This window comes from Ranitomeya variabilis, chromosome 1, assembly GCF_051348905.1.
Source record: "Ranitomeya variabilis isolate aRanVar5 chromosome 1, aRanVar5.hap1, whole genome shotgun sequence".
Classification (NCBI taxonomy): domain Eukaryota; kingdom Metazoa; phylum Chordata; class Amphibia; order Anura; family Dendrobatidae; genus Ranitomeya; species Ranitomeya variabilis.
The window spans coordinates 816,163,355-817,316,787 of record NC_135232.1 but is presented as its reverse complement, the minus strand read 5'-3'; the positions used below and the strand labels follow the sequence as shown (position 1 = coordinate 817,316,787).

Sequence of the window (1,153,433 nt, the reverse complement as noted above, 5' to 3'; positions counted from 1 at the left end):
CCATATAACCAGCTGATGTGTTACCGATAACATGTGCTGTGTATGGAGACAGAACAGTTGTGTATAGAAATCCTTGCTATCTGCTGCACATCGCCCCGTGTAACCAGCTGATGTGTTACCGATAACATGTGCTGTGTATGGAGACAGAACAGTTGTGTATAGAAATCCTTGCTATCTGCTGCACATCGCCCCGTGTAACCAGCTGATGTGTTACCAATAACATGTGCTGTGTATGGAGACAGAACAGTTGTGTATAGAAATCCTTGCTATCTGTCGCACATTGCCCCGTGTAACCAGCTGATGTGTTACCGATAACATGTGCTCTGTATGGAGACAGAACAGTTGTGTATAGAAATCCTTGCTATCTGCCGCACATCGCCCCGTGTAACCAGCTGATGTGTTACCGATAACATGTGCTGTGTACGGAGACAGAACAGTTGTGTATAGAAATCCTTGCTATCTGCCGCACATCGCCCCGTGTAACCAGCTGATGTGTTACCGATAACATGTGCTGTGTATGGAGACAGAACGGTTGTGTATAGAAATCCTTGCTATCTGCCGCACATAGCCCCGTGTAACCAGCTGATGTGTTACCGATAACATGTGCTGTGTATGGAGACAGAACAGTTGTGTATAGAAATCCTTGCTATCTGCCGCACATCGCCCCGTGTAACCAGCTGATGTGTTACCGATAACATGTTCTGTGTATGGAGACAGAACAGTTGTGTATAGAAATCCTTGCTATCTGCCGCACTTCGCCCCGTGTAACCAGCTGATGTGTTACCGATAACATGTGCTGTGTATGGAGACAGAACAGTTGTGTATAGAAATCCTTGCTATCTGCCGCACATCGCCCCGTGTAACCAGCTGATGTGTTACTGATAACGTGCTGTGTATGGAGACAGAACAGTTGTGTATAGAAATCCTTGCTATCTGCCGCACTTCGCCCCGTGTAACCAGCTGATGTGTTACCGATAACATGTGCTGTGTATGGAGACAGAACAGTTGTATTAGTGATCGTACTGTGCCCATTATTGCTTTTCTGCCCGTGTAAATCATCCAGAATCTAATGGAACAGAAATGCCGCAGTCATTAGATGTTCAATTATTTATTTACAGGGGAATAGGGAAAAGAAAGATTGTTTTCTTCTTTTGGGATAGGATTGGGAAAATTTGGGGGGAGATTTTTTGGGTGTAATTACAGAAAGAATAGTCTTTGGGAATATTGGTCTTTTTTGTGTTCTGATCACACAGTTTGATTGAATCTCTTTAGACTTTCTGCTTCCTGTCCGGGGTCTTCTTCCAGAGCCGTTTGCTGTTTCCTTTTTATAAACAGCTTTTTGCAGGTGTAAAAGCTGAAAAAAAAGTACACACTTTGTTATATCACCTATTCACATGTAGCTCTAAGATCTCTCTCACAAATACAGAATTATTATTTGTTGAGTATAAAGGATACATACCATATCACTGCAAACAATATGATGATGATGAAGCTGACCGCCAAGAATATTATCAGGGGTTTTTTGTCAGCTGTCATGTCCTTCAGAAAAGTCGGCTCAGGCTTAGTGAGGTCCAGCATATGAGGTAGTGTAGGACGAGGCTTGAATTTTCGGGTCGTCCTTCCAGGTCCTGTGATAACTAAAATAACAAAAATCTTTATTAGTTTATTCCATCTAAAGACTAGGACATTAACCCTTTCCCGACATAGGATGCAATTGTACCTCCTACTTTGGGTCTCCTTGTATGTAACAAGTTCAGGAGCTGAAGGCACTAGACCATAAACGCAGGCATCCATGCCAGAAGTAGGAAGGCGGTCCCTTTCTGGAATAGCATAATGATTCCTTCTTCTGGCATGGATGCTGGCGTTTATGGTCTAGTGCCTTCAGCTCCATATCGGAGATCCTGCCATCTACTGCTATTGGGTGGGATTGTTCCTATTTTCACTATATGGATCTCTGTTGTACTTTTGGAGCATAGTTGGCAGAGTGTTAGTGGTACAGGCATGTCCTCAGGCTTCTTATGTCTCATTAGGTCTATTTTACTGCATTGCCAGCGGTACTGGTATTGGTAGCTTATGATAGACAATCGGTCCCCTGATTGAGCAGATTTACTCTTTGCTGCCTCTTTGGGGGTTTTGATTTTATATTTGTTGTGTCTATATTTTAATAATTACCGTTAAATGTTATGTTTTAAAGTTCCCTATTTTGCTACCTTCTTCAGTGATGTGTCCTTACCTTTCACATGATACATGATTTTACTGACTGGCACATCAGTTACCAGAGTGGTGGCGCACTGGTACATGCCGGCGTCAATCATCTGCACGCCCTTCATCTCTACATAGGGCTCCTCGATGACTTTTGATTCAAGTTCGATCAACTGTGGAAATGGGAGACGGACGGGCATAAGCTGGAAAGATAAATGTCAGAGTCTTAGAAGTCACAATGATTTACCATTAAGATTATTTCTAGATTGTTATTATCAATGTGGCAATTAATGCCAAAATGTTATGGTCCTATGTATAATGATAAAATCATTATAATTTTATCTATGATTTTTAACCATATCATTTAGATAATCTGCCTTATACTTACATTAGTGAACTTGGTTTTATGTGACTCCTCCAGCCTGGCATGCCATTTAAATTTACAGTCCAGGATTAGATCTTCATCCTCTGGAACTTCTATATTTCTCTCTAAATAAAAAAGTAACAAAAAATGTTACATAAGAAATTGTCTAGCTATTCTTTCCCTGTACTTAAAGCATTTAAAAGAAAGGATCAACATACTTTCATGGAACTTTTCAGAATAAACTGAAAGAGTAACATTAAATTTGGATATTATATGACTTGCACCCTGCATTTGTCACAAACTGTCTACTTTACAGGCTCTATATTTAAGGGCATGTGCCCACAATCCGGAGTTGCTGCGGGTTTGACGCTGCGTAGACACAGCGGTCAGCTGTCACAGCATAGTGGGTGGGATTTCTTGAAATCCCATGTCCACTATGCGTCCACAGATGCCAGCGGCTCACCCGTGGAGTCTGACATGCGGCGCATCTGTTCAGACAGCAGCATCTCTATTTATCTTTAGAAATTTCACCAATAGAATGTGCTGAATCTGCATGATTCAGGGAGCACATGCAAATTCACCTGGGTTCAATAGCAGGCAGCGTTTTGAACGCAGCAAACGTGTGCTGCTAATTCTGGATCATGTGCACTCAGGCTTAGTCTGCTATCCACTCTGAGCTGGTGGTAGGAGACTAGATGTGCATGCAGCCTTAGTCTGCTATCCACTCTGTGCTTGTGGGAGGAGACTAGGTGTGCACCTGACCTTAGTCTGCTATCCACTGTGGGCTGGTAGGAGGAGACTAGGTGTGCACCCGGCCTTTGTCTGCTATCCACTCTGAGCGGGTGGGAGGAGACTAGGTGTGCACCTGACCTTAGTCTGCTATCCACTGTGGGCTGGTAGGAGACTAGGTGTGCACCCGGCCTTTGTCTGCTATCCACTCTGAGCTGGTGGGAGGAGACTAGGTGTGCACCCGGCCTTAGTCTGCTATCCACTCTGAGCTGGTGAGAGACAACTAGGTGCGGTTAGCTCTCCTATATACAGCATAGCACACAGAGACAGAGAGATGTATTGCTGCTCTCCACTTTTTATTGAGCACAGTAGGAAGGAGGAAGATCATGTATGAACTTAGCATGCAATACTAAACTGTATGGATGTGAATCAGGCTCTAATGTGAGGTAAAAGACTTGATAGAAAGCTCAGCACAATGGTTCTGTGTCTACCTCTACCTGTCTTCTCTCCCTGCTCCTCACTCTTCCTATAAGTAGGAAAGAAGCAGTTTTCTCTGATAAGGTATATTACAGCATTTCTGAGAATTGCCTATACCATTGATTTATGGAAACTGTGTTGAAAGTATAGCTCCATGTTTGAAGGTATTGTCTCATGACACAGCTCCTTCCAAATTTCATGTTGAGGAATATAGCAAACACCGTCCTACCCATATCCCACCCTAGTTCTGTCCATTTTAGAGGAGCTGGTTGAATCTGGCAGGACATTGCCAAAACTTGCAACATTTTTGCACAACCTCGCATGGTGCATTTTGCGACTTTTTTTCAGTTTTTTACACTAGATTTCTGACTGAAACACTTTGATAATTTGGAGCCTACACCTAAAAGTAACTGGCCACATTAAAGGATCTACTCACCTCCACAGTTTATAGTGTCAGAAAGATGTTTTTCATGGTTTCTGCACGGAGAGCAAAAAAATCCAGTTTTCAAATCTGATAATAAAAAAAGAAATCAATTAAATATGAACTTTGCATTAAACATGTTCTATTAGATTAAAATAAGTATAATAATGTCCTGATGTGTAAACCCCCCACCTCAGTCACCAGCACATGGGCGACATGCTGACCCTTATATTCTGCTTATAGAACCTGTAGAAATGTAATTATTCTGAATCATATCCAGACATTTCAAGATTGTCTGCTATGATCTCTGGCCTATTGGAAGTCTCCTGAGACTGTAATATATAGTGAGTGCTGTGGGTCTTTTGGTTTGCTACACTGTGGGCACAATTATTACAAGGTCATAAGAACCACGCCAGTGCCTACCTAACTTGGTTTTGAATCCTCGGACATACATTTAGCTGAAATGTGTAAACACCTGCCACCATACACCGCAATATACACCGCAGGCTAATCACAAGCCAATAGCTAACGTCATTGTGACCGTCACGGCCAGTGCAAAGTAGTGATGTCATATGCCGACACGCAGGAATCGGTTGCCGGGCCCCGATTTGGCCCATGGAAGAGGACTTTTGCTTTTTAATGTGTGTGATAAGTGTAGAACACATAAAATACTGGAAGAGGCCCAGGATGTGGAACATTATACCACAAAAGAGCCCAGGATTAAGGACATTGTTTTTGGGTGGGGCCCAGGATGAGGTTCAGTGTTATATAGCGGGGCCAGTTGTCATGGCTCAGTTTGGGGATTCTTTTACTATTTGCTCTCCTTAGCTTTCCCTCTCTGCCTTATATGAACTTTTTTCATTTTCTCACCCTGGGTTTTCATATCTGCACACTTTCCTCTCCTCTTGTTGGTAGTATGTTGCGGCCTCCCCTCTGGTTCTTCAGGAGGTATGAGAAACCCCTTGATGGCCTTTTAGGGAGCCAGGTCTGAGGTGATGTTTCTGAGTGGTGCAGCTAAGGTCTTTCTAGTCTATACAAAGACCAGTTTGGTGTGGGTGCAACCTCTCCCTGCAGTAGGTCTTCCCTTTTTTACCAGTGAAAGTGTGTGTTATGTTCATAATAACACCAGTGTGGAGGACATTATTATAGAAAGTGCCCTGGATGGGGAACATTATTACTGAAAGGGGCAAAGAATGGGGAACATTATATCAGAAAGGGGCCTAGGATGAGGGACATTATTCCAAGTAGGGGCCCAGGATGGGGGCATGTACCATGAATGGTCCTATCATAGGGAGGCATTATTAGATACAGGAGCTAGAATGAGGAACAAGCAGTTGGGGTCCCAGGTACAAATTTTGCCCTAAGGCCCATCAAACTCTAGTTACGTCACTAAATCTGAAGCAGATCTGGTGATGTGTAATGACGGAGGATGTGGGCTAATGATATAAATCCCCTCTATTAAGGTGTGCATAATTATTAGGCAGCTTGTTTTTCTCAGGCAAAATGGTACAAAAAAGTTAATTAAAAGTCTTACAGAGGGATGCAGCACTCTTAAAATTGCTAAAATATTGATGAGTGATCATAGAACCATCAAAAGTTTTGTCGCAAATAGTCAATAGTGTTGCTGAAAATGTGTTGAGAGAAAAAAAGACACAGACTAAGGGCTCATATTCACTTGCACGAGACTTGGATGAGTCTCGCACGGCAATACCCGGCTCTGCTGCCCGCATTCAGATTGGAGCGTGCGGCCGCATAGGAATACATGCAGCCGCATGCTCTGCTCCTCTGTGCCAGGTGCAGTGCCGGGTATTGCCGTGCGAGACTCATCCGAGTCCCGCGCAAGTGAGTATGAGCCCTTATTGCCAAAGGTTTGAGAAGAATAAAACACGAAGCAACCAGGAACCAATTATCCTCCATGGCTGTCATATTCCAGAACTGCACCTCACGGGAGGGCAAAGCTCAAGGTGTTCAGTGCTCAGTGACATGGCCAAGGTAAGTGAGGCTAAAACCTGATCACTACTGCACAAGACACAAGTGGAAACGTCAAGACCAGGATAAGAAATATCTGAAGACAGATTTTCCAAAGGTTTTATGGACTGATGATATGGGTGTGACTCTTGAAGGAGCAGATGGATAGGCATGTGTCTTGATTAGCAACCGACACAGACATTTACTTTAAGGCCGGGATCACACATACGCGAGATACAGCCGAGTCTCGCAGGTGAAAACCCAGCTCTGGCGCTGGCACTCCGGAGCGGAGCGTGCAGCCGCACAGCAACACATGGAGCTGCACGCTCCGCTCCAGAGTGCCTGCGCCAGAGGAGGGATTTCACCTACGAGACTCGGCCGTATCTCGCGTATGTGTGATCCCGGCCTAACTCAGATGCCAGAAAATTTGAGGTGAGGAACTGCTATGGGTTGGTATTACTAAAGATGAGACAGTTGGACTTTTTCAGAATGAAGAGGGGCTCAAAATCAACTCCCAAACCTACTTCCAGTTTTTATAAGACACTTTCTTCAAGCAGTAGTACAGGCAAAACTCTGCATCTTTCAAGAAAACCATGATTTTTATTCAGGACAAGGCTTCATCGCATGCATCAAAGTCCTCCACTTCATGGCTGCCAGGAAAGTCCTTAAAGATTGAAGAAATATGACATGGCCCCCTTCCTCACCTGACCTAAACCCTACTGAGAACTTGTGAGCCCTTCCTAAATGGGAGATTTGCTGTAAAGGAAACCAGTACAGCCTCTCTGACCAGTATCTGCGAGGCTGTGGTTGGTGCTGCCGAAAAGGTTGATCATCAACAGATGAAGAAACCGACAGACCCCATAGAAGGACGGCTTCTGGCAGTTATTATAAGGAATAGGGGCTATATTGCTCACTGATATTTCATAGTTGCCTAATAATTCTGCACACATAGATATTCATCTAAGAAAGACAAATCTTCACTTTTCTTATATATTCAGGCTTCAGGTTTAATAACCTTTTGTTTTGACCGACAGCGCTGTAGTTGTTGCATTAGAAAATTAATCAGAAATACAAATTGCCTAATACTTGTGCACACAGGGTATAAAGATGTATATATAGGACATAGGATGATACTTTACCGGTACATTTCTTTTCAAAGCACAAACAGGTGCATCTGTCGAAGTACTCTGTGAAGAGAGGAGACATCATACAATAAATCCCATCATCCCGTCAGAGGAAAGTTGTCATTTCTTCTTCTCACAAGTACATTATTATAATATCTAAGCTCTCGCGAAAGATTGCGCTTACACCAATGACCTGAACTGTAATGGGCGTCATATATTGGAGTATTCTCTCCATCCTGCTACTGGATCCATCAGCTCTCCAGATAATATTTATTACTGACTCTAATTAGTACAGGCATTATATCTGGGGTGTCACACACTATAAATATATGCGAGCCGCAGAGACCCCAGAAAGTGACAACCACAATGTGTGTCCAACATACAAGTATACTATATATATGTGAGTACCAGTCAGTGGTCACAGCTTTCTCTCCGCAGAGCACAGTGAAAATATTTCACAAGTATAATTTACATAAATAACAATGGCTCCGACTCATCAAGGAGGGCGCTTATAGGGGTCGGACGCGCCTCATTCATTAAGAGCTGCATGTCTACTAATGAATCAGGAGCGTCTGACGAGTGGGGTGTGCCTCTGGTCACCTCGCCACAAACCTTACTCTAGTCATGGACTGGAGTAACATGTCTGACGTAATGAACACCACAGTTAGTCATCGATTAGGTGATCTGTGGCATCAAACCCCCGTCCTGCCCCAGCTTCAACATTCTGGAGGATCTGGGAGGAACTGAGATGAAAATGCCAAAAGTCATAACATTTTTATGCAACGTTCAATTGCTTAAAATTTTTGCAACTTTTCAAAAGCAATTTCCGCCAGAATTCTGGTAAGATTTCTTTGATGAATTGGGGCCTATGTATTTTCTCTGGCTCAAAAAAAAAAATCGATTTTTTTAAATTACCTTGATTTTCTGAATTTCCTCCGGCACAGATGATCTTCTCCTTGAGGCAGGTATCACAGCGGGTATAGGTTTGTACCAGTAAACCTGGAGAAATGCACAGACAGTATTAAAACCTAATGATATAGTCAATAATAAGATCAATCAAGAGGCTGAAATCAAGTATAAAATGTACTTACCACAGCTGTTCTCACCTGAGAAATGAGAAAGGACAAATTACTGAAAGTTTAGGTTGTCAGACTCATACAGTAACAGTAATGTCCTGGACTGGACGACATTACAGACGAGTGAGGGGAAGGAAAGAGGAGGAATGATTTCACAGGTGTCTATGAGGAAACCTAGAGTTCGTGTCTACTAGTATCTCTACATGAGGCTGTGAAAAAATTGCAGTATTGTAGAAGAACTTACCTCGTTTATTTGGGCACCTCCCTAAAAAAGAGAATGAAAGAGAATTATTAATTAAAAAATAAAAGAGCCGTGAAATACAGTATAATTGGGATAAATAAAACATATTCCCTTCTTGGACTGCAGTAAAATCAGGATACTAAGTCACTGTGTGTACCCTATTACCTCCAATACATCAGTAATGGGAGATATATGTGCATGGGGTATAGGGAAATGCTTCTATTCCTGGCACAAGATCAAAACCGCATACCCAAATTCGGATCTCAATAATACAAATACAATAAAATAATCCAATAAAAATGCCTTTATTTGATTGGCCTTTATCCAAAACGCGCGTCGGAGTGCGCTGTACTTGAATCGGCGGGCCCTTAAAGGTACATACGCCATTGAACTTTTGCCTTTGGTGTGTGTTCCAGTTTTTATATATATACATATGTCTCTCACCCGGCCTTTATTCACTTAATCAGTCACTTGCACCCTTTATATATTCATTTTTCTGTTACACTTTGCACTATGTTGCACACATTGGATATATAATGATATATTGTTGTTTTTCTACACGCTTCTCTCTTTATTATGCTATATATACGAGAAGCAATTTTTGAGTGTTTTTTTGGACATAAAATAAATATTTAAGCATGCACACCACAGCATGTTTTTTTCTATTTTTGGTGTTTATATATGGTCTTAGATGAGAGATTATATATATATATATATATATATATATATATATATATATATATATATGTACCTTTTATGGCCCGCCATTTGTTCTTATAACTGTTTACAATAACAGATATATTTCTTATCATTATCAGTCTTGCTGTAGTTTTGTAACTTTATTCTTACCAAGTACGGGCACATTGTGTTAGTGCTACCGTTTGCCAATCAAATAAAGGCATTTTTATTGGATTATTTTACTGTATTTCTATTATTGAGCTCCTAATTTGGGTATGTGGTTTTGATCTAGTGTCCCGAATGGTTTGCCATTCTTTTTTTTCTAGCAACCACATTTCCTTTATTTTATTGATATATGTTTCTGGTGGTATTATAATTGAATTGTAATTATCCAGCTGGGAAATTGGTTTGCTACGTCTTTTCTATTCCAGGCACAGCCTGGCTCCACAAGAAGAAATATCTCACTTACTGATGGAAGATTCCGCCACAATATTCCGGACTTTCTCTAAGAGCCGATGGAAATGAAGTCCTACAGTCTGAAGGAGTTGGGCCCCTACAATGTACAAAGAGAAGGAATAATGACAGATATTACAGGCGACTCATTAGTGTTTACCCTCCACCTCAGCCCCCAAAAAACATTATTGTCAATTTTGCATTAGTAGCAGAAACTGAGTTTTTATGTACATGGAAATGTTGAATTTACCTGTAAAGTCCGATTCTTCAATCAGATCAACACATCTTTTATATTCAGACGCGATATCTGATATTGCGATGCTATCTGTAATGAAATAAATACAATCATTATCGGTGTCATATCCATCCATCCATCTTACATTAAGAGATTTAGGAAAATATAGTGAACAGTAATGAGAGAATTACCCAGCATCAGAACGTCGTCCTCCAGATATTGCACCACTGCTCGTTCAGCAGATTTGGCATACCGCTTGATGGTCACAAATTCATCGATGTTTTCATTGACTTGGCTATTTATGTAGATCTGAAACTTTTCCAAAGCCTTTTCCCCTCTGCGGTCACATTCAATGCAGCCGAGAGACGGTCCGATGAAGAAAGATGTCATCAGCAGGAAAAGCCACATTTTGGTCTGGATAAAACCAGACATTTTGAGAAAAAAACAATCCAATCGCTTCTAGAACAACTAGTCGCTAAGGTCGCAGAGAAAACAGAACTGAGTCTCAGAAAGAAAACCACAGCACTGATACAGTTTAGAACCTCACACACTGTCTTAAAGGAATGTGTCTTTATGACATCACTAAGTGACCGTGATGTCATAAGTAATATGCAAATGATGCTCAGTGACACATGAGCTGTTGGGAAGAGTAACTAGAACTGCAATGGGCCGATCAGGTCCCTGGTAATGGACCATTAGTCTTATAGTCTATAATTCACTGTCATTGAAGCTGTGGGAGTTTTAATTCCTGGCCTCAGCTTGTAGATTTTTGCAGATATGCGGAAACATCACACACACACCTTGCAGATATATATATATATATATATATATATACATTCTTGCAGATATACACAAATATACTTACATTGCATGGACACAATCACTTTATATATGCTGCACACATACAGTATACACATACAACATATATACACTTACGCTATATATACAGGCTAAGCACTCATCATCTACATTACATGTCTGCTAGAAACATAGACATAAACCATATATACTGTATGCTACTCACATATTTACACATTCACTGTATATACAGGCCACAAACATATACACTTACATTATAAATATACTAGCATAATGTATATGCTCATGAACTTTATATATTCTACATTAACCTATATACACAAAGTATAATTGTGTACATAAACAGACATATATACATACACTATGTATGCATGAGTCACACATAGGGTTGAGCGACTTTCATTTTCTTAAGATCGAGTCTGGTTTTGTGAAACCCGATTTAGTCCAGAGTCGAGTCGAGTGAAGTCGGCCGATTATCGCTAAAAGTCGGGGATCGACCGAAACACGAAACCCAATGCAAGTCAATGGGGAAGCATAGCCGGCAGTGAGTGGAGGCCAGGAAAACACCTACAGTGCACATTTTACTGCCAAAAACATCCATTCTTGTTTTCTGAACCTTGTCAATCTTAATTAACTTTATAATAATAGTTGGGCACTGGAAATTGGGGGTCATTTGGCAAAAGTTGTGGGGGTAGGGCTGGTTCAAGGTTTTAGTGGGCCCAGGAAACATGGACTACGTCATGGCGGTGGAGCAGGGAGAGGTAAGTATTTCAACGTTGCAAGTGCTGTGATCCTGAGCAAGCAGGGGGGGCCCACTCGTTCGCATTGGCACTGGCACAGGGCCCCTCAAAGTACGGCAATGTGTTTGCATGGCGGGGGCGCCTCCCACCAGCAGCGACACTTTTGCGTACTCTGAGTGGCCCTGTGCCAGTGACGTCGCCAACGAGTATGGCCCCCCCACCTGATGAAGGAACCTGCACTTTCATCTGCACCTTCCTCTTTGTCCCTGTGTAAGGTGGTATAATATGCGGGAAGGGGAACCTTACTTTCAGCAGGGTCAGATTCTGGCTGTGTAGAGTACAAGGGGAATGTAGTGGTCTAGGTCAATGTACCAGCAGACTCATCTAGCAGTGGCTGGGCAATGGGCAGGATGATGAGGAAACAGATATAGGGCCAAAGAATAAAGTAGGCTAAATGCATATCAAAATTGGTAACAGGACTAAACAGGCGGCATTGCTTTGTTCAGTGGAGTAGCAAACCCAAGAGCAGCAGACACTGTTTCAAGGGCCTAACCACACTAGTAGGCCAAATGCAGTTTAATATCTGATAGTATAGGCCGAAAGCCAGAATGTGGAAGCTCAGCTTTGTTCAGTTGAGGACAACACCAGGGAGGGGCAGACGCCGTTAGTAGGCCCTAACCACCATTTTGTTTTTTAAAAAACACTTAATGAGAGCCAGAAGGTTGAAGCTCAGCTTTATTCAGTTGAGGGCAACACCAGGGAGGGGCAGAAGCCGTTAGTAGGCCCTAACCACCATTTTGTTTTTTAAAAAACACTTAATGAGAGCCAGAAGGTTGAAGCTCAGCTTTATTCAGTTGAGGGCAACACCAGGGAGGGGCAGAAGCCGTTAGTAGGCCCTAACCACCATTTTGTTTTTTAAAAAACACTTAATGAGAGCCAGAAGGTTGAAGCTCAGCTTTATTCAGTTGAGGGCAACACCAGGGAGGGGCAGAAGCCGTTAGTAGGCCCTAACCACCATTTTGTTTTTTAAAAAACACTTAATGAGAGCCAGAAGGTTGAAGCTCAGCTTTATTCAGTGGAGGGCAACACCAGGCAGGGGCAGACACCGTTAGTAGGCCGGAACCACCAATGTGTTTAAAAACAGCAGTTAATCAGAGCCGGAAGGTAGAAGCTCAGCTTTATTCAGTTGAGGGCAACACCAGGGAGGGGCAGACACCGTTAGTAGGCCCTAACCACCATTTTGTTTTTTAAAAAACACTTAATGAGAGCCAGAAGGTTGAAGCTCAGCTTTATTCAGTGGAGGGCAACACCAGGCAGGGGCAGACACCGTTAGTAGGCCGGAACCACCAATGTGTTTAAAAACAGCAGTTAATCAGAGCCGGAAGGTAGAAGCTCAGCTTTATTCAGTTGAGGGCAACACCAGGGAGGGGCAGACACCGTTAGTAGGCCCTAACCACCATTTTGTTTTTTAAAAAAGACTTAATGAGAGCCAGAAGGTTGAAGCTCAGCTTTATTCAGTTGAGGGCAACACCAGGGAGGGGCAGAAGCCGTTAGTAGGCCGGAACCACCAATGTGTTTAAAAACAGCAGTTAATCAGAGCCGGAAGGTAGAAGCTCAGCTTTATTCAGTTGAGGGCAACACCAGGGAGGGGCAGACACCGTTAGTAGGCCCTAAACACCATTTTGTTTTTTAAAAAACACTTAATGAGAGCCAGAAGGTTGAAGCTCAGCTTTATTCAGTTGAGGGCAACACCAGGGAGGGGCAGAAGCCGTTAGTAGGCCCTAACCACCATTTTGTTTTTTAAAAAACACTTAATGAGAGCCAGAAGGTTGAAGCTCAGCTTTATTCAGTGGAGGGCAACACCAGGCAGGGGCAGACACCGTTAGTAGGCCGGAACCACCAATGTGTTTAAAAACAGCAGTTAATCAGAGCCGGAAGGTAGAAGCTCAGCTTTATTCAGTTGAGGGCAACACCAGGGAGGGGCAGAAGCCGTTAGTAGGCCCTAACCACCATTTTGTTTTTTAAAAAACACTTAATGAGAGCCAGAAGGTTGAAGCTCAGCTTTATTCAGTTGAGGGCAACACCAGGGAGGGGCAGAAGCCGTTAGTAGGCCCTAAACACCATTTTGTTTTTTAAAAAACACTTAATGAGAGCAAGAAGGTTGAAGCTCAGCTTTATTCAGTTGAGGACAACTTGAATTAGGGACTGCAGACAGACTTAGCAGGCTGTCCCCTGTGTGGACCATGCATCCAATACATTAACCCATTGAGCCACAAAGGACACGTAACCTTCCGTGGCCATGCCTACAGGTCCATGTGTCTGTTGTCAGGTGTACCTTTGTCAGTGTAGGCCTATTGGAAGGAGGGACCGCAGACAGGCTTCGAAGGCCTAACACAATTAAATGGGCTGGCTGTAGGCACTTTAAAATTGGTTCCAGGGGTACACGGGCAGCAGTGTTCTGGACAGTGGAGGCCTAGTGGAAGGAGGGACCGCAGACAGGCTTCGAAGGCCTAACACAATAAAATGGGCTGGCTGTAGGCACTTTAAAATTTGTTCCAGGGGTACACGGGCAGCAGTGTTCTGGACAGTGGAGGCCTAGTGGAAGGAGGGACCGCAGACAGGCTTCGAAGGCCTAACACAATAAAATGGGCTGGCTGTAGGCACTTTAAAATTGGTTCCAGGGGTACACAGGCAGCAGTGGTCTGGTCAGTGGAGGCCTAGTGGAAGGAGGGACCGCAGACAGGCTTCGAAGGCCTAACACAATAAAATGGGCTGGCTGTAGGCACTTTAAAATTGGTTCCAGGGGTACACGGGCAGCAGTGGTCTGGTCAGTGGAGGCCTAGTGGAAGGAGGGACCGCAGACAGGCTTCGAAGGCCTAACACAATAAAATGGGCTGGCTGTAGGCACTTTAAAATTGGTTCCAGGGGTACACGGGCAGCAGTGTTCTGGACAGTGGAGGCCTAGTGGAAGGAGGGACCGCAGACAGGCTTCGAAGGCCTAACACAATAAAATGGGCTGGCTGTAGGCACTTTAAAATTGGTTCCAGGGGTACACGGGCAGCAGTGGTCTGGTCAGTGGAGGCCTAGTGGAAGGAGGGACCGCAGACAGGCTTCGAAGGCCTAACACAATAAAATGGGCTGGCTGTAGGCACTTTAAAATTGGTTCCAGGGGTACACGGGCAGCAGTGGTCTGGACAGTGGAGGCCTAGTGGAAGGAGGGACCGCAGACAGGCTTCGAAGGCCTAACACAATAAAATGGGCTGGCTGTAGGCACTTTAAAATTGATTCCAGGGGTACACGGGCAGCAGTGTTCTGGACAGTGGAGGCCTAGTGGAAGGAGGGACCGCAGACAGGCTTCGAAGGCCTAACACAATAAAATGGGCTGGCTGTAGGCACTTTAAAATTGGTTCCAGGGGTACACGGGCAGCAGTGGTCTGGTCAGTGGAGGCCTAGTGGAAGGAGGGACCGCAGACAGGCTTCGAAGGCCTAACACAATAAAATGGGCTGGCTGTAGGCACTTTAAAATTGGTTCCAGGGGTACACGGGCAGCAGTGGTCTGGACAGTGGAGGCCTAGTGGAAGGAGGGACCGCAGACAGGCTTCGAAGGCCTAACACAATAAAATGGGCTGGCTGTAGGCACTTTAAAATTGATTCCAGGGGTACACGGGCAGCAGTGTTCTGGACAGTGGAGGCCTAGTGGAAGGAGGGACCGCAGACAGGCTTCGAAGGCCTAACACAATAAAATGGGCTGGCTGTAGGCACTTTAAAATTGGTTCCAGGGGTACACGGGCAGCAGTGTTCTGGACAGTGGAGGCCTAGTGGAAGGAGGGACCGCAGACAGGCTTCGAAGGCCTAACACAATAAAATGGGCTGGCTGTAGGCACTTTAAAATTGGTTCCAGGGGTACACGGGCAGCAGTGGTCTGGTCAGTGGAGGCCTAGTGGAAGGAGGGACCGCAGACAGGCTTCGAAGGCCTAACACAATAAAATGGGCTGGCTGTAGGCACTTTAAAATTGGTTCCAGGGGTACACGGGCAGCAGTGGTCTGGTCAGTGGAGGCCTAGTGGAAGGAGGGACCGCAGACAGGCTTCGAAGGCCTAACACAATAAAATGGGCTGGCTGTAGGCACTTTAAAATTGGTTCCAGGGGTACACGGGCAGCAGTGGTCTGGTCAGTGGAGGCCTAGTGGAAGGAAGGACCGCAGACAGGCTTCGAAGGCCTAACACAATAAAATGGGCTGGCTGTAGGCACTTTAAAATTGATTCCAGGGGTACACGGGCAGCAGTGTTCTGGACAGTGGAGGCCTAGTGGAAGGAGGGACCGCAGACAGGCTTCGAAGGCCTAACACAATAAAATGGGCTGGCTGTAGGCACTTTAAAATTGGTTCCAGGGGTACACGGGCAGCAGTGTTCTGGACAGTGGAGGCCTAGTGGAAGGAGGGACCGCAGACAGGCTTCGAAGGCCTAACACAATAAAATGGGCTGGCTGTAGGCACTTTAAAATTGGTTCCAGGGGTACACGGGCAGCAGTGGTCTGGTCAGTGGAGGCCTAGTGGAAGGAGGGACCGCAGACAGGCTTCGAAGGCCTAACACAATAAAATGGGCTGGCTGTAGGCACTTTAAAATTGATTCCAGGGGTACATGGGCAGCAGTGTTCTGGACAGTGGAGGCCTAGTGGAAGGAGGGACCGCAGACAGGCTTCGAAGGCCTAACACAATAAAATGGGCTGGCTGTAGGCACTTTAAAATTGGTTCCAGGGGTACACGGGCAGCAGTGTTCTGGACAGTGGAGGCCTAGTGGAAGGAGGGACCGCAGACAGGCTTCGAAGGCCTAACACAATAAAATGGGCTGGCTGTAGGCACTTTAAAATTGGTTCCAGGGGTACACGGGCAGCAGTGGTCTGGTCAGTGGAGGCCTAGTGGAAGGAGGGACCGCAGACAGGCTTCGAAGGCCTAACACAATAAAATGGGCTGGCTGTAGGCACTTTAAAATTGGTTCCAGGGGTACACGGGCAGCAGTGTTCTGGACAGTGGAGGCCTAGTGGAAGGAGGGACCGCAGACAGGCTTCGAAGGCCTAACACAATAAAATGGGCTGGCTGTAGGCACTTTAAAATTGGTTCCAGGGGTACACGGGCAGCAGTGTTCTGGACAGTGGAGGCCTAGTGGAAGGAGGGACCGCAGACAGGCTTCGAAGGCCTAAAATAACAAACAATAGGCTCATGGCAGTTTTACAGCGGTTACATGGATACACGGGCAGGCAGCTTGGTGGTGAGTGGAGGAGTATTTAAAGTAGGGATGGCAGACAGGCTATCAAAGGCCTAAAATAACAAACAATAGGCTCATGGCAGTTTTACAGCGGTTACATGGATACACGGGCAGGCAGCTTGGTGGTGAGTGGAGGAGTATTTAAAGTAGGGACCGCAGACAGGCTATCAAAGGCCTAAAATAACAAACAATAGGCTCATGGCAGTTTTACAGCGGTTACATGGATACACGGGCAGGCAGCTTGGTGGTGAGTGGAGGAGTATTTAAAGTAGGGATGGCAGACAGGCTATCAAAGGCCTAAAATAACAAACAATAGGCTCATGGCAGTTTTACAGCGGTTACATGGATACACGGGCAGGCAGCTTGGTGGTCAGTGGAGGAGTATTTAAAGTAGGGACCGCAGACAGGCTATCAAAGGCCTAAAATAACAAACAATAGGCTCATGGCAGTTTTACAGCGGTTACATGGATACACGGGCAGGCAGCTTGGTGGTCAGTGGAGGAGTATTTAAAGTAGGGACCGCAGACAGGCTATCAAAGGCCTAAAATAACAAACAATAGGCTCATGGCAGTTTTACAGCGGTTACATGGATACACGGGCAGGCAGCTTGGTGGTCAGTGGAGGAGTATTTAAAGTAGGGACCGCAGACAGGCTATCAAAGGCCTAAAATAACAAACAATAGGCTCATGGCAGTTTTACAGCGGTTACATGGATACACGGGCAGGCAGCTTGGTGGTCAGTGGAGGAGTATTTAAAGTAGGGACCGCAGACAGGCTTCGAAGGCCTAAAATAACAAACAATAGGCTCATGGCAGTTTTACAGCGGTTACATGGATACACAGGCAGGCAGCTTGGTGGTGAGTGGAGGAGTATTTAAAGTAGGGACCGCAGACAGGCTATCAAAGGTCTAAAATAACAAACAATAGGCTCATGGCAGTTTTACAGCGGTTACATGGATACACGGGCAGGCAGCTTGGTGGTCAGTGGAGGAGTATTTAAAGTAGGGACCGCAGACAGGCTTCGAAGGCCTAAAATAACAAACAATAGGCTCATGGCAGTTTTACAGCGGTTACATGGATACACAGGCAGCTTGGTGGTCAGTGGAGGAGTATTTAAAGTAGGGACCGCAGACAGGCTATCAAAGGCCTAAAATAACAAACAATAGGCTCATGGCAGTTTTCCAGCGGTTACATGGATACACAGGCAGCTTGGTGGTGAGTGGAGGAGTATTTAAAGTAGGGACCGCAGACAGGCTTCGAAGGCCTAAAATAACAAACAATAGGCTCATGGCAGTTTTACAGCGGTTACATGGATACACAGGCAGCTTGGTGGTGAGTGGAGGAGTAGTGCAAGGAGTGTCTGTCCCAGTACTCCCAAAATATAAATAGATGTTAGTGTCTCGCAAAACAACCAAAACAAAAAAAAAGGTGGCATACTTAGGTACAGGGGTGGGCTCATCTGCTGAGTTTCTGACATAGTAATTTGGCTGTAACTATTTAATGGTGCCAATATAGGACACAGACACAGACTACTTTAAGTTGCATCATAGATGTGTACAAATTTGTATTGTCAGTGCCAGACATTGAATGATGTCAGCGAATAGACTAAAGATTGGTGGAGCTGTGCGACATAATTTTGCACGTGGTAGAGCACATTTTGAGCTGGGGTAGGGGGGAACTCTCTTGAGGCCGGCGGGACCGCCCCAGGGCCCCTCATGTTACAACGGTGTGTCTGACGTTGGGTGCGCACCACCACCGCCAGAGACCCTACATTGTACTATGAGGGACCCAGTAGCAATGCCGTCAACCAAAAGCGAGCACACCCACCTCTTCAGACAAACAGCAGTCTCACGGGTGCTTGCGCCAAGTCACGATACCACGGCCCCGTGTGGGGAGTTTGGCCATTTAGGGAGGTGTAAACATGTCGTATGCTGTACAATCAGCTGCAGCAAATTAGACATTAGAAAAGTAATTCACAGGCAAGAGCTTTTCATAGGAAAGCTAGGTGTCGGCCGGGCAAGGTGGGGCAAAAGATTTCGAAATCCAGTTGTGGTTCATTTTAATGAATGTTAGATCGTCAACATTTTGGGTAGCCAGACGAGTCCTTTTTTCGGTTAATATTGAACCTGCAGCACTGAATACTCTTTCTGATAGGACACTTGCTGCCGGGCAAGCAAGCTCCTGCAATGCATATTCTGCCAATTCTGGCCAGGTGTCTAATTTGGAGGCCCAGTAATCAAATGGGAATGACGGTTGAGGGAGAACATCGATAAGGGATGAAAAATAGTTAGTAACCATACTGGACAAATGTTGTCTCCTGTCACTTTCAATTGATGCAGCAGTACCTGTCCTGTCTGCGGTCATAGCAAAATCACTCCACAACCTGGTCAGAAAACCCCTCTGTCCAACGCCACTTCTGATGTGTGCACCCCTAACACTCCTAGTCTGCTGCCCCCTGGAGCTCGTGTGAGAACGATCACGTGCGCTGTGTGCTGGGAATGCCTGAAGCAAATGGTCAACAAGAGTTGATTGTTTGGTTGCTAATATTAGTTCCAAGTTCTCATGTGGCATAATATTTTGCAATTTGCCTTTATAGCGTGGATCAAGGAGGCAGGCCAACCAGTAATCGTCATCGTTCATCATTTTCGTAATGCGTGTGTCCCTTTTTAGGATACGTAAGGCATAATCCGCCATATGGGCCAAAGTTCCAGTTGTCAAATCTCCGGTTGTGATTGGTTGAGGGGCAGTTGCAGGCAAATCTACGTCACTTGTGTCCCTCAAAAAACCAGAACCCGGCCGTGACACGCAACCAATTTCCTGAGCCCCCGGGAAAGGTTCGGCATTAAAAATATACTCATCCCCATCATCCTCCTCGTCCTCCACCTCCTCTTCGCCCGCTACCTCGTCCTGTACACTGCCCTGACCAGACAATGGCTGACTGTCATCAAGGCTTTCCTCTTCCTCTGGTGCAGACGCCTGCTCCTTTATGTGCGTCAAACTTTGCATCAGCAGACGCATTAGGGGGATGCTCATGCTTATTACGGCGTTGTCTGCACTAACCAGCCGTGTGCATTCCTCAAAACACTGAAGGACTTGACACATGTCTTGTATCTTAGACCACTGCACACCTGACAACTCCATGTCTGCCATCCTACTGCCTGCCCGTGTATCCTCCCACAAATAAATAACAGCACGCCTCTGTTCGCACAGTCTCTGAAGCATGTGCAGTGTTGAGTTCCACCTTGTTGCAACGTCTATGATTAGGCGATGCTGGGGAAGGTTCAAAGACCGCTGATAGGTCTGCATACGGCTGGCGTGTACAGGCGAACGTCGGATATGTGAGCAAAGTGCACGCACTTTGAGGAGCAGGTCGGAGAACCCAGGATAAGTTTTCAATAAGCACTGCACCACCAGGTTTAAGGTGTGAGCCAGGCAAGGAATGTGTTTCAGTTGGGAAAGGGAGATGGCAGCCATGAAATTCCTTCCGTTATCACTCACTACCTTGCCTGCCTCAAGATCTACTGTGCCCAGCCACGACTGCGTTTCTTGTTGCAAGAACTCGGACAGAACTTCCGCGGTGTGTCTGTTGTCGCCCAAACACTTCATAGCCAATACAGCCTGCTGATGCTTGGCAGTAGCTGGCCCATAATGGGACAACTGGTGTGCAACAGTGTCATCTGCCGATGGAGTGGTTGGCCGACTGCGTTCTGTGGAAGAGCTGTAGCTTCTGCAGGAGGACGAGGTGGAGGAGGAGGAGGGGGTGCGAACGCCTACAGCCAACTGTTTCCTAGACCGTGGGCTAGGCACAACTGTCCCTAAATTGATGTCGCCTGTGGACCCTGCATCCACCACATTCACCCAGTGTGCCGTGATGGACACATAACGTCCCTGGCCATGCCTACTGGTCCATGCATCTGTAGTCAGGTGCACCTTTGTACTCACAGATTGCCTGAGTGCATGGACGATGCGCTGTTTAACATGCTGGTGCAGGGCTGGGATGGCTTTTCTGGAAAAAAAGTGTCGACTGGGTAGCTCGTATCGTGGTTCAGCGTACTCCATCAGGGCTTTGAAAGCTTCGCTTTCAACTAACCGGTAGGGCATCATCTCTAACGAGATTAGTCTAGCTATGTGGGCGTTAAAACCCTGTGTACGCGGATGCGAGGATAAGTACTTCCTTTTTCTAACCAGAGTCTCATGTAGGGTGAGCTGGACTGGAGAGCTGGAGATCGTGGAACTTTCGGGTGTGCCGGTGTACATGGCAGACTGAGAGACGGTTGGAGACGGTATTGTTTCCGCCGGTGCCCTAGATGCAATATTTCCTCCTACAAAACTGGTGATTCCCTGACCCTGACTGCTTTTGGCTGGCAAAGAAACCTGCACAGATACTGCCGGTGGTGCGGAAAATGGTGGCCTTACAGTGACGGAAGGGATGTTGCGTTGCTGACTAGCTTCATTGGCCGAGGGTGCTACAACCTTAAGGGACGTTTGGTAGTTAGTCCAGGCTTGAAAATGCATGGTGGTTAAGTGTCTATGCATGCAACTAGTATTTAGACTTTTCAGATTCTGACCTCTGCTTAAGCTAGTTGAACATTTTTGACAGATGACTTTGCGCTGATCAGTTGGATGTTGTTTAAAAAAATGCCAGACTGCACTCTTCCTAGCATCGGATCCCTTTTCAGGGATTGCAGACTGAGCTTTAACCGGATGGCCACGCTGTCCTCCAACAGGTTTTGGCTTTGACACGCGTTTTGGGCCAGATACGGGCCCGGCAGATGGAACCTGTTGCGATGTTGATGCCTGCTGCGGCCCCTCCTCCACCTCCGCTTCTGAACTACTGCCGCCTGCACCCTGTTCCCCCAATGGCTGCCAATCGGGGTCAATAACTGGGTCATCTATTACCTCCTCTTCGAGCTCGTGTGCAACTTCGTCTGTGTCACTGTGTCGGTCGGTGGTATAGCGTTCGTGGCGGGGCAACATAGTCTCATCAGGGTCTGATTGTGGATCTGTACCCTGAGAGGGCAATGTGGTGGTCTGAGTCAAAGGAGCAGCATAGTACTCTGGCTGTGGCTGTGCATCAGTGCACTCCATGTCAGAATCTACTTGTAATGGGCATGGCCTGTTAAATGTTTCACTTTCTAAGCCAGGGACGGTATGTGTAAAGAGCTCCATGGAGTGACCCGTTGTGTCGCCTGCTGCATCCTTCTCTCTTGTTGTAGTTTTTGCTGAGGAGGACAAGGAAGCGACTTGTCCCTGACCGTGAACATCCACAAGCGACGCGCTGCTTTTACATTTACCAGTTTCTGAAGAGGAGGCAAAAGAGCTAGAGGCTGAGTCTGCAATGTAAGCCAAAACTTGCTGTTGCTGCTCCGCCTTTAAAAGCGGTTTTCCTACTCCCAGAAAAGAGAGCGTTCGAGGCCTTGTGTAGCCTGACGACGAAACTGGCTCCACAGCTCCAGACTTAGGTGGAATATTTTTATCCCCACGACCACCTGATGCTCCACTACCACTACCATCATTACCAGCTGACAATGAACGCCCACGACGACCTCTTGCACCAGACTTCCTCATTGTTTTAAAATCTTAACCAAAGTAACTTTATTTGTTGCTGTCAAACAACTTACACGGTGAGCTATAACTTCAGTATGATTTCAATATCCCTTAACAGGTTGGTGAGACCACAAGGAAAATCAGGCACAATGTTACACACTCTGTTTTCTGTGGCACCAAATCACAGAGATGACACACACGCAGGACTGTCACTCAAGCACTAATGTCAATATTAATCTCCCACCTAATTTATTTATTTTTTTTTTCTCAGGGAGACTTTAGAAACCAAATAATATTAAAAAAACAAAAAAATAAATAGCCTTTCTATGGCCCACTGAATGAGAGAGAGATGTGGCACACCCAGGAGTCAAGACTGGCACACAAGCTGAAAGGGCAATATTACTCTCCCACTGTTTTTTTATGTATTTTTTGTTTTTTAAGGGAGACTTTAGAAACCCAATAATATTTAAAAAAATAAATAAATAGGCTTTCTATGGCCCACTGAATGAGAGGGAGAGAGGTGGGACACCCAGGAGTCAAGACTGGCACACAAGCTGAAAGGGCAATATTACTCTCCCACTGTTTTTTTTTTTTTTTTTTTCAGGGAGACTTTAGAAACCAAATAATACTAAAAAAACCAAAAAAATAAATAGCCTTTCTATGGCCCACTGAATGAGAGAGAGATGTGGCACACCCAGGAGTCAAGACTGGCACACAAGCTGAAAGGGCAATATTACTCTCCCACTGTTTTTTTATGTTTTTTTTTTTTCAGGGAGACTTTAGAAACCAAATAATATTAAAAAAACCAAAAAAATAAATAGCCTTTCTATGGCCCACTGAATGAGAGAGAGAGGTGGCACACCCAGGAGTCAAGACTGGCACACAAGCTGAAAGGGCAATATTACTCTCCCACTGTTTTTTTATGTATTTTTTGTTTTTTAAGGGAGACTTTAGAAACCCAATAATATTTAAAAAAAAAAATAAATAGGCTTTCTATGGCCCACTGAATGAGAGGGAGAGAGGTGGCACACCCAGGAGTCAAGACTGGCACACAAGCTGAAAGGGCAATATTACTCTCCCACTGTTTGGTTTTTTTTTTTTTTTTTCAGGGAGACTTTAGAAACCAAATAATATTAAAAAAAACAAAAAAATAAATAGCCTTTCTATGGCCCACTGAATGAGAGAGAGAGGTGGCACACCCAGGAGTCAAGACTGGCACACAAGCTGAAAGGGCAATATTACTCTCCCACTGTTTTTTTATGTATTTTTTGTTTTTTAAGGGAGACTTTAGAAACCCAATAATATTTAAAAAAATAAATAAATAGGCTTTCTATGGCCCACTGAATGAGAGGGAGAGAGGTGGCACACCCAGGAGTCAAGACTGGCACACAAGCTGAAAGGGCAATATTACTCTCCCACTGTTTTTTTTTTTTTTTTTTTTTTTCAGGGAGACTTTAGAAACCAAATAATATTAAAAAAACCAAAAAAATAAATAGCCTTTCTATGGCCCACTGAATGAGAGAGAGATGTGGCACACCCAGGAGTCAAGACTGGCACACAAGCTGAAAGGGCAATATTACTCTCCCACTGTTTTTTTATGTTTTTTTTGTTTTTTAAGGGAGACTTTAGAAACCCAATAATATTTAAAAAAAAAAATAAATAGGCTTTCTATGGCCCACTGAATGAGAGGGAGAGAGGTGGCACACCCAGGAGTCAAGACTGGCACACAAGCTGAAAGGGCAATATTACTCTCCCACTGTTTTTTTTTTTTTTTTTTTTTTTCAGGGAGACTTTAGAAACCAAATAATATTAAAAAAAACAAAAAAATAAATAGCCTTTCTATGGCCCACTGAATGAGAGAGAGAGGTGGCACACCCAGGAGTCAAGACTGGCACACAAGCTGAAAGGGCAATATTACTCTCCCACTGTTTTTTTATGTATTTTTTGTTTTTTAAGGGAGACTTTAGAAACCCAATAATATTTAAAAAAATAAATAAATAGGCTTTCTATGGCCCACTGAATGAGAGGGAGAGAGGTGGCACACCCAGGAGTCAAGACTGGCACACAAGCTGAAAGGGCAATATTACTCTCCCACTGTTTTTTTTTTTTTTTTTTTTTTTCAGGGAGACTTTAGAAACCAAATAATATTAAAAAAACCAAAAAAATAAATAGCCTTTCTATGGCCCACTGAATGAGAGAGAGATGTGGCACACCCAGGAGTCAAGACTGGCACACAAGCTGAAAGGGCAATATTACTCTCCCACTGTTTTTTTATGTTTTTTTTGTTTTTTAAGGGAGACTTTAGAAACCCAATAATATTTAAAAAAAAAAATAAATAGGCTTTCTATGGCCCACTGAATGAGAGGGAGAGAGGTGGCACACCCAGGAGTCAAGACTGGCACACAAGCTGAAAGGGCAATATTACTCTCCCACTGTTTTTTTTTTTTTTTTTTTTTTCAGGGAGACTTTAGAAACCAAATAATATTAAAAAAACCAAAAAAATAAATAGCCTTTCTATGGCCCACTGAATGAGAGAGAGAGGTGGCACACCCAGGAGTCAAGACTGGCACACAAGCTGAAAGGGCAATATTACTCTCCCACTGTTTTTTTATGTATTTTTTGTTTTTTAAGGGAGACTTTAGAAACCCAATAATATTTAAAAAAAAAAAAAATAGGCTTTCTATGGCCCACTGAATGAGAGGGAGAGAGGTGGCACACCCAGGAGTCAAGACTGGCACACAAGCTGAAAGGGCAATATTACTCTCCCACTGTTTTTTTTTTTTTTTTTTTTTTCAGGGAGACTTTAGAAACCAAATAATATTAAAAAAACCAAAAAAATAAATAGCCTTTCTATGGCCCACTGAATGAGAGAGAGATGTGGCACACCCAGGAGTCAAGACTGGCACACAAGCTGAAAGGGCAATATTACTCTCCCACTGTTTTTTTATGTATTTTTTGTTTTTTAAGGGAGACTTTAGAAACCCAATAATATTTAAAAAAATAAATAAATAGGCTTTCTATGGCCCACTGAATGAGAGGGAGAGAGGTGGCACACCCAGGAGTCAAGACTGGCACACAAGCTGAAAGGGCAATATTACTCTCCCACTGTTTTTTTTTTTTTTTTTTTTTTTTTCAGGGAGACTTTAGAAACCAAATAATATTAAAAAAACCAAAAAAATAAATAGCCTTTCTATGGCCCACTGAATGAGAGAGAGATGTGGCACACCCAGGAGTCAAGACTGGCACACAAGCTGAAAGGGCAATATTACTCTCCCACTGTTTTTTTATGTTTTTTTTGTTTTTTAAGGGAGACTTTAGAAACCCAATAATATTTAAAAAAAAAAATAAATAGGCTTTCTATGGCCCACTGAATGAGAGGGAGAGAGGTGGCACACCCAGGAGTCAAGACTGGCACACAAGCTGAAAGGGCAATATTACTCTCCCACTGTTTTTTTTTTTTTTTTTTTTTTCAGGGAGACTTTAGAAACCAAATAATATTAAAAAAACCAAAAAAATAAATAGCCTTTCTATGGCCCACTGAATGAGAGAGAGAGGTGGCACACCCAGGAGTCAAGACTTGCACACAAGCTGAAAGGGCAATATTACTCTCCCACTGTTTTTTTATTTTTTTTATTTTTTTCAGGGAGACTTTAGAAACCAAATAATAAGAAAAAAAAAAAATAAATAAATAGGCTTTCTATAGCCCACTGAATAAGAGATAGCACACACAGCAGTGGCACACAAGCCCTGACTGAGGCCAATATTTTTCTACCACTGATTGATGTAGTGTTTTTGTGTTGAGGTAGAATTTAGAACACAAATCACGGAAAAAATAAATAGGCTTTCTATGGCCCACTCAGTGAGAGATGGCACACACAGGGATGGCACTCTAGCAGAAATGCCAATCTTAATCTCCCACAAAAAAAAAAAAAAAAAAAAAAAAAAAACAGGGACTGTCCTACAATTACTATCTCCCTGCAGTAATGTAAGCCAGGTATGGCAGGCAGCAATAGAAGTGGACTGATGCACAAATTAAATAAAAAGTGTGGACAAACAAAAAAGATAGCTGTGCAGAAAGGAAGGAACAAGAGGATATGTGCTTTGAAAAAAGCAGTTGGTTTCCACAGTGGCGTACACACAGCAATACAGCTATCAGGGAGCCTTCTAGGGCAGCCCAATGAGCTACAGCGCTGAGGAAAAAAAAAAAAAAAAAGCTTCCACTGTCCCTGCACACCGAAGGTGGTGTTGGACAGTGGAAATCGCTACAGCACAAGCGGTTTGGTGGTTAGTGGACCCTGCCTAACGCTATCCCTGCTTCTGACGAAGCGGCAGCAACCTCTCCCTAAGCTCAGATCAGCAGCAGTAAGATGGCGGTCGGCGGGAACGCCCCTTTATAGCCCCTGTGACGCCGCAGACAGCAAGCCAATCACTGCAATGCCCTTCTCTAAGATGGTGGGGACCAGGACCTATGTCATCACGCTGCCCACACTCTGCGTTCACCTTCATTGGCTGAGAAATGGCGCTTTTCGCGTCATTGAAACGCGACTTTGGCGCGAAAGTCGCGTACCGCATGGCCGACAAGCACAGGGGTCGGATCGGGTTTCATGAGACGCCGACTTAGCCAAAAGTCAGCGACTTTTGAAAATGATCGACCCGTTTCGCTCAACCCTACCGTGTTTCCCCGAAAGTAAGGCCCTGTCTTATATTAATTTTACCCCCAAAAGTCCCACCCTGCCTTACTTTCGGGGGAGGCCTTACATTGGAAAAAAAAATGTCCGGCATCCACCCCATCCTCCCCCCTGCAGCCTCACCATACAGTGGTTCTGCCCCCCACTCTGCCACCACACACACTGACACATACGGTACCGGTACAGCCCCACACGGTACCCACACACATATCGTACCGGTACCGTACACACACACTGACACATACAGCCCCATACGGCACCCATACATTCCTTCTGTTTCGATCTCCTCTGCGGTGCCAGGCTGACGATTCGGATGCCGGGGACGCTGGACCAATCGGAGCGAGCCTGCAGGCGGTGACGTCGCAGCTCGAGCTGAGGGCCAATCAGCTGCGAGCCGGCTGACTGGCCAATCACAGCTCGAGCTGATGGCCAGCAGGGAGCCTGTGATGAACAGGCTGATCGGCCAATCAGCATCGAGCAGGAAGGGCGTTGACCCGGGACGCGCAGCAGGCCGGCGAGATTGCGGGGGCCATTCACCGGAGGCGGACCACGGGCGGCACGAGACTGGAGAAGGCCTGGATGGAGCGAGGGAACAGCGGCAAGTTCCTGTACTTTCCCCAGGGACCCCACCCATATGCGGCCATACTGTCCCCAGTGACCCCACCCATATGCGGCCTTACATTACGCCGCGACCACACCCATATGCGGCCTTACATTACGCCGCGACCACCACCCATAGGCGGCCTTACATTCCTGGCCCCCCCCCCGCTACCCTGCCTTACAATCGGGGGGTGCCCTACATTGGCGGACCCCCCGAAACCCCCACCCTGCCTTACTTTCGGGGGGGTCCTACTTTCGGGGAAACACGGTAGTCACACATACACACTTACCATATATATGCTACATACACATGTGCCATTTATACATGTGAGGATATGGCCGCTTACTAAAGACTATATACACCACCACACTTGCCCCTGATGAAGCCACTCTAGTGGCGACACATGTTGGACTTCACATGCCCCACACCTATTCTGGTCCTGGTCTATAGGTATTGTTTCTATATTTCCAGGTAGCATTCTTCTGCAGCTGCCGCAGAGATTACCAACCTACACTCCAGGCTCTCTCTTTTTTTAATCTCACTCCGTTATTATTATTATTATTATTTTTGATAGTTACTCAATACATGTTGCTTGGGTGTCTCTGTTAATAGATTTTTAGTCTGTGGGTTGTGTTATATTAGGATGGACCCAGGTCCATCTTGGTTATTATATCTTTGTTAACCCTTTTGCATTCATGTATCTTTTTACCATTAGCTGTTCAGCTAAATCGTGCTATTTTTGAGTTACATTCGTGTTAACATTTGCAATTATTTACTCAGTCTTTCAACACCCCATTATACTCTACAGCCTATACACTTATATATTTGCTGATTTCTTTACATGCCCCTATGTTATATATAGGGTGTCAAAATATGATCATGCAACAGGTGTCAGGGCTTTAATGATAGAACTATCAGTCTATTATCGAGGGGGTTTTCAATTATTCTTTGTATGTTTACAATTTTCTTGTGGTGCATCCAAGTGCGGCGGGCATACCTCATTTATGGGTTATATTTCACATGTCTGTTTTTAAATGGTTTTAGTGTTTTGGTGTAGTGTTTAAATCAATAAATACTATTTTATAGGTGGTCCCTGACATACTAGCATGTTTCTTTTCTTCTTTAATTTATTAATGTACACTCTTCACCTCATCTTGACAAAAAAAAACCCAGAAATGTAAAAATTTTTGCATATTTATTAAAAAAGAAAAATCGAAATATCACAGACACTCATATTTAAGTCACATGCTGTCCATTTCTTTGTGATCCTCCTGGTGATGGTTCTACTCCTTCACTGGACTGTGTGTTTAATTAAACTGATAGGACTTGATTTGGAAAGGCACACACCTGTCTATATAAGACCTCACAGCTCACGGTGCATGTCAGACCAAATGAGAATCATTAGGTCAAAGGAACTGGCCTATGATCTCAGAGACAGAATTGTGCAAGGCACAGATCTGGCCAAAGTTACAACAGAATTTCTGCAGTACTCAAGGTTCCAAAGAGCTGAGTGGCATCCGTTATCCTTAAATGGAAGAAGTTTAGGACTCCCAGACTATGAGAAATAAGATTCTCTGGTCTGATAAGATGAATATAGACCTTTTTGGTGATAATTCTAAGCAGTATGTGTGGAGAAAACCAGGCACTGCTCATCACCTGCCCAATACAATCCCAACAGTGAAACATGGTGGTGACAGCATCATACTATGGGGGCGTTTTCCAGCTGCAGGGACAGGACGACTGGTTGCCATTGAAGGAAACATGAATGTGGCCAAGTACAGAGATATCCTGGATGAAAACCTCTTCCAGAGTGCTCTGGACCTCAGACTTGGCCAAAAGTTCACTTTCCAACAAGACAATGACCCTAAGCGCACAGCTAAAATAACAAAGGGGTGGCTTCAGAACCAATCTGTGACCATTCTTGACTGGCCCAGCAAGAGCCGTGACCTAAACCCAATTGAGCATCTCTGGAGACACCTGAAAATGGCTGTCCACCAACGATCACCATCCAACCTGAAGGACCTGGAGAGGATCTGCAAGGAAGAATGGCAGAGGATTCCCAAATCCAGGTGTGAAAACCATGTTGCATCATTCCCATGAAGGCTCATGGCTAGCTAGCTCAAAAGGGTGCTTCTACTCAATACTTATGACCATGTGATATTTCAGTTTTTCTTTTTTAATAAATTTGCAAAAATTTCTACATTTCTGTTTTTTTCAGTCAAGATGGGATGCAGAATGTACATTAATGAGAAAAAAATGAACTTTTTTGAGTTTACCAAATAGCTGCAATGAAACAAAGAGTGAAAAATTTAAAGGACTATGAATACTTTCCCTACCCACTGTACATAACACCTTGTCGTTTGGCATAATTGGCCAAATTATGCGCTAAGTAGCTCTATTTTTCTTATTATCTAGAGCAGTTTTGCTATTCATATTTCATATAATTTATGTATACCTGCTTTATCACTACAGAGTGCAACTTTTTTGTTATACAGAATTCTGTGGTCTGGGGTACATTACTGTGATGCAAGATCTGTACAATGCCAGCACAATAATACCGAACTATGTGCCCTGGGGTGAGGGTGGCACACAGCAGGCTCCGTAGAATGCCAACACAATAATACCAGACTATGTGCCCTGGTGTGAGGGTGGCACACAGCAGGCTCCGTACAATGCCAACACAATAATACCAGACTATGTGTCCTGGTGTGAGGGTGGCACACAGTAGGCTCCATACAATGCGACCACTATAATACAGGACTATGTGTCCTGGTGTGAGGATGGCACACAGCAGGCTCCGTACAATGCCAACACAATAATACCAGACTATGTGTCCTGGTGTGAGGGTGGCACACAGTAGGCTCCATACAATGCGACCACTATAATACAGGACTATGTGCCTTGGTGTGAGGGTGGCAAATAGGCTCAGTAATAAAGGTATAGTCTAGGGTTGAGCGACTTTTATTTTTATAGGATCGGGTCGGGTTTCACGAAACCCAACTTTCTCAAAAGTCGGGTCGAGTGAAATCGGCCGATCCTATAAAAAAGTCGGGGTTGGGGTCGGCCGAAACACGAAACCCAATGCAGTGCAATGGGATACTATGGTTCCCAGGGTCTGAAGGAGAGGAAACTCTCCTTCAGGCCCTGGGATCCATATTAATGTGTAAAATAAAGAATCAAAATAAAAAATATTGATATACTCACCCTCGGACACGCCCTGGTACTAACTGGCAGCCTTCCTTCCTAAGAATGAGCGCGTGAATGACCTGCGGTGACGTCGTGGCTTGTGATTGGTCGCGTGAGCGGTCACTTGGGCGGTCGCGACCAATCACAAGCTGCGACGTCATCTAAGGTCCTTCACGCGCTCATTCTTAGGAAGGAAGGCTGCCGGAAAGAAGCAGGGCGTGTCCGAGGATGAGTATATTCCTATTAGGTAAACTTGTGCGCACCCCTGTTAGTTAAATGCACGAGCATGCAAGCAAGACACCGTCATTTATATAATGCTTAGTACACTTTCATTGCTTTAAAAAGGAAACAAAATGAGTCATGAAATACTAAAACAAAAGGACCATTTCACATATGAATTTAGAATGGTAGGTGTAAAAAATGGCTGTGGATTGGAGTCGGAATAAATTGGACCAATCCGACAATCTATAGTAAATTGTGTACAGTGGTACCAGGCAGGATGTGCTGTAAAGGTTTTCATAAGAATTTGGGAAAGTTATGAAATGTCTTATAAAGGTCTGTTCTGTTTCGTATCTAAGGATCTCGGCTATTCGCCGAGATGAATCTGTGCTGCACTTTATGGACATGCTCAGTAGTGACCAGGGCTGTGGGGTCGTGGCATCAGGGAAATTTAGGAGTTGGAAGTTTGGCTTACCAACTCCACAGTCTTGGAGTAAAAACTGCTATATAACAGAACATCCCAGATGTAGGATAACACCTGTCTACTACTCGACAACCCCTTATTAAGAGAAAGCAGTCATCAGGTTTCTGCTGCGTGAGCTGAGAGCAGCATGATGTATGGCAGAGAGCCCAGTTGCAGCAATGTGTCACTTATACATAGTTATATAGGTTGAAAAAAAGACATAGGTCCATCAAGCTCAACCTTTCTTCACTTACTGGCTGCTTGGTGCATCAAGTCCCTGTATTCTCTGCAGTAGATGTAGCAGTGGGCAAAATGCAGAGCTGTGTATATCCCGGCTCACAACACTGACTGGCAGCTTCCAGTGCACACTGCGCATTGTCACCAAGCTGACAATCAGCGGTGGAGGCGGGGTTACACTATTACATACCCCCAAAAAAAGGCCTCCCAAATTAATCAGGCCACAGATCAAAAGAACGTATCTGCACCAAAATGCTATCATTAAAGACGCCAGCTCAGCACGCAAAAAATAAGCCCTCACCTGACCCCAGATCACGAAAAATGGAGACGCTACGAGTATCGGAAAATGGCGCAATTTTTTTTTTTTGCAAAGTTTGGAATTTTTTTCCACCACTTAGATGAAAAATAACCTAGTCATGTTAGGTGTCTATGAACTCGTACTGACCTGGAGAATCATAACGGCAGGTCAGTTTTAGCATTTAATGAACCTAGCTAAAAAGCCAAACAAAAAACAAGTGTGGGATTGCACTTTTATTGCAATTTCACAGCACTTGGAATTTTTTTCCCGTTTTCTAGTACACGACATGGTAAAACCAATGATGTTGTTCAAAAGTACAACTCGTCCCACAAAAAATAAGCCCTCACATGGCTAAATTGACAGAAAAATAAAAAAGTTATGGCTCTGGGAAGGAGGGGAGCGAAAAACGAACACGGAAAAATGAAAAATCCCACGGTCATGAAGGGGTTAAACTACTAACACTGACCTACAAAGCCATCCATAACCTTTCTCCTCCGTATATTTCCACACTAATCTCTCAATATCTTCCCTCACGTAATCTCCGGTCCTCCCAAGACCTCCTTCTCTCCGCCATGCTTATCTGCTCCTCACCCAATCGCCTCCAAGACTTCTCCCGAATATCCCCCATCCTCTGGAATTCTGTGCCCCAACATGTCCGGTTATCCACCACATTTGGATCCTTCAAAAGAAACCTGAAAACCCACCTCTTCAGAGAAGCTTACAGCCTGTAATGACCACACGGCCACCTCAACACCATTGGAGCTACTGCAACCTCGACCTACTGTCTCCTTCTCCATAATCCTGTAGACTGTAAGCCCACAAGGTCAGGGTCCTCTTCCCTCTGTACCAGTCTGTCATTGTTAGCTTGTTTACTGTAAGTGATATTTGTATTTTGATGTAACCCCTTCTCATGTACAGCACCATGGAATTAATGATGCTATATAAATAAATAATAATAATAATAATAGGAGGTGTCCATAATACTGTATGGAGCAATATATGGGGCTCAGTATTCTGTATGGAGCACTATGTGGTGTCCATAATACTGTATAGAGGACTATAATGTCCAATTTCTGAGCTATAGATATCACTCAGGTAATGTAAGAAGTGAAATCTTTGGCATTGGACTATACTAGGGTTGAGCGAAACGGGTCGGCCATTTTCAGAAGTCGCCGACTTTTAGCAAAGTCGGGTTTCATGAAACCCGACCCGACCCCTGTGTGGGGTCGGCCATGAGGTCGGCAATCTTCTGAATCTGGTATCGGAATTCCGATACCGAGTTCCGATATGTTTGCGATATCGGGAATCGGTATCGGAATCCATATTTAAGTGTAAAATAAAGAATCAAAATAAAAAATATTGATACTCCAAGCTATGCTTTCACTTATTCCCTTATATTTAAAGAATGTAAAAGTACTTTGCAGTAAATTTTAATACGTTTTATTCAGGCCCCGTAATCATTAGATTGGTGAACTTTAGTGAATAATTTTTAACTTATTTGTTCTTCTAAGGATACAGCTTAACTCTGGATTTTCATATATATATTTTTTTCTTCCATAGTATTAATCTATGTAAATGCTTGCTTTTCCCTTTCATAAACATAGCCGTAATTGCAGTAAGTCCTTGGTCTGAATTCCTGTTGTGTATCAATTGCTTTCAATCCGGTTCTTAGACCGCAGACTTGTAGTGCTAAGGTCCTTCTGGGAGTATGAGAATTCTCTAGCTTTATGAGAAAACCGTTCTGTACGTCTCACATACGGTGATTCCAAGAAATCGACTATTTCAATTCCCTTTATTTTTTTGTTCAATACAAAACCGAATTGGTTTCCTTTTGAAAATAATTTGGTGCACAGAAGGATTTCAGAGCTCTTGGACCTCTAGTTTTCTTGTCTATATTGATATAAGAAGATATATATGGGTAATACGTATATACATATAGGGGTATATATGGAACGCTATTATAAAGGATGCTCGTGTAACTATTTGTTTTCTTTCTTGCTTTCCTTTAGGTGGACAAGCAGTATTTTCTGGGTTAAAGATTTGAGGTGGCTCATTCTGCATGCATATAGCAGTGCAAATTTATTTTTCTCCCTCTTTTGTGTTTTTAATTTTTATTGAGGCCCTATAAAAGGGAAATAGCATTTTTTTTTTTTTTTTTGTCCCCTCATTTCCAGAACTTCATTCTTCTTTTAGTATGGCTTTGCTTGTTAAATTGTGTTCTTTATTTCACCAGCATGGAAGACAAACTTGTGTTAAATATCCTTGTATGCCTGCGTCATAATGTAGCTATACCCAGTTTTCCTTCAAATAAACCTTCCTCTAATTTTTTTATATAAAATGTGTGGTGGTCACCTATATCGTGTACATCTTTTTACTGCTGCCTATGGGATCTCCGAATGTCTGTCATTGGGGAAAACAAGAATTTTATGAGAAATTAGACACTTAATGTGTCCTAGAATTCACTGTTGGTACAAATGGACACTTTTTTAAATTTTCTAAAAATAAAAAAAGTAGATTCATACTGTTAGGCCATGTACACAGCGGATTAATTGCCTATTTTAGTGTTGAAATGTACAGTACATTGCATGTGAATTGGGTTTCATAAAACGCTACACACTGCAAAAAAACCTGGATTTTCAAACTGTAGACCTTATGAGATTTGCAATGGATTTCAATCACTCTTGGGTAATGTAACCTGGAACTGTGGGCAGCAACTAACAGAATGGTTTTTGACAGGGAGAAATGCTACATCTGGGTAAGATAAATGAAAAAAAGCATATACAGAATTGGAGGAATAGGGCTAAGCAACAGCACATGCGAAAAAGACTTATTCGAATAGATCACAGACTGCACATGAGTCAACATTGTGATGCAGCAGCAAAAAATGCAAACCATTCTGGAATGCATTAACAGAAGCATAGCGTCTAGATCACGTGAAGTAATTATCCCCCTCTACGTCTTGTTGGTCAGACCTCGTTTAGAATACGGTGTCCAGCTCTGGGCACCACATTAAAAAAATGAACAAGCTGGATCCATTTCAAAGGAGAGCGACCAGAATGGCGAGTGGACTGCAAAGTATGTCCTACGAGGAATGGTTAAAGGATATGGGAATGTTCAGCTTGCAAAAGAGGAGACTTAATAGCTGTGTATAAATTTCTGAAAGGATGTCACACTGTAGAGGGATCAGCTTTTTTGCACAAGGTAAGACTAGAAGCAATGGAAGGAAACTGAATGGGAGAAGATACAGATCAGATATTATAAAAAACTTTTTGACGGTGAAGGTGATCAATGAGTGGAACAGGCTACCACGAGAGGCAGTGAGTTCTCCTTCTATGGAGTCTTAGGATAGAGGCTGCACAGACATCTGTCTGAGATGGCTTAGTGAATCCTGCATTGAGCAGGGGGTTGGACACGATGACCCTGGAGATCCCTTTTAACATTCTATGATAACGCTGCAATGCAAGTTTGTATTGTAAAAACTTGTGTAAAAATTCTGTAGCGAACTCATCTATTGCAACATAGTGAATGAATCTACAGCATCTTCTGCAACACACTTCTTGTAAAACGGATACATTTTGGTCCTAAATTGGTGAACATTTTCAGACTGGTTCCATAGGGTGCTTTTATACCCAGTGTGTGAATTCAGCCGTAGGATTCTGCTCCAAAATTCATGCAAAAAAACATCTCTAAAACTACCAATATCAGTGGGTAACCATATTGTATTTTTATTTAGTTGGTTTATTTTAGTGAGGCATTTTTAACCCTTTTCCGACATCGGGCTTAATAGTACGCCAATGTCGGACTCCCCCCTGTTTGGTGCGTGCTTCGGCGCTGAGCCCACACATTTCCAGGCACATGTCAGGTGATATATACAGTTGACATGTGCCCGCAACAGCCGCTGGTGGAATCATGATCCACCGCGCTGTTAACTAGCTAAATGCCGCTGTCAATTTCTGACAGCGGCATTTTACTTGCGCTTCTGGCAGGCTTGTCGAAAATCCCATTGGGTTACCCCTTCATGTGATTGTGAGTCACCGAGGGGTTGGCATGACCACCAGAGTTCTCCAGCAGACCTCTCTGGTTGTCACTGCCGGATTGCTATGAGTGCCGCCCGGAGGTCGGCACTCATAGCAAGTGAGCAAGTCTGTTACATACTGGCGATCTGATCAGCGCCTGTATGTAGTAGAGCCGATCAGATTATGGCAGCTTCTAGTCTCCCATGGAGAGTATTGAAGCATGCCAAAAGTAAAAAAAATGTAAATAAAAAAATATTAAATTTCAAATCACCTCCCCTTCGCCCCATTCAAAATAAAACAATAAAAAAAATCAAACATACACATATTTGGTATCACTGCGTTCAGAATCTTCCGATCTATCCATATAAAAAAAAATTAACCTGATCGTTATACTGTGTAACAAGAAAAAAAGTCAAAACACCATAATTACGTTTTTTTCGTCGCCACAACATTGCATTAAAATGCAGTAATGGGCGATCGAAAGATCGTATCTGCACCAAAATGGTATCATTAAAAACATCAGCTCGGCACGCAAAAAATAAGCCCTCACACAACCCGAGATTACGAAAAATGGAAACGCTACGGGTCTCGGAAAATGGCACAATTTTTTAAATTTTATTTAACAAACTTGAGAATTTTTTTTTCACCACTTAAGTAAAAAAGAACCTGGACATGTTTGGTGTCTATGAATTCATAATAACCTAAAAAATCATAATCGCCCGTCAATTTTAGCATTTAGTGACACGGTAAAAACAAAACAAAACTGGGATTGCACTGTTTTTGCAATTTCACCGCACTTGGAATTTTTTTCTCGTTTTCCAGTACATGACATGGTAAAACCAATGGTACCATTCAAAAGTAAAACGTACCACAAAAAAAAAGCCCTCACATGGCCATATTGACTGAAAAATAAAAAAGTTATGGCTCTGGGAAGAAGGGGAGCAAAAACGAATCCTCAAAAATGGAAAATGGCCCGGTGCTGTTTTAATAACCGTCCTGAAGCAAATAAAGTGACCTGTCACCTTTGTGCAGATTCTATGAGAAATCCTATTGCAAAGTTTTACACTAAAGTCAAATGGCTGGAAAAAAGTGTCAACTGAAGGTGGTGAAAAACTGGATGGGTTTCTAACAACATGTTTTTGTTTTGTTTTTTCGCCTTAAGATTAAAAAAACTATGCAAACATACCCTAAGGCCATGTTCACACATTGAGTATTTGATCAGTATTTTACCTCAGTGTCTGGAAGCCAAAACCAGGAGTGGGTGATAAACACAGAAGTGGTGACGTGTTTCTATTATACTTTCCCTCTGACTGTTCCACTACTGGACGCCCCCCCCCTTTGAAGAATACGAAGGGGGTCGCATGATAACACAGCCCTCTCCCCACAGCCATATGTTTATAATCTTAGGATTCACTATTGGAGGAGTTATGACAGGTTTGATAATGTGGTTGTTCTTCCTGAAAGGGTTAATTTTATCCAGTAAGCTGCGCTGAAGCGTGAGCAGGTTATTTCTGGTTTTATCTGGTCCTATTCCCGCACTTTCTGTAGTTTCTGATTGGTCAATAGGGAAAGTGCGGGAAGATTTTATCCTATATAATCAGCTGTTCCATCAGCTGTCTCTCAGTCACCTGATGAAGACAGAAGACAGCTGATGGATTCCCTCCTGCAGCAGCTGATCCAGAGGGCGGAGGCGGAGGGCGGCGCCGAATGGCTGCAGAGTTGCCTGGCTATGAGACCGGCTATAAAACCTACCTCTGATATAGAGGTGCCGGCTTCTCTTGCGCCTGGGCTGTCACCCTCCCCTCGGGAGGATGAAGCTCCTTCAACACCGGCGAGGTCAAGCCGGAACTCGGGAAGGAATCGCAGGGCGCGAGTGGTGTATTCCCCATCGCCACCTCCTTCACTGGTGCCGGAGAACACTGTGCCGGCGCGTACCAGCAGGCGGAAGTCGTCGCGGCGGAAGTCCCAGAGTCCGCCGCGAGATTTGAACTGGAGCCAGCCGACGCCTCATCACCAAGCGCCGGAAGCTGCAGCTACCTCCGGCGCGTCTCAGTGGGAGGATCCGGAGGAGCCTTCAGCGCCGGCGGTTTCATCAGAAGCCCCTTCTCACCGCTCTAGCCGTGCAGGCTCTGCGGCGGCTCAGGGGGCATGGTTAATCCCTGAGCATAGTAGCGGTGAGCTTTTGGTGCAGAGCTCCCCAGCTGCTGCGTCTTCAGCCGCAAGAGCATGGTTGTGCCAACCTGCAGCGCACAGCCGAGACCCGACGCATCTTCCTCATCCATCGCATTCGCCTGCAGGAGCAGGCTCGAGTGCCGACATCCACACTTCACAGGACCGGAGGCTTCACAGCAGTGGTGAGAGCCAAAATGTACCATCTTTTATGTACCCTTTTAGTGTAAAAGATTTGGTTAAGGAAGCATTGGAAGAATATCTGGGCAGTGGCATCCTTTCTCCTGCTCCCAGATATTCTTGCACTGATACTAACTCTGGTAGCTGTAATGCAGTTTTAAAGCCAGGGTTGCCGGAGATCCTTGTTAAAGAATCCCTCACCTGTGACATTTCACCATTGGGCTTTCATTTAAGCCCTGCGGTGAAGGAGTTAATCTGGAGCAGAGCATTCGTTGATGTGTTTTCCCTTTTACCCTCTGGTAGAGACCAGCAGAGCAAATTTGAGAGAAGGGACGATTCTGATGATAAAAAGAAACCTGGTCCAGTTAAATCATTTAATAACTGGATCCAGGCCTTCTCCATCTATTCTGCAGTCTTAGGGGAAAAATTTCCGAATCTCTGCTCAGGACTCTTTCAGCACCAGGACTCAATATTGGAAGCATATCGGAACTTTGGAGGTATGGCCTGGTTACTTTACGACGAGGCTTTCAGACAGAAATTGTCAATGTTCCATAATTTATCGTGGGGTACGAAGGATGTCAGGTTATGGGTTAATCTGATGTTACCCCAGAGGTTCCCATCCCATAGACAGACTCCTAATCCCACGATAAAAAAGGGTGTGTGCTTCGCATTTAATGAGTCTACGTGCAAATGGGCTCAGAACTGTAGATTTCGGCACGAATGTTCCTTTTGTGGAGGAAGCCATGCAATGTCCACATGTTTTAAAAAGCAAATGCAAAATAATCAGCAATCCAGCAGTAAAGAATCGTTTTCTAAAAGCAACGACTCCAGTGATACTGGAAGAAATGGCTCCATGGCTAAGATTATACCCAGACCAGGAGAGTAGTTTACTTTTATATAATGGTTTTTTAAAGGGATTTTGTGTACCCACATTTTCGGGTATTGGTTGCAAACCTGTGGTGAACTTACCGTCTGCACTTCAATTTCCGCACATAGTTGAGGAAAAAATCATAGCAGAATTAGAGTTGGGTAGGGTTTCTGGCCCGTTTGATACCCCCCCATTTGAAAACTTTAGGATTTCGCCCTTAGGTGTAGTTCCTAAGAAAGATAGTGGGTCTTTTAGACTCATTCACCATTTATCTTATCCTAAGGGCGAATCCCTAAACGATGAAGTGGGTGGTTATAATTGTTCAGTTCAATATACATCTTTTGACGTTTCGTTGGATTTATTGCGGAATTTTGGTCGCAATGCCCTTATGGCAAAATCGGATATAAAGTCCGCTTTTAGGATCCTACCAGTTAATCCGGACGGTTTCAATTCCCTTGGTTTTTCTTTTAAAATAAATTCTTTTTCGATAAATGCCTCCCCATGGGTTTTTCCCTTTCGTGTTTTTATTTCGAATCTTTCTCTACGTTTCTGCAATGGGTAGTGGAGTTCGATTTTTCAGGAGGCGGGATGCTACACTACCTCGACGATTTTTTGTTCGTCGGCCCTTTTGATTCAGGTAAATGTCAGGCTATGTTGGATAGGTTCTTAGCAGTTTGTCGGTGTTTCGGCGTCCCCATTGCCAAGGACAAAACGGTGTTTCCTTGTACTTCACTTGAGTTTTTAGGTATTGTTATCGATTCCCATAATATGTGTTGCTCTTTACCTCTGGATAAGCTATCTAAATTGCAGGCAGCGATATCCCGCTGTTTGATGTTGGAAAAGGTTACTTTGAAGGAGCTGCAGTCCCTTCTAGGGATGCTAAACTTTGCACTAAGAATTATCCCTATGGGCAGGGTATTCTCTAGAAGGCTTTACGATGCTACGGCGGGTTATTCTTCCCCTAAGTCCCACATACGCTTGGGCAAGGATTTAAAGGATTACCTTAAAGTTTGGTTAAAGTTCTTATCTAGCTTTAATGGCAAGTCTATGTGGCAATCTTCGTTTGTTTTAGCCGAGGACATTAGTTTATATTTTTTAGCTATCGGCGAGCTCGGTTTTGTTATCTCTTTTGAATCCTGTTGGTGCTCAGAGCATTGGCCTCCTGTGTGGCAGGAGAGCAGGGCTTTAAACAACCAGACGGTTTTGGAGTTATTTTCGGTGTTTCTGTGTCTTCATCTGTGGGGCCCCTTGCTGAGGGATAAGCGAATTTTGTTTTCATCAGATAACCAGGGTCTGGTTTTTGCCCTAAATACCCTCTCTTCAAAAAATAAATGGTCTGCTAGGATTATTAGGCACATTGTTTTTCTCTGCTTGAAATTTAATATTTGGATGAAAGCCTCCTTTTCCTTTAAGGAGCGCACGGTTAATAATGCATCTGTTTATCACCGCCAGCTGTTTCTATCCAAGAGGGAGTCATGGAAAGCAGAAGAAAACAGAGTTTCCTTCCCGCAACGGATTTGGAATATAATTCAGGAGTAATTTCTCATTTTATTGCTAAATCACTAGCCGATAGAACATGGGCCGATTATTCGGCGGCATGGAATCTGTGGATAGATTTTTGTTCAGCGAAAAATCATCCTCATGACAATTGTAGCGTGGGGATATCACTTAATTTTTTGGAGCATATAGTTGGTAAAGGTTTATCTTTTTCAGCTTTATCAAAAAATGTGGCGGGGGTTTCATTTTTCCTCAAAATGCTAGGCGTTCGGCCAATGTCGGATATTTTTCAGGTCCGGCAATTTTTAAAGGGTTTTAAGAAAGCCCATTTTAAACCCGATGATCGTCGCCCGATTTCTTTCAAATTGCTGAAAGACCTTTGCTCAAGCCTTCCCTCAGTTTGTTCTACCGATTTTGAAGCTTGTCTTTTTTCCGCAGCGTTTTGTTTAGCCTTCTTTGCTGCGCTAAGGGTAGGCGAAATTGTATCCCAGAAAAAGTCTTCCCCTTCTGGTCTGTTTTTTGAAGATGTGAAGCTCTTTGACTCACATATCCTAATATTTATTAGAAAATCGAAAACAGACCAGATGGGTAGAGGCTCCTCTCTACGCTTGAACGCTATACAGGATAAGGTCATATGCCCTGTTTTTAATGCTAGAAAGTGGTCGTTTTTAAGGCCCAAAGTCAATGGCCCGTTTTTTATTCATTGCAATGGCGAACCGGCAACGATTTTTCAATTTAATTTTATTCTTAAAAAATGTTTGAAATCACTGAATGTTTCTGACCAAAGAATTTCCTCCCACTCCTTCCGCATCGGCGCTGCAACAGAAGCTGCCAGATTGGGTATTCAAGAGAGTAGGATAAAAAGCATGGGCAGATGGGAGTCTAAGAGATTTAAGATTTATATTCGCCCTGATTTGTATTCTTCTTAATATTTGATTCCTTTTTTAGGTATATTATCAGTCTGGATCGTTGGGCATTCTTATGTCTTTTGGTCTGAGAGAAGGGCCGGTTCGAGATCGTATTCAAGGAATCTCTCTTTTAATGCTTCTTTCCTCCAAGTTTTTTGGTTTAGCAGGCGAGGTATGAAATGGAAGGAATTGGTTGGAGAAATGCGAAGATTAAAGAAGATATGGCCTAATCCGGATTTAATAATTTTACATTTAGGCGGTAATGACTTGGGTAAAACCAGCACACTTAACCTTATTGCTTTAATGAGGAGGGATATATCTATGTTAAAAACTGAGTTCTTTCATTCCACTATAGTTTTTTCAGAAATCGTACCAAGATTTTTATGGTTTAACAGCAGCAGCATGGTTTTTCTTGACAAAATTCGTAAACGAATAAACAGGAGCATGGAGAAATTTATGTTTATAACAGAAGGTTTTTCTTTCAGGCATTTGGAGCTGGAGGACGTCATCCCTGGCATGTGTAGAGGGGATTTGGTTCACTTATCAGATGTGGGTCTGGACATTTTGAATTTGGATTTTCAATCAATTATTGAGAAATGGCTATGGCGTTTGGGGGGGCCTCATCTTCCAGCTGAGGCGTGTGGGAAAATCGCCCGTTGAATGCGGGTGGATTTGGTCATGAGTTGGAGTAGTATTAATCAAATTATTTAAATGGTTTTATTCTTGGTTATTGAATTAAAATAATAATTTCAAGTAACTCTAAATAAACGCCACGGCCATTTTCTTCCAACAATTCTCTGTGTCAAGTCTTTTTATTGGGGTTATATGGGGCTTGTGTTACCATGGACACCCCCCCTTTGAAGAATACGAAGGGGGTCGCATGATAACACAGCCCTCTCCCCACAGCCATATGTTTATAATCTTAGGATTCACTATTGGAGGAGTTATGACAGGTTTGATAATGTGGTTGTTCTTCCTGAAAGGGTTAATTTTATCCAGTAAGCTGCGCTGAAGCGTGAGCAGGTTATTTCTGGTTTTATCTGGTCCTATTCCCGCACTTTCTGTAGTTTCTGATTGGTCAATAGGGAAAGTGCGGGAAGATTTTATCCTATATAATCAGCTGTTCCATCAGCTGTCTCTCAGTCACCTGATGAAGACAGAAGACCCCGTCCTCCCTCCCTTAATTTATATTTCTTAATATGCTTATGTTGTGGCATTTGTTGCGGGAAAATCGCCCGTTGAATGCGGGTGGATTTGGTCATGAGTTGGAGTAGTATTAATCAAATTATTTAAATGGTTTTATTCTTGGTTATTGAATTAAAATAATAATTTCAAGTAACTCTAAATAAACGCCACGGCCATTTTCTTCCAACAATTCTCTGTGTCAAGTCTTTTTATTGGGGTTATATGGGGCTTGTGTTACCATGGTTTTGGCTCACAGATACTGAGGTAAAATACTGACCAAATACTGCTAGTGTGACGGCAGCCTAACAGGTTGTGTATGTAGGTGACGGCTCAGCTGGATTGGTACAATGCTAAGAGCAGAGGATCCATATCATTCATCATCTCCATACATAAAGTACGATTGTGTACACTGCCTATGATGTAACATTCTGCACATCAGTCATGACCGCCCCTTTCTTTCTGACATCGGTCTCTGCAGCTATTGGGTGGGCTTAGGGAGCATTGATCATGACGCCGTATTAGAAAATCACTGATGATATTGACAACCAAGCCCAGTAATGTTCAGGCAACACAAGGTCACACTACACCATCTTTGTGAAAAGCAGGCTTATGAGGGAACATAATGCACCAAGTAAAGGCGTGGAATGATGAATGTCCTCGGTGCTGTGGTTTCCCACCTATGGCTCGCCAGCTCTTGTAAAATTGCAAGAGACCCACTTAAAATTGAGAGGCTGGGTTCACACTAGCCATTTTGTTGAGTTGGAGGGGGGGAAGGGTGGACCCTGATTTTAATCATTTATTTTAGAAAAGGATGTGGAGATGATTTGAAGATGGGCACTTTATTTTTTTTAAGCACAAATAGATATTAATTCTTTGTATTGGTACTCAAACTAATAAACACCCTATTTGTTACAGTAACTGCAATTTTTGTTCCACTATAAAAATGGTTACCAAATGTGTTTTGGGGTATCCCGTCTTGCCCCTGACATCAGATTACAGAGAAAAGGAGAATTGGGCATATTGGATTTCAACATGCCCGATCCTTTTGTGGAAGAGAAGCTACTGCCCAAGGTGTCTGTCAGCGGCTTTTCCCACTGAACATGGGTGAAAGAAATCGGGAGTAACGGGCGTGTGCAGCTTAGGTTGGATCGTAGATAAGGTCCCTTTCACACCAGTTTTTTGCTATCAGTCTCAATCCGCCAAAGTTTTAAAAAAATCGGATCCGGCGACTGATGCCGCCGGATCCGTTTTTTTTCTCATAGACTTGTATTAGTGACAGATGGTCTCACATTTCATCCGTCGTTTGCCAGATCCGTCGAAAATTTTGTGCAGCGTGTACATCAAAAAATCAGACAGCAACGGATCCGTCGCCGGCCATCGTTTGCTAGAATGGAAGCCTATGGGCGCCAGATCCATCAAATGATGGTATCCGGCAACAGATTTCATTTTAACTGAGCATGCTCCGATTTATGTTGGATCCGGCGAAAAAACAACCATCGCATCAGTTTTTCACATTCTGCGATGGATCCGTCGAAGCAATGGATTGTGACTGACGGCAAAAAACTGATGTGTTAAAGGGGCCTAAGTGAAAAGCAGGCTTTTGCTTTACAGCATGCTGACACCGCTCTGAAGCCGACAATGCAGCTACTGACCATGCTAGTGATCCGAGCTGTCAGTATGGGAGAGCACTGCCCCCAGAAACTGGGAGGTTCCTGAAGAAACAACATGAGCACAGTTTTAAAGGGTTTTCTACAAGAATAATGGGTCAGTCTTGTGATCTACTGTGCTAGGGGACATTATATCTTACGAATGCTCCATTTCTGGGGCGGCTGATGTTGGTAGTCTGGGAGGCAATATCTCTGGCCCCTTCCCAGGCTATTAATATCACCCCACAGCTGTCTGTTTAGCCTTTGCTGGTTTGAATCTATAGGGGGACTCTACGTCGTTTTTGTTCTGAGATCACCAGGAAAGGCTAAGCAAGGAGCTGTGAGCTGTTGTTAATAGCCTGGGAACCTTTTGGGATATTGTCCTTTTCCCCAGGCTATTAACATCAGCCCCCAGCCATGGGCCTTTCCCCCTTAATTCTTTAACACAGGAGGGACACAGCTTCTGCGGAATACAGCTCCCATCATTGCAGGTGCCGGTAAGTCTCACCCTGATGACACACGTCCTCTGTGTGTCATCAGTGTACACCTGTACGGCACGCGTTTTGTCCGTGCTGCTGATAAAAAAAACTGGCATGTCTGTGGGTTTTTCACACGTCGTGCAGGTGTTCTTGGATGCGAACAGAGGACATTTTCAGCACCAGCAGTACCATCCAAATTTCAGTACAGTCAACCGTATTTTTAAGAAGCTACAGCAATTTTTCAAGGTAAAATGGCAAGTGAATAACCGTGTATAAATGTTATGCTATTGGCTCGCTTTTGTTATCTGCACCTCAATAACAATTCTAGAATTCAACCTTTTATTGCTTTCAACTCTACAAACTCTCACTGTTTCACTTGTTCATTCTCGTCTGGACTATTGTAACTCTCTACTAATCGGCCTCCCTCTTACCAAACTCTCCCCGCTCCAATCTGTCCTGAATGCTGCTGCCAGGATTATATTCCTCACCAACCGTTACGCCGATGCCTCTACCCTGTGCCAGTCATTACACTGGTTACCCATCCACTCCAGAATCCAGTACAAAACTACTACCCTCATCCACAAAGCACTCCATGGCTCAGCACCACCCTACATCTCCTCTCTGGTCTCAGTATACCACCCTACCCATGCCCTCCGTTCTGCTAATGACCTGAGATTAACATCCTCGATAATCAGAACCTCCCACTCCCGTCCCCAAGACTTTTCACGTACTACGCCAATTCTTTGGAATGCACTACCCAGGTTAATACGATTAATCCCCAATCCCCACAGTTTTAAGCGTGCCCTAAAAACGCATTTGTTCAGACTGGCCTACCGCCTCAACGCATTAATCTAACTATCCCTGTGTGGCCCATTCAAAATTTTCACCATAACCAGGACCCTTGTATCATGTTCTCGTATGCCTTAGGCGTTTAATATCCCTCTGTGTCTGTACTTTTACGTATTCTGGCTGATAACCGGTTTATGCAGCTTTACATGAACACCCGATCCTTACACTATGGCTGGTCCGAACAACGAAAGCAATTGTTACCATCCACCTCTGGTGTCTCTCCTTTTTCCTCATAGATTGTAAGCTTGCGAGCAGGGCCCTCACTCCTCTTAGTATCTGTTGCTTATGTGAGTATTGTTATGCTGTAATGTCTTTTATTGTCTGTACAAGTCTCCTCTAAAATGTAAAGTGCTGCAGAATATGTTGGCGCTGCAGAAATAATATTATTCTACTGTTATAAATGTAGGGCATATATTGAGCAAACCCAAAATAACCACCAGGTGGCAGCATTGCTCAGCAAATATGTATTTATGATGTATTTACTCACTGGTGATAGTTACTGAACTTAAAAATTAGTTAATATCAGACAAGGGCTATGTTTATACCTCCATTAGATTTTCACAAAAAGAGAACCGGACCTTTGGAAGTAAGTAGGATCTTCCTGAATGCGTTAATTTCAAATGTTTAAGGCAAACTGAAGACCGCGCACACGAGGTAGATTCTAAGAAGTTAATTGAAGCCTACGCGTTTCAAGAGCTTTCTTGCTCTCTTCTTCAGGGAAAATGTTTAAAATTTGACACTATAATCAAAAACTGCGGAGATATGGAAGATAGTACTATGGTGGCTCAGTGGTTAGCACTATAGTCTTGCAGCACTGCGATCCTGGGTACAAATCCCATCAAGAACAACATCTGCAAGGAGTTTGTATGTTCTCCCTGTGATTGCGTGGGTTTCCTCCTGGTTCTCCGGTTTCCTCCCACATTCCAAAGGCAAACTGATAGGGCTTTAGATTGTGAGCCCCAGTGGGGACACTGATGAAAAAATGAAAAAAACTTTATTCAGGCATAGCAAGCCATATTAAAAACCCATAGTCATAGGAAGGCTTTTCATGTTTTTTATGACTTGCTATGCCTGAATAAAGTTTTTTTCATCAGTGGTGTGCCGCTTATCCTATTTTTCCTATTTGGCTGTGCCCACCGGCCTTGCGAGCACCCACCTGCCTTCTGATTTTGCTCTACCCATTTGGTGCTGCATGTGGATCCCGTTGAAGCTCCCAGACCTCCTCCTGTATCATTAAAAACGTCAGCTCGGTGCACAAAAAATAAGCCCTCACCCAACCCGAGATCACGAAAAATGGAGACGCTACGGGTATCGGAAAATGGTGCAAAATGCTATTTTTTAACAAACTTTGGAATTGTTTTCACCATTTAGATAAAAAAGAACCTCGACATGTTTGGTGTCTATGAACTCGTAATGATCTGGAGAATCACAATGGCCGGACAGTTTTAGCATTTAGTGACCCTAGTAAAAAGCCAAACAAAAAACAAGTGTGGGATTGCACTTTTTTTTTGCAATTTCACCGCACTTGGAAATTTTTTCCCATTTTCTAGTACACGACATGGTAAAACCAATGATGTCATTCAAAAGTAAAACGCATCCCGCAAAAAAACTACCCTAGCATGGCCATATTGACCAAAAAAATAAAAAGTTATGGCTCTGGGAAGAAGGAGAGCAAAAAAGTGTCTAACACACGATATTTACCTTTTTTGGTCACATGTAATTAATTGCAGTAGTAAGTAAACACTTGGTGTTTGTGAGTGTTACGTGAAAAAATGTGGAAAAGTTCACTGGGTGTAAATACTTTTTCAGGGCACTGTAAATATCTATATTGAAGCCCTTTAGTGTTCTCACCAGCAACTTTAAGGCCATTTTAGAGTATGATGTTCCCAAAAATGTGTCCACCCACACATAAACTGAGTGTATACTGGCCCCCTCCAGCACAATGGCCCCCACCAGTTCTTCTCTCAGGATCATGGCCCCCACCAGCCCCCCATGATTGGCCCACACTAGCCCCCATCATAGTTATGATGTAACCTATACGTCAATTTGCAGGAATCCCCTCCCGATCGTGACATACAGTTACGTCACACGTCAGGAAGGAGTTAGGCTACTTCTGAACACAATTAGTCCCTAAAATATACAGTAAGGCTAGTTTCACACTAGCGTTAACTGCATTACGTCGCAAATCCGTTTTTTACCGAAAAAACGGATGCGTCAAAAAAAGTGAAAAACGTATGCAACGCATACAGCATTTCGACGGATCCGTCGCAAATCCGTTAAACGTTTCCGTCGAAAATACTGGATGCGTTGCATACGTTGCATCCGTTTTTACCATCCGTTGCATCCGTTTTTACGACTGATCCGTTTTTAAAATGGGAGGCTCCCACATTTGATTGGCTACTGGAAAATATGGAAAACTATATAGTTACTGTTTTTACAGCCCATCTTTGAGGGTTTTAGTTTTGTGGCAGCGATGGAAGGTGTTCTTGTGAGCATTGCTAGTTTGGTTACCGACATTATCTTTGAGACGAATCGCCTGGATATCATAGTGCGGGAGAAGGAGGCAGCAGCGGAAAAACGGAGGATGCTTCTGCAGCAACGGAGACGGAGGCGACTCTGGATACATCCGATTAATGAACTATGGATGATGATAAAGGGATCCAAACCCTAACCCTACCCCTAACCTCACCCCTAACCGTTTAATGAACATTTTCTGACAGTCATAGTGCCACGTATTTCAGTGCCACGTATTTCAGTGCCACGTATATAAGTGCCACGTATATAAGTGCCACGTATTTCAGTGCCACGTATTTCAGTGCCACGTATTTCAGTGCCACATATTTCAGTGCCACGTATATAAGTGCCACGTATATAAGTGCCACGTATATAAGTGCCACGTATTTCAGTGCCACGTATTTCAGTGCCACGTATTTCAGTGCCACGTATATAAGTGCCACGTATAACCACGTAGTTATAGTATTTATAGTACGTGGCACTTAAACACGTGGCACTTATATACGTGGCACTTATATACGTGACACTTAAATACGTGGCACTGAAATACGTGGCACTGAAATACGTGGCACTGAAATACGTGGCACTTATATACGTGGCACTTATATACGTGGCACTTATATACGTGGCACTTATATACGTGGCTGGCTGGGGTCTTGTGGCTGGCAGTCTTCTCTCTGGGTCTTGCTGGCATATGTGGGGTTGAAGGCCCAGGCCAGGTTTATATAGATTTGGGGGTGTCTGGCCAATTGGCAACAAAATCCAGCTTCTGAGCATGCTCAGTGTAAAAAAACGTATTGCAGCGCTGCATTGCGTCGTACGACGTGTCCCGACGCATCCGTCGCTCATAGGCTTCCATTGTAGCCAACGACGTATGCCGCAGGATGCGTCGCGACACGTTTTTTAGGCGGAGACAAAAAACGTTACAAGCAACGTTTTTTGCCGACGACGTGTGGCCAAATTTCGACGCATCCGTCGTAAAACGGACACGACGTATGCCAATCCGTCGCAATACGTCGCCAATACAAGTCTATGGGGAAAAAACGCATGCAGCAAAAACTTTTGCTGGATGCGTTTTTTCTGAAAAAAGACGTTTTGAGACGTAATGCAGTTAACGCTAGTGTGAAAGTAGCCTAAGTGGCCAGTTCATTAAGACTCGTTAAGTTTTGTACGCCAGTGTTAACGAAGGCACTGCTGGAGTAACATTCCTCTAGCTCACTAAGGGTATGTGTCCACGTTCAGGATTGCATAAGGATTTGGTCAGGATTTTCCATCAGTATCTGTAAGCCAAAACCAGGAGTGTAACAATTAGAGGAAAAGTATAATAGAAACATATGCTCCACTTCTGTATTTATCACCCACTCCTGGTTTTGGGTTACAAATACTGATGGAAAATCCTGACCAAATCCTGATGCAATCCTGAATGTGGCCACATACCCTAAGAGGTGAATGTTTTTTACTGGATTATATGCATCTTACAGCTGCTGTTCACCTCCGTCACAAATGTTACTCTAGTCAACCACTGGAGTACATTTCTTGTATAATTTACGCTACTGAAGCAGCAGAACTTTTGATGAACTTGCTTTACGGGCTTCGCCATAGCACATTGCACAAAAGAATTTTCAAAACAAATCTTGATAAATTGGGCTCTAAATTTAAACTTTCTTCAACAATTGAAAGATTGCTGCTACTTATGGAAGTTATCTGAAAAAAATGGTAATTGGTAACTTAAAATTCTAGATCCCTTTAATCCTAACTACATGCTTGTGTTTCCCACTGATTAGCCTTAGCACTGTAAAGGCCCTTGTACATGATAATAGTAATAAAACAAGTAATTGGATGTTTGTGCATGTATAGAAATCCGTGCTATCTGCCGCACATCGCCCCGTGTAACCAGCTGATCTGTTACCGATAACATGTGCTGTGTATGGAGACAGAAGAGCTGTGTATAGAAATCCTTGCTATCTGCCGCACATCGTCCCGTGTAACCAGCTGATCTATTACCGATAACATGTGCTGTGTATGGAGACAGAACAGCTGTGTATAGAAATCCTTGCTATCTGCCGCACATCGTCCCGTGTAACCAGCTGATCTGTTACCGATAACATGTGCTGTGTATGGAGACAGAAGAGCTGTGTATAGAAATCCTTGCTATCTGCCGCACATCGTCCCGTGTAACCAGCTGATCTATTACCGATAACATGTGCTGTGTATGGAGACAGAACAGTTGTGTATAGAAATCCTTGCTATCTGCCGCACATCGCCCCGTGTAACCAGCTGATCTATTACCGATAACATGTGCTGTGTATGGAGACAGAACAGCTGTGTATAGAAATCCTTGCTATCTGCCGCACATCGTCCCGTGTAACCAGCTGATCTGTTACCGATAACATGTGCTGTGTATGGAGACAGAACAGTTGTATTAGTGATCGTACTGTGCCCATCATTGCTTTTCTGCCCGTGTAAATCATCCAGAATCTAATGGAACAGAAATGCCGCAGTCATTAGATGTTGAATTATTTATTTACAGGGGAATAGGGAAAAGAAAGATTGTTTTCTTCTTTTGGGATAGGATTGGGAAAAACTTGGGGGAGATTTTTTGGGTGTAATTACAGAAAGAATAGTCTTTGGGAATATTGGTCTTTTTTGTGTTCTGATCACACAGTTTGATTGAATCGCTTTAGACTTTCTGCTTCCTGTCCGGGGTCTTCTTCCAGAGCCGTTTGCTGTTTCCTTTTTCTAAACAGCTTTTTGCAGGTGTAAAAGCTGAAAAAAAAGTACACACTTTGTTATATCACCTATTCACATGTAGCTCTAAGATCTCTCTCACAAATACAGAATTATTATTTGTTGAGTATAAAGGATACATACCATATCACTGCAAACAATATGATGATGATGAAGCTGACCGCCAAGAATATTATCAGGGGTTTTTTGTCAGCTGTCATGTCCTTCAGAAAAGTCGGCTCAGGCTTAGTGAGGTCCAGCATATGAGGTAGTGTAGGACGAGGCTTGAATTTTCGGGTCGTCCTTCCAGGTCCTGTGATAACTAAAATAACAAAAATCTTTATTAGTTTATTCCATCTAAAGACTAGGACATTAACCCTTTCCCGACATAGGATGCAATTGTACCTCCTACTTTGGGTCTCCTTGTATGTAACAAGTTCAGGAGCTGAAGGCACTAGACCATAAACGCAGGCATCCATGCCAGAAGTAGGAAGGCGGTCCCTTTCTGGAATAGCATAATGATTCCTTCTTCTGGCATGGATGCTGGCGTTTATGGTCTAGTGCCTTCAGCTCCATATCGGAGATCCTGCCATCTACTGCTATTGGGTGGGATTGTTCCTATTTTCACTATATGGATCTCTGTTGTACTTTTGGAGCATAGTTGGCAGAGTGTTAGTGGTACAGGCATGTCCTCAGGCTTCTTATGTCTCATTAGGTCTATTTTACTGCATTGCCAGCGGTACTGGTATTGGTAGCTTATGATAGACAATCGGTCCCCTGATTGAGCAGATTTACTCTTTGCTGCCTCTTTGGGGGTTTTGATTTTATATTTGTTGTGTCTATATTTTAATAATTACCGTTAAATGTTATGTTTTAAAGTTCCCTATTTTGCTACCTTCTTCAGTGATGCGTCCTTACCTTTCACATGATACATGATTTTACTGACTGGCACATCAGTTACCAGAGTGGTGGCGCACTGGTACATGCCGGCGTCAATCATCTGTACGCCCTTCATCTCTACATAGGGCTCCTCGATGACTTTTGATTCAAGTTCGATCAACTGTGGAAATGGGAGACGGACGGGCATAAGCTGGAAAGATAAATGTCAGAGTCTTAGAAGTCACAATGATTTACCATTAAGATTATTTCTAGATTGTTATTATCAATGTGGCAATTAATGCCAAAATGTTATGGTCCTATGTATAATGATAAAATCATTATAATTTTATCTATGATTTTTAACCATATCATTTAGATAATCTGCCTTATACTTACATTAGTGAACTTGGTTTTATGTGACTCCTCCAGCCTGGCATGCCATTTAAATTTACAGTCCAGGATTAGATCTTCATCCTCTGGAACTTCTATATTTCTCTCTAAATAAAAAAGTAACAAAAAATGTTACATAAGAAATTGTCTAGCTATTCTTTCCCTGTACTTAAAGCATTTAAAAGAAAGGATCAACATACTTTCATGGAACTTTTCAGAATAAACTGAAAGAGTAACATTAAATTTGGATATTATATGACTTGCACCCTGCATTTGTCACAAACTGTCTACTTTACAGGCTCTATATTTAAGGGCATGTGCCCACAATCCGGAGTTGCTGCGGGTTTGACGCTGCGTAGACACAGCGGTCAGCTGTCACAGCATAGTGGGTGGGATTTCTTGAAATCCCATGTCCACTATGCGTCCACAGATGCCAGCGGCTCACCCGTGGAGTCTGACATGCGGCGCATCTGTTCAGACAGCAGCATCTCTATTTATCTTTAGAAATTTCACCAATAGAATGTGCTGAATCTGCATGATTCAGGGAGCACATGCAAATTCACCTGGGTTCAATAGCAGGCAGCGTTTTGAACGCAGCAAACGTGTGCTGCTAATTCTGGATCATGTGCACTCAGGCTTAGTCTGCTATCCACTCTGAGCTGGTGGTAGGAGACTAGATGTGCATGCAGCCTTAGTCTGCTATCCACTCTGTGCTTGTGGGAGGAGACTAGGTGTGCACCTGACCTTAGTCTGCTATCCACTGTGGGCTGGTAGGAGGAGACTAGGTGTGCACCCGGCCTTTGTCTGCTATCCACTCTGAGCGGGTGGGAGGAGACTAGGTGTGCACCTGACCTTAGTCTGCTATCCACTGTGGGCTGGTAGGAGACTAGGTGTGCACCCGGCCTTTGTCTGCTATCCACTCTGAGCTGGTGGGAGGAGACTAGGTGTGCACCCGGCCTTAGTCTGCTATCCACTCTGAGCTGGTGAGAGACAACTAGGTGCGGTTAGCTCTCCTATATACAGCATAGCACACAGAGACAGAGAGATGTATTGCTGCTCTCCACTTTTTATTGAGCACAGTAGGAAGGAGGAAGATCATGTATGAACTTAGCATGCAATACTAAACTGTATGGATGTGAATCAGGCTCTAATGTGAGGTAAAAGACTTGATAGAAAGCTCAGCACAATGGTTCTGTGTCTACCTCTACCTGTCTTCTCTCCCTGCTCCTCACTCTTCCTATAAGTAGGAAAGAAGCAGTTTTCTCTGATAAGGTATATTACAGCATTTCTGAGAATTGCCTATACCATTGATTTATGGAAACTGTGTTGAAAGTATAGCTCCATGTTTGAAGGTATTGTCTCATGACACAGCTCCTTCCAAATTTCATGTTGAGGAATATAGCAAACACCGTCCTACCCATATCCCACCCTAGTTCTGTCCATTTTAGAGGAGCTGGTTGAATCTGGCAGGACATTGCCAAAACTTGCAACATTTTTGCACAACCTCGCATGGTGCATTTTGCGACTTTTTTTCAGTTTTTTACACTAGATTTCTGACTGAAACACTTTGATAATTTGGAGCCTACACCTAAAAGTAACTGGCCACATTAAAGGATCTACTCACCTCCACAGTTTATAGTGTCAGAAAGATGTTTTTCATGGTTTCTGCACGGAGAGCAAAAAAATCCAGTTTTCAAATCTGATAATAAAAAAAGAAATCAATTAAATATGAACTTTGCATTAAACATGTTCTATTAGATTAAAATAAGTATAATAATGTCCTGATGTGTAAACCCCCCACCTCAGTCACCAGCACATGGGCGACATGCTGACCCTTATATTCTGCTTATAGAACCTGTAGAAATGTAATTATTCTGAATCATATCCAGACATTTCAAGATTGTCTGCTATGATCTCTGGCCTATTGGAAGTCTCCTGAGACTGTAATATATAGTGAGTGCTGTGGGTCTTTTGGTTTGCTACACTGTGGGCACAATTATTACAAGGTCATAAGAACCACGCCAGTGCCTACCTAACTTGGTTTTGAATCCTCGGACATACATTTAGCTGAAATGTGTAAACACCTGCCACCATACACCGCAATATACACCGCAGGCTAATCACAAGCCAATAGCTAACGTCATTGTGACCGTCACGGCCAGTGCAAAGTAGTGATGTCATATGCCGACACGCAGGAATCGGTTGCCGGGCCCCGATTTGGCCCATGGAAGAGGACTTTTGCTTTTTAATGTGTGTGATAAGTGTAGAACACATAAAATACTGGAAGAGGCCCAGGATGTGGAACATTATACCACAAAAGAGCCCAGGATTAAGGACATTGTTTTTGGGTGGGGCCCAGGATGAGGTTCAGTGTTATATAGCGGGGCCAGTTGTCATGGCTCAGTTTGGGGATTCTTTTACTATTTGCTCTCCTTAGCTTTCCCTCTCTGCCTTATATGAACTTTTTTCATTTTCTCACCCTGGGTTTTCATATCTGCACACTTTCCTCTCCTCTTGTTGGTAGTATGTTGCGGCCTCCCCTCTGGTTCTTCAGGAGGTATGAGAAACCCCTTGATGGCCTTTTAGGGAGCCAGGTCTGAGGTGATGTTTCTGAGTGGTGCAGCTAAGGTCTTTCTAGTCTATACAAAGACCAGTTTGGTGTGGGTGCAACCTCTCCCTGCAGTAGGTCTTCCCTTTTTTACCAGTGAAAGTGTGTGTTATGTTCATAATAACACCAGTGTGGAGGACATTATTATAGAAAGTGCCCTGGATGGGGAACATTATTACTGAAAGGGGCAAAGAATGGGGAACATTATATCAGAAAGGGGCCTAGGATGAGGGACATTATTCCAAGTAGGGGCCCAGGATGGGGGCATGTACCATGAATGGTCCTATCATAGGGAGGCATTATTAGATACAGGAGCTAGAATGAGGAACAAGCAGTTGGGGTCCCAGGTACAAATTTTGCCCTAAGGCCCATCAAACTCTAGTTACGTCACTAAATCTGAAGCAGATCTGGTGATGTGTAATGACGGAGGATGTGGGCTAATGATATAAATCCCCTCTATTAAGGTGTGCATAATTATTAGGCAGCTTGTTTTTCTCAGGCAAAATGGTACAAAAAAGTTAATTAAAAGTCTTACAGAGGGATGCAGCACTCTTAAAATTGCTAAAATATTGATGAGTGATCATAGAACCATCAAAAGTTTTGTCGCAAATAGTCAATAGTGTTGCTGAAAATGTGTTGAGAGAAAAAAAGACACAGACTAAGGGCTCATATTCACTTGCACGAGACTTGGATGAGTCTCGCACGGCAATACCCGGCTCTGCTGCCCGCATTCAGATTGGAGCGTGCGGCCGCATAGGAATACATGCAGCCGCATGCTCTGCTCCTCTGTGCCAGGTGCAGTGCCGGGTATTGCCGTGCGAGACTCATCCGAGTCCCGCGCAAGTGAGTATGAGCCCTTATTGCCAAAGGTTTGAGAAGAATAAAACACGAAGCAACCAGGAACCAATTATCCTCCATGGCTGTCATATTCCAGAACTGCACCTCACGGGAGGGCAAAGCTCAAGGTGTTCAGTGCTCAGTGACATGGCCAAGGTAAGTGAGGCTAAAACCTGATCACTACTGCACAAGACACAAGTGGAAACGTCAAGACCAGGATAAGAAATATCTGAAGACAGATTTTCCAAAGGTTTTATGGACTGATGATATGGGTGTGACTCTTGAAGGAGCAGATGGATAGGCATGTGTCTTGATTAGCAACCGACACAGACATTTACTTTAAGGCCGGGATCACACATACGCGAGATACAGCCGAGTCTCGCAGGTGAAAACCCAGCTCTGGCGCTGGCACTCCGGAGCGGAGCGTGCAGCCGCACAGCAACACATGGAGCTGCACGCTCCGCTCCAGAGTGCCTGCGCCAGAGGAGGGATTTCACCTACGAGACTCGGCCGTATCTCGCGTATGTGTGATCCCGGCCTAACTCAGATGCCAGAAAATTTGAGGTGAGGAACTGCTATGGGTTGGTATTACTAAAGATGAGACAGTTGGACTTTTTCAGAATGAAGAGGGGCTCAAAATCAACTCCCAAACCTACTTCCAGTTTTTATAAGACACTTTCTTCAAGCAGTAGTACAGGCAAAACTCTGCATCTTTCAAGAAAACCATGATTTTTATTCAGGACAAGGCTTCATCGCATGCATCAAAGTCCTCCACTTCATGGCTGCCAGGAAAGTCCTTAAAGATTGAAGAAATATGACATGGCCCCCTTCCTCACCTGACCTAAACCCTACTGAGAACTTGTGAGCCCTTCCTAAATGGGAGATTTGCTGTAAAGGAAACCAGTACAGCCTCTCTGACCAGTATCTGCGAGGCTGTGGTTGGTGCTGCCGAAAAGGTTGATCATCAACAGATGAAGAAACCGACAGACCCCATAGAAGGACGGCTTCTGGCAGTTATTATAAGGAATAGGGGCTATATTGCTCACTGATATTTCATAGTTGCCTAATAATTCTGCACACATAGATATTCATCTAAGAAAGACAAATCTTCACTTTTCTTATATATTCAGGCTTCAGGTTTAATAACCTTTTGTTTTGACCGACAGCGCTGTAGTTGTTGCATTAGAAAATTAATCAGAAATACAAATTGCCTAATACTTGTGCACACAGGGTATAAAGATGTATATATAGGACATAGGATGATACTTTACCGGTACATTTCTTTTCAAAGCACAAACAGGTGCATCTGTCGAAGTACTCTGTGAAGAGAGGAGACATCATACAATAAATCCCATCATCCCGTCAGAGGAAAGTTGTCATTTCTTCTTCTCACAAGTACATTATTATAATATCTAAGCTCTCGCGAAAGATTGCGCTTACACCAATGACCTGAACTGTAATGGGCGTCATATATTGGAGTATTCTCTCCATCCTGCTACTGGATCCATCAGCTCTCCAGATAATATTTATTACTGACTCTAATTAGTACAGGCATTATATCTGGGGTGTCACACACTATAAATATATGCGAGCCGCAGAGACCCCAGAAAGTGACAACCACAATGTGTGTCCAACATACAAGTATACTATATATATGTGAGTACCAGTCAGTGGTCACAGCTTTCTCTCCGCAGAGCACAGTGAAAATATTTCACAAGTATAATTTACATAAATAACAATGGCTCCGACTCATCAAGGAGGGCGCTTATAGGGGTCGGACGCGCCTCATTCATTAAGAGCTGCATGTCTACTAATGAATCAGGAGCGTCTGACGAGTGGGGTGTGCCTCTGGTCACCTCGCCACAAACCTTACTCTAGTCATGGACTGGAGTAACATGTCTGACGTAATGAACACCACAGTTAGTCATCGATTAGGTGATCTGTGGCATCAAACCCCCGTCCTGCCCCAGCTTCAACATTCTGGAGGATCTGGGAGGAACTGAGATGAAAATGCCAAAAGTCATAACATTTTTATGCAACGTTCAATTGCTTAAAATTTTTGCAACTTTTCAAAAGCAATTTCCGCCAGAATTCTGGTAAGATTTCTTTGATGAATTGGGGCCTATGTATTTTCTCTGGCTCAAAAAAAAAAATCGATTTTTTTAAATTACCTTGATTTTCTGAATTTCCTCCGGCACAGATGATCTTCTCCTTGAGGCAGGTATCACAGCGGGTATAGGTTTGTACCAGTAAACCTGGAGAAATGCACAGACAGTATTAAAACCTAATGATATAGTCAATAATAAGATCAATCAAGAGGCTGAAATCAAGTATAAAATGTACTTACCACAGCTGTTCTCACCTGAGAAATGAGAAAGGACAAATTACTGAAAGTTTAGGTTGTCAGACTCATACAGTAACAGTAATGTCCTGGACTGGACGACATTACAGACGAGTGAGGGGAAGGAAAGAGGAGGAATGATTTCACAGGTGTCTATGAGGAAACCTAGAGTTCGTGTCTACTAGTATCTCTACATGAGGCTGTGAAAGGATTGCAGTATTGTAGAAGAACTTACCTCGTTTATTTGGGCACCTCCCTAAAAAAGAGAATGAAAGAGAATTATTAATTAAAAAATAAAAGAGCCGTGAAATACAGTATAATTGGGATAAATAAAACATATTCCCTTCTTGGACTGCAGTAAAATCAGGATACTAAGTCACTGTGTGTACCCTATTACCTCCAATACATCAGTAATGGGAGATATATGTGCATGGGGTATAGGGAAATGCTTCTATTCCTGGCACAAGATCAAAACCGCATACCCAAATTCGGATCTCAATAATACAAATACAATAAAATAATCCAATAAAAATGCCTTTATTTGATTGGCCTTTATCCAAAACGCGCGTCGGAGTGCGCTGTACTTGAATCGGCGGGCCCTTAAAGGTACATACGCCATTGAACTTTTGCCTTTGGTGTGTGTTCCAGTTTTTATATATATACATATGTCTCTCACCCGGCCTTTATTCACTTAATCAGTCACTTGCACCCTTTATATATTCATTTTTCTGTTACACTTTGCACTATGTTGCACACATTGGATATATAATGATATATTGTTGTTTTTCTACACGCTTCTCTCTTTATTATGCTATATATACGAGAAGCAATTTTTGAGTGTTTTTTTGGACATAAAATAAATATTTAAGCATGCACACCACAGCATGTTTTTTTCTATTTTTGGTGTTTATATATGGTCTTAGATGAGAGATTATATATATATATATATATATATATATATATATATATATATATATGTACCTTTTATGGCCCGCCATTTGTTCTTATAACTGTTTACAATAACAGATATATTTCTTATCATTATCAGTCTTGCTGTAGTTTTGTAACTTTATTCTTACCAAGTACGGGCACATTGTGTTAGTGCTACCGTTTGCCAATCAAATAAAGGCATTTTTATTGGATTATTTTACTGTATTTCTATTATTGAGCTCCTAATTTGGGTATGTGGTTTTGATCTAGTGTCCCGAATGGTTTGCCATTCTTTTTTTTCTAGCAACCACATTTCCTTTATTTTATTGATATATGTTTCTGGTGGTATTATAATTGAATTGTAATTATCCAGCTGGGAAATTGGTTTGCTACGTCTTTTCTATTCCAGGCACAGCCTGGCTCCACAAGAAGAAATATCTCACTTACTGATGGAAGATTCCGCCACAATATTCCGGACTTTCTCTAAGAGCCGATGGAAATGAAGTCCTACAGTCTGAAGGAGTTGGGCCCCTACAATGTACAAAGAGAAGGAATAATGACAGATATTACAGGCGACTCATTAGTGTTTACCCTCCACCTCAGCCCCCCAAAAACATTATTGTCAATTTTGCATTAGTAGCAGAAACTGAGTTTTTATGTACATGGAAATGTTGAATTTACCTGTAAAGTCCGATTCTTCAATCAGATCAACACATCTTTTATATTCAGACGCGATATCTGATATTGCGATGCTATCTGTAATGAAATAAATACAATCATTATCGGTGTCATATCCATCCATCCATCTTACATTAAGAGATTTAGGAAAATATAGTGAACAGTAATGAGAGAATTACCCAGCATCAGAACGTCGTCCTCCAGATATTGCACCACTGCTCGTTCAGCAGATTTGGCATACCGCTTGATGGTCACAAATTCATCGATGTTTTCATTGACTTGGCTATTTATATAGATCTGAAACTTTTCCAAAGCCTTTTCCCCTCTGCGGTCACATTCAATGCAGCCGAGAGACGGTCCGATGAAGAAAGATGTCATCAGCAGGAAAAGCCACATTTTGGTCTGGATAAAACCAGACATTTTGAGAAAAAAACAATCCAATCGCTTCTAGAACAACTAGTCGCTAAGGTCGCAGAGAAAACAGAACTGAGTCTCAGAAAGAAAACCACAGCACTGATACAGTTTAGAACCTCACACACTGTCTTAAAGGAATGTGTCTTTATGACATCACTAAGTGACCGTGATGTCATAAGTAATATGCAAATGATGCTCAGTGACACATGAGCTGTTGGGAAGAGCAACTAGAACTGCAATGGGCCGATCAGGTCCCTGGTAATGGACCATTAGTCTTATAGTCTATAATTCACTGTCATTGAAGCTGTAGGAGTTTTATTTCCCGGCCTCAGCTTGTAGATTTTTGCAGATATGCGGAAACATCACACACACACCTTGCAGATATATATATATATATATATATATGTATATATATATATAAATATATTCTTGCAGATATACACAAATATACTTACTTTACAGCCTGCATGGACACAATCACTTTATATATGCTGCACACATACAGTATACACATACAACATATATACACTTACGCTATATATACAGGCTAAGCACTCATCATCTACATTACATGTCTGCTAGACACATAGATATGAACTATATATACTGTATGCTACTCACATATTTACACATAACCTGTATATACAGGCCACAAACATATACACTTACATTATAAATATACTAGCATGATGTATATGCTCATGAACTTTATATATTCTACATTAACCTATATACATTCAGTATAATTGTGTACATAAACAGACATATATACATGAGTCACATATACACACTTACCATATATATGCTACATACACATGTGCCATTTATACATGTGAGGATATGGCCGCTTACTAAAGACTATATACACCACCACACTTGCCCCTGATGAAGCCACTCTAGTGGCGACACATGTTGGACTTCACATGCCCCACCCCTATTCTGGTCCTGGTCTATAGGTACTGTTTCTATATTTCCAGGTAGCATTCTTCTGCAGCTGCCGCAGAGATTACCAACCTACACTCCAGGCTCTCTCTTTTTTGAATCTCACTCCGTTATTATTATTATTATTATTATTTTTGATTGTTACCCAATACATGTTGCTTGGGTGTCTCTGTTAATAGATGTTTAGTCTGTGGGTTGTGTTATATTAGGATGGACCCAGGTCCATCTTGGTTATTATATCTTTGTTAACCCTTTTGCATTCATGTATCTTTTTACCATTAGCTGTTCAGCTAAATCGTGCTATTTTTGAGTTACATTCTTGTTAACATTTGCAAATATTTACTCAGTCTTTCAGCACCCCATTATACTCTAGAGCCTATACACTTATATATTTGCTGATTTCTTTACATGCCCCTATGTTATATATAGGGTGTCAAAATATGATCATGCAACAGGTGTCAGGGCTTTAATGATAGAACTATCAGTCTACTATCGAGGGGGTTTTCAATTATTCTTTGTATGTTTACAATTTTCTTGTGGTGCATCCAAGTGTGATGGGCATACCTCATTTATGGGTTATATTTCACATGTCTGTTTTTAAATGGTTTTAGTGTTTTGGTGTGGTGTTTAAATCAATAAATACTATTTTATAGGTGGTCCCTGACTTACTAGCATGTTTCTTTTCTTCTTTATTTTATTAATGTACACTCTTCACCTCATCTTGACTGAAAAAAAACCCAGAAATGTAAAATTTTTTGCATATTTATTAAAAAAGAAAAATCTAAATATCACAGACACTCATATTTAAGTCACATGCTGTCCATTTCCTTGTGATCCTCCTGGTGATGGTTCTACTCCTTCATTGGAGGCCAGCTGTGTTTAATTAAACTGATAGGACTTGATTTGGAAATGCACACACCTGTCTATATAAGACCTCACAGCTCACAGTGCATGTCAGACCAAATGAGAATCATTAGGTCAAAGGAACTGGCCTATGATCTCAGAGACAGAATTGTGCAAGGCACAGATCTGGCCAAGGTTACAAAAGAATTTCTGCAGTACTCAAGGTTCCAAAGAGCTGAGTGGCATCCGTTATCCTTAAATGGAAGAAGTTTAGGACTCCCAGACTATGAGAAATAAGATTCTCTGGTTTGATAAGACGAATATAGACCTTTTTGGTGATAATTCTAAGCAGTATGTGTGGAGAAAACCAGGCACTGCTCATCACCTGCCCAATACAATCCCAACAGTGAAACATGGTGGTGGCAGCATCATACTATGGGTGCGTTTTTCAGCTGCAGGGACAGGATGACTGGTTGCCATTGAAGGAAATATGAATGTGGCCAAGTACAGAGATATCCTGGATGAAAACCTCTTCCAAAGTGCTCTGGACCTCAGACTTGGCCAAAAGTTCACTTTCCAACAAGACAATGACCCTAAGCGCACAGCTAAAATAACAAAGGGGTGGCTTCAGAACCACTCTGTGACCATTCTTGACTGTCCCAGCCAGAGCCCTGACCTAAACCCAATTGAGCATCTCTGGAGACACCTGAAAATGGCTGTCCACCAACGATCACCATCCAACCTGAAGGACCTGGAGAGGATCTGCAAGGAAGAATGGCAGAGGATTCCCAAATCCAGGTGTGAAAACCATGTTGCATCATTCCCAAGAAGACTCATGGCTGTACTAGCTCAAAAGGGTGCTTCTACTGAATACTTATGACCATGTGATATTTCAGTTTTTCTTTTTTAATAAATTTGCAAAAATTTCTACATTTCAGTTTTTTTCAGTCAAGATGGGATGCAGAATGTACATTAATGAGAAAAAAATGAACTTATTTGAATTTACCAAATAGCTGCAATGAAACAAAGAGTGAAAAATTTAAAGGACTATGAATACTTTCCCTACCCACTGTATATAACACCTTGTCATTAGCTTGTCGTTTGGCATAATTGGCCAAATTATGCGCTAAGTAACTCCATTTTTCTTATTATCTAGAGCAGTTTTGCTATTCATATTTCATATAATTTATGTATACCTGCTTTATCACTACAGAGTGCAACTTTTTTGTTATACAGAATTCTGTTGTCTGGGGTACATTACTGTGATGCAAGATCTGTACAATGCCAGCACAATAATACCGAACTATGTGCCCTGGGGTGAGGGTGGCACACAGCAGGCTCCGTTCAATGCCAACACAATAATACCGTACTATGTACCCTGGTGTGAGGGTGGCACACAGCAGGCTCCGTACAATGCCAACACAATAATACCAGACTATGTGCCCTGGTGTGAGGGTGGAACACTGCAGGCTCCATACAATGCGACCACTATAATACAGGACTATGTGTCCTGGTGTGAGGATGGCACACAGCAGGCTGCATACAATGCCACCACTATAGTACCGGACTATGTGCCTTGGCGTGAGGGTGGCACATAGGCTCAGTAATAAAGGTATAGTCCAATGCCGAAGATTTCACTTCTTACATTACCTGAGTGATATCTATAGCTCAGAAATAGGACATTATAGTCCTCTATACAGTATTATGGACATCACATAGTGCTCCATACAGAATACTGAGCCCCATATATTGCTCCATACAGTATTATGGACACCTCCTATTATTATTATTATTTATTTATATAGCATCATTAATTCCATGGTGCTGTACATGAGAAGGGGTTACATCAAAATACAAATATCACTTACAGTAAACAAGCTAACAATGACTGACTGGTACAGAGGGAAGAGGACCCTGGCCTTGTGGGCTTACATTCTACAGTATTATGGAGAAGGAGACAGTAGGTCGAGCTTGCAGTAGCTCCGATGGTGTTGAGGTGGCCGTGTGGTCATTACAGGCTGTAATCTTCTTTGAAGAGGTGGGTTTTCAGGTTTCTTTTGAAGGATCCAAATGTGGTGGATAACCGGACGTGTTGGGGCACAGAATTCCAGAGGACGGGGGATATTAGGGAGAAGTCTTGGAGGCGATTGGGTGAGGAGCAGATAAGCATGGCGGAGAGAAGGAGGTCTTGGGAGGACCGGAGATTACGTGAGGGAAGATATTGAGAGATTAGTGTGGAAATATACGGAGGAGAAAGGTTATGGATGGCTTTGTAAGTCAGTGTTAGTAGTTTAAACTGGATACGCTGGGAAATTGCGAGCCAGTGAAGGGATTTGCAAAGAGGGGAAGCAGAAGTGTAGCGAGGAGAGAGATTAATTAGTCGGGCAGCAGAGTTAAGGATGGACTGGAGGGGTGTGAGAGTGTTAGAAGGTAGGCCACAGAGGAGGATGTCGTAGTAGTCGAAGCGGGAGATGATTAGGGCATGCACAAGCATTTTGGTAGCGTGTGGGTTGAGGAAAGGACAGATTCTGGAAATATTTTTGATCTGGAGGTGACAGAAGATGGCGAGAGCTTGGATGTGCGGTTTGAAGGACAGGGCAGTCAAGGGTTACTCTGAGGCAGTGGATTTTGGGGACAGGGGAAAGTGTGATTTAATTTATTTTGATAGATAGATCAGGTAGGGAAGGTGTGCGAGATGGGGGAAAGATAATTAGTCCAGATTTGTCCACATTGAGCTTGAGGAAGCGAGAGGAGAAGAAGGAGGATATGGCTGAAAGACACTCTGGGATTCTGGAGAGCAGAGAGGTGACGTCTGGGTCAGAGAGGTAGCCATAGGACTCCATACAGTATTTGATGGGCCCCATATAATGTTCCATACAAAATAGTGAGCCCCATATATTGTTCCATACAGTATAAAATAGGCCCCATGTACAGTTGAAACAGAAAGTTTACATACACTTTATAAAAAGACACAAATGCATGTATTTCTCAATATCTGACATGAAATCAGAATAAACTTTTGCCATTTCAGGTGAATTAGGATTACCATAATTATTAATATTTGCCAAATGCCGGAATAATGAGAGAGAGAATGTTTTAAGGCATTTTTATTACTGCAAAGTCAAACGTTTATATACATCTCATTAGTATTTGGTACCTTTGCCCTTAACCTAAATGACTTGGGTCAAATGTTTGGGATATCCTTTCCACAAGCTTGGCTGGAATTTGGGCCCATTCATCCTGACAAAACTGGTGTAACTGATCCAGGTTTGTAGGTCGCCTTGCTCGCACCTGCCTTTTTCTGCTTTGCCCATAAATTTTCAATAGGATTGAGATCAGGGCTTTGTGATGGCCACAACAAAACATTGACTTTGTTATCCTTAAGCCAGTTTGTTACCAATTTGTCAGTATGCTTTGGGGCACTGTCCATTTGGAAGACCCATTTCCACCCAAGCTTTAACTCCCTGACTGATGTCTTGAGGTGTTGCTTCAGTATTTGCACATTATCTTTTCTCATGATGCCATCTAATTTGTGAAGTGCACCAGTCCCTCCTGCAGCAAAACAATCCCGCAACAGGATGCTGCCACCCTTGTGTTTCACAGTTGAGATGGTGTTCGTAGGCTTCCAAGCTTCTCCCTTTTCCGCCAAACGTAACGATGTCATTATGCCCAAAAAGATCAATTTTAGTTTCATCAGACCACAGGACATGTCTCCAAAAATTAAGGTATTTGTTCCTGTGTGCATTTGCAAACATTAGTCTTGTTTTTTTATGTTTCTTTTGGAGTAATGGCTTCTTCCTGGCAGAGTGGCCTTTCAGCCCATGTTGATACTTGTTTCACCGTGGATATGGACACAAACTTACCAGCTTCCACCATCATCTTCACAAGATCTTTTGCTTTTGTCCTTGGGTTGATATGCACATGTCTGACCAAAGCGCGTTTATCTCTGGGACACAGAACCAGTCTTCTACCTGAGCGGTATGATGGCTGGACAATCCCATCTTGTTGCATATTTAATAATATTAAATAATACTTGCATATTTAGGTGCACCTCACAAAATTAGAATATCATCAAAAAGTTAATTTATTTCAGTTCTTCAATACAAAAAGTGAAACTCCTATATTACAAAGATCACTCTGTAATGACTCAAGTGTTTATTTCTGCTAATGTTGATGATTATGGCTTACAGCCAATAAAAACCCGAAAGTCATTATCTCAGTAAATTAGAATACTTTATAACACCAGCTTGAAAAATTATTTTAAAGTCCAAAATGTTGGCCTACTGAAATGTATGTTCAGTAAATGCACTCAATACTTGGTCGGGGCTCCTTTTGCATAAATTTCTGCATCAATGCAGCGTGGCATGGAGGCTATTAGCCTGTGGCACTGCTGAGGTGTTATGGAAGCCTAGGTTGCTTTGATAGGAGCCTTCAGCTCGTCTGCATTGTTAGGTCTGGTGTCTCTCATCTTCCTTTTAACAATACCCCATAGATTCTTTATGGGGTTAAGGTCAGGCGAGTTTGCTGGCCAATCAAGCACAGTGATACTATTGTTTTTAAACAAGGTATTGGTACTTTTGGCAGTGTGGACAGGTGCCAAGTCCTGCTGGAGATTTAAATTTCCATCTCCAAAAAACTTATCGGCAGCGGGAAGCATTAAGTGCTCTATAATTTCCTGGTAGACAGCTGCACTGACTTTGGTCTTGATAAAATACAGTGGACCTACACCAGCAGATGACATGGCTCCCCAAACCATCACTGATAATGGTCTTCTTGAGGTCTAGTGTCAAAAATGAGGGGACCTCACACTGTTTTTTCAATTATTTATTTAAATATTTAAAACTACGGCATGGGGACCCCTCTGTTCTTGATAATCAGCCTTGCTGAAGCTGACCGCTCTGGGTTGCAGCCCCCAGCTGTGAGTTTTTGCCTGGCTGGTTATCAAAAATACAGGGGAACCCAAGCAGGTTTTTTGTTTTAATTTTTTATTTACAGCATAGGAGCGGCTGATGAATACTCCCATCCACTGCTCCTGCTCTCACTGTTATTAGCGGTAGCAGGTGTCGGATGATGAGAGCAGTAGTCCCATCAGCTGATACTAGTGACTGGAGGTAAACTTTGTACCTCCAATCGCAGCTGCGCGCTCACGCTGTCTTCACTTCCTAGTGAAGTCCATGTTCAGTGTCCGTGACCGAACAGTATACCCCGAACTTTATGTATGTCAATCGAACAAGTCCCATTCTAGCAAAAACGGTAATACCAATATAATCACATTTTCCACACAATACAGTACAAGGTACCATGAGGTTGTAAGGATCATCAAGAAATATATTCCGATGCTGAATCAGGACAAAAAAATTACAGGAAATGTAAAAAATATGGAGATAAGATTTGTTGTTAGGAAAGCTCCAACATTGCGTTCCATACTATCACCCAACTTGTATAGCAATACCCAACCGCATATATCAGACACCTGGCTCACATTGATAGGGTTTTTAAAGGTGGCAACACCATGTTGCAAACATGTACACAAATCAAAGACATTTTCCTCATCGGTAACAGGCAAAACGTACAAAATAAATAGCTTTTTGAATTGTAACAGCAAAGACATCATCTATCTTATTGACTGTATGGTTGCAATATTCAATACTTGGGCTTTACTATAGGTGTTTTAAAAACATATCCGCAGACATCTTTCAGACGCGGTAAGCGCCACCACTCTAAAAATGTCAGCAGCATCAAGGCATTTTTCTCAAGCACATGGAGGGAACTGTTCATCTTTCAGATTCAAGGCCATAGAACAGGTGCACAATTCTGTTAAAGGAGATGCCCTTAGAAGAAAGACTCCGAATAGAGAAACCATTTGGGATTTTTTTGGATTTTTGTTTTAAATACGAGACATCCATCAGGGTTGAATATACGACATGATCTTATTTTACAATATGCCTAGTCCGGTCATTTGTAATGGAATTATTTCTCTGTACTATTTTCAACATTGAGTCATTTATCTGTTTGGGCAACATGTTTGTCAGTTCATTAATGTTTGTTAAGAAGATTTTATTTTTCACACATCATTGTTTTTGATGAAACTGTCTATAGCTGTCCCCGTGGTTAAAGGGTTAATACTTTCACAGGTGTGTTCATTTTTTTTTAATCAAGTACATTTTTATTACTTTTATAAGGGTATGTGCCCATGTTGCATTTTTTATGTGTCGGAAGGTGAGAATAACCATATTTTTTATTTTTTTTAATTATTTTTAACATTCTATCTTTTACTATTGATGCTGCATAGGCAGCATCAATAGGAAAAAGTTGGTCACACTTGTCAAGCACTATGCTTGTTGCTTGACAAGTGTGACCAACCTGTCAATCACTTTTCCAAGCAATGCTTCAAATCACTTGGAAAAGCGCATCATTCTGCAAGCTAAAAACGCTAGCAAAACGCTTGTGTTTTGCAGGAAAATGCATGCGAATTCTGCATGCGTTTTACCCACGACAGGGAGTTGTGGAAATGCTGTGGATATTTCCACAGCATTTCTGCAACGTGGGCACATAGCCTAACAGTTACACATACACAAAAAACATTCTCAACCCAATGGACCCCATAATTTATCAAAATATTTACTTCTATCCCTTTTGAGGCATACGCCTTTTTCCAATGATATGAGGGATTCAACTTGCTTAATAAACTCTGTCTGTGGGGGGAGTTGCAGAAATCCAGTTTTTAAAAATCAGTTTTCTAGCCATGTTGTAATAATTATAGGGGATAACTCAGGAGACTCTTTGCGTGGAACAAGACAACTACAGGACACAGTTTTATAAGTGGTAAAGTCTATATTATCACACGGTGATTCAAACAGGTGCAGAGAGAAACTCAAGTCCACAACACTTGGTGGAAATATCAAATGCAGCTCAGCAGTCTATAGGAAACTTCAGAGGAAAATGCAATCACGCAGAAAGTCTATGAAGCACAATTATTCTTGAGGATACTTGACACGAATAAGACCTTGCTTAGTCCAAAACACAGATAGATATGCCTATAAGGCAGTTCAAATAATGTCTTAGCTCAACCAGGGAGGTCTGGGTAATAGTCTCAGGTTCTTGCAGAGCAGAAACAGCTTACATGTCCAGCAAATGCAGATGGAAGCAAACACGAGCAGCAGATGAAGGAGGATTACTGGAACTGGTGTATGCAGCAGGAACTCAGAGCAGAGTAGCAGGATAACCCCACAGGTTCACAGGAGCAGGTATATAGCCAGGGAGTCACCAGAGGTCAGGAGCTGGATGCAAGGCAGAATACTCTAGCACAGACTGAAGGCTGGGGTGGAGTTTTATAGCAGGAAGACACAGTGCACATGAGACCAAAGACGCCATCTTGGAAAAGGGCAGTAATGCACAAAAAGGTAATAAAAAATGTTCAGAGTCCTGACACATGTATAGTAATCGAGCTATGGCAAGTTTCCCAGTCTCATCAGTACACAGTTCATCTACATATCCCAGTATGTAGGTAAGAGGATTACTAGTTACTACACACCCATAGGCTGACTGTATATGACCCAAAACTGCTCCCCAATGAGTGCAGACGCCAGCATAACCATAACATGTGCAATATTCCTGCTTCCTGTTGGGATTACCTCGGGCATCCAGAATCATTTCTAAGACCTATTTTAAACATCATTTCAGGTGATCTGTATACTCTGTGAAAGGAAAGGCTGGAGCTAGCTGCCCCCTCCCCCCACGGCATAAGCAAAGGCCTGTGTCAGGACTCTGAACATTTTTTATTATCTTTTTGTGCATTACTGCCCTTTTCCAAGATGGCGTCTTTGGTCTCATGTGCACTGTGTCTTCCTGCTATAAAACTCCACCCCAGCCTTCAGTCTGTGCTAGAGTATTCTGCCTTGCATCCAGCTCCTGACCTCTGGTGACTCCCTGGCTGTATACCTGCTCCTGTGAACCTGTGGGGTTATCCTGCTACTCTGCTCTGAGTTCCCGCTGCATACACCAGTTCCAGTAATCCTCCTTCATCTGCTGCTCGTGTTTACTTCCATCTGCATTTGCTGGACATGTAAGCTGTTGCTGCTGTCATGGTTCCCTAATGGCAAGAGAACATAAATACAGACTAGCTCTTGGAAGATGGAATCTCGAGCTGACCGTGAGCTAAACCTACCGCACAACTAGCAGTGGCCGGGTAGCGTGCCTACGTTTTTATCCCTAGACGCCCAGCGCCAGTCGGAGGACTAACTACCCCTAGCAGAGGAAAATACAGACCTGGCTTACCTCTAGAGAAATTTTCCCCAAAAGGCAGACAGAAACCCCCCACATATATTGTCGGTGAATGCAGAGGAAATTGACAAACGTAGTATAATGATAGGTTCAGCAAAGGGAGGTCCGCTTACTAGATAGAGGAAAACAGAAAAGGGAACTTCACGGTCAACTGAAAACCCTTACAAAAAACCATCCTGAAATTACTTTAAGACTCTAATATCAACTCATGATACCAGAGTGGCAATTTCAGCTCACAAGAGCTTCCAGCCACAGAAATAATCAATCACTGAGAACTGGAACAAAAATGCAAAACAAACTTAGGACAAGAGTCCAACTTAGCTGATAGTTGACTAGGAGCAGGAACATGCAACAGAAAGGCTTCTGGTTACATTGATGGCCGGCATAGGAATGACTGAGGAGCAAGGCTAAATAGAAAACTCCCACATCCTGATGGAAACAGGTGAACAGAGAAGGTGAAGCACACAAGTTCAGTACCACCAGTGACCACCGGGGGAGCCCAAAAACCAAATTCACAACAGTACCCCCCCTCAAGGAGGGGGCACCGAACCCTCACAAGAACCACCAGGGCGATCAGGATGAGCCCTATGAAAGGCACGGACCAAATCGGAGGCATGAACATCAGAGGCTGTCACCCAAGAATTATCCTCCTGACCGTAGCCCTTCCACTTGACCAGATACTGAAGTTTCCGTCTGGAAACACGGGAGTCCAAGATCTTCTCCACAACGTACTCCAACTCACCCTCAACCAACACCGGAGCAGGAGGCTCAACGGAAGGCACAACCGGTACCTCATACCTGCGCAATAATGACCGATGGAAGACATTATGAATAGAAAAAGATGCAGGAAGGTCCAAACGAAAGGACACAGGGTTAAGAATCTCCAATAACTTGTACGGGCCGATGAACCGAGGCTTAAACTTAGGAGAAGAAATCCTCATAGGGACAAAACGAGAAGACAACCACACCAAGTCCCCAACACTAAGTCGAGGACCAACATGACGATGGCGGTTAGCAAAATGCTGAGTCTTCTCCTGGGACAACTTCAAATTGTCCACCACCTGCCCCGAAATCTGATGCAACCTCTCCACCACAGCATCCACTCCAGGACAATCCGAAGACTCCACCTGACCGGAAGAAAAACGAGGATGAAACCCCGAATTACAGAAAAAACGAGAAACCAAGGTGGCAGAACTAGCCCGATTATTGAGGGCAAACTCCGCCAACGGCAAAAAGGCAACCCAATCATCCTGATCCGCAGACACAAAACACCTCAAATAAGTCTCCAAGGTCTGATTAGTTCGCTCGGTCTGGCCATTAGTCTGAGGATGGAAAGCAGACGAAAAAGACAAATCAATGCCCATCCTAGCACAGAACGCCCGCCAAAATCTAGACACGAATTGGGTCCCCCTGTCAGAAACGATATTCTCCGGAATACCATGCAAGCGAACCACATTCTGAAAAAACAGAGGAACCAACTCGGATGAGGAAGGCAATTTAGGCAAGGGAACCAAATGGACCATCTTAGAGAAACGGTCACACACCACCCAGATGACAGACATTTTCTGAGAAACAAGGAGATCAGAAATAAAATCCATCGAGATGTGAGTCCAAGGCCTCTTCGGAATAGGCAAAGATAACAACAATCCACTAGCCCGAGAACAACAAGGCTTGGCCCGAGCACAAACATCACAAGACTGCACAAAACCTCGCACATCTCGTGACAGGGAAGGCCACCAGAAGGACCTAGCCACCAAATCCCTGGTACCAAAGATTCCAGGATGACCTGCCAATGCAGAAGAATGGACCTCCGAGATGACTCTACTGGTCCAATTATCAGGAACAAACAGTCTACCAGGCGGGCAACGATCAGGTCTATCCGCCTGAAACTCCTGCAAGGCCCGTCGCAGGTCTGGGGAAACAGCAGACAATATCACTCCCTCCTTAAGGATACCTGTAGGTTCAGAATTACCAGGGGAATCAGGCTCAAAACTCCTAGAAAGGGCATCCGCCTTCACATTCTTAGAACCCGGTAGGTAAGAAACCACAAAATTAAACCGAGAGAAAAATAACGACCAGCGCGCCTGTCTAGGATTCAGGCGCCTGGCAGACTCAAGATAAATCAAATTCTTGTGGTCGGTCAATACCACCACCTGATGTCTAGCGCCCTCAAGCCAATGACGCCACTCCTCAAAAGCCCACTTCATAGCCAAGAGCTCCCGATTACCAATATCATAATTTCGCTCGGCGGGCGAAAATTTACGAGAAAAGAACGCACAAGGTCTCATCACGGAGCAGTCGGAACTTTTCTGCGACAAAACCGCCCCAGCTCCGATTTCAGAAGCATCGACCTCAACCTGAAAAGGAAGAGCAACATCAGGCTGACGCAACACAGGGGCGGAAGAAAAGCGGCGCTTAAGCTCCCGAAAGGCTTCCACAGCAGCAGGGGACCAATCAGCAACATCAGCACCCTTTTTAGTCAAATCAGTCAACGGTTTAGCAACATCAGAAAAACCAGTTATAAATCGACGATAAAAATTAGCAAAGCCCAAAAATTTCTGAAGGCTCTTAAGAGAAGAGGGTTGCGTCCAATCACAAATAGCCTGAACCTTGACAGGATCCATCTCAATGGAAGAGGGGGAAAAAATGTACCCCAAAAAAGAAATCTTTTGAACCCCAAAAACACACTTAGAACCCTTCACACACAAGGAATTAGACCGCAAAACCTGAAAAACCCTCCTGACCTGTTGGACGTGAGAGTCCCAGTCATCCGAAAAAATCAAAATATCATCAAGATACACAATCATAAAATTATCCAAATATTCACAGAAAATGTCATGCATAAAGGACTGAAAGACTGAAGGGGCATTTGAAAGACCAAAAGGCATTACTAAATACTCAAAGTGGCCCTCGGGCGTATTAAATGCGGTTTTCCACTCATCCCCCTGCTTAATTCGCACTAAATTATACGCCCCACGGAGATCAATCTTAGAGAACCACTTGGCCCCCTTTATTCGAGCAAACAAATCAGTCAGTAGTGGCAAAGGATACTGATATTTAACCGTGATTTTATTCAAAAGCCGATAATCAATACACGGCCTCAAAGAGCCATCTTTTTTAGATACAAAGAAAAAAACGGCTCCTAAGGGAGATGATGAAGGATGAATATGTCCCTTTTCCAAGGACTCCTTAATATATTCACGCATAGCAGCATGTTCAGGCACAGATAGATTAAATAAACGACCCTTAGGGAATTTACTGCCCGGAATCAAATCTATGGTACAATCGCAATCTCTGTGCGGAGGTAGTGAACCAAGCTTAGGCTCCTCAAAAATGTCACGATAATCAGATAAAAATTCCGGAATCTCAGAGGGAATAGATGACGAAATGGAAACCAGAGGTACGTCCCCATGAGCCCCCTGACATCCCCAGCTTAACACAGACATAGCTTTCCAGTCGAGGACTGGGTTATGAGATTGCAGCCATGGCAATCCAAGCACCAAAACATCATGTAGATTATACAACACAAGGAAGCGAATAATCTCCTGGTGGTCCGGATTAATACGCATAGTTACTTGTGTCCAGTATTGTGGTTTATTACTAGCCAATGGCGTGGAGTCAATACCCTTCAGAGGTATAGGAACTTCCAGAGGCTCTAAATCATACCCACAGCGCTTGGCAAAGGACCAATCCATAAGACTCAAAGCGGCGCCAGAGTCGACATAGGCGTCCGCGGTAATTGACGATAAAGAACAAATCAGGGTCACAGATAGAATAAACTTAGACTGTAAAGTGCCAATTGAAACAGACTTATCAACCTTCTTAGTACGTTTAGAGCATGCTGATATAACATGAGTTGAATCACCACAATAGAAGCACAACCCATTTTTTCGCCTAAAATTCTGCCGTTCGTTTCTGGACAGAATTCTATCACATTGCATATTCTCTGGCGCCTTCTCAGTAGACACCGCCAAATGGTGCACAGGTTTGCGCTCCCGCAAACGCCGATCAATCTGAATAGCCATTGTCATGGACTCATTCAGACCTGTAGGCACAGGGAACCCCACCATAACATCTTTAACGGCATCAGAGAGACCCTCTCTGAAATTCGCCGCCAGGGCGCACTCATTCCACTGAGTAAGCACAGACCATTTACGAAATTTTTGGCAGTATATTTCAGCTTCATCTTGCCCTTGAGACAGGGCCATCAAGGCTTTTTCAGCCTGAATCTCTAAATGAGGTTCCTCATAAAGCAACCCCAAAGCCAGAAAAAACGCATCCACATTGAGCAACGCAGGATCCCCTGGTGCCAAAGCAAATGCCCAATCCTGAGGGTCACCCCGGAGCAAGGAAATTACAATCCTGACCTGCTGTGCGGGATCTCCAGCGGAGCGAGATCTCAGAGACAAAAACAATTTACAATTATGTTTGAAATTCTGAAAGCGAGATCTATCCCCGGAGAAAAATTCAGGTAAAGGAATTCTAGGTTCAGATATAGGAGCATGAATAACAAAATCCTGTAAACTTTGAACCTTCGTAGCGAGATTATTCAAACCTGTAGCCAAACTCTGAGGATCCATTTTAATCAGGTGAGATCAGAGCCATTCAAGGATTAGAAGGAGAGAGAGAGACGAAGGCTGCAGTATACACAGGAATGCTAGTGATTCAACTATAGAGCAAACTCTAAAAAAAAAAAAAAAAAATTTCCTGCAGACTTCTTTTTCTCTCCTTTCTTCTGCCAATTATTTTAACCCTTGGCCGGCCATACTGTCATGGTTCCCTAATGGCAAGAGAACATAAATACAGACTAGCTCTTGGAAGATGGAATCTCGAGCTGACCGTGAGCTAAACCTACCGCACAACTAGCAGTGGCCGGGTAGCGTGCCTACGTTTTTATCCCTAGACGCCCAGCGCCAGCCGGAGGACTAACTAACCCTAGCAGAGGAAAATACAGACCTGGCTTACCTCTAGAGAAATTTTCCCCAAAAGGCAGACAGAAACCCCCCACATATATTGTCGGTGAATGCAGAGGAAATTGACAAACATAGTATAATGATAGGTTCAGCAAAGGGAGGTCCGCTTACTAGATAGAGGAAAACAGAAAAGGGAACTTCACGGTCAACTGAAAACCCTTACAAAAAACCATCCTGAAATTACTTTAAGACTCTAATATCAACTCATGATACCAGAGTGGCAATTTCAGCTCACAAGAGCTTCCAGCCACAGAAATAATCAATCACTGAGAACTGGAACAAAAATGCAAAACAAACTTAGGACAAGAGTCCAACTTAGCTGATAGTTGACTAGGAGCAGGAACATGCAACAGAAAGGCTTCTGGTTACATTGATGGCCGGCATAGGAATGACTGAGGAGCAAGGCTAAATAGAAAACTCCCACATCCTGATGGAAACAGGTGAACAGAGAAGGTGAAGCACACATGTTCAGTACCACCAGTGACCACCGGGGGAGCCCAAAAACCAAATTCACAACATGCTGCTCTGCAAGAACCTGAGACTATTACCCAGACCTCCCTGGTTGAGCTAAGATATTATTTGAACTGCCTTATAAGCATATCTATCTGTGTTTTGGTCTAAGCAAGGACTTATTCGTGTCAAGTATCCTCAAGAATAATTGTGCTTCATAGACTTTCTGCATGATTGCTTTTTCCTCTGAAGTTTCCTATAGACTGCTGAGCTGCATTTGATATTTCCACTAAGTGTTGTGGACTTGAGTTTCTCTCTGCACCTGTTTGAATCACCGTGTGATAATATAGACTTTACCACTTATAAAACTGTGTCCTGTAGTTGTCTTGTTCCATGCAAAGAGTCTCCTGAGTTATCCCCTATAATTATTACAGCCTGCATGACAGGGGATTGGAGGGGGTGGGGCATTATTTAATGGGGAGGGGTATGTAAATTAGGGGGGTATTTTAATTCTGCTTTAGGGGCGGTTACCTCAGTTCCCGCTCCGGGTTAGCAAGCGCAGTCTCCTCGTCTTTCTCCGGCGCACGTCATGGGGTCAGTGGCAGAAGTCCTGGAGAGGCTCAGAGCAGCAGCAGAGTCACAGCCACCTGGCTGGCTAGAGCAGCAGCCAGTGTCAGGGATCTTAAGCAATGCCAGTGAGGTGAGGCCGGAAGATTCTCCCCGTGTGCGGCGTTCACGCTGAGTGAGGTCCCCGGAGCGGTTATCCCGAGACGCAGTCGAGCAACGGCATAGGAGCCCCTCCAGGGACCCTCCTGCCCGGGTGCCTGGCCGCAAGGTCCCGGTCTGGGAGGAATCCACGAGCCGGGCTGGGTCCAGCGGCGGTGTGCAGGCCTTTGCCTCAGCTTGAGCGGGGTGCGAAGCCTGCGCACGCCAGAACGTCGACTTCCGGTGAAGTCCCGGCGGGTCGTCGCGGTGAATGCCCAGTTGTGCGGCCTGCTTTTTCTGCTACAGGCAGTGGAGGGATTATCCAGGACATTCCAGTTGTGGGTGGCACCTGGGGTTGCCGATTCTGACCTGGTTCTGCAGGAGCTACTTCAGGTGCAGCTGTCGGGTCACGTGGAAGCCTCAAGCCTTAGATATTGGTGAGTGGATGGGGCTGCGGGCTTGCACCTGCGGGGTCATCTCGGGTGCAGCTGGCTGGCCACTGGAAAACCCACTTCACATTCTTCAGTTGGTCCTGCCATACTGTTTTCTTATGTATTGACTGGAAGGCCTGCCCTGCTACCCAGTCATATGCACTGCAATATGATGGAAAATGACGAGAGGTGGAGGAAGGCCTCATTAAATACTAGGCCGAATTTAAATGAGTGGGTCTCCTAGACTTGTAATGCCTATACACTAAGTGTATGGGCTGACAAACATTTCCCCATGGGGGGTAAATTTTATTAAAATATGCTATGGGGATCATAGACACCCTTGACAATAAATTGACTGTCTGCAGGCCTTTGCCTCAGCTTGAACGGGGTGCGAAGCCTGCGCACGCCAGAACGTCGACTTCCGGTGAAGTCCCGGCGGGTCGTCACGGTGAATGCCCAGTTGTGCGGCCTGCTTTTTCTGCTACAGGCAGTGGAGGGATTATCCAGGACATTCCAGTTGTGGGTGGCACCTGGGGTTGCCGATTCTGACCTGGTTCTGCAGGAGCTACTTCAGGTGCAGCTGTCGGGTCACGTGGAAGCCTCAAGCCTTAGATATTGGTGAGCGGATGGGGCTGCGGGCTTGCACCTGCGGGGTCATCTCGGGTGCAGCTGGCTGGCCACTGGAAAACCCACTTCACATTCTTCAGTTGGTCCTGCCATACTGTTTTCTTATGTATTGACTGCAAGGCCTGCCCTGCTACCCAGTCATATGCACCCCAATAAGCCTTTGCACCCAGGTACTAGATGGCCAAAGGAAAACCCACTTCACATTCTTCAGTTGGTCCTGCCATACTGTTTTCTTATGTTTTCACTGCAAGGCCTGCCCTGCTACCCAGTCATATGCACTCCAATAAGCCTTTGAACCCGGGTACTGGATGGTCACATGAAAACCCACTTCACATTCTTCAGTTGGTCCTGCCATACTGTTTTCTTATGTATTGACTGGAAGGCCTGCCCTGCTACCCAGTCATATGCACTGCAATATGATGGAAAATGACGAGAGGTGGAGGAAGGCCTCATTAAATACTAGGCCGAATTTAAATGAGTGGGTCTCCTAGACTTGTAATGCCTATACACTAAGTGTATGGGCTGACAAACATTTCCCCATGGGGGGTAAATTTTATTAAAATATGCTATGGGGATCATAGACACCCTTGACAATAAATTGACTGTCTGCAGCAGCACGGAACACGTGAACCCTGGTGATCTAGTGGTGGAAAATGATGAGAGGTGGAGGAAGGCCTCATTAAAAACTAGGCCCATTTAATGGAGCGGGTCTCCCAGAATTATAATGCCCATACACTAAGTGTATGGGCTCACAAACATTTCCCCATGGGGGTAAATTTTAAAAAAATATACTATGGGGATCATAGACACCCTTGCCAATAAATTGACTGTAGCAGCACGGAACACATGAACCCTGGTGATCTAGTGGTGGAAAGTAATGAGAGGTGGAGGAAGGCCTCATTAAAAACTAGGCCCAATTTAAAGGAGTGGATCCCCTAGACTTGTAATGACTAGGGTTGAGCGACTTTTATTTTTATAGGATCGGGTCGGGTTTCACGAAACCCGACTTTCTCAAAAGTCGGGTCGAGTGAAATCGGCCGATCCTATAAAAAAGTCGGGGTCGGGGTCGGCCGAAACACGAAACCCAATGCAGTGCAATGGGATACTATGGTTCCCAGGGTCTGAAGGAGAGGAAACTCTCCTTCAGGCCCTGGGATCCATATTAATGTGTAAAATAAAGAATCAAAATAAAAAATATTGATATACTCACCCTCGGACGCGCCCTGGTACAAACCGGCAGGCTTCCTTCCTAAGAATGAGCGCGTGAATGACTTGCGGTGACGTCGCGGCTTGTGATTGGTCGCGAGCGGTCACATGGACAAGCCGCGACGTCATCTAAGGTCCTTCACGCGCTCATTCTTAGGAAGGAAGCCAGCCGGAAAGAAGCAGGGCACGTCCGAGGGTGAGTATATTCCTATTAGGTATATACTCACCCTCGGACGCGCCCTGCTTCTTTCCGGCAGGCTTCCTTCCTAAGAATGAGCGCGTGAAGGACCTTAGATGACGTCGCGGCTTGTCCATGTGACCGCTCACGACCAATCACAAGCCGCGACGTCACCGCAGGTCATTCACGCGCTCATTCTTAGGAAGGAAGCCTGCCGGTTAGTACCAGGGCGCGTCCGAGGGTGAGTATATCAATATTTTTTATTTTGATTCTTTATTTTACACTTAAATATGGATTCCGATACCGATTCCCGATATCGCAAACATATCGGAACTCGGTATCGGAATTCCGATACCAGATTCAGAAGATCGCCGACCTCATGGCCGACCCCACACAGGGGTCGAATCGGGTTTCATGAAACCCGACTTTGCCAAAAGTCGTCGACTTCTGAAAATGGCCGACCCGTTTTGCTCAACCCTAGTAATGACATTTCCCCATGGGGGGTAAATTTAAAAAAAATATGCTTTGGGCATCATAGACACCCTTGCCAAAAAATTGATTGTCTGTAGCAGCACGGAACACGTGAACCCTGGTGATCTAGTGGTGGAAAATGATGAGAGGTGGAGGAAGGCCTCATTAAAAAGTAGGCCCAATTTAAAGGAGCGAGCAGGTCTCCTAGACTTGTAATGCCCATACACTAAGTCTATGGGCTGACAAACATTTCCCCATGTGGGGTACATTTTTTAAAGATAAACAATGGCGACCATAGACACCCTTGCCAGTAAATTGACTGTCTGTAGGAGCATGGAACAAGTGAACCCTGGTGATCTAGTGGTGGAAAATGATGAGAGGTGGAGGAAAGCCTCATTAAAAGCTAGGCCCAATTTAAAGGAGCGGGTCTCCTAAACTTGTAATGCCCATACACTAAGTGTATGGGCTGACAAACATTTCCCCATGGGGGGTAAATTTTTTAAAATTATTTAATGAGGATCATAGACACTCTTGCAAAAAAAATTGACTGTAGCAGCACGGAACACGTGAACTCTGGTGATCTAGTGGTGGAAAATGATAAGAGGTGGAGGAAGGCCTCATTAAAAACTTGGCCCAATTTAAAGGAGCGTAACTCCTATACTTGTAATGCCCATACACTAAGTGTATGGACTGACAAACATTTCCCCATGGGAGAGTACATTTAAAAAAAATATACTATGGGCATCATAGACACCCTTACAAAAAAATGGACTGCCTATAGCAGCACAGAACACGTTGAGCATCGTGATCTAGTGGTGGAGAATGAGGAGACATTGCTGAAGGCCTCAGTAAAAATTAGGCCCAATGAAAAGGAGTGTGTCTCCTAGACTTGTAATGCCCATACACGCAGTGCATGGGCTGACAAACATTTCCCCAAGGGGGATACATTTTTAAAAAATATACTATGGGCATCATAGACACCCTTGCCAAAACTTGGACTGCCTGTAGCGGCACAAAACTCATTAAGCCTGGTGATCTAGTGGTGGAGAATGAGGTGACATAAAGATAAATCATAAGGAAATCAAACAAATAAATAAAGGATGTGAATCCACTGATGAAAGGAAATATCAAAAGGGAGGGGCAAACACAGGTTCAGAGATTTGAAGCCAGAATCTGTCCAACGTGTTACGTTTGTCCCTAGAAACAGCTCAGAGACAGGGCTATAAATAAAAACATATATAATATATAAGTCTTTGAATAATTTTCTATTGTAGAGGTATACACTACCTCTTTAGAGGACAGTCCAGACATAGGGAAAATGGAAAATATAAGAATAAATGGGAATAATAGACGTACATCTCTTTTTTATGACTTTTCCCCCTGTGGAAGTAACATTTGTTTTGTTTTCCAATTAGTAACGGGCATCATAAAAACTCCCTTGCCCAAAAAAATGTGTGACTTTGGCATCACGGAATCCGTTCACCCTGGTGTTCTACTGGTTGTGGATGATGATGAGGAGGATAAGGAGGAGGATAACAACAAACAGACCAAATCTGGAAGCGTATACCCATGTGTGGTTTTGAAGAGGTGCATGAAAATACACCTCCACAAAAAACAGAATGTATTAGAGGTTATGTTTCGCTGTTTTCACTTGGTGGTGTACAGGAGTCTTGCCCAATCCAGCCCTTGTTCATTTTTATAAGAGTCAGTCTGTCAGCATTTTCAGTTGACAGGCGGATGCGCTTATCTGTTATAATTCCACCAGCGGCTCTAAAAACCTGCTCTGACATAACGCTACCAGCAGGGCAGGCCAGGACCTCTAAGGCATAGAGAGCCAGTTCATGCCACGTGTCCAGCTTGGATACCCAATAATTAAAAGGCACAGAGCAATCACGGAGGATGTTTGTACGATCTGCAAGGTGCTCCCTCAGCATCTTCCCAAACATTGCACTTCTTGTGACAGCACCCTTTGCCTCTGTGTCGGCACGATTGGAAGGTCTGAGAAAACTGTCCCAGAACTTTGCCATTGTTCCCCTGCCTGAGCTGGATTGTACTTCTGTCTCTCTCACTTGGACTCCTTGGTTGTACAACAAACTCTGATGTCTGCTGCCAGCGTTCTCACATGGGAATTTTCTAAGTAATTCCGCTACAAGGGCCCTCTGGTACTGCAAGATTTTAAGTACACCTCTCTGCCTCTGGCAGAAGAGATTGAAAGTTCTCCTTGTAGTGTGGGTCTAGAAGTGTCATCAACCAGTAATGAGTGTCACCAAAAATTTTTATAATGCGAGGGTCATGGGAAACGCAGTGCAACATAAAGTCAGCCATGCGTGCCAGACTGCTAACAGGCAAGACTTCCGTGTCCTCACCAACAGGACGACTGACCATGCTGTCCTCTTCCTCCTCATCCTCATCCTCCTCCTCCCTGTCCTCAGGCCATCCCCGTTGAACAGACTGTATGACAGCTGTGCTTGTAGTACCATCTATAGCGTATGAAAGTAGCTCCTGTTCTTCCTCCACCTCCTCCTCCTCATTGCTTACTAATCCACGTTGAGAAGACATGAAGCTGGGCTGTGTGTAATCCCCCTGTATGGTTCCTTGATCCATGTCCTCGTGCTCTGCCTGCAATGCATCCTCTTTAATTATGAGCAGAGAGGTTTTCAGAATGCTGAGAAGCGGGATGGTGATGCTAATTATGGCATCATCGCCATTCACCATCTTGGTGCAGTCCTCAAAGTTTTGGAAGATGGTACATATGTCTGAGATTTCCACTCCTGGGGTTTTATTTGTGGAGTCTGAACTGAATACAGATGGCCTTGTTGATGTTGGTAGTCAACAAGTGCCCTCTTCTGCTCACAAATCCTTTCCAACAAAAGCAGCGTAGACTTCCAACACGTGGGGACATCACACACCAGTCAGTGAGCCAGAAGCTGCAAACGCTGATGAAGCACAGCAAGGGCGGCTAAAGCTGTAGCTGACTTTCTACAATGGGCAGACAGACGGCGTACTCATTCCCTCTTTGATAAAGCCTACGCGAAACGTACGTTAGGGGATAGACCGGGGTCCCAGGAATCAAGTCACCTTTTCATCATGGGTAATCAACTTTGCTATTAAGGGCACTATATTCTTTCCTTTTGAGGGCGCTACACTGTCACTAAGGCAGCTTACAAAATTTATTATGTACTGTGCAGTTTTATTGTATGGCGATTAATATCATGGTAGTACTCGGAATTGAATTCCATAATTAATATATGTGGCTTACATCATATTTAACTGCATGCATGGTCGGTGCCTTGTACTAATACCATGATTATATCTATTATATACATTTGTTGATGCCTTGGACCATGTGCTTTTTACTAGGGTCTTTTTCCTTGTTTGCATTCTAGTCTATATACATTTTATGTCATTTTTTGTACTTTTCTATTATGTGCAATAAAATATTTTTTTCATTTGATTTTGCTACATTGTATGGAACTCCATTTTTTGTTTGTTTCTAAATTGTATTGGGAGTATACACTCACTGTCCTGTTATTTACATGGGTATAACTAGACATTCACTAGGATTTAGAATTTTGTTACGTGGGACCCATGTCATTTTTTTGAGTTTGATTATATGACTTTCTAAAATGGGCAAACAGATGGCGTACTTTCACTAACAGATACAGGCAGCTCCGGGTAGCTTTTCAGAAAACGTTGAACCACGAGGTTAAGCACATGGGCCAGGCAAGGTACGTGTGTGAGCTCACCTTGCCTCATAGCCACCACCAGGTTCTGGCAATTGTCACACACAACCATGCCTGGCTGTAGGTTCCGCAGTGTCATCCAAATATCGGACTGCTCTTTCAGCACTGTCTACAACTCTTCTGCATTGTGCGGTGTGTCACCTATGCAGATTAGCTTCAGCACAGCCTATTGCCGCTTGGTTGAGGCAGTGCTACAGTGCATCCAGCTTCTGACTGATGTGTTGATTTCAGAGATGGAGACTGAAGAGGAGGAGGTGTAGGACCTGTACACTGTGGGGGCAACCCTAATTGACGTTGGGCCCGCAATCCTCAGCGTGGGGAGGATGTGTCCGACTGGTTCCCGGCTTCCACTATGTTAACCCAGTGTGCCGTCAGTGAGATGTATTGTCCCTGGCCACAAGCACTTGTCCACGTGTCTGTGATTAGATGGACTTTCCTAGTAACAACATTGTTGAGGGCATGGGTAATTTTATGGGACACATGCTGGTGTAATGCCGGTACGGCACACCGGGAGAAATAGTGGCAACTAAGACCGAGTACCTTGGGATGGCCGCCGCCATCAGGTTGCCCAAAGCTTCCATCTCAATGAGCCTAAAAAGCAAGATTTAGAGCGCAAGCAAAGGATAAATGTTAGAATTTAGGACTGTGGCCTGTGGGGCGTTGGCTGGGTATTTCCGCTTGCGTTCCAATGACTGGGGTATAGACAACTGAAGGCTGTGCTGTGACAATGACATGGTTAGGCTTGATGATGGTGCTGCTTGACTGTGGGCAACAACAGGTGCAGAGCTAGAGGCATCTTCACATGTACGGTGGACTGGGGATTGGCTTCTACGCAAAACAGTGGAAGAAGCAGTGGTGTCACCTGCTGACAGTGTTCCCAGAGCCTGGGGTTCGGCCCACAAAGTGGGGTGCTTTGCTGCCATGTGCCTGATCATGCTGGTGGTGGTTAGGCTGGTAGTTTTGCTACCTCTGCTGATGCGGGCATGGCAGGTGCTGCAAATGCAAGTAATGGTAAACTGACTGAACAGCGAACTAGTCTGAACTGGTGCATAACCAAAAAACAACTTACATAGCAAATAGATGAATGGCTGCACTCAATTGTACTAAAGCAAGGGAATGTGTGATACATGAAATGTGAATAGCATAATGGCTATTGAAATCTATGAAAAAACACATGAGATGCTTAATGTAAGGAGGTGAAGCACAAGAAGAATCCGGGGGCGGTTACCTTCTCGGCTCCGTGCCTGGAACCATTGAGCTATGCTACAGGATCCCCAGGGAAAGAAGCGGAGCATTGATGAAAAAATATCACAAATGTTTATTTAATCAATATTATTCATTAAAACGTGAAATTTAACATCCTTAACATCATACAGTAATACACAAAGATGAAATGTCTGGAAATGCTGGAACCTATATCCCAAAAATGCCCACAAACAGATGTCCCACACTGGAGAGTGAAAGTGAACCACCCCTCCCCCCTCCCCTTCCTCTGTACTCCCACTGCCTTGTCAAGGGAGAGAGGAAAGGATAATGCGGGGGCAGGTATCCTAAACAAGGGACATGGCATGCGGCACAGCTAAATAACAAATGCCCATATCCCAGAATAAATATCCCATAATAGGTTTAAGAGGGCAGCATAAGGGCAAAACGTCCCATTAATAAACACGCCACAGTGGCCAGGGTTCAGTGGTGAAGACCGATCTACCACAAGCAGCGCCCTACAGTGGGGATCAAACAGCGCTGCTAAATAAAAAAGATCATTATCAGGAGACCGGACTTACCAACAGTGGAGACAAGGTGAGGGAACAGTCGGACGGTGGACCCCGACGCGCGTTTCGTGGCAGAACACTGCCACTTCCTCAGCAGCGTGAGCAGTGGTCAGAGCAGCGTGAGCAGCTGTCAGAGCAGCGTGAGCAGTGGTCAGAGCAGGATGCAGCTGCACTCCGGGAAAGAGAGAGAGCTCCCGGTCAGAGGACAAATACAGGGAGATCGCCCAAAAAGACTGCATCTTGTGAGTACATGAAAGCAGACTCTGCCGTGACTGGAGAGGGGCACCTTGACACCCGTGCGGAGTCAGTGGCCTGTGCAGAGACTGTGACCCCTGGTACCCACGGTACCAGTGCAGAGCCCTTGATTCCTGTTGAGAGACTTAATAATAGACTGACCATCATTTTCCCGGGATAGGCTGTGCTGTAAGAGTTAAAGACTCAGAGCCGGTGTAACTCCCAAAACCCCAGGCAGCGGGTTCCTACAGACTACTCAGCCCATGGACAACAGAGGGACGACAAGTGCCGCTGTATCTCGACACCTACGTTGGAGAAGATGACCCTTCAAGCAAGTCCTCATCAGACTGGTGTTTTTTTCCCAAGAAATTCAATTTTCTACTGTTACACTGTTTGACTCCCATATTTTTGCGTTGTTATATTGTTAGTTATATTCCACTGCTTCCTCCCTGCGAGGAGAACCTGATTCCTGTTAATAAACCCTTCAACTGTTGGTCTGTCTGTTCCGTGGTGAGTGACACACTCAGTACCTGCATACTATTACACTTGGCGTAGTCGGCAGGATGTCACACGGTAGCACGGAAAGGGCAGACCAAGCAGCTGGGGAAGTTCCCAGGTCTAGCATTTCCCTGGGAGCCATTTTGAATAATTTGCCAAGGTTCACTGGGAACAATGTGATGCTGTGGAGTTGGACGAAGCGTATCCGGGGAATGATGTGGATGCATCCCATGACACCAGCTCTGGAGGCGGAAATTGCATTGATGGCCCTGGAGGGGGAGGCGTGGGATTCTCTCATGCATAGGTCCCCCCGGGAGGGAGATTCCCTGGACAAAGTGCTACGCATACTTGAGGAGACGCATGGGGACCCCACTGACGTAGGGGAACTTCGCATGCGACTGTTTCACCAGGTACAACGAGAGGGGGAGACTGTGACCCAATTCATGAACGCCCCACAAGAACTTCACACTGCTATCAGACGAAAGGACGGTGTAGGGGTTGGGTCAGTTGATGTGGTGCTCAGGGATCAGCTGGTGATGGGACTGCGTGACGCAATGATGAAACAGGCACTGCGAGAGCATATGCGAGTAAAGCCAGACATGACTTTCTCTGGGGTTGGCAGTGAGGCGCGCGTGCGAGAACAAGAACAGGGAGTGACGGGGCTGGTGGGAAGGGTGCGGAGCGGGGAGGTAACCACCACCACAGACAATATCCCCCAGTGGGTGGAAGACCTGAGAATGGAGATTAGACAGGTCTGTGAAGAAATGGCGGCCTCCAGAAGAACTCTGGCAGAAGGGTCCAGCCCTCTGGTGCGAGACAGAGAAGCTGACGCCGATGAAAGGGTGAAACTACCAGGAGGAGAAGACCTCTTACATGCTACACCTGTGGAGAACCCGGCCACATTGCCCGATGGTGTCCCCGGCAGAGCCGACCATCCCCGTGCCCTCCTTTAAACTAGGAGGCTCTGAGCTCGAGGGGTACCGCTCGGAGCGTGAAGAACAGAGGAGGAGTAGTAAAAGAGCAGTGCGGTGCCTGATAGACACCGGCTCACAAGTGACCACCATGCCTGAGAGATATTTCCGCCGTCACTAGTGTTGAGCGATACCGTCCGATACTTGAAAGTATCGGTATCGGAAAGTATCGGCCGATACCGGCAAAGTATCGGATCCAATCCGATACCGATACCCGATACCAATACAAGTCAATGGGACTCAGGTATCGGACGGTATTCCTGATGGTTCCCAGGGTCTGAAGGAGAGGAAACTCTCCTTCAGGCCCTGGGAACCATATAAATGTGTAAAAGAAAGAATTAAAATAAAAAATATCGCTATACTCACCTGTCCGACGCAGCCGGGACCTCAGCGAGGGAACCGGCAGCGTTGTTTGTTTAAAATTCGCGCTATTACTTGGTTACGTGAATTCCCGGCTTGTGATTGGTCAGGTCGGCCATGTTGCCGGGACGCGGACCAATCACAGCAAGCCGTGACGAAATTACGTCACGGCTTGCTGTGATTGGTCCGCGTCCCGGCAATATGGCCGCCCTGACCAATCACAAGCCGTGACGTCACGGGAGGCTGGACACGCGCTCATTTTAAAATGGGCGCGTGTCCAGCCTCCCGTGACGTCACGGCTTGTGATTGGTTGCGCCGCGGTCAACCAATCACAAGCCGGGAGGCTGGACGCGCTCATTTTAAAATGGGCGCGTGTCCAGCCTCCCGTGACGTCACGGCTTGTGATTGGTTGCGCCGCGGTCAACCAATCACAAGCCGGGAGGCTGGACGCGCTCATTTTAAAATGGGCGCGTGTCCAGCCTCCCGTGACGTCACGGCTTGTGATTGGTTGCGCCGCGGTCAACCAATCACAAGCCGGGAGGCTGGACGCGCTCATTTTAAAATGGGCGCGTGTCCAGCCTCCCGTGACGTCACGGCTTGTGATTGGTCAGGGCGGCCATATTGCCGGGACGCGGACCAATCACAGCAAGCCGTGACGTAATTTCGTCACGGCTTGCTGTGATTGGTCCGCGTCCCGGCAACGTGGCCGACCTGACCAATCACAAGCCGGGAATTCACGTAACCAAGTAATAGCGCGAATTTTAAACAAACAACGCTGCCGGTTCCCTCGCTGAAGTCCCGGCTGCGTCGGAGAGGTGAGTATAGCGATATTTTTTATTTTAATTCTCTCTTTTACACATTTTAACATTAATGTTGTTGCGATACCCGATACCCGATACCACAAGAGTATCGGAATCCCGGTATCGGAATTCCGATACAGCAAGTATCGGCCGATACCCGATACTTGCAGCATCGGAATGCTCAACACTAGCCGTCACTTCACAGAGGCGCTACGGCCCGAATGGGGTCGTGATCAAACTTATGGTGGCCAATCACTTGCCCATCCCGGTCGCAGAGGTGGTATGGATGAACATAGAGGTCTGTGGAAAAGACCTCGGGAGAAGAGGAGTGGTACTGGTGGATGGAGAGGTAGCTAAAGACCATACCATGATATTAGCCAGAGGTAAGTGTTCACACTAGGCAGTCTGGTCAGGGACACATCCAATTCATGAGATTACCTTGACGTTGGTGGATGGGCTCACATTTTTTGGCCAAATTTTGTGCTAGTGTAAAAGTATGCAGGTACTGAGTGTGTCACCACGGAACAGACAGACCAACAGTTGAGGGGTTTATTAACAGGAATCAGGTGTTAGGGTTTGCGGAACGCACTGAATATATTTATTGATGTGATTGGTGCGTTCGCAACCCAGGATCCACCGTGCAGGAAATATCCTGCCGCTAAGTAAATGGCGGCACTATATGGCGGTATTAACTAGCTCTGTTAGCTTCACAGAGCGGCCGAGAAAGCAAAGCTTTGTGCCCTGTTAACTCTCACAGAGACACAGGCTAACTACCCAGAAGAGAGCAGTCAGTGGTCATGCATGCACACAACACTCCTCGCCGGAGGTGCCAGCATTCTAGGGGCTTATTTCAGCCGGGTCCCTGAATACTCTCATACACAATCTCCTCGCCGGAGGTGCCAGCATTCTAGGGGCTTATTTCAGTCGGGTCCCTGAACACATTCACACATATGACCACAGTGGCGCAAAGCATGTAACTTTAGAAGATACTAGCGCATGGCCGTGCGGCCATGCGAGCCTTAAATAGCTGCAGCACGTACAGGACCTTAAAGGAGAAGACCAATGAGAGATTGCCACTGAGTCTGCGTACCTACAGGACCTTCCTAGAAAGACCAATAGACTTGGCAGCAGAACCTGAACATGTGACCCCTGATCTCCACTGAGAGATCTTACCCTGGGCATGCTCAGTGTGTGCAAAGCAGGACTTAGTCCCAGAAAAGCCTGTTTGCCGTAGATCAGTGCAGGGTACAATAGCAGAGCCTGGAGAGGCAGCAAAAATCCTTTGTACTGAATCAGACTCAGTGAGACGCTGGGACCGATGTCTCCGCTAAGCAGGCTCCACTGCGGCCGAAGGAGAATGGGAGACCGCAGCAGAGACGGATCGAGATTCCCCCTGTGCAGCAGAGGAAACTCGACTCCTAACATTACCCCCCCTCCTAGGGCCCCCCTCCTCGAGCCTCGCTACGCTCAAAAGCTGCAATGAGCCCGAATGTGCTCCACAGGCTCCCAGGTTCTATCCTCTGGACCGTGAACCTTCCAATCCACCAGATAAAATTTCTTGCCACGTACCACCTTGCACCCCACGATAGCATTCACCTCAAACTCATCTGTGGATGAACCCGATGTCCCGGCAGATGACTCAGAAAACCGGGACAAATGAACGGGCTTTAAGAGGGAAACGTGAAAGGTATCGGTGATACCAAGGCGTGGAGGAATAGCCAAACGGTAGACCACAGGGTTCACCTGTTCCAGAACCTTGAACGGGCCAATGTAGCGAGGCAAAAACTTAGTGGACTCAACTCGCAGCCTGATGTTACGGGCGGAGAGCCACACTAAGTCACCAGGAGCAAAGGTCGGAGCGGGGCGCCGGTGTGTATCAGCCGAGACCCTCATTCTCTCCTTGGAGGCCCGAATGGCATCCTGTGTGCGGTCCCAGATGTCATGTGCCTCCACCGCCCAGTCTGCCACCCTAGAATCGGTGGATGACACGGGCATGGGCACAGGGACACGCGGATGCTGGCCGTAATTAAGGAGAAAAGGAGTCTGACCAGTGGAATCGGCTACGGCGTTATTCAAGGCAAATTCCGCCCAAGGTAGCAAAGATGCCCAGTCATCCTGCCTAGCAGAGACAAAATGTCGTAAGTATGTCACCAGTGTCTGATTGGTTCCCTCTACCAACCCATTCGTCTTGGGATGATATGCAGAGGAGAGATTCAGCTCTATGCTGAGTAAACGGCAGAGCTCTCTCCAAAACCGAGACGCAAACTGGGGACCCCGGTCACTGACAACTTTATCAGGCATACCATGTAAGCGGAAAATAAGTTTAATGAACAACGCTGCCAAGGCCCGTGCAGAAGGTAACCGTGGTAGCGGCACCAAATGCACCATTTTCGAGAAATGATCGGTGATGACCCAAATGATGGTACAGCCGCGAGACTTGGGCAAACCCACCACAAAGTCCATCCCGACCATCTCCCAGGGCCTGTCTGCCACCGGCATGGGGTAAAGTAACCCAGCAGGACGTTGCCGGGAAAACCGATTCTGGGCGCAGGAGACACACGCCCGAATATAGTCCCCGACGTCACGGGCCATATGTGGCCACCAGTACGTCCTCGCCAAAAGCTCAGATGTCCTCTTGGTTCCAAAATGTCCACCCACTCTGGACAAGTGAGCCCAAGAGAGAACCTCCAGTCGCAAATTCGCTGGTACGAAAGTATTGCCCAGGGGCACGGACTGTAGCGAAACCGGGGCCACAGTTCTCAGGCTCTCAGAGGGGACAATAAGCCGAGGCTCCTCATCCTCCTCCTCAGATGACACTACGGAGCGGGAGAGAGCGTCGGCATGAATGTTCTTCTCCCCAGAGAGAAAATGGAGAGTAAAATGGAACCGGGAGAAGAACAGGGACCATCTGGCCTGGCGAGAATTCAGCCGCTGGGCCGTCTGTATGTACACCAAGTTTTTGTGGTCGGTGAATACTTGGAAGGGAAAGCGAGCTCCCTCCAAGAGGTGTCTCCACTCAGAAAAAGCTAACTTCATTGCTAGCAACTCCCTGTCCCCGATGGAATAATTCCTCTCCGCTGGTGTGAAGGTCTTGGAGAAGAAGAAATAAGGATGCTTCCGACCTTGAACATCCTTTTGGAAAAGGACTGCTCCAGCACCAACGGATGAGGCATCCACCTCCATTATAAATGGCTTATCTACATCGGGGCGATGTAGAATAGGAGCACTAGCAAAGTGTGACTTAATCGAAAGGAATGCCTTGGAGACATCCTCCGACCACAACTTGGGATTTGCTCCCTTCTTGGTGAGGGCAACCAAGGGAGCTACCAAAGTTGAAAAGTGTGGAATGAACTGGCGATAGTAATTGATGAACCCCATAAAGCGCTGAACTGCTTTAAGAGAATGGGGTTCCTGCCAGTCCATCACAGCCTGTAGTTTGGCAGGATCCATAGCCAAACCCTGGGCAGAGATGATATAACCAAGGAATGGCAAGGACTCCTGCTCAAACACACACTTCTCCAACTTGGCGTAGAGGGAGTTTGCCTGTAAGAGGTCGAAGACTTTGCAAACATCTCTCTGGTGGGAGTCAATATCTGGAGAGTAGATGAGAATATCATCCAGATAGACTATGACCGAGGTGGTGAGCATCTCCCGGAAGATGTCGTTCACAAAGTCTTGGAAAACGGCTGGGGCATTACAGAGCCCGAAGGGCATCACGAGATATTCATAGTGCCCATCCCTGGTGTTAAAAGCCGTCTTCCACTCGTCCCCCTCACGGATGCGAATCAGGTTATAAGCACCCCGCAAATCTAACTTAGTAAATACCCTTGCTCCCCGTAGCCAAAGAGCTCAGATATCAGGGGTAGTGGGTACTTGTTTTTAACGGTGATGGCGTTAAGACCCCTGTAGTCAATGCATGGACGTAATTCTCCACTCTTCTTCTGCACGAAGAAGAACCCAGCCCCTGCAGGTGACACTGACTTCCTAATAAAACCTCTTGCCAGATTTTCTTGGATATACTGAGACATTGCCTCCCTCTCCGGGAGAGATAACGGATAGACTCGACCCCGGGGAGGCTCAGCACCAGGCAAGAGATCGATAGGACAGTCATAGGGGCGGTGAGGCGGAAGGGTCTCCACAGCCCTTTTGGAGAACACATCCTCATAAGGCCAATAGTGCTTGGGGAGAGAGGAAAGATCTGCGGGTACCTCAGTTGTGGCAACCTAAACGCACTCACTCTGACATCTACCCTCACAGGATTTACTCCATCCCAAAATTTTCCCAGAGGACCACTCTATATGAGGAGAATGAAAACGAAGCCAGGGTATCCCCAACAGGACCTCATCAACTCCCTCAGGAAGGACCAAAAGAGAGATAATCTCCTGATGTGATGGAGATACAGAAAGAGTGAAAGGGATGGTTTGGTGTGTAATCTGTGAAGGTAGTGTCGACCCATTTACCACTCGAATGGTTATTGGCTTGGCGAGCATCACCAGGGGTATTGCGTGTCGCTGAGCGAAAGCGGATGACATAAAATTTCCCTCCGCCCCAGAGTCCACGCAAAGCTCTACCATAAGAGTGGATGGGCCTATGGTAATTGTCCCCTTGAAGGACAATTTTGAGGTAAACGTCGCTGTGTCTAATGTACCTCCTCCAACTGCCACCAGACGCTGACGTTTCCTCGACCGCTGTGGACACTTGGAGGCAAGATGTCCGGACTGCCGGCAAACATGACAGACGTTAAGGGCATGAGCGGCCTGGGACTTAGACCCCGCTCGCGACCCCTCTATGGCCTCATGTGACTTGGGCACCTGGACCGGAGATTCCAAAGGTCTGGCGAAGGTGGGAGCCAGCCGAAACCTCTGCTTATACTGGGCTCGCTCCAACCCCCGCTCGTGAAAACGAAGGTCTATGCGAGTTGATATAGATATGAACTCCTCCAGTGTAGCGGGAATCTCCCTAGTGGCCAAAGCGTCCTTCACATGGTCAGCCAGCCCCCTCCAAAAATACTGGGGGTTGAGGGTTTGAGGGTTTTATCTGACCACTCCAACTCAGACGCTAAAGTCCGGAAGAGAATGGCAAATTGGCTGACCATGGCCGAACCCTGAGTCAATGCCAGCAGTTGGAGCGCCGTATCATGGGTGACTTGAGGTCCTACGAAGACCTGCTTCAGAGTGCCCAGAAACCGAGGAACACTCTGCACCACATGATCGTTGCGCTCCCACAGCGGCGTAGCCCACTCCAAAGCTCTGTCCGACAGGAGAGAAATTACAAATCCCACCTTTGCCCGCTCTGTGGGAAAACGTGCAGCCAGGAGCTCGAGATGTATACCGCACTGGCTCACGAATCCCCTACAGGACTTACTGTCAACAGAGAATTTTTCAGGCAACGGAAGGTAGGATAAGGTCGAAACAGAGGTGGCAGTGGGTAAAGCTGCTGCAGCCACGCTAGCAGCCTGAACAGCAATTGCGGTAACATCCACCGCCAAGGTTGCACGCTCGAGAGACGCCAACCGGCCCTCCAGCAGCTGGATGTACCCCTGCAATCGCTGTTCGTCCGCCATTACTTAGCCAGATCCTGGTGCTAGTATACTGTTAGGGTTTGCGGAACGCACCGAATATATTTATTGATGTGATTGGTGCGTTCGCAACTCGGGATCCACCGTGCAGGAAATATCCTGCCGCTAAGTAAATGGCAGCACTATATGGCGGTATTAACTAGCTCTGTTAGCTTCACAGAGCGGCTGAGAAAGCAAAGCTTTGTGCCCTGTTAACTCTCACAGAGACACAGGCTAACTACCCAGAAGAGAGCAGTCAGTGGTCATGCATGCACACAACACTCCTCGCCGGAGGTGCCAGCATTCTAGGGGCTTATTTCAGCCGGGTCCCTGAATACTCTCATACACAATCTCCTCGCCGGAGGTGCCAGCATTCTAGGGGCTTATTTCAGCCGGGTCCCTGAACACATTCACGCATATGACCACAGTGGCGCAAAGCATGTAACTTTAGAAGATACTAGCGCATGGCCGTGCGGCCATGCGAGCCTTAAATAGCTGCAGCACGTACAGGACCTTAAAGAAGAGGACCAATGAGAGATTGCCACTGAGTCTGCGTACCTACAGGATACTAATCCCAGAAATACTCTGTGCTCGACGAGTACACCGAGCATAGTGATACTCGGGCGAGTACTGAGTAGTGGCGAGCACATTCGCTCATCACTATTGAAGATGTTTAACACAACTATGTGACATCGTCGCGAGCGCCGTGGGAAATTTTCCCACGGCATGAGTGCTGACATCAGAAAGGTGAAGTGTGTTCATTAGCTGTGAACTCCCAGGACCTGACAGAGTGCACCGTGAGCAGGAGAACTTTCTCACGCTTGTGGTGCCCTTTGACAGGGAATAGCAGTTCACAGGGAGAACCTGAGCTCACCCTGCTCAGTGTCTCTGCTGGATGACAGGCTGTTTGGATGCATCATGCATCCAAGCAGCCTGCCATCTAGATGTAGCAGAGCTGGACCCCTCGTGAGACAAATGGATTAAAGGCATCTTTGTGGAATGGTGAGGAATACTGTTTGTTTTTTTACCTCTTTTGCAGATGATGAGGGCATTGGAGGAATAGGAGAGGTCATAAGTATGGTTTAATGTTATGGACTGGTGATTTAGGAGCGACATGCGACTAGCTCTGAACAGGTGGTAACTATACTGACCGCAGTTCCTGATCTTAACACAACACTAGAAGTAGCCGTGGGATGTTCCTGTCTCTCCCTAGACACCTCGTCACAGCCTAAGAGCTAACTACCCCTAAAGGTAGAAACAGGAAAGCTATCTTGCCTCAGAGAAAATCCCCAAAGGATAGGACAGCCCCCCACAAATAATGACTGTGAGTGGAGAGGGAAATGACATACGTAGAATGAAACAAGATGTAGCAAAGGAGGCCACTTCTAGCTAGATGGATAATACAGGACAGACACTGTGCGGTCAGTAATAAAAACTAGAAAAAGTCCACCACAGAGAATGCAAAAATCTCCACACCTGACTAAAGGTGTGGAGGGCAAAATCTGCTACCCAGAGCTTCCAGCTTAGCTGAATAGATCCATACTGATAAGCTGGACAAATGAGAAAAACATAGAATGTGCTGAACAACAAAGTCCACAACAAGTGGACTGCAAAAGGACAAGCAAGGACTTATCTTTGCTGAACAGGTCAGAGTGTCAGGGAAATCCAAAAGAGTCGTGACTCCAAGCAGGAACAATTGACAACTGGCATTGATTGAGGGATAAGGCCAGACTAAAATAGCTGAGCCAGAAAGACGATCAGTGGAAGCAGCTGCTGATGCTAAATCCAAGAAGCAGCCATACCACTCAAAACCACCGGAGGGAGCCCAAGAGCAGAACTCACAAAAGTGCCATTTACAGCCACCGGAGGGAGCCCAAGAGCGGAATTCACAACAGTACCCCCCCCTTGAGGAGGGGTCACCGAACCCTCACCAGAGCCCCCAGGCCGATCAGGATGAGCCAAGTGAAAAGCACGAACCAAATCGGCGGCATGGACATCGGAGGCAACAACCCAAGAATTATCCTCCTGGCCATAACCCTTCCACTTGACAAGATACTGAAGCCTCCACCTCGAAAAACGAGAATCCAAAATTTTCTCAACCACATATTCCAACTCCCCCTCAACCAACATCGGGGCAGGAGGATCAACAGAGGGAACAACGGGTACCACATATCTCCGCAACAAAGATCTATGGAAAACATTGTGGATGGCAAAAGAGGCTGGAAGGGCCAAACAAAAAGACACTGGATTGATAATCTCAGAAATCTTATAAGGACCAATAAACCGAGGCTTGAACTTAGGGGAAGAAACCTTCATAGGAACATGACGAGAAGATAACCAGACTAAATCCCCCACCCGAAGCCGAGGACCAACACACCGACGGCGGTTAGCAAAACGTTGAGCCTTTTCCTGAGACAACGTCAAATTGTCTACCACATGAGTCCAAATCTGCTGTAACCTGTCCATCACAGAATCCACACCAGGACAATCAGAAGGCTCAACCTGCCCTGAATAAAAACGAGGATGGAAACCAAAATTACAAAAGAAAGGCGAAACCAAAGTAGCCGAACTGGCCCGATTATTAAGGGCAAACTCGGCGAACGGCAAGAAAGCCACCCAATCATCCTGATCAGCAGACACAAAGCATCTCAAATAGGTTTCCAAGGTTTGATTAGTTCGCTCAGTTTGGCCATTTGTCTGAGGATGGAACACCGAAGAAAAAGACAAATTAATGCCCATCCTAGCACAGAAGGCCCGCCAAAACCTAGAGACAAACTGGGAACCTCTGTCAGACACAATATTCTCCGGAATGCCATGCAAACGAACCACATGCTGAAAAAACAATGGAACCAAATCAGAGGAGGAAGGCAATTTAGGCAAAGGTACCAAATGGACCATTTTAGAGAACCGGTCACAAACCACCCAGATAACAGACATCTTCTGGGACACAGGAAGATCCGAAATAAAATCCATGGAAATATGCGTCCAGGGCCTCTCAGGGACCGGCAAAGGCAAAAGCAACCCACTAGCGCGGGAACAGCAAGGCTTAGCCCGTGCACAAGTACCACAGGACTGCACAAAAGAACGCACATCCCGCGACAAGGAAGGCCACCAAAAGGACCTAGCAACCAAATCTCTGGTACCAAAAATCCCAGGATGACCGGACAACACCGAACAATGGACCTCAGAAATTACCTTATTTGTCCATCTATCAGGAACAAACAGCTTCCCCATAGGACAGCGGTCAGGTTTATCAGCCTGAAATTCCTGAAGCACCCGCCGTAAATCAGGGGAGATGGCAGAAAGAATCACCCCTTCCCTAAGAATGCCAAATGGCTCAAGAACTCCAGGAGAATCAGGCAAAAAACTCCTAGAGAGGGCATCCGCCTTAACATTTTTAGATCCCGGAAGATATGAGACCACAAAATCGAAACGGGAGAAAAACAGGGACCATCGAGCCTGTCTAGGGTTCAGCCGCTTGGCCGACTCGAGGTAAATCAGATTCTTATGATCGGTCAAGACCACTGTGCGGTGCTTGGCTCCCTCAAGCCAATGTCGCCACTCCTCAAATGCCCACTTCATAGCCAACAACTCCCGATTGCCGACATCATAATTGCGTTCCGCAGGCGAAAACTTTCGGGAAAAGAAGGCACACGGTTTCATCAAGGAACCATCAGAATTCCTCTGTGACAAAACGGCCCCTGCCCCAATCTCAGAAGCGTCAACCTCACCCTGAAAAGGAAGAGAAACATCCGGCTGACACAACACAGGGGCAGAAGTAAATTGGCGTTTAAGCTCCTGAAAGGCCTCAACAGCCGCAGAGGACCAATTCGTCACATCAGTGCCTTTCTTCGTCAAATCGGTCAAGGGCTTAACCACACTGGAAAAGTTGGCAATGAAACGGCGATAAAAATTAGCAAAGCCCAAAAATTTCTGAAGGCTCTTCACAGATGTGGGTTGAATCCAGTCATGAATGGCTTGGACCTTAACAGGATCCATTTCTATAGACGAAGGAGAAAAAATAAACCCCAAAAAAGAGACCTTCTGAACTCCAAATAGGCACTTAGACCCCTTCACAAATAAGGCATTATCACGAAGGATCTGGAATACCATCCTGACCTGCTTCACATGAGACTCCCAATCATCGGAAAAAATCTAAATATCATCCAAATACACAATCAAGAATTTATCAAGATAATTGCGGAAAATATCATGCATGAAGGACTGAAATACAGAAGGAGCATTAGAAAGCCCGAAAGGCATCACAAGGTATTCAAAATGGCCTTCGGGCGTATTAAATGCAGTTTTCCATTCGTCACCCTGTTTAATACGAACAAGATTATATGCCCCTCGAAGGTCAATCTTGGTAAACCAACTAGCCCCCTTAATCCGAGCAAACAAATCAGAAAGCAAAGGTAAAGGGTATTGGAATTTGACCGTGATCCTATTAAGAAGGCGATAATCAATACAGGGTCTCAAGGAGCCATCCTTCTTGGCAACAAAAAAGAATCCCGCTCCCAATGGTGATGAAGACGGCCGAATATGCCCCTTCTCCAAAGACTTCTTAACATAGCTCCGCATGGCGTCATGCTCTGGCACAGACAGATTGAAAAGTCGGCCCTTAGGGAACTTACAGCCAGGAATCAAATCAATAGCACAATCACAGTCCCTATGTGGAGGAAGGGAACTGGACTTGGGCTCATCAAATACATCCTGGAAATCTGACAAAAATTCAGGAACATCAGAAGAGGGGGAAGAGGAAATTGACATCAAAGGAACGTCACTATGTACCCCTTGACAACCCCAACTAGTCACAGACATAGATTTCCAATCCAGCACTGGATTGTGTACTTGTAACCATGGAAAACCCAGTACAACAACATCATGTAAATTATGCAACACCAGAAAACGGCAATCTTCCTGATGTGCTGGAGCCATGCACATAGTCAGCTGAGTCCAATACTGAGGTTTATTCTTGGCCAACGGTGTAGCATCAATACCCCTCAAAGGAATAGGGCTCTGCAAAGGCTGCAAAGAGAAACCACAGCGCCTGGCGAATTCTAAGTCCATTAAGTTCAGGGCAGCGCCTGAATCCACAAATGCCATGACAGAAAAAGATGACAATGAGCAAATCAGGGTCACAGACAGGAGAAATTTAGGCTGTACGGTAACAGACCTAGCGACCCTCTTAATACGCTTAGGGCAATCAGAAATAGCATGAGCAGAATCACCACAGTAAAAACACAGCCCATTCTGACGTCTGTATCCCCGCTGTTCTGCTGTAGTCAAAATCCTATCACATTGCATAGGCTCAGGACTCTGTTCAGAGGACGCTGCCATATGGTGCACCACTTTGCGCTCGCGCAGGCGCCGATCAATCTGAATGGCTAGAGACATAGATTCGCTCAAACCAACAGGCGTTGGGAACCCCACCATAACATCTTTAAGGGCTTCAGAAAGACCCTTTCTGAAAATTGCTGCCAGAGTGTCCTCATTCCATTTAGTGAGCACAGACCATTTTCTAAATTTCTGGCAGTATAATTCTGCCGCTTCCTGACCCTGACACAGGGCCAACAAGGTTTTTTCCGCATGATCCACAGAGTTAAGTTCGTCATACAATCCGAGCGATTGAAAAAATGCATCTACATTAAGCAATGCCGGATCCCCTGACTCAAGGGAGAATGCCCAGTCCTGAGGGTCACCACGCAGCAGAGAAATATCTATTTTAATTTGCTGAATGGGATCTCCAGAGGAACGGGGTTTCAGAGCAAAAAACAATTTGCAGTTATTTTTAAAGTTCAAAAACTTAGATCTATCCCCATAAAACAAATTTGGAGTAGGAATTCTAGGCTCTAAAGCCGGAGTCTGAACAAAATAATCTTGGATACTCTGTACTCTTGCAGCAAGCTGACCCACACGAGAAAACAAACCCTGAACATCCATGCCCACGCCCAAATCCTGAACCACCCAGAGATTAAGAGGAAGGAAAAAGACAAAACAGACTAAAGAAAAAAAAAATGGCTCAGAACTCTTTTTCTTTTCCTTCTTTTGAGATGCATTCAACTCATTGGGAGCCCAAGAGCAGAACTCACAAAAGTGCCACTTACAGCCACCGGAGGGAGCCCAAGAGCGGAATTCACAACAGTTTAATTAAGTTTATTAAAGGGGTCTGTGTCATTCTTTCAATTAAAATACTTTTTTCTGGGTGTCTGTGTTTTCTTACAATGTGACTATGGGCTTAGTAATGGGGGCGTCTTATTGATGCCTCTCCATTACTAACCTCAGGGCTTGATGTCACCTGACAATACAAAAGGTGAAATCAACCCCCCAACTATCACCCCACTTGCCACCACTAAAAGGCAAGTGGGAAGAGCTAGGTTAAGTGCCAGAATTGGCACATCTTAGAGATGCGCCTTTTCCTGGGGTGGCTGAGAGCTGATGTTTTTAGCCTGGGGGGATCAGTATCCATGGCCCCTTCCTAGGCTATTAATTTCAGCCCGCGATTAATATCAGCTGTCTGCATAGCCTTTGCTGGTTATTAATTATAGGGGAACCCCACGTCATTTTCTTTGGGGGGTCCCTCATTTTAATAGCCAGTAAAGGCTAATTATACAGCTGTGAGCTGTTATTAATAGCCTGGGAAGCTCCATGGGCATTACCCCCTTCCCGGGCTAAAAACATAGGCCCCATCCATCGACTTTCTTTCTCCTGGTTAAGAAAATTGCGAGTGAGCCTAAGCCTTTTTTTTTTTTTAAATAAGCTTTTATTAATTAAATACATGTACAGTAAGCTGCACACACACTGGACTAATTGTATTTGTCACAGACATCTATATATCTACCTATTCTATTTGTATTTACTGTATGCAATCCATCTCTTCTATCCTGTTGGCTCCTGCTGTGATTTTATAGTATACGGCACATGAATTTCCGGCTTTTCTTGTATCTATGTATGTATGTAATATAAATACATATATATAGGTGTGTGTGTGTGTGTGTGTGTGTGTCACTATTCTATGTGTATATATCTATTCTATCTATTCTAACCTGTCAGTGTGATTTTACTGTATGCGGCACATGGATTGCCGGCTTTTCAAAGGACACCGGTGCTCAAAAATAGGACAGCACACGCATGGTCCAAATGCTGTGCGATTTTTTTCTCGCACCCATAGGCTTGCATTGGCGAATCTCGGCAGAGTCTCGGTGACAATCGCAGCATGCTGCGATTTTACATGAATACTGAATACGTCCGCGAAAATAAACGGTCATGTGAGCTGCCCCATAGATTAACACTGGGCGGAGTGCTATGCAATGTTTTCTTGCATAGCACTCAGCCGTATTCTACAGTAGTGTGACGCCGGCCTTATTCTGGACTGCCCTTAGCACCAGATCAAATCTCTGAAAAGAGTGTTTATCTTATGGAATCTAGAGAGTGGGAGACAAATGGGAGCATTATGTAGAATATATAAAATCTGAGGCATCAACACCATCTGTAAGGATTCTGGGCTTTCCTGGAGTCTGTTTGCCCTGATCCAAGATGGAGTCTTGGATCTCGCCCTGTCATGGAACTTCCTGTCTGTCCTGATTATTTAAGTCTGGGTCTTGTGTTCACCTGTGCCTGAATATTTTCTGCTGCTGGCTCCTGAGCATGTGCCTGTTTGCTGGTTAACTCCCTGCTTCTGCTGCTCACTACTCGGTGGTCTGCCTCACCTCATTCAGCTACCTCTCGCCTCTGGAACTGCTGGGAAGTGCAGCACACCAGTAGAAGGATTTCCTTTGTGTACAAAACTTTTCCCAGTGTTGTGCCTCTTTGCACAACCACACCAGGTGAGCAAGATTCAAGCTTTGTTATCTCTCCAAGAAAGATCTACTCATCTACTACGCTTAGATGGTGCTCTCCCTCTTTCTCCCCTCGTCCTCTCTTTTCTAGGACGTCATTCACATGACGCATCATCTGTGAACTATTGGACTCCTACTAACAAGAACTGTTCACACGTATGAGCAAGTGTTGCTGGACTTCATCATTTAAATACTGTGTGCATTTGCACTATAACCTTATTGGACTTTCTTGTTCAAGTGTCTTGTTTGCTTCCACATCATTTCCTTGCTGGACTAGTTCACATTAGCGGTCGAGCCCCACTACTCAGTTTGCTGTGATTTTCTATATAGAGCAGAGGACCTCGTTACATTTGCAGGAATATCTGTACTATGTTTTGTATGCTATCCTGTTGGCTATTTTCTATATAGAGCTGAGGACCTCGTTACAATTGCAGAAATATCTGTTAGTTCTGTTTACATTTCTGTTTTTGAGTAAATACATCTTTTGCTGCAACTTTGTTCCCAGACTGGCTTTATCCCATGCTATCAGATTCCGTAGTACCCATATGATTATTACACCATCTTAATAAGATTTAACCTGCCCACCATAGAGTTGGAGTTTGCACCATGCTATTATTTTGCACTTTATTTTGTCTAGAAGAGGCAGTATAATCTGTTTTTCATAATCTCTAAGAGGGGACGATATTACCAACCCCAAGTATTTGAACTGGGAATAGTGTTGAGCGATACCGTCCGATACTTGAAAGTATCGGTATCGGAAAGTATCGGCCGATACCGGCAAAGTATCGGATCCAATCCGATCCCGATACCAATACAAGTCAATGGGACTCATGTATCGGACGGTATTCCTGATGGTTCCCAGGGTCTGAAGGAGAGGAAACTCTCCTTCAGGCCCTGGGAACCATATAAATGTGTAAAAGAAAGAATTAAAATAAAAAAAATCGCTATACTCACCTCTCCGACGCAGCCGGGACCTCAGCGAGGGAACCGGGAGCGTTGTTTGTTTAAAATTCGCGCTTTTACATGGTTACGTGAAGTCCCGGCTTGTGATTGGTCAGGGCGGCCATGTTCCCGGGACGCGGACCAATCACAGCAAGCCGTGACGAAATTACGTCACGGCTTGCTGTGATTGGTCCGCGTCCCGGCAAAATGGCGCCGTGACCAATCATAAGCCGGGACGTCACTGGAGGCTGGACACGCGCGCTTTTTAAAATGCATTTTAAAAAGCGCGCGTGTCCAGCCTCCCGTGACGTCACGGCTTGTGATTGGTTAATCGCGGCCATGTTGCCGGGACGCGGACCAATCACAGCAAGCCGTGACGTAATTTCGTCACGGCTTGCTGTGATTGGTCCGCGTCCCGGCAACATGGCGCCGTGACCAATCATAAGCCGGGACGTCACTGGAGGCTGGACACGCGCGCATTTTAAAAAGCGCGCGTGTCCAGCCTCCCGTGACGTCACGGCTTGTGATTGGTTAATCGCGGCCATGTTGCCGGGACGCGGACCAATCACAGCAAGCCGTGACGTAATTTCGTCACGGCTTGCTGTGATTGGTCCGCGTCCCGGCAACATGGCCGCCCTGACCAATCACAAGCCGGGACTTCACGTAACCATGTAAAAGCGCGAATTTTAAACAAACAACGCTCCCAGTTCCCTCGCTGAGGTCCCGGCTGCGTCGGAGAGGTGAGTATAGCGATTTTTTTTTATTTTAATTCTTTCTTTTACACATTTGTACATTAATGTTGTTTCGATACCGATACCCGATATCACAAAAATATCGGATCTCGGTATCGGAAATTCCGATACAGCAAGTATCGGCCGATACCCGATACTTGCAGTATCGGAATGCTCAACACTAACTGGGAAACCACCTCTATTTGGGTATGCTGAATGTCCAAACGGTCTACCGGGCGATCTAATGGGAATAGTATAGAGTTATCCCAGTTAATAGTGAGACCTGACAACTGTCCAAAGTGTTTAAGTATATACATTACACTATTCAGGGATAATAATAATAATCTTTATTTTTATATAGCGCTAACATATTCCGCAGCGCTTTACAGTTTGCACACATTATCATCCACTGTCCCCGATGGGGCTCACAATCTAAATTCCCTATCAGTATGTCTTTGGAGTGTGGGAGGAAACCAGAGAACCCGGAGGAAACCCACGCAAACAACATACAAACTCCTTGCAGATGTTGTCAAAGGTGGTATTAGAACCCAGGACTCCAGCGCTGCAAGGCTGCAGTGCTATCCACTGAGCCACCGTGCTGCCCTGGGATCTACCATAGTCTCCCAGAAATAGCAGAATGTCATCCTCATATAATGCGATCTTCTCTTCTATATTCTCATATTGAAATCCTCTAACTTCAGATGAATTCCTCACTACTGCCGCTAGGGGTTCTTTAGCAATGGCAAACAATAATGGGGACAGAGGACACCCCTCTCTTGTGCCTCTATATAATCTGAATCTTTGAGACAGCTCACCATTTGCTTTGACTTTAGCTGTAGGACGAGTATAGCAACTGCACCCATGATATAAACGGGGGTCTGAACCCCATTTTCAGCAACACCTTCCAGAGAAAGCATCACTCTATGCTATCGAAGGCCTTTGCTGCATCCAACGACATCACCACTCCATGCCCTATGTTATCCGCTGGGCGCTGCATATTCAGAAAGAGGCGGCACAAATTAATTGCTGTGGATTTGTTAGCCATAAAGCCAGTTTAGTCTGGATGTATCACTTTAGGCATAATTCTTGACAGCCTATTAGCTAATATTTTAGCTAATATTTTGATATCTTCCGTCAATAGAGAAATAGGTCTATATGAATCAGGAAGCTGAGGATCTTTGCCTATTTTAGAGATAATAGTAATAATTGCCTCTCTCATGGATGTGGATGGTGGTAATGAACTTGCAGCAAGAGAGTGCTAGTATAGATGTAACAAATTTGAGAGTAATACCTTGTTAAAACATTTATACACCTGTGCAGGAAGGCCATCTACTCCTGGAGCTTTACCACCCGGCATAGAAGATAGAGCATTTTTTTTAGTTCCTCCAGTGACGGGACCATCCAGAGCCCTCCTATCATCTTCAGACAATGTGGGCAACCTGGCCATTTCTAAGTAATTTTGAAATTTCTCCTTCCGGAGGTCTAACCTTTGAAGAGTATAGTGTCTCATAAAATTAAAGCAGAACCTCCAGTATCTCTCCCGTAGACTCTGCCTAATCCCCATTTTCAGAACAAAGCTTATAAATATGGGACAAATCCCTTTGCGCTGCAGTAACAAGAGACAGTAAGTGCCCTACTCGTTCACCTTCTTCAGAAAAGGTGATTCCCTGAAAGATTCTTTTCCGCCCAGCTTTTTGCAATAAAGTTTGTGCAGCCAAGGACTTGGCTGTTTTAAACCTACTTTAAGCATCAGATGTAGGATCATCTATCACATTAACTTCCTCTCTTGCCCAGAGAGTAGGCGAGAATACCCCTAGTGCAGTTAGCAGGACATCAGACATTTACTCAGTTAGAACTCAGGTAAATGTCCTGCCATTAAATCTATCTCTGCATATGTTTTAGTATATGGTACCACACCAACCCAAGTCAAGTAGTAAGGAGGGAAAATAAAAACCATTACAATAACTTCAAGTCTGATAGTTACCCCATCAGGAATATCTACTATATAAATCATAAGCATATGCCTACAGAACTGCTACATCTTCTTCCACCACTCTCTTAACTACTCAGCAGCTTCAGGTGGCATCATGACGTATTCGTCTTTCGTGTTGCTCTAGCCACTTCATGGCCTCTTCCAGACTTGGAAAAAAATGGGTTTCTTTCAGAGCAACCAATCGCAGACGAGCTGGAAACATCATGGAATATGACAGTCCTAAGTTCCTTAGACATATTTTAACCTCTGAGAATGTCATCCTTTGTTTTTGCACCTTAGTGGAATAATCTGGAAAGATCGAGCTCTTATATCCATTAATAGAGAGATCAGTCATATCTCTAACTTTCCTCAGTATAATATCTCGATCCCTAGAGTGCAGAATTTTTGCCAGTATTGGTCTAGGTGGGGATCCTGGTGGCAGGGGTCTGTAAGGGATCCGGTGGTCTCTCTCCACTGCAAGCAGTGCAGACAGGACTTCTGTGCTGAATTTGTTTTTAAGCCAGTTTTCAGAGAATTCAGTGGGATCATTCCCTTCTGTTTTTTTTCGGGAATCCCTATTATTTTCAATTTATTCTCTCTCAGGTGATTTTCAAGGTCACCTGTTTTAGCAATTCTTTCTTTTCTTTCAATGTTCTTTTTATTGAGAGATTAATGTATAACAAACAGAGTTAGAGAAAGTAACCGTAACAAAAATAGAAACTAAAATAGTGTTTCCGGTAAAATGTACAGCTGATATCTAGCATACAGAAACTTAATTACCGTAATCAGTGGATTTACAGTTGGCAAAGAAAGTAGGAAAGCTTTCCATGCTGCAGAAAAGTAAGGCCAGATAGCCCAGGGATTTTACGTAGTTCTTGTAGTGTGAGAAGGGCACCATCTTCGAATGGCTGCTCAATCGGAATATATGCTGCCTGATGAGGAAGGGTTTGTATTAGGTCAGTGATTTTAGTTACTGGTGAGATAGGAGGGACTAGAGCACTACATGATTTCTTCCAGATTTTAATTGTGTCGTCTTCATGTGTCCAGATCTTTAGTAGGGGTTGTTTTTGAGACTTTATGCCTTGTCTTCTGTGATTTAGGTGTAGAGACTGGGTACCAAGGGGACGGGAGGGGAAGGTGTTGTAGTGTGGAGGCCACATGGAAAGTCTCAATGTCTGGGTACTGGTCCAGGGAGATATTTAAGTCCTTGCATAGTTTTCGAATTTCTGTTGAGGATCTAGCTTGTAATCTTTTATCTTCAGTAATAGTCTGGATCCCAAACGGGAAGAGCCATCGGTATTGTAGTTTTTTTCTGGAGAACAGCTTCAGTAAATTGTTTAAGTAATTGTCGTTTCTTCAGTGTGATTGCTGAGAGGTCCTGGAATAGCTTGAGATGGAAGAAAAATGGAGGAGGGCCTCATAAAAAACTGTCCCATTACAAAGGAGCAGGTCTCCTAGACTTGTAATGCCCATACACTAAGTGTATGGGCTGACAAATATTTCCCCATGGGGGGCATATTTAAAAAAAAAAAAAATATTTATTGGCGATCAGACACCCTTGACAAAAAATTGACTGTCTGTAGCAGCACGGAACACGTGAACCCTGGTGATCTAGTGGTGGAAAATGATGAGAGGAGAAGGAAAGCCTCATTAAAAACTAGGCCCAATTTAAAGGAGCGGGTCTCCTGAACTTGTAATGCCCATACACTAAGTGTATAAGCTGACAAACACTTCCCCATGGGGGTTACATTTTCTTTAAATTATTTATGGGGATCATAGATGCCCTTGGCCAAAAACTGAATGGCTGTAGCAGCACAGAACACGTTCACCATGGTGTTCTAGTGGCGGAGAATGATATGTGCAGGAAGTCATTATTAAAAACTAGGCCCAATGTTAAGGAGCATGTCTCCTAGACTTGACAAACATTTCCCCATGGGGGATACATTTGTAAAAAAATATTTAATTGGGATCACAGACACCCTTGCCAAAAAATTAACTGTTTGTAGCAGCATGGAACACGTGAACCCCAGTGATCTAGTGGTGGACAATGATGAAAGGTGGAGGAAGGCTTCATTAAAAACTAGGCCCAATGATAAAGAGCGGGTCTAATAGGCTTGTAACGACCATATACGAAGTACATGGGCTGAGAAACATTTCACCATGGGGGGGGGGGGGGTACCTTTTTTAAAAATCTTTTATGGACATCATAGACAGGCTTGGCAAAAATTGTACTGCCTGTAGCATCACAGAACATGTTAAGTATGGTGATCTAGTGGTGGAGAATGAGGAGACATTGCTGAAGGCCTCATTAAAAATTAGGCCCAAGGTAAAGGAGTGTGTCTCCTAGACTTGTAATGCCCATACACGCAGTGCATGGGCTGACAAACATTTCCCCAATGGGGATACATTTTAAAAAAATATACTATGGGCATCATAGACACCTTTGCCAAAAAATTGACTGTCTGTAGCAGCACGAAACACGTTCAGCGTGGTGATCTAGTGGTGGAGAACGAGGAAACATTGCTGAAGGCCTCATTAAAAACTAGGCCCAATGTAAAGGAGTGTGCCTCCTAGACTTGTAATGCCCATACATACAGTGCATGGGCTGACAAACATTTCCCCAGGGGGGATACATTTTTTAAAAAATATACCATGGGCATCATAGACACCCTTGCCAAAAATTGGACTGCCTGTATCGGCACAGAACACGTTAAGCCTGGTGATCTAGTGGTCCGGAATGAAGAGACATAAAGATAAATCATACTGAAATAAAAAAAAAAACAAACAAAAAAAAACAAAACTAAATAACAAAAGGGAGGGGCGAACACAGGTTCATATATATGATGCCAGATTGTGTCCAACAAGATATGCTTGTCTCTAGCAACAGCTCAGAGTGAGGGATATGACAAAAAATATATAATAGTATTTCGATATTTTCATATTGTACAGGTATACACTGGGTCATGAAAGGACAGTGCAGAGATATTAAAACTGGAATATATAAGAATAAATGGGAAAAATCTACGTACATCTCATTTTGATGACACAGAATACGATCACCCTAGTGTTGTACTGGTTGTGGATGACGAGGATGAGGATAAGGAGGATAACACCAAACAGACGAAATCAGTAAGCCGATACCCATGTGTGGTTGGGGAGAGGTGCAGGACAATACACCTCCACAAAAAAGACAATGTATTACAGGTTATGTTTCGCTGTTTTCACTTGGTGGTGTACAGAAATCTTGCCCAATCCAGCCCTTGTTCATTTTTTTAAGAGTCAGCCTGTCAGCATTTTCAGTTGACAGGCGGATGTGCTTATCTGTTATAATTCCACCAGCAGCTCTAAAAATCCGCTATGACAGAACGATGGCATGCTTTACTCTGTGCTAGCTCTCTTGGTTAGCATGCTCCTACTTCTTGATCTGTTCTCTGTCTGTAACACAATTCATGACTCCCTCCTACTACAGATCCTCTCTTTCCTTGGCCTCAAAGACGTTGCACTCTCCTGGATGTCCTCACACTTCACTAACAGCTCATTTAGTGTCTCCCGTTACCATACTACTTTCTCATCCCACCATCTCTCTGTTACCTCAAGGCAATGTCCTTGCACCTCTACTTTTTTCCATCTATACCTTTGGCCTGAGACTACTCAAAGTCCCATGACCTCCAGAATCACCTTTAAGCTGATGACACTCAAATCTACCTTTTGGCCCAGATGTTCTCTCTGTTATCCAGAATCCCAGAGTTTCTATCAGCCATATCCTCCTTCTTCTCATCATGCTTCCTAACACTTAATGTAGACAAAACTGAATTAATCATCTTTTCTCCATATCATTTAGTTCCCCTACATAATCGATCTATCACTACTAGTGTTGAGCGATACCTTCCGATACTTGAAAGTATTGGTATCGGATTGTATCGGCCGATATCCGAAAAATATCGGATATCGCCGATACCGATACCAATACAAGTCAATGGGACACAAGTATCGGAAGGTATCCTGGATGGTTCCCAGGGTCTGAAGGAGAGGAAACTCTCCTTCAGGCCCTGGGATCCATATTCATGTGTAAAATAAAGAATAAAAAGTATTGATATACTCTGTTGTGAATTCTGCTCTTGGGCTCCCTCCGGTGGTTGTAAGTGGTAGCGCTGCTGTCTCTGAATCGCAGCATTTATCAGGTGTGTTCACTTTCTACAAATCTGACTGGGCTATTTAGTCTTGCTTCACCCTTTAGTCAGTGCCAGTTGTCCATGGTTCCTGGAGGATTCACATGTCTGCCTGGTCTCTCCTGCTTTGCAGTTCTTTTCAACAAAGATAAGTTCTGGCCTTGATTTTTTGCTGTCCACATGCTGTGGCCTTATTGTTCAGTTCTTTTTCATGTTTTTTGTCTTGTCCAGCTTGGTCTGTATAAGGATTTGTTTATCCAAGCTGGTATCTCTGGAGATGCAGATATACCCTCCATATCTTTAGTTAGCTGTGGAGTTTTTGTATTTTCTGTGGTGGATATTTTCTAGTGTTTTTAATACTGACCGCATAGTACTCTGTCCTATCCTTTCTATTTAGCTAGAAGTGCCTCCTTTGCTAAATTCTGATTTCAGTCTGTGTATGTTTTTTCCCTCTCCTCTTACAGTCAATATTTGTGGGGGGCTGTCTGTCCTTTGGGAATTTTCTCTGAGGCAAGATAGTTTTCCCTTTTCTATCTCTAGGAGTAATTAGTCCTCCGGCTGTGTCGAGATGTCCAGGGAGTGCTAGGTACATTCCACGGCTACTTCTAGTTGCGGTGTTAAGTTCAGGGTCTGCGGTCAGTACAGGTACCACCTTCTCCAGAGTACATCTCATGCCGCTCTTAGGCCACCAGATCATAACAATACTCACCCCTCCGGCGGCCCCGGCTCTCACCGGTCCAAGCGTCTGCTTCAGTTCATAAGAATGCAGGGAGTGAAAGACCTGCGATGACGTCGCGGCCTTTTGATTGGTCGCGTGAGCGGTCACGTGACCGCTCACGCGACCAATCACAAACCGCGACGTCATCGAAGGTCCTTCACTCGCTCATTCTTAGGAACGGAGGCTGCCGGTTGCAGCGTTTACAACCAGGGCTCGTCAGAGGGTGAGTATATCCCTATTTTTTATTTTTATTCTTTATTTTACACATGAATATGGATCCCAGGGCCTGAAGGAGAGTTTCCTCTCCTCCAGACCCTGGGAACCATACACTGGGAACTTCCGATTCCGATTTCCGGTATCACAAAAATATCGGATCTCGGTATCGGAATTCCGATACCGCAAGTATCGGCCGATACCCGATACTTGCGGTATCGGAATGCTCAACACTAATCACTACACATTACATCACCATTTCCACTGTACCAAAAGTCTGCTTCTTGAGGAACCCTTGACTGCCCTGTCCTTCAAACAACACATCCAAGTCCTTACCACCTCCTGCCGCCTACAACTCAAAAATATTTCCGATATTCATCTCTTCCTCAACCCTGAATTTACTAAAATACTAGTGCATGCTCTGATCATCTCCTTTCTAGTCTACTGCCATATTCTGCTTTTTGGCCTCCTGACTAACACTCTCACACCTCTCTAGTCTGTCCTTAACTCTGCATCCCGATTAATTTACCTCTCCCTCTGCGACTCCTCTGCCTCTTCCCTCTGCAAATCTCATCATTGGCTCCCAATTTCCCAATGGATACAGTTTTAACTGTTAACACGGACCTACAAGGTTGTTCATAAGTTGTCTCCTCTGTATATCTCAGAAGTAGTCTCCCAATACCTTTCCACGATATCTTTCCTCACCCAATTGCCTCCAAGACTTCTCTTGAGCATCCCCCTTCCTCTGGAATTCCATGCAACAAAATGTCATATTGTCTCCCACATTTGGAATCTTCAAACAGAACTTGAAAACCCATCTCTTCAAAAATGCTTACAGCTTGCAAGGACCCTGCTATCATTTCACCACTGGAGCTGCTGTTAACCCCTAACCTACCATTTCGCTCCCCATTTCCCGATAGACTGTAAGTCCGAGGGGGCAGAGTCTTCTCCCTCTTTGCACCTCTTTGTCACTATTATTTCATTCAATGTAATTTATATTTGTATTTTATATTTAAACCATTTTCACATGTACAGCACCATGGAATCAATGGTGCTTTAAAAATTAAGAAAAAATCAATAAAAAAAAAAACTATAACCATAATAAAGCAAAAACATTATTCCCAAAGGGCAATGTCCTTTGTCAGCAGGATATGATGTCTTGCAAAAGTACAAAAATTATTCAGCAAAAGTTTGAGAAATACAGTATAAAAAGAAGTTGATTTAACTACCCGATTTTATTCGGACTCCCATGACAGCACCACGAGAGAGGGGATCCGCCCCTTTAGGAACAGGAAACCCACAGATACAAAAGGGCGGCACCTCTCCCATGCATCAGTTGGTTTCCTGTTCCTAACGGGACGGGATCCTGCAGATTTCAAAAGGATCCCAGGCCGACCGGCCGACTCAGGTAGCGAGGGGGTCTCCTACCTCGGCCGGTGCGGGGTTCCTGGTAGATGTTGCAATGGTCCTGGCAGGGCTGCATGTGGCGACATTCCAGCAGGGAGCAGCCACCGGTGGTGTCCTGTCTCCGGGCCAGCGCCGGGTGAGTATGTCCCCTGGGTCTCCTCCTTCTGTGGTGGCTGGGGTCTCAGGTATGCGGCGGTGCTCGGGGGCGCCATCCGGGAGTGATGCGGCTCTGTCCGGCGTCCTCGCCGCTCTGTGCGCCGATACTGAAGCGCTGGGAGCCCGGGTGACGCCGGGGGAGGAGTCGGCGGTCACTTCCGGGTTTCCGGGGTCCTGCGCATGCGCAGTGAATCCAAGATGGCGGCGCCCACCGGTAATAGCGTCGCCGGCGTTCTGAGCCCCAGGGCTTGCCGCCTGCACCAGGGGGAGGCCGAAAGAAGTAATCAGGGGAGCGCTAGGCACAGCTGCTGACCGGAGGAGGGGTTATAAAAGGAACTCCGGATCGTGATCCCTTGCTTCTGGCCTCATATGGTGAAGATGGAGGACGAGCACGTGCAGTTGCTGCAAGAGGTGTCCCAGAAGCCCAAAGGGAAGGATCGCGACAGGAGGAGTAGTGAGTCTGGCCACAAAAGCACCTCCAGACAGGGGTCTGGAGCATCAGCCAGTGGAAATCCCCCTCGTATTCCGGTACTTTTTCTTTGGGCAGCGCTGGTAAGTGATCTTCGTGAAAGTTCACCCAGTGACATGATTCCCCTCATATGTTCCATTATAGGGGAAGAAATGTGCCGGGAAGGCGAAACACAGGGAGTGTGGCATCTGCGGGGTTCCCCTACCTGATTCGTGCCCTAAAAAATTATGTGGGCCCTGTATCCAGCAGACGGTGAGGTCTCAGGAAAGGGGTGAGGGGGAGAGCATTATATCTACAGGGATTAGATTGCTTTACTTACCCCCCTCAGGTAGCGGAGGAATCCCTTACTATGACCACCAGCTTGAAGGAAATGATCAGGATGGAGGTCAGACAATCCTTAAAGGATCTTTCTCAAGGAGGGAGCTCTAAGTCCAAAGCTCCGTTACTCTCCGATTCTTCAGTGGAAGAGGATAAGGAGGAAGTTTTTTCCGGTTCAGCTGCGTCATCCTCTTCCTCGGATGAGGACACCGCCCGCTTTTGTCTACCCCTTGAACGAGTGGATAAGCTGGTTAAGGCGGTCAGAGGAACGATGGGCATAACGGAACCGAGACCCCAACTTTCCAAGGAGGAAATTATGTTCAGTGGGTTGGAGCAGAAAAAACGGAGAGTCTTCCCGCTCAATGAGAAAATCCAGGATCTCATCAATAAAGAATGGAAAAAACCTGAAAGAAAGGGTTCCTTACCTCCAGCGCAGAAGCGCAGATATCCATTCGATGATCCTGCAGTCACCAACTGGGAAAAAGCCCCTAAGTTGGACGCGGCAATAGCCAAAGTGGCAAAACGGGCCTCTCTCCCCTTTGAGGACATGGGGACCCTTAAGGACCCCCTTGATAGAAAAGCGGACACCTTTCTAAAAAGTACCTGGGAGATGGCGGCCGGTTCTTTAAGGCCTGCGGTGGCTTCAACCTGTACAGCCAGATCAATGATGGTCTGGTTGGAACAGTTAGAGACTCAGTTAAAAGAAGGTGCATCAAGGGATTCTATTTTGACTGCCTTACCACTGATCCAAGAAGCGGCTGCTTTCTTATCAGATGCATCTATTGACTCCGTCAAAATGGCTGCTAGAGCAGCAGGTCTCTCGAATGCGGCCAGGAGGGCTCTTTGGCTGAAATGTTGGCCAGGCGATATACAATCAAGGTCAAAACTCTGCATCATTCCTTGTAAAGGGGAGTACCTATTCGGGCCCACCTTAGACGAACTCCTAGAGAAGGCGGGAGATGACAAAAAGAAGTTCCCCAATCTGCTGGGGTCCTACCGTCGTCCCTTTAATAAAAGAAGGTTCGGTTGCGGAGGGAAGCGTACCTTTTCACCTTCAAGGGATCGGTCTAGGTGGGATGACAGACGTAGACGAGGTACGGGATATATGTTCCGTCGTTCCTCAAAAGAAAGGAAGAAGGAGGACAAATGACTAGGAGCCCCGGTGGGGGGTAGACTTTTACATTTTGGTTCAGAATGGTCAGAGATCACGAATAGTATCTGGGTGCAAGATACTATTTCTCGGGGTCTTACTCTTGAGTTCTGCCATACCCCACGGGATAAGTTTATGTTGACTCCATTGCGTTCTAATCCCCTAGAGCAATCTGCTCTGGAAGAAGAGGTGTGGTCTCTCTGTTCAAAAAATGTCCTTACACAGGTTCCAGAGGCTGATAGAGGGAAAGGTTTCTATTCTCCCTTGTTTCTTATTCAGAAGCCCGACAACACGTATAGAACCATCATAAATCTCAGACATCTTAACAGTTATTTGGTTAAGCATACCTTTAAAATGGAGTCCATCAGCTCGACAATAAAGATACTGTTCAAAAACTGCTTTATGGTGGTTGTCGATTTAAAGGATGCCTATTACCACGTACCTATTCATGTGGATTTCCAGCAGTTTTTGAGGGTAGCAGTGTTAATGGGAGGAGTTGTTTATCATTTTCAGTACAGGGCTCTTCCTTTCGGTATAACGTCAGCCCCTAGAGTATTCACAAAAATAGTGGCGGAAGTGATGGCTCACTTGCGAGAATCTAATGTCCTTATTGTCTCATACCTTGATGATTTCCTCATAGTAGGTAACTCTGTAGAACACTGTTTGTCCCAACTGGAGCTAACTAGAGTTAAGTTGGAACGCCTGGGCTGGATAATTAATTTTGAAAAATCTCGGTTACAGCCTCAAAAAATTCAGAAGTTTCTGGGCCTATTACTAGATTCAACTACACAACAGTGTTATCTTCCAGAAAATAAATTAACTCAGATTCAGCATCAAGTTCTAAAAGCAGTTAATACACCCTCTATGACCCTGCGGCAAGCTATGTCCCTGTTGGGGTCCCTCACATCGTGCATTCCAGCGGTAAGGTGGGCACACTTTCACACTAGATCCCTCCAAAAAGAGATTTTGGTTAAGGATAGGATCTTGAGGGGTGTATTAGAGGAAAAAATAACGCTTGAACCAGCGACTCTCAAATCCCTAAATTGGTGGCTGGATAGGGATAACTTGTCAGCAGGCGTTCCCTGGATGATAGATGTGTCCCGGGTTGTGACTACGGATGCCAGCTCCTCAGGTTGGGGGGCTCACATGAATGACATTGTAGTGCAAGGCCAATGGGAACCATACTCAACGTCCTCTTCCAATCAGAGAGAATTATTAGCAATCGAGTTGTCGGTTAAAAACCTCCTCATGTATCTACAGGGCCACCACGTCAGGATCCTCTCAGACAACCGGGTGGCAGTCTCCTATATAAATCATCAAGGAGGGACACGCTCCGAGGCTCTGATGCAGATCACAGATCGTCTCCTCCGGGTGGCAGAAGAGAATTTACAATCTTTGACTGCTCTGCACATCACAGGAAAAGACAACATAAAAGCGGACTTTCTCAGCCGCAATGTCCTAAAGCAAGGAGAATGGTCTCTAAATGGAGACATCTTCAGACAGATTGTCCGTTTGTGGGGTCGACCGGTGGTGGACCTATTCGCCACAAGGGAGAACAAAAAAGTAAAAAACTTTTGTTCCTTAAATCCCAGGGAAAATCCACTGGCAGTGGACGCATTCCTCATAAAATGGGATTTTTCTCTGGCCTACGCCTTCCCGCCACTGAACCTGCTACCTCTAGTGGTGAGGAAAGTCAGAGAAGATCGGGCGAGACTCATTCTGATTGCTCCCTTTTGGCCCAGGAGAACCTGGTTTTCATGGCTCAGGATGATGTCAGTGGGCGATCCCTGGGTACTCCCAGACATCCCAAATTTGCTTTCCCAGGGGCCGATACTCCATCCACAAGTAAAGGGACTTCATTTGACGGCTTGGAGTTTGAGCGGTCATTGTTAGAAAATAAAGGCTTCTCTCCTAAATTAGTCGATACCCTTTTAAGAAGTAGAAAGCCGATAACAACAAGAATCTACTCCAGAACCTGGAGAAAGTTCTTAACTTCCTCAAAATTTAATATTAATGATGGTGTACCAATACGTCAAATATTGGAATTTTTGCAAAGAGGGTTAGAGTTAAAACTCTCTACAAGCACATTAAGGGTACAAGTTTCAGCACTTGGAGCCCTGTTCTCATGTAACATTGCGGGTAACTACTGGGTGTCGAGGTTCATTAAGGCGGTCGGCAGAATTAGACCACTGTATAGAAACAAAATGGTACCATGGGATTTAAATCTGGTCCTTTCTTCTTTGACAAAACCCCCTTTTGAGCCGTTGAATGAAGCCTCAGTCAGGATGTTATCTCTCAAAACAGCTTTCCTAGTAGCTATAACATCAGCTCGCAGGATAGGAGACATCCAGGCACTCTCTAGACTTCCCCCGTATATAGAATTTCTCCAGGATAGAGTTATCCTTAGACCGGACCCAGCCTACTTACCAAAAGTAGTATCTCAGTTTCACAGATCGCAGGAGATAGTTTTACCTTCGTTTATCCCTAATCCTTCTAACCCTAAAGAAAGTGAGCTCCATACCTTAGATGTCAGGAGATGCCTTCTTCAATATATCTCGGTCACTAATGATTGGAAGAAGGATAATGCACTATTCCTGTCCTACCAAGGTCCAAGGAAAGGGGCTAGAGCATCTAAATACATATTAGCGAAATGGATTAGGGAGGCTATCTCTCTCGCTTACACGACAGGTGGGGGTCCAGCTCCGCAGAATCTGAGGGCACATTCCACCCGAGCCATGGCGTCATCCTGGGCAGAGAGGTCTGGAGTGTCGGTCGACCAGATATGTAAGGCGGCCACATGGTCATCCCCTTCTACCTTCTTTAAGCACTATAGGTTAGACTTGGGGTTCTCCTCAGATCTCACCTTCGGGTTAAGGGTGCTACAGGCTGTGGTCCCTCCCTAAAAATGGCTTACATCTCTGTAAATCTCTCGTGGTGCTGTCATGGGAGTCCGAATAAAGCATTAAGCTACTTACGGGTAGCGGCATTTTTCGGAGGCCCATGACAGCACCCTTAGTTCCCTCCCTTTTCACGTGGGGTTGCACATCCTGGGTTTATAATCAACCAAATAATTTAAAGAAGGAATGTTATCTTCTCACGTGTATTACTTTATTAAAAGTCATTGTGTTTAATTGTATGCAATTTTGTGTTTGCTTGTCATTAACTGCGGTTAGTCCTCTCAGGCTCTGTAATCCAACTGATGCATGGGAGAGGTGCCGCCCTTTTGTATCTGTGGGTTTCCTGTTCCTAAAGGGGCGGATCCCCTCTCTCGTGGTGCTGTCATGGGCCTCCGAAAAATGCCGCTACCCGTAAGTAGCTTAATGCTTTCCTGATCTCAAATCTATTGAGAATATGTTGAATGTACTGGAAAAACAAGTCAGGTCATACAGGTCCTACCTTGCTACTCACAGGATCTAATGTACACCTCCAAATGCTTTGGAGATCTTATGCCTCGATGGGTCAGAGCTATTTTGGTGGGAAAAGGGTAACCTACACAATATTAATATTATCGGTGATCGATATGTCGTTTTGTTTTTTACTTGGACATTCTGGACACTGGACTGAAGAAACTTTATGAATGCATATGAAACAAATAAATGTCACATTAGAATGAATTTAGTACCATGCACGCTTTCATGTTTTCAGAGGATACAGTATGTGATAAATGCAGCTAAACTGAAGTATTCAGCAAATCCCAATATTTCAGTCCCAATATGCACTGTTGTAGGTAGAATTTGAATGTCCAAATGAATATTTACAGGACTCCAGCTATGGTTGAACTAATAAATGTGTCACATAAATAGTTGCTTGTCTAGGTTTAATGATGTGAAATATGGTAATGAACTGCTGGACTAGAATTAATTAAAAGTAGTGGTGCTCTTTGGTATGGGTTGTGTGCCTAAACGACTGATAACAAAGCTTCTAAGAAAAATTAGGCTGGAAAAATGCTAATGCAATTATAAAGTGGAAAGCTGTTTTGAAAATGTAACTTATTTAGTGTGACACTCTCTAATTATCTCTGGGGTCGTTCCATAGAGATATTGAATTTGTAAAAGATATCATCAAATCGGTCCAAAACACAGTCTAATTAATTCTGCTTTCATAAAGAAATGTATCCAGTGGCTGTCTAAAGTGTAGGATCGATAAATATAAAAGTGGGTTAGCGGCGCTAGTATATAAACATTAATCTGCTGCAAATAAGGCCTTATACCACATAGGGCAAATGGGGAAAACCACAATATAATATAATAATAATTATATGCGCTAAGATTAAATGTGTGAAAGAAATAGGAAGAATAAAGCAGTTAATTAGGCCAAGTTATGCCTCAAAATGCCATGATAGTAAGCGTAAATTATGCATGCATTAGCCGATGGAATCGGGGAGGAGAGTACCTTGTTTGGATGTGAAGAGGTCAACTGAGGAAGGAAACCGACAGATTTCCGAAATGCGCAGGAATTTGGTCCTTATCGTTCACCGTGCTCCATTGCGTCATCATCACATGATCGCGAGTGTCACGTGACCATGGACTCCACACAGGTCCTGCAGGTATCACACATAATTCACGCCGGACCCTACATATGAGCGCCTGTTACCAGGCGGGACAGCGCTCCAACTTTATAAAGTCAGAACTGTTTGCAGCATCTGCTGCCCGCCTGTTACACTTACAAATCTGGAAACCCTTTTTGGCAACGAAAGGCTAGCTACCTGTGACATCATGCAGAATCCTCAGGAGAAGTTGACCACATCCAAACAAGGTACACTCCACCCCGATTCCATCGGCTAATGCATATCTAATTTAAGCTTACAATCATCGCATTTTGAGGTATAACTTGGCTAATTAACTGCTTTATTCCTATTTCTTTCACACATTTAACCTTAGCGCAAATAATTATTATTATATTATATAAAGAGGAGGATCACCTGCATTTACAATGGCTTGCAAAAGTATTCACCACCCCACCATGGCATATTTTGCTACCTCACATTCTGGAAATTCACTTTTTTTTTGTTAAGGGTTTGCATCGGTTCATGCAAAGAACATGCCTGCAACTGTGAATATTTGGAATTCTTTTTTTGTGAAGCAAGCAACAAATAGGACAAAATAACAGGAAACATCAGTGTGCATCAATGTGCATAACTATTCACACCCCTAAAGTCAGTACTTTGCAGATCTTGCTTTTGCATCAATTACAACTGCAAGTCGCTTTGGATAAATTTCTATAAACTTTCCACATCTTGCCACTGGGATTTTTGCCCATTCCTCAAGGCAAAACTGCTCCAACTCCTTCAGTTAGATGGTTTCCTCTGGTGAACAGCAATCTTCAAGTCTGACCACAGATTCTCAATTGGATTAAGGTCTGGGCTTAGGGTACCGTCACACAGTGCCATTTTGATCGCTACGACGGCACGATCCGTGACGTCGCAGCGATCGTATGATTATCGCTCCAGCGTCGTAGACTGCGGTCACACGTTGCAATCACGGCGCTGGAGCGATGCCGAAGTCCCCGGGTAACCAGGGTAAACATCGAGTTACTAAGCACAGGGCCGCGCTTAGTAACCCGATGTTTACCCTGGTTACCTGCGTAAACGTAAAAAAAACAAACAGTACATACTCACATTCCGGTGTCTGTCCTCCGGCATCTCAGCTTCTCTGCACTGTGTTAGCACAGCGGCCGGAAAGCACAGCGGTGACGTCAGACGTCACCGCTGTGCTCGCTTTCTGGCTGGCCGGCGCTCACAGTGCAGAGAAGCTGAGACGCCGGAGGACAGACACCGGAATGTAAGTATGTACTGTTTGTTTTTTTTACATTTACGCTGGTAACCACGGTAAACATCGCGTTACTAAGAGCGGCCCTGCGCTTAGTTACCCGATGTTTACCCTGGTTACAAGCGAACACATCGCTGGATCGCTGTCACACACAACGATCCAGCGATGTCAGCGGGTGATCAAGCGATGAAAGAAAGTTCCAAACGATCTGCTACGACGTACGATTCTCAGCAGGGTCCCTGATCGCTGCTGCGTGTCAGACACTGCGATATCGTAACGATATCGCTATAACGTCACGAATCGTACCGTCGTAGCGATCAAAATGGCACTGTGTGACAGTACCCTTAGACTAGGCCACTCCAAAACATTTACATGTTTCCCCTTAAACCACTTGAGTGATTTTTTAGCAGTATGGTTTGGGTCATTGTCTTGTTGGAAGGTGAACCTCTGTCCAAGTCTCAAATCACTGATGTAAAAGAAAAAAAAAAGAGAAGCCAGCACTGCTTAGGGTTAGAACGCAATACAAATGGTGCATATGCACCTACTGAATTCTAACTGTAGTTCAAATATGAGACATTTAGCAAATAATTGATCAATTCTTTGAGCTACCCCGCCACTTCACGGCAATCTCATAATGGGGCAGTAATACTCTACGTATTAAATTAAAATCGTGCCATACGGCCTCCTAGATGTATAAAGAGTAGGGTTGAGCGAAACGGATCGTTCATTTTCAAAAGTCGCCGACTTTTGGCAAAGTCGGGTTTCGTGAAACTCGACCCGACTCCAGCGTGGGATCGGCCACGTGGTCGGCGATCTTGGCGCCAAAGTCGCGTTTTGTATGACGCCTTCCCCGCCATTTTTTTCAGCCAATTAAGGAGTGTGGGCAGCGTGATGACATAGGTTCCGGCCTGGTTTCTGCGGCGTCATAGAGCCATATTACCGTTTGAGCTGCAGTGATTTCCGCAGTCAAACACAACACATGCTTTGCACGGAGGAGAGAGAGAGAGAGAGAGAGATTAAGTAAATGTAAAAAATAATCCACATTGACTTGCATTGGGTTTCGTGTTCTGGTCCGGAGCCCGACTTTACAGTAGAATCGGCCGATTTAACGCGATCCGACTTTCGAGAAGGTCGGGTTTCACAAAACCCAACTCGACCCTAAAAAAGCAAAAGTCGCTCAACCCTAATAAAGAGTATAAAAAGACAGACACCATTACTAACTATGACTTGCAAACTGTACCTGGAGCATTTTCAGAGTCACCCCCTTGCATGTCATAGTAAAGTAATGGTGTATTTCTTTTTATGCTTTTTTTTATACATCTAGGAGGCCATAATGGCACAATGTTAATAAAATACGCAGCGTAGGACTGCCCCATTATGAGATTGCCGTGAAGTGGCGGGGTAGCTCAAAAAATTGATCATCTATTTGCTAAATGTCTCATATTTGAACTACAGTTAGAATTCAGTAGGTGCATGTGCACCATTTGTATTGCGTTCTGACCATAAGCAGTGCTGGCTTCTCCTTTTTTTTTTCTTTTACATTGGTAAGTGGCTGACCACCACTGTTGCCGCGCACGCTGGGTTACGTTCGCCATTCTTTCTGTGTTCTCTGTGATTGATAGGCTGCTGTTCACACACACAGCAGCCCTGCCCTGCCTCAGGCTCTAGTTAATTTTGCAGCTGTGTCTGAGCCTGTCTCACCCTTTAACCTTGGTGCTGGTTTGGAGGTGTGGAAGCCAGATCTGATATGTCCGTACAGGACCTGATCGGCCTTCACCTACGCTTTTCCTTCCTGGCACCAAGGGAGTGATTCTGAAAATGCTCCAGGTACAGCTTGCATGTCATAGTAAAGTAATGGTGTCTTTCTTTTTATGCTTTTTTTTATACATCTAGGAGGCCGTAATGGCACAATGTTAATAAAATACGTAGCGTAGGACTGCCCCATTAAGAGATTGCCGTGAAGTGGCGGGGTAGCTCAAAGAATTGATCAATTATTTGCTAAATGTCCCATATTTGAACTACAGTTAGAATTCAGTAGGCGCATGTGCATCATTTGTATTGCGTTCGGACCATAAGCAGTGCTGGCTTCTACCCTTTTTTTTCTTTCAAATCACTGATAGACTGAAACAGATTTTGCTCAAGAATATCCCTGTATTTCGCATTATCATGTTCTTTCCATTTGATGATAATGGATTTAATGGTGCTCTGGGGGAATCATCAGAGATTGGGATATTTTTTTTACTGCCAAACCCTGACTTGTACTTCTCAACAACTTTGCCCCTGACTTTTTTGAAGATCTCTTTGGTCTTCATGGTGTGGTTGGTTAGTGGTGCCTCTTGCTTAATGGTGGTGCAGCCTCTGTAGCCTTTCAGAAAAGGTGTGTATATGGGTCTCATAGCGGCTGCGTTGTCTGCCGCTATCAGTGGTATGCTACTGGTATACAGTTATTTCTTGAATTTTTTCCCTGTTGTGCATATAGAGGTTATGGAACCAGTTGCAAGTATGACGTAGGGGTAGGGACAGATCAGATATACAGCAGAAATTCCTTTCTATTGGAAAATCTGCTGCATATTGTAGCACCAGCATACACATCATGTAATAGTTCTTGGAATAAAGTTAATTTTCTCAATTGGATGTGTTAAAAAACATTCCCGTGTTGAGATAATCTTATAATCTGTGATATACTGTGTAATGGCTGTGTCTGACTGTGCAGGGACATGGTCTGATCATTACACAATTCCTGTGCAAGGGAGGAGGCAAAAATGTCAGCTGTAATCCCGTGTGTAATGTCTGTATATTCTCTTTTGCTTCCTCCCCTGCCCCTGACCATAACTGCGTGGTGAGACACATCCATTACACAGAGGAATATTTAAGAGATTTCAGGACAGGAACATTTTTTTTAAAGCATCCAATTGTGCAACTTATTTTTATTCCGAGTTCTATTTATTATAATGTACTTTGTTCATGGGAAACTCAGTTTAAGAATTAAATTTTATGAAATCTCATCAAATAATCGGAAAAAAATTGTAGAGGGAATGAAGGTAAATTTAAGTCTAAGTTCACAGTGGGTGTTTTTGCAGCATTTTTTTTCTGCAGAAAGAACTGCGGCAAAAGTGCAGGTTTTGCTGCGTTTTTCGTGGCATTTTAGGTGCGATTTTGGTGCTTTTTTCAGGCTGCTTTTTCATTCAATTCAATGGGTGAAAATGCTGAAAAAACACTGAAAAAAGTGTCCAACAAATCCAGCAAAGCACAAAATACTGATGACAAAAAAACAAGCAGTGTACATGAAATTTCTGAAATATCGTAGGCTTTGCTGGAACTGTCAAATACAGCTGAAAATTAGCATAAAAAAGCAGCAAAAACACCCAGTGTGAACTTAGCCTAAGCGTTATTCCCATCCTATTAAATTGGTAGACTGTGTGAAAATAAGCAGGTTTGTAATTTACTTGCTTATTCTATCTGACTCATTTTGTGTTTCATTTTTTATAGCTCGCTTCCAAGGAGGTTAGCCACTGCTACATTATATAAAACATGCCCAGTGCTTACAAACTCTTAGAAGCTCTAATAAGATTTGCACTCAGGCGCGACCGCCTCTCTGTTCCCATCATGCTTCTGATGATGCAGGAGCAAAGCCTGCCTCATATAGTTCAGGCCAGTGACATGAAGGTTTCCCTGATCTGGTTATGGGTGTTACCAAAAGATCTTGATAAGTTTACTATTTAGCACTATGCAAATTGTCTCTTCAGAGAGGAAGAGGACTAGAACTCTAGTGCCACTTATTGGAAGTAGCAATCCTAACGGTCAATGTCAACCCTTTAACGAGTCTTGTCTCATGACTTCCGGTAAAAACCAAACCAGAATACTGCCCCTCATCAGTGCAAAGTGTGAGATCTGCTTTGGCTGTGTGAGAGGCGTCTGACCGGGATCCAAGTAGTAACGTTTCTCCTTGCGGAGAGTGACATGTTAGGCATGCCGAGATGAGGAGATGCCGACATTGCTGCTTTAAGTCTCTTCATCTCGGCATGCCTAACATGTCAGTCTTCGCAAGGAGAAACGTTACTACTTGGATCACTATTTAGCACTATAAATGTAAAAGTGGTCTTGAGGAACAAGTAGCTGGGAGTATTGATATATGGCTTGTAGTGCAGATTTTATGAAAACATTTCAGAGGCAGAAAATTATTACATTTTTGCTTGTCGTAGTCAGAAGCTAATTAGTGTAGGCTGCTTTAACACATTGCCTGTGACAGCTTCATGTTTGTTTTACATTAGTGTGGACTAAAAAATGAAATCGTTTCAAATTGTACAAAGATTGCTTCATTGTTATTTAATTAAATGAATAATAAAGAAGCCGTTAAGTGGCTTCTTAGCTACGAGAGGGCTGCTGGAGGAAATTAAATATGACAGACTATAATAATTAGAATATTTTCAATGTGACTGCCTCCACTGTTATACGTCTTCTCTATAATGAAGTGGAAACATGTTAGCGACATGATTGTTTCTGCGACCCAGGGGTGCGAACAGTGAAGATATGCACAATACTTTTCTAAGGATGGATTTGTAAAAATGAGCACTAATATACATTATTTTGAGTTTTGACTTTCAAAAGGCATACATTTATATATAACACTAGATGGCAGCCCGATTCTAAAGAATCGGGAGTCTAGAATCCATATATACTTTATTTATTCAAATGTAAGAATAATACAATTAATAAATAATAGTAAGAAAGAACAAAAAATGGCTGCACTCACCAGCTCTTGACAATTCTTGACAGTACGGCACATTTCTGATTGGTCGCTCGCGGCAGGCGGCAACCAATCAGAAAAGTGCCGCGCACCACGAAGGCATATATCTTTGTCCACCCTGAGCAGGTGTAGGACGCTGGTGACGTCACTTATCTCCGGACATTATCTCCGGACAAAGCCACGGAAGTTGGCACAAATTGCCGGAAGTAGTATTCTAGGCAATTATATATTAGATTTTAATGTTATCAGTGTTTACCTTTGAACGTTTATATTGTATTGTCCTGTCACCAGCCATGTGTACGATTATCGGCCGAAAGCCTCTCTGGAACCAATAATCACCCCATGTAAAGGTATCTTTATAAGTTAAAGATTCAGAATACTATGACTTTTATCATATCCTGAACAGTCAAGTTTTTTTATGAACCGTTAAGGTTTTCTGGTTGAAGTAAAAAAAACTCTGAGTGTTTACAGTTTGAAACCATAAAATGTTGAAAAATTATGTCATTCTTGAGTATATCACTCAATGGTGCTCATAAACGTGTCAAATTTGATCTATAATATACTTTAATATACGTTACTTTAATCTTTAATATACTTAAGAACAGGGCCCCAGACATCACACAGGGGGTCTGAAACACCGCACAGTGGTCCAAAATATCGCTGTGCTCTGCCTGGGGCCCCATATGCTGCCTGGGGCCCCTGTGCTCTGCCTGGGGCCCCATATGCTGCCTGGGGCCCCTGTGCTCTGCCTGGGGCCCCATATGCTGCCTGGGGCCCCTGTGCTCTGCCTGGGGCCCCATATGCTGCCTGGGGCCCCTGTGCTCTGCCTGGGGCCCCATAGGCTGCTTGGGGCCCCTGTGCTCTACCTGGGACCACTGTGCTCTGCCTGGGGCCCCATATGCTGCCTGGGGCCCCTGTGCTCTGCCTGGGGCCCCTGTGCTCCGCCTGGGGCCCCATGTTCTGCCTGGGGCCACTGTGCTCTGCCTGGGGCCCCATAGGCTGCCTGGGGCCCCTGTGCTCTGCCTGGGACCACTGTGCTCTGCCTGGGGCCCCATATGCTGCCTGGGGCCCCTGTGCTCTGCCTGGGGCCACTGTGCTCTGCCTGGGGCCCCATATGCTGCCAGGGGCCTCTGTGCTCTGCCTGGGGCCCCATATGCTGCCTGGGGCCCCTGTGCTCTGCCTGGGGCCTCTGTGTTCTGCCTGGGGCCTCATGTTCTGCCTGGGGCCCCTGTGCTCTGCCTGGGGCCACTGTGCTCTGCCTGGGGCCCCATGTTCTGCCTGGGGCCACTGTGCTCTGCCTGGGGCCCCATAAGCTGCCTGGGGCCCCTGTGCTCTGCCTGGGACCACTGTGCTCTGCCTGGGGCCCCATATGCTGCCTGGGGCCCCTGTGCTCTGCCTGGGGCCACTGTGCTCTCCCTGGGGCCCCATATGCTGCCTGGGGCCACTGTGCTCTGCCTGGGGCCCCATATGCTGCCTGGGGCCACTGTGCTCTGCCTGGGGCCCCATATGCTGCCTGGGGCCCCTGTGCTCTGCCTGGGGCCCCTGTGCTCTGCCTGGGGCCCCTGTGCTCTGCCTGGGGCCCCTGTGCTCTGCCTGGGGCCCCATATGCTGCCTGGGGCCCCTGTGCTCTGCCTGGGGCCCCTGTGCTCTTCCTGGGGCCCCATGTTCTGCCTGGGGCCCCTGTGCTCTGCCTGAGGCCACTGTGCTCTGCCTGGGGCCCCATATGCTGCCTGGGGCCCCTGTGCTCTGCCTGGGGCCCCATATTCTGCCTGGGGCCACTGTGCTCTGCCTGGGGCCCCATAGGCTGCCTGGGGCCCCTGTGCTCTGCCTGGGGCCACTGTGCTCTGCCTGGGGCCCCATATGCTGCCTGGGGCCCCTGTGCTCTGCCTGGGGCCCCATATGCTGCCTGGGGCCCCTGTGCTCTGCCTGGGGCCCCATATTCTGCCTGGGGCCACTGTGCTCTGCCTGGGGCCCCTGTGCTCTGCCTGGGGCCACTGTGCTCTGCCTGGGGCCCCATATGCTGCCTGGGGCCCCTGTGCTCTGCCTGGGGCCCCATATGCTTCCTGGGGCCCCTGTGCTCTGCCTGGGTGTAGGACACTGGTGACGTCACTTATCTCCGGACATTAGCTCCGGACATTATCTCCGGACATTAGCTCCGGACAAAGCCACGGAAGTTGGCACAAATTGCAGGAAGTAGTATTCTAGGCAATTATATATTAGATGGGCATTTCCTGAAGGAAATACATGGTGCTTGAACAGCGCTACCAGCTTTACAGCAGCACTTTTCACACACGGGACTGGGGGGCGCGCTTACTTTTGCACCCGGGGCCGGGGGCGTGCTTACTTTTGCACCCGGGGGCGCACTTACTTTTGCACCCGGGGGCGCACTTACTTTTGCACCCGGGGGCGCACTTACTTTTGCACCCGGGGGCGCACTTACTTTTGCACCTGGGGGCGCACTTACTTTTGCACCCGGGGGCGCACTTACTTTTGGGGCCGCACTTACTTTTGGTGGGCGGGGCTCCTCGGCCTCCGATTTGGTTGGTGGGGCCCCTCGTCCTCCGATTTGGTGGGTGGGGACCCTCGGCCTCCGATTTAGTGGGCGGGGACCGGCCTCCGATTTGGTGGGCGGGGACCCTCGGCCTCCGATTTGGTGGGCGGGGACCCTCGGCCTCCGATTTGGTGGGCGGGGACCCTCGACCTCCGATTTGGTGGGCAGGGCCCCTCGGCCTCCGCTTTGGTGGGCGGGGCCCCTCGGCCTCCGATTTGGTGGGCGGGGTCCCTCTGCCTCCGATTTGGTGGGCGGGGACCCTCGGCCTCCGCTTTGGTTGGCGGGGCCCCACGGCCTCCGATTTGGTGGGCGGGGTCCCTCTGCCTCCGCTTTGGTGGGCGGGGCCGCTCGGCCTTCGATTTGGTGGGCGGGGCTCCTCGGCCTCCGATTTGGTTGGTGGGCGGGGCCCCTTATCCTCCGATTTGGTGGTTGGGGACCCTCATCCTCCAATTTGGTGGGCGGGGCCCCTCGGCCTCCGATGTGGTGGTCGGGGCCCCTCGGCCTCCGCTTTGGTGGGCGGGGACCCCCGGCCTCCGATTTGGTGGGCGGGGCCGCTCGGCCTTCGATTTGTTGGGCAGGGCTCCTCGGCCTCCGATTTGGATGGCGGGGCCCCTCGGCCTCCCATTTGGTTGGCGGGGTCCCTTATCCTCCGATTTGGTAGGCGGGGACTCTCGGCCTCCGATTTGGTGGGCGGGGCCCCTCGGCCTCCGATTTGGTTGGCGGGGCCCCTCGGCCTCCGATTTGGTGGGCGGGGCCCCTCGGCCTCCGATGTGGTGGGTGGGGCCCCTCGGCCTCCGATGTGGTGGGCGGGGCCCCTCAACCTCCGATGTGGTGGGCGGGGCCCCTCGGCCTCCGCTTTGGTGGGCGGGGCCCCTCGGCCTCCGCTTTGGTGGGCGGGGCCGCTCGGCCTTCGATTTGGTGGGTGGGGCTCCTCGGCCTCCGATTTGGTTGGCGGGGCCCCTGGGCCTTCGATTTGGTTGGCGGGGACCCTTGGCCTCCGATTTGGTGGGCGGGGACCCTCGGCCTCCGATTTGGTGGGCGGGGACCCTCGGCCTCCGATTTGGTGGGCGGGGACCCTCGGCCTCCGATTTTTCTGGGCGGGGACCCTCGGCCTCCAATTTGGTGGGCGGGGCCCCTCGGACTCCGATTTGGTGGGCGGGGACCCTCGGCCTCCGATTTGGTGGGCCGGGACCCTCGGCCTCCGATGTGGTGGTCGGGGACCCTCGGCCTTCGGTGGGCGGGGCCGGGCCCCTCGGCCTCCGCTTTGGTGGGCGGGGCCGCTCGGCCTTCGATTTGGTTGGCGGGGCCCCTCGGCCTCCGATTTGGTGTGTGCTCTGCCTGGGGCCACTGTGCTCTGCCTGGGGCCCCATATGCTGCCTGGGGCCCCTGTGCTCTGCCTGGGGCCCCATATGCTGCCTGGGGCCCCTGTGCTCTGCCTGGGGCCCCATGTTCTGCCTGGGGCCCCTGTGCTCTGTCTGGTGCCACTGTGCTCTGCCTGGGTGTAGGACACTGGTGACGTCACTTATCTCCGGACATTAGCTCGGGACATTAGCTCGGGACATTAGCTACGGACATTAGCTACGGACATTAGCTCCGGACAAAGCCACGGAAGTTGGCACAAATTGCAGGAAGTAGTATTCTAGGCAATTATATATTAGATTAATCATGTATGTTTTTGTTATTTAGCTTATTTTAATGATGCTTTCTTATAAAACATAATATAAGCAATTCACTTTGGCATCTTTTCTCGTTTTTTTTCTCGAATCCTTGACTAGAATAAAATTTTCGGTCAGATACAGTAGGGAGCACTCCACTGATAATGAATTTGGTGTATCTTATTCTTGTATGTCACTCAATAAAACTGGCATACTTAACTCCAGTTTTAATCAATCATGACCAAGGTATGTTTGCAATTTTAAGAAAAATCATTTAAAAAAATATAGTATTGTTGAGCCTACTTTGTGCCATTAAAGGCATATACAGTCATAAGGAAAGATCCATGGACTTTCCTCAATACGAAAAAACCTAAAGAACTGAACTGGGATACAAACTGGTGTGCATGCAGCATGTAAGCGCACGTTCACACTGGCCACTGAACAGAAAATAAACAAAGCTAAAAACATAGTGATTAAATACCCTGCAGTACATAAATATACAGCAATAATCCATGGAAATAATATAGGGTACTTAGTTCACAAATTTTGATAAAAAAAAAATGCAACAGCCATCAATTCACTCAGGCTTGGACTGGTCCATAGGAGAACAGGAGATTTCTCTGATGGGATAATTTGGCAACAGTGGGCTATCACTCTCATATGGACAGTTCTTGGCACAATATACTTGAATCACTATGTACAGTCAAAGGCAGCATCTTATCCATTTTACAATCTGTCCTGTTCCTTGTTATATACATTTGTGATTGATGATAATGTCACATTTGTATGTAGCTGAAAAGGGGGCCCTGGAGTTGGTTAATGGTGGGTTCTTGGCACCTCAGTCTGGCACTGCCACCACTTCATGGTGACCCTAATTGGGACCATCCTAACTCTAATATTAAAACCTTACCATTTGCCAAGTGGCCTGCATGTGTTCAGCTAGTAGACATATAGCCATGGGAAACCACATCAATATAATGCCCAGCTAAAATAAAGGCAGGCCACACCTTTATATGCAAAACGACTGAAAAAAAACCTAAAGATATGAACTGGGATGCAAACTGGTGTGCATACAGCATGTATGCGCAACGTTCACACTGGCCACTGAACAGAAAACAATAAAGAAAGAAATATAATAAGTAAATACGCTTATTATGTTTCTGTATTTCGTTTTTTCTATAAGAAATAGTAACTATTGTTAGCACATGTGAGCTCTTTAAGTAACGTCACAGACAAAAGGAAAAGTTATGAGCCAATAGGAACTTTAGGGTCGTGATCGTGAATAGAAATATGAAACTTCCCCACCCAGCAATGATACCTGATATCTATTACACAGAAGTTACAAGACAGAATGGATACCACATACTCAAAATGGAATCTGGTGTCGACATTCCCCCTTTTGTGACCAATTATGGGTATTTCATGTATTTATGTAGAAGCAGGCTAGTCAAGTCCTCGGGACTGTCCTATCTGCTTCACCTCAGTTCCCCAGCTGAAGACCTATAATTGTAACACAGTGCTGGGTCTCTTCTTGTTTCTGATCTGTAACCAGGGGTTCTTTGACAAGTTCTCCCTTACACATGGACTTGATTAGATCCTCTCACCCCGCTTAGACTCTTGAAATATATGAATTCACAGAACAAATCCAACAGTTTCTAGTCTTTCAGATCACTTGGTGCTGTATGATGAACTTGTTATCCCAGTCAACATTCAAAACCTCTTTGGTGTCCTTTTTAGGGCACAAATGACACACCCACCAGGGCCATGGGGTACCGGAACAGGATCGGATAGTTCTTTGGGGAAGTCACAGGGCCGTGACCTGACTCCACGGCCCTGGCTGTGCGGTAAAATGGGGAATATGTAAGAGGTGAAGTGTGTGTGTGTGTGTGTGTGTGTATGTATGTGTGTGTGTGTATATATATATATATATATATATATATATATATATACACACACAGTGGACTATGCATAGATTTATTGTGTCACTGGCAATAATGTAACATCTGTCTTGAAAAGCTGCAGGTTGCACCCAGGTGTTAATATGTATTTTCCTGAGACAAGCAGACTTCTGTCTCCAAATCTCACCAGGAGGTCTAGCTAGGACCAAAGAAGAAAGGGAACATTTGACACCTCCTAGCTCTTGGAAGAGAGATGTTAATTACGGCCTGATAGTATCTCTGTGAGAACTTTTACACAAAGGATCTGAAGAGAAAATAATATATACATTGCGGGGCGCGGCCATGGTCCAATTAAAAAACAAGCAATTATGATATTACCCTGAGGGGCTGGTCTAGAAACCTGACCTCCAGACCAAAGCTATAAATTAGGGCTGTATACAGAGAAACGTGTTCACATGTGAGGGCAGCCTGAGACGCTGATGTGTTCCACCAACTCCATTCACCCCCCCTCAGGGAGCAGAAAGCAAACTACCAGTTAGATGATTTCTGTAAGTTTCTCCTGTTTATTTTTATACTGTTTTGCATAAGTTGTATGTCTTTTTATTATCATATTTTTATACCTTTTCTTACTGTAAGCACTGAACCTTTTGTATTAAAGTATAAAACTTTAACAAGTTGAACCTTGAATGTTCTAAAGGAATCCATAGCCTAAGGTGCGTGAGCCTTATGAGTGGTAGACATTATTAGTACTAATATTTCTGGGACTCATCACCCGTGTATTCGGTGAGTGGTGGCAGCGTGTATGAGGGTGTGTGTGGCCTGGTTCGGTGTGTGATTTATGCTCCCATTACAGCATAGGACAGAGGTTGAATGCTGGACTGAGAGTGGGGAGATAAATTAACCCTTGCAGGCACAACCCAAGTCACGTGCTGAGAGAGGGCACGTGATGAATTAGTTACACCACGGACTAAGGGATCCGTGACAATGTATATGGGATTTAACATGACGCCACCTGTGGTGTTCGGTAATGAATGGTCGATGCTGCTAAAGGAGACCGCTGGGGCTGATGGTGGTGCAGCTGGGATGGTTCTTCTCCCCACAGCGAGACCCCAGGGCTACCAGTCCTTTTTATGTCAGGCTTCATGTACCTTGTGGTGCAGGACTTAGGGCACAAGAGATCACTGAATCACACAAGGGCTGTAGTTTTCTTTTCCTTTACTTGATGGTTGATAGTACAGACCGGGGTACTGGTAACAGATCGTAATGGAGAGCCGGGCAGCCTGGAAGCAATTTTTGGATACACCTGGCCAGGTAGGTATGGAGGCCTCCCTTCTGCACTGTCTTCTTTCTTTCTTGCTGTCTAACAGCTCACCCTCCTGCTGCTAACTGTCTCTCTCTGTTTTTAAAAGCTCACTGTTGCGTGCATGGCAGGCAGCTCAAGCCTATCACAGGTGCCGCTACTTTGTGTTGGCTCCAGGCTCTGTTATGCTGCTGTACCACCGGGTATTAGATCGGGCCAGGAGACCTGCGGTCCCCTGCCCTCCGAATTTAGCTGCCACAACTTCAGTCCCCATGCAACCACGGACTCTGGTATTTGGTTCTTTGTGCTCAGCTCTGGGGCGAGTTTAATCACAGCTCCACTTCCCAGGTTCTCCTCTACTTCTCTCCTACTGACACCTGGTAAGGGGACCCCTCCTTGCTTCCAGGCATGACATTACTCCCTGTAAAGGAGGCAATGCCACTGTGGCAACCAAACTCCTGGGGTGCACTACCCCAATTAGAACAGGCAAAAAGATCCTCATTCTGCCGGTGATGTGACTCTTTACAGGGGTGACATGGGTACTGGGCCAGCTTGCTGTGGGCCAGAACTGAGTTCTGGTTGCCCTGAAACCCCTCTTCTAAACAGGAGTCAGACAGGTGTGGGATGTTGTGCTGTGGAGTTCGTTACTCACTTGAATTTTGAGAGTCCTTGTAACCTCCCCATATATGGGACTGTATCCGGCTGCAGCTACAGATAAGACGAGAACATACTGTAGGTCCGATTCAACAGGTTTGGCTTTATGGAGTAATATGGATACTAGCAGTTGAGGTATACAAATTGAGACAGAGTCCCTTTTTGGTGATGTTCCTTTGATCCTGTGTATTATCAGTCCTTAACTCCATTCTGCCTGAACTGCCCCGCCTCAACATATTCTGTTGGTCCCAGGAGCTTCCCATCTGGCATAACAGTTTCCCTGAAGCCCCCCATCCTTTCCTTTCACTATGACCTGACTGACATCTTCTTCATCATGGTGACAGATACACAACACTCAGCATCTCTTCCGGGCCCTAGGCCCAAGACTGTCCTTGCCTCCACATGAAGCTTTGAATGTGACTTCCTAGGAGACTTGCACTGAAGGAACCCTTCCATCTCTGCTACATCTGTAGTCTTAGAATCCATTGGCTTTGTCATTATCTAGCACTTCTTGACTCTCCTAAACTCCTCACTCTCCTCCACTCTGACTCTCAGTGAGCTTTAGACTGAACTGCAACTAGGAAGTGCTTCCCCTATAAATTAATCTAACTCCTCCCAGCTAGTAGGCTAATCCCATGTATTAACTGTATGTTTTCTTGTGTAGTGCAAACTGTATCCCTATGCTGGTAATGGTCCCCGTAGTGGACAGACCTCCCTCCATTCCCAGGGACAGCCTTAAGGCAGAGCCTCTAGGAGAACCGAAACACAAAACTGGCCATAGGAATAAAATATAAGGCTGGTTTTACACTTGCGTTGGGCAGATCTGTGGAGGGCTGTGTAGTTCCTCCGTTAAGCCCCACTCACTACCGCACCTCTTCCATTCAGCTCCGCCTATGTCGGCAGTGGGTGGGGCTTAATGGAACAAGTACGCAGCCCTCCTCAGCTCTGCCCTACGCAAGTGTGAAACCAGCCTTACATTTTTAATTATCACATATACAGTGGGAGAAATAAGTATTTGATCCCTTGCTGATTTTGTAAGTTTGCCCACTGACAAAGTCATGAACAGTTTATAATTTTAAGGGTAGGTTAATTTTAACATTGAGAGATAGGATATCAAACATAAAATCCAGCAGCAAACAATATGAAGTAACACTCCTGTTACCACAACGTCCTCTTCTTCTACCCTTCCACCCCCCTTCAAGAGCTGAGTGTATCCAAGTGGGTTTGCCCTCAAGCTTCACTGAAGTTGCTGTCGTTAGGAGAACCTGGAATGAATCAAATCTTGGCTCACAGCTCTTTCTCACGTTACCTATCAGGACCACATAATCGCCTGACTTGAGATCATAAGCTCCTGACACTGACTCAGGATCTAGAATTCGAGAATACACCTGTTTGCCACAATGTTTAGTTGATTATGCAAGGCTTGTACATCGCTGGTCAAACTATCATACTGCATGTGAATCAAAGTAGAACGTAATCCTGTTCTAGGTGCTTAACCAAAAGTTATATAATGTGAAGAGAGACCTGTTTTTCTAGATGGAGTGTATCTCAATGAGAAAGGAGCTAAAAGCAAGCATTCAGTCCATTACTTTCTGATCTCCTGTTTTTCCTTATTGATTTATAGCTTTAATATCCTATTCAGCCTTTCCACCTTACCACTACTCTGTGGGTGGTATGAACGTGGAAATCATGCTAATTCCCACTGAATGCATATATGGCTCTCATGACCGCTCCTGTAAAATGTTAAAATGTGAACCTGTATTACTACCAATAACTTCAGGAACCTCATATCTACATGCCACCTCCTTCATGAGTTTTTGAGCAGTAACCATGTAGCTTTCTGCACCAGATGTACTTCAGGTGACCTTTAAAAGAGATTAACATAAACAAGCATGAACTCGTATACCCCTACTCGAGGAAGCTGTATATATTCAAACTGCAAGCTCTGAAATGGTAGAACGGAGGAGGAGTGTGTTTCTGCTGAGTTTTTCCTAGGTAGTCAGGCATAAATCATACAAGACTGGATGTACCTGGCCACCTGGATTCCATTACCCTGACACCACCCATACCTTGTCCACCAAATCACGTACCTAGTTGTTTTTGACAAATGCATTAGTCCATGGGTTACCTGGGCCATCATAGATTAGAGAGATAAAGCCTACCACCTTTGTTCCATAGACCTTTCTTAGAAAGCTGGGTTCCCCGTGTCTCCCACTCCTTTTCCTGTTGTACCATCTGTTTCTATAGGGATTTAAGAATATCAGGAGTGACAGGTGCTACTGAGATCTTGGTCTGTATAGGGGCTAGACTCTCGAATCTAGGCATCTTCAGTGCTTTCTTGGTGACTGCATCTGCACGCATATTTCCTCTGGCTTCATTCGTGTCAGATGTGAGCTTTATTTTCATTATGACAAACTTAATCGGCAACATGAGACCCTTGTTTAGGGCCCTTACGCTCTCTGCGGTTTTATAGATTTCTCATGTTACATTAGGAAAGATCAACTGCCTACATACACATTGGCCATTTTACCCTTTGTCACTCTACATGGCTCAGTGAGTACATTCATCTCAGCCTCCTTGCCAACAAATGAGGAGGGAGTGGTTGGGCTTTTTCTACCACATATTGTGTGACCACAGCATATCCAGTGTAGAATTGACCAGTGTCTTGGTATCTGGATCCATCTACAAAAAACTTAAAATCTGCGTTAGCAATGGGTTCATCTGAGACATGTTCAAACCCTGCCGTTTCTCGTTGCATCAGACCTATGCAATCATGTGGTGTATATATGTCTGCTATTTCCTCCGCTGTTAGAGAATGTAAAAATAGGTCATTTTCCCGATATTTCCCCCATTTTGAATCCTCTGTCAAAAGCAGAGGTGAATTCAAAACTGTGCATCATTTGAGCTCTACATTTGAGGGCATAAGAATGGCACATTGAAGTCGAAGTTGCCAAGCCACTGAAAGGTATTTAGGTTGCACCTGACTGAAGACATCATGAATATCATGTTGAGCATAAAGTGTGACCTTGTAATCAAGAACTATTTCTGATGGCTTGACTGCAGAAATGGCGCTAACGCAAGAGGGTACACACCTGGCAATAGGATACAGCCGTGCTCAGTAGTAAGCCACAAGTCTTTGTTCTTGTCCTTGCTTTTGAGTACGTACTGAAGTAGTATGGCCTATCATCTCAGTGCAGAATGAAGGAAATGGTTAGTATAGTTGGGTAAACCAAGAGCTGGGGCAGAGGTGATGAAGAGTTTTAGAAAGTTTCACTATCTAAAACTCTTCATCATCTCTGCCCCAGCTCTTGGTTTACCCATCTATGCTAACCATTTGTTCAGCTTCTGAGGTCAGATGGAAGCAGTGTCGGACTGAGGTGCCAAGAGCCTACCAGTAACCAGATCCAGGGCCCCACTTTTCAGCTACATGCAAATGTGACATTATCCTCAATCACAAATGTATATAACAATGATCTGGGTAGATTGTTAAATGAATACGATGCTGCCTTTTGTACATAGTGATTCAGGCATATAGTACCAAGTACTGCTCATATAAGAGTGTGGTGACCCACTCTTGCACAGGGGCCCACCAAAGGATTCTCCTGTTTTCCTGTGGACCAGTCTGAACAAGGAAGGAAGGGTTGATGATGATTGTAGCCATGGCCTGCAATATGACACCAGTCACAGGAGAGTTCTGATTTTGTAATGTTTTGAGGCAATGTAAGTTACTGTATTGCAAATTTTCTTTCTTCTATTAGATGTTTAGTACTGTGAGCCTGACAGTGACCTAAAAAAGTTATTTCTGCTGACAGAACTATAGTTTGTTTTCAGAGGCCTTACATCCATGTTGTGGAAGGAAACACGAAAGTGAGATAGATGACACAACATGACATTTGATCAGAATGGCAAGCAATAAATTACCCACATTATATAAACTAAACCAACACAACCTACCAATATTGCAAAATGAACATAGCAACAGTAGATATTCTGGGTAAATTTTGTAGCACCATCCATGTATACCATGATGACTGTGAAAGCAAATAAATATTGGCAGTCTGGGTGCAGAGGCACAGAAAAGAATCCATTTTCCAAGTAAATCACCATGAAATGCTTTGATGATTTTTCAACGAAAAACTTTAATTGTATGTATGACAGACTTGACTGCCCAGTATCTATTAAGAAAACATTTTTTAAATTTGCTGAGATAATTTTGCTGGTTCTACCCTAATGATTAAAATTAACTACTATAATGGCAGCAATGCTATCTACTGATTGCCAATAATTAGTCATTCAAAGCTATATGATGTGAGTGAGGGTTGCTGCATTATGTGACTGTTGTCACTAGTTGTACCAGACAATATGCCTTCCTGCCATGTAAATGGTTGAGGGGTGCTGCATTCCTCTCTCCTCCTACCCTCTTTGCTCTCTAAGAAGGCAAAATTCTTTGTTCTACAAGTTTTAAACTTCTCCCGCTCCTCCCCTTAGAAAATTGTAAAAGCTCCATACTTTTAATAACCAGCTAAGACAAAGGAGACAGCTTTGGGGCTGATATTAATAGTCTGGGAAAGTCCATGGATATTGGCCCCTTCCCAGGCTAATAAGACCAGCCCTCAGCCGCCCAGTGCCAAGTGCCAGACTTGCGGTTGCTCATTAGTCCGACACGCTGCCCTCGTAAGAACCGGCTGCTGTCAAATGAGTTGACATCAGTAAGGTTACCTCAGTTTACAGTGACGCTGCCCTCATGAGAACTGGCCACTATGAACTGAGATAACCTTACTGAGTTAACAGCTGCCGGGTCTCAAGAAGCACAGCCTGGGACTCGACAGTGGATGCTGCTTCAGTCTATGGACCTAAGTTCACTGTACAGCGCTCCATAGATTGAATAAAGAAGACTGGGATCATTTTTTAATTACTTTTTTCATAAATGGGGGAAAGAGGGAAACTGTTGGAGTTTTTTCAAATAATTTTTTTTTATTGTTGCTAGAATTGAAAGAAATGAAATAGTGAACCTGCGCTTAGGAGGCGGTATTGGGATTATCTAAATGTCTGACAGCGATTCTAGAGTTATACATATTGAAAGCACTTATGTGCACAGAATAGATTAGTAGACTTATAGTGCCTTCATACAAGAATGAATTAGGCATGTATTGTTATTGAAAATGTCTGACTTTAGAGCACACAGAAAGCAGAGTTCCAATGCAGGTGGATATATTTTCCTATATGTATATTCAAGAGGTGCTAATTTACACTGTAATCAGTCTGGCATGCCTCAATCCTGACGAAGAAAACTGGTGTTTTTGAAACTTGTCAATTGCTGAACTAATTACTGAGCTATACTCACGCAGCCTTCCAAAAAGAAAGTGTGACGTCAGCAAGCTTCGGCGGCTGTACATGCCCACTTTCTCTGTGTTGGACAACTCTGTCTTCACACACACACACGCCACCGGCCGGGGCGCATCTGCTGTGTGAAATGTCGAAGGTAATGCCCTAAAAGAAGCAGCTGCAACCGCAAGTCTCCATAAGCTAATTTGCCTTTGGACACAGTCCTCCCACTGCACGCCTCCACAAGGTAAATCCGGATCAGGACACTGTGCTTCCACCACACACCTATGATTGGGGTTTAAACGCCTTTGCTTTCAGTGAATCACTATCACCTGCAGTGCGGTCAATTGGAATAGTCAAGGACAATATAATGGACATATATGGCACTCCACATGTATAGCGTCCATGAACTATTGCACTGTGACTGTCCTTGGAAGATATCCTGCTAGTTACTTGATAAACACTCCTGTTCATTACAGGGAAAAAGTGGATAACCATGTGTTGATTCCATGCATGCAGCACTTAGTACAAATAGGTCAATTTCTCTTTCCAGCAAAACATGCTTCTTGTTATTTTTAAGATTTTTTTTTTATCATGTTGAATGAATAAAGATTATTCTAATTCTAAATAGACTCCATTATTTTGTAGGATCTTTGTTTGTATTTTTAAAGGGACTATTAGGCATTAATTGGCCTTTTTTTATATGTTGTAAACTCTTAGAGTAGTAGAATGCATATAGCAACCACATGAAACACTGTGTGATTTCAGCAACATTAGACTTCCAAATTTAAATGAGAGTGATAAGTTTACAGTATACTATTGTAGGTGGAGGCATTGGTATAGCAGCCAGGCAGAAATATGACCCTGGCTGCTGCATTCAGTTTAGATTGGACAGGAGAGAGTTTAGCAAGAGGGAGACTGATTAGTGGAGAGTTGCAGTAGGCCAGAGGAGAATGGATAAGGGCAACAGCAAGGGTTTTTGCAGACTCAAAGTAAGAAAAGGTAATATTCTTGAAATGTTTTTGTTGTGCAGGTGACATGAGCGAGCGAGTAATTGGATATAGGGAGTAAAGGAAAGAGCCAAGTATAACCCCAAGACAGCGTGCTGATCTGGAGTTACAGTTGAGCCACCCACAGAAATGGCAATATCGGGTTTAGGTAAGCTAGTAGAAGGAGGAAACACAAGGAGTACAGTTTTGGAATGAGTCAGTGTTTTAGATGGAAGGAAGACATAATGTTAGAGACGGCAGACAGACAATATTTATAATGCAGACTGCTGACAGGTCACTGATCCCTCAGTGACCTGCCCCCTAGTTGGCATTATGAATACCATCACATACTGAATAAAAAAAAATGCTTCTGCAGGCAGGTTATACTTTTTGCAGATTTACTTTTTTTTTTTATTCAGTATGTTATGGTATTCATTATGAAAACTAGGGGACAGGTCACTGAGGGATCAGTGACCTGTCAGCAGCCTGCATTATGAATATCTAACCAGCGCACCACATACCTCAGCCCCGCCTAAGGGCACGAGAATCTCATTAACACAAAATTGAAAATAAAGATTAAGAAACAGCCACAAGACGAATTTCATCAACCAAGGTATCATTTTATTTAATATAACAGAGCCGACCTGACACTGTGTGTAGGTTACTATGCATAACCCTGCTGACCGGTTCCCTTTAAGTAACTCCGACGCAGTGTATGGTTTGTCTCCAAGACAAATTAGCTTCAGCAGAAAATATTGATGGAGATAGAGGATGAGGAGGAGCAGGAAATGGTGCAGGAACTGCTTTAGGAGGTGGAGAAAACCCGGATCGAAGTAGGGCAAGCAATCCTTAGTGTCAGGAGCGCATGAGCCATGCCAGAGTGTTTTTCGGCCCTTGCCTCCACAATGTTTACCTCATGTGTCATAAAGGAAATTTAGCATTCCTGGTCACAAGCCCTAGTCCAAATGTCGGTCAATAAGTGGACAATCCCAGTAAGTGCATTGGTAAGGGCATGGGTGATGCTCCTGGACAAGGCGGGGACGCCACACCGGGAGAAAAAGTGGCATTTGGGGACCAAGTACAGAGGGATGGCTGCTCTCATGATTCAGCAAGCAGCCTGCAAAATGCCTCTTTTGCTCCAAGGCCTAGGGTAGAGACAGCTGAACGCTGTGCTGGGACAAGGATTTGGAATTGCCTGATAATGGTAAGTCAGAATGTACAATGATTGATGCAGGACAGGAGGCATCTGCGCCAGTGGTTTGGACAGTGTTTTGGACAGGTTATTGGGAAGCACCTAGTACAGGGAAAGAGGCAGTGGTGTCACCCGATGACACCAATCATGGACCCAGGAGTTTGGCCCACCAAGTCGGGTGCTTAGATGACATGTACCTGATCATGCTGGTGGTATTTAGGTTCTTTGTGCTCAGGCCCCTGCTGATATTGGCATGGCACAGGTTGCAAATGGCCATTATGTTTGTCTGAGAACTATCTTTAAAGAAGTCCCAAACTAGGGAACACCTAACTCTTTGACAAAGAAATTCACAAGCATCGGTGCTCTAAGGAACAGTTGCCTGCCTTCTCCCTCTGGTAACCCCATTGCCTCTTCCTGTTTGTTTTGGTGCTACTGATCCCTTCCCCTCAGCACTGCTGGCCTTCCTCTGCATGTCATCTTCCCAGGCTGGGTCAGTGACTTTGTTATCCACCACGTTGCCTTCCACCACTGTACCCTGGTCCTCCTGACTTCATGACTTTATAACAAGACTTAATGGCAACTGCGTCTCATCATCATCTTCCTCCTTAGCTAAAATTTGCCTTTCCCCACCATCATCTTCTTGAGGCTGTGACTGCCCTGTTTTGTGCATCATCACTAAACAACATGTTCTTCTTGGAGCATACAGGTTGAGAGGCCACAATCAAGAAATGTTGTGGTAAACAGCTCCTCGGAGTGTCAAAGTGTGGGATCAATAGTTTCTTTGGACTCAAAATGGTGGTAATAAGGAGAATCATGGTGAGGGTTAAGTGATCCAGACTGGAGGTTGGTGAGACTGGACTGTGTGAAAGACTGGGTAGTGCTTCCAAGCCTGCTGGGAGCATTATCTGTTATCCAATAGATCACCTGTTTACAGTGTTCTGGCTTTGGAAGTAGTGTATCATGTCTCCCTGCAAAATGAGACAGGAATCTGTGTCGTAGATGGGCATGTTTCTTGTGCTCCAGCAACAGGTGTAGTCACACCTACCCCACGTCATCGGCATCTGCGTGCATCATCAGCCCTTCCACTTCTCTGTCCCTTACCGCAAGCCTTATGCATTTTGTAATTGCTAGGTCTCTTGAAACCAAGTATATTTTTTTTATAAAAGAACAATTTTTTTCACCTAGAGCAGTCAAAATGTTTTTGGGGAGTTTAATACCACCGTAATAGAACAGAAAGAACCCAAATGTGTACGGATGATAATCAAATTCAATCCAGAAAAATGTTTCAACACTTTTCTGGAGTGTAATATGCCTCAAAAATGTACCACAAATCACATAACAATATTTGGGTGAAAAATTTAACCCAGCAAAATTTTGAAACTCTTTTTTGAAGTGTTATATATTATAGAAATGTACCACAGACCACATAATACTGCATGTCTAAGAAATGTAAGTTTGCAAATTTTTTAATGCTTTTTTCAGTTTTATAAATCACAGGAAATGTATCCAAGACCATGCAATAGTGTATGGATGAGAACTGTAAGCCAGTCGATTTTTTTATAAGGCTTTTTTTGTAGTGTTAGATAATATCACAGAAATTTACCACAAACCACAGAATAGTGTATGTATGAGTGAGAAATGTAATCCAGCTGCTTTTTGTACTGCTTTTTTGGAGTGTTAGATATCACAGAAATGTACCACAGAACACATGAAACTGTATGGCCGACAAATTTAAGCCTGTAAATTTTTTTAGCACTTTTTGGTAGTTTTATAGATCACAGAAATGTCCCCCTAACCACAGAATAGTGTATGGCTGAGAAATCTAACCCTACAAAAATTTTTACCGCTTTTTCTCAGTTTTGTAGATCACAAAGATGTACCCAGATCATTTAATATTGTAAGGCTGGGAAATGTAGCCTGAAATTTTTTTTAAAACTCTTTGTTTTCAGTCTCACGGCCAGCCAATCACAGTAATGCCACAACCAAGATGGCTGCAACATTACAGTGACATGCAGGCAATCCCAGCATACTTATTGGCTGTGTAACAGGTGCCAAAAATGTGGGGTGGGATTTGAGTTTTACATCGATCACTGCCCAATACTCGCCGAGTAACCAATGCATTGGAGCACCGTGATACTCGAGTGATAACCAAGCATCACCGAGTATGTTCACTCATCTCTAATAAGAAGCTGACTACCATCTGTCTCTTATCTGTTCTCAGGTCTGGGTGTATAAGAAAATTGTAGACCACCATATGAGGGAGCTGCTGCAGCGATAGTGTCCAACTGCTGAATGCAGGTTTTAGTGAGAGCCAGAAGGTTAAGGTAACTTGAAATAAAGAAATCGTGACTATGGAGCTTTTTTAGTTGTAGCACTGGTAGTTCCAGAGGGCATAGTTAAGGGAAACAGGAGAGTCCCAAAGAACGACCATGAAACAAGAACCAAAAAAAAAAAAAACACAAAACGTACAGAAACCATAGTATTAGCAAGAGGGTAAAAATTAGCTTTTATTAAGTGTAAGTTAAAAAGTATAATATATCCCACACAGCAGGCACAAAGAGATATTAATGGCTGAATCAACAGGGAAACCCCCATAGTAAAATGGCACCAGTAACAACAATAAAAAGTACATAAAAAATGTATTGCCCAAAAGAGTATAATGATGGCCAGTAAATGTGTGCAAAATTAAGCATACATAATACATAGACTGATTTTAAATTGGAGTGCCAAAGAATGATTCTCTGAAAAAACAGTCAGAAAAGGTACGAGGAATAGAAGCAGTAAAATACTGTGGTAAGGAGCTCACTCACCAAAGTGCCCAACATGGTTTTGATAGGTGCTTTTTCAGGGGTCGTCAGTAGAGATGAGTGAATGTGTTGAGGGCCTTGCTTATTCGGCAAGCTATAGCACTTACCGAATAAGCTACAGCGGGAACCCGGATACACGGAGCACTCCGGCTGATCTGCTGTTCTGCTCTGCAGCTGCATGTGTTTCATTACAGGAATCATTTGATTGCAGTGATTGCCTCAAAAGGTTGTGCAGCAAAATATTAAGTTAAGGCTAATATCATTTCTGTCCAGGTCTATTTCATGAGTTTTATTTATTTTTTTTAATTCTGTGGAAGCATGGTTGAAAAGCAATGTCTGACTTTCATTTGTTCATTTTCATAGATCTTTTATTTATTATTACTTTTGTCAGATTCAAGTTATTTCTGTGACCATTGTGGGTTTTTCTGTCATTAAGCGAGGGGTACCAACAATTTTACCACGTGTGCACATATACAGTACATATGGTCAAATCAAATAAGTCCTTTGATGGCTTGGAAATATCCTCAATACAATGGATGCATCCGGGAACAGTACTTATAGCTAGGGCCAGAGCAACGGCTATATGGATAAACATTACCTTGCAAAAAGTGTCCCTTGCTAAGAGGTGGGAGATGGAACCCCCAATGCTGCACACAATAAACAAGTAAAAAATCCCATAAAAGAGAGAAGACGTAGGTGGTAACGACAAAACAATAATCTGCCTGGTAGTGGCAAAATAAAAAAATAATAAAAAAGTTATGTGTGTGTGGGGGAGTGTAGTCAAACCAAGATCAGTGCCTATGCTTGCCTAATTTAAACAGTACTAACTGATATCGTAGGCAATAAAGTAAAATAAAAATAGTCATGCAATAATATAATCGTGACATACTCAAAAAGGCCTAGCTACTGAATGGAAGGGGCAGTTATCCAAACATTGCACAGAAAATAGAGATTATATGGAAGACATATATGATGAAGAAGTAATAACCAAGATAGAGTGCTTGGTAATCATATAGCAGGGAGCTAGTGCTACTGTCACATACCCATCAACAAAGTAGGTGTAAAATGCATCTGGGTTAGTCAGAAAGACATATAGTGCCAACAAAGTATCAAATACTGTAGCTATAGAGAATATACATGACATAGAATGATATGTGCAGTGAATACTAATGCAGAAGATGTCTAGAGACAGCTATAAATACCTTGGTGGTCCACAGTTCAAGTGCGGTGCACACCTCAACCCACTCTTCGGAACGAGTCCTTAATCACCCTGGACAATCAGGTGTTATTGGTGTCTGTCGCTGGCAGGTAGTACTCACTTGCTGGATAGGTTAGGTCATCAATGTAAAAGTAGTGTACAATCTCTTTAAAAGGGTGGTCCGAAACTAAAATGTATTTTAATCCTAAATCTCTCTCTAGTTAAGGTCATAATCTAATCTTATTTCTATTAGACTTTAATTAAAAAGGCCCTATTGTTCGTCCACTACACTATCTAACTGATTTATTTTTTGTTTTTTACTACTTCCTGTGTGATTACGCTTTCTTTGAGAATCTTAGTGCATGGTGGGATATTCAAATGAGTTGTCATCAGAAAAACTCTCACAGTGCTACTGGGGATCTCACCGAGTTTACGGCAGTTCAGCCCGCCTGGGAACTCAGCCTCAGTGACAAGAGGTAACCTCGATGACATCCGCTAGTCATTGAGGCTGCGCTAACATCAACTCAGTCACCAGTGGTTCTCAGCCTGGACGGTCGCATCTTGGCACCGTCCAGGTTGAAAACTGATTTTCCCCCAGACATGGATTACGGCGTGGGACAGAACGACGAATAGGTGAGGGATATATTTTTTGTTTGTTTGTTTTATTACAGGAGACATCAACACCACAAGTATGAACCACACTTGCCACCGCTACAGGGCAAGTGGGAAGAGCCGGCAAAGCTCCAGAATTGGTGCGTCTAATAGATGTGCCTTTTCTGGGCAACTGCAGGCTGCTATTTTTAGGCTGAGGAGGGCCAATATCCATGGCCCCTTAGCAGCCTGAGAATACCAGCCCCCAGCTGTCTGCTTTAGCAAAGCTGGTTGTCATAAATGGGGGGACCCCACGCCGTTTTTTAAATTATTTATTTAAATAATAATTTTTATAAAAACAAAAAACAGCGTGGGGACCCTCTATTCTTAGTAACCAGCCTTCCTGAAGCTTATAGCTGAGGGTTGCAGCCCCCAGCTGTGAGTTTTGGCTGGCTAGTTATCAAAAATACAGGGGAACCCATGGTTTTTTTGTTTAATATTTATTTTCACCGCGGGAGTGGCTGATGAATACTCTCATCAGCCGCACCTGCTCTCACTGTTATTGGTGGCAGCAGGTGTCGGTTGATGGGAGCAGTAGTCCCATCTGCTGACACTAGTGGCCGGAGGCAAAATTTATACTTCCGATCACAGCTGAGTACTCATGCTGTCTTTGGACAGCGTGGGAACTGTGGCTCTCTGACCGGCGGGGAGAATTTCACCTCCGATCAGAAGCGGTGTTTGCCGCACTCTTATGCACATGACAGCGTGGCAAACTCTGGATGTTCGGGCCCCCTATTCAAGTGTCCGGATTCAGGTCCGGGTACTGTTCTGGTTCCCAAACTTTTTGTAACTGTTCGGCCGAACCCACTGGAACCAAGCATCAAGGTGTCTGCCCATCTCTAACAATGAGCTTTCTTGCTGGCTCTGATGAGAAGTGACTATCTGGCAAGAGAGCGCATGGTCAGTGCGCATTGTAAGGAGAAATTGAGTGAGCAGAGACCAGCGCCACTCCCACAATTGATGTCACTACAGAACAGTAGAAGGACTTGGGTATTCTGGTTGCAAGTAAGCTGAGCAGCAGTACTCAATGTCAAGCAGCAGCCGCAAAAGCAAACAAGATTTTAGGGTGTATAAATAGAGAACTTAAATCCTTTGATCCCAATGTATTGTTACCCCTTTATAAATCACTTGTAAGGCCACATCTTACATATGAGACACAGTTTTGAGCTCCACAATTTAAAAAGGATATTGTCACATGATTTATTCCTTCCAATGATTTTACAAAGGATCAAGAGACATTTCATTATATGTTGAGAGCAGTCAGACTGTAATACCTGACCACAAGAGGTAATAATAGAAGATACTATATCCACATTTATAAAAAGGCTAGATGCTTCTGTCACAACCAAATGGAATATTGGATTGCAAATAATCTGGTGATAGAGAAAGTATAACTGGTAGAGAAAAGTTGAACTTGATGAAGTCTTTTTTAACCTATGTAACTATCACTAAGGCCGGAGTCACCCCAGTGTATAACATCTGATGTGAGAACATCGGATGCGATATGCTAATGACCCTCGGCTCCTGCTCAGCTGCGAGTGCACTGTACGCTGATCGACTTGCATCATAGAATCACAGCACAGGTGTGGAGGAGACAGGGAAAATAATTTCTCCGTCTCCACCAATGCCTGATTATCAGACTGCACTGGTATGGCCTCTGAGTGCAGTCTGATGTTCTACACACACCCATAGACTTGTATGGGTGCGTGCGACCCGAGTCACATTACATAGCACTTGGCCGTGTTATACACTAGTGTGACCCCGACCTAAGGGTTATATGTCCATATTTACACTGGTTTTCAAATTAAGAACATCAACCTTGTCAGGTCCTAGAGATCTGTTTTCATGTTTGCAGTTTGCATTGTGAAATCTAATTTGTGAAGAATATTATACCTATCGCATCTATTTGCTCATCTCTAATTACCAGCAAGAATGACCTTCATTGTAATATCCACAGGAGTTTCTAATCGCAGCACAGAGTATTTTGGCATTGTTTATGCAAATTAGATTTACCAGTAAAAAAAGATGGACATAATTGAATCGCCTAAGAATGAAGATCTTGAGATAGTCCTTAATTATTGTGCACAGCTGTACAAAGCACCTCTCTGCATAATGAAAACATAATCATGATGAACATTAATTAGCAAACTAATTGCTGTTTCCTTTTTCTACAGGTACGAGAGCTCAGCTTTAAACAACTATTTAAAGGGGTTGTAGAGTAAAGAAAAACATGGATATTTTTTATTAACAGGAAAAAGCCTCCTCACAGGTTGTGTCTAGTATCTCAGCTCAGCTCCACTGGAATGGTTATCACCCACAACCTGTGGACAGGTACACAAATTAAAAGTTATCCCTTATCCACCTTCACAAAATGCACAGTATGAGCCGCATGATGACACATTGTACTAAATGTGATCTATACTATGTGACAATGAAGTTGAGAGCGCCTATTTTAGAGCATGTGACCAGTGATGAGAGGAAATGGTTGGAAGAATCAATAGTAAGCAGCACAATGGATTTTAGTGTCTTTGCAGTAGAAAAAGTAAGGAGACCTAATACTGGACCAATTTGGACGAGACAAATGCTGACAATGGAAGCTTATTGGATTCTATGTTCTGCAACTAGACTCTCTGAGGCTTAAATTACAAAAATGATTTGCTGCACATGTATTAGCTTCATAATAATTTTGATCCTTTGGTTATTCAGTAGTTGATATGTGTACAGTAACAAATAATAATTAAATGCTTACATGGGTTAATATATGGGAAGATGATAATCCATTTGTCCCATGAAGGGTCTAGCTCTACTACATCTAGATGGTAGCGGCATGATGCGACCATACAGCCTGTCATCCAACAGTCTCGGTTAGCTCCTGTTAACTGTCTGAGGGCACTGAGTGTGAGAAAGTTCTCCTGCTCGCAGTGCCATGAGACAGGTCCTGGAAGTTCACAGTCAATGAACTCACTTCACCTTTCTGAGGTCAGCGCAAGTGCCGTGGGAAAAATACCCACTGCGCTCATGAGTCGCCCACCAGGGCAGTGGGATACTCGGTACCGGGTCCTCGCACTTAAAGTAGATGTCACGGTGGCTGTGACCCGGTCCGTGGCCCTGGACGCCCAATTAAAGGTGAACGCTCTTTTAAAGGAATTTAATATTGAAGTTTGTTTGTGACGCCACCTGTGGTTCTCGGTCAGTAGGGACCGACACTGCTTAAAGGGGTCCTCTGGCGTGATGTTGCTGCAGCATAGATGTGACGATTCTCACAGGTGAAGCAGGGTCCCCAGGGCTCCCGGTATGCTGGGCAGATATGGTGTATGCCTGCAAATAAATGGAGGACACAGAGTTTTAATGTCTTTACCTGGTTTACTGGTGGTAGCAGTCCACAGTCCAGGGTACCAGGAACAGGTGGTGATGTGGTCCGGCTGGTCTGGAGGCAAAGGTGATCCCTCTCCCAGGTGAGGTCCGAAAGCCTTCTTACTCACGCTCATATGCGAGGTCCTTGCTGCCTGTGACTTCCGTACAAAGTCCTCTCTCTCCTGTCCTGGGACAGTTACCTGTATGATGGGCAGTGTGAGCCTTTTTATAGGGTCTCTATCACGACCCGGGCTACTAATATACTGCTGCACCTTCAGGTGTGGGTGCGGGCAAATTACATAAAGTCATATGCCCTCCGGTTCTGCCGTGTGACCTGGAGTACAACACAGCCTTGGGCTTCCAGGGCGCCCGGTTCCTGCGCTTCAGCTCTGAGGGTGCCTGGTCACAGTTCCCCTCTGAGCCCCTTTCCTTCCTCTGTGCTTCTTTCCTCAGATGCTTCACTACATTCAACCCAAGTAGATTGACTTGTGCACATAACATCATCTTTAATAAAGCATACACATATGTAGGATGCTAGCAGGTGTGTAGGATGCAGTGACAAACAGGGCAGAGCAAGGGTTAACAGGGAATTAATGTCACACAATAATAAGTCAAGCAGGGGGTAATGACTCACAGCAGACCACCAAATGCACAGTCACAGATGCACCACTGCTAGGCAAGTCCTTAATGGCCGAGATATTATTCACCCACTACCGATAAGGAGGGGGGCTTTACAAAGCCCTTCCCAGACAGCTGTAACAAGGTAGCCGGCATCTGGTGACATGGACAATGTTAGTGTCAGGAAACCAGAGTAAGTACTAGGCTAGCATCATTAAACCAAATAGGAAACCCAAAAACAAAAGCTAAGAAAAAGAACCACAAAATACTGCAAGCAACTACTGAGAATCAACTGAACTTCACCATCAAGAACTCACCCCACCACTATGCCAGGAAACTTAATAAACAGCACTGTACTGGAAAGAATCAGGCTTTAAATAGCCAGCCCAATGCGAAAGATAAAAATTAGGTGATGCATTCCTCCCAGTCATGTCCAGGGAGCCACTCCCAGCTCATGTAAACAGGAAGGTGCACACATTCCCACCATAGGATTACGCCAGACAAGGCATTGTCCTACATTGCCTGGCAACTGGGAGACGCAGCGTCCCATGTCTCCTGGGCCGCAAAGCAAGTGGGAAGCGCTGCGTCCCGTGTTCCCACATCACTCACTATTTCCAGACATGAGAAACCACCGTGTGTATTTTCACCATCCAAGTGCATGACAGCTCCATCCTCAGCACTGACAGACTGCCAAGGAAGTCTAGGATCAAGAGTAGGACAATTGCGTCCAGGGCAGATATTCCTAACACATGGAGTGAATGCTTAGCCTAAGGATGGAGGAGGTTTTTATTTTTCTCTTTTTTATTTTTCCTTACATGCGAGTCATTATACAAAGAATGTTTTGTAAACATTTTTCCTGTAAAATTAATTTTATATTTGGTTTTGGATGTTTTAATTTCACTCCATGAAAGTGGCGTAATACTGTGACAACATTGTTCCCTGCAGTGACCTAGGAGTCAGAGCTGTGCCCAGGCATCTTCCCCATACAGTTCCCAATCCATTTGATAACTTTTTCCATCTATTTCAGCAGTCTTAATGCCCCCGAGACCCCCTGGGAGAGTCCGCCGTAAAAATGCTTGCGTTTCCCATTGACTTCCATTATACTTATTACTTGAGACGAGCACTCAAGCATTACGGAAAGCTCGTTATGAGCATTTTAGTGCTCGCTCATCACTAGTAATAAACTATACCCAAGCTGCTTAGGCATTATTCCTGAGTGAAAATGAAATAAACACCAATTATTCATTAATGTTGGTTAAATGGAAATAAAAAAGTAAATGACACTAAAACCTCTATTGGTACTACCTGCTAGAAATGTGGCATACTTACATTTTTAATACAGAATTCTTTTCATTTTAGCGCACTAGATTAATCTTTCATGAGTGCGGTGAAAGCTGTGACAGTGTACACATGGTCTACAGGGAATGATCTACTTCTGCTTCATTCTGCTGACATGCATGAAGTCAAATTCTTTTTTCACATAATCTAAGGTGTAATATCTCTTCGGGAAAGTTCCTCACTATGTCTTGGTTGAGATTTTGCTAATATGTCAGACTTTTCAAAATACCTTAGAATAAGAATAAACTAAATGCCATCATATACAATAAATTTCATTGCAATAGTTTAACATTTTCCTGTGTTTTTGGCTAGTCAAAGATTTTTTTTATCCATTCTAATGTCACAATCCTATTTATCTAAATAAGCCTTGTACTATCTTATGATTATTTTATTGTTTTCTGAAAACTAATGCAGGAAAATATGGGATAGGTAATAAACCTACATTTTTAGGCTACCAAATTCTGAATAAATATACGGATCACCATTGACCAAAACTTTCTGTTTATAGCGAGAGTGCCCTTTTGGTATAATCTGGGTTGGCTGGTCATGCATATTACATAGTTACATAGTTATTAAGGTTGAAGGAAGACTTTAAGTCCATCTAGTTCAACCCATAGCCTAACCTAACATGCCCTAACATGTTGATCCAGGGGAAGGCAAAAAAACCCCATGTGGTAAGAGTAAGCTCCATCATGGGGAAAAAAATTCCTTCCCGACCCCACATACGGCAATCAGACTAGTTCCCTGGATCAACGCCTTATCAAGGAATCTAGTGTATATACCCTGTAATATTATACTTTTCCAGAAAGGTATCCAGTCCCCTCTTAAATTGAAGCAATGAGTCACTCATTACAACATCATACGGCAGAGAGTTCCATAGTCTCACTGCTCTTACAGTAAAGAATCCGCGTCTGTTATTATGCTTAAACCTTTTTTCCTCCAGACGTAGAGGATGCCCCCTTGTCCCTGTCACCGGTCTATGATTAAAAAGATCAGCAGAAAGGTCTTTGTACTGTCCCCTCATATATTTATACATTAACATAAGATCACCCCTTAGTCTTCGTTTTTCCAAACTAAATAGCCCCAAGTGTAATAACCTATCTTGGTATTGCAGACCCCCCAGTCCTCTAATAACCTTGGTTGCTCTTCTCTGCACCCGCTCCAGTTCAGCTATGTCTTTCTTATACACCGGAGACCAGAACTGTGCACAGTATTCTAAGTGTCGTCGCACTAGTGACTTGTATAGAGGTAAAATTATGTTCTCCTCATGAGCATCTATGCCTCTTTTAATGCATCCCATTATTTTATTTGCCTTTGTAGCAGCTGCCTGACACTGGCCACTGAATATGAGTTTGTCATCCACCCATACACCCAGGTCTTTTTCATTGACGGTTTTGCCCAGAGTATTAGAATTAAGCACATAGTTATACATCTTATTACTTCTACCCAAGTGCATGACCTTACATTTGGAGCGCCCCCACTGCCGCAGGGCCGAGGGGTACCCGGTACCGGGCCTCTGAGTCTCTGCTCTGGGGTTGTCACGGTGGCTAGGCCCGGTCCGTGGCCCTACCTGTCAGGGGGACGTCCGGAGAAAGTGTGGAGAATAATGGTGTAGTTGTGATATGCCGGTCGCAGTAAATAATGAGGACACCAGGTTGCAGTCTCTTTACCTCTTTACTGAAGATCTCTGGGTCCTCAATCCGGAATACGGTTAACCAGGCTGCGCAAGTCCGGCCGGTCCAATGGCACCTCCAGAGTTCTCTTTGCAGGTGGAAATCTGTGCCTTCCTGCTAGCGCTATGTGTTGTGGTCCTTCCCTGCTGTGCTTACGGAAAGTCCCCACAACTGTTGTGTCTGTTTCTTAAGTTCCCTCACAACTCGATTAGATGATGTTCTGCTAATCTTCCGTCCCTCCCTGATGTTACGGTTAGGACGGCACCCGTATGACGGGTAGACTTGGAGCTCTTCCGGGACCCTAGAGTCGCCCCTCTCCACAAGTTGCCCCCTATGTCTTCGTAGGTGATTTAGGTGAGACAGCCCGCCTATGACTGACTGTCCTGCCGTTGGTTTGAAGTATTGCTTGAAGCTAGATTTATGAATACTTCCTCGGCGTTCCGGCCGCCGGTTGTGCGCCTCAGTAGGATGTTGCCTCGGTCTCACAGCACAACTCCTACTGGTATTCTCCTTGTTGCTTTGATCTCGTTTCTCACTCAGCACAATCTATCTCGCTTCTAATCCTTCCTTGGGCACCGCCGCTATGCTGAGCAGGCACGGTCCCGTGACGTTCTCTCAAGTTGCCAGGCCTCTGTCAGGATCCCACCCCCGACAGGGGCCCTACCGAATCTTCCCCCACAACACCCTCTGCCACAAGGTGTTGCCTGGTTCCAACCCAGTCAGCTCTCTTTCTCACTTCCTGCCTGACCCCCAGTTTTACCAGTATGTGAGGAGTGGCCTAATGAATAGAACCCGTAGCTCCCCCTGGAGGCCCGGCTGTGAAATGTATTGGTGTCTGTGATACCTGGTCAGGTGAACTCCTTCAGTGCCATCAGACGTACCATAGCTCCCCTTAGTGGCGGAGCCACAGTACTGCAATGACCAGGACTCTGGGGCGCTGCACTCCCCCCCGGTTAAATCCAGTACTCCTGGACTGGGAAGAAAACAACAATACAGGTTAGCAAAAAGACATACAATTTTGAAAATGCAATAACAATAAATAAGCTTGAACAGAGCTTCCCTTTATGGGAGGTGAGAACACTTGAACGTTACAAACATGGTTAAACATTATAAATTACAGGCTATAAACAACTCCTGTTACCCAACCGGGTATTCTACTCAGTGCAAACTTTTGAATAATAAGTTAACATTGTCCTTAAGGACGTACACTTCCTATCCACTAAAGACTTTACTTATAAAACATTATGAAACTGACTTCTTCTTCAAGGGCGTACAGACTAAACCCACTAAAGAATTATTCTGAACTCTTTCTCTTTCATTCTCCTTCGTTAAATCTGCAGGACCGCCTGTCCTAACTGCTCCAGGCCTGCTGCCTCTCCTTTCTTTACAGGACCGCCCCTTTCAGCCCGGGCCTACTGCATTTTCAACTACTATACACAGTATAGAACATAACATTTACTTTCAGTTTGAAATCACTGAGCCATCCTTACATGGCTCCTAAGAGGACTCACTGACTAACCCCGTATGGGTTCACTTTCTGTCCTCATTTTTCTATCAACGTTATCAAACATTTCTTACAATCAACTAGTTGGATACATATAACTTTTACATGTAAGCATCATCATCACTTTCTTTTTGTCAAGACATTATTGCTATCTATCTGTCTTAAAGCAATACCATTCTTTAAGTGCAACAAGTGAACATCCCCTTTAAGAGGGGACCAAGTCTCTATGAGGTAGTGCAACTTCTCAAGCTGCAAATCCATATGCAGCTAGGACTCCAATACAAGTTCCAAGAATCGTATCTTCGCAAAGAGTCCGTCTTTTATATAAAACCAGTAGGGAGCACCTTTAAGAAGGTGCAAACTATTTACAAGCAGTTTGTATCATGCACTGTTCATGATTGCGGCAGTTCTTGATAACGAAGAAGAAAATAGAAAATAACCAAAAAGCAGTAGGGATCCCGGGTCAACAAAGGGATCCCTTTAAGAGTTAAACCTAAACGGGTTTAGCGGCAAAGTCAGGAAACAAACAGTTTAAAGAACTATGTATATGTTCAGAATACTAAAACATTTATTTGAACCATTCATGAGGCAGCACCGGCGGAGGCAACCCCTTTGGGTATTGCGAACTGCCCGGTACTGCATAAGGGAGTCTGTTATCCCAGCTGGGGGTCTGTGTACCCACAGTCTTCAGTTCTGGGGCAGTAGACACGCGGGTCACCTGAGGAGGCACCTGCGTGGCCCCGACAGTGGTGTAGGTTATAACGCGGCAAGTCGTAGCTTTCACGATCATGCCCGTTGGGGTGACCATGGTGGTCTCAGTGGTGATCGTGGGCCGACCACAAGGGGGCACCTTGGCTACAGGAGAGATCTTCTCCGGCACCTTAGTCGAGGGTTCCACCAGCTTCTTCTTGTGGACATTTAAAGCGAACCATCCCTTCTCCCCAAAGTGCCGGGTGTAGGTAACTTCATCCCCGGGGTGGAGGTCCCGGTCTGGGTGACCCTCCCTCAAGTGAGACTCGACATCCCTCCGATTAACAAACACTTCCACATACAGGCCTGGTTCTTTGATGAAGCCCCAACCTATGCGGAGCCTGAAAGTGACGATGGTGCCCTGCCTGCGCAGGGCCTGGTGAGCGGTGGGGTCCTTGCGGGCCCGATCCTTGACTGCCAAATCTTTCTGGTGGTAGGTCTCTAGCCCGGCCTGGTATTCTTTCTGTTTCTCCTCCCATTGCTGCTCTAGCTGGACCTGGTATTCCTCCCAGCTTAGGGCCTGTACCATCTCTCCCTCCTGGGTCTTCACCCCGGGGAACCCCATAAGGTTAGATCCTGGGTTCACCCAGCGGCACACTGTGCGCTCTGCACGGACTTCACAAAGCAGAGCAGTGGGTCGAAGCGGGGCTTTCAGGCGGTGTTCCATACCCGTGGGCTCCTCCCATGGCAACAGGCGCTGAAGTCTATGGGTCCCAGGGAGAGGGGGTGCCGCAACAGGGCCTACTAGCAAGCCCTCGGCCGGCGGGACAGGGTCGGCGGACTCACCAGCCGATGCAGGCTCTTCCTCCACGGCGGGTTCCTCTGGCAGTGTCAGCGAGGACCTCCGCAGCAGTATAAGATCCGATGCTGGAAGACTGCTGTCCGGCGCCGCCTGGTGCGGAGCCTGGGCCTTCACATTCAGCTGAAGGAGCTGGTCGAGCAAGCTCTCCATCTCGACCTGCAGGAGTTCGGTGCTGTCCACGAAGAACTGGCTGCTGCGCTCATCCGGGTAGTTGGGGGAGACTCAACCCCACTTTCGGGTTCAGAGCTGCTAGCCATGGCGTCCCCCACGTGGGTCGCTTCCTGGTCTTTTTCCCGCTCTCTCCTTCGTGGGCGGTGTCGTTTCCTCGGTCTCCGCCCTCCATTGAGGATCAGGAGGCGGATCTCTGCTGCTGACGGACACGTCCTCACAGTGCAGAAATATTTAGACTGGGCGGCCATTGCCCTTCGCGCTCTCCAGCTCGTCTATGCCCACTCCACGCCCCTCTTCTTCTCCTGCGCTCTCCTCAGCGCTGTAATGGCGGCATATTTTGGCGGCAAGTGGCACAGCACAGTCTTTGCAATTAAGTACAGTCCAAGCACAATAAATTACAGTTCCAAGGCACACATGACCCGATTCTTCAGGCTTAAGTAGATCCTGTTCGTGACGCCAAAATGGAGCGCCCCCACTGCCGCAGGGCCGAGGGGTACCCGGTACCGGGCCTCTGAGTCTCTGCTCTGGGGTTGTCACGGTGGCTAGGCCCGGTCCATGGCCCTGCCTGTCAGGGGGACATCCGGAGAAAGTGTGGAGAATAATGGTGTAGTTGTGATATGCCGGTCGCAGTAAATAATGAGGACACCAGGTTGCAGTCTCTTTACCTCTTTACTGAAGATCTCTGGGTCTTCAATCCGGAATACGGTTAACCAGGCTGCGCAAGTCCGGCCGGTCCAATGGCACCTCCAGAGTTCTCTTTGCAGGTGGAAATCTGTGCCTTCCTGCTAGCGCTATGTGTTGTGGTCCTTCCCTGCTGTGCTTACGGAAAGTCCCCACAACTGTTGTGTCTGTTTCTTAAGTTCCCTCACAACTTGATTAGATGATGTTCTGCTAATCTTCCGTCCCTCCCTGATGTTACGGTTAGGACGGCACCCGTATGACGGGTAGGCTCGGAGCTCTTCCGGGACCCTAGAGTCGCCCCTCTCCACAAGTTGCCCCCTATGTCTTCGTAGGTGATTTAGGTGAGACAGCCCGCCTATGACTGACTGTCCTGCCGTTGGTTTGAAGTATTGCTTGAAGCTAGATTTATGAATACTTCCTCGGCGTTCTGGCCGCCGGTTGTGCGCCTCAGTAGGATGTTGCCTCGGTCTCACAGCACGACTCCTACTGGTATTCTCCTTGTTGCTTTGATCTCGTTTCTCACTCAGCACAATCTATCTCGCTTCTAATCCTTCCTTGGGCACCGCCGCTATGCTGAGCAGGCACGGTCCCGTGACGTTCTCTCAAGTTGCCAGGCCTCTGTCAGGATCCCACCCCCGACAGGGGCCCTACCGAATCTTCCCCCACAACACCCTCTGCCACAAGGTGTTGCCTGGTTCCAACCCAGTCAGCTCTCTTTCTCACTTCCTGCCTGACCCCCAGTTTTACCAGTATGTGAGGAGTGGCCTAATGAATAGAACCCTTAGCTCCCCCTGGAGGCCTGGCTGTGAAATGTATTGGTGTCTGTGATACCTGGTCAGGTGAACTCCTTCAGTGCCATCAGACGTACCATAGCTCCCCTTAGTGGCGGAGCCACAGTACTGCAACGACCAGGACTCTGGGGTGCTGCACATTTATCCCCATTAAAGCTCATTTGCCATTTATCAGCCCAAGCTTCTAGTTTACATAAATCAGCCTGTAATATAAAATTGTCCTCCCCTGTATTGATTACCCTGCAGAGTTTAGTGTCATCTGCAAATATTGAAATTCTACTCTGAATGCCCCCTACAAGGTCATTAATAAATATGTTAAAAAGAAGAGGGCCCAATACTGACCCCTGTGGTACCCCACTACTAACCGTGACCCAGTCCGAGTGTGCTCCATTAATAACCACCCTTTGTTTCCTATCCCTGAGCCAACTCTCAACCCACTTGCACATATTTTCCCCTATCCCCATTATTCTCATTTTATGTATCAACCTTTTGTGTGGCACTGTATCAAAAGCTTTTGAAAAGTCCATATACACTACATCTACTGGGTTCCCTTGGTCCAGACCGGAACTTACCTCTTCATAGAAGCTGATCAAATTAGTCTGACATGATCGGTCCCTAGTAAACCCGTGCTGATACTGGGTCATGAGGTTATTCCTCTTCAGATACTCCAGTATAGCATCCCTTAGAATGCCCTCCAGGATTTTACCCACAGTAGAGGTTAAGCTTACTGGCCTATAATTTCCGAGTTCAGTTTTTGCCCCTTTTTTGAATATTGGCACCACATTTGCTATACGCCAGTCCTGTGGTACAGACCCTGTTATTATGGACTCTTTAAAGATTAAAAAGAATGGTCTATCAATGACTGTACTTAATTCCTGCAGTACTCGGGGGTGTATCCCATCCGGGCCTGGAGATTTGTCAATTTTTTTGATTTTTAGACGCCGCCGTACTTCCTGCTGGGTTAAGCAGGTAACATTAAATTGGGAATTATTATCACTAGTCATATTGGCTGCCATGGGATTTTCTTTTGTAAATACTGATGAAAAAAAGTCATTTAGCATATTGGCTTTTTCCTCATCCTCATCCACCATTTCACCCAGACTATTTTTAAGGGGGCCAACACTATCATTTTTTAGTTTCTTACTATTTATGTAGTTAAAGAATATTTTGGGGTTATTTTTGCTCTCTCTAGCAATGAGTCTCTCTGTCTCAATCTTTGCTGCCTTGATTTGCTTTTTACATAATTTATTTAATTTTTTGTATTTATTTAATGCCTCCTCACTACCTACTTCCTTTAATTCTCTAAATGCTTTCTTTTTGTCCCTTATTGCGCCCCTTACAGCTCTATTTAGCCATATTGGTTTCCTCCTATTTTTAGTATGTTTATTCCCATACGGTATATACTGTGCACATGTCCTATCCAGGATGCTAATAAATGTCTCCCATTTTCTTTGTGTACTTTTATGTCTCAGGATATCGTCCCAGTTAATTGCACCAAGATCCTCTCTCATCCATTGGAAATTTGCCCTCCTGAAGTTTAGTGTCATTGTCACCCCTCTACTACACATCTTATTAAAGGAGACATTGGTGATGGGTTAATTATTGTTTTCATTGGTGATGGGTTAATAAGCCACTAGCTGACTGCTTATCTTTTCTGAGAAAAAAGTATAAAGATTGAGGAATGTCTACATGCCCAACCCTCTTTCCCCGCAACACTCAAGCACTATGCTATTAAGATCCTCCTGTTTTGGGGTTGCAACTCTAAGACCATACACACAAAGGGTTTTGTATGACCCAAAATGTTGTACAATAAATTGTAGGATTTCTACTCACTTTGTGGCGTTTTGAGGTAGGCAGGGGAAACGGTTTCAGTAAAACGTACAGGCTTGTTTATTAAAACTCCATAAACTACTCAGGATAACAGAACAAAACATCCTTTTCCAGAACATGGTGAAAACATAAAGTAAATAGTCCATACAGTAGTAAGGAGTCTCCCCTCTCACTAATGTCCTGTCCTTTAGTCCTTAGCAAAGACAAACAAACTGGAGGTCTGTTCACCTCCACTCATAGACACTGAATGAGACAACTGGTCTCCTTCTTATCTGCCTTACCAAGCCCTGGGATGGGAATATGTGAGCAGCCAGTCCCACCCATCTCTCTGACTGCTCGGAAACTCAGTCCTGAAACGCCCTATTAACTCTCTCAGGACTGCTTTTCTGCGCTTACATCACCGAGGCTACTAACCTTAATGATACATATCTCCCCTGGAGGACCTGTCTGGCAGCCATCTTGCATGCCCCCCTCTGCCCAAAGACGGGAGGCTTGGTACCTTCTGTCATCAAACAGTGGACCCCCATCAGAGCATCAGCATTGCCTTGTAGTTTTCCAAGGCTATGCTCTACATGGAAGCTAAAATCTTGAAGAACTATGAACCACCTGGTCACATGGGCATTGTTCCCCCTCTTCTCCTGCATCCACCTGAGCTAGGCATGGTCTGACACTAGCCTAAAATTCCAGCCTAAGAGGTAATACCTTAGAGTGTCTAATGCTGACTTGATGGCCAAACATTCCTTCTCGAATCCTGCTTTCTGGGCTTACATCACCAATGCTACCAACCTTGATGATACATATTTCCCATCGAAAACCTGTCCGATGGCCATCTTACAAAACATTTAGGCCCCTGGTTGATCAAGCAGCATTCACCAGAATTTAAAGTTTTTAAACCAATCTTGGCCAGCTCCTCTAATTATTTGAAAAGTGGGTGGAACTCAGGTAGGATATAACATAGCAAAGCATGCCTGGAAAAATGAATTAGTCAAAAGTGATTGAAAAATTACAGGAAAGATATATATCTTTGTACCGTGTTAGCCAGTTGATAAAAAATATTTGGAATTGAGAGTCCTCAGTGGTTGTTACCTTTTAATGGCTAACAGAAAAGATGGTAACAAATTGTAAGCTTTCGAGACTACACAGGTCTCTTCATCAGGCATAGACTAAAAGAAATTCTGAAGAATCACATTTTATACGCAACACAGCACAGCACAGAGATGTCATTATGGGAGAGTGATAAACAGATGTGCCCATAAATATTGGAGAGTACAGGAATGAATGTGTCGCATGGATTTATGTCCTTTTACATCAATTAAGGAATTTGCACTTGGACATTATGGGGCATCATAACACAGTACCAGACCCCAATCAAAGGACAACAAAACATTCACTCCTTATCTAGGAACTTTCCCATATTTATGGACACAACTGTTTATCAATCTCCCATAATGACAGCTCTGTGCTGTGTTGTGTATAAATATGTGATTCTTCAGAATTTCTTTTAGTCTATGCCTGATGAAGAGGCCTGAGTAGTCTCGAAAGCTTGCAATTTGTTACCATCTTTTCAGTTAGCCATTGAAAGGTATCAACCACTGAGGACTCTCATTTCCAAATATTTTGAAAAATTACAGAAATTTATACTGACATATTTCTGACAGTATTGCAAGGCCATTGAAAAATGCATCAAAATAATTTAAAGACTCACACGTTTTAATGAGTTTGGCACATCTTACTTCAGTACTCCCTTTATTAAGACCAGCATAAACAAATCTAACATTTATGGCCATCTGAAAAGGTTTGGGCTTTATTTTGGCATGTTTATAATACTATTGACAATCATGTAATAAATCACTGATTGTTGGTGCTCCAGTCACTGGAGCTCTCACTGTTCCTTAAAATGGAATGATTTAAAGTCCAAGATTCTAGCTCATTTTACGATAATTGTGCAGTATAAGCCTGGTTTCACATTTGTGTCTGTGCATGCAGCATGCGATCCGCATGTGTCATGCTAACCTATCTTTAACAAGGTGTATGCATGGACATGCGTTTGTGTGCATTCGCATGTTTTTGCGTACGCATGCGTTTTTTCACGGTGTGCGGCGGGGCGTGGCGAACGCAACATGTTGCATTTTTGGAAGTGTCAAAAATCAGTCAAATATGTGCAGGCATGTGGATGAGTACATTAAAAAAGCGCATTACTGTCTATGGGAACTTGGACATGCAAGCACATGCATACCCATGCGTTCGAAGCGGAATGCGCATGTCCAGGAACTGTTTTGAAACACACCCATTGAGACATGCCCTCCTGGAAATATCAAACGCATTTGTGCCTTATAATTATTGGGTATCCAAGCTAGACACGTGATATGAACTGGCTCTCTACACCTTGGAGGTCCTGGCCTGCCCTGCCACTAGCGTTTTGTTAGAGCGGGTTTTTAGTGCCGCTGGTGGAATTATAACTGAAAAGCGCATCCACCTGTCAACTGAAAATGCTGACAGGCTGACTCTTATAAAAATGAACAAGGGCTTATTGGGCCAGACTTCTCTACACCACCGAATGATAACAGCGAAATATAACCTCAAATCCAGTGTAATTTTTTGGGAGCTATATTCCCATGCACCACTTCACACCCAGACATGGGTATAAGCTTCCTGATTTTGGCTATTTGCTGTTATCCTCCTCCTTCTCCTTCTCCTCATCCTCATCATCCACCACCACTAGATCACCATGGTGACCATGGTCCGTGATGCAACAACCACGTTATTGTGTTAAAGGGTATTTTTGATGCACGTAAAAAAAACGTTTACACAGTATGTTGAGGTGTACCCCCCAGAGGGAAATGTTTGTCAGTCCATACACTTAGTGTATGGGCATTACAAGTATAGGTGACCCGCTCCTTTAAATTGGGAAAACATTTTTAGGAGGCCATCCTCCGCGTCTCTTCTGACACCACCACTAGATCACCAGGGTGAACGTGTTCCATGATGCAACAGCCACGTTATTGTTTTCAAAGCTGTTTATGATGCCAGTAAAAAAAAAGTTTACACAGTATGTTGATGTGTACCCCCCAGGGTTTAAATGATTGTCAGCCCCCACACTTAGTGTATGGGCATTACAAGTATAAGAGACCTGCTCCTTTAAATTGGGAAGACATTTTTAAGAGGCCATCCTCCATGTCTCTTCTGACACCATCACTAGATCACAAGGGTGAACATGTTCCATGATGCAACAGTTACGTTATTATTTTCAAGGGTGTTTATGATGCCCTTAAAAAAAAAAAGAGTTTACACAGTATGTTGATGTGTACCCCCAGAGGGAAATGTTTGTCAGCCCATACACTTAGCGTATGGGCATTACAAGTATGGCAGACCCACTCCTTTATAATGGGAACATTTTTTTATGAGGCCCTCCTCCACATCTCTTTCAAGGGGCATTGGAGTGCCTCCTAATTTTTGGAAGCCCTTGCATTCACTGCATAGGCAAACACTATGGGAGACCCACTTCATAATAATGGGAACATGGTTTTCAGGAGACCCACCTCTATGTCTCTTCCAAGGGTTATTGGGGTGTTTGTAACTTTGGGGCAGGCCTTGCATTCAATGCATAGGCTAACAGTATGGCAATAATAATGGGAACGTTGGTTTCATGTGGCCATCCAATATGTCGGTTCAAAAGGATTTTGGGATGCGTTAAACTTTGGGGCAGGCCTTGCATTCACTTCATGGGCAAACTTTCTGGGAGTAAAAAAAATCATAATAATGTGAACTTTGGTTTCATGTGGCCATCCAGTATGTTGGTTCAAAGGGTTTTTTTGGGGTGCGTTAAACTTTGGGGCAGGCCTTGCATATAATGCATAGGCTAACAGTATGGCAGTGTCAAATAAATAATAATGCAAACTTTGTGTTTCATGTGGCCATTCATGACATCTGTTCCATGGGTTATTGGGGTGCATCCAAATTTGGGGCAGGCCTTGCATTCAATGCATAGGCAATAATAGTATAGGAGACACACTGTTTAATAATGGGAACAACAAAGCATAGCCGGCTGATGGCTCTCTAAGAATAGTGAGGACCAACTGCTGTCCCTTTAAAAATATTAAAGTCCGCCTGATGGCCCTCCTCCTTTAACAGTCTCTCCTTCATAAATGAAACAGGATGTGTCTGATGATGTGTCACACACCACATGGCCAGATAAGGTTGTAAAATGTTAAAATGACATTTCCCAGTGAATGCATTTGTCTTGGTTGAAAGCAATGCTAAAGTTGAAAAACGCATCAAAAACGCTACGTGTGAACATAGCCCAAGTAGTGGAGAAACATTTTTGTTTTGGGTTATTTATTTTGCCTTACATACAAATCATTACGCTGGAAAGGATGTTCCTTAACATATTTCCCAGGAAAATCAATTTTGGTTTCGTTTTTGGTATGTTTTATTGTGCGCCCGGAAAAATGGCGTAAAACCCTGACAACATTGTTCACAGCAGTGAACTGGGAGTCGGAAATGCTTCCAGGGGTCTTCCCCATGATGTTCCCATGTCGTTTGAGCACTGTGCCCATCGATTTCCGATGTTTTTAGACCCTAAAAAGGCCCACGGGGGGTCGCGGCAAAAATGCTCGGGTTTCCCATAGACTTACATTGGGCTCGTTGCTCAGGTCGAGCACTCCAATTTGCTCGACCCGGGCAATGAGCACCCGATAATTTTAGTGCTCACCCATCACTATTTATCACCTATTCAAATTATAAATGATAACTTACAGATTGGTAGTACAATCGCTGGGACCTTCTCTGATCAGCAGTACGGAAAACTTTTTTTTTCCCATTAGAAAGTAGTGGCAGTGCACAGGCACAATTGCCACGCTATTCATCCTCTATAGGGCTACCGGAACAATCCCAATAGGGAATTAATGAAGCTACGGTCAGGCATACAATCTGCCTCTCCATTCATTTTTTATAGGGCTACCATAACAAGCCTAATGGGGAATGAATGTAGCTACGGTCAGGAATACAACCTGCCGCTCTATTCATTCTCTATAGGGCTGCCGTAACAAGCCCACTAGGGAATAAAGGGAGCTTCAGTCAGGCACACAACCTGTATTTCCCAATAGTCGGTCTTTGTGGATTCATAATAACTTCATTGGAGAACCCCTCTAAATATTGTACCTACAATGTGTATGTGGACCACATATCCAATATGCATAGGAAGAAGGCAAAGGAAGTATTGGACTATGAAAAATGCAATATAATAGAATAATTTGATTTATTTTAACCATAGAAATAATTTTTATTTTAATTAAAAAAGACTATGAGATAATTGTATATCATTTAATTTCTCACTGAATTCCCAGTCAGACTCTTAGGCTCCCTTATATCTCATTTGTGTGAATGTGCTACACCAGCCAAGATTTGGATTATTACGTTTATGGAAAAATCTTCAGAGCTCAAGATGGATTACTATGGTTTCAGGTTTTCAGCTACTCCTGAGGAAAAAGTTGTGATCTCAATTATCAATCTTGTTTGCTTTCCAAAATTGAACACATACCCAGGCTTTACTCTTTATGGCATCCTGACCTGAAAGGCACAGTGGATTTTTTTTTAATACAAAACAAATGTTGAAGACTGATTGCTATAACCAAGCATCAACATAGCCTTTCTTTCTACATGCAAATGCTTCTCTATGGAGCTGAGGGTTTAATACAGCTAACAGATTAATCAAAATGTACATGGACATTTTTACTTTGTAAATTGTGCATAGCTGAATATACATACCTTTGCATTGTGGTCTATTATTTTTAAGTATTGATGGGCGAACCCGAACGGTAAAGTTCGGAGTCTGTACCAAACACCTAGTGTGTCGGTGCACGGACCTCGAACATGGACTTTTCTCTGTCTGGGTTAGGCAGCTCGAACATCCGGTGTTTCCCATGCTGTCATTTGCATGACAGAGCGAGAAACTCCGCCTCTGATTGGTGGTAAGTTTGTTACCGTCGGTCAGAGCGCTACAGTTCACAAAATATTATACAGATGACAGCATGTGAGCCAGCAGATGTGACCGGTGGTAAACAGGTTGCTGCGAGTCACAGGTGTCGGCTGATGAGAGTACTAGTCTCATCATTGTGTGCCCGTGTCACCCTGGAAGACTTGGAGTTAGATGGTCACGTTGTGTAATGAATCGTAGTCCTCTTTAGAGATGGTGTGATTCATGTCCTAGTTTAAATGGATTTCTCTTTCCTTCAATGCTGAGAGGTTTAAGGACTCTTTCCATGCTGGCTGAGACCATACAAACTGGTTGTACTCAGCTGCAACTGCTTACTCTTTACTCTCTCTAGATATACAGGTTCCGGGCGTTTAGTGTCTGCTGGTAAAAGATTCATCTTCCTGTGCTAGTGCTAAAGCTGAGTAGTTGAAGTTAGGAGTTGGAGTTGTGATGTTCTGTAGTTTTCTGTTGTATATATGTGTTTATCTCTTGATCCCTTTTCCCATTCAGTGTATTCCTCCCTGTCCATATCCTCCTCCCTATTGTTGGTTAGCGCTTTTGTATGATAGAAGTTTTCTGTTATCCCCGTCTTGTCTTTGTGTCTGGATTCCCTTTCATTTCTGTCTCATGGGAGTGGTGGGGTGGGGGAGGGGACAGATTAAGGTATTTACAGTAGCATGGTAAGGTCATAGACTCATGCCTCTCTACTTTTAATAGTACCCCCCCGGGACAGGGATAGTTAGGGTTCCAGCTCTAGGGAGAGTTTGAGGCCCTTATTCCTTACTGAAGACCATCACAGCGTGACAGCCCAGTCTCACTGAAAGCAGCGAGAGCAGGCATATGATGATGAGAGTATTCATCAGCTGAAGCCTGTGCAATAAATAAATCATTTTTAAAAATGGCATGGGGTTCCCTCTAATTTTGCTAACAAGCGCAGGCAAAACTGACAGCTGCGGACTTCAGTCCTTAGATGTCAGCATTTTCTTGGCTAGTTATCAAAAATAGAGGGGTCCCCATACTGTTTTTTTAAATCATTTAAATAAGTTGGATACCCCAATTTTGGTGCTTTTCCTGGCTCTTCTTATTTGCCCTGTTGTGGCAAGTGGGGTAATATTTGTAGGGTTGATGTCAGTTTTGTAATGTCAGCTGACATCAAGCTCACAGATTAGTAATGGAGTGACGTCTATAAGACCACCCCAATTACTAACCTTTAGTCAAATGTAATGAAAACACAGACAAAGAGAAAAGTCCTTTATTTGAAATAAAAAGACAGACTCTTTCATTTGAAATAAACACTCCCCACCCTCATTGACCAATTTATTACTGTAAAATTTATTACTGTAAAATTAAAAATAATAAAACACCATATTCCTCACCTGTCCGAAAATAATCCATATGTCCCACGACGTGCTCCAACTCTGCTACATCGAGATTGCATAGCTTAGCGGTGGCATGATGTCATCCCTCAGCCATGCATCCAAGAGACACTGAGCTGAGCCTGAGAGCGCAGCTTCAGTGACCTGCGGTGATGGCATTGAGGTTACCGCTGGTCACAGGCAGCTGTTCTCAGGCTCAGCTCAGTGTCTCCTGGATTCACAGCTGAGCAGTCTTATCATGCCACCGCTCAGCCAAGCAATCAAGATGAAGCAGAATTGGGCTCTTCGGAGACAAATGGATTATCGGCCGACAAGAGAGTAATATGGTGTTTGATTATTTTTAATTTTACAGTAATAAATAGGTAAAAGAAGGTGGGGAGTGTTTATTTCAAATAAATTATTTTTTCTCTGTGTTTATTTTAATTTAAGGATTTTTTTCTGTGTGAGACTTTATTTGATTTGCACTATGGTGTTAGTTATGGGGGCTTCTTATAGATGCCTCTTTATTACTAACCCCTCGGCTTGATGTCAGCTGACATTACAAAGCTGACATCAACCCCAAATATTACCCCACTTGCCATTGAACCACAGCAAGTGGGAATAGTGAGGGGTCCCCCATAAATTAGAAAGCCAGCTGAGGGAAATCCGACAGTGGAGGGCTGATGTTAATATTCAGGGAAGGGGCCAATATCCATGAAAGTTCACAGGCTATTAATATCAGCTCACAGCTGTTTGCTTAGCCTTTACTGGTTATTATGTTTTCTCTGTACTTTCAACTACAAAGAGCTGTCAAAAAGCTGAATATCAGTGGTGGGGTGGGGTTACACAGATTACTGTAGTTGGACTACCTGGCATGAGACACCTAGTCCTGCAGTGGACTCCGGCGGATATAACAATGATTGTACTGAAAATGCAGTATTGTGCTGTGCAAGTAACATATCACTAGAATCAGGCTCTCTGCTCCTACATTATGTTGATATTAGATAAAATAGCAAAAGCTGCTCGCATATTTTGTTTAATAAGGAAAAAAATAAATGACATAAAAAAAGTTTTACAAAATGTAGTTCCAAAAGGATTCTGGTTTTCCAACTCAATTTACCACAATGAAGATATTTGAGTCTACCAGAGGAAAAATAACAAGGAAAATAGGCACTATGCCTAATGAAAGCACTTATCCAGCGGGGAAATTCATCATTTTTCTATAAAGATTCCTCCACTGTACTTCAGAACTCCTTGATCTTGGTTTTGAGCAGTGTTTTATTATCCTGGGGTTTTACATATTTTCACAAGGCGAGAATATTTCTTATCGGACACCCTTTAAGATTTTAGATGTAGTGCAATAATGGGGTCTTGGATTCAAATTCATCCTAGGACTAGATACCAAAGGACAGCATTCAAACACATGAAAGTAGGTCAATTGTCTGCCTATATAATGTGCCACTGTGGCTGAGATAGGGAAATTAGATTGTGGCTATGAGTGAAAACCACTATATATTAAGCAACTTTTTTTAATCTGGATGTATAGAAAAAGAGGAATATTTTTTAACTTTACTGGTCTGTGCATCAACTTAACTTAAAGGTGTATTCTAAAATTTGGAAGTCAGCCCCATTTGTGAGATAGCAAATTACTTCCTGATTACTGTTGTCTGACCGCTAGGACCCCCACCTATCCTGAGAACCAGGGCTCTAATAAAGCAGAGGTTGACCACTAGAGACAAACAAGCTTGGCTGGCCTTTGGCACTCCCATAAAAATGAATGGAGCTGATATGCTCACAACCAACCTCAGCTCCTATCATATGCGGCTCTTCACAGCACCTGTTCTTAGGATAGGTGGAGTCCCAGTGGTCGGACCCCAGTGACATGGATTGGGAATACCTTTCAAACTTGAGGATACTTGAGATTGTGTACCTCGTCTGAGAAAGCAAGAGGTGACAAGTTCTGTAAAGCAATGCAATCTACTTTGATATTATATAGGCAGCAAGAATAAATAAAAATCATTGAGTTACTGACCTCAGTACTCACTAGATTCTGACCAAGATTGTGTTTAGTTGTTTTATTTAATTTATTCCCCTCGGGGTTCCCAAGGAATCAAGGGAAGTTCACAGGTCCTCATCTGCTTCAGGCACCAGTGAACTGAGCTCTGTCTTGACCGCAGAAGTACCCAATATGCAAGCGGCACTTGGAGCTGAAGAGGACTGCAAAATGGTGAACATAATATTTGTGGTTGGCCTGAAGTTTAAATTTATTGGTCTGAAGCCTGAATTTATTTAGCGGTCTGGTCTCTTAACTTTAACTAGGGACCTGTAAAGCTACGTTCACATTAGCGTTCTGCGCCGCCGCATGCGTCATGCGCCCCTATATTTAACATGGGGGCGCATGGACATGCGTTGCACTTGCGTTTTGTGACGCATGCGTCACTGTGGTGCATGCGTCAGGGCGCAGAGGACGCAGCAAGTTGCAGTTTTTTCTGCGCCCAAAACCATGCAAAAATGGATGCATGCGTCACAAAACACTGCGGTGCACAACGCAAATGTGAACGTAGCCTAACTTGCTCACAGGCTGAGTCTCTTGTTGAAGACCAATATATCACTGATATGCACACATGACTGTGGAGTCAAAGGCCTTACTGTGTAAATTACTAGTACTTTGGAGGCCCAATGTTTTGTGTTGTGCACTGAGGAACAGGATAGACCAAAGTAGATAAAAACAGAACTTCTTTAACTGGCGAAGTTGATGACGGCACAAAGCTTGAAGTTTCACATCTATCTTAGGATTTTAGGCATCACTCAGAAGCCTGTTTTTCACACGCCTGTTCTATCTGTTCTATCCCATGTACTCTAGGTGGCTGTTCACAATTCCGTGTTTCTGGTGAACCAAGACATGTCCATTTTATGTCTGAGTCATGGATGAAAATTACCCAAACAAGTCTGTGGGTCTGTGAAAAACATGGACAGCTCACAGATCTATTTGCAATAGGTGTGCTGTGTGGTTTTTAAAATTGTAATGGATAGGAGAATATTTACAAATTTTTAGCATATGAAAAAAATCACTGATAAAACACTAATATATCGACCAAACACTGATGACCCAAAGCAGTGATGGACATCGGTCTGGATGAAGCACGTACTCGTACTTGAAGACAGGTTACCACAGTAGGCAGTCAGGATTCACTATTCTTCACACAGTGTTCTTGCCAGCACAAGGGTAGTTTATTCACTAAGTTCCCTGGAAAATTCCTTGTTCCTCCACTCCAAATTTGATTTTCTTAATCCCAGTGGGTCTCAGTGGCATAGTTGCCCTGCAGATCTTTTTCACTTAAAAGGGTATTCCCATCTCCAAGATCCTATCCCGATATGCAGCATGTATAATGATTATAATAACAATAATAATAATAATAATAATACCAAATACTTTCAATTAGAAATATAGTAAAGTTCTTCTGATTCCCTATGTCACTTACCCCATGTGTAAGGCATTGCATTAGCTTAGGTAACCGTGGTTATGACAACTCATATAGTGACAGTTAATTGTTATTGGTCATAACGATGGATACCTAAGCTACTTCAATACCTTGCACATAGGGTAAGTGACATAGCAAATCAGAAGAACTATACTACAGTTGTAATTGGAAGTGTTTGCTAATATTATTATTATTACACATACTACACATTGGAATAGCATCTTGGAGATATGAATACCCTTTTAACCCCTTTCTGACATCAGACGTGCTATCCCGTCCATGTGCCCTTGGCCCGTTTGACCATGGACAGGATAGTATGTCGTAGCCAATCGGCTGCGCACACGGGTGGTGTGCGGCTGATCGGGGTCGGATGACAGCTGATTCTCACAGCTGACACACTGCGCTAAGTGCCAGGAGCGGTCACGGACCGCTCCCGACACTTTAACACCCCGTAACACTGCGATCAAACATGATCACAGCACTTTGGAGATGGCACAGGAGCTGACAGTCCCTCTGCCTTTGGATTGGAGACCCCGCGGCATGCCGAGGGGTCCCGATTGCTTCCATGGAGACCCTATGTTGTCATGATGACATCCGGGTCTTCAGAGCTGAGAGACTTCCTGTCATGCGCAGTGCAAGTCAGGAAGTCTCTCAGGTCAGTGTAAAATACATGCAGCGCTGACAGCTTCTATAGCATGCAGATCTGTATGTTATAGTAGCGATCAGCCTGCACAAAATGATTGTCCCATAGTGGGACAAAGTGTAAAAGTAAGAGTGAAATAAAAAAAAATGTTTTAAATAATTGTAAAATATTTAAAGAGATAATACAAAATAATAATTTAAAAAATCAATATTCATTCTATTAATAAATATTTAAATGAAAAGAAAAATCCAAACAATAAAAGTACACATATTTGGTATCGCCGCGTCCATAATGACCTGACTTATAAAACTGTCCCACTGGTTAGCCCCTTTAGTGAACAACATGAAAAAAAAACAAGGCAAAAAACAATGCTTTATCATACCGCTGAACAAAAAGTGGAATAACACGCGATCAAAAAGACGGATATAAATAAATATGGTACCGCTGAAAACGTCATCTTGTCCCGCAAAAAACGAGCCTCCAAACAGCTCTATCAGCAGGAAAATAAAATGTTATAGCTCTTAGAATAAAGCCATGCAAAAATAAATATTTTTTATACAAAATAGTTTTTTTTGTATAAAAGCGCCAAAACATAAAAAAAAGATATAAATGAGGTATCGCTGTAATCGTACTGACCCGAAGAATAAAACTGCTTTATCCATTTCGCCACACGCAAAACGGTATAAACGGCCTTCCCTCTAAAGAAATTAATGATTTGCTGGTTTTTAGTTCATTCTGCCTAACAAAAATCGGAATAAAAAGCGATCAAAAAATGTCATGTGCCCTAAAATGGTACAAATAAAAATGTCAACTTGTCCCACAAAAAACAAGACCTCATATGACTCTGTGGACCAAAATATGGAAAAATTATAGCTCTCAAAATGTGGTGATGCAAAAACTATTTTTTGAAATAAAAAGCGTCTTTTAGTGTGTGACAGCAGCCAAACAGAGAAGCCCGCTATAACGCCTCTTACAAACGTCCTGATATTTCCAGTACCAAGATGTCAGTGTCCATGTGTGTAATACTTGCGGCACACGTGTGGCATGCGTGTGCCGCATCAGTACCACAAGGACGGGTGCCAGGAAAGAAGCGTTACAGTGAGCGCTGTTCCCAGGCACCAGGTGCTTAACACGGCTCTATCATTCTCCCCTGCTCTGCTGGTGATCGGCACAAGCAGGGGCAGGGCCAGATTTAGGAGGTGGGTGGCCCGGGGCCTATTTTGGAGGGAGGCCCATTTTTAAAGGTGTTGCCGTATGTAATTCAAAAACACAAAATGAAGCGAACACGTTTATTTCCAAAAATCATTTACGCACAGTAATTCAGGTAAAATCATTTATTTTTTACAATCCAGGCACTTTCCTTGATTTTTGTGCTGCAAAATCACGAATGATGTCACTAAAGTCAAATTCACGCAGTAGATCTGACTCGATGCTCATGATAGCCAAATTTACAAGCCTTTCCTGCTTCATGGATGTCCTTAATCGGTTTTCAACTAATTTGAGTTTTGAGAAGGAACACTTACCACTGCAGTTTGTTACCATCAAAATTAGAGATATCCTTAGAGCTATCTCAATATTTGGGAAAGTGTCCTGCACACCATTTTCACCAAGCTTGTACATGAAAAGTTCAGTGCTGATATCTTTTGGCTCCTCCTCTGTGAATAAATTGGCAAATTGCCTTGACTCTGCCACTCTGTGCCAGCCACTGAGATGTAGGACCGTAGCCAGGTCCCTAAACGTTCAATAGTTTCTCTTTTGTTAAATGTTCCTTATCATTAGAAACGGTTCACAGCAAAAAGACGTGTATTTTACATGTTTTGAGATATTTATCCCTATATTGCTGGGAGGCTCCCGCTTAGTGGGTGGCCCAGGGCCCGGGCCCCTTGGGCCCCCCTAAATCCGGGCCTGAGCAGGGGAGAATGACGGCTCTCATCATTCTCCCCTGCTCTGTCGGCAATTGGCACAAGCAGGGGAGAATCATGGTTTCCTGCTGGATTATGCACGCCGTTCTTTCTGTGTTCATTGTGATTGATCTAGGCTGCTGTACACACATACAGAAGCCCTGCCCTGCCCTAGGCTCTGATTGATTGTGCACCTGTGTCTGGGCCTGTCTCACACTTCATCTGTGGTGCTGGTTTGGCAGTGTGGAGGTTGGACCTGAAATGTCTATGTCCGGACCTGGTCAACCTTTATCTGCGCTTGCCCTTTCTGGCGCCATGGGAGTGATTCAGAAATGCTTCAGGTACAATTTTGCAATTTGCTATTAATACATTTAGGAGGCTGTAATGGCACAGCGAATATAAAAAAACGTAGAGTAGGACTGCCCAATTATGAGAATGCCTTGGCATGGCGGGGTGTCTCAAAGAATTGATAATTGTTTGCTAAATGTCTCATTTTGAAATACAGTTATAAATCAATATGTGCATGTGCACTTTATGTATTGTGTTCTGACCATAAGCAGCGCTGGCTTTTCCCCTTTTTTATTTCAATTGCCGGCAGAGCGGGGGAAAATGATGAGAGCCGTGTTCAGCACCCAGCGCAGGGGAACAGCGCTTACTGTAATGCTTCTTCCCAGCGCCGATGCGTGTCACATGGATGACATCCATGTGTGTTATGCATATACACCTGTGCTGGATGTTTTGTGGCCCATGCTCACATTAAAAACGGACATATCAGCATGTTTTTCCCAAAAACACACGGTCCGTGGAAACACACTGACATGTGCACAGACCCATTCACTTGAATAAGCAAATAGCTCTCCGTTCCTCCCGAGTCTCTCCGCATGGCTGCCCAATGGTAAAAAATTATGTGACACACCCATGGTGTCAATATGATCACTGCACCCCTAGATGAATTCATTGAGAGGTGTAATTCATAAAATGGGGTCACTTATGGGGGTTCTGCTGTTTTGCACCTCATGGGCTCTCCCAGTGGGTCATGGCACCTGCACACCATGACAGTAAAATCTGGTGCTCCTTCCCTTCTGAGCTCTGCCATGTGCCCAAACAGTGGTTTACCCCTACATATGGGGTATCAGCGTACTCAGGACAAATTTAACAATAACTCCTGGGGTCCAATTTCTCCTATTACCCTTAGGAAAATAAAAAATTATGGGCGAAAAGTTCATTTTTGTAGAAAAAATATTTTTTATTTTTATGGCTCTACGTTATAGCAAAGTGCTCACCACACAACTATATAAGTTCCTTGGGGGATCTAGTTTCCAAAATAGTGTCACTTGTTGGGGGTTTCTACTGTTTAGGCACATTAGGGGCTCTCCAAACGCGACATGATGCCTGCATACCATTCCATCAAAGTCTGCATTCCAAAATGTCACTACTTCCCTTCCGAGCCCCGACGTGTACCCATACAGTAGTTTTCTCCCACATATGGGGTATCATCCTACTCAGGACAAACTGGACAATAACCTTTGGGGTCCAATTTCTCTTGTTACCCTTGAGAAAATAAAAAAATGGTGACTATAACATAATGTTTGTCGAAAAAATATGATTTTTTTATTTTCACGCCCGGGCGTTATAAACTTCTGTGAAGCCCTTGGGGGTTCAAAGATCTCACCACACATCTAGATAAGTTCCTTGAGGGGTCTAGTTTCTAAAATGGTGTCACTTGTGGGGGGGATTCCACTGTTTAGGCACATCACGGGCTCTCCAAACGCGACTTGGCATCCGATCTCAATTCCAGACAATTTTGAGTTGAAAAAGTCAAATGGCGCTCCTTCCCTTTTCGAGCTCTGCCATGCACTCAAACAGTGGTTCCCCCACATATGGGGTATGAATGTACTCAGGACAAATTGCACAATACCTATTGGGGTCCTTTTACCCTTGGGAACATTAAAATTGGGGGTGAAAAGATGATTTTTGTGGAAAAAATATGTCATGAGAAAACAGTGTCAGAATCACCGGGATCCATTGAAGTGTTCCATAGTTATAACCTCATAAAGGGACAGTGGTCAGAATTATAAAAATTGGCCTGGTCATTAGCATGCAAACCACCCTTGGGGTAAAGGGGTTGAGGCCACCATACACATTATATACAGCTCTGGCAAAAATTAAGAGACCATCACATCAAAACCCTGTCATGGGCAGCCCAATCTCCAGACCTGAACCCCATTGAAAACCTCTGGAATGTAATCAAGAGGATGATGGATAGTCACAAGCCATCAAACAAAGAAGAACTGTTTATTTTTTTGCGCCAGAAGCAGTGTGAAAGACTGGTGGAAAGCATGCCAAGACGCATGAAAGCTGTGATTGGATATCTTGGTTATTCCACAAAATATTGATTTTTTGATTAACTCTTCCTGAGTTAAAACATTATTATTGTTGTTTCTAAATGATTATGAATTTGTTTTCTTTGCATTATTTGAGGTCTGAAAGCACTGTTTTTTTTTTTTAATTTTGACCATTTTTCTTTGTCAGAAAAAAATACAAAATTTATTGCTTGGAAATTCAGAGACATGTTGTCAGAAGTTTATAGAATAAAAGAACAATTTACATTTTACTCAAAAATACACCTATAAAGAGAAAAATCAGACAAACTCACCATTTTGCAGTGGTCTCTAAAGGTACCTTCACACGAAACGACTTTGTAACGATATCGCTAGCGATCCGTGACGTTGCAGCGTCCTGGCTAGCGATATCGTTTAGTTTGACACGCAGCAGCGATCAGGATCCTGCTGTGATGTCGCTGGTCACTGAATAAAGTTCAGAACTTTATTTGGTCGTCCGATCGCCGTGTATCGTTGTGTTTGACAGCAAAAGCAACGATACCAGCGATATTTTACACTGGTAACCAGGGTAAACATCGGGTTACTAAGCGCAGGGCCGCGCTTAGTAACCCGATGTTTACCCTGGTTACCAGTGTAAAATGTAAAAAAAACAAACAGTACATACTTACATTCGCATCCCCCGCCGTCTGCTTCCCACACTGACTGAGCGCCTTAAAGTGAAAGTGAAAGCACAGCACAGCGGTGACGTCACCGCTGTGCCCTGCTACTGCCGGCGCTCAGTCAGTCAGTCAGTGCAGGAAGCGGACGCCGGGGGACGCGAATGTAAGTATGTACTGTTTGTTTTTTTTACATTTTACGCTGGTAACCAGGGTAAACATCGGGTTACTAAGCGCGGCCCTGCGCTTAGCAACCCGATGTTTACCCTGGTTACCCGGGGACCTCGGCATCGTTGGTCGCTGGAGAGCGGTCTGTGTGACAGCTCTCCAGCGACCAAACAGCGACGCTGCAGCGATCGGCATCGTTGTCGCTATCGCTGCAGCGTCGTTTCGTGTGAAGGTACCTTAAATTTTTGCCAGAGCTGTAGTTGTTTGTATGACAGCTATCTCTCTATCTCTCCTGGCTTCTCAATACACAGAACCATTTGGCACAAGTCCAGTGTTATCAATGAGAGAGACTCTGCTAGACTCCTCTGTTCTGTTAGTTGTTTCCCGTCATGGATCACACTCTGTTGGTATTAACAGGCTGTTTATTATATGCGGTGTAATCCTACATTACATGTGTCTTCTCCACAACTGACCAACAAGTTTCAACAAAACTATAGTACACACATAAACATAGCGAGACCCCTAGCGGCCAAATCATCATATAACATATTGCTGCATCTTCTAGTAACGGCTTATCTCTAAAGAGAATAAAAGGAATAGCTGCAGTCCTGAAATTAAAAAAGTAGGATCCTTCTTTCCCATGATAACATTTATCATTGAAGAGTCTGGAGACCCCCAAGTACATTATAATTTCTACTGATCAAGCCAATATTTAGTTTATTTTAAAGGGCACCTGTCACCCCGTTTTTTCAGTATGAGATAAAAATACTGTTAAATAGAGCCTGAGCTGTGCATTACAACAGTGTATTTTGTGGACCCCGATTCCCCACCTATGCTGCCAAAATACGTTACCAAAGTAGCCGTTTTCGCCTGTCAATCAGGCTGGTCTAGTCAAAAGGGCGTGGTGTCTTCCCCCAGATCTTGCTTAGTTTTCCGTTGGTGGCGTAGTGGTTTGCGCATGCCCAAGGTTCCGAATCCACTGCACAGGGGAGTTAAAAGAGCGCGATGTGCACTATTTCATTGGTGATCGGTGGGGGCGGCCATCTTCCTTTGGCCGCGCGTAACGCAGAAGCGGCGCTCTGCTGGCCGCGGCTTCAGGAAAATGGCTGCGGGATGCCGCGCGTGCGCAGATGGAGATCGCGGTGGCCATTTTCCTGAAGCCGAGATGCGAACTCTGCTTCAGGAAAATGGCCGCCGCGATCTCCATCTGCGCACGCGCGGCATCCCGCGGCCATTTTCCTGAAGCCGCGGCCAGCAGAGCGCCGCTTCTGCGCACGCGCGGCCAAAGGAAGATGGCCGCCCCCACCGATCACCAATGAAATAGTGCACATCGCGCTCTTTTAACTCCCCTGTGCAGTGGATTCGGGACCTTGGGCATGCGCAAACCACTACGCCACCAACGGAAAACTAAGCAAGATATGGGGGAAGACACCACGCCCTTTTGACCAGACCAGCCTGATTGACAGGCGAAAACGGCTACTTTGGTAACGTATTTTGGCAGCATAGGTGGGGAATCGGGGTCCACAAAATACACTGTTGTAATGCACAGCTCAAGCCCTATTTAACAGTATTTTTATCTCATACTGAAAAAACGGGGTGACAGGTGCCCTTTAATCTAACTTGTATTTGGGACTTTTACCGCTTCGTAGCTATCTTCTTGTTCTCTGAATTGTTCTTTCCACCTCAGTCTTCAAACAATCTTTGAGGACCTCAATTCTGAGAGTCTCAGTATGACCTCCCATCTATCTTGCTTTGCTTTCTCTATGCCTGAAACCTCAGCCGCCTGTTTGTCAGTAACCACGACTACTCTGATCTGTAACTAAAACCAAGGGGGCTAAATTTGTCCAGGCCTAAATTTGGACGCGGGCTCCGCACCACTATATTGCACAGAAGTGTGGGCCCAAGTAGTATTCATACAGTCTGGGTTGTGTTAACAAGTAAAATAAATAATACAAATACAATATATAAATCCCAGTCCAGAGCCTCTCATCTAGCCAAATCAGTTCTCATGCTTCGCACTGACGAGGGCCAACAGCCCGAAACACCGTATCTGCGAATTGAGATACTGATTTGGCTTTTATCCTAAGTCATATTGCACGACTCGTTAAAGGGTTGATTGTGACTTGTAGGATCGCCACTTCCAACAGGTGGCGCTATAGAGTTAAGTCCTCTTTATCTGAGAAGAGGCAATTTGCATATTTAATTTCCCAGAGGAGCATTGCACGGCGAATAAGCCTCCTTACCTTGACAAGCCAGCTGGTATGTCACTCTCCATAAGGAGAAACGTTACCCCTTAGACCCCAGTCCAGAGCCTCTCACCTAGCCAAATCAGTTCTCATGCTTCGCACTGATGAGGGCCAACAGCCCGAAACACTGTGTCTGCGAATTGAGATACTGATTTGGCTTTTATCCTAAGTCATTATTGCATGACTCGTTAAAGGGTTGATTGTGCCTTGTAGGATCGCTACTTCCAATAGGTGGCGCTATAGAGTTAAGTCCTCTTTATCTGAGAAGAGGCAATTTGCATACAGAAAAATAGGCATTAAGATAATTTCTGCTACTATTACTAAACAAAGTCCACTATGCCAAGATCAATATAACAATAATACCACATACAAGAAACAAATAATGCCTCAACACCATGACCATATATTACTACCATACAGTGTGTGAATCCTTTCACTGAACAAAGCACAGTATACCTATAATACCACATACAAGAGACAAATACCATCACACCATAACCATATATTACCACTAAATAAAGATCAAATAATACCACTATAGTAATCATTAATAAAATATTACCAACACTAATATTACCCCCATACATTGATGGTATAGTTGAAGGTAATAGTATGTACAGTACAGGTAACTACAGATAGAAGTAATGTCCTACTAAGTAGCACTCGTATTAATATTGCCCTCCTATGTGGCCCTCATGCAGTAATATTGCCTCCCTATGTTGCCCACATGTAGTAATAATGTTCACCCATGTGGTTCCTGTCTAGAAGTAATGTCCCTGATAGGCAGCTGCGATCTGCCCCCAGTGTTCCTCACACTGCTATTTAAAGAGCAACCAAATCTCCTTGGCACTTTGGCATCATGCCCCTATCCCCGCGTACGTTTGTGATGCCAACATACTCTTCTGCTTTTGACCACTGATAGACCTACAGTAAGTACAGGGCAGGTAGCCAGTGGCTCTTTTCTTCACAATAGTTTTGAACTGAAGGTGCATCCAAGGTCCTCAGCAGAAAGAGATGTTGATGTTCAACTAGCAGGAAAAGTTTACAAAATCATTATTGAAGCCTTTAGACTCCACCAATCTATAGACATGCAGATTGTGTTCAAATTGAAGTAATTCAAGACCATTCTTATCCTCTACTCCCCACCCAGGAGCTGTCAACCGACAAAGATCATTCCAAAAGCAAGGCTCATGGTAATCACATAGAACAGAGGGTGACCTGCAAGCAACTAAAAGCCTCTCTACATTAGTTAATGTTCAAGAGTGCCCTGGCAAGACTGCAAGTAGAAAGTCACTGCTCTTCAAAAAGAGTAGACAAAAAAAGGAAAGACACTGCATAAATGTGTGCACACCTATATATCAAATAAATCACAACTTTATTATGAAGCAGAAGACATACAAATGGTAAAAATATTTAAAAACATCCCAAAAGGATCACACAAAAAACACACCATTCTACTGAATATATAACAAGTAAACCATACCATAGTAAGGTATCGGCAAAAGCCGGAAAGAGGTATCAAAATACTGGAATATGCAATACAAAGGGCAAAGGGACCAGGAACAATTGTAATAAAAAATAGTAGTATGGGCAGAACACCTGTAGAAAAACAGCAATATTAGTATACAGTACAGTTCTATAGTCCACTAATGTACACAAATACTATACAATATAAATATGAAAAAGATAATAACCACAATTTATAACAAAATATAATGAAATATACAAACATGTGAATAAACAAGTAATGAAATATGCATAAATACATGTGAGAAAATATACGCATATGTATATAAGGTCCATCCAACAAGAAATAGTGCATATATATATATATATTTACAGTCCAAAGTTCATCAGGAATAGTTTCAGCATATGGCCAGGCGTCATCAGCTGTGTTCCATATATAGAATCTTTGATGGAGAAACACACAGGTACCCAACAAAAATAAAAAGGGGGGTTCCAAAATACCCATTACAACAAGCCATAACCAATTATTCTTGGCAGAAAAGTTCTATCCTCAGAACTGAAGGGGTATCAGTACCAAAAAATATATATATATATTATAAATGTCAAAAGAAGAAGAACAACAATAAAATCCATCCAGGGAAAACTAGACTAGACTAGAAGTCACTTTTCACGACCCGTTGTGGGTCTAAATCGGGGTATTCGACTGAGAGGCTCCTTCCCTTGTGGAGACTGCACTTTCTGCCCTTATATGCCGCCTACGAGAGACCTCTTTCGTAATCCCTCAGACAATTCTGATCATAGACTTTGTCAATATATAAACTGTAAGACCAGTTTTGTTATTTATGCCATTATTTGCCCATGTCACAAGGTATACATTGGTCAGACGTCGCAGGAATTGAGAAAACGAGCTCAAAAACATCTTTCTACAATTCATTTAGCTCATGCTGACCTTATGAAGGGTAAGGTGTTAACCCCGATTGCAGCTCATTACCTTAGAGTACATGGAGGCAAATCTACTAACACGCAATTTTTTGGTCTACAGAGGATTCTGTCCAATGAGAGAGGTGGGAATCGGCAAAGATGGTTGCTGCAACATGAGGCTCGCTGGATTTTTCGCCTAAAGTCCATTTCGCCATTTGGTTTAAATGAAGAACTCCTCTATACTGGCTTTTTTGGGATAACTGGATTTGGTGGAACTATCACTCTGGCACTCGAAATGCAGCCTCTGCCTCCCTTCAAGACAGCGTCTAGTTTTCCCTGGATGGATTTTATTGTTGTTCTTCTTCTTTTGACATTTATAATATATATATATTTTTTGGTACTGATACCCCTTCAGTTCTGAGGATAGAACTTTTCTGCCAAGAATAATTGGTTATGGCTTGTTGTAATGGGTATTTTGGAACCCCCCTTTTTATTTTTGTTGGGTACCTGTGTGTTTCTCCATCAAAGATTCTATATATGGAACACAGCTGATGACGCCTGGCCATATGCTGAAACTATTCCTGATGAACTTTGGACTGTAAATATATATATATATATGCACTATTTCTTGTTGGATGGACCTTATATACATATGCGTATATTTTCTCACATGTATTTATGCATATTTCATTACTTGTTTATTCACATGTTTGTATATTTCATTATATTTTGTTATAAATTGTGGTTATTATCTTTTTCATATTTATATTGTATAGTATTTGTGTACATTAGTGGACTATAGAACTGTACTGTATACTAATATTGCTGTTTTTCTACAGGTGTTCTGCCCGTACTACTATTTTTTATTACAATTGTTCCTGGTCCCTTTGCCCTTTGTATTGCATATTCCAGTATTTTGATACCTCTTTCCGGCTTTTGCCGATACCTTACATATACATTCTGTTCCTCTTCCTTTGTGCGGCCGCACAATATACTTTTTGTCTTTTTCATCTTGCGTTTGCGCAGTCACCTTCTCATTCAGGCATATTCGCTGGTTCCTCTGGTCCAGGCGGCTATGTTTTGTTCTATTCCACCGCCAGGTTACATCTGACCATGCGCATTGCATTTGGTCTCTATCTGGTTACTGCGCTTGCGCTCCTTTCTCCCTTCACTTCCGGTTATCCGCCTGGATCGCCACACACCGGTACTGTATTGGATCATCATTACCGCTATATTTAGCGGTTACGTTCATCAGGAGAGTCACTTTCCCTGACGAAGCCGCCCAGTGCGGCGATACGCGTGGGATTCTCCCACACCTTCTTCCTGACCGCCCACAGAGCCATCAGCATTGGGGTTTCTTTTCCATGGCAGCCGCCACACATGGTACCTTTTCGGCTCCTCCTTCGTTGTGAGCCGGTTGTGGTTCTTGTATTGTGTCTTTTGCTGTAAGATTTTTCAGCCACACCTGCTACATATCTGTCCTCACTATTGGGGTTGTTGTATACATTCACAGTGGCTTGCCTTCACATGCCCCGCTGCTGAAACAGCCTATGCACCTTCTGTTCCCCATTTGTTCTCCTAGTGACACGTGGTCCACTTTAGTCACAGGAGTCTATTCATACAGTGACCAGCTTATATCCTTTTTGGGGGGGCTCTTTGGCTTATGGTATGTTAAGCTCTTGGGGATGCCCATCGGCTTTTGATATCTGTGGTGCTATATTTATTCAAGTTACATATATGTAGCCTCTATATATTTATATTATGATATTTACATTTATTCAGGCTATGGTTTACTTGTTATATATTCAGTAGAATGGTGTGTTTTTTGTGTGATCCTTTTGGGATGTTTTTAAATATTTTTACCATTTGTATGTCTTCTGCTTCATAATAAAGTTGTGATTTATTTGATATATAGGTGTGCACACATTTATGCAGTGTCTTTCCTTTTTTTGTCTAGTATTGCTATTTCCATGCATTGTGTAGCACCCTAGTAGATATATCTATACAAATGTTGTGCTCCCGACTAGTGTGTTGAGCATTCCGATACCGCAAGTATCGGGTATCGGCCGATACTTGCGGTATCGGAATTCCGATACCGGTATTCCGATACTTGCCGCGTATCGGATACCGGAATCGGAAGTTCCAAGATTCAAAATGCAGAAATTCAGCCAATGAGAATGATTCCAAGTGTGGGCACATCCTGTTTAGCATGGAGGGCATGAAACTACTGGCAAGGCTGTGATTGGCTGCTGAAATGATGTCATGCTGCAGTTTAAAAGTCGCTGGCGCCATTTTGCGATCACTCTGCTGTGAATTCAGTTAGTGACAGGACGCTGTTTGCTGACTGAGGGACAGTTTAGAGATAGCGATTTGCTTCTTTGTGCTTTCCAAAGGCTAATTTAGCAACCGCTGTGTTCACCTACTATTCACCTTGCTTTTGCCTTGTAGCGCTGTTTTCACAGCGATCTGCAAGGTCTGTGTGTGTGTGTGTGTGTGAGTGCAGCCCACTCTGTAGTCTGAGTGCAGCCACATAGGCCATCCATAGCTGGTTGTATTCAGTTCAGGGAGGGTGGTTCATTGCCTCATACTGTTCTTTTTTTTTTCTTTTTTTTTTCAAGTAGTGTAGTCTGCTGCTAATTTATTCAAAAAAATCCTATTAGTGTCTTTCCACCCGTCTCCAGCTAATTTGTGGAAAAACACTACATAGGATAAAGTAGAGGAGGGTTTTTGGGCCTTGCAGCGCCGTTTACGTCTGTCTGCACGGTCTCCGTGTGACTGCAGCTCTATCTGTTGTCAGTTCAGCCCCAAAAAAATAAATAAATAATAAAGTTCACCAAACACACCAGTTACACCACTTTACATTTGTGTAGGCCACATTAGCTCATATTAAAGTCTAGTCCACACTTTAGAAAATTAGTGTTTCTTATACCTGTTAGGAGGAGTTGCTCAGGAATAAGCACACAAATCCGTTAGTACTTTTCTGCTTATCTTTATCAGTCAACCAAGATGAAGAAGGCAGTGAGTAAGGCACGTGGGCGTGGGCGCGGAGCAGGGAGGGGACGTGGGGATTCTGTGCCTGCTGCGGGCACCGGTGACTCATCAGCACCCACTTTCACCAGGCAACAGTCGTTCATGCGCAGCTTTGTGTCAGAGCGCCGTACACCGCTGCTGCGTCAAGAACAAATTGAAGCTGTTGTCGGATGGATGGCAGCTAATGCATCAACTTCCATTAGTGCCACATACTCTCAGACACAGAGCACTGGAGAGCAGCCATCTGTCTCTTCACCACCTGCCAAATTGCCCAGGCAGACAGAGAGCCCAGGACAGGAGCCGTCTCTACTTCTGTTCTCTGAATCTCTTGGCTTGGAAACAGGGGGCCAGCCAAGCAGCATTGGAGAAATGGAAGAAGAGGCAGGGTGCAGTGATGCCCAACAGCTTTTTCTGTCTTCCTCTGAAGAGGCGGGTGGGCCAGTGGCTCCGGTCACCACATCGCAGGCCGCATCAGCTGATGATGACACTCAGGTGCCACTTACTGGTGCGTGCTCTGCTGCTGAGACTACCCAGGAGGAGCAGTTGGGGGCAGAGGGTAGTGTAGATGATGAGGTCCTCGACCCATCTTGGCGTGAGGGACAGGAAGGTGGTGGGAGCAGCTCTGAGGAAGAGATTCCCCGTACGGCCCAAAGAGGGAGAGGGAGGGGGAAGACTGCGGATCCTGCAGCCTCCGCTTTGGCACCCGTTAGGAGCATGTCTCTTCCAAAAGCCAAAAAGGGCGCTCCCAAGACTTGCAGTGCCTGGTCCTTTTTTGACACAGTTGCAGATGACATTTGCTATGTCAGATGCAAGGTGTGTCATCAAAAAGTCAAAAGAGGGAAAAATGTCAGCAACCTTAATACCTCCAACATGTGGAAACATGTGCGCAACAGGCACCCGGCGGAGTTAGAAAAACACACTGAAGAGGTAGGCCAACCAACAGCGGCAGCTACCACCTCTTCAGCTCGTGTTGCCTCTTCCTCTAGCTCACACGCAGCTGGTTCGGCTTCCTCCCAGGATCGCCGTGGAAGAACCTCTGGCCCTGTTGTCCAGAGACCCGCTGTAATTCCACCCGCAGCACCACTTTCCCAGTCATCCACACACTCCCAGCCCAGTCTACAGCCATCGGTAGTACAGGCATGGGAGAAAAGGCGGCCTTTCTCGTCAAACCACCCACGAGCACAGGCTCTGACTGCAGGCATTGCCAAACTGCTGTCACTGGAAATGCTGTCATTCAGGCTGGTGGAGACTGACAGCTTCCGTGACTTGATGTCATTGGCAGTCCCACAGTACAATGTGCCCAGCCGCTTTTACTTCAGCAGGCAAGCCGTCCCTGCCCTGCACAAGCATGTGGAGGGACACATAAAACACGCGCTTCTGAACGCCGTCAGTAGCAAGGTCCACCTCACCACCGATGCGTGGACCAGTCAACATGGACAGGGGCGATACCTTTCCCTCACTGCCCATTGGGTTAATGTCGTTGAGCAGGGTACAGACCGTGCGAGTGGCGCAGGACGTGTCCTGCCCACTCCAAGGATTGCAGGAATCCATTCTGTACGCATTGACTCCTCCTCTTACACCAGTTCCTCAGAATCATCGCTGCAGGAGCCGTCACAGTCCACCTCCACATGGACCCGTGATGAACGTGTACCTGTTACGACCGACATGAGCACAGCCGTGGCCAAACGTCAACAGGCCGTGTTGAAATTAATTTTTTTGGGGAATCGTAGCCACACAGCGCAGGAGCTCTGGAATGCCATCAAGCAGGAGAGCGATGTGTGGTTTGTGCCAGCGAATCTCCAGCCAGGCATGGTAGTGTGTGATAATGGCCGAAATCTGGTGGCAGCTCTGGGCCTCGGCAACCTCACTCACATCCCATGTCTGGCACATGTGCTCAATTTGGTCGTGCAGAGCTTTTTGAGGGACTATCCGGATCTTGATGCACTGCTGCACAAGGTCCGCCTAGAGTGTGCTCACTTGCGGCGTTCCAGCACGGCAAAAGCGCGCATTGCGGCTCTGCAGCGCCGACACCGCCTGCCGGAACATCGCATCATATGTGACCTACCTACCAGGTGGAATTCCACGTTACATATGTTGGAGCGGTTGTGTGAGCAGCAGCAAGCTGTAATGGAGTACCAGCTGCTTCAGGCGCAAAAAAGTCGCAGTCAGCGCCGTACAGACTTCACAACCACAGAGTGGGCCACTATGAATGACGTCTGCCAGGTTTTGCGTCCCTTTGATTATTCCACGCGGATGGCGAGTGCAGATGATGCACTAGTCAGCATGACTGTCCCCCTTATCTGCCTGCTTGAAAAATCACTGCAAGTGCTAAGGGATGATGTTGTGGAAGAGGTGGAGGATGAGGATTCACCATTTCCATCATCTTCTGGACAGTCAGCGCCACGTGGTTCCTCACAAACGCGTAGGCAGGGGACAGTTTGTGAGGAGGATGAGGAGGAGTCAATGGAGGAGGAAGACGTCCGTCCAGAGGAGGGAGTTACCGAATTGTCCAGTACTCAGTGTGTACAGCGAGGGTGGGGTGATGACGAGCGGGCAGAGATCACGCCTCCAGCAGGGGACAGCGTTTCTTGGGCAGTTGGCAGTCTGCAGCACATGGTGGATTACATGCTGCAGTGCCTGAGAAACGACCGCCGCATCGCCCACATTCTCAACATGTCTGATTATTGGGTGTTCACCCTCCTCGATCCTCGCTACCGGGACAACGTAGAAAGCCTCATCACACCGTTGAACCGGGAGCGAAAAATGCGGGAGTACCAAGACACACTGGTCAATTCCATCATCTTCTCCATTCCAACTGAGAGAAGTTCTGCTAGTGCATTCCAAAGCAGCTTAGTGCGTCCAGGCAGTGGTGGAGGCTCTGCACAAAGAGGGAGCAGAAGCAGTGCCTCTGCCCAAGGCAAGACCAGTATGGCCCAACTGTGGCACAGTTTTCTGTGCCCCCCACAAAAGTCTACACCATCACAGACGGCTCCAGTCAGCAGGAGGCAACGGTTCCGTCAGATGGTGACAGACTACATGTCTTGCCCTCTTGCTGTACTCCCAGACGGCTCTTCCCCTTTCAAGTTTTGGGTCTCAAAGCTGGATACATGGCCAGAGCTAAGCCAGTATGCATTGGAGGTGCTGTCTTGCCCTGCGGCCAGTGTATTATCGGAACGTGTCTTTAGTGCTGCAGGTGGTGTACTAACTGACCGTCGCATGCGACTATCCTCCGATAACGTTGACCGGCTTACTTTCCTGAAAATGAACAAGGCCTGGATCTCGCAGGAATTTGCCACTCCTCCTCCTGATTAAATAATTAGGTCACTGTATACGTTATCCAGGTCTCCTGTTGTGTTCATCTTTCTACCACCTGAACTTAAATTCCTGGGCTCCAACACCGCCAGTTGAGGCTCAGAAGTGCCGTCTGCACAGTCAAAACATACGACCCAGTGTTATTGGGTTTCAGTAACGTCAGCTGATCCCCAGCTGTGTAGCCGGCAATGTGTCATGCGACCGCCACGCTGACACAACAACTGAAATGTAAGGGAATCTGTCCCCCCCCCCCAAGGCGTTTGTTACTGAAAGAGCCACCTTGTGCAGCAGTAATGCTGCACAAGGAAAAGGTAGCTATTTTTGTTTAGCACCTTGCACACGCAGAACTTAACACTTATAAAATGTGTCCACTGATACCGTAACACCGTCCCGGAGGTGGGACTTTCCTTCGTAATGTGACGCAGCACAGCCGTCATTCCTACCCCCCCGGCGCCGCGCACCCGCTCCTCAGCGTTGTTTGATTCCGTCCCGGAGCCTGCGCTGTTATGTTATCCCGTGGCCAGGCACACTTAGCGCTGCCCGTCTTCTGGCATCATTTGGTGTCAGGATGGCTGCGCCTGTGCGGCCGCGCTGGCAGAGAGCCCGCCTCGCAGTGTCTTCTGATTTAATCCCACTGGGGGCCTGGGATCCATGGACATGCGCAGTGCATATCTGAACCTCCACCTCTCACTCATCTCCCTATGGCTTCTTTAGACTGTTCGGTGTCAGCTGGTCCCTAATAGCATGCCACGGCCGTGACACCGCACAGTCTTAAGAAGCCGTAGGGAGGGGAGTGAGAGGCGAGGATATGCACTGCGCATGTCCATGGATCCCAGGCCCCCAGTGGGATTAAATCAGAAGACACTGCGAGGCGGGCTCTCGGCCAGCGCGGCCGCACAGGCGCAGCCATCCTGACACCAATTGATGCCAGAAGACGGGCAGTGCTAAGTGTGCCTGGCCACGGGATAACATAACAGCGCAGGCTCCGGGACGGAATCAAACAACGCTGAGGAGCCAGTGCGCGTCGCCGGGGGGGGTAAGAATGACGGCTGTGCTGCGCCACATTACGAAGGAAAGTCCCACCTCCAGGACGGTTTTACGGTTGCAGGGGACACATTTTATAAGTGTTTAGTTCTGTGTTTGCAAGGAGCATGATGAAAAGAGCCACCTTTTCCTTTTGCATCTTTTGTGCTGCACAAGCTGGCTCTTTCAGCTACAAACGCCTTGGGGGGGGGTTAAAGGTTCCCTTTCGACTTTCTCAGGCTTCGGCCTACATTGTGTTCCTCTGCTTTTCCACCTGTCCCTGGGCTCCAACACCGCCAGTTGCCGTCCAGAAGTGCTGTACGCACAGTCAACAGTCGCTCCTCTGTTATTGGGGTTCAGTAACGTCAGCTGTTCCCCTGCTGTGTGTGTGGCAATCCCTCCTACCTCCTCCAACCTCCTCCTCCTCCTCCACCTGTCCCTGGGCTCCAACACCGCCAGTTGCCGTCCAGAAGTGCTGTACGCACAGTCAACAGTCGCTCCTCTGTTATTGGGGTTCAGTAACGTCAGCTGTTCCCCTGCTGTGTGTGTGGCAATCCCTCCTACCTCCTCCAACCTCCTCCTCCTCCTCCACCTGTCCCTGGGCTCCAACACCGCCAGTTGCCGTCCAGAAGTGCTGTACGCACAGTCAACAGTCGCTCCTCTGTTATTGTGGTTCAGTAACGTCAGCTGTTCCCCTGCTGTGTGTGTGGCAATCCCTCCTACCTCCTCCAACCTCCTCCTCCTCCTCCACCTGTCCCTGGGCTCCAACACCGCCAGTTGCCGTCCAGAAGTGCTGTACGCACAGTCAACAGTCGCTCCTCTGTTATTGGGGTTCAGTAACGTCAGCTGTTCCCCTGCTGTGTGTGTGGCAATCCCTCCTACCTCCTCCAACCTCCTCCAACCTCCTCCTCCTCCACCTGTCCCTGGGCTCCAACACCGCCAGTTGCCATCCAGAAGTGCTGTACGCACAGTCAACAGTCCCTCCTCTGTTATTGGGGTTCAGTAACGTCAGCTGTTCCCCTGCTGTGTGTGTGGCAATCCCTCCTACCTCCTCCAACCTCCTCCTCCTCCTCCACCTGTCCCTGGGCTCCAACACCGCCAGTTGCCGTCCAGAAGTGCTGTACGCACAGTCAACAGTTGCTCCTCTGTTATTGGGGTTCAGTAACGTCAGCTGTTCCCCTGCTGTGTGTGTGGCAATCCCTCCTACCTCCTCCAACCTCCTCCAACCTCCTCCTCCTCCACCTGTCCCTGGGCTCCAACACCGCCAGTTGCCGTCCAGAAGTGCTGTACGCACAGTCAACAGTCGCTCCTCTGTTATTGGGGTTCAGTAACGTCAGCTGTTCCCCTGCTGTGTGTGTGGCAATCCCTCCTACCTCCTCCAACCTCCTCCTCCTCCTCCTCCACCTGTCCCTGGGCTCCAACACCGCCAGTTGCCGTCCAGAAGTGCTGTACGCACAGTCAACAGTTGCTCCTCTGTTATTGGGGTTCAGTAACGTCAGCTGTTCCCCTGCTGTGTGTGTGGCAATCCCTCCTACCTCCTCCAACCTCCTCCAACCTCCTCCTCCTCCACCTGTCCCTGGGCTCCAACACCGCCAGTCGCCGTCCAGAAGTGCTGTACGCACAGTCAACAGTCGCTCCTCTGTTATTGGGGTTCAGTAACGTCAGCTGTTCCCCTGCTGTGTGTGTGGCAATCCCTCCTACCTCCTCCAACCTCCTCCTCCTCCTCCACCTGTCCGTGGGCTCCAACACCGCCAGTTGCCGTCCAGAAGTGCTGTACGCACAGTCAACAGTCGCTCCTCTGTTATTGGGGTTCAGTAACGTCAGCTGTTCCCCTGCTGTGTGTGTGGCAATCCCTCCTACCTCCTCCAACCTCCTCCAACCTCCTCCTCCTCCACCTGTCCCTGGGCTCCAACACCGCCAGTTGCCGTCCAGAAGTGCTGTACGCACAGTCAACAGTCGCTCCTCTGTTATTGGGGTTCAGTAACGTCAGCTGTTCCCCTGCTGTGTGTGTGGCAATCCCTCCTACCTCCTCCAACCTCCTCCTCCTCCTCCACCTGTCCCTGGGCTCCAACACCGCCAGTTGCCGTCCAGAAGTGCTGTACGCACAGTCAACAGTCGCTCCTCTGTTATTGGGGTTCAGTAACGTCAGCTGTTCCCCTGCTGTGTGTGTGGCAATCCCTCCTACCTCCTCCAACCTCCTCCTCCTCCTCCACCTGTCCCTGGGCTCCAACACCGCCAGTTGCCGTCCAGAAGTGCTGTACGCACAGTCAACAGTCGCTCCTCTGTTATTGGGGTTCAGTAACGTCAGCTGTTCCCCTGCTGTGTGTGTGGCAATCCCTCCTACCTCCTCCAACCTCCTCCAACCTCCTCCTCCTCCACCTGTCCCTGGGCTCCAACACCGCCAGTTGCCGTCCAGAAGTGCTGTACGCACAGTCAACAGTCCCTCCTCTGTTATTGGGGTTCAGTAACGTCAGCTGTTCCCCTGCTGTGTGTGTGGCAATCCCTCCTACCTCCTCCAACCTCCTGCTCCTCCTCCACCTGTCCCTGGGCTCCAACACCGCCAGTTGCCGTCCAGAAGTGCTGTACGCACAGTCAACAGTCGCTCCTCTGTTATTGGGGTTCAGTAACGTCAGCTGTTCCCCTGCTGTGTGTGTGGCAATCCCTCCTACCTCCTCCAACCTCCTCCAACCTCCTCCTCCTCCACCTGTCCCTGGGCTCCAACACCGCCAGTTGCCGTCCAGAAGTGCTGTACGCACAGTCAACAGTCGCTCCTCTGTTATTGGGGTTCAGTAACGTCAGCTGTTCCCCTGCTGTGTGTGTGGCAATCCCTCCTACCTCCTCCAACCTCCTCCTCCTCCTCCACCTGTCCCTGGGCTCCAACACCGCCAGTTGCCGTCCAGAAGTGCTGTACGCACAGTCAACAGTCGCTCCTCTGTTATTGGGGTTCAGTAACGTCAGCTGTTCCCCTGCTGTGTGTGTGGCAATCCCTCCTACCTCCTCCAACCTCCTCCAACCTCCTCCTCCTCCACCTGTCCCTGGGCTCCAACACCGCCAGTTGCCGTCCAGAAGTGCTGTACGCACAGTCAACAGTCCCTCCTCTGTTATTGGGGTTCAGTAACGTCAGCTGTTCCCCTGCTGTGTGTGTGGCAATCCCTCCTACCTCCTCCAACCTCCTCCAACCTCCTCCTCCTCCACCTGTCCCTGGGCTCCAACACCGCCAGTTGCCGTCCAGAAGTGCTGTACGCACAGAGCCAAACACCTCGCAAATGTGTTAGTGGGGTTCAGCACCGCCAGCTGTTCCCCTGCTGTGTATACGGCAACGTGTACTGCGACCGCCACGCAGGCACAACAAGTTAAATTTAAGGGAACCTGTCCCCCCCCCCCCAGGCGTTTGTTACTGAAGGAGCCACCTTGTGCAGCAGTAATGATGCAAAGGGAAAAAGTGCCTCTTTTCGTGGTGCTCCTTGCAGATGCTGAACCTAACACTTATGAAATGTGTCCCCTCACAGCGTTCAACCGTCCGGTAGGTGGAACTTTCCTTTGTCATGTGACGCAGCACAGCCGTCATTTTTACCCCCTTGGCGCCGTGCGCCGCCTCCTCAGCGTTGTTTGAATCTGTCCCGGAGCCTGCGCTGTTAGGTTACCCCTTGGCCATGCACACATTTCGCGCTGCCCGTCTTCTGACATCATTTGCTGTCAGGCTGGCTGCGCCTGTGTGGGTGCGCTGTCCGAGATTCAGCCTCGCAGTGTCGTGTAATGTAATCCCACCGCGGGCCTGGGATCCGTGGCCATGCGCAGTGCATATCCTCGCCTCTCACTCCCCTCCCTACGGCTTCTAAAGACTGTTCGGTGTCAGCTGATCCCTAATAGCATGCCACGGCCGTGACACCGCACAGTCTGAAGAAGCCGTAGGGAGGGGAGTGAGAGGTGAGGATATGCACTGCGCATGGCCACGGATCCCAGGCCCGCGGTGGGATTACATTACACGACACTGCGAGGCTGAATCTCGGACAGCGCACCCACACAGGCGCAGCCAGCCTGACAGCAAATGTCAGAAGACGGGCAGCGCGAAATGTGTGCATGGCCAAGGGGTAACCTAACAGCGCAGGCTCCGGGACAGATTCAAACAACGCTGAGGAGGCGGCGCACGGCGCCAAGGGGGTAAAAATGACGGCTGTGCTGCGTCACATGACAAAGGAAAGTTCCACCTACCGGACGGTTGAACGCTGTGAGGGGACACATTTCATAAGTGTTAGGTTCAGCAACTGCAAGGACCATAATTAAAAGAGCTAAGTTTACCTTTTCCAGCATTAGTGGTGTACACGATGGCTCTTCCAGCTACAAACGCCTGGGGGGGGGGGTTAAAGGTTTCCTTTCAACTTGCTCCAGTGCAGGCTTCGGCCTACACTCCGCTCCCCCTGCTCCTCCTGCTGACCCTGGGCTCTAACACCGCCAGTTGGGGCCCAGATGTGCTAGCTGCACAGAGAAAAACACCAGCCAATGTGTCAGTGGGGTTCAGCACCGCCAGCTGTTCCCCTGCTGTGCAGCCGGCAACGTGTCCTGCAACTTCCACGCAGGCACAACAGACCCAAAAGCTGCCGCCAGTGCAGGCTTCGGCCTACACTCTGCTCCATCTCCTCCTCCTGCTGACCCCGGGCTCCAACACCGCCAGTTGGGGCCCGGTACTGCTAGCTGCACAGAGAAAAACACCAGCCAATGTGTCAGTGGGGTTCAGCACCGCCAGCTGTTCCCCTGCTGTGCAGCCGGCATCGTGTCCTGCAAAAGCCACGCAGACACAAGAACTGAAATTGAAGGGAACCTGTCCCCCCTCCCCCAGGCGTTTGTACGTTTTAAAGGCCACCTTGTACAGCGGTAATGCTGCATGTGTGCAAGGTGGCTCATAAACGTATTCTCCTCGCACATGTGGAACTGAAAACACGTCTAAAATGTGTCCTCTGTGTGACCATTTAACCGTCCCGGTGGTGTGACTTTCCTTTGTAATGACACGCTGCAACCCCCTTGGTAGCGCTGCCCGTCTTCTGGCATCATTGTTTGGCTGCCTGCGCCTCTGCGGCCGCCCTGACCCACACAACGCCCCTTGTTGTCTTATTTATTGGGACTGCGAGGGTGTGATTGACGGGCATGATCAGTGCATCAGTTCGCCTGTCCCTCATCTCCTTCCGCCTTCTGCGGACTGTGCGGCTTCATGGCCGTGGCATGCGATAAGGGATCAGATGACGCCGCACAGTCTGAAGCGGGTGTAAGGACCCGAGTGTGAGAGGCGAACATATGTGCTGCGCCAGGCCCTGAATCCCAGCCCCGCAGTGTTTTAACAATGTTAAGACACTGCGGGGCTGGGATTCATGGTCATCGCGAACCGCACCGGCCGACATTAAATGATGCCAGAACATGGGCAGCGCTAACAGCGCTAGGCCAGGGGATCACACGACAGCGCAGACTCCTGTACAGCAAATAACAACGCTCAGGAGGCTGCACCCAGCACCAAGGTGGGATTCTTGACATCTGTGCTGCGTCTCATTACAAAGGGAACTCGCGCCTCCAACACAGTTTGACTGTTTAAAGGGCTAAATGTTATACGTGTTTCATTCAGCGTGTGCAAGGAGCGAAATTAAAAGAGCAACCTTTGACTTGTGCCGCACTACTGCTGCATAAGCTGTGGCTCTTCTACTTTGTAACCCCTGAGGGGGGGTTAAAGGTTACCTTTGAAATTGGTTCAATTAGGCTTCGGCCTACACTCTGCTCCCCCTGCAGAGCCCTGGGCTCCAACACCGCCAGTTGGGGCCCGGTACTGCTAGCTGCACAGAGAAAAACACCAGCCAATGTGTCAGTGGGGTTCAGCACCGCCAGCTGTTCCCCTGCTGTGCAGCCGGCAACGTGTCCTGCAACTGCCAAGCAGGCACAACAGACCCAAAAGCTGCCGCCAGTGCAGGCTTCGGCCTACACTCTGCTCCATCTCCTCCTCCTGCTGACCCCGGGCTCCAACACCGCCAGTTGGGGCCCGGTACTGCTAGCTGCACAGAGAAAAACACCAGCCAATGTGTCAGTGGGGTTCAGCACCGCCAGCTGTTCCCCTGCTGTGCAGCCGGCATCGTGTCCTGCAAAAGCCACGCAGACACTTGCTCTTGTACCTTCTGCTCCTCATCCTGGTTCCAGTACCGTCAGCTGGTTCCGGGCAGAGCCTTTGGCTTAGGTGCCTCCCTCTGGGTATCCGAGTTCCACCAACGTCAGGTGGTCCTTGGTAGTGCTTTCAGGCACGGGTACCTCCTGCTTAGTAACCGGGTTCCAGTAACGTCAGCTGGTCCTCGGTAGTTCCATTGGCTCTTGGACCTTCGGCTACCCATCCGGGTTCCAGCACCATCAGCTGGTTCTCGGCAGTGTCTTTTGCTCTTGTACCTTCTGCTCCCCATCCTGGTTCCAGTACCGTCAGCTGGTTCCGGGCAGAGCCTTTGGCTTAGGTGCCTCCCTCTGGGTATCCGAGTTCCACCAACGTCAGGTGGTCCTTGGTAGTGCTTTCAGGCACGGGTACCTCCTGCTTAGTAACCGGGTTCCAGTAACGTCAGCTGGTCCTCGGTAGTTCCATTGGCTCTTGGACCTTCGGGTAGCCATCCGAGTTCCAGTTCCATCAGCTGGTTCTCGGCATTTTCTCAGCCTTCTTGTACCTTCTGCTACATTTCCAAGTTCAAGAGACTAAACACGATGACCCGGAAGACCACCCCTAAGATGACGACGACACCAGAGACGACAACCACCGTGATGACGACGACCCTGGAGACGATGACCCCGAAGACCACCCCGATGACGACGACCCCGGAGACGACGACCCTGAAGACTACCCCGATGACGACAACCCCGGAGACGACGACCCTGGAGACGACGACGACCTGGAAGACCGAGAAGCAGAAGAACAAGAGGCTGCAGAACAAAGAGCAGAAGAACATTAAGCATAACACTAAATATCAGAGCAAAAAATATTATCTAAATTATAAGCAGAAGAAGACTAAGCAGTGTATGGGGGTGAGTCCGTTCCTCCTCGTGGTGCCCCTGGATAAAGCCTGATGCTGCAGGCCAAACTGAACGCGGATAAATGTAACTCTTTTGTGACAGGCAGAACGGAAGGTGTAATCTTCAAACTTTTATAGATAACAACTACGGGAATGCCTGTCACAAATAAGAATATGATGAAGAAGTAGAATATGATGAAGATAATAGTAAAATAAAAAGAATATGAACAATGTAACCAAAAAAATAATAGGTAGAAGATGAAGAAGAAGATGAATAAGGTGAAGAAGTTGATGTCAAAGAAGCTGATGATGAGGATAATGAAGAAGAAAGTGTGGGAGAAGTAAAAAAGAAGGTGAAGGGCGTGGAAGTAGTGAAACATCAATATCTGACAAAATAAAAAAAAAAATTAACATAGTCAAAATCTTTCTACCGCCGAACGTCATAAAAAAAACCCAAAATCCTGCTATTCTATTACATTGGGCTAAACCTCTGTGCCTTTAATGTCTCCGCCACGTCCCCCAATACATCCTACATTATTCTTAGTTGTTTTCCTTCATGTAGAATTAACCTACAAGTTTATAAAGGGTTTATTTTAATTCCGATATTTTCGTCCCATTGACTTGCATTGGGATCGGGTATCGGTATCGGATTGGATCCGATATTTTGACGGTATCGGCCGATACTTTCCGATACCGATACTTTCCGATATCGGAAAGTATCGCTCAACACTACTCCCGACGTATCTTTTTATATTGCTCTTCAAAAAGAACACGTTGCCCACCTGCTGTTTGATAAAGATCATCTGGACAAAACAAAAGGCTGTTGGAACCTTGTTTTGTGGAAGGATTTGTTTTAAATGATAAGCTATATGAACAGAGAAAGAGAAACAGTGCACTACAACATGACAAATATCATACCATCTATGAAATACGGTGCTGTTAGTATCATGGTTTGGACCTATCTTGCCGCATCTAAGCAACAACAGCTTGCTATCAGTAATGGAACAATTCATTCAGAATTTTCTTAGAAAAATTCTAAAGTAATATGGCAGGACATTTGTCCATGAGCTGAATCTCAAGAGAATGTGGGCAATGCAGCAAGACAACAACCCAAAGCACACAGGTTGTTCTACAAAAGAATAGTTAACAGAATAAACTTAAAAGTCCTGACCTTAAACTAAGGCATTCGGTCCTCCATGTGACGTGTAGTTCTGTCTGCTTTTTTCTCGGACAGAACATTGACATTGACCCATAGAGTTTCTTTGATCCATGCACACTTTAGTTTTGAAAGTGGGTCTGTGTCTTCGATCCCGTAGACTCAGAACAAGTCCTATTTTCATTTGTTTTGCGGATCTGACTCTGCCATTAGAGACCATGGGGATCCGTGGTGAAACTAGTAATATGCACTCTGTACTTAAGAGTTACAGCCTAGTTTCATCAGTTAATAGTCAATGGTAAAAAAAGATCAGTCTACCTGCTTTAGTGAAAAAAGGGATGAATAAAAAACTGATGCAACGAGGATATAACTACGAAGCGGCTAAGATGCAACTAGAATGATACCTAAAAAAAAAATCAATCTATTTCTTTCGGATGGTAATACTCATATGAATGTGTGAATCTAGCCATGTAGAAATGTTGGTGAGAAACCGGAAGTGAGCAGTTCATAGAAGACAAGCCACTAATGTTACAAGGATGAAGCTGTTTTATATGGAGGAATGGGCTAAAATTCCTCCTAGCCAATGTGCCGGAGTCAAGTCAACAATTACTGGAAATGTTTAGATGCCATTGCTACTGCACTAAATGAAGGCAAAGGATAACATACTCACAGACAAGTGATATTGGATCATTTTCCTCAATAACAAAGTCGAACATTTTTGACTTATTTGTTTACTTTTGTTTTCTTTATCTACTTTAGGATTTGTGGGAAAATCTGATGCAGTTTTTGGTCAAATATAATAAAAATATGGACAATTCTGAAGGTATCATAAACTTTCAAGCAGCAGTGTACCATTTGAGCACACCACAGACATCATTTAATTATATTGTGACACATACCAGGCCCGTTTCCTTACATTTTTGTCTAGCCACCTGACGACTTTTTACTTAGATTTTTGACTGAAAATGTTTTTTTTTCTGATATACTTTTATAAATACAGAGCTGCTTCATTTGAGTTATGAAGGCTCAGTGAAACCTAGTACATAACTGGCGGCTGTAAAAAAGGAGTTCATGGTAATCATCCATCAGAGAGTTCATTTATAATAATAATAATACATTTTATTTCTATAGCGGCAACATATTCCGCAGCACTTGCAATTTTAGAGGGGACTTGTACATACTGTACAATGGACATTGCAGCATAATAATAAGCACATAGATCAAAAAAGATTCCAAGAGGAGTGAGAGCCCTGCTCGCAAGCTAATAATCTATGAGGAAAAAGGGGAGACACGAGAGGTGGATGGTAACAATTGCTTTCGTTGTTCGGACCAGCCATAGTGTAACAATCGGGTGTTCATGTAAAGCTGCATGAACCGGTTATCAGCCTAAGTATGTAGCAGTACAGACATAGAGTGCTATTAACTGTATAAAGTGTATGAGAACATGATGCAAGGAACCTGGTTATGGTAAAATTTTTGAATGGGCAACACTGGGACAGTGAGGTTAATGCATTGAGATGGTATGGCATTGTAACAGGATGTTTTCAGTGAAGAGACGCAGAAAAACCTTATCTCACTGTTTTTCTCAGGTGGACCAAAGGATCAGGCCTGACAAACTCCAACATGCCCAATACTTTTTTTCCAACTTCTGATAAGAAGGTAGAGGTGTCATGCTACCACACACATTAGATCATTTTCCTCCCCAAATGAAGGCGTCAGCTGATCTTCAGCTAAAGTGTATGGGAACTTTGTTGTAAGAACAAATTTTTGAAAATTTATTGTGTTTACTTACGTTTGCATCGTCTAATGCAATTATATATCCGAAACCGGTGTCAGAAATATGCGCATCCTGAAAAAAGTTCAAATACTTTAACACCTTCTATCAGTTTTAAACATCTATCCTTAGCAGTTTTGCTATATGACATAGTTGACTTACTGGAACAACCATATAAGACAAAAGCGCAGACTGGTTTGTAAAATAAATGGATAGCACAATTACTTTTGTGTTCTATATAAATAGTAGGCTCATAGAAAAGTGTAGAGCAAAGACACAAAGGTCAGAATTTATCTGCAGCTTTGCCTGCACAGTATTTATCTTTCCTGCTAATTTATGATGAGAAGATAATACTTGACAGTTTGATATACTAGCTTCTCGAAATAACCCACAATATTTCCCTCCGGAGGATTTTATCAGCTTGATAGATATAGGCCATATAGGTTCCCAGCTGCCCTTCCTTGCTGTCTTTTTGTTCCAGCTGCTTAACTATTATCACTGTATAAGAAATCCTATATCTCCCGAAGTACTATCATATCATCTTTGGGATATACTACCTACCCAAATACAATATATAATTATACATACCCTAGTCTTAAAACAACTGTACAGTATTGTGCTCAAAAGTCAGATGTAAGTCAATACTTTTAGTTGATGCTTACCCGCTATTTATTTTCTTCACTTCTTGCTTTTAGCTGTATTCCATCATGCAGAGCTGTGATCTGTGACTACAGCTTATCTACATTGCCTGCCGGTAGCCCGGGGTGGTCTGAGACACGCCTCGTCTCTTGTGATTTGACTCTGCAGTACTGTCTTCTCAGATAGGTGATGGAAAGGTGAGAAGAACCATGCTATACCAGATGCACAGCTAGTAGAAGACCTACATGACAAAACATCTCTCTTTCTTATGTGCTTGCTCCATAATAAAGCAGTAACTGATTGTATTGGAAATGACTTGGACTTTGATGCTTTTTTTAAATTATGCAAGTTAAACCCGACATATATTTGTGCATTTCTTTTCATACACATATATGGTTCCCTAAGGAAAGATTGAGATTTTTGATCTGTAATGAGATATACACTATAATTTCATTTGCGCAAGCAAGAAAATACTTCATATAAGATAATGTCACTCTTCCACATGACTTGGGTTCAAATCCAGACTTTGTCAAAGTCAAATCAAAACTTTAATTGCATCTTAGCTAAGGGATATAGATTAGTTCTTGGTTCCGCGTTTTGCACTTGTCCTGATCCTTAGTCCTGCAACTCTAGAGCTACAACTTTTTTTTTATACATGACTGGACAAGAATAGTATTACATACAGTGGCATGTAAAAGTTTGGGCACCCCTGGTCAAAATTACTGTTGTGAAGAGTTAGGCAAGTTGAATATGAAATTATCTCTAAAAGGTCTAAAGTTAAAGATGACACATTTCCTTTGTATTTTAGGCAACAACATTTTTTTTTAAAATTGCAAAAAGGAAAATTAACCCTACATGATTAGTACATAGTAGCAGCCCCTTTTGAAAATATTACAGCTTGTAAATGCTTTTTGTAACCAGACAAGAGTCTCTCATTCATTTTTCCTTGGAAAATTCTTCCAGTTCTGTGAGATAACTGGGTCGTCTGGCATGCGCTGCTATTTTGAGGACTAGCCATAGATTTTCAATGATATAGTTATTAAAACACAGTATACCCACACTAATCCACAGAATTTGTATATATTAATCTGAAAATATTTAAAAGTAAACCAAATATACCCGTGGTTAGAATATGCTGTGAAATAACACCAGTGAAACCACTGTAGTACAAAGACGAATACCAAACCACCTTGGATAGGAGATCACCAGAAAGAACCAATGAATACGGGAGTAATAAAAAATAAGCCTTTATTTATAAGATTGGCAACAAATACATACAATAAAAACATATATTTTGTCTAAAATACAAAAAAAAAGGGGGGTATATATACCCTATAAGCGAGTTCAGGGAGAAAAAATACTCAATAAAATAGTCCCCAGTATGCTATATCATTTTGTGCTGTGCATATCATAGGATGCAGAGGTACCAATAAAAAGAGATAATAATGTCCAAAAAGAACATAATTTAAAATGTAAGCTGAATAATGTGCAAAAAATGGAAAAATTTTTTTTATAACATTGTGCAAAATAGTGCAAAAGTGCAAACAAAGTGCATAATAGCCAAGAAAGAATTCAAAATTCAATAGAACAAAGTGCCCACAAGTGTATGCCTATATCCAGGCCAAATAATAGGTGACCAATTGCTCATGTAAGATAGCACAGCAGTGTAGACAGCTAAAAAATATATATTAGGTAAATACCTGGGGGAGATCAACCTGAACCTGCGTGCGCCCGACGCGCGTTTCGAATATTTCTTCGTCAGGTGACGAAGAAATATTCGAAACGCGCGTCGGGCGCACGCAGGTTCAGGTTGATCTCCCCCAGGTATTTACCTAATATATATTTTTTAGCTGTCTACACTGCTGTGCTATCTTACATGAGCAATTGGTCACCTATTATTTGGCCTGGATATAGGCATACACTTGTGGGCACTTTGTTCTATTGAATTTTGAATTCTTTCTTGGCTATTATGCACTTTGTTTGCACTTTTGCACTATTTTGCACAATGTTATAAAAAATTTTTTTCCATTTTTTGCACATTATTCAGCTTACATTTTAAATTATGTTCTTTTTGGACATTATTATCTCTTTTTATTGGTACCTCTGCATCCTATGATATGCACAGCACAAAATGATATAGCATACTGGGGACTATTTTATTGAGTATTTTTTCTCCCTGAACTCGCTTATAGGGTATATATACCCCCCTTTTTTTTGTATTTTAGACAAAATATATGTTTTTATTGTATGTATTTGTTGCCAATCTTATAAATAAAGGCTTATTTTTTATTACTCCCGTATTCATTGGTTCTTTCTGGTGATCTCCTATCCAAGGTGGTTTGGTATAGATTTTCAATGATGTTCAGATCAGGGGACTGTGAGGGCCATTGTAAAACCTTCAGCTTGCGCCTTTTGAGGTAATCTAGTGTGGATTTTGATGTGCATTTATGATCATTATCCATGTGTAGAAGCTTTCCTCATTTAAACTTCAGCTTCTTTAAAGATGGTGCTATGTATGCATCAAGAATTTGTTGAAATTTCATTAAATTCATTCATCCCTCTACCCGTGAAATGTTCCCCTTACCATTGGGTGAAACACAACCCCAAAGCATGATTGCTCCACTGCCATGCTTAATGGTTGGCGAGATGTTCTTTCCATGAAATTCTATGCTCTTTATTCTCACTTTGATCAATGTGGCCACATAGTTCTATTTAGACTAATCTGTCCATGGGACTTGTTTCTATAATGCATAAGGCTTGTTTAAATGTTATTTTCCATACTTCAGATGCTGAATTTTATGGAGAGGATGCAGGAAAGGTTTTCTTCTGATGACTCTTCCATGAAAGCCATTTGTGCAGGTGTCTCTGAACAGCAAAGAAAAGGGTAGAAAAAAAACAGACAGTTTATTAAACCTATAAAACATGATTTATTTGAACAAATAAAATAACAAAAAATGTAGCAAATTCAGAGGCTGCTGAGCACAATGCAGGGACTCACACAGATATAAACAGCGGTAACACATACATATTAATACAGAAAAAGAGGTATAGTCCTAATATTCCTAAGTGTCATGGGATAGACTTTCCCCTAATGAACAGGATGGGCAAACAAATGATAGCACCATTACATGCACAGACCACCGGTAACTGCGACGTCTGTTGAGTGTTGAGAATTCTGCTTTTGGGCTCCCTCCGGTGGTTGTAGGTGGTAATGCAGTTGTCCCTGAGTGGCAGTCCTGGTCAGCTGTATCTGCTGATTGCAGTTCTGACTGGGATATTTAGGCATGCAGGATTCATTAGTCCTTGCCAGTTGTCCATGGTTGTTGGGAGGTTTTGGTCCTGGTTTGTTCCTTCTGCCTTCTGCCAAATCAGCAAAGATAAGTGTCTGGTTTTGTTTCTGTGGCACACATGCTGTGTGCTTAATAATTCTGTGCTATTCAGTGTTTTTTGTCCAGCTTAGATTGTGGCAGTATTCTTTCAGTCTTGTTGGATTCTCTGGAGTGGCAGATATACATTCCATGTCTTTAGTTAGATTGTGGAACTTTTTGTATTATCTGCTGTGGATATTTTTGGAAGGGTTTTAATACTGACCGCTTAGTATTCTGTCCTATCTTTCCCTATTTAGCTAGAGTGGCCTCTTTTGCTGAATCCTGTTTTCTGCCTGCGTGTGTCTTTCCTCTCCTACTCACAGTCAATATTCGTGGGGGGCTGCCTATCCTTTGGGGTTCTGCTCTGAGGCAAGGTAGTATTCCTATTTCCATCTATAGGGGTATTTAGTCCTCTGGCTGTGTCAAGGTGTCTAGGGTTTGTTAGGCACACCCCACGGCTACTTCTAGTTGCGGTGTTTGTTCAGGTTTTGCGGTCAGTACAGTTTCCACCTACTCCAGAGAAAGTTCATGCAGCTCCAAAGTCACCGGATCATAACAATACAACTGGCCCACTATGAGTTAAATGCATCTCAGAAGAAGGGAAGAAAGGTGTTGAGTCATTTTTTTTCTGCAGTTTGCATTGCCTTTTCTTCCCTCTTTTTCTCTGGGTGGCTAAGGAGTCTTGTGTTAGCATGGATGTTCAGGAATTAGCTTCTCGTGTAGACCAGCTTGCTGCTAGGGTACAGGGAATTTCTGATTATATTGTTCAGACTCCTGTTTTAGAGCCGAAGATTCCTACTCCTGATTTGTTTTTTGGTGACAGGTCCAAATTTTTGAGTTTTAAAAACAACTGTAAACTGTTTTTTGCTTTGAGACCTCGATCCTCTGGGGATTCTATTCAGCAGGTTAAAATCGTCATTTCCCTGCTGCGTGGTGAGCCACAGGATTGGGCATTTTCCCTGGAATCTGGGAATCCGGCTTTGCTTAATGTAGATTCCTTTTTTCAGGCTTTAGGACTATTATATGATGAACCTAATTCTGTGTATCAAGCGGAAAAGACCTTGTTGGCCCTATCTCAGGGTCAAGAGGCGGCAGAATTGTATTGTCAGAAATTTAGAAAATGGTCTGTGTTGACTAAATGGAATGATGATGCTTTGGCTGCAATTTTCAGAAAGGGTCTTTCTGAATCCATTAAAGATGTTATAGTGGGATTTCCCACGCCCATCGGTCTGAGTGATTCTATGTCTTTGGCCATTCAGATTGATCGGCGCTTGCGGGCGCGCAGAACTGTGCGCGCTGTGGCGTTGTCCTCAGAGCAGAGTCCTGACCCAATGCAGTGTGATAGGATTCTGTCTAGGACAGAACGACAAGGACTCAGACGTTAGAATAGGTTGTGTTATTATTGTGGCGACGCTTCTCATGTCATTTTAGTCTGCCCTAAACGGACAAAGAGGATCGCTAGTTCATTTACCATCAGTACTGTACAACCTAAATTTCTGTTATCGGTGTCCCTGATCTGCTCATTGTCATCATTTTCTGTCTTGGCGTTTGTGGATTCAGGCGCCGCTTTGAACTTAATGGACCTTGAGTTTGCCAGGCGTTGTGGTTTCCCCTTGCAGCCCTTGCAGAACCTTATTCCCTTAAGGGGCATTGATGCTACACCTTTGGCTAAAAATAAGCCCCAGTTTTGGACACAGGTGACCATGCGCATGGCGCCAGCCCATCAGGAAGATTGTCGATTTCTAGTATTGCATAATTTACATGATGCTATCGTGTTGGGTTTTCCGTGGTTGCAGGTACATAATCCTGTGTTGGATTGGAAGTCTATGTCTGTGACTAGTTGGGGTTGTCAGGGGGTCCATAATGATGTTCCTTTAATGTCCATCTCCTCTTCTTCCTCTTCCGAAATTCCAGAGTTTTTGTCTGATTTTTAGGATGTATTCGATGAGCCCAAGTCCAGTTCTCTTCCACCACACAGGGACTGTGATTGTGCTATTGATTTGATTCCAGGCTGTAAGTTTCCTAAGGGCCGACTCTTCAACCTGTCTGTGCCGGAACATACCGCTATGCGGAGTTATGTTAAGGAGTCTTTGGAGAAAGGGCATATTCGGCCATCTTCTTCACCGATGGGAGCAGGATTTTTTTTTGTTGCTAAGAAGGATGGCTCCTTGAGACCCTGTATTGATTATCGCCTCTTGAATAAGATCACGGTCAAGTTTCAATACCCTTTACCTTTGCTTTCCGATTTGTTTGCTAGGATTAAGGGGGCTAGTTGGTTTACGAAGATTGACCTTCGGGGGGCATATAATCTTGTTCGTATTAAGCAGGGTGATGAATGGAAAACTGCGTTCAATACGCCCGAAGGCCATTTTGAATACCTTGTGATGCCGTTCGGGCTTACTAATGCTCCATCTGTTTTTCTATCTTTCATGCATGATATCTTCCGGACTTATATTGATAAATTCTTGATTGTATATTTGGACGATATTTTGATTTTTTCTGATGATTGGGAGTCCCATGTGGAACAGGTCAGGATGGTATTTCAGATCCTTCGTGACAATGCTTTGTTTGTGAAGGGGTCTAAGTGTCTCTTTGGGGTGCAGAAGGTTTCTTTTTTGGGTTTTATTTTTTCTCCTTCATCTATTGAGATGGATCCGGTTAAGGTTCAGGCCATTCATGATTGGATTCAACCCACATCCGTAAAGAGCCTTCAGAAATTTTTGGGTTTTGCTAATTTTTATCGCTGTTTCATTGCTAACTTTTCCAGCGTGGTTAAACCCTTGACCGATTTGACGAAAAAAGGCGCTGATGTGGCGAATTGGTCCTCTGCGGCTGTTTCTGCCTTTCAGGAGCTTAAACGTCGATTTACTTCTGCTCCGGTGTTGCGCCAACCGGATGTTTCCCTTCCGTTTCAGGTTGAGATTGACGCTTCTGAGATTGGCGCAGGGGCCGTTTTGTCCCAGAGGGATCATGTTGGTTCCTTGACGAAACCGTGTGCATTCTTTTCCCGTAAATATTCGCCTGCTGAACGCAATTATGATGTCGACAATCGGGAGTTGTTGGCTATGAAGTGGGCATTTGAGGAGTGGCGACATTGGCTTGAGGGAGCTAAGCACCGTATTGTGGTCTTGACCGATCATAAGAATTTGATTTACCTCAAGTCTGCCAAGCGGCTGAATCCTAGACAGGCTCGATGGTCCTTGTTTTTTTCCCGTTTTGATTTTGTGGTCTCGTATCTTCCGGGTTCCAAGAATATTAAGGCTGATGCCCTTTCTAGGAGTTTTTTGCCTGATTCTCCTGAGGTCCTTGAACCGGTCGGCATTCTGAAAGAAGGGGTGGTTCTTTCTGCTATTTCCCCTGATTTACGACGGGTTCTTCAGGAATTTCAGGCTGACAGACCTGATCGTTGTCCAGTGGGGAAACTGTTTGTTCCTGACAGATGGACTAGTAGAGTGATTTCTGAGGTTCACTGTTCTGTGTTGGCTGGTCATCCTGATATTTTTGGTACCAGAGACTTGGTTGGTAGGTCCTTTTGGTGGCCTTCTTTATCACGTGATGTGCGTTCTTTTGTGCAGTCCTGTGGGACTTGTGTGTGGGCCAAGCCTTGTTGTTCCCGTGCTAGTGGGTTGCTTTTGCCATTGCCGGTCCCTGAGAGGCCCTGGACGCATATTTCTATGGATTTTATTTCTGATCTTCCGGTTTCCCAGAGGATGTCGGTTATCTGGGTTGTTTGTGACCGGTTTTCTAAGATGGTTCATTTGGTGCCTTTGCCTAAATTGCCTTCCTCTTCAGATTTAGTTTCGTTGTTTTTTCAGCATGTGGTTCGTTTGCATGGTATTCCGGAGAATATTGTGTCTGACAGAGGTTCCCAGTTTATTTCTAGGCTTTGGCGGGCCTTTTGTGCTAGGCTGGGCATTGATTTATCTTTTTCCTCTGCATTTCATCCTCAGACAAATGGCCAAACCGAGCGAACTAATCAGACCTTGGAGACTTCTTTGAGATGCTTTGTGTCTGCTGATCAGGATGATTGGGTGGCCTTTTTGCCATTGGCCGAGTTTGCCCTTAATAATCGGGCTAGTACGGCTACTTTGGTTTCGCCTTTTTTTTGTAATTTTGGTTTTCATCCTCGTTTTTCTTCTGGGCAGGTTGAGCCTTCTGACTGTCCTGGTGTGGATTTGGTGGTTGACAGGTTGCAGCAGATTTGGGCTCATGTGGTGGACAATTTGGTGTTGTCTCAGGAGGAGGCTCAACGTTTTGCTAACCGTCATCGGTGTGTTGGTTCCCGGCTTCAGGTTGGGGATCTGGTCTGGTTGTCTTCCCGTCATGTTCCTATGAAGGTTTCTTCTCCTAAGTTTAAGCCTCGGTTTATTGGTCCTTATAGGATTTCTGGGAATATTAATCCGGTGTCTTTTCGATTGGCGCTTCCGGCCTCTTTTGCTATCCATAATGTCTTCCATGGATCTTTATTGCGGAAATATGTGGTACCCGTTGTTCCCTCTGTTGATCCTCCGGCCCCTGTGTTGGTTGATGGGGAGTTGGAGTATGTGGTTGAGAAGATTTTGGATTCTCGTTTTTCGAGGCGGAGGCTTCAGTATCTTGTCAAATGGAAGGGTTATGGCCAGGAGGATAATTCTTGGGTTTTTGCCTCTGATGTCCATGCTGCTGATTTGGTTTATGCTTTTCATCTGGCTCGTCCTGATCGGCCTTGGGGCTCTGGTGAGGGTTCGGTGAACCCTCCTCAAGGGGGGGGTACTGTTGTGAATTCTGCTTTTGGGCTCCCTCCGGTGGTTGTAGGTGGTAATGCAGTTGTCCCTGAGTGGCAGTCCTGGTCAGGTGTATCTGCTGATTGCAGTTCTGACTGGGATATTTAGGCGTGCAGGATTCATTAGTCCTTGCCAGTTGTCCATGGTTGTTGGGAGGTTTCGGTCCTGGTTTGTTCCTTCTGCCTTCTGCCAAATCAGCAAAGATAAGTGTCTGGTTTTTTTTCTGTGGCACACATGCTGTGTGCTTAATAATTCTGTGCTATTCAGTGTTTTTTGTCCTGCTTAGATTGTGTCAGTATTCTTTCAGTCTTGTTGGATTCTCTGGAGTGGCAGATATACATTCCATGTCTTTAGTTAGATTGTGGAACTTTTTGTATTATCTGCTGTGGATATTTTTGGAAGGGTTTTAATACTGACCGCTTAGTATTCTGTCCTATCTTTCCCTATATAGCTAGAGTGGCCTCTTTTGCTGAATCCTGTTTTCTGCCTGCGTGTGTCTTTCCTCTCCTACTCACAGTCAATATTCGTGGGGGGCTGCCTATCCTTTGGGGTTCTGCTCTGAGGCAAGGTAGTATTCCTATTTCCATCTATAGGGGTATTTAGTCCTCCGGCTGTGTCGAGGTGTCTAGGGTTTGTTAGGCACACCCCACGGCTACTTCTAGTTGCGGTGTTAGTTCAGGTTTTGCGGTCAGTACAGTTTCCACCTACTCCAGAGAAAGTTCATGCGGCTCCAAAGTCACCGGATCATAACAGACGTCCCCGCCGACCCAATGCACATTTCGTTTTTTCCTCTTCAGGAAAGAACGCTTTTCTATCTTCTTATAGCATTCTCTGCTTTGTGAGCCTCCACCATTTTTATTTTCAGAGTGCCAGGCTGCTGCTTAGAAGAACCCATGGCTGCCATTTTTGGCACAAGGTTAGAGGAGGTTGGGTTTTCATAAAGCTTTGAAATTTGCATCACCTGGCCTATTCCAATGATGATATTGAACAAGCTATAACCCTAGCAGGTTAATTAAGCTCTGTAACCTTGGTCAAAGTTATCTGAGCACACAAATCTCCAAGGTTGTCAAAACTTTTGCATCTGCCCATTTTGTTTTTTGTAATTTTTAAAATGTAAAAAATTGCAATATATCTTTTTTGCCTAAAATGCTAAGGAAATGTGTCATCTTTAACTTTAGGCATTTTAAAGGACATTTCACTTTCAACTTGCTTAACTTTTCACAATAATGGTAATTTTGACCAACGGTTCCCAACTTTTACATGCCACAGTAGAAAAGGAAGAATTCATGGTTCCCTTCAGTAATGGGAAATTTTCCTGTGCCTAGGACAGCAGAGCATTGTCACACTATCAACTACCACCACCATGCTTGATTGTATGTATTGTGCTTACTATGTAATCTTGTAGTACATTAACTATGAATAAAATTCAAGATGGATGCAGTTCTTTTAATGTTCATTAAAGGGTTGTCCATTTTTGGGAACATGTTTTTTTTCTTAAATGCATGTAATTGGGGCTAAAGAACTGAAAATCTGTCAGTCAGCCCGCCATGATGGACTGACATTGAGTGTGTAACTCTTTTGTCGGTCTTTTTCCTGAGCTCCTTTCAACTAATGTTCAAGAAGACACCACATCAAAGTTGAATGTGCAGGGAAACGAAGAGCCTGTAAAAGTAAAATGGTGCAAAGTTTTAAAAGAAACCCAATTGCAAAAAATTAATTTCATCCCCAAATACATGCATTTAAGAAAAATAACAATAGTAACATTAGTCCCCAAAGGTGGACAGCCCCTTCAATAATAATTTACGACTTCCTTGCTGCACTTATGGAGTGGATTTGTCTGTACTATTTTGTGTCACCCCTGTTTATTTAGAGATAATGACTCTCTATAACGTTTGCCATAATTGGAATTGTTTAAGTATTTTGTATATAAAAATCTATCTCTGTTCCAAAGAAATTTTGCAAAGGGTAGTGGCCCTGTGTTAAAATTTCTAAAGAAGACTGAAATAGTCAATTATACAAATTGTTTAGTTGCTGCTAAAATGGTGCAACTAGTAATCAAAAACATTTTTTATAGTGGATGAAATGGCTATTGTATGCCCATACAAATTAGGTATATGTCGGCTAAATGTGTTGCAGCCAACTTCATGCACCAATACACATGCACAATCAGCATGTTTCAGTGCACACATTTCTCAACAGTGCACACCTTGCATGTCACCATATTTAGCCCGTACCTATAGCTCTAGTGTCTAGGATCATGGCTTAGCTGGCCGTAGCTGACAGCTGATTAAAAAATGTGGGCTCAGTGCCGGAGCCCACATAAAAGAGGGGTAGAAGACCTTGGACGTATCTAAACATCCAAGGTCATAAAGGGTTTAAAGAAAAATTCTTGGCAAAATTTGTATTCCATAATCCTGCTGCGCAAATGCTCTGGTCCATTTGATTTTCTGGTGCTCTACGTTGGGCTTTAGAAGTAGCCCGGCATTCATAGCATATTTTGGTCTACTCAATAAATCTACCAGTGGTTTAATAATTATTTCAAAATTATAAAATCCCCATACATGATCAACTGGGAATCTACTCTGAATCGTTCTGTAGCTCTAGATGATTGGGAACTGGCCATGTCCTTGACTTATTCTGCCACCATGTCCATGGCTCTTCATGAGTCTTATTTTAAACTTATCTCTAGGTGGTATTATTCACCGTCTCGCTTAGCATTTATTAATCCTTCCAATTGCCCTCTCTGCTGGAGGGATTGTGGACATTATGGTAGCCTTTCCCATTTGTTTTGGTTTTGTCCACATATTAGACCTTTTTGTGATGAAATCTCTTCTCTTATTTCTATTATATTAAAACGTTCGGATTTTTCTCTGTCTCCTCAGTTGGCCCTGCTTTCGTTGAATACAGATCAATTGACTCCACCTTTTAGGAAACTTGTTATACATCTGCTTTTAGTTTCTAAGAATGCTATTGCTTTTTTTGGAAATCTTCTAAAATACCCTGTACACAAGAAATTATTGGCAAACTGGCTTTGCATAAATCCTATGAACAAAAATTCGCGTTACTGAATGGCTGCTTTCCTTCCTTTTTGAAAAAATGGTCTCGCTGACTGGAAATATTTCCATAAGAATTTACTGTATTTATTGTTTGGTTATTTTATTTTATTCTATTTTTACTTTTATGCTTCATGATTCATGAATGTTTCATGCCATTGCATTTATGTTAACCTTGCTCTCTCTATGTCTTGTTTTGGTTGAAAATGTTAATAAAATTGTTTGGAAAAACAAGTAGCCCGGCGTGATTCACGTGTTGTATATACAAGGCCCAGGTATATAAAGGCTCCTTAGACACACACCTGTGTCTTGGTATTGCTCTAAGACTTGCAGTAACTCTATTAGTTTGCAGTGCACAGATCCAGTCCACATTCATCAGGATGTCCACTGGCTGTCTGTGGTCCCTGTCCATTAGTTACGTGTCTGTGGTTTACAGTAACCTTGATTCTGTCAGTGGAGGACCTCACATATTTGTCTACGGTTTAAAGGAACCTTGCTACCTGACAGTAGAGGACTTCACCGTCTTGTTGACGGTTTCCAGTATCGCTACCCAATTGCCTATGATTTCCAGTATCATCCTGCCTGTGGCTGTGTTAGACTTTGTCACTCCTAAGGCTTGTCTTCTACTTGTCTCTGGTATTCTAGGACCTTCTGTATGTGTCCGCCTGCAATTTTCAGGACGTTTTCCTGGTTGTATTTGGCTTCCACAATATTAGACTTTCCTGTCACTCAGGATTTTTTTCTGCCACCTGTCTGCATCTCCATGACTCTTCATATCTGTCCGAGGTCCTAATTAACCATGCTACCTTTCTGAGGTCTTCAGTAATCCTGCTGCCTGTCCAAGGTCTTCAGTAAGGCTGGAGTCACACTAGCAAGTAATACGGACGAGTGGTATGCGAGAAGAAATCGCATAGCACTTGGACTGCTGTTAATCTATGGGGCAGCTCCCATTACCGTTATTTTTCTCGGCCGTATTATACATGTGAGTGAAATCGCAGCATGCTGTGATTTGCTGCGTATATCGACCGAGACTCGCCAATGCAAGTCAATGGATGCGAGAAAAAAATTGCACTACACTCGCACCATGCGAGTGCTGTCTGATTTTTACGCACCGGTGTCCTTTGAAAAGCCGGCAATTCATGTGCGGTGTACAGTAAAATCACACTGACAGGTTAGAATAGAAATGATAAAATAGAAATATACACATAGAATACATATATACAGTATATAAGTATTTATAAGGCAAGAAATCCCACATATTCAACCTGACAGGGCACACCTGTGAAGTGAAAACCATTCCCGGTGACTACCTCTTGAAGCTCATCAAGAGAATGCCAAGGGTGTGCAAAGCCGTCATCAAAGCAAAAGGTGGCTACTTTGAAGAACCTAGAATATAAGACATATTTTCAGTTGTTTCACACTTTTTGTTAAGTAATAATATAATTCCACATGTGTTAATTCATAGCTTTGATGCCTTCAGTGTGAATTTACAATTTTCATAGTCATGAAAATACAGAAAAATCTTTAAATGAGAAGGTGTGTCCAAACGTTTGGTCTGTACTGTGTATATATATATATATATATATATATATATATATATATATGTGCAGCGCCCCAGAGTCCTGGTCGTTGCAGTACTGATGCTCCGCCGCTAAGGGGAGTGATGGTACGTCTGATGGCACTTAAGGAGTTCACCTGACCAGGTATCACAGACACCAATACACTTCACAGTCTGGCCTCCAGGGGGAGCAAAGGGCACTATGTATTAGGCCACTCCTCACAATTTGGTAAAACTGGGGGTTGGATAGAAAGTTAGACAGAAGCTGACTGGGTTGGAACCAGGCAACATCCTGTGGCAGAGGGTGTTGCAGGGGAAGATTCAGGGTGGTCCCTGTCAGGGGTGGGATCCTGACAGAGGCCTAGCGAACAAGACAGAACGTTAAGGAACCGCGCCTGCACTACATCACGGCGGTATCTCAAGAAAGGACAAGAAGCGAGATTTATTGTGAAGAGTGAGAAACGAGATCATAGCAAAAAGGAGATAACACCAGTAGGAGTCGTGCCGTAAGATCGAGGCAACATCCTACTGAGGCGCGTAGCCGGTGGCCGGAACGTAGAGGAAGTATTGGGCTCCAAGCATTACTTCAAACCAACGGCAGGACAGTTAATTATAGGTTGGCTGTCTCACCTAAATCACCTAAGCAGACATAGGGGGCAACTGTGGGAGAGGGGCATCACTAGGGTCCCAGAAGAACTCCAGGCCTACCCGTCATACGGGTGCGTCCTAGCCATATCATCTGGGGGACGGAGAAGAACATCAGAACAGACATAAGTTGTGGGAAAGAACATCAGAAACAGACACAACAGTTGTGAGGACTATCCCGTGGTGCTCAGCAGGGAAGTACTACAACACACAGGCGCTAGAAGGTAGGCACAGATTTCCACCTGCAAAGGGAACTCTGGAGGTGCCATTGGACCGGCCGGTCTCAGCCAGCCCTGTTAACCGTACTCTGGATTGAGGATCTTGAAGCCTTCAGTAAAGAGGTAAAGAGACTGCAACCCTGTGTCCTCGTTATTCACCGCGACCTGCACCACGCACCACCACCTACACCTTTCATTGGACGCCCCTTAGCAGGGTCACGGACCGGGTCTAGCCACCGTGACAACCCCAGAACTGAGACAGAGAGGCCCGGTACCGAGTACCCCGTGGCCCTGCGTCTGGGGGCGCTCCATATATATACACACATGTCAGTAACACACAGACACACACACCCGTATTGATATTGCTCAGAAAGATAGAAGAAAAGCCAGTAATTCATCTGCCAGCGTCTGTAAAATCACTGCAGAAGCTGACAGGATAGAAGAGATGGATTACATACAGTAAATACATATAGAATAGGTAGATATATAGATGTCAGTGACAAATACAATTAGTACAGTGTGTGTGCAAATTACTGGACATGTATTTAATTAATAAAAGATAATTTTTTGGAAGAAAATGGCGTGGGCTCCCACGCAATTTTCAAAACAAGCAGAGGGAAAGTCAGCGACTGGGGGCAGATGTTTATAGTCTATGTTTATAGTAATACCCATGGAGCTTCCCAGGCTATTATCAGCTCACAGCTGTATACTTTGCCTTTACTGGCTATTAAAATGGGGGACCCCCCAAAAAATGACATGGGGTGCCCCCATAATTAATAATCAGCAAAGGCTATGCAGACAGCTGTGGGCTGATATTAAAAGTCTAGGAAGGGACCATGCATATTGGACCCCCCTGGCTAAAAACATCAGCACTCAGCCGGCCCAGAAAAGGCACATCTGTAAGAAGCGCCAATTCTGGCACTTAGCCTCACTGTTACCACTTGCCCTGTAGTGGTGGCAAGTGGGGTTATAGTTTGGGAGTTAATGTCACCTTTGTATTGTAAGGTGACTTCAAGCCAGGCTTAGTAGTGGAGAGGTGTCAATAAGACACCTATCCATTACTAATCCTATAGTTGTTACAGGATAAATGAAGACACAGCCAGAATATAGTATCTTAATGAAATAAAACACTACACAGTTTCCCATCTTTATTATACAGCTAATCCATGTGACGGCCTCGATCTCCTATAATAAAAATAAAATAAAAAAACAACAATATACCCATACCTGTCCGTCGCTGTGTCCCACGCAGTAATCCATGTCTGGTGGATATACAGTTTACAACCAGGACAGTGCTAAGATGTGACCTCCCTGGCTGTAAACCACTGGTGAATAAATGAGAGGCTGCCGGCACAGCATCAGTGACTAGCGGTGCCGTCACTGATGCTGCGCACCCTCACAGCCTGACCTGCGCTGAACTCTGGAGCGTGGGAAAATGAACTGGCATCTATTCTATGTGTATATATCTATTCTATCTTTTCTATTATAACCTATTGTATTCTATACTGTACGTGGCAGATCACTTGCTGGCTTTTAATCTATCTTTTATATACAGTATATATATATATATATATATATATATATGTTTTGAAGAATTTTTCGATTTAAAACGATGTGTCAATGACAGAGGACTGCTGTATGTAAAAGCTCATGTTAAAATCGCATCGCATACAGATTGCATACGGATGTCATTTGGATACTAGATGTGAGGAAATCGCATCGTCGCATTGCAAATGGATTACACACGGATCACCATAAGGAGTACACTGGTGCGATTCTAAGCCATCAAAATCAGACCGATTTTTTTATACATTGAGTTTGACTCCAGCCTAACCTTGCTATCTGCCTCGAGGTCTTCAGTAACTCTATCTGCCAGAGATGTTCATTAACTCTGCTATCTGTCTTTGGTTTCCAGGTCTTTATTAAATTTTAAGTTTGTATTCTATGTGTTCCACGTACTCCCTCTGGTTGCTGCACTGACACCCATGTCCCATGTGCCCTGCCCATCTGTACCGTACTTTGCGATGGCACAGCGCACTCCTGGTCCAAGCTCACTGCATCTGAGATTGCCCTTCGCCATTTCACCTGGTTCTGAGGGCATCTGCACAGGCTATAAGCTGCCACATACTGCAGCTACCTGCGTCCTCGTCCTGTCACAGTTTCTGTCTTTAGTCGCCTTGTTTGCTGCTGTACTGGCCTACTGCTGATCAGGCCCGATTCTGTGGATGGCTTGGCTTCTCCCTTAGTGAATGTTGCGTGGTCACTGCTATCTTCCTGGGTACTTAAGCCCATGTGGACTGTGTGGGCACCCTGGCTTCTGACTCAAATGAGGAAGTGCTCCCTCTCTTAGCTGCAGCTGACCTCTCCTACATTAACTAGTTCCTAACTATGTGTAACTCCTATCTAGTAATATGTACACTATTTTAAGGTACACCATCTAGTGGGCAAACTTTAGTACTACACTTTCCCTATTTAACAGGTACACAAAATAGGAAATATATACATTTAGCAGATTGAAAGGCATAACATATACAAGAAAGACAATATATAAACATATGTACATAGCAGCATATAGGGACTAACAGCAATTACTATACATCAAGAATGTGCCTGCTATGTGGAGTGGGCGTGGCTCGATACATACACACACTCAAATTTATATATTAGATTATATTAAAGAAGACCTGTAATTGAGTCAAAAGTCAACACATTTCTTCCTTTCCCCTGCTACATTCCTTATTTTATTTTTTGTTTTGCTTTTTAAATCCCATACACCTTCCCAGACATATGGGCTTTTATAATAATAATAATTATTATTTATATAGCGCCAACATATTCCGCAGCACTTAAAAGTTTAACAGTTTCAAACACAACAGTCATAAGTAACAACGTTAACAACACAATAATTAATGCAAAATAAGAGGACCCAGCTCGTAAGAACTTACAATCTACAATGAGGTGGGGAGATACAAAGTACAGGTGTGTATTTACAATGATGTATTTACAATGATGGTCCAGCCATCTTCAGGGAGTGGGGGGTAGATGGAGATAGCGAATGGGCTACACACACAAACATAAAATGACTTTGATTAGTTAACGTGGTAGGCCTCTCTGAACAAATGTGTTTTGAGCGAGTGCCTAAAACTATGCAAATTGTGGATGGTCCTAATATCTTGGGGTAGAGCATTCCAGAGGATTGGCGCAGCACGGGAGAAGTCTTGGAGTCGGGAGTGGGAGGTACGGATTAGTGCAGAGGTTAGTCCAAAGTCATTTGCAGAGCGCAGCGGTCGGTTAGGCCGATAGACCGAAATGAGGGAGGAGATGTATGGGGTTGCCGCACAGTGGAGAGCTTTGTGGGTGAGAACAAGTACTTTGAATTGTATCCTGTAATGAATGGGCAGCCAGTGTAACGACTGGCGAAGAGCGCACGCGTCCGAGTAACGATTAGCTAGATGGACAACCCTGGCTGCTGCATTAAGGATAGACTGGAGAGTGGAAAGTCGAGTAAGGGGGAGGCCAATTAATAGAGCATTGCAGTAGTCCAGGCGGGAGTGGATCAAGGTGACAGTGAGGGTTTTTCGTTGTTTCCATAGTGAGAAAAGGGCGGATTGTAGAGATGTTCTTTAGGTGTAAGTGGCACGAGCGGGCAAGAGATTGTATCTGGGAGGTGAAGTAGAGATCGGAGTCAAACATAACACCCAGACAGCGCGCCTGTTGCCGGGGTGTTATCATGGTGACACCCACGGAGAGGGAAATGTCAGATTTAGAGAGGTTAGTAGATGGCGGGAGCAGAAGAAGTTCAGTTTTGGAGAGGTTGAGTTTCAGATAGAGAGCGGACATGATGTTGGAGACTGCAGACAGACAGTCAGTGGCGTTCTGTAGTACAGCGGGGGTAAGGTCAGGGGATGATGTGTATAGTGATGTATATAGTACCCCCAACCTACTGTCTCCTTCCCCATAATCCTGCAGAATGTAAGCCCGCAAGGGCAGGGTCCTCGCCCCTCTGTATCAGTCTGTCATTGTTAGTTTGTTTACTGTAAGTGATATCTGTAACTTGTATGTAACCCCTTCTCATGTACAGCACCATGGAATCAATGGTGCTATATAAATAAATAATAATAATAATAATATAGTTGTGTGTCATCAGCATAAAAATGGTACTGAAAGTCAAATCTGCTGATGGTCTGTCCAATTGGGGCTTTGTAGAGGGAGAAGAGAAGGGGGCCAAGGACTGAGCCCTGAGGTACCCTGTTGTGAATTTGCTTTTTGCTCCCTCTAGTGGTTACTAGTTTTTTGACTCTGGTTTTTCTGTCATTCCTTTTATCCGCACCTGGGTCGTTAGTTAGGGGTGTTGCTATATAAGCTCCCTGGACCTTCAGTTCAATGCCTGGCAACGTAGTTATCAGAGCTAGTCTGCTGTGCTCTTGTCTACTGATCCTGGTTCCAGTTATATCAGCTAAGTCTGCCTTTTGCTTTTTGCTATTTGTTTTGGTTTTGTATTTTTGTCCAGCTTGTTCCAAATCTATATCCTGACCTTTGCTGGAAGCTCTAGGGGGCTGGTGTTCTCCCCCCGGACCGTTAGACGGTTCGGGGGTTCTTGAATTTCCAGTGTGGATTTTGATAGGGTTTTTGTTGACCATATAAGTTACCTTTCTTTATTCTGCTATCAGTAAGCGGGCCTCTCTGTGCTAAACCTGGTTCATTTCTGTGTTTGTCATTTCCTCTTACCTCACCGTCATTATTTGTGGGGGGCTTCTATCCAGCTTTGGGGTCCCCTTCTCTGGAGGCAAGAAAGGTCTTTGTTTTCCTCTACTAGGGGTAGCTAGATTCTCCGGCTGGCGCGTGTCATCTAGAATCAACGTAGGAATGATCCCCGGCTACTTCTAGTGTTGGCGTTAGGAGTAGATATATGGTCAACCCAGTTACCACTGCCCTATGAGCTGGATTTTTGTATTCTGCAGACTTCCACGTTCCTCTGAGACCCTCGCCATTGGGGTCATAACAGTTTGCCAGGCCAGTATTAAATGTTTAATGCATTGCAGAAGAGGGATTATAAGAAAGAAGATTCTGAGTTTTTTTTTTTCTCCTTCCCCTTTACCTCAGAGTGGCTATGCTTGCTGCAGACATGAATGTCCAGACCTTGATTACAAGTGTGGACCAGCTGGCTACTCGTGTGCAGGGCATACAAGACTATGTTATCAGAAATCCTAGGTCAGAACCTAAAATACCGATTCCTGAACTGTTTTCCGGAGACAGGTTTAAGTTTAGGAATTTCGTGAATAATTGTAAATTGTTTTTGTCCCTGAGACCCTGTTCATCAGGAGATTCTGCTCAGCAAGTAAAAATTGTTATTTCGTTCTTACGGGGCGACCCTCAGGATTGGGCTTTTTCGCTGGCGCCAGGAGATCCGGCATTGGCTGATCTTGATGCGTTTTTTCTGGCGCTCGGTTTACTTTATGAGGAACCCAATCTTGAGATTCAGGCAGAAAAGGCCTTGCTGTCTATGTCTCAGGGGCAGGACGAGGCTGAAGTGTATTGCCAAAAATTTCGGAAATGGTCCGTGCTGACACATTGGAACGAGTGTGCACTGGCCGCTAATTTTAGAAATGGCCTTTCTGAAGCCATTAAGAATGTTATGGTGGGTTTTCCCATTCCCACAGGTCTGAATGATACTATGGCACTGGCTATTCAAATTGACCGGCGGTTGCGGGAGCGAAAAACCGCAAATTCCCTCATGGTGTTGTCTGAACAGACACCTGATTTAATGCAATGTGATAGAATCCTGACTAGAAATGAGCGGAAAATTCATAGACGCCGGAATGGCTTGTGCTACTACTGTGGTGATTCTACACATGTTATCTCAGCATGCTCTAAACGTATAGCTAAGGTTGTTAGTCCTGTCACCGTTGGTAATTTGCAACCTAAATTTATTCTGTCTGTAACTTTGATTTGCTCACTGTCATCTTATCCTGTCATGGCGTTTGTAGATTCAGGTGCTGCCCTGAGTCTCATGGATCTCTCATTTGCTAAGCGCTGTGGATTTACTCTTGAACCATTAGAAAATCCTATTCCTCTTAGGGGTATTGATGCTACACCATTGGCAGCAAATAAACCGCAGTATTGGACTCAGGTTACCATGTGCATGACTCCTGAACACCGCGAGGTGATACGTTTCCTGGTTTTACATAAAATGCATGATTTGGTCGTTTTAGGGCTGCCATGGTTACAGACCCATAATCCAGTCCTGGACTGGAAGGCTATGTCAGTCTCAAGTTGGGGCTGTCGTGGTATTCATGAGGATTCCCTGCCTGTGTCTATTGCTTCTTCTACGCCTTCGGAAGTTCCGGAGTATTTGTCTGATTATCAGGATGTCTTCAGTGAGTCTGAGTCCAGTGCACTGCCTCCTCATAGGGACTGTGACTGTGCTATAGATTTGATCCCAGGCAGTAAATTTCCTAAGGGAAGACTGTTTAATCTGTCGGTACCTGAACATACCGCTATGCGTTCATATATCAAGGAGTCTCTGGAAAAAGGACATATTCGTCCGTCTTCTTCCCCTCTTGGTGCGGGATTCTTTTTTGTGGCAAAAAAGGACGGATCTTTGAGACCTTGTATTGATTATCGGCTTTTAAATAAGATCACTGTCAAATTTCAGTATCCTTTACCGCTGTTGTCTGACTTGTTTGCCCGGATTAAGGGTGCCAAGTGGTTCACCAAGATAGACCTTCGTGGTGCGTACAACCTTGTGCGCATTAAGCAAGGTGATGAATGGAAAACCGCATTCAATACGCCCGAAGGTCATTTTGAGTACTTGGTGATGCCTTTTGGGCTCTCCAATGCGCCTTCAGTTTTTCAGTCCTTTATGCATGACATTTTCCGGAAGTATCTGGATAAATTTTTGATTGTTTATCTGGATGATATTTTGGTTTTTTCTGATAATTGGGATTCGCATGTGGAGCAGGTCAGGTTGGTCTTTAAAATTTTGCGTGAAAATTCTTTGTTTGTCAAGGGCTCAAAGTGTCTCTTTGGTGTACAGAAGGTTCCCTTTTTGGGGTTCATTTTTTCCCCTTCTGCTGTGGAGATGGACCCAGTCAAGGTCCGAGCTATTCTTGATTGGACTCAGCCCTCGTCAGTTAAGAGTCTTCAGAAGTTCTTGGGCTTCGCTAACTTCTACCGTAGTTTTATCGCTAATTTTTCTAGCATTGTGAAACCTTTGACGGATATGACCAAGAAGGGCTCCGATGTAGCTAACTGGGCTCCTGCTGCCGTGGAGGCTTTCCAGGAGTTGAAACGCCGGTTTACTTCGGCGCCTGTTTTGTGCCAGCCTGACGTCTCACTTCCCTTTCAGGTTGAGGTGGATGCTTCGGAGATTGGGGCAGGGGCCGTTTTGTCGCAGAGAGGCCCTGGTTGCTCTGTTATGAAGCCTTGTGCCTTTTTCTCTAGGAAATTTTCGCCTGCTGAGCGAAATTATGATGTGGGCAATCGGGAGTTGTTGGCCATGAAATGGGCATTTGAGGAGTGGCGTCATTGGCTCGAGGGTGCTAAGCATCGTGTGGTGGTCGTGGTGAGGGTTCGGTGACCCCTCACTAAGGGGGGGGTACTGTTGTGAATTTGCTTTTTGCTCCCTCTAGTGGTTACTAGTTTTTTGACTCTGGTTTTTCTGTCATTCCTTTTATCCGCACCTGGGTCGTTAGTTAGGGGTGTTGCTATATAAGCTCCCTGGACCTTCAGTTCAATGCCTGGCAACGTAGTTATCAGAGCTAGTCTGCTGTGCTCTTGTCTACTGATCCTGGTTCCAGTTATATCAGCTAAGTCTGCCTTTTGCTTTTTGCTATTTGTTTTGGTTTTGTATTTTTGTCCAGCTTGTTCCAAATCTATATCCTGACCTTTGCTGGAAGCTCTAGGGGGCTGGTGTTCTCCCCCCGGACCGTTAGACGGTTCGGGGGTTCTTGAATTTCCAGTGTGGATTTTGATAGGGTTTTTGTTGACCATATAAGTTACCTTTCTTTATTCTGCTATCAGTAAGCGGGCCTCTCTGTGCTAAACCTGGTTCATTTCTGTGTTTGTCATTTCCTCTTACCTCACCGTCATTATTTGTGGGGGGCTTCTATCCAGCTTTGGGGTCCCCTTCTCTGGAGGCAAGAAAGGTCTTTGTTTTCCTCTACTAGGGGTAGCTAGATTCTCCGGCTGGCGCGTGTCATCTAGAATCAACGTAGGAATGATCCCCGGCTACTTCTAGTGTTGGCGTTAGGAGTAGATATATGGTCAACCCAGTTACCACTGCCCTATGAGCTGGATTTTTGTATTCTGCAGACTTCCACGTTCCTCTGAGACCCTCGCCATTGGGGTCATAACAGTACCCCAACAGTGAGAGGAAGAGGAGATGAAGTGGAGCCAGAGAACAGAACACTGAAGGAGCCTTCAGAAAGATAGGAGGAGAACCAGGAGAGAGCAGTGTCCTTAATGCCTAGTGACTGGAGCCTAGAGAGTAGGAGGGTGGTCAACAGTGTCGAAAGCTGCAGAGAGGTCGAGAAGAATGAGCAGAGTGGTCACCGTTACATTTTGCTGTCAGAAGGTCATTGGTCACCTTGATGAGTGCAGTTTCTGTCGAATGTAGGGGTGGAAACCAGACTGTGAAGGGTCTAGGAGGGAGTGAGTGGAGAGGTAACGGGTAAGGTGGGAGTAGACCATGCGCTCAAAGAGTTTAGAGATGAAGGGGAGATTGGAGACCGGTCTGTAGTTATTTGTGCAGGATGGGTCGAGGGTGGGTTTCCTTAGTAATGGAGTAATGATCGAGTGTTTGAAGGAGGAGGGGAAAATGCCAGAGGAGAGGGAGAGATTATAGATTGTAGTTAGGTGAGTTGTGACGACTGGAGAGAGAGACTGGAGGAGGTGTGAAGGAATGAGGTCGGTGGTGCATGTAGTCGGACGAGAAGAAGAGAGAAGCTTGGAGACTTCTTCTGTGATGGGATCGGATGTGGAGAGTGAGCCAAGGGAGATGCAGGGACGGATAGGAGTCACTGCACTTGGTGTCTTGGAGCGGATTTCCTGACGGATATTATCTATTTTCTCTATAAAGTGGGAGGCTAGGTCATCAGCACACATGTCTGTGATAGGGTCTTGTGCTTTTGGCCTGAGGAGGGAGTGAAAGGTGTCAAAAAGTTTCTTGGGGTTGTTGGATAGTGAGGAGATCAGAGTGGTGAAGTAGGTCTGTTTGGCAAGGTGAAGACAGAGTTATAGATCCTTAACATAAATTTGAAGTGTATAAAGTCTTCTGGTGTGCGTATTTTCCTCCATAAGCGTTCAGCACACCTAGAGCATCGCTGGAGAAATCGGGTTTGCGATGTGAGCCAGGGCTGTTTCACTCTGCGTTTGGAGGTTCTGAGGGTGAGGGGAGCTACTTGGTCAAGGGTGCTTCTAAGAGTGTCATTGAAATGATGTACAGCCAGATTAGGACAAGAAAAAGAAGAGATTTGGGACAATGATGAGTGTAGGGAGTCTAATAGTGCGTGAGGATTAATGGCATGTAGATTTATGAATGTGTGGTAGGTAGGAGAGTGCTGGGGTGGGCAAGGAATTGTGAGTGTGAAGGATAGAATGTTGTGGTCAGAGAGGGGAAGCGGTGAGTTATCTAGGCAGGAGATTGAACAGAGCAGGACAAAGACCAGTTCCAGGGTGTTACTGTCTTTGTGTGTTTCAGAGGCTGAGAGCTGTGAGAGGCCTAGAGAAGTGGTTAATGATAGGAGCTGGGATGCAGATGTGGAAGTGGGGCTGTTAATGGGGATGTTGAAGTCTCCCAGGATAAGGGTTGGTAGTTCTGAGGACATGAAGTGTGGCAGCCAGGCAGAGAAATGGTCCAGGAAGTGGGTGGGTGAGCTTGGGGGCTGGTATATGACCGCTACTCTGAGGGAGAGGGGACGATAGAGCCTGATGGTGTGGACCTCAAAAGAAGGGAATGAGAGTGATGGAGCTGGAGGGATAACCTGGGAGGAGTATGCCTACTCCACCACCATGTCTGTTTGTGGGTCTCGGGGAATGTGAGAATTGAAGCCACCATGGGAAATGGCAGCAGTGCAGACAGTGTCAGAATCCTGAATCCAGGTTTCCGTGAGGGCCAACAGATTAAGAGAGTTTTTTAGAAACTAATTGTGTAGGAAAGGCAGCTTGTTACATATAGACCGTGGATTCCAAAGGGCACAATTAAAAGAAGGAGATGAAGGAGTGCAATTAATATTAGTAAGATTATTAAGGTTTCGATGTGAGGTAGAGTAGGGGTTGAGGTTGGTGGATGGTGGACCAGGGTTGGGGGAGATGTCCCCTGAAATCAGTAGGAGTAGGAAGATAACAAGCAAGTAATTTTTGGAATTGTATGAAGTTTTTTTGTGCAGTGTGTTTGGGCAAGATGGGCTGAGGTTTTCAGGAAGGTGAGAAGTGCATGGGAGCTGTACATGGGAGAGGGAAGTATAGAGGGGCTGATGTATATGATTTGTGATGGAGGGGGGATTGGGCGGAGAATATGGACTGCAAGGGAACATAGGAAGATAGGAATAAAGCACATGGATAAAAGGGAGAGCAGAGTGCGGGTTACCTGACTCCTGCCCTGACTAACTGCCATGGAATAGCTGCTGTATCACGACGCTTAGCTTCGTGACGTTTTGCTTCTGGGATGCTTGCGTGTACCCCCACATGCGTGCACCCCTAAGGATGTTTCTAAATTTATAGTCCAGACTGCTGGGTCAGAAGAGATGGATTGTGGGAACTGGTTGGGGATAATTTGGCAGCTGGGGCCAGCACACCAGGTTTTTTTTTTTTAGATGATCAAAGACATTCAGCCTGGTAACATCTATTTTAACACCTTCCACCATATAAGATCTACACTGATCCCAGTCATGGATATGCAACAGTGAGTATTAAGTACAATGCACCAAATTAATTATACCAATGAAGTAGCAGGCACCTTCTATATGTTTCTAGATGGTAAAGCGGCAGATGACAGACAGCAGACAGCAAGCAGAGGTGGGAAGTTGTACCATTAGAGTCTATTGCAGCAGGAGATCAGACAGCAAGCAGAGGTGGGAAGTTGTACTATTAGAGTCTATTGCAGCAGGAGATCAGACAGCAAGCAGAGGTGGGAAGTTGTACCATTAGAGTTAAGGTATTTACCAAAAGGGATGTTAGTCAAACGATTCTCTGTCGATATGTTTTTAAGCTGCTCTATATTATAACCATTTGAGAAATAACCCCCTTGGTAAATATTATAAAAAAGATCACAAAATAAAAGGTATATATATATATATATATATATATATATATATATATATATATATATATATATATATATGTATATATATATATATATATATATATATATATATATATATATATATATATATATATATATATATATGGATTTAAAGCAAACAAACGATTACTCGGGAAAGCAGTGGGAATAAAATAGGAGCGAAAGCTGAACATTTGACCCGGTGAAAGATGGTTTATAGAACCCTTTCCCAATTCTCAAGAACCACCTTAAAACTGGTACAAGGTATTAGCCATCCATTATTGTAACCAGAAAGGTGTGGTATTAGTATGCCATGTGCTGATTTATGTTTTATATTGATGTATGAGCTGCACATACTGCACTGAGCAATTCTTTCTTAATAAAAATCAGTTTTATTTCGGCACTATTGTATAGTAGTGCTTGAAGAAGGTTTTCTTGGAATAATAAAATGGCTACAAAAGAATTATCTGTATCTGACAAAATGAAACTTGAACTGGAAGAAATCTTCCTTGATAAAAGGGATAGTCTGAAAATACTTAGATTTTTTTCATTTTTAATCACCTGTGTAGATTCACATGTACCGGTAGTTCTACAATTGCTTAACTAAATTATTTATTCTGAGCCTAAAGGGAATCCATCCCCAAAAAACGAATTAGCTGACTGTGTAGACTATGAGAATACAAGAAATTCTATACATTTATTAAATACTAGATGGTGGCCCGATTCTAATGCATCGGGTATTCTAGAATATGTATGTATGTATATAGCAGCCACATAGTATATAGCACAGGCCATGTAGTATATAGGAGTACTATGTGGCCTGTGGTATATACCATGTGGCTGTTATACATTACACCGGGTATATATTATATACACACTATGTATACATATATACACCCCTCCCCTAAACAGTACAGATAATGGCCGGTATACACCACCTCCCCCCTGCAGTGTCCGCACATTATTTACACCGCCGTGCACAAGCTGCGCCATCTCTCCATGTAATCTCACCCACACATAGGCCCACCTCCCGGGCCTCCTCTGCCAGAAAATGGCGCCGGTTCGGGGCTGCTCTCCAGGCCCCCGGTATTTCTCTTCGTACTCGGTACCTACTAAGTGTCTGGTGCACATGTAAGCAGCACGGGAGCTCCTCGGTGAGGAGAAGCCGTCATCCTCACTCCGACGGTGCGCCACCGGTGGCCGCTTTCCAACCCGTCCGACAGGGCCTGCCAAGGAGATCCGGAACCACGAAAGTTGCGCAGCGTTGCTGGCCGGATACATAGCTGCAAACGTAAGTGCTCTATTCACGACGATGATCAGCGCAAATGGCATAGCTACGACGGCTACGTGATGGATCAAAGGACTGGGCCGTCGCTGATTGGTCATGGCTGATTTGCGGCGACCAATCAGCGACTTGGATTCCATGACAGACAGAGGCCGTGACCAATGAATATCCGGGACAGACAGACGGAAGTACCCCTTAGACAATTATATAGTAGAAAAGCGCTCCTGTATTTAAATACACTCTTAAAGTGATATAAAAATGAGACTGGAAGTGCTCTGGGAAGGACATAGCACTTCCACTGCATTAGCTCCCAGCTCCATTCTCGGCCTAAAACTGCACATGGCTAGGTAATTGACAGTTAGTTAGTATTGATGCAACAGGTCAATCCCCATGAACTTTAAACATTTTTCCACATTACAACCACAAACTTAAATGTTTTTTTAATCTGTATTTTATGTAATATACCAATAAGAAGCAACAATTATTTGTTAAGTATAAAGGAAATTATACATTTTTTTTAATTATTTTAAAAATATGAAAATAAAGTAAAATATGAAAATTATACACCTCAACATTGAAATTGCAACATCAAGAAGGAAAACTTGTGGAATTATGGAAATCACAGAACTAATAGACATGTAGATGAAATGCAAATACAGTAAAAAAGGAAACAACATTTTCAAAACATCTCGATTTATTCAGTGTTGAGTATAAGCTCCACACACAGAAATACACGCACTTACACGCCTTGGCATGCTATAAGTAAGGTTTCTAATGGTTGTTTGAGGAATGCTCTGCCACACTGCCTGCACTTGGGAAAGTAAATCATCAGAAGCCTCTGCTGGCAGCTCCCTTTACAATTGTGCATGTGTTAGCAGCGAAGAAGTAGTAGGATTCCTCCAACCAACACCCAATGTGCATTTCAGAAATGCTTTGTCAGTGGCATTACTTGTTCTTTATGGGATTTACTTTTCAGGGAATTATTTGTTGGCACTCCAATCTTGAAGAACTTATGAACCATTGACACTTGATGCTGTACTTTTTCAATGGCCACATGATATGTTCTTAAGCATACATATTCTCATACATATTGAGTGATTGATGTCAATTTATTATTTGCTGACTTACCCTTCAACTTATTTTTATGTCTGTCTTATTGGCTACATACATTTTTTTAGTTATATTCAATAAAAACTTATTTTAACTTTTTTTTATAATCATTTCCATCCCTGAACATTTTTTGGTTCTTGATTTCTCACCCAATCTGAGAGCTGTAGAGGTAGAAAACGTGATTTCAGCTATGTGTCTGTAGTTTTGTATCAGAGGATTATCGCTAGAGAACTAGTAAACCTGCTGCCATGTACTCCTAATCTTCACCACTGATAGGCAACTTTCTATTTATGTGCAGAGCACACAGAAAGCTGCAAATCAGGGTTGGGAGCTCAACAGTCAGAGAGCTGGAAGATTTGCAGCAGATAAAACTGTGACTTTATCAAAACTGCAGCAAGCAGCCGAATAAGTGACATATCACTGTAATAAGGGTCTCTATCCCTACACCATACTGCTTTCAGAAGTTATAGAAAAAACTTGATGACAGATTCCATTTTTAGCAGACAATATAGTTTAGAATAGATGCTTTCGAAGTTAGGCCAATGACTATTCCTCTAAAGCTGCATAAACATTTGTATTTGTCAGAAAGTCTATATATTTTACATGTAGGATTAGCTGCAATTTTTGTTGCATTACTGTTGCAAAAAGGAATGAATTATGTGAAAAGATCTGACATATTTGAATATCCACAACACATGTTGAGTTTGAGGGGCACTTCAATCCTTTATTGGATGCCCCCTGACTGGCGTGACCGGTTTAGAAGGGGTTAAAGCTTGAGTCCCAATATTCCCTGCTTTTCCTTATCTCCTCCCTTCCTGTTTGTCATGATCGCAACCCCCCCTTTTTCCTCCTACCTTTGTGCCCCCTTATAAATGATGTCCCAGCCTATTCCTGCCTCTCTCCTCACAGCGGTGGGCCCCGGAGGCTGCGTTGTAGCACCCTCCCTCCCTTACCTCTTATTTGTTCACTGTGTTTTGATTTATTTGTGGTTATTGGTATTTAAGTCACAGCGGCGGTCAATTTGTTATACCATAAGAGTTTTGTATGTACGAAGTCAGACTTGTGCTGGGAGTCCGGCTAGGCATATCAATTTGTACCTGTCCAGCTGGCCAATTGTGCCTTACCGGTTGTTTGATACTTATGTGCTGTGCACGCCCCTTTCGCTGTGACCGACCTTCATCCATTAAAAGAAAAAAAGTGTTTGGCTTGAATATGTGTCTTGTCTTTTATTACATGGCACACTTCAGGTAAAAATATGGTTTTGTGGGTCTCACCAGTCATGTGTGAGAAAAATCTGCAACGTGTAGTTGAGATTGAAGGGGTAAGGTTTCTCCTTGTGGAGAGTGACATACCAGCTCTGGCTTGTCACTCTCCACAAGGAGAAACGTTGCCCCTTAGACCCCAGTCCAGAGCCTCTCACCTAGCCAAATCAGTTCTCATGCTTCGCACTGACGAGGGCCAACAGCCCGAAACACCGTGTCTGCGAATTGAGATACTGATTGGGCTTTTATCCTAAGTCATATTGCACGACTCGTTAAAGGGTTGATTGTGACTTGTAGGATCGCTACTTCCAACAGGTGGCGCTATAGAGTTCAAGTCCTCTTTTTCTCTGAAAAGGCAATTTCCACGCTAGTTGAGATTGGTTAGTTTTCATTTGCTTTGCTGCTACTATTTCATGCTGCAGATTTATTCCTGGAAAATCTGCTCATAAAATAGTGCAAATGTGCAGTCACCCTAAAAGTTCATATAAATACATTATATACACTTATCCAAGAGTGAATGGGTTTTATTGGCGAGAAGTAAGGGCGCTAGACTTTTCTTCTCCGTGGCCTTCGCTCCTCAGACCTATGCAAACCTGAACAGTACATTCAATACAGATTTTTTGGCTAGATTTGTGGGCAGATAAGTGAATTAAATTTGAACAAATACTATAAATCAGTTCTTTCTGGCGATCGTTCACGGATTTGTAGCTGATTTTCCAACTCAATTGAATTTATTTATTTTTAAGTTTCTGTTGAATCACCCTGCAAAATCAATGCCTGGTTTTCATTAGTTGATATTAAGTAAATTTTAATTGAAAGTTACTTTTATCATCTTCAAGTTTATTTCAGTAAGCATTTTGGAGTTTTCTTACTTTAACTTAAGGGTACCAACTAGATAAAAGCGAATGTTTTGAAATTTGAATTTGTTATGTCATTATATTGTCCCCAAAACTTTGATTCATAGTGAATAAATTCATGCAAATTTAATACTGGAAAACTTGTAATTGCTCATAAAATACACATGGGGGAGAGGAGAAACAGCCTTGCTGACCATAAGAACTTACACCTTACAGGTGAGAAATAGAGGACCCCACTGACAATAAGTGCTTATACTCTGCAGAAGAGAGAAAGGACCCAGCTGATGATAAGAGCTTACACTCTACAGGAGAGAGTTCCCTGCTGACCATAAGTGCTGACACTACAGGAGAGAGAGGATCCTGCTGACCATAAGAGCTTACACTCTAAAGGAGAGAGAGGACCCTGCTGACCATAGGAGCTTACACTCTACAGGAGAGAGAGGACCCTGCTGACCATAGGAGCTTACACTCTAAAGGAGAGAGAGGACCCTGCTGACCATAGGAGCTTACACTCTACAGGAGAGAGAAGACCCTGCTGACCATAGGAGCTTACACTCTAAAGGAGAGAGAGGACCCTGCTGACCATAGGAGCTTACACTCTACAGGAGAGAGAGGACCCTGCTGACCATAGGAGCTTACACTCTAAAGGAGAGAGAGGACCCTGCTGACCATAGGAGCTTACACTCTACAGGAGAGAGAGGACCCTGCTGACCATAGGAGCTTACACTCTACAGGAGAGAGAGGACCCTGCTGACCATAAGAGCTTACACTCTACAGGAGAGAGAGGACCCTGCTGACCATAAGAGCTTACACTCTAAAGGAGAGAGAGGACCCTGCTGACCATAGGAGCTTACACTCTAAAGGAGAGAGAGGATCCTGCTGACCATAGGAGCTTACACTCTACAGGAGAGAGAGGATCCTGCTGACCATAAGAGCTTACACTCTACAGGAGAGAGAGGACCCTGCTGACCATAAGAGCTTACACTCTACAGGAGAGAGAGGACCCTGCTGACCATAAGAGCTTACACTCTACAGGAGAGAGAAGAACCTGCTGACCATAAGAGCTTACACTCTATATGAGAGAGAGAGAGGACCCTGCTGACCATAAGAACTTACACTCTACAGGAGAGAGAGGACCCTGCTGACCATAGGAGCTTACACTCTACAGGAGAGAGAGGATCCTGCTGACCATAAGAGCTTACACTCTACAGGAGAGAGAAGACCCTGCTGACCATAAGAGCTTTACACTCTATATGAGAGAGAGAGAGGACCCTGCTGACCATAAGAACTTATACTTTACAGGAGAGAGAGGACCCTGCTGACCATAAGAGCTTACACTCTACAGGAGAGAGAGGACCCTGCTGACCATAAGAGCTTACACTCTACAGGAGAGAGAGGATCCTGCTGACCATAAGAGCTTACACTCTACAGGAGAGAGAAGACCCTGCTGACCATAGGAGCTTACACTCTACAGGAGAGGATCCTGCTGACCATAAGAACTTACACTCTACAGGAGAGAGAGGACCCTGCTGACCATAGGAGCTTACACTCTACAGGAGAGAGAGGACCCTGCTGACCATAAGAACTTACACTCTACAGGAGAGAGAGGACCCTGCTGACCATAAGAGCTTACACTTTACAGGAGAGAGGGCACCATTGACTATAAGAGCTTACAATCTACAGGCGATAGAGAAAGGACCCCGTTGACCATAAAAGCTTATGCCTAAAGCCCCCGTCACACTAAGCGAGGTCGCTAGCGAGATCGCTGCTGAGTCACAAGTTTTGTGACGCAGCAGTGACCTCAGTAGCGATCTCGCTATGTTTGACACGTAGCAGCGACCAGGCCCCTGCTGTGAGATCGCTGGTCGTGTCGGAATGGCCTGGACCTTTTTTTGATCGTTGAGGTCCCGCTGGGTAGCACACAACGCTGTGTTTGACACCTTACCAACGACCTCGTTGACTACAACGTCACACAGGATGTCCCTCATCGAGGTCTGAATTGTCATAATAGCTGCCATGTGACAGAGTCACAACGACCAACGACATTGTTCTACAGGTCGCTACAGGTCGCCGCATCACTGCTGCGTCGTTGGGAAGATCTCACCAGCGACCACATAGCGACGCAGCAACGATCCCTGACAGGTCGTATCGTTGTCGGGATCGCTTTAGCGTCGCTAAGTGTGACGGGGCCTTTAGAGGCAAGAAAGGGAGTAACCCATTGAGCATAGGAGCTTACACACTACAGGAGAGAGTGGACCCTGCTGACCATAAGAACTTACAATTTACAGGCAAGAGAGGAAAAATCCTTTTGACCATTTTACAAGCGAGACTGAGGACCCTACTTTCCAATAACCAGCGTGTACCTTATCCTCCATTCTGTTGGTGTACTGTGCAGAATGCCCTCATTTCATCCATACTTAAGTGTTAAATTAATTACATTAATCATTATTATTCAGTATTTATTCTTAAATTGTTTACTACTATCACCCCTTTAAGCTGATTTTGGATGAAATTTGGGCAGTTCTGTGTTATAAATTTTGATTCTAGCATGCTGCTATATAATATATGATTACCTTCAAGTCAAATGTATGTTACCTCCCATCTCCAGCACCTTTTTCCTGTTGAGAGTTCTATCTGTCATTATGTTTACATTTTTTTATGAATATATCATTAAATATTTAAAAAAAAATGTATTAGTCGTATTTCACATCTATAGGTTTCTTTGTCCGAATGGTCACACAACAATCTTGAATGTATTGTGTATGCTAGTTTTCTATACATAACTGAGAATGCAGAGATTGCTGTCAAACACTAAATAGGACCACCTACTGGACTCATGTGCATACAAACTGCAGGGATTTCAATGAATGAAATATAAGTTATACTGAATCTTTTCCACCAAATGTATACGTCATTCTGCTCATTGTCTCCATCTCTATACTGTGCTGCCCACAGACCAGACTGCATGTACAACATGACAGGTTCCCCTTAGCAGCAGGGAAGGTGCTGAATCTAAAGCAGGTGTCATCTGTGTTATCCACAAACTACGTGCTCTCATCACAATCCCACCAATTAAATCCTATTGCCCCTTTCCTCATAGGTTATGTTCACATAATGCTTTGCATTTCGTCATTTGCTGCAATTTTCAAAACTTTCACCCTGATTTTTTGAAAATGAAAGGTATACATAGTACATGAAGATAACCAAATATATACAGTTGAAACTAGACGTTTACATCTATATATAAGAGGCATCGTGATCACTCGCTAACCCCGCCCCCTGCACAGTAGCTCCGCCCCCCACCCCATTACCACACACAATCCCGCCCCCACCACATTACCACACACAATCCACACCACATCAACACACACAATCCCGCCCCCCACAAATCTCGCCCCCCCACCACATCACCACACATAATCCCGCCCCTTCAACACATCACCACATATAATCCCGCCCCTAACACATCACTACACAATCCCGCCTCCCCAACACATCACCACACATAATCCCACCCCCACACCCCATTACCACACATAATCCCACCCAACTACCACATCACCACACATAATCCCGCCACCCCATCACATTACTACACATAATCCCGCCCCCACCACATTACCACATTACCACACATCCCGCCCCCCCACCACATCACCACACACAATCCCGCCCCCCACCACATCACCACACGAAATCCCACCACCCACATTACCACACATAATCCCGCCCCCCCACCACATTACCACACATAATCCCGCCCCCCCACCACATTACCACACATAATCCCACCCCCCACCACATTACCACACATAATCTCGCCCCCCCACACATTACCACACATAATCCCGCCCCCACCACATTACCACACATAATCCCGCCCCCCACCACATTACCACACATAATCCCGCCCCCCCACCACTTCACCACACGTAATCCTGCCACATTACCACACATAATCCGTCCCCCCCACCACATTACCACACATAATCCCGCCCCCCCACCCCATCACCACACATAATCCCACCCCCACCACATCACCACACATAATCCGGCCCCCCACCACATTACCACACATAATCCCGCCCCCCACCCCATTTCCACACATAGTCCCGCCCCCACCCCATTTCTACACATAATCCCGCCCCCACCCCATTTCCACACATAATCCCGCCCCCCACCACATTACTACACATAATCCCGCCCCCCACCACATTACCACACATAATCCTGCCCCCCACATTACCACACATAATCCCGCCCCCTACCACATTACCACACATAATCCTGCCCCCACCACATTACCACACATAATCCTGCCCCCACCACATTACCACACATAATCCCACCCCCCAACCACATTACCACACATAATCCCGCCCCCCCCACATTACCACACATAACCCCGCCCCCACCACATTGTCATACATAATCCCACCCCCACCACATTACCACACATAATCCCGCCCTCCCACCACATTACCACACATAATCCCGCCCCCATCACATCACCACACATAATCCAGCCACCCCACCACATCACCACACATAATCCCGCCCCCCACTCCATCACCACACATAATCCCGCCCCCCACTGCATTACTACAGATAATCCCACCCCCCACCGCATTACCACACATAATCCCGCCCCCCACCACATTACCACAGATAATCCCGTCCCCCACCACATTACCACACATAATCCCACCCCCAACCACATTACCACACATAATCCCGCCCCCCACATTACCACACATAACCCCGCCCCCACCACATTGTCATACATAATCCCACCCCCCACCACATTACCACAGATAATCCCGCCCCCCCACCACATTACCACACATAATCCCGCCCCCCATCACAGCACCACACATAATCCAGCCACCCTACCACATCACCACACATAATCCCGCCCCCCACCCCATCACCACACATAATCCCGCCCCCCACCCCATCACCACACATAATCCCGCCCCCACCACATTACCACACATAATCCCACCCCCCATCACATTACCACACATAATCCCGCCCCCACCACATTACTACACATAATACCGCCCCCCCACCCCATCACTACACATAGTCCCGCCCCCCACCCCATTTCCACACATAATCCCGCCCCCAACACATCACCACACTATTGTTATTAACTTCATTTTAAGTTAATTTACCACCTGCATGAGCGCTATTGAATGTTGTCATTATTTACTTTAGTTTAATCACCAGCAGCGTTAATTAGATAGCAATGAGCGTGCCGAGCGTTAGCTGGCTGGAAACATCTAGTACACTATATAAACAGACACATATATATGTTTTTCTCAATATCTGACATGAAATCAGAATAAATCTTTCCCACTTTAGGTCAATTAGGATTATCATAATTATTAACCCCTTTCTGACATCTGACGTACTATCCCGTCGAGGTGGGGTGGGCCCGTATGACCGCCGACGGGATAGTACGTCATCACCGATCAGCGGCGCTCACGGGGGGAGCGCGGCCGATCGCGGCCGGGTGTCAGCTGCATATCGCAGCTGACATCCGGCACTATGTGCCAGGAGCGGTCACGGACCGCCCCCGGCACATTAACCCCCGGCACACCGCGATCAAACATGATCGCAGTGTACCGGCGGTATAGGGAAGCATCGCGCAGGGAGGGGGCTCCCTGCGGGCTTCCCTGAGACCCCCGGAGCAACGCGATGTGATCGCGTTGCTCTGAGGGTCTCCTACCTCCCTCCTCGCCGCAGGTCCCGGATCCAAGATGGCCGCGGCATCCGGGTCCTGCAGGGAGGGAGGTGGCTTACCGAGTGTCTGCTCAGGGCAGACGCTTGGTAAGCCTGCAGCCCTGCACAGCAGATCGTCGATCTGGCAGAGTGCTGTGCACACTGCCAGATCAATGATCTGTGATGTCCCCCCCTGGGACAAAGTAAAAAAGTAAAAAAAAAATTTTTCCACATGTGTAAAAAAAAAAAAAAAAAAATTCCTAAATAAATAATAATAAAAAAATATATATTATTCCCATAAATACATTTCTTTATCTAAATAAAAAAAACAAAACAATAAAAGTACACATATTTAGTATCGCCGCGTCCGTAACGACCCAACCTATAAAACTGCCCCACTAGTTAACCCCTTCAGTAAACACCGTAAGAAAAAAAAAAAAAAAACGAGGCAAAAAACAACGCTTTATTACCATACCGCCGAACAAAAAGTGGAATAACACACGATCAAAAAGACTGATATAAATATCCATGGTACCGCTGAAAACGTCATCTTGTCCCGCAAAAAACAAGCCACCATACAGCATCATCAGCAAAAAAATAAAAAAGTTATAGTCCTGAGAATAAAGCGATACCAAAATAATTATTTTTTCTATATTTTAGTTTTTATCGTATAAAAGCGCCAAAACATAAAAAAATGATATAAATGAGATATCGCTGTAATCGTACTGACCCGACGAATAAAACTGCTTCATCAATTTTACCAAACGCGGAACGGTATAAACGCCTCTCCCAAAAGAAATTCATGAATAGCAGGTTTTTGGTCATTCTGCCTCACAAAAATCGGAATAAAAAGCGATCAAAAATGGTCACGTGTCCGAAAATGTTACCAATAAAAACGTCAACTCGTCCCGCAAAAAACAAGACCTCACATGACTCTGTGGAGCAAAATGTGGAAAAATTATAGGTCTCAAAATGTGGAGACGCAAAAACTTTTTTGCTATAAAAAGCGTCGCTGGTTTCACACTTGCGTTTTTGTCTGCAGCGTTTTTTGCACAAAAAAACGCATGCGTTTTGTCCCTATATTTAACATTGAAAACGCATGCATTTTTTTTTGTACGCGTTTGGTCGCGTTTTCAAACGCATGCGGTTTTTTTCTGCATGCGTTCATTTTCAGAAATACAACCTGCAGTATTTTCTTGCGTTTTTAAGCACATGCGTTTGTTTGCGTTAAAAACGCATGCATTTTTATCGAAAAAAAACAGAAAACACACTGAAAAGCCACCCACCACCATCAAGGTGATAAAGGGATCCAAACCCTAACTCTACCCCTAACCTCACCCCTAACCGTTTAATTAATATTTTCTGACAGTCATAGTGCCACGTATTTCAGTGCCACGTATTTCAGTGCCACGTATTTCAGTGCCACGTATTTCAGTGCCACGTATTTCAGTGCCACGTATCACGTATTTCAGTGCCACGTGTTTCAGTGCCACATATTTCAGTGCCACGTATCACGTATTTCAGTGCCACATATTTTAGTACCACGTATTTCAGTGCCACGTATTTAAGTGCCACGTATTTCAGTGCCACGTATTTCAGTGCCACGTATTTCAGTGCCACGTATTTCAGTGCCACGTATTTCAGTGCCACGTATCACATATTTCAGTGCCACGTATTTCAGTGCCACGTATTTCAGTGCCACGTATTTCAGTGCCACGTATCACATATTTCAGTGCCACGTATTTCAGTGCCACGTATTTCAGTGCCACGTATTTCAGTGCCACGTATTTCAGTGCCACGTATTTCAGTGCCACGTATCACGTATTTCAGTGCCACGTGTTTCAGTGCCACGTATTTAAGTGCCACGTATCACGTATTTCAGTGCCACGTATTTCAGTGCCACGTATTTCAGTGCCACGTATCACATATTTCAGTGCCACGTGTTTCAGTGCCACGTATTTCAGTGCCACGTATTTCAGTGCCACGTATTTCAGTGCCACGTATCACATATTTCAGTGCCACGTATTTCAGTGCCACGTATTTCAGTGCCACGTATTTCAGTGCCACGTATCACATATTTCAGTGCCACGTATTTCAGTGCCACGTATTTCAGTGCCACGTATTTCAGTGCCACGTATTTCAGTGCCACGTATTTCAGTGCCACGTATCACGTATTTCAGTGCCACGTGTTTCAGTGCCACGTATTTAAGTGCCACGTATCACGTATTTCAGTGCCACGTATTTCAGTGCCACGTATTTCAGTGCCACGTATCACATATTTCAGTGCCACGTGTTTCAGTGCCACGTATTTAAGTGCCACGTATCACGTATTTCAGTGCCACGTATTTCAGTGCCACGTATTTCAGTGCCACGTATTTCAGTGCCACATATTTCAGTCACGTTTAGGGTTAGGGTTAGGGGTAGGGTTAGGGTTAGGGCTAGGGTTGGAGGTAAAGTTAGGGTTAGGGTTTGGATTACATTTACGTTTGGATTAGGGTTGGGATTAGAATTATGGGTGTGTCAGGGCTAGGGGTGTGGTTAGGGTTACCGTTGGGATTAGGGTTAGGGGTGTGTTTGGGTTAGGGTTTCAGGTAGAATTGGGGAGTTTCCACTGTCCAGGCACATCAGGGGCTCTCCAAGCGCGACATGGCGTCCAATCTCAATTCCAGCCAATTCTGCGTTGAAAAAGTAAAACAGTGCTCCTTCCCTTCCGAGCTCTCCCGTGCGCCCAAAAAGGGGTTTACCCCAACATATGTATTATCAGCGTACTCGGGACAAATTGAACAACAACTTCTGGGGTCCAAGTTCTCTTGTTATCCTTAGGAAAATAAAAATTTGGGGGGCTAAAAATCATTTTTGTGGGAAAAAAAAAGATGTTTTATTTTCACGGCTCTGCATTATAAACTGTAGTGAAACACTTGGGGGTTCAAAGTTCTCACAACACATCTAGATAAGTTCCTTGGGAGGTCTAGTTTCCAATATGGGGTCACTTGTGGGGGGTTTGTACTGTTTGGGTACATCAGGGGCTCTGCAAATGCAACGTGACGGCTGCTGACCAATCCATTTAAGTCTGCATTCCAAATGGCGCTCCTTCCCTTCCGAGCTCTGTCATGCACCCAAACAGTGGTTCCCCCCCACATATGGGGTATCAGCGTACTCAGGACAAATTGGACAACAACTTTTGGGGTCTAATTTATCCTGTTACCCTTGTGAAAATACAAAACTGGGGGCTAAAAAATCATTTTTGTGAAAAAAAAAAGAATTTTTATTTTCACGGCTTTGCGCTATAAACTTTAGTGAAACACTTGGGGGTTCAAAGTTCTCAAAACACATCTAGATAAGTTCCTTGGGAGGTCTAGTTTCCAATATGGGGTCACTTGTGGGGGGTTTGTACTGTTTGGGTACATCAGGGGCTCTGCAAATGCAACGTGACGGCTGCTGACCAATCCATTTAAGTCTGCATTCCAAATGGCGCTCCTTCCCTTCCGAGCTCTGTCATGCGCCCAAACAGTGGTTCCCCCCCACATATGGGGTATCAGCGTACTCAGGACAAATTGGAAAACAAATTTTGGGGTCCAATTTATTCTGTTACCCTTGTAAAAATACAAAGCTGGGTGCTAAAAAATCATTTTTGAGAAAAAAAATAAAAATTATTTTCACGGCTCTGCGTTATAATCTGTAGTGAAACACTTGGGGGTTCAAAGCTCTCAAAACACATCTAGATAAGATCCTTAGGGGGTCTACTTTCCAAAATGGTGTCACTTGTAGGGAGTTTCAATGTTTAGGCACATCAGGGGCTCTCCAAACGCAACATGGCGTCCCATCTCAATTCCAGTCAATTTTGCATTGAAAAGTCAAATGGCGCTCCTTCCCTTCCAAGCTCTGCCATGCGCCCAAACAATGGTTTACACCCACATATGGGGTATCAGCGTACTCAGGACAAATTGGCCAACATTTTTTGGGGTCCAATTTCTTCTCTTACCCTTGGGAAAATAAAAAATTGGGGGCAAAAAGATCATTTTTGTGAAAAAATATGATTTTTTATTTTTACGGCTCTGCATTATAAACTTCTGTGAAGCACTTGGTGGGTCAAAGTGCTCACCACACATCTAGATAAGTTCCTTAGGGGGTCTACTTTCCAAAATGGTGTCACTTGTAGGGAGTTTCAATGTTTAGGCACATCAGGGGCTCTCCAAACGCAACATGGCGTCCCATCTCAATTCCAGTCAATTTTGCATTGAAAAGTCAAATGGCGCTCCTTCCCTTCCAAGCTCTGCCATGCGCCCAAACAATGGTTTACACCCACATATGGGGTATCATCGTACTCAGGACAAATTGGCCAACATTTTTTGGGGTCCAATTTCTTCTCTTACCCTTGGGAAAATAAAAAATTGGGGGCGAAAAGATCATTTTTGTGAAAAAATATGATTTTTTATTTTTACGGCTCTGCATTATAAACTTCTGTGAAGCACTTGGTGGGTCAAAGTGCTCACCACACATCTAGATAAGTTCCTTAGGGGGTCTACTTTCCAAAATGGTGTCACTTGTAGGGAGTTTCAATGTTTAGGCACATCAGGGGCTCTCCAAACGCAACATGGCGTCCCATCTCAATTCCAGTCAATTTTGCATTGAAAAGTCAAATGGCGCTCCTTCCCTTCCAAGCTCTGCCATGCGCCCAAACAATGGTTTACACCCACATATGGGGTATCATCGTACTCAGGACAAATTGCACAACATTTTTTGGGGTCCAATTTCTTCTCTTACCCTTGGGAAAATAAAAAATTGGGGGCGAAAAGATCATTTTTGTGAAAAAATATGATTTTTTATTTTTACGGCTCTGCATTATAAACTTCTGTGAAGCACTTGGTGGGTCAAAGTGCTCACCACACATCAAGATAAGTTCCTTAGGGGGTCTACTTTCCAAAATGGTGTCACTTGTAGGGGGTTTCAGTGTTTAGGCACATCAGGGGCTCTCCAAACGCAACATGGCGTCCCATCTCAATTCCAGTCAATTTTGCATTGAAAAGTCAAATGGCGCTCCTTCCCTTCCAAGCTCTGCCATGCGCCCAAACAATGGTTTACACCCACATATGGGGTATCATCGTACTCAGGACAAATTGCACAACATTTTTTGGGGTCCAATTTCTTCTCTTACCCTTGGGAAAATAAAAAATTGGGGGCAAAAAGATCATTTTTGTGAAAAAATATGATTTTTTATTTTTACGGCTCTGCATTATAAACTTCTGTGAAGCACTTGGTGGGTCAAAGTGCTCACCACACATCAAGATAAGTTCCTTAGGGGGTCTACTTTCCAAAATGGTGTCACTTGTAGGGGGTTTCAGTGTTTAGGCACATCAGGGGCTCTCCAAACGCAACATGGCGTCCCATCTCAATTCCAGTCAATTTTGCATTGAAAAGTCAAATGGCGCTCCTTTCCTTCCGAGCTCTGCCATACGCCCAAACAGTGGTTTACCCCCACATATGGGGTATCAGCGTACTCAGGACAAATTGTACAACAACTGTGGGGGTCCAATTTCTCCTGTTACCCTTGGTAAAATAAAACAAATTGGAGCTGAAATAAATTTTGTGTGAAAAAAAGTTAAATGTTCATTTTTATTTAAACATTCCAAAAATTCCTGTGAAACACCTGAAGGGTTAATAAACTTCTTGAATGTGGTTTTGAGCACCTTGAGGGGTGCAGTTTTTAGAATGGTGTCACACTTGAGTATTTTCTATCATATAGACCCCTCAAAATGACTTCAAATGAGATGTGGTCCCTAAAAAAAAATGGTGTTGTAAAAATGAGAAATTGCTGGTCAACTTTTAACCCTTATAACTCCGTCACAAAAAAAAAATTTGGTTCCAAAATTGTACTGATGTAAAGTAGACATGTGGGAAATGTTACTTATTAAGTATTTTGCGTGACATATGTCTGTGATTTAAGGGCATAAAAATTCAAAGTTGGAAAATTGCAAAATTTTCAAAATTTTCGCCAAATTTCCATTTTTTTCACAAATAAACGCAAGTTATATCGAATAAATTTTACCACTAACATGAAGTACAATATGTCACGAGAAAACATTGTCAGAATCGCCAAGATCCGTCAAAGCGTTCCAGAGTTATAGCCTCATAAAGGGACAGTGGTCAGAATTGTAAAAATTGGCCCGGTCATTAACGTGCAAACCACCCTTGGGGGTGAAGGGGTTAATATTTCCCAAATGCCAGAATAATGAAAAAGAGAGAATGCTTTAAGGCATTTTTATTAATTACTGCAAAGTCAAAAGTTTACATACACTAAGATTACTATGCCTTTAAACATGGACTGTCCATATGATGATGTCATGTGTTTGGAAGATTCTGTTTTTTGGCAACATCTGAGTTAATTAGAGACCCATCTGCAGATGTATTTTAATGCACACCTGAAGCACACTGCTTCTTTGTGTAGCATCATGGGAAAGTCTGAAGAAATCAGACAAGATATCAGGAAGAAAATTGTGGACTTACACAAGTCTGGCTCACCCTTGGGTACAATTTCAAGATACCTGAAGTTACCTCGTTCTTCTCTACAAACAATTATGTGTAAGTACAAACAAGATGGGAATGTCCAGCTATCATACCGCTCAGGAAGGAGATGGGTTCTGTGTCCCAGAGATGAATGTGCTTTGGTCCGACATGTGCCTATCAACCCAAGGACAAAAGCAAAAGACCTCGTGAAGATGATGGCGGAAGCTGGTAAAATTGAGTCAATATCCACAGTGAAACGAGTGCTGTATCAACATGCGCTGAAAGGCAACTCTGCCAGGAAGAAACCATTTCTTCAAATGAAACATAAAAAAGCCAGATTAATATTTGCAAATGCACACATGAACAAAGACCTTAGTTTTTGGAGACATGTCCTGTGGTCTGCTGAAACTAAAATTGAACTATTTGTGCATAATGACAATCGTTACCTTTGGAGAAAAAAGCGATAAGCTTGGAAGCCTAAGAACACCATCCCAACTGTGAAACCCCAGGTGGCAGCTTCATGTTGTGGGGTTGTTTTGCTGCAAGATGGACTGGTACACTTCACAAAATAGATGGTATCATGAGAAAGAAGTGTCATGGAGTTACCGCGACAGAGCAGTGCCAGAAGACCGCAGCGTCTGATGGCTCCTGCTTCGCCACTGAGAAGAAGCACTTCTCGGATGTATTAAATGTGTTTGATTTCTTTCAGCAGGAAAGTGGTTAATCGGCCATGTGGAAATCCCTGCATTCAGCTGTGCTTGGTTAACCACCTTCTGGCCAGGTCCTTGTCTGAGTTAGCACTTGCTACATAGATCTTGAGAGGGAGAAGCTGGTGTTTGGAGAGCTGGAGGAGTTTATTGTGTGACTGTTGTGCGACTGTTGCTTGGTTTGTATGCTTGGAAATCCTTATCTGCCTTATTTTCTTCACCCATCCTTCACATCCTGGTGAATACCTCTGTTATTTGTGAGAGTATAACTTGTGTGAGTGGAATTCCATTTACCCTTGTCTTTGTTCCCGTCTGTTGGGTTGGTGTACTGCCTTACATGGTAGCACCTCTCTACCCCGGGTGGGGGAGGGGGCCAGATGCAGTGCTGCAGCTAGGAGACAGGGCAAGTGCAGAGACCTGGCATCCTCGCCATCTGATGTATCCCGGGGAACAGGGTGAGCTGTGCCCTAGTGCTAGGGCCAGGAAAGGTGCCCCTGGTCCCAGTCTACTCGCCAGTCCTATTGTGACAAGAAGATTATGTGGCAATACTGAAGTGACATCTCAAGACATCAGCCAGGAAGTTAAAGCTTGGGTGGAAATGGGTCTTTCAAATGGACAATGACCCGAAGCCAAAATGGTAACAAAGTGGCATAAGGATAACAAAGTCAATGTTTTGGAGTGGCCATCACAAAGCCCTGATCTCAATCCTATTGAAAATTTATGGTCAAAGCTGAAAAGGCAGGTGCGAGCAAGGCGACCTACAAACCTGGATCAGTTACACCAGTTTTGTCAGGAGGAATGGACCCAAATTCCAACCAACTATTGTGAGAAACTTGTGGAAGGTTTGTTCTGAGAAAAACATACATATGTGTCTTTTTATATAGTGTATGTAACCTTCTGGTTTTAATTGTATATCATTGTAATTTTACTTTCACAGCTGGACTGCTGTATTCCTTGGATGTGATCCACCTTCCAATAACAGTGTTCAGTGCTTTCCTCCAACTGAAAATTGTGGTAAAAATGCAAAATCACACAACGATTGCATGTTGTGAACCTACCCTAGGTGGAACAGGGATGAACAGCAGGGTTGTGTCTTACACTACAATGTGGTAGTGCTGCAGAGTGCTAGGAATGACAACAGAAGAGAAGAATTTTGTCACGTAACAGTGTGAGTATGACAATCGCATGTAAGTGAAGCAGCCATATAATAACTGCTAGATCCTGCAAGCAGAGCTGAATCCTGACAGTGAGTATATTTCAGGCTGTTAGGATTTGCTACAGGGCTTCATTTTATAATTAAAGGGTGTGTCCAGGTTTGAGATGAAAGTCTTCAGTCACTATAGGTGGCTGCAGGCTTCTGAATTCTCACAGTGCATGCACTGCACACTTGGAGGATTCTCCCTTGCACAAGTATGTGATTTGTATACTTCTGGCCACATTCTGACTAGATGTGTCTGGCCTCGTTCAATTCATTTTCACTGAGTGCGGCCACGCATGTCTAGTCAGCACGTGATCACATATATGCAAATCACCGGCACTAGAGAATCCTGACAGCGTGAAGTGAGCCCTGTAAAAATTCAGAATTCTGCAGTCACATAGAATGACTACAGACTCATCACAAACTTGGACAATCCCTTTAATATTCCTAACAAATAAAAATATGAGAATTAGACAGTATCATAAAAAATCATTTACAACCAGGTACCTGATAGATGACGGAGTCTGGAGTCGTTCTCTTTCTTTTCTTCTTCTTGTCCAAACTCCATAAGTTTTCTGATCCACAGCTGTCTTTGCAGACTTCCATCTTCTCCGGTCTTCTGTAGCAACACCCTTATAGATAGCAGTGCCATTATAATGCTCCTGAATAAAAATATCTGCCCTGTGCTAAGCCCCTGAATAAATAATTGCCCCTCACTACATTCCCTGTGCAAATTATGACCCCCACACTATCCCTCTTATGGTACATGCTCTACACACTGCCCCTCCTTTCCATACTGGGCCCATCTCTTCACACTGTTCTCTAACACTGAGTCTCCCTAAGTCTCTAAACTGTGCCCCCTCATCACACTCCCCCCTTCTTGGTATACTGTCACCTCCTGGCTGTGTCCTTACACTGTTCCCCCATGCTACACCCCCCAAACTACTCAGTCAGTTCTGTGCCCCCATACTGTCTACTTGCACTATTCCCCTCCATAGTCTCCTCACACGTTCCTTCCTCCCTCCTCATACATTTACCATCTCACTTTCCATACTGCCTTCACACACATCCCTCCGACTCCCAATACTGTGTCCGCACACATCCCATCACCCTCTCTCACCATACACTGCCCTCATACATTTTCCCCTCGCTCCTCATACTGTCTGCACCCATCCCCCGTACATGTCCCTGTCTCCTCATATTGTGTCTTCAAATTTCTCCTGCTCCCCATATTGTGTCTGCACCTGTCCCTTCCTTGCCCCCCAATCTTGTCCTCAAATCATCCACAGTTACACAAAATCTCACCCAGTCCCATTACACTAAATACCCCCATCACAGTAGATCTCCTTCAGCCCTGTTACAATAAATCTCCCCTACACAGTAAATTCTCCACACACAGTAAATATCCCCCTACACACACACACACACACACACACACACACACACACACACACACACACACACACACACACACACACACACACACACACACAGTAAATACGCCCTCACACACAGTAAATACCCCCCAAACAGTAAATAACCCCCTCACACAGCAAATACCCCCCACACAGTAACTACCCCCACACAGTAAATATCCTCCCACAGTAAATACAACCACAAACACACAGTAAATGCACCCCCCATAAACACCATGCACACCCAGTAAATACCACAGACATGCACTAAATATCCCCACACACTAAATACACACACACAGTAAATGCACCCCCCCCTAGTAAACAGCACCCACATCCAGTAAATATCCCCTCTGCACAGTAAATACACCCCCAGGAATGAAATGCCCCTCCAAGCAGTAAATACACCTCGCTATATCTTCAGTGTCTTCAGCTCCAATGTTGAGACTTACCACCAGTGTGCGCTTCTGCAGTGCCGGTGAGAGAAATCAGCAGCATGATCACACATGACCTGATCACGCTGCTGGCATCACTCTGACCCAGTAGTCAGAGATTCAGTTGTACTCACGCCTGTAAGATGTGAGTAGAATTGATCTCTGAGAGCCAGCACGCTGCAACTTCTCTGTGCCAGCTGTCAGCTGTACAGCTGGTTCAGAGAACTGCCGACTTCCAGTCCAGGGGGCTGCAGAATGCGGACCGGTGCATTAGGCAGCCCGTGACCCACCCCCAGCCGACTGCGCCCAGGTTACATGCCCCAGCTGCCCCCCCTAGATACGCCTATGCAGAGGTGTATCTAGCCTTTCCTGCACCCGGGGCAAAGGATCAGTTTGGCGCGCCCCCCCAACCTCCCCCATTTGAACCTTAACTCTGTTGAAACTGTATGACCAAGCCAAGGTACATTCCTGAATCCCCATTATGTTAAAATAGATACCAATAAAAGTAAAATTAATTGAGACAGCGGTAGGTTGTGTTTTTGAATATTCATATTGAATCAGGAGCCCCATATAATCCTGCAGAAACGTTGATTATGGCCCCATAAGATGCTCCATAAATATATTTGCGCCATATAATGCTGCACAAACGTTGATTATGCCCCATAAGATGCTCCATAAATATGTTTGCCCCATATAGTGCTGCAGAAATGGTGATTATGCCCCATAAGATGCTCCATAAATATATTTGCCCCATATAGTGCTGCAAAAATGTTGATTATGCCCCATAAGATGCTCCATAGATATATTTGCCCCATATAGTGCTGCAGAAACGTTGATTATGCCCCATAAGATGCTCCATATATATGTTTGCCCCAAATAGTGATGCAGAAACGGTGATTATGCCCCATAAGATGCTCCATAAATATGTTTGCGCCATATAGTGCTGCAGAAATGTTGATTATGCCCCATAAGATGCTCCATACAGACACTTGCCCCATTTGCTGTTGCTGTGATAAAAAAATCACATACTCACCTTTCCGTCGCTCAGGCCCCCGGCTCTGTCAATATTCACCCGCTCCTCATTCCAGCCACTGCTCCATCTTCAGCATCAGCACTGACGCTCAGGCAGAGGGCGCGCACTAACCACGTCACCGCGCCCTCTGACCTCAGTGTCACTGCTGAAGACCGAGCGACGCCGGAACGAGGAGCAGGTGAATATTGTGCAGCGCAGCGCTCCCCTCCCCATACTCACCTGACCCTGGCGCTGTGCAGTCCCTGCTTCCCCGGGGTGGCGCTGCAGCTTCTCCCTGTACTGAGCGGTCAACGTTAACGCTCATTACAGTAATGAATATGCGGCTCCACCCCTATGGGAGGTGGAGCCGCATATTCATTACTGTAATGAGCGGTACCATGTGACCGCTCAGAACAGGAAGAAGCTGGGGCGCCGGGGAACCGGAGACCTGCAGGGACCGCGCTGCCAGGAGTAGGTGAGTATCTCAGTGTGGGGGCGGCAGAATGCCGCCGACGAGGAGCTTCCTTGGACCGCCGCATCACCAGGCGGCCCGCTGGCGCCCCCCTGTCGGCTGCGCCCGGGGCACATGCCCCTGCTGCCCCCCTGGATACGCCACTGCGCCTATGAATGTGCCCCTTCTATGTACTGTGTACAGGAACATACTGTGGTCTGATCATATCACAGCTCCTGGCCAGGGGAGATCATTGATTTTTTCTGGGAGGTAAAACATGTTTTAAGCAGGCAGCAAAATATTTTACGTCACAAAAAGAATCAGCTGTGATCCCCTGCTGTAATATCTGTATACTCTTTTGCTTCCTCCCCTGCCCAGGAGATGTGGTACGATCAGACCATGTTCCTGTATGGTCAGACACGGCCATTACACGGCACCCAGCAGGGGCACATTTATAAGATTATCTCAGCACAGGAACATTTTTTTAACCACATCCAACTGTGTAAGTTATTTTTATTTCAAGAGCTATTGATTAAAATAAACTTTTATCATAGGACAACCCTTTAAAAAATGTTAAAGTTGTTGTAGTTGTATGTTCCATGCTTTAAACAAAACAGGTTACTAAAGTTCACAAGATTTCTTGCATGCACAGTGAAGATATGCAGAAATATATCTTTATTAATCATAGTGTAGTTGTTATTATTCGTGGACTAATGTACATTGGGATTCGCCTCTTCATGCAGTGACTTGGCCAGACATAAAGCCGTGTAATAAGCTCCACAAGGCTGCGGCACAAGTCACAAGATCTGCTGCCAAAGTCACAAATCCCTGTAGCCAAAGAGTTTGAGGCAGTGTTTCTTCTGGGTGCCGCAGTGTTGTCCCTCTCTCTACCCCCTCGGCAGGGCCCTTCTCTTTTTTACTATGGTAATAGTGACATTCAGCTGGAAAGGCTAGGAGCAGACATCAAAAGCCTAGACAGTGCTGGTGATTTCTCCTTTCATGTCCCTGTGTGTCTATCCAAGAGCCTGACAATGCTGGACCAGAGACATTCCTTGGAGATGCACCCTCACATCATCACCAGCCAAGGCTGGATGGAAGATTTGGAAATGTGGAAACCCAAATGCTAAAAAAAACATTTTCCTGGATAACTCTCTGGATATTAAGCCTTTTATTAGAATTGTACTGCAATATCTGCTGGTCAGATACACTGATTGTATATGGCAAAGTTTTTTGCAGAGCTTCTGGGCTGCACATTGAGAGACAAGGGTGGGTCTCCTACATTTGAGGTGAGTCCCCAAGGAGCTGAGGGTGCTGCTAAGTGCTCACCATGTGTCCACTGTGAGGCATAGTGGGTGGGATGCTGCATTGCTGGACCTCTCACCTTGCATGTTGTCTGGGGATGCTGCAGACAACTTTCAATTCATTGAAGATGCAGACACCAAGGTGTTTTAGGGCAGCAGCCATGCCGGAATGTGTCACGTTATAGGATTTGGAAATGCCTGCTATTTGTATTCCTACACATGCTATATAGTGCAGTGGTGCTGACAAGCTTCACAAACATGTGTAGGACACTGCAGAGGATAACAACAGGGGAGACCTTTGTGAATTATCTGCCTGTTATTATTTTTCAATTAAGGATCTACAGTAACGTCTTTTCCTCTGGCTGTAAATTTGACGTTGTGCCCATTTTTCTGTTTTGTTTATACCACCCAAATTCTATAAAAAAAAAAAGCACATTAAGTGAATCATGTCAGCTGGTGAAAGCGGTTGTGTTGCAGTATATTATTTCAGCATTGTGCACATGGCTGATAATATGATGGGCGTTATGTTTTCAGCAGTCAGACTTTCTTGGATTTAAAGTGACAGCTTGTTTTTTTTTAAAATGTGCAGTTATATATACAGTTTATGACCTAGCTGGATTTTTTTGCGTTAAGTTGATTCTTTGTCATAAATGTAGCTAAACATTGTAAAAAAATATAATGGTCACTTTAGCTTGTATTTTAGTCACTAATAGACATTGGTAATGTTAGTGGCTATATTTTGAACAAGAAAAAAAATATAATAGCGATCTTAGTCCCCCCATGTCATTATAACTATAGCAATGTCTATTTATTTAGAAAAAAATACACAAATTTCTGTGCCTATATAATTCAGTACTGAAATAGAATTATGCAACTCCCGTATAATACTGCTATACATTCACCATGTAAAAATGCAATACCATACCCAAAGGTCATATCACCGCTGTGCGCCGCTATAAGCATTATATAATTTTGCACAGTATTAAAAAAATGCAGCCATACCGAGCAGAATTAAAAGTTCTATACAATGCTAGGACCATCAAGGCATCTATGAAGGAATGGGTACACAATGTGTTTTTCCGGGAACCCACCTGAAAAAGCGTTAAAATTAATGCAGCCATATCATGCACAATTAAAAGTTCTATACACTGCTCATAGGACGATCAAGGCATCTATAAAGGAATATGTACACAACGTCGTTTTTAGCTTGTAACCCACATGAAAAAGCATTAAAATTAATGCAGCCATATCATGCACAATTAAAAGTTCTATACACTGCTCGCAGGACTATCAAGGCTTCTATAAAGGAATATGTACACAACGTCTTTTTTAGCTTGTAAGCCACATGAAAAAGCGTTAAAAATAAAGAACATATATACAGTAATGTCAAAATGACTTGCTGTGCGTGTGTTCTAGGACTTTTTAAACATTTTTTTTTAACTGCTTTAGGCTTTGAAAGCAGTGATTCAGCTAAAAGAACTGACCGGTTAATTCTTTATGCGGCTTTCGCTTGGAAGTCACCACTATGTTATATGTTAAATTAAAGCAAATGAAAATCTGTCTCCAAAAACTTTTAAACAAGAAACTTCAGGAAAATCAGTTTTCCTTTCTGCTTTAAAAACAATGCTGGTATACCGGAATGTGAAAGATACTGTGTGCACATACTCTTATAAAAAAAACAAGTATAGCAGTGCCAGCCAGTTTTCCTCTACACTGCCAATATCCAGTTTTCCCCTTTATTAGTACCACCCAGGGTTCCAAGTACAATGTTCCCTTCTCTTTACTACTCATGCTGGTCTCCTCTGTCAATCTAAGCAAAAAGTTAAAAGGTAGTGATGTATGGCAGACAACGTGCCAACCTCTATCATTTAATATTAGTGCTGAAAATAATGCAGTGTGATTGGCAGAAGTGGTCATTGACTTATTACTGCTGTTGACTGCTCTGTCCCCCTGGTTAAACCCCCCAGGAAGAAGCGGAACGCGAAACGCGCGTCGGGGACCCACGCTGCTAAACTAGGTCGTATACCCCTTTATCCTTATGTTTATTTAGATTGATCTCCTTTTGTCCATTTTTGGTTGCTGCTAATACTGCCATACTATATATACATGCTCCAACTTACTGAGTGTATGTAGTCTTCATCTATGCCCGCTACATTGGGATTATATTAATTTTTGTATAGATTGATCTGTGTCTGCTGTACTTAAAATCATACTGAGGTATATTTTGCCCTAATTATCATATATGACTCATGACAGATCGTTTATTAGCACTAAGCACTTTATTATGTGGTATTAGTTTATTAGCAATTATTTTTATATATATTATTGGCGTCATTTATAACGTTTCTCATGGTCTCCTTAATAACATGTAGGCTTGGATAAGCCACTTTGAATAGAAGCAATTTTGGGGAAACATAAATACAACAGCCCTTAGTATATATGAGATATATGTGATGTTTAGCCAAGTGGGCGCTAACTAACGGGGATATTTAGGATACATCAGGGGTGCATTACCCAGCTGGGCAGCTATATTGGGCACTAGTATCTTCATTTTTTAACTTTTGTACTTGTATTAAAATTGTTTAATAATAAAGTGTTTAAATTTTAGATTGGCGTTTGCTTCCATTTTTCTCAGATTGGTTTATATATTGCTGTGGGAAGTGCCACTATTTAAAGGGAACCTATCACCCCGTTTTTTAAAGATTAGTTAAAAATAGTGTGAAATAGGGGCAGAGCTGGGCTTTACATTAGTGTCTTTTTGTTGCCTTTATTCCCCCGTTAGGCTGCCGAAATACCTTTGTGAAGTGTCCGTTTTGTCCTGTCACTCAAGTTGGTCAGGTCGGATGGGCGTGGTTAAATAGCGGTTCCTCCCCCCAGCTTCTCGGCGTGTCTTTCGTAAACGCGATCTGTGAATGGCACAGATCGCGCTTTTTCTTAGCAGTTGCGCAGTGAATTTGCCTCCGGCGCCTGCGCATTATGTTTTGCCCAACTGTGGGCATAGCATAATTTACATCACTGCGCATGCGCGGGTCGTAACTTTAGCCTTGGTGCCCCGGAAGTGATCATATGGGCATAGTGTTTATCTGGATGCCGGTAAATTTTTCCCAGCCCGAACTGCGAGCGTAAGTTTGGTGCCAAAATCGCTCGCCTGCCTATCGTTCTATCTATCGTTCTTTCTATCAAACTATCTATCGTTCAATCTATCTATCGATCTTTCTATCTATCGTTCTTTCTATCTATTCTCTATCTATCTATTATCTATCTATCGTTCTTTCTATCAATTATCTATCTTATCTATTATCTATCGTTCTTTTTATGTATCTATCTATTATCTATTTTCCTATATATCCTTCTTTCTATCTATCTATCTATTATCTATCTTTCTTTCTCTCTATCTATTATCTATATATCGTTCTTTCTATCTATCTATTGATCTTTCTATCTATTATATGTCGTTCTTTCTATCTATCTATTATATAACTATCGTTCTTTATATCTATCTATCTATTGATCTTTCAATCTATTTATTTTCTATCTATCGTTCTTTTTATCTATCTATTATCTATCTATCTATTGTTCTTTCTATCTATAGATATTTCTATCTATCGTTCTTTCTATCTATCTATATATCGATCGATCTTTCTATCTATTACCTATCTGTTGTTACTTCTATCTTTCTATCTATCGATCATCTATCTATCTATCTATCTATCTATCTATCTATCGTTTTTTCTATCTATTATCTATCGTTATTTCTATATATCTATAATCTATGTATCTATCGTTCTGTCTATCTATCTATCTATCTATCTATCTATCTATTGTTATTTCTATCTATCGTTCTTTCTATCTATTAGCTATCATTCTTTCCATCTACCTATCTATTAGCTATTGTTCTTTCTATCTATCGATCGATTGATCTTTCTATCTATCTATCGATCTTTCTATCTATATATTATCTATCGTTCTTTCTCTCTATCTATCTATTTATTATCTATCTATCGTTCTTTCTATCTATCTATTTATAGATCTTTCTATCTATCTATTATCTATCGTTATTTTTATCTATATATTATCTTTCTTTCCTTCTTTCTATCTTTCTATCTATTACACAGGTCAACAAAAAATTTTTTTTTTTCTGGTGTCCAAAATATTTTAATGAATTTAGGGTATTTTTGGGGTGCTGATTCTGAATATGTCATCAGTTTTGCCAGATTGGCTCAAGTTTTTGAGATTTTTGGTATCTTATTTATAGCACTTGTTGGTAAATGCGACGCATCATCTCGTTAATTTCTTTGGATTAGTACTTGAACTGAGCAGTTCTCAATATAGTTGTGTGTTAATTAGTGTTCTAAAAGTTTGTTCATAGCTTGATTTTTGCACTAACTTTATGTTGTTGTCTGTTTTCCAGTGAAAAGCATGAACTCATCAAGAAGAAGTTGTCTTAACGATCCAGACTCATCCTGTTACATTTGTGGTGAATACACACTGCCAAAACATAGAAGAAACATAACAGACTTCGTAAAAAAAGTGTATTTTGCCTATTTTGGGGTTATGCTTGGGGACCAAGACAAGTTTTGGGCACCACACATAGTGTGCAAAGCATGTATCGAATTATTACGAAAATGGAGCAAAGGACAAAGAAAAAGCTTCAAATTTGGTGTTCCAATGGTGTGGAGAGAGCCAAAAAATCATCATGATGACTGTTATTTCTGTGCAGTGCAAGTGCAAGGATTCAATAAGCATAAGAAACGAAAATGGGAGTAACATGGAATCTGCAAGAAGGCCTGTCCCTCATTGTGAAGATGTGCCTGTACCTGTGTTTACCATAAATAACAGTCATCATGATGATTTTTTGGCTCTCTCCACACCATTGGAACACCAAATTTGAAGCTTTTTCTTTGTCCTTTGCTCCATTTTCGTAATAATTCGATACATGCTTTGCACACTATGTGTGGTGCCCAAAACTTGTCTTGGTCCCCAAGCATAACCCCAAAATAGGCAAAATACACTTTTTTTACGAAGTCTGTTGTGTTTCTTCTATGTTTTGGCAGTGTGTATTCACCACAAATGTAACAGAATGAGTCTGGATCATTAAGACAACTTCTTCTTGATGAGTTCATGCTTTTCACTGGAAAACAGACAACAACATAAAGTTAGTGCAAAAATCAAGCTATGAACAAACTTTTAGAACACTAATTAACACAAAACTATATTGAGAACTGCTCAGTTCAAGTACTAATCCAAAGAAATTAATGAGATGATGCGTCGCATTTACCAACAAGTGCTATAAATAAGATACCAAAAATCTCAAAAACTTGAGCCAATCTGGCAAAACTGATGACATATTCAGAATCAGCACCCCAAAAATACCCTAAATTCGATGAAATATCTTTGGCACCAAAAATGCTTTTGACCAGTGTTATCTATCTATCTATCTATCTATCTATCTATCTATCTATCTATCTATCTATCATTATTTCAATCTATCGATCTATCTATCTATTGTTATTTCTATCTATCTATTATTTATCTATCTATTACCTATCTATTTATTAGCTATCTATCGATCTTTCTATCTATTATCTATTGTGTTATCTATCTATTTTTTATCTATCGTTCCTTCTATCTATCTATCTATCTATCTATCTATCTCTATCTATTATCTATCTATCGTTCTTTATATCTATTATCTATCTATCATTCTTTTTATCTATCTATCGTTCTTTCTATCTATATATCAATCATCTATCTATCTATCGTTATTTCTATCTATGGTTCTATCTATCTATTTATCTATCTATCTATTATCTATCTATCTATCGTTAGTTATATCTATCTATATTTACCTTTCTATCTATTATCTATTTTTCTATCGTTCTATCTATCTATCTTTCTGTCTATTATCTATTTATCTATTGATCTTTCTATCTATTATCTATTGATCGTTCTATCTATCTCTTATCTATCTATCGTTCTTTCTATCTATATACAGGTCCTTCTCAAAAAATTAGCATATAGTGTTAAATTTCATTATTTACCATAATGTAATGATTACAATTAAACTTTCATATACTATAGATTCATTATCCACCAACTGAAATTTGTCAGGTCTTTTATTGTTTTAATACTGATGATTTTGGCATACAACTCCTGATAACCCAAAAAACCTGTCTCAATAAATTAGCATATCAAGAAAAGGTTCTCTAAACAACCTATTACCCTAATCTTCTGAATCAACTAATTAACTCTAAACACATGCAAAAGATACCTGAGGCTTTTAAAAACTCCCTGCCTGGTTCATTACTCAAAACCCCCATCATGGGTAAGACTAGCGACCTGACAGATGTCAAGAAGGCCTTCATTGACACCCTCAAGCAAGAGGGTAAGACCCAGAAAGAAATTTCTCAACAAATAGGCTGTTCCCAGAGTGCTGTATCAAGGCACCTCAATGGTAAGTCTGTTGGAAGGCAAAAATGTGGCAGAAAACGCTGTACAACGAGAAGAGGTGACCGGACCCTGAGGAGGATTGTGGAGAAGGACCGATTCCAGACCTTGGGGAACCTGAGGAAGCAGTGGACTGAGTCTGGTGTGGAAGGAAATGGGCTACAGGTGCCGCATTCCCCAGGTAAAGCCACTTTTGAACCATAAACAGCAGCAGAAGCGCCTGACCTGGGCTACAGAGAAGCAGCACTGGACTGTTGCTAAGTGGTCCCAAGTACTTTTTTCTGATGAAAGCAAATTTTGCATGTCATTCGGAAATCAAGGTGCCAGAGTCTGGAGGAAGACTGGGGAGAAGGAAATGCCAAAATGCCTGAAGTCCAGTGTCAAGTACCCACAGTCAGTGATGGTGTGGGGTGCCATGTCAGCTGCTGGTGTTGGTCCACTGTGTTTCATCAAGGGCAGGGTCAATGCAGCTAGCTATCAGGAGATTTTGGAGCACTTCATGCTTCCATCGGCTGAAATGCTTTATGGAGATGAAGATTTCATTTTTCAGCACGACCTGGCACCTGCTCACAGTGCCAAAACCACTGGTAAATGGTTTACTGACCATGGTATTACTGTGCTCAATTGGCCTGCCAACTCTCCTGACCTGAACCCCATAGAGAATCTGTGGGATATTGTGAAGAGAAAGTTGAGAGACGCAAGACCCAACACTCTGGATGAGCTTAAGGCCGCTATTGAAGCATCCTGGGCCTCCATAACATCTCAGCAGTGTCACAGGCTGATTGCCTCCATGCCACGCCGCATTGAAGCAGTCATTTCTGCCAAAGGATTCCCGACCAAGTATTGAGTGCATAACTGAACATTATTATTTGATGGTTTTTTTGTTTGTTATTAAAAAACACTTTTATTTGATTGGACGGGTGAAATTTGCTATTTTATTGAGACAGGTTTTTTGGGTTATCAGGAGTTGTATGCCAAAATCATCAGTATTAAAACAATAAAAGACCTGACAAATTTCAGTTGGTGGATAATAAATCTATAATATATGAAAGTTTAATTGTAATCACTACATTATGGTAAATAATGAAATTTAACACTATATGCTAATTTTTTGAGAAGGACCTGTATCTATCTATTATCTATATATCTATCTATTGATCTTTCTATCTATCTATTATCTATCTATCGTTCTATTTATCTATCTATATATCTATCTACTATCTATCAATATATAGATAAAAAGAACTATGATAGATAGATAATAGATAGATATATAGATAGATTCATAGAACGATAGATAGATAATATATAGATAAAAAGAACTATAGATAATCTATCGTTCTGTCTATCTATCTATCTATCTATCTATCTATCTATCTATCTATCTATCTCTTTTCAGCTACCTATCCCATTCTATCGAACCCTTCTAACTTTCTTATTCCTTCTTTCTATCTATTTATCTAACTCATCTATCTAAGAGCAGATTACATACAACATACAACCGGCATCATAAACACTGTGACATACACCCAGCGATATACAACTTGTAACCTATCACATTTGACATGCAACATACGACTTTGAACATACTATGTGCGACATGCAACGTGCGACGACAACATGCGACATACGATAACATGCGACACACAACATGCGACATGCAAGATGCGACTACATGCGAAATGCTGCAACATGCGAGTACATGCGACTACATGCGTATTGCAACAACATGCGACTACATGTCGCATGTAACTACATGCGGCAACATGCAAGTACATGCAACAACATGCGACTACATGTCACATGCGGCAACATGCATTGACATGCAACAACATGCGACATGCAACAACATGCAGGTACATGCGACATGCAACATGAGAATACATGTGACATGCAACAACATGCGGAAACATGCAACGTGCCCCTACATGCAATCACATGCTCCATGCAACAACATGTGACCACATGAGACTACATGTGAAAATCTACATGCGAATAAATGAGACATACGACAGCATGCGACGTGCAAATACATCACACTAACTACATGCGACATGCAACCACATGCTACATGCTAAACCATCCGTCAGCATGCAAAATTCATAACCATGCGCCATGCGATAGCATGCTCGTTGCGACATGCGGCGACATGCAGCATGTAACATACACCATACACAACATACATACAATACATACATACAGACATACAGTACATACAACATAGATTACATACTCACCATCACTTGTCACTGTGATCCCCGAAGCCAGTGTCATCTATAAAAAAAATTAAAATAAAAAAATTAAAAATCCCTGTCCGCAGAAATCCTATGTAAACGAGTGTCCCATGACGATCTCCCGTGGAGAGCAGGAACATCTGCAGATGTGACTGCTCGCCAGGGGCTCCAGGAACACAATGAAGGTAGGCAAGTATCCTTCCACATTGTGTTACTCACAATGTATTCCTCCAACACTGTGACAAAATAGTCCCTGGCTTCACTTCTGCCAATGCTGTTCAGGCAGCTTTGCTACAAATTGAGACTAGGAAAAATGGTTGACCTCTTCAGTGATGCACTGCAGGAGACATTATCTCCTGTCATTGTGTCACTGAGGGTCCTATAGATCAGAGACATCACCCGATGTCACTGTGCTATAGGGCAGATCCTCGAGGGACACGCGTCACTTGTTGGACTACGGCGAACACAGGTAGTTTAAGGTTTGTTATTTTATTTTTTTTTAACAGGTCCAGAACTATGGTAAGTATGGTCAAATGAAGAATATTAAAACCTTTTTTTTGTAAAAATGTGTGTGTGTGTTATTAATCCATTACTATCATTGGATTACTAACGGATAGGTGTCTTATTGACGCCTCTCCGTTAGTAATCCGGCTTAATGTCACCTTACAATAGCAAGGTGACATTAACCCCTTATTACCCCATATCCCACCGCTACACGGGAGTGGGAAGAGAGGGGCTAAGTGCCGAAATTGGCGCATCTGACAGATGTGCCATTTCTGGGGCGGCTGCGTACTGGTTTGCGTTTGTAGCCGGGGGGGGCCAATATCCATGGACCCTCTCTAGGCTATGAATATCAGCCCACAGCTGTCTGCGTAGCCTTTCCTGGCGCTAAAAATAGGGTGACCCCCCAAAAAAAATTGACGTGGGGTCCCCCTATATTTTATATCTTCCCACTCCCGTGTAGCGGTGGGATATGGGGTAATAAGGGGTTAATGTCACCTTGCTATTGTAAGGTGACATTAAGCCGGATTACTAACGGAGAGGCGTCAATAAGACACCTATCCGTTAGTAATCCAATGATAGTAATGGATTAATAACACACACACACATTTTTACAAAAAAAAGGTTTTAATAGTCTTCATTTGACCATACTTACCATAGTTCTGGACCTGTTAAAAAAAAATAAAATAACAAACCTTAAACTACCTGTGTTCGCCGTAGTCCAACAAGTGACGCGTGTCCCTCGAGGATCTGCCCTATAGCACAGTGACATCGGGTGATGTCTCTGATCTATAGGACCCTCAGTGACACAATGACAGGAGATAATGTCTCCTGCAGTGCATCACTGAAGAGGTCAACCATTTTTCCTAGTCTCAATTTGTAGCAAAGCTGCCTGAACAGCATTGGCAGAAGTGAGGCCAGGGACTATTTTGTCACAGTGTTGGAGGAATACATTGTGAGTAACACAATGTGGAAGGATACTTTCCTACTTTCATTGTGTTCCTGGAGCCCCTGGCGAGCAGTCACATCTGCAGATGTTCCTGCTCTCCACGGGAGATCGTCGTGGGACACTCGTTTACATAGGATTTCTGCGGACAGGGATTTTTAATTTTTTTATTTTAATTTTTTTTATAGATGACACTGGCTTCGGGGATCACAGTGACAAGTGATGGTGAGTATGTAATCTATGTTGTATGTACTGTATGTCTGTATGTATGTATTGTATGTATGTTGTGTATGGTGTATGTTACATGCTGCATGTCGCCGCATGTCGCAACGAGCATGCTATCGCATGGCGCATGGTTATGAATTTTGCATGCTGACGGATGGTTTAGCATGTAGCATGTGGTTGCATGTCGCATGTAGTTAGTGTGATGTATTTGCACGTCGCATGCTGTCGTATGTCTCATTTATTCGCATGTAGATTTTCACATGTAGTCTCATGTGGTCACATGTTGTTGCATGGAGCATGTGATTGCATGTAGGGGCACGTTGCATGTTTCCGCATGTTGTTGCATGTCACATGTATTCTCATGTTGCATGTCGCATGTACCTGCATGTTGTTGCATGTCGCATGTTGTTGCATGTCATTGCATGTTGCCACATGTAGTTGCATGCGACATGTAGTCGCATGTTGTTGCAATACGCATGTAGTCGCATGTACTCGCATGTTGCAGCATTTCGCATGTAGTCGGATCTTGCATATCGCATGTTGTGTCATGTGACATGTAGTCGCATGTTGTTGTATGTTGCATGTTGTTGCATGCCGCATGTGGTCGCATGTAGTGACATGTTGCTTGATGCATGTTGTTGCATGTAGTCACATGTTGCCGCATGTTGCATGTCGCATGTTGTTGAATGTTGACGCATATGATATGTAGTTTCATGTTGTTGCATGTCGCATGTACTTGTACGTTGCCACATGTTGTTGCATGTGACATGTAGTCGCATGTTGTGTGTCGCATGTTATCGTATGTCGCATGTTGTCGTCGCATGTTGCATGTCGCACATAGTATATTCAAAGTCGTATGTTGCATGTCAAATGTGATAGGTTACAAGTTGTATATCGCTGGGTGTATGTCACAGTGTTTATGTTGCCGGTTGTATGTAATCTGCTCTTAGATAGATGAGTTAGATAAATAGATAGAAAGAAGGAATAAGAAAGTTAGAAGGGTTCAATAGAATGGGATAGGTAGCTGAAAAGAGATAGATAGATAGATAGATAGATAGATAGATAGATAGACAGAACGATAGATAGATAATATATAGATAAAAAGAACTATAGATAGATAGATAATAGATAGATATATAGATAGATTCATAGAACGATAGATAGATAATAGATAGAAAGATCAATAGATAGATATATAGTTAATAGATAGATATATAGATAGAAAGAACGATAGATAGATAAGAGATAGATAGAACGATAGATAGATAATAGATAGAAAGATCAATAGATAGATAGATAATAGACAGAAAGATAGATAGATAGAACGATATAAAAATAGATAATAGATAGAAAGGTCAATATAGATAGATATAACTAACGATAGATAGATAGATAGATAGATAGATAGATAGATAGATAGATAATAGATAGATAGATAGATAGATAGAACCATAGATAGAAATAACGATAGATAGATGATTGATATATAGATAGAAAGAACGATAGATAGATGATTGATAGATAGATAGATAAAAATAACGATAGATAGATAATAGATATAAAGAACGATAGATAGATAATAGATAGAGATAGATAGATAGATAGAAAGAACGATAGATAAAAAATAGATAGATAACACAATAGATAATAGATAGAAAGATCGATAGATAGTTAGAAAGAACGATAGATAGCTAATAAATAGATAGGTAATAGATAGATAAATAATAGATAGATAGAAATAACGATAGATAGATAGAAAGAACAATAGATAGAAAGATCGATAGATAGAAATAATGATAGATAGATAGATGATAGATAGATAATAGATAGAAAGATAGAAAGAAGGAAAGAAAGATAATATATAGATAAAAATAACAATAGATAATAGATAGATAGAAAGATCTATAAATAGATAGAAAGAACGATAGATAGATAATAAATAGATAGATAGAGAGAAAGAACGATAGATAATATATAGATAGAAAGATCGATAGATAGATAGAAAGATCGATCGATCGATCAATACATAGAAAGAACAATAGCTAATAGATAGGTAGATGGAAAGAACGATAGCTAATAGATAGAAAGAATGATAGATAGAAATAACAATAGATAGATAGATAGACAGAACGATAGATACATAGATTATAGATATATAGAAATAACGATAGATAATAGATAGATAGATAATAGATAGATAAAAAGAACGATAGATAGAAAATAGATAGATAGAAAGATCAATAGATAGATAGATATAAAGAACGATAGTTATATAATAGATAGATAGAAAGAACGACAGATAATAGAAAGATCAATAGATAGATAGAAAGAACGATATATAGATAATAGAGAGAAAGAAATATAGATAATAGATAGATAGAAAGGATATATAGAAAAATAGATAATAGATAGATACATAAAAAGAACGATAGATAATAGATAAGATAGATAATTTATAGAAAGAACGATAGATAGATAATAGATAAGATAGAGAATAGATAGAAAGAACGATAGATAGAAAGATCGATAGATAGATTGAACGATAGATAGTTTGATAGAAAGAACGATAGATAGAACGATAGGCAGGCGAGCGATTTTGGCACCAAACTTACGCTCGCAGTTCGGGCTGAGAAAAATTTACCGGCATCCAGATAAACACTATGCCCATATGATCACTTCCGGGGCACCAAGGCTAAAGTTACGACCCGCGCATGCGCAGTGATGTAAATTATGCTATGCCCACAGTTGGGCAAAGCATAATACGCAGGCGCCAAATTAGAAGTAACTACGCAGGCGCTAAACACAACGCCAACGGCGGTACTAAACTTAGCAGAGAAACGCAAGAGGTGGGGGAGGAACCGCTATTTAACCACGCCCATCCGACCTGACCAACTTGAGTGACAGGACAAAACGGACACTTCACAAAGGTATTTCGGCAGCCTAACGGGGGAATAAAGGCAACAAAAAGGCACTAATGTAAAGCCCAGCTCTGCCCCTATTTCACACTATTTTTAACTAATCTTTAAAAAACGGGGTGATAGGTTCCCTTTAAGCCTTTTTTTTTAGTATAGGTGAACTGTTGGTGGTATGTTGGCTCATTCCTCCATGCAGATCTCCTCTGGAGTAGTGATGTTTTGGGCCTGTCGCTGGGCAACACGGATGTTCATCTCCCTCCAAAGGTTTTCTATAAGGTAGAGATTTAGAGACTGGCTAGACCAATCCAGGACCTTCATATGCTTCTTACAAAGCCACTTCTTCATTGCCCTGGCGTTGTGCTTGGGATCATTATCATGCTGAAAGACCCATCCACGTTTCATCATCAATGCCCTTGCTGATGAAAGGAGGTTTACACTCAAAGTCTCACAATACGTGGCCCCATTCATTCTTTCATGTACACGGATCAGTCGTCCTGGTCCCTTTGAAGAAAAAAGGCCTCAAAGCATGATGTTGCCACCCCAATGCTTCACAGTAGGTATGGTGTTCTTTGGATGCAACTCAGCATTCTGTCTACTCCAAACACTATGAGTTTTGTTTCTACCAAACAGTTCTACTTTGGTTTCATCAGACCGTATGACATTTTCCCAATGCTCCTCTGGATAATCCAAATGCTCTCTAGAGAACTTCAGATGGGCCCAGACATGTACTGGCTTAAGAAGGGGTCTTGTATAACTTCCATTTTATTATTATTGCTCCCACAGTTGATTTCATCACGCCAAGCTGCTTGCCTATTGCAGATTCAGTCTTCCCAGCTTGGTGCAGGGCTGCAATTTTGCTTCTGGTGTCCTTCAACAGCTCTTTGGTCTTCACCATAGTGGAGTTTGGAGTGTGACTGTTTGAGGTTGTGGACAGGAGTCTTTTATACTGATAACAAGTTCAAAGGTACCATTACTACAGGTAATGAGTGGAGGACAGAGTAGCCTCTTAAAGAAGAAGGCCAAATGCTTATTTTCCACCATAATTTGCAAAATAAATCTTGCCAAATCAGACAAGGTGATTTTCTGGATTTGTTTTCTCATTTTGACTCTCATAGTTGTGGTCTACCTATGCTGTCAACTCCAAGCCTCTCTCATCTTTTTAAGTGGGAGAACTTGCCCAATTTGTGGTTGACTAAATACTTGTTTCCCCATCATCATCCATTGTCTTCCACCCTTTTCTCCAGCCCCTTACCACTTGAAGCACCAAAAATGATTTAGTCTCTTCTCTAAGGCCTCTGACCTTAAAACCAAAAGATAGGCCCGCAAAAAACATTCACCTTTGCCACAGACCAACCCGGCTCCTATCAATGGCTCACCAGCAACAATAGTCTACTCTCGTCCTCCATTTCGTCCTCTAACGATGCCCTCCAAACTTCCCACCTGCTCCACGCCTGACCATACTGGTCCCATGACCTATTCAGCAGTGACCTAGAAAACATCCCTTATGGACCACAGGTCAGGTTCCACAATTCCGCTGGACATTCCAGGCCCAATGAATCCACTCAAGGTGCCAACTCCCGAAGCCGATCCCACTGTAAATGAGAAAGAGCATCAGCAATGGGATTAAACACAACCAACCTAACCTCAGACACAATCCATAAATAAAATTTTAAGCCCCCCCAAAAACAAGTGTTGCAATTAGTGATGAGCGAGTATGCTCTTTACTTGACTTTCTCCGAGCATGCTTGGGTTGTCAATGAGTTTTTCGGCGTGCTTGGAGATTTAGTTTGTGTCAACGTAGCTCCATGATTTGCGGCTTCTGAACAGCTTGAATACATGTGGGGATTGCATAACAAACAGGCACTCTGCCGTTGTACTCTTCTAGAAAGAGCGCCAACACCTTCAAGTCTTCCCGCAATTCTTTTTTTAGTCTTATAAAATGTACAGGGGATTTCACCCCTACTATCGCCAAAGATAACCACCGACAAAAAGCATGCCCCATCGGCATGATCCTGCAAGAAAAATTCAGCTAGCCTAACAAAGATTGTAGATCACGTAACGTTACTTTTCGTGAACTCCCCACTCTTCTAATCTCCTTCCACAAAGCAATTATCTTGTCCTCAAGTAATCTACACTCCATCGCCATATCGATCTCTATTCCCTTAAAACTCAATGAAGTTGCGGCCCCACTATCTTCTCATCCGCCAATGGAACCCCAAATCTGTTTGGCACACTCTCCATTGTATGCAATAATATCAAACAATCAGAGGCCTAAGCCAAACCGATAAAGGAATTGTCTAGGTAATGAATACAAGAATTCAAACCCGACACATCAACTCATTCCAAAAAAGTACTAAACTTTTCTAAATAAGCGTACAAAAGCAAACAACCTATGGGAAGACAGCGATCAACAAAAATCCTCCTTCCCAAAAACAGTCCATCAAATGCATGCTATCAGGATGCACCGCACCCAATCCATAGCCGCATCGAACAACGTGTTCAACACTGAGCACCATTGAGGATCGATCCTGTCATTCATCGACTATACTTTAGGAAAAGATAAATGATGAATAAGCCTGAATTTATTGGGCTCTTTCTTCAGATACACTCCAAGTGGTGATACCCTCAAATTACCGAGGGGAGCCACTGCAAACGGGCCCGCCATCCCACTCAAAGCAACTTCTTTCTGTAACTTATCAGAAACCACCTCCGGAAACTGCAACACTGACTTTAAATTTTTCTTGGATAACCGAACTTCCTGTTCAACAAACAAGATTTTATAACCATCCCTAAAACAATCTCTTAACAATACCGCCACTGCTGCATTAGGATACCTATTTAGCTGTCCCTCCATCATGTCCAGCTGAATCGGCGTCTCCTCTTTTTTAAATGGTATCGCCCCTTTCTGTCTGCCCCCTTTGAAACATTTTGCTGCTCCGTGTGTGCCCCAACATACTGAACACTCATGTTTAAAATTACACTTGCTCCCAAATTTGCACTTCCCCTCATTAAATGAAAAACACAGTCCGCTCTGCATTGCCACCAAGTATCCTGACTGTCCCCCTTGAAAATGCTTACTACTTTGACCCACCCTAGACGGAACCATCACCCTCATCCACAAAGCTATATCCTTATGATCCCACCGAATACTAGGCCGAACAGCCTTCCTTTGATGGAACTGCTCATCGTATGTTAACCAGCCCTGACCGCCGTATACCCAATAAGCCTCGCCTATCGCGTCCATATAGCAAAAAAAAGGCCTTTTCCCCAATCACACTAGCCAAAATGGTGAACGCATGCAACCAACTGGAGAAAGTTCTAGATATTAGACAATAACTCCTTTTTTCTTCATTCTCTCTCCTAGAATCCTCTCTCCTTACCCTATCTAGGGTATCATAACCACCAAAAATTCTCAGTGAGCCCCCAGACCCCAAGACCGCCCTAGAATTCCCTAACTGCATGGCTGACGATGACACCCCTCCTTGTAGCCCCCCCAGACCCCTATAACATAGCTAAATCTCTGAGGCTATGTAAGATTAACCCCATACCCCCGCTAACTCCCCCGGAAAATGCATCCTGACTATTAAGCTCAGGGTAAGCTAAGCAAGAGTTGAAAGGAAAGAAATGATCACTCTCACCTAGCTGCCTGGGTGCTGTGAACCCAGCAGCTGAAGATTCGGAATCCTGTTGAAGCTGTCCTGGTCCTATCCTGAGCCGATCCGCTGTCGATTCCGCAGCTCCTGTGTATCCCTGTCCCACAGGGCCCCAGCTCCCCTCAGAAGCTGTGCAAAACTCCTGTGCAAGGACCCTCAGGGCTACTGTTGCGCTGGGTATGGGGTTAGCATCCTGCTACCTATAAGGAGATGTGTTCTGTGATATGACCCCTAAACTGCTGACCGAGGCAGCTGACTTCTGCCCACATCCTCCTGGTGGTACGTGCACTGCCCCCTCACCTGGGCCTGAGCTGCGCTGCCCAACATTATCCTGCGCTGCTTCCGGCAACACGCTGCTGACAGGGCTGGCCGGCTGCCGCCAGCAATGCTCCCATTGCTGAAGGGCCACCAGGTAAGGCCCCTGCCTCCTTGAATCCCGGGATCTCCTCCGCTGAGCAGTCCCTACTGCAGTGCAGGTGCCCGCCGCTCCTGATCCCGGCATCCCCTGTCATGCTTTCTCAGATGAGAGGGAGGCCGACTCCTCACCCTGTTGTAGGCCCTGCCATCGAGTCGGATTCCTCCCAGCTCTGTAACACAATGCCTCCAGCCTGTGGCCTGCATCACTCACTGGAGGGTCCCCGGAGGGGCTCCTGTTTCTGCGCTGGACGCAGGGAGTGAACTAGGGACTTAAGCACGCCGGAGGCCTCGACCTCCGTGGCCTGCGTCCAACTGGGAGAGCCTGGGGAGCTCCGGTCACCATCCCCTGCAGCAGGTCGCTGATCGATACCTGCAGCCATTCCGTGCCCTGGGTGCCCGCTGCGTCCCTCAGCCTTTGCAGCAAGGTCTCCACATCCATCACTAACAGGTACCTTACAGCTTCTTGTTCTAATACGTGGGTGCCTAAAATTGTTGCCCTACTAAGATGGCTGACCTTTTCATACTGGCCCCTTAACCCCACCACTAACCCTTCTTTCCCCATGACCTAATCTACACACCTCCCATCACGTGTTATTAACCCCTTAATCTATCCTATTGCTCTGCCAGCTCACTACATTTCCACGTCACCCAGTCATGTTGGCCTCCCCAAAGGCCGGGGCCCAGTACGGCCTCTCTTGACAACTAAACATGGCAGTGGGGTGCGCAAAGTGAAGCAACACAGCTCTCAGTTGTGTGTACAAGCTGTCTTGTGAAATACTTGTGGGATAAAAGGCATATATTTTCCATCAAGCAAAGGGATGACTATTGGAAAGTCATGCTTTTAGACCCTCACTAAAAAAGCAGGATAAGCTGTGTTCCCTTGCAAAGCTTTCACAGAGAGGATGTCTGCCAACCCCACAGCTGAACAGGAGACCCCTCTTGACTTTTTGCAGAACCAATACTCTCACACCTATACTAGTTATGACAAATAGCCTAGGCAGCAGCAACAACTATAGTATATTTTACAATACATGGTGGACCTGATGTTTTGTCTGCCGTTGCACCAACCTGACACACTTCAGCAAATAAAAATGAACCAGCTGAACAGCCAGGTCCAGTCTAAAGGCCCCGTCTCACATAGCGATTTACCAACGATCACGACCAGCGATACGACCTGGCCGTGATCGTTGGTAAGTCATTGTGTGGTCGCTGGGGAGCTGTCACACAGACAGCTCTCTCCAGCGACCAACGATCAGGGGAACGACTTCGGCATCGTTGAAACTGTCTTCAACGATGCCGAAGTCCCCCTGCAGCACCCGGGTAACCAGGGTAAACATCGGGTTACGCTTAGTAACCCGATGTTTACCCTGGTTACCAAAAAAAACAAACAGTACATACTCACCATCTGATGTCCGTCAGGTCCCTTGCCGTCTGCTTCCTGCTCTGACTGAGCCGCCGTACAGTGAGAGCAGAGTGCAGCGGTGACGTCACTGCTGTGCTGCGCTCTCACTGTACGGCGGCACTCAGAGCAGGAAGCGGACGGCAAGGGACCTGACGGACATCAGATGGTGAGTATGTAGTGTTTGTTTTTTTTTACATTTACGCTGGTAACTAGGGTGTAAACATTGGGTTACTAAGCGCGGCCCTGCGCTTAGTAACCAGATGTTTACCCTGGTTACCAGTGAAGACATCGCTGGATCGGTGTCACACACACCGATTCAGCGATGTCAGTGGGACCTCAACGACCAAAAAAAGGTCCAGGCCATTCCAACACGACCAGCGATCTCGCAGCAGGGGCCTGGTCGCTGGTACGTGTCACACATAGCGAGATCGCTACTGAGGTCGCTGTTGCGTCACAAAACTAGTGACTCAGCAGCGATCTCGCTAGCGATCTCGCTATGTGAGACAGGGCCTTTACCTAGATTGTGTCCTTTTTCCAGCAGATACCCGAATTCAGCAGATTGACCCAGTGGTAAGAACTTACCCAGTAGGCTATGAAAGTGTACTCTCTAAGAAAATATTCTACACTGCTGGTGGCTTTGTCATACCCAAGTGGACCAGTGTATCCTGCTGTGAAAAACCTTACATTTATCAAAATGAATCAAGTAAGGATCAGTGCTAACTTTCATTAACCTACAGGTGATGCCAATGATTAGATCAGCTACACCATTTTTCTTAGTGCCAATCCATTGTCTTCTACACTGCTCTGCTGCCCCAAGTACAGATGACCCATGTCCAACCAGACATCTACTCCCTGTTCAACATACCATCTATACTTTACTGCTGCTGCTTAGGGCTGCCATTTTGGAGTTGCCCTATTTTGCCAGACGTCTCCTTGCCTGCCGCATCATATTTTTTATACTGTGCAACCTCTGCTACTGCCATTGCACAGTCATGCCAATCACGCATCTCCTGGCTGCCCAACATGTTCTAATACAGTTATACTGTACTTCTGCTGCCAGATTTTCCAGAGCCAGACATCTCTCTGACTTTCCTGTCATATTTTTATAGCGTGCATGTTATGCCGCTGCCATTGCCACAGCACAACCATACAAGCCACACACATCTCTTGGCTGCCCATAGTGTTTTGTTGTGCTGTACTGCTGCTTCCATGGCTCCTGTTGCTGGCACATCTTGCCTGTCCTGAACTATACTGTGTGGTTGTTGCCATTTGAGAAGCCATTGTTTCTTCACCTTCAAAACAGCATACTTGTTTCTGCTCCTTAAATAAAGTGATAATTTGTGGATGACTTATTGAAAAACTACCAGTTTATCAAAGAATAAATCTCTTTATACTCCTCAAACACAGATAATTTTTCCATCACGTCTTTTGAAAATGCCACTTCTTCTTTCTTTGTACCAACAGTGTTTAAAAAACAGCAAAGCAGGCATTTGTCATCCAAAAGAAATAATTTTTGAACAATGCACTAGAGGTGTGTTCCGTCAGCTTGTCTTCTGGGAGAACAAATGGATGAGGTGTTTGGAATCAAGGTGCCCAATCCTTATCTCCTAAACATCTAAACATTTTCTTTAGGGAAGAGTCAGAAGGTCCTCATTCACATCAGATGGTTGACAATCTCAAGTGAAATCTACACTGTCAGCAGAATTTAATCTGATGTGTATGTGGGAACTATAACTCCAATTACACTTCAGATATCTGCCAACCGCATGATGGTTATGATGGTTTGGATGATCATTCAGCCAGCAGCTATCTCTCCCCATACACAGGAGTGCTTGCTCTGCCAAGAGCTTCAATGTTCTTTATGAGAGAGCCACTGCCAGACATCTCTAGAGGCAGGTTACTTTTTAGAGATCAAAAGGATCGGCTGTCCAAATTCGGACACGCCATATCATTATCTCCCTTGATGTTTGATCATCTATTACAAATATTTTATCATACAACAGTATAATAGTCAAAAATGTAACTTTAAATGGCAGATTGGTCAGCAAGGTTGTGAAAGCAACTATACAATGATGGAAACTGTGCTGTTGAAGGAGTTGTGTCATCTTATTAAATTGGTAAGATTGCAAAGTAATTGTAAAATTAAACCACTTTGCAATTTACTTATTAAAAATCCTCAATGTTCTTAAGAGTGGAAGGGTTTATAACTCTGTAGTGGACAAATTGCCAAGGCTTCTTCTAGGCAAAGAACAAGTATTTGCATGCTGTTTGCCATATACTGTAGCTTGATCGCTGCATCCGACCAGCCTCAGTGCCACTGCGCTTCTCTCGTTTTACAGAGGCAAAGTGTTCCTTTGTTTGCAGCATGAGAAAGTGCACATTTCGGGCACATTTTGAATCAGCGGTTCTCCTGAAGAAAGTAGCGTGATATCATACCTTTAAGATAATATACACACTTTTGGATGCTCAATGAAGAGTAAATACTTGAAAGCATAAAATTATGGATAATATTATAATGTTTGGTGTTATCTGCAGGCTGATATGTTAATATATTAATATATGGCCTTGTGAGAAGAAATATCTCAGTGGAACAGTTTCACTTTAGAAAGAAACAAAAGAGGCCATCATAGTCATTAACCTCTTATCTTATAGTTAATTCTTGTGTGGTTGAAAAGTTAAGTGCCAATTGCTTCGAGCATTTACCATTTATTTTCCTGTCTATTCTGCTGTGCATTTTGTCAGTTTTGATGAACAAGAATTTTTCACCTTCATGCTAAAGAATAAAAAATGGAAATGTGCACAACAGGACTAAGGAAATACACCGTACGCCAGGGAGTTCGTATTATTAACATAAAAGGTGGTAATCATCTCTACAGTAATATTTAGAAATGTTTGCAATATTTATTTACAATGCTTTCTGGCATAACATGGGATATAGGACCTCATCTCTCCTCAATTAGAAGTCACTAGAATTGTAAATGGCTCATGGAATTTGATGGTCCTTTTTCAGATTGTTGCATTAGAGATGGAGAACAAGAGCTTCAATTTTTTGTCTACCTACACATTTCATACTTTTCTGCAAAAATGTGTTATTTTTGCTGAACTGTTCAAAATATGTGTAAACAGCATAATTCTGAAAAATTGCAGTGAATGTGTGACTGGAGTCTAATAAATCAATCACACCATTTTTGACAGTTTTATATTACAATACAAATGTCTGGAATAATCACTGCACCGAATGGCCTGCATTCTGTTTCTGTGCCTTATGACATTCGGTACAGGGCTCCGATTCTCATGTCCAAAACCTCTGCAAAGGCATAGGGAGATGTGTGGAAAATTTGAGCTATGCCTCCTATGGTGTGAGATCGACCTGAATTGATGATGACGATGCTGTGTTGATTCCATAGCAAAAAAAAGGCAGGTGTTGGATGGTCTCTTTAAATCATTTTTTTTTAAATTTCTAAGTTTACAACCAAATTAATCTACACTCACCGGCCACTTTATTAGGTACACCATGCTAGTAACGGGTTGGACCCCCTTTTGCCTTCAGAACTGCCTCAATTCTTCGTGGCATAGATTCAACAAGGTGCTGGAAGCATTCCTCAGAGATTTTGGTCCATATTGACATGATGGCATCACACAGTTGCCGCAGATTTGTCGGCTGCACATCCCAAAGATGCTCCATACAAGGCAGGATGGATCCATGCTTTCATGTTGTTTACGCCAAATTCTGACCCTACCATCCGAATGTCGCAGCAGAAATCGAGACTCATCAGACCAAGCAACGTTTTTCCAATCTTCTACTGTCCAATTTCGATGAGCTTGTATAAATTGTAGCCTCAGTTTCCTGTTCTTAGCTGAAAGGAGTGGTACCCGGTGTGGTCTTCTGCTGCTGTAGCCCATCTGCCTCAAAGTTCGACGCACTGTGCGTTCAGAGATGCTCAGGCCTACCTTGGTTGTAACGGGTGGCGATTTGAGTCACTGTTGCCTTTCTATCAGCTCGAACCAGTCTGCCCATTCTCCTCTGACCTCTGGCATCAACAAGGCATTTCCGCCCACAGAACTGCCGCTCACTGGATTTTTTTTCTTTTTCGGACCATTCTCTGTAAACCCTAGAGATGGTTGTGCGTGAAAATCCCAGTAGATCAGCAGTTTCTGAAATACTCAGACCAGCCCTTCTGGCACCAACAACCATGCCACGTTCAAAGGCACTCAAATCACCTTTCTTCCCCATACTGATGCTCGGTTTGAACTGCAGGAGATTGTCTTGACCATGTCTACATGCCTAAATGCACTGAGTTGCCGCCATGTGATTGGCTAATTAGAAATTAAGTGTTAACAAGAAGTTGGACAGGTGTACCTAATAAAGTGGCCAGTGAGTGTATATAGACGCAAAAATCCTAACCTCACAAGGGAACAATGGGGAACAGATCTAAAAACTAGTACAAGGACTAACATTAGTGTTTCCCAAGGAGGGTTAGATCTGTTTCATTAATCTCCTAGTGACCAAGCCAATTTTGACCTTAATGACCAGGCCAAATTTTACAATTCTGACTAGTGTCACTTTATGGGGTAATAACTCTAGAATGCTTCATCAGATCCCACCGATTCTGAGAATGTTTTTTCATGACATATTGTACTTCATGGTAGTGGTAATATTTCTTTGATATGACTTGCGTTATTTATCAAAAAAATAGAAATTTGGCAAAAAGTTTGAAAATTTAGCAATTTTCAAATATTTTCTTTTTGTGCCCTTAAATCAGAGTTATATCACACATAATAGTTAATAAATAATATTTCCCACATGTCTAATTTACATTAGCGCAAGTTGACCAGTGATTTCTCATTTTTCCAACAAAATTTACAAAACCATTTTTTAGGAACCACATCACATTTGAATTAACTGTTGGGACCTATATGACAGCAAATACCCAAAAGTGACACCATTCTAAAAACTGCAGCCCTCAAAGTACTCAAAACCACATTCAAGAAGTTTATTAACCATTGGGGTGCTTGACATGAACTAAAGCAATGTGGAAGGTAAAAATGAACATTTAACTTTTTTCACAACAATTTTACTTTAGCTCTAAATTTGTTATTTTCACAAGGGTAACAGGAGAAAATAGACCCTAAAATTTGTTGTGCAATTTCTCCTGATTATGCCGACAGCCCATATGTGGGGTTAAACCACTGTTTGGGCTTATGGCATTTCTCAGAAGGGAAATGTGAGGCTAGTCACTTCTCATGGCCAAGTCATGAGTCAGCATTGTCAAGGAATCCAAGGTCAGAATCCAGGAGGGTACGTCATAAACATAAGGAAGAGGCAAAAGCATAGTTAGGTAACGTTCCGAGGTCAGAATACAAGGAGGATAATGGATCAGAGTAGAAGAGGTTAAACAGACGATCAGAATGAGGTCCAAGTCCAGGCAACAAAAGATCAAGCATACAGAACTCAAGGCACAGAGCGAACAAACCTCACTTAGCTGAATGTACGTCTGGCAGAGGTCTGCGAGAAGCAGCTCAGTTAAGTAGCATGGAAATCACTTGGGATAATGAACACTTGGAGACAGCCAGCACCCCCCAGTCTTGGACTGGATGGTCAAGCTGTCAATGTACACACTGACAGTTCAGCATATCCTTGTACCAGACTGGATGACTGAGCTGTCAATCATAGCACAGACAGCTTCAGCACACCCCTGTACCAGATTGGATGGCTGAGCTGTCAAAAACTGCATCCCACACACACCGAGGGGTGGAACCATGACAGGAAGTAGCACAGTTTTTGAACACAAAAATGTCTGGAATCGAGAGCGGATGCTATGTCACACTTGGAAAGTCCCTGATGTGCCTAAACAGTGGAAACCCCCACAACTGACCCCATTTTGGAAACTAGACCCTGTAAGGAATGTATCTAGGTGTGGTGAGCACCTTTAACCCCCAGGAGCTTCACAGAAGTTTATAAGGTAGAGCTGTGAAAATAAAAAAAAACACATTTTACCCACAAAAAGGACATTTTTGCCCCAATTTTTCTATTTTCACAAGGGTAACAGGAGAAAATTGACTCCAAAATTTGTTGTGCAATTTCTCCTGAGTACGCTGATACCCCACATGTGGGTGAATACTACTATTTGGGCGTCCGTCAGGTCTCGTAAGGAAAGAAGCACTGTTTGATTATTTGAATGCAAAAATGACTGGAATAGAGGGCAGACATCATGTCACGTTTGGAAAGCCTCTGATGAGCATAAACAGTAGAAACAACTCACACATGACCACATTTTGGAAACCAGACCCCTTAAGGAATGTATCTAGATGTGTGGTGAGCCCCTTATCCTCCAGATGCTTCACAGAAGTTTATAACTTACAGGTGTGAAAATTAAAAATCACACTTTAACTGCAAAAATGTACTTTTAACCTCAATTGTTTTAATTTCACAAGGGAAACCGGACAAAATGGACCTCACAATTTGTTTTGCACTTTCTCCTGAGTATGTGGATACCACATATGTGGGGAAATGCTATTATCTGGGTGCAAGGTAGGGCTCGGAAAGGAAGGAGTAGCATTTTAGAGCACAGACTTTGAAGGAATGGTCTGCGGGCGTCATGTCGCGTTTGATGAGCTCCTGAGGTGCCTAAAGAGTGAAAACCCCCACAAGTTACCCCATTTTGGAAACTACACTCTTCAAGGACTTTATCCAAGGGTGTAATCAGCATTTTGAACCCACAGGTACTACACAGATTTTGATAACATTAGGTCATCGTATTGAAATATTTTATTTTTTCATGAAAATGTTGTTTTCGCCCCAAATTTGTAATTTTCTATATGAATAATAGGAGAAAACGGACCCCATAATTTGATGTTCAACTTGTCTGGAATGTGACTATACCCAATATGTGGTCAAAAACTTCTTCTTGGGCACATGGCAGGGCTAGGAAAAGAAAAAGCGCTATTTGCCTGGGATAGATTGTGAATGCCATGTAGCATTTGAGAAGCCCCTGATATGTGAAAACAGCAGAAACCTCCACAAGTGACCCCATTTTGGAAACTAGACCCCTCAAGGAATTCATCTAGCGGTGTAGTGAGTATTTTGAACCCATAAGTGCCTCATAGAATATTATAATATTGAGATATGGAAATATGACATTTTAGTAGTAAAAATGTAATTTTTGCATTTGTAGCAATTTTATCAGGGTGAATAGGTGAAACAAGACCCCACAATTTATTGCACAATTTTTCCCGAATGTGGTGCTGCCCCTTATGTTGTCAGAAATTACTGTTAGGCCACATGTCAGGACTGAGAAGGAAGGATCGCTATTTGGCTTTTGGAGTCCAAGTTTTGCTAGGATAGTTTGTAGGTGACATTTGCAAAGCCAATAAAGTGCCAGAAGAGCAGAAAAACCCCAAAAGTGACCCTGTTTTTGAAACTGCGCCTCTCATTGAATTCATCTATGGCTGCAGTGACTATTTTGTAACATCCATGCCTGGCTTTTTTTTCTGGAGAATTGCAAATCTGCCAGTCTAGTGCCCATACTTTGTGTCCCAATTGTGTCTAGTGCCCATACAGTGTAGAGCCCCCATATGTTGTAGTGCCCCAATACATTGTGCCCAGCTTGTGCTTTTGGCGATATGCAAGTGTAAATTAAGTGCTTTCTGTCCATTACAATACTGGCAAACATGTGGCCGCTTACTGTAATTTGTATCAAAAAGCTTGGCACTCAATAATGCTTGTAGAAAATAAAGTCATTTATTTTACATCTGGACAAACAGATCAGCGGTAGCTCGTTTCTTGCTAAACGTTTTCGGTCCTTTGTGGACCTTCCTCAGAGCAAGTTTATCTGGAGCGTAGGATCTGGACTTGTAATCAGATGTATGAGTATATTTGCAATATATGTGGAGGCTAATTTCAGAGGCAGTAATGGAGACCGTGACTGTGAGCAGAATAAGCTGCTTGGGATGCGATGTGCCCACACTGTATGCGTTCTGTTGCCTGGAGCGCTGGTGGCATGCTGAGACGCTGAGGGAGACACGCTGCTTACTGTAGTTTGGTCACAGTGGGGCTCAGGAGGGGGTATTTGGATTTGGGAGGGCATAATTCACTAGATTTTATTTATTGGGTTGGGAGCCATGTCGCTTTCCAGAGTTTTTGTTCTACCAGTAATGTGGGAACCACCTATAGTTCAGTTCCAGTGACAGACGATGGACCTGAGTGGGGGCTGGTTTTGTGCGGGAAAAATTAGGGTTGTTATTGGTAACATTTTGAGCCATCCATCCTTTTAGGTGTGTGCAGATCTGTGGTCGCCCACACTTGTGAGGTAAAAAGACTCCTAAAATGATGGGATACTGCCAGAAAACATACCAGTTCAAAGTGACTCCATCTGCCTTATAAGTGAGATGTTCCGCTGCACAGGGGGAATCTCGAACCATGTCCAGTGTGGTCTCCCATTCTCCTCCAGCCACAGTGGAACCTACTCAGCATAGACGTCGATTCCAGTGTCTGGCTCAAGCTGATAGAGTGTGGTTGGGTACTGCTGTCTTTCCAGGCTCTGCCTTTTTAGTCAGCACTGATCAGCAGTGAGCAGGCATTTCAGGGACTAAGTCCTGCTTTTCCCTCACTGAGCATGCCCACAGGATGACCTCCCATTGGAAGTCGGGGATCACATGCTCAGGTCCTGTTGCGGCTCCTATTGGACCACCAGGCACGTCCCTGAGCATTACAACTATAGCCATGCACTAGTGTAAACTTGTGTGTGTGGATGAATGCCTGTCAATGGATGAAAGCTCCGAATCATTCCCATCCCTAGTGTTGTTGCCTGCTCGCGAATGGTAGTGCTACCTAGTGCCCGACAGTGCTATCCTGCACATTAGCACAAGATACAGAATCTAATTAGCAGCGACCGCCAGAGAGGCGCCATGCACAGATAGTGCGCTTTCCTAGCCCTAGTTAGGGTGGTTAGTGGCGTCCACCAGAGCGGCGCTGCATGCACTCTGGTGCAGTAAATGTTTTGTTTAGTTAATTCCCTGGCACTACAGTAAAGGTGTCGAGTGCAAAGGATCTAGAGAGACTCTTACCTTGAGTCTTGGGGTGGAGTTCTGTGTCGCCTTGCTTGCGCTCTCTGTGCGGTATCGTGGACCTGTGATGCAACAGGGTTTGCTTCCTTCATACCGGGTGAAGCTAACCCATGTGTTTACTCACATTATACCGCCATATAGTCCGTCATTACCAAGCAGCAGGTGTCTCAGCTGCACGGTGGACCCTGGACTGCGAAAGCACCTTATATCTTCTCTAATTAAAATTTGGTGCGTTCCGCCAGTCCTAACATGCAGTTTTGGGGAATTTACACGGAAACCACGATGTAAGTGCTCAGCAGAGAGCGCAGGATAAATGTGAGCTGAGCCTTATTCCGATTTTTGGGAGGTAGAATGAACAAATAGACATCAATACAAGAATAGTTTTTATTTTTATTTTTGAGTGGTTCACCGTGCAGTAAAAGTGATAAGGCGGATTTATTCTTCGGGTTGGTGCAATTACAGCGACACTGGATTTATATATTTTTTTTTAGGTTTTGCTGCTATCACACAGTAAAAATGCTTTTTAAAAACAAGTAGTTTTTCTTTCTCGCCATTTTCTGAGAGCTATAACTTTTATACTTTTTGACGAGCAGAGCTGTATGAGAACTTATTTTTTGAGAAGCGAGATGCAGATTTTTTGGGTACCATTTTGGGGTACACAATATTTTTTGATTGCTTTTGATTCAGATTTTTCAGACACAGAATTAACAAAACCCAGCAATTCAGTTATTGCTTTTATTTAAATTTTTTGCGCTGTTCACCTTGCGGTAAAAGTGATAAGTCCAATTTGTTTGTCGGGTTGGTATGATTACAGCGATACCAGATTTATATTTTTTGGGGGGGAATTGTTCTTTCTACAGACTAAAAACAGTATTTTACAAAAATGAATTTGTTTTTGCATAGTCATATTCTGAGTACTGTAACGTTTTAATTTTTTTGCCAAATGAGCCATATTAGGGCTCTTTTTTTGCAGGATGGTTTGATGTTTTCATTTATACCATTTTTTTTTTAAATATGACTTTTTGATCACTTTTTGGAAGTCAGTACAATAAAAATGGGACATTTTTGATGTGTTTTTATTGCAGAGTTCGCCAAATTAAATAAATAACGTGCCAGTTTTATAGAGTGTGTCGTTATGGATGTAGCGATACCAATTATGTGTACTTTTTTTGTTTATTTTAGTTTTATCACAAACCCTGCGTTTTGACTGGTGAAACCGTTTTTCGTGATTTGTGTGAGCTTTTTGTGTTTTTTTTACTTTTTTCCATATTTTATTTTACTTTTTTTTCACTTTTTTTACTTAGTCGCACTTTGGGACAGGGACGTATATAATTTTCATTTTGACATTTTGTCTCATACACTGCTGTACTCATGTACAGCAATGTATGAGACTGTCAGTGACTCACTGACACAGCTTGTGAGAGCGAGCTTATTGCTGAATCTCACATGCCCCCGTATACCATGGTAACCATCGGTACCCGAGATTATCTTTGCTGGGGTCCGATGGTTACTAAGTGGGTCTTGTGACCCCCTTGAAATAACTTAAATATTGCTGTCACAGTTGACAGCGATATTTAATGGGTTAATCGGCCCCAATCAGTTGCAAAACTGGGCTGGGACCGATACACAGGGTGTCAGCTGTTATGTATAGCGGCAACCACTGGAATTGTTGTCACTTGGCGTTGCTATTCCATTATACCCGATCGCCATTTTAAAATGGAAATGAGGGGATAAGTACCCTTAATGACCTCTGTTTTAATGGGTATCGGCGGTTGTTAAGGGGTTAAAGGGAATCTGTCAATAAGATCAACACTCCAGAATGGCATTTACGGACATGCAGGCCTTTGAAATTGTAAATCCATCGACAGCTATATATCTTCTATCTGTGGCTACATTTCTGAGAAATCAATGTTTATATATATGTGAGGCATTACGTTTTCTGGGTGTGACAGAGCACTTAAGGAACTTCTGCCTCCTGAAGTTGTTTCTCCACCTAGCAGCAGCCTCTTTAGTTTGATTGATAGCTCACTCACTGTCTGATTTGGGTTTCTTGGCCATGGAGTGAATTACTTGTTTGATGGACTACTTGCTAGAGATGGGATGCATCTTACTAAAATAGGAAAACACATACTTGATAGAAACCTTACTACAGTCATCAGGAGAGATTTAAACTAGACAAATATGGGATGGGAAATATATAGGAAAAAATATGCAGCTAATTAATTGTTTTGAGAGCTCTACTATTAGAAGTGGAAGTAAAATACAAAAACATCAAGCGCTGAATGAAAATAGAGGAGTATGTCGAAAAGCCGAACTTTTAAATTCCTATTTTGCATCCATGTTTTCTAAGTAAGCAGTTCTAATCAACTGATCTTCACGGTGCCATCAAAAGTATAAAATAATCCACATTATCTATAAACAGATAGATGGTGAGGGAACACTTAGCTTATCTAAATGAATTTAAATCTCCTGGTCCATATGAATTACATCCTAGGGTACTGAAATACTTAGGAAATTGAAGAACCACTAGCCAGAATCTTTGAAAAATCCTGCAGAACAAGAGAAGTCCCAGAAGAATGCAGAAGGGCAAATGTTGTCCCTATCTTTAAAAAGGAAAATAAGACGGAGTCAGGAAATTACAGGCCAGTGAGCCTTACCTCTATACCAGGAAAGATCTTTGAACAAATTATTAAACAGCATGTATGTAAGTACTTGGATAAGAATACAGCAGTTAACCAGTATGGGTTTGTAGCAAACAAGTCATGCCAGACTAATCTAATTTCCTTCTATGATGTAATCACTGACTGGATGGATCAGGGAAACATGGTAGATATAGTATATCTTGACTTCAGCAAAGCATTTGATAAAGTACCTCATACTATACTTATTAAAACAATGACCAAGTATGGGATTGACAAGGCTATGGTTAGATTGATTCAGAACTGGCTCAGTGATCATACTCAAATAGTTGCAATAAATGGTTGCATATCAAATTGGAAGAGTATTCAGAACTGGCTCAGTGATCATACTCAAACTAAAGGTAAACTAATCAAATTTTCAGACGATGCGAAGCTAGGAGGGATAGCTAACACTAGAGAAGAGAAAAAAGGGTTTCAGAAGGATCTAGATAAGCTTGAACAATGGACAGCAACTAATAGAATGGTATTTAACAGGGAGAAATACAAGATTCTACATCTGGGCAAGAAAAATTACATCTACAGAATTGGTTGAGTAAAACTAAGCAGCAGCAAGTGTGGAAAACACTTGGGCATACTAATAGATCACCGACTGCACATAAGTCAACAGTGTGATGCAGCAGTTATATTATGTATTAAGAAAAGCATAGAGTCTAGATAACGTGAAGTAATTATTCCCCTCTACTTATCCTTGGTCAGGCATCATCTAGAATACTGTGTCCAGTTCTGGGCACCAGAGATAAAAAGACATTGAAAAAGTGGAGCCAGTTCAGAGAAAAGCTGCCAGGATGGTGGGCAGACTTCAAAGTATGTCCCACAAGGACCGGTTAAAGGGTCTGGGAATGTTTTGCTTGCAAAAAAGAAGGCTAAGAAGAGACTTAATAGCTGTCTGCAAATATTGGAAGGGATGTCACAGTGTAGAGGGATCATCCTTATTCTCATTTGCACAAGGAAACACAAGAAGTAAAGGAAAGACACTGGAAGGGAGGAGATACAGATTAAATATTAGAAAAAACTTTTTAACAGGGAGGATAATCAATGAGTAGAACAGGCTGCCATGAGAGGTGGTGAGTTCTCTTTCAATCAAAGTCTTCAAGCAGAGGCTTGACCAACATCTGTCTCAGATGGTTTAGTGAATCCTGCATTGAGCAAGGGGTTGGACACAATCACCCTTGAGGTCCCTTCCAACTCTAACATTCGATGATTCTATGATTTCCGTGCTTGGTGCCAGAAGTCATATAGACAGTGAGCTAACAATCAAGCTAAAGAGGCTGGTGGTAGGAAAGGAAACACCTCAGGAGGCAGAGGCTTGTTAAGTGCTATGTCACACCCAGAATATCTAAGACCTCATTTGCATATGCATGAAAAGGCTAATTACTCAGAAATCTAGCAACAGACAGAAGATATGACAGTGTTGATGGATTTATGTTTCAAAGACCTGCATGCTTATACTTGTGGTTAGGAGGAGTGGATCTTACTGTCAGATTTCCTTCAACACTGGCTGATCTGAATTTACTAACGAGCTAAGAGTGCCAGTAATATGAATTCTACTAAAGTGCATGTTTTTTACCACATCTAAAAAGCACCCATGTGGTATTCCATTGTTTACCAAGTATTAGAGACAGCTCCTTATAACCTTTCTGACACTACACACTTCCGGGAGTATTTTTCCTGTCTGAACGCTCCAAGCTATGATTGGACTGCTACCTTACATGCCATGAAAAGACTGACTGTATATCATTCTAAAGATTTCACTACTAATACAGTATATATTCTCTCTTCCCCTCCCACTTCTTTAAAGATATTTTTGCCACATAACCTGATAGCATCATAATGTAGAGCCATACAGTATCTTCGGAAAGTATTCACCCCCTTGGATTTTTACCAATTTTGTTACATTACAACCTGTGTTTAAATATTTTTGTAATCCGATTTGTGTCTGAGAAATCAGTACTAAATAGTATAAGTCGTTGAAGTGAAGTGAGAAAAATATAGGCATAATCTACATTTATGGGATCAAATTACTAAAAATTGGCATGTGCATATACTATTCACCCCTTTTGTTATAATGTCCCTTAAAATGTCTGGTGCAAACAATTACCTTCATAAGTCAAATACCTAGTGAAAGGAAGCTCACATGTGTGCAATCTAAAAGTCACATGGTCTGTCAGTATATACACTTTACCTTTTCTGAAAAGCCACAGGTTGCAACACCACTAAGCAAGAAGCACCACTAACTAAACACCACCATGAAGACCAAGGATACTTCCAAACAAATCAGGGACAAAGTTGTTGAGAAGTACAAGTCAGGGTTGGGTTATAAAAAAACCCTCAGTCTCTGATAATCCCCCGAAGCACCATCAAATCGATTATCATCAAATGGAAAGAACATGGTACCACAACAAATCTGCCAAGAGAGGGCCATTCACCAAAACTCTCAGCCCGGGCAATAGGGCATTAAACAGAGAAGCAGCACAGATGCTGAAGGTAACCCTGAAAGAGCTGCAGAGTTCCCAAGCAGAGAATGGAGTATCTGCTCATGCGACCACAATAAACCAGACACTCTATGTAAGTGGGCTTTGTGAAAGGGTGGGCAGAAAAAAGCCTTTACTTACACGCAAAAATTGTAGGACTCATTTTGAGTTTGCCATAAGACATGTGGGAGACTCCCCAAATGTATGGTGATGTGGTCAGATGAGACCAAAATTAAACTTTTTGGCCACCAAAGTAAACACTATTTCAGTCGCCAAACTAACACAGCTCATTACCCTAAGAACACCATCCTCACAGTGAACATGCTGGTGGCAGCATCGTGCTGTGGAGATGTTATTTGGCAGCAGGGACAGGGAAAATTGTCTGAGTCGAGTGGAAGATGGATGGTGCGAAATCCATGAATATTCTTGAGCAAAACTTGTGATAGTCTATCACTGATTTGAGATTGGGACAGAGGTTCACCTTCTAAAAGCATACTGCTAAATATTAGCCATGTCATGGAGGATTCACCCCCTGTCCCAATTAGTGTTGTGCATCTATGCAGCTAAAAGCAACACTCGAGTGGTTTACGGGGAAATGTGTAAATGTTTTGGAGTGGCCTAGTCTAGGCCAAGACCTTCACCCAATTGAGAATCTGTGGTCAGACATGAAGATTCCTGTTCACCAGAGGAAACCATCTAACTTGAAGGAGCTGGAGATGTTTTGCCTTTAGGAATGGGAAAAAAATCCCAGGGGTAAGATGTGGAAAGTTCATAGAGACTTATTAACCCCAACTTGCATTTCATGTCAGACGCTGTTCATACCAGGGCGTTCGACAGACAGCGGTAATTCCGCTTTTGTCCACTATGTGCTCAGTGGCGTCGGCTAGATTTTATCTGGTCCGGGGTTAATTTAGCTGGTGCTCGGATTGGAAGCTGGGCCACACCCACTGCCTTTAAATTGTTCTTCTGAACATTGGGCGTCGCCGATTATAGCTTCTGTCTTGTGCTTGGTTATCTCGGTCTGGAGTGGTGAGCTAGGAGTTGGAGTATCGTTGCTGGTGGTGTATTTCCCTTTGTCTTATTTTCTCCTTTCTATATTTGTATTTATTTTGCCCTGTGCACTTATAGTGTATTCCTGAGTGACTGCGGCGTGTTGCATATTTTTCCGTTATCCTTGTCTGTGCTAACTGTGGGTATTGGTGTGTGGTCTCTTCACTGGGTGGTGGGTGGAGGTTTCAGCCTAGGGTTGAAACAGGAGACAGGGTGAGGGTGGAGGCCCAAACATGCACACCATCAGTGTAAACTCTGGGAGAGGGTCAGTCAGGGTTTCCCTACTCTGAGGGAAATCGCAGGGGCCCGGGTCATTAGCTCTTGCATACCAAGGTCTCCAGTGACATTATAATCGGCCAACATTATTTGAATTCCAAGGATCCCATGAATTCCATAACCCGCCAGTTGGAGGCGCTGTCCCTACAGGTCACTGAGTTGAGGGGGGCAGTGCAGCAACGGGGACTAGCAGTATCTAATGTGCAAGCCGGAGTGACAGGTAGAGTTGCTGAGCCTAAGTTTCCTTTGCCTGAAAAGTTTACTGGGGAACGCAGTAAATTTGTTACTTTTTGTGAAGCTTGCAAACTGTATTTTCAGATGCGTCCGATCTCCTCAGGTAATGAGGCTCAGCGTGTGGGCCTGGTGTTGTCATTATTAAACGGGGACCCCCAAGCATGGGCGTTTTCTTTGCCATCTGATTCTGCTGCATTTAACTCTGTGGAGAGTTTTCTTCTGTTCTTGGACACATTTATGATGATCCTGACAGAATGGCTCTAGCAGAATCTAAGATACGCACTATTCGCCAGGGGGAGCGTGTTGCAGAGGATTACTGTTCTGAATTTCGCCGCTGGGCGGTCGATACTCAGTGGAATGATCCCGTGCTGTGGTGTCAGTTTATTCATGGGGTTTCTGGAAGGTTTAAAAAAGCCCTACTGATGTACGAGACTCCTTCTTCACTAGATTCCGCTATGAGTCTTGTTGTCCGCATTGATTGCCGTTTGCGTCAGGGGCAGCATGAGACGCCGCCTGTGGGAGAAGGTTTAGGTTCACGTGAGGTTGCTGCAGGTGAGCCCACGGAACCTATGCAAATCGCAGGGGTGTTAAACATCGAGCCCCTGTGCTCAGGAAGCAGGGAGCCTGTTTTTACTGCGGTAAAACTGGACATTTTGTTAATATTTGTCCTCTGCTGTCAAAGAAAAACGCAACGGCGGAAAACTTCTAAGCTCAGAGGGTGTGGAGGAGTCCAATCTGAGCTTATGTATATCCTCCATGGTGGTTTCTCAATGCATGCTCCCTGCCAAGGTTATTGTCGCTGGCAGAGAGCTGCCAATCACGGTTTTTGTGGATAGTGGTTCTGCCACAAATCTCATTGATGAGGAGTTTGCGCGCACAGCCGGTTTTAGGGTCGAAAAACTGCCTCATCCTATCCGCGTGGTCACCATCAATGCAGCTCCTCTCTCACAGGGGGAGATTACTGAGTTTGTGGCTGAGGTGAAACTCCACATTGGGGTTCTTCATTTCGAGCAGGTTACATGTAAGGTGCTCAAGAGTCTTCCAGCACAATTTGTTCTGGGTTTTCCATGGTTGTCTATGCACAACCCGGTTATTGACTGGAAAACTCAGGACATAATTCAGTGGAGCGAATTCTGCCAGGAGAATTGCTTGGCCACATGTGTTTCTGCTGTGACTTCAAGCATTCCTGAGTCACTTCTGGATTTTGTGGATGTGTTCTCTGAGAAGGGTTGTTCAGAGTTGCCACCACACCGCCCCTATGACTGTACTATCAGGTTTAAACCAGGGGCCAAATTGCCTAAAGCAAGGATGTTTAACATCTCCGGTCCGGAGAGACAAGCGCTAAAGGATTACATTGCTGAAAGTTTGAGCAAAGGGCGCATCAGTCCTTCATCCTCGCCAGTGGAAGCAGGGTTCTTCTTCGTTAAGAAGAAAGATGGCGGACTACGCCCGTGTCTGGATTTCAGGGAGTTAAACCAGATTACGGTTCGTGATCCATACCCTATGCCATTGATACCGGATTTGTTCAGCCAGGTGGCAGGTGCTAAGTGGTTTACCATGCTTGACCTCAGGGGGGCGTACAACCTCATAAGAGTCCGTCAAGGTGATGAGTGGAAGACGGCTTTTAATACCCCTGAGGGTCATTTTGAAAATTTGGTGATGCCATTTGGGTTGACAAACGCAAATGCAGTGTTTCAACAATTCATAAATGATGTGTTCTCGCATGTTTTGGGGAAATTCGTTATTGTGTACCTAGATGACATTCTCATATATTCTTGCGACCGTGATACTCATTTAGATCATGTCAGGCAGGTGTTACAGCTTCTCAGAGAGAATAAGCTATATGCAAAACTTGAGAAATGTGTTTTTTTCGGTTCAGGAGTTACCTTTCTTGGGTTATATTGTGTCTGCTTCTGGTTTCAAAATGGACGCCGCTAAGGTACAGGCGGTGTTGCATTGGGAACGGCTTGATAACCTAAAAGCTCTTCAGCTGTTCCTTGGGTTTTCTAACTACTATAGGAAGTTTATCAAAGATTTTTCTATCATTGCTAAACCGCTAACTGACATGACTAAAAAGGGTACCAATTTCTCTGTTTGGCCTGAGGCTGCTGTGCGCGCATTTGAATTTCTTAAAAACAGTTTTGTTTCGGCCCCCATTCTTGTGCAGCCAGACGTATCGAAACCTTTTGTTGTGGAAGTCGATGCGTCGGAGGTTGGTGTGGGGGCGGTGCTGTTACAAGGCTCATCCTTGAGCGGTTTGCGACCATGCGCATATTTTTCCAAGAAACTGTCGCCCGCCGAACGTAACTACGATATCGGCAACAGGGAGTTGTTGGCAATCAAATTGGCCTTTGAGGAATGGCGACACTTCTTGGAGGGGTCGGTTCATCAGGTTACTGTTATTACCGACCATAAGAATTAGCTTTATTTGGAGTCTGCCAAGCGTCTGTCTCCCAGGCAGGCTCGCTGGGCATTGTTTTTCACGCGGTTCAACTTTGTTGTCACTTACAGACCTGGGTCTAAAAACACTAAGGCGGATGCTCTGTCCAGGTGTTTTCCGGGGGGAGAACCCCGGGAGGATCCAGTACCCATCCTCCAAAAGGGTGTTGTGGTTTCGGCTCTCACTACCGAGGTTGAGGCTGAGATTGCCGAGGCCCAGAAGGAGGTACCATCTGAGCTTCCCATCAACAAAACGTTTGTACTGCTTCATCTCCGCTTAAAGGTTTTGGCGGAGCATCATGATGCTGTCCTGGCTGGCCACCCAGGGGTTAGGGGTACCTTGGAGTTGGTGTCACGTCGGTTTTGGTGGCCCAAGATCCGACAGGACGTGGTCTCATACATGTCAGCTTGCACCACGTGCGCTAGGGCTAAGACGCCCCGGTCCCGTCCTGTTGGCACACTACTTCCTCTCGAGGTACCTAGTAAGCCATGGACGGAAATCTCCATGGATTTTATCACTGACTTGCCCTCCTCAGCTGGGAACACGGTCATCTTGGTGATTGTTGATCGGTTCTCAAAAATGTCACACTTTGTGTCTTTGCCTTCGTTGCCTAACGCTAAGACTCTGGCTCAGGTATTTGTGCAGGAGGTGGTCAGACTTCATGGGGTTCCGTCTGACATCGTTTCTGATAGGGGGTCTCAGTTTGTGGCAAAATTTTGGAAAGCATTTTGCTCACGGCTGGGGATCAAGTTGTCTCATTCTTCGGCGTTTCATCCTCAGTCAAATGGTCAGACCGAGCGTATGAACCAAAATTTGGAACAGTACTTACGCTGCTTTGTTTCTGATAACCAGGAGGAGTGGTCGACGTTCCTTCCTTTGGCTGAGTTTGCCATCAATAATCACCGCCAGGAGTCGTCTGGGGAGTCTCCGTTTTTTTGTGTTTATGGGCTACATCCTCAATTTTGTACTTTGAGTCAGGGGGGCTCATCCGGCGTCCCGGAGGAAGACCAGTTAGGAGCACAATTATCATCAGTCTGGAGGAGAGTTAAACAGCGCCTGTTGAGTGTGGGTGCTAGGTACAAACGTGTGGCTGACAGTAGGCGTGTGCCAGGTCCGGACCTGAGTGTGGATGACTGGGTGTGGTTATCCACAAAAAACATAAGACTCAAAATACCATCCCTTAAATTGGGTCCAAGTTTTATTGGTCCATTTAGGGTCGCCGCCGTCATTAACCCAGTAGCGTACCAGTTGGAGCTTCCTACGGTGTATAAGATACACAACGTGTTCCACAGATCGTTGCTAAAAAAGGTGGTGGGTCTAGTGGACGCGACACCAATGCCTTCTCCAGTCTTGGTGGATGGTAATTTGGAATTCGAAGTCTCCAACGTGGATGACTCTGGTGTAGTGTGCCGCACTTTACAGTACTTGGTACACTGGCATGGTTATGGGCCTGAGGAAAGGTCCTGGGTACCAGCCTCGGACGTTCATGCGGATCGGCTGGTCAGTATGTTTCACCGCCGTCATCCAGACAAGCCGGGTCCTATAAGCCGTGAGGGCCCTGGGGTCCCTCGTAGAAGGCAGGGTACTGTCATGTCGGACGCTGTTCATACCAGGGCATTCGACAGACAGCGGTAATTCCGCTTTTGTCCACTATGTGCTCAGTGGCGTCGGCTAGATTTTATCTAGCTGGTCCGGGGTTAATTTAGCTGGTGCTCGGATTGGAAGCTGGGCGACGCCCACTGCCTTTAAATTGTTCTTCTGAACATTGGGCGTCGCCGATTATAGCTTCTGTCTTGTGCTTGGTTATCTCGGTCTGGAGTGGTGAGCTAGGAGTTGGAGTATCGTTGCTGGTGGTGTATTTCCCTTTGTCTTATTTTCTCCTTCCTATATTTGTATTTATTTTGCCCTGTGCACTTATAGTGTATTCCTGAGTGACTGCGGCATGTTACATATTTTTCCGTTATCCTTGTCTGTGCTAACTGTGGGTATTGGTGTGTGGTCTCTTCACTGGGTGGTGGGTGGAGGTTTCAGCCTAGGGTTGAAACAGGAGACAGGGTGAAGGTGGAGGCCCAGACATGCACACCATCAGTGTAAGCTCTGGGAGAGAGTCAGTCAGGGTTTCCCTAGTCTGAGGGAAATCGCAGGGGCCCGGGTCATTAGCTCTTGCATACCTAGGTCTCCCGTGACATTGCATCTGTAATGGCAGCAAAAGGAGCCTCTACAAAGTTACTGTAGCGTAGATGATCAGCACAGCCCAAGGTGGAGGTGCATGAAACTAGGTGCCCAGACCTTAAGACGTAATATAGAAATATATTCAGCAAACTCCGAAAGATGTCTGATGCAAAAGAGGGTGTTTTAATACATACAGTATTCACAGTTACAAACGTTTCGGTCAACAAAAGACCTTCATCAGTGTGCTCTAAAGAAAAAATAATAAAATACAGTGCATAGACAATAAAATACAGTGCATAGAAACATAATAAACAAAGTATATACAAGTAGAAAAATTCTGGTCGTACGAGAACAGCATTCTATTGGGATTACTCCTCTGGCATATTATCATGCTGTTCGTACCACCAGAATTTTTCTACTTGTATATACTTTGTTTATTATGTTTCTGTATTTTATTGTTTATGCACTGTATTTTATTATTTTTTCTTTAGAGCACACTGATGAAGGTCTTTTGTTGACCGAAACGTTTGTAACTGTGAATACTGTATGTATTAAAACACCCTCTTTTGCATCAGACATCTTTCGGAGTGTGCTGAATATATTTCTATTCTACAAAGTTACTGACTTTAGGGGATTAATAATTATGCACACTGAAGTATTAAGTTATTTTGTCGTATTTGTTGTTTGCTTCACAATAAAAAGAAAACCAAATGTTCACTGCTGTAGGCATGTTCTGTACATGAACTGACACAAACCCTCCAAAAAAAAAGATGGAAGCTCAAGGTTGTAAGGTAGCAAAACACAAAAAATGCTAATCTGGTGTATACTTTCACAAGCCACTGTAAACCCTTATTCCAGTTATGTGTCACTTACTGGGCTGTTTTATAAAATTCAATTTTTATCACCAGGAGAAGACTAATAAACTTGATGCACAGTGTACATAGAAAGCTGCCAATAAGTGGTGTGGGTGGGGTTATGCAAAACGTAGATTACAGAGAATTAGTCGACCTAGAGCAGATAAAAAAGTGATTTTTATCAAAACTACAGTGAGCCTTCCAGTGAGTGATACATCACCAAAATCAGGGACGCTGTTCCTACAGTATGCTCTTCTCAGATGGGGTAGCAAAAACCTGGTAAAAGAGTCATTATTAGGGTTGAGCGACTTTTACTTTTTTAAGATTGAGTCGGGTTTTGCGAAACCCGACTTTGTCAAAAGTCGGGTCGAGTGAAATCGGCCGATTATCGCGAAAAGTCGGGGATCGACCGAAACCCAATGTAAGTCAATGGGGAATCAAAGTCGGCAGTGAGTGGAGGACAGGAAAACACCAACAGTGCCCATTTTAATGTCAAAAACATCAATTCTTGTCACTGAAGCTTGTGAATCTTAATTTACCTTTTAATAATAGTTAGGCATTGAAAATTGGGGGTCATTTGGCTAAAGTTGTGGGGAGGGGGGTAGGGCTGGCTCAAGTTTTTTGTGGGCCCAGGAAACGCGGACTACGTCACGGCGGTGGAGCCGGGAGAGGTAAGTATTAAAACTTTGCAAGTGCTGTGATCCCGAGCAAGCAGGGGGGGCCCACTTGTTCGCATTGGCACTGGCACAGGGCCCCTCAAAGTACAGCGGTGTGTTTGACGGCGGGGGCGCTTCCCACCAGCAGAGACACTTTTGTGTATTATGAGGGGCCCTGTGCCAGTGACGTCGCCAACGAGTATGCTCCCCCACCTGATGAAGGAACCTGCACTTTCATCTGCACCTTCCTCTTTGTCCCCATGTAAGGTGGTATAGTATGCGGGAAGGGGAACCTGACTTTCAGCAGGGTCAGATTCTGGCTGTGTAGAATGCAAGGGGAATGTAGTGGTCTGGGTCAATGTACCAGCAGGCTCATCTAGCAGTGGCTGGGCAATGGGCAGGATGAGGAGGAAACACAGATATAGTCCCAAAGAATAAAGTAGGCTAAATGCAGTTCAAAATTGGTAACAGGAGTAAACAGGCGGCACTGCTTTGTTCATTGGAGGAGAACACCAAGCAGCAGCAGACACCGTTAGTAGGCCTAACCAAACAAGTAGGCCAAATGCAGGTTAATATCTGATATAGGCCAAAAGCCTGAAAATTGAAGCTCATCTATATTCAGTGGAGGAGACAAGCAAGGAGCGGCAGACACCGTTACTAGGGCCCAACCAAACAAGTAGGCCAAATGCAGTTTAAAATTTCCTATAGGCCGAAAGCCTGAAGATTGAAGCTCAGCTTTGTTCAGTGGAGGAGACAAGCAATGAGCGGCAGACACCGTTAGTAGGGCCCAACCAAACTAGTAGGCCAAATGCCGTTTAATATCTGATATAGGCCAAAAGCCTGAAGATTGAAGCTCAGCTTTGTTCAGTGGAGGAGAACACCAAGCAGCGGCAGACACCGTTAGTAGGGCCCAACCAAACTAGTAGGCCAAATGCAGTTTAAAATTTCCTATAGGCCGAAAGCCTGAAGACTGAAGCTCAGCTTTGTTCAGTGGAGGAGACAAGCAAGGAGCGGCAGACACCGTTAGTAGGGCACAACCAAACTAGTAGGCCAAATGCCGTTTAATATCTGATATAGGCTGAAAGCCTGAAGATTGAAGCTCAGCTTTGTTCAGTGGAGGAGACAAGCAAGGAGCGGCAGACACCGTTACTAGGGCCCAACCAAACTAGTAGGCCAAATGCAGTTTAAAATTTCCTATAGGCCGAAAGCCTGAAGATTAAAGCTCAGCTTTGTTCAGTAGAGGAGACAAGAAGGAGCGGCAGACACAGTTAGTAGGCCCAACCAAACCAGTAGGCCAAATGCAGTTTAAAATTTCCTATAGGCCGAAAGCCTGAAGATTGAAGCTCAGCTTTGTTCAGCGGAGGAGACAAGGAAGGAGCGGCAGACACCGTTAGTAGGGCCCAACCAAACTAGTAGGCCAAATGCAGTTTAAAATTTCCTATAGGCCGAAAGCCTGAAGATTGAAGCTCAGCTTTGTTCAGTGGAGGAGACAAGCAAGGAGTGGCAGACACCGTTACTAGGGCCCAACCAAACTAGTAGGCCAAATGCAGTTTAAAATTTCCTATAGGCCGAAAGCCTGAAGACTGAAGCTCAGCTTTGTTCAGTGGAGACAAGCAAGGAGCGGCAGACACCGTTACTAGGGCCCAACCAAACAAGTAGGCCAAATGCAGTTTAAAATTTCCTATAGGCCGAAAGCCTGAAGATTGAAGCTCAGCTTTGTTCAGTGGAGGAGACAAGCAAGGAGCGGCAAACACCGTTAGTAGGCCCAATCAAACAAGTAGGCCAAATGCTGTTTAAAATTTCCTATAGGCCGAAAGCCTGAAGATTGAAGCTCAGCTTTGTTCAGTGGAGGAGACAAGCAAGGAGCGGCAGACACCGTTAGTAGGGCCCAACCAAACTAGTAGGCCAAATGCCGTTTAATATCTGATATAGGCCAAAAGCCTGAAGATTGAAGCTCAGCTTTGTTCAGTGGAGGAGAAAACCAAGCAGCGGCAGACACCGTTAGTAGGGCCCAACCAAACTAGTAGGCCAAATGCAGTTTAAAATTTCCTATAGGCCGAAAGCCTGAAGACTGAAGCTCAGCTTTGTTCAGTGGAGGAGACAAGCAAGGAGCGGCAGACACCGTTAGTAGGGCACAACCAAACTAGTAGGCCAAATGCCGTTTAATATCTGATATAGGCTGAAAGCCTGAAGATTGAAGCTCAGCTTTGTTCAGTGGAGGAGACAAGCAAGGAGCGGCAGACACCGTTACTAGGGCCCAACCAAACTAGTAGGCCAAATGCAGTTTAAAATTTCCTATAGGCCGAAAGCCTGAAGATTAAAGCTCAGCTTTGTTCAGTGGAGGAGACATTCAAGGAGCGGCAGACACCGTTAGTAGGCCCAACCAAACAAGTAGGCCAAATGCAGTTTAAAATTTCCTATAGGCCAAAAGCCTGACGATTGAAGCTCAGCTTTGTTCAGTGAAGGAGACAAGAAAGGAGCAGCAGACACTGTTACTAGGGTCCAACCAAACTAGTAGGCCAAATGCAGTTTAATATCTGATATAGGCCGAAAGCCTGAAGATTGAAGCTCAGCTTTGTTCAGTGGAGGAGACAAGCAAGGAGCGGCAGACACCGTTACTAGGGCCCAACCAAACTAGTAGGCCAAATGCAGTGTAAAATTTCCCATAGGCCGAAAGCCTAAAGATTGAAGCTCAGCTTTGTTCAGTGGAGGAGACAAGCAAGGAGCGGCAAACACCGTTACTAGGGCCCAACCAAACTAGTAGGCCAAATGCAGTTTAATATACGATATAGGCCAAAAGCCTGAAGATTGAAGCTCAGCTTTGTTCAGTGGAGGAGACAAGCAAGGAGCGGCAGACACCGTTACTAGGGCCCAACCAAACTAGTAGGCCAAATGCAGTTTTATATCTGATATAGGCCGAAAGCCTGAATATTGAAGCTCAGTTTTGTTCAGTGGAGGAGACAATCAAGGAGCGGCAGACACCGTTACTAGGGCCCAACCAAACAAGTAGGCCAAATGCAGTTTAAAATTTCCTATAGGCTGAAAGCCTGAAGATTGAAGCTCAGCTTTGTTCAGTGGAGGAGACAAGCAAGGAGCGGCAGACACCGTTACTAGGGCCCAACCAAACTAGTAGGCCAAATGCAGTTTAAAATTTCCTATAGGCCAAAAGCCTGACGATTGAAGCTCAGCTTTGTTCAGTGGAGGAGACAAGAAAGGAGCAGCAGACACTGTTACTAGGGCCCAACCAAACTAGTAGGCCAAATGCAGTTTAAAATTTCCTATATGCCAAAAGCCTGACGATTGAAGCTCAGCTTTGTTCAGTGGAGGAGACAAGAAAGGAGCAGCAGACACTGTTACTAGGGCCCAACCAAACTAGTAGGCCAAATGCAGTTTAATATCTGATATAGGCCGAAAGCCTGAAGATTGAAGCTCAGCTTTGTTCAGTGGAGGAGACAAGCAAGGAGCGGCAGACACCGTTACTAGGGCCCAACCAATCTAGTAGGCCAAATGCAGTTTAAAATTTCCCATAGGCCGAAAGCCTAAAGATTGAAGTTCAGCTTTGTTCAGTGGAGGAGACAAGCAAGGAGCGGCAGACACCGTTACTAGGGCCCAACCAAACTAGTAGGCCAAATGCAGTTTAAAATTTCCTATAGGCCGAAAGCCTGAAGATTAAAGCTCAGCTTTGTTCAGTGGAGGAGACATTCAAGGAGCGGCAGACACCGTTAGTAGGCCCAACCAAACAAGTAGGCCAAATGCAGTTTAAAATTTCCTATAGGCCAAAAGCCTGACGATTGAAGCTCAGCTTTGTTCAGTGAAGGAGACAAGAAAGGAGCAGCAGACACTGTTACTAGGGTCTAACCAAACTAGTAGGCCAAATGCAGTTTAATATCTGATATAGGCCGAAAGCCTGAAGATTGAAGCTCAGCTTTGTTCAGTGGAGGAGACAAGCAAGGAGCGGCAGACACCGTTACTAGGGCCCAACCAAACTAGTAGGCCAAATGCAGTTTAAAATTTCCCATAGGCCGAAAGCCTAAAGATTGAAGCTCAGCTTTGTTCAGTGGAGGAGACAAGCAAGGAGCGGCAAACACCGTTACTAGGGCCCAACCAATCTAGTAGGCCAAATGCAGTTTAATATACGATATAGGCCAAAAGCCTGAAGATTGAAGCTCAGCTTTGTTCAGTGGAGGAGACAAGCAAGGAGCGGCAGACACCGTTACTAGGGCCCAACCAAACTAGTAGGCCAAATGCAGTTTTATATCTGATATAGGCCGAAAGCCTGAAGATTGAAGCTCAGTTTTGTTCAGTGGAGGAGACAAGCAAGGAGCGGCAGACACCGTTACTAGGGCCCAACCAAACTAGTAGGCCAAATGCAGTTTAAAATTTCCCATAGGCTAAAAGCCTAAAGATTGAAGCTCAGCTTTGTTTCAGTGGAGGAGACAAGCAAGGAGCGGCAGACACCGTTACTAGGGCCCAACCAAACTAGTAGGCCAAATGCAGTTTAATATCTGATATAGGCCGAAAGCCTGAAGATTGAAGCTCAGCTTTGTTCAGTGGAGGAGACAAGCAAGGAGCGGCAGACACCGTTACTAGGGCCCAACCAAACTAGTAGGCCAAATGCAGTTTTATATCTGATATAGGCCGAAAGCCTGAAGATTGAAGCTCAGTTTTGTTCAGTGGAGGAGACAATCAAGGAGCGGCAGACACTGTTACTAGGGCCCAACCAAACAAGTAGGCCAAATGCAGTTTAAAATTTCCTATAGGCTGAAAGCCTGAAGATTGAAGCTCAGCTTTGCTCAGTGGTGGAGACAAGCAAGGAGCGGCAGACACCGTTACTAGGGCCCAACCAAACTAGTAGGCCAAATGCAGTTTAAAATTTCCTATAGGCCAAAAGCCTGACGATTGAAGCTCAGCTTTGTTCAGTGGAGGAGACAAGAAAGGAGCAGCAGACACTGTTACTAGGGCCCAACCAAACTAGTAGGCCAAATGCAGTTTAAAATTTCCTATAGGCCAAAAGCCTGACGATTGAAGCTCAGCTTTGTTCAGTGGAGGAGACAAGAAAGGAGCAGCAGACACTGTTACTAGGGCCCAACCAAACTAGTAGGCCAAATGCAGTTTAATATCTGATATAGGCCGAAAGCCTGAAGATTGAAGCTCAGCTTTGTTCAGTGGAGGAGACAAGCAAGGAGCGGCAGACACCGTTACTAGGGCCCAACCAATCTAGTAGGCCAAATGCAGTTTAAAATTTCCCATAGGCCGAAAGCCTAAAGATTGAAGCTCAGCTTTGTTCAGTGGAGGAGACAAGCAAGGAGCGGCAGACACCGTTACTAGGGCCCAACCAAACTAGTAGGCCAAATGCAGTTTAATATCTGATATAGGCCGAAAGCCTGAAGATTGAAGCTCAGTTTTGTTCAGTGGAGGAGACAAGCAAGGAGCGGCAGACACCGTTACTAGGGCCCAACCAAACTAGTAGGCCAAATGCAGTTTAAAATTTCCTATAGGCCGAAAGCCTAAAGACTGAAGCTCAGCTTTGTTCAGTGGAGGAGACAAGCAAGGAGCGGCAGACACCATTAGTAGGGCCCAACCAAACTAGTAGGCCAAATGGAGTTTAAAATTTCATATAGGCCGAAAGCCTGAAGACTGAAGCTCAGCTATGTTCAGTGGAGGAGACAAGCAAGGAGCGGCAGACACTGTTACTAGGGCCCAACCAAACAAGTAGGCCAAATGCAGTTTAAAATTTCCTATAGGCCGAAATCCTGACGATTGAAGCTCAGCTTTGTTCAGTGGAGGAGACAAGAAAGGAGCAGCAGACACTGTTACTAGGGCCCAACCAAACTAGTAGGCCAAATGCAGTTTAATATCTGATATAGGCCGAAAGCCTGAAGCTTGAAGCTCAGCTTTGTTCAGTGGAGGAGACAAGCAAGGAGCGGCAGACACCGTTACTAAGGCCCAACCAAACTAGTAGGCCAAATGCAGTTTAAAATTTCCCATAGGCCGAAAGCCTGAAGATTGAAGCTCAGCTTTGGTCAGTGGAGGAGACAAGCAAGGAGCGGCAGACACCGTTATTAGGGCCCAACCAAACTAGTAGGCCAAATGCAGTTTAATATCTGATATAGGCCGAAAGCCTGAAGATTGAAGCTCAGCTTTGTTCAGTGGAGGAGACAAGCAAGGAGCGGCAGACACCGTTACTAGGGCCCAACCAAACTAGTAGGCCAAATGCAGTTTAAAATTTCCCATAGGCCGAAAGCCTGAAGATTGAAGCTCAGCTTTGGTCAGTGGAGGAGACAAGCAAGGAGCGGCAGACACCGTTATTAGGGCCCAACCAAACTAGTAGGCCAAATGCAGTTTAATATCTGATATAGGCCGAAAGCCTGAAGATTGAAGCTCAGCTTTGTTCAGTGGAGGAGACAAGCAAGGAGCGGCAGACACCGTTACTAGGGCCCAACCAAACAAGTAGGCCAAATGCAGTTTAAAATTTCCTATAGGCCGAAAGCCTCAAGACTGAAGCTCAGCTTTGTTCAGTGGAGGAGACAAGCAAGGAGCGGCAGACACCGTTAGTAGGGCCCAACCAAACTAGTAGGCCAAATGCAGTTTAAAATTTCCTTTAGGCCGAAAGCCTGAAGACTGAAGCTCAGCTTTGTTCAGTGGAGGAGACAAGCAAGGAGCGGCAGACACCGTTAGTAGGGCCCAACCAAACTAGTAGGCCAAATGCAGTGTAATATCTAACATCGGATAAAAACTGAGGCTCAGCTTTGTTGAGTGGAGGACAGCTGTAATGGGAGGCAGACACAGTTAGTAGGCATAAATAAGAAAGTAGGCAAAATGCAGTTCAGAATTGGTTAGTGGAGTATACAGGCGGCATAGCTTTGTTCAGCGGAGGACAACTGTAATAAGTGGCTCAGACAGACAGAATAGGCCTACAATTAAAAAAGGTGGCTAATTGCAGTTCAAAATTTGTAATAGGAGTACACAGTCGGCATAGCATGGTTCAGCGGAGGAGGACAAGTGTAATTAGTGGCTCTGACACACTGAGTAGGCGTAAAATAAAAAAGAACGATATATGCAGGTCACAATTGGTAAGAGGAGTACACAGGCGGCCTTGCTGGGTTCAGCGGTGGAGGACAACTGTTGTGAGAGTCTGACACAGTTACTAGGACAAAATAAATAAGTAGGCTAAATGCTGTTCTACATTGGTAAGAGGAGTACACAGGCGGCCTAGCTTGTTTCAGGGGGGGCAGTTGTAATGTGTGGCGCCGACAGACAGACAGACAGAGGCCTAACTTAAAAAAAGGTGTCTAAATGCAGTTCAAAACTGCTAGCAGGACTAACCAGGTGGCCTAGCTTGTTTCAGGGGGGGACAGTTGTAATGTGTGGGGCCGACAGACAGACAGAGAGACAGACAGAGGCCTAAAATAAAAAACGGTGGCTTCATGCAGTTCTAAACTGCTAGCAGGACTAACCAAGCGGCCTAGCTTGTTTCGGGGGGGGGGGGACAGTTGTAATGTGTGGCGCCGACAGACAGACAGACAGACGCCTAACCTAAAAAAAGGTGTCTAAATGCAGTTCAAAACTGCTAGCAGGACTAAGCAGGCGGCCTAGCTTGTTTCAGCGTGGGAGGACAACTGTTATGAGAGGCTGACACAGTTACTAGGCACAAATAAGTAAGTAGGCTACATGCAGTTCACAATTGGTAACAGGAGTACAGAGGTGGCATAGCTTTGTTCAGCGGAGGTCAACTGTTAGAAGTGGCTGACACAGTTAGTAGGCCAAAATACTAAAGTGGGCTAAATGTCAGCCAAGGAATTGGTCATAAATAAACTGGTGGCATAGCGAGGTACAGGGGTGGGCTCCTCTGCAGAGTTGCAGACAGTGGTAGTTGGCGCAAAGTATTAAGGGGTCTAAATGGAGGCCAGGGCCCCTGTATATTTTTACTGTCATCGATCATTGCAACAAATTTGTTATTGCAGTGCCATTTAATGATTTAACAGCACAGACTACACAGTGGTGGGGTAGGGAGAGGTAAGTTTTGCAAGTGGTAGAGCACAGTTCGAGCTGGGGGGAACACTCTCTCGTGGGCGGCGGTACTGGCCCAGGGCCCCTCATATTACGACGGTGTGTGTGACGTTGGTTGTGCACCACCACCGTCAGAGACACTTCATTGTACTATAAGGGACCCTGTGCCAGTGCCGTGGCCCAAGAGTGGGCACACCCACCTGTCCAGGCAAACGGCACTCGCACGGGTGCTTGCGCCACGTTGTGACCACGGCCCTGTGGAGGGAGTCAGCCCATTTAGGGAGGTATACAAATGGCCTATGGTGGACATTCGGCACCTGCAAATGGCGGAATTGGAGCAGTCAGTAAGAGGAGGCCAAAAACAAGAAATTTTTCTGGCAAGCTACGTGTCAGCAGGGGAAGGCGGGGCAAAATAATTCGAAATTCATGATTGGTTCATTTTAATGAAGGTTAGATCTTCAACATTTCGGGGAGCGAGACGTGTCCTTTTTTCGGTCAGTATTGAACCTGCAGCACTGAAGACTCTTTCTGAGAGCACATTAGCAGCTGGGCAAGCGAGCTCCTGTAATGCATATTCTGCCAATTCGGGCCAGGTGTCTAGTTTAGATGCCCAGTAATCAAAGGGGAATGACCTGTGAGGGAGAACATCGATAATGGCGGAAAAATAGTTGGTAACCATACTGGACAAATGCTGTCTCCTGTCACTTGGAATCGATGCAGCAGTACCTGCCGTGTCTGCGGTCATTGCGAAATCACTCCACAACCTGGTGAAAAATCCCCTCTGTCCAATGCCACTTCGGCTTTGTGCACCTCTAGCACCTCTGCCATGTTGTCCCCTACAGCTCATGTGAGAACCATCAGCGCCGCTGTGTGCTGGGAATGCCTGAACCAAACAGTATACAAGAGTTGCTTGTTTGGTAGCCAATATTTGCTCAAGGTTCTCATGTGGCATGATATTTTATAATTTTCCTTTATATCATGGATCCAGGAGGCAGGCCAACCAGTAATCGTCATCGGTCATCATTTTGATAATGCGGGGGTCCCGTTTTAGGATACGCAAGGCATACTCTGCCATGTGGGCCAAAGTTCCAGGTGTCAATTCACTGCTTGTGCTGGGTTGAGGAGCACTTTCTTGAAAATCTACCTCACTTGTGGCCCGCAAAAACCCTGTACCTGACCTTGCAATGCCACCAGTTTCTATTGCCCCCTGAGAAGCATCCTCCTCCCATAAATATTCAGCCCCATCCTCCTCCTCCTCTTCATCCGCCTCCTCATCCAGGAGACTTCCCTGACCAGACAATGGCTGACTGTCATCAAGGCTTCCCTCCTCCTCAGTCGCAGACGCCTGCTCCTTGATGTGCGTCAAACTTTGCATCAGCAGACGCATTAGTGGGATGCTCATGCTTATGATGGCATCGTCCGCACTGACCAGCCGTGTGCATTCCTCAAAACACTGAAGGACTTGACAGAGGTCTTGGAGCTTCAACCACTGCACACCAGACAACTCCATGTCTGCCATCCAACTGCCTGCCCATGTATGTGTATGTGTATCCTCCCACAAATACATGACAGCACGCCTCTGCTCGCACAGCCTCTGAAGCATGTGCAGTGTAGAGTTCCACCTTGTTGCAACATCTATTATTAGGCGGTGCTGGGGAAGATTCAGCAGTCGCTGATGGTTAAGCATACGGCTGGAGTGGACAGGCGACCAGCGGATGTGCGAGCAAAGTCTGCGCACCTTCAGGAGCAGGGCTGGTAAATCAGGGTAAATCTTGAGGAAGCACTGCACCACAAGGTTCAAGGTGTGAGCCAGGCAAGGTATGTGTTTCATTTCGGAAAGGGCTATGGCAGCCATAAAATTCCTTCAGTTATCACTGACTACCTTGCCTCAAGATATACACTGCTCAGCCATGACTGAGTTTCTTGCTGCAAGTACTCGGCCAGTACTTCCGCGGTGTGTCTGTTGTCGCCCAAACACTTCATTTGCAGCACAGCCTGCTGATGCTTACCCCTAGCTGTTCCATAATGGGATACCACGGGTGCAACACTGGCAGCTGCGGATGGAGTGTTCGTGCGACAGCCAACTGTTTCCTAGTCCGTGGGCTAGGCAGAACTGTGCCACTATGGCTGTCCCCTGTGGACCCTGCATCCACCACATTAACCCAGTGCGCCGTGATGGTAACGTCCCTGGCCATGCCTACTGGTCCATGCATCAGTTGTGAGGTGCGCCTTTCTACTGACCAATTGCCTCAGTGCATGGACAATGCGTTCTTTGATATGTTGGTGGAGTGCTGGGATGGCTTTTCTTGCAAAGAAGTGTCGACTGGGTAGGTCATAGCGTGGTACTGCGTAGGCCATCAAGGCTTTGAAAGCTTCGCTTTCAACCAACCGGTATGGCATCATCTCTAACGAGATTAGTCGAGCAATATAGCCGTTCAAACCCTGTGTACGCGGATGAGAGGAAGAGTACTTTCTTTTCCTATCGAGAGTCTCTTGTAGGCTGAGCTGGACTGGAGAGCTGCATATGGTGGAACTAGCGGGGGTGGTGGTGGACATGGCAGATTGAGAGAGGCTTGGTGATGGTATTCTTGATGTGGGCCTACCTGCAGTGTTTCCAACCAAGAACCTTGTGATTCCCTGACTGCTTTGGCCTTGCGACAATACCTCCACATTTGTTACTGGTGGTGTCATAACCGGTGGGCTTCCACTGAGGGAAGCAATGTTGCGTTGCTGACTAACTTCAATTTGAGGAGGTGCATCAATGGTATGGGAAGTTTGGTAGTTAGTCCATGCTTCCAAGTGCCTGCTGGTTAGATGTCTACGCATGCACGTTGTATTTAAACTTTGTAGATTCTTCCCTCTGCTAAAGGTCTTGGAGCATTTCTTACATATAACTTTGGACTGATCATTCGGATCTTGGTTAAAAAATTGCCACACTACACACTGTGCTACTGTCACTGGATTGCAATGCTGTCCTACACCTGTTGTGGTTTTTGACACACGTTTTGGGCCTGATGTGGGCCTGCCAGATGAAAGCTGTTGCTATGTTGATGCCTGCTGCGGCTCATCCTCCTCCACTTCAGAGCTACTGCCAGCGGCACCCTGTTCCTCCAATGGCTGCCAATCGGGGTCAACAACTGGGTCATCTATCACCTCCTCTTCAATGTCCTGTGCACCTTCCTCTGTGTCACCGTGTAAGGTGCTATAGCGTTCAGGATGGGGCACCATAGTCTCATCAGGGTCAGATTCTGGCTGAGTACACTGCGAGGGCAATGTTGTGATCTGAGTCAATGGAACAGCATAATAATCTAGCTGTGGCTGTGCGTCTGTGCACTCCATGTCCGATTCATTTTGTAGTGGGCTGTGAACTATTTCCCTTTCTAACCCAGGCACAGTATGTGTAAAGAGCTCCATGGAGTAAACTGTAGTGTCGCCTGCCGCATCCTTCACTTTTGCTTTGGGTGAAGGACACAAGGAAGCGACTTGTTCCTGACCGTGAGCATCCACTGACGACTCGCTGCTTTTAAATTTGGAATATTCGGAAGAGGAGGCGAAAGAGCTAGAGGCTGAGTCAGCAAGGAAAGCCAAAACTTTTTCCTGCGGCTCCGGCTTTCAAAGCGGTTTTCCTACTCCGAGAAAAGGGAGCCTTCGAGGCCTTGTGTAGCCAGACGATGACGCTGGCTCAACAACTCAAGCCTTAGGTGCTATTTTGCTTTTCCCACTACCACCAGATGCTCCACCACCACCACCATCGTTACCAGCTGGCAATGACCGCCCACGGCCATGACCTCTTCCACCAGACTTCCTCATTCTTAGGAAAATGTAACCAAACTAACAACCGTTATATGGTACTGTAAAACAAGGTAGAAGGTGTATGTAAACTTGTTGTGAATTTAAATCTCCCTTTCTATATGTGTGGGGGACTGCTGCAAAATTCAGGCCCACTGTATTACACTACACAGTATAAGTGGCAGAAAGTGACTGGCAGATATACGCCAAACAGGACTGATGCAGATGCACTTAGTGGCAATATAAATCTCCCTTTTTATGTGTGGGAGACAGCAGAAAAATCAGGCCCACTGTATTACACTACACAGTTTGAGTGGCAGAAAGTGGCTGGCAGATATGCCACAAACAGGACTGACGCAGATGCACTCAGTGGCAATATAAATCTCCCATTTTTATGTGTGGGAGAATGCAGGAAAAAATCAGGCCCACTGTATTACACTACACAGTTTCAGTGTCAGAAAGTGGCTGGCAGATATGCCACAAACAGGACTGATGCAGATGCACTCAGTGGCAATATAAATCTCCCTTTTTATGTGTGGGAGACAGCAGAAAAATTAGGCCCACTGTATTACACTACACAGTTTGAGTGGCAGAAAGTGGCTGGCAGATATGCCACAAACAGGACTGACACAGATGCACTCAGTGGCAATATAAATCTCCCTTTTTATGTGTGGGAGAATGCAGAAAAAAATCAGGCCCACTGTATTACACTACACAGTTTGAGTGGCAGAAAGTGGCTGGCAGATATATCAAAAAATACAAGGGTTGTAGTAGAATTTCAATCTCCCTACAATGATCAAAGGACAAGTATGGCAGCAATAAAAAGGACTGCTGCACACAAGAGTGTGGACAAAGAAACAAGAGAACTGTGCAGAAAGAAGCAACAGGATTTTTGCTTTGAAAAAAGCAGTTGGTTTGCACAGCGGTGTACAAACAGCAATGCAGCTATCAGGGAGCCTTATAAGCTACAGAGCGGATGCACAGAAATCTAGCCTCCATTGTCCCTGCAAAGAAAAGGTGGTGTTGGACAGTGGAAATCGCTACAGCACAAGCGGTTTGGGGGTTAATATTTCCTCCCTAACAATATCCCTGCTTCTGATGAAGCTGCAGCAACCTCTCCCTATGCTGAGATCGGCAGAAGTAAGATGGCGGTCGGCGTGCAAGCCCCTTTATAGCCCCTGTGATGCCGCAGAAAGCAAGCCAATCACTATCATGCCCTTCTCTAAGATGGTGGGGACCGAGACCTATGTCATCACGCTGCCCACACTCTGCGTCCACCTTCATTGGCTGAGAAATGGCGCTTAAAGCGTCATACAAAACGCGACTTTGGCACGAAGATCGCCGATCGCATGGCCGATCCCACACTGGGATCGGGTCGGGTTTCACGAAACCCGACTTTGCCGAACGTCGGCAATTTTTGAAAATGTCCGATCCGTTTCGCTCAACCCTAGTCATTATCAAAGGTCTTTATTAAAGCAAGCTTTGCAAGATTGTTGATGAACTTCAGGCTGATGTGTTGATGTTTCCTTTGTAGACCTCAAGAAAACACTGTTTCAATACTAAATCTAAACTGCATATATGCTCTATATAGTTTTATCCAAATATAAATCAGTTCTTTAGAACTACAAGTGATGTACTCACAGGTTCATGGCAACATTAAATGCCAGTGGCACTGCGTTTATCCGCAACATCAGCACTTAAGCCCTTTACTTACCTTTGAACAGGAATCAATAGAAATACCTACAGCACTTCAGGGGTCAATGGATTGTGCCATTAATCTAAAAATGCTCCATCAGTAGAAATGTCAGGCAACAAACTGAATTACAGGTTAAGTAAGACTAGGCTGCTGATTCCATTTGTAACAGTATTATCACTTATTCTTCCAATTCGTTTACAACGGTTGTTGTATAATTCAGCTGTAAGTCATGATACCGTGACTAAGCAAGAGTTCAATGTATTCTTGATTAAGTCAAGAAATCTGTTTATTTACTATGAGCAGAAGGCACATAACTCTCCAGCATTTAAGCTTAACTAGCCAAGTAAGCAAGTGCCTGGGAACATATGTTTGAAGGTTAACTAGATCAATAATGCCATATTCCCCCTTATATTAATGTCAGCAACAGTACAATGCAGAGCAAAAGTGTCAGAAACAAACACAGCTTGTGCTTAGTCAGAAAAACATAAGTATTGATCGTGCATTCATTAGTGTTATTGTACGACAGACCCGGCGTGTATGGCTCCTCACTCCTTTGTGTCTCGTGCCTTTCTCCTTCTGTTTGTCTATGTGCCTTAGGATTCATACTAATATTAGTGCATGAACGTTTTTGTATTTTGATATTGCAGCGCCCCAGAGTCCTGGTCGTTGCAGTACTGATGCTCCGCCGCTAAGGGGGGCTATGGGACGTCTGATGGCACTGAAGGAGTTCACCTGACCAGGTATCACAGACACCAATACACTTCACAGTCTGGCCTCCAGGGGGAGCTAAGGGTGCTATGTATTAGGCCACTCCTCACAATCTGGTAAAACTGGGGGTTAGAGAGGAAGTTAGTGAGAAGCTGACTGGGTTGGAACCAGGCAACATCCTGTGGCAGAGGGTGTTGCAGGGGAAGATTCAGGGGGGTCCCTGTCAGGGGTGGGATCCTGACAGAGGCCTAGCGAACAGAGAGAACGTTACGGGACCGCGCCTGCACTTCATCGCGGCGGTACCCCAAGAAAAGACAAGAAGCGAGGTTTATTGTGCTGAGTGAGAAACGAGATCGATGCAACAAGGAGAAACACCAGTAGGAGTCGTGCTGTAAGACGAGGCAACATCCTACTGAGGCGCGTAGCTGGTGGCCGGAACGCCGAGGAAGTATTGAGCTCCAGGCCTTACTTCAAACCTACGGCAGGACAGTCAGTTATAGGCGGGCTGTTTCACTCAAATCACCTAAGAAGACATAGGGGGCAACAACTGGAGAGGGGCGACACTAGGGTCCCGGAAGAGCTCCGAGCCTACCCGTCATACGGGTGCGTCCTAGCCATATTATCTGGGGGACGAAGCAGAACATCATAATCGAGTTGTGAGAGAACTTCAGAAACAGACACAACAGTTGTGGGGACTATCCCGTAAGCACAGCAGGGGAGGACCACAACACACAAGCGCTAGAAGGTAGGCACAGATTTCCACCTGCAAAGGGAACTCTGGAGGTGCCATCGGACCGGCCGGACTCCCACAGCCCGGTTAACCGTATTCCGGACTGAGGATCCTGAAGCCTTCAGAAAAGAGGTAAAGAGACTTCAACCTGGTGTCCTCGTTATTTACTGCGACCTGCACCGCACCACCACATCATCACCACCCACACCTTTCATTGGGCGCCCCTCAGCAGGGTCACGGACCAGGTCTAGCCACCGTGACAACCCCAGGACCGAGACTCAGAGGCCCGGTACCGGGTACCCCTCGACCCTGCGGCCGTGGGGGCGCTACAATATTATGCTATCTTATAAAATGGAATATCTTACAATCATTGATGAAAAAAATGTCACATACTAGTTCCTCTTCCATGCATAAGCTGGGCACCTACAGTGAGGCAGCCACCGTTGGCTGAAACCACACCGCTCAGTGGTAGGCAATGGCAGCACAATTTTTAAGGTAGTCGCTCTGTTTTTTCCACAAAATATTATGTGGCTTTAACAGTGTGAAACCCAGCCTTCGTGTCTTCCAATGTTTTAACTAAACTAAAATGCATTGAATGAACACTGTTTAGCCCAATTCTGTGCACAGCATGAACTTGGTTCTTCTGTTTGCATTACCTGCATTACCTGCAATAACCCATATCAGAATATGTCATAAAAGTAAGCTTGTCTGTTTTGTGCCTGAATATTGAACCCAACATGGTTAGAGAGAGTTAACCCTGTCATACACATGAGATGACCTTTGATGAGCAATGCTTTGGTGGATCTTTTGACTGACAGCCATCTCGGCCAGCTCTCCAATACACAAAAATGCTAGATTGGCAAAGCATGGTTATGTTCTCTAAGAAAGGGTCATGTCTGGTGGCAGCTTATGTCCAGGAGAACAAATGAATCAGCAGTCCGAAATCAGACATGCAGATCAATATATGCAGGAATACATGCACTCACACACTTTGGCATGTATATATTCCTACATACATACGCTATGTACACTCAGTTACAGGGACACCTACACAACTACAGGAGCTTTCATGATATTCCATTCTAATTATTCCATAGACATTAATATGGCGTTGTTCCCTTTTGCAGCTAAAACAACTTTTTTTGCTTCTAGGAAGACTTTCTGAAAGATTTTGGAGTGTGTTAGTGGGACTTTTTTCTCATTCATTGAGAAGAACATTTGTGAGGTCAGACACTGGTGTTTGACAAGAGGGCTTGGCTCAAAATATCTGTGTGGGTCAGTCCAGTTCTTCCACACCAAGCTCACAAACTATGCCTGTATGGCTCATGATTTGTGCACTGGGACACTGACATGTGGGAACAGAAGCCAGTGAACCTAATCTGTTCCCACAAAACTGTAAGGATACCATTAACTAAAATGTCTTGGTATGCTGAAGCAATAGGATATCCTAGAAGTAATGCGCCTAAGCCCACCTCTGAAAAACCACCAACTAGCATTATCTCTCCTCAACCAAACTTTACAGTTTGCATAATTTAGTCAGGCAAGTAAAGTTCTCCTGGCACTCACCATACCCATTCTCATCTATCATACACATACATAGAGAAGTGCCTCAGAACACGTTTCCATCACTTCAGTTAGACATTTACCATTGTACTTAGGGATGTAAGGCTTACATGTATCGGCATAGTCATGGAAATCCAATCCATAAAGCTCAAGTCACTCAGCTTTTTGCGCTGATTTTAAGAACTGAGATGGTTTGGGACTTTTGTTGGAGTGTTGGTGACTTTTTTTGCATTATATGCTTCAGTACTTCACTACTGACTGAGTAATCCCACTTTGCGTCTCACTTATTACAACAGTGGCAATCTTTTACAGTGCCATACATGAATTTGGTGGGTTCATTCAGTGTGTTGGCATCTTTTTATTGTACCATACTTGAATTTGGTGGGTTCCTTTAGTGATCAATTTTTTTTAACAAATGTTAGTGAAGGCAGGCTATGTATCTAGGTGCAGGATTTTATATGCCTGTGATAATGGAACTGAATGGAAAACCTGAACTGAATGATTAAGAGGTGTATCCCAATATTTTTTTTTAGCAACATTAATAAAATACAAAAGGCTATATGAAGAGTATTGGCTCAGCAGGTGTGTATATAACTCACACCATTGTCCCTATGGTTCTGTCACTCCATGTAAGTAGATCTCATGACGTTCCAAAGTTACAACAGTAGATCTCCAAGTCGCAAAGGTTTTCTACCACTGTCCTGGACAAACTTCAACAACAGCTATAAGGTATTTTAGTCTACGACCCCATATAACAGCGGCTACAGTATATGACCTATATAGATGGACCTGATTCAGACCGTGTATTCTGGACCACCTATATAACAGAAGGTTGGCTCTGAAGTCTGAATAGCCTTCTAAGGCATAGTCTAGAGATACAACATCCCCTATAACAACAGTAAGACTGTCATCTTGGTGAGGTCTCAGATTCCTGGTCAGTGGGGTCAGTGGCCAACTGATCTGAAGAAGTAAAGACAACACTATTGCAGACAAAGTTTAAAAACAGAAAATACATACTTATTTTTAACTAGCAATTCATTAAAGTCGGTTTTCAAAGTGACCTCATATTTTATGTTTCATTTCCTCATGGGAACTGTCTGCTTATATTTTGCCGTAGCTTCTAACTTGGAAACTTATGAATTTTAATGAGCACTTGTGCAGTAATCTAGAGCAAACAAGTTAAGGTCTGTCTTTATTATAGACATCATAAGTCTTATTTTATTTTAACTGACAGGCTGGAATTAAATGTAATCCTATGGAATTAGATGTGAAAATGCTAAATCATTTGAGTGAAGCATCTCCATTAGTCATTTCACAGAAAACACGATAAAAGATCTCAGTGTAGAATTAAGTTTTTTAAAACCTAGTCTTCAAAATGCACTCAGAAAATATAGAAACTAGAACTTATTTGAGTAGCACCTTGGTGGAAATGAACATCTTGCCAATATTCATGATAAATGTCATTCATATAAATATGGCTCATTTACATTTACAATTCTTTAATACATTTAGGCCACATGTCTTGTTATTTTTGTGATTTGTCTATCCAATTTTCTGACTCATAATTCTTTTAAAGAGAAAATGAAACAGTCAAATCACAGACATACAGTGGATTATTACCTATTTTGTTACATTTAGTAATGGGCGAGCTCTGGATGTTCGGATTCAGTCGAACAGCTAAAGTTCAGTTCGGGTACCGTAAAGTACCTGAACCTGATCCCCAACCCCATTCACAGGAAAGGGGGGGTCGAACATCTATTGTTTGCCATGCTGTCATCTGCATGACAGCATGGCAAAAACTGCCTCTGATCGGTGGTAAAATCATTACCACTGGTCAGAAAGCTGCAACTCCCATGCTGTGGGGATGTTTTTTGGCAGCAGGGATGGGAAAATGGTCCGAGTCAGGGGGAAGATGTATGGTGCAAAATACAGGGATATTCTTAAGCAAAACCTGTTTCAGTCTGTCAGTGATTTGATCCTGGGACGGAGGTTCACCTTCGAACAAGACAATGACTCAAAGCATATTGCTAAAGCAGTTGTAGGCATGTTCTTTACATTAACTTGATGCAAACCCTCAAAAAACAGTTACCGTAAATTCCAGGTTGTGAGGTAGCAAAACATGAAAAATGGCAAGTGGTGTGAATACTTTCACAAGTCACTGTCTCACATGGGAGTCCACAGTCCCATACGAGTTCCAAAATAGAGTCCATCACATGATAAGAGCAAAATTATGCAGCCCAAAGTCTACCAGATGTTGCCTGTTGTGTCCTAGTCATAAGATTGCAACGCAACCCCTCTAACAATGACTGAATCTTCATGTCATGCGACAAAATATGTTTTATAGATCTAGAAAAAGTTTAGAGTGGGAAGGAATTTTTTTTTGCACTGGACATAATATTGCTATTGTTTTCCACTGGTCAGGATAGGAGTTAATTGGGGTGTTTCTAAATCTCAATCAATTAAAATCAGAGAATGTTGAAATTGGATGTTTTGGTAGTTGTGAAGAGGGAGACAAGATATTTTCATACCAGAAATAAGATTGATAAAGCAGTGAAGCTCTTCGGCTCCCAGTCTGGCCTGGAAATTCATTGGGAGAAGTTTCTGTTACTTCCACTTGACAAAGGCGTTAATCACTTAGTGGGAAAATTCAGATATTTGAGATTTTTCATCACTGAACATCAGAAAACTGGTCCTAAAGATAAGAGACAAGGATAATACTGGTTTTATTAAAATGGTAATTTTGTCACAAGTTTTATATCTTTTATGTGTCATAGGGTATGAACAAAGCTGAAATATTTCATGAAAACAAAGAAGTAGGGTATGAAACTTCCATTTTTTCCAGGGGATATTCTATTGCTGCACAGTTGAATTAATTGGCGAAAATTGAAGAATCTTGTTTTAAGGTGGAACTAGTGAAAAGGGAAGCAGGGAAGTTGAGCTCCGTTTTTTGAGCCAAGGAGTATTCATTTAGTGCCATAGTTGCTCTGCATTATTGTTGGGTTTTATGAAGAAGGATTTTAGACATTGATAGGGGAATTGAAGTGCGCATCAATATTGGGTAATATTTATTTAACAGAATTTTGCTTTATACCAGTCTTTATATCAGTCTTACTCGAAAAGGAAAGGTGTCAAATAGGTTACTTAGATATTTAAGGAGGGCACATTATGCTCTTGGAACACAAATGAGTTTTTAAATATTATCAATTGTATCATACTATGCCTCAATAATTGCCAATCACAAAGTGTACAGTTTAATATACAGTAGTTCACTGAGTGCACTACTGTACATGCCATATAGGCCCTAATAAGAACAAAGATTAGTGAAGAGGGCAAATGTCCACTTTGCCCACTACCTGGTGCAAATGTTGTCTATATAATTTGAGAATGTGAATGTCTCAGGTAATATTTTGATGGAATTTCTCAAACTATTCAGCTGAGAACAGGTGTTAAAGGGAACCTGTCATCAGGTTTTTATGCCACAATCTAATGCCATCTTCTTCATCAAGACCTCACTGTGTATGCATGACCTGGGGGATGAGGCCACTTGCGCTAGATCTTGGGTGGCAGAGGCAGGTCACACTCAATCACTGACAGGAGACAGGCAGCAGTTGGGGAATAGGAAAGACGGACAATGAAGCTGTAAGTACAGTGCCTGCCTATTTTACCAGTGGTTAATTTGCTAACAATTCAACGATACATTTCTATAAAATGTAAACAAGGATTTCTAAAATAAAGGTATGGATATAAACAGCATTACAATGATTTTACCTGATGACATGTCCCTTTATAGGTAATCAGTTTCTATCAATGGACTTGTATACACAGTAGTGATTAAGCACCAATCTAGTATCCAAATTGACAATATAGTTGTAGAGGGATACTAATTATTAAAAATGAATCTTTGTTATATATTACATTAAAAAGAATAATACAAAAATAAATGTGACCTAGTGCATGTCTATTGCATCATGGCATAGAGCACACTACAGTTACAGTTGTGCTCAAAAGTTTACATACTCAGGCAGAATTTTTTGTTTCTTGGCCTTTTTTCAGAGAATATGAAAACTTTTTCTTCACTCATGGTTAGTGGTTGGGTGAAGCCATTTATTGTCAAACTCCTGTGTTTTCTCTTTTTAAATCATAATCACAATCCAAAACATCCAAATGACCCTGATCAAATGTGTACAAATGTCTCCTGATGCCAAATGGTGGAAGAAAAAAAAAAGGTCAGGCATGTTAGATTTTAACATGCTTGATCCTTTTTCCTTGTTGGAGATAAGTTGCTGCCTGAATATCTGTAAATTTACCTTAATAAATATTTCACTGACTGCAATTTAATCAGCATGAGACTCATTTAGAAATAAGACTTTTTATGGCCTAACACTTTCATATCAGAATCAAATATTTGATACGGCAAACTCATTTAATGTATTGTAAATGTAAATATTAGATAAGCTATTTCTTACAAGCTTTTCTCTAGCATGAAATTTTAATTACATTTTATATGAATATGTTTGCCATTTTAAATTAACTGATCAAAATGAAATAAGTAAAATGCCAAAGACACTAATTTGATCCTAACTGGCAATGGCACAAAAAACTATTTGTGAATAAGAGCCCATAATAATTAAGATTTGTGTGACAGGCAGATAATTGCAGATAAATGCACAGAAAATGGATGAAATCCAGGGCACCTTAGGAAAGCAACACCTAAACTAGTCAGGATAATCACAATAAGCCAGGGGTGCACAACATTTTTTGGACCAATGGCCACCTTATAACACTGGACTAATGGCTGTAAAAAATGTAATAAAACGGGTACTGACATGAATACAACACCAGAACTACAATCAGTGTATAAATACATCACCAGAATCAAGTTTTGAAAAGTTTTGCATTTTAGAGGATAATTTGGAGAGTTTCTGCTCAGTTGCTGCTCCAAAAACTCAGTTTAAACAAACCGTCACTTAAAACATGAATCCAATACCCGAGTCACTTAAGTACATGAATCCAGCACCAAAACCGCAGTCAGCACATAAATCCATCACCAAAAGCAATGTCAGTACATGAATGCAGCAACAGAACTATTGTCAGTACATGAATGTAGTACCATAATCATAGTCAGTACATAAATACATCACCAGAGCCACTGTCAGTATATGGATACAGCACGAGAACCATCATCAATACATGAACGTACACCAAGCTTCGAGCAGTGCTCAATTGCTAGGTCAGGTCAGTCCCTACCATATACATTGTACTGCATGCACGTGTAACTCCCGGTATGTCATTAACATTGGTAAGAAGGTAGTTGCAACCAGAAATAATCAGACTGTGAGCCTTATGGAAACTGCTACTTTGTCCTTCCTTACTAACTATGGCCTCCACATTGTTCTCCTCATGTCGACCCCATACTCCTCTATCACTGTCCTGGAACTCATGTGTACAAATGTTTTTATGACTGAAAAATGCAAATGCAATTGAGTACAAACAGAAGGGTACCAGTTTTCCACATGATGTGCAGGTCTGCAAAAGGTCAACATGCGCAAGAGCAAACATCTAGAGAATGACAATTTCTTTGTAAACTTTGTAAGCTACATGTCAATATTATAATGCCAGGAGTGCAATGCAACAGGACAACGGCTAAAAAGATTTCTGTTTTTTTGGGGATGAGACAAACAAAAACAACAATTTTGGCATTGTTCTTTTATTTATTTATGCATTTAGTTTTACAATGTTCACTGTGCAGGTTAAAAAATATGTACAGTATTTTCATAATTTGGGTTATTACTAGAGATGAGTGAGCACTACAATGCTCTAGTGCTCATTGCTCGAACCAATCAATTCCTAATAATTGAATGCTCATTTCGAGTAACGTGAATAATGGGAGTCAATGGGAAATCTAAGCTTTTTCCAGCAGACCCTACAGAGAGGTCTGAGGGACAGTGAGTATGTTGAAATGGATATTAAAAGTGGTGAATGGAAGTAGAACAGCATGGGGAGACCTCTGTAAGAATCTCTGACTCCCAGATCCCTGCGGAGAACAATGGAGTCACAATTTTACTCCACTTTAAGGAGTGCCAATAAAACTTTGCAAACTGACTAGAAATTGCACTTTACAGGAAAAAAATTTTAAGAAACACGTTTTCCTGTATACTAACTTGTATGTAAGGCAAAATTTAAAAAGTATTTAAAAATATATAATTTAAGTAAATCAAAATAGTTTTTTGAGGAAGCAAGAACTGCAAAAAATGAGGGACTCATATACACCCTTTATTAGACATAAAGAAGGGCCTCATACACATTCTGTTCTGATTGTCATTAATGATTGGTAAACCTCTGGATCTTTGGTTCCGGCGGTTTCAGCCAAGCAGTTAAAAAAAGTTCAGTTTAAGTACCAGAACAGTACCCATGAATGGTTCACATGAATGGGGGACCTGAACATCCAGTGTTTGCATGTGCATGACAGTGCAGCAACACTACCTCTAATTGACGGTAAGATTATTACCACTGTCAGAAAGCCACGGCTCCCATGCTGTCATATGACAACGTGAGCCCGTAGCTGTGACCAGAGAAAAAAGCTTACTTCCGGTTACAGGCATCGGTTAATGTGACTTCTATTCCCATCAGCCAGCGCTATAAATAAATAGTTTAAAAAAATGTCATGGGTTGCCCTGTATTTTTGATAACCAGCCAGGCAAAACTTACAGCTGTTGTGCTCCAACACTCAGCTGTTTGCTTTAGCAAGGCTAGTTATCAAGAATATAGAGATTACCATGCCATTTTTAAATTATTTAATAGATAATTAAAAAAGGCATAGGGACCCCTCCATTTTTGACAACCAGCCAAGCTAAAGCAGAGAGCTGGGGGCTGGTATTCTCAGGCTGATAAAGGGCTATCGAAATTGCCCTCCAGGCTAAAAATAGCAGCCTACAGTCACCCCAGAAAATGTGCTTTGCCCGGCTCTTTCTACTTGCCTTGTGGCAGTGGCAAGTGGAGTTCATGTTTGTGAGGTTGAAGTCACCTATGTATTGTCCAGTGACATTAAGCCCATCGCTTAGTAACTGAGAGGCGTCTATAAGACGGTGCAGTGCCGAGCTCAGTGAATTTCTTGTGGTGAACTGTGTTGAACTCACTGATATCAGCACTGCACTGTGAGACTTTTTCTCACTGTGGTAGTGGTGATCTCACTGAGGTCACTGCAGTTCTTTGGCTCAGCTAGGAACACAGCCTCACTGTTCTGTGGTACACTCCATGATGTCACTGGTAGTCACTGAGCATGCACTGGCAGCAGCTCATTCTCCAGTGGTTTTCAGCCTGGCTGGTTGCATCTTGACATCGTCTAGGTTGAAAACTATTTATCGCAGACATGGATTATGATGTGGGACAGAATGTAGGACTGGTGGGAGATATGATTGTTTTTTTATTTTGTTTTTTTCACAGAAGACTATGGTTTCAATGGAATGGGTGTTAGCTGAGTATTTTTGTTGTTTTCAGTTTTTTTAACAAATCAGACAAAAGCATATAGATAAAGCGCATAAAAGATTCACTTTTAGTTTTACCTTTGGTCCCATGGATTCAGTAATAAGAGCTGCAGTCAGGAAAAGCTGGCATATACTAGAAAAAGATCCTGACTTATCACAACCGGCCAGTAGGGGTCCCCTTTTTGCATGCCACCGAGGGAGAAACCTGAAAGATGTGTTGGTTCATAACCACACTAGCACTTAGGCTACTTTCATACCGACGCATACTGTGCAAAAAAAATACAACGGGGGCAGCGGATGCAGTTTTACAACGCATCCGCTGCCCCATTGTGATGTCCGGGGAGGCGGGGGCGGAGTTCCGGCCGCGCATGCGCGGTCGGAAATGGCAGACACGACGCACAAAAAAAGTTACATGTAACTTTTTTTGTGCCGACGGTCCACCACAACACGACGCATCCATCGCATGACGGATGCAACGTGTGGCAATCCGTCGCAATGCGTCGCTAATGCAAGTCTATGGAGAAAAAACGCATCCTGCAAGCAATTTTGCAGGATGCGTTTTTTCTCCAAAACGATGCATTGCGACGTGCGTCGTACGACGCTAGTGTGAAAGCAGCCTTAAAGGACTCATTGGCTACAAGCAGGGACACCACAAGGCAACTTTAAGTGTGGCCACTGCAATTACTGTAAGTACCATATGATCAACAAAGTAATAAAGATAGGCCCTATTGTTCACAGAATACAAGATTTCATATCATGTAGAACTACTCATACAGTTTATGCATTATTTTGCCCTTGTGGTTTTTATTACATCGGGAAAACTATTAGGCCCCTTTTCGTGAGATTTAGGGAACATTTTAAATCAATCAGTACCGGGAAAGGTGTTCCACGATTAATTACACACATGCGTGCACAACATGAGGGTGATGCGTCTGTGCTGCGGTTTGTTGGTTTGGAAAGGGTTCCTTTACCCGAACAGGGAGGGGACCATAATAGGATTGTTTTCTTTTGAGAAAGGAAGGTACTTGGATTATGCGGGTTAATGCCACGGGTCCCTTAGGGTTAAATGAGAGACTTGATATGTCGGTATTTTTGTGATGTAGTTTTTGTACTTATTTATGTAACTTATATTTCTGTTTATACATACGTTGTCTCTTTCAAGTATTTTTTAATTTTATGTTTTACCATGATGTTTTAATTGGAAAGTAGGATTTGGTGATGACGCTGTTGGAGGGGTGGTAACCTAAAGGCGGATATCGCTAAAAGGACTCCTCCCTCCCACAGTGTGCATCAAGACCCGTGGAAGCGCAGCAGCGCGAAACGGCCGTCGTCTTGTGGAATCACCTTTCTACCTGACTATTCCTGCTTCAGACAATATGTCACAATAAAGACTGGATTTTAAGCGGATGGTGAGTGCTCGCTTTTTCTAAGATTGATAGACCACATATTACCACCACAAATTGACCAATTACTACAATTCTGATCATAAATAAAAAAAACACAATACTAATATTACCTAATAATTAAAGTGCCGTTATACATAGGAGTGCTGTACATAGCATACAGTGAACAGTGTACAGGTAATACAGTTATCACCAGTGACATTATACACAGGAGCTCTGTACACAGTATATAGTGTATATTGTCAGTGTACAGGTAACACACTGACTCACTGGTGACATCACTCTCTAGCTGAAGTGCTTCATATTCACTTTTCTTTTTCATCCAGGTTTACCGACATTACTTCTTCCAGCTAGGACTCATCTCTACATAAAATAACACACAATTAACTAGAACACTGCTTCCAGTGCTCATTCCCCAACTTCTACACTTCGCAGCTGACTACAGATGTGCACCCACCATTAATATATATTTACGGTAGTTATTATTAGTGATGGGCAAGCACTAAACTGCTCGGGTGCTCGTTGCTCGGGTCGAGCAATTTGGAATGCTCAGGTGCTCAACCTGAGCAACGAGCACAATGTAAGTCTATGGGAAACTTGAGCATTTTTATCGCGGCCCCCCCGGCGGTCTTTAAAAGGACTTGAAATTGTGGAAATTGATGAGAACAGTACTCAAATGACATGGAAACAGCCTGGGGAAGAACCCTGGAAGCATTTATGACTCCCAGATTACTGCTGTGAACAATGTTGTCAGAGTCTTACGCCACTTTTACAGTCTCACAATAAAACATGCAAAAACAAAACCAAAATTGATTTTCCTGGGAAATGTGTTAAGGAACATCCTTTCAAGGGTAATGACTTGCGTTGAGCGAAACGGATCGGTCATTTTCATAAATCGCCGACTTTTAGGCAAAGTCGGGTTTTATGAAACCCGAACCGATCCTAGTGTGGGATCGGCCACGCGGTCGGCGATCAGAGCGCCAAAGTTGCGTTTCGTATGATGCTGTTACCGCCGTTTTTCATCCAATGAAGGAGGACGCAGAGTGTGGGCAGCATGATGACATAGGTCTCGGTCCCCACCATCTTAGAGAAGGGCATGACAGTGATTGGCTTGCTTTCTGCGGCGTCACAGGGGCTATAAAGGGGCGTGCACGCCGACCACCATCTTACTTCTGCCGATCTGAGCGTAGGGAGAGGATGCTGCAGCTTCATCAGAAGAAGGGATATAGTTAGGGAGGGAAGATTAACCCCCAAACCGCTTGTGCTGTAGCGATTTCCACTGTCCAATACCACCTTTTTGTCCAGGGACAGTGGAGGTCGTATTTTAGTGCATCAGCTGCATAGCTGTGTGCACGGTGCTGTGCAAACCAACTGCTTTTTTGAAAGCAAAAATCCTGTTGCTCCTTTCTGCACAGTTACCTGTCTTGTTTATTTGTCCACACTTTTTTGTTCTGAAGTCCTTTTTATTGCTGCCATACTTGTCCTGAGATCATTGTAGGGACTAGGGAGCGTGTTATTGCAGTTCCTTTTTTTTTTCTTTATAATAATTCCAGCCACTTTCTGCCACGTTCATAGTGTTGTGTTATACCACAGGGCCAGAGATAGGGTTCAGTGTCTCCCCCCAAAAAATGGAGATTCAAATTCTCACACAGTGTATATTCAGCTGTACTGCTAGTGCGTCGTATATCAGGCAGCCACTTTCTGCCACGTTCATAGTGTTGTATTATACCACAGGGCCAGAGTTAGGGTTCAGTGTCTCCCCCCTAAAAATGGAGATTCAAATTCTCACACAGTGTATATTCAGCTGTACTGCTAGTGCGTCGTATATCAGGCAGCCACTTTCTGCCACGTTCATAGTGTTGTGTTATACCACAGGGCCAGAGTTGGGGTTCTGTGTCTCCCCCCAAAAGCAAGTCATCTTTCAGGCAAGCTATGTGTCAGCAGGGGAAGGTGGGGCAAAAGAATGTGAAATCCATGATTAGTTAATTTAAATGAAGGTTAGCTAATCAACATTTTGGGTAGCCAGACGTGTCCTTTTTTTGGTCAGCAGCACTGAACACTCTTTCTGAAAGCACACTGACAGCAGAGCAATCGAGGTCCTGTAATCCATATTCTGGCAATTCAGGCCAGGTGTCTAGTTTAGATGCCCAGTAATCAAAGGGGAATGACCTGTGAGGGAGAACATCGATAAGGGCGGAAAAGTAGTTTGTAACCATACTGGACAAATGCTGTCTCCTGTCACTTTGAATCGATGCAGCTGTCCCTGTCGTGTCAGCGGTCATTGCGAAATCATTCCACAACCTTGTCATAAAACCCCTCTGTCCAACGCCACTTCGGATTTCTGCACCGCTAGCACCTCTGCCATGTTGCCCCCTGCAGCTCGTGTGAGAACCATCACCGCCGCTGTGTGCTGGGAATGCCTGAACCAAACGGTCTACAAGAGTTGCTTGTTTGGTAGCCAATATTTGACCTAGGTTCTCATGTGGCATGATATTTTGCAGTTTTCCTTTATATCTTGTATCCAGGAGGCAGGCCAACCAGTTGTCGTCATCGGTCATCATTTTAACAATGCGGGGGTCCCTTTTTAGGATACGCAAGGCATACTCAGCCATGTGGGCCAATGTTCCAGGTGTCAATTAACTGTTTCTGCTGGGTTGAGGACCACTTTCTTGCAAATCAACATCACAAGTGTCCCGCAATAAACCTGTACCAGACCTTGCAATGCCACCAGTTTCTATTGCCACCTAAGAATCATCCTCCTCCCATACATATTCATCCCCATCATCCTCCTCCTCATCCTCTTCGTCCGCCAATTCGTCCTGGATAGTTCCCTGAGCAGACAATGGCTGACTGTCATCGAGGCTTTCCTCCTCCTCGGCTGCAGACGCCTGCTCCTTAATGTGCGTCAAACTTTGCATCAGCAGACGCATAAGTGGGATGTTAATGCTTATGATGGCGTCAACCACTGCACACCAGACAACTCCATGTCTGCCATCCAAGTGCCTGCCCGTGTATCCTCCCACAAATTAATTACAGCACGCCTCTGTTCGCACAGCCTTTGAATCATGTGCAGTGTGGAGTTCCACCTTGTTGCAACGTTGATTATTAGGCGGTGCTGGGGAAGATTCAGCGATCGCTGATGGTTCAGCATTTGGCTGGAGTGTATGGGCATCCGGCGGATGTGCGAGCAAAGTCTTCGCACCTTCAGGAGCAGGGCTGGTAACTTTGGATAATTTTTGAGGAAGCCCTGCACCACCAGGTTAAAGGTGTGAGCCAGGCAAGGTATGTGTTTCAGTTCTGAAAGGGCTATGGCAGCCATAAAATTCCTTCCGTTATCACTGAATACCTTGCCTGCCTCAAGATGTACACTGCCCAGCCATGACTGAGTTTGTTGCTGCAAGTACTCCACCAGACTTCCTCATTTTTTGGGGGAGACACTGAACCACAACTCATATTACACCGTCGTAATATGAGGGGCCCTGTACCAGTACCGCCGCCCACGAGAGAGTGTCCCCCCCCAGCTTGAACAGTGCTCTACCACTTGCAATACTACCTCTCCCAGCTCCACCACTGTGTAGTCTGTGCGGTTAAAACCTTAAATGGCACTGCCAATACGAATTATTTGAAATGATAGATGATAGTTAAAATATACAGGGGCCCTGGCCTCCATTTAATACTTTGCGCCTACTACCACTGTCTTTATTATTTTGGCGTAATAACGGTGTCTGCCGCTGCTTCTTTTTTTTCCTTCACTGAACAAAGCTGACCTTCAACTGTTGTCCCGTTTCAAATATTAAACTGCATTTGGCCTACTTGTTGGGTTGGGGCCTACTAACGGTGTCTGCCGCTCCTTGGTGTTCTCCTGGTTTATTTTTCTTGCGCTTCAATCTTCAGGCTTTCGTTTAAATATTTTTTATATTAAACTGCATTTGGCCTACTTGTTGGGTTGGGCCTAGTAACATTGTCTGCTGCCGCCTCTAGTTTTCCTCTACTAAACAAAGCTGAGCTTGAAGCTTCAGGCTTTCGGCCTGTAACAACAATATGAAACTACATTTGGCCTAGTTCTTGGTTTGGGCCTAGTAACGTTGTCTGCTGCTGCCTCTTGTTTTCCTCTACTACACAAAGCTGAGCTTCAATCTTCAGGCTTTCGGCCTATATTTAGAATATGAAACTGCATTTGGCCTACTTGTTTGGTTGGGCCTACTAACGGTGTCTGCCGCTGATTGTTGTTCTCCTCCACTGAACAAACCAATGCCGCCTGTTTACTCCTGTTACTGTTGTGAATTTGGATTCTGGGCTCCCCCGGTGGCCGCTTGTGGAATTGGACTTGTCATCCTCTTTCCTGTTTCACCTGTTTCCATCAGTAGTGGGTGTCGCTATTTAAGCTCATTTCTCTGGTGGTTTCTTGCCGGTCAACAATGTTATCTGATGCCTCTCAGTGCTTGTTCCTGCTTCTGACAACTACTAGATAAGTTGGACTTTTGTCCATGTTTCGTTTTGCCTATTTGTTCCAGTTCACAGCTGAAGTTTTGTTACTGTGTCTGGAAAGCTCTCGTTGATCAGGGATTGCTACTCTGGTGTTATGAGTTAATGCCAGAGTTTAAGGTAATCTCTGGATGGTGTTTTGTTAGTGTTTTTCTGCTGACCATGAAAGTATACTATCTGTCTTCTGCTATCTAGTAAGCGGACCTCAAATTTGCTAAGACTATTTTCCTGCTGCGTTTGTTGTTTCATCTGAACTCACCGTCATTATATGTGGGGGGCTACTGTCTTCTTTGGAATATTTCTCTAGAGGTGAGCCAGGTCTTATATTTCCCTCTGCTAGCTATTTAGGTCTTAGGCCAGAGCTGGGCATCTAGCAATAAATAGGAAATGCTACCTGGCTATTTCTATTTGCGCGGCAGTCTTAGTTCATGGTCAGTATAGTTCCATCTTCCGAGAGCTTGTCCCTCTATAGGCTTGCTATGATCTCTGCCTGCAGAGATCATGACAGTTTGACCGGCCTATAAAGTGTTAAAGACCCAGGTTGAGAAAGGAGAGTTATAAGAAGTCTGCTGGAATTTTTTTTTTTTTTTTTTTTCCTCCAGTTTGCCTTGCTGCAGTCTTTTTTCTCTCTCTCCTCCTAATCTCTGTATGGCTCTGTGTGCACCTGACAATAATGGATCTTCAGAGTGTAACTGCGGGTTTGAATAATCTCATCACGAAAGTACAAAATTTACAAGATTTTGTGGTACATGCTCCAGTATCTGAGCCGAGAATTCCTTTGCCGGAGTTCTTCACAGGGAATAGAGCTAGCTTCCAGAATTTCCGAAATAATTGTAAGCTTTATTTGTCCCTGAAGTCTCGTTCAGCTGGAGACCCTGCTCAGCAGGTTAGGATTGTGATTTCCTTGCTCAGGGGTGACCCTCAAGATTGGGCCTTCTCATTGCCAGCAGGGGATCCTGCGTTGCGCGATGTGGATGCGTTTTTTCTGGCCTTGGGCTTGCTTTATGAGGAACCTCATTTGGAACTTCAGGCAGAAAAAACTTTGATGGCACTATCTCAGGGGCAAGACGAAGCTGAGGTTTACTGCCAAAAATTCCGTAAATGGTCTGTGCTTACTCAGTGGAATGATTGCGCCTTGGCGGCAACTTTCAGAGAAGGTCTCTCTGATGCCGTTAAGGATGTTATGGTGGGGTTCCCTGTGCCTGCAGGTCTGAATGAGTCCATGACAATGGCTATTCAGATTGATAGGCGTCTGCGGGAGCGCAAACCGGTGCACCATCTGGCGGTGTCTATGGAAAAGACGCCAGAAAGTATGCAGTGTGATAGAATTCTGTCCAGGAGCGAGCGACAGAATTTTAGACGGAAGAATGGATTGTGCTTCTATTGTGGGGATTCTACTCATGTTATATCAGCATGCTCTAGGCGTACAAAGAAGCTTGATAAGTCTGTTTCCATTGGCACCATTCAGTCTAAGTTTATTTTGTCTGTAACCCTGATTTGCTCTTTGTCATCCATTGCCACGGACGCCTATGTTGACTCTGGCGCCGCTCTGAGTCTTATGGATTGGTCCTTTGCCAATCGTTGTGGTTTTGATTTAGAGCCTTTGGAGACTCTTATTCCTCTGAAGGGGATTGACTCCACCCCATTGGCTAATAATAAACCACAATACTGGACACAAGTAACCATGCGTATCAATCCGGATCACCAGGAGATTATTCGTTTCCTGGTGCTGTATAATTTACATGACGATTTGGTACTGGGATTGCCATGGTTGCAGTCTCACAATCCAGTCTTGGACTGGAGAGCAATGTCTGTGTTGAGCTGGGGATGTAAGGGTATTCATGGGGACTTACCTTTGGTTTCTATTTCGTCGTCCATTCCCTCTGAAGTCCCTGAGTTCCTCTCTGATTATCAAGACGTCTTTGACGAACCCAAGCTTGGGTCGTTACCTCCGCACCGTGAGTGCGATTGTGCCATAGATTTGATACCGGGTTGCAAATATCCAAAGGGTCGTTTGTTTAATCTGTCTGTGCCGGAACATGCTGCTATGCGGGAATATATAAAGGAGTCTTTGGAAAAGGGACATATTCGTCCATCTTCTTCTCCCTTGGGAGCTGGGTTTTTCTTTGTCTCAAAGAAGGACGGCTCTTTGAGACCATGTATTGATTATCGGCTTCTGAATAAGATCACTGTTAAGTACCAATACCCATTGCCATTGCTTACTGATTTGTTTGCTCGTATAGAGGGTGCTAAGTGGTTCTCTAAAATTGATCTTCGTGGGGCGTATAATTTGGTGCGGATCAGGCAGGGGGACGAGTGGAAGACCGCATTTAATACGCCCGAGGGCCACTTTGAGTATTTGGTCATGCCTTTTGGTCTTTCTAATGCCCCTTCAGTTTTCCAGTCTTTTATGCATGATATTTTCCGCGATTTTCTGGATAAATTTATGATAATATATCTGGATGATATTCTGATTTTTTCTGATGACTGGGACTCTCATGTCCAGCAGGTCAGGAGAGTTTTTCAGGTTCTGCGGTCTAATTCTTTATGTGTGAAGGGGTCTAAGTGCGTTTTTGGGGTCCAGAAAATTTCCTTTTTGGGGTATATTTTTTCTCCCTCTTCCATTGAGATGGATCCCGTCAAGGTGCAAGCTATTTGTGACTGGACTCAGCCCTCCTCTCTTAAGGGTCTTCAGAGATTTTTGGGCTTTGCCAACTTTTACCGCCGATTTATTGCTGGTTTTTCGGATGTCGTTAAACCACTGACTGATTTGACCAGACATGGCGCTGATGTTGCTAATTGGTCCCCTCATGCTGTAGAGGCCTTTCAGGAGCTTAAGCACCGTTTTGCCTCTGCCCCTGTGTTACGTCAGCCTGATGTGAATCTGCCTTTTCAGGTTGAGGTTGACGCTTCGGAGATCGGAGCTGGGGCAGTGTTGTCGCAGAAAGGTTCCGACTGCTCCGTCATTAGGCCTTGTGCCTTCTTTTCTCGCAAATTTTCGCCCGCAGAGCGGAATTATGATGTTGGAAATAGGGAGCTTTTGGCCATGAAGTGGGCGTTTGAGGAGTGGCGCCATTGGCTAGAGGGGGCTAAGCATCAGGTGGTGGTATTGACTGACCACAAAAATTTGATTTATCTTGAGACTGCCAGGCGCCTGAATCCTAGACAGGCGCGCTGGTCTTTATTTTTTTCTCGCTTTAATTTTGTGGTGTCATACCTACCGGGTTCTAAGAATGTTAAGGCAGATGCCCTTTCTAGGAGTTTTGACCCGGACTCTCCTGGTAATGCTGAACCCACAGGTATCCTTAGGGAGGGAGTAATTTTGTCGGCCGTTTCTCCTGATCTGCGGCGGTCCTTGCAAGAGTTTCAGGCGGATAGACCGGATCGTTGTCCGCCTGATAGACTGTTTGTTCCGGATGATTGGACCAGTAGAGTCATCTCTGAGGTACATTCTTCTGCATTGGCAGGTCATCCCGGAATTTTTGGTACCAGGGATTTGGTGGCAAGATCCTTCTGGTGGCCTTCCCTGTCACGAGATGTGCGAGTCTTTGTGCAGTCATGTGACATTTGTGCTCGGGCCAAGTCTTGTAGTTCTCGGGCTAGCGGACTGCTGTTGCCCTTGCCTATTCCTAAGAGGCCTTGGACACACATCTCGATGGATTTTATTTCAGATCTGCCTGTTTCCCAGAAGATGTCTGTCATCTGGGTGGTCTGTGACCGTTTCTCTAAAATGGTCCATTTGGTTCCTCTGCCCAAGTTGCCTTCTTCTTCTGAGTTGGTTCCTCTGTTTTTTCAGAATGTTGTCCGATTGCACGGTATTCCTGAGAATATTGTTTCTGACAGAGGTACCCAATTTGTGTCTAGATTTTGGCGGGCATTCTGTGCTAGGATGGGCATAGATTTGTCTTTTTCATCTGCTTTTCACCCTCAGACTAATGGCCAGACCGAGCGGACTAATCAGACCCTGGAGACATATCTGAGGTGTTTTGTCTCTGCTGACCAGGATGATTGGGTTGCTTTTTTGCCATTGGCAGAGTTCGCCCTCAATAATCGGGCCAGCTCTTCCACCTTGGTGTCCCCGTTTTTCTGTAATTCGGGGTTTCACCCTCGATTTTCCTCCGGTCAGGTGGAATCCTCGGATTGTCCTGGAGTGGATGCGGTGGTGGAGAGATTGCATCACATCTGGGGGCAGGTTATGGACAATTTGAAGTTGTCCCAGGAGAAGACTCAGCGTTTTGCCAACCGTCATCGTCGTGTTGGTTCTCGGCTTTGTGTTGGAGATTTGGTGTGGTTGTCTTCTCGTTTTGTCCCTATGAGGGTCTCTTCTCCTAAGTTTAAACCTCGGTTCATCGGCCCTTATAGAATATTGGAGATTCTTAATCCTGTTTCTTTCCGTTTGGACCTCCCTGCGTCCTTTTCCATTCATAACGTTTTTCATCGGTCGTTATTGCGCAGGTATGAGGTACCTGTTGTACCTTCAGTTGAGCCTCCTGCTCCGGTGTTGGTTGAGGGTGAGTTGGAGTACGTTGTGGAGAAAATTTTGGACTCTCGTGTTTCCAGACGGAGACTCCAGTATCTGGTCAACTGGAAGGGTTACGGCCAGGAGGATAATTCTTGGGTCAATGCATCTGATGTTCATGCTTCTGATCTTGTTCGTGCCTTCCATAGGGCTCATCCTGGTCGCCCTGGTGGATCTGGTGAGGGTTCGGTGCCCCCTCCTTGAGGGGGGGGTACTGTTGTGAATTTGGATTCTGGGCTCCCCCGGTGGCCGCTTGTGGAATTGGACTTGTCATCCTCTTTCCTGTTTCACCTGTTTCCATCAGTAGTGGGTGTCGCTATTTAAGCTCATTTCTCTGGTGGTTTCTTGCCGGTCAACAATGTTATCTGATGCCTCTCAGTGCTTGTTCCTGCTTCTGACAACTACTAGATAAGTTGGACTTTTGTCCATGTTTCGTTTTGCCTATTTGTTCCAGTTCACAGCTGAAGTTTTGTTACTGTGTCTGGAAAGCTCTCGTTGATCAGGGATTGCTACTCTGGTGTTATGAGTTAATGCCAGAGTTTAAGGTAATCTCTGGATGGTGTTTTGTTAGTGTTTTTCTGCTGACCATGAAAGTATACTATCTGTCTTCTGCTATCTAGTAAGCGGACCTCAAATTTGCTAAGACTATTTTCCTGCTGCGTTTGTTGTTTCATCTGAACTCACCGTCATTATATGTGGGGGGCTACTGTCTTCTTTGGAATATTTCTCTAGAGGTGAGCCAGGTCTTATATTTCCCTCTGCTAGCTATTTAGGTCTTAGGCCAGAGCTGGGCATCTAGCAATAAATAGGAAATGCTACCTGGCTATTTCTATTTGCGCGGCAGTCTTAGTTCATGGTCAGTATAGTTCCATCTTCCGAGAGCTTGTCCCTCTATAGGCTTGCTATGATCTCTGCCTGCAGAGATCATGACATGTTACCAATTTTTAACAGCTTTTAGCCTACTTTTTTTTATTTTGGGCCTATATCTGTGTTTCCTCCTCATTCCTGCCCATTGCCCAGCCACTGCTAGATGAGTCTGCTGGTACATTCACACAGACCACTACATTCCCCTTGCACTCTACACAGCCTGAATCTGACCCTGCTGAAACTCAGGTTCCCCTTCCCGCATACTATACCACCTTACATGGGGACAAAGAGGAAGGTGCAGATGAAAGTGCAGGTTCCTTCAACAGGTGGGGGGGCATACTCATTGGCGACGTCACTGGCACAGGGCCCCTCATAGTACGCAAAAGTGTCTCTGCCGGTGGGAGGTGCCCCCGCCGTCAATCACAACGCCGTACTTTGAGGGGCCCTGTGCCAGTGGCAATGCGAACGAGTGTGCCCCCCCTGCTTGCTCAGGATCACAGCACTTGCAAAGTTGAAATACTTACCTCTCCCTGCTCCACCGCCGTGACGTAGTCCGCGTTTCCTGGGCCCACGAAAAACTTGAGCCAGCCCTACTCCCCCCACAACTGTTGCCAAATGACCCCCAAATTTTCAATGGCTAACTATTATTATAAGGTAAATTAAGATTGACAAGCTTAAGTAACAAGAATTGATGTTTTTGGCATTAAAATGGGCTCTGTTGGTGTTTTCCTGTCCTCCTGCAGCCTTCCGGGATCTTGCCAAATGACCAATCCGAGCTGCTTGAGGACCTGGGTATGTGACCTCCGATCACCAATGAGTGGTCGTCTCACAGGCATGCTCAGAAGGCAAAAAGCAGGACTTAGTCCCAGGAGTGTCTGCTCGCCGCTGACTAATGCTGGTTGCTATAGCTGGACCTGGGAAGGCAGCAGCAACCAAATGCACAGAATTAGCCTGAGCAAGACCCCAGAATAGTCTATGGGTAAGAAATGCAATCTAAGTAGTTTTTCAGTGCTTTTTTTGGAGTGCTAGATATCACAGAAATGTACCACAGACCACAGAATACTGTACGGATGAGAAATTTAAGTGTGCAAAAATTTGTAACTCTTTTTTTCGGTTTTATAGATCACAGAAATGTACCCCAGACCACGTAATAATGTATGGGTGGAAAATTTAACCCTGTCAAATTTTTAAATGCAGCTTTGAGTGTTATATACAGTACAGACCAAAAGTTTGGACACACGAGAATGCCAAAAGTGTGCAAAGCAGTCATCAAAGCAAAAGGTGGCTACTTTGAAGAACCTACAATAGACATATTTTCAGTTGTTTCACACTTTTTTGTTAAGTATATAATTCCACATGTGTTAATTCACAGTTTTGATGCCTTCAGTGTGAATGTACAATTTTCATAGTCATGAAAATACAGAAAAATCTTTAAATGAGAAGGTGTGTCCAAACTTTTGGTCTGTACTGTATGTATATAAAAAATTACCCTAGAACTCAGAATAGTGTATGGGTAAGAAATCTAACTCAGGAAATTTTTTTAATCAATTTTTAGAGTATTATATAACACACAAAATTAACACAAAACACGTAATGTTCGATGGATCAAAATGTATGAAATGATCTGTAATATAAAAGTAGAGAGATCCACAGTACCGTAACATCTGTGTGGTGCACACCTGATCGTTGTCAGCACAGCACCGACTTAGTCTGTCTCCAGGGTCTCTGGTGCCAAACCAAATATAGAGCAACAAAAATATTCAATGTCCATGAAACAGAAGAAATGAATGGTTGCACTCAATCTCCCATTTAAAGGAATTTCTTTATTCAAAACGCTTAAAACATCGGATGCAGGAGAGTCGCATGTGGAGCTTGCAGGACGAAGACCGTTTTGCTTATATAAAACAATGTAATCCTTCTATATTGCATTGAATTATGCCTGTCAGCATAGACCCAGTCTCTATAAGAAGCAAGATGAGCAGTATCCCTCTGTCTAACCATTTAGATGCTGCAGTTGCTATTTACTATGGCATATAAGAAGTTAGCCTGCCAAAATCATGGCTGCTAGTAATCTCTGCAGTTGAGGCTGGAGAACAGCTATGGTACTCCTTCTGACACTGATCTCATTTGTGTACAGTTAACACCCATAAGATAAGCCTGATAAAAATCTATAGTGTGACAGTGCGATTTCGAAGCTGATTGATATACATTTCCAGTGCTGGTCGGCAACTGGTTAAAGAAGTAGTAATTTAAAGTGACAGGATCATTGTAACAAAACATATTCCCTATATTCTCATTATTTAATATTATAGTAAGATGCAAAGCTTTGAAAAATCTTGGAATGGTTTGAACAATACATGCTCCAGTATAAACAGATTTTAATTGAATGTCTTTATTTTTAGTCTTATCAGTATGTTGTTCTTTGTATGGTTTACAACAGTTTACAGCATATACTTAAACTGTCCATAAGGATACTAAAATAGAATGCATGGCAAGCGATTTAGCCAATATGCTGCATCCTTGCTATTTAAGTTGTCTAACTGTTCACACTGTTTTGTGTAATAGATGCCTTCGCGAAGCAACATATGTTGATTTTATAATCCTCTGCGTTAAATAATGCCATCCAACCCCCTAGTTAAATTTGCTCTAGATGTTATTAAAAATGCAGCTGGCTTTGCAAATGTAAGGTTGAAAACACATGTTCGGTTTCTGATAGTTAATATTCTAAGATAGGTAATTTACATATTATTTTAGTTTCCAAACAACTATAGTTTCAAGGAGGAAAAAAGAACTCAAGTAAAGGTAACAATCAGGCCTTCGAGTCTAGCATTGCAAAACCTTACACTATAATGGGCATCTATTTGAGCCCTTGCTATCAATTCCCCTTTCTTCTACAGTATATATGCTGATGACCTTGATTAAAAATAGTAGGAACATTTTGACATGTTCTTTTTCATTTAAACTAATTACCCATCCTATAATTTTTTTCAGGATGTTGGCAAGTTTCATAGTGCAGAGAGATAAGCTGAAGCTAATTGAGAAAAGATGCAAAGAAAACAAAACAAAGCATATAAAAAAAACCCAAAACAGCTAACACTCTTCACATGATCAGGAGGGTTGTAGTGCTAGAAGCGATGAAACAATGATCACATTCCAGCAGAAAGAGAAATGTTCCTTCAGCTCACTACATCTGTGCAAAGCCACATTCCTCTCTCATTACTTATAGAATACTAGACTCCATCTGAGTGTCCGCCTCCAGTAGAAATATATGTCCGAAAATGATGCACGGCGGAGCGCACGTTCACTCTGTCAGCACCATATTAGTCTATGCCCTCATTGGTACATACGTCCAAATCCCGTTTTGCGGTGGTTCGGACATAAGCCCTGATGGGGCCACTGAACGGGTGCCCAAACTCAATGTGAAAACACCCTAACTTATCCAAATCCCAGCACAAGGTTCGGTGAAAATGAACTTGATCTTTATTTCCTCATATGCAGTGATTTAAAAAGATTACAAAAAAACACTTTTCAGTTGATTCTTTTGAGGCCTTGCTCTCTTTACTTATATCCCATGGCTATGAATCAGAAAAACTTCAGACCAAAAGCATATTTTTCTTTTCTTCATGCTGACTTTGTAATGTTTTCAATGCACTAGATATGAAGAAATAAAGATCAAGTAATGTTTTATGGAACATTGTGCTGACGTTTTGGATGAATTATAAATGGTCAATGTTTTGCAAGGACTATCAATTTTTACAATATTTTTAGAATGTAGAAACTTATGGGGGTCAGGCTTACTTCATGCTTCAGGCCAATGTGCAAGTCATAGTGGGTCCTCTTATGTGTAAGCCACTTAAAACAGTAAATAAGTGTGCCGTTTTCCTAGGGGTGCAACATTACGGCACACACATATACAGATGCATCTCACAAAATTAGAATATCATTAAAAAGTTAATTTATTTTAATTCTTCAATACAAAAAGTGAAAGTGATATATTATATAGAGTCTGTTTGTTGTTTATTCTTATATGATGTTAAAATATATGTTCGTACAATTAAATAAAAAAAATATATATATAGAGTCAGTAACAAACAGAGTGATCTATTTCAAGTGTTAATTTCTGTTAATGTTGATGATTATGGCTCATAGTTAATGAAAACCCAAAAGTCATTATCTCAGGAAATTAGAATACTTTATAACACCAGCTTGAAAAATTATTTTTAAATCCAAAATGTTGGCCTACTGAAATGTATGTTCAGTAAATGTACTCAATACTTGGTTGGTGATCCTTTTGCATTAATTGCTGCATCAATGTGACGTGGCATGGAGGCGATCAGCCTGTGGTACTGCTGAGGTGTTATGGAAGCCATGGTTGCTTTGATAGCAGCCTTCAGCTCATCTGCATTGTTGGGTCTGGTGTCTCTCAACTCCCTCTTCACAATACCTAATAGATTCTCTATGTGGTTAAGGTCAGGCAAGTTTGCTGGCCAGTCAAGTACAGTGTTGTTTTTAAACCAGGTATTGGTACTTTTGGCAGTGTGGACAGGTGCCAAGTCCTGCTGGAGAATAAAATTTCCTTCTCCAAAAAGCTTGTCGGCAGAGGGAAGCATGAAGTGATAAAAACACAGTTGACCTATACCAGCAGATGACATAACTTCCCAAACCATCACTGATTGTGGAAACTTCACACTAGACCTCAAGCAGCTTGGATTGTGGCCTCTCCACTCTTCTTCCAGACTCTGGGACCTTGATTTCCAAATGCAATTCAAAATTTACTTTCATCTGAAAACAACATCGTGGACCACTGAGCAACAGTCCAGTTCTTTTTCTCCTTTGCCCAGGTAAGACGCTTCTGGTGTTGTCTATTGGTCATCAGTGGCTTGACACAAGGAATGCGACACTTGAAGCACATGTCCTGGATACCACTGAGTGTGGTGCCTCTTGAAGCAATGATTCCAGCAGCAGTCTGGAATCATTCACCTTGTGAATCTCCCCAAAATTTTTGAATGGCCTTTTCTTAACAATCCTTTCAAGTCTGCGGTTATCCCGGTTGCTTGTGCACCTTTTTCTACCACGCCTTTTCCTTCCACTCAACTTTCCTTTAATATTCTTGGATACAGCACTTTTTGAACAGCCAGCTTCTTTATCAATGACCTTTTGTGGCTTACCCTCCTTGTGGAGTGTGTCAATGACTGCCTTCTATATATAAAAGTCAGCAGTCTTCCCCATGATTGTGGAGCCTACTGAAACAGACTAAGGGACCTTTTTAAACGCTTAGGAAGCTTTTTGCAAGTGTTTTTTGTTAATAATTCTAATTTACTGAGATAATGACTTTTGGGTTTCAATTGGCTGTAAGCCATAATCATCAACATTAACAGAAATAAACACTTGAAATAGATCACTCTGTACACACTTAGCGCTTAGCTTTACATAGAGTTCTCAGCAGGAGCCAACTTGCCTAATGTGTTCAATCTTCGCAATAAAAGGCAAAATTAACAATGTTTAGTGCAAATTACGAATTGAGCAATATCATTGAAATATTTTTGCATTAAAATCCATGAAGGGGAATTTGGACAGTCCTAATACACTTTAGCTTATCAGTATATTCTGAAAAAAATTGCAAAATTGTTAACATCTTAAAACTTGGTAGGTTTGGAAATTGTTTACTCCAGCTGATCTATAGTAAAACAATTATGTTTCTGTTTCTTGAAAGTTTCCTCTTCATTTACAGTGAGATTTTTGTTTTGAGCATTAGATTTATGATTCTCCCTGTCAATTTCAACAATTCCAATTTGCCTGATCCTTTAAATAACTTTTTTTATTTTTACCAAATAGGTAAAGAGTCAGTCCCGTATTACCCTGAATCAGAGCACCAAAAGAAAGGTTTGTGAAATTTTACTGTCTGGTAACAAAAATGGATATATATTTATTGTTAGGCTAGATTCACACATCTACTTCAGTGCTACCATCCGAGAGAAATGGAATGATATTTTTCTCACATATCATCATAGTTGAATCCTAGTTGCTTCCTTTTTTTTTTACATCCGTTTTTTTTCACTAAAGCAGGTGGACTGTCTTGACTTCTAACTTTGGATCAGTTAAAAAGGATGAAACGCAGATGGAACTCTGAAGTGCAAAGTATGTCTTCAGTATGTCATCTGTTTTACACGGATACCCATAGACTTTATTTTCTGAGTCCATTAAACAGTTGAGAATAAGACATGCTCTGCGTCTCTTGGACTGGACACATGGATCCACTTTTAAAATGAATATATGTGTATAGATCAGGGAAACTCTGTGGTCCATTTTCTGTCTGGGAATAAAACAGGCAGCACATGTCACACAGATGTGTGAATGTAGCCTAATTTGCATGTCAAGTAGCAAATTCTCCTTTTGCTATTAAAGATGCTTGTGATGCCTAAAATGGTAGATTTTTTAATCTTAAAGAGGTTTCTTTGTTTGTACAAAAACAACCAATGAGCATGCATTGAGATGAACAATGTCTTCTTTGTACACGTGCTCTTTAATCCAGCGCCTGATCCAACTTCCTGTACTAGACACCATTGAGAACATCCTGCACAATCAGGTGGTAGGGGTGTGGATACCAAAAGAATAAACTTGTGATCAATCTATAAGAATAATATTAGGGAACGAAGAATAATACATTTGGGCCCCCTTGTTTGACATGTTAAAGACTTTTTGCTTCTTTGCTCCACCTCGTCCTTTCAAAGAAGAAAAGGAATTTTTTGTCTTTTGGATGGATCTAAATGAGACACCAAAGATCCAAAGGTTAGACTCAAATACTGACTCATTTGAGAGCTATATCTTATAAAAAGTTATCTGTGTGCCTTTCCATTTCTACCAGCGACATGACTTGGTTGGTATACTTTACATCTGCATTTGTGCCAAAATAGTGGTGGATGTCATTCATGAATTTGCCATATCTCTAGTCTTGACATCTTTTAGCCATGACACTTTCTGTAAACTAATCACAACCGTTGAGGTGGGTAAAAATGGTCTAAAACACCATACATTTTCTGTTCATCATGTATGTCTCCCATTTGTCACAATTGGTGGCAGAATTCTAGTACATTTTGCTTACTCAATCTTATGGAAGTTTTCTGTGATGCAATAAAAAATTAATTTACATTGATATTTGGTCATGGACTAATTGCTAATGTAGAATAGAATAAATATAGATTGAATGAATTTGGGACTATGCATGTTCTACAGGTTTCCAATATTACACTTTGTATTCATTTTGCAACTTGTGTAAGATAGCTCTTACTGCATGTGTTGGGGGACACTCGCTTAGCAATGGGATTCAGTCACATAGGCATGTTTTTCTCACATAAAAAGTCCATGTGGTTTCTTATGCAGTCATAAACCGGGGTATGCACAGTTCATTGTATACTTCATAGAACACAATAGGCACCAACAGATGACATTAAGTTGCAGTCTCTAGACATGCTGGACCTTACTCCGTCCAGTTACCATGGGTGACTGCAAAGTTCATTAACTGACCCCCTGTCAGTGCACACAGTTCCTCAATTCTGGGTTACCTTCCTGGAGCTCCTGCTCCACACACTGATTCCTTGTCAGTTCTTCTTCCCAGGGAAGCTGCCGAACTGGGTTCACCGTCCCGAACAATGCCTTGCTCACTAGGCCACCAGACAATCCAGATCCTCAGATGGGCTGTAGCTTCCCTACTGCAGTGCCATTACAGACTCTGCATACATTCGGCCTTTCCGTGCACTCTTCAGGATGTCCGTCCCCACCTGGGAACATCCAACACACAGGCCACTGCGTGTGCTGTTTAGGACGTCTGTCCCCACCTGGGACCGTCCAACACACCAGTCTCTCAGTATGCTATTCAGGGATCCGATCCTACTCCCAGGATCTCCCAACACACAAGTCTTCAGATCCACGGCCTCTCAGTGTGCTATTCAGGGATCCGGTCCACACACAGGACCTCCCAACACACAAGCCATCCAGGATCTACACACTCTCAATTACAGTGCCCATGTGACCACACCATGGTCACATTTTGTACCTGTAACCACACCCATAGGTGGGAGGTGTGTGTGGTTAGTTCGACCCGCTCAGCTCTCAATCTAACCCTGTAAGCCTCCCCTTACAATTATACAAACACTTGTTGGACTACAGGTCCCAGAACAACAACATTACTGGCTTACAGCGCAGACTGTTATGATCCTTAGTGGCTGAGGATCACCGAACTGACTAGCTAAGTTACTGAACATAGAACGAGCTCTAGGGAGGTGGAACTGGACTGACCGCAATTCTGATCCTAACCGAACACACTAAAGGTAGCCGGTGAACGTGCCTGAATTCCTAGACGTCTCGACGCAGCCTGAGAAACTAGCTACCCCTAAAGAGAAGAAAGTTAGACCTCACTTGCCTCAGAGAAATAACCCCAAAGATATAGAAAGCCCCCAACAAATAATAACGGTGAGGTAAGGGGAAAATACAAACGTAGAAATGAAACAGATTCAGCAAATGAGGCCCGCTAATACTAGATAGCAGAAGACAGATAGGAAACTGTGCGGTCAGTAGAAAACCCTATACAAAATATCCACGCTGAGAATTCAAGAACCCCCACATCAACTAACGGTGTGAGGGGAGAAACTCAGCCCCCTAGAGCTACCAGCAAGCGAGGAAATCACATATTAGCAAGCTGGACTAGGACTGATAATAAACCAGGAAACATATTGAACACTGATGATCAAAAAATGAACAAAAAGAAACGTAGCTTCTCTTGGAGAGACTGATAACGAAGGTAGTCAGGAGAGATCAAAATAGCACTGAATACATTGACAGCAGGCAACAACTGAAAGTCCAGGTGAGCTAAATAGGAAACCAACCAGCAGATAACGAGACAGCTGATCCCAGCCACAGACCTGCAGAATGACAAAAAGAGCCACCAGAGGGAGCCCAAAGATAGCACTCACACAGTACCATTAGTGACCACAAGAGGGAGCCCAAAAACAGAGTTCACAACAGTACCCCCCCCCCTTGAGGAGGGGTCACCGAACCCTCATCAAAACCCCCAGGGCGATCAGGATGAGCAACATGGAAGGCATGAACCAAATCGGCCGCATGAACATCAGAGGCGACAACCCAGGAATTATCCTCCTGACCATAGCCCTTCCACTTAACCGAATACTGAAGCCTCCGTCTAGAAATACGAGAATCCAAGATCTTCTCCACCACGTACTCCAATTCGCCCTCAACCAGCACCGGAGCAGGGGGCTCAACAGAAGGAAACACAGGCACCACATACCTCCGCAACAAAGACCTATGGAACACATTATGAATGGCAAACGACCCTGGGAGGTCCAAACGAAATGACACAGGGTTAAGGATTTCCAAAATCTTATAAGGACCGATGAAGCGAGGCTTGAACTTAGGAGAGGAGAACTTCATAGGAACATACCGAGAAGACAGCCATACCAAATCCCCAACATGAAGTCGGGGACCCACACCGCGACGGCGGTTGGCAAAGCGCTGAGCCTTCTCCTGTGACAACTTCAAATTGTCCACCACATGGTTCCAAATCTGCTGCAACCTATCCACCACAGAATCCACCCCAGGACAGTCAGAAGGCTCCACCTGACCCGAGGAAAAACGAGGATGAAAGCCAGAATTACAAAAAAAAGGCGAAACCAAAGTAGCAGAACTAGCCCGATTATTAAGGGCAAACTCGGCCAATGGTAAAAAAGTAACCCAATCATCCTGTTCAGCAGAAACAAAACATCTTAAATAAGTTTCCAAGGTCTGATTAGTTCGCTCGGTTTGGCCATTCGTCTGAGGATGGAAGGCAGATGAAAAAGACAAATCAATGCCCATCTTAGCACAAAAGATCCGCCAAAATCTGGACACAAACTGGGATCCTCTGTCAGACACAATATTTTCAGGGATGCCGTGCAAGCGAACCACATTCTGAAAAAATAGAGGAACCAAATCGGAGGAGGAAGGCAACTTAGGCAAGGGCACCAAATGGACCATTTTAGAAAAACGATCACACACCACCCAGATGACAGACATTCTCTGAGAGACTGGAAGATCCGAAATAAAATCCATGGAAATGTGCGTCCAAGGCCTCTTCGGGACAGGCAAAGGCAAAAGCAAACCGCTGGCACGAGAACAGCAAGGCTTAGCCCGAGCACAAATCCCACAGGACTGCACAAAGGAACGCACATCCCGCGACAAGGAAGGCCACCAGAAGGATCTAGCCACCAAATCTCTGGTACCAAAAATCCCAGGATGACCTGCCAACACCGAAGAATGAACCTCGGAAATAACTCTGCTGGTCCATCTATCTGGGACAAACAGTCTCTCTGGTGGGCAACGGTCAGGTCTATCCGCCTGAAATTCCTGCAGCACTCGTCGCAAATCTGGGGAAATGGCAGACAAAGTCACTCCCTCTCTAAGGATACCAGCCGGCTCTGAAACTCCCAGAGAGTCAGGCACAAAACTCCTAGAAAGAGCATCAGCCTTCACGTTCTTCGAACCAGGCAGGTACGAGACCACGAAATCGAAACGGGAGAAAAACAACGACCAACGAGCCTGTCTAGGATTCAGCCGCTTGGCAGACTCGAGATAAATCAGATTTTTGTGATCAGTCAAGACCACCACACGATGCTTAGCTCCCTCGAGCCAATGTCGCCACTCCTCAAATGCCCACTTCATAGCCAACAACTCCCGATTACCAACATCATAATTCCGCTCGGCAGGCGAAAACTTTCTTGAAAAGAAAGCACAAGGCTTCATCACAGAGCAATCAGAGCTTCTCTGCGACAAAACAGCCCCAGCTCCAATCGCAGAAGCATCAACCTCGACCTGAAAAGGAAGAGAGATATCAGGATGACATAAAACTGGAGCCGAAGAAAACCGGCGCTTCAGCTCCTGAAAGGCTTCCACGGCCGCAGGAGACCAATTAGTCACATCAGAACCCTTCTTGGTCAAATCCGTCAAGGGTTTAACCACGCCAGAAAAATTAGCAATGAAGCGACGGTAAAAATTAGCAAAACCCAAGAACTTCTGAAGACTCTTAACAGATGTAGGCTGTTATGACCCCAATGGCGAGGGTCTCAGAGGAACGTGGAAGTCTGCAGAATACAAAAATCCAGCTCATAGGGCAGTGGTAGCTGGGTTGACCATATATCTACTCCTAACGCCAACACTAGAAGTAGCCGGGGATCATTCCTACGTTGATTCTAGATGACACGCTCCAGCCGGAGAATCTAGCTACCCCTAGTAGAGGAAAACAAAAGACCTTTCTTGCCTCCAGAGAAGGGGACCCCAAAGCTGGATAGAAGCCCCCCACAAATAATAACGGTGAGGTAAGAGGAAATGACAAACACAGAAATGAACCAGGTTTAGCACAGAGAGGCCTGCTTACTGATAGCAGAATAAAGAAAGGTAACTTATATGGTCAACAAAAACCCTATCAAAATCCACACTGGAAATTCAAGAACCCCCGAACCGTCTAACGGTCCGGGGGGAGAACACCAGCCCCCTAGAGCTTCCAGCAAAGGTCAGGATATAGATTTGGAACAAGCTGGACAAAAATACAAAACCAAAACAAAATAGCAAAAAGCAAAAAGCGGACTTAGCTGATATAACTGGAACCAGGATCAGTAGACAAGAGCACAGCAGACTAGCTCTGATAACTACGTTGCCAGGCATTGAACTGAAGGTCCAGGGAGCTTAAATAGCAACACCCTTAACTAACGACCCAGGTGCGGATAAAAGGAATGACAGAAAAACCAGAGTCAAAAAACTAGTAACCACTAGAGGGAGCAAAAAGTAAATTCACAACAGTACCCCCCCCTTAGTGAGGGGTCACCGAACCCTCACCACGACCACCAGGGCGATCAGGATGAGCGGCATGAAAGGCACGAACTAAATCGGCCGCATGAACATCAGAGGCGACCACCCAGGAATTATCCTCCTGACCATAGCCCTTCCACTTGACCAGGTACTGAAGCCTCCGCCTGGAGAGGCGAGAATCCAAGATCTTCTCCACCACGTACTCCAACTCGCCCTCAACCAACACCGGAGCAGGAGGCTCAGCAGAAGGAACTATAGGCACAATGTACCGCCGCAACAAGGACCTATGAAATACATTGTGAATAGCAAACGACACAGGAAGATCCAGACGAAAAGATACAGGATTAAGGATTTCCAATATCTTGTAAGGCCCAATAAAACGAGGTTTAAATTTGGGAGAGGAGACCTTCATAGGAACAAAGCGGGAAGAAAGCCATACCAAATCCCCAACGCGTAGTCGGGGACCCACACCGCGGCGGCGGTTGGCAAAGCGCTGAGCCCTCTCCTGTGACAACTTCAAGTTGTCCACCACATGATTCCAGATCCGCTGCAACCTATCCACCACAGAATCCACCCCAGGACAGTCAGAAGGCTCCACATGACCCGAAGAAAAGCGAGGATGGAAACCAGAGTTGCAGAAAAAAGGCGAAACCAAGGTGGCGGAACTAGCCCGATTATTAAGGGCAAACTCAGCCAACGGCAAGAATGTCACCCAATCGTCCTGATCAGCAGAGACAAAACACCTCAAATAAGCCTCCAAAGTCTGATTGGTTCGCTCCGTCTGTCCATTAGTCTGAGGATGGAAAGCAGACGAAAACGACAAATCAATGCCCATCCTACTACAAAAGGATCGCCAGAATCTGGAAACGAACTGGGATCCTCTGTCTGACACAATATTCTCAGGGATGCCGTGCAAACGAACCACGTTCTGGAAAAACACAGGAACCAGATCGGAAGAGGAAGGCAGCTTAGGCAAAGGAACCAAATGGACCATCTTTGAGAAGCGATCACATATCACCCAGATAACGGACATGCCCTGGGATAGCGGAAGATCAGAAATGAAATCCATGGAGATATGTGTCCAAGGTCTCTTCGGGACAGGCAAGGGCAAGAGCAAACCGCTGGCACGAGAACAGCAAGGCTTAGCTCGAGCACAAGTCCCACAGGACTGCACAAATGACCGCACATCCCTTGACAAGGAAGGCCACCAAAAGGACCTGGCCACCAGATCTCTGGTGCCAAAAATTCCCGGGTGACCTGCCAACACCGAGGAATGAACCTCGGAAATGACTCTGCTGGTCCACTTATCCGGGACAAACAGTCTGTCAGGTGGACAAGACTCAGGCCTATCAGCCTGAAATCTCTGCAACACACGTCGCAGATCCGGAGAAATAGCTGACAAGATAACTCCATCTTTAAGAATACCAACAGGATCAGCGACTCCAGGAGCATCAGGCACAAAGCTCCTAGAAAGAGCATCGGCCTTCACATTCTTTGAACCTGGTAAATACGAGACAACAAAATCAAAGCGGGAGAAAAACAATGACCAGCGGGCCTGTCTCGGATTAAGGCGTTTAGCAGACTCGAGATACATCAGATTTTTGTGATCAGTCAAGACCACCACACGATGCTTAGCACCCTCGAGCCAATGACGCCACTCCTCAAATGCCCATTTCATGGCCAACAACTCCCGATTGCCCACATCATAATTTCGCTCGGCAGGCGAAAACTTCCTAGAGAAAAAGGCACAAGGTTTCATAACAGAGCAACCAGGGCCTCTCTGCGACAAAACGGCCCCTGCTCCAATCTCTGAAGCATCCACCTCAACCTGAAAGGGAAGTGAGACATCGGGCTGGCACAAAACAGGCGCCGAAGTAAACCGGCGTTTCAACTCCTGGAAAGCCTCCACGGCAGCAGGAGCCCAGTTAGCTACATCGGAGCCCTTCTTGGTCATATCCGTCAAAGGTTTCACAATGCTAGAAAAATTAGCGATAAAACGACGGTAGAAGTTAGCGAAACCCAAGAACTTCTGTAGACTCTTAACTGACGAGGGCTGAGTCCAATCAAGAATAGCTCGGACCTTGACTGGGTCCATCTCCACAGCAGAAGGGGAAAAAATGAACCCCAAAAAGGGAACCTTCTGTACACCAAAGAGACACTTTGAGCCCTTGACAAACAAAGAATTTTCACGCAAAATTTTAAAGACCAACCTGACCTGCTCCACATGCGAATCCCAATTATCAGAAAAAACCAAAATATCATCCAGATAAACAATCAAAAATTTATCCAGATACTTCCGGAAAATGTCATGCATAAAGGACTGAAAAACTGAAGGCGCATTGGAGAGCCCAAAAGGCATCACCAAGTACTCAAAATGACCTTCGGGCGTATTGAATGCGGTTTTCCATTCATCACCTTGCTTAATGCGCACAAGGTTGTACGCACCACGAAGATCTATCTTGGTGAACCACTTGGCACCTTTAATCCGGGCAAACAAGTCAGACAACAGCGGTAAAGGATACTGAAATTTGACAGTGATCTTATTTAAAAGCCGATAATCAATACAAGGTCTCAAAGATCCGTCCTTTTTTGCCACAAAAAAGAATCCCGCACCAAGAGGGGAAGAAGACGGACGAATATGTCCTTTCTCTAGAGACTCCTTGATATATGAACGCATAGCGGTATGTTCAGGTACCGACAGATTAAACAGTCTTCCCTTAGGAAATTTACTGCCTGGGATCAAATCTATAGCACAGTCACAGTCCCTATGAGGAGGCAGTGCACTGGACTCAGACTCACTGAAGACATCCTGATAATCAGACAAATACTCCGGAACTTCCGAAGGCGTAGAAGAAGCAATAGACACAGGCAGGGAATCCCCATGAATACCACGACAGCCCCAACTTGAGACTGACATAGCCTTCCAGTCCAGGACTGGATTATGGGTCTGTAACCATGGCAGCCCTAAAACAACCAAATCATGCATTTTATGTAAAACCAGGAAACGTATCACCTCGCGGTGTTCAGGAGTCATGCACATGGTAACCTGTGTCCAATACTGCGGTTTATTTGCTGCCAATGGCGTAGCATCAATACCCCTAAGAGGAATAGGATTTTCTAATGGTTCAAGAGTAAAACCACAGTGCTTAGCAAATGACAGATCCATAAGACTCAGGGCAGCACCTGAATCTACAAACGCCATGACAGGAAAAGACGACAGTGAGCAAATCAAAGTTACAGACAGAATAAATTTAGGTTGCAAATTACCAACGGTGACAGGACTAACAACCTTAGCTATACGTTTAGAGCATGCTGAGATAATATGTGTAGAATCACCACAGTAGTAGCACAAGCCATTCCGGCGTCTATGAATTTTCCGCTCATTTCTAGTCAGGATTCTATCACATTGCATTAAATCAGGTGTCTGTTCAGACAACACCATGAGGGAATTTGCGATTTTTCTATCACATTGCACCGAATTAGGTGTCTGTTCAGACAACACCATGAGGGTATTTGCGGTTTTGCGCTCCCGCAACCGCCGGTCAATTTGAATAGCCAGTGCCATAGTATCATTCAGACCTGTGGGAATGGGAAAACCCACCATAACATTCTTAATGGCTTCAGAAAGGCCATTTCTAAAATTAGCGGCCAGTGCACACTCGTTCCAATGTGTCAGCACGGACCATTTCCGAAATTTTTGGCAGTACACTTCAGCCTCGTCCTGCCCCTGAGACATAGCCAGCAAGGCCTTTTCTGCCTGAATCTCAAGATTGGGTTCCTCATAAAGTAAACCGAGCGCCAGAAAAAACGCATTAATATCAGCCAATGCCGGATCTCCTGGCGCCAGCGAAAAAGCCCAATCCTGAGGGTCGCCCCGTAAGAACGAAATAACAATTTTTACTTGCTGAGCAGAGTCTCCAGATGAACAGGGTCTCAGGGACAAAAACAATTTACAATTATTCACAAAATTCCTAAACTTAAACCTGTCTCCGGAAAACAGTTCAGGAATCGGTATTTTAGGTTCTGACCTAGGATTACTGATAACATAGTCTTGTATGCCCTGCACACGAGTAGCCAGCTGGTCCACACTTGTAATCAAGGTCTGGACATTCATGTCTGCAGCAAGCATAGCCACTCTGAGGTAAAGGGGAAGAAGAAAAAAAAAAAAAACTCAGAATCTTCTTTCTTATAATCCCTCTTCTGCAATGCATTAAACATTTAATACTGGCCTGGCAAACTGTTATGACCCCAATGGCGAGGGTCTCAGAGGAACGTGGAAGTCTGCAGAATACAAAAATCCAGCTCATAGGGCAGTGGTAGCTGGGTTGACCATATATCTACTCCTAACGCCAACACTAGAAGTAGCCGGGGATCATTCCTACGTTGATTCTAGATGACACGCTCCAGCCGGAGAATCTAGCTACCCCTAGTAGAGGAAAACAAAAGACCTTTCTTGCGTCCAGAGAAGGGGACCCCAAAGCTGGATAGAAGCCCCCCACAAATAATAACGGTGAGGTAAGAGGAAATGACAAACACAGAAATGAACCAGGTTTAGCACAGAGAGGCCCGCTTACTGATAGCAGAATAAAGAAAGGTAACTTATATGGTCAACAAAAACCCTATCAAAATCCACACTGGAAATTCAAGAACCCCCGAACCGTCTAACGGTCCGGGGGGAGAACACCAGCCCCCTAGAGCTTCCAGCAAAGGTCAGGATATATATTTGGAACAAGCTGGACAAAAATACAAAACCAAAACAAAATAGCAAAAAGCAAAAAGCGGACTTAGCTGATATAACTGGAACCAGGATCAGTAGACAAGAGCACAGCAGACTAGCTCTGATAACTACGTTGCCAGGCATTGAACTGAAGGTCCAGGGAGCTTAAATAGCAACACCCTTAACTAACGACCCAGGTGCGGATAAAAGGAATGACAGAAAAACCAGAGTCAAAAAACTAGTAACCACTAGAGGGAGCAAAAAGTAAATTCACAACAGTAGGCCGAGTCCAGTCATGAATAGCCTGGACCTTGACTGGGTCCATCTCAATAGTAGAAGGAGAAAAAATAAAACCCAAAAATGAAACCTTCTGTACTCCGAAGAGACATTTTGAGCCCTTCACAAATAAGGCATTAGCACGCAGGACCTGAAATACCATCCTGACCTGCTTCACATGGGACTCCCAATCCTCAGAAAAGACCAAAATGTCATCCAGATACACAATCATAAATTTATCCAGAAATTCTCGGAAGGTGTCATGCATGAAGGACTGAAACACAGAAGGAGCATTAGAGAGTCCAAAAGGCATCACCAAGTACTCAAAATGGCCTTCGGGCGTATTAAATGCTGTTTTCCATTCATCCCCCTGCTTAATACGCACAAGGTTATACGCACCACGAAGATCTATCTTGGTGAACCAACTGGACCCCTTAATCCGAGCAAACAGATCAGACAATAATGGCAAAGGATACTGAAATTTGACCGTGATTTTATTTAGAAGACGATAATCTATACAAGGTCTCAGAGAACCATCCTTCTTGGCCACAAAAAAGAATCCTGCACCAAGAGGGGATGAGGACGGCCGAATATGTCCCTTCTCCAAAGACTCCTTTATATAACTTCTCATAGCGGCATGTTCTGGTACAGACAAATTAAAAAGTCGTCCCTTAGGGAACTTACTACCAGGAATCAAATTTATAGCACAATCACAATCCCTATGAGGAGGTAGGGCACCGGATCTGGGCTCATCAAATACATCCTGGTAGTCTGACAAAAACTCAGGGACCTCAGAAGGAGTGGAAGAAGCAATTGACACCAAAGGAGCATCGCCATGAATCCCCTGGCAACCCCAACTTGACACAGACATAGCTTTCCAATCCAGAACTGGATTATGGGCCTGCAGCCATGGCAGACCCAAAACGACAACATCATGCAAATTATGCAGCACAAGAAAGCGAATCACCTCCTGATGTACAGGAGTCATGCACATGGTCACTTGAGTCCAATACTGAGGCTTATTCTCAGCCAATGGTGTAGCATCAATTCCCCTCAGTGGAATAGGGAATTTTAAAGGCTCCAGGACCAAACCACAGCGCCTGGCAAACGACAAATCCATCAGATTCAGGGCAGCACCTGAATCCACAAAAGCCATAACCGAGTAGGATGACAAAGAACAAATTAAAGTAACAGACAAAATGAATTTAGGCTGTATAGTACCAACGGTGACAGGTTTAGCGATTTTTTTTTTAAGCGCTTAGAGCATGCTGAGATAACATGAGAAGAATCACCACAGTAAAAGCACAACCCATTTTGACGTCTATGACTTTGCCGCTCAATTCTGGTCAGAATTCTGTCACATTGCATAGACTCAGGTCTCTGTTCAGAAAACACCGCCAGATGGTGCGCAGATTTGCGCTCCCTCAAACGCCGATCAATCTGAATGGCCAAAGCCATTGAGTCATTCAGACTAACAGGCGTGGGGAACCCCACCATAACATTCTTAATGGCTTCAGAAAGACCTTCTCTGAAATTTGCAGCCAGGGCACACTCATTCCATTGAGTAAGCACCGACCATTTCCTAAATTTTTGACAATACACCTCTGCTTCATCCTGTCCCTGACAGAGGGCCAGCAAAGCCTTTTCTTCCTGGTTCTCAAGATTAGGTTCCTCATAAAGCAGTCCAAGCGCCAGAAAAAACGCATCCACATTCAGCAATGCAGGATCTCCTGGCGCCAGGGAGAAAGCCCAATCCTGAGGGTCGCCACGTAACAAGGAGATAACAATTTTAACTTGCTGAGCGGAATCACCAGAGGAACGAGGTCTCAAGGAAAGAAATAATTTACAATTATTCTTAAAATTCAGAAACCTAGATCTATCTCCAGAAAACAACTCAGGAATAGGTATTTTTGGCTCTGACATAGGACTGTGAACAACAAAATCCTGAATTCTTTGCACCCTTGCAGCAAGATGATCCACACTAGAAGTCAGACTCTGAATATCCATGTCTGCAGCTGAACTCAAAGCCACCCAGAGATTAAGGGGATGAGAGAAGCTGGACAGACTGCAGCAAAGGGAGAAAAAAAAAAAAATTGCACTCAGGACTTCTCTTATCCCACTTCTGCGATGCATTAAACACTTTTCTGGCCTGCTGTACTGTTATGATCCTTAGTGGCTGAGGATCATCGAACTGACTAGCTAAGTTACTGAACATAGAACGAGCTCTAGGGAGGTGGAACTGGACTGACCGCAATTCTGATCCTAACCGAACACACTAAAGGTAGCCGGTGAACGTGCCTGAATTCCTAGACGTCTCGACGCAGCCTGAGAAACTAGCTACCCCTAGAGAGAAGAAAGTAAGACCTCACTTGCCTCAGAGAAATAACCCCAAAGATATAGAAAGCCCCCAACAAATAATAACGGTGAGGTAAGGGGAAAATACAAACGTAGAAATGAAACAGATTCAGCAAATGAGGCCCGCTAATACTAGATAGCAGAAGACAGATAGGAAACTGTGCGGTCAGTAGAAAACCCTATACAAAATATCCACGCTGAGAATTCAAGAACCCCCACACCAACTAACGGTGTGAGGGGAGAAACTCAGCCCCCTAGAGCTACCAGCAAGCGAGGAAATCACATATTAGCAAGCTGGACTAGGACTGATCATAAACCAGGAAACATATTGAACACTGATGATCAAAAAATGAACAAAAAGAAACTTAGCTTCTCTTGGAGAGACTGATAACGAAGGTAGTCAGGAGAGATCAAAATAGCACTGAATACATTGACAGCAGGCAACAACTGAAAGTCCAGGTGAGCTAAATAGGAAACCAACCAGCAGATAATGAGACAGCTGATCCCAGCCACAGACCTGCAGAATGACAAAAAGAGCCACCAGAGGGAGCCCAAAGATAGCACTCGCACAGTACCACTTGTGACCACAAGAGGGAGCCCAAAAACAGAGTTCACAACAGCAGACTCCCTCTGCGACACATACAATCCTGCCGCTCACTGTTTCACCATCATAATCACAGATACGCCTCCATGCGCATCCTGAGGAGCACCTACATCACCCCCTAGCTGTAACAGGGGTCACTGCATTACATACCCCCACTGTTCAAACTTGTGGGGCTGAATACCTGTCATACACCCGGGGTCTCGAGACAGGTCACACACGTTATCTTGCCCTACTAGACGAGAAAACCATCTTTGTCAGGTTTGAGCATCATACATCATCACACCCTTGTTAGGATTTCCCCGCCCCCAGCAGTCAACATGTAGGCCTTGAGCTTTGGCCCTTAAGTCACAGTCTGTCTGTGTCACCAGACCTTTAGTCACCACACTTTCCGAGTGCACCCCTTCACGTGACCCTTCATTCCATAACCGCCACCCATGGTTGTTGCAATCATGAGTCCACCGTCCAGTTGAACCTAGTGACTGATCTGAGTCTGACTCTTTGTTGCTATGTCCGCTACAGGGGCTACTGTCCATGTCCCTTAGCTTTGTACTGAGAGAACTGCCACTTTCAGATTCTCTGCATCCCAGGAGCCTTCTTGCTGAACGTCTTTGGCTGCCAGCCATTATATTATTCGGAGGGTCCCTTTTGTTTCCTTTTCCTTGGGTTGAAGGCGGCCACCACCTTATGTTCTGCTTCTGTTTATTAACCTGCAGTCGGTCCAGTCTTAGCTGCTCTATTTCTTTCAGGTGCGCCACGTGATACCCCTGGAGCATCCAGATATTCCCAAGACTCTCCATGGACCTGACAACAAGGAATGGAACCATCCCATCTTCACCCACAACCTGGGCCTCGTCATCAGCTGGAATCCTCAGTCTCTTGACACCGGATCTATTCATGATCTCCTGCATCACTTTACCAAATCTTGTGATGACTTTCCCCAGCAGATTTCTGGGTATTTGAATGATGTCCTCCACAAGAATGATGTCCTCCACAAAGCCCAGCAGACTTTGAGCGTTCCTGGCCTGCTCCAAAGGTCAACTGGCTTCCTTATTTCTCAACAGGATCATCTGTTTTGTGCAGAGGCACTGTAGGTGCATATCCTTTAGGATAGTCACCCGCATCACTGTGTCTTCTCTAGTCCACAGTATCACCAACGGTTTCGTCTCTGGTGCCCAGTTCACACTATATGCCTCTACTGCCTTTTAAAAGGCCTCATGCACACCCTCATTGGTACATGCATTCTGCACATCCTCGGTTATCTCTATCACACACTTGAAGAGCGAGGTCTCACTTTCTTCATGGACAGATGGCTCCCGGTTAACCTCGGACACTCCCATCAAGCCATCTGCCACGACCGGGTGACTGTCTTGTTCAGCTCTTAGCTCAAAATCTTCCTGGGTTTTACATTCTTCAATTCTTGCCCTTGCCAAGATGGGCATTGGCAACTTCACTTTGTTACCACTCTGGCACCGCCGCTCTAAGTCTGCGACCACAAACTCTTCCTCTTATAGAGGACCTCTTACTGCTTCTCTGAGCACTTCCAAATCTTCTCTTAAGGCCTTATTCACACTTTGCCATGCTGACAGGTGACCTCTGAGCTCAGAGACTACCTTCTCCAGCTCATCCACCCTGTGCTCAGCTGCTTGTCTCAGGACCCTTTCTCGTTCTACATGATCTTTCACTGTCTCTTTAATTACCGTATTTTCCGGCGTACAAGACGACTTTTTAACCCCTGAAAATCTTCTTAAAAGTCGGGGGTCGTCTTGTACGCCGGGAATCGCCTTGTACGCCGGGTGTATATGGTGGGTGGGGAGGGGGAGTGATCCTGATGACGAGGGGGCGTCTCACAGGAAAGTGAGTAATCCCCATTACCTTATCCTAGCGGTGCAGCGTGGGGGTGTCAGTGCTGGGAGCGGCGGCGGCTGCTGTGTTCTGGTGCGGCGGCTCCTCTTCTGTGTGGGGCCTCTGTGCTGTGAGGTGGCGGCGGCAGCGGCGTATCTTTATCCAGTTGGGGCTCCTCCGGCATCTTAGCCCTGGAGGCCCCGCCGCAACTCCATCGGTGCGATGCGGTGGCCTCCGGGAAAATGGCCGCTGCTCAGATTCAGATCTCGTGTCCCGAGATTTCGGGACGAGATCTGAATCTGAGCAGCGGCCATTTTCCCGGAGGCCACCGCATCGCACCTATTGAGCTGCCTCCGGGAAAATGGCCGCTGCATTGCACCGATGGAGTTGCGGCGGGGCCTCCAGGGCTAAGGAGATGCCGGAGGAGCCCCAACTGGATAAAGATATGCCGCCGCCACCGCCACCTCACAGCACAGAGGCCCCACACAGAAGAGGAGCCGCCGCACCAGAGCACAGCAGCCGCCGCACCAGAGCACAGCAGCCGCCGCCGCTCCCAGCACTGAGACCCCCACGCTGCACCGCTACGATAAGGTAATGGGGGATACTCACTTTCCTGTGAGACGCCCCTCGTCATCAGGATCACTCCCCCCCCCCCCAAAAGGCACATATTCACCGGCCCTATAAGACGACATAGGGTGTATAAGAAGACCCCCGACTTTTAAGAAGATTTTATATTTTAACTGGTAAAGTTGGGGGGTCGTCTTATACGCCCAGTCGTCTTATACGCCGGAAAATACGGTATCTCTATTTCGTGATCCTGTTCTCTTTTGGCTAACACTTGTCGCATCATACATATATCTTTAAATATATTTTCAGATGGGCCAACTTGCTCACCCACACTCTGCCGCTTCAGAGTTTTACCTATTTCTTCATCAACAGGTTTGGCTTTCTCTTGGGTATCTGAGTACCCCAGCTCCTCCGCATCAACCTTCTCAAAGGGCACAATTTGTACAGCCCCTTTGCCTCTTTTTAGTCTCCTGCTATGGGAGCACGACTTGCCACTTGTACCCCAGTCAGCTTTACTGCACTCTTTTCCGCTTTCGCCACCATCTGAATGGGATTCACCACCACCGATCGGTCACCCTGGAACCCGCTGTCCCCATTTCTATTGGTGTCAGACCCCATTCCTGGAACTTCCCTGCCTTACACGGTCACCTCTGCCAAGTCCCAGGGTTGGTCAGACCCACATTTCCGTCTGGTCATACGTTCTGCTATGGCTACCACGTCACCCTGACTTCACCTTGTGAAGCACTGTCGTTCCACTGTGTCAGTGCTTCTGTCAGCACACCATTATACTCAGCCATTGCGGTTGCTATTGGCAATGACACGTCACAGTCACCCCCGGAGTCTTTGTCACACCCCACAGTATGGTGAACCCTCAAGTCACTCTCTAACCGCGTGTCAGTTCTACTCGTTTTATCTACCACACCACTATAAGTCATATTTTGGCACACGTCAGGTGATATCATGTCCGTCAGTTGGGCAGACGCACCCTTCTCACTGGTCAACCCGACATCTGACTGACCAATCAATTTTGGAAGGTATTAATGCTTTTAAGTACGCAACCCCATTAGCCAATAGCCCTCCATTCTCCTGCTGCAGAGGAGCTCCCTTCTCCCACAAGTCTGAGTATAACCTAGAGTCTCGACCTATTATCACTGGACAGGTTAAGTTTGGGACTATAGCAACTAGGGTTGAGCGAAACGGGTCGGCCATTTTCAGAAGTCGCCAACTTTTGGCAAAGTCGGGTTTCATGAAACCCGACCCGACTCCTGTGTGGGGTCGGCCATGAGGTCGGCGATCTTCTGAATCTGTTATCGGAATTCCGGAGTTCCGATATGTTTGCGATATCGGAAATCGGTATCGGAATCCACATTTAAGTGTAAAATAAAGAATTAAAATAAAAAATATTGATATACTCACCTCTCCGACGCAGCCTGGACATCGCCGCTGGTAACCGGCATCTTCCGTTCCTAAGAATGGTGCTTGAAAGACCTTTCGATTACGTCACGGCTTGTGATTGGTCGTGGCGGCCCACGTGACCACTTAGCGACCAATCACAAGCCGTGACGTAATTCTCAGGTCCTTAAATTCCTCATTCTAGGAATTTAGGACATGAGAATTACGTCACGGACCGAAAGGTCCTTCACGCGCTCATTCTTAAGAAGGAAGGCTGCCGGAAAGAAGCCGAGGGTGAGTATATTCCTATTAGGTATATACTCACCTCGGATGCGCCATTCTTAGGAACGGAAGATGCCAATTACTACCAGGGCGCGTCAGAGGGTGAGTATATCAATATTTTTTTATTTTAATTCTTTATTTTACACTTAAATATGGATCCCAGGGCCTGAAGGAGAGTTTCCTCTCCTTCAGACCCTGGGATCCATAGTATCCCATTGCACTGCATTGGGTTCCGTGTTTCGGCTGACCCCGACCACGACTTTTTTATAGGATCGGCCGATTTCACTCGACCCGACTTTTGAGAAAGTCGGGTTTTGTGAAACCCGACCCGATCCTATAAAAATAAAAGTCGCTCAACCCTAATAGCAACATCATGGAATGCAATGTCCCTGACCGTCTCGAGGATCATCCTGGCTACTGGATAGTCCTTAGTGCCCCCATGGATGCAGATGACACCAATCTTCCCATTTGGCACTACCCTTCCCTTGGGTGGAACCCTCATCAGAGTCAGCGAGCTCCCAGAATCGACCAGTCTGAACACATCCTCTTCATTCATCTGCAAGGCATACCCATAAAGCCTCTTGCCGGGTGGGTAGTTCATAGAGCAGATTGGACACACATAATACACTTGCCCCTGGCAACAATCCATCTGTGCCATCCCTTCAGTACGCTCCGCCCCCTTTTGGGGCTCTACACCTTTTTGGACAACTATACCTGTTTGGGTTGCCGCCCCCTTTAGGGACTCCACCCCTTTTTGGGCAACTATTACTGCTTGGGTTACCACCCCTGTTTGGGACTCCACCCCTTTTTGGGACACCACCCCTTCCCTGGGGTACACCCTGTGGACTCCCCATGGTACTCTCAGGCCCCAGTTCACACAGTACACCAATATGTCTCTGGGCTTGCACTGGCCCTTTAAGAGTTTGTTCGGCCAGGACCACCAATGTTTTTATAACACCTCACCAGCTCCTGCTGGTACTGCCACAGCTCCTGCTGCAGTCACAAACTGCCAGCACCTTCGGCTGCCAATCACAAGCCGCTGCTGCTGCCACTGCAGCTCCAGCTGCTGCAGAGCCTCTTGCTGCAACTGCAGTTCCTCTCCACAAGACTCTGCAGGGCTCCGCACCGCAGACTTTGTGGACCCACCGATCCACATTAAAACTTCGTAACCCCACCAAGTTACAGCCAGACGCTTGTAAGCTTCATGAACCTGCCGATCCACTGCAAACTTCGTAACCCCACCAAGTTACAGTAATCACCTCCACACGTGCTTCCTGGACCGCTGCCCATAGTCTAGCACCATATGTAGCATAGCGCTTACTGCATGTATTGGGGGACACTCAGCAACGGGATTCACTCACACAGGCACGTTTTTCTCACATAAACAGTCCATGTGGTTTCTTATGCAGTCATAAACTGGGGTATGCACAGTTCATTGTATACTTCATAGAACACAATAGGCACCAACAGATGACATTAAGTTGCAGTCTCTAAACATGCTGGACCTTACTTCGTCCAGTTACCATGGGTGACTGCACAGTTCATTAACTGACCCCTGTCAGTGCACACAGTTCCCCAACTCTGGGTTACCTTCCTGGAGCTCCTGCTCCACACGCTGACTCCTTGCGGGCCCTTGTTTCCAGGGAAGCTGCCGAACTGGGTTCACCGTCCTGAACAATGCCTTCCTCACTAGGCCACCTGACAGTCCAGATCCTCAGATGGGCTGTAGCTTCCCTAATATAGTGCCATTGCAAACTCTGCATACATTTGGCCTTTCCGTTTGCTCTTCAGGACATCCATCTCCACCTGGGACCGTCCGATACACAGCCCACTGTGTGTGCTGTTCAGGATGTTCATCCCCACCTGGGACCGTCCAACACACTAGTCTCTCAGTGCGCTATTCAAGGATTTGATCCTACTCGCATGATCTCCCAACACAGCCTCTTCAGATCCACAGCCTCTCAGTGCGCTATTCAGGGATCCGGTCCACACACAGGACCTCCCAACACACAAGCTGTCCAGGATCTACACACTCTCCATTACAGAGCCCATGTGACCACACCATGGTCACATTATGTACCTGTAACCACTCCCACAGGTGGGAGGTGTGTGTGGGCAGCTCTCAAACTAACCCTGTAAGCCTCCATTTACAACTATACAAACACTTGTGGGACTACAGGTCCCAGAACAACACAACAACATTACTGGCTTACAGCGCAGACTCCCTCTGCGACACATACCAGCCATTTACAATCCTGACGGTCACTGTTTCACCATCATAATCACAGATGCACCTCCATGCGCACTTACAGCGCCCCCTAGCTATAACAGGGGTCACTGCATCACACTTGATTTGTCATAGCGTTCTCTATTGTGAATCTCCTACTTCTTAGCAATTCATTTCCTAAAGTAACTTTTTAAGGCTTATTGCAGAGAAAAATGCCAAAACTTTCATATATATTTTTAATGGTGAGATATATTATGAATACAAAGGATGAAGAAATCTTGAAATTAGTAGTCCCCGCAGGAATAAGGTTGGATCACTTATGACCACATCTGAGGGTGAAGAGAAATCGGAGGACAGTGTGAAAAACATATTACTTATTCATCAAAGAGCTAGACTCTAGATTTGAAGACCTTCTAGTTTATGTTTCTTCCTATCTAAGGTATTAATATTTAAGACTAACTGTAAAAATTAAATAAGCAAAACTTTTCTTCATAGAATTTCACATTCTGCATACTATGGCTAGGAATAAATATATAATTGAAGTATGGAACATAAGGCATATTCATTGTATATTCAAAAGTTAAGGAATATTCCAATATATATTGAGTGCTCAATCCTTATGTTTTGAAAGATTTATGGTTGTATGTTACGAATGAGATCCAGAAGATGAAAAGTGTGCATTGACTGTAAGTTAAAAAAAAGTTATATAAGAGTATATATATAAAAGTATTATAAGAAGCCTGACACTTTTTGACTGTGACATAACCATAACCATGGCGGATTTTTATTCTTTGGAAATAAACAATAAAGATTTCCATTAAATGAGTACAAGCAGAAAAATTTTAAAAATTGTAAAAAGTTTTAAAGTATAAGAAGAGAAGTCTTATGAACTGGCTTTTTAAGGGTTGCTTTCTACTAACTTCTATGACATTTCAGAGACCCCTGCTAATTTTGAGAATAAGGGGTTCTTGTTTGCTGTTCTCAGTAGAATGATGGCCTTTTATGCATGGTCGCTCTCCATTGAAATCTATTGGCGGTATGGACATAGCCAAATGTCAGCTTATTCATTAGATAACCTCTTCAAATTCTAAGACAGTTGACATTCAAGACTGCTTAAAGGATGTCTGCAACACAGTGCATATGAAAGTCTTTTTGCTTGTGAAAATAAAGCTTTTACTTCCAGCGCCAGCAACATTGTAAGTGACAAATGAATTGTATACCTAAAGTAGATGGATCGCCTCGTCTAGGGCAGTGGGGTACTCGGTACCGGGTCCTTCAGTTCTCAAGTAAGATGTCACGGTGGCTGACCCGGTCCGTGGCCCTAGGGACATCCGTGAATAAAGGGAAAGGTCTTTAAAGGGGAAGTGTTCGTGACGCACCTGTGGTATTCAGTCATGGTGACCGACACTGCTTTAAGAGGTCCGCTGGGGTGATGTTATTGCAGCTAGATGGTATATATTCCCACAGGTGAAGTTTATCCCCAGGTCTTCCCAGTGTGTAGATGATGGATGGTGAAAGGCGCAGTCAAGAACGAGGACACAAGGTTGCAGTCTCTTTACCTTTTTTACTGAAGGCTTCAGCATCCACAGTCCAGAGCACCAGACCACAGGGTAGGCAGAGTCCGGCCGGTTTGGAGGCAAATCCAGAGTCCCCTTATCCAGGTGGAAATCAGTAGCCTTCCTCTAGTGCATTGGTGTTGTAGTACCTTATTGCTGAGCCTCTCATAAGGTCCTCACTAGGGTTGAGCGAAACGGATCGTTCATTTTCATAAGTCGCCGACTTTTGGCAAAGTCGGCGTCTCATGAAACCGAGCCAATCCCTGTGTGGGGTCTGCCATGCGGTACGCGACTTTCGCGCCAAAGTCGCGTTTCAATGACGCTAAAAGCACCATTTCTCAGCCAATGAAGGTGAACGCAGAGTGTGGGCAGCGTGATGACATAGATCTCAGTCCCCACCATCTTAGAGAAGGGCATTGCAGTGATTGGCTTGCTTTCTGCGGCGTCACAGGGGCTATAAAGGGGCGTTCCCGCCGCCCGCCATCTTACTGCTGCTGATCTGAGCGTAGGGAGAGGTTGCTGCAGCTTCTTTGGAAGCAGGGATAGTGATAGGCAGGGTACATAAAGCTACAAACCGCTTGTGCTGTAGCGATTTCCACTGTCCAACACCACCTTTTGATTGCAGGGACAGTGGAAGCTACATTTTTTTTCCTCAGCGCTGTAGCTCATTGGGCTGCACTAGAAGGCTCTCTGACCCTGATAGCTGCGCTGCTGTGCCTGTGTGTACGCCGCTGTGCAAACCAACTGCTTTTTTCAAAGCACAAATACTGTTTTTCCTTCCTTTCTGCACAGCTATCTTGTGTGTTTGTCCACACTTTTGTGTGCAGCAGTCCTTTTTATAGCTGCCTGCCATACTTTTCTGAGATAACTGCAGGGAGATAAATATTGGCAAGTCTGCCTCCGTGCCATTGCTGTGTGTGGTATCTGTCTCTCATTGTGTGGCACCGAAAACACTGTGTAATACTTGGCCTTTTTTTTTTTTTTTGGGTACATTCTCCCTTTTCCAAAAAAAAAATTAGTGGGAGATAAATATTGGCAAGTCTGCCTCCGTGCCATTGCTGTGTGTGGCATCTGTCTCTCATTGTGTGGCACCAGAAACACTGTGTAATACTTGGCCCCTTTTTTTTTTTTGGGTACATTCTCCCTTTTCCAAAAAAAAATTAGTGGGAGATAAATATTGGCAAGTCTGCCTCCGTGCCATTGCTGTGTGTGGTATCTGTCTCTCATTGTGTGCCACCGAAAACACTGTGTAATACTTGGCCCTTTTTTTTTTTTTTGCTAAATTCTCCCTTTTCCAAAAAAAAAATTAGTGGGAGATAAATATTGGCAAGTCTGCCTCCGTGCCATTGCTGTGTGTGGCATCTGTCTGTCATTGTGTGGCACCGAAAACACTGTGTAATACTTGGCCATTTTTTTTTTTTTTGGGGGTACATTCTCCCTTTTCCAAAAAAAAAATTAGTGGGAGATAAATATTGGCAAGTCTGCCTCCGTGCCATTGCTGTGTGTGGCATCTGTCTCTCATTGTGTGGCACCGAAAACACTGTGTAATACTTGGCCATTTTTTTTTTTTTTAGGGTAAATTCTCCCAGAAAAAAAAAAAAAATAGTGGGAGTTTAAGATTGGCATTTCTGCTTGAGTGCTGGTCCTGTGTGTGCCATCTGTCTCAAATTATTGGGGCACAGAAAACCTAGTGTGTAACATTGGGCCTGATTTTCCTTTCAGTGTCAGGCACCTATAAAGGTATATATAAATCTACAGAAGTTTGAGTTCACCTGATAAGTTGTTTTACAGTAACAAATAGCGTTACTTTGGTTACGTTTTCCAAACAATGAGGAAGTCTAGTGGAAGAGGTCGTGGCCGTGGGCGGTCATTGTCAGCTGGTAATGATGGTAGTGGTGGTGGGGCATCAGGTGGTCGTGGTAAAAGCAGTACAGCACCTAAGTCTCGAGTTGTTGAACCAGGTTCATTGTCTGGCTACACAAGGCCTCGAACGCTCTCTTTTCTGGGAGTAGGAAAACCACTTTTGAAGCCGGAGCAGGAGGAACAAGTATTGGCTTTCATTGCTGACTCTGCCTCTAACTCTTTCGCCTCCTCCTCGGAAAGTGCCAAATGTCAGAGCAGTGCATCGTCAGTGGATGCTCCCAGTCAGGAACAAGTCGCTTCCTTGTGTCCTTCACTAAAAACAACAGTGAAGGATGCGTCAGTCGACACAACAGGTTACTCCATGGAGCTCTTTACACATACCGTTCCTGGGTTACACAGTGAAACAGTTAACAGGCCATGCCCATTAGAAGTTGAATCGGACATGGAGTGCACAGATGCACAGCCACAGCCAGATTACTATGCTGTTCCTTTGACTCAGACCAGAACATTGCCCTCGCAGTGTACTGAGGCAGAATCAAAACCAGCGGAGACTATGGTGCTCCGTCACGAACGCAATACCACCGGCTTACACGGTGACACAGACGAAGTTGCACACAACATAGAAGAGGAGGTCATAGATGACCCAGTTGTGGACCCCGATTGGCAGCCATTGGGGGAACAGGGTGCAGGCGGCAGTAGTTATGAAGCGGAGGAGGAGGAGCCGCAACAGGCATCAACATCACAACAGGTTCCATCTACCGGGCCCGTATCTGGCCAAAAACGCGTGGCAAAACCAAAACCAGTTGGAGGACAGCGTGGCCATCCGGTTAAAGAAGCTCAGTCTGCAATGCCTGAAAAGGTATCCGATAGTAGAAAGAGTGCAGTCTGGCATTTTTTTAAACAACATCCAAATGATCAGCGCAAAGTCATCTGTCAAAAATGTTCAACTACCTTAAGCAGAGGTCAGAATCTTAAAAGTCTAAATACAAGTTGCATGCATAGACATTTATCCACCATGCATTTGCAAGCCTGGACTAACTACCAAACGTCCCTAAAGGTTGCAGCACCCTCGGCCAATGAAGCTAGTCAGCAACGCTACATCCCTTCCCTCCCTGTAAGCCGACCATTTCCCACACCACCTGCAGTATCTGTGCAGCTTTCGTCGCCAGGCCATAGCAGTCAGGGAATCACCAGGTTAGTAGTAGGAAACACTGCATGTAGGGCACCGGCAAGAATACCATCTCCAACCCTCTCTCACTCACCCATGTCCACCGGCACCACCGCTAGTTCCACAATCTCCAGCTCTCCAGTCCAGCTCACCCTACATGAGACTCTTGTTAGGAAAAGGAAGTACTCATCCTCGCATCCGCGTACACAGGGTTTGAACGCCCACATTGCTAGACTAATCTCATTAGAGATGATGCCCTACCGGTTAGTTGAAAGCGAAGCTTTCAAAGCGCTGATGGACTACGCTGTACCATGCTACGAGCTACCTAGTCGGCACTTCTTTTCTAGAAAAGCCATCCCAGCCCTCCAACAGCATGTTAAAGACCGCATCGTCCATGCACTCAGGCAGTCTGTGACTACAAAGGTGCACCTGACAACAGATGCATGGACCAGTAGGCATGGCCAGGGACGTTACGTGTCCATCACGGCACACTGGGTGAATGTGGTGGATGCAGGCTCCACAGGGGACAGCAATATTGGGACAGTTCTGCCTAGCCCACGGTCAAGGAAAGAGTTGGCTGTAGGCGTTCGCCCCCCTCCTCCTCTTCCTCCTCCTCCTGCAGAAGCAAGAGCTCGTCCACAAACCGCAGTCGCACATCCACTCCATCCGCAGCTGCCACTGTTGCACACCAGGTGTGCCATTATGGGACAGCTAGTGGCAAGCGTCAGCAGGCTGTATTGGCAATTAAGTGTTTGGGTGACAACAGACACACCGCGGACGCTCTGTCCAAGTTCTTGCAGAAAGAAACTCAGTCATGGCTGGGCACTGTACATCTTGAGGCAGGCAAGGTAGTGAGTGATAACGGAAGGAATTTCATGGCTGCCATAGCCCTTTCCCAACTGAAACACATTCCTTGCCTGGCTCACACCTTAAACATGGTGGTGCAGTGCTTCCTGAAAAGTTATCCGGGGTTACCCGACCTGCTCCTCAAAGTGCGCAGACTTTGCTCGCATTTCCGCCGTTCGCCTGTACACTCCAGCCGTATGCAGAACTATCAGCGTTCTTTGAACCTTCCTCAGCATCGCCTAATCATCGACGTTGCAACAAGGTGGAACTCCACACTGCACATGCTTCAGAGAGTGTGCGAACAGAGGCGTGCTGTTATGTATTTGTGGGAGGATACACGGGCAGGCAGTTGGATGGCAGACATGGAGTTGTCAGGTGTGCAGTGGTCGAAGCTACAAGACCTGTGTCAAGTCCTTCAGTGTTTTGAGGAATGCACACGGCTGGTTAGTGCAGACAACGCAATAATAAGCATGAGCATCCCCCTAATGCGTCTGCTGATCCAAAGTTTGACGCACATAAAGGAGCAGGCATCTGCAGCCGAGGAAGAGGAAAGCCTTGATGACAGTCAGCCATTGTCTGGTCAGGGCCGTGTAGAGGACGCGGTAGAGGGCGAAGAGGAGGAGGAGGACGAGGAGGATGATGGGGATGAGTACTTTTTTAATGAGGAAGCTTCTCCTGGGCCAACAGAAATTAGTGGCGTTGCAAGGCCGGGTTCTGTTTTTGTAAGGGAGACAAGTGACGTAGATTTGTGTTATGATCCCAGTGGCTGGGGATCACAGGAAATACCAGCTAAGTTACCAAGCAAAGAACAAGCTCTAGGGAGGTGGTAACTGGACTGACCGCAAATCTGATCCTATCCAAACACACTAAAGGTAGCCGGTGAACGTGTCTAAAATCCTGGACGTCTCGACGCAGCCTGAGAAACTGACTACCCCTAAAGAGAAAGCAAGACCTCTCTTGCCTCAAGAGAAATAACCCCAAGGATATAGGAAGCACCCAACAAATAATAACGGTGAGGTAAGGAGAAAAGACACACGTAGGAATGAAAACAGATTCAGCAAATGAGGCCCGCTAATACTAGATAGCAGAAAACAGATAGAGAACTGTGCGGTCAGCAAAAAACCCTACCAAAATATCCACGCTGAGAATTCAAGACCCCCACACCAACTAACAGTGTGGGGGGGAGAAACTCAGCCCCATAGAGCTACCAGCAAGCTGAGAAATCACATATTAGCAAGCTGGACAAGAAACATATTGAACACAGATGATCAAAAAAATGAACAAAACGGAAACTTAGCTTCTCTTGAAGAGACTGGTAGCAAGGTAGTCAGAAGAAATCAGAATAGCACTGAATACATTGACAGCCGGCAACAAGTGAAAGTGAAACAGAGCTAAATAGGAAACTCCCAAGTGAATAACGAGGCAGCTGATCAGCCACAGACCCGCAGGATAACAAACAAAGCCACCAGGGGGAGCCCAAAACAAAAGTCACACAATACCACCTGTGACCACAAGAGGGAGCCTGAAAAAGTTCACAACAGTACCCCCCCCTTGAGGAGGGGTCACCGAACCCTCATCAAAACCCCCAGGGCGATCAGTGTGAGCCACATGGAAGGCACGAACCAAATCGGCCGCATGAACATCAGAGGCGACAACCCAGGAATTATCCTCCTGAGCATAGCCCTTCCATTTAACCAAATACTGAAGCCTCCGTCTAGAAATACGAGAATCCAAGATCTTCTCCACCACGCATTCCAATTCTCCCTCAACCAGCACAGGGGCAGGAGGCTCAACCGGAGGACCCACAGGCACCACATACCTCCGCAACAACGACCGATGAAACACATTATGAATAGCAAACGATGCTGGGAGGTCCAAACGAAATGACACAGGGTTAAGGACTTCCAAAATCTTATAAGGACCGATAAACCGAGGCTTGAACTTAGGAGAGGAGACGTTCATAGGAACAAAGCGAGAAGACAACCACACCAAGTCCCCAACGCGAAGTCGGGGACCCACACAGCGACGGCGGTTGGCAAAGCGCTGAGCCTTCTCTTGTGACAGCTTCAAATTGTCCACAACATGATTCCAAATCTGATGCAACCTATCCACCACAACATCCACTGCAGGACAGTCAGAAGGCTCCACCTGACCCGAGGAAAAACGAGGATGAAACCCCGAATTACAAAAAAAAGGAGAAACCAAAGTAGCAGAACTAGCCCGATTATTAAGAGCAAACTCGGCCAATAGCAAAAAAGTCACCCAGTCGTCCTGATCAGCAGAAACAAAACATCTCAAATAGGTTTCCAAGGTCTGATTAGTTCGTTCGGTTTGGCCATTCGTCTGAGGATGGAAGGTCGACGAAAAAGACAAATCAATGCCCATCTTAGCGCAAAAGGTCCGCCAAAATCTAGACACAAACTGGGATCCTCTGTCGGAAACAATATTTTCAGGGATCCTATGCAAGCGAACCACATTTTGAAAAAACAGCGGAACCAACTCGGAGGAGGAAGGCAACTTAGGCAAGGGTGTTGTGAATTAGACTTTTTTGGCTCCCTCTTGTGGTCACTAGTGATATGACTCTGGGATTGTCTTTCCTCAGTTTGGCACTCACCTGGGTCGTTAGTCCAGGGGTGTTGCTATATGAACTTCCTGAATGCTCAGTCTGGTGCCTGGCATCGTTGTAATCAGATCTTTCTGTTAGCTCCAGTCTGCTGGTCCGGGTTCTTGCAAAATTAAGCTAAGTCCTGCTTCCTTGTCTTTTGGTTTTTTGCATTGCTCTTATTTTTTGTCCAGCTTGTACTAAATGTGATTCCTGATTTTGCTGGAAGCTCTAGGGGGCTGGTATTCTCCCCCTGGGCCGTTAGACGGTTCGGGGGTTCTTGAATATCCAGCGTGGATATTTTTGATAGGGTTTTTGCTGACCGTATAAGTCATCTTACTATATTCTGCTATTAGTCAGTGGGTCTCTCTTTGCTAAATACCTAGTTCATTCTTACGTTTGTCTTTTCTTCTTACCTCACCGTTATTATTTGTTGGGGGCTTGTATCCAACTTTTGGGGTCTTTTCTCTGGAGGCAAGAAAGGTCTATCTTTTCCCTTCCAGGGTTAGTTAGTTCTCCGGCTGGCGCGAGACGTCTAGAACCAACATAGGCACGTTCCCCGGCTGCTGCTATTTGTGGTGTTAGGATTAGATATACGGTCAGCCCAGTTACCACTGCCCTATGAGCTGGTTTTTTGTGTTTGCAGACTTGATATTTATTTCTGAGACCCTCTGCCATTGGGGTCATAACAGTATGCCAGGCCAACATTGAATGTTTAATGCATTGCAGAAGTGGGATAATAAGAAAGGAAATTCTGAGTTTTTTTTTTTTTTCCTCTCTTTCTTCCTCCCCTTTACCTCTGAGTGGCTTATGCTTGCTGCAGACATGAATGTCCAGACTTTGATTACAAGTGTGGATCAGCTTGCTGCTCGTGTGCAGGGCATACAAGATTTTGTTACCAGTAGTCCAATGTCTGAACCTAAAATACCTATTCCTGAACTGTTCTCTGGAAACCGATTTAAGTTTAGGAATTTCAGGAATAATTGTAAATTGTTTCTATCTCTGAGACCCCGTTCGTCTGGAGACTCAGCTCAGCAAGTTAAAATTGTTATCTCTTTCTTGCGGGGCGACCCTCAGGATTAGGCTTTCTCGCTAGCTCCAGGAGATCCGGCATTGGCGAATATTGATGCGTTTTTTCTGGCGCTCGGATTGCTTTACGAGGAACCCAATCTTGAAATTCAGGCAGAAAAAGCCTTGCTGGCTATTTCTCAGGGCCAGGATGAAGCTGAAGTGTATTGCCAAAAATTTCGGAAATGGTCCGTGCTTACTCAGTGGAATGAGTGTGCTCTGGCCGCAAATTTCAGAAATGGCCTTTCTGAAGCCATTAAGAATGTGATGGTGGGTTTCTCCATTCCTACAAGTCTGAATGATTCCATGGCGCTGGCTATTCAAATTGATCGGCGTTTGCGGGAGCGCAAAACTGCTAATCCTCTGGTGGTGTTGTCTGAACAGACACCTGATTTAATGCAATGTGATAGAATTCAGACTAGAAATGAACGGAAAAATCATAGACGTCAGAATGGGCTGTGTTTTTACTGTGGTGATTCTACACATGTTATATCAGCATGCTCTAAACGCCTAACAAGGGTTGTTAGTCCTGTCGCCATTGGTAATTTGCAACCTAAATTTATTTTGTCTGTGACTTTAATTTGCTCATTGTCTTCCTACCCTGTTATGGCGTTTGTGGATTCAGGTGCTGCCCTGAGTCTTATGGATCTGTCATTTGCCAGGCGCTGTGGTTTTGTTCTTGAGCCATTGGTAAATCCTATCCCTCTTAGAGGTATTGATGCTACGCCATTGGCGGAAAATAAACCGCAGTTTTGGACACAGGTAACCATGTGTATGACTCCTGAACATCGGGAGGTGATTCGTTTTCTTGTTCTGCATAAAATGCATGATTTGGTCGTTTTGGGTCTACCATGGTTACAGACCCATAATCCAGTCTTAGATTGGAAGGCAATGTCTGTGTCAAGTTGGGGCTGTCAGGGAATTCATGGTGATTCCCCGCCAGTGTCTATTGCTTCCTCTACTCCTTCAGAAGTTCCTGAGTATTTGTCTGATTTTCAGGATGTATTCAGCGAGTCCAGGTCCAGTGCTCTGCCTCCTCATAGGGACTGTGACTGCGCTATAGATTTGATTCCAGGTAGTAAATTTCCTAAGGGAAGACTATTTAATCTGTCTGTACCTGAGCATACCGCAATGCGTTCGTATATCAAGGAATCTCTGGAGAAGGGGCATATCCGTCCATCCTCTTCCCCTCTTGGTGCGGGATTCTTTTTTGTGGCCAAGAAGGATGGATCTTTGAGACCTTGTATTGACTATCGGCTTCTGAATAAAATCACTGTTAAATTTCAGTATCCTTTGCCCCTGTTGTCGGACTTGTTTGCCCGGATTAAAGGTGCCAAGTGGTTCACCAAGATAGATCTTCGTGGTGCGTACAACCTTGTGCGCATTAAGCAGGGAGATGAATGGAAAACTGCATTTAATACGCCCGAAGGTCATTTTGAGTACTTGGTGATGCCTTTTGGCTCTCTAATGCTCCTTCAGTGTTTCAGTCCTTTATGCATGATATTTTCCGGAAGTATCTGGATAAATTTATGATTGTTTATCTGGACGATATTCTGTTTTTTTCTGATGATTGGGACGCGCATGTAGAGCAGGTCAGGATGGTGTTTCAGGTCTTGCGTGAGAATGCTTTGTTTGTTAAGGGCTCAAAGTGTCTCTTTGGAGTACAGAAGGTTCCCTTTTTGGGTTTTATTTTTTCCCCTTCTGCGGTGGAGATGGACCCAGTCAAGGTCCGAGCTATTCATGATTGGACTCAACCCACGTCAGTTAAGAGTCTTCAGAAGTTCTTGGGTTTTGCTAACTTCTACCGTCGTTTTATCGCTAATTTTTCTAGCGTTGTTAAACCTTTGACGGATATGACCAAGAAAGGTTCTGATGTTGCTAACTGGGCTCCTGCTGCCGTGGAAGCTTTCCAAGAGTTGAAGCACCGGTTTACTTCGGCGCCTGTTTTGTGCCAGCCTGATGTCTCACTTCCCTTTCAGGTTGAAGTGGATGCTTCTGAGATTGGGGCAGGGGCCGTTTTGTCGCAGAGAGGCCCTGGTTGCTCTGTAATGAGACCATGTGCTTTTTTCTCTAGGAAGTTTTCGCCTGCTGAGCGGAATTATGATGTTGGCAATCGGGAGTTGTTGGCCATGAAGTGGGCATTTGAGGAGTGGCGTCATTGGCTCGAGGGTGCTAAGCATCGTGTGGTGGTCTTGACTGATCACAAAAATCTAATGTATCTCGAGTCTGCTAAACGCCTGAATCCTAGACAGGCCCGTTGGTCATTGTTTTTCTCCCGTTTTGACTTTGTGGTCTCGTATTTACCAGGTTCAAAGAATGTGAAGGCTGATGCTCTTTCAAGGAGCTTTGTGCCTGACTCTCCTGGAGTCGCAGAACCAGTTGGTATTCTTAAAGAGGGAATAATCTTGTCAGCCATTTCTCCGGATTTGCGACGTGTGTTGCAGAGATGTCAGGCTGGTAGACCTGACTCTTGTCCACCTGACAGACTGTTTGTTCCTGATAAGTGGACCAGCAGAGTCATTTCCGAGGTTCATTCCTCGGTGTTGGCAGGGCATCCGGGAATTTTTGGCACCAGAGATTTGGTGGCCAGATCCTTCTGGTGGCCTTCCTTGTCACGGGATGTGCGGTCATTTGTGCAGTCCTGTGGGACTTGTGCTCGAGCTAAGCCTTGCTGTTCTAGTGCCAGCGGGTTGCTCTTGCCCTTGCCTGTCCCGAAGAGGCCTTGGACACACATTTCCATGGATTTCATTTCAGATCTTCCGGTTTCTCAGGGCATGTCTGTCATCTGGGTGGTATGTGATCGCTTTTCCAAGATGGTCCATTTGGTATCTTTGCCTAAGCTGCCTTCCTCTTCCGATCTGGTTCCTTTGTTCTTTCAGAATGTGGTTCGCTTACACGGCATTCCTGAGAATATCGTGTCTGACAGAGGATCCCAGTTTGTTTCCAGGTTCTGGCGATCCTTTTGTGCTAAGATGGGCATTGATTTGTCGTTTTCGTCTGCCTTTCATCCTCAGACTAATGGACAAACGGAACGAACTAATCAGACTATGGAGGCTTATTTGAGGTGTTTTGTTTCTGCAGATCAGGATGATTGGGTGACCTTCTTGCCGTTGGCTGAGTTTGCCCTTAATAATCGGACTAGTTCCGCTACTTTGGTTTCGCCATTTTTCTGCAACTCTGGTTTCCATCCTCGTTTTTCCTCGGGACATGTGGAGCCTTCTGACTGTCCTGGGGTAGATTCTGTGGTGGATAGGTTGCAGCAGATTTGGAATCATGTGGTGGACAACTTAAAGTTGTCACAGGAGAAGGCTCAGCGTTTTGCCAACCGCCGCCGCGGTGTGGGTCCCCGACTTCGTGTTGGGGATTTGGTATGGCTGTCTTCTCGATTTGTTCCTATGAAGGTCTCCTCTCCTAAATTTAAGCCTCGCTTCATATGTCCTTACAAGATATTAGAAATCCTTAATCCTGTGTCCTTTCGCTTGGATCTTCCGGTGTCGTTTGCCATTCACAATGTGTTCCATAGGTCTTTGTTGCGGCGGTACGTTGTACCTGTGGTTCCTTCTGTTGAGCCTCCTGCTCCGGTGTTGGTTGAGGGCGAGTTGGAGTACGTGGTGGAGAAGATCTTGGATTCTCGTCTCTCCAGGCGGAGGCTTCAGTATCTGGTCAAGTGGAAGGGCTATGGTCAGGAGGATAATTCCTGGGTGGTTGCCTCTGATGTGCATGCGGCCGATTTAGTTCGTGCCTTTCACGCTGCTCATCCTGATCGCCCTGGTGGTCTTGGTGAGGGTTCGGTGACCCCTCCTTAAAGGGGGGGTACTGTTGTGAATTAGACTTTTTTGGCTCCCTCTTGTGGTCACTAGTGATATGACTCTGGGATTGTCTTTCCTCAGTTTGGCACTCACCTGGGTCGTTAGTCCAGGGGTGTTGCTATATGAACTTCCTGAATGCTCAGTCTGGTGCCTGGCATCGTTGTAATCAGATCTTTCTGTTAGCTCCAGTCTGCTGGTCCGGGTTCTTGCAAAATTAAGCTAAGTCCTGCTTCCTTGTCTTTTGGTTTTTTTGCATTGCTCTTATTTTTTGTCCAGCTTGTACTAAATGCGATTCCTGATTTTGCTGGAAGCTCTAGGGGGCTGGTATTCTCCCCCCGGGCCGTTAGACGGTTCGGGGGTTCTTGAATATCCAGCGTGGATATTTTTGATAGGGTTTTTGCTGACCGTATAAGTCATCTTACTATATTCTGCTATTAGTCAGTGGGTCTCTCTTTGCTAAATACCTAGTTCATTCTTACGTTTGTATTTTCTTCTTACCTCACCATTATTATTTGTTGGGGGCTTGTATCCAACTTTTGGGGTCTTTTCTCTGGAGGCAAGAAAGGTCTATCTTTTCCCTTCCAGGGTTAGTTAGTTCTCCGGCTGGCGCGAGACGTCTAGAACCAACGTAGGCACGTTCCCCGGCTGCTGCTATTTGTGGTGTTAGGATTCGATATACGGTCAGCCCAGTTACCACTGCCCTATGAGCTGGTTTTTTGTGTTTGCAGACTTGATATTTATTTCTGAGACCCTCTGCCATTGGGGTCATAACACAAGGGCACCAAATGGACCATCTTAGAAAAACGATCACACACCACCCAGATGACAGACATTCTCTGAGAGACAGGGAGATCCGAAATAAAATCCATGGAAATGTGCGTCCAAGGCCTCTTCGGGACAGGCAAAGGCAACAGCAAACCACTGGCACGAGAACAGCAAGGCTTAGCCCGAGCACAAATTCCACAAGACTGCACAAAGCAACGCACATCCCGCGACAAGGAAGGCCACCAAAAGGACCTGGCCACCAAATCTCTGGTACCAAATATTCCAGGATCGCCCGCCAACACCGAAGAATGAACCTCGGAAATAACTCTGCTGGTCCATCTATCCGGGACAAACAGTCTCTCCGGTGGACAACGGTCAGGTCTATCCGCCTGAAACTCCTGCAGCACTCGTCGCAAATCTGGGGAGATGGCAGACAAAATCACCCCTTCTCTGAGAATACCAGCCGGCTCTGAATCTCCAGGAGAGTCAGGCACAAAACTCCTAGAAAGAGCATCAGCCTTCACATTCTTCGAACCAGGCAGGTACGAGACCACAAAATCAAAACGAGAGAAAAACAATGACCAACGAGCCTGTCTGGGATTCAGCCACTTGGCCGACTCGAGATAAATCAGATTCTTGTGATCAGTCAAGACCACCACACGATGCTTAGCTCCCTCGAGCCAATGTCGCCACTCCTCAAATGCCCACTTCATAGCCAACAACTCCCGATTACCGACATCATAATTCCGCTCGGCAGGCGAAAACTTTCTTGAAAAGAAAGCACATGGCTTCATCACAGAGCCATCGGCGCTTCTCTGCGACAAAACAGCCCCCGCTCCAATCTCGGAAGCATCAACCTCGACCTGGAAAGGAAGAGAGACATCTGGCTGACATAAGACCGGAGCCGAAGAAAACCGGCGCTTCAGCTCCCGAAAGGCCTCCACAGCCGCAGGAGACCAGTTAGTAACATCAGAACCTTTCTTGGTCAAATCCGTCAAAGGCTTAACAACACCAGAAAAATTAGCGATGAAGCGACGGTAAAAATTAGCAAAACCCAAGAACTTCTGAAGACTCTTAACAGATGCAGGCTGTGTCCAGTCATGAATAGCCTGAACCTTGACTGGGTCCATCTCAATAGTAGAAGGAGAAAAAATGAAACCCAAAAAAGAAACCTTCTGGACTCCAAAAAGACATTTTGAGCCCTTCACAAATAAAGCATTGGCACGCAGGACCTGAAACACCATCCTGACCTGCTTAACATGGGACTCCCAATCATCAGAAAAAACCAGAATATCATCCAGATACACAATCATAAATTTATCCAGATATTCGCGGAAGATGTCGTGCATAAAAGACTGAAAGACAGAAGGAGCGTTAGAAAGTCCAAAAGGCATCACCAAGTACTCAAAATGGCCTTCGGGTGTATTAAATGCAGTTTTCCATTCATCACCCTGCTTAATACGCACAAGGTTATACGCACCACGAAGATCTATCTTGGTGAACCAACTAGACCCCTTAATGCGAGCAAACAGATCAGATAACAATGGCAAAGGATACTGAAATTTGACCGTGATTTTATTTAGAAGGCGATAATCAATACAAGGTCTCAGAGAACCATCCTTCTTAGCCACAAAAAAGAACACCGCACCAAGAGGGGAGGAGGAGGGGCGAATAAGTCCTTTCTCCAAGGACTCCTTTATATAACTCCGCATGGCAGCATGCTCCGGCACTGACAAATTGAAAAGTCGTCCCTTAGGAAACTTACTACCAGGAATCAAATTTATAGCACAATCACAATCCCTATAAGGAGGTAGAGAACTGAGTTTGGGCTCATCAAATACATCCTGGTAGTCTGACAAAAACGCAGGGACTTCAGAAGGAGTGGATGAAGCAATTGACACCACAGGAGCGTCGCCATGAATTCCCTGACAACCCCAACTTGACAAAGACATTGCTTTCCAATCCAGGACTGGATTATGAGTCTGCAACCATGGCAGACCCAACACGACAACATCATGCAAATTATGCAGCACAAGAAAGCGAATCACCTCCTGATGAACAGGAGTCATGCACATGGTCACTTGTGTCCAGTACTGAAGTTTATTCGTAGCCAATGGCGTAGCATCAATTCCCCTTAGTGGAATAGGGAATTTTAAAGGCTCCAAAACAAAACCACAGCGCCTGGCAAATGACAAGTCCATCAGACTCAGGGCAGCACCTGAATCTACAAAAGCCATAACCGGGTAAGATGACAAGGAACAAATCAGGGTAACAGACAAAATGAACTTAGGCTGTAAAGTACCAATGGTGACAGATTTATCAACCTTTTTTTTGCGCTTAGAGCATGCTGAGATAACATGAGCTGAGTTACCACAGTAAAAGCACAACCCATTTTGCCGTCTATAATTTTGCCGTTCACTTCTGGTCAGAATTCTATCACATTGCATAGACTCAGGTGTCTGTTCAGAAGACACCGCCAAATAGTGCGCAGGTTTGCGCTCCCGCAAACGCCGATCAATCTGAATGGCCAGAGTCATTGACTTATTCAGACCTGCAGGCGTAGGGAACCCCACCATGACATTCTTAATGGCCTCAGAAAGACCCTTTCTGAAATTTGCAGCCAGGGCATGCTCATTCCACTGAGTAAGCACCGACCATTTCCGAAATTTCTGGCAGTACACCTCTGCTTCATCTTGCCCCTGAGAGAGGGCCAACAACGCTTTTTCAGCCTGGTTCTCAAGATTAGGTTCCTCATAGAGCAATCCAAGGGCCAGAAAAAACGCATCAACACTGAGCAATGCCGGATCCCCTGGTGCCAATGCGAAGGCCCAATCTTGAGGGTCACCACGCAAGAAAGAAATTATAATTTTAACTTGCTGAACGGAATCACCAGAGGAACGAGGTTTCAGAGAAAGAAACAATTTACAATTGTTCTTAAAATTCAGGAACCTAGATCTATCTCCAGAAAACAACTCCGGAATAGGTATTCTAGGCTCTGACATAGGACTGTGAACAACAAAATCCTGAATACTTTGTACCCTTGCAGCAAGATGATCTACACTGGAGGCCAAACTCTGAATATCCATATCAGCAGCTGAGTTCAGAGCCACACCAAGATTAAGAGGAGGAGAGAAGCTAGACACACAGCAGCTAGACACACGGCAAAAAAAAAAAAAAATTCTCAAGGCTTCTTTTCTCCTGCTTCTGCCATGCAATTAACACCTTATTGGCCGGCTGTACTGTTATGATCCCAGTGGCTGGGGATCACAGGAAATACCAGCTAAGTTACTAAGCAAAGAACAAGCTCTAGGGAGGTGGTAACTGGACTGACCGCAAATCTGATCCTACCCAAACACACTAAAGGTAGCCGGTGAACGTGCCTAAAATCCTGGACATCTCGACGCAGCCTGAGAAACTGACTACCCCTAAAGAGAAAGCAAGACCTCACTTGCCTCAAGAGAAATAACCCCAAGGATATAGGAAGCCCCCAACAAATAATAACGGTGAGGTAAGGAGAAAAGACACACGTAGGAATGAAAACAGATTCAGCAAATGAGGCCCGCTAATACTAGATAGCAGAAAACAGATAGAGAACTGTGCGGTCAGCAAAAAACCCTACCAAAATATCCACGCTGAGAATTCAAGACCCCCACACCAACTATCGGTGTGGGGGGGAGAAACTCAGCCCCCTAGAGCTACCAGCAAGCTGAGAAATCACATATTAGCAAGCTGGACAAGAAACATATTGAACACAGATGATCAAAAAATGAACAAAACGGAAACTTAGCTTCTCTTGAAGAGACTGGTAGCAAGGTAGTCAGAAGAAATCAGAATAGCACTGAATACATTGACAGCCGACAACAAGTGGAAGTGAAACAGAGCTAAATAGGAAACTCCCAAGTGAATAACGAGGCAGCTGATCAGCCACAGACCCGCAGGATAACAAACAAAGCCACCAGGGGGAGCCCAAAACAAAAGTCACACAATACCACCTGTGACCACAAGAGGGAGCCTGAAAACAGAGTTCACAACAGATTTGCCTGTAACTGCCCCTCAAACCAGCACAACCACAGATTTTCCAACTGGAACTTTGGCCCACATGGCGGATTATGCCTTACGTATCCTCAAAAAGGACCCACGCATTATTAAAATGATGAGCGATGACGATTACTGGTTGGCCTGCATCCTTGACCCTCGCTATAAAGGCAAATTGCAAAATATTATGCCACATGAGAACCTCGAACAAATATTAGCAACCAAACAAGCTACTCTTGTAGACCGTTTGATTCAGGCATTCCCAGCACACAGCGCCGGTGATGGTTCTCACACGAGCTGCAGGGGGCTACAGGGCAGAGGTGTTAGAGGTGCACAGATCAGAAGTGGCGTTGGACAGAGGGGTTTTCTGACCAGGTTGTGGAGTGATTTCGCAATGACCGCAGACAGGACAGGTACTGCAGCATCTATTCAAAGTGACAGGAGACAACATTTGTCCAGTATGGGTACTAACTATTTTTCAGCCCTTATTGATGTTCTCCCTCAACCGTCATTCCCATTTGATTACTGGGCATCCAAATTAGACACCTGGCCTGAATTGGCAGAATATGCGTTGCAGGAGCTTGCTTGCCCAGCAGCTAGTGTGCTATCAGAAAGAGTATTCAGTGCTGCTGGTTCAATATTAACTGAAAAAAGGACTCGTCTGGCTACCCAAAATGTGGATGATCTCACCTTCATTAAAATGAACCACTCCTGGATTTCAAATTATTTTGCCCCACCTTTCCCGGCTGACACCTAGCTTTCCTATAAAAAGGTCTTGCTTGTGGACTGGTCTTACTGAGTGTTAAAATCTCTTAATTTGCAGCAGCTGTTTGACCAGCATACGACATGTTTACACATCCCCCAATGGGAAAACTCCCCCCACGGGGCCGTTGTCTCACTCTCGACACTTGGCGCAAGCACCCGTTAGTTACAGTGCTGTTTGTCAGAAGAGGTGGGTGTGCTCGCTTTTGGTCGACGGCACTGCCACTGGGTCCCTCATAGTACAATGTAGTGTCTCTGGCGGTGGTGGTGCACACCCAACGTCAGACACACCGTTGTAACATGAGGGGCCCTGGGGCGGTACCGCCGGCCACAAGAGAGTTCCCCCCCCCAGCTCAAGCTGTGCTCTACCACGTGCCAAATTATCTTGCACAGCTCCACCAGTGTTTAGTCTATGCGCTGACATCATTCAATGCCTGGCACTGACAATCAATACCAATTTGTTGACATCTATGATGATAGTTAAAGTAGTCTGGGTCAGTGTCCTATATTGACACCAGTAAATACTAATTCACTGCCAAATTACTTTGTCATAAACTCTGCAGATGAGCCCACCCCTGTACCTAAGCATGCCACCCTTTTTTTTATTTATAGTTGTTTTGCGAGACATTAACATCTATTTATTTTTTGGGAGTACTAACTGTGTCAGACACTTCTTGCAATACTCCTCCACTGACCACAATGCTGCCTGCCTGTGTATCCATGTAACCGATTTAAAACTGCCATGCCTGCCTATTGTTTGTTATTTTAGGCCTTTGATAGCCTGTCTGCGGCCCCTACTTGCAATACTCCTCCACTGACCACAATGCTGCCTGGAGTGCCTGCCTGTGTATCCATGTAACCGATTTAAAACTGCCATGCCTGCCTATTGTTTGTTATTTTAGGCCTTTGATAGCCTGTCTGCGGCCCCTACTTGCAATACTCCTCCACTGACCACAATGCTGCCTGGAGTGCCTGCCTGTGTATCCATGTAACCGATTTTAAACTGCCATGCCTGCCTATTGTTTGTTATTTTAGGCCTTTGATAGCCTGTCTGCGGCCCCTACTTGCAATACTCCTCCACTGACCACAATGCTGCCTGGAGTGCCTGCCTGTGTATCCATGTAACCGATTTAAAACTGCCATGCCTGCCGATTGTTTGTTATTTTAGGCCTTTGATAGCCTGTCTGCGGCCCCTACTTGCAATACTCCTCCACTGACCACAATGCTGCCTGGAGTGCCTGCCTGTGTATCCATGTAACCGATTTAAAACTGCCATGCCTGCCTATTGTTTGTTATTTTAGGCCTTTGATAGCCTGTCTGCAGCCCCTACTTGCAATACTCCTCCACTGACCACAATGCTGCCTGGAGTGCCTGCCTGTGTATCCATGTAACCGATTTAAAACTGCCATGCCTGCCGATTGTTTGTTATTTTAGGCCTTTGATAGCCTGTCTGCGGCCCCTACTTGCAATACTCCTCCACTGACCACAATGCTGCCTTGAGTGCCTGCCTGTGTATCCATGTAACCGATTTAAAACTGCCATGCCTGCCTATTGTTTGTTATTTTAGGCCTTTGATAGCCTGTCTGCGGCCCCTACTTGCAATACTCGTCCACTGACCACAATGCTGCCTTGAGTGCCTGCCTGTGTATCCATGTAACCGATTTAAAACTGCCATGCCTGCCTATTGTTTGTTATTTTAGGCCTTTGACAGCCTGTCTGCGGCCCCTACTTGCAATACTCCTCCACTGACCACAATGCTGCCTGCCTGTGTATCCATGTAACCGATTTAAAACTGCCATGCCTGCCTATTGTTTGTTATTTTAGGCCTTTGATAGCCTGTCTGCAGCCCCTACTTGCAATACTCCTCCACTGACCACAATGCTGCCTGGAGTGCCTGCCTGTGTATCCATGTAACCGATTTAAAACTGCCATGCCTGCCGATTGTTTGTTATTTTAGGCCTTTGATAGCCTGTCTGCGGCCCCTACTTGCAATACTCCTCCACTGACCACAATGCTGCCTTGAGTGCCTGCCTGTGTATCCATGTAACCGATTTAAAACTGCCATGCCTGCCTATTGTTTGTTATTTTAGGCCTTTGATAGCCTGTCTGCGGCCCCTACTTGCAATACTCCTCCACTGACCACAATGCTGCCTGCCTGTGTATCCATGTAACCGATTTAAAACTGCCATGCCTGCCTATTGTTTGTTATTTTAGGCCTTTGATAGCCTGTCTGCGGCCCCTACTTGCAATACTCGTCCACTGACCACACCAATGCTGCCCGTGTACCCCTGGAACCTATTTAAAAGTTCATAGAACCTAGTTATATATTTTATTTACTATTAATAAGGCCATGATGGACTACGCTGTACCACGCTACAAGCTAACCAGTCGACACTTCTTTTGCGAGAAAAGCCATCCCAACCCTCCACCAGCATGTAAAAGACCGCATTGTCCATGCACTCTGGCAATCTGTGAGTACAAAGGTGCACCTGACAACAGACGCATGGACCTGTAGGCATGGCCACGGAAGATTACGTGTCCATTAAGGCGCAATGGGTTAATGTGGTGGATGCATGGTCCACAGGGGACAGCCTACTAAGTCTGTCTGCAGTCCCTAATTCAAATTGTCCTCCACTGTCTAAATCGGAGCTTCCACCTTCTGGCTTTCGGCCTATAGTATCAGATATTAAACTGCATTTGGCCTTCAACTTTGGTTACGGCCTACTAACGGTGTCTGCCCCTCCCTGGTGTTTGTCCTCAACTGAATAAAGCTGAGCTTCAACCTTCTGGCTCTCATTAAGTGCTGTGTTTTTAAAAATTGGTGGTGGTTAGGGCCTACTAACGGTGTCTGCCCCTCCCTGGTGTTTGCCCTCAACTGAATAAAGCTGAGCTTCCACCTTCTGGCTTTCGGCCTATAGTATCAGATATTAAACTGCATTTGGCCTTCAACTTTGGTTACGGCCTACTAACGGTGTCTGCCCCTCCCTGGTGTTTGTCCTCAACTGAATAAAGCTGAGCTTCAACCTTCTGGCTCTCATTAAGTGCTGTGTTTTTAAAAATTGGTGGTGGTTAGGGCCTACTAACGGTGTCTGCCCCTCCCTGGTGTTTGCCCTCAACTGAATAAAGCTGAGCTTCCACCTTCTGGCTTTCGGCCTATAGTATCAGATATTAAACTGCATTTGGCCTTCAACTTTGGTTACGGCCTACTAACGGTGTCTGCCCCTCCCTGGTGTTTGTCCTCAACTGAATAAAGCTGAGCTTCAACCTTCTGGCTCTCATTAAGTGCTGTGTTTTTAAAAATTGGTGGTGGTTAGGGCCTACTAACGGTGTCTGCCCCTCCCTGGTGTTTGTCCTCAACTGAATAAAGCTGAGCTTCAACCTTCTGGCTCTCATTAAGTGCTGTGTTTTTAAAAATTGGTGGTGGTTAGGGCCTACTAACGGTGTCTGCCCCTCCCTGGTGTTTGCCCTCAACTGAATAAAGCTGAGCTTCAGTCTTAGGCTTTTGGCCTAAAGTATCAGATATTAAACTGCATTTGGCCTATTAGTGTGTTTGGGCCCTTAAAACAGTGTCTGCTGCTCCTGGGTTTGCTACTCCACTGAACAAAGCAATGCCGCCTGTTTAGTCCTGTTACCAATTTTGAACTGCATTTAGCCTACTTTATTCTTTGGCCCTATATCTGTTTCCTCCTCATCCTGCCCATTGCCCAGCCACTGCTAGATGAGTCTGCTGGTACATTGACCTAGACCACTACATTCCCCTTGCACTCTACACAGCCAGAATCTGACCCTGCTGAAAGTAAGGTTCCCCTTCCCGCATGTTATACCACCTTACACAGGGACAAAGAGGAAGGTGCAGATGAAAGTGCAGGTTCCTTCATCAGGTGGGGGGGCATACTCGTTGGCGACGTCACTGGCACAGGGCCCCTCAGAGTACGCAAAAGTGTCGCTGCTGGTGGGAGGGGCCCCCGCCGTGCAAACACACCGCTGTACTTTGAGGGGCCCTGTGCCAGTGCCAATGCGAACAAGTGTGCCCCCCTGCTTGCTCAGGATCACAGCACTTGCAACGTTGAAATACTTACCTCTCCCTGCTCCACCGCCGTGACGTAGTCCACGATTCCTGGGCCCACTAAAACCTTGAACCAGCCCTACCCCCCACAACTTTTGCCAAATAACCCCCAAGTTCCATTGAACAACTATTATTATAAAGTTAATTAAGATTGACAAGCTTCAGAAACAAGAATGGATGTTTTTGGCATTAAAATGGGCACTGTAGGTGTTTTCCTGGCCTCCACTCACTGCCGACTATGCTTCCCCATTGACTTGCATTGGGTTTCGTGTTTCGGTCGATCCCCGACTTTTAGCGATAATCGGCCGACTGCACTCGACTCGACTCTGGACAAAGTTGGGTTTCACAAAACCCGACTCGATCTTTAAAAAATGAAAGTCGCTCAACCCTAGTCCTCACAGATGTTGTAGATATTCTAGATGTTATGTCTCTCTCTCTGTCCCCCAGATGGATAGGACAACCCGTACAACTGGTGGCTTGAGGCTTTTTACAGGGACTCTATCATGCCACGGCCTCTCGTGGGTGCCACCTTGCCTCCTGGGTATGGGGCGGATCAGTAACGTAAAATTAGCTGTCCTGCCGGTCTCTGGAGCAAGGCATAAAGGACTGTTGCTCCCTCTGTGTTCCGGCTACCAGGGTGTTGCGCCTCAGAAGGAGGCAGCCTGTGCAGGGCTGATTCCCTTCTGATATTCCTCTCCTGTGCTCTGCTTTCCTGCACACTCTCTGCAATATGTTTGCTTTAGTGTCTTTTTCCAGGAGCTGCAGCACTTCAGGCTCCAGGACTCCACTCCTTCCTTTCCCTCTGTTTTCCTGACAGAAACTGCACTCTGAACTCCCTTTCCCTCCAGATCAGGATGTTTTATAGGGGAGTTCACCTAAAACAGGCTTAGAGCTCCCCCTTCTGGTCTGAAGTGTGAACATGTTGCATGCATTGTGTTTACCTGGTTCACTCCCCCCTAGAGGAGAATGATATTACTGCAACGACCAGGACCCTGGGGCGCTGCATATACCTTTCAGATTTTTTGCACCATACTTTAAAATTAAGGCTATGTGCACACATTGCGTATTTGCTTGCAGAAATTTCTGCAAGGTTTCTGCATCTCTTGGCAGAAAAATGCAGCTGAAAGTATGCACGTATATAAAGAGATATATAAAAAAAGAATAGTGATGTCATTTCCTTGTTCAACCTCTTCAGCCAGACACCCTCATTAATATTAAATAAAGACACACACATACACACCAGCCTATGTAGGGGCATTAACATAATTAACCTAAATATGATGTTACAAAAAGGCAACTGTCAGAAATCCGTGTGAAATGCAATATCTGTTTATTTCTGCGTGGGCTCCCGCATAATTTTAATAACCAGCAGGTTAGGGAAAGCCGATGGCAGAGGGCTGATGTTAATATTCTTGGAAGGAGAAAATTGCCAAAGGTTCCCAGGCTATTAATATGAGCTCATGGCTGTTTGCTTAGCCTTTACTGGCTAGTTTACAGGGGAACTTCAGAAAAAAAATTGACATGGGGTTCCCCTATAAAATCGAACCAGCAAAGGCTAGGCAGACAGTTGTGGGCTGATATTAATAGCCTGAGAAGAGGGCATGGATATTGGCATCCCCCCAAGCTAAAAACATCTGCTCTCAGCCACCCCAGAAATGGTGCATCAATGATGTTCCAGATGTACTTGATGGGAGACAAGACCAGAGATGCTACAAGCCATGGTAACACATTTAGGCCACCCACGCTGCTCAATGTAGCACCAACAACATGTGGCTTTGCATTGTCATGTTTAATAATGTCTCCAAGGATGCCTTGGTACATGGCCGTACCACTGGTTCCATGATTGACGAATTCTAACGGTATGCATTTTTGGTATACTTTCATTTGAATAGTCATACACTATAATAATTTGTATGTTACCCCAATACACACTACATAATGTGCCAGTACTAGCAAATTTAGGTAACCTATCTGGGCACGTTTATACGTCTACACGTGGAAAGGTGGTGGTCTGTAATAAGAGAGCTTCTCATTCTTCTTGGAGTTACGGTAATTGTGCTTAAGCACAAATTGTTCTCCTAACACATGGAGAACAATATACATTGAATACCATATGTACAATAATAGTAACAATAATACAATTTTAGAAAAAAGAAATAACCAGCTAGACACACAAGACAAATATAAAGAAAAGCAAAAGCTGGCAACACTTGCCCTAGTGATAAATTGGGAACATGAGAGGAAATAAAAATTGTACAAATGAATATAAAAGCAAGACATTAAAATAACATAAAACTGCATTTAACAAGCCAGAATCTGAAGGGATGATGCAGTATAGAGATAGGAAAGATTAAAAAAAAACTGTATTATGTTCTACAAGATACCCAAATGAGTTTATAATATATAGAACTAGTATTGTCTCTAGTGATGCCAGCGTCTGTTGGAAAACCACTGTGGATCATAAGTGTGAGCTTTATTACAAAGGTAAATCTTTATGGAGGATTAATGAGCAGAAGAGTAAAACCACAGAGCATTTGCAATTTTCATTACAGTCTCCTATCGGTGCAGTAACTTTTACCTGTCTCCATATTCATCTGTTTGACACTTCTGTAAAGCTTTTCTATGCAGGCAGGTGATAAAGAGTCCCAGCTCAGCTTGTGGTTCTTCATGGAAATTGAAAATCTTTGTCACAGCCCTGCTGCTGGGCCTCTGGGGTTACAACAATTTGATCATGTTATTGTCATGGCTGTAGGCTCCTAAATAAAATGGTAAAAATAAATATCCCAACTACGGAAAAAAACCTAAATTATTACTCCACTGGATTAGATTACTTTATGATCTAAATATTCTAGAAATTTACGCATAGCTATAACAATTCTCAAAATGTTTATTTTAATACAAATGTTTGCTGCTTAAATATTTCATAGTGTCCCATAGGGCGTAAGAGAACCAGAGCTGTATCTAGGTTATCTGGCACCAGAGGCAAGAAATCAGTTTGGCGTTTCCCCCACCCAAGCACTTATCAAATTTTCACACTTAGGCCAGAGTCAAACTACTGTACAATATGGCTGAGTGCTGTGCCATAAAACAACGCATAGCACTCGGCCCAGATTTACTTTATTGGCCATCTCACTTCTAGGATTATTTTCTCATGGCGAATCGGCATGTGAGAACAATTGCAGTATGCTGCGATTGGCACCAAGACTCGGCCGAGTCTCGCTCAGTAGCACATTATAAATCTATGGGTGCGAGTGACACAGCGCACAGCACTCTGATTTCATCCGAGTGCGGTGCGATATGCATCAACGTCTGCAGCGGAGGAGATGGTGAAATTACTTTCTCCTCCTCCTCCTCTGCTGTACTCCGATCCTCTCTGTGTGAGAGGCTCAGAGCACAGACACATGACATTTGGCTCCCGCTCGCAGCAGAGCCGGAGCCGAGGGTCATTAGCATATCGTATCTGATGCTCTCACATGTGATACGCTGGTGTTCCTCCAGCCTAAAGGTACCTTCACACGAAACGACTTTGTAACGATATCGCTAGCGATCCGTGACGTTGCAGCGTCCTCGCTAGCGATATCGTTTAGTTTGACACGCAGCAGCGATCAGGATCCTGCTGTGATGTCGCTGGTCGCTGAATAAAGTCCAGAACTTTATTTGGTCGTCCGATCGCCGTGTATCGTTGTGTTTGAAAGCAAAAGCAACGATACCAGCGATGTTTTACACTGGTAACCAGGGTAAACATCGGGTTACCAAGCGCAGGGCCGCGCTTAGTAACCCGATGTTTACCCTGGTTACCAGCGTAAAAGTAAAAAAAACAAACAGTACATACTCACCTGCGCGTCCCCCAGCGTCTGCTTCCTGACACTGACTGAGCGCCGGCCCTAAAGTGAAAGTGAAAGCACAGCGGTGACGTCACCGCTCTGCTGTTAGGGGCCGGAGCTCAGTCAGTGTCAGGAAGCAGACGCCGGGGGACGCGCAGGTGAGCATGTACTGTTTGTTTTTTTTACTTTTACGCTGGTAACCAGGGTAAACATCGGGTTACTAAGCGCGGCCCTGCGCTTAGCAACCCGATGTTTACCCTGGTTACCCGGGGACCTCGGCATCGTTGGTCGCTGGAGAGCGGTCTGTGTGACAGCTCCCCAGCGATCAAACAGCGACGCTGCAGCGATCGGCATCGTTGTCGCTATCGCTGCAGCGTCGCTTCGTGTGAAGGTACCTTTAGCCACATACCAATGAGCTGCTCTTCCTAATTCTCTCAATGTTGAGTGAAAAACTGAGAGAAGCAGGAAGAGAACCTCGTTGTCACATGACCGTAAGATTGAAAATCACAGTTGAGTGAAGTGGCTATGTGATGACTGCTGGAACCAGCAAGTAAAACACTGTTAGGATAGGCTACAGGGCTTAATTTTATAATTAAAAGGCTCATCCAGGTTTATGAAAGTATGACTGCAGACTTCTGATTTCTCACAGCGCATGCACTGCACATTTTTAGGATTCTCCCATGCACAAGCATGTGATTTGTATAATTCTGGCTGCATTCTGACTAGATGTGTCCGGCCTCGCTCAATTTATTTTCATTGAGTGAGGCCACGCATGTCTAGTCGGCACGTGACCGCATGTATGCAAGTCGCCGTCATGAGAGAATCCTGACAGCGTTCAGTGCACACTGTGAGAATTCAGAAGTCTGCAGTCACATAGAATGACTGCAGACTCATCACAAACTTGGACATCCCCTTGAATGCTCTTAACATAAATAAAAATATGAGAATTAGTCAGTATCACAAAAAAAGGAGCATGACAGATGATGTTGTCTCTGGAGTCATTCTCTTTCTTATCTTCTTCGTTTTGTCCACATGCCTTGATGAGTTTTCTCATCCACAGCTCGCCTCTAAAAACTTCTATCTTCTACGGTTTTCTGCTTTCTGCAGCATATCCCGACATGATGCCTTTAAAGCGAACTTGGCAGAATTTTGCTCAGTAAACTACAGACACCGTCAGGTTGGCGATAGATGCTACTGTGCATGCGCCCCCGCCTGCACCCATTTTTATTAAGTTAATTTTTTTACCTGGCAATATTATAGGCATAATGCTTTATGCAGTATTTAAAATAGGGGGCAGGTCAGTGGAGGATCAGCAACCTGTCATAAGCCAATACAGATGAATATGTAAGCAGAGCACCACATAAAGTCCCACCCACAGGACCATCCCGAAGCACCAGAATCTCATTAACTGAAAACTACAAATACAAAGTAAACTATAACCACAAGAACCATTGCATCAACCCAGGTATCATTTTAATCAGTATAATGACGCCAACCTGACAGTGTCTGTCGTTTATTGAGCAAATTTCTGCTGACAAGTTCGCTTTAAAGATAGCAGTGTCATTATAATGCTCCTGAATAAAAATATCTGCCCTATGCTGAGCCCCTGAATAAATTATTGCCCCTCACTACATTCCCTGCACAAAATATGACTCAAGCTTTCCCTCTTATGGTACATGCTCTCCACATTGCCTTCTCCTTTCTACACCGGACCCCCTCTTCACACTATCCTCTCACACTGTGTCCACTCTATAGGGCCCATTCTCTATACCAGTGTTCCACAACTCTGATCCTCAAGAGCCACCAACAGGTCCAACAGGTCATGTTTTCAGGATTTCCTTAGTACTGCACAGGTGATAATTGCATCACCTGGACAGGCAAGCATTCGATCACCTGTGCAATACTAAGGAAATCCTGAAAACATGACCTGTTGGACCTGTTGGTGGCTCTTGAGGACCAGAGTTGGGAACACTGCTCTATACTGTGTCCTCTCACCACACTTGCTCTCTTTTGCTTACTATCACTCCTGGCTATGCCTTTACACTGACACCCCTATGCTACCCCTCACACTACTCAGTCTTTATTCTGTGCCCACTCACACTTTTCTCACCTAATACTGTCTCCTTGCACTATTCCCCTCAATAGTCTTCTCACAAATTTACCCCTCCCTCCTCATACATTTAACCTCTCACTCTCCATACTGGCTCCTCACACATCCCCTGACTCCCCATACTGTGTCCACATCTATAACATCACCCTGTCTCCCCACACTGTGTCCACATACATTTTCCCTTGCTCCTCATACTGTCTGCACCCACCCCCACTCATACTGTGTTAACACCCATCCACTCATTCACCATACTGTGTCTGCACCCATGACCCCACTCACTATACTGTATCTGCACCCATTCTTTTTGGTATCAACTCCACTTGCGTTGTTAGGAGGAAGAAGAAGAATGAGTACAACCCCAGGAACACCATCCCAACTGTGAAGCATGACAGAGGAAACAGTATACTTTAGGAATGCTTTTCTGCAAAGGGGACAGAGCAACTGCACCGTATTGAAGGGAGGATGGATGGGGTCATGTGTCACTAGATTTTGCCCAACAACATCCTTCACTCAGTAAGGGTTGAGGGGGCCATGTATACCAGGATGGGGATGACAGGGCCATATTTACCAGGATGGGGATGAGGGGGCCATGTATACCTGGATAGGGATTAGGGAGCCATGTATACCAGTATAGGGAGGGAGGGCACCATGTATACCAGGATGGGGGTGGGAACCATGTATATCTGGATGGGGATCAAATATATCAGGATGTGGAGGCCATGCATACCTGGATTGGGGACATGCAGTATACATACCAGGATGGTTGATATTAGTACAGAATTGGGTGACATTACCCATATAATAGTGTCAGCAGCAGATTCCTCCATCCCCCATAACAGTGAATCATGACCACATTTTATACTTCAATTTTTTTTATTTTCCTCCTCTAAAACCTACAACACGAAAAAAAGGATGATAACTGGTCAGACCAAATATAATAAAAACAATATAAACTTTATTGATAATGTTAAAACCAGGTAAGAGGAGGGAGAATAGTGGCAACACAAAAAAAATTGCTGAATAAATAGCAGGAGGAGCGCACCCAGGACTGCCAGTCCCCTTGGGCTTAAGAATTGTATATATATAGAGAATGAAAAAATTAGCAAAATGAAAACACAATATATAAGAACTAAGTAGACATAACAAAAATTAGATGAGCCAAGCTGGGAGGTTTGAGGGGTTTCTATGGAGCCGCACGAATACTTCCGGTTGTTGCGCCCCTGCATTTCCGGTGTACGCGGTTGGCATTTTTGTTTCTATGGAGCCGTATGAGCATTTCCGGTTGTTGCGCCCTTGCATTTCCGGTGCGGGTGCTTTTAAACTCCATGTGCACTCACTTTCTATGCCCCCTGACGAAGGTGTGATCGCCGAAACGCTCGTTGGGGCGGAGGCGCGTCCCCAGGATTTCCAGTCCTCTGTGCGGTGGGTACCCTGCTTCAGCAGCATCTACTGTCTTGGCTATATAGGCAGTTATACTTGCATATGGTAGTACTAAGGTGGACATGGTTTGATTGTCTATGTATACTCTGTGAACGGCTGCTAGTAGCTCAGTTTCCCTCCCAGCTTGGCTCATCTAATTTTTGTTATGTCTACTTAGTTCTTATATATTGTGTTTTCATTTTGCTAATTTTTTCATTCTCTATATATATACAATTCTTAAGCCCAAGGGGACTGGCAGTCCTGGGTGCGCTCCTCCTGCTATTTATTCAGCAATTTTTTTGTGTTGCCACTATTCTCCCTCCTCTTACCTGGTTTTAACATTATCAATAAAGTTTATATTGTTTTTATTATATTTTATCTGACCAGTTACCATCCTTTTTTTCGTGTTGTTTATTTATATCAGATGATAGGCTTATGGTACAGATTACTGCAATACTATGTGTTACCATGGTGATTAGTCATATAAGTTGGTTTTTATCTCCTCTAAAACCTAGGTGCGTCTCATGGTCTGGTGCGTCTCATGGTATGGTGCGTCTCATGGTCCAAAAAATACAGTACTTATTTTCCCCACTGTGTATATATATATATATATATACACTCACCGGCCACTTTATTAGGTACACCATGCTAGTAACGGGTTGGACCCCCTTTTGCCTTCAGAACTGCCTCAATTCTTCGTGGCATAGATTCAACAAGGTGCTGGAAGCATTCCTCAGAGATTTTGGTCCATATTGACATGATGGCATCACACAGTTGCCGCAGATTTGTCGGCTGCACATCCCAAAGATGCTCCATACAAGGCAGGATGGATCCATGCTTTCATGTTGTTTACGCCAAATTCTGACCCTACCATCCGAATGTCGCAGCAGAAATCGAGACTCATCAGACCAAGCAACGTTTTTCCAATCTTCTACTGTCCAATTTCGATGAGCTTGTACAAATTGTAGCCTCAGTTTCCTGTTCTTAGCTGAAAGGAGTGGTACCCGGTGTGGTCTTCTGCTGCTGTAGCCCATCTGCCTCAAAGTTCGACGCACTGTGCGTTCAGAGATGCTCTTAGGCCTACCTTGGTTGTAACGGGTGGCGATTTGAGTCACTGTTGCCTTTCTATCAGCTCGAACCAGTCTGCCCATTCTCCTCTGACCTCTGGCATCAACAAGGCATTTCCGCCCACAGAACTGCCGCTCACTGGATTTTTTTTCTTTTTCGGACCATTCTCTGTAAACCCTAGAGATGGTTGTGCGTGAAAATCCCAGTAGATCAGCAGTTTCTGAAATACTCAGACCAGCCCTTCTGGCACCAACAACCATGCCACGTTCAAAGGCACTCAAATCACCTTTCTTCCCCATACTGATGCTCGGTTTGAACTGCAGGAGATTGTCTTGACCATGTCTACATGCCTAAATGCACTGAGTTGCCACCATGTGATTGGCTGATTAGAAATTAAGTGTTAACAAGAAGTTGGACAGGTGTACCTAATAAAGTGGCCGGTGAGTGTATATATATATATATATATATATATATATATATATATATATATATATAATCCAGCAATACTTTGAGTCATTGAGACTAAGTGATTGAATATCAGAACATTGCTAGTAAGCAAATAGCAAATAAACAGAATTGTAGCAGGTGGAAACTATGCCTTTTTACAATTAATTTTCCCTCTAAAAGAACTTGAATTTGTGCTTGCAGATTAATTAACTAAAGAGTTCCACTGTCTGCTCTTGACAGGAACAGTTGGGGGGAGTAACAAAAAGGAGCAAAGGCACTAGAAACTTATGCAGCAAATACATACTATATACCAAATATTAATATATCTGTGGGAATTAGTATATATTAGGTGAAGCCCTATAGAACTCTATGAGATTAATGTAAAGTATCAAGCTAATAAATACTAAAATGGGGATTTTTTTTCAGCTTCCGAAAAGGAGCACAAATTAGAATATTATCAGTACAGGCTATGCAACCTGCTCAGCAAAATTTCCACAGAGCGGATGTCTGCCAACCACACGGCTAACCAGGAGATGACTCTCCTCTCCCCATACAGCCAATGCTCTGTCACCTGTGCCAGTGGTATGACTGCAAGCACTAATGGCAGCAGCAGCTATAGTTAGTGGCCATTCCTTACTGATGACATTGGGGGCATATCTGCAATACCATCATTACCACATTGACAAAAATGCAGTATTTGCTGGGCTGCAACATATCTTCTGGTAGTTCTCTAAAGCAATAGATATTATTGTATAACAGTTTTGTGTAAGATATAGCACATTTTTACTCTCCAAACATACTCTTCACATTATGAGAACCTTTTGGGAATGTTAAAATGTCTTCATAGGCATGTGGCTGTGAATGGAAAATTCTTGCTCAAATTATAGGACTGGATGGGGTACCAGAGTGCAAATGTTAATATAAGTACGTTGCATGGTTTATAGTTTTTCAATTTTTAGCTCATAAGCCCTTTTCAAAATCAATGAAAACCCCTTCAAGTGCCATTTTACATATTCTCTAATAAGAGTTATTTTGTGTTTGCAGAAACCATATGCTGAAATGAAAAGTGACAACAATCTTTTTGCAGAATGCATTGTTCCATATGACTAGTTCATTAATTATGTCATACAGATTTAGATTAAAGGGCTTGTAACATAATACAAATTTTTCTACTCATCGGTAAATTCTGTGACTGTTTAAAATTAGTGGAATTAAATTATTCATATCTCACTATCATCCATTCCCCACCAAATGACCTTGAGGGTGAAATGTTGTTCAAATCCATTAATTTTTATGATGTTTTTATTGGGATTTGAAATTAGGCATGTTATTAAGTGTTTAGAAAGGCAGGAGCAGTCAACATGGTTTTTCATGCTTTTCAGTGTAGTTAGACCTTTAATTATCTATTATTACTGTGAACTGCTATTAACGTAATTGAGATGTGGATGATGCAGATAAGACTGCGGTGTTAAACCCCGTTGTCATATTTTAATGAAACAGTTGTTAGCTGAGACTGGGAGTCCGGTGTTTTCATATAGTTTTGTGAAACGTTCACATAGTGAGTTTTTATGTTACATATAAAAGAATATGTTATACAGATATGTTTAACAGAATCTTTTCAGAAAATATTCAGACAGCTTCTCTTTTTCTATATTTTTTTTGCATTACAGGCTTATTCTAAAATAGTTAATATTTTTTTGGATTCAGTAACCTATATAAACAGGGTCGGACTGGCCGGACGGGGTAACATGGAAATCCACGGTGGGCCCTTGTCTGTGGGAAGGAGAGGAGGAGAAGAAGACGCAAAGGAGAAAAAAAAGTCTGTGGTTTTTAGGGGTGCAGGCCCTTTAAAAGCGCAGGCAGAGTATGTGCAGGGACGCACACACGCAGCGTTCTTACCTGAACCGCCGTGGCGCACATCCCGATCAACTCTGAACAGTGTGCAGCCGTCGGCACCGGCATATGACGTCAGTGTTTTGTGTCGCATGCGATGTGCGCGCACATTCACCGCCGGCCTCTGCTATGTCGGCAGCCATTTTTCCTATGTGCGCACTGAACCTGCAGAGGAGGAGGACTCCGCACAGCGCTGGGAGCGCAGGAAGATAAGAGGATTTTCTTTTTCCTTGTTCTCTCTCTCTCTATCTCTGTATCTCCAAGGGGCCAGGATGGAGACACATGGGTGGGACCAGGATGGAGACACATGGGGGAATCAGGATGGAGGCACATGGGTGGGGGCTGGGGATGGAGACACATGGGGGGGCCAGGATGGAGACACATGGGAGGGGGACCAGGAGGGAGAGACACATGGGGGACCAGGATGGAGACACATGGGGAGGACCAGGATGAAGACATATGGGGGGGCCAGGATGGAGACACATGGGGGCCAGGATGGGGACACATGGGGGGACCAGGTAGGAGACACATGGGGGTGGACAAGGATGGGAGGGGGACCACGATGGAGACACATGGGGGAGGGGGCCCAGGATGGAGACCACATGGGGGGCCCAGGATGGAGACACATGGGGAGGACCAGGATGGAGACACATGGGGGAGGACCAGGATGGAGACACATGGGGGACAGCACAGCAACTTCCTGTTATGAGCACAGCGGTGTAATCCATAAGGCTCCTCCCTTTCCATTGACGTCATGCCTCACAGGAGCAATTCCATTCTAGACATGATGGAGCTAGGTGTGGCTTGTGCCTGCTGTGCACTGATACTCTGAAGACGGTGACCCTGATTGTAGCTCGCAGTGGCTGGGATGTCGTAGCCGGTGAGTTTTGCAGGGTGGCTTTCAAGGTGATTGTGTCTCCGCCTGTGTGCGCTAACAATGTGGGCAGTGTGGATGGGGCTTTGCGTGTGGAGTGAGTGTGGCAATGTGGAGTAGGCAGTGCTATGTTGAGTCGGCATGGCTTGATACAAACACACATACATACACTGAGCTTTATATATATAGATTGCATTTAGATGGTCATTTAACTCCTCACTCTTCCCTTGTGACCTGTCTCACCTACACAGGCAAGTCATTGCCAAGGTTTGTTTCATCAAATGGGTGGCACCTGCCAGGAGAGTTCCTGATGACATTGCAAGATCAAAGTACTGACTCCCGCATCGTCATTAGGTGCTCACTGCGCTGTCTCCTTCATTGCTATAAACTTGGGCAACGAGGAACAAAGTGGAGTCCATCATTCTCACATCATAACCAGTTTGTCCCCATGATTTTGGGTAAATCTCAGTGCCTGACTGGTATAACTGCTTTTACAGTACCAGGGACAGATCTCTCTCTTATTTGTATGTGTGTAATAGGTGTGTGCAGGCTGACCCCAAGCCTCAGGCACTGGTGGTTGAACGCTCTTCTGTTTTAGGTACTTTCAAACAGCAGAATAACAATTTACAGATGTAATGGGTATAATAAAGCCAATAGCTTTCTCAGTCTTTGAAAAGGTTAACGCAAATGATTTCTCTCAAGGCGTAGTTACTCAGGCTTATTTTCCTACTTGAGGTGTGAGTGACACAACTGAGATGCTTCTCAGTATTACATAGGTTTAACAAATCAATGTTGAACACTAGTCTCAATGAACTACAGGTCAATAACTGATCTGAAACGTGGCTAAAGTACAAGTCTCCTAGAACGCATATTGGGGGCCTTTTAGGCCCCCATGCTTACATTTTTGCTATTATTTGCAAAATTACTTTAGTTAGAATTTTGAAACTCCAGGTATTCCTCAAGTATGTCGTTGTTGATAATATCCAGTTGTTCACATAATTGTTTTCATAGGCATTATGGTGAAAACTACATCTGTACGAATTGGGGGCCTTTAAGGCCCCCGCTATTTTTATCATGTTCTCAGTAGTGTTTGTGTCTCAAGTTACTTTATTTGTACTCAGTAATGCTGGTGGAGGGGCCAGGGTGTGGATAATAACATGTGAAGATGTCATGTGATTTTTGGAGGGAGTGATAAGGCTATGACATCACCTTAGGTCCTTCGGAACACAGTAATGAGCTGTGTATAGAGTACTGAGGACAGTATACACTGTGAGCTAATTGCTGAAGGACCTGTGATAAGATAAGCTGTTGAGAGGAAATCTGATTCATTTTCAGTTTCTGTTTCTAAGAAGCTTGCAAAGGCTAGAGCTTGTGAGCCACAAAAATCCAGAGAGTTGTACATCACATAAAAGTATAAAAGGTAAGAGCTGCTGAGAGTGAGAGGAAGAAGGGGGGACATTACACTTACAGTGTGTCACACACAAGCAAAGAGTGGACAACCCTGATTCTGTTCATTGTTTTTTCTTTTAGTTTGCTAACATCTAGTCAGCAATGGCACACTCTTCCTCCAAGTGTCTGACTGACCAAGAGATTGAAGCGATTATGTTTCAAAGCGATGATGAAAGTGAACTATCTCTGTCTGATGAAGAATATCTGCCACCAGCTAATCAAACATCCTCATCCAGTGATTCTTCTGATGATGAAGAAGTGAATCTAGTGGATCCTCAAGAAGTGATAAGTAGAACATCCAAAACAAATGTTTTTTGGGACAGTAATCCTACATTAGTCGGACGTACTCCAACACACAATATTGTGAGACAGGCTCAAGGAGCTGTGGGAAGTCCCAGTTACTTTACCCCTAAAGATGTATTCTGTACTTATTTTTCTGACAATATTGCAGAAGAGGTCCTATTATGTTCAAACCTAGAAGGAAGACGTATCGCTTCTGCAAAAATAAGTCCTGGAAAAATATCTCAAAAGAGGAACTTTATGCATATATTGGACTTTTACTGCTGGCAGGGAGTCAAAAATCGTATGATGTCCCAATACGAGAATTATTTCTGGACCCACTTTCTGATCCACACTATAAGGCGACAATGTCAGTGGGCAGATATGAGGAAATTAGAAGGATCATTCGCTTTGATGATAAGCGAACTCGTGCAGCGAGGGTTGAAACAGACAAATTAGCCCCTATCAGTTATATCTGGAACATAGTTATCAACAATTGCACAAAACTTTACAATCCTAGTGCTAATGTTACTGTAGATGAGCAACTTGTACCGTTCAGAGGACGCTGCAAGTTCATACAATACATGCCCAGCAAGCCAGCCAAGTACGGAATAAAAATCTTCTGGATGTGTGATTCTGCAAATTATTATGGCATATATGACGTAATCTACTGTGGCAAAGAGGTTGATGCACCAGTACAGAAGGATCTGGGGTCTGAAATAGTCAAAACTCTTGCTGTTCCAATATTCAATTCAGGTAGAAACATTACCATGGACAATTATTTCACCAATATTGAACTAGGCAATTTTCTGCTTGCAAAAGCTATTACACTTATAGTTTGCTAACATCTAGTCAGCAATGGCACACTCTTCCTCCAAGTGTCTGACTGACCAAGAGATTGAAGCGATTATGTTTCAAAGCGATGATGAAAGTGAACTATCTCTGTCTGATGAAGAATATCTGCCACCAGCTAATCAAACATCCTCATCCAGTGATTCTTCTGATGATGAAGAAGTGAATCTAGTGGATCCTCAAGAAGTGATAAGCAGAACATCCAAAACGAATGTTTTTTGGGACAGTAATCCTACATTAGTCGGATTAGTACTCCAACACACAATATTGTGAGACAGGCTCAAGGAGCTCTGGGAAGTCCCAGTTACTTTACCCCTAAAGATGTATTCTGTACTGATTTTTCTGACAATATTGCAGAAGAGGTCCTATTATGTTCAAACCTAGAAGGAAGACGTATCGCTTCTGCAAAAATAAGTCCTGGAAAAATATCTCAAAAGAGGAACTTTATGCATATATTGGACTTTTACTGCTGGCAGGGAGTCAAAAATCGTATGATGTCCCAATACGAGAATTATTTCTGGACCCACTTTCTGATCCACACTATAAGGCGACAATGTCAGTGGGCAGATATGAGGAAATTAGAAGGATCATTCGCTTTGATGATAAGCGAACTCGTGCAGCGAGGGTTGAAACAGACAAATTAGCCCCTATCAGTTATATCTGGAACATAGTTATCAACAATTGCACAAAACTTTACAATCCTAGTACTAATGTTACTGTAGATGAGCAACTTGTACCGTTCAGAGGACGCTGCAAGTTCATACAATACATGCCCAGCAAGCCAGCCAAGTACGGAATAAAAATCTTCTGGATGTGTGATTCTGCAAATTATTATGGCATATATGACGTAATCTACTGTGGCAAAGAGGTTGATGCACCAGTACAGAAGGATCTGGGGTCTGAAATAGTCAAAACTCTTGCTGTTCCAATATTCAATTCAGGTAGAAACATTACCATGGACAATTATTTCACCAATATTGAACTAGGCAATTTTCTGCTTGCAAAAGCTATTACACTTGTTGGTAGGGTTGAGCGACTTTCATTTTTTTAAGATCGAGTAGGGTTTTGGGAAACCCGATTTTGTCCAGAGTCGAGTCGAGTGCAGTCGGCCGATTATCGCTAAAAGTCGGGGATCGACCGAAACACGAAACCCAATGCAAGTCAATGGGGAAGCATAGTCGGCAGTGAGTGGAGGCCAGGAAAACACCTACAGTGCCCATTTTAATGCCAAAAACATCCATTCTTGTTTCTGAAGCTTGCCAATCTTAATTAACTGTATAATAATAGTTGGGCATAGGGAATTGGGGGAAAGTTGTGGGGGGAGTAGGGCTGGCTCAAGTTTTTCGTGGGCCCAGGAAATGCGGACTACGTCACGGCGGTGTTGCAGGGAAAGGTAAGTATTTAAAAGTTGCAAGTGCTGTGATCCTGAGCAAGCAGGGGGGGCCCACTCGTTCGCATTGCCACTGGCACAGGGCCCCTCAAAGTACGGCGGTGTGTTTGCATGGCGGGGGCGCCTCCCACCAGCAGCGACACTTTTGCGTACTCTGAGGGGCCCTGTGCCAGTGACGTCGCCAACGAGTATGCCCCCCCACCTGATGAAGGAACCTGCACTTTCATCTGCACCTTCCTCTTTGTCCCTGTGTAAGGTGGTATAACATGCGGGAAGGGGAACCTTACTTTCAGCAGGGACAGATTCTGGCTGTGTAGAGTACAAGGGGAATGTAGTGGTCTAGGTCAATGTACCAGCAGACTCATTTAGCAGTGGCTGGGCAATGGGCAGGATGAGGAGGAAACAGATATAGGGCCAAAGAATAAAGTAGGCTACATGCAGTTCAAAATTGGTAACAGGACTAAACAGGCGGCATTGCTTTGTTCAGTGGAGTAGCAAACCCAAGAGCAGCAGACACTGTTTCAAGGGCCTAACCACACTAGTAGGCCAAATGCAGTTTAATATCTGATAGTATAGGGCGAAAGCCAGAATGTGGAAGCTCAGCTTTGTTCAGTTGAGGACAACACCAGGGAGGGGCAGACACCTTTAGTAGGCCGGAAAAGCCTATTGCATTTTTTAAAATGGTAATTTGGAGCAGAAGGTTGAAGCTCAGCTTTATTTAGTTGAGGGCAACACCAGGGAGGGGCAGAAGCCGTTAGTAGGCCCTAACCACCATTTTTTTTTTAAAACCACATAATGAGAGCCGGAAGGTTGAAGCTCAGCTTTATTTAGTTGAGGACAACACCAGGGAGGGGCAGAAGCCGTTAGTAGGCCCTAACCACCATTTTTTTTTTAAAACCACTTAATGAGAGCCGGAAGGTTGAAGCTCAGCTTTATTTAGTTGAGGACAACACCAGGGAGGGGCAGAAGCCGTTAGTAGGCCCTAACCACCATTTTTTTTTTTTTTAAAACCACATAATGAGAGCCGGAAGGTTGAAGCTCAGCTTTATTTAGTTGAGGACAACACCAGGGAGGGGCAGAAGCCGTTAGTAGGCCCTAACCACCATTTTTTTTTTTAAAACCACATAATGAGAGCCGGAAGGTTGAAGCTCAGCTTTATTTAGTTGAGGACAACACCAGGGAGGGGCAGAAGCCGTTAGTAGGCCCTAACCACCATTTTTTTTTTTAAAACCACATAATGAGAGCCGGAAGGTTGAAGCTCAGCTTTATTTAGTTGAGGACAACACCAGGGAGGGGCAGAAGCCGTTAGTAGGCCCTAACCACCATTTTTTTTTTAAAACCACTTAATGAGAGCCGGAAGGTTGAAGCTCAGCTTTATTTAGTTGAGGACAACACCAGGGAGGGGCAGAAGCCGTTAGTAGGCCCTAACCACCATTTTTTTTTTAAAACCACTTAATGAGAGCCGGAAGGTTGAAGCTCAGCTTTATTTAGTTGAGGACAACACCAGGGAGGGGCAGAAGCCGTTAGTAGGCCCTAACCACCATTTTTTTTTTTTTTAAAACCACTTAATGAGAGCCGGAAGGTTGAAGCTCAGCTTTATTTAGTTGAGGACAACACCAGGGAGGGGCAGAAGCCGTTAGTAGGCCCTAACCACCATTTTTTTTTTAAAACCACTTAATGAGAGCCGGAAGGTTGAAGCTCAGCTTTATTTAGTTGAGGACAACACCAGGGAGGGGCAGAAGCCGTTAGTAGGCCCTAACCACCATTTTTTTTTTAAAACCACTTAATGAGAGCCGGAAGGTTGAAGCTCAGCTTTATTTAGTTGAGGACAACACCAGGGAGGGGCAGAAGCCGTTAGTAGGCCCTAACCACCATTTTTTTTTTTAAAACCACATAATGAGAGCCGGAAGGTTAAAGCTCAGCTTTATTTAGTTGAGGACAACACCAGGGAGGGGCAGAAGCCGTTAGTAGGCCCTAACCACCATTTTTTTTTTTAAAACCACATAATGAGAGCCGGAAGGTTGAAGCTCAGCTTTATTTAGTTGAGGACAACACCAGGGAGGGGCAGAAGCCGTTAGTAGGCCCTAACCACCATTTTTTTTTTAAAACCACTTAATGAGAGCCGGAAGGTTGAAGCTCAGCTTTATTTAGTTGAGGACAACACCAGGGAGGGGCAGAAGCCGTTAGTAGGCCCTAACCACCATTTTTTTTTTTTTTAAAACCACTTAATGAGAGCCGGAAGGTTGAAGCTCAGCTTTATTTAGTTGAGGACAACACCAGGGAGGGGCAGAAGCCGTTAGTAGGCCCTAACCACCATTTTTTTTTTAAAACCACTTAATGAGAGCCGGAAGGTTGAAGCTCAGCTTTATTTAGTTGAGGACAACACCAGGGAGGGGCAGAAGCCGTTAGTAGGCCCTAACCACCATTTTTTTTTTTTAAACCACATAATGAGAGCCGGAAGGTTGAAGCTCAGCTTTATTTAGTTGAGGACAACACCAGGGAGGGGCAGAAGCCGTTAGTAGGCCCTAACCACCAATTTTTTTTTTTTTAAAACCACTTAATGAGAGCCGGAAGGTTGAAGCTCAGCTTTATTTAGTTGAGGACAACACCAGGGAGGGGCAGAAGCCGTTAGTAGGCCCTAACCACCATTTTTTTTTTTAAACCACTTAATGAGAGCCGGAAGGTTGAAGCTCAGCTTTATTTAGTTGAGGACAACACCAGGGAGGGGCAGAAGCCGTTAGTAGGCCCTAACCACCATTTTTTTTTTTTAAACCACATAATGAGAGCCGGAAGGTTGAAGCTCAGCTTTATTTAGTTGAGGACAACACCAGGGAGGGGCAGAAGCCGTTAGTAGGCCCTAACCAAAGTTGAAGGCCAAATGCAGTTTAATTTCTGATACTATAGGCCGAAAGCCAGAAGGTGGAAGTTCCGATTTAGACAGTGGAGGACAATTTGAATTAGGGACTGCAGACAGACTTAGTAGGCTGTCCCCTGTGGACCATGCATCCACCACATTAACCCATTGCGCCGTAATGGACACGTAATCTTCCGTGGCCATGCCTACAGGTCCATGCGTCTGTTGTCAGGTGCACCTTTGTACTCACAGATTGCCAGAGTGCATGGACAATGCGGTCTTCTACATGCTGGTGGAGGGTTGGGATGGCTTTTCTCGCAAAAGAAGTGTCGACTGGTTAGCTTGTAGCGTGGTACAGCGTAGTCCATCATGGCCTTATTAATAGTAAATAAAATATATAACTAGGCTCTATGAACTTTTAAATAGGTTCCAGGGGTACACGGGCAGCATTGGTGTGGTCAGTGGAGGAGTATTGCAAGTAGGGGCTGCAGACAGGCTATCAAAGGCCTAAAATAACAAACAGTAGGCAGTCATGGCAGTTTTACATCGGTTACATGGATACACAGGCAGGCACTCCAGGCAGCATTGTGCTCAGTGGAGGAGTATTGCAAGTAGGGGCCGCAGACAGGCTATCAAAGGCCTAAAATAACAAACAGTAGGCAGTCATGGCAGTTTTACATCGGTTACATGGATACACAGGCAGGCACTCCAGGCAGCATTGTGGTCAGTGGAGGAGTATTGCAAGTAGGGGCCGCAGACAGGCTATCAAAGGCCTAAAATAACAAACAGTAGGCAGTCATGGCAGTTTTACATCGGTTACATGGATACACAGGCAGCTAGGTGGTGAGTGGAGGAGTATTTAAAGTAAGGACCGCAGACAGGCTATCAAAGGCCTAACATAACAAACAATAGGCTCATGGCAGTTTTACAGCGGTTACATGGATACACGGGCAGGCAGCTTGGTGGTGAGTGGAGGAGTATTTAAAGTATGGACCGCAGACAGGCTTCGAAGGCCTAACACAATAAAATGGGCTGGCTGTAGGCACTTTAAAATTGGTTCCAGGGGTACACGGGCAGCAGTGGTCTGGTCAGTGGAGGACTAGTGGAAGTATGGACCGCAGACAGGCTTCGAAGGCCTAACACAATAAAATGGGCTGGCTGTAGGCACTTTAAAATTGGTTCCAGGGGTACACGGGCAGCAGTGGTCTGGTCAGTGGAGGCCTAGTGGAAGTATGGACCGCAGACAGGCTTCGAAGGCCTAACACAATAAAATGGGCTGACTGTAGGCACTTTAAAATTGGTTCCAGGGGTACACGGGCAGCAGTGGTCTGGTCAGTGGAGGACTAGTGGAAGTATGGACCGCAGACAGGCTTCGAAGGCCTAACACAATAAAATGGGCTGGCTGTAGGCACTTTAAAATTGGTTCCAGGGGTACACGGGCAGCAGTGGTCTGGTCAGTGGAGGACTAGTGGAAGGAGGGAGCGCAGAAAGGCTTCAAAGGCCTAACATAACAAACAATAGGCTCATGGCAGTTTTACAGCGGTTACATGGATAGACGGGCAGGCAGCTTGGTGGTGGTGAGTGGAGGAGTATTTAAAGTAGGGACCGCAGACAGGCTATCAAAGGCCTAACATAAAAAAACAATAGGCTCATGGCAGTTTCACAGCGGTTACATGGATACACGGGCAGGCAGCTTGGTGGTGGTGAGTGGAGGAGTATTTAAAGTAGGGACCGCAGACAGGCTATCAAAGGCCTAACATAACAAACAATAGGCTCATGGCAGTTTTACAGCGGTTACATGGATACACGGGCAGGCAGCTTGGTGCTGAGTGGAGGAGTATTTAAAGTATGGACCGCAGACAGGCTTCGAAGGCCTAACACAATAAAATGGGCTGGCTGTAGGCACTTTAAAATTGGTTCCAGGGGTACACGGGCAGCAGTGGTCTGGTCAGTGGAGGCCTAGTGGAAGGAGGGACCGCAGACAGGCTTCGAAGGCCTAACACAATAAAATGGGCTGGCTGTAGGCACTTTAAAATTGGTTCCAGGGGTACACGGGCAGCAGTGGTCTGGTCAGTGGAGGCCTAGTGGAAGTATGGACCGCAGACAGGCTTCGAAGGCCTAACACAATAAAATGGGCTGGCTGTAGGCACTTTAAAATTGGTTCCAGGGGTACACGGGCAGCAGTGGTCTGGTCAGTGGAGGACTAGTGGAAGTATGGACCGCAGACAGGCTTCGAAGGCCTAACACAATAAAATGGGCTGGCTGTAGGCACTTTAAAATTGGTTCCAGGGGTACACGGGCAGCAGTGGTCTGGTCAGTGGAGGCCTAGTGGAAGGAGGGACCGCAGACAGGCTTCGAAGGCCTAACACAATAAAATGGGCTGGCTGTAGGCACTTTAAAATTGGTTCCAGGGGTACACGGGCAGCAGTGGTCTGGTCAGTGGAGGACTAGTGGAAGGAGGGAGCGCAGAAAGGCTTCAAAGGCCTAACATAACAAACAATAGGCTCATGGCAGTTTTACAGCGGTTACATGGATACACGGGCAGGCAGCTTGGTGGTGGTGAGTGGAGGAGTATTTAAAGTAGGGACCGCAGACAGGCTATCAAAGGCCTAACATAAAAAAACAATAGGCTCATGGCAGTTTCACAGCGGTTACATGGATACACGGGCAGGCAGCTTGGTGGTGGTGAGTGGAGGAGTATTTAAAGTAGGGACCGCAGACAGGCTATCAAAGGCCTAACATAACAAACAATAGGCTCATGGCAGTTTTACAGCGGTTACATGGATACACGGGCAGGCAGCTTGGTGCTGAGTGGAGGAGTATTTAAAGTATGGACCGCAGACAGGCTTCGAAGGCCTAACACAATAAAATGGGCTGGCTGTAGGCACTTTAAAATTGGTTCCAGGGGTACACGGGCAGCAGTGGTCTGGTCAGTGGAGGACTAGTGGAAGGAGGGAGCGCAGAAAGGCTTCAAAGGCCTAAAATAACAAACAATAGGCTCATGGCAGTTTTACAGCGGTTACATGGATACACGGGCAGGCAGCTTGGTGGTCAGTGGAGGAGTAGGGACCGCAGACAGGCTATCAAAGGCCTAAAATAACAAACAATAGGCTCATGGCAGTTTTACAGCGGTTACATGGATACACGGGCAGGCAGCTTGGTGCTGAGTGGAGGAGTAGTGCAAGGAGTGTCTGTCCCAGTACTCCCAAAATATAAATAGATGTTAATGTCTCGCAAAACAACCAAAACAAAAAAAAAGATGGCATACTTAGGTACAGGGGTGGGCTCATCTGCTGTGTTTCTGACATAGTAATTTGGCAGTAACTATTTAATGGTGCCAATATAGGACACAGACACAGACTACTTTAAGTTGCATCATAGATGTCTACAAATTTGTATTGTCAGTGCCAGACATTGAATGATGTCAGCGAATAGACTAAAGATTGGTGGAGCTGTGCGACATAATTTTGCACGTAGTAGAGCCCAGTTTGAGCTGGGGTAGGGGGGAACTCTCTTGAGGCCGGCGGGACCGCCCCAGGGCCACTCATGTTACAACGGTGTGTCTGACGTTGGGTGCGCACCACCACCGCCAGAGACACTACATTGTACTATGAGGGACCCAGTAGCAATGCCGTCAACCAAAAGCGAGCACACCCACCTCTTCAGACAAACAGCAGTCTCACGGGTGCTTGCGCCAAGTCGCGATACCACGGCCCCGTGTGGGGAGTTTGGCCATTTAGGGAGGTGTAAACATGTCGTATGCTGTACAATCTGCAGCAGCAAATTAGACATTAGAAAAGTAATTCACAGGCAAGAGCTTTTCATAGGAAAGCTAGGTGTCGGCCGGGCAAGGTGGGGCAAAAGATTTTGAAATCCAGTTGTGGTTCATTTTAATGAATGTTAGATCGTCAACATTTTGGGTAGCCAGACGAGTCCTTTTTTCGGTTAATATTGACCCTGCAGCACTGAATACTCTTTCTGATAGGACACTTGCTGCCGGGCAAGCAAGCTCCTGCAATGCATATTCTGCCAATTCTGGCCAGGTGTCTAATTTGGAGGCCCAGTAATCAAATGGGAATGACGGTTGAGGGAGAACATCGATAAGGGATGAAAAATAGTTAGTAACCATACTGGACAAATGTTGTCTCCTGTCACTTTCAATTGATGCAGCAGTACCTGTCCTGTCTGCGGTCATAGCAAAATCACTCCACAACCTGGTCAGAAAACCCCTCTGTCCAACGCCACTTCTGATGTGTGCACCCCTAACACTCCTAGTCTGCTGCCCCCTGGAGCTCGTGTGAGAACGATCACGTGCGCTGTGTGCTGGGAATGCCTGAAGCAAACGGTCAACAAGAGTTGATTGTTTGGTTGCTAATATTAGTTCCAAGTTCTCATGTGGCATAATATTTTGCAATTTGCCTTTATAGCGTGGATCAAGGAGGCAGGCCAACCAGTAATCGTCATCGTTCATCATTTTCGTAATGCGTGTGTCCCTTTGTAGGATACGTAAGGCATAATCCGCCATGTGGGCCAAAGTTCCACTTGTCAAATCTCCGGTTGTGATTGGTTGAGGGGCAGTTGCAGGCAAATCTACGTCACTTGTGTCCCTCAAAAAACCAGAACCCGGCCGTGACACGCAACCAATTTCCTGTGCCCCCGTGAAAGTTTCCGCATTAAAAATATACTCATCCCCATCATCCTCCTCGTCCTCCACCTCCTCTTCGCCCGCTACCTCGTCCTGTACACTGCCCTGACCAGACAATGGCTGACTGTCATCAAGGCTTCCCTCTTCCTCTGGTGCAGACGCCTGCTCCTTTATGTGCGTCAAACTTTGCATCAGCAGACGCATTAGGGGGATGCTCATGCTTATTACGGCGTTGTCTGCACTAACCAGCCGTGTGCATTCCTCAAAACACTGAAGGACTTGACACATGTCTTGTATCTTCGACCACTGCACACCTGACAACTCCATGTCTGCCATCCTACTGCCTGCCCGTGTATCCTCCCACAAATAAATAACAGCACGCCTCTGTTCGCACAGTCTCTGAAGCATGTGCAGTGTTGAGTTCCACCTTGTTGCAACGTCTATGATTAGGCGATGCTGGGGAAGGTTCAAAGACCGCTGATAGGTCTGCATACGGCTGGCGTGTACAGGCGAACGTCGGATATGTGAGCAAAGTGCACGCACTTTGAGGAGCAGGTCGGAGAACCCAGGATAAGTTTTCAATAAGCACTGCACCACCAGGTTTAAGGTGTGAGCCAGGCAAGGAATGTGTTTCAGTTGGGAAAGGGAGATGGCAGCCATGAAATTCCTTCCGTTATCACTCACTACCTTGCCTGCCTCAAGATCTACTGTGCCCAGCCACGACTGCGTTTCTTGTTGCAAGAACTCGGACAGAACTTCCGCGGTGTGTCTGTTGTCGCCCAAACACTTCATAGCCAATACAGCCTGCTGACGCTTGGCAGTAGCTGGCCCATAATGGGACAACTGGTGTGCAACAGTGTCATCTGCCGATGGAGTGGTTGGCCGACTGCGTTCTGTGGAAGAGCTGTAGCTTCTGCAGGAGGACGAGGAGGAGGAGGAGGGGGTGCGAACGCCTACAGCCAACTGTTTCCTAGACCGTGGGCTAGGCACAACTGTCCCTAAATTGATGTCGCCTGTGGACCCTGCATCCACCACATTCACCCAGTGTGCCGTGATGGACACATAACGTCCCTGGCCATGCCTACTGGTCCATGCATCTGTAGTCAGGTGCACCTTTGTACTCACAGATTGCCTGAGTGCATGGACGATGCGCTGTTTAACATGCTGGTGCAGGGCTGGGATGGCTTTTCTGGAAAAAAAGTGTCGACTGGGTAGCTCGTATCGTGGTTCAGCGTACTCCATCAGGGCTTTGAAAGCTTCGCTTTCAACTAACCGGTAGGGCATCATCTCTAACGAGATTAGTCTAGCTATGTGGGCGTTAAAACCCTGTGTACGCGGATGCGAGGATAAGTACTTCCTTTTTCTAACCAGAGTCTCATGTAGGGTGAGCTGGACTGGAGAGCTGTAGATCGTGGAACTTTCGGGTGTGCCGGTGGACATGGCAGACTGAGAGACGGTTGGAGACGGTATTGTTTCCGCCGGTGCCCTACATGCAATATTTCCTCCTACAAAACTGGTGATTCCCTGACCCTGACTGCTTTTGGCTGGCAAAGAAACCTGCACAGATACTGCCGGTGGTGCGGAAAATGGTGGCCTTACAGTGACGGAAGGGATGTTGCGTTGCTGACTAGCTTCATTGGCCGAGGGTGCTACAACCTTGAGGGACGTTTGGTAGTTAGTCCAGGCTTGAGAATGCATGGTGGTTAAGTGTCTATGCATGCAACTAGTATTTAGACTTTTCAGATTCTGACCTCTGCTTAAGCTAGTTGAACATTTTTGACAGATGACTTTGCGCTGATCAGTTGGATGTTGTTTAAAAAAATGCCAGACTGCACTCTTCCTAGACTCTGATCCCTTTTCAGGGATTGCAGACTGAGCTTTAACCGGATGGCAACGCTGTGCTCCAACAGGTTTTGGCTTTGACACGCGTTTTGGTCCAGATACGGGCCCGGCAGATGGAACCTGTTGCGATGTTGATGCCTGCTGCGGCCCCTCCTCCACCTCCGCTTCTGAACTACTGCCGCCTGCACCCTGTTCCCCCAATGGCTGCCAATCGGGGTCAATAACTGGGTCATCTATTACCTCCTCTTCGAGCTCGTGTGCAACTTCGTCTGTGTCACTGTGTCGGTCGGTGGTATAGCGTTCGTGGCGGGGCAACATAGTCTCATCAGGGTCTGATTGTGGATCTGTACCCTGAGAGGGCAATGTGGTGGTCTGAGTCAAAGGAGCAGCATAGTACTCTGGCTGTGGCTGTGCATCAGTGCACTCCATGTCAGAATATACTTGTAATGGGCATGGCCTGTTAAATGTTTCACTTTCTAAGCCAGGGACGGTATGTGTAAAGAGCTCCATGGAGTGACCCGTTGTGTCGCCTGCTGCATCCTTCTCTCTTGTTGTAGTTTTTGCTGAGGAGGACAAGGAAGCGACTTGTCCCTGACCGTGAACATCCACAAGCGACGCGCTGCTTTTACATTTACCAGTTTCGGAAGAGGAGGCAAAAGAGCTAGAGGCTGAGTCTGCAATGTAAGCCAAAACTTGCTGTTGCTGCTCCGCCTTTAAAAGCGGTTTTCCTACTCCCAGAAAAGAGAGCGTTCGAGGCCTTGTGTAGCCTGACGACGAAACTGGCTCCACAGCTCCAGACTTAGGTGGAATATTTTTATCCCCACGACCACCTGATGCTCCACTACCACTACCATCATTACCAGCTGACAATGAACGCCCACGACGACCTCTTGCACCAGACTTCCTCATTGTTTTAAAATCTTAACCAAAGTAACTTTATTTGTTGCTATCAAACAACTTACACGGTGAGCTATAACTTCAGTATGATTTCAATATCCCTTAACAGGTTGGTGAGACCACAAGGAAAATCAGGCACAATGTTACACACTCTGTTTTCTGTGGCACAAAATCACAGAGATGACACACACGCAGGACTGTCACTCAAGCACTAATGTCAATATTAATCTCCCACCTAATTTATTTATTTTTTTTTCTCAGGGAGACTTTAGAAACCAAATAATATTAAAAAAAAAAAAAAAAAAGGCTTTCTATGGCCCACAATTAGAGAGAGAGAGGTGGCACAACCAGGAGTCAAGACTGGCGCACAAGCTGAAAGGGCAATATTACTCTCCCACTGTTTTTTATGTTTTTTTTGTTTTTTTCAGGGAGACTTTAGAAACCAAATAATATTAAAAAAACCAAAAAAAAAAAAGGCTTTCTATGGCCCACTGAATGAGAGGGAGAGAGGTGGCACACCCAGGAGTCAAGACTGGCACACAAGCTGAAAGGGCAATATTACTCTCCCACTGTTTTTTTATGTATTTTTTGTTTTTTCAGGGAGACTTTAGAAACCCAATAATATTTAAAAAAAAAAATAAATAGGCTTTCTATGGCCCACTGAATGAGAGGGAGAGAGGTGACACACCCAGGAGTCAAGACTGGCACACAAGCTGAAAGGGCAATATTACTCTCCCACTGTTTTTTTAGGTTTTTTTTTTTTTTCAGGGAGACTTTAGAAACCAAATAATATTAAAAAAAAAAAAAAAAAAAAAAAATAGGCTTGCTATAGCCCACTGAATGAGAGATAGCACACACAGCAGTGGCACACAAGCCCTGACTGAGGCCAATATTTTTCTCCCACTGATTGATGTAGTGTTTTTGTGTTGAGGTAGAATTTAGAACACAAATCACGGAAAAAATAAATAGGCTTTCTATGGCCCACTGAATGAAAGGGAGAGAGGTGGCACACCCAGGAGTCAAGACTGGCACACAAGCTGAAAGGGCAATATTACTCTCCCACTGTTTTTTTATGTATTTTTTGTTTTTTCAGGGAGACTTTAGAAACCCAATAATATTTTAAAAAAAAAAAAAGGCTTTCTATGGCCCACAATTAGAGAGAGAGAGGTGGCACAACCAGGAGTCAAGACTGGCGCACAAGCTGAAAGGGCAATATTACTCTCCCACTGTTTTTTATGTTTTTTTTGTTTTTTTCAGGGAGACTTTAGAAACCAAATAATATTAAAAAAACCAAAAAAAAAAAAGGCTTTCTATGGCCCACTGAATGAGAGGGAGAGAGGTGGCACACCCAGGAGTCAAGACTGGCACACAAGCTGAAAGGGCAATATTACTCTCCCACTGTTTTTTTATGTATTTTTTGTTTTTTTCAGGGAGACTTTAGAAACCCAATAATATTTAAAAAAAAAAATAAATAGGCTTTCTATGGCCCACTGAATGAGAGGGAGAGAGGTGGCACACCCAGGAGTCAAGACTGGCACACAAGCTGAAAGGGCAATATTACTCTCCCACTGTTTTTTTAGGTTTTTTTTGTTTTTTCAGGGAGACTTTAGAAACCCAATAATATTTAAAAAAAAAAATAAATAGGCTTTCTATGGCCCACTGAATGAAAGGGAGAGAGGTGGCACACCCAGGAGTCAAGACTGGCACACAAGCTGAAAGGGCAATATTACTCTCCCACTGTTTTTTTATGTATTTTTTGTTTTTTTCAGGGAGACTTTAGAAACCCAATAATATTTAAAAAAAAAAATAAATAGGCTTTCTATGGCCCACTGAATGAGAGGGAGAGAGGTGGCACACCCAGGAGTCAAGACTGGCACACAAGCTGAAAGGGCAATATTACTCTCCCACTGTTTTTTTAGGTTTTTTTTTTTTTTCAGGGAGACTTTTGAAACCAAATAATATTAAAAAAAAAAAAAAAAAAAAAATATAGGCTTGCTATAGCCCACTGAATGAGAGATAGCGCACACACAGCAGTGGCACACAAGCCCTGACTGAGGCCAATATTTTTCTCCCACTGATTGATGTAGTGTTTCTGTGTTGAGGTAGATTTTAGAACACAAATCACGGAAAAAATAAATAGGCTTTCTATGGCCCACTCAGTGAGAGATGGCACACACAGGGATGGCACTGTAGCAGAAATGCCAATCTTAATCTCCCACAAAAAAAAAACAAAAAAAAAAAAAAAACTGTCCTACAATTACTATCTCCCTGCAGTAATGTAAGCCAGGTATGGCAGGCAGCAATAGGAGTGGACTGATGCACAAATTAAATAAAAAGTGTGGACAAACAAAAAAGATAGCTGTGCAGAAAGGAAGGAACAAGAGGATATGTGCTTTGAAAAAAGCAGTTGGTTTCCACAGTGGCGTACACACAGCAATACAGCTATCACGGAGCCTTCTAGGGCAGCCCAATGAGCTACAGCGCTGAGGGGAAAAAAAAAAAAAAATAGCTTCCACTGTTCCTGCACACCGAAGGTGGTGTTGGACAGTGGAAATCGCTGCAGCACAAGCGGTTTGGTGGTTAGTGGACCCTGCCTAACGCTCTCCCTGCTTCTGATGAAGCGGCAGCAACCTGTCCCTAAGCTCAGATCAGCAGCAGTAAGATGGCGGTCGGCGGGAACGCCCCTTTATAGCCCCTGTGACGCCGCAGACAGCAAGCCAATCACTGCAATGCCCTTCTCTAAGATGGTGGGGACCAGGATCTATGTCATCACGCTGCCCACACTCTGCGTTCACCTTCATTGGCTGAGAAATGGCGCTTTTCGCGTCATTGAAACGCGACTTTGGCGCGAAAGTCGCGTACCGCATGGCCGACAAGCACAGGGGTCGGATCGGGTTTCATGAGACGCCGACTTAGCCAAAAGTCGGCGACTTTTGAAAATGATCGACCCGTTTCGCTCAACCCTACTTGTTGGTACTATAAAGCAAAACAGACGAGAAATTCCAGAAGCACTGAAAAACAATCGTCAGCGAGCACTTTATGAGAGTGTCTTTGGATTCAATAACAAAGCGACTTTGGTATCTTACAAGGCGAAGAAGGAGAAATCTGTAATTTTACTCAGTACCATGCATCACGATTGCAGTGTTGACAGCAATGACAAAAAATTGAAACCAGAAATCATCCTGCATTACAATACAACAAAAGGAGGTGTAGATAAAATGGATGAGATGGTGGGAGAATATTCGTGTAAGAGGCAAACAAAACGATGGCCTGTAGTACTATTTTCAAATATGCTTGATGTAGCAGCCCTAAATTCATTCATTATTTATACAGAAACTCATCCGGAATTTCATGCACAGAGGAAGGACAGGAGATGCATATTCTTGAAGGACCTTTGTCATGAACTTGTAATGCCTCACATGATAGAGCGAAGCGACTTAAAATGCTTGCCAAAGCAAACTAAAGAAGCAATGAAACAGTGTGGCGTACAGTTTCAGATTATTCCAGAGCCAGGAGAAAGAAAACGAAAGCGTTGTTTCATGTGTCCAAGAAACATAGAGAGGAAAACTGAGCGATATTGTTCCACTTGTAAGGAAACTGTTTGCAAAGAACACTCTTCTGAAAAAGTAACATGTCAGAATTGTTTGGAAGACTAATATAATAGAAAAGAAAGTTAGAATAAAAATGTAGCTGCAGCTAGTTTGCTATAGATTTCTATGCGTTTTTGTGTGTTTTCATGTCTTTGTGTGAAATTTGGAAAAAAAAAGATTTTTTGGTGTTTTCTGCGAAAAATTATAATTAAAATTTTGTCCACTATTCATATTTTATTGAGCAATTTTGTTTTTCTACATTATGTGCATGGGGGCCTAAAAGGCCCCCAATACGTTAATATGTATATTTTTAACGTCATGCGTTCTAGGGTTAAGAGTACCCCACTGTGCTTTAGCCAGTTCAATACATAATACTCTCTACAATAGGAAGAAGACAATTTTAACACCTTAAAGGGTTTGTTCCTTGAGAAGTTATCCCCTATCCTAAATATAAGGGACATCTTCATCATCGCTGGAGATCTTACTGGTTCTCAAGAATTTGGATTACTTCTCATCTTTGTACAAACCCGTTAATTTATCATACCATTGGTACACCAGGTGCACTTTGCTGTTTTCAGACATGTGTCACTAGTACCTTATCAAATGAAATCTCCCTGCAGTCTCTGGCTCTCTGGGCTTGTCCAGGGGTTGATGTGACCAATCTGCAGTCTGTATTGTTTTAGGGTACCCAATGAATGAACTGGAAGTCGACCACTGTGCTCTCCCCAGGATACTTCTCCTAATTTTCTTTGATGCATGTTTCTCTACCACCTAGATATACACAAAGCAAACAGAAACTTATGTTACTTCAGACACCACCCACCTCCATAGCATTACAAATCTCACACCTTGGATAAATAATAATAATAAAAATAATAATCATTATTTATATAGCGCCTACATATTCTGCAGCCCTTTACAGTTTTACAGTTCCAAACACAACAGTCATAAGTAACAATGTTAACAATACAATAATTAAGCACAACACCAATGATATACCCTACGGTGGTTAGCCACACATCAAATATATACCTATAAGAGAAGGCACCACACATTGATAATATAAAAACCACTTTATTAGTATCCAAGAAAAAAACACAAATGGTCATAAAAGGCCTAAAATAGGCAGCAGGTAAGAGACAACAAACACAGAAAAAAAGGGTAGACACCTGGCAAGAGATCATAACAAAGTATACATGGATATACTGATATATACATAGCGCTCACATTGCATACAAAAAACTAAAATTGGTTCAGTATAGCACATATTTACCAAACAATGGAGCAATAACCAGGAGTCCACCACACCCGACGCACGTTTCGCAAGAAGTTGCTTCGTCCAGAGGTCTTGCGAAACGCGCGTCGGGTGTGGTGGACTCCTGGTTATTGCTCCATTGTTTGGTAAATATGTGCTGGTGTGTGACATTATATGCCAGATAAGTGTGTGTATAGCCTGTTATAGTTTTTTGGATATAATTTTATGTGGATTTATATGGCATGTTAGCCTTTTACACTGAGACCACATATTGAATTCTTATGTAATACTTTATTAGATCTCCTTGTTAGACTGCTATGCTATACTGAACCAATTTTTGTTTTTTGTATGCAATGTGAGCGCTATGTATATATCAGTATATCCATGTATACTTTGTTATGATCTCTTGCCAAGTGTCTACCCTTTTTTTCTGTGTTTGTTGTCTTTTACCTGCTGCCTATTTTAGGCCTTTTATGACCATTTGTGGTTTTTTCTTGGATACTAATAAAGTGGTTTTTATATTATCAATGTGTGGTGCCTTCTCTTATAGGTATATAATACAATAATGAAAGCAAAATAAGACAACCCTGCTCGTGAGAGCTTACAATCTACATTGTGGTGGGATAGATACAAAGTACAGGTGAGTATTTACAATGATGTATTTACAGTGATGGCCCAGCCATCTTCAGGGGGTGGGGGATAGATGGAAGTAGTGAATGGGCCACACACACAAACATAAACATTTTTTGATTAAGGAATGTGATAGGCCACTCTGAACAAATGAGTTTTGAGGAAGCACCTAAAACTATGCAAATTGTGGATGGTCCTAATATCTTGGGGTAGAGCATTCCAGAGGATTGGCGCAGCATGGGAGAAGTCTTGGAGTCGGGAGTGGGAGGTACGGATCAGTGCAGAGGTTAGTCGAAAGTCGTTTGCAGAGCGCAGTGGTCAATGCAAATTGTGGATGGTCCTAATATCTTGGGGTAGAGCATTCCAGAGGATTGGCGCAGCATGGGAGAAGTCTTGGAGTCGGGAGTGGGAGGTACGGATCAGTGCAGAGGTTAGTCGAAAGTCGTTTGCAGAGCGCAGTGGTCAGTTAGGCTGATAGACCGAAATGAGGGAGCAGATATAAGGGAGAACTTTGTGGGTGAGAACAAGTCCTTTGAATTGTATCCTGTAATGAATGGGCAGCTAGTGTAATGACTGGCGAAGAGCGGACGTGTCCGAGTACTGATTGGCTAGATGGACAACCCTGGCTGCTGCATTAAGGATAGACTGGAGAGGGGAAAGTCGAGTAAGGGGGAGGCCAATTAATTGAGCATTGCAGTAATCCAGGCGGGAGTGGATCAGGGCGACAGTGAGGGTTTTTGTTGTTTCCATAGTGAGAAAAGGGCGGATTCTAGAGATGTTCTTTAGGTGTAAGCGGCAAGATCAGGCAAGAGATTGTATATGGGATATGAAAGAGAGATCGGAGTCAAACATAACAACCAGACAGCGCGCCTGCTGCCGGGGTGTTATGGTGCCACCCATGGAAAGGGAGATGTCAGATTTAGGGAGGATGGTAGATGGCGGGAGCATAAGAAGTTCAGTTTTGGAGAGGCTGAGTTTCAGATAGAGGGCAGACATGATGTTGGAGACTGTGGACAGACAGTCACTGGCGTTCTGTAGTACAGCAGGTGTAAGGTCAGGGGATGACGTGTATAGTTGTGTGTCATCGGCATAAAGATGGTACTGAAAGCCAAATATGCTGATGGTCCAATTGGGGCCGTGTAGAGAGAGAAAAGACGGGGGCCAAGGACTGAGAACTGAGGCCAGCGAACTGAACACTGAAGAAGTGGTCAGAAAGATAGGAAGAGATCCAGGAGAGATCACTGTCCTTAATGCCTAGTGACTGGAGCCTAGAGAGTAGGAGAGGGTGGTCAACAGTGTCGAAAGCTGCAGAAAGGTCGAGAAGAATGAGCAGAGTGGTCACCGTTACATTTTGCTGTCAGAAGGTCATTGGTTACTTTGATGAGTGCAGTTTCTGTTGAATGTAGGGGGCGGAAGCCGGACTGTGAAGGGTCTAGGAGGGAGTGAGTGGAGTGGTAATGGGTAAGGCGGGAGTAGATTAAGCGCTCCAAGAGTTTAGAGATGAAGGTGTGAGCGAGGATTTGTGAGCATGAAGGAGAGAATGTTGTGGTCAGAGAGGGAAAGCAGTGAGTTGTTTAGGTAGGAGATTGAACAGAGGCGGACAAAGACCAGGTCAAGGGTGTTACCGTCCTTGTGTGTCTCAGAACCTGAGAGCTGTGAGAGGCCGAGAGAAGTGGTTAGTGATAGAAGCTGGGATGCTGTTGTGAATTAGACTTTTTTGGCTCCCTCTTGTGGTCACTAGTGATATGACTCTGGGATTGTCTTTCCTCAGTTTGGCACCCACCTGGGTCGTTAGTCCGGGGTGTTGCTATATAAACTTCCTGGATCCTCAGTCCAGTGCCTGGCATCGTTGTAATCAGATCCTTTCTGTTTGCTCCTGTCTGCTGGTCCTGGTTTTTGCAAAATTAAGCTAAGTCCTGCTTCCTTGTTTTTTGGTTATCTGTATTGCTCTTATTTTCTGTCCAGCTTGTACTAAATGTGATTCCTGATTTTGCTGGAAGCTCTAGGGGGCTGGTATTCTCCCCCCGGGCCGTTAGACGGTTCGGGGGTTCTTGAATATCCAGCGTGGAAATTTTGATAGGGTTTTTGCTGACCGTATAAGTCATCTTACTATATTCTGCTATTAGTCAGTGGGCCTCTCTTTGCTAAATATCTAGTTCATTCTTACGTTTGTCTTTTCTCCTTACCTCACCGTTATTATTTGTGGGGGGCTTGTATCCAACTTTTGGGGTCTTTTCTCTGGAGGCAAGAAAGGTCTATCTTTTCCCTTCTAGGGTTAGTTAGTTCTCCGGCTGGCGCGAGACGTCTAGAACCAACGTAGGCACGTTCCCCGGCTGCTGCTATTTGTGGTGCTAGGATTAGATATACGGTTAGCCCAGTTACCACTGCCCTATGAGCTGGTTTTTTATGTTTGCAGACTTGGTATGTACTTTTGAGACCCTCTGCCATTGGGGTCATATCAGTATGCCAGGCCAAAGTTGAATGTTTAATGCATTGCAGAAGTGGGATAATAAGAAAGGAAATTCTGAGTTGTTTTTTTTTGTTTGTTTTTTTTCCTCTTTCTTCCTCCCCTTTACCTCTGAGTGGCTTGAGCTTGCTGCAGACATGAATGTCCAGACCTTGATTACAAGTGTAGATCAGCTTGCTGCTCGTGTGCAGGGCATACACGATTTTGTTACCAGTAGTCCAATGTCTGAACCTAAAATACCTATTCCTGAACCGTTCATCTGGAGACTCAGCTCAGCAAGTTAAAATTGTTATCTCTTTCTTACGGGGCGACCCTCAGGATTGGGCCTTCTCGCTAGCGCCAGGAGATCCGGCGTTGGCAAATATTGATGCGTTTTTTCTGGCGCTCGGATTGCTTTATGAGGAACCCAATCTTGAAATTCAGGCAGAAAAAGCCTTGCTGGCTATTTCTCAGGGCCAGGATGAAGCTGAAGTGTATTGCTAAAAATTTCGGAAATGGTCCGTGCTTACTCAGTGGAATGAGTGTGCTCTGGCCGCAAATTTCAGAAATGGCCTTTCTGAAGCCATTAAGAATGTGATGGTGGGTTTCTCCATTCCTACAAGACTGAATGATTCCATGGCGCTGGCTATTCAAATTGACCGGCGTTTGCGGGAGCGCAGAACTGCTAATCCTCTGGTGGTGTTGTCTGAACAAACACCTGATTTAATGCAATGTGATAGAATTCAGACTAGAAATGAACGGAAAAATCATAGACGTCAGAATGGGTTGTGTTTTTACTGTGGTGATTCTACACATGTTATATCAGCATGCTCTAAACGCCTAACAAGGGTTGTTAGCCCTGTCGCCATTGGTAATTTGCAACCTAAATTTATTTTGTCTGTGACTTTAATTTGCTCATTGTCTTCCTACCCTGTTATGGCGTTTGTGGATTCAGGTGCTGCCCTGAGTCTTATGGATCTGTCATTTGCCAAGCGCTGTGGTTTTGTTCTTGAGCCTTTGGTAAATCCTATCCCTCTTAGAGGTATTGATGCTACGCCATTGGCGGAAAATAAACCGCAGTTTTGGACACAGGTAACCATGTGCATGACTCCTGAACATTGGGAGGTGATTTGTTTTCTTGTTCTGCATAAAATGCATGATTTGGTCGTTTTGGGTCTGCCATGGTTACAGACCCATAATCCAGTCTTGGATTGGAAGGCAATGTCTGTGTCAAGTTGGGGCTGTCAGGGAATTCATGGTGATTCCCCGCCGGTGTCTATTGCTTCCTCTACTCCTTCGGAAGTTCCTGAGTATTTGTCTGATTATCAGGATGTATTCAGCGAGTCCAGGTCCAGTGCTCTGCCTCCTCATAGGGACTGTGACTGCGCCATAGATTTTATTCAAGGTGGTAAATTTCCTAAGGGAAGACTATTTAATCTGTCTGTACCTGAGCATACCGCAATGCGTTCGTATATCAAGGAGTCTCTGGAGAAGGGGCATATCCGTCCATCTTCTTCTCCTCTTGGTGCGGGATTCTTTTTTGTGGCCAAGAAGGACGGATCTTTGAGACCTTGTATTGACTATCGGCTTCTGAATAAAATCACTGTTAAATTTCAGTATCCTTTGCCTCTGTTGTCGGACTTGTTTGCCCGGATTAAAGGTGCCAAGTGGTTCACCAAGATAGATCTTCGTGGTGCGTACAACCTTGTGCGCATTAAGCAAGGAGATGAATGGAAAACTGCATTTAATACGCCCGAAGGTCATTTTGAGTACTTGGTGATGCCTTTTGGGCTCTCTAATGCTCCTTCAGTGTTTCAGTCCTTTATGCATGATATTTTCCGGAAGTATCTGGATAAATTTATGATTGTTTATCTGGATGATATTCTGGTTTTTTCTGATGATTGGGACTCGCATGTAGAGCAGGTCAGGTCGGTGTTTCAGGTTTTGCGTGAGCATGCTTTGTTTGTTAAGGGCTCAAAGTGTCTCTTTGAAGTACAGAAGGTTCCCTTTTTGGGTTTTATTTTTTCCCCTTCTGGGGTGGAGATGGACCCAGTCAAGGTCCGAGCTATTCATGATTGGACTCAGCCCACGTCAGTTAAAAGTCTTCAGAAGTTCTTGGGTTTTGCTAACTTCTACCGTCGTTTTATCGCTAATTTTTCTAGCGTTGTTAAACCTTTGACGGATATGACCAAGAAAGGTTCTGATGTTGCTAACTGGGCTCCTGCAGCCGTGGAAGCTTTCCAAGAGTTGAAGCGCCGGTTTACTTCGGCGCCTGTTTTGTGCCAGCCTGATGTCTCACTGCCCTTTCAGGTTGAAGTGGATGCTTCTGAGATTGGGGCAGGGGCCGTTTTGTCGCAGAGAGGCCCTGGTTGCTCTGTAATGAGACCATGTGCCTTTTTCTCTAGGAAGTTTTCGCCTGCTGAGCGGAATTATGATGTTGGCAATCGGGAGTTGTTGGCCATGAAGTGGGCATTTGAGGAGTGGCGTCATTGGCTCGAGGGTGCTAAGCATCGTGTGGTGGTCTTGACTGATCAGAAAAATCTGATGTATCTCGAGTCTGCTAAACGCCTGAATCCTAGACAGGCCCGCTGGTCATTGTTTTTCTCCCGTTTTGACTTTGTGGTCTCGTATTTACCAGGTTCAAAGAATGTGAAGGCTGATGCTCTTTCAAGGAGCTTTGTGCCTGACTCTCCTGGAGTCGTAGAACCAGTTGGTATTCTTAAAGAGGGAGTTATCTTGTCAGCCATTTCTCCAGATTTGCGACGTGTGTTGCAGAGATTTCAGGCTGGTAGACCTGACTCTTGTCCACCTGACAGACTGTTTGTTCCTGATAAGTGGACCAGCAGAGTCATTTCCGAGGTTCATTCCTCGGTGTTGGCAGGGCATCCGGGAATTTTTGGCACCAGAGATCTGGTGGCTAGGTCCTTTTGGTGGCCTTCCTTGTCACGGGATGTGCGGTCATTTGTGCAGTCCTGTGGGACTTGTGCTCAAGCTAAGCCTTGCTGTTCTCGTGCCAGCGGGTTGCTCTTGCCCTTGCCTGTCCCGAAGAGGCCTTGGACACACATTTCCATGGATTTCATTTCAGATCTTCCGGTGTCTCAGGGCATGTCTGTCATCTGGGTGGTATGTGATCGCTTTTCCAAGATGGTCCATTTGGTATCTTTGCCTAAGCTGCCTTCCTCTTCCGATCTGGGTCCTTTGTTCTTTCAGAATGTGGTTCGTTTACACGGCATTCCTGAGAATATTGTGTCTGACAGAGGATCCCAGTTTGTTTCCAGGTTCTGGCGATCCTTTTGTGCTAAGATGGGCATTGATTTGTCGTTTTCGTCTGCCTTTCATCCTCAGACTAATGGACAAACGGAGCGAACTAATCAGACTCTGGAGGCTTATTTGAGGTGTTTTGTTTCTGCAGATCAGGATGATTGGGTGACCTTCTTGCCGTTGGCTGAGTTTGCCCTTAATAATCGGGCTAGTTCCGCTACTTTGGTTTCGCCTTTTTTTTGCAACTCTGGTTTCCATCCTCGATTTTCCTCGGGACATGTGGAGCCTTCTGACTGTCCTGGGGTAGATTCCGTGGTGGATAGGTTGCAGCAGATCTGGAATCATGTGGTGGACAACTTAAAGTTGTCACAGGAGAAGGCTCAGCGTTTTGCCAACCGCCGCCGCGGTGTTGGTCCCCGACTTCTTGTTGGGGATTTGGTATGGCTGTCTTCTCGATTTGTTCCTATGAAGGTCTCCTCTCCTAAATTTAAGCCTCGCTTCATCGGTCCTTACAAGATATTGGAAATCCTTAATCCTGTGTCCTTTCTCTTGGATCTTCCGGTGTCGTTTGCCATTCACAACGTGTTCCATAGGTCTTTGTTGCGGCGGTACGTTGTGCCTGTGGTTCCTTCTGTTGAGCCTCCTGCTCCGGTGTTGGTTGAGGGCGAGTTGGAGTATGTGGTGGAGAAGATCTTGGATTCTCATCTCTCCAGACGGAGGCTTCAGTATCTGGTCAAGTGGAAGGGCTATGGCCAGGAGGATAATTCCTGGGTGGTTGCCTCTGATGTGCATGCGGCTGATTTAGTTCGTGCCTTTCACGCTGCTCATCCTGATCGCCCTGGTGGTCCTGGTGAGGGTTCGGTGACCCCTCCTTAAAGGGGGGGTACTGTTGTGAATTAGACTTTTTTGGCTCCCTCTTGTGGTCACTAGTGATATGACTCTGGGATTGTCTTTCCTCAGTTTGGCACCCACCTGGGTCGTTAGTCCAGGGGTGTTGCTATATAAACTTCCTGGATCCTCAGTCCAGTGCCTGGCATCGTTGTAATCAGATCCTTTCTGTTTGCTCCTGTCTGCTGGTCCTGGTTTTTGCAAAATTAAGCTAAGTCCTGCTTCCTTGTTTTTTGGTTATCTGTATTGCTCTTATTTTCTGTCCAGCTTGTACTAAATGTGATTCCTGATTTTGCTGGAAGCTCTAGGGGGCTGGTATTCTCCCCCCGGGCCGTTAGACAGTTCGGGGGTTCTTGAATATCCAGCGTGGAAATTTTGATAGGGTTTTTGCTGACCGTATAAGTCATCTTACTATATTCTGCTATTAGTCAGTGGGCCTCTCTTTGCTAAATATCTAGTTCATTCTTACGTTTGTCTTTTCTCCTTACCTCACCGTTATTATTTGTGGGGGGCTTGTATCCAACTTTTGGGGTCTTTTCTCTGGAGGCAAGAAAGGTCTATCTTTTCCCTTCTAGGGTTAGTTAGTTCTCCGGCTGGTGCGAGACGTCTAGAACCAACGTAGGCACGTTCCCCGGCTGCTGCTATTTGTGGTGCTAGGATTAGATATACGGTTAGCCCAGTTACCACTGCCCTATGAGCTGGTTTTTTATGTTTGCAGACTTGGTATGTACTTTTGAGACCCTCTGCCATTGGGGTCATAACAGGATGCAGATGTGGAAGTGGGGCTGTTAATGGGGATGTTGAAGTCTCCCAGGATAAGGGTTGGGAGTTTTGAGGACATGAAGTGCAGCAACCAGGCTGAGAAATGGTCCAGGAAGTGGGTGGGTGAGCCTGGGAGCCAATATATGACTGCTACTCTGAGGGAGAGGGGACGAAAGAGCCTGATGGTGTGTACCTTAAAAGAAGGGAATGAGAGTGATGGAACAGGGGGATGACCTGGAAGATGCATTGTGGGGACAGGAGTATGCCGACTCCACCACCAGGTCTGTTTGTGGGTCCCAGGGAATGGGAGAATTGTAAGCAACCATGAGAAATGGCAGCAGGGGAGACAGTGTCAGAGTCCTGGATCCAGGTTTCAGTGAGGGCCAACAGATTTAGAGAGTTGTTCAGAATGTAGTTGGGAAAGAAAGGAAGCATGTTATATACAGACCGTGGATTCCAAAGGGCACAATTGAAAGAGAGAGATGAGGGAGTGCAAGTAATATTAATAAGAATAGAATGGTTTGATATGAGGTAGGGTAGCGGTTGAGGTTGTGGGATGGTGGACCGGGGTTGGGGGAGATGTCCCCCAAAATCAGTAGGAGTAGGAAGATAAAAAGAAAGAAGTTTTGAAATTGTACGAAGATTTTTTGTGCAGTGCGTTTGGGCAAGATGGGCTGAGGTTTTCCAGGAAGGTGAGAAGTGCATTGGAGCTGTACATGGGAGAGGGAAGTATAGAGGGGCTGATGTGTATGAGTCGTGATGGAGAGGGGATTGGGTTGTGAATTTGGATGGCAAGAGAACATAAGAGGATAGGAATAAAGCACATGGATAAAAGGGAGAGCAGAGTGTGGGCTACCTGACTCCTGCCCTGACTAACTGCCATGGAGTAACTGCCCTTTAGCTTGATGCTGACATTGAATGGAGTAAAAAGACATGCAAGGTAGTTCAGTTTAGAGGTTGAATGACATGATTACCATTTAGGATGCATGGAGTAAAAAGACATGCAAGGTAGTTCAGTTCAGGGGTTGAATGCAGGGTCGGACTGGGACCAAAAAGCAGCCCTGGCACAAATAAAAATTCACCAGCCCACATACGAGTGTCGTAGAATCAAATTGTAAAGCACTGACAGGATGTGCCGACTTTTTTGCTTTGTTAAACCAATCAAATGTGTTATACCACTTTACATATGTAACCTGCAGTGGCCGTAGGGGGAATAGACATGAATTCAACACAGATGGCCTGCAGACTATTATCACACTGCAGAATATGCTAAAAAATACAGCACTGATCACACACACTACAGTTACCTCACACACATGTAACACATACACACTACAGATACCTCAAACACATGTAACACATACACACTACAGATACCGCACACACATGTAACACACACTAGATACCTCACACATATGTAACACACACTAGATACCTCACACACATGTAACGCACTACAGATACCTCACACACGTAACACATACACACTACAGATACCGCACACACGTAACACATACACACTACAGATACCGCACACACATGTAACACACACTAGATACCTCACACACATGTAACACACACTACAGATACCTCACACACATGTAACACATACACACTACAGATACCTCACACACAAGTAACACACACTAGATACCTCACACACAAGTAACACACACACTACAGATACCTCACACACATGTAACACATACACACTACAGATACCTCAAACACATGTAACACATACACACTACAGATACCTCAAACACATGTAACACATACACACTACAGATACCTCAAACACATGTAACACATACACACTACAGATACCGCACACACATGTAACACACACTACAGATACCTCACACACATGTAACACATACACACTACAGATACCGCACACACGTAACACATACACACTACAGATACCGCACACACATGTAACACACACTAGATATCTCACACACATGTAACACACACTACAGATACCTCACACAGATGTAACACATACACACTACAGATACCGCACACACATGTAACACACACTAGATACCTCACACACATGTAACACACACACATGTGACACATACACACTACACACACATACACACACACACACTCTGTGCTGCAGGAGAGGCCACTATACATGTGCAGCTCCTTCTGCTCACAGCAAGAACTTTCCCAGCACCTCCCCCGCTCTCTCCTTCTCTGTCGGGGCTGTGGACCAGAGCAGGAGAAGATGTGACGGTGGGGAATTGAGCTGCTTCTCTATCTGTCCCTCGGAGCACACACAGGTAGATATGGCTGACCTTGCAGCTTGATTGCAGGCTCTCCCTCAGAGGCGCCCAGTGCAGGGGGACAGGAGCACTGGCCAATCAGCTCTTCTATCAATCTGATGCTCATTGGCCAGTGTTCTTCTCCAGCATGGCACGCCCCTTTTTTGAATGGCTGAACCTGGCGCAGCAAAAAAAAAATAATCAGTGCATAGAAAAATGTTTGCACCCCCTCATGCCCTGTCGCCTCACTAGACAGGAAGAAGTGGGCGGTCTGATGTCCTGATCACAGGCTGCAGCGGGAGGCATGGCCGGAGCAGCACAGCACAGCGCGGCCCCCATCCTGTTCTATGTTACCTCACTGCAGCGCTAGTGATCAGGACATCAGACCGCCCACTTCCTCCTAATACGGCGCGATCAGTGTGCAAGGGAAACAAATGCCGCCCGGCGTGCTGGCTGCTGAAGGGAACTCTGGAACGCCCACTGACAACAAGGAGGGGCGATATGTCTAGCGGCCCATTACAAGGACCGGCCCTTCTGGCATTTGCCAGAAATGCCCGATGACCAGTCCGGCCCTGGTTGAATGACATGATTACCTGTGTGATGAGAGAAGATGGATGTTAGTTCCTTGCCATGGAGTAACTGCCCTTTAGCTTGATGCTTAACTAATGCGATGATTTGCTGAATGCGTGCGACCCCACACATCATAAACAGTATCTCTACTGTAGTTTCCTGTTGTACATTGTACATATACAGAAAGTTGATCCTGTCTGTAAGAATAAAACATTTCATCAACAAACCTACGTCTCAGAATATCATAATGTGTAGTTTACCAAACTAAAAAGACCCTGCACACCTTTGGTATTAATTTACAGGTACACAAATATGCTATGGTCAATTTACAGTCCTAAATATATACACTACTAGATGGTGGCCCGATTCTAACGCATCGGGTATTCTAGAATATGTATGTAGTTTATTTATGAAGTTTTCAGAATAATGCAATTTATACAAAGGATTCGTCCAGCTGGCCGCGTCCAATTAGCGAAGCGTGGTTCAAATTCCGCGCCAACTCACGGGCGGACTACGACTGTCGCTGATTGTTCGCGGCTGGGCGTGACCAATCAGTGAAGCCAGGGCTGGCTCCAGGTTTTTGAGGGCCACGGGCGAAAGAGTCTCAGTGGGGCCCCCTCTTTAACACATACCACGATTCATGATGCACAGATACAGCAGAGAAATATGGCACAGCTAAGTAGCGTATAACACAGCCCACATAGTATATAACACAGTCCATGTAGTATATAGCACAGCTACGTAGTATATAACACAGCCCACGTAGTATATAACACAGCCACGTAGTATATAGCACAGCCACGTAGTATATTGCCCAGCCACGTAGTATATAGCACAGCCCATGTAGTAAATAGCACAGACACGTAGTATATTGTCCAGCCACGTAGTATATTGCCCAGCCACGTAGTATAGGAACCCGTTAGGTCCTGGAGTCTTGGAAGGTTAGCCCAACTTTTTGGCCCAGAGTACCTTTTCAAAAGGGAGATCTGCATCAAGTCCCAATGCCCTGCTGATGAAGAAGAGATAGTCTTTGGGCTTAAAACTGTATCCACAAAATGATTCAGAAAGGTGTCAGAGGGAGCGTATAGTTACAAATATAAGTTAAAGAATGAATTTGTGATTAGGCCAGGATCTTAAGTTAGGATCCCATATGAGGTGTGCAAATTAGGAAGAGATCCCAGTTCAGATCACAAAGAAATCTTGCCAGCTAGATTAGTATTATCACATAGCAGATAGGACCTACATTTGGTCCAGTGTAGACTTTTTTCAGCATAAGTTGTTCGTAGAGATGAGAGGATCCTTTCATGGAACTGTGGTCCGGCATCCAGGTCAATGGTACCTGGCAGCTAGCTAGGAGTCCCACAAATCTAATTCCTTTCAGCATCCCCGGCATGGCATTTGATTAGTCAGGGCTGGTGCATTGTCATTTGTGCCTATAAGCAGCTTTCATGGCCTAAACATGCTACATGCCTGCAGCATCTTGGGACTTGTCTCCCATTGATTGAGCACAACTGTCAGGTCATTGGTTGGCAAATGCAAAAGGACCTTCCAGCAGCTGATCTGTTGTGAACTGTGTTTCTGGGCTCCCTCTGGTGGTCACTAACGGTATTGTGTTAGGTATGTCTTGTTGCAGGCCTGAGCTCCAGCTGTGTCGTTAAGCAGCGGGTGTTTCCTATTTGAGTCTCCTCTGGACTCAGTCTCTTGCCTGGCATCGTTGTATCCAGACCTATTTGGTCTCCTCCGGATTCCTTTCAGTCTGCCTCATGCAAGAAAAGCTAAGTCTGTTTTGTACAATTTGGATCGTTTGCATTATTCAGTGTTTTTGTCCAGCTTGCTTTACATTTGATTTTTGACTCGCTGGAAGCTCTAGGGGGCTGATATTCTCCCTCCACACCGTCAGTCGGTGTGGGGGTTCTTCAATGTTCAGCGTGGATGTTTTGTAGGGTTTTCTGCTAACCGCATAGTCCACTATCTATTTTCTGCTATCTAGACTATTGGGCCTCACTTTGCTGAATCTAGTTCATCTCTACGTTTGTGTTTTCCTCTTGCCTCACCGTTATTATTTGTTGGGGGCTTTCTATATTTTTGGGGTTCAATTTCTCTGGAGGCAAGCGAGGTCTTATTTTTTCCCTCTAGGGGTAGTCAGTTCTCCGGCTGGCTCGAGATGTCTAGAACCAACGTAGGCACGTTCACCGGCTACTTTTAGTTGTTTGTGTCAGGATCAGGTATGCGGTTAGCCCAGTTTCCACCTCCCTAGAGCAGTATTTATATTTTTGCTATCTTGCCGGAATATCAGAGATCCTCTGCCATTGGGATCATAACAGAATGCCAGGCCAAAAGAAAATGTTTAATGCATCGCAGAAGCGGGATTAAAAAGAAGTTCTGAGTTTTGTTTTGTTTTTTGCTGCAGTTTGCCTAGCTTCTTCCATCCCCTTTTTCTCTGAGTGGCTGAAACTCTGCTGCAGATATGAATGTCCAGACTTTGACTTCTAGTGTGGATCAGCTTGCTGCTAGGGTGCAAAGCATTCAGGATTTTGTTATCCATAGCCCTATGTCTGAACCAAAAATACCTATTCCTGAGCCGTTTTTTGGAGATAGATCTAAATTCCTGAATTTTAGGAATAATTGTAAATTGTTTCTGTCTCTGAAACCTCGTTCCTCTGGTGATTCCGCTCAGCAAGTTAAGATTGTTATTTCCTTCTTGCGCGGCGACCCTCAGGATTGGGCCTTCTCTCTGGCGCCAGGAGATCCTGCATTGGTGAATGTTGATGCGTTTTTTCTGGCACTTGATTTGCTTTATGAGGAGCCTAATCTTGAAAATCAGGCTGAAAAAATGTTGCTGGTTATCTCTCAGGGTCAGGAAGAAGCTGAGGTATATTGCCAAAAATTTCGGAAATGGTCCGTGCATACTCAATGGAATGAGTGTGCACTGGCTGCAAATTTCAGAAATGGTCTTTCTGAAGCCATTAAAGATGTGATGGTGGGGTTTCCTATCCCTACAGGTCTAAATGATTCAATGGCTCTAGCCATTCAAATTGATCGACGTTTGCGGGAGCGCAAATCTGATAATCCTTTGGCGGTGCTGTCTGAACGGTCACCTGATTCTATGCAATGTGACAGAATTCTGACCAGAGCCGAGCGACAAAATCATAGACGTCAAAATGGGTTGTGTTTCTACTGTGGTGATTCAACACATGTTATCTCAGCATGCTCTAAACGTTTAAAGAAAAAAGTTAATCCTGTCGCCATTGGTACTTTTCAGCCTAAGTTTATTTTGTCTGTGACTTTAATTTGTTCATTGTCTTCTTACTCAGTTATGGCTTTTGTGGATTCTGGTGCTGCTTTAAGTCTGATGGATTTGTCGTTTGCCAAGCGCTGCGGTTTTGTCCTGGAGCCTTTGGAAAATCCTATTCCTCTTAGAGGAATTGATTCTACACCATTGGCAGAGAATAAACCTCAGTTTTGAACGCAAGTGACCATGTGCATGACTCCTGTACATCAGGAGGTGATTCGTTTTTTGGTACTGCATAAAATGCATGATGTTGTCGTTTTGGGTCTGCCATGGTTACAGGCCCATAATCCAGTTTTAGATTGGAAAGCTATGACTGTGTCTAGTTGGGAGTGTCAGGGGATTCATGGCGATTCTCCATTGGTGTCTATTGCTTCTTCTACTCCTTCTGAGATCCCTGAGTTTTTGTCAGACTTTCAGGATGTATTTAATGAGGCCAGGTCCAGTGCCTTTCCTCCTCATAGGGACTGTGATTGTGCTATAGATTTGATTCCTGGTAGTAAGTTTCCTAAGGGACGACTCTTTAATTTATCTGTGCCAGAGCATGCCGCGATGCGGAGTTATATAAAGGAGTCTTTGGAGAAGGGACATATTCGCCCATCCTCGTCCCCTCTTGGTGCAGGATTCTTTTTTGTGGGCAAGAAAGACGGGTCTCTGAGACTTTGTATTGATTATCGTCTTCTGAATAAGATCACTGTTAAATTTCAGTATCCTTTGCCATTGTTGTCTGATTTGTTTGCTCGGATTAAGGGATCCAGTTGGTTCACCAAGATAGATCTTCGTGGTGCGTACAACCTTGTGCGCATAAAGCAGGGAGATGAATGGAAAACGGCATTTAATACGCCTGAGGGTCATTTTGAGTACCTGGTGATGCCTTTCGGATTATCTAATGCTCCTTCTGTGTTTCAGTCCTTCATGCATGACATCTTCCGGAAATATATGGATAAATTTATGATTATTTATCTGGATGATATTTTGGTTTTTTCTGATGATTGGGAGTCCCATGTGAACCAGGTCAGGATGGTGTTTCAGGTTTTGCGGGAGAATGCTCTATTTGTGAAGGGCTCAAAATGTATCTTTGGGGTACAGAAGGTTTCTTTTTTGGGTTTTATTTTTTCCCCTTCCACTGTGGAGATGGACCCAGTTAAGGTCCGTGCCATTCATGACTGGACTCAGCCCACGTCTGTTAAGAGCCTGCAGAAGTTCTTGGGCTTTGCTAATTTTTACCGTCGTTTTATCGCTAATTTCTCCAGCGTGGTTAAACCTTTGACGGATATGACCAAGAAGGGTTCTGATGTTGCGAATTGGTCTCCTGCGGCCGTGGAGGCCTTTCGGGAGCTGAAGCGTCGGTTTACTTCAGCGCCAGTCTTGTGCCAGCCGGATGTCTCTCTTCCCTTCCAGGTTGAAGTTGATGCTTCTGAAATTGGTGCAGGGGCTGTTTTGTCGCAAAAAAGTTCTGATGGCTCCGTGATGAAGCCATGCGCCTTCTTTTCAAGGAAATTTTCGCCTGCTGAGCGGAACTACGATGTTGGTAATCGGGAGTTGTTGGCCATGAAGTGGGCATTTGAGGAGTGGCGACATTGGCTCGAGGGAGCTAGACATCGTGTGGTGGTCTTGACTGATCATAAAAATCTGATTTACTTCGAGTCTGCCAAGCGCCTGAATCCTAGACAGGCCCGTTGGTCGTTGTTTTTCTCCCGTTTTGACTTTGTGGTCTCGTACCTGCCTGGTTCGAAGAACGTGAAGGCTGATGCACTTTCTAGGAGTTTTGTGCCTGATTCTCCGGGAGTCTCTGAGCCGGCTGGTATTCTCAGAGGGGGAGTAATTTTGTCTGCCATTTCCCCAGATTTGTGACGAGGGCTTCAAAAATGTCAGGCTGATAGGCCTGATCGTTGTCCACCAGAGAGATTGTTTGTCCCTGATGGATGGACCAACAGAGTTATTTCTGAGGTTCATTCTTCGGTGTTGGTGGGACATCCTGGGATTTTCGGTACCAGAGATTTGGTGGCCAGGTCCTTTTGGTGGCCTTCCTTGTCACGGGATGTGCGTTCTTTTGTGCAGTCCTGTGGGATTTGTGCTCGGGCTAAGCCTTGCTGTTCTCATGCCAGCGGGTTGCTTTTGCCCTTGCCTATCCCAAAGAGGCCTTGGACGCACATTTCCATGGATTTCATTTCGGATCTTCCGGTGTCTCGGAAGATGTCTGTCATCTGGGTGGTGTGCGATCGTTTTTCTAAAATGGTCCATTTGGTGCCCTTGCCTAAGTTGCCTTCCTCCTCTGATTTGGTTCCTTTGTTCTTCCAGAATGTGGTTCATTTGCATGGCATCCCTGAGAATATTGTATCTGACAGAGGATCCCAGTTTGTGTCCAGTTTCTGGCGATCCTTTTGTGCTAAGATGGGTATTGATTTGTCTTTTTCGTCGGCTTTTCATCCTCAGACTAATGGCCAGACCGAGCGAACTAATCAGACGTTAGAGACTTATTTGAGATGTTTTGTTTCTGCTGATCAGGACGACTGGGTTACCTTTTTGCCACTGGCCGAGTTTGCCCTTAATAATCGGGCTAGTTCTGCCACCTTGGTTTCACCCTTTTTCTGCAACTCTGGTTTTCATCCTCATTTCTCCTCGGGTCAGGTTGAACCTTCTGACTGTCCTGGGGTTGATTCTGTGGTGGATAGGTTGCAGCAGATTTGGAACCATGTGGTGGACAATTTGAAATTGTCACAAGACAAGGCCCAGCGTTTTGCCAACCGCCGCCGCGGTGTGGGTCCCCGACTTCGTGTTGGGGATTTGGTTTGGTTGTCTTCTCGGCATGTTCCTTTGAAAGTCTCCTCTCCTAAGTTCAAGCCTCGCTTTATCGGTCCTTATAAGATTTTGGAAATCCTTAACCCGGTGTCTTTTTGCTTGGACCTTCCAGCGTCTTTTGCTATTCATAATGTGTTCCATAGGTCCTTGTTGCGGCGGTACGTGGTGCCTATGGTTCCTGCTGTTGAGCCTCCTGCCCCGGTTTTGGTTGAGGGCGAGTTGGAGTACATGGTGGAGAAGATTCTGGATTTTCGTATCTCTAGACGGAAACTCCAGTATTTAGTTAAGTGGAAAGGCTATGGTCAGGAGGATAATTCCTGGGTTGTCGCCTCTGATGTTCATGCGGCTGATTTGGTTTATGCCTTTCACGCTGCTCATCCTGATCGCCCTGGGGGTCTTGGTGAGGGTTCGGTGACCCCTCCTCAAGGGGGGGGTACTGTTGTGAACTGTGTTTCTGGGCTCCCTCTGGTGGTCACTAACGGTATTGTGTTAGGTATGTCTTGTTGCAGGCCTGAGCTCCAGCTGTGTCGTTAAGCAGCGGGTGTTTCCTATTTGAGTCTCCTCTGGACTCAGTCTCTTGCCTGGCATCGTTGTATCCAGACCTATTTGGTCTCCTCCGGATTCCTTTCAGTCTGCCTCATGCAAGAAAAGCTAAGCCTGTTTTGTACAATTTGGATCGTTTGCATTATTCAGTGTTTTTGTCCAGCTTGCTTTACATTTGATTTTTGACTCGCTGGAAGCTCTAGGGGGCTGATATTCTCCCTCCACACCGTCAGTCGGTGTGGGGGTTCTTGAATGTTCAGCATGGATATTTTGTAGGGTTTTCTGCTAACCGCATAGTCCACTATCTATTTTCTGCTATCTAGACTATTGGGCCTCACTTTGCTGAATCTAGTTCATCTCTACGTTTGTGTTTTCCTCTTGCCTCACCGTTATTATTTGTTGGGGGCTTTCTATATCTTTGGGGTTCAATTTCTCTGGAGGCAAGCGAGGTCTTATTTTTTCCCTCTAGGGGTAGTCAGTTCTCCGGCTGGCTCGAGACGTCTAGAACCAACGTAGGCACGTTCACCGGCTACTTTTAGTTGTTTGTGTCAGGATCAGGTATGCGGTTAGCCCAGTTTCCACCTCCCTAGAGCAGTATTTATATTTTTGCTATCTTGCCGGAATATCAGAGATCCTCTGCCATTGGGATCATAACACTGATCCTGTTGATTTCACGTCCAAGTGCATTCAGCATGGCAGAACAACCTTAAAAAAACCATTAACAACATGCAAGGAGTATAAGTGTGTGTATTTCTGCAAGTGGCAAGATGGTAAACATATCAGTCATTCCCTGAACGGAAATATCCTGCATGTCTATTGCTCCATTCCCTGACAGCAAGCGGCTTGGATGGTAAACATATCATTCATTCCCTGAACTGAAATATCCTGCATGTCTATTGCTCCATTCCCTGACAGCAAGCGGCTTGGATGGTAAACATATCATTCATTCCCTGAACTGAAATATCCTGCATGTCTATTGCTCCATTCCCTGACAGCAAGGGGCTTGGATGGTAAACATATCATTCATTCCCTGAACTGAAATATCCTGCATGTCTATTGCTCCATTCCCTGACAGCAAGCGACTTGGATGGTAAACATATCATTCATTCCCTGAACTGAAATATCCTGCATGTCTATTGCTCCATTCCCTGACAGCAAGCGGCTTGGATGGTATCTGAGTAATTCTATCTTCGGCATTGAATCCTGCATATATCTATATATGTTAGTCATCTTATTATGCATTTGTTTTTGTTTATAGATATTTAACTCACTTTTGCTTGTCCCTATGTAGAGAGATCACATAACTGTTTCAAAGGGGTTTATGATCCATGTAGACCTGAACATTTGTTTATCTGATCACTACATTTATTGTGTCCTGCTGTCTCAACTGAGTTAGATTGATTGGTAACGAGAGGGAGAGAAACACCCTTTAAAAAAAAAAAAAAAAAAAAAGAGATCTAAGAGCTAGCCTTCTATAAATGTAGACATAGCTTGGGGATGCATTCATGCAGGGGTGCATTCGTGCACTATTATTCGTGTAGTTTTATTCAAAGTACTTTTTTTCTAAGTATTCGGCCGTTATAACATGGCAGTGAGACAGGGCAGGAGACAGGTAAGACAATCTAAACCTATTCCCTATTCACTTGAAACAGAACAAATACACACCATATGTATCTGCATAATCTATATCCTGGCTGCTGCATTCACTCACATTCACCGCCCTTGCATAAACTCTTTAAACTCCATCCATATCGGCCCCTCTGTCCTTGCCTCTCCTATGTATAGCACTCATGCTCTGTTCACATTGCTGAACAGTGCAGATCCATTCAGTCCCACCATCCAACCCAAGAGACACTGTCACAAATCACTTAACCATCTGCTCACTCTTTCTATCCTCCCTCTCCTAGTCGCTGGAGACATCTCTCCAAACCCCGGCCCCCCATGTTATAGCCAGTCAAACCTCCCAACTGCTACACCCAGAAACCCCTCTAACCTTATTAATATTCCATGCATGCCTTCTGTCTCTTTCAATTGTGCTCTTTGGAATTCTCGCTCTGTGTGTAATAAACTCTCCTTCATTCATGACTTCTTCCTTTCTAATTCTCTTAATCTCCTGGCTCTTACTGAAACCTGGATCCAGCAGTCAGACACCACCGCTGCTGCTGCTCTCTCATATGGTGGACTACACTTTTCTCATACCCCAAGATCAGACAACAGAGCAGGTGGAGGCGTTGGTCTGCTCCTTTCACCCAAATGTACCTTCCAAGTTATCCCCCAAGTACCCTCACTTGTATTCCCTTCCTTTGAAATCCATGCTGTCAGACTCTACGTCCCCTTCTCCATGCGAGTGGCGGTGGTGTATCGTCCTCCTGGCCCCTCTCATCAGTTCCTGGATCATTTTGCCACCTGGCTTCCACACTTTCTCTCCTGTGACACCCCCACCCTTATCATGGGTGATTTCAACATCCCCATTGCTTCTCCCCTCTCCCCATCTGCTTCTCACCTTTTATCTCTAACCTCCTCTTTCGGCCTCTCGCAGCATACTAACTCTCCAACGCATGAAGATGGAAACTCCCTTGACTTGGTCTTCTCCCGGCTTTGCTCAGTGGATGATTTCACAAACTCCCTTCTCCCGCTCTCTGACCACAACCTTCTTTCATTCTCTATCAAGAACTGCCATCCCACTCAGGTCACCCCCACTTTCCACACTTATAGAAACATACAGGCCATTAACACCCAGAAACTTATGAAGAACTTGCAGTCCTCATTGGCCCCAATCTCCTCCATCTCATGTCCTGATTCTGCTCTGAAGCATTACAATGAAACCCTGCAAAGTGCCCTGGATGAAGCTGCTCCTCCTATACATAGAGCAACTCGACACAGACGGCGACAACCATGGCACATGCTGCAAACACGTTTCCTGCAGCGGTGCTCCAGGTGCGCCGAACGTCTGTGGAGAAAATCTAATCTACCCGAAGATTTCATCCATTATAAGTTCATGCAAAAAACATACAACTCTGCCCTTCACCTCTCCAAACAAACCTATTTCAACACCCTCATCACCTCACTGTCCAATAACCCTAAACGTCTCTTCGACACTTTCCAGTCCCTACTCAACCCAAGAGAGCAGGCCCCAACCACAGATCTCCGCGCTGACGATCTGGCCAATTACTTCAAAGAAAAAATTGACCACATTCGACAGGAAATCATCTCCCAATCTCTTCATACCAAGCACAGTCCTCCCTCCCCCACTGCATCTAGTTCACTCTCTGACTTTGAACCAGTTACAGAAGAAGAAGTAAGCAGGCTCTTGCATCTTCTCGCCCGACCACTTGCACCAGTGACCCCATTCCGTCACATCTCCTCCAGTCCCTTTCCCCGGCTGTCACCTCTCACATAACAAAAATATTCAACCTTTCCCTCACTTCCGGTATTTTTCCCTCCTCATTTAAGCATGCCATCATACATCCATTACTTAAAAAACCCTCCCTCGACCAAAACTGTGCCACTAGTTATAGACCTGTCTCTAATCTTCCGTTCATCTCTAAACTCCTGGAACGCCTGGTCCACTCCCGTCTTACCCGCTATCTCTCAGATAACGCTCTTCTCGACCCTCTTCAATCTGGCTTCCGCTCTTTACACTCGACTGAAACTGCCCTCACTAAAGTCTCTAATGACCTTCTAACAGCTAAATCTAATGGTCACTACTCCATGCTAATTCTCTTGGATCTTTCCGCAGCATTCGACACTGTGGATCATCAGCTCCTCCTCACTATGCTCCGCTCCATCGGCATCAAGGACACCGTTCTCTCTTGGTTCTCCTCCTATCTCTCTGACTGATCCTTCACTGTATGTTTTGCTGGTTCCTCCTCCTCTCCCCTTCCCCTTACTGTTGGGGTTCCTCAAGGATCAGTCCTAGGCCCCCTCCTCTTCTCATTGTATACTGCCCCTATTGGACAAACAATCAGTAGATTTGGTTTCCAGTACCATCTCTATGCTGACGACACCCAATTATACACCTCTTCTCCTGCTTTCACTCCGACCTTCTTAGAAAACACCAGTGATTGTCTTACCGCTGTCTCTAACATCATGTCCTCCCTCTATCTGAAACTGAACCTGTCAAAAACTGAACTCCTCGTGTTCTCTCCCTCTACTAACCTACCTTTGCCTGACATTGCCATCTCCATGTGCGGTTCCACCATTACTCCCAAGCAACATGCCCGCTGCCTTGATTCTGAGCTTTCATTCACCCCCCTGTTGTGAACTATACCTTTTGGCTCCCTCTTGTGGTCACTAGTGATTTGGCACTTGGATTGTCTTTTACCAGGTTGGTACTCACCTGCTTCGTTAGACCATGGGTGTTGCTATTTAAACTTCCTGGATTCTCAGTCCAGTGCCTGGCATCGTTGTAATCAGTTCACTTCTGTTTGCTCCTGTCTTCAGGTCCTGGTTCTTTGCAAGATAAGCTAAGTCCTGCTTTCGTACTTTTGATCATTTGCATTGTTCTTATTTTTTGTCCAGCTTGTACAAAATGTGATTCCTGATATCGCTGGAAGCTCTAGGGGGCTGATATTCTCCCCCCACACCGTCAGTCGGTTTGGGGGTTCTTGGATATTCAGCGTGGATATTTTGCAGGGTTTTTTGCTGACCATATAAGTCTTCTTACTATATTCTGCTATTAGTCAGTGGGCCTCTCTTTGCTAAATCTAGTTCATTCCTACGTTTGTCTTTTCTTCTTACCTCACCGTTATTATTTGTTGGGGGCTTGTATTACTTTGGGGTCTTTTCTCTGGAGGCAAGAGAGGTCTCATTTTCCCTGATAGGGTTAGTTAGTTCTCCGGCTGGCGCGAGACATCTAGGATCAACGTAGGCACGTTCCCCGGCTGCTGTTAGTGTTTGTGACCAGGATCAGGTATATGGTCAGCCTAGTTACCACTTCCCTATGAGCTAGTATTTATGTTTTGCAGACTTTGCGGTAATCTCTGAGGTCCCCTGCCATTGGGACCATAACAGTATGCCAGGCCAATAAATAGTTAATGCATTGCTGAAGTGGGATTAAAAGAAAAGAAGTTCTTGGGGTTGTCAGGGAATTCATTGCGATTCTCCGCCGGTGTCTATTGCTACTTCTATTCCTTCAGAAGTTCTGAATATTTGTGTGACTATCAGGATGTATTCAGTGAGTCCAGGTCCAGTGCTCTTCCTCCTCATAGGGACTGTGACTGCGCTATAGATTTGATTCCTGGCAGTAAATTTGCTAAGGGACGATTATTTAATTTGTCTGTACCGGAGCATGCCGCGATGCGTTCTTATGTCAAGGAGTCTTTGGAGAAGGGGCATATTCGTCCATTCTCTTCCCCTCTCGGTGCGGGATTCTTTTTTGTGGCCAAGAAAGACGGGTCTTTGAGACCTTGTATAGACTATCGGCTTCTGAATAAAATCACTGTTAAGTTTCAGTATCCTTTGCCACTATTGTCAGACTTGTTTGCTCGGATTAAGGGTGCCAAGTGGTTCACCAAGATAGATCTTCGTGGGGCGTACAACCTTGTGCGCATTAGGCAGGGAGATGAATGGAAAACTGCATTCAATACGCCCGAAGGTCATTTTGAATACTTGGTGATGCCCTTTGGGCTCTCTAATGCCCCTTCAGTGTTTCAGTCCTTTATGCATGATATCTTCTGGAAATATCTGGATAAATTTTTGATTGTGTATCTGGATGATATTCTAGTTTTCTCGGATGATTGGGATTCTCATGTAAAGCAGGTCAGGATGGTGTTTCAGGTTTTGCGTGATAACGCTTTGTTTGTGAAGGGCTCAAAGTGTCTCTTTGGAGTGCAGAAGGTTTCCTTTTTGGGTTTTATTTTCTCCCCTTCTGCTGTGGAGATGGACCCAGTCAAGGTCCGAGCTATTCATGATTGGACTCAGCCCACTTCTGTTAAGAGTCTTCAGAAGTTCTTGGGGTTTGCTAATTTCTACCGTCGCTTTATCGCTAATTTTTCTAGCGTTGTTAAACCTTTGACGGATATGACCAAGAAAGGTTCTGATGTGGCTAATTGGGCTCCTGCAGCCGTGGAGGCCTTCCAGGAGCTGAAGCGCCGGTTTACTTCGGGCCTGTTTTGTGCCAGCCTGATGTCTCACTTCCTTTTCAGGTTGAGGTGGATGCTTCTGAGATTGGTGCTGGGGCTGTTTTGTCGCAGAGAGGCTCTGGTTGCTCTGTGATGAGACCATGTGCTTTTTTCTCTAGGAAGTTTTCGCCTGCTGAGCGGAACTATGATGTTGGTAATCGGGAGTTGTTGGCCATGAAGTGGGCATTTGAGGAGTGGCGTCATTGGCTCGAGGGTGCTAAGCATCGTGTGGTGGTCTTGACTGATCACAAAAATCTGATGTATCTCGAGTCTGCTAAGCGCCTGAATCCTAGACAGGCTCGTTGGTCATTGTTTTTCTCTCGTTTTGACTTTGTGGTCTCGTACCTGCCTGGTTCGAAGAATGTTAAGGCTGATGCTCTTTTTAGGAGCTTTGTGCCTGACTCTCCTGGAGTTTCGGAGCCGGCTGGTATTCTTAAAGAGGGAGTAATCGTGTCGGCCATATCTCCTGATTTGCGACGTGTGTTGCAGAGATTTCAGGCTGGTAGACCTGACTCTTGTCCACCCGACAGACTGTTTGTTCCTGATAAATGGACCAGCAAAGTCATTTCCGAGGTTCATTCCTCGGTGTTGGCAGGGCATCCAGGAATTTTTGGTACCCGAGATTTGGTGGCTAGGTCCTTTTGGTGGCCTTCCTTGTCACGGGATGTGCGGTCATTTGTGCAGTCCTGTGGGACTTGTGCTCGGGCTAAGCCTTGTTGTTCTCGTGCTAGCGGGTTGCTTCTGCCCTTGCCCGTCCCAAAGAAGCCTTGGACACACATTTCCATGGATTTCATTTCTGATCTTCCGGTGTCTCAAGGAATGTCTGTCATTTGGGTGGTGTGTGATCGTTTTTCCAAGATGGTCCATTTGGTACCCTTGCCTAAGTTGCCTTCCTCTTCCGATCTGGTTCCTTTGTTTTTTCAGAATGTGGTTCGGTTACACGGCATTCCGGAGAATATCGTGTCCGACAGAGGATCCCAGTTTGTGTCCAGATTCTGGCGATCTTTTTGTGCTAAAATGGGCATTGATTTGTCGTTTTCATCTGCCTTCCATCCTCAGACTAATGGTCAAACGGAGCGAACTAATCAGACATTGGAGGCTTATTTGAGATGTTTTGTTTCTGCGGACCAGGATGATTGGGTGACCTTCTTGCCATTGGCGGAGTTTGCCCTTAATAATCGGGCTAGTTCCGCTACTTTGGTTTCGCCATTCTTCTGCAACTCTGGTTTTCATCCTCGTATCTCCTCGGGTCATGTTGAGTCTTCTGACTGTCCTGGGGTGGATTCCGTGGTGGATAGGTTGCAGCAGATTTGGAATCATGTGGTGGACAACTTGAAGTTGTCACAGGAGAAGGCTCAGCGTTTTGCCAACCGCCGCCGCGGTGTGGGCCCCCGACTTAGTGTTGGGGATTTGGTTTGGTGGTCTTCTCGGTATGTCCCTCTGAAGGTTTCCTCTCCTAAGTTTAAGCCTCGCTTTATTGGTCCTTATAAAATTTTGGAAGTTCTTAGCCCGGTTTCTTTTCGTTTGGATCTTCCGGTGTCGTTTGCCATTCACAACGTGTTCCATAGGTCTTTGTTGCGGCGGTACGTTGTGCCTGTGGTTCCTGCTGTTGAGCCTCCTGCTCCGGTGTTGGTTGAGGGCGAGTTGGAGTACGTGGTGGAGAAGATCTTGGATTCTCGTCTCTCTAGACGGAGGCTTCAGTATTTGGTCAAATGGAAGGGCTATGGTCAGGAGGATAATTCCTGGGTGGCCGCCTCTGATGTTCATGCGGCCGATTTGGTTCGTGCCTTCCACGCTGCTCATCCTGGTCGCCCTGGTGGTCTTGGTGAGGGTTCGGTGACCCCTCCTTAAAGGGGGGGTACTGTTGTGAACTATACCTTTTGGCTCCCTCTTGTGGTCACTAGTGATTTGGCACTTGGATTGTCTTTTACCAGGTTGGTACTCACCTGCTTCGTTAGACCATGGGTGTTGCTATTTAAACTTCCTGGATTCTCAGTCCAGTGCCTGGCATCGTTGTAATCAGTTCACTTCTGTTTGCTCCTGTCTTCAGGTCCTGGTTCTTTGCAAGATAAGCTAAGTCCTGCTTTCGTACTTTTGATCATTTGCATTGTTCTTATTTTTTGTCCAGCTTGTACAAAATGTGATTCCTGATATCGCTGAAAGCTCTAGGGGGCTGATATTCTCCCCCCACACCGTCAGTCGGTTTGGGGGTTCTTGGATATTCAGCGTGGATATTTTGCAGGGTTTTTTGCTGACCATATAAGTCTTCTTACTATATTCTGCTATTAGTCAGTGGGCCTCTCTTTGCTAAATCTAGTTCATTCCTACGTTTGTCTTTTCTTCTTACCTCACCGTTATTATTTGTTGGGGGCTTGTATTACTTTGGGGTCTTTTCTCTGGAGGCAAGAGAGGTCTTATTTTCCCTGATAGGGTTAGTTAGTTCTCCGGCTGGCGCAAGACGTCTAGGATCAACGTAGGCACGTTCCCCGGCTGCTGTTAGTGTTTGTGACCAGGATCAGGTACAGTTAGGTCCATATATATTTGGACAGAGACAACATTTTTCTAATTTTGGTTATAGACAATACCACAATGAATTTTAAACAAAACAATTCAGATGCAGTTGAAGTTCAGACTTTCAGCTTTCATTTGAGGGTATCCACATTAAAATCGGATGAAGGGTTTAAGAGTTTCAGCTCCTTAACATGTGCCACCCTGTTTTTAAAAGGACCAAAAGTAATTGGACAGATTCAATAATTTTAAATAAAATGTTCATTTTTAGTACTTGGTTGAAAACCCTTGGCTGGCAATGACTGCCTGAAGTCTTGAACTCATGGACATCACCAGACGCTGTGTTTCCTCCTTTTTGATGCTCTGTCAGGCCTTCACTGCAGTGGTTTTCAGTTTCTGTTTGTTTGTGGGCCTTTCTGTCTGAAGTTTAGTCTTTAACAAGTGAAATGCATGCTCAATTGGGTTGAGATCAGGTGACTGACTTGGCCATTCAGGAATATCCCACTCCTTTGCTTTAATAAACTCCTGGGTTGCTTTGGCTTCATGTTTTGGGTCATTGTCTATCTGTAGGATGAAACGACGACCAATCAGTTTGGCTGCATTTGGCTGGATCTGAGCACACAGTGTGGCTCTGAATACCTCAGAATTCATTCGGCTGCTTCTGTCCTGTGTCACATCATCAATAAACACTAGTGACCCAGTGCCACTGGCAGCCATGCATGCCCAAGCCATCACACTGCCTCCGCCGTGTTTTACAGATGATGTGGTATGCTTTGGATCATGAGCTGTACCACGCCTTCGCCATACATTTCTCTTTCCATCATTCTGGTAGAGGTTGATCATGGTTTCATCTGTCCAAAGAATGTTCTTCCAGAACTGTGCTGGCTTTTTTAGATGTTTTATAGCAAAGTCCAGTCTAGCCTTTTTATTCTTGATTCTTATGAGTGGCATGCACCGTGCAGTGAACCCTCTGTAGTTACTTTCATGCAGTCTTCTCTTTATGGTAGATTTGGATATTGATACGCCTACCTCCTGGAGAGTGTTGTTCACTTGGTTGGCTGTTGTGAAGGGGTTTCTCTTCACCATGGAGATTATTCTTCTATCCTCCACCACTGTTGTCTTCCGTGGACGCCCAGGTCTTTTTGCATTGATGAGTTCACCAGTGCTTTCTTTCTTTCTCAGGATGTACCAAACTGTAGATTTTGCCACTCCTAATATTGTAGCAATTTATCGGCTTGTTTTTTTCTGTTTTCGCAGCTTAAGGATGGCTTGTTTCACTTGCATAGAGAGCTCCTTTGACCGCATGTTTACTTCACAGCAAAACCTTCCAAATGCAAGCACCACATCTCAAATCAACTCCAGGCCTTTTATCTGCTTAATTGAGAATGACAAAACGAAGGGATTGCCCACACCTGTTCATGAAATAGCCTTGGAGTCAATTGTCCAATTACTTTTGGTCCCTTTAAAAACAGGGTCACACATGTTAAGGAGCTGAAACTCCTAAACCCTTCATCCAATTTTATTGTGGATACCCTCAAATGAAAGCTGAAAGTCTGAACTTCAACTGCATCTGAATTGTTTTGTTTAAAATTCATTGTGGTAATGTCTATAACCAAAATTAGAAAAATGTTGTCTCTGTCCAAATATATATGGACCTAACTGTATATGGTCAGCCTAGTTACCACTTCCCTATGAGCTAGTATTTATGTTTTGCAGACTTTGCGGTAATCTCTGAGGTCCCCTGCCATTGGGACCATAACACCCCCCACATCCGATCACTGGCCCGTTCTTCTTATCTGCATCTCAAAAATATTTCTAGAATTCGCCCTTTTCTTACTTTCAACTCTGCAAAAACTCTTACTGTCTCACTTATTCATTTTCGTCTGGACTATTGTAACTCTCTACTAATCGGCCTCCCTCTTACCAAACTCTCCCCGCTCCAATCTGTCCTAAATGTGGCTGCCAGGATCATATTCCTCACCAACCGTTACACCGATGCCTCTACCTTGTGCCAGTCATTACACTGGCTGCCCATCCACTCCAGAATCCAGTACAAAACTACTACCCTCATCCACAAAGCACTCCATGGCTCAGCACCACCCTACATCTCCTCTCTGGTCTCAGTCTACCACCCTACCCGTGCCCTCCGCTCCGCTAATGACCTCAGGTTAGCATCCTCAATAATCAGAACCTCCCATTCCCGTCTCCAAGACTTTACACGTGCTGCGCCGATTCTTTGGAATGCACTACCTAGGTTAATGCGATTAATCCCCAATCCCCACAGTTTTAAGCGTGCCCTAAAAACGCATTTGTTCAGACTGGCCTACCGCCTCAACGCATTAACCTAACTATCCCTATGTGGCCTAATAAAAAAAATAAATAAATAAATAAAAATAAAAATAAAAAACATAATCAGGTTCCTCGCATCATGTTCTCATACACTTTATGCAGTTAATAGCACTCTGTGTCTGTACTGCTACATACTTAGGCTGTTAACTGGTTCATGCAGGTTTACATGAACACCCGAGCCTTACACTATGGCTGGTCCAAATAACTAAAGCAATTGTTACCATCCACCTCTCGTGTCTCCCCTTTTCCTCATAGGTTGTAAGCTTGCGAGCAGGGCCCTCATTCCTCCTGGTATCTGTTTTGAACTGTGATTTCTGTTATGCTGTAATGTCTATTGTCTGTACAAGTCCCCTCTATAAGTTGTAAAGCGCTGCGGAATATGTTGGCGCTATATAAATAAAATTATTATTATTATTATTATTAAGTGGCACTTATACTCGATACTGAATAAATCTAAATGTTTTGAAAATGTTCTTTCCATTTTTTTATTTTTTGCATATCATTAACATGTGTATCGATCCTGTGATTTACATAATTGCACGACTTTTTCTTCACGGTGCTGAATGGCTTTTTTTCAATGTCGAGGGAGGTATGTAAATAGAGTTATTATCAATTCATCAGTATTATATACAAATCAATGTCCAGCAATCAGGTATTCTGTTGCTGCTGGATGAGAGCTCGTAGAACAACCTCTTTCCTGATGGCTTCCTCAGGTCTACTATTGATTGGCCAAACTGGCATGATACCACATGTGCGTCACACTGCAACATGTGCGATGATGTTGCACCAGGGTGACTAACCAAATGAAGAGCCTGGGTGCCAGGAGGTGAAAAGTGGTTTCAGGGCTCCAGGCTAACAGAGATTACTGACCTGGCCTTTGGACAGGATCCTGCAAATTAGGTCATACCAACTCTATGGGGGGTGATTATCAAGTAACTTGTTAACATAGAAAAATGTCTATTTTGCTTACAAATATATATCCATGTTCTGTTTGTCTTTCAGACAGCCATATTCAGCACCCTATCAAGTGAGAAGTCATTATGCGAGCCAAAGCTGGTAGGTCCTCTGCACCATCATTGCTATGTTTGCTTGCTATCATGTACCTATGCTCTATCATGCAAAGTCCCTCATTGTAGATTTCGGTGGAAACTTACCCCTACCAAATATGTATTGTGTTTCTTGGCCTATAATATTTCATGTAAGCTTATATAGCTTAATTTGTGATTGTATGTTTTATTAAACTACCAATAACTAATTTCAATGAAAATATACAGATATATGTTCAGAATGACAGATTTCTCACAACTTCTTTAGTTGTCATCTTATGTATCGTCATCACTGCATGAACATTTACCGTACTCAATGATTGTCATCGAACTGGCTAATAGCAATCTCTTCAACTCAGTGATATTTTTATTAGTTTGCTTTTATAAGTTAGTTTCCATTTTGATGTCACAACATAATACTAGGTGGCATGTACTCTTCTGATTTACTGTATATGAGGCCTACCATCTTTGAAATCAAAGAGAACTGCCATCGATCCATTGTGAATATTGTCGCCGAGGTATAGATGGGTTCGCATATTTCTGGATACCATAACTCCTCATTTAAAATACTTGATTGACTCAGAGTAAAGATCTGATAATATAATTCCTGCTCATTGGTGTTTAACATTCAGCTGCATTCTTTAGACAAGGCTATATGTCAAATTATTTCCAAATTGATTTCCAAATGATAGGCATCTTCACATTGGCTTAATTGATACTCTTGGCAAATATTGCTGCACAGAGTGTGGCTCCTGTGAATGCTGATTACATGCATAATGCTAAATACATTTTATTCCCCCGTTTGGTACTTTAACAGATGGGCTAGGCTCCCCAAAAGCAGGTTGAAAGTTAATGAATTGAGATTAATTCCATATCATTAAATCTTTGATCAAATATGATTTTGATGTTGAGCTTAGAATAATAAAAGCAACCAGAATAATCCTCAGGGGAGAGTTATAAAATGCTTTACTGAAATGTTTGTCTATATTGTATGTCTGATTGGGTTGTATAACCTCCATGACACCCAAGAGGAAGCTAAAAAAATAATGTCCTTCAAGTATTTTAGAGAACTTCTGTGGAACACAACAGAAAAAAAGCTTTTTTGCAAATTTTTTACATAGCTGTATGTTTTTACAAGGGCTCAGCTGACGTTTTCTGCTGTACAAGATCACTTGTCCACTGAGCAATACTGACATGAGCATAATTTTCGATATGAGCAGTATTTAATCTGACTTTCTGTTTATCGTGTGGTATCAAAAATGTATTTCTTCAACCTTATGGGTCACTTTGAATGCTGAGATAGCAATTATGTAATTTTAAAAATTATTTTATTGTTTTCCAAAAAATAAGATAATTTTTTGGGTAAAATTACTTTTTTTTAATTTGTGACTTAAAATTGCATTTCTTTTCACTTTTTAAAAATGTTTAATTCTAGTTATTCTATGAACTATTGTTAGGCTCTATACTGCCAGAGGAACCCATGCAGATTAGTCAGATCTTCGAGTCAATTACATGTGCATATATTCCGCAGATATGCTATAAATGTCCTAGATGGATGGGACATTTATAGCATAACACTGTATAGATCGAATTGGCCCAAAATATGGCAGTTTTTCTGAGCCTTTATTTACAATGGAAGGAGTCCTGACTGAGCAATGTAGTGCTAGTAAAAAGTAAGGGAGCTGATTCTCACTTTAACCCAAATGTGTTTAGCTTTGATCAGCGGCCCAGCACATTTTATTTTTAAACATAATCTAAGGAGCAGAACTTTGCAATACGGAACATAATGATTCCAGCTGACTGACTACAACTCCCAAATGCCTCTTTGAGTTGACTCAACTTTGCTATTTTGCTAAATGGATTGTGGCAATGCTGATAATGCAGTCTAAAAGCTCTGTAATAAAAGAAGAACACTGTCATGCACACCATACTAATGAATAGATAGATAGATAGATAGATAGATAGATAGATAGATAGATAGATAGATAGATAGATAGATAGATAGATAGATAGATAGAAAGAAATACAGTCATGGCCGAAAGTGTTGACACCCTTGAAATTGTTCCAAAAAATGAAGTATTTTTCCCACAAAATTATTGCAATTTCATAATGTACATAATTTCACGCTAAACACCAAAAATGGGTTGGACAAAATTGTTGGCACCCTCAACTAAATATTTGGTTGTACACCCTTTGGAATAAATAACTGCAGTCAATCGCTTCCTATATCTATCAAAAGCTTCTTACACCTCTCAACTGGATTTTTGAAGCACTCTTCTTTTGCAAACTGCTCCAGGCCTCTCATATTTGAAGAGTGACTTCTCCCAACAGCAATTTTTATGATCTCTCCACAGGCGTTCAAAGAGATTTAGATCCAGGCTCATTGTTGGCCACTTCAGAACTCTCCAGCACTTTATTTCCATCCATATCTGGGTGCTTCTTGAAATATGTTTGGAGTCATTGATCTCCTGGAAGACCCATGACCTAGGACACAAACCCAGAGTTCTGACTCTGGGCACTACATTGCGACCCAAAATCCTTTGGTAATCTTCAGATTTCTTGATGTCTTTCACACAATCAAGGCACCCAGTGCTAGAGGCAGCAAAACAACATTAAAACATCCATAAACCTCCATCATATTTGGCTGTATGTACTGTGTTTTTTTCTTTGTAGACCTTATTCCACTTTTGGGAAACAGTAGAATGATGTGCTTTACCAAAAAGCTCTATCTTGGTCTCATCTATCCACAAGATGCTTCCCCTGAAGGATTTTGGCTTAGTCACATTCATTTTGGCAAACTGCAGGCTATATTTATTAAGTCTGTTAGCGGTGGGGTCCTCGGGTTTTCTGTCATAGTGTTTCATTTCATTCAGCTTGAATTTCTTTGTAACTTGATTAAAACTACTTATCCACCATTCGGTCTATTCTGCATTGCAACCGTTCATCATTTTTTCTCTGCCGTCTAAATGCAGAGAGATTAGCTACGCTGCCATGGGTTGTAAACTTCTTGATTATATTGTGCACCGTGGACAAGGGAACAAGAAGATCTCTGGAGATGGACTTGTAACCTTGAGATTGTTGATATTGTTTAACAATTTTGGTTCTAAAGTCTTCAGACAGTTCTCTTCTCTCTCTGTTCTCCATGCTTAGTGTGGCACACACAGACACACAATGCAAAGATTGAGTCAACTTCTCTGCTTCTTATTTGGTTTCAGATGCAATTTTCACATTGTCTACACCTGTTACTTGCCACAGCTGAGTTAGAACGAGTGTCAAATGCTTGAAAAAAAATTGTTTACCCACATTTTTGGAAAGGTGCCAACAATTTTGTCCAGCCCATTTTTAGGGTTTAGTGTGAAATACTTCATTTTCTGGAACAATTTCAAGGCTGTCAACAGATTCAGCCATGACTGGATATAGTTATATACATACAACCCCTGGCAAAAATGATGTAATCACCACCTTGGAGGATATTCATTCAGTTGCTTAATTTTGTAGAAAAAAACAGATCACAGACATGGCACAAAACTAAAGTCATTTCAAATGCCAACTTTCTAGCTTTAAGAAACACTAAAAGAAATCAAGAACAAAAAATGTGGTAGTCAGTAATGGTTACTTTTTTAACCAGGCATAGGGGAAAAACTATGAAGTCAATCAATTCTGAGGAAAAAATTATGGATTCACCCTGTACATTTTCTTAACCAAAACTAACACCTGCATCAAATTAGATCTGCTCGTTAGTCTGCATGTTAAAAGGAGTGATCACACCTTGGAGAGCTGTTGCACCAAGTGGACTGACATGAATCATGGCTCCAACACCAGAGATGTCAATTGAAACAAAGGAGAGGATTATCAAACTCTTAAAAAAGGGTAAATCATCACGCAATGTTGCATAAGATGTTGGTTGTTCACAGTCAGCTGTGACTAAAATCTGGTCCAAATACAAACAACATGGGAAGGTTGTTAAAGGCAAACATACTGGTAGACCAAGGAAGACATCAAGCATCAAGACCAGAAACTGAAAGCAATATGTCTCCAAAACAGGAAATGCACAACAAAACAAATGAGGAACGAATGGGTGGAAACTGGAGTCAATGTCTGTGACCAAACTGTAAGAAACCGCCTAAAGGAAATGGGATTTACATACAGAAAAGCTAAACGAAAGCCATCATTAACACCTAAACAGAAAAAAACAAGGTTACAATTGGCTAAGGAAAAGCAATCGTGGACTGTGGATGACTGGATGAAAGTCATATTCAGTGATGAATTGCGAATCTGCATTGGGCAAGGTGATGATGCTGGAACTTTTGTTTGGTGCAGTTCCAATGAGATTTATAAAGATGATTGCCTGAAGAGAACATGCAAATTTCCACAGTCATTGATGATCTGGGCTGCATGTCAGGTAAAGGCACTGAGGAGATGGCTGTCATTACATCTTCAATAAATGCACAAGTTTATATTGATATTTTGGACACTTTTCTTATCTCATCAATTGAAAGGATGTTTGGGGATGATGAAATCATTTTTCAAGATGATAATGCATCCTGCCATAGAGCAATAACTGTGAAAACATTCCTTGTAAAAAGACACATAAGGTCAATGTCATGGCCTGCAAACAGTCCGGATCTCAATCCAACTGAAAATCTTTGGTGGAAGTTGAAGGAAATGGTCCATGACAAGGCTCCAACCTGCAAAGCTGATCTGGAAGCAGCAATCAGAGAAAGTTGGAGCCAGATTGATGAAGAGTACTGTTTGACACTCATTAAGTCCATGCCTCAGAGACTGCAAGCTGATATAAAAGCCAGAGGTGGTGCAACAAAATACTAGTGATGTGTTGGAGTGTTTTTTTGTTTGTTTGTTTTTCATGATTCCATAATTTTTTCCTCAGAATTGAGTGACTCCATAATTTTTCCCCTATGCTTGGTTAAAAAAAGTAACCAAGTAACCATTACTGACTACCACATTTTTTGTTCTTGATTTCTTTTAGTGTTTCTTAAACCAGAAAGTTGTCATTTGAAATGACTTTAGTTTTGTGCCATGTCTGTGATCTGTTTTTTTTTCTACAAAATTAAACAACTGAATGAAAAGCTGGTGATTACATAATTTTTGCTAGGGGTTGTATATAAGCAAAAGTTTTATGCAAGTGAGGAAAAACTCTGCAAAGCAAGAATGCTTAGAGAAATTGAAGTGTTAATATTTTTGTTATAAGATAACAAAATGCAAAGTGAATGGACAAAAGAAAGATCTAAATCAAATGAATATTTCTATTAGTACTTATATAAAAATGACACATACGTTAAAGGTAAAAAGGCGTACTGAAATTTGTAAATGGTAAAAAATAAGGAATGTTTTGAATGGTTGAATGAAATCTTAGCTGTATAGACTTATTCCAATTATTTATTACGCAAAAATATTCCTCATAACTTGCATATTCCTAAATATGCATGCATAGGGAATAACACATTAACATATGTATGCCTAATGAATAAAGAAAAATGCCCCTGAAGACATCTCCTGCTCAAATGTTGGTAAAGAGCAATAGACAGTTCATACAGCTGAATTTGCAACAAATATTTTCAAAATGAGCAAAACTTTCTTGATAATACTAACAATATATTAATTTGATATCTGGAATGTTCATTGCGATATTTAAAATTTGTGTTGCATTGTCAAGAATTATAACATTTTCAGGAATCGGGATAGCTAAGAAATAGTACAAGTCTTTTGTAACACATCATTCACACTTCCGTAAATCATATACAGTATATACTCATGTATAAGCCGAGTTTTTCAGCACTTTTTTTGTGCTGAAAACGCCCCCTCGTCTTATACACGAGTTAATTGTCCCAGAAGCCGTGGGGGAGCGACGGAGCAGCGGGTCACAGAGGCAGGAGCCGGCGGCTGTGGCTAAAGCCAGTGTGCTGCTGCTGTATAAGCGCAAAGTGCCAGCTGCAGCCACAGGCTTCCAGCACATATCCTACTTGCCTAACGGTGCGCCCTCACTGGCACTGCATCTCCTTCATTCCAGTGCCTGCAGCTCTTCCTATGTCGAGCGATCACGTGGCCCTGCTCATTAAGGTAATGAATATGCACACCTCTCCAGTTCCATAGGCGTAGAGTGCATATTCATTACCTTAACCCCTTCATGACCTTGGGATTTTCCGTTTTTCCGTGTTCGTTTTTCGCTCCCCTCCTTCCCAGAGCCATAACATTTTTATTTTTCCATCAATATGGCCATGTGAGGGCTTATTTTTTGCGAAACGAGTTGTACTTTTGAACGACATCATTGGTTTTACCATGTACTAGAAATTGGGAAAAAAAATTCCAAGTGCGGTGAAATTGCAAAAAAGTGCAATCCCACACTAGTTTTTTGTTTGGCTTTTTTACTAGGTTCTCTAAATGCTAAAACTGTCCAGCCATTATGATTCTCCAGGTTATTTCGAGTTCATAGACACCAAACATGTCTAGGTTCTCTTTATCTAAGTTGTGAAAAAAAATTCCAAACTTTGCTAAAAAAAAAGTTGCGCCATTTTCCGATACCCGTAGCGTCTCCATTTTTCATTATCTGGGGTCGGTTCAAGGCTTATTTTTTGCGTCCTAAGCTGACGTTTTTATTGATACCACATTTGTGCAGATATGTTCTTTTGATCGCCCGTTATTGCATTTTAATGTAATGTCGCGACGACCAAAAAAACGTAATTCTGGCATTTCAAATTTTTTTCTCGCCACGCCATTTAGCGATCAGGTTAATCCTTTTTTTTATTGAGAGACCGGGTGATTCTGAACACGGCGATACTAAATATGTGTAGGTTTGATTTTTTTCATTGTTTTAAAAGGGGCGAAAGGGGGGTGATTTAAACTTTTATATTTTTCATATTTTTTTTACTTTTTTTTTAACTTTTGCCATGCTTCAATAGCCTTCATGGGAGGCTAGAAGCTGGCACAACTCGATCGGCTCAGCTACATGGGAGCGATCATCAGATCGCTCCTATGTAGCTGAATTCCTGCAGTGCTATGAGCGCCGACCACAGGGTGGCGCTCACAGCAATCCGGCATCAGCAACCATACAGGTCTCAAGGACCTCTATGGTTACTATGCAGATGCATCGCTGACCCCCAATCATGTGACGGGGGTCGGCGATGCGCTCATATCCGGCCCGATGGTCGGAAGCACCTGTTAAATGCCGCTGTCAGCGTTTGACAGCGGCATTTAACTAGTTAATAGCGGCGGCTGGATCGCGATTTCACCCGCCGCTATTGCGGGCACATGTCAGCTGTTCAAAACAGCTGACATGTTACGGATTTGATGCGGGCTCACCGCCGGAGCCCGCATCAAAGCGGGGGTTCTGACCTCGGACGTACTATTTCATCCGAGGTCAGAAAGGGGTTAAAGAGCAGGGCCACGTGAACCCTTGTCCGGAAGACAGAGCTGCTGGCACAGGAACAAGATGCATCAGGGTGTGCGGGAAGGTGAGTAGGATGTTCTTTTTTTAATATGAAATATGCATACAAGGACAGGGACCAGAGAGCCATGCACACAACTAGAAGGACTGAGGAGCCATGCATACAACGACAGTGATGGGTGAGCCATGCATACAACGACAGGGACCGGGGAGCTATGCATACAGTGACAGGGATGAGGAGCTATGCATACAATGACAGGGACTGAGGAGCCATGCATAAAATGACAGAGACAGGGGAGACATGCACACCTGGATGGGGATGAGGGGACAATGCACCTGGCTTATACTCAAGTCAATAAGCTTACCCAGTATTTCGTGGCAAAATTAGGTGCCTCGGCTTATACTTGGGGTGGCTAATACTCGAGTATATACGGTACATACTCCGACTGCAATTTCCACAGATAGAACACGTGCCATATCCATTAAGTCTATGGTCAGTGGCATAACTTGAAGTTCCTGGGCCACAATGCAAAAGCTTCAATGGGGTGTCCAATTATTGTAAGCCTTTAACCCCTTCATGACCCAGCCTATTTTGGCCTTAATGACCTGGCCGTTTTTTGCAATTCTGACCAGTGTCCCTTTATGAGGTAATAACTCAGGAACGCTTCAATGGATCCTAGCGATTCTGAGATTTTTTTTTCGTGACATATTGGGCTTCATGTTAGTAGTAAATTTAGGTCAATCATTTCTGAGTTTATTTGTGAAAAAAAACGGAAATTTGTCGAAAATTTTGAAAATTTCGCAATTTTCACATTTTGAATTTTTATTCTGTTAAACCAGAGAGTTATGTGACACAAAATAGTTAATAAATAACATTTTCCACATGTCTACTTTACATCAGCACAATTTTGGAAACAAATTTTTTTTTTGCTAGGAAGTTATAAGGGTTAAAATTTGACCAGTGATTTCTCATTTTTACAACAAAATTTACAAAACCATTTTTTTTAGGGACCACCTCACATTTGAAGTCATTTTGAGGGTTCTATATGGCTGAAAATGCCCAAAAGTGACACCATTCTAAAAACTGCACCCCTCAAGGTGCTCAAAACCACATTCAAGAAGTTTATTAACCCTTCAGGTCTTTCACAGCAGCAGAAGCAACATGGAAGTAAAAAATGAACATTTAACTTTTTAGTCACAAAAATGATTTTTAGCAACAATTTTTTATTTTTCCAAGGGTAAAAGGAGAAACTGGACCACGGACGTTGTTGTCCAATTTTCCTGAGTATGCTGATACCTCATATGTGGGGGTAAACCACTGGGCGCATGGCAGGGCTTGGAAGGGAAGGAGCGCCATTTGACTTTTTGAATGAAAATTGGCTCCAATCTTTAGCGGACACCATGTCGCGTTTGGAGAGCCCCCGTGTGCCTAAACATTGGAGCTCCCCCACAAGTGACCCCATTTTGGAAACTAGACCCCCCAAGGAGCTTATCTAGAAGCATAGTGAGCACTTTAAACCCTCAGGTGCTTCACAAATTGATCCATAAAAATGAAAAAGTACTTTTTTTTCACAAAAAAATTATTTTAGCCTCAATTTTTTCATTTTCACATGGGCAACGGGATAAAATGGATCCTAAAATTTGTTGGACAATTTCTCATGAGTACACTGATACCTCACATGTGGGAGTAAACCACTGTTTGGGCACATGGTAAGGCTCGGAAGGGAAGGAGCGCCATTTGACTTTTTGAATGAAAAATTATCTCCATCGCTAGCGGACACCATGTCACGTTTGGAGAGCCCCTGTGTGCCTAAACATTGGAGCTCCCCCACAAGTGACCCCATTTTGGAAACTGGACCCCCCAAGGAACTTATCTAGAAGCATAGTGAGCACTTTAAACCCTCAGGTGCTTCACAAATTGATCCGTAAAAATTAAAAAGTACTTTTTTTCCACACAAAATTTGTTTTAGCCTCAATTTTTTCATTTTCACATGGGCAACAGGATAAAATGGATCCTGAAATTTGTTGGACAATTTCTCCTGAGTACGCCGATACCTCATATGTGGGGGCAAACCACTGTTTGGGTGCACGGCAAGGCTCGGAAGGGAAGGCGCGCCATTTGACTTTTTGAATGGAAAATTAGCTCCAATCGTTAGCGGACACCATGTCGCATTTGGAGAGCCCCTGTGTGCCTAAACATTGCAGCTCCCCTACAAGTGACCCCATTTTGGAAACTAGACCCCCCAAGGAACTTATCTAGATGCATAGTGAGCACTTAAAACCCCCAGGTGCTTCACAGAAGTTTATAACGCAGAGCCGTGAAAATAAAAAATAATTTTTCTTTCCTCAAAAATGATTTTTAGCCCAGAATTTTTTATTTTCCCAAGGGTAATAGGAGAAATTGGACCCCAAATGTTGTTGTCCAGTTTGTCCTGAGTACGATGATACCCCATATGTGGGGGTAAACCACTGTTTGGGCGCACGGCACGGCTCGGAAGGGAAGGCACGCCATTTGGCTTTTTGAATGGAAAATTAGCTCCAATCATTAGCGGACACCATGTCGCGTTTGGAGAGCCCCTGTGTGCCTAAACATTGGAGCTCCCCCACAAGTGACACCATTTTGGAAACAAGACCTCCCAAGGAACTAATCTAGATGTGTGGTGAGCACTCTGAACCCCCAAGTGCTTCACAGAAGTTTATAACGCAGAGCCATGAAAATAAAAAATAATTTTTCTTTTCTCAAAAATGATTTTTTAGCCCACAATTTTTTATTTTCCCAAGGGTAACAGGAGAAATTGGACCTGAAAAGTTGTTGTACAGTTTCTCCTGAGTACGCTGATACCCCATATGTGGGGGTAGACCACTGTTTGGGCACATGCCGGGGCTCGGAAGGGAAGTAGTGACGTTTTGGAATGTAGACTTTGATGGAATGGTCTGGGGGCATCATGTTACGTTTGCAGAGCCCCTGATGTGCCTAAACAGTAGAAACCCCCCACAAGTGACCCCATTTTGGAAACTAGACCCCCCAAGGAACTTATCTAGATGTGTGGTGAGCACGTTCAACCACCAAGTGCTTCACAGAAGTTTACAACGCAGAGCCGTGAAAATAAAAAATCATTTTTCTTTCCTCAAAAAAGATGTTTTAGCAAGCAATTTTTTATTTTCACAAGGGTAACAGGAGAAATTGGACCCCAATATTTGTTGCCCAGTTTGTTGTGAGTACGCTGATACCCCATATGTGGGGGGAACCACTGTTTGGGCGCACGTTGGGGCTCGGAAGGGAAGTAGTGACATAGGTGTACATGGTACTGTAAACCTGATGGAAAACTGCTACGAATTCGCAGCGGCCAATCCGCTGCGGATCCGCGGCCAATCCGCTGCGGATCCGCAGCCAAATCCGCACTGTGTGCACATGCCCTACCCCTAACCCTAACCTACCCCTAACCCTAACCCTAGCCCTAACCCTAGTTCTAACCCTAGTTCTAACCCTAACTCTAGTGGAAAAAGAAAAAAAAATATTTTCTTTATTTTATTATTGTCCCTACCTATGGGGGTGATAAAGGGGGGGGGGTCATTTACTATTTTTTTTATTTTGATCACTGTTATAGGTTATATCATAGTGATCAAAATATACCTGGAACGAATCTGCCGGCCGGCAGGTTCGGCGGGCGCACTGCGCATGCGCCCGCCATTTTGGAAGATGGCGGCGCCCATGGAGAAGACAGACGGACACCGGGAGGCCCGGTAAGTATGAGGGGGGAGATCTGAGCATGGGGGGTGGATCAGAGGACGGGGGTGTGGCATCGGAGAACGGAGGGAGCGGGCAGGAGGACGGGGGAGCAGACAGGACGACGGAGGGGAGCGGAGCACCGGACGGAGGACCGGGGAGGAGATCGGTGGTGGTGGGGGGGTACATAAGTGTTTCCAGCCATGGCCGATGATATTGCAGCATCGGCCATGGCTGGATTGTAATATTTCACCAGTTTTTTAGGTGAAATATTACAAATTGCTCTGATTGGCAGTTTCACTTTCAACAGCCAATCAGAGCGATCGTAGCCACGAGGGGGTGAAGCCACCCCCCTGGGCTGAAGTACCACTCCCCCTGTCCCTGCAGATCGGGTGAAATTGGAGTTAACCCTTTCACCCGATCTGCAGGGACGCGATCATTCCATGACGCCACATAGGCGTCATGGGTCGGATTGGCACCGACTTTCATGACGCCTAAGTGGCGTCATGGGTTAGGAAGGGGTTAATAGTATTAGTTTGATGCTGACAGCAAATCCACGAGATGGGATAGTCAAGGAGTCTGAGGTCAAAAGCCAGGAGGGTACATCATAAACAGAAGGAAGAGACAAAGGAATAGTCAGGTAACATTCCGAGGTCAAAATACCAGGAGGATAGCAGATCAGAGCTGAAAGGTTTAAACAGATGGATGTCAGAACAAGGTCAGGCAAACTGTTCTACAAACAGAACGCAAGGCAAAGACAGACAAACCCCACAGTAGCTGAATGTACGTCTGGCAGAAGTCTGGGAGTAACAGCCCAGTTAAGCAGTCTGGCCATCACCTGGGACAATGAAGACGTGGACAGCCAGCCAGCACCTCCCAGTCTCAGATTAGATGGCTGAGCTGTCAATCAACACACTGACAGCTCAGCAAGCCCCTGCACCAGACTGGACGACCGACCAGTCAATTAAATTAATGACAACTTCAGCACACCCCTGTACCAGATTGGAAGTCTAAGCTGTCAGTAACTGCATCCCAGATACATTGAGTGGTGGAACTGTGACAATTGGTCTCTTTATATAGGCCAAAGTTACTTTATGGCCCCTTAGGTTCCAGGGCCCTGATGCGATTGCAACCCTTGCACATATTGTATTTACATCCCTGTTTATATTGCTATTCAAGTCTCTGTGCTTTTTGTGGCCTATGTGTCTGTGCAAATATCACAGAGACATGTCCATTTTTTCATCCAAGTCAATGATCAAAATTAGGCATACAAGTTTATGGGTCCATGAAAATGACATCAGTTTTCTGTCCATGATTAACAGTGTAATAGATTGGAGAAACTTTGTTGGTTATTTATTTTTCATACACGAAAAATTGAAAATTGACTGATAAACACTGATGGTAAAAAGGTGACACACCAACCAAACATTGATGAAATCAAATAAAAAAACACTGATGAACAACAGTCCTTGTTTTTATGTAAAAGAAAAATCATGACCGTCTGAATAAGACCTAAAGTTGTAAACTAGGTAGTTGCCAATGTAAACAAGCAGGGAATTTTACATAGCAAAATTCTAGCATGTAATTGGAGCGCCCCCAATAGGGCTGTGGGGTACTCGGCACCGGGCCCATCGGTTCTCAGTGGGGATGTCACGGTCCATGGCCCTAGGGACGTCCGTTGTAAATGTGGGAAAGGTCTTTAAAGGGATAATGTTCGTGATGCCACCTGTGGTATTCGGTCAGGGTGACCGACGCTGCTTAGGGGTCCGCTGGGGTGATGTGATGGCAGCTACATGGTATACCTTCCCACAGGTGAAGCATGTCCCCAGGGCTTCCCAGAGTGTAGATGGTGCATGGTGTGAGGCGCAGTGAAGAACGAGGACACAAGGTTGCAGTCTCTTTACCTTTACTGAAGGCTTCAGCATCCACAGTCCAGGGTACAGATCACAGGGCAGGCAGAGTCCGGCCGGTCTGAAGGCAAATCCAGAGTCCCCTTATCCAGGTGGAAATCAGTAGCCTTCCTCTAGCGCCTGGATGTTGTAGTACCTCCCTGCTGAGCTTCTCGGTAAGGTCCTCACAACTGATGTTGGTGTTCTAGATATTATTTCTCTTTCTCTCTCTGTCCCCCTGATGGAATGGATAGGACAAACCCGTATGACTGATGGCCTGAGGCTTTTCACAGGGACTCTATCACGCCCCGGCCCCCACAAGTTGCCACCGTGCCTCCTGGGTATAGGTCGGGCAGGTAATGTGGAATTATCTGTCCTGCCAGTCTCTGAAGTAAAGCATAGAGATTCTTACTTCCTCGGTATTCTGGCTACCAGATCCCTGCGCCTCAGAGGGAAGCAGCTTGCTCCTGGCTGATCTCCCTCTGATATTCCTCTCCTGTGCTCTGCTTTCCTGCACAATCTCTACACTGTGTTCACTTTAGTGTCTTTTTCCAGGAACTGCAGTACTTCAGGCTTCAGGACTCCTTCCTTTCCCTCTGTCTTCCTGACAGGAACTGAACTCTGAACTCCTTTTCCCTCCAGATCAGGATGTTTTATAGGAGTCTTCACCTTAAACAGGCTTAGAGCTCCCCCTTCTGGTCTGGAGTGTGAACATGTTGCATGCATTGTGTTATCTGATAAAGAGATCTCCTTTATTGCCCTCAGACATAACATCACTCCCCCCCTGGTGGAAGAATGACATTACTGCAATGACCAGAACTCTGGGGCGCTGCATAATTTTAGAATGAAGTGCACTTAGTGGAGTCTCACTATGCCTGATCGGTAGATCCCAAGAGAGATCTGGTTGAGCTACAGAATGATAGCACTCAGCACTGCTGAACGCTCTACCAATATGTACTTGGGAGAAGCTAGTTAAAAAGTGCTTCTGAGTTGAAATCTGACCTCCTCCCAGCTCTCTAAGCTTTTTTGTGTAGAAGAAAAAGTTTTTTATGCAATTTTCTTTATTTTTTTGGGCCCTTATGTCATTCTTCTTATATAAAAAAAATTGGATTCCTAGCTTCTCTTTCATCAACCACTGAGGACTCTCAATTCTAAATATTTTTCTATCTACTGGCTAACACGGTACCAAGATATATAGCTTCTCTTTTGTATTTTCCCTTTATGTGGTTGTCTATGCAGCTGTTGCACAGCCCCTTATATTTGTCCTTCACAATAATCTTTGCTCTAATGGCTGACCATTTTATGATGTAATTTATTAGGCAAAAATATTTACATGTGGCAGGTTATATTTATGCAACTAATACAAAAATTTCTGGGAGATTTTAAGGTTTGCTGCACCTGTAACTACACACCATTATGAGTCTGTGCAATTTATCTTGGTGCAGTTATTCTGCTTTGCATATTGTTTAGCTTTTTTCAAAACCTTTAGTAAAACTGCTTTGGAAGAAAAACTGAAAAATAAGAAAATACTCTTGGAGCGCCAATAGCTGCCAAGTTACTTGCGTGCGAATAAGATTTAGCTATACAGCGAACTATGGTAAAAAAGTGGTATTACCACAGTATCTCGGTGATAAATACAGAAGTGTTGACTTGTTTCTAATATATTTTTCCTCTGACTGTTCCACACCTGGTTTTGGCTTACAAATACTGATTTAATATACTGACCAAATACTGAACATGTGAACGTGGCCCTAAAGTATATCTGTCACCGTGTTTCACAATGAAAAAATAAACAACGGTATATATTACTAAATAGATATCTCAAGCCTGATGACAATGATTTAGTTAATTTATGAATAGATGCTGGAATTGGTCTATAATTCTATAAGTTGAGATAATGAATGAAATAGCTCAGAGTCCAAACTTATTCAGTTCCTGCTCACCCTGACTGACAGCTGCAGCTTGTAATGAGCAGTGTGAGATCACAGCAGCAGGAGGGACATTGAAGAGATGGCAATCAGGCTAGGTGGGCAGGGATTGAGTTAAACTTTCATAAAGGATTATACAGTTGTTCTAACACGGCTTTTCAAGGTAAATACACCAGCCTCATCTGGTGTAAGAGATCAATCAAACCTTAACGCTTCTCTCTTTGAAATTAGAGATTATACCACCTGAAAAAAGAAAACTGGTCTGCCATGTTTGTCTCACAGCCAAGTTATAGATGGTAAGAAAATGGAATTCAACACATCCCCTTTGTGATTTTAACACTACAATGTCTAACAAAGATATGAACATTAGTCAGATGTAGAGTTGAAGGATGAAATATATTTTCTTTTCTTCTCCCTCTCCTTGTTTTCTATATCCATAAAAACACAACTTGTAAAGCCTCCTTTTTCTACCTCCCTTCTCTTCTCATTCACTGATTTCTATTATGACTAGAGATGAGCGAACCCGTGGATGTTCGGTTTCACCGGGTTTGATGAACTTAAAGTCAAAAAGTTCGGTCCGTGTCCAAACTTGACCTTGATCTTGACCCCGGACCCGAACCTAATAGAAGTCAATGAGGATCTGAACTTCAGTGCTTTAGAATGGCTGTAAAATGGTCATAGTCAGAGCTAGGGGGCTGCAAAAGGAAGCTAAGTGTGGGTAAGAGCAGGACAATTGGCCTGCAAATAAATGTAAATAGGGAAATGGCTTAAAGGGGTTCTGCCATCATGGCACGCATTGTAAAATAGGAAGTAAATGAACAGCATATACATTTTAACAGTGCTCTTACTGAGACTGTGGATAGCTACTTCCAGTCCAGTTAAAAAATTCACTCACAGAGCATGGGGCAGTGTACCCCTACAGAAGCAGCTTACAAATTTCACCGACAGAGCATGGGGCACAGTATCCTAGATTAGCAGATTACAAATTTCACCCACAGAGCATGGAGAAGAGTACCTCTACATTAGCAGCTTACAATTTTCACACATTCTGACAGTATACTTGCTGCAGAGCAGGCCATATGTCCAGTTTGGAGACCCAGAAGTTAAATGGGGCAGACCGATCTGTTAGTACGTGGTGACGTGTGGGCACGTATTCTACCACCATGTTGTTGTAACTCTAACTTCTGCTAATGTGGACCGTATCGGATCGTGGTGCCGGATGTTGTGGCGTTCTCATAAAGTTTTCCACATTTTGGCCATGCTAACCCTGCCTTCCGAGGTGCTGGTGGTGCCCCAGATGCTTTGGCGAATTTCTCCTCTGCCTTGTTGTTTTACTGAGTCACCACTGTCAGGTGGGAAAGCTATTAGTTGTTTTTCTACCAGCATGTGTTTGTATTCACACATTTTTCAATCCCTCTCCAGTGACAGAGGTAATGATGGCGTGTTGTCCTTGTAGCGGGGATCCATCAGGGTGGCCACTCAGTAGTCTGTACTGTAACAGTATGGGCAACTCAGCAGTCAATCCGCAGGACAGCAACCCACCCTCCGAGCCATATGTGGACAACGGGCCTGTGAATTGGCTCTGCTCTTCCTCCTGCCCCTCTTCATCCTGCTCCTCTTCCTCTGGTGCAACCAGCTTATACATTATGGCCTGAATAGTTTTTTTCAGCAGGCATATAAGTGGTATAGTAACGCTCATCAGCGCTGGCCTTATTGGTGGAATATTCAAAGCAGCGCAACACGTCACACATGTCCCGCATGGAGGCCCAGTCATTGGTAGTGAAGTGGTGTTATTCTGCAGTCTGACTCCTGCAGCTGAAACTCCTGCTGCTGCTCGCACTGTCTCTCCAGCATATGCAAGGTGAAGTTCTGCCTTGTTGGTACATCGCATATCAGCCGTTGACCAGAAAGGAAGAAGTAATGCTGCAGCACAGAATCCCCCAAACAGAGGAAATTAAGAACAGCCTGCTGTAATTTTCCCTGGCTGTGCTCAAGTTGGCGGTGCAGGTCTTCCTGTGACTGAATAAGAAGACAGTGGAGGAAGGAGGGTAGGAGGAGGAGGCAACCTGGCCAGATAAACGTCAACCAATGCTAGATAGTGGTAGGACATGAGCTGGAATGCCTTCCACCTCTGCCCCAGCCGCTACTACCTTTATCCAGTGGGCAGTTAAGGAGATGTAATGTCCCTGACCATGCTTACTGTTCCACGTATCGATTGTTATGTGGACCTTGCCACTAATGGCGTTGCGCATGTCCCGCTTAGAAAAGTAGTGGCAGCTGGGAACAACGTACTGCAGGATAGTAACTGACATCAGTTTCTTAAAACTGTCCATCTCCACCAGCCGGAATGGCAGCATTTCAAAGGCCAGTAATCTGGAAATGCAGTCATTCAGGACCACGGCTTGTGGGTGGCTAGATTGAGATCTCCTCTTTCTCTCGAGGATTTGGATAGAAAGCTGAACACTTCCATGGGACGTTGTTGAGATGATCGATGACACTGGTGATGAGGGTCGGACTGGGGTGTTTGGGGCCCACAGGGAGAATTGACCCTACAGCTATACGCAAATACCCGTTATCCCCATTATAGTGGAAAATCGACTGAAAAACACAGGTGGCTCCTGCACATCTACTGTGCGCCGCCATAAGTGGGATGTACAATTACTGTAGTTTACATTAAAGGAGTCGTTTGGTTAAAACAAGCTATCACCGATCCATGGGCTCTACAGGATAGGTGATCACTTAGGTCTGACCATTAGAAACTGCACTGATAAGGAAGTTTTATCCCTGAGAGGACACCTATCCTCATTTTAAATGGGAGCTGCAGGTGGGATGTCTGACCTCAGCTCCATACATTCTCTTTGGAGCTTACAGAAAAAAAAAAGTTCAGTGCTCGCAACCACAGAGTAAATGAACGGATCAGTGGTCAAGTCAAATATGCCACTCCAAAAAGAAATGAAGGACAGCATCCAATCCGTCTGAAATATCAAAAAGTTCTTTATTGTGCCAGATGCAACATTTCAACCAACCAAGGTCTTTTTCAAGCATGCTTTATTGTGTTGTGGAATATCTTGGCGCTATAGAAATAAAATGATCATATTATAGTATTAGCTATGTTCAGCTCAGAAAATCACTTAAGTAAAAATGTGCAGTATATTTCAACATGACTCTATAGTTGTGTGGAATTTGAAGGGATTTGAACAAAAAACAAATGATACCTACCTTCCGAGCTGGTCCTGGCATTCTGCCCTAATTACTGTTTTCCTATCACTCTGCAGGTATCAAAAGCTGGTAAGGCTGAGGTGGCAAAAAGTGACCTATGATTTGGCTTCAGCCTTTTCATTTCTTCTAAGTAAAAATACATAGTTCAAATTGAATGAGAAGGTTGCACCCAATCAACTGACACTGATTGGCTGCAGCGATCACGTGATGCAACTTGCCAGGCGTTGATGCCAGCAGAACGAAGCAGTAGGTAGTAGGGTTGAGCGACTTTCATTTTTTTAAGATCGAGTAGGGTTTTGGGAAACCCGATTTTGTCCAGAGTCGAGTCGAGTGCAGTCGGCCGATTATCGCTAAAAGTCGGGGATCGACCGAAACACGAAACCCAATGCAAGTCAATGGGGAAGCATAGTCGGCAGTGAGTGGAGGCCAGGAAAACACCTACAGTGCCCATTTTAATGCCAAAAACATCCATTCTTGTTTCTGAAGCTTGCCAATCTTAATTAACTGTATAATAATAGTTGGGCATAGGGAATTGGGGGAAAGTTGTGGGGGGAGTAGGGCTGGCTCAAGTTTTTCGTGGGCCCAGGAAATGCGGACTACGTCACGGCGGTGTTGCAGGGAAAGGTAAGTATTTAAAAGTTGCAAGTGCTGTGATCCTGAGCAAGCAGGGGGGGGCCCACTCGTTCGCATTGCCACTGGCACAGGGCCCCTCAAAGTACGGCGGTGTGTTTGCATGGCGGGGGCGCCTCCCACCAGCAGCGACACTTTTGCGTACTCTGAGGGGCCCTGTGCCAGTGACGTCGCCAACGAGTATGCCCCCCCACCTGATGAAGGAACCTGCACTTTCATCTGCACCTTCCTCTTTGTCCCTGTGTAAGGTGGTATAACATGCGGGAAGGGGAACCTTACTTTCAGCAGGGACAGATTCTGGCTGTGTAGAGTACAAGGGGAATGTAGTGGTCTAGGTCAATGTACCAGCAGACTCATTTAGCAGTGGCTGGGCAATGGGCAGGATGAGGAGGAAACAGATATAGGGCCAAAGAATAAAGTAGGCTACATGCAGTTCAAAATTGGTAACAGGACTAAACAGGCGGCATTGCTTTGTTCAGTGGAGTAGCAAACCCAAGAGCAGCAGACACTGTTTCAAGGGCCTAACCACACTAGTAGGCCAAATGCAGTTTAATATCTGATAGTATAGGGCGAAAGCCAGAATGTGGAAGCTCAGCTTTGTTCAGTTGAGGACAACACCAGGGAGGGGCAGACACCTTTAGTAGGCCGGAAAAGCCTATTGCATTTTTTAAAATGGTAATTTGGAGCAGAAGGTTGAAGCTCAGCTTTATTTAGTTGAGGGCAACACCAGGCAGGGGCACACAGACAGACACCTTTAGTAGGCCGGAAAAGCCTATTGCATTTTTCAAAATGGTAATTTGGAGCAGAAGGTTGAAGCTCAGCTTTATTTAGTTGAGGGCAACACCAGGGAGGGGCAGAAGCCGTTAGTAGGCCCTAACCACCATTTTTTTTTTTTAAAACCACTTAATGAGAGCCGGAAGGTTGAAGCTCAGCTTTATTTAGTTGAGGACAACACCAGGGAGGGGCAGAAGCCGTTAGTAGGCCCTAACCACCATTTTTTTTTTTAAAACCACTTAATGAGAGCCGGAAGGTTGAAGCTCAGCTTTATTTAGTTGAGGACAACACCAGGGAGGGGCAGAAGCCGTTAGTAGGCCCTAACCAACATTTTTTTTTTTAAAACCACTTAATGAGAGCCGGAAGGTTGAAGCTCAGCTTTATTTAGTTGAGGACAACACCAGGGAGGGGCAGAAGCCGTTAGTAGGCCCTAACCACCATTTTTTTTTTTAAAACCACTTAATGAGAGCCGGAAGGTTGAAGCTCAGCTTTATTTAGTTGAGGACAACACCAGGGAGGGGCAGAAGCCGTTAGTAGGCCCTAACCACCATTTTTTTTTTTAAAACCACTTAATGAGAGCCGGAAGGTTGAAGCTCAGCTTTATTTAGTTGAGGACAACACCAGGGAGGGGCAGAAGCCGTTAGTAGGCTCTAACCACCATTTTTTTTTTAAAAACCACTTAATGAGAGCCGGAAGGTTGAAGCTCAGCTTTATTTAGTTGAGGACAACACCAGGGAGGGGCAGAAGCCGTTAGTAGGCCCTAACCACCATTTTTTTTTTTTAAAACCACTTAATGAGAGCCGGAAGGTTGAAGCTCAGCTTTATTTAGTTGAGGACAACACCAGGCAGGGGCACACAGACAGACACCTTTAGTAGGCCGGAAAAGCCTATTGCATTTTTCAAAATGGTAATTTGGAGCAGAAGGTTGAAGCTCAGCTTTATGTAGTTGAGGGCAACACCAGGCAGTGGCACACAGACAGACACCTTTAGTAGGCCGGAAAAGCCTATTGCATTTTTTAAAATGGTAATTTGGAGCAGAAGGTTGAAGCTCAGCTTTATTTAGTTGAGGACAACACCAGGCAGGGGCACACAGACAGACACCTTTAGTAGGCCGGAAAAGCCTATTGCATTTTTTAAAATGGTAATTTGGAGCAGAAGGTTGAAGCTCAGCTTTATTTAGTTGAGGACAACACCAGGCAGGGGCACACAGACAGACACCTTTAGTAGGCCGGAAAAGCCTATTGCATTTTTTAAAATGGTAATTTGGAGCAGAAGGTTGAAGCTCAGCTTTATTTAGTTGAGGACAACACCAGGCAGGGGCACACAGACAGACACCTTTAGTAGGCCGGAAAAGCCTATTGCATTTTTCAAAATGGTAATTTGGAGCAGAAGGTTGAAGCTCAGCTTTATTTAGTTGAGGGCAACACCAGGGAGGGGCAGAAGCCGTTAGTAGGCCCTAACCACCATTTTTTTTTTTAAAACCACTTAATGAGAGCCGGAAGGTTGAAGCTCAGCTTTATTTAGTTGAGGACAACACCAGGGAGGGGCAGAAGCCGTTAGTAGGCCCTAACCACCATTTTTTTTTTTAAAACCACTTAATGAGAGCCGGAAGGTTGAAGCTCAGCTTTATTTAGTTGAGGACAACACCAGGGAGGGGCAGAAGCCGTTAGTAGGCCCTAACCACCATTTTTTTTTTTTAAAACCACTTAATGAGAGCCGGAAGGTTGAAGCTCAGCTTTATTTAGTTGAGGACAACACCAGGCAGGGGCACACAGACAGACACCTTTAGTAGGCCGGAAAAGCCTATTGCATTTTTCAAAATGGTAATTTGGAGCAGAAGGTTGAAGCTCAGCTTTATTTAGTTGAGGGCAACACCAGGCAGTGGCACACAGACAGACACCTTTAGTAGGCCGGAAAAGCCTATTGCATTTTTTAAAATGGTAATTTGGAGCAGAAGGTTGAAGCTCAGCTTTATTTAGTTGAGGACAACACCAGGCAGGGGCACACAGACAGACACCTTTAGTAGGCCGGAAAAGCCTATTGCATTTTTTAAAATGGTAATTTGGAGCAGAAGGTTGAAGCTCAGCTTTATTTAGTTGAGGACAACACCAGGCAGGGGCACACAGACAGACACCTTTAGTAGGCCGGAAAAGCCTATTGCATTTTTTAAAATGGTAATTTGGAGCAGAAGGTTGAAGCTCAGCTTTATTTAGTTGAGGACAACACCAGGCAGGGGCACACAGACAGACACCTTTAGTAGGCCGAAAAAGCCTATTGCATTTTTCAAAATGGTAATTTGAGGCAGAAGGTTGAAGCTCAGCTTTATTTAGTTGAGGGCAACACCAGGGAGGGGCAGAAGCCGTTAGTAGGCCCTAACCACCATTTTTTTTTTTTAAAACCACTTAATGAGAGCCGGAAGGTTGAAGCTCAGCTTTATTTAGTTGAGGACAACACCAGGGAGGGGCAGAAGCCGTTAGTAGGCCCTAACCACCATTTTTTTTTTTAAAACCACTTAATGAGAGCCGGAAGGTTGAAGCTCAGCTTTATTTAGTTGAGGACAACACCAGGGAGGGGCAGAAGCCGTTAGTAGGCCCTAACCACCATTTTTTTTTTTAAAAACCACTTAATGAGAGCCGGAAGGTTGAAGCTCAGCTTTATTTAGTTGAGGACAACACCAGGGAGGGGCAGAAGCCGTTAGTAGGCCCTAACCACCATTTTTTTTTTTTAAAACCACTTAATGAGAGCCGGAAGGTTGAAGCTCAGCTTTATTTAGTTGAGGACAACACCAGGGAGGGGCAGAAGCCGTTAGTAGGCCCTAACCACCATTTTTTTTTTTTAAAACCACTTAATGAGAGCCGGAAGGTTGAAGCTCAGCTTTATTTAGTTGAGGACAACACCAGGCAGGGGCACACAGACAGACACCTTTAGTAGGCCGGAAAAGCCTATTGCATTTTTTAAAATGGTAATTTGGAGCAGAAGGTTGAAGCTCAGCTTTATTTAGTTGAGGACAACACCAGGCAGGGGCACACAGACAGACACCTTTAGTAGGCCGGAAAAGCCTATTGCATTTTTCAAAATGGTAATTTGGAGCAGAAGGTTGAAGCTCAGCTTTATTTAGTTGAGGGCAACACCAGGGAGGGGCAGAAGCCGTTAGTAGGCCCTAACCACCATTTTTTTTTTTTTAAACCACTTAATGAGAGCCGGAAGGTTCAAGCTCAGCTTTATTTAGTTGAGGACAACACCAGGGAGGGGCAGAAGCCGTTAGTATGCCCTAACCACCATTTTTTTTTTTAAAACCACTTAATGAGAGCCGGAAGGTTGAAGCTCAGCTTTATTTAGTTGAGGACAACACCAGGGAGGGGCAGAAGCCGTTAGTAGGCCCTAACCACCATTTTTTTTTTTTAAAACCACTTAATGAGAGCCGGAAGGTTGAAGCTCAGCTTTATTTAGTTGAGGACAACACCAGGCAGGGGCACACAGACAGACACCTTTAGTAGGCCGGAAAAGCCTATTGCATTTTTCAAAATGGTAATTTGGAGCAGAAGGTTGAAGCTCAGCTTTATTTAGTTGAGGGCAACACCAGGCAGTGGCACACAGACAGACACCTTTAGTAGGCCGGAAAAGCCTATTGCATTTTTTAAAATGGTAATTTGGAGCAGAAGGTTGAAGCTCAGCTTTATTTAGTTGAGGACAACACCAGGCAGGGGCACACAGACAGACACCTTTAGTAGGCCGGAAAAGCCTATTGCATTTTTTAAAATGGTAATTTGGAGCAGAAGGTTGAAGCTCAGCTTTATTTAGTTGAGGACAACACCAGGCAGGGGCACACAGACAGACACCTTTAGTAGGCCGGAAAAGCCTATTGCATTTTTTAAAATGGTAATTTGGAGCAGAAGGTTGAAGCTCAGCTTTATTTAGTTGAGGACAACACCAGGCAGGGGCACACAGACAGACACCTTTAGTAGGCCGGAAAAGCCTATTGCATTTTTCAAAATGGTAATTTGGAGCAGAAGGTTGAAGCTCAGCTTTATTTAGTTGAGGGCAACACCAGGGAGGGGCAGAAGCCGTTAGTAGGCCCTAACCACCATTTTTTTTTTTTAAAAACCACTTAATGAGAGCCGGAAGGTTGAAGCTCAGCTTTATTTAGTTGAGGACAACACCAGGGAGGGGCAGAAGCCGTTAGTAGGCCCTAACCACCATTTTTTTTTTTAAAACCACTTAATGAGAGCCGGAAGGTTGAAGCTCAGCTTTATTTAGTTGAGGACAACACCAGGGAGGGGCAGAAGCCGTTAGTAGGCCCTAACCACCATTTTTTTTTTTTAAAACCACTTAATGAGAGCCGGAAGGTTGAAGCTCAGCTTTATTTAGTTGAGGACAACACCAGGCAGGGGCACACAGACAGACACCTTTAGTAGGCCGGAAAAGCCTATTGCATTTTTCAAAATGGTAATTTGGAGCAGAAGGTTGAAGCTCAGCTTTATTTAGTTGAGGGCAACACCAGGCAGTGGCACACAGACAGACACCTTTAGTAGGCCGGAAAAGCCTATTGCATTTTTCAAAATGGTAATTTGGAGCAGAAGGTTGAAGCTCAGCTTTATTTAGTTGAGGGCAACACCAGGGAGGGGCAGAAGCCGTTAGTAGGCCCTAACCACCATTTTTTTTTTTTAAAACCACTTAATGAGAGCCGGAAGGTTGAAGCTCAGCTTTATTTAGTTGAGGACAACACCAGGGAGGGGCAGAAGCCGTTAGTAGGCCCTAACCACCATTTTTTTTTTTTAAAACCACTTAATGAGAGCCGGAAGGTTGAAGCTCAGCTTTATTTAGTTGAGGACAACACCAGGCAGGGGCACACAGACAGACACCTTTAGTAGGCCGGAAAAGCCTATTGCATTTTTCAAAATGGTAATTTGGAGCAGAAGGTTGAAGCTCAGCTTTATTTAGTTGAGGGCAACACCAGGGAGGGGCAGAAGCCGTTAGTAGGCCCTAACCAAAGTTGAAGGCCAAATGCAGTTTAATTTCTGATACTATAGGCCGAAAGCCAGAAGGTGGAAGCTCCGATTTAGACAGTGGAGGACAATTTGAATTAGGGACTGCAGACAGACTTAGTAGGCTGTCCCCTGTGGACCATGCATCCACCACATTAACCCATTGCGCCGTAATGGACACGTAATCTTCCGTGGCCATGCCTACAGGTCCATGCGTCTGTTGTCAGGTGCACCTTTGTACTCACAGATTGCCAGAGTGCATGGACAATGCGGTCTTCTACATGCTGGTGGAGGGTTGGGATGGCTTTTCTCGCAAAAGAAGTGTCGACTGGTTAGCTTGTAGCGTGGTACAGCGTAGTCCATCATGGCCTTATTAATAGTAAATAAAATATATAACTAGGCTCTATGAACTTTTAAATAGGTTCCAGGGGTACACGGGCAGCATTGGTGTGGTCAGTGGAGGAGTATTGCAAGTAGGGGCTGCAGACAGGCTATCAAAGGCCTAAAATAACAAACAGTAGGCAGTCATGGCAGTTTTACATCGGTTACATGGATACACAGGCAGGCACTCCAGGCAGCATTGTGGTCAGTGGAGGAGTATTGCAAGTAGGGGCCGCAGACAGGCTATCAAAGGCCTAAAATAACAAACAATAGGCTCATTGCAGTTTTACAGCGGTTACATGGATACACAGGCAGCTTGGTGGTGAGTGGAGGAGTATTTAAAGTAGGGACCGCAGACAGGCTATCAAAGGCCTAACATAACAAACAATAGGCTCATGGCAGTTTTACAGCGGTTACATGGATACACGGGCAGGCAACTTGGTGGTGGTGAGTGGAGGAGTATTTAAAGTAGGGACCGCAGACAGGCTATCAAAGGCCTAACATAACAAACAATAGGCTCATGGCAGTTTTACAGCGGTTACATGGATACACGGGCAGGCAGCTTGGTGGTCAGTGGAGGAGTATTTAAAGTAGGGACCGCAGACAGGCTATCAAAGGCCTAACATAACAAACAATAGGCTCATGGCAGTTTTACAGCGGTTACATGGATACACGGGCAGGCAACTTGGTGGTGGTGAGTGGAGGAGTATTTAAAGTAGGGACCGCAGACAGGCTATCAAAGGCCTAACATAACAAACAATAGGCTCATGGCAGTTTTACAGCGGTTACATGGATACACGGGCAGGCAACTTGGTGGTGGTGAGTGGAGGAGTATTTAAAGTAGGGACCGCAGACAGGCTATCAAAGGCCTAACATAACAAACAATAGGCTCATGGCAGTTTTACAGCGGTTACATGGATACACGGGCAGGCAGCTTGGTGGTCAGTGGAGGAGTATTTAAAGTAGGGACCGCAGACAGGCTATCAAAGGCCTAACATAACAAACAATAGGCTCATGGCAGTTTTACAGCGGTTACATGGATAGACGGGCAGGCAGCTTGGTGGTGAGTGGAGGAGTATTTAAAGTAGGGACCGCAGACAGGCTTCAAAGGCCTAACATAAGAAAATGGGCTGGCTGTAGGCACTTTATAATTGGTTCCAGGGGTACACGGGCAGCAGTGGTCTGGTCAGTGGAGGAGTATTTAAAGTAGGGACCGCAGACAGGCTATCAAAGGCCTAACATAACAAACAATAGGCTCATGGCAGTTTTACAGCGGTTACATGGATACACGGGCAGGCAACTTGGTGGTGGTGAGTGGAGGAGTATTTAAAGTAGGGACCGCAGACAGGCTATCAAAGGCCTAACATAACAAACAATAGGCTCATGGCAGTTTTACAGCGGTTACATGGATACACGGGCAGGCAACTTGGTGGTGGTGAGTGGAGGAGTATTTAAAGTAGGGACCGCAGACAGGCTATCAAAGGCCTAACATAACAAACAATAGGCTCATGGCAGTTTTACAGCGGTTACATGGATACACGGGCAGGCAGCTTGGTGGTCAGTGGAGGAGTATTTAAAGTAGGGACCGCAGACAGGCTATCAAAGGCCTAACATAACAAACAATAGGCTCATGGCAGTTTTACAGCGGTTACATGGATAGACGGGCAGGCAGCTTGGTGGTGAGTGGAGGAGTATTTAAAGTAGGGACCGCAGACAGGCTTCAAAGGCCTAACATAAGAAAATGGGCTGGCTGTAGGCACTTTATAATTGGTTCCAGGGGTACACGGGCAGCAGTGGTCTGGTCAGTGGAGGAGTATTTAAAGTAGGGACCGCAGACAGGCTATCAAAGGCCTAACATAACAAACAATAGGCTCATGGCAGTTTTACAGCGGTTACATGGATACACGGGCAGGCAACTTGGTGGTGGTGAGTGGAGGAGTATTTAAAGTAGGGACCGCAGACAGGCTATCAAAGGCCTAACATAACAAACAATAGGCTCATGGCAGTTTTACAGCGGTTACATGGATACACGGGCAGGCAGCTTGGTGGTCAGTGGAGGAGTATTTAAAGTAGGGACCGCAGACAGGCTATCAAAGGCCTAACATAACAAACAATAGGCTCATGGCAGTTTTACAGCGGTTACATGGATAGACGGGCAGGCAGCTTGGTGGTGAGTGGAGGAGTATTTAAAGTAGGGACCGCAGACAGGCTTCAAAGGCCTAACATAAGAAAATGGGCTGGCTGTAGGCACTTTATAATTGGTTCCAGGGGTACACGGGCAGCAGTGGTCTGGTCAGTGGAGGAGTATTTAAAGTAGGGACCGCAGACAGGCTATCAAAGGCCTAACATAACAAACAATAGGCTCATGGCAGTTTTACAGCGGTTACATGGATACACGGGCAGGCAACTTGGTGGTGGTGAGTGGAGGAGTATTTAAAGTAGGGACCGCAGACAGGCTATCAAAGGCCTAACATAACAAACAATAGGCTCATGGCAGTTTTACAGCGGTTACATGGATACACGGGCAGGCAGCTTGGTGGTCAGTGGAGGAGTATTTAAAGTAGGGACCGCAGACAGGCTATCAAAGGCCTAACATAACAAACAATAGGCTCATGGCAGTTTTACAGCGGTTACATGGATAGACGGGCAGGCAGCTTGGTGGTGAGTGGAGGAGTATTTAAAGTAGGGACCGCAGACAGGCTTCAAAGGCCTAACATAAGAAAATGGGCTGGCTGTAGGCACTTTATAATTGGTTCCAGGGGTACACGGGCAGCAGTGGTCTGGTCAGTGGAGGAGTATTTAAAGTAGGGACCGCAGACAGGCTATCAAAGGCCTAAAATAACAAACAATAGGCTCATGGCAGCTTTACAGCGGTTACATGGATACACAGGCAGCTTGGTGGTGAGTGGAGGAGTATTTAAAGTAGGGACCGCAGACAGGCTATCAAAGGCCTAACATAACAAACAATAGGCTCATGGCAGTTTTACAGCGGTTACATGGATACACGGGCAGGCAGCTTGGTGGTCAGTGGAGGAGTATTTAAAGTAGGGACCGCAGACAGGCTTCAAAGGCCTAACATAAGAAAATGGGCTGGCTGTAGGCACTTTATAATTGGTTCCAGGGGTACACGGGCAGCAGTGGTCTGGTCAGTGGAGGACTAGTGGAAGGAGGGACCGCAGACAGGCTTCAAAGGCCTAAAATAACAAACAATAGGCTCATGGCAGCTTTACAGCGGTTACATGGATACACAGGCAGCTTGGTGGTGAGTGGAGGAGTATTTAAAGTAGGGACCGCAGACAGGCTATCAAAGGCCTAACATAACAAACAATAGGCTCATGGCAGTTTTACAGCGGTTACATGGATACACGGGCAGGCAGCTTGGTGGTCAGTGGAGGAGCATTTAAAGTAGGGACCGCAGACAGGCTTCAAAGGCCTAACATAAGAAAATGGGCTGGCTGTAGGCACTTTATAATTGGTTCCAGGGGTACACGGGCAGCAGTGGTCTGGTCAGTGGAGGACTAGTGGAAGGAGGAACCGCAGACAGGCTTCAAAGGCCTAAAATAACAAACAATAGGCTCATGGCAGCTTTACAGCGGTTACATGGATACACAGGCAGCTTGGTGGTGAGTGGAGGAGTAGTGCAAGGAGTGTCTGTCCCAGTACTCCCAAAATATAAATAGATGTTAATGTCTCGCAAAACAACCACAACAAAAAAAAAGGTGGCATACTTAGGTACAGGGGTGGGCTCATCTACTGAGTTTCTGACATAGTAATTTGGCAGTAACTATTTAATGGTGCCAATATAGGACACAGACACAGACTACTTTAAGTTGCATCATAGATGTCTACAAATTTGTATTGTCAGTGCCAGACATTGAATGATGTCAGCGAATAGACTAAAGATTGGTGGAGCTGTGCGACATAATTTTGGACGTGGTAGAGCACATTTTGAGCTGGGGTAGGGGGGAACTCTCTTGAGGCCGGCGGGACCGCCCCAGGGCCCCTCATGTTACAACGGTGTGTCTGACGTTGGGTGCGCACCACCACCGCCAGAGACACTACATTGTACTATGAGGGACCCAGTAGCAATGCCGTCAACCAAAAGCGAGCACACCCACCTCTTCAGACAAACAGCAGTCTCACGGGTGCTTGCGCCAAGTCGCGATACCACGGCCCCGTGTGGGGAGTTTTGCCATTTAGGGAGGTGTAAACATGTCGTATGCTGTACAATCAGCTGCAGCAAATTAGACATTAGAAAAGTAATTCACAGGCAAGAGCTTTTCATAGGAAAGCTAGGTGTCAGCCGGGCAAGGTGGGGCAAAAGATTTCGAAATCCAGTTGTGGTTCATTTTAATGAATGTTAGATCGTCAACATTTTGGGTAGCCAGACGAGTCCTTTTTTCGGTTAATATTGAACCTGCAGCACTGAATACTCTTTCTGATAGGACACTTGCTGCCGGGCAAGCAAGCTCCTGCAATGCATATTCTGCCAATTCTGGCCAGGTGTCTAATTTGGAGGCCCAGTAATCAAATGGGAATGACGGTTGAGGGAGAACATCGATAAGGGATGAAAAATAGTTAGTAACCATACTGGACAAATGTTGTCTCCTGTCACTTTCAATTGATGCAGCAGTACCTGTCCTGTCTGCGGTCATAGCAAAATCACTCCACAACCTGGTCAGAAAACCCCTCTGTCCAACGCCACTTCTGATGTGTGCACCCCTAACACTCCTAGTCTGCTGCCCCCTGGAGCTCGTGTGAGAACGATCACGTGCGCTGTGTGCTGGGAATGCCTGAAGCAAACGGTCAACAAGAGTTGATTGTTTGGTTGCTAATATTAGTTCCAAGTTCTCATGTGGCATAATATTTTGCAATTTGCCTTTATAGCGTGGATCAAGGAGGCAGGCCAACCAGTAATCGTCATCGTTCATCATTTTCGTAATGCGTGTGTCCCTTTTTAGGATACGTAAGGCATAATCCGCCATGTGGGCCAAAGTTCCAGTTGTCAAATCTCCGGTTGTGATTGGTTGAGGGGCAGTTGCAGGCAAATCTACGTCACTTGTGTCCCTCAAAAAACCAGAACCCGGCCGTGACACGCAACCAATTTCCTGTGCCCCCGGGAAAGGTTCGGCATTAAAAATATACTCATCCCCATCATCCTCCTCGTCCTCCACCTCCTCTTCGCCCGCTACCTTGTCCTGTACACTGCCCTGACCAGACAATGGCTGACTGTCATCAAGGCTTTCCTCTTCCTCTGGTGCAGACGCCTGCTCCTTTATGTGCGTCAAACTTTGCATCAGCAGACGCATTAGGGGGATGCTCATGCTTATTACGGCGTTGTCTGCACTAACCAGCCGTGTGCATTCCTCAAAACACTGAAGGACTTGACACATGTCTTGTATCTTAGACCACTGCACACCTGACAACTCCATGTCTGCCATCCTACTGCCTGCCCGTGTATCCTCCCACAAATAAATAACAGCACGCCTCTGTTCGCACAGTCACTGAAGCATGTGCAGTGTTGAGTTCCACCTTGTTGCAACGTCTATGATGAGGCGATGCTGGGGAAGGTTCAAAGACCGCTGATAGGTCTGCATACGGCTGGCGTGTACAGGCGAACGTCGGATATGTGAGCAAAGTGCACGCACTTTGAGGAGCAGGTCGGAGAACCCAGGATAAGTTTTCAATAAGCACTGCACCACCAGGTTTAAGGTGTGAGCCAGGCAAGGAATGTGTTTCAGTTGGGAAAGGGAGATGGCAGCCATGAAATTCCTTCCGTTATCACTCACTACCTTGCCTGCCTCAAGATCTACTGTGCCCAGCCACGACTGCGTTTCTTGTTGGAAGAACTCGGACAGAACTTCCGCGGTGTGTCTGTTGTCGCCCAAACACTTCATAGCCAATACAGCCTGCTGACGCTTGGCAGTAGCTGGCCCATAATGGGACAACTGGTGTGCAACAGTGTCATCTGCCGATGGAGTGGTTGGCAGACTGCGTTCTGTGGAAGAGCTGTAGCTTCTGCAGGAGGACGAGGAGGAGGAGGAGGAGGGGGTGCGAACGCCTACAGCCAACTGTTTCCTAGACCGTGGGCTAGGCACAACTGTCCCTAAATTGATGTCGCCTGTGGACCCTGCATCCACCACATTCACCCAGTGTGCCGTGATGGACACATAACGTCCCTGGCCATGCCTACTGGTCCATGCATCTGTAGTCAGGTGCACCTTTGTACTCACAGATTGCCTGAGTGCATGGACGATGCGCTGTTTAACATGCTGGTGCAGGGCTGGGATGGCTTTTCTGGAAAAAAAGTGTCGACTGGGTAGCTCGTATCGTGGTTCAGCGTACTCCATCAGGGCTTTGAAAGCTTCGCTTTCAACTAACCGGTAGGGCATCATCTCTAACGAGATTAGTCTAGCTATGTGGGCGTTAAAACCCTGTGTACGCGGATGCGAGGATAAGTACTTCCTTTTTCTAACCAGAGTCTCATGTAGGGTGAGCTGGACTGGAGAGCTGGAGATCGTGGAACTTTCGGGTGTGCCGGTGTACATGGCAGACTGAGAGACGGTTGGAGACGGTATTGTTTCCGCCGGTGCCCTAGATGCAATATTTCCTCCTACAAAACTGGTGATTCCCTGACCCTGACTGCTTTTGGCTGGCAAAGAAACCTGCACAGATACTGCCGGTGGTGCGGAAAATGGTGGCCTTACAGTGACGGAAGGGATGTTGCGTTGCTGACTAGCTTCATTGGCCGAGGGTGCTACAACCTTGAGGGACGTTTGGTAGTTAGTCCAGGCTTGAAAATGCATGGTGGTTAAGTGTCTATGCATGCAACTAGTATTTAGACTTTTCAGATTCTGACCTCTGCTTAAGCTAGTTGAACATTTTTGACAGATGACTTTGCGCTGATCAGTTGGATGTTGTTTAAAAAAATGCCAGACTGCACTCTTCCTAGACTCGGATCCCTTTTCAGGGATTGCAGACTGAGCTTTAACCGGATGGCAACGCTGTGCTCCAACAGGTTTTGGCTTTGACACGCGTTTTGGGCCAGATACGGGCCCGGCAGATGGAACCTGTTGCGATGTTGATGCCTGCTGCGGCCCCTCCTCCACCTCCGCTTCTGAACTACTGCCGCCTGCACCCTGTTTCCCCAATGGCTGCCAATCGGGGTCAATAACTGGGTCATCTATTACCTCCTCTTCGAGCTCGTGTGCAACTTCGTCTGTGTCACTGTGTCGGTCGGTGGTATAGCGTTCGTGGCGGGGCAACATAGTCTCATCAGGGTCTGATTGTGGATCTGTACCCTGAGAGGGCAATGTGGTGGTCTGAGTCAAAGGAGCAGCATAGTACTCTGGCTGTGGCTGTGCATCAGTGCACTCCATGTCAGAATATACTTGTAATGGGCATGGCCTGTTAAATGTTTCACTTTCTAAGCCAGGGACGGTATGTGTAAAGAGCTCCATGGAGTGACCCGTTGTGTCGCCTGCTGCATCCTTCTCTCTTGTTGTAGTTTTTGCTGAGGAGGACAAGGAAGCGACTTGTCCCTGACCGTGAACATCCACAAGCGACGCGCTGCTTTTACATTTACCAGTTTCGGAAGAGGAGGCAAAAGAGCTAGAGGCTGAGTCTGCAATGTAAGCCAAAACTTGCTGTTGCTGCTCCGCCTTTAAAAGCGGTTTTCCTACTCCCAGAAAAGAGAGCGTTCGAGGCCTTGTGTAGCCTGACGACGAAACTGGCTCCACAGCTCCAGACTTAGGTGGAATATTTTTATCCCCACGACCACCTGATGCTCCACTACCACTACCATCATTACCAGCTGACAATGAACGCCCACGACGACCTCTTGCACCAGACTTCCTCATTGTTTTAAAATCTTAACCAAAGTAACTTTATTTGTTGCTGTCAAACAACTTACACGGTGAGCTATAACTTCAGTATGATTTCAATATCCCTTAACAGGTTGGTGAGACCACAAGGAAAATCAGGCACAATGTTACACACTCTGTTTTCTGTGGCACAAAATCACAGAGATGACACACACGCAGGACTGTCACTCAAGCACTAATGTCAATATTAATCTCCCACCTAATTTATGTTTTTTTTTTTTTCAGGGAGACTTTAGAAACCAAATAATATTAAAAAAAAAAAAAAAAAAAAAAGGCTTTCTATGGCCCACAATTAGAGAGAGAGAGGTGGCACACCCAGGAGTCAAGACTGGCACACAAGCTGAAAGGGCAATATTACTCTCCCACTGTTTTTTTATGTTTTTTTTTTTTTCAGGGAGACTTTAGAAACCAAATAATATTTAAAAAAAAAAATAAATAGGCTTTCTATGGCCCACTGAATGAAAGGGAGAGAGGTGGCACACCCAGGAGTCAAGACTGGCACACAAGCTGAAAGGGCAATATTACTCTCCCACTGTTTTTTGTATGTTTTTTTTTTTTTTTTCAGGGAGACTTTAGAAACCCAATAATATTTAAAAAAAAAAAAAAATAGCCTTTCTATGGCCCACTGAATGAAAGGGAGAGAGGTGGCACACCCAGGAGTCAAGACTGGCACACAAGCTGAAAGGGCAATATTACTCTCCCACTGTTTTTTGTATGTTTTTTTTTTTTTTTTTCAGGGAGACTTTAGAAACCAAATAATATTAAAAAAACCAAAAAAAAAATAGCCTTTCTATGGCCCACTGAATGAGAGAGAGAGGTGGCACACCCAGGAGTCAAGACTGGCACACAAGCTGAAAGGGCAATATTACTCTCCCACTGTTTTTTGTATGTTTTTTTTTTTTTTTTCAGGGAGACTTTAGAAACCAAATAATATTAAAAAAACCAAAAAAAAAATAGCCTTTCTATGGCCCACTGAATGAGAGAGAGAGGTGGCACACCCAGGAGTCAAGACTGGCACACAAGCTGAAAGGGCAATATTACTCTCCCACTGTTTTTTTATGTATTTTTTGTTTTTTAAGGGAGACTTTAGAATCCCAATAATATTTAAAAAAAAAAATAAATAGGCTTTCTATGGCCCACTGAATGAGAGGGAGAGAGGTGGCACACCCAGGAGTCAAGACTGGCACACAAGCTGAAAGGGCAATATTACTCTCCCACTGTTTTTTTAGGTTTTGTTGTTTTTTTCAGGGAGACTTTAGAAACCAAATAATATAAAAAAAAAAAAAAAAATAGGCTTGCTATAGCCCACTGAATGAGAGATAGCACACACAGCAGTGGCACACAAGCCCTGACTGAGGCCAATATTTTTTTCCCACTGATTGATGTCGTGTTTTTGTGTTGAGGTAGAATTTAGAACACAAATCACGGAAAAAATAAATAGGCTTTCTATGGCCCACTGAATGAAAGGGAGAGAGGTGGCACACCCAGGAGTCAAGACTGGCACACAAGCTGAAAGGGCAATATTACTCTCCCACTGTTTTTTGTATGTTTTTTTTTTTTTTTTCAGGGAGACTTTAGAAACCCAATAATATTTAAAAAAATAAATAAATAGGCTTTCTATGGCCCACTGAATGAGAGGGAGAGAGGTGGCACACCCAGGAGTCAAGACTGGCACACAAGCTGAAAGGGCAATATTACTCTCCCACTGTTTTTTTAGGTTTTGTTTTTTTTTTCAGGGAGACTTTAGAAACCAAATAATATAAAAAAAAAAAAAAAAATAGGCTTGCTATAGCCCACTGAATGAGAGATAGCACACACAGCAGTGGCACACAAGCCCTGACTGAGGCCAATATTTTTCTCCCACTGATTGATGTCGTGTTTTTGTGTTGAGGTAGAATTTAGAACACAAATCACGGAAAAAATAAATAGGCTTTCTATGGCCCACTGAATGAAAGGGAGAGAGGTGGCACACCCAGGAGTCAAGACTGGCACACAAGCTGAAAGGGCAATATTACTCTCCCACTGTTTTTTGTATGTTTTTTTTTTTTTTTTCAGGGAGACTTTAGAAACCCAATAATATTTTTTAAAAAAAATAAATAGGCTTTCTATGGCCCACTGAATGAGAGGGAGAGAGGTGGCACACCCAGGAGTCAAGACTGGCACACAAGCTGAAAGGGCAATATTACTCTCCCACTGTTTTTTTAGGTTTTTTTTTTTTTTTCAGGGAGACTTTAGAAACCAAATAATATTAAAAAAAAAAAAATAAAAATAGGCTTGCTATAGCCCACTGAATGAGAGATAGCACACACAGCAGTGGCACACAAGCCCTGACTGAGGCCAATATTTTTCTCCCACTGATTGATGTAGTGTTTTTGTGTTGAGGTAGAATTTAGAACACAAATCACGGAAAAAATAAATAGGCTTTCTATGGCCCACTGAATGAAAGGGAGAGAGGTGGCACACCCAGGAGTCAAGACTGGCACACAAGCTGAAAGGGCAATATTACTCTCCCACTGTTTTTTTAGGTTTTTTTTTTTTTTTCAGGAAGACTTTAGAAACCAAATAATATAAAAAAAAAAAAAAAAAAAATAGGCTTGCTATAGCCCACTGAATGAGAGATAGCACACACAGCAGTGGCACACAAGCCCTGACTGAGGCCAATATTTTTCTCCCACTGATTGATGTCGTGTTTTTGTGTTGAGGTAGAATTTAGAACACAAATCACGGAAAAAATAAATAGGCTTTCTATGGCCCACTGAATGAAAGGGAGAGAGGTGGCACACCCAGGAGTCAAGACTGGCACACAAGCTGAAAGGGCAATATTACTCTCCCACTGTTTTTTTAGGTTTTTTTTTTTTTTTCAGGGAGACTTTAGAAACCAAATAATATTAAAAAAAAAAAAATAAAAATAGGCTTGCTATAGCCCACTGAATGAGAGATAGCACACACAGCAGTGGCACACAAGCCCTGACTGAGGCCAATATTTTTCTCCCACTGATTGATGTAGTGTTTTTGTGTTGAGGTAGAATTTAGAACACAAATCACGGAAAAAATAAATAGGCTTTCTATGGCCCACTGAATGAAAGGGAGAGAGGTGGCACACCCAGGAGTCAAGACTGGCACACAAGCTGAAAGGGCAATATTACTCTCCCACTGTTTTTTTATGTATTTTTTGTTTTTTAAGGGAGACTTTAGAAACCCAATAATATAAAAAAAAAAAAAAAAAAAATAGGCTTGCTATAGCCCACTGAATGAGAGATAGCACACACAGCAGTGGCACACAAGCCCTGACTGAGGCCAATATTTTTCTCCCACTGATTGATGTAGTGTTTTTGTGTTGAGGTAGATTTTAGAACACAAATCACGGAAAAAATAAATAGGCTTTCTATGGCCCACTCAGTGAGAGATGGCACACACAGGGATGGCACTGTAGCAGAAATGCCAATCTTAATCTCCCACAAAAAAAAACAAAACAAAAAAAAAAACTGTCCTACAATTACTATCTCCCTGCAGTAATGTAAGCCAGGTATGGCAGGCAGCAATAGGAGTGGACTGATGCACAAATTAAATAAAAAGTGTGGACAAACAAAAAAGATAGCTGTGCAGAAAGGAAGGAACAAGAGGATATGTGCTTTGAAAAAAGCAGTTGGTTTCCACAGTGGCGTACACACAGCAATACAGCTATCACGGAGCCTTCTAGGGCAGCCCAATGAGCTACAGCGCTGAGGGGAAAAAAAAAAAAAAATAGCTTCCACAGTCCCTGCACACCGAAGGTGGTGTTGGACAGTGGAAATCGCTGCAGCACAAGCGGTTTGGTGGTTAGTGGACCCTGCCTAACGCTCTCCCTGCTTCTGACGAAGCGGCAGCAACCTGTCCCTAAGCTCAGATCAGCAGCAGTAAGATGGCGGTCGGCGGGAACGCCCCTTTATAGCCCCTGTGACGCCGCAGACAGCAAGCCAATCACTGCAATGCCCTTCTCTAAGATGGTGGGGACCAGGATCTATGTCATCACGCTGCCCACACTCTGCGTTCACCTTCATTGGCTGAGAAATGGCGCTTTTCGCGTCATTGAAACGCGACTTTGGCGCGAAAGTCGCGTACCGCATGGCCGACAAGCACAGGGGTCGGATCGGGTTTCATGAGACGCCGACTTAGCCAAAAGTCGGCGACTTTTGAAAATGATCGACCCGTTTCGCTCAACCCTAGTAGGTAGTGAAGAACGGTGCTGCTCCGCGAGGGGAGTATTTTTTTTTTAATTCACTGTGAGCTTATTATTTATAATATTAAGTTGTAAAGTAGAGGACAACCCTTTTAAAGTGTATTTGTCACCAGATTCAACAATATGAATTACATTCCTAATTATAAACAGATCGCTAAGACCAGGTGAGGGCAGAGTACTTACTTTGAAAACCCATACCAGATTGGCTATATAATTCTGGCATAAAATCATGAACATTTTATTAGTCCAGTTAAGGAGTGAGAGAGCTGTGTTTTCAGTTTCAAGCCTGACTGGAAGCTGCAACATGTACTAGGCAGTGTGAGATCTCAGCAGGGAGGAGAGACACTGAGGAGCTGTCAATAAGACTGGGTGAGCATAGATTAAGTTTAAACTTTCAAAACGATCAGCAGACATTCAGAACTGGATTTTAATAGTAAGTACACAGCCTTGTTGGGTCTTTGAGATTTATTTATTAAAGTATGCAGTTTTCTTAGTGAAATCTAGTGAAAGATCGGCATTTATTGTATGATGTCATATAAGGGACAATATGAATCTTAGTTCCAATGCATTTCTCCAGAAAATAAAATACTGTGCATAAAGGGATTACATCATATGTCATCGCCTTCTTTTACTACTATGAGATAACATTTATACTTATTTATTGTAATGCATCTCCTTAATTACATTTTCATTCTTCAAGTTCACCTTATTACTTTACAAACTGAATGCCCACCTTCCACAGTGGTAGCATTATATTTTATTGATATTCTAAATTAAATAATTTACATATGTACATACGGTCATATTAGAGTTGAGAATACCCTTTAAAATGTTCCCTTTTATCGATGTCCTGCAGACTATTTGTGTTCACATCAACTGATTCTTATGTCCTTGGAGATCTAAGGTACAAAGGTGAACACAACGTTATGTCTCAAGGAAGGTGTCCCAAAACCGTTATAGCAATGTCACTGCTTATGAACAAGGGCAACCAACCACCAAATGACCTTGAAATAATTATATTCTCTTTTGCCTGAGGGCACAACATTTTTTTTTATGAACTGGGACTCGGATTTATTATGGGAGTTTTTTTCACATTAGAATGGTGCAGCTTAATTTTGTAATAAAACCTAAATTAACTGGAAGAACATAAACTTGCTATAAATGTGCACCAGTTTACAATATAAACGTCCTCATCCATGTTTTCCAACATTTCACACACAAAATGAATTCAAATAAAAGCTGATTCATATCCTGTAGACAGTAGCTTTAAAGCGTTCCCCTGGAGCCCAGCAACAGACTGAATTCCCAACTCAATTATTTTGATTGACGTAAGTATTCTTAAAGGAAATATCTTAAAAACTGAATCGACTCCCACTACGTTGTCTTTTAGAATGATTGATTTATCATGAGGTAGAATTGTATACAAACTCTGAAATTATATCACACGCAATACTTTGGTCTATCAGTGCATATTATTCAGAATTGTCTACTTTTTTGTGATATTCCATTAAAATTTAAAGGGAAGGTGCCCTAAAAAAAATAAATTTCAGCAATTGAAAAAATGTAAAGAATTAATGTTTAAACTTTCTTAAATAATATTATCATTTGTTTATAATTTAGTAAAATATGAAAAATAATTTTAAAAGGATTGGTATTTCCACTTTTAAACACTAGGGGGAGCAGCTAATGAAATTTGACAAAAACCTAGTGTACAACTAGCTCACATTACTGCACTGCAGTAATTATGGGCGGAGTCTGCTAACGTGTGTGATGTCACTCCTCTCCTCCCCTTCTGGGTGTTTGCTAAGGGATAAGAGAGGATGATATTCAGGAACCCAGTGAGCAGCCATTTTGTTGGTAACTGCAAAGTTATACTGACAAGTAGACAGTCACCGAGGATGGCAGGCAGCAAGGATTCTGTTAGTTGGTGCTACTCGCTGTATCACGCTCACACGCTGACACTCATGCTCACACGCTGACGCTCACGCTCACATGCTGACGCTCACAATCACGCTGACGCGCTCTCGCTCACATGCTGACGCTCACACTCATGCTGATGCTCACACTTACACGTGATAAGACACAATGTAATGGCAGAATACTGACTGCAAATCTGGAGGTGGCTGGAGGATAAGACAATGTAAATGCAGAATAGTGACTGCAGCTCTGGAGGTGACAAAATAAACTTCTTCTCTCAGCAAAGGATCAAGCGATGTCCTTACACCATGCTTTTCACAGCAGCACTGCATGCTCTGATTGGCTGCTGAAAATAAGTAGAAGCCCACCACAAATTTAGCATAAAGTCCAAGTATGATGTTCTGTTAAAACTTTTGGCAAGAAATAAATAATTATAAATTGCAAAACTTCTAAATCAGCAGTGAAAAAAGAGATATTCGAAATAAAGCAATTTAGCAAATTCTACTTTAAAAAGTTGCACATTTTGGTGCAAAGTTGCGCAAAACTACAACTTTTGGTGTTTTCACACCATTTTCTTTCAGCTCTGCAAAAATGGGCACAATGATACACAACAGGGCATGACACTACAGCTTGTCTAATTCATGACAATTGTTCCCTATGCCAGAAATCGTACTCCAGTCGGAGACAGAAGTAAGATCTCTGGTGTGCCACATAGAGGCATATGCTACTGGTCAGATGGTTCTAATTAATGAATTACAAGCGTCTGATTCAACCACATGCCTCTTCATCAATAATATGAATGAGGAAATCACTAGTCTTCTTGATGAATCAAAGCCATAGCCTGAGGCAAACTTAATATTACATTAGCAAGTCATTAATGGATGGACATTGTTTTTGAAAAATAATGATTAATGGGGTTATTCAGTCTAATTAAAACAGATAGAAAGTACAATACGTAGTGATGAAAAAGTTCAGCACCGAAAGGTTGCACGCCAACAAACTTGATCTAAAATCTTCATATAAAAACATAGACAACCAACAATAGGAAAAATGACTGATAACATGCACAGAAGTTGACACAAATGGGTTTGAATGGCTACTAAATGTAACATCCTCACCTGTGACCTGTTTGCTTGTAATCAGTGTGTGCATAAAAGCTGAGTGAGTTTCTGGGATCCAGACAGACTCTTGCATCTTTCATCCAGCCATTGAAGTTTCTGCATCGTGAGTCATGGGGAAAGCAAAAGAATTGTCAATTGATCTACGGGAAAAGTTAATTGAATTGTATAAAACAGGTAATGGATACAAATAGATATCCAAGGAATTGATAATGCCAGTCAGCAGCGTTCATACTGTGATTAACAAATGGAAAAATCAGGAGCTATGTAAAAACAAAACCACAGTCAAGTAGACAAACAAAAATAACATCCACAACTGCCATGAAATTTGATCGGGATGCAAAAAAAATCCACAAACAACATCAGCTGAAATACAGGACTCTCTGAAAACTAGCGGTGTGGCTGTTTCAAGATGCACAATAAGGAGGCACTTGAAGAAAAATGGTCTGCATGGTCGAGTCGCCAGAATAAAACCATTACTACACAAATGCCACAAAGTATCTAGCTTATAATACACAAAACAGCACAGAGACAAGCCTCATAACTTCTGGAACAACATAATTTGGAGTGATGAGACCAAAATTGAACTTTTTGGCCACAACCATAAATGTTACATTTGGAGAGAGGTCAACAAAGCCTACGATGAAAGGAACACCATTCCTACTGTAAATCATGGAGGTGGATCACTGATGTTTTGGGGACGTGTGAGCTACAAAGGCACAGGAATCTTGGTCAAAGTTGAAGGAAAGATGAATACAGCACGTTATCAGCAAATACTGGAGGCAAATTTGCACTCATCAGTCCGGAAGATGCTTGTGGGACGTACTTGGACGTTCCAACATGACAACTATTTAAAACACAAGGCCAAGTCGACCTGTCATTGGCTAGAGCAGAACAAAGTGAAGGTTCTTGAGTGACCATCTCAGTCTCCTGACCTCAATATCATTGAGCCACTCTGGGGAGATGTCAAGCATGCAGTTCATGCTAGACAGCCCAGGAATTTACAGGAACTGGAGGTTTTTTGCCAAAAGACTGGGTAACTTTACCATCTGAGAAAATAAGGAGCCTCATCCACAACTACCACAAAAGACTTCAAGCTGTCATTGGTGTTACTGATGATAAGTGAAGTATTCCTCTTTGTATAATATTTATACCAGTTATTTGACACATGTGTGTATATTCTTTTTGCCACCCCTTTTCTTCCCTTTTTCCTTTTTTGACATACATTACATGGTGATATTTATGTACATCACAGATGTCCTGATTTTCTCAGGTCGCCCCCTGCGCGTTGTGCTTAGGGGATGAACGTGCTCCTGCCCTCTTAAAGGGACAGCGCATGCGGTCCTAAAGTGTCCCCACCCATTGGCTGGGAGACACTTACTATTTAAGGCACTTCCAACTATTGGGAGGTGCCAAAGAAATGTGTTCGCTGGCTTGTTGCATGCTTTCTAGTTCTCAGGTCCCCAGTCCCTGCCTGTTCCTGCCTGTACCAGTCTTCCCATACCTGCTGTATTACTGTATTTGTTATTTTTGACTAAGTGGAAGGATTGATTTCTGATTACTGATAAATTTTAGCTGGTGTCATGACATTCCATGGTTTTTTTGCACCTCTCTTTCTTCATAATGTAAAGCGTCCAAAATCGGTAATCATGACCGAGTTGCTGTCGGTTAATGCTCTGGCCCTTTACTGGAAAACAGTGTCCTAGTCCCAGTGTGCTGTCATGTGTGAGGTACATCACACTCATTTGTAGCTAACAGTCTCCGCTGTCTCCAGGCCTCCATCTTCAGGAGTTCACGCACACAACTCAAGGGACACCAAGTTCATTGCAACAAGCAAATGTTTACTGGTCAGTTCAAGTTCATCAGTTGTATGATGAAGGGTCTTCACCCAAAACGTTAAAGTAATTCTGTACTTACAACATTATAACCAATTGATATGACTTACTGATGATAAATCCTATTTTAAGCATCTCCAAGTGCCTTTAGGTGTGCAGTTCCCTAACTCTGTCTACTATTGATCTTCAGGAGCTCCAGAGGAACTAGCACCCTTCTAAGCTAACAGTATTTTACAGGTTGTGCCACTTACCTGTTAGATTTCCTCTAATGGTTACAACACTGTGCTACAATAAATTATTCCATCTAAGGACTCTTTACAGGGACCGTATTTTCAGTTCCAGTGCTGTTTTTGGAAAAGCGGACAGCACTAGGACCAATGTTATTCAATGGCGCAGTGAAGATGAGCACTTTTTTTCACTGACCAAATCTACGCGTGAAAAAAAAAATTGCAGCATGCACTAGTATTTTCTGTAAATTGGATGAGACTCACCCACCCAAGTTTATGGTTGCGCAAAAAGAATCGGATGCCATACAGAGACACAGTATAGCATCTGTTTTTTATGGAGACATTGCAATTCGGTAACATAGGAAACTGTAAATGGTCCTGTAAATGATTAACAGCTGCTGTAAAAAATGGACTGCACATGGACTGCACATAGAGACAAGTGAGAGAAAAAAAATCGTCCACTTTTCTGCGAAACTCTGAGCCAAACAAGGCATAGCTTTTAGGGTGGCAAAATGTTGCAGATTCTGTGGGATCTTGCATCTAAAGTGGTCCGTAAATGATGTCTTGGGAAATAGAAACTGTGTGAGTGGGCAATAGAAAAAGGGGGGGAAATGGAAAATTGTAAATTCTACAAGGACGGAATGGACATTAAAATAGTCGTAAGCTCTTTATATCCTGAACTAACTTTGTACAGAAATGGTTATACTGAAATGGGGCCTCATACTAAGTTCTGCTGTACGGCCCTGTGACTACTTATTACTCCCCTGTTTATAATTAATTGCTATTTTTCATTCAATTCTTTGGTTTGCTGGCGCATTTTTACAGGGATATTGGGAATATTTTCCAGTAACATTTTTATATTATTGTTGAACAATATTTACGTGCCTCTATGGAGTTTTCATAGCTTAGCATTGAATTCAAACTACATATAAAACCTCTACAGTAGTACATTTACAACATGAAATGGCACTGTTTTACAGCGCTTCATAGAATTCTCCATAACATTAGCATTTACTGTAGAGTAGGGACAAACTGTCTATTTAGTGGAAAAAAATATATAGAAAACAGTGAGACCAAAGAAACACAATATTTAAAGGCATTTCCCAACATAGAGCATTTTATTGCACGCTGCAGTAGTACTCAGATTCACACTGAGTTTTGATCCAATGATGTACTCAATAGAGCCACCGTAGGTAACTTGGCTTCTGAACGGAGTAACCATGCCAATTCTTTATCAAGATATACCGTTTTGGTGGTTTTAGGAAAACTCTTGATGCAAGGTCTCTTACATCAGCAAATATTAAGTTATAGAAAGTATATTCAAGTAACAATAACAACCCTTTATAAAAAAAAAAAATTCAATTAAGATTTTTTTTTAAATATGTTTTTATTAAAGGAATTGTCCAGCACTGGGGACAATTTTTTTTAGTTTAAAAGTATCTAATTGGAGCTCCAAATCATTTTTGCAATTGAATTCAATCAATAATGTTGCACCATTTTGCTTTTACAGGCTTTTTGTTTCCATGCACATTTAACTGTGACGTGGTCTGTGGTCATAAATTATCTGAGAAAAACTCATATAACATTATGTTATGTTATATTATTATGTTATACCCAGCTGACTGATTCTGATTCTCGGTTAAGCATTTTGCAGCCAACAATAGACATTAAAAACCAACTCAAACCCAGAAGGCAAATGGTGCAGCAATTTTAAAGAAAATCTGTCAGCAGGTTTTTGTTGTGTAATATGAAATCATCATGATATATGGGATGAGAGCCTGATTCCAGTGATATATCACTTACTAGGCTGTGTTGCTCTTTCAATAATCAGTGTTTTATGAGATGGAGATTATGACTACAGGACTAGCTGCCTCATGCCTCCTAGTCCACTTCTGTGTGTAACCCTGCCCCCCCAACACTGATTAGCAGCTTTCTGTCAATGTACAGTGTACAATGAAACCTGCTAATCAGTGGTGTTGGTGGGTTATACAGTGATACCAGGTGGTAATAGTTTACCAGACATGAAAAATACTAACTTTTGTACCCTAAACAGTAAAAGCATCATCTTTTATTCCACATAAAATAACAGTGTTCCTTTCTAGTTATATTGCTCCCTGATATATGCCAGTATTCCTTGAGTGCCACTTTCAAGTTATGCCACTATTGTGCTGCAGACTCCAAAAAAAGGTGTATAGTCCCTTAACCTCATTCCTTGATGACGACACCCACCTAGTCCTCTTCTGCGCTACATGTAAGAACAGCCTGGCACAGGCGGTGCAGTGCCGTGCCATGATGTCGTTGTGCCTCTTTTTTTGGGACAATGATTTCTTTTTGGCTGCAAGTCTACAGCAGCCTGCGGCATGCAAGAAAGAGTAAGAGATAGGAAAGGGAGCCCATAGATCTCTGCTCTGTCACAGAATTAAATTGTTTCACCATTAGGGTGATGCTGATATACTTCAACATGGTGCTTGTGGACCCAGGGCAATGTTCAAAAAGTTCATTTGTTTTTTGACTCTACCAGTGCTAATGTTCCTCATCTCAAAATATCTTTCTGTATAAATATTCTTGTGTGATCATGAGCAGTGATGAATGAACCCATAGATGTTCAGGTCCGGCGTGTTCCCCCAAACTTTTTAAAACAGTTCAGTTTGGGTACTAGAATGGTATCCAGACCTGGACCCAAAACAAAGGGGGGCCCAAACATCCAGTGTTTTCCATGCTGCCATTTGTGTGACAGCATGGGAAGCAGCATCTCTGATCTGCGGTAACATTACACTTTACCGCTGGTCACAGCACTGCGGATCCCACGCTGTAAAACATATGACAGCATGTGAGCAAGCCCAGCAGCTTTGACCGGCAGTAAAAAGGTTACTGCCAGTCAGGTGTCGGCTGATGAGAATACTACTACTCTCATCAGTGTATGCCTGCTCTAGGTGATAAGAGTGAGAGCGGGTGACGCTGATGAGAGTAGTACTCTCATCAGCCGGCTCCTGTGCATTATAATAAAGATGCCAGTGTAATATAGTGAAGTCAGCGCATGTGTATTTTACTGTACAGTGTATTCACTGAATAAATAAAAAAATAAATGGCGTAAGGTCCCCCATAATTTTCATAACCAGCTGAGGGAAAGCTGACGGCCGGGGGCTGATGTTAATATTCTGGGAATGGATGAATATCCATAAAGGCCATACAATGTCAGGAAAAAACATACACGATTTCATTAATAAGTGTTAGGCCACATCCCCATGGTCAATAATCGGCAGTGCTTTGGATGCAGCACATGTCTGCTTTGCCCAAAGCGCTACCGGCTTTTGAACGCAGGTGATTCCGCATGTGTTCATTGAACCATTTAGATTCAGTGCATCTAATACATTGGACAGGTGAAATTTATCTTGCGGAAACTTGCGTATCCGCAAGATAAATTGACATGCTTTGGTCTGGAAAGACCGTCTCTGCTGGTGATCCGCTGGCGTCTCTGGACACATAGTGGACATGGGATTTCTTGAACATCTGGATGCTGTGGGTTGGATTCTGTGGATGTACACAGCATCCAACCCGCAGCATTTACTGACCATGGGAAAGTACCCTTAGTATTATAATACAGAGATTGTTCCAGTCAGAACCATAAACACAAATTAGAAATTTCAATATATGGTGTTATAAAATACGATCAGTATTTGTTTTCTACTAATAATAATGACTAAGTGAAGATGACCTTTTCAGCATTCTAAGAGGATATTGACATAGTAATGTAAAGAAGAATTGTTTCTTTCAACCCACCCCATTGTAAGACATGTAATTTAATGAAGTCAACACCATACTTGTCAAGACCATACAATCTTTGGGTTACTGCACTCAGGTAGAAAGTGTCATGATCTGGTCAAGCCAGGGGTTAACTTTCTCATCCTCAGTCTGGCCTCAGGTTTGCTATTTATCTCCGCTGTGTCCTGCAGACCATGACAGTTATAGTTTCTGCCTACGGCTTGTGTAGCTGACTCCGTCTGCCCTGATTTGTCCTGATGCTTGCTTACTGAACCCATGTCTGTTTATCCCCTCTTCCCTTTCCAACTCTGTGATCCCTTTTGTGTATTGACTCACTGGTTTTGACTTGGCTTGGACCTTGACCTGTTGTTTTATCTCTTGTTTTTGGCATATCTGCTCCTGACAGGTACTGACCCACTTGGCTTGTTATTGACTCTGTGTTTGCTTATTCCTTTTGTACTGCGCTACAGTTTTATATTAACCCGACTTGTTTTGACTATTCTGCTGCCAGAATGGTGGCCTGGCCGCTGCGTTGCAGGTCTGGTCCTTCTGTGTGCAGTCCTCCCTCCACTCTATTGCCACCTAGTGGAGCTTGCAATTACCTGCATTGCAGTGGCGTGACAGAAAGCTTTTCAGGGTACATACGCTTCCTTCCAGTTTCCATTGGACTACATGTGTATGGGGATATTCTCCCTTTGAAGCATTGGCATAATTTGATATGAATTCAATACAAATGCATTTCCAAATACACCTTTATGAAATTGGAGGCTTACAACTATGGCTTCATGAAAAGTAAAGCCATAATAGAGCCTTTTGCATAAAAACCTTATATGGGAAAACTACTGGATTCCTTTTATCATGTAAAATCAAATGTACAAATATCATGTCTGGAAAGTAGTAAAAAATACAATAAAGAAGCACAGAAGAAAAAGTAAAATTTGGGCCCTTATTCATTATTTGCATTTTTTAATTGACTTTTCTTTTTTTCTATCTTGTATTTGCTGACGTTTTTAAAGCCAAATTCCTCAAATTATGGAAAGGAAACTATGGTAGAGAAGATATATATATGTTTTTAATGTTTATCAGTTTGTAAACTACAAAATGGATTACCATATATACTTAGTTTTTCAGCACATTTTATTGTAATGAAATGCCTCCCTCAGCTAATACAAGAGTGAGGGTCCCAGAAGATGGAGGGAGAGCGGCAACGACGGAGCAACAGGTCACAGGAGGCAGAAGCCGGCTTCTGCGGTTAAAGCCTGTGCACACTGCTAAAGAGAAATGAATATTCACTTAGTTTCCGGCTTCCTGCAGCAGCAGAGTGATCACGTGTGCCTGCTATTTAAGAGAAATGAATATTCCCATTTCTCCACTCCCATGGGCTTGGAGGGCAGTGAATATTCATTCCCTTAAGTAGTGGGCACACATGATCGCCCGGCCGCTGCAGGAAGACGGCGGCTGCGGCTGACACTGTGCACGCTACTAAATAGCAATGAATACTTACTGCCCTCCATGCACATAGTCCCGGTGTGAGGAGCAATAAGCTGTCCTCTGCTTGTAAGCAGTGCATGACATCACTGCCATGCCCTGGTTACAAGCATAAATCAGCTGCTAACACCGGAACAAGAGGCTGCGAGGGAGTGCAGGGATGGTAAGTAGAATGGGGTTTTTTTATGTTTTTTTGATGGGGCTATACATACAAGGATAGGGATGAGGAGCCATGCAGACCAGGATGGGGATAATGAGCCATTCATATAAGGATAGGGATGAAGAGTTAAGCAGACAAGGATAGGGATGAGGAGCCATGCATTACAGGATGGGGATGAGGAGCCATGCATACAAGGATAGGGATAAAAAAACATGCAGATCAGGATGGGGATGAGGGGGACAATGCATACCTGGATTATACTCAAGTCAATAAGTTTTCCTATTCTTTTGTGGCAAAATTAGTTGCCTCGGCTTATACTTGGGTCGGCTTATGCTCACCTATATATGGTAATAATTAGGTGTAATTAAGTAATCAATCATTGTTGCTCATCACGTGATTTTCCTTGAAAGTTTTTAAACTTCCTAAAAACTGGAGTAAGATTTGTGGTGTAAGGGACGCTGCTGCTCATCATGAATTTGACAAGCAGGGGTTTTCACATCCCTGTCCCACCCCAGCTCCTCCCACTTTTTTGGGCCAAGTGAAACTGGCATGAGAATGCCATAAGTAGAAACATTTTAATGGAGCCTCATGTTGTGCCAAAATGTAGCAACGTTTCAAAGCTTTTTATGCCTGAATTCTGGCACAAAAGCTTTAAAGAATTGGACCCTACATCTTTGGTTTGTCAAACCAATTGATATGCTTTTAAGCTGAAGAAATAAACTCAAAATTTTATTCTGGATGCTGGCTTATCTTCCTTTCCTCATGTTCCATTGCCTAGTAAGTAGCTGTGTAATCAACAAGGTTTCAGTGAACTGAATATCACTGTAATGCAACTGTGGAGCAGTTGCGCTCAGCCACCACCAGGGGGCGCTGTTACGGACAAAAGGGTTGCACTTACTGTGTAGCACTTCAGTGCAGAAGTGCAGGCCACCACCAGGAGGCGGCAGAGTAGTCAGACAGGCCGAAGTCAGCAGCAAACAGGGAGATGAAGTACCAGAGGTCACAGCAAAGCACGAGGTCAGAGACAAGCCAAAAGTCAGAGCCAGATGAGAGCACGGCATCCAAAATGTGAGACAGAAAGAGGAGTCAAGGTACAAGCCAGAGGGTCAAAAGCCAGTCTGGGAACGCAGTACCAGAGACAGAAAAACCGAAGGTAGAGTTCAGAGTTCAAGCCGAGTCATAAACTGTAGGGAAATCACCAGGGATAGGGAACAGGTCAGACACACACGGGAAGTCAGAGGCAGAACGATCACTAAGGAATACGGATCAGCTGCTCTGGCCAAGGACCAGAACTATCACTGATGAAGGCTTCCAGAAATAGCACCAATAAATAGCCACCCAAGAACCAAGGAGAGGCAGGAAAGGTTAACCCTTCCATGACAAGGCCGGCGAAAGAAAAGCAAGATGCAAAGCCTGACCTGGATCATGACAATCACTGATCATTTTAAATTCATCAAAAAGGTGCACAAGGTCCATGAATTTTGCACAGTCAAAAATTGTCTTTTTTTCCTATTTTGATGAATCAGGTAAAAACATCTGGAAACCCTAAACTATGCCCACACGACAAACTAAAAAAAAACACAGGCGCGCAGTATAAAATAGAGCTGAAAAAAGTGCAACTGGAAATATGAATTTGTTGCAAACAAAAAAAGGCATACAACACCAAAAACTCTGCAAAAAACAGGTGCATACTCAATAATAAATCAAGCCCTTAAAGTTCAAAGAAATTACAAAGTATGGATAAAGCAGCCAATAAAACACATAGAACTTTCCAATTCATTCAAGGACAGATTGTGTATCTGAAGCGAGCGCTCAGGGGCATAAGTTTTGTGCATTAAAATGTTTTATACATTCTGTTCCCAATTGCTCTAGTTAACACATCTCCTGAGCCACTAATCTGCATGTAGAATGGATGTAATTCACTTGAGGCAAAGATAAATGAATATGATCATGAGTACAGAAGAAATGATCAGTGCACAGGCATTTCTTAGTTTACTGTTATGCAGTGCAAGTTTCAATGCAGCCATGGTGCTCAGCTCACCCCAAAAAAAACTATGCAATTTGCCAAATATATCATATATAAACACAGAATCCAAGTACATATACAATGTACATGATGCACATTTTATTTGACAGTTCCTAGAGGGTGGCCGTGTTCCATAGCCTGAAACTAGGAACGCAGTCAAAATTTTAAAGTGAATCTGTCAGCATGTTGTTACCATGTAATCCCTAGACAGCATGAGGTAGGAGTTAAAACACAGAATTCAAAGATGTGTCACTTATTAAGCGGTGTGTTATTATTCACTTACATTGAAGGTTTTATCACTAGGACATTATCATTGCTGTGACTAGTTGTCACGTGAGCACTCGTCTGACCATACCCCTTCCTATGATAAGCAGCTCACTGTCAATAGACAATGTACATACAGAGCCTGGTGTTTGCTGGTCTATCTTTCTGAACTTTGATTGTATCACAACTAACTGCTGCACCCACTAAACTAAGTGATACAGTGAACAGAAGCATTTGCATTGCCGATTCTTCCATTGCACCTGGCGATCATACAATCACTTGGTGTCTGGCCAGCATAGCAGAGGAGCTGGGTTCTAGCAGGCCAAAGTCAGCTCTGCCAGTGATGTGTGGCACAGTAAGGGACAGTTCTCTCCTGTAAGGCTAGAATTTAAACTGGTTTCCAACAATTTTTCCTACAGTTTTCATACCTATCCCAAACTCTGACTACATTATACTCATCTTTTAATTATAAACCAATATGTGCAGTCTATTTATTTATATTTTCCAACAATAAAAGTAGAATTGTACTGTGCACACAGAGGTAAATCACTCAGCTTATTGCCACCATTCCTAATGCCTTCTCCTTGAAATACAAAAGTGTAAAATATAGATATTATATCAGAATCAAGTGAAATGCACCAAATTTGGGTTCATAACATAGAAATAGCACTAAAACTATAGATACAGTATCAGAAATAAACTCACAAATAAATACAGCATCCGAACCAAGCTCATAACATAAATGCAGCACTAGAACCAGTATAATATCTGTGCAAAAGTTTTAAGCAGGTTGTGCAAAATCCTGCAAAATAAGATTGCTTTAAAAAATAGAAGTGTTAATAGTCTATTTCCACTAATTAACAAAATGCAAAGTGATTATTGCAGCGCCCCAGAGTCCTGGTCGTTGCAGTACTGTGGCTTCGCCACTAAGGGGAGCCATGGTGCGTTCGATGGCACTGAAGGAGTTCCTCTGATCAGGTATCACAGACACCAATATGTTTCACAGCAGGGCCTCCGGGGGGAGCTAAGGGTGCTATTCATTAGGCCACTCCCCACCATAGTGGGTAAACTGGGGGTCAGGCAGGAAGTTAGGGAGAGAACGCTGACTGGATTGAACGAAGCAACACCTAGTGAGAGAGGGTGTTGTGGAGGAAGAGACAGTAGGGTCTCTGCCAGGGGTGGGATCCTGGCAGAGGCTTGGCATTGGAAAGAACGTAACGGGACCGTGCCTGCTCAGCATAGCGGCGGTGCCCAAGAAAGGACTAGAAGCGAGATAGATTGTGCTGAGTGAGAAACGAGATCAAGCAGACGGAGAATACCAGCAGGGGTTTTGTTGAAAGAGGCAGCACCTTGCTGAGGCGCATTACCGGTGGCCGGAACGCCGAGGGAGTGGAATAATATACAGCTTTAAGCCATACTCCAAACAGCGGCAGGACAGTCAGTCTCAGGCGGGCTGTCTACCACATATCACCTATGAAGTCTTGGGGGGCAATTGCGGGAGAGGGGCGTCTCTAGGGTCCCGGAAGAACTCCAGGCCTACCTGACAAACGGGTGCCGTTCTTACTGTAACATCAGGAAGGGACGGAAGATTAGCAGAAGATCAGTTAATCGAGTTGTGAGGGAACTTAAGAAACAGACACAACAGTTGTGGGGTACTTTCCGTGAGCACAGCAGGGAAGGACTACAACACACAGCGCTAAGAAGGAAGGCACTGATTTCCACCTGTGAGGAGAACTCTGGAGGTGCCATTGGACCGGCCGGACTTGCGCAGCCTGGTGGGCCGGATTCCGGACTGAGGACCGAGAGATCTCCAGTAAAGAGGTAAAGAGACTGCAACCTGGTGTCCTCGTTATTTACCGCGACCTGCACCCCACAATTGCACCGCTACACCACCGTTACCACACCACTTATTGCACCGGACGTCCCCCACTGACGGACAGGGCCACGGACCGGGTCTAGCCACCGTGACAACCCCAGGACTGAGATCCCAGAGGCCCGGCTCCGGGTACCCCTCGGCCCTGCGGCGGTGTGGGGGCGCTCCAACTTGGCGTCACGAACAGGATCTACTTAAGCCTGAAGAATCAGGTCATGTGTGCCTAGAGACTGTGATTTATTGTGCTTGAACTGTACTTTATTGAAAAGACTGTGCCGTGCCAGTTGCCGCCAAAATCCGCCGCCATTGCAGCGCTAAGGAGAGCGCAGGAAGAGAAGAGGGGCGTGAAGTGGGCGTAGGCAAGCTGGAGAGCGCGAACAGCAATGGCCGCCCAGTCTAAGTATTTCTGTGTCCTGAGGACGTGCCCGTCAACAGCCGAAGTCCGCCTCCTGATCCTGGTCGGAGGGTGGAGACCATGGGGACGGGGCCGCCCACGAAAGAGACCGCGAAAAGAGGACATTGGAGGACAAATAAAGATGGCGACACCAGGAGCACCACGCGGAGCTGACCCGGTCCGGCCCGAGGCTGCGCAACCCGAGACAGCCTCCGAGACGCCAACGCTGCGGGGCCTGACCCTCGCAGAGCCACCAATGGGTCGACCTCCTTTGCCGCTGTCTGCAGAACGTGTGGCTGCGGCCGAGGCCCGACAGCTAGCCCGCCGGCTGAGGGCCGATGCCCACGTACTTACACGGCTAGGCCAGCCCACAGAGATCCGTCTGTCCCCAGTGTCCCCTGTCGCCACCCACCCGGCCGTGGCTGGAGGCATGTCACCGACGCCGGACTTGAAGATTTCACCAGATGCTGAACATCTGCGGCGTCTGATGGCCGCATGGAGGAGCCGACCCCAGCCTGCGGAACAGGTTGACTTGACCAGCGCTCCAGAGATCCCGTCCTCACACTGGGGTGTAGTGGTGGCCTTTAACCCCCGGTATGGAAGAGGGGTGATTCAGGAAATTGGAGAGCCGCTGCAGGTCCGCGTGGATCGGGAGGAGGTGGAGCCTTGCAGCGGGAGGCTCGATCGTGACCTGGAGCCGGGAGATGCTGTCACTTACACGAGGTGGAGGAGGGACACTGGCGAGACGGGCTGGTTTGCCCGAGGTGTCCAACGATGCGTTGCCCTCCAGGCTGCTGCCGGAACACCAGAAGGAGCTGATTCAGTGGGGAAAGCAGCAGAGCCCAGCCCCGCGGAACCCCGAGAAGCCCAGCCTTGCCGTGCCCCGGAGGGACGGGTGCACCTGCCGACAAGGAGGACCTCCCGGCGAGGGATTTTATCATTACTGGGACCGGAACGGCGTCCTGGCTCACCGGTGCGATCTGTTGGCCTGGTGAGGCCGGATAAGAGGTCGCCTTCTGCAGAACCCCAGTAAGATTTTATTGCTTTATGAAAATGTAAATAGTTACTGTTTGTTTTTTTGTTCCTGTTGCTGCTAAACCCGTCCAGGGTAAACTTTAAAAAGGTGACCCCTTTGTTGACCCGGGGTCACTATTGTTGTTTTCTTGAAGATTTGCACAAAGTTACACAAACTGCAGTAATCATGGACTGTGCATGATTCAAACTTTCCTGTAAATAGTTTGCACCTTCTTAAAGGTGCTTCCTACTGGTTTTAGTTAAAGACACTTTGCGAAGATGCCATTCCGGAGCTCTGGTATGGACTGGTAGGCTGAGAAGAAGAGCTACCTCAGAAAGACTTGATCTCCTCTTAAAGGGGAGGTGGGAATTGAACCTGAAAGTGATACTGTCTTGGAACAGTAATGTCATGATGATGCTTTGCAAGAGATGTAACCGTTTTACATGAAAAGTTATATGTGTTTAATATGTTTGAAATGTGAAGCTTGAATAATGTTCTTCAAAAGGAAAGATGCAGAAAGCCTGTTGAGGTAGACTAGAGTTCTGCATGGATAGAAACGTAAGAAAGTAATAATGAAGGTGAGGATAGAAGGTAAACCCTGCGTCCCCATAGAAAGTTAGTTCGTTACTAAGGACAGAAAGTAGACCCGTAGGGGTTAGTGAGTGAGTCCTTATAGGAGCCAGGCAGAGTGGGCTCCATGTTCTCAAACTGAAAGGAATGTTATGTCTATACTATGTATAGTAGAGAAAGGCAGTAGGCCCTGGCTGAACGGGGCGGTCCTGTAAAAGAAAGGAGAGGCAGTAGGTCTGGTGCCATAGGGACAGGCGGTCCTGCAGGTTCAAAAGTAGGAGAATGAAGAGTTACCTTGCCCTGTAATGTGATTATAGGAAGGCCTTTGGTAAACTAAGAGTGTATGTTTCTTAAAGGCAAAGTTAATTTATTGTTCCAGCATTTGCACTGAGTAGAATACCCGGTTGGGTAGCAGGAGTTATGTATAGCCTGAAATTTACAATGTTGACTATGTTTGTAACGTTAAAGTGTCCTCACCTCCCATAAAGGGAAGCCTGTTCAAGTATACTTATTGTTTTGCACTCAACAAATTTGTATGTCTTTTTGCTAACCTGTATTGTTGTTTTCTTCCCAGTCCCGGAGTACTGTGTTTAACCAGGGGGGAGTGCAGCGCCCCAGAGTCCTGGTCGTTGCAGTACTGTGGCTTCGCCACTAAGGGGAGCCATGGTGCGTTCGATGGCACTGAAGGAGTTCCTCTGATCAGGTATCACAGACACCAATATGTTTCACAGCAGGGCCTCCGGGGGGAGCTAAGGGTGCTATTCATTAGGCCACTCCCCACCATAGTGGGTAAACTGGGGGTCAGGCAGGAAGTTAGGGAGAGAATGCTGACTGGATTGAACGAAGCAACACCTAGTGAGAGAGGGTGTTGTGGAGGAAGAGACAGTAGGGTCTCTGCCAGGGGTGGGATCCTGGCAGAGGCTTGGCATTGGAAAGAACGTAACGGGACCGTGCCTGCTCAGCATAGCGGCGGTGCCCAAGAAAGGACTAGAAGCGAGATAGATTGTGCTGAGTGAGAAACGAGATCAAGCAGACGGAGAATACCAGCAGGGGTTTTGTTGAAAGAGGCAGCACCTTGCTGAGGCGCATTACCGGTGGCCGGAACGCCGAGGGAGTGGAATAATATACAGCTTTAAGCCATACTCCAAACAGCGGCAGGACAGTCAGTCTCAGGCGGGCTGTCTACCACATATCACCTATGAAGTCTTGGGGGGCAATTGCGGGAGAGGGGCGTCTCTAGGGTCCCGGAAGAACTCCAGGCCTACCTGACAAACGGGTGCCGTTCTTACTGTAACATCAGGAAGGGACGGAAGATTAGCAGAAGATCAGTTAATCGAGTTGTGAGGGAACTTAAGAAACAGACACAACAGTTGTGGGGTACTTTCCGTGAGCACAGCAGGGAAGGACTACAACACACAGCGCTAAGAAGGAAGGCACTGATTTCCACCTGTGAGGAGAACTCTGGAGGTGCCATTGGACCGGCCGGACTTGCGCAGCCTGGTGGGCCGGATTCCGGACTGAGGACCGAGAGATCTCCAGTAAAGAGGTAAAGAGACTGCAACCTGGTGTCCTCGTTATTTACCGCGACCTGCACCCCACAATTGCACCGCTACACCACCGTTACCACACCACTTATTGCACCGGACGTCCCCCACTGACGGACAGGGCCACGGACCGGGTCTAGCCACCGTGACAACCCCAGGACTGAGATCCCAGAGGCCCGGCTCCGGGTACCCCTCGGCCCTGCGGCGGTGTGGGGGCGCTCCAACTAAGAGAAATCTATATCAAATCAATAATTGTGACCATCCTTTGCCTTAAAAACAGGATTAATTCTTCTAGGTCCACACACTCACAGGGAGATTGTTCCAAACATCTTGTAGAACTAACCACAGATCTTCTGTAGCTGTAATCTTCTGCAAATCCTTCTGTCCCTTTATGTAATAGACACAGATGTGACGATTTTGTGATCTGGGCTCTGTGAGGGAGGGGGCATAGCGTCATTTGTAGGACTCCTTTTTTTTCTTTATTCTGAAGATAGTTCTTAATGAAATTGACTGTATGTGTAAGGATTCCGGATATTCCTTGGAGCCTGTTTCGCCCTTGTCCAAGATGGAGTCTGGTACTTCGCCCTGCGCCTGAACTTCCTGTCTGTTCTGCTATTTAAGTCCGGGTCTGGAGATCCTCCTTGCCTGAGTATTTTGCTCCTGTTGGCTCCAGAGCTTCTACCTGTTTGCTGGAGGACTCCCTGCTGCTCGTTACTTGGTGTCCTTCCTCTCTTTGTTCAGCTACCTTCAGCCCTCTGTGTGCTCCTTGATCCTTACCGCGGTTACCTATTGTACGGACTATTAGTGTGGAGCTACTTGCCTCTGGATCTGCTGTGGTCAGTAAAAGTTTCTGACTTATCTCTTCCTGGACTGTGTCTGTTGGGCTTTGGTGCTGGACTTGTGCGGGACTTTTCAGCCCTAAAAGGAACTTTTAGAGACCTTCTCCTGTTATTGCTCCACCTGTGTACTCCTGGACTTCCTCATATTAGTGCCGTGCACATTGTTGATCAAATTATTGCTGGACTTCCACGTTAAGTACTGTGTGCATTCTCACAAACATTATTGCTGGACTTCCACATTTAATTGCTGTGTGCATTCTCACAAATATTATTGCTGGACTTCCAGGTTTAAGTACTGTGTGCATTCTCACAAATATTATTGCTGGACTTCCACGTTTAAATACTGTGTAAACTCCTGCATCATATCTTTGCTGGACTGGTTCGTATTAGCGGTTGTGCCCACTATTCAGTTTGCTGAACTCTACTTAATTGTGCTGTGCACTTCGTTACAATTGCAGGATGATCTCTGTTTGTTTTGGTTTGCACTTCTACTTTGTTAATACACTTGTTTTCTACAGCTTTGGTCTCAGATGGGTTTTATCCCACGCAATCAGATTCCATAATACCCACATTATTGTTACAGTATGTTTGGGGTCGTAGACCTGCTGCAGGATAAATTTAGAGCCAATCAGATTCCTCACTAATAGTGTTGTATGATGGACAAGTATTTGCCTTTATTTCTCAGCATTAAGAACACCACTAAATCTGACCAAATCCTCAACTCCATTGGAATGCAGACCCAAACTCACAAGGAACCTCTACGTTGATTCACTGTTGACTGGAATATATTTTGCATATTGCAGTATATACTTATTTCTGTTTTGGGGGGCTATTAATGACAAATTTTAGGTTTATTTATTACATTTTGTCTAACGCTCCAATTTAATATATATACAGTTATATGAAAAAGTTTGGGCACCCCTATTAATCTTAAGCTTAATGTTTTATAAAAAATTGTTTTTTTTGCAACAGCTATTTCAGTTTCATATATCTAATAACTGTTGGACACAGTAATGTTTCTGCCTTGAAATGAGGTTTATTGTACTAACAGAAAATGTGCAATCTGCATTCAAACAAAATTTGACAGGTGCATAAGTATGGGCACCCTTATCATTTTCTTGTTTTAAATTCTCCTACCTACTTTTTACTGACTTACTAAAGCACTTTTTTGGTTTTGTAACCTCATTAAGCTTTGAACTTCATAGCCAGGTGCATGCAATCATGAGAAAAGCTACTTAAAGTGGCCACTTGCAAGTTGTTCTACTGTTTGAATCTCCTCTGAAGAGTGGCATCATGGCCTCCTCAAAACAACTGTCAAATGATCTGAAAACAAAGATTATTCAACATAGTTGTTCAGGGGAAGGATACAAAAAGCTGTCTAAAAGATTTAACCTGTCAATTTCCACTGTGAGGAACATAGTAAGGAAATGGAAGAACACAGGTACAGTTCTTGTTAAGGCCAGAAGTGGCAGGCCAAGAAAAACATCAGAAAGGCAGAGAAGAAGAATGGTGAGATCAGTCAAGGACAATCCTCAGACCACCTCCAGAGAGCTGCAGCATCAACTTGCTGCAGATGGTGTCACTGTTAGGGTTGAGCGACTTTCATTTTTTTAAGATCGAGTAGGGTTTTGGGAAACCCGATTTTGTCCAGAGTCGAGTCGAGTGCAGTCGGCCGATTATCGCTAAAAGTCGGGGATCGACCGAAACACGAAACCCAATGCAAGTCAATGGGGAAGCATAGTCGGCAGTGAGTGGAGGCCAGGAAAACACCTACAGTGCCCATTTTAATGCCAAAAACATCCATTCTTGTTTCTGAAGCTTGCCAATCTTAATTAACTGTATAATAATAGTTGGGCATAGGGAATTGGGGGAAAGTTGTGGGGGGAGTAGGGCTGGCTCAAGTTTTTCGTGGGCCCAGGAAATGCGGACTACGTCACGGCGGTGTTGCAGGGAAAGGTAAGTATTTAAACGTTGCAAGTGCTGTGATCCTGAGCAAGCAGGGGGGGGCCCACTCGTTCGCATTGGCACTGGCACAGGGCCCCTCAAAGTACGGCGGTGTGTTTGCATGGCGGGGGCGCCTCCCACCAGCAGCGACACTTTTGCGTACTCTGAGGGGCCCTGTGCCAGTGACGTCGCCAACGAGTATGCCCCCCCACCTGATGAAGGAACCTGCACTTTCATCTGCACCTTCCTCTTTGTCCCTGTGTAAGGTGGTATAACATGCGGGAAGGGGAACCTTACTTTCAGCAGGGTCAGATTCTGGCTGTGTAGAGTACAAGGGGAATGTAGTGGTCTAGGTCAATGTACCAGCAGACTCATTTAGCAGTGGCTGGGCAATGGGCAGGATGAGGAGGAAACAGATATAGGGCCAAAGAATAAAGTAGGCTAAATGCAGTTCAAAATTGGTAACAGGACTAAACAGGCGGCATTGCTTTGTTCAGTGGAGTAGCAAACCCAAGAGCAGCAGACACTGTTTCAAGGGCCTAACCACACTAGTAGGCCAAATGCAGTTTAATATCTGATAGTATAGGGCGAAAGCCAGAATGTGGAAGCTCAGCTTTGTTCAGTTGAGGACAACACCAGGGAGGGGCAGACACCTTTAGTAGGCCGGAAAAGCCTATTGCATTTTTTAAAATGGTAATTTGGAGCAGAAGGTTGAAGCTCAGCTTTATTTAGTTGAGGGCAACACCAGGCAGGGGCACACAGACAGACACCTTTAGTAGGCCGGAAAAGCCTATTGCATTTTTTAAAATGGTAATTTGGAGCAGAAGGTTGAAGCTCAGCTTTATTTAGTTGAGGACAACACCAGGCAGGGGCACACAGACAGACACCTTTAGTAGGCCGGAAAAGCCTATTGCATTTTTTAAAATGGTAATTTGGAGCAGAAGGTTGAAGCTCAGCTTTATTTAGTTGAGGGCAACACCAGGGAGGGGCAGAAGCCGTTAGTAGGCCCTAACCACCATTTTGTTTTTTAAAAACCACTTAATGAGAGCCGGAAGGTTGAAGCTCAGCTTTATTCAGTTGAGGACAACACCAGGCAGGGGCACACAGACAGACACCTTTAGTAGGCCGGAAAAGCCTATTGCATTTTTTAAAATGGTAATTTGGAGCAGAAGGTTGAAGCTCAGCTTTATTTAGTTGAGGACAACACCAGGCAGGGGCACACAGACAGACACCTTTAGTAGGCCGGAAAAGCCTATTGCATTTTTTAAAATGGTAATTTGGAGCAGAAGGTTGAAGCTCAGCTTTATTTAGTTGAGGACAACACCAGGCAGGGGCACACAGACAGACACCTTTAGTAGGCCGGAAAAGCCTATTGCATTTTTTAAAATGGTAATTTGGAGCAGAAGGTTGAAGCTCAGCTTTATTTAGTTGAGGGCAACACCAGGGAGGGGCAGAAGCCGTTAGTAGGCCCTAACCAAAGTTGAAGGCCAAATGCAGTTTAATTTCTGATACTATAGGCCGAAAGCCAGAAGGTGGAAGCTCCGATTTAGACAGTGGAGGACAATTTGAATTAGGGACTGCAGACAGACGTAGTAGGCTGTCCCCTGTGGACCATGCATCCAACACATTAACCCATTGCGCCGTAATGGACACGTAATCTTCCGTGGCCATGCCTACAGGTCCATGCGTCTGTTGTCAGGTGCACCTTTGTACTCACAGATTGCCAGAGTGCATGGACAATGCGGTCTTCTACATGCTGGTGGAGGGTTGGGATGGCTTTTCTCGCAAAAGAAGTGTCGACTGGTTAGCTTGTAGCGTGGTACAGCGTAGTCCATCATGGCCTTATTAATAGTAAATAAAATATATAACTAGGCTCTATGAACTTTTAAATAGGTTCCAGGGGTACACGGGCAGCATTGGTGTGGTCAGTGGAGGAGTATTGCAAGTAGGGGCTGCAGACAGGCTATCAAAGGCCTAAAATACCAAACAGTAGGCACTCATGGCAGTTTTACATCGGTTACATGGATACACAGGCAGGCACTCCAGGCAGCATTGTGGTCAGTGGAGGAGTATTGCAAGTAGGGGCCGCAGACAGGCTATCAAAGGCCTAAAATAACAAACAGTAGGCAGTCATGGCAGTTTTACATCGGTTACATGGATACACAGGCAGGCAATCCAGGCAGCATTGTGGTCAGTGGAGGAGTATTGCAAGTAGGGGCCGCAGACAGGCTATCAAAGGCCTAAAATAACAAACAGTAGGCAGTCATGGCAGTTTTACATCGGTTACATGGATACACAGGCAGGCACTCCAGGCAGCATTGTGGTCAGTGGAGGAGTATTGCAAGTAGGGGCCGCAGACAGGCTATCAAAGGCCTAAAATAACAAACAATAGGCTCATTGCAGTTTTACAGCGGTTACATGGATAGACGGGCAGGCAGCTTGGTGGTGAGTGGAGGAGTATTTAAAGTAGGGACCGCAGACAGGCTTCAAAGGCCTAACATAAGAAAATGGGCTGGCTGTAGGCACTTTATAATTGGTTCCAGGGGTACACGGGCAGCAGTGGTCTGGCCAGTGGAGGACTAGTGGAAGGAGGGACCGCAGACAGGCTTCAAAGGCCTAACATAAAAAAATGGGCTGGCTGTAGGCACTTTATAATTGGTTCCAGGGGTACACGGGCAGCAGTGGTCTGGCCAGTGGAGGACTAGTGGAAGGAGGGACCGCAGACAGGCTTCAAAGGCCTAACATAAAAAAATGGGCTGGCTGTAGGCACTTTATAATTGGTTCCAGGGGTACACGGGCAGCAGTGGTCTGGCCAGTGGAGGACTAGTGGAAGGAGGGACCGCAGACAGACTTCAAAGGCCTAACATAAAAAAATGGGCTGGCTGTAGGCACTTTATAATTGGTTCCAGGGGTACACGGGCAGCAGTGGTCTGGTCAGTGGAGGACTAGTGGAAGGAGGGACCGCAGACAGGCTTCAAAGGCCTAACATAAAAAAATGGGCTGGTTGTAGGCACTTTATAATTGGTTCCAGGGGTACACGGGCAGCAGTGGTCTGGCCAGTGGAGGACTAGTGGAAGGAGGGACCGCAGACAGGCTTCAAAGGCCTAACATAAAAAAATGGGCTGGCTGTAGGCACTTTATAATTGGTTCCAGGGGTACACGGGCAGCAGTGGTCTGGCCAGTGGAGGACTAGTGGAAGGAGGGACCGCAGACAGGCTTCAAAGGCCTAACATAAAAAAATGGGCTGGCTGTAGGCACTTTATAATTGGTTCCAGGGGTACACGGGCAGCAGTGGTCTGGCCAGTGGAGGACTAGTGGAAGGAGGGACCGCAGACAGGCTTCAAAGGCCTAACATAAAAAAATGGGCTGGCTGTAGGCACTTTATAATTGGTTCCAGGGGTACACGGGCAGCAGTGGTCTGGCCAGTGGAGGACTAGTGGAAGGAGGGACCGCAGACAGGCTTCAAAGGCCTAACATAAAAAAATGGGCTGGCTGTAGGCACTTTATAATTGGTTCCAGGGGTACACGGGCAGCAGTGGTCTGGCCAGTGGAGGACTAGTGGAAGGAGGGACCGCAGACAGGCTTCAAAGGCCTAACATAAAAAAATGGGCTGGCTGTAGGCACTTTATAATTGGTTCCAGGGGTACACGGGCAGCAGTGGTCTGGCCAGTGGAGGACTAGTGGAAGGAGGGACCGCAGACAGGCTTCAAAGGCCTAACATAAAAAAATGGGCTGGCTGTAGGCACTTTATAATTGGTTCCAGGGGTACACGGGCAGCAGTGGTCTGGTCAGTGGAGGACTAGTGGAAGGAGGGACCGCAGACAGGCTTCAAAGGCCTAACATAAAAAAATGGGCTGGCTGTAGGCACTTTATAATTGGTTCCAGGGGTACACGGGCAGCAGTGGTCTGGTCAGTGGAGGACTAGTGGAAGGAGGGACCGCAGACAGGCTTCAAAGGCCTAACATAAAAAAATGGGCTGGCTGTAGGCACTTTATAATTGGTTCCAGGGGTACACGGGCAGCAGTGGTCTGGCCAGTGGAGGACTAGTGGAAGGAGGGACCGCAGACAGGCTTCAAAGGCCTAACATAAAAAAATGGGCTGGCTGTAGGCACTTTATAATTGGTTCCAGGGGTACACGGGCAGCAGTGGTCTGGCCAGTGGAGGACTAGTGGAAGGAGGGACCGCAGACAGGCTTCAAAGGCCTAACATAAAAAAATGGGCTGGCTGTAGGCACTTTATAATTGGTTCCAGGGGTACACGGGCAGCAGTGGTCTGGCCAGTGGAGGACTAGTGGAAGGAGGGACCGCAGACAGGCTTCAAAGGCCTAACATAAAAAAATGGGCTGGCTGTAGGCACTTTATAATTGGTTCCAGGGGTACACGGGCAGCAGTGGTCTGGCCAGTGGAGGACTAGTGGAAGGAGGGACCGCAGACAGGCTTCAAAGGCCTAACATAAAAAAATGGGCTGGCTGTAGGCACTTTATAATTGGTTCCAGGGGTACACGGGCAGCAGTGGTCTGGTCAGTGGAGGACTAGTGGAAGGAGGGACCGCAGACAGGCTTCAAAGGCCTAACATAAAAAAATGGGCTGGCTGTAGGCACTTTATAATTGGTTCCAGGGGTACACGGGCAGCAGTGGTCTGGTCAGTGGAGGACTAGTGGAAGGAGGGACCGCAGACAGGCTTCAAAGGCCTAAAATAACAAACAATAGGCTCATGGCAGTTTTACAGCGGTTACATGGATACACGGGCAGCTTGGTGGTGAGTGGAGGAGTAGTGCAAGGAGTGTCTGTCCCAGTACTCCCAAAATATAAATAGATGTTAATGTCTCGCAAAACAACCAAAACAAAAAAAAAGGTGGCATACTTAGGTACAGGGGTGGGCTCATCTGCTGAGTTTCTGACATAGTAATTTGGCAGTAACTATTTAATGGTGCCAATATAGGACACAGACACAGACTACTTTAAGTTGCATCATAGATGTCTACAAATGTGTATTGTCAGTGCCAGACATTGAATGATGTCAGCGAATAGACTAAAGATTGGTGGAGCTGTGCGACATAATTTTGCATGTGGTAGAGCACATTTTGAGCTGGGGTAGGGGGGAACTCTCTAGAGGCCGGCGGGACAGCCCCAGGGCCCCTCATGTTACAACGGTGTGTCTGACGTTGGGTGCGCACCACCACCGCCAGAGACACTACATTGTACTATGAGGGACCCAGTAGCAATGCCGTCAACCAAAAGCGAGCACACCCACCTCTTCAGACAAACAGCAGTCTCACGGGTGCTTGCGCCAAGTCGCGATACCACGGCCCCGTGTGGGGAGTTTGGCCATTTAGGGAGGTGTAAACATGTCGTATGCTGTACAATCAGCTGCAGCAAATTAGACATTAGAAAAGTAATTCACAGGCAAGAGCCTTTCATAGGAAAGCTAGGTGTCGGCCGGGCAAGGTGGGGCAAAAGATTTCGAAATCCAGTTGTGGTTCATTTTAATGAATGTTAGATCGTCAACATTTTGGGTAGCCAGACGAGTCCTTTTTTCGGTTAATATTGAACCTGCAGCACTGAATACTCTTTCTGATAGGACACTTGCTGCCGGGCAAGCAAGCTCCTGCAATGCATATTCTGCCAATTCTGGCCAGGTGTCTAATTTGGAGGCCCAGTAATCAAATGGGAATGACGGTTGAGGGAGAACATCGATAAGGGATGAAAAATAGTTAGTAACCATACTGGACAAATGTTGTCTCCTGTCACTTTCAATTGATGCAGCAGTACCTGTCCTGTCTGCGGTCATAGCAAAATCACTCCACAACCTGGTCAGAAAACCCCTCTGTCCAACGCCACTTCTGATGTGTGCACCCCTAACACTCCTAGTCTGCTGCCCCCTGGAGCTCGTGTGAGAACGATCACGTGCGCTGTGTGCTGGGAATGCCTGAAGCAAACGGTCAACAAGAGTTGATTGTTTGGTTGCTAATATTAGTTCCAAGTTCTCATGTGGCATAATATTTTGCAATTTGCCTTTATAGCGTGGATCAAGGAGGCAGGCCAACCAGTAATCGTCATCGTTCATCATTTTCGTAATGCGTGTGTCCCTTTTTAGGATACGTAAGGCATAATCCGCCATGTGGGCCAAAGTTCCAGTTGTCAAATCTCCGGTTGTGATTGGTTGAGGGGCAGCTGCAGGCAAATCTACGTCACTTGTGTCCCTCAAAAAACCAGAACCCGGCCGTGACACGCAACCAATTTCCTGTGCCCCCGGGAAAGGTTCGGCATTAAAAATATACTCATCCCCATCATCCTCCTCGTCCTCCACCTCCTCTTCGCCCGCTACCTCGTCCTGTACACTGCCCTGACCAGACAATGGCTGACTGTCATCAAGGCTTTCCTCTTCCTCTGGTGCAGACGCCTGCTCCTTTATGTGCGTCAAACTTTGCATCAGCAGACGCATTAGGGGGATGCTCATGCTTATTACGGCGTTGTCTGCACTAACCAGCCGTGTGCATTCCTCAAAACACTGAAGGACTTGACACATGTCTTGTATCTTCGACCACTGCACACCTGACAACTCCATGTCTGCCATCCTACTGCCTGCCCGTGTATCCTCCCACAAATAAATAACAGCACGCCTCTGTTCGCACAGTCTCTGAAGCATGTGCAGTGTTGAGTTCCACCTTGTTGCAACGTCTATGATTAGGCGATGCTGGGGAAGGTTCAAAGACCGCTGATAGGTCTGCATACGGCTGGCGTGTACAGGCGAACGTCGGATATGTGAGCAAAGTGCACGCACTTTGAGGAGCAGGTCGGAGAACCCAGGATAAGTTTTCAATAAGCACTGCACCACCAGGTTTAAGGTGTGAGCCAGGCAAGGAATGTGTTTCAGTTGGGAAAGGGAGATGGCAGCCATGAAATTCCTTCCGTTATCACTCACTACTTTGCCTGCCTCAAGATCTACTGTGCCCAGCCACGACTGCGTTTCTTGTTGCAAGAACTCGGACAGAACTTCCGCGGTGTGTCTGTTGTCGCCCAAGCACTTCATAGCCAATACAGCCTGCTGACGCTTGGCAGTAGCTGGCCCATAATGGGACAACTGGTGTGCAACAGTGTCATCTGCCGATGGAGTGGTTGGCAGACTGCGTTCTGTGGAAGAGCTGTAGCTTCTGCAGGAGGACGAGGAGGAGGAGGAGGAGGGGGTGCGAACGCCTACAGCCAACTGTTTCCTAGACCGTGGGCTAGGCACAACTGTCCCTAAATTGATGTCGCCTGTGGACCCTGCATCCACCACATTCACCCAGTGTGCCGTGATGGACACATAACGTCCCTGGCCATGCCTACTGGTCCATGCATCTGTAGTCAGGTGCACCTTTGTACTCACAGATTGCCTGAGTGCATGGACGATGCGCTGTTTAACATGCTGGTGCAGGGCTGGGATGGCTTTTCTGGAAAAAAAGTGTCGACTGGGTAGCTCGTATCGTGGTTCAGCGTACTCCATCAGGGCTTTGAAAGCTTCGCTTTCAACTAACCGGTAGGGCATCATCTCTAACGAGATTAGTCTAGCTATGTGGGCGTTAAAACCCTGTGTACGCGGATGCGAGGATAAGTACTTCCTTTTTCTAACCAGAGTCTCATGTAGGGTGAGCTGGACTGGAGAGCTGGAGATCGTGGAACTTTCGGGTGTGCCGGTGTACATGGCAGACTGAGAGACGGTTGGAGACGGTATTGTTTCCGCCGGTGCCCTAGATGCAATATTTCCTCCTACAAAACTGGTGGTTCCCTGACCCTGACTGCTTTTGGCTGGCAAAGAAACCTGCACAGATACTGCCGGTGGTGCAGAAAATGGTGGCCTTACAGTGACGGAAGGGATGTTGCGTTGCTGACTAGCTTCATTGGCCGAGGGTGCTACAACCTTGAGGGACGTTTGGTAGTTAGTCCAGGCTTGAAAATGCATGGTGGTTAAGTGTCTATGCATGCAACTAGTATTTAGACTTTTCAGATTCTGACCTCTGCTTAAGCTAGTTGAACATTTTTGACAAATGACTTTGCGCTGATCTGTTGGATGTTGTTTAAAAAAATGCCAGACTGCACTCTTCCTAGACTCGGATCCCTTTTCAGGGATTGCAGACTGAGCTTTAACCGGATGGCAACGCTGTGCTCCAACAGGTTTTGGCTTTGACACGCGTTTTGGGCCAGATACGGGCCCGGCAGATGGAACCTGTTGCGATGTTGATGCCTGCTGCGGCCCCTCCTCCACCTCCGCTTCTGAACTACTGCCGCCTGCACCCTGTTCCCCCAATGGCTGCCAATCGGGGTCAATAACTGGGTCATCTATTACCTCCTCTTCGAGCTCATGTGCAACTTCGTCTGTGTCACTGTGTCGGTCGGTGGTATAGCGTTCGTGGCGGGGCAACATAGTCTCATCAGGGTCTGATTGTGGATCTGTACCCTGAGAGGGCAATGTGGTGGTCTGAGTCAAAGGAGCAGCATAGTACTCTGGCTGTGGCTGTGCATCAGTGCACTCCATGTCAGAATATACTTGTAATGGGCATGGCCTGTTAAATGTTTCACTTTCTAAGCCAGGGACGGTATGTGTAAAGAGCTCCATGGAGTGACCCGTTGTGTCGCCTGCTGCATCCTTCTCTCTTGTTGTAGTTTTTGCTGAGGAGGACAAGGAAGCGACTTGTCCCTGACCGTGAACATCCACAAGCGACACGCTGCTTTTACATTTACCAGTTTCGTAAGAGGAGGCAAAAGAGCTAGAGGCTGAGTCTGCAATGTAAGCCAAAACTTGCTGTTGCTGCTCCGCCTTTAAAAGCGGTTTTCCTACTCCCAGAAAAGAGAGCGTTCGAGGCCTTGTGTAGCCTGACGACGAAACTGGCTCCACAGCTCCAGACTTAGGTGGAATATTTTTATCCCCACGACCACCTGATGCTCCACTACCACTACCATCATTACCAGCTGACAATGAACGCCCACGACGACATCTTGAACCAGACTTCCTCATTGTTTTAAAATCTTAAACAAAGTAACTTTATTTGTTGCTGTCAAACAACTTACACGGTGAGCTATAACTTCAGTATGATTTCAATATCCCTTAACAGGTTGGTGAGACCACAAGGAAAATCAGGCACAATGTTACACACTCTGTTTTCTGTGGCACAAAATCACAGAGATGACACACACGCAGGACTGTCACTCAAGCACTAATGTCAATATTAATCTCCCACCTAATTTATTTTTTTTTTTTTCTCAGGGAGACTTTAGAAACCAAATAATATTAAAAAAAAAAAAAAAAAAAAGGCTTTCTATGGCCCACAATTAGAGAGAGAGAGGTGGCACACCCAGGAGTCAAGACTGGCACACAAGCTGAAAGGGCAATATTACTCTCCCACTGTTTTTTTATGTATTTTTTGTTTTTTAAGGGAGACTTTAGAAACCCAATAATATTTTTTAAAAAAAATAAATAGGCTTTCTATGGCCCACTGAATGAGAGGGAGAGAGGTGGCACACCCAGGAGTCAAGACTGGCACACAAGCTGAAAGGGCAATATTACTCTCCCACTGTTTTTTTATGTATTTTTTGTTTTTTAAGGGAGACTTTAGAAACCCAATAATATTTAAAAAAAAAAATAAATAGGCTTTCTATGGCCCACTAAATGAGAGGGAGAGAGGTGGCACACCCAGGAGTCAAGACTGGCACACAAGCTGAAAGGGCAATATTACTCTCCCACTGTTTTTTTATGTATTTTTTGTTTTTTAAGGGAGACTTTAGAAACCCAATAATATTTAAAAAAAAAAATAAATAGGCTTTCTATGGCCCACTGAATGAGAGGGAGAGAGGTGGCACACCCAGGAGTCAAGACTGGCACACAAGCTGAAAGGGCAATATTACTCTCCCACTGTTTTTTTATGTTTTTTTTTTTTTTTTCAGGGAGACTTTAGAAACCAAATAATATTAAAAAAACCCAAAAAAAAAATAGCCTTTCTATGGCCCACTGAATGAGAGAGAGAGGTGGCACACCCAGGAGTCAAGACTGGCACACAAGCTGAAAGGGCAATATTACTCTCCCACTGTTTTTTTATGTATTTTTTGTTTTTTAAGGGAGACTTTAGAAACCCAATAATATTTAAAAAAAAAAATAAATAGGCTTTCTATGGCCCACTGAATGAGAGGGAGAGAGGTGGCACACCCAGGAGTCAAGACTGGCACACAAGCTGAAAGGGCAATATTACTCTCCCACTGTTTTTTTATGTATTTTTTGTTTTTTAAGGGAGACTTTAGAAACCCAATAATATTTTAAAAAAAAAATAAATAGGCTTTCTATGGCCCACTGAATGAGAGGGAGAGAGGTGGCACACCCAGGAGTCAAGACTGGCACACAAGCTGAAAGGGCAATATTACTCTCCCACTGTTTTTTTATGTATTTTTTGTTTTTTAAGGGAGACTTTAGAAACCCAATAATATTTAAAAAAAAAAATAAATAGGCTTTCTATGGCCCACTGAATGAGAGGGAGAGAGGTGGCACACCCAGGAGTCAAGACTGGCACACAAGCTGAAAGGGCAATATTACTCTCCCACTGTTTTTTTATGTATTTTTTGTTTTTTAAGGGAGACTTTAGAAACCCAATAATATTTAAAAAAAAAAATAAATAGGCTTTCTATGGCCCACTGAATGAGAGGGAGAGAGGTGGCACACCCAGGAGTCAAGACTGGCACACAAGCTGAAAGGGCAATATTACTCTCCCACTGTTTTTTCATGTTTTTTTTTTTTTTTCAGGGAGACTTTAGAAACCAAATAATATTAAAAAAACCAAAAAAAAAAATAGCCTTTCTATGGCCCACTGAATGAGAGAGAGAGGTGGCACACCCAGGAGTCAAGACTGGCACACAAGCTGAAAGGGCAATATTACTCTCCCACTGTTTTTTTAGGTTTTTTTTTTTTTTTCAGGGAGACTTTAGAAACCAAATAATATTAAAAAAAAAAATAAAATAAATAGGCTTGCTATAGCCCACTGAATGAGAGATAGCACACACAGCAGTGACACACAAGCCCTGACTGAGGCCAATATTTTTCTCCCACTGATTGATGTAGTGTTATTGTGTTGAGGTAGAATTTAGAACACAAATCACGGAAAAAATAAATAGGCTTTCTATGGCCCACTCAGTGAGAGATGGCACACACAGGGATGGCACTGTAGCAGAAATGCCAATCTTAATCTCCCACAAAAAAAACAAAAAAAAAACAGGGACTGTCCTACAATTACTATCTCCCTGCAGTAATCTAAGCCAGGTATGGCAGGCAGCAATAGGAGTGGACTGATGCACAAATTAAATAAAAAGTGTGGACAAACAAAAAAGATAGCTGTGCAGAAAGGAAGGAACAAGAGGATATGTGCTTTGAAAAAAGCAGTTGGTTTGCACAGTGGCGTACACACAGCAATACAGCTATCACGGAGCCTTCTAGGGCAGCCCAATGAGCTACAGCGCTGAGGGGAAAAAAAAAAAAAAATAGCTTCCACAGTCCCTGCACACCGAAGGTGGTGTTGGACAGTGCAAATCGCTGCAGCACAAGCGGTTTGGTGGTTAGTGGACCCTGCCTAACGCTCTCCCTGCTTCTGACGAAGCGGCAGCAACCTGTCCCTAAGCTCAGATCAGCAGCAGTAAGATGGCGGTCGGCGGGAACGCCCCTTTATAGCCCCTGTGACGCCGCAGACAGCAAGCCAATCACTGCAATGCCCTTCTCTAAGATGGTGGGGACCAGGATCTATGTCATCACGCTGCCCACACTCTGCGTTCACCTTCATTGGCTGAGAAATGGCGCTTTTCGCGTCATTGAAATGCGACTTTGGCGCGAAAGTCGCGTACCGCATGGCCGACAAGCACAGGGGTCGGATCGGTTTTCATGAGACGCCGACTTAGCCAAAAGTCGGCGACTTTTGAAAATGATCGACCCGTTTCGCTCAACCCTAGTCACTGTGCATCAGTCAACTATACAACACACTTTGCACAAGGAGAAGCTGTATGGGAGAGTGATGCGAAAGAAGCCATTTCTGCAAGCACGCCACAAACAGAGTCGGCTGAGGTATGCAAAAGCACATTTGGAGAAGCCACTTTCTTTTTGGAAGAAGGTCCTGTAGACTGATGAAACCAAGATTGAGTTGTTTGGTCATACAAAAAGGCATTATGCATGGCTGCAAAAAAAAACACAGCATTCCAAGAAAAACACTTGCTACATACAGTAAAGTTTTGGTGGAGGTTCCATCATGCTTTGGGGCTGTGTGGCCAATGCCGGCACCGGGAATCTTGTTAAGGTTGAGGGACGCATGGATTCCTCTCAGTATCAGCAGATTCTTGACAATAATGTTCATGAATCAGTGACAAAGTTGAAGTTATGCAGGGGATGGGTCTTTCAGCAAGACAATGATCCAAAACACAGCTCCCAATCTACTCAGGCATTCATGCAGAGGAACAATTACACTGTTCTGGAATGGCCATCCCAGTCCCCAGACCTGAATATCATTGAACATCTGTGGGATCATTTGAAGAGGGCTGTCCATGCTCGGCGACCATCAAACTTAACTGAACTGGAATTGTTTTGTAAAGAGGAATGGTCAAAAATACCTTCATCCAGGTTCCAGGAACTCATTAAAAGCTACAGGAATCGACTAGAGGCTGTTATTTTTGCAAAAGGAGGATCTACTAAATATTAATGTCACTTTTCTGGTGCGGTGCCCATACTTATGCACCTGTCAAATTTTGTTTGAATGCAGATTGCACATTTTCTGTTAGTACAATAAACCTCATTTCAAGGCAGAAACATTACTGTGTCCAACAGTTATTAGATATATGAAACTGAAATAGCTGTTGCAAAAAAAACCCAATTTTTATAAAACATTAAGCTTAAGATTAATAGGGGTGCCCAAACTTTTTCATATAACTGTAATTATTTTTTACATACTATATCAAAGGAAGAAGAAAAAGAGAATTAACTGCTCCACTTCTGGTAAATAAATATTCCAAAAGGGAGTTAAATCATTGCAAAGTTGTACGGACTTCTTCTTCAGGAGAACCACACATTGTGATAAAAGTAAAAATTTGAAGACGTAAGGATAGTCGGGAAACGGACCGAAGTCTAACACAGGAAATATCAGAAAAACTGGAAATATGATAAAGGGGTGTGAATTAGGCAAGTAAAACTATAACTGGCAACCCCCTGCAGTAATCTGGAAGTTTTAGTAGTGTGTTGTGCTGTCCAACTGGCCAAAGCATGGAGCCACTCTAGTCTCAGTGGTTGAACAGAGCCCCCAGTGCCACCCAAAGCTTCTGGCCCTCAGGTCTTCCTGATCACCAGCGCTGCTTGCAGAATGATTACAGCAATGAATGGTGACAGAAGCAGACATTTCAGGAGCTGGTCCCAAACAGAGAGGATGTTATCTTATGCGACTAAATAAACAATGTAAATTTTCTCACAACAATTGTTAATTTTCACCTGTTAAAATTAAAATAATAACCAAACAACTCAAATTGTACAAAAATACATATCTGAAATGTCAACAAAAATATCAGTGACCAATCAAGCTACCCATCTTTACTATAACAGCTATAAGCCTTCCATCCATGGAGTCTGTTAGTTTCTTAATCTGTTGACTATCAACTTTTTGGGAAGCACCAACCACAGCCTCCTTGACACTGTTCAGAGAGGTGTACTGTTTCCCTTCACTGTAAATCTCACACTTAATAAGGGCTCACAAGTTCTAAACAGGGTTTAAGTCCGGTAAAAAGAGGCCATCTCATTATTCTTTCATTTTTAAGGTCTTTACTGGCAGCCAAGCAATGGAGACTTCGATGCTCGGATGGAGCATCCTGCATAAATTATATGGTTTTTGAAAGAAGCAGATTTTTTCCTGTACCACTGCTGGAGGAAAGTGTCTTCTAAGAACTGGCAGCACGTTTGGCATGTGATTTTGTGTCCATCTTAAACCCAAATATGTCCAACTAGCTCATCTTTAATAGCACCCACCTCCACCTTGCTGGCGTCTGAGTTGAAGAGGAGGTCTGCAACCATTACTGATCCAGCCAAGGGCCCATTCCTCTGGTCCGTCAATCACTCTGGTCCATCAAGAATTACTTTCAACTCATCAGTCCTTAAATCTGTTAGGCTGCTGTCACACTAGCAGTATTTGGTCAGTATTTTACCTCAGTATTTGTAAGCCAAAACCAGGAGTGGAACAATTTGAGGAAAAGTAGAACAGAAACATATGCACCACTTCTGCATATATCACCCACTCCTGGTTTTGGCTTACAAATACTGAGGTAAAATACTGACCAAATACTGTTAGTGTGACTGCAGCCTTAGAAATCTGTCTTCAGATATTTCTTGGCCCAGCCTTGACGTTTCAGCTTCTGTGTCTTGTTCAGTAGTGATCGGATTTCAACGTTCCTTCCTTGGCCAGAGCCTTGGCTCTGTCAATCCCTTGACTGGCTTCCCTTTTTCCTTGGCCTTGGCCCTGTAGTGCACTGAACACCTTGTACTTTATGGGCACTGCAGTGTGCCTGCAGATCTGGAATATGACAGCACTGGAGGATATCTTGGTCATTTCACGGTTGATTCTTTTCAAATCTTTGACAATTAATGTGCAACGGTTTTTCTCAACTGTGACTATTTGCAACAAAATGTTGGACAGTTCTGTGATCACGCCTCAATATCTTAGCAAATTCAAGAGCGCTGCATCCCTCTGTAAGACTTGAAATCATTTTTTACTTTCCAGACTTACTAAATCTCTTTTTGGCACATTTTGACTGAAGAAAACAAGATGGCTAGTAATTCTGCACATCTTAGGCCTCTTTCACACTTCCGTCTTTCAGCTCCCGTCACAATCCGTCAATTTTTGAGAATGCTGGATCCTGCATTTTCTCATAGACTTGTATTAGTGACGGATGGCCATCCATTTCATCCGTCGTGCACTGGATCCTGCGTAAAAAAACGGTCTGTTGGGCAGAGAAAACGTTCAGAGGAACGTTTTTTCTGCACGTCAAAAAATCGCTCAGCGATGCATCCTGCGCTGCCCGTCACTGGCTACAATTGAAGCCTATGGGCGTAGGATGCGTCGCTGCCTGTGAAAAGGAGGAATCCATCGACTGGATCCGTCTTTTCAAACTGAGCATGCGTGGAAGAATTTCCCATCAGGGAAATTCTCTCTCGCTCTCTCTCTTTCTCTTTTTACTATTGATGCTGCCTATGCAGCATCAATAGTAACAAGATATAATGTTAAAAATAATAAAAAAAATAAAAAATCACAATATTCTCACCTACTGACGTCCCGCGCAGCATCACCGATGCTCCCGGCAGCTAGCGTTACTTCCTAGTAATACATTGCGAAATCTCACGAGAAGTCGCGGTCTCGCGAGACTGCGACTTCTCGCGAGATTTCGCAATGTATTACTAGATACGCTAGCTGCCGGGAGCATCGCTGCACTGGAACGCTGTTAGGTGAGAATACTGCGATTTTTTAATTAAAAAATTTATTTAAAAGGAGGCCCATGTACAGTACAGCAATAATGTATTGTTTAGAGCTCAAACATTTTGTGATTATTGTCATACAATATTTCCATGTAGGGGTCACCCATAGAAATATTTATATCTGCCATTCCCATTAAAAATTAATAATTGCTTTAGTTTTTTTTTTTTTTTTATTAAATATGTAAAGAGTATCTTTCAGAACTCTCAGTTTGTATTGCCTTTCCTGCTCCATTGTTGATTTTGGCTTTTGCTTCTAGGCTGCAAATGTTCCAGCATTTACTTTTTTAATAAAATAACCTGTACAAAATTATGACAATGCATAATGCATTAATATTTGGTTATAATCACAAGAAGCAATCACATTTTCTCAAAAAAATTGCTTAAAAATGCAGATGTTTCACTGTGATTTCAGAAAATCATGGCAAAAAAACTTACAGTATGATCACATGGTGTGAACACATTCTATGCCGTATCTTGGAGACTAAATTGGGAGATTAGTTTCCAAATGAACCATTAGGTGGCACTATAGAGACATCCCGAGCTTAGGCTGTGTATTTCACTATGCCTAGATTGGTTGTGCTCAGTGTATTCAATGCAGTTTATAGTATTTGTTCACTTTTAATTTACCACTACCTAAAGTTTTACAATCATCAGTTTTTATTTAAATTTATAAATTAGTGCAATTTTATGTACAATACTCTAAGTCTACATTCACATTTGCGGTCTGCGCTGCAGCGTCGGGCGCCGCAGCGTCGCCGCATGCGTCATGCGCCCCTACATTTAACATGGGGGCGCATGGACATGCGTCGCACTTGCGTTTTGCGCCGCATGCGTCACTGCGGCGCACGCGTCCGGGCGCAGAGGACGCAGCAAGTTGCATTTTTGCTGCGTCCAAAATCAATCAAAAAAAGGACGCATGCGTCGCAAAACGCAGCGTTGTGCATGCGTTTTGCTGCGTTTTTGTTTGCGTTGTGCGTTGCGGCGACGACGCTGCGGCACACAACACAAATGTGATTGTAGCCTAAAAAGTGTTCCTCTAGTCATAGTACACCCCTTATTTTCTTTAAACTGTAAACTGCCTATCATTCATGTAACATAGTGGTGCATAGTAAATTGCTGATTTTTGATGTTAAAGCATGACCACCCTATTAATATTTAACCCCTTTACCCCCAAGGGTGGTTTGCACGTTAATGACCGGGCCAATTTTTATTATTCTGACCACTGTCCCTTTATGATGTTATAACTCTGGAACGCTTCAACGGATCCTGGTGATTCTAAGGCCGGCGTCACACTGGCGAGTTTTACGGACGTAAGAGCGCAGAAACTACGTCCGTAAAACTCGCATAACATACGGCACAATTATTCTCAATGGGGCTGCTCCTATTAGCCGTATATTACGGTTCAGTATTATATGGCTTTCTACGGCCGTACAAAATCGCAGCATGCTGCGTTTGTCAGCGTACTGCGCAAAAAAATCGCCAATGAAAGTCTATGGGGGCGAGAAAAATACGGATTCCACACGGACCAGCAGTGTGACTTGCGAGAAATACGCAGCGGTGTTAGTGAAAAGTCGGTAATTCAATTGCCGGCTTTTCATTTCTCCTGCACAAACCCGACAGGATATGAGACATGGTTTACATACAGTAAACCATCTCATATCCCCCTTTTTTTTGCATATTCCACACTACTAATGTTAGTAGTGTGTATGTGCAAAATTTCAGCGCTGTAGCTGCTAAAATAAAGGGTTAAATGGCGGAAAAAATTGGCGTGGGCTCCCGCGCAATTTTCTCCGCCAGAGCGGTAAAGCCAGTGACTGAGGGCAGATATTAATAGCCAGGAGAGGGTCCATGGATATTGGCCCCCCGTGGCTAAAAACATCTGCCCCCAGCCACCCCAGAAAAGGCACATCTGGAAGATGCGCCTATTCTGGCACTTGGCCACTCTCTTCCCACTCCCTGTAGCGGTGGGATATGGGGTAATGAAGGGTTAATGCCACCTTGCTATTGGAAGGTGACATTAAGCCAGATTAATGATGGAGAGGCGTCAATTATGACACCTATCCATTATTAATCCAATTGTAGGAAAGGGTTAAAAAACACACACACACATGATTGAAAAGTATTTTAATGAAATAAACACAGCGGTTGTTGTAATAATTTATTGTTCTCTCAAATCCATTTGCAGTCCCTCGCTTGGCAACATAATAAACGCACAAGATACATACCTTCTGATGTACTGTCAGGTCCAACGATGTAATCCATCTGAAGGGGTTAACTAATATTACAGGCAGGAGCCCTGCTATAATGCAGCTGTGCTCCGTGCTTGTAATTCCCCTGCGAATGAATGAAATGTAGGTCATTGACCTACATTTCCTTCAGTCGCGGTGATGCGCCCTCTGGTGGATGTCCTCATATGACCTGGAGCGTGGGAAAAAGTTCCCAGGCTTCAATTCATGAGAACATCCACCAGAGGGCGCCTCACCGCGAATGAATGAAATGTAGGTCAATGACCTACATTTCATTCATTCGCAGGGGAATTACAAGCACGGAGCACAGCTGCATTTAGCAGGGCTCCTGCCTGTAATATTAGTTAACCCCTTCAGATGGATTACATCGTTGGACCTGACAGTACATCAGAAGGTATGTATCTTGTGCGTTTATTATGTTGCCAAGCGAGGGACTGCAAATGGATTTGAGAGAACAATAAATTATTACAACAACCGCTGTGTTTATTTCATTAAAATACTTTTCAATCATGTGTGTGTGTGTTTTTTAACCCTTTCCTACAATTGGATTAATAATGGATAGGTGTCATAATTGACGCCTCTCCATCATTAATCTGGCTTAATGTCACCTTCCAATAGCAAGGTGGCATTAACCCTTCATTACCCCATATCCCACCGCTACAGGGAGTGGGAAGAGAGTGGCCAAGTGCCAGAATAGGCGCATCTTCCAGATGTGCCTTTTCTGGGGTGGCTGGGGGCAGATGTTTTTAGCCACGGGGGGGCCAATAACCATGGACCCTCTCCTGGCTATTAATATCTGCCCTCGGTCACTGGCTTTACCACTCTGGCGGAGAAAATTGCGCGGGAGCCCACGCCAATTTTTTCCGCCATTTAACCCTTTATTTTAGCAGCTACAGCGCTGAAATTTTGCACATACACACTACTAACATTAGTAGTGTGGAATATGCAAAAAAAAGGGGGATATGAGATGGTTTACTGTATGTAATCATGTCTCATATCCTGTCGGGTTTGTGCAGGAGAAATGAGAAGCCGGCAATTGAATTACCGGCTGTTCACAGATATCGCGCTGATTGAAATCTAAATACAGAATATATATATATATATGTGTCTCAATGACATATATATATATATATACTGTATATATGTTTTCCCGAACATTTGAGCACATAAATCCATTAGATGTCGGTTTTGCAAGCCTGCGCGAAAATCTCGCAGTACGGATGCCATACGGATTACATACGGAGGATGCCATGCGCAAAATACGCTGAAACACCCTGACTACGGATCACTATTTTGGGAACATTTCTCCGTATTACGGCCGTAGTACGGACGTATAATACGTGGCGTATTGTCTTACGCCAAGTGTGACGCCGGCCTAAGACTGTTTTCTCATCACATGTTGTACTTCATGATAGTGGTAAAATTTCTTTGATATGACTTGCGTTTATTTGTGAAAAAAGTGGAAATTTTGCAATTTTCCAAATTTGAATTTTCATGCCCTTAAATCACAGAGATATGTCGCACAAAAAAATTAATAAGTAACATTTCCCACATGTCTACTTTACATCAGCACAATTTTGAAACCACTTTTTTTTTGTTAGGGAGTTATAAGGGTTAAAAGTTGACCAGCGATTTCTCATTTTTACATCACCATTTTTTTTTTTTAGGGACCACATCTCATTTGATGTCACTTTGAGGGTCTATATGATAGAAAATACCCAAGTGTGACACCATTCTAAAAACTGCACCCCTCAAGGTGTGCAAAACCACATTCAAGAACTTTATTAACCCTTCTGGTGCTTCGCAGGAATTTTTGGAATGTTTAAAAAAAAATGAACATTTTACTTCTTTTCACAAAAAAATTACTTTAGATCCAATTTTTTTTTTATTTTCCCAAAGGTAACAGGAGAAATTGGACCCAAAAAGTTATTGTGCAATTTGTCCTGAGTACGCTGATACCCCATATGTGGGGGTAAACCACTGTTTGGGCGCACGGCAGAGCTTGGAAGGGAAGGAGCACCGTTTGACTTTTCAATGCAAAAATGGCTGGAATTGAGATCGGATGTCATGTTGTGTTTGGAGAGCCCCTGATGTGCCTAAACAGTGGAAACCCCCACAAATGACACCATTTTGGAAACTAGACTGCCCAAGGAACTTATCTAGATGTGTGGTGAGAACTTTGAACCCCCAGGTGTTTCACAAAAGTTTATAACGCCTAGGTTTGAAAATAAAAAAATATTTTTTCCACAAACATGAATTTTTAGTCCCCAATTTTTTATTTTCCTAAGGGTAACAGGAGAAATTGGACCTCAAAAGTTGTTGTCCAATTTGTCCTGAGTACGTTAATACCCCATATGTGGGGAAAAAATACTGTTTGGGCACACGTTGGGGCTTTGAAGGGAAGTAGTGACATTTGGAATGCAGACTTTGATGGAATGGTCTGCAGGCGTCATGTTGCGTTTGGAGAGCCTCTGATGTATCTAAACAGTAGAAACCCCCCCCCAAGTGACACCATTTTGGAAACTAGAGCCCCCAAGGAACGTTTCTAGATATGTGGTGAGCACTTTGAACCACCAAGTGCTTCACAGAAGTTTATAATGTAGAACCGTAAAAATAAAAAATCATATTTTTTTCTACAAAAATAATTTTTCACCCCGATTTTATATTTTCCCAAGGATAACAGAAGAAATTCGACCCCAAGAGTTATTGTGCAATTTGTTCTGAGTACGCTGATACCCCATATGTAGGGGTATACCACTGTTTGAGCACATGGCAGTGCTCATAAGGGAAGGAGCGCCAGATTTTACTGTTATGGTTTTCAGGTACCATGACCCACTGGGAGAGCCCACGAGGTGCCAAAACAGCAGAACCCCCCATAATGACCCCATTTTATGAACTACATCTGTCAATGAATTCATCTAGGAGTGCAGTGATCATATTGACACCATGGGTGTGTCACATAATTTTTTACCATTGGGCAGCCATGCGGATAGACTTGGGAGGAACAGAGCGCTATTTGCCTACTCAAGTGAATGGGTCTGTGCACGTCAGTGTGTTTCCACGGACTGTGTGTCTGTGGGCAAAACACACAGACATGTCCATTTTTTAATGTCAGCACGGGCCACAAAACATCCAGCACACGTTCATACGCAGAGCACACATGGATGTCATCCATGTGACACACATCGGTGCCGCGGAAGAAGCGTTACAGTAAGCACTGTTACCCGATCGCCGGCAGAGCAGGGGAGAATGATAGAACTGTGTTCAGCACCCGGTACCAGGGAACAGCGCTTACTGTAACTCTTCTTCCCTCGTGCCCGTCCTTGTGGCACTGATGTGGCACACGCATGCCACACGTGTGCCGCAAGTATTACCCACATGAATACTGACATCTCCGGTACCGAAAATATCAGGACGTGTGAAGGAGGCGCTATAGCGAGTTTTTCTGTTTGGCAGCTGTCACACACTAAAAGACGCTTTTTATTTCAAAAAACAGTTTTTGCATCACCATATTTTGAGAGCTATAATTTTTCCAAATTTTGTCCCACAGAGTCATGAGAGGTCTTGTTTTTTGTGGGAGGAGTTGACGTTTCTATTGGTACCATTTTCAGGCACATGACATTTTTTGATCGATTATAATTCTGATTTTTGGGAGGCATAATGAACAAAAACCAGCAAATCATGATATTTTTTGAGGGGGAGGGGCGTTTATACCGTTCCGCATGTGGTAAAATTGATAAATTTTATTCTTCCGGTTAGTATGATTACAGCATTGCCTCATTTATATTTTTTTATGTTTTTGTGCTTTTATACAATAAAAAACATTTTATATAAAAAATAATTGTTTTGCATTGCTTTATTCTGAGAGCTATAACTTTTTTAGTTTTCCGCTGATGGAGCTTATTTTTTGCAGTACAAGATGACGTTTTCAGTGGTACCATGTTTATTTATATCCGTCTTTTTTATCACGTGTTATTCCACTTTTTGTTCGGAGGTATGATGATAAAGCATTGTTTTTTGCCTTGTTTTTTTATGGTGTTCGCTAAAGGGGTTAACTAGTGGGACAGTTTTATAGGTCGGATCACTACGGACGCGGCTATATCAAATACGAGCTATGTGTACTTTTATTGTTTACATTTTTTTTCATTCAAATGTTTATTTAGTGATATAATAAATATTCATTTTTTTTATTAATTTTTTAATTTATTAAAATATTTTTACAATTATTTAATTTAACTTTGTCCCACTATGGGACAATCATTTTGTGCAGGCTTTGTTTGATCGCAGTGTTTCGGGGGTTAAAGTGCCGGGAGCAGTCTGTGACCGCTCCTGGCACTTAGTGCCGGGTGTCAGCTGTGAGAATCAGCTGACACCCTGCCGCGATCGGACACACACCACCCGTGTGCGTGACCTATCGACGATGACGTACTATCCCGTCCATGGTCAGACGGGCCCAGGGCACATGGACGTGATAATACCTCTAATGTCAGAAAGGGGTTAATATTAATTTTTTATTTTTTGTTTTTCATAAATCAACAATACAAGTGAGGATAATAAACTTTACTAGAGATATTAGAACTGATCTCTCCTTCAAACCACACATCCAAGCCTTTTCCACCTCCTGCTGAATCCAACCCAAAAAATATCTCCCGGATCAGCACATTCCTCAACCAAGATTCTGCAAAAACACTAGTGTATGCCCTCATCATCTCCAGACTCAAATACTTTGTGGCCTACCCTCTAATACTCTTGCACCCTTCAATCTAACCAAAACTCTGCTTCACAACTAATTCAACTATCCCCCCACTATTCCCCATCCTCTCCTCTCTGTTAATCCCTTGACAAGCTTCCCTTTTGCCCAGAGACACCAGTTCAGAACCCTAACCATGGCATACATATCTCCTCTTCCCACAATCGCATACAAGACTTTTGTCATGCACCCCCTATACTGGAACTCTCTACCCCAACAAACCAGACTCTCAACAACCGTGGAAACCTTTGAAAGGAACATGAAGACCTACCTCTTTCGACAAGTTTGCAATATGCAGTAATTCTCATTCCACCAAATAGCTGCACAGGCAGTTCTACCCTCACCTATTGTATCCTCACCTAGCCCTTGTAGACTGTGAGCCCTCACGGGCATAGATCTCTCTCCTCCTGTGCCAATCAGAGACTCGTTTTGCTCAAGATTATTGTATTTGTTTTTTGTTATGTATACCCCTTTTCACATGTAAAGCGCCATGGAGTAAATGGCGCTATAATAATAAATAATAATGTTTAGCTTAAAAAATTATTTCCCTAATTCCTGTCTTGCACTGATTTGCTCTCTGAAAAGTGCTAAAATATGATTTGAGTGAAAGATCAAATTATACTTCCTGTTATAGAAGTTATGGGGAGTGGAAGGAGGAGAAGCTGGAGGAAGAAAGAAGCAGAGCCCACAAAGAGAACTGCTGAGGCTTTTAGTGACTAGAACCTGCCTGGGCTGTGGAAAAAGTGCTAAAAGTGCAGGATATATGTCACATAGGCATAGAAATAGTCTTAGGCCGGGGTCACACTCGTGAGTCTCTCGCATCAATACCCGGCCCTGCCAACGGCACTCGGGACCGGAGTGTGTGGCTGCATAGAAATACATGCACATGACAGTGTGGCAAACACTGTTTCTGATCGGGGTAAGCTCATTATCGCCAGTGAGAAAGCTGCTGTCCCCACGCTATCAGATGACAGCATGATCCCACAGCCGCTATTGAAGGTAAAAAGATTACCTCCAATCACAGGTGTTGGCTGATTGGACTTCTACTCCCATCAGCCTACACCTGCTGCCGATAACAGCGAGAGCAGGCGAGGAGTATTCATCAGCCGGCACCTGCACTATAAATAAATCAATAGAAAAAAATGGTGTGGGTTCCACTATATTTCTGATAACCAGCCAGGCAAAATTGACAGCTGTTGGCTGCAACTCTCAGCTATCAGTTTTTGCTTGACTGGTTATCAAGAATAGAGGGGTACCTACGCTGTTCTTTAGAATTATTTAAATAAATACTTAAATCCTTTACCCCCGAACGAAGGTTTGCACGTTAAAGACCATGCCAATTTGTATAATTCTGACCACTGTCACTTTAACTTTAGCAACTCTGGAACACTTCTATGGATCCTGGTTATTCTGAGATTATTTTTTCGTGACATATTGTACTTCATGGTAGTGGTGACATTTCTTTGACATGACTTGCAAAAAAAATGGAAATTTGCCAAAAATTCTGAAAATTTTGCAATTTTCAAACTTTGAATTTTCATGCCCTTGAATCACACATATGTCACACAAAATAGTAAATAAATAACATTTCCAACATGTCTGCTGTACATCAGCATCATTTTTTAACTAAAAATTTTTTTTGTTAGGAAGCGATTTATTAATTTTTCCAACAAAATTTACAAATCCATTTTTCTGGGGGACTATCTCACATTTGAAGTCACTTTGAGGGGTCTATATTATAGAAAATTACCAAAAGTGACACCAGTCTAAAAACTGCACCCCACGAGGTGCACAAAATCACATTCAAGAAGGTACTTCACAAGAATTTTTGGAATGTGGGGAAAAAAAAATGAACATTTAACTTTTTTTCGTTTAAAATTTACTTCAGATCCAATTTTTTTTATTTTGACAAGGGTAACAGGAAAAAGTGGCCCCCAAAATTTGTTGTGTGATTTCTCCTGAGCATGACGATACCCCATTTGAGGGAGAAAACCACTGTTTGGGTGCACGTTAGACCTTGGAAGGCAAGGAGCACCATTTTACTTTTTGAATGCAAAATTTGCTGTTGTGTTTGAAGAGCCTCTGATGTGCCAGTACAGTACAGTAAAAAACCCCAACAAGTGACACCATTTTGGAGACTAGTCCCCTCAGTTAACTGATCTAGATGTGTGGTGAGTAGTGTTGAGCGATACCGTCCGATACTTGAAAGTATCGGTATCGGAAAGTATCGGCCGATACCGGCAAAGTATCGGATCCAATCCGATACCGATACCCGATACCAATACAAGTCAATGGGACTCAGGTATCGGACGGTATTCCTGATGGTTCCCAGGGTCTGAAGGAGAGGAAACTCTCCTTCAGGCCCTGGGAACCATATTAATGTGTAAAAGAAAGAATTAAAATAAAAAATATTGCTATACTCACCTGTCCGACGCAGCCGGGACCTCAGCGAGGGAACCGGCAGCGTTGTTTGTTTAAAATTCGCGCTTTTACTTGGTTACGTGAGGTCCCGGCTTGTGATTGGTCAGGGCGGCCATGTTGCCGGGACGCGGACCAATCACAGCAAGCCGTGACGAAATTACGTCACGGCTTGCTGTGATTGGTCCGCGTCCCGGCAACATGGCCGCCATTAACCAATCACAAGCCGTGACGTCACGGGAGGCTGGACATGCGCGTATTTTGAAAAGCGCGCGTGTCCAGCCTCCAGTGACGTCCCGGCTTATGATTGGTCACGGCGCCATGTTGCCGGGACGCGGACCAATCACAGCAAGCCGTGACGAAATTACGTCACGGCTTGCTGTGATTGGTCCGCGTCCCGGCAACATGGCCGCCATTAACCAATCACAAGCCGTGACGTCACGGGAGGCTGGACACGCGCGCTTTTCAAAATACGCGCATGTCCAGCCTCCCGTGATGTCCCGGCTTGTGATTGGTTAATGGCGGCCATGTTGCCGGGACGTCACTGGAGGCTGGACACGCGCGCTTTTCAAAATACGCGCATGTCCAGCCTCCCGTGACGTAATTTCGTCACGGCTTGCTGTGATTGGTCCGCGTCCCGGCAACATGGCCGCCCTGACCAATCACAAGCCGGGACTTCACGTAACCAAGTAAAAGCGCGAAATTTAAACAAACAACGCTGCCGGTTCCCTCGCTGAGGTCCCGGCTGCGTCGGACAGGTGAGTATAGCGATATTTTTTATTTTAATTCTCTTTTTTACACATTATTACATTAATGTTGTTGCGATACCCGATACCCGATACCACAAAAGTATCGGATCTCGGTATCGGAAATTCCGATACAGCAAGTATCGGCCGATACCCGATACTTGCAGTATCGGAATGCTCAACACTAGTGGTGAGCACATTGAACCCTCAGGTGCTTCACAGAAGTTTATAACGTTCAGCTGTGAAAATAAAAAAAAAATTACATTTTCCCACAAATATGTTTTTAGCTCCAAATGTTGCATTTTCATAAGGTTAACAGGAGACATTGCACAATACAATTTGTAGTGCAATTTCTCCTGAGTACGCTGATATCCAATATGAGAAAGAAAACTACTGTTTGGGCGAACGTCAGGGCTCGGAAGAGAAGGAGCGTCATTTGACTTTTTGAATATAAAATATTTCTGTAATCATTAGCGGACGTCATATCCCATTTGTAGAGCCCCTGATGTGCCCTAAACAATGGAAACTCCCCATAAGTGATACTATTTTGGAAATTAGACCCCTCAAGGAATGTATTTAGATGTGTGGTGAGCACCTTGAATCCCCAGGTGCTTCACAGAAGTTTATAACCTTGAGCCGTGAAAAAAATAAAATCATATTTTCCCTCAAAAATGATATTATAGCACCAAATTTGCATTTTCATAAGGGTAACAGGAGAAATTGCACCATACAATTTCTAGTGAAATTTCTACTGATTACGCCAATAACCCGTTTGTGGGGGAATACTACCTTTAGTACACAGTGCAAAGCTCACAAGGTAAGAGTTACCATATTTGAGTTCAGATTTTGCTGGAATGGTTTGAGGGTGCCATGTCACATTGGCAGAGCCCCTGAGGTGCCAGAACAACAGAAACCCCCTATATGTGAACTCATTTTACAAACTACACTCTCCACTAAATTCATTTAAGGGTGCCATGTTCATATTGACATCACATTTGCCTCACTAAAATGTTGTTTTAGCTCCAAGTTTTTAATTTTTCTAAGGGCTGATAGAATTTTTTTTTTTTTTACACAAACTGAGGTTCATTTTTTCCTTAGTGCACCGATACCCTACATGTAATCGGGAAATATTTTTCAGGCACAGTGCAATGCTCAGAAGGCAAGGAGCGCCAAATTTTACTGTTGTGGTTTGCAGATGCCATGACCAACTGGGAAGGCCCAGAGGTGCCAGAACAGCAGAACCCCCATAAGTGACCTCATTTTACAAACTACATCTCTCAATGAATTCATCTAGGGGGTGCATCGATCATGTTGACACCACGAGTGTGTTACAGAATTTTATTGGCAGTGAAGAAAAAATAACTCAATTTTTACCACCAAAATTTTGTTTTAGCTCCAGAGTTAACATTCTCACACAAGAAGTGGGTAAAAATGGCACCATAAGTTTTCCCACAATTTCTACTGAAAGTGGAAATACTCCATATGTGGCTGTACAGTACTACTTAGCCATACGGAGAGACTTGGGATGAACAGAGCGCTATTTGCCTTTTGGAGCACAGATTTAGCTAGAACAGTTTGTGGACTCCATATACAGAGTCCCTAATTGTTAGAAAAGCATAATCCCCCTCAAGTGACCCCATTTAGGAAATTATACAACTGGGGGAATTTATCTACAGGTGTAGTGACAATTTTGTCTCCATGGATATTTTCCAGAAACAAGCAGCAATGAAAGTTGCTGAGTTAAAATTGCAAACTGCCATTGTAGTGACCAATACGCTGTAGTGACCAGTACGTTGCAGTCACCAGTATGTTATGCCCAGCTCATGCTTCTGGAGACATGCATCCGTAAGTTAGGCAGGCTCTCATTGCTTCAGAAATGCCAAACTTGTGGATGCTATATGTGGTTTAGGTACACTGTGGGCTCAGAAGGGAGGGGGCATTTGGATTTGGGAGCAGAGAATTTGCAGTATTTCTTTCGGCGGGTGAGGAACCACTTTGCTTTTCCAGAGCCTTTGTACTACAAGTAACGTGGAAGCCCCCTATATTTCCTTTAACAGGTGACAGACATGAGTGGGGACTTGACTTTTTTGTGGATAGAATTGAAGCTTTTATTGGGAACACTTTACATAATGTTTGGGACTTCATTTATCTGGCTCTATACGCTGAGCACTTACTTTGGGGTTTCCATCTAAATCTCTGAGTGATATGATTCAGATGAAACCTCTGAGGAATCCATCCAGGGTTACTCTGGCGTCTGTTCATCGGTGTCCTTCTTTTCAGAAGTGCACAAAACTGTGGCCAAAGGCACTTTTATGCAATCTTACAAAGATGGGCACAGCCGGATCACTGGTCAGATGGCATCCACAGTGACTCTATCTGCCAGAGGTTCCATGTGAATCATGTTTTTCTGAGATATACATTGAAACCCCAGTGCAAGCGCTCAGCACAGAGCCAGGATAAATGTGCACCGAGCCTTACTGGGAGTCAGAATGAAAAAATCAACAGCATGTGAAGAATTTGTTTTATTTATTTCCTACGCCATTCCTAGTGCTGTATAAGTGATTAGGCAACTTTATTCTTCTGGTTAGTGCGAATATAGTGATAACAGTTATATCTGTTTTTATGTTTGGCTTCTGCCACACACTAAAACATGCTTTTTACTGTAAAAACTAGTTTTTTCATCGCCATATTTTGAGAGCTGTAATTGGCCCACAAAGTCATGTGAGGGCTTGTTTTTTGCGGGATGAGTTGACAACAGAATGAACAAAAACCAGTAATTCAGGATTTTTTTATGGGAGGGAGGCTTCCACATGTGGTTAAATTGTTAAGGCAGTTTTATTCTTCGGGTCAGTGGGATTACAGCGATACCTTATTTATATCTTTTTTTTGTGTACTGGTGCTTTAACACAATAAGCATTGCTTTATAAAAAAATCATTGTTCATGCGTCGTTTTATTGTGAAAATTATAACTTTTTTATTTTTCCACTGATGGCATTGTATGGTGGCTTGTTTTTGCGAAACAAGATGATGTTTTCAGTGGTACCATGTTTATTTATATCCGTCTTTTTGATCATGTTTTATTTTACTTTTTGTTCAGTGGTATTTGTTCACTAAAGGGGTTAACTAGTGGGACAGTTTTATATGTTGGGTTGTTCCAGACACAGCAATACCAAATATGTGTACTTTTACTGTTTATTATTTTTTCATACAAATAAGGCTTATGGATACAATATCTTTTGATTTTTTTGTTATTATTTTTTTATTTTTTTTTTAGAATTATTTAAAACATTTTTTTTTTCCTTTTTTTACTTTGTCCCACTATGTGACTATCATTTTTTGTAGGCTGATGGCTTGTATAGCATGGGGATGTAGCATGCAAGCAGTCAGCTCTGCACTGACAGAAAAAGTTGCTGATCATGTACTGCACATGATCAAGCAACTTTCCTAGCTCTGGTGACCAGGATGACATCGGGTCGCCATGGCAACGATTGTCACGCCGCAGGGTCTCCTATCCATGGGCAGAGGGGCCATCATCCCTCTGTTGGCTTTGGAATGCTGCAATCAAGTTCAATCACAGCATTTTGGGGGTTAAGGTGTCGGGAGAGAAGCACGACCGCTAATGGTACTTAGTGCCGGGTGTCAACTGTCAGAATCAACAAACACATGTCGGTGATCGAGCGTCCACAGCCTGTGTGTGCACATGATTGTGATGCAGTAATAACTCATCCTGTGTCAATAGTGCCCAGGGCATGTGGGCATATTATTACTGCAAATGTCCGAAAGGGGTTAAAAAACAGCATAGGATCCTCCACCATTTTTTACAACCAGCCAAGCTAAAGCAGACATCTGGGGGCTGGTATTCTCAGGCTGGTAAGGGGCCATGGATATTTCCCCCAGCCTAAAAATAGCAGCCTACAGCCACCCCAGAAAAGGAGCATATACTAGATGCGCCAATTCTGGCACTTTGCCATCTCTTCCTACTTGCCCTGTGGCATTGGCAAGTTGGGTTCATATTTGTGGGGTTGATGTCCCCTTTGTATTGTCTGGTGACATCAAGCACACTGCTTAGTACGGGAGAGGAATTTCCATTACCAGCTGGGACACTGAACTCAGTGAATTCATTATAGTTGACCGTGGGAACGCAGCCTCAGTGACCTGCAGTAACCTTGATGACGTCACGACTAGTCACTGAGGCTGCACTCACAGCAGCTCATACTCCAGTGGTTTCAGCTTGGATAGTCACATCTTGGCACCGTCCAGGTTGAAGAGTATTTATCCTAGACATGGATTACTGTGTGGGACAGAACTTCAGACAGGTTAGGGATATCATTTTTTTATTTTTTATTTTTTACAAGAGACCAAGGCTTCAATAGAATGAGCATTAGGTGAGTATTTAGATTGTTTATTATTTCTTTACAGGCAACCATGACTTCAATGGAATTTGCGTTAGGTGAATGAATATAACTGTTTGTCTATTTTAAATAAAAAAAGTAAAAGTGTGTGTTTTTTATTTCAAATAAAGGACATTATAATGGCTTTGTTGTGTTTACAATTTTACTATAGGATTAGTAATGGATAGGCATCTTATAGACACCTCTCCATTACTAACTTGTGGGCTTGATGTCACCACACTATACAAAGGTGACATCAACCCCACTAATATGAACCCCACTTGCCACTGCCACAGGGCAAGTAGGAAGAGAGCCAGGCACAGTGCCAGAATTGGCGCATCAAACAGATGCACCTTTTCTGGGGCGGTTGCTATGTTTAAGCTGGATGAGGCCAATATCCATGGCCTCTAACCAGCCTGAAAATAGCAACCCCCAACTGTCTGCATTAGCTTGGCTGTTGTCAAAAATGTGGGGGTATCCATGCCATTTTTATAAATTATTTATTTAAATAATTTAAAAAAATGATGTGGGTACACCTCTATTCTTGATAACCAGTCTTGCTAAAGCTGACAGCCAACAGTTACAGCTGCACTGTCAGCTTTGCTTAGCTGGTTATCTGTCATAGAGGGGAACCCACACCATGTTGGACAAAATCTCGAGATATATGATCCAATCCATCCTTCCTTCAATACGGTGCACTTGTCATGTCCCCTTTGCATAAAAGCACCCCCATCACAGTCGGGATGGTGTTATGATCCTTAGTGGCTGAGGATCACAGAATGAACTAGCTAAGTTACTGAACATAGAACGAGCTCTAGGGAGGTGGTAACTGGACTGACCGCAAAACCTGATCCTAACCAAACACACTGAAGGTAGCCGGTGAACGTGCCTAAATTCCTGGATGTCACGACGCAGCCTGAGAAACTTGCTACCCCTATAGAGAAAGTAAGACCTCACTTGCCTCAGAGAAATGACCCCAAAGATATAGTAAGCCCCCAACAAATATTAACGGTGAGGTAAGGGGAAAATACAAAACGTAGAAATGAAAACAGATTCAGCAAATGAGGCCCACTAATACTAGATAGCAGAAGACAGGCAGGGAACTGTGCGGTCAGTAAAAAACCCTATACAAAATATCCAAGAACCCCCACACCAACTAACGGTGTGAGGGGAGAAACTCAGCCCCCTAGAGCTACCAGCAAGCAAGGAAATCACATATTAGCAAGCTGGACAAGGACAAGTAAATAACCAAAAAACATATTGAACACTGATGAGCAAAAAATAACCAAACAGAAAACTAAGCTTCTCTTGGAGAGACTGTGTTATGACCCCAATGGCGAGGGTCTCAGAGGAACGTGGAAGTCTGCAGAATACAAAAATCCAGCTCATAGGGCAGTGGTAACTGGGTTGACCATATATCTACTCCTAACGCCAACACTAGAAGTAGCCGGGGATCATTCCTACGTTGATTCTAGATGACACGCGCCAGCCGGAGAATCTAGCTACCCCTAGTAGAGGAAAACAAAGACCTTTCTTGCCTCCAGAGAAGGGGACCCCAAAGCTGGATAGAAGCCCCCCACAAATAATGACGGTGAGGTAAGAGGAAATGACAAACACAGAAATGAATCAGGTTTAGCACAGAGAGGCCCGCTTACTGATAGCAGAATAAAGAAAGGTAACTTATATGGTCAACAGAAACCCTATCAAAATCCACACTGGAAATTCAAGAACCCCCGAACCGTCTAACAGTCCGGGGGGAGAACACCAGCCCCCTAGAGCTTCCAGCAAAGGTCAGGATATAGATTTGGAACAAGCTGGACAAAAATACAAAACCAAAACAAATAGCAAAAAGCAAAAGGCAGACTTAGCTGATATAACTGGAACCAGGATCAGTAGACAAGAGCACAGCAGACTAGCTCTGATAACTACGTTGCCAGGCATTGAACTGAAGGTCCAGGGAGCTTATATAGCAACACCCCTAACTAACGACCCAGGTGCGGATAAAAGGAATGACAGAAAAACCAGAGTCAAAAAACTAGTAACCACTAGAGGGAGCAAAAAGCAAATTCACAACAGTACCCCCCCCTTAGTGAGGGGTCACCGAACCCTCACCACGACCACCAGGGCGATCAGGATGAGCGGCATGAAAGGCACGAACTAAATCGGCCGCATGAACATCAGAGGCGACCACCCAGGAATTATCCTCCTGACCATAGCCCTTCCACTTGACCAGGTACTGAAGCCTCCGCCTGGAGAGGCGAGAATCCAAGATCTTCTCCACCACGTACTCCAACTCGCCCTCAACCAACACCGGAGCAGGAGGCTCAGCAGAAGGAACTACAGGCACAATGTACCGCCGCAACAAGGACCTATGAAATACATTGTGAATAGCAAACGACACAGGAAGATCCAGACGAAAAGATACAGGATTAAGGATTTCCAATATCTTGTAAGGCCCAATAAAACGAGGTTTAAATTTGGGAGAGGAGACCTTCATAGGAACAAAGCGAGAAGAAAGCCATACCAAATCCCCAACGCGTAGTCGGGGACCCACACCGCGGCGGCGGTTGGCAAAGCGCTGAGCCTTCTCCTGTGACAACTTCAAGTTGTCCACCACATGATTCCAGATCTGCTGCAACCTATCCACCACAGAATCCACCCCAGGACAGTCAGAAGGCTCCACATGACCCGAAGAAAAGCGAGGATGGAAACCAGAGTTGCAGAAAAAAGGCGAAACCAAGGTGGCGGAACTAGCCCGATTATTAAGGGCAAACTCAGCCAACGGCAAGAATGTCACCCAATCGTCCTGATCAGCAGAGACAAAACACCTCAAATAAGCCTCCAAAGTCTGATTGGTTCGCTCCGTCTGTCCATTAGTCTGAGGATGGAAAGCAGACGAAAACGACAAATCAATGCCCATCCTACTACAAAAGGATCGCCAGAACCTGGAAACGAACTGGGATCCTCTGTCTGACACAATATTCTCAGGGATGCCGTGCAAACGAACCACGTTCTGGAAAAACACAGGAACCAGATCGGAAGAGGAAGGCAGCTTAGGCAAAGGAACCAAATGGACCATCTTGGAGAAGCGATCACATATCACCCAGATAACGGACATGCCCTGAGATAGCGGAAGATCAGAAATGAAATCCATGGAGATATGTGTCCAAGGTCTCTTCGGGACAGGCAAGGGCAAGAGCAAACCGCTGGCACGAGAACAGCAAGGCTTAGCTCGAGCACAAGTCCCACAGGACTGCACAAATGACCGCACATCCCTTGACAAGGAAGGCCACCAAAAGGACCTGGCCACCAGATCTCTGGTGCCAAAAATTCCTGGGTGACCTGCCAACACCGAGGAATGAACCTCGGAAATGACTCTGCTGGTCCACTTATCCGGGACAAACAGTCTGTCAGGTGGACAAGACTCAGGCCTATCAGCCTGAAATCTCTGCAACACACGTCGCAGATCCGGAGAAATAGCTGACAAGATAACTCCATCTTTAAGAATACCAACAGGATCAGCGACCCCAGGAGCATCAGGCACAAAGCTCCTAGAAAGAGCATCGGCCTTCACATTCTTTGAACCTGGTAAATACGAGACAACAAAATCAAAGCGGGAGAAAAACAATGACCAGCGGGCCTGTCTCGGATTAAGGCGTTTAGCAGACTCGAGATACATCAGATTTTTGTGATCAGTCAAGACCACCACACGATGCTTAGCACCCTCGAGCCAATGACGCCACTCCTCAAATGCCCATTTCATGGCCAACAACTCCCGATTGCCCACATCATAATTTCGCTCGGCAGGCGAAAACTTCCTAGAGAAAAAGGCACAAGGTTTCATAACAGAGCAACCAGGGCCTCTCTGCGACAAAACGGCCCCTGCCCCAATCTCCGAAGCATCCACCTCAACCTGAAAGGGAAGTGAGACGTCAGGCTGGCACAAAACAGGCGCCGAAGTAAACCGGCGTTTCAACTCCTGGAAAGCCTCCACGGCAGCAGGAGCCCAGTTAGCTACATCGGAGCCCTTCTTGGTCATATCCGTCAAAGGTTTCACAATGCTAGAAAAATTAGCAATAAAACGACGGTAGAAGTTAGCGAAGCCCAAGAACTTCTGAAGACTCTTAACTGACGAGGGCTGAGTCCAATCAAGAATAGCTCGGACCTTGACTGGGTCCATCTCCACAGCAGAAGGGGAAAAAATGAACCCCAAAAAGGGAACCTTCTGTACACCAAAGAGACACTTTGAGCCCTTGACAAACAAAAAATTTTCACGCAAACTTTTAAAGACCAACCTGACCTGCTCCACATGCGAATCCCAATTATCAGAAAAAACCAAAATATCATCCAGATAAACAATCAAAAATTTATCCAGATACTTCCGGAAAATGTCATGCATAAAGGACTGAAAAACTGAAGGCGCATTGGAGAGCCCAAAAGGCATCACCAAGTACTCAAAATGACCTTCGGGCGTATTGAATGCGGTTTTCCATTCATCACCTTGCTTAATGCGCACAAGGTTGTACGCACCACGAAGGTCTATCTTGGTGAACCACTTGGCACCCTTAATCCGGGCAAACAAGTCAGACAACAGCGGTAAAGGATACTGAAATTTGACAGTGATCTTATTTAAAAGCCGATAATCAATACAAGGTCTCAAAGATCCGTCCTTTTTTGCCACAAAAAAGAATCCCGCACCAAGAGGGGAAGAAGACGGACGAATATGTCCTTTCTCCAGAGACTCCTTGATATATGAACGCATAGCGGTATGTTCAGGTACCGACAGATTAAACAGTCTTCCCTTAGGAAACTTACTGCCTGGGATCAAATCTATAGCACAGTCACAGTCCCTATGAGGAGGCAGTGCACTGGACTCAGACTCACTGAAGACATCCTGATAATCAGACAAATACTCCGGAACTTCCGAAGGCGTAGAAGAAGCAATAGACACAGGCAGGGAATCCCCATGAATACCACGACAGCCCCAACTTGAGACTGACATAGCCTTCCAGTCCAGGACTGGATTATGGGTCTGTAACCATGGCAGCCCTAAAACAACCAAATCATGCATTTTATGTAAAACCAGGAAACGTATCACCTCGCGGTGTTCAGGAGTCATGCACATGGTAACCTGTGTCCAATACTGCGGTTTATTTGCTGCCAATGGTGTAGCATCAATACCCCTAAGAGGAATAGGATTTTCTAATGGTTCAAGAGTAAAACCACAGCGCTTAGCAAATGAGAGATCCATGAGACTCAGGGCAGCACCTGAATCTACAAACGCCATGACAGGATAAGATGACAGTGAGCAAATCAAAGTTACAGACAGAATAAATTTAGGTTGCAAATTACCAACGGTGACAGGACTAACAACCTTAGCTATACGTTTAGAGCATGCTGAGATAACATGTGTAGAATCACCACAGTAGTAGCACAAGCCATTCCGGCGTCTATGAATTTTCCGCTCATTTCTAGTCAGGATTCTATCACATTGCATTAAATCAGGTGTCTGTTCAGACAACACCATGAGGGAATTTGCGGTTTTTCTATCACATTGCACCGAATTAGGTGTCTGTTCAGACAACACCATGAGGGAATTTGCGGTTTTGCGCTCCCGCAACCGCCGGTCAATTTGAATAGCCAGTGCCATAGTATCATTCAGACCTGTGGGAATGGGAAAACCCACCATAACATTCTTAATGGCTTCAGAAAGGCCATTTCTAAAATTAGCGGCCAGTGCACACTCGTTCCAATGTGTCAGCACGGACCATTTCCGAAATTTTTGGCAATACACTTCAGCCTCGTCCTGCCCCTGAGACATAGCCAGCAAGGCCTTTTCTGCCTGAATCTCAAGATTGGGTTCCTCATAAAGTAAACCGAGCGCCAGAAAAAACGCATCAAGATCAGCCAATGCCGGATCTCCTGGCGCCAGCGAAAAAGCCCAATCCTGAGGGTCGCCCCGTAAGAACGAAATAACAATTTTTACTTGCTGAGCAGAATCTCCAGATGAACAGGGTCTCAGGGACAAAAACAATTTACAATTATTCACGAAATTCCTAAACTTAAACCTGTCTCCGGAAAACAGTTCAGGAATCGGTATTTTAGGTTCTGACCTAGGATTTCTGATAACATAGTCTTGTATGCCCTGCACACGAGTAGCCAGCTGGTCCACACTTGTAATCAAGGTCTGGACATTCATGTCTGCAGCAAGCATAGCCACTCTGAGGTAAAGGGGAAGAAGAAAAAAAAAAAAAACTCAGAATCTTCTTTCTTATAATCCCTCTTCTGCAATGCATTAAACATTTAATACTGGCCTGGCAAACTGTTATGACCCCAATGGCGAGGGTCTCAGAGGAACGTGGAAGTCTGCAGAATACAAAAATCCAGCTCATAGGGCAGTGGTAACTGGGTTGACCATATATCTACTCCTAACGCCAACACTAGAAGTAGCCGGGGATCATTCCTACGTTGATTCTAGATGACACGTGCCAGCCGGAGAATCTAGCTACCCCTAGTAGAGGAAAACAAAGACCTTTCTTGCCTCCAGAGAAGGGGACCCCAAAGCTGGATAGAAGCCCCCCACAAATAATGATGGTGAGGTAAGAGGAAATGACAAACACAGAAATGAATCAGGTTTAGCACAGAGAGGCCCGCTTACTGATAGCAGAATAAAGAAAGGTAACTTATATGGTCAACAAAAACCCTATCAAAATCCACACTGGAAATTCAAGAACCCCCGAACCGTCTAACAGTCCGGGGGGAGAACACCAGCCCCCTAGAGCTTCCAGCAAAGGTCAGGATATAGATTTGGAACAAGCTGGACAAAAATACAAAACCAAAACAAATAGCAAAAAGCAAAAGGCAGACTTAGCTGATATAACTGGAACCAGGATCAGTAGACAAGAGCACAGCAGACTAGCTCTGATAACTACGTTGCCAGGCATTGAACTGAAGGTCCAGGGAGCTTATATAGCAACACCCCTAACTAACGACCCAGGTGCGGATAAAAGGAATGACAGAAAAACCAGAGTCAAAAAACTAGTAACCACTAGAGGGAGCAAAAAGCAAATTCACAACAGACTGATAGCGAAGGAATTCAGGAGGATCAAGATAGCACTGAATACATCGACAGCAGGCAAACACTGAAACTCCAGGTGAGCTAAATAAGAAACCAGCTAACAGATAACGAGACAGCTGATCCGCCTCAGACCTGCAGAAAGACACAAAGAGCCACCAGAGGGAGACCAAAGACAGCACTCACACAGTACCACTTGTGACCACAAGAGGGAGCCCAAAAACAGAGTTCACAACAGTACCCCCCCCCTTGAGGAGGGGTCACCGAACCCTCATCAAAACCCCCAGGGCGATCAGGATGAGCCACATGGAAGGCATGAACCAAATCGGCCGCATGAACATCAGAGGCGACAACCCAGGAATTATCTTTCTGACCATAGCCCTTCCATTTAACCAAATACTGAAGCCTCCGTCTAGAAATACGAGAATCCAAGATCTTCTCCACCACGTACTCCAATTTGCCCTCAATCAGCACCGGGGCAGGGGGCTCAACAGAAGGAACCACAGGCACCACATACCTCCGCAACAAAGACCTATGGAACACATTATGAATGGCAAACGACGCTGGGAGGTCCAAACGAAATGACACCGGGTTAAGGATTTCCAAAATCTTATAAGGACCGATGAAGTGAGGCTTGAACTTAGGAGAGGAGACCTTCATAGGAACATACCGAGAAGACAGCCATACCAAATCCCCAACACGAAGTCGGGGACCCACACCGCGACGGCGGTTGGCAAAGCGCTGAGCCTTCTCCTGTGACAACTTCAAATTGTCCACCACATGGTTCCAAATCTGCTGCAACCTATCCACCACAGAATCCACCCCAGGACAGTCAGAAGGCTCAACCTGACCCGAGGAAAAACGAGGATGGAAACCAGAATTGCAGAAAAAAGGCGAAAACAAAGTAGCAGAACTAGCCCGATTATTAAGGGCAAACTCGGCCAATGGCAAAAAAGTCACCCAATCATCCTGATCAGCAGAAACAAAACATCTTAAATAAGTTTCTAAGGTCTGATTAGTTCGCTCGGTTTGGCCATTAGTCTGAGGATGGAAGGCCGACGAAAAAGACAAATCAATGCTCATCTGAGCACAAAAGATCCGCCAAAATCTGGACACAAACTGGGATCCTCTGTCAGACACAATATTTTCAGGGATGCCGTGCAAGCGAACCACATTCTGAAAAAATAGAGGAACCAAATCGGAGGAGGAAGGCAACTTAGGCAAGGGCACCAAATGGACCATTTTGGAAAAACGATCACACACCACCCAGATGACAGACATTCTCTGAGAGACTGGAAGATCCGAAATAAAATCCATGGAAATGTGCGTCCAAGGCCTCTTCGGGACAGGCAAAGGCAAAAGCAAACCGCTGGCACGAGAACAGCAAGGCTTAGCCCGAGCACAAATCCCACAGGACTGCACAAAGGAACGCACATCCCGCGACAAGGAAGGCCACCAGAAGGACCTAGCCACCAAATCTCTGGTACCAAAAATCCCAGGATGGCCTGCCAACACCGAAGAATGAACCTCGGAAATAACTCTGCTGGTCCATCTATCTGGGACAAACAGTCTCTCTGGTGGGCAACGGTCAGGTCTATCCGCCTGAAATTTCTGCAGCACTCATCGCAAATCTGGGGAAATGGCAGACAAAATCACTCCCTCTCTGAGGATACCAGCCGGCTCTGAAACTCCCAGAGAGTCAGGCACAAAACTCCTAGAAAGAGCATCAACCTTCACGTTCTTCGAACCAGGCAGGTACGAGACCACGAAATCGAAACGGGAGAAAAACAACGACCAACGAGCCTGTCTAGGATTCAGCCGCTTGGCAGACTCGAGATAAATCAGATTTTTGTGATCAGTCAAGACCACCACACGATGCTTAGCTCCCTCGAGCCAATGTCGCCACTCCTCAAATGCCCACTTCATAGCCAACAACTCCCGATTACCAACATCATAATTCCGCTCGGCAGGCAAAAACTTTCTTGAAAAGAAAGCACAAGGTTTCATCACAGAGCAATCAGAGCTTCTCTGCGACAAAACAGCCCCTGCTCCAATCTCAGAAGCATCAACCTCGACCTGAAAAGGAAGAGAGACATCAGGCTGACACAAAACTGGAGCCGAAGAAAACCGGCGCTTCAGCTCCCGAAAGGCTTCCACGGCCGCAGGAGACCAATTAGTCACATCAGAACCCTTCTTGGTCAAATCCGTCAAGGGTTTAACCACGCCAGAAAAATTAGCAATGAAGCGACGGTAAAAATTAGCAAAACCCAAGAACTTCTGAAGACTCTTAACAGATGTAGGCTGAGTCCAGTCATGAATAGCCTGGACCTTGACTGGGTCCATCTCAATAGTAGAAGGAGAAAAAATAAAACCCAAAAAGGAAACCTTCTGTACTCCGAAGAGACATTTTGAGCCCTTCACAAATAAGGCATTAGCACGCAGGACCTGAAATACCATCCTGACCTGCTTCACATGGGACTCCCAGTCCTCAGAAAAGACCAAAATGTCATCCAGATACACAATCATAAATTTATCCAGATATTCTCGGAAGATGTCATGCATGAAGGACTGGAACACAGAAGGAGCATTAGAGAGTCCAAAAGGCATCACCAAGTACTTAAAATGGCCTTCGGGCGTATTAAATGCTGTTTTCCATTCATCCCCCTGCTTAATACGCACAAGGTTATACGCACCACGAAGATCTATCTTGGTGAACCAACTGGACCCCTTAATCCGAGCAAACAGATCAGATAATAATGGCAAAGGATACTGAAATTTGACCGTGATTTTATTTAGAAGACGATAATCTATACAAGGTCTCAGAGAACCATCCTTTTTGGCCACAAAAAAGAATCCTGCACCAAGAGGGGAGGAGGACGGGCGAATATGTCCCTTCTCTAAAGACTCCTTTATATAACTCCGCATCGCGGCATGTTCTGGTACAGACAAATTAAAAAGTCGTCCCTTAGGAAACTTACTACCAGGAGTCAAATTTATAGCACAATCACAATCCCTGTGAGGAGGCAGGGCACCGGATCTGGGCTCATCAAATACATCCTGGTAGTCCGACAAAAACTCAGGAACCTCAGAAGGAGTGGAAGAAGCAATTGACACCAAAGGAGCATCGCCATGAATCCCCTGGCAACCCCAACTTGAAACAGACATATCTTTCCAATCCAGAACTGGATTATGGGCCTGCAGCCATGGTAGACCCAAAACGACAACATCATGCAAATTATGCAGCACAAGAAAGCGAATCACCTCCTGATGTACAGGAGTCATGCACATGGTCACTTGAGTCCAATACTGAGGCTTATTCTCAGCCAATGGTGTAGCATCAATTCCCCTCAGTGGAATAGGGAATTCTAAAGGCTCCAGAACAAAACTACAGCGCCTGGCAAACGACAAATCCATCAGGTTCAGAGCAGCACCTGAATCTACAAAAGCCATAACCGAGTAGGATGACAAAGAACAAATTAAAGTAACAGACAAAATGAATTTAGGCTGTATAGTACCAACGGTGACAGATTTAGCGATTTTTTTTACGCGCTTAGAGCATGCTGAGATAACATGAGTTGAATCACCACAGTAAAAGCACAACCCATTTTGACGTCTATGATTTTGCCGCTCAATTCTGGTCAGAATTCGGTCACATTGCATAGACTCAGGTCTCTGTTCAGAAAACACAGCCAGATGGTGCGCAGATTTGCGCTCCCGCAAACGCCGATCAATCTGAATGGCCAAAGCCATTGAGTCATTCAGACTTGCAGGCGTGGGGAACCCCACCATAACATTCTTAATGGCTTCAGAGAGACCTTCTCTGAAATTTGCAGCCAGGGCACACTCATTCCATTGAGTAAGCACCGACCATTTCCGAAATTTTTGACAATACACCTCAGCTTCATCCTGGCCCTGAGAGAGAGCCAGCAAGGCCTTTTCTGCCTGGTTCTCAAGATTAGGTTCCTCATAAAGCAAACCAAGCGCCAGAAAAAACGCATCCACATTCAGCAATGCAGGATCTCCTGGCGCCAGGGAGAAAGCCCAATCTTGAGGGTCGCCACGTAACAGGGAGATAACAATTCTAACTTGCTGAGCGGAATCACCAGAGGAACGAGATCTCAAAGAAAGAAATAATTTACAATTATTCTTAAAATTCAGAAACCGAGATCTATCTCCAGAAAACAACTCAGGAATAGGTACTTTTGGCTCAGACATAGGACTGTGAACAACAAAATCCTGAATGCTTTGCACCCTTGCAGCAAGATGATCCACAATAGAAGTCAGACTCTGAATATCCATGTCTGCAGCTGAACTCAAAGCCACCCAGAGATTAAGGGGATGAGAGAAGCTGGACAGACTGCAGCAAAAGGAGAGGAGAAAAAAAAATTGTACTCAGGGCTTCTCTTATCCCACTTCTGCGATGCATTAAACACTTTATGGCCTGCTGTACTGTTATGATCCTTAGTGGCTGAGGATCACAGAATGAACTAGCTAAGTTACTGAACATAGAACGAGCTCTAGGGAGGTGGTAACTGGACTGACCGCAAAACCTGATCCTAACCAAACACACTGAAGGTAGCCGGTGAACTTGCCTAAATTCCTGGACGTCTCGACGCAGCCTGAGAAACTTGCTACCCCTATAGAGAAAGTAAGACCTCACTTGCCTCAGAGAAATGACCCCAAAGATATAGTAAGCCCCCAACAAATATTAACGGTGAGGTAAGGGGAAAATACAAAACGTAGAAATGAAAACAGATTCAGCAAATGAGGCCCACTAATACTAGATAGCAGAAGACAGGCAGGGAACTGTGCGGTCAGTAAAAAACCCTATACAAAATATCCACGCTGAGAATACAAGAACCCCCACACCAACTATCGGTGTGAGGGGAGAAACTCAGCCCCCTAGAGCTACCAGCAAGCAAGGAAATCACATATTAGCAAGCTGGACAAGGACAAGTAATAACCAAAAAACATATTGAACACTGATGAGCAAAAAATAACCAAAGAGAAAACTTAGCTTCTCTTGGAGAGACTGATAGCGAAGGAATTCAGGAGGATCAAGATAGCACTGAATACATCGACAGCAGGCAAACACTGAAACTCCAGGTGAGCTAAATAAGAAACCAGCTAACAGATAACGAGACAGCTGATCCACCTCAGACCTGCAGAAAGACATAAAGAGCCACCAGAGGGAGCCCAAAGACAGCACTCACACAGTACCACTTGTGACCACAAGAGGGAGCCCAAAAACAGAGTTCACAACAGGACGGTGTTCTTGGGGTTGTACTCATCCTTCTTCTTCCTCCAAACACATCGAGTAGAGTTGATACCAAAAAGTCCTATTTTGGTCTCATCTGACCAGATGACCTTCTCCCATGCCTCTTCTGGATCATCCAGATGGTCATTGGTGAACTTCAAACGGCCTGGACATGTGCTGGCATGAATAGGGTGAACTTGCATGATTCCTGCCCTTTGTCAGAATCATCCTTACCCCACAAGCCAAGATCTTGCATGGAGCCCCAGATGGAGGAAGATAGACAGCTCTTTGATCTTGGCCATGGTGGAGAGGTTGGTGTGTGATTGATTGAGTGTGTGGACAGGTGTCTTTTATACAGGTAACAAGTTCAAACAGGTGCAATTAATACAGGTAATGAATGCAGAGTAGGAGGGCTTCTGAAAGAACAACCAACAACTCTGTGAGAAACAGAATTCTTTCTGGTTTGTAGATGATCAACTACTTACTTTATGCAATAAAATGCAATTTAACTATTTAAAAATCATACAATGTGATTTTTTGGTTTTTATTTTTAGATTGTGTCTCTCACAGTTGAAGTCACCTACGATGCAAATTTCAGACCTCTCCATTTTTTGTAGGTGGGAAAACTTGCAAAATCGGCAGTGTTTCAAATACAAATTTCTCCACTGCATGTAGTTGCAAGAAGGAAAAGTCATTGAATTATGGAAATCCCAGAATCGATATACATGTTAATGATATGCAAATTCTAAAAACATTAAAAAAAAATGTCAAAACATCTATTAGATACACCAATTCTGGCGCTTTTTCCAGCTGTTCCCATTTGCGCTGTATCAGTGGCAAGTGGGGTTCCTATTTATGTGGTTGATGTCACCTTTGTATTGTCTGGTGACATCAAGTCTGCGGCTTAGTAATAGAGAGGAGTGTATAAGACCCTTATCCATTACTAATCCTATAGTTATATTATAAACACACAGCCAGAATAAAGTCCTTTAATTGAAAGAATAACACAGACTCCTTTAATGATTCTATATTAAACCATATTCACATCATCGCATTTGACAGTGTGTTAACCGCGGCTGTCTGACCGTCGGTAATGATTTTACCGCTAATTAGAATCAGTGTTTGCCATGCTGCCATGTAAATGACAGCATGAAAAACACCTGGTGTTTGTGGGGCTGAATCCGAACAGTAACATGGACTGCTAGATGAAGTCCATGTCCATGTCCATGTCCATGCCCGAACAGTAAGTGTTCAGTACTCACGTCGAACTTTATTGTTTGGGTTCGCCCATCTCTACAGGTAATACAGTGATCATCAGTGACATTATGCACTGGAGCTCTGTACATAGTGTCAGTGTACAGGTATTACAGTGTTCATCGGTGACATTATACACAGGACCTCTGTACATAAGGTATAGTGTAAGTGTACAGGTAACACACTGACTCACCTGTGATGTCTCTAGTTGAAGTCCTTCATCTTCGCTTTTCTTCTTCATGCAGCACAGATTGACATCACTTCTAGCCATGACTTATCTCTGAAAAAAATAACATGGTTGTCTTGAGCAAATTCTCCAATTTTTCCCCAACTTCTACACTACACCAGATGAAGAAAAAAAAGCGATAGTGTCGCCCTGCAGAGTAACAGCCCCCCCATACTGAAAACAGTATACTCAAAAATTAAATTCATCACAGCAGTAATAATACCCCTTAATTAGCCCATACATCCTTCTTCCATATGTACTCTGTTCTAGACTCCATGTGTCTCATTTCTGGTCCCATGTGTTTTCCCTTTTCTGGCCCCATGTGTTCTCCCTTTCCTGGCCCCATGTGTTCTCCCTTTCCTAGCCCCATGTTTTCTCCCTTTCCTCACCCCGTGTGTTCTCCCTTTCCTCGCCCTGCGTGTTCTCCGTTTCCTGGCCCTGTGTGTTCTCCCTTTCCTGGCTCTGAGAGTTGTCTCATTCCTGGCTCTGTATGTTGTCCCATTTCTGGCCTTGTTTTGCCCCCATGTTGTATCTATTCAGCCCCCATGTGTCTGCATACTGCATACATTGCAGTACAAAAAAAATTATAAAAAATGTTCTCCTTACCTGGCCTCAGTCCAATGGTGTCCTCTCACTGATTACATCATATGCCAATGATGTGCGTGCCTACATCAGCTGCCGGCCTGTGATTGGCTGGTGGCTGTTAACTATTGCTGTGTGGGAAACCTTCCCACACTATAATAGATTTTAAGTGAACATGTGTCCAAGGGGTCCAACAAGTTGAAGAGAGGTGCCTGTTCTGGACCCTCTCTGCTCACCTGCTCCATACACTAGTAAAGGAAAGCAATGCCCTGTTGGCAGCCCTTATTCTGTATATTCTAATTTGTATAATGTAATCAATTTGTATATTTCAATACTTTTACCCTGAATTACTGTCGTTTGAAGATACTTGAAAGTTTTTTTAATAAATCTTGAGGTTTAAGAGCTTGGTCTACTTTTTATTCATATTGATTACATCAAACATTTTTAAGAACGTTCCCGATGCCTAGTGATGCTTTTAGAGAAAAGAAGCATTGTTAGTTACATTATGCAACCTCTGCCTCTAGCAATCTTTTATTTTCATTTCTTTGGAAGCACTTATGGGATCTAAATAAAAGGGGACATTGAAAGTATTTTTAATGATAACATTGCTGTAAATGGGTAAAATAAGATTAAATGTACGGTTGAATTCATCTTCACAGCATGATGGAATTGTCCTTGTACCCAGGATTGGTGACCTAAAATTCTTAACCACCCAGTCAGTGTATTTTCCAAGGTTTCCCTCTTCAAAAGAGACAGTGTTCCTCTGACCTTCTAGAAGAACAAATACACTAGAGCTAGCAAAGAGAGAACATATCTTGTCAATGACTCAATGCTACTTGTTACTTAATATAAATAGTACACTATGTACTACAGCAATGTACACAAGTACAATTCATTAACAATATCTACACTTTCCTTCTAAATACAGTTCCGACTCTTGGCTAAAAATGTAATAAATTGGAATAATTCTATGTTTAGAAGCTGATTACACCTGATTTCTAATTTCAATAGGTTTTGTATGGATGGTGGAAAAATACAAACTGAATGTAAAGTGAAACGTGAAAATTTAGTGTGTAAAAAGAGAGTTAGAGCAGTTTTACCCCCTCTGTGTCGTAGGCATTTTATGTACTTTCCCTTTTGTTTTAACTTGCTTTCTAATTTTCTATTTTCTTTGTGCATAACTCTATGGGGATGTATTTTTAGAGGCACGAGTTGTAGTTTTGAATGATGACCACTCAATTTATCATATACTACTGTTTATTGCGAAATGTGAAAATAAAATCTAAAACAGGTGAAAGTCACAGGAATTCCATCAGTGTTTTTTTTTCTTTATGACCTTAACTTTGTACTATGGATCAGTATCGTTATGGTAATAGTAAATATGTATAGCTTTTTCACTACTTTAAAAAAGAAACCTAAAATAATTAAATAAATACTTTTTGCCACCATATTCTGAGAGACAGAATTTTTCTATTGAAAGATTTGTATGAGGGTTTGCTTTTTGGCGGTGAAAAAAATGAAAACTTTTTGTGAGGCAAACTAATAAAAAACAGTGATCCTGCCATTTAGAATCCTACATTGCTCACAATACTACCTGCTACGTTACTTACAATGCAATACTTTATCTCGATATTGTAAAACAGTGTCCACATAATGCCTGTAAAGATGACCATACACCTTAGATGGCTCTTGGCTCTTCGGCCAGCTGGCTCAGCCATCTTTCCCATACACAGGAGGACTTACCGTGCCAAGAGCTCCCGTATTCTCAGTGAGAGCGGCTGCTAGACTCATCTGGTGGAGACTTATCTCATGGACAACAAAATAATCGGACATGCCAGATCCTGAAATCCCCTGACAATCATCTGTCCGGGGCCCCCATACATTTTAGACTGTCAACTGAAGTAGGCAATATTGGCGGGTTCAGCAATTATGGGATCAGCAAATTTCTGCTGTGGGGTTATTGTTGGCTAAGATCTTTAATTTACTGCCAATATCCCATCATTCACCTGCACTGTCACCTGCATCTCATGGCTAGTGTTAAGTGCATCAATGGACAGAATAAGTGGAGGGGGATGCAGCTTGCATGAAATTTCCTGAACAAAACCGGAGATTTTCTGCATAAAATCCGCATGCGTTTTTCTCGCGGTTTTCTCGTGATTTTTGAGCGGATTTTTCGCATTTTTTTTCCGGAGTTTCCAAATGCATTAAATAGCGGGAAATCTGCAAAAAATCCACAAAATTAATGAACATGCTGCGTATTTTTCCACAATGCGTTTTTACCACGGAAAAATATACAGCATGTGCACAAAAATTGCGGAATGCATTCAAAATGATGGGATGCTTAATGTATGCATTTTTAATGCATTTTTGCTGCGGAAAACCGCCGAAAACGCGCAAAAAATCCGAAAAGAGGTTTTTGAATGATGCTTTTACAATTGCTACTACAGAAATGACATGTTCAGTCAACCGGAATATCAGTATTTTTATGAAGTTGTAGATGTAGATAGATGACTGCTATCTCATTAGAGCCATATGTTTTATGTTGTAGTTGAATCTGATAATAACATGCACGTTATGCCAGTATTACCTTTATGTAAAAGAAAGTATAATATAGTACAGTAATTGCTTTGATATACAATTGGTAGCTTAATTAAAAGGAAGCAAACAAGAACCATTAATTTGGCCATATACCTGCAAATATCCTGTACACACAGACAGCGTTAGAAAAAACCTTTTCTTTGTTTCGGAAGTAATAAATGCTGGCAATAAATGTGTCTTTCCATGGGGACAGCCCTGCCCTGTCTTTATGACCAGTGGTTTTATTGTGCCAGACTAGCAGACAATTATGTTAAGTTTTGAAATTGAGATTCTAAAACTGTCATTATAGTTTGGTACAAGCATAAAACGGAGATATGAACAGGAAGTGGTCAACTGAACGGTCTCGGGAAAAACTTGTCTGGACAATTATTACACAGTAATTAAATGCTCTCATTAGAAATGTAATAAAGTGCTAATATACATGGTTAGGCTAGGACTGGCCCACGGGAGAACAGGTGAATCCCGTGGTGGCCCCCACCTTTCTATATCAGCAGTAGTTGTCACAATTCAATTGTTTCACTATGTACGGCAGCATCTCATCATTCATTTAACAAACTATTATTATATAGAAGCATAGGTAAATTTGTGAATAAGGATCATGTAATATTTGCATGCATCTGAACAGTGAGCCGCCCCCCCCCCAGTCAATGTTGCTGGTGGGCCATTGAAACTACTGCCCAATGATGTACAAATTTACCTTCTGAAAGGTTCTTAATATGTTGCCAGGTTTTCTTCAATGTTCAATCTAAAAAATAATCATCGCTATGTAGTCTGACCTCTGGAACCCAACTTCATTGTCAGGACCAGTGGTGAACCCAGATGTCGGACCCCCACCGATCATAGTGTGATGGCATATTGTAACAATATCCCATTAATTTATAAGATGGGACAACCCCATTAACACGCTTTGATAATACATATGACTTAATAATTCAGCTTTTTGCTTAACTAATAACTACAAATCATGATGGTGTAGAAAATAACAACTTATAATTATATTTGGCAATTTTTCATTATCCAGTATTTCATTAGAGTCAAAATTGTAATCATAACCAAAATTGTGCAGCAACAATATGTTGGCTTTAGAAGGCTCCCACTTAGGAACCAAAATGTCGCCAAGTTGGGCCATTAAATAAGAATCTTTTTTCACTTGAATGGTGTGTTGCCTCCAATTTTTGGACTTAGATAGATAGACATAAATAGATATATTGATAGATAGATAGATTTGAACAAAAGAAGCTTATTATCCAAGGTAATGGGTAACTATTAGTGATGAGCAAGTACTAAAATGGTACTCATTACTCAGGTCGAGCAAATCCTAATGCTCGGATGCTATAATGGGTGTCAGTGGGAAACGCAAGCATTTTTCTGGTGCCCCCCTCCCAAAAGTCTGGAGGAGGTCTAAAAATTGCTGAAAACAATGGAAACAGCTCTAAAATGGCATGGGAGCAGCATGGGAAACCTGAATCCCAGGTCGGTGCTGAAACAATATTGTCAGAGTATTATGCCACTTTTACGGACTGACAATAAAACATACAAAACCATACTTACAATGGATTTTACTGGAAAAAATATTAAATAAACATTAATTCCAGGATAATGACTTGTACATAAAGTAAAAGAAATAAGAGAAAAAAAAAAGCTACTCAACATCTTCGGCTATGTTCACACACAGTCTTTTTACTGTGTTTTTACATGTTTGTGCAGCGCCCCAGAGTCCTGGTCGTTGCAGTAATGTCATTCTTCCACCAGGGTGGAGTGATATTACGTCTGAAGGTAATAAAGGAGTCCATCCTTCCAGGTATCACCAAACATACACCACACTTCACACTCCAATCCACCAGGGGGAGCCATGCTCCTATCTAGTAGGGCACTCCTCACAGAAGGGTAAAACTGGTGGTTTGGATAGGAAGTTGGAGAGACGCTACCTGGGTTTGACCCAGAGAGGACTTGTCAGGCAGACAGGGGGAGAAGAAAGAACATCTGAGCTGCAGCATTCTTGTAAACTTTTTTTTTCTTAACTTTATGTGCGCACATCGCAGCTAGCCAATCAGGGAGCAAGAAACATCCACAATGTCCTGACACCACGGCTTGTATCACTGGCTGCAGAAATCACATGTCCTTCTCCATATAAAGAGCGGACATCTTGTTTTAGCGCCATTTTGATACTATAAGAGCGCAGAGAGGATGCTCCTGATGCTGGCACTGTTAGCAGCAAGATTTTAGCTACTACTCAGATATTGTAGCTAGCTAGTGTTCAATGTGGCTCTTAAATTTACCTTTCAGCATTTTTTTTTGCCATTTCTGAGGTCCACGGACATAGGGAGCAGGGCACATGTCCTACAAGTGTGTTATGCACTGCTTCTATTGTGCTCTATTCACAAGGAAAGCGTTTTAAATAATATTTTTTCACTAGCTAAGTGTGAAACAGCCTGCTGTATCCCACCTTGTCATTTAGTGCTGTGGTGATATGAAACTGTCTGCAGACCTAAGGCATATTATTAAAAAATTATAATTTTTCAGTTGCAAAAAGCTAGACAGCCCACCGTATCACACTTTGTCATTTTGTTAGGTTGAATTTAAGCTGTCTGGAGATCTCTGCACAAAACCGAAATTTGTTTTCTTTTGCTAAATATCACACAGTAGAAGACCTGACTATAAAATAGTTTGTAGCATCTAGTGTGTTATAGAGGCCTAATCCAGAGGCCACAAAAAATTCTTCCGTTCCTACTGTCATAAAGTAGGGGACCTGACTTTAAAATAGTTAGTAGCATCTAGTGTGTTATAGAGGCCTGATTCAGAGGCCACAAAAAAATGATTCTGGTCCTAGTGTCATACAGTAGGGGACAGCTGACTGGCTTTAGAATAGATTGTAGCATCTAGTATGTTATAGAGGCCTGATCCAGAGGCCACAAAAAATTCTTCTGTTCCTAGTGTCATACAGTAGGGGATCTGACTTTAAAATAGTTTGTAGCATCTAGTGTGTTAAAGAGACCTGATCCAGAGGCCACAAAAAATTCTTCTGTTCATAGTGTCATACAGTGGGGTACCTGAGTTTAAAATAGTCTCTAACATCTAGTGTGTTATAGAGGCCTGATCCAGAAGCCACCAAAAAATTCTTGTGTTCCTAGCGTCATACAGTAGGGGACCAAACTTTAAAATAGTTTGCAGCATCTTGTGTGTTATAGAGGCCTGATCCAGAGGCCAGCAAAAAAAATTGTGTTCCTAATGTCATACAGTATCAGACCAGACTTTAAAATAGTTTGTATCATCTAGGGTATTATAGAGGACTGATCCAGAGGCTACAAAAATAATTTTGTGTTCCTAACATCATACAGTAGGGGACCAGACTTTAAAATAGATTGTAGCATCTAATGTGTCATAAAGGCCTGATCCAGAGGCCACAAAAAATTATTTTGTTCCTAACATCATACAGTAGAGGACCTGACTTTAAAATAGTTTGTAGCATCTTTGTGATATAGACGCCTGATCCAGAGGCCACAAAAAATTATTGGGTTCCTAACGTCATACAGTAGGGAATCTGACTTTAAAAAAGTTTGTAGCATCTAGTGTGTTATAGAGGCCTGATCCAGGGGCCACCAAAAAATTATTGTGTTCCTAACATCATACAGTAGGGGACCAGACTTTAACCCCTCTGTGACCTTTGACGTACTATCCCGTCGAGGTGACCTGGGCCTATCTGACCCTTGACGGGATAGTACGTCATGCCCTTTAATGCGATACCGCGACTTAAGTCGCGGTGATCGCATTAAAATTCCGACGCCATCTTACCTTAGGGAAGATGGTGTCGGCATTCAGGGCATTGTGACCGCCCCCCCGGCCTCCCGATCGCTGTGATTGGCTGTTCAATTCTGAACAGCCAATCACAGCCATTCTCATTGTTTCAGCCAATCGGAGCGGCTGAAACAATGAGGTCACAGGCTAGGATCGAGTACCGATGTACTCGATCCTAGGTCCGGTGCCTGGCAACGCCAGGCACCGGCAAAAGCACCCCGGATTGGCGCGATCACCGATCGCATCGATCGCGCCAATCGCACGGCACAGCGCGGTATTACCGCGCTGTGCCCTGCCGAAACCTGCGTGGATCGGTGCTCTAATAGCACCGATCCTAGGATAGAATGTAGCACAGGCCCAGCAGGGCCTGCAGGAGCTGATTGGCGCGATCGATGTAATCGTCGATCGCGCCAATCACAGGGCACTGCAGCAGTCACGCGGTGACCGCTTTGTGCCCTGCAGGTGACCTGGCTAGCATCGGAGCTAGCAGCTCCGATCCAGGCAGGTCACAGCCAGGTCACTAGCAGTTGCCAGGGTGACGAGGTAAGCCCTGATTGGTGGGATCGATGTTATGGTGGATCCCACCAATCACAGGTCACAGCAGCAGTATGACCGCTCTGTGACCTGTCTCGTCACCTGCCTGACCTGTGTATGACCGCTCTGCAGGGGTCCTCACTCTAGCTGAGGATTCCTACAGAGCGGTCATACTGCTTGATCTCCCTGCTGGATCTCGTGCCTGGATCTCCCTGCTGTGCTGGGTATTGTGGTGCCACAGCAGCCTGTAGCACCGCAATCCCAGCTAAAGAAAGAAGACAACTAAACATAAGTTTTATCCTTGATCCCTGCCCAATCCCCCTTCATCCACCCCAATCCCCACATCCCTCCCAATCCCCACATCCCCCCCAATCCCCACATCCCCCCCAATCCCCCCCATCCCCCTCTTTTTACCCCCCTCCACCCCCATTTGCGCCGCCTCTGCGCTCACATTTTGTAGCCGCCGAGCGTTGATTGGTGACGCAGTTCACTGATCGACGCTCGTGCTCGCTTTTTTTTCTTCAGCCCCTTTGTGCCAATTCCGTACTCAAATCCCGCAGCCGCCAAACTTTGATAAGTGACGCAGTTCACTTATCACAGTTTGTGCCTGCCGTTTTCCTTTTTTTTTTTTTTTTTTACCCCCCTTTGCGCTACCTGACTACAACCGTACGTTTTTTTTCACTGATCCCTGCCCAATCCCCCTTCCCCCTCTTTTTACCCCCCTTTACACCTCCTTCCGTGCGCCCATTTAACAGTCGCCGAGCGTTCATTGGTGAAGTAGTTCACCGATCAACTCTCGCGCTCGCTTTTTTTCCCTCAACCTCTTTGCGCAACATCCGTACACATCCCACAGCCGCCAAACTTTGATAAGTGACGCAGTTCACTTATCACAGTTTGTGCCTGCCGTTTTCCTTTTTTTTTTTTTCACCCCCCTTTGCGCCACCTGACTACAACCATACGTTTTTTTCACTGATCCCTGCCCAATCCCCACATCCACCCCCATCCCCCTTCCCCCTCTTTTTACCCCCCTTTACACCTCCTTCCGTGCGCCCATTTAACAGCCGCCGAGCGTTCATTGGTGAAGTAGTTCACCGATCAACTCTCGCGCTCGCTTTTTTTCCCTCAGCCCCTTTGCGCAACATCCGTACACACATCCCACAGCCACCAAACTTTGATAAGTGACACAGTTCACTTATCACAGTTTGTGCCTGCCGTTTTCCTTTTTTTTTTTTTTACCCCCCCCCCTCCCCCTTGCCTGACCCACGTGCGCACATCAAGCAGCGGCCAAACTTTGATAAGTGAAACAGTTCACTTATCAGAGCTGGGCCTGCTGTTTTAGACTTTTCTTTTCACAGGTTTTTATTCTCCTTTTAGCGTTTTCTTTTCAGATAATAGTTTGCACAAATCACTGTCCCCCCACACATACACATACAGTTATCAATAAAGTGCATCCAAGCACCATATTCACACAAAAATGTCCCGCTCGTCTCGTTCGTCCCAACAGCGCTATTCATTGGAGGAGGCATATGCTTTCCTTGCCTCCGACACTGATAGCGAGGGAGAGGATCCCACTTTTCTTTACTTTTCTGATTCTTCATCCTCATCCTCTTCTTCCTCCTCCTCCTCATCTTCCTCCTCGGGTCCTGCGGAACCGCCACGCAGACGCCCCAGGACAGAAGATGAGGCATCGCCCACCATTCCTGAACCAGCGCTCCCCACTGCGGACCCCATATGGACCTCGCCCCCCGAAAATTACGAGCCACTGATTCCTGATTTTGTGGCAGAATCAGGAATCAAGTTTGACACCGCCGGCCTCACAGAAACAGACTTTTTCAAAGTCTTTTTCTCTGAGGATTTTATTAACCTCATGGTGGAGCAAACTAATTTGTATGCTCGTCAATTTTTGGAGCAAAACCCCGGTTCATCATTTTCCAACTGGTCTCCTGTAGACGCAGTTGAAATGATGCAGTTTTGGGGCCTGGTCCTCCACATGGGGATCGTGAAGAAGCCAGAAATTCGGCAATATTGGAGTGTAGATATTTTATATAACACTCCAGTGTTCCGAATGGTCATGGTCAGGAAGCGTTTTGAGGCCATCCATAAGTTCCTGCATTATTCCGATAATGCACAGTGTCCCGCACGAGATGACCCCAACTTTGACCGTCTGTTCAAAGTTCGGCCGGTCATCGAACACTTCAACAAAAAGTTTTCTGAAGTGTACGTGCCCAAAAGGGACATCTGCGTGGATGAGTCCTTGGTCCATTTTAAGGGGCGGCTCGGATTCCGTCAATACCTGCCCAACAAAAGGGCCAGGTACGGAATCAAACTCTACAAGCTGTGTGAGAGTACCTCAGGGTACATCCACAGGTTTAGAGTTTATGAAGGGAAGGACACCAGGATTGAACCCCCTGAGTGTCCTCCTGTCATGGGAGTGAGTGGGAAGATTGTGTGGGATTTGGTGCACCCACTGCTGGATAAAGGTTATCACCTCTATACCGATAATTTTTATACCAGCATCCCACTCTACAAATCCCTCTCTGTGCGAGGTACTGCAGCCTGCGGTACTGTCCGCAAAAATCAGAGAGGCCTCCCAAAGACGCTACTTGGGCAGATGCTCAGAAAAGGTGAGAGCAAAGCCCAATGTAGCGACCACCTGCTGGTGGTCAAGTACAAGGACAAGAGGGATGTCCTTCTCTTGACCACCATACACGGTGATGGCAGCACCCTCAGCACTGTACGGGGTACCTCTACACAGGTCTTAAAACCGGACTGTGTACTGGGGTACAACAACAGCATGGGGGGCGTTGATCTCTCTGATCAACTCCTCCAACCGTACAGTGCTTTAAGAAAGGCCAAGGTGTGGTACAAAAAGCTGGCCGTGCACATTGTACAAATGGCGATGCTGAACGCTTTCCTGCTGTCACGATGTGCACGCCAGACCGATACATCGTACCTTCATTTCCAGGAGGTAGTGGTTAAGGCCCTGATATTTGGCACTCCGGAAGGAGAGGACCCCAGTACTTCTGGAACTGAAGGTGCTCGTATCGTACCAGGCCAGCATTTTCCGGGGGTGGTCCCGCCAACTGGCAGAAAAGGTAAGCCGCAAAAAAGGTGCCGAGTGTGTTACAAAAGGGGAATACGCAAGGACACCATTTATCAATGCGACACCTGCCCCGAAAAACCTGGCCTGTGTATGAAGGATTGCTTCAAATTGTACCACACCTCCATGCACTATTAATTTACTTCACAGGAAACCGTACATTAGTTCCAAAAAGGGGGCACATCTAGATAAGTTCCTTGGGGGTCTAGGTTCCAAAATGATGTCACTTGTGGGTTTTTTTTACTGTTTAGGCACAACGTGTGCCTAAACAGTTTTTTCCCACATATGGCGTACCAGCGTAATCAGGACAATTTGGACAACAACTTTTGATGTCCAATTTCTCCTGTTAGGCTAGGGTCACATTGCGTTATGTGACCGCGTTTAACGGACTACGTTACACCGCGGCATAACGCGGTGTTAACGTAGTCCGTTAACGCCGCCATAGCCTGTAATGGTGAGCGCGTCGCTAGCGCCCGCCCACATTGGGCGTGCGCTAGCGATGTCGCGTCATTTGAGTGACGGACCTCGGACGCTGCTTGCAGCGTCCGCGGCGCGCCCGAGGTCCGTTCCTCGCTAGTGCAGATCGGGGATCTGCGCTAGCGGGGACACCGAACGCGGACCCTAGGGAAGCATTGCGTTAGCGCAACCCGCTAGCGCTATGCGCTTAACGGATTGCCCTAACGCAATGTGACCCTAGCCTTACCCTTGGGAAAATTAAAAATTGGGGACTAAACGATAATGTTTGTGGGAAAAAATAGGATTTTTTATTTTCATGCCTGGGCATTATAAACTTTAGTGAAGCACTTGGGGGTTCAAAATTCTCACCACACACCTAGATAAGTTCCTTAGGGGGTCCAGTTTCCAAAATGGGGTCACTTGTGGGGGGTTTCTACTGTTTAGGCACATCAGGGGCTCTGCAAACGGAACATGATGCCTGCAGAACATTCCATCAAAGACTGCATTCCAAAACGTCACTACTTCCCTTTCGAGCCCCAACGTATGCCCAAACATTAGTTTTCTTCCACATGTGGGGTACCAGCATACTCAGGACGAACTGGACAACAGCTTTTGGGGTCCAATTTCTCCTGTTACCCTTGGGAAAATAAAAAATTGGGGACTAAACCATCATGTTTGTGGAAAAAATAGGTTGTTTTTTTTTCACGCCCGGGCGTTATAAACTTCTGTGAAGCACTTGGGGGATAAAAGTGCTCATCACACATCTAGATAAGTTCCTTAGGGGGTCTAGTTTCCAAAATGGGGTCACTTGTGGGGGGTTTCCACTGTTTAGGCACATCAGGGGCTCACCAAACGCGACATGGCATCCAATCTTAATTCCAGCTAATTTTGGCTTGGAAAAGTCAAATGGCGCTCCTTCCCTTCTGAGCCCTGCCGTGTGCCCAAACAGTGGTCCCCCCCCATATATGGGGTATCGGCGTAATCAGGACAAATTGGACTACAACTTTTGTGGTCCAATTTCTCCTGTTACCCTTGTGAAAATAAAAAATTGGGGACTAAACGATCATGTTTGTGGAAAAAATAGGATTTTTTTTTTCACGCCCGGGCATTATAAACTTCTGTGAAGCACTTGGGGGAAAAAAGTTCTCATCACACATCTAGATAAGTTCCTTAGGGGGTCTAGTTTCCAAAATGGGGTCACTTGTGGGGGGTTTCCACTGTTTAGGCACATCAGGGGCTCACCAAACGCGACATGGCATCCAATCTTAATTCCAGCTAATTTTAGCTTGGAAAAGTCAAATGGCGCTCCTTCCCTTCTGAGCCCTGCCGTGTGCCCAAACAGTGGTCCCCCCCCCCCATATATGGGGTATTGGCGTAATCAGGACAAATTGGACTACAACTTTTGTGGTCCAATTTCTCCTGTTACCCTTGTGAAAATAAAAAATTGGGGACTAAACGATCATGTTTGTGGAAAAAATAGGATTTTTTTTTTTCACGCCCGGGCATTATAAACTTCTGTGAAGCACTTGGGGGAAAAAAGTTCTCATCACACATCTAGATAAGTTCCTTAGGGGGTCTAGTTTCCAAAATGGGGTCACTTGTGGGGGGTTTCCACTGTTTAGGCACATCAGGGGCTCACCAAACGCGACATGGCATCCAATCTTAATTCCAGCTAATTTTAGCTTGGAAAAGTCAAATGGCGCTCCTTCCCTTCTGAGCCCTGCCGTGTGCCCAAACAGTGGTCCCCCCCCCCCATATATGGGGTATTGGCGTAATCAGGACAAATTGGACTACAACTTTTGTGGTCCAATTTCTCCTGTTACCCTTGTGAAAATAAAAAATTGGGGACTAAACGATAATGTTTGTGGAAAAAATAGGATTTTTTTTTTTCACACCCGGGCATTATAAACTTCTGTGAAGCACTTGGGGGATAAAAGTGCTCATCACACATCTAGATAAGTTCCTTAGGGGGTCTAGTTTCCAAAATGGGGTCACTTGTGGGGGGTTTCCACTGTTTAGGCACATCAAGGGCTCACCAAACGCGACATGGCATCCAATCTCAATTCCAGCTAATTTTAGCTTGGAAAAGTCAAATGGCGCTCCTTCCCTTCTGAGCCCTGCCATGTGCCCAAACAGTGGTCCCCCCCCACATATGGGGTATTGGCGTAATCAGGACAAATTGGACTACAACTTTTGTGGTCCAATTTCTCCTGTTACCCTTGTGAAAATAAAAAATTGGGGACTAAACAATCATGTTTGTGGAAAAAATAGGATTTTTTTTTTCACACCCGGGCGTTATAAACTTCTGTGAAGCACTTGGGGGATAAAAGTGCTCATCGCACATCTAGATAAGTTCCTTAGGGGGTCTAGTTTCCAAAATGGGGTCACTTGTGGGGGGTTTCCACTGTTTAGGCACATCAGGGGCTCACCAAACGCGACATGGCGTCCGATCTCAATTCCAGCCAAATTTAGCTTGAAAAAGTGAAATGGCGCTCCTTTCCTTCCGAGCCCTGCCGTGCGCCCAAATAGTGGTTCCCCCCACATTCGGGGTATCAGTGGAAATCACCCTTGGGGGTAAAGGGGTTAAAATAGTTGGTAGCATCTAGTGTGTTAAAGTAGCCTGATCCAGAGGCCACAAAAAAATTATTCTGTTCCTAGTGTCATAAAGTATGGGACCTGACTTTAAAATAGTTTGTAGCATCTAGTGTGTTATAGAGTCCTAATCCAGAGGCCATACAAAATTCTAACGTCCCTAATGTCATACAGTAGGGGGCCTGCCGTTAAAATAGTTAAAATAGTTTGTATCATCTAGTGTGTTATAGAGGCCTCATTCAGAGGCCACAAAAAATTCTTCTGTTCTTAGTGTCATACAGTAGGGGACATCTGACTTTAAAATAGTTTGTAGCATCTAGTGTGTTAGGCTGGTTTCACATTAGCGTTCGGCTGGGCTGTGGATGGCTGCGTACTTCTTCCCTTCTTCCTCCTCTCCATTACTAACCCATGGGCTTCATGTCACCAGACAATACAAAGGTGACATCAACCCTACAAATATTAACAACACTTGACACCGCTACAGGGAAAGTGCAAAGATCTGGATAAAGTGCCAGAATTGGCTCATCTAATAGATTTTAGCCTTTTCTGGGCAGCTGCGGGCTGCTATTTTTAGGCTGGGGGTCAATATCTATGGCCCCCTACCAGCCTGAGAATACCAGCCCCCAACTGTCTGCTTTAGCAAGGCTGGTTGTCAAAAATACGGCATTGGGACCGCTCTTGATAACTAATCTTTCTGACGCTGTCACCTGAGGGTTGCAACCCCCAGCTGTGAGTTTTGCCTGGCTGGTTAACAAAAATACAGGGGAACCCATGCAGTTTTTTTTCTTCAATTATTTATTTACAGTGCAGGAGTGGCTGATGAATACTCCCTTCCGCCGCTCGTGCTCTCACTGTTATTAGCGGCAGCAAGTGTCGGATGAGGGGAGTAATTGTCCCATCAGCTGACACCAGTGACCAGAGGTAAACTTTATACCTCCAATCACAGCTGAGCGCTCACGATGTTTTTTGACAGCATGGGAACCTCGGCTCTCTGACTGGCGGGAATGATTTCACCACCGATCAGAAGTGGCATTTTCTGCGCTGTCATGCATGACAGTGCAGCAACCACTGGATGTTCGGGCCCTCCATTCAAGGGAATGGGGTCTGGGTTCGGGTCCAGGCACTGTTCTGGTACCCGAAACTGAACTTTTGGTAACTATTCGGCCGGACCCGAATATCCAGGTGTCTGGCCATTTCTACTGGGATCTCTTCCCCTGTGCGCTGCTGTACTTGCTTTGCATGTCACCTTCCCAGGTTGAGTCAGTGACTTCATCGTCCACCACTTCGTCTTCCACTTCCGCACCCTGGTCCTCCACCTGACTTGCTGATGTAACAACACAACTTGTTGGTGTCTCATCATCATCCTCTTCCTCTTGTGACAGTAATTACATTTTCTCACCATCATCTTCTTGTGAGCCTGGCTTCTCAAATATTTGGACATCGCTACATTCGATCTATTCATGTCACGCTTGAAGCAGGCAGGGCGAGAGGCCAAAATCTGTAAATGGAAAACTGAATAGCTCTTTTGAGTGTCCATGTGTGCGATCACATTTCTCTGGTCACTTGGCATGGTGAGAGGATCAGGGTGAGGATTATGTGGTCCAGAATAATGGCTACTGAGACTGGACAGGGTGGTGCTGGCAAAGTGACAGGAGGCATTATCTGCTATCCATCCAACAACCTTTTCACACTGATCTGGCTTCAAGAGTGGTGTTCTACGTACCCCCTTCAAAGTGGGACAGGAAGCTAGATCGACATGATGTGTGTGTTTATTGTGCTCCCATGGCAGGCACAGTTTCACCTTGCACACATGATCAGCCTCTGCACTCACCATCAGCATCATGTCCACTTCCTCGTCCCTTGCCAAGCGCCTTGACAATTGTGAATTACGTATGATATATATCTGTTGAGAAAAAGTTACATACAGTACTACAATGCCAGCAAAATTTGCCCACTACAGATGGACAAATAAGATTGCAGTATTGATATCGGAATATGATTTATTTACATTTACAAACAATATTTTGGGGGGAGTGGTTTTGAGGGCCATCGATAGCATGATTAATGTCGTATACAATGTCACTGCATAAAAAAATTGAAGTGTTACAGCGCCAGCAAAAATGTGACCACTTCTATGTGGCAATTTTTCAAAAAGTGAGTAGGTTTAGCAAAGGGTGGTATAAACTATAACTGTGTGACAATATTACATGAACATCCCAAAACATGCATCAAATTTATTAGACCTGCACCCCTTAATGGGGCTTTCTTTGGAATAGGTCATGGATATCAAATTGAAGGGGTCTGACAACGAGCCCCATCAATAATCAGCTAGCAGCTCCAGCAGAGGCCGTGTGCGAACAGTGTGATGAAGTTTAGCTCCTTAATGACAGCCAATATGACATTTTACTGACCTGAGATATGAGAGAATAGCATCCCCACACAGTTGACATTGCAGCAGCTGTCGGCTGGACACTATAGCTGACAAATTGCTGTATCAGCCACAATCCGTGTTGGCACGTCCATATCTGTTTAAGGGCTGTCCCACACGTCCAGATAATTCCGGTACCGGAATAAATCGGTACCGGAGTTATCCGTGTCCGTGTGCCTGGGAACTCACGGAGGCCATACGTGCGGCACACGTGTGCCGCCCGTATGGCGAGTGGGTACCACACGGAGCGTGTGGTACCCACTCTGCATGGTGCTGAAGCTGCTGAAGCTGCGATTCATATCCTCTCTGCAGTCGCGTTTGCTGCAGAGAAAATATGAAGAATAGTGTTAAAAATAAAGATCTATGTGTCCGCCGCCCTCCCACCCCCTGTGCGCCCCCCCGCTGGTCAGAAAATACTTACCCGGGTCCCCCGTCGGCTGTCGCTCCTTCCTGGTCTGGCCGCGGCTTCTCCTGCATGCGGTCACGTGGGGCCGATCATTTACAGTCATGAATATGTGGCTCCACCTCCCATAGGGGCGGAGCCGACTATTCATGATTGTAAATGATCGTCCCCACGTGACCGCATACAGTAGGAGGCGCGGCCAGACCAGGAAGGAGCGAGGGAGCGGGTAAGTATTTTCTGACCAGCGGGGGGGGGCGCACAGGGGGCGGGGGGGCGGCGGACACATGGATCTTTATTTTTAACACTATTCTTCATATTTTCTCTATAGCAAACGCTGCTACAGGGAAGATATGAATACCGGCTTCAGCACCATGTGGGGGGGACAGCGCTTACTGTAGCGCTGTCTCCTGCACGCACACGGACCCCAGACGGAGAATGTCCGTGTGAGGTCCGTGTTTTACGCGGACCCATTGACTCTATTGGGTCCGTGTAATACGTGCGCTCCCACGAACACTGACATGTCTCCGTGTTTGGCACACGGAGACACGGTCCGCAAAAAATCAATGACATCTGAACAGATGCATTGATTTTTATGGGTCTACGTGTGTCAGTGTCTCCGGTACGTGAGGAAACTGTCACCTCACGTACCGGAGCCACTGACGTGTGAAACCGGCCTAACCCCTCAGATGCTGCTGTCAATAATGACTATATCATATAAATGGTTAAAATAGTGTGGGAGTTCCCTCTTTATCCTCATCGACACCCAGAGATCAAGATTGTGTGGTCTTGATGTTTGCGATGGCAGTTCATGGCCAAATAGTGGCCGTAAGGCCCCGTCACACACAGCGACGCTGCAGCGATACAGACAACGATGCTGATCGCTGCAGCGTCGCTGTTTAGTCGTTGTGTGGTCGCTGGGGAGCTGTCACACAGACCGCTCTCCAGCGACCAACGATGCCGAGGTCCCAGGTAACCAGGGTAAACATCGGGTTACTAAGCGCAGGGCCGCGCTTAGTAACCCGATGTTTACCCTGGTTACCAGCGTAAAAGTAAAAAAAAACAAACACTACATACTCTCATTCCGGTGTCTGTCCCCCGGCGTTCTGCTTCTCTGCACTGTGTAAGCACAGCGGCCGGAAAGCAGAGCGGTGACGTCACCGCTGTGCTGTGTTTTCCGGCTGGCCGGCGCTCACAGTGCAGAGAAGCACAGCGCCGGGGGACAGACACCGGAATGTAAGTATGTACTGTTTGTTTTTTTTTACTTTTACGCTGGTAACCAGGGTAAACATTGGGTTACTAAGCGCGGCCCTGCGCTTAGTAACCCGATGTTTACCCTGGTTACCAGTGAAGACATCGCTGGATCGGTGTCACACACACCGATTCAGCGATGTCAGCGGGACCTCAACGATCAAAAAACGGCCCAGGCCATTCCGACACGACCAGCGATCTCACAGCAGGGGCCTGATCGCTGGTACGTGTCACACATAGCGAGATCGCTACTGAGGTCGCTGTTGCGTCACAAAACTTGTGACTCAGCAGCGATCTCGCTAGCGATCTCGCTATGTGTGACGGGGCCTTTAGAGTCTGCTGGCTACAGTGGCCTGTTCAAAAGTCAGCGACATTATGTGGTAAAAATACATTTTTTCTTTCCTGTCATTCCACTTTGAATTAATTCCTGAAAATCACCTGAAGGGTTAATGAACTACCCGACAGCAGTTTTCCATATGTCAGAGGGTGATGTTTTTAACTTTTGGGGGTTTTCCAATATATAGGACCCCTAAAGTCACTTCAAACCTGGATTGGTCTCTAAAAAACTAAATTTTGTAAATTTCCATGAAAAAATTAAAAAAAATTTAAACCTCCTAAAACGCTAACAAAATAAACATTTTACAAATGGTGCTGATTGAAAGCAGGCATGAGGGAAATGTTATTTATTAATAATATTTTGAAGAAAAAGATAGAACGGCACCAGGTTCAGTGGCAGCTATTAAACCGTAAAAGCATAATCCATATGACCATTTCGCAGGTGGTGATTCACACTTGTATTGTGGTGCTCGACATCATATGTCAACTTGCATATTATACTTAGAAAAGAAAAATTGAAGATGAGGCACTCACCAAGTTGTGCTACTTTAAAAGTCCTTTAATTTCCCCATATCTTGGGCCGAGGACATGACATCAAAGACGGTAGGTACATTTGAGGGTGCAGGGTAACAGAGTGAGTGCCATATCTTCAATTTTCCTTTTCTATGTATAATGTTATTTATTAAAGTTTTTCTGTGGTATGACTATCTGAATTATAGGGACAATCATTCAAAGTTTGAAAATTGCTAACTTTTTACATTTTTGTCAAATTTCTGATATTTTTTATAATTAAAGGTAAAAGATATCAACCTAAATTTACCATTATCATAAAGTATAATATGCCATGAAAAAAAACAATCTCAAACTCACTGGATTTGTTGAAGCATTCCAGAGTTATTACTACATAAAGTGACACTAATCGGATTTTAAAAATTTGGCCCCGTCACTAAGGGGTTAACATCATTGCTGTTTCACACTTTTTAGTGGTTGCCCTTGGATATTTCAGAACAGAACATTCATTTAAATAGGACCTGCTCTGCGTACCTGAGTGCAGCCACTAAATTGTGTAACAGAATGGTGGTGTTACGCTCCTTTCAATGTCTATGGTGACTAATGGAGCTGCAAGCAGTTGACTGGTGGGCATGCCAGGTGTCAGCTCTCCACCTATCTGATATTGATGACATACTAAAGGAGTTTTCCACCAAATTGATGTTGTAGTGGAAGACCACTTTAACACATTTGCCACATATTATTCGATAAGGCTATAGGTTAAAAAGTGATATACAGAACTCTAGTTGTGATCAATTTCTCAGAGGTATGAATTGCCTTATCAATATTCTGCACACATTTCTAAAAGATTATCTACTATATATATATATTGCTCAGCAGGAATGAGTACACACGGTGGCTCAGTTGATAGCACTGCAGCCTTGCAGCGCTGGAGTCCTGGGTTCAAATCCCACTAAGGACAACATCTGCAAGGAGTTTGTATGTTCTCCATGTGTTTGTGTGGATTTCCTCTGGGTACTCCGGTTTCCTCACACATTCCAAACATAAACTGAGAAGGAATTTAGATTGTGATCCCCATTGGGGACAGTGATGATAATTAGAGCAAACTGTAAAGCGCTGTGGAATATATTGGCACTATATAAATAAAAATACCGTATAAGCTGAGATTTTCAGCCCACTTTTTTGGGCTGAAAGTCCCCCTCTCGGCTTATACTCGAATCATACCCAGGGGTCTACAGGGGAGGGGGAGCGGGGGCCTGTCTAATCATACTCACCTGCTCCTGGCACGTTCCCGCAGGTCCCTGCTTCCTGGCGCTGCAGTTTCTTCCTGTAGTGAGCGTTCGCATGGTACCGCTCATTACAGTAATGAATATGCGGCTCCACCTCCCATAGGGGTAACGGTGACCGCTCACTACAGGAAGAAAATGCGGCCCCGAGGAACAGATGTGCAGCGACGGCGTCAGGAGCAGGTAAGTATGACGGGGGGCAGTGAGCAGTCACCTGCTCCTCGTTCCACCGTCGGCGCCGCTGTGTCTTCTGCATCCTCTGTGATGCTCAGGTCAGAGGGCGCAGTGACGCGATTAGTGCGCGCCGCCCTTTGCCTGATCGTCGGTGCAGAGGATGGGAAGACAGCGGCGGTCAGCGGTGGAACGGGGACCAGGTGACTATAGCAAGTGCCGGGGACCTGAGAGGTGAGTATGTGATTTTTTTATTTTTTGAATCGCAGCAACAGCATATGGGGCAAATACCTGTATGGAGCATCTTATGGGGTCATGTGCAGTGTATATATGGGGGCAATTATTTGTATGGGGCATCTTATGGGGCCGTGTGCAGTGTATATATGGGGTAAATACCTGTTTGGAGCATCTTATGGGGCCATGTGCAGTGTAATAATAATAATAATAATAATCTTTATTTATATAGCGCCAACATATTCCGCAGCGCTTTACAGTTTAACAGTTTCAAACACAACAGTCATAGGTAACAATGTTAACAATACAATAATAAAGCAAAATAAGACAAAATAAGACGACCCTGCTCGTGAGAGCTTACAATCTACAATGAGGTGGGGGAGATACAAAGTACAGGTGTGTATTTACAATGATGTATTTACAATGATGGCCCAGCCATCTTCAGGGGGTGGGGGGTAGATGGAGATAGTGAATGGGCTACACAAACACAAACCTAAAATGACTGATTAGGGAACGTGATAGGCCGCTCTGAACAAATGAGTTTTGAGCGAGCGCCTAAAACTATGCAAGTTGTGGATGGTCCTAATATCTTGGGGTAGAGCATTCCAGAGGATTGGCGCAGCACGGGAGAAGTCTTGGAGTCGGGAGTGGGAGGTACGGATTAGTGCAGTGTATATATGGGGGAAAATACCTGTATGGAGCATCTTATGGGGCCATGTGCAGTGTATATATGGGGGCAAATACGTGTATGGATCATCTTATGGGGCCATGTACAATGTATATATGGGGGCAAATATCTGTATGGAGCATCTTATGGGGCCATGTGCAGTGTATATATGGGGGCAAATATCTGTATGGGGCCATATGCAGCATGATATGAGGGAAAATATCTATATGGGGCATCTGTATGGGGCCATGTGCAGCATTATATGGGGCCATGTGCAGCATGATATGGGGGCAAATATCTGTATGGAGCATATCATGGGGCCATAATCCACATTTGTGGAGCATTATATGGGGCAAATGTCTGTATGGAGCATCTTATGGGGTCATAATCAACATTTGTGCAGCATTATATGGGGCATATTTTAATATGGATTATCTTATGGAGCCCATCATAAACTGTATGGAGCATCTTATGGGGCCCATGATGAACTGTATGGAGCATTATATGGGGCTCCTGATTCAATATGGATTCAAAAACACTTAAACTACTGATGTCTCAAATAATTTTACTTTTTTTGGCATCTATTTTTATTTTTGAAATTTACCAGTAGCTGCTGCATTTTCCACCCTAGGCTTATACTCGAGTCATTAACTTTTCCCAGTTTTTTGTGGCAAAATCAGGGGGGTCGGCTTATACTCGGGTCGGCTTATACTCGAGTATATACGGTATTATTGTTATTTATTCAATAACTCACTGAACACAAGAATAATTTCCAAAATTTTGACAAGACTGAGTTTCATAAAACAATTTTTTAATCAATAACATGAAAGTAAGATTAATAATATAACTTGTCTCTTGTCTCGTGAGATGGTTGCAGTTCCATCTTTATTAAGTTTTTGTATCACTTTTGCTACAGTATTCTGACTGATAAGTAAATCCTTGCTGATCTTGTAGCTTTCACATATCTTGTGTAAAGAAATTATTTTCTTTTTCTTGCAACATTTCTCTTCTATGTGGTCCTACTTTAATCAGTATAAGGCCCCTTTCACAGGTCCGTGTCTCCTGTATGTGTGGTGACAGTTTTCACACGTACTGGAGACACGTACACAAATAGACCCATTCAGTATGTCTGTGAGCAAAACACGCTGACATGTCCATTTTCTGCCATCAGCAAGGACGGCAAAGCGTCCAGCACACGTGCACATGGAAAACACACTTTGATGTCCTCCGTGTGACATGGACGACCACCGGGGAAGAAGCGCTACTGTAAGCGCTGTTCCTCGCAGCTGGTGCTGAAGCCGACGAGCAGAGGAGAATGATGAGCATTATTTGATGTTACCCCCATCATCCTACACCTGCTGTCGCTAATAACAGTGAGAGTAGGTGTGGAGGATGGGGGTATTCCACAGCCACCGGCTGCGATCATTCAGAAATAATTGAATGAAAAACCCAACGTGGGTTCCCCCCTATTTTATTAACCAACCAGACATAACTCACAGCTGGGGGCTGCAACACCCAGCTGTCAGTTTCTGCAAGGTTGGTTATCAAGAATAGAGGGATCCCCATGCTATTTTTTAATTATTTAAATAAATAATTTAAAAAAACGGCATGGGGTCCCCCTCATTTTTGGCAACCAGCTTAGCTAAAGCTCACAGCTGGGGGCTGCTATTCTCAGACTGGTCATTGATATAGGCACCCCCCAGCATAAAAACAACAGCCCACAGCTGCCCAGAAAAGGCGCATATATTAGATGCGCCTTTTCTGGTGCTTTTCCTGGTTCTACCCACTTGCCCTGTAGAGATGGCAAGTGGGGTAATATTTGTGGGGTTGATGTCACTTTTCAGGTGACATCAAGCCCATGGCTTAGTATTGGAGAGGCATCTATAAGACACCTATCCATTACTAATCCTATAGTTGTAATTGTAAATAAAGACACGGCCAGAATAAAGTCTTTTATTTGAAAAAAATACACTGACACCTTTATTGTTCTAAAGTAAACCACACTTAATGTAACACCTAATGCGCCTTTTCATGAATGCACCCATCCTCCGCACCTACTGTCACTGTTATTAGTAGTGACAGCAGGTATCGGATGATGGGGGTAACAGTCCCAAAAGCCATCACTTGCTGTCGTTCGGACTTTAATATAATGCCCTTCATTCTCCTCTGCTCGCCGGCAGAGCAGGGTAGAATGATGACAGCCGGCTTACTGTAGCGCTTCTTCCCTGGCGGCTGTCTGTGTGGTACTGATCCAGCACACGGGTGGCTCACAGTTGTCACATGTGTGCCACACATAGTACACACACAGACATCTCCGGTACTGTTTTTTCCATTACCGGAAATATACGTACGTGTGAAACCGGCCTAAAATGGGAAGGGGTTTTCTTTATTTTCTTTATTAAGTAACAGTCTTTTATAGACAGCTGTCTGCTGACATCTGTTTAATGAATAAATAGATTTATCAGTGGTTGATTTATTGTTAATTAAAATTTTTAAGTCTAAACTTTAGCTTTGCTCCTAACACTGTGTACTCATTTTTAGTGTTGAGCGATACCGTCCAAAACTTGAAAGTATCGGTATCGGAAAGTATCGGCCGATACCGGCAAAGTATCGGATCTAATCCGATACCGATACCCGATACCAATACAAGTCAATGGGACACCAAGTATCGGACGGTATCCTGTATGGTTCCCAGGGTCTTAAGGAGAGGAAACTCTCCTTCAGGCCCTGGGATCCATATCAATGTGTAAAAGAAAGAATTAAAATAAAAAATAGGGATATACTCACCGTCTGACGCGCCCTGGACTTTACCGACGTAACCGGGAGCCGTTGTACCTAAGAATGCGTGCTTGAAGGGCCTTAGATGATGTCACGGCGCTCTGATTGGTCCGTAGCGGTCGCGTGACCGCTACGCGACCAATCACAAAGCCGTGACGTCACCTAAGGTCTTTCAAGCGCTTGAAATACCTTAGAAGACGTCCGCAGCTTCTGATTGGTCGCGTAGCGGTCGCATGACCGCTACGCGACCAATCACAAAGCCGTGACGTCACCTAAGGTCTTTCAAGCGCTTGAAAGACCTTAGGTGACGTCACGGCTTTGTGATTGGTCGCGTAGCGGTCACGCGACCGCTACGGACCAATCAGAGCGCCGTGACATCATCTAAGGCCCTTCAAGCGCGCATTCTTAGGTACAACGGCTCCCAGTTACGGCGGTAAAGTCCAGGGGCCGCCGGAGAGGTGAGTATATCCCTATTTTTTATTTTAATTCTTTCTTTTACACATTGATATTAATCCCGATACCAATTCCCGATACCACAAAAGTATCGGATCTCGGTATCGGAATTCCGATACCGCAAGTATCGGCCGATACCCGATACTTGCGGTATCGGAATGCTCAACACTACTCATTTTACAACATGGTCTTAAATTAATTTATTAGGAAAATTTGTTTTTTGGGATGTGAAAAATGACAAATCTTGTTTGCAATCAACTGTCCATTGAGTATTTTGTATTGTGGTATACCATACAAAATATTGATTCTGGATGGAAGCTAAAGGTTTTCTGACAAATCTATTTGGGTGTACTCATTTATGCTGAACACTGTATATAGCCATATCTTTTTCTGCATTATAAGTTGTTTATGAATATTATACAGTATTTATTAATGTTCTATGTAAATTATCGTTATGTTTCCATTTATAACAGAGCTATAACAGCTTGGTTCATTTTCAATTGCTGACAGAACTCGTTTTTATTTTGCTGACCCAAATTCCAGAAGGCCCAAAGAAATTTATTAACTCTCCTATGAACATAATTTTATTTACATAGCAATATAGCGCCAATGTATCCTGACAACAGATAGCACCTCAAACTCTGATCCTAATATCACATGCAAGTTCTTGGAAATGTTTTAGTTTCTCCTTTCATCGGGTCTTACGTGTTGTATACAGTTGCAGATTTACAGTCTATGCTGATCCCTGCAATGTAATGGGTTCCTAATGTCTCAATGTAAAGAAAACTATTACTGTTTAAACAGTTTTCATTGTTTTCATTAGTTTTTTCATAAATCAAGAGTATGCATGAAAATAAGATACTTATCTTAAACAAATCTGCTTATTTATCCATCAGGACTGATCATTCATTCCCCAAATTCTCAATTCAGTTAAAATCTGCCTTCAGTGAACATAGATTTTTACTATTACTGAGATATGATATGTTGGAACATCATACTGTGTGAGGTGCTGTGGGAACATCATAACTATGGGGTTGGCATAATACTGTGTGAGGGCATCATGCTTGCATGGGAGCCATAATAATGTGTTAAGGCTTGAAAGCCCTGATCCCACTGAGGTCACCTCAATTCAGTGGCCCGACTGGGAACGCAGCCTCAGTGCCTGCAGTAACCTCGATGACGTTACCGCTAGTCCGTGAGGCTGCGCTCGCATTCATTCCTCAATGTTTTTCTGCCTGGACGGTCGCATCTTGGCACTGTCCAGGTTCAAACCTGTTTATCCAAAGACATGGATTAAGACGTGGGACAGAATGATGGACAGGTGAGGGATATGGTTGTTTTGTTATTTTTGTTTTATTACAGGAGACCATGGCTTCAGTGCAGTGGTTGATGATGTGAGTGTGGTTTAATTTAGATTCATTAAAAGAGTCTGTGTCATTCTTTCACTTAAAGGACTTAATCTGGCTGTGTGTGTTTACTTACAATATAACTATAGGATTAGTAGTGGATAAGCATCTTATAGATGACTCTCCATTATTAAGTTTGATGACAATACAAAAATGACATCAACCTCACAAATATGAACCCCACTTGTCACCACCACAGGGCAAATGGCAAGAGCCAGGCAAAGCACCAGAATTTAATTGATGTACCATTTCTAGTCAGTTGCAGGCTGCAGAAGTTTATGAAAATTACGAGGAACCTCGCTCCATTTTTTTCATTTTTTTATTGTGCTAACAAGTACACCCAATGTAACCTTAGTTTACAGCCTTCAGGTTTTCCAGCAGCTGGAAATTTTAGTAACCTTATAATGTCCCTCAAAGTTTCACATGAGGTTTCTGGGCCTTTCAGCTGCTGGGAGACCCGGTGGCTTTGAACTCTGGTTACCTGAAGAAAAGTTACCTGAGTTCAAGCCACCAAGTCTCATGTTAGCTCCAGTGCTGGACTGTTGAATGCCGGACTTCCGAGTGCTGGTCTCGCAGCCATTCATCAGTCCATCTCTGGCACTTGCAAAGCAAGAGAAACAGCTGAATCCAGGTGACCTTACTGTTCTTGTTGACAATTAAAAAATTACTTGAAAAAAAAATGAGTGGGGGTCCCCTGTAATTTTCGTAATCAGCAGAGGGCAAGCCAATGACTGGGGCTGATGTTGATATGCTGGGAGACAATATTCATAAAGGTTCCCAGGCTGTTAATATCAGCTCATAGCTAGTGTTGAGCGATACCGTCCGATACTTGAAAGTATCGGTATCGGATAGTATCGGCCGATACCCAAAAAGTATCAGATATCGCCGATACCGATACCCGATACCAATACAAGTCAATGGGACACCAAGTATCGGAAGGTATCCTGATGGTTGCCAGGGTCTGAAGGAGAGGAAACTCTCCTTCAGGCCCTGGGATCCATATTAATGTGTAAAATAAAGAATTAAAATAAAAAATATTGATATACTCACCTCTCCGGAGGCCCCTGCACCTCACCGCTGTTAACCGGCAGCCTTCTTTGCTTAAAATGAGCGCGTTTAGGGCCTTCCATGACGTCACGGCTTCTGATTGGTCGCGTGCCGCTCATGTGACCGCCAGGCGACCAATCACAAGCCGTGACGTCATTCTCAGGTCCTAAATTCCTAGAATTAGGAATTTAGGACCTGAGAATGACGTCACGGCTTGTGATTGGTCGCGTGGCGGTCACATGAGCGGCACGCGACCAATCAGAAGCCGTGACGTCATGGAAGGTGCTGAACGCGCTCATTTTAAGCAAAGCAGGCTGCCGGTTACTACCAGGGCGCGTCAGAGGGTGAGTATATCCCTATTTTTTTTTAAATTCTTTATTTTTTACATGGATATGGATCCCAGGGCCTGAAGGAGAGTTTCCTCTCCTTCAGACCCTGGGAACCATACACTGGGAACTTCCGATTCCGATTCCCGATACCACAAAAGTATCGGATCTCGGTATCGGAATTCCGATACCGCAAGTATCGGCCGATACCCGATACTTGCGGTATCGGAATGCTCAACACTAGCTGTAAATGTAGCCTTGCATGGTTATTTAAAGGGTGATCCAGCTAAAAAATGATGTAGGATCTCCCTATATGTAATAACCAGCAAATGCTAGGCAGACAGCTGCGGGCTGATATTAACCCTAGAACGCATACCTGGGGCCTCGTAGGCCTGCCAGGTTACTTGTTAACTATTTTCTGTAAAAGTACTTTAGTTACTATTTTGAAAATCTAGGTAATCCTCAGGTATATAGTTGTTAGTAATTTCCAGTTATTCATATATTTTTATGTTACAGACATTTCGGTATAACATCCTTTTTTGGGGACTACCCCATATTCACGCACCTGGGGCCTTTTAGGCCTGTACTAGGTTTACATATGATACTCAGTCTTTTTGTCTGTATTGTTGCTGGGGAAGAATTTTTTATGACTCTGTTATTGCTGGGAAGAGTGTGGATTCTGCATGACAACATGGTCATGTGATCTTGGAAGGGAGGCTCCCTCATAAAGTCTGATTTACTGTGGCAAAGAAGCTGATGCTCCAGTCCAGAAAGACCTATGTTCCGACATAGTAAAAACACTTGCTCTACCAATTTTCAATTCAGGAAAAAATATTACAATGGATAATTACTTTACCAATTTTGAAATGGCCAACTTTTTGCTTCAAAAGCAACTTACACTTGTTGGTACTATGAGGCCAAACCACCACGAAATTCCTCCAATCATGAAGCACAATGCACAGCGAACAATCTACGAGAGTGTATTCGGTTTCTGCAATCAAGCAACAATGGTGTCTTATAAAGCCAAGAAAGAAAAATCTGTGATATTACTGAGTACAATGCATCATGATGGAAGTATTGACACCAATGACAGGAAAATACCCCTGAAATCATACTGCATTATAATAAGACAAAAGGAGGTGTCGATAAGATGGACAAAATGATTGGAGAGTATTCGTGCAAAAGGCAGACTAAACGTTGGCCTGTTGCCCTTTTTTCCAATATCCTTGATGTGTCAGCCCTCAATAGCTACATTGTTTATTGTCAAACTAATCCAGAATTCCATGCCAACAGGAAAGACAAGAGACATCTATTTTTGACAGAACTTTGTTATGAACTTTTGATGCCTACTATGATGGAGAGAAGCAGCATGATATGCTTATCAAGGCAAATTACGGAGGCAATGATCCGATGTGGAATACGCTTTCTGGAACATTCAGAGCAAAGAGAAAAAAAAAGAAAGCGCTGCTATATTTCTCCAGCAAAGAAGGAAAGAAAATCGGAGCATTTCTGTTCTACTTGCGGACAAAATGTATGCAAGGAACATTCAGCCAAAAAAATAATATGCGAGAATTGTCGGGGGAATATGTAAAGTTACAAATAAATATTCCTGCACCAAGTTTTCTACAACCAAAAAATGTTTTCATAAAAAAATTGCATATAGAATGCCTATATTTGGCGTGCCCGTTTACTTACTTTTTTGTTGTTTTATGCACATAATTATGTTTTGAAATATACACATCTTAGGCTGTGTTCCCAGTAGCGCTGGGGTTCGCCAGAAGGGGATCCATAATGGATCTGACCTCCTGGTAACTCCAGCTAAGGCTGCCGGAATGGCAGGATTCCGACAGCCTTAGCTGGGGTCAACAGGAGGTCAGATCCATTACGGTTCCCCTCCTGGCAGACCCCAGCACTAGTTGGAATGCATCCTTACCTTGCAATTGTAAACTAAATTTTGAAAAGTATTTTTATTTGAGTTATTCCGTGTTATTTGCACACAGGCCTAAAAGGCCCCAGGTGCGTGAATATGGGGTAGTCCCAAAAAAAGGTTATTATACCGAAATGCCTATAACATAAAAATATATGAACAACTGGAAATTACTAACAACTATATACCTGAGGAATACCTAGAGTTTCAAAATTCTAACTAAAGTAATGTTACAGAAAATAGAAAACAAGTAACCTGGCAGGCCTGCGAGGCCCCAGGTATGCGCCCGCCAGCCTTAGCTGGGGTCACCAGGAGGTCAGATCCATTACGGAATCCTGTCCTGGCAGACCCCCTGCGCTAGTGGGAATGCATCCTTACTTTGCAATAAACTTTGAAAAGTATTTTTATTTGAGTTATTCCATGATAATTGTAAACAGGCCTAACAGGCCCCAGGTGCGTGAATGTGTAGATTTCTATGGGTATGCGTTCTAGGGTTAATAGCCTAGGAAGGGGCCATGGATATTGGCCCTTCCAAACTAAAAACATCTGCTCTCATCTGCCCTTATAGATGGCACTTAGCTTCGCTCTTCATACTTCCCCTGGTGCGGCGGCAAGTGGGGTGATAGTTGGGGGGATGATTTCACCTTTGTATTGCCAGGTAACATCAAGCTCAGAGGTTATTAATGGAGAGGCGTCTGTACGACACCTCTCCATTACTAATCCTATAGTTATATTGTAAATAAACACACACAAAGAATAAAGCCCTTTAACTGAAAAAAGTAAATGACAGATTCCTTTAATGAATGTAAATTAAACCATTTTACGTCATCGCCCAGTCCACAGAAGCCATGGTCTCCTGTAACAGAATTAAAATAATAAACAGTATTCCCTCACCTGTCCACAGAGAAGATTATAATCCATTTGTCCCATGACGGGTCTACCTCTGCTACATCTAGATGACCTGCTGCATTGTTGCATGATGCAACTATACAGTCTGCCATCCAGCAGAGATACTGAGCAGCATGTACTACCGCAGCTCAGTGTCTCGCAGTGAACTCATGATATGACCTGACTGATGTCACCACGAGCGTGAGAAAGCTCTCACGGTTGCAATGCCATCAGAAAGGTCCTGGGAGATCACAGCCAAGTAAGTCTGCTTTCACACATCAGGTTTTTGCCGTCAGGCACAATCCGGCGAATTTTGAAGAACACGGATCCGGCAAAAGTTGCAGCCGGATCTGTTTTATTCTCATAGACTTGTATTAGCACTGGATTGCAACAGATGGCCTCACGTTCCATCCGTTTTTTGCCGGATCAGTTGAAAATTTGGTATCCGACGGCCGGAGAAAAGAACGTTTTTTTGTGTCCATCGAAAAAATGCACAGGGACAGATCTGGGGAAAAACGAATGAAACGTAAAGTCAAATGATGGATCCGTTGCATCAGTTTTTCATAATTTGCAACGGATCCTTTTTTTTTTAAATTTACCGGATTGAGCGTGTCAATGAAAAAAGGATGTGTGAAAGTAGCCTTACTCAGTTCAACTCAGTGATGTCAGCGCGAGCGCCATGGGAAAGGTAACGGTGCTAAAGTAAATTACAATGTTTTTGTTAGCTGTTATAGGTAAGACTGTTTGTTAAAATAAGTCCTATCTATCTTTTCAGTGCATATAATGACTATCAGTTTCCAGAGCCTAGCTGTAGTTTTATTCAATAGGATCATTGACAGGTAGTTCATAAAAAATCCTGCAAACATCTTGAGTTCGGAGAACTTCCAGTAACATTGACCAAAATATTAGTAATAAAATTAACAGTTCTTGTGGTAAACTGCTGACGTTCATTCTTTGTAAGTATAGTGAGATGAATAACAATTGGTCAAATATCTGCTCTTCTGGAGAAAATATAAACAACACATGTAGTAGGATAGAACTAATAGGAAACTGAAAAATTGAATACTTTGTCTGTTTCCCATCAGAACCTCAAAAGATTGAATGAGACGTGACTCTGCATATTCGCAAAAAAAAACTGTTTACTGGAAGTTTCGGTGGTTTCATGCAAAGACCCTCTCTATTAAACAATGACTTAATAATTGATCAGCAACACAACGCTTATGTATGTCTTTAAAGAGTTATTTCCATCTTAGTCCTAAGAACTGTGTGATGGTGTGATATGCTATGTGGGTATCATTTTTGTGTATATTTCTATTTTACTGATTATGATGGTGTTACTGTATCTTGTAGGATGAGTTGTTATTTGCCATCTGATATTCTCCCCACAGTTCTAAATTGTTATCTCTCCACTGGGTCAGTGAATAATGTTGTTTGCTAATATGCTAGTGACATGTTGACCTAGCTTGTTGAAACAATGAGCCCCTGAGACCTTCCCCCTCCTGGCCTGTGAATGAGGGGGAGACTTGAAAATATCAGGGAGGTGAGACACAGAGAGCAGTCTGATGTGGAACCATGATGGAAAGAGAAGGGAATATGGACTGTTATCCTCTGTGCTGGATTGTTGGACTTTTATTCTGTAACTGAACTGTATTCGTGTTCTGGAATATTTAATCCTTTGTGTGATGGATCGTATATATGGTCCTTTCGTGTTTTGTCTAAATAAAGGTCTTGAAATTGTTCACTATTCTCTTGCTCTGTTGATTGTGTGATACCGGAGAAGGAACCCGTGACAACTGGTGGCAAGCAGCGGGATCAACAGAGCGTAACCTAATGGAGAACCACACACAGAGTGAGTACAGAAATTGGACTGTATCTAGTTTACAGGAGAGAGCCAGAGACCTGGGCCTGAACTACCAGGGACTGACTAAAGAGGCCTTAATCAATCTACTGGTGGGTGCTAGCCAGACCACCTACTCCCATATGTCTGAAGGACTAGCACTGGAGACGAGGACCCCCACCCCAAAAAGCCAGTGGGTGGTGTGGTACGAAGAAGAGATGGCGGTTCTGGGCCCAGGCATTTCTCAGGAGTACAAGGAGGAGGCTGCCCGCCGGGCACAGCAGAGACAAGAAGCAATGGAGCTTGAAAGAGGGAGTAACGCAATGTGGAATGTAAACCAAACAATCCGGGAGCCTGTACGGATCACCCGGACAGAGTTTAAGCCAGTTGATGAGGCTTCCGGAGATGTGGAGGGGTTCTTCAAGGACTTTGAGCAGCAGTGTGCTGTGATGGAGGTGCCCCACTCTGGCTGGATGCGTTTGTTAGTGGGACTCCTCAACGGTAGCCTGGCGGAGGCTTACCGAACCATTGACTCAGTGAATAATGTTGTTTGCTAATATGCTAATGACATGTTGACCTAGCTTGTTGAAACAATGAGCCCCTGAGACCTTCCCCCTCCTGGCCTGTGAATGAGGGGGAGACTTGAAAATATCAGGGAGGTCAGACACAGAGAGCAGTCTGATGTGGAACCATGATGGGAAGAGCATATCAGAGAGAAAGAAGGGAATATGGACTGTTATCCTCTGTGCTGGATTGTTGGACTTTTATTTTGTAACTGAACTGTATTCGTGTTCTGGAATATTTAATCCTTTGTGTGATGGATCGTATATATGGTCCTTTCATGTTTTGCCTAAATAAAGGTCTTGGAATTGTTCACTATTCTCTTGCTCTGTTGATTGTGTGATACCGGAGAAGGAACCCGTGACAAACTGTCTTTCATCTGGTGCACTGTTTCTTTGGCCAACTACTTCGTCTTTGGTCCTTAATGTTGATCATCTCTTAGCATTTTCATACTCATTCATTATGCAATACCATTAGGGAGGCATGTGATTGGTTTCACATTTTTTTCTGCAGCAGGACAATAACCCCAAACATAGAGATAATTTCATTAAGGACTATCTTACTGTAAAGAACTAGGAGTCTTGGAAGTGATGATATTCTCCTCACATGGCCCTCATCATAACATTAACTCTGTATGGGATTAAATGAGTGGACTGGAGGATTTATGTAAATCTACAGCTCTGGCAAAAATTAAGAGACCACAGCAAAATGTTCAGTTTGTCTGATTTCTCTCTTTATAGGTATACTAGTTGGCTTGTGCGAAATTTTCACACATTGGTTGTCAGGGGCGCAGGCAATTTCAGGAAAATCAAGCTGGTCAAATGTTAATGTATTTAATGAAATGATGAACACAGAGAAGTATTTATATATGTAGATTGGTAATACAATAAATTGGTTTGATAGGAAGAGGCTAAACAAATGTCTTGAGGTTGTGGTGCCACCTGCAGTTAATTGTTTTTTCTCTAGGTTTCTGAAAATGAATGTTTAAACTGTATTTATTAATCAAATTGCGAATGTGTGGTTTGTTTGTGTCTTTTCTTGCTGAAGGGTGCAAGTTTACCTTTCAAATAGTGTATTATTTGTGTGTGGGGGGGCGAAGTAATCACCAAAAAAGCAGAGCATGTTTACAAATGTGTTTGCATATGTGAGTCACATGCAGTGAAGTGTGCAATCCTCGAATTTGCCTGAAATAGGCTGGGCAAGCACTTCGGCAAGCTGGAAAGACCCCAAAGCAAATGCCACCTGCAGGTAATTTGACCTTTGAAATGGTGTATCATTTGTGTGTGTCAGTGGAGTAAAAACGGAGCAAGTGTGCAACTGAATAGGCAGTGCATGATTACAAATGTGTTTACATATGTGGCTCACCTGCAGTGAAGTGTGAAATCCTACAATGTGCCTGAAATTAGCTGGGCAAGTAGTTTGGCAAGCTGTTTTGCCAAGGCAAATGTTAGGATTTGTTTGTGATGTCTGTAAGCAGCTTTGTGGTAGCGTGCTTTGGGGTAGTGTGGTGCCACCTGCAGGTCATTTTTTCTTACTGCAGATTTATGAAAATTAATGTTTAAACTGTATTTTGTGATCACATCGTGGATGTGTGGTTTGTTTGGCTATTTTCTAGCTGAAGAGGGCAAGTTTACCTTTCAAATGGTGTATCATTTGTGTGTGTGTGGGTGCAGTATGAACACAGATACAAACTAATCACCAAAAGAGTGTTTAGAAACAATATACAAGGATTTTTGAGTTAAATGTAAATTGTTCTTTTATTCTATAAACTTCTGACAACATGTCTCCGAATTTCCAAGCAATACATTTTTTTTTTTTTCTGAAAAAGAGAAATGGTCAAAATTAAAAAAAAACAGTGCATTCAGACCTCAAATAATGCAAAGAAATCACGTTCATAATCATTTAGAAACAACAATACTAATGTTTTCACTCAGGATTAGTGTTGAGCGATCCCGTCCGATACTTGAAAGTATCGGTATCAGATAGTATCCGATACCCTAGAATGAGGAGTTTAGGGCCTGAGAATGACGTCACGGCTTGTGATTGGTCGCGTGGCGGTCACATGAGCGGCACGCGACCAATCAGAAGCCGTGACGTCATGGAAGGCCCTAAACGCGCTCATTTTAAGCAAAGAAGGCTGCCGGTTAACAGCGGTGAGGTGCAGGGGCCTCCGGAGAGGTGAGTATATCAATATTTTTTATTTTAATTCTTTATTTTACACAGTAATATGGATCCGATACCGATTCCCGATACCACAAAAGTATCGGATCTCGGTATCGGAATTCCGATACCGCAAGTATCGGCCGATACCCGATACTTGCGGTATCGGAATGCTCAACACTACTCAGGAAGAGTTCTGAAATCAATATTTTGTGGTATAACCATGATTTTTAATCACAGCTTTCATACTTCTTGGCATGCTTCCCACCAGTCTTTCACACTGCTTCTAGTGCAAAAATTTAAGCAGTTCTTCTTTGTTTGATGGCTTGTGACTATCCATCATCCTCTTGATTACATTCCAGAGGTTTTCAGTGGGGTTCAAGTCTGGAGATTGGCCTGCCCATGACAGGGTTTTGATGTAGTGGTGATGTAGTGGTCTCTTCATTTTTCCCAGAGCTGTATATCTAAAGAGAATCTGTGGTGTGTTCTCTTAAGGCCTCTTTCACACTTCCGTCTTTCAGCATCTGTCACAATCCATCGATTTTTGAGAATGCAGGATCCTGCATTTTCTTCTAGACTTGTATTAGTGACGGATTGTGACGGATGGCCATCCGTTTCATCCGTCTTTCACTGGATCCTGCATAAAAAAACGGTCCGTCGGGCAGGGAAAACGTTCAGAGGAACGTTTTTTCTGCACGTCGGAAAATCCATCAGCGACGCATCCTGCGCTGCCCATCACTGGCTACAATAGTAGCCTATGGGCGCAGGATGCGTCTCTGCCTGTGAAAAGCAGGAATCCAGTGACAGGTCCTGCCTTTTCAAAGAGAGCATGCGTGGAAGAATTTCCCATCAGGGAAATTCTCTCTCGCTCGCTCTTTCTCTTTTTACTATTGATGCTGCCTATGCAGCCTCTGGTATCTGAGTCTAATTAGTATCACCTCCACCCCCGGTGGTAAACGTTTGATGATGAGGGTCTGATTTCTGCTCAGACTACCCTACTTTGTCCGGCCCCGGATCCAACATGAAAATATTTGGGGCATCGGTGCAGATGCTTTCCTCCTCTGTATTCTGTGAATATTTGGAGCAGACTTCTGATGCCCATGGAATAGAATGTGTGAGCAGCTCTGTAAAATGGCCCATCTGTGGTTCCCCACAGTAAGTTGGGAGTTTGGAAACTTGTGACCCAGGGGAAACAAGGGCGATTGGGGTGCCACCTCTGAGAAATGTACTGTGTGTGATGTTAAGGTGGAGGAAGAGGAAGAGAGGCCACATAATGCAGCGCTTGTCATCCACTGGAACACATGCTCTTTCTGAGCCTCATCTACAAAGCAGACCGCTGTGCAGCTGCCAAAGAAAGAGAGTCGAGTAGCCTGTACAGTAACAGATATTGTCAGTGGTCTTTGGATAGGACGAGGCAGTGTTTGTTCAATTGAGCTTTCATTAACTTTAGCACAATAAACCATGTTCACATCGAACACCAAGCCTATTCCCTCTTCCACAACGACGTTGCTTTTTCCCATATATGTTGTATGTACCCTTCCTTTCTTGTAACCTGCTGTTTCTCAACGTTAGTCTTACAACTGTTAGTCTTCTGTCACTAAATGAGCAATCATTATTAATTTTCTTAGATAGTGTGCCTGAACAACACTGTTTTACATATCGATTTTTAAGAGGAAATGTGGCCTTATGATTTCTCAGTTTTATCACAAACAATTTTTGATTAGCAAATTGGGCCTCCTGACTGCACCCCAATATTAGGCCTAATGATTTTTAAGTAGAATTCTGGCCTTCTGATTTCTCACTGAAGCACAGTTTATCATAAACAATATGGATTAGCAAATTAGGACTCCTGGCTGCATCCCATTATTAGGACTAACAATTTTTAAGTGGAAATCTGGCCTTCTGATTTCTCACTGAAACACATTTTTATCCCAAGCAATTTGAATTAGCAAATTGGGCCTCCTGGGTGCACCTCAATATTAGGCCTAATGATTTTTAAGTGGAAATCTGGCCTTCTGATTTCTCACTGAAACACAGTTTTATCATAAACTATTTGGATTAGCAAATTGGACCTCCTGGCTGCACCCCAATATTAGGCCTAATGATTTTTAAGTGGAAATCTGGCATTCTGATTTGTCACTGAAGCACATTTTTATCACAAACCATTTGGATTAGCAAATGGGGCCTTCTTAGATTGCAGCACAATTTTAGCACAATCTACAGTGTGTCTGTAAAGTCATGGTGCACTTTTGACCAGTCACTGGAAAGCAACAAAAAAACGATAGAAATGTGAAATTTGATCCAAATAAAAGAAAAACTCTCCCAGTTTCATACCTATTCATTGCAGTTCGATGTGGGCTCTATTTCTTGCCCTACACACATCCAAACGATAGTGACGTTGTTGCCACACACAGGTAAGGACGTCTGGTGTAACACAGTGAATAATGTTTGTGATTCTCTGTTTTATGGAAGTTCACCTCATCGCTAAACACAGTCTTCTGTAAAAATCTCACATCATTGTCGATCTCATGAAGCAAATCTATAGCAAACGCTAGTCATTTGGGTCTATCTGCCGGTTTGATAGCATGCAACAGCCGCAATTTGTACCCCATAAAACAGAGACGTTTCTTTAACACCTTATGAACTGTGGAACACCTGCCAGGGCCGTGGGGTACTCGGTACTGCGTCCATTACTTAATGGGGATGTCACAGTGGCGGCGACCTGGTCCGTGGCCCTGGGAGCCCATGTTAAAGGGAATGTCCTTAAAGGGGTTTCAAATAAAGTTTGTGTTCGTGACGCCACCTGTGGTTCTCAGTCAGAGGTGACGGACGCTGCTTAAAGGGGTCCACTGGGATGTTGCTATGGCAGCTAAGATGGTATGGCTTCCCACAGGTGAAGCTGGGTCCCCAGGGCTCCCAGTGTATAGAGGAAGATGGTGGGTAGTGTAGCAAGAAACGGAGGACACAGGTTTGCAGCCTCTTTGCCTGGTTTACTGAAGAATTCAGGCAGCCGCAGTCCAGGGTCCCAGATTATAGGTACAGGTAGGGTCCGGCCGGCTTGGAAGCGAGTTCAGAGTCCCCTTTACCAGGTGGAGTTAGAAGCCTTCCTACTAGCACTGTGGTGTAGTCCCTTGCTGCCTGTGGCTTCTGTCAAGGTCCTCACTGTTCACTCTGTCCTCCTTAAAGGTGGGACACTAACCCGTATGACAGGTGGCTCGAGCCTTTTTACAGGGTCTGTATCATGACCCGGGCTCTATATGCCACTGTGTCTCCAGGTGTTAGGGTGGACAGGTGATGTGTAGTCCAGCTGTCCTGCCAGATTCTGCTGTAAATCTTGGAGTCCCTCTCAACCTCGGTCTTCTGGCTACCGGTGTCTACGCTCTGCAGGGAGGTAGCTCAAACGTAGCTACTCACCCCAAGTCTCACTCGGCTGCGCTTCATTTCTCCAACACGCTCCCTACAAATTGTTCGTCTTTCTCTTTTTCTCTTTCTCTAGGAGCTGCAGCACCCTTGTGCCTGCACGGCCCTTTCAGTCCTTCTGACTGCTCTCTTCTCTGTCCTCCTGACAGACTGACTGACTTTCCCTCCAGACCAGAATATATATATATATATAGGAGAGCCACCCACAAGCTGGATCAGAGCTCCCCCTTCTGGCCTGAAGTGTGAACATGTTGCATGTTTGTATGTACCTAATAAAGAAGATCCTTCCTCGCTTCCAAGCATGACATCACTCTCCCCGTGAGTAAAGCAATGCCACTGTGACAACCAGGAACCTGGGATGTCACAACTGTAGTCTTGTTTAGGTGTAATTGTCGAGCACACGCACGCAAAGATTTTTTAGGGCTCCTTAGGCAGCTATCCCGTATAGCCTCTACAGACTCGTCACTGACTACCAGAACGGGCTTCTCCACCAAACTGCCAGTTTCCTTCAACTGCTTATCCCACCAAGTAATGTTATTCCTATGTGGTGGCGCTTCATTATAAATGCGCCAATATTCACGTAGCACTTTGGTCACGAATTCAAATTTAGCAATCCACTGAACACACTGAACTTTCCTCTATACAGTCCACATCTCGACTGGCATGGAAAACCACACAGCTGACATAAGCTTGTGGTTGCATGATGTCACAGACCTGGCTGTTTATTAATCAGAGATCAGTTTATCAGAGGTTAATCTGACTGGGGGCTCAGCAACAGCTTAAATGAGTTTGTGTTGTTTGATTGGTTCTTGTTATCTCTCCTCATGAACAGGTCTCATATGATTGGGCCAAAGAAAGGGCACCAAAATGTAAACTATAAATAGATCCTGTGACTGGTCAAAAGTGCACCATGACTTTATGGGTACACTGTATTTAGATGCTGGAAGATCGATTTCACACAGGATGGGATCCGATTTAGCTAACTGACAAGTTCACTTTCAGCAGCAGCACTAGCAGGATCTGGCCTACCTGCACTGTGAAACCGAGAAAATGGTGCCAGCAAAACAAGATGTCTGATTTTTATATGGACAGGTACATGTGACTTTGGCAACCAATCACAGAAGACCTTGGGTCATGACATTGTGGATGGTTTTGAGCCCTGACTGGCTCCCGGGATGTACACACATTAAGTTATTAAAGAAAAAAAATTCTTAAAAGAAAAATGCACTCTGCCGCTCCTCTGATCTAGTCAAACCTCCTCCCCTTCCCCCCGTCCTACCCACTAATAATACAACACCACTATCCTAGTCAAAGTCTGTGACCGAATTTTGATGACTTTGAGAAAAAATGCCTGGGAAACCACACACAAATCCGAATGTTCTACGTTCGTGCCAAATTTGAGAATGGCGAACATTTTCCGAACAAGTTCGCTCTTCTTTAATGTAGATGAGCGAACCTTTCAAGGTTCAGTTCATATCGGTGAAAATCTTTTGCGTTAGCAAGGTTGGTTATCAAGAATAGAGGGATACGCATGCTGTTTTTTTAATTATTTAATTAAATAATGTTAAAAAAATGGCGTGGCGTTGACAACCAGTTAACCTAAATCTGACATCTGTGGGCTGCTATTCTCAGGCTGGTAAGGGGCTATGGATATTGGCATCCCCAACCTAAAAATAACAGCCTGCGGCCCCCCCCTGGAAATGCACATCTATTAGATGATCCAATTCTGGTGCTTTGCCCGGCTCTTTCCACTTGCCCTGTGGCGGTGGCAAGTGGGATTCATATTTGTGGGGTTAATGCCACCTTTGTATTGTCCCATGACATCAAGCCCACTGCTTAGTAATGGAGAGGTGTCTATAAGACGCCTCTCCATTACTTACCAAAACAGCAATGAAGGACAGCATCCAATCCAGGTGAAATATACAAAACGATTCCTTTATTTGCCAAAATGCAACGTTTCAACCACAAGGGTCTTTTTCAAGCATAAAACACATTGGTAATGGTGGACTTATATAGGAAGTGGATTGTCATCCACCAGTCCCCATACAATGACCACCCATATAACAGATACTTTTTAAAACAATACATAAATACATACAAAAAAGCTTCATATAATACATAGATCAAATATCAAGGTGAAGTCTGAAAATACTTTATGAATACATCAATAATCTATATAATTCCTGTTTAAAGGAACAACGTATAAACATATCCAAGCGTCAATAGCGACAATACTCCAATCACAGTGTATAACACATTTAACATGATACTTCATAGCCAATCAAATATACTCTTCCTTACTCCTACCTCACATGTATCTATCCCACCAATGTGCATCTCCTGTAAGTCCACCAATCAGTATCCACAATCACAATGTCCTATACCAATCGCTAAGGATAACCCATGTCATGTTTAGAAAACAAAAGCGCACACCATATAGATGTGCCGCTACACCTTAGCGCTCAAAATGAGCACATGGAACTAAGCCAATGAGCCAGGTCGACATATTCACCTCAATTACAGGACTCAGTGTCCAATGCTCCACGCTCGTGTGTCAGCGTGCAGGCGATCACTGCTCCACCCACCACGGCGTCACCATCACATGACGCAGCTCAGTGAGGGAGGCAAAGATCGCTCACCGCCACAACATCACGCATGCGCAAAGGGCTCGCAGTCACTCATCAATCATGTGACCCCACTCCATGCTCGTGTGTCGGCGTGCAGGCGTCCACCGCTCCACCTACCGCGGCGCCATCATCACATGACGCAGCTCAGTGAAAGAGGCAAAAGACCGCCCACCGCCACATCATCGCGCATGCGCAATGGGCTCGCAGTCACACATCAATCATGTGACACCACTCATCTACGCCTCTCCAACAGGGAAACGTCCCCCAAGCAATACGATAAAGGGAAAGACACCCATTATCCATCAGGGATATAAACACACACGACAATGTCATCAAACAGACGACAACGTGCGTTAAAAACAAAAGCAAGCATAAAATAAGCTACAACCCCATAATAGGATATTGGATAGACGGCAGACTCACAGAAGATGTCCCTATTAATATGGTGTTAATTTAGATCTTCTCAAAAACCAAAATAATAAACCCACATATAGGCACTAGATCATATCATGACAAAGAGGAAGATAACACAATGATACAAATCCCACATAGTATATCAAATATCCAGTATCAGTCAAAAACTAATTATCCGCAAGGACGCTGGATATAGGATCTTCTTATACCAAGAACACCTACATATACAACCTAAAAAAGAAAGAAAAAAACAAAAATTCCATTTAAAACCAATTAAAATCAAACTCATACTAAAGAAAAGACCACAGAATAATAGCAAGACCTCTTAGGACACACATATCTGCAGATTGTATTCAATATTGAGTCCCCTAGGCTGCAATGAGCCCAGTCTGGAGATCCATTTCAATTCCTTTTGCTTCAACATTTTAATCCTATCCCCACCTCACCGCAGTGGTGGTACCCCGTCAATAACCCTAAACCTCAACTGACTGACGGTATGTTTATTCTCACAAAAGTGTTTGGGGACCGGTAACTCTAGCATCTTAGTTCTTATTGTACTCTTATGTTTCCCAATGCGTAGCTTAACCTCCAACGTCGTCTCACCAATGTAAACCAATCCACATGGACACACTATCATGTAGATAACAAAACTGGATGTACAGGTGTATCTATCTCTTATAGCTATTTTCTTCCCCGTATGGGGGTGATAGAAAAAATCCCCCTTTAACATATTACTACAGCACGCACATCCAAGGCAGGGGAAATTCCCCTGTCTTGGAGGGCCAAGTGTTCTCTGTATGGGGACCTGTCATGAATCCCCAATGGCTAGGGATAGCACAGGATAAGCAAAGTATAATAAATATCGGACGAGCTCTAGGGTGATGGAACCTGGGCTGACCGCTGCCCTACGCCTGACAAACGCAACTAGAAATAGCCAGGGAGCGTGCCTACGTTGGTTCTAGACGCCACGCACCAGCCTAAGAGCTAACTAGTACTGCAGAGAAAACAAAGACCTCACTTGCCTCCAGAGGAATTAACCCCAAAGGTATAGTTGCCCCCCACATGTATTGACGGTGAAATGAGAGGAAGGCACACACATAGAGATGATGTATATAGCTTCAGCAAATAGAGGCCCGCTGAAAACTAGAAAGCAGAATGACACAAAAGGGGACTGAGCGGTCAGCAAAAAACCCTAATCAAAAAAACCATCCTGAGATTACAAGAACCCATGTGCCAACTCATGGCACATGGGGAGAACCTCAGTCCACTAGAGCAACCAGCTAACAAAGAGACATTCTAAGCAAGCTGGACAAAAAACCAAACAACTGAAAATCAGCACTTAGCTTATCCTGAAAGATCTGGGAGCAGGTAGGCAGGAACCAAACAGAGCACATCTGAACACATTGATAGCCGGCAAGGGAAATGACAGAAAGGCCAGGTAAAATAGGAAACACCCAGCCTCTGATGGACAGATGGAAACCAAAGGCCGCAACCCACCAAAGTCACCCAGTACCAGCAGTAACCACCAGAGGGAGCCCACAAACAGAATCCACAACAGTACCCCCCCTTGAGGAGGGGTCACCGAACCCTCACGAGAACCCCCAGGGCGATCAGGGCGAGCCCTATGGAAGGCGCGGACCAAATCAGTCGCATGAACATCGGAGGCGACCACCCAGGAATTGTCCTCCTGACCATAACCCTTCCACTTAACCAAATACTGGAGTTTGCGTCTGGAAACACGAGAATCCAAGATCTTTTCAACAACATACTCCAATTCTCCCTCCACCAGCACCGGAGCAGGAGGTTCGACCGAAGGAACAACAGGCACCTCATACCTCCGCAACAACGACCGATGGAACACATTATGAATAGCGAACGATGCTGGGAGATCCAAACGGAAAGATACAGGGTTAAGAATCTCCGAGATCCTATAAGGACCGATGAACCGAGGCTTGAACTTAGGAGAAGAGACCTTCATAGGGACAAAACGAGAAGACAACCACACCAAGTCCCCAACAAGAAGTCGGGGACCCACGCGGCGACGGCGATTAGCAAACTGCTGAGTCTTCTCCTGAGATAACTTCAAATTGTCCACCACCTGATTCCAAATGTGATGTAGCCTGTCCACCACCACGTCCACTCCAGGACAATCCGAAGACTCCACCTGACCAGAGGAAAAACGAGGATGAAACCCCGAATTACAAAAAAAAAAGAGAGACCAACGTGGCCGAACTAGCCCGATTATTAAGAGCAAATTCGGCCAGTGGCAAAAAAGCAACCCAGTCATCCTGATCAGCAGAAACAAAACACCTCAAATAAGTTTCCAAGGTCTGATTAGTTCGCTCCGTCTGGCCATTCGTCTGAGGATGGAAAGCAGATGAGAAAGACAAATCAATGCCCATCTTGGCACAAAACGTCCGCCAAAATCTAGACACAAACTGGGATCCCCTGTCAGAAACGATGTTCTCCGGAATCCCATGCAAACGAACCACGTTCTGAAAAAACAAAGGAACCAACTCAGAGGAGGAGGGCAACTTAGGCAAGGGCACCAAATGAACCATCTTAGAAAAGCGGTCACACACAACCCAGATAACGGACATTTTCTGTGAAACCGGAAGATCAGAAATAAAATCCATGGAAATGTGCGTCCAAGGCCTCTTCGGGATGGGCAAGGATAACAACAACCCACTAGCCCGTGAACAGCAAGGCTTAGCTCGAGCACACACTTCACAAGACTGCACAAAGGTACGCACATCCCTAGACAAGGAAGGCCACCAAAAAGACCTGGCCACCAAGTCTCTTGTACCAAATATTCCAGGATGACCAGCCAACACAGAAGAATGGACCTCGGAGATGACTCTACTGGTCCAATCATCCGGAACAAACAGTCTTTCTGGTGGACATCGATCCGGTTTATCCACCTGAAACTCCTGCAATGCGCGTCGCAAGTCTGGGGATACGGCGGACAATATTACCCCATCCCTAAGGATACCAGCAGGCCCAGTGTCTCCAGGAGAGTCAGGCACAAAACTCCTGGAAAGAGCATCTGCCTTCACATTCTTTGAACCTGGCAGGTATGAAACCACGAAATTGAAACGAGAAAAAAATAACGACCAACGAGCCTGTCTAGGATTCAAACGCCTGGCAGACTCAAGGTAAATGAGATTCTTGTGATCAGTCAAGACCACCACGCGATGTTTAGCACCCTCAAGCCAATGACGCCACTCCTCAAATGCCCACTTCATGGCCAAAAGCTCCCGATTACCCACATCATAATTGCGCTCGGCGGGCGAGAATTTTCTAGAGAAGAAAGCACATGGCTTCATCACCGAGCCATTAGAACTTCTCTGTGACAAAACCGCCCCCGCTCCAATCTCGGAAGCATCAACCTCCACCTGAAAAGGAAGTGAAACATCTGGTTGACACAACACAGGAGCAGAAGAAAACCGGCGCTTAAGTTCCCGAAAGGCCTCCACGGCCGCAGGAGACCAATCAGCAACATCAGCACCCTTTTTAGTCAAATCAGTCAAAGGTTTAACAATACTGGAAAAATTAGCAATGAACCGACGATAAAAATTAGCAAACCCCAAGAACTTCTGAAGGCTCTTAACAGATGTAGGTTGTGTCCAGTCACAAATAGCCTGAACCTTAACGGGATCCATCTCAATAGTAGAAGGAGAAAAAATGTACCCCAAAAAAGAAATCTTCTGGACTCCGAAGAGACACTTTGAGCCCTTCACAAACAGAGAATTGGCCCGCAAAACCTGAAACACCTTCCTGACCTGTAGAACATGAGACTCCCAGTCATCAGAAAACACCAAAATATCATCCAAATACACAATCATAAACTTATCCAGATATTCACGGAAAATATTTTGCATAAAGGACTGAAAGACTGACGGAGCATTGGAGAGTCCAAAAGGCATTACCAAATACTCAAAATGGCCCTCAGGCGTATTAAATGCGGTTTTCCACTCATCACCCTGTTTTATCTGCACCAGATTATACGCACCACGAAGATCTATTTTAGTGAACCACCTAGCCCCCTTAATGCGAGCAAACAAATCCGTAAATAATGGCAATGGATACTGGTATTTGACTGTAATCTTATTCAGAAGGCGATAATCTATACAAGGCCTCAGGGAACCATCTTTTTTTGCCACGAAAAAAAAACCTGCTCCCAGAGGGGACGAAGATGGACGAATATGTCCCTTTTCCAAGGACTCCTTAATATAATTCCGCATAGCAGTATGCTCTGGCAGTGACAGATTAAATAAACGACCCTTAGGGAACTTACTGCCAGGAATCAATTCTATAGCACAGTCACACTCTCTATGAGGAGGGAGCGAATTGAGCTTAGGCTCCTCAAAAACATCCCTATAATCCGACAAAAACGCATCCACACTGAGCAATGCAGGATCCCCTGGTGCCAATGCAAATGCCCAATTCTGAGGGTCGCCCCGTAGGAACGATATAACAATCTTGACCTGTTGAGCAGGGTCTCCAGAGGAGTGAGATTTCAAAGAGAGAAACAATTTACAATTGTTCCTGAAATTCAGGAAGGTAGATCTATCTCCAGAAAAGAACTCTGGAATAGGAATTCTAGGTTCAGACATGGGAGTGTGAACCACGAAATCCTGTATGTTTTGAACCTTTGCCGCGAGATTACTCAGGCTGGAAGCCAAACTCTGGACATCCATGATACACAGCTAAGATCAGAGCCATTCAAGGGTTAAGAGGAGGTAAGAAGCAGCTAGACAGCAATTAAGGGCTAGGCAGCAAAACTCTGAAGGAAAAAAAAAAAAAATTTCCCTTGAAAACTTCTTTATCTCCTGCTTCAGCCCAAACAATTAACACTTTGTGGGCCGGCTATACTGTCATGAATCCCCAATGGCTAGGGATAGCACAGGATAAGCAAAGTATAATAAATATCGGACGAGCTCTAGGGTGATGGAACCTGGGCTGACCGCTGCCCTACGCCTGACAAACGCAACTAGAGATAGCCAGGGAGCGTGCCTACGTTGGTTCTAGACGCCACGCACCAGCCTAAGAGCTAACTAGTACTGCAGAGAAAACAAAGACCTCACTTGCCTCCAGAGGAATTAACCCCAAAGGTATAGTTGCCCCCCACATGTATTGACGGTGAAATGAGAGGAAGGCACACACATAGAGATGATGTATATAGCTTCAGCAAATAGAGGCCCGCTGAAAACTAGAAAGCAGAATGACACAAAAGGGGACTGAGCGGTCAGCAAAAAACCCTAATCAAAAAAACCATCCTGAGATTACAAGAACCCATGTGCCAACTCATGGCACATGGGGAGAACCTCAGTCCACTAGAGCAACCAGCTAACAAAGAGACATTCTAAGCAAGCTGGACAAAAAACCAAACAACTGAAAATCAGCACTTAGCTTATCCTGAAAGATCTGGGAGCAGGTAGGCAGGAACCAAACAGAGCACATCTGAACACATTGATAGCCGGCAAGGGAAATGACAGAAAGGCCAGGTAAAATAGGAAACACCCAGCCTCTGATGGACAGATGGAAACCAAAGGCCGCAACCCACCAAAGTCACCCAGTACCAGCAGTAACCACCAGAGGGAGCCCGCAAACAGAATCCACAACAGGGACCCTACCAGGACCCACATCAGACTGGACCAATCTATCTTTTAGATTCCGACCTCGCTTGTAAGAGAAGATGGGTGCCTGTGCAAATTCTGCTACATTGGGAAAACCTTTACTAAGCACATGCCAGTGCCTCCTCAGGATCCCACTGATTTGGTTGCTGGCAGTGCTGAACGTGGAGACAAAAGGTATACGTCTGCCTCCTTCCTTGGTTTGTTTGCTCCTAACATCATGTCGTGTTTTCTCCTTTACCTTATTTTTGTAAGCCATCACATCCTTAATAGGGTAACCCCTATCTTTGAACTTCCTACACATGTCATCTAGTCTAGGATCTAACAAAGACTCATCCGACACTATTCTCCGCACCCTAATCATCTGGCTCCAGGGCAAGGACTCTACTATATTTCTCGGATGATGGCTATCAAAGCATAATAAGCTGTTCCTGTCCGTTTTCTTGATAAACAGATCCGTCTTTAATACAGATCCCTCTTTGTATACCATAGTATCCAAAAATTGGACCCGCTCAGTAGAATACGTCAAAGTAAAGTCCAACTCGGGAAAGATTCCATTTAACTCTCCCTGGAACTCAAACAGCTCATTCTCAAATTTTTGGTGAAGAATCAACAAGAAGTGGAACACAATTGTGAAGTTGAATGAAATGTATTGGTTATTTTAAATTTTTGTGGAAATTCAAAAACTGAAAAGTGGGGCATGCAATATTATTCGGCCCCTTTACTTTCAGTGCAGCAACTCCGACAACCTTTCTGACTGCACCGTGATGTGAGAACTTTATCACTGTCCTGTTGACCTCAGTCAGGTCATAGGAGTTCACCGCAAGATACTGAGGAGCGTTAGCACGCACTGCTCAATATCTTTGCTGTATTGTAGGCTGTATAGTCGAATCATGCAACAATGCAGCCTGCTATCTAGATGTAGCTGAACAAAAGGATTATTATCTTCTCGACAGATAGGAAAGGAATATTGTGGTTTATCATTTTAATTTTGTTACAGGAGACATTGGCTTCTGTTGACTGGGCGATGATGTGAGTATACTTTAATTTTGATTCATTAAATTAATTTACAATGTAACTATAGGATTAGTCGCCTCTCCATTATTAAGCTGTGGGCTTGATGTCACCAGACAATACAAAGGTTGCATCAATCCCACAACTATGAACCCCACTTACCACCAACACAGTGCAAGTAGGAAGAATTGGGCAAAATGCCAGAATTGGTGCGTCTGATAGACACGTCTTTTCTGGGGCAGCTGCAAGCTGCTATTCTTAGGCATGGGGCTCCAATATCCATGCCCCCTTAGCAGCCTGAGAATATTAGCCCCAGCTGTCTGCTTTAGCTTGGCTGGTTTTAAAAAATCGTGGGACACCATGCCGTTTTTTTTAAATTATTAATTTAAATAGTTAAAATATATGGCATCAGTACCCCACTATTCTTGCTAATGCTGTCAGGTTTGCAGCCCACAGCTGTCAGTTTTGCCTGTCTGGTTATCAAAAATACATGATAAACCCATGTCATTTTTTTCTATTTATTCATTTATAGCGTGGCCGCTGCCTGCTGTCTCTGATAACAGTTGAATACAACTTTCGCAACGCATGTAGGGACAGTGATGTGAGCTGTCTTTTTCAGCACCCAGCACTGGGGAACAAAAATGACAGTACCACTAATTTCCAGCCGCCAGTACGTGTCACACTGATGACACAGGGATATCATCCATGTATCATTAGTGTGCACGTGTGCGGGACGTTTTGAGGCCCGTGCTGCTGCATAAAACATTGACTTCTGAAAGAGCCCTTAGTGAACTCAGTCATTTACTGTACTTTGGCCGACTTTGGCCAATTTTTAGGAAAAAAGCTTAGGAATCAGAACACAAATCTGAATGTGCAACGTTCGTGCTGAATTTGAAATTGGCTAACTTTATTATTTTTTATTTCTTTCTTTTTGCAATTATTGGTAAAAATCAAGGCCATAATGGGTTCCAAAAGACTAATTTTAAAATATTAAATATAATACAGTATATTTAATCACCCATGTCAGAAGTAAAAATGAGCCTTTATAAAAAAAAAAAAAAAAAAAGTTACTTCATAATCAAATGGTTCAATCCTGAATAGTGGGAACCATGTGGCAATCATGTCCGATGGAAGCGTGTGCAGTAATTGTACTATCTTTTTGACTTTTCCATACATTTTTTCCATCCTGACCTGTTATTTTGCAGCAACCTGTCTTTATGAGCTTTTGTATTGAATGGTAACAAAGGACTTCCTCAGTGGACCTTTAGTTGTATTGTTGATTTTATAAATGGCAGCCTTGGGAGGCCATTTGTCCCCATTGTAAGTTGTGTATTTGCTTCTGATTATACCCAATTAGAATGCTAATTTCCATCTCTACAGGGGTTAGGATTTCTATGTAAATGAATCCTCTCTATCTATCTTCTCTAAGCCTGTGGCTCTTGCTGAGACATACATATGCATTTCTTCTTATACTTTCTCTCTTGCAAACCATATTGGTTGTCTGGTTAGTTGAAAATTACTGGTCCCTGCATAAGTGAGCTATAAGTCAAAATCCAAGCTTGAATAGAAGGCAGTTATCTGAAATCAGTGTTTTCTGTTTACTTCTTTTGATTTATGCTTTCTTCTCAAAGTCTAAAGGTACCTTCACACTAAACGACTTTGCAGCGATAACGATAGCGATCCGTGACGTTGCAGCGTCCTGGATAGCGATATCGTTGTGTTTGACGCACAGCAGCGATCTGGATCCTGCTGTGATATCGCTGGTCGTTGCTGAAAGTTCAGAACTTTATTTGGTCATCAGATCGGCGTGTATCGTCGTGTTTGACACCAAAAGCAACGATGCCAGCGATGTTTTACAAAGGTAACCAGGGTAAACATCGGGTTACTAAGCGCAGGGCCGCGCTTAGTAACCCGATGTTTACCCTGGTTACCAGTGTAAAAGTAAAAAAAAAAAACAGTACATACTCACCCTCTGATGTCTGTCACACGTCCCTCGCCGGCGGCTTCCCGCACTGACTGTGAGTGCCGGCCGTAAAGTGAAAGCAGAGCACAGCGGTGACGTGAAGCAGCGCCGCTTCTCCTGACATAGGACCCACCAGGGACCCCATTCCCTATCCGTGCTGTTCCGGATCTTTCCAGTGTCCTTCTCCTATAAGTGTGAGGTTTGACAAAGGCCTATAAGGGTCGAAACGTTACCTCAGCAACTGTCTATACCACTGTGGTGTTCCTATTAAAGATTCTTCACATTTATGATGCAAGTACTTTTGTGGTGTTTGTCAGTAATTTTTGGAAATGTGAACACTCCTGGTTGGGTGTCCATCTGCTGGATTGGGTGTAGTGAAAGACCTATTGGTCCCTTTTGTACTATTTCTACTGTGGTGAAATTGATGCCACTTTGATGGTGTCTGTCACAAATGTTTGGAAATGTGAACACTCCTGGTTGTGTCTGTCATGCGTGTTGCCTGTAGCAGTAGGCCTCCGAGACCGTCAGGCCTCCACTTCCTTGGACTCAACTACACTTGTTACTATCCTTAAATATTTCTGACATTGGTAGTCTACAAAATTAATATTTGTGCCACCTGAGTCTGGATCAGCATGAAAGCAGGTAGAGGTGTTGCATGTGGTATCAGGGCTCCCAGCAAAGAAGGCGTTCATCGATCCCTCACCCACCTCGTCTAACTGTGACGTTCAATTGAAAACTGCTGTCCCCGATACCTCATGCCTGGCTGATTGCTACAGTGCCATGCTGCAATTTGTACTGTGGGTAAATTGAGGCAACTTTCTTGGTGTCTGTTCCTCATTTGATGTGTTTTGGCAGCATTTGGGGTCATTATAATGTGTTGTGCATGCGTTTCTTTTTGCCTCCCATTGAGATGAATGGTGTTCGGTTATATTCAACGAATATTCCACAAATTATTTGGCGAATATTGCAAATTCAGTGATCGTAATCAGAACCGAACATTGAGATATTCGCTCATCTCTATTTTCTAGTATTTTGGGAAAAAATAATTGGCATCAGTCATCTTGTTGCCATTAGTAGTCCAAAGAAAATAAATTTCTGAACCGATGTGTTTTCTAGTAGTCTGGTAAATAAATAATTGGCATCAGCCATCTCTTTGCCATTTGTAGGCCAAAGAAATCATTTTTCTAAACCGGTGAGTGTTTTTTAGTAGTCTGGAAAATACATAATTGGCATCAGCCATCTTGTTGCCATTTCTATGTCAAAAAAATACGTTTTCTGGACAGGTGTGTTTTCTACTAGTGTTGCAAATAAATAATTGGCATCAGCCTTCTCCTTGCCATTTTTAGGCCAAAGAAATAATTTTGTTAAAGGCGTTTGTGTTTTCTAGTAGTCTGGGAAATAAATAATTGGCATTAGCTGTCTCGTTGCCATTTTATAGAAAGATATAAATATTCTGGACCGCTGTGTGTTTTAAACTACTGCTACAAATAAATAAATCTAATCTTCTGTCTTTACTTTGCGAGTGGTGTGCAGAAAAACCATTTCCAAAAATAAGGAAAGCATCAAATATTGGACATGACCGTGGTGGTGATGGTATAGCTACTATGGTGGTGGTGGTGATATAGCTGATGCAGCAAGAGGACGTGGTCATTCTGTACCTGCTACGTGCCCAAACACAACACCCTTCTCTGGTGCACGCAGGTGACAGGACGTTATGTGTCCTTTCATAGGCCCAAATAAGCGCCGCATGAATGGTGAGGCCACAAGATGTTCAAAAGGTGTTAAATTGGATGGCTGAGCATGGCTCCAGTTCCTTCATATTATTTTCCAACCGGTCCACTGCAGAAAGTGCACATTTGGCTCCTGGGGACCATGGTCATCCAGCTTCCATCTCATTCCCTTGCAAATCAGCTAAGCAGTCTGAACTCCAAGTCATGCAGCAGTCTATTAGTGGGTGACCCCTAGCCAGTATGTCAGCTGCTACTACTCGCTAGAAATCAACACACCAAAGTCAGCTCAAAAGAGCTCCCTGGTGTGGAATATTTTCAGGGAATGTGCTGCCGACAAGCAATATGGTTTTGCATGCTGTACTGTCAGACTCTAAACAGAGGCATGTTCTGAACCTGAGCACCCCCTGTATGAACAGGTATCTGAATACCAGTATGAGATGCAGTGGAATACATATATTAAACACATTACACACATTAAAAAGCATGACAGATCTGAGCCTCCTGCTTTTCCTTCTTCTGCTGCAGTCTCAACCTCTTCCTCCCTGTCTCAATCAACAGGGTTACCTGCTGCGACACAAAGAGAGTATGTGACAGCAACACCACCACCAACAGTGTCACCGAGCATCTCCACACCATCCCGTGGAAGTGTTCAGCTTTCCATCCCCTAAATTCTTGAGACAAAGAGGAGATACCCCTCTAGCCACCCAGGAGCCATGGTCCTGAATGACAGTGTAAAGGTACCATCACACTAAACGATATCGCTAGTGATCCGTGACGTTGCAGCGTCCTGAATAGCGATATCGTTGTGTTTGACACGCAGCAGCGATCAGGATCCTGCTGTGATATCGCTGGTCGTTGATTAAAGTTCAGAACTTTATTTGGTCGTCAGATCGCCGTGTATCATTGTGTTTGACAGCAAAAGCAACGATACCAGCGATGTTTTACAATGGTAACCAGGGTAAATATCGGGTTACTAAGCGCAGGGCCGCGCTTAGTAACCCGATGTTTACCCTGGTGTGATATAGTGACCCCTGTAACAGGTAGGGGGCGCTGCATGGTCTCCCCGGTATGTGCACGGAGTCGTATTGAGACCGTGAGGATCGACCTGCAGTGATGTCAGGATCACGTGACCAGCCCATGTGATCCATTACTGTGGGTGTGGTTACAGGTACATAACGTGACCAGGGTGTGGGTCACATGTTCCCTGTGTGGATCCTGTGTGGATCCTGTGTGGGCCCTGTGTGGGTCTTCTGTGTGGTTCCTGTGTGATTCCAGTGTTTGGACCTGAATGGTCCAAGTGCAAGGTCCTGGAAGCCTGTGCTTGGGCTGTGTGCCCCCGTGTAGGAAGACCTGGGAGGAGGCTTCCTGGAAAGCACATGGCTTGGACCTGGTGGCCTGTGGTGTTGGACTGAGTCCTGAATAGCACCCAGACAGGCCACGGCTTCTGTGTTAAACGGTCCCAGGAGGGATGGACGTTCTGAAGAACACAGTGTGATCATGGTCCAGCACAGTCTGTGTTAGAAGCTCCTGCGAGTGGAGTCTTCTTGGAGCACTTGAGAGACTGTGGACCTGGATGATCGGCGTTGGGGAAGCTACCGGCCTTCGGTGGCTCTGGACTGACTGATGTGTGCCGGCCAGGCAAGTTGGTGAACCCCGTTAGGCAGTTTCCCCAGGAGAGCGGACTGACAAGGAGTCAGCAGATGGAGCTCCCATAAGGTATCATTGTCTGATGGTGCTTGTTATGTTCTATGAACTGTGTAGTAACCCGTGGCAACTGGTCAGGAGAGGACCAGCATGTTTAGTTGCTACAGACTGAGGATATGAAACGTGATGTGATGTCCTGGTACAGTGTGTAAATGGACTGTTCATGATGTGGTTTATGATACCCTAATAAACCAGATAGACTGTTTTGTTTTAAAAACCCGTGCCCGTGTGCTGAATGTCGCGGCAAAGAGAGTGTCCCCCAATACACTCAGTAAGAATAGTCTTACATTATCTTACACTGGTTACCAGTGTAAAATGTAAAAAAACAAACAGTACATACTCACCTTCACGTCCCCCGCCGTCCGCTTCCTGCATTGACTGAGCACCGTCCATAAAGTGAAAGCACAGCACAACGGTGACGTCACCGCTCTGCTGTTAGGGCCGGCACTCAGTCAGTGCAGGAAGCGGACGCCGGGGGACGCGAAGGTGAGTATGTACTGTTTGTTTTTTTACATTTTACACTGGTAACCAGGGTAAACATCGGGTTACTAAGCGCGGCCCTGCGCTTAGCAACCCGATGTTTACCCTGGTTACCAAGGGACCTCGGCATCGTTGGTCGCTGGAGAGCGGTCTGTGTGACAGCTCTCCAGCGACCAAACAGCGACGCTGCAGCGATCGGCATCGTTGTCTGTATCGCTGCAGCATCGCTTAGTGTGAGGGTACCTTTAGGTTCAGCCAGGACCGTAGTCATGGCCGAGGACACCGGGGCTTTTGTGTTCCGACCTCCCCTCACAGAAAAATAACATTCTTCTGTCAGCATACCTGTGTCTTCTCTCGCCACACCATCAGGGACTCCTCTCCAGTGCTGGGGACTTTCTGTAGTCAACTTCACAAGAATTGAGACACAGTCCGGTTCAAATGCAAAATGAAGAACTTTACTCAATACTCTTTGCAGCACATTCTTGTCAGGATCAGCATAAACATCAGGCTCCATACAGTACACATCCTGCATCTTCCCTGTACTCGGTTACATGTCCTTCAGTACATTACAGGGTAATAACGCCTTAGGCGTTACCGCTGTGTTCTCCTTGTCCAGACTCACTATTTCTGGGGTTTGACTCATCCTTTTCGCCCTGGATATGAGAGCATCCACCCATGTAATGATCTGCCACATCTTGAACCATCTGCGCCCTGTACTATCCCGGACAGCTTCATTTCCTCAACTCCAAGCTCCTGTGACTCTGCTGCTGTACACTGTCCTTCTGTCAGTATAGGACTCTGAATGGCTGGGTTCTCCTTTCAAACATTGCGTTACTGCTGCGGTGTCCTGGGCTTAGTGCCCATGTGAACGCTTCGGGCTCCTAGGCCCTTCTCACTACCTAACGGAACGTTCCTAGCTTACCACACAGCAGCCCCTCCTACAGTTAACCTTTTACTACACTATGTTACTAATTATACTACATACAATATAGTGCCCCCATCTAGTAGCCATAATTGAACACTACGCTGATTTGTGTAGCAGTACGAATGAAGAATAGTGGTAATACACATATTCGTGTAGCAGTACCAATCTCAAGCATTATTAAGTGACATATCAAAGAACAACATTATCTATTTCTTATACAACCTCTTTTACACAAGTGGATATGACCATAACATAACGGAACCGGGATGGCAGGAACGTCATGCATAGCCCATCCCCCTATAACAGCATTTCCAAATTACTGGCTTTTGAAATGTTGTCATTCCAGCTGGTGGAAATGAACAGTTTTAATAAAACTGATGGCAGTGGCTGTCCCGCAGTACATTGTTCCCAGCCTCCACTGCTTTTCTATGAGGGCCATCCTTACCCTGCACACACATGCTGTGGACCAAATCATGTCTGCACTGCGCAACACAATCAGTGGCAAGACCCACATAATCACTGATATCTGGACCAGTAATCACTGCCAGAGGTGTTACATATCCCTAAATGCCCACTGGGTAAATAGAAATAGCGCACCAGAAGTGAGGGTACCGTTAGCAATCAATAGAGTAATATTAGTAGAAAGTATCCATTGCGTTACATATGACAAAGACAGGTCCGAAACGCGTGGATGGGTGTCTCCACTAGGTATGTTATAATTATTCCAATAATTTTATGCTGTCTATGCCTCTTTGTATTTACATGCTTAACTTCATTATTGTCTGGACACCCTGATACCTGACTCTACGGCTAGGTACTGACTGTGGGTTTCTTATTAGTAACTGTCTACTATTTCAATAGGTACTTATGCTATGGCCAGAGGCCATTTAATAGACATCTACTATTGCGGCATTAACTCGCACTGTGTGTCCTACACTCTTTCATATTGCACATATGCACTTTCTCCCCCTTTTCATCTGTTATGATATGTATGCATAATAAAGTGTTTACATGTTTAAATCTACTTTGGGCTACATGATTGTGGAGCGCCCCCACGTAAGGGCAATGGGGTACTCGGAGCCGGGTCCTTCGGTTCTCAGCGGGGATGTCACGGTGGCCTGACCCGGTCCGTGGCCCTTTGAGGGGTGTCCAATAAAAGGAAAAGTTTATATGATGTTCGTGACGCCACCTGTGGTATTCGGTCAGGGTGACCGACGCTGCTTAGGGGTCCGCTGGGGTGATATTATGGCAGCTAGATGGTATACCTTCCCACAGGTGAAGTGTATCCCCAGGGCTTCCCAGAGGTGTAGATGGTGAATGATGTGAGGCGCAGTGAATAACGAGGACACAAGGTTGCAGTCTCTTTACCTTTTACTGAAGGCTTCAGTGTCCACAGTCCAGGGCACCGGATCACAGGGTAGGCAGAGTCCGGCCGGTCTGAAGGCAAATCCAGAGTCTCCTTGTCCAGGTGGAATTCAATAGCCTTCCTATGCGCCCAGTAACACAGTAGGTTCCCACTTGCTTAAACTATATACAATCTTCGGATCCTTCAAGGTTTATTGGTGAAACTGCATCCAGGGCCTTCTACGATATCTGGTAACCTTTGGCCTTGGACGACTCGTGTATATGTCCTCGTCTACATCGACCCCATGGGTCCGTTGTTCATGCATTGTCAGGTTGTGGGCTGCAATTGCAGTCTGAGTGGCTTGCGTGCGCATATCAGTTACTGCCACATCCTTGATAGCTGCAGGGGCGGCAAGATCAATCTGACCGACGCTGGGCAACATCATTAGAGGGGTAGCCTTCTTTACCTCCCGGGTATGCCAACCGGCATCTGTCCAGTAGCGGGTGTAAGTGACTATGTCCCCCCTACCTGGCTCGTAATCGGTACAGTCTGTTTCAGTGGTAAGCGGTACTTCTTGTTCGGTCGCGGGGGCCCCTATTGGTGGCTCTATCTCCTGGATGTAGCCCTTCTTGTTCTGGAGGGGAGAGACCACCACTACCCCCCATCGTACCGGGAGCGCAGGTATCGAGTCAGAGCCTGGGTGCTGCACGGCCGCTGGGGTCGGCTTGGTCTCCAGGATGATGGCATTCTCTGTACCTGTACCGGGTATGGTTCCCTCGATGCCGTCCCGCTCCGCAGTTCCGAATACTGGGGTTGGTGACGGCACCGCCGGTATTTCCGTCTGGGTGTCCTCTTGGCGTAGATCGGCCTCGCTTTCCTCGGTGCCGTAAAGCCGTTGTGCCACGACAGTCGACGCAGCTGCTCCACCCATAACTGCATGAAGTCGATTTCCTCTAAAGGCGGCATGCCTGGGCACTCCTCCTCCGATGGCTCGGGACTGCTGTGGGTCGATTCGTCCCCTTTCAGGTATCCGCTGGTCGCCATTTCTGCTTCTGGACCTTTGGTAGCGAGCACGCTGCTCCTCCATTTTCTGGGGGTGGAGCTCCTTCTCCCCCCGGTTCCAGCCGTTGCAAATCAGGGGGCGGACCTCCTTGGCTCCTGGGCAGGTCATCATCCCGTAGCAGTAGTCGGAGGGGGCGGTCATCACTCTTGGCGCTGCTTTGGTAGTCTCCTCCCATGGCACGCCCTTCTTCTCTTCCTGCGCTCCTTGTGGCGCTATTATGGCAGCAATTTTGGCAGGAATCTTTGCGGTAATGGCGATACACAGTCCTTAAACAAATCACAGTTCCAATGCAGTTCTGGCAAAGTTCTTAGGTGCACATGACCCGATTTTCAGGCTTGAGTAGATTCTGTTCGTGACGCCAGGTTTTATGGAGCGCCCCCACGTAAGGGCAATGGGGTACTCGGAGCCGGGTCCTTCGGTTCTCAGCGGGGATGTCACGGTGGCCTAACCCGGTCCGTGGCCCTTTGAGGGGTGTCCAATAAAAGGAAAAGTTTATATGATGTTCGTGATGCCACCTGTGGTATTTGGTCAGGGTGACCGACGCTGCTTAGGGGTCCGCTGGGGTGATGTTATGGCAGCTAGATGGTATACCTTCTCACAGGTGAAGTGTATCCCCAGGGCTTCCCAGAGGTGAAGATGGTGAATGATGTGAGGCGCAGTGAATAACGAGGACACAAGGTTGCAGTCTCTTTACCTTTAACTGAAGGCTTCAGTGTCCACAGTCCAGGGCACCAGATCACAGGGTAGGCAGAGTCCGGCCGGTCTGAAGGCAAATCCAGAGTCTCCTTGTCTAGGTGGAATTCAATAGCCTTTTTATGCACCCAGTAACACAGTAGGTTCCCACTTGCTTAAGCTCTAATGAGGTCCTCACTGTTGTTACTCTTCTCACTGTTCCCCATGGTCGGATAGAACAAAACCCATATGACTGATGACTTGAGGCTTGTTTATAGGCACCCTAGAGACGCCCCGACCCCCACAAGTTGCCACCGTGTCTTCCTAGGTATTAAGGTCAGGCAGCCAACTTGGACTTGACTGTCCTGCCAGTCTCTGAAGCAAGGCATAGAGCACTTTACTCCCTCGGTATTCTGGCTACCGGATCGCGCACCAGAAGGATGCCGCTTCTCTTGGCCACTATCCTCTCTGGTATTCACTTGTTGCTATGCCTTTGTTTCTCACTCACTGCAACACACTTCTTTTCAATGTCTCTTTCTTTGGATGCTGCCGCACGTGGGGCAGGTGCAGCTCCGTGCACCCTCGTCCTCCTCAGACCGCAGTCTGGATCTGGCTGGAACCCACTCCAGCCAGCTTCTGCCAAACTCCGTTGAGCTATAACTGTCTGTTTGAAGCCCAGTCAGCTTCTGTCTAACTTCCTAACCAACCCACCAGTTTTACCTAACTGTGAGGAGTGGCCTAGTAGATAGAACCTTTGCTCCCCCTGGTGGACTGGAGTGTGAAGTGTGTTGTGTGTGGTTGTGATACCTGGACAGAAGATCTCCTTTATTGCCATCAGATGTAATATTGCTCCCCCTGGTGGAAGAAAAACATTACTGCAACGACCAGGACTCGGGGGCGCTGCACTTGTCCTTTCCTTTCCTTTCTTCTGCCACTGGGTAAATGTAGTGGTGTGACAGAGGTGGAAGGCATTCCAGCTCATGTCCAACCACCAGCTAAGCTTGATGGACGTTTATCTGTTCTGGTTGCCTCTTCATTATACTTCCTCCATCACCTCCCCATCCAGTGACAAGAAGACCTGCCGCACCACCTTCGACATAGTCAAGTGGAAACAACAGCAGGCTGTTCTTCAACTCTTCTGTTTGGAGGACAAATCCGACAATGCACAGGAGCTGTGGACGGGGATCAAACCCCAGACAGATCAGTGGTGGGTGCCAGTGAACCTCAAGTCTGGCCTGGTGGTGTGCGATAACGTGCAAATTCTCTTAGCAGTTCTGGGCCTAGCCAGTTTGACGCACATCCCCTGCCTACTGGATGTGCTGAACTTGGTGCAGAGCTACCTGAAAAAACTACCCACACATGTCAGATTTGTTGCTGAAATTGCAGGCAGTGTGTACGTACTTTCAAAGCTTTCACCCTTCTGCTGCTACTCGCTATTCTGCACTGCAGCATCTTTTATGCCTTCCCACTCACCGGTTGATATGTGATGTACCAACAAGGTGGAACTCCACCTTGCATATGTATGAGAAATTATGCAAGCAGTAGCAGGAAAACATGGAGCTTCAGCTGCAGCATGGCTAGCTGAGTCGCAATGCAGAACAATACCACTTCACCAGTTGCCCATATTGTTACCAGTCCAGATTACTGGGTGGCCACTCAGCCGGATCCCCCTACACAGACAACGTACCATCAGAACTTCCTTACTGGTCCGGGAGGGCCAAATGCGGGAATACTAGCAGACGTTGGTAGAGAAACTACTGATGACTTTCCCACCTGACGTCAGGGACTCAGTGGAAGAACAAGTCAGAGGCGGAGGAGGAAGCTGCCAGTGCAGCTGGGGTACGGCTAGCACCTCGGCAGGCAGGGTTAGCAAGGCCGAAATGTAGCAACATTTTATAAGCACGCCAAAACATACCGCACCACCATGCAATAGGGAGTAGCCAGCATTACAACAACATGGTGAATCTGCCCCATTTCACTTTTGGGTCTCAAAATTGGACAGATGGTTTGATCTTGCCCTTAATGCTTTGGTGGCAAGTTTCATTTCGAAACGTGTGTTTGGCATGGCTTGGGGTGTGATCACAGATAAGCACATCCACCTGTCCACATCCAATATGGGGAACCTAGCATTCTTTAAAATGAACCTGGTGTGTATCCCACAGGACTTTTCCATACCTTGGGATGACTAGAAAACTACACCATCTGCACCCACACAGTATTTAGCTCTATTTGTCATTTTTTTCATTTGTCATTCTCCTACCCAAATACAAAATCCCCAAAAATGTATTGGCTACTTCCTCCTCCGCCTCTTCCACTTATACCATCACATCCACCTCTTCCTCCACTTGCACCTACACCTCCTTGTTGTACATTGATAGTTTTAGTTTGGTTAATTATAGATTGTTTTAAGTCTGTTCCATGACACAAAAAAAATACAAAAAATCAGCGGTGGATTACTCATCCTTTGACTCTACCACCTACCTATACTGCCATGTCCACCTCTTACTCCACTTGGACCTACGCCTCCCTGTTATAGATTGCTTGTTTTGTTTGGTAAATTCTAGGTTGCTTTAAGTCAGTTCCATAAAAAAGAAAAAAACTATGAAAAAAAAGTGTTGGATTACTCCTCCCTTTCCGCTATATTTATCTTATTTACTTTACTCAGTTATATGGTGCCATTAATTCCACAGCGCTTTACAGACATTATCAGCACTGTCCCCATTTGGGCTCAAAATCTAATTTCCCTATCAGTATGTCTAAAAAAAACAGAAGATAGGTGCAGGGTAAAGACCAAACACAGTCAAGAGATAAATCCTAGTTGGTCTTTCACTAAGGCTGCAGTCATACTGTTAGCCCGGGATCACACATACGCGTGATACGGCCGAGTCTCGCAGGTGAAATCCCTCCTCTGGCGCTGGCACTTGGGAGTGGAGCGTGCAGCTCCATGTGTTGCTGTGCGGCTGATGCACCGCTCCGGAGTGCCGACACCAGAGGAGGGATTTCACCTGCGAGACTCGGCCGTATCTCGCGCATGTGTTATCTCGGCCTTAGTATTTGGTCAGTATTTTACATTAGTATTTGGAAGCCAAAACCAGGTGAGGAACAATCAGAGGAAAAGTATAATAGAAACACGTCACCACTTCTGGATTTATCACCCACTCCTGGTTTTGGCTTACAAATACTGATGAGAAATACTGACCAAATACTGATAGTGTGACTGCAGCCTAACTGGTTTAAACTACAGCAGTATGGATGGACATCCAAATGAGACAATTACCAGCAGGAAGAAAGTAAGTAAAGCCGCACCCAAAAGGTGATAGGGCATAAAAATGAGTAAATGAAGACACCTGTTACCCTAAAAAGACTGAAGGAAGGATAACAGAAACTAAGCACTAGGAGAAATCATGTATCTGCTGTGGCTCGGTGGACAGAGAAACCAACCACAAAGCTGAAGGGTTCGAACCCAGATGCATAAGGTTTCCTTGAAAAAAAATGAAAAATTGCTGTTAAAGTTTAATACCCTAACTAACTAAAAGGATGTTTGAAAAATGATGTTGCTATCATCAATCTTACCTATTAACTAGTTTGTGTGATATGACTATCTGGTTTAAGAGTGTAAACATTAAAAGTTTCAGATATTTTTATAAAAAAACACATAACATATCAACCTAAATTTACCACTAACATATAGTACAATGTGATATAAAAACAATCACAGAAACAATGGAATATGATGAAGCATTCCTGAGCTATAGCCATATAAAGTGACTCATCTCAGATTTGAAAATGTGACTACGTCATTAAAGGGGTTGTCCAAAATTAATATTGATTTTCATTCTATATGTATCTCTATTTATTTTAATAATACTGTATAATAGCTTTTCTAATATGATTTAATTAAAAAGTTCCTACCCTTCCTGCACTAATCTTACTGATTTTTTTTACCTATTTCCGATTTGATGACTCTTTCTTTGAGAAACCACAGTGCGCACTGGGATACTCACATGAGATGTCATCAGGAGGTAGAGGCTGTGGTCACTGCCGGAGCCTCTGTCCCGGTCCTGAAACTAAGCATCATCAGTGACGTTTATTTCAGGGGCTGGGCTAGACACTCTTGTACTGAGTATGCATCAATTATCAATTCCAATGTATGGTTAGTACGAGCTCCCTTCCTACTGTGCAGTACTCTTCTCAATGCACTGTGCCAGTGCACTCCCTCACCCACTATAATTAGAAGTGATGAGCAGGCAACAGAGCGCTCTGTCAGTATGCATTGTAAGGAGATAGCCCTGCATTAAAGACCAGCCCTAACCAAAAAAAAAGACTGTTTTGGGGAAGGGGCTAGTCTTTGCCCACCAGGTTATCTTCTTTCAATGCACACTGACCATGCATGCTGGGAGACAGCAGATGCTAAGGTCACTGCCACAGCCTCTGTCCCCACTATGAAACAAAGTGTCATCATTGACATCCACTTCAGGGAATGGGTTAGTCCTTGCAGCCGAGCATGCATCGGTTGTAAATTCCAACATATGCTTAGTACAAACTCCTTTCTTATTGTGCAATATTCTTCTTAGTGCACAGTGATAATGCACTCCCTCACTGGCTCTAATTAGAAGTGACAAGCTGGCACAAGTTATGTCCTTACAATGTGCACTGACAGTGATCTCTGTTGCCAGCTCATCACTTTTAATTAGATCAAGTGTGGGAGCGCACTGTCACTGTGCACTGAGATGACTATTGCACAGTAAGAAAGGAGCATGTACTGAGCATTTGTAAGAATTTATAACACATGCTCAGTACAGTAGGAACTAGCCTAGCCCCTGAAATGGATGTCACTGATGATGCTTTTTTACAGGTGAGGAGAGAGGCTGTGGCATTGACCTCCACCTCTGCCCCCTCCCAGCAGGCATCGGGGATTCTCACATGAAGCATCATACGTAAAAAAAATAATAATAAAATAAAATAGATTAAAGAGGGAAAGGTAGAGGCTTTTTAATTAAACCATATTAGAACATTATTATATTACTAGATGGCAGCCCGATTCTAAAGAATCGGGAGTCTAGAATCCATATATACTTTATTTATTCAAATGTAAGAATAATACAATTAATAAATAATAGTAAGAAAGAACAAAAAATGGCTGCACTCACCAGCTCTTGACAATTCTTGACAGTACGGCACATTTCTGATTGGTCGCTCGCGGCAGGCGGCAACCAATCAGAAAAGTGCCGCGCACCACGAAGGCATATATCTTTGTCCACCCTGAGAGGGTGTAGGACGCTGGTGACGTCACTTATCTCCGGACATTATCTCCGGACAAAGCCACGGAAGTTGGCACAAATTGCCGGAAGTAGTATTCTAGGCAATTATATATTAGATTTTAATGTTATCAGTGTTTACCTTTGAACGTTTATATTGTATTGTCCTGTCACCAGCCATGTGTACGATTATCGGCCGAAAGCCTCTCTGGAACCAATAATCACCCCATGTAAAGGTATCTTTATAAGTTAAAGATTCAGAATACTATGACTTTTATCATATCCTGAACAGTCAAGTTTTTTATGAACCGTTAAGGTTTTCTGGTTGAAGTAAAAAAAACTCTGAGTGTTTACAGTTTGAAACCATAAAATGTTGAAAAATTATGTCATTCTTGAGTATATCACTCAATGGTGCTCATAAACGTGTCAAATTTGATCTATAATATACTTTAATATACGTTACTTTAATCTTTAATATACTTAAGAACAGGGCCCCAGACATCACACAGGGGGTCTGAAACACCGCACAGTGGTCCAAAATATCGCTGTGCTCTGCCTGGGGCCCCATATGCTGCCTGGGGCCCCTGTGCTCTGCCTGGGGCCCCTGTGCTCTGCCTGAGGCCCCATGTTCTGCCTGGGGCCACTGTGCTCTGCCTGGGGCCCCATAGGCTGCCTGGGACCACTGTGCTCTGCCTGGGGCCCCATATGCTGCCTGGGGCTCCTGTGCTCTGCCTGGGGCCACTGTGCTCTGCCTGGGGCCCCATATGCTGCCTGGGGCCCCTGTGCTCTGCCTGGGGCCCCATATGCTGCCTGGGGCCCCTGTGCTCTTCCTGGGGCCCCTGTGCTCTGCCTGGGGCCCCATGTTCTGCCTGGGGCCCCTGTGCTCTGCCTGGGGCCACTGTGCTCTGCCTGGGGCCCCATGTTCTGCCTGGGGCCACTGTGCTCTGCCTGGGGCCCCATAGGCTGCCTGGGGCCCCTGTGCTCTGCCTGGGACCACTGTGCTCTGCCTGGGGCCCCATATGCTGCCTGGGGCCCCTGTGCTCTGCCTGGGGCCACTGTGCTCTGCCTGGGGCCCCATATGCTGCCTGGGGCCACTGTGCTCTGCCTGGGGCCCCATATGCTGCCTGGGGCCCCTGTGCTCTGCCTGGGGCCCCATATGCTGCCTGGGGCCCCTGTGCTCTGCCTGGGGCCCCTGTGCTCTGCCTGGGGCCCCATGTTCTGCCTGGGGCCCCTGTGCTCTGCCTGGGGCCACTGTGCTCTGCCTGGGGCCCCATATGCTGCCTGGGGCCCCTGTGCTCTGCCTGGGGCCCCTGTGCTCTGCCTGGGACCCCATATGCTGCCTGTGGCCCCTGTGCTCTGCCTGGGGCCCCTGTGCTCTGCCTGGGGCCCCATGTTCTGCCTGGGGCCCCTGTGCTCTGCCTGGGGCCACTGTGCTCTGCCTGGGGCCCCATATGCTGCCTGGGGCCCCTGTGCTCTGCCTGGGGCCCCATATGCTGCCTTGGGCCCCTGTGCTCTGCCTGGGGCCACTGTGCTCTGCCTGGGGCCCCATAGGCTGCCTGGGGCCCCTGTGCTCTGCCTGGGACCACTGTGCTCTGCCTGGGGCCCCATATGCTGCCTGGGGCCCCTGTGCTCTGCCTGGGGCCACTGTGCTCTGCCTGGGGCCCCATATGCTGCCTGGGGCCCCTGTGCTCTGCCTGGGTGTAGGACACTGGTGACGTCACTTATCTCCGGACATTATCTCCGGACATTAGCTCCGGACATTATCTCCGGACATTAGCTCCGGACATTATCTCCGGACATTAGCTCCAGACAAAGCCACGGAAGTTGGCACAAATTGCAGGAAGTAGTATTCTAGGCAATTATATATTAGATGGGCATTTCCTGAAGGAAATACATGGTGCTTGAACAGCGCTACCAGCTTTACAGCAGCACTTTTCACACACGGGACTGGGGGGCGCGCTTACTTTTGCACCCGGGGCCGGGGGCGCGCTTACTTTTGCACCCGGGGGCGCACTTACTTTTGCACCCGGAGGCGCACTTTTGCACCCGGGGGCGCACTTACTTTTGCACCCGGGGGCGCACTTACTTTTGCACCCGGGGGCGCACTTACTTTTGCACCCGGGGGCGCACTTACTTTTGCACCCGGGGGCGCACTTACTTTTGCACCCGGGGGCGCACTTACTTTTGGGGCCGCACTTACTTTTGGTGGGCGGGGCTCCTCGGCCTCCGATTTGGTTGGTGGGGCCCCTCGTCCTCCGATTTGGTGGGTGGGGACCCTCGGCCTCTGATTTGGTGGGCGGGGACCGGCCTCCGATTTGGTGGGCGGGGACCCTCGGCCTCCGATTTGGTGGGCGGGGACCCTCGACCTCCGATTTGGTGGGCGGGGACCCTCGGCCTCCGCTTTGGTGGGCGGGGCCCCTCGGCCTCCGATTTGGTGGGCGGGGTCCCTCTGCCTCTGATTTGGTGGGCGGGGACCCTCGGCCTCCGCTTTGGTTGGCGGGGCCCCACGGCCTCCGATTTGGTGGGCGGGGCCCCTTATCCTCCGATTTGGTGGGCGGGGACCCTCGGCCTCCGATTTGGTGGGCGGGGACCCTCGGCCTCCGATTTGGTGGGCGGGGACCCTCGGCCTCCAATTTGGTGGGCGGGGACCCTCGGCCTCCGATTTGGTGGGCGGGGACCCTCGGCCTCCAATTTGGTGGGCGGGGACCCTCGGCCTCCGATTTGGTGGGCGGGGACCCTCGGCCTCCGATTTGGTGGGCGGGGACCCTCGGCCTCCGATTTGGTGGGCGGGGACCCTCGGCCTCTGATTTGGTGTGCGGGGACCCTCGGCCTCCGATTTGGTGGGCGGGGCCCCTCGGCCTCCGATTTGGTGGGCGGGGCCCCTCGGCCTCCGATGTGGTGGTCGGGGCCCCTCGGCCTCCGCTTTGGTGGGCGGGGCCGGGCCTCTCGGCCTCCGCTTTGGTGGGCGGGGCCGCTCGGCCTTCGATTTGTTGGGCGGGGCTCCTCGGCCTCCGATTTGGTTGGCGGGGCCCCTCGGCCTCCGATTTGGTGGGCGGGGACCCTCGGCCTCCGATTTGGTGGGCGGGGACCCTCGGTCTCCGATTTGGTGGGCGGGGCCCCTCGGCCTCCGATTTGGTGGGCGGGGCCCCTCGGCCTCCGATGTGGTGGGCGGGGCCCCTCGGCCTCCGCTTTGGTGGGCAGGGCCAGGCCCCTCGGCCTCCGCTTTGGTGGGCGGGGCCGCTCGGCCTTCGCATTGGTGGGCGGGGCTCCTCGGCCTCCGATTTGGTTGGCGAAGCCCCTCGGCCTCCGATTTGGTTGGCGGGGCCCCTGGGCCTTTGATTTGGTGGGCGGGGACTCTCGGCCTCCGATTTGGTGAGCGGGGACCCTCGGCCTCCGATTTGGTGGGCGGGGACCCTCGGCCTCCGATTTGGTGGGCGGGGACCCTCGGCCTCCGATTTGGTGGGCGGGGCCCCTCGGCCTCCGATATGGTGGGCGGGGCCCCTCGGTCTCCGATTTGGAGGGCGGGGACCCCCGGCCTCCGATTTGGTGGGCGGGGACCCTCGGCCTCCGATTTGGTGGGCGGGGACTCTCGGCCTCCGATTTGGTGGGCGGGGCCCCTCGGCCTCCGATTTGGTGGGCGGGGCCCCTCGGTTTCCGATTTTTCTGGGCGGGGACCCTCGGCCTCCAATTTGGTGGGCGGGGACCCTCGGCATCCGATTTGGTGGGCGGGAACCCTCGGCCTCCGATTTGGTGGGCGGGGACCCTCGGCCTCCGATTTGGTGGGCGGGGCCCCTCGGCCTCCGATGTGGTGGTCGGGGCCCCTCGGCCTCCGCTTTGGTGGGCCGGGCCGGGCCCCTCGGCCTCCGCTTTGGTGGGCGGGGTCGCTCGGCCTTCGATTTGGTGGGCGGGGCTCCTCGGCCTCCGATTTGGTTGGCGGGGCCCCTCGGCCTCCGATTTGGTGTGTGCTCTGCCTGGGGCCACTGTGCTCTGCCTGGGGCCCCATATGCTGCCTGGGGCCCCTGTGCTCTGCCTGGGGCCCCATGTTCTGCCTGGGGCCCCTGTGCTCTGCCTGGGGCCACTGTGCTCTGCCTGGGTGTAGGACACTGGTGACGTCACTTATCTCCGGACATTAGCTCCGGACATTAGCTCCGGACAAAGCCACGGAAGTTGGCACAAATTGCAGGAAGTAGTATTCTAGGCAATTATATATTAGATTATTCAAGCCATATGCACAAATGTTAAATGTTTGGAGAGGTTTTAACCTCAGTATTTGTAAGCCAAAACAAGGAGTGGGTAAGCAATTCAGAAGTGGTGCACATGCTTCTATAAAACTTTAAAATACTGAGCAAATACTCAACGTCTGCATGTGGCCCAAAGGTTTAAAGTTGCTCCATCAATAAGGGGATAACACTTTAAGTATTATAATTTGTATATACTATATATTTATGTTATTGTGGGATACCACACTAAATCTTAAGCCTACGTGAATAAAGGCCTAGCTACAGCTATATAATACACTCATAAAAAGCCCTTATAGAAGTGTCAAACTACACTGTTGTCATGGCAGTGCACATGCAATAAAGCTAGTCCTGTAATAATGGCCACTACAATATACACCCACCACCAGTACTTTCAAAAAATTGTAATATCTATGCAAAATTGGGCAGTTCATTCAAAAAATACTCAGAAATACCAACACAATATTTTAATGGAGTCCTTTTATAAACAACAGTGGCTGCACTATTGTTTCCTGCTTCAAACACCAACACTGTTCTGTAACTGAAGCTTGAAGCTTCATAGAAAAGCTTAACTTTTAATAGAATTTCTTAAATTTTCAAAACATACTCACTTTGGAACAATATAATTTCTTGCCAATTCCGCAGCTGTACTGATACATCTTGTACCGAGATGTTGTCTGTATTTATTCTTAAATTGGCTTGGTTTGCCACTAGTGAATTTTCATCTCTTTAATTAACAAGCAGGTGGAGGAAGCAATAGTTAAAAATATCCTGTCTCTTGTAATCTGTAATTTCCTTTGCAGGGTATATAGAACATAGACGTGATTTAAAATAGAATTCCACATAGGGAGATTAAAAAATAGGAATAGTTGCAAAAACAATGCAAAACTGTTTTACGGTTTTGTCATGGCTTGCCGTTAAAGTTTGCTTTCTGTAGTTACTGACAAATTTCATCAACAGAGAAAGCAAGTTTATACACACTAAGGCCTTCTTCACACATGCTTTTTTATGTCAGTATATGCGGTCTGCTTTTTAAGGACTGCAAATACGGACATACATACACCCATTGTGGTGCACATGTACATGTTAGGTTTTTCACATTGACCGTGTGTCCGCGCGGAAAACCTGCAGACATGTAAGTTTTTCTTGTGCAGCACAGACAAAATGCCTTCTGCACACGTGCACACTGATGGCACACGGATGACATATGTGTGTCATCAGCATGACACGTACCGGCACCTGGGAACAAGTGGTGCAGTTTGTGCTGTTCCCTGGCGCCGGCTGGCTGCTGAATGCATCTCTTATTATTGTCTCCTACTCATGCTGAGACAATGATGGGAGTTGTATTCAGCAGCAGCTGGGTAACTGTTGTGCTAAATAAAGAATCAAATTAAAAAAAATGGCATGGGCTCTGTCATGATCTCAATGGCAAGAGAACATAGCATAAGCATATATAGGAACTAGCTCTTGGAAGATGGGAACTGAGCTGACCATGAACTAAACCTAACGCACAACTAGCAGTGGCCGGGTAGCATGCCTAAGTTGATTCTAGATGCCCAGCCCAGCCGGAGGACTAAATAAAGCTAGCAGAGGAAAATATTAGTCCTAGCTCACCTCTAGAGAAATACCCCGAAAGGAGACAGAGGCCCCCCACATGTATTGGCGGTGAGTTGAGATGAAATAACAAACGTAGTATGAAAATAGGTTTAGCAAATTTGAGGTCCACTTACTACATAGCAGAAGACAGAAAGGACACTTTCATGGTCAGCTGAAATCCCTATCAAAAACACCATCCAGAAATTACTTTAAAACTCTGGCATTAACTCATAACACCAGAGTGGCAATTCCCGTTCACAAGAGCTTTCCAGACACAGTAACGAAACTACAGCTGTGAACTGGAACAAAATGCAAAAACAAACATGGACAAGAGTCCAACTTATCTAGTAGTTGTCTAGGAGCAGGAACAAGCACAGAGAGGCTTCTGATAACATTGTTGACCGGCAAGCTACTAACAGAGCAGCAAGGTTATATAGCGACTCCCACATCTTGATGGGAACAGGTGAACAGAGAAGATGAAGACACCAGTTCAATTCCACCAGTAGCCACCGGGGGAGCCCAGAATCCAAATTCACAACAGTACCCCCCCCTCAAGGAGGGGGCACCGAACCCTCACCAGAACCACCAGGGCGATCAGGATGGGCCCTATGAAAGGCACGAACCAGATCGGAGGCATGAACATCAGATGCATTCACCCAAGAATTATCCTCCTGGCCGTATCCCTTCCACTTGACCAGATACTGGAGTCTCCGTCTGGAAACACGAGAGTCCAAGATTTTCTCCACAACGTACTCCAACTCACCCTCAACCAACACCGGAGCAGGAGGCTCAACGGAAGGCACAACCGGTACCTCATACCTGCGCAATAATGACCGATGAAAAACGTTATGAATAGAAAAGGATGCAGGGAGGTCCAAACGGAAGGAAACAGGGTTAAGAATCTCCAATATCTTATACGGGCCGATAAACCGAGGCTTAAACTTAGGAGAAGAGACCCTCATAGGGACAAAACGAGAAGACAACCACACCAAATCCCCAACAGAAAGCCGAGGACCAACACGACGGTGGCGGTTGGCAAAAAGCTGAGTCTTCTCCTGGGACAACCTCAAATTGTCCACCACCTGCCCCCAGATCTGATGCAATCTCTCCACCACAGCATCCACTCCAGGACAATCCGAAGATTCCACCTGACCAGAGGAAAATCGAGGATGAAACCCCGAATTACAGAAAAACGGGGACACCAAAGTGGCAGAGCTGGCCCGATTATTGAGAGCGAACTCCGCCAATGGCAAAAAAGCAACCCAATCATCCTGGTCAGCAGACACAAAACACCTCAGATATGTCTCCAGGGTCTGATTAATCCGCTCGGTCTGGCCATTCGTCTGAGGATGGAAAGCGGACGAAAAAGATAAATCTATGCCCATCCTAGCACAGAATGCCCGCCAAAATCTAGACACGAATTGGGTCCCTCTGTCAGAAACGATATTCTCAGGAATACCATGCAAACGAACAACATTTTGAAAAAACAGAGGAACCAACTCGGAAGAAGAAGGTAACTTGGGCAGAGGAACCAAATGGACCATCTTAGAAAAACGGTCACACACCACCCAGATGACAGACATCTTCTGAGAAACAGGCAGATCTGAAATAAAATCCATCGAGATGTGCGTCCAAGGCCTCTTAGGAATAGGCAAGGGCAACAATAATCCACTAGCCCGAGAACAACAAGGCTTGGCCCGAGCACAAACGTCACAAGACTGCACAAAGCCTCGCACATCTCGTGACAGGGAAGGCCACCAGAAGGACCTTGCCACCAAATCCCTGGTACCAAAAATGCCAGGATGACCTGCCAACGCAGAAGAATGAACCTCAGAGATGACTCTACTGGTCCAATCATCAGGAACAAACAGTTTATCAGGTGGGCAACGATCAGGTCTCTCCGCCTGAAACTCCTGCAAGGCCCGCCGCAGGTCTGGAGAAACGGCTGACAATACCACTCCATCCTTAAGGATACCTGTGGGCTCAGAGTTACCAGGCGAGTCAGGCTCAAAACTCCTAGAAAGGGCATCCGCCTTAACATTCTTAGAACCCGGTAGGTATGACACCACAAAATTAAACCGAGAGAAAAATAATGACCAGCGCGCCTGTCTAGGATTCAGGCGCCTGGCGGTCTCAAGATAAATCAAATTTTTGTGGTCAGTCAATACCACCACCTGATGTCTGGCCCCCTCAAGCCAATGGCGCCACTCCTCAAAAGCCCACTTCATGGCCAAAAGCTCCCGATTCCCAACATCATAATTCCGCTCAGCGGGCGAAAATTTACGGGAAAAGAAGGCACAAGGCCTCATCACGGAGCAGTCAGAACTTTTCTGCGACAACACTGCCCCAGCTCCGATCTCAGAAGCGTCGACCTCAACCTGAAAAGGTAGAGCAACATCAGGCTGACGCAACACAGGGGCAGAGGAAAAATGGCGCTTAAGCTCCCGAAAGGCCTCCACAGCATCAGGGGACCAATCAGCAACATCAGCACCCTTCTTAGTCAAATCGGTCAATGGCTTAGCAATATCCGAAAAACCAGCAATAAATCGACGATAAAAGTTAGCAAAGCCCAAAAATTTCTGAAGACTCTTAAGAGAAGAGGGCTGCGTCCAATCACAAATAGCTTGAACCTTGACAGGATCCATTTCAATGGAAGAGGGGGAAAAAATATATCCCAAAAAGGAAATCCTCTGTACCCCAAAAACACACTTAGAACCCTTCACACACAAAGAATTAGACCGCAAAACCTGAAAAACCCTCCTGACTTGCTGGACATGAGAGTCCCAGTCATCCGAAAAAATCAGAATATCATCCAGATACACAATCATAAATTTATCCAAATAATCGCGAAAAATATCATGCATAAAGGACTGGAAAACTGACGGAGCATTAGAAAGACCAAAAGGCATCACTAAATACTCAAAGTGGCCCTCGGGCGTATTAAATGCGGTTTTCCACTCATCCCCCTGCCTGATTCGCACCAAATTATACGCCCCACGAAGGTCAATCTTAGAGAACCACTTGGCCCCCTTTATGCGAGCAAACAAATCAGTCAGCAACGGCAATGGGTATTGATATTTAACAGTGATTTTATTCAAAAGCCGATAATCAATACATGGTCTCAAAGAGCCGTCTTTTTTTGACACAAAGAAAAAACCGGCTCCTAAGGGAGATGACGATGGACGAATATGTCCCTTTTCCAAGGACTCCTTTATATATTCTCGCATAGCAGCATGTTCAGGCACAGACAGATTAAATAAACGACCCTTTGGGTATTTACTACCCGGGATTAAATCTATGGCACAATCGCACTCTCGGTGCGGAGGTAACGAACCAAGCTTGGATTCTTCAAAGACGTCACGATAGTCAGACAGGAACTCAGGAATTTCAGAGGGGATGGATGATGAAATGGAAACCACAGGTACATCCCCATGAGCCCCCTTACATCCCCAGCTCAACACAGACATAGCTCTCCAGTCGAGGACTGGGTTGTGAGATTGCAGCCAAGGCAATCCTAGCACCAAATCATCATGTAGATTATACAGCACCAGAAAGCGAATAATCTCCTGGTGATCCGGATTAATACGCATAGTTACTTGTGTCCAGTATTGTGGATTATTATTAGCCAATGGGGTGGAGTCAATCCCCTTCAGAGGAATAGAAGTCTCCAAAGGCTCTAAATCATACCCACAGCGTTTGGCAAAGGACCAATCCATAAGACTCAAAGCGGCGCCAGAGTCGACATAGGCGTCCGTGGTAATAGATGACAAAGAGCAAATCAGGGTCACAGATAGAATAAATTTAGACGGTAAGGTGCAAATGGAAACAGATTTACCAAGCTTTTTAGTGCGCTTAGAGCATGCTGATATAACATGAGTAGAATCACCACAATAGAAACACAACCCATTTTTCCGTCTAAAATTCTGCCGCTCGCTTCGGGACAGAATTCTATCACACTGCATACTCTCTGGCGACTTCTCAGTGGACACCGCCAGATGGTGCACTGGTTTGCGCTCCCGCAAACGCCTATCGATCTGAATAGCCATTGTCATGGACTCATTCAGACCCGCAGGCACAGGGAACCCCACCATAACATCCTTAATGGCATCAGAGAGACCCTCTCTGAAAGTCGCCGCCAGGGCGCACTCATTCCACTGAGTAAGCACAGACCATTTACGGAATCTTTGGCAGTAAATTTCCGCTTCATCTTGCCCCTGAGATAGGGACATCAAAGTTTTTTCTGCCTGAAGCTCCAAATGAGGTTCGTCATAAAGCAACCCCAAGGCCAGAAAAAACGCATCCACATTGAGCAACGCAGGATCCCCTGGTGTCAATGAAAAAGCCCAGTCTTGAGGGTCGCCCCGGAGCAAGGAAATCACAATCCTGACCTGCTGTGCAGGGTCTCCGGCAGAGCGAGATTTCAGAGACAAAAATAATTTGCAATTATTTCGAAAATTCTGAAACCCGGATCTATTCCCCGAGAAAAATTCCGGCAAAGGAATTCTCGGCTCAGATACAGGTGCATGACAAACAAAATCTTGCAAATTTTGTACCTTCGTGGCAAGATTATTCAAACCTGCAGTTACACTCTGAAGATCCATTACAAACAGGTGGACACAGAGCCATTCAAGGGTTAAGAGGAGGTAAGAAGCAGCTAGATAGCAATTAAGGGCTAGGCAGCAAAACTCTGAGGGGAAAAAAAAAAAAAAAATTTCCCTTCAACACTTCTTTTTCTCCTGCTTCAGCCCAAACAATTAACACTTTGCTGGCCGGTCAAACTGTCATGATCTCAATGGCAAGAGAACATAGCATAAGCATATATAGGAACTAGCTCTTGGAAGATGGGAACTGAGCTGACCATGAACTAAACCTAACGCACAACTAGCAGTGGCCGGGTAGCATGCCTAAGTTGATTCTAGATGCCCAGCCCAGCCGGAGGACTAAATAAAGCTAGCAGAGGAAAATATTAGTCCTAGCTCACCTCTAGAGAAATACCCCGAAAGGAGACAGAGGCCCCCCACATGTATTGGCGGTGAGTTGAGATGAAATAACAAACGTAGTATGAAAATAGGTTTAGCAAATTTGAGGTCCACTTACTACATAGCAGAAGACAGAAAGGACACTTTCATGGTCAGCTGAAATCCCTATCAAAAACACCATCCAGAAATTACTTTAAAACTCTGGCATTAACTCATAACACCAGAGTGGCAATTCCCGTTCACAAGAGCTTTCCAGACACAGTAACGAAACTACAGCTGTGAACTGGAACAAAATGCAAAAACAAACATGGACAAGAGTCCAACTTATCTAGTAGTTGTCTAGGAGCAGGAACAAGCACAGAGAGGCTTCTGATAACATTGTTGACCGGCAAGCTACTAACAGAGCAGCAAGGTTATATAGCGACTCCCACATCTTGATGGGAACAGGTGAACAGAGAAGATGAAGACACCAGTTCAATTCCACCAGTAGCCACCGGGGGAGCCCAGAATCCAAATTCACAACAGGGCTCCTGCACAATTTTTATAGCCAGTAGAGGGAAAGCCCACATCAGGGAACTGATTTTAATAACCTGGGATAATGGTCAATACCACATAAAGTTCTCAGGCTATTAATAACAGCTCACAGCTGTTTGCTTAGCTTTTCCTGGTGAATTTACAGGGGACCTCAGAAAAAAAAATTACATAGGGTCCCCAGAATAAAGCCCTTTATTTAAAATAATAGAAAACACCCTTTTTACACATTTATTAAAAAATAAAAAACACAGTTATATTCATCTTACACCTATTCCATTGAAGCCCATGTCCCCTGTTAAAAACAGAAAATAATAAACAACAAAAATATTTGCCCTACGCGTAATCCACCAATACCCATGTCCTCTGTAAAAAAAAGACAAAAACCGTAACCTGTCCAAAGTGATGATTAGCAACACTGTCCCATGCAGTAATACATATCTGTGATATGTGGTTTACAACCTGGACGGTGGCATGATTCGACTGTCCAGCCTGCAAACCATGGAAGAAGCAGGAGACAATGATGAGAGCTGCCTTCAGCAGGCGGCACCTGGGATCTGCGCGAACTGTACACAGCTTTTTCCAGGCACTGGTACATATCACACGGACATACGGACGACATACAGATGTCACTCGGATGTGAAATACTGACACAAGGACCATGGACAGCACACGGACACATGTTTGTCACACGGATGTAACATACATACATACGGTTGTATCATGGACATGGACCACGGATCCCACCAGTACTGGTTTCTTCTGTACAGGAATCACCATGACTTGTGTAGGTAGGCTTTAATGCTGCTATAGTGTCCATGACCATGAAGAGCCCATGCATAGGCTGGAACCAAGCCCTTTTCTAAAAAATGGAAAACCTGCCAACAGCTTCTCCCCATACATTTTTATTCTTCTAAAACACAAAAGCCACACAAAAGAATACTATGGCTCAAGGAATGCAAAAGTATACCAATTTTATTAACAAAATTTAAACATCAGTCGGGTGTTCCTTATTGGAGACAGACCAAGCACCGGATGCGCCGTCATACCCTGGTTATGTGTTCCACGCTATGGGTGCCTAGTTACCGTCGTCAACCACGCCTATCGTTGATTGGCTCCCGGGCATTTAAATAGACCGCCTACCTCCCTAGCTAAACACGCCCCCAGAAGAACAGGCGAAACGCGTGTCGGGGTGGGACATTCATCCAGGCTTGGGCACGCCACTGGTAATATATTTATACTTATTTATGCACTTTGATCTCCGCTCCTATAAGGCTCTGGTTAGATCTAGAATTTGTAAGAGTGTCTCTTCAGCTTGCTTTCCACTTAGGTGTCTTAATACCAGTGGCTGCATGTGACGCTGCATTCAAGGTTCACTGTGACTATGTATCATTAATATCTAATTGTTGGGTCAATATTAGTGCGGTGTAGCATTGATTATTTATTATGCCCTAGCCGTGGTGATTCTTAGTTGTGTTGTGAGGTACGCAGGTGTCATTATTTTAATGTTTAAATTTTGTGAATAAAATTGGTATACTTTTGCATTCCTTGAGCCATAGTATTCTTTTGTGTGGCTTTTGTGTTTTATATAGTTCCACGGAATGAGACCAAGCATATATTAGCTATAGGTCAAATTGGATTAATATGTATGCATTTTTATTCTTCTCCCTATACAAAATTTGTGCTGTTTTGAAGGCGAAAGGTGGTCACACCAAATATAGATATGATTTAGATTTCTCTTTTGTTCATTCACTTTGAATTTTGTTTGACAATTGATCAAATAAATTAGTGAGACTTCTACTTTTTAATTATTCTTATTTTGCAGCATCTTTTCCACAATTGCCAACAATTTTTGCACAGTTAAGTATATTATAAACATTTAAAAAGTTAAAAAGTAATCTTTACATATCAGTCCATTGTCTTAGCAGCACACATAGTGGTTTACAATGTATGATGTTTATCTTCCTCAAATAGATATGAACACTAATTGTAGTATGTCACAAAGTAAGCATGGACTTGCAGAAAGGGGTCACTAAGATTAGCAAATTCAAAGAGTAAACTTAATTCCCTTCAATTTGTAAACTTCAATTATTCTTTGAAATAAAAGGTTTGTTCATTTCATGGAGTGCCTTTCAGCTGTACCCTTAGCTTTGAAGAGAGCAGGACAGCTGGCATTTTGTTCCCATGTCAAGGGTCTAGGTGTAACTACTGTAGGAGAAAAGGAACATGTCCCAGCCTTCTTTTAAACATCTGAAACAATGGACACTAGGAAGATTGCCAGGTCTTTGAGGTTCCAGACAGATTTGGGTCACAAATGTCATAAATCAAAGGGTGGCAAGATGTGAATGAGTAACACAATGTCCAACTATTTTAAACAGTAATGAATTAATGATTCTAGAGTGAAAGCTTTACAAGCCATTAGATGTGGAACACTGCAACAAGTCAAGGAATTGTTTTTGTGCATATTCTGTGCATAACATCTAACTATGCAGTAGTGTAGCTACCGGGGGGGGGGGAGAGGGGGCCGTCGCTCAGGGCCCCACGCTCTGAAGGGGCCCACCCAGAGCTATGCTACTGTAACTGTGCATGCCGATACAGTTACATTCTGCGGCAGAACAAAGAGAATCGATCTTCCTGCTCTGCCACCTAGCCGCTATGGGGTCCCTGAGCAGGAGGTGGTCCCCGTGTTCAACTGTATTGGCTGGATGCTGATACCACTGTCCGCATTGATGAGAGAGTAAGCGTCACACTCCTCCCATCATCCCCCTTTTAGCGTCTGACTTCCCTGACACAGACACTGTCAGGGGTCACAATGACATCACTACTCGGCACCCGCTGTCCAGAGATGAGCTCAGAGCAGCGGATGAACCAGGAGGAAAAGCGGTGAGTATTATATTTATTTATTTTTTGCCTATGGGGGCTGCATTATACTATAGAGTCTGCCTATGGGGGTGTATTATACTATAGAGTCTGCCTATGGGGAGTGCATTATACTATATAGAGTCTGCCTATAGAAGGTGCATTTTACAATATAGAATCTGCCTATGGGGAGTGCATTATACAATATAGAGTCTGCCTATGTAGAGTACATTATACTACATAGAGTCTGCCTATGGGGACTGCATTATTCTATACAGAGTCTGCCTATGGGGGTGCATTATACTATAGAGTCTGCCTATGGGGGGTGCATTATGCTATATAGAGTCTGCTTATGGGAGTGCATTACACTATAGAGTCTGTCTATGGGGAGTGCATTACACTATCCAATCTGCCAACCGGGAGCTGCATTATGCTATAGAGATAGCCTATGGGGATTGCATTATACTATATAGAGTCTGTCTATGGGGAGTGCATTATACCATATCGAATCTGCCTATCAGGGCTGCATTATACTATAGAGTCTACCTATGGGGGGCTGCATTATACTATAGTCTGCCTATGGGGGCTGCATTATACCATATAGTGTCTGCCTATGGGGAGTGCATTATACTATAGAGTCTACCTATGGGGAGTGCATTATACTATATAGTGTCTGCCTATGGGGAGTTCATTATACTATATAGAGTCTACCTATGGGGGTGCATTATATTATATAGTGTTTGCCTATTGGGATGCATTATACTATATAGAGTCTACCTATAGGGGGTGCATTATACTATATTAAGTCTACCTATGGGGAGTGCATTATACTATATGGAGGCCTATGAGGAGTGCATTATACTATATTGAGGATGATCTGGTGCATTATATTAAATGGAGGCTATCTAGGGGGGCATCATACAGTGTGGAGATTACAGTCACGGTGCGATCATACAGTGTTGGAGCCATCAAACAGTTAGGGGACTAAGAGGTCAGTATATATACAGTGAGAGGGCATTATAATGTGAATAAGAGAGCATCATACTGTGTATAGGGGAGCTGTACAGGGGGAGACTCAGGACATTATTAAATGTAAAGCGGGCACTCATTGTTATAGGGGAACTCAGGTTTCTGTGACTGTCAAATTGGCACACAGAGGGCATTATTACTTTCTAGGGGACAAAATGTGGGCACTGTTTTTTAGGGCACTTGCACCCAGCATTACTATATTCTAGAGGGCTGCTTTACAATTTAGAGGGCACAGAGAACCACATCTGGTGCAGTAATAGGGACACATATGGCAGCTGTGGCTCAGCATTGGGGTTTCAGCATGATGAGGAGTTTGTGCAGGTTGGGGATAGATACGTGAAAGGATAGTAACACAGGTTGGTGACTGAAAGAAGTGCAGGCCTGCTGGTCTGGAAGCCCTACTGCTACAGGCAACACACATGAAGAAGAGCTAACTTGGAGTCCAAACATTTCCAAAAATTAGAGGCAGACACCACTAAAGTTGCATCAATTTCCCCAGAGTATAAATAGAGTAATGGGGCTCTGACACCCTGTCCACTACAGGCAATCCACCAGATGGAGTGTCACTCTGGGTGAGGGAGAAGATAGGTGCACAACAATGAGAAGAGTGAGGTGGAACCGAAACATTAAGAAAGGGGGGAGTGGATAGCCCTAGGCAGATCTGAAAACACCCTGTCTGCCCTATCATCCCTAAATACATTCCACACCTATCGCCGAGCAGGAACCTAATCCCTGACTGCCCCTAGCATTAGGCCCAGGATAGTGAGGGGGCAAGGTGTGCACTAATCAGCCCCCACTACAACTAAAGACAAAGCAGGAAGACAAATGAGGGAATACACTTAGCTTGAGACGACACAAGAGAGCTCATGCCAGCAATCCTCCAAGAGGCTCCAAGAAGATGCTAGTCGACTTCTAACACTTCCAACAGACAAAGGTAAATAGAACTATCACCGGCACCTTTTGAAGCGACTAAAGGTATTTAAACATCCAGTAAGGGTGTGTTAATAAGCAGCAGACAGTGAAGATCACCGCTGGGTCCTAGAAGGAGAAGGATATCACTCCACAGCAGAGATGCAAGATCCAGAATTTGCCTGCAGAGCCAAGCGCAATTACCTTGTACAGCCGGATCCAGAATGACTGTCTCACCTGACACACGTGACAGTACCCCCTTCTAAGAGTGGCCTCCGGACACTCAGGACCCAGTTTCTCAGCATGAGTGGTATGGAACTAATGAACCAGCCTACGGTCATTCACCACTGATGCAGAGACCAACATCCTCTCTTCTGGACCATATCTCCTCCAGTGCACCAAGTACTGCAGGGAAAGATGCTGAACACAAGAATTAAAAATCCTCGAAATCTGGAACTCCAAATTACCATCAACAATGATTGAGGGCGGCAAAAGAGGAGAGGACTCAAGAGTTTCAACATATTTTGTGAGCAGAGACCTGGGGAACACATGGATTTTTTGAGCCTGAAGTAACTCAAGATGAAAAGCTGCAGGGTTAATGACGGCGGTTATTTCATAGGGGCCAATAAACCTAGGTCCCAACGTCCAGGAAGGGATCTTCAACTTGATATTCCTGGTAGACAACCACACAAAGTCATTCACACTTATGTCCTCACCAGGAACTCCTGAAACCTCTCCGCCACTAAGGCCATGTTCACACTTTGCGGGTTTTACCGCGGACCCGCAGCATTTCTGCAGCTGCGGGTCCGCTGCAGTTTCCATTGCGTTTACATTTACATGTAAACCCAATGGAAACCGCAAACCGCTGTGCACATGCTGCGAGAAAAACCACGCAGAAACGCAGCGGTTTACAACCCGCAGCATGTCACTTTTTTGTGCAGAATCGCAGCGATTCTGCACACATAGGAATGCATTGATCCGTTTACTTCCCGCATGGGGCTGTGCCCACGATGCGGGAAGTAAGCGGATAATGTGCAGATGGTACCCGGGTGGAGGAGAGGAGACTCTCCTCCAGGCCCTGGGAACCATATTTGTGGTAAAAAAAAAGAATTAAAATAGAAAATAATGCTATACTCACCTCTCAGCGCTGCACGCGGCCGTCCGGTCTCAGTTGCTGTGCGAGCAGGACCTGAGATGACGCCGCGGTCACATGACCGTGACGTCACGAAGGTCCTTCTCGCACAGCATCTTTGGAACCGGACCCCCGCGTGCAGCGCCGAGGAGATCGGTACGTCAGAGGGTGAGTATAACCATTTTTTATTATTTTTAACATTACTATTGATGCTGCATATTGCTGCATATGCAGCATCAATAGTATAGGCGTTAACCCGCAGCGGAAACCGCAAGACAAAACGTGATAAATCTGCAGGGATAACCGCAGCGATTTTGCCCTGCAGATTTATCAAATCCGCTGTGGGAGAACCCGCAGGGATCCGAACCTACGTGTGCACATGGCCTAAAAGTACCAAACTGTGGATGGAAACTGTATGCACCAAAGAATGGTGACCTGCCAGTAGATACTTTGCGATGATTATTAATTGAAAACTCGGTGAACGGTAAGTAAGATGCTCAATCCTCCTGGTTTTCAGAGACAAAACAACTGAGGTAAGTCTCTAAATTCTGCTTAATGCGTTCGGTCTGTCCATTCGACTGAGGATTGAAAGCAGAAGAAAAGGAAAGCTACACCCCTTGTCGAGTACAAAAAGCTTTCCAGAATTTAGAAACAAATTGGGTCCCCAATTTGACACCACATCAGAGGCAACCCTGTGAAACTTCATGATCTCATTAACAAACACCTGATCAAGAGTCTTGGCGTTCAGAAGTACCAGTAATGCGATGAAATGCACCATTTTATTGAACCTATCCACAACCACCAGAACCACTGTCGTGCCTGCCTATACCGGTAGGTCAGCATACCTACCAACCGTCCCGGATCCAGCGGGGCAGTCCTGATTTTGAGAGTCTGCCCCACTGTCACGGCTGGGACCTTACTTTTACCGCACTGCAATGTGATCCTCAGCCTAATCCCTCCACCCACAGAACAGCACACAACATTTATGGCTGCTCTGTGCGCACAAGACCTGCAATGAGGTCACAGGAGGGGAGGAGTCAGGGGTCACATGATTGGGCCTCAGTGTATGCAAGACTCTGCTGTGCTGGTTGTCATGGTGCTGGATGAGGGTAAGTTTATGTGTGGGGTCTGGAGAGGTTTACAGTGTGGATGTAGCAGAGCCGTGTGTGTACGAGGTGTACGGAGTGGAGCCATGTGTGTACAAGGTGTATGGAGCGTAGCTGTGTGTGTACGAAGTGTACAGAGCAGAGCCGCATGTTTGAGGTACGGAGCGGAGCCATGTGTATACGAAGTGTATGGAGCAGAGCTATGTGGCCATTATACAGTATGGAGCACTGTGTGGCCATTATACAGTATTGAGCATCATGTGAGGTCATTATACAGTATGGAGCATCATGTGGGCCATTATACAGTATGGAGCATCATGTGTAGCCATTATACAGTATGGAGCACAGTGTGGCCATTATACAGTATGGAGCACTCTGTGGCCATTATACAGTATGGAGCACTATGTGTGGCCATTATACAGTATGGAGCATCATGTGTGGCCATTATGCAGTATGGAGCACTGTGTGGCCATTATACAGTATTGTGCATCATGTGTGGCCATTATACAGTATGGAGCACTATGTGTGGCCATTATACAGTATGGAGCACTATGTGGCCATTATACAGTATGGAGCATCATGTGTGGCCAAATACTTTTGATTGTACGTAACATCACCAAGGACTTTAACACAATGAACCCTGCCTAAATGCCTTTAATACAATATTTCTACTCCAGCAGCTAATCCTACAGTCAATGCAGCTAAGAGCAGTATTATAGAATAGAATTTGAATGGATTTGAATTAGCCCTGAAAATAACTGTTTGTTTTAACTTTCTTCTGCAAGGCCTAAAACGCTATCTTTGCCTTCTGCAGCTCTTCTCCCTAGTCTGTTTCTGGGTACAGTGTGGAGTGCATTGCATAACTGGGTCTTATATAGACCCAATGATATGATGCGGCCAGCCAATCACAGTAATACCGGTATCCAACATTGCTAATGCATTACCGTGATTGCCAGGCAATCCCCGCGTGTATGGTGGCTGAAAATCAGGCGCCAAACATGGGGGGAGGCGAATCATGCATGACAAGCGAGTACGTGGATATTCAATGGTGTATCAAGCATCATGATGCTTGAACGAAAAACAAGCAGTGCCGAGCACTCTCGTCCGTCGCTAGTCTAAGCTAATAATTTATTGCCAGTACATTCCATTTAGAGATCAATGAGTTGGGCAGCCCAGTCTCCAGAGCACCACTGGTATTATTTTAAGTCATAGTAAACTGAAAACATCCTTTTCAGATTACTAATATTTTGTTTTAAGTAAGAATTCTCAAGTGGTGTACTTGAAAAATTTCCTTTAGTAGAAGTGGTCTGGCACAGATTTATCATTAGGCACACCATAGCATTTTCTTTGGCATGTTAATCAAGTCAAGCTATTTTTTCTCCATGGCAATTAAGCAGTAAATGAAGGAATTTGAAAAGTCAACTGATATTAGATTGATGTATGGTTAAGTTTATGATAGTATCCTTTATACACCCAATAAAAAAATAGAGCTGCTCTGTCATGTTTGAACCCCTTTGCACATTTGGACCTTTATGAGTTCTGGATAATTTATGTCCAGCTCTAGTTAAAGCTTTTAGTTAATAAACTTATAGTTTATATAAAAGACTAGATTGTGGCCCGATTCTAATGCATCGGGTATTCTAGAATATGCATGTCCCCGTAGTATATGGACAATGATGATTCCAGAATTCGCGGCAGACTGTGCCCGTCGCTGATTGGTTGAGGCAACCTTTATGACATCATCGTCGCCATGGCAACCATTATGACATCTACGTCGATACTGTGCCCGTCGCTGATTGGTCGAGGCCTGGCGGCCTCGACCAATCAGAGACGTGGGATTTCCATTATGACATCATCGTCGCCATGCTGTGCCCGTTGCAGATTGGTCGAGGCCTAGCGGCCTCGACCAATCAGCGACGCTGGATTTTCAGGACAGACAGACAGACAGACAGCCAGGCAGACAGACAGACAGAAAAACCCTTAGACAATTATATATATAGATGATGATATTCATTACAGCACTACTCCAGGATTTTTTTGTATTGCACAGCTGGAGGGGTGCTTTAAATGTAAGTCACCTTCTGGCATTTTCATATGTTTTTCCCGCCACTCCCATCGATATCCGGCGAAAAGTGACCTGCCTGCAGCTCCAGTGTTTCATGGAGCTGCACGGAAGTCACTTTTCAATAAAAGTCTATGAGAGCCTTGTTCTGGCTCACATAGACTTGCATTGTGCACTTGTGATGTAGCGTCTGACCTCTGTCCAGTCAGAAGCTGCGTTCACAAGATCGCACAGGGGGACCAGAGCGGCCCTGAAAAAACTGTGAAGACGCCGGAATGTAAGTATATGACCGGAGGAAGTAGGCTTCGATTTAAAGCGCTACTCCAGCCCTGAAAAAAAAACCAATGGAGTAGAGCTTTAAAGTATACAGATCTATACCAGTGGTGTCCTTGTAAAAAACTGTAGATATATTACAGTCATATGGATTGGCATATGGCCAAGGAATTCTCCATCCATAGGTCATCTATATGTACAATTGAAACTAGAAGTTTACATACACTGTATAGAAAGACACATATGCATGCTTTTCTCAATATCTGACATGAAATAAAAATAAACCTTTTAGATCAATTAGGATTATCATAACTATTAATATTTGCCAAATGCCAGAATAATGACAGAGACAGAATGTTTTAAGACATTTTTTTTACTTACTGCAAAGTCAAAATTTTACATACATCTCATTAGTATTTGGTACCTTTGCCCTTAAACTGAATGTCTTGGGTCAACGTTTGGGATATCCTTCCACGAGCTTCTCATAATAGTTGGTCGGAATTTGGGCCCATTCCTTCTGACTAAACTGGTGTAACTGATCGAGGTTTCTAGGTCGCCTTGCTTGCACCTGGCTTTTCAGCTTTGCCCATAAATTTTCAATAGGATTGAGATCAGCGCTTTGTGGTGGCCACTCCAAAACATTGACTTTGTTATCCTTAAGCCAAATTGTTACCATTTTGGCAGTATGCTTGAGGACATTGTCCATTTGGAAGACTCATTTCCACTGAAGCTTTAACTTCCTGGCTAATGTCTTGAGATGTTGTTTCAGTATTGCCACATAATCTTTTTTTCTCATGATGTCATGTATTCTGTGAAGTGCACCAGTCCTTCCTGCAGCAAAGCAACCCCACAACATGATGCTGGCACCCCCGTATTTCACAGTTGGGAGGGTGTTCTTGGGTTTCCAAGCGTCTTCCTTATTCATCGAAACTTAACGATGGTCATTATGCCCAAAAAGTAAAATTTTAGTTTCATCAAACCACAGGACATGTCTCAAAAAAATAAGGTCTTTGTTCCTGTGTGCATTTGCAAACTTTTTATGTTTCTTTTGGAGTAATGGCTTCTTCCTGGCAGAGCGGCCTTTTAGCCCATGTTGATACAGTACTCGATCCACTGTGAATATTGACACAGACTTACCATCTTCCGCCATCATCTTCACAAGGTCTTTTGCTTTCGTCTTTGGGTTGATATACACATGTTGGACCAAAGCACGTTCATCTCTGAGACACAGAACCCATCTCCTTCCTGAGTGGTATGATGGCTGGATATTCCCATCTTGTTTGTACTTGCATATAATTGTTTGTACAGATGAACGAGGCACCTTCGGGTATCTTGAAATTGCACCCAAGAATGAGCCAGACTTGTGCAAGTCCACAATTCTCTTCCTGATATCTTGACTGATTTCTTGAGACTGTCCCATGATATTACACAAAGAAGCATTGTGTTTCAGGTGTGCATTAACCCCTTAACGACCGCCGATACGCCTTTTAACGGCGGCCGCTAAGGGTACTTAAACCACAGCGCCGTTAATTAACGGCGCTGTGGAAAAAGTGAATAGCGCCCCCCAGAGTCGGATTTTCTCTGGGGTCTCGGTTGCCGAGGGTAGCCGAGACCCCAGAGAACATGATTCGGGGGTTTTTTACCGACCCCCGAGTTGCGATCGCCGGTAATTAACCGTTTACCGGCGGTCGCAAGAAAAAAAAAAAAACGCGATTTGCCATTTAATTTCTCTGTCCTCCGATGTGATCGCACATCGGAGGACAGAGAAATGTGGTCCCCGATAGCCCCTGATAGCCCCCCAATACTCACCTACCTCCCCCGGTGCTCCTCGTGGCTCCCGATGGGCGCCGCCATCTTTTTCCGGGGAAATAATGGCGGGCGCATGCGCAGTGCGCCCGGGACCCGGATGTTCTTTGGGGTCTCGGCTGCCGGGGGTAGCCGAGACCCCAAAGAACATGATCGGGGTCGGTTTTTACCGCAAAAAAAAAAAAAAAAAGCGATGTCATTCTCTGTCCTCTGATGTGATCGCACATCAGAGGACAGAGAAATAGGGGGATTCGGGGACCCTGTTATACTTACCGGTGTCCCTGGGTCCTCCTGCTTCTTCTGCTGGCCGCCGGCTTCTTGCTCCGGTAAGAAAATGGCGGGCGCATGCGCAGTGCGCCTGCCATGATCTGCCGGCCGGCAGAAGAAAATTCTTCCTCTTTTTTTATTTTGGTCACTGTGAGATCCTATCACAGTGATCAAAATAAAAAAAATAGTAAATAACCCCCCCCTTTATCACCCCCTTAGTAAGAAAAAAATAATAAAATAAAAAAAATGTAGGAATTTCTATTTTCCAAATAGGGTTAGGGTTAGCGGTAGGGTTAGGGTTAGGGGTAGGGTTAGGGTTAGGGTTAGGGGTAGGGTTAGGGGTAGGGTTAGGGGTAGGGTTAGGGTTAGGGGTAGGGTTAGGGTTAGGGCTAGGGTTAGGGGTAGGGTTAGGATATGTGCACACATAGAGTGGTTCTCTGCGGATTTTTCCTCAGCGGATTAGATAAATCCGCAGGACCAAAACGCTGCGTTTTTCCTGCGGATTTATCGCGGATGTACCGCGGTTTTTGTGCGGATTCCACTGCGGTTTTACACCTGCGGTTTTCTATTATGGAGCAGGTGTAAAACCGCTGCGGAATCAGCAGAAAGAATTGACATGCTGCGGAATGTAAACCGCTGCGTTTCCGTGTGGTTTTTTCCGCAGCATGGGCACAGCGTTTTATGTTTCCCATAGGTTTACATTGTACTGTAAACTCATTGGAAACTGCTGCGAACCCACAGCTGCGGAAACGCTGCGGATCCGCAGCAAAATCCGCAACATGTGCACATAGCCTTAGGGTTAGGGTTAGGGCTTGGGTTAGGGTTAGAGCTAGGATTAGGGTTAGAGCTAGGGTTAGGGCTAGGGTTGGGGCTAGGTTTAGGGCTAAAGTTAGGGTTTGGGCTAAAGTTAGGGTTAGGGCTAGGGTTGGGGCTAAAGTTAGGGTTAGAGTTGGGATTAGGATTTGGATTACGGTTGGCATTAGAGTTACATTTGGGATTAGGGTTAGGTTTGGAATTAGGGTTAAGGCTAGGGTTGGGATTAAGGATAGGGGTGTATTGGGATTAGGGTTAGGTTTTGAGGTTAAGGTTGAGATTAGGATTAGGGGGGTGTTGGGTTTAGGGTTTTGATTAGGGTTATGGTTAGCTTTGGGATTAGGGTTAGGGGTGTTTTGGGGGTTAGGGTTGTGATTAGGATTATGGATCGGGTTGGGATTAGGGTTAGGGGTGTGTTGGGGTTAGGGTTGGAGTTAGAATTGGGGGGTTTCCACTGTTTAGGTACATCAGGGGGTCTCTAAACGCCACAGCCAATTTTGTGCTCAAAAAGTAAAATGGTGCTCCCTACCTTCTGAGCTCTGCCGTGCGCCCAAACAGTGGTTTACCCCAACATATGGGGCATCAGCGTACTCGGGATAAATTGGACAACAACTTTTGGGGTCCAATTTCTCCTGATACCCTTGTGAAAATAAAAACTTGGGGGCTAAATATCTTTTTTTGTGGAAAAAAAAAATATTTTTTATTTTCACGACTCTGCATTATAAACTTCTGTGAAGCACTTGGGCATTCAAAGTTCTCACCACACATCTAGATAAGGTCCTTGGGGGGTCTAGTTTCCAAAATGGGGTCACTTCTGGGGGGTCTCTACTGTTTAGGTATATCTGGGGCTCTGCAAATGCAACATAACGCCCGCAGACCATTCTATCAAAGTCTGCATTCCAAAACGGCACTCCTTCCCTTCCGAGCTCAGCCATGCACCTAAACAGTGGTCCCCCCCCACACATGGGGTATCAGTGTACTCAGGACAAATTGGACAACAACTTTTGGGGTCCAATTTCTCTTGTTACCTTTGTGAAAATAAAAATTGGGGGGCTAAAAAAATCTTTTTTGTGAAAAAAATATTTTTTTTTGTTTTCACGACTCTGCATTATAAACTTCTGTGAAGCACTTGGGCATTCAAAGTTCTCACAACACATCTAGATAAGTTCCTTGGGGGGGTCTAGTTTCCAAAATGAGGTCACTTGTGGGGGGTTTCTACTGTTTAGGTACATCGGGGGCTCTGCAAACGCAACATAATGCCTGCAGACCATTCTATCAAAGTCTGCATTCCAAAACGGCGCTCCTTCCCTTCCAAGCTCTGCCTTGCGCCCAAACAGTGGTTTATCCCCCACATATGGGGTATCAGCCTACTCAGCATAAATTGCACAATAAATTTTGGGGTCCAATTTCTCCTGTTACCCTTGTGAAAGTAAAAATTTGGGGGTGAAAAGATCATTTTTGTGGAAAAAATATGATTTTTTTTATTTTCATGGCTCTACATTATAAACTTCTGTGAAGCAGTTGGGGGTTCCTGGTGCTCACCACACATCTAGATAAGCTCTTTGGGGGGTCTAGTTTCCAAAATGGAGTCACTTGTGGGGGGTTTCTACTGTTTAGGTACATCAGGATCTCTGCAAATGCAACATGACACCTGCAGACCATCCCATCAAAGTCTGCATTCCAAGCGGCGCTCCTTCCCTTCCGAGCCCTGATGGGTGCCCAAACAGTGCCCTCCCCCCACATATGGGATATCAGCGTACTCAGGACAAACTGGTCAACAGATTTTGTGGTCCAATGTCTCCTGTTACCCTTGATAAAATAAAAAATTGCAGGCTAAAAAATCATTTTTGAGTGAAAAAAAAGGATTTTTTATTTTCACGGCTCTACGTTATAAACTTCCGTAAAGCACCTTGGGGTTTAAAGTGCTCACCACACATCTAGATAAGTTCCTCAAGGGGTCTAGTTTCCAAAATGGTGTCATTTGTGGGGGGTTTCCACTGTTTAGGCACATCAGGGGCTCTCCAAACGCGACATGGCATCCGATCTCAATTCCAGCTAATTCTACATTGAAAAAGTAAAATGGCGCTCCTTCTCTTCCAAGCTCTGCAGTGAGCCCAAACAGTGGTTTACCCCCACATATGGGGTATCAACGTACTCAGGAGAAATTGCACAACAACTTTTGTGGTCTAATTTCTCCTGTTACCCTTGGGAAAATAAAAATTTTGGGGCAAAAAGATCATTTTTGTAGAAAAAATGTGATTTTTTATTTTCACGGCTCTACGTTATAAACTTCCGTGAAGCACCTGGGGGATCAAAGTGCTCACCACACATCTAGTTAAGTTTCTTATGGGGTCTAGTTTCCAAAATGGTGTCACTTGTGGGGGGTTTCCACTGTTTAGGCACATCAGGGGCTCTCCAAACGCGACATGGCGTCCGATCTCAATTCCAGCCAATTCTACATTGAAAAAGTAAAACGGCACTCCTTCTCTTCCAAGCTCTGCGGTGCGCCCAAACAGTGGTTTACCCCCACATATGGGGTATCGACGTACTCAGGAGAAATTGCACAACAACTTTTGTGGTCTAATTTCTCCTGTTACCCTTGTGAAAATAAGAATTTGTGGGCGAAAATATCATTTTTGTGTAAACAAATGCGATTTTTTATTTTCACGGCTCTACGTTATAAACTTCTGTGAAGCACTTGGGGGCTCAAAGTGCTCACCACACATCTAGTTAAGTTCCTTAAGAGGTCTAGTTTCCAAAATGGTGTCACTTGTGGGGGGTTTCCACTGTTTAGGCACATCAGGGGCTCTCCAAACGTGACATGGCATCCGATCTCAATTCCAGCCAATTCTGCATTGAAAAAGTCAAACGGTGCTCCTTCACTTCCAAGCTCTGCGGTGCGCCCAAACAGTGGTTTACCTCCACATATGGGGTATCAGCGTATTCAGGAGAAATTGCACAACAAAATGTATGGTTAAATTTCTGTTTTTACACTTGTGAAAATAAAAAAATATGGTTCTGAATTAAAGTGTTTGCAAAAAAAGTTAAATGTTCATTTTTTCCTTCCACATTGTTTGAGTTCCTGTGAAGCACGTAAAGGGTTAATAAACTTCTTGAATGTGGTTTTAAGTACCTTGAGGGGTGCAGTTTTTAGAATGGTGTCACACTTGGTTATTTTCTATCATATAGACCCCTCAAAATGACTTCAAATGTGATGTGGTCCCTAAAAAAAAATGGTGTTGTAAAAATGAGAAATTGCTGGTCAAATTTTAACCCTTATAACTCCCTAACAAAAAAAAATTTTGTTTCCAAAATTGTGCTGATGTAAAGTAGACATGTCGGAAATGTTATTTATTAACTATTTTGTGTGACATATCTCTCTCATTTAAGGGCATAAAAATAAAAAATTTGAAAATTGCAAAATTTTAAAAATTTTCACCATATTTCCATTTTTTTCATAAATAATCGCAAGTAATATCGAAGAAATGTTACCGCTAGCATGAAGTACAACATGTCACGAAAAATCAATCTCAGAATCAGCAGGATCCGTTAAAGCGTTCCAGAGTTATAACCTCATAAAGTGACAGTGGTCAGAATTGTAAAAATTGGCTCGGTCATTAAGTACCAAATTGGCTCTGTCACTAAGGGGTTAAAATGCGCCCACAGTTGTGTCGCTAATTAACTCAGATGCTGCCAAAAAACAGAAGCTTCCATACACATGACATCATCATATGGGCAGTCCATGTTTAAAGGCATAATAATCTCAGTGTATGTAAACTTTTGACTTTACAGTAATTAATAAAAATGCCTTAAAACATTCTCTCTCTCTCATTATTCTGGCATTTGGCAAATAATAATAATTATGATAATCCTAATTGACCTAAAACAGGATAGGTTTATTCTGATTTCATGTCAGATATTGAGAAAACATGTATATGTGTCTTTTTATATAGTGTATGTAAACTTCTAAACTTCAACTGTCCTGTATGTAGCTGGGTTTATTGGCAATATCATCTATAAATGTCTTAACCTCTTGTAGTAGTGCTAAGAAAACTAACAAATTGTCTGTGTATTACCATCAAATGCAGATATTTTCTGTTGTGTGTTCCAGTTACTTGTTTCTTAAAACCTGCTAGTTTACTGACTGGCGGTCATTTAATTGCCTGTTTAGATACACTGTTTGTTCAGATCAATTAAGGTACCTTCACACTAAACGATATCGCTAGCGATCCGTGACGTTGCAGCATCCTGGATAGCGATATCTTTTAGTTTGACACGCAGCAGCGATCAGGATCCTGCTGTGATATCGCTGGTCGTTGAACAAAGTTCAGAACTTTATTTGGTCGTCAGACCGGCGTGTATCGTCGTGTTTGACACCAAAAGCAACGATACCAGCGATGTTTTACACTGGTAACCAGGGTAAACATCGGGTTACTAAGCGCAGGGCCGCGCTTAGTAACCCGATGTTTACCCTGGTTACCAGTGTAAAATGTAAAAAAAACAAACACTACATACTCACATTCGCGTCCCCCGGCGTCCGCTTCCCACACTGACTAAGCGCCGTAAAGTGAAAGTGAAAGTACAGCACAGCGGTGACGTCACCGCTCTGCTGTTAGGGCCGGGCTCAGTCAGTGCAGGAAGCGGACGCCGGGGGACGCGAATGTAAGTATGTACTGTTTGTTTTTTTTACATTTTACACTGGTAACCAGGGTAAACATCGGGTTACTAAGCGCGGCCCTGCGCTTAGTAACCCGATGTTTACCCTGGTTACCCAGGGACCTCGGCATCGTTGGTCGCTGGAGAGCGGTCTGTATGACAGCTCTCCAGCGATCAAACAGGGACGCTGCAGCGATCGGCATCGTTGTCGCTGTCGCTGCAGCGTCGCTTAATGTGAAGGTACCTTTAGTAGCAGATTGCTCGGTGTGCATAGGCTATTGTTCTCGACAGCACAAGTCCTCTTTACACAGAACTGGGTGCTGTCGAGAAAGATGATCTTTTAAGCAAGCCAAAAGATTATTTCACCTGACAGACAAGTGTTTTACTCGCTTGTTGGCTGATCGACAGCCTGTTTACACTGATCAATTATCGGGAAATGAGCATTCCTATGAATCGCTCAAAATTGAGAGCCCTCAGTGGTTGATAACTAATGGCTCACTGAAAAGAAAATAGCAAAGAAAAAGCTTTTCAGATTACTCAGAAAACTTCATTAGTCTTAAGTGATGTGAAGCAGAATTATCAATATGGAACGTTGTGGCAGTAAACATTGATGCAGTTCATAAATAAGGAGTATGAAATGTTTATTGTCCACTGATGGAGGCTTGGTCCATAGTTGTGATGACCCCCCCACACACACACACACACACACACACACCCGCTGTACCAGGCCACCTATGGACAATAAAACTTTCACACTCCTTATTTATAAACTGCATCAATATTTACTGCCACAACTGTTTCTTCCCTTTCCATACTGACAGATCTGCTTCACATCACTTGCCTTATTACTGCACTATTCTATGTCCTGATGTCCTGTGTATAAATATCTGACTCCTCAAATTTTGTAAAAAAAAAAATTAGACAGTGTAGGAGCGTCCCTACCAGGGTCACCTTGTCGACAGTGGGATGGCTTTTATCCTATTTTTGATCAAAAACAGTATCACTAAGAACCCTGTGTTATTTAAATGCACTTTTGCTTTTTACCTATTTAGTTACAGCAGGGTTTTTGCTCATTTTGTTTCTTGTAGGTTTTATATCCTCAAATTTTGTGTTATACTACTGATGAAGTTTTCTGGGTAGTCTCTAAAGCTTGCTATGTGTTACCATCTTTTCAGTTAGTCACTCAATAGGTATCAACTATTGAGGACTTTACCATTTGTATTATTTTTCTGTCTAGTGACTAAAATATTTTTTTTCTGTAGGAACTATCGTTCCCCGATAATCGGCCGGTTTAAATCCAGCTTTACATTCTAACAAGGCTTGAAGTGATCCTGGCTTACTAAGCCTAAAGAAATTGAAGCTTTAAATCGATGCAGCATTCATTCCAAAACAATCAAAACAGTCACTCTGTAGAAACAAAGAAGAGTATAAACAGAAATGTTAATTGTATGGCACCTGAAGGCACTTTTTTTGGACTCTGGGAATCCACCCCTTCACTTCAAAGCAAATTCTGTTTTATCTTTTTCCTTTCATATTCACAGTAAATCTAAATGAAAGACTGTGCTTTTGAAATGGAGACAATTTGGAGTGCTGACAATCCAAGAGCTGTAGAATGACCCATACAGTAGAATTGCATAGGGCAGTGTTCTATAGCCCTCATGACAATACAAATTACTTTCTGTTAGTTACTTAGAGCTTGTTTGACAATCATAGATCATGTTCGCACAGGTCCTATGCAGTTATGAAAAGATAAGATGTATAAAACTTCCATTTCTACTTCTCCTATTAGGTTGTAATTACACTTTGAGCTTAGAAATTATATGTGGCAAGTAGCATGGCCTAGTATAATATGGTTGTATTAATTGTCTGCTTCTCCATTATACAGGGCCGCCATCAGGGCTTTACTGCCTTTTCTGGCTTAGGAGCTCGGTGAGCTCACTCGACCCCAGTGGCCCCAAGGGCAGGATTTGGCCAGTTTAGTAACTGAACATGTATCCTTAGATGCATGTTTAGTTAAAATCTATTGCTGTGCAAGAAGCCACTTACAATGAGAGGTCGGCAGGTGATGTCGGTGCTCACGTCGATGGCGTACGATGTCTCTCTTATGCGCCGGTGCATCAGCACCTCAAATGGATGACCAATGGATTCCACTGGACCAAGGTCAGGTAAGGAAGAACATTTTTTTTATTTTTTCTATAGGGCAGTATGGGAGTGCATATGGGGCCCAGGGTCAAGATGGAGACACTTGGGTCAAATATGAAACATTATATGGGGCCTGTGGCATAATGGCAGAAAATATTGGACCTGGAGGCAGGATGGAGACACATGGGGCCACAATGTTACATCATATGGGACCTGGGGGCAGGATGGAGACATGGGGCCAGGCTCGGAGAACATATGGAGACACATGGGGTCAGGATGGCAGGACACATGGGGGCCAGAATAGAAGAATATATGGGTTCAGAATGGGAGAACTTATGGGGGCAGGATCGAAATACATCGGGCCAGGGTGAGAGAACATATGGAGTCTGGGGGCACTTTGAAGACACATGGAGCCAGGATGAGAGAACATATTGGGCTAGGATAGGAGAACATATGGTGCAAGGATGGGAGAACATATGGGGCCAGGATGGAGACATGGGGCCAGGCTGGGAGAACATATGGAGACACATGGGGTCAGGATGGCAGGACACATGGGGGCCAGAATAGAAGAACATATGGGGTTAGAATGGGAGAACATTATGGGGGCAGGATGGAAATACATGGGGCCAGGACAAGAGAACATATGGGGTCTGGGGGCACTTTGAAGACACATGGAGCCAGGATGGGAGAACATATGGAGACACAGGGGGCAAAGTATGGGAGGACATATGGGGGCAAAATGGAGACACATGGGGCCAGGATGGAGGATATATGGGGCCAGGATGAGAGAACATATAGGAGCAGAATGGAGACACATGAGGCCAGGATGGGAGAAAATATGGGGCTAAGATGGGAGAACATATAGAACAAGCATAGGAGAACATATGAGGCCAGGATGGGAGAACATACAAGGGCAGGATGAAGACACATATGGCCAGGATGGGAGAACATATGGGGCTAGGATAGGAGAACATATGGTGCAAGGATGGGAGAATATATGGGACCAGGATTGAGGAACATGGGTGCAGGATGGAATAACATATGGGTACAGGATGGAGACACATGGAGCCAGGATGGGAGAACATCTGGGGCCTTGGGGCAGGAAGTAGACACATGGGGCAAGGATGGGAGAACATATTGGAGCAGGTTGGATACACATGGGGCCAGGATGGGAGAACATATGGGGCTAGGATGGGATAACATATGGGGGCAGGTTAGAGACAGATGGGGCCAGGATGGGAGAACATATGGGGCTAGGATGGGAGAACATATGGGGAAAGGATGATAGAACATATGGGGCCAGGAGGGGAAAACATATGGGGGCAGTATGGAGACACATGGGGCCACGATGGGAGGATATATGGGGTCAGGAAAGGAGAATATATGGGGCCAGAATGGGAGAACATAAGGGACCAGGATGGGAGAATATATGTGGCTTGGGGGCGGGATGGAAACACATGGTGCCGGGATGGCAGAACACATGGAGGCAGGTTGAAGACACATGGGGCCAGGATGGGAGAACATATGGGGCCTTGGGAAGGATGAAGACACAAGGGCTCAAAATGGGAGAACATATGGAAACACATGGGGACAGGATGGGAGAATATATGGGGGTGGGATGGAGACACATAGGGCCAGGAGAGAACATATGGTGCTAGGATGGGAAAACATATGGTGCAAGGATGGGAGAACATATCGGGCCAGGATTGAGGAACATATGGGTGCAGGAAGGAATAACATATGGGTGTAGGATGGAGACACATGGAGCCAGGATGGGAGAACATCTGGGGCCTTGGGGCAGGAAGTAGACACATGGGGCAAGGATGGGAGGATATATGGAGCTAGAATAGGATAACATATGGGGCAAGGTTAGGAGAACATAAGAAGTGAGGAAGGTAGAACATGTGAGGCCTGGGGGCAGGATGGAAACACATGGTGCCAGGATGGGGGAACATATGGGGCCTGGGGGCATGATGTAGACCCATGGGGCCAAGATGGGACAATATATGGAGTCAGGATAGGAGAATATATAGGACCAGAATGGGAGAACATAAGGGACCAGGATGGGAGAACATATGGGGCCTGGGGGCAGGATGGAAACACATGGTGCCGGGATTGCTGAACATATGGTGGCAGGTTGAAGACACATGGGGCCAGGATGGGAGACCATATGGGGCCAGGGGGAAGGATGAAGACACAAGGGCTCAAAATGGGAGAACATATGGAAACACATGGGGACAGGATGGGAGAATATATGGGGGCAGGATGGAGACACATAGGGCCACGATGAGAGAACATATGGGGCTAGGATGGGAAAACATATGGGAGTAGAATGGGAGAACATATTGGGCAAGGATGGGAGAACATATGGGCCAGGAAGGGAGAAGATATGGGAGCAGAATGGAGACACATGGGGCCAGAATGGGAGAACATATGGGGCCTGGGGGCAGGATGAAGACACATGGGGTCAGGATGGGAGGACATATGGGGTCAGAATACAAGAACATATGGGGGCAGATTGGAGACACATGGGGCCAGGATGGATGAACATATGGGGCTAGAATGGGAGAACATCTAGGGAAAGGATAGTAGAACATATGGGGCAAGGATGGGAGAACTTATGGGGACAGGTTGGAGACACAAGGGTCCAAGATGGGAGAAAATAAGGGTAAAGCATGATAGAACATATGGGGCCAGGAGGGGAAAACACATGAGGCAGTATGGAGACACATAATGTGATGTCTAAGGTGTAGGACACTGGCAACGACCCAGGAGGTACTATGTGATCATAGTCAGTGCTTTACGTACAGTGGCTTGTGAAATTATTCACACCTCGGTCATTTTTCATTTTTTGCTACCTCACAAACTGGAATTTCACCTGGTTTTTTTAGGGTTTGCATCTCTTCATCTAAAGAACATGTCTACAACTGTGAACATTTAGTTTTCTTTTTATTGTGAAGCAAACAACAAAAAGGACAAATTACTGAAACCAGTGTGCATAAAAATTTACCCCCCTAAAGTCAGTACTTTGTAGAGATTTTTTTGCCATAATTACAGCTTCAAGTCACTTTGGATACATCTCTGAGCTTTTCACATCTTGCCAGTGGGATTTTTGCCCATTCCTCAAGGCAAAACAGCTCCAGCTCCTTCAAGCAAGATGCTTTTGTCTGGTGAACAGCAATCTTCTAGTCTGACCAAATATTTTCAATTGGTTTAAGGTCTGGGCTTTGATTAGGCCACTTCAAAACATTTACATGTTTCTGCGTTAAATACTCGAGTGTTGCTTTGGCAGTATGATTTTGGGTCATTGTCTTGTTAGACATATGACCACAGCACCTTCCTCCATATATTTGGGGAGTCTCCAACATGTAATTTGGCACACTCAAATTGAGCCTTACAATTTTTGTGTGTAAGTAAAGACAATTTTCTGTCCAGTCTTCCATAATGGCCACTTCTATGGAGTGCATGGCTAATTGTTTGTCATATGGACAGATACTCCAGTCTCTACTTGGGTATGTAAGGAGAAGACCCGGACCAGGCCTACCTACTCCGTGACGGATCTGGAACTGTCGGGGCTGTCACCCAGGTTTCATGGGGGAAAGCTTAAAGCTTCGGACCGACCTCTGTACCTAGGAGTAGGGGGCGTGGCTAAGATAAAAGGGCCACAATGCATGGGAAATCAGTTAGTTGCCGTGGGAATGTGCATCGCGCAGGAGGGCAGTGTCAGGCCTCCTGCGGGGGGGGTGGGGGGGCAACTGCCAGAGTGAGCAAAAACCAGCAGAGGAAAAAAGCTGTTAACAGAGACTGCCGACAATGACGTACCTGGTCCCCGCTGACATCGCTGACCATGAGTGATAGGATGCCCAGTCAGGACATAAGCCTGCGCACGCACCGATGGGAAAATAGGGACACCCGCTGTGAGTGGTTTCCATTTGCACCTGAATCGAGTTGCTCGTTGTCCCTGTACGCTGACAGGGGGAAAGACTGTGCTCTGTCCAGCTCATCATTTCCTGACACACAGATCATTGACCGGAACACAAGGAATCACCGCCGCCTCCAGGAACCAAGACGTCATCTTTTCCAGGACTACACTGGACCACGAGGAATCACCGCCACCGCCAGGATCCAGGACACTATCTTTTCCAGGATTATACTGGACCCCTCATGCGCCACTGCTTAGGCGCCAACTTCCACATCCTGAACTAACCGCATTCTGAAGTAGTCAGACTGATAAGTTTGCTATCCTTGAATTTCCTACCCTATGCTTCACACCCGCTTCCCCTGAGTTACGTCCCCTGTGTTCCTTTATACTGTTTTATGTTTTCTCCCTGCGAGGAGAAACCCCAGGTTAACACTTGCTCTGCCTCCGACCAGTTACTGCATCTTCCAACCTGCTCACACCAACTCTGCAGCTGCTTCATGGTTACCCTTGGTCTGTGTGCTGCATCTCTGATTAATGCCCTCTTTGCCTGGGCTGAGAGCTTTGGTGGGCGGTCCTCTTTTGACAGGTTTGTTGTGGTACCATGTTCTTTCCATTGGATGATAATGGATTTGATGGTGCTCCAGGGGATCATAAGAGATTGGGATTTTTTTTATAACCCAACTCTAACTTGTACTTCTCAACCACTTTGTCCCTGCCTTGTATGTGTGGTGCCCCTGAGGGTCCAGTCACCATAGAGCATTGCACCTCACCCAGAGGTGTGGTATTCTGCTCTCAGGTAAGGAAGGGGCACTGCACAGGACCCTAACACCTGCATCCAACACTAGACACTTCAGTCAGGGCACCTGGGCATACCCTTAGGGAGACCTCATCCCAGGCTGAATAGGAAAGGGTGTTGGAGGAGTGGGTGGGGTAGGTGGAGTATGGGAGGAGCTTAGTAAACAAGAGTCAGTCAGAGATTGTGAGAGACGTGGAGCTGAGCAGACATGAGGGTCTGCAGCTCCTGTCAGACAGAAAGGGAGAGAGAGGGAGCTGAAGGAAAGTAAAACTACAGAAGGAAGAGAAGGAAAGGGTCCTAGGGGCATGGATAGTGAGAGATCCATCCGTGGGGCCCGTATCTGCTGGAGTGGTCAGTGGAGGGACCAGGTCGCAGTCAGGGGACCGGCCCTAGTCTAGTGGAGAAACTAAGGACTCAGCTACATAACCGGGGGGCTGTTGCTTTTGCAAGAAGCACAGCCACATCTGCAAACATTCGCTGAAAAGGCAGCCATATAGGATCCAGGGGGACTTAGAGCTCACCGCCCAACAAGATCCATGGCTGCTGGCTTGGGACACTGTGTGGCAGGCACAGGGTAGGAGAGGCGAAACCAGTGCAGAGAGATGGCCAGGAAAGGACATATGAAAGAGGGCTCTAGAAAGTGCACCCAAATTGCTTGAGAGCTGTCTGAACCACCTACTCGGAGGGCACAGCACCCCAGCTGGGGCAACTAAGATCTATGAGTAAAGCATTGGAAACTGCACCTTGCTGTGTCTTCACACTTATTTACTGTGCCTTCCACCCTGCACTACCATCCATCATCAACATCTTCATCTTTTACAACCTAAGTGCCCTGGGACTAAAGCTCTACCTGTGGAGAGCTGTAACCAACTCTGCTGCATCACCATCAACCCCAGCGGTCTCTTTAAGCAGCGTCGTCTAACACCTTTATTGCCGAATACCACAGGTGGCATTATGAACATTTTCTCTTATAAATTTTATTCCCAATTACTTCCCCTTTTATTGGATGCCCAGGGCCATGGACTGGGTCACTCACTACTGCCGTGACATGTCCCCTTTAAGAACTGGCTGGTACCGTGTACCCCTCGCCCTGGAGGGCGCTCCATATGGAGATCATCTTGGTCTTCATGGTGTTGTTTGGTTAGTGGAACATCTTGCTTAATGTTGTTTTGCAGCCTCCGTGACCTTTCAGAAAAGTCCAGAAAATGTTACACTTAGATTACATACAAGTAGACTTCCTTTTCTATAAGAATGTGATGAAGGCGGGAGTCACATTAGTGTATCGCATGTGATGTGAGAGCTAATGACACTCAGCTCCTGCTGTGCTGCGAGCGGGAGCCAAATGTCCGTGCTCCGTACCCCGATCCTCCCGCATGAGAGGATCGTAGCACAGCTGCAGATTAGATGGAGAAATTAATTTCTCCATCTCCTCCATTACTAGCGCTCGCTAGAATCGCACTGCACTAGGGTGATATACAAGTACAGTGCGATTTTTCCCGCACACCCACAGGCTTATACGGGTGTGTGCGTTCCAATTCACGGATGCAAGTGCAGTATGCTGAATCAGGATGAGAAAATAATTGCAGATGTGAGCTGGCCTGTGGGTTAACATTCGGCCAAGTGCAATCCGATTATTTATCGGATTGCACTCATCCGAGTACATCGCCAGTGGGAGTGAGCACTTATGAAGGTAACTGCTTGCTTCAGGAATTTTTAGGGTCTTCATCCCAAAAGGGGTGGATACATATGCAGATGAACATTTTTAGTTATTTGATCCTATAAATTTAGTTTATGCCTAACTCAGACTATTTAAGTGCTGATGCAGCCACAAAGAAAAGAAAAAGAGGCACCAAAGATGTGAACATGGAGCGCCCCCAGACGCAGGGCCGCGGGGTACTCGGTACCGGGCCTCTCAGTCTCGGTCCTGGGGTTGTCGCGGTGGCTAGACCCGGTCCGTGACCCTGCTAAGGGGCATCCAATGAACGGTGTGATGAGGGTGTGTGGTGCAGGTCGCGATGAATAACGAGGACACAGGGTTTTAGTCTCTTTACCTCTTTACTGAAGGTTTCGGGACCCGCAATCCAGAGTACTGCTAACAGGGCTGGCTGAGACCGGCCGGTCCAAAGGCACATCCAGAATTTCCTTTGCAGGTGGAAATCAATGCCTACCTTCTAGCGCCTGTGTGTTGTAGTACCTCCCTGCTGAGCACCACGGGATAGTCCTCACAACTGTTGTGTCTGTTTCTGATGTTCTTTCTCACAACTCGTATCTGTTCTGATGTTCTTTCTCTGTCCCCCAGATGATATGGCTAGGACGCACCCGTATGACAGGTAGGCCTGGAGTTCTTCTGGGACCCTAGCGTCGCCCCTCTCCCACAATTGCCCCCTATGTCTGCTTAGGTGACTTAGGTGAGACAGCCAACCTATAATCAACTGTCCTGCCACTGTTTGAAGTAATGCTTGGAGCCCAATACTTCCTCGGCGTTCCGGCCACTGGCTACGCGCCTCAGTAGGATGTTGCCACGATCTTAAGGCACGACTCCTACTGGCTTTATCTCCTTTTTGCTGCGATCTCGTTTCTCACTTCTCCACAATAAACCTCGCTTCGTTTCCTTTCTTAGGATGTCACCGCAACGGGTGCAGGCGCGGCTCCGTAACGTTCTGTTCTTTTCGCTAGGCCACTGTCAGGATCCCACCCCTGACAGAGACCCCCCTGAATCTTCCCCTGCAACACCCTCTGCCACAGGATGTAGCCTGGATCCAACCCAGTCAGCTTCTGACTAACTTCCTATCCAGCCCCCAGTTTTACCAGATTGTGAGGAGTGGCCTAATACATAGAACCCTTTGCTCCCCCTGGTGGCCAGAGTGTGAAGTGTAATGTGTGACTGTGATACCTGGTCAGGTGAACTCCTTTAGTGCCATCAGACGTACCATCACTCCCCTTAGTGGCGGAGCGTCAGTACTGCAACGACCAGGACTCTGGGGCGCTGCACTCCCCCCGGTTAAATCCAGTACTCCCGGACTGGGAAGAAAACAACAATACATGTCAGCAAAAGACATACAAAATTTTGAAATGCAATGAACAAGTAAATATAACAGTGCTTCCCTTTATGGGAGGTGAGGACTCTTGAATGTTACAAACAAAAACATGTTTAAATATTTTAAATAACGTACTATAAATAACTTCTATTACCCAGCCGGGTATTCTACTAGGTGCAAATTCTGAACAATAATTTAACTTTTCCTTTAAGGGCGTAAAGGCTGAACCCACTAAAGGCTTACTATAAAACTCTGAAATATAAATTAACTTTTACTTTATTTCTCTTTTCTAAGTGCAACATTTTTCTTTTTACTCTCTGATTTCTCTTATGCAGGACTGCCCGTCTATTTGCCCAGGCCTACTGCCTCTTTTCTTAGTTCAGGATCAATGAGCCATATCTCTATGGCTCTCAGGAGGACTCACTAACTAACCCCTACGGGTTTACTTTATTGAAATTCGGCTTTCAACTCTTTCCTGTCCTCATTCTCTAGTAACATTATTAAACATTCTCTATAACTATCTAGCTAACTACATATTACTTCTATGTAAAACATTATTACCATCTACTTTCTTTAAGGCAACATTATACTTTAAGTGCAACTAGTGAACGTTCCCTTTAAAAGGGAACCAAGTCTCTTTGAGGTAATGCAGACTCTCTCTATCTGCAAGTCCGGTCAAGGCAAGAGCTCCCATGCTGTACTCAGGAACAGTCTCTTCAAAAAGCTCTCTCCTTTGTAAAACCAGTAAAGGGCACCTTTAAGAAGGTGCGAACTATTTACAATACAGTTTGTGAACCATTCACCGTCCATGATTCGGCAGTCTTTGTAAACATTGATGAACAAAAGCAAAAATAAAAATAAGAGCAAAAATAAAAAGCAATAGGGATCCCGGGTAAACAAAGGGATGCCTTTAAGAATAACCCTGGTCGGGTATTAGCAGCAAAAAGCAGGGAAACAAACAGTCAACTATGTACAGTTTCAGAGCATTAGGATCTACTCTGGTGGCCGTAGCTCTGCAGGCAGCAATGGGCGGGGCCATCCGCCCTGGTACCTGCGGCTACCAAGTGTTGTACCAGAAGCCCCCTCGCTCCAGACAGGGGTCTGGGTACCCACAGTCTTGGATCCTGAAATGACCTGGGTACTGGTCATCACTGCGGCCAAGCTTCCGGCTACCACAGTGGTAGCAACAGTGCAGGTGGTGGTCTTGACAACGGTGCAGGTTGGGGTAACCACTGTGGTCTTTGTGGTAATGGTAGACCGGTCACAAGAGGGCGCCTTCACCACAGGGGACGGCTTCACCGGCACCTTAGTCGGGGGCGTCACGGAGTCCCGCCTCTTGTGGACGTTCAGGGCGAACCACCCCTTTTCCCCAAAGCGCCGGGTGTAGGTGACTTCATCCCCCGGGTAGAGATCCCGATCCGTAGTAAATATAGAAAAACTGACTGAACAGCCATCTAGTCTGAACTGGTGCATAACCAAAAAGTCTTACATAGCAAATAGATAATGGCTGCACTCAAGTTTATTGTGCTAAAGCAAGGAAATGTGCAATACATGAAATGTGAACAGCATAATGGCTTGTGAAATTTATGAAAAAACACATGAGATTTTTAGCACAAGATTTGGCCAAAAGTTGTGAGCCCATTCACCAAACGTCAAGGTAATCTCAGATCGAATGGGTAACTAACCTGTCTGCCTAGTGTGAACACTTACCTATGGCTAATAAAATGGTAAAGCCTGCATTTATAGAGGAGGTTAGAACCAACTGTGTTTGGATGTAATTAAAATCACAGCATGGTGAAGGGCGGGGCGTTCAAGTCAGAAAAAGCAATACATAGTAAATATAGAAAAACTGACTGAACAGCCATCTAGTCTGAACTGGTGCATAACCAAAAAGTCTTACATAGCAAATAGATAATGGCTGCACTCAAGTTTATTGTGCTAAAGCAAGGAAATGTGCAATACATGAAATGTGAACAGCATAATGGCTTGTGAAATTTATGAAAAAACACATGAGATTTTTAGCACAAGATTTGGCCAAAAGTTGTGAGCCCATTCACCAAACGTCAAGGTAATCTCAGATCGAATGGGTAACTAACCTGTCTGCCTAGTGTGAACACTTACCTATGGCTAATAAAATGGTAAAGCCTGCAGTTATAGAGGAGGTTAGAACCAACTGTGTTTGGATGTAATTAAAATCACAGCATGGTGAAGGGCGGGGCGTTCAAGTCAGAAAAAGCAATACATAGTAAATATAGAAAAACTGACTGAACAGCCATCTAGTCTGAACTGGTGCATAACCAAAAAGTCTTACATAGCAAATAGATAATGGCTGCACTCAAGTTTATTGTGCTAAAGCAAGGAAATGTGCAATACATGAAATGTGAACAGCATAATGGCTTGTGAAATTTATGAAAAAACACATGAGATTTTTAGCACAAGATTTGGCCAAAAGTTGTGAGCCCATTCACCAAACGTCAAGGTAATCTCAGATCGAATGGGTAACTAACCTGTCTGCCTAGTGTGAACACTTACCTATGGCTAATAAAATGGTAAAGCCTGCAGTTATAGAGGAGGTTAGAACCAACTGTGTTTGGATGTAATTAAAATCACAGCATGGTGAAGGGCGGGGCGTTCGTCAGAAAAAGCAATACATAGTAAATATAGAAAAACTGACTGAACAGCCATCTAGTCTGAACTGGTGCATAACCAAAAAGTCTTACATAGCAAATAGTTGGTGAATGGGCTCACAACTTTTGGCCAAATCTTGTGCTAAAAATCTTATATGTTTTTTCATAAATTTCACAAGCCATTATGCTGTTCACATTTCATGTATTGCACATTTCCTTGCTTTAGCACAATAAACTTGAGTGCAGCCATTATCTATTTGAGATCCCGATCCGGGTGGCCCTCTCTTAGGTGGGACTCTACATCCCTCCGATTCACGAACACTTCGGCGTACAGGCCCGGCTCTTTAATAAAGCCCCAGCCCCCGCAGAATTTAAAGGCGATGATAATGCCCTGCCGACGCGGGGCCTGGTGAGTGGTGCGGTCCTTGCGGGCCCAGTCCTTCACCGCTAGGTCCCGCTGGTGATGGGCCTCCCACCCGGCCTGGTACTCTTTCTCCTTCTTCTCCCACTGTTGGTTTAGCTGGACCTGGTACTCTTCCCAGCTGAGGGTCTCCACCATCTCCCCTTCCTGCGTCTTTACCCCGGGGAACCCCATGAAGTTGGACCCTGGGTTCACCCAGCGGCACATCGTGCACTCTGCATAGACCGCGCCCGGCAAGGTGATTGGCAAGATCGGGGCCTTTAGAAGGTGCTCCATGCCCGTGGCCTGGTCCCAGGGAAGGAGGTGCTGGAGTCGATAGGTCCCAGGGGGAGGTGGCGCTGCAACTGGGCCTATCAGCAGGTCCTCCACTAGCGGGGCAGGGTCGGTGGGCTTACCGGCCGGTGCGGCGTCCTCCCTCGCGGCTGGCTCCGCTGGTGGTGACGTCGGTGGAGACATCGGCAGCAACTCGAGCAGCGGTACAGGAACCGATGTCGGGGAATCCTCCGCTGGCGTCTCCTGGGGTGCGGCCCTGGTCTCCACCCGCAGTTGGAGGAGTTGTTCAATTAAGTCCTCTATCTCGAGCTGCAGGAGACCCGCATCGGCTGTGGAGACTGGGCAGCTATGCTCCTCCGGGTAGCTGGGGGAGTTCTCCACTTCCACCCCACACTCTGGGTCTGAGCGGTCAGCCATCGCGTCCTCCACGTGGGTCACTTCCTGGCCTTTTTCCCACTCTCTCCTTCGTGGGCGGTTTCTTTTTCTTTGTCTCCGCCCTCCATTGAGGATTAGGAGGCGGATCTCGGCTGCTGACGGACACGTCCTCAAGGTACAGAAATATTTAGACTGGGCGGCCATTGTCTTTCGCGCTCTTCAGCTTGTCTACGCCCACTTCCACGCCCTTCTTCTTCTCCTGTGCTCCCCTTGGCGCTGTAATGGCGGGAAGTGGCAATACACAGTCTTTGCAATAAGTCACAGTTCAAGCACAATTCAGACACAGTTCCAAGGCACACATGACCTGATTCTTCAGGCTTAAGTAGATCCTGTTTGTGACGCCAAGTTGGAGCACCCCCAGACACAGGGCCGCAGGGTACTCGGTACCGGGCCTCTCAGTCTCGGTCCAGGGGTTGTCACGGTGGCTAGACCCGGTCCGTGACCCTGCTAAGGGGCGTCCAATGAACGGTGTGATGAGGGTGCGTGGTGCAGGTCGCGATGAATAACCAGGACACAGGGTTGCAGTCTCTTTACCTCTTTACTGAAGGCTTCGGGATCCGCAATCCAGAGTACTGCTAGTGCAGCGCCCCAGAGTCCTGGTCGTTGCAGTACTGTTGCTCCGCCACTAAGGGGGGCTATGGTACGTCTGATGGCACTGAAGGAGTTCACCTGACCAGGTGTCACAGACACCAATACACTTCACAGTCTGGCCTCCAGGGGGAGCTAAGGGTGCTATGTATTAGGCCACTCCTCACAGTCTGGTAAAACTGAGGGTTAGATAGGAAGTTAGACAGAAGCTGACTGGGTTGGAACCAGGCAACATCCTGTGGCAGAGGGTGTTGCAGGGTAAGAATCAGGGAGGTCCTTGTCAGGGGTGGGATCCTGACAGAGGCCTAGCGAACAGAAAGACCGTTGCGGGACCGTGCCTGCACTTCATTGCGGTGGTACCCCAAGAAAGGACAAGAAGCGAGGTTTATTGTGAAGAGTGAGAAACGAGATCAACGCAACAAGGAGAAAACACCAGTAGGAGTCGTGCTGTAAGATCGAGGCAACATCCTACTGAGGCGCGTAGCCAGTGACCGGAAATGCCGAGGAAGTACTGGCTCCAAGCCCTACTTCAAACCTACGGCAGGACAGTCAGTTATAGGCAGGCTGTCTCACCTAAATCACCTAAGCAGACATAGGGGGCAACAGTGGGAGAGGGGCGACTCTAGGGTCCCGGAAGAACTCCCGGCCTACCCGTCATACGGGTGCGTCCTAGCCATATTATCTGGGGGACGGAGAAGAACATCAGAATCAGTTGTGAGGGAACATTAGAAACAGACACAACAGTTGTGAGGACTATCCCGTGGTGCTCAGCAGGGAAGGACTACCACACACAAGCGCTAGAAGGAAGGCACAGATTTCCACCTGCAAAGGGAACTCCGGATGTGCCTTTGGACTGGCCGGTCTCAGCCAGCCCTGTTAACCGTACTCTGGACTGATCCTGAAGCCTTCAGTAAAGAGGTAAAGAGACTGCAACCCTGTGTCCTCGTTATTCATCGCGCTTTGCACCACACGTCATCCCTCTCAACTTCTACTGGACGCCCCTTAGCAGGGTCACGGACCAGGTCTAGCCACCGTGACAATCCCAGAACTGAGACAGAGAGGCCCGGTACCGGGTACCCCACGGCCCTGCGACTGTGGGGGCGCTCCAACTTGGCGTCATGAACAGGATCTACTTAAGCCTGAAGAATCAGGTCATGTGTGCCTTGGAACTGTGATTTATTGTGCTTGGACTGTGACTTATTGCAAAGACTGTGTATTGCCACTTGCCGCCAAAAATTCCCGCCAAAAAAAAAACGCCGCCATTGCTGTGCCGAAAAAGAAGGAGGGCGTGCCATGAGCGGAGACTATCAAAACGGCGCCAAAAGTGGTGACCATCCCCTCCGACTTCTGCTGCGAGATGATGACCTGCCCAGAAACAGAGAGGAATTGCCCCCTGGCTTGCGACGGCAAGAGCCGAGACCAGAGTGGCCTCGGCCTCGAAGAAATGGCGGAGTCAGGTACATGCATGGCTGCCGATCTCGAGACAGCGAAGGCGACCAGCGAGTACCTGAGCGGCGACGTAGTGATCCAGGATTGTCCCCACCAGCTGGAGGCAGGCCCGAACCTACAGCAGCTGAAGGACCCAAACTCCTGGGAGCCGCCAGTGGAGGAGCTGAATCCACCTATCCAGACTACGGAGCCAGCCGATGCGAAGCGATGGGGAGCGGAGCCATGCCAGGAGGCCGCCTTGGAGGAGCCGCAGTCCGGGCTGCAGCCGATTCCAGTGTCCCTGTCAACGGAACAGATCGACATCGGTGGAATCACCTCAGACGCAGGTATGGAAAGCATCCCTGCTCCCCCGACCGATCCTGCTCTCCTGACCGCTCCCGCTCCCGCGACCGCTCCTCACCCCGACCGGTTCCTCTCAGCGGAGCTGGTGGTGCTAACCCCCGACGCGATGGAGAAGCTGGTGCCTCCGCTACCGACCAAGATGGGGAACCCTTAGATGTGAGCTCAGAGGGGGTGATCTTCCAGTGGGACGCTCCCCGGATTGGGCCAGATGGAGCCCAGGAGGAGGGCCTCACCCTTGCTGTACTCACTTGGGAACAGTATAAGCAATGTTTGATCCTACACTGGAGAAACCGAAAAGAGACAGAACAAATTGACCCACCAAAAGTACAACACCCAAAGCCTGCGCACGGCAGGAAAGACGTGGTAAAGCAGGGAACTGTGCTAGCCTTTCACCCAAAGCGGGGTTGGGGCTCCATACAGGAACCGGGACTACCCACTGACATCTTCGTTACCAGTTACAATGTGAAGACTCCCTTCCGCAACCGATATGGTGACCCATGATTGCAAAGGGGGACCAGGTGACCTACACTCGCCACCAGAGTGCACGAGGATGGTGCGCTCGGGACGTTCAACGTTGTGGGCCTGCAGAGATGTCACCTGTTACCCCGAACATGGCCGATCCGGACTTGACAGATCTTGCTACTATAGCCACCGTCCGCCTTGTTGCTGCTACTGAGCTTGCAGCCAGGGTTAGCCTCCGAATCCAGACACTGGGTGGCCTGACTGCACCTGAGAGACGAACCACTGACATTGACACCGCATCAGCCAGGGACCAGGGACTGAAGCCTCCACGGTCAGGAAACCGTCCACTATCGGCTGATGTCTTGCAACTTACTATGAAGCCCTACAGCTCGACACACTGTATATAGTTAACTGTTTGTCTTTCCATGTGTTTTTCTGCTGCTACAACCCGACTAAGGTTAACTCTTAAAGGGATCCCTTAGTTTACCCGGGATCCCTATTTTTGCCTTTTTGTTTTGTTTTCGTTTATCACTGTTGAAAAGAACTGCTGGATCATGGACACTGCATGATTACAAACTTATTGTAAATAGTTTGCACCTTCTTAAAGGTGCCCCCTACTGGTTTGCAAGGAAAAGGAATCTTTGCGAAGAAACTGTTCCTGGAAACAGTACAGGAGTCCCTGCCTTACACGAACTTGCAGCTTGAGAAGTTGCACTACCTCCAAGAGACTTGGTTCTCTCTTAAAGGGAACGTTCACCAATAGCACTTAAAGTATAATGATGCCTTAAAAGAAGTAGTAATAATGCTTATATGTAAAAGTTATATGTAGTTAGCTAGTTGATTGTAGGAAATGTTTAATAATGTGTTAGAGAATGAGGACAGGAAGTGAACCCGTACGGGGTTAGTTGATGAGTCCTCCTAGGAGCCATATAGAGATGGCTCAGTGATCTTGTGCTGAGAGAAGGTTGATAAGTCCTATACTGTGTATAGAAAGAGAAAGGCAGTAGGCCCAGACGAGGAACGGGGCGGTCCTGCAAAAGAGCGAGAGGCAGTAGGCCTGGGGCAGATAGACAGGCGGTCCTGCGAATGTAAAGTTGGAAAAATGAAGAAAAGTTGATTAGCATTGTAGTGTTCTATAGTAAGCCTTTAGTGGATTCAGCTTATACATCCTTAAAGGCAATGTTAAATTATTGTTCAGAAATTGCACTAAGTAGAATACCCGGTTGGGTAAGAGAAGTTATTTAGAGTATGTTATTTAAAATATTTAACCATGTTTGTAATGTTCAAGTGTTCTCACCTCCCATAAAGGGAAGCTCTGTTAAAATTTACTTGTTTTTGCATTTCTAGAAATTGTATGTCTTTTTGCTGACATGTATTGTTGTTTTCTTCCCAGTCCGGGAGTACTGGATTTAACCTGGGGGGAGTGCAGCGCCCCAGAGTCCTGGTCGTTGCAGTACTGTTGCTCTGCCACTAAGGGGGGCTATGGTACGTCTGATGGCACTGAAGGAGTTCACCTGACCAGGTATCACAGACACCAATACACTTCACAGTCTGGCCTCCAGGGGGAGCTAAGGGTGCTATGTATTAGGCCACTCCTCACAATCTGGTAAAACTGGGGGTTAGAGAGGAAGTTAGTGAGAAGCTGACTGGGTTGGAACCAGGCAACATCCTGTGGCAGAGGGTGTTGCAGGGTAAGATTCAGGGGGGTCCCTGTCAGGGGTGGGATCCTGACAGAGGCCTAGCGGACAGAAAGACCGTTACGGGACCGCGCCTGCACTTCATTGCGGCGGTACCCCAAGAAAGGACAAGAAGCGAGGTTTATTGTGAAGAGTGAGAAACGAGATCAACGCAACAAGGAGAAAACACCAGTAGGAGTCGTGCTGTAGGATCGTGGCAACATCCTACTGAGGCGCGTAGCCGGTGACCGGAAACGTTGAGGAAGTACTGGCTCCAAGCCCTAGTTCAAACCTACAGCAGGACAGTCAGTTATAGGCGGGCTGTCTCACCTAAATCACCTAAGCAGACATAGGGGGCAACAGTGGGAGAGGGGAGACTCTAGGGTCCCTGAAGAACTCCCGGCCTTCCCGTCATACGGGTGCGTCCTAGCCATATTATCTGGGGGACGGAGAAGAACATCAGAATCAGTTGTGAGGGAACATTAGAAACAGACACAACAGTTCTGAGGACTATCCCGTGGTGCTCAGCAGGGAAGGACTACAACACACAAGCGCTAGAAGGAAGGCACAGATTTCCACCTGCAAAGGGAACTCTGGATGTGCCTTTGGACCGGCCGGTCTCAGCCAGCCCTGTTAACCGTACTCTGGACTGAGGATCCTGAAGCCTTCAGTAAAGAGGTAAAGAGACTGCAACCCTGTGTCGTTATTCATCGCTCCTTGCACCACACGTCATCCCTCTCAACTTCTACTGGACGCCCCTTAGCAGGGTCACGGACCGGGTCTAGCCACCGTGACAATCCCAGAACTGAGACAGAGAGGCCTGGTACCGGGTACCCCTCGGCCCTGCGACAGTGGGGGCGCTCCACTAACAGGGCTGGCTGAGACCGGCCGGTCCGAAGGCACATCCAGAGTTTCCTTTGCAGGTGGAAATCAGTGCCTACCTTCTAGCGCCTGTGTGTTGTAGTACCTCCCTGCTGAGCACCACGGGATAGTCCTCACAACTGTTGTGTCTGTTTCTGATGTTCTTTCTCACAACTCGTATCTGTTCTGATGTTCTTTCTTCGTCCCCCAGATGATATGGCTAGGACGCACCCGTATGACGGGTAGGCCTGGAGTTCTTCCAGGACCCTAGCGTCGCCCCTCTCCCACAATTGCCCCCTATGTCTGCTTAGGTGATTTAGGTGAGACAGCCAACCTATAATCAACTGTCCTGCCGCTGTTTGAAGTAATGCTTGGAGCCCAATACTTCCTCGGCGTTCCGGCCACCGGCTACGCGCCTCAGTAGGATGTTGCCACGATCTTAAGGCACGACTCCTACTGGCTTTATCTCCTTTTTGCTGCGATCTCGTTTCTCACTTCTCCACAATAAACCTCGCTTTGTTTCCTTTCTTAGGATGCCACCGCAACAGGTGCAGGCGCGGCTCCGTAACGTTCTGTTCTATTCGCTAGGCCACTGTCAGGATCCCACGCCTGACAGAGACCCCCCTGAATCTTCCTCTGCAACACCCTGTGCCACAGGATGTTGCCTGGATCCAGTGGCGTAGGAAAGGGGGTGCGCCGGGGGCGGGTCCGACCCAGAGAGGAGGAGGAGGAAGAAAAAAAAAGAAAGAGAGAGACGCGGGCCCTTTAAATCTTCGGGCGGCGCCGACCGCTGCCACGACCAGGCCCCCCCCCCCCCCCGATGCCAGCGCTGGCAATGGGCCCCCCTTCTACAGTGCTGGCATTGGGCCCCACGTTCTAATACTCACCTCTCCTGGTTCCTGCGGCAGCTGCAGCATCTTCGGCGCCCTCTGACTGCGACGTCTCAGGGCAGAGGGTGCGATGACGTCATCACTGCGCGCTCAGCCTCTCTGTCCTGAGCGTTGCAGAGCCCGAGAGACGCTGAGTGCAGCGGACCTGCGCTGGGAACGGGAGAGGTGAGGATTTTACTTTTTTTTTTTTTCTTTATGTCTGACTCAGACACACTGGGGGTAATATGCTGGACACACTGGGGCAGATAGATTGCTGGACACACTGTCTGGGGGCAATGCTGGACACACTGGGGCAATGCTGGAGACCCTGGGGCAGATTGCTGGACACACTGGGGCAATGCTGGAGACCCTGGGGCAGATTGCTGGACACACTGGGGCAATGCTGGACACTGGGGCAGATTGCTGGACACACTGGGGGCAATGCTGGACACTGGGGAAGATTGCTGGACACACTGGGGGCAATGCTGGACACTGGGGCAGATTGCTGGACACACTGGGGGCAATGCTGGACACTGGGGCAGATTGCTGGACACACTGGGGGCAATGCTGGACACTGGGGCAGATTGCTGGACACACTGGGGGCAATGCTGGACACTGCGGCAGATTGCTGGACACATTGGGGGCAATGCTGGACACTGGGGCAGATTGCTGGACACACTGGGGGCAATGCTGGACACTGGGGCAGATTGCTGGACACACTCTCTGGGGGCAATGCTGGACACTGGGGCAGATTGCTGGACACACTGTCTGGGGGCAATGCTGGACACACTGGGGCAATTCTGGAGACCCTGGGGCAGATTGCTGGACACACTGGGGGCAATGCTGGACACACTGGGGCAATGCTGGACACTGGGGCAGATTGCTGGACACACTGGGGGCAATGCTGGACACTGGGGCAGATTGCTGGACACACTGGGGGCAATGCTGGACACTGGGGCAGATTGCTGGACACACTGGGGGCAATGCTGGACACTGGGGCAGATTGCTGGACACACTGTCTGGGGGCAATGCTGGACACTGCAGCAGATTGCTGGACACACTGTCTGGGGGCAATGCTGGACACACTGGGGCAATGCTGGAGACCCTGGGGCAGATTGCTGGACACACTGGGGGCAATGCTGGACACACTGGGGCAGATTGCTGGACACACTGGGGGCAATGCTGGACACTGGGGCAGATTGCTGGACACACTGGGGGCAATGCTGGACACTGGGGCAGATTGCTGGACACACTGGGGCAATGCTGGACACTGGGGCAGATTGCTGGACACACTGGGGCAATGCTGGACACTGGGGCAGATTGCTGGACACACTGGGGGCAATGCTGGACACTGGGGCAGATTGCTGGACACACTGGGGGCAATGCTGCACACTGGGGCAGACTGCTGGACACACTGGGGGCAATGCTGGACACTGGAGCAGATTGCTGGACACACTGGGGGCAATGCTGGACACTGGGGCAGATTGCTGGACACACTGGGGCAATGCTGGACACTGCGCCTGTGCGACCGCTCTGCTTGTGAATCCCAGCCCCGCACTCTGCATAATGCATAACACACTGCGGGGCTGGGATTACCAAGGTGGGTGGCCGCACTCACCGCACAGGCGCAGTCTGCAAGCCTGGCTGTGACGTCAGACGGCCAGAGCTCTCTGCCTGCACCAAACAGCGATACACAGCGCAGGCGCTGGATTTCATGAGCAAACAGCGCTGAGGGGGCGGTGCCTGGCGTTGAGTGATGGCAATGGGGGGGGGGGGGGGCGCCAAACTCGGGAACAGCCCCGGGCGGCAAAAGCTCTAGCTACGCCAGTGCCTGGATCCAACCCAGTCAGCTTCTGACTAACTTCCTATCCAGCCCCCAGTTTTACCAGATTGTGAGGAGTGGCCTAATACATAGAACCCTGCATAAAAACATTAAAAACATATAAAAAACATACCCAAATAACACCCTTTGTATATAAGGATGTACACAAGCAGGCACAAAGGGGTAAGATAGCCCCAAACAATTAAACTACTCCAGTGAAAGAGAATTATCACATATGTATAAAGCACAACCAGAAGTTCAAAATGCAGGAAAGTCTATAAATATATAATGATCATATTACACATAGTACATCAATTTTTAGTGCATTTAAGAGTGATAAGAAATGCTGATGCAGCCACACACACAAAATAGGTAAAAAGCCAAGGGGGTGAATATTTTGGCAAGCCACGGTAGCTGATATTCTCAATGGTGTTGGTTAATATTGCTGTATAATAATTATGCAGAGCACATAACTAATACAAATATACTGTAGTTAGTGCTATAATCCTTCAGTGATATAAGCAACTACAAGCCGTCTATGAGCTCTGTTCTGTGAACTAGTTTTACTTGAGGTCAGTCGCCTTAACTGGAGAGGATCATCAGCTTCTGTTTAGTGTGAAAAACCAGCCAAGTGTTCAAAATGTGTTAATTTGCCGGCAACAAACAAATGGTGTTGTTTTTTTTAGGAATGTCACAAACATTCCTTTACAAAGCAGTGGTAGGGCTACTGGATTTTGACATTGTGATCAATTTCTTGGTTATATTGCATTGCATCATTGATGAGCGAACACGCTCGGATAAGATGTTATCTGAGCATGCTTGGGTGCTAATAGAGTGACTTTGGTGTGCTCGAATAATATGTTCGAGTCCCCGCAGCTGCATGTCTCATGGTTGTTCGACAGCTGCAACACATGTAGGGGTTACCTATTTGTTAGCTAATCCCTGCAAGTGTTGCCGCTGTCGAACAGCCGTGAGACATGCAGCCACGGAGACTCGGACATATCATTCGAGCATGCCGAAGACACTTGGTTAGCACCCGAGCATGCTTAGATAACACCTTATCCAAGCACGTTCACTCATCACTACATTGCATAGATGGGGTTTTCAGTGTACTTTCGGTATACACCGTATTTATGAACACCGCTCCCTCTAAGCTGTGCACCCTGGAAATAATAGACTTAAGCTATATCAAACTCTGCAGAGAGGTATATCAGTAATTGGTTATTAACCAAATTATTAATCTGTTTTAACTCTTTGCTTTCCAGATCACTGAGCTTAGAGTGCACTCTGTTCATGAATCTCCTGCAATGCTTCAGCTGGAGCTACACAACAACATTGGTCGTGACACAATTGGTGCAGACAAAGATCGCTATATGCCATTGCTACATCCCAGCATAGTGCATGAACGCTAATGGTGACTCACAATGTACCAACAAGAAAGTTACAAAAAATGCATTCGATTTGACATTTTGTGACTTGCTTTTTGAAGTACTTTGTGGGTTGCAATGCAGCTTCATTCATATGAACCATGCTGTGATAGAACAACAGCATACACCCAACTTTGGCAAAGTGACATTTGTCACAGCCTAAACTTTTTTTCTGACACATCCAAATGCTTCTGTTCTCCGAGACTGTGCCTGATGTATCAGTGACAAAAAAGGAAAACAATGCTTGGTCCAATCTGCGCTTGTTTTCAGGCAGCACCCGCTCCAACAACAGGTTGTGCGCCTTGTTGATGAAAACGGCATGAGAGTGAGAATTTAGAGCAATGTTCCTGACCTGACTAGCTGCAATAGAAAAAGGTTACAATCATATACACTGCTCAAAAAAATAAAGGGAACACTAAAATCCCACATCCTAGATATCACTGAATGAAATATTCCAGTTGTAAACCTTTATTCATTACATAGTGGAATGTGTTGAGAACAATAAAACCTAAAAAATGATTAACGTAAATCACAACTAATATCCCACAGAGGTCTGGAGTTGGAATGATGCTCAAAATCAAAGTGGAAAATGAAGTTACAGTCTGATCCAACTTCAGGGGAAATGCCTCAAGACAAGGAAATGATGCTCAGTAGTGTGTGTGGCCTCCACGTGCCTTTATGATCTCCCTACAATGCCTGGGCATGCTCCTGATGAGGCGGTGGATGGTCTCCTGAGGGATCTTCTCCCAGACCTGGACTAAAGCATCCGCCAACTCCTGGACAGTCTGTGGTGCAACGTGACGTTGGTGGATGGTGCGAGACATGATGTCCCAGATGTGTTCAATCGGATTCAGGTCTGGGGATCGGGCGGGCCAGTCCATAGCTTCAATGCCTACATTTTGCAGGAACTGCTGACGCACCCCAGCCACATAAGGTCTGGCTTTGTCCTGCATTAGGAGGAACCCAGGGCCAACTGCACCAGTATATAGTCTCACAAGGGGTCTGAGGATCTCATCTCGGTACCTAATGGCTACCTCTGGTGAGCACATGGAGGTTTGTGCGGCCCTCCAAAGAAATGCCACCCCACACTATTACTGACCCACTGCCAAACCAGTCATGCTGAAGGATGTTGCAGGCAGCAGATTGCTCTCCACGGCATCTCCAGACTCTGTCACGTCTGTCACATGTGCTCATTGTGAACCTGCTTTCATCTGTGAAGAGCACAGAGCACCAGTACGAATTTGTCAATCCTGGTGTTTTGTGGCGAATGCCAAGCATCCTGCACCATGTTGGGCTGTGAGCACAACCCCCATCTGTGGACATCGGGCACTCCGACCATCCTCATGGAGGCGGTTTCTAACCATTTGTGCAGACACATGCACGTTTGTGGCCTGCTGGAGGTCATTTTGCAGGGCTCTGGCAGTGCTTTTCCTGTTCCTCCTTGCACAAAGGCTGAGGTAGCGGTCCTGCTGCTGGGTTGTTGCCCTCCTACGGCCCCCTCCATGTCTCCTGGAGTACTGGCCTGTCTCCTGGTAGCACCTCCAACCTCTGTACACTATGCTGACAGACACAGCAAACCTTCTTGCCACAGCTCGCATTGATGTGCCATCCTGGATGAGCTGCACTCCCTGAGCCACTTTTGTGGGTTGTAGAGTCCGTCTCATGCTACCACGTGTGAAAGCACAACCAACATTCAAAAGTGCCCAAAACATCGGCCAGAAAGCATTGGTACTGAGATGTGGTCTGTGGTCCCCACCTGCAGAACCACTCCTTTATTGAGTGTGTCTTGATAATTGCCAATAATTTCTATCTGTTGTCTATTCCATTTGCACAACAGCATGTGAAATTGATTGTCAAACAGTGTTGCTTCCTAAGTGGACAGTTTGAATTCACAGAAGTTTGATTTACTTGGAGTTATATTCTGCTGTTTAAGTGTTCCCTTTATTTTTTTGAGCAGTATATTTTCTATGGCATTAGCATAAAGTGGTGTTCTCTCTCATCACCCTCTTGTGATTTCTTACTAGTTTCTCTTGTGTATCACTATACACCAGCGAATGTAAACCAAGGGAATAACCAACATTTTCATGTATCTTTAAAGGACAACCAATCTGAGAGCTGCATGATGTGTACACAGACCCTGACTCCAGCAATGTGTCACTTACTTTGCTAGTTGCTGCAGTTTTGATTAAAAACTGTTTTATTTGTTGCATAAGCTACTGATTGGTAGCTTATGCACAGAGTACTCAGACAGCTGCCAATCAGTGGCGAGGGTGTGGTTGGACTACATGTCAACATTTTTTTCTGGTACCCTGGTGATAATCTCCTGCTTATAAAACAATAATTTGACATCAACTACAGCACACAGCCTAGTAAGTGCTGCATCATTGGAACCAGGATCTAAGCCCCTACATTATGCTGATCCTAGGAAAGGTAACAAAAACCTGGTGACAGATTCCTTTTATTCTTTTAATCTGTAGGGGAACCTGCATTTTTAGTTGGGTGCAAGTGGAGTGGACAGACATATGTGGCCATGCTGCATCTATTCTGGATCAATGAATCAACTCTACATGCAATGTGAAATCCGATTAAATGACAGTAGCATAGAAAGCAAGACATCATCTTTCGGGCTATCTAGCCTAACCTTGAATAGGTATAAGTGGTGAGTATAAGGTATTGTTATTTTATAAGGGGGAACATAATGATTGAGAAGGAGCTGTCTGCATAGTGGACAACCCTTTAATAAGTGAAGCAAGTTAGGCTACGTTCACATTTGCGTTGTGCGCCGCAGCGTCGGCGACGCAACGCACAACGCAAATGTGAACGCATGCATAATGGGAAAAAGTAATGTGAGCATTGCACTAACATATACTGTATATACGCTCATAAGAAAATGTGAGTTCGTGGATGACTCTATCTGTTTGTCGATCTATCGTTCATTTATGTATGAGAAAATGATGACCCGAGTGGGAATGACCGGAAGAAATAGGGTTAAGCAAGGAGGGATTTCCCAAGAGCGTTAAGTATGTTAATGCTCCGAACTCAATCCCTCTGTAGAATGCAGACAGACAGGGTAACTTTTACTAAACTAATCCATACAGTAGTCTGACTGCCATTCTCGGTGCCATCTGTAACCTTCAAACGTGTTCTAATCCCTCTAATACAGAAGAATCCTGCAGAACGCTATATACCGTAATTCCCAGCACACAGTCATTGAATCATGTTAGCGCTTACTAATGTGAAATAATAGTGATGACGAGATAACAGGAGCACTGTGGATGTGAAATATTATATCTCAGTTGTTGTCTTTACCACTATATAATGATGTGATTATAAGACGCATCACAAGACTTTGTGTGATTGCAGCTGTTGCACATAGTATTCATTATAGGTCGCTGGGATTAAGTCATGTGGGTAATCTGGAAGATGGATAGTAACTTAATGCTAGCTACACTGATGATGTAGCCAGGTCTAAAAAAATAACCTATCAGCCTCTGTTCACATATTGCTGTTTTCAGTGTGTGTGTTGCATACACAACACAAGATTCCGGCACATATTTCAAATGTATCCATAGGCCACACATCCCAAACATAACGCCAGAAAGTGTTCTTTTGGCATATGCCAGGTTGATACACAGTACAGCACAAAAGTTTTAGGTAGGTGTGAAAAAATGCAACATTTTTTTGTTTGATGAAGGGTTTCAGATACAATAATGAGTGGTTGTAGGCAACAGTGAAGCATGGTGGAGGTTCCTTGCAAGTTTGGGGCTTCAATTCTCCAAATAGAGTTGGGGATTTGGTCAAGATGAATTGTGTCCTCAGTGCTGTGAAATACAGGCAGATACTGTACATATCTTTCATGCAGTACCATCAGGGAGGTGTCTGACTGGATCCAAATTTATTCTGCAGCACGACAACAACCACAATAATACAGCCAATGTCATTAAAGGGAACCTATCACCCCGTTTTTTTCGGTATGAGATAAAAATACTGTTAAATAGGGCCTGAGCTGTGCATTACAATAGTGTAGTTTGTGGACCCCGATTCCCCACCTATGCTGCCGAAATACCTTACCAAAGTAGTCGTTTTCGCCTGTCAATCAGGCTGGTCAGGTCAGATGGGCGTGGTGTCTTCCCCCAGATATTGCGTAGTTTTCCGTTGGTGGCGTAGTGGTGTGCGCATGTCCAAGGTCCCGAATCCTGCACAGGGGTGTGAAAATAGCAGCGATGTCCGTTATTCCATTGGTGGTCGGTGGGCGCGGCCATCTTGCTTTGACCGCGCGTGCGCAGAAGCGGCGCTCTGCTGGCCGCGGCTTCAGGAAAATGGCCGCCGCGATAGCCATCTGCACACGCGCGGATGCCCGCGGCCATTTTCCTGAAGCCGCGGCCAGCAGAGCGCCGCGGCCAGCAGAGCGCCGCTTCTGCGCACGCGCGGCCAAAGCAAGATGGCCGCGCCCACCGACCACCAATGGAATAACGGACATCGCTGCTATTTTCACACCCCTGTGCAGGATTCGGGACCTTGGACATGCGCACACCACTACGCCACCAACGGAAAACTACGCAAGATCTGGGGGAAGACACCACGCCCATCTGACCTGACCAGCCTGATTGACAGGCGAAAACGACTACTTTGGTAACGTATTTCGGCAGCATAGGTGGGGAATCGGGGTCCACAAACTACACTATTGTAATGCACAGCTCAGGCCCTATTTAACAGTATTTTTATCTCATACCGAAAAAAACGGGGTGATAGGTTCCCTTTAAGAACTATCTACAGCAACAAGGAGACCTGGAAGTGATGACCCCCACAGATCTAAACATCATCAAGTATGTGTGGGATTACATGAAGAGACAGAATGATCTGTTCAAGTGTACATCTACAGAAGATCTGTGGTTAGTTCTCCAAGATGCTTGGAAAAACCTCCTTGTCGGGTTTCTTCAGAAACTGTGCCCAAGTGTACCTAGAAAAATTGATTCAGCTTTGAAAACAAAGACTGTTGGCACCAAATATCGATTTTCTTCTCTTTTTTTTCATTCAGTTTGCATTTTGTTAAGAGATGAAAATAAACTACGAACGCTCCTATTTAAAAAACCAAAACAATTTTATTTTGTAGCATTTTTTTCTACATCTGCCCAAAACTTTTGCACATAATCGCATGTCGACATACTTTTCAGATTTCTGTATGGGAAAGCATTGGCTACTTTTCTTTCCTAGACAGATGGATATCATAATAAGCTCACAAAGGCAGGGTCCGCGCCCCTCTGTATCAGTCTGTCATTGTTAGTTTGTTTACTGTAAGTGATATCTGTAACTTGTATGTAACCCCTTCTCATGTACAGCACCATGGAATCAATGGTGCTATATAAATAAATAATAATAAAAAATACTATGCAACATATACCGTATGTCTATATGCTGCATTTTCCATCATAGGTGTACAGCAGAAGGAAAAAAAGAATATCGCCGTAACTTTAAAGAACTGTTTGAATAACTTTGTCCTAGTAATTGTAAGAAGACCACAAATATATACCTATTTGGGAAAAGTACTTTTACTGTTAGGCCGGAGTCACACTCAGCGTATGTAAATACGGTCCGTTTTTTACGGCCGTAATACGCAGAAATGTTCCAAAAATAGTGATCCGTATGTCATCCGTAGTCAGGGTGTGTCAGCGTATTTTGCGCATGGCATCCTCCGTATGTAATCCGTATGGCATCCGTACTGCGATATTTTCTCGCAGGCTTGCAAAACCGACATCTAATGGATTTATGTGCTCAAATGTTCGTTAAAACATATATACAGTATGTATATATATATATATATATATATATATATATATATATATATATATATGTCATTGAGACACATATATATATATATATATATTCTGTATTTATATTTAATTCAGCGCGAGATATGTGAAAAGCCGGTAATTCAATTGCCGGCTTTTCATTTCTCCTTCCCAAACCCGACATGATATGAGACATGGTTTACATACAGTAAACCATCTCATATCCCTTTTTTTTTGCATATTCCACACTACTAATGTTAGTAGTGTGTATGTGCAAAATGTGGGCACTCTAGCTTGTAAAATAAAGGGTTAAATGGCGGAAAAAAGTGGCGTGGGCTCCCGCGCAATTTTCTCCACCAGAGTGGTAAAGCCAGTGACTGAGGGCAGATATTAATAGCCTAGAGAGGGTCCATGGTTATTGGCCCCCCCTGGCTAAAAAAATCTGCCCCCAGCCACCCCAGAAAAGGCACATCTGGAAGATGCGCCTATTCTGGCACTTGGCCACTCTCTTCCCATTCCCATGTAGCGATGGGATATGGGGTAATGAAGGGTTAATGTCACCTTGCTATTGTAAGGTGACATTAAGCCAGATTAATAATGGAGAGGTGTCAATTATGACACCTATCCATTATTAATCCAATAGTACGAAATGGTTAATAAAACACACAAACATTATTTACCAGTATTTTAATGAAATAAAGACACAGGTTGTTGTAATATTTTATTATACTGGTAATCCACCTGATGACCCTCGTCCTGTAACAAAGGAAAAATAAAAACTCAACAATATCTCATACCTTCTGACGCTCAGGTCAAGTCCCACAAAGTAAATCCATCTGAAGGGGTTAAATCATTTTACAGCCAGGAGCTGTGCTAAAGCAGTGCTCGTGGCTGTAAAACCCCCGGGAATGAATGGATTGCAGGGGAATGACCTGTAGTTACCTTGAGTTGCGGTGAGGCGCCCTCTGCTGGATGTCCTCATGAACTGGAGCCTGGTAAAAGTTCCCACGCTCGAGTTCATTTGAGGACATCCAGCAGAGGGCGCCTCACCGCAACTCCGATTTTACACGCACGTCAAATATGCCTGAGAAAAAATATGGTGATGTGAGCTGCCCCATAGATTAACACTGGGCAGAGTGTATGCGATGTTTTCTCACATAGCACTCTTCCGTATTCTACACTAGTGTGACTCCAGCCTTAGAGGTACATTGCTAGTAATATTAAACATCTCAGTTTCTGCAAAATTGTTTAAGAGGAATCGGGAACTCAAGTCAATGACCGAATAACTTTCTCTTCACATTGAGGTTCCACAGCAGCTGAGGTGAGTATTTTAGTGCCAAGCTATTAGCGACCAGGCCGGTTTTATAGAAAATGGTGCCTTTGGCCTATTCCTCCCAGCAACACCTGTAATTTGCAGATTTAAGCTTTAGTGTAGGGCAGGAGAGGCAGGAGAGAGAGTACTGAGTGGTTGTGATATACAGTGGCATGTAAATGTTTGGGCACCCATGATCAAAATTACTGTTATTGTGAACAGTTAAGCAAGTTGAAGATGAAATTATCTTTAAAAGGGCTAACGTTAAAGATGACCCATTTCCTTTGTATTTTAGGCACATTATATTTTTATTTTTTTCATCTTTTACATTTTAAAAATTACAAAAAGGAAAATGGGCTGATGCAAAACTTTGGGCACCCTGCATGTTTAGTACCTAGTAGTACCCCCTTTTGAAAGTATCACAGCTTGTAAACACTTTTTGTAACCAGATATGAGTCTTTCAATTCTTGTTTGAGGGATTTTTATCCTTACTTTGTTGGAAAATTCATCCAGTTCTGTGAGATTCCTGGGTCGTCTTTCATGCGCTGCTATTTTCAGGTCTAACCACAGATTTTCAGTGATGTACAGATCAGGGGACTCTGAGGGCCATTATAAAACCTTCAGCTTGCACCTTTTGAGGTAGTCTAATGGGGATTTTTACATGTGTTTAGGATCATTATCCATTTGTAGAAGCCATCCTCTTTTCAACTTCAGCTTTTTTACAGATGGTGTTATGTTTGCATCAAGAATTTGTTGAAATTTCATTGAATCCATTCTTCTCTTTGCCTGTGAAATGTTCCCCGTGTCATTGGTTGCAACAGAACCCAAAGTATAATTGATCCACCCCAAAACTTAATAGTCGGCGAGATGTTCTTTTCCTGAAATTCTGGGCCCCTTTTCTCTATTCATATCTTTGATGATTGTGGCCAAAGAGTTCTATTTTAACGTCATCGATTCTCAAACTTGTTTTTAAAATGCATCAGGCTTGTTTAGATTTCTTTTGCATATTTTTGATGCTGAATTTTATGGTGAGGACGCAGGAGAGGTTTTTTTTTATGGCTCTTCCAGGAAAGGCTATATATTTATGCAGTTGTCTCTGAACAGTAGGACAATGTACCACAATTCTAGAGTCTGCTAAATCTTTCTGAAGGTCTTTTGCAGTCAAGCGGGGGTTCTGATTTGTCTCTATAGCAATCTTAAAAGTAGCTCTCACTAAAATTTTGCATGGTCTTTCAGACCTCACATTCACTCTTCCTGTTAACTGCCATTTCTTAATTACATCTCAAACTGAGGAAAGGCAACTTGAAAACATTTTTCTATTTTCTTATAGCCTTCTCCTGCTTTGTCGATCTCCAGCATTTTCATTTTCAGAGTGGTAGACAGCTGCTTAGAAGAACCCATGGCTGCTGTTTTCTGGCACAAGGTTAGATGAGGCTGTGTTTTTTTAAAGCTGGGAAATTTGCATCACTTGGCCTTTCCTAGTGATAACAGTGAACAAGCCATAACCCTAACATAATAATTAAGGATTGAAACCTTGGTCAAAGGTATCGGAGCACACAAATTTCCAAGGGTGCACAAACTTTTGCATTGGCCCACTTTCCTTTAGGAATTTTTTTATAATGGAAAACATGAAAATATATGTTTTATTTTTTTTTGCTTAAAATACAAAGGAAATGTGTCATTTTTAACTTTAGACATAATTTCATCTTCAACTTGCTTAACTGTTCATAATAACAGTAATTTTGACCTGGGTGCCCAAACTTTTATATGCCACTGTACATCCTGACCATTCAGTCTAACTAGTCGTGCTGACAGTACTGACAGTAAAGCAAAATGTTTTTAGGCTCTACTCTAAGGTTCCTTTCAGGGTTCAGGTCTTCAAAATCCTGTGATTTCAGTTTGTCAGTTCCCTAACCCAGTAATATGGCCTCACTCAATTCAACATATACGGTAAATCGAATGAGTGCAATCCAATAAAAAATCGAATTGCACTTGAACCAATGTTATTCAATGAGTCAGTGCTAATATGCGATTTTTGTCTCAGGTGCAATCTGGATAAGAAAAAAATGACAGCACACTGCGAGTTGCTGCATATATCGGACGAGACTTGCCAATGCAAGTCAATGAATGTGAGAAAAAAATTGCATGGCACACGGACCATGCGTGTGTTGTCCGATTTATATGTACACATCTCAAAGGAAGTTTGACATTTCATCAGCCAAGTACAGTACATTCAGAGCCGGAACTGTCAAAATAGAAAAGATAGATAGATAGAAATATGTTGATAAGATATATAATTTGTGCCGTGCGTGTGTAATTTTCTGTACTTTTATTTAGGTAATAAAAAAATAAATAAATGAAAAAAATGCCATGGGCCACCCTTATTTTTAATGACCAGCTAAGGGAAAGCAGACAGCTGTGAGCTGGTCTTATTAGTCTGGAAACTGGCCAATATCCATGGAGCTTCCAGGCTATTAGTATCAGGTCACAGCGGTCTGCATAACCTTTACTGGTTAAGAAAAAGACAATAAAGGCTAAGCAGACTGCTGCGGGAAGATTTTAATTTGATATTGACCCCTTCCCAGTCTAGTAAGATCAGCCCACAGCAGCTCCTGAAATGGCGTATCCATTGGATGCACCTGGTGGCCTGGTGCTGTGGCAATCAAGGTAATGGGTTTGTGGGGTTGATGTCAGTTGTGTAATATATGCTGACATCAAGCCTAGGGGTTAGTACTGGAGAGGCGTCTGTCAGACACCCCCATTAGTAACCCCATTGTCAAATGAAAGAAGCACACACAAAAGTCCTTTATTTATAAAAAGCACTCCCCTCCAAAATCCAAAACCAGCCCTGTGCATGTTCGGCCACTGCTGGCACAGGGTGACCAGTATCCTAGGAGAAGAGCTGAAAACAAACGAAAAACATACAATAGTAGTTATCATGGGAGAGGTGCATAATTTTAATAAGAAGTAATCTGAAAAGGCATTTTAGCCTTCTTGAGCATTAGCACTCTGTGCACCTGGGCAAGTGCCGGGGCCATGAGCAAATGGGGGGCCCACTCGCTGTCGGGGACACCGGCGTGCTATAGGGGCCCAGTGCCTGTGCCAGTACCCAGGAGTTCCTGCCCCTCTTCCTCACTGCCCCGACACTTGCAATACTCATCTCTCCCTGTTTCACCGATGCGGCGTCTTCTGTGTCTTCTGACTGTGACGTTCAGGTCAGAGGACACAATGACATCACTAATGGGCTCCCTCTGCCTGAACAGTCACAGTGCAGAGAGCCGGAAGACCCTGATAATGAGGAGTCCGGAGCAGATCAGCGACCAGCGAGGAGAGGTGAGTATTTAATTATTTTTTTTAATGTTTGTAGCAATATATTTTGGGTCCATCATATACTGGAGCATTATATGGGGCCCGTTATACATAGCGCATTATATGGCGCCCAAAACATATGGAGCATTATATGGGGCCCACTATATATGGGGCCAATCATATACTGGGCATCATATGTGGCCCATCATATACCGGAACATTATATGGGGCCCATTATATATGGAGCATTATATGGGTCCATCACATACTGAAGCATCATATGGGGCCCATTATATATGGATCATCTTATGTGGCCCATTATACTGTATATGGAGCAGTATATTGGACCAATTCTTTTTGGAACAATATATGGGGCCCATCATATACTGGAGCATCATATGGGGTCCATTATATATGGAGCATCATATGGGGTCCATTATATATGGAGCATCATATGGAGCTTATTATATATGGAGCATCTTATGAGGCCCATTATATGTGGAGAATCTTGTGTGGCCCATTATATATGGAGCATTATATGGGACCCATTCTGTTTGGAACAATATATGGGGCCCATCGTATACTGGAGCATTAAATGGGGCTCATCATATAATGTTTGGAGCATTATTTGGGGCCCATTATATATGGAGCATTATATGGGGCCCATCATATACTAGAACATTATGTGGGGCCCATTTTATACTGTATGGAGCATTATATAGGACCCATCATATACTAGAGCATTATATGGGGCCCATCTTATACTGAATGGAGCATTATATGGGGCCCATTATGTACTGTATGGAGCATTAAAATGGTGCCTATTATGTATGGAGCAATTTATGGGGGACATCATATACTGGAGCAATATATGGGGCCCATCATAAACTGTATCAAGCATTATAAGGGGATCATTATGCATGGAGCAAATAAATGGGGCTCTTTATACTGTATAGAGTAATATATGTGGCTCATTATACTGGATGGGTCATTATATGATGTCCATAATTATATGGAGCATTATATGAGGTCCACTATTATGTATGGAGAAATATATGGGGCTCATTATTCTGTATGGAGCAATATATGGTGCTCAGTATACTGTATGGAGCATTATATGAGGTACATTATTCTATATGGAGCTCTATATTTGGCTCATTATTCTGTATGGAGCACTATGTTGTGCCCATAATACTGTATGGAGCAATATACGGGGCTCATTATTCTGTATTGAGCACTATATGGTGCCCATAATACTGTAAGGAGCAATATATGGGGCTCATCATTCTGTATGTAGCACTATGCGGTGTCCATAATCCTGTATGGAGGACTATACTGTCCAGCTTCTGAGCTATTGTAAAATTTACAATAGATATCACTCACGTAATGTAAGAAGTAAGTGAAATCTGTTGTGAAATTGGATTCTGGGCTCCCCCTGTGGCCACTTGTGGAATTTAACTTGTGTGCATCATCCCCTCTGTTCACCTGCTCCTATCAGGATGTGGGAGTCGCTATATAACCTTGCTCCTCTGTCAGTTTCATGCCGGTCAACAATGTAATCAGTAGCCTTTCTGTGCATGTTCCTGCTACTAGACAACTCCCAGCTAAGTTGGACTTTTGTCCTTGTGTGTTTTTGCATTTTGTTCCTGTTCACAGCTGCTGTTTCGTTACTGTGTCTGGAAAGCTCTTGTGAGCGGAAATTGCCACTCTGGTGTTATGAGTTAATGCTAGAGTCTTAAAGTAATTTCTGGATGGTGTTTTGATAGGGCACTTTCATGGTCAGCAGAAAACCCTTTCTGTCTTCATGCTATCTAGTAAGCGGACCTCGATTTTGCTAAACCTATTTTCATACTACGTTTGTCATTTCATCTTAAATCACCGCCAATATATGTGGGGGCCTCTGTCTGCCTTTTGGGAAAATTTCTTTAGAGGTGAGCCAGGACTGTCTTTTCCTCTGCTAGGATTAGGTAGTTCTCCGGCTGGCGCTGGGCATCTAGGGATAAAAAAAACGTAGGCATGCTACCCGGCCACTTCTAGTTGTGCGGCAGGTTTAGTTCATGGTCAGTATAGTTTCCATCTTCCAAGAGCTAGTTCTCATATATGCTGGGCTATGTTCTCTCGCCATTGAGAATCATGACAGTTTGACCGGCCCAAAAAAGGGTTAAATTACTGGCTGAGAAAGGAGAGAAAAAAGAAGTCTGCTACAATTTTTTTTTTTTTTTTTTTTTCCTCTAGTTCTGAGTGTGCTCTTAATTGAATCACTTGCTAGTCTGCCTATACTGCAGCCTTCCTCTCTTCCTCTCCTTCTAATCCTTGAATGGCTCTGTGTTCACCTGTTTCAAATGGATCTTCAGAGTGTAGCTACAGGTTTGAATAATCTCGCCACAAAGGTACAAAATTTGCAAGATTTTGTTGTTCATGCACCTATGTCTGAGCCTAGAATTCCTTTGCCTGAATTCTTCTCGGGGAATAGATCTCACTTTCAAAATTTTAAAAATAATTGCAAATTGTTTTTGTCCCTGAAGTCTCGCTCTGCCGGAGACCCTGCACAGCAGGTCAGGATTGTAATTTCCTTGCTCCGGGGCGACCCTCAAGACTGGGCTTTTGCATTGGCACCAGGGGATCCTGCGTTGCTCAATGTGGATGCGTTTTTTCTGGCCTTGGGGTTGCTTTATGAGGAACCTCATTTAGAGCTTCAGGCGGAAAAGGCCTTGATGTCCTTGTCTCAGGGGCAAGATGAAGCTGAAATATACTGCCAAAAATTCCGCAAATGGTCTGTGCTTACTCAGTGGAATGAGTGCGCCCTGGCGGCGATTTTCAGAGAAGGTCTCTCTGATGCCATTAAGGATGTTATGGTGGGGTTCCCTGTGCCTGCGAGTCTGAATGAGTCCATGACGATGGCTATTCAGATCGATAGGCGTCTGCGGGAGCGCAAACCTGTGCACCATTTGGCGGTGTCTACTGAGAAAACGCCAGAAAATATGCAATGTGATAGAATTCTGTCCAGAAGCGAGCGGCAGAATTTTAGACGAAAAAATGGGTTGTGCTTCTATTGTGGTGATTCAACTCATGTTATATCAGCATGCTTTAAGCATACTAAGAAGCCTGACAAGTCTGTTTCAATTAGCACTTTACAGTCTAAGTTTATTCTATCTGTGACCCTGATTTGTTCTTTGTCATCTATTACCGCGGACGCCTATGTCGACTCTGGCGCTGCTTTGAGTCTTATGGATTGGTCCTTTGCCAAACGCTGTGGGTATGATTTGGAGCCATTGGAGGCTCCGATACCTCTGAAAGGGATTGACTCCACCCCATTGGCTAGTAATAAACCACAATACTGGACACAAGTGACTATGCGTGTTAATCCGGATCACCAGGAGGTTATTCGCTTTCTGGTGCTGTATAATCTACATGATGTTTTGGTGCTGGGATTGCCATGGCTGCAATCTCATAACCCAGTCCTCGACTGGAGAGCTATGTCTGTGTTAAGCTGGGGATGTAAAGGAACTCATGGGGACGTACCTTTGGTTTCCATTTCATCATCTATTCCCTCTGAGATTCCTGAATTCTTCTCTGACTTTCGTGACGTTTTTGAAGAACCCAAGGTTGGTTCACTACCTCCGCACCGGGAGTGCGATTGTGCCATAGACTTGATCCCGGGTAGTAAATACCCTAAGGGTCGTTTATTTAATCTGTCTGTGCCTGAACACGCTGCTATGCGAGAATATATAAAGGAGTCCTTGGAAAAGGGACATATTCGTCCTTCGTCATCTCCCTTAGGAGCCGGTTTTTTCTTTGTGTCTAAGAAAGACGGCTCTTTGAGGCCGTGTATTGATTATCGACTTTTGAATAAAATCACTGTTAAATATCAATATCCGTTACCACTGCTTACTGATTTGTTTGCTCGTATAAAGGGGGCCAAGTGGTTCTCTAAGATTGATCTCCGTGGGGCGTATAATTTGGTGCGAATCAAGCAGGGGGATGAGTGGAAAACCGCATTTAATACGCCCGAGGGCCATTTTGAGTATATGGTGATGCCTTTTGGTCTTTCAAATGCCCCTTCAGTCTTCCAGTCCTTTATGCATGACATTTTCCGCGATTATTTGGATAAATTTATGATTGTGTATCTGGATGATATTCTGATTTTTTCGGATGACTGGGACTCTCATGTCCAGCAGGTCAGGAGGGTTTTTCAGGTTTTGCGGTCTAATTCCTTGTGTGTGAAGGGTTCTAAGTGTGTTTTTGGGGTTCAGAAGATTTCCTTCTTGGGATACATTTTTTCCCCCTCTTCCATCGAGATGGATCCTGTCAAGGTTCAGGCTATTGGTGATTGGACGCAACCCTCTTCTCTTAAGAGTCTTCAGAAATTTTTGGGCTTTGCTAACTTTTATCGTCGATTTATTGCTGGTTTTTCTGATGTTGTAAAACCATTGACTGATTTGACTAAGAAGGGTGCTGATGTTGCTGATTGGTCCCCTGATGCTGTGGAGGCCTTTCGGGAGCTCAAGCGCCGCTTTTCTTCCGCCCCAGTGTTGCGTCAGCCTGATGTTGCTCTTCCTTTTCAGGTTGAGGTCGACGCTTCTGAAATCGGAGCTGGGGCGGTGTTGTCGCAGAGAAGTTCCGACTGCTCCGTGATGAGACCTTGTGCTTTTTTTTCCCGTAAATTTTCGCCCGCCGAGCGGAATTATGATATTGGGAATCGGGAGCTTTTGGCCATGAAGTGGGCTTTTGAGGAGTGGCGTCACTGGCTTGAGGGGGCCAGACATCAGGTGGTGGTATTGACTGACCACAAAAATTTAATTTACCTTGAGTCTGCCAGGTGCCTGAATCCTAGACAAGCGCGCTGGTCGTTGTTTTTCTCTCGGTTTAATTTTGTGGTGTCTTACCTACCGGGTTCTAAGAATGTTAAGGCGGATGCCCTTTCTAGGAGTTTTGAGCCTGACTCCCCTGGTAATTCTGAGCCCACAGGTATCCTTAAAGATGGAGTGATATTGTCTGCCGTTTCTCCAGACCTGCGGCGGGCCTTGCAGGAGTTTCAGGCGGATAGACCTGATCGTTGCCCACCTGGTAGACTGTTTGTTCCTGATGATTGGACCAGTAGAGTCATCTCTGAGGTTCATTCTTCTGCGTTGGCAGGTCATCCTGGAATCTTTGGTACCAGGGATTTGGTGGCAAGGTCCTTCTGGTGGCCTTCCCTGTCACGAGATGTGCGAGGCTTTGTGCAGTCTTGTGACGTTTGTGCTCGGGCCAAGCCTTGTTGTTCTCGGGCTAGTGGATTGTTGTTACCCTTGCCTATCCCGAAGAGGCCTTGGACGCACATCTCGATGGATTTTATTTCGGATCTGCCTGTTTCTCAGAAGATGTCTGTCATCTGGGTGGTGTGTGACCGTTTCTCTAAGATGGTCCATCTGGTTCCCTTGCCTAAGTTGCCTTCTTCTTCCGAGTTGGTTCCTCTGTTTTTTCAAAATGTTGTTCGTTTGCATGGTATTCCGGAGAATATCGTTTCTGACAGAGGGACCCAATTCGTGTCTAGATTTTGGCGGGCATTCTGTGCTAGGATGGGCATAGATTTGTCTTTTTCGTCTGCTTTCCATCCTCAGACTAATGGCCAGACCGAGCGGACTAATCAGACCTTGGAGACATATTTGAGGTGTTTTGTGTCTGCGGATCAGGATGATTGGGTTGCTTTTTTGCCTTTGGCGGAGTTCGCCCTCAATAATCGGGCCAGCTCTGCCACCTTGGTGTCCCCGTTTTTCTGTAATTCGGGGTTTCATCCTCGATTTTCCTCCGGTCAAGTGGAATCTTCGGATTGTCCTGGAGTAGATGCTGTGGTGGAGAGGTTGCATCAGATTTGGGGGCAGGTGGTGGACAATTTGAAGTTGTCCCAGGAGAAGACTCAGCTTTTTGCCAACCGCCGTCGTCGTGTTGGTCCTCGGCTTTGTGTTGGGGACTTGGTGTGGTTGTCTTCTCGTTTTGTCCCTATGAGGGTTTCTTCTCCTAAGTTTAAGCCTCGGTTCATCGGCCCGTACAAGATATTGGAGATTCTTAACCCTGTGTCCTTCCGTTTGGACCTCCCTGCATCCTTTTCGATTCATAATGTTTTTCATCGGTCATTGTTGCGCAGGTATGAGGTACCAGCTGTGCCTTCCGTTGAGCCTCCTGCTCCGGTGTTGGTTGAGGGTGAGTTGGAGTACGTTGTGGAAAAGATCTTGGACTCTCGTGTTTCCAGACGGAAACTCCAGTATCTGGTCAAATGGAAGGGATACGGTCAGGAGGATAATTCTTGGGTCACTGCCTCTGATGTTCATGCCTCCGATCTTGTCCGTGCCTTTCATAGGGCTCATCCTGATCGCCCTGGTGGTTCTGGTGAGGGTTCGGTGCCCCCTCCTTGAGGGGGGGTACTGTTGTGAAATTGGATTCTGGGCTCCCCCTGTGGCCACTTGTGGAATTTAACTTGTGTGCATCATCCCCTCTGTTCACCTGCTCCTATCAGGATGTGGGAGTCGCTATATAACCTTGCTCCTCTGTCAGTTTCATGCCGGTCAACAATGTAATCAGTAGCCTTTCTGTGCATGTTCCTGCTACTAGACAACTCCCAGCTAAGTTGGACTTTTGTCCTTGTGTGTTTTTGCATTTTGTTCCTGTTCACAGCTGCTGTTTCGTTACTGTGTCTGGAAAGCTCTTGTGAGCGGAAATTGCCACTCTGGTGTTATGAGTTAATGCTAGAGTCTTAAAGTAATTTCTGGATGGTGTTTTGATAGGGTTTTCTGCTGACCATGAAAGTGCCCTTTCTGTCTTCATGCTATCTAGTAAGCGGACCTCGATTTTGCTAAACCTATTTTCATACTACGTTTGTCATTTCATCTTAAATCACCGCCAATATATGTGGGGGCCTCTGTCTGCCTTTTGGGAAAATTTCTCTAGAGGTGAGCCAGGACTGTCTTTTCCTCTGCTAGGATTAGGTAGTTCTCCGGCTGGCGCTGGGCATCTAGGGATAAAAAAAACGTAGGCATGCTACCCGGCCACTTCTAGTTGTGCGGCAGGTTTAGTTCATGGTCAGTATAGTTTCCATCTTCCAAGAGCTAGTTCTCATATATGCTGGGCTATGTTCTCTCGCCATTGAGAATCATGACAGAAATCTTTGGCATTGTTCTATACCTATATTTCTCTGCCGTATCTGTGCATCAAGAATCGTGGTATGTGTTGAAGGGGCCCACTGAGACTCTTTCACCCGGGGCCCACGAAAACCTAGCCCTGTTGAGACACATGTCGGTTGGATGTCCATATGTAGAAGTCCGTCATAACATTCCAATGCTTGCTACTATAGAGGAAATTCTATAACACACAGCATTGAAGCAAATAACCACCGAGATTAATATATAATAAATTATCCTTTATTAACAGTACATTACATTAATAAAATAGTGCCAACCAAAACAATATATTATATGTAAGTAAATGCAACCAGAGAGAGTTTGTATGAGGTACAGACGTGCACTCACTAAAATGTGTGGCACAGTGGAGACCGCATGGGATTTAAAATTGGAAGATGCAGGGCAAATAGCAACTACTAAAGGTAATAATAAAGTGCTAATGCATATCGCCAATAGTTGCCTGTTATTCAGTGTTCATTGCATAAATACAATAATAGTAACAGCCCATCTAGCTCACAAAACCAAGAGAGCTACTATATCCCATAAGAACAGTGTTCCCAATTGATAGTCTCACCCATGCTGAAATCCACGTGCGCACACCCGCGCCCCTAGAGCCAGCCCTGTTGAGACACATGTCGGTTGGATGTCCATATGTAGAAGTCCGTCATAACATTCCAATGCTTGCTACTATAGAGGAAATTCCACTGCTTGGTCCCTGACAGGACTCTTCTTATTTCCTTTTGGGTGTAGTGGCTGCAAAGGTGATGTATGGTCACCGCTGTGACCACTGATTAACTTCAGTAGTCAAAGGTTGATAACGAGGGTACTAATGAGCTGTGGGAGATCAGTAAGAGTGAGTACGTGCTTTTATTATTTTTAAAGTACACACATCCTCTTTTAAAATAAAAAAGTTTGGGCAATCTCTTTATTAGATAGTTTTCTTCAGTCTTTTTGTATGTTTTACCGGGGCCATGAGCAGGCGGGGGCCCACTCGCTGTCGGGGACACCGACGCGCTATAGGGACCCGGTGCCTGTGCCAGTGCCCAGGAGTGCCTGTCCCTCTTCCTCAGGGCCCCGACACTTGCGATACTTATCTCTACCTGTTTCACCGCTATGGCGTCTTCTGTGTCTTCTGATAGTGACGTTCAGGTTAGAGGGCTTGATAACGTCACCCTCTACCTCAAAAGTCACAGTGCAGAGAGCTGGAAGACCCTGACGCTGAGGAGTCCGGGGAAGATCAGCAACCAGCAAGGAGAGGTGAGTATTTAATTATTTTTTTTAATGTTTGGAGCAATATATTTTGGGTTCATCATATACTGGAGCATTATATGGGGCCCGTTATACATGGCGCATTATATTATGGCCAAAATATATGGAGCATTACATGGGGTCCATTATATAAAGAGCATTATACGGGGTCTATCTTATACTGGAGAATCATATGGGGCCATTCATATACTGGAACATTATATGGGGCCCATTATATATGGAGCATGATATGAGACCCATCAGATGTGGATCATTATATGAGGCCCATCATATACTGGAGCATCATATGGGGTCCATTATATATGGAGTATCTTGTGGCTGATTATATATGGAGCATTATATGGGACTCATTCTGTCTGGAACAATATATGGGGTCCATCATATACTGGAGCATTAAAAGGGGGCCAATCATAATACTGTATGGAGCATTATTTGAGGCCCATTATATATGGAGCAATATATGGGGCCCATCATATACTAGAGCATTAAGTGGGTCCCATCTTATTCTGTATGGAACATTATATGGGGCCCATTATATACTGTATGGAGATTAAATGGGGCTTATTATGTATAGAGCAATATATGGGGACATCATATACTGGAGCAATATATGGGGCCCATCATAAACTGTATGGAGCATTATAAGGGGCTTATTATGTTTGGAGCACTATATGGGGCTCATTATACTGTATAGAGCAATATATGTGGCTCATTATACTGTATGGCGCATTATGAGATCCATTATACTGTATGGAGATTAAATGGGGCTTATTATGTATAGAGCAATATATGGGGACATCATATACTGGAGCAATATATGGGGCCCATCATAAACTGTATTGAGCATTATAAGGGGCTTATTCTGTATGGAGCAATATATGGGGCTCATTATTCAGTATGAAACAATATATGGTGCTCATTATACTGTATGGAGCATTATATGAGGTACATTGTTCTGTATGGAGCAATATACGGGGATCCTTATACTGTATGGAGCATTATATGAGGTACATTATTCTGTATGGAGCAATATATATGGCTCTTTATACTGTATGGAGTATTATATGAGGTCTATTATTCTGTATGGAGCAATACTGTATATGGAGCTCATTATACTGTATGGAGCATTATATGAGGTACATTATTCTGTATGGAGCAATATATGGTCCTCATTATACTGTATGGAGCATTATATAAGGTACATTATTCTGTATGGAGCAATATATGGGGCTCATTTCTCTGTATGGAGCACTATGCGGCACCCATTATACTGTATGGAGCACTATATGGGGCTCATTATTCTGTATAGAGCACTATATGGTGGCCATAATACTGTATGGAGCAATATATGGGGCTCATTATTCTGTACGGAGCACCATGTGGTGCCCATAATACTGTATGGAGCAATATATGGGGCACATTATTCTGTATTGAGTACTATATGGTGCCCATAACATTGTATGGAGCAATATATGGGGCTCATTATTCTGTATAGAGCACTATGCGGTGGCCATAATACTGTATGGAGCAATTTATGGGGCTCATTATTCTGTATAGAGCACTATGCGGTGGCCATAATCGAGTATGGAGCAATATATGGGGCTCATTATTCTGTATTGAGTACTATATGGTGCCCATAATACTGTATGGAGCAATATATGGGGCTAATTGTTCTGTATGGAGCACTGTGTGGTGTCCATAATACTTTATAGAGCACTATACTGTCCAGTTTCTGAGCTATTGTAGAGTTTACAATAGATATCACTCACGTAATGTAAGAAGTAAGTGAAATGTTTGGCATTGTACTATACCTATATTTCTCTGCTGTATCTGTGCATCAAGAATCGTGGTATGTGTTGAAGGGGCCCACTGAGACTCTTTCGCCCGGGGCCTACGAACACCTAGAGCCAACCCTGTTGAGAAGTATGTCGGAAGGATGTCAATATGTAGAAGTTCGTCATAAGATTCCAGTGCTTGCTACTGTAGAGGAATTTCCACTGCTTGGTCCCTGACAGGACTCTTCTTCTTTCCATTTGGGTGTAGTGGCTGCAGAGGTGATGTGCAGCGCCCCAGAGCCCTGGTCGTTGCAGTACTGACGCTCCGCCACTAAGGAGAGTGATGGTACGTCTGATGGCACTAAAGGAGTTCACCTGACCAGGTATCACAGTCACACATTACACTTCACACTCTGGCCACCAGGGGGAGCAAAGAGTTCTATGTATTAGGCCACTCCTCACAATCTGGTAAAACTGGGGGTTGGATAGGAAGTTAGACAGAAGCTGACTGGGTTTGATCCAGGCAACATCCTGTGGCAGAGGGTGTTGCGGGGAAGATTCAGGGGGGTCTCTGTCAGGGGTGGGATTCTGACAGTGGCCTAGCGAGAAGGACAGAACGTTACGGAGCCACGCCTGCACCCGTTGCGGTGGCATCTTAAGAAAGGACACAAAGCGAGGTTTATTGTGGAGAAGTGAGAAACGAGATCACAGCACAAAGGAGGATAGAACCAGTAGGAGTCGTGCCCTAAGATCGTGGCAACATCCTACTCAGGGGCGTAGCCGGTGGCCGGAACGCTGAGGAAGTATTGGGCTCCAAGCAGTACTTCAAACAGCGGCAGGACAGTTAATTATAGGTTGGCTGTCTCACCTAAAACACCTAAGCAGACATAGGAGGCAATTGTGGGAGAGGGGCGTCTCTAGGGTCCCAGAATAACTCCAGGCCTACCCGTCATACGGGTGCGTCCTAGCCATATCATCTGGGGGACGGAGAAGAACATCAGAACAGATATGACAGTTGTGAGGACTATCCCGTGGTGCTCAGCAGGGAGTTACTACAACACACAGGCGCTAGAAGGTAGGCACGGATTTCCACCTGCAAAGGGAACTCTGGATGTGCCTTCGGACCGGCCGGTCTCAGCCAGCCCCGTTAGCAGTGCTCTGGATTGTGGATGCCGAAGCCTTCAGTAAAGAGGTAGAGACTGCAACCCTGTGTCCTCGTTATTCATCGCGACTTGCACCACGCACCACCATCACTCATTTCATTGGACGCCCCTTAGCAGGGTCACGGACCGGGTCTAGCCACCGTGACAACCCCAGGACCGAGACAGAGAGGCCCGGTACCGAGTACCCTGCGGCCCTGCGTCTGGGGGTGCTCCAGATGTGTGGTCACCGCTGCAGCCACTAATTAGCTGCAGTGGTCAAAGGTTGATAACAGCTGTACTAACAAGCTGTGGAAGATCAGTAAGAGTGAGTATGTGCTTTTTATTGAGCACACTCATCCTCTTTTAAAATAAAAAAAGTTTGGGCAATCTCTTTATTAGGCTGGTTTCACACTTGCGTTTTTATCTGCATGCGTTTTTTAAAAAAACGCATGTGTGAAAAAATGCATGTAATCGCGGCAAAACGCCGCGTTTTTTAGACGCATGCGTTTTTTTTTTCCCCCATGAAAAAATCAACTAGAAAATCCACTAATAGTAGAATTAGCTAGGGTTAGGGTTAGGGTTAGGGGTAGCTTTTTATTAGAAGAATGTCCTGGTCAACGTAACCCTAACCCTACCCCTAACCCCTAAACGTAACTGAAATACGTGGCACTGAAATACGTGGCACTGAAATACGTGGTACGTGGCACTGAAATACGTGGCACTGAAATACGTGGCACTGAAATACGTGGCACTGAAATACGTGGTACGTGGCACTGAAATACATGGCACTGAAATACGTGGTACGTGGCACTGAAATACGTGGCACTGAAATACGTGGCACTGAAATACGTGGCACTGAAATACGTGGCACTGAAATACGTGATACGTGGCACTGAAATACGTGGTACGTGGCACTGAAATACGTGGCACTGAAATACGTGGCACTGAAATACGTGGCACTGAAATACGTGGTACGTGGCACTGAAATACGTGGTACGTGGCACTGAAATACGTGGCACTGAAATACGTGGTACGTGGCACTGAAATACGTGGTACGTGGCACTGAAATACGTGGCACTGAAATACGTGGCACTGAAATACGTGGTACGTGGCACTGAAATACGTGGTACGTGGCACTGAAATACGTGGCACTGAAATACGTGGTACGTGGCACTTAAATACGTGGCACTATGACTGTCAGAAAATGTTCATTAAACGGTTAGGGGTGAGGTTAGGGGTAGAGTTAGGGTATGGCTCCACGGTCTGGAGGGGCGGCGGTATCGCCGCAGCGGCGAAGCCGCTCGGCGCTAAGCCCCGCCCCCTTTCTGGGACGCGATGGTGCCGGATGTGTACAGTACACATCCGGGATCATCGCACCCCTCGCCATAGGGCCCTGTGATATGCCTTGCGGGGACGCTGCGTCCCCGCAAGGTGTACGGACATGCTGCGATCTGAAAAGACGCGCAGCATGTCCGGAGTCGCAGGGCCGCCGCGTGCGGGTTTCCACGCATAGTGGAGACGGGATTTCATAAAATCCCCTCCACTATGCTGGAACATCTGGACGCTGCTTGTTTGACGCTGCAGCGTCAAACAAGCAGCGTTTACTTACCGTGGAAACATACCTTTAGGGTTAGGGTTTGGATCCCTTTTATCACCTTGATGGTGGTGGGTGGCTTTTCAGTCTGTTTTCTGGGTTTTTTCTATAAAAACGCATGCGTTTTTAATGCAAACAAACGCATGTGCTTAAAAACGCATGCGTTTACATAGACAGCAATGCATTTTTTTGCCGCGAAAAAACGCATGCGTTTTTTCGCGGCAAAAAAAAACGCGCAAAAAAATACTACAGGTTGCATTTTTGAAAATGAACGCATGCTGAAAAAAAACGCATGCGTTTGTAAACGCGACCAAACGCATGTGCAAAAAAACGCATGCGTTTTCAATGTTAAATATAGGGGAAAAAAACGCATGCGTTTTTTGTGCAAAAAACGCTGCAGACAAAAACGCAAGTGTGAAACCAGCCTTAGATAGTTTCCCTTCAGCCTTTTTGTATGTTTTAGCGGATGGATTGAAAGGTAATGATATAATAGTGCAAAAGTGATGGATAATGGTGAAAGCATAACTGGATTTTTATATTAATTTTGTCACTGTTATGAGGTCTTGATCCGTCATGGCCAGTTACTTCTGCCATCTGCATTGATCTCCTCAGACCGTGACTTCACATTTATAATCATTAGATTAGGCTGCATTTTCCTGCATGGTCTGAAATGCCAGTATTATAGCAAAAGGTGCTTCCTGAATCCTGAGTCTGCAGCTGTGAATCAGGGAGGAGGTGAACTGTTTCGTTTTTCTATTGTGATGATGATTGAGGATTTGGGAGTTTTTCAAGATACTGCTAGAGCAAATAAATCCGAAACAATAAGGAGCAAAGCAAACACACCCTACTCTTGTCACTTCCAACAATACTTCCTCTCCAGAAATATGGGCCATAGTTTTTGAAATAAAGGAAACTCTCAAGTACATCTGCTCTGGGATACATTTTAGAAGCTCCAGCTCTCCCTACTTAATCTTTAGGGACATTTCTTGCTTTAAAGATATTGTCTGTAATTTTAGACTGAGAAAATAATTTTTATTTTATGTGGTATTAACAAACTCCATATCCAAAATATCCATCTTCTTGATGGATGGTAGTGACATATTGAACATAGCCTTAATTAGACCCATGTAATGAAACAGTATGCAAAAAGGAAGGGTTTCACTATGCCTCTGTTTGGAAGGTCCTAACAGTTTTGAAATATGAAAGATCCAATTATACCATCGGGCCCAATTTATTAAGGTGTTTTCTATGGGAAAATATGCACATAAAACTCAGTGTATTGCAGGTCAGTTTACATTAAGTTAAAAAAAAGCACAGTAGTCATGAGATTTCTATGAGGCTACGTTCCCACAATGAGTTTTTGGTGAGGTTTTTTTTGTGCTATGTATTTTCTAAAAAATGCAAGTAACCTATTTGTTTATTTTTCAAAAAAATGTTTTAAAAAATGCGTGGGCTCCCGCATAATTTTCTTAAGCAGCAGAGGGAAAGCCGACGACTGAGGGCTGATGTTAATATTCTGGGAAGGAGCCAATAGCCAAAGGTTCCCAGGCTATTAATATTAGCTCACAGCTGTTTGCTTAACCTTTACTGTCTAGTTTACAGCGGAACCCCAGAAAAAATTGACATGGGGTTCCCCTATAAAATCAAGACAGCAAAGGCTAGGCAGACAGCTGCGGGCTGATATTAATAGCTTGCGAAGGGGCCATGGATATTGGCACCCCCCAGGCTAGAAACATCAGCTGCCAGCCGCCCCAAAAATGGTGCATCTTATAGCTGCGCCAATTCTGGCACTTAGGCTCACTCTTCCCAGTTGCCCTGTAGTGGTGGCAAGTGGGGTTCATATTTGTAGGGTTGATGTCACCTTTTGTATTGTCAGTTGACATCAAGCCCACCGGTTTGTAATGGAGAGACGTTGATAAGACACTTATCCATTAGTAACCCTTTAGTGATATTGTAGACAAACACAGACACCCAGAATAAAGTCCTTTATTTGAAATAATCACACAGACTCCTTTAATGAATCTAAATTTACCAAACTTACTGAACGCTTAATCCCTGATGCCTTCATCTCCTACAATTAAAAAATAATAAACCAACATATAATACTATCCTGTTTGACGTAGTCCACAATAACGAGTGTTACACGGCGATCTAGAACAGTCACATTGGGAGATGTGACAGCTCTACCTGACCTCTGGCGATACACTGACAGGAGGTAATCGCTCAAGTAGTGCATCACTGAGCTGCCATGAGAGTTCATCGGAGTTCATCAGCTCTCACTTACGGCACTACCGCTGTGTTAGAACTTTCTCACACAGCAGTGCCGTACGTGAGAGCACCAGAGCTGATCAGCTGATGAACTCCGGTGAACTCTCATGGCGGCTCAGTGATACACTGCGGGAGCGATTACCTCCTGTCAGTGTATCGCCGGCGGCCGTGTGAGATCGACGTGGGACACTCGGTATTAAATGGACTATGGCAGAAAGGTGAGTATATGTTGGTTTATTATTTTTTATTGTTTGCAGGAGACACAGCCATCAGGGATTTGGTGTTCGGTGAATATGTATTGTGTATGTGAATAGGTAAATTATGTAAATGTTTTGATTGAACACAGGTGCCGGATGATGAGACTATTCTCCCATCGTCGGCTCATGCTGTCAGTGTTATATGTGACAAAAGATGTAGCCGGATGTGAGTAGTAGTCCCATCAGACCACGCCTGGGTACACATGTTGTGTGGGTACACACACACAGACAGACACACACACATATTCTCCGCTCACACACAGAGACACACACACATATTTTCCGCCCACACACAGACACACACACAGACATAAGCACATATTCTCCGCCCACACACAGAAACACACAGGTATTCTCCACTCACACACAGAGACACACATATATTCTCCGCCCACACAATAGACGCACACACATATTCTCCTCACTCTTCCTCCTTCTGACATAATTTCCCTTTGACAACTTGCAGCGTTTTTTGCAGCAAATCTGCAGCAAATATGCAAACCTTTCTACACCTGCGTTTTTGCTGCAGATTTGACTGACTCAATTGAAGTCAATGAGTCAAAAACGCTGCAGAGGCGCAAAAAGAATTGACATGCTGCAGAAAATAAAACGCTGCAAATACGGATGGAAATGGAAATTTACTGATCATGTGCACAGCACTTCAGGATTGTCATTGAATTATCTTGCTTTAGTATTCCATTGTGTTTTTGGAGCATTTACGCGAGTTAAAAACGCTGCGAAAACTCATCAAAAACGCATTGTGTGCACATAGCCTAATAGAATCACGTCAACATGTCTGCATTTCTCACCCACTCCTGGTTTTGGCTTACAGAAACTGAGGTAAAAAACTCACCAAATACGCAACGTGTGCACGTGGCCTAAGCCTACTTGCCCATGATGAGCTTTTGGTGCATTTTTGAGGTTGTAGATTTTCTGCACCATTTCTGCAGGTTACTTGCATTTTTTCGAAAATACACTGAGTAAAAAACACACTGAAAACTTACTGTGAGGCTGTAATCTAATACACTATGTTTTTTGTGCTGCAAAAATATGCAGTCAAAACCACACCAAAAACTCATTGTGGGAACTTAACCCTACAGTTTCAGCAAAGTTTTATGTGCAGATTTTCAATACCAAATTATTATTATTCTTTTTAGCGTACCAGTGATTCCAGGGTGCTGTACATGAGGAGGGGTTACACTAACAATGGCAGACTGGTACAGAAGGAGGGGGCCCTGCCCTTGTGGGCTTGCGGTCTACAGGTAATGGAGAAGGAGACAGTAGGTTGGGGGTTGCAGAAACTGGTGGTGGTGAGCTGACAGCGGGGGTCATTGCAGGCTGCAAGCTTTCTTGAAGAGATGCGTTTTCAAGTTTCTTCTGAAAGTTATGAACATGGAGGATAATTGGATGTGTTGGGGCACAGAATTCCAGAGGATGAGGGATACTAGAGAGAGATTTTGGTGATTGGGTGAGGAACGTTTAAAGGTATAGGAGAGCAGGAGGTCTTTAGAGGACCAGAGGATGTGGATGTGCAGATATGGATGTGGAGAATCCACAGGTAAAAAATAGGCACAGGCGTTTTTGGAGCATTTCACCTACGGAATCGTACTAAAAATGCATTTAGTTTGCATTTAGTCTGCACATGACTATATCAATAGTTTTGTCAAAGTCAAATACCAGCAAGTATTCAAAACAAAGCAGCTTTATTTAAAACAACTAAAAGAAACCAAACCCACAGTGCCAGAAACACAATAAATTTGCATGTAACAAAACTTCGCTCAGAAACGTTATAAAAAAACCCATATGTAACCTAATTTACCTAATAGGAAAAACTCACCAGATACTAATCGTGGGAACGTAGCCTGAGGAGAACAGATGCAATAAATATGCACAAAGTAGAAGTCATACAAGATTCTAACCCGCCTGCATTGTTTCCTGCAAATTAGTGAATATTAAACAGATTATACCCGAGGCTCTTCATAAGCGTGATATGGCAGTGCTCAGCGCCCCTAGATGAATGTTTTAATGACCCTCTTTAGTGATGAGCCTACAAGGCATCATATTTGCTAGTTTTCTAAATGAAATTATGCTTGCTCGTAATCTGAAATATTGAAGAAAATTATACTCATTACCTCAATTTTAAATTGTCTCTTCAGAGAGGAAGAGAACTAGAACTCTCGTGCCACCTATTAGAAGTAGCAATCCTAACAGTCAATGTCGACCCTTTAACGAGCCTTGTCACATGACTTAGGATAATAGCCAAACCAGAATCTCAATTTGCAGACACTGTTTCGGGGTACTGCCCCTCGTCAGTGCAAACTGTAGATCTGGTTTGCCTGAGTGAGAGGCCTCTGACCGGGATCATGTGACAAGGCTCGTTAAAGGGTCGACATTGACTTGTAGGATTGCTACTTCCAATAGGTGGCACTAGAGCTCTAGTCCTCTTCCTCTCTGAAGAGACAATTTGCATATTTCCCAGAGGAGCATTGCGGCTTTAAGTCTCTTCACCTCGACATGCTTAACATATCACTCTCCGCAAGGAGAAACGATACTTCTACCTAATTTTTACAAATATGTTGGCTGAAGGTATTGTAAATACTCAATAAATAATCTGTAGATCACAGCATGACCTTATACATTTTAAAATGCTTGGCAAATGGCTGATCATACCATAAATGATAATGAAGAATGAGGTTTTCCACCATATGTACAGCCCCTTCTTTATTGTAAATTGTGATGGTAAGGTCTATTAGGAGTTTGGGCTCTCCATACCCTTTCATTAGTCAATATGAAAAATTACTTCGTAGTTGACATGTGGGTAAATGTGGGCAAATCTGGGCAGCACAGTGGCTCGTTGTTAGCACTGCAGCCTTGCAGCGCTGGGGTCCTGGATTCAAATCCCACCAAGGACAGCATCTGCAAAGAGTCTGTATGTTCTCTCCGTGTTTGTGTGGGTTTCCTCTGTCTTCTCTGATTTCTTCCCACATTCCAAAGACATACTGATAGGGAATACAGATTGTGAGCTGATAATGTTAAGCGCTGCAGAATAATGGCACTATATAAATGAGTATAATAATAGGAATGAATATTTTCATGAATATTAAAACACAAGTATGGGCTTCCATATTGGTACAAGTTTATCATAGTCCAGTTCTGGCAATATTTGCAATTGACAGGCTGATAATTGTTTATGAAGCTAGAACATATTAAGGTGATAATGTAGCCAATAAATTGCCATATTGATATTATCCCTGTCATCGTATGTAAGGGGCAAGACTCTGCCCCCCTTATTTTGTTCTCCAGATTGGAAAAACTGACAGTTATAAATTATATTGCCAGATGGTGCTGCCTATAATACTGCCATGCTGACATTTCGGAGAGACGTACATTAATATGTCATATTAGAAGTTGGATTGTTTTGATGACTTAACTTCATCCCCATCTTACTGGAATCTTTGTACTGTGCTGAAGTTGCCGAACCTGACAGATGTTTTATCTCTCCTATTCCCTTCCTGCATTAATCAGATACTGAATTAAATAGTTTCAAACTGAGATGATTTATTCAGCATGCTATTAGGATCCCTACAGTCTCCTTCCCAGTGGGGTGCTCTCCTTCACCCACTGCCACCTGTGCTTCCTTCATCTGTATTGCTAATGGTGTCCAGGGTCTCATGTGTTCTTGGCATTTCAGAGCGCCACAGCATGGGGGCATGGGAGGCCCTTGGCCATCAGTGTGGAGTCACCTCTACTTGTTAGCCCCTCACATTGTGCTCCATTATTCCCAGACATTTCTTCCTGCCATGCATTTCTCACTGAGAACATACATGATTTTGTATAATACAATAAAATTAAAAAAATTAGTCCAAATTTTTTTAGTCTAAAAAAAACCTTTGAGTTAACTACATTCGCTTCAGTTAGAATGAAATTCTCATTTAATTATCAGGGCATTTTATTTAGAGCAAAACTTATACAGGGCTAGTCCTAAAGAGAATCTGTCAGCTGATTTTCGCTACCTCAATTGAGAGCAGGGTAATGTAGGAAAAGAGACCCGGATTCCAGCAATGTATCACTTAGTTTACTGGGTGCAGCAGTGGTGGCACAGAGTTTTAGATGTAGCAGAGCTCAGAAATCTAACCCCACCCATACCACAGCTTTCTGTGTACATTGTCTATTGACAGTGAGCTGCTTATCAGAGGAAGAGGCGTGGTCACACCACTGGGCATTTGGGAGCTAGTCTGGGTAATGATAATCTGGTGACAAAGCATTCATTGTATGGAAACAACAGAACACAGCCTAATAAGTGACTGACCCCTGAAATCAGTGTCTCATCCCCTAAATTGTGCTGTCCTCAATTACATAACAAAAACCTGCTGACAGATTCCCATTAAGCCAGCCATACAAAATAGAAAGCTGTCGGCCTAACGAAGCTTTGGCTGATCATTCATCCAACAGCTATGTAAGCCGACTATCCCATGCTCATTTGGCCAAGCGCTCCTGTGTTCTCTATGAGAAAGCCACCGGCCGACAAGAGAACGATGTGATCAGCAGTCCAAAATCAGACAAGCCGGTCGACATCTCCCCCGACGATCAGTTGGCTGGTGCCCCCATACACATTAGGACTGTGATCTGGTTTGAAGTGGGCACCCATCACTGGTGGATTATGATCAGCACAAAGATATGGTAGCTATTGTGTAGCACGGTTATGAGATTACTTTATGTTATTTGGTAATTTTACATTGGTATTATGTATGCACAGCATGGTGACATTTGGTTTACAATCATGGTAAGGCCGGGGTCACACTTGTGAGTGCAATGCGAGAAACTCGAGCATCCATACCCGGCACAGCCGCAGGCACTCGGGACCAGAGCGTTCAGCTGCATGGAAATACATGCAGGCGCATGCTCCCGTCCCGAGTGCTGGCGGCAGTGCCGGGTATTGATGCGAGAGACTCACACGATTTTCTCGCATTGCACTCACAAGTGTGACCCTGACCTTAGGCATTGCTACTTAGGCTCTGAGAGTAGATTATCATTACAATGTTTTGCAATGGTGGAAACGTATAGTATTGCTATTTACACGAGTGTAAAGTAGTGCACTGTGGTTAATCACTGACACTGTTACTTTGACAGTATGCCATATTGGAGAGGACAGTAAAGGGTAACAAACTGGCACATACAAAGTAAAGATTGCTATGTATTTCTCTAGCAGTACTCAAAAAAGCTTTCACATTCACAGTTTATATTTGCAGAAAAAACAAGTGATAGGAAAAACACGTAGAAAGTTATACCACAATGGTTCAACGTCTTCGTAATTGTTCTAATCTGCAGAATAATATTACTAGATTCAATTTACTGCACGATGAAACTGTAAAAACCGGAGCAGCAAAGACAGATTTGCATTCTTTTTTCACACTTGAACCCTACAAAGAACTATTTATCAGTTTTGGACTAAAATACAGTATAAATATTTATGGTGGTTTTCAAAATTACAGCATCCAAAAAGTTATGTTTCTTGGAAGAAAAAGCATGAAAAAATGAATGATAAACTGACTGATTCTGTGTAATCACGCTCTTTTTCCCACCAAAACTATTTTCAACCAGTCGATATATTATCAATATGGACAAATCTTTACATTATTGTACCTGCCAATTATATCAGGAACCAATCATTAGGTGTTGACACCTATGGATCGCCCCGTCTAGGGCAGTGGGGTACTCGGAGCCAGGCCCTTCAGTTCTCGATGGGGGATGTCACGGTGGCTGACCCGGTCCGTGGCCCTAGGGACGTCAGTTGTGAAAGGGGGAAAGGTCTTTAAAGGGATAACGTTCGTGACGCCACCTGTGGTATTCGGTCAGGGTGACGACGCTGCTGTGAGGGGTCTGCTGGGGTGATATTATGGCAGCTAGACGGTATACCTTCCCACAGGTGAAGTATGTCCCCAGGGCTTCCCAGAGGTGTAGATGGTGGATGGTGTGAGGCGCAGTGAAGAACGAGGACACAAGGTTGCAGTCTCTTTACATTTTTACTGAAGGCTTCAGCATCCACAGTCCAGGGTACGGACCACAGGGCAGGCAGAGTCCGGCCGGTCTGAAGGCTGTGGGGGCTTCCTCTTTATCCCAATTGGTGCCCTCAGATCATGATTGTGTGGTCCTGATGTTTGTCATGGCAATTCACAACCAAATAGCGGCCTTAGAGTCTGACGGCTGTTTTAACCTGTTCAGAAGTTAGCAGAATTTAGGTGGTAAAAATACACTTTTTCATTTCTGTCATACCACTTTGCATTAATTCCTGAAAAGCACCTGAAGAGTTAATAAACTACCTGACAGCAGTTTTCAATATGTCAGGGGGTGCGTTTTTTTTAGAATGGTATAACTTTTGGGGGTTTCCCAATATATAGGTCCACTAAAGGCACTTTAAACATGGATAGGTCCCTAAAAAAATAAATTTGGTAAATTTCCTTGAAAAAATGAAAAATTACTGCTACATTTTTAAACCTCCTAAAATGCTAACAAAATAAAATAACATTTTACAAATGGTGCTGATGTAAAGCAAACATGTGGGAATTGTTATTTATTAATGTTTTGCTGTGGTATGACTATCTGGATTAAAGGGATAATCATTCAAAGTTTGAAAATTGCTAATTTTTTAACATTTTTCTCAAATTTCTGATATTTTTTCATAAATAAACACAAAACATATCAACCTAAATATACCATTATCATAAAGTATAATATTTCACGAAAAAAAACAATTTCAAAATCACTGGGATTTGTTGAAGTATTCCAGAGTTATTACCGCATAAATTGTCACTGGTCAGATTTTAAAAATGTGGCTCCGTCACTAAGGGGTTAAACAATACTTGTGGTGTGAACATAAACAATGATGGACAATCATACAGTATGTGGGTTACTCTGGGGGACACTGAATTAGTGGCTCTTATACATTCTACCATGAGGGATCATCATAAAGTCTGAGCGCCACTATACAGCCTGAGAGCTAATGTGGAGGCCATTATACATTTTAGGACCTACTGTGGGGAGCCTTCTTAAAGTGTGGAGGCCACTATACAGCATGGAAGCTAATGTAGAGGCCATTATACACTTTGCGACTAGTGTGAGGGCCGTAATTAGGGTCCATCACCATAGTTGTAATCAGTTAGGGACCCACTCAGATGTTTCAGCCCAGCTACACCTCTGCTCCAAAGACATGCCGATAGGGAATGTAGATTGTGAAACCCAATGGGGACAGTGATGACAATGTATGTAAAGTGCTGTGGAATTAATGGTGCTATAAAAGTGGGTAAAATGACTAAAGCAGTGAACATTTTAGGGTAATGATGATGTTAGAAACTTGAAATTGAACAGTTTCTCACTGTGTCACCTCAGGCCATTCACAGATGTAAGAACAGATGTAATTTCATTATATTATTCACAGGAAATGCAGCAACTCTTCCATCTTACTAAGAGCAATCCATCAGATAAAGTGGCACAGATTCCTGCAGCTGTTTTCTGAATGCAGTAGCCACTAAGCTCCCGTAATTTTCCTCTGCTGTCAGTATTAGTTCTGGAAACATTTCAAATGTTTTGAGAAAGCAAAGCAGCAAAACAAGTCATGAAGGATCTTGAAATGTTCTATTTGGCAACTGTTCTAAGAAAATATGCCTTTTGGCCCATCAGCTGTTTAATTGCTCTGGAAGTTTCTAAAAATATTGCTTGTCCTTGTCATTAGCATCACTGTAAAACAAAATGTTACTTTCCCATTCTGTTGGGCCATTCTGGTGGTCCAGATTACAATAATGTTATCACAGATGCAAAGATAACGTTTAGTTGTTTTCAAAACTTCTTCTGAGAACTAAACACTAAGGATGGTTGAATCTTTTGAAATTCGAATTCACCAGAAATTGAGTTGCACTTGTCGTCGTCACTTAATGTGGGATGTTCTGAGAAGTTGTGCCTGTTCCAAAGTGAAATGTAAAATCCAAGTACATACAGGAGAGAGAACCACGCTGACACGCTTAGTATTAGAACAGAACTCTGTTTATTACGTCATCGGTCACGGTTTACATAGGTTTTTACTGGACATACATTGGAGCAATATAATTGGCTCAGCTTATCTCTACATATGTGCTGGCATTACAACTAATTGGCAAAAGTTAATATCATCTACACTCTAGGTGTGGCTCTCACTTCTTACTTTCAATTTCTTATGCTATCCCGTAAGGCTACTTTCACACTTCCGTCAAAGTGCCTACATCGCAATGCGTCGTTTTGGAGAAAAAACGCATCCTGCAAAGTTGTCCGCAGGATGCGTTTTTTTCTCCATAGACTTGCATTAGCGACGCATTGCGAAGTATGGCCACTCGTGTGACGGATGTGTCGTGTTTTGGCGGACCGTCGGCACAAAGAAAGTTCCATGTAACGCATGCGCGACTGCAACTCCGCCCCCTCCTCCTCGGACATTACAATGGGGCAGCAGAAGCGTTGAAAAACTGCATCCGCTGCCCCCGTTGTTCATTTATTTCACAACGTCCGTCGGTACGTCAGGCCGACGCATGGCGACGGCCTCGTACCGACGGAAGTGTGAAAGTAGCCTTAGACAAAGAAATTCCTGAGACTCCTTATCTTAAAACATGCACAGACTCCATTTTGGAAAGCAAGGAGATGCACATAGAATAACCAAAACAGAGTCAGGATTAGAGTTGAGCGACTTTTACTTTTTTCGGATCGAGTCGGGTTTCGCGAAACCCGATTTTGTCAAAAGTCGGGTCGGGTGATATCGGCCGATTATTGCGTAAAGTCGGGGGCCGACTGAAACACGAAACCCAATACAAGTCAATGGGGAATCAAAGTCGGCAGTGAGTGGAGGACAGGAAAACACCTACAGTGCCCATTTTAATGCCAAAAACATCAATTCTTATTACTGAAGCTTGTCAATCTTAATTTACTTTATAATAATAGTTAGGCATTGAAAACTGGGGGTCATTTGGCTAAAGTTGTGGGGGGGGTAGGGCTGGCTCAAGATTTTCGTGGGCCCAGGAAACACAGAATACGTCACGGCGGTGGAGCAGGGAGAGGTAAGTATTTCAACTTTGCAAGTGCTGTGATCCTGAGCAAGCAGGGGGGCCCACTCGTTGGCATTGGCACTGGCACAGGGCCCCTCATAGTATGGCAGTGTGTTTGATGGCGGGTGGCGCCTCCCACCGGCAGAGACCCTTTTGTGTACTATGAGGGGCCCTGTGCCACTGACGTCGCCAACGAGTATGCCCCCCCACCTGATGAAGGAACCTGCACTTTCATCTGCACCTTCCTCTTTGTCCCCGTGTAAGGTGGTATAGTATGCGGGAAGGGGAACCTGACTTTCAGCAGGGTCAGATTCTGGCTGTGTAGAGTGCAAGGGGAATGTAGTGGTCAATGTACCAGCAGACTCATTTAGCAGTGGCTGGGCAATGGGCAGGATGAGGAGGAAACACAGATAGAGGCCCAAATAATTAAGTAGGCTAAATGCAGTTCAAAATTGGTAACAGGACTAAACAGGCGGCATTGCTTTGTTCAGTGGAGGACAACTGTAAGGAGTGGCAGACACAGTTAGTAGGCCCAAATAATAAAGTGGGCTAAATGCAGTTCAAAATTGGTAACAGGACTAAACTGACGGCATTGCTTTGTTCAGTGGAGGACAACTGTAATGAGTGGCAGACACAGTTAGTAGGCCCAAATAATAAAGTGGGCTAAATGTCTGCCAAAAAATTGTTCATAAATAAACAGGTGGCATAGCTAGGTACAGGGGTGGGCTCCTCTGCTGAGTAGCAGACAGTGGGAGTAGGCACAAAGTATTAACTGGTCTAAATGGAGGCCAGGGCCCCTGTATATTTTAACTATCATCTATCATTTCAACAAATTTGTATTGGCAGTGCCATTGAAGGATTTAACAGCACAGACTACACAGTAGTGGAGCAGTATTGCAAGTGGTAGAGCACTGTTCGAGCTGGGGGGAACACTCTCTCGTGGGCAGCGGTACTGACACAGGGCCCCTCATATTACGACGGTGTGTCTGACGGTTGTGCACCACCACCGTCAGAGACACTTCATTGTACTATGAGGGACCCTGTGCCAGTGCCGTCGACCAAGAGTGGGCACACCCACCTGTCCAGGCAAACGGCACTTGCATGAGTGCTTGCGCCAGGTGGTGACCACGGCCCTGTGGGGGGAGTCAGCCCATTTAGGGAGGTATAAAAATGGCCTATGTTGGACATTCAGCAGCTGCAAATGGAGGAATTGAAGCAGTCAGTAAGAGGAGGCCAAAAGCAAGACATTTTTCAGGCAAGCTACGTGTCAGCAGGGGAAGGTGGGGCCAAATAATTTGAAATCCATGATTGGTTCATTTTAATAAAGGTTAGATCATCGACATTTCGGGTAGCCAGACGTGTCCTTTTTTCGGTCAGTATTGAACCAGCAGCACTGAAGACTCTTTCGGATAGCACACTAGCAGCAGGGCAAGCGAGCTCCTGTAATGCATATTCTGCCAATTGAGGCCAGGTGTCTATTTTAGATGCCCAGTAATCAAAGGGGAATGACCTGTGAGGGAGAACTTCGATGAGGGAGGAAAAGTAGTTCGTAACCATACTGGAAAAATGCTGTCTCCTGTCACTTTGAATCGATGCAGCAGTGCCTGTCGTGTCAGCGGTCATTGCGAAATCACTCCACAACCTGGTCATAAAGCCCCTCTGTCCAACGCCACTTTGGATTTGTGCACCTCTAACACCTCTGCCATGTTGCCCACTACGGCTCGTGTGAGAACCATCACCACCGCTGTGTGCTGGGAATGCCTGAACCAAACGGTCTACAAGAGTTGCTTGTTTGGTAGCCAGTATTTGCTCAAGGTTCTCATGTGGCATGATATTTTGTAATTTTCCTTTATATCGTTCATCCAGGAGGCAGGCCAACCAGTAATCGTCATCGTCATCGGTCATCATTTGGATAATGCGGGGGTCCCTTTATAGGATACGCAAGGCATACTCAGCCATGTGGGCCAATGTTCAAGGTGTCAATTCACTGCTTGTGCTGGGTTGAGGAGCACTTTCTTGCAAATCAACATCACTTGTGTCCCACAAAAACCCTGTACCTGACCTTGCAATGCCACCAGTTTCTATTTCCCCCTGAGATGTATCCTCCTCCCATAAATATTCATCCCCATCCTCCTCCTCCTCCTCCTCTTCGTCCGCCACCTCGTCCAGGAGAGTTCCTTGAGCAGACAATGGCTGACTGTCATCAAGGCTTCCCTCCTCCTCGGCTGCAGACGTCTGCTCCTTAATGTGCGTCAAACTTTGCATCAGCAGACACATTAGTGGGATGCTCATGCTTATGATGGCATCATCTGCACTTACCAGCCGTGTGCATTCCTCAAAACACTGAAGGACTTGACAGAGGTCTTGTAGCTTCGACCACTGCACACCAGACAACTCCATGTCTGCCATCCAACTGCCTGCCCGTGTATGTGTATCCTCCCACAAATAAATTACAGCATGCCTCTGTTCGCACAGCCTCTGAAGCATGTGCAGTGTGGAGCTCCACCTTGTTGCAACGTCAATTATTAGGGGGAAGATTCAGCGATCGCTGATGGTTCAGCATATGGCTGGAGTGTACGGGCGACCGGCGGATGTGCGAGCAAAGTCTTCGCACCTTCAGGAGCAGGGCTGGTAACTCCGGATAATTTTTCAGGAAGCACTGCACCACCAGGTTCAAGGTGTGAGCCAGGCAAGGTATGTGTTTCATTTCTGAAAGGGCTATGGCAGCCATAAAATTCCTTCCGTTATCACTGACTACCTTGCCTGCCTCAAGATGTACACTGCCCAGCCATGACTGAGTTTCTTGCTGCAAGTACTCGGCCAGTACTTCTGCGGTGTGTCTGTTGTCGCCCAAACACTTCATTTGTAACACAGCCTGCTGACGCTTACCACTAGCTGTTCGATAATGGGACACCTCGTGTGCAACGCTGGCAGCTGCGGATGGAGTGGTCGTGCGACTGCGCTGCGACTGTGGACGAGCTTTCGCTTCTGGAGGAGGAGGAGGAGGGGTGGCGAATGCCTACAGCCAACTGTTTCCTAGACCGTGGGCTAGGCAGAACTGTCCCACTATGGCTGGCCCCTGTGGACCCTGCATCCACCACATTAACCCTGTGCGCCGTGATGGACACGTAACGTCCCTGGCCATGCCTACTGGTCCATGCATCTGTTGTGAGGTGCACCTTTCCACTGACTGATTGCCTCAGTGCATGGACAATGCGGTCTTTGACATGCTGGTAAAGGGCTGTGATGGCTTTTCTCACAAAGAAGTGCCGACTGGGTAGGTCATAGCGTGGTACTGCGTAGGCCATCAGGTAGGGCATCATCTCTAACGAGATTAGTCTAGCAATGTGGGCGTTCAAACCCTGTGTACGCGGATGAGAGGATGAGTACTTTCTTTTCCTAACGAGAGTCTCTTGTAGGGTGAGCTGGACTGGAGAGCTGCATATGGTGGAACTAGCGGTGGTGGTGGTGGACATGGTGGATTGAGAGAGGGTTGGTGATGGTATTCTTGATGTTGGCCCACATACAGTGTTTCCTACCAAAAACCTTGTGATTCCCTGACTGCTTTGGCCTTGCGACGATACCTCCACATTTGCTGCTGGTGGTGTCCTAACCGGTGGGCTTACAGTGAGGGAAGCAATGTAGCGTTACAGACTACCTTCATTCTGAGCAGGTGCACTAACGGTACGTGGCATTTGGTAGTTAGTCCAGGCTTGCAAGTGCATGCTGGTTAAATGTCTACGCATGCACGTTGTATGTAAATTTTGAAGATTCTTCCCTCTGCTAAAGGTCTTTGAGCATTTCTTACAGATAACTTTTGACTGATCATTCCGATCTTGGTTAAAAAATTGCCACACTACACTCTTCATACTATGGAATACCTTTTCAGGCATTGCACGCTGTGCTACTTTCACCAGAGGGCCACGCTGTCCTAAAACTGTTTTTGTTTTTGACACACATTTTTGGCCTGATACGGGCCTGCCAGATGACAGCTGTTGCGATGTAGATGGCTGCGGCGGATCATCCCCCTCCGCTTCTGAGCTACTAGCAGCGGCACCCTCTTCCCCCAATGGCTGCCAATCTGGGTCAACAACTGGGTCATCTATCACTTCCTCTACAATGTCATGTGCACCTTCCTCTGTGTCACCGTGTAAGGTGCTAATGCGTTCGGGACGGGGCACCATAGTCTCATCAGGGTCAGATTCTGGCTGAGTACACTGCGAGGGCAATGTAGTGATCTGAGTCAATGGAACAGCATAATAATCTAGCTGTGGCTATGCATCAGTGCACTCCATTTCCGATTCATCTTGTAATGGGCAGTTAACAATTTCCCTTTCTATCTCAGGCACGGTATGTGTAAAGAGCTCCATGGAGTAACCTGTAGTGTCGCCTGACACATCTTTCACTTTTGGTTTGGGTGAAGGACACAAGGAAACGTCTTGTTCCTGACCGGAGCATCCACTGATGACTCGCTGCTTTTATATTTTGAAATTTCTGAAGAGGAGGCGAAACAGCTAGAGGCTGAGTCAGCAAGGAAAGCCAAAACTTTTTCCTGCTGCTCCGGCATTAAAAGCGGTTTTCCTACTCCAAGATAAGGGAGCCTTTGAGGCCTTGTGTAGCCAGACGATGACGCTGGTTCAACACCTCCAACCTTAGGTGCTACTTTGCTTTTCCCACTACCACCAGATGCTCCACCACCACCATCAGTACCAGCTGGCAACGACCGCCCATGGCCTCTTCCACCAGACTTCCTCATTTTTGGGAAAATCTAACTAAAATAACAACCGTTATATGGTACTGTAAAACAAGGTAGAAAGTGTATATAAACTTGTTGAGAATTTAAATCTCCCTTTTTTGGGGGGGAGACTGCACCAAAACTCAGGCCCAGTGTATAACACAACACAATGTAAGTGGCAGAAAGTGGCTGGAAGATATATGAAAAAATACAAGGACTGTAGTACACTTTCAATCTCCCTACAATGATCTCAGGACAAGTATGGCAGCAATAAAAAGGACTGCTGCACACAAAAGTGTGGACAAATAAACAAGATAACTGGCAGAAAGGAGCAACAGGATTTTTGCTTTTAAAAAGCAGTTGGTTTGCACAGCAGCGTGCAAACAGCAATGCAGCTATCAGGGAGCCTTATAAGGCAGCCTAATAAGCTACAGAGCTGATGCACAAAAATATAGCCTCCACTGTCCCTGCAAAAAAAAGGTGGTGTTGGACAGTGGAAATCGCTACAGCACAAGCGGTTTGGGGGTTAATCTTCCCTCCCTAACTATATCCCTTCTTCTGATGAAGCTGCAGCAACCTCTCCCTATGCTAAGATCGGCAGAAGTAAGATGGCGGTCGGTGTGCACGCCCCTTTATACCCCTTGTGACGCCGCAGAAAGCAAGCCAATCACTGTCATGCCCTTCTCTAAGATGGTGGGGACCGAGACCTATGTCATCACGCTGCCCACACTCTGCGTCCTCCCTCATTGGCTGAAAAATGGCGCTGAACGCGTCATATGAAACGCGCGAAGATCGCCGACCTCATGGCCCATCACACACTAGGATCGGGTCGGGCTTCATGAAACCCGACTTTGCCAAAAGTCGGCGATTTTTGAATTTGTCCGATCCGTTTCGCTCAACCCTAGTCAGGATTGATAAATAAATTCTGCTCTCACAATTCCCTTCTCTTGTGGCAGTGGGTGGATGTTCCAGCCAAAGTGCACGCCTACAGACTCCCCCAGATACATTCTACTCCCCGTAATAGAAGAAGCTGGTCTTCCTACACCACTTTACCAGATTCTCTGGATCAATCTGCCTGTCACACCATCGGATGGACACACACACAGGAAGCCAAAACAAGCAATATTGTTGTTTTTTTTTTAACTTTGTTTCAAGACGATGGTCTTCAGGTGGGTTAAAAGTCTAATAAAATATTACAACAACCTGTGTCTTTATTTCATTAAAATACTTTGTAATAATGTGTGTGTGTTTTATTAACCATTTCATACTATTGGATTAATAATGAATAGGTGTCATAATTGATGCCTCTCCATTATTAATCTGGCTTAATGTCACCTTACAATAGCAAGGTGACATTAACCCTTCATTACCCCATATCCCACCGCTACGCGGGAGTGGGAAGAGAGTGGCCCAAGTGCCAGAATAGGCGCATCTTACAGATGTGCCTCTTCTGGGGTGGCTGGGGGCAGATGTTTGCAGCCAGGGGGGGCCAATAACCATGGACCCTCTCTAGGCTATTAATATCTGCCCTCAGTCACTGGCTTTACCACTCTTGAGGAGAAAATTGCGCGGGAGCCCACGCCAATTTTTTCCGCCATTTAACCCTTTATTTTAGCAGCTACAGCGGCCAAATTTTGCACATACACACTACTAACATTAGTAGTGTGGAATATGCAAAAAAAAAGGGATATGAGATGGTTTACTGTATGTAAGCCATGTCTCATATCCTGTCGGGTTTATGAAGGAGAAATGAAAAGCCGGCAATTGAATTACTGGCTTTTCTGCTATATCTATATATATATATATATATATATATATATATATACATATATGTGTGTCTCAATGACACAAATATATATATATATATATATATATACTGTATATATGTTTTAACGTACATTTGAAGCAAAAAAGCCATTAGATGTCGGTTTTGCAAGCCTGCGAGAAAATCTCGCAGTACGGATGCCATACGGATTGCATACTGAGGATGACATGCGCAAAATACGCTGCCACACTCTGCCTACGGATGACATACGGATCACTATTTTGGGAACATTTCTGCGTATTACGGCCGTAAAAAACGGACCGTATTTACATACGCTGAGTGTGACGCCGGCCTAAGTCATTTGTGATCAAGCAGATCATTCTGTGCAAAACACTTACTCAAACTGATGGCGTCACTGTCAGAAGTAACATCATCCCGCTGTAACTACTGAGATGAGTGATGTACTCAGACAGCTGGTGCAAGTAGTGGTCCTTTTGCTAGCAGCTCCCACATTTTTAGTCATGTTATATTTTTTATTTTTATTTTACGGTACCTTGTTCATTGTTATTGACACTTTTTTTAACATACATTTTGTAGAACACTATAATTAACTTTTGACAATCTTTTCAGCACCAATTCTTCAACCAATACCAAAAAGGGATAATACAAGAAATGCTAATTGGGTACATGTACAGAAAGGGAAGCAGGCCACAGCATAGGTGTGGCATGTACGGTTGTGAAATTGGACTAATAAAAGTTAAATGTTTACATTTTTTTAAAAAAATTATCTTAAAAAAATTCTGCCACTTTACCAAAAATGACATGATAAGAAATGGTAGGTAGGCAAATGTATAAAAAAGGCACTGGATTGGTGTAGCATTTACAGGTGTAAAATTTGATTAGTAAAACAGATGTGCAAAAGAACATTTTTGTTCGTGATGCATACACACATGGTTGGACATACAGATGCAGTTAAATGACCTGGCTTTGAGGATTTTTTTTTTTGCATTTTTAAAAAAACACTTTTTCCTTCCTTCAGAAAAAGAATTGTACAAGAAATGCAAACACACACATCACCTGGGACTAGCAAGCATAATTATCTTGGTCTGACACTGATTTTCAGTCTTTTTTCTCTGTAAAAAATACTGTCTTTTCTTGTTACTGCTTTTTAGTGCATTAAGATTGAAGAAACAAAAGAGTCTATCACTGCCGAAAAGCATTACTGCGCATGCGCCCGCGCACTATGCCCTGGAACACAGTGAAATACTTCCGGGACATAGGGTGCGGGCGCATGCGCAGTAATGCTTTTCGGCTTTGCCCGCAGTAGGGCAAAGCATACTGCGCATGCGCTTCTGAAGACTGCATGGCGCATGCGCCAACTATGGCGCACGCATACTCTTATTCACTAAAATATTGCGGAAAACAGGGACGGACGGGGTGGAGAAATGACGAGGATATACTGCCCATCTGACCGGTAGAAAATCATTTTAATCTCCTGCCAATTTGAGGTGACAGGTTCCCTTTAAGATTTTCTCTTCCTATCTCTATTGGCTACCTGTGATCTCCGACATCCTCTTACTATCCTACATGACCATAGAATGGCTGATGCATTGCCTGCTTAGCGTCTTATTTATGCTATGGCAGTCCCTCCTTTTGGCTGCGCTACACCATGTGATAGCTGCAGGGCATTATGGAGACGTCTGTGTGATCAGGCATTAGAGCATGTCAGCCTTCTGTGCCTGTTGCAAAATTTCTGTAATGTGTAAAAAGGGTGCAGGAATTTGTTTTTGTAATTAATGTATCCCGAAATGTTCAAATTTGTTGTAATTTCATAAAAAATTGCAAAAAATGTGAGGTAGACAGTAACAGTTTTTTAAAAAATATATGTAACCCCTACTACCTTTGACATATCTATATGTCAGAATTGGGAAGGAGCTCCTGACATTTGACATATGGGTACATCATGGCAATCATGCGGGGCACAGGAGCTGTGCCCATGCAATCGCCAAGACCCTGCTGTCAGTGACCGCACCACCACAGACATTTTAACCCCCTAGATGATGCAATCGATATACCATGAGTGCTTACATCATGGTTTACGTGTAAATCTCTGAATTACGTGATTCAGACTAATCCCCCAGTGGTACATTTCCTATATTGCGGTAGATGGAGACACTGTGGATTCTGCCTGTTCTATGATTAGGCGGTGTCTGTCTTTTTAAGCATGCATAAAAGCGCAATCGGCCACAGTTTTGTGCACCTTTGAAAAAAAAGATCCGCAGAACAGAGGCCAGAGTAACTCTGCTGCCTCATCATAGTTACTGGATCGCATGGGGGTGTCATCTGAATCAGGTCATTTGGAGATTTAGATGGAAACCTCGATATAAGTGCTCAGCATAGACCACAAGATAAATGTGATCCAAAATATTAAGTAAAATTTTCCCAGCAAAAGCTTCAACTCAATTCACAAAAAAAGCAAGCCATCACTCAGGACCATCATCTTTGAATGGAAATATAGGGGGCTTCTATGTTACTGGAAAAGCACAATGACTCGTCACCTCCCAAAAGTAATCCAGCACTCCCAAATTCAAATGCCTCCTCCCTCCTGAGCTCCAGAGTGCTTAAACCACATTTAGTGCCCACATTTGGCATTTACTTAGCGATGAGAGCCCGACTAAATTATGGGGTCCATGGCTCCAAAAGCACGAGTTGGGCATAATGTATGGGCATTACAATGTACTGGGCACGACAATGTACTGGGCACTATAGTGGCAGATTTGCAATTTTCACTCAGGAACATCTACTATTGCTTGTTTCTGGAAAAAACACCCATGGAGTCAACATGGTGGCTCAGTGGATAGCATTGCAGCCTTGCAGCGCTGGTGTCCTGGGTTCTAATCCCACCTTGGACAACATCTGCAAGGAGTTTGTATGTTCTCATCGTGTTTGCGTGGGTTTCCTCCGGGTACTCCGGTTTCCTCCCACATTCCAAAGACATACTAATAGGGAATTTAGATTGTGAGCCCCAACGGTAACAGCGATGATAATGTGTGCAAAACTGTAAAGCGCTGCGGAATATGTTAACACTATATAAAATAAAGATTATTAAAATTGTCACTACACCTATATGTCAATTCCTAGAGGGGTGTAATTTCCAAAATGGGGTCACTTGATGGAGGAATCTTCTCTTTTGACACTTAGGGGCTCTATATATTGAGTTCGCAAACTATTCTACAATAATTTACTTGCAGTACTGTACAGCCTCATATGGGGTATTTTGTCACAGGTATACAATTCTGTAACAAACAAACTAAAGCTGCATGCTATAGTATGCGAGCATGGAATATATGAAATTGGAATTGCTTTACTGCTATAGAAAATAAATTAAAAATGAAGATAGTTTGCGCATAAATTGGCCAATTCACCCTTACATAAATTCATTGTGAGGTGCAGTTAGTAAAATGGGGTTATTTATTGATTTATGGGGGTTTCTGCTGTTCTTGTGCAGCGCCCCAGAGTCCTGGTCGTTGCAGTACTGTGGCTCCGCCACTATGGGGAGCTATGGTGCGTCTGATGGCACTGAAGGAGTTCATCTGATCAGGTATCACAGACACCAATACATTTCACAGCTGGGCCTCCGGGGGGAGCTAAGGGTGCTATTCATTAGGCCACTCCCCACCATAGTGGGTAAACTGGGGGTCAGGCAGGAAGTTAGATCAGAAAGCTGACTGGGTTGGAACCAGGCAACACCTTGTGGCAGAGGGTGTTGTAGGGGAAGATACAGTAGGGTCTCTGTCAGGGGTGGGATCCTGACAGAGGCTTGGCAACAAGAAAGAACGTAATGGGACCGTGCCTGCTCCGGGTAGCGGCGGTGCCCAAGGAAGGATTAGAAGAGAGATAGATTGTGCTGAGTGAGAAACGAGATCACGCAAAGGAGAAATACCAGTAGGAGTCGTGCTGTAAGACCGAAGCAACATCCTACTGAGGCGCACTACCGGTGGCCGGAACGCCGAGGGAGTATCATAACATTCAGCTTCAAGCAATACTCCAAACCGCGGCAGGACAGTCAGTTTAAGGCGGGCTGTCTAACACATATCACCTATGCAGTCTTGGGGGGCAACTTGTGGAGAGGAGCGACTCTAGGGTCCCGGAAGAGCTCCGAGCCTACCCGTCAAACGGGTGCCGTCCCAACCAGAACACCAGGGAGGGACGGAGGATTAGCAGAACATCATCTAATCGAGTTGTGAGGGAACTTAAGAAACAGACACAACAGTTGTGGGGGACTTTCCGTAAGCACAGCAGGGAAGGACCACAACACCTAGCGCTAGTAGGAAGGCACCGATTTCCACCTGTGAAGTGAGCTCTGGAGGTGCCATTGGACCGGCCGGACTTGCGCAGCCTGGTGAACCGTGTTCCGGACTGAGGACCCAGAGATCTTCAGTAAAGAGGTAAAGAGACTGCAACCTGGTGTCCTCGTTATTTACTGCACCGCACGACTACAGCGTCACCACCGTCATCGATATCCATCATTCACTGTGCGCCCCTCGGCAGGGTCACGGACTGGGGCCTAGCCACCGTGACAACCCCAGAGCAGAGACTCAGAGGCCCGGTACCGGGTACCCCTCGGCCCTGCGGCAGTGGGGGGCGCTACAAACTTGGCGTCACGAACAGGATCTACTTAAGCCTGAAGAATCAGGTCATGTGTGCCTTGGAACTGTGATTTACTGTGCTTGGACTGTACTTTATTGCAAAGACTGTGGATTGTCGCTTGCCGCCAAAAGTTCGCGCCAAAACCGCCGCCATTACGGCGCTAAGGAGAGCGCAGGAGAAGAAGAAGGGCGTGGAAGTGGGCGTGAACAAGCTGGAGAGCGCGAAAGACAATGGCCGCCCAGTCTAAATATCTCGGCCCCTTGAGGACGTGTCCGTCAGCAGCCGAGATCCGCCTCCTGATCCTCAATGGTGGGCAGAGACAGAGAAAACGAAACCGCCCACGAAGGAGAGAGCGGGAATAGGACCAGGAAGAAGGATTCAGCGACATGGAGGACGCCATGGCCAGCCGCCCGGAGCCGGAGCGTGGGGTCGGAGCCGAGGACTCCCCCAGCTACCCGGAGAGGCACCGCAGCCAGACCTCCATAGTTGACGCTGACCTCCTGCAGACCGGAGCGGACGAGCTGATCCGCCAACCCCTGCAGACGCAGCTGAGCACTGAGGCCGGGTGGAAGAAGACCATCATCGGGAGCCTCACCAGACATCTGTTGGCAGCCTCGCCTGGTCCGGAGCAAGAAGGAAGTTACAGCGCTCCGAAGCCAGAAAGCAAGGCCCTGCCGGAAAGCGAGATGCTGCAAACGGAGATGACAATGCCGCAGCGCAAGGCCCTGCAGCCAGCATTCCAGAACCCAGCGGAGGCAGAGCAGACCGGCACCGGAGGGACCGCATCTGAAGCAGGTATGAAGGACGACCCTGCCCTGACGACCGACACCACTCCAGCGACTGCTAGTGCCACAGCTGCTGACCTCTTTCCAGTGACTGATCTTGCAGCAGCCGCTACCTCTGCTGCAGCAAATGCCCATACTCAAGCTGCGCAGACCTCCATCGCTGTGCATGATTTAACAGTACAGGCAAGACGGATTAACGGCGTTTGTCCAGAACTGGGTGTAACCCTGGACCTCACTTTGCCCAGGCCAAGAAGGGTTAAGTGCCAGGTGCAGCCCTGGAAGCCGTCCAACTAAACCTCAGAAACCTGAAACTGTACATAGTTAACTGTTTGTTTCCCTGCTTTTTGCTACTTTAAACCCGACCTGGGTTATTCTTAAAGGGATCCCTTTGTTTACCCTGGATCCCTTCTTCTGCTTTTTGTTTTGTTTCCTGTTTATTCATCACTGAAAGAACTGCTGGATCATGAACAATGCATGATACAAACTCTTTGTAAGTAGTTGCACCTTCTTAAAGGTGCTCCTTAATGGTTTTACTTAAAGAAGGACTCTTTGTGAAGATACCACACTGGAACCTTTGCTGAGTATGGACTGGTAGCTTGAGAAGGCGTGCTACCTCATAGAGACTTGATCCCCTCTTAAAGGGGATGTTCATTTGTTGCGCTTAAACCGTGATATTGCTTTAAGACTGGAAGCAATAATGTCTTGACCAAAGAAAGAGATGATAATGTTTACATGAAAAGTTATATGTATTTAATTAGTTGATTGTGAAGAAATACTGATGATGCTCTCTGAGAAGAAAAAGGTGAAAGATAAAAGGATGCAGTGGGCCCGTAGGGATAGACGTGGTGTCCAGCATGCATGATAGAAAGAAAGATAGTGAGAAGGCTTAATGTTCAATAGAAAATGTTTTGATAAAGTGATAGATAGTTAGGATAGAAGGTAAACCCTGAGTCCTCATAGGAGTCATGTAGAGATGGCTCAGTGCTCTTAAACTGAAAGTAATGTTATGTTCTATACTGTGTATAGTAGTTGAAAAGGCAGTAGGCCCTGGCTGAACGGGGTGGTCCTGTAACTGAAAGGAGAGGCAGTAGGTCTGGTGCCGATAGGACAGGCGGTCCTGCAGATTTAAAGAAGGAGAATGAGAAAGTTAAATTACCTTATAATGTGATTATAGGAAGGTCTTTAGTGGATTTAGAGTGTATGTCCTTAAAGGCAATGTTAAATTATTGTCCAACAATTTTGCACTTAGTAGAATACCCGGTTGGGTAACAGGAGTTATTATAGCCTGTAATTTATAATGTTAACCATGTTTGTAACGTTCAAGTGTCCTTACCTCCCATAAAGGGAAGCCTGTTCAAGTATACTTATTGTTATTGCACTCAACAAAACTGTATGTCTTTTTGCTAACTTGTATTGTTGTTTTCTTCCCAGTCCCGGAGTACTGTGTTTAACCAGGGGGGAGTGCAGCGCCCCAGAGTCCTGGTCGTTGCAGTACTGTGGCTCCGCCACTATGGGGAGCTATGGTGCGTCTGATGGCACTGAAGGAGTTCATCTGATCAGGTATCACAGACACCAATACATTTCACAGCTGGGCCTCCGGGGGGAGCTAAGGGTGCTATTCATTAGGCCACTCCCCACCATAGTGGGTAAACTGGGGGTCAGGCAGGAAGTTAGATCAGAAAGCTGACTGGGTTGGAACCAGGCAACACCTTGTGGCAGAGGGTGTTGTAGGGGAAGATACAGTAGGGTCTCTGTCAGGGGTGGGATCCTGACAGAGGCTTGGCAACAAGAAAGAACGTAACGGGACCGTGCCTGCTCCGGGTAGCGGCGGTGCCCAAGAAAGGATTAGAAGCGAGATAGATTGTGCTGAGTGAGAAACGAGATCACGCAAAGGAAAAATACCAGTAGGAGTCGTGCTGTAAGACCGAAGCAACATCCTACTGAGGCGCACTACCGGCGGCCGGAACGCCGAGGGAGTAGAATAACATTCAGCTTCAAGCAATACTCCAAACCGCGGCAGGACAGTCAGTTTAAGGTGGGCTATCTAACACATATCACCTATGCAGTCTTGGGGGGCAACTTGTGGAGAGGAGCGACTCTAGGGTCCCGGAAGAGCTCCGAGCCTACCCGTCAAACGGGTGCCGTCCCAACCAGAACACCAGGGAGGGACGGAGGATTAGCAGAACATCATCTAATCGAGTTGTGAGGGAACTTAAGAAACAGACACAACAGTTGTGGGGGACTTTCCGTAAGCACAGCAGGGAAGGACCACAACACCTAGCGCTGGTAGGAAGGCACCGATTTCCACCTGTGAAGTGAGCTCTGGAGGTGCCATTGGACCGGCCGGACTTGCGCAGCCTGGTGAACCGTGTTCCGGACTGAGGACCCAGAGATCTTCAGTAAAGAGGTAAAGAGACTGCAACCTGGTGTCCTCGTTATTTACTGCACCGCACGACTACAGCGTCACCACCGTCATCGATATCCATCATTCACTGTGCGCCCCTCGGCAGGGTCACGGACCGGGGCCTAGCCACCGTGACAACCCCAGAGCAGAGACTCAGAGGCCCGGTACCGGGTACCCCTCGGCCCTGCGGCAGTGGGGGGCGGTACACTTGCATCTCAGGGGCTCTTCTAGTGGGTCATGGCACCCACAAACTGTAACAGCCAAATCTAAACTACAATATGGCGCTCCTTCTCTTCTGAGCTTTCCACTATGGCTGAAAAGCAGTTTCCGATTACATGTAGGGTATTGGCGCACTCAGAAGGATTTGCACAAACTGTGAGGTCCATTTTTTTTCGATTAGCCCTTATAAAAATTAAAAACTTGGGGCTAAAACAGCATTTCAGTGGTAGAAAAGTAATTATTTTTTCTTCACCACCCAATAGTATACAATTCTGTGAGGCACATGTGGTGTCAATATGCTCACTGCACTGCTAGATTAATTCATTGAAAGGTGTAGATTGTAAAATGGGGGTTTGGCACCTCAGGGTCTATGCCAATGTGACATGGCACCCTTAAACTATTTCAGAAAAATCTGTACTCGAATATGACACTCCTTCCCTTCTGATTTTTCCCCTGTACCGCAAAAGTAGTTTTTGACCATATATGGGGTATTTGCGCACTCAGGAGAAATTGTGTAACAAATTATATGGTTTATTTTTTCCTATTACCCCTTCTGAAAATTAAAAACTTGAGGCTAAAGCAACATTATACTGTAAAAAATGGTAATCTTCCATTGACTCAGCCCAATGCTATAGAATTCTGTGAATCACTTGAGGGTTAAAAATGCTCACTACTCCCCTAAATGAATTCCTGAAGAGGAGTAGTTTCCAAAATGGGATTTCTGCTGTTTTAGCATGTCATTGGCTCTTCAAATGTGACATGGCATTCGCAATCTATTCCAACCAAAATTGCACTTCAGAATTTAATTGGCACTCCATCCCTTTCCGCGCTCTGCCATGCGCCCAAACAGTAGTTTTCCACCACATTTAGGATATCATTGTACTCACAAGAAATCGAATAACATATTTTTGGGGCCATTTTCTCCTGTTAAACTTGTGAAAAGGAAAAATGTATTTTTTCATTTTCACGGCTCAATGTTATCAAATTCTGTGAAACACCTGTGGGTTTGAGGTGCTCATCACACAACTAGATAAGTTCCTTGAGGGGTGTAGTTTCCAAAATGGGGTCAATTGTGGGGTTTTACACTGTTTAGGCACATTAGGGGCTGTACAAATGCAACATGGCGTCCTGTTATGATGGCCTGGTGGTTAGGAGCACCCAGAATGAACTGATGGTTAAACTGGAAATCGGGACAAGCTCTGGGGAGTGGGAGCTCTGCTGACCGCAAACCCTAATCCTATCACACAAACACTAGAAATAGCCGTGGAGCGTACCTAACTCTCCCTAGACGCCTCTTCACAGCCTAAGAGCTAACTACCCCTAAAGATAGGAAATAAAGCCTTACCTTGCCTCAGAGAAATTCCCCAAAGGAAAAGGCAGCCCCCCACAAATATCGACGGTGAGTTAAGAGGAAAGTCACAAACACAGGAATGAAACAGGTATTAGCAAAGGAGGCCAGTCTTCACTAAATAGACAGAGGATAGTAAAGGGATCTATGCGGTCAGCACAAAAAACTACAAAAACCATGCAGAGTGTGCAAAAAGCCCTCCACACCGACTCACAGTGTGGAGGTGCAACCCTGCGCCCCCAGAGCTTCCAGCTAGCAAGGAAATATCATGAAATCAAGCTGGACAGAACTTAGCATGTACTAAGAAATATATTCAGAACGCAATGAACAATAAATGAGCTAGCAGTGACTTAGCTTCTGCTGGAACAGTCAGGTCATCAGAGAAATCCAAGAGAGATCTGAACCAGTACAGAGACATTGACAGCAGGCAAGAGGTAACAATCTGAGTGGAGTTAAATAGAGAAGCCAGCCTAGCGATAAACGAGGGCAGCTGGGAAAGCCAACCTCAAGGATCAGCAGTACCACTCAAAGCCACCAATGGGAGTCCAAGAACAGAACTCACTGAAGTACCATTCATGACCACAGGAGGGAGTCCAAGAACGGAATTCACAACAGCGTCCATCAGCTATTCCAGACAATTTTGCGTACCAAAAGTTGAAGGGTGCTACCTCCCTTCCAAGCCCTGCAGTGCATCCAAACAGTAGGTTTCCACCACATACTCAGGAGAAATTACACAACAAATTGTATGGTCCAATTTCTCCTTTTACCCTTTTGAAAATTTAAAATTTAGGGCTAAATCAATATTTTGATGGGTAAAATTAAATTGCTTATTTTTTCCTTCCACATTGTTTTAATTCTTGTGAAGCCCCTAAATGGTTAACAAAACCCTTGAATCTGGCTTTGAACCCTTTGAGGGATATTATTTTTAGAATAGTTTCACTTTTGGGTATTTTCTGTCATATAGGGTTTTCAAATTCGCTTCAAAAGGGATATGGTCCTTAAAAAAAATGGTTTTGTAAATTTTGTTGGAAAAATGAGAAATTACTGATAAACTTTTAAACTTATAAGTTCCTAAGAAAAAAATTATATTTAAAAAATTATGCTGAAGTGAAATAGACATGTGGTAAATATTATTTATTAACTATTTTCTATGATATGACTATATTGTTTAAGGGCATATAAATGTAAAATTAAAAAAATGCAACATTTTCAATTTTGTTGTCAAATTTTGGATATTGTTATAAATAAAGTCAAATCATATCAACCTAAATTTACCACTAATATAAAGCACAACATGTCACAAAAAACAGTCTCAGAATCACTGGGATACGTTGAAGCGTTCCAGAGTTATTATCTCATAAAGTGACACTAGTCAGAATGAAAAAATTTGGCCTGGTCAGGAAGGTGAAAGCCAGGGAAAAACAAGCTCGGTGATGAAGGGGTCAAACAAATGAAACATCGGATAGATAGCACTTGTCTGAGTTATACGCTGGCTACACGCCAGTCTAAGCGAACCCTTAAAGTCACCAAAAGGATTATACAAGAAATGCAGTTGTTTCTGACAAGTATGCACAATACCTCTGACACTGATTTCAGATTTTATTTTTTTGTAAAAAATATTGTGTTGTCCTGCTGCTGCTTTCCAGTGTATTCCTAGTGCATTATGCTGGCTGTTATAGAGAATCCCATGGGGTTCCACGCGCAATGTGCAGTTTTTTTGTGATTCATGTAAAGCGAATCCAAAATTGTCTGAATCACTGGAATTTCATGAAATTTGATCCACATCGATTTGATTTGCTCATCTCCTCTAAGCACACATAAGTGGTGGAGCAATAAATAAAATGAGTAGGTATCACAAAAATCTCAATTATGTGCGAGGTCTACATAAAAGATAGGTATGTTCACTTAGGAATGAGCACTACTAAGAACATTGATCATTAGTCCATATATTGAAGGTACTTAACACAATTATTAACCTGATTTGCCCTATAATCAATGCCTGCCACATATGTTGTGTGACAAAATATTTTCAAGCTAACTTTCATTCAAGAATGACCGATTAACTGGCAATTTTAAATAAGAAAGTGGGGTAACATGCCATCTAGGAGTTTGCCAATGTTGGGTAAAGTAGAGGTTCCTTGGTCTATATTTGTATCAAATTTAAATGGGAGCTACTACTATCTAATATTCTTAGGCTATGTGCACACATTGAGTAAAATTTATGCACCATTTTTGCATTTCTTGGCAGGAAAACGCAGCTTCAAAAACGCACGTTTTTGGTGTGTTTTTACCTGCATTTTTGACTGATTTGAGTGAAGACAATGGTGAAAAACACAGAGAATTGACTTCCTGTAGATTATTCTCTGCACCAAATCTACAAATCAAAAATGTTCAATGTGTGCATGACACTTCAGGTTTCTCATTCACTTTGCTGGCATCAGATTTTGCTTTAGGTTTTGTCACAAATCCACGCAGAAAAAATGCTGCAAAAACGCAACGTGTGAACCCAGTCTTAAAGATCTGTTAGCCCTCATCACCCCGGGCTTCTGAAATACAAAAAAAATGGTTATTTTTATGAAATATTACCATGAACAAAGTTTGGCCTATATACAGTGTGGGAAATACCGTAAGTATTTCTTACAATCCAGAATTTGCAAGTTTTTCTACATACAAAAAATGGAGAGGTCTGTAACGTTTGTTGTAGGTACACTTCACCTGTGAGAGACAGAATCTAAAAATAAAAATGAGAAAATCACATCGTAGGAATTTTAAATAATTATATTGCATTTTATGGCATGAAATAAGTATCTGATGCTATAGAAAAACAGAACTTAATAACAGAACTTAATAATTGGTACAGAAACCTTTGACAGAGGTCAGACGTTTCCTGTAGTTCTTGACCAAGTTTGCACACATTGCAGCAGGGATTTTGGCCCACTCCGCCATACTGATCTTCTCCAGATCTTTCAGGTTTCAGGGCTCTCCATTCTTTGTAGGTGGGAAAACTTGCAAAATCGGCAGTGTATCCAATACTTAAGTCTGGCTATACATGATAACAAAGGAAATAGAAATAAACATTCAAGAGTTGTAAAAGTCAAGGGGATGAATGTTTATGTGTTAATTTACACAGTGGAAACAGCAGAGTATGGCAGCAGACAAGATGAAAGACACAGAAGTTCTTAGAAGTTTTAGCTGTTTGTGGGTTATAAAACGTGTGAAGATTATCCAAAGTTTATGATAAGCGCAGGTGCACTGGAGAATTTTCACAGTCAAACTAAATCTGTATTGCTACCAGCAATTTTAAATGCCAGGTATTTTAAAGGACGAATTGCAGTGATTGAAAGTGTTAACTGATGTCTGCAAATAATGTGTGGTAGTCAGGGCCGGCGTTAGGGGCAGGCAGACCAGGCAGCTGCCTGGGGCCCCCACTCCCCCAGGGGCCCCCCACTCCCCCAGGGGCCCCCAGCTAGCGGCAAATCACGCAGCCGCTATGGGGCCCCTGTGAGGCAGGGGGCCCGCCTGCCGCCAGCGCTGACTCCCCCGCCGCATTGAACTGTACTGGCGTCTGCCGGTACAGTTCAAAGCAATGATGGAGGAGAGAGCGTCACCTGACGCCCCCTCTCCCATCATTCCCCGCTCTGCCTCTGACACAGCGGGTGCGCGCGCACTCACTGTGTCCCAGGCAGAGCAGCTGCAGCCACCGACACAGGAGCAGCGCGGGCACGTGTGGAGAGGTGAGGAGCTTGTGTTTTGTTTTTTTTTTTTCTTTTTACTGGACGGGGAGAGGAGAGGGGAGGAGAGGAGAGGAGAGGGGGGGATGTGAGCTGTGGTGTACACCACTGGGGGCTGTGCTGTATACTACTGGGGGCTCTGCTGTATACCCCTGGGGGCTGTGCTGTATATTACTGGGGGCTCTGCTGTATATTACTGGGGGCTGTGATGTATACTACTGGGGGCTCTGCTGTATACCCCTGGGGGCACTGCTGTACACCACTGGGGGCTGTGCTGTATACTACTGGGGGCTCTGCTGTATACCCCTGGGGGCTCTGCTGTATATTACTGGGGGCTCTGCTGTATATTACTGGGGGCTGTGCTGTATACTACTGGGGGCTCTGCTGTATACCCCTGGGGGCACTGCTGTACACCACTGGGGGCTGTGCTGTATACTACTGGGGGCTCTGCTGTATACCACTGGGGGCTGTGCTGTATACCCCTGGGGGCTCTGCTGTATACCCCTGGGGGCTCTGTTGTATACCCCTGGGGGCTCTGCTGTATACCCCTGGGGGCTCTGCTGTATATTACTGGGGGCTCTGCTGTATATTACTGGGGGCTGTGCTGTATACTACTGGGGGCTCTGCTGTATACCCCTGGGGGCACTGCTGTACACAACTGGGGGCTGTGCTGTATACTACTGGGGGCTCTGCTGTATACCCCTGGGGGCTCTGCTGTATACCCCTGGGGGCTCTGCTGTATATTACTGGGGGCTCTGCTGTATATTACTGGGGGCTGTGCTGTATACTACTGGGGGCTCTGCTGTATACCCCTGGGGGCTCTGCTGTATACCACTGGGGGCTGTGCTGTATACCCCTGGGGGCTCTGCTGTATACCCCTGTGGGCTCTGCTGTATACCCCTGTGGGCTCTGCTGTATACCACTGGGGGCTCTGCTGTATACTACTGTGGGCTCTGCTGTATACTATATGGAGGACTATGGCGTGTGCATTTTACAATATGGAGGACTGTGGTGCACATTATAATATATGGAGGACTATGGGGTGTATTATACTAAACAAGCAACATGCTGCATATTCATTGGGTGATTGGATTGTTTATGCCGGAATAAAAATCATTGTTCTCAGCAGCACATAGCCAGTGTAAACTGTAGATGTGCTGTTGATAACATGATACTGTATGGTGATCTGTTAGTGATCTATTAGTGATGGTTCTGTCCCATCATTCTTTCTCAGATGGTGGAAAGAGGCCGGGAAACAAGCGTCCAACGACTTCAGTATTGTCGATCACACTCGTTTAGCGGCCTGAGATCAGCGCAGGTAAATACAACCGAAATGCTTCTGTGTGACGTGCAATATGTTAGCATTTGGGGCCCCATTTTAAACTTTGCCTAGGGCCCCACTTTGCCTAAAACCGGCCCTGGTGGTAGTGCAATATATGTATACTGTACAATGTAATTTAATAATGCTAATGCACCACAACACGCATTGCCTTTTCACTTGAGGAGGACGCTAGTTTGGTGTGGAAGTATGTTGTGGAATAGGGGCGTACAGTTGTTTTTTATTCTTGAGGAGGCAGCCAGTCTGGCATGTAAGCGTGTTGTGGAATAGGGGACGCTTCTTTTTATTATTGGATCAATGGACACTTGAGGAGGATGTCAGTTCAATGTGGAAGCACGTAGTGTAATATGGGCAGATCCTTTATATTATTGGATAAAGGATCTTCATTTCGGTTAGCACAGCCAAAAACCTTGAATCGTCTTTTCCTTCAGGAGCCCTGGGGAGGTCATCCCCCAGCCATGAAGCACAACAACCATTATTGTGCTTTCAGAGGAGCTATGCCTACACGACTCACTCAGTTGAACATGTTAGGCTACTTTCACACTAGCGTCGGTACGGGGCCGTCGTGCTGCGTCGGCCCCACGTACCGACGCATACTGTGCAAAAAATGCCCGACGTGGGCAGCGGAAGCAGTCTTACGACTCTTCCGCTGCCCCATTGCAAGGTCCGGTGAGGAGGGGGCGGAGTTTCGGCCGTGCATGCGCGGTCGAAAATGGCGGTCTCGACGCACAAAAAAAATTACATGTAACTTTTTTTGTGGCCAGTTGCGACGTGTGGCACTGCGTCGCAATGCGTTGCTAATAAAAGTCTATGGAGAAAAAACGCATCCTGCGGGCAACTTTGCAGGATGCGTTTTTTATCCACAACAACGCATTGCGACGTGCAGTGCACGACGCTAGTGTGAAAGTAGCCTTACCTGGATCGACTGTGTCTTTTTATAAAGGTATCATCATATGGCCTAGTGCGCTCTCTTTCGCTAGAGTGTTTATCCATCTTCACTCCTTCTCCTTGACATTCCTGCCTAATAGGAGCCAAAGGAGGGTGTAGATAGATGGGAAACAGGGAGGTAAGAAGGTAAAAGGGGGCAATAAGTTCCAGTGCTTGGTTTGAACAGTCATTTTATGTTGACAGACTGGCATTAATATAATTATTTGGACCTCCTATCATTATAATAATTGGGAATTCTTTAGCATTATTGTTTGGGCTCTACGTGACCATATTAATTAGGCTGCATGTCCCATCTTTAGGTATGTATGCATAATAATCAGATATCATAAATGGTGTTTCCAATCTATTTGATCTGAAATACCCAATGTTTTCCTGAAGATCCAATTTAACAACGTGCTCATAAAATATGTTAAACATGATGACAATTTGTGTTTACGAAAGATAGAAGACTGCACTACAAAGATGAGAGTGGGTATGACCATAATCTATTGATGTGGCTTCAGATGGGAGGGAGTGGTCAGTCTGTTGGTTTCCAAGCTTCCTGATTCCCATGGTCTGCTTAGTAAGATTCGTTTAAAGAGGCAATTCACATGTCCCATCTTTGGTGTTTCCACAAGGTCAGATAATGACATCAGTAGTTGGTCAGAGTTTTGCTTAGGAAGTATAAATGATAGCTAAGGGTCTTTTTATACCACACCCACACTCATTTGTATTTCAAGGCTTATAAAATAAGAATGTACTTCTACAGCAAAAAAAAAGAAAATTCAGATGCTATATGCGTATAGGAATACATATTAATAACATTGCACACAACAAATGTATTATTTTCTTGTTTTACTACTTAATTCTACATTCTTAACAAGTCAGTTTTAAATGTAACTTCAAGAAACATACCATCAAAGCTAGAACACAACGCATTTGTTATACGGAGGACATGGTAAAATGGTTGACTACAATATTTCTACTTTCTGGTTGAAGAAATCCCAGTATAAAGCTTGATCTAGTATACTTATGGAGCTCCCCCAGACGCAGGGCTGCGGGGTACTCGGTACCGGGCCTCTCTGTCTCAGTTCTGGGGTCGTCACGGTGGCTAGACCCGGTCCATGACCCTGCTAAGAGGCGTCCAATGAAAGATGAGATAATGGTGCGTGGTGTAGGTCGCGATAAATAACGAGGACACAGGGTTGCAGTCTCTTTACCTCTTTACTGAAGGCTTCAGGATCCTCAATCCAGAGTACTGTTAACAAGGCTGGTTGAGACCGGCCGGTCCGAAGGCACCTCCAGAGTTCCCTTTGCAGGTGGAAATCTGTGCCTACCTTCTAGCGCCTGTGTGTTGTAATACTTCCCTGCTGAGCACCACAAGATAGTCCTCACAACGGTTGTGTCTGTTTCTGATGTTCTTTCTCACAACTTATATCTGTTCTGATGTTCCTCTCCGTCCCCCAGATGATATGGCTAGGACGCACCTGTATGACGGGTAGGCCTGGACTTCTTCCGGGACCCTAGTGACGCCCCTCTCCCACAGTTGCCCCCTATGTCTGCTTAGGTGATTTAGGTGAGACAGCCAACCTATAATTAACTGTCCTGCCGTTGGTTTGAAGTAATGCTTGGAGCCCAATACTTCCTCGGCGTTCCGGCCACCGGCTACGCGCCTCAGTAGGATGTTGCCTCGATCTTACGGCACGACTCCTACTGGTGTTATCTCCTTTTTGCTGTGATCTCGTTTCTCACTCTCCACAATAAACCTCGCTTCTTGTCCTTTCTTGAGATACTGCCGCAATGTCGTGCAGGCGTGGTTCCTTAACGCTCTGTCTTGTTCGCTAGGCCTCTGTCAGGATCCCACCCCTGACAGGGACCCCCCTGAATCTTTCCCCTGCAACAGGATGTTGCCTGGTTCCAACCCAGTCAGCTTCTGTCTAACTTCCTATCCAACCCCCAGTTTTACCAGATTGTGAGGAGTGGCCTAATACATAGTACCCTTTGCTCCCCCTGGAGGCCAGACTGTGAAGTGTATTGGTGTCTGTGATACCTGGTCAGGTGAACTCCTTAAGTGCCATCAGACGTACCATCACTCCCCTTAGCGGCGGAGCGTCAGTACTGCAACGACCAGGACTCTGGGGCGCTGAACTTACATATACAGTTGTGTAAAAAGTGTTTGCCCCTTCATGATTTCCTATTCTTTTGCATGTTTGTCAATGCTTCAGATCACGAAAAAATTTAAATAATAGACACAGATAAAACAAGTAAATACAAAATAGGCGGTGCTTAATGAAAAACTCAAATCCCCGCACCGCATGTCTGGCACCTGTTATGCAGCCAATAAGCATGCGAGAGTTGTCCGAGTCACTGTAATGCTGTAGCCATCTTGGTTGTGGCATTACTGTGGTTGACTGGCAGTTTGAAATCATCAGGGATTATAAAAGGACAAGCACCGCCTTGATCGGCACAGTGATGCCACTGCACAGCTCTGTGACACTTACTATTGGATGGAGAGAGTACTTGTATAGGCCTCTGTGCACAGTATAATGAATCAAAGACCTGTAGTGTTGATACTGGTGCTCAAGCTGAGCCATCATATTAACAGCCCTTCTAAGGGCTAATCGTTTGCTTTGCTGTTTGTATGGCATATAGTTTGCATTTAGTATAGTTAGGGAGAGAGAGTCGCAGAAGCAAGTAGAGTGAAAGAATCCAGCCTGTAGACAGGAATTAGGCCTGTGCAGTCTGTTAGCAAATACAGTGGGTAAGGAAAGTATTCAAACCCCTTTAAATTTTTCACTCTTTGTTTCATTGCAGCCATTTCGTAAATTCGAAAAAGTTCATTTTTTCTCATTAATATACACTCTGCACCCCATCTTGACTGAAAAAAAACAGAAATCTAGAAATGTTTGCAAATTTATTCAAAAAGAAAAACTGAAATGTCACATGGTCATAAATATTTAGACCCTTTGCTCAGACACTCATATTTAAGTCACATGCTGTCTATTTCCTTGTGATCCTCCTTGAGATGGTTCTACTCCTTCATTGGATTCCAGCTGTGTTTAATTAAACCGATAGGACTTGATTTGGAAAGGCACACACCTGTCCATATAAGACTTCACAGCTCACAGTGCATGGCAGACCAAATGAGAATCATGAGGTCAAAGGAACTGGCCAAGGAGCTCAGAGACGGAATTGAGGCAAGGCACAGATCTGGCCAAGGTTACAACAGAATTTCTGCAGTACTCAATGTTCCTAGGAGCACAGTGGCCTCCATAATCCTTAAATGGAAGAAGCTTGGGACCACCAGAAGTCTTCCTAGACCTGTCCGTCCAGCCAAACTGAGCAATCGTGAGAGAAGAGCCTTGGTGAGAGAGGTAAAGAAGAACCCCAAGATCACTGTGGCTGAGCTCCAGAGATGCAGTAGGGAGATGGGAGAAAGCTCCACAAAATCAACTATCACTGCAGCCTTCCACCAGTCAGGCCTTTATGGCAGAGTGACCTGACAGAAGCCTCTCCTCTGTGCAAGACACATGAAAGTCCGCATAAAGCTTGCTAAAAAACACATGAAGTACTCCCAGACTATGAGAAATAAGATGAGATGGTCTGATGAGATGAAAATAGGTGATTTTGGTGATAATTCTAAGCAGTATGTGTGGAGAAAACCAGGCACTGCTCATCACCTGTCCAATACAATCCCAACAGTGAAACATGGTGGTGGAAACATCATGCTATGGGGGTGTTTTTCAGCTGCAGGGACAGGACAACTGGTTGTCATTGAAGGAAACATGAATGCAGCTGAGTCACCCGCCAGGGCCATGGGGTACTCGGTACCGGGTGCGGTCGTTGTTAAAGGGGTGGTCACGTTGGTGGCGACCCGGTCCGTGGCTCTGGGCACCCAAGTAAAAGGGAATGTCCTTAAAGGGGTTTGTAAACAAAGTTTGTTTGTGATGCCACCTGTGGTTCTCGGTCAGGGATGACCGACGCTGCTTGAAGGGGTCCACTGGGGTGATGTTATGGCAGCAAAGATGGTATGGCTTCCCACAGGTGAAGCTGGATCCCCAGGGCTCCCGGTGTATAGATGAAGATGGTGGGTGGTATAGCAAGAAACGGAGGACACAGGTTTGCAGTCTACCTGGTTTACTGATGAATTCAGGCAGCCACAGTCCAGGATACCGGATCACAGGTGTCAATGGTTCGGCTGTCTTGGAAATGAGTTGGGAGTCCCCCTTACCAGGTGGGGTTAGAAGCCTTCCCTCTAGCGCTGTGGTGTAGTCCCTTGCTGCCTTAAGCCTCTCACAAGGTCCTCACGTGTTCTCTCTGTCCTCCAGGTTGGTAGGACACTACCCATACGACAGGTAGCTCGAGCCTTTTTACAGGGTCTCTATCACGACCTGGGCTCTATGCGCTACTGTGCCCTCAGGTGTAAGGGCGGACAGGTGACTTGTAATCCAGCTGTCCTGCCAGTTTCTGCTGTGAGATGTGGAGTCCCTCACAACCTCGGTCTTCCGGCTACCGGTATCTGCGCTCAGTAGGGAGGTAGCCCAGTCGCAGCTAACTCCCCAGTTCTTCACTCTCCTGCGCTCCACTTCCCCTACACGCTCACTACAATCTGTTCTTCCTTCTCTTCTGTATCTTGCCAGGAGCTGCAGCACCCTCGTGGCTACACGGCCCCTCTCGTCCTCTTTCCTCTGTCTCTCTGACAGACTGACTGAACTCACTTTCCCTCCAGACCAGAATATATATAGGGGAGCCACCCACAAGCTGGATCGGAGCTCCCCCTTCTGGCCTGGAGTAGGAACATGTTGTATGCTTGTGATTACCTGATAAGAGTGATCCTTCCTCCAAGCGTGACATCACTCTCCCCGTGAGGAAAGCAATGACACTGTAACAACCAGGAACCTGGGGTGTTACACAGCCAACTGCAGAGATATCATGGCTGAAAACCTCTTCCAGAGTGCTCTGGACCTCAGACTTGGCTGAAGGTTCACCTTCCAATAAGACAATGACCCTAAGCACACAGATAAAATAACAAAGGAGTGGCTTCAAAACAACTCTGTGACCATTCTTGACTGGCCCTGCCAGAGCTCGGACCTAAACCCAATTGAGTATCTCTGGAGAGACTTGAAAATGGCTGTCCACCAACGTTCACCATCCAACCTGACAGAACTGGAGAAGAGGATCCCCAAATCCAGGTATGAAAAACTTGTTGCATCATTCCCAATAAGACTCATGGCTGTACTAGCTCAAAAGGGTGCTTCTACTCAATACTGAGCAAAGGAGCTGTGCTCCTCTCCTGGCAGATCCATGTCCAGGTTGTGTTTGACATAGAAGAGAGCTTATTATGGCCAGTGCACAGACAGAGAAAGGGCATCACAATTAAACTAAGCCAGCTATCCTCCTTTACACACATGACTGTGTCAAACCCAAGCCCAATGTAGGTCTTCAAGGATCCATCCATCAGTGAAGATAGCTTCACATTCAGTCACTTCATAGCAGAAATATGTTACTAAATTGCTTGTATTAATTTTTTAAACACACCTAAAGGTTTTTCTTTTCAAGTGGACAACCCTTTAAGATAAGGGGTTTTCCCTGACCCCATAATAGGTGTAAATCTCTATTTCATTGGATAAAGGGATTTAGGCCACAAAAAAAACCCAGATTCCCCATCATATGATGCCAGAGGGGTTTGCATGTAGTTAGGTGCCTCCATGCCCATACATTTGATGGCCTACACCACTAATTTGTCATTAATTGTCTGCAGCAGTCATGTGATGTCCTCCAGTTGACGAGACTGCGAAGAGACCAGCACTGGAAACAGCAGTAGCAGCAATGTTTCTTTTTTTGTCAGACAACTATTGGCCCATTTTAAAATAAATTATGAAATAAGACAGGTAATTAAAGGGGTTGTCCACTACTTTTTTCAATTTTTTTTCCATTTAAAAATAAAGTAAACTCACCAGAACCCTGCTGCTTCTTTCTACTGCTGCTCATGTCCCTGCTCCTCTCCTCACTTCCCTTTCCACTGGGGGACATCACGTGACTGCTGCAGACAATTAATGACCGATTAGTGGTAGAGGTCATCCAATATATGTGCATGGAGGCAGCTATCTATACACCCTCCTCCTCTGATGGCACATTATGGGGAAGGAGGACTTGTTCATGGCTTAACTCCTTTAGGAATATTATGTAATTTTCACCGTAGAGGTGAATTAGAAATATCTCTATTTTCTTTTAGATTAATATTAATAAATATCCGTTAATCCAGTGGTCACAGTTCTGTCTGCACTGAAATTACTCATCGACCCTTTACTAAATTTTATTTACATTGCTTGAAGGATGACAAAAGTAGTTTGAGTGATTCACCATTGACCCAGTCGGTCTTTTCCCTCCTAATTCTGAGCACAGGTATATCTAAGAAAATAGACACCAGAATATATACGTCATCACTTTGACTATAGTGCTATAATATAAATTACATAAGTGACATCTGATTGATTAATGCAGATTTATCTCCAAGACCCCCACCAATTGCAGGAACAGAGGTCCTATGTTTCCATACAAATGGAGAGTCACTCTAATCCAAGTCTATGGAAGTCATGGAGAATAGTCAAAAAAAGCACATGCGTGTCTGCTATTCCTATCCAAGGTTGCCAACATGACTTTCTATATTTTATGGATAGCTTATAAAAAAAATCAGGGACAATATTTTTTACAGCTGTAATGGAAAACCATAGTAAATCATTATTATTATAAGTGATCCATGTGTAAAGCCCAGATTTCAGATATGAATACATCAAATGCATTAACTGAACACTGTAAATTGATGATTATTACAGTCAAAATAATCCGTAGCTTCACAAAAAATAATGGACAACTTAAAGGGAACCTGCGTATACAGAGCGGCGATGGTAACTGCACCCCCAACACTGACTGACCGCCAGGTCTAATGTGCCTAATGTAGAGCCAGTGCCTTGCAGTGCCGGAGGCTGCGGTAACAGCTCTGACTGAGGCGCCGCTCTCACTGATCCCATGCTGGCGCCACCCATTGACCGAAACGTTGCCATTGAGAATAAAGTTCTCCCAGCAGCGTTCGACTACATGCCAGCGCCGGGCCGATTAATAATGCTATTAACCAGCAGATCAACCCCAAACCTGAAGGATAATAGCGTTTTTTCTGGTGCCAGGTTCCTTTTAATAATTTTTTACGGACAGGGCAAAAAAGTGGAATATTTTTACAGACTGTCCTGGAATTTCTGGACAATTGGTAATCCTGCTCCTGTAAAATGGGGGACACGGGACCCTCAATCTAGTTATCAATTTTTGGTCCCTGTAGTGTAGATAGATGGTAACTTTTTATCGTGGGACAGCCCCAGTTGTGCCATTTATTACATTCAAAGTATTGTGTGCACCTTTTTAGGGTTTATGGCATTTTAGCTCAGTGTCTGGCATTTTTCTGTTTTTTCATATACTTGACTATAGAACTTGAAAAATACCATAAAAGATGAATGTTGCAAAATAAAAAATAACACCAAACCTGTGAAAATGCTAAGAAAGATGTGTTACATTCATAGTGTGCACCTCTTAATGATTCAAGAGCATCTGACTCCACAACGTTCCCTCACCAAGACCGACGTTGTTCATGCTGGTCTTTATTAATCGGGTTCTATGGATTCAGTATGACATACAAACCTAACAGTCTTTGATACCGCCATGTGACCCCTGCAGCCAATCGATGGCTTCATCAGTCAGTTGGAATGTATACAAAGACCCTTGGGGACCCCCTGAACAACAAATTTCACAGGAATGTAATTTTCTATTCTTTTTTATTACATTGTCTGCTGGCTCTTTTTTGGTACTTTCTGACATTCACTTTAAATATAATGTAATGATTTAGAAACAATTTGGGGATACTAAATGATGGAATACATTTTATAAATTATTTTGCCTTCTATTCATTCTGATTTGCAGCTGCCATTCTATTGTTGGGAGTAAGAATTAGAAGCTCTGCCTCCTATCTGTAGACAAAAAATGTCAATCATGTACTTAGCTACCGTTTATTGAAATCCTCCCCTTGATAACATACAGTGAGGAGATCAACCAGACTGTTAACAGGCAATCCGAAAAATCAGGCAGACGTCTGTATTCCGAGCACCCTCTGAGTAATTACAGGAGCTTTGATCCACATTTCGATTTCACAGAATGTCTGACTGAAGTGCCTTCCACCTGTTGCAAGGACTGTGATCAAAGCAAGTGAATGAAAGCATACCGCGTGAATAATCATTCATGTATTGAAGCTTTAGAACACGCGTTAACCCAATGTGCATGTACACTTTAGCTAGATTACTGTTGTTAAAAATGGAATCAGTCAATGTGATTCAGAAAAACTGCTAAGAAGTTTTACTGATTTAAAGATGTAATTGTTACATACTTTTCAATTTGTTAATACATAATTGGCACACTTAACTTTGTTCTTGATGTATTTTAAAGCTATGTTTATGTAGATTAATGTAATGCTTTATTGATAAGGTTGAAAAAAAGGCATAGGAGGTGATTTAAGTTTTTTCACCAAATTTGCAGCTAAAAAAAGCTTTAAAAAGTCTAATACTTTGTGCAAAAATAATTGCAACTTTTGGCGTCTTCTTCACGCCATTCTCAACCCAGCACTGATAAGTATGCAGCACTGGGGTGGAATGGGGCAGGGAGTGGCATGGCTAGCCCTGCTCATCAGATTTATGACGAGTTGTGGTGTTCACTATGACACATATATTACTGCAGTTGGGGCTGGAGTAAGATTTGTGGCGAGGCACACATAGAGGTGAATGCCAGTATGCACCTCCCTGATTCATTAAGAGGCATGAACCTCCTAATAAATCAGGGAAGCCTGCTGCTAAACACCCCATGATCAAGACCGGCGAGAGAGTCACCAGTCTTGATCAATAACCCAATAGGTCCATCAAGTCTAACCGATAATACTACTGAGAAAGGTAAACAATCGTATGAGTGCCATATTGGGGGGGAAAAATCTTGTTATAATATATTTTTCTATGAACTCATCCAGACTATTTTTGAAACTGTTAAAGGAATTCACCATCACAGGTAGCAGAGAGTACAATTTTCCCACTGCTCTTACAGTCAAAAGTATAGTCCTTGATGCAATGTTCCCTTTAAGCTGAGTGAGGAGGAGTGAAGGAGCTAAGCAGCCTAAAAATGAGGTTAACAAACTCAATAAGGCCTCTTTCACACTTTTGTCTTTTCAGATTCGTCACAATGCGTAGTTTTGGGCAAAAAAACGCATCCTGCAAATTTGCCAGCAGGATGCGTTTTTTCCCCATAGACTTGTATTAGTGACGGATCGCGACGTATGGCCACACGTTTCGTCCGTCGTGCACTGGATCCATCGAAATTTGGCGGACCATCGTCTGGAAAAAGCGTTCAATGTAACGTTTTTGTCTGCATGGAAAAAACGTGTCACGACTAGTGTTGAGCATTCCGATAACGCAAGTATCGGGTATCGGCCGATACTTGCGGTATTGGAATTCCGATACCGAGATCCGATACTTTTGTGGTATCGGGAATCGGTATCGGATCCATATTACTGTGTAAAATAAAGAATTAAAATAAAAAATATTGATATACTCACCTCTCCGGAGGCCCCTGGACATCACCGCTTGTAACCGGCAGCCTTCTTTGCTTAAAATGAGCGCGTTTAGGGCCTTCCATGACGTCACGGCTTCTGATTGGTCGCGTGCCGCTCATGTGACCGCCACGCGACCAATCACAAGCCGTGACGTCATTCTCAGGCCCTAAGCTCCTCATTCTAGGAATTTAGGACCTGAGAATGACGTCGCGGCTTGTGATTGGTCACGTGGCGGTCACATGAGCGGCACGCGACCAATCAGAAGCCGTGACTTCATGGAAGGCCCTAAACGCGCTCATTTTAAGCAAAGAAGGCTGCCGGTTACAAGCGGTGATGTCCAGGGGCCTCCGGAGAGGTGAGTATATCAATATTTTTTATTTTAATTCTTTATTTTACACAGTAATATGGATCCCAGGGCCTGAAGGAGAGTTTCCTCTCCTTCAGACCCTGGGAACCATCAGGATACCTTCCGATACTTGGTGTCCCATTGACTTGTATTGGTATCGGGTATCGGTATCGGAGATATCCGATACTTTTCGGGTATCGGCCGATACTATCCGATACCGATACTTTCAAGTATCGGACGGTATTGCTCAACACTAGTCGCGACGGATCCTGCAGCATACGTCGTTGGCTAGAATGGAAGCCTATGGACGCAGGATCAGTCATGGCACGTCGTATGACGGAATCGAGCGCTGGAATATGTCTTTTTACACTGAGCATGCTCAGAATCAGGATTTTGTAGCCAATTCACCAGACAGCCCCAAATCTATATAAACCTGGCCTGGGGTGTCACCCCCAAATGTGCCAGCAAGACTCCTGCCAGCATCCAGCCAGAATCTGTGTGTGTTTGCGTGCGCCTGTGAATTATTATTGCCAGCCTATTGGTCTAAAAAATAACATCAGAACATATGGTCGCAATCTTCACAAGCACTCCTTCCATCTCTGCCACTTTCTCTAAATCCTGTCAAAGATGGGGTGTAAAAACAGTCAATATATAGGTTTCCCTTAAAACGTATTAAAAAAAAACAGATAAAACGGATGGTAAAAACGGACAAGACGGATGCAACGGATCCAGTTTTTCAACGGAACCGTCTAGCGGATCCGTCGAAATACTGTATGCGTTGCATCCATTTTTCACTATTTTTGACGCATCTGTCGATACGTCGCGCCGACGCATTGTGACGGCCGCCAGACGACGCAAGTGTGAAAGTAGCCTTACAGATATACCTCTCTGCAGTCAGGTATTTTTTTATTGTTTCCAGAGTGCACAACTTAGAGACCATCCTAAAGGGAACCCTGGGCAGATTTGGGCAAGCAACTCCATCTAGCACATCCCAGATCAACACCATCCTTCACCCTTTACCCTTAGGCCGGTTTCCCACTTGCAACTGCAATGTGAGAAACTCGTGCGAGTCTCTCACCTCAATACCCGGCCCTGCCACTCGGGAGCGGCGTGTGCGGCTGCATGTATTTCTATGCAGCTGAACGCTCTGGTCTGAACCGCCGGCAGCCGGGTATTGAGGCGTGAGTTTCTCACATTGCTTTTGCAAGTGGGACACCGGCCTTACACAATGTTCTGAACTTACAGCGGGGTCCTCTAGGTTGTGCTCATGAAGTAACTAGTCGAAGTAGCAAGCCTTAGGCAAGATTAGTTAAACTAGCTGGCTTGGCAACAGGAGGGACTCAGCCATTGACAGAATTAGGAGACAAGCTGTAGTTAGGGAAATATCCAGGATCAGATACCAGGAAATCAAGCAAGCAAGATCAAACTAGCCATGCTCGGGACTATAAACTGTAGGGAGTTTAAATAGTGTGTGGTACTGTCTCAAAGCGCCAAGGAATAAATGGCGCTAGAATAATAGTAAATAATAATAATAAGAGGCTGTAAGGCGGGACATGATTATACCTGCTAAGTAGCACACACACCTATTTTTATTCTCCCTGTTTGGGCTGAACGACAAGTTACAGCCATACCAGTATTGGATGGCCATTTCTTTCCCCACAGAGTGATATTGGCAATGACACCTCGGTCACTAGAGCAGGTCCAGGCAGGGATAAATAACAGTGGTGCCATTTCCACCACTCACTGTACAATATTGTCTTACCATGTATTACAGTGACAGCACATTTATATTTATAGTTTTTTTTAATGTTCTACTTGTTTTGCATAAGAAAAACACTCAAAAAACTTTGGTCACAGCATACCTGGACCTATAACACATGACTTGTTCCTTGCTGAATAATCTGTAACTTTTTACAACTAAAAAGAAATTCTTGCATCTTTTTTTTTACAATTATTTATGTTTAATTTTTTAATTACAACATTAATTGCTGGATAAAAAAGGCATTGTTCTGTTGAATGTGTCTTGTGTTTGCCAGGATAAAAATTAAATATGCTATATCTTTTATTTTTCTACCTATATAAAGCATGTATCTGCTGTCAGGTTCCCTTTAAGGAACTAGAATAAGGGGCACAGAGTGTTATGCAATTGACACGTGATAACTCTGTAATAGTGGAAATATTTATTGTGTCATATAATGGTGGATTAGAGCTGCCGCCACTGGATGTGAGGGTCTAATATTCTTCCCTAACATACAGTGAGTGAAATAAATATTGAACACTTCACAAATTTTCCAAGTAAATAATATTTGTAAAGGTGCTATTGGCATGAAATTCTGACCAGAAGTTGGTAATAACACATTCAACCCATACAGGCAAAGAAATCAAACCATAGAAGTCCACAAACTAAGTTATGTGTAATAATGAGAAATGACACAGGGAAAAAGGATTGAACACAATGAAAGAGACGTGCAAAAAAGTCATGGACAGTCATGACACCAGCTGAAATCTATCAGTAATTAGAAAGCAATCCTGATACTTAAGTGAAAAATAACATCAGCTGGTTCAACTGATGGCCTATCAAAAGGTGTCTCATTACCAAAGTGCCATAATCATGATGGGTAAAACCAAGTGAGCTGCCTCAAGACTTTCACAACCTTATTGTTGCAAAACATACTGACGGCAATGGATACAGAAAAATTTCTAAACTCCTGAAGGTTCCAGTGAGCACTGTTGGGTCCATAATCCGAAAGTGGAAAGAATATAATTTCACCATAAACTGGCCGCAACCAGGTGCTCCCGGCAAGATTTCAGACAGAGGAGTGAAAAGAATTATCAGAGGAGTTGTCTAAGAGCCAAGGAGCACCTATGTTGAGCCACTGAAAGATCTGGAATCAGCAGGTACAATTGTTTAAAATAAAACTAAAAGTAATGAACTCAACTTCCATGGCCCATATGCATGCTCACCACGCAAGACTCCATTGATGAACTAAAAGCAGGTACAAGTGCATTTAAAGTTTGTTCAACAACATTTAGACAAGCCTTTGAAATAAAGTCTGGTCAGATGAGACCAAAATTGAACTCTTTGGATGCCATAATACACACCATATTTGGAGATCAAAAGGCACTGCATATCACCCCAAAAAAACTCCATACTAAAAGTGAAGTTTGGAGGTGGGAACATCATGGTGTTAGGCTGTTTTTCCGCACGGCACTGGCAAACTTCATATACTTGAAGGAAGGATGAATGAACAAAGGTACCGAGACATTCTTGATAAACATGTGCTGCTATCTACTAGAATGATGAAGATGAAACAAGGATGGGGTAGACATTTCAGCAAGGCAATGATCTCAAACACACAGCCAAGGAAACTCTCAGATGGTTTCAGAAAAAGAAATAAAGCTGCTAGAATGGCCCAGCCAATCACCTGACCTGAGTCCAATAGAAAATTTATGGAAGGAACTAATGCTCAGAATTCATAGAAGGAGGAACAGAACCTTCAGGATCTCAAAAGTGTTTGTGTTAAAGGATGAGTCAAAATCACACTTGACCAATGCATGCGACTAGTTTCTCTATACAGGAGGCATCTTGAAACTGTAATCACCAATTACACAAAGGCTTGTGCCGAAGTATTAAATACATTTCAGTAAGGCTGTTCAATACTTTTTTCCCTGTGTGATTACCCATTATTACACATAACTGAATTTCTACATAATATTTTCACAGACAGGATAGCTTTACTTCACAAACATTTTAACCAGTGACTTTGAGTGGTGTAATGAGTCTGCCCGTCTTTCCTCACACAGAGACAAAGTTGAGCTCCTGTTAACTGACACAACACTGGGTGATTAATCTCTTTAGGCCGCCTCAAAACAAAAGTTAGAGAGCATTATCTGTGCCATTGAACAAAGTTTGCGTGACTGTGGGAAGCTTTCCATGGTATACAAAATCCATGACTCACACAGACAGTCTGTGTGTGAAGATGTTGGTGGACAGATTCTGCGCTACTGACATAATTAAGTCGCATATACCAGTGAAGTAAAATAAAGAGGTGGCTTATTTTGACGCGTTTCGAAGTATACAGTTACTTATTCTTGGATACAGACAGTCTGTGGGCAATAGAAGCTGATAGCTGGAGTGTCCATTCTGAGGAATTGCATAACAAGAAGAGGTTTTGTCTCAAGCATTTCTTGGATTGTTACTGTATGACACAGAAACCAGTTTCTAAAGAATCTGTCATTCCCAAATATTACTTATAAATAATAATTGCTTATGTTTACAACGGTAATCATTAAGCAAGTGTAGTAAAAACTATAATTAGCACGTAATGGCTAAAGATTTTATAGAATAGCATTTTTGTCATTACGTTGAGGGCAGAAGACTTTGTAATATTTTAATATACTTTACTGTAGATCATTAATATATGAGTCAAAATAATCCTGTTGCTTCTCCTTTCTGCACTGGTCATTTATACATTTGATATTTTTAACACAATGCCATGATAATATCCCAATATTACAATGCAAACTGTCATGTTGCTCCCACAGCCAATGTATTTACAGAAAAAATATCAAAATAGTTTTCCTTTAGTTCAGAAGTTTCCAGAAAATGATAAATTCACTGTAATGACTTCTCCAATGAATAGGGTCACATTGCGACCCTGAGCGTACTGGGAGCTGGACTTCTTGCAAGATGATGACTCCTACAATTGCTTCCTATCTCCAGCATTGTTGACTGTGTGATGGATACATCATCTGTCTACATCTCCACTGTTATTAGCAGATTATATTGCAGATACATAGTGCCCGGTTGGTATAAAAAGCTTTTACACTAAAATTCTGGTATAAAAAGCATTGAAAAGTTGCACAATTTTGTCGCCACTGAAGACTGCACTAAAATTTTGTGACTTTTGGTGCTCTCACACCATTTTCACCCAGCTCTGTCAAACTGGGCTAAGTTTTTGCAAAACAGGAGTGTGGCTACCGCCGCTTGTCAAATTCATGAAGAGCGGCGGTGTTTGCGGCTCCACAAATCTTACAGCAGAGGCCGGAGTAAGATTTGTGGCGAGGCGCACACAGAGGCATACGCCACTCGTCACACGCTCCTGATTAATTTCTAAATATATTAGGTTCCTCGCACAGCACCCCACCCTTTCATCAAGATTGGCTTGAAGATCGCTTTTTTACTGATGTAAAAAAAAAATCCAATATTATGGTCAACAAACATAGGCCATTGAACAGTTTGTATATGCACATACAATGGGGAAAAAAAGTATTTAGTCAGCCACCAATTGTGCATGTTCTCCCACTTAAAAAGATGAGAGTGGCCTGTAATTGACATCATAGGTAGACCACAACTATGAGAGTCAAAATGAGAAAACAAATCCAGAAAATCACCTTGTCTGATTTGACAAGATTTATTTTGCCAATTATGGTGGAAAATAAGTATTTGGTCATTAACAAAACTTTGTCTCAATACTTTGTTATATATCCTTTGTTGGCAATGACAGGTCAAACGTTTTCTGTAAGTCTTCACAAGGTTGGCATACACTGTTGGTGGAATGTTGGCCCAGTACTCCATGTAGATCTCTTCTAGAGCAGTGATGTTTTGGGCATGTTGCTGGGCAACACAGATTTTCAACTGCCTCCAAAGGTTTTCTATGGGGTTGAGATCTGGAGACTGGCTCAGAGTATCTGTCATATACCGGCCCCCAGTCTCACCCACCTACTTCCTGGACCATTTCTCAGCCTGGTTTCCACACTTTATGTCCTCAGAACTCCCAACCTTTATCCTAGCTTCCATCACTGACCACTTCTCTTGGCCTCTCACAGTTCTCAATCTCTGAGACACACAAGGTTGGTAACACCCTTGACCTGGTCTTTGTCTGGCTCTGTTTAATCTCGTACCTAAATAACTCATCGCTTCCCCTCTCTGACCACAACATTCTCTCCTTCACACTCACAAATCCTCGCGCATCCCAGCACATGCCTACCTATCATACATTCAGAAATCTATAAGCCATTAACCCTCATACACTTTCAGACTCCCTACACTCATCACTGTCCCCAATCTCCTCTTTTTCCTCTCCTGATCAGGCTGTACACCACTATAATGACACTCTCAGAAGCACCCTGGACCAAGTACTGCCCCTCACCCTCAGAACCTCCAAACACAGATTAAAACAGCTCTGGCTCACATTGCAAACTCGATTTCTCCAGCGATGCACTAGGAGTGTTGAACGGAGGGAAACTCGCACACCAGAAGACTTCATCCATTTGAAATTTATGTTAAAAACCTCTGCCCTTCACCTCGCCAAACAGACCTACTACACCACCCTGATCTCCTCACTATCCAACAACCCCAAAAAACTTTTTGACACTTTTCACTCCCTCCTCATGTCAAAAGCATAAGTCCCTATCACAGACATTTGTGCTGATGACCTGGTCTCCTACTTTATAGAGAAAATAGATAAAATCCATCAGGAAATCCACTCCCAGCCACCAAGTGCAGTGACTCCCATCCCTCCCTGCATTTCCCCTGGCTGACTCTCCACATTCGATCTCATCACAGAAGAAGAAGTCTCCAAGCTCCTCTCTTCTTCTCGTCTGACTACATGCACTGCTGACCCCATTCCCTCACATTTCCTCCAGTCTGTCTTCAATCTCTCCCTCTCCTCAGGCATTTCTCCATACTCCTTCAAACACTCTATTAGTACTCCACTATTAAAGAAACTAGCTCTCGACCCATCCTGCACAAATAACTACAGACCAGTCTCCAATCTCCCCTTCATCTCTAAACTCTTGGAGCGCCTGGTCTACTTCCGCCTTACCCGTTACCTCTCCACTCACTCCCTCCTAGACCCTTCACAGTACGGCTTCTGCCCCCTACATTCGACAGAAACTGCACTCATCAAACTGTCCAACGACCTTCTGACAGCAAAATGTAACGGCGTCCACTCTCTGCTTATTCTTCTTGACCTTTCTGCAGCTTTTGACACTGTTGACCACTGTCTCCTACTCTCTAGGCTCCAGTCGTTAGGCATTACGAACACTGCCCTCTCCTGGTTGTCTTCCTATCTGTCTGACTGCTCTTTCAGTGTTTTGTTTGCTTGCCCCACTTCATCTCCTCTTCCTCTCGCTGTCGGGGTACCTCAGGGCTCAGTCCTTGGCCCCCTTCTCTTCTCTCTCTACACAGCCCCAATTGGACAGACCATCAGATTTGACTTTCAGTACCATCTTTACACGGATGGCACACAACTATACACGTCATACCATGACCTTACCCCCGCTGTACTACAGAACGCTAGTGTCTGTCCGCAGTCCCCAACATCATGTCCCCTCTCTATCTGAAACTCAACCTCTCCAAAACTGAACTTCTTATGCTCCCGCCATCTACTAACCTCCCTAAAGCTGACATTTCCCTCTCCATGGGTGGCACCATAATAACACCTCGGGAGCAGGAGCTCTGTCTGGGTGTTATGTTTGACTCCGATCTCTCCTTCACATCCAATATACAATCTCTTGCCCACTCTTGCCTCTTACACCTGAAGAACATCTCTAGAATCCGCCCTTTTCTCACCATGGAAACAACAATAACCCTCAGTGTCGCCTTGATCCACTCCCGCCTGGACTACTGCAAAGCTCTATTAATTGGCCTCCCCGTTACTCGACTTTCCCCTCTCCAGTCTATCCTTAATGAAGCAGCCAGGGTTGCCCATCTAGCTAATCAGTATTCAGATGTGTCTGCTCTTCACCAGTCATTACACTGGCTGCCCATTCGTTATAGAATCCAATTCAAAGTACTTGTTCTCACCCACAAAGCTCTCCACAGTGTGGCACCCCCTTACATCTCCTCCCTCATTTCTGTCTATCAGCCTAACCAACCACTGCGCTCTGCAAACGACTGTCGACTAACCTCTGCACTAATCCGTAGCTCCCATTCCCGAATCCAAGACTTCTCCCGCACTGCGCCAATCCTCTGAAATGCTCTACTCCAAGATGTTAGGACGATCCACAATTTGCATAGTTTTAGGCGCTCCCTCAAAACACATTTGTTCAGAGCGGCCTATCACGTTCCCTAATGAAAGTAATTTTATGTGTGTGTGTGTGTAGCCCATTCACTACTTCCATCTATCTCCCATCCCCTGAAGATGGCTGGACCATCATTGTAAATACAGACCTCTACCTTGTATCTCCCCCACCTCTTTGTAGATTGAAAGCTCTCACGAGCAGCGTCGTCTTATTTTGTTTTAATTATTGTATTGTTAATGCTGTTACTTATGACTGTTGTGTATTATTATTATTATAATCATTAGGCCACTCCAGGACCTTCATATGCTTCTTACAAAGCCACTCCTTCGTTGCCCTGGCGGTGTGCTTGGGATCATTATCATGCTTGCTGATGGAGGTTTGCACTCAAAATCTCACGATACATGGCCCCATTTATTCTTTCATGTATCAGTCATCCTGGTCTCTTTGCAGAGAAACAGCCCCAAAGAATGATGTTGCCACCCCCATGCTTCACACTAGGTATGGTGTTCTTTGGATGCAACTCAGCAGTCTGTATCCTCCAAACATGACAAGTTTTGTTTTTACCAAACAGTTCTACTTTGGTTTCATCAGACCATATGACATTCTCCCAATAGTCTTCTGGATAATCCAAATGCTCTCTAGCAAACTTCAGATGGGCCCTGACATCTACTGGCTTAAGCAGGGGGACACGTCTGGCACTGCAGGTTCTGAGTCCCTGGCAGCTTAGTGTGTTACTGATGGCAGCCTTTGTTATGATGGTCCCAGCTCTATGCAGGTCATTCACTAGGTTTCCCCATGTGGTTCTGGGATTTTTGCTCACCGTTCTTGTGATCATTTTGACCTCTTGGGGTGAGGTCTTGCATGGAGCCCCAGATCGAGGGAGATTATCAGTCATCTTGCATGTCTTCCATTTTCTTATTATCGCTGCCTATCGCTGCTTGCCTATTGCAGATTCAGTCTTCCCAGTCTGGTGTAGGGCTACAATTTTGTTTCTGGTGTCCTTTGACAGCTCTTTGGTGTTCACCATAGTGGAGTTTGGTATGTGACTGAGGTTGTGAACAGGTGTCTTTTATCCTGATAAGTTCAAACAGGTGCCATTACTACAGGTAATGAGTGGAGGACAGAGGCGCCTCTTAAAGAAGAAGTTACAAGTCTGTGAGAGCCAGAAATCTTGCATGTTTTTAGATGACCAAATACCTATTTTCCACCATAATTTGCAAAATAAATCTTACCAAATCAAACAAGATGATTTTCTAGATTTGTTTTCTCATTTTGACTCTCATAGTTGTGGTCTACCTATTGGTGGCTGACTAAATACTTTTTTCCCCACTGTGCATATCAGAATTTGCTGCAGATGCAGCAGCAGCAAGGTAGATGCGATTGTAACAAATCTTTTCCACATCCTGCAGAAGTAAGGCCAGGTTGACATATCCCTGGTATATGGTAAAAGGTCGGGTGGCAATACTTACCCAAACCAGTGGGTCTCCTAACTCAAAATCAACAGTCACAAATATGGCTATGAGGCTGTTGAGTTCAGGTCAGGAGACCAGCAGCAGGGCTGGAAATAGTGGCCCATGCAAACATTATAAAAGTCGGCCTAACTGATATACAGTGTCGAATTTTTACTCTCCAGAATGTCAATTCTTGTTGACGACTGGTCATGGATTTGATGCAGATTTTAATTGTACTAAGTTTAACTAGGAGGAAAAAATCTGCAGAAAAGCCCACATGTTGCGGATATTTTGTGAAACACCTTTAGATCTGCAAAAGTGGCCAAAAACAAAACTGTATAAAATAAATAAAAAACAGTATATGCCTCTGCCTTTGCCATAGTATCGTTTACCTGGTTCCTTGCTGATTTCTGCATCCGGGCCAGCGTGCCAGAAAGAGTATACTGAATTTTTTTTCACAGTTGAGCAGTTTCAATCTGATGTGGGTAATCAACACCAAAATAATTGGATTTGTCAGACTTGAATACAGATTTTGGGTTGGAATTTTAGCACAATTTTCTTTGCCAAATCTGGCCTGTGTGACCATACCGCTTTTGATGATATATCTAGAAATGGAAAACATACAGGCATAAAAAAAAGAGAAGCAAGTAGTACATGCATTTGGAATCTAAGCTTGCTATCGTTCTGCGTCACTGTGGTGTTCTTACAGTTTTGGTACATGTACTTCTGTGGAAAAATCTTTTTATTATTGCAGCTGTTAGCTCCAGTGTTCCCAAGCAGGAAGAAGCCACCCGCCTTTACATAAGAATCCCACCGATTGTTATGCAGAGATGCAGGAGAGAACATTAGCATGGAAACAGGAAATTTTAAATGGACAGAGAGATCAGTGCACATTTTACGTAGGGGCTGTAGAGGAAAGGTGTCTCGCTGAATAGGCTTCCTCCCCTTCCTAAGAACATTAAGGCAGGCCTGTTGAGTGACTGTTCTAAAGATTACGATAGGCCTTATTACAAGCATATTGAATTTTTTCGAGAACTTTAGAAAGCATTCACTTTCTTACATAAACCCAGAGGGTTTGGGTCAGGGGAGGCGAAACATCTGAGAGAGCCACTTACCAGGTAACTGAGTACAACTATGGTGGCGCAAACTAACTGTGGGTAGAGGGGAACCTTAGCAGATGACTGTGCAGTTGCTGAAAATATCTCACTATACAAAGAACAACGCTGATATTTCTGTCATATGGTGATTTTACAGTGGAAGAACATACTATTGATCACAATTATCGATGGTATAATTGCCCCACATTAGCTCGCATGCTGATTGATTAAGCCACATTAGCTCTTATGTATATAATAGCACCGACATCATCTCATATACTGTATAAAGGCCCCAACATTATCTCCCACAGTGTAAAATTATCTCACATTAGCTTGCATGCTGTATAATGGCCCCAACATTAGCTCTTATGTTGTATAGAGGCCCCACATTAACTCCTCCACTGTATAATGACCCAACATTAGCTCCCATGCTGTGTAGAGTCCCCATATTACCTCAAACACTGTATAATGGCCCCATATAAACTCCCTCGCTATATAATGCTCCCACATTAGCTCCAATGCTGTATAAACCGCCTGACATTAGCTCCCACGCTCTATGATTGAGCCACATTAGCTCCCATGCTGTAGAATGGCCCCAATATCATCTCACATGCTGTATAATGGCTCCAACATTATCTTCCACACTGTATAATTACCTCACATTAACTCCCAAGCTGTATAATGGCCCTAACATTAGCTCTTATGCTGTATAGAGGCCCCACATTAACTCCTCCACTGTATAATGGCCTCACATTAGCTCCCATGCTGTATAATGGCCTCATATCAGCTTCCTCACTGTATAATAGCCCCACATCAGCTCCCTCGCTGTGTAATAGCCCCACATTAGCCCCCATGATGCATAATGGCCCCAGCATCATCTCACACGCTATATAATAGCCCCAGCTTTATCTCCCACACTGTGTAATTGCCTCACATTAGCTCCAATGCTGTATATAGGCTCCACATTAACTCCTCCATGTATAATGGCCTCACATTAGCTCCCTCATTGCATAATGGCCCTACATTAGCTCCATTGCTGTAGTGTAATGGACCCACATGTATAATGGTCCCACATTAGATCCCACACTGTATAAATTGCCCGACATTTAATAAAGTTTGTGTTCGTGATGCCACCTGTGGTGGACCGACGCTGCTTAAAGGGGTCCTCTGGGGTGATGTTACTCCAGCAAAGATGGTGAAGCTTCCCACAGGTGAAGCGGGGTCCCCAGAACTCCCAATGTGTATGGCAAGGGTGGTGAATGCCGGCAAATAAACAGAGGACACAAGGTTATAATGTCTTTACCTGGTTTACTGGTGGTAGCAGGCCACAGTCCTGGGTACCAGGAACAGGTGGTGATACGGTCCGGCTGGCCTGGAGGCAAAGGTGGATTCCTCTCTCAGGTGAGGTCCGTAAACCTTCCTACTCATGCTCGTATGCGAGGTCTTTGCTGCCTGTGGCATTCTGGAAAAGTCCTCTCTCTCCTGTCCTGGGACAGTTACCCGTATTGTGGGCAGTGTGAGCCTTTTTATAGGGTTTGTATCACGACCCGGGTTCTTTGTGTACTGCTGCACCTTCAGGTGTGCGAGTGGGCAAACTACATAAAGTCCTTTGCCCTCCTGTTCTGTTGTGTGACCTGGAGTACAACACAGCCTATGACTCCTGGTACCCGGTTCCTGCACTTCGGCTCAGAGGGTGACCGGCACAGTTCCCCTCTAAGCTCTTTCCTTCTCCTGTGCTCCTTTCCTCAGATGCTCACTACATTCCAACCCTTCAGGTTATCTTCCTTTCCTGGAGGTGCACCTCACATGTGGCTGCACAGCCCCACTCTCTGCTCTCTCTCCTCTCTTTTCCACTTCTGCCACCAACTAACTAACTCCTCCTCCTGACCAGAATATATATATATCTGGGGGAAGCTCCCCTGAATCCGGGTTCGCACCTCTCCCTTCTGGCCTGGATTCAGATGTGTTGCATGTAGGTGCTTACCTGGTAAAGGAAATCCTCCTTGCCTCCAAGCATGATATCACCCTCCCCGAAAGGAAGGCAAGATCACTGTAACAACCGGTTACCTGGGGTGTTACACTTCCCCTCATTATAATGGCCACCACAGTGTATGCGAGCCCCTCAGTAGTCCCTAAAATGTATGAGTGCTCCCAATAGTTTGTGATGCCCCCTATTTACAGCATAAGCTGTAAAACATCTTATACTCACCTAATCCACGATCCTTACAAATCCTTCGGCAAAGCATAGGAAGAGCAACATGCTGATGTCACTGTGCCAACACACACGCAGGACATGAGTCACAGTGCATCACTGTGCCGGGACTCTGACATCCTGTGCTTGCACCGGTGCCTCAGTCAGAACAGAGAGCAGAAGTGGAGGGTGACCATGTCTCCCTGCACTACCGCATGTCTTAGCTATATCAGCATGTACAGATCGCCAATATAGTTAAGGGGTGGGCCCTTCTGAGAGCGAGCCCCGGGGCAACCGCACCCTCTGCCCCCCTCACTGGTAGCTATGCTACGGCATCAACCATAGCGTTTCTATTATAGCAGTTAATATGTTTACATAAGGCATAAATTTCACGATCTCATTGCTTCTGAAAAGTTACGATTTATTGCACCCAAAGGTGAAAAACTTTAAACAATGTATATTTTTAGTGTAAATTAAATAATATTGTATAAAGTTGACAGCAGTCCAGATGATGGTGCATAAATGAGTTCAGATAGTACACTTAAGTCTTGACCTTTATAAGATCACAAAAGTAGTCCAATATTGTGGTATCATACACAAGACTGTAAATCAAGACTGTCGCCTATATTAACCCCATATGAAGGTGAACAGGCAAACACAGATAACCACTTCAATAGGGTTATATATAAAAATATATTTTATTGATCAAATTGTAAAAATAGACTAAACAACCAATTACATTAAAGCAGAAGGTGCCTTTTGTGTGAGGGACTGCACAGTAAATAACCTCTGCATATACTGGCAATGGTAAATTAGTTCATAAAATTTTCTAGAGATCCAAAGATAATTAGAAACTCATCAGGCAATACACAGATTTTTATTATAAAGATCCATATAGATTCACTAATGTCAAAAAGTGCAAGTGCATAGGAACAGGGGTTAAGATTTATCCCGAAATATAGACCGAGTAGCCACTGCTGTGTTGAAACAGAGACATGCTAGACTATATGAGAGGTTTTAAAACAGAACATTACCTATTGGTGCCAGAATCTGTGGAAATCCTGTGAGCTGCCGCAACTTCCTCCTTTGGAAAATACGCCCCCTGAGGAAGTATTTACAAAACGCGCATTGGGGCAGAGGTTGTGAGACAAGGCAACCTTTCAATTTATGGGTACGCTAGATCTATCAGAGGAGGAGCCACTGTTTTTGCAACATAGGGACTGATTCCTCAAGAATAGAGTTGTTGTAGGGTCCACAGCAGTAGTATATGTACAGCATCTTAAAGAGTTTGTCGCATCTTTCAGCTGCGAAAGTGACAGAAATGTACTCCAATTGTAAAATTGCTCTAATTTACAACACTTTTTTTGTATAAGAAAAAGTAAGCTTCAAAATCTTAGCAAAAGTACTACCCTTTTCATTGGTCAGTTATAACTGGATGATCAAACAAATTTAAAGGGAATGTGATGGACTGTGCTGTCGCATTCCTACCCCTGAAGACACCAATCGTGTTGTGTACGTATTGTGTCATGTGTCTTTTGTAAACACCATGTCATATAATATATTGTGTATAGGGTGTCATAACTATTGTTGATGTAATGTGGGATGTGATAATATAAGATATTATAGGGTATAGTAATGTATAGCATAGTGTAAGGTATAGCGTTAAAAACAGGTAGTAGAGGGATGTAGATAGTTGACTGAAGCATAGGTAGTGACTTGTTAGCCAGCTAGGATCTGGAGTGTAGAGTGAGCAGAGCTGCATGAACAGATGACCCTGACCCTAAGTGAGAGGAGATTAAGGAAGAGGGATAGTGTGTTCCTGAAAAGAAGTGACTGACATTACAGAGTGGCCTTCCGGAGAGGGGGCCCTTGGATAGAACACTGAGTCAAGAACCCCAGAGCTTGTAACGCAGAACGTAACGGACCTAAGTAGAACTGAGTACGATAGACTAGTAGGGGTCCCGAATGCAAGGGTTCCAGGGCACCAGTAGTGGAAGAAAGGATGCCAAACTGAAGAGCATTTAAGGAGACGTGCTGAACAAGACAGTAGAATTAAAGCTAAGTTGTATCGGAGTAGACAGAAACACTGTGCCTCACTAGCCCTGGAGTAAACTACAGAAGAAGGATACTGAGAGTGGAACATGCTTTACACTGTAACAGAAACGTCCATAAAAAATTGTACATGTTGTCTCTTGTATATAACCCTTACCAAGTTATCATTCAGTAAAGAATTTATTTTGGAACAGAAGTCTCCCTCATTGAACTGTGAAACACATGGTCCTGGCCAACCCACAACACGGACTACATACAGCCTGCGCAGGCGTATGGCCCTCACAGCACAAGTCCCCATACCCAGCAAAATAAGCAGTAGCCTATTATTTGTCTATGATTACCTTTACATTGGAGGAAGCTCAATTTATTTAGGATCTTTTGGGGTTTGCTTGAAGCATAATTTTCTCTTTTTTGGTGGGTCCCTCTACCTACAGCTCCAGGGGACAGCCAGGGGAGCGGCCTTTGCACCCTACTATGCCAATATGTTCCTAGGACTCTGGGAGAGGGACCTATTCCTGTCACATCAACACTTGTCAATGGACCACGTTCTCTTTTGGGAGCGGTACATTGACAATGTGTTTCTGATGTGGCAGGGAAGTTCACACAAGCTGGCCACTTTTTTGATGACCTCAACACAAATTACTTGAATTTACGCATAACATATAAATCTCATCCAGATGTGATAGACTTCTTGGATGGAACTTTTAAACGTGACAGCAAAGGATTTTTAGAAACAGATCTCTTCCGGAAGGATATATCTGTAAACTCATGCAGAGTCAGCTGATCCCCCACAAGTTGTAAAATCAATACCAACTGGACAATTTCTCAGGCTTCGCCAGATATGTTCATCAGATGCCCATTTTGAAGAGAGAGCCCTGGACCTTAAAAACAGATTTTGTGCAAGGCATTATAGCAACAGGCAAATCAAACTAGAATAGAATAGAGCCGGTAAACAAAATAGGCACGACCTCACTCATACATCACGTGCCAATAATGTAAATATAAGGAATGAGGCCAATAAAGTTAGGATGATCACCAGATACCATTCACAGTGGAACGTGTTGCAGGAAACTGTTGCTAAATACTGGCCTATCCTTTTGGCGGACTGAAAGCTCCAGATATACTTACCATCCATACAAGGCATTACCGCAAGACGAGGCTGGAACCTTAATGACATAAAAGCGATCAAAAATTACTCCCCTTTACTCAGGCTCATGGAGACAGATGGAGTTGCGCCCCATTCGGGAAGTATGTAGCATGCTCCCACATTGAGTGGGCCACTGTGCTTTTCTCCTCAGACGGCAATAAGGAATTTAAAGTCATGCAAACAATCACATGTTCAACAAAGGCAGTAGTTTACTACGCCCGTTGTCCCTGTAATAAGATTTATATAGGTTTAACAACCAGGGCCCTGAAAATCAGAGTAAGGGAACAGTTTGTGACACTACTGCAGCCAAAGAGGAGAAAGACAGACCATCTGCACACTCTACAAAGGCACTTTAATTTACACCATCAGTGCTACCCCTGTGGCCTCTTGACTAGAGCATCATCTTTGGGGTTTAGAGGAGGGGAAATTAGTCATCCTTTAGCTCGGTTGGAGACGAGGTGGATCTGGACCCTTGGATCAATGCATCCAAACGGGTTCATTGTGGCCCTTAGTTTTGTTCCATTCCTCTGAGTCGTCTGTATCAGTTTTTATCATACCTGTTTTTGTGTCTATTTGATTTTAATTTCCTTGTTTTTATTCTAGAGCAAAGTGTTGCTGAATTTTGTGCGGACTACATCTATTGAGTTTTACACCTTTTGGGTACCTGTGGGAAAGTTGTTGGGTTCTGAATCTTTCCCTGTCTTTTCCTTGGGTCCCCTTTTATTGGAAAATACCTATAAGTGAAACAAGCAATATGTGAGGAATATTTTAAGTTGGACTATTTACATGAACATTTTCCATAAAGCAACTATCCTTGGGGCCCTACTGTTCCCCTTTTTGATGCAATGAGTATAGTATCTATAGTTTCTGTTTAGAATACAGGACTTATTATTGTCCATATTTGTTATGGCTTTATAATAACCCTTGATTCACATATATATACAGTATACACCACTTTAGTGTGTAGTATTCAGTTCTTTTTCTGCCATAGTATTATATGTACAGACACACTTTTACGTATTATTATAGTTTCATTTTTGCCACCAGTATTATGTGTACACACACATTATTATAGATTTAATTCTATATTTATACACATTGCACATTTATTTTTGTGTCAATTTCATATTGCTTTTTACATTACACACCCCCTTTTTACATTCTTCACTTTGTTTACCCTACCATAATTCATTATTTATATATATCCTGTCTTATACTCTTCACTAAGTTTACTTCACATTAATTCTATTGTTTATATCTTATGTATTCAATCATATCATGATTGGTTTTGTTGATTGTATATGCATACATGTGGTTATGCTATTTTTCTTCTTTTTGTATTATGGGAATATTCACTTAGTAATTAAGTATACTAAGTACTTTTTGCATCAATGCACTCATATACTGTACACTCCTTTTCTTCTGTTCTTTGTTGCTATGTGGTACGCTATACCGGTATTGGTGTCTGCATGGCAGGTGATGAGAGATGACAGAGAAATCCTGTTTTTTTCTTGCTTGTGTCCTGGAGTGCAGCTGTGTGCATGCGCTCGTCAGTGTGGCTTGGGAGCATTGTGGGGTGTGTCTTCCGGGCCGGAGCTACGGTCATGTGACTTGACCCACGCTCACGTGTTTACGTGGGCGTGGTTTGACCTGCAACTGGACCGCTGGTCTAGATGCTCTCCGGGATGCCCCCTCCCTCACTATCTGGTGTGGCATGCGCCACCATAGTGAAGCGCCCCAGGACATATGATGGGCTTATTGATAAGGCTTAGGGATGTGAAGCACAAGCACTTTTTTCTGCATAAGGGAAGGTCCCTTCACACATTCATTATGGGGATGTACGATGTGTTTTAGGGAAGCCCCAAGATACATGATTGGTCGGGTATTATTCCATATCAAAATAGCCCACCCACCTGATATATTGCACAAGCACTTTATTTGCTTTTTTAAATAAGAGGTGGTCTTTCTATTCATGAGACATAGGTATATATTATGTGCCTAGTGACGTCACAGGTATACGATTGGTTGGAAACATACATCACTCCCCAAACACTCGATTCATGATTGGCTTGCTGTAAACTATATAACCTAGCTCCTGCTGGTGTGATGACACCCCCAGAAGAAGGCAATAGCCGAAACGTGCATTGGGGCAGGCACCATCACCCACAAGAGGTAGTCTTTCTATTATTTTGACTATTTCTTATAGTCCACCACGCTTTTGTATCATCCTGTGAAGTGTGTTACTATACCAACCGCTATGTACAACCTCTGTATAGCATGTGGTGAGTATATGGTACCAATTTCTTGGTTTTCCACTTTTTAATAACCTTGTCTGTTTTTTGCTTTTTTGTTAATACAATTTTGTACTTTTTAATTATGATTGGCTCTTGTGTACATTTTTCTTCCTGAATTTACCTTATTGTACTGAACCCTATATATGTCCATTTTTGTTGGCACTTTATCATTATTTTTTGTATATTGAATAGGGTGTATTTTGCTTCAATGCCATAAATGTTGACCCACCCTCCCTATGACCTATACTTTCACCAGGGAGAAACAGGAGTCGAGTGCCTCACCCAAGGCTATCACCCTGCCCTGCGCTACAGCAGCAAAAATCAGAGTCTAGCTGCACAATTGCAGCCAGGTATATTTTTCCCTGACATGCTCCAGTTTTTAATAGAAAACATAGTTTGAAGAGGTTACGCGAATGATAGGGAAAGATCTAACAAGGCCAGTGCTGCCCATATGCAGATTTTTGACATGCTGCTCCTGGCAATTGACAAGTATTTCCCATGTGTGTATTTAAAAAAAAACTGACAATCATCTGGAGTGGAGCAGGAAGAAGCTGGCCTAGTCTGGTCCAGGCCCAGAATTAGGGATGGGCCCAAGGGGTCCGGGCCCTGGGCCACCCACCAATTGGGGGCCTTCCATCAATATAGGAATAAATATCTCAAAACATGTAAAATACATGCTATGAACCATTTCTAATGATAAGGAACATTTAACAAAAGAGAAACTATTAAAAGTGTAGGGACTTGGCTATGGTCCTCCATCTCAGTGGCTGGCGCAGAGCGGAAGAGTCATCATGGCACCTGACCTGCGTCAGCATCCACTGACCTGGATAGCCAGACTTCCTTAGTACCCTCTCTGTACCTAATGTTTAGCTTATGGCATGTGGCAGCATTCTCCGATCCCAACAGAAGCTTCTAGGTGCTACCTATTCAGCTATATGATCGCTCCCTCAAATTAGATCAGATGAGAGTTTGTTCAGCTACCTTCGAGGAAGGAGGTGGAGCCACGATGTCGGCGCGAGAAGAGGATTCTCCACCGCAGAACGCGGCAGGACATCACTCTGGATCTTCAGTCACTGAAGATCGAAAGGTGAAGTGGCTCAGTCTTCACAGTGTCACGGTGGGTGAGTATGATCTCTGTCTGTGTCTGTATCTTTCTTGCAGCTCCTGACCTACAAAGTACCATACTGTATACACAGGTCCACACTATACCCTGCATTACAGTATGTCAGTGTATACTGTATGTGTATAGTGTGGACCTGTTTACAGTATAGTGCTGTGTATACACTTTATACAGCCCCTCAGCATCTATTCTATATACAGCCAGCACAGCAACAGCCTCTGATATATACAGCCCGGCAGCAGCCCCTCATATATATACAGCCCAACAGCAGCTTTTAACCCCTTCACCCCGAAGCCTGTTTTCACCTAACTGACACGGCCAATTTTTACAATTCTGACCACTGTCACTTTATGAGGTCATAACTGTGAAACGCTTCAACGGATCTTGGTGATTCTGAGATTGTTTTCTCGAGACATATTGTACTTTATGATAGTGGTAAAACTTCTTCGATATGACTTGCATTTATTTGTGAAAAAAACTGAAATTTGTCGAAAATTATGAAAATTTCGCAATTTTCAAATTTTTCGTTTTTATGCCCTTAAATTAGAGAGTTATATCACATAATATAGTTAATAAACAACATTTCCCACATGTCTGCTTTACATCAGCACAATTTTGGAAACATAATTTTTTTTTGTTAGGGAGTTATAAGGGTTAAAAGTTGAAAAGCGATTTCTCATTTTTGCAACAAAATTTGCAAAACCATTTTTTTTACGGACCACCTCACACTTGAAGTGACTTTGAGGAGTCTATATGACAGAAAATGCCCAAAAGTGACACCATTCTAAAAACTGCACCCCTCAAGGTACTCAAAACCACATTAAAAAAGTTTATTAACCCTTCAGGTGCTTCACAGGAATTTTTGGAATGTTTAAAAAAAATTGAACATTTAACTTTTTTTTCACAAAATTTTTACTTCAGATCCAATTTGTTTTATTTTACCAAGGGTACCAGGAGAAATTGGACCAAAAAAGTCGTTGTACAATTTGTCCTGAGTACGCCGATACCCCACATGTTGGGGTAAACCATTGATTGGGCACATGGCAGAGCTCGGAAGGGAAGGAGCGCCATTTGACTTTTCAATGCAAAATTGTCTGGAATTGAGATCGGAACCCATGTCGTGTTTGGAGAGCCCCTGACGTGCCTAAACAGTGGAAACCCCCACAAGTGACACCATTTTGGAAAGTAGACCCTCTAAGGAACTAATCTAGATGTGTGGTGAGCACTTTGAACCTCCAAGTGCTTCACAGAAGTTTATAATGTAGAGCCGTAAAAAAAAATTAATATTAATTTTCACAAAAAATGATCTTTTTGCCCAAAATTTTTTATTTTCCCAAGGGTAGCAGGATAAATTGGACCCCTAAAGTTGTTGTGCAATTTGTCCTGAGTACGCTGATACTTCATATATGGGGATAAACCACTGTTTGGGCGCATGGCAGAGCTCGGAAGGGAAGGAGCGCCATTTGACTTTTCAATGCAAAATTGGCTGGAATTGAGATCGGAACCCATGTCGTGTTTGGAGAGCCCCTGACGTGCCTAAACAGTGGAAACCCCCACAAGTGACACCATTTTGGAAAGAAGACCCCCTAAGGAACTTATCTAGATGTGTGGTGAGCACTTTGAACCTCCAAGTGCTTCACAGAAGTTTATAATGTAGAGCCGTAAAAAAAAATTAATATTAATTTTCACAAAAATGATCTTTTTGCCCCAAATTTTTTATTTTCCCAAGGGTAGCAGGATAAATTGGACCCCAAAAGTTGTTGTGCAATTTGTCCTGAGTACGCTGATACTTCATATATGGGGATAAACCACTGTTTGGGCGCATGGCAGAGCTCGGAAGGGAAGGAGCGCCATTTGACTTTTCAATGCAAAATTGTCTGGAATTGAGATCGGAACCCATGTCGTGTTTAGAGAGCCCCTGACGTGCCTAAACAGTGGAAACCCCCACAAGTGACACCATTTTGGAAAGTAGAGCCTCTAAGGAACTAATCTAGATGTGTGGTGAGCACTTTGAACCTCCAAGTGCTTCACAGAAGTTTATAATGTAGAGCCGTAAAAAAAATTAATATTAATTTTCACAAAAAATGATCTTTTTGCCCCAAATTTTTTATTTTCCCAAGGGTAGCAGGATAAATTGGACCCAAAAGTTGTTGTGCAATTTGTCCTGAGTACGCTGATACTTCATATATGGAGATAAACCACTGTTTGGGCGCATGGCAGAGCTCGGAAGGGAAGGAGCGCCATTTGACTTTTCAATGCAAAATTGGCTGGAATTGAGATCGGAACCCATGTCGTGTTTGGAGAGCCCCTGACGTGCCTAAACAGTGGAAACCCCCAGAAGTGACACCATTTTGGAAAGAAGACCCCCTAAGGAACTTATCTAGATATGTGGTGAGCACTTTTAACCCCCAATTGTTTCACTAAAGTTTAGAATGTAGCGCTATGAAAATTAAAAAATAATTTTTTCTTTCCACTAAATGATGTTTTAGCCCGCAATTTTTTTCCCCCAAAGGTAACAGGAGAAATTGGACCACAAAAGTTATTGTCCAATTTGTCCTGAGTACACTGATACCCCATACATTGGGGGAAACCACTGTTTGGGCGCACGGCAGAGCTCGGAAGGGAAGGAGCGCCGTTTGAAATGCAGACTTAGATGGATTGGTCTGCAGGTGTCATGTTGCATTTGCAGAGCCCCTGATGTACCTAAGCAGTAGAAACCCCCCACAAGTGACCCCATATTGGAAACTAGACCCCCCAAGGAACTTATCTAGATGTGTTGTGAGAACTTTGAACCAACAAGTGTTTCACTACAGTTTATCACGCAGAGCCGTGAAAATAAAAAATATTTTTTTTTCCACGAAAATTATATTTTAGCCCCCACGTTTTTATTTTCCCAAGGGTAAGGCTGGTTTCACACTTGCGTTTTTATCTAAATGCGTTTTTAAAAAAACGCATGTGTGAAAAAACGCATGTAAACGTGGTAAAACGCATGCGTTTTTTAGACGCATGCGTTTTTTTAGAAAAACACAAGAAAATGAGAAAAAAACAAAAAACCCTAACCCTACCCCTAACCTGAAATACGTGGCACTGAAATACGTGGCACTGAAATACGTTTATATACGTATATACGTATATAAGTGCCACGATATTTCAGTGGCCACGTATATAAGTGCCACGTATATAAGTGCCACGTATATAAGTGCCACGTATATAAGTGCCACGTATGTCACGTAAATGCCACGATATTTCAGTGCCACGTATTTCACTGAAATATCGTGGCACTTAAATACGTGGCACTGAAATATCGTGGCACTGAAAGACGTGGCACTGAAATATCGTGCCACTGAAATATCGTGGCACTGAAATACGTGGCACTGAAATATCGTGGCACTGAAATACGTGGCACTGAAATACGTGGCACTGAAATATCGTGGCACTGAAATATCGTGGCACTGAAATACGTGGCACTGAAATACGTGGCACTATGACTGTCAGAAAATGTTCATTAAACGGTTAGGGGTGAGTTTAGGGGTAGGGTTAGGGTTAGGGTTTGGATCCCTTTATCACCATGATGGTGGTGGGTGACTTTTCACTGTGTGTTCTGGTTTTTTTCTATAAAAACGCATGCGTTTTTAATGCAAACAAACGCGTTGAGATTGGACGCCATGTCGCGTTTGGAGAGCCCCTGATGTGCCTAAACAGTGAAAACTCCCCAATTCTAACTGAAACCCCAACCCTAACCCCAGCCCTAACCCTAGCCCTAACCCCAACCCTAACCCTAGCCCTAACCCTAGTCCTAACCCTAGCGCTACTTTCACACTAGCGTTTTTTTGCATACGTCGCAATGCGTCGTTTTGGCGAAAAAACGCATCCTGCAAAGTCATCTGCAGGATGCGTTTTTTCCCCATAGACTAACATTAGCGACATATTGACACACGTCGCAAGCGTCGTGCGACGATTGCGTCGTGTTGTGGCGGACCGCCGGCAGCAACAAACGTTACATGTAACTTTTTTTGTGCCGACGGTCCACCATTTCCGACCGCGCATGCGCGGCTGGAACTCCGCCCCCACCTCCCCGCACCTCACAATGGGGCAGCGGATGCATGGAAAAACAGCATCCGCTGCCCCCGTTGTGCGGCGCTTGCACAGTATGCGTCGGTATGTCGGGCCGACGCAGCGCGACGGCCCCGTACTGACGCTAGTGTGAAAGTAGCCTAACGGGACAATGGAAATAAATATATTTTTTTAAATTGTATTATTTTTCCCTAACTAAGGGGGTGATGAAGGGGGATTTGATTTACTTTTATAGCGGGTTTATTAGCGGATTTTTATGATTGGCAGCCGTCACACACTAAAAGACGCTTTTTATTGCAAAAAATAGTTTTTGCATCACCACATTTTGAGAGCTATAATTTTTCCAGATTTTGGTCCACAGAGTCATGTGAGATCTTGTTTTTTGCGGGACGAGTTGACGTTTTTATTGGTACCATTTTCGGGTACATGACATTTTTTGATCGCTTTTTATTTCGATTTTTGGGAGGCGGAATGAACAAAAATCAGCAATTCCTGAAATTCTTTTAGGGGGGGCGTTTATACCGTTCCGCGTTTGGTAAAAAGGATAAAGCAGTTTTATTCTTTGGGTCAGTACGATTACAGCGATACCTCATTTATGTAATTTTTTTATGTTTTGGCGCTTTTACACAATAAAAACTATTTTATATAAAAAAATAATTGTTTTTGCATCGCTTTATTCTGAGAGCTATAACTTTTTTATTTTTCTGCTGATGATGCTGTTTGGCGGCTTTTTTTTTGCGGGACAAGATGACGTTTTCAGCGGTACCATGCTTATTTATATCTGTCTTTTTGATCGCGTGTTATTCCACTTTTTGTTTGGCGGTATGAGAATAAAGCGTTGTTTTTTGCCTCGTTTTTTTTTTTTTTTTTTTACGGTGTTCACTGAAGGGGTTAACTAGTAATATAGTTTTATAGGTGGGGTCGTTACGGACGCGGCGATACCAAATATGTGTACTTTTATTGTGTGATTTTTTTTTATTTAGATAAAGAAATGTATTTATGGGAATTTTTTTTTTTTCTTTATTTAGGAATTTTTTTTTATTTTTTTTTACACATGTGGAAAATTTTTTTTTTTACTTTTTTACTTTGTCCCAGGAGGGGACATCACAGATCGGTGATGAGACAGTGTGCACAGCACTCTGTCTGATCACCGATGTGACAGGCACGTTCCACAGGCTTGCCGGCGCCTGCTATGAGGATTCTCAGCAGACGCCGGCAAGCAGGGTCATCTCATGACCCGGAAGGAGTCCCGCGGCCATCTTGGATCCGGGGACTCCTTCCAGGTCACCGGAGCAGCGCGATCTCATCGCGTTGCTCCGGTGGGAGAGCGCAGGGAGCCCCCGTCCCTGCGCGATCCCCCTCTATGCCGCTGTCACTATTGACAGCGGCATCAGAGGGGTTAAATGCCCTCGATCGGCGATAGCGCCGATCGTGGGCTTTGCTGCGGGGTGTCAGCTGTCATATACAGCTGACACCCGCACCTGATCACCGCGGCGCTCAGCGCGAGACCGCGGTGATCGAGCCGCCGTACTAGTACTGCGGCTGGCACTAATGCAGTGCCGGCAACGCAGTACTAGTACGGCGCATGTCGGGAAGGGGTTAAAATATGCAGCCCAGCAGCAGCCCCTCATATATATATACAGCCCAACAGCAGCTTTTAAAATATGCAGCCCGGCAGCAGCCCCTCATTAATATACAGCCCAACAGCAGCTTTTAAAATATGCAGCCCAGCAGCAGCTAACAATATATACAGCACAGCAGAGGCCCTATATATATATATATATATATATATATATATATATATATATATATATATAAATATATATATATATATATATATATATATATATATATATATATATATATATATATATATATATATATATATATACACACACACACACACACAGTACATACAGACCAAAAGTTTGGACACACCTTCTCATTTAAAGATTTTTCTGTATTTTCATGACTATGAAAATTGTACATTCACACTGAAGGCATCAAAACTATGAATTAACACATGTGGAATTATATGCTTAACAAAAAAAGTGTGAAACAACTGAAAATATGTCTTATATTCTAGGTTCTTCAAAGTAGCCACCTTTTGCTTTGATGACTGCTTTGCACACTCTTGGCATTCTCTTGATGAGCTTCAAGAGGTAGTCACCGGGAATGGTTTTCACTTCACAGGTGTGCCCTGTCAGGTTTAATAAGTGGGATTTCTTGCCTTATAAATGGGGTTGGGACCATCAGTTGTGTTGTGCAGAAGTCTGGTGGATACACAGCTGATAGTCCTACTGAATAGACTGTTAGAATTTGTATAATGGTAAAAAAAGCAGCTAAGTAAAGAAAAATGAGTGGCCATCATTACTTTAAGAAATGAAGGTCAGTCAGTCTGAAAAATTGGGCAAACTTTGAAAGTGTCCCCAAGTGCAGTGGAAAAAACCATCAAGCGCTACAAAGAAACTGGCTCACATGAGGACCGACCCAGGATCGGAAGACCAAGAGTCACCTCTGCTTCTGAGGATAAGTTTATCCGAGTCACCAGCCTCAGAAATCGCAGATTAACAGCAGCTCAGCACACAGAGTTCTAGCAACAGACACATCTCTACAACAACTGTTAAGATGAGACATTGTGCAGCAGGCCTTCATGGTAAAATATCTGCAAGGAAACCACTGCAAAGGACAGGCAACAAGCAAAAGAGAATTGTTTGGGCTAAAGAACACAAGGAATGGACATTAGACCAGTGGAAATTTGCGCTTTGGTCTGATGAGTCCAAGTTTGAAATCTTTGGTTCCAACCACCGTTTCTTTGTGCTACGCAGAAAAGGTGAACGGATGGACTCTACATGCCTGGTTCCCACCGTGAAGCATGGAAGAAGAGGTGTGATAGTGTGGGGTGCTTTGCTGGTGACACTGTTGGGGATTTATTCAAAATTGAAGGCATACTGAACCAGCATGGCTACCACAGAATCTTGCAGCGGCATGCTATTCCATCCGGTTTGCGTTTAGTTGGACCATCATTTATTTTTCAACAGGACAATGACCCCTGTCCCCAAACACACCTCCAGGCTGTGTAAGGGCTATTTGACCAAGAAGTAGAGTGATAGGGTGCTACGCCAGATGACCTGGCCTCTACAGTCCCCAGATCTGAACCCAATCGAGATGGTTTAGGGTGAGCTGGACCGAAGAGTGAAGGCAAAAGGGCCAACAAGTGCTAAGCATCTCTGGGAACTCCTTCAAGATTATTGGAAGACCATTCCCGGTGACTACCTCTTGAAGCTCATTAAGAGAATGCCAAGAGTGTGCAAAGCAGTCATCAAAGCAAAAGGTGGCTACTTTGAAGAACCTAGAATATAAGACATAATTTCAGTTGCTACACACTTTTTTGTTTTAATTCCACATGTGTTAATTCATAGTTTTGATGCCTTCAGTGTGAATGTACAATTTTCATAGTCATGAAAATACAGAAAAATCTTTAAATGAGAAGGTCCAAACCTTTGGTCTGTACTGTAAATATAAATATATATATATATATATATATATATATATATATACAGCTCAGCAGAAGCCCCTCAAATATATATACAGCTCAGCAGAAGCCCCTCATATATATACAGCCCAGCAGAAGCCTCTCGTATATATACAGCCCAGCAGAAGCCCCTCATATGCATATAGCCCAGCAGAAGCCCCTCATACATATCTGTACCCATACATATTTGGACAGAGACAATATTTTTCTAATTTTGGTTATAGATATTACCACAATGAATTTTAAACAAAACAATTCAGATGCAGTTGAAGTTCAGACTTTCAGCTTTCATTTGAGGGTATTCACATTAAAATTGGATGAAGGGTTTAGGAGTTTCAGCTCCTTAACTTGTGCCACCCGGTTTTTAAAGGGACCAAAAGTAATTGGACAGATTCAAATATATATGGACTTAACTGTATACGGCCCAGCAGAAGCCCCTCATACATATACAGCCCAGCAGAAGCCTCTGACATATAGAGCCCAGCAGCAGTCTTTGATATAGACAGCCCAAATTTCTGCAATATAAAAACATACATACATATGTACATATTTTAATCTTTAATTCCCTGGATTGTAAAAAATGAATGATTTTACCTGAATTACTCTGCGTAAGGCTGGGTTCACACTGCGTCTGTGGCGTTCGTTATACGGACTACGTTACACCGTGGCATAACGGGGTGTAACGTAGCCTGTTAATGCCGCCATTAAATTCTATGTCGGACCCATCACCAGCGCCCGCCCACAATGGGCGTGCGCTAGCCATGTGCCGTCATTGAGTGACAGACCCTGGGACGTGGGCTGCAGCATTTCCGGGTCCATCACTGCTAGCGCAGATAGAGCTAGCAGATGCTCTATCTGCGCTAGCAATGTGACAAGCCGGCACTTGCGTTAACAGCAGCCCGTTAACGTATGTGTTGAACGGGCTGCTGTTAATGCAGTGTGAACCTAGCCTAAATGATTTTTGTAAATAAACTTGCGTTTGTTTCATTTTGTGTTTTTGCATTACATATTGCAGCACCTTGAAAAATGGGCCTCCCTCCAAAATGGGCCCCGGGCCACCCACCTCTTAAATCCGGCCCTGGTCTGGTCTACCTATGGTCCTCGGACAGATCTCCTAACTATATTTACTCTGAAACGTTGAAGCCATTCAGATATAAATACACCTGGCTGAAGTTGTGCAGCCAGGCTCTCATTCATGCTGACCGTGGTTTGGGCAGTATGTATCGACTGACAGGCTCCGTTTAAGAAAAGGGAAATTCTGAATGAAATGTTTCAGTTTGAGGTATAAAGTATTGAGCATTTTCATCAGGTAAATAGCATCCAATGCTTCACATTGGATCTCTCCCTCGCAAGCCTTCTGAATGTCTTTAATGATTATAAAGTTCTTTGTAGGATATTGTAAAGCTGTCATCTCTGCACAATGCATTTTTTGTCCTATTAATAATATGCTACACATGTCAAAAAGAAAAGATGACATGAGTCTGTATTTCCACATCAGAATAACAACATGGCTGATTTCTTCAGAAAGTGTACCCGAATTTTAGAATTGTATCTAGGCTGACAGCTGAAAAGCCTTGTCAATCAAAGCAGTGGTGGAAAATGGATGAATAGGTAAAGGAATTCACTTATTGTACTGACTGTAATATGAGGTTGTGACTGGGCCAGAATGTTATCTTCCAAATGTCACTTCCAATTTCATTTGTATTACTAAAAAAATTAATCCACCATCTGAGCCACGCTCGGACTGGACCGTAGGGAACAGGCAAATTCCCTGGGGGGGCCCTGTGCAAAAGGGTGGCCCCCATAAACCTATATGAGCATAAGCTGACACAATACACTATGTACAGACAAGGCAGCATCTTGTCATTCAGTGGGCCCCCAGATTCAATGTAACTGGTGGGCCCTTGGCATCCCAGTCCAAGACTGATCTCAGCTATATGGTGCAATGTACAGTTAATTCATTGCTATTATCTACAGTAGGATTTCTCAAACACTATTTTACTTCTGGCTCATTAGCCAGAATATGCAAAAATTTAAAATGTTGCTATATTTTCCTACCATTTGTCTACTAAACCTATTATATCATTACATTAGAAAAATACATTGAACTATGTTGCAATATCAGAGAGCTCTATAGCCAGAGAAAGGCCTGTGGAACTTTTGATTATTTCTGTGAAATAGTTTTTTTTTGCTAACCGGCATATGACCTATCAAGTTATGCAATACCCTCAAGGTATTAATGTGGTTTATCCACATGCTAACTGACGTGGTTTATTCACATGCTGACTGACGTCACCGTTTGCAGCGTGAGAAATTTCTCATGCTGCCAGTGGTGACATCACAGTTCATCGGCTTTGACCTCGGATAAACTTACTGACGCCAGCATTTTCACAGTGAGCAATTTCTCACTCTGAGAATGGTGAAATCAGAAAAGTTATCGCAGTTCACTGGGTGTGAACTGCTATAGGCTTCCGGCTGTCAGTGCTCTTTGCTGCAACCACATTCACACGCTACTGATATTTTTTTCCAGCTGCCATTCTGACATCATTATTTATGTCACTGCTCAGCACTGCATATGGATGTGGTAGAGTTGGGGATCGTTGTGGAATGGAATACGGAGGAACCCTTTAGATTATTACATTTTTTAAAGGTAAGGCTGCTTTCACACATCAGGTTTTTGCCGTCAGGCTCAATCCAGCGCCGGATCCGTTTTTTTCTCATAGACTTGTATTATCGCCAGATGGCCTCACGTTTCATCCGTCTTTCGCTGGATCCGGTTAAAAGTGTTTGCCCGACGTCTGGAAAAAACGTACAAAGCTAAGTTTTTTGTCTGCGGTCGAAAAACCGGACAGCACCGGCACTTCCAACTTTTTGTTAGAATGGAAGCCTATGGGCGCCGGAAAGCGCCAGATCGGTCAAATGACAGATTCCAGTGCCGGAATTTTAACTGCATATGCTCAGATTTTTTTAGGATCCACTTATGGATCAGCTAGTCTGATCTGTTGAAAAAACGGATCCGTCACATCAGTTTTTCACAATCTGCGACGGATCCATTTTTTTCAACATCCGCCGGATTGTGCCTGATGGCAAAAACCTGATGTGTGAAAGCAGCCTTATAAATGGATAAAAGAGGGTTGAGGAGTGCTTTTTACAAATAAAATACTTTTCTCTATGTGTGCTTATTAGTTTTGACTCTGGGATTAGTAATCGGGGTGTCTTATAGATGCCTCTCCATTACTAAGCCCTGGGGTGATGTCAGTGGACATTACAAAACTGACATAAACCCCAAGACCATTACTCCACTTGTCAATGCACCTGGGCAAGCAGGAAGAGCCATGGCTAAGTGCCAGAGTTGACACATATAGTGGATATGCCTTTTGAGGGGCTGCTGAGGGCTAGTGCTATTAGTCTGGGAGGGGACCAATATCCATGGCCCCTTTCCAACCCATTAATATAAGCCAACAGCTGTCTGCTTAGCCTTTGCTGATTGTTAAAAATAGGTGGGACCCCATGCCATTTTTTTCGGGGCCCCCCCCCCCTACGCAGACAGTTGTGAGTTATTATTAATAGGCTGGCAAGATCCATGGATAATAACACCAGCTCACAGCTGTCTGCTTTCCCTCAGATGGTTATTAGAAATTGGGTGGACCCCACACCGTTTTTTTATTATTTATTCAAATAAATTTTTAAAAAAATGGCATGGGGGTCCCCTAAATTTTTGATAACCAGCCAAGGTAAAGCCTACAGATACAGACTGTAACCATCAACTGTCTGCTTTACCTTGGCTGGTTATTAAAAATGGGGGGAACCCAAGCTGTTTTTTAAATTATTTATTTAAATAAAAATTTAAAAAAAATGCATGGGGGCACCATTATTTTTGATAACCTGCCAAGGTAAAACAGACAGTTGAGGGTTGTAGCCCCCAGCTGTCTGCTTTACCTTGGCTGCTTATCAAAAATGGTGAAGACCTTACTGCTTTTGAAAATGTGTTTATTTAAATAAATAAAAAACAGTGTGGGGGCCCTCTCTATTTTTCATAACCATCCAAGGTAAATCAAGCACCTGAGGGCTGCAGCCTTCAGCTATCTGCTTTACCTTGGCTCTGGCCATGTGTCTAATTTGGACATCTAAAAGTTAAATGGTGGCAGACCCATAAGTTAGTATGTGAATGTGTGTGCACGTACTCTTCCACTATCTTGTGGAAACGTTGCCTCCTGCTAATACGTAGTATCACATGGTGGTGCTATATGTGGCGTGCTCATGAAGTTTTTCCAATTTATTGCCATATTAACTCTGCCTTTCAAGAAGGTGGCGATGCCCTGGCTGTCTTAGCGAGCTGTCCTCAGTGGGAGGTGTATCGTGTGGGTCCTATGTATTTCCCCAGCCATGCTCCAGCAATGCCAGTGACCTAATCTGAGTGCCGCCTTGTTGTGAACATGGTTCCTCCTCCTCTATCCTCCAAAACTGTCTCCTGGCTGAAAACTTGTGTACCTGTCTGCTTTTGGTAAAATAACCCACCCTCTGAGACATGTGTGAAAGGCCTGATAACAGTGAAAATGATCCCTGTTGCTCCTGCTCCTCTTCATCCTGTGCCACTACCTCATGCATCATTGCCTGAAGTGTAGTTTCCAGCAGGCATACAAGTGGTATAGTAGTGCTTATGATCAGCGCTGGCCATGTTGCTAGAATATTTAAAGCAGCGCAACATGGCACACACGTCCCACATGGAGGCCCACTGGTGCTGAAGTGGGGTTGTTCCGCAGAGCGACTCAGCCATGCAGGCTGCAGCTGAAACTTCATTATTGCCTACTGCTGCTCACACAGCCTCTTCACCATATGCAAGGTGAAGTTCCACTTTATTGGTACATCACATATGAGGTGGTTAACAGGAAGACAGAAGTAACACTGCAACGCAGCCAAGGTGAGCGACAGAAGGGTGAGAATCCTATTTTCACCAGCAGATCGGACACATCTGAGTAAGTTTTGAGAAAGCTCTGACCACCAAACTCAGCACATGTACCAGGCAAGGCATGTGTGTAAAACTGGTAGGTCCATAGCTGCTACAAGATTTTGCCTGTTATTGCACATCACTAGGCCAGGCGTTTTCAGCAGCATCAACCACTAATTTGTCTGCTCTTTGATCCCCATCCACAGCTCCTGTGCTGTGTGGGATCTGTCCCCTAAACAGATCAGTTTCAGAACAGCCTGCTGTGCTTAACCCATTACTTGCCAAATTAAAATTTTTACAAGTACGGATTTTTCAGAAAAGGGTGTCCTAATATTCAATTAAAAATGACATGATTTCCTATTTTGAAAACATTCATTTTACAAACACAACACAAAAAATTGGACCTAATTATAAAAATTATAAAATCTTAGTTGCTAGAAGCTAAAGATTAGGCGTCCCAAAAAAAAGACATTGGTAGATAATGGGTTAAGTTGGTGGAGCAGTTCTTACCCTGCTGGGTGAGGAGTTGGTGGAGGAAGCGGAGTAGGAGGAAGAGGCAACCTGGACAGAGGAACGTCCAGAAATCCTTGGTGGTAGTAGAACAATGCGTTTCGCCTCTGTTCCAGCCACCACTATATTTACCCAGTGGGCAGTTAGAGATGTAATGTCCTTGCCCATGCTTACTGGTCAACATACCAGTAGTTATGCAGACCTAGCCAATGATGGCGTTGCGCCATTGCCGCTTCATTTGGTCCACCACTTGTGTGTACAGGGCAGGGATGGCCCGCCTGGAAAAGTAGTAGCTGCTGGGAACAACATACTCTGGGATGGCCACTGCCATCATTTTTCTTAAACTGTCCGTCTACACCTGTCGAAATGGCATCATTTCAAAGGCCAGTAATTTGGAAATGCTGTCAACCATGACCATGGTTTGTGTATGGCTAGAGGGGGGGCATTTCCTATTTCTCTCGAGGGTTTTGGTGATGGAAAGCTGAGTACTTCAATGGGACGGTGTGGAGATGCTCAATGATAGTGGTGCTGTCATATTCTTTCTTTACTAGTAGGCAGGTGGCCCTGTTGATTGTGAGCAGGAGGAGGAGGCCGAGACCACAGCAGAAGAGGGAGCAAGAGGAGGCTCAGATCTGTAATGCTTTTTAAGATATGTTCTCCACTGCACCTCGTGGTTAAATTTCAGATGCCTCATCATGCAGGTGGTGCTCAGGTTCAGAAGATTTATGACTCGCTTCAGGCTCTAATGGCACAGCATGAAAACCACTGGATGCTTGTCATCATGAAATTTCCTGAAGAAATCCCATGCTAGGGAGTGCAATTCACCTACTTTTGGTGTGCTCATTTCCTTGGCATGGTAGGCAGCAGCCGACGTACTGTCTAGGGGCTGGCTGCTGTGCTTTTCAACCTGTTGTGATCCGCTTTTTGGGCTCCCCTAGTGGTGGCTGGTGGTACTGGAGACTTGTGTGTTCTTTTCTGCCTCAGCTCACCTGCTTCCATCAGTTTTGGGAGTTCCCTATTTAGCCTTGCTCTCCAGTCACTTCCTTGCCGGTCATCATTGTAACTTTAGTCTTTCAGTTGCATGTTCCTGCTACCAGTCTGCTGTTCAGCTAAGTGGACTCTTGTCCTTTTTGTTTTGTATTTTTTGTCCAGTTTACAGTTTGTCATTTCCTGTTACTGGAAGCTCTTGTGGACTGAAATTGCCACTCCTGTGTCATGAGTTGACACAGGAGTCTTAAAGTAATTTCAGGATGGGTTTTTGAAAGGGTTTTTCAGCTGACCGTGAAGTCCTCTTTTGTATCCTTCCTCTATCTAGTAAGTGGACCTCGCTTTGCTAAATCTACCTTCATACTGTGTATGTCTTTTCCTCTGAACTCACCGTTAATATATGTGGGGGCTACTATCATCTTTGGGGATGTATGACCGGCCGCTGTTAAAGTAATTGGCAGAAGAAAGGAGAGTAAAAGAAGTCTGTAGATTTTTTTTTTTTTTTCCTCACATGTTTGCTACTTAGTTGGCTCAGTTGTATTTCTGCTCTATTTACAGCCTTGCCTTTCTCTCCTTCTAATCCTTGAATGGCTCTGATCTCTCCGGTTTAAGGATGGACTCTCAGAGTTTGGCTGCAGGTTTAAATAATCTTGCTACGAAGGTTCAGAATTTACAGGATTATGTTATACGTACTCCTATTTCTGAACCTAAGATTCCTACACCAGAGGTATTTTCCGGAGATAGATCTCGGTTTCTGAATTTCAAATGTAATTGTAAATTATTCCTTTCTCTCAGACCTCACTCCTCTGGAGATCCTGTTCAGCAGGTTAAGATTGTGATTTCTTTGCTGCGAGGTGACCCTCAAAATTGGGCATTTTCATTGACACCAGGGGATCCTGCGTTGCTCAATGTGGATGCGTTTTTTCTGGCTTTAGGGTTGCTGTATGAGGAACCTAATTTGGAGATTCAAGCTGAAAAAGCTTTAATAGCCCTGTCTCAAGGGCAAGATGAAGCTGAGATATACTGCCAAAAATTTCGTAAATGGTCTGTGCTTACTCAGTGGAATGAGTGTGCCCTAGCGGCAATTTTCAGAGAAGGCCTTTCTGATGCCGTTAAGGATGTCATGGTGGGGTTTCCTACGCCCACAGGTCTGAATGAGTCCATCACAATGGCGATTCAGATTGATCGGCGTTTGCGGGAGCGCAAACCCGTGCACCATTTGGCGGTATCTTCTGAAGGGATGCCAGAGAAAATGCAATGTGACAGAATTCTGTCAAGAAGCGAGCGGCAGAATTATAGGCGCAAAAATGGCTTGTGCTTCTACTGTGGTGATTCCGCGCATGTTATATCAGCATGCTCTAAACGTACTAGGAAGGTTGACAAGTCTGTTTCTATTGGCACTTTACAGTCTAAATTTCTTCTGTCTGTAACTCTGATTTGTTCATTATCAGTTATTACCGTGGATGCCTATGTGGACTCTGGCGCCGCTCTGAGTCTCATGGATTGGTCCTTCGCCAGGCGCTGTGGGTTTGATTTGGAGCCTCTGGAAGTTCCTATACCTCTGAAGGGTATTGATTCTACACCTCTGGCTTGTAATAGACCACAGTTCTGGACGCAAGTGACTATGCGTATGACTCCAGACCATCAGGAGATGATTCGCTTCCTCGTGTTGCATAATTTACATGATGTGTTAGTGCTTGGATTACCATGGTTGCAATCTCATAACCCAGTACTGGACTGGAAAACTATGTCTGTGTTAAGCTGGGGATGTCGGGGGGCTCATGGGGACATACCTTTGGTTTCTATCTCGTCATCTATTCCCTCTGAGGTTCCGGCATTTTTGTCGGATTTTGGGGATATTTTTGAAGAGCCTAAAATTGGTTCTCTCCCTCCCCACAGAGAGTGTGATTGCGCCATAGATCTGATTCCAGGCAGTAAATTTCCAAAGGGTCGTTTGTTTAACCTATCTGTACCTGAGCATGCTGCCATGCGAGAGTATGTTAAGGAGTCCCTGGAAAAGGGACATATTCGTCCTTCTTCATCACCTTTAGGAGCTGGGTTTTTCTTTGTCTCTAAAAAGGATGGCTCGCTGAGGCCTTGTATTGATTATCGACTCCTGAATAAAATTACTGTCAAATATCAGTATCCGTTGCCGATGCTTACTGATTTGTTTGCTCGCATAAGGGGGGCTAAGTGGTTCTCCAAGATTGATCTCCGTGGGGCGTATAATTTGGTGCGAATTAAGCAAGGGGATGAGTGGAAAACCGCATTTAATACGCCTGAGGGCCACTTTGAGTATTTAGTAATGCCTTTCGGCCTTTCTAATGCACCTTCAGTTTTTCAGTCCTTTATGCATGATATTTTCCGTGAATATCTGGATAAATTTATGATTGTGTATTTGGACGATATTTTGATTTTTTTCTGAGGACTGGGAGTCTCATGTTCAGCAGGTCAGGAGGGTTTTTCAGGTCTTGCGGGAGAATTCTCTGTGTGTAAAGGGTTCTAAGTGTGTTTTTGGGGTTCAAAAGATTTCCTTTTTGGGGTACATTTTTTCCCCTTCTTCTGTTGAGATGGACCCTGTCAAGGTTCGGGCTATTTGTGACTGGACGCAGCCTACTTCTCTAAAGGGTCTTCAGAAGTTCTTGGGCTTTGCTAATTTTTATCGTCGATTTATAACTGGTTTTTCTGGTGTTGCTAAGCCTCTTACGGATTTGACTAAGAAGGGTGCTGATGTTGCCAATTGGTCCTCTGCCGCTGTGGAGGCCTTTCGGGAACTTAAGCGCCGCTTTTCGTCTGCCCCTGTGTTGCGCCAGCCTGATGTCTCTCTCCCCTTTCAGGTTGAGGTCGATGCTTCCGAGATCGGAGCGGGGGCGGTTTTGTCGCAGAAAAGTTCCGATTGCTCAGTGATGAGACCTTGTGCGTTCTTTTCTCGAAAATTTTCTGCCGCCGAAAGAAATTATGATGTCGGTAATCGGGAGCTTTTGGCCATGAAGTGGGCATTTGAGGAGTGGCGTCATTGGCTTGAGGGGGCTAGACATCAGGTGGTGGTATTGACCGATCACAAGAATCTGATTTATCTTGAGTCTGCCAGGCGCCTGAATCCTAGACAGGCGCGCTGGTCGTTGTTTTTCTCTCGGTTTAATTTTGTGGTCTCATATCTACCAGGTTCTAAGAATGTGAAGGCAGATGCCCTTTCTAGGAGTTTTGAGCCTGATTCCCCTGGTGATTCGGAACCTACAGGTATCCTTAAGGATGGGGTGATATTATCCGCTATTTCCCCAGATCTGCGACGTGCTTTGCAAGAGTTTCAGGTGGATAGACCTGATCGCTGTCCACCTGGTAGACTGTTTGTTCCTGATGATTGGACCAGTAGAGTCATCTCGGAGGTTCATTCTTCTACGCTGGCGGGTCATCCTGGAATTTTTGGTACCAGGGATTTGGTGGCTAGATCCTTCTGGTGGCCATCTCTGTCTCGAGATGTGCGTGTTTTTGTGCAGTCTTGTGATGTGTGTGCTCGGGCCAAGCCTTGTTGTTCTAGGGCTAGCGGGTTGTTGTTGCCCTTGCCTATTCCGAAGAGGCCTTGGACGCACATCTCGATGGACTTTATTTCTGATCTTCCTGTCTCTCAGAGGATGTCTGTTATCTGGGTGGTGTGTGACCGTTTTTCTAAGATGGTTCATTTGGTGCCATTGCCGAAGTTGCCTTCCTCGTCTGAGTTGGTTCCTTTGTTTTTTCAAAATGTGGTTCGCTTGCATGGTATTCCTGAAAATATCGTTTCTGATAGGGGTACCCAGTTCGTTTCTAGATTTTGGCGGGTATTCTGTGCCAGGTTGGGCATTGATTTGTCTTCCCGTTTTGTCCCAATGAGGGTTTCTTCTCCTAAATTTAAGCCTCGGTTCATCGGTCCCTATAGGATTTTGGAGATTATTAACCCTGTTTCCTTTCGTTTGGACCTCCCGGCATCTTTCGCTATCTATAATGTGTTCCATCGGTCGTTGTTGCGGAGATACGAGGTGCCGGTGGTTCCTTCTGCTGAGCCTCCTGCTCCTGTGCTGGTTGAGGGTGAATTGGAGTACGTTATAGAGAAGATCTTGGACTCCCGTATTTCCAGGCGGAGACTCCAGTATGTGGTTAAATGGAAGGGCTATGGTCAGGAAGATAATTCTTGGGTAACTGCCTCTGATGTTCATGCCTCGGATTTGGTTCGTGCCTTTCATAGGGCTCATCCAGGTCGCCCTGGCGGTTCTTGTGAGGGTTCGGTGCCCCCTCCTTAAGGGGGGGGTACTGTTGTGATCCACTTTTTGGGCTCCCCTAGTGGTGGCTGGTGGTACTGGAGACTTGTGTGTTCTTTTCTGCCTCAGCTCACCTGCTTCCATCAGTTTTGGGAGTTCCCTATTTAGCCTTGCTCTCCAGTCACTTCCTTGCCGGTCATCATTGTAACCTGAGTCTTTCAGTTGCATGTTCCTGCTACCAGTCTGCTGTTCAGCTAAGTGGACTCTTGTCCTTTTTGTTTTGTATTTTTTGTCCAGTTTACAGTTTGTCATTTCCTGTTACTGGAAGCTCTTGTGGACTGAAATTGCCACTCCTGTGTCATGAGTTGACACAGGAGTCTTAAAGTAATTTCAGGATGGGTTTTTGAAAGGGTTTTTCAGCTGACCGTGAAGTCCTCTTTTGTATCCTTCCTCTATCTAGTAAGTGGACCTCGCTTTGCTAAATCTACCTTCATACTGTGTATGTCTTTTCCTCTGAACTCACCGTTAATATATGTGGGGGCTACTATCATCTTTGGGGAATTTCACTAGAGGTAAGCCAGGTCTGTTCCTTCCTCTTCCAGGTGTAGTTAGTTCTCCGGCTGGCGCAGGGCATCTAGGCAGCCGTAGGAATGCTTCCTGGCTACTGTTAGTTGTGTGGTAGATTTAGGTCACGGTCAGCTTGAGTTTCCATCACCCGAGGGCTAGTCTGTTATTTTGTGTTTCTGATGTTCCCATGCCATTGGGGAATCATGACATCAACCCTGCTCCCTCTTTTGCTGCACTGCTGTGGCAGCATGACCACCCCCTCTTCCTCCGAGCTGAGTATGCCCTATGATGGCCTTTGCTCCATGTGGGGTCTAGGACCTCATCATCCCCTGCATCATCTTCCACCCACTCTGCACCTCCTGTCCTCCTTGTTGGTCTGCACATGGGAGAAAGACAGAAAGCAGTTGGCACCTGTGTTTCCTCATCCTCAAAAATGTGTTGCGGTGCTCCGCAGACTGTGAGCACTGGCCCTCCCACGTACTCATACTCCGACATAACAAGTGGTTGGGCATCAGTGCACTCAGTATTTTATAATTCTGGGGCAGGGTTAGGTGGATGGTCCACGGAACCCCAACCAGAGGTCTCATCAAAAAGCAGAAGAGACTGCTGCATGACTTGGGGCTCAGACTCCTTGGCTATTTTGCAAGAGGGTGAGGTGGAAGAATGATGACCATAGTCCTCAGGTGTTAACTCTACGATTTCTACAGGGGACTAGATTGAAGGCAATGCAAATGAACTGGAGGCACTCTTATGCATCCAATCTAACACCACCTCAAAATGTTCTGGCATCACCATGTGGCCACCGGTAGTCACGCCTATTAAATAATGCAGAATGTTCTGTCATCTGTATGCACCTGAGGGAAATGTTTCACTTGGGCATAAATCAGGCACAGAAAGACCACATCCTCTCCTTGCAGTAGCTACCATTAACACCAGCAGCACCATGACCATGTCCCCTATTTGATGCTTTCCTAATATTTACAGGCACTATACACAATGCTGTACATGCACTGTGCACATGCGCAATAGGCTATACAGGCACTCGACAAATGCTGGAAGTGCACTGTGCACCAGGCTGCACGGGCACTATACACCAAGCTGGAAGTGCACTGTGTACCAGGCTGTACGGGCCCTCTGCAAGCACTGTAAAGTAAGCACCAGGCTGTATGGGCACTCTGGGAAATGCTGGAACTTTACTGTATATTAAGCTGTATGAGCACTAATCATAAGGCTGTAAAGAACAGAATGTAGGGGTTGTATGCACTAGAGTGTACGATACTATTTTCTACTGTCTGACAACGCTGATAATGGTGGCACAACCCATGATCCAGCCTTTATGCAGGCTGCGTCACTTGTTGTGCTGCTCAATCACGGCCAATACTTGGCATGGCTGTGATGTGGCAGGAAGTGCCCTTAGCCATAAAGCTTGGTGATTGACTGCGCTGCCAATTTACCTCACCGATGTCACCGCTAGTGTGAGTATTTTCTCACGCCACTAGCAGTGATGTCAGTGAGATGAACGGAGTTCATCAGCTATGAACTCCGCTAACTTATTCTAGTCACTGCAAGTCAGTGATGCTGTGCTCCTTATTCACATCACCGCAAGACAGTGATCCTGTACTCCCACGCAAATACGGGGCTAACAAAAAACTCCTTGCAGATGTTGACCTTGGTGGGATTTGAAACCAGGACCTCAGCGATGCAAAGCAACACTGCTAACCACTGAGCCACAGCGCTGCCCTTAAATCAAATCCAAATACTATTATCTCCTAGATACAATACTGAGTGCACAACTGATTACCTGTTTGACCCATTTTTGTAGTCTATAAATAGAAAATTAAGTCTTTGATCCTTTAAGACCTTTAGAGACTATATAATTACGGTATTCTATATCTACCACTATTTGCACAAGTCTATTCTAGATATACCTTGGATGAGGGTACAGTTGTGTCTCTCCGTGACAGGTCTTCAAATTTATATATACAAATACATCTTCTTCCACAGGTTTCGCTACTCTGATGTATAACGGCATAATTTGGCCATCTGAAGGGCATATAATGGTGTGGGCCTAAAGAAGGCCATACACATTAGATGGCTGTCAGCAGAATGCTGCTTTGGCCAATTTTTTGTCATCCTGGCTGTCTCTCCCATATACAGGAGCACTCACTTGGCCAAATGCTCCTGTGTTCTCTGTGGGATAGCTATCAACAGACATCTCTGCCAGTTGCTTATATCTCAGGAGAACAAATCAATTGGCAGTCCAAAGTCGGAAATACCCGATTGACACCACTTGTGAGGGTCAGTGGACCAGCATCCAGTTACACATTAGAACCCCTCAATATCAGTGGGGTCGTCAGTCATTAGTGAAATGTGTATGGGAGCCTTAAGACTGTAGTCCTTTACTTAAACTATGACCAAATCTGTAGGAGATTTCCAGGTAATCTAATGGTTTATGCAAGGACAATATAAATAAAGGTTTTAAAAAAAGTGCAGGTTCATACAACTTTAGTGCAACAAGATTTTTGCTACAATTCTTTCAGAACAGGTTAGAAAGGTACATGTTGAAGACTTTACATGTCAGATTATAAACTCATTACAGATAATCCCTGTGCAACTGGTGTGATGAATGGAGATTTCTTAGAACATTTTTTTTGTCTGCAATACTATTACATTTAAATATAACTGCAATGAGTTGGTAATCCTTTCATACACTAAATTGCTTCACTAAATTGTCAATGTTTAGGAAACATTTCCTATTTTCTGATCCTAAATGTAATCAAGTGAAACATTCTAGATTGTATTTAGGCCAGAAGAACTGGTTACCCAGTTATTATGCAATGTATGTGAGATAAGCATGTACAGAGGCATGTGGCAAAACCAAATAATGCTTCTAGGTGAGAGGTCCATGGGTGCCATAGCATCTTCTGTGAGCCTAATTGTACTACAGTGGGGAAATAAGTATTTGATCCCTTGCTGATTTTGTAAGTTTGCCCACCGACAAAGACATGAACAGTCTATAATTTTAAGGGTAGGTTAATTTTAACATTGAGAGATAGAATATCAAAAATAAAATTCAGAAAATCACATTGTATAAATTATACAAATTTATTTGCATTTTGCAGTGAGAAATAAGTTATTTGATCCCCTACCAACCATTAAGAGTTCTGGATCCTAAAGACCAGTTAGACGCTCCTAATCAACTCGTTACCTGCATTAAAGACACCTGTCTTACATAGTCACCTTTAGGCCGGGGTCACACTAAACGTATGGAAAATCAGTACGAGTCTCCCTGCCGAGAGTTGCACAAGTGTTCTCCGTATGGTCATCCATGTGTATTGCGTTTGCAATGCGATGATGCAATTTTCTCGCACCTATGTATCCGTATGGCATAAGTATGACATGTGTATGGCTTTACATTTCTCACTGCTTTTCTTCTTTGAATTTAATGTCTCAATGGGCTGAAATAAGAAAAATGACACGGATGGTCTGTGTGGTTTCCGAGTTTCTCTCGCACCCATACACTTGCATTGGCGAGACTCGGGCAATATACGCGTACAATCGCAGCATGATGCGATTTCACTCACACGCTGAATACGCCCGAGAAAAAAAACGGTGATAGGAGCTGCCCCATAGATTAACAGTGGTCTGAGTGCTATGCAATGTTTTCTCACATAGCACCCGTCCATATTCTACGCTAGTGTGTCCCCGGCCTTATAAAAGACTCCTGTCCACAGAATCAATTAATCACTCTAACCTCTACAACATAGGCAAGACCAAAGAGCTTTATAAGGATGTCAGGGATAAGATCATAGACCTGCACAAATCTGAAATGGGCTACAAAACCATAAGTAAGACACTGGGTGAGAAGGAGACAACTGTTGGTGCAATAGTAAGAAAATGGAAGAAATAGAGAATAACTGTCAATCGACATGGATCTGGGGCACCATGCAAAATCTCACCCAGTGGGGTATCCTTGATCATGAGAAAGGTGAGAAATCAGCCTAAAACTACACGGGGAGAACTTGTTAATGATCTCAAGGCAGCTGGGACCACAGTCACCAAGAACACCATTGGTAACACATTATGCCGTAAAGGTTTAAAATCCTGCAGTGCCCACAATGTCCCCCTGCTCAAGAAGGCACATGTGCAGGCCTGTCTGAAGTTTGCCAATGAACAACTGGATGATTCTGTGAGGGATTAGGAGAAGGTGCTGTGGTCAGATGAGACAAAAATTTAGGTCTTTGGCATTAATCAACTCGCCGTATTTGGAGAGAAATGCTGCCTATGACCCAAAGAACCCATCTCCACTGTCTTCCATGGAGGTGGAAACATTATGTTTTGGGAGTCTTACTCTGCTAAGGGCACAGGACTACTTCACCACATCAATGAGAGAATAGATGGAGCCATGTACCGTAAAATTCTCAGTGATAACCGCCATCGCTCCGCCAGGACATTAAAAATGGGTCGTGGCTGGGTCTTCAAAGATCTGCAAAGAGGAGTGGACCAAAATTCCTTCTGATGTGCGCAAACCTCATCATCAACTACAAAAAACGTTTGACTGCTGTCCTTGCCAACAAGGGTTTTGCCACCAAGTATTAAGTCTTGTTTGCCAGAGGGATCAAATACTTATTTCTCACTGCAAAACGCAAATAAATTTATATATTTTATACAATGTGATTTTATGGGTTTTATTTTTGATATTCTATCTCTCAATGTTAAAATTAAGCTGCCCGTAAAATTATAGACTGTTCATGTCTTTGACAGTGGGCAAACTTACATAATCAGCAAGGGATCAAATACTTACTTCCCCCACTGCATATGAGTAAGGGCTCACTCCCACTTGCGATTAAATCGGACGATTGTAATCCAAGTAAAAATCGGATTGCATTCGTACCTATTTAATCCCCTGATTCTGTTCTCAATGGCGTTTTTTTTTAATCTGCTCCAATCGGATCGCGATCGGACAAAAAAAATTCACAGCATGCTGCAATTGCATGCTAAATTAAGATCGTGCGCATCCATATGAGTCTATGGGTGCATGTGAAACATCACACTGCACTTGTATATAATCCGAGTGCAGTGCGATTTCCGCCAACGCTGTCGGCAGGGGAGATGGGAAAATTACTTTCTCCATCTCATCCGCAGCTGTGCTCCGATTGTCTCATGCGAGAGGATTGGAGTATCGAGCACTGACACTTGGCTCCCGCTCACAGCAGAGCAGGAACCGATGGTCATTAGCATATAGCATCCGATGCTCTTGCATCGGCTGTCATACCGAACGTCACCACAAAATCAAATCTAGAACAGAACAAAGCCCATTTCGCTTGTCTACAGTTGAGTCTCTTAGCTGATTCCAAATAAGTCACATTTTTGTGGTCTGTGATAACAGTGACTTTCTGTTTGGCACCTTCGAGGAAGTGGCATCATTTTTTGAAGGCCCACCTAATTGCCAACAATTCACAATTACCAATGTCATAGTTACTCCCGGCAGATGAAATTTTCATGAAAAAAAGTTGCATGAACGAAGTTGAGTGAGAGATGGGGTACTTTGCAATAACACCGCTACAATGCCAACCTAAGAAGCATCGATCTCAACAATAAAAGGACACACAAGATCAGGCTGAACCAAAATAGGGTCAGACAAAAAAACATTTCTTTAACTCAGAGAAGGCATGGATTTTCTCAGGATAGAAATTAACTACATCTGCCCCATTCTTAATCAAGTCAGTGAGTGGTTTGGCAATCTTAGAAACCTTTTTAATAAATTTACAATAATAGCTTGGAAACCTAGGAAAACGTTGCAAGACTTGGGTTGCACCAACTCCTTAATGGGTTGGACCTTAGAGGGGTCCATGCGGAAGTCTTTAGAAGACAAAATATGTCGCAGGAAATTTACTTCAACAAGGAAAACACTTTTTTCAAGCTTAGCAAATAAAAAATTGTCTCTGAGTCATTGGAGTACAGTATGCACATGTTGGATATGTGAATTAATATCAGGTGAATAAAGCAAAATGTCATCCAAATATACAACCACATATAGACCCCTGATATCTCTGTTTATGTCATTAACAAAATTTGGGAAAACAGCTGGCTCATTACTTAGCCCAAACGTCATCACAAGATACTCATAGTGACCCTCTGGTGTGTTAAATGCTGTCTTCTACTCATCTCGCTCTCTGATACTGATCAGGTTATATGCACCCTTGAGATCAAGTTTGGTGAGCCAACAGGCTCCCATCAGCTGGTTGTAGAGATCAGGGATGTGTAGCAGAGGATACTGATTCCTTACAGTAATTACGTTGACGATCGTCAATACTATGTCTGAAACCACCATCTTATATATATATATATATATATATATATATATATATATATATATATATATATATATATAAAGAAACTGACGCCTACTGGTGACGTGGACGGTCTGATGAACCTTTTTTGCAGACTGTCAGGCTATGTAATTTTTCATGGCCTGCTGTTCTGGACCAGAAAGATCGTATATTTTACCTTTGGGGAGACAGGAATTAGGTACCAGATCTATGGAACACTCATAATCTCTGTGTGGGAGTAATTTTTCAGGTTTAGACACAGAAGATACATCAGGAAAATTTCTGAACACAGGTAAACCATTAGGTATGGATTTAGAGAGAGTAGCAGAAAAGGATATACATTTCTGCTGAAACTCAGGGTTCTAGTGCACAATATCACCCTGGCTGCCTCGCTGGCATCACACTGGTTCAAAAGGCTGCCTCAGACAGACTTGGCACAAGCCACTCCATCTAACAGACTCCAGAGAAATCCCAATACCCTTTAACCCCTGTACAGTGAATTGGTTTTACAATAGGACTCAGTGGATAGCTACCATGGAAGGGTTGCCGTCCAGAGTTAGGAATGGTCGCCAAGTAGGGTCAAGCCGAGAGATCATGTGAAGGACAAAAATCAGGATCCTGTTATGATCTGGTGGCCTAAGAGCAGCATGAGACGTACTCTGGAGAAGGTGGTACCTGTACTGACCGCAGACCCTGAACTTAACACCGCAACTAGAAGTAGCCGTGGAATGTACCTATCACTCCCTAGACATCTCGACACAGTCGGAGGACTAATTACCCCTAGAGATAGAAAAGGGAAAACTATCTTGCCTCAGAGAAAATCCCCAAAGGATAGACAGCCCCCCACAAATATTGACTGTGAGAGGAGAGGGAAAAAACATACACAGACTGAAATCAGAATTTAGCAAAGGAGGCCACTTCTAGCTAAATAGAAAGGATAGGACAGAGTACTATGCGGTCAGTATTAAAACACTAGAAAATATCCACCACAGAAAATACAAAATCTCCACTAACTAAAGATATGGAGGGTATATCTGCATCTCCAGAGATACCAGCTTGGCTAAACAAATCCTTATACAGACCAAGCTGGACAAGACAAAAACATGGAAAAGAACTGAACAATAAGACCACAGCATGTGGACAGCAAAAATCAAGGCCAGAACTTATCTTTGTTGAAATGAACTGCAAAGCAGAAGAGACCAGGCAGGGATGTGAATCCTCCAGGAACAATGGACAACTGGCACTGACTAAAGGGTCAAGCAAGACTAAATAGCCCAGTCAGAATTGCAAAAAGTGAACACACCTGATAAATGCTGCGATTCAGAGACAGCAGCGCTACCACTTACAACCACCGGAGGGAGCCCAAGAGCAGAATTCACAACAGGATCCATAAGAATAGTCAGAAACAAGCCAGGTAAAACATGAATACACTAAATTAAAGAGTAGCAGAAGACACATACCAGCCAGCGAAACACTTATATCGAATAACTATATCTGGCAGTTTCTAGCAGTAAGTGACTAGACTATATCCATTTTTCTAAAGGTTTCTTTGCACTTTAAAAGTGCTGAAGAAATAATATCTTTTCTCCTAGTGATGAAGTTTTTCACTACAATAATTGCTTATTTTCTGAAAATTATATAATTGTTATTTAAAGGGAATCTGTCACCCCAAAAATGGCCTATAAACTAAGGCCACCGGCATCAGGGGCTTATCTACAGCATTGTGTAATGCTGTAGATAAGCCCCCGATGTATCCTGAAAGATAAGAAAAACAAGTTAGATTATACTCACCTAGGGGAGGTCCTGCTGCGGTCCGGTCCGATGGGCGTCGCGGTCCGGGTCCGGCACCTCCCATCTTCATACGACCATGTCCTCTTCTTGTCTTCTTGCCGCGGCTCCGGCGCAGGCGTACTTTGTCTGACCTGTTGAGAGCAGAGCAAAGTACTGCAGTGCGCAGGTGCTGGGCCTCTCTGACCTTTCCCGGCGCCTGCGCACTGCAGTACTTTGCTCTGCTCTCAATAGGGTAGACAAAGTACACCTGCGCCGGAGCGTGAAGACAAGGAGAGGACATGATCGTATGAAGATGGGAGGCGCTGGACCGTACCTGTGATGCCCATCGGACCCGGACGGCACCGGGACCGCCCCTGGGTGAGTATAACATAACCTGTTTTTCTTATCTTTCAGGATACATCGGTGGGCTTATCCACAGCATTACAGAATGCTGTAGATAAGCCCCTGATGCCAGTGGCCTTAGTTTATAGGCCATTTTTGGGGTGACAGATTCCCTTTAAATATATAAATGAAGAAAGGAAGGATAGAAGGAATGGAGGGAGGAAGGAATGAAAGAAGGAATCTACACATATTAGAGGATTATAAAGTAGAAAAAGCAAGCTACCAGCCATCTATTTTATCAGAGGCGTAAACATCAGTCTGGCTAATAAACTTAGGCCTTGGGCTAGTTTTTATTTATCCTTGATTTATTGAACAATATGTCCTAAAAATCCCATTTGCATCAACATAAATATTTGTAGCACTGTATGTTTTTCTTTTCTCAACAGTTCTACATGAAAAATGACTGGAAGTCCATTAGCAAATTGCATTGGAAAACAGGCCCCTCATATATTATATGCCTTTCACGTTATTTCCTTAGACGTGACTCATGACTCATATATGGAACATGTCTATAATGATGCTATAGTCGGCCGGCACCGAAGTGCTGACAATCTAAAGCCATTAGCAGTATAACAAATGGGCTTCATACAGGAGCCCAATATGTGCAGATGTAATGTTTTAGTAGGCAATAAAGTGTGAGCCAGGAACATATTTCATACTATAAGCAGCTCACCCAGGCTCTAGGCTTGTAGAAGCGCGGAATCCAAGAGACCACTTGTAATACGAAAAATAGCAAAATCCAGCTTCTAAAATGCAATTTTGCTGGATTTTGCTGTTTTTCATATTTCATACTATGCCTGTCTTTATTCATGAATAAACATCACAGATAAATCCAAATTTTACAATTCATATTAAATAAAAAGCATTATATTGTAATGTTAATTTATATTTAAATTGTGTGGTTTCTTTCACATGAAACCTGTAGATAAGCATAGTCTTGATGCTCCTGAAATTTTCTTTCCCTCACTTCCTAGCATGCATTGATCCAATTGGCATGTCTGTCCTACACTGCAATATCACAGACAGGAGAGCAAGAGCCAAAAGAGAAAAATTTGCCACAATGTCCTATAATCTGTCTGGTGTCATCGGTAAGGGACAGATTACATCTATAATAGGCAGTAGCAAGTTAGACAGGAGGGAGGTACCTAGTGCCAGGCACTTCAGGTGGGGTGAGGGTTGCTTAGGGAGAATAAAATCTTAAAATCTTATTATGAACTCATGGAACTAAAAGGGACATGCATATAAAAACTTTCCAAAGGCAAGATTTACAAAAGTCATGCAAACCTTGGTATTTTAGCCCTATGTTTAATTTTGTAACACTTTTAACCATATTCAATACTTTTGGGGCCGTGAATTTTATCAGTGGCTTTTTTCAATAAATATGCCTCTTTGTACTGTTAACAGGGAGCGGTTGGTTTCTCCTTAGTAAGACGACACCATGAGTAAGATGACAGATTAAGCTATTACGGTAATTTCCTTTGAGTGCATTACTTAAGTAATGTTTTTCTCAATATTTTTCATAGACTGGAAATGTCTGTCATCTCCAGCTAGTGTTCTGATCCCACTTAATGCATTTTAAGAAACCTAAAGTGTTTTATATCATCATTTTAAAGTGTAGGATCTATTTACTCATTGTAGTTTCCCCTAAAATCTGACCTAAAATGGCTAATTGACATAGGTGAAATATGTGTGGATCAGTATATCACATGTAATAAAGGACACAAAGAACATCCACTAAAGGGAATAGTAGTTTTTATTTATATATTAACCATTGAATTTCCAGGGTTTTGCAAAATACTATATTTACCCTTCACTGAAGCAAAAATGTGTACATGCCAGAAGCTGTTTTGAGTGATAACAGATTATTTCCATCAGCAGTCAGGCCTCCTATGATAGTAGCAAGTCTTGCGCTATCCACATTATTTGTAAATTAATGATTCCCTGACTTCTTTAATCTACTGTTCTGGTGGCATAGCAAGGTTTCTTCTTGAGCTCAGTGCCAGAGGATGGCAGGGGTGGATACAGTGGCTTGCAAAAGTATTCACCCTCTTGGCATATTTTTTTTTGCTACCTCATAACCTGGAATTTCACAGTTTTTTTTATGATGATTTGCATCAGTTCATGTAAAGACCATGCCTACAACTGTGAACATTTTTTTTTTATTGTGAAGCAAACAACAAATAGGACAAAGTAACTGTAAACTTCAGTGTACTATTCACCCCCTAAAGTCAGTGCTTTGTAGAGCCTCCTTTTGCAGCAATTATAGCTGCAAGTCACTTTGTGTAAGTCTCTGAGCTTTCCACATCTGGTCACTGGGGTTTTTGCCCATTCCTCAAGTCAAAAGTGCTCCAGCTCCTTCAAGTTAGATGGTTTCCTCTGGTGAACAGTAAACTTCAAGTCTGACCACAGATTCTCAATTGGATTAAGGTCAAGGCTTTGATTAGGCCACTCCAAAACATTTGTATGTTTCCCCTTAAACCATTACAGTGTTGCTTTAGCAATATGAGTTTGGGTCATTGTCTTGTTGGAGGGTGAAACTCGGTCCCAGTCTCAAATCACTGACAGACAAACAGGTTTTGCTCAAGAATATCCCTGTATTTCGCACCATCCATCTTCACCTCGATTCGAACCATTTTCACTGTTCCTACTGCAGAAAAACATCCCCACAGAATGATGCTGTCGCTATCATGTTTCACTTTGTGAGTGGTGTTCTTGGGGTGATAAGCTGTGCTGGTTTGGCACCAGACATAGCATTTACCTTGGTGAACAAAAAGTTAAATTTTGGTCTCATCTGACCACAGCATTTTCCTCCATACATTAGGGGAGTCTCCCACATCTTTTGGCAAACTCAAAACGAGACTTACAATATTTGTGTGTAACTAAAGGCTTTTTTTCTGCCCCCTCTTCCATAAAGGCCACCTCTATGGAATATTGTGGTCATATGGACAGATACTCCAGTTTCTCTGAACTCTGCAGCTCCTTCATGGTTACCTTTGGTCTTTGTGTTGCCTCTCAGATTAACGCCCTCCTTTGCCTGGCTGAGAGTTTTGGTGAATGGCCCTCTCTTGGCAGGTTTGTTGTGATACCATGTTCTTTCTATTTGATGATAATGGATTTGATTATAATCAGAGATTGGGATATTTTGTATAACCCAACCCTGACTTGTACTTCTCAACAACTTTGCCCCTGACCTGTTTGGAGATCTCCTTGGTCTTCATGGTGTGGTTGGTTAGTGGTGCCTCTTGCTTAATGGTGTTGCAGTCTCTGTGGCATTTCAGAAAAGGTGTGTATACTGACAGACCATGTGATAATTAGATTGCATACAGATGGACTTCCTTTCACTAAACATATGACTTATGAAGGTAATTGCTTTCATCAGAAAGTTTTAGTTGCTTCATTGCAAAAGAGGTGAATACATATGTGCATGCCAATTTTTATATTCCAATATGCCTACATGCCAATATGCCTATATTCTTCTCACTTCACCAACTATTTAATGCTGATGCATCACACACAAATTGGATTACAAAAATATTTAATCACAGGTTATAATGTAACAAAATAGGTAAAATCCATGTGGGGTGAGTACTTTCGCAAGGAGGTAAGGGGGCCCATTTTGACTTCCAAAACAGGTGGAATTGAGCATTAAGATGGACTTCAAAGGGCCCATATATTGTTCTTGCACAGGGGCCCTTTTCTGTCTGTCAGCACTTTGATACAGGGCTAGAACAGCAAATACAACCTTTGCCCTGGGTAAAGGAAAACCTTGTCTCTGCACTACACCTTTCCTGAGTGACATCTGTGGAGACGATGGTGTCCTCTTATATTCCTAGCACACAGATGACTACTGTCTGCACCATTCATTTCTATGGATAGTGCGAAGGCCAGACTTACAGATCTTTACCACATTAAACCTAAACAGAAGCGAAAAATATATAATCCCTGCCTTTATCTCTAATGCCTAATTCAGAAGTCAGTATATTCCACATAGCAAAAAATGGACCAACTGTTCTGATAAGAATTTCACAAGACTTTGATCAGAGTGAGATCTGAGCGTCATCAGTTTTTCATATACGTGAAGAAAAAAAAATTCTTTACCTTCACCTTTCTGACAGTCTATGATGACATTGTGGAGCGTTTCTTTCATGGACTTATAGGCTTGCATTGCTGATTTTGATTCGACGCTTGGATCAAAATTGGGCAAGTCTCTGATATCTTCCGCAGACCACTCGGTCCAAGGAAAAAAAATCTGCCCCATAGAATACCACGGATTGCATAGAAAGACCTTCATTTATAAACGGCCTTTTGTCTTATCTTTGTCTAATATTTACATTTGTTTGGTGATCTGAAACATTTAAGTGTGACAAACATGCAAAAGAACATGAAACCAGGAAGGGGGAAACACTTTTTCACACAACAATTTAGGGTATAGACAAAAACCAAAGAAGTCGAAATAGTGAAGGTGCAAGAAATAAGTTTCTACAAATGTACCACCTACACCTTTTATCCCTATGAAAAAAATAATTACGGCGCCCCGAATGGCCCACATGGGTGAACAAATAAGGAAGTAGTGGTCCCTTCAGTCATTTTAGAAATGTATGGATAAATTTAATATGATCTACTGATGAGCAGTTCATACATAATAGACAAGTTGTCTGTGCTACACAAAGACACCATTGTGTGACCCACGTTCCTCTGTGCTTTCAGTTTTAGAACAGGCAAGGTCCCAATAACTTCAGCTGTTCCTGGATATTAGGAGCCATCTGGTCCCATAAGCAAAATCAAAGGCAAACTAAACAGGTGATAGAACAATAAGCTTAATCTAAAGCATACAGCAATTACTGACTCATTGTATTACATCACAAACATCAAAGGAAAATATCTGATAATTTGGGCCAGGGGAGACTGTGACTTGAGATGATAACATTTTGCTGACACAATGCTGAATTTGGAGGCTGCTTCTATAGATTCCTTGCATTCTTTTGACATCTGTTTGAGGAATGACTACATACTAACATATCTCACACATACACTGGCAGATATTCTATCTGATGTGGTTACTTTGATTTTGTATTTTCGGTACATTTCTTTTTTTATGTTATATTTCACACTTAAAAGGGGTTGTCTGGGCAAAATGCAAAGTTTATCGGTGTTGTGGTGTGTTAAAAAAATATCAAACAAAGCCATACCTCTTGGCACTTACATGGATCCAGGGCAGGACACGCTGTCTTCTGTGTTTATGTCGACATAAGTCACTGCTCAATCAGCACCTATGACCTGTGGTTGACCAATGTGGTTCGATCACTCCAGTAGCACACGATCAGTGATGTCACTAATGACATGCTGCAGAAGTCACCTGACCACGGCAGCCGTAGGCCATAGCGATCCAGCTGCTTCTGAATCTACGACTTCTCACTTCCGGCATAAACACAGACGACTGATTGGTCTGCATTGAATCCAGGAAAGTGCCGAGAGGTGACTATCGCTTAGACAGTTTTTTTTAACACACCAAGACACTGGAAAATTTTAATTTTGCCCTGCCCTCATACTAAGAAAGTAGATCCCCAACCCTCATAGTACACATACCTGCCTTATCACCCACTCGGACATTTATGTGTAATATTTATTTTGGACAATTCATTATAATATGAAAAAGAATAAAATGTCAAATATATTTGTCATGTTGCCATGTTTATATAGTAGCAGTCCCAGACAGTATTGTATGTCATGGAGATTCATTTTGGTAATCGAATGAATGAATGAATGATTGAATTGCTACTGCACACCCACATGGTTAAGACTATGGCTTGTAGACAATGCCTTCTGTTGTGTTCTATTGAAGCCACAGATTTTCAGTAATCTATCATTATAATTTACCATGCATGACCAGGCAAAGGGACATGGAGAGGTATCGTACTATCATATATTGGCTTTTCAAATATTCCCATCCTCTTGTATAATTTGGATTACATCACTTAATCTCCATTTTACATCACTTACATGTCATTGTTGCATTAACCCCTTCACCCCCAAGGGTGGTTTGCACGTTAATGACCAGGCCAATTTTTACAATTCTGACCACTGTCCCTTTATGAGGTTATAACTCTGGAACGCTTCAACGGATCTTGGCGATTCTGACATTGTTTTCTCGTGACATATTGTACTTCATGATAGTGGTAAAAGTTCTTCGATATAACTTGCGTTTATTTGTGAAAAAAACGAATATTTGGCGAAAATTTTGAAAATTTCGCAATTTTCCAACTTTGAATTTTTATGCCCTTAAATCACAGACATATGTCACGCAAAATACTTAATAAGTAACATTTCCCACATGTCTACTTTACATCAGCACAATTTTGGAACCAAAATTTTTTTTGGTGACGGAGTTATAAGGGTTAAAAGTTGACCAGCAATTTCTCATTTTTACAACACCATTTTTTTTTAGGGACCACATCTCATTTGAAGTCATTTTGAGGGGTCTATATGATAGAAAATACCCAAGTGTGACACCATTCTAAAAACTGCACCCCTCAAGGTACTCAAAACCACTTTCAAGAAGTTTATTAACCCTTCAGGTGTCTCACAGGAATTTTTGGAATGTTTAAATAAAAATAAACATTTAACTTTTTTTCACTCAAAATTTGTTTCAGCTCCAATTTGTTTTATTTTACCAAGGGTAACAGGAGAAAATAGACCCCAAAATTTGTTGTACAATTCGTCCTGAGTACGCTGTTACCCCATATGTGGGTGTAAACCATTGTTTGGGCGCATGGCAGAGCTCGGAAGGAAAGGAGCGCCATTTGACTTTTCAATGCAAAATTGACTGGAATTGAGATGGGACGCCATGTTGCATTTGGAGAGCCCCTGATGTGCGTAAACATTGAAACCCCCCACAAGTGACACCATTTTGGAAAGTAGACCCCCTAAGGATCTTATCTAGATGTGTGTTGAGCACTTTGACCCAACAAGTGCTTCACAGAAGTTTATAATGCAGAGCCGTAAAAATAAAAATCATATTTTTTCACAAAAATGATCTTTTCGCCCCCATTTTTTTATTTCCCCAAGGGTAAGAGAAGAAATTAGACCACAAAAGTTGTTGTGCAATTTGTCCTGAGTACGACGATACCCCATATGTGGGGATAAACCACTGTTTGGGCGCATAGCAGAGCTCGGAAGGGAAGGAGCGCTATTTTACTTTTCAATGCAAAATTGACTGGAATTAAGATGGGATGCCATGTTGCGTTTGGAGAGCCCCTGATGTGCCTAAACATTAAAACCCCCCACAAGTGACACCATTTTGGAAAGTAGACCCCCTAAGGAACTTATCTAGATGTGTGGTGAGCACTTTGACCCAACAAGTGCTTCACAGAAGTTCATAATGCAGAGCCGTAAAAATAAAAAATCATATTTTTTCACAAAAATGATCTTTTCGCCCCCAATTTTTTATTTTCCCAAGGGTAAGAGAAGAAATTGGACCCCAAAAATTGTTGTGCAATTTGTCCTGAGTACGCTGATACCCCATATGTGGGTGTAAACCATTGTTTGGGCGCAGGGCAGAGCTCGGAAGGGAAGGAGCGCCATTTGACTTTTCAATGCAAAATTGACTGGAATTGAGATGGGACGCCATGTTGCGTTTGGAGAGCCCCTGATGTGCCTAAACATTGAAACCCCCCACAAGTGACACCATTTTGGAAAGTAGACCCCTTAAGGAACTTATCTAGATGTGTATTGAGCACTTTGACCCAACAAGTGCTTCACAGAAGTTTATAATGCAGAGCCGTAAAAATAAAAATCATATTTTTTCACAAAAATGATCTTTTCGCCCCCATTTTTTTATTTCCCCAAGGGTAAAAGAAGAAATTAGACCACAAAAGTTGTTGTGCAATTTGTCCTGATTACGACGATACCCCATATGTGGGGGTAAACCACTGTTTGGGCGCATAGCAGAGCTCGGAAGGAAAGGAGCGCTATTTTACTTTTCAATGCAAAATTGACTGGAATTAAGATGGGATGCCATGTTGCGTTTGGAGAGCCCCTGATGTGCCTAAACATTAAAACCCCCCACAAGTGACACCATTTTGGAAAGTAGACCCCCTAAGGAACTTATCTAGATGTGTTTTGATAGCTTTGAACCCCCAAGTGTTTCACTACAGTTTATAACGCAGAGCCGTGAAAATAAAAATTCCTTTTTTTTTTTCACAAAAATGATTTTTAGCCCCCAGTTTTGTATTTTCACAAGGGTATCAGGATAAATTGGACCCCAAACTTTGTTGTCCAATTTGTCCTGAGTACGCTGATACCCCATACGTGGGGGGGAACCACTGTTTGGGCGCATGACAGAGCTCGGAAGGGAAGGAGCGCCATTTGGAATGCAGACTTAAATGGATTGGTCTGCAGGCGTCACGTTGCATTTGCAGAGCCCCTGATGTACCCAAACAGTACAAACCCCCCACAAGTGACCCCATATTGGAAACTAGACCCCCCAAGGAACTTATCTAGATGTGTTGTGAGAACTTTGAACCCCCAAGTGTTTCACTACAGTTTATAACGCAGAGCCGTGAAAATAAAAATTCCTTTTTTTTTTCACAAAAATGATTTTTTAGCCCCCAGTTTTGTATTTTCACAAGGGTATCAGGATAAATTGGACCCCAAACTTTGTTGTCCAATTTGTCCTGAGTACGCTGATACCCCATATGTGGGGGGGAACCACTGTTTGGGCGCATGACAGAGCTCGGAAGGGAAGGAGCGCCATTTGGAATGCAGACTTAAATGGATTGGTCTGCAGGCGTCACGTTGCATTTGCAGAGCCCCTGATGTACCCAAACAGTACAAACCCCCCACAAGTGACCCCATATTGGAAACTACACCCCCCAAGGAACTTATCTAGATGTGTTGTGAGAACTTTGAACCCCCAAGTGTTTCACTACAGTTTATAACGCAGAGCCGTGAAAATAAAAATTCCTTTTTTTTTTCACAAAAATGATTTTTTAGCCCCCAGTTTTGTATTTTCACAAGGGTATCAGGATAAATTGGGCTCCAAAAGTTGTTGTCCAATTTGTCCTGAGTACGTTGATACCCCATATGTGGGGGGGAACCACTGTTTGGGTGCATGACAGAGCTCGGAAGGGAAGGAGCGTCATTTGGAATGCAGACTTAAATGGATTGGTCTGCAGGCGTCACGTTGCATTTGCAGAGCCCCTGATGTACCCAAACAGTACAAACCCCCCACAAGTGACCCCATATTGGAAACTAGACCCCCCAAGGAACTTATCTAGATGTGTTGTGAGAACTTTGAACCCCCAAGTGTTTCACTACAGTTTACAACGCAGAGCCGTGAAAATAAAAAATCTTTTTTTTCCCACAAAACTTATTTTTTGGCCCCCAGTTTTGTATTTTCCCAAGGGTAGCAGGAGAAATTGGACCCCAAAAGATGATGTCCAATTTGTCCTGAGTACGCTGATACCCCATATGTTGGGGTAAACCCCTGTTTGGGCACACGGGAGAGCTCTGAAGGGAAGGAGCACTGTTTTCCTTTTTCAACGCAGAATTGGCTGGAATTCAGATCGGATGCCATGTCCCGTTTGGAGAGCCCCTGATGTGCCTAAACAGTGGAAACCCCCCAATTATAACTGAAACCCTAAGCCAAACACACCCCTTACCCTAATCCCAACCGTAACCCTAACCACTCCTCTAACCCAGACACACCCAACCCTATTCCCAACCGTAAATGTAATCCAAACCCTAACCCTATCTTTAGCCCCAACCCTAACTGTAGCTCCAAACCTAGCCCCAACCCTAACCCTAACCCTAGCCCTAACCCTAGCAATAACCCTAGCCCTATCACTAGCCCTAACACTAGCCGTAACACTAGCCCTAACCCTAGCCCTATCCCTATCCCCAACCCTAGCCCTAACCCTAGCCCTAACCCTAGCCCCAACCCTAGCCCTAACCCTAGTCCTAACCCTTGCCCTAACCCTAACCCTAGCCCTAACTCTAGTCCTAACTCTAGCCCTAACCCTAGCCCCAACCCTAGCCCTAACCCAAACCCTAGCCCTAACCCTAGCCCCAACCCTAGCCCTAACCCTAGTCCTAACCCTTGCCCTAACCCTAACCCTAGCCCTAACTCTAGTCCTAACTCTAGCCCTAACCCTAGCCCCAACCCTAGCCCTAACCCAAACCCTAGCCCTAACCCTTGCCCTAACCCTAACCCTAACTCTAGTCCTAACTCTAGCCCTAACCCTAATGGGAAAATGGAAATAAATACATTTTTTAATTTTTTTATTTTTCCCTAACTAAGGGGGTGATGAAGGGGGGTTTGATTTACTTTTATAGCGGGTTATTTAGCGGATTTTTATGATTGGCAGCTGTCACACACTGAAAGACGCTTTTCATTGCAAAAAATATTTTTTGCGTTACCACATTTTGAGAGCTGTAATTTTTCCATATTTGAGTCCACAGAGTTATGTGAGATCTTGTTTTTTGCGGGACGCGTTGACGTTTTTATTGGTAACATTTTCGGACACGTGACATTTTTTGATCACTTTTTATTCCGATTTTTGTGAGGCAGAGTGATCAAAAACCAGCTATTCATGAATTTCTTTTGGGGAGGCGTTTATACCGTTCCGCGTTTGGTAAAATTGATAAAGCAGTTTTATTCGTCGGGTCAGTACGATTACAGCGATATCTCATTTATATCATTTTTTTATGTTTTGGCGCTTTTATACGATAAAAACTATTTTATAGAAAAAATAATTATTTTGGTATCGCTTTATTCTCAGGACTATAACTTTTTTATTTTTTTGCTGATGATGCTGTATGGCGGCTCGTTTTTTGCGGGACAAGATGACGTATTCAGCGGTTACATGGTTATTTATATCAGTCTTTTTGATCGCGTGTTATTCCACTTTTTGTTCGGCGGTATGGTAATAAAGCGTTGTATTTTGCCTCGTTTTTTTTTTTTTTTTCTTTATTTAGGATATTTTTTTTATTTATTTTTTTACACACATGTGGGGAATTTTTTTTTAACTTTTTTACTTTGTCCCAGGGGGGGACATCACAGATCATTGATCTGGCAGTGTGCACAGCACTCTGCCAGATCTGCGATCTGCTGTGCAGGGCTGCAGGCTTACCAAGTGTCTGCTCTGAGCAGGCACTCGGTAAGCCACCTCCTTCCCTGCAGGACCCGGATGCCGCGGCCATCTTGGATCCGGGACCTGCGGCGAGGAGGGAGGTAGGAGACCCTCAGAGCAACGCGATCACATCGCGTTGCTCCGGGGGTCTCAGGGAAGCACGCAGGGAGCCCCCTCCCTGCGCGATGCTTCCCTATACCGCCGGTACACCGCGATCATGTTTGATCGCGGTGTGCCGGGGGTTAATGTGCCGGGGGCGGTCCGTGACCGCTCCTGGCACATAGTGCCGGATGTCAGCTGCGATATGCAGCTGACACCCGGCCGCGATCGGCCGCGCTCCCCCCGTGAGCGCGGCCGATCGGCTATGACGTACTATCCCGTCGAGGGTCAGATAGGCCCAGGTCACCTCGACGGGATAGTACGTCAAAGGTCACAGAGGGGTTAATGAACAAACTTATATTTCTATTCTATATTTCTATTCGACTTTGGTAGGAGAGCTTAAATAATATTATTTCTATTGCCAAAGTCCCAACTATTTAGTATACTAGAAATAGTCCCAAATTGCATAGGGAGTGCAGTGAAATTAACATACTTTGTGGGTAGAGCGCTCAATTGTGGCTGTTACTGCGCAGGCGCGGGAATAGAGGTGAATGTCACTTGCGCAGGCCACGTGGTACCGCTCATTAAGGTAATGAATAAGCGCTCCACGCCTATGGGAGTAGAGACGCGTCCATATTCATCACCTTAATGAGCGATACCACGTGACAACGGAGATGCAGCGACGGTGAGTGAGTATAATGGGGAGGGGGGGCAATGTGAGCCATGCATGCTAACAGGGAAAGGGGGAAAGCCGTGCCATGTGGGATCGGGGGAGCCGAGCCATGCGAGACCAGGGGAGCCGAGCCATGCAGCCACGAACTGCGTCTGCGCAAGTGACCCTGCCACAGTGCCTTATGGGATTCAGGGACAGCAGCCGGAAGTCCCATCTGGGGATTATTATATTAGATAACATGCATATAGCATATGGGTAACCTTCCTTGGCTATACTCACTCACTAATACAACCATAACTTATAAGTGGGGTAAACTTTTACTAAATTCTGATTCACTCCGTTCCGTGGTGTCCGACGCTTGGATGCTCTGTAAGCAAAGTTCTCGCTACACTTTCTTGTTCTGTACAGCTTCTTTCTATTGCTTGATGTTTATTCTTCATGGAGTTCAACCAACAGGTCTTCCATCTGTAGAGTTGCCTTAACGACACCGCCGGGCAGTACTCAAATACGGTACAGTAGAGGTGTCAGAAACAAAACACCGGCCTTATTAAAAAACAGAGGATTATATACTGGAAAATAAACAGTTGTCGTAATAATAACAGCCATAATAGATGCAAGGAGAGATAGCTGGAGCGTGTCACACAAGCTGCTCCAGCTACGGCAATGCAAAGTTCAATTCAAACAGTATAAACAAGTTTCACAAACTGCTCTCTTCTAACTTTCTACCTGGCTTCCGATAATCGGACCTGCTATAGTGTCATAACTAAAGGAGCCTGCGCTACACCCTAACACAGTTAAATACATGTGTCAAGGTGTAGTAGAAAAGCTGGCGCAGCACCAAAGAATAGTATGGGTGCCAAGTATCCCAGGCAGCGGCCAAACCATCCAAAACAAACAATTGCATGCAGTACGGCAAAAAAGTTAAAAAATAGTAAACTGTAATGGCCCATTGAGAAAGGTTCACACTAAGAAACTTCACCACAATGGGCCATTAAACTTTACTATTTTTCATACTTGTTGGTGTGCTGCCTCCACAGTTTGGCTACTGCCTTGGATATGCAGCGCCCCAGAGTCCTGGTCGTTGCAGTACTGTCGCTCCGCCACTAAGGGGAGTGATGGTACGTCTGATTGCACTAAAAGAGTTCACCTTGCAGGTATCTGTCATGATCTCAATGGCAAGAGAACATAGCATAAGCATATATAGGAACTAGCTCTTGGAAGATGGGAACTGAGCTGACCATGAACTAAACCTAACGCACAACTAGCAGTGGCCGGATAGCATGCCTACGTTGATTCTAGATGCCCAGCCCAGCCGGAGGACTAAATAAAGCTAGCAGAGGAAAATCTTAGTCCTAGCTCACCTCTAGAGAAATACCCCGAAAGGAGACAGAGGCCCCCCACATGTATTGGCGGTGAGTTGAGATGAAATAACAAACGTAGTATGAAAATAGGTTTAGCAAATTTGAGGTCCACTTACTACATAGCAGAAGACAGAAAGGACACTTTCATGGTCAGCTGAAAACCCTATCAAAAAACACCATCCAGAAATTACTTTAAAACTCTGGCATTAACTCATAACACCAGAGTGGCAATTCCCGTTCACAAGAGCTTTCCAGACACAGTAACGAAACTACAGCTGTGAACTGGAACAAAATGCAAAAACAAACATGGACAAGAGTCCAACTTATCTAGTAGTTGTCTAGGAGCAGGAACAAGCACAGAGAGGCTTCTGATAACATTGCTGACCGGCAAGCAACTAACAGAGCAGCAAGGTTATATAGCGACTCCTGTTGTGAATTTGGATTCTGGGCTCCCCCGGTGGCCGCTTGTGGAATTGGACTTGTCATCCTCTTTCCTGTTTCACCTGATTCCATCAGTAGTGGGTGTCGCTATTTAAGCTCATTTCTCTGGTGGTTTCTTGCCGGTCAACAATGTTATCTGATGCCTCTCAGTGCTTGTTCCTGCTTCTAGACAACTCTAGATAAGTTGGACTTTTGTCCATGTTTTGTTTTGCCTATTTGTTCCAGTTCACAGCTGAAGTTTTGTTACTGTTTCTGGAAAGCTCTCGTTGATCAGGGATTGCTACTCTGGCGTTATGAGTTAATGCCAGAGTTTAAGGTAATCTCTGGATGGTGTTTTGTTAGTGTTTTTCTGCTGACCATGAAAGTATACTATCTGTCTTCTGCTATCTAGTAAGCGGACCTCAAATTTGCTAAGACTATTTTCCTGCTGCGTTTGTTGTTTCATCTGAACTCACCGTCATTATATGTGGGGGGCTACTGTCTTCTTTGGAATATTTCTCTAGAGGTGAGCCAGGTCTTATATTTCCCTCTGCTAGCTATTTAGGTCTTAGGCCAGAGCTGGGCATCTAGCGATAAATAGGAAATGCTACCTGGCTATTTCTAGTTGCGCGGCAGGCTTAGTTCATGGTCAGTATAGTTCCATCTTCCGAGAGCTTGTCCCCCTATAGGCTTGCTATGATCTCTGCCTGCAGAGATCATGACAGTTTGACCGGCCAATAAAGTGTTAAAGACCCAGGTTGAGAAAGGAGAGTTATAAGAAGTCTGCTGGAATTTTTTTTTTTTTTTTTTTTTCCTCCAGTCTGCCTTGCTGCAGTCTTTTTTCTCTCTCTCCTCCTAATCTCTGTATGCTCTGTGTGCACCTGACAATAATGGATCTCCAGAGTGTAACTGCGGGTTTGAATAATCTCATCACGAAAGTACAAAATTTACAAGATTTTGTGGTACATGCTCCGGTATCTGAGCCGAGAATTCCTTTGCCGGAGTTCTTCACAGGGAATAGAGCTAGCTTCCAGAATTTCCGAAATAATTGTAAGCTTTATTTGTCCCTGAAGTCTCGTTCAGCTGGAGACCCTGCTCAGCAGGTTAGGATTGTGATTTCCTTGCTCAGGGGTGACCCTCAAGATTGGGCCTTCTCATTGCCAGCAGGGGATCCTGCGTTACGCGATGTGGATGCGTTTTTTCTGGCCTTGGGCTTGCTTTATGAGGAACCTCATTTGGAACTTCAGGCAGAAAAAACTTTGATGGCACTATCTCAGGGGCAAGACGAAGCTGAAGTTTTCTGCCAAAAATTCCGTAAATGGTCTGTGCTTACTCAGTGGAATGAGTGCGCCTTGGCGGCAACTTTCAGAGAAGGTCTCTCTGATGCCGTTAAGGATGTTATGGTGGGGTTCCCTTTGCCTGCAGGTCTGAATGAGTCAATGACAATGGCTATTCAGATTGATAGGCGTCTGCGGGAGCGCAAACCGGTGCACCATCTGGCGGTGTCTATGGAAAAGACGCCAGAAAGTATGCAGTGTGATAGAATTCTGTCCAGGAGCGAGCGACAGAATTTTAGACGGAAGAATGGATTGTGTTTCTATTGTGGGGATTCTACTCATGTTATATCGGCATGCTCTAGGCGTACAAAGAAGCTTGATAAGTCTGTTTCCATTGGCACCATTCAGTCTAAGTTTATTTTGTCTGTAACCCTGATTTGCTCTTTGTCATCCATTGCCACGGACGCCTATGTTGACTCTGGCGCCGCTCTGAGTCTTATGGATTGGTCCTTTGCCAATCGTTGTGGTTTTGATTTAGAGCCTTTGGAGACTCTTATTCCTCTGAAAGGGATTGACTCCACCCCATTGGCTAATAATAAACCACAATACTGGACACAAGTAACCATGCGTATCAATCCGGATCACCAGGAGATTATTCGTTTCCTGGTGCTGTATAATTTACATGACGATTTGGTACTGGGATTGCCATGGTTGCAGTCTCACAACCCAGTCTTGGACTGGAGAGCAATGTCTGTGTTGAGCTGGGGATGTAAGGGTATTCATGGGGACGTACCTTTGGTTTCTATTTCGTCGTCCATTCCCTCTGAAGTCCCTGAGTTCCTCTCTGATTATCAAGACGTCTTTGACGAACCCAAGCTTGGGTCGTTACCTCCGCACCGTGAGTGCGATTGTGCCATAGATTTGATACCGGGTTGTAAATATCCAAAGGGTCGTTTGTTTAATTTGTCTGTGCCGGAACATGCTGCTATGCGGGAATATATAAAGGAGTCTTTGGAAAAGGGACATATTCGTCCATCTTCTTCTCCCTTGGGAGCTGGGTTTTTCTTTGTCTCAAAGAAAGACGGCTCTTTGAGACCATGTATTGATTATCGGCTTCTGAATAAGATCACTGTTAAGTATCAATACCCATTGCCATTGCTTACTGATTTGTTTGCTCGTATAGAGGGTGCTAAGTGGTTCTCTAAAATTGATCTTCGTGGGGCGTATAATTTGGTGCGGATCAGGCAGGGGGATGAGTGGAAGACCGCATTTAATACGCCCGAGGGCCACTTTGAGTATTTGGTCATGCCTTTTGGTCTTTCTAATGCCCCTTCGGTTTTCCAGTCTTTTATGCATGATATTTTCCGCGATTTTCTGGATAAATTTATGATAATATATCTGGATGATATTCTGATTTTTTCTGATGACTGGGACTCTCATGTCCAGCAGGTCAGGAGAGTTTTTCAGGTTCTGCGGTCTAATTCTTTATGTGTGAAGGGGTCTAAGTGCGTTTTTGGGGTCCAGAAAATTTCCTTTTTGGGGTATATTTTTTCTCCCTCTTCCATTGAGATGGATCCCGTCAAGGTGCAAGCTATTTGTGACTGGACTCAGCCCTCCTCTCTTAAGGGTCTTCAGAGATTTTTGGGCTTTGCCAACTTTTACCGCCGATTTATTGCTGGTTTTTCGGATGTCGTTAAACCACTGACTGATTTGACCAGACAAGGCGCTGATGTTGCTAATTGGTCCCCTCATGCTGTAGAGGCCTTTCAGGAGCTTAAGCGCCGTTTTGCCTCTGCCCCTGTGTTGCGTCAGCCTGATGTGAATCTGCCTTTTCAGGTTGAGGTTGACGCTTCGGAGATTGGAGCTGGGGCAGTGTTGTCGCAGAAAGGTTCCGACTGCTCCGTCATTAGGCCTTGTGCCTTCTTTTCTCGCAAATTTTCGCCCGCAGAGCGGAATTATGATGTTGGGAATCGGGAGCTTTTGGCCATGAAGTGGGCGTTTGAGGAGTGGCGCCATTGGCTCGAGGGGGCTAGGCATCAGGTGGTGGTATTGACTGACCACAAAAATTTGATTTATCTTGAGACTGCCAGACGCCTGAATCCTAGACAGGCGCGCTGGTCTTTATTTTTTTCTCGCTTTAATTTTGTGGTGTCATACCTACCGGGTTCTAAGAATGTTAAGGCAGATGCCCTTTCTAGGAGTTTTGACCCGGACTCTCCTGGTAATTCTGAACCTACAGGTATCCTTAGGGAGGGAGTAATTTTGTCGGCCGTTTCTCCTGATCTGCGGCGGTCCTTGCAAGAGTTTCAGGCGGATAGACCGGATCGTTGTCCGCCTGATAGACTGTTTGTTCCGGATGATTGGACCAGCAGAGTCATCTCTGAGGTACATTCTTCTGCATTGGCAGGTCATCCCGGAATTTTTGGTACCAGGGATTTGGTGGCAAGATCCTTCTGGTGGCCTTCTCTGTCACGAGATGTGCGAGTCTTTGTGCAGTCATGTGACGTTTGTGCTCGGGCCAAGTCTTGTAGTTCTCGGGCTAGCGGACTGCTGTTGCCCTTGCCTGTTCCTAAGAGGCCTTGGACACACATCTCGATGGATTTTATTTCAGATCTGCCTGTTTCCCAGAAGATGTCTGTCATCTGGGTGGTCTGTGACCGTTTCTCTAAAATGGTCCATTTGGTTCCTCTGCCCAAGTTGCCTTCTTCTTCTGAGTTGGTTCCTCTGTTTTTTCAGAATGTTGTCCGATTGCACGGTATTCCTGAGAATATTGTTTCTGACAGAGGTACCCAATTTGTGTCTAGATTTTGGCGGGCATTCTGTGCTAGGATGGGCATAGATTTGTCTTTTTCATCTGCTTTTCACCCTCAGACTAATGGCCAGACCGAGCGGACTAATCAGACCCTTGAGACATATCTGAGGTGTTTTGTCTCTGCTGACCAGGATGATTGGGTTGCTTTTTTGCCATTGGCAGAGTTCGCCCTCAATAATCGGGCCAGTTCTTCCACCTTGGTGTCCCCGTTTTTCTGTAATTCGGGGTTTCACCCTCGATTTTCCTCCGGTCAGGTGGAATCCTCGGATTGTCCTGGAGTGGATGCGGTGGTGGAGAGATTGCATCACATCTGGGGACAGGTTATGGACAATTTGAAGTTGTCCCAGGAGAAGACTCAGCGTTTTGCCAACCGTCATCGTCGTGTTGGTTCTCGGCTTTGTGTTGGAGATTTAGTGTGGTTGTCTTCTCGTTTTGTCCCTATGAGGGTCTCTTCTCCTAAGTTTAAACCTCGGTTCATCGGCCCTTATAGAATATTGGAGATTCTTAATCCTGTTTCTTTCCGTTTGGACCTCCCTGCGTCCTTTTCCATTCATAACGTTTTTCATCGGTCGTTATTGCGCAGGTATGAGGTACCTGTTGTACCTTCAGTTGAGCCTCCTGCTCCGGTGTTGGTTGAGGGTGAGTTGGAGTACGTTGTGGAGAAAATTTTGGACTCTCGTGTTTCCAGACGGAAACTCCAGTATCTGGTCAACTGGAAGGGTTACGGCCAGGAGGATAATTCTTGGGTCAATGCATCTGATGTTCATGCTTCTGATCTTGTTCGTGCCTTCCATAGGGCTCATCCTGGTCGCCCTGGTGGATCTGGTGAGGGTTCGGTGCCCCCTCCTTGAGGGGGGGGTACTGTTGTGAATTTGGATTCTGGGCTCCCCCGGTGGCCGCTTGTGGAATTGGACTTGTCATCCTCTTTCCTGTTTCACCTGATTCCATCAGTAGTGGGTGTCGCTATTTAAGCTCATTTCTCTGGTGGTTTCTTGCCGGTCAACAATGTTATCTGATGCCTCTCAGTGCTTGTTCCTGCTTCTAGACAACTCTAGATAAGTTGGACTTTTGTCCATGTTTTGTTTTGCCTATTTGTTCCAGTTCACAGCTGAAGTTTTGTTACTGTGTCTGGAAAGCTCTCGTTGATCAGGGATTGCTACTCTGGCGTTATGAGTTAATGCCAGAGTTTAAGGTAATCTCTGGATGGTGTTTTGTTAGTGTTTTTCTGCTGACCATGAAAGTATACTATCTGTCTTCTGCTATCTAGTAAGCGGACCTCAAATTTGCTAAGACTATTTTCCTGCTGCGTTTGTTGTTTCATCTGAACTCACCGTCATTATATGTGGGGGGCTACTGTCTTCTTTGGAATATTTCTCTAGAGGTGAGCCAGGTCTTATATTTCCCTCTGCTAGCTATTTAGGTCTTAGGCCAGAGCTGGGCATCTAGCGATAAATAGGAAATGCTACCTGGCTATTTCTAGTTGCGCGGCAGGCTTAGTTCATGGTCAGTATAGTTCCATCTTCCGAGAGCTTGTCCCCCTATAGGCTTGCTATGATCTCTGCCTGCAGAGATCATGACAGACTCCCACATCTTGATGGGAACAGGTGAACAGAGAAGATGAAGACACCAGTTCAATTCCACCAGTAGCCACCGGGGGAGCCCAGAATCCAAATTCACAACAGTACCCCCCCCTCAAGGAGGGGGCACCGAACCCTCACCAGAACCACCAGGGCGATCAGGATGGGCCCTATGAAAGGCACGAACCAGATCGGAGGCATGAACATCAGATGCATTCACCCAAGAATTATCCTCCTGGCCGTATCCCTTCCACTTGACCAGATACTGGAGTCTCCGTCTGGAAACACGAGAGTCCAAGATTTTCTCCACAACGTACTCCAACTCACCCTCAACCAACACCGGAGCAGGAGGCTCAACGGAAGGCACAACCGGTACCTCATACCTGCGCAATAATGACCGATGAAAAACGTTATGAATAGAAAAGGATGCAGGGAGGTCCAAACGGAAGGAAACAGGGTTAAGAATCTCCAATATCTTATACGGGCCGATAAACCGAGGCTTAAACTTAGGAGAAGAGACCCTCATAGGGACAAAACGAGAAGACAACCACACCAAATCCCCAACAGAAAGCCGAGGACCAACACGACGGTGGCGGTTGGCAAAAAGCTGAGTCTTCTCCTGGGACAACCTCAAATTGTCCACCACCTGCCCCCAGATCTGATGCAATCTCTCCACCACAGCATCCACTCCAGGACAATCCGAAGATTCCACCTGACCAGAGGAAAATCGAGGATGAAACCCCGAATTACAGAAAAACGGGGACACCAAAGTGGCAGAGCTGGCCCGATTATTGAGAGCGAACTCCGCCAATGGCAAAAAAGCAACCCAATCATCCTGGTCAGCAGACACAAAACACCTCAGATATGTCTCCAGGGTCTGATTAATCCGCTCGGTCTGGCCATTCGTCTGAGGATGGAAAGCGGACGAAAAAGATAAATCTATGCCCATCCTAGCACAGAATGCCCGCCAAAATCTAGACACGAATTGGGTCCCTCTGTCAGAAACGATATTCTCAGGAATACCATGCAAACGAACAACATTTTGAAAAAACAGAGGAACCAACTCGGAAGAAGAAGGTAACTTGGGCAGAGGAACCAAATGGACCATCTTAGAAAAACGGTCACACACCACCCAGATGACAGACATCTTCTGAGAAACAGGCAGATCTGAAATAAAATCCATCGAGATGTGCGTCCAAGGCCTCTTAGGAATAGGCAAGGGCAACAATAATCCACTAGCCCGAGAACAACAAGGCTTGGCCCGAGCACAAACGTCACAAGACTGCACAAAGCCTCGCACATCTCGTGACAGGGAAGGCCACCAGAAGGACCTTGCCACCAAATCCCTGGTACCAAAAATGCCAGGATGACCTGCCAACGCAGAAGAATGAACCTCAGAGATGACTCTACTGGTCCAATCATCAGGAACAAACAGTTTATCAGGTGGGCAACGATCAGGTCTCTCCGCCTGAAACTCCTGCAAGGCCCGCCGCAGGTCTGGAGAAACGGCTGACAATACCACTCCATCCTTAAGGATACCTGTGGCCTCAGAGTTACCAGGCGAGTCAGGCTCAAAACTCCTAGAAAGGGCATCCGCCTTAACATTCTTAGAACCCGGTAGGTATGACACCACAAAATTAAACCGAGAGAAAAATAATGACCAGCGCGCCTGTCTAGGATTCAGGCGCCTGGCGGTCTCAAGATAAATCAAATTTTTGTGGTCAGTCAATACCACCACCTGATGTCTGGCCCCCTCAAGCCAATGGCGCCACTCCTCAAAAGCCCACTTCATGGCCAAAAGCTCCCGATTCCCAACATCATAATTCCGCTCAGCGGGCGAAAATTTACGGGAAAAGAAGGCACAAGGCCTCATCACGGAGCAGTCAGAACTTTTCTGCGACAACACTGCCCCAGCTCCGATCTCAGAAGCGTCGACCTCAACCTGAAAAGGTAGAGCAACATCAGGCTGACGCAACACAGGGGCAGAGGAAAAACGGCGCTTAAGCTCCCGAAAGGCCTCCACAGCATCAGGGGACCAATCAGCAACATCAGCACCCTTCTTAGTCAAATCGGTCAATGGCTTAGCAATATCCGAAAAACCAGCAATAAATCGACGATAAAAGTTAGCAAAGCCCAAAAATTTCTGAAGACTCTTAAGAGAAGAGGGCTGCGTCCAATCACAAATAGCTTGAACCTTGACAGGATCCATTTCAATGGAAGAGGGGGAAAAAATATATCCCAAAAAGGAAATCCTCTGTACCCCAAAAACACACTTAGAACCCTTCACACACAAAGAATTAGACCGCAAAACCTGAAAAACCCTCCTGACTTGCTGGACATGAGAGTCCCAGTCATCCGAAAAAATCAGAATATCATCCAGATACACAATCATAAATTTATCCAAATAATCGCGAAAAATATCATGCATAAAGGACTGGAAAACTGACGGAGCATTAGAAAGACCAAAAGGCATCACTAAATACTCAAAGTGGCCCTCGGGCGTATTAAATGCGGTTTTCCACTCATCCCCCTGCCTGATTCGCACCAAATTATACGCCCCACGAAGGTCAATCTTAGAGAACCACTTGGCCCCCTTTATGCGAGCAAACAAATCAGTCAGCAACGGCAATGGGTATTGATATTTAACAGTGATTTTATTCAAAAGCCGATAATCAATACATGGTCTCAAAGAGCCGTCTTTTTTTGACACAAAGAAAAAACCGGCTCCTAAGGGAGATGACGATGGACGAATATGTCCCTTTTCCAAGGACTCCTTTATATATTCTCGCATAGCAGCATGTTCAGGCACAGACAGATTAAATAACCGACCCTTTGGGTATTTACTACCCGGGATTAAATCTATGGCACAATCGCACTCTCGGTGCGGAGGTAACGAACCAAGCTTGGATTCTTCAAAGACGTCACGATAGTCAGACAGGAACTCAGGAATTTCAGAGGGAATGGATGATGAAATGGAAACCACAGGTACATCCCCATGAGCCCCCTTACATTCCCAACTCAACACAGACATAGCTCTCCAGTCGAGGACTGGGTTGTGAGATTGCAGCCAAGGCAATCCTAGCACCAAATCATCATGTAGATTATACAGCACCAGAAAGCGAATAATCTCCTGGTGATCCGGATTAATACGCATAGTTACTTGTGTCCAGTATTGTGGTTTATTATTAGCCAATGGGGTGGAGTCAATCCCCTTCAGAGGAATAGGAGTCTCCAAAGGCTCTAAATCATACCCACAGCGTTTGGCAAAGGACCAATCCATAAGACTCAAAGCGGCGCCAGAGTCGACATAGGCGTCCGTGGTAATAGATGACAAAGAGCAAATCAGGGTCACAGATAGAATAAATTTAGACGGTAAGGTGCAAATGGAAACAGATTTACCAAGCTTTTTAGTGCGCTTAGAGCATGCTGATATAACATGAGTAGAATCACCACAATAGAAACACAACCCATTTTTCCGTCTAAAATTCTGCCGCTCGCTTCGGGACAGAATTCTATCACACTGCATACTCTCTGGCGACTTCTCAGTGGACACCGCCAGATGGTGCACTGGTTTGCGCTCCCGCAAACGCCTATCGATCTGAATAGCCATTGTCATGGACTCATTCAGACCCGCAGGCACAGGGAACCCCACCATAACATCCTTAATGGCATCAGAGAGACCCTCTCTGAAAGTCGCCGCCAGGGCGCACTCATTCCACTGAGTAAGCACAGACCATTTACGGAATCTTTGGCAGTAAATTTCCGCTTCATCTTGCCCCTGAGATAGGGACATCAAAGTTTTTTCTGCCTGAAGCTCCAAATGAGGTTCGTCATAAAGCAACCCCAAGGCCAGAAAAAACGCATCCACATTGAGCAACGCAGGATCTCCTGGTGTCAATGAAAAAGCCCAGTCTTGAGGGTCGCCCCGGAGCAAGGAAATCACAATCCTGACCTGCTGTGCAGGGTCTCCGGCAGAGCGAGATTTCAGAGACAAAAATAATTTGCAATTATTTCGAAAATTCTGAAACCCGGATCTATTCCCCGAGAAAAATTCCGGCAAAGGAATTCTCGGCTCAGATACAGGTGCATGACAAACAAAATCTTGCAAATTTTGTACCTTCGTGGCGAGAATATTCAAACCTGCAGTTACACTCTGAAGATCCATTACAAACAGGTGGACACAGAGCCATTCAAGGGTTAAGAGGAGGTAAGAAGCAGCTAGACAGCAATTAAGGGCTAGGCAGCAAAACTCTGAGGGGAAAAAAAAAAAAAAAAAAAAAAATTTCCCTTCAACACTTCTTTTTCTCCTGCTTCAGCCCAAACAATTAACACTTTGCGGGCCGGTCAAACTGTCATGATCTCAATGGCAAGAGAACATAGCATAAGCATATATAGGAACTAGCTCTTGGAAGATGGGAACTGAGCTGACCATGAACTAAACCTAACGCACAACTAGCAGTGGCCGGGTAGCATGCCTACGTTGATTCTAGATGCCCAGCCCAGCCGGAGGACTAAATAAAGCTAGCAGAGGAAAATCTTAGTCCTAGCTCACCTCTAGAGAAATACCCCGAAAGGAGACAGAGGCCCCCCACATGTATTGGCGGTGAGTTGAGATGAAATAACAAACGTAGTATGAAAATAGGTTTAGCAAATTTGAGGTCCACTTACTACATAGCAGAAGACAGAAAGGACACTTTCATGGTCAGCTGAAAACCCTATCAAAAAACACCATCCAGAAATTACTTTAAAACTCTGGCATTAACTCATAACACCAGAGTGGCAATTCCCGTTCACAAGAGCTTTCCAGACACAGTAACGAAACTACAGCTGTGAACTGGAACAAAATGCAAAAACAAACATGGACAAGAGTCCAACTTATCTAGTAGTTGTCTAGGAGCAGGAACAAGCACAGAGAGGCTTCTGATAACATTGCTGACCGGCAAGCAACTAACAGAGCAGCAAGGTTATATAGCGACTCCCACATCTTGATGGGAACAGGTGAACAGAGAAGATGAAGACACCAGTTCAATTCCACCAGTAGCCACCGGGGGAGCCCAGAATCCAAATTCACAACAGGTATCACAGACACACATTACACTTCACACTCCGGCCACCAGGGGGAGCAAAAGGTCCTATCTACTAGGCCACTCCTCACACATGGGTAAAACTGGGGGTTGGATAGGAAGTCAGGAAGAAAGTAGCTGGGGAGAGCTCGAGAGAGGACCTGTCAGGGGTGGGATCCTGACAGAGGCCTAGAAAAGGACAGATCGTTATGGAGCCGTGCCTGTGCCTTATAGCAGCAGACTCCTAAGAAAGGACACGAAGCGAAGTATATTGTGGAGAAGTGAGAAACGGGATCACAGCACAAAGGAGATAGAACCAGAAGGAGTCGTGCCTCAAGATCAGCAACATCCTTCTGAGGCACGTAGCCAGTGACCAGAGCACCGAGGAAGTAATAGACTCTACGCGTTACTTTGAACTATGGCAGGGCAGTTAACTTTAGGTTGGCTGTCTCACCTTAATCACCTAATGAAGACAACGGAGGCAATTGTGGGAGAGGGGCGTCCCTAGGGTCCCTATAAATTAACTCCAGGCCTACCCCATCATACGGGTTCGTCCTATCCATATCATCTGGGGGACGGAGAGAAAAAACAGCAACATACACGACAGTTGTGAGGACTATCCCGTGGTGCTCAGCAGGGAAGTACTACAACACACAGGCGCTAGCAGGAAGGTTGCTGATTTCCACCTGCAAAAAGGGAACTCTGGATGTGCCTTCGGACCGGCCGGTCTCAGCCAGCCCTGTTAGCAGTGCTCTGGATTGCGGATGCTGAAGCCTTCAGTAAAAAGAGGTAAAGAGACTGCAACCCTGTGTCCTCGTCATTTACTGCGATCTACATCTGCGCCTACATCTTTAATTGGGCACCCCTTAGCAGGGCCATGGACCGGGTCAGGCCACCGTGACATCCTCAGAACCGAGAGATAGACCCGGTACCGAGTACCCCGCTCCCCTGCGTTTGGGGGCCGCTCCAACTACTTGGAACCTATACTATTTTGCCTCCAATTTTTTTGTGCATCTTATGATCTGTTTACGTAGACGGACCGGTGCCACTTAACAACTGCCAGTCAGTAAATAACCAACCAATTGGCAGTCCCTTAATAGCTGTTTACACAGGTAGACCAAAGCAAACAATGTGCAGAGAGTGATAGATACAATAGATTGCACAGTGAGCACAGACTGCTAACATTCTCGGCAGTGTGAGTCCTGTTTACACAGGATGATGCACTACCGAAAATTATGATTATTTGCGCTGCCAAAAGATCATTTCAACCAATAAACGAGCGTTTTGCTTGTTCTTCGGCCATTCAGCAGCCAGTTTACATGGCAAGATACATACGAAACAAGTTTTTTTTTCTAAAAACTCATGTTCACTATTATCTGTCAGTGTAAATGCAGCTATAGTCCCCCTAGAAAGCTGGGCGATAAGTACCGGGGAAGCTATTATGATGGGCATATTGACACCTAAGGCTGTGTGCACACGTAGCATATTTTTCACGTTTTTTTCGCGGTTTTTCGCTATAAAAACGCTATAAAACCGCGAAAAAAACGCTAACATTAGGCATCCTATTTAATAGAATGCAATCTGCATTTTTTGTGCACATGCTGCATTTTTTTCCTGAGCGGAATCGCATTCCAGAAAAAAACGCAGCATGTTCATTAAATTTGCGGAATCGCGCCGATTCTGCACACATAGGAGTGCATTGATCTGCTTACTTCCCGCATGGGGCTATGCCCACAATGCGGGAAGTAAGCAGATCATGTGCGGTTGGTACCCAGGGTGGAGGAGAGGAGACTCTCCTCCACGGACTGGGCACCATATAATTGGTAAAAAAAAAAGAATTAAAATAAAAAATAGTGTTATACTCACCTTCTGGTGGCCCGATCTCCTCAGCGGCTTCCGTTCCTATAGCTGGTGTGTGTGAAGGACCGCGACGTCAATGGAAGGTCCTGCACACACAGCATCTATAGGAACGGAAGCCGCTGATGAGATCGGGCCACCAGAAGGTGAGTATAACCATTTTTTTTATTTTTTTTAATTATTTTTAACATTCTATCTTTTACTATAGATGCTGCATAGGCTGCATCTATAGTAAAAAGTTGGTCACACTTGTCAAACACTATGTTTGACAAGTGTGACTAACCTGTCAATCTGTTTTCCAAGCGATGCTACAGATCGCTTGGAAAACGCTAGCATTCTGCAAGCTAATTATGCTTGCAAAACGCTAGTTTTCTGCGGGAATATGCATGCCAATTCTGCATGCGATATACTCGCGGCAGGTGCTGCAGAATTGCCGCGGAAATTTCCGCGGCAATTCTGCAACGTGTGCACTTAGCCTAAAAGAAAATGTTTAATGATTTTTTCATAATCATTCCACCATGTTAGGGATGCGACTTTTTTAAAATGACAGCCTGTACAGAAATATGCACAGTAGTCTATGAGGTTGTGATGACTATACACTGTTATGAAGTATTTTAATAAGGGGTTGAATACTTCAAAACAACCCTGATGTCTAGTTTTAGCTTGTTAGTCTTACACACTGCTGACAATAGTCATGCATATGTTATATTGCCTCATGCCTACAAACAGACATTCCCAGTGGTCAAAACACATTGCAAATGCCGGAAAAATGTAATTAATGACCAGACCATGTTGGGTTTTAGCTAGCTCTGCAATGACTACTTTGAACTTTACGAGGTGAAAGCTCCCAGTAAGTTATGTAGAACACTCAACTGCAGAGAAGTTCAACACATTACACACCGCTCATTGTCCAGACACCCATAGCTATTATTATTTCATGTCATGGCAACAGAATCAGCGTGTTTATAAATGTATGAGCATTTTATATAATTATAATGACACCCTCCATCTTTAGGTCAGTTGTGATGGCTCAACTGTAACGAAAGCCCTGACCTTCCAGTCATCATACTATAAATATTCATGCACCTCTGACACATTGTCTCTATATTGTAACCACAAATTAGTTTTTATTTGTACCAGGTAAAACAATGATGCATGAAGTCCACTCAATGACTATACAGTAGCTAGAGCTGGTAAGATATTTATTTCAGGAGCTGACATCACAGTATTTGACTTTAAGAAATGCAAATAACTGAATGGTCTAAATATTATACTGTATAAATACCATTGCATCTGGATGCATACTATAAAAATAAAATAATATATTCATGTTATGTGTCATTTCCCTCTCTGTGTGATTCCCAAATTTTGAGAAAGCTAAACAAATATTTTTTTAAGCATACTGCATGCTACTGTTACATGCATTCATGTTAAACAGCCTTGCAGTTTTGGTCCTGTTTTGTATATTTTTTATTTTGTGTAAAAACATTAGTGGTCCAAAAAGACGTAGTCCACATTTATCGGACATTTATGCCACATCCTCAAGTTTTTAAAATTCAGGATTGAGGCACAGTACTTGGCAGTTACATGTCAGGATTTAGGCACGGAGTTTGGCAGTTGCATGTCAGGAATCACAAAAGGAAGAAAACAGCAGCACTCACCAATCTTCAGAGCAGGTAATTCTTTATTGCATATCAATCTTCACGGCACGGGGGTGTATATACAGAGGAGTTGTTTAAGCTATCACACTCCTCTGTATATACACCCCCGTGCCGTGAAGATTGATATGCAATAAAGAATTACCTGCTCTGAAGATTGGTGAGTGCTGCCATTTTCTTCCTTTTGTGATTCATATCAGCATTTTTTCTGGATCGAGCACCCGAGATCAGTCGGCCAGCTGATGCTGATAAGCCGGTGTGTTCACAGTGCGAACATTTGGTGGTGCGGTCAGCTGTTTTCTTTTTAGTTACTATAGTTTCATGTCAGGATTGAGGTGCAGAGCTTGGCAGTTGCACTTCAGGACTGAGGCACAGAGCTTGGAAGTTACACTTTAGGACTGAGGCACAGAGCTTGAAAGTTATACTTCAGGACTGAGGCACAGAGCTTTACAGTTACACTTTAGGACTGAGGCACAGAGCTTGACAGTTACACTTCAGGACTAAGGCACAGAGCTTGGCAGTTAAACTTCGGGACTGAGGCAAAGTTTGACAGTTATACTTCAGGACTGAGGCACAGAGCTTGACAGTTACACTTCAGGACTGAGGCAGAGCTTGGCAGTTACACTTCAGGACTGAGGCACAGAGTTTGACAGTCACACTTCAGGACTGAGGCACAGAGCTTGGCAGTTACACTTCAAGACTGAGGCACAGAGCTTGGCAGGATTACAGCACAAAGCATGGCTGTTACACTTCAGCTATAAGACAAATTGCTTATCTAATATATAAAGCTGAATGTGTGTGTGTGTGTGTGTGTGTGTGTGTGTGTATGTGTGTATGTCTGGGATTGGCATCTGCACCGTCGCAGCTACAGTCACAAAATTTTGCACAGTCACACGTCTGGACCCTGAGAGCGTCATAGGCTATGTTGTGAGGCAAAATTTTAACCCCACGCATTCCAATTCATGAAACAATTTTGCCCTTATCTACATAATGGGGAAAAGTGAAAGGAAAAGTGTTGGAGGCAAATTGACTGCTGCCAGATGTGAACAAGGGGGACTTAAAGAATGAGAGCGATGGCGCCAAAGATTATATACCATACAGTTGCTAAGGTGGGGCCCCGACATGGGATACTCACCACACACGGGGATATGGACACACACACAAAATGCGCCACACACTACCACGTGCTTGAACACATATACCACCCTCAGCACACATTTTACCACACATACACCAACCTCGCCACATAAAATAACATAGGAGGGAGGGAAAGTGTAGAAAGCTCACCACGTTGCCAATTTCAAGTCCATATGTCAGCCGGGATCAATCCTGAGGGTGCCGCACCCATTGGTGATCACAAGCAAAAGAAAAAAGAAAAGGGAAATCCACCGGCATGTCCAACAGGATAATAAAAATTACTATTTATTAGAAAAATATTAAAACATGATAAAAATGAAACCTCAGAAACCTGACACGTTTCTGGTGTATACAACACCCTTATTCATAGGACAACTGAGATAACATGTAACAAAACAAATTTTATACTCAGCTTGCAGTGAATGAGCAAAAACAATAGGTGGAGCTCAAATCAATGCTGCAGAGGAAGTTGCAAACAATACAGGTGTCAACCATAAGACAATGAATGTGGTGCAAAAGTTAACTCATAAACATACCAAAAAAAAGACAGAGAAACAGGGCTGATACACATGAGAACAGCAGCTGCTTCCTCAAGAGCCAATGAACTTTCTGAGGAGAGGAAAGCGAGGCTTGCAGACATGAAAACAAGAGCTGCTTCCTCAAGAGCCAATTAACTTTCTGAGGAGAGGGAAGTGTGGCTTGTAGACATGAAAACAAGAGCAGCTTCCTCAAGGGCCAATGAACTTTCTGAGAGGAAGCGAGGCTTGCAGACATGAAAACAAGAGCTGCTTCCTCAAGAGCCAATGAACTTTCTGAGGAGAGGGAAGCAAGGCTTGCAGACATGAAAACAAGAGCTGCTTCCTCAAGGGCCAATGTACTTTCTGAGGAGAGGGAAGCGAGGCTTGCAGACAAGAGAACAAGAACTGCTTCCCCAAGAGCCAATGAACTTTCTGAGGAGAGGGAAGCAAAGACTTGTAGATAAGAGAAGAAGAGCTGCTTCCTCAAGGGCCAATGAGTCATCTCAGCAGACAGAAAGGCCGACTTTCCACTAAGAGAATTGCTATTTCTTCCACCAGGGCACAGGAAATGATTGGAGATTTGAAACATGCTGCCTTTTGTTACCAGTTAGACATAAACTATCAGGACAATCCTAAAGTTCAGATAGCAAAAATGGATGTGGTCTGCATGTACTGTAGTGCCCTGAAATGGAAAGATGAACCGCCAGGTTTATGCTGTGCAAATGGCAAGATAAAACTTCCACCTCTCCTGTCACCACCAGATCCCCTAAAGTCTCTGATGACAGGTACCAGTATAATATCAAAGCATTTCTTGGACAACATCAGGAAGTACAACTCCTGCTTCCAAATGACATAATTTGGTGCAACAACAACAATTCCTCTCATTCCATCTGATTTGCCTTTTGATTTTAAACGCCTCCAGTTTCCTGTTCGACTGGCATTTGCTATGTCCATTAACAAGGCTCAGGGAGAGTCCTTGAAAGTAGTTGGAATCGATTTACAATCTCCATGCTTTTCTCATGGTCAACTTTATGTGGCCTGTTCAAGAGTTGGAACAGCCAAAAATCTGTTCGTCTTTGCACCTGAAGTAAAAATCTAAGAATGTCATTTATTAAAAGGCTCTCGAATAAGTAGTAGAAGATTACTTCACATTACTTGGCCAATTTAGTTAAATCTGTGTGGAATATCACTGGTGTTGAAATATATGTCGTGAAATGCTTCTATTGCTTAGTTTTTGCCTTTTAATAATTACATTTCTATCTATTTGTTTTGTGGTTTTTGTGTGCAGAATACATTTTTGTTAACACATTCTATTTTGTTAACAGCAGTTATTAACCTGGGCGAAGACGGGTAGTACAGCTAATTGGTTATATACTGTAGCAGTAACAGGAGTCGCTAAGCACAGAGTTCACATAGAAACCTAAAGCAGGTGGTTGCCAACACTATGTACCTCCATTGATCAGCTGTTATCACCTATGGCACCTATGCAGCAGTAAACTCAACCATTGCCTGCTGATGACACTTCATTTGAGTATCTCAGCATGCACTGCAATACTCAAACAAAACGTCATCAAAAGAAAGTGAAAGTAAAGCAGTTATATAGTGTAGTTAGGGATAGGATTTTGTTATTCAAATATATTATAAAACAGTTTACTTTATTGCACTAAATAACTAGGGATATAGAAGAAAAATGACTTTGGGATTCCACGTCTTTAAATTTTCTCAGCAACACTGCCAAAAGCTCTGCTAAGTGCTAAATTCGATTGTCATGAAGGGGTGAATAATTCTTAGGCATCAGTAGTAGGTAAAAGTGGCAGTTTAGCAGAAATTGGAGGAACCACTTATTATATTAGTTGTGTTGAGCTATTAAAAATGTTCTGGTTACACTGGTTTATTACCAACAGCGGAAAGTTTGTAAATTTTGATAATAAAGCAAATTTTCACTGGAGTTAAATAATGTTCGCAACTGTACTTAAAGGAGTTTTCCACTACTAGAACAAGCCCTTCTTGTTCTAAATGTTTGGCCTCGATAAAATAAAAAAGTCTATACTCATCTCCCGTATTGGTGGCGTTACAGCGGTCCCGTGACTCTCATGTGGTAGTTTGACACGTGGTGCCTGACACCCAATCAGCTCTGGCGTCATTGTCTCCACCTTTAGATGAAATGACCATAAAGAGGAAGTCTGGGCTGCAGCTGATCTCTGACTTCCTCTTCATGTTCAATTTGTAGGAAGGTGGGGACAGTGACACCAGCGCTCATTGGGCACCGGGCATCACGTGTCATTCCACCGCATCACAGCCCCGGGACCGCGAGTTCCGACACCACTGGAACAACCCCAGCACAGGAGGTGAGTATAGGCTCAACCCCTTTAACAAACCATTACCAAAAAAGAAGAAAGCATGTATATGTCTGTGCAAAATATGTGTTTAACCAAAAAAATGCTTAACAGATACATTCTTATACAGCAAACATTGCAGTGCAAACCTACAGTATACAAAAACATCACCTAACAAAAATTATACACTTGCAAGTAAACATTTTCTAGAAAATAAATTGTGCACAGCAGCCAAAGCCTATACTCATCTAAGTAAATGTGGCATCCTCCTGAGGAATAATCAGTTTAGAAATGAAGATCTCCTGTTGTCACATGGTGTTATTTCTGCTTGGTTTGCATTTCCCCATAAAATGCTGAACCACTCAGAAGGTAATTCACAGAAATACCCTAGTAGCTATTTCACAGATGTGACAGTGCTCCTAGTGGGGCGTTTGATGGGAATTAGCAGTCTGAGACTACGCTTGGAGCATAGACATTATGAGGCTCAGCTACTTCCTATTTTAAGGCTTTTTTCCTCGAGAAAATTGCATTTTAGATCCCTGGGACACAAAAAACATATTAAGTTTACTGCTTAAAATGGTAAATGGAGGGAAATTTATAAGGTGTCGAGAAGGAAAGCACCAATTAACCAGACCAAAGTGTTATGGTGTGCCATCAAGCTTCATGTTCTTTTTTTGAAAAAATTTAGTAACTAAAAAAATGGCTTTGACATTGATTTCAATGTAACAAGTCTGGCTGTGGAATTTTTTTAATTTGATGTCATACTGGTGATTAAAACGTGAAAAACAAGTATTAGGCTATTTTTTGATGTGTTTTTGTTGCATTTTTCATGCTTTTTTTTCCAAGTCTATGGCGGCGGAAAATTAATGAACATGCTGCGTATTTTTCTGCGATGCAGTTCCGCTGCCGAAAAACTAAGCAGCATGGGCACAGCAAATGCGGAATGCAATTAAAATTAATGGGATGCATTTTGTGAGCGTTTTTTTAAGCATTTCCACAGCGGAAAAACATGGCGGAAATGCTTAAAAAACACAACGTGGGCACACAGCCTTAGGGTTCGCTCGCATCTGCATATAAAATTGCATTGCACTTGCCACAATGTTATTCAATTCGTTTTTCCTCACCTAGAATTAGGGAGAGAAATAATTTGCAGCATGCTGCGTATGGCCGTGTAAAACAGGCAAGACTCACCTATGCAAGTAAATGAGTGTGAGAAAAAAAATCACATGGTACACGGAGCATGTGTGTGCCGTGCAATGTTTAAGCACCTATCTCCTAGGAAACCCGACATTTCATCAGCCTCGTACAGTAAACTCATAGCATGAACTGTCAGAATAGCATAGATAGAATAGCTATATAGATAGATACAGATAGATAGAAAGACGTCATTGAAACATACATACAATTAGTGCAGTGTGTGTAGCTTACTGTACATGTATTTAACTAACAATGAAATAAAAGAAAAAAACGGTGTGGGGTCCTCCTAATTTTTCTTAACCAGCTGATGGAAAGCCGAGAGTAGTGGGCTGCTGTTTATAGTCTTGGAAAGGGGTAATAAACATGGATCTTCCCCGGCTGTTAATATCAGCTCACAGCTGTCTACTTAATCTTTACTGGTTATTAACAAGGAGGGGCACCAAAAAAATGACATGGGGTCCCCCCATTTTTAATAACCAGAAAAGGCTAAGCAGACAGCTGCAGGCTGTTATTAATAGTATGGAAAGGGGCCATGGATATTGGCCCTCTCCCAGTCTAATAACACCAGCAGTCAACTGTCACAGAAATGGTGCATCCATTAGATGAGCCATTTCTGGTGCTTAGCCTCGGCTCTTCCCACTTGCCATAGTGGGTTAATGGTTTTAGGGTTGATGTCAGTTTTGTAATGTCAGCTGACATCAAGCCCAGGGGTTAGCAATGGAGAGGTGTCTATAAGATGCCCCCATTACTAACCCCGTAAGTTTAAGTAAAAAAAACAGACACAGAGCAAAGACCTTTATTTGAACAAAACACTACCCAACCCTCTTTTACCGATTTATTAAGATCCAATTAAAAATAAAAAAAAATAAAAAATAATCCTCACCTGTTCATAGATAATCCATAATGATGTCCCACGTTGAACCCCAGCTCTGCTACATAGCCCTCCATATTAGTTTAATAAAACCGACACAATAGGTATAACTCCCTACATCATCAAAAACCTACAACAAAAAGGAGCATTTAGCCCTAGGAGAAATGTATAAGTACTACAAATATGAATTAAATCATATACCTTTTATTAGAATCATATTTAAAACAGAGAAGACAGTAATTCCAAATTACTGTAAGGTGAAGATACAAAATACAACCTGAAGGTAACATCCAGCAGATGCACAGACACTGCACAGATTACTTATAATAGTGCAGACACCCCCTTAGATCGATAAATGTCACATGCTGCGTTCTTAAGCCTTATTCTGCTACCACTTATCAGAAGTATGGTGCAGGCTTCAAATGTAAATTACGGTATGTTATTATGGACTGTACCAAAAGAATATGCATGCATCGGAGCAGAGTCAGACAAAAGATGTTTCCATGTTATTGATCTTATGTAGGGAGAAAAGGTACGGGTCACAAGAGGAATGGGAAAAGTGAGTATCCAAGTATTACATAGTTCCTTTCCTAAAGTGCAGGAGAGTGTGCAGGGAAAGTGCATGAAGCGCCTACCTATGTGGGGAAATATGCAGGATGGCTGTCCAGCCCTCCATATTAGTATAATACACAGCCCATATCCTTCATATACTAAATATAATGCACAGCTCATAGTCCTTTGTATAGTATAATGCAGCTTCATCTATAATGCACAACCCATAGTCATACATATAGTATAATGCACAGCCCATTGTCATCCATGTAGTATAATGTACAGTCCATTGTCACCTATGTAGTATAATGCACAGCCCATAGTCATCAATGTAGAATAATGCACAGCCCATAGTCGTCCATATAAGTATAATGCACAGTCCATTGTCATCTATGGAGTATAATGCACAGCGCATAGTCATCAATGTAGTATAATGCACAGGCCATTGTCATCAATGTAGCATAATGCACAGCCCATAGTCATCCATGTAGTATCATGCACAGCCCATAGTCTTCCATGTAGTATAATGCACAGCCCATAGTCATCCATGTAGAATAATGTACAGTCCATTGTCACCTATGTAGTATAATGCACAGCCCATAGTCATCAATGTAGTATAATGCACAGTCCATTGTCATCTATGTAGTACTAGATGGTGGCCCTATTCTAACGCATCGGGTATTCTAGAATATGCATGTCCACGTAGTATATTGCACAGCCCATGTAATACACTGCACAGCCCAAGTAGTATATTGCCCAGCCACCTAGTATATTGCCCAGCCACGTAGTATATTGCCCAGCCACGTAGTATATTGCCCAGTTACGTAGTATATTGCCCAGCCACGTAGTATATTGCCCAGTGACGTAGTATACAGCACAGAGCCACGTAGTATATTGCCCAGTTACGTAGTATATTGCCCAGTTATGTAGAATATTGCCCAGTTATGTAGTATATTGCCCAGTTATGTAGTATATTGCCCAGTTATGTAGTATATTGCACAGCGATGTAGTATATTGCCAGTTACGTAGTATACAGCACAGAGCTACGTAGTATATTGCACAGCGACATAGTATATTGCCCAGTTACGTAGTATACACCACAGAGCCACGTAGTATATTGCACAGCGACGTAGTATACAGCACAGAGCCACGTAGTATATTGCCCAGCCACGTAGTATATTGGCCAGCTACGTAGTATATTGCCCAGCCACGTATGTCACAGGTTAAAAAATAAAAAATAAACATATACTCACCTTCCGAGGGCGCCTTGTAGTAGTTCTGTTGCCTGTGTGCGGTGCAGGCGGCAGCTTCCCGGTCCCAGGGTGTGATGACGTCGCGATCACATGACTGTTACGTCATGACAGGTCCTTCTCGCGCAGGCGCGCAGGACCTGTGATGACGTCGCGGTCACATGACCGTGACATCATGGAAGGTCCTTCTCGCAGACCATCCTCGCCACCGGAACTTGCCGCTTGCATGGAGCAGTCACCGGAGCGTCGCGAGGAGTGGGAAAGGCGGCGGATGGTGAGTATATAATGATTTTTTATTTTTTTTATAATTTTTAACATTAGATGTTTTTACTATTGATGCTGCATAGGCAGCATCAATAGTAAAAACGTGGTCACACAGGGTTAATAGCGGCGGTAACGGAGTGAGTTACCCGCGGCATAACGCGGTCCATTACCGCTGGCAATAACCCTGTGTGAGCGGTGACTGCGGGGAGTATGGAGTGGGCGCCGGGCACTGACTGCAGGGGAGTAGGGAGGGACTAATCGGACTGTGGCCGTCGCTGATTGGTCGCGGCAGCCATGACAGGCAGCTGGTGAGACCAATCAGCGACTTGGATTCCATGACAGACAGAGGCCGCGACCAAAGAATATCCGTGACAGACAGACAGACAGACAGAAGGACAGACAGAAAGACGGAAGTACCCCTTAGACAATTATATTGTAGATAATGCACAGCCTATAGTCATCAATGTAGTATAATGCACAGGCCATTGTCATCAATGTATCATAATGCACAGCCCATAGTCATCCATGAAGTATAATGCACAGCCCTTAATCATCCATGTAGTATAATGCACAGTCCATTGTCATCTATGTAGTATAATGCACAGCCCATAGTCATCCATGAAGTATAATGCACAGCCCTTAATCATCCATGTAGTATAATGCACAGTCCATTGTCATCTATGTAGTATAATGCACAGCCCATAGTCATCAATGCAGTATAATACACAGCCCAATGTTATCCATGTAGTATAATGCACATCCATCTGAAGTATGTGCTGGCATCAGTAAGCCCCTCACCCACCAGGCCCGGGCAGTCGCAACGCAACTATAAGCCCCTGCCAATGGCAAGTGGGCCACCCTTTTCTCCAGAGCCCTGGCATTTGCCCGCACACTGGCCTTGTCTGAACCATGAGTTGTCTTCACAAAAATGGACTACTATAATACTACTTTCTTACACATGGCACAAACTACATCTGCAGCTACACAGAGGACTTACGGAGGAGGAATAAGAACAACGTTTCTGGGAAGGAATTTGAGAGCTGCCAGGAATGATTTCATAGTTGTTTTTATATTATCCTATAGTTCACAAGAAGTCTGAGAATGACCTCCTGTTTACACTCAAGAGCATGTCATACTGAACTGATTGTCTGACTGGGATCCTAAGAGATAGCTGCTTATAATCAAGAAGGAAAAATATATTTTTTAAAGGAAACCTGACATGAGATTTGAGCATCATAAATCAGACTCTGGTTGCGTTATTGCAGCTTTGTACATTTAAATCATAAATGCATCTGACATGCGTGTGTGTATAGAGAGACCAATCAGTATGGGGTGTGGAGCAGGAAGAGATTTTGGGAAGTATGAATCTCTGATCAGGTTTCTTTTAAAGAAATGCTGTATATGTCCTGATATATTTAGAGTAGATGGTGGCCCGATTCTAACGCATCGGGTACTCTAGAATATGCATGTCCACGTAGTATATTGCACAGCCCACGTAGTATATTGCCCAGCCATGTAGTATATTGCCCAGCCACGTAGTATATTGCCCAGCCACGTAGTATATTGCCCAGCCACGTAGTATATTGCCCAGTCACGTAGTATATTGCACAGCCCATGTAGTATATTGCCCAGTCACGTACTATATTGCATAGCCCACGTAGTATATTGCCCAGCCGCGTAGTATATTGCACGGCCCACGTAGTATATTGCCCAGCCACGTAGTATATTGCCCAGCCACATAGTATATTGCCCAGCCACGTAGTATATTGCCCAGTGACATAGTATATTGCCCAGCCACGTAGTATATTGCCCAGCGACGTAGTATATTGCCCAGCGACGTAGTATATTGCCCAGCCATGTAGTATATTGCCCAGCAATGTAGTATATTGCCCAGTGATGTAGTATATTGCCCAGCCACATAGTATATTGCCCAGCCACATAGTATATTGCCCAGTCACGTAGTATATTGCCCAGTAACGTAGTATATTGCCCAGCGACGTAGTATATTGCCCAGCGATGTAGTATATTGCTCAGCCATGTAGTATATTGCCCAGCCACGTAGTATGTAGTATATTTTCAGCCACGTAGTATATTGCCCAGCCACGTAGTATATTGCCCAGTGACGTAAAATAAAAAATAAACATATACTCACCTTCCGAAGTGCCGTTGAAGTCCTGGCGCCTGTGTACGGTGCACGCGGCAGCTTCCTGTGATGACATCGCGGTCACATGACCGTGACGTCATGGCAGGTCATTCTCGCGCAGGCGCGCAGGACCTGTGATGATGTCGCAGTCACATAACCGTGAGGTCATGGCAGGTCCTTCTCGCACAGGCGTGCAGGACCTGTGATGACGTCACGGTCATATGAACCTGCCGCTTGCACTGCTGAGGACACCGCGCCACGTCGGAGGGTGAGAATAACTTTTTTTTATTATTATTATTATTATTTGTAACAGATCTCTTTACTATTCATGCTGCATAGGCAGCATCAATAGTCAAAAGTTGGTCACACAGGGTTAATAGCTGCGATAATGGAGTGCGTTACACCGCGGTCCATTAACGCTGGCATTAACCCTGTGTGAGCGCTGACTGGAGGGGAGTATGGAGCGGGCACTGACTGCGGGGAGGAAGAATCGTTCATGTTGCCGCCGGACTGTGACCGTCGCTGATTGATCGTGGCAATGGTCGTGGGCGTTTTGCCATGACCAATCAGCGACTTGGATTTCCATGACAGACAGAGTCCGCGACCAATGAATATCTGGGACAGACAGACAGACGGAAGTACCCCTTAGACAATTATATAGTAGATTATGAACCCCAATGGGGACAGTAAACGTAGTATATTGCCCAGCCACGTAGTATATTGCACAGCCATGTAGTATATTGACCAGCCACGTAGTATATTGCCCAGCCACATAGTATATTGACCAGCGACATAGTGTATTGCCCAGCCACGTAGTATATTGCCCAGTGACGTAGTATATTGCCCAGCCACGTAGAATATTGCCCAGCCACGTAGTATATTGCCCAGCCCACGTAGTATATTGCACAGCCCATGTAGTATATTGCACAGCCCACGTAGTATATTGCCCAGCCACGTAGTATATTGCCCAGCCACGTAGTATATTGCCCAGCCACATAGTATATTGCCCAGCGACGTAGTATATTGCTCAGCCACGTAGTATATTGCCCAGCCACATAGTATATTGCCCAGCCCACGTAGTATATTGCACAGCCCATGTAGTATATTGCACAGCCCACGTAGTATATTGCCCAGCCACGTAGTAAATTGCCCAGCCACGTAGTATATTGCCCAGCCACGTAGTATATTGCCCAGCCACGTAGTATATTGCCCAGCCACATAGTATATTGCCCAGCGACGTAGTATATTGCTCAGCCACGTAGTATATTGCCCAGCCACGTAGTATATTGCCCAGCCACGTAGTATATTGCCCAGCCACGTAGTGTGAAGTATATTTTCAGCCACATAGTATATTGCCCAGCCATGTAGTATATTGCCCAGCCACGTAGTATATTGCCCAGTGCCGTAAAATAAAAAATAAACATATACTCACCTTCTGAAGTGCCGTTGAAGTCCTGGCGCCTGTGTACGGTGCACGCGGCAGCTTCCGGTCCCAGGGTTGGTATGAGCGCAGGACCTGTGATGACATCGCAGTCACATGACCGTGACGTCATGGCAGGTCCTTCTCGCGCAGGCGCGCAGGACCTGTGATGACGTCGCGGTCACATGACCGTGACGTCATGGCAGGTCCTTCTCGCATAGCATCCTTGGCACCGGAACCTGCCGCTTGCACTGCCGAGGACACCGCGCCACGTCGGAGGGTGAGAATAACTTTTTTTATTATTATTATTATTTGTAACAGATCTCTTTACTATTCATGCTGCATAGGCAGCATCAATAGTCAAAAGTTGGTCACACAGGGTTAATAGCTGCGTTAATGGAGTGCGTTACACCGCGGTCCATTAACGCTGGCATTAACCCTCTGTGAGCACTGACTGGAGGGGAGTATGGAGCGGGCACTGACTGCGGGGAGGAAGGAGCGGTCATGTTGCCGCCGGACTGTGCCCGTCGCTGATTGGTCGTGGCAATGGTTGGGGGCGTTTTGCCATGACCAATCAGCGACTTGGATTTCCATGACAGACAGAATGACCAATGAATATCCGGGACAGACAGACAGACAGACAGACGGAAGTACCCCTTAGACAATTGTATAGTAGATTATGAACCCCAATGGTGACAGTAAAATGATGCCTGTATAGCACTGTGGAATTAATAGCGCTATATAAGTGAGTAAAATAAAATCTAATATATAATTGCCTAGAATACTACTTCCTGCAATTTGTGCCAACTTCCGTGGCTTTGTCCGGAGCTAATGTCCGGAGCTAATGTCCGGAGCTAATGTCCGGAGCTAATGTCCGGAGCTAATGTCCGGAGCTAATGTCCGGAGATAAGTGACGTCACCAGTGTCCTACACCCAGGCAGAGCACAGTGGCCCCAGGCAGCATATGGGGCCCCAGGCAGAGCACAGTGGTCCCAGGCAGAGCACAGGGGCCCCAGGCAGCCTATGGGGCCCCAGGCAGAGCACAGGGGCCCCAGGCAGCCTATGGGGCCCCAGGCAGAGCACAGTGGCCCCAGGCAGCATATGGGGCCCCAGGCAGAGCACAGGGGCCCCAGGCAGCATATGGGGCCCCAGGCAGAGCACAGTGGCCCCAGGCAGAGCACAGGGGCCCCAGGCAGAACATGGGGCCCCAGGCAGAGCACAGGGGCCCCAGGCAGAGCACAGGGGCCCCAGGCAGCATATGGAACCACAGGCAGAGCACAGGGGCCCCAGGCAGAGCACAGGGGCCCCAGGCAGCACATGGGGCCCCAGGCAGAGCACAGTGGCCCCAGGCAGAGCACAGGGGCCCCAGGCAGAACATGGGGCCCCAGGCAGAGCACAGGGGCCCCAGGCAGAGCACTGGGGCCCCAGGCAGCATATGGGGCCCCAGGCAGAGCACAGGGGCCCCAGGCAGCATATGGGGCCCCAGGCAGAGCACAGTGGCCCCAGGCAGCATATGGGGCCCCAGGCAGAGCACAGTGGCCCCAGGCAGAGCACAGGGGCCCCAGGCAGCATATGGGGCCCCAGGCAGAGCACAGTGGTCCCAGGCAGAGCACAGGGGCCCCAGGCAGCATATGGGGCCCCAGGCAGAGCACAGTGGTCCCAGGTAGAGCACAGGGGCCCCAGGCAGCCTATGGGGCCCCAGGCAGAGCACAGGGGCCCCAGGCAGCCTATGGGGCCCCAGGCAGAGCACAGGGGCCCCAGGCAGCATATGGGGCCCCAGGCAGAGCACAGTGGCCCCAGGCAGAGCACAGGGGCCCCAGGCAGAACATGGGGCCCCAGGCAGAGCACAGGGGCCCCAGGCAGAGCACAGGGGCCCCAGGCAGCATATGGGGCCCCAGGCAGAGCACAGGGGCCCCAGGCAGCATATGGGGCCCCAGGCAGAGCACAGCGATATTTTGGACCACTGTGCGGTGTTTCAGACCCCCTGTGTGATGTCTGGGGCCCTGTTCTTAAGTATATTAAAGATTAAAGTAACGTATATTAAAGTGTATTATAGATCAAATTTGACACGTTTATGAGCACCATTGAGTGATATACTCAAGAATGACATAATTTTTCAACATTTTATGGTTTCAAACTGTAAACACTCAGAGTTTTTTTTACTTCAACCAGAAAACCTTAACGGTTCATAAAAAACTTGACTGTTCAGGATATGATAAAAGTCATAGTATTCTGAATCTTTAACTTATAAAGATACCTTTACATGGGGTGATTATTGGTTCCAGAGAGGCTTTCGGCCGATAATCGTACACATGGCTGGTGACAGGACAATACAATATAAACGTTCAAAGGTAAACACTGATAACATTAAAATCTAATATATAATTGCCTAGAATACTACCTCCGGCAATTTGTGCCAACTTCCGTGGCTTTGTCCGGAGATAATGTCCGGAGATAAGTGACGTCACCAGCGTCCTACACCCGCTCAGGGTGGACAAAGATATATGCCTTCGTGGTGCGCGGCACTTTTCTGATTGGTTGCCGCCTGCCGCGAGCGACCAATCAGAAATGTGCCGTACTGTCAAGAATTGTCAAGAGCTGGTGAGTGCAGCCATTTTTTGTTCTTTCTTACTATTATTTATTAATTGTATTATTCTTACATTTGAATAAATAAAGTATATATGGATTCTAGACTCCCGATTCTTTAGAATCGGGCTGCCATCTAGTAAATAATAATACCCTAATAGTAGTGAATGGATAGATACAAGAGAGTAGACTGCACAACTTGAGAGACCCAGTGTCTCAGGAAAAGCTGGAAAGTTACTACCATTGATTGCTGCAAACTGTTTCCTTGGAAGTCGTCCCATCTGTTGCAGGAAACGCTAAAAGACAGACTGAGTGAGTGTGAGAGGCCCCTGCTAACCATAACAGCTTTCACTCTACAGAAGAGAAATAAAGAGGACTTTATTGACCATAGGAGATTACACTCGATGGGAGAGAGAGGATTTCACTTACCATAAGAGCTTACACTCTTCAGGAGAGACAGAGGATCACGCTGCCCATAGGAGCTTACACTCGACAGGAGGGAGAGAGGACCCCGCTGACCATAAGAGCTTATACTCTGCGGAAGAGAAAACACTCCGCTGACCATATCAGGAGAGAGAGAGAGGACCTCAGTGACCATAAGAGCTTACACTCTACATAAGAAACAGGACTCCGCGGACCATAAGAGCTTACACTCTACATGAGAGGACCCTGCTGACCATATGAGCTTACACTCTACAGGAGAGAGAGAGAGGACCCTGCTGACCATAAGAACTTACACTCTACCAGACAGACAGACTCCTCTGACCATAGGAGCTTGCACTCCACAGGAGAGAGAGGATCCTGCTGACCATAAGAGCTTACACTCTACAGGAGAGAGAGGACTCTGCTGACCATAAGAACTTACACTCTACCGGACAGAGAGGACTCCTCTGACCAAAGGAGCTTACACTCCACAGGAGAAAGAGGATCCTGCTGACCATAAGAGCTTACACTCCACAGGAGAGAGTTCCCTGCTGACCATAAGAGCTTACACTCTACAGGAGAGAGAGGACCCTGCTGACCATAAGAGCTTACACTCTACAGGAGAGAGAGGATCCTGCTGACCATAAGAGCTTACACTCCACAGGAGAGAGAAGATCCTGCTGACCATAAGAGCTTACACTCTACATGAGAGAGAGGACCCTGCTGACCATAAGAGCTTACACTCTACAGGAGAGAGAGAGGACCCTGCTGACCATAAGAGCTCACACTCTACAAGAGAGAGAGGATCCTGCTGACCATAAGAGCTTACACTCTACATGAGAGAGAGGACCCTGCTGACCATAAGAGCTCACACTCTACAGGAGAGAGAGGATCCTTCTGACCATAATAACTTACACTCTAGAGGAGAGAGAGGACTCCTCTGACCATAGGAGCTTACACTTTACAGGAGAGAGATTTACCCAGTGACTCTGGAGATGGCAAATGACTCTGCCATACAAACTTTGCTGATTTGTGATGGCCAGATACTGACTCCTTTGAACAAGGCATGATAATCCGTAGTATGTCATAGCTGCAGGGCATTATGGGGAGGTACGCACAGCAACGCCTGCTCTCTGATGCAGTAGCATTGAGGAAAATTCTGCCGGGCAAGTGTTTTTATTTGTGAACCGCAAATTGAACCTCAAAATGTTAGTATTCGATTGAAACTGTCAATTTCAGGAAATGACTCAAATTTGATCCTCCACGTATCAATCTGCTCATCTCTACGCAACTGTTCTACTTTTCTCAAACCATTTTTAATATTTACCCGACTATTATTATTCGAAGGCATAAATATTTTATTAGGAAAATAATAATAATAATTTTTGTTTATATAGTGCATATTAAGCAGCACTTTAAATTAAACTTAAAATGCTTGCACTCTTAATTCTTCCTGCACATACCATGCCTCCAAGCTGTTCAATGCTCACATATGGAATAATGTAAATAAGGTCAAGTATTTTCATAAAAGTCATGTACTAAAAGTCTCCAGTGGTTTTACAGAGGTCATGGAATTTCCACGGTCACTTGAAACAGACGTAATAATATACTGTGCTCTACTGGAACTAGTTCCCATTTTATTGGTTTTGAGGGACAGGGATAAAGGTGGTGCTAATTCCAAAAATTTGTAAAATTGGGTTAAAGGGCAATTTTACTAAGTATGCAATATAATTGATATAGTACACATCTAACATACCCACAAGCTTACATAAATATTCTTGCTTCATCTTTATTAAAAACCATAGTTAACTTCCCTGTTTTATACAAATGTTACACAATTTGTTAACCCAGACAAAGCAATCAACTATGATAATAAATATATCATGGACATACCGCGATCTCTGGCGCAATTTTATTGAAGACAAATTTGCATATACAGTGCCTTCAACAAAATGGCGCCGGATAGCACGGTATGCTCACGCGCTAACTCCAACGCCATTTGATTAAAATATTTAATGTAGACGGCGCACCACAGAGGAGTGGGGGAAAGGTGAGTAGAAGTGTTTATTGCTTTTTTTGTTGCTTTTATGCATGTATAGAACAACAGCAGCACATGCAGGATGGAGGAGCATATAATAGGATGGGAGACCAGGAAGTGGGAGCATATACCATGATGGGGGAACATATGCAAGGCTGGGGGGAATATACAAGGATTGGGGGACAATAAACCTGGCTGGGGGAGCAAATATCAGGCTGGGGGAGTATATACAAGGCTGGGAGGCATATACAAGGATGGGGGACCATATACAAGGATGGGGGACCATATACAAGGACTAGCCATTGTACCCGATCTACGCCCGGGTAACGAACATTTTTATTGGCATATTTTTGTGCTGTGTTAAAGGGAACCAGTCACCAAAAATAATTGTATTAACCAGCAGATATGTGGTTAATCTGTAGGTTAACAGAGTTATTATGCTGCCCCGTGCCTGCATGCAGCCAAAAATTAACTTTATTCTCCCCACCAGCATTTGGCTTCAGTCATGGGGTCAGGGGCGCCGCGAGTTCAGTCATTGCTCTGACAATACAGAAACACAGATGTTACCGCACCCCTGGCTTTGACGGTCAGCTGGTCTCAATGTAGAGGGAGTGTCAGTCAGGATCAGGGGCGCGTTTACAGATGCCGCTCTGTATACTCAGGGCAATGACTGAACCCGCGGCGCCCCCATCTCCATGACTGAAGCTGAGTGCTCGCGGGAAGAATAAAGATAATTTTCTCCCCGCTGCATTCAGCTGCGTGACACTGGACAGCATCATAGCACTGTTAACCTACAGATTATCCGCATATCTGCAGGTTAGCAACTCTATTTCTGGTGACAGGTTCATTTTAATTTTGTAGTACAATAATTCAATAAAATGGCGCCGGAGTGAGTGTATGCGCATACGACGTAATTCGGCGCCACTTTATTGAAAACACTGTATATGCGAATTCGCAAACACAATGTCTTTTAAAAAAATGGTGCCGGAAATGTACCAATAAAAATGCTTGCCACTTGGGCTTGGAACGGAACGGGATCAGTAGCTAGTTCTTTATAACCGAGCTGCTCTAGATTCCTCTGGTGGTGGCTTATATTCCAGGGAGACCAGAAGGATCCATCCAACTTTAGTCTAATGTGTATGGGGACTTTTAGGCTAAAATCCCCTATAGTTTCATATGTAACACTTATGGAAATAAGAGTCACAGTGACACAGCATACTGTGCACACAATTAATTTGACCTCTATCCATATTTCTTAATATCAGTCTGGCCATTGTTACACAACTTCAGGGAATGAAACAAATCAGAAGATAAGGCCATTCTTCCAGCATAGCCAGAATTTCTTCTGCATTCCTCTTTGTTTATAAGAAATAAACAACCACTATGACACATGAAAAACATCTTGTTTGCAGAAAAATATTTGTGTAACGGAGGTCACAGTAATGATGTATCATTACCAATGTTTTCATTTCACCTCCTCCAGGGACTATAAATTCACTGAGAACTAAGGTTACAGTGCCCAAAGTATCAGGTTCTACCAACTTCTTGCTTGTTTGTTTTACTTCCCATGTGATGTATTTTACCCTCTAGTTGAAGTTCATGTTACCAATATCTCTGCATCGTTAGCGTCAGACAGTCAGGGCTGTTATTTCAGCACAGAGGCAATTACATGGCTTTGTAGACATTTAAAAGTAAGTAAGCAAATATATGGAGTTACAACATGTCCCATCTATTCTAAAACAGATTTTCTGCCTTCAAATTGCAATCTTCCTGCTAATGAAACAATACAGTACTAGTGTTTGCATGCATACTTGTGCCAACCACTTTTATGGTTAATAGGTAAATAGGATTGCAGAGTTATAGTAGAATTAAGGTACCGTCACATTAAGCGACGCTGCAGCGATATAGACAACGATGCCGATCACTGCAGCATCGCTGTTTCGTCATTGTGTGGTCGCTGGAGAGCTGTCACTCAGACAGCTCTCCAGCGACCAACGATGCCGAAGTCCCAGGGTAACAAGGGTAAACATTGGGTTGCTAAGCGCAGGGCCGCGCTTAGTAACCCGATGTTTACCCTGGTTACCAGTGTAAATGTAAAAACAAACAAACACTACATACTTACATTCCGGTGTCTGTCGTGTTCCCCGGCGTCCGCTTCCCTGCACTGTGTAAGCGCCGGCCCTAAAGCAGAGCGGTGACGTCACCGCTGTGCTCTGCTTTACGGCCGGCCGGCGCTGACACAGTGCAGGGAAGCGGACGCCGGGGGACCCAACAGACACCGGAATATAAGTATGCAGTGTTTGGTTTTTTTTACATTTACACTGGTAACCAGGTTAAACATCGGGTTACTAAGCGCGGCCCTGCGCTTAGTAACCCGATGTTTACCCTGGTTACCAGTGAAGACATCGCTGAATCCGCGTCACACACGCCGACTCAGCGATGTCAGCGGGTGATCCAGCTACAAAATAAGGTGCTGGCCTTCTAGCTCTGACCAACGATATCACAGCGGGATCCAGATCGCTGCTGCGTGTCAAACACAACGATATCGCTATCCAGGACGCTGCAACGTCACGGATCGCTATCGTTATCGTTGTTAAGTTGTTTAGTGTGAAGGTACCTTTATAGCAAAGTGTCATTACTTTATTATGCTGAATAAGTAAATAGCCTTATCTTAGAGGAGGATGGGAACACTAGTGGCACCTATTGGAAAGCTAAAAAGTCAGTAACGACGCTTTCAAGGGCCTTGCTACCTGACTTAGGTTAGGAAGCCAAACCACGCACTCTCTTTTCATATATGTGTTTCAGGGTGTTTGCCCCTCATCAGTGCCAAGCAGGAGAGCTCATTTGACTGGGTGAAAGAGCTCTACCAAAGAATCTAAGGTATATGGTTTTTCATTGTGAAGAGTGCCAAGTCAATGTAAGAGGACTTATAGTATATTATTCACTATATATAGTGAAAGTGCTCCTTAGGCTACTTTCACACTGATCCGTCGGTACGGGCCCGTCGCAATGCGTCGGGCCGACGTACCGACGGACGCTGCAAGACGTGGGCAGCGGATGCAGTTTTACAACGCATCCGCTGGCCATTCTGCAGTCCGGGGAGGAGGGGGCGGAGTTTTGGCCGCGCATGCGCGGTCGAAAATGGCGGACGCGATGCACAAAAAAAGTTACATGGAACGTTTGTTTGTGCTGACGGTCCGACAAAACATGACGCATCCATTGCGCGATGGATGCGACGTGTGGCAATCCGTCGCAATGCGTCGCTAATGCAAGTCTAAAGAGAAAAAACCCATCCTGCGGGCAACTTTGCAGGATGCGTTTTTTCTCCAAAACGACGCATTGCAACGTACGTCACACAACGCTAGTGTGAAAGTAGCCTTAGGGAATTTAGCCATTTCAGAGAGGAAGAGGATGGCAAGTCTAGTACCACCTATTAGAAGTAGCAATCCTAAAAGGGAATATTAACCCCTTAAAGATCTTTGCCACTGGATAAGAAGCCTTAGTAGAAACTCCACTTGCAGACACATGTTTCGGGGGGGGTTGCTCCTCATCAATTCAAATCAGGAGAGCTGTTTTTTTCTGGTTGAGAGGCCTCTAAGAGGAGGTCTAAGGGTTGTAGTTTGTCCTTGTAGAGCGCGCCAAGTCAATATTCGTTTTTCTCACACGTCACAATTTTGGAAATAAACTTCATAAAACAGTAAACAGCAGAGCCTCGAAATCTCATACAGTGTTTGAGATTTATAAAGCAAAATATGCTAAAATTCGACCACAATTAACGAGAAAAATCTTTTGAGACTAGCCCCATGTTTAGGATGTTTTAGACATTTTCTGTGTCTTGTTTAACAAAAGACTGTGGCTTACCCTAAATGGGCGAGGCCTAAAGTGTGACACCTAAACCGAAATTGCAGCACAAATTTCGGGCACAAAGCAAGCCAACTAATATGTTGTGTAAAAAATTATAGCGGTTGTGCCATGCTGATAATTGCAAAGTGGAACTTTGGGATTTACTTAATAATAGAAATCCTCTACATTTTCCAGAATGCAAGGATTCTAATTCTATAGTGTACTGCTTGTTCCCTAGATTATCGACCATCTATGCATAGGATGCATCAGAGGTGGTCGGTTCAATAGGCAAGGATCGCATGCTTGCAAGGTCTTTGCTTTAACCCCTTAAGGGGAATCTGTCAGCAGGTTTTTGCTACCTCATCTGAGAGCAGCATGATGGGGACAAAGATAAGCTAAATCCAAGTATGCATCACTTAGAGTACTGGGTGCATCTGTTCTCACACAATCAGAGCTTTTAGATTTAGAATGATGCAGCGTTGAGAAAGCTAACCCCGCCCACACCAGGCTTTCCATGTACAAAGTCCATAGACAGTGAGCTGCCTATCACAGGAGGGGGGGCATTGCCGGACTAATGTAGTCCTGCAATGTTAATCTCTAGGTGATAAATTCTTCACAGTTAGTAAACAACAACAAGCACTTTGACAAGTGACACATCCATGAATTCTTTCAGCCTCTATCTGTCTATCTAGCTGTCTTCAGATTACATAGCAAAACTCTGCTGACAGATTCCCTTTAATGCAAAATACATATACGAATGTCATTAAAGGTGGTATCACTTTTGGGGCTTTTGTCACATATTATATTAAATACCTGGAATCTAGGTGTAGCATAAAAGAAGCTATAGCTGAGCTCTGATCACTGCTGATAACCAGTTAAATACCACTGTCAATCTCTGACAGAGGAATTTCAATGGAACTCTCGCCGATGCTCGCGCACACCTGTTCCCATCAGCACCCTGCGACACGACTGCATGTGCATCTATACGTGGTGTGGGCAGTCACATTTTCAGCACGGGGGCCTTTGGCTATCAGTGTCCGCTCCTGTTCATCCAGTTCATTCAGAATTGCATTAGACAAAAGACTTTGCCCAATAAAGCGATTTCATCTTATGATAATTGTAATTTTATAAAGAGTAACAACCTTCCTCCTCCGATGTTACATAGTTGGGGCGGCATTGTAGTGATACATGTAAGGAAAATTGTGAATTATGAAGCCCCACTATTATCTCTTAATCTATGACTTCTCTAGCACCCATAAATTCGGTCTTAAATATCTGACAGAAGTATGGTCCCAAAACGTGCGCCCTCCTGCATAGAGCTACATTCATTCATTATTCACAAAGGAATTCTTTCTGGAGAACGAGTGGCAAGGCTGGGACCTTATGTTCAGGAGGTCGGCGCACTTACAAGGCTAGCCTTTGATACATGGGAAAGTAACAGGAGATGTGAATAAAGGAAATCCATACATCAGTGAAAGTGAAAAGAGAGGAGGCAGCGAGAGCCATAAATGAAAGCAAAACTGCTGCCTGTGAAGGCCTCAGACAGTTAATTGCATGATTTGTTACTCGCCTGATGCCTGCATTTTATTTAGGGTTGTGCAGTGATACTTAAAATATAGTTAGTGGGCCGTAAATTGGAATTGCAAAAATTGCGCCCATATATCCCGTCTTGAACGTTTCTCCCAAACCGCTCTAAAACGACTTTAAAAATAATAAGGGCTATTATGTGACCTCATAGAACAGACCGGTGTTACTTCCATCTGTAACTTCTATGGCAGATCTTTTATCAAGAACATTGAAATCAAAACAGAAAAATAAGATTTGCATCAATGCAAGAAACAGGTCAGCATTCAGCAAGCTCATATTTCTAGTCATTGATGCTAGTAACTACAACAGGTCTTTCACAGTCACAATTTTTATAAGTGTAATAAGGGAATAATTGTGGGTGGATTTAATGTCAGATTTACACCTCATGTGTATAAGGCAGTTACTTATTTTTTTTTTCCTCAAGATTTATAAAATGTTATCAATTTTCTCAAAGTAAATCACATTTGTTTTTAAACTAACTTCTTACATAGTAATGTGGAGTCACGCAACCTGGTTATTTAATCACACTATGCACAGGTTAATCATTGTGTATAGGTCAATTGTGTTCTATTTACACATGGGATTCAGTAGGTATGTAGATTTTCACATGAAACACATTAAAAGAAATCCCTGGAATATTTGAATCCAGATGTACATTTTCCTAGGCTTGTTTATACAGCTCAGAGTTATTCCCATCATTGGGTATGTAGAAAATCAGAAAATCAGGCCACTCTGTCATTCGCTAGAACTCATGTAACTCAATTAGATATACATTATTGTAGTGAAGCTGCTGCAACAAATAATGTGGCCCCTTCTTTAAAGGGATTACCTGACCTCAGGGTATAAGGGTACTGTCACACAGTGGCACTTTTGTCGCTACTACGGTACGATCCGTGACGTTCCAGCGATATCCATACGATATCGCTGTGTCTGACACGCAGCAGCGATCAGGGACCCTGCTGAGAATCATACGTCGTAGCAGATCTTTTGGAACTTTCTTTCGTCGCTGGATCTCCCGCTGTCATCGTTGGATCGGTGTGTGTGACACCGATCCAACGATGCGTTCGCTTGTAACCAGGGTAAACATCGGGTTACTAAGCGCAGGGCCGCGCTTAGTAACCCGATGTTTACCCTGGTTACCATCGTAAAAGTAAAAAAAACCAAACAGTACATACTCACATTCCGGTGTCCGTCAGGTCCCTTGCAGTCTGCTTCCCGCTCTGACTGACTGCCGGCCGGAAAGTGAAAGCAGATCACAGCGGTGAAGTCACCGCTGTGATCTGCTTTCACTTTACGGCGGCACTCAGTCAGAGCGGGAAGCAGACTGCAAGGGACCTGACGGACACCGGAATGTGAGTATGTACTGTTTGTTTTTTTTTACTTTTACGATGGTAACCAGGGTAAACATCGGGTTACTAAGCGCGGCCCTGCGCTTAGTAACCCAATGTTTACCCTGGTTACCCGGGCCTTCGGCATCGTTGGTCGCTGGAGAGCGGTCTGTGTGACAGCTCCCCAGCGACCACACAATGACTTTCCAACGATCACGGCCAGGTCGTATCGCTGGTCGTGATCGTTGGAAAGTTGCAGAGTGTGACAGTACCCTAAGTCTGAAGTCACTCCATCCTCACATTGTGCGCACAGTGCTGGCGTGTGATACATACAGTACATGTGCAGACTAGACATGCCTACTGCAGACTTGCATACTTCCAGCCACATTCTGACTAGAGTGTCCAGCCTAGCTCATTATCATTGCATTAAGCGAGGCTGGACACTCTAGTCGGAATGTGACTAGAAGTATGCAAATCGTATACTTGCAATAACATGACCGCCCTTTCCCTGCACTGTAGAATTCTAAGAGTGCACCATGCGGATGTTGTGATGATTCACAAGACTGCAGTCACAGACTGAGTGCAGACTTGTACCCTAAGGCTGGAAAACCCTATTAAAGAAGCCCTCCCTATGAAGAATATTGGAGATATAATTTCACGTCAATCATTTGTATCCTATTTGGCATGGGATTATAAAACCCACTTCCTTTGTGCAGCTGTATCAGGACACCTACCTCCACAGTTGGTCAAGCCTCAAAAGGCTGTGAGTGACAGATCTCACACCCCGAGTCAGGCAAGCTCAGGACAAAAGGCTTGCTTGCAATATGGAATCCATGCAGTGTAACTGCTTTGTTCAGACAGCTAGGAATTCATAAGGAGAATATGGACTTATCACATGTCCTATATACACACCAGTTACATTTTTGAGATCTCAGGAACAGGCCAAACACCTTCCAGGGTCTCGATCTGCTCTAGCATCCCAGGTTGATGTGATACGTAGAATGGTTAGTAGGAGCCATGTTTGAAAGCTGTGTTTGGTCTCAATGCGTAGCAGGGGCCCGGCCGGATCCGATGGTGCCAAAACCATCTCCCTAGGACTGTTCATTACGGAGTTATGACCCATCTTAGGTTTTGGAGTTTTTAGCTGCTACAGGCGAGGGGAGGGAATTTAGGTTGAGCCCAAAGGGCAGGAGGGGAGTGACCCAAAGGAGATAAAGGCTAATGTAAGGCCATGGGGCCTCTCTCTCTGTTATGCTTGCTGTTCACTTCGAAAGGGAGGGCTACGTCGAATAACATGCTGTGAAGGAACTAGGAACCAGCTGACAGCCCATGTCCCCTGCAGCCCAGCACACACATGGTCGAACATTAATATAATTGACATGATCCATCTGATTATAAATTTTGTAGTACTATTAGTATTTGCATATCTGAATATTGTGTATGTGTAACCATATATAGTTTATGTCTAGTGTGCCCTTAAGGCAATTAAATATATAACTTACCCTAATATATAATTTCCATTCTACATGGGCTGGTTTCTGGTCCAATATAATCCATTTAATGGACCGGCTTATATCTAACGAGGAACTGGTGGCAGTCTTACCGGGCTGACAGCATTCTATTTCACTGGTGCTAGTGAAAAGGGTTTCTCAGGGTAGTGAGCAAGAGTGATGCTATGTCAGCGACAGCGAGGGCCACATCCTCTCACTCCCCATGCCTCCCTGGTCCTGAGTGGACAGGGAATATCTGTGTAAAACTGTATCAAACTGACCTTACGTGTCCCCAGGGCGTGCGGAACGTCCTGTTGGTGCAAGTGGGGAGACTGTACTACGTGATCTTTCTAACGAAATAGTGACATCAGGTATGGTGGCAAGGTGTGTGTTCATCACAGTCCCATTAAGTTTTTTCACAAAATCTATGTATATGTGTATGTAGTATAGTGTGAGTGCATTAATATACTCACCAGCTGCTGCTTTCTCCAGGATCTAGGATCATTCCTCTCCTCTTCTGAGTAATGCCCCTGCTCTTCAAAGTCTCCGGGGCACATTGCACTCTGCATGCCATCAAAATGCTTTTGGCAATGTAAGCCTAAGCAGTGTCAGAACAAGTCTCCATAGGCTTACATACATAGGTTAGTTTAATTGAAAGGGGGAGTTACCCGTCTGAGACATGTAGATCAGGAGAGTGGACTGTCAGTCATTACATGTCTCACACTGGTAATGCCCCCTTTCATTTAAAATAATCTCTGGAGGCAGACTCTAATGGAGATCAGTGTTCTGCCAATAGATCTTAACAGCTCATTTAGATATTAAGAGAAACAAGGATTTTTCTGGACTAAGATATTGGGTCACAGATATCAAGGTACCATTAAATTCAGCTTCCTTTGACCAGAATGCCCATATAGACGTCTTAGGAGGGTTCATCCTACTGAGCGATTCCCTTTAAATGACCGGCCCCTCCAGCTGAAATAGCAGTAAGTGAATGCTGCTAGCGTGTCATTAGTGGGCTTTCCTATGACTTGGTTAGGTGTCATCTCGTATTCTGGTGGCCAGTGACACCATATGTGTTCAGGAGTGACCCCATTCTTAGTAGTCAGTTGAGCAGAGAACAATGAGTGGAGCCAAAAATAAAAGTGATAACGTTAGCCCTACTTCCTTTAGTCACAGTACTATATTATTACATTGTGTAGTGTACATCTCTTACTCAAGGTCATAGTTAGGAAAGGTACCATTCTAATAAGTGCCTTCTCTGTACCAGATCTCTAAAATGTAAAGTGCTGCGGAATATGTTGGTGCTATAGAAATAAAATGTATTATTATTATTATTACTGCTTAAGAAACGGTCAGTAATTGTTGTATGTGATATCTGAAATTGTGTTGAGGACAAATGCAGGATGAACACATATTCTGATTTATGGCGGGTTAAAACAATCACTACACCAGAAACAATGCAGAGTGTACAGAACTGCAATAATCAATCATGTGCATAGAAATTACAGTTCATTACAAATGGTTATGATGTGACCTATGATGTTGTTCATCTTGCAAACAATAAGCGGATATTGAAGATGTCAGATAATTTACTGTCAGGTAAAGTCAACATATTGGTCTTTAACCCATGGCTATCTGATGTATATAGGCCTCTATATTCTGGTTAAGCAGTAATAATGTATTTGTATATTTTTTAGAATGAATTTGAATAAGACAGAAAAAATGCTACTTTACAGAGTTGAAGCAGACTTCAGCACTATGTATATAATTACAGTAGCATCCTAGCTTACATTGTATACATAGTTTATTGCACGCGCTTAGCATTTATTCAGTATGCATTGCCGCATCACATGGCTATCAGCAAAAGTCAGAATGCAACCACATGTCAAACCTCGAGGGATATAATATATTCTCCGATTTCATGCAATTTCTCAAACTCATTTATTTAGTTATAGAAACTGCTCAGTACTCCCCCACCTCCTTCATTTTAAATTCCACTTCTAACCTTGACAGACAAGCAAACAAACCATTTCTGCCTCAACTCAAAATATTATATAACATAAAAATGAATTCCTCAGCGTTAAAAAGTGAAGGCTTAACCCATGCGAATAGAAAAAAAGATCATGTCAATGCAAAAATACATTTCAATTTTCTCATTTACGGTTTCTTTAAAAGTCGTTCCCATCTTAGATATTCATGGCAAAAAAATGTCTCCTTGGGAATCCACACCTATCTCTAGAATATGGTCCCCAACCTCGGTCTAGCTTCTGGCCACTGTGCATTCACGACTATGTAAGCTCCTAAAGCAGCTGACCAAGCCTTTAAGAAATAAGGTCCTATTGATCTCAGTAAGAAAAAGTAAATAATTATCTTAGCGTTTTAATGGGTACCTAAAAAAGATGGCGAGATTTTGACACTGTACAACTATATTTTAATTTCTCTTAGGGTTTTCCGGGCTTCTGCACTGACTTTATTTGACTTCAGATTGCAGAATCATCATTGTGTAATGTGCACATTGTCAGGATTCCCTTTTATTTCCAGAGCGGTGACGCGATTTGCCGATTTACTTTCATGTGCCAACCAGATTCTCATCTGCTTTTCTCAATTTTCTATTGAGAGGAGCCAGTGAAAATCTAGTTGGCACGTGATGGCATACAACTGGCTCGGTTAGTTTTCCAGAAAGCTTTGGAAAACAGCTTTATGTAAATCAACGCATGCACAGAATGCTGAATATGTAATGTTTACGCGCTTTGTGTTTTTGTTATTTCAGTAAATTGTCAGCTGATATTAATTTCCCTAAAAAAAGAGAAAAAATAAAAGTGATTGAATTTACATATGGCCAAGGGTCAAGGGTACAACCGTGTAATATGACATTACGAAAGTTATTAATCTGTTCATGATTGGTTACATGGTGCTCTGTTTAGGCTCCAGGAGTCTGGGACAAGGAACAAATGGTCACATTTAGATTTCTAAAAGGGATTTTTTTTTGTCTAGCGTGAGATTTTGGATAGAGGCCGTCATAGTTCAGATCTTAGCTAAATATCTTCCAGGAAAATTGAAGAGTTAAAGTAAGAAGAGCTTCCAGTAACTAGTAGGCAGCATACTGTTTTCTTTTTATATATTTAGCAGACCCCACTTTGCACTTGCGTTTAACAGTGATGAATATCATGGTCCATGTTTCTCAGGAAACTTCCATGTCTTACAATCAAAAAGTAGAATGATCTATTACATTTTGTCACTAAAAAAAGTCTTCTATGCTTTCTGACATCTATAACATCTAACTTTTTTATTCTTTTATATTTCCAAGATTTCTGTTAATACACTAATTAATCATTTTATTTTATATAGCGCCAACATATCCCGCAGCACTTAACAATTAACCCCTTTCCGACATCGGGGGCAATAGTAAGCCGATGCCGGACTCCCCCTGTTTGGTGCGGGCTCCGATGCTAAGCCCGGACTTTTCTGATCACATGACAGCTGATATATACAACTGACATGTGCCTGCAACAGCCATGGGTGGAATCGCAATCCACCTGTTAACTAGTTAAATGCCGCTGTCAATCTCTGAAAGCTGGCAAATAACTCGTGCTTTCCGGAAGCATGAAAGAAATCATGCCCATCGGTGACCTCATCACATGATCACAGGTGACTGATTGGTTGACATGACAACCAGCGGTCTCCAGCAGACCTCTATGGTTGTCATAGCCGGATTGCTATGAGCGCCGCCCAGTGGTCGGCGCTCATAGCAAGTGAGCATTTCTGCAACATACAAGTGATCTGATCATCATCTGTATGTAGCAGAGCCGATCAGACAACTGCAAATTCTAATCTCACATGGAGACTACTGAAGCATGCAAAAAGTAGAAAAAAAAGTAATTAAAAATATTAAAAAATAAAAAAAATCAACAAGTTTAAACCACCCCCTTTGGTCCCATTCAAAATAAAACCATAATTAAAAAAATCAAACATACACATGTTTGGTACCGCTGCATTCAGAATCATCCGATCAATATAAAAAAAATCAACCCGATCGTTAAACGGCGTAACAAGTAAAAAAGTCAAAACGGCAGAATTACGTTTTTTTGGTGGCCACAACATTGCATTAAAATGCAATAACGGGCAATCAAAAGATCGTATCGTCCAAAAATTCAAGAATGAATACCTCATGCATGCATCGGGGTTGTGCTGGCAGCCCGCCTGATCTAATATTAGTTTTTGCATCACTACAGTGGGTACAGAAAATATTCAGACCCCTTTAAATGTTTCACTCTTTGTTTCATTGTAGCCAATTGGTAAATTCAAAAAAGTTCATTCATTTTTTTCTCATTAATGTACACTCTGCACCCCATCTTGACTGAAAAAAAACAGAAATGTAGAAATGTTTTCAAATTTAATAAAAAAGAAAAACTGTATATTATGAAAGCTATAATTTTTCCATATTTTGTCCCACAGAGTCATGTGAGGGCTTGTTTTTTGCGGGACGAGTGGCCTTTTTTATTGGTACCATTTTCATACACATGAAATTTTTTGATCGCTGTTTATTCCGATTTTTGTGACACAGAATGAACAAAAAGCAGCAATTCAGGAATGTTTTCTGGGGGGGGGGTGTTATATCGTTCCGTTTATTTTTGCATTGTTTTATTCTGAGAGCTTTTTTATTTTTCCGCTGATGGAGCTGTATGATAGCTTTTTTTTGCGGGACAAGATGACGTTTTCAGTGGTACTATTTTTTTTATATTCGTCTTTTTGATTACGTTTATTCCACTTTTTCTTCAGCAGTATGATCATAAAGCATTGTTTTTTGTCTTGTCTTCCATTTATTTTTTATTTTTTGGTGTCACAGACGCGGCGATACCAAATATGTGTACTTTTATTGTTTATATTTTGTTTCAGAAAAATATTTATTTATGCCTAAAATATATTTTGATTTTTTAATTATAATTTTTAATTTATATATATATATATATACACTCACCGGCCACTTTATTAGGTACACCATGCTAGTAACGGGTTGGACCCCCTTTTGCCTTCAGAACTGCCTCAATTCTTCGTGGCATAGATTCAACAAGGTGCTGGAAGCATTCCTCAGAGATTTTGGTCCATATTGACATGATGGCATCACACAGTTGCCGCAGATTTGTCGGCTGCACATCCCAAAGATGCTCCATACAAGGCAGGATGGATCCATGCTTTCATGTTGTTTACGCCAAATTCTGACCCTACCATCCGAATGTCGCAGCAGAAATCGAGACTCATCAGACCAAGCAACGTTTTTCCAATCTTCTACTGTCCAATTTTGATGAGCTTGTACAAATTGTAGCCTCAGTTTCCTGTTCTTAGCTGAAAGGAGTGGTACCCGGTGTGGTCTTCTGCTGCTGTAGCCCATCTGCCTCAAAGTTCGACGCACTGTGCGTTCAGAGATGCTCTTAGGCCTACCTTGGTTGTAACGGGTGGCGATTTGAGTCACTGTTGCCTTTCTATCAGCTCAAACCAGTCTGCCCATTATCCTCTGACCTCTGGCATCAACAAGGCATTTCCGCCCACAGAACTGCCGCTCACTGGATTTTTTTTCTTTTTCGGACCATTCTCTGTAAACCCTAGAGATGGTTGTGCGTGAAAATCCCAGTAGATCAGCAGTTTCTGAAATACTCAGACCAGCCCTTCTGGCACCAACAACCATGCCACGTTCAAAGGTGCTCAAATCACCTTTCTTCCCCATACTGATGCTCGGTTTGAACTGCAGGAGATTGTCTTGACCATGTCTACATGCCTAAATGCACTGAGTTGCCGCCATGTGATTGGCTGATTAGAAATTAAGTGTTAACAAGAAGTTGGACAGGTGTACCTAATAAAGTGGCCGGTGAGTGTATATATATATAATTTTCTTAAAATTTTGTAAAAACGTTTTTTTTACTTGTATACTTAGTCCCACTATGTGACTTTCATTTTTTGTAGGCTGATCGCTTGTATAGCATGGGGATGCATCCCAGTGCTATATACAAACTATCTGAGCTGCTCTGAGCATGATCAAGCAATTTTGCTAGCTCTGGTGACCCGGATGTCATTGTGAAGACATCAGGTCACCATTGCAACAATTCGGACCCCGCTATGACGCCATGGGGTCATTGATCAAAAGGCAGAGGGCTGTCTTCCCTCTGCCTACTCCCCAATATACTGCGATCAAGTTCAATCGCAGCAATGGGGGTTAAAGTTTCAGGAGCAGTGCGGAATCACTGCTGGCACTGAATTAGCTGACACCCGGTGGCGATTGCGTGTACAGCCTGTGTGCACGCAAAATCGCCGGGACGTATCCATACGTTCCAGGTCAATAAGGCCCAGGTCACAGGGATGTATGGATATGTTCAAGGTGGGAAGGGGTTAAGCAGCATGTTTGGTGCATAAAATACACAGTTTTACAGAACCAGAATAATCAGATTTCTGAAATCTCATGCACAAGCTTGGTGTCACATAGTGACAACTGACTGTGGGCACCTATCTGATCCCTCGAACTAGGGGTAGGCTAGAATACCCTTTTCTCACTGGATTACCCTGAATAGTGGAGATGTTGGGGTCTTGTACCTTGCTATGCTCCTGTCTTACCGTTATCTGTTCCCTCCCCCACCCAGGGAGGTGTGAGGCCAAAGTGTATAGGCACACACTAACTAGATAGATAGGGGTAAACAGACAGAGATAAAAGAAAACTACAATCATACAAACCCACTCACAAAACAACAGAGTGGAAAACAGGGGAGGAATAGAAAGGAAGAAATCAAATGGGAGAGGACAAGGATAAACATGCAAACCAACTCCAAGAAGCAAAACCAACTCCAAGCAGCAATCTCCTGAAAAACTCTCAAAATGCCTACTCCACACACTGAACTCTCCTTTAACTCCAAACCAGGTAGTGGTAATTATCACTGGCAGGGTCAGAAGCAAGGAGGACGGTTCTTATACCTCCTGGGAGTAAAGGTACCATTACACTAAACGACTTACCAACGATCACGACCAGCGATACGACCTGGCCGTGATCGTTGGTAAGTCGTTGTGTGGTCGCTGGGGAGCAGACAGCTCTCTCCAGCGACCAACGGTCAGGGGAACGACTTCGGCATCGTTGAAACTGTCTTCAACGATGCCGAAGTCCCCCTGCAGCACCCGGGTAACCAGGGTAAACATCGGGTTACTAAGTGCAAGGCCGCACTTAGTAACCCGATATTTACCCTGGTTACCATTGTAAAAGTTAAAAAAAAAAAACACTACATACTCACATTCCGATGTCTGTTACGTCCCCCGCCGTCAGCTTCCCGCACTGACTGTCAGTGCTGGCCGTAAAGCAGAGCACAGCGGTGACGTAACCCGATGTTTACCCTGGTTACAAGTGAACACATCGCTGGATCGGCATCACACACGCCGATTCAGCGATGACAGCGGGTGATCAGCGACCAAATAAAGGTCCTGATCATTCCCTACGACCAACGATCTCCCAGCAGGGGCCTGATCGTTGGTCGCTGTCACACATAACGAGATCGTTAGCGGGATCGTTGCTACGTCACAAAAAAGCGTGACGTTGCAACGATATCGTTAACGAAATCGTTATGTGTGAAGGTACCCTAAGAGTAATAAACTCAGAACAGCTGATACAACCCAGGACAGAGAACTGCAAGTGTTCAACTAAGCAGTTTAACCATTGAAACCTTGCGTAGTAAAACCACATAGATACAGATAACCTATCAAGATATTTCATCTTAATGTAAGAAAAGTGTAAAGATCTGTTAATTTAAAACTTTGAAAGAACTTTGAAGCCAGAAAATGGTGTTAAGAAAACAAAAAACAATGCATTGAATTGAGCAAGGTCATTTATTTGTCCATGTGTATTAGGAACAATGCAAGTAATTACTGTTCACAAGTACATGAGATAATTCAATCATTACAGTATATCTTTACCCTTTGTCCTGTATATCTTCCAATAATAAGTAACTAATTGTTTGATTATCTTGTCAATGGGCCTAAGGGTTTTATTACATGTTGTAAGACTAGAGTCACACGACCGAAAAATCGGCTAACTGCTATCCGAGTGGTCCGCGGAAAGAAAAAAATGCTGCATGCACGATTTCACTCCGATAATCGGAATGCACCCGGCCATTTAAGTATATAGGTCTGTTGAAAAAAATTGTTCCACACTCGAATGTCATCTGAGTGTGGTCCAATTTTCACAGACTGACTGAAAGGAGAAACTTTTTTTTGTGGTGGTGAACCATATTATGAGTGTCAGGCCTGAACATTTCTACATGAACAGTTTCCTAGAAAGTGTTGGTCATCGTGGGCCAGTTGAATGGCCACCAAGGTTTCCAGATCTGACTCCCTTAGACTTTTATCCTTGGGGTCATCTGAAGGCAATTGTCTATGAAGATACGAGATGTGCAGCATCTGAAACAACGGAAACTGGAAGCCTGTGCTAGCATTTTTTCCGCGGTGTTGCTTTCAGTGTGTCAAGAGTGGTAGAAGAGTGGGAGAAGAGGGTTGCATTGACAATTCAACACAATGGGCAGCACTTTGAACACATTTTACAAGTGCTCATAAACTTGTAAATAACTCATGAAAGAATAAAGTTACATTGTTTTTTTTGTGAAATTCTCAATCAGTTTGATGTGTCACATGACCCTCTTCCCATTGAAAAAAATAAAGTTGGATCCAAAATGACCAACTTCAAAATGGCCATCATGGTCACCACCCATCTTGAAAAGTTTTCCCCCTCCCATATACTAATGTGCCACAAACAGGAAGTTGATATCACCAACCATTCCCATTTTATTTAGGCGTATCCATATAAATGTCCCACCCTGTATAAGGAGGCCTTAAGACATTAGGAAATATTACAAATACTACTTACAATGAGGCATATTTATCAAGCTAAATTTGCAAGAATTTGGGCAATATTTTCAACAAGAACTGTCTTTCACAATTGCACCATGCGTATAATAAGTTTAAGGCACTTTTTGTGCCTTGTCCGACAAAAAGGCATAGCTTCACTAAAAGGAGTTGTTTCTTTGCTGAAAGAGTCGACAGCTAATGTGTGACAAAAAAAGTGGCAAAATTTTATCGCAAATTTCTGGTATAAAGTAAACCAACTAATAGGTGGCGTAAACTTAGACAAGACAGCAGTAATAAATATGCCCCAATGTGTTGTGTTTTTTCATATTTTCGTTTTCTTTGGTGTACCTTCCATTTTTTCCTCAAGAACTGACTGCCCTAGGGGAGAGTTTTCCTATAGGCTATTCCATAAGAAAAAATACATGTGTGTGCATAAACAGATTAACAGTATGCTCCATTCTACAGATCAATTGACTTTGAATGGAAAGACTCATCAAGAATCAGTCCAAAGTAGTGCATGATGTGATTTTCTCTATGTCGACCTAATTGGCCTCCTAACTTTAGGGTTCATGTTCAGTCTGAGTGCTATCCTTTCTATACTCAGACAGCATTCACACGTGAACATTGAATAGGCCTTTGAAGTATTTTGCAAAGAACCAAATTGTGACCTGAGACCCCTAAGTTCTACTAATTGTGGCGATTCCAGCAGTTGGAACCCACAATCATGAAGTTGTGATTCTTATAGGTTTGATTCATTGGAAAAGCTCTTTAATGACAAAAACATGGTCTAATTATCATTCTAGAAATGTGAGCTCAAGTGTAAGACTACTTGAGATGGATTTGTTTTGGCCTTTTTTTCTAACACCAAAGATATGTTGCAGCTATATATTAACTGGTAGTTAATGAAGAAATATGACTTTCCATTCTCATACACAGCATTTTTAAAACTGAGAAATGTAATACATTTTACTAAAAAGAGTACAAACAGAAAGCACTGTCATAATTACCTGGGAGTTAATACATCTGCAGCCTTTGGACCAGAAGCTTCAAGAACTGTTGATTTGTTAACACTACTATTTCCTAACATATCAAAATCAAAACCAAATGAGCTGGAGCATAAGTTGGTATAGGTGCATTGTGTAAGAGCATGTTCACACTGAGTCCTTTTAACAGGCCGAACCTAAAATAAAAAACAAAATGAGCACATAACCTACAGTAAGTAAGTGAGTAATAGTACATGTATATCATAAAGTACTTAGTTAACACTATATTGATTTAAAAAAAAAAAAAAATTAAAAGTCACCCCACCGCTACAAGGTGAACCTATTTGGGACGGTCCTATCCTCCAGAATTAAAACCTCATCTTGTGTCAGCTGACCTCAGTGTAGAACATGCGCTCAAACATTGTATGTATACCAAGTTATGCTCCCCCTTTTGAGATAGGCATTTCGTCTATATAGCTTCCCATGACTAGGTATCTACACAGTCGGGCCCTAGTCCTTCTTTGCTCCCATGTATATTGAGGTCAGCTGGCACAAGGTGTCACAATCCCATCCTAGGGACACAGTAAGTGACAGCTCACCTGTCCTGTGGATTGCATGGGTGTACCGGGCTGTCAGCTTTGTGAGTGACAGCTGGGTTGTCCTATAGTATACAGATGCGTGCTGGATTTCCTTGCAGCCCAAATGAGATGGGCCTGCTAAACATCCTACAGATTTCACTCTTTCAGGGAGATTACATGTGCATTTAGTTGGCTGACTATTCTGATCTTGTTGCCGGACCGTGGATTTGCCTTTTAACTACCCATATGTATGACCCTTTTTACTTTGACGCACTCTGACCTTGGAATCTGACCCCAGACTGTGACCTGACTACACCTTTGTCTCTTCCCCCTGCTTATGATGTACCCTCCTGGCTTTAGACCCCGAACTCTATGACTTCTCCGACTTTCGGCTTGTCTGTGAAAAGTGACTCAGTGTCACAGTGAGGTATTATATTATAAGATAGGACTGTTCCGAATAGTGTTACGGTAACTAAGTACCCTATGTTATTTACATGTACTATTATTACTCACTTACTTACAGGCTATATGCTTATTTTTTATCTTAGGTTTTGAAAGTCCTATATATAGAAAAAGGGTTTTCATATATTCATGAATATTTACAGGCAAATTACCACCAAGATGATGCTGCCCTAAACAAATGATGTAGTCACCGTTCTCATCTTCATAATAAGTATTTTTGAGGGCAACATATTACAGTGGATGGTTCGTTTGGCTTTTAGACAAAATAACAAAAATTACTGTAGTCACTTTGCACTTTGTTGTTCTTTAGCAAAGGGCATAATATTTTGTTTTGTGCCATGTGGTGTGCTAACCCAGAGGAATGGTTAGTATATATTGTGGCTGGAAAATAGGCCATTATATTATAGTGACAAATCCACAGGGTCACGGTATATGTTATGTGCCCAGATCCACTGTTTTTCCCATGCATCAGTAAGGAGAATCGGGCACTTACCATTTGCTGGGCAGGTAAGAAGCCAGCATGGAGTTACCCAGAAGACAATTCAGTCTGATTCTGGCACACAACAATGGCTACGAACCAGTGGTAAAGCTGTTTTTTCAAAATACCACCAAATTAAACATAGTTGATTATGAGCATTTTAAAAGATCAAAATATTTTTTAATGTTACCCTTATAGATTAACAGCATAGATTCTGTATTATTATTATTATTATTATTGCAATTGGGCATTAGATGTGAAAAACCTTCTTCACAAACCATTTCATCTTGTAATAAGCCATCCAGTACTGGAATTTCTCCATAGGGGATTTTACATGGTAAAGCGGTAATTAAATCTAAACAAAACCTTGTGAATGATCATAAAACTCAGAAACAGCTCTGGCAAATGTAACATTTAGACAAATACCTAGTCCTAAGCATTATTGGTGGCTTACACTATAATTACTTGCAGACTATGAATAGAGTCCAAAAATACAGGGCTCAATGTTAAAAACAAAAGGGGCTAAATTTTATAATACAGTTACCATCACCCTCTGTAACCGCTGCACTGAAGTGTGCTTGTGTAATACGATGTTGTGTTCTTTAAAAGTCAACCAGGCTTTTTAATGTTTCAATGCATATTCAAGCGTACTGAAAAGCTGTCAGCTGTCAAAATAAATGAGGATCTGTCAATGTGAGAATGATTTACTATTCATGCGGTGATTACTTACAGGCTGTCAGGCAGCATCTTTAGCTGTAAGTAAATTGAAACAAGATTTGGCTGGTTTAAAGGTTTTTTCAAAATGTACCCCTATCCACAGAATAGGAGAAACTTAAGATGCATTTGAAATGACTGCCGACCTGCAAAATATATACCGGTAGGGAGCTGTTTAACAGCCTGTTCACACATGCCGACTGCGCTTGAGATGTCATTGTAACCTCCTGCTCTGTGGCCTCCCCTCTAACACTCTCGCACCCCTCCAATCTATTCTAAACTCTGCTGCCCGACTAATCTACCTGTCTCCCCGCTATTCCCCAGCCTCTCCCCTCTGTCAATCCCTTCACTGGCTCCCCATTACCCAGAGACTCCAGTACAAAACCCTAACCATGACATACAAAGCCATCCACAACCTGTCTCCTCCATACATCTGTGACCTCATCTCCCGGTACTTTACTGCACGAAACCTCCAATCCTCACAAGATCTCCTTCTCTACTCCCCTCTTATCTCCTCTTCCCACAATCGCATACAAGATTTCTCTCGCGCATCACCCCTACTCTGGAACTCTCTACCACAACACATCAGACTCTCGCCTACCATCGAAACCTTCAAAAAGAACCTGAAGACCCACCTCTTCCGACAAGCCTACAACCTGCAGTAACAACCGATCGACCAAACCGCTGCACGACCAGCTCTACCCTCACCTACTGTATCCTCACCCACCCCATGTAGATTGTGAGCCCTCGCGGGCAGGGTCCTCTCTCCTCCTGTACCAGTTGTGATTGTATTGTTCAAGATTATTGTACTTGTTTTTATTATGTATACCCCTCACATGTAAAGCGCCATGAAATAAATGGCGCTATAATAATAAATAATAATAATAATGCACACTGAAAGATCTGTTTACATAGAGAAATGCACAACTAAGAACTAAGATCTTTTGTGCAACCGAAAAGATAATTTCACCCTAAGAACGAGAGTTTTGCTCATTAATCGGCAGCCTGTTTAGACGACATCAATATCATCAACTGCTAATCTTGCAGTGTAAATGAACCTTTACTGATCACTGGAGGTCAAACTCCTGGGAGGTTGAGCATTCCCAAGAGATGGGCTCTGCTGCCCTGTCTTGAATGAGGCAGAGGTGCGCATGCTGAACCTCTAGTTAATTAATTGTTTATGGGACTGCTGGAAATAGTAGAGTGCTAAACTCTGCTTCCTCAAGCAATCCATTTGACAGTGAATGGAGTGGAAGTCAAGCATATGAACCTTTACTTGATTTATCATTGGGCAATGCAGAACATGCGTCCCGGGATCCAAAGTTCTGTACTTAGGGACGGAGGATATAGTCTACAATTAAAGGTTTGACAACTTATTATGAACTTTTGCTAATCTGGAGGCTGTTATGGACTGCATGTGCAATTCTGGCAACTCTTAAGAGAGTGTCCACCAGCTACAGAGTACTAGTTACTCTGCTAATTAGTTCCAAGAGAATTATTCAGTTTTTACTCTTTCACCCTTGTGCATTATCTGGCCTTTGTTACAATGGCCTCTGGGTTTGCATCACAGAGTAGCTACTGGTTGGTGGAGCGAATTGGCAGTAAAGTAGTCATATAGTATTTCAGAACCAAAAGTACTAGGACAAGGACAAAAAAAAAGAGAAGGATAATATTGGGTTAGAACCAGAAAAATAGAGTCAGAAGGAGAATCGTCAGACAAATCAGTCCGTGACTGACAACAGGAAGCAATCCAAGGGTCAGACAAAATGGGTAATTAATACAAGCGGGGTTAGGTATCAGCAAACAATATCATGCACAAGGGTGATTAGGAAAACCAGTAATAGGCAATCACACGGAGTACTAGGGAAATTTTAATCAGTCAGCTGTCCTATCAGTCACAGAGCACTTGTCATGTCGGACGCTGTTCAGACCAGGTCGTTCGACAGACAGCGGTAATTCCGCTTTTGACCACTATTTGCTCATTGGCGTCGGCTAGATTTTATCTAGCTGTTCCGGGGTTAATTTACCTGATCCTCGGATTGGAAGCTGGGCCATGCCCATTGCCTTTAAATAGTTCTCCTGATCATTGGGCGTCGCCGATTATAGCTTCTGTCTTGTGCGTTGTTATCTCGGTCTGGAGTGGAGAGCTGGTTGTTGGAGATTCGTTGCTGGTGGTGTATTTTCCTTAGTCTTATTTACTCCTTCCTATATTTGTATTTATTTTGCCCTGCACACTTATAGTGTATTCCTGAGTGACTGCGGCGTGGTGTATATTTTCCTTTATCCTTGTCTGTGCTAACTGTGGGTATTGGTGTATTACCTCTTCACTGGGTGGTGGGCGGAGGTTTCAGCCTAGGGTTGAAACAGGAGACAGGGTGAGGTTCAAGGCCTGGACATGCACACCATCAGTGTAAACTCCAGGTAGAGGGTCAGTCGGGATTTCCCTAGTCTGAGGGAAATTGCAGGGGCCCAGGTTATTAGCTCTCGCTCACCTAGTCTCCCCGTGACATTATAATCGGCCCAACAATAAAAAAGAAAAAAAAAAAGGGGGTTTCTTTTTTTTTCTTTCCTTTGTCATGGACGTCCATAACCCGCCAGTTGGAGGCGCTGTCCCTACAGGTCACTGAGTTGAGGGGGGCAGTTCAGCAACAGGGACTAGCAGTATCTAATGTGCAAGCTGGAGCAACAGGAAGAGTTGCTGAGCCTAAATTCCCTTTGCCTGAAAGATTTGCTGGGGAACGCAGTAAATTTGTTTCTTTTCGTGAAGCTTGCAAACTATATTTCCGTATGCGCCCGATCTCCTCGGGTAATGAGGCTCAGCGTGTGGGCCTGGTGTTGTCATTGTTAAGCGGGGATCCCCAAGCATGGGCGTTTTCTTTGCCATCTGATTCTGCTGCATTTGACTCTGTGGAGAGTTTTTTTCCTCTCTTGGAAAAATCTACGATGAACCTGACAGAATGGCTCTAGCAGAAGCTAAGATATGCACTATTCGCCAGGGGGAGCGAGTTGCAGAGGATTACTGTTCTGAATTTCGTCGCTGGGCGATCGATACACAATGGAATGATCCAGCATTGCGGAGTCAGTTTATTCATGGGGTTTCTGGAAGGGTTAAAAAAGCCCTTCTGATGTACGAGACTCCTGCTTCTCTAGATTCCGCTATGAGTCTGGTTGTCCGCATTGATCGCCGTTTGCGTCAGGGGGAGCATGAGACACCGCCTATGGGAGAGGGTTTAGGTTCACGTGAGGTTGCTGCAGGTGAGCCCACGGAGCCTATGCAAATTGCAGGGGTGTCACATGTGAAGCGTCGAGCCCCTGAGCTCAGGATGCAGGGAGCCTGTTTTTACTGTGGTAAATCTGGTCATTTTATTAACATCTGTCCTCTGCTGTCTAAGAAAACTGCAACGGCGGAAAACTTCTAAGCTCAGAGGGTGTGGAGGAGACCAATCTGAGCTTATGTATATCCTCCATGGTGGTTTCTCAATGCATGCTCCCTGCTAAGGTTTTTATCGCTGGCAGTGAGCTGCCAATTACTGTTTTTGTGGATAGTGGTTCAGCCACAAATCTCATTGATGAGGAGTTTGCGCGCACAGCAGGTTTTAGGATTGAAAAACTGTCTCATCCTATCCGCGTGGTCACCATCAATGCTGCTCCTCTCTCTCAGGGGGAGATTACTGAATTTGTGGCTGAGGTGAAACTCCACATTGGGGTTCTACATTCCGAGCGGGTTACATGTAAGGTGCTCAGGAATCTTCCTGCTCAGGTGGTTTTGGGTTTTCCTTGGTTGTCCATGCACAACCCGGTAATTGACTGGAAAACTCAGGACATAATTCAGTGGAGCGAGTTCTGCCAGGAGAATTGCCTGGCCACATGTGTGGCTGCGGTGACTTCAAGCGTTCCGGAATCACTTCTGGATTTTGTGGATGTGTTCTCTGAAAAGGGTTGTTCAGAGTTGCCGCCACATCGTCCCTATGACTGTTCTATCAGGTTTAAACCAGGGGCCAAGTTGCCTAAAGCAAGGATGTTTAACATCTCCGGTCCGGAGAGACAAGCGTTAAAAGATTATATTGCTGAAAGCTTGAGCAAAGGGCACATCAGGCCGCCATCCTCGCCGGTGGCAGCAGGGTTCTTCTTCGTGAAGAAAGATGGCGGATTACGCGGGTGCTAAGTGGTTTACCAAGCTTGACCTCAGGGGGGCGTACAACCTCATAAGAGTCCATCAAGGTGATGAGTGGAAGACGGCTTTTAATACCCCTGAGGGTCATTTTGAAAATTTGGTGATGCCTTTTGGGTTGACTAACGCACCTGCAGTGTTCCAACATTTCATCAATGATGTGTTCTCGCATGTTTTGGGGAAATTCGTTATCGTGTACCTAAATGACATCCTCATATATTCTTGCGACCGTGATGCTCATTTAAATCATGTCAGGCAGGTGTTACAGCTTCTCAGAGAGAATAAGCTGTATGCTAAACTTGAGAAATGTGTATTTTCTGTTCAAGAGTTGCCTTTCTTGGGTTATATTGTGTCTGCTTCTGGTTTTAAAATGGACGCCGCTAAGGTGCAAGCAGTGCTGCATTGGGAACGTCCTGATAACCTGAAAGCACTTCAGCGGTTCCTTGGGTTTTCTAACTACTATAGGAAATTTATCAAGGATTTTTCCATCATTGCTAAACCGCTAACTGACATGACTAAAAAGGGTACCAATTTCTCCGTTTGGCCTGAGGCTGCTGTGCGCGCATTTGAGTTTCTTAAGAACAGTTTTGTTTCAGCCCTCATTCTTGTGCAGCCAGACGTATCAAAACCCTTTGTTGTGGAAGTCGATGCATCTGAGGTTGGTGTGGGGGCGGTACTATCTCAAGGCTCATCTTTGAGTGGTTTGCGTCCGTGCGCCTATTTCTCCAAGAAACTGTCGTCCGCCGAACGTAACTACGATATCGGCAACAGGGAGTTGTTGGCAATCAAGTTGGCCTTTGAGGAATGGCGACACTTCTTGGAGGGGTCGGTACATCAGGTTACTCTTATTACCGATCATAAGAATCTGCTGTATTTGGAGTCAGCCAAGCGTCTGTCCCCCAGGCAGGCTCGCTGGGCATTGTTTTTCACGCGGTTCAATTTTGTTGTCACTTACAGACCGGGGTCTAAAAACACTAAGGCGGATGCTCTGTCCAGGTGTTTTCCGGGGGGTGAACCTCGGGAAGATCCAGTACCCATCCTCCAAAAGGGTGTTGTGGTTTCGGCTCTCACTACCGAGGTTGAGGCTGAGATTGCCGAGGCTCAGGAGGAGGTACCATCTGAGCTTCCCATCAACAAATCTTTTGTACCGCTTCATCTCCGCTTAAAGGTTTTGGCGGAGCATCATGATGCTGTCCTGGCTGGCCACCCAGGGGTTAGAGGTACCTTGGAGTTGGTGTCACATCGGTTTTGGTGGCCCAAGATCTGACAGGACGTGGTCTCATACGTGTCAGCTTGTACCACGTGCGCTAGGGCTAAGACGCCCCGGTCCCGTCCTGTTGGCACACTACTTCCTCTTGAAGTACCTAGTAAGCCATGGATGGAAATCTCCATGGATTTCATCACTGATTTGCCCTCATCAGCTGGGAACACGGTCATCTTGGTGATTGTTGATCGGTTTTCTAAAATGTCGCACTTTGTGTCTTTGCCTTCGTTGCCTAACGCTAAGACTCTGTCTCAGGTATTTGTGCAAGAGGTGGTCAGACTTCATGAGGTTCCATCTGACATCGTGTCTGATAGGGGGTCTCAGTTTGTGGCAAAATTTTGGAAAGCATTTTGCTCATGGCTGGAGATCAAGTTGTCTCATTCTTCGGCGTTCCATCCTCAGTCAAATGGTCAGACTGAGCGTATGAACCAAAATTTGGAACAGTACCTACGCTGCTTTGTCTCTGATAACCAGGAGGAGTGGTCTACCTTTCTTCCTTTGGCTGAGTTTGCCATCAATAATCACCGCCAGGAGTCGTCTGGGAAGTCTCCGTTTTTTTGTGTTTACGGGCTACATCCTCAATTTTGTACCTTGAGTCAGAGGGGCTCTTCCGGCGTTCCGGAGGAGGATCAGTTAGGAGTACAATTGTCATCAGTCTGGAGGAGAGTTAAACAGTGCCTGTTGAATGTGGGTGCTAGGTACAAACGTGTGGCTAACAGTAGGTGTGTGCCATGTCTGGACCTGAGTGTGGATGACTGGGTGTGGTTATCCACAAAAAACATAAGACTCAAAATACCGTCCCTTAAATTAGGTCCACGGTTTATTGGTCCATTTAGGGTCACCGCCGTCATTAACCCAGTAGCGTACCGATTGGAGCTCCCTTCGGTGTATAAGATACACAACGTGTTCCACAGGTCTCTTCTAAAGAAGGTGGTGGGTTCTGTGGACGCGGTGCCTATGCCACCTCCAGTCTTGGTGGATGGTAATTTGGAGTTTGAAGTCTCCAAGGTGGTTGACTCTCGTGTAGTGCGTCGCACTTTACAGTACTTGGTACACTGGCGTGGTTATGGGCCTGAGGAGAGTTCCTGGGTACCAGCCTCGGATATTCATGCGGATCGGCTGGTCAGGTTTCTTCATCGTTGCCATCCAGACAAACCGGGTCCTATAAGCCGTGAGGGCCCTGGGGTCCCTCGTAGAAGGTGGGGTACTGTCATGTCAGACGCTGTTCAGACCAGGTCGTTCGACAGACAGCGGTAATTCCGCTTTTGACCACTATTTGCTCATTGGCGTCGGCTAGATTTTATCTAGCTGTTCCGGGGTTAATTTACCTGATCCTCGGATTGGAAGCTGGGCCATGCCCATTGCCTTTAAATAGTTCTCCTGATCATTGGGCGTCGCCGATTATAGCTTCTGTCTTGTGCGTTGTTATCTCGGTCTGGAGTGGAGAGCTGGTTGTTGGAGATTCGTTGCTGGTGGTGTATTTTCCTTAGTCTTATTTACTCCTTCCTATATTTGTATTTATTTTGCCCTGCACATTTATAGTGTATTCCTGAGTGACTGCGGCGTGGTGTATATTTTCCTTTATCCTTGTCTGTGCTAACTGTGGGTATTGGTGTATTACCTCTTCACTGGGTGGTGGGCGGAGGTTTCAGCCTAGGGTTGAAACAGGAGACAGGGTGAGGTTCGAGGCCTGGACATGCACACCATCAGTGTAAACTCCAGGTAGAGGGCCAGTCAGGATTTCCCTAGTCTGAGGGAAATTGCAGGGGCCCGGGTTATTAGCTCTCACTCACCTAGTCTCCCCGTGACAGCACTCTACTGAAATTGGTTGTGCTGGCTGGGTGGAGAATTAAACATCCAGCAATGATGTCAGTCCTACCACTACTACCACTACTGACATAGTATGATGGCTTGCAGTAGAGACAATTATGGTTGGCATGTGAGAATGTAACATTCTAAACTTCCTCTGCCAGCACAGAAGGAGAGAGATATCTGACTGGGTGAACAATACACCTTATTCAGAGATCTGTTGGAATACTGAAAGGGGACACAGGTTGTCATAACATTAAGAAATGTGTGCGGGGTAATCTTGCTTTCCAGATGGAAGGGCAGCACAATGAGACTTGAAGACTTGCTGGATGGTGAGCACACTGCCTAGCGGATGAGGACACTCCATTCTCTATTACTGGTGCCAATTATGCCAGCAATTACATCAGACCCTCCTGCTTTGCTGTTTGGCCACTCACACAGTACAGTGGCAGGAGAAGCAGACATTGCTGGGTGAATGTGAATGCATTGTCTTAAACTTTGCCCTCAAGCTATGAAAACAGCTTGTGTTCTGCGTATTCCCTCAGTGAGGGACAGGTAGATTCATATAAACATGCAATTGCTCTACACAGGCTAAGGTGAAAAAGCTGTAGGGCGTACATAACGAAAGCCGGCTTCCTTTCTCTATTATTATTTATTCTGTCTCTCCTTTGATGATGCAAATGCTATTGAATGGAGTGTAGCAGAGTTGGGTAACAATAGTGCAACCAAATTAAGTCTGGAGTTAACAATTGTTTTAGTTATTTGAAAAAAAAATACAAGATCTTTTCAGTTAGCCATTAAAAGGTATCAACCACTGAGGACTCTCAATTCTAAGCTTATTGCTAGGGATCGCTGCAGGAGGGTGGAGGGCACACAATGTTTAGCTTATGGTCAAGGTACCTTGCTTCAAAGTAAGGATTGTCACCTTTATGGCTGTGCTCACGTGCTGATGACATTTTTGGGGGTATATGCTGAACATACAGCTCTGACTTATGCCAACGTATGCCATACTGTACATCGTACAAAAGTCCCTAAGAACATATATACTGGGGGGCATATTTTCTGTGGTTGTCCACGCTATAGGATCAGCAACAGCATATACATCAGCACGTTTTCTTATGTAGCTATTAAAAAAGATATACCAACACTTTCCAACAGCTATTGCTCCCAATGACAGCCCCATATATGTGCATGCTCATGAATAGGTTTTCCATATGGATATTGGGGTGAGAAGCCGTCAGACACCTTTAGCAGCAGCTTATCTCTGTTAGAAGAACATGATTGGGAATGAGGATTAGTTGTTTATTTTACTCACTTATATAGCGCCAGTAATCCCTCAGCACTTTGCAGGCATCATCACTGTCACTATCAGGGCTCACAATCTAGATCCCCTATCAGTGTGTATTTGGAGTGTGGGAGAAAACCCACACAAACACAGGGTGAAAATACAAACTCCTTGCAGATGTTGTCCTTGGTGGGATTTGAACCCAGGACCCCAGTGCTACAACAGTACTAACCACTGAGCCACCGTGATTATTCTCTTATGCCGTGCATGTCATATTGTGACTATGCATTAACAATCAGCACACTAGTATAGATGGATGTAGGTTTCAGTACGGCCGTTATTGTACATTAGATATTATTATTTTTCATGAGCAACAACCATTGATATTCAAATTTCAAAGTGAAGTCTTTATTGTGATAGGGAAATATAAAACTTATAAGGGGCGTTCATTAAAGTTTTCCACTGACCCACTTCCTGTTGACTGAGAGCAATGAAACTTGGCACAGTTATTAGTCCTTCTCTACATAGGGGCCACCTAGGGACACACACTTCTCCCATCTCTTTAAGCAACTGTAAACACCTCGCTTGTAGAAGTCAGAAGGTTGCTCCAAAAGCCACTTTGTGACTTTGGAAATCAGTCTCATCATCTGGAAAATGCTTGTCCTTCAAAAATAACTTTATTGTTGGAAACAGGTGGAAGTCCAATGGTGCGAGGTCGGGTAAATAAGGGGGATGCGGTAGAATTTCAAAGCCACAGGAGCATGCTTCCATTTGGGCAACATGTGAGTTGTGAACTGGTGCATTGTCTTGCAGAAGGCAGACACCTTTAGCGTGCATGCCACGTCTCTTGGTTTTGATGGCCTCCCGCAATTTCCGCAGCAGTGAGGAATAGTATGCCCCAGTGATCATGATACCCTTAGCTAGGAAATCCATCAATACTACTCCGTGCTGGTCCCAAAATACTGTGAGGATGACTTTGCTTGCCGAGGGTTGGGCACGTGCCTTCTTTGGAGGCGGTGAGCCATGATGCTTCCATTGCATTGACTGGATGTTAGTCTCAGGATCATAGTGATGGACTCAGCTTTCATCCTCTGTGATCAGTCTGTTGAAAAAGTCCTGGTTTCCATGGCATATCATCAATAGAGCCTGAGAGCATTTGACTTGTTCCTGCTTCTGAAAATGTGTAAGCAGTCGGGGAACCCAGTGAGCAGATACTATATGCATGTGAAGATGGTCTAAGATGATTTTTTCCACAGATCCCACACTAATCTTGACATTTTGGGCTAGGCAGCGAATGGTTAAGCGGCGATTTTCCAAAATAGCGACAGCCACTTGCTGGATGGTGTGTTCATCAATAGCAGAGTGGGGACGCTCTGGAATTGGAGCTGTTTGCACTGAAGTCCGACCACATTTGAATTGACGATGACAGTTATTGACTACATCATGTGATGGGGAATCATCACCATACACCTCTTTCATCTCATCGAATATCTCCTTTGGTGCAGCCCTTCAAGTAAAGGGACTTGATGACTGCTCTAAATTCCACTGGGTCCATTATCAAACCTCACACCACTTCAGCACCTGTAAAATCGTTGCAAATTTGCACGTAACCTATAGAGACTTATATAATTACATATGTGCAGTTTCAGTGTCCTGTGATAAATACAAATGGGTCAGGGGAAATCTGTAATGAACGCCCCTCATAGCTGTGTTTGTGTTTTTTCCCTCACTACTATACCTGGCGGTGTTTGATTAATCTTGGCACTGATCAGCATTGGCGAGTTGAAATCTAAAGCCTATGGCTATATTTGTGATACAAAGAAATCATTTCGATGAGAAGTTCTGTATGAGTACAAGGCTCACTAACAATTCATTAAAAGAATTTGTCAAACTGTCAGTCTGGAATGCAACAACCAGTGTCCTTATTTGTTTTTGGTCTTGCTGACTTGACCTCTGTCAACATAAGGTAATAGGAAAGTTAAGAAAGAATTTGAATGAGGATGTGATCGTGGCTCAATATTTCAAGTCTAGATGATGGAATTCTAGGTATACAGTGTTCCCCTCTATTAGCATGGTATACCATGTAGTAAACCTCATCCTCGGTGTCCAGTGTCATGCGAGTTGCTACAGTCAGCTAGCAAAAGCTTTCAGTATTTCAAGTAATTATCAGTTTGGTTCTCATGCTCATGGCTATATGTGGCTGGATTCATACTTAGCTTTTAAGAGTTTTCTGTATGTGCAAAAAAATAGATAATTTGAAAATGTATCTACATTTTAATAAAATATGGACCACAAATGGCACCAATGAAAACTGCACATTGTCACACAAAAAAACAATCCCTCTTACAGGTCTGCTGATTGAAAATTGTGTAGCCTATGGCTCTTTTTTTTTCAATTGTTTATTAACCCCTAGACCACCCAAGACGTATCCAAAAGTCCATGTGACCTGGTACTTATTGACCTGCCATGTATCGATATGTCCTGGCGATTTTGCACACAGAATCTTTGCGCGCTCGATCGCCTCCAGTTGTCAGGCACTCAGTGCCGGGAGCGGATCTGCACCACTCCCAGTACTTTTGCCCCCTAAATGCTGCGATTGAACTCGATCGCATCATTTTGGGAGCAGGCAGAGGGAAGAAAGCCCTTCTCCCCTGGATCAGAGACCCCATCATCACCGGGTCCTGATCGTTGCCATGGTGACCCAATGTCGTCATGATGACATCCAGGTCGCCAGAGCTAGCAAAATTGCTTGATCATCCTGACAGCATATCATCAACTTTATCTGTCAGTCCAGTGCTGGCAGTTTGTATAACATATGGATATTCCCACATCTCTATGCTACACAAGCGATCAGCCTGCAAAAAATGAAAGTCCTAAAGTGGGACAAAATAAAATAAAATAAATGTAACAAAAAAAAGTTTTACAAAAAATGTAAAAAAAAAAAAAAGAAATAATAAAAAAATCTAAATATTTTTTACCCATGAATATTTTTATGAAAAAAAACCCCAAAACAATAAAAGTACACATACTTGGTATCAATTTTACCACACAGGAAACATGAAAATAAACCCCCCCATAATTGCTCGTTTTTGTTCATTCTGCCTCCCAGAAATTGGAATAGAAAGAGATCAAAAATTTGCGTTTAGTGTGTGACAGCAGCCAAACATAAAATATAAGTCTGGTATCACTGTAATCACACCGAACCGAAGAATAAAGTCGCATAATCACCTCTACCACAAAAAAATAAAACCAATGTTGTTGATTTTTTTTTATTCTGCCTCCCAAAGATCGCAATAATGTGCACATTTGTCCTGCACTCTGCGCTGAGCGCTTACATCGGGGTTTCCATGTAAATCTCTGAAATATGTGATTCAGATGGAACCCTAGTCGGAAGATTCTCTATAATAAGGCAGAAGGAGCAGCTGTGGACGCCATAGGACCTGTGATCCGGTGGTGTCCATCTTTTTAGGATTGCATAAGTGTGCCGTTGGCCATAGTTTTGTGCACTTCTGAAAAGAAGGGCATCGCAGAAAAGAGGCCAGATGAAGTCCAGAGTAACTCTGCTGCCTCATTATAGTGAATGGATCCATCGGAGATTTCATCTGAATAATTTCACTCAGAGGTTTAGATGGAAACCCCGATGTAAGTGCTCTTAAACTTTGTAAAATGTTCCTAACAAAAGCTTCTACTCACGCCACAAAAATAGCAAGTCCCTACTCAGGTCAATCATCTGTTAACGGAAATATAGGGGGCTACAAAGTTACTGGTAGCACAAAGGCTCTGGAAAAGCAAAATGGCTCCTTGCCCCTCAAAAGAAATTAGCAAATTCTGCATCCCAAATCCAAATGTCCCCCTCCTTCCTGAGCCCCAGTATGCCTAGACGCCAGGCCACAGAGCTCACAATACCGTTGATCTTGAAAGGGCCAATGAATTTCTGTCCAAGTTTTTGTGAAGGAACGTTTAACTTCAGATTCTTAGTTGATAACCACACAGAATCTCCTACCTTGAACATGGGTGCAGATTTACGGAATCTATCAGCCGATCTCTTATAACGTTCTTGAGCCATGGTCAGGGATTCCTTCAGAACATCCAGATTTTGCCTCATCTCAGTCAGCCTTTCCTCAACTGCTGGAACCGGAGAATTAATCGGAGACCTAGGTAAGATACATGGATGATAACCCAGATTGGCAAAGAAAGGAGTGAAATTTCGGCTAACGGCAGTAATTCAAACCACTCATCTTGGAGATGGCTAACATAGCATCTTAGATATTGTTCCAACGTCTGGTTGGTACGCTCAGTCTGAACATTTGTCTGGGGATGGTAAGCGGAAGAGAGACAGACATTAATATTGAGTGCAGAGCAAAACCCCTTCCAGAATCTTGAAGTGAACTGTACGCCACAGTCAGAGATGATCTCATCCGGGACCCCATGCAGCCGGAAGACATTCTGAATAACCAAGTTCACTGTATCCTTAGCTGAGGGGAGGCCGGTGCATGGAACAAAATGGGCGGCTTTAGTCAGTCGATCAACTACTACCATGATTGTATTCATGCCCCCCGATGTAGGCAGCTCCACAATAAAGTCCATTGATATAGACCCCCAAGGTCGGAACGGAACAGGTAATGGTTGCAGGAGACCCGTAGGTGCCACACGAGGAGTCTTGTAACGAGCACATACCTCGCAAGAGAGAACATAGTCCTTAGTATCCTTCAGGCAAGTTGGCCACCAGAAAAATCAGCTTAGGAACTCAGTCTGCAGACGGACGGCCTCAGGGACGTAGATACGTCGATCTCTAAACCACATGCCACCCTTAAAGACAAGATTAATATCAACAGGTGGGTTGGCCAGAAATACATCACCGTCATAAGCCTCCCTGCACTTCTTTCACAAGTCCTGATCGTGGATAACTCCGATGAAATTGGCATCAGATAGAATGGTCTTGGACGGGGCTCCAGGTACGGAATCTGCAGCATGGATTCGGGATAAAGCATCAGCCTTCCCATTATGAGAACCTGGACGGTACGAGATAACAAAATTAAATTGATTTAAAAATAAATTCCAATGAGCCTGACGAGGAGAAGGACATCTAGCGGATCTGAGGAACTCTAAATTGCGATGGTCAGTAAGCACTACGATCTTGTCATGTCGGACGCTGTTCAGACCAGGTTGTTCGACAGACAGCGGTAATTCCCCTTTTGACCACTATGTGCTCATTGGCGTCAGCTGGATTTTGTCTAGCTGTTCCGGAGTTAATTTACCTGATCCTCAGATTGGAAGCTGGGCCATGCCCATTGCCTTTAAATAGTTCTCCTGATCATTGGGCGTCGCCGATTATAGCTTCTGTCTTGTGCATTGTTATCTCGGTCTAGAGTGGAGAGCTGGTTGTTGGAGATTCGTTGCTGGTGGTGTATTTTCCTCTGTCTTATTTACTCCTTCCTATATTTGTATTTATTTTGCCCTGTACATTTATAGTGTATTCCTGAGTGACTGCGACGTGGTGTATATTTTCCTTTATCCTAGTCTGCACTTACTGTGGGTATTGGTGTATTACCTCTTCACTGGGTGGTGGGCGGAGGTTTCAGCCTAGGGTTGAAACAGGAGACAGGGTGAGGTTCTAGGCCTGGACATGCACACCATCAGTGTAAACTCCAGGTAGAGGGTCAGTCAGAATTTCCCTAGTCTGAGGGAAATTGCAGGGGCCCGGGTTATTAGCTCTCGCTCACCTAGTCTCCCCGTGACTTTATAATCGGCCCAACAACAAAAAAAAAAAAAAAAAGGGGTTTCTTTTTGTTTTGTGTTTTGTCATGGATCCCATGACTTCCATAACCCGCCAGTTGGAGGCGCTGTCCCTACAGGTCACTGAGTTGAGGGGGGCAGTACAGCAACAGGGGCTAGCAGTATCTAATGTGCAAGCTGGAGCGACAGGAAGAGTTGCTGAGCCTAAATTTCCTTTGCCTGAAAAATTTGCTGGGGAACGCAGTAAATTTGTTTCTTTTCGTGAAGCTTGCAAACTATATTTCCGCATGCGCCCGATCTCCTCGGGTAATGAGGGTCAGCGTGTGGGCCTGGTGTTGTCATTGTTAAGCGGGGATCCCAAGCATGAGCGTTTTCTTTGCCATCTGATTCTGCTGCATTTGACTCCGTGGAGTTTTTTTTCCTCTCTTGGAAAAATCTACGATGAACCTGACAGAATGGCTCTAGCAGAATCTAAGATACGCACTATTCGCCATGGGGAGCGAGTTGCAGAGGATTACTGTTCTGAATTTCGTCGCTGGGCGATCGATACACAATGGAATGATCCAGCATTGCGGAGTCAGTTTATTCATGGGGTTTCTGGAAGGGTTAAAAAAGCCCTTCTGATGTACGAGACTCCTGCTTCTCTAGATTCCGCTATGAGTCTGGTTGTCCGCATTGATCGCCGTTTGTGTCAGGGGGAGCATGAGACACCGCCTATGGGAGAGGGTTTAGGTTCACGTGAGGTTGCTGCAGGTGAGCCCACGGAGCCTATGCAAATTGCAGGGGTGTCACATGTGAAGCGTCGAGCCCCTGAGCTCAGGAAGCAGGGAGCCTGTTTTTACTGTGGTAAAACTGGTCATTTTATTAACATCTGTCCTCTGCTGTCTAAGAAAAATGCAACGGCGGAAAACTTCTAAGCTCAGAGGGTGTGGAGGAGACCAATCTGAGCTTATGTATATCCTCCATGGTGGTTTCTCAATGCATGCTCCCTGCTAAGGTTTTTATCACTGGCAGTGAGTTGCCAATTATTGTTTTTGTGGATAGTGGTTCAGCCACAAATCTCATTGATGAGGAGTTTGCACGCACAGCAGGTTTTAGGATTGAAAAACTGTCTCATCCCATCCGCGTGGTCACCATCAATGCTGCTCCTCTCTCTCAAGGGGAGATTACTGAATTTGTGGCTGAGGTGAAACTCCACATTGGGGTTCTACATTCCGAGCGGGTTACATGTAAGGTGCTCAGGAATCTTCCTGCTCAGGTGGTTTTGGGTTTTCCTTGGTTGTCTATGCACAACCCGGTAATTGACTGGAAAACTCAGAACTTAATTCAGTGGAGCGAGTTCTGCCAGGAGAATTGCCTGGCCACATGTGTGGCTGCGGTGACTTCAAGCGTTCCGGAGTCACTTCTGGATTTTGTGGATGTGTTCTCTGAGAAGGGTTGTTCAGAGTTGCCGCCACATCGTCCCTATGACTGTTCTATCAGGTTTAAACCAGGGGCCAAATTGCCTAAAGCAAGGATGTTTAACATCTCCGGTCCGGAGAGACAAGCGTTAAAAGATTATATTGCTGAAAGCTTGAGCAAAGGGCACATCAGGCCGTCATCCTCACCGGTTGCAGCAGGGTTCTTCTTCGTGAAGAAGAAAGATGGCAGTGTTCCAACATTTCATCAATGATGTGTTCTCGCATGTTTTGGGGAAATTCGTTATCGTGTACCTAGATGACATTCTCATATATTCTTGCGACCGTGATGCTCATTTAGATCATGTCAGGCAGGTGTTACAGCTTCTCAAAGAGAATAACATTTTAGAAAACCGATTTTTGTTACTATGAACAATATTGTATCATACAATTATTAGTTTCTGTAGAAGGACGTAGATCTGGGGATTTATTATGATGGAATATAGGCTGAACTGGATGGACAAATGTCTTTTTTTGGCCTTACCAACTAACTATGTTACTATGAATAAGCTGTATGCTAAACTTGAGAAATGTGTACGATATCGGCAACAGGGAGTTGTTGGCTATTAAGTTGGCCTTTGAGGAATGGCGACACTTCTTGGAGGGGTCGGTACATCAGGTTACTGTTATTACCAATCATAAGAATCTGCTGTATTTGGAGTCAGCCAAGCGTCTGTCCCCCAGGCAGGCTCGCTGGGCATTGTTTTTCACACCGTTCAATTTTGTTGTCACTTACAGACCGGGGTCTAAAAACACTAAGGCGGATGCTCTGTCCAGGTGTTTTCCGGGGGGAGAACCTCGGGAGGATCCAGTACCCATCCTCCAAAAGGATGTTGTGGTTTCGGCTCTCACTACCGAGGTTGAGGCTGAGATTGCCGAGGCCCAGGAGGTGGTACCATCTGAGCTTCCCATCAACAAATCTTTTGTACCGCTTCATCTCCGCTTAAAGGTTTTGGCGGAGCATCATGATGCTGTCCTGGCTGGCCACCCAGGGGTTAGAGGTACCTTGGAGTTGGTGTCTCGTCGGTTTTGGTGGCCCAAGATCTGACAGGACGTGGTCTCATACGTGTCAGCTTGTGCCACGTGCGCTAGGGCTAAGACGCCCCGCTCCCGTCCTGTTGGCACACTACTTCCTCTTGAGATATCTAGTAAGCCATGGACGGAAATCTCCATGGATTTCATCACTGATTTGCCCTCATCAGCTTGGAACATAGTCATCTTGGTGTTTGTTGATCGGTTTTCTAAAATGTCGCACTTTGTGTCTTTGCCTTCGTTGCCTAACGCTAAGACTCTGGCTCAGGTATTTGTGCAGGAGGTGGTCAGACTTCATGGGGTTCCGTCTGACCACGTGTCTGATAGGGGGTCTCAGTTTGTGGCAAAATTTTGGAAAGCATTTTGCTCACGGCTGGGGATCAAGTTGTCTCATTCTTTGGCGTTTCATCCTCAGTCAAATGGTCAGACTGAGCGTATGAACCAAAATTTGGAACAGTACCTACGCTGCTTTGTCTCTGATAACCAGGAGGAGTGGTCTACCTTCCTTCCTTTGGCTGAGTTTGCCATCAATAATCACCGCCAGGAGTCGTCTGGGGAGTCTCCGTTTTTTTACGGGCTACATCCTCAATTTTGTACTTTGAGTCAGAGGGGCTCTTCCGGCGTTCCGGAGGAGGACCAGTTAGGAGCACAATTGTCGTCAGTCTGGGGGAGAGTTAAACAGCGCCTGTTGAGTGTGGGTGCTAGGTACAAACGTGTGGCTGACAGTAGGCGTGTGCCAGGTCTGGACCTGAGTGTGGATGACTGGGTGTGGTTATCCACAAAAAAACATAAGACATAAGGCAGAAGTTTCAGCCTAGGGTTGAAACAGGAGACAGGGTGAGGTTCTAGGCCTGGACATGCACACCATCAGTGTAAACTCCAGGTAGAGGGTCAGTCAGGATTTCCCTAGTCTGAGGGAAATTGCAGGGGCCTGGGTTATTAGCTCTCGCTCACCTAGTCTCCCCGTGACAGATCTGTTGTGCAGCTCCTTGCAGATGATGCCTCCATTCCTTGAAAGCCGCAATAATAGCCAGCAATTCCTTGTCTCCCACATCGTAATTCTTCTCTGCTGAGGTTAGTCTACAGGAAAAGAAAGCACAAGAATGTAGCAGACCCTTCTCTCCAGTTCTTTGGGAGAGAATAGCCCCCAAGGCATTATCAGAAGCGTCCACCTCCACAATGAAAGAAAGTGTTGGATCTGGGTGTATCAACAGCGGTGCTGAGGTGAAACAGATCTTAAGCCGATCAAAAGCTTCTTGAGCCTGTGATGACCACTTAAAGGGCTTTTCCTTCTTTGTCAAGGAAGTAATGGGATGGACAATATCAGAAACATTTTGAATAAAACGTCTGTAGAAATTTGCAAAACCAATAAAACGTTGCACCTCCTTAACGTTCTTGGGTACCGGCCAGTCAAGGATAGCCTGAATCTTACCAGATTCCATGTTCAGCCCCTGGGGAGAGATGGTATAACCTAAGAACTGTATCTCAGAACGATGGAACTCGCATTTCTCTGGCTTGATATACAGATGGTTCTCTTTCAGACGTCTTAAAACAGCTTTGACATGTTCTTCATGTTCCTGTAGAGAGTCAGAAAAGATTAGAATATCGTCCAAATAGATCACCACAAACTGTTCCAAAAAATCTCTGAAAATGTCATTAGCAAGGTGTTGAAACGTTGCAGGGGTATTACAAAGCCTGAAGGGCATCACAAGATATTCAAAGTGTCCATATCGGCATCGGAATGCTGTCTTCCACTCGTCCCCTGGACGAATACGCACCAAATTATAAGCCCCACGAAGATCCAGTTTAGAGAACACCTTAGCATGGCGGACTATTTCCAGTAATTCGGGAATCAGAGGCAAAGGGTAATGATTCCGTACAGTTACCTTATTGAGCTCTCTATAGTCCACACAGGGTCTCAGGGACCCATCCTTCTTCTTTACAAAAAGTATAGGTGCCCCTGCTGGTGAAGAAGAAGGACGTATGAAGCCTTTGGCCAGATTTTCATCGATATACTCCTTTAAGGCTTGAAGCTCAGGTGCTGCCAAAGGATATACGTTACCAAAAGGAATAGCTGCCCCAGGAAGCAACTCAATGGGACAGTCAAAATGCCTGTGTGGAGGAAGCTGATCTGCATTCTTCTTGTCACAGATGTCAGAGGACTCTTTATATGCTGAAGGTAAAGTAAATACCTGTACCGGTGGTTCCGTAGCTGTGGACTCGGGGACAGCTTCAGTTAATGCTGAGTTGCTCCTTGTTGGAAATATAATCTCCTTGGTCTCCCAGTTGATAGTTGGATTCTGAGAACGCAGCCAAGGGATGCCTAAAATCACAGGAAAATGAGAAGAAATTAACAAGAAAGAGAGTTGCTCTTGATGATTAGGCTCCAACAAAATCTCAAGGGGTCTCCTGATCCACAGGCCCGGAGATTAGCCCCTTTCTGACATTAGACGTACTATCCCGTCGAGGTGGGCCCGTATGACCACCGACGGGATAGTACGTCATATGCGATCGGCCGCGCTCACGGGGGGAGCGCGGCCGATCGCGGCAGGGTGTCAGCTGATTATCACAGCTGACATCTGGCACTATTAACCCCCGGCACACTGCGATCAAACATGATCGCAGTGTTTCGGCGGTATAGGGAAGCATCGCGCAGGGAGGGGGCTCCCTGCATGCTTCCCTGAGACCCCCGGAGCAACGCGATGTGATTGCGTTGCTCTGAGGGTCTCTTACTTCCTCCTCCCTGCAGCAAGCCCAGATCCAAGATGGCCGCGGCATCCGGGTCCTGCAGGGAGGTGGCTTCACTGCGCCTGCTCAGAGCAGGCGCCGGGAAGCCAGGAGCTGTGCATGTCAGATCGCTGATCTGACACAGTGCACAGCAAAGTGTCAGATCAGCGATCTTACACTATAACATGATGCCCCCCCCCCCCCGGGGCAATGTTATAGTGTAAAAAAAAATTCACATGTGTAAAAAAAAAAAAAATCCCCCCACCAAAAAAAAATTAAAAAAAATATTGTTCCTATAAATATATTTCTTTATCCAAATAAAAAAAAAACAATAAAAGTACACATATTTAGTATCGCCGCGTCCGTAACGACCCAACCTATAAAAATGTCCCACTAGTTAACCCCTTCAGTGAACACCATAAAAAAAACAAAAAAAACTGAGGCAAAAAACAACGTTTTATTATCATACCGCCAAACAAAAAGTGGAATAACACACGATCAAATAGACGGATATAAATAACCATGATACCGCTGAAAACGTCATCTTGTCCCGCAAAAAAACGAGCCGCCATACAGCGTCATTAAAGAAAAAATAAAAATGTTATAGTCCTCAGAATAAAGCGATGCAAAAATAATAATTTTTTCTATAAAATAGTTTTTATTGTATAAAAGCGGCAAAACATAAAAAAATGATATAAATGAGGTATCGCTGTAATCGTACGGACCCGAAGAATTATACTGCTTTATCCATTTTTACCAAACGCGGAACGGTATAAATGCCTCCCCCAAAAGAAATTCATGAATAGCTGGTTTTTGGTCATTCTGCCTCACAAAAATCAGAATAAAAAGCGATCAAAAAATGTCACATGCATGAAAATGTCACCAATAAAAACGTCAACTCGTCCCGCAAAAAACAAGACCTCACATGACTGTGGACCAAAATATGAAAAAATTATAGCTCTCAAAATGTAGTAACGCAAAAAAACTTTTTTGCAATAAAAAGCGTCTTTCAGTGTGTGACGGCTGCCAATCATAAAAATCCGCTAAAAAACCCGCTATAAAAGTAAATCAAACCCCCTTTCATCACCCCCTTAGTTAGCGAAAAATTAAAAAATTAAAAAAATGTATTTATTTCCATTTTCCCATTAGGGTTAGGGTTAGGGCTAGGGTTAGGGTTAGGGCAAGGGTTAGGGCTAGGGTTGGGGCTAGGGTTAAGGCTACAGTTAGGGTTGGGGCTAAAGTTAGGGCTAAAGGGTTAGGGTTTAGATTACATTTACGGTTGGGAATAGGGTTGGGATTAGGGTTAGGGGTGTGTCAGGGTTAGGGGTGTGGTTAGGGTTACTGTTGGGATTAGGGTTAGGGATGTGCTTGGATTAGGGTTTCAGTTATAATTGGGGGGTTTCCACTGTTTAGGCACATCAGGGGCTCTCCAAACGCGACATGGCGTCCGATCTCAATTCCAGCCAATTCTGCGTTGAAAAAGTAAACCAGTGCTCCTTCCCTTCCGAGCTCTCCCGTGCACCCAAACAAGGGTTTACCCCAACATATGGGGTATCAGCGTACTCAGAACACATGGGACAACAACTTTTGGGGTCCAATTTCTCCTGTTACCCTTGGGAAAATACAAAACTGGGGGCTAAAAAATTATTTTTGTGGAAAAAAAGGATTTTTTATTTTCACGGCTCTGCGTTATAAACTGTAGTGAAACACTTGGGGGTTCAAAGTTCTCACAACACATCTAGATAAGTTCCTTGGGGGTCTAGTTTCCAATATGGGGTCATTGTGGGGGGTTTCTACTGTTTAGGTACATTAGGGGCTCTGCAAACGCAATGTGATGCCTGCAGACCAATCCATCTAAGTCTGCATTCCAAATGATGCTCCTTCCATTCCATTGCCATGCGCTCAAACGGTGGTTCCCCCCACATATGGGGTATTATCGTACTCAGAACAAATTGGACAACAACTTTTGGGGTCAAATTTCAACTTTTACTCTTGGAAAAATACAAAACTGGGGGATAAAAAATAATTTTTGTGGAAAAAAAAATAATTTTTATTTTCACGGCTCTGTGTTATAAACTGTAGTGAAACACTTGGGGGTTCAAAGCTCTCACAACACATCTAGATAAGTTCCTTAGGGGGTGTACTTTCCAAAATGGTGTCACTTGTGGGGGGTTTCAATGTTTAGGCACATCAGTGGCTCTCCAAACGCAAGATGGCATGCCATCTCAATTCCTGTCAATTTTGCATTGAAAAGTCAAATGGCGCTCCTTCGCTTCCGAGCTCTGCCATGCGCCCAAACAGTGGTTTACCCCCACATATGGGGTATCGGCGTACTCAGGACAAATTGTACAACAACTTTTGGGATCCAATTTCTCCTGTACCCTTGGTAAAATAAAACAAATTGGAACTGAAGTAAATTGTTTGTGAAAAAAAGTGAAATGTTCATTTTTATTTAAACATTTCAAAAATTCTTGTGAAACACCTGAAGGGTTAATAAATTTCTTGAATGTGGTTTTGAGCACCTTGAGGGGTTCAGTTTTTAGAATGGTGTCACACTTGGTTATTTTCTATCATATAGACCCCTCAAAATGACTTCAAATGAGATGTGGTCCCTAAAAAAAAATGGTGTTCTAAAAATGAGAAATTGCTGGTCAACTTTTAACCCTTATAACTCCCTAACAAAAAAAATTTTGGTTCCAAAATTGTGCTGATGTAAAGTAGACATGTGGGAAATGTTACTTATTAAGTATTTTGTGTAACATATCTCTGTGATTTAATTGCATAAAAATTCAAAGTTGGAAAATTGTGAAATTTTCAAAATTTTTGCCAAATTTCCTTTTTTTTCACAAATAAACGCAGGTAATATCAAAGAAATTTTACCACTATCATGAATTACAATATCTCACGAGAAAACAATGTCAGAATCTCCAGTATCCGTTGAAGTGTTCCAGAGTTATAACCTCATAAAGGGACAGTGGTCAGAATTGTAAAAATTGGCCTGGTCATTAACGTGCAAACCACCCTTGGGGGTAAAGGGGTTAAAGGTGACCCATCCACTGTTTCCATGGTAATTGGAGAGGCTCTTTGCTGAATTTCAATACCATGTTCCTTGGCAAATGCGATATCCATAAATTTGCCATCTGCACCAGAGTCAATCATAGCTGCACTGGAAATCCACTGTCCTGTACACAGAATCTTAATTGTGAGAGAACAGTGAGAGTTCTTTTCATTTAGCTCCTTGGCTGGTGAAGTCATAGAAAGTGAACGGAATACAGCGTTTAAAGGCAGGCTACATTCAGAGATGTCAGATTCATCATCATAGTTGTCATACTCCCCTACTGCTGCTAGCACCTTGTTAGGCCGCTTGGGACACTTGGGACAGTTGATTAGAAAGTGGTCAGATTGGCCGCAGTAGAAACATAGACTTTCTCAAAGACGATGCTCCCGGCGCTCATTACTCTCGCGCCTCTGAACAGAATCAATTTGCATGGGCACCTCCTCTACCTCTTGAGACGTTTTACCTGCAGGCTCTTTGGAAGGAAGGGAAAAGTTAGAAATACGGTTATATGCAGCAAACTTCTCCTGCCTACGCTCAGTAAGGCGAATGTCAATGCGCACACAATGCTGTATAAATTTTTCTAGCTCTTGTGGTGATTCAGAGCAAGCTAGTTCATCTTTTACAATGCTAGACAGACCCCTTTTAAAAATAGGCAATTGTGCATAACTGTCCCAATTAGTATCTACCGCTAATCTCCTGAATTCAGTAGCATACTCAATAACAGAACGTTTAGCCTGGCGTAAAGACAATAAAGCAGATTCAGCGGTTGCACGGCGATTAGGGTAATCAGGCTGTAAAGGCACGGATGATTGACCTCGGGGAGACCAAAACACCCAACACCGCGGAAACACCATCACGTGTTTCTCAACGCAGTGATCCAGAACACTGCCCCCATCCCTTATGGGAAATATGCAAATGCCTGTAGAGTAGCTGCGGAGACACCATCACGTGTTTCTCAACGCAAGCAGTGAATAGCCAGGCCTTTCCCCGGGAAGGAACAACCTTGGGTAAGGTAGGGTAATCAAACATTAATGCCATAGCGGCCAAAAAATCATCCAAATTATTTAACCGCGGGTCACGAGACTCAATCATCAGATTCGCCCAGGTGAGCGCTCGTGCGGTCAGCAGCATTATTACACACAATACTTTGGATCTATCATTAGGAAAACGGTCAGCATGCACATCAAAATATAGCATAAATTGATTCACAAAGCCACGAAATTTGTCGCGATCACCATTAAATCTGAATGGGGGCAACTTAGGTGGGCTAGCTGGTGGCAGTTGCCCAGATGGTAAAGTCGCTTGTGCAGTCATTTGCGTGCTTATGTCCTGAAAAGCCCGTCCATACTGGGACTCCATGCCAGCAAATTAGTTTTCCTGGGCTGCCATGCGGGTGCTTAAGTCCTGCAAAGTTTGTCCAAACACTTATTGATTGTGTTCAAAGCTTCCAAACTTCTTTTGCAGACCTTCCACATCTTTCTGCAGTGATCTAATTATGGAGAACACCTGCTCTAGTCTGCTTTCTGCAGTCATTGTTCCAGCAGTCTCCTGTTTTGAGGCTAGAGTATCCTGTAATGATTATAAGGGATAACTCAGGAGACTCTTTGCATGGAACAAGACAACTACATGACACACTTTTATAAGTGGCAAAGTCTATATTATCACACGGTGATTCAAACAGGTGCAGAGAGAAACTCAAGTCCACAACACTTGGTGTAAATATTAAACGCAGCTTAACAGTCTATAGGGAACTTCAGGGGAAAATGCAATCACGCAGAAAGTCTATGAAGCACAATTATTCTTGATGATACTTGACACGAATAAGTCATTGGTAGTCCAAACACAGATAGATATGCTTATAAGGCAGTTCAAATAATATCTTAGCACAACCAGGGAGGCCTGGGTAATAGTCTCAGGTTTAAGCAGAGCAGCAACAGCTTACATGTCCAGCAAATGCAGATGGAAACAAACACAAGCAGCCAGATGGAGGATTACTGGAAACCGATGTATGCAGCAGAAACTCGGAGCTGAGTAGCAGGATCTCCACACAGGTTCACAGGAGCAGGTGCAGGTGCAAAGCCAGGGAGTCGTCAGGAGCTGGATGCATGGCAGAATACTCTAGCACAGACTAAAGGCTGGGGTGGAGTTATATAGCAGGAAGACACAGTGCACATGAGACCAAAGACGCCATCTTGGAAAAGGGCAGTAATGCACAAAAGGTAATCAAAATGTTCAGAGTCCTGACAGTGAGATACAATCTTGGATAAGGGCAAACAGGCTCAAAGGAAATTCCTGAATCCTTTCATCATTGCTGCTTGTTTCTGGTACACCCATGGAGTCAAAATCATCACTACACCTGTAGATAAATTCTCAGAGGGGTATAATTTCCAAAATGGGATCACTTGAGGGAGGGATTCTGCACTTAAGGACTCTGTATATGGAGTAAGCAAACTATTCTACGAAAATCTGCACTCCAGGAGGCAAATAGCGCTCCGTCCCTCCCGAGTCTCTCCATATGGCTGAGCTGAGCAGTGCTGTACAGCCACATATGGGGTATTGCCACGTTCAGCAGAAATTGTCGGAGAAATTGTTGGAATTTTTACCCACTTCTTGTTTGAAAATGTAAAATCTAGGGCTCAAACAAAATTTTTGTGGTAAAAATGTAATTATTTTTTCTTCACTGCCCAATGGCATAAAACTCTGTGTCACACCTGTGATGTCAATATGATCACTGCAACCCTAGATGAAAGATGTAGTTTGTAAAATGTGGTCGCTTATGGGGGGTTTCTGCTGTTCTGGCAACTCAGGGGCTCTCCTAGTAGGTCATCGCAAACCATAACAGTAAAATTGGCATTGTAGTATGTCTTTGCACTGTGCCTGAAAAATACTTCCTGAATACATGTAGGGTATTGGCGTACTAGGAAAAAATGAACCTCAGCTTGATGTAAAAAAATGTGTTATTAGTCTTTAGAAAAATTAACAACTTAGGGCTAAAACAAGATTTTAGTGGTAAAAATGCAATGTATTCTTTCTTCTCTGCTCAACGGTATAAAATTCTGTGAGGCACATGTGGTGTCAATATAATAACTGCAACCGTAGCTGAATTCATTGGAGAATGTAGTTTGTAAAATGAGTTCACATATAGGGGGTTTCTGCTGTTCTGGCACCTCAGGGGCTCTGCCTATGTGACATGGCCCCCTCAAACCATTCCAGCAAAATCTGAACTCCAATATGGCGCTTCTTTCCTTCTGAGCTTTGCTCTGTGTCTCAAACGTAGTATTCCCCCACATATGGGGTATCTGCGTACTGAGGAGAAATGTCACAACAAATTGTATGGTGCAATTTCAAATGTTACGCTTGTGAAAGTAAAAAATGGGGGCTAAAATAACATTTTTGTGGAGAAAAAGTGATTTTTTTTTTCACAGCTCAACGTTATAAACTTTTGTGAACCACCTGAAGGTTCAAGGTGCTCACCACACATCTAAATACATTTCTTGAGGGGTCTAGTTTCGAAAATGGGGTCACTTCCATTGTTTAGGTACATCAGGGGCTCTCCAAATGGGACACTAATGATTCCAGCAAATTTTACATTCGCATCTTGGCACCATCTAGGTTGAAAACTATTTCTCCCCCGATATGGATTACGGCATAGGACAGGACGACAGACAGGTATGGTGTATTTTTTTTTTTCTTTTCTATTTTTGGTTTATTGCAGGAGAACGAGGGCTTTGGTGGAATTAGGCGAGGTTGTAAGTATGGTTTAATTAAGAATATTAAAGGAGTCTGTGTCATTCTTTCATTAAAGAACTTTTTCTGGGTGTCTTGTGTTTTCTTTCAATGTGACTATAGGGTTAGTAATGGGGGCGTCTTATTCTAACCTGTCAGTGTGATATTACTGTACGCGCGCACATGAATTGCCGGCTTTTCATCTATCTATCTATCTATCTATCTATCTATCTATCTATCTATCTATCTATCATATATATATATATATATATATATATATATATATATATATGTGTGTGTGTTTGTTTTGATAAATATTTCCTTTGAAAACAATGTGTAAATGACATAGAGAATAGCTCTATGTAAAATCTCATGTTAAAATCGCATTGCAGTCGGATAGCAATTACATTGCACTCGGATGTAAATCAGATGCTAGGTGTGAAAAATCGGATTGCATGATACTCGCATTATACTTGTGCGACTCTCGGCAGGGAGACTCAGACCAATTTTTCATATGTTAAGTGTGACCCCGGCCTTATAGCAATCCTCTACATCTCCACTGTATGATGTTGTCACCGTAAAATATGTTTATTGTGAAGAGTGTTTGCTCTGTAAATCATTAAATAGTAATTCTTTGCTTCCTTTGTGTCTTCATTACTCATTCTAATAAGACAACAGGAAAATATGCTCCTACATGCCTTTGTGTTTGCATCACACCAGTGATAGACACGCGGAAGGCTTAGACATTACCTAACACCTGATTTTGGGCTTCATTCACAGAAGATTTCACAAGTATATCAGAGATATAATCAACATGGGGACTAAAGGTACCGTCACACTAAGCAACGTCGCCAGCGATCTGTGACGTTGCAGCGTCCTAGGGAGCGATATCGCTGTATTTGACACGCAGCAGCGATCAGAATCCCGCTGTGAAATTGCTGGTCGCTGCTAGAAGGTCTGCACATTATTTGGTCGCTAGGTCGCCGTGTATCGCCGTGTTTGACAGCAAAAGCAACCATACCAGCGATATTTTACACTGGTAACCAGGGTAAACATCGGGTTACTAAGCGCAGGGCCGCGCTTAGTAACCCGATGTTTACCCTGGTTACCAGCGTAAAATGTAAAAAAAAACAAACAGTACATACTCACATGCTTCCCCCGGCGTCCGCTTCCCACACTGACTGAGCGCCGCAAATTGAAAGTGAAACCACAGCACAGCGGTGACGTCACCGCTGTGCCCTGCTACTGCCGGCGCTCAGTCATTACAGGAAGCGGACGCCGGGGGACGCATGTAAGTATGTACTTACATTTTACGCTGGTAACCAGGGTAAACATCGGGTTACTAAGCGCGGCCCTGCGCTTAGCAACCCGATGTTTACCCTGGTTACCCGGGGACCTCGGCATCGTTGGTCGCTGGAGAGCGGTCTGTGTGACAGCTCTCCAGCGACCACACAGCGACGCTGCAGCGATCGGCATCGCTGTCGCTATCGCTGCAGCGTCGCTTAGTGTGACGGTACCTTAAATCGAAGGACTCAGGGAAGCATCAAGATTTTCTTAGACATGCATTAAAAACAGAAATAGGTATGCCTTAATAAGGGCTGATTTTTTAAAATAAAGGGTTTAAAAGAACCATACTTTTTTATTGGCCCATTTCCCTTTTTGTTATATACCGTATATATTGCCTAAAATACAAATGAAATGTGTTATCTTTAACTTTAGGCCTTTTAGAGATCATTTCATCTTCAACTTGCATATTTTGACCAGGGGTGCACAAATTTTAACAATCCACTGTAGATCTACACTGATCTTTTTTTGATAAAAGTAATAAAATAAATAAAATGATACAATATAAAAGAAATCCTAAATGATAGAAAAAAAAGAAGATAACATGTATATGTATATACAAAGCCTGGCCTCCAGTGGCTTTAATGGGGTTGTCCGTTTTAAAATCCCATTTTCCCATAGGGTTGCAGGACTGTTACTCACCCTCCCCTGGTCCAGTGCTAAGATTCCAATGCTGTTGTGTTTTTTAATGGTAGACCGGGCCACAGTGGTCACTAAGGCATTAGCTATCAGCTCCTCACTGACAAGACACAGTTTAAATTTGGGAAATCCCCATTAATATGTCTATTAAGTAGAATAATAATACAAAAAAAAAAACGGTCTGACCTTGTATTTAGCCTATGCCAGATTCCTCATCATGTTATGCAGCCGGCTCATATGGTACACCCATATTAATAGATCACTGAATATGTCTTGTGTGTTAAGGCCCCGTCTCACATAGCGAGATCGCTAGCGAGATCGCTGCTGAGTGACAAGTTTTGTGACGCAACAGCGACCTCAGTAGCGATCTCGCTATGTGTGACACGTACCAGCGACCCGGCCCCTGCTGCGAGATCGCTGGTCGTGTCGGAATGGCCTGGGCCGTTTTTTGGTCGTTGAGGTCCCGCTGACATCGCTGAATCGGTGTGTGTGACACCGATCCAGCGATGTCTTCACTGGTAACCAGGGTAAACATCGGGTTACTAAGCGCAGGGCCACGCTTAGTAACCCGATGTTTACCCTGGTTACCAGCGTAAATGTAAAAAAAAACAAACACTACATACTCACCATCTGATGTCCGTCAGGTCCCTTGCCGTCTGCTTCCTGCTCTGACTGAGCCGCCGTACAGTGAGAGCACAGCACAGCAGTGACGTCACCGCTGCGCTCTGCTCTCACTGTACGGCGGCACTCAGTCAGAGCAGGAAGCAGACGGCAAGGGACCTGACGGACATCAGATGGTGAGTATGTACTGTTTGTTTTTTTTGGTAACCAGGGTAAACATCGGGTTACTAAGCGCGGCCCTGCACTTAGTAACCCGATGTTTACCCTGGTTACCCGGGTGCTGCAGGGGGACTTCGGCATCGTTGAAGACAGTTTCAACGATGCCGAAGTCGTTCCCCTGATCGTTGGTCACTGGAGAGAGCTGTCTGTGTGACAGCTCCCCAGCGACCACACAACGACTTACCAACGATCACGGCCAGGTCGTATCGCTGGTCGTGATCGTTGGTAAATCGCTATGTGAGACGGGGCCTTAAGAAGAGTTGGAGACAAGATGCTGCTGCCCAAGGACACTTAAATGTCCAGGACAATTTATAAGAAGAAAGCTGAATTGTAGATGTGGTCAACAAGGTCATTTGTGATACAAGACTAGTAAATTCTACTGCTTTCCAGATAACTATCAGAGGACAGCTATGGTGTTGGATTGCAGGACTGTTTGTTTCTGTAGAAGTGTTTTGTGCAATCATATTGAAAAGCCTATAGAGAATGTCACCTTAAAAATTGCTCATGCTGAGCATGCTACAAAAGAAGGCTGCAGCCCTCAAAATTGCAAAAAAGAGCTGTGCAGACTTCTTCAGAACTTGTGATTGGCTCCCAGCTAGTGATGAGCCCAAGTGCCGGTTAATCGAGTAGCGCGGGTGCTTTGATATGCACTGGGTAGCGCGGGCGCTCGAGTGACATGTTCACGTCCCCGCTATTACACAACCACAAAATATGTGGGGATTGCATACAAACAGGGGCAATCCCGGCATGTTTTCTGGCTGTCTAACAGAGGTGATATATGAGGCCGTGGGTACGTGAACACTCGAGCACCTGCGCTACTCAGTACATACCAGAGCACCCTCGGCAAACTTGAGTAACGAGCACTTGCGCTCATCACTACTTTCAGCAAACATCTTTAGATACCCAAAAAAACTGTGTGAGAAAGTCTCTGTGTACAAAATCCATTATGTCACTTTTATTTTAGGTGAGCAAACCCGTTGAGTTTTTCGAGAGGAAAATCGCCCTGGGAAACGCTGGCCTTTTTTTTCCCTGAAGTGTCTTTGTTAGTGTTGTTTCTCATGAACACTTTTTCTAAGTATTTGGCCACCATTGGGGTTTTTTTTTAGCGTTTTTCCAGCATTTTTGCTGCATTTTTTTCACTAGTGATTTTTCAGTCTTTTTAACCCCATTCAACAATGAAGAAATCAGTAATTTTTCAAGCAACAACGCAGGAAAAATATTTGAAAAGATGCCTCGACATCTTCTGAGCCTTCACTTTTACCTTGATTGTAAAGCATAGAGCCTCTTCAGAAAAGAAAATGCCTGAAGAATAGTCAGATCACATAATTTCACCTCCAGGCGTCTTTGTAAACCTAAAGCAGTTAAAAGAGGATCAGAAGACTGAACATATGAAGAGCAAGTCATTTTTACATAGAAAGTGTATATGTGCATTCTTTTGAGCATTTTTCTCTATTTCAGATGGGATTCAGAGAGGACCTGTCTGAAAAAGACGTCATGTACAGATACCAGCTCGAAATCTACCTGAAAAAGCTTCGCAAACGCATCCCATAAAATGAACATAATGCACAGCAATGTCAAAATGATATTGCTTAGTACATACATGTTCAGGATTTGGAAACCCTGGAGCTGTTGAAAGACGTGACCCGTATATTGTAACAGAAATGGCCAGCTCGCCATACCTCAAAGTATAGAGTAAAAGACTTGCTGCAGTGTCTCGCTGCTAAAACATCTGAAAAGACATTGACGAAGCCGCCTCAGGAAAGCAGTTACAGGTTTTTGCTGTGTTGTTTGGTTAATTTTTTTCCCGTCTATTTGAACAGGTGAAAAACGCTGCAAAAATGCTGAAAGAATTGATTGACATGCTGCAGAGTTGAAACTGCATCAATTCATACACCGAAACACTGCAAATTGAAATGCTGATTTGGCTTTTATCCTAAGTCACATTGCAAGGCTCGTTAAAGGGTTGTGACTTGTAGGATCGCTACTTCCACCAGGTGGCGCTATAGAGTTCAAGTCCTCTTCCTCAAGAGGCAATTTGCATACCAAGAAAAATAGACAGCATGTGTGTAAGATTTCAGAAATCTCATTCACTTTGCTAGTACAACACTGTGCTTTTTTTGCGGCAAGAACGCATGGGGGAAAATGCGAAAAAACGCACCTTGTGAACATTACCTTAGGCTGAATTTACAGTGTTTTGTTTAAAAAAAAAATTATGCTTTCTGCAGCAACATTGATGTTTCAGGCTAAAGCTATTGGACATATTGATATAGACAGATACTGCATTACAGTCTATACTAAGATATCAAATGCCACAATGTCAACTACCCACAATAATGTAATTCATCAAGACTGATAGAAAGCCAGAAGAAGTAAGTTGCACCAACTGTCATCTACCTCAGTAATGTGAAAGTCTGTATTAGTTGAATCAGGCTTTACCTTAGGGCTTATACTCATTTGCGAGAAAACGGACGAGTGCAAGCCGAGAAGAAATCGGATTGCACTCTGACCAATGTTATGCAATGGGTGACATCTCATCTGCGATTTTTCTCTCAGCTGACATCAGACTGAGAAAAAAATTGCAGCATGCTGTGATTTGCTGCGCATCTCGGACGAGACTCACCAACGCAAGTCAAAGGATGCGAGAATAAATGCTCCGCACTCACACTGTCATTTTCCCAGGGTCCACAGTTCACCACAGTTCAGGCTGTGAGGGAGCGCAGCTTCAGTGACGTCACCGTTAGTCACTGAAGCTCCGCTCTCAGCAGCTAATGCACCAGTGGTTTTCAGCCAGGACAGTCGCATCTTGGCACCGTCCATGTTGAAAACTGGATATCCCACAGATATGGATTACTGCGTGGGACACAACGACGGACAGGTATGGGTATATTGTTGGTTTGTTATTTCACTTTTATTACAGGAGATTGAGGACTGTGCAGGAATTAGGTGTGGTAAATATTAAAGGAGTCTGTCTTTATTTCAATTAAAGGATTTTTTACTGGGTGTCAGTGTTTTCTTAACAATGTGACTATGGGGTTAGTAATAGGGGCATCTGATTGACGCCTCTTCATTACTAACCTCGGGGCTTGATGTCACAAAGGTGACATCAACCCCCACAACTATTACCCCCCTTGCCACCGCTGCAGGGCAAGAAGGAAGAGCGAGGCTAAGCACCAGAATTGGCGCATCTTAGAGTCGAGCCTTTTCTGGGGCGGCTGAGTGCTGATGTTTTTAGCCAGGGAAGCCAATATCCATGGCCCCTTCCTAGGCTATTAATATCAGCCTGCAGCGGTCTGCATAGCCTTTGCTGGTTATTAATTCTAGGGGGACCCCACGTCATTTTTTTTACAGATCCCCATTTTAATAGCCAGTAAAGGCTAAGTATACAGTTGTGAGCTGATATTAATAGCCTGGGAAGCTCCATGGGTATTACCCCCTTCCCAGGCTATAAACATCTGCCCCCAGTCACTGGCTTTCCCACTGCTGGTTGCAAATTGCACCGGAGACCACGCCATTTTTTCCCGTAAAATAATCTTTTATTAATTAAATACATGTCCAGTAATTTGCACATACACTGTACTAATTGTATTTGTCACAGACATCTATATATCTACCTATTCTATTTGTAGTTACTGTATGTAATCCATCTCTTCTATCCTGTCGGCTCTTGCAGTGATTTTACAGAACACGGCGGCTGAATTACCGGCTTTTCCTCTATGTATCTTTCTATCTATCTATCTATCTATCTATCTATCTATCTATCTATCTATCTATATATATATATATATATATATAGCATAAAAAATGGAACAGCACAAATCCTATACTTATCTTCGGGTGCAAGGCCCCAGACAACCTGTCCACTGGTTGCTTTAAGTCCATATACTTCACAAAAACAGGCAGCACTCCATATTCTTTGAGATAATATGCAGGAATTTATTTAACCCACATCTCCGTGCAACGTTTCGGCTCTGAATGAGCCTTTCTCAAGCAGTGAGAATTACTTCATACAGCATATATATAGACACATCCCCATCATCCCCTAATAATAGCCAATTAGTTAACCACATGTATATTATAAATTACAATTTGTATACAAAGTGCTTCAGTGCTATTGGTGTACAGTGTTCATTAAATGAATCATTTCATTCAGTGAATAATTGTCCTTTCTTTTATTAACGCTTACCTCTGGAGAGACATGACGTTTATAGAGGATCCAGCATGTTATCGGCGTTCTGAATTACCTACTGCGCATGTCTCAGCGCTTCCGCTTACGCCATAGTCACATGTCAGATTAAAGGCCAATCAAAATCAGTATGTCGCATCTAAAGTCAGGCGCCTGCGCAGTAGCACCTATAATTGCCATTTTGGTTGAGGCATCCTAACAGAGCACTTTTTAACACCATTCTGGTTGTGGCATCTAGAATCAGGCGCATGCGCAGTAGCGCCTGTGATCGCCATTTTAGTTGTGACATTCTATCCGAGCATCACCCCACTTGCCACCGCTACAGGGCAAGTCGGAAGAGCGAGGCTAAGTGCCAGAATTTGCACAACTTAGAGATGCACCTTTTCGGGGCGGCTGACAGCTGATGTTTTTAGCCTGGGGTGGCAGTATCCATGACCCCTACCTAGGCTATTAACATCAGCCTGTAGCTGTCTGTATAGCCTTTGCTGGTTATTAATTATAGTGGGACCCAATGTCATCTTTTTTCAGGTCCCCCATTTTAATAGCCTGTAAAGGCTAATTATACAGCTGTGAGCTGATATTAATAGCCTTGGAAGCTCTATGGGTATTACCTCCTTCCCAGGCTATATCTGCCCCCTGCTGTTGGCTTTCCCTCTGCTGTTTAAGAAAATTATGCGGGAGCACACGCAATTTTTTTCAGAAAAATATTTTATTAAATACATGTACAGTAAGCTGCACACACACTGAACTAATTTAATTTGTCACAGACCTCTTGATATCTACCTATTCTATATGTATTTACTTTATGTAATCCATCTCTTCTATCCTGTCGGCTCCTGCAGTGATTTTACAGTACACGGCAGATGAATTGCTGGCTTTTCTTCTATGTAATATATACATATATATGTGTGTGTCACTGACATCTATATAGCTATCTATTCTACACTATGTTCCAAATTATTATGCAAATTACATTTTTCTCGGATTTTCCTAAAGGGTCGGGGCAAATGATAGTCAGTCTAATAAAAGTCATCAAATGTAGAATATACATCGAATTTTATTGGAGAAACCTCCCAATGATAACAGTATAATCTCCAAATTATTAGGCACAGTAGAATTTCTAAACATTTGATATGTTTTAAAGAACTGAAAATGCTCATTTGTGGAATTTGCAGCATTAGGTCACATTCACTGAACAAAAAAGCTATTTAACTCCAAAACATCCTAACAGGCCAAGTTACATGTTACCATAGGACCCCTTGTTTGATATCAACTTCACAGTTCTTGCATCCATTTAACTTGTGAGTTTTTGGAGAGTTTCTGCTTGTATTTCTTTGCATGAAGTCAGAATAGCCTCCCAGAGCTGCTGTTTTGATGTGAACTGCCTCCCACCCTCATAGATCTTTTGCTTGATGATACTCCAAATGTTCTCTATAGGGTTGAGGTCAGGGGAAGATGGTGGCTACACCATGAGTTTATCTCCTTTTATGCCCATAGCAGCCAATGACTCAGAGGTATTCTTTGCAGCATGAGATGGTGCAGTGTCATGCATGAAGATGATTTTGTTCCTGAAGGCACGGTTCTCCTTTTTATACCATGGAAGAAAGTTAGTCAGAAACTTTATTAATTTTGCAGAGGTAATTTTCACACCTTCAGGAACCTTAACCCCTTTCTGACATCTGACGTACTATCCCGTCGAGGTGGGGTGGGCCCGTATGACCACCGACGGGATAGTACGTCATACGCGATCGGCCGCGCTCACGGGGGGAGCGCGGCCGATCGCGGCCGGGTGTCAGCTGCATATCGCAGCTGACATCCGGCACTATGTGCCAGGAGCGGTCACGGACCGCCCCCGGCACACCGCGATCAAACATGCAGTATACATGCGGCGGTATAGGGAAGCATCGCGCAGGGAGGGGGCTCCCTGCGGGCTTCCCTGAGACCCCCGGAGCAACGCCTCCCTCCTCGCCGCAGGTCCCGGATCCAAGATGGCCGCGGCATCCGGGTCCTGCAGGGAGGGAGGTGGCTTACCGAGTGTCTGCTCAGAGCAGACACTTGGTAAGCCTGCAGCCCTGCACAGCAGATTGCAGATCTGGCAGAGTGCTGTGCACACTGCCAGATCAATGATCTGTGATGTCCCCCCCTGGGACAAAGTAAAAAAGTTAAAAATAAATTCCCCACATGTGTAAAAAAATAAATAAAAAAAATATCCTAAATAAAGAAAAAAAAAAAATATTATTGCCATAAATACATTTCTTTTGCTAAATAAAATAAAAAAAACAATAAAAGTACACATATTTAGTATCGCCGCATCTGTAACGACCCAACCTATAAAACTGCCCCACTAGTTAACCCCTTCAGTAAACACCGTAAGCAAAAAAAAAAAAAAGGAGGCAAAAAACAACGCTTTATTATCATACCGCCGAACAAAAAGTGGAATAACACGCGATCAAAAAGACTGATATAAATAACCATGGTACCGCTGAAAACGTCATCTTGTCCCGCAAAAAACGAGCCACCATACAGCATCATCAGCAAAAAAATAAAAAAGTTATAGTCCTGAGAATAAAGCGATACCAAAATAATTATTTTTTCTATAAAATAGTTTTTATCGTATAAAAGCGCCAAAACATAAAAAAATGATATAAATGAGATATCGCTGTAATCGTACTGACCCGACGAATAAAACTGCTTTATCAATTTTACCAAACGCGGAATGTTATAAATGCCTCCCCCAAAAGAAATTCATGAATAGCTGGTTTTTGATCACTCTGCCTCACAAAAATCGGAATAAAAAGCGATCAAAAAATGTCACGTGTCCGAAAATGTTACCAATAAAAACGTCAACTCGTCCCGCAAAAAACAAGATCTCACATGACTCTGTGGACTCAAATATGGAAAAATTACAGCTCTCAAAATGTGGTAACGCAAAAAATATTTTTTGCAATGAAAAGCATCTTTCAGTGTGTGACGGCTGCCAATCATAAAAATCCGCTAAAAAACCCGCTATAAAAGTAAATCAAACCCCCCTTCATCACCCCCTTAGTTAGGGAAAAATAAAAAAATTAAAAAATGTATTTATTTCCATTTTCCCATTAGGGTTAGGGCTAGAGTTAGGACTAGAGTTAGGGCTAGGGTTAGGGTTAGGGCAAGGGTTAGGGCTAGGGTTAGGGCTAGGGTTGGGGCTAGGGTTAGGGCTAGGGTTAGGGCTAGGGTTGGGGCTAGGGTTAGGGCTAGGGTTAGGGCTAGGGTTAGGGCTAGTGTTAGGGCTAGTGATAGGGCTAGGGTTATTGCTAGGGTTAGGGCTAGGGTTAGGGTTGGGGCTAGGGTTGGGGCTACAGTTAGGGTTGGGGCTAAAGATAGGGTTAGGGTTTGGATTACATTTACGGTTGGGAATAGGGTTGGGTGTGTCTGGGATAGAGGAGTGGTTAGGGTTACTGTTGGGATTAGGGTAAGGGGTGTGTTTGGATTAGGGTTTCAGTTATAATTGGGGGATTTCCACTGTTTAGGCACATCAGGGGCTCTCCAAACGGGACATGGCATCCGATCTGAATTCCAGCCAATTCTGCGTTGAAAAAGGAAAACAGTGCTCTTTCCCTTCAGAGCTCTCCCGTGTGCCCAAACAGGGGTTTACCCCAACATATGGGGTATCAGCGTACTCAGGACAAATTGGACATCATCTTTTGGGGTCCAATTTCTCCTGCTACCCTTGGGAAAATACAAAACTGGGGGCCAAAAAATAAGTTTTGTGGGAAAAAAAAGATTTTTTATTTTCACGGCTCTGCGTTGTAAACTGTAGTGAAACACTTGGGGGTTCAAAGTTCTCACAACACATCTAGATAAGTTCCTTGGGGGGTCTAGTTTCCGATATGGGGTCACTTGTGGGGGGTTTGTACTGTTTGGGTACATCAGGGGCTCTGCAAATGCAACGTGACGCCTGCAGACCAATCCATTTAAGTCTGCATTCCAAATGGCGCTCCTTCCCTTCCGAGCTCTGTCATGCGCCCAAACAGTGGTTCCCCCCCACATATGGGGTATCAGCGTACTCAGGACAAATTGGACAACAACTTTTGGGGTCCAATTTATCCTGATACCCTTGCGAAAATACAAAACTGGGGGCTAAAAAATCATTTTTGTGAAAAAAAAAGAATTTTTATTTTCACGGCTCTGCGTTATAAACTGTAGTGAAACACTTGGGGGTTCAAAGCTCTCAAAACACATCTAGATAAGTTCCTTAGGGGGTCTACTTTCCAAAATGGTGTCACTTGTGGGGGTTTTTAATGTTTAGGCACATCAGGGGCTCTCCAAACGCAACATGGCATCCCATCTTAATTCCAGTCAATTTTGCATTGAAAAGTAAAATAGCGCTCCTTCCCTTCCAAGCTCTTCTATGCGCCCAAACAGTGGTTTACCCCCACATATGGGGTATCGTCGTACTCAGGACAAATTGCACAACAACTTTTGTGGTCTAATTTCTTCTCGTACCCTTGGGGAAATAAAAAAATGGGGGCGAAAAGATCATTTTTGTGAAAAAATATGATTTTTTATTTTTACGGCTCTGCATTATAAACTTCTGTGAAGCACTTGTTGGGTCAAAGTGCTCAACACACATCTAGATAAGATCCTTAGGGGGTCTACTTTCCAAAATGGTGTCACTTGTAGGGGGTTTCAATGTTTAGGCACATCAGGGGCTCTCCAAATGCAACATGGCGTCCCATCTCAATTCCAGTCAATTTTGCATTGAAAAGTCAAATGGCGCTCCTTTCCTTCCGAGCTCTGCCATGCGCCCAAACAGTGGTTTACCCCCACATATGGGGTATCAGCGTACTCAGGACAAATTGTACAAGACATTTTGGGGTCTATTTTCTCCTGTTACCCTTGGTAAAATAAAACAAATTGGAGCTGAAATAAATTTTTTGTGAAAAAAAGTTAAATGTTCATTTTTATTTAAACATTCCAAAAATTCCTGTGAAACACCTGAAGGGTTAATAAACTTCTTGAAAGTGGTTTTGAGTACCTTGAGGGGTGAAGTTTTTAGAATGGTGTCACACTTGGGTATTTTCTATCATATAGACCCCTCAAAATGACTTCAAATGAGATGTGGTCCCTTAAAAAAAATGGTGTTGTAAAAATGAGAAATTGCTGGTCAACTTTTAACCCTTATAACTCCGTCACAAAAAAAAATTTTGGTTCCAAAATTGTGCTGATGTAAAGTAGACATGTGGGAAATGTTACTTATTATGTATTTTGCGTGACATATGTCTGTGATTTAAGGGCATAAAAATTCAAAGTTGGAAAATTGCGAAATTTTCAAAATTTTCGCCAAATATTCGTTTTTTTCACAAATAAACGCAAATTATATCGAAGAAATTTTACCACTATCATGAAGTACAATATGTTACGAGAAAACAATGTCAGAATCGCCAAGATCCGTTGAAGCGTTCCAGAGTTATAACCTCATAAAGGGACAGTGGTCAGAATTGTAAAAATTGGCCCGGTCATTAACGTGCAAACCACCCTTGGGGGTGAAGGGGTTAAAGGGCCCTACCAGCTGTTTCCCCATGATTCCAGCCCAAAACATGACTCCTCCACCTCCTTGCTGACGTCGCAGCCTTGTTGGGACATGGTGGTCATCCACCAACCATCCACTACTCCATCCATCTGGACCATCCACAGTTGCTCGACACTCATCAGTAAACAAGACTGTTTGAAAATTAGTCTTCATGTATGTCTGGGCCCTCTGCAACCGTTTCTGCTTGTGAACACTGTTTAGGGGTGGCCGAATAGTAGGTTTATGCACCACAGCAAGCCTTTGAAGGATCCTAAACCTTGAGGTCCGAGGGACTCCAGAGGCACCAGCAGCATCAAATATCTGTTTGCTGGTTTGTAATGGCTTTTTAGCAGCTGCTCTCTTAATCCGATGAACTTGCCTGGCATAAACCTTCCTCATTCTGCCTTTATCAGCACGAACACGTCTGTGCTCAGATTCAGCCACAAATCTCTTCACAGTATGATGATCACGCTTAAGTTTTCGGGAAATATCTATTGTTTTCATCCCTTCACCAAGGCATTGCACTATTTGATGCTTTTCAGCAGCAGAGAGATCCTTTTTATTTCCCATATTGCTTGAAACCTGTGACCTGCTTAATAATGTGGAACATCATTTTTAAGTAGTTTTCCTTTAATTAGAATCACCTTGAAAACTATCACGTGTTTCAGATTGATTTCAGTGATCCATTGAGCCCTGAGACACAATACCATCCACGAGTTTATTTGAAAAACAAAACAATTAAATCTTTACGACACTTAAATCTAATTTGCATAATAATTTGGAACACAGTGTATATGCATATATCTATTCTATTCTAACCTGTCACTGTGATTTTACAGTACGCGGCAGATGAATTGCCAGCTTTTAACCTATTTATCTAATATATCTATTTATATCTATATATGCATTGTAAAATATTTCCTTTAAAAATGATGTGTAAATGACAGAGAATTTCTCTATGTAAAAGCTCATGTTAAAATCGCATTGCAGTCTGATAGCAATCGCACTGCATGCGGATGTAAATCGGATACTAGGTGTGAAAAATCGGATTGTACTCGCATGAAAAACCCATGACGCTCGTCCGACTCTCCTGCGGCAAAACCGGACCAATTTTAAAATCGCAAGTGTGACTTCGGCCTATCATGAATTATTGCTCTTGGTACAAATGTAACACACTAACTAAAACCGCTTGTTGGCACACCATGTTCTCTGCAGGGTGATACATGGATTATTGCTGCGCAGAAATTGCCATATATTTCCCTAGAGAATCTAGTTCTAGATGAACAAGCCGCGAACACTGGGACCATACAGCGACATTAGTGTCCCCACAGCAGAATCCACAATGCAGCTCTATGCCGCTGACCTCCATCATTCCACCCCACTGGCCCCATTTCTGTGCACTCATCAGCCTGTCTCCCCAGTGGCCCTGAGGCGACCACTGCAGCCATAGAGGAAGGGGGAGAGGTGGCTGCCTGCAGCTGTCTGCGCGGCCGACCTGGGATTCACACGTCTGGGGAAGGAGGAGTGGGCGGGAAGGGAGTACGGAGGACACAGCGGTGACGTGTGGGGGAGGAGGAGAAGCAGGAGGAGGAGAAGCAGGAGGAGGAGGACACTCCGAAACCGAAGAAACAAGTGCACATTGCTGCTGGCGACCGGCTGAGTGGACCAGTAGTCCTGAGCGCGGGCTCTGTGGATTTAGCAGTGCTCCCCTGCATGGCGGCGGCATTATCCTAAAGGCAGCTGGAACTTCAGGCACCGCGCTGATCCCCAGGTAATGTGTGTGTGGAATGTCTACATGCAGAGGTGTGTGTATATAATGTATATGTGTAATATCTAATGCACAAGTGTAATATATAATGTATATGTGTAATATCTAATGCACAAGTGCGCCTGTGCATGTGTGTAACATATACATGCAGAGGAGTGTGTGTATGTATATGCACAAGTGCATGTGTAATATAAATATATATATACATATATACACTTATACATGAATGTCTAAATATATATATATATATATATATATATATATATATATATATATATATATATATATATATACACAAGTATATATATGTGTGTGTACATATTCCATGTATACATACAGCCATATAGGCGGACTGTGCCCCTTGTCAGCGCAGTGCATGGTGGTCAGACCTTGTTGCACACCTTATGCTGATGACTGGTGCGGGCAGTGCACATGAATAGCTGTGCCATTGTCCTGAGTGGGCCCGGGTGACCTCGGTGGGTGATGCCAGTGGAGGTGGTGAGGCGATGTGCCTGGCTTTCTGTAGCCCAGCGGTACAGTGTGCCCCTATGTGGTATCCCGGCACAGATGCCACCAGGACGGTGTTATTTCTCCTAATGTAGATTTAGTCAGGACTGTGCAGCAGTCCCTGGGGGGACGCAGAACGCTGCTGCTGCTGCACTGTTACCGGGTCCACGCTCCATCTCTTCCATTGAGTTGTATTGTGGCTACGAGCAGACCATTAATGATGCCACTTTTCTCCAGCTCCGCGCCCTTCATTCCTGTCACATGTATACACAGGGCTGTCGTCGCCTCCACACTACACTTACTATTGGATCTATTCCTTTACCTAATGATCACTGTTAGTTGTCCTGACTAATGGAGGGTGGCATCAGAGAAATGTCATCGGCCCGGTGCTAATGACATCGGTGGCACATTGACTCCATGCCATCAGCCTCTCATCATTGGTAGCCTCCCCTCAGCCACAGAAGCCTTGGCTACTATGTAATGCACAAAATTACATATATTTTTGTTTCCAGCAACTCTAAAGCTCTCCGGCTGTTGAATTTGGGTCACCGCAGTAAGGCTTTGTTCACATGCAGCCTTTTTTGATGCATTTTTTAGTGCAAATTGTAAGTTGTGTTTTTCAGTACCGGCATAATCTGAGATGTCAGAAATCTCATGCACGCTCTCGTTTTCATGGCCTTTTTACTGAATAAAATGTACAGAAGACAGAGCAAATGTAATCTGCTCCCAAAAAACCGCTGCAGAACCATGCATGTGAACATAGCCTAAGACCCCAGAGATCAGTCACCTCTGCTGGTGGTGGTTCCAATACCCAACTTTCCAGATCTACCACTTTCCTGTTGGGCTTTGATGTGAATCACAGCAGTAAGACCCCCATAAACCACTCATATCTGCTGCTTTTTTGGGGGGAATACCCTACCCAGGTAACAGGGGTATAGACCACTAGTTATCAGCCCTTTCTCTAGGCTTCAACAAATGTGCATTGATGGATTTGTCATCGGCGCATATGAATGAATGAATGAAAGAGAAGTGAATCCCGTCCTGGCATAAATCTATGCTTAGGTAATAAATGGCGTGTGTCGGACTGCTCGGTAGGGACCTCACGCAAGGACCTCACGCAAGGACCTCACGCAAGGACCTCACGGTTTCTGACGTAAGCTATGCACACATTCAGAGAGGGGAATGGGTGTAGTAATTACCGTACACCCGCAAACCGAAGGACTTTCTATTTTGTAAATCTCCATTAGTCTGAAACCTCTCCAGATGAGCGCAGGTTACACCTTTCCATTAGTTTATTGGGGAACTATTGGAAACCCACCCAAATAGTATACGTGATAAGTGTGGTGGAGAACCCTATGTTAGAAAGCTGTTTGTTTTCTTCCTATGACTGGTCTCCATTGTTTAGTCTTTCCTGCTTCCAGAAATATTACATAAGTGATCTTATATTGTGGAACATGTTCTTATTGCTTGCACTGCATGGAAACGCTTTACAATGGCACAGCGCCACCCGGTGGTCACTTTCTCATGATGCACAGTGGAATGTATTGTGCCAAATTGTTCCCGAGTTAGTGACTGATGATTAATTGGATCGTTTGGGTAATTATGTCCTACACATCAAACCAGTGCAACGTGCTGATCGCTCTATAAAACTTCTAAAGTGCTCCATACATATTGGGCTAAGGTCAGCTGATCTCAACGTGTTTGGCCAACAGTCTTATGTGATGGATGCCCCTACTGGGTGAAAAGGTTCCTTTTGTCTTTGGACATGCTTGGTGTTGGCTCTCATACACAACGGCTGAGTGAGTACATGAGAGAGCCGGTCGAGAACCATCATTTGACTGACTGCTATCCAAAGAGCATGGGGAAGCTTAAAGGGGTTAACCTGGTCTTTGCTTATATATTTGTATGGGGCTAAGAATGAGTGAACCCGAACTTAAGTTTGTGGTTCGTACCGAACACAGACTTCTTCCAGAATTTTCGGAGTTCCGGGAGAAGAATCTTTATTATAATAATAATAATAATAATAATAATAATAATAATAATAATCTTTATATAACGGCAACATATTCCACAGCGCTTTACAGTTTAGCAGTTTCAAACACAACAGTCATAAGTAACAACGTTAACCATACAATAATTAAAGCACAATAAGGCGACCCTGCTCGTGAGAGCTTACAATCTACCATAAGGTGGGGGAGATACAAGGTAGAAGTGTGTATTTACAATGATGGTCCAGCCATCTTCAGGGGGTGGGGGGTAGATGGAGATAGTGAATGGGCCACACACACAAATATAAACTGACCTTGGCTTTTCAATGGGGCTCGGGGTTGGTTTCAAGTTTAGATACAGTTCTGGTACCCGAACCGAACTTTGGAGTAAAGGTCGGGTATCGGAACCCAAACTTCCATGGGTCCCCTTATCCCTAGCTATGAACTAGTTGCTAACTACTTGTCTGTGCTGCCTGGCGACATTCTCTGCCGACTCAGAGAAGTCACGGACCACTCCTGCCGGTGATTCTCCTTCTGGGGACATGCCGTCGAAAGATCTGCTGCTTCAGTCAACCGGACGTCACTGCCAATCATGCTGATTGACAGCGGCTCTCCACTGCCTGAAAGGGGGAGGGAACTGTTAATCAGCATGACGTCACCAGTGACGCTCCATTAACAAAACAGGCCAGAAAAGAAACACCAGGAGAGTCGCCACCTGAGCCGACAGAGGTCATCGCAACTACCTACTGCTAGGTTATTAGTCCCATATGAAACCATACCTAAAGTTCCAGATAACCCTTTAAGTCTATAGGTGTGGTATGGAAAAGTATTTGACCCTTGATTTTTAGTTGTAGAACTGGGGAACAACCCCAAAGTATAGCAAACAATAGCACTACATGTTTAGAATAGGAAAATGAATAGTAGGTCTGTGGTGATATGTTCCTAGTGACACATAATGTTTCACCATTTGGAATGCGGCATGCCATCTGACTGCTACACCGGCCCTTTAAATACACACCTACATTTCTGCACAGTGATGGGGAACGGACCGATACTCAGTCAGCAAATAACCACTCAGTGGACCTCTCCGTGTATCTGGTGCTCCGTGCTGTTCTTTCCAGGGTAATCTAGTGAGAGCCTTCCACACACTTCTTTTTTTTTTTTTTGGAAAGGATTAATTTGATGCCGGATAAACAGTGATGAAAGAGAAGCGGCTATTCTTAGCCATGTCATGACCCATGAAACTAATCCAATGCAAACATAATCAAGAATAAATCCTCTAATATTGTACATCCCATAAGCTCCCAGAGGGCAGGTGGTGGCAGAGTCTGTGCACAGCGCTTACTCGCCTGTGCTGCTGTCTCGTAGGGTGCATAGTATTTCAGGCACAGCAGTGGATGTTTCTTCTAGTGTAACAAACAGAAAACTACATTTAGGTTTTTGCTTTGGAATCTGAGAGCAGCATATTGAAGGGACAGAGAGCCTGATTCCAGTGATGTCACCTGCTGGTTTGCTTGCTTACATTCTGATACAATCAGCCAGCAAGTTATCGCCATGTAATCTGAGAGTAGAATAATATAGGGACAGAGACCCTGATTCCAGTAATGCATCATTTACTAGGCTGTATAACAACAATTATAATGTTATTTCTATAGCGCCAACATAGTCCTCAGCAATTTGCATTTTAGAGGGGACTTGTGCTGGCAATAAAAGACATTAAAGTGGTATCCAGTCATATGATATTGCTGACCCATCCTTAGCCTTCAATATCCCGTGTAGTTCGACTCTCTGCACCCCCACCGATTAGCTGTTACTAACTCCTCTTCTGGATGTAGATGGTGCACGGGGCTGTGGTATTCACCTCCGCTCGCCGTGCTAACTTCTTTACTCTCGATTTGCTGCCACACAATATGGGACCATAATGGCCGATAGATGCCACCTTTAGGGTATGTGCACACGTAGAATGATCCTCTGCGGATTTTCACGCAGCGGATTTGATAAATCCGCAGGGCAAAAACTGGGTTTTTCCTGCGGATTTACCGCGGTTTTTCTGCGGATTCCCCTGCGGTTTTCTATTGTGGAGCAGGTGTAAAACCGCTGCGGAATCCGCACAAAGAATTGACATGCTGCGGAATGTAAACTGCTGCCTTTCCTCACATTTTTTTCCGCAGCATGTGCACTGCTTTTTGCGTTTCCCATAGGTTTACATTGTACTGTAAACGCATGGGAAAAAGCTGCGGACTCGCTGCTGCGGAAACGCTGTGGATCCGCAGCAAAATCCGCAGCGTGTGAACATACCCTTAGGATTCTGAATCTGGATGTGTCCATAGTCGTATTGCATCTGACGTGTTTCATCAGTGCAGACTGGTTGTCAATGAGAAATATGAGGTATCATCTTGTGGACAATTAATGACTTATTTGGCCAAAATATTTCCCCTGTTCTTTACTTTGGAGATTTGACCCATAGGATGTGTTCTGCCAAGATAGCAGTGCTGTGTGTAGTAATGAAATGAGCATTCTGTAAAATGTCAGGTAGAATCTGGTTACCATGGACTCTGCATCTGCTCTTTTACCCCGGGGCCTTGCTTTTGTGAAGAGCTGTAGGCTCTGCATACATCCAATATTTACTGTAGGTTGTATAGACACAGCTGGCAGGAGGTCCACATTCCAGGTGGTGTGACCAATGGTGAGATCTCTCCTGATGTCCTGTCCGATCCCATATTTATACCAGATGGTTAGATGCTAATCTACATGTGAAAAATCTAAAGGCTGCTGTAGATAAAAAAAAATAAATAAAATAAATAGAAAATGATTTGCCTTCCTTGGTTTCGAGGCCGGCTCTACAATTGGCTTCAGCCCTGCAGACAGACAACACAGATTGGGGCAGTGGGGAACAACTGGCGCTGGGAAAGGGAAGGGACGATATGCCCTTTTTTTAATAATAATTACATCCTCCGCTTATAGCAGAAACATTCCAGAAAGGGGACAACACCTTATAAATAACAACTTGAGGACATTGTACAATTCCAAGGACGGTCTGAAGCGCAGGACCAGCAGGAGTCTGGGTTTTGGGTACCTGGGGGCCACTTTTTGTGCTCTGCTGGCGCATGTGATCAGAAGCTGGCCGACTCTGCTACCAGCAGCTGACAAGCACTTTTTTGCAATGCAGAATAGGGACATCAATGTTTTATGACCCATCTGTCAGCATGTGCCTAATTAATAAAGAAGTGTCTGTGTGAGACAACTGGCCACCTCTCCACACACTGGGCCCTGATCAGCCTGCCCTTGTATCTGCAGGAAAAATCTGCTCTAGGGGAATAAACCCATATACTGGGAGAAAGAGAACGTCGTCTAATCATTGCTATGGCAGTGGAACTCAGTCAAATCTGATTCTTTTTATGGACAAGTCTGCAGTAATCTGCTGTGACCTAAATTTTGCAATGTATGGGGCAATTTGTCAAACAGCGGGTAAGCGGATCAAGATGAAAATGAGAAGGTGCTGGTCCTCCAAATACACAAGATCCAGTTATACTATAGAAAACTTGTTTTAAACAACAAGCTGCAGGTTTCTGCTCCAAACCGGGGCCTTCATCAGGATCCTGAAGTCCACTACAGCCGCTTTAAGGGTATGTGCACTCGTTGCAGATTCGTATAAGGATTTGCGCCCTGCTTTTTACCTACGGATTTCCTGCGGTTTTTGTGTGGATTTCACCTGCGGTTTTACACCTGCGGATTCCTATAAAGGAACAGGTGTAAACCGCTGCGGAATCCACACAAAGAATTGACATGCTGCGGAAAATAAACCGCATTGTTTCCGCAGCATGGGCACTGCGGATTTGGTTTTCCATAGTTTTACATGGTACTGTACAATGCATGGAAAACTGCTGCGAATCCGCAGCCAAATCCGCAATGTGTGCACATACCCTAAAAGGAAAATTGTAGCATTTGCTAATTGAAAAAGTGAAAAATCTGTTGGTTCTTAGGCCGGCGTCACACTAGGCGTAAGACAATACAGTCAGTTTTTTACGGCCGTAATACACAGAAATGTTCCCAAAATAGTGATCCGTATGTCATCCGTAGGCAGGGTGTGGCAGCGTATTTTGCGCATGGCATCCTCCGTATGTAATCTGTATGGCATCTGTACTGCGAGATTTTCTCGCAGGCTTGCAAAACCGACATCTAATGGATTTATGGGCTCAAATGTTCGGTAAAACATATATACAGTGTGTATGTATGTGTGTATGTATGTATATATATATATATATATATATATATATATATATATATATATATATATATATACATATACATATACATATACATATACATATATATATATATATATATATATATATATATATATATATATATATATATATATATATATAGTATGTAAACCATGTCTCATATCCTGTCGGGTTTGTGAAGGAGAGAGGAAAAGCCGGCAATTGAATTACCGGCTTTTCTATAGAACACGCTGCGTATTTCTCGCAAGTCACACTGCTGGTCCGTGTGTAATCCGTATTTTTCTCGCCCCCATAGTCTTTCATTGGCGTATTTTTTGCGCAATACGCTGACAAGCGCAGCATGCTGCGATTTTCTACGACCGTACAATACCATATAATACGGATGCGTAATATACGGCTGATAGGAGCAGCCCCATAGAGATTCATTGGGCCGTGTGTAATGCATATTTTACGGACGTATTTTCTGCGCTCATACGTCCATAAAACTCGCTAGTGTGACGCCGGCCTAACACTCTCAGCTTTTTTTTTTTTAATCTATTTTATCTTTTTTGACATTTGAACACAATATAGCCTATCTTTCCGTGATGGAATGGATGATGATGATGATGAGCGTATTGTCAGACGCCTGCGTCATTGGCTGGGCCACATAAGGTGTCACATTTGACATGTCTGCTTTTTGCAGTTAATATTAGATGATATTTTTCCAGGCGGGACGGCGTTTGTATAAAAAAACAAACAAACAAAACACAAGTATGTACATGGCATGTAACCAGGTGTCGCCGTGTAGTGACCAACACATGGGTTGTTCCAGTCACTGTCATCCCTTCCACTGGTGAGGTTTACAGTGAATGGTGTTCAGATGCACATTTATGCTGTTACCTGCTTATTGTATGACCAGATTACACAGAACTGTACAAGCTTTTGGGGAACAGACTTAAGGCCCTGTCACACACAGCGACGCTGCAGCGATACAGACAACGATGCTGATCGCTGTTTTGTCGTTGTGTGGTCGCTGGGGAGCTGTCACACAGACAGCTCTCCAGCGACCAACGATGCCGAGGTCCCCAGGTAACCAGGGTAAACATCGGGTTACTAAGCGCAGGGCCGTTCTAGTAACCCGATGTTTACCCTGGTTACCAGCGTAAAAGTAAAAAAAAAAAAACACTACATACTTACATTCCGGTGTCTGTCCCCGGCGTTCTGCTTCTCTGCACTGTGTAAGCACAGCGGCCAGAAAGCAGAGCGGTGACGTCACCGCTGTGCTGTGTTTTCCGGCCGGCCGGCGCTCACAGTGCAGAGAAGCACAGCGTTGGGGGACAGACAGCGGAAGGTAAGTATGTACTGTTTTTTTTTTTTACATTTACGCTGGTAACCAGGGTAAACATCGGGTTACTAAGCGCGGCCCTGCGCTTAGTAACCCGATGTTTACCCTGGTTACCAGTGAAGACATCGCTGGATCGGTGTCACACACACCGATTCAGCGATGTCAGCGGGACCTCAACGACCAAAAAAAGGTCCAGGCCATTCCGACACGACCAGCGATCTCACAGCAGGGGCCTGATCGCTGGTACGTGTCACACATAGCGAGATCGCTACTGAGGTCGCTGTTGCGTCACAAAACTTGTGACTCAGCAGCGATCTCGCTATGTGAGACGGGGCCTTTAGTCTGGGACAAAACACTGTGTATGGCGTGGTAATTGCCAGTGATAGATTACATTGCCGTACACTGTGCAGTTCCAGATTAGTTCTGCCGGCTTGCCCATCAGATGCCTGATGAAGGGCACAAGACCGAAAACTATTCTTCGCCCTGCTGAACTGGATATATACGGCATTGGGAACCTACTTGCTGGACCTCAACCATCTTCTGTCAACCAGAGTACATTGGTTCTGTCTTCTAAATCTGCAAGCAACGTCATTGGCTTCGGTGAGCTATATTGAGGGCCTCTAATCATTGACCAATATCATGTCAAGGTTCAGGTCCACCCAACCAGAGCGTGACAGCTTCATCCATTTCTATGCGGCTGTCCTGCTCTGGTCGGGAGACCTGCGGTCAGTCCGTGTATTAGTGGTCATTGCTCAGACCTATTTACATGGACATCTCAACTAACCCTAGGGCAAAGTTCATACTACGCATTTTTGATGCAAATTTTCAGCTGCTTTTTACAGTACCAGCTAGGCCTATGAGATGTTAGAAATCTCATGCACACACAGTTTTTTTTGTCATCGGTATTTTGTGCTTTGCATGGTTTTTGCACAATGGAGCATACCATTTCTTTCAGTGATTTTCACCCATTGACTTGAATGGGTGTTGAAAAAATGCAGGTATCATGTTTTGTTGCTTTTTTGTGACAAAACCTGGACTTATTTTTTCAACAATAAATTTGACAAATCTAGCATACAAAAAACGCTGTGAAAAATGCAAGGAAAACATGCTTACCCTAAATGAGTTAGAAGCTCCCTGTCATTCCATCATCGTGAGCTGACTGAAAGAGTCTGTTAACTCATTCTGCAGTCAGCAATATAGACAGTGCAACTCGTATAGAAGATAAGCAGTGACATTTTTTTTTTAAATGAAGTCCAATGGCAAAATAATATTTTTTTGCCCTAAATTCATGTATTTAACCCCTTAATGACCGCCAATACGTCTTTTAACTGACCTCCGATATAAGAGAATAGCCTCCCCATACAGGTGACAATCCAGCAGCTGTTGGCTGTACACTATAGCTGACAACTTGCTGCATCAGCCACGATCAGTGTTTGCACCGTCCATATCTGTTTAACCCCTTAGATACTGCTGTCAATAATGACTACATCAGTATAAATGGTTAACAGAGTGTGGGGGCTTCCTCTTTATCCAAACTGGTGCCCTCAGATCATGATTGTGTGGTCCTGATGTTTGCCATGGCAATTCATGACCAAATAGCGGCGTTACAGTCTGACGGCTCTAGTAATCTGTTCAGAAGTTAGAGGCATTTAGGTGGCAAAAATACACATTTTCATTTGTCATACCACTTTGCATTAATTCCTGTAAAGCACCTGAAGGGTTAATAAACTACCTGACAGCAGTTTTCAATATGTCTAGGGGTGCTGTTTTTAAAATGGTATCACGTTTGGGGGTTTCCCAGTATATGGGATCCCTAAAGTCACTTCAAACATGGATAAGTCCCTAAAAAAATAAATTTTGTAAATTTCCTTGAAAAAAATGAAAAATTGCTGCTACATTTTTAAACCTCCTAAAATGCTAACAAAATAAAATAACATTTTACAAATGGTGCTGATGTAAAGCCGACATGTGGGGAATGTTATTTATTAATGGTTTGCTGTGGTATGACCATCTGGATTAAATGGATAATCATTCAAATTTAGAAAATTGCTAATTTTCTTTCCTTTTTTTCAAATTTTTGATATTTTTTATAAATAAACACAAAACATATTGACCTAAATTTACCATTATCATAAAGTACAATGTCACGAAAAAACAATCTCAAAATCACTGGGATTTATTGAAGCATTGCAGAGTTATCACATAAAGTGACACTGGTCAGATTTCAAAAATTTGGCTCCGTCACTAAGGGGTTAAAAAAAAACAAAAAAAACCTAAAGGTGGACAACCCCTCAAGTACATCTGAAGCTGGATAATAATGGTTTTCAGTCTTGTATATTGGATTTATGTCTAGGTATATAATTAGATTGCTAGCATTGCTAATTTGGCTTTCCATGAGATACAGTGCACTGTTGTCAGTATCCAATTTATTAAAATTTAGGATTTTTGTGTGTAAGATTAATTTAATATCTGTGCACCAGGTAGTCAGATCTTGTTATCCGTCAGTGGCACAGGGTAGTCGGATCTTGTTATCCGTCAGTGGCACAGGGTAGTCGGATCTTGTTATCCGTCAGTGGCACAGGGTAGTCGGACCTTGTTATCCGTCAGTGGCACAGGGTAGTCGGATCTTGTTATCCGTCAGTGGCACAGGGTAGTCGGACCTTGTTATCCGTCAGTGGCACAGGGTAGTTGGATCTATTTTTCCTTCAGTATCGATGTGTGGACTTGATACTACTATTTCCGCACACGCTGGCACTTCACAATACATAACCACTGATATTATTGTATTTTGTTTTTAGTATTTTACTAGTGTTCGGCAGTCTGGTCCCATTGTGTTGTCAGCTGAGGAATGAGGACGGCTTCTGAGTGCTGTCACAATGACTCTGGTCCTGTCTAGACAGGAGGTTGTTGGTGGAGGTTAGCAAACTGCTTACTTCAGCTGAAAAGATCCCCATTTCTTTGTATGTCCTGTTAACGTGTGCTGCACCTGTAATTCATTTCTTGCCACGTGAATCTACAAGGAACTGCCAGTGCCTGTACAGCTGTGATCTCCGTTGTTGTGAAACACCAGATTTTTCCAACATGTTCAGGTCCCGGCTTTCCTACCAGGTAGAGAAGGTTGAGAGTCAGGCAAAGTAAATGTATAAGTGGACACCGACTTAGTACCGTAATTGGCCATATGATGAATGTAATTACAGTAAAAAGGCTGCACAATGAAGTCATGGCGGGTTCATGTAGCCGACCATCGTGCCCTTTATAGAATGGCAGGCACATCTGCGTTGTCTTTCATTCATTTCCTTGTGTGCCAGTACTGCCAATGTGTCTTGTGTGTATTTCACAACAGCCAGGAAATTAACTGCAGATAACCCGTGATGGCTGATAAATGTTCAGACACTTATTAACCTAACTCGCTGCTCAAGGTGTGTAGTAATGGGGCACTGTGTGCAGCCTCATTTTGGCCGGCAGCTCGTGTAGCCCATATGGGTTTTTATCCATACTGTCCATCAGAGGTGTTTATTAGGACTTACACTGGGATACATATTTGCCTTCGAGGTCTGCAGGAAATGCCGCTACCCCCAGTGGGAATTATAATGGTACTTATCAGTTATTTTAGGGAGAATTACGGTACTCTTCCGTATGCCCCATTCATTGGTAATCTCTAGTATTTTACCAGAATAGTCGCTGAATACTTTGATAAGTGGAATCGTCAGCCGTGTTCTGCACTTCAATAAGTGGTTTGACCGTGTCAGCTTATATCAACCTGGAGAACGCAGATTGGTTTGACTTGATTATTCCTATAATAGAGCGGAGTGCCAACAAGCGCTTCCTACTTCTATTACTGAGAACTAAGCAGTTTAGCTTGTGTTGCATAAGCTTTCTGTAAATTCCCCTTGCAGGCAAATGCCGCATCCTATATAGTCCCATGGACGGCTGCGTATTCCTGGCCCCTCACTCACTACATTGCTCTCCTAGAGCTCTGAGCAGAGGTGACATTTGCATCCCAAAACATTTATGTCTGAGCATGAAACATATAATGTTTACTGACATCGTCTGGGCTCTGATAGCTCCATAGTCACGCAACCACAGCTGACTAGATGCCTTCAAGTCTACCGAAGAGCTGACCGAATAGCATATATATATATATATGTATATATATATATATTCTAGAATATGCATGTCCCCGTAGTATATGGACAATGATGATTCCAAAATTCGCGGCAGACTGTGCCCGTCGCTGATTGGTCGAGGCAACCTTTATGACATCATCGTCGCCATGGCAACCATTATGACATCTACGTCGATACTGTGCCCGTCGCTGATTGGTCGAGGCCTGGCGGCCTCGACCAATCAGACGCGGGATTTCCATTATGACATCATCGTCGCCATGCTGTGCCCGTAGCTGATTGGTCGAGGCCTGGCGGCCTCGACCAATCAGAGACGCGGGATTTCCAGGACAGACAGGACAGACAGACGGAAAAACCCTTAGACAATTATATATATATATATATATATATATATATATATATATATATATATATATATATATATATATATATAATATTATATTATATTATATTATATTATATTATATTATATTATATTATATTATATTATATTATATTATATTATATTATATTATATTATATTATATTATATTATATTACAAATTTGCAATTTTGTCTGTCTTGCGCAGCTAAGACTGGACATAATTGTAACAGATTTGGTAATTACAGTAGTTTGCTTTTGCCACAGAAGATCTTTTCTTTGGACCTCTGTGTTTTGGTTCCTCTGTTATTCCTCCTCAATACTAATGATTAATTAGTAATAAAATAGTTTTCACACCCCTTTAACAATCTGAGAGGTAATGCCCTGTTGTTGTTTTCTTCATAAATATCCAGGAGGAATAATCGAGGAAATGCACCATGCAGAGTAAGGTCTCATTCAGACATCAATTTTTTTCTGTGCGTGAAACACTGATCGAGGCGAGATTCATCAGTGACTTTCAGCAGTTTCCTCAGATTTTCATCAGACTTTCATCAGTGTTTCATCATTTTTTTTTCACTGTTGAGAAAGTCAACTTTCGTCACCTTTCTCCTCCTTTCCCCTATCAGTCAATGAAAAATGGATGGCATGTGGCTTTTGGAGTGCATGGATGGCATCAGAGTGCTGTCAGATTTTTTTCACTGACCCATAGACTTGCATTAACGATTGGATCAATATCGAATATATTGCTGTGATTTTGCACAGACCACTCGTTTTGAGGGAAAAATCTGACCTGCAACAGCCCCATAGACTGTCACAGTACGAGTGCTATCCATGAAAACCTGGCATGGGCCCAAATTCTGCTTTCAGTCAGGCCAGTAATTGGGGAACAGGCCTTTCTAGGAGCACTTGTTCCTGACTATCGGGTTAGCAATCACCTGATTAATAAGCAAAAATTTGTTGGGTGTGATGATTTTTAAGCGGGTTTCAAATTCATTGTTAGCAGCACATCATCCTGTGGAACCAGAGGATGTGCTGCCCATAACATGACTCTGTAGGCACGGAACATTTGTCTTAATGATCACCCTGTGTGCGTGGTATTTTGGGTGGCATGTCTAAATCGGACATGAAATGACCGCTGTAGCCTACAAGTAGCCAGCCGCAGTTGACACGTGTAAACCATCATTATGACAACATGGCTATTGATGAACAATATATGTATTATTGCTAAATCAGACAAGTCAGGAGAGATAAATGAAAATGCTCCCTAATGCATGGCTCAGACATGCTGATAAGGAGTTATTGGGATTTTGGTGGCTAATGTGTAATGTTTAAACCCATTTTAATAAGATTATTCTGATAAGCCATCTCCCATGAGGAAACAAACAATGGGAATGAGTATCTGTCTCTTTTTGGTTTTGCACTACTAATTGCCGGTCAGACTGCCTTACTCTGTTCCCAGCTGTCTTCTGATCCTATGTCCTGTTTCTTCTATTTCTAGCTGCACACTTGGCCCTGAATCTGTGTCTGGCCATAAAGAAACAGTTGGGCTCATTATATTCTGACACGTCTGTGCTGCGCTAAGAAGAGACACGTGCGCTATTTAGACCTCGTCTCACAGCTGAGCAGATGTGAAACCCTACTTGGTGTTTTCAGCCTTCCTCTTATTTTAATGCAAATTTCAGATTGTAGGGCTATCAACAGGGGCTGGAGTCCCGGCAGTTCCACAGTTGTGCCGAGTTCTGGACTTTGGATCCTGCCAATTGTTTACTCACTGAGCCATATAATTCCTGATTAGGTCTGAATACCTCTTTTGTTAGGCTTTGCTGCCAGAAGCTAGAAGTGTGTGAGTAGTGCCTTTTTGTCCCCAGGAATCCAGCTAATAACTTAATAGTTTCCCCTCCACCATGCTTCATTGTGGCATTCTTTGTTGAGAGATGTGCCCTACAGATGGAGGAAAGTACTTAACTGCAGGCTGTCTCTTCACTCCTAGTTCCTGTGATCAGATGTCTGCTTTCTGGTATTGTCCACCATCCAAACTCAGCTTCTTTAAGATAACAGCATCACAAAAGGGGGTGGGGGGCTGCATCTGTTCTTTTAGGAATGAGAACAAGGAGTGCCAAGGGATAGATGCTAATGCACATTGGTCTGTTTTCTCAATTTTTTTGTTGCCTCAGGCTTTTTTTCCCTGTGTATGTTCTGAAATGCTAAACTCTTTGGCTTCAAAGAAGAATAAAGTCAAAGTAAGAGAACATAGTTTCTATATGTATTATATTTTTTTTTTATAGGAAAGAATGCCACAAACTCCAAGTTTGGTAGCCATGTTTGACAGCGGGACTTTCAACAGGAGTTTGTATCAGTCCAAAGAAGAGAGTTGTTCTGATCTGTACTACCAAGATAACAACTTGCTGTCTGGATCCCTGGAAGCCCTCATCCAGCACTTGGTGCCTAGCGTTGATTACTATCCGGATGTAAGTTGAAGCCGGACCAAAATAAATCTGTTGTCAAGCATGCATTTTCACACTGACATTCTTCTTTTCAGCACAGGAAACATGAAGATAACTTATCTCTGTAACACTTGGGCGGGCAGACAGAAACATTTACTGGCTGTGTGTATGGCTTTTCCATTCCTACACCACATAAATAAAGCTGCAATACCATCATTTTCACTAGATTGTGAAAGCACTTTATAGAGGTTATGGGCAACAAAGCATCTTGCCTGTGTCCAGTAGGAAAACTGGTAGCTAATATGACCATGGTAATATCTTGTCAAGTTGTGTCACAAATTTGGGCAGCTGGTCAAAATGGGTGACAGCCAAACTCCTCTCAGGCTGATGTGTAGGTGATCATCAGTTTGTTCCCTGGACAGGAATGGGAGAAAGTCACCGATAAACCCTTCTGGTTGTGGCATGTTGTAAGTGATGATAAAATGATCAGGACTGTTGAAATCCAACGTGTGACCCTTCTTTCTGATAACATATGCTGTCAGGGGAAGAGTCAGAACACCCATATAAATTAGATGGTCAGAAGTCCTGGTGTTGACCAATATTCGTCTAAATGGCCACTTTATCTGATTAAATTTGCCTACACATTTGATTATTAAGTCGATTTTATATGCTCAAGGTAAAGTGTGCAGTATGAATTTACACGGGGGGGGGGGGGGGACACATCACTGGTGCAAGAGGCCCATGTACTTTTATTGCACTGGGGCCTTTTTCTGTCAGTCCACCACTGAATTTATATGTACTTTTTAAGGCCCCAATACACCGAAGACTAAAGTCATCGAAATACTCTGTTTATGGGGTCCACCAGTTTCCAATGATGTTAGGGATAGAAGGATCCACTCAGCAATATTGTGTGAGTAGAATCACAATAACAGTGCTCTCGGGATCACAAATTGAGTGTAGCTAGGAAAGTATCCCTTAAATTAAAAGGTAACTTTTACTGTAACATTAAAATCAGGACAAAAAGACACAAACCCGTGTTTAAAGTGCTCGTGTATACCAGTGTTCAAGTTAAGAAATGCATTGGTCTCACCATTGTAGATGATATACTTTCACATGGGGTCCATCAGGTCCTGGGCAGGGGAAGGATCTGACCGGGTAATGATTTCTGACTCCCTGTAGTGCCCCTGTATAGCTTCTGTCCTTACAAGGACAGGCCCCAAGTGTGCCCTTGTATGGACATCCCACCATCCACAAATAATTATATTTCCCTACGCGTTTTTTCCCCATTCCTGGGGATTCATCAGGGGAACAGCTCAAATGAATATTGTGAGATTTAGAGGTCTATCCTCAATATGGGGTCCTGCAATGGCGGGAACTCCCTAAAGCCGCTATGGCTGTCTGTGTCTCAGACTACATATGGGTAGGGAGTCAGAAATTATTACCCGGTCAGATCCTTCCCCTGCCCAGGAACTGATGGACCCCATATGAAAGTATATCCTCTACAATGGTGAGACCAAACAGTTTTTTTTTAACTGGTATACAAGCACTTTATACATGGATAGAAGGATCCATCCTGCTGAATTTTAGCGTCCAATCCTTCGTTCTCTCTAGAGCCAAGCCAGCTGCCAAGATGCTTGGCAGCAGCTCTCTCATAGAGAAAATGGGAATGCTTGCCTGAGTAGAGCAGTCCTGTGTATGAGCGACTTTGGAGAGGTGGCTATCATGGAAATGATCAATGTCTATGTGGACCTTTCCATGTAGACTTTGGTACAGTTTGTGCATGCTTTGTTTTTTGATAAGATTTATGCATGTCTAAACATTCTTTTTGTTTTTTTTCTCCCTCAGAGGACGTACATCTTCACCTTCCTCCTCAGTTCTCGCCTTTTCATTCATCCTTTTGAATTGATGGCTAAAGTCTGTCATGTTTGTGTAGAGCAACAAAGGCTAAATGAACCAGGATCTGATAAGGTAAGAGATGACTCCTGGGTCTCTGACTGGTTAAACAATAGTTAATTGTCATTTGCTTTAGTACTTGGCATCCATGGAAAGTCTCAGAGATTGATTTGGGTAATCTGGGAAACCAAGCCACTGTCAAAAGTTTCTAGAAGTAGTTTGTCCCCCTTTCGCATTTATTTAATAAGTATATTGATGTAAGAGAATATAGCTCTACAGCTGAGCAGTGAGAGAATTCCACAAGAGTTGATTGTGGAATTTATACATTTGTATTATATTTTTGAATGTATTTGAATTTATACATTTACTGTATGTGCCATGTGTGACTTGTGTAATTTATTATAATGTGCATATATTTTCCTCCACAGACTCACATGAAAAAGATTGCTCCGAAAATCCTTCAGCTGCTGACAGAGTGGACCGAGACCTTCCCTTACGATTTCCGAGATGAGCGGATGATGAGAAATCTTAAGGACACAGCTCACCGCATCACGCATGGAGATGAGGTATGTACACAGTTTTTTTGGGGGGGGTTTAATTGTTGCACCGCAGGCGTATAATCGAGCATGGCTTGGCAAGATCACTTTATCACTCTCAATATTTTTGTAAAGGCAAATCAGTAACCATGTGTCGCTGCACTGAGCTGAATGCAGTGTATAATGCCTGACTCACAACAGATGGCTCCATTGAGATCACAGAGACCTCCATAACCTTGCTTCTGTCATGCTGAACCACTTCATCACATGAGTTCCTTGCCTGTTGGAAAACTCTGCTGTACATTTTCCTTTATAAACTATTTTTGTTTTGTAGAGAAAAAAAACCCTAACAACCAATGCCTGACATATGTGGTTTCCTCTTGGAAAATGGTTAAAGTGCACCCACTGTATTTGTGTGTGACCTGATGTATGTTGGGGAATATTTTCACAAAATTAGAACAATTCAGCTCATTATTTTGAAGAATATGTTTCATGTATGTGAAATATGCATCCACAAATAATGTTCACATTACTTTACATTACTTTCGTGTAAACTAGGAAAACTCCCAATGTGTATGAATCTGAAAAAGCCCCAGTGGCCAGTGTGAGAATTGCAAGGTTACTAATTATGTTTTTAATAAAGATTGTGAGATGGGAAAAAAACACATTTCTCCCAATAATGTTAACACTGCATGCAAGACAAAAACCTGATTCTGAACACTAGGTCATTTTCTGATGTTGCATTCCATTTAAATGTATACAATGGAACCTTGGCGTATTTTATAGACTGGTATCTGGCAGAGGCATCCGTTTATCTTGTACGTCCTTCTATTTACCATGGATGTGATATTGGATGGCATCGATAGAAATCAGTTTATTCATGCCACTGGGGCTTTACAGACTGTATGCTGGCGGAGATAAATGACTGCGTCACTGCTACTCAACAGCAGTTAATGGGTAAACCATTTCCCGACATCTTGTCTTTGCTATGGGTATAATAATTAGACAGGAATGTAATATAGGAATACTTCATTCAGCTTGGAAGTAGAGGATTGTACTGATTAGTGCATTACACAAAAGACTATAAAATGACTTGTCAATTGGCCAATGACCTGCCGAGTGCACAGTAGGCATCACCCAGCGGTGCCTTCTTTACAATGTGGGCCCAGCTCCATGAATAATTACACTTACTGCTGTTAGAAAGCAATCCCATCATATAATTCATTCAATTTGATCTGAATGGTCCTATTTTGCACACAAAAACCCTTGTGAAAACAGGCTTTGTTTGTTTTTTCATCATTTTGGGCAAAGAGCGCACCCTGTGATCGCTGCACTGTGCAGCCCATCCTTGTGGGACAAATGGCATTTAAAACCATTTGTGCTGATAAATACTTGCTGGAAAAGTTCTTGTATTGTTAAGAATGCAGTGATTGTATCTGAGCGGGCAAGCACGCAGCAAAACAGGTGGATGGTTCACTGTGGATCAGTCCAGGGTTCAAAGAAGTGACGTTTCTAAGCGGAGACTAACAGTGCCAGGAATGTCTTTTTTCGGTTTCAATACAATCAGTGTTTTATCAGCAGGAGATTATTACTACAGGACAACTGGCCTCGAGCCTCCTAGTCTAACCATCCCTTCCACCACTGATTGGCTGCTCTCTGTCACTATACATTGGTTGCTTTCTGTGTACAACCAGTGATGTGGGCGGGGTTACACAGGGCTCAACATCTGAACTCTGCTAGATCTGCAGCAGAGAACTGTGACTAACATAACTGCTGCACTCTGTAAACTGTGATACATCATTGGAATCTGGATCTCTTCCTCCACATTATGCTGCTGTCAGATTACATAGCAAAAACTTTTTGATAGATTCCCTTTAAGAGGAAGACCTGATTATGCCCAGTGTCTATTGATTTCTATTAGTTTACACTGATTTACATTAGGTGTGTTTTTGTTTTGTTTTTTCTCACCTAGATGTACAGGAAAAATGTTCAGCAGATAATGCAAAATCTTATTCGGAAGCTAGCAGCATTGAGTCAGTATGAAGAACTGATCGCAAAAATCAACGCCCAAAGCGCTGATCGCATGGCTATCTTAAAGAGCAAGCCGCAGTCCATACAGAGGGACATCATGAGTATCTGTAGTGACCCTTATACATTAGCTCAGCAGCTGACCCATGTAGAGCTGGTGAGTAATGGGTGCATGCCATGGCACGCTGACGGGTTGTAGTCCTCTGATGTAGCTTTTACATTGCTGCCTGTGTTACAGGAGAGGCTAAGTTACATCGGGCCAGAAGAATTTGTGCAAGCTTTTGTACAGAAGGACCCATTGGATAGAAATGAGGTAATGTATCATCTCTCTATGTATCATCTCTCTATGTATCATCTCTCTATGTATCATCTCTCTATGTATCATCTCTCTATGTATCATCTCTCTATGTATCATCTCTCTATGTATCATCTCTCTATGTATCATCTCTCTATGTATCATCTCTCTATGTATCATCTCTCTATGTATCATCTCTCTATGTATCATCTCTCTATGTATCATCTCTCTAGTATCTATATGTTTATCTACTATCTATCTAGTATCTATCTAGTATTCAATTCAAGTCAAAGCAGCTTTATTGGCAGGACCAAATAAACATTCGTTTTGCCAACGCACATGTACAGTAGGGAGTAGGGACTGTGGGGATAATGGGTAGGGACTGTAGGAACGATGGATGGGGTACAGGGTGGGGGCTAAGGAAGTCCATGGCATATCATGGTTGTCTTTCTTGTAGCCTATGCATGCGCTCACATACTGCGCTGCTATCTCCACCGCACTCTCTTCTTTCCCCAGCAGGATATAGGTTTTCTCTTCCTCCTTAATGGAGCTGAAATCCGGGAAGAGATCGCATAGTCTCCTAAAGCGAGTGTCCCTCACTGCTGAGTATTTGGTGCAGTGTAGCAGGAAGTGGGTCTCCATCCTCCAGGTCACAGTGTAGGCACAGTCTGTCTTCCCTGGGCTTGTAGCTCTTTCTGTGCCGGCTAACCTCGATGGCCAGACTGTGGGTCTATACTGGCTCAGGATCTGGCGGTCTCTGGAGTCCAAGAATTTCTCCAGATATAGAGCCAATGAGTAGTTTCTCTGTAGACTCTGGTACATAGTCAGTTTCTGTGAGATGCTGATTTAGTTCTTCCAGTCCCTGACGTACCTCTCCTGCCCCTCGTCTACTATCTTCCTGATTTTGGCTTTTTTCAGGTTGGTTTTGGGTGAGCTGTTCCAGGGGTCCTGGTTTGTGGGGACCACTTATATGTAGCATGGCTTTATGGTGATAGGAGCTTGGATTGCTACTCTGTAGGTGGGCTTGGAAGGACAGTGCCCGCTTCAGGACTTCTAGGAGCAGTGGGAATCTGCCCTGCTCAGCCCGACAGGCACTGTTGGTGATGCTCCGATGGACCTGGAGAAGGTGTTTACAGAATTCCAGGTGGAATATTTCTGTTGGACTGGAATCCCACTTTGACTAGTCTGGGTATGTGTGAGGGCCCCAGACAAGATTGGGGTGATTATGGCATCAAAGATTTTTAGCCAGACCCTCACTGGCAGCTTCAGATGGTAGAGTTTCCTTCGGACGGCGTAGAAGGTTTTGAAGGCCGTGTCCTTCTGTGTCACTATGGCTTGTTTGAAGCTCCCTGGTTAATTTCCAGGCCAAAGTAGGTGTATTTGTCCGTTCCTGTAAGAACGCAGTTGTTTAGCACAAATGGGAGGTTCGATCTTGGCTTTCTCCTTTGGAACCCCATGATAGTGGTTTTCTTTGCATTGATTGATACGGACCATGTGGAGCTGAATTTCTCCAAGATTTTCAGGTTTTATTGGATACCTTTCTCAGTTGGTGACAGCAGCCGTAGGTCATCTGCATACAGCAAATATTTCACCTGGGCATCATGGAGGGTGAGACTGAGAGCCGTGGAAGATTGCAGAGCAGTGGCCAGCTCATTGATGTAGATATTGAAGCGCGTTGGACTTGGGGTGCAGCCCTGTCTGACTCTGCGGCTCTGCTAGAAATCAGCCGTTCTTCTACCGTTCACTCATGCTGCAGCTGTTCTCTGTGTAGGAGCTTTTGATGACATCATAGGTCTTTCCTCCTATTCCGCTCTCCAGCAGTTTCAGTAACAGGCCCGGGTGCCATACTAAGTCAGAAGCATTTCTAAAATCCACAAAACAAGAGTACATCTTCCCATGCTTAGTGTTATAGACGTGGCTCTGAATGAGGCTGTGCATGGTGTAGATGTGGTCAGTAGTGCGATGGTTTGGCATGAACCCTGCTTGGATTTTGCTGAGGACATTATGCTTGGTGAGGAAATTAAGGATCCTCTTGTTCAGGATGCTGTTGGAACAGTTTCCCCAGATTGCTGTTGACACATATGCCTCTGTAGTTTGCAGGATTGTACCTGTCCCCACTCTTGTACCTAATGAGGCTCTACACCCTATATTCACTGCTTTTTACTATATTTTTATCTATCTTTCTATCTATCTATCTATCTATCTATCTTGATTATAAAAACTTTTATTTACAGAACTGTTTCAGTGACCGAAAAAAGCCTCGTAATTTAGAAGCTTATGTGGAGTGGTTCAACCGACTCAGTTACCTTGTGGCCACAGAGATCTGCATGGTAAGCGCCTGCTTGGGTTGTTATATTGACCGCTTCCCTTTTAGGTGGAGTGTGAAGAACTAATTGGACTTTCTTTCTCTGTAGCCTGTTAAAAAGAAACACAGAGCCCGAATGATTGAGTTCTTCATCGATGTAGCTCGGGAGTGTTTCAACATCGGAAATTTTAACTCTTTAATGGCAATAATTTGTAAGTATATCAGTTGGTAAATACGAAAAGCTCCAACATTGCTGTTCTGTTTATATGTTTATATGTTTTGTCAGAAACCACAAAATTTCTTGCAGAATAGAAAACACAAGGCATTATGTCAATGTAGCAAGAATCTTCCTTCCTTGGTCTGCACATGTTCTGTCCTTTTGAGCCTCTTTTAACTGCTTCACATTTGGATGCTAAGCAGTTAAAATAAGTTACCAGACCATTGGGCAGGCAACTTGCCCTTGGAAGATGCTCACTATTCAATTTTTCCCTAAAAACCACCAGAAAAGACACTTCAGGAAAAACAATGACAGTGTTTTCTTGAAGCATCTTCTGCTTGTCTAAAAGACAGTGTTCATGAAACGTGGACAAGGCACGGCCACAGGGCGAGGGGTACAGGAGCAATAAACAGACACTCACAAAGATTAGATATTATATTAATATTTATTAACCCGTTTTTAAACAAAGGAAAGGATGGTAGGTAAACAGTGTATAAGCAGCAAATACACTCGCCGGCCACTTTATTAGGTACACCTGTCCAACTTCTTGTTAACACTTAATTTCTAATCAGCCAATCACATGGCGGCAACTCAGTGCATTTAGGCATGTAGACATGGTCAAGACAATCTCCTGCAGTTCAAACCGAGCATCAGTATGGGGAAGAAAGGTGATTTGAGTGCCTTTGAACGTGGCATGGTTGTTGGTGCCAGAAGGGCTGGTCTGAGTATTTCAGAAACTGCTGATCTACTGGGATTTTCACGCACAACCATCTCTAGGGTTTACAGAGAATGGTCCGAAAAAGGAAAAAAATTCCAGTGAGCGGCAGTTCTGTGGGCGGAAATGCCTTGTTGATGCCAGAGGTCAGAGGAGAATGGGCAGACTGGTTCGAGCTGATAGAAAGGCAACAGTGACTCAAATCGCCACCCGTTACAACCAAGGTAGGCCTAAGAGCATCTCTGAACGCACAGTGCGTCGAACTTTGAGGCAGATGGGCTACAGCAGCAAAAGACCACACCGGGTACCACTCCTTTCAGCTAAGAACAGGAAACTTAGGCTACAATTTGTACAAGCTCATCGAAATTGGACAGTAGAAGATTGGAAAAACGTTGCTTGGTCTGATGAGTCTCGATTTCTGCTGCGACATTCGGATGGTAGGGTCAGAATTTGGCGTAAACAACATGAAAGCATGGATCCATCCTGCCTTGTATGGAACATCTTTGGGATGTGCAGCCGACAAATCTGCGGCAACTGTGTGATGCCATCATGTCAATATGGACCAAAATCTCTGAGGAATGCTTCCAGCACCTTGTTGAATCTATGCCACGAAGAATTGAGGCAGTTCTGAAGGCAAAAGGGGGTCCAACCCGTTACTAGCATGGTGTACCTAATAAAGTGGCCGGTGAGTGTACAATGACAGCAGTTACTCTCAATAACACTGACTAAGAGCATGCGCAGGTACACTTAGACAGGATTAGCAGTTTTATATGCAAACAAAATACAAGTCTGTTAACTTTCTATGCGTAAATCAATAACCGACAGTATTGTGCCATGTGCCAGTACTTTAGTGATCATATACTCTCAGCAGTTTTCAAAGTGTCTTACAGAAAAGGCCTTTTCTCCTAATATGTATGTATGTATATATATATATATATATATATATATATATATATATATATATATATATATATATATATATATATATATATATATATATATATATATATATATATATATATATATATATATTCAGACTAGCTGTTTCCAGCCAGCTAACGCTCAGCATGCTCATTGCTATCTAATTAACGCTGCTGGTGATTAAATTAAAATAATGACAACATTCAATAGCGCTTATGCAGGTGGTAAATTAACTTAAAATGAAGTTAATAGCCTCATGTGGTAATGTGGGGGAATGGAGCCTCGTGTGGTAATGTGTGGGGACGGAGCCTCGTGTGGTAATGTGGGGGAACGGAGCCTCGTGTGGTAATGTGGGGGAACGGAGCCTCGTGTGGTAATGTGGGGGGTGGGATTATGTGTGGTAATGTGGTGGGGGGTGGGATTATGTGTGGTAATGTGGTGGGGGCGGGATTATGTGTGGTAATGTGGGGGACGGGATTATGTGTGGTGATGTGTTGGGGGGTGGGATTGTGTGGTGATGTGGTGGGGGGGCGGGATTGTGTGTGTATATATATATATATATATATATATATATATATATATATATATATATATATATATATATATGTATATATGTATATTGTGTGTGTATATATATATATATATATATATATATATATATATATATATATATATATATATATATATATATATATATATATATATATATATATATATATATATATATATATATATTGGTATTGATACATCTTGAAACTGTAGTAGAAGGTCCTTGCTGGGCTAAGTCCATGCCGTCTTGAAGCGCTTAGGGAATGTCGATCTCTCTAACACAGGACTTCCCTAAGTCTAGGTGGCCTAACCCAAGATGCTGCGTACTTGGTTGTCCTCATAAAGTCTCCTTAAGTCAAGCCGAATATCACGACTGAGACACCAACAACAGATCCATTGTCGCACCTCCATGTCCAGACTTTCTCCAAGGATCCTCAGCTTCACTTCCCCAGTGCTCTTCCTTCCACTACTCCCAACCTCCAAAAAAAACTCCTCTGCACTCCAGCTTTGGCCTCTACAGGCCAGATCGTATATTACATCACAGATCTCCAACAATTAACCCTTACAGTGCACATGCCCTAACCCTGCAAAAAAAAAAAACCAACAAACGTGTCAAATGTTAGCTTGGCAGCAGTAAAGGTTTGCCATGTACTTTCAATAGTTATGCCGAATATTCCTACTGCAATGTTAGGTAAATGCACTGGTACTTGAATTACTCTGGTATTCTTAGTCTTTTTCCTTGCTGCTTTCAGAAGTCTGCTGGTTACACCTGGAAGAAGACAGCTATGGATTCTCTGCTGCCAGGCATGCTTTAACAATTCACTGCTTTTGGTAATGGGGAAACCAGCAGAATTCTGAATTTGACATTAGATATTCTGAAACAAGCTAGCCTACTATCCAAAGTTTGTTTTTTGAAAGAAACTCAACATTTGCAGAAGACATTTTGGAGTCTAGTTGAACCTTACTTTATAGGAGTGAAGTGTAGCTACAGTATTATATGCAAAAACTAGTTAGTATATTCCTCTATTCAGTAACGATGCAGTACACGGCCTATGTTGTATGTACATACTGTATATGATATATGTATATGTTTTCTATTTTGTACAGCTGGAATGAACATGAGTCCCGTTTCTCGCCTCAAGAAAACATGGGCAAAAGTGAAGACTGCCAAGTTTGATATTCTGGAGGTATGGAGTGCTTGTGTGATGGCTTTAATGGTAGTAATATTATCTAGAACACCTGCATTCTGTTTTTGCTATGGAGCCTCTTCCTGGTTTACGGATTGGGCCGCTGAAATACAGTTGGATGGGTTTTCGACACCCTGCACACCCACCAATCAGCTGATATCCGTTCAGCACAGAATAGGAGCTGATCTGCAGTTCTCGGCAGTGGGTGCTACAAATTGTATGTAGCTGTGTTGTACCCCTCTGTTCTCTGTGTACGTCTGGCGGCCAGCGCCCACCAGAGCTAATCGCAGCTGACCATGGGTGTGCCAGGTGTCGGACCCGCACTGACCTGTTATTGATTAACTATTCTAAGGGTACTGTCACACAGTGCCATTTTCATCGCTACGACGGCACGATTCATGACGTTCTAGCGATATCGATACGATATCGTTGTGTCTGACACGCTACTGCGATCCGGATCCCCGCTGAGAATCGTACGTCGTAGCATCGTTTGAAACTTTCTTTCGTCGTCTAGTGTCCCGCTGTGGCGACATGATTGCATCGTGTGACACAGGTTGTATACGATGTGCGCACAGTAACCAACGGCTTCTACATCGCAAATACGTCATGAAATTATCGCTCCAGCGCCGTGCATTGCAACGTGTGACCGCAGTCTACGACGCTGGAGCGATAATCATACGACGCTGCAACGTCACGAATCGTGCCGTTGTAGCGATGAAAATGGCACTGTGTGACGGTACCCTAAGGCTAGGTCATCAATATTAGATGACTGGACAATACCTGTAATATATTATGCTTTGATAAACGTGTATGATACTTTCAGAATTTGAAGTTACCAGCATGAAAGGACATTTTCAATATTGAAATCTTTAAGAGGAGAATTTAGTTACTCAATTCAATATGAATTTACAGATCTCCTAGTAACCTTAGACTTGGTAATCACCATATTAATCTAGATTCTTTTTGTGTCCCTTTACAGCATCAAATGGACCCTTCAAGCAATTTTTACAACTATAGAACAGCTCTGCGAGGGGCAGCTCAAAGGTCCCTAACTGCCCACAGTAACAGAGAAAAGGTATGTTGTCCGAAATGCTGAGCAGACCAGCAGTCTGTGGTATGGATGTATGACAGAGCCATAGAAGAGCGTGATCACACCATGTCCTTTACTTTTGTATTACAAGAAGAGGGAGGTAACATTTCAGGTTTTACAACTGATTTGTAAATGGTTAAACCATCGGTGATGCATGTTTTGACGTCACTGACCAACCAGCCAAATCCATTACAAACTAAAACGCTTTACCTGACTACCAATGCATATGGTATCATTAGCCAAGCATCTTCTTACTTAAATAATCTTGGTTTTGAAACCTCCATTATTCCAATGCTGTAAGGAAGCGTGCCAGAGACGCTACAGTGATTTCACTGCATCTTACTCTGTGGGCCCCACAATGGAAGGAATGTAATTAGAAAGTTCAGATGGATGAGTGTATGTAAACTCCAACATTTCCTGTGTGCGTCCTAAATTTAATGTATTCTTGTGCCTGGTATTGGTAATACTAAGGAGTCTTCTTAAGTTAGTCCATTGGCAAAATTATTTATCTTTTTATTCAGATTGCTTCAATGATCATTAATTCATATATGCACATGTAATATAGCATGCATGTTTAGATGTGTTCCAAGTTTTCACGCTAAATTAAAGGTTATATGCACCACTTTAATTGCTTCTAATATCGTGGCCATTATTTACTTACTGGGAAGGGGATAAGCAAAGGGGCATCTACACATCAAGGTAATCGAGTGCTTGCATTGATATAAGGAATGCTTGGTCATTGGGTGAAATGATCTTTTGTGTAGCGCACATGATCGTAGTTCTTGGTGGTGTATCATCCTGTGTAAACTATAGCAGAACTATAGAAGTCTGTGCGCACTCACTGATCTAGTATAGAATGGTTGTTTGCTTTGCTCTGCATGTGTAAAAGTGTACGGATTAGCAATTGTATCATGCCGCCAGTCAGTGTGTGTAAAAGGATCTTTAGCGTTGTCATCCTTCCCAATTCTAGGCTTTGCTACGGTGTTGGTTATCACTCCCCAATGCAATCATCACAAACCCTGCACACATTGGAATTGGCAGGAAGACCTTGTCTAAAGTTGTAACTGTTATTTCTAAGCCAAGTACCCCTACTGAAAATTTGTCAAAGTACCCCAAAGGCTGTGATCGTGTATGTAGCACATTAACCACTTGGTGTGAGAGAGCACACTTGCCACCCCCCCCCCACGGTACATGTACCACAGTTTGAGAACCTGGGTTGTAGACCAGCTGATATGTGGCTATACCTAATTTAGGTATGTAGTAAGTGTATTCCATATACCATGCCATGGATGGAGAAGGACCCATCCATATTTTATGCTGACATACACATGGGCCCTTTTAGATTAACAGCTTCTCACTTAACAAGCACGTCATCCTGGCAACTCTGCTTTTTCCTAATAAGTATAGTATCCATCTTTTACCAAATGGGTAACAAAAATGCTGTGTCCATGCATTTCTCTCCTGGAGTTTGGAGATCAGCCAAGTATCTCGCTATCCCACATCATTGAGGAGGGGACTGCTCATTGGTGTCTTGCTGACCTTGTTCTTGTACTGAATGTTTAGTATGCAGGTGGATGGTGTGATCAAAGGACCTGTTACAAAATATGCTATTGTAATGGGTTGTACATTTCTATCTATTATCTGGGATGTATTGTTGGACGTGAAAAGGATCCGACAGGTTTTAATAAGTCAGTTGAATTAGAAAAAAAATGGAGAATATGAGGTACGAACTTTTGGGCCTCTGTACATGCCAAGAAAGTGTAAGTTTGCAATTTGGTATTTTAGGAAACTTTTTAATTTACCAAGAAGAAATCCAACTAGAACTGTAGATTTGATGTATGTCTCTTAAAATGGTTGTCCCTTTTCTCCTTTTTACCTGTCAAGCTGTCCCAAATGGCAGGCCAGTCATTCCTAGGCCTATTGTCCCAAATTTGTGCTGCATCCGGTGGTCTTATGACCACTCTCCCTTTCCTTTTCTTCACATGGCAGCCTTGGCGGGAATGTCTGTTTCACAAGTTACCTCTCACTCCTGACCCAGTTTTTGCTCTCTTCTTCGTCGCGAGGAAAGAAATTCTGGAAAGTAGTGTCAAAGCCAAGGGACAACAATGTCTGTCGTGTTGACAGTGCAGGGATGTGAAGACACCATACCACGTGAAAGTCGACATGATGTCACCAGAGCGATACACCGGCAGCACTGCCACATGGCGGCTTATAGAACCTATTTGGAAAGTTGCTTGTACTGCCCCTGAGGAACAGTTGTTTGCTCAGAAGAAAGTTGTGATAAATGATTAATCAACATTTAATACTCATAATTGGATGAAATGAAGAAATGTTTTATTAATACATATTTATTTTCTATTTTTCCCTGTAGATTGTTATCCCATTCTGCAGTTTGCTGATTAAAGACATTTATTTCCTGAATGAAGGCTGCACCAGTCGCCTCCCCAATGGCCATGTGAATTTTGAGGTAAGATTTTGAGTAGCCCCTTTCATTGGGAAGTGACTGTGATGTGTAACGTCCCTATTTTATATGAACGATTCCCCTGAACATGCCAGTTTGTTACATTATGGACTTGAACTCTTTGATCGTAGGTGGAAAATAATGCTTGTCATGTTTTCTTATTCTTCAGAAATTCTGGGAGCTGGCAAAGCAAGTCAGTGAATTTACGGCTTGGAAGCAAGTTGAGTGCCCGTTTGAAAAGGATCGAAAAATTCTGCATTATGTCCTGACTGCTCCTATATTCAGTGAAGATGGTATGTGTTCTTGGAAACACTGACTGCCTCAATTTGTAAAGTATATTTTACTGAATAATACTTTATGGTATCCTAAAACTCATAGCCCCAACCTTGTAATATTCAGTTGTGTATTTTATGTTTCTTCATTGTTCATTACCTATAATCCATATCAAGTAGTACCCTTAATTGTAGATTGATTTCAGCAGGGGCGTAACTACCGCGGTCGCAGGGGTCGCAATTGCGACGGGGCCCGCAGTGCTTAGGGGCCCCTAAGAACTCTGAGCTACAAAATGGGCCGCCGGCCCTTTAAATAAACCTTCTTTACAGGCCCTGGTGCGTGTGCACTCTCTCAGTGCATGCGCGATCACGGGTGGGACTGCACTTGTCACGGCAGCAGAGCCCCTCCACCGCAGAGAGCCGCACACCACTACTATAGCTGCAGCTGCTCTGTGCGCACAGGACCTAGGATGAGGTCACAGGAGGGGAGGAGTCGGAGTCACATGATCAAGGGCTTCCGTGTAGTGCAGGACAGTAGTGCAGTGCTGGTTGTCATCATGCTGGAGGAGGGTAAGCTTTTGTGTGAGGTCAGGAGGGGTTTGTGTGGATGTAGCAGAGCAGTGTGTGTATGAGGTGTACAGAGCGGAGCCGTGTGTGTATGAGGTGTACGGAGCGGAGCTGTGTGTGTATGAGGTGTACGGAGCGGAGCCGTGTGTGTATGAGGTGTACAAGGCGGAGCCGGGTGTGTATGAGGTGTACGGAGCGGAGCCGTGTGTGTATGAGGTGTACGGAGCGGAGCCGTGTGTGTATGAGGTGTATGGTGCGGAGCCGTGTGTGTATGAGGTGTACAGAGCGGAGCAGTGCGTGTATGAGGTGTACGGAGCGGAGCCGTGTGTGTATGAGGTGTACAAGGCAGAGCCGGGTGTGTATGAGGTGTATGGTGCGGAGCCGTGTGTGTATGAGGTGTACAGAGCGGAGCAGTGCGTGTATGAGGTGTACGGAGCGGAGCCGTGTGTGTATGAGGTGTACAAGGCGGAGCCGTGTGTGTATGAGGTGTATGGTGCGGAGCCGTGTGTGTATGAGGTGTACAGAGCGGAGCAGTGTGTGTATGAGGTGTACGGAGCGGAGCCATGTGTGTATGAGGTGTACAAGGCGGAGCTGGGTGTGTATGAGGTGTACAAGGCAGAGCTGGGTGTGTATGAGGTGTACGGAGCGGAGCCGTGTGTGTATGAGGTGTACGGAGCGGAGCCGTGTGTGTATGAGGTATATGGAGCGGAGCCGTGTGTGTATGAGGTGTACGGAGTGGAGCCGTGTGTGTATGAGGTGTACAAGGCAGAGCTGGGTGTGTACGAGGTGTACGGAGCGGAGCCGTGTGTGTATGAGGTGTACAAGGCGGAGCTGGGTGTGTACGAGGTGTACGGAGCGGAGCCGTGTGTGTACGAGGTGTACGGAGCGGAGGCGGGTGTGTATGAGGTGTACGGAGCTTAGCCGTGTGTGTACGAGGTGTACGGAGCGGAGCCGTGTGTATGAGGTGTACGTAGCGTAGCCGTGTGTGTACGAGGTGTACGGAGCGGAGCCGTGTGTATGAGGTATACGGAGCGGAGCCATGTGTGTACGAGGTGTACGGAGCGGAGCCATGTGTGTACGAGGTATACGGAGCGGAGCCGTGTGTGCAAGGTGTACGGAGCGGAGCCGGGTGTGTACGAGGTGTACGGAGGGGAGCCGCATGTGCAATGTGTACGGAGCTCAGCCGCGTGTGTAGGAGTAACTATGTGTGGCCATTATACTGTAGGCAATATCATGTGTGGCCAATTGTACAGTATGGAGCATCATGTGTGGCCATTGTACAGTATAGAGCACTATGTGTGGCCATTGTACAGTATGGACAGGGGCGTAACTACCGCGGTTGCAGCGGTCGCCACTGCTAAATGCAATGACGGAGGAGAGAGCGTCTACAGACGCTCCCTCTCCCATCATTCCCCGCTCTGCCTCTGACACTGCAGGTGCGCGATGACGTCATATCATCGCGCACCTGCTGTGTCCCGGGCAGACTGCAGCCGAGCCTGAGATCGGAGCAGGAAGCAACGCTGGCAAGAGGAAAGGTAAGGAGAGTGTTTTTTTGTTTTTTTACTGGACTGTGGGGGCATTCTCGGGGGGGCGAGAGATGCGGGCTGTGCTGTATATACCACTGTGCGGGCTGTGCTGGATAGACCACTATGCGGGCTGTGCTGGATAGACCACTGTGCGGGCTGTGCTGGATAGACCACTGTGCGGGCTGTGCTGGCACCCAACACCATATTGCAGTGCAGGAGATTCCTCCTGCACAGCAACAGTCGAGGCGTATCTAGGGGAAGGGGGCAGCCGGGGCACGTGAGAGACAGGAAGCAGCTCCAGTCATCACGATGAGACAGCTTCTCAATCTGTTTTTTCCCCCTCATACATCTCATGTACCTCTGAATGAGATCGTATTTAAGAGAAAGCCAAAATAACCCCGGGACAGAAGGCGAGAGCAGGGGGGAGGTGCGGGACAGAGCCGCTTTAGTCAGGAGAAGCTGAGGAGCTGCAGCCGGTTTACATCAGCCACCCCTGTACCAGAGAGGAGATTGTGAGTTGTGTATATGAGCTGGTATCTCTGGTGTGTGTGTTTGTGTGTGTGTGTGTGTGTGTGTGTGTGTGTGATATCTGTAGTATGTGTGTGTGTGATATCTGTAGTGTGTGTGTGATAACTGTAGTGTGTGTGTGATATCTGTAGTGTGTGTGTGTGTGTGTGTGTGTGTGTGTGTGTGATATCTGTAGTGTGTGTGTGATAACTGTAGTATGTGTGTGATATCTGTAATATGATGTGTGTGTGATATCTGTAGTGTGTGTGTGATATCTGTAGTATGTGTGATATCTGTAGTGTGTGTGTGTGATAACTGATGTGTGTGTGTGTGTGTGTGTGTGATATCTGTAGTATGATGTGTGTGTGTGTGTGTGTGTGTGTGTGTGATATCTGTAGTATGTGTGTGTGTGAGGCAGCGGCGTAACTACCACGGTCACAGCTGCAAGCGGCTCTGGCAGGTCAGGGGGCCGTGTGTCCCCTTGAGCCTGTCTCCCTTATGCTTGTGTCCCCATGTGCCAGTCTCCCTTGCCCATTAGTCCCTGTGTGTCCCCATGTGCCTGTCTCCTATGTCCCCTTGTGCTTGTGTCAGTCTCCTTTGTCATCTTGTGCTTGTGTCAGTCTCCTTCGCCCACTTGTCCCTGTGTGTCCCCTTGTGCTTGTATCCCTTGTGTCAGTCTCTTGCCCACTAGTCCCTGTGTGTCCCCTTGTGCCTGTCTCCCTTGTCCCCTTGTGCTTGTCCCTTGTCCCCGTGTGTCCCCGTGTGCCAGTCTCCCTTGTCCACTAGTCCCCGTGTGCCCTTTGTGTCAGTCTCCCTTGCCCACTTGTCCCCGTGTGCCCCTTGTGTCAGTCTCCATTGTCCCCTTGTGTCAGTCTCCCTTGCCCACTAGTCCCCTTGTAACCTTCTCCCCTGCCTCCTAGCCCCCATGTGTCCCCTTGTGCCTGTCTTCCTTGCCCACTTGTGCCCTCTCCCCTGCCCCCTAGTCACCATTTGCTTGTGTCTTTCTCACTGCCCCTGTATGGAGGGGCTGCATTATACTATGAGGGGGGCTGCATTGTATTCTATGGGGGTTACATTGAATTTTATGGCGGGGGGGGGGGCCCATTTGGAAGTTCGCACCGGGGCCCATAACTTTGTAGTTACGCCACTGGATTTCAGTCTTTTGAAGATGCTTCTGAGAGACCTGCTGTGTTAGTAGCTAGACTTCGATATACTTCAGGATTGTCCATTTTAGCTGATCTTTAGTATAGTATGTGTTCTCTTGAGATTTGTAGACTTCATTGCTTCCTTTTCCGTTTTAGGTCTTTATCTGGCTTCATATGAGAACGAGAGTCCTGAGAATCACATTGAAAAAGACAGATGGAAAACTTTGAGGTGTGTTTCACAGGCCGCACCATGAATCGAGGAAGGGTGCATTTCTGCTACTCCAGATACTCCTATTCCAAAAGAGATTTGGATTCAACAACCAAATACTGACTCCAATTGTGTTTTTAATTCTTATTTATCTTTAAGTTATTCTATTTTGTATGTGTTTGTAATCCTAAAACTTTTATATGTTTAGTGGCGTCTACAGTTTTTAGTGTTTATGCTCCATTTCTATTCTGAGTATATACTTTGTACAACCCCTGGCAAAAATTATGGAATCACCGGCCTTGGAGGATGTTCATTCAGTTGTTTACTTTTGTAGAAAAAAAGCAGATCACAAACATGGCACTAAATCGAAGTCATGTCAGATGGCAACTTTCTGGCTTTAAGAAACACTAAAAGAAATCAAGAACAAAAAATGTGGTAGTCAGTAATGCTTACTTTTTTAACCAAGCATAGGGTAAAGTTATGGAATCAGTCAATTCTGAGGAAAAATTTATGGAATCATGAAAAACAAACAAACAAAAAAACACTCCAACACATCACTAGTATTTTGTTGCACCACCTCTGGCTTTTATAACAGCTTGCAGTCTCTGAGGCATGGACTTAATGAGTGTCAAACAGTACTCTTCATCAATCTGGCTCCAACTTTCTCTGATTGCTGTTGCCAGATCAGCTTTGCAGGTTGGAGTCTTGTCATGGAGCATTTTCTTCAACTTCCACCAAAGATTTTCAGTTGGATTGAGATCCGGACTATTTACAGGCCATGACATTGACCTTATGTGTCTTTTTTCAAGGAATGTTTTCACAATTTTTGCTCTATGGCAGGATGCATTATCATCTTGAAAAAATGATTTAATCATCCCCAAACATCCTTTCAATTGATGGGATAAGAAAAGTGTCCAAAATATCAACATGAACTTGTGCATTTATTGAAGATGTAATGACAGCCATCTCCCTAGTGCCTTTACCTGACATGCAGCCCCATATCATCAATGACTGTGGAAATTTTCATATTCTCTTCAGGCAATCATGTTTATAAATCTCATTGGAACGGCACCAAACAAAAGCTCTAGCATCATCACCTTGCCCAATGCAGATTCGCAAGTCATCACGGAATATGACTATTAACTTTTCTGTATGTAAATCCCATTTCCTTTAGGCGGTTTCTTACAGTTCTTTCACAGACGTTGACTCCAGCTTCCACCCATTCGTTCCTCATTTGTTTTGTTGTGCATTTCCTGTTTTAGAGACATATTGCTTGAAGTTTCCGGTCTTGACAATTTGTCTTCCTTGGTCTACCAGTATGTTTGCCTTTAACAACCTTCCCATGTTGTTTATATTTGGTCCAGATTTTAGACACAGCTGACTGTGAACAACCAACAACTTTTGCAATATAGCGTGAGGGTTTACCCTCTTTTAAGAGTTTGATAATCCTCTCCTTTGTTTCAATTGACATCTCTCCTGTTGAAGCCATGATTCATGTCAGTCCACTTGGTGCAACAGCTCTCCAAGGTGTGATCACTCCTTTTTAGATGCAGACTAACGAGCAGATCTAATTTGATGCAGGTGTTATTTTTGGGTATGAAAATTTACAGGGTGATTCCATAATTTTTTCCTCAGGATTGAGTGAATCCATAATTTTTTTCCCCTATGCTTAGTTAAAAAAAAAAAGTAACCATTACTGACTACCACATTTTTTGTTCTTGATTTCTTTTAGTGTTTCTTAAAGCCAGAAAGTTGCCATTTGAAATAACTTTAGTTTTGTGCCATGTCTGTGATGTGCTTTTTTTTTTCTACAAAATTAAACAACTGAATGAACATCCTCCAAGGCCGGTGATTCCATAATTTTTGCCAGGGGTTGTATATTGTGAGTCTTATTGACTCATCAATGTACTGTTTAATTAGCATATATGGGTGGGTATCTATATATTTTTTAACTTCTATTTACAGTTTTATTTTTTTTATTTTCTAGGTCCGCAATTTTGGGCAGGGTCTAATGTATGAAGTCACAGTCATGAAATGACTATTCTTTCTGGACACATTTTGCACTGTGGGATTGGAATGATGGGTGCATTGCATTGCAAGCAGCTGAGGCTTTCCGGCGGAGCAGACGTGAATCAAGACCGCTCGAGGGCAGTCAGATGAAATGAATCATAACTGGCTTGTCAGCCTAGTCTGCTTAGGACAAAACAATCACTTGATGTTTCACAGTCACCCCCAACACCGAGTTTTATTTCTTCAGTCGCATCTCGATTCTTTACTGGGTTTCAACATCCTGCTTATCAATCCTACCCAGCTGTTCCTCCTGCATTACAAAGGAACACAGTGCTGTAATATGACTGACAACCACTCGCTGGCCGGGGGTCCTAACCCATTAATGCTGAGCAGTTAATTTGTGGTCTAGAGCTTTAGTTTACCGCTGGATGGTAAACTCAACAGTGGGACTCATCGGACGTTTATTACTATTAATTTTGGAAGTAATATATGTTCTAGTTCAGAGCTAAAGCCTAATAACTATAGGCTACAGCGTAACACAGTATGTGTATATAGACGAGAGCGGTTTACAGTATTTTTCCTTGTTTTTGTGATTTGCTTGTGTATTCTTTACCTAGGATCATGGAACTTTCTTATTTATTGCAGCAAGGTCTGTACAGAACATTTTAATACAGGGCAAGTTGTGCACTGAGTGTATATTGCGACAAAGCTATTTTCCCCCAACATTCCTTCCTCTTTGTAGTATTGCATTTTTATATGTGAGCTTTTTACCACTTTTCCATTTTGTCGTACAAACACATCACGGCTTCAGACATCAGCATTTATTATCCAAGAGGCTACATAGAGGCACTGGAATTTTGGGAAATACGTATGCATGTTTTCCTGAATATCTGGCCTGCAATGCATCGTAACGGACTGGATGCTTAACTGCTGTGAAGAGACGTTTGTAGTTTCTCTGAAAGAAAGTCTCTATTTTGCTACGGACTGAAGAGTTACTGTAGTGTTATAAATAATATTAATGCAGGTTTGTATATACAGATGATCTTGTCTGTTTGCTAGTCTTCCTCTATTGATGTGACAGTCCTGTGACAAGGACAAACAGACCTTTTTACCTCGTACCTCTCCTTGCAATGCGCAGAAGCATCATGACAGTGGAGTCCTTGGTGTCTACTTTTTTTTTTTTCCAGTGTAATTTTCCCCTTCATTGATTGATAGGCTACTATGTGCATGTACTGTATAGGAATGCTAAGAAAGGTGAAGTAGACAATGATAATAAATGTGATGATATACATGCTACATTGCAAGGGGGGTAAAAGTGATTGTGTGTTGGGATTGTAATAAGGCCAGGGGTTAATGCATTCAGCTCCAGATATATCTTGTGTCTGGTCTCGGCTGCGTCGTATGAGACAAGACATATGAGTGGGCTGCTTAATTAATTCGATTGTGACTATAAATGATAAAGCTCATTTCACAGGGAAATAATTTACCGTTTCATTGAAAAATGAAGCTTACAGGCAGACGTATACTATGCTAGGCGGCTAACGTATCCATAGGGCTAAAAAAGTGTCCATTTAGCTGCTGCTGGTCTCGTATACCGCAGTAGGCCTTTTTAATGCAGAGGTATATGTAAAGTGGCATGTCCTAGTTTGGAGGTGTATGTCAGGCAAAATTCCAGATGTACGCATCCAATTGAAGTCTCAGACATGTAGACGTCCTGCACTCCATTGGTATAGACACTAAAAGACGTCTTCCAATAGATCAGTAGAACATCCCTTTTCTAGGAAATGTCTCTGATATTTCTTAGACGTTTGTTAGAATTTGCATAATCAATTTTAAAGACGTTTCCCACTGCTGGGAAATGAATATTCTGACAAGCAGCTGCTGAGACGAGACACCAGGCACCTCCTTACTACTTTGCATGAATACATTTAGCGGATCCCTAGTGAAGGGTCACGTCTGTGCACTCGAATGAAGCACAGCGGGTGTTAATTTTTTTTGCATCAGTATTTCCATCTTGGGGGCACAGGCTCTCCATGTAGAGGGAGTCTTACAGGCAATGTGGCATATCTGTCATTATCTGTGTCCATTTTTACTCAATCCACTCCTTATGACTCAGAGGTCTTTATGTGCAGAGAGATAATGTATTCTCCAAAGTGGAGATGAAGTTATGCCTTATCAGAAGAAGATGCAGATCATTCGGATCTGAATGGGAAATGTATACAATAAGGAGAAAGGCAGCTATAGAAATGGGTCTTGCACACTGAATAACAATATCATTTATTAGGTGAATCCGTACAAAAAGTCCATGTGGCTAAAAATCCATAACATCACAAAGCTAAAAACAAGACTTAACAAAACACCAATAGGAGTGTTGGGGTCAAAATACCCTCTATCTCATCATACAAGACTGCAAATCTGCTGTCCTAAAAAATACAATTTCTATAAGATCTGCAGATCCAAGATAAGTAAGTCAAATGAAGTATACCAATTGGTAATGAGTGAGGGTGCTCTGATATCTGATTATCTGACCACGCTCGGGTGTTATCCGAGTATCGTGTGCTAGAATAATATGTTCGAGTCCCCGTCGCTGCATGTTTCACGGCCGTTAGACAGCCCCAAAACATGCGGAAATTCCCTAACAAACAGGCAATCCTCGCATGCTGCCACGGGGACTCAGAGTAATACATTCAACATACCTCCAGTACTTGGATAACATATCTGAGCACTTTCACTCCTCATTAATACAAATACATAAATGATGATAATCTCAAAATATTGAGGAAGTCGCGTTCGTGAAGATACGTGTGAGGTTACCTCATACCCAATTAGTCTCTTTTGGCAGCCCTCCTTGTTTTTGTTTGTTTTTTGTAGTATTCATTTTAGGAATATTTATTGGTATACTTCTATGGTATTTTCTATGCTAGTGAGTTAGCCATCTTCTATAATGAAGTAGGGGGTGTTTTTGATACCAGCACTTATGGTGTTTTGTTAAGTCTTGTATCTGATGTTGCACACTTTTAAATTGTTTTAATGCCTTTTTGCCACATACATCATTTGTACTCAGTCGCCTTATAAACTGTTTAATTGTTGTTTAGTTGGTGGTGCCAACTCCTTATGTTTTTCTAAAATATATACAATATTGAATGGCTTTGAACAATACTTATCAGCATTCTTTGTGAAATGTATAACCTGGGCGTAATTCTCAAACGATCATTATAATGAACACAGTACTTCATGCAAACAATAGTAAAACCTTAGATGCCTCAGGTCTTGGCTATCATAGGGGTAACAGAACAAGTAAGGTTAAAAAATTATTATTTTTTTTCTTTTGTATGGCATCAGTATGATGTTTTATGTAGACTGAATCTGTGAACCTGCCTAATAAATGCCATGCAAAATATGGAGAGGCATAGGGGGCAAGTCATCGATCTGCTCCTTATTTGCCAAATCAGAAGGCCGTATAGTGGGTACAATTTGTGCCCTCTGACTCTGCATAATTGGGGCATCTGTAGGAAAGTGTACTCCTTATCAATTGACACGTTCCTTTTAACTCTTTATGAGCAGTATGAGGTTGTGACCATATTGTGGAAAGAGTAAAAATGGCACAAAATCCAGGATACAGGTAACATATCTTATCACTACTAATAAAATGTATGGTGGTTGAATTGTGACCACACCAGGTAAAGCCAATGAAACATTCCACATCAGATAAAGATGTAATATATACCCTACAGCAGGTACTATTCCATAAATCTGGAAAGCGGGTCCCTAGTTCAGAGACCGAAATGTGTGTATGTATATAGAATTGTAGTGGATTTTGACTTGCTTACAAATTGTACTTAGAATTTATGTATTTGATGCAAACTGTAAATAAAAGTGAACCACATTGTGTATAATGACTGTTTGCTTTTTGGGGGGGATTGTTCTGTCTCCACATAAGGTGAATGGAGGTGACTGATAAGGGGCTGTGAGAATTCTTACCTCCATTTTCCAAGATGGGGAGCAGACAGGACCAATTGCATACTCGGCGTCCGCAGACTTGAATGCTGAACCACAGTGTTGGTACAATTCAAATCTTGTTTTATTTGTTTTTTAGAGCCTAGGTACAATGCAGTAACTTTCTCTGAGGTCGCCGGCACAGGTTGCTGATGTTTGGAGGTGCTCAGATATTGGTGTTTTCACAAGCCTAGTAAATGTGCATCTTGTCTCACAGCATGAAGAATGGCTGCTAAGAGCAAGTGACCTACGAACTGCAGGGAAGACACACCCATATGAATGCGAAATTAGAATTACAGATATGAGTAACAAATATTGGCCAGCAGACGACACATAGCAATATGTCTAACAATAGTAATATACCTAACTGAAGCAATGCTAAACTTATACTGTAAAATATACAAACTCAACATCTGAATAGTAATTATATCTGGGGAACAGCACAGGGATGTTTATTAGCTTTCCATGTGTATGTGTGAGACATGGTAGCATTGATGTGCTCTGGACTTTGCATCTGCGTGCTGTAGATTGGAAAAAAATTGTGCCCTCGTTGATGTCACTAAGGCTGGGCATTGAGCTCACATCTGTGGGCATTTGGTCTCCTAATGCGGTCTACGTAATGTGGTGTGAATGGTACTTTTAGAAGAAGTCAAAGTCTAACATACAGTATTTGATGATGAAAAAATAAATACCGTATATACTTGAGTATAAGCCGACCCGAGTATAAGCCGACCCCCCCCCTAATTTTGCCACAAAAAACTGGGAAAACTTATTGACTCGAGTATAAGCCTAGGGTGGAAAATGCAGCAGCTGCTGGTGAATTTCAAAATTAAAAATAGATGTTCCATACTGTTCATTATGGTCCCATAGATGCTCCACATAAAGCTGTGCCACATATAATGCTCTGCACCGTTCATTATGGCCCCATAGATGCTCCACATAAAGCTGTGCCATATAGAATGCTCTGCACTGTTCATTATGGCCCCATAGATGCTCCACATAAAGCTGTGCCATATATAATGCTCTGCACCGTTCAGTATAGCCCCATAGATGCTCCACATAAAGCTGCCCCATATATAATGCTCTGCACAGTTCATTATGGCCCCATAGATGCTCCATAGAAAGCTGTGCCATATACAATGCTCTGCACCTTTGATTATGGCCCCATAGATGCTCCATAGAAAGCTGTGCCATATACAATGCTCTGCACCTTTGATTATGGCCCCATAGATAGCTGTGCCATATACAATGCCCTGCACCTTTGATTATAGCCCCATAGATAGCTGTGCCATATACAATGCCCTGCACCTTTGATTATGGCCCCATAGATGCTCATTATATAGCTGTGCCATATATAATGCCCTGCACCTTTGATTATGGCCCCATAGATAGCTGTGCCATATACAATGCTCTGCACCTTTGATTATGGCCCCATAGATAGCTGTGCCATATATAATGCCCTGCACCTTTGATTATGGCCCCATAGATAGCTGTGCCATATACAATGCTCTGCACCTTTGATTATGGCCCCATAGATGCTCATTATATAGCTGTGCCATATATAATGCCCTGCACCTTTGATTATGGCCCCATAGATAGCTGTGCCATATACAATGCTCTGCACCTTTGATTATGGCCCCATAGATAGCTGTGCCATATATAATGCCCTGCACCTTTGATTATGGCCCCATAGATAGCTGTGCCATATACAATGCTCTGCACCTTTGATTATGGCCCCATAGATGGCTGTGCCATATACAATGCTCTGCACCTTTGATTATGGCCCCATAGATAGCTGTGCCATATATAATGCTCTGCACCTTTGATTATGGCCCCATAGATAGCTGTGCCATATACAATGCTCTGCACCTTTGATTATGGCCCCATAGATAGCTGTGCCATATATAATGCTCTGCACCTTTGATTATGGCCCCATAGATAGCTGTGCCATATACAATGCTCTGCACCTTTGATTATGGCCCCATAGATAGCTGTGTCATATACAATGCCCTGCACCTTTGATTATGGCCCCATAGATAGCTGTGCCATATACAATGCCCTGCACCTTTGATTATGGCCCCATAGATAGCTGTGCCATATATAATGCCCTGCACCTTTGATTATGGCCCCATAGTTAGCTGTGCCATATACAATGCTCTGCACCTTTGATTATGGCCCCATAGATAGCTGTGCCATATTCAATGATCTGCACCTTTGATTATGGCCCCATAGATAGCTGTGCCATATATAATGCTCTGCACCTTTGATTATGGCCCCATAGATAGCTGTGCCATATACAATGCCCTGCACCTTTGATTATGGCCCCATAGATAGCTGTGCCATATTCAATGATCTGCACCTTTGATTATGGCCCCATAGATAGCTGTGCCATATATAATGCCCTGCACCTTTGATTATGGCCCCATAGATAGCTGTGCCATATACAATGCCCTGCACCTTTGATTATGGCCCCATAGATGCTCATTATATAGCTGTGCCATATAAAATGCTCTGCACCTTTGATTATGGCCCCATAGATAGCTGTGCCATATACAATGCCCTGCACCTTTGATTATGGCCCCATAGATAGCTGTGCCATATTCAATGATCTGCACCTTTGATTATGGCCCCATAGATAGCTGTGCCATATATAATGCCCTGCACCTTTGATTATGGCCCCATAGATAGCTGTGCCATATACAATGCCCTGCACCTTTGATTATGGCCCCATAGATAGCTGTGCCATATACAATGCTCTGCACCTTTGATTATGGCCCCATAGATTGCTGTGCCATATATAATGCTCTGCACCTTTGATTATGGCCCCATAGATAGCTGTGCCATATATAATGCTCTGCACCTTTGATTATGGCCCCATAGATAGCTCTGCCATATATAATGCTCTGCACCTTTGATTATGGCCCCATAGATAGCTGTGCCATATACAATGCCCTGCACCTTTGATTATAGCCCCATAGATAGCTGTGCCATATACAATGCCCTGCACCTTTGATTATGGCCCCATAGATGCTCATTATATAGCTGTGCCATATATAATGCCCTGCACCTTTGATTATGGCCCCATAGATGCTCCACATAAAGCTGTGCCATATATAATGCTCTGCACCGTTGCCCCATAGATACTCCACATAAATCTGTGCCATATATAATGCTGCTGCTGCAATAAAAAAAAACACATACTCACCTCTCTTGCTTGCAGCTCCTCAGCGTCCCGTCCCGGCTTCTCTCTGCACTGACTGATCAGGCAGAGGGCGGTGCGCACACTATATGCGTCATTGCGCCCTCTGACCTGCACAGTCAGTGCGGAGAGACGCCGGGAAGATGGAGCGGCGCCCGGCGTGTGGAACGCGGACAGGTAACTATGACATACCTGCTCCCGGCGTCCCTGGCTCCTTATCCCGGACAGCTGGTCTCCGGGTGCCGCAGCCTCTTCCTCTGTCAGCGGTCACCGTTACCGCTGATTAGAGGAATGAATTTGCGGCTCCACCCCTATGGGAGTGGAGTCCATATTCATTTCTCTAATGAGCGGTACCATGTGACCGCTGAACAGGGGACGAGCTGCGGCACCGAAGACCGTGGGACGGGCAGGGGGAGCGCCGGGACTAGGCGAGTATGCGACACGCTCTCTCCCCCTCACCCGCCGACCCCACCGCCGACCGTGACTCGAGTATAAGCCGAGAGGGGCACTTTCAGCCCAAAAATTTGGGCTGAAAATCTCGGCTTATACTTGAGTATATACGGTATATATCAACCACTTGGGCAATGCGCAAGTGTGGGATTTCCCAGCAGCTGCCTAAATCTGAGTGTACATCCCCAGCCTCTTTTCACAGTGCCCCCAGCTACTGCAATGCCCTGGATATGGGGTGAATGACACAGCAAATCTGGAGAACTATACTACATGGAGGTATAATTGTTACCCCTACTACATACTGAGATAGGATCTTGGTGATGGCAATACCCCTTTAAGTTGCTTTTCTAATAGTGTGCTCCTTTCTAATTTAAATGTAAAGTTAATGTAGCTTTATATTTAATGTCATTTTATATAACAAATTTCAGCTAACCACTCTTGGTTGCATGGCTTTTGATTCTCCCTACAGTTTAGTATGCTTAATTTTGTGTAGGAAACTAATGTTTCATGTCGGCAGAAAATATTCTTTCTTAAATAAATCAATATCTCTTCTCAGGTGATAACAACACAATAAGAATAATATAAATGCGTTTCCAATAATGCTATCAGCAACATCATGACATATGTAACAAATCCTCCAAAAAAAAAAGAAAACCATTCTTGAAAAATCAATATCGGCTGGGTTAGCAAAAGCTACCTCATTGTGGGTTTTGTACAATTAAATAGAACAGAGCTTGGAAGGTCCATAGGTCAGTTTTCACACAATTAGAGGGCAATTATGGATTTTTAGAATATGTGAAGATGGACCCAAGTGTGGAAATGAGAAGATCATGACATATGGGAAGGAAAAACGATTGCCACACTGCATTGATAGATTGAAGACAGATTGCATGAAGCCAGGGACCACTTACTATTTGTAAATCAGATTTCTGCAACATGGAATCTGCCAACACAAAGTGGCCTCCTGGGAACTGATTGTGAGAAAGCTTATCTTCTACTGCTCCTCCAGCCATATAGCGGACGGAAGAAACTGGTACCTTATTTATAGACAGCGCAGTAACTGACAGAAGCTGGATGCTATCAGGTTAATTCATAAAATGAAATGCAAAGTCGGCTCATCGGTGAGGATAGCTATTAAGCTATCAACTATTATGCTGATCAACTTGATTAGTTAAATCTGTGCTACATTTTTGACACAAATGTTCTGAAAAAAAAAAACAACAGGACAGAGCTTCACAATCACGAACGCAACTAGTTTATCAAAAACAGGTAGTGCACCAATCTTACGGTAAATCAGTATTACATTTATCCAGTCTTTTTCTTTAATTATGAATTTTGTCCCCATTTGCCAGATCACATTGAATTTAAAGGAACACTGACAATTTTATCAATTGTTGTAGCCCTCTGCAGGGTCTGAATGTATGGTGCATGTGTAAGATGCCCAGGATGGAAGCCTTGGGCGAGTTGCTTCCCCATGCCCTGGCACCCCAAAAATGCAGTGTGTCCCAGTCCATTAGTGTCGTGCTATGTACAGTGCATTGTGCTCACTTATAGGCCAGATGCTTCTGCTTCATCCATGTCCTTATGACCAGGATCAGCCACACTCACATCAGAGGACACCCGATTCGTTATAACAAGTTCAACTTTACTGGACAGTTCAAGTACATCAGTCTTTAAAACCCCTTTCTGCCAGCTGACGGAACAGTATGTCAGCTGGCAGATCCCCTGCTTTGAGGTGGGCTCCGGCGGTGAGCCCACATCAAAGCCGCGACATGTCAGCTGTTTTGTACAGCTGACATGTGCGTGCAATGAGCGCGAGCGGAATCGCGATTCGCCCGCGGCCATTAACTAGTTAAATGCCGCCATCAAACGCTGACATCGGCATTTAACTAGCGCTCCCGGCCGCGCGGCCGGAAGTGCTCGCACCGCTGACCCCTGGCACATGATCGGGGGTCATCGGTGCATTGCCATAAAAACCAGAGGTCTCCTTGAGACCTCTATGGTTGTTGATGGCCGTTTGCTTTGAGTGCCACCCTGTGGTCGGCGTTCAAAGCACACCTGCATTTCTGCTACATAGAGGTGATCTGTGCTTCACCTTTATGTAGCATAGGCGATCGTGTAGTGCATACTTCTAGCCTCTTATGGAGGCTATTGAAGCATGCCAAAATTTTTAAAAAAAGGGTTTAAAAATATTTAAAAAATTAAAAATATATAAATGTTCAAATCACCCCCCTTTCGCCCCAATCAAAATAAAACAATACCAAAAAATCAAACCTACACATATTTGGTATTGTCGAGTTCAGAATCGCCCGATCTATCAAAAACAACAAAGGATTAACCTGATCGCTAAATGGCGTAGCGAGAAAAAAAATCAAAATGCCAAAATTACGTTTTTTTGGTCGCCGCGACATTGCATTAAAACGCAATAACGGGCGATCAAAAGAACGTATCTGCACCAAAGTGGTATCATTAAAAACATCAGCTCGGCACGCAAAAAATAAGCCCTCTCCCGACCCCAGATCACGAAAATTAGAGGCACTACGGGTATCGGAAAATGGCGCAATTGTTTTTTTTTAGCAAACTTTGGAATTTTTTTAACCACTTAGATAAAAGAGAACCTACACATGTTTGGTGTCTATGAACTCGTAATGACCTGGAGAATCATAATGGCAGGTCAGTTTCAGCATTTAGTCAACCTAGCAAAAAGCCAAACAAAAAACAAGTGTGAGATTGCACTTTATTTGCAATTTCATCGCACTTGGAATTTTTTTCCTGTTTTCTGTTACACGGCATGGTAAAACCAATGATATTGTTCAAAAGTACATCTCGTCCCGCAAAAAAAAAAAGCCCTCACATGGCCATATTGACAGAAAAATAAAAAGTTATGGCTCTGGGAAGGAGGGGAGCGAAAAACGAAAAAACTAAAAAAGCTCGGGGGGTGAAGAGGTTAACACGCAGTATCGGGCAAAGTACCCTTCAGTTCTATTTTCATCAACACAGTACATTTTAAGCTCCTGCTTACGTTCAGCTTGGACTATCCCTATGCTTGATCCTCCTGTTAGCCCCAGGAATTTCTCGTCCGGCACCACAGCATTCTCGAGATCCCTAATATTTCCCTCATGTGTTTCCCTGTCTGTCTTTCTCTGTATGAAATGGATTAAGGCACACTTTCCAGTGCCTAGTTTGGGACGTAGGCTGCAGACATCACAATAAGGTACGCAAGAAATTTGATCCAACTCCATGCTGTCAGAGCGCTATGCACTTCACGTGAATCCAGCCCACTGCCATTTGAACTGGAACTTGAAACAACCTCACAGACTGACTAAACCAGGAAATGCTTCCCCTTTTTGCTTGACCTGGCCCCTTCCATGCTGGGGGGCCTGTTCCAATTAACTGTTTCCTGTGCTATTAATATTACTGTATAAGACCCACCCCTGCCTTATCTAACTTAATGTTCCTATCTATCACTAACTAAACACTAAGCTATGTTATAAACATTCTCTACTCCTTGAGCTGAGTGTACCAGGTTAGGGTGGTTTCACATTTGCATTGGGCAGAGCTGCGGAGGGCTTTGTACTTCCCCGTTAAGCCCCGCCCACTGCTGCAACTCTTCCATTCAGCTCCGTCTACATCTGCATGCGTACTGTGTACCTAACTTTAACATTAGGTACGCAAGCCATGTGGATGTGTCCGCATGTGTCGTTTTGACGCGCCCGCCGACCGCAACAAAATGCAACATGTTGCGTTCGGCGCAGCATCAAACCCCAATGTTAATCCCTTTCTGACATCTCACTATCCCGTTGAGGTGGTATGGGCCCGTATGACCACCGACGGGATAGTACGTCATCACTGATCAGTCGCGCCCACAGGGGGATCGGGGCCGGGTGTCAGGTGTGATAGTCAGCTATGTGCCAGGAGCAGTCACAGACCGCTCCTGGCACATTAGCCCCCGGAACACTGCGATCAAACATGATTGCAGTGTTCAGGCGGCATAGGGAAGCATCGCGCAGGGAGGGGAGCTCCCTGCATGCTTCCCTGAGACCCTCGGAGCAACTCCACCGTCCTCCTCCCTGCAGGCCCCGGATCCAAAATGGCCACGGGGCTCCTTCCGGGTCCTGCAGGGAGGCGGCTTGCAAGTGCCTGCTCAGAGCAGGCACCAGCAAGCCTCCTGCAGTGCCTGTCAGATCGCTGATCTGACACAGTGCACTGCAAAGTGTCAGATCAGCGATCTGACAGTTTACCATGATGTCCCACACTGGGACAAAGTAAAAAAAATGTGTAACAAAAAAAAAAATATTATATATATATATATATATATATATATATATATATATATATATTTGTTCCAATAAATATAATTCTTTATCTAAATAAAAAAACAAAAGTACACATATTTAGTATCGCCACGTCTGTAACGACCCGACCTATAAAACTCTCACTAGTTAACCCCTTCAATGAACACCGTAAAAATAAAAAATAAAAAAAGAGGCAAAAAACAACGCTTTATTATCATACCGCTGAACAAAATGTGGAATAACACGCAATCAAAAAGAGGGATATAAAAAAACATGGTACCGCTAAAAACGTCATCTTGTTCTTCAAAAAAATGAGCCGCCATATAGCATCATCAGCGAAAAAATAAAAAAATTATAGCCCTCAGAATAAAGCGATGCAAAAACAATTATTTTTTTATATAAAATAGTTTTTATCGGATAAAAGCGCCAAAACATAAAAAATGATATAAATGAGGTATCGCTGTAATCGTACTGACCCGAAAAATAAAACTGCTTTATCAATTTTACCAAATGTGGAACTGTATAAATGCCCCCCCCCCCCCCCCCCCACAAAAAAAAAAAAAAAGAAATTCATGAATTGCTGGTTTTTGGTCACTCTGCCTCACAAAAATAGGAATAAAAAGCGATCAAAAAATATCACGTGCCCAAAAATGGTACTAATAAAAACGTCAACTTGTCCCGCAAAAAACAAGACCTCGCGTGACTCTGTAGACCTATATGTGGAAAAATTATAGCTCTCAAAATGTGGAGATGCAAAAACAATTTTTTGCAATAAAAAGCGTCTTTTAGTGTGTGACAGCTGACAATCATAAAAATCCGCTAAAAACCCCGCTATAAATAGTAAATCAAACCCCCCTTCATCACCCCCGTAGTTAGAGAAAAATAATAAAATAAAAAAATGTATTTATTTCCATTTTCCCATTAGGGTTAGGGTTGGGGCTAAAGTTAGGGATGGGGCTAAAGTTAGGGATGGAGCTAAAGTTAGGGTACTGTCACACAGTGGCACTTTGGTCGCTACAACGGCACGATCCGTGACGTTCCAGCGATATAGTTACGATCTCGTTGTGTCTGACACGCTACTGCGATCCGGATCCCCGCTGAGAATCGTACGTCGTAGCAGATCGCTTGAAACTTTATTTCGTCGTCAAGTGTCCGCTGTGGCGGCATGATCGCAGCGTGTAACAAAGGTGTGCACGATATTCCCAATGTCCCGTATGACTTCTACATCGCAACTACGTCATGAAATTATCGCTCCAGCACCGTGCATTGCAAAGTGTGACTGCAGTCTATGACGCTGGAGCGATAATCAAGCGACGCTGCAACGTCACGGATCGTGCCGTTGGAGCGATCAAAGTGCCACTGTGTGACAGTACCCTTAGGGTTAGGGTTTGGATTACATTTATGGTTGGGATTAGGGTTAGGGGTATGCTTAAGATTATGGTTGGGATTAGGGTTAGGGTGTGTTGGAGTTAGGGGTGTGGATAAGGTTGGGATTAGGGTTAGGGGTGTGTTGGGGTTAGGGGTATGGTTGGGGTTAAGGTTAGGGGCGTGTTCGGGTTAGGGGTGTGGTTAGGGTTGGGATTAGGGTTAGGGCTGTGTTTGGGTTGGGGTTTCAGTTAGAATTGGGGGGTTTCCACTGTTTAGGCACATCAGGGGCTCTCCAAACGCGACATGGTGTCCTATCTCAATTCCAGCCAATTGCATTGAAGAGTCATACGGCGCTCCTTCCCTTCCGAGCTCTGCGGTGCGCCCAAACAGTGGTTTACCCCCACATATGGGGTATCGGCGTACTCAGGACAAATTGCACAACAACTTTTGTCATCCAATTTCTCCTGTTACCCTTGATAAAATAAAACAAATTGGAGCTGAGGTAAATTTTTTGTGAAGAAAAGTTAAATGTTCATTTTTTGTTAAACATTCCAAAAATTCCTGTGAAACACCTGAAGGGTTAATAAACTTCTTGAATGTTGTTTTGAGCACCTTGAGGGGTGCAGTTTTTAGAATGGTGTCACACTTGGGTATTTTCTATCATCTAGACCCCTCAAAGTGACTTCAAATGTGATGTGGTCCCTAAAAGAAAATGGTGTTGTAAAAATGAGAAATTGCTGGTCAACTTTTAACCCTTACAAAAACAATTTTGGTTCCAAAATTGTGCTGATGTAAAGTAAACATGTGGGAAATGTTACTTATTAAGTATTTTATGTGATACATCTCTGTGATTTAAGGGCATAAAAATTCAAAGTTGGAAAATTGCGAAATTTTTAAAATTTTCGCCAAATTTCCGTTTTTTTTTTCACAAATAAACGCAGGTAATATCAAAGAAATGTTAACACTATCATGAAGTACAATATGTCACGAGAAAACAGTGTCAGAATCAACAGGATCCTTTGAAGTGTTCCAGAGTTATAACCTCAAAAAGCCTTTCACATGTTGCAGAAATAAACAAGAGACAACAGAATGGCTGTGTGGGAGCAAACCTCCATTCATTGCTGGGATATGCGATAATGGAATTTTTATCTTCTAAACCCCACCTTGTTTGGTCATAACATAAAGAGAAATCAGAAATCCTGGTGACATGCAGAACTGAAACCTAGCCTGAAAAAGCACTAAAAAAATGCTACAAAGAATGAACATAATGCACAGAAATGCAAAAAATGATTACTGTGCAGTGTGTGCACATGATCAGTCTTTTGGAGCTTCTTTTACCTGCTTCAGGCTTTGAAAGCCGTGAAGTGGCTAAAAGAAGTGACCTGTTCATTCTTTGGGTGGCTTCTATTTGGAAACCGTTAGCTATTTGTTTAAATGATCCACAAAAATCTCTGGCAGAGGAGCCACCGCAAAAAAAATTAAAAGACGCTTCAGGAATTTTACAGGAATTTTCACTGTAAAAGACTCCAAGGATCCACAGGCATCTTAAAGTGAACCTGTCAGCAGGATTTTGCCATGTAAACTACAGGCTTTTTCAAGTTGGCGTTGTTATACTAATTAAAATTATACCTGGGGTGATGAAATCTGTCTTGTGGTTCTTGTGTAATCAGTTAATGAGATGCTCGTGCTTCGGGGCGGGACTTAGGCAGAGTCTTGAACCTTCCTGCTCTAGGTCAGAGAAACCAAGAAGAGACCTACCCACAAGTCCACCCCAAAGCACAAGCAGTCTGCCACTCTCTGTCTCTATGATGAGGAGCAGGTTTGTGTTTCTGGGCAGCCTGTGGGCAGGTCTTTCCTTGGTTCCTCTGGCTTAGAGCAGGAAGATAAGACTCTGCTTACAGTCCTGCCCCAGAGCACGAGCATTGCATTAACTGAAAACTTCTAACACTCATTACACAAGAACCACAAGACTGATTTCTTCACCCTAGGTACCATATTAGTCAGTGTAGCAACACCAACCTGACAATGCTTTTAATTTACTTAGTAAATTCCTGCTGATACATTTTCTCTAAACCCTTTCTGATATCAGATGTAACAATCCATCCATGTGACCTGGGTCTATATGACCAGAGATGGATTATTATGTCTGCACAATCGACCACGCACACGGGTGGTGTGCGGATGATCGCCTACGGGTGTCAGCTGATTCTGACAGTTGACACCAGGCATTAAGTTCCAGGAACGGTCATGCACCTCCTAAATGCTGCGATCAAACGAGATTGCAGCATTCCAGGAGCCGGCAGAGGGATGACCCAGTGGTGTGATGCAGGGTCCCGATCGTTGCTATGGTGACCCAATCATTGCTATGGTGACCCGATGTCATCATGATGACATCCGGGTCACCAGAGCTTGGAAACTTGCAAGATCAGAAAGTTTCTCTGTCAATGCAGAGCTGACAATTTATACAGCATGGGGATGCTGCTGCATTCTCATGCCGTGGAAGCGATCAGCATGAAAAAAATAATTGTACCACAGTTGGACTAAGTAAAAAAGTAAAAACTTATTTTCCAAATTTTTGTAAAAATATTGTTTACAAAAAATAATAAAAAAAAATCAAAATATATTGTATCTATAAAAAAAATTGATTGAAAAAACAAACAATAAGAGTACACATATTTGGTATCGCCATGTCCGCAACGACCCGACCTATAAAACTATTCCACAGGTTAACCCCTTTAGTGAACACCATAAAAAAAATAAAATTAAGGCAGAAAACAATGCTTTATTATCATACAGCTGAACAAAAAGGGGAATAAAACGCGACCAAAAAGACGGATAGCTTGTCTGCCTCTAACGCGCGTGAGCTTGAAAACACGTGATCATAAGGTCCTTTCTCCTTGTTGCATTGTCTTATGGCTTATGTCTAGATGCACATTTGCTATAGCATGATTCATGGGTCCTGCTACTTTATTTGGCTTCACGCATGCGCTGTTTATATATTTAATTTGAATGCATAGGTATACACAGTGTGAATAAAGGAGCTATTGCCTTCACCTGTGTAATTGCGTGGTCAGTGTTCCCGATGGCCATTTTTCCTCTCTACACCTGCCTCACAGGTAATTAATGTGATTTCTCTTACTATATAACTAGACAAACAACCCTTTCCCCTGAGGAAGCCACGCTGTGTGGCGATATGCATGGGGCTTCATCTCCTCCACACACCATGACGTGACTGGATGACCCTTACATTTTTACCAACAGGTCTCTTACACCTTCACTTATTTTGTTCCTTTATGGTCTTTCTATCTATGCTCCTTGTCATTGTCACCTATTATTGGAACACTCTTACATCTACCTTGGTTATCTTTTATGTAGGAACCTTCTATTTGGGTGCAGTAATGATTTAGGGTATGTGCGCACGTCAGGATTTCTTGCAGAAATTTCCTGAAGAAAACCGGAAATTTTCTGCAAGAAATCCTAAATTTTGTTTTGCGTTTTTTTCCCGTTTTTTTTTTGCGTTTTTTTTTAGCATTTTGTAAGCGATATTAGCTTGCAGAATGCTAATGTTTTCCAAGCGATCTGTAGCATCGCTTGGAAAACTGACTGACAGGTTGGTCACACTTGTCAAACATAGGCTGGTTTCACACTTGCGTTTTGATCTGCAGCGTTTAAAAAAAACCCGCATGTGGTGAAAAAACGCATGTAAACGCGGCAAAACGCTGCGTTTTTTAGACGCATGCGTTTTTGCATGCAGAAAAAAAACGCGGCATTTTGCCGCGTTTACTTGCGTTTTTTCCTGCGTTTGCGTTTTTTAAACGCATGCTGAGAAGTGTGTGACAGCTGCCAATCATCAAAATCAACTAGAGAACCCACTATAAACAGAAATAGCTAGGGTTAGGGTTAGGGTTAGGATCCCTAGTAACCCTAGGGATCCTAACCCTAACCCTAGGGTCCTAACCCTAACCCTAACCCTAAGGGTTAGGATCCTAACCCTAACCCTAAGGTTGAAGTGCCTTGACGCACGAAACGGCCGTTGTCCGTATTTGTTCACATCCCTCCCTGCTGTGTTTTGTATGATGTCCTAATAAAGTGGTGACTGATTTACCTGGGTAAGTGCGCTCCATATTTTCTTTTTTTGTTTCCATGGACATTGCATTTGTTTTTCTGGACGCAGCACCCCATTGGTAAAATAGAGGATTCTTTTGGCCACAGTACAGCACAAAAAGGTTGTGGTTTGGTGTTTGTCGTTTTTTGGGGTTAGCCTTCTACAGCAGTGCGGAGGTGCATTTTCTGTAGTTTATATGTTTTCTTGTTTTTTCTTGTGTTTTCTTGTGTTTTTCTATAAAAACGCATGCGTTTTTAACGCAAGCAAACGCATGTGCTTAAAAACGCATGCGTTTACATAGACAGCAATACATTTTTTTGCCGCGAATAAACGCATGCGTTTTTTTTGCGGCAAAAAAACGCCACTAGAAATTACTACAGGTTGCATTTCTGCAACTAAACGGACGCGTCAAAAAACGCATGCGTTGCCGAAAACGCGTCAAAACGCATGCTAAAAAACGCATGCATTTTTTAATGTTAAGTATAGAAAAAAACCGCATGCGTTTTTTAGCGCTAAAACGCTGCAGATCAAAACGCAAGTGTGAAACCAGCCATAGTGTTTGACAAGTGTGACCAACTTTTTACTATAGATGCAGCCTATGCAGCATCAATAGTAAAAGATAGAATGTTTAAAAATAATTAAAAAAATGGTTATACTCACCTTCTGCAGACAGCCGATCTCCTTAGCGGCGTCCGTTCCTATAGATGGTGTGTGCAGGACCTTCGATGACGTCGCGGTCACGTGACCGCGACGTCATCGCGACCATGTGACTGCGACGTTATCGCAGGTCCTTCACACACACCATCTATAGGAACGGAAGTGGCAGCATGCACCGCTGAGGCGGGAAGACTCCGGGGGCCATCGAAGGTGAGCATATCACTCTTTTTTATTTTAATTCTTTTTTTTTTACCAATTATACGGTGCCCAGTCCGTGGAGGAGAGTCTCCTCTCCTCCACCCTGGGTACCAACCGCACATGATCTGCTTACTTCCCGCATGGTGGGCACAGCCCCGTGCGGGAAGTAAGCAGATCAATGCATTCCTAGGTGTGCGGAATCCCCGCAATTCCGCAAATTTAATGAACATGTTGCTTTTTTTTCCGCAATGTGATTTTTTCGCTGAAAAAAATGCAACATTTGCACAAGAAATGCGGAATACACTTAAAATAATGGAAGGCATATGTAAGCGTTTTTTCGCGTTTTTATCACGTTTTTATAGCGAAAAAAAGCTAAAAAAATGCGAAAAATACTGAACGTGTGCACATGGCCTAAGGACTATGCCTTATATTTGTCAGTCCATGGTATATACCGTTTAGACTGTTATTATCTTTAAAAGTGGAGGAGCCTGGAGGGGCCCTATATGGCCCTCCAGGTGTTATTTATGCTTAAGCTTCTTTTGTTTTTTAATTGTTTTTAAATGTTTTTTGTCTTGCTTGTTACATTGTATTATAATAAAACTCTGTTTGCTTGTTAATTTGAGGTGATCCTTGCCTGTTTACACACTTCTTTCTTTGATAGCAACTTTAACCCCTTTACCCCCAAGGGTGGTTTGCACGTTAATGACCAGGCCAATTTTTACAATTCTGACCACTGTCCCTTTATGAGGTTATAACTCTGGAACGCTTCAATGGATCATTGTTTTCTCATGACATATTGTACTTCATGATAGTGGTAAAATTTATTTGATATTACCTGCGTTTATTTGTGAAAAAAACGAAATTTGGCAAAAATTTTGAAAATTTAGCAATTTTCCAACTTTGAATTTTTATGCCCATAAATCACAGAGATATGTCACACAAAATACTTAATTATTAACATTTCCCACATGTCTACTTTACATCAGCACAATTTTGGAACCCCATTTTTTTTTTTAGGGAGTTATAAGGGTTAAAAGTTGACCAGCAATTTCTAATTTTTACAACACCATTTTTTTTTAGGGACCACATCACATTTGAAGTCACTTTGAGGGGTCTATATGATATAAAATACCAAGTGTGACACCATTCTAAAATTTGCACATCTCAAGGTACTCAAAACCACATTCAAGAAGTTTATTAACCCTTCAGGTGTTTCACAGGAATTGTTGGAATGTTTAAAAAAAAAAGAACAATTAACTTTTTTTCACAAAAAATTTAATTCAGCTCCAATTTGTTTTATTTTACCAAGGGTAACAGGAGAAATTGGACCCCAACAGTTGTGGTCCAATTTGTCCTGAGTATGCTCCCATATGTGGTGGTAAACCACTGTTTGGGCACATGGCAGCACTCGGAAGGGAATGAGCGCCATTTGACTTTTCAATGCAAAATTGACTGGAATTGAGATGGGACGCCATGTCGCGTTTGGAGAGCCCCTGATGTGCCTAAACATTGAAACCCCCCAAAAGTGACACCATTTTGAAAAGTAGACCCCCTACGGAGCTTCTCTAGATGTGTGGTGAGCACTTTAACCCACCAAGTGCTTCACAGAAGTTTATAATGTAGAGCCGTAAAAATAAAAAATCATATTTTTTCACAAAAATGATCTTTTTGCCCCCGATTTTTTATTTTCCCAAGGGTAACAGAAGAAATTGGACCTCTAAAGTTGTTGTGCAATTTGTCTTGAGTACGCTGATACCCCATGTGTGGGGGTAAACCACTGTTTGGGCGCATGGCAGAGCTCGGAAGGGAAGGCGTGCCGTTTGGAATGCAGACTTAGATGGATTCGTCTGTAGGCGTCACGTTGCATTTGCAGAGCCCCTGATGTACCTAAACAGTAGAAACCCCCCACAACTGACCCCATATTGGAAACTAGACCCCCCAAGGAACTTATCTAGATGTGTTGTGAGAACTTTGAACCCCCAAGTGTTTCACTACAGTTTATAACACAAAGCCGTGAAAATAAAAAAATCCTTTTTTTTCCACAAAAATTATTTTTTTTTTAGCCCCCAGTTTTGTATTTTCCCAAGGGTAAAAGGAGAAATTGGACCCCAAAAGTTGTTGTCCAATTTATCCTGAGTATGCTAATACCCCATATGTAGGGCGGAACCACCGTTTGGGCGCATGGCAAAGCGCGGAAGGGAATGAGCTCTGTTTGGAATGCAGATTTAGATGGAATGGTCTGCAGGCGTCACATTGCGTTTGCAGAGCCCCTGATGTACCCAAACAGTAGAAACCCCCCACAAGTGACCCCATTTTGGAAACTAGACCCCCAAGGAACTTATCTAGATGTGTTCTGAGAACTTTGAACCCCCAAGTATTTCAGTACAATTTATAACACAGAGCCGTGAAAATAAAAAAAATCCTTTTTTTTTTTCCACAAAAAATATTTTTTAGCCCCTGGTTTTGTATTTTCCCAAGGGTAGCAGGAGAAATTGGACCCAAAAGTTGTTGTCCAATTTGTCCTGAGTATGCTGATACCCCATATGTGGGGGTAAACCGCTGTTTGGGCGCAGGGGGGAGCTCAGAAGGAAGGAGCACTGTTTTACTTTTTCAACGTAGAATTGGCTGGAATTGAGATCGGACGCCATGTTGCATTTGGAGAGCCCTTGATGTGCCTAAACAATGGAAACCCCCCAATTCTAACTGAAACCCTAACCCAAACACACCCTTATCCCCTAATCCCAACCATACCCCTAACCACACCCCTAACCCTAATCCCAACCCTAATCCCAACCGTAAATCTAATCCAAACCCTAACTTTAGTCCCAACCCTAACTCTAACTTTAGCCCAAACTTTAATCCCAACCCTAACCCCAACCTTAACTTTAACCCCAACCCTAACCTTAACTTTAGCCCCCAAAAATTGGATCTGAAGTCAATTTTGGGTGAAAAAAAGCTAAATGTTAATTTTTTGTTCAACAAATTGCTGTGAAGCACCTAAAGGGTTAATACATTTCTTGAATGTGATTTTGAGCACCTCGACTGGTGCAGTTTTTAGAATGGTGTCACTTTTGGATATCTTCTATCATATAGGACTTAGTTAAATGTTCAATTTTTTTTAAACATTCCAAAAATTCCTGTGAAGCACCTGAAGGGTTAATAAACTTTTTTAATGTGGTTTTGAGTACCTTGAGGGGTGCAGTTTTTAGAATGGTGTCACTTTTGGGCATTTTCTGTCATATAGACCCCTCAAAGTCACTTCAAGTGTGAGGTGGTCCCTAAAAAATGGTTTTGTAAATTTTGTTGGAAAAATGAAAAATCGCTGGTCAACCTTTAAGCCTTATAACTTCCTAACAAAAAAAATGTTGGTTCCAAAATTGTGCTGATGTAAAGTCCACATGTGAAAAATGTATTTTATTAACTATGTTGTGTCACATAATCTCTGTGATTTAAGGGCATTATAATTCAAAGTTGGAAAATTGTGAAATTTTCCAAATTTTCTCCAAATTTCCATTTTTTTCACAAATAAACGTAAGTCATACCACAAAAATTTTACCACTATCATGAAGTACAATATGTCTTGAAAAAAACAGTCTCAGGATCACCAGGATCCGTTGAAGCATTCTAGAGTTATTACCTCATAAAATGACAGTGATCAGAATTGTAAAAATTGGCCTGGTCATTAACATGCAAACCACCCTCGGGAGTAAAGGGGTTAAAGATGCATATACCCCATATTAGTTTTTTGTGTATCACAACTTGGTCATTTTAGCTCTCCGGGGTGAAATAGCTAGCTAGTTAGCTTATCACCATCTAATGGGTAAGATACTTGTCACAGGAAGGTCTTTCTCTCCCACACAGTGGATTTATTTTGAAACAATTAGCTTTATTTTCTTCTCCAGCAAGTATGTCACAGTGCACAAATAAGTCCTTGCCCACCTGGCCACTAGCTAAATGTATAGAATTTCTTGCTAAACTTCCTTCCAGCAACTCAAACATATCATAGGCCTCCCACCATCTGTGACATAGATTGCCCATCCCCAGACTGGCAGTTCCATGAGCAAACTCACTTACCTTTTATTGAGCTCTCCCAGTTGGCACCTAGCGAGCTTACGTAAACGTCCCACACCTTGGGCCTTCTATATGGAGTGGAGTCTTCCCTGCTCCATCCACTCCAGCAGAATACATCTCACCTAAAAGGGTTGTCCTCTTCTTTAACATTGATGACCTATCATCATCAATGTCTGACTGGTGGTGGCGACTGGATCTGTTCAGTTACAGAGTTACACAGCTCCATCGAAGAAATTGTGGCCGTGGCTGGGGAACAGCACATGCACCCCCTATTGATTTGAATAGCCTGACGGACAGCCTCTCTCATCTGCATAGCTCCCCTGCTACCTGCACTCCACACTTTAGTATAGTTTGATGTCATATTTTACCATGGAATAAAATTGCACAACAAGAAGGATCTGGGTGAGCGCTTCAATTCTTTCAATTTCCTCTGATTATAATTTATATAACCCCCTTGTGGCTTCAATTATTATTATTATTATTATTTAAATAGTGGAAATTCGTAGGAAGCAATCTTTCAGTGTTTCCAGCACAAAAACCTAAGATTGGAGAAATACGGGAGCAGTAGAATCAGAACAATGGTGCTAGCGCCACTATGTGTCCATGAATGCTCAGTGCAGTCAGAATAAAATATGCAAAAGTAGACACATTATATGGACTGCAGAATGGAAAGAGGAACTGCTGATGCTGAATTTGGCTATTGAATTACCTTACCTCCACAGAGCTACATTACAAATTGTACTCATAAAAGACTGCATGGTGGCTCAGTGGTTAGCAATGTTGCTTTTGTAGCACTGGAGTCCAGGGTTCAAATCCCACCAATGACAACATCTGTAAGGAGTTTGTATGTTCTCCTGTGTTTGTGTGAGTTTCCTTTGGGTATTCAAGTTTTTTCCCACAGGTAACAAGCTGGTGTCTGGTAATCAAAGAAGGGTGAAAACATAATGCAGGCATGTGGCACAGATGTTTTGTACACCTGGAAAAGTTTAGAGGATTAAATTGTGTTTATCTAAATGTATTTGCATCTAAATTTGAAAAGATATATTAAGTATATAGTTTTTGCATTGATTGTTGCTGTATGCACATGGACAGGGCCAGGACAAGAGGTAGACAGGGTAGGCACCCGCCTAGGGTGCCACCTCCTGCCTCCTTGAGGCGAAAGCAATTTGGGGGCGAAAAAAAAGATATTCAAGCTGTGGCTGTGAGGGGGAAGTGGCGGCGGTGGAAGAGGAGGAAAGGGTCATAGGAGACATGAGCTTAAGGCTCTGGCTAACAGTGTGCCTGCTATTAAATAAAATGAATATTCACTGCTCCCCACGCCCATTATGCCGCCCACCTCTCTGCACTGAAGCCATCACTGAGAGGTGGGTGGGACAATGGGAGCGGAGAGCAGTGAAAATTCATTCTTTTTAATAGTAGGCACACGTGTTAACCACAGCCGCTGGCTTCCTGCAGTAGCTGAGCTATCACATGTGTCCGCTATTAAGAAAAATTAATATTCACTGCTGCCTGGGGATTTATGAATACATAGAGAATATGAGGAGAGGGCACCATCATGAATATTATTAATGGTTTCAACCTGCAGCATGTCATGAACGCCAGTCAATGTAGAAAAAGGAACAAAGAGACATGCCAGAAAGCAGGGATCACCATAGAAAAATCACACATTTTATTTATATATACAAAAAACACATACACATACTAAAAACATTTAAAAGCACAAAATTTCACTAAAGCTGCGGAATGCGATCTGACACCTAGAAGTTGCCCACAATCATATTATTTAGTATACTGCTACCTAAAAATTATCTCAATAATTAGTACAAGGCACAAACAATTATACAATACATGACGTTATCATAATAAGATTGAAGCATAGGAACCTTGGAATAATATTATATCTTATTTACCAGACTAATAAGTAATAATAATTGGCACCCGATGTAATTGGATCACCTCTCCAATAGTCAAGCACATTCTCACAGTGACTGGAACCAGCAATGTCAGGCATATTTAAAACAAGGTCATTGGATGAGAAAAATTGGAATAAGTCAAATAGCCCTTATCTAAAAATGAGTAAGGGTACTGTCTCACAGTGGCACTTTTGTCGCTACGATGGTACGATCCGTGACGTTCCAGCTATATCCATACGATATCGCTGTGTCTGACACGCAGCAGCGATCAGGGACCCTGCTGAGAATCGTACGTCGTAGCAGATCGTTTGGAACTTTCTTTCATCGCTGGATCTCCCGCTGTCATCGTTGGATCGGTGTGTGTGACACCGATCCAACGATGCGTTCGCTTGTAACCAGGGTAAACATCGGGTTACTAAGCGCAGGGCCGCGCTTAGTAACCCGATGTTTACCCTGGTTACCGTCGTAAATGTAAAAAAAACAAAACAGTACATACTCACATTCCGGTGTCCGTCAGGTCCCTTGCCGTCTGCTTCCCGCACTGACTGACTCCCGGCCGTAAAGTGAAAGCAGAGCACAGCGGTGACGTCACCGCTGTGATCTGCTTTCACTTTACGGCTGGGAGTCAGTCAGTGCGGGAAGCAGACGGCAAGGGACCTGATGGACACCGGAATGTGAGTATGTACTGTTTGTTTTTTTTTACATTTACGATGGTAACCAGGGTAAACATCGGGTTACTAAGCGCGGCCCTGCGCTTAGTAACCCGATGTTTACCCTGGTTACCTGGGGACCTCGGCATCGTTGGTCGCTGGAGAGCTGTCTGTGTGACAGCTCCCCAGCGACCACACAACGACTTACCAACGATCACGGCCAGGTCGTATCGCTGGTCGTGATCGTTGGTAAATCGTTTTGTGAGACGGTACCCTAACCCTCTGGTGATCATTGTGGCTATGCTCACAGAACAAGCTGCATCAGGTAGTCATGGAGGTGCAGAGGCAAAATCCAGCTCCTATTAGATGTGACGACACGTATTGGGCTAATAGAAGCCGGATTTTGCCTCTGCACCTCCATGACTACCTGATGCACCTTGTTCTGTGAGCATAGCCACAATGATCACCAGAGGGTTACTCATTTTTAGATAAGGGCTATTTGACTTATTCCAATTTTTCTCATCCAATGACCTTGTTTTAAATATGCCTGACATTGCTGGTTCTAGTCACTGTGAGAATGTGCTTGACTATTTGAGAGGTGATCCAGTTACATTGGGTGCCAATTATTATTACTTATCAGTCTGGTAAATAAGATATAATATTATTCCAAGGTTCCTATGCTTCAATCTTATTATGATAACGTCATGTATTGTATAATTGTTTGTGCCTTGTACTACCGGTAATTATTGAGATAGTTTTTGGTACCAGTATACTAAATAATATGATTGTGGGCAACTTCTAGATGTCAGTTCGTTTTCCACAGCTCCTGCCCTGAACGGGCATGATTAGTGAAATTTTGTGTTTTTAAATGTTTTTAGTATTTGTATGTGTTTTTTGTACATATAAATAATACAGTATTTATGATTTTCTATGGTGATCTCTGCTTTCTGGCATGTCTCTTTGTTTCTTTTTCTACATTGACCGGGGAACTATGAATATTCCCTAATGGCTTAATGGAAAAAGGAAAAATTATCTTGGTAGAAAGGTAAAATGAGCAATTGTAAGTACACAGTGCCATATAATATGATGATAGCAACATATTAAAGGGTATATCTGGGACTTTCTAAAAAAGAAAAAATGTGCCTAAGCACTAACAGGCACATTATTTAACAGGGTGGGACTTCTGGAGTGCCATAATACAAAGGACACAGCAAGGTGCAGCTTTCACTTTTACTTACTGTTCTCCAGTCCACAAACGCCAGCCAGATGCTGTGTTCTCTGGGTCAGTGGTCCAGCAAACTCCCAGGTAAATTGGGGTGCACCTTTCCAGGACTCTTTTCTTATGCCTGCAACAGTGACCCCATTCCTTCACATCTGCAGTCTCTCTCACCAGTGGTCACCACTCACCTGACTAAAATATTTAACCTCTCTCTTTCTTCAGGTATCTTTCCCTCCTCATTTAAACATGCAATCACAACCCCTTTACTTAAAAAGCCATCCCTGGACCAGAACTGCACTGCTAACTACAGACCTGTCTCTAACTTTTCCTTCATCTCTAAACTCCTGGAACGCCTGTTCCACTCCCGTCTAATCCGCTCTCTCTCAGATAACTCTCTTCTTGACCCCTTGCAATTTCCACTCTTTACACTCCACTGAAACTGCCCTCACTAAAGTCTCTAATGATCTAATAACAGCTAAATCCAAAGGCCATTGCTCCCTGCTGATTCTCCTGGATCTCTCTGCAGCATTTGACACAGTATATCACAAGCTCCTCCTCACTATGCTCCTCTCTATAGGCCTCAAGGACACAGCCCTCTCCTGGTTCTCTTCCTACCTCTCTGACCGCTCCTTCACTGTATCTTTTGCCGACTCCTCTTCCTCTCCTTGTCCCCTTACTATCGGGGTTCCGCAGGGCTCAGTCCTAGGCCCCCTCCTCTTCTCTCTATACACGGCCCCTATTGGACAAACAATCAGCAGATTTGGGTTCCAGTACCATCTCTATGCTGACGACACCCAATTATACACTTGTTCCCCGACATCACCCCTACCCTAATTCAAAATACCAAGTATTGTCTGTCTGCTGTCTCTAACATCATATCCTCCCTCCATCTGAAACTAAATCTCTAAAAAACGGAACTATTTGTGTTTCTCCCTTCTACTAACCTCACTCTACCCAACATCGAAATTACCCCGCCCGCTGTCTTGGGGTCATATTCGACACTGAACTTTCCTTTACTTCCTATATCCGATCACTCACTCACTCCTGTCACCTGTATCTTAAAAACATCTCCAGAATCCAACCTTTTCTCACCTTTGAAACTGCTAAGACTCTTACTGTCGCTCTTATTCTTTCTCGTCTGGACTACTGCAACTCTCTTCTGATCGGTCTCCCTCTCACCAAACTTTCTCCTCTCCAATCCATCTTGAATGCGGCAGCCAGGGTCATAATTCTGTCCAGCCGCTTCACCTCCATCTTGTGCCAGTCATTACACTGGCTACCCATTCGCTACAGGGTCCAGTATGAACTCATCTTTCACCCACAAAGCTCTCCACATTTCTGCACCGCCTTATATCTCCTCTCTCATCTCTATCGCCCTACGCGTGCCCTCCATTCTACAAATGACCTAAGACTAACATCCCCCGTAATCCGAACCTCACACCTCCGTCTCCAAGACTTCTCTCATGCTGCGCCAGCTCTCTGGAATGCACTTCCCCAGACGATCAGCCTGATTCCTAGCCCCAACCTATTCAAGTGCGCTTTGAAAACCCATCTCTTCAAACAAGCCTACCACATCAACTACTCAGTAAACTAACTTTGCCCTGTTCCCTCCTTCCAAATAATATTCTGAATCTGCACCCTACTATTCATCTGTCTCCACACCCTCCATGCACACAATAACTGCACTTGATACTTGACTATTGCACTTAAACACATGGGCTGATGACCGGATCATGCAGCTTTATATGAAAATCCCTATTTATTATAATTGCCAGACCTGAAATAACAAGCACTTTTCACCGATTGTGTCCCCCCATTGCCTTGTAGATTGTAAGGTTGCGATCAGGGACCTCACCCCTAATGTCACTGTTTAAATTGTCTTAACTTGTATTGAATTTATTGTCTCTACATGTCCCCGCTTAATTGTAAAGCGCTGCGGAATATGTTGGCGCTATATAAATAAAAATTATTATTATTATTATGCCTTTCTCTGGCCATCTCACCACACTGGCTTCAACTCCTCCTGCCCAGAGTCTCACCCACAGTGTCCCAAGCCATCAGCCACAAACCTGGTCGGGCGACATCCTCTGAGTCCCCTAGATTCTATCCCGCTCCCTTTTTGGCGAGTAATGGGTGGATGTGGCTGTGACTTCTACAGACGCCACAGCCTCCGGTTTCTTAGCTGTACTTGAGGATTTCCACTAAGTTGGGGCCGGTCCCCTGACTGCGACCTGTCCCCAACCCAACTACGGTCAGCGTGGATGCGGTCCCCATGGGTGGCTTCTGCACCTCCCATGCCCCTAGGACCCCTTCTGTCCTTCCGGGAGCTTCCTTCTGTATCTCCCTCACACTTTCCTTCTCAGGTACGTTCTCCACTCCTCTCGCTTTGGTCTCCCAGGACCAACTGCTCTAGCACACTGTCTTCCCAATTTATAAGCTCCTCCCCTTTTTCCTACCTACCCCACCCACTCCCACTGCCCATTCCTTTCCAGCCTGGGATGAGGCCTTCCTCCCTAAGGGAACGGCCTGGTGCCCTGACTGAACTGTGTGTGTTCGATGTGAGTGTTAGAGTCGTGGGTAGTGCCCCCCCTTTACCTGAGAGTGGGATACCATACCACTGGTTAAGTTGCAGTACCTCTGTGGTGACTGGACCCTCAAGGGTGCCACACTTCCAACATCATTCTGTCTGAAAGCTGGATTACCGCTGCTTAACTGTCCCACCCCATTAACAGAGAGGAGTGGCAAAGAATCCACTGCTTTGTGGACCTGACGTCAGCAGAGGCAGCTGAATTGCCAGCAGGAATGGTCTGTGGCCGCTCTGTGCCGGGGAAGAATGGCACCGTGCAAAACAGGGGGGTAAGTAACAACTACACTCAGGGCCGGCTCCAGGTTTTTGAGGGCCCCGGGCGAAAGAGTCTCAGTGGGCCCCCCCCCTTTAACACATACCACGATTCATGATGCCCAGATACAGCAGAGAAATATAGGTATAGTACAATGCCAGATTTCACTTCTTACATGAGTGATAGCTATTGTAAATTCTGCAGTGTATATATACAGGGCAGGAGGAGCGGTACTGTGCGGTGTATATATACAGGGGTGGTACTGTGCAGTGTATATATACAGGAGGAGTGGTACTGTGCAGTGTATATATACAGGAGGAGTGGTACTGTGCAGTGTATATATACAGGAGGAGTGGTACTGTGCAGTGTATATATACAGGAGGAGTGGTACTGTGCAGTGTATATATACAGGACAGGAGGAGTGGTACTGTGCAGTGTATATATACAGGAGGAGCGGTACTGTACAGTGTATATATACAGGAGGAGCGGTACTGTGCAGTGTATATATACAGGAGGAGCGGTACTGTGCAGTGTATATATACAGGAGGAGTGGTACTGTGCAGTGTATATATACAGGAGGAGCGGTACTGTACAGTGTATATATACAGGAGGAGTGGTACTGTGCAGTGTATATATACAGGAGGAGCGGTACCGTGCAGTGTATATATACAGGAGTGGTACTGTGCAGTGTATATATACAGGACAGGAGGAGTGGTTCTGTGCAGTGTATATATACAGGAGAGGAGAAGTGGTACTGTGCAGTGTATATATACAGGAGGAGTGGTACTGTGCAGTGTATATATACAGGAGGAGTGGTACTGTGCAGTGTATATATACAGGACAGGAGGAGTGGTACTGTGCAGTGTATATATACAGGAGGAGCGGTACTGTGCAGTGTATATATACAGGAGGAGCGGTACTGTGCAGTGTATATATACAGGACAGGAGAAGTGGTACTGTGCAGTGTATATATACAGGACAGGAGGAGCGGTACTGTGCAGTGTATATATACAGGACAGGAGAAGTGGTACTGTGCAGTGTATATATACAGGACAGGAGGAGCGGTACTGTACAGTGTATATATACAGGAGGAGTGGTACTGTGCAGTGTATATATACAGGAGGAGCGGTACCGTGCATTGTATATATACAGGAGTGGTACTGTGCAGTGTATATATACAGGACAGGAGGAGTGGTACTGTGCAGTGTATATATACAGGAGAGGAGAAGTGGTACTGTGCAGTGTATATATACAGGAGAAGTGGTACTGTGCAGTGTATATATACAGGAGAAGTGGTACTGTGCAGTGTATATATACAGGAGGAGTGGTACTGTGCAGTGTATATATACAGGAGGATCGGTACTGTGCAGTGTATATATACAGGGGAGAGGTACTGTGCGGTGTATATATACAGGGGAGAGGTACTGTGCAGTGTATATACTTCAACAGCCGCCCAGCCCAGGCCCCCAGCACCTGTCCTGTATATATATTATATACACTGTATCTATACAGGCTGTGCTGGGGGCCTAAGCTGGGCGGCTGCTGTAGTATATATATATATATATATATATATATATATATATATATGTCAGCTGCAGCCGCCCAGCCCATGGCTGCCCCAGGTCACCCACACTGTCAGAACATACAGCGATATAGCATTGCATTGCACTCACTCAGGTGCTGGTAGGAACTCCGTCTCCTCTGGAATCTGCCTGACTGTGCCTGATAAGTTCAGCACTGAGAGCAGAGCAGAAGTGCTCTCTCCGCCCACAATGTCACGCTGGCTGTGTCCTTAACCCCTATGTGCCTGGCCCTGCACTGACAATGAGAAGATGCTTGTGCCAGCTCAAATTGAAAGGGTAGAAAGGGTTAAAGCGGCCAAGATGGATCTATGACTGTGTGAGTGGGCCCCCCTGTCTCGTCAGGGCCCCGGCACTTGCCCGGGTAAGCCGGGTGCTGACGCCAGCCCTGACTACATTCCTGTTACTAAAAAACATTTTTGTTTTTCATAGAGTCCCGGATATACCCTTTAGGCCAAATTCGCATGTTCAGTATTTTACATCAGTATTTGTAAGCCACAATCAGAGGAAAAGGTGTAATAGAAACATGTCATCACTTCTGCATTTTTCACCTACTCCTCCGCTATGAGCATTGTGTCTCCCTGCAATCTCATAACATTGTTTATGTGACATAAGCGCTGCAGACTAGCAGAGGACGTTGATGATCTGCAATCTTCGTAGTAAGGTTTAACGATAACTGGCTGCTCTTGTGCCATAAACAAAGTCATGACCCCTGCGCTGGTCCAGAAGTACAGGTCCTTCTCAAAAAATTAGCATATAGTGTTAAATTTCATTATTTACCATAATGTAATGATTACAATTAAACTTTCATATACTATAGATTCATTATCCACCAACTGAAATTTGTCAGGTCTTTTATTGTTTTAATACTGATGATTTTGGCATACAACTCCTGATAACCCAAAAAACCTGTCTCAATAAATTAGCATATTTCACCCGACCAATCAAATAAAAGTGTTTTTTAATACCAAACAAAAAAACCATCAAATAATAATGTTCAGTTATGCACTCAATACTTGGTCGGGAATCCTTTGGCAGAAATGACTGCTTCAATGCGGCGTGGCATGGAGGCAATCAGCCTGTGACACTGCTGAGATGTTATGGAGGCCCAGGATGCTTCAATAGCGGCCTTAAGCTCATCCAGAGTGTTGGGTCTTGCGTCTCTCAACTTTCTCTTCACAATATCCCACAGATTCTCTATGGGGTTCAGGTCAGGAGAGTTGGCAGGCCAATTGAGCACAGTAATACCATGGTCAGTAAACCATTTACCAGTGGTTTTGGCACTGTGAGCAGGTGCCAGGTCGTGCTGAAAAATGAAATCTTCATCTCCATAAAGCATTTCAGCCGATGGAAGCATGAAGTGCTCCAAAATCTCCTGATAGCTAGCTGCATTGACCCTGCCCTTGATGAAACACAGTGGACCAACACCAGCAGCTGACATGGCACCCCACACCATCACTGACTGTGGGTACTTGACACTGGACTTCAGGCATTTTGGCATTTCCTTCTCCCCAGTCTTCCTCCAGACTCTGGCACCTTGATTTCCGAATGACATGCAAAATTTGCTTTCATCAGAAAAAAGTACTTGGGACCACTTAGCAACAGTCCAGTGCTGCTTCTCTGTAGCCCAGGTCAGGCGCTTCTGCCGCTGTTTATGGTTCAAAAGTGGCTTTACCTGGGGAATGCGGCACCTGTAGCCCATTTCCTGCACACGCCTGTGCACGGTGGCTCTGGATGTTTCCACACCAGACTCAGTCCACTGCTTCCTCAGGTTCCGGTCACCTCTTCTCGTTGTACAGCGTTTTCTGCCACATTGTTTCCTTCCAACAGACTTACCATTGAGGTGCCTTGATACAGCACTCTGGGAACAGCCTATTTGTTGAGAAATTTCTTTCTGGGTCTTACCCTCTTGCTTGAGGGTGTCAATGATGGCCTTCTTGACATCTGTCAGGTCGCTAGTCTTAAGGCCCCGTCTCACACAGCGACGCTGCAGCGATACAGACAACGATGCTGATCGCTGCAGCGTCGCTGTGTGGTCGCTGGGGAGCTGTCACACAGACAGCTCTCTCCAGCGACCAACGATCAGGGGAACGACTTCGGCATCGTTGAAACTGTCTTCAACGATGCCGAAGTCCCCCTGCAGCACCCGGGTAACCAGGGTAAACATCGGGTTACTAAGCGCAGGGCCGCGCTTAGTAACCCGATGTTTACCCTGGTTACCAGCGTAAATGTAAAAAAAAACAAACACTACATACTCACCATCTGTTGCCCGTCAGGTCCCTTGCCGTCCGCTTCCTGCTCTGACTGAGCCGCCGTACAGTGAGAGCAGAGCGCAGCGGTGACGTCACTGCTGTGCTCTCACTTTACGGCGGCTCAGTCAGAGCAGGAAGCAGACGCCAAGGGACCTGACGGGCAACAGATGGTGAGTATGTACTGTTTTTTTTTTTTTACATTTACGCTGGTAACCAGGGTAAACATCGGGTTACTAAGCGCGGCCCTGCGCTTAGTAACCCGATGTTTACCCTGGTTACCAGTGAAGACATCGCTGGATCGGTGTCACACACACCGATTCAGCGATGTCAGCGGGACCTCAACGACCAAAAAAAAGGTCCAGGCCATTCTGACACGACCAGCGATCTCACAGCAGGGGCCTGATCGCTGGTACGTGTCACACATAGCGAGATCGCTACTGAGGTCGCTGTTGCGTCACAAAACTTGTGACTCAGCAGCGATCTCGCTAGCGATCTCGCTATGTGAGACGGGGCCTTTACCCATGATGGGGGTTTTGAGTAATGAACCAGGCAGGGAGTTTTTAAAAGCCTCAGGTATCTTTTGCATGTGTTTAGAGTTAATTAGTTGATTCAGAAGATTAGGGTAATAGGTCATTTAGAGAACCTTTTCTTGATATGCTAATTTATTGAGACAGGTTTTTTGGGTTATCAGGAGTTGTATGCCAAAATCATCAGTATTAAAACAATAAAAGACCTGACAAATTTCAGTTGGTGGATAATGAATCTATAGTATATGAAAGTTTAATTGTAATCATTACATTATGGTAAATAATGAAATTTAACACTATATGCTAATTTTTTGAGAAGGACCTGTATGTATGCTTGTATTTTATTCACACACTGGGGGCACAACCTGTTTAAAGTGAACCTGTCATACCCCAAAATGCTATTAACCCTACAGATATGGGGTTAATTTGAACTTTTTTGTCCCAGCTTCAGTCACCAGTCAGTACATAGCACCCGGCACTGACTGACAACTGGCTCAGCAGTGCATCCTTACAGAGCTGGCTGTCAGTCAGTGACGGAACATGGTTACAGCCAGCGCTCACTATGTACTGAGCAGTTCACGGAGACTGAAGGTGCTCCTCTATCACTGAAACTCAGAGAAATAAAGCTAATTTCCTCCAGGCAGCATGGCAGCTTTAGAATTATATTAACCTGCAGGTTAAACCCATATCTACAGGTTAATAACTTTTTTTGACATGACAAATTCCCTTTAACCCCTTCACGACATGTGCCGCACATTTACGGCGCACGTCCCGTCTCTCCCTTTGATGAGGGTTCCGGCACTGAGCCCACATCTTTCCCAGCACAAGTCAGTATTTTATATCACCCAGTTTTGGATTCCATAGTAATGGAATAGTAACCGAGCGGATACGTGTGACCTCTTGCTACCGCTAAAACGTTACTTTCACTGTTTAAGGGATAATTATTTTGGCTCTTTACAGACCATTTCCTTCATGGCTACTATTGCAATACTATGGCATTCAAATCTGGGTGATATAAAATACTGACTCTGGTGCTGTTTTATGCCTTCTTGCTTTACCGGTACACAGCTTAAAGGGAACACCTTATGGGGATATAATTCACATGCAGTCTTATTCTTGTTATTATTTGGATTTTCGACAGTTATTTACATGGAGTTTGGTCCAGTATATTTGAATATATATACCTCCTTGTGTGTTATATTGTTTGGGCTCTTTGGTATATGAATTTCATATTTTTGACTATTGGCATCTAAGTTGATGTAACATCACCCCCCTCTTGTTTTTCCGGTTGGTATCCCAGGATGCTATTTTGCTTTTTTCATATGGTATTTTAATTATATTAAATAAAGATTAATTTTAACATTTATTGGTATTGGATCTCTTCATATTCCCACGAGTATTACACATACATGAGAGCTTTTTTTCTTGTAAGTACTAATCATGCAGGGTGCCCAAACTTTTGCACTGGTCCATTTTCCTTTTTGTAATTTGTAAAATTTAAAATATGAAAATATATACAGCTCTGGCAAAAATTAAAGAGACCACTGCAAAATTTTCAGTTTTTCTGATTTTTCTCTTTATAGATAAATTTTTTAGTAAAATAGATATTGTTCTTTTATTCTATAAACTACTGACATGTCGCCAAAGTTCCAAGCAATAAATTTTGTATTTATTTTATTAAAATGAGAAATGGTCGAAATAGCAAAACAATGCATTGCTTGTAGACCTCAAATAATGCAAAAACAAACAAACAAAAAAAAAACAAGTTCATAATCATTTAGAAACAACAATACTAATGTTTTAACTCAGGAAGAGTTCAGAAATCAATATTTTGTGGAATAACCATGATTTTTAATCACAGCTTTCATGGGTCTTGGCATCCTTTCCTCCAGTCTTTCACACTGCTTTTGGGTGACCTTATGCCACTCCTGGTACTAACATTTAAGCAGTTCTTCTTTGTTTGATGGCTTGTAACTATCCATCTTCCTCTTGATTACATTCCAGAGGTTTTCAATGGGGTTCAGGTCTGGAGATTGGGCCGCCCATGACAGGGATTTGATGTCCTTCATCCACATCTTGATTGACCTAGCTGTTTGGCATGGCGCATTATCCTGCTGGAAAAACCAGTCCTCAGAGTTAGGGATCATTGCCTGAGCAGAAGGAATCATCTGTTTTTCCAGGACAACCTTGTATGCGGCTTGATTCATACGTCCTTCGCAAAGATTAACCTGATACCTATAAAGAGAAAAATCAGACAAACTGAAAATTTTGCAGTGGTCTCATAATGTTTGCCAGAGCTGTATATATATATATATATATATATATATATATACTGTATATATATATATATATATATATATATATATATATATATATATATACTGTATATACACACACATATATATATGTACTGTATACAGTACAAAAAAAAGTTTGGACACACCTTCTCATTTAAAGATTTTTCGGTATTTTCATGACTATGAAAATTGTAAATTCACACTGAAGGCATCAAAACTATGAATTAACACATGTGAAATTATTTACTTAACAAAAAAGTGTGAAACAACTGAAATTATGTCTTATATTCTAGGTTCTTCAAAGTAGCCACCTTTTGCTTTGATGACTGCTTTGCACACTCTTGGCATTCTCTTGATGAGCTTTAAGAGGTAGTCAAAGGGAATGGTCTTCCAACAATCTTGAAGGAGTTCCCAGAGATGCTTAGCACTTGTTAGCCCTTTTGCCTTTACTCTGCGGTCAGGGTTCAGGTCTGGTGACTGTGGAGGCCAGGCAGGGGTGGATTAAGAGTAGCCAGGGCCCCGGGCTGTTCAGACACTGTGGGCCCCCCGGTCATGTGACGGGGTCATGTGACAGGGGTCATGTGACGGGGGTCATCATATACCTGAACCAGATTATTCCAGAAAAATAGTTGCTGTGTGAAACTATAACCTGTCAAACATCCATTGATCTAGTCAATTTACCCTTCAGTTCAGTATATAGTATACAGTGTATAGTGTCAGTGTATAGGTAACACTGACTCACCAGTGACGTATCTAGGCGAAGTCCTTCATCTTTCTTCCAGCACAGACTGCCATCACTTCATTCAGCCAGGACTCCTCTCTGCAGGAAATAACAAAGTTATCTTGAGCTCCGCTTGCAGAACACATTACTTAATTTTTCCCAACTTCTACATTACACCACATGAAGAAAAAGAGGCAACATAGTGTCACTCTACACAGTAACATGATCGCCCCCCATTTAAAACAGTATCCTCAAAAAATAAAATAAATACATCACTGCAGTAATAATATCCCTTAATTAGCCCCTATGGTAATAATAATATCCTCCAACCTGGCCCCATGTATCTCATTCCTGGCTCCAGCCATATGTTCTCCCATCCTGCCCTCATGAGTATCCATCCTGCCCCATATGATCTCCCCACCCTGCCCCATCAGTCTCCATCGTATGCATCCTGCCCCATGATCCTGCATGATCTGTCTCCAATCCTGCCCCATGTCTTTCATTCTGCCCCGTGTCTCCAATCATGCCCCGTATCTACATTCTGCTCATGTCTTCAGCATGTCTGCCCCAAGTGTCCAGCATCTCTGCCCCCAATGTGTCCAGCATCTCTGCTCCCAATGTGTCCAGCATCTCTGCCCCCAGTGTGTCCAGCATATTGCCCCTTTGTGTACAGCAATCTGCCCCAGTGTCTCCAGCATCCTGCCCCCAGTGTGTCCAGCATTCTGCCCCCAGTGTGTCCAGCATCCTGCCCCCAGTGTGTCCAGCATCCTGCCCCCAGTGTCTCCAACATATTGCCCCCAGTGTGTCCAGCAATTTGCCCCAGTGTCTCCAGCATTCTGCCCCAGTGTGACCAGCAATCTGCCCCCAGTGTCTCCAGCATATTGCCTCTAGTGTGTCCTGCTTTCTGCCCCAGTGTGTACAGCATATTGCCCCCAGCTTGTCCAGCATTTCTGCCCCTAGCTTGTCCAGCATTTCTGCCCCCAAAGTGTCCAGCATTTCTGCCCGGGATCGCCGCTCAAAAAAAAATAACACGAGTTCTTTCTTACCTAGCCGCTCCTGCGGCGGCCGGCAAAGCTTCCTCCCTCCACTCAGGTGAGGCGTGCACTCGCTGGCGGCTGACAATGACGTCAGATGCCGGCGATGTGTGCCCTGTGGCACATGTCAGCTGCCAGCCTCCGATTGGCTGGCGGCTGTTAACTATTGACGTGCGGGCCCGCACATCAATAACCTTACTGCCGCAGCGCCTGTAGGGGGGCCCGGTGAGCAGATGAGACGGGGCCCGATGCGGGCCCCCTCTGCCCACCCGGCCCATACGCCAGTCAGGGCAGTAATGCCCTGATGGCGGCGTGCAATCTGAGTGGTATCCCAGGGCCCAGTGGTGTGGGGGGGCCCTGGGCTACCAGATTGACCCTATTGTAATCCACCCCTGAGGCCAGGTCATCTGGCATAGCACCCCATCACTCTCCTTCTTGGTCAAATAGCCCTTACACAGCCTGTAGGTGTGTTTGGGGTCATTGTCCTGTTGAAAAATAAATGATGGTCCAACTAAACGCAAACTGGATGGAATAGCATGCTGCTGCAAGATGCTGTGGTAGCCATGCTGGTTCAGTATGCCTTCAATTTTGAATAAATCCCCAACAGTGTCACCAGCAAAGCATCCCCACGCCATCACACCTCCTCCTCCATGCTTCACGGTGGGAACCAGGCATGTAGAGTCGAATCCGTTCACCTTTTCTGCGTAGCACAAAGACACGGTGGTTGGAACCAAAGATCTCAAATTTGGACTCATCAGACCAAAACACAGATTTCCACCGGTCTAACGTCCATTCCTTGTGTTCTTTAGCCCAAACAAGTCTCTTCTGCTTGTTGCCTGTCGTTAGCAGTGGTTTCCTAGCAGCTATTTTACCATGAAGGCCTGCTGCACAAAGTCTCCTCCTAAGGCCGGGATCACACATACGCGAGATACGGCCAAGTCTCGCAGGTGAAAACCCAGCTCTGGCACCGGCACTCCAGAGCGGAGCGCGCAGCTCCATGTATTGCTGTGCGGCTGCACGCTCTGCTCCGGAGTGCCGGTGCCAGAGCTGGGTTTTCACCTGCGAGACTCGGCCGTTTCTCGCGTATGTGTGATCCAGGCCTAACAGTTGTTGTAGAGATGTGTCTGCTGCTAGAACTCTGTTTGGCATTGACCTGGTCTCTAATCTGAGCTGCTGTTAACCTGCGATTTCTGAGGCTGGTGACTCGGATAAGCTTATCCTCAGAAGCAGAGGTGACTCTTGGTCTTCCTTTCTTGGGGCGGTCCTCATGTGAGCCAGTTTATTTGTAGCGCTTGATGGTTTTTGCCACTCCACTTGGGGACACTTTCGAAGTTTGCCCAATTTTTCAGACTGACTGACCTTCATTTCTTAAAGTAATGATGGACACTCGTTTTTCTTTACTTAGCTGCTTTTTTCTTGCCACAATACAAATTCTAACAGTCTATTCAGTAGGACTACCAGCTGTGTATCCATCAGACTTCTGCACAACACAACTAATGGTCCCAACCCCATTTATAAGGCAAGAAATCCCACTTATTAAAACTGACAGGGCACACCTGTGAAGTGAAAACCATTCCTGGTGACTACCTCTTGAAGCTCATCAAGAGAATGCCAAGAGTGTGTGCAAAGCCGTCATCAAAGCAAAAGGTGGCTACTTTGAAGAACCTACAATATAAGACATATTTTCAGTTGTTTCACACTTTTTTGTTAAGTATATAATTCCACATGTCTTAATTCATAGTTTTGATGCCTTCAGTGTGAATGTACAGTTTTCATAGTCGTGAAAATACAGAAAACTCTTTAAATGAGAAGCTGTGTCCAAACTTTTGGTCTGTACTGTATATATATATATATATATATATATATATATATATATATATATATATATATATATATATACTAGCTGAAGAGCCCGGCGTTGCCTGGGCATAGTAAATATCTGTGGTTGGTTATAGCACCTCACTTCTCTTATATTCCCATCAGTAGGGTTGAGCGACTTTTATTTTTATAGGATCGGGTCGGGTTTCACGAAACCCGACTTTCTCAAAAGTCGGGTCGAGCGAAATCGGCCGATCCTATAAAAAAGTCGGGGTCGGGGTCGGCAGAAACACGAAACCCAATGCAGTGCAATGGGATACTATGGTTCCCAGGGTCTGAAGGAGAGGAAACTCTCCTTCAGGCCCTGGGATCCATATTAATGTGTAAAATAAAGAATTAAAATAAAAAATATTGATATACTCACCCGTCCGGAGGCCCCTGGACATCACCGCTGGTAACCGGCAGCTTTCTTTGCTTAAAATGAGCGCGTTCAGGGCCTTCCATGACGTCACGGCTTCTGATTGGTTGCGTGCCGCTCATGTGACCGCCACGCGACCAATCACAAGCCATGATGTAATTCTCAGGTCCTAAATTCCTAATTCTAGGAATTTAGGACCTGAGAATTACGTCACGGCTTGTGATTGGTCGCGTGGCGGTCACATGGGCGGCCGCGACCAATCACAAGCTGTGACGTCATCTAAGGCCCTGAACGCGCTCATTCTTAGGAAGGAAGGCTGCCGGAAAGAAGCCGAGGGTGAGTATATTCCTATTAGGTATATACTCGCCCTCGGACGCGCCCTGCTTCTTTCCGGCAGCCTTCCTTCTTAAGAATGAGCGCGTGAAGGGCCTTAGATGACGTCACGGCTTGTGATTGGTCGCGGCCGCCCATGTGACCGCTCACGCGACCAATCACAAGCCGTGACGTAATTCTTAGGTCCTAAATTCCTAGAATGAGGAATTTAGGACCTGAGAATTACGTCACGGCTTGTGATTGGTCGCGTGGCGGTCACATGAGCGGCACGCGACCAATCAGAAGCCGTGACGTCATGGAAGGCCGTAAACGTGCTCATTTTAAGCAAAGAAGGCTGCCAGTTACCAGCGGCGATGTCCAGGGGCCTCCGGAGAGGTGAGTATATCAATATTTTTTATTTTAATTCTTTATTTTACACTTAAATGTGGATTCCGATACCGATTTCCGATATCGCAAACATATCGGAACTCGGTATCGGAATTCCGATACCAGATTCAGAAGATCGCCGACGTCATGGCCGACCCCACACAGGGGTCGGGTCGGGTTTCATGAAACCCGACTTTGCCAAAAGTCGGCGACTTCTGAAAATGGCTGACCCGTTTCGCTCAACCCTACCCATCAGGCCTCTCATTTAGCACCTCACTTCTCTCATTTTCCCATCACGCCTCTCATTTTCCCCCTCACATCTTTCATTTTCCCCCTCACATCTCTCATTTTCTCCCCCGCATCTCTCATTTTCCCCCTCACTCCTTTTATTTTCCCCCTCACTCCTCTTATTTTCCCCCTCACTCCTCTCATTCCCCCTAACACTTGTCATTTCGACCTCACATCTGTCATTTTCCGATCACTCCACTATTTTCCCTCACTCCTCTCATTTTTCACTCACACCTTTTCATTTTCACCTCACCTCTCATTTTCACCTCACACCTCTCATTTTCCCCTCAGTATATACATGTTTCTCATCTCCCTTATATATAGTATACACCTGTATGTCATCTCCTGTATATAGTATATACCTGTATGTCATCTCCCCTGTATATACTGTAGTATATACCTAACCACAAAAGAAAAAATAGTGTACCAGTCCTAAAGTAGAAAAAATCAATTTTATTAGAGCTAAAAACTATGAGACAAATCAAACAGTGACAGCAATGGGTTAAAACCGGCGCACAGGCCGTAGCTACAACAAAAGAGGAACAACATGGCACCCATTATAGAGAACATAATGGTACAAGCCCACATGGAGACCATCCATAGGCAAATAATCTATATATGCTCCATAATCCACTGTGGGAACGCATATGAACAGGACAACATATGGGCTGAAACGTACCGGTGTAGATAGAAAATAAATATACGGCAGGTACCGTGATGTCCCCTTCCTCCCGACGCGCGTTTCGGGTGTCCCTTCCTCAAGGGAGGCATACCCGAGATGTAATTCCCCGTCTTCATATACAGGAGCCACCGGAAATCCATCAACTCAAATCCCGCCCACCACGCCGATACACATGGGCCCATGTGATCAGGCGCGGGGGGACGGAATAGAGGGACGGAAAACCGGAAGTGTGTGTCAGAACTGTAACCGGAAATGTGGAAGCGGCCATCTTAGTAAAGGTAAGGTGCGCCCATAAAGCAGAGCGCACATGCATACTTAATACATATATGTATATACATTGAAATATACCCAAAAATAAGAAAAAAGAAGCAGAAAAACAATAACAAGCCATAAATATGCAATATTATAGAGACCTCATATGGTATGATGCATGACCAAATAAATAAATATTGCACACAGATTGCAGCAATATGGCAACGTGCCATGGGTAATACACCATATCAAATCAAAAGACCACACATAGTGAACTTAATAAAGAGACACAACTAAATTCACCGATGCAAAAGCAAATATACATAAATGCACAAAAACAAAAGCCAAAAAACGCGCCGATTGCTGAAAACTTGATGTTAGTGCATCATATGACATCCGTATTGCGTCTCTATCATGGAGAACAACATCACAGGCTTAAATCTGAAAATGTAACATAAGAAAAATGAAGTTAAAAACAATTAAAAACAAATGCAGCACGACCAAAGACCCGGTTCAAACACAACGCAGCCAGCGGATTACAAGAATGGGGCAAAGGATAGCCCCTCATTAAGACCAAAAGGGGATACAGTGTTGAGCTTCCAGATCCACTTGGTCTCCAGTCTCCCCAATCTTTTTGTGAGACCGCCCCCCCTGATGTCAATTTTAAGGGCATCAATACCCCTAACCTTGAGGGCGGTACTATCACAATTATGGAACTCTTTAAAGTGGCGGGGTAGGGTCTTCAAGGTGGATGTATCCGTGTGGACGAGTGCCGCCTCAATGCCCAACACATGTTCTCTTACACGGACTTTCAACTGACGTGTTGTCAGTCCCACATAGATTAATCCACATGGACATGTGGCATAATATACCACATATCTCGTAGTGCAGGTAATCCGTTTTCTAATAAAAAATTGTCTGGTGTTATTAAAATTTGAGAATTCATTACGTCTTTCAATGTTGGGACAGGCGACACATCCGCCACACGGATAACATCCCATAGCCCTAGGAAACCTATCAAGGAATGTAACTACCCCACCACCTGAGTAGTGACTGGAGACCAAGTGGTCTTTAAGATTTTTTGCTCGTCGGAATGCCATAGAGGGTTTCTCAGGAAGCAATTTGGCAATATTGGGATCTATCCGTAAGATTGGCCATGCCCCCTGAAGAATAGATCTAACCCTATTTGATTGGGAATTAAAAGTAGTAACAAATCTGAGTTTGGAAGAAGTGTCAGAGCTTGATTGTGTCTCATTGCCAAATAAAAGGTTATACCGAGTAGCATGTTTGGCACGATTGAATGCCCGCTTAATCGACCTGTTGCTATAGCCACGGGTTTTGAAACGTTCTATTAGATCCTCTGCCTGATTATAAAAATCCGACTCCGAGGAGCATATTCTCCGAAGACGGAGAAATTGCCCCACGGGCACTGAATCAATCATGTGGCGCGGATGGCCAGAAGTGGCATGCAGTAGTGTGTTAGTGGAGGTTTCTTTCCTATAGATGTCAGTCTGTAAGGTACCGGTAGGATCCCTCCTTATTGACACATCCAGGAAATCCAAAGATTCATCACTATATACGAATGTAAGATGGATATTAAGATCATTGTTATTAAGGGTATGGATCAACCGCTCAAGATCGACTGGAGTGCCCTGCCACATGAAGAAGATATCGTCAATGTACCTCGTCCAGAATAGGACAAGGTCCATTGACCCCAATTCATCAGACAGGAAGAGCTGCCTCTCCCAGAGCCCCAGGAAAAGACCGGCATAGGCGGGCGCAAAGGCCGCCCCCATGGCGGTCCCCTGGAGCTGTAGGTAGAAGCTGCCCTTGAACACAAAAAAGTTGTGTGTGAGGGTGAACTCTAGAAGTTCCAGCAGGAGATCCCTGAGACCAATCGATAAGGATGAGGTAGTAAGAAAAAAACGAACTGCAGATATACCATCCTTATGCTTGATGTTAGTATACAGGGATTCAACATCTGCTGAGACCAATAGAGTACCACCCTCAATGTGCAGTCCATCGATCCTGCGCAGAAGATCACCCGTATCCTTGAGGAAGGAAGGGAGGCCTGAGACCAAGGGTTGGAGGTGGTAATCTATCCATTTATTAACATTCTCCAAGAAGTTACCCCTCCCTGAAATGATTGGTCTGCCAGGCGGTGAGGTTGAGCTTTTTTATTAGAAAACGGATTACCTGCACTACGAGATATGTGGTATATTATGCCACATGTCCATGTGGATTAATCTATGTGGGACTGACAACACGTCAGTTGAAAGTCCGTGTAAGAGAACATGTGTTGGGCATTGAGGCGGCACTCGTCCACACGGATACATCCACCTTGAAGACCCTACCCCGCCACTTTAAAGAGTTCCATAATTGTGATAGTACCGCCCTCAAGGTTAGGGGTATTGATGCCCTTAAAATTGACATCAGGGGGGGCGGTCTCACAAAAAGATTGGGGAGACTGGAGACCAAGTGGATCTGGAAGCTCAACACTGTATCCCCTTTTGGTCTTAATGAGGGGTTATCCTTTGCCCCATTCTTGTAATCCGCTGGCTGCGTTGTGTTTGAACCGGGTCTTTGGTCGTGCTGCATTTGTTTTTAATTGTTTTTAACTTCATTTTTCTTATGTTACATTTTCAGATTTAAGCCTGTGATGTTGTTCTCCATGATAGAGACGCAATACGGATGTCATATGATGCACTAACATCAAGTTTTCAGCAATCGGCGCGTTTTTTGGCTTTTGTTTTTGTGCATTTATGTATATTTGCTTTTGCATCGGTGAATTTAGTTGTGTCTCTTTATTAAGTTCACTATGTGTGGTCTTTTGATTTGATATGGTGTATTACCCATGGCACGTTGCCATATTGCTGCAATCTGTGTGCAATATTTATTTATTTGGTCATGCATCATACCATATGAGGTCTCTATAATATTGCATATTTATGGCTTGTTATTGTTTTTCTGCTTCTTTTTTCTTATTTTTGGGTATATTTCAATGTATATACATATATGTATTAAGTATGCATGTGCGCTCTGCTTTATGGGCGCACCTTACCTTTACTAAGATGGCCGCTTCCACATTTCCGGTTACAGTTCTGACACACACTTCCGGTTTTCCGTCCCTCTATTCCGTCCCCCCGCGCCTGATCACATGGGCCCATGTGTATCGGCGTGGTGGGCGGGATTTGAGTTGATGGATTTCCGGTGGCTCCTGTATATGAAGACGGGGAATTACATCTCGGGTATGCCTCCCTTGAGGAAGGGACACCCGAAACGCGCGTCGGGAGGAAGGGGACATCACGGTACCTGCCGTATATTTATTTTCTATCTACACCGGTACGTTTCAGCCCATATGTTGTCCTGTTCATATGCGTTCCCACAGTGGATTATGGAGCATATATAGATTATTTGCCTATGGATGGTCTCCATGTGGGCTTGTACCATTATGTTCTCTATAATGGGTGCCATGTTGTTCCTCTTTTGTTGTAGCTACGGCCTGTGCGCCGGTTTTAACCCATTGCTGTCACTGTTTGATTTGTCTCATAGTTTTTAGCTCTAATAAAATTGATTTTTTCTACTTTAGGACTGGTACACTATTTTTTCTTTTGTGGTTATGTTACTTCTTGGTGTGTCCTGCACACTTGTATCCATTTAGGTTTCCCTGCATGGTACCATGATGGTTCTATTGTTTGGGTTCCTTATATGCTTTCTACAATTTCATTGTAGTATATACCTGTATGTCATCTCCCCTGTAAATAGTATATACCTGCTGTATGTCATCTCCTTCTGTATATTGTATATACCTATGTGTCATCTCCTCCTGTATATAGTATATACCTGTATGTCATCTCTTCTGTATATAGTATATACATGTATGTCATCTCCTCCTGTATATAGTATATGCCTGTATGTCATCTCCCCTGTATATAGTATACACCTGCTGTATGTCATCTCCTCCTGTATATACTTATGTGTCATCTCCTCTTTTATATAGTATATACCTGTATGTCATCTCCTCCTGTATATAGTATATACCTGTGTCATCTCCTCCTGTATGTAGTATATACCTGTATGTCATCTCCTCCTGTATATAGTATATACCTGTATGTCATCTCCTCCTGTATATAGTATTTACCTGTGTGTTATCTCCCCTGTATATAGTATGTACCTGTATGTCATCTCCTCCTGTATTTAGTATATACCTGTGTGTCATCTCCTCCTGTATATAGTATGTACCTGTATGTCATCTCCCCTGTATATACAGGTCCTTCTCAAAAAATTAGCATATAGTGTTAAATTTCATTATTTACCATAATGTAATGATTACAATTAAACTTTCATATATTATAGATTCATTATCCACCAACTGAAATTTGTCAGGTCTTTTATTGTTTTAATACTGATGATTTTGGCATACAACTCCTGAAAACCCCAAAAACCTGTCTCAATAAATTAGCATATTTCACCCGTCCAATCAAATAAAAGTGTTTTTTAATAACAAACAAAAAAACCATCAAATAATAATGTTCAGTTATGCACTCAATACTTGGTCGGGAATCCTTTGGCAGAAATGACTGCTTCAATGCGGCGTGGCATGGAGGCAATCAGCCTGTGACACTGCTGAGATGTTATGGAGGCCCAGGATGCTTCAATAGCGGCCTTAAGCTCATCCAGAGTGTTGGGTCTTGCGTCTCTCAACTTTCTCTTCACAATATCCCACAGATTCTCTATGGGGTTCAGGTCAGGAGAGTTGGCAGGCCAATTGAGCACAGTAATACCATGGTCAGTAAACCATTTACCAGTGGTTTTGGCACTGTGAGCAGGTGCCAGGTCGTGCTGGAAAATGAAATCTTCATCTCCATAAAGCATTTCAGCCGATGGAAGCATGAAGTGCTCCAAAATCTCCTGATAGCTAGCTGCATTGACCCTGCCCTTGATGAAACACAGTGGACCAACACCAGCAGCTGACATGGCACCCCACACCATCACTGACTGTGGGTACTTGACACTGGACTTCAGGCATTTTGGCATTTCCTTCTCCCCAGTCTTCCTCCAGACTCTGGCACCTTGATTTCCGAATGACATGCAAAATTTGCTTTAATCAGAAAAAAGTACTTGGGACCACTTAACAACAGTCCAGTGCTGCTTCTCTGTAGCCCAGGTCAGGCGCTTCTGCCGCTGTTTATGGTTCAAAAGTGGCTTTACCTGGGGAATGCGGCACCTGTAGCCCATTTCCTGCACACGCCAGACTCAGTCCACTGCTTCCTCAGGTTCCCCAAGGTCTGGAATCGGTCCTTCTCCACAATCTTCCTCAGGGTCCGGTCACCTCTTCTCGTTGTACAGCGTTTTCTGCCACATTGTTTCCTTCCAACAGACTTACCATTGAGGTGCCTTGATACAGCACTCTGGGAATAGCCTATTTGTTGAGAAATTTCTTTCTGGGTCTTACCCTCTTGCTTGAGGGTGTCAATGATGGCCTTCTTGACATCTGTCAGGTCGCTAGTCTTACCCATGATGGGGGTTTTGAGTAATGAACCAGGCAGGGAGTTTTTAAAAGCCTCAGGTATCTTTTGCATGTGTTTAGAGTTAATTAGTTGATTCAGAAGATTAGGGTAATAGGTCGTTTAGAGAACCTTTTCTTGATATGCTAATTTATTGAGACAGGTTTTTTGGGTTTTCAGGAGTTGTATGCCAAAATCATCAGTATTAAAACAATAAAAGACCTGACAAATTTCAGTTGGTGGATAATGAATCTATAATATATGAAAGTTTAATTGTAATCATTACATTATGGTAAATAATGAAATTTAACACTATATGCTAATTTTTTGAGAAGGACCTGTAGTATGTACCTGTGTGTCATCTCCCCTGTATATAGTATATACCTGTATGTCATCTCCTCCTGTATATACCTGCTGTATGTCATCTCCTCCTGTATATAGTATGTACCTGTATGTCATCTCCTCCTGTATATAGTATATATCTGTGTGTCATCTCCTCCTGTACTAGACCTCGTTCACACGTTATTTGGTCAGTATTTTTGCCTCAGTATTTGTAAGCTAAATTGGCAGCCTGATAAATCCCCATCCAACAGGAAACCCTCCCCCCTGGCAGTATATAATAGCTCACATATACACATAATAGACAGGTCATGTGACTGACAGCTGCCGGATTTCCTATATGGTACATTTGTGGTACGTTTTGAGTATGTGCGAGTTTTATGTGAGGCAACTTTTGCATGTGTTGCAACTTTTGTGCATGTGGCAATTTTTCCACATGTGCAAGTTTTGTGTGTGGCGATTTTACCATGAGGTGAGTTTTGCACGTGTGGCTAGTTTTGCGTGAGCCTAGTTTTGCATGTGGTGAGTTTTGCATGTGGCAAGTTTTCCATGAGGTGAGATTTGCACGTGTGGCGAGTTTTGCGTGAGCCTAGTTTTGCATGTGGCGAGTTTTGCGCATGGCGAGTTTTGAGCGGTGACTTTTGTGTTTCGACTTTTATGTGGCGAGGTTGGTGTATGTGTGGTGAAATGTGTGCTGAGGGTGGTATATGTGTTCAAGCACGTGGTAGTGTGTGGCACATTTTGTGTGTGCGTTCATATCCCCGTGTGTGGTGAGTATCCCATGTCGGGGCCCCACCTTAGCAACTGTACAGTATATACTCTTTGGTGCCATCGCTGTCATTCTTTAAGTCCCCCTTGTTCACATCTGGCAGTTGTCAATTTGCCTCCAACACTTTTCCTTTCACTTTTTCCCCATTATGTAGATAGGGGCAAAATTGTTTGGTGAATTGGAACGCGCGGGGTTAAAATTTCACCTCACAACATAGCCCATGACGCTCTCGGGGTCCAGACATGTGACTGTGCAAAATTTTGTGGCTGTAGCTGCGACGGTGCAGATGCCAATCCCGGACATACACACATACATACATACATACACACACACATTCAGCTTTATATATTAGCTATATATATATATATATATATATATATATATATATATATATATATATATATATATATATATATATATATATATATATATATATATATATATATATATATATATATATATATATATATAAATATATATATATAAATATATATTTATATATTTTTGCCTAAATTACAAAGGAAATGTGTCTTTGACTTAAGGCCTTTAAAAGATCATTTCATTTAATCTAACTTGCTTAACAGTTCACAATACCAGTAATTTTGATAAGGGGTGACCAAACTTTTCAGTGTCTTTTTTGTAATCTCTGAAGACGAGTCCTGGCTGGAAGAAGATATGTCGGTCTGGGAAAGATGGAAAAGACAGGAAAAGTGAACAACTCCATCAAAAATAACGTCAGCTTTAATTCACTATTTGTGGTTGTACTTTAATCTCTTAAATGTTCTGCAAGATTGATATCTCTCACTATAGGTTCACCATATGGCGGTAATGTTGGTCCTGGTCTTTGCATAGGTGTTTTTTTCAGTAACTGTATGGTCAACTACCAAGATGACCCTTTATCCTCTGCGATCAGGAAGTGTCACTATAGTTGGTTGGTAAAGGGCCTGCTCAGATGTCTTTCACCCTCCTGAGCTGAACCCCTACTTACAGCTCTGCACAGAATGATATGAACATAAGATAAATTAAGATCTTCCAGATCTGGTTTAGCTTATAAAAGAAATGTCAATTGTGAGCTTTTAGCACCATCTAGTGGTAATAGTGGGATAATGCTCTTCTTTCCTCTCTAAGTCATTGTCATTTTTCAAGCAGCTAACATGTAAATGCTTTTATGCCCAAAAAAGCTTTCAGAGCTCATTCGTCAGTCACAGTCACATTTAGGCACACAGTGCTACTATCCCAGACATAATTTAAGTAATTTATAGTGTTAGTGGTGCCATTATGGGAATATGATGACACTTTTTTTGGAGGGCAGAGTGAACCGACATGCTTAGGATTTAAAATCTGCACCACATGTCAATTTCTGTTTCTTGCAGAGGTTATATGGGGTTTTGCTTATTTTTTTTTTTGCTATGTGACTAAGAGTTTACTAGCGGGAAGTTGCTAACTACCCACCTATTCTGCCCATCGTTGGTCTCTGCTGGCTTATGGACCGCTCCTGACGGTGATTCTGCTGCTTCATTTGACCTCACATCAGCAGAGCAGCTCTTCTTCTGATCTGTTCTGTCGATAGGGCATCACTGATGACGACATGCTGATTGATGGCCGGCTCCCAACATAGGAGAGGGTGATCACTTGGAGAATAAAACTCTCATTCTCTGTTACCCATGGACTGGATCACATCTTACCCACAAAATATATCTTCCGAAATTAGTAGAACACACAGACACAATGTTGTCTTCACAAGATTGGATGACTGTCATCAAGTTCAGAACCCTGAATTCATCACTTATAAAATCAAGTTTTGTGTAGACCACTGCCCTAGGCAGGGGAATACTGAAATGACCACACTGCAAGAATGTTTAGCCAATCTCATGGATTTACAAGCAATCGCAGAAGAGGGATTTTTGCACAGTGTTTTTACATTAAAGAGCATGAAAAGTCTGTGCTCTGTTATTAAACAGGCTGTTGGTTGCCAATTGTTTTCTCATTCTCAAATACGGTGAGATCAGTTGGACATTGCTGCTTTTGTGTAAAGAGAGTCTGCCAGCACAGAATGACTGGTGAGAAAAAAAAGTTTCTCCACCTTCTCCATTCTGTCAGTCTGTGAAAATCATATCACACTTGAATATCATTCGAGTGCTGTTTGATTTTTTTCACAAACCAATATAATTGCATTACCAATTTTGATGCGGCAGTTGGATCAAAATCGGACATGTCTATGATTTTTTCCATGGACCACTTGGTGATACCAGCGGTTACCGCTGGTCAGTGAGGCTGACCATGAGAATTTTTCATGGTGATCTGCTGTGAAGACACTGAGCTTGAAGTGTGGTGACCTCATGACTGACTTTTTCCCACGGTGCTGAGGTCACCGCGGTTCATTTGCTGGCTGGGAATGCAGCCTCACTGACCGGCGGTAACCACGATGATGTCACCGCTGGTCAATGATGCTGCACTCGCAGCAGCTCATTCACCAGTGGTTCTCAGCCTGGACGATCGCATCTTGGCACCATCCAGGTAAAAAACTATTTATGCCCTAGACATGGATTACGGCGTGGGACAGAACAATCGAGATGTGAGGGATATTGTTGTTTTTTATTTTAGTTTTTTTTTTTTTTTTACAGAAGACGAGGGCTTCGGTGGAATAGGAGTTAGGTGAGTATAACTGTGTTTGTTATTTTTAAATAAAAATGGAAAAGTGTGTTTTATTTTACTTCTAATAAAAGACTTTATTCTGGCTGTGTCTTTATTTACCATGTAACTATAGGATTAGTAATGGAGAGGTGTCTTATAGACAGTACAAAGGTGACATCAATCCCACAAACATGAACACCACTTTCCACCACTTCAAAGCAAGTGGGAAGAGCTGGCAAAAGTGCCAGAATTGACGCATCTAATAGATGTTTATTTTCTGGGCAGGCTGCTATTTAAAGGCTGGGGGGCCTATCTCAATGGCACCTTACCAGCCTGAGAATACCGTCCCCCAGCTGTCAGCTTTAGCAAGGCTGGTTGTCAAAAATGTGGGGGACCCCATGCTGTTTTTTAAAAATATATTTTTTAAATAATTGAATAAACAGCATGGGGACCCCTTTATTCTTGATAACTAGCCTTGCTGAAGCTGACAGCTGAAGGTTGCAACCCCCAGCTGCGGGTTGCAGACCCCAACTCTCAGTTTTGCCTAGCTGGCTATAGAAAATACAGGGTACCCACGCCGGGTTTTTTCATTTTTTTATTTATTTACAGGAATACTCTCAACAGCTGCTCCTGCTGTCACTATTAATGGCAGCAGGTGTAGGCTGATGGGAGTAATAGTCTTATCAGCTGCCACCTCCTGTCACTGTTATTGGTTGAATATAACTCTTCTCATTCTCCCCTGATCACGCTGATCGCTGGTAGGGCAGGTGAGAATGATGAGAGTGTCTTCAGCATCCGGTGCCGGGGAACAGTGCTTACTGTAATGCTTCTTCCCAGGCACCGGTGCGTGTCACACAGATGACATACGAGAGGTGGTGAGATTTCCTTCTATGGAAGTCTTCAAACAGAGGCTGGACAGACATCTGTCAATGATTTAGTGATTCCTGCTTTGAGCAGGGGGTCAGACCAGATGACCCAGGAGGTCACTTCCAACTCTACCATTCTATGATTCTATGAACATATACTCCCTGTCCACCGTAGTCCAAGATAATCCAGATTGTCCCACAGCGATCTCACGTGTAGAACAGTCACATCGTGAGATGTGACCGCTCTACCCGGCCACTGGCGATACATTGACAGGAGCTAAGGTGTATCAGCTGATCGGCTTCGGTACTGTCACTTATGACACCGCTACTTGGGAAAGTTCTCACACAGCGGTACTGCCACAAAGTGAGAGCACCGGAGAGAAGAACTACAGGGAACTCTCCCTGCGTGATACACTGTGGGAAATATTAGCTCCTGTCAGTGTGTCACAGTAGGCCAGTTAGAGTAGTCGCATCGGGAGATGTGTCTGTTCTACACTTGAGATCGTCGTGGGACAGTCGGTAAATGGACTACAGTGGACAGGGATTATTATACGTGGTTTATTATATTTTTGTTGCAGGAGATTGAGGGAGTCAGGGATTAGGCGATGCAGTAAATATGGTTAATTAAGATTAATAAAGGATTTTATTCTGGCTGTGTCTTTATTTACCATATAGTTATATGGTCAATAAAGTAATGGATAAGTGTCCTATAGACGCTTCTCCATTACTAAGCCGTGGGCTTGATGTCACTGGATTATACAAAGGTGACATAAACTCCACAAATAATACTCCACTTGCCACCGCTACAGGGCAAGTGGGAAGAATGAGGCTAAGTGCCAGAATTGGCGCATCTATAAGATGCTCCATTTCTGGGGCAGCTGAGAGCTGATGCTTTTAGCCTGGGGGGGGGGGCAATATCCATGGACCCTTCCCAGGCTATTAATATCAGCCCGCAGCTGTCTGCCTAGCCTTTGCTGGTTTGATTTTATAGGGGGACCCCAAGAACATTTTTTGGGGGGTTCCACTGTAAAATAGCCAGTAAAGACTAAGCAAACATCTGTGAGCTGATATTCATAGCCTGGGAACCTTTATGGCTATTGGCTCCTTCCCAGAATATTAACATCAGTCCTCCGCCATCGGCTTTCCCTCTGCTGGTTATGAAAATTACGCGGGAACCCATGCAATTTTTTTTACTGTTTTAAACAATAATAAACAGATATTGCGTTTCACGCAGATTTCGTGTGTGTGTCTTTATTTAACTCTTTATGAACCATGTTATTAATGAAGGTATCTGGCTAACACCTGTTCATTACTGAACCTCGGGCTTGGTATTTCAAATATATACTGTATATATATACATATATATATATACACTCACCGGCCACTTTATTAGGTACACCATGCTAGTAACGGGTTGGACCCCCTTTTGCCTTCAGAACTGCCTCAATTCTTCGTGGCATAGATTCAACAAGGTGCTGGAAGCATTCCTCAGAGATTTTGGTCCATATTGACATGATGGCATCACACAGTTGCCGCAGATTTGTCGGCTGCACATCCCAAAGATGCTCCATACAAGGCAGGATGGATCCATGCTTTCATGTTGTTTACGCCAAATTCTGACCCTACCATCCGAATGTCGCAGCAGAAATCGAGACTCATCAGACCAAGCAACGTTTTTCCAATCTTCTACTGTCCAATTTCGATGAGCTTGTACAAATTGTAGCCTCAGTTTCCTGTTCTTAGCTGAAAGGAGTGGTACCCGGTGTGGTCTTCTGCTGCTGTAGCCTATCTGCCTCAAAGTTCGACGCACTGTGCGTTCAGAGATGCTCTTAGGCCTACCTTGGTTGTAACGGGTGGCGATTTGAGTCACTGTTGCCTTTCTATCAGCTCGAACCAGTCTGCCCATTCTCCTCTGACCTCTGGCATCAACAAGGCATTTCCGCCCACAGAACTGCCGCTCACTGGATTTTTTTTCTTTTTCGGACCATTCTCTGTAAACCCTAGAGATGGTTGTGCGTGAAAATCCCAGTAGATCAGCAGTTCCTGAAATACTCAGACCAGCCCTTCTGGCACCAACAACCATGCCACGTTCAAAGGCACTCAAATCACCTTTCTTCCCCATACTGATGCTCGGTTTGAACTGCAGGAGATTGTCTTGACCATGTCTACATGCCTAAATGCACTGAGTTGCCGCCATGTGATTGGCTGATTAGAAATTAAGTGTTAACAAGAAGTTGGACAGGTGTACCTAATAAAGTGGCCGGTGAGTGTATATACATATTTATATATATACTATATATATATATATATATATATATATATATATATATATATATATATATATATATATATATATATATATATATAATAGTCACTTATATTTGTTTTGTGTGTGTAAACATTATATTTTTTTTCTGCAGCAAAACCTGATTTCTAAGCAGGAAAAAAGCTGCGGCAAAGCAGCAGGTTTAGGTGCGTTTTTGGTGCATTTTTTGTTGCGGTTTAATCGTATAATACTCCCTATCCACTGTAGTCCATTTACCAACTGTCCCACAACAATCTGACATGTAGAACAGTCACATCGGGAGATGTAACTGCTCTACTTGGCCTCCAGTGACACACTGACAGGAGCTAATATCTCCCGCAGTGTATCATGGAGCTGCAGTGAGAGTTCACTGGAGTTCATCACTCTGGTGCTCTCACTTTATGGCAGTACTGCTGTGTGAGAACTTTCCAAAGCACTCCCTGTCTGCTGTAGTCCATTTAGGTCGGTTGCGTTCCCGTGCGGTCGGCATATACCTGCGTACCCAATGTTAAAGATAAGTACGCAGGACACATGCAGAAGTAAGCGGAGCTTAAGGGAAGAAGTTCGGAAGTAGGCAGAGTTTAAGGGAGGAAGTTCACAGCCCTAGGCACTCTACCTAAACGCAAGTGTGAAACCGGCCTTACCGACTGTCCCACGACGATCTCACGTGTAGAACAGTCACATCGGCAGATGTGAGTGCTCTACCTGGCCTCCAGTGACACACTGACAGGAGCTAATATCTCCCGCAGTGCATCACGGAGCTGCAGTGAGAGTTGACTGGAGTTCCTCACTCCGGTGCTCTCAAATAACAGCAGTACCGCTTTGTGAGAACTTTCCCACGCAGTGGTGCCGTAAGTGACAGCACTGAAGCTGATCAGCTGATACACCGCGGGGGGCAATTAGCTCCAGACACTGTATCGCCGGTCGGGTAGAGCGGACAATCTGGATTACCTTGGACTACGGCAGACAGGGAGTATATGTTGGTTTATTATTTTATGTTATTTCTAGGAGGTATCAGGGATTTGGTGTGCGGTGAGTATAATGTGTTTAATGTACTATGTGAATTATGAATATGTATGTAATTTTACTTTTTTTTAACAGTGAGCACAGGTGCCGGCCGATGATACTACTCTCCCATCAGCAGCACCTGTTGTCACTGTTATGCAGCATCAATAGTAAAAAGATCTAATGTTAAAAATAATAAATAAAAAATTCGTTATATACTCACCGTCCGTCGGCCCCTGCATCCAAAACAGGCCTTTCCCACTACTCGCGATGCTCCGGTGACCGCTCCATGCATTGCGATCTCACGAGATGATGACGTAGCGGTTTCGCGAGATCGTTACGTCATCATCTCACGAGACCGCAATGCACTCTTGAGACCGGAGCGCGCGAGGAGCGTCGGTAACCGCTTCGCCTGGATCTGGGGCTAACGGAAGGTGAGTATATAACTATTTTTTATTTTAATTCTTTTTTTAACAGGGATATGATGCCCACATTGCTATATACTATGTGGGCTGTGCAATATACTACATGGCTGTGCAATATACTATGTGGGCTGGGCAATATACTACGTGGGCTGTGCAATATACTACGTGGGCTGTGCAATATACTACGTGGCTGTGCAATATACTACGTGGGCTGTGCAATATACTACGTGGGCTGTGCAATATACTGTGTGGGCTGCGCAATATACTGTGTGGGCTGTGCTATATACTACGTGGGCTGTGCCATATACTACATAGGTTGTGCGATATACTACATGGGGTGTGCGATATACTGCGTGGGCTGTGCGATATACTGCGTGGGCTGTGCTATATTCTGCATGGGCTGTGCTATATACTGCATGGGCTGTGCAATATACTACATGGGCTGTGCAATATACTGCATGAACTGTGCAATATACTGCGTGGGCTGTGCTATATACTGCGTGGGCTGTGCAATATACTGCGTGGGCTGTGCGATATATTGCGTGGGCTGTGCAATATACTGCGTGGGCTGTGCAATATACTGCATGGGTTGTGCAATATACTGCGTGTGCTGTGCTATATACTGCGTGGGCTGTGCAATGTACTACGTGGGCTGTGCAATGTACTATGTGGGCTGTGCAATGTACTACGTGGGCTGTGCTATATACTACGTGGGCTGTGCTATATACTATGTGGACTGTGCAATATACTACATGGGCTGTGCAATGTACTACATGGGCTGTGTAATGTACTACGTGGGCTGTGCTATATACTACATGGGCTGTGCTATATACTACGTGGGCTGTGTTATACACTACGTGGGCTGTTTTATACACTACGTGGGCTGTGTTATACACTACATTGCCTGTGTTATTTACTGCGTGTGTGGGCTGTTATATACTACGTGGCTGTCTTATATGCTATGTGGGCTGTTATAAACTCTGTGGGCTGTGCTATATACTGCGTGGCTGTGCTATATACTCTGTGGGCTGTGTTATATACTACGTGGCTGTGCTATATACTCCGTGGGATGTGCTATATACTCTGTGGGCTGTGCTATATACTACATGGCTGTGCTATATACTACGTGGCTGTGCTATATACTACGTAGGCTGTGCTATATACTACGTAGCTGTGCTATATAATACGTGGCTGTGCAATATACTACGTGGCTGCTATTTACTATGTGGGCTGTTATATACTACGTGGCTGTGCTATATACTACCTGGCCGGCCACGAACAATCAGCGACAGGCGCAGTCCAGCCGCGAATTGGCGAGGGATTTGAACCACGCTTTGCTAATTGGTTGCGGCCGGCCGAATCCTGTGTATTCAATGTATTATTCTAAAATCTTCATAAATAAACTACATACATATTCTAGAATACCCGGCTACCATCTAGTATTGTCTATAATAGCAAAGCACCTGTAAGCACTGCACTCTAAGCCTAAGATACTAGCCACTGATTGCAGTGGGGTTCTGTTCTTGAGAATGGAGAGTTTTATTTATAAAAAGTAAAATTGCAAAGATGTTTTGTTTTTACAACCTCTTTGCAATTGTAACCCTTAATCATGATGAGAATAATCCTTTAAAGGGAATCTGCCACCCCCAAAATCAACGGTGAGCTAAGCCCACCGTCATCAGGGGCTTATCTACAGCATTCTGCAATGCTGTAGATAAGCCACCGATGTATCCTAAAAGATGAGAAAAAAAGGTTAGATTATACTCACCTGGGCGGGTCGCCCGATCCGATGGGCGTCGCAGTCCGGGTCCAGGGCCTCCCATCTTCTTACGATGACGTCCTCTTCTTGTCTTCACGCTGCGGCTCCAGCACAGGCATACTTCGTCTGCCCTGTTGAGGGCAGAGCAAAGTACTGCAGTGCGCAGGTGCCTGGAAAGGTCAGAGAGGCCCACGCCTGCGCACTGCATTACTTTGCTCTGCCCTCAACAGGGCAGACAAAGTACGCCTGCGCCGGAGCCGCAGCCTGAAGACAAGAAGAGGAGGTCATCTGATGAAGCTAGGAGGCGCCGGACCGGACCAGCAGTGGGAATGCCCCTGGGTGAGTATACTATAACCTCTTTTTCTCATCTTTTAGGATACATCGGGGGCTTATCTACAGCATTACAGAATGCTGTAGATAAGCCCCTGATGCCGGTGGGCTTACCTCACCCTCGATGTTGGGGGCGACAGATTCCCTTTAAGACAGAGAAGTCAAATTCAAATACACATGGGGCCAAAAATTAAAAGCTTATACAAAGTCAAGAGTCAACCTTGATATTTGTTAAAAAAATGTCTACAATTGAGGAAGTTTTTCCTTATCAAATAAAATGAATAACTTTTGGAATTACATTGGAATAATGTAATATGTTATTTTAAGAGCAGTAAAAAGCATATGGCCCAATGGCCTAATTTAAATATGTAATAACAAAGGATAAAACAAACCTTGAATTAAACAGAAAAAGTATAATGCAAAGAAAAGTGCTCCCAAAAACAGTATGACACCCCCACAGTGAATTCCTCCACGGTACCCTTCACATGTACAGTATGATGAACCTACTGTACCTCCCCCTCAATCCCTCAACAGAGATTGGTGACCCCATAATAGTATAATTCTCAAACTGTAATCCCCACACAGCCTTCCATACAGTACAATGGGCACAAAAAGTCTTCCTACAATATAATGGTCTCACATACTCCTCCATACAGTGTAATGGGCCTAACATAGTGCTCCATACAGTATAACAGGGCCATGCATTGCTTTCTGTACAGTATAAAGGGCCTACAGAGTCCTCCACACAGTATAATTGTTCCACTTAGTGCTTCATACAGTATAATGGCCCCACAGTGCTCCATACAGTATAATGGTCCAACATAGTGCTCCAGACAGTATAATGGCCCAACATGGAGCTCCATACAGTATAATGGCCCCACATAATGCTCCATATAGAATAATGGTCCCACATAGTCCTCCATACAGTGTAATGGGCCCAACATAGTGCTCCATGCAGTATAACAGGGCCCTGCATTGCTTTCCGTACAATATAATGGGCCCACAGAGTCCTCCACACTGTATAATGGTTCCACTTAGTGGTTAGTGGTTCCATACAGTATAATGACCACACTTGATGCTCCATACAGTATAATGGCCCCACATGGCTCTCCATATAGTATAATGGCTGCACATGATGCTGCATAGAGAATAATGGCCCCACATGGTGATCGATACAGTATAATGGCCCCAATGGTGCTCCATACTGTATAATGGCCCCACATGATGCTACATACAGTATAATGGCACCAGTGGTGCTCCATACAGTATTATGGCCCTGCTCCATACTGTCTAGCAGACCCAGAAAGTGCTCCGTACTGTATATTTGCCCCACATAGTACTCCATACTGTATAATGGCACCACATGATGCTACATACAGTGTTATGACCCCACTCGATGCTCCATACAGTATAATGGGCCCATAAAATGCTCCATACAGTATAATAGCCCCACATGGTGCTCCATACAGTACAATATCCCCACATGATGCTCCTTACAGTATAATGGCCCCACATTGTGTTCCATACAGTATAATTGCCCCACATAGTGCTCCATACTGTATAATGGCCTCACATAGTGCTACATACAGTATAATCACTCTACATAGATCTCAATACAGTATAACAGGGCCATGCATTGCTTTCTGTATAGTATAAAGGGCCTACAGAGTCCTCCACACAGTATAATGGTTCCACTTAGTGCTTCATACAGTATAATGGCCCCATAGTGATCCATACAGTATGATGGCCCCAAATAGTGCTCCATATAGTATAATAGTCCCACATAGTGCTCCATACAGTATGATGGCCCCACATGGTGATTCATACAGCATAATTGCCCCACATAGTGCTCCATACTGTGTAATGGCCTCACATAGTGCTCCATACAGTATAATGGCTTCACATAGCCATAACTACTCACCTGTGCCCATTCCCTTGCTGCTCCAGACTCTTAATATATCACAGTTGTACGTGTGGGCACGCACACATCATCTCAGCACTACCGCCACCGCCACTCTCCTCTGCACATGCGCATTCCCCTCAGAACTAGCGCCACCACCCACACCCTTCTCAGCAAACGCGTGGCTTGATGGGATGACGCGCAGCATGATGGGTCGGCACTTTGTCTGATGGAATGGTGTGCATGCAGAAGAGAGTGATGGAGGCACTAGTGATCACGGGGATGACACACAGACTGAGAAGGCACGCATGCATAGGAGAGTGGCAGAGGTGGCAGTAGTCCTGAGGAGGTGGCATGCGTGCCATAGGTTTGTCACTACTGTACTATAGAATGTCATAGATCTAATGGAAAAGGGAAGAATTAGCTGGGTAGTAGGGCAAAATGAGCAATTGGAAGTACAGTGCCATGTAATATGATGATTGCAATATATTAAGAGAATAAAAAGTTTTATGAGAGGAGTACTTCCTTAAAATCAATCATACGTATCCGTTTCTGATTTTCTGTAATGGAGTCTGTTTAGTTTCCATTAGGGCATGACTGTCCTTGTGTCTTACATATAAAGTTTAGGACATCAGGGATGAATATTGCCATTTATCCCCTGCATTGTGTAAATGATCCACAAACAATGAATGATTTTTATATAACTTTAAAAACGCACTCTCTGTTGGGTTTCATCCCTAAAGTACAACAACTTTTTTTTTACTTTTTCTGGTACTTTTTAGTGAAAAATAGGGGGTACTTTAAGGGTCCTTTCACCTTAGTCTCTGACCCATTCCTTTACTTTGGTGCGGAGGGTTCATCAGGGTATGGTGGATAGGGGCAACCATCAGCTTCATCTACCTATTGAACCAAAATACAATACACAGCCTGTGGCCTGAGTAGCCATGCCTTCTATGTGCCTTCTATGTGCCAGACAAACCACCCCTCATACACCCCTCTCTCCATGGCCTCCTCGTATGATCCTTCACCTAAGCCAAGCTCATTGTTCCTCCAGTCCAGTCCCTCATTCCTCATCCCCTGCCTTATATTATAATTTAGTTAATTTGCGAAGAGCCAATAGTGGCTGATGTTTGTGTTGGCGTATACTTCATTTTTTGCCTTTGATAAGGCCTATTTTGAACATGTAAATACTAAGCAACAGAAGAGTCTTGCCAGGGAGTCTGGCATTAAAAAATAGTTGGCACTGGCCCAGCATTAACGCTGTATTCTCCATCAGCATCCAAAGACACAGGAGAATCGTGGATGCGGGTGTAATTATGGAGGATTACACAGGCTTTAATGACACTATTGATATTTTGCTTGCCTAATTGAAGGGCATTCAGTATTCTCTATTTAGTGACCAAAATGGCAAAGGCACATTCCACCAAACGCCGTGCCAATGCAAAGATGTAATTAATGTAATTAAATGTGTAGTGTCGGTGTTCCACACCTTTGTGGGGATAGGGCCTCATCACATGTCTGGTAAGTTGGAACATCTCATGCCTAACGAGAACAAAGGAGTGGGTTCACCACTAGAGCAAGGGGGGAGTCATTGGCCGCCCAATTTATTATTATGAAGCTGCCGAACCATTATGGAAGAATTAAAGATTCGAGAATCTCCAATTTTTCAATAGGCCCCAATATCTACAATTACAAACTTGTAGGTGCTGTCAACCAAGGCCAACAACACTACCAAAAACTACTGTTTGTAATTGTAGTATTGAGACCCGGAGTTCAGTGCCATCTTTACACGCATGTGTTTCCCATCCAGGGCTGAAATACAGTTTACAGAAATCTAAAGTGCACATAATAGCTGTTCTCAGACTTCCTCTTCCTGTTCAATTCGTACCAAAAAGGTGACAGTGATGCCAGCACTGTTTGGGCACCAGGCTCACATGTCATAACAACCGAACAAGAGCCCTGGGAATGTAAGTGCTCACACCATTGGAACGGCACCACCACGGAAGGTGAGTATAGGCTTTTTTATTTTATCGGGGCCAAACATTTAGATCAAGAAGGGTTGACCTAGTAGTGGACAACCCCTTTAACAATTCATTTATATATTAAAAAATATGGATTTCTCTGGAATAAGATATGAAGGTATAATTTTATTCAACTTTCTATGACCTGCAGGCTTGTATAAATATCTAAGGTGGGTTGATCCTGCTGACAGATTTCCTGTAAAGATTTTTGGTTTTCACTTAACCTGCACCATTTACTCTACAGGTATTCACCACCAGAAGCTTTGCCTTCATATGTTCCTACTGTCCGGCAGCCCTACAAGTGCCTATTTGTGTTTCACTAAGTCCCAGGTCCATGCCCTTCCTTTCACATCATGTGTGGTCAGTCTTCTGGACTTGGTATTTGCAGCACATATCATCTTAGTGTTCATGTCCCACAGCTGCTCAGCATTTGGCATTGATTAGTGATGGAAAATGAATCATTAGCTGTTAAATCAGCATTCATATTCTGTATAATCAATTTCATACGTGTGCATCAGAGGATTGCATCTTTACAATTCCCTATTCTCAATACCTTTTTAAGATATTTATTGTTACCCCAAAGGCCTGACCGACATAATAGACCTTGAATGTCTTTTTCCAGTGTTGTATCCTCTTTGCTACACTTAACAACCAGTCACTTTATCATGTTTATGAGTCTTTCTATCCCATGAGGAGGCTGGTAGAAGTGTGTACATTTATAGTGCAATCTGTCACCAATCTTTTTTATTTTATTATACAGCACAGTCTTTATGTGTCCAAAAATAGCAATGATTTATAAAGTGACTATATAAGTATGTGAACAGGGGAACTGGTAACTTTATCATTGGACGATTCTTTTGTCCTGATGTTTAATTTACTCATAAATCAGTTTTGTGGATAAAATATATGGTTATTTCCAGTAGCTGTAAATGAAATGTATGTCTGGGAATGAACACATTATTATTCTATAAGGAAGTAAAATGAAAATGCATTTAATGTATTGGATTGTCCTAAACCTTTAAGGATTAATTTATTAACATCTGTGCCATAAAAGGTTTCTTATTTTTTTTACATTTGTGTTTGTCCCTCTCCCGTTGAGCTCATTTGATGGCTAAAGCTAGAATGGCAAATATGTCAATTTTTAGAGGAAAGACTGACTTCTTTTATCTGCTATATTGTAAATTTTCCAGTTTTGCAATGTGTTTGTTTTTATGCTATTCAGAAGTTCAGAGCTGTCACTGAAGCAAAGAATGAATAGTGCAAAGGATGACAGTTCATGGGTTGACAGTAGTGATGAGCCAGCGTGCTGATCACTACTCGTTACTCGCTCGAGCATCAGTGTGCTTGGGATCCTCGTAACTCGGTGAGTATATTATAAATGTTTGAGCAGGAGCTTGAGTTCCTGCCCCAGATGTTTGGCACTTTGTAGACAACCAATGAATGTGGGGATTGCCTGCCAGCCATCTTGGTTGTGACCTTACTGTGATTGGCTGGCTGCATAACCTCATCAGGTCTATATAAGATCTGTGACGCTATGCTTGGCACACTGTACCCCTTCCCACCCAAACATGGGTATACACTTCAAGATTTCACCTTTTTTGTCTCATCCTCCTCTTCCACCCTCATATCAACAGGGTGATCACGCTACCCTTGCTATAAATTTTTTAAAGGTGTTTATGATGCCCACATTAACAATTTTAGAGGCCTACCTCGAACATTCTTTTATATACACACGTGGTCAAAAATGTTGGTACCTCTCGTTTAATAACAGAAAAACCCACAATGGTCACAGAAATAACTTGAATCTGACAAAAGTAATAATAAATAAAAAAAATCTATGAAAATGAACAAATAAAAGTCAGACATTGCTTTTCAACCATGCTTCCACAGATTTTTAATAATCTACTATATAATTGTCTAAGGGTCACTTCCGTCTTTCTGTCTGTCGTTCTGTCTGTCTGTCTTTCTTTCTGTCACGGAAATCCCAAGTCGCTGATTGGTTGCGGCAAAACAGCCACGGCCAATCAGCGACGGGCACAATCCGGCGGCAAAATGGCTGCTCCTTACTCCCTGCAGTCAGTGCCCGGCACCCGCTCCATATTCTCCTCCAGTCACCGCTCACACAGGGTTAATGGCAGCGGTAATGAATCGCGTTATGCCGCGGGTAACGCACTCCGTTATCGCTGCTATTAACCCTGTGTGACCAACCTTTTACTATTGATGTTGCCTATGCAGCATCAATAGTAAAAAGATCTAATGTTAAAAATAATAAAACAAATAAAAAATAGTTATTTAGTCACCGTCCGTCTGCCCCCGGATCAGGAACAGGCCTTTCCCGCTCCTCGCGATGCTCCGGTGACCGCTCCATGCATTGCGACCTCGTGAGATGATGACGTAGCGGTCTCGCGAGACCACTACGTCATCATCTCGCGAGACCGTAATGCACTCTTGGGACCGGAGCGTGCGAGGAGCATCGGTAAACGCTTCACCTGGATCCGTGGCCAATGGAAGGTGAGTATATTACTATTTTTTATTTTAATTCTTTTTTTTAACAGGGATATGGTGCCCACATTGTTATATATAGTATGTGGGCTGTGCAATATACTATGTGGGCTGTGAAATATACTACATGGGCTGTGCAATATACTATGGCTGTGCAATGTACTACGTGGGCTGTGCAATATACTACGTGGCTGTGCAATATACTACATGGTCTGTGCAATATACTACGTGGGCTGTGCAATATACTACGTGGCTGTGCAATATACTACGTGGGCTGTGCAATATACTACGTGGGCTGTGCAATATACTACATGGGCTGTGCAATATACTACGTGGGCTGTGCAATATACTATGTGGGCTGTGCAATATACTACGTGGGCTGTGCAATATACTATGTGGCTGTGCAATATACTACGTGGCTGTGTTATACACTACATGGGCTGTTATATACTATGTGGGCTGTGCTATATACTACGTGGGCTGTGCTATACACTACGTAGGCTGTGTTATACACTACGTGGGCTGTTATATACTACGTGGACTGTGTTATACACTACGTGGGCTGAGTCATACACTACGTGGGCTGTGTTATACACTACGTGGGCTGTGTTAGATACTGCATGCGTGGGCTGTTATATACTACGTGACCTGTGTTATATGCTATGTGGGCTGTTATACACTACATGGGCTGTGCTATATACTCCATGGGCTGTGTTATATACTACGTGGCTGTGCTATATACTTCATGGGCTGTGCTATATACTACGTGGCTGTGCTATATACTTTGTGGCTGTGCTATGTACTATGTGGTTGTGCTATTTACTACGTGGGCTCTTATATACTATGTGGCTGTGCTATATACTACGTGGCCGGCCATGAACAATCAGCGACAGGTGCAGTCCAGCTGCGAATTGGCGTGGGATTTGAACCACGCTTCGCTAATTGGTCGCGGTTGGCCGAATCCTGTGTATTCAATGTATTATTCTAAAATCTTCATAAATAAACTACATACATATTCTACAATACTCAATGTGTTAGAATCGGGCTACCATCTAGTAATAAATAATAATCTTTATTTTTATATAGCGCTAACACATTCCACAGCGCTTTACAGTTTGCACACATTATCATCACTGTCACCGATGGGGCTCACAATCTAGATTCCCTATCAGTATGTCTCTGGAATGTGGGGGGAAACCGGAGAGCCCAGAGGAAATGCACGCAAAAACGGGGAGAACATACAAACCCCTTGCAGATGTTGTCCTTGGTGGGATTTAAACCCAGGTCTCCAGCGCTGCAAGGCTGCAGAGCTATCCACTGAGCCACCGTGCTGCCCCACTCATGAAATAGACCTGTACAGAAATGATGGTACCCTTAACTTAACCCCTTCATCCCGAAGCCTGTTTTCAACTTCCTGACAGGGCCATTTTTTTCAATTCTGACCGCAGTCACTTTATGAGGCCATAACTCTGGAACGCTTCAACTGATCTCGGTGATTCTGAGACTGTTTTCTGATGACATATTGTACTTTATGATACTGGTAATTTTTTTTGATATGTCTTGCGTTTATTTGTGAAAAAAAATGGAAATTTGGCAAAAAATTTTAAAATTTTGCAATTTTCAATCTTTTAGTTTTTATGCCCTTAAATTAGAGAGTCATATCACACAAAATAGCTAATAAATAACATTTCTCATATGTCTACTTTACATCAGCACAATTTTTAAAACATATTGTTTTTGTTAGGAAGTTATAAGGGTTAAAAGTTGACCAGCGATTTCTCGTTTTTACAACAAAATTTACAAAACCATTTTTTTAGGGACCACCTCATACTTGAAGTGACTTTGAGGGGCCTATATGACAGAAAATGCCCAAAAGTGACACCATTCTAAAAATTGCACCCCTCAAGGTATTCAAAACCACATTCAATAAGTTTATTAACCCTTCAGGTGCTTCACAGGAATTTTTGAAATGCTTAAAAAAATGAACATTTAACTTTTTTCACAAAAAGATTAATTCAGATCCAAGTTGTTTTATTTTACTAAGGATAACAGGAGAAATTGGACCCCAAAAATTGCTGTACAATTTGTCCTGAAAAACAGAAAAAATTGGAGTACACGTCCAGAAAAATAGTTATATCAAATTTTATTCAATTAACGAATGACAAAAAACATATATCACATTACTTTATAAAATGTACATAAGAATTCAGACAGAGGTAGGTAGCACAGACCAAAAGAACGGTGCTGTCCATAACTGATGCCATATATACAAAAGTCACGTGCGTAATGCAAAAGATAGAACGGGCACTGAGTCGAGGATCATATGGGGCCGCATAAGAAAGTGCAGTTTTTATAATTTGTTTTTATGTAATCTGTCGATTACAGCGATACCTCACTCATATTTTTTTTTTCATGTTTTGGCGTCTTTTCCACAATAAAAACTATTTTATAGAAAAATAATTATTTTTGCATCACTTTATTCTGAGAGCTATAACATTTTTATTTTTCTGCTGATGGAGCTGTATGGCAGCTTGTTTTTTGCTGGACAAGATGACGTTTTCAGCGGTACCATTTTTATTTACATCCGTCTTTTTTATCACATTTTATTGCACTTTTTATTCGGCGGTATGATTGCCTCTTTTTTTATTTACTTTTTTACGGTGTTCACTGAAGGGGTTAACTAGTGGGCGTTGTTCCTGTGGGAGAGCACAGGTAGCCCCCTCCCTGCACGATTGTTCACTATGCCGCTGTCCCTACTGATAGTGGTATAAGCGGTTAAATGCCCACGACCGGTGCTAGCACCGATCGTGGGCATTGCTGTGAGGTGTCATCTGTCGCATACAGCTGACACCCACACACGATCGCCGCAGCACTCACCGTGAGACCATGCGATCGTGCCGCCGTACTAGTACTGCTTGGGGCAGAAATGCAGTTCCCGCAGAGCAGTACTAGTATGGCGCATGTTGGGAAAGGGTTCATATTTTGTTGCACAAGCTTTTGAGGCAGTCACTGCAATTAAATGATTCCTGTAACTGTCAATGAGACTTCTGCACCTCTTGACAGGCATTTTGGCCCACTCCTCAAGAGCAAACTGCACCAGTTGTCTCGTTTTTGAAGGTTTCCTTTTCCAGATGGCATTTTTCAGCTCTTTCCAAAGATGCCCAATAGGATTTAGGTCAGGCCTCATAGAAGGCCACTTCAGAATAGTCCAATGTTTTCCTCTTAGCCATTCTTGAGTTTTTTAGCTATGTGTTTTGGGTCATTATCCTGTTGCAAGACCCATGACCTGAGACCATGCTTTCTGACCCTGGGCAGCACATTTCTCTCTGGAATCCCTTGATAGTCTTGACATTTTATTGTACAGTGCACAGATTCTAGACACCCTGTGCCAGATGAAGCAAAGCAGCCCCAGAACATAACAGGGACTCCTCCTTATTTCACAGTAGGGACATTGTTCTTTTCTTGATATGCTTCATTTTTCCGTCTGTGAACATAGATCTGATGTGCCTTGCCAAAAGTTCCATTTTTGTCTCATCTGTCCATAGGACATTCTCCCAGAAGCTTTGTGGCTTGTCAAGATGTAGTTTGGCAAATTCCAGTCTATCTTTTTTATGATTTTTTTAAACAATAGTGTCCTCCTTGGTCGTATCCCATGAAGTCCACTTTGGCTCATACAATGATGGATAGTGCGATCTGACACTGATGTTCCTTGAGCTTGAAGTTCACCTTTAATCTGTTTAGAAGTTTTTCTGGGTTCTTTTGTTACCATTCGTATTATCCGTCTGTTTGATTTGTCATCAATTTTCCTCCTGCGGCCGTGTCCAGGGAGGTTGGCTACAGTCCCATGGATCTTAAATTTCTAAATAATATGTGCAACTGTAGTCACATGAACATCAAGCAGCTTGGAGATGGTCTTATAAGTTTTACCTTTAACATGTTTGTCTATAATTTTCTTTCTAATCTCCTGAGACAACTCTTTTCTTTGCTTCCTCTGGTCCATGTTGAGTGTGGTATGCACCATGTCACCAAACAGCACAGTGAGTATCTGCAGCCCTAAATACAGGCCCACTCACTGATTCCAAGATTGTAGACACCTGTGATGCTAGTTAGTGGACACACCTTGATTTAACATGTACCTTTTGTCACATTATTTTCAGGGGTACCATCATTTCTGTCCAGACCTACTTCATGAGTTTTATTTATTTTTTAAAAAAATTCTGTGGAAGCATGGTTGAAAAGCAATGTCTGACTTTCATTTGTTCAAGATCTTTTATTTATTATTACTTTTGTCAGATTCAAGTTATTTCTGTGACCATTGTGGGTTTTTCTGCCATTAAATGAGGGGTACCAACAATTTTGACCACGTGTATATATATGTATACCATCGAGAGGTAAATGTTTTTCAGCTCATGCACTTAGTGCAAGGGCATTACCGGCCTAGGATACCCACTCCTTAATAATGGGAAAAAAACAATCCTGAGGCCCTCCACTACATTTCTTCAATGGGGTATTGGACTGCCTCCTAATTTTTGGCATCCCTTGCTCTTAGTGCGTACTCTTTACCAGTGTAGGAGACCCACGCCTTAGTAATGGGAAAATGTGTTTCTGTGGATCCACTTTTGAGTTGAGGGAAAAAATTTTGAAACCAAAAGGGCCGATGGGTTCTATTACTATATAACCCAGTGCCTTATTGTGGGCTGTCAGGTGGTCATCACACAGGGAGTTCTCACACTGCATATAGCATTTCACAGACGGGACAAAAGAGCTTGTACAGTAAAGGTATGTGCACACGTTGCGGATTTGCCTGCGGATCCACAGCGCATTGGACACTGCAGATTCGCAGCAGTTTTCCATCCAGTTTACAGTACCATGTAAACCTATGGAAAACAAAATCCGCAGTGCACATGCTGCAGAACATACCGCTCGGCAATGTCGCAGTTTATTTTCCACAGCATGTCAATTCTTTGTGCGGATTCCGCAGCATTTTACACCTGTTCCTCAATAGGAATCTGCAGGTGTTAAAATGCAGGGGAAATCCGCACAAAAAAATGCTGGAAATCCGCGGTAAATCCGCGGGTAATCCGCAGGTAAAACGCAGTGCATTTTACCTGCTGATTTTTCAAAATCTGCACGGAAAAGTCCGCACACAAATCTGCAACGTGGGCACATAGCCTAACATAGCGTGGGCACATAGGATCTTTGTATCCTCCATATCAGGCTGAGTAGATGCGAAATGCTTCACTATATTTCTCATCAGGGTTGATTAAATAAAAGTCCTTGATAGTGATTAGCGAGCACTAAAATGCTCGGGAGCTCGTTGATCGGGTCGAGCAAAGTGGAATACCCGGGTACTCGACCTGAGCAACGAGCCCAATGTAAGTCTATGGGAAAACCGAGTGTTTTTACTGCGATCCCCCCGGGAGTCCTTTTAAGGTCTAAAAACATCTGAAAATGATGGAAACACTGTTCAAATGACACAGGAACATCATGGGGATCGCCCCTGGAAGCATTTCTGACTCATAGGTCACAGCTGTAAGCAATGATGTCAGAGTTTCACGCCATTTTTACAGATGCACCAAAAAACATACAAAAACGAAACCAAAATGGATTTTGCTGGAAAATATGTTAAGGTACATCCTTTCCAGGGTAATGACTTGTATATAGGCAAAATAATTAACCCCAGACCAAAATGTTACTCCACCACTTTGGCTATGTTCACACGCAGCATTTTTGATTCGTTTTTCAACTTTAACATTGCTTTCAACCAATACAAATGTATTTACTGGGAAATGTCATTGTAACATTTAACAACCCTAGCTAGCCATGTGGTGTGTGACACATAAGGAGACACATCTTGTTTCATTTATGAAAGAGGGACTCAGTCTTAAAGTCACAAAGCCTATTTTTAGAGGGGCATCAGGCGGCATTAATATTCTTAAAGGGACATTATTAAACAGTGGGTCTCCTATGCTGTTATTGCCTATGCAGTGAGTAGCTGGGCTGCCAAGAATTACAAAGCACCCCAATACCCCTTTCACGAGAGGTACAGGAGGGTTTCCTGAAAAAATGTTGCATTGAATGCAAGGCCTGCCCTGCTATCAAGTCATATGCACCCCAATAAGCCTTTGAACCAAGATAATGGATGGCCACAGGAAAACCCATTTCACAGTCTTCAGTTGGTCTTGCCATACTGTATCCTTATGCATTGAATGCAAGGGCAACCTTGACCCAAATTTGCACGCACCCCAATCCCCCCTTGGAAGAAACATGGAGGAGGGCCTCCTAAAAAAAACTGTCCCATTACAAAGGAGCGGGCCTCCTAGACTCGTAATGCCCATACACTAAGTGTATAGGCTGACAAATATTTCCCCATAGGGGGTACATTTTTTAAACAATTTTTTATGGGGACCATAGACAACTTTGACAAAATATTGAGTGGCTGTAGCAGCACAGAACACATTAACCCTGGTGATCTAGTGGCAGTGGATGATGAGATGTGGAGGAAGACCTCATTAAAAACTAGGCCCAATTTAAAGGAGCGGGTCTCCTAGACTGAAAAATGCACTATTTTTGGGGCCAAAATAAAAACATAGGCCACGTATTTTACAGTGTGGTATCTCCGTGACACGCCTCATGTATCTTTGGTTTACAGAGTGTTCATTTCAGGCTTCCATTCACCTTTTTTTGCTGTGTGTTACCCTAGCTCTAAACAGTAAACACTATTTTGGGCTGAATTTTTTTTTCAAATTTTTTACCCTGACAAACATTTTCCCATGGAGGGTAAAAAATTTCCCCATGGAGGGTAAAAAATGTAAAAAAAAAATTCAGCCCAAAATAGTGTTTACTGTTTAGGGCTAGGGTAACACACAGCAAAAAAAGGTGAATGGAAGCCTGAAATGAACACTTTGTAAACCAAAGATACATGAGGCGTGTCACGGAGATACCACACTGTAAAATATGTGGCCTGTGTTTTTATTTTGGCCTCAAAAATAGTGCATAGAAATCAGGTCAAAGACAGCAAATACAGTGGAATGTAGCCCTGAAATACCACAATTTGTAGGCCATAGATACATCTGGCGTTTGACTGAGATACCAGACTCTTCAATATGTGGCCTGTATATATTTTTTTACTGCTAAATAATGTATAGAGCTAGGGTAACACACCACAAAAACAGGAGAATGGAAACCTCAAAAGCACACTTTGTAGCCCACAGATAGATGAGGCGTGTCACAGAACTACCACACTGTAATATATGTGTTTGTTTTTTTTAAATCAAGATAGTGTATAGACCTAGGGTTTTATACAGACCAAAAATTGGAATGTATGCATGAAAAACAACTATTTTTAGACCACACATAGAGCGGACGTCGGATGGAGATAACAGACGGTTTCAATATGTGGCCTGTATTTTTTAAAAATTTTAAAACTACAAAATACTGTATACACCAAGGGTATCAGAACAAAAACTTTAATGTATGGCTGAAAAGCCAAGATTTGAAGACTACAGATAGACCAGATGTGTGACTGAAATAACAGACTGTTTCAATATGTGGCCTGTATTTTTAAAACATTTTAAAACCACAAAATACTGTATACACCAAGGGTAGCAGACTAAAAACTGGAATGTATGGTTGAAAAACCATGATTTGAAGACCACAGATAGACCAGACGTGTGACTGAGATAACAGATTGTTTCAATATGTGGCCTGTATTTTTTAAAAAAATTAAAACCACAAAATACTGTATACACCAAGAATAGCAGAGCAAAAACTGTAATGTATGGCTGAAAAGCCATGATTTGAAGACCCCAGATAGACCAGACATGTGACTGAGATAACAGACTGTTTCAATATGTGGCCTGTATTTTTAAAAATTTGTAAAACCACAAAATACTGTAAATACCAAGGATAGCAGACCAAAAACTGGAATGTATGGCTGAAAAGCCAAGATTTGAAAACCACAGATAGACCTGACGTGTGACTGAGATAACAGACTTTCAATATGTGGCCTGTATTTTTTTTAAATTTTAAAACAAAAAATTCGGTATACAGCAAGGGTAGCAGACCAAAAAATGCAATGTATGCCTCAAAGCAAGGATTTGGACACCACAGATACACCGTGCGTCTGACGGAGATAACAGAGTGATCAAAATGTGGCCTTGATTTTTTTTGGATCACCAAAATTGTGTCAACAAGTAGGCTATGACACTAAAATAAAACATTTGAAGTACTAAAATTTTGCAAATATTTAGCGCAATGATATGCGATGCGTGTGGCGTACAAATCACAATGCTAAATATAAGAACTGTAGCTAAATATTTTTTGACCAGCTAAAGATTTTTTTGGTCACCAAAATGTTGTCCAAAAATGTTGTAAGACACTCCCCAAAAAATATAGTACACAAAAAATTTTATGCGCATTCACATCTGATGCCTGGGACAAAAACAACCGTTTTAAATTGCTCGAAGTTAATGCTCTTGTATTAAAATGACCTGGCTGTAGTCTGCCATGTGACCAAGCCAATAAATGTTGTAAAAAACGGGGCTCTGTATTGCTTTGTACTACAATTTGCAGGTATAAGGTGCCCGAACATAACAATCAAGGCCACGGATACCGGCAGCTAGGTATATATAAAATATGCAGCATCAGACAGTAATAGAGCCTTTTGATGTATGCAGGGAGATCTATAGACTCACATACAGTGCCTGCATGCCTTGCAGTGATGTGGATATGTGCACATAGACTCCCCTGCCAACCTAGCACAATTAAAAACTAGGCCCAATGTAAAAGAGCATGTCTACTAGACTTGTAATGCCCACGAAGTATATGGGCATTACAGGCTTAACGTGTTCTGTGCTGCTATAGCCAGTCCAATTTTTGGAAAGGGTGTCTATGATGCCCATAAAATACTTTTAAAAATTGTATCCCCCATGGGGAAATGTTTGTCAGCCCATACACGAAGTGCATGGGCTGACAAACATTTCCTCATGAAGGGTACATTTTAAAAAAATATTTTATCGGCATCATAGACACCCTTGCCAAAAATTGGACTAGCTGTAGCAGCACAGAACACATTAACCCTGGTGATCTAGTGGTGAAGAATGAGGAGACATAATAATGATCAATCGTACTGAAATCAAACAAATGAATAAAGGATGTGAATCCATCTATGAAAGAATATAACAAAAGGGAGGAGCGAACACAGGTTCATAGCTATGAAGCCAGAATGTGTCCAGTGAGATATGTTGGTCCCTAGCAACAGCTCAGAGACAGTTATATAAATTAAAATATAATTTAATAGTATTTCAATATTTTTATATTGGAGAGGTATACACTAGGTCATAAGAGGATGGTCCAAAGATAGAAAAAATGGAAAATATTAGAATAATTGTTAAGAATATACGTACATCTCATTTTTATGTCATTTCCCCCTCGGGGTGTAACATTTGTTTTGTTTTCAAATTTGTAATGGGCATCATAAAAACACCCTTGCACAAAAATTGAGTGACTTTTGCATCACAGATTACTTTCACCCTGGTGTTCTACTGGTTGTGGATGATCAGGAGAAGGAGAAAGATAACACCAAACAGACCAAATCTGAAGCGGATACCCGTGTGTGGTTGTGAAGAGGTGCATGAGAATATACCTCCACAGAAAAGACAATGTATTTGAGGTTATGTTTCACTGTTTTCATTCAGTGTGTACAGAAGTCTTGCCCAATCCAGCACTTGTTCATTTTTATAAGAGTCACCCTGTCAGCATTGTCAGTTGACAGGCGGATGCGCTTATCTGTTATAATTCCACCAGTGATACTAAAAACTTGCTCTGAAAGAAAGCTAGCAGCAGGGCAGGCCAGGACCTCCAAGGTGTAGAAAGCCAGTTCATGCCACGTGTCCAGCTTGGATACCCAATAATTAAAAGGCACAGAAGAATCCTGGAGGATGTTTGTACAATATGAAAGATACTCCCTCAGCATCTTCCCAAACACTGCAATTCTTGTGACAGCACCCCTTGCCTCTGTGCCGGCATGATGGGAGGGTCTGAAAAAACTGTGCCAGAACTTTGCCATTGTTCCCCTGCCTGAGCTGGATTGTACTTCTGTCTCTCTCGCTTGGACTCCTTGGTTGTACAACAAACTCTGACGTCTGCTGCCAGCATTCTCACATGGGAATTTTTTAAGTAATTCTGCTACAAGGGCCCTCTGGTACAGCAACATTTTAGTACACCTGTCTGCCTCTGGAAGAAGAGATTGAAAGTTCTCCTTGTAGCGTAGGTCTAGAAGTGTCACCGACCAGTAATGATTGTCACAGAAAATATTGATAATGAGAGGGTCATGGGAAACGCAGAGTAACATAAAGTCAGCCATGCGTGCCAGACTGCTAACAGGCAAGACTTCTGAGTCCTCAACAACAGGACGACTGACCATTCTGTCCTCCTCATCCTCCTCCTCCTCCTCCCTGTCCTCAGGCCATCCCCGCTGAACAGACGGTATGACAGCTGTGCTTGTAGTACCGTCTATATGAAAGTAGCTCCTGTTCTTCCTCCTCCTCCTTCTCATTGTTTACCAATCTACGTTGGGATGACATGAGGCTGGGCTGAGTGTAATCACCCTGTATGGTTGCTTGTGCTCCTTGTCCTCGAGCTCTCCCTGCAATGCATCCTCTTTAATTGTGAGCAGAGAGGTTTTCAGAATGCAAAGAAGTGGGATGGTGATACTAATTTTGGCATCATCGGCGCTCACCATCTTGGTGCAGTCCTCAAAGTTTTCTAGGATGGCACATATGTCTGAGGTCTTATGTGTGGAGTCAGAAATAAATATTGATGGCCTTGTTGATGCTGGTAGTCAACAACTGCCCACTTCTGCTCACAAATCCTTTCCAACATATGCAGTGTAGATTTCCAATGTGTGGGGACATCACACACCAGTCGGGTAGCTGGAAGCTGCAAACGCTGCTGAAGCATGGCAAGGGTGGCTGAAGCTGGAGCTGACTTTCTAAAATGTGCAGACAGATGGCGTACTTTCACTAGCAGCTCCAGCAGCTCCAGCTGACTTTTGATAAAAACATTGAACCATGAGGTTAGGCACATGGGCCAAGCAAGGGACGTGTTTGAGCTCACCTTGCCTCAGAGCTGCCACCAGGTTCCAGCCATTGTCTCACATGACCATGCCTGGCTATAGGTTCAGTGGTGTCATCCAAATATCTGACTGCTCTTTCAGCGCTGTGCACAACTCTTCAGCATTGTGTGGTTTGTCACCTAAGCAGATTAACTTCAGCACAGCCTGTTGCCGCTTGGCTGAGGCAGTTCTGCAGTGCTTCCAGCTTCTGACTGATGTGTTCATTTGAGAGATGGAAGCTGAAGAGGAGGAGGAGGAAGAGGAGGTGCAGGAGTTGTAGACTATGGAGGCAACCCTGATTGACATAGGGCCCGCAATCCTCGGCATGGCGAGGATGTGTTCCATCCCAAGGTCCGACTGGGTTCCTGCTTCCACTATGTTAACTGTTGTGGATTCTGTTTTTGGGCTCCCTCTGGTGGTTACAACTGGTACTGGGTGACTTTGGTGGGTTGCGGTCTCTGGTTTCCACCTATCCATCAGTGGCTGGGTGTTTCCTATTTAACCTGGCTTTCCTGTCATTCCCTTGCCGGCTATCAATGTATCAGTGTGTGTCTCTGTTACCTGCTCCTAGGCCTTCAAGACAAGCTAAGTCTGTATTTCCCTGTTTCATGATTGCTTTCATGTTTTTTTAGTCCAGCTTGCAGATATGTAATTCTCTGCTGCTGGTTGCTCTAGTGGGCTGAAATTACCACTCATGTACCATGAGTTGGCACATGAGTTCAAGTAATTTCAGGATGGTATTTTGAAGGGTTTTTCAGCTGACCGCGCAGTTCACCTTTTGTATCCTCTGCTATCTAGCTTAAGCGGGCCTCATTTTGCTGAATCTGTTTTCATAACTACGTTTGTGCCTTCCTCTCATTTCACCGTCATTATATGTGGGAGGCTGCTATCTCTGTGGGAATATTTCTCTGGAGGCAAGTGAGGTCTGTTATTCTTCTGATAGGGGAAGCTAGATCTCCGGCTGGCGCGAGACGTCTAGGGGCCCCCCAGGAACGTCCCCCGGCTACTGTTAGTTGAGTGTTGAGGTTCAGGATCGCGGTCAGCTCAGGTTCCATCACCCTAGAGCTCGTCCTGTTTTTGCCCGTGTTATGTTGACAAATTCCCGGCCATTGGGAACCATGACAGTATAGCCGGCCCACAAAGTGTTAATTGTTTGGGCTGAAGCAGGAGAAAAAGAAGTGTTGAAGGGAAATTTTTTTTTTTCTTTTTTTCCCCTCAGAGTTTTGCTGCCTAGCCCTTAATTGCTGTCTAGCTGCTTCTTACCTCCTCTTAACCCTTGAATGGCTCTGACCTTAGCTGTTTAACATGGATGTCCAGAGTTTGGCTTCCAGCCTGAATAGTCTTGCTGCAAGAGTTCAAAATATACAGGATTTTGTTGTTCACACTCCTATGTCTGAACCTAGAATTCCTATTCCAGAGTTTTTTTCTGGAGATAGATCTACCTTCCTGAATTTCAGGAACAACTGCAAATTGTTTCTTTCTTTGAAATCTCGCTCCTCTGGAGACCCTGCTCAGCAGGTCAAGATTGTAATATCTTTCCTGCGGGGCGACCCTCAGAATTGGACATTTGCATTGGCACCAGGGGATCCTGCATTGCTCAGTGTGGATGCGTTTTTTCTGGCACTGGGATTGCTCTATGAGGAACCTAACCTGGAGATTCAGGCTGAAAAGGCTTTATTGGCCCTCTCTCAGGGGCATGATGAAGCGGAAGTATATTGTCAAAAATTTCGGAAATGGTCGTTGCTTACTCAGTGGAATGAGTGCGCCCTGGCTGCAAACTTCAGAGATGGTCTTTCTGAGGCCATTAAGGATATTATGGTGGGGTTCCCTGCGCCTACAGGTCTGAATGAGTCTATGACTATGGCCATTCAGATTGATCGGCGTTTACGGGAGCGCAAGCCTGTGCACCAGTTGGCGGTGTCTTCTGAACAAGCACCTGAGACTATGCAATGTGATAGAATTCAGTCCAGAAGTGAACGGCAAAATTATAGGCGGAAAAATGGATTGTGTTTTTATTGTGGTGATTCAGCTCATGTTATATCAGCATGCTCTAAACGCACAAAAAAGGTTGATAAGTCTTTTGCCATTAGTACTCTGCAGTCTAAGTTCATTTTGTCTGTAACTCTGATTTGTTCACTGTCATCCATTTCTGTTGATGCCTATGTGGATTCGGGCGCTGCCCTGAGTCTTATGGATTGGTCTTTTGCCAAACGCTGCGGTTTTAGTCTGGAGCCTCTGGAAGTTCCTATTCCTTTGAAGGGAATTGACTCTACACCATTGGCTATGAATAAACCGCAGTACTGGACACAAGTGACCATGCGCATGACTCCCGTTCATCAGGAGGTGATTCGCTTCCTTGTACTGTATAATTTACATGATGTACTAGTGCTTGGTCTGCCATGGTTACAAACTCATAATCCAGTCCTGGATTGGAAAACAATGTCTGTGTTAAGCTGGGGATGTCAGGGGGTTCATGATGATGCACCTCTGATTTCAATTGCTTCATCTACTCCTTCTGAGGTCCCTGCGTTTTTGTCTGCCTATCGGGATGTTTTTGAGGAGCCTAAACTCAATTCGCTCCCTCCTCATAGGGATTGTGACTGTGCTATAGAATTAATTCCTGGCAGTAAGTTCCCTAAGGGTCGTTTATTTAATCTGTCAGTGCCAGAGCATACTGCTATGCGGAATTATATTAAGGAGTCCTTGGAAAAGGGACATATTCGTCCATCTTCGTCCCCTCTGGGAGCAGGTTTTTTTTTCGTGGCTAAAAAAGATGGTTCCCTGAGGCCTTGTATAGATTATCGCCTTCTGAATAAGATTACAGTCAAATATCAGTATCCATTGCCATTATTGACTGATTTGTTTGCTCGCATTAAGGGGGCTAGGTGGTTCACTAAGATAGATCTTCGCGGTGCGTATAATCTTGTGCGGATAAAGCAGGGTGATGAGTGGAAAACCGCATTTAATACGCCTGAGGGCCATTTTGAGTATTTGGTAATGCCTTTTGGACTTTCTAATGCTCCTTCAGTCTTTCAGTCCTTTATGCACAATATTTTCCGTGAATATCTGGATAAGTTTATGATTGTGTATTTGGATGATATTTTGGAGTTTTCTGATGACTGGGAGTCTCATGTTCTACAGGTCAGGAAGGTGTTTCAAGTCCTGCGGGCCAATTCTCTGTTTGTGAAGGGCTCAAAATGTCTCTTCGGAATCCAGAAGATTTCTTTTTTGGGGTACATTTTTTCTCCTTCTACTATTGAGATGGATCCCGTCAAGGTTCAGGCGATTTGTGACTGGACACAACCTACATCTGTTAAGAGTCTTCAGAAGTTCTTGGGTTTTGCTAATTTTTATCGTCGGTTCATTTCTAATTTTTCAAGTGTTGTTAAACCTTTGACTGATTTGACTAAAAAGGGTGCTGATGTTGCTAATTGGTCTCCTGCGGCTGTGGAGGCCTTTCAGGAACTTAAGCGCCGGTTTTCTTCTGCTCCTGTGTTATTTCAACCAGATGTTTCACTTCCTTTTCAGGTTGAGGTTGATGCTTCCGAGATTGGAGCGGGGGCGGTTTTGTCACAGAGAAGTTCCGATGGCTCGGTGATGAAGCCATGTGCGTTCTTTTCTAGAAAATTCTCGCCCGCCGAGCGCAATTATGATGTGGGTAATCGGGAGCTTTTGGCCATGAAGTGGGCATTTGAGGAGTGGCGTCATTGGCTTGAGGGTGCTAGACATCGTGTGGTGGTCTTGACTGATCACAAAAATCTGATTTACCTTGAGTCTGCCAGGCGTTTGAATCCTAGACAGGCTCGTTGGTCGTTGTTTTTTTCTCGTTTCAATTTTGTGGTTTCATACCTGCCAGGTTCAAAGAATGTGAAGGCAGATGCTCTTTCCAGGAGTTTTGTGCCTGACTCTCCTGGAGACTCTGGGCCTACTGGCATCCTTAGGTGATATTGTAATATTGTCCGCCGTCTCCCCAGACTTGCGACGTGCATTGCAGGAGTTTCAGGCGGATAAACCTGATCGGTGTCCACCAGAAAGACTGTTTGTTCCGGATGATTGGACCAGTAGAGTCATCTCCGAGGTCCATTCTTCTGTGTTGGCTGGTCATCCTGGAATATTTGGTACTAGAGACTTGGTGGCCAGGTCTTTTTGGTGGCCTTCCTTGTCAAGGGATGTGCGCACCTTTGTGCAGTCTTGTGAAGTGTGTGCTCGGGCTAAGCCTTGCTGTTCTCGGGCCAGTGGGTTGTTGTTATCCTTGCCTATCCCGAAGAGGCCTTGGACGCACATTTCCATGGATTTTATTTCAGATCTCCCTGTCTCACAGAAAATGTCCGTTATCTGGGTTGTGTGTGACCGCTTTTCTAAGATGGTTCATTTGGTACCCTTGCCTAAGTTGCCTTCCTCCTCTGAGTTGGTCCCTTTGTTTTTTCAGAACGTGGTTCGTTTGCATGGGATTCCGGAGAATATCATTTCGGACAGGCGATCCCAGTTTGTGTCTAGATTTTGGCGGACGTTTTGTGCTAAGATAGGCATTAATTTGTCTTTCTCGTCTGCATTCCATCCTCAGATGAATGGCCAGACGGAGCGAACTAATCAGACCTTGGAAAACTTATTTAAGGTGTTTTGTTTCTGCTGATCAAGATGACTGGGTTGCCTTTTTGCCACTGGCCGAATTTGCCCTTAATAATCGGGCTAGTTCTGCTACTTTGGTTTCTCCTTTCTTTTGTAATTCGGGGTTTCATCCTCGTTTTTCCTCTGGTCAGGTGGAGCCTTCGGATTGTCCTGGAGTGGACGTGGTGGTGGATAGGCTACATCAGATTTGGAATCAAGTGGTGGACAATTTGAAGTTGTCTCAGGAGAAGGCTCAGCAGTTTGCTAATCGTCGTCGCCGCGTGGGTCCCCGACTTCGTGTTGGGGACTTGGTGTGGTTGTCTTCTCGTTTTGTCCCTATGAAGGTCTCTTCTCCCAAGTTTAAGCCTCGGTTCATCGGTCCTTATAAGATCTTGGAGATTCTTAACCCTGTATCTTTTCGTTTGGATCTCCCAGCATCGTTTGCTATTCATAATGTGTTCCATCGGTCGTTATTGCGGAGGTATGAGGTGCCCGTTGTTCCTTCGGTTGAGCCTCCTGCTCCGGTGCTGGTGGAGGGAGAATTGGAGTATGTTGTTGAGAAGATCTTGGATTCTCGTGTTTCCAGACGTAAACTCCAGTATTTGGTTAAGTGGAAGGGTTATGGTCAGGAGGATAATTCCTGGGTGGTCGCCTCTGATGTTCATGCGACTGATTTGGTCCGCGCCTTCCATAGAGCTCATCCTGATCGCCCTGGGGGTTCTCGTGAGGGTTCGGTGACCCCTCCTCAAGGGGGGGGTACTGTTGTGGATTCTGTTTTTGGGCTCCCTCTGGTGGTTACAACTGGTACTGGGTGACTTTGGTGGGTTGCGGTCTCTGGTTTCCACCTGTCCATCAGTGGCTGGGTGTTTCCTATTTAACCTGGCTTTCCTGTCATTCCCTTGCCGGCTATCAATGTATCAGTGTGTGTCTCTGTTACCTGCTCCTAGGCCTTCAAGACAAGCTAAGTCTGTATTTCCCTGTTTCATGATTGCTTTCATTTTTTTTAGTCCAGCTTGCAGATATGTAATTCTCTGCTGCTGGTTGCTCTAGTGGGCTGAAATTACCACTCATGTACCATGAGTTGGCACATGAGTTCAAGTAATTTCAGGATGGTATTTTGAAGGGTTTTTCAGCTGACCGTGCAGTTCACCTTTTGTATCCTCTGCTATCTAGCTTAAGCGGGCCTCATTTTGCTGAATCTGTTTTCATAACTACGTTTGTGCCTTCCTCTCATTTCACCGTCATTATATGTGGGAGGCTGCTATCTCTGTGGGAATATTTCTCTGGAGGCAAGTGAGGTCTGTTATTCTTCTGATAGGGGAAGCTAGATCTCCGGCTGACGCGAGACGTCTAGGGGCCCCCCAGGAACGTCCCCCGGCTACTGTTAGTTGAGTGTTGAGGTTCAGGATCGCGGTCAGCTCAGGTTCCATCACCCTAGAGCTCGTCCTGTTTTTGCCCGTGTTATGTTGACAAATTCCCGGCCATTGGGAACCATGACAGTTAACCCAGTGTGCCATCAGTGAGATGTACCGTCCCTGACCACAAGCACTTGTCCACGTGTCCATGGTTAGGTGGACTTTCCCAGCATTGTTGAGGGCACAGGTAATGTTGTGGGACACATGCTGGTGTAATGCCGGTATGGCACACCGGGGGAAAAAGTGGCGACTGGGGACCGAGTACCTTGGGATGGCCGCCACCATCAGGTTGTGGAAAGCTTCCATCTCAATGAGCCTAAAAGGCAACATTTCGAGTGCAAGCAGATGAGAAAAGTTCGAATTTAGTACTGCGGCCTGTGGGGCATTGGCTTGGTATTTCCGCTTGCATTCCAATGACTGGGGTGTAGACAACTGAAGGCTGGGCTGGGACAAGGACGCGGACGGGCTTGATGATGGTGCTGGTTGACTGTGGGCAAAAACAGGTGCAAGGCCCGAGGCATCTTCACAGGCACGGTGAAATGAGAATTGGCTTGTACGCAAAACAGTGGAAGAAGCAGTGGTGTCACCCGCAGACAGTGTTCCTGGAGCCTGGGGTTCAGCCCACAAAGTCAGGTGTTTCACTGCCATGTGCCTAGTCATGCTGGTGGTGGTCAGGCTGGTAGTTTTGCTACCCCTGCTGATGCAGGTGTGGCAGGTGCTGCAAATGGCCTGTTTGAGTTTATCAGCAGAGTCTTTAAAAAAATAACCAGACTCGGGAAAATCCAACAGTTGGAATGGCAACTTTCGACATGTTGGTGTACCGGTGAATGGATGCACGCCTTCTGTCTGCAGCCACCACACTGCTTCTTCCTGCCTGTTGTGGTGATATGCCTCCTTCCCCATGTGTGCTGCTGTCCTGGCTCTGCATGTCCTCCTGCCAGGTTGGGTCAGTCACTATGTCATCCACCACCTTGTCTTCCACATCTGCACCCTGCCCCCCCTTCTTTCTGGCAATTGTGTCTCATCATTGTCCACCTCTTGTGACACTTTCCCACCATCGCCTTTGTGTGACCGTGGCTGTTCAAATATTCGGCCACCGCTACATGTGATCTCATCTGGCCCCACTTCAAGTTGACTGGCCGAGAGTCTGGAATCTTTAAAGGGAAAACTGAACAGCTCTTCGGAGTGTCCAAGAGTGGGATCAGTTGTCTCAGGGCGCTCACCATGGTGGGAGGAAGGAGGATCAGGGTGAGTAATATCCGGTCCACACTCAAGGCAACTCAGACTTGACTGTGTGGAAGACATGGTGGTGGTGGCTAAGTGACTGGAAGCATTATCCACTATCCAACCAACAACCATTTCACACTGCTCTGGCTTCAATAGTGGTGTGCTGCGGTCCCCTAGAAACTGGGACAGGAAGGTCAAGCGAGAAGATGTGGGTCTTAGTTGTGGCCCACTTTCAGCTTGGCCACGGCCTCGTCCTCTGCATGCACCGTCAGCATCACATCCACTTCCCAGTCCCTTGCCCCTTGCCTTGCTCATTTTAAATGGACTACTGAAATATTTGAAAAGCTCAATACAAATGGATTTATTTGGAGAAAAATCACATGTGATCAGTATGCCTGAAAAGCAAGTATTTGGAGACCACAAATACACCGAGCATCTGACAGAGATAACAGACAGTTAAAATATGTTGTTTTTTGTTTTTTTTAAAAAAGATGTTTGAAACAAAAAATAGACCAAGGCTAGCAGACCGAACAATGCAACGTATGCCTGCGAAGCGAAGATTTTTTACTCCACAGATTAACCAGGCGTCTGAAGGAGATAACAGACTGTATACATTTCTTTATGTTTTTTTGTAATTTTTGAAAACATAAAATACTGAGTAGAGCAAGGCTAGCAATCAGAACTATGCAACATATGCCTGCAAAGCAAATATTTGGACAGCACAGATACACCAGGCGTCTGATGGAGATAACAGACTGTATATATATATATATATATATATATATATTTTTTAAACATTAAATAAAGAGTAGACCAAGGCTAGCAGAAAAAACAATGCAACATATGCCTGCGAAGTGAAGATTTTCACACCACAGACACACCAGACGTATGACGGAGATAACAGACTGTATACTTTTTTTAATGCTTTTTGTAATTTTTAAAACATGAAATATTGAGTAGAACAAGGCTAGCAGACAGAACTATGCAACGTATGCCTGCGATGCGAAGATTTTTCCACCACAGATACACCAGGTGTCTGACGGTTATAGCAGACTGTGTACATTTTTTAAAACTTTTTTTGTAATTTTTGAAAATACAAAACACTGAGAAGAACAAGGCTATCAGACAGAACTATGCAACATATGCCTGCGAAGTGATGATTTTTACACCACAGATACACCAGGCGTCTGACGGAGATAACAGACTATACATTTTTTATATTTTTTTGTAATTTTTGAAAGCACGAAATACTGAGTAGAACAAGGCTGGCTAGCAGACAGAACTATGCAACGTATGCCTGTGAAGCAAATATTTTTACATCACAGATACACCAGGCATCTGACAGAGATAGCAGACAGTTAAAATATGTTTGGGCTTTCTTTTAAATATTTAAAAAAAAATATATGAGTAGACCAAGGCTAGCAGACAAAAAAATACAACGTATGCCTGCAAAGCGAATATTTGGACACCACAGATACACCAGGCGTCTGACGGAGATAACAGACTGTATAATTTATTTATTTTTTTTATTTTTGAAAACACTAAATACTGAGTAGACCAAGGCTAGCAGACAGAACAATGCAACATATGCCTGCAAAGCAAGGATTTTGACACCTCAGATACAACAGGCGTCAGCCAGAGATAACAGACTGATCAAAATTTGGCCTTTATTTTTTGGGGCACACCAAAATTGTGTCAATAAGTTGGCTATGACACTAAAAAAAAAATTGGAGTACTAAAATTTTAAGATATTTAGCGCAATGATATGTGATGCGTGTGGCGTACAACTCACAGTGAAAAATATAAGAACTGTAGCTAAATATTTTTGGGCCAGCTACAGATTTTTGGGGCAGCAAAATGGTGTCCAAAAATGTTGTAAGACACAACAAATTTTTAAATTCTTAGATTTGCACGCTCTTGCATTGGAATGACCTGGCTGTTGTCTGCAGCGTGACCAAGCAAATAAGCGTAGAAAAAAGGGGGCTATGGATTGCTGTATAATAAAATGAGCAGGTATAAGCTGCAAAAAAAAATTGCCACGGAGAACTGCAGCTAGGTATATAAAAAATAAGCAGCAGCAGCAGATATTAATGGAGTTTTTGACGCATGCAGCGAGATCTATGTACTCACATACAGTGCCTGCAGGCCTTGCACTAATGTGGTTATGTGCACAAAGACTCCCCTGCCTACCTAGCGCTGCAATCTATGTACCGCCGAATTAGCCCTAAAAAGGACTGTTGGTTTATCAGGATTTGTGGACTGAACACTAGCAGACCCACACTAATAAGAATGATTCTGACCCTATCTCAGCAGCAGCTCTCCCTACACTAGCTGACTCTGGAGCAGAATGCTGCGAGCAGGGCAGCGTCCGGTCTCTTATACCCCTGATGATGCTGTGTGGCCAGCCAATCACTGCAAGACCACAACAAAGATGGCTGTGGTGTTAGAGTGCCTGGCAGACAATACCTGCATGTTGATTGGGTCTCCAAGGACCATGAAAAATGCAGGGTGGAGACCCAAGCTCCGGCCAAATAATCCTGGAAATGCTCAGTGCTCACCAAGTACACTGAGCACAGTGATTCTCGGGCAAGTACCGAGTAGTGGCAAGCACGTTCGCTCATCACTAGTCCTTGATGCTGCTACATTAAACTAATCACTTTTTCAGGGCTAATTCAAATACCTTCTATTCTATCATAATAATACAGCTGAAATCTGCAATTCGTGTAGGGTAAGATGTGGCAGTAGGTATAGACAGTAGGCATGACAGGCATCTAGTCAAGGATTATTGCCTTTTAAATGTTAAGGCTTGCTGCTGTTTTTTTCCATGCACTCGTTAACGTTTCATGTTTTTTACGATGATCTGAACACAGAAAATGTTGAAATCAGGCAAAATTAAATAATTTAATGTGCCCATTCACAGTTTTTTTGTAGCACCTGTATATAAGAGGTAGTGGTGGAAGACTTTACAGTACTGGAGCTATAATTACCACTTGTGAACTCCCCAATGCTTTGTTTTCAACTAAAACTGTTTGGGGCATACAGTTGTGCTCAAAAGTTTACATACCCCAGCATAATTTTTTGTTTTCTTGGCCTTTTTCCAGAGAATATGAATGATAACACCAAAACTTTTTCTCCACTCATGGTTAGTGGTTGGGTGAAGCCAGTTATTGTCAAACTACTGTATTTTCTCTTTTTAACTCATAATGACAAACCAAAACATCCAAATTACCCTGATCAAAGGTTCACATACCCCATTTCTTAATACTGTGTATTGCCCCTTCTAACATCAATGACAGCTTGAAGTATATTGTGGTAGTTGTGGATGAGGTTCTTTGTTTTCTCAGATGGTAAAGCTGCCCACTCTTCTTGGCAAAAAAGCCTCCAGTTCCTGTAAATTTCTAGGCTGTCTAGCTTGAACTGCGCACTTGAGATCTCCCTAGAGTGGCTCAATGATATTGAGGTTAGGAGACTGAGATGGCCACTCCAGAACCTTCACTTTGTTATGCTGTAGCCAATTAGAGGTCGGCGTGGCCTTGTGTTTTCGATCGTTCTCATGTTAGAACGTCCAAGTACGTGCCATGCGCAGCTTCTGGGCTGATGAGTGCCTCCAGTATTTGCTGATAATGTGCTGCATTCATATTGCCTTCAACTTTGACCAAGTTTCCTGTGCCTTTGTAGCTCACATATCCCCAAAAAGTCAGCGATCCACCTCCGTGCTTTACAGTAGGAATGGTGTTCCTTTCATCATAGGCCTTGTTGACCTCTCTCCAAATGTAACGTTTATGGTTGTGGCCAAAAAGTTCAATTTTGGTTTTATCACTACAAATTACCTTGTTCCAGAGGCTTGTCTCTGTGCTGTTTTGCATATTGTAGGTGAGATACTTTGTGGCATTTGCACAATAATGGCTTTCCTCTGGTGACTCAACCATGCAGCCTATTTTTCTTCAAGTGCCTCCTTATTGTGCATCTTGAAACAGCCACACTGCTAGTTTTCAGAGTACTGTATTTTAGCTGATGTTATTAGTGTGTTTTTCTTTGCATCCCGAACAACTTTCATGGCAGTTGTGGACAACATTTTTGTTGGTCTACCTGACCGTGGTTTTGTTTTTACAGAGCCCCTGATTTTCCATTTGTTAATCACAGTTTGAACGCTGCTGACTAGCATTATGTATTCCTTGGGTATCTTTTTGTATTCCTTTCCTGTTTTATACAGTTCAACTACCTTTTCCCGTAGATTCGTTGACAATTCTTTTGCGTTCCCCATGACTCACAATCCAGAAATGTCAGTGGCTGGATGAAAGATGCAAGAGTCTGTCTGGATCCCGGTTGGTCTACAGCATATCTTTATAGGTATGCTAATCTGTGATCTACTTTGTATATGAATATCTCTTTCTGATTATGCTGTCTCATACATGCCTCTTATGATGGATTGCCATGTGATATCCTTTTTGAGGTATACATAATAGACTAGCTTAGTTTGAGGGCTTAGTTTGGGGATGATATACTTCATTTGTTTTAGATTTTTCAATTGTTGCTTACCACTGTGGTTTAATATTTGATTTTTTGATTGCTATACCAGCACATCCATGTCCCGTGTTTGTAAACTGCACATATGCACTGCGGTCTTGTCCACATTTAAACCTGTTCTTTGAATGGATTTTCTATAAAGTATCTCTATATATATAAAAATGAGTGTGTGTGTGTGCGTGTGTGTGTATCAGCAACCAATCACTAGGCATCTTTCAAGAAGCTGAGCTGTGATTGGTTGCTATGAGCAACAACATAATTTATTACTGTGCCAACACACACCACCCTCTGACACAGACTGCAGGGGGAGCCCAGCATCACACAAGATAGGATTAGATACATGGCTCAGCAGACTGTATCACACAGGATAGGATTAGATACACAGCCCAGTATAAAACAGGATAGGATTAGACACACAGCTCAGCAGACAGTATCACACAGGATAGGATTAGATACACGGCTCAGCAGACTATCACACAGGACAGAATTAGATACACAGCTCAGCAGACTGTATCACACAGGATAGGATTAGATACATGGCTCAGCACATAGTATCACACAGGAGAGGATTAGAAACACAGCTCAGCATACAGTATCACACAAAATAGGATTAGATACACAGCCCAGCAGACAGTATCACACAGGATAGGATTAGATACACAGCCCAGTATCACACAGGATAGGATTAGATACATGGCTCAGCAGACTGTATCACACAGGATAGGATTAGATACATGGCTCAGCAGATAGTATCACACAATAGGATTAGATACACAGCTTAGCAGACAATAATACACGGGATAGGATTAGGTACACAGCTCAAGAGACAGTATCACACAGGATAGGATTAGGTACACAGCTCAGCAGATGGTATCGCACAGGATAGGATTAGATACACAGCTCAGCAACAGAATGTGCCAAAGGAGAGGACCTTTTCAATCCAAGAATTCCACTTATTCCCTCTGATTTGCCTTTTGGTTTTAAATGCCTCCAGTTTCCACTTCGACTGGCTTTTGCAATGTCCATTAACAATGCTCAGGGACAGTCCTTGAAAGTAGTAGGGATCGATTTGCAATCTCCATGCTTTTCTCATGCTCAACTTTACGTGGCCTGTTCAAGAGCTGGAACTGCCAAAAATCTGTTCATCAGAAGGAAAAACCAAAAATGTTGTTTATCAAAAGGCTCATGAATGAGTTGAAAATAAAATACTTTCAATACTTAGGTAATCATTTAGTTAATTTGTGTTGCACATCTGTAGTGTTGAGTATATGATGTGAAATGTTTTTATGTGCAATGTAATCATTATAATTTGTTATAACTAACCACAGTTAGTTACTATGCCCGGGCAACGCCGGGCTCTTCATCTAGTATTTTCATAATTTTGGGCTTGATGATCTTTCTTTTTCCTCTCTGCTTTGCTATTCATGACACTGATGATCAGTCCGGGACTTTGTCCATTATTAGGGTATCACAATGAATAGTATAATTGTGAAAAATATTATAATTAATTATTGATAATGATGCCATCACATTTGTTGAGCTATTTACTCACTGTCATTTATGCCCATTCCTCAAATCAAAACTGCTCCAGCTCCTTCAATTTAGATGATTTCCTCTGTTGAATAGCAATCTTCATGTCTGCCCACAAATTTTCAATTGGATTAAGGTCTGTGCTTTGACTAGGCCACTTCAAAAAATTTACCCATTTCCTTTTAAACCACTGGAGTGTTGCTTTAGCAGTATGCTTTGGGTTATTGTCTTGTTGGAAGATGAACCTCCCTCCCAGTCTCAAATCACTGACAGACTTAAACAGGTTTTGCTCAAGAATATCACAGTATTTCTCACTATCCATCTTTCCTTCGACTCGGACAATTTTTCTTGTCCATGCTTTCAAAAAACATCCCCACTTCATGATGCTGCCACCACCATGTTTCACTGTGGAGAAGTTGTTCTTGGACTGATGAGCTGTGTTGGTTTGGTGCCAAATATAGCATTTACCTAGGTGAACAAAAAGTTACCTTTTTGTCTCATCTGACCCCAGCACCTTCCTCCATACATTTAGGGAGTATTCCACATGTCTTTTGGCAAACTCAAAACAAGCCTCACAATTTTTGTGTGTAAGTAAAGGATTTTTTCTGCCCACTCTTCCATAAAGGCCACCTCTATGGAGTTTATGGCTTATACTGTAGTGGTCATATGGACAGCTACTCCAGTCTCTGACTTGAAACTCAGCAGCTCCTTCAGGCTTACCTCTGGTCTCTGTGCTCTTGCTTTGATTAATGACCTCCTTGCCCAGGCTAAACGTTTTTGTGGGCAGCCCTCTCTTGGCTGTTTTGTTGTGGTACCATGTTCTTTACATTTGATGATAATGTACTTGATGGTGCTCGGGGGATCATCAAAGATTAGGATATTTTTTTTTATAATCCAACCCTCACTTGAACTTTTCAACAATTTTGTCCCTGCCTTGTTAGGAGATCTTTTGTGTCTTAATGGCGCTGTTTGGTCAGTGGTGCCTCTTGCTTAGTGGTGTTGCAGCCACCTTTCCCTAATTACATAACTTATGAAAGTAATTGCTTGCACCAGAAATTTTTAGAGGCTTCATCACAAGAAGGGGTGAATACATATACACATGCCAATTTTTTAGTGTTTGAGCCCATAAATTTAATTTATGCCTGTATTTTTCTCACTTCACTACACCAACTTAGACTATTTAACGCTGATACATCAAAATCAGATTAAAATAATTATTTAAACACAGGTAGTAATGTCACACTACAGGAAAAAAGCCAAGGGGGTGAATACTTTCACAAGCTACTGTATCTAGTCTTCATAATTAAGGAAAAATGGTATACATCAAAGGAATAATAAAAAAGGTCATATGTGAGACAAGATTTTACTCTCTAAAGCTTGAATATATCAGACATATATACCATTTTTATTCAACTGTATATACCTATATGTCTTTTCATTCAAAGTTTTTGTTACTTTAAATGGTCACTGCTATGCAGAATGTAAAAGAACACGGACGCACACACATTCCACAGTCACAAACACCCACATTTCAATTCCTGAATGGAAAACAAATGATGCACCAATGCTCTTGACTATAATTTTTCATTTAGCGCTTGCTGCTTATACATTAAATTCCTCTCTCGAGAAGTCATTTTGTTCTGGGGGAAAGAGAAAAATATGGGAAGGGATGTGGAATTGCTCGATGGGATCATGTTGATTGATTAAATGTTTCAGAAGCTTTCACCTTGTACCACTATTACCTCTGCTTATCTACCTCTATCTGTCCACATCCTTTGTGTCCTAGATACAAAAACCTCCATTCTGCACCTGCACATCTGAAATTGATAAGACTTTCTTGCAGTGATTAAAACAGAAGTGAGCGCGGGTCAAAACTGTTCTAGTAAAATTAATTGTTCAGAGACTGTATGTCTCTAGCCCTCTATAAACCCTCTTATAATTTACTGCATAACGTACCACCTGTGTGATACAGCTGTCTAAGCCATTTTCCTGACAAAAAAAGAAAGTGATATTTGGTGAAGTTAAAGCCATATGCTTTTGAGGTTTCCTTTTTCAACTAACTAAAAACATGTGTCATCTATGTACCAGAGAAACCTTATTGCCAACCAACCATAACAGCTTGGGCCTTTTGTGTCAAGCTAACAACCAACGATCCAGGCCTTTTATGAAGAGAAAAAATATACAGAATCTATACCAGTTATGTGCTGAACAAATAGTGTCACGAACTCTTTGGTGGAATTAGTCAATGCATTTACTTGTCCATTTGCCTAGACTTAATATGTAGAGGTAAAAATTTGAAACTGATTCCAAGATATCTATCTAGACAGGCTTCACATCTCTCCGTGCAACCTTGTAAAATTTTCCACAGAACTCAACTTAAAGATCATCTAAATGAAACATTTTAATAGTTTTCCTATTTCCTTTCATGTGATATGTTCCATGCTGTGTATTGCTGATGTCTGTATATACTTAATGAATGGTAGGTTGTTAACCATGTCTTTTTAATCAAGAAATCGTCTTCAAGCTAAAAAGTGATTTAATTAATATTTAATTAATATTTTGAAGTTTTTTCAGAAAAATACTTTACACGGACGAACGGGTAGCACTGATGAACTTTAAACTTTTAAGGATCAGTAGTCATTTAACTATCTGTTTACACAGGTAGACCAGCTATTGAGCAAATGTTTTACAGTAGAATACGAACTTGCCCATTTTGCAGAATTTTCCCCCAATATTTGCTGTGAGGCAAAGAAATTTGCGTGAATTTCAATACTGGAAATCTTGTAATTGCTCGAAAAATATACATGGGGAACAGGAGAGAGAATGCTGACCATAAGAGATTACGCTTTACAGACACAAACGTGAGGACCCTGCTGACCATAAGAGCTTACAATTTACAGGCAAAAGGAAGACCAAAAGAGTTTACACTCTGCAGGAGAGAGAGAGGACCCTGTAGATAATAAAACTTACATTCTAGAGGAGAGAAAGGGGCCACGCTGACCATAAGAGTTTACACTCTACAGGAGAGAGGACCTCGCTGACCATAAGAGTTTACACTCTACAGGAGAGAGGACCTCGCTGACCATAAGAGTTTACACTCTACTGGAGACAGGACCTCGCTGACCATAAGAGTTTACACTCTACAGGAGAGAGGACCTCACTGACCATAAGAGTTTACACTCTACAGGAGAGAGGACCTCGCTGACCATAAGAGCTTACACTCTACTGGAGACAGGACCTCGCTGACCATAAGAGCTTACACTCTACAGGAAAGAGGACCTCGCTGACCATGAGTTTACACTCTACAGGAGAGAGGACCTCGCTGACCATAAGAGCTTACACTGTATATTAGTTAGAGAGTACCCTGTTGGTCACAAGAGCTTACATTGATTTGGAGAGAAAGAGACTTGCCCAGTGACTCTGGAGGTGGAATGACTCTGCTTTGTAAACTGTGCTCCACTGAGAACTGATGATTTGCGATGGTATTGACCACCACGCTAAAAGTATCATAATCCATAAGATGTCATAGCTGCAGAGCATTATGGAGAAGCCTGTGCAGAAATGCAGAATGACATTGATGCTAAGCCAGTTTTTTTGTGAACCACTAATCAAATCTCAAAATGTTCAAATTTGCATGAAACTGCAAATTTCATGACATTTTTGTCCTCACAAAGCCCTGCAAGCAGTAAAATGGCCCCCACACAGCATGATCACCCTAATGTACTCATTGATTAGAAAGAAAAAAAAAAGAAAGAAAGAAGCCTACTCAACCATCCCATTCACCTGCTCCGGTCTCTGCAGCTTGCTGTACTATAAAATCAGAGCTCTGATGCACAGAGAGAATGATGAAAGAGGCTGTTCCATCACGGTTTTCAACTGTATCTACATCCAGCTACAGGCCCCCTTGACGCACGGGCGCCATAAGGCTGAATAGTCTGCTGTTATTAATGGTATGCCACTGCCATTTAAAGGGAACTATCATAAAAAAATGAGATACTGATTAAGTATTAGTTTATTTATATATTAGCTATATTTTAAAAATAAATGTGGTTATTTTTTTTTTACCCAATCTGTATTGAAAATAAAAAATAGAAATCTTGCAATTCTCACACTGGCGACTGGGGCTATTTTACAATCTAACTTACTTTTGTTTCAGGAAACAACAAATGTCTAATAAGACTGTGCAAAGTTCATTATGGAGGGAGGGGGAACAGGTTCAGTTGTGACATCGCCTAATGATCAGTCCTGTGTTATAAGCTGTGTATAGATGTGCTACCTGTCATTGTAATTCTCTATCTACTGATAAGAAAATGCCTAAAAAGCCTTTGTAGTTTTGTTTTCAATAAAGATCCTGATATGAAAAAAACATTGCCCTAATTTTTTTTTATAAATACATGTAGCACAAAAATATGATTTAGATTAATGACAGATTCTGTTTAAGCTCTTCTACTATATAATTGTCTAAGGGTCACTTCCGTCTGTCTGTCCTTCTGTCTGTCTGTCTGTCTGTCTGTAACGGTTATTCGTTCGCTGATTGGTCTCGGCAGCTGCCTGTCATGGCTGCCGCGACCAATCAGCGATGCGCACAGTCCGGAAGAAAAATGGCCGCTCCTTACTACCCACATTCACTGCCCGGCGCCCGCATACACCCCTCCGCTCACCGCTCACACAGGGTTAATGCCGGCGGTAACGGACCGCGTTATGCCGCGGGTAACGCACTCCGCTACCGCAGCTATTAACCCTGCGTGACCAAGTTTTTTACTATTGACGCAGCCTATGCAGCGCCAATAGTAAAAACATCTAATGTTAAAAATAATTAAAAAAATAAAAAATGATTATATACTCACCTACGCCACCTTTCCCGCTCCTCGCGATGCAACCGGCACATTCCGGTGCATGGATGGTCTGGCAAAAGGACCTGCCATGATGTCACGGTCATGTGACCGCGATGTCATCACAAGTCCTGCGTGCCTGCGCTGAAAGGACCTGCCATGACGTCACGGTCACGTGACCGCGACACAGTCACGTGACCGCGACTTCATCACAGCCTGGGACCGGAAGCGGCCGACTGCACCCGACACAGGCGACACAGCTACAACGCGCCAGCGGAAGGTGAGAATGTTTATTTTTAATTTTTTTTAACCTGTGTCATACGTGGCTGGGCAATATACTACATAGCTGGGCAATATACTACATGGGCTGTGCAATATACTACGTGGCTCTGTGCTGTATACTACGTCACTGAGCAATATACAATGGAACTGGGCAATATACTACGTCACTAGGCAATATACTACGTCACTGGGCAATATACTACGTCACTGGGCAATATACTACGTCACTGGGCAATATACTATGTCACTGGGCAATATACTATGTCACTGGGCAATATACTACGTCACTGGGCAATATACTATGTCACTGGGCAATATACTACGTGGCTGTGTGCTGTATACTACGTCACTGGGCAATATACAATGTTACTGGGCAATATACTACGTCACTGGGCAATATACTACGTGGCTCTGTGCTGTATACTACGTGGGCTGGGCAATATACTATGTAGCTGGGCAATATACTACGTGGCTGGGCAATATACTACGTCACTGGGCAATATACTACGTAGCTGGGCAATATACTATGTAGCTGGGCAATATACTACGTGGCTGGGCAATATACTACGTGGACATACATATTCTAGAATACCCGATGCGTTAGAATCGGGCCACCATCTAGTATACTTATATTATTTAGTTATTTTTATTCCAAGGTCATATGGGTATACAGAGTGAAGATAAAAAGCTAAGCCACAAAAAGAGGAATTAAAATCCCCCCAAAATTAAAACAAATTAACACAGGAAAAAAGGTCACAAAAACTAATGCATTACACTAAAATTAAAAGCAAAGTCACAAAAAGAGGTATTAAAAATGTAATTTCTTTTTTTGTGTCTTTGCTTTTTAATTTTAGCGTAGGGACTCGCAAGTATGAGGACACTTGATGAGGGTTGTGAGCTTGCCTATTTTGGCCAATATTTCTACCAATACCTCATATTTATTCATATATATATATATATATATATATATATATATACATTCATACATTTTGCAAGTTGTATTTTTATTCAGGGTGCAGGCAAGCACATCAAAATTTGTCTTATAAACTAGGGAGTCTGTCCTCATGGTTGGCCCTTATACATTGCTGGGCATCCCACCAAATCAAATAATATGGGCGGCACTAATAGACTGTAATCCTGACTCTGTGCACTACCTGTGTGTGACCAACTCCCTATACAAGCCTTTCCTGTGCACAATTTTAATACCAAGCATTCATGAATTAGTAGGTTGTGAGTGATTGTCTCATCAGCATTTTGCATCTGTGTTGCCTACATCATTATGAAATGTTTTTTTTTTTTGCATCCTGAAAGTTCATTAGCTTCTGTAATCTGGGCAGGTAAATATTGTTGCCCGTTTTTCCTGTGTTAAATACAGTGTGGACAGACTTGGTGGAGTGGACCAGATGAAGCATAATTAGATGTGAAACTGCTGGATCCCAGTCTGTGTGTTTCACTCTGTATTCCCATATGACCATGAAATAAAAAGCCACCCAAAATAATGTTCCAGTGGTGAATGCCATTTTTTTTCTTCTCATAATTTTTTAATCAGTAACAAACACACCAAAGCAAACTGAAAACCAAATAGACCCTGAAGGATGAACTTGGGTGTACTTGGCGAAAGACAAAAGGGACAGGATGAAATATTCCACACCCCTTTTCACTAATCTTTGAGGTGCATTCCCTACTACCTATATGGTTTACACTGCCTTGAAATATATGATATGTGTCACAGTCGGTGGGCCCCACCATAAATGTATGCCAAGGGCAGATACTTTCACAGCCTTTCTAGTTATGCCATTAACTTTTAGCAATCTTGAAATACAGCCCCATTTTCATTCAAATTAAAGCTCTTGAAAAGTTCAACGGCTCTTGAGTCTAGTTTTGATCTTTCTTAGCTCCTCATTACTCTGCATTTAAACTTTCACCCTTCCTAACATGCACAGTAAACTTTTCTCTAACTTGTAATAATCCATATTACTGCCCTTTTCCAACAGCAGTAGCACATTACCTACGTACTGACTCTAACCTCTGAAAAATACTGTCTAGCTTAAAAATACTGTTTTTGTGAATTGTAGATTAAATAGGAGAGTGGCTCCAAACAACATTTTTTGCTCTGGTGGTTTTGTCTTGTCCTGCATTATAACAATCTATTGATATAAAAGAGTATTATGGAATGCACAATTTTTGCATTAGTGGCAGGAAAATTTGGCATTTACGGGCGGTTTACACATTACAGTTAATAGCTTGGGGGCCCTAGCAGAAAGACAACTTGTAATCTGATTTTAAACAGACTCTTCAGGGCAATATAATTGCCAACATGCCTACTTCAATTGAATATATGTCAATGTAAATTTAACATTATTTCAAAAGATCTTTACATAGTCAATTACTTGCAAGAAACAAAATGAACATAAACCCTGCTGTAACTAAATAAGAAAAAAAAACAAAAGTGCATTTAAATAACACAGAGTTCTTAGTAACACTGTTTTTGACTAAAAAAAAACATAAAAGACATCCCACCATCAGCAAGGTGATCATGTTCAGGATGGTGCTACACTGTCTAATATTAGAATCCTTACCATGCGTTAGCATTGACCTCAATATGTATAAGGGCAGACAAAGGACCGGGTCCCGAACTGTGAAAACCAGCATTGGGAAGCTATTTAAATCTAATTTACAGCTCATGGAAGGGAGGCCATGTCCCAGCTTGCACATAATGCAAAAATACAAATAAAAAACACAGAAAAATTGATATCATCAACCCCAGCCATCGGCTTTCCCTTTGCTGGTTACGAAAATTGAGTGGGAGCCCACTCCATTTTTTTCAGAAAAATTATCTTTTATTAATTAAATACATGTACAGTAATTTGCACACACTGCACTAATTGTATTTGTCTTTGACATCTAGAAATCTATCTGTTCTACTTGTATTTACTGTATGTAAACCATCTCTTCTATGCTGTCGGCTCCTGCAATGATTTTACAGTACAATGCAATATGTCTGTCACTGACATCTACTGTATATATCTATGTATTCTAGGTGTACTTTATTCTAACCTGTCACTCTGTGATTTTACTGTACGCAGCACATGAATTGCCAGCTTTTACTCTATCTATCTATTTATCTATCTATCTATCTATCTATCTATCTATCTATCTATCTATCTATCTATCTAAATAAAATGAACTTTGCAAATTGATAAGTCTTACCCCTCAAATTTGTTCCTTTTGGCATAAGGATTCACCATGTAAAATATGTTGACATTAAATTTAGATTTACCACTTGCTCAAGGCATGTGAATTATTCCATGTTTCTCATTTTCCACAATATTGTACACACAATAACCCTCAGTTTCTCATCATATCTTTAACTGGATATACTATTTATAATTTAAAAAAAGCATAGAATGGCAGTAAGCATTCTATTACAGTAAAATATGCATTATACAATTATGTACATTGTACATGTATCAGTACTTAGTAGCAGTGGAGCAGTCAGGTCAGTTTTTCGCGTAAATATAATTAATCTGATCGGTAAACGGCATAACATACCATACATGACGCGGGATATGCATGACGATAAATACTAAACAAACATTTAAAACTGCAATATGATGTGCCATTGAGCAACCAGTAAATGATAACTAACCTTAAAAAAAGAAAGTTATAAAATATCTATGACCAAAAAGGAAAAAAATTAGGAGGTAAGACCTTCAAAAACTTGCTACTTAATTTTTTACCAAACATTTCCTTGGCACCCTAATATATATGTGTGTGTGTGTGTGTGTGTGTGTGTGTGTGTGTGTGTGTGTGTGTGTGTGTGTGTGTGTGTGTGTGTATTTTGAAGAATATTTCCTTGAAAATTATGTGTAAAGGACTTAGAGAATTTCTTTATGTAAAAGCTCATGTTAAAATCGCATTGCAGTCAGATAGCAATCGCACTGCATTCGGATGTAAATTGGATGCTAGGTGTGAGAAATCAGATTGTACTTGCATGACACTCGCATGATACTCGCATTACTCTCGTGCAACTCTCGGCAGAGAGAATCGGACCGATTTTTCATACGTTTAGTGTGACTCCAGCCTTAGGGCTCATGCCCACTTGCGATGAAATGAGACAAATTAAATCTGATAAAAAATCGGATTGAATTCGGACCTCATCTGCGGGTTTTTCCTAGCTCGGATCGGATCAAGATCGGGCTGGAAAAAAATTGCAGCATGCTGCGATTGTAATCAGAAAATGGATCGGATCCCAAGATTGAAGTCAATGGGTACGATAACAAAAATCGCACAGCACTCACATGGTGCGATTTTTACGCAATAAGAGAATCTTTTCGGGGAAAAAAAATGGTGTGGGCTCCAGCGCAATTTTCTGCGCCGGAGAGGGAAAGCCAGCAACTGGGAGCCGATGTTTATAGCTTAGGAAGGGGTTAATACCCATGGATCTTCCCAGGCTATGAATCTCAGCCCGCAGCTGTATATTTAGTCTTTACTGGCTATTAAAATAGGGAGACCCTGCAAAAAATGACGTGGGGTCCCCCTATAATTAATAGCCAGAAAAGGCTATACAGACAGCTGCGGGCTGATACATCTATATATCTAACTATTCTGCATGGATTTACTGCATGTAAACCATGTCTTCTATCCTGTCGGCTCCTGCATTCATGTTACAGAAGCTGACAAATGAATTTCTGGCTGTTCTTCTATCTATCTACCTATAAAGATATATATATATATATATATATATATATATATATATATATATATATATATATATATATATATACACTCACTGGCCACTTTATTAGGTACACCTGTCCAACTTCTTGTTAACACTTAATTTCTAATCAGCCAATCACATGGCGGCAACTCAGTGCATTTAGGCATGTAGACATGGTCAAGACAATCTCCTGCAGTTCAAACCGAGCATCAGTATGGGGAAGAAAGGTGATTTGAGTGCCTTTGAACGTGGCATGGTTGTTGGTGCCAGAAGAGCTGGTCTGAGTATTTCAGAAACTGCTGATCTACTGGGATTTTCACGCACAACCATCTCTAGGGTTTACAGAGAATGGTCCGAAAAAGAAAAAAAATCCAGTGAGCGGCAGTTCTGTGGGCGGAAATGCCTTGTTGATGCCAGAGGTCAGAGGAGAATGGGCAGACTGGTTCGAGCTGATAGAAAGGCAACAGTGACTCAAATCGCCACCCGTTACAACCAAGGTAGGCCTAAGAGCATCTCTGAACGCACAGTGCATCGAACTTTGAGGCAGATGGGCTACAGCAGCAGAAGACCACACCGGCTACCACTCCTTTCAGCTAAGAACAGGAAACTGAGGCTACAATTTGTACAAGCTCATCGAAATTGGACAGTAGAAGATTGGAAAAACGTTGCTTGGTCTGACGAGTCTCGATTTCTGCTGCGACATTCGGATGGTAGGGTCAGAATTTGGCGTAAACAACATGAAAGCATGGATCCATCCTGCCTTGTATGGAGCATCTTTGGGATGTGCAGCCGACAAATCTGCGGCAACTGTGTGATGCCATCATGTCAATATGGACCAAAATCTCTGAGGAATGCTTCCAGCACCTTGTTGAATCTATGCCACGAAGAATTAAGGCAGTTCTGAAGGCAAAAGGGGGTCCAACCCGTTACTAGCATGGTGTACCTAATAAAGTGGCCGGTGAGTGTATATATATATATATATATATATATATATATATATATATATATATATATATATATATATATATGTGTGTGTGTGTGTGTCACTGACATACAGTATATGTGTATATATCTATTCTATCTATTCTATACTGTAAGCACCAGATCATTTGCCGGGTTTTAGTCTATCTATCTATTACACTGGTCAACAGCATTTTTGGTGCCAAAGATATTTCATCGAATTTAGGGTATTTTTGGGGTGCTGATTCTGAATATGTCATCAGTTTTGCCAGATTGGCTCAAGTTTTTGAGATTTTTGGTATCTTATTTATAGCACTTGTTGGTAAATGCGACACATCATCTCATTAATTTCTTTGGATTAGTACTTGAACTGAGCAGTTCTCAATATAGTTTTGTGTTAATTAGTGTTCTAAAAGTTTGTTCATAGCTTGATTTTTGCACTAACTTTATGTTGTTGTCTGTTTTCCAGTGAAAAGCATGAACTCATCAAGAAGAAGTTGTCTTAACGATCCAGACTCATTCTGTTACATTTGTGGTGAATACACACTGCCAAAACATAGAAGAAACATAACAGACTTCGTAAAAAAAGTGTATTTTGCCTATTTTGGGGTTATGCTTGGGGACCAAGACAAGTTTTGGGCACCACACATAGTGTGCAAAGCATGTATCGAATTATTACGAAAATGGAGCAAAGGACAAAGAAAAAGCTTCAAATTTGGTGTTCCAATGGTGTGGAGAGAGCCAAAAAATCATCATGATGACTGTTATTTATGGTAAACACAGGTACAGGCACATCTTCACAATGAGGGACAGGCCTTCTTGCAGATTCCATGTTACTCCCATTTTCGTTTCTTATGCTTATTGAATCCTTGCACTTGCACTGCACAGAAATAACAGTCATCATGATGATTTTTTGGCTCTCTCCACACCATTGGAACACCAAATTTGAAGCTTTTTCTTTGTCCTTTGCTCCATTTTCGTAATAATTCGATACATGCTTTGCACACTATGTGTGGTGCCCAAAACTTGTCTTGGTCCCCAAGCATAACCCCAAAATAGGCAAAATACACTTTTTTTACGAAGTCTGTTATGTTTCTTCTATGTTTTGGCAGTGTGTATTCACCACAAATGTAACAGAATGAGTCTGGATCGTTAAGACAACTTCTTCTTGATGAGTTCATGCTTTTCACTGGAAAACAGACAACAACATAAAGTTAGTGCAAAAATCAAGCTATGAACAAACTTTTAGAACACTAATTAACACAAAACTATATTGAGAACTGCTCAGTTCAAGTACTAATCCAAAGAAATTAATGAGATGATGCGTCGCATTTACCAACAAGTGCTATAAATAAGATACCAAAAATGTCAAAAACTTGAGCCAATCTGGCAAAACTGATAGCATATTCAGAATCAGCACCCCAAAAATACCCCAAATTCATTAAAATATTTTGGACACCAGAAAAAAAAATTTTTTTTGTTGACCTGTGTTATATATACTGTATATATATATAAGTTTTGATGAATATTTCGTTTTAAAATGATGTGTAAATGACTTAGAGAATTTCTCTATGTAAAAGCTCATGTTAAAATCGCATTGCAGTCTGATAGCAATCGCACTGCATTCGGATGTAAATCGAATGCTAGGTGTGAAAAATCGGATTGTACTTGCACAAAAAACGCATGACGCTCGCATGACAATTGTATTACACTCATCCGACTCTTGCATCAAAATCAGACTGATTTTTAAATCGCTAGTGTGTCTCAAGCCTTAGGATGATAATCTCAAGACTTCACATTCCACGGATCATTTTACATGATTGGATTTTTATAACTCTGGAATATTAATGATTTGCCATTATATTTTCAATCAAATGCTGGCCATAACTAGTCTAATAATCTTACAATAACAGTAACTTTGGGATGAAATGCACTTAGGTCATGCTTCATATTTCTCTCTTAGTACTCAGAATATTAATGGCTAACGATACATTGCAAGGTTTTAATATAACACATGCTCGTTTTCATAATGGAATTTGTATGCAGGTTCAGATTCCAAGAGCTAAACATATTTAGTAGATTTTATCTGTCTGTCACTATGATTTAGAACATAGAGCAGTGGGGTATTTTTGCATTTAGCTATTTCCAGCTACTTTCTATTTAGTCTTGACTAATGATTTTTTTTCTTTTTCCAGAAGTTCATTATAACATCTGTTTTGCAAATGCTTTCCACTGTCATACTATTTCAATTACCCTGACACTAATTTACATAAGAAATGTTAAATACCTAAATAATAGACAAGTAAAATTTATATGGAAAAACATCTGAATATTACATACACGTAATAAAAAATACTGGGGCATTTATAACCCAATTATGTTATTATAGTGTATTAAGCAGATATCAATTTTGTTAATAATTACTCTTTTTGAATATAGTTTATAATACAGTTATATTAGTTACAACATTTAAATGCGAGCGTAAGTAGATGGTGCAGTTCTTATACTAATCATTGACATGAATGACGGTATATAAATGCACTACACTGTGTTTATTAGGTTAATATAATGTGAAAATGGCCCTTAAGTGGAATCAAATGTCAAAATTAGCTAAATTAAATTCTCATAGCAAAATTCCATTACTACTAAAGCTTCATTAAATTGTCTGGATTGGTCATTCCAAAGTAAGCAATCTTGAACTGCAGAAAGAAATGCTGTCTGTTTAGAAGGGCAACTTATAGCTCATGCAAGCTCTGTAAAAGGGCTACGCAACTACCGGTTCTATGAAAAATGGCTACAGAAAAATTGGCCACAGAAAAAAAGCCACAGCCATGAATGCCCAGAGCAAAATTGCCCACAAGGAAAGTTGTCCACACAGAAAATTGCCCACACGGAAAATTGACCACACAGAAAATTGCCCACATGGAAAATTGCACACACAGAAAATTGCCCACACAGAAAATTGCCCACATGGAAAATTGGCCACATTTAAGGTTGCTCATGCAGAAAATTACCCACATGGACAAAATAACAACAGTTTATTTAAACAGTTTATTAAAGAAGGCTAATGCTGTATTCACATGTGAAAAATTGGGCATGTACCAGTACAGCCAAGGTCTCATTGTACACAGGCTCTGTAGAGATATAACATATTACAGGTCGGGGATGTGTGATAATAATGTTATAACGGTACAGCTGGGGTCACACTGCACATAGGCTCCTGTGCAATATAATATATTTCAGGTCGGGGTGATGTTAATAACATTACATCGGTATAGTGTGGACACCTTATACACAGGCTCCATTGCAATATAACATCTTACAGTTCGGGGGATGGTGTGTGTGATAATAACATTATACTGGTACAGCCAGTGTCACACTGTACAGAGGCTTCAGAGTGATATAGCATATTTCAGGTCGGGGAAGGGATGTGATAACATTATATCGGTACAGCCTGGGTCACACTGCACACAGGCTCTGGAGCAATATAACATGTGGTGATAACTGTTGTTATTTTGTCCATGTGAGCAATTTTCCATGTGATCAATTTTCTGTGCGGGCAACATTCTATATGGGCAATTTACAATGTGGGCAACTTTCGGTGTGGGCAACTTTCTGTGTGGGCAATTTTCCTGTTGGCATTCATGGCTGTGGGCATTTTTCCTGTGGGCATTTTTTTGGCCAACGCAACTACCATGTGCCTTTTCTAGCACTCGTGTCTCCTTATGTGGGAGAGAGATCTTTGGGCAAAGTCAGGCTTATGGGTCCAGGTGTAGCTACTTCCTTTGCATCACCTATGGCTCACCCATTGGTTAAAATAATTCCAGACAGATGTCTATTCACTTTGAAAAATGTGAAAAACTGCAAAAGAGACTAGCTAAATTAAAAGGTGATATGTTATGTCCAGTAAGTGGCAGCACAAACAAATGCATATACTTTGAAAATAAGGATCCCTCTCCCCAATAAAGAGATGATGTCATTCTACTAGCGGTGTTCCATTGCTGCTGATACATATAAGCTTCCCTTCTCTAATCACTATAACTGTTATAAACGGTTGTACACAAGAAAGTGGAGCATCAATCAAATGACATCCACGTACTGCAGTTTTCTAGAAACTACGTTAGACACATTAACCTTTGCTGACAGGAAAGGTAAGCGTGTTAAGACCAACTGCTTGACTCAGGTTTACATCATTCAAGCCCCTCGAGCCCCTTCAATAGTCATGTGTTAAGCATATACACACATGGCAGATATGTTACAGAAATTTACCATGTTCCATACGTATGGATTTTAAATATTCATACACATTTTACAAAAACAACCCTAATAAAAAATGTGAAATTATTGTAATAAAGTAAACTTGTATTTTAAAAAATGTAAAATTATTGTGTTCACCAGTAAGGCTACGTTCACATTTGCGGTCAGCGCCGCAGCGTCGGGCGCCGCAGCGGCGCCGCATGCGTCATGCGCCCCTATATTTAACATGGGGGCGCATGGACATGCGTTGTGCTGCGTTTTGCGCCGCATGGCCGCAAGCGTTGGACGCAAGAAACGCATCAAGTTGCATTTTTTTTGCGTCCAACTTTCGGCCAAAAATGACGCATGCGGCGCAAAACGCAGCGTTTTAGCGTGCGTTTTGCCGCGTTTTTGTTTGCGTTGTGCGCCGCGGCGCCGACGCTGCAGCGCACAACGCAAATGTGAACGTAGCCTAACACAATCAAGTGGAACCTTAGTTGGTCACCAAAACAAGTGATATCCATGTTGACCAGATTCTTGTTCTAAATGGGGCAGGGCAGACAATTTCTATAGTCATGGCCAAAATTTTTGAGACTTTTTGACACAAATTTTGGTTTTAACAAAGTTTTGCTGCTTCATTGCTTTGATATCTTTTAGGCAGATGTTTATATGGTTTATGGTGTATTGTACAATTATAAGCATTTCAAACGTTTTTCCATTTCTACTGATAAACATATGAAGTTTATATAAAGACTCAATAGTTACTGTGTTGACCCTTACTTTTCAAGAAATCTTCAATTCACCCTGACATGCTAGATAACATCTTCCAGGGCAAATACTGACTTATGACAACCCAAGCTTACCTTATAAGTGCTCCAAGTTTATTAGAATTTCTGCGTTTCTGTTTTTCCACCTCTTTTTGCAGATTAACCAGAAGTTCTTAATGGCATTAATATCTGGGAAGTTTACTGGCCATAGACCCAAAATGTCATATGTTTTGTTCACTGAGACACCTACTTATTATTTTTGTCTTGTGACAATGTGTTCCATCATGCTGGAAAAAGCATTGTTCATCACAAAATTAATCCAGGATTGTTGAAAGACGTTTTTCTTGGAGGATATTTAGATAAAATTCTTTATTCATAGAAGTGTTCTTAGGCAAAATTGTGAGTGAACCCACTCCATTAGATGAAAAGCAACCCCAAACATGAGTGGTCTCAGGATGACTTTCTATTGGCTTGACACAGGACTCATGGTGGGGCTCACCTTTTATTCTATCGTCAATCATTCTTCCAGGTGTCCCAAACAATCTGAAGGGGGCGTAATCAAGAATTAAATCTACTCATGTCCCCTGTAGTCAAATTCTTGTACTTCCTTCAGTTATTTTCCCTGAAAAAGCCCCCTTCAGTTCTGTTTTGGACATCAGGAAGAATGATTGTCTGGACAAAAAGAAGGTGAGCCCTACCATGAGTAAAAGTATCCTGAAACCATTCATGTGTATTTTTTCATCCAAGGGAGTGAGACAACTAATATTTTTTTCCTGAGAACACTGCCGTGAATGAAGAATTGTGTCTAAATATCCTCCAATAGCAATTTATTCCATTTATCCAGGAGCAATTTGGAGATGAACAATGCTTTTTGTTGTTCAACATTACGATTTGAACCCCATTAAAGTAGGTGGACAAACACTGAAATTGCAATAAACTCCAAGCACCGATTAGGCAGTAATGGGTAGTCATCAGTCAGGAGTTGGCCCAGAAGCTGATGCCCAACATGCCAGGGGGGAACTGCAGAAGTATTGAAAAATAAAGGTCAACAGTGTAAATATAGATTGCTTGCATAAACTTTACAATAAAAATGTAAAGACTTACGAAATGCTTAAAATTGTACTTCACTAACCATAGAAACATCTGACTAGAAGGTCTAAAAACACTAAAGAAGCAAACTTTGTGGAAAACTAAATTTGTGTCTGTCTCAAAACTATTGGACAAGACTGTATTTTCCCTATGTATTGGACATACGTAGTTCAGATGCTGTGGTCATTCTCTTTCCAAAAAATATCATTACAAATGCAATTTTCTAATGGGTTCTGCTCCTGAAGGTGATGGTGGCTCACTAGCATTATTGCCATTTATCATTCTTACCATGCAGTCTTAGCAGCTTAGTTTATATGTTATCTTTGGGGGGAGAAAAAATCTAACATTTTTAAAAGACAGGAAACCAACTTAAAATAATTTCTGTTAGCAAGTGCCACCAAAAATTGACCTGGGCAATCATGGATGTTTCCATCCTATAGTTCATGTAAAAATGTCCTAGTATTCTTGTTTGAAGCACTTCCACAGCATGAAACCATTACTGCCTTAGCGGCACTCAACGGAATGAGCCATTTGAAAGGACTCCATTCAGCGGTGCACAGAAGTTCTGTTTTTACAGCTGTTAATATTTTGTTCACTTTCAAATCAAAAGGATCCTGTTAATTTCCCACAAAATATACATATTGCTCTTTGCATTCACATATTGTTAGTCTATATTTTAGTCTTCCCTTCTCCCTATCAAGCTGTACAAGAAATAAAACAGTGATCTAATGTTCCTTCTAATGTAATGTGTGAAAAGAGAGGTCATTAAGATGTAAACTACCTGAGACTACCCAGGTGGGAGGAGGACTGAGTTCTGTTGCATTCCAGATGTGAGAGGCCCATTGACACCATGAACAATTTGGGAAGGGAAAAAGAAGTATTATTTCCAAGTAATAAGTAAGACCACCTGTAAAAAGTTCAAACTACACATGATACAAACTAGAAACATGATTTCCATGATATATGTAACATGAAATAGATCCAAGGGTTAGTTCTAAAATATTTTTGTTTGGAACAGGTTTTTTTTTTATAGATTTTTACACAGAAGATTACAAAGTGCATAAGAATGTCCAGCAGTACACACAATTTTTCATATTATCTTTAACATATTATTCTTTGATCCTCTTTGATATGGAAAAGGAAAAAGTAAGTTAAAAAATCAAGTAATTTTTTTTCAATAAATTTGTATTGCTTTTCTACCTAACGCATGTACAGTGGGGAAATAAGTATTTGATACACTGCAATTTTGCAAGTTTTCCACCTACATAGAATGGAGAGGTCTGTAATTTTTATCTTAAGTACGCTTCAACTGGTAGAGACAGAATTTTAAAATGAAAACCAGAAAACCACAATGTATGATTTATATATAATTAAATTGCATTTTATTGCATGAAGTAAGTATTTGATCACCTACCGACCAGCAAGAATTCTGGTTCTCACAGACCTGTTAGTTTTCTTTAAGAAGCCCTCCCACTCTGCACTCATTACCTGTATTAATTGCACCTGTTTGAACTAGTATCCTGTATAAAAGACATCTGTACACACACTTAATTAATCACACTCCAACCTCTCCACCATAGCCAAGACCAAAGAGCTTTCTAAAGACACCAGGGACAAAATTGTAGACCTGCACAAGGCTGGTCTGGGCTACAGGACAAGCAGCTTGTTAAAAAAGCAACAACTGTTGGCATAATTATTAGAAAACGGAAGAAACACAAGATGACTGTCAATCTTCCTTGATCTGGGATTCAATGCAAGACCGGCCCATGGGATTAGGATGATTCTGAGAAAGGTTATGAATAAGCCCAGAACTACATGGGAGGACCTCGTCAATGACCTGAAGAAAGCTGGGACTACAGTCTCAAACACACTACGCCATCATGGATTAAAATCCTGCAGGGCACGCAAGATCCCCTACATATGACCAGGCCGTTTGAAGTTCACCAGTGACCACCAGAGGAGGCATGGGAGAAGGTCATGTGGTCAGATGAGACCAAAATAGAACTTTTTGGCATCAACTCCACTTGCCGTGCTTTGAGGAAAAAGAAGGATGAGTACAACCCCCAAAACACCGTTACCACCGTTCCCCCATGAAGGGGAAACATCATACTTTGGGGGTGCTTTTTTTGCAAAGGGACAGGACGACTGTGCCATATTGAAGAGCAACAACCTCCTTCCCTCAAGAGTATTGAAAGTGGGTCGTGGCTGGGTCTTCCAGCATGGCAATGACCCAAACCATACAGCCAGGGCAACTAAGGAGTGGCTTCGTAAGAAGCATTTCCAGGTCCTGGAGTGGCCTAGCCAGTCTCCAGACCTGAACCCAATAGAAAATCTTTTGAGGGAGCAGAAACTCAATGTTGCCCAGTGACAGCCCCAAAACCTGAACGATCTGGAGAAGATCTGTATGGAGGAGTGGGACAAAATCCCTGCTGCAGTGTATGCAAACTTGGTGAAAAACTACAAGATACATCTGACCTCTATAATTGCAAAGAAAGGTTTCTGTACCAAATGTCAAGTTCTGTTTTTATATTGTATGAAATACTTTTTCATGCAATAAAATGCTAATTAATTATGTAAAATCATACAATGTGATTTTCAGGATTTTTTCAAGATTTTCTCTCACACAGGTGAAGCATACCTATGATAAAAATTACAGATCTCTCCATTCTTTGTAGGTGGGAAGACTTGCAAAATTGTCTGTGTATCAAATACTTATTTTCTCCGATGTAAGTGCATATCCTGAGAGCCACATTCAGCTCTTAGAGAGGGTCGCGAGCTATATTCAGCTCTGAAAGAGGGTCATGAGCCACATTCAGCTCCTGCCTCCTCACAGTAGTGGCAACCAAAGCCCCCATTATGAGTATAATGATAACCAAAGCTTTTCCACAGAAATCACCCTGAAGTAGTATTCCCGAGATCCAGTGGTCCCCACAATACCCCCATTCAGTTTTCTCCCATCAAGCACTCCCAACACACTGTAGCATCTAGCTTTAAGCACCTCCTCTGACAGGTAGTACCATCCTGTCTCCAGCATACCATACTTAAATTATCTCTAAATCCGTAAGATCAGTGTATGTGCATCTAGCTCTAATCTTCTGTGCAGGGCTACTCACAAAATTCACCATTTTGAGATGCGCTCTTCATACCTGTTTGCTAGACTGGGAGCTAAAGCACCAAGCTGCCAGACAGCCGCAAGCCGCAATTCATGGGACCGTGAGCCACACAAGCCTCCCAAGCTATAGATTAGGGACCTCTGATCAAATACATCACCAGAATCATCATCACTACCAGGCCTGGACTGGCCCACCGGGGAATCGGTGGATCTACCGGTGGGCCCCTGACTCAGACAGTCTCTCTCTTTTGAGCATCACTGCATGCCCGATTTAAGCTCCGCCTCTCCCTGCCCTTCAGAAGAAGAGAGAAAAGCTGAGCCCCTGCATTGCCCGGTATAATGGTGGGGATCATTGGCTCAGACTGCAGCATAGGAGCAGGGTGCGGGCTGGATCTCTTCCCTCCCCGGAGTGTCTGGCTACTGGAGGGAGGCTCAGCACAGACATTTCACTGACCTGCACTCATTATACTGCTCCTGGAGCCCGACAGCAGTAAGACCCGCCCACCAGCATGTGGCCAGGAGAGCTGTGCAGTCACTGCTGAAGCTACTGCTAGCAGTGAAGAAAATGCTACTGGAAGTGGTGTCTGCGGCTCCTGCACTGCTCCAAGCCAAGGCTTAGCTCTGTTGTCAGCATGGTCAGGAGGGGGAGGGGAGGCTCCAGAGGAACACAGTGGCCTAAAGTGAGTACTGGAGCTTCCTGTTTATGTCTCTGTCCTGACTCTCTCCTGTCCTCCATCCCAACAAAAGCTGCACTCTCCCTGCCCCCTCTATCCTTTCTGCCTTCTAGTTGTTTATATCATTTTACCTTCCCCCACTGCTCCCCTGTGATGGTGACAGGGGGCCCCCCATCTTCTTCGTGGCACTTGCTGACCGAAATCCTATCTTATTTCTGTGTGTGTATAGGGTGTATACACAAATCACATATACACACTATATATATAGAGAGAAGTACAGTGTGTATGTCTTGCATTTATGTGAATGTGTGCGTACATGTGACATTTTTAGTTATAGTCAGACATTAAAAAGCATCACAACAAAATGCCAAAACACATGCACCTTTTAAAAAGATACCTGGCATTTTTATATTCAGAATGAACAATTAATGTATTTATAATGTTATTCATAGGAAAAAGATAACAGTAAAAAAAATGCCACCTCTCCTCCAGTTTGCATCGGGTGCTCTCTAATCGTGATCAAAAGGAAACAATAGGAAAAAGGCTGGGATAACACATACGAGAAACTTGGACGAGTCTTGCATCTTAATATCCGGCACTGCCGCCGGCACTCAGGAGCGGAGTGTGTGGTTACATGTATTTCTATGCAGCCGCATGCTCCGCTCCCGAGTGCCGGAGGCAGTGCTGGGTATTAAAATGTGAGACTCCGAGTTTCTCGCATGTGTGATCCCGGCCTTTAATAAAGACACACACACACACAAAATCTGCATTAGGCCAGGGTCACACTTGCAAGAAACTCGCACGAGTCTCGCACCTCAATACCTGGCACTGCTGCCGGCACTCGGGACCAGGAGTGTGCGGCTGCATGTATTTCTATGTACCTGAACGCTCTGGTCCGAGTGCCGGCGGCACTGCCGGGTATTGAGGTGCGAGACTCGTGTGAGTTTCCCGCAAGTGTGACCCCGGCCTTAAATGCAATATCTGTTTAATTTTAAAAAAATTGAAAAAAAAATGGCATGGGCTCCCGTGCAATTTTCTGCACCACAGAGGGAAAGCCAGGGACTGGGGGACCGATGTTTGTAGCCTGGGAAGGGGTTAATACCCATGGAGCTTCCCAGGCTATGAACAACAGCCCACACCTGTATATTTAGCCTTTACTGACTATTAAAATAGGGGGATCCCCTAAAACAATAACGGGTCCAACAATAATTTATAGCCAGAAAGGCTGCGCAGACAGCTGCGGGCTGATATTCATAGCCTAGGAAGGGAGCATGGATATATACCAGCTCCCAGCCACCCCAGAAATGGCGCATCTGTAAGTTGCACCAATTTCAGTACTTAGCCTCTCTCTTCCCACTGCCCTGTAGTGGTGGCATATGGGGTAATAAGGGGTTAATGTCACCTTTGTAAGGTGACATTAATTCGGCTTAGTAATGGAGAGGCGTCATAAGATACCTATGATTACTAATCCTATAGTTGGTAAAGGCTTAATGAAAAACACACATGCAGAATAAATTATTTTAATGAAATAAACTACCACAGTTTTGTCATCTTTATTATACTGGTAATCCAAGCGAAGCCATCGATCTTCTGAAAAAAATAAATAAACCAACAGTATACTCCCTGATCAGACGTAGTCCTTAATAACGAGTGTCCCACGAGGTGTCAGCCTGCTACATCTGGATGCCTAACATCCAAATACAGCAGAACCTGTAGATGAACGCTAGAGATAACTCTCCAGAGATTACATACACTGGAGTGTTCTCACAATCAGCTGATCGTGAGAACCAGACTAGTGACCGGAGATAACCCCCAGTCACGTGCACGGCAGTTCTCAGGTAAGCTAAGTTATCGTGAGAACTGCAGAGGATGCGGACTTCCTGCAATGTGACAGGTAAGACCTTATTTAAATTAGTAGACATGCGTAGCAAGCTGCGTTTACGCAGTTATTACGCATGTGACTAATCAGTAGATGCGGTTTTACCGCATCTAATGATAGTCCATGGTAAATTTACGGTGCGGCGACGCAGCGTTGCCGCATTGTAAACAGACATGCTGTGTTCTGGAAAGACGCGCTGCATGTCCATTTATGCGGGTCTGCCGCCTGCATCTTTTAACGCATAGTGTAGACGGGATTTCATGAAATCCCCTCCACTATGCTGTAACATCTGGGCGCTGCGTCTTTGATGCTGCAGCTGTACGTCAAACATGCAGCATTTCCTGACCGTGGAAACATACCCTTAGAGTGTTCATCTTTTTAGCAGAAACAAATGTGCAGCATTTTGTACCTGTTCTAGTGAATATGATGAAACTTACTACTGAGCCTCTTAACAAATACTACAACACAAAGGTGTACCTAGAAGGGGCATTGAAATTTAGAGTGGGCCCCTGGAGTCAGTTCCACTGGTGGGCCCTAGGCACCCCAGTCCGACACTGTTCACTTCATTAGCACATCACCATAGACATCAGAAGTACATGAGTACAGCACCAGAACAACTGTAAGCAGGTTGCAGGATGCAGTGACAAACGGGAGGCAGAGCAAGGGTTAACAAATTTAATTAACAATAAAGGTACTCCTCGCAGGGAGATAAACAGTTAAGTTGGGAAAGAATAAAGGTGAATAGCAAAATTAGCAACAGTTCATTCACTAAACTTATTGTGTCTATGGTTTCCTCAGCCGCAAATATTCCGATGAGGGTAGAAGTCCCTATAACTGTCAACGAAATGTCCTCATGGGGTTCCAAGGTTAACAATCTGTCTTCTGGCGGCAGCAGTCAGTCTCCAGTACCTTCTGCTGAGCCCACAGTCCATAAGCTGGTGCAGCCAATGCAATAATAGCTGCCGCAATCCGGGGGTTAAACAAGGGTTTTGGTATGCGCTTCGGCAGTACAGTCCGCAGAGTACTGTCTTGTAACCGTCCCTGGGTTCTTTGCATGTGCACCGACTTCACTGTCACTGGGTGCATGGTGCCTCTCACTCTAGCTGTCTCGCTGGTGGCACCAGGAGCTATCTGCTGCGGTCCGTCGCAGCGCCGGTGCTTCGGGTGCGGAGCGCTCTGCCCACCTTGCTGTTCACATGCTGATGGCGGGAACCTCTCTGTCACTTTTCGCGCTTTTGCCTCAGCTTCCGGACCGGTTTCCTGTCTAAACCTGCCCCCACTGCGCGGGTCATGGGGCCTGTACAGTCCCCTATTTCTTCCCCAGGGAAACATGGGATGCAGCCTCAGCAGTTCCGGACCCGGCTCAGTGCAGGTACCTGCATCGGTCAGCGATGAGCGCGTTTCCGGCCCAATGGCTGGAAGCGCTAGTTAAATGCCGTTGTCAGCGTTTGACAGCAGCATTTAACTAGTTAATAGCGGTGGGTGGATCGCGATTCCACTCGCCGCTATTGCACGCACATGTCAGCTGTACAAAACAGCTGACATGTCCTGGCTTTGATGTGGGCTCAGCGCCGGAGCCCACATCAAAGGGGGAGACACGACATGCACTGTACTAGTACAGCGCATGTCGTGAAGGGGTTAACAAGTGAACAGCGGCTGTTAGTGACAGATGATGGCTGAATATCACTGCCATCATTTGCCAGGAAAGATGTGGGATCAGCTTGTGAGCCGGCATCAAGGCAGGAAGACAACATATAACGTACGCAGTATGTCATATTTTGTTAAGGGCTTTACAGGAAATTTTTAAAAACTAGTAGTAGGCAAAAATGATGTAGCTGCCTACAGTATATCAATGCATCAGTGTATAACTATATATATGAAGTGCACTCACAGTACATACCTACAGTGTCTTGTGAAAGTATTCGGTCCCCTGGAACTTTTCAACCTTTCCCCACATATCATGCTTCAAACATAAAGATACCAAATGTAATTTTTGGTGAAGAATCAACAACAAGTGGAACACAGTTGTGAAGATGAACAAAAATTATTGGTTATTTTAAATTTTTGTGGAAATTCAAAAACTGAAAAGTGGGGCGTGCAATATTATTCGGCCCCTTTAACTTAATACTTTGTTGCGCCACCTTTTGCTGCGATTATAGCTGCAAGTCGCTTGGGGTATGTCTCTATCAGTTTTGTACATTGAGAGACTGAAATTCTTGCCCATTCTTCCTTGGCAAACAGCCCGAGCTCAGTGAGGTTTGATGGAGATCGTTAGCGAACAGCAGTTTTCAGCTCTTTCCACAGATTCTCGATTGGATTGAGGTCTGGATACGTTTATTTGTGAACCATTCCATTGTAGATTTTGCTTTATGTTTGCGATCATTGTCTTGTTGGAAGACAAATCTCCATCCCAGTCTCAGGTCTTTTCCAGACTCCAAAAGGTTTTCTTCAAGAATGTTCCTGTATTTGGCTCCATCCATCTTCCCATCAATTTTAACCATCTTCCGTGTCCCTGCTGAAGAAAAGCAGGCACAAACCATGATGCTACCACCACCATGCTTGACAGTGGGGATGGTGTGTTTAGGGTGATGAGCTGTGTTGCCCTTACACCAAACATATCGTTTAGCATTGTTGCCAAAAAGTTCGATTTTGGTTTCATCTGACCAGAGCACCTTTTTCCACATTTTTGGTGTGTCTCCCAGGTGGCTTGTTGCAAACTTTAAACAACACTTTTTATGGATATCTTTTAGAAATGGCTTTCTTCTTGCCACTCTTCCATAAAGGCCAGATTTGTGCAGTGTAAGACTGATTGTTGTCCTATGGACAGACTGTCTCACCTCAGCTGTAGATCTCTGCAGTTCATCCAGAGTGATCATGGGCCTCTTGGCTGCACCTCTGATCAGTCTTCTCCTCTTGTTTGAGATGAAAGTTTAGAGGGACGGCCGGGTCTTGGTAGATTTGCAGTGGTTTGATACTCCTTCCATTTCAATATGATCGCTTGCACAGTGCTCCTTGGGATGTTTAAAGTTTTGGAAATCATTTTATCCAAATCCGAGTTTAAACTTCTCCACAACAGTATCACGGACCTGCCTGTTGTGTTCCTTGGTCTTCATGATGCTCTCTGTGCTTTAAACAGAATCCTGAGACTATCACAGAGCAGGTGCACTTATACGGAGACTTGATTACACACAGGTGGATTATATTTATCATCATTAGGCATTTAGGACAACATTGGATCATTCAGAGATCCACAATGAACTTCTGGAGTGAGTTTGCTGCACTGAAAGTAAAGGGGCCGAATAATATTGCACGCCCCACTTTTCAGTTTTTGAATTTCCACAAAAATTTAAAATAACAAATACATTTCGTTCAACTTCACAATTGTGTTCCACTTGTTGTTGATTCTTCACCAAAAATTTACATTTGGTATCATTATGTTTGAAGCATTATATGTGGGAAGAGGTTGAAAAGTTCCAGGGGGCCAAATACTTTTGCAAGGCACTGTATATAAAATACACACATATAGAATATGCCCAATGCCCATTTTTAATAAACACCTGTGTCTACTGCATATGCGATATAATATACATTTATGTATAAGGGTATGGTTCCACGATCAGGAATCGGCAAGCTTTGGACGCAGCACATGTCTCCTCGGTCCAAAGCGCTGCTGGCTTTTGTACATGCGGTGATTCTGCGTGTGTTAATTGAACAGTGCGGAATCACCGCATCCTATACATTGGACGGGAAATTTATCTTGCTCTTCTCCGCCAGATAGACGTGCTGGGGTCTAGAAAGACGTGCCACATGTCCGTCTGCACAGGAAGCCGCGGGCACCGATGCACGAATAGTGGAGATGGCATTCCTTGAAATCTCATCCACTATGCAGTAACATCTGGACGCTGCGGATTGGACGCTGCAGATGTACACAGCGTCCAATCCACAGAGTTTACTGACTGTGGAAACATACCCTTATATGTGTCTATGTATTGTACCTGTGTGCTTAATGCAACAGATACAGTATATGTGAATAAAGGCTTCACTGGGGGATGGGCTCAGGGGTCAGTCAGTCCCAGACTGGATTTGTTACAGCAGTGATTATTGGAGTCCCGTCAGATAATAGACACAGTGATTTAGTGACTGTGTTCCTGAGCTCTGAGCTCTCTGGTCAGTGCTGTATGTGGATGAGAATCATGCACTGACCAGACAACACAAGGGGGTCACAGTCAGTATATCACTGCTGCTAGTCTCTGACTGCAGCCCCTGCCTCCTCTCTTTACTCTGGTAAACAATCCATCACATTCAGACCATTCTTTACCTCCTGTTCAGGGGGTGATAGAGGTCCTGCACACAGCTGTAGCTTCCTTCCAGCCATGAGTGTGCAGATGCAGTACTGCACAGGCTGGAAATGTGTGCAGGGAGAAGGGGGTGATCTAACACCAGGCGCCAGACAGGATGAGCCGGGAGGAGGAGCAGCTGTGAAGAAGACAGGAGATATCTCACCTCTGCGCATGGTATCCTATCGTGAAGCCACTGGCAGCTTCCTGTCTTGCACAGCTGAGGCGCTGAATGATGATGTCATTCAGCTGCTCCTGTGTGAGACAGGAAGTGTGGGCAGGAAGCAGGATGGATTCATTCCCTGCATCTCCGCTCCGCTGCCATTTTCTCTTGCAGGCAGCGGAGATACAGGGATTGCTCCCTGCCCGTGGCACATGAGGGCAGTCTGGCCAGGGGCCCCCTGGAGCCGGATAAACTGGCTAGATTGCCTCATTATTAGCCGTCCTGCAGGGGCCCCCTGGAGCCTTCGGGCCCCGGTGCAGCCGCACCGGTTGAACCGGCGGTATGTCCACCCATGACACACATTAAGACTAAAGTCTTTTAATGAAATAATTAAACACATAGGTTTTCCATTTTTATTACACTCTCAATCCAAGCGAAGCCCTCGTTCTCCTGTAAAAAATAAAAAATAAAAAAACAACAATATCCCATACCTGTCCGCAGTACAGTCAAGTCCCATGCTGCAATCCATCTCAAGGGGTTAAATAGTTTACAACCGGAAGCTGTGCTAAACCGGCTGTAAATCACTATGTAATGAATGAAAAGCTGCCTGCGCAGCCTCCCCACCTGACCGGACATGAACTATGTAGCGTAGGAAAGCTTCTGAACTTTTTCCCATGCTGCCGATACTTATGACCATGTGATATTTCAGTTTTTCTTTTTTAATAATTATACAAAAATGTCTACATTTCTGTTTTTTTAAGTCAAGATGGGGTGCAGAGTATACATTAATGAGAAAAACATGAACGTTTTTTAATTTACCAAATGGCTGCAATGAAACAAAGAGTGAATACTTGTCATATCCAGTGTATAGGCAATCAAGGGTGCCCCTTCATTTTTTTTCTTTCATATGTCCATAAACATGTTACATTTCTAAGGTATCAAATAAAATGAATATGACATAATGTCATGGTTAATAGTAATGTGTTTTTACTTTACAGTGTCACATATAGTATATCAAATGTTGAAGATAGGATTTCAAGTATATGTCTACTTGTTTGAGCACAGTGGAGAGCTTTGAGAATCAATGATTTATTTCCTCGAACATGTGCCTTATTCTGTTGACCAAAGTTACAGAAAAGTGGGAAATCGCAGCTATATACTGACATTTGAGTGAAGCACATATGGGAAATATGTATAGAAAACGAACAGTATTTATGAAGATACCCCACGAGGACTACAGCAAAAAAAAAGCTATTATTGACTGCTTAGCGCCATGATGTAGATAAATTATACAACTTTGCTTTTATGACAAAGTGGCAAAAGTCAATGGTAAATTAATGGGTCTTAAAAGAGATTCCACATGCTACTGAAAAGATGATATTGCTAGCACAACGAGACAGGGCTGTATAGTATTACATCGCTATATAACAAAATATTTACAATAAAACAGCAAGGGCATGTTCATGTTTTTACTGGGCAAGAGGGAAACAAGATCGTACAGTTTTCTTCATCTCCAGTAAAAGTACAAACTGTGCTAATGAGATCAAGTAGGGTAGCAATAATCTGTCTTACCACCTTGATCTAAAAATTTACCACCAAAAATACCTCTTTTGAATTAATATTTTGAATAAATTTGATATTTTACCATATTATTTATTCTTGATTTTATTGTTCTATGCAAATTGTATTGGCAACAGTATATACGAACTTAACAGTTTGTCGTATATCTATTTAGATGCAAATCCTTGAGAGCAACTTGATTGTGACAATTTTTTTGTTATATTTATACAGTTACTTGATCACAATGCTGCTGCATCAGACTTGAAGCAAGGACTGTCCTACTGACCATTTGGTAATTAAATATTCATTACAGCACTGTGTAATGAACCAGGCGCAGAAGCTGGGAGTCATGCAACAATGTTGACTTACAATCTTAGGAGATTAAAAACAGCTTTGGCGCTGACTGATGTGCTCCTAGTGTCATACAGTAGATTTGACTTTCAAATAGTTTGCAGCATCTAGTGTGTTATAGAGGCCTGATACAGAGGCCACCAAAAATACTTCTGTTACTAGTGTCATACAGTAGGGGACCTGACATTCAAATAGTTTGTAGCATCTAATGGGTTATAGAGGCCTGATACAGAGGCCACAAAAAATTCCTCTGTTCCTAGTGTCATAAAGTAGGGGACATGACTTTCAAATAGTTTGCAGCATCTAGTGTGTTATAGAGGCCTGATACAGAGGCCACAAAAAATTCTTCTGTTCCTAGTGTCATACAGTAGGGGACCTGACTTTCAAATTATTTGTAGCTTAACTTCTTTGTCATACAGGCCTCATCCACATTCAAACAATTCTTTTTTTCTGTTACTAATATAATACAGCATACCATAATTCAACTTGGAATTTACTGTTTCTGAAATTCAGCTGTTTGCAGAGGTGGTGCAGAGTTTTAAATCAAATTTTTGTTGCTAATACTGTGCTCCTACCACACTATCTGAGCAACATGACTGGGAAAAAGCGAGGCCATGGTGGAAGAGGCTTGGTGTTCATGGTGTACATGGGGTAGGTGGTAATGTTTATGAACCAGCAATCACATCCTATGCAAAGATACCTGACAACTTCTATTACTGGATGGGCTACTTCACTACCTTTCTTTGGTAGACGCACAGCAGTATGCCTTGTGGATGATGCCCAGAAAGAGCATGTGCTTGAGTGGATGGCAAGCACAGCTTCAAGTGGCCTCTCCTCCTCTTTTTCCACCTCAACATCACACCCACTACAGTCTACAGAGGTGTCACCCAAATTCCCCTTGCTTCCTCCCTCATCCCAGCTCTCCAACCTTACAACTGACTGTACGGAACCAGAGATGAGTGAGTTTGAAGAGTTGTTTACGCATTCTATGCCATGGTCATCAGAAGTGTACTCAAAAGCTTCAGAGTCAAGAGAAGTAAATCTGCACTGATGCCCAAATTTTGATTAGCTTGGATTGGGCAGGAAGAAGTATGGTCCGAACATCATCCTGACCCTCATCATCAGACGATAACCCCTAGGGAGGGAGGTGATCCTGATGAGACTCAGATAACTGAGGTTCACGCAGACTGTATTGTGCTGTCAAGGCAGGAAGAGGAGGAGGGTAACTCCAAGGGTGAGGAATGTGATAACACAGAGGATGATGATGAGGTGTTAGATCCCAGTTGACGTGAACATAGATGCACACAGCTGAGTAGGTCACCTGAGGAGGAAGACGAGGAGGTTATGTTGTACTGTATGTTGCAGACACGTAATGATGCAGCCACGACAAGCAATGCATCCTCAGCCCATAACTGTGCCTGTAACCAGCAGCATCCGCGAGTCTGCAGCTAGCAGGGGTGGCAAGGGTTGCCTAGCCTGGTCATTTTTTGACACAGCAAATGATGAGGTAACTCATGTAATCTGCGAACTATGCAAAATGAAACTGAGTCGTGGTATAAAGTGCAATAATTTGATTACTACATGTATGAAACTTCACATGCGCAATCAACATGCTTTACTGTGGGAATCCCACTGCGCAAAAATGTGGATCAGGGGACCTCAACAACCATCAGCCACCCCATCAATCGCATCTGCTGCTTCTTCCTCCTCCTCTGTTACAGTGAGACAAAGGTCTTCGACCGCAGATTCTCGGGTTCTTTACCCGCTCCAGTTGCGCTGACTGAGAGCCAGCCGTCAGCTATAACGGAAGCGGACATGCCTGCTGTTTTTGACCGATCTCAGAGAACGAGCACACCACAAGTCTCTCAATCCATTGTAATATCTCCACCTGTGCATCTCTCACAGTCCAGCAATTTGTCCGGTTCACCGTACTCTGCCCTCTCTCAGCACTGCAGCCAGCCCATGGTTATGCAGTTGTGGTCATGTAAAAGATTCTTTCCTCCTATGCATGACAAAGCTAAGAGGTTGAATTCCACAATCTCCAATCTGTTGGCCACGGAAATACTGTCTTTCCACCTGGTAGATACAGATGGTTTCTGAAAGCTGATGATCATCGCAGTCTCCCATTACCAATTGCCCAGTCGCCATTACTTTTCTAAGAAAGCTGTGTCTGCCCTACACCAGCATTTCACAGACAACATCACCCGTTCCTTGACTAAATGTCTGTCTGCATGAGAGTGCATTTCACCACAGATAGTTGGACGAGTAAGCATGGCCAAGGGTGTTACATCTCGCTGACTGGGCATTGGGTGACTCTGGTGGCTGTGGGGACAGGCGCTGCTCCACAAGTCTTGGAATCCCCATGGCTTGCAGGAGAAACCTCTACATCTAACACTTCTTCCACTGCTTCTGCCTCCTCATCTATCTCCTTTAGGGCCTCCACTTGCACCCTCAACCTCTGCCTTAATGAGACAGGCGTTCCAACAGTGCAGAGCGAATCCTCACCACCTCCGTACAGCTGAAGAGTTGTGGACAGCTCTAAAGATTGAGTATGATCAATGGCTATTTCTGCTAAACCTGCTTCCAGGGAAGGCCGTGTCCAATGACGGTGCTAACCTTGTGGCGGCTGTTATGATCCTGGTTGTAAGGAACACATGAACTGACCTGATGGGTAAACCAAAAATAAGGACAAGCTCTGGGAATGTGGGAACTTTACTGACCGCAATCCTGATCCTATCAACACACACTATAGGCAGCCGTGGAGCGTTCCTAACTTGGCCTAGACGCCTCGTTCACAGCCTGAGAAACTAGCTACCCCTAGAGAGAAACAAAGCCTCACTTGCCTCAGAGAAATTTTCCCCAAAGTGTAAGCAGCCCCCCACACATAATAACGGTGAGTTTAAGGGGAAAACATAAACATAGAAATGAAAATAGGTTTTAGCAAATGAGGCCCGCTAATAACTAAATAGTCAGAAGATAGCAAGGAATCTGTGCGGTCAGTATAAAATACTACAAAAGTATCCATGCAGAGAATACAAAAAGACCCCCACACCGACTCACGATGTGAGGGGCGCAACTCCGCACCCCAGAGCTTCCAGCTAGCAATCAAATAGCATATAAGCAAGCTGGACTGAACTCATAACATACTGAGAAACATTTTCAAATAGCAATGAGCAAAAATGGACTAGCATGAACTTAGCTTCTCCACGAGGAGACAGGTCACAAGGGAAGTCCCAGAGAGATCTGAACCAGTACTGAATACAACGACAGCAGGCAACAAGTAAAGGTCCAGATGGAGTTAAATAGGCAGCAGGCCTAGCAGGAAACGAGGCAGCTGGGGACCAGCTACAGACCAGCAGTAACACTAAAAGCCACCAGAGGGAGCCCAAGAACAGAACTCACAAAGTACCACTCATGACCACAGGAGGGAGCCCGAGAACGGAATTCACAACAGTACCCCCCCCTTGAGGAGGGGTCACCGAACCCTCACCAGAGCCCCCAGGCCAAGCCAAATGAAAGGCACGAACCAAATCGGCAGCATGGACATCAGAGGCAACAACCCAGGAATTATCCTCCTGACCATAGCCCTTCCATTTAACCAAGTACTGAAGCTTCCGTCTCGAAATACGAGAATCCAAGATCTTCTCCACCACATACTCCAATTCTCCCTTGACCAACAGCGGAGCAGGAGGGTCAACAGAAGGAACCACAGGCACCACATACCTCCGCAACAATGACCTATGGAACACATTATGAATGGCAAAAGATGGTGGAAGGTCCAAACGAAATGACACAGGATTGAGGATTTCTAAAATCTTATAAGGACCGATGAAACGAGGTTTGAACTTAGGAGAGGAAACCTTCATCGGAACATAACGAGATGACAACCATACCAAATCCCCCACACGAAGTCGGGGACCCACACAGCGACGGCGATTAGCAAAGCGCTGAGCCTTCTCCTGTGACAACGTCAAATTGTCCACTACGTGGTTCCAAATCTGCTGCAACCTATCCACCACAGAATCCACCCCAGGATAGTTAGAAGGTTCAACCTGACCTGTGGAAAAACGAGGATGAAAACCAGAATTACAAAAAAAAGGCGAAACCAAAGTAGCGGAACTAGCCCGATTATTGAGGGCGAACTCAGCCAATGGCAAAAAAGTCACCCAATCATCCTGATCCGCAGAAACAAAACATCTCAGATAAGTTTCCAAGGTCTGATTAGTACGTTCGGTTTGGCCATTCGTCTGAGGATGGAAGGCCGAAGAAAAAGACAAATCAATACCCATCCCAGCACAAAAGGACCGCCAAAATCTGGACACAAACTGGGACCCTCTGTCAGACACAATGTTCTCCGGAATACCATGCAAACGGACCACATTCTGAAAAAACAGCGGAACCAAATCAGAGGAGGAGGGCAACTTAGGCAAAGGCACCAAATGGACCATTTTAGAAAAACGATCACAAACCACCCAGATGACAGACATCCTCTGAGAGACTGGAAGATCCGAAATAAAATCCATGGAAATATGCGTCCAAGGCCTCTTCGGGACAGGCAAAGGCAAAAGCAATCCACTGGCACGAGAACAGCAAGGCTTGGCCCGAGCACAAATCCCACAGGACTGCACAAAGGAACACACATCCCGCGACAAAGAAGGCCACCAAAAGGACCTAGCCACCAAATCCCTGGTACCAAAGATCCCAGGATGACCCGCTAACACTGAAGAATGAACCTCGGAAATAACTCTACTGGTCCATCTATCCGGGACAAACAGTCTCTCCGGTGGACAACGGTCAGGTCTATCAGCCTGAAACTCCTGCAGCACCCGCCGCAAATCAGGGGAGATGGCAGACAAGATCACCCCCTCTCTGAGGATACCAGCCGGCTCAGAAACTCCCAGAGAGTCAGGCACAAAACTCCTAGAAAGGGCATCAGCCTTCACATTCTTTGAGCCCGGAAGGTATGAAACCACGAAATCAAAACGGGAGAAAAACAGCGACCATCGAGCTTGTCTAGGATTTATCCGCTTGGCAGACTCGAGATAAATCAAATTCTTGTGATCCGTCAAGACCACCACGCGATGCTTGGCTCCCTCAAGCCAATGTCGCCACTCCTCGAATGCCCACTTCATTGCCAACAACTCCCGATTACCAACATCATAATTCCGCTCGGCAGGCGAAAACTTTCTAGAAAAGAAAGCACATGGTCTCATCACCGAGCCATCAGAGCTTCTTGGTGACAAGACAGCCCCTGCTCCAATCTCAGAAGCATCAACCTCGACCTGAAAGGGAAGAGAGACATCAGGCTGACGCAAGACAGGAGCCGAAGAAAACCGACGTTTCAGCTCCTGAAAGGCCTCCACGGCCGCAGAAGACCAATTAGTCACATCAGCACCCTTTCTAGTCAAATCCGTCAAAGGCTTAACCACACTAGAAAAATTAGTGATGAAGCGACGGTAAAAATGATCAAAGCCCAAGAACTTCTGAAGGCTCTTCACCGATGTAGGTTGAGTCCAGTCATAGATGGCCTGGACTTTAACTGGATCCATCTCGATAGTAGAAGGGACAAAATAAAGCCCAAAAAGGAAACCTTCTGGACTCCAAAGAGACATTTAGAGCCCTTCACAAACAAGGCATTGGCACGCAGGACCTGAAACACCATCCTGACCTGCTTCACATGAGACTCCCAATCATCAGAAAAGACCAAAATATCATCCAGGTACACAATCATGAATCTATCCAGATACTCTCGGAAGATGTCGTGCATGAAGGACTGAAACACGGAAGGGGCATTAGAAAGCCCAAAAGGCATCACCAAGTACTCAAAATGACCTTCGGGCGTATTAAATGCTGTCTTCCATTCATCGCCCCGCTTTATACGCACAAGATTATAAGCTCCTCGAAGATCTATCTTGGTGAACCAACTAGCCCCCCTAATCCGAGCAAACAGATCGGACAGCAGATGCAAAGGGTACTGAAATTTGACCGTGATTTTATTTAGAAGGTGATAATCTATACAGGGTCTCAGAGAACCATCCTTCTTGGCCACAAAAAAGAACCCTGCACCAAAAGGTGACGAGGACGGACGAATATGCCCTTTCTCCAAAGACTCCTTTATATAGCTCCGCATAGCGGTATGTTCTGGTACAGATAAATTAAAAAGTCGACCCTTAGGGAACTTACTACCAGGAATCAAATTTATGGCACAATCACAATCCCTATGAGGAGGTAGGGCACTGGATTTGGGCTCATCAAATACATCCTGGTAATCCGACAAAAATTCAGGGACTTCAGAAGGAGTAGAAGAAGCAATTGACACCAAAGGAACATCGCCATGTACCCCTTGACAACCCCAACTTGACACAGACATTGCTTTCCAATCCAGGACTGGATTATGAACCTGCAGCCATGGCAGACCCAACACGACAACATCATGCAAATTATGTAACACCAGAAAGCGAATAACCTCCTGATGTGCAGGAGTCATACACATAGTCACTTGAGTCCAGTACTGAGGCTTATTCTTGGCCAATGGCGTAGCATCAATTCCCTTTAGTGGAATAGGGAATTGCAATGGCTCCAAGATAAAACCACAGCGCCTGGCAAATGACAAATCCATCAAATTCAGGGCAGCGCCTGAATCCACAAAAGCCATAACAGAGTAGGATGACAGAGAGCAAATCAAAGTAACAGACAAAATGAATTTAGGCTGTACAGTACCAATGGTGACAGACTTAGCGAACCTCTTTGTGCGCTTAGAACAATCAGAGATAACATGAGTGGAGTCACCACAGTAAAAGCACAACCCATTCTGACGTCTGTGATTTTGCCGTTCAATTCTGGTCAGAATCCTGTCACATTGCATAGACTCAGGCTTCTGTTCAGAAAACACCGCCAGATGGTGCACCGGTTTGCGCTCCCGCAAACGCCGATCAATTTGAATGGCCAAAGACATTGACTCATTCAGACCCGCAGGCGTGGGGAACCCCACCATAACATCCTTAAGGGCTTCAGAAAGACCCTTTCTGAAAATCTCTGCCAGGGCACACTCATTCCATTGAGTGAGCACAGACCACTTCCTAAACTTCTGACAGTAAACCTCTGCTTCATCCTGACCCTGAGAGAGAGCCAGCAAAATCTTTTCTGCCTGGTCTACTAGATTAGGTTCCTCATAAAGCAATCCAAGCGCCAGAAAAAACGCATCCACATTTAGCAATGCAGGATCTCCTGGCGCCAGGGAGAATGCCCAATCTTGAGGGTCACCACGTAACAAAGAAATAATAATTTTAACTTGCTGAGCAGGGTCACCAGAGGAATGAGGTCTCAGAGAAAGAAACAATTTGCAATTATTTTTGAAATTCAAAAACCTAGATCTATCACCAGAGAACAGCTCAGGAATTGGTATTTTAGGTTCTGACATAGGACTGCGAACTACATAATCCTGAATGCTCTGTATCCTTGTAGCAAGCTGATCCACACAAGAGGACAGACCCTGAATGTCCATATATGCAGCTGAGTCCTGAACCACCCAGAGGTTAAGGGGAGGAGAGAGGCTAAACACACTGCAGAGGAAAAAAAAAAACCTCAGATGCGATGCATTAACACTTTACTGGCCTGCTGTACTGTTATGATCCTGGTGGTAAGGAACACACGAACTGACCTGATGGGTAAACGAAAAATAAGGACAAGCTCTGGGAATGTGGGAACTTTACTGACCGCAATCCTGATCCTATCAACACACACTATAGGCAGCCGTGGAGCGTTCCTAACTCGGCCTAGACGCCTCGTTCACAGCCTGAGAAACTAGCTACCCCTAGAGAGAAACAAAGCCTCACTTGCCTCAGAGAAATTTTCCCCAAAGTGTAAGCAGCCCCCCACACATAATAACGGTGAGTTTAAGGGGAAAACACAAACATAGAAATGAAAATAGGTTTTAGCAAATGAGGCCCGCTAATAACTAATTAGTCAGAAGATAGCAAGGAATCTGTGCGGTCAGTATAAAATACTACAAAAGTATCCACGCAGAGAATACAAAAAGACCCCCACACCGACTCATGATGTGAGGGGCGCAACTCCGCACCCCAGAGCTTCCAGCTAGCAATCAAATAGCATAAAAGCAAGCTGGACTGAACTCATAACATACTGAGAAACATTTTCAAATAGCAATGAGCAAAAATGGACTAGCATGAACTTAGCTTCTCCACGAGGAGACAGGTCACAAGGGAAGTCCCAGAGAGATCTGAACCAGTACTGAATACAACGACAGCAGGCAACAAGTAAAGGTCCAGATGGAGTTAAATAGGCAGCAGGCCTAGCAGGAAACGAGGCAGCTGGGGACCAGCTACAGACCAGCAGTAACACTAAAAGCCACCAGAGGGAGCCCAAGAACAGAACTCACAAAGTACCACTCATGACCACAGGAGGGAGCCCGAGAAATGAATTCACAACAGTACCCCCCCCTTGAGGAGGGGTCACCGAACCCTCACCAGAGCCCCCAGGCCGATCAGGACGAGCCAAATGAAAGGCACGAACCAAATCGGCAGCATGGACATCAGAGGCAACAACCCAGGAATTATCCTCCTGACCATAGCCCTTCCATTTAACCAAGTACTGAAGCTTCCGTCTCGAAATATGAGAATCCAAGATCTTCTCCACCACATACTCCAATTCTCCCTCGACTAACACCGGAGCAGGAGGGTCAACAGAAGGAACCACAGGCACCACATACCTCCGCAACAATGACCTATGGAACACATTATGAATGGCAAAAGATGCTGGGAGGTCCAAACGAAATGACACAGGATTGAGGATTTCTAAAATCTTATAAGGACCGATGAAACGAGGTTTGAACTTAGGAGAGGAAACCTTCATCGGAACATAACGAGATGACAACCATACCAAATCCCCCACACGAAGTCGGGGACCCACACAGCGACGGCGATTAGCAAAGCGCTGAGCCTTCTCCTGTGACAACGTCAAATTGTCCACTACGTGGTTCCAAATCTGCTGCAACCTATCCACAACAGAATCCACCCCAGGACAGTCAGAAGGTTCAACCTGACCTGTGGAAAAACGAGGATGAAAACCAGAATTACAAAAAAAAGGCGAAACCAAAGTAGCGGAACTAGCCCGATTATTGAGGGCGAACTCAGCCAATGGCAAAAAAGTCACCCAATCATCCTGATCCGCAGAAACAAAACATCTCAGATAAGTTTCCAAGGTCTGATTAGTACGTTCGGTTTGGCCATTCGTCTGAGGATGGAAGGCCGAAGAAAAAGACAAATCAATGCCCATCCCAGCACAAAAGGACCGCCAAAATCTGGACACAAACTGGGACCCTCTGTCAGACACAATGTTCTCCGGAATACCATGCAAACGGACCACATTCTGAAAAAACAGCGGAACCAAATCAGAGGAGGAGGGCAACTTAGGCAAAGGCACCAAATGGACCATTTTAGAAAAACGATCACAAACCACCCAGATGACAGACATCCTCTGAGAGACTGGAAGATCCGAAATAAAATCCATGGAAATATGCATCCAAGGCCTCTTCGGGACAGGCAAAGGCAAAAGCAATCCACTGGCACGAGAACAGCAAGGCTTGGCCCGAGCACAAATCCCACAGGACTGCACAAAGGAACGCACATCCCGCGACAAAGAAGGCCACCAAAAGGACCTAGCCACCAAATCCCTGGTACCAAAGATCCCAGGATGACCCGCTAACACTGAAGAATGAACCTCGGAAATAACTCTACTGGTCCATCTATCCGGGACAAACAGTCTCTCCGGTGGACAACGGTCAGGTCTATCGGCCTGAAACTCCTGCAGCACCCGCCGCAAATCAGGGGAGATGGCAGACAAGATCACCCCCTCTCTGAGGATACCAGCCGGCTCAGAAACTCCTGGAGAGTCAGGCACAAAACTCCTAGAAAGGGCATCAGCTTTCACATTCTTTGAGCCCGGAAGGTATGAAACCACGAAATCAAAACGGGAGAAAAACAGCGACCATCGAGCTTATCTAGGATTTAACCACTTGGCAGACTCGAGATAAATCAAATTCTTGTGATCCGTCAAGACCACGACGCGATGCTTGGCTCCCTCAAGCCAATGTCGCCACTCCTCGAATGCCCACTTCATTGCCAACAACTCCCGATTACCAACATCATAATTCCGCTCGGCAGGCGAAAACTTTCTAGAAAAGAAAGCACATGGTCTCATCACCGAGCCATCAGAGCTTCTCTGTGACAAGACAGCCCCTGCTCCAATCTCAGAAGCATCAACCTCGACCTGAAAGGGAAGAGAGACATCAGGCTGACGCAAGACAGGAGCCGAAGAAAACCGACGTTTCAGCTCCTGAAAGGCCTCCACGGCCGCAGAAGACCAATTAGTCACATCAGCACCCTTTCTAGTCAAGTCCGTCAAAGGCTTAACCACACTAGAAAAATTAGTGATGAAGCGACGGTAAAAATTAGCAAAGCCCAAGAACTTCTGAAGGCTCTTCACCGATGTAGGTTGAGTCCAGTCATAGATGGCCTGGACTTTAACTGGATCCATCTCGATAGTAGAAGGGACAAAATAAAGCCCAAAAAGGAAACCTTCTGGACTCCAAAGAGACATTTAGAGCCCTTCACAAACAAGGCATTGGCACGCAGGACCTGAAACACCATCCTGACCTGCTTCACATGAGACTCCCAATCATCAGAAAAGACCAAAATATCATCCAGGTACACAATCATGAATCTATCCAGATACTCTCGGAAGATGTCGTGCATGAAGGACTGAAACACGGAAGGGGCATTAGAAAGCCCAAAAGGCATCACCAAGTACTCAAAATGACCTTCGGGCGTATTAAATGCTGTCTTCCATTCATCGCCCCGCTTTATACGCACAAGATTATAAGCTCCTCGAAGATCTATCTTGGTGAACCAACTAGCCCCCCTAATCCGAGCAAACAGATCGGACAGCAGAGGCAAAGGGTACTGAAATTTGACCGTGATTTTATTTAGAAGGTGATAATCTATACAGGGTCTCAGAGAACCATCCTTCTTGGCCACAAAAAAGAACCCTGCACCCAAAGGTGACGAGGACGGACGAATATGCCCTTTCTCCAAAGACTCCTTTATATAGCTCCGCATAGCGGTATGTTCTGGTACAGATAAATTAAAAAGTCGACCCTTAGGGAACTCACTACCAGGAATCAAATTTATGGCACAATCACAATCCCTATGAGGAGGTAGGGCACTGGATTTGGGCTCATCAAATACATCCTGGTAATCCGACAAAAATTCAGGGACTTCAGAAGGAGTAGAAGAAGCAATTGACACCAAAGGAACATCGCCATGTACCCCTTGACAACCCCAACTTGACACAGACATTGCTTTCCAATCCAGGACTGGATTATGAACCTGCAGCCATGGCAGACCCAACACGACAACATCATGCAAATTATGTAACACCAGAAAGCGAATAACCTCCTGATGTGAAGGAGTCATACACATAGTCACTTGAGTCCAGTACTGAGGCTTATTCTTGGCCAATGGCGTAGCATCAATTCCCTTTAGTGGTATAGGGAATTGCAATGGCTCCAAGATAAAACCACAGCGCCTGGCAAATGACAAATCCATCAAATTCAGGGCAGCGCCTGAATCCACAAAAGCCATAACAGAGTAGGATGACAGAGAGCAAATCAAAGTAACAGACAAAATGAATTTAGGCTGTGCAGTACCAATGGTGACAGACTTAGCGAACCTCTTTGTGCGCTTAGAACAATCAGAGATAACATGAGTGGAGTCACCACAGTAAAAGCACAACCCATTCTGACGTCTGTGATTTTGCCGTTCAATTCTGGTCAGAATCCTGTCACATTGCATAGACTCAGGCTTCTGTTCAGAAAACACCGCCAGATGGTGCACCGGTTTGCGCTCCCGCAAACGCCGATCAATTTGAATGGCCAAAGACATTGACTCATTCAGACCCGCAGGCGTGGGGAACCCCACCATAACATCCTTAAGGGCTTCAGAAAGACCCTTTCTGAAAATCTCTGCCAGGGCACACACTTATTCTATTGAGTGAGCACAGACCACTTCCTAAACTTCTGACAGTAAACCTCTGCTTCATCCTGACCCTGAGAGAGAGCCAGCAAAATCTTTTCTGCCTGGTCTACTAGATTAGGTTCCTCATAAAGCAATCCAAGCGCCAGAAAAAACGCATCCACATTTAGCAATGCAGGATCTCCTGGCGCCAGGGAGAATGCCCAATCTTGAGGGTCACCACGTAACAAAGAAATAATAATTTTAACTTGCTGAGCAGGGTCACCAGAGGAATGAGGTCTCAGAGAAAGAAACAATTTGCAATTATTTTTGAAATTCAAAACCTAGATCTATCACCAGAGAACAGCTCAGGAATTGGTATTTTAGGTTCTGACATAGGACTGCGAACTACATAATCCTGAATGCTCTGTATCCTTGTAGCAAGCTGATCCACACAAGAGGACAGACCCTGAATGTCCATATCTGCAGCTGAGTCCTGAACCACCCAGAGGTTAAGGGGAGGAGAGAGGCTAAACACACTGCAGTGGAAAAAAAAAACCTCAGAGCTTCTCTTATCCCTCTTTTGCGATGCATTAACACTTTACTGGCCTGCTGTACTGTTATGATCCTGGTGGTAAGGAACACATGAACTGACCTGATGGGTAAACCAAAAATAAGGACAAGCTCTGGGAATGTGGGAACTTTACTGACTGCAATCCTGATCCTATCAACACACACTATAGGCAGCCGTGGAGCGTTCCTAACTCGGCCTAGACGCCTCGTTCACAGCCTGAGAAACTAGCTACCCCTAGAGAGAAACAAAGCCTCACTTGCCTCAGAGAAATTTTCCCCAAAGTGTAAGCAGCCCCCCACAAATAATAACGGTGAGTTTAAGGGGAAAACACAAACATAGAAATGAAAATAGGTTTTAGCAAATGAGGCCCGCTAATAACTAAATAGTCAGAAGATAGCAAGGAATCTGTGCGGTCAGTATAAAATACTACAAAAGTATCCACGCAGAGAATACAAAAAGACCTCCACACCGACTCACGATGTGAGGGGCGCAACTCCGCACCCCAGAGCTTCCAGCTAGCAATCAAATAGCATATAAGCAAGCTGGACTGAACTCATAACATGGACTAGCATGAACTTAGCTTCTCCACGAGGAGACAGGTCACAAGGGAAGTCCCAGAGAGATCTGAACCAGTACTGAATACAACGACAGCAGGCAACAAGTAAAGGTCCAGATGGAGTTAAATAGGCAGCAGGCCTAGCAGGAAACGAGGCAGCTGGGGACCAGCTACAGACCACCAGTAACACTAAAAGCCACCAGAGGGAGCCCAAGAACAGAACTCACAAAGTACCACTCATGACCACAGGAGGGAGCCCGAGAACGGAGTTCAAAACAGGCGGCCATACAGCAAGGCAAGCTCACACATGTGCCTTGCATGGCTCATATCCCTAAACTAGTGGTTCAGTGTGTTCTACACCACTATCCTAGCCTGGGTGAGCTGCTCCAGAAAACACATAAACTGTGTGCTCATTTCAGGTCAACGACTTGCATCGGTAAAAAGGTCTTTGTCCATGCCAGTTAACAGGTTGATATGCGATGTACCAACACAGTGGAATTACACTCTGCACATGTTGCAGCGACTGTGGCAGCAGCAACAAGCCCTGACACAGTATGTCATGTCGTATAGCCTGGACCAAAGCAGTACAGACGTGGCACATATCACGTTTACAGAGTGTGCACAGATTAAAAACCTCTGCACCTTTCTGCACAGTTTCGAAATGGCTACTAAGATGGTTAGCGCTGACAATGCCATCATCAGCAGCACTATTCCAGTCATCTATAATCTGAAGCAGACTTTGAATAGCATGCGGGAGGAGATGGTGGTCCCAGAAGAATAGGAGGATGCAGAGGAGGATGCGGAAGGGATAACATTGTCTCTAAGTTCCAGACTGTAGTCACACAGGTTGGTGCCAAAGGAGGGTGGATTACTGCAATTGAGGGGAGCTGGTGATAACAGACAAACTTATCGAAGGTGCAAGATCTGAGAAACAAATGGAGGAGGAAGAGGTGATGGGTGAGCAACTCTCAGATGAAGATAACCTTCCCCTGTCTGTTGTTCGTGGTTGGAGGGAGGGGATGGAGGAAAGGAGCCTCATTGTTACCCAGCCCCAAACACAGCATGGGCTTGGACCTCATAGAAGAGCCCAACATATGAGTGCCTTCTTGCTGCACTATCTGCAACATGATCCCCGTATGATTAGGAATACTACTGACCTCTGCGTTACCACTCTGTTAGATCCACGTTATAAAGCCAAATTTTGCCAGATGCTTCCCACACTGGAAAGGGACCTGCAAAAGCTGGAGTATCGAAACATGCTTTTACACAACCTTAAGAGAGCTTTTCCCCAAAAAAGCAGTGAAGCCTTAAGTTCGTATGGCAGCTCTAGACTTGCAACCTCCGGCACATCAATTCGTCAACACTAGTGTTGAGCATTCCGATACCGCAAGTATCGGGTATCGGCCGATATTTGCTGTATCGGAATTCCGATACCGAGATCCGATACTTTTGTGATATCGGGAATCGGTATCGGGATCGATATTAATGTGTAAAATAAAGAATAAAAATAGAAAATATTGATATACTCACCTCTCCGACGCAGCCTGGACCTTACCGATGTAACCGCCAGCCTCCGTTCATAAGAATAAGCGCTTGAAAGTCCTTAGATGACGTCGCGGCCTGTGATTGGTCGCGTTGCGGTCACGTGACCGCTCCGCGACCAATCACAGGCCGTGACGTCATCTAAGGACTTTCAAGCGCTTGAAAGACCTTAGATGACGTCACGGCTTGTGATTGGTCGCTTTGCGGTCACGTGACCGCTCCGCGACCAATCACAGGCCGCGACGTCATCTAAGGACTTTCAAGCGCTCATTCTTATGAACGGAGGCTGGCGGTTACAACCAGGGCGCGTCAGAGGGTGAGTATATCAATATTTTTTATTTTTATTCTTTATTTTACACATTAATATGGATCCCAGGGCCTGAATGGGAGTTTCCTCTCCTTCAGACCCTGGGAACCATCAGGATACCTTCCGATACTTGGTGTCTCATTGACTTGTATTGGTACAGGGTATCGGCGATATCCGATACTTTTCGGGTATCGGCCGATACTATCCGATACTAATACTTTCAAGTATCGGACGGTATCACTCAACACTAGTCAACACCAAAATATTAGCAGCAGCAGAAGTGTAAGTGGAAGAAGCAATTTCTGTGAGTCCTTTGACCCTTTTTTTTTTTTCATGCACCAGCACAACAGAGTCTAAATCTTACACGTGGTGAATGAATGGATAGAATGGTGCAGGAGTTTCTAGAACTGAAAATGAATACCATCAGGGAGGGCTTGGACCCCTTCACATTTTGGTCTTCCAAAATGGATGAGTGACCTGAGCTCACCTCACATGCCTTGGAGGTTTTATCATGCCCGGCAGCCAACGTTCTCTCAGAACGTGTCTTTAGAGCTGCTGGTGGTGTCCTGACAGATAAGTGCAGCCGGCTGTCCCCTGAACGTGTAGACCGCCTATATTTCAACAAGATGAACAAGTCATGGATCTCAAAAGACTTTTGTACCCCAATCACAGACTGTACAGACTAGTGTTGTGAAATTGGATTTTTGGCTCCCCCGGTGGCCACTGGTGGAATTGAACTGGTGTGCATCATCCTCTCTGTTCACCTGTTTCCATCAGGATGTGGGAGTCGCTATTTAGCCTTGCTCCTCTGTCACTTCCATGCCGGTCAACATTGTAATCAGAAGCCTTTCTGTGCATGTTCCTGCTGCTAGACAACTCCCAGCTAAGTTGGACTTAGTCCTTGTTTGTTTTTGCATTTTGTTCCAGTTCACAGCTGTAGTTTCGTTTCTGTGTCTGGAAAGCTCTTGTGATCTGAAATTGCCACTCTGATGTTATGAGTTAATACTAGAGTCTTAAAGTAATTTCAGGACGGTATTTTGATAGGGTTTTCAGCTGACCATGAAAGTGCCCTTTCTGTCTTCCTGCTATCTAGTAAGCGGACCTCAATTTTGCTAAACCTATTTTCATACTACGTTTGTCATTTCATCTAAAATCACCGCCAATATTTGTGGGGGCCTCTGTCTGCCTTTCGGGACAATTTCTCTAGAGGTGAGCCAGGACTATATTTTCCTCTGCCAGGATTAGTTAGTCCTCCGGCCGGCGCTGGGCGTCTAGGGATAAAACGCAGGCTACGCTACCCGGCTACTGTTAGTTGTGCGGCAGGTTTAGTTCATGGTCAGTTTAGTTTCCATCCTTCCAAGAGCTAGTTCGTATGTTTGCTGGGCTATGTTCTCTTGCCATTGAGAACCATAACAGTTTGACCGGCCCCAAAGGGTTAAATTAATTGACAGAGAAAGGAGAGAAAAGAGAAGTCTGCTGAAGATTTTTTTTTTTTTTTTTTTCTCAGTTCTGAGTGTGCTTGTAATTGAATCTCTTGCAAGTCTGCCTATATTGCAGCCTTTCTCTCTCTCTCTCCTTCTAATCCTGGAATGGCTCTGTGTTCACCTGTTTAAAATGGATATTCAGAGTTTAGCTGCAGGTTTGAATAATCTCACCACGAAAGTTCAAAACTTACAAGATTTTGTTGTTCATGTTCCTATATCTGAACCTAGAATTCCTTTGCCTGAATTTTTCTCGGGGAATAGATCTTGCTTTCAAAATTTCAAAAATAATTGCAAGTTGTTTTTGTCCCTGAAATCTCGCTCTGCTGGAGATCCTGCTCAGCAGGTCAGGATTGTGATTTCTTTGCTCCGGGGCGACCCTCAGGATTGGGCTTTTGCATTGGCTCCAGGGGATCCTGCGTTGCTCAATGTGGATGCGTTTTTTCTGGCCTTGGGGTTGCTTTATGAGGAACCTCAGTTAGAACTTCAGGCAGAAAAGGCCTTGATGTCCCTATCTCAGGGGCAAGACGAAGCTGAAATATACTGCCAGAAATTCCGTAAATGGGCTGTGCTTACTCAGTGGAATGAGTGCGCCCTGGCGGCGAATTTCAGAGAGGGTCTCTCTGATGCCATTAAGGATGTTATGGTGGGGTTCCCTGTGCCTGCGGGTCTGAATGAGTCCATGACAATGGCTATCCAGATCGATAGGCGTCTGCGGGAGCGCAAACCTGTGCACCATTTGGCGGTGTCTACTGAGAAGACGCCAGAGAATATGCAATGTGATAGAATTCTGTCCAGAAGTGAACGGCAGAATTTTAGACGAAAAAATGGGTTGTGCTTCTATTGCCGTGATTCAACTCATGTTATATCAGCATGCTCTAAGCGTACTAAGAAGCTTGATAAGTCTGTTTCAATTGGCACTTTACAGTCTAAGTTTATTCTATCTGTGACCCTGATTTGTTCTTTATCATCTATTACCGCGGATGCCTATGTCGACTCTGGCGCCGCTTTGAGTCTTATGGATTGGTCCTTTGCCAAACGCTGTGGGTATGATTTGGAGCCTCTTGAAACTCCTATACCCCTGAAGGGGATTGACTCCACCCCATTGGCTAGCAATAAACCACAATACTGGACACAAGTAACTATGCGGATTAATCCGGATCACCAGGAGATTATTCGCTTTCTTGTGCTGTATAACCTACATGATGTGTTGGTGCTTGGATTGCCATGGCTGCAATCTCATAACCCAGTCCTTGACTGGAAAGCTATGTCTGTGTTAAGCTGGGGATGTAAGGGGACGCATGGGGACGTACCTTTGGTTTCCATTTCATCATCCATTCCCTCTGAGATTCCTGAATTCTTGACTGAATATCGTGACGTTTTTGAAGAACCTAAGCTTGGTTCATTACCTCCGCACCGGGAGTGCGATTGTGCCATAGATTTGATTCCGGGTAGTAAATACCCTAAGGGTCGTTTATTTAATCTGTCTGTGCCTGAACATGCTGCTATGCGAGAATATATAAAGGAGTCCTTGGAAAAGGGACATATTCGTCCTTCGTCATCTCCCTTAGGAGCCGGTTTTTTCTTTGTGGCTAAGAAAGATGGCTCTTTGAGGCCGTGCATTGATTATCGGCTTTTGAATAAAATCACGGTTAAATATCAATATCCGTTGCCACTGCTGACTGATTTGTTTGCTCGCATAAAGGGGGCCAAGTGGTTCTCTAAGATAGATCTTCGTGGGGCGTATAATTTGGTGCGAATTAAGCAGGGGGATGAGTGGAAAACCGCATTTAATACGCCCGAGGGCCACTTTGAGTATTTGGTGATGCCTTTTGGTCTTTCAAATGCCCCTTCAGTCTTTCAGTCCTTTATGCATGACATTTTCCGTGATTATTTGGATAAATTTATGATTGTGTATCTGGATGATATTTTGATTTTTTCGGATGACTGGGACTCTCATGTCCAGCAGGTCAGGAGGGTTTTTCAGGTTTTGCGGTCTAATACCTTGTGTGTGAAGGGTTCTAAGTGCGTTTTTGGGGTTCAAAAGATTTCCTTTTTGGGATATATTTTTTCCCCCTCTTCCATCGAGATGGATCCTGTCAAGGTTCAGGCTATTTGTGATTGGACGCAACCCTCTTCTCTTAAGAGTCTTCAGAAATTTTTGGGCTTTGCTAACTTTTATCGTCGATTTATTGCTGGTTTTTCTGATGTTGTTAAACCATTGACTGATTTGACTAAGAAGGGTGCTGATGTTGCTGATTGGTCCCCTGCTGCTGTGGAGGCCTTTCGGGAGCTTAAGCGCCGCTTTTCTTCCGCCCCTGTGTTGCGTCAGCCTGATGTTGCTCTTCCTTTTCAGGTTGAGGTCGACGCTTCTGAAATCGGTGCTGGGGCGGTTTTGTCGCAGAGAAGTTCCGATTGCTCCGTGATGAGACCTTGTGCTTTTTTCTCGCTTAAATTTTCGCCCGCCGAGCGGAATTATGATGTTGGGAATCGGGAGCTTTTGGCCATGAAGTGGGCTTTTGAGGAGTGGCGTCATTGGCTTGAGGGGGCTAGACATCAGGTGGTGGTATTGACTGACCACAAAAATCTAATTTATCTTGAGTCCGCCAGACGCCTGAATCCTAGACAGGCGCGCTGGTCGTTGTTTTTCTCTCGGTTTAATTTTGTGGTGTCCTACCTGCCGGGTTCTAAGAATGTTAAGGCGGATGCCCTTTCTAGGAGTTTTGAGCCTGACTCCCCTGGTAATTCTGAACCTACAGGTATCCTTAAGGATGGAGTGATATTGTCTGCCGTTTCTCCAGACCTGCGGCGGGCCTTGCAGGAGTTTCAGGCGGATAGACCTGATCGTTGCCCACCTGGTAGACTGTTTGTTCCTGATGATTGGACCAGTAAAGTCATTTCTGAGGTTCATTCTTCTGCGTTGGCAGGTCATCCTGGAATCTTTGGTACCAGGGATTTGGTGGCAAGGTCCTTCTGGTGGCCTTCCCTGTCTCGAGATGTGCGAGGCTTCGTGCAGTCTTGTGACGTTTGTGCTCGGGCCAAGCCTTGTTGTTCTCGGGCTAGTGGATTGTTGTTGCCCTTGCCTATCCCGAAGAGGCCCTGGACGCACATCTCGATGGATTTTATTTCGGATCTTCCTGTTTCTCAGAAGATGTCTGTCATCTGGGTGGTGTGTGATCGTTTCTCTAAGATGGTCCATTTGGTTCCCCTGCCTAAGTTGCCTTCTTCTTCCGAGTTGGTTCCTCTGTTTTTTCAAAATGTGGTCCGTTTGCATGGTATTCCGGAGAATATCGTTTCTGACAGAGGTACCCAATTCGTGTCTAGATTTTGGCGAGCATTCTGTGCTAGGATGGGCATAGATTTGTCTTTCTCGTCTGCTTTCCATCCTCAGACTAATGGCCAGACCGAGCGGACGAATCAGACCTTGGAGACATATTTGAGGTGTTTTGTGTCTGCAGATCAGGATGATTGGGTTGCTTTTTTGCCTTTAGCGGAGTTTGCCCTCAATAATCGGGCCAGTTCTGCCACCTTGGTGTCTCCCTTTTTCTGTAATTCGGGGTTTCATCCTCGATTTTCTTCTGGTCAGGTGGAATCTTCGGATTGTCCTGGAGTGGATGCTGTGGTGGAGAGGTTGCATCAGATTTGGGGGCAGGTAGTGGACAATTTGAAGTTGTCCCAGGAGAAGACTCAGCTTTTTGCCAACCGCCGGCGTCGGGTTAGTCCTCGGCTTTGTGTTGGGGACTTGGTGTGGTTGTCTTCTCGTTTTGTCCCTATGAGGGTTTCTTCTCCCAAGTTTAAGCCTCGGTTCATCGGCCCGTACAAGATATTGGAGATTCTTAACCCTGTGTCCTTCCGTTTGGACCTCCCTGCATCTTTTTCTATTCATAATGTTTTTCTTCGGTCATTATTGCGCAGGTATGAGGTACCGGTTGTGCCTTCCGTTGAGCCTCCTGCTCCGGTGTTGGTTGAGGGCGAGTTGGAGTACGTTGTGGAAAAAATCTTGGACTCCCGTGTTTCCAGACGGAAACTCCAGTATCTGGTCAAATGGAAGGGATACGGTCAGGAGGATAATTCTTGGGTGACTGCCTCTGATGTTCATGCCTCCGATTTGGTCCGTGCCTTTCATAGGGCTCATCCTGATCGCCCTGGTGGTTCTGGTGAGGGTTCGGTGCCCCCTCCTTGAGGGGGGGGTACTGTTGTGAAATTGGATTTTGGGCTCCCCCGGTGGCCACTGGTGGAATTGAACTGGTGTGCATCATCCTCTCTGTTCACCTGTTTCCATCAGGATGTGGGAGTCGCTATTTAGCCTTGCTCCTCTGTCACTTCCATGCCGGTCAACATTGTAATCAGAAGCCTTTCTGTGCATGTTCCTGCTGCTAGACAACTCCCAGCTAAGTTGGACTTAGTCCTTGTTTGTTTTTGCATTTTGTTCCAGTTCACAGCTGTAGTTTCGTTTCTGTGTCTGGAAAGCTCTTGTGATCTGAAATTGCCACTCTGATGTTATGAGTTAATACTAGAGTCTTAAAGTAATTTCAGGACGGTATTTTGATAGGGTTTTCAGCTGACCATGAAAGTGCCCTTTCTGTCTTCCTGCTATCTAGTAAGCGGACCTCAATTTTGCTAAACCTATTTTCATACTACGTTTGTCATTTCATCTAAAATCACCGCCAATATTTGTGGGGGCCTCTGTCTGCCTTTCGGGGAAATTTCTCTAGAGGTGAGCCAGGACTATATTTTCCTCTGCCAGGATTAGTTAGTCCTCCGGCCGGCGCTGGGCGTCTAGGGATAAAACGCAGGCTACGCTACCCGGCTACTGTTAGTTGTGCGGCAGGTTTAGTTCATGGTCAGTTTAGTTTCCATCCTTCCAAGAGCTAGTTCGTATGTTTGCTGGGCTATGTTCTCTTGCCATTGAGAACCATAACAGACTAGGTGATATTACATTTTTTAGTGTGATGCATTAATGTCACGTAACTGCACTCTGTGATATCTTTAGAGTGCCTACTGTGGCTGCTGCTGCTGATGTTAACGCAAATTTGTGGAAGTGTGAACAGTCATGGTTGATCTACATCTGCTGGGTTAGTTGTAGTGGAAGACATGTCGGTCCCAATTATACTATTTCTATTCTGGTGATAGTTATTCCACTTTGGTGGTGTCAGGCCCTCATTTCTTAAAATGTGAAAACTACAGGTTTGGTGTCCATCTGCTGGATTGGGTGTAGTGGAAGACCTGTCGGTCCCAATTATGCTATCTATACTGTGGTGAAATTGATGCTACTTTTGTGGTGTCTGCCAGTAATTTTTTGAAATGTGAACACTCCTGCTTCTGTTGGATTGAGTGTAGTGGAAGACCTGTTGGTCCCTATTATACTATTTCTACTGTGGTGAAATTGATACCCCTTTGGTGATGTCTGCCAGTAATTTTGGGAAATGTGAACACTCCTGGTTGGGTGTCCATCTGTTGGATTGGGTGTAGTGGAAGACCTGTCGTTCCCTATTATACTATTTCTACTGTGGTGAAATTGATGCCACTTCTGTGGTGTAAGGCCCTGATTTGTTTAAATGTGAACACTCCTGGTTGGGTGTCCATCTGCTGGATTGGGTGTAGTGGAAGACCTGCAGGTCCCTATTATACTATTTCTACTGTGATGAAATTCATGCCACTTTTGTTGTGTCTGCTAGTGATGAGCGAGCACTAAAATGCTCGGTGCTCGTTGCTCGGGTCGAGCAATTTGGAATACTCAGGTACAGAACAACGAGCCCAATGTAAGTCTATGGGAAACCCGAGCATTTTTACCGCGATCCCCCACGGGCTCCTTTTAAGGTCTAAAAATGTCTGAAAATTATGAAAACACTGCTCAAATAACACAGGAACATCATGGCAAATGTCCCTGGAAGCATTTCTGACTCTTAGGTCACAGCTGTAAACGGACAGTTGTCAGAGTTTCACGCTATTTTAACAGGTGCACAAAAAAAATACAAAACCAAACCCAAAATGGATTTTGCTGTGAAATATGTTAAGGAACATCCTTTCCAGGGTAATGACTTGTATATAAGGCAAAATAATTAACCCCAAACAAAAATGTTCCTCCACCACTTGGGCTATGTTCACACACAGCGTTTTTAATGCTTTTCAACTTTAGCATTGCTTTCAACAAATACAACCAATACAAATGCATTCACTGGGAAATGTCATTGTAGCATTTAACAACCCTAGCTGGCCATGTGGTGTGTGACACATAAGCAGACACATCCTGTTTCATTTATGAAGAAGGAACTCTTAAAATCACAGGGCCTTTTTTTAGAGAGGCATTTGGTGGCATTAATCTACTTAAAGGGCCATTATTAACCAGTGGGTCTCCTATACTGTTTATGCCTATGCAGTGAGTGGCTGGGCTGCCAAAAATTAGAACACACCCCAATACCCCTTTCACAAGATGTATAAGAGGGCCTTCTGAAAAAATGTTGCATTGAATGTAAGGCCTGGCCTGCCCCAAAGTTACATGCACCCCAATAACCCTTTCAGCAGACGTACTTGAGGGGCTCATAACAAAATTGTTCCCATTAGAAGAAAGTGTGTTTCCCATAATATTTGCTTATGCATTGAATGCAAGGCCTGCCCCTCACCAAATTTACATGCACCCCAATAACCCTATCAGCGGATGTACTTGAGGGCCATATGACAAAATTGTTCCCATTAGAAGAAAGTGTGTCTCCCATACTGTTTGCTTATGCATAGAATGCAAGCCATGGCCTGCTCACCGTATATGACACTATAACAAATGCAGTAAATGACACCAATAAAACTTAACATTTACTAAATTTAATAATAAAACGATACAACATACACGACCTAAAAACATATGTGTCTGCTAACAAAGATACAAGGTGCACACGTCCCCTATGGGACCAACTATCTGTCTCCTACCTTGCAGCGGAGGTTGGCACCCTATAAGACCTGCGCATTGGCGCCCCCGCTCAACGTAGACTAGCCCCAACTGACCCTATTAGGCCCTATCGTGAGGAAGAATACAATCAGCAGACCATATAGACAGACAAGACACAAACAAACAATCAAATGTAACTTAGGAAAGTGTTGCACTTAATAAGGAGATACTATTGCACTTATATAGTTCGGTGCAAAGGCCGTGCAATGAGTATTATATTAACTCATATATTGTATTGCACATATTAAGCCTATTAATGGACCTAAACTGTACCTAAAGAATCCACCCTACCTGCCTGCGGGGGTTGGCACCCTACAAACCTACGCAGATGGCGCCCCCGCTCTCGTCGTCTGTCCCTATTAGACCCTAAAATAGGTGTCAGACTTTAATATAAAGGCAGGCAAGATAAAGTGAAAAAACAGTGCAGGCAAGATAAAGTGCAAAAACAGTGCATACAAAGTGCAAAAATTGCCATTAACCCAGTGACACTAGATATGACCAAGTATGTAAACATTAAAGCATTTGGTTATGCTTAGCTTATAGCCTTGAGTATGCTTTGCTCGACGCGTTTCCCCTCTGTAGGTTCATCAGGAGACATACCCATATCATAGCTGAACAAAATAATGACTTATCTGACTATATTCTGAGGAGCGATAAAAACTCTGACGCAGTGGGGAACAATATCCATCCAGCACCTGCCGGTCTCTGTCAGCCTTGTGGTAAGTGTGATTACCCGCTCTTTATAATCTCACGCGGTCTCTACACCCCGCCATGATAGGACTTCCGGGTTGAAAACGTAATTCCCTTTACAACTAATGCGCAGGCGCTAAAAAATGTGTAAATGCGCATGTATGCGGTGAAGCGCTAATGCGTTCCACTTCGCACCTGCGCAACAGGTATACAGGAAAAATGTCATGCGTGGGCTCAGTAGTACGTCAATGCGTCCCACTAAACGTGCATTTTAATAATATGCCTCGCACAAGAGAGTTTTACCTTATGCGCACGCGCCTCAGGTATAGAAATACGCGCCTGCGCCCTGGGACCCGTAGATGTAAGTGCTCAAAAAATCACATTACTGTGAGAATAAGCCTGTTCAGTGAATAATATTTAGGATATTATGTTAAGTATATTTGTTTAACACTAGGGTTGAGCGACTTTCATTTTTTTAAGATCGAGTAGGGTTTTGGGAAACCCGATTTTGTCCAGAGTCGAGTCGAGTGCAGTCGGCCGATTATCGCTAAAAGTCGGGGATCGACCGAAACACGAAACCCAATGCAAGTCAATGGGGAAGCATAGTCGGCAGTGAGTGGAGGCCAGGAAAACACCTACAGTGCCCATTTTAATGCCAAAAACATCCATTCTTGTTTCTGAAGCTTGCCAATCTTAATTAACTGTATAATAATAGTTGGGCATAGGGAATTGGGTGAAAGTTGTGGGGGGAGTAGGGCTGGCTCAAGTTTTTCGTGGGCCCAGGAAATGCGGACTACGTCACGGCGGTGTTGCAGGGAAAGGTAAGTATTTAAAAGTTGCAAGTGCTGTGATCCTGAGCAAGCAGGGGGGGGGCCCACTCGTTCGCATTGCCACTGGCACAGGGCCCCTCAAAGTACGGCGGTGTGTTTGCATGGCGGGGGCGCCTCCCACCAGCAGCGACACTTTTGCGTACTCTGAGGGGCCCTGTGCCAGTGACGTCGCCAACGAGTATGCCCCCCCACCTGATGAAGGAACCTGCACTTTCATCTGCACCTTCCTCTTTGTCCCTGTGTAAGGTGGTATAACATGCGGGAAGGGGAACCTTACTTTCAGCAGGGACAGATTCTGGCTGTGTAGAGTACAAGGGGAATGTAGTGGTCTAGGTCAATGTACCAGCAGACTCATTTAGCAGTGGCTGGGCAATGGGCAGGATGAGGAGGAAACAGATATAGGGCCAAAGAATAAAGTAGGCTACATGCAGTTCAAAATTGGTAACAGGACTAAACAGGCGGCATTGCTTTGTTCAGTGGAGTAGCAAACCCAAGAGCAGCAGACACTGTTTCAAGGGCCTAACCACACTAGTAGGCCAAATGCAGTTTAATATCTGATAGTATAGGGCGAAAGCCAGAATGTGGAAGCTCAGCTTTGTTCAGTTGAGGACAACACCAGGGAGGGGCAGACACCTTTAGTAGGCCGGAAAAGCCTATTGCATTTTTTAAAATGGTAATTTGGAGCAGAAGGTTGAAGCTCAGCTTTATTTACTTGAGGGCAACACCAGGGAGGGGCAGAAGCCGTTAGTAGGCCCTAACCACCATTTTTTTTTTTTAAACCACATAATGAGAGCCGGAAGGTTGAAGCTCAGCTTTATTTAGTTGAGGACAACACCAGGGAGGGGCACACAGACAGACACCTTTAGTAGGCCTGAAAAGCCTATTGCATTTTTCAAAATGGTAATTTGGAGCAGAAGGTTGAAGCTCAGCTTTATTTAGTTGAGGGCAACACCAGGGAGGGGCAGAAGCCGTTAGTAGGCCCTAACCACCATTTTTTTTTTAAAACCACATAATGAGAGCCGGAAGGTTGAAGCTCAGCTTTATTTAGTTGAGGACAACACCAGGGAGGGGCAGAAGCCGTTAGTAGGCCCTAACCACCATTTTTTTTTTTAAAACCACATAATGAGAGCCGGAAGGTTGAAGCTCAGCTTTATTTAGTTGAGGACAACACCAGGGAGGGGCACACAGACAGACACCTTTTGTAGGCCTGAAAAGCCTATTGCATTTTTCAAAATGGTAATTTGGAGCAGAAGGTTGAAGCTCAGCTTTATTTAGTTGAGGGCAACACCAGGGAGGGGCAGAAGCCGTTAGTAGGCCCTAACCACCATTTTTTTTTTAAAACCACATAATGAGAGCCGGAAGGTTGAAGCTCAGCTTTATTTAGTTGAGGACAACACCAGGGAGGGGCAGAAGCCGTTAGTAGGCCCTAACCACCATTTTTTTTTTTTAAACCACATAATGAGAGCCGGAAGGTTGAAGCTCAGCTTTATTTAGTTGAGGACAACACCAGGGAGGGGCACACAGACAGACACCTTTAGTAGGCCTGAAAAGCCTATTGCATTTTTCAAAATGGTAATTTGGAGCAGAAGGTTGAAGCTCAGCTTTATTTAGTTGAGGGCAACACCAGGGAGGGGCAGAAGCCGTTAGTAGGCCCTAACCACCATTTTTTTTTTAAAACCACATAATGAGAGCCGGAAGGTTGAAGCTCAGCTTTATTTAGTTGAGGACAACACCAGGGAGGGGCAGAAGCCGTTAGTAGGCCCTAACCACCATTTTTTTTTTTAAAACCACATAATGAGAGCCGGAAGGTTGAAGCTCAGCTTTATTTAGTTGAGGACAACACCAGGGAGGGGCACACAGACAGACACCTTTTGTAGGCCTGAAAAGCCTATTGCATTTTTCAAAATGGTAATTTGGAGCAGAAGGTTGAAGCTCAGCTTTATTTAGTTGAGGGCAACACCAGGGAGGGGCAGAAGCCGTTAGTAGGCCCTAACCACCATTTTTTTTTTAAAACCACATAATGAGAGCCGGAAGGTTGAAGCTCAGCTTTATTTAGTTGAGGACAACACCAGGGAGGGGCAGAAGCCGTTAGTAGGCCCTAACCACCATTTTTTTTTTTTAAACCACATAATGAGAGCCGGAAGGTTGAAGCTCAGCTTTATTTAGTTGAGGACAACACCAGGGAGGGGCACACAGACAGACACCTTTAGTAGGCCTGAAAAGCCTATTGCATTTTTCAAAATGGTAATTTGGAGCAGAAGGTTGAAGCTCAGCTTTATTTAGTTGAGGGCAACACCAGGGAGGGGCAGAAGCCGTTAGTAGGCCCTAACCACCATTTTTTTTTTAAAACCACATAATGAGAGCCGGAAGGTTGAAGCTCAGCTTTATTTAGTTGAGGACAACACCAGGGAGGGGCAGAAGCCGTTAGTAGGCCCTAACCACCATTTTTTTTTTTTAAACCACATAATGAGAGCCGGAAGGTTGAAGCTCAGCTTTATTTAGTTGAGGACAACACCAGGGAGGGGCAGAAGCCGTTAGTAGGCCCTAACCACCATTTTTTTTTTTAAAACCACATAATGAGAGCCGGAAGGTTGAAGCTCAGCTTTATTTAGTTGAGGACAACACCAGGGAGGGGCACACAGACAGACACCTTTTGTAGGCCTGAAAAGCCTATTGCATTTTTCAAAATGGTAATTTGGAGCAGAAGGTTGAAGCTCAGCTTTATTTAGTTGAGGGCAACACCAGGGAGGGGCAGAAGCCGTTAGTAGGCCCTAACCACCATTTTTTTTTTAAAACCACATAATGAGAGCCGGAAGGTTGAAGCTCAGCTTTATTTAGTTGAGGACAACACCAGGGAGGGGCAGAAGCCGTTAGTAGGCCCTAACCACCATTTTTTTTTTTTAAACCACATAATGAGAGCCGGAAGGTTGAAGCTCAGCTTTATTTAGTTGAGGACAACACCAGGGAGGGGCACACAGACAGACACCTTTAGTAGGCCTGAAAAGCCTATTGCATTTTTCAAAATGGTAATTTGGAGCAGAAGGTTGAAGCTCAGCTTTATTTAGTTGAGGGCAACACCAGGGAGGGGCAGAAGCCGTTAGTAGGCCCTAACCACCATTTTTTTTTTAAAACCACATAATGAGAGCCGGAAGGTTGAAGCTCAGCTTTATTTAGTTGAGGACAACACCAGGGAGGGGCAGAAGCCGTTAGTAGGCCCTAACCACCATTTTTTTTTTTAAAACCACATAATGAGAGCCGGAAGGTTGAAGCTCAGCTTTATTTAGTTGAGGACAACACCAGGGAGGGGCACACAGACAGACACCTTTTGTAGGCCTGAAAAGCCTATTGCATTTTTCAAAATGGTAATTTGGAGCAGAAGGTTGAAGCTCAGCTTTATTTAGTTGAGGGCAACACCAGGGAGGGGCAGAAGCCGTTAGTAGGCCCTAACCACCATTTTTTTTTTAAAACCACATAATGAGAGCCGGAAGGTTGAAGCTCAGCTTTATTTAGTTGAGGACAACACCAGGGAGGGGCAGAAGCCGTTAGTAGGCCCTAACCACCATTTTTTTTTTTTAAACCACATAATGAGAGCCGGAAGGTTGAAGCTCAGCTTTATTTAGTTGAGGACAACACCAGGGAGGGGCAGAAGCCGTTAGTAGGCCCTAACCACCATTTTTTTTTTTAAAACCACATAATGAGAGCCGGAAGGTTGAAGCTCAGCTTTATTTAGTTGAGGACAACACCAGGGAGGGGCACACAGACAGACACCTTTTGTAGGCCTGAAAAGCCTATTGCATTTTTCAAAATGGTAATTTGGAGCAGAAGGTTGAAGCTCAGCTTTATTTAGTTGAGGGCAACACCAGGGAGGGGCAGAAGCCGTTAGTAGGCCCTAACCACCATTTTTTTTTTAAAACCACATAATGAGAGCCGGAAGGTTGAAGCTCAGCTTTATTTAGTTGAGGACAACACCAGGGAGGGGCAGAAGCCGTTAGTAGGCCCTAACCACCATTTTTTTTTTTTAAACCACATAATGAGAGCCGGAAGGTTGAAGCTCAGCTTTATTTAGTTGAGGACAACACCAGGGAGGGGCACACAGACAGACACCTTTAGTAGGCCTGAAAAGCCTATTGCATTTTTCAAAATGGTAATTTGGAGCAGAAGGTTGAAGCTCAGCTTTATTTAGTTGAGGGCAACACCAGGGAGGGGCAGAAGCCGTTAGTAGGCCCTAACCACCATTTTTTTTTTAAAACCACATAATGAGAGCCGGAAGGTTGAAGCTCAGCTTTATTTAGTTGAGGACAACACCAGGGAGGGGCAGAAGCCGTTAGTAGGCCCTAACCACCATTTTTTTTTTTAAAACCACATAATGAGAGCCGGAAGGTTGAAGCTCAGCTTTATTTAGTTGAGGACAACACCAGGGAGGGGCAGAAGCCGTTAGTAGGCCCTAACCACCATTTTTTTTTTTAAAACCACATAATGAGAGCCGGAAGGTTGAAGCTCAGCTTTATTTAGTTGAGGACAACACCAGGGAGGGGCACACAGACAGACACCTTTAGTAGGCCTGAAAAGCCTATTGCATTTTTTAAAATGGTAATTTGGAGCAGAAGGTTGAAGCTCAGCTTTATTTAGTTGAGGGCAACACCAGGGAGGGGCAGAAGCCGTTAGTAGGCCCTAACCACCATTTTTTTTTTTTAAACCACATAATGAGAGCCGGAAGGTTGAAGCTCAGCTTTATTTAGTTGAGGGCAACACCAGGGAGGGGCAGAAGCCGTTAGTAGGCCCTAACCACCATTTTTTTTTTTTAAACCACATAATGAGAGCCGGAAGGTTGAAGCTCAGCTTTATTTAGTTGAGGGCAACACCAGGGAGGGGCAGAAGCCGTTAGTAGGCCCTAACCAAAGTTGAAGGCCAAATGCAGTTTAATTTCTGATACTATAGGCCGAAAGCCAGAAGGTGGAAGTTCCGATTTAGACAGTGGAGGACAATTTGAATTAGGGACTGCAGACAGACTTAGTAGGCTGTCCCCTGTGGACCATGCATCCACCACATTAACCCATTGCGCCGTAATGGACACGTAATCTTCCGTGGCCATGCCTACAGGTCCATGCGTCTGTTGTCAGGTGCACCTTTGTACTCACAGATTGCCAGAGTGCATGGACAATGCGGTCTTCTACATGCTGGTGGAGGGTTGGGATGGCTTTTCTCGCAAAAGAAGTGTCGACTGGTTAGCTTGTAGCGTGGTACAGCGTAGTCCATCATGGCCTTATTAATAGTAAATAAAATATATAACTAGGCTCTATGAACTTTTAAATAGGTTCCAGGGGTACACGGGCAGCATTGGTGTGGTCAGTGGAGGAGTATTGCAAGTAGGGGCTGCAGACAGGCTATCAAAGGCCTAAAATAACAAACAGTAGGCAGTCATGGCAGTTTTACATCGGTTACATGGATACACAGGCAGGCACTCCAGGCAGCATTGTGGTCAGTGGAGGAGTATTGCAAGTAGGGGCCGCAGACAGGCTATCAAAGGCCTAAAATAACAAACAATAGGCTCATGGCAGTTTTACAGCGGTTACATGGATACACGGGCAGGCAGCTTGGTGGTCAGTGGAGGAGTATTTAAAGTAGGGACCGCAGACAGGCTTCAAAGGCCTAACATAAGAAAATGGGCTGGCTGTAGGCACTTTATAATTGGTTCCAGGGGTACACGGGCAGCAGTGGTCTGGTCAGTGGAGGAGTATTTAAAGTAGGGACCGCAGACAGGCTATCAAAGGCCTAACATAACAAACAATAGGCTCATGGCAGTTTCACAGCGGTTACATGGATACACGGGCAGGCAGCTTGGTGGTCAGTGGAGGAGTATTGCAAGTAGGGGCTGCAGACAGGCTATCAAAGGCCTAAAATAACAAACAGTAGGCAGTCATGGCAGTTTTACATCGGTTACATGGATACACAGGCAGGCACTCCAGGCAGCATTGTGGTCAGTGGAGGAGTATTGCAAGTAGGGGCCGCAGACAGGCTATCAAAGGCCTAAAATAACAAACAATAGGCTCATGGCAGTTTTACAGCGGTTACATGGATACACGGGCAGGCAGCTTGGTGGTCAGTGGAGGAGTATTTAAAGTAGGGACCGCAGACAGGCTTCAAAGGCCTAACATAAGAAAATGGGCTGGCTGTAGGCACTTTATAATTGGTTCCAGGGGTACACGGGCAGCAGTGGTCTGGTCAGTGGAGGAGTATTTAAAGTAGGGACCGCAGACAGGCTATCAAAGGCCTAACATAACAAACAATAGGCTCATGGCAGTTTCACAGCGGTTACATGGATACACGGGCAGGCAGCTTGGTGGTCAGTGGAGGAGTATTGCAAGTAGGGGCTGCAGACAGGCTATCAAAGGCCTAAAATAACAAACAGTAGGCAGTCATGGCAGTTTTACATCGGTTACATGGATACACAGGCAGGCACTCCAGGCAGCATTGTGGTCAGTGGAGGAGTATTGCAAGTAGGGGCCGCAGACAGGCTATCAAAGGCCTAAAATAACAAACAATAGGCTCATGGCAGTTTTACAGCGGTTACATGGATACACGGGCAGGCAGCTTGGTGGTCAGTGGAGGAGTATTTAAAGTAGGGACCGCAGACAGGCTTCAAAGGCCTAACATAAGAAAATGGGCTGGCTGTAGGCACTTTATAATTGGTTCCAGGGGTACACGGGCAGCAGTGGTCTGGTCAGTGGAGGAGTATTTAAAGTAGGGACCGCAGACAGGCTATCAAAGGCCTAACATAACAAACAATAGGCTCATGGCAGTTTCACAGCGGTTACATGGATACACGGGCAGGCAGCTTGGTGGTCAGTGGAGGAGTATTGCAAGTAGGGGCTGCAGACAGGCTATCAAAGGCCTAAAATAACAAACAGTAGGCAGTCATGGCAGTTTTACATCGGTTACATGGATACACAGGCAGGCACTCCAGGCAGCATTGTGGTCAGTGGAGGAGTATTGCAAGTAGGGGCCGCAGACAGGCTATCAAAGGCCTAAAATAACAAACAATAGGCTCATGGCAGTTTTACAGCGGTTACATGGATACACGGGCAGGCAGCTTGGTGGTCAGTGGAGGAGTATTTAAAGTAGGGACCGCAGACAGGCTTCAAAGGCCTAACATAAGAAAATGGGCTGGCTGTAGGCACTTTATAATTGGTTCCAGGGGTACACGGGCAGCAGTGGTCTGGTCAGTGGAGGAGTATTTAAAGTAGGGACCGCAGACAGGCTATCAAAGGCCTAACATAACAAACAATAGGCTCATGGCAGTTTCACAGCGGTTACATGGATACACGGGCAGGCAGCTTGGTGGTCAGTGGAGGAGTATTGCAAGTAGGGGCTGCAGACAGGCTATCAAAGGCCTAAAATAACAAACAGTAGGCAGTCATGGCAGTTTTACATCGGTTACATGGATACACAGGCAGGCACTCCAGGCAGCATTGTGGTCAGTGGAGGAGTATTGCAAGTAGGGACCGCAGACAGGCTTCAAAGGCCTAACATAAAAAAATGGGCTGGCTGTAGGCACTTTATAATTGGTTCCAGGGGTACACGGGCAGCAGTGGTCTGGTCAGTGGAGGAGTATTTAAAGTAGGGACCGCAGACAGGCTATCAAAGGCCTAAAATAACAAACAATAGGCTCATGGCAGTTTCACAGCGGTTACATGGATACACGGGCAGGCAGCTTGGTGGTCAGTGGAGGAGTATTGCAAGTAGGGGCCGCAGACAGGCTATCAAAGGCCTAAAATAACAAACAATAGGCTCATGGCAGTTTTACAGCGGTTACATGGATACACAGGCAGCTTGGTGGTGAGTGGAGGAGTAGTGCAAGGAGTGTCTGTCCCAGTACTCCCAAAATATAAATAGATGTTAATGTCTCGCAAAACAACCAAAACAAAAAAAAAAGGTGGCATACTTAGGTACAGGGGTGGGCTCATCTACTGAGTTTCTGACATAGTAATTTGGCAGTAACTATTTAATGGTGCCAATATAGGACACAGACACAGACTACTTTAAGTTGCATCATAGATGTCTACAAATTTGTATTGTCAGTGCCAGACATTGAATGATGTCAGCGAATAGACTAAAGATTGGTGGAGCTGTGCGACATAATTTTGCACGTGGTAGAGCACATTTTGAGCTGGGGTAGGGGGGAACTCTCTTGAGGCCGGCGGGACCGCCCCAGGGCCCCTCATGTTACAACGGTGTGTCTGACGTTGGGTGCGCACCACCACCGCCAGAGACACTACATTGTACTATGAGGGACCCAGTAGCAATGCCGTCAACCAAAAGCGAGCACACCCACCTCTTCAGACAAACAGCAGTCTCACGGGTGCTTGCGCCAAGTCGCGATACCACGGCCCCGTGTGGGGAGTTTTGCCATTTAGGGAGGTGTAAACATGTCGTATGCTGTACAATCAGCTGCAGCAAATTAGACATTAGAAAAGTAATTCACAGGCAAGAGCTTTTCATAGGAAAGCTAGGTGTCGGCCGGGCAAGGTGGGGCAAAAGATTTCGAAATCCAGTTGTGGTTCATTTTAATGAATGTTAGATCGTCAACATTTTGGGTAGCCAGACGAGTCCTTTTTTCGGTTAATATTGAACCTGCAGCACTGAATACTCTTTCTGATAGGACACTTGCTGCCGGGCAAGCAAGCTCCTGCAATGCATATTCTGCCAATTCTGGCCAGGTGTCTAATTTGGAGGCCCAGTAATCAAATGGGAATGACGGTTGAGGGAGAACATCGATAAGGGATGAAAAATAGTTAGTAACCATACTGGACAAATGTTGTCTCCTGTCACTTTCAATTGATGCAGCAGTACCTGTCCTGTCTGCGGTCATAGCAAAATCACTCCACAACCTGGTCAGAAAACCCCTCTGTCCAATGCCACTTCTGATGTGTGCACCCCTAACACTCCTAGTCTGCTGCCCCCTGGAGCTCGTGTGAGAACGATCACGTGCGCTGTGTGCTGGGAATGCCTGAAGCAAACGGTCAACAAGAGTTGATTGTTTGGTTGCTAATATTAGTTCCAAGTTCTCATGTGGCATAATATTTTGCAATTTGCCTTTATAGCGTGGATCAAGGAGGCAGGCCAACCAGTAATCGTCATCGTTCATCATTTTCGTAATGCGTGTGTCCCTTTTTAGGATACGTAAGGCATAATCCGCCATGTGGGCCAAAGTTCCAGTTGTCAAATCTCCGGTTGTGATTGGTTGAGGGGCAGTTGCAGGCAAATCTACGTCACTTGTGTCCCTCAAAAAACCAGAACCCGGCCGTGACACGCAACCAAATTCCTGTGCCCCCGGGAAAGGTTCGGCATTAAAAATATACTCATCCCCATCATCCTCCTCGTCCTCCACCTCCTCTTCGCCCGCTACCTCGTCCTGTACACTGCCCTGACCAGACAATGGCTGACTGTCATCAAGGCTTTCCTCTTCCTCTGGTGCAGACGCCTGCTCCTTTATGTGCGTCAAACTTTGCATCAGCAGACGCATTAGGGGGATGCTCATGCTTATTACGGCGTTGTCTGCACTAACCAGCCGTGTGCATTCCTCAAAGCACTGAAGGACTTGACACATGTCTTGTATCTTAGACCACTGCACACCTGACAACTCCATGTCTGCCATCCTACTGCCTGCCCGTGTATCCTCCCACAAATAAATAACAGCACGCCTCTGTTCGCACAGTCTCTGAAGCATGTGCAGTGTTGAGTTCCACCTTGTTGCAACGTCTATGATTAGGCGATGCTGGGGAAGGTTCAAAGACCGCTGATAGGTCTGCATACGGCTGGCGTGTACAGGCGAACGTCGGATATGTGAGCAAAGTGCACGCACTTTGAGGAGCAGGTCGGAGAACCCAGGATAAGTTTTCAATAAGCACTGCACCACCAGGTTTAAGGTGTGAGCCAGGCAAGGAATGTGTTTCAGTTGGGAAAGGGAGATGGCAGCCATGAAATTCCTTCCGTTATCACTCACTACCTTGCCTGCCTCAAGATCTACTGTGCCCAGCCACGACTGCGTTTCTTGTTGCAAGAACTCGGACAGAACTTCCGCGGTGTGTCTATTGTCGCCCAAGCACTTCATAGCCAATACAGCCTGCTGACGCTTGGCAGTAGCTGGCCCATAATGGGACAACTGGTGTGCAACAGTGTCATCTGCCGATGGAGTGGTTGGCAGACTGCGTTCTGTGGAAGAGCTGTAGCTTCTGCAGGAGGACGAGGAGGAGGAGGAGGAGGGGGTGCGAACGCCTACAGCCAACTGTTTCCTAGACCGTGGGCTAGGCACAACTGTCCCTAAATTGATGTCGCCTGTGGACCCTGCATCCACCACATTCACCCAGTGTGCCGTGATGGACACATAACGTCCCTGGCCATGCCTACTGGTCCATGCATCTGTAGTCAGGTGCACCTTTGTACTCACAGATTGCCTGAGTGCATGGACGATGCGCTGTTTAACATGCTGGTGCAGGGCTGGGATGGCTTTTCTGGAAAAAAAGTGTCGACTGGGTAGCTCGTATCGTGGTTCAGCGTACTCCATCAGGGCTTTGAAAGCTTCGCTTTCAACTAACCGGTAGGGCATCATCTCTAACGAGATTAGTCTAGCTATGTGGGCGTTAAAACCCTGTGTACGCGGATGCGAGGATAAGTACTTCCTTTTTCTAACCAGAGTCTCATGTAGGGTGAGCTGGACTGGAGAGCTGGAGATCGTGGAACTTTCGGGTGTGCCGGTGTACATGGCAGACTGAGAGACGGTTGGAGACGGTATTGTTTCCGCCGGTGCCCTAGATGCAATATTTCCTCCTACAAAACTGGTGATTCCCTGACCCTGACTGCTTTTGGCTGGCAAAGAAACCTGCACAGATACTGCCTGTGGTGCGGAAAATGGTGGCCTTACAGTGACGGAAGGGATGTTGCGTTGCTGACTAGCTTCATTGGCCGAGGGTGCTACAACCTTGAGGGACGTTTGGTAGTTAGTCCAGGCTTGAAAATGCATGGTGGTTAAGTGTCTATGCATGCAACTAGTATTTAGACTTTTCAGATTCTGACCTCTGCTTAAGCTAGTTGAACATTTTTGACAGATGACTTTGCGCTGATCAGTTGGATGTTGTTTAAAAAAATGCCAGACTGCACTCTTCCTAGACTCGGATCCCTTTTCAGGGATTGCAGACTGAGCTTTAACCGGATGGCAACGCTGTGCTCCAACAGGTTTTGGCTTTGACACGCGTTTTGGGCCAGATACGGGCCCGGCAGATGTAACCTGTTGCGATGTTGATGCCTGCTGCGGCCCCTCCTCCACCTCCGCTTCTGAACTACTGCCGCCTGCACCCTGTTCCCCCAATGGCTGCCAATCGGGGTCAATAACTGGGTCATCTATTACCTCCTCTTCGAGCTCGTGTGCAACTTCGTCTGTGTCACTGTGTCGGTCGGTGGTATAGCGTTCGTGGCGGGGCAACATAGTCTCATCAGGGTCTGATTGTGGATCTGTACCCTGAGAGGGCAATGTGGTGGTCTGAGTCAAAGGAGCAGCATAGTACTCTGGCTGTGGCTGTGCATCAGTGCACTCCATGTCAGAATATACTTGTAATGGGCATGGCCTGTTAAATGTTTCACTTTCTAAGCCAGGGACGGTATGTGTAAAGAGCTCCATGGAGTGACCCGTTGTGTCGCCTGCTGCATCCTTCTCTCTTGTTGTAGTTTTTGCTGAGGAGGACAAGGAAGCGACTTGTCCCTGACCGTGAACATCCACAAGCGACGCGCTGCTTTTACATTTACCAGTTTCGGAAGAGGAGGCAAAAGAGCTAGAGGCTGAGTCTGCAATGTAAGCCAAAACTTGCTGTTGCTGCTCCGCCTTTAAAAGCGGTTTTCCTACTCCCAGAAAAGAGAGCGTTCGAGGCCTTGTGTAGCCTGACGACGAAACTGGCTCCACAGCTCCAGACTTAGGTGGAATATTTTTATCCCCACGACCACCTGATGCTCCTCTACCACTACCATCATTACCAGCTGACAATGAACGCCCACGACGACCTCTTGCACCAGACTTCCTCATTGTTTTAAAATCTTAACCAAAGTAACTTTATTTGTTGCTGTCAAACAACTTACACGGTGAGCTATAACTTCAGTATGATTTCAATATCCCTTAACAGGTTGGTGAGACCACAAGGAAAATCAGGCACAATGTTACACACTCTGTTTTCTGTGGCACAAAATCACAGAGATGACACACACGCAGGACTGTCACTCAAGCACTAATGTCAATATTAATCTCCCACCTAATTTATTTTTTTTTTTTTCTCAGGGAGACTTTAGAAACCAAATAATATTAAAAAAAAAAAAAAAAAAGGCTTTCTATGGCCCACAATTAGAGAGAGAGAGGTGGCACACCCAGGAGTCAAGACTGGCACACAAGCTGAGAGGGCAATATTACTCTCCCACTGTTTTTTTATGTATTTTTTGTTTTTTCAGGGAGACTTTAGAAACCCAATAATATTTTAAAAAAAAAATAAATAGGCTTTCTATGGCCCACTGAATGAGAGGGAGAGAGGTGGCACACCCAGGAGTCAAGACTGGCACACAAGCTGAAAGGGCAATATTACTCTCCCACTGTTTTTTTAGGTTTTTTTTTTTTTTTCAGGGAGACTTTAGAAACCCAATAATATTTTAAAAAAAAAATAAATAGGCTTTCTATGGCCCACTGAATGAAAGGGAGAGAGGTGGCACACCCAGGAGTCAAGACTGGCACACAAGCTGAAAGGGCAATATTACTCTCCCACTGTTTTTTTATGTATTTTTTGTTTTTTCAGGGAGACTTTAGAAACCCAATAATATTTAAAAAAAAAAATAAATAGGCTTTCTATGGCCCACTGAATGAGAGGGAGAGAGGTGGCACACCCAGGAGTCAAGACTGGCACACAAGCTGAAAGGGCAATATTACTCTCCCACTGTTTTTTTAGGTTTTTTTTTTTTTTTCAGGGAGACTTTAGAAACCAAATAATATAAAAAAAAAAAAAAAAAAAAAATAGGCTTGCTATAGCCCACTGAATGAGAGATAGCACACACAGCAGTGGCACACAAGCCCTGACTGAGGCCAATATTTTTCTCCCACTGATTGATGTAGTGTTTTTGTGTTGAGGTAGAATTTAGAACACAAATCACGGAAAAAATAAATAGGCTTTCTATGGCCCACTGAATGAAAGGGAGAGAGGTGGCACACCCAGGAGTCAAGACTGGCACACAAGCTGAAAGGGCAATATTACTCTCCCACTGTTTTTTTATGTATTTTTTGTTTTTTCAGGGAGACTTTAGAAACCCAATAATATTTAAAAAAAAAAATAAATAGGCTTTCTATGGCCCACTGAATGAGAGGGAGAGAGGTGGCACACCCAGGAGTCAAGACTGGCACACAAGCTGAAAGGGCAATATTACTCTCCCACTGTTTTTTTAGGTTTTTTTTTTTTTTTTCAGGGAGACTTTAGAAACCCAATAATATTTTAAAAAAAAAATAAATAGGCTTTCTATGGCCCACTGAATGAGAGGGAGAGAGGTGGCACACCCAGGAGTCAAGACTGGCACACAAGCTGAAAGGGCAATATTACTCTCCCACTGTTTTTTTAGGTTTTTTTTTTTTTTTCAGGGAGACTTTAGAAACCCAATAATATTTAAAAAAAAAAATAAATAGGCTTTCTATGGCCCACTGAATGAAAGGGAGAGAGGTGGCACACCCAGGAGTCAAGACTGGCACACAAGCTGAAAGGGCAATATTACTCTCCCACTGTTTTTTTATGTATTTTTTGTTTTTTCAGGGAGACTTTAGAAACCCAATAATATTTTTAAAAAAAAATAAATAGGCTTTCTATGGCCCGCTGAATGAGAGGGAGAGAGGTGGCACACCCAGGAGTCAAGACTGGCACACAAGCTGAAAGGGCAATATTATTCTCCCACTGTTTTTTTAGGTTTTTTTTTTTTTTTCAGGGAGAATTAGAAACCAAATAATATTAAAAAAAAAAAATAAATAGGCTTTCTATGGCCCACTGAATGAGAGGGAGAGAGGTGGCACACCCAGGAGTCAAGACTGGCACACAAGCTGAAAGGGCAATATTACTCTCCCACTGTTTTTTTAGGTTTTTTTTTTTTTTTCAGGGAGACTTTAGAAACCAAATAATATTAAAAAAAAAAAAAAAAAAAAAAAAATAGGCTTGCTATAGCCCACTGAATGAGAGATAGCACACACAGCAGTGGCACACAAGCCCTGACTGAGGCCAATATTTTTCTCCCACTGATTGATGTAGTGTTTTTGTGTTGAGGTAGAATTTAGAACACAAATCACGGAAAAAATAAATAGGCTTTCTATGGCCCACTGAATGAAAGGGAGAGAGGTGGCACACCCAGGAGTCAAGACTGGCACACAAGCTGAAAGGGCAATATTACTCTCCCACTGTTTTTTTATGTATTTTTTGTTTTTTCAGGGAGACTTTAGAAACCCAATAATATTTTTTAAAAAAAATAAATAGGCTTTCTATGGCCCACTGAATGAGAGGGAGAGAGGTGGCACACCCAGGAGTCAAGACTGGCACACAAGCTGAAAGGGCAATATTACTCTCCCACTGTTTTTTTAGGTTTTTTTTTTTTTTCAGGGAGACTTTAGAAACCAAATAATATTAAAAAAAAAAAAAAAAAATAGGCTTGCTATAGCCCACTGAATGAGAGATAGCACACACAGCAGTGGCACACAAGCCCTGACTGAGGCCAATATTTTTCTCCCACTGATTGATGTAGTGTTTTTGTGTTGAGGTAGATTTTAGAACACAAATCACGGAAAAAATAAATAGGCTTTCTATGGCCCACTCAGTGAGAGATGGCACACACAGGGATGGCACTGTAGCAGAAATGCCAATCTTAATCTCCCACAAAAAAAAAAAAAAAAAAAAAAAAAAACTGTCCTACAATTACTATCTCCCTGCAGTAATGTAAGCCAGGTATGGCAGGCAGCAATAGGAGTGGACTGATGCACAAATTAAATAAAAAGTGTGGACAAACAAAAAAGATAGCTGTGCAGAAAGGAAGGAACAAGAGGATATGTGCTTTGAAAAAAGCAGTTGGTTTCCACAGTGGCGTACACACAGCAATACAGCTATCACGGAGCCTTCTAGGGCAGCCCAATGAGCTACAGCGCTGAGGGGAAAAAAAAAAAAAAATAGCTTCCACAGTCCCTGCACACCGAAGGTGGTGTTGGACAGTGGAAATCGCTGCAGCACAAGCGGTTTGGTGGTTAGTGGACCCTGCCTAACGCTCTCCCTGCTTCTGACGAAGCGGCAGCAACCTCTCCCTAAGCTCAGATCAGCAGCAGTAAGATGGCGGTCGGCGGGAACGCCCCTTTATAGCCCCTGTGACGCCGCAGACAGCAAGCCAATCACTGCAATGCCCTTCTCTAAGATGGTGGGGACCAGGATCTATGTCATCACGCTGCCCACACTCTGCGTTCACCTTCATTGGCTGAGAAATGGCGCTTTTCGCGTCATTGAAACGCGACTTTGGCGCGAAAGTCGCGTACCGCATGGCCGACAAGCACAGGGGTCGGATCGGGTTTCATGAGACGCCGACTTAGCCAAAAGTCGGCGACTTTTGAAAATGATCGACCCGTTTCGCTCAACCCTATTTAACACCTACAACCCTCTAGAGTATAAATACTTGGTCTGTATAAGAAAAACTAAACCTAACCGGTAAACCTTGGTAAACCACAACTAACTTATAAGAGAACGCCCTCTACTTAAAGGGGTTGTCCACTACTTTCAATTAACCCCCCAATGTACCCCCCCCGGGCCCCTAATGAATTGTGCCATTACCTTCTGTTGACGTTTTCGCCTGTGAGCGGCGCTATTCCTCCTGCCGAGTCCGGGTCACATGACCCCCAGACTGCAGCCGCCGCTCATTTCCGCCGACGTCACGTCAATTTCCAGGCTCTGAAAATTGACGTGACGTCAGCAGCAGGCGTGACCAGCCCCCACAGTCAGCAGTCACTCAGCAAGAGTGACTGGGCTGTGGGCGGTGCTGGGGGCTGCCTGCAGGGCTGTGCTGGGGGCGGGCGGGGCTGTGTGTGCTCACTGCTCAGTGCTGGGATCATGATGTGTGGTTGGGCTGTGCTTCGGTCGCCGGGGGTCTGCCTGTGCTTGTGCCCGCCGGCGCCGGTGTTTCTGCCCGCCGGCGCTGGTGTTTCTGCCCGCCGGTGCATGTGCCCGCCGGCGCTTGTGCCCGCCGGCGCCGGTGCTTCTGCCCGCCGGTGCTGTGTGTGCCGGCGCTGTGCGTGCCGGCGCTGTGCGTGCGTGTGCCGACGCTGTGCGTGTGTGCCGGCGCTGTGCGTGTGTGCCGGCGCTGTGTGTGCCGACGCTGTGCGTGTGTGCCGGCGCTGTGCGTGTGTGTGCCGGCGCTGTGCGTGTGTGCCGGCGCTGTGTGTGCCGACGCTGTGCGTGTGTGCCGGCGCTGTGTGTGTGCTTTGTGCGTGTGTGTGCCGGCGCTTTGCGTGTGTGTGCCGGCGCTGTGCGTGTGTGTGCCGGCGCTGTGCGTGTGTGTGCCGACGCTGTGCGTGTGTGCCGGCGCTGTGCGTGTGTGTGCCGACGCTGTGCGTGTGTGCCGGCGCTGTGCGTGTGTGTGCCGACGCTGTGTGTGCCGGCGCTGTGTGTGCCGGCGCTGTGTGCATGTGTGCCGACGCTGTGCGTGTGTGCCGGCGCTGTGCGTGTGTGTGCCGACGCTGTGCGTGTGTGTGCTTTGTGCGTGTGTGTGCCGGCGCTGTGCGTGTGTGTGCCGGCGCTGTGCGTGTGTGTGCCGACGCTGTGCGTGTGCCGGCGCTGTGTGTGTGCCGGCGCTGTGCGTGTGTGTGCCGGCGCTGTGCGTGTGTGTGCTTTGTGCGTGTGTGTGCCGGCGCTGTGCGTGTGTGTGTGCCGGCGCCGTGCGTGTGTGTGTGCGCATGCCGACGCTGTGCGTGTGTGTGCAGGCATCGTCCGATGGGACTACAAGTCCCATCGGGCTCTGCCTGCTACACTGACAGTGAGTGACACATTAGTCAATGATGGGACAGTAGTAGTCCCATCATCCGGCTAATGTGTTGAATGTAAAAAAAACAAAAAAACACAGTACATACATACATACATACATACATACAACACACCATGCGACGACATGCACCATGCGACGACATGCACCATGCGACGACATGCAACAACATGCACCATGCGGCGACATGCGACAAGCACCATGCGACGACATGCACCATACGACGACATGCGACAACATGCACCATGCGGCACCATGCGACGACATGCACCATGCGACGACATGCACCATGCGACGACATGCGACATGAGGCAACATGCAACAACATGCACCATGCGGCGACATGCGACAAGCACCATGCGACGACATGCACCATACGACGACATGCGACAACATGCACCATGCGACGACATGCACCATGCGACGACATGCACCATGCGACGACATGCACCATGCGACGACATGCAACAGCATGCACCATGCTGCGACATGCGACATGCACCATGCGACGACATGCACCATACGACGACATGCAACAACATGCACCATGAGGCAACATGCACCATGCGCCGACATGCACCATGCAACGACATGCAACAACATGCACCATGCGGCGACATGCGACATGCACCATGCGACGACATGCACCATGCGACTACATGCACCATGCGACGACATGCGACAACATGCACCATGAGGCAACATGCACCATGCGCCGACATGCACCATGCGACGACATGCAACAACATGCACCATGCGGCGACATGCACCATGCGACGACATGCACCATGCGACGACATGCACCATGCGACGACATGCACCATGCGACGACATGCAACAACATGCACCATGCGGCGACATGCACCATGCAACGACATGCACCATGCAACGACATGTGACATACAGTACATACATACATACTACAGACATACAGTACATATAACATAGAGTACATACTCACCATCACTTGTCACTTTGTTCCCCGAAGCCATTGTCACCTGTAAAAAATATTAAAATAATAAACAAAGAAAATATACTCCCTGTCCGCAGAAATCCAATTAAAACGAGTGTCCCACGACGATCTCCCGTGGAGAGCAGGAGCATCAGTTGATGCGACCACTCTCCAGGGGCTCCAGGAACACAATGATGGAAGGTATCCTTCCATCATGTATTCCTCACAAGGTATTCCTACGCCCCTGTGAGAAAATAGTCCCTAGTCTCACTATTGGCATTGCTGGGTGAGATATTTTCCCAAGCAGCAATTGCCATAAAGTGAGACCAGTGAACTAGAGTAACCTCAGTGATGCACTGCTGGAGCCATTGTCTCCTGTCACACAGACAGCTCTCCAGCGACCAACGATCCCAAAGTCCCCTGGTAACCAGGGTAAACATCGGGTTACTAAGCGCAGGGCCGCGCTTAGTAACCCGATGTTTACCCTGGTTACCGTTGTAAATGTAAAAAAAAAACACTACATACTTACATTCCGTGTCTGTCCTCCGGCGCTGTGCTTTCCTCTGCACTGTCAGCGCTGGTCAGCCGGAAAGCAAAGCGGTGACGTCACCGCTGTGCTTTACGGCTGGCCTGCGCTCACAGCTAGTGCAGAGAAGCACAGCGCCAGAGGACAGACACGGAATGTAAGTATGTAGTGTTTTTTTTTTTTTACGTTTATGCTGGTATATGCTGGTAACCAGGGTAAACATCTGGTTACTAAGTGCGGCCCTGCGCTTAGTAACCCGATATTTACCATGGTTACCAGTGAAGACATCGCTGGATCGGCGTCACACATGCCGATTCAGCGATGTCTGCAGGGAGTCCAGCGACAAAATAAAATAAAGTGCTGGACTTTCCTCAGCGACCAACAATCTCCCAGCAGGGGCCTGATCGTTGGTCGCTGTCACACAGAACGATTTCCTTAACGATATCGTTGCTACATCACAAAAAGCAACGATATCGTTAACGATATCGTTGTGTGACGGTACCTTTAGGAAGAAGTGGCTTACATTTGGTAAATATTAAAAAAAATGCAGCAACACTCACTTCCAACAGATATTAGGCCATGTTCACACAGTGCGTTTTTTACCGCGGAACCGCAGCGGTTTTGCCGCTGCGGTTCCGCAGCTTTTTTCCATGCAGGGTACAGTACAATGTACCCTATGGAAAACGGGAACCACTGTGCACACGATCCTGAATTTCCAAAAAAAAGCCGCGCTGAATAGCTGCGGGAAAAAAGAAGGAGCATGTCACTTCTTTGTGCAGAACTGCAGCGGTTCTGCACCCATAGACCTCCATTGTGAGGTCAAACCCGCAGTAAAACCCGCAGATCAAAAATATATCTGCGGGTTTTATTGCGGTTTGTGGTGCAGAACCGCTGCAGCAGGAAGTGCGGGGAAGCGGCCGGAAGTGCGTCGGCGGAAGTGCTTGGGCGGAGAGACATGGAGGCGTACCGTCGCATGGGGATCGTGTCGGCCGTTTGATTGATTTGGTATGTGTGTGTGTGTGTGTGTGTGTGTCCCCATGCGACGCTAGTGCCACCATTGTGCTAAGTCGCCGTATGGGACTACTACTCCCATCCGGTATTAGGATGGGAGAGTTGTCCCTGTGTCCGGCGACTTAGCACAATTGTAAAGTTACACAAAACACCTACACACAATACACATACATGACACACAGTACATACAACACATAACACAGAGTATATACTCACCAACAGCACACTTGTAGGCGAAGCCCTCGATCCCCTAGATAAAATCCCAAAATAAAAAATCAAATCCATACTCCCTGTCCGCAGAATCCATAAAACGAGTGTCCCACGCCGATCGGCTGCTCTCCGGCGATACACTGCCAGGAGCGAAGCTCCTAGCAGTGTATCGCGTACTGTTCCGGAGTTCAATGGCTCCGGCGTCTCGGTTAACAGCAGTACAGCTGCGTTGAACTTTCCCACGCAGCACTGCCGTTAAGCGAGAGTGGCGGGGTCAATGACCGCCGGTAAACTCGCTCGCGCATGCGCAGTGACACACCGACAGGAACTATGGCTCCTGTCAGTGTGTTATACGTTATATATATGTGTGATACGTGGCACGTGATACGTGGCACGTGATACGTGGCACGTGGCACTGAAATGCGTGATATGTGTCACTTAAATACGTGATACGTGGCACTTAAATACGTGGCACTTAAATACGTGGCACTGAAATACGTGATACGTGGCACTTAAATACGTGGCACTTAAATACGTGATACGTGGCACTGAAATACGTGGCACTGAAATACGTGGCACTGAAATACGTGGCACTGAAATACGTGGCACTGAAATACGTGGCACTGAAATACGTGGCACTTTAATACGTGATACGTGGCACTGAAATACGTGGCACTTAAATACGTGATACGTGGCACTTAAATACATGGCACTTAAATACGTGGCACTTAAATACGTGGCACTGAAATACGTGGCACTGAAATACGTGGCACTGAAATACGTGGCACTGAAATACGTGGCACTGAAATACGTGGCACTTTAATACGTGATACGTGGCACTGAAATACGTGGCACTTAAATACGTGATATGTGGCACTTAAATACATGGCACTTAAATACGTGGCACTTAAATACGTGGCACTGAAATACGTGGCACTGAAATACGTGGCACTGAAATACGTGGCACTTAAATACGTGGCACTTAGGCTATGTTCACATTTGCGTTGTGCGCCGCAGCGTCGGCGCCGCAACACACAACGCAAACAAAAACGCAGCAAAACGCATGCACAACGCTGCGTTTTGCGCCGCATGCGTCCTTTTTTTGATTGATTTTGGACGCAGCAAAAATGCAACTTGCTGCGTCCTCTGCGCCCGGATGCGTGCACTGCAGTGACGCATGCGGCGCAAAACGCAAGTGCGACGCATGTCCATGCGCCCCCATGTTAAATATAGGGGCGCATGACGCATGCGGCGACGCTGCGGCGCCCGACGCTGCGGCGCAGACCGCAAATGTGAACGTAGACTTAAATAGCTGGATAGAGCTGGATCCGCGGGCTGTGATCTGGCCTACGCTCAGCACTCTGCGGAGCGCTGTTATTCAAAACACGTCCAACTCATTTTGGTGTTTAGTCCCAAAATGGAGGATGGAAGAAGAAAAGGGTTGGACAAGGAAATGACATCATTTCTTTTTTTTTCCCCCCCACTGCAGTTAAAGCTTTATTTGTGTCAAACACAGACAATCTGCAGAGAAAACTGCATAAAAAACCGCATCAAAAAACGCATCAAAACGCATCAAAAACGCACCAAAAACGCACCAAAAACGCACCTGCGTTTTCTGCCAAGAGCTGCGGTTTTAGTCCTCAAAAATAAGGATTGAAATCAGGAACGTGTGAACATACCCTAAGAGTTTGCTTAGAAGGTGGGGAGAGTGATGCGGCCACTGATTGACCACAGGCTACCATCAATGCGAAACATACAGACTGAGAGTGGGTTGTTAGAATAGTGGACAAACCCTTCCAAGTTCCATATATATGTATATATCACTCTGCATCAAAATAATAAAGTGTATGTATCTGAATAAATAATTTTTTCCGTACATACACATAGAAGTATATATTTGTGTGTATATAAGAAGTTTGACCGCATATTGGTGCAATCTTTGCAGCGAAGAGGCATTGGGGGCCATATCTACCTCCAGAGCAGGTGGAATTGTGAGTTAGCATGGGCTGTTATACTGCAAATGGCCCATATATTGTTTCTGAAACTGGGGTCTCTCCTGTATATGAGCACAAATAGTGTAAAATAAGAACACACATAATATATATACATGCACACAAGTGTGTAGATGGACATATATACCCACACATGTATTGTGTAATTTACATATGTAAGACATATACGAAGTTAGATCTCTTTACAGTATATCATATATGTATACTAAACTATACTATGAAATAGATGAGAAAGAAAAAAAGCTCAAAGCTTGATCACCATGGTTGTGCAGTGCTTGGTGCTGCTTTCAGCTTGTGACCAAGATGTGACCTCTCCTCATCAGCCTGAACAGAGAGGAGGGAGAGGAGGGAGGGGTTTGGGTTTGTTTTTGGAGTGGGTGTGCTAGATTCGGGCTTAGTGGCAGTGCAAAGCATCATGGAACTTGTAGTATTAGGGCACAATAAGGAAGTAGTCGATTAACCCCATGAGAGCTGAATCCAGCACTGAAGATGTGCTGCTACAGCATGATAACAGGTAATATTGTTAAAATAAACACAGTAGATGTTTTCAGTGGCACATAATAGCAAGATTTATGAAAAAAACCCAAAAAACTTTATAGTAGTGGACAACTTCTTTAAGACCGTGTTGAAGAAATACAAATAAACCTCAGATACTATAATAAAATATAATTAATGACCTACATCCCATTAAGGACCAATGGGTCAAATGACAAAGTTAAGCTAAACGGGACAGATAGGGATTCATATAAAGCAGCCAAAATGCAATTGGTCATTTAGACCTTCTGGTTTTATACTTTTCATCAGAAAAATCCACTTGGCCTCTTTTTGAAGGATTAGTCTATCCCAATCCCCCCCTCTCTTAGATTGAACAACAACCTCAATCACGGAGAATCTACAACATTCCAAATCATTACCATGCACTCTCCTCACATGGTCAGCAATAGGGGTATCCCTCCCATTCAAAATATCCCCTATATGTTCTCCCATCCTCCTACGAAATTCTCGCCTAGTTTTCCCCACATAATCCAGGGGACAACTGCATTGAAAGAGATAAACTACACCTTCCGTTCTGCAATTGGCAAAATGTCTCATCTCATAGGTTCTCTTTGTGCTAGAACTCACAAAGGTACTACCCTTGGAAATGTACTTACAGAACTTACATTTGCCACATCTAAAGGTGCCATTTTGTCTTCTTTCCAACCAGGTAGGGTTTTTTTTGGGGGGGACTAAAAATGCTATGCACCAACTGGTCCCTAATTGACCTACCCCTCCTAAAGGTTATAGATGGAACATCAGGGATAACATCACTCAATTCCGGGTCCATTTTCAAAATATCCCAATATTTACTAATCACCTCCCTCACTCGATGTGCCTGATTATCAAATGTACCTATAATTCTGAGATCGTTGTTATCCTCCTCCTTAACTCTTTTAACAAGCATTGAAGACCTTTCTCTCGAACTCGAATCCTTAAAGGCTTTAAGCCATGGCCTGCCCCAAAGTTACATGCACCCCAATAACCCTTAGAACCCAGGTACTGGATGGCCACAGGAAAACCCATTTCACATTATTTATTTGTTAATCCCATACTGTTTGCAGTGAATGCAAGGCCTGCCAAAAATTTGGAGGCACCCCAATAACCCTTGGAAGAGACTTAGAGGTGGGCCTCCTGAAAACAATGTTTCCGTTATTAGGAAGTGGGTCTCCCATAATGTTTGCCTATGCAGTGAATGCAAGGCCTGCCAAAAATTAGGAGGCACCCCAATAACCCTTGGAAGAGACGTAGAGGTGGGCCTCCTGAAAACCATGTTCCCATTATTATGAAGTGGGTCTCCCATAGTGTTTGTTATGCAGTGAATGCAAGGCCTGCAAAAAATTAGGAGGCACTCCAATGCCCCTTGAAAGAGGCATGGAGGAAGGCCTCATAAAAAATGTTCCCATTATAAAGGAGCGTGTCTCCTATACTTGGAATGCTCATTCACTAAGTGCATGGGCTGACAAAAATTTCCTCCTGGGGGGTACATATTTTTTTAAATTTTTTTACGGGCATCATAGACACCCTTGCAAAAAACTAGACTGGCTGTAGCATCACGGAGCACGTTCAGCCTGGTGTTCTAGTGGTGGGGGATGATGAGGATGAGGAGAAGGAGGAGGAGGACAACAAATAGCCAAAATCATGTGTGGGTGTGAAGAGGTGCATGGGAATACACCTCCAAAAAAGATACTATATTGGAGGTTATGTTTTGCTGTTATCATTTGGCGGTGTAGAGAAGTCTGGCCCAATCCAGCCCTTGTTCATTTTTATAGTCAGCCTGTCTGCATTTTCAGTTGACAGGCGAATGCACTTATCTGTTATAATTCCACCAGCGGCACTAAAAATCCGCTCTAACAAAATGTTAGTGGCAGGGCAGGCCAGGACCTCCAAGGCGTAGAGAGCCAGTTCATGCCATGTGTCCAGCTTGGATACCCAATAATTAAAAAGAACAGAGGAATCACGGAGGATGTTGGTACGGTCAGCAAGGTACTCCCTCAGCATAATCCCAAACATTCCATTCCTTGTGACATTACCCCGTGCCTCAGGGCCAGGGAGATGGAAGGGTCTGAGAAAATTGTCCCAGAACTTTGTCAGTGTTCCCCTGCTTCTGCTGGATTGGAGTTGTATCTCTCTTGCCTGTACTCCTTGGTTGTCCAACGAACTGTGACATCTGCCACCAGTGTTTTCGGATGGGAATTTTTTTTATAATTCAGCAACAATGCCCCTCTGGTACTGCACCATTTTAGTACACCTGTCTGCCTCTGGAAGAAGAGATTGAAAGTGTCGCCAACCAGTAATGAGTGTCACCGTAAATTTTCATAATGCGAGGGTCACGGGAAAGGCTTTGTCTGCAATGTATTATCTTTCATTGTGAGCTTAGAACTTTTCAGAATGCAGAGAAGCGGGATGCCTGCAGTACTGCAATGCTTCCAGCTTGTGACTGATGTGCTACTTTCAGAGATGGAGGCTGAAGAGGAGGTGGTGCAGGAGCTGTAGATTGTGGGGACAACCTAGACTGACGTAGGGCCCCCAATCCTCGGGGTTGGGAGGATGTGCACCATCGCAAGGTCCGACTGGGTCCCGGCTTCCACTATGTTAACCCAGTGTGCCATCAGCAAGATGTACCATCCCTACCCACAAGTACTTGTCCACATGTCCATTTTCCCAGTAACAGCATTGTTGAGGGTACGGGTAATGTTGTGGGACACGTGCTTGTGTAATGCCGGGATGGCACACTGGGAGAAATAGTGGCGGCTGGGGACTGAATACCTTGGGATGGCTGCCGCCATCAGGTTGCAGAAAGCTTCCATCTCCACCAGCCTAAAAGGCAACATTTCGAGCACAAGCAGACGAGAAATGTGTGAATTTAGTACTGTGACCTGTAGGGCGTTGGATGCGTACTTCTGCTTGCGTTCCAATGACTATGGTAAGGACAACTAAATGCTGCGCTGGGACAAGGACCTGGACGTGCTTGATGATGGTGCTAGTTGAGTGTGGGTAACGATGGGAGCATTGCAGGAGGCATCTTCGCATGCACCGTGGACAGGGAATTGGCTTTCACGTGCAACAGTGGAAGAAGCAGTGGTGTTACACGCAGACACTGTTCCTGATGCCTGTGCTTCGGCCCACAAAGCCAGGTGCTTTGCTGCCATGTACCTGATCATGCTGGTGGTAGTCAGGCTGATAGTTTTGCTACCCCTACTGATGCGGGCATGGCAGGTGGTGCAAATGGCCTGTTTGGGGTTATTGGCAGAGTCTTTAAAAAACAACCAGGCTTGGGAAGACCTTACAGTTGGACTGGCAACTTCTGTCATGTTGGTGTTGCGGGGAACAGTTGCCCGCCTTTTGTCTGCGGCCACCACACTGCTTCTTACTACCTTTTGGGGTGCTGCGCCTTCCTCCCCCTGTGTGCTGCTGTCCTCGCTCTGCATGTCCTCCTGCCAGGTTGGGTCAGTTACTATATCATCCACCACCTCTTCTTCCACTTCTGCACCCTGGTCCTCCTCCTGAGTATCTGACAATTGTGTCTCATCATTGTCCTCTTGTGTCACGTTTCCACCGTCACCTTCGTGTGACCGTGGCTACTCAAACATTTTGGCATCTCTCCATGGAATCACATCTTGCCCTGCTTCAAGTGGACCAGTCAAGAGGCCCGAATTAATAAATGGAAAAGTGAACAGCTCTTCGGAGTGTCCAAGTGTTGGATCAGTTGTCTCAGGGCACTCAGCATGGTGGGAGGAAGAAGGATCAATGTGAGGAATATGCGGTCCAGACTCACGGCTACTCAGACTTGACCGTGTGGAAGACAGTGTGCTGGTGGTGGAGGCAAGGTAACTGGAAGTATTGTCCGCTATCCAACCAACAACCTTTTCAACCTGCTTTGACTTCAATACTGGTGTGCTCTGCCATCCCCTAGTAATTGGGACATGAAAGTTGAGCGATAAGATTTGGGTGTTTGTTGTGGCCCACTTTCAGTTTGCCCACGGCCTCGACCTCTGCATGCACCATCACCATCACGTCCATTCTCCCTCCCTTGCCACACACCTTGCCCATTTTAAAAAAAAGATGAATGCAAGCCTCTAATCTAATGCCACAATTTGTAGAGCACAGATAGACCAGGCATCTGACGGAGATAACAGACTGTTCAATATGTGGCCTGGAGTTTTTTTTTTACCCTAAAATACTGTACAGAACTAGGGTAACAGACAGCAAATACAGTATAATATAGGCCTGAATTGCCACAATTTGTAGGCCAAAAATAGATCAGGCGTCTGACAGCGATTCCAGACTGTTCAATATGTGGCCTGTATTTTTTTATTTTTTTACCCCAAAATAGTGTTTAGAGCTAGGGTAACACACAGCAAAAAAAAAAGGTGAATGGAAGCTTCAAAAGCACACTTTGTAGCCCACAGATAGATGAGGCGTGTCACAGAGATACCAGACTGTTCAATATGTGGCCTGTATTTTTTTATTTTTTAACACAGAATAGTGTATAGACCTAGCTTCCCGAGGAAGCTAATAAAAGCGAAATGTACGTCGGGGCTACGTACCTGGCAGGTACCCTCTCCACATGGGTAAGCAGTAAGCACCATTGATAGTATTGACCTTATGCATTTGGCACTTTATTGTGGGGCGGTAGCACATGGGTCTCTTGGCAACCAACTATACAGTGTTTACTTACTTATGGTAATGCCGGTTTTCCTGTGCGCCGTTCTTTGGACACTTGTCTGCATGCTACATGTGTCAGGTCTTTTTGGATATTAATAGATGTCTATGATATGTCGGTTTTTGTTGAAATAGACCTAGGGTAGCAGCCAGCCAAAAAAGTGGAATGTAGGTCTGAAAAGCAACTATTTGCAGAGCACAGATATACCAGGTGTCTGACGGAGATAACAGACTGTTCAATATGTGGCATTGAGTTTTTCAAATTTTTTTTTACTCCAAAATACTGTATAGACCTAGGGTAACAGACAGCAAAAACAGTGGAATATAGGCCGGAAATTCCACAATTTGTACACCACAGATAGATCTGGCATCTGAAAGAGATAGAACACTGTTAAATATGTGGCCTGGATTTTTTTGGGCCCACCAAAATTGTGTCAATAAGCAGGCTGTGACACTTAAAAAAAAATTGTTGGAGTACTAAAATTGTTAAATATTTAGTGCAATGATATGCGATGTGTGGCGTGCAAATCATAGTGATAAATATATGAACTGTAGCTAAATATTTTTTTGGCCAGCTAAATATTTTTTGGTCAGCAAAATGGTGTCCAAAAATGTTGTAAGACACTCCAAAAAATGCTACAGTACCAAAAAAAAAAAGACACAAAAGAGCACAGTGAGGTCAAAAATACTCTGTTGTAAAAAATCACAGTAATAAGCAAGTGCTAGTCAAAAGATGTAAAGAAAACAGGGTATTTAGTTGATAAGTTTTTTTGCAAAAAAAATGTATACTAAGCTGCTCCACCAAATCGTCAAGGTATACCCTTATAGAGCAGTCCTATCTAATGTATGTAATCCCTATCTGATGTATTTAAAACCTGATCATCTGTATAGTACCTGTATAAGCAGGGTTCAGAGAAGGAATATCCATGTGGACATGCAGGATGGAACAGCTTAAATGCAAATGACCCACAGAGGAGTGATGGACTCCCCAGTCTTGTAGAAACAAGAGAACAATTATAGAACCAGAAACACATGGGCTACTTGCACATTGAACAAGTCTGTAGGAACCTGTTCACACCACCAGAAAACTTGAAGACACAAAAGAGCACAGTGAGGTCAAAAATACTCTGTTGTAAAAAAAATCACAGTAATAAGCAAGTGCTAGTCAAAAGATGTAAAGAAAACAGGGTATTTAGTTGATACTTTTTTTGCAAAAAAATGTATACTAAGCTGCTCCACCAAATCATCAAGGTATACCCTTATAGAGCAGTCCTATCTAATGTATGTAATCCCTATCTGATGTATTTAAAACCTGATCATCTGTATAGTACCTGTATAAGCAGGGTTCAGAGAAGGAATATCCATGTGGACATGCAGGACGGAACAGCTTACACTGTGTTCCAAATTATTATGCACAAAGAGTTTAGGAGTGATAAGGTTAGAATTTTTTTGTTTGTCATTTAAACTCATTGATGGTGATGTGTGTCAGGGCTCTTTATATCACTGAAAGCAATTGCAGATACCTGTGCAAATTAGTTTGGCAGGTGTGTCCAAATAAAGGCAAGACTACTTAAGAAAGCTGTTCCACATTATTAGGCAGACTACATTTTTTGCCAAAATGGGAAAGAAAAAGGATGTGTTGGCAGCTGAGAAGCAACAAATTGTGGAGTATTTAGGTCAAGGCATGACTACAATCAACATTGCCAAGACACTTCATCGTGATCATCGCACAATCAAGAAGTATGTAGCTGATTCCCAGCACACACGTGTGCGTGCTGATAAGGAAAAATTGAGGACTCTTTCCAACAGGCAATTGCGTAAGGTTAAAAGTGCAGCTGCAAAAATGCCTTGTCATAGCAGCAGACAAGTTTTTGAAGCTGCTGGTGCCTCCAACGTCCCAGAACAACAAGATGCAGGGTCCTTCAGAGGTTTTCAGCTGTGCGTAAGCCATCCTGTCGACCACTTCTATCCACTGCACACAAGCAGAAACGGCTCCAGTGGGCCAAACGATACATGAAGACTGACTTCTAAACTGTTTTGTTCACCGATGAGTGCCATGCAACTCTCGATGGTCCAGATGGATGGAGTGGAGGATGGCTGGTTGATGGACACCCCATGAAAACACGGCTAAGGCGCCAACAAGGAGGAGGTGGATAAATGTTTGGGGCTCAAATCATGGGGAGAGTGATTGTCGGCCCCTTTATGATCCCTGAAGGGGTAAAGATGAACTCCATAATCTATGTGGAGTTTCTAAAAAAACACTTCCTGCCATGGTTCAAGAGGAAGAACCGTGCTTTCCGCAGCAAGATAATTTTCAAGCATGATAATGCACCGTCTCATGCTGCAAAAAACACATCTGCATCTCTGGCTGCTATGGGCATAAAAGAGGACAAACGTATGGTGTGGCCACCATCTTCCCCTGACCTCAACCCCATTGAGAACCTCTGGAGCACCATCAAAAGGAGTGTCTATGATGGCGGGAGGCAGTTCACATCTAAGCAACGGCTCTGGGAGGGTATTCTGTCCACATACAAAACAATTGAAGCAGAAACCATCCAAAAACTGACAAATTCAATGGACGAGAGAGTTCAGAAGCTTCTTTCGAACAAGGGGTCCTATGTGCAAATGTAGCATCACTTTGAATAAAGTTTTCACTTGAAAACTGTTTGATTTCATTTTGTAATAAGCTGATAATGCTTATAACTTCACAATTAACCATTTTTTTGTTCAAAATAAAAAAAAAGGTTGAAAACTCTGCTGTGCATAATAATTTGGAACATGCATTTTGAGTGTTTATTTTTTTTTTTTAAAGATACTGTTTTCATAGGCAGTTTGTTCCAAAATATTGCAATTATACTAGAATAGTAGATGACTGGAAAATAACAATGACTGCAATTCAGATAGGTAATTTAGAGAAAATATGAGGAAATATTATTTGCATAATAATTTGGAACACAGTGTAAATGCAAATGACCCACAGAGGAGTGGTGGACTCCCCAGTCTTGTAGAAACAAGAGAACAATTATAGAACCAGAAACACATGGGCTACTTGCACATTGAACAAGTCTGTAGGAAATGTGTTTCTAGTACCAAAAAAAGCCACAATTTTCTGCGCACTCAGATGTGATGCCTGGGACAGACGAAGCCGTTTTAAATTGCTGGATCTTCATGCTGTTGTATTGGAATGATCTGGCTGTAGTCTGCAGTGTGAACAAGCAAATGAATGTAGAATGTAGAAAAAAGGAGGCTCTGGATTGCTTTGTAATACAATTAGCAGGATTCAGGTGCAAAGAAAATTATTCCTGGCCACAGATACCTGCAGCTAGGTATATATATATATATATATATATATATATATATATATATATATATATATACACTCACTGGCCACTTTATTAGGTACACCTGTCCAACTTCTTGTTAACACTTAATTTCTAATCAGCCAATCACATGGCGGCAACTCAGTGCATTTAGGCATGTAGACATGGTCAAGACAATCTCCTGCAGTTCAAACCGAGCATCAGTATGGGGAAGAAAGGTGATTTGAGTGCCTTTGAACGTGGCATGGTTGTTGGTGCCAGAAGGGCTGGTCTGAGTATTTCAGAAACTGCTGATCTACTGGGATTTTCACGCACAACCATCTCTAGGGTTTACAGAGAATGGTCCGAAAAAGAAAAAAAATCCAGTGAGCGGCAGTTCTGTGGGCGGAAATGCCTTGTTGATGCCAGAGGTCAGAGGAGAATGGGCAGACTGGTTCGAGCTGATAGAAAGGCAACAGTGACTCAAATCGCCACCCGTTACAACCAAGGTAGGCCTAAGAGCATCTCTGAATGCACAGTGCGTCGAACTTTGAGGCAGATGGGCTACAGCAGCAGAAGACCACACCGGGTACCACTCCTTTCAGCTAAGAACAGGAAACTGAGGCTACAATTTGTACAAGCTCATCGAAATTGGACATTAGAAGATTGGAAAAACGTTGCTTAGTCTGATGAGTCTCGATTTCTGCTGCGACATTCGGATGGTAGGGTCAGAATTTGGCGTAAACAACATGAAAGCATGGATCCATCCTGCCTTGTATGGAGCATCTTTGGGATGTGCAGCCGACAAATCTGCGGCAACTGTGTGATGCCATCATGTTAATATGGACCAAAATCTCTGAGGAATGCTTCCAGCACCTTGTTGAATCTATGCCACGAAGAATTGAGGCAGTTCTGAAGGCAAAAGGGGGTCCAACCCGTTACTAGCATGGTGTACCTAATAAAGTGGCCGGTGAGTGTATATATATATATATATATATATATATATATATTAGGCAGCACCAAACAGTAATGGACCCTTTTGATGTATGCAGTGAGATCTATATACTCACATACAGTGCCTACAGGCCTTGCACTGATGTGGATATGCGCACATAGACTCCCCTGCCTACCTAGCACTGCAATCTATATACTCCGTAATTAGCCCTTAAAAGGACTGTTAGTTTAGCTGGATTTGTGGATTGAAAAATAGTAGACCCAGACTAACTAATAAATGCACAAATCTGACCCTATCTCAGCAGCAGCTTTCCCCACACTAGCTGAGTCCAGCTGAATGCGCAAAGCAGGGTGGCGTCAGGTCTCTTATAGACCTGATGATGCTGTGCGGCCATCCAATTACTGTAATACCACAACAAAGATGGCTGCGGCTCTAAAGACCACCAAAAATGCAGGGCGGAGACTCGAGCTCCCGCCGAATAATCCTGGAAATGCTTGGTGCTCGCCGAGTACACCAAGTACAGTGATACTCGAGCGAGTAACGAGTAGTGGCGAGCATGTTCACTCATCACTAGTGTCTGCTAGTAATATTTGGAAATGTGAGAACTCCTGGTTGGGTGTCCATCTGTTTGATTTGGTGTATTGGAAGACTGGTCGGTCCCTATTATACTATTTATACTATGATGAAATTGATGCCACTTTTGTGGTGTCTCCAAGTAATTTTTGGAAATGTAAGCACTCCTGCTTGGGTGTCCATCTGCTTGATTGAGTGTAGTGGAAGACCTGTTGGTCCATATTATACTATTTCTACTGTGGTGAAATTGATGCAACTTCTGTAGTGTAAGGCCCTCATTTGTTTAAATGAGAACACTCCTGGTTGGGTGTCCGTTTGTTCTTTCCTCCCATTGAGATGAATGATGTTAGGTTATGTTCTGCAAAAATTTGCAAAGTTTTAAAAAAAATAGCCAAAGGGTCTCTCTCAGAGCAGCTGAAAGACACCATGATGGGGACATCACAATATACTTAGAAGTTATTGCAAAAGGTAGAGAAATAGAGTACAGTGTTCACTATTGTAGAATGTGCAAAGGTTTAAAAAAATTAGCTAAGGGGCCTCTCTCAGACCAGCTGAAAGATGGTGTAATGGGGATATAACAAAACACTTAGAGATAGCGAGTACAAGTTTCACCATTGCACAATGTGCAAAGGTTTTGTGGCACCCCAGGAGTTCGGGTACCACAGTGGTGCTGCCTTCCTCTCGGGGAGGGTAATGTCATGCCTGGAGACAGGAGGGATCCCTTTGGCAGGTAATCTTACATTCAACACATTCTGACTCCAGGCCAGAAGGGGGAGCTCAAAACCTGGCTTAAGTGGAGCTTCCCTGATATATACATCCTGGTCTGGAGGAAGAGTTAGTGAGTTGGTAGAAGACAGTGAAGGAGCACAGAGGAACTTAGGAGGTGGAGGAGGGCTGCTTCTGGGCCCCTCTGAGCAGAGCGCAGAAGCCGGGCCCCGGGAGCCCGAGGCTGTTTGCAACTGCAAGTCCCAGAGCAGAACTGGATGGCAGGAAGCTAAAAGTGACTTGTCCACATTAAACCTGAGGTACAGCAGCATTCCAGAGCCCAGAGTCACCATGTAAAGAGACCCCAGAGAAACGGCTCAAGTTGCCTACCATGCAGGTACTGTCCCAGGACAGGAGAGCAAAAGAACCTTGTTAGGACACCACAGGCAGCAAGGGACTAGAAACCAGCGCATAGGGGAAGGCTCCCAAACTGACCTGGCAAATGGATTCCCGCTTGTTTTCAAGCTGCCTGGACTCCATTGACACCTGTTGCCGGTACCCTGGACTGAGGCTGACTACAACATCAGTAAACCAGGTAAAGACTGCAACCCTGTGTCCTCCATTTATTTGCAGGCATTCACCATCCCTGCCAAACACACCAGGAGCCCTGGGGACCCTGCTTCACCTGTGGGAAGCGTCGCCATCTTTGCTGCAGTAACATCGCCCCAGCGGATCCCTTTAAGCAGCATCGTTCCCCTCTGACCGAGAACCACAGGTGGTGTCATGGACACAAACTTTATTAAAACTCTTTAGAGACCGTTCCCCTTTTACTTGAGTGCCTAGGGCCATGGACCGGGTTGCTGCCACCGTGACCACCCCTTTAATTGTGCCAGAACCCGGTACCGAGTAGCCCTGGCCCTGGCGGGCGACTCAGTTTCAAAAAGTACAAAACAACACCCACGTGGTGTATACATAGATGAACACTAAGTACTTATTGTAGAAGCAGGAGGAGGAGTTGATTTCCTGAACAAAATGGTTTTGGAAGGACATTAAGACAACTTCCCAAAAAAATTTTAGCCTGCATCTACATAATGTTGATGTCATCCGTCGGGCTTACGAAGTTGTAGGAAATCCAGCCCTTGTTCAATTTTATAAGAATCAGCCTGTCTGCATTGTGCATTGACAGGCCTGTGCACCTATCCGTTATGACTGCACCTGCCGAACTAAAAACCCGCTCAGACAGCACACTCACGGCAGGGCATGGCAGCGCCTCCAAGGCGTACAAGGAGAGGTCAGGCCAAGTGTGCATCTTGGACAGCCAATAATTAAAGTGTACTGAAAAATCAGGAAGGACGCTGGTATGGTCACTTAAGTAGTCCTTCTCCCACCCTGTCATAGTTGCACCCACAGATAGCCCTTTGCTGATACAGCGGTCTCATGAAAATAGCCAGTTGGTGGACATTCCTCCCCCCTGAGTTGCATCTGGTGTTTGTAGCCCTCCCCTGTAATTCTTGTGGTCAAAAAGAGTTGGTACCTCTGCCACCAGCACTGTCTGAGGGTAATCTTTTGAGCAAGTCTTCCACTTCGACAGGCATGAAGCTGGGATTTGGAGTCCTCTCTGTAGAGCAGAGCAAAAAATCCTCTTCCTCCTTAGCTTCTTCCTCCTCCTTGTCTTCACGGTTGTCACTGAATGTGACCTGAAAATAGTGTGTGAGGCTGGACTGTGTGGTATCAGCCACTGTACAATCTTGCTCCATAGCCACCTGCTCAGCATTCAAAGCTTCCTCTTTCAGATTCTGCAGCGAACATTTCAATAGACAACATTTTTAATAGTAGTGGGATGGTTACGCTCATAATAGCATCATCAGCGCTCACCATCTTGGTGCAGTACTCAAAGTTTTGAAGATCCTCACATAGGTCAGCAATCCTCACCCACTTGGCAGTTGTTATGTGTGGGGGCCGAGTGTTACTCTGATGGGCATTGAGAAGCTGGAATTCAGACACTGCCCTCTGCTGGTCACTAAGCCTTGCCAACATATGGAAGGTCAAATTCCAGCATGTGGGCAGGTCACAAATCAGTTGGTGACTAGGCAAATTAAAGCACTGCTGCAATGAAGCTAGACCGGCGAAAGCCTGAGATCATTTTCGGAAATGTGCGCTGACATGGCGTACCTTGGCAGGTAGGTCAGGCAAGTCTGGATATGCTTTTAAAAATCACTCTACAATCAAGTTAGGTATGTGAGCCATGCATGGAACATGTACCAGCTTGTTGAGCTTTATAGTCACCGCTAAGTTAAGTCCTTTATCGCACACAACCAGACCTGGTTGGAGGTTCCGTTGGAAGAGCCACTGATCAATCTGGTCTTTTATTCCTTTCAACAGCTCTGCTGTATTGTGAGCTTTATCACCTAAACATATGAGCTTCAGCTGAGCGTGCTGCCGCTTCGCCAAGACAGTGCTGTAGATTTTCCAGCTGGGGAGAGATTTGGAGGCTAGTTCTGCTGAGGATGAGGAGATGAAGGAGGAGAGGCAGGAATATGAGGAGACTGAAACTCTGATGGAAGTTGGGCCCGCTATTCTTGGTGTGGGTAAGATGTGTAATGTCCCAGCTTCTGACTCTGTCCCAGATTAGACCAGGTTAACCCAGTGTGCCATCAGGGAAATGTATCGTCCCTGTCAACAAGACGTGTCTGTGGTTAGGTGGACCTTCCCTGTGTCTGCGTTGGCCAGAGCACAGCTGATATTGTGTAACACATTCTTATGTAATGCAGGGTCATCACACCGGGAAAAATAGTATCGGCTGGGAATCGAGTACCATGGGGCTGCCACCGCCAAGAGGTTGCAGAAAGACTCAGTTCCCAGAAGTCAAAATGGCAACATTTCCTGGGCTAGGAATCTGCCAATTTGGGTGTTTAACGATTTGGCCGGTGGGTGGCTGGATATTTCTGCTTTCTAGTAAATGTCTGGAGCAGGGACAACTGAACACTGCACTGGGACAATGACGTGGACGTGGTTGCTGACTGTTGTGTGCGTGCAACTGCTAGTTGTTGGCAGGAGGCAGCAGTGCCTGCTTCATGGTCAGCATATTGGGAAGGCCATAACACAGGGGAAGGGGCGGTGGTTTCAACCTCAGACACAGACTTGGCACCCAGGCATTCCGCCCACCTACTGGGGTGCTTGGCTGCCATGTGTCTTTGCATGCTGGTGGTGCTCAGGTTGGCAGTGTTCTTGCCTCTTCTTAGCTTGGTTTGGCAGATGCTGCAAATTACAGTTGTTTTATCAGAAGGACTTTCAGAAAAAAAAAAACACCATACAGGTGAACAACACACCCTTGGCCTGTTATCTAGTCGAGTGGGGGGGGGGGCTCTGTGGAGCAGTTGACCGAGTTCTACCTCTGAGCAAACCACTACCTTTTCTTGCCTGTTTTCTTGCTGCGGATCCATCCCTCTCTGCACTGCTCTGTTCGCTAGGTGTGCCACCGTGCCAAGTTGGATCAGTGGCCTCATCATCGACCACGTCGTCTTCCAATTCCTCAATCTGATCCTCCTTCTGAGCTGCTATTTGAGGCTGACCTGATGCAAACTGTGCCTCATGATTATCCTCTACCTCTTCAGACATCAATTGACCTTCCCCAACGTGCCTTTCTCCTGGCCATGGGTGCTCAAATGTTTGGGCATCACTGCACTCCACCTCCTTGTGACCCTCTTTAATGGTGCACGTTGAGAGGCCTAACAAATTACAAGGGAACGTAAACAGTTCCTTGGAGTGGTGAGCATTGGGGTCATATGTCTCCTGGGACTCTTAATGGTGGGAGGAAGAAGGACCAGATTGAGGATTCAGAGGCCCAACCTCTTGGCTCCTGAGACTGGACCATGTGGAAGACTTCGTGGTGCTTCTTGTCAACACATTGAAGCCTTTGTCTGCTATCCAACCCACAACATCCTCGCACTTTGTCTGGGTTCATTAGTGGTGTAGCGAGCTAACCAAATTTTGATAGGAACCTAGAACGAGATACAGTCATCTTCGGATCTGTCACACGGCCTTGGCGGGCACCACCACATCCATGTCATTTAATGTCACCCTTTCTCATCTTGAATGTGTTATGCTTATGAAACCAAAAAATACTGGCTTTATTTTTTACAAGTACCCTTACAAAGGTGTACAATTTCACTGTATCTAGCAATTTGTGGCTATTTTTTTGGAGATCGTCTTGCTGACACACTCAAAAAGGGGAGTAATGAAGATTATTGCCTCTGCTAAATTGTCACATACGATTATCTCTACCCAGATTGCGTCAGTTGCACAGCAGCTAAATAAAGATAGGCTATTTTTTAAACCAATAGAAAATTAAGATTTTTTTCAATCGTCTTGCTGAGACTCTCCAAATGCGGAGTAATGAAGATTATTGCCCCTGCTAAATTGTCACGTACGATTATCTCTACCCTGATTGCGCCATTTGCACAACTGCTAGACAAATATTAGGTATTTTAAGTGGAAAATAGCAGACAGCTGCAGTACGTACTTACAATGATCAGAACACCCAGGTGCTTGCCTTTCACCCACCAACCATCCCTCTTATGAAATCTTTCCCTACTAAATCCCCACCTAACAGACAAAAACAAGTCATCTTGACTTCATCTCTTAAAAGAGCTTTCTGGAATAAATAATGCTCACTATAACTTTCTCGCTCCTTTCACTTTCCCTACACTGAAACTATGCTCTTCCTATGCTGTTTCCAACTGCAATGTGTGCAAGATGATGTTGTAGCCTTTAAATAGTCCCTATGATGCTGGAAGGTCAGCCACACCAAAGATGGCACCGGCGTTACTGTGATTGGCAAGCCAGTCCAGCATGTTCATTGGCCGCAAATAAAGCACCAAACATGCTGGGCAGGTCACTCGAATATACCGAGGCAAATACCTAATTACTCGCCGAGTAGCAAATAGCCCGAATACCGTACTATTCATGCGAGTAACGAAGAGTGCCGAATGTATTCACTCATCCCTATTAGTAATTGATAGGTGTCTTTTGAACGCCTCTCCATTATTAAGCCGTGGGCTTGATGTCACCAGATAATGCAAAGGTGACATTAACCCCACAGATAAGAACCCCACTTGCCACCGCTACAGGGCAAGTGGGAAAGGTCAGGCAAAGCTCCAAAATTGGTGCATCAAATAGATGTTCCTTTTCTGGGCAGCTGCAGGCTGCTATTTTTAGGCTGGGGAGATCAATATACATGGCCCCTTACCAGCCTGAGAATACCAGCCCCCAGATGTCTGCTTTAGCGAGCATGGTGGTCAATAATGGGGGGACCCATGCTGCTTTTTAAAATTACTTGTTTAAATAATTTAAAAAAACAGCATGGGGACTACTCTATTCTTGATAACCAGCCTTGCTAATGCTGACAGCTGAGGGTTGCAGCCTGCAGCTGTCAGTTTTGCCTGGCTGGTAATCAAAAATACAGTGGAAGCCACTGCATTTTGTTTTAATCATTAACTTAGAGTGCAGGCGCCGGCTGATGAATGCTCCCATCAGTCACTGCCTGCTCTCATTGTTATTAGAAGCAGCAGGTGTAGGCTGATGGGAATGGTAGTAGTCATTTGACAATGTGGGAACTGTGGCTCTCTGACTGGCGGTAATGATTTTACAGCTGATCAGAGGCAGTGTTTGCCACGCTGTCATACACACACACATGACAGCGTGGCAAACAGTGCGTTTCCTGGCCCCCCCATTCAAGAAAATGGGGTCTGCGTCCAGGTTCTGGCTTGGGTATTGGTCTGGTACCCAAACCAATACTTTTTATAACTGTTCGCCAAACCCGAACATCCAGAGTCTCGCTCATTTCTAATGATGAGCAGAGGCCATATGTTAGGGCTGGTAGAATGCACAGAGTAAATATGGAGATAATATTGGTGCGTTCGTAGCCCGGGGTCCACCGTGCGGGAGTGGAACCTGCTGCTAGTAAATGGTGGCACTATATGGCGGTATTACGCCTGAACAGACACGGGTTCCATCACCCGGTCTGTATTGGAGCAAACTCTGTTGCTTCACAGAGTCGCTGGGATAAAAGATAACGCTGTGCCCTGTTAACCTCACAGAGGGTCACAGCTCTCTAACGGAGCAGGTAGCATACAGTGGTCACACAATCAGCAACAGCACTCAAACAACTCCTCTCCGGAGGTGCCAGAATTCTAGTGGCTATACGCCAGCCCTTAATTCGTACACACAAACTCCTCTCCGGAGGTGCCGAAATTCTAGAGGCTATATGCCAGCCCTGAATTCATACACACAAACTCCCGGAGGAGGTGCCGGAATTCTAGTGGCTATACAGCGTACCCTGAGCACATGCTGACTGTGACCACAAAAGTAGCTAAGCTCATACACACATGAACTTAAGTTGATACTAGCGCATGGCTGTGCGGCCATGCGAACCTTTTATAGAGGAAGCTCTCCAGGACCTTCCTAGTGGTCCAATAGGAACTGCTTCAGGACCTGAGCATGTGAACCCCGACCTCCAATGAGAGGTTGTCCCATGCACAGTAGAGGAAAAGCAGGACTTAGTCCCAGGAGCATCTGCTTGCCGCAGAACAGTGCTGGTTACAATGGCAGAGTCTGGAAGATCAGCAGTAACCCAGTACACAGTATCTGCCTGAGCCAGACGCTGGGACCGACATCTCCGCTGAGCAGGCTCCACTGCGGTCAGAGAAGAATGGGAGACTGCAGCGGAGGTGGTTTGAGATTCCCCCTGTGCAGCGGCGGGAACTAGACACTTAACATTACCCCCCTCCTGGGGCTCCCCCTCCCTGGACCTCGCTATGTTCAAAGGCAGCAATGAGCTGTGGAGCCCAAATGTGCTCAGCAGGCTCCCAGGACATGTCCTCTGGGCCATAACCCTTCCAATCCACCAAATAAAATTTTTGCCACTTACCACCTTACACCCCAAGATATCATTCACCTCATAATCATCCGTAGATGAACCCGATGACCCGGCAGATGACTCAGAAAACTGGGACATGTGAACGGGCTTTAGGAGGTACACATGAAAGGTGTCAGTGATACCTAGGCGTGGAGGAAGGGCTAGACGGTAGACCACAGGGTTAACCTGTTCCAGGATCTTGAAGGGACCCAAGTAGCGAGGAGCAAACTTAGCAGACTCAACTAGCAGCCACGGGACTTGGGTAAGCCCTCAGGGGGTAAAGTAAACCAGTTGGCCATAGTCGAGGAGACTTTTTCTTGGCACAGAAGGCACATGCCCGAATATAGTCTCCAATGTCACGTGCCATATGCAGCCACCAGTACGTCCTCGCCAGAAGCTCAGATGTCCTTTTGGTCCCAAAGTGTCCACCCACCCTGGACGAGTGAGCCCAAGAGAGAACCTCCGGTCGCAAATTTGATGGCACAAAAGCTTGCCCGGGGGCACAGACTCTAGCGAAACCAGAGCCACGGGCCACAGGCTCTCTGAAGGGACAATTAACCGAGGCTCCTCCTCCTCCACTGATGATACTACGGAGTGGGAGAGAGTGTCGGCACGGATGTTCTTCTCCCCGGACAGATAATGGAGAGTAAAGTGGAAACGGGAGAAGAACAAGGACCATCTAGCCTGGCGAGAATTTAGACACTGGGCAGTCTGCAAGTAAACCAAATTTTTGTGGTCGGTATAGACTTGGAAGGGAAAACGAGCCCCCTCCAGGAGGTGTCTCCACTCCGAGAAGGCCAACTTCATAGCTAGCAACTCCCTGTCCCCGATGGAATAATTCCTCTCTGCCGGTGTGAAGATCTTAGAGAAAAAGAAGCAAGGATGCTTCCGACCTTGAGCATCCTTTTGGAATAGGACAGCTCCACCACCGACAGATGAGGCATCCACCTCCATTATGAAAGGTTTATTTACATCGGGGCGATGTAGAATGGGAGCGCTAGCAAAGTGGGACTTAATAGAGAGGAAGGCCTTGGAGACCTCCTCTGACCACAATTTGGGATTTGCTCCCTTTTTGGTGAGGGCAACCAAGGGAGCTACCAAAGTTGAGAAGTGGGGAATGAACTGGCAATAGTAATTAATGAACCCCATAAAGTGCTGCACCGCTTTGACAGAATGGGGTTCCTGCCAGTCCATCACAGCCTGCAGCTTGGCAGGATCCATAGCCAATCCCTGGGCAGAGATGATATAGCCAAGGAAAGGCAAGGACTCCTGCTCAAACACACACTTCTCCAAATTGGCATAAAGGGAGTTTGCCCGTAGGAGGTCGAAGACTTTGCAAACATCTCAATGGTGGGAGTCTATATCTGGAGAGTCGATGAGAATATCATCCAGATAGACTACAACCGAGGTGGAGAGCATATCCTGGAAGATATCACTCACAAAGTCTTGGATAACGGCAGGAGCATTACAGAGCCCAAAGGCCATCACCAGGTATTCATAGTGCCCATCCCTAGTGTTAAATGCCATCTTCCATTCGTCCCCCTCACGGATGCAAATCAGGTTGTAAGCACCCTGCAGATCAAGTTTAGTAAATACCCTAGCTCCCCGCAACCTTTCGAATTGCTCTGATATCAGAGGCAGAGGGTATTTGTTCTTAACGGTGATGGCGTTAAGACCCCTGTACTCAATGCATGGACGTAGTTCTCCGTTCTTCTTCTTCACGAAGAAGAACCCAGCCTCTGCAGGTGACATTGACTTCCTAATGAATCCTCTTGCCAGATTCTCTTGGATGTATTGGGACATCACTTCCGTCACCGGGAGAGACAGGGGATAGACTCGACCCTGGGGAGGCTCTGCACCAGGCAAGAGGTCAATAGGACAGTCATAGGGGCGGTAGGACGGAAGGGTCTCCGTAGCCCTCTTGGAGAATACATCCGCATAGGGCCAATAGTGCTTGGGGAGAGAAGAAAGATCTGCGGGTACTTTAGTAGTAGCAACCTGAATGCACTCCCTCAGACATCTGCCCTCACAAGATTCACTCCATCCCAAAATTCTCCCTGAGGACCACTCTATATGAGGGGAGTGGTAACGTATCCAGGGTATCCCTAGCAGAATCTCGTCTATTCCCTCGGGAATGACAAGAAGGGAAATAATCTTCTGATGGGATGGAGATATAGATAATGAAAATGGGATGGTCTGGTGTGTTATTTGTGAGGGCAGTGTTGACCCATTTACCACTAGTACAGTCACTGGCTTGGTGAGCATCACCAGGGGTATTGCGTGGCGTTGGGCGAAGGCAGAGGACATAAAATTCCCCTCCGCCCCAGAATCCACACGAAGCTCGACTGTAAGAGTGGATGGGCCTATGGTAATTGTCCTCTTGAAGGACAGTTTGGAGGAAAACATCGCAGTGTCTACTGTACCTCCTCCAACAACCATTAGACGCTGACGTTTTCCTGACCGCTGGGAACATCTGGAGGCAAGATGGCCTGACTGCCGGCAAACAAGACAGACCTTGAGTGCACGAGCAGTCCGGGACTTAGATCCCGCTCATGACACCTCCATGGCCTCATGTGACTCGGATGCCCAGACCGGAGATTCCAAAGGTTTGGCAAGGTGGGAGCCAGACGAAACCTCTGCCTACACTGGGTTCGCTCTAAACTTCGCTAGCTAAAACGGAGGTCAATGCGAGTTGATACAGTTATTAGCTCCTCCAGTGTGGCGGGAATCTCCCTGGTGGCCAAAGCGTCCTTCACATGGTCAGCCAGCCCCCTCCAAAATATAGGGATGAGGGCTTTATCCAGCCACTCCAGCTCAGAAGTCCGGAAGTGGACGGCAAAATGGCTGACCATGGATGAGCCCTGGGTTATTGCCAGCAGTTGGAGCGCCGTATCATGGGTGACTCGTGGTCCTAAAAAGACCTGTTTCAGAGTGCTCAGAAACAACGGAGCACTCTGCACCACATGATCAACGTGCTTCCACAACGGCATAGCCCACTCCAATGCCCTGTCTGACAGAAGGGATATAATGAATCCCACCTTTGCCCTCTCTGTGGGAAAGCATGCTGCCAGAAGCTCGAGGTGTATTGCACACTGGCTCATGAATCCCCTAGATGACTTGCAATCACCAGAGTATTTATCAGGCAGCGTAAGGCGGGATAAGGTCATAACAGAGGTGGCAGTGGACAAACTTGCTGCAGCCACGCTAGCAGCCTGAACAGCTACTGCTGAGGTTGCACGCTCGAGAGCCGCCAACCTGCCCTCCAGCTGCTGGATGAACTGCTGCAGTCGCTGTTCGTTCGCCATTACTAGCCAGATCCTGGCGCTAGTATACTGTTAGGGCTGGCGGAACGCACCGAGTAAATATGGAGATAATATTGGTGATTTCGCAGCCCGGGGTCCACCATGCAGGAGTGTAACCTGCTGCTAGTAAATGGCGGCACTATATCGCGGTATTACTCCTGAACAGACACGGGTTCCGTCACCCGGTCTGTATAGGAGCGAACTCTGTTGTTTCACAGGATTCGCCAGGATAAAAGATAACGCTGTGCCCTGTTAGCCTCACAGAGGGTCACAGCTCTCTAATGGAGCAGGTAGCATATAGTGGTCACACAGTCAGCAACAGCACTCAAACAACTCCTCTCCGGAGGTGCCAGAATTCTAGTGGCTATACGCCAGCCCTGAATTCGTACACACAAATTCCTCTCCGGTGGTGCCGGAATTCTAGAGGCTATACACCAGCCCTGAATTCATACACACAAACTCCTCTCCGGAGGTGCCGGAATTCTAGTGGCTATACAGCCAACCCTGAGCACATGCTGACAGCGACCACAAAAGTAGCTAAGCTCATACACACATGAACTTAAGTTGATACTAGCGCATGGTCGTGTGGCCATGCAAACCTTTTATAGGAGAAGCTCTCCAGGACCTTAATAGTGGTCCAATAGGAACTGCTTCAGGACCTGAGCATGTGACCCACGACCTCCAATGAGAGGTCATCCCTTGGGCATGCACAGTAGAGGAAAAGCAGGACTTAGTACCAGTAGCATCTGCTCGCCGCAGAACAGTGTTGGTTACAATGGCTGAGTCTGGAAGATGAGCAGTAACCCAGCGCACAGTATCTGCCTGAGCCAGACGCTGGGACCGACGTCTCCGCTGAGCAGGCTCCACTGCAGCTGGAGAAGAATGGGAGACCGCAGCAGAGGTGGTTCGAGATTCCCCCTGTGCAGCGGCGGGAACTCGACACCTAACACCATACAGTCAACATTTGTCTGCATGTTATATATCTTTATAAAATCATCTGAACTGGCAAGACAAAAAACATAGTTTTATGCAGCAAATTCACATCCGGCATGTGTCACGTAATAATTTAGGTCCACTTCAACTACCAGAAGATTGTTCTTGACTTAATTGGGGTTGGGTGTTTTACTATTTGGAGGGCAGACAGGCTAGACCGCTGGTTTGGATGTGTTAGGCGACTTGGCAGGGGCCTCCCACCCTTCCTTACCTCCTTCCCTTCTCTTTTTGTTTTCTTGCTTGTTTTTTGTATTATTGATAATTTTCTTGGCTATCTCATATAGGTTATATAACATGGCTGAGATTACCTTTGTTACATTTGAAAGAAGACATTCTCAATTTTTAACCTTGATTTATGTTTAGCCGTGACTGTAACGATTATAATGTCTATATGCCATGATTGATGCTAATAGATTATTGTTTTCTATGGTTATTAATGCAAATTTTCAATAAAAATTTATATTAAAAAAAACAAATAGGCTTGGACAGAAATGATGGTATCCCTGAAAATAATGTGATAAAAGCTACATGTTCAATCACGGTGTGTCCGCTAATTAGCATAACAGTTGTCTACAATCTTGGAGTCATAGAAAGCCACTTCAGAATAGTCCAATGTTTTCCTCCTAGTCATTGTTGGGTGTTTTTAGCTGTGTTTTTTGGGTCTTTATCCTGTTGCATCCATGACCTGCAATTGAGACTAATCTTTCTGACCCTGAGCAGCACATTTCTCTTGTACCCTGCAGAGATTCCAGATACCCTATGCCAGATGCAGCAGAGCATCCCCAGAACATAACAGAGCCTCCTCCGTGTTTCACAGTAGGGACAGTGTTCTTTCCTTGATATGCTTCATTTTTCTATCTGTGAACATATAGCTGATGTGCCTTGCCAGAAAGTTCCATTTTTGTCTCATCTGTCCATAGGAGATTCTCACAGAAGCTTTGTGGCTTGTCATCATGTAGTTTGGCAAATTCCAGTCTGGCTTTTTTAAGAATTTTTTCAACAATGGTGTCCTTGGTCATCTCCCATTAAGTCCATTTTGGCTCATACAACGACGGTTGGTACGATCTGACACTACTGTTCCTTGTGCTTGAAGTTCACGTTTAATCTGTTTAGAAGTTTTACTGGGCTCTTTTGTTACCATTATCCGTCTCTTTGATTTGTCATCAATTTTCATCCTGTGGCCACGTCCAGGGATGTTGGCTACAGTCCCATGGATCTTAAATTTCAGAAAAATATGTGCAACTGTAGTCACAGGAACATCAAGCTGCTTGGAGATGGTCTTATCATTTTTACCTTTAACATGTTTGTCTATAATTTACTTTCTAATCTCCTGAGACAACTCTCTCCTTTGCATCCTCAGGTCCATGTTGAGTGTGATATTGACCATGTCACCAAACAGCACTGTCATGATTAGTGTTGAGCGATACCTTCCGATACTTGAAAGTATCGGTATCGGATAGTATCGGCCGATACCCGAAAAATATCGGATTTCGCCGATACCGATACCCGATACCAATACAAGTCAATGGGACACAAGTATCGGAAGCTATTCTGGATGGTTCCCAGGGTCTGAAGGAGAGGAAACTCCTGGGATATTCATGTAAAAAATAAAGAATTAAAATAAAAAATATGGATGTACTCACCTGTCCGGCGGCCCCTGGACCTTACCGATTGTAACCGGCAGCCTCCGTTCCTAAGAATGAGGAGTTTAGGACCCTCGATGACGTCGCGGCTTGTGATTGGTCGCGTGCCGCTCATGTGACCGCTCACGCGACCAATCACAAGCCGCGACGTCATCGCAGGTCCTAAACTCCTCAATGAGCCGGATGGGTGAGTATATCCATATTTTTTATTTTAATTCTTTATTTTTTACATGACTATGGATCCCAGGGCCTGAAGGAGAGTCCCCCCTTCTTCTCCAGACCCTGGGAACCATACACTGGGAACTTCCGATTCCGATACCACAAAAATATCGGAACTCGATATCGGAATTCCGATACCGCAAGTATCGGCCGATACCCGATACTTGCGGTATCGGAATGCTCAACACTAGTCATGATCCATTCCATCCTGTCTTCCCTTTTTCCAGGCGGATCATGTCAAGGGTTAACTTTTGCACTGCCTCATTCTGGGTTCAGGTTTGCTATTTAGCTCCGATGCATCCTGCTGGTGGTGTCAGCTATAGTTCTGCCTTCGGCATGTGAACCTGACTCTGGTAGCTCTTGGCTTGTCCTGCTGTTATCCCTGACTTGCCCCGTGTCTGTTGACTTCCCTTGTCTGCCCTTTTCCCAGCGTTTCTCTGTTTTTTTGGTTTTGATTCTCTGGTTTCTGACTTGGCTAGTATTCGAACTTGCTTCTGCCTTCTGCCTTAGTCTTATCCGCTCCTGACCTGTCCTGGTTTCTTATCAATGGCAACGATATGGATGGGAGTCTCTAACCTAACTGTCCCTAACTTTAACTTGGACACCACACTTGAGTCATTGAAGTTCATGGAAGATCCACAGTTCACAAACACTGAAGTGGATGCAAAACTACCTCCATAACACAGTTCCACATCTAGCAAAACTTTTTGAAATGATGAAAATGGTACCTGAGAGTCTGGATGACCTCCTAGACCATCACCCAGACTCGGCAGCTTGTTACTCGATGGACAAGAGGGGCAATCCTTCTTCCAATGTCCCAGATCTCTACAATAAAAACATAATTTCCCATCACATCGTCATTTCCTCTCTTTCTCCTTGAAGTTGGTGGCACCAACCTCCATAGTCTCTTTGAATGACATCACCTCAGACTTGGCAGGCAATATAGGAATCTCACGCTGGATAATTCCTCTCTCCTGTCACCTCCGGTCCATACGAATGGCCTGGGTCATGGCCTCCTCCAGGGAACTGGGTGGCGTATGAAGGGCCAGCACATCCTTGAGATGATTAGAAAGTACTCTCTCAAACAGGCATCTCAGAGCAGAGTCACCCCAAGACACCTCAACGGACCACCGCCTTAACTCAGAACAATACTGTTCAGCAGTGAGTTAATTCTGGCAGAGACTCATGATCATGTCCTCTGCTACCCTGACCCGGACTGGTTCATCATAAATCGGTCCCAAAGCCTCAAAGAATCTGTCCACAGACACACGTTCAGGGGCAGAAGCAGGTAAAGAGAAAGCCCATGACTGAGGTCCCTCCCACAGTAATGAAATGATTATCCCCACCCGCTGACTCTCATCTCCAGAAGATCAGAGTCTAAGAGAAAAAAAGCTTGTAACTCGCTTTAAAAGTATGGAATCTCTCCCTCTCCCTGGAGAAAGTATCTTGGAGCTTGACTGTAGGTTCAGGAAAGTGCAATGAGACATCAATAGTGTTAGAGTGCTTACAGTCAGTCTGCAATGATTTAACTGTGTCAGAAACCTCCCTTTGCAGGTGGTTATGAGACGAGGACAAGACCCTCTATTCCACAAACAGGTCTTGTATCATCACTGTCAAACTGTCCATTTGATCCTCCAAGGTATGGAGCGGATCCATAGCAAACAGAGAAGAGAAAAAAATGCAGAAATCCCTTTAAATGTATAGGGTCAGCTATAATGTCTGAGAGGAGGGTACTGTCATGATCCGTTCCAGGGTTTTATCCTGTCTGCCCTTTTTCCGGGCAGATTATGTCAAGGGTTAACTTTGCTCTGCCTCATTCTGGGTTCAGGTATGCTATTTAGCTCCGATACATCCTGCTGGCGGTGTCAGCTATAGTTCTGCCTTCAGTGTGTGAACTTGACTCTGGTAGCTGTTGGTTTGTCCTGCTGTTATCCCTGACTTGCCCCGTGTCTGTTGACTCCCTCTGTCTGCCCTTTTCTCAGTGTTTCCCTGTTTTTCGGTTTTGATTCTCTGGTTTCTGACTTGGCTAGTATTCGGACTCTCTTCTGCCTTCTGACTTTGTCTTTTTCGCTCCTGACCGTTGCTGAACCTACTGGCTTGTTCCTGATCATGTGTACTGCTGATCCTTTTAGTACTTCTGCCTATTGTTGTTTTTTGACTCGCCTTGTTTGACCACTCTCTCGCCACTTGGTGGCGCTTATGCTGCTGCTCCGTGGTGCTTCTCTGTGTACGGAGTCTCACTTCCCTCTCAAGCTCCTTCTGGTGGAGGTTGCGTTATACTGGACTGCACCAGCATGACAAGCACAGTGAGTATCTGGGTAAATGAGGGGTACCAACAATTTTGACCACATGTGTAGAGCAGGCTTGATTGCATAGCAAACTGTCCATGGTGTTGCTAAGTTAAAGTAGCAGCTCTTTTCAAGGCTAATTCCAATAGATTGTATTCTCTAATACTACCAGTCATATTTGAAAAAAATTAGGGTTCAGTGGTGGAGTAAGGGTTATCGTATTATAGATGTTTTTGCATGTTTGATTGCATTTCAGACTGTGTTACTGCTACATATAAGAAATAATCCTTTCAGTGACAATTCAAATAGATTCTATTTTCTAACACTACTGCTTATATCTGGAAAAAATGAGGGCTTGGTGGTGGAGTTGAAATTAGTGAACTAGAGAAATTTCGACAGACTTTATTCTGTAACAGTACCCCTCTTAGCTGAGTAGATCATTCAAAATGCCAAAGGTATGCGTTAGTGGATGGGGAACTGGACGTGCTGCTGATGGTACATGCAGAGGCCATTGCTGTAGTCCAGGTGAAACTGGGTGTGCTGCGGGAGGACAACAAACATGCTCATCCTAGAGGCTTAGCTTCCTGTCTCACTTTTCAGAGGGGCATGAAACACCACTCTTGAAGCAAAAATAATATGAGCAAGTTGTTGGTTGGATGACAGTTAATGCTTCCAGTCTGTTTCCCAGCACACAGTCAAGTCTCACTAGCCAAGAGTCTGGACCACATAATCCTCACCCTAATCGTCCTTCCTCCCTCCATGCTGAGTCCCAGAAGACAAGTAACCCCATACTTGGACACTCCGAGGAGCTCAATACTTTTCAATTTATGGCTTCTTCTGACCTGTCACTATACAAGTTTCAAGAGGGACATAAGGTGATTGTGTGCACTGATTACTAAGTATTTGAGCAGCCATGGTCCGAAGAAGCCAATGGTTTCAAGAGGTGGATGATGATGAGACACAGTTGCCAACAAGTCATGTTAAGAGAACAAGTCAGGATGACGATCAGAATGAGGAAATGGAAGACGAGGTGGTGGATAATGAAATCAATAACCCAACCTGGCAAGGAGGCATACAGAGCAGTACATAGCACAGCAGTACAGAGGGGGAGGGATCCACAGTGCCACAACTGGCAGGAAGAGTAAGTGGGTCTGACAGAGGAAGAAGGTGGTCAACTGTACCCCAGAGCACCCCCACACGGCCAGATCCTAGGCCAATGGTCAGGTGTTCCCCAGTGTAGCACTTTTTTACAGAAAGTAAAGATAGGAAAATGGTCATTTGCAACCTGTTCTGTACAAAGATCAGCAGTCGACCACCACAAGCATGCTCAGGCACATGTCATCAAAGCACACAACCAGGTGGGCTGAACGCCTGGGTCCCCAACCAGTGTCTGCGAGTGACACTACTTGCTGTTTACCTTTGCTACATGCTTGCCAATCTTCCCTGTCCAGGAAGCAGGTGCAGATGCCTCCCACCCTGTCTCTGTCATTGCACATACCCAATCACCATCAGCAAAAACGTCCACTTCTTTGTCCGAGCACAGGGTTCAGTAATCCTTACCACAGACCTTGGAATGCAAATGGAAATATGCAGCCATTCACTCAAAGGCCAAAATACTAAGCGGCCATATTCCAGACTGCTTGACCTGAAAATGTTGCTGTTTAGGCTAATGGACACAGAGGCTTTTCACAAACTCATGGTGGTGGCTGTCCTTTGGTACTAGCTCTCCACCCAACACTATGTTTCCAGGAAAGCCGTCATCTCCTTACACCAGCACATGTCCCATAACATAACCCATGCCCTGATCAATGCAGTTACTGGGAAGGTCCACTTAACAATTGACACTTGGACAAGTGCTTGTGGCCAGGGATACTACATTACCTGACACCACACTGGTTGAACCTGCTGGAGGACGGAACCTAGTTGGATCCTAGGACCACACACGTGCTATCCATGTCTAGAATTGCAGGCCCAAGTTCCGTCATGGTTTTATCCTTCTCCTGCACCAGTTTCTGCACCCCTCCTCCTCCTCGTTCTCAATTTTAGAATTATTATTTATATCAGTCACATGTTGGAAGCACTGCAACACTGTCTCTCCAAGGCAGCAATAGACTCTGCTTAAACTCATATGCTTAGGAGACAAACAGCACACCACAGCAGAGTTATTGAAAGGTCTAATGGACCAGACAGAGCTATGACTTTCACCACTGAATCTACAACCAGGCATGGTCTTGTGTGATAACAGCCGCAACCTCATGGCGGCTCTGAAGCTTGGCAACCTCGCACACGTACTTCGCCTGGCCCACGTGCTCAACTTAGTGCTTCAGTACTTTCTGAAAACCTACCCCATTTCGTTTGAGCTACTCATCAAGGTGTGCCGCATGTCTGCCGGTCTGGCAGTGCTGCAGCAGTACTTGCAACTGCCATCTCACCAACTGGTTTGTGACCTGCCCACGTACTGGAACTCAACATTGCATGTGTTGCCAAAGCTTTGTGAGCAGCAGAGGGCAGTAGCTGAATACCAGCTTCAACATGCCCTTTGGTGCTCTGACAACAACTGACGAGTGGCCATGATTGTAACATCTATGCGGTACTCCAAAACTTTGAGGAATCAACCAAGATGGTGAGCAGTGATGACAACATAATTAGTGTAACCATCCTGCTTCTGTGTCTACTCAAACGATCACATCTCATAATGAAAGATGAAGTTTGCATGCATGCCAGGTGTCAATAGAGGAAGAAAGTAGACAGAGTGATATTACCCAGACCTGCCTCATCTCATCTTCTCAGCACGAATTGGGTGATAACGAGGAGGAGGAATAGGAGATGGTTACTTGCGCTATAAAGGGTACTGCCAGCGCCAGCTTCTCATCTGTTCAGCATGGATGGCCTGAAGCAAACAAGATGGAGAGTGGTCTGTTGTGAACTCTGTTTTCAGGCTCCCTCTTGTGGTCACAGATGGTATTGTGTGACTTTTGTTTTGGGCTCCCCCTGGTGGCTTTGTTTGTTATCCTGCGGGTCTGTGGCTGATCAGCTGCCTCGTTATTCACTTGGGAGTTTCCTATTTAGCTCTGTTCCACTTGCACTTGTTGCCGGCTGTCAATGTACTCAGTGCTATTCTGATTACTCCTGATTATCTTCGGTTTCAGTCTCTTCAGGAGAAGCTAAGTTCTGTTTAATTATTTTTTGCTCATCAGTCTGCAATATGATTTCTGTGTATGATGAGTTTAGTCCAGCTTGCTAATATGTGATTTCTTCTGCTGGTTTGCTCTGGGGTACAGAGTTGCTTTCCCCGCACCGTTAGTTGGTGCGGGGGCTCGAGCGATCTCTGCGTGGATATTTTTGAATAGGGTTTTTAATTGACCGCACAGTTCCCTTCCTATTTTCTGCTTTCTAGTGTTAGCGGGCCTCATTTGCTAAATCTAATTTCATCTCTGCGTTTGTGCTTTCCCCTTGACTCACCGTTAATATTTGTGGGGGGCTATTCTATATCTTTGGGGTCATTTCACTGAGGCAAGTGAGGACTTTCGTTCCCTCTAGGAATAGTCAGTTTCTCAGGCCGTGAAGAGACGTCTAGGATTTTCAGGTACGTTCCATGGCTGCCTATAGTTGTTTGCGGATAGGATCAGGTTGCGGTCAATTCAGTTACCACTTCCCCAGAGTTTGTAGTCGGTTTAGTTACTTAGCCAGTCCTACTTGCGATCCTTGCCACTAGGATCATAACAGTACAGCCGGCCCGTAAAGTGTTAATTGCATGGCAGAAGCAGGAGAAAAGAAGCCTTGAGAATTTATTTTTTTTTTTTGCCGTGTGTCTAGCTGCTGTGTGCTAGCTTCTCTCCTCCTCTTAATCTTGGTGTGGCTCTGAACTCAGCTGCTGATATGGATATTCAGAGTTTGGCCTCCAGTGTAGATCATCTTGCTGCAAGGGTACAAAGTATTCAGGATTTTGTTGTTCACAGTCCTATGTCAGAGCCTAGAATACCTATTCCAGAGTTGTTTTCTGGAGATAGATCTAGGTTCCTGAATTTTAAGAACAATTGTAAATTGTTTCTTTCTTTGAAACCTCGTTCCTCTGGTGATTCCGTTCAGCAAGTTAAAATTATAATTTCTTTCTTGCGTGGTGACCCTCAAGACTGGGCTTACTCAGTGGAATGAGTGTGCCCTGGCTGCAAATTTCAGAAAAGGTCTTTCTGAGGCCATTAAGAATGTCATGGTGGGGTTCCCTACGCCTGCAGGTCTGAATGAGTCAATGACTCTGGCCATTCAGATTGATCGGCGTTTGCGGGAGCGCAAACCTGCGCACTATTTGGCGGTGTCTTCTGAACAGACACCTGAGTCTATGCAATGTAATAGAATTCTGACCAGAAGTGAACGGCAAAATTATAGACGGCAAAATGGGTTGTGCTTTTACTGTGGTGACTCAGCTCATGTTATCTCAGCATGCTCTAAGCGAAAAAAAAAGGTTGATAAATCTGTCACCATTAGTACTTTACAGCCTAAGTTCATTTTGTCTGTTACCCTGATTTGTTCCTTGTCATCTTACCCGGTTATGGCTTTTGTAGATTCAGGTGCTGCCCTGAGTCTGATGGACTTGTCATTTGCCAGGCGCTGTGGTTTTGTTTTGGAGCCTTTAAAATTCCCTATTCCACTAAGGGGAATTGATGCTACGCCATTGGCTACGAATAAACCTCAGTACTGGACACAAGTGACCATGTGCATGACTCCTGTTCATCAGGAGGTGATTCGCTTTCTTGTGCTGCATAATTTGCATGATGTTGTCATGTTGGGTCTGCCATGGTTGCAGACTCATAATCCAGTCCTGGATTGGAAAGCTATGTCTGTGTCAAATTGGGGTTGTCAGGGAATTCATGGCGACGCTCCTGTGGTGTCAATTGCTTCATCCACTCCTTCTGAAGTCCCTGCGTTTTTGTCAGACTACCAGGATGTATTTGATGAGCCCAAACTCAGTTCTCTACCTCCTCATAGGGATTGTGATTGTGCTATAAATTTGATTTCTGGTAGTAAGTTTCCTAAGGGACGACTTTTCAATTTGTCAGTGCCGGAGCATGCTGCCATGCGGAATTATATAAAGGAGTCTTTGGAGAAAGGACTTATTCGCCCCTCCTGCTCCCCTCTTGGTGTGGGGTTCTTTTTTGTGGCTAAGAAGGATGGTTCTCTGAGACCTTGTATTGATTATCGCCTTCTAAATAAAATCACGGTCAAATTTCAGCATCCTTTGCCATTGTTATCTGATCTGTTTGCTCGCATTAAGGGGTCTAGTTGGTTCACCAACATAGATCTTCGTGGTGCGTATAACCTTGTGCGTATTAAGCAGGGTGATGAATGGAAAACTGCATTTAATACGCCGAAGGCCATTTTGAGTACTTGGTGATGCCTTTTGGACTTTCTAACGCTCCTTCTGTCTTTCAGTCTTTTATGCACGACATCTTCCGCGAATATCTGGATAAATTTATGATTGTGTATCTGGATGATATTCTGTTTTTTTTTTTTTTGATGATTGGGAGTCCCATGTTAAGCAGGTCAGGATGGTGTTTCAGGTCCTGCATGCCAATGCTTTATTTGTGAAGGGCTCAAAATGTCTTTTTGGAGTCCAGAAGGTTTCTTTTTTGGGTTTCATTTTTTCTCCTTCTACTATTGAGATGGACCCAGTCAAGGTTCAGGCTATTCATGACTGGACGCAGCCTACATCTGTTAAGAGTCTTCAGAAGTTCTTGGGTTTTGCTAATTTTTCCCGTCGCTTCATCGCTAATTTTTCTGGTGTTGTTAAGCCTTTGACGGATTTGACCAAGAAAGGTTCTGATGTTACTAACAGGTCTCCTGCGGCTGTGGAGGCCTTTCGGGAGCTGAAGCGCCGGTTTTCTTTGGCTCCGGTCTTATGTCAGCCAGATGTCTCTCTTCCTTTCCAGGTCGAGGTTGATGCTACCGAGATTGGAGCGGGGGCTGTTTTGTCGCAGAGAAGCGCCGATGGCTCTGTGATGAAGCCATGTGCCTTCTTTTCAAGAAAGTTTTCGCCTGCCGAGCGGAATTATGATGTCGGTAATCGGGAGTTGTTGGCTATGAAGTGGGCATTTGAGGAGTGGCGACATTGGCTCGAGGGAGCTAAGCATCGTGTGGTGGTCTTGACTGATCACAAGAATCTGATTTATCTCGAGTCGGCCAAGCGGCTGAATCCTAGACAGGCTCGTTGGTCGTTGTTTTTCTCTCGTTTTGATTTCGTGGTCTCGTACCTGCCTGGTTCGAAGAATGTAAAGGCTGATGCTCTTTCTAGGAGTTTTGTGCCTGACTCTCCTGGAGATTCAGAGCCGGCTGGTATTCTCAGAGAAGGGGTGATTTTGTCTGCCATCTCCCCAGATTTGCAACGAGTGCTGCAGGAGTTTCAGGCGGATAGACCTGACCGTTGTCCACCGGAGAGACTGTTTGTCCCGGATAGATGGACCAGCAGAGTTATTTCCGAGGTTCATTCTTCGGTGTTGGCGGGCCATCCTGGAATATTTGGTACCAGAGATTTGGTGGCTAGGTCCTTTTGGTGGCCTTCCTTGTCGCGGGATGTGCGTTCCTTTGTGCAGTCTTGTGGAATTTGTGCTTGGGCTAAGCCTTGCTGTTCTCGTGCCAGTGGTCTGCTGTTACCTTTGTTACCCGAAGAGGCCTTGGACGCACATTTCCATGGATTTTATTTCGGATCTCCCTGTCTCTCAGAGAATGTCTTTCATCTGGGTGGTGTGTGATCGTTTTTCTAAGATGGTCCATTTGGTGCCCTTGCCTAAGATGCCTTCCTCCTCCGAGTTGGTTCCGCTGTTTTTTCAAAATGTGGTTCATTTGCATGGGATCCCTGAAAATATTGTTTCCGACAGAGGATCCCAGTTTGTGTCTAGATTTTGGCGGATCTTTTGCGCTAAGATGGGCATTGATTTGTCTTTTTCGTCGGCCTTCCATCCTTAGACGAATGGCCAAACAGAACGAACTAATCAGACCTTGGAAACCTATTTGAGATGTTTTGTTTCTGCTGATCAGGACGACTGGGTGACTTTTTTGCCATTGGCCGAGTTTGCCCTTAATAATCGTTCTAGTTCTGCTACTTTGGTTTCTCCTTTTTTTTGTAATTCGGGGTTTCATCCTCGTTTTTCCTCGGGTCAGGTGGAGCCTTCTGACTGTCCTGGAGTGGATGTTGTGGTGGATAGGTTGCATCAGATTTGGAATCATGCTGTGGACAATTTGAAGCTGTCACAAGAGAAGGCTCAGCGCTTTGCCAACCGCCGTCGCTGTGTGGGTCCCCGACTTCGCGTTGGGGACTTGGTGTGGTTGTCTTCTCGCTTTGTTCCTATGAAGGTCTCCTCTCCTAAGTTCAAGCCTCGGTTTATCGGTCCTTATAAGATTTTGGAAGTCCTTAACCCTGTGTCATTTCGTTTGGACCTCCCAGCATCGTTTGCTATTCATAATGTGTTTCATCGGTCATTGTTGCGGAGGTATGTGGTGCCTGTGGGTCCTCCGGTTGAGCCTCCTGCCCCTGTGCTGGTTGAGGGAGAATTGGAATACGTGGTGGAGAAGATCTTGGATTCTCGTATTTCTAGACGGAGGCTTCAGTATTTGGTTAAATGGAAGGGCTATGGTCAGGAGGATAATTCCTGGGTTGTCGCCTCTGATGTTCATGCGGCCAATTTGGTTCGTGCCTTCCATGTGGCTCACCCTGATCGCCCTGGGGGTTTTGATGAGGGTTCGGTGATCCCCCCTCAAGGGGGGGTACTGTTGTGAACTCTGTTTTCAGGCTCCCTCTTGTGGTCACAGATGGTATTGTGTGACTTTTGTTTTGGGCTCCCCCTGGTGGCTTTGTTTGTTATCCTGCGGGTCTGTGGCTGATCAGCTGCCTCGTTATTCACTTGGGAGTTTCCTATTTAGCTCTGTTCCACTTCCACTTGTTGCCGGCTGTCAATGTACTCAGTGCTATTCTGATTACTCCTGATTATCTTCGGTTTCAGTCTCTTCAGGAGAAGCTAAGTTCTGTTTAATTATTTTTTGCTCATCAGTCTGCAATATGATTTCTGTGTATGATGAGTTTAGTCCAGCTTGCTAATATGTGATTTCTTCTGCTGGTTTGCTCTGGGGTACAGAGTTGCTTTCCCCGCACCGTTAGTTGGTGCGGGGGCTCGAGCGATCTCTGCGTGGATATTTTTGAATAGGGTTTTTAATTGACCGCACAGTTCCCTTCCTATTTTCTGCTTTCTAGTGTTAGCGGGCCTAATTTCATCTCTGCGTTTGTGCTTTCCCCTTGACTCACCGTTAATATTTGTGGGGGGCTATTCTATATCTTTGGGGTCATTTCACTGAGGCAAGTGAGGACTTTCGTTCCCTCTAGGAATAGTCAGTTTCTCAGGCCGTGAAGAGACGTCTAGGATTTTCAGGTACGTTCCACGGCTGCCTATAGTTGTTTGCGGATAGGATCAGGTTGCGGTCAATTCAGTTACCACTTACCCAGAGTTTGTAGTCGGTTTAGTTACTTAGCTAGTCCTACTTGCGATCCTTGCCACTAGGATCATAACAGTGGTCCCCCTGGCAGGAACAGTGAACTCTTGACGGTTGGGAGTCTGGCACACATAGAAGACTTTGTGTCATGCTGCCTTTCCCGTGACTCTCATGTTACACATTTTGGGCACCACCTACACTGTGTTCCAAATTATTATGCACATAGAGTTTAGGAGTGATAAGGTTAGAATTTTTTTGTTTGTCATTTAAACTCTTTGATGGTGATGTGTGTCAGGGCTCTTTATATCACTGAAACCAATTGCAGATACCTGTGCAAATTAGTTTGGCAGGTGTGTCCAAATAAAGGCAAGACTACTTAAGAAGGCTGTTCCACATTATTAAGCAGCCTACATTTTTTGCCAAAATGGGAAAGAAAAAGGATGTGTCGGCTGCTGAGAAGCAACAAATTGTGGAGTATTTAGGTCAAGGCATGACTACAATCAACATTGCCAAGACACTTCATCGTGATCATCGCACAATCAAGAAGTATGTAGCTGATTCCCAGCACACACGTGTGCGTGCTGATAAGGAAAAATTGAGGACTCTTTCCAACAGGCAATTGCATAAGGTTAAAAGAGCAGCTGCAAAAATGCCTTGTCATAGCAGCAGACAAGTTTGAAGCTGCTGGTGCCTCCAACGTCCCCAGAACAAGAAGATGCAGGGTCCTTCAGAGGTTTGCAGCTGTGCGTAAGCCATCCTGTCGACCACCTCTATCCACTGCAACAAGCAGAAACGGCTCCAGTGGGCCAAACGATACATGAAGACTGACTTCCAAACTGTTTTGTTCACCGATGAGTGCCGTGCAACGCTCGATGGTCCAGATGGATGGAGTGGAGGATGGACACCCCATGAAAACACAGCTAAGGCGCCAACAAGGAGGAGGTGGAGTAATGTTTTGGGCTGGAATCATGGGGAGAGAGATTGTCGGCCCCTTTATGATCCCTGAAGGGGTAAAGATGAACTCCATAATCTATGTGGAGTTTCTAAAACAACACTTCCTGCCATAGTTCAAGAGGAAGAATCGTGCTTTCCGCAGCAAGATCATTTTCATGCATGACAAGGCACCGTCTCATGCTGCAAAAAACACATCTGCATCTCTGGCTGCTATGGGCATTAAAGAGGACAAACTTATGGTGTGGCCACCATCTTCCCCTGACCTCAACCCCATTGAGAACCTCTGGAGCATCATCAAAAGGAGTGTCTATGATGGCGGGAGGCAGTTCACATCTAAGCAACAGCTCTGGGAGGGTATTCTGTCCACATGCAAAACAATTGAAGCAGAAACCATCCAAAAACTGACAAATTCAATGGACGAGAGAGTTCAGAAGCTTCTTTTGAACAAGGGGTCCTACGTGCAAATGTAACATCACCTAGAATAAAGTTTTCACTTGAAAACTGTTTGATTTCATTTTGTAATAAGCTGATAATGCTTATAACTTCACAATTGACTATTTTTTTGTTCAAAATAAAAAAAAAAGGTTGAAAACTCTGCTGTGCATAAAAATTTGGAACATGCATTTTGAGTGTTTATTTTTTTTTTTTAAAAAAGATACTGTTTTCATAGGCAGTTTTTTCCAAAACATTGCAATTATACTAGAATAGTAGATGACTGGAAAATAACAATGACTGCAATTCAGATAGGTAATTTAGAGAAAATATGAGGAAATATTATTTGCATAATAATTTGGAACACAGTGTATTACTGGTTGTTTACCGTTCTAGACCCACGCTACAATGAGAAATTTCCATTTCTCCTTCCTGTAGTGGAGAGGGCTATAAAATCGTACAATACCAGAAGGCCTTTGTTGAAGAATTGGTCACAAAATTCCAATCTGATAACACTGGTGACAGAGGTCAGAGTTCTTTAAACAATCAAGATTTAGAGACGAGGGAGACACAACAGGTCCTACAGAGGTTGAGGAACAATATCAAAGGTCTGGGACAGTTTCAATAGACCATCCGAGTTCCCTGGCCATAATTTGCGGAGTACTCTGACAAGGAGGGCAAAGGTAACTAAGATGGTGAAAGAGTACCTAGCCAACTGTACCAGCATCCTCCATGATTCCTGTGTGTCGTCCAACTATTGGGTGTTCAAGCTGGACATGTGGCATGGCATGGGAAGCCTTGGAGGTGCTGGCCTACCCTGCTGCTAGCTTTTTTTCTGAGCAGGTGTTTAGTGCTGCTGGGGACATACCGGTAATTACTGATAGGCGCATCCGCCTGTAAACTGAAAATGCTGACAGGCTGACTCTCATCAAAATGAACAAGGCCTGGATTGGCCAAGACTTTGCAACCTCACTGAATAAGAGTAGCAGAACATAAAGTCAAATAATATGTTCCTTTTTAAGGGGTATAACTATGCACACTTTCCCTCCAAACAAGAATATGCATTGCTTGTTTTATAATTTTTAGTCTCCTCCTCCTTCTCCTCCATCATATATACAGGGTCATGATCCAACTCTTGCTCCTAATTTTTTAAAGGTGTGTCTGATGCCCTACTGTATAATTTTTAAACATGTCTGTAAAATCATCTTACAAGTACTGTATATGTATACTCCCTAGGAGTAAATGGTTTTCAGCCTCTGCACATAGTGTATTGGCTTTACCAGTGTAGGAGTCTCACTCCTTCCAAATAGTACAAATAATTTTTCAGAGGCACTCCTCTAAGTCTCTTCCAGAGTACATCTCAGTACATCCTTTTAATTTTTTTCAGGCCTTGCACATACTGCATCGGCTTTACCACTCTAGGAGTCCCACTCATTACCAATGATTAAACCACGTTTTCTGAGGTCCTCCTCTACATCTTTTTCAGGGTGTACTGCAAACCCTCCTTTAAATATTTACAAGAACTTACTGTTTTTAAAATTCTCACTCTCAATTTTAGGATGTTGAGCTTAACCACTAGATCAAGGGTAACACAACCATTCTTCTCTGACTAGCATAGGGACAGGATGTGGCTAGAGTGAGGGGCAGTTTTAGGCTCTGTCGGTGTCATTGTAATACAACCTCTGAGTGGCTGTGTGGGGGAACTTTTCAAAAAGCTGTAATGAAAGCAGGAATTATTTTCTGGTACATTAGTTTACAATCTTGCACAGATTTTAAAGAATCTTCTCGGGATTTTTGTAAAATATTTGATAATTTTGGCATTAGAAATCCTAAAGTGTTAGCAGCAACTTTTCTAATTTACATGTGGATCTAGTAAGGGAGGATATTATTTTATTGGCAAGTCCTACCACTTTCTTTGTGTTGTACTATTCCACAGACCAGAGCAAGAGGTCTTATTTTACCATGCGTTCTTTGCCCAATTCTGTCTCTTTATGGTCATGTGTAGACAGAAATTCCCAAAAGAATGCAATCCTATTCAGAATCTTTTTAAAATGGTAAAAAAAAATGTATTCTTCATCCAACCCTTGTCACAATCTTTTTAAAGTTGTCAAAAAAAAATATTATGAGTCCCCCATCTACATGTCTTATTGGCTGTATTGCAATGCCATCTTGTAAGTTTAAGTAGAGCTTGCAGTGACTGCATAGCCTTTCCCAGTTTCAGAGTCAGAGTCTTTTTTAAAATAGTACCAGAATTGAATCAGAGTCCCTCCTCTACGATGAGATGGCCGGGGGTTGACCATGCCCACTGGTCCGCATTTTAGCGCAGTGAGATTCCCACACTAAAGCATGTTGATTACTTATGTGCCAGTTCATGCATGTAGTTGTCAAATTATTGCAATTTTTGCGTCTACTGATTTTTTTTGAAAATTTGGCAGATAATGTGAGTTGGGACACACCATGTGGTCTCAAAAAATGCACAGGCTAGGCAACCTTAGCCGCCCCTGTGAACCGCAAACTTGCAGTGTGAGGCTAAAAATGTAGTTCTTGCCGTGGTTGCATCACTTTATGTCTGTGTGGGAAGCCAAAACACAACCTCCTCATCTTCCTCCTCCTCCATCTCCTCTCAGTGGCATACCTCTGAGTTCACACCAAGTGGGATCTACAACTTCATCATCCTCTCTGTTCTCACACTCCTCACCCTAAAAGCCAACCTTCTCCTCTTCCTGCCCTGACACCACAGTACAGTCCACGTGCGCCTCTGGTATCTGAGTCTCATCACCACCAATGGTGGTTAAAGTCTGGTTACGAGGGTCTGGATTCTGCTCGGACCCAAATTTTTCCAGATCCCACATGAAAAAAATGTGGGCATTGGTGCAGATGCTTTTCTCTTCTGGATTCTGTGAATCTTTGGAGCACACCTCTGATGCCCATGGAATGGAATGTGTGAACAGCTCTGCAGAATGGCCCATCTGTGTTTCCCCACAGTCAGCTACACGTTTATAAATTTGTGACGCAGAGGGAAACAAGGGTGCTTGAGGCGCAACCTCTGAGGATGGTACTGTGTGTGATGTTAAGGTGGAGGAAGACTAGGACAGGCCACTTGATGCAGTGCTTGCCGTCCACTGGACCACATGATTTTTCTGACTCTCATCTACAAGGCATACCATTAAGGGGCTGCCAAAAAAGGGAGTGGAGTAGCTCGTCCAGTATCAGTGGCCTTCTGTGATCTTTGGATAGGACGAGACGGTGTTTGTTCAATTGCGCTTTAATTAACACTAACATTTAACCCACATTCATGTAGAACACCAAACCTATTTCCCCTTCCACCACAACCTCGCTTTTTTCCACTCATGTGGTATGTACCCTTCTCATCTTGTAACCTGCTGTTTCACAACCTTAGGCCCACAGATGTCAGTCACCTGTCACTAAATGAACAATCACTATTTATTTTCTTAGATAGTGTGCCTGAACAACACTGATATGAATAAACGATTTTTTATTGGAAATATAGACTTCAGATTTGCCACTGAAACACAGTTTTAGCACAAACGATTAGGTGTAGCTAACTGGGTCTCGTGGTTGTGTAGGATGCTAGAAGGTACATAGGATGCAGTGACACACAGGAGTCAGAGCAAGGGTTAACAGGTTCTTTATATATAGGAACAGTAATTTTACAAGCAGGGGGATAAAGGATGTGATTGGGAAGATGGGGAAGTCAAATGCAATAGAATATACCACGTTAACTTATCAGTCTCTGTGCACTGGAGGAAGGTGGCTGGAAGATCCCTCGGCAGCATCTCAGGCGGCGCGAAATGTCTCCGATCCGGCCCCGCAGATGAGTAATGCACTTTCTCCTTGCGACGACGAATCCTCCAGGTTCTTCGGCACGTGATCTCCTGATCCGTGCACATGGTGGAGTAGAGGTGATGGTCGGTGGCACAGAAGAAGAAGCAGAAAGTTCAGTAGGTAAGGCCGCAATAAAAGCACACAGTCCAGCGGACACAGCCACAGGCACGTGCTGGTCCTTAGCAGGCACCGCAAGGATGGGACTAAGCGGAGCCTCCGCGGTGGTGAGTGGAGTCAGGGTACATACTCTATCCTGGTCACCACCTGGTGTTAAAATCTCTCTGGGCTGAGGGTAGGATGTGTCAGCAGTATTGCTAGCTGGGGGTATAGGCTCAGCTAGCGGGCATGGGTCCGTGGAGAGGGAGTTAACCATCTCACTACTCACAAGCTCATTCCCTGTCAAGTGTCCCATCTTCCCGCTCAAACTGCTATTTATGTAGGACCGGCCCCCATCAGTCAGGTGACCTAAACTGCTTTGGTCAGCAATCTCTTCCCCCTGAAACACTGGTGACAGCCCAGACATGCAGGAGAGACCATTAGCTTGGCTCTCCTCCCTACACTTGCAAAACTACAATAGGCCTAATGATTTTTCCATGGATATCTGGCCTTCTGATTTGCCATTGAAACACAGTTTTAGTACAATTTGGAGGAGTCAATTGGACCTTGTGGATACAACACTATAGTAGGCCTAATAATTTTTCTGTGGAAATCTGGCATTATGATTTGTCACTGAAACACAGTTTTAGTACAAACGATTTGGAGTACCTGATTGTGCCTAGTGGCTGCAACACTGTATTAGATCTAACAATTTTTAAGTGGAAATCTGACTTTTTGATTTGCCACTGAAATACAGTTTTTAACACAAACGATTTGGAGTAGCTAATTGGGCCTCATGGCTGCACTACTATAGTAGGCCTAATGATTTTTCCCTGGAAATCTGGCCTTCTGATTTGCCACTGAAACAAAGTTTTAGCACAAACGATTTGGAGTAGTTAATGGTGCTTCTGGAGACTGCCACACAGTATTTGCATAATACACTTTGATACTGGAAGATCAATTTCACACAGGACAAGTTCACTTTCAGCTGTACCAGCACTAGCGCAGAAGAGACCTCTCCGCACTGTGACACTGAGCAAATGGTGCCAGCAAAACAAGATCTCTGCTTTTTATATGGGCAGGAACATGTGATTTCAGCAACCAATCTCAGAAGATGAAAAGCTATTCTAGGCCCATAAGGTATCGGCACTTCCAATTCGACAATAAAACCTCTACTAGGATGGAAGCTGACGCCACTAAGAGTAAACACTGACATTTTCTTAACAAATACAGCTCTGGCAAAAATTAAGAGACCACCACATCAAAACCCTGTTATGGGCAGCCCAATCTCCAGACCTGAACCCCATCGAAAACCTCTGAAATGTAATCAAGAGGATGATGGATAGTCACAAGCCATCAAACAAAGAAGAACTGCTTACATTTTTGCACCAGAAGCAGTGTGAAACACTGTCGGAAAGCATGTTAAGAAGCATGAAAGCTGTTATTAAAAATCATGGTTATTCCACAAAATATTGATTTCTGAACTCTTCTTGAGTTAAACCATAAGTATTGTTGTTTCTAAATGATTATGAACTTGATTTCTTTGCATTATTTGAGGTCTGAAAGCACTGTTTTCTGTTTTTTTTTTACCATTTTTCTTTGTCAGAAAAAAAATGCAAACAATGCAGGTGCAGTGAATCATTCGGCTAATCCCAGCGGAAGTTGCGCTACGTGTCTACAGGCAGAGGAAGCCATCATATTAAAGGGGTTTTCCCATGAACTAAAGTTCATTATAAAAATTGTCTGTGTCTGACCGTGTACGGAACATACCACAGCTCCTGGGCAGGGGAGGAAGCAAAAGACAATACTAACATTACAGCAGGCGATCATAGAGGATTCATTTTGTCAGGTAAAATATTTCACTGACTGTTTTTAAACAATATTTTACCTCACAAAATATATCCTCTGCCATCTCCTGCTGTAATGTCAGTATTGTCTTTTGCTTCCTCCTCTGCCCAGGAGCTTTGGTATGTACATGGTCAGACACAGACAATTTTTAAAATGAACTTTCGGTCATGGGAAAACCCCTTTAAAAAGCAAATATCAATGCCAACATGGCTCCTCCTAAAAAGTACGCCAATGAAAATGAAAGGAAAGCAGCAAAGGCACAATGTTGTTTCCCAAAGCAAGCTACTTCAGGAACAATGTCCATTGGCCACAGCAAGAAGACTCTCACACGATGCAGAAGCACACCATCTACAGCAACAAGCTGAAACAAGAGGACACACAGGAGAAATACAGCTCAAACGAGAGAACACATGAGGGAAGAAGACAGCAGAGTGGTGGAGAGAGAGAGAGCACACAAGGGGGAGAGCACATGTGGTACACAGGTCAAAGAAGAGTGACATTAAAGGAGAAGACAGCAGATGGGGGAGAGAGAAAGCGCACAGCGGGAGACAGCTCAAACAGGACAGCACATGAGGGGAGAACACAGCACAGGAAGGAGAAAGACAGCAGACAAGGGGAATAGCATATGGGGTAGACAGGTCAAAGAAGAGAGCACAGACGGGAGAAGTCAGCACATGGGGAAAGGGAGAGTGGATAGGTGGGTGAGCAAATAGGGGGAGAGATTCTAAATGCTGCAAAGCCTGACTCCTTCGTGACATTATCACCCTCCTGATGCGACAGCATCGGGTCTCCATCTAGTAATAAATAAATAATAAACTGATGGCAAAGTCTTTACACAGCAAGTCAGTGGCCTAGCACTGAAACTCAGTGCTGTTAGGTGTTGAGTTCCCGCCTCTGCACAGGGGGAATCTTGAACCATCTCCGCTGAGGTCCCATTCTTCTCCAGCTGCAGTGGAGCCTGCTCAGCGGAGACGTCGGTCCCAGCATCTGGCTCAAGCTGATACTGTGTGACTGGTTACAGCTGTCCTTCCTGGGTCTGCCTTTGTAGCCAGCACTGATCAGCAGCGAGCAGGTCTTTCTGGGACTAAGTCCTGCTTTTCTCATACTGAACATGCCCACGGGACGACCTCCCATTGGAGGTTGGGGGTCACATGCTCGGGTCCTGTTGCTCCTAGTGGACCATCTGGAAGGTCCCGAAGCACTACTGCTATAAAAGGTCTGCATGGCCGCTCGGTCATGCGTTAGTGTATACTTGATAACGTGTGTGTAGATGTGTGACTGTCGCTCCTTAATCATCCCCCTTCCTAGTGTTGTTGACTGCTCGCGAATGGTGGATGCTATCTAGCGCCCGACAGTGCTACCAACACACCTAACACACGATGCAGCATCTGATTGCAGTGACCGCCAGTGTGGCACCGTGCGCTAATAGAGCGCTTTCCTGGCCCAAAGACCCTAAGGGGGACTAACAAAGAAAACACCATCACCAACACCAGTATATTAAAGTGCTAATGTGCTTTAAAAGTGCTTGAATAACACCTGCATAGGTATATACCAATATTTTCATATACCAATTTTTCTTGGTTTCAGGATTCTTGTTCATATGAGTCCTGATACCTTATAACTAAGGTGCAGCTGTGAGCAAGTATATAAAATAATCTTATAATAATAAGTTTACTAATTGTGCCGTCTGAACAATTTGTTATCACCTCATAAAGAAGATGCTCATATACCTTATCTCATTAGTTATAATATTTAAGTATTAGCAGTGTACCGCAAAAAGGGGGACAACCAATGAAAGGTAGTAACACTATTTCTAGTTAATTCAATAGTCAGGTTGCCAAGTAACATCAATCACAGTATATCCACAAATGTGAAGGCAAAGTCACGCTCACAAGTGCTTATTAAGTAATAAATCCCAGTTATATACCACAATTAACAATATCCCACAAGAAAGAAATAACCAATGGGAGGTAGTAACACTGTTTCTAGTTAGTTCAATAATCAAGTTGCCAGATATCATCAGTCACAGTATACTCACAAATGTAAAGGCACAATCATGCTCACAGATGCTTAATCAATATTAAATTCCTAGTTATATACCACACTATGAAAAAATGCAGGGATATAGGTGATCCATAGTCAGATCATGGCCATAGAAAAAATAGTACAGGTAGTACTTATCAATTTGTTGCCCATACCGATGCGTTTCCCCCAGGAAGATAGACCGGGGTTCATCAGGGGACCAAAAAGGGGCTTGTTTCCCGGACAGGGGGCTGCTACAGTACGCTGCACCTCGTCCTGACCGCTCACTATGAAGGGTTACCTCATCGTCGCTGTCCTGTTTAAATAGGGTTCGCCGCCATAATCAGCGTGCCCACATACCGGATGTGACGTATCGCAAGTACGGACTTCAGGCCAGACTTACGGTAGGAGGCGCATAACCGTACCTGCCGAGAGGAAAGCATTCCTGGTGACACAAGGCGGTGGAACGCATTGCGCTCCACATTGCGCAGTCGTAGTAAAAAGAAGTAGTATCCACAACTCTGCTTCCAGATAGGCAGAGGCGCTACTCCACTACAAAATATACACCGTTCAGATTCCTCATATTAAAGCATTTTAGAAGGTACGGTCTCATAATTATGGCACCTTGTCTTGGAACATTTAAGGGTGTCATTAAATATGTTAATATGGGCAAAAAGTAAAAAACGCATGTATATAACATTTGAATAGCAGGACTTAACGAAAGGAATTGGCAACCCCTCTATGAAGGTCTCTTATTAGAACAAACATTTCTATCACCACCACTGTATCAGTGGGGTTAACTTTGAAAGACCAATTTGATATTGTTCCACTGATTAAGTAGGAACTACTTTTGTGGTCCACGAAAGACCTATACACTATCAGTTCGCTGTCACTAGGTACCTTGTGAACACAACAAGAAGTACTTTAAATAAAACTTGTAAAGTTGAGTTGCTCATTCAGACCTGAAGGAGACATGGATCCCAAAAGATATATCCACCTTGTCTCTCGCTGGAGTATTCTTCTATCCCAATCTCCCATCCTGGCAGATATAGGGACGGTCTCTATAGCCTGGAACGAGAACGAGTCGAGATCCCCCCCATGTTTTTCCACCATATGTCGTGCTAGCGGGGTCTCGCGTTTATGCTTAATATCCCCTACGTGTCCACCTATCCTAGTCCTCAGTTGTCTTTTTGTTTTCCCAACATAGGTTAACGGACAGCTGCATGTGCAGAGGTAAACTACGCCCATTGTCCTGCAACTGGCAAAGTCCCTATTCTTAAAAGTACAACCTGTAGCTTCACTGCGAAATGTATCTGATTGATTAATCAGTTTACAAGTTTTACATCCTCTACACTTAAATGTACCCACATTTCTATGCTCCAACCATGTACCTCCCATCGTATGGGGATTTAGGTGACTGTGGACCACATGTTCACATTTAGATTTCCCTCTTCCCTATGTCACTGAGGGAAACCTAGGATGGATACATCCGACCAGATCTGGGTCGGCTCTCAAAATACCCCAATAACGCCTCAGGATCCCCATCACCTTCTGATTTTGATCGTCATAGGTACCAATCAATCTAGTTAGATTGTCATTTTGTTTTTTTGATTTTACAGTTAATAGTTGATTCCGATTTGATCCTCGTGCCGTCTCATATCCGGCATCGATCACCTGGTCTGGGTATCCTCTTTCGCTAAAGCGTTGTTTTAGTTTACCTGCTTGATGTTCAAAATCTGATAGAGAGGGGCAGTTCCTTCGAAGTCTAAAGAACTGCCCTTTCGGTATGCCCCTCTTTAAATTAGTGGGATGATAGCTCTCCCATCTCAGGAGACTATTGGTAGCCATCTTCTTTGAATAAATAGAGCTATTCAATGTCCCCTCACTGTTTGTGATGATTGTGCCTTTACATTTGTGAGTATACTGTGACTGATGATATCTGGCAACTTGATTATTGAACTAACTAGAAACAGTGTTAGTACCTCCCATTGGTTATTTCTTTCTTGTGGAATATTGTTAATTGTGGTATATAACTGGGATTTATTACTTAATAAGCACTTGTGAGCGTGACTTTGCCTTCACATTTGTGGATATACTGCGATTGATGTTACTTGGCAACCTGACTATTGAATCAACTAGAAATAGTGTTACTACCTTTCATTGGTTGTCCCCCTTTTTGTGGTACACTGCTAATATTTAAATATTATAACTAGGGTTGAGCGAAACGGATCGAACATTTTCAAAAGTCGCCGACTTTTGGCAAAGTCGGGTTTCGTGAAACCCGACCCGATTCCAGCATGGGATCGGCCACGTGGTCGGCGATCTTCGCGCCAAAGTTGCGTTTCGTATGACGCTTTCAGCGCCTTTTCTCAGCCAATGAAGGTGGACGCAGAGTGTGGGCAGCGTGATGACATAGGTCTCGGTCCCCACCATCTTAGAGAAGATCATGGCAGTGATTGGCTTGCTTTCTGCGGTGTCACAGGGGCTATAAAGGGGCGTGCACGCCGACCGCCATCTTACTGCTGCCGATCTGAGCATAGGGAGAGGTTGCTGCCGCTTCATCAGAAGCAGGGATAGCGTTAGGCAGGGTACATTAACCCCCAAACCGCTTGTGCTGTAGCGATTTCCACTGTCCAACACCACCTTTTCTTTGCAGGGACAGTAGAGGCTAGATTTCTCTTCATCAGCTCTGTAGCTTATTGGGCTGCCCTCGAAGGCTCCCTGATAGCTGCATTGGTGTTTGTACGCCGCTGTGCAAACCAACTGCTTTTTTAAAGGCACAAATCCTGTTGCTCCTTCCTTTCTGCACAGCTATCTTGTTTGTTTGTCCACACTTTTTGTGTGCAGCAGTCCTTTTTATTGCTGCCTGCCATACTTTTCAGAGATTATTGTAGGGAGATAGTAATTGTAGTACAGTCCCTTTTATTTTATTTTTTTATATATCTTCCAGCCACTTTCAGCCCCTGAAACTGTGTAGTGTAAAACAGTGGGCCTGTATTTTTCTGCACTGTCCCACACCTGAAAAGGGAGATTAATATTGCCAATTAGTGCATCTGCGCCAGTCCTTTCTGTGGTATCTCTGTCAGTCATTTTGTGCCACAGAAACTATACTGTAATATAGTGGGCCTGATTTAATCACTAGTCTCCCATAGAAAAAAAAATAAATAAAGGGAGAATAATATTGCCAAATCTGTGCATCTGTGCCAGTCGTGTCTGTGGCATCTCTGTCAGTCATTTTGCGCCACAGAAACTATACTGTCATACATTGGGCCTGATTTATTCACTAGTCTCCCATATAAAAAAAATAAAAATAAAGGGAGAATAATATTGCCAAATCTGTGCATCTGTGCCAGTCCTGTCTGTGGTATCTCTGTCAGTCATTTTGTGCCACAGAAACTATACTGTCATACATTGGGCCTGATTTAATCACTAGTCTCCTATATAAAAAAAAAATAAAGGGAGAATAATATTGCCAAATCTGTGCATCTGTGCCAATCCTGTCTGTGGTATCTCTGTCAGTCATTTTGTGCCACAGAAACTATATTGTCATACATTGGGCCTGATTTCTTCACTAGTCTCCCATATAAAAAAAATAAAAATAAAGGGAGAATAATATTGCCAAATCTGTGCATCTGTGCCAGTCGTGTCTGTGGTATCTCTGTCAGTCATTTTGTTCCACAGAAACTATACTGTCATACATTGGGCCTGATTTATTCACTAGTCTCCCATATAAAAAAAATAAATAGAGGGAGAATAATATTGCCAAATCTGTGCATCTGTGCCAGTCGTGTCTGTGGTATCTCTGTCAGTCATTTTCAGCCACAGAAACTATACTGTCATACATTGGGCCTGATTTAATCACTAGTCTCCCATATAAAAAAATAAAAATAAAGGGAGAATAATATTGCCAAATCTGTGCATCTGTGCCAGTTGTGTCTGTGGTATCTCTGTCAGTCATTTTGTGCCACAGAAACTATACTGTCATACATTGGGCCTGATTTAATCACTAGTCTCCCATATAAAAAAAATAAAATAAAGGGAGAATAATATTGCCAAATCTGTGCATCTGTGCCAGTCGTGTCTGTGGTATCTCTGTCAGTCATTTTCAGCCACAGAAACTATACTGTCATACATTGGGCCTGATTTAATCACTAGTCTCCCATATAAAAAAAAATAAATAAAGGGAGAATAATATTGCCAAATCTGTGCATCTGTGCCAGTCCTGTCTGTGGTATCTCTGTCAGTCATTTTGTGCCACAGAAACTATACTGTCATACATTGGGCCTGATTTAATCACTAGTCTCCCATATAAAAAAAATAAAAAAAAGGAGAATAATATTGCCAAATCTGTGCATCTGTGCCAGTCGTGTCTGTGGTATCTCTGTCAGTCATTTTGTGCCACAGAAACTATACTGTCATACATTGGGCCTGATTTAATCACTAGTCTCCCATATAAAAATAAATAAATAAAGGGAGAATAATATTGCCAAATCTGTGCATCTGTGCCAGTCGTGTCTGTGGTATCTCTGTCAGTCATTTTGCGCCACAGAAACTATACTGTCATACATTGGGCCTGATTTATTCACTAGTCTCCCATATAAAAAAAATAAAAATAAAGGGAGAATAATATTGCCAAATCTGTGCATCTGTGCCAGTCCTGTCTGTGGTATCTCTGTCAGTCATTTTGTGCCACAGAAACTATACTGTCATACATTGGGCCTGATTTAATCACTAGTCTCCTATGTAAAAAAATAAAATAAAGGGAGAATAATATTGCCAAATCTGTGCATCTGTGCCAGTCGTGTCTGTGGTATCTCTGTCAGTCATTTTGTGCCACAGAAACTATACTATCATACATTGGGCCTGATTTAATCACTAGTCTCCCATATAAAAAAATAAAAATAAAGGGAGAATAATATTGCCAAATCTGTGCATCTGTGCCAAGTCGTGTCTGTGGTATCTCTGTCAGTCATTTTCAGCCACAGAAACTATACTGTCATACATTGGGCCTAATTTATTCACTAGTCTCCCATATAAAAAAATAAATAAAGGGAGAATAATATTGCCAAATCTGTGCATCTGTGCCAGTCGTGTCTGTGGTATCTCTGTCAGTCATTTTGTGCCACAGAAACTATACTGTCATACATTGGGCCTGATTTAATCACTAGTCTCCTATATAAAAAAATAAATAAATAAAGGGAGCATAATATTGCCAAATCTGTGCATCTGTGCCAGTCGTGTCTGTGGTATCTCTGTCAGTCATTTTGTGCCACAGAAACTATACTGTCATACATTGGGCCTGATTTAATCACTAGTCTCCCATAAATAAAAAATAAAAATAAAGGGAGAATAATATTGCCAAATCTGTGCATCTGTGCCAGTCGTGTCTGTGGTATCTCTGTCAGTCATTTTCAGCCACAGAAACTATACTGTCATACATTGGGCCTGATTTATTCACTAGTCTCCCATATAAAAAAAATAAATAAAGGGAGAATAATATTGCCAAATCTGTGCATCTGTGCCAGTCCTGTCTGTGGTATCTCTCTCAGTCATTTTGTGCCACAGAAACTATACTGTCATACATTGGGCCTGATTTAATCACTAGTCTCCCATATAAAAAAATAAAAATAAAGGGAGAATAATATTGCCAAATCTGTGCATCTGTGCCAGTCGTGTCTGTGGTATCTCTGTCAGTCATTTTGTGCCACAGAAACTATACTGTCGTACATTGGGCCTGATTTAATCACTAGTCTCCCATATAAAAAAAAATAAAATAAAGGGAGAATAATATTGCCAAATCTGTGCATCTGTGCCAGTCGTGTCTGTGGTATCTCTGTCAGTCATTTTCAGCCACAGAAACTATACTGTCATACATTGGGCCTGATTTATTCACTAGTCTCCCATATAAAAAAATAAACAAAGGGAGAATAATATTGCCAAATCTGTGCATCTGTGCCAGTCGTGTCTGTGGTATCTCTGTCAGTCATTTTGTGCCACAGAAACTATACTGTCATACATTGGGCCTGATTTAATCACTAGTCTCCCATATAAAAAAAATAAAAATAAAGGGAGAATAATATTGCCAAATCTGTGCATCTGTGCCAGTCCTGTCTGTGGTATCTCTGTCAGTCATATTGTGCCACAGAAACTATACTGTCATACATTGGGCCTGATTTAATCACTAGTCCCCCATATAAAAAAAAATAAAATAAAGGGAGAATAATATTGCCAAATCTGTGCATCTGTGCCAGTCGTGTCTGTGGTATCTCTGTCAGTCATTTTCAGCCACAGAAACTATACTGTCATACATTGGGCCTGATTTAATCACTAGTCTCCCATATAAAAAAATAAAAATAAAGGGAGAATAATATTGCCAAATCTGTGCATCTGTGCCAGTCGTGTCTGTGGTATCTCTGTCAGTCATTTTCAGCCACAGAAACTATACTGTCATACATTGGGCCTGATTTATTCACTAGTCTCCCATATAAAAAAAATAAATAAAGGGAGAATAATATTGCCAAATCTGTGCATCTGTGCCAGTCCTGTCTGTGGTATCTCTCTCAGTCATTTTGTGCCACAGAAACTATACTGTCATACATTGGGCCTGATTTAATCACTAGTCTCCCATATAAAAAAAATAAAAATAAAGGGAGAATAATATTGCCAAATCTGTGCATCTGTGCCAGTCCTGTCTGTGGTATCTCTGTCAGTCATTTTGTGCCACAGAAACTATACTGTCATACATTGGGCCTGATTTATTCACTAGTCTCCCATATAAAAAAAATAAAATAAAGGGAGAATAATATTGCCAAATCTGTGCATCTGTGCCAGTCCTGCCTGTGGTATCTCTGTCAGTCATTTTGTGCCACAGAAACTATATTGTCATACAGTGGGCCTGATTTATTCAGCAGTCACCCACATAAAAAGGGAGATATATATTCACAACAAGTTAACATACACCTTCTACCTTGTTTTTCAGTATCATATAACGGTTGTAAGTTTGGCTACATTTTCCCAAGAATGAGGAAGGCTGGTGGAAGAGTGTTATGATCCTAGTGGCAAGGATCGCAGGTCGGACTAGCTATGTAACTGAACAGACAACTAGCTCTGGGGAAGTGGTAACTAGATTGACCGCAACCTGATCCTATCCGCAAACAACTATAGGTAGCCGTGGAACGTTACCTGAAAATCCTAGATGTCTCTTCACGGCCTGAGAAACTGACTATTCCTGGAGGGAAAGAAAGTCCTCTCTTGCCTCAGTGGAATGACCCCAAAGATATAGAATAGCCCCCCACAAATATTAACAGTGAGTTAAGGGGAAAGCACAAACACAGAGATGAAATTAGATTTAGCAAATGAGGCCCGCTAATACTAGATAGCAGAAAATAGGAAGGGAATTGTGCGGTCAATAAAAAAACCCTATTCAAAATATCCACGCAGAGACTGCTCGAGCCCCCGCACCAACTAACGGTGCGGGGGAAGCAACTCCGTACCCCAGAGCTTACCAGCAACAAGAAATCACATATTAGCAAGCTAGACTAGACTCATCATACACAGAAATCATATTGCAGGCAGATGAGCAAAAAATATTCAAACAGAACTTAGCTTATCCTGAAGAGGCAGAAAACGAGATAATCAGGAGTAATCAGAATAGCACTGAATACATTGACAGCCGGCAACAAGTGGAAGTGAAGCAGAGCTAAATAGGAGCCTCCCTGGTGAATAACGAGGCAGCTGATCCAGCCAGACCCGCAGGATAATAAACCAAACCACCAGGGGGAGCCAAAAAACCAAAGTCACACAATACCATCTGTGACCACAAGAGGGAGCCTGAAAACGGAGTTCACAACAGTACCCCTCCCTTGAGGAGGGGTCACCGAACCCTCATCAAAACCCCCAGGGCGATCAGGGTGAGCCACATGGAAGGCACGAACCAAATCGGCCGCATGAACATCAGAGGCGACAACCCAGGAATTATCCTCCTGACCATAGCCCTTCCACTTAACCAAATACTGAAGCCTCCGTCTAGAAATACGAGAATCCAAGATCTTCTCCACCACGTATTCCAATTCTCCCTCAACCAGCACAGGGGCAGGAGGCTCAACCGAAGGAACCACAGGCACCACATACCTCCGCAACAACGACCGATGGAACACATTATGAATAGCAAACGATGCCGGGAGGTCCAAACGAAAAGACACAGGGTTAAGGACTTCCAAAATCTTATAAGGACCGATAAACCGAGGCTTAAACTTAGGAGAGGAGACCTTCATAGGAACAAAGCGAGAAAACAACCACACCAAGTCCCCAACGCGAAGTCGGGGACCCACACAGCGACGGCGGTTGGCAAAGCGCTGAGCCTTTTCTTGTGACAGCTTCAAATTGTCCACCACATGATTCCAAATCTGATGCAACCTATCCACCACAACATCCACTCCAGGACAGTCAGAAGGCTCCACCTGACCCGAGGAAAAACGAGGATGAAACCCTGAATTACAAAAAAAAGGCGAAACCAAAGTAGCAGAACTAGCCCGATTATTAAGGGCAAACTCGGCCAATGGCAAAAAAGTCACCCAGTCGTCCTGATCAGCAGAAACAAAACATCTTAAATAGGTTTCCAAAGTCTGATTAGTGCGCTCGGTTTGGCCATTCGTCTGAGGATGGAAGGCCGACGAAAAAGACAAATTAATGCCCATCTTAGCACAAAAGGTCCGCCAAAATCTAGACACAAACTGGGATCCTCTGTCGGAAACAATATTTTCAGGGATCCCGTGCAAACGAACCACATTTTGAAAAAACAGAGGAACCAACTCGGAGGAGGAAGGCAACTTAGGCAAGGGCACCAAATGGACCATCTTAGAAAAACGATCACACACCACCCAAATGACAGACATTCTCTGAGAGACAGGGAGATCTGAAATAAAATCCATGGAAATGTGCGTCCAAGGCCTCTTCGGGACAGGTAAAGGTAACAACAAGCCACTGGCACGAGAACAGCAAGGCTTAGCACGAGCACAAATTCCACAAGACTGCACAAAGGAACGCACATCCCGCGACAAGGAAGGCCACCAGAAGGACCTAGCCACCAAATCTCTGGTACCAAAAATCCCAGGATGGCCTGCCAACACCGAAGAATGAACCTCGGAAATAACTCTGCTGGTCCATCTATCCGGGATAAACAGTCTCTCCGATGGACAACGGTCAGGTCTATCCGCCTGAAACTCCTGCAGCACTCGTCGCAAATCTGGGGAGATGGCAGACAAATTCACCCCTTCTCTGAGGATACCAGCTGGCTCAGAATCATCAGGAGAGTCAGGCACAAAACTCCTAGAAAGAGCATCAGCCTTCACATTCTTCGAACCAGGCAGGTATGAGACCACGAAATCAAAACGAGAGAAAAACAACGACCAACGAGCCTGTCTAGGATTCAGCCGCTTGGCCGACTCGAGATAAATCAAATTCTTGTGATCAGTCAAGACCACCACACGATGCTTAGCTCCCTCGAGCCAATGTCGCCACTCCTCAAATGCCCACTTCATAGCCAACAACTCCCGATTACCAACATCATAATTCCGCTCGGCAGGCGAAAACTTTCTTGAAAAGAAAGCACATGGCTTCATCACAGAGCCATCAGAGCTTCTCTGCGACAAAACAGCCCCTGCTCCAATCTCAGAAGCATCAACCTCGACCTGGAAAGGAAGGGAGACGTCTGGCTGACATAAGACCGGAGCCGAAGAAAACCGGCGCTTCAGCTCCCAAAAGGCCTCCACAGCCGCAGGAGACCAATTAGTAACATCAGAACCCTTCTTGGTCAAATCCGTCAATGGCTTAAGAACACCAGAAAAATTAGCGATGAAGCGACGGGAAAAATTAGCAAAACCCAAGAACTTGTGAAGACTCTTAACAGATGTAGGCTGAGTCCAGTCATGAATAGCCTGAACCTTGACTGGGTCCATCTCAATAGCAGAAGGAGAAAAAATGAAACCCAAAAAAGAAACCTTCTGGACTCCAAAAAGACATTTTGAGCCCTTCACAAATAAAGCATTGGCACGCAGGACCTGAAACACCATCCTGACCTGCTTAACATGGGACTCCCAATCATCCGAAAAAAACAGAATATCATCCAGATACACAATCATATATTTATCCAGATATTCACGGAAGATGTCGTGCATAAAGGACTGAAAGACAGAAGGAGCGTTAGAAAGTCCAAAAGGCATCACCAAGTACTCAAAATGGCCTTCGGGCGTATTAAATGCAGTTTTCCATTCATCACCCTGCTTAATACGCACAAGGTTATACGCACCACGAAGATCTATCTTGGTGAACCAACTAGACCCCCTAATGCGAGCAAACAGATCAGATAACAATGGCAAAGGATACTGAAATTTGACCGTGATTTTGTTTAGAAGGCGATAATCAATACAATATCTCAGGGAACCATCCTTCTTAGCCACAAAAAAGAACCCCGCACCAAGAGGGGAGGAGGAGGGGCGAATAAGTCCTTTCTCCAAAGACTCCTTTATATAACTCCGCATAGCAGCATGCTCCGGCACTGACAAATTGAAAAGTCGTCCCTTAGGAAACTTACTACCAGGAATCAAATTTATAGCACAATCACAATCCCTATGAGGAGGTAGAGAACTGAGTTTGGGCTCATCAAATACATCCTGGTAATCCGACAAAAACGCAGGGACCTCAGAAGGAGTGGATGAAGCAATTGACACCACAGTAGCGTCGCCATGAATTCCCTGACAACCCCAACTTGACACAGACATTGCTTTCCAATCCAGGACTGGATTATGAGTCTGCAACCATGGCAGGCCCAACACGACAACATCATGCAAATTATGCAATACAAGAAAGCGAATCACCTCCTGATGAACAGGAGTCATGCACATGGTCACTTGTGTCCAGTACTGAGGTTTATTCGTAGCCAATGGTGTAGCATCAATTCCCCTTAGTGGAATAGGGAATTTTAAAGGCTCCAAAACAAAACCACAGCGCCTGGCAAATGACAAATCCATCAGACTCAGGGCAGCACCTGAATCCACAAAAGCCATAACCGGGTAAGATGACAGGGAACAAATCAGGGTAACAGACAAAATAAACTTAGGCTGTAAAGTACCGATGGTGACAGATTTATCAATCTTTTTTGTGCGCTTAGAGCATGCTGAGATAACATGAGCTGAGTCACCACAGTAAAAGCACAACCCATTTTGCCGTCTATAATTTTGCCGTTCACTTCTGGTCAGAATTCTATCACATTGCATAGACTCAGGTGTCTGTTCAGAAGACACCGCCAAATGGTGCGCAGGTTTGCGCTCCCGCAAACGCTGATCAATCTGAATGGCCAGAGTCATTGACTCATTCAGACCTGCAGGCGTAGGGAACCCCACCATGACATTCTTAATGGCTTCAGAAAGACCTTTTCTGAAATTTGCAGCCAGGGCACACTCATTCCATTGAGTAAGCACCGACCATTTCCGAAATTTCTGGCAGTACACATCTGCATCATCTTGCCCCTGAGAGAGGGCCAACAACGCTTTTTCAGCCTGGTTCTCAAGATTAGGTTCCTCATAGAGCAATCCAAGGGCCAGAAAAAACGCATCCACACTGAGCAATGCAGGATCCCCTGGAGCCAATGCGAAAGCCCAATCTTGAGGATCGCCACGCAAGAAAGAAATAATAATCTTAACTTGCTGAACAGAATCCCCAGAGGAACGAGGTTTCAAAGAAAGAAACAATTTGCAATTGTTCTTAAAATTCAGGAACCTAGATCTATCTCCAGAAAACAACTCCGGAATAGGTATTCTAGGCTCTGACATAGGACTGTGCACAACAAAATCCTGAATACTTTGTACCCTTGCAGCAAGATGATCTACACTGGAGGCTAAACTCTGGATATCCATATCAGCAGCTGAACTCAGAGCCACACCAAGATTAAGAGGAGGAGAGAAGCCAGACACACAGCAGCTAGACACACGGCAGCAAAAAAAAAAAAAATTCTCAAGGCTTCTTTTCTCCTGCTTCTGCCATGCAATTAACACTTTACTGGCCGGCTGTACTGTTATGATCCTAGTGGCAAGGATCGCAGGTCGGACTAGCTAAGTAACTGAACAGACGACTAGCTCTGGGGAAGTGGTAACTAGATTGACCGCAACCTGATCCTATCCGCAAACAACTATAGGTAGCCGTGGAACGTTACCTGAAAATCCTAGATGTCTCTTCACGGCCTGAGAAACTGACTATTCCTGGAGGGAAAGAAAGTCCTCTCTTGCCTCAGTGGAATGACCCCAAAGATATAGAATAGCCCCCCACAAATATTAACGGTGAGTTAAGGGGAAAGCACAAACGCAGAGATGAAATTAGATTTAGCAAATGAGGCCCGCTAATACTAGATAGCCGAAAATAGGACGGGAACTGTGCGGTCAATAAAAAAACCCTATTCAAAATATCCACGCAGAGACTGCTCAAGCCCCCGCACCAACTAACGGTGCGGGGGAAGCAACTCCGTACCCCAGAGCTTACCAGCAACAAGAAATCACATATTAGCAAGCTGGACTAGACTCATCATACACAGAAATCATATTGCAGGCAGATGAGCAAAAAATATTCAAACAGAACTTAGCTTATCCTGAAGAGGCAGAAAACGAGATAATCAGGAGTAATCAGAATAGCACTGAATACATTGACAGCCGGCAACAAGTGGAAGTGAAGCAGAGCTAAATAGGAGCCTCCCTGGTGAATAACGAGGCAGCTGATCCAGCCAGACCCGCAGGATAATAAACCAAACCACCAGGGGGAGCCAAAAAACCAAAGTCACACAATACCATCTGTGACCACAAGAGGGAGCCTGAAAACGGAGTTCACAACAGAAGAGGTCGTGGCCGTGGGCGGTCATTGCCATCTGGTAATGCTGATGGTGGTGGTGCTGGTGGAGCATCAGGTGGTAGAGGGAAAATCAAAATAGCACCTAAGTCTCGAGTTGTTGAGCCAGCGTCATTGTCCGGCTATACAAGGCCTCGAACGCTACCTTTTCTGGGAGTAGGAAAACCGCTGTTAAAGCCGGAGCAGCAGGAAAAGTTTTGGCTTTCCTTGCTGACTCTGCCTCTAGCTCTTTCGCCTCCTCTTCGGATAGTTCAAAATTGAAAAGTAGCCAGTCGTCGGTGGATGCTGCCGGTCAGGAACAAGTTGATTACTTGTGTCCTTCCCCCAAAACAACAGTGAAGGATGCGTCAGGCGACACAACAGTTTACTCCATGGAGCTCTTTACACATACCGTGCCTGGGTTAGAAAGGGAAATAGTTAACAGCCCACTAGAAGATGATTCGGACATGGAGTGCACTGATGCACAGCCACAGCTAGATTGTCATGCTGTTCCATCGACTCACATCACTACATTGCCCTCGCAGTGTACTGAGCCAGAAACTGACCCTGATGAGACGATGGTGCCCATTCCCGAACGTTATAGCACCTTACACGGTGACACAGAGATAGCTGAACATGAGATTGAAGAGGAGGTGATAGATGACCCAGGTGTTGACCCAGATTGGCAACCATTGGGGGAAGAGGGTGCCGCTGGCAGTAGCTCAGAAGCAGAGGAGGAGGATTGGCAGCAGCCATCAACATCACATTTGCATTCATCTAGCAGGCCCGTCTCTGGCCAAAAAAGTTTGGCAAAACCAAACCATTTTTCGGACAGCGTGGCCATCCGGTTAAAGTAGCACAGTGTGCAATGCCTGAAAAGGTATTCAATAGTAGGAAGAGTGCAGTCTGGCAATTTTTTAACCAAGATCCGAATGATCAGTGCAAAGTGATCTGTAAGAAATGCTCAAGGACATTTAGCAGAGGTCAGAATGTCAAAAGTTTAATTACAACTTGCATGCGTTGACATTTAACCACCATGCACTTGCAAGCCTGGACAAGCTACCAAACGTCCCGTAATGTTCCACCCGCTCACAATGAAGCTAGTCAGCAACGCTACATTCTTTCCCTCACTGTAAGCCCACCATTTACGACACCACCTGCAGCAAATGTGGAGGTATCATCACAAGGCCAAAGCAGTCGGAATCACCAGGTTCTTACTGTAAGCCCACCGGTTAGAACAACAATAGCAGCAAATGTGGAGGTGTCGTCACTATGGCAAAGCAGTCAGGGAACCAGAAGTTTATTGGTAGGAAACACAGCATGTAGACCTACATCGAGAATACCATCACCAACCCTCTCTCAATCCGCCATGTCCACCACCACCACCACCGCAAGTCCCATCATATGCACCTCACCAGTCCAGCTCACCCTCCAAGAGACTCTCATTAGGAAAAGAAAGCACTCACCCTCTCATCTGCGTACACAGGGTTTGAATGCCCACATTGCTAGACTTATATCGTTAGAGATGATGCCCTACCGCTTGGTTGAAAGCGAAGCTTTCAAAGGCTTGATGGCCTACGCAGTACCACGCTATGAGCTACCCAGTCGACACTTCTTTTCGAGAAAAGCCATCCCAGCCCTCCACCAGCATGTCAAAGACCGCATTCTCCGTGCACTGAGGGAATCAGTCAGTAGAAAGGTGCACCTCACAACTGATGCATGGACCAGTAGGCATGGTCAGGGACGTTACGTGTCCATCACGGCACACTGGGTTAATGTGGTGGATAGGGTTGAGCGAAACGGATCGTTCATTTTCATAAGTCGCCGACTTTTGGCAAAGTCGGCGTCTCATGAAACCGAGCCGATCCCTGTGTGGGGTCGGCCATGCGGTACGCGACTTTCGCGCCAAAGTCGCGTTTCAATGACGCTAAAAGCGCCATTTCTCAGCCAATGAAGGTGGACGCAGAGTGTGGGCAGCGTGATGACATAGATCTCAGTCCCCACCATCTTAGAGAAGGGCATTGCAGTGATTGGCTTGCTTTCTGCGGCATCACAGGGGCTATAAAGGGGCGTTCCCGCCGACCGCCATCTTACTGCTGCTGATGTGAGCGTAGGGAGAGGTTGCTGCCGCTTCTTCAGAAGCAGGGATAGTGATAGGCAGGGTACATAAAGCTGCAAACCGCTTGTGCTGTAGCGATTTCCACTGTCCAACACCACCTTTTGTTTGCAGGGACAGTGGAAGCTACTTTTTTTTTCCTCAGCGCTGTCGCTCATTGGGCTGCCCTAGAAGGCTCCCTGACCCTGATATCTGCGTTGCTGTGCCTGTGTGTGTACGACGCTGTGCAAACCAACTGCTTTTTTCAAAGCACAAATCCTGTATTTCCTTCCTTTCTGCACAGCTATCTTGTGTGTTTGTCCACACTTTTGTGTGCAGCAGTCCTTTTTCTAGCTGCCTGCCATACTTTTCTGAGATAACTGCAGGGAGATAAATCTTGGCAAGTCTGCCTCCGTGCCATTGCTGTGGGTGGCATCTCACTCTCATTGTGTGGCACCGAAAAAACCACTGTGTGATACTTGGCCATTTTTTTTTTTTTTTGGGTAAATTCTCACTTTTCAAAAAAAAAATAGTTAGTGGGAGATAAATATTGGCAAGTCTGCCTCCGTGCCAGTCCTGTGTGTGGCATCTGTCTCTCATTGTGTCCCACCGAAAAGCAGTGTGTAATACTGGTCCTTTTTGTTTTTTTGGGGTAAATTCTCCCTTTTCAAAAAAAAAAAATAGTTAGTGGGAGATAAATCTTGGCAAGTCTGCCTCCGTGCCATTGCTGTGGGTGGCATCTCACTCTCATTGTGTGGCACCGAAAAAACCACTGTGTGATACTTGGCCATTTTTTTTTTTTTGGGTAAATTCTCACTTTTCAAAAAAAAAAAATAGTTAGTGGGAGATAAATATTGGCAAGTCTGCCTCCATGCCAGTCCTGTGTGTGGCATCTGTCTCTCATTGTGTCCCACCGAAAAGCAGTGTGTAATACTGGTCCTTTTTGTTTTTTGGGGGTAAATTCTCCCTTTTCAAAAAAAAAAATAGTTAGTGGGAGATAAATCTTGGCAAGTCTGCCTCCGTGCCATTGCTGTGGGTGGCATCTCACTCTCATTGTGTGGCACCGAAAAAACCACTGTGTGATACTTGGCCATTTTTTTTTTTGGGGGGGGGTAAATTCTCACTTTTCAAAAAAAAAAAAGTTAGTGGGAGATAAATATTGGCAAGTCTGCCTCCGTGCCATTGCTGTGGGTGGCATCTCACTCTCATTGTGTGGCACCGAAAAAACTGCTGTGTGATACTTGGCCATTTTTTTTGGGGGGGGGGTAAATTCTCACCTTTCAAAAAAAAAATAGTTAGTGGGAGATAAATATTGGCAAGTCTGCCTCCGTGCCAGTCCTGTGTGTGGCATCTGTCTCTCATTGTGTCCCACCGAAAAGCAGTGTGTAATACTGGTCCTTTTTGTTTTTTGGGGGTAAATTCTCCCTTTTCAAAAAAAAAATAGTTAGTGGGAGATAAATCTTGGCAAGTCTGCCTCCGTGCCAGTCCTGTGTGTGGCTTCTGTCTCTCATTGTGTCCCACCGAAAAGCAGTGTGTGTGTAATACTGGGCCTTTTTGTTTTTTTGGGGTAAATTCTCCCTTTTCAAAAAAAAAAAAAAATTAGTGGGAGATAAATATTGGCAAGTCTGCTTGAGTGCTGCTCCTGTGTGTGCCATCTGTCTCAAATTATTGGGGCACAGAAAACCGAGTGTGTAACATTGGGGCTGATTTTCCTTTCAGTGTCAGGCACCTATAAAGGTATATATAAATTCTACAGAAGTTTGAGTTCACCTTATAAGTTACAAAGTAACAAATAGCGTTACTTTGGTTACGTTTTGCAAACAATGAGGAAGTCTAGTGGAAGAGGTCGTGGCCGTGGGCGGTCATTGTCAGCTGGTAATGATGGTAGTGGTGGTGGAGCATCAGGTGGTCGTGGTAAAAGCAGTACAGCACCTAAGTCTCGAGTTGTTGAGCCAAAAACGTCGTCTGCCTACACAAGGCCTCGAACGCTCTCTTTTCTGGGAGTAGGAAAACCACTTTTGAAGCCAGAGCAGGAGGAACAAGTATTGGCTTTCATTGCTCACTCTGCCTCTAGCTCTTTCGCCTCCTCCTCGGAAAGTGCCAAATGTCAGAGCAGTGCATCATCAGTGGATGCTCCCGGTCAGGAACAAGTCGCTTCCTTGTGTCCTTCACCCAGAACAACAGTGAAGGATGCGTCAGTCGACACAACAGGTTACTCCATGGAGCTCTTTACACATACCGTTCCTGGGTTAGACAGTGAAACAGTTAACAGGCCATGCCCATTAGAAGTTGAATCGGACATGGAGTGCACAGATGCACAGCCACAGCCAGATTACTATGCTGTTCCTTTGACTCAGACAAGAACATTGCCCTCGCAGTGTACTAAGGCAGAATCAAACCCAGCGGAGACTATGGTGCCCCGTCACGAATGCTATACCACCGGCTTACACGGTGACACAGACGAAGTTGCACACGACATAGAAGAGGAGGTCATAGATGACCCAGTTGTTGACCCCGATTGGCAGCCATTGGGGGAACAGGGTGCAGGCGGCAGTAGTTCAGAAGCGGAGGAGGAGGAGCCGCAGCAGGCATCAACATCACAACAGGTTCCATCTACCGGGCCCGTATCTGGCCAAAAACGCGTGGCAAAACCAAAACCTGTTGGAGGACAGCGTGGCCATCCGGTTAAAGAAGCTCAGTCTGCAATGCCTGAAAAGTTATCCGATAGTAGAAAGAGTGCAGTCTGGCATTTTTTTAAACAACATCCAAATGATCAGCGCAAAGTCATCTGTCAAAAATGTTCAACTACCTTAAGCAGAGGTCAGAATCTTAAAAGTCTAAATACAAGTTGCATGCATAGACATTTATCCACCATGCATTTGCAAGCCTGGAATAACTACCAAATGTCCCTAAAGGTTGCAGCACCCTCGGCCAATGAAGCTAGTCAGCAACGCTACATCCCTTCCCTCACTGTAAACCCACCATTTCCCGCACCACCGGCAGTATCTGTGCAGCTTTCGTCGCCAGGCCAAAGCAGTCAGGGAATCACCAGGTTTGCAGTAGGAAACACTGCATGTAGGGCACCGGCAAGAATACCATCTCCAACCCTCTCTCAGTCTGCCATGTCCATTGGCACCACCGCTAGTTCCACGATCTCCAGCTCTCCAGTCCAGCTCACCCTACATGAGACTCTTGTTAGGAAAAGGAAGTACTCATCCTCGCATCCGCGTACACAGGGTTTGAACGCCCACATTGCTAGACTAATCTCATTAGAGATGATGCCCTACCGGTTAGTTGAAAGCGAAGCTGTACCACGCTACGAGCTACCCAGTCGACACTTCTTTTATAGAAAAGCCATCCCAGCCCTCCAACAGCATGTTAAAGACCGCATCGTCCATGCACTCAGGCAGTCTGTGACTACAAAGGTGCACCTGACAACAGATGCATGGACCAGTAGGCATGGCCAGGGACGTTATGTGTCCATCACGGCACACTGGGTGAATGTGGTGGATGCAGGGTCCACAGGGGACAGCAATATTGGGACAGTTTTGCCTAGTCCACGGTCAAGGAAAGAGTTGGCTGTAGGCGTTAGCCCCCCTCCTCCTCTTCCTCCTCCTCATGCAGAAGCGAGAGCTCGTCCACACACCACAGTCGCACATCCACTCCATCCGCAGCTGCCACTGTTGCACACCAGGTGTGCCATTATGGGACAGCTAGTGGCAAGCGTCAGCAGGCTGTATTGGCAATGAAGTGTTTGGGCGACAACAGACACACCGCGGAAGTTCTGTCCGAGTTCTTGCTGAATGAAACTCAGTCATGGCTGGGCACTGTACATCTTGAGGCAGGCAAGGTTGTGAGTGATAACGGAAGGAATTTCATGGCTGCCATAGCCCTTTCCCAACTGAAAACATTCCTTGCCTGGCTCACACCTTAAACCTGGTGGTGCAGTGCTTCCTGAAAAGTTACCCGGGGTTACCAGACCTGCTCCTCAAAGTGCGCAGACTTTGCTTGCATATCCGCCGTTCGCCCGTACACTCCAGCCGTATGCAGAACTATCATCGGTCTTTGAACCTTCCCCAGCATCGCCTAATCATCGACATTTCAACAAGGTGGAACTCCACACTGCACATGCTTCAGAGACTGTGCGAACAGAGGCGTGCTGTTATGTTTTTGTGGGAGGATACACATACACGGGCAGGCAGTTGGATGGCAGACATGGAGTTGTCAGGTGTGCAGTGGTCGAAGCTACAAGACCTGTGTCAAGTCCTTCAGTGTTTTGAGGAATGCACACGGCTGGTTAGTGCAGACAACGCCATAATAAGCATGAGCATCCCCCTAATGCGTCTGCTGATGCAAAGTTTGACGCACATAAAGGAGCAGGCGTCTGCAGCCGAGGAAGAGGAAAGCCTTGATGACAGCCAGCCATTGTCTGGTCAGGGCCGTGTAGAGGACGCGGTAGCGGGCGAAGAGGAGGAGGAGGACGAGGAGGATGATGGGGATGAGTACTTTTTGAATGAGGAAGCTTCTCCTGGGCCAACAGAAATTAGTGGCGTTGCAAGGCCGGGTTCTGTTTTTTTAAGGGAGACAAGTGACGTAGATTTGCCTGTAACAGCCCCTCCAACCAGCACAACCGCAGATTTGACAACTGGAACTTTGGCACACATGGCGGATTATGCCTTATGTACCCTCAAAAGGGACACACGCATTATTAAAATGATGAGCGATGACGATTACTGGTTGGCCTGCATCCTTGACCCTCGCTATAAAGGCAAATTGCAAAATATTATGCCACATGAGAACCTCGAACAAATATTAGCAACCAAACAAGCTACTCTTGTAGACCGTTTGATTCAGGCATTCCCAGCACACACCGCCGGTGATGGTTCTCACACGAGCTGCAGGGGGCTACAGGGCAGAGGTGTTAGAGGTGCACAGATCAGAAGTGGCGTTGGACAGAGGGGTTTTCTGACCAGGTTGTGGAGTGATTTCGCAATGACCGCAGACAGGACAGGTACTGCAGCATCTATTCAAAGTGACAGGAGACAACATTTGTCCAGTATGGTTACTAACTATTTTTCTTCCCTTATCGATGTTCTCCCTCAACCGTCATTCCCATTTGATTACTGGGCATCAAAATTAGACACCTGGCCTGAATTGGCAGAATATGCGTTGCAGGAGCTTGCTTGCCCAGCAGCTAGTGTGCTATCAGAAAGAGTATTCAGTGCTGCTGGTTCAATATTAACCGAAAAAAGGACTCGTCTGGCTACCCAAAATGTGGATGATCTCACCTTCATTAAAATGAACCACTCCTGGATTTCAAATTATTTTGCCCCACCTTTCCCGGCTGACACCTAGCTTTCCTATAAAAAGGTCTTGCTTGTGGACTGGTCTTACTGAGTGTTCTAATCTGTTAATTTGCAGCAGCTGTTTGTCCAGCATACGACATGTTTACACCTCCCCCAATGGGAAAAATCCCCCCACGGGGCCGTTGTCTCGCCACTTGGCGCAAGCACCCGTTACAGTGCTGATTGTCTGAAGAGGTGGGTGTGCCCGCTTTTGGTCGACGGCACTGCCACTGGGTCCCTCATAGTACAATGTAGTGTCTCTGGCGGTGGTGGTGCGCACCCAACGTCAGACACACCGTTGTAACATGAGGGGCCCTGGGGCGGTACCGCCTGCCACAAGAGAGTCCCCCCCCCAGCTCAAACTGTGCTCTACCACGTGCAAAATTATCTCGCACAGCTCCACCAATGTTTAGTCTATGCACTGACATCATTCAATGCCTGGCACTGACAAACAATACCAATTTGCTAGTTAAAGTAGTCTGGGTCAGTGTCCTATATTGACACCAGTAAATACTAATTTACTGCCAAATTACTTTGTCATAAACTCTGCAGATGAGCCCACCCCTGTACCTAAGCATGCCACCCTTTTTTTACTTATAGTTGTTTTGCGAGACATTCACATCTATTTATTTTTTTGGAGTACTAACTGTGTCAGACACTCCTTGCAATACTCCTCCACTGACCACAATGCTGCCTGCCTGTGTATCCATGTAACCGATGTAAAACTGCCATGACTGCCTACTGTTTGTTATTTTAGGCCTTTGTGAGCCTGTCTGCGGCCCCTACTTGCAATACTACTCCACTGACCACAATGCTGCCTGGAGTGCCTGCCTGTGTATCCATGTAACCGATGTAAAACTGCCATGACTGCCTACTGTTTGTTATTTTAGGCCTTTGTGAGCCTGTCTGCGGCCCCTACTTGCAATACTCCTCCACTGACCACAATGCTGCCTGGAGTGCCTGCCTGTGTATCCATGTAACCGATGTAAAACTGCCATGACTGCCTACTGTTTGTTATTTTAGGCCTTTGTGAGCCTGTCTGCGGCCCCTACTTGCAATACTCCTCCACTGACCACAATGCTGCCTGGAGTGCCTGCCTGTGTATCCATGTAACCGATGTAAAACTGCCATGACTGCCTACTGTTTGTTATTTTAGGCCTTTGTGAGCCTGTCTGCGGCCCCTACTTGCAATACTCCTCCACTGACCACACCAATGCTGCCCGTGTACCCCTGGAACCTATTTAAAAGTTCATAGAGCCTAGTTATATATTTTATTTACTATTAATAAGGCCATGATGGACTACGCTGTACCACGCTACAAGCTAACCAGTCGACACATTTCTTTTGCGAGAAAAGCCATCCCAACCCTCCACCAGCATGTAGAAGACCGCATTGTCCATGCACTCTGGCAATCTGTGAGTACAAAGGTGCACCTGACAACAGACGCATGGACCTGTAGGCATGGCCACGGAAGATTACGTGTCCATTACGGCGCAATGGGTTAATGTGTTGGATGCATGGTCCACAGGGGACAGCCTACTAAGTCTGTCTGCAGTCCCTAATTCTAATTGTCCTCCACTGTCTAAATATGAGCTTCCACCTTCTGGCTTTCGGCCTATAGTATCAGAAATTAAACTGCATTTGGCCTTCAACTTTGGTTACGGCCTACTAACGGTGTCTGCCCCTGCTTGGTGTTTGTCCTCAACTGAATACAGCTGAGCTTCAACCTTCTGGCTCTCATTAAGTGCTGTTTTTAAATAAAAAAATGGTGTTTAGGGCCTACTAACGGTGTCTGCCCCTGCCTGGTGTTTGTCCTCAACTGAATACAGCTGTGCTTCAACCTTCTGGCTCTCATTAAGTGCTGTTTTTAAATAAAAAAATGGTGTTTAGGGCCTACTAACGGTGTCTGCCCCTGCCTGGTGTTTGTCCTCAACTGAATACAGCTGAGCCTCAACCTTCTGGCTCTCATTAAGTGCTGTTTTTAAATAAAAAAATGGTGTTTAGGGCCTACTAACGGTGTCTGCCCCTGCCTGGTGTTTGTCCTCAACTGAATACAGCTGTGCTTCAACCTTCTGGCTCTCATTAAGTGCTGTTTTTAAATAAAAAAAATGGTGTTTAGGGCCTACTAACGGTGTCTGCCCCTCCCTGGTGTTTTTCCTCAACTGAATACAGCTGAGCCTCAACCTTCTGGCTCTCATTAAGTGCTGTTTTTAAATAAAAAAATGGTGGTTAGGGCCTACTAACGGTGTCTGCCCCTCCCTGGTGTTGCCCTCAACTGAATACAGCTGAGCTTCTACCTTCTGGCTTTCGGCCTATAGTATCAGATATTAAACTGCATTTGGCCTACTAGTGTGCTTGGGCCCTTAAAACAGTGTCTGCTGCTCTTGGGTTTGCTACTCCACTGAACAAAGCAGTGCCGCCTGTTTAGTCTTGTTACCAATTTTGAACTGCAGTTAGCCTACTTTATTCTTTGGCCCTATATCTGTTTCCTCCTCATCCTGCCCATTGCCCAGCCACTGCTAGATGAGTCTGCTGGTACATTGACCCAGAACACTACATTCCCCTTGCACTTTACACAGCCAGAATCTGACCCTGCTGGAAGTAAGGTCCCCCTTACCGCATGTTAAACCACCTTACACAGGGACAAAGAGGAAGGTGCAGATGAAAGTGCAGGTTCCTTCATCAGGTGGGGGGGGGCATACTCGTTGGCGACGTCACTGGCACAGGGCCCCTCAGAGTACGCAAAAGTGTCACTGCTGGTGGGAGGCGCCCCCGCCGTGCAAACACACCGCTGTACTTTGAGGGGCCCTGTGCCAGTGCCAATGCGAATGAGTGGGCCCCCCCTGCTTGCTCAGGATCACAGCACTTGCAACGTTGAAATACTTACCTCTCCCTGCTCCACCGCCGTGACGTAGTCCACATTTCCTGGGCCCACTAAAGCCTTGAACCAGCCCTACCCCCCACAACTTTTGCCAAATGACCCCCAATTTCCTATGCCCAACTATTATTATAAAGTTAATTTAGATTGACAAGCTTCAGAAACAAGAATGGATGTTTTTGGCATTAAAATGGGCACTGTAGGTGTTTTCCTGGCCTCCACTCACTGCCGACTATGGTTCCCCATTGACTTGCATTGGGTTTCGTGTTTCGGTCGATCCCCGACTTTTAGCGATAGTCGGCCGACTGCACTCGACTCGACTCTGGACAAAGTCGGGTTTCACAAAACCCGACTCGACCTTAAAAAAATGAAAGTCGCTCAACCCTAGTGGTGGATGCAGGGTCCACAGGGGACAGCCACAGTGGGACAGTTCTGCCTAACCCACAGTCTAGGAAACAGTTGGCTGTAGGCATTCGCCACCCCTCCTCCTCCTCCTCCTCTTCCAGCCGAAGCGAAAGCTCATCCACAGAGCGCAGTCGCACGACCACTCCATCCGCAGCTGCCAGTGTTGCACACGACGTGTCCCATTATGGAACAGCTAGTGGTAAGCGTCAGCAGGCTGTGTTGGAAATGAAGTGCTTGGGTGACAACAGACACACTGCGGAAGTTCTGGCCGAGTTCTTGCAGCAAGAATCTCAGTCATGGCTGGGCAGTGTACATCTTGAGGCAGGCAAGGTAGTCAGTGATAACGGGAGGAATTTTATGGCTGCCATAGCCCTTTCAGAACTGAAACACATACCTTGCCTGGCTCACACCTTGAACCTGGTGGTGCAGTGCTTCCTGAAAAGTTATCCGGGGTTACCAGCCCTGCTCCTCAAGGTGCGACGACTTTGCTCTCACATCCGCCGTTCGCCCATACACTCCAGCCGTATGCAGAACCATCAGCGATCGTTGAAGCTTCCCCAGCAACGCCTAATAATCGACGTTGCTACAAGGTGGAACTCTACACTGCACATGCTTCAGAGGCTGTGCGAACAGAGGTGTGCTGTCATGTATTTGTGGGAGGATACATATACACGGGCAGGCAGTTGGATGGCAGACATGGAGTTGTCTGCTGTGCAGTGGTCGAAGCTCCAAGACCTCTGTCAAGTCCTTCAGTGTTTTGAGGAATGCACACGGCTGGTCAGTGCGGACGACGCCATCATAAGCATAAGCATTCCACTAATGCGTCTGCTGATGCAAAGTTTGGCACACATTAAGGAGCAGGCGTCTGCAGCCGAGGAGGAGGGAAGCCTTGATGACAGTCAGCCATTGTCTGCTCAGGGAAGTCTCGGGGACGAGGTTGCGGACGAAGAGGAGGAGGAGGAGGAGGAAGATGGGGATGATTATTTATGGGAGGAGGAAGTTGGAGCGCCCCCAGACGCAGGGCCGCTGGGTACTCGGTACCGGGCCTCTCTGTCTCGGTCCTGGGGTTGTCACGGTGGCTAGACCCGGTCCGTGACCCTGCTAAGGGGCATCCAATGAAAGTTGTGATGATGGTGCGTGGTGCGAGGTGCGATGAATAACGAGGACACAGGGTTGCAGTCTCTTTACCTCTTTACTGAAGGCTTCGGGATCCGCAATCCAGAGCACTGTTAACAGGGCTGGCTGAGACCGGCCGGTCCGAAGGCACATCCAGAGTACTTTTTGCAGGTGGAAATCAGTGCCTACCTTCTAGCGCCTGTGTGTTGTAGTGCCTCCCTGCTGAGCACCACGGGATAGTCCTCACAACTGTTGTGTCTGTTTCTGATGTTCTTTCTCTCCCCGTCCCCCAGATGATTTGGCTAGGGGTAGGCCTGGAGTTATTTTATAGGGACCCTAGAGACGCCCCTCTCCCACAATTGCCTCCGTTGTCTGCTTAGGTGATTTAGGTGAGACAACCAATCTAAAGTCAACTGCCCTGCCGCTGTTTGAAGTAATGCGTGGAGCCCAATACTTCCTCGGCGTTCCGGCCACCGGCTACATGCCTCAGTAGAATGTTGCCGATCTCGGGGCACGACTCCTACTGGTTCTATTCTCCTTTGTGCTGTGATCTTGTTTCTCACTTCTCCACAATAAACCTCACTTCTTATCCTTTCTTAAGAAACCGCCGCAATGAAGTGCAGGTGCGTGTTGTGAATTCCGTTCTCGGGCTCTCTCCTGTGGTCATGAGTGGTACTGTGTGAGTTTGTTCTTGGGCTCCCTCTTGTGGCCTTTAGCGATATGGCTGGGCTCAGCTGCTTCATTTCCTTCTATGCTGGGCCTATTTAACTCACCTGGACCTTCATTTGTTGCCTGCTGTCGGTGTATTCAGTCCTGATTCTGAGCTCTCCTGAAGATTCCTTGTGACCAGTCTCCTGCTGGAGAAGCTAAGTTTGCTTGTTCATTTTGCTCATTATTTCCTTGAAAACGTTTCTCAGTATATGATGAGTTCAGTCCAGCTTGTTTTTATGTGATTTTTTGCTTGCTGGTTAGTTCTGGGGTGCAGAGTGCGCCCCTCACATCGTGAGTCGGTGTGGGGGTTCTTGTATTCTCTGCGTGGTTTATTTTTGATAGTTTTTGTACTGACCGCACAGATTCCTATCTATTTTCTGTCTATCTAGTGTTAGCGGGCCTCATTTGCTAAACCTGCTTCATTTCTACGTTTGTATTTTCCCCTTAACTCACCGTTATTATTTGTGGGGGGCTGTCTATAACTTTGGGGTTATTTCTCTGAGGCAAGTGAGGTCTTTGCTTTCTCTCTAGGGGCAGTCAGTTTCTCAGGCTGTGAAGAGGCGTCTAGGTTTTTAGGTAACGCTCCACGGCTGCCTTTAGTGTGTTGGATAGGATCAGGATTGCGGTCAGTATAGCTTCCACATCCCCAGAACTTGTCCTAACATTCTGGTTATATGTATCAGGTCAGTTTTGAGATCCTACCACCGGATCATAACAGTACAGCAGGCCACAAAGTGTTAATGCAGCAGAAGAGGGAGAAGAGAAATCCTGAAGTCATTTTTTTTTTTTTTTCCTCTGCACTGTGTTTTGCCTCTCTCCTCCCCTTAATCTCTGGGTGGTTCTGAACTCAGCTGCAGATATGGACATTCAGAGTCTGTCTTCTAGTGTGGATCATCTCACTGCAAGGGTACAGGGCATTCAGGATTATGTAGTCTGCAGTGTCAGTGTCAGAGCCTAAAATACCTATTCCTGAGCTGTTCTCCGGAGATAGATCTAGGTTTTTGAACTTTAAGAATAATTGTAAGTTATTCCTTTTTCTGAGACCTCGCTCCTCTGGTGATTCTGTTCAGCAAGTTAAAATTGTTATTTCTTTGTTACGTGGTGACCCTCAAGATTGGGCATTCTCTCTGGCGCCAGGAGATCCTGCATTGCTAAATGTGGATGAGTTTTTTCTGGCGCTTGGAGTGCTTTATGAGGAACCTAATCTGGTAGACCAAGCAGAGAAGGTTTTGCTGGCTCTCTCTCAGGGTCAAGATGAAGCAGAGGTTTACTGTCAGAAGTTTAGGAAGTGGTCTGTGCTCACTCAATGGAATGAGTTCGCCCTGGCGGCGATTTTCAGAAAGGGTCTTTCTGAAGCCCTTAAAGATGTTATGGTGGGGTTCCCCACGCCTGCGGGTCTGAATGAGTCAATGTCTTTGGCCATTCAGATTGATCGGCGTTTGCGGGAGCGCAAACCTGTGCCCCATCTGGCGGTATTTTCTGAGCAGAAACCTGAGCCTATGCAATGCGACAGGATTCTGACCAGAGTTGAACGGCAAAACCACAGACGTCAGAATGGGTTGTGCTTTTACTGTGGTGATTCTACTCATGTTATTTCAGAGTGTTCTAAGCACACAAAAAGGTTCGCCAAGTCTGTCACCATTGGTAATGTACAACCTAAATTCATTTTGTCTGTTACTTTGATTTGCTCTCTGTCATCCTACTCAGTTATGGCTTTTGTGGATTCAGGTGCTGCCCTGAATTTGATGGATTTGTCATTTGCCAGGCGCTGTGGTTTTATCTTGCAGCCTTTACAATTCCCTATACCACTAAAGGGAATTGATGCTACGCCATTGGCCAAGAATAAACCTCAGTACTGGACCCAAGTGACCATGTGCATGGCTCCTGCACATCAGGAGGTGATTCGCTTTCTTGTGCTACATAATTTGCATGATGTTGTCGTGTTGGGTCTGCCATGGCTGCAGGCTCATAATCCAGTCCTGGATTGGAAAGCAATGTCTGTGTCAAGTTGGGGTTGCCAGGGATTTCATGGCGATGCTCCTTTGGTGTCAATTGCTTCTTCTACTCCTTCTGAAGTCCCTGAATTTTTGTCGGACTACCAGGATGTATTTGATGAGCCCAAATCCAGTGCCCTACCTCCTCATAGGGATTGTGATTGTGCTATAAATCTGATTCCTGGTAGTAAGTTCCCTAAGGGACGACTTTTTAATTTATCTGTACCAGAACATGCTGCTATGCGGAGTTATATAAAGGAGTCCTTGGAGAAGGGGCATATTTGCCCGTTCTCGTCCCCTTTGGGTGCGGGGTTCTTTTTTGTGGCCAAGAAGGATGGTTCTCTGAGACCCTGTATAGATTATCGCCTTCTAAATAACATCACGGTCAAATTTCAGTACCCCTTGCCACTGTTGTCCGATCTGTTTGCCCGGATTAGGGGGGCCAGTTGGTTCACCAAGATAGATCTTCGAGGAGCGTATAATCTTGTGCGCATAAAGCAGGGCGATGAATGGAAAACAGCATTTAATACGCCCGAAGGCCATTTTGAGTACTTGGTGATGCCTTTTGGGCTTTCTAATGCCCCCTCTGTGTTTCAGTCCTTCATGCATGACATCTTCCGAGAGTATCTGGATAGATTTATGATTGTGTACCTGGATGATATTTTGGTCTTTTCTGATGATTGGGAGTCTCATGTGAAGCAGGTCAGGATGGTATTTCAAGTCCTGCGTACCAATGCCTTGTTTGTGAAGGGCTCTAAATGTCTCTTCGGAGTCCAGAAGGTTTCCTTTTTGGGCTTTATTTTTTCTCCTTCTACTATTGAGATGGAACCAGTCAAGGTCCAGGCTATTCATGACTAGACTCAACCTACATCAGTGAAGAGTCTTCAGAAGTTCTTGGGTTTTGCTAATTTTTACCGTCACTTCATCACTAATTTTTCTAGTGTGGTTAAGCCTTTGACGGATTTGACCAAGAAGGGTTCTGATGTGACGAATTGGTCTCCTGCGGCCATGGAGGCCTTTCAGGAGCTGAAACGTTGATTTTCTTCGGCTCCTGTCTTGCGCCAGCCCGATGTCTCTCTTCCCTTTCAGGTCGAGGTTGATGCTTCTGAGATTGGAGCAGGGGCTGTCTTGTCGCAGAGAAGCTCTGATGGCTCTGTGATGAGACCATGTGCTTTCTTTTCAAGAAAGTTTTCGCCTGCCGAGTGGAATTATGATGTTGGTAATTGTGAGTTGTTGGCAATGAAGTGGGCATTTGAGGAGTGGCGACATTGGCTTGAGGGAGCCAAGCATCGTGTGGTGGTCTTGACGGATCACAAGAATTTGACTTATCTCGAGTCTGCCAAATGGTTGAATCCGCGACAGGCTCGATGGTCGCTGTTTTTCTCTCGTTTCAATTTCGTGGTTTCATACCTTCCGGGTTCGAAAAACGTAAAGGCTGATGCCCTTTCTAGGAGTTTTGTACCTGACTCCCCGGAAGTTTCTGAACCGACTGGTGTCCTCAAAGAGGGGGTGATTTTGTCTGCCATCTCTCCTGATCTGCGACGGGTGTTGCAGGAGTTTCAGGCCAATAAACCTGACCATTGTCCACCGGAGAGACTGTTTGTCCCGGACAGATGGACCAGTAGAGTTATTTCCGAGGTTCATTCTTCGGTGTTGGCGGGTCATCCTGGGATTTTTGGTACCAGGGATTTGGTGGCGAGGTCCTTTTGGTAACCTTCCTTGTCGCGGGATGTGCGTTCCTTTGTGCAGTCTTGTGGGATTTGTGCTCGGGCCAAGCCTTGCTGTTCTCGTGCCAGTGGATTGCTTTTGCCTTTGCCTGTCCCGGAGAGGACTTGGACGCATATTTCCATGGATTTTATTTCGGATCTTCCTGTCTCTCAGAGGATGTCTGTCATCTGGGTGGTTTGTGATCGTTTTTCTAAAATGGTCCATTTGGTACCTTTGCCTAGCTGCCTTCCTCCTCCGATTTGGTGCCACTGTTTTTTCAGAATGTGGTTCGTTTACATGGTATTCCGGAGAACATTGTGTCTGACAGAGGATCCCAGTTTGTGTCCAGATTTTGGCGGTCCTTTTGTGCTAAGCTGGGCATTGAATTGTCTTTTTCGTCGGCCTTCCATCCTCAGACGAATGGCCAAACCGAACGAACTAATCAGACCTTGGAAACTTATTTGAGATTTTTTGTTTCTGCTGATCAGGATGATTGGGTGACTTTTTTGCCATTGGCTGAGTTCGCCCTCAATAATCGGGCTAGTTCTGCTACTTTGGTTTCACCTTTCTTTTGCAATTCTGGTTTTCATCCTCGTTTTTCCACGGGTCAGGTTGAGCCCTCTGACTGTCCTGGGGTGGATTCTGTGGTGGATAGGTTGCAGCAGATTTGGAACCATGTGGTGGACAATTTGACGTTGTCCCAAGAGAAGGCTCAGCGCTTTGCTAACCTCCGTCGCTGTGTGGGTCCCCGACTTCTTGTGGGGGATTTGGTGTGGTTGTCTTCTCGTTATGTCCCGATGAAGGTTTCCTCTCCTAAGTTCAAGCCTCGTTTCATCGGTCCTTATAAGATTTTGGAAATCCTCAATCCTGTGTCATTTCGTTTGGACCTCCCGACATCGTTTGCCATTCATAATGTGTTCCATAGGTCATTGTTGCGGAGATATGTGGTGCCTGTGGTCCCTTCTGTGGATCCTCCTGCTCCTGTCTTGGTCGAGGGGGAGTTGGAGTATGTGGTGGAGAAGATCTTGGATTCTCGTATTTTGAGACGGAAGCTTCAGTACTTAGTTAAATGGAAGGGCTATGGTCAGGAGGATAATTCCTGGGTTGTCGCCTCCGATGTCCATGCGGCCGATTTGGTTCGTGCCTTTCATTCGGCTCGTCCTGATCGGCCTGGGAGCTCTGGTGAGGGTTCGGTGACCCCTCCTCAAGGGGGGGGTACTGTTGTGAATTCTGTTCTCGGGCTCCCTCCTGTGGTCATGAGTGGTACTGTGTGAGTTTGTTCTTGGGCTCCCTCTTGTGGCCTTTAGCGATATGGCTTGGCTCAGCTGCTTCATTTCCTTCTATGCTGGGCCTATTTAACTCACCTGGACCTTCATTTGTTGCCTGCTGTCAGTGTATTCAGTCCTGATTCTGAGCTCTCCTGAAGATTCCTTGTGACCAGTCTCCTGCTGGAGAAGCTAAGTTTGCTTGTTCATTTTGCTCATTATTTCCTTGAAAACATTTCTCACTATATGAAGAGTTCAGTCCAGCTTGCTTTTATGTGATTTTTTGCATGCTGGTTAGTTCTGGGGTGCAGAGTGCGCCCCTCACATCGTGAGTCAGTGTGGGGGTTCTTGTATTCTCTGCGTGGTTTATTTTTGATAGATTTTGTACTGACCGCACAGATTCCTATCTATTTTCTGTCTATCTAGTGTTAGCGGGCCTCATTTGCTAAACCTGTTTCATTTCTACGTTTGTATTTTCCCCTTAACTCACCGTTATTATTTGTGGGAGGCTGTCTATAACTTTGGGGTTATTTCTCTGAGGCAAGTGAGGTCTTTGCTTTCTCTCTAGGGGCAGTCAGTTTCTCAGGCTGTGAAGAGGCGTCTAGGTTTTTAGGTAACGCTCCACGGCTGCCTTTGGTGTGTTGGATAGGATCAGGATTGCGGTCAGTATAGCTTCCACATCCCCAGAACTTGTCCTAACATTCTGGTAATATGTATCAGGTCAGTTTTGAGATCCTACCACCAGATCATAACAGGTGCGGTTCCGTAACGATCTGTCCTTTTCACTAGGCCTCTGTCAGGATCCCATCCCTGACAGGGACCCCCTTGATCTTCCCAAGCAACCTCTTCTCTTACTAGGTGATGCCTGGGCAAAACCCAGTCAGCTTTCTTCCTAACTTCCTATCCAGCCCCCAGTTTTACCAGATTGTGAGGAGTGGCCTAATACATAGAACCCTTTGCTCCCCCTGGTGGCCAGAGTGTGAAGTGTAATGTGTGACTGTGATACCTGGTCAGGTGAACGAACTTTTTAAGTGCCATCAGACGTACCATCACCCCCCTTAGTGGCGGAGCGTCAGTACTGCAACGACCAGGACTCTGGGGCGCTGCAGAAGCATCTCAGGGGGGAATAGAAAGTGTTGGTGGTGCAAGGTCAGGTACAGGTTTTTTGCGGGAGACAAGTGATGTGGATTTGCCAGAAAGTGCTCCTCAACCCAGCACAAGCATTGATTTGACACCTGGAACATTGGCCCACATGGCTGATTATGCATTGCGTATCCTAAAAAGGGACCCCCGCATTATCAAAATGATGACAGATGACGATTACTGGTTGGCCTGCCTCCTGGATCCACGCTATAAAGGGAAATTGCAAAATATCATGCCACATGAGAATCTTGAGCAAATATTGGCTACCAAACATGCAACTCTTGTAGACCGTTTGGTTCAGGCTTTCCCAGCAAACAGCGGCGGTGATGGTTCTCACACGAGCTGCAGGGGCAACATGCAAGAGGTGTTAGAGGGGCACAAATCAGAAGTGGCGTTGGACAGAGGGGTTTTATGACCAGGTTGTGAAGTGATTTCGCAATGACCGCAGACACGACAGGTACTGCAGCATCAATTCAAAGTGACAGGAGACAACATTTGTCCAGTATGGTTACTAACTATTTTTCCTCCCTTATCGATGTTCTCTGTTATGATTTGGTGGTAGGATCACCAAACTGACCTGATAGGTAAACCAGAATATTAGGACGAGCTCTGGGGATGTGGAAACTATACTGACCGCAACACTGAACCTATCCAATACACACTAAAGGCAGCCGTGGAGCGTTACCTAAAAACCTAGATGCCTCGTCACAGCCTGAGGAACTAAGTACCCCTAGAGAGAAGCCAAGCCTCACTTGACTCAGAGAAATGACCCCAAAGTTTAGACAGCCCCCATAAATAATAGCAGTGAGTTAAGGGGAAAATTCAAACGTAGTAATGAAAAACAGGTTTAAGCAAATGAGGCCCGCTAACGCTTAATAGACTGAAGATAGCAAGGGATCTGTGCGGTCAGTACAAAAACTATCAAAAACTATCCACACAGAAAATACAAGAACCCCCACACCGACTCACGATGTGAGGGGCGCACTCTGCACCCCAGAACTTCCAGCAAGCAAAAAATCACATATAAGCAAGCTGGACTGAACTCATCATATAATGAAACATATTTTCAAGAGAAAAATGAGCAAACATGAACTAGCAAGACTTAGCTTCTCTGGATGGAGACAGGTCACAAGGAAGTCCAGAGAGATCAGAACCAGTACTGAATACAACGACAGCAGGCAACAAACAAAGGTGCAGGTGGAGTTAAATAGGAACCAGCATAGCAGGAAATGAGGCAGCTGAGACCATCTCCAGACCCGCAGTATCGCTAAAGGCCACCAGAGGGAGCCCAGACGGAATTCACAACAGTACCCCCCCTTGAGGAGGGGTCACCAAACCCTCATCAGAGCCCCCAGGCCGATCAGGACGAGCCGAATGAAAGGCACGAACCAAATCGGCCGCATGGACATCAGAGGCGACAACCCAGGAATTATCCTCCTGACCATAGCCCTTCCATTTAACTAAGTACTGAAGCCTTGGTCTCGAAACACGAGAATCCAAGATCTTCTCCACCACATACTCCAATTCTCCCTCGACCAAGACCGGAGCAGGAGGATCAACAGAAGGAACCACAGGCACCACATATCTCCGCAACAATGACCTATGGAACACATTGTGAATGGCAAATGATGCTGGGAGGTCCAAACGAAATGACACAGGGTTGAGGATTTCCAAAATCTTATAAGGACCGATGAAACGAGGCTTGAACTTAGGAGAGGAAACTTTCATCGGATCATAACGAGAAGACAACCACACCAAATCCCCCACACGAAGTCGGAGACCCACACAGCGACGGCGGTTAGCAAAGCGCTGAGCCTTCTCTTGTGACAACGTCAAATTGTCCAACACGTGGTTCCAAATCTGCTGCAACCTATCCACCACAGAATCCACCCCAGGACAGTCAGAAGGCTCAACCTGACCTGAGGAAAAACGAGGATGAAAACCAGAATTGCAAAAAAAAGGCAAAACCAAAGTAGCAGAACTAGCCCGATTATTGAGGGCGAACTCAGCCAATGGCAAAAAAGTCACCCAGTCATCCTGATCAGCAGAAACAAAACATCTCAGATAAGTCTCCAAGGTCTGATTAGTACGTTCGGTTTGGCCATTTGTCTGAGGATGGAAGGCCGATGAAAAAGATAATTCAATGCCCATCTTATCACAAAAGGACCGCCAAAATCTGGACACAAACTGGGATCCTCTATCAGACACAATATTCTCAGGAATACCATGCAAATGAACCACATTCTGAAAGAACAGTGGAACCAAATCAGAGGAGGAAGGCAGCTTAGGCAAGGGCACCAAATGGACCATTTTAGAAAAATGATCACAAACCACCCAGATAACAGACATCTTCTTTGAGACTGGAAGATCCGAAATAAAATCCATGGAAATATGCGTCCAGGGCCTCTTCGGGACAGGCAAAGGCAGAAGCAAACCACTGGCACGAGAACAGCAAGGCTTGGCCCGAGCACAAATCCCACAGGACTGCACAAAGGAATGCACATCCCGCGACAAGGAAGGCCACCAAAAGGACCTAGCCACCAAATCCCTGGTACCAAAAATCCCAGAGTGGCCTGCCAACACCTAAGAATGAACCTCAGAAATAACTCTACTGGTCCATCTATCCGGGACAAACATTCTCTCCGGTGGACAACGATCAGGTCTATTGGCCTGAAATTCCTGCAGTACCCGTCGCAAATCAGGGGAGATGGCAGACAAAATCACCCCTTCTCTGAGGACACCAGCCAGTTCAGAAACTCCCGGAGAGTCAGGCACAAAGCTTCTAGAAAGAGCATCAGCCTTCACGTTCTTCGAACCCGGAAGGTATGAAACCACGAAATTGAAACGGGAGAAAAACAGCGACCATCGAGCCTGTCTAGGATTTAGCCACTTAGCAGACTCGAGATAAGTCAAATTCTTGTGATCAGTCAAGACCACCACACGATGTTTGGCTCCCTCAAGCCAATGTCTCCACTCCTCAAATGCCCACTTCATTGCCAACAACTCCCGATTACCAACATCATAATTCCGCTCGGCAGGCGAAAACTTTCTTGAAAAGAAAGCACATGGCCTCATCACAGAGCCATCAGAGTTTCTCTGTGACAAGACAGCCCCTGCTCCAATTTCAGAAGCATCAACCTCGACCTGGAATGGTAGAGAGACATCCGGCTGACGCAAGACAGGAGCCGAAGAGAACCGACGTTTGAGCTCCTGAAAGGCCTCCACGGCCGCAGGAGACCAATTCGTCACATCAGAACCCTTCTTAGTCAAATCCGTCAAAGGCTTAACCACACTGGAAAAATCTGCGATGAAGCGACAGTAAAAATTAGCAAAACCCAAGAACTTCTGAAGACTTTTTACCGATGTAGGTTGAGTCCAGTCATGAATAGCCTGGACCTTGACTGGATCCATCTCAATGGTAGAAGGAGAAAAAATAAAGCCCAAAAAGGAAACCTTCTGGACTCCAAAGAGACATTTAGAGCCCTTCACAAACAAGGCATTGGCTCGCAGGACCCGAAATACCATCCGGACCTGCTTCACATGAGATTCCCAATCATCAGAAAAGACCAAAATATCATCCAGGTACACAATCATAAACCTATCCAGATACTCTCGGAAGATGTCGTGCATGAAGGACTGGAACACAGAAGGGGCATTAGAAAGCCCAAAAGGCATCACCAAGTACTCAAAATGGCCTTCGGGCGTATTAAATGCTGTTTTCCATTCATCGCCCTGCTTTATACGCACAAGATTATACGCTCCACAAAGATCTATCTTGGTGAACCAACTGGCCCCCCTAATCCGAGCAAACAGATCGGACAACAGTGGCAAAGGATACTAAAATTTGACCGTGATGTTATTTAGAAGGCGATAATCTATACAGGGTCTTAGAGAACCATCCTTCTTGGCCACAAAAAAGAACCCCGCACCCAAAGGGGATGAGGATGGGCGAATATGCCCCTTCTCCAAAGACTCCTTGATATAACTCTGCATAGCGGCATGTTCTGGTACAGACAAATTAAAAAGTCGTCCCTTAGGGAACTTACTACCAGGAATCAAATTTATGGCGCAATCACAATCCCTATGAGGAGGTAGGGCACTGGACTTGGGCTCATCAAATACATCCTGGTAGTCCGACAAAAATTCAGGGACTTCAGAAGGAGTAGAAGAAGCAATTGACACCAAAGGAGCATCGCCATGAATCCCTTGGCAACCCCAACTTGACACAGACATTGCTTTCCAATCCAGGACTGGATTATGAGCCTGCAGCCATGGCAGACCCAACACGACAACATCATGCAAATTATGTAACACAAGAAAGCGAATCACCTCCTGATGTGCAGGAGTCATGCACATAGTCATTTGAGCCCAGTACTGAGGTTTATTCTTGGCCAATGGCGTGGCATCAATTCCCTTTAGTGGAATAGGGAATTGCAAAGGCTCCAAGACAAAACCACAGCGCCTGGCAAAAGACAAATCCATCAAATTCAGGGCGGCACCTGAATCCACAAAAGCCATAACTGAGTAGGATGACAGAGAGCAAATTAAAGTAACAGACAAAATGAATTTAGGTTGTACAGTACCAATGATGACAGACCTAGCGAAGTTTTTTGTGCGCTTAGAACAATCTGAGATAACATGAGCAGAATCACCACAGTAAAAGCACAACCCATTCTGACGTCTGTGATTTTGCCGTTCAATTCTGGTCAGAATCCTGTCACATTGCATAGACTCAGGCTTCTGCTCAGAAAATACCGCCAGATGGTGCACTGGTTTGCGCTCCTGCAAATGCCGATCAATCTGAATGGCCAAAGACATTGACTCACTCAGACCCGCAGGCGTGGGGAACCCCACCATAACATCCTTAATGGCTTCAGAAAGACCCTTTCTGAAAATCGCTGCCAGGGCACACTCATTCCATTGAGTGAGCACAGACCATTATCTAAACTTCTGACAGTAAACCTCTGCTTCATCCTGACCCTGACACAAAGCCAGCAAGATTTTCTCTGCCTGATCCACAGAATAAGGTTCATCATAAAGCAAACCCAGCGCCAGAAAAAACGCATCTACATTAAGCAATGCAGGATCTCCTGGCGCCAGGGCGAATGCCCAGTCTTGAGGGTCGCCACGCAACAAAGAAATAACAATTTTAACTTGCTGAACCGGATCACCAGAGGAACGAGGTCTCAGAGAAAGAAATAATTTGCAATTATTTTTAAAGTTCAAAAACCTAGATCTGTCTCCGGAGAACAACTCAGGAATAGGTATCTTAGGCTCTGACATAGGACTGCGAACTACATAATCCTGAATGCCTTGTACTCTAGCAGTGAGATTATCCACACTAGAAGACAGACTCTGAAGGTCCATAGCTGCAGCTGAATTCTGAACCACCCAGAGATTAAGGGGAGGAGGGAGGCAAGACACACTGCAGAGAAAAAAAAAAAAAAAATGAACTCAGGATTTCTCTTATCCCTCTTTTGCGATGCATTAACTCTTTACTGGCCTGGTGTACTGTTATGATCCGGTGGTAGGATCACCAAACTGACCTGATAGGTAAACCAGAATATTAGGACGAGCTCTGGGGATGTGGAAACTATACTGACCGCAACACTGAACCTATCCAATACACACTAAAGGCAGCCGTGGAGCGTTACCTAAAAACCTAGACGCCTCGTCACAGCCTGAGGAACTAACTACCCCTAGAGAGAAGCCAAGCCTCACTTGCCTCAGAGAAATGACCCCAAAGTTTAGACAGCCCACACAAATAATAACGGTGAGTTAAGGGGAAAATACAAACGTAGTAATGAAAAACAGGTTTAAGCAAATGAGGCCCGCTAAAGCTAAATAGACTGAAGATAGTAAGGGATCTGTGCGGTCAGTACAAAAACTATCAAAAACTATCCACGCAGAAAATACAGGAACCCCCACACCGACTCACGATGTGAGGGGCGCACTCTGCACCCCAGAACTTCCAGCAAGCAAAAAATCACATATAAGCAAGCTGTACTGAACTCATCATATAATGAAACATATTTTCAAGAGAAAAATGAGCAAACATGAACTAGCAAGACTTAGCTTCTCCGGATGGAGACAGGTCACAAGGAAGTCCAGAGAGATCAGAACCAGTACTGAATACAACGACAGCAGGCAACAAACAAAGGTGCAGGTGGAGTTAAATAGGAACCAGCATAGCAGGAAATGAGGCAGCTGAGACCATCTCCAGACCCACAGTATCGCTAAAGGCCACCAGAGGGAGCCCAGACGGAATTCACAACAGTTCTCCCTCACACGTCATTCCCCTTTGATTACTGGGCATCTAAAATAGACACCTGGCCTGAATTGGCAGAATATGCATTACAGGAGCTCGCTTGCCCAGCTGCCAGTGTGCTATCAGAAAGAGTATTCAGTGCTGCTGGTTCAATACTGACCGAAAAAAGGACTCGTCTGGCTACCCAAAATGTTGATGACCTAACCTTCATTAAAATGAACCAATCATGGATTTCAAATTATTTTGCTCCACCTTTCCCTGCTGACACCTAGCTTTCCTGTAAAAAGGTCTTGCTTTTGGACTCATCTTACTGACTGCTCCAATTTCTCCATTTGCAGCTGCTGTATGTCCACCATAGGCCTTTTTTACACCTCCCTAAATGGGCTGACTCCCCCCCACGGGGCCGTGGTCACCACTTGGCGCAAGCACCCGTGTGAGTGCCGTTTGGTTGAACAGGTGGGTGTGCCCACTTTTGGGTGACGGCACTGGCACAGGGTCCCTCATAGTACAATGAAGTGTCTCTGGCGGTGGTGGTGCACACCCAACGTCAGACACACCGTCGTAACATGAGGGGCCCTGGGCCAGTACCGCCGCCCACGAGAGAGTGTTCCCCCCCCAGCTCAAACAGTGCTCTACCACTTGCAAAATTACCTCTCACTAGTGTTGAGCATTCCGATACCGCAAGTATCGGGTATCGGCCGATACTTGCGGGTATCGGAATTCCGATACCGAGATCCGATACTTTTGTGGTATCGGGTATCGGTATCGAAACAACATTAATGTGTAAAACAAAGAATTAAAATAAAAAATATTGCTATACTCACCTCTCCGACGCAGCCTGGACCTTACCGAGGGAACCGGGAGCCTTCTTTGCTTAAAATGCGCGCTTTTACTTCCTTCCGCGACGTCACGGCTTCTGATTGGTCGCGTGCCGCCCATGTGGCCGCGACGCGACCAATCACAGCAAGCCGTGACGTAATTTTCAGGTCCTCAATGCCTAATTCTAGGCATTCAGGATTTTAAAATTACGATCCGGCTTGTGATTGGTCGCGTCGCGGTCACATGGGCGACGCGACCAATCACAAGCCGTGACGTCACGGGAGGCAGGAAACGCGCGCATTTTTAAAATTACGTCACGGCTTGTGATTGGTTGCGTGCCGCCCATGTGACCGCGACGCGACCAATCACAGCAAGCCGTGACGTAATTTCAGGTCCTGATGCCTATTTCTGCATTCAGGACCTGAAATTACGTCACGGCTTGCTGTGATTGGTCGCGTCGCGGTCACATGGGCAGCACGCAACCAATCACAAGCCGTGACGTAATTTTAAAAATGCGCGCGTTTCCTGCCTCCCGTGACGTCACGGCTTGTGATTGGTCGCGTCGCCCATGTGACCGCGACGCGACCAATCACAAGCCGGATCGTAATTTTAAAATCCTGAATGCCTAGAATTAGGCATTGAGGACCTGAAAATTACGTCAGGGCTTGCTGTGATTGGTCACGTCGCGGCCACATGGGCGGCACGCGACCAATCAGAAGCCGTGACGTCGCGGAAGGAAGTAAAAGCGCGCATTTTAAGCAAAGAAGGCTCCCGGTTCCCTCAGTAAGGTCCAGGCTGCGTCGGAGAGGTGAGTATAGCAATATTTTTTATTTAAATTCTTTATTTTACACATTAATATGGATCCCAGGGCCTGAAGGAGAGTTTCCTCTGCTTCAGACCCTGGGAACCATCAGTGATACCGTCCGATACTTGAGTCCCATTGACTTGTATTGGTATCGGGTATCGGTATCGGATTAGATCCGATACTTTGCCGGTATCGGCCGATACTTTCCGATACCGATACTTTCAAGTATCGGACGGTATCGCTCAACACTACCTCTCACTGCTCCACCACTGTTTAGTCTGTGCTGTTAAATCCTTCAATGGCACTGCCAATAACAATTTGTTGACATGATTGTTGATAGTAAAAATATTCAGGGGCCCTGCCCTACATTTACACCAGTTAATACTTTGCGCCAACTACCACTGTCTGCAAGTCAGCAGAGGAGCCCACCCCTGTACCTAGGTATGCCACTTGTTTATTTGTGAATTATTTTTTTTTGCCAGACATTAACCTCACTTTATTATTTTGGCCTACTAACTGTGTCAGACACTCCTTACAGTTGTCCTCCACTGAACAAAGCTAGGCCGCCTGCGTACTCCTGTAACCTATTTTTAACTGCATTTTGCCTATTACTTTTTTGGGCCTACTAACTGTGTCTGCCTCTCGGTGCAATCGTCCTCCGCTGACCACACCAATGCTGCCTGTGTACCCCTGTAACCAATTTAAACCTGCATAGAGCCTGCTTTTTCATTTTAGGCCTAGGAAGTCTGTCTGCGGTCCCTCCTTTCAATCGTCCTCCGCTGACCACACCAATGCTGCCTGTGTACCCCTGTAGCCTAATTTAAACTGCATAGAGGCTGCTTTTTCATTTTAGGCCTAGGAAGTCTGTCTGCGGTCCCTTCTTGCAATCGTCCTCCGCTGACCACACCATTGCTGCCTGTGTACCCCAGTAACCAATTTAAACCTGCATAGAGCCTACTTTTTTTATTTTAGGCCTAGTAAGTCTGTCTGCGGTCCCCCCTTGCAATCGTCCTCCGCTGACCACACCAATGCTGCCTGTGTACCCCTGTAGCCTAATTTAAACTGCATAGAGGCTGCTTTTTCATTTTAACCCTAGGAAGTCTGTCTGCGGTCCCTCCTTGCAATCGTCCTCCGTTGACCACACCAATGCTGCTTGTGTACCCCTGTAGCCTAATTTAAACTGCATAGAGGCTGCTTTTTTATTTTAGGCCTAGTAAGTCTGTCTGCGGTCCCCCCTTGCAATCGTCCTCCGCTGACCACACAAATGCTGCCTGTGTACCCCTGTAAGCAATTTAAACCGGCATAGAGCCTACTTTTTTATTTTAGGCCTAGTAAGTCTGTCTGCGGTCCCCCCTTGCAATCGTCCTCCGCTGACCACACCAATGCTGCCTGTGTACCCCTGTAGCCTAATTTAAACTGCATAGAGCCTGCTTTTTCATTTTAGGCCTAGGAAATCTGTCTGCGGTCCCTCCTTGCAATAGTCCTCCGCTGACCACACCAATGCTGCCTGTGTACCCCTGTAGCCTATATAAAACTGCATAGAGCCTGCTTTTTTATTTTAGGCCTAGGAAGTCTGTCTGCGGTCCTTCCTTGCAATCGTCCTCCGCTGACCACACCAATGCTGCCTGTGTACCCCTGTAACCAATTTAAAACTGCATAGAGCCAACTTTTTTATTTAACACATACTACCTTTGTCTGTCTGCGCCACTCAATACCGCTGTCCTCCACTGAAAGAGCTGAGCTTCAATCTGCAGGCTTTCGGCCAGTATTTAGAATTTTAAACTGCATTTGGCCTACTAGTTTGGGTGGGCCGAGTAACGGTGTCTGCCGCTCCTGGGTTTTCTCCTGTTTGGTTATCCTGAGCTTCAATCTTCAGGCTTTCGGCTTACATTTTAAATATTTAACTGCACTTGGCCTACTACTTTGGTTGGGCCTAGTAACGGTGTCTGCCGCTCCTGGGTTTTCTCCTGTTTGGTTTTCCTGAGCTTCAATCTTCAGGCTTTCGGCCTACATTTTAAATATTTAACTGCATTTGGCCTACTACTTTGGTTGGGCCTAGTAACGGTGTCTGCCGCTCCTGGGTTTTCTCCTGTTTGGTTTTCCTGAGCTTCAATCTTCAGGCTTTCGGCCTACATTTTAAATATTAAACTGCATTTGGGCTACTAGTTTGGGTAGGCCTAGTAACGGTGTCTGCCGCACCTTGGTGTTGTCCTGTCTTGGTTTTCCTAAGCTTCAATCTTCAGGCTTTCAGCCTACATTTTAAATATTAAACTGCATTTGGCCTACTACTTTGGTTGGGCCTAGTAACGGTGTCTGCTGCTCCTGGGTTTTCTCCTGTTTGGTTTTCCTGAGCTTCAATCTTCAGGCTTTCGGCCTACATTTTAAATATTAAACTGCATTTGGCCTACTACTTTGGTAGGGCCTAGTAACGGTGTCTGCCGCTCCTGGGTTTTCTCCTGTTTGGTTATCCTGAGCTTCAATCTTCAGGCTTTCGGCCTACATTTTAAATATTAAACTGCATTTGGCCTACTACTTTGGTTGGGCCTAGTAACGGTGTCTGCCGCTCCTGGGTTTTCTCCTGTTTGGTTTTCCTGAGCTTCAATCTTCAGGCTTTCGGCCTACATTTTAAATATTAAACTGCATTTGGGCTACTAGTTTGGGTGGGCCTAGTAAAGGTGTCTGCCGCACCTTGGTGTTGTCCTGTCTTGGTTTTCCTGAGCTTCAATCTTCAGGCTTTTGGCCTACATTTTAAATATTAAACTGCATTTGGCCTATTATTTTGGTTGGGCCTAGTAACGGTGTCTGCTGCTCCTGGGTTTTCTCCTGTTTGGTTTTCCTGAGTTTCAATCTTCAGGCTTTCGACCTACATTTTAAATATTAAACTGCATTTGGCCTACTACTTTGGTTGGGCCTAGTAACGGTGTCTGCCGCTCCTGGGTTTTCTCCTGTTTTGTTTTCCTGAGCTTCAATCTTCAGGCTTTCGGCCTACATTTTAAATATTAAACTGCGTTTGGGCTACTAGCTTGGGTGGGCCTACTAACGGTGTCTGCCGCTCCAAGGTGTTCTCCAGGTTTACTTGCCTGAGCTTCAATCTTCAGGCTCTCATTAAGTAGTTGGTAATATAACACTGCAGTTGGCCTACTAGTTTGGTTGGGGCCTACTAACGATGTCTGCCGCTCCTTGGTGTTCTCCTCCACTGAACAGAGCTGAGCTTCAATCTTCAGGCTCTCATTAAGTAGTTGGTAATATAACACTGCAGTGGGCCTACTACTTTGGTTGGGCCCTAGTAACGGTGTCTGCCACTCCTTGCTTGTCTCCTCCACTGAATAAAGCTTAGCTTCAATCTTCAGGCTTTCGGCCTATAGGGATTTTTAAACTGCATTTGGCCTACTACTTTGGTTGGGCCCTAGTAACGGTGTCTGCCAGTCCTTGCTTGTTTGCTCCACTGAATAAAGCTTAGCTTCAATCTTCAGGCTTTCGGCCTATAGGGAATTTTAAACTGCATTTGGGCTAATTGTTTGGTTGGGCCCTAGTAACGGTGTCTGCCACTCCTTGCTTGTCTCCTCCACTGAATAAAGCTTAGCTTCAATCGAAAAGGCTTTCGGCCTATAGGGAATTTTAAACTGCATTTGGCCTACTACGTTGGTTGGGCCTAGTAATGGTGTCTGCCGCACCTTGGTGTTGTCCTGTGTTATTTTCCTGAGCTTCAATCTTCAGGCTTTCGGCCTACATTTTTAATATTAAACTGCATTGGGCCTACTAGTGTGGTTGGGCCCTTAAAATGGTGTCTGCCGCTCCTGGGTTTTCTCCTGTGTTGTTTTCCTGAGCTTCAATCTTCAGGCTTTCGGCCTATATTTTTAAAATTAAACTGCATTGGGCCTACTAGTCTGGTTGGGCCCTTAAAACGGTGTCTGCCGCTCCTGGTTTTTCTCCTGTGTTGTTTTCCTGAGCTTCAATCTTCAGGCTTTCGGCCTATATTTTTAATATTAAACTGCATTGGGCCTACTAGTGTGGTTGGGCCCTTAAAACGGTGTCTGCTGCTCCTGGGTTTTCTCCTGTTTTGTTTTCCTGAGCTTCAATCTTCAGGCTTTTGGCCTACATTTTAAATATTAAACTGCATTTGGCCTACTACTTTGGTTGGGCCTAGTAACGGTGTCTGCCGCACCTTGGTGTTGTCCTGTGTTATTTTCCTGAGCTTCAATCTTCAGGCTTTCGGCCTACATGTTTAATATTAAACTGCATTGGGCCTACTAGTCTGGTTGGGACCTTAAAATGGTGTCTGCCGCTCCTGGGTTTTCTACTCCACTGAACAAAGCAATGCCGCCTGGTTAGTCCTGTTACCAATTTTGAACTGCATTTAGCCCACTTTATTATTTGGGCCTATATCTGTGTTTCCTCCTCATCCTGCCCATTGCCCAGCCAGTGCTAGATGAGTCTTGTGGTACATTGACCCAGACCACTACATTCCCCTTGCACGCTACACAGCCACAATCTGACCCTGCTGAAAGTCAGGTTCCCCTTCCCGCATACTATACCACCTTACACGGTGACAAAGAGGAAAGTGCAGATGAAAGTGCCGGTTCCTTCATCAGGTGGGGGGCATACTCTTTGGCGACGTCACTGGCACAGGGTCCCGTAGAGTACGCAAAAGTGTCGCTGCCGGTGGGAGGCGCCCCCGCCGTGCAAACACACCGCCATACTTTGAGGGGCCCTGTGCCAGTGCCAATGCGAACGAGTGGGCCCCCCTGCTTTCTCAGGATCACAGCACTTGCAAAGTTGAAATACTTACCTCTCACTGCTCCACCGCCGTGACGTAGTCCATGTTTCCTGGGTCCACTAAAAACTTGAACCAACCCTACCCCCCACAACTTTAGCCAAATGACCCCCAATTTCCAATGCCTAACTATTATTATAAAGTAAATTAAGATTGACAAGCTTCAGTAACAAGAATGGATGTTTTTGCCATTAAAATGGGCACTGTAGGTGTTTTCCTGGCCTCCACTCACTGCTGACTATGCTTCCCCATTGACTTGCATTGGGTTTCGTGTTTCGGTCGATCCCTGACTTTTGGTGATAATCAGATGATTTCACTCGACTCGACTTTTGACAAAGTCGGGTTTCGCGAAACCCGACTCGATCCTAAAAAAGTGAAAGTCGCTCAACCCTAATTATAACTAATGAGATAAGGTATATGAGCTTGCATCTTCTTTATGAGGTGATAACAAATTGTTCAGGATACGGCACAATTAGTAAACTTATTATTATAAGATTATTTTATATCCTTGCTCACAGCTGCACCTTAGTTATAAGGTATCAGGACTCATATGAACAAGAATCCTGAAACCAAGAAAAATTGGTATATGAAAATATTGGTATATACCTATGCAGGTGTTATTCAAGCACTTTTAAAGCACATTAGCACTTTAATATACTGGTGTTGGTGATGGTGTTTTCTTTGTTAGTCCCCCTTAGGATCTTAAGGGAGAGCCGTCATCGAGTGGGGGCGCCATGTCGAACTTAGGGTGCCAACCTCCGTGGTAAGATAGGGTGAGTTAGGGAGAGAGCACCCCCTCACTTGTTATACCTCTATCCTTTTTTAGTGTTAAGTTTATATTGTTAAATTAACTATTGTCTCCTGACCCTTAATAGGTCATTTTACCTAATACAATAAAAGTTATATTTTAGGGGCATTTTTGGTTCTTTATGGTCGATAACTGAAATCGCTCTGCAAGATACTGCACTAACTATGCCTTGTCTAGCATCTGATATAGGCGAGGGTCACACTTGCAAGGCGCCGCCGCCGGCACTTTGGACTGGAGTGTGCAGCTTCATAGAAGTACATGCTTCTCGCATCACACTCGCAAGTGTGACACCGGCCATACTGGCAGACTGGATGGCACTACAGGTCCCAGTCACCCCAGTCTCAGTGGCTTGGCAGGAGCTGTACAACCTAGAGTTTCCAGTCCCAAAGTTTCCATTACCAGTGACACCCGTAGAATGACTATGGCGGCACCTGTTGACAGAATCAGATGTTTCAGGGGCAGGTCCTGATGGAAATGTGACACCTGATAATGCAGGTGCATTGTGGGCAAAACATTTTTTTAGATTTGATGGGCTTTTAATATTTTATCATTTTTTTAAGTTTTTCTTTTTTTTCGTACTTTGACTTTGTTTAACTTTATTTCAACAATTGTAAATTAGCAGTGGTCTGCATACAGAAAAATACTGGTAGGACACAGACTACGTTGTCCTAATTGGCTACTTTCCAATGTCTGGTGGAATG

General features: G+C 44.5%; 3 protein-coding genes across 6 annotated transcripts; 1 reads left to right on the top strand and 2 right to left on the bottom strand.

Annotated features, from left to right (window-relative positions):
* Positions 1–1,098: 1,098 nt before the first annotated feature.
* LOC143770084 (izumo sperm-egg fusion protein 1-like) lies at positions 1,099–10,484 on the bottom strand. 2 transcript variants are annotated; one of them, XM_077259371.1, is made up of 12 exons: positions 10,160–10,484; positions 9,984–10,058; positions 9,750–9,833; positions 8,606–8,626; positions 8,377–8,391; positions 8,201–8,284; positions 7,301–7,348; positions 4,209–4,283; positions 2,591–2,691; positions 2,234–2,405; positions 1,460–1,637; positions 1,099–1,354 (listed from the first exon to the last, which is right to left on the bottom strand). In XM_077259371.1, exons 1-12 carry the CDS (start codon positions 10,398–10,400, stop codon positions 1,246–1,248), a joined length of 1,203 nt encoding a protein of 400 aa, XP_077115486.1. In that variant the 5' UTR covers positions 10,401–10,484; the 3' UTR covers positions 1,099–1,245. The 2 variants fall into 2 exon arrangements, with proteins under 2 accessions (XP_077115486.1, XP_077115577.1); XM_077259462.1 differs by lacking the exon at positions 9,750–9,833.
* A 40,358-nt stretch (positions 10,485–50,842) lies between these two features.
* Positions 50,843–60,231, bottom strand: LOC143769985 (izumo sperm-egg fusion protein 1-like). Of its 2 annotated transcripts, XM_077259161.1 has the most exons (12): positions 59,908–60,231; positions 59,732–59,806; positions 59,498–59,581; positions 58,356–58,376; positions 58,127–58,141; positions 57,951–58,034; positions 57,051–57,098; positions 53,959–54,033; positions 52,341–52,441; positions 51,984–52,155; positions 51,210–51,387; positions 50,843–51,104 (listed from the first exon to the last, which is right to left on the bottom strand). In XM_077259161.1, exons 1-12 carry the CDS (start codon positions 60,146–60,148, stop codon positions 50,996–50,998), a joined length of 1,203 nt encoding a protein of 400 aa, XP_077115276.1. In that variant the 5' UTR covers positions 60,149–60,231; the 3' UTR covers positions 50,843–50,995. The 2 variants fall into 2 exon arrangements, with proteins under 2 accessions (XP_077115276.1, XP_077115368.1); XM_077259253.1 differs by lacking the exon at positions 59,498–59,581.
* A 184,204-nt stretch (positions 60,232–244,435) lies between these two features.
* RASGEF1B (RasGEF domain family member 1B) lies at positions 244,436–903,848 on the top strand. Of its 2 annotated transcripts, XM_077274616.1 has the most exons (16): positions 244,436–244,761; positions 326,524–326,571; positions 429,477–429,530; positions 879,362–879,544; positions 881,366–881,488; positions 881,842–881,979; positions 883,922–884,134; positions 884,216–884,290; positions 886,507–886,602; positions 886,687–886,789; positions 890,087–890,166; positions 891,146–891,241; positions 893,628–893,723; positions 893,887–894,010; positions 897,891–897,963; positions 899,930–903,848. In XM_077274616.1, exons 1-16 carry the CDS (start codon positions 244,693–244,695, stop codon positions 899,952–899,954), a joined length of 1,596 nt encoding a protein of 531 aa, XP_077130731.1. In that variant the 5' UTR covers positions 244,436–244,692; the 3' UTR covers positions 899,955–903,848. The 2 variants fall into 2 exon arrangements, with proteins under 2 accessions (XP_077130731.1, XP_077130740.1); XM_077274625.1 differs by lacking the exons at positions 244,436–244,761; positions 326,524–326,571; positions 429,477–429,530 and adding an exon at positions 864,299–864,528.
* Positions 903,849–1,153,433: the final 249,585 nt, after the last annotated feature.

Coding starts and splice junctions, on each gene's coding strand:
- LOC143770084 (XM_077259371.1), bottom strand. CDS start 10,400: ATGTCTGGTTTTATCCAGACCAAAATGTGGCTTTTCCTGCTGATGACA. Junction 4,284..7,300: donor CTTTGAAAAGAAATGTACCG/GTAAAGTATCAT, acceptor TTTTATTATCAG/ATTTGAAAACTGGATTTTTT. Junction 2,692..4,208: donor TGACACTATAAACTGTGGAG/GTGAGTAGATCC, acceptor TTTTTTATTTAG/AGAGAAATATAGAAGTTCCA.
- LOC143769985 (XM_077259161.1), bottom strand. CDS start 60,148: ATGTCTGGTTTTATCCAGACCAAAATGTGGCTTTTCCTGCTGATGACA. Junction 58,377..59,497: donor TGTGGCGGAATCTTCCATCA/GTAAGTGAGATA, acceptor TCTCTTTTTTAG/GGAGGTGCCCAAATAAACGA. Junction 54,034..57,050: donor CTTTGAAAAGAAATGTACCG/GTAAAGTATCAT, acceptor TTTTATTATCAG/ATTTGAAAACTGGATTTTTT.
- RASGEF1B (XM_077274616.1), top strand. CDS start 244,693: ATGGCAAAGTTTTTTGCAGAGCTTCTGGGCTGCACATTGAGAGACAAG. Junction 881,980..883,921: donor GCATCACGCATGGAGATGAG/GTATGTACACAG, acceptor TTTCTCACCTAG/ATGTACAGGAAAAATGTTCA. Junction 894,011..897,890: donor TCCTATATTCAGTGAAGATG/GTATGTGTTCTT, acceptor TTTCCGTTTTAG/GTCTTTATCTGGCTTCATAT.